The sequence below is a fragment of the Mustelus asterias genome, chromosome 12 (assembly GCF_964213995.1).
Source record: "Mustelus asterias chromosome 12, sMusAst1.hap1.1, whole genome shotgun sequence".
NCBI lineage: Eukaryota > Metazoa > Chordata > Chondrichthyes > Carcharhiniformes > Triakidae > Mustelus > Mustelus asterias.
In genome coordinates, this window is record NC_135812.1 from 69336445 (window position 1) to 70489877 (window position 1153433).

At 44.6% G+C, this 1153433-nt stretch overlaps 1 protein-coding gene across 1 annotated transcript; it reads right to left on the minus strand.

The window, feature by feature from the left end:
- Positions 1 to 18754: 18754 nt before the first annotated feature.
- Positions 18755 to 568258, minus strand: shisa6a (shisa family member 6a). Its single transcript, XM_078226046.1, has 6 exons — positions 567699 to 568258; positions 503527 to 503684; positions 429593 to 429703; positions 47318 to 47380; positions 22445 to 22597; positions 18755 to 19341 (listed from the first exon to the last, which is right to left on the minus strand). Exons 1-6 carry the CDS (start codon positions 568256 to 568258, stop codon positions 18755 to 18757), a joined length of 1632 nt encoding a protein of 543 aa, XP_078082172.1.
- Between the last annotated feature and the right edge of the window lie 585175 nt (positions 568259 to 1153433).

Below are 1153433 nucleotides of genomic sequence, written 5' to 3' on the forward strand. Positions count from 1 at the left end.
AAGCTCAGCAAATGCCACTGTCCGAAACAAATCACACGGCTTTTCAGCCACCCTGCAGTACTGAGTGGCCGCGATTCTCCGGAAAAAAAGCAAAGTGCTGCTGCCAGAGAACACAGCAGCTCAGAAGAGGAAGTACTTCATAGTAAATGGACCATGAAAGAGCTTGTGTGAATAAACAACTCCATTGCCCGCCTTGAACTAGCCTGGACCTGTCAATCAAAGGAGTTGTAAAAGTTAATGGGGTGTGAAGTGATCGTATAAACAATCACAAGCTAATGGCTGCTTTGAAATGGACTGGAGCCATCAGACTAATGGTTTTTATATGTTCGCGGGCCATAAATGTTTACGTGAATTAAGGACTTCAAAGCAATTCAAACCTACAGAGGGATGAGTCACCCCGTCAACCCAAAAGCTGCTTGAAGTTCACATGCCACGCAAAGCCCATCCTGAGGGAGACCCAAAAAGTCAGCCACTATCCCTCCAGCTCAAGCCACCCAAATTCCCCCCCTGTCTATTGAAGGACCCCCTTCTGCAGTCTGGCAGCTGTTGAAAAGTCCATGGGCACAGTTGCAGGTGGTACTTACCTCCTTTTTCCACCTCGGAGTCCATGATGCCTGCTCCTCGCTTTTCAGGACCGAGATTGGTGCCCTCAGCTGGGGGAGGTAGGAGATTCCCCAGGAGGCCAGAGCATTCTGCCTCAACCCGCTAATTATATTAAAATTCATCCACATTAGGTTGGATCAGGTTCTCGCCCTCAACAAGAATTGTATCTCACTGGGGGAGTAGACAATGGGTTTGACGTGGTGAAAATCCTGACCTTGCCCTCATGCCCGATTCAATGAGCCATTGGGAATCCCAGCTGGGGCTAGCAGTCCCAGAGAATCACACCTAAAGTCTCAAAACTAGCTGCTATTCTGCCAGAGCCAGCTCTACTGGAATCACCCAACTCAATGGTCACAACATACCACCATGTATGCTCACAGACCACCATGTATGCTCACAGACAAGCCAAAGACTGATTTGTATATTTTTTACATTCATCTAGACTTCCCAGCTGATCAGAGTGTGAATTTATGGTTTGTATTCTTTATTACTTTTCTCTGATTTAAACAAAAATAGCTACCGTAATAAACAGGGGTGGAATTTTCCCTTCCAGCCCACCATGAGAATCGTAGTGGGATGGGACATGGACCATGCAAAGGTCTATTGACCTCGGGCAGGTCAAGAAGGGGAAGACAGCAAATCCCTTCTTCACCTTGGGGCCATAACCAAATTGGTGCCCCATTCGGGAACTTAACAAATTCAGGGACATCGCCCAGGGACTGTTTGTCACAAGTTTGTTTGTGTAGTGTGCTGCACAGAGTTCTCTTAATTCTCAGGGAGGAAGCCGTGTGGGTACTAGCTCCCTGACCAGAACAACGTTCTTCAATGTTTTCAATGATATTGCTAGAACTGAATGGATTATGCTGGTGCAGACAAATCGGCACCATGTAAAACAGCTGAATTTTAAACATACCCTTACAAGAAAAATGATAAAAATACATTTCTTAAAGGCACAGTATAACAAGTCATGAAAGATGCTATAGCAAGCCCCACCAAAGTCTTTTTCTAGTATACATTTAGCAGACTACATCTGTTTCTCCTGGTTGGTTAGAAACATGCTGTGCAGGAAAAGGCCAGTCAGCTCATCAATCCTGGCCCTTATGAAAGACCGATTCGATGATTCCCACACCCCTGCTCTTACCCCTTAGACCTGAGAATGTTTTCCTTGCCGAGCATAAATCCAATTGCCTTTTGTAATTAACTGTTGAATCCATTTCCACTATCCTTTCAGGCAACGCATTCCAAATCAGAACAGCTTGCTGCTTTTAAAGATTGTCCTCGTGTCCCGCTGGGTTCTTTTTCTAAATAACGTGCTCTTTTCAAATTCTGTTTGATTAGTGGTAGTTTGGTGTCTCAGCTGGTTGCAAATTGAGAAGGTGGAACAGAGAAAATGGCTTGTACAATGGAATTGCTGCCTTCCCTGTGCGTTGCTGACCTTGTCAATTCATAGGTGACCCACACCACCCACTCAAAGCAGACTGGAGCCTTGTTAATCTAGGTTAATGGAATGAAATGACACAGCTCTGACCCCTGACACTATTCTCTTCTCTGCCTGTGTTGCTGCTGCAAGCTGCCGCTCCCGCCCACAAACCATGGGTAGTATAAGTCAGGCAGGGCAGCGATGATTTCCCCGATAATTTTAAGGGAACCCGCAGCAGGAGAGGGCAAATTGAAAGCTTTGGAAGGTTTTTTTCCTCGCATTAGGGAACTAGTCGCTTGGTCACTTGGAGAATTTCAAAGCATTTTGTAGCATCTGTTGGATCTTGTGAACATTTCAAGTGGCTGGTGGCAGATTACTTACTTTCTTCATATGTGGGGTGGGGGGTCTCGATAGGTTGGGGGGGGGGTGATTATGGTGTGGTGATGGAGATGACGGGGTGAGGAGGAGGTTGCACTTATTCTGCAAATCCTACTCAGCCAAGAGGAAGATAAGAAGCAGCATCAGGAGGAAGATGCAGAAGGTAGAAAGCCATCAGCAACTGTGTGGAGTGGGGAGACCAAGAGGTGGACTTGCACGAATCTTTCACCAACCCCTCTCAGTCTGTCCCCACCATTAGCACGCACACAGTTATCTCAATCCCAAAGCAATTGGTGCAATATAAAACTAGACATTAACGTTTTTCTTGATAATGGGTTCATTCCTTGAATGCAGCATTACCTAATGTCCCAGCAGTCTCTCTTTATAAGTGCTCTAAGTACTTAATTCAACAATGCTTCACCCAGAATCATAGAATCCTACAGTGCAGAAGGAGGCCATTCGGCCCGTTGAGTCTGCACCAACCACAATCCCACCCTTGTCCTATCCCCATAACCCCATGCATTTACCCTAGCTAGTGTCCCTGACACTAAGGGGCAATTTAGCATGGCCAATCCACCTAACCCGCACATCTTTGGACTGTGGGAGTAAACTCACACACGCACGGGGAGAATGTGCAAATTCCACACAGACAGTGACCCAAGCTGGGAATTGAACCCAGGTCCCTGGCACCGTGAGGCAGCAGTGCTAACCACTCTGCCACCATGAAGCCCCAATCCCACTGTATTCCTTAACAATATCATTAACATACAATTAACTCCAATCCCGCCACCACCCCACACCAGCACCATCACATCACTGTGACTTTTAGGGAAAAAATACATCAGGAAGCTTTGTTTCCCCAGTGAGACTTGAGTTGCCATTTGGAAACAAAGCCACTATCATATGCTATGGTGCTGCATTATAAATCCAGACAGCTGCAGAACAGACTAAGGTAGCCCAGTGTCAGCTTTTCCCTTTCATTTCACCCTTGTCCCTGACTGCTCACCCAGCTTGAGAATTTAAGAGTGGAAGGAATTTTTGGATTCACATCTGCATCCCTGTCTCTCATGGCACATGTCCCAAAAATAAACCTCCCATAATGTGGGGCATCAGTTGTTCCAGATTTTACTTCACAGCTCCCTCTATTCATTACACTCCATCAGTGATGGGAAAATTGTAAAAGTGTGAGATCACACAGTTTGTCAAAGAGATCCTCAGAAAAAAGAAATGAATTCGAATCATAGAATCTACAGGACAGAAGGAGGCTGTTTGACCCATCGAGCCTGCACCGACAACAATCCCACCCAGTAACCTAGCCCCATAACCTCTCATATTTGCCCCGCTAATCCCCTTGACACTAATGGGCAATTTAGCATGGCCAGTCAACCTGGCCTACACATTTTTGGAGTGTGTGAGGAAACCAGAGCACCCGAAGGAAATCCATGCAGACACGGGGAGAACGTGCAGACTCTACACAGATAGTTACCTGAGGTTGGAATTGAACCTGGGTCCCTGGTGCTGTGAGGCAAGAGAACTAACCACTGTGCCACCATGCCACCCTTTAGTCCAATGATAAACTGGGGAACACAATGGCTGGATAACTGGCAGGGGTTAACATACAGAGACACAGTGACTGCAGTGTGGAATTTTATCAGCTTTTATCAGTGAGGACTATTGATTGGACAGTGGAGAGAATGGGAAAAGTTAGAGATACTGCAGGCCCCAATCCTGGCTGCATTTCAAGTGACAAATAACCCTGCACATTTCTTTTAAGAAAGAAGTCTGGGTGAAATATAGAAAGGTCGAATTCTACAATTTATATGCAGTAAATCGTCATGCTGTTACAGCGTTGCACATGGGGGCCTGGAGGTTTGTGTGAACATGGGACAATGTGGCCTGCATACTTTCTCGCCCGGGATTCTTGTCTTCTTACATAGGGGTTGGGTCCATAGTGAATTTTGCGAACTGCAATGGAGTGAGTGAGCTGGGTGGGTATAAATGCAGGCTGGTTAGAAGACTCACCTCAATTCTCCAACCCAGCAGCCCAGCTCTCAACATGATTTAAAGGCCCCCTAAACACCATTCCTCACTCATACTCCACATTACCTCATGCTCCTGCAGATCACACATGACACCCCATGCCCCCTCAACCCCTCCAACCACCATGCCAAACTATGTCCCCTTAGATTACCTTAGATTACTTTTTAAACTTTAAATTAAACCTCTAATAATCTAATAAACATCATCATTGATGCTGGAAAGGAATAAAATATAATCAACTTCATTCTTAGAAGAAAAGTAATTAGATTTGTGAATAAACAAGAAACTGCTTCAAAGGCATATTCTGTTAATACAGTTGCTGAAAAGTGTCAATCATTCTTGGACCAATGGAGCATTTGCTGTGTATTGAAGCCATTGTTGGCTTTTGAAACCCAGCCAAATACTCCTAATAGCTATTGCTGTCATAATAAAAACTTCCCATTGCATTGTCTGAATGACTTCCTATTTCTAGTGCCTGTCAAACAATGGAGGGAGCAGGAAAATAAATTTCAAAAATTGTTTTTCTTTAAACAGCCAGAGCTGTCAGTCAATTTCAATCATAACACAAAATAAGGCAACAGACTTGGACAAGGCTTTTTTTTTCATTTTAATTAATTATGATACCTTTTCCATTGGATAAAGTACTGTAATGCATGACGACACCAATAAAATAGTAATAAATATAAGGGTGAACTTACCCTTGCTGGACAGATCCCTATGAAGACTCATTGCCTTATAACACATCTGCACTGCAATATAGCATCAAATAGTGACAAAGATCTCAAAACATTTTACCCTGGCCTATAAGAATGTTCCAGACTCCTCACCAAACTTCGCTCAGTGATTATCACCTCTCTTAGGAATTCAAAACCAGACAGAAATGGTGTGTGGAAGGAAATGTTTATCAGGTTCAAGGAGGATAATGGCTTCTAAATATCTATTAAAGTTTTTTTAAAGTTTTGTGAGTTCTTCAAAGACTTCCCAATTCTCTTTTTTGTAATTCATTTGTGAGATGTGTGTATTTTTGGCCAGGTCAGTATTTATTATCCATCCCTAATTGCCCTTGAGAAGGTAGGGCTTGTAAGCTCTCAGTGACTGTGTAAGCGGAGGAGGGGGTGAAGAGTTTGAGGGGGCTGAGGCAAGGTGAAGGGGGCAAAGGAGTGAGGGAGGGTGGGGGGGCTGAAGGGGTGTCATGCAGGTGATGGGATGAAGGGTTTGAGGTGGTGAAGGTGGTGGGGGGTTGAGAGTGGGTGAAGGAGTGAGCAGGGCTAAGATGTAGGGGTGAAGAGGGTGAACCTTTCAGCAGCAAACATAGGAAAGACTACGGCCGCTATTTTACCATTTTTATACTAAGTGATGGGCGGACTTGAAACTGGGAGTGTTTCAGATCTATTTTCTAGGCGTGTTTTCAGGACCCCCCCCCCCATACGCACTCTGCCTGCAAAAGTATCAGCAAGCCTGTTGCTCGCTGCAGAAGCCTGTGGGCTGGGCTTAACGCACCCAAAACCCTGCAGAAAGAGGTATTGCGCATGTTCAGGCCTCTGATGCTGCACATGCGCCTTAGCAGTAGCAGGGGTCTGACAGAAAAGAGAGAGCTGTCAGGCCCCTGATAGTGCAGGCTGCCTGAAGCAGCTCCCCATCCCCTCCATGGCCCGTGATGCAGGCCCCACCGAGCCCCCCCACCGCCCAGACCAATCACGCACCAATCCTTCCCCCATCGATTGTGGACCCGCCACCCTCCCCCCACTGATTGCGGACTTACTGCCCTCCCCCCACCGATCACTGCAGAATGGCAGCGAGCCTCCTCTCCCTCCCTCCCCCCAACAATCCCTGCAGAGTGGCAATGGGCTCCCTCCTCCCATTAGCCCCTTGCCCCATTAGTCCCGCCCCCCATTAGCCCTGCTCCCACTGGCCCCACCCCAATGGCCTCACCCCACTGGCCCTGCCCCCTGGCACTACTCAGTGGGCATTGCCCAGGTACAAGAGTGGCACTGCCAGTCTGGCACTACCCAAGCACCACTCCCCCTTGCCCTCAGTCTCCCAGGGGGCTAATATGGCCTCCGGTTCCACCGGCAAGGCCAAGTTGACTGCTCCCTGTTCATGGAGAGCGTGTATATTCCTCGCCGGCGAGAACCTTTCCCAGCGAGGTCATAAAGGGGGGCTGAGCCCGGACGATTCAGCACTGGGCTCGCTCAGCAGATGTAAAGCAACATGATAATAAATTTCCATATATTAACCTGCCTCCTTCCCATTTCTGGCGCGAGGCTGACTGCGCCGGAAATGCGGCGCTCGTAAAATGGCGCCGATTGCGAAAACTGGCACCATTCGTGCTAAGCGCTTTACCACTGCACCATGCCCAAAACGGGGCACAATGCACTGGTAAAATCACCCTCTATGGGTGGGATTTTCCACGCAACCTGCCCTGTGTTTCACAGAGATGGCCTGCCATTGTCGGTGGCGGGATCTTCTGGTCCCACCATTGTCACCAGGATTTCCCATGGAATGTACCCCTCACTGCCAGTAAACCCATGGTGAAGGTGCACCATCAGTGGGACCGGAAGATCTCGCCGACGTGAACGACAAGAAAATTGTGGCCTATCATTGGGGACGCAGCCCTTTGCAGAATTTATCTCTTCTGTTTACCTATTTTTTGAAGACATATGGCATGATTTTACCTGCCGTTCATGCCATGCACCCACTGCAGCAAGGTCAAAGAATTTGGCGGCCAGCCAAATCTCCATTTACTGGATGGGAAAATCCTGCTGGTGTGAATGGTGTTAAGATTCCAGCCTGTGTCTGTGAGCTGGACGGAAATACTTGGTGGGCCAGACTCTGGCCTATGTGCTGTATGTTGGAAAACCCTGATTTGGAAGTTTCCAAAACCTTTTAATATGTTAAAGGTGTAACTTTCCTGCACACGATCTGACAGAAACAAATTTTTAAAAAATATAGTGACATTGTCTTTAGTTTTATTCAGTAAGAAAGCACAATATCTCAGTTTTATATGCAATGTTTTTATTCAGTATTGGATTTAGTTTGATCCAGTTGCTTAGCACATTCCCTTTTTGCCTTAGCGACCCAGGGCCATGTCCTGGAGAGGCTGACGGATGAAAACATTTGCGGTTCCAATCCTGGGAGAAATTAATTTGTTCGCTTTCAATCCAGTGGACACAGCTCCCTCAGACATAACTCAACACAAAATTGACAATCTGCTTTCCTGGTGCGGGAAAGGTGTAATTGCATGGAGCGGAAATACTGAGCCTGGATAAAGATTACTGCTGATTCTGAGACAGCTTCACCTGGATTTTACTGTATCCAACCGGCTGATAACAATGGGTCAAAGAAGTGGTAAACGTGTTTCATCAACACGTTGACATTCACACACACATTGACGCACAAGGTTTCCACCATTCCCTTCCACTGTTCTGTGCCAGCGATTCTAATACTTGAGATAGTTATCAACCTGTCACCCTGATATTTCCCTGGTTTTATCAGTGCAATGTTATCAACACATGTCCTGACTTCACTTTCAGGTTGCAGGTTTCTTGACATTTAGAGCTCATGGCTTGGTGAAGATTATAAAACTACTTTCGAGACATCCACCTATCTTGTTTATATGGTTTCCTGTTACATTGTGTGATCCACATTCATGGCTTAAAAATATCTCAGGCAGAATGAGAAGCTTCATTTCAATGATGTATCAATGTATACAGCATAGTGACTGATATAACTGTAGATAACATTACGATTTTACAGTCATTCAGTTTCACAGGCTATATAAAATGATTCATATCTGTTACTTTCATAGAATGCAGAAGGAGGTCATTCGGCCCATCAAGTTTGTACTAACCACAATCCCACCCAGGCCCTATTCCCGTAACCCCACACCTTTACCCTGCTAATCCCATTGACACAAAGGTCAACTTAGCATGGCCAATCCACCTAACCCACACACCTTCAGACTGTGGAAGGAAACCGCAGAAGCTGGAGGAAATCCACGCAGACACGGGGAGAACACGCAAACTCCACACAGAGGGTGACCGAGGCTGGAATTGAACCTGGATTCCTGGTGCTATGAGGCAGCAGTTCTAACCACTGTGCCACCATGGTGCCCCACAGCATGCAACAACCCATCACCCAACAAGCTTGTGTTTAAAATATCTAGAATACTTTGGTGTCATTTAATTTTGGATGATGAATAAGGCATTAAAAATGAAAGCTGGACAAGGTGTATAACAGGTGGTTGATCCAGCTATCACTCATTAGCTGCCTCAACTACAGGTAGACATTCCCCCTCTTAGTTATTACATTGGAATGAAGGAAATGCCATTCATATAATGTGAAAGGGTTAATAATCGTACAAGTTTAAAAACCACATAAGCTGCTATGAGAAAAAAAAGTCTTTATAAAAGTCTTCACAGATAAGCATCAAGGCCTTTAGTCTGAGAGAATTAATTAAATCGGACATCCGAACTGGAAAAAGGGAATGATATCCAGAGGCACAAGCTGGGACAATGATAACTTGTAACAATGATGGATTAGGTCAGCTAACATGATTACGTCTTCACGTTGATTGGATATTATAATTAAGCAAGCATGAGGTGATTGTGATTAGTTTTAATATCTGTACCTTATGAAAGATGCAACCTCAATCAATAACTGTGAGTGGATAGAGAGAACTCCTACACCTTGATTGGAATATGCTAATTACTTGCAATCAAATTTGAAACTGCATTTGCTTGTGTATTCCTGGATTCTTGGCTCTGGCTAGTTACTGGCACTGATCTGTGACTTCTCAGGGACAAAGATATAGCTTGCATTAAAACAACTATTTAAGAGAACTCCATGACTTGGTCTGGTTACTTGAAGGCTAAAGTTGTGATCAATTTAAAGGCTGACATCAGAGCCCACAACATAGTGCCTTTTATATCTGCAGGACAACACAAAGTGCTTGATAGCCAATCAGTAACTTGTTACAAAGGCATGGACAATGACTACTAGTTGCTGAACAGCAAAGTCACATCAACTGCAATAGTGAATGGTCAGTTATGAAACATTTTGTTGGTATTGACTGGGGGATGAGATTTGGTCAGGGGACCAGTAGAAACATTCGGCTATTCTTCGAAAAAGGCACCAGGGGATCTTTTTCGAGACCTCGGTTTTAACATATCATCTGAAAGACGACAATTCCAATGATACAGCACTCTGTAGTCAGGTTCCAGGCCAAATTCTGTGTGTCTATAGTGGAACTGACTCAAGAGGAGAAATTGCTAGTACTGATACGGACATCACAAAATACATGAATGGGACTAAGTTTCATTGGAAAATACAACCAAATTTCATTATGAATAAAATGTTCATCCTTAATTGCAAAGTTGTCTCATCTAGAACACTTCCAGACAATACAGTGATTTTATTACACACGCACACACACACACACACACACACACACACACACACCACACACACACACACACACACACACAGGAACAGAAGGAGCTGGAAGAATTCAGCAGGTTTGCCAACATCTATCGGGAGAGAAACACAGTTAACGTTCCGAGTCATGGGCCCTTCGTCAGAACTCAACAGATTAAGAGTCCATGACTTGAAATGTTAACTGTGTTTCTCTCTGGATAGACCCTGCCAGACCAGCTGAGCTTTTCCAACTTCCTCTGTTCTTGTTTCAGGTTCCAGCATCCACAGGATTTTGCTTCTTTCTGCGATTTTATTTGTTGTGCATATTAATTGGAGTGAATTCCAGCTGATTTTACAGCTCGGTATGGAATAAACAAGATGAAAGGTTTGGAACCATCTGAAAATGGTAGCTATAGAATTTATCTTCAGGCTGTACCCCAACTCGACCCCTTTGTTTTCATTTTATTTCATTTTTTACTGTTCTCTACCTTTTATTTCTTTATTGTCTTTCTTCATTTTTCTTCCACCCCACTCTTTCCCCTCACTTTATCCCCCCCTTTCCTTACCTTTCTCCCCCTTTGCTTCCAGTTTCCCCCTTTTTCTAAATTTTACCTCTCTCCCACCCATTCCACCACCCCCCCCCCCCCCCCACCCCCGCCCTCCCACCCCACATCTTCACCTGTCACAGTTTACCCTCTGATTTCAGCTTCTCTGCCATTTGGCCATTCACACCTCTTATTCTCTCTGTGGACAGCTATTAGCAGCCTTTTCCCCTGGTTTCTGTGGCTATGACTCATCTTTCATTCCCTCACCCTGCAGTGTAAATATCTCCCACTTTCTATGCCTTTTAGCTTTGACAAAGGGTCATCTGGACTCGAAACGTCAGCTTTTTCTCTCCTTACAGATGCTGCCAGACCTGCTGGGATTTTCCAGCATTTTCTCTTTTGGTAGCTATAGAATTGATTCTGCTCTGGCAGAACCCAATTGTTCTCCTGTCTCATAATTGAACTCTCAATTTGCTGGATTCCTAAGCTGCTCATTAAGTATAACATTTCCTCAAAGCGTTTAAAAATAATTCTGTGAAAGTTCAGAATATGTCCAGGACTCCTCAGCTTTTTATAAAGCTTGGCTTGACAATGCCTTTCGGAACTGCAAAATGGGATGTCAAACCAGGACCTCTTCCAAGGTCTTCTTGCACTGCTCCCCTGCAAAGTCAGGAAAAGCTCAGCCTTTCATATTTATGTCCCTGCTGTGTCGTTCAGATTCAGAAGTAACAGCACCAGCATGCTTGTCACTCACCCCATGTCCCGTTCCCTGCAGTGTACTTGTTGTTCTATATTGGCTCTTCGTCAAGCAATGTCACAATTTTAAATTGTTTATCTTTGCTTTCAAATCCTTTCATGGCTTTGCCTTCCCCATCTCTATAATCTCCTCCAACCCACAAACCTCTAAAATCTCTGCGCTCCTCTAATTCTAGCCTCTTGACCATCTCCGATTTTAATGGCTTCCTGATTGATGGCATCACTTTCAGTTGCCCTGGAATTCCCTTCCTAACCTTCTCCCCCTCTCTATTTTGCTTTTCTCCTTGAAGATGCTCCTTGAAAACTGTAGGCGCGATCTAACACGCCACACACCTGCTCCAAAGAAGTTGGAGAATTTGGCGCCATGCCGAATCTCCGGTCACTGCAGCAGGAGGGAAAATCCCATTGGCGTGAACGGTGGTAAACCTTCGGCCTATTTCTTTGATCAAGCATCTGGGCATCAGACTTAATGGCTGGAATTCTCCTACCTCGCCCGCGGCTGGGGTTATCCAGTCCTGCTGCTGCGAACGGAGATTTGGCCGAGCGCCAAATTCTCCATTCAGACGAGCAGCAGTAGCGGGGCATGTGACACTGGAAAATTCCGGCCAATGTCTCCTAATGTGGCTCCTAAGGTGTCTTTGTTTTATAATGCTCCTGTGATGTGCCTTGGGATGTTTTATTATATTATATCCTTAGGATGTAAAGGTCAGACTTTGCATTGTTTTAAACTCTAGGGCCACACTCTCTCCTCATCTATCACACATTTATTACTGGTCATCGCTGCAGGTTGAAGGACGGACAACAAGAGTGGGATTTCCCTGCCCGCCATGGGAATCGTAGCGGGCGGGAACAGACCATGCAAAGGTCCATTGACATTGGGCATGAATTTCTGGCCTTGGGGCGAGCGCGGCCGGAAAATCCCTCCCTAAAACTTATGTGAGACAGGAATGGATGTGTGGCTGAATGCCCTTTGCCATTGTTGGTAAGAGTTCCCTGTCCTCACGATGCTGAAAGTAAGAACATCTCAACAATTTAAACACAAGAGGCAGATTTTGTTTAAATTGGTTTAATTTTTTTTTAGTGAATCCATAAATAATTGTAACTGACAAAGTGAAAAAATGTCCTTAAGACTATATAAGTTTTACTAAACTCATTACAGTTTTGTATACAGTACATACAGAATGTGCTTTTACAGGTAATTAGAACAACAATTAAGTTACAGAGAAACAGTCAAGTACTGCTCATCCTGAAGCTTATTCAATTTTCAACCAATAGTTTGTGCAAAGAAACAGCTACAAAGGTACATTGTCATGTATACTACCATAAACAATCCATAAAATGACCAATAACACAAAATCACCACCTGTCTCTCTCTTAGCAAATACATTTTCTCCATACTAAAGTAAAAATGTTATATTAACAATAGTTTGTCTTATAGCCAGTTAAATACTTGCTACAAAAACGTCTAATCTGTAATTTTTTTTAATTAATCAAGATAATTAGCTATTACACTGCAACTGGTTCTGAAGCTAGTTCAAAACTGTGAATATAAAACTTCACCCAAGTTTATATATGGTGAGAAGGCTGAACGGCTGCTACAAATCCTACACTGAAGAGGTACGCGGAAAAAAAAGGATACTATTGTAGCAGACCTTGCGGGTCATTTGGACTGGATTAATAATAAGTCGAGTGAAAGTAATGTGATACAGATTTCCCAAGGTGGAGGTGCGTCCACTTTGCAGTAAATATCACAGTTTCCATCAAACAAAGCCACTAATCCATTTACAGGACTTGGAAAAAACAATGTGTTGCCTTGGTATAAACTGTATCTGATCAGAGCAATAACTCTCTAATTACTCCTTGGCCCATCCAATGTTGTGGTGTAATCACTGTAGCTTTTCAGTGTTCTTTAGTACAATTTAAAACCTTTAATACTCACCCTTCACCACAATGTTTCACAACACATAGGTTGCTTTTTTTGATAAATCTTTATCAAACAAGCTTGCTAATCTAAAAGATTACTTGGTAGTCTTATATAACACTAAATAAAAGAGATGAGCAGAGGACAATCAGATTACAATGTTGCACATTCCACTATTTAACAACTCCTGATATTTTGATGGATCAGTATTATTTTACTCACCTACTTTTCTTTTCATTCCCTTTGTTGTCCCTGTCGATCTTCTGCTACTTTGCTCCCATGATTACGGTGCACTGCTAGATTTCTGAAGGTACACCAGTAGAAGGGTTGACACAGATATTGAATCCTGTCACCTGACGCGGGGCACATATCACACCCAAAGAACATTATGCACTGCAAAATGTGCCATTCCAGGTTACTTTCATTGCAACTCCTGGCCAGTGAATTATCTTTGCGGGGTGGACTGAATGAGCTAAAATGTCACAGTGTTAGTTCCTTTTATCTCCTGTGCCCCTACTTTTCATTCTAGTGTTGTGGTAACATTTAGATAGCAAAGAGTTAGCTGTCTGGGCTCATGGATTGAGGTTACAATGAAATACTTATCTTGCTAATATTTAACTCCGCTTAAATCTTGCCATTTACTGTGGTCCACCCTATTGTGTCGTGTCACGTCTCATGGTTTACGAATGGAAGGTGGTTGGAGCGCTATTGTTTTATATGTAATAAACGTAGACATTTATTTTCTCTTCTGTTTTAGTACAGAGTCAATCTGCTCGGGGAATTTCCTAGGACCTGATCTGTCCTGCATTTCATCAAATGATGATATGCCTTTAAGAATGTCTGGGTCACTCATTCAAAATGTGAGCAGCCAGTACTTAGTTTATTTATTAGTGTCACAATCAGGCTTACATTAACATTGCAATAAAGTTACTGTGAAAATCCCCTAGTCGCCACACTCCGGCACCTGTTCGGGTACACTGAGGGAGAATTTAGCATGGCCAATGCAACTAACCAGCACATTAGGAGCACCCGGAGGAAACCCACACAGACCCAGAGAGAACATGCAGACTTTGCACAGTGTCCTAAGCCAGGAATTGAACCCAGGTCCCTGGTCCTGTAAGGTAGCAGTGCTAACCATTGTGCCATCGAGCCTGCTTTCTCAGTCCTGTGACATCCCAAAATGGTTGTCAAGAGTGGCAGTGAGCCAAAACAGGGAGTAAAATCTTTGCGTTGAGAGTGACATAGCTTGAAGCTTGGGAATACTTACTTGCCCACTGAATCCTGAGATGAGGGATGGGGTGCACTTAATGATATGGGAACAAATAATATGCAAGTAGGGGTAGGAGAAAGGCAGGATAATGTTTCACAGTGATAAATACCAGGAGTGCAATGAAAAATGTTGTATTAAAGAAACCATTAAAGCAATAATGGAGGGATTTAACGTTGAGTTTTAAATTGGAGGTATTCCAAATCTAACTTTTCCAACTCGTGGAAATGCAGATTAAACTGATGGTAAATGGCGCAATTATCCCTGTAAATTGAGATGGATAATAATCATTTTAAAAAGTAGCTGTCATCAAAGGCAACAATAACATGGAAATGTGGGCGTTTTTCACACCGGGGACAGTTTAGAGCTCACATTAATTGTCTAAGGTAGCTGCTTGTAGACTGAGGCAACTAACTGATGCCAGGTTTTTCACTCACGGTGAGGCAGTCTCACTGTTGCGATGACAACAGGGATATACTTTTACTTTCTGATTCCAGAACTATCGCTGGCACGACTTACCTCAGAACATGATTTACGATGGGAAGAGTAGTGAGCTAATTACCAAAAACAATTACTCAATTTTTCAATCAAATTGTGTGTTGACTACTCCATTATTTGAGAATTATTCAAACAATTACTCTGTCTCCATTATACATGCCTGATTTGTCCCAGTTTATACTGAAGAATGCAATTTCTTAAGAGCACCTGCCTACAATCCTCCCCTGGTAGTTTCCTCAGTTTCATATCCCCTGTCAACAATCTAAATATATTTTTTTAACATTCCATTTAAGACTTGCAACATCACTTTAATATTGTCAAATAGACTACAACACCATCTTCTAAATAGTAAGTTGTAACTACTATTGTGCTTTAATCAATAAAATGTTCATTAGCTTGAAAGCATCACTTTTATTTAGTTGGTGTCAATGTATTATTTACAGATAATATACAAAGTATAACAGAGGCGTACTATATTTTTCCACAACTTCCTCCCACCTTTGTATCCTTTTCCTGTTTTGACCACTGCCTGGGACATTGCAATTCTTACCAATACCACCACTCTCCAGGGAAAGTCAGTCACTAATTTGAGGCTTGTCCTTGCTTTTCTAAGCTTTGTGACTGATAATTTGTGGTAAGCAAGACAGGCACCAGGTTTGGCTTGAAAACGAGTCACGTAGATGCTCCAACTATTGGCTTTTTTCCTGTCGGGCTTATTCTATGTCTGATTTTCTATTTCACTGCAGTGATGGCAACACAAAAGTGGACAGGTATCTTGATGTTGCAAGCAATCAGCTACTTACACCGTCAGCCATAAGACTAACCCACAAAATTAAGGTGTCTTTTAAGCAAAGGCAACTGAAGAGGAAATTATGCCTGGTGAATTAGCCATTTTACACAAAAATAACTTCCTGCTTCAGAACACTATCTTGATTATATCCTTGTATTAATTTATTCCTCCTTGAGTCAGAAAACCTGGATCAATGATGTCTGTTCCCCCGCCCGTCAAAATAGCTCCATTGAATGATAGGAAGATTAGTATTCTTTAATGATTTTTTTCTTTGGTTGCCAACTTTCCAATTGATATGACTACAAATAGTGCAGTCCTGTGACCCATTTGGTCCACTGAGTCTGCATCAACTCTCCCAAAGAGCATCTAACCCAGGCTCCATCCCTTCCCCCCCCCCCCCCCACCACCTCTCATCCCCACCCCCCATCGGCCCCCCACCGCTCTATCCCCATCAACCCATGCATTTACCATAACCAATCCAACCTAACCTGCACGTTTTTGGACACGAAGGAGCAACTTAGCATGGCCAATCCACCTAACCTGTACACCTTTGGACTGTGGGAAGAAACCGGAGCACCCGGAGGAAACCCACGCCAACACTGGGAGAATGTGCAGACTCCACACAGACAGTCACCCAAGGCTGGAATTGAACTTGCATCCCCGGTGCTGTGAGGCAGCAGTGCTGATTACGGTGTCACTGTGCCGCCCTGGATAATGATCCACTGTTGTGAACAATTTTCTCTACCAACTTAGCTGAATACATGGAAATTGACAGTGTATGTGGATGGAAACCGAGATTTGAACCATGACCTCCAAGCTTGAGAGTTCAAAGCACCACTATAAGATCTACTTATACGTTCATGCTTTGTTGACTTGAGTGTAAACTAGCCTTCCTTTAGATCCTAAAGCCAATGCACATATCAGTTCTCAACCATCAACTGGTTGTAAGGCTGTGAAATGCCACCTCATACACATTGCTGGGTAACGCGCAATGTTGCTGACAATTTTATGGCTTGATATATGTCTCCATGGAAACATGACTGGAGAAGTCCTTGGGTCTATTATGTTTTGAAAGTATCTAATTAAAGTGGCATTTGGATTTAAAGAAAATCCCAATTGTATTTTTGTACCTGTAGTTCGTTCACTGTTCAGGAATTTGCTAATGAAGATAAAATCCGTATTTAATGCAGTTCGTTATCGCTTAATGGCCTATTTTGCACAGAAATCCCCAAGTACATTTCAAGGCTGTCGATATAATACTGAAGATCAAATCATTGCTGCATCATAGGAACACTTCTATTTGTCACCACGAATCATTATTTAGGAGGTCAAATGACGCATAAATCATTCACCACTGTACGATAAATTCCTTAACAGGGCCAACACGCTTCCAATATTTATATATAACTTCAAACTTGCATACTACAATTTTCACAAACTTTGTTGTACAAATCCAGACGCTCCACCATCTTTGTGAGCTTTAGGTGTCTAAATATTTAACATGCTAATGTGTGGGAATATGGATTCTCAGACCCTCCCACAATACATCCCGTGCACCCTATTTTTAAACGATGCCGAATTTCATTATCAGCTTGTGGCAGCGCCTAAATCTCCGCAGCAAGCTTCGCCACACATACAGCGGAGTGCCCAGCTGGTCCGAAGTGTCAGAAGCTTCATCGGCGTTAAAGGAGGACAAACATGAACAGAATGCAACAGAGCAAAGGGCAGCTCGTTTGAAGATGGAAGGGAGGCTAGAATCGGAAAAGCATGAACGTTTAAAGAATAGTACCAGAAATGCCTTCAGGAAGGATGGACGTTCTGGAAGGAAGGAAGGAGAGTGTCACAGCGCCATTAAAATAAGGAGAAGCAAGGGTGGCAGAGAGAAATGAAAGGCAAAAGGAGAGGAAAGGGTCAGGAAACAAAAGGACACTCGTGGCATCAAAAATGAGCAATAGCCTGCTTCTACCACCTTCTACGGGATTGCCAAAACCTGTAGCGATTTGCCTGAATGTCTGACAGTTTTGGCTACAAGCTCTGGGCGGCACGCTAATGATAAATTTTCATTTGATTCCCATCAAGCCGTCACTGAATTTAGCCAACTGTCCTGATTTGGTGATTTCAATGCCCATATGATTGACATTCCATACTTCGGCAGCAAACTCGATAATGATGAATTAAAAATAAAATTACGGTCAGTAATGTCCTCCGAGGTTCAAAGATCCATTTGCAGAGTCACATGCCCGTGGAATACACTCAATATTTTGTCAATACTGCAAAGTCCTCCAGCATTCTTGCACTCAGCAAAATAAAAAAAAAGTCTTTCATTCTCTTGAGAAGAAGACCACGCAGCTCATTACCACTGATAGAAAAAGGGAGAGGCCTGCTCGGTAATGAGCAGTTACTTTCTTGCTAAGGTGAAACTATCCAAGGCATTTGATCTCCCTAGGCCTAGAATTCAAAGTGACCACCTCATCATTTGAAGGGGCAAAAGAAACACGTGGAGAGAAATCCAACTGTGCCCCATACTTTGTATGGAGATGGTCACCCATGAACTGGTCTACTTATAATTTTACTGTACATGCTTAGAAGATGGTAATTGTTTTCACATTCTATATGTTTAATTTGGATGATATGGTACAAGCTTTATTTGTTTTTTATTGATCAAACACACCAATTCTGACTAATTACCAAACAAATCCAGTATCCCCTAACCAAATAACTTCAATCTCCCAAAGTAGCATCACCATTTGGTTAGAAATTTAACCATTGACTTTGTTACTCTATAAGCCCTTTTAATTGACGACCCTACCACATGGCTTCCTTTGATAGAAACTGTCATGTGACTTGGATGGTACGCCACCATCTGTTGTGCTAATGTACCAACTAAAATGAAAACCTTGAATAAAACAAGGAACTGATGTCAAGTGTCTCTGAAAAGACTAAAGCCTCGTATAGTATGCCACTTTGTTTAGGTAAAACAAATGCATTTGCTCAAATAACATGGCAGGAACTAGGGCATGGGTAATTGGTGTGGTCTGATAATGCCATTGTCCTCTGGCTCACTGGCAAATATTCCACACTCTTGTTATCATGGAATCGGTAATGCGTTTTGTTTTTAAGATCAAACAGTTACTTCTGTTTTGCTGGCTGTATGGTAGTTACGGTGGTGTCCTGGGATATAGTGGAGCTGTTCCACTGTGTTGTGCCGACGTGAAGCAAAGGCATGTCGCTTAGCAGCAGTGTGGTTTGTTTGATTTGTACTTAAGGTATTGTACGAAGAGTTTGAGGCACTGGGATGCGAGTGCATTTTTGTCATCTTGTAACGATCTAAGACGGGCGTGGATACAAAGACATCCGTGTGGGACTGGGACAAGGCCCTGGACATGGCCTTTTCACGGAACCCAGAGCGTTTGAGGGACATAACTTTATCAGGAGAGAGCAGAGGATCCTGGGATTGAAGACGTTCAGCTGACAACAGTTGTTCATCAGATAGGATGCGCTCATAGGACATGACACATTCTTGAGGTGGCTCTCTCTCTGGAGACAGGACTCTGTCCTGTGACATTGCTCGCACTGGTCGTCTAGGCCTCTCCCTGTTGTTACTGTGTTCCTGATTCATATTCATGATATGGAGAGGCAGGGTTCCTCTCGCTGCCAGGTCCGGCAGGTGCCTTCTTTTCATGTAATATTCATCAATCTCCTTTTCACCTGCAGGAATGATGCAAAACACCTTTTAGAATGGCCTTGTGACATCAGCCACTCAATAGGCAAGATTTTTCAGCCCCGCCTACCACTGGGATCATCCAGTCCTGCCAAAAGTCTTTTGGCTGGGCCGTCGAATTTCCCACAGTGGGACCCGAAGACGACGGGGCTGGAAAATCCGGGCCAATATTTCACATTTCTGAAAGATGGTAGTTGTCACAGTTAGGACTGCCATGTATCCAGCTTTGTCCAAGTTTTAAATCTAATGCCTGTAAGTTTCTACAGGGTAAACAAGATACCAATAGCTTGTGGAGGAAGTTTGTATTTTACAGCTCTTAACGTGCCTTTTGATATTGAGGCATTGCTTAGTTGTATCTTCAACCACAGCAAATAAAAACAATATAGTCTTCTGCTATTTTCCCACTTTGACTGTTCCACCACCACTGACCTCCTTTGCCAATTTGAGATTTGCTAAGAATTCAGCAGCCCTAATTGCGGCTTTATTCAGGACAATGGAACCATAATAGATTTGAGGCTGTGCTCCATAACGCACACATAGCTTTTGTGTCTTCAATGTACACAGCAGTCATTTATGTTTTCATTTATAAACAGAATTAAACATTAGATATTCATGCAGAGAAATGTGTAATGTATTTGATTGTGGGATGCACGAGCTGCCATTCTTACAGATAAATACTGGCAGAAAGATCTCCCATGAGGACAGGTATCAATGAAAATGCATAGCAGAAGCAGACAGGCATCAGTAGAGTAACTGCAACTCTCATGGTACCCTTTGCTCAGTTCTCCGATATGGAACTTGATCCGCCTATTTTTTTTCCCCAGTCAAACACAGTTACAATTCCCAGGGTGATTGGTGCCCAGGTTCCATGGTTAAACCACACTTGTACTGCAGCTGCTGCTCTGACTTGAATCTCAAGTGACTTTTCATTCCTTCTGAGCAGGTGGACCTGCATGAGTCACGGTTCACGTACAGCAGCAATAACATTTTTTTCTTTTGGCTCAATCTTACTTTGTGATTGTAAGCCCACAATTCTTTAAGAGCTCAGGATTTTGGTTGGAAGCGATGGACAATATCAAGTTATCCATCAGTGCCTCACTAATAATTCCGAGTAGACCACTGGTAAGGAAGCTAGAACTAGAGGGCACAGCCTCAAAATAAAGGGGGGTCGGTTTAGGACAGAGTTGAGGAGGAACTTCTTCTCTTAGAGGGTGGTGAATCTCTGGAATTCTCTGCCCACTGAAGTGGTGGAGGCTACTTCGTTGAATCTGTTTAAATCACGGATAGATGGATTCCTGATCGGTAAGGGAATTAGGGGTTATAGGGATCAGGCGGGTAAGTGGAACTGACCCACTTCAGATCAGCCATGATCTTATTGAATGGCGGGGCAGGCTCGAGGGGCTAGATGGCCTACTCCTGCTCCTATTTCTTATGTTCTTATGTTAGATTCTCGACTGACTAATACCTGCTCATTTCTTACATCCAGTACAAAATGCTGCCACATTTCTTTCCTATTTATACTTTTAATTCTGCATATTTGTCTTTTTTAAAAAATTCTTGCTTTTTAGATGGTTTAAGACCTTAAAAAAAAAGCTTTATTTACTTTCTTTTCGTTTCAGGTTTTTAAAACTTTCCTGATATCTTGCACTTTGTTTGATTTCTCCATGGGTGGGATTTTATAGTCATAGAATCATAGAATCTTACAGTGCAGAAGGAGGCCATTTGGCCCATCAAGTCTGTACCGACCACAATCCCATCCAGGCCCTATTCCTGTAACCCCACGTATTTACCCTGACAGTAAGGGGCAATTTAGCATTGCCAATCTATCTAACCCGCACATCTTTGGACTGTGGGAGGAAACTGGATTACCTGGAGGAAACCCACGCAGACACAGGAAGAATGTGCAGTGACCCAAGCTGGGGCAGCACACGGGTCCCTGGCGCTGTGAGGCACCAGTGCTAACCACTGTGCCACCATGCCGCCCCTGTACCACCATGCCCCCCTGGTCACTGGACTTTTGAATGACTCGCTGCATTTTGTGCCACTTATCTCTCCAGTATGGAGCCATTAAATTCTGTCCCATGTTTCCAAACTTTTCTCAATTTTATTTTTCTTTTTCTGCCCCAAATTGTAATTGTTTGGGTCCTTCACTCATCCTTAGTCCTTTATTTTATACTTATTAATTTTTCCTTTGCTTTTTCAGTAATTTCTGAGTCCTCTTTGTTTAGCTCCATTTCTCTCTTTATACTTTCCTTTGGTTATTTTCTCTTTACACTGTGAGGTCCCTTTTGACTCCTTGTAGCACTGATAGTTTCTGTTTTTTAGACAGGTTGCTCTTCTTCTTAATGTGGGTGAATTCCTTTGGGAGGTTTAGTCTGCAGAACCTGACTCCGAACTGTAATTGCAATATCAGCCTCAATCGGGCCTGCAACGAAGGTGCTTCACCAGGTAGAACTGCTTCAAGACAAGGCGGCATTGTGATGCCCTGGCACTCTGAGATGGGCTCCATTCACATTTCAGGGAGGGCTGCATTCGCAATGGAGTACTATCCTGACCATTGGGCCTTCCCCACGGGTCAAAACAGGCCAGAAATGCAGATACCCCGTCACTGTGGATCCTTTAGACAGACTGAAGGATTAGCGTACTTGTAGCCGCAAAAATGCTGCTCACTTCTCCAGGTGATAATGTTCATAGTTTTCATTGGAAGCCCTGTTGCTAGCCACCTAAAGAGGGGTATTTATTTGTTGCCCCTGCAGGGAGTAGTTGGACTTCACTTGTCTTGCAATATGGCCAACAAAGTTGGGGTCAAGCAACGACATTGCAAAGGAATGGAGATGAAAAGTGGGGTAAAAAGCACATTTAACTCTATTCCTCGCTTGTATTGAGCTGAACTATCCATAGCTTGGCCATCAATGAATGGCGGCTTACCATGAAGTTAAGCAGTTTGTCACTCTTGTTTACGCAGCAAGGGGACACTGCAGGGCGGAAGCAGTTGAGAGGTAGCAGCAGTTAAGAATAAAATAAGTTACCAGATTCGAGTTCCTAGGTATGATGCAAAGTAATGTTAATGGAAAATTATGGGGCACCTACTTAAGCGTTTTAGTGAAGAATACTTGCTTAAGTCAGACTTGACTGCAGACTCGTAAGACGGCGGAAGGTGTGACAGGCTCTGGTAGGATCTTGAGAAAGACAGATCGTATGGTTCTGTTGCAGAAGTAAGAATGTTGTTCATCCGAGGTTTCTCTGTGGGGATGAAGGCAGGGGGAAAGATAAAAAAGAAAATTTTTTTAAAAAAACAATGTAAGGTGAAAGCCTAGATTTTCAATCATATACATAAAATTCAGATACTGGAATCGGAAACAAAACCAGAAAATGCTGGAAGAACTCAGCAGATCTGACAGCATCTGAGGAGAGAGAAAATAGAGTTAATGTTTAGAGCCCGTCCAACTCTTCTTCAGAGCTAAATAGAGGGAGAAATGTGTTGGATTATATTCTCTATAAGAGGGGGCGGAGCAGCTGGAACAGAGTAGAAGGTCAGTGATTGGTGGGAGCGAGGAGAGATTGTGTAATGGAGATGTGCAGGTGAGGAGACAGAGGAAGTGTTAATGTCAGGAGAAGGTGCTAGTAGTTGCATAAAGGTAAGATATCAGAATGTGTTAATAAGAGAATAAAGGTCAGTGCTCAGTGAAAGAAAACTGAAGAACAAGTGACAGATGGCCCAGTGGGGGAGGGGGAGTGAGGGCTTTTGCATTGGGACCAAAAATGTTTCGCATATATATAAAAATGGGTCAAGGTGGAAGAGAAAGTTCACAGTCTAAAGTTGTTGAATTCAATGTTGAGTCCTGAGGGCTGTAATTGATTTTCAACCAATTTTCTCTCTCTTCTACTACACATTTGTAGCGGCCGACACAAGTTGAAAATTACCTCCATGGTAGCCCTTCACAGCTCATCCAAGTAACCTTTTTAAAGCAGCCACCAGACCCAATCTAACCTCCATCTCCACATCCCAGTGACAGACTATAACAACCAGAAGTGGGAATCCTGGTTATTTATCCCCCACAATACTGGTGGGTGGGGGGAGAGGGAAGGTGGGTGTAGAGAGTAAGAGGCCATTGATATTACTCCCACTGAGACCTTCACTGTAACGAGATAATTGATCATAGACTGGGCACCGAACATGGAGCATTGAAATCTGCCCAGCTTAGTAACACATCATGCTGATGAATTTAACCATCAAGCCAAATGAGATTTCAAACCCCCTAATTTAATAAATCCTTTTATTGGGTGTAAACCAGATCCAATTAAAGCTTAAAACATACGCTGCAGCAGATGACTAATTCAAAGTCCTCTTACAGATTGTGTAGGTGAGGTTGCAAAAGATGTAAGCCCAAATTCTCCAATGTCATTACAGATTTTCAATCATATCAATAAAAGTCAGATACTGGAATCTGAAACAGAACAGCCACTGATTCCAGCGAGAGTGGAGAATTTGATGCTCAGCCTAATTTCCATTCACAGCAGCGGAACCGGAGAATCCCAGCCGCAGACAAGGTTGGAGAATCTCATCCATAACATCTGAGTACTTCCCTCAAATAGTGGGAGTTGTCATGCTGTTAGCATGAGGGGTAAATTAGACATGAGATATCTTAGTAGTCAGCCTTGCGTTACGTGGAGCATGCAAGCTTAATTTCACGGGTGTGAAATGGGGTCTGATACTAATGTATTCAGTGGGCAAAAGGGACAGCAGTATTCAGTACAGATTTGTACAGCTGACCCAACGGGCGAAATGGTGGAAGTGCATGTTGTATCATAGCTGCATTTGTCAATGGAGAAATCATGCACAAGTTTGATGTTCCCAATTCTCTCCACTCAATACCGACCGGGGTCGATTTAGATGGACCAGTCAGTCAATCAGTAGATCGGACCGCCTGCCTCCCCTTGCCAAGCGTTTTGGAGCCATTTCCACATCAGGTTTCAATTAAACTGGACTGGCGATATATGGTTGCCAAACGATGCTGCTGACTGGATTAGGCCTGACCTACCATTAGGTGGGTGGCTCATATCAACTTGGGTATGGAGGAATGGGAAGGGAAAAGTTAGTTAGGACAGCAACTTTGATTATTTCTGGAGGGGTTTGGAGGGCAATTGCTGTTCCACCAGAAATCCTATTTTTAAACTTTTTTTCCCTATCTGAAAATTTTCATTTCATTTGACATAATTTGCTTTCAACAGCTTCCATTTGATGTCAACTCATTTGATATCATTTTGCCATCATTTGATGTCAATTATTCTCAAATGCCTCTCCTGGCCCCGTCCCCTGGCACTCCCAGTGCCCAGTGGGCAGTGCCAAGGTGCCCCTTGGCCAATGTCACTTTGCCCCTCGGGCAGTGCCACGGGGCCAGGCTGGCACTGCCAGACTGGCAATGCTTAGGGGGCAACGCCCTTAGCCCCGACCTCCGGGGGAGGGCCTCCATGGCCTCTGTTCCCTCCAGCGGGGTTGACCGCCAGCTTCCTCTTAGTGGGGAGCTGTTGTAAACCGTGCTGGAGTGTATCACTCCTGGTGGTGGGGGGAGACGCTTGCATGCCCGGAGACTCCAGCCAACTGTCAGCCACCATTAACTGGTGATGAATGACATCCCATCCATATTATAAACAATACTTTGCATGAAGCCTTAAGTGAATAATGCTTATTGTTGCTTTCTTGATAATAAACTGTAGCTACCCTCCACTAATTCCTTCTGTCACTAATCAGGGCAAAATGATGTGGTGTGGCCATGTGACACCATTTATGCCTCCAAATGTATCTGTTATGAATCCACCGCCGTATGGACAATTATATAACCGGATTAGAAGCTGGTTCTGGGCTATTCACAATCGTTTCACTCCAATATAGCTACACTTCCCACATGTTATGAACTTTCTGCAGTGGTAATGCATTACACTTCAAGCGGGGAGTCCAGGTTGCGCAAAATACATGTTGTAATCGGGAGCTATGGTCAGTGATGGCAGAGGCACCAACATTCTTTCCATCCCATGGTTAGGCAGCAACCTCCCCTGCTGTTACCGCCTGCCATTGGCACGAGTTAGAAGGATTTTCAGGTTGTGAACGCATCTCACTTGGCCAAGGGTTTCTGTGATAGGACTTGAACCCAGAGCTTCTGGCTCAGAGGCGGGGGGTCACCACTCACTACGCCATAACTTGTCCATTCAGGCAAAGTGCATTGGCCATGCTAAATTCTCCCTCAGTGTACCCGAACAGGCGCTGGGAGTGTGGCGACGAGGGGATTTTCACAGTAACTTCATTGCACTGTTAATGTGAGCCTACTTGTGACACTAGTAAATAAACTTTAAAAATTTGAACTTTAAATAAACTTTAAAACATTCCTGCGGTGCAAAACTCCGAATAAATGCCAACTGGTAAACTGAGCTGTGAGTAACTATCCATCGTTTCCATGCCTTCTGCCTGAAAGCGTGCACAGACTGTGTGCATTTCCATGGCAGGCGAATGTCGCAGTAGGTCCTAATTAGATATTTTTGCTACAGCAGCATGCAAACTCAAATGTAATTCCATCACTTAATCACCACACCTGTACAGTGTAATTGTAATTGTATTTGCAGAAAGGCAACACATTGTTATCTCTCTAGGAACCCATTTCCAAATACGGAGATTGCAAGAGATAATTCACAATGAAGAATGTGGTGCAGCAGGCGTCTAATTGTGAAGCAATCCTGAGGACCACTTCAGTTAGCAGGACCGGTTACCAGATTAGAAGTGAGCAAACATAAAGGAAAGGATGTGTTGTAGCTTTAGCAGACATTTTGCCTGTTGAACATTCTTAACATCTTAAGCTGCACTGGGAAGGAATTTTCCATCAACCAGAATGTTCAAAGCAATCGTTGTGTTTATTTATCTATTTTTGGGAGTCAGGCCTTCAGGATCTCTAGGCCCAAGCTCTGGAATTCTCTTCTCAAACCTCTCCTTTTTTAAAACCTAGTTAAACCGTGCTTCTTTAACCCCTATAGTTATGTCTCCTTATTTGGTTTGGCATCAGTAGTTACTGCCTGATTGTGTAGCTGTCAAACACCTTGGGAAGTTTCACTAATTTAAAGATGTCATTGTTAAGAATACTAGATTTTATAATCATAGAATCCCTACGGTAGCAGAAGGAGGCCATTCAGCCCATCGGGTGTGCAATGACTGTCCAAAAGAACATCTTACCCAGGCCCACTCGCCTGGGCATTTACTACAGTTAATCTACCTAACGTACACATCTTTGGACACTAAGGGGCACTTTAACATGACAATAATCCCACCCAGGCCCTTTCCCCGTAACCCCACGTATTTACCCTACTAACTCCCCTGACACTAAGGGACAACTAAGCACGGCCAATCAACCTAACCCGCACATCTTTGGACTGTGGGAGGAAACCGGAGCACCCAGAGGAAACCCATGCCGACATGGGGAGAACGTGCATATTCCGCACAGACAGTCCCCCAAGGCCAGAATTGAACCCAGGTCCCTGGTGTTGTGAAACAGCAGTGCTAGCCACTGTGCCATTGTGCCACCTCAAGGTGTAAATTTAAGGTATAGGTGGTAGGTTTAAGATAGTTATGTTTTAAACCGTCTTTTCATATCGGATAAAAAGGGAGCATTTAACTTTCTGCTCATTCAACTTGGCAATAAGCCAATGTGACCTGGTTACCATGGGGACAGGGGCCCAGGTAAAGGGCTATTGAAAATTGTGTGCCAGGTTTAGCAACAACGCTGAGGAGAGAGAGATTTCACACATGGCTATTTTCAGGTGGCAGAGGCCAGGAGAAATGGTGGTGTAGTAATGACATTGCTAGTTAATGTCATTGAACTAGCAATCCTGATGCCCAAGTTAATACTCTAGTGACCTGGGTTAAAATCCCACCCCAGCAGCTGGTGGAACTTAAATTCAATTAATAAATCTGGAATATAAGTAATAATGACTATGAAGCTACCCGATTGTCGTAAAAACCCATCTGGTTCATTCATGTTCTTGAGGGAAGGAAATCTGCCGTCCTTACCTGGTTTGGCCTACATGTGACTCCAGAGCCACAGCAATGTGGCTGACTCTTACTGCCCTCTGAAATGGCTTAGCCAGCCGCTTAGTTTAAAGACAAATAGGGATAGGCAACAAATGCTGGCTTCGCCAGTCTTGCCCACCGAACATGGAAGAATAAGGAAAAAGGCTTTTCTTGATTTGTCATTCAATCTGCAGATTTTAAGGTTGCATTTTTACTTGACTGACCCGCCAGTTTTTGCTTTTGAGGGGGAGGGGGAGGGGGACGGGGGGGGGGGGGGTGTCCAAAAAGGTGTGGGAGACCTGGAAATCGGGAATCCCCTGTGGGTGACATCACCGATTGCTTCCTCGCCATGATTCGCAGATTGGCTTCCAGTCAAATCGATTATGAAGGGCTGCAGGGCCAGGTAAGTCCGTGCCAGTGGGGATGCGGGGTGTTTGGGTTAGGAGAGAAGGGTAGTCGTTTGATGATGATGAGTGTTCGTTTGGGAAGTTCCATTGAGGCCTTAAGGTGGGAAGGCTGGGGAGGGAGGGGGGGGGGTACAAGTGAGCAAACAAGGAAGCTCCTCCTGTTAACACTTTTTGCAGCATTTTTGCACCTTTCTTTCTCATATTTTAATCCTCTAATCTCCTTAGACATTTCCCTCACATTCTTATTTACTTTCTCACATGTTCATCCATTTTTGACCTTTTTTAAACCAACCCAATGTCAGAGGCCACACTCTAGATGGGAATGAGGGACCTTCATACTATGCAGCAAAAGCAGAACATGCTAGAAAATCTCAGCAGGTCTGACAGCATCTGTGGAGCGAGAATAAAGTCAACGTTTTGAGTCTGGGAGACCCTTTGTCAGAGCTAAGGATGAAGAGAATAGGATGAGATTATACTGCAAGGGTGGAGGGGGAAGGAAGGGTTGTGTAATTGACCAAGATGTCATGGGCAAATGGACAAAGGGAATGTAAATGGTTTTTATAAAGGCTGGGAATAGTGCTAGTAGCGTCCATTAAGAGATTGAGGTGATAAAGGCTGGGAATGATGCTAATAGCGTCCATTAAGAGATCGGAATGTGTAAATGGCAGAACAAAGGCACAGAGTGTCAAAGGCCAGTCTGAGGCATGTGGCAGATGGCCCTAGTAAGGTGGGTGGGGGGGAACAAGATGGAAAGCTTGTGATGCTATGATTGGGTGTGAAGGCTAGCAGCCACAGGTATCAGTGGACAAAGGCTTCTCATGCATATTGAAGAATGCCTTGTCCAGTCCTTTAGCAGATTTATCAGCTAATGTTACTAGTGCCCGTTTGGTTCAGTGGAGCACAATTGTTCCTGTGGCGGGTGGAAGGGTTTTGAATCAAACTCTAGGCATTACCCTTCAGTGCAGTACCACAGGAAAGCTGCATTTTCAGGGGTGCTGTCTTTTAGATGAAAACTGAGGCCCCATCTGCCTACGCTGGTAGATATAAAACATTGCATGGCACTATATGGAAAGCAGCAGACGGGTTTGCACAGTGCCCTGGTCAACATTTAACCTCCAACCAAAGCATCACTGAAATAGATTAACTGGTCTTTATATATCATTATTGTTTTTGGGACCTTGCTGTTATTGCTTTGTTTAACTAAAGCAGTGATGACAAAAGTAATTAATTGGATCTGAAGTACTTTGGAATGCCCTTGACACTGTGAAAAGCACAGAAATTGAAATGTCTTTTCATTAAAATAGCGAACAAAGTGGTCACTGCTTTCTCACTAACATCAGCAAAAGTAATTAAAGCCTCGACTTGAAAATACAGATAACAGAATTTGATGCAAAAGAAGTGTCCATTACATCGCAGGGTAATATCCAGCCTTGTAACAAAAGAGTTGTTCATTCAGTTGTTAGAAATGTACATCGCTCATTCAGATTGGGTGTCATTACCGCAGTGAAAAGCCTCAGAAAGTAACTGCTGAGGTAAATATTCACCTTCCCGCATACCAGCTCATTGCAACAATGAATGAATGAGAGTTAAATATCATTCGAATTGATGTATAATGCCGACTAATTATTGTTTAAGAGATCATCTATTTCCTACTAACATCAATTTATATTGCCAAATATTTGCTACATTTAATACCAGCACGCCATTTTTAACCATGAAACTACTTTGACAACATGCTCAAGGAGTTTACATTGAACTGGAAGCAACTATCCCATGAAACTTCATAATCTGAAAGACCTCCATCAGTTCGCCAATCCGCCTTCTCTTTTTTAAGAAAAGGGCCTCAGTCTGTTCAAAGTTTGTTATTAGGTACAAACTCCCAGTTCTGATATAATTATTACAAAACTATTTTGAAGATTTCTCAATGCCTCTGTGTCCTTTTTATAATATGGCTGTCAGGACTGTGCTTAGTACTGCAAGTGTGGCCTCATCAAGGTTCTAAAGAGGCTTAACATAACTTTGTTATTTTTCAATTCTATCCTTAAAGAAATAACTCCAGTGCTTTGCTTCTTGACTTGGCCTTATTAACATGGCCTTAATATGTAAACACGTTTGATGCTTTGTGTATCTGTACCTTGAGGTCTCATTGCTCTTCTATCTGTTTAGATTCCTAATAGTTTTTCTGAGCAATATGAGCTCCTTATTCTTCCTGCAAAAATTCTATGAGAAATTTACACCAAAGGTCCTATAATATATTAAACTGATCTTTCTCTTCACCCTATCTGTAACAGCAACACTATATTCTGCATGGCGAAAGTTTAAGGGAGATGTGCAGGGGGAGGTTTTTCACGCAGGGAGTGGTGGGTGCCTGAAACATGCTGCCAGAGGAGGTGATGGAAACAGGCACATTAGCAACATTTAAGAGGTATTTCAATGGGTACATGACTGGGAAGGAAATAGAGGGATGCGGATCAAATAAGTGCAGAAGGTTTTTTTTAGTTTAATTAGGGCATCTTGATTGGCACGGGCTTGGAGGGCCAAAGGGCCTTTTCCTGTGATGTACTTTTCTTTGTTCTTTCTTCCTCCTTGGCAGGAGGGTTGATGATCAGAGGACACAGATTCAAGTAAATTGGCAAAGGGAACATGGGGGAGATGATTTTTTTTTGATGCAACAAGTTATGATCTCCAGTTCACTGCTCGTAAGAGTGAAGGATGCAGACTGAATTGTAAATTGCAACAACATTCAAATATGTACTCGAAAAGGAAAGAGTCATATTCATGGAGAAAGCCCAGAGAATGCAACAAATTAGATTGCTCTTTCAAAGAGCAAGCACGGCGTAATGGACTGAAAGGCCTCCCTCTATGCTGATTGATACTATGAGACCTCATCTCAGCTAATTCTCGGCTGTTCTCTCTGGAGCGGAGGAGGTTGAGGGGAGACTTAATAGAGGTTTATAAAATGATGAAGGGGATAGATAGAGTGAACATTCAAAGACTATTTCCTCGGGTGGATGGAGCTATTACAAGAGGGCATAACTATAGGGTTCATGGTGGGAGATATAGGAAGGATGTCCGAGGTAGGTTCTTTACTCAGAGAGTGGTTGGGGTGTGGAATGGATTGCCTGCAGTGATAGTGGAGTCAGACACTTTAGGAACATTTAAGCGATTATTGGATAGGCACATGGAGCACACCAGGATGATAGGGAGTGGGATAGCTTGATCTTGGTTTCAGATAAAGCTCGGCACAACATCGTGGGCCGAAGGGCCTGTTCTGTGCTGTACTGTTCTATGTTCTATGTTCTAATGACCACTTCCTTGTTATTCCAGTTTCCTCTCCGACTGTACCCAACCTTAGTGGCGCCTTACCTTGCTGTCCTTGACCCTTCACTGAACTTTCCTGTTGAAGCCAAAAGCAACAATGCTGCAAGTGAGGGGATTGAATCATTTGAGAGGCCTCACGCAATTTCAGAATGATATATGGCTTTTTTCCGGGTCGTTAGAAGCACAAAAGGTTAATTAGTTCAAAGGACAACCTGTGACCAAAGAATTAAAGCACTTTAAAATTCCTATCTAAAGCTGACATGATATTGAAAACGTAATGGATCTTGTTAGTCAGAAAAGGATTCGATTGTAAACTTCAAATATTAATGGTCCATCTGGTTGAATAGAAATTATATATTGCCTCTTTTTTACTTGAGTGATTTGGCGTTAATCAAACTGTCTGATGGACATTTAATTAGTTGTCTTTACAACATGATGCCACATTAGGCAATTTACAGTCTGCCTGCATAATAACTGATATAAAAAAATGAATGTGTAGGTTTCTGATGATAGTACTTCAGAGTATATGAAAACTCCCATTTGTATTAATGGGACTTGCTTATTCATCTCGAACAATAATTCAGCTGTAAAACAAACTAATTCCACAACGCTTCTTTACAGTTTTGTAGTGGTGTGAAGTTGCTCAATTCTTTGCCCTAATAATTCCTGACTTCCAATACCGGTGAGAGGGAAGGTTGACACCGTCTCGGGTAGATGTGGAGGATTGATGGCACTGTTCAAAGGAAGAACAAAAGTGTCATCCAAGACGTCCTGACCAAGAATTGTTCCTCGATCAGCATCACCAGGACAGATAATCTGGTCATTATCGCAATGCTGTTTGTGGAATCTTGTTCCATGCAAATTGGTTGCCGCGCTTCCTACATTGCAACAATGATTGGTTCAAAAATACTTTATTAGACATACAGTGCTTTGGGGTGTTCTGAGGTTGTGACAGGTGCTATAGAAATGCATGCTTTTATTTTCTTTTATAAATACAGGCTGTTATTTTAATGCATAATATGCATGAGGAATTGAGCTTTGCTTTATGAGTTGCTTTAGTTCCTGACAATTCTCAGGTGCATGTTTTAAAACTTGTTCATTTTGACATTGAACATGATTGGAGTTCAGATCTGTGACAATACTGTGCCTTTAAGAAATGTATTTGAATCATGTTTCTGTGCAGGATGGTTTTTAGCAATCCCTTCTATTTTATCACTGCTGTTGGGTCTGTATCTGACAGCCCTGTATTGTTACTGCAGCAGCATAATTGCTCATAATTGCTTGAATGTGGCTGTTCTATTATTTTAGTGTTTCCCTGGGGTTTTGCAGAGTAGGGCTTGATTAGGTTGATTAACAGAAAATCATGCGACTAGGTGGAGGTAGGTTTACACGGAGAAATAAAACTTAGATGCTGCTTGGAGTTGTTAGAGAGCATTGCCTCTCTTTCTCTCTCTGGAGTGGGAGACTGGAATCTGCCAGAAAATTAGTCTCTGTCTCTGAGATTTTGCAGTTTGGGGTTGCTCTTTCCCTGGAGGTGGTTGTATGAGGGTCAGAAGACAGGTATGTTGGGATCTCTGTCCAGAGGTATTAAAAGGCTGGAAAACCAGCATCCACAGAAGCATATCTGTTTTTGGTGCTACCTGATTCTGAAGAAGGGATTTATGTCTATGGTGTACTGCTTAAATTGTTTTTTTTTGTTCATGCATGGGACATGGACATTGCTGGCTGGCCAGCATTTATTGCCCATCCCTAGTTGCCCAAAGGCAGTTGAGAGTCAACTATATTGCAATGGCTCCAGACCAGATAAGGACGGGAGATTCCCTTCCCTCAAAAATGAACCAGATGGGTTTTTCTAATAACTGACTATGTTTTCATTCCAGTTTTTTTCCTCATTGAATTTAAATTCCATGATCGGTCATGGTGGGATTTGAACCCGGGTCCCCAGAACATTAGCTGAGTTTCTGGATTAATAGTCTAGTGATAATACCACTAGGCCATCACCCATTGGACCCATAGCTGTTAAGAATTATACTTTGTCATGCTTAAGTATTTTAATTGGTAAAAGTTATGCTAATTCTTTTTTGTTATATTTAAATGTGTTCTTAAAAATAAAGTTTGTTTTAATAAAAGCTTCCTAGTGGGTCAATCGAATCATACCTAGAGTGGCATACCTTATACTTATCCTAATGCCAACATCCAAAAAAGTTAGGGTCTAGGCTAACTTCATTGGAGTTTCTGATCTGGTTCCTAAAAGTCCCAAGTATTTTGGTTATTCATTAATGGCAGCCAAGAATCAACAATGAACAAGTTCCAGAATCCACCCTGTTATATTTGTGAATCAGCAGTGTAAAAACACCATAGGATTCTCATCTTCATAAAAATGTCTTGCAACATGACATCTGTAATGGAAGGTACATCAAAACCATAAATAATGTACATTAACACATTTTATATCACAGCCAACCTATGCACAGTGCATAAATGCATTTTATTCACTTTACTAAGCTGGAACTCATGCTGAGATACTAACAAGCATTTCCATTACAGAAGTTCTTGCATATATTTCAATGGCTTTAAACGATTCTCCAAAATGTAAAGCATGCCATGATCCTGCATTCACCATGTGTGGTTCAGCTTCTATCCATTTAAGAGCATTCACATCACCGTTATTCATTTAATGAGGACATCGCAATTAAATCAGTAGAATCTATAATTAAGGATATAATCACTGGGCACTTGGACAAACATGATTAGAGATAAGCAGCGTGGATTTATAAAGAAAATCTCATGTCTAACTGAGTCAGTTGGCCTTTTTGCGCAGGGTAAATGATGTGGCAGATATGGTGTATCTACAGATGTTATGGACTTCCAAAAGGCAATCAGTAAGGTTCCACATACTAGACAATTAGAATTGGAAACAACTTATTGACATGGGTAGATAGATAATTAGTCATAGCCCACAAAGGATCAAAGGCATCGCTCTCCATTAGAGGGAGATAATTGGTTATAAAGCTTGAGGGGCACCACTTCACCTCAACCATGGGGCAAGGTAAGGATAGAGTCCTCCATGAACGATCACTACCCGTAAGGGGATTGAACCTGGCTGCTGGCATTACTCTGAACTGCACTTTGCCATCAAGCTAACTGAGCTAACCAATCCCCTATTGATGTGGGTAGGGAATTGTTTATGAGGTAGGAGATAGAAAGGAGAGATAATGGATATGTATCCTAATTTGCAGGCTATGATTGATAGTGTCCCGAAGGGATCTGTACGGGGCTTCAGCTTTACATTGTATTTATAAATTACTTGCATGGAGGAACAGAAATCCACATAGCTGGAATTTTGTTGATGGCACAAAGTTAGGTTGGTGTTGTAATTAATATGGATGGGAGCAAAGTGATTAAGTGAGTGGGCAACACTGGGCAGGTGGAATTCCATGTGAAGAAGTGTGAGTTCATCCACTTAGACCCAAGAAAGGCAGACAAGAATATTTTCTAAATGAGAAACTATAAACTGTGAAAAACAGATTCAGGAATATAAAAAGATTAATCATTAAAACCTTCTGGAGTGGTACCAAAAAATATTTAGAAAAGCTAATGGAACATTGATCTTTATCTCAAATAGGCTTCATTAAAAAGGAATGGAATTTATATGAAGCTCTTGTTACACATCATTTAGAGAACAGCATTAGGTTCTGCACATCACATTTTGGGGAAGTTGGAGGCATGTAATGCTGAATTACTGGAATGATACTGGGGTAGAAGGGTGGAATTAGGAACATAGGCTGCATAGACTAGGCTTACATTCCTTTGCCTTCCTGAACATACAAATAGGAGCAGAATAAGGCCATTCAGCCCCTTGAGCCTGCCCCGCCATTCAATAAGAACATGGTTGATTTGTTTGCATTGCATTCCACATTCCCATCTACCCTCAATACCATTCAGGATCTTATATCTCAATCAAAGCCTCCCCTCATTGTTAGTGGAAACAAGCCCAGCCTCTCCAACCTACTCTCATAAGGCAATCAGTTCATTCCAAGTATCAAACTTGTAAACATCCTCTGAATCACCTCTAACATATTAACATCCTTCATTAATTAAGGAGACCTAAACATGTGCACTTTATTCGCGAGGCGGTTTCACCAATGCCCTGTATAACTGAAGCATAACATCCATACTTTTATGTTCAATTCCTGTCATAATAAGGGATATGATCTGATTAGCCCTCTTGATCACTTGCTGTACCTGCATACTAACATTTTCAGCTCATGCACAAGAACACTTAGATCCCTCTGTACCTCAACATTCTGCAATTATTCTCCATTTAAGTAATATTCTGTTTTTTTAATTCTTCCTACTAAAGGGAACAACTTCACATCTTCTCACATTATACTCCATCTGCCAGACTTTGGCCCACTCACTCAACCTATTTATATCCCTCTGCAAACTCCATATGTGTTCTTCATGACATACTTTCCTACCTATTTTTGTGTCATCTGCAAACTTAGCTACCATGCCTTCACTCCCCTCATCCAAGTCATTGATGTAAATTTGAAGATTGAAGAGCGATCTAAGTTTTGGTCAAGCCCCAAAAGTTGCTGAGGTTTAGATTTCGAAACAGGTGAATAGATTTTTATTGGGCAAGAGTAGTAAGGGTTATGGGAGCAAACTAGGAATGTGGAGTTGAGGTACAGATCAGCCATGATCTAATTGAGTGGTGTATCAGACTTGAGGGGCTGAAAAGCCAGCTCCTTTCCTTGTGTTCCTTTTAAATAGCCTTGTTAGACTCAATTGCAACTGGCAAACTGTTTATTCAGAGGTGAACTGGGCTCTTTGGGTTTCAGAGAAAAAAAATGATTGTAAGTGTTAGACCTGAGTATATGATTTGGAAAAACAGCACAATACTTAGTGAGACTATTCTGTAACATTGTCTGAAAATGAGCTTCAGTGTCTCTTTCATTAGTGTTGGCATAGCAAATGGTTGGCCTGGGTTGTGATGATGGTGAAATTGTCAGCATTATAGAGTCATAGAGGCCCTTCAGCCCAACTTGTCCATGCCGCCCAGTTTTTACCACTAAGCTAGTCTCAATTGCCCGCATTTGGCCCATATCCCTGTATACCCATCTTACCCATGTAACTGTCTAAATGCTTTTTAAAAGGCAAAATTGTGCCCGCCTCTACTACTGCCTCTGGCAGCTCGTTTCAGACACTCACCATTCTCTGAGTGAAAATATTGCCCCTCTGGACCCTTTTGTATCTCTCCCCTCCCATTTTGAACCTATGCCCTGTAGTTTTAGACTTCCCTATCTTTGGGAAAAGATGTTGACTATCTATCTATGCCCCTCATTATTTTATAGACCTCTATAGGATCACCCCTAAGCCTCCTATGCTCCAGGGAAAAAAGGTCCCAGTCTATCCAGCCTCTCCTTATAACTCAAACCATCAAGTCCCGATAGCATCTTAGTAAATCTTTTCTGCACTCTTTCTAGTTTAATAATATCCTTTCTATAATAGGGTGACCAGAACTGTATACAGCATCCAAGTGTGACCTTACCAATGTCTTGTACAACTTCAACAAAACGTCCCAACTCCTGTATTCAATGTATGAAAACAATGAAGCCAAGCATGCCGAATGGCTTCTTCACCACCCTGTCTACCTGTGACTCCACTTTCAAGGCGCTATGAACCTGTACTCCTAGATCTCTTTGTTCTATAACTCTCCCCAATGCCCTACCATTATCTGAGAAGGTCCTGCCTCGATTCGATCTACCAGAATGGATCACCTCACATTTATCTATCTGCCATTCATCGGCCTACTGGTCCAATTGATTAAGATCCAACTGCAATCCTAGATAACCTTCTTCACTGTCCACTATGCCTCCAATATTGTTGTTAATTATTCTCTGAAATGGACAGTAGATTCTGGCCTCTACACATGCACATTCATAGGTGGAGATATAAAAGTTGTTGTCAGTGATTCCCTGCTCCTTACAGGTTGAGCTATTGAAAACCTTGCAGTTGGAACTCAATTAGAAATCACTGAACTGATGTGAACTTCCTCTTTTTATGCAATTATTCTCACCGTAATAATCCTCGAAAATGTTATGCCTCATTTAATGAGGTGTATTTTTAATTAAGTCAAAATTACTGCTGAGAAATTTCTTGGGCCTTACAGAAAATGTTTCCATTTCATGATGAAAATTTGATAGGGTTTTAAAATATATATATTTTTAAGTTTGTTTATGATATTTCAGCTTCTACCTCAACCCCATGTGTATGTCTCAATCCTTATTTTACTTTCTGTAAAATGATTAAAAAGTAAAGGATAATCATTGCTTTTTTTTATTTCCTGCTTTATTGCCTGTGAGAATTCTTCAATGTGATTGGCTACATTTTTAGCCTGCTTGGTAACATCACACTTGTTGGCTGCCAGATATTTCCTGATATTGATGCCAGGATGAAATTGACATTGGGAAAGGTGAAATCAGACCACAGTGATCCATCATGTTGTGTTATCACTGGGCTAAATGAGACAGATTCATAACAATTCATGAGGTACTGTGAGCCACCAACAGCAGCAGAATTGTATTCAATCACATTCTATAACCTCATGGCTTGGTATATCCCTCACTCTGCCATTAACATCAAGATAGGTAATATATGCTGGGCAGCCAGCAACGCCCATGTTCCACGAATGAATTTTTAAAAAGTGCAGGAGGGCATGCCAGGTACAGCACTAGGCATATCTAAAAATGAAGTGCGAACCTGGTGAAGTTAAAACATAAGGTTACATGTATGCCAAACAGTGGAAATATTGAGCACTCAACAGAACTACATGATCTCACAACCAACATACATAAGCTCTGCACCCCTGCCACATTCCGCTATGAATGAATCATAGAACCTTAGAATCCCCACAATGAAATAGGAGACCATTCGGTCTATGAATCTGTATCGACTCTCCGAAAGAGCATCTTACCCAGGCCCATCTCCCCTCCTTGTCCTACCCCGAAACCCCGCGCATTTACCATGGCTAATCCACCTAACCTGCATATCTTTGGACTCTAAGGGCAATTTAGCATGGTCAACCACGTAACTTGCACATCTTGGGACACCAAGAGGCAATTTAGAATGGCCAATCCACCCAACCTGCACATCTTTGGACTGTGGGAGGAAACCACGGCACCTGGAGGAAACCCGTGCAAACACAGGGAGAATGTGCAAACTCCGCACAGTCACTCAAGGCTGGAATCGAACCAGGGCCCCCTGGCACTGTGAGGCAGCAGTGTTAACTACTGTGCCATCGTGCCGCCATGGTGGTGGACAATTAAACAACTAACTGGAGGGGAAGGTGCTATAAATATCCTCATCCTCAATGATGGGAGAGTGCAGCACAGCAGTGGAAAAGACAAAGCTGAAGCATTTTGCAACCATATTAAGCCAGAAGTGTGGGGGTGGATGATCCAGTTCGCCCACCTCCTGAGGAGCCCAGCATTACAAATGCCAGCCAGTCTTCAGCTAATTTAATTCACTCCACATGGTATCAAGAAAGAGCTGAAGGCATTGGATACAATGAAGGATAAGCAGTAGTAATGAGGACAAGACAAAGTGAAAAATTGCCCAGCCATATCCTGTCCGCAGAAAGCAGGACAAATATGTAAATAAAGTTACAAATCAGATGGAGAATCTAATATTTCAAGGTGTTAACTCCAGGATTAGTAACAGGTAGCAACATAAGATGGCAAAATTGACATAAAAGCTACCAATCTAAAATGGCTGATGATTTTAATTATTGCCAATGTAAATATTAAAGAAAAGAAGCTTTCAGACAGCAAGAATTTGGAATGCAGCCAGAATAGACATCTGTGCTTAGAGTTGATATCCTTATTAAATAAATCTTCCCTGAATGCTAAATCACTTCAGATAACCAATAATTACAAATGTAGTCCAGTATGAGACAGCTCATACAATGTCTTGAAGTGAATCTTCTGGGAGGAAACCAATTTACTTTTGGAAGGTAGTCAACCAGCCAGCCATTTCAAAACACACAATTACATAGGTTAGAAAGAAAACATACCATCTTCACTAATTTTTGTATTGATAAGACTTAATAATAAACTAGACAATAGAAAGTCTGTGTTGTTACAGCAGAAACTCTCTTTAAAACACACACACACACATCATTAGCTGAGAGATTTCACCCAGCTACTTTTGGAACACAAGAGGTTGAGTTCCCTTTGGAGAATTCCCCCTAGGTTGAGACAGAGATACTTCGAAATCTAATATAATTTGCGAGCATATATATATATTTCATCACTGGTTGTTTGATTATCCAACAAGGTTTACTCATAAGGTGGATTTAGAAAAGTCATGTATTTAGGCTACATTATTGACATTATTTATAGAATCCCTACAGCGTAGGAGGAGGTCATTTGGCTCATCGAGTCTGCACCGACCACAATACCACCCAGGCCCTATCCCCATAACCCCACATATCTACCCTGCTAATCCCCCTGACACTAGGGTAAATTTAGCATGGCCAATCAACCTAATCTGCACATCTTTGGACTGTGGGAGGAAACTGGAACACCTGGAGGAAACTCATGCAGACATGGGGAGAACGTGTAAACTCCACACAGACCAGTGACTCAAGCCGAGACTCGAACCTGGGTTCTTGGCACTGTGAGGGAGCAGTGCTAACCACTGTGCCACCGTGCCGCCCATAATGCCGCTCATTATGATTAGCTTTAGTTATTTACAATTTCATGTATCAGCTATAACCTATAAATGGACTTTGATCAAATTTATATATTTTTTGAAGTATATAGGATGTGTAGTTTGCAATGTATTTAATCTCAAGCGTCCACATAAATATTACTCCAGAAGTCTTAGTAAGATTTCTAAGAGCTGATATTGGTAAACCTTCAAAGACGTTGGTCTACTTAGACATGCCTCAATGTATACCGCATCCTAAAATGGGGGTGTGGTGAACCATAGATGGTTACCACTATGGGTTCTTGTACATATGTTACTCTTGTTACTGTTGGGGTTAGGGTTGGGGTGTTCCACCTGTTAGCATTGTTCTGTGGTACATTCCGTTTGGCTCCGCCTTCTTACAGGAGTATAAAGGTCACTGCTACTTCCTAGTGGCCCTTAGTCTGGGATAGTATTGTTAAGCAGTATGCTCTATTCTTGTTGTGAATAAAAGCCTTTATTCCCGGGTACGTCCTAGCCTCCTGAGTGAATTAATCGCGCATCAGGGGGCTTTGAAACTCCTGGAAGAGAGGTCTTGTATTTGAGGGTGCCATCAAGATGCCTGAGCAAAATTGAATTATTTGCAAAGATAGAACCACTTGATCCCGAGATCAAGAGTTGGGGGGCAGTAAGTTGAGAGACTGCAGTATTTTCTTGTGGCTAATGAAAAAGCGGTCAAGGAGAAACAGGTGATCCTGCTCACAGTCTGCAGCCCACAGACTTACAGTCTGATTAGGAGTTTGACATCACCTGAAGTTCCAGACACAAAAGCCATTGGCCAATTAGTCAATTTAATTAAGGATCATTATAACCCCCGACCTTCCATAATCATACAAAGATACAAATTTCATTCTGTGTTTAGAGAGCCAAGGGCGAGACAGTCTCCGGCTTTGTGGCCAGACTTCGATGGCTGGCTGAGCATTGTGAGTTAGCCTGTTCGTTGGGAGACACGTTGAAGGACCGGTTAGTATGTGGGATCAACAACTCCAACACCCAAAAGAAACTGCTTTCTGAAACCAAGATTTCACTGGAGAAAGCATTGGAGATGGCCCAAGCGACTGAGTGTACTGGGCAAAGTGTGTGTGAGCTGTATGGTGAGTATGAGCTGCAAGGCATGCAGAGTGAGATGAACCAGTTATATACAGCAGGAACTGGCTGTTGCTATGAACAGCTCGAGAGAGGGCGCAGTGGAGCCTGATAAGTTATCATTCAGGGTCTAAGGCATGTTTTGGGTGTGAGGGAAACCACCCCCAAGAGACGTACCTGTGCAAGAATTTTATCTGTTTCAGATGTAAAAAGAAGAGTCACCTGCAAGCTAGGTGGAGAGCAACGTGGTTGAAATGGGAGAAATGTGTTTCCCAAGCTGAAGAGGTTGTGTACCTTGAGTTCAGAGTGGATGCAAAGGGGTTCCATCCCCTCAAAGAGAAGATGAAAGATATGAAAGGAGTGCCAGAGCTGAAGAATGTGACAGAACTGAAATCTTTCTGAGGAATGGTCAATTATTATGGAAGATTTCTGCCAAACATATCAACAATTCTTAAGCCTGATGGTAGTTTTTTTCTCACATGAGGATCCGGATGATTAAAGTGCATGAGCTAGTTTTAGTTTAAGTTTATTTATTAGTGTCACAAGTAGGCTTACATTAACACTGCAATGAAGTTACTGTGAAAATCCCCTAGTCACCACACTCCGGCGCCTGTTTGGGTACAGAGGGAGAATTTACCATAGCCAATGCTCCTAACCAGCACGTCTTTCAGACTGTGGGAGGAAACCAGAGCATATGGAGGAAACCCACGCAGTCATGGGGAGAACGTGCAGTCTCTGCACAGACAGTGACCCAAGCCGAGAATCAAACCCGGGTCCCTGGCATTGTGAAGCAGCAGTGCTAACCATTGTGGCACCGTGTCGCCCCTGTGCCACTGTACTAGGTTAAATGGTCAAGTGCAGTGGTATGGTCATCTTGTAGCTTGCCTCTACTCTAACAGTACTGATATCCAATGTATCATAGAGTCATAGAGCTTAACAGCAGAGAAAGGAGCCATTCAGCCCATAATGTCTGTGCCAGCCATCAAGCACCTATCTATTCAAATCCCATTTTCAAACACTTGGTCCATAATCTTGTAGGCTATGGCGATTCAAGTGCTCATCTAAATGCTTCAAATGTTGTGAGGGTTCCTGTCTCTACCACCCTTTCAGGCAGTGAGTTCCAGATTCCCACCAGTCTCTGAATGAAATGGTTTTTCCTCAAATCCCTTCACAGGGAGGGAATATCCATTCTCATCCATACCCGCCCCACTGCCAATGAGAATGAAGAATTTGGCGCTCAGCCAAAACTCCATTCCCTGCAGCGGCACCGGAGAATCCCAGCCGCAGAGGAGGTCGGAAGTTTTCAGCGTAAATCCCCTGACCCGGACCTTGAATCTATGCCCCTTGGTTATTGCCCCCTCTACTATGGGGAAAGATTTCTTCCTATCTACCCTATCTATGCCCCTCATGACTTTGTACACCTAGATCAGGTCACCCCTCAGCCTTCTCTGCTCGAAGGAAAACAACCCCAGCCTAACCGGCCTCTCTTCAGTCCAGGCAATATCCTGGTGAATCTCCTCTGCACCTTTTCTAGTGCAATCACATCCTTTCTATGGTGTGATGACCAGATCTGCGCACAGCACTCTCGCTGTGGCCTAATGATATAACCATCATTAGCTCCATCATAAGCTCCCTGCTGTTATGTTTTATACCTCAACTGATAAATACAAGTATTTCACATGCCTTCCTAACCATGTTACTTACCTGTCCTGCTGCCTTCAGGGATCTTTGGACATGCACCCCAAAATTCCTCTGGTCCCCTGTAATTCCTAGTGTCCTGCTGTTCACTGTAGGATGTTAATCCTCCCAAAATGCATCATTTCACGCTGTTCAGGGTTAAACTCCATTTGCCACTGTTCTGCCCATTTGACCAGCCCATCTATGCTGTAATCTAAGGCAATCCTCCTCGTTGTTTACCACACCACTAATTTCCGTGTCATCTGCACATCCATATCTGACTCATTAATGTGCTGAAAATTTACCCAGCTTTGGTATTGAGAGGGTACTTGGTTAGCACTGCAATAGTCCAATTACCCTGAGCTGGAATGTTCCATTTCAGAAAGATCAGGTTGGATACTGAAAACCAATTGCCAGGAAGCACCTTAAACTAACAGTTTCAGTATTAGTTTCTATTAAATTCTGTGCATTGCGCAGGTCTTATTGCAACCACGCTGAAGTTCCTCAACCAAATGTAAAAAGTTTATGTATGTACAAACATTCATCACATTCTCGTAAGTACACCTATTTAAATGCCGAGAGCAATAAACACTGCAGCACATTGATGTTGTCAGGATTGATGTGTCAGAGTTTGGTATCAGGTTTCAAAATATGTTAGCACTGTTCCCTCACAGCGCCAGAGATCCAGGTTCAATTCCCTCCCTGCGCAGAGTCTGCACTTTCTCCCTATGACTGCGTGGGTTTCCTCCGGGTGCTCCGGTTTCCTCCCACAGTGCAAAGACATGCTGCTTAGGTGCATTGGCCGTGCTAAATTCTCCCTCAGTGTACTCGAACAGGTGCCGGAGTGTGGTGACTAGGGGATTTTTCACAGTAACTTCATTGCAGTGTTAATGTAAGCCTACTTGCGACACTAATGAATAAACTTTAAAACTTAAACTTCTTGTTGATGTGGTTTCCGCACAGTTACCTAAAATATCGAATCAATGGGTACACTTGTAGAGAGACATGTTTTCTGATAATAGAGAACAGTGTAATAATGATTACGTTAGTCACTGTGCAGGCTTCTTCATCAGTAATTTCCTTTTTTCAGTAATTCTGCTAAACATATAAAGGCAATTTTAAGAACACCAATGTAATATATTAAACTCTTCGGTACACGTCCTATCAACAAAACCTCACTTGCTGCTCTCATGTGTTTCTCACATTTTTGTGTCAACCCCTCGCCGTTATTAATTGCCACATCCACAGTTCCAGAATGAAAACTCACCATATAGGCTGGGAGTTTCCAATAGCCACCAACGACCCCCCCACCCCCCCCACCCCCACCGCACCCCCCCCCCCCCCCACGCCCCCGTCCCCCCCCAAAGCCCCATGGTGTGAGGCCGATGGGTGAGCCCATTGACTTCAATGGGACCAGAAGGTCCTGGCGGCAGCCAATGGCGAGCTGCCTCCAATGCCGGTAAACCGCAAGGATGAGGGGGGGGGTGTGCTGAGAATTCCAATCATAGCCTTAACACACTAGTTACTGCCCCACTATTGGTAACACAGCAATGTCTCAGTTTTAAGTCTGTGCTCTTCAGCGTGTGCTGCAGAGAAATTCTTACGCTGCAACAGTATCTGGTTCTCTTGTTTTCCACGTTGCTGTAAGTTTAGCTGTTTGACTGCAGATAATATTCAATCAAATTATTACATTAAATAAGGATCAAATGTATGACTTTAAAAGGGAAAGTGAATTGTATTTCCCACCTCGTTCAATCATCCTCTAACCCCTGTGTACCTGAAGGCTGTGCAAGGTATTGCTGAAAAAACAGATATAAATAGGGTAAATTTTCCAGTCCCGCCCACCGTGGAATTGTTGTGGGCGGGATGGAAAATTTGACAGACCATTTAAAGGTCCATTGATCTCGGGCGAGAATTTCCAGTCTCCGGCAGGGCGCAACTGGAAAATCCCACCCGTACTATCAAAGCATTTTGCCTGACTCTCATTAGGACAGATGCAAGAATGCCAAATTTCAAAGGGATTTACCATTTATACTGCATGAGAAAGGTGTGGTGATTAGTTAGTAAGTCGACTCTGATCGGTCAAGGCATTGTCATGGAGAATGTCCCATGCAATATAAATTGTTGCTTCCTTTGAAATTTAGTATTCTTGCATCTGTCCTGATGAGTACAAGATGAAAAGCTTCAACAGCATGTTTCTTTACACAGCAAACCCAAGTTAAGTGCTACCTACTTAGCTAGACCAAATAATATCAAACTTTTTGGCATAAGTACCTGACAAAGAAAAATGAATAGTTTTATGATGTTGCTACTTATACAAATCTGTGTCATCATGTGGAGAGAATTTGATGCAAGAGAATAGTAAAAGAATCTTAGTGTTTGGGTAATCTTTTAACAATTTCGAGTTGATGGGAGAACCTTCCCTGACCAGGTGGCTCTGTATCACCAAGTCACTTTTCTCTGAATATTCTGAGGTAACATAGTGGATTATTCATCTCTAGGTATTGCAATTATTATTATTTTCCAATTAATTTGGAGTTTATATAAAGCACCAGAACCGAACAGCATTGAAAGGACACAGATCTATTAACACAGTGCAGGAAGCCTTTGACATTCTTCAGCAGAAACATTTCAAAGAGATAGGTAACCCGTTACATTTTCCTGCCACTAGTTAGAAAAATATGCTTCTACATGAATGAGGCTATTAATTATCTTCTCATTCATTGCATTTATAGATCTCACTGGGGACAAATGGCTGCAAGGTTTTCCTACATTACAATTTCACTTCAAGTGTGACTCCTTGGCTGTAAAGTGCATTGGGATTTCGCGAAGATAAGCTGCTAGATCAATGCAGTTAGCTCTTTATTTGTTTAGTGCTGATGTCTTTCGTCCAAAATCTAGCAGAAATAAACGGGGGATTCAAGAAGCAATGGAGAATTTAATGTCGAGTTGGAAGAGGAGAGTGCTTATCAAACTTTGAACAATCTAGATTTCTAACTCCTGTTTTAGAAATAAAACAGTAAGAAATAAGCTCTAATCTGAGGTTTGGATCATTGTCCGTTACTGGTGTTGTTTTCGAGCTGGATGAGGTTTATTTGATGTCATCTGAATTTAGTTTTTCTTTAAACCGTATAGTTACAATTATCTATGTCCAAGATGTCATGATAAGTACATTATTCTCTGGACACAAAGGGCCCTATTTTACCATTTTGATTCTAAGTGCTGGGCGGACTTCAAACTGGGAATGTTTCAGATCCGACTTTTAGAGCCGTTCTCAGGTGCCCCCATATGCACTGTGCCTGAAAAAATATCAGTGCTTCCGAATTGCGCTGCATAAGCCTGTGGGCAGGGCTTAATGCACCCAAAATCCTGCAGTTCCGATCAGTGCCTCCAACTGCGCATGTGCAAAAGAATGCGGCTCCCCTGCCGGATAATGCCTCCCCCTGGCCCACACAGGCATTGCCCCACCCCAACAACATTACTGAGCCCCTTATCCCCCCACCCCCTCCGCCACCCAGACCTATCGTGGGTCCCACTCCTCTTCCACCCCTACTGATCACAGGCAGAGTGGCAGCGGGCCCCCCCTTCCCCCCCACTGATCACAGGCAGAGTGGCAGAAGACTCCTCCTTCCCCATCACTGATCTCAGGCAGAGTGGCAATGGTCTCCCCCTTACCCACTCCCCCCATCCCACACCCCCGATCTCAAGCAAAGAGCCATTGGACTCACCTTCCCCCTCCCCTCACCGATCTCAAGCAGACAGCTGATAGACACTCGGCACTTACCTCCTCACTAATTGGAGCGCCCGCATTGGGCTTATATGGAGCATGTCTGTTTCGCACCGATTCTGGATGGGTGAACGCGGTAAAGGGGGAAGCGGCGGTAAAGTTGGGCGTGCAGCCCATTAAGGCAATTTAAATGTATATAAATGCATTTAAATGGCTGTCGCACCCGTTTCAGGCGTGGTGCTGATCGCACCCATTTTTGGGCCTTGGTAAAGGGGGAAACAGCATGGAGGCAGTCATGGATCGCGCAATTCGCCTCAAATATGGGCGCAGCTTGATGGTAAAATCGGTCCCAGAAGGTGGGATTTTCCAGCCCCCATCCACCTTCCGCCCCGTGACGTGTTGTCCGGTATGCAGGTGCCTTGCCATTGGCTGTCAGTGGGATTTTATGGTCCCGCCAATGTCCACAGCATTTTGTGTGGCCTGCCCCTCTCACACCGGGGAACCACTGTGGCAGGTTTATCAGCGTGACCGGAAGAACACACTGGAAGGAAGTGCCAGGAAGTCCTATCCGGACTTGGGTGGAATTTTCCTGTTCCGCCCGCATAGTGGGTGGGTCACGGTCCATAAAAAGGTCCGTTGACCTCGGGCGGGATTTTCTGGTTTTGGGGCGAGCGTGGCTGGAAAATCCCACCCCTTGGGTCTGGTTCCCTTGGAGCCTCCTGGTAATCTGCCCTGAATGTCATGCTTACACCTTTATTAACATTATTGTCAAAATAACATAACCATTAATCTTTTACTCTACAATCCAGAGAGCTCGTCAGTTCCCAAATATTTATAGTTAAACATTACTCCCAGCCACCTTAAAGAGCAAGTTGTGAATGAAAAATCTCATTGAATTCGACCCTGTGCCTTCAGCAATACAGACATTTCATACTCACCATTTGTGGGAGTTTGTGTTGGACTAATCAGCCCCAAGTGATTATAATTGTGTTGATGATCACCTGCAACATAAGGAAGCAAAGACTAAAACTAAATATGAGCAAATTATACCTTTACAAACATCAATTCAATTGTATGTGAGTGGGTACACATTTATGCATAGCCAGTACACACAATGTCACTGCTTTACTGATTTCTGCATTATTTTGTCAACAATTCATTTGTAACAGTAGAAGCATAAAGAATCAAAGAATTCCTATAGTGCAGAAGGAGGCCATTTGGCCCATTGAGTTTGCACCGACCCAATCCCACCCAGGCCCTATCCCTTAACCCCACATATTTACCCCACTAGTCCCCTTGACACCAAGGGACAATTTATTATGGCCAATCAACCTAACCTGCACGTCTTTGGAGTGTGGGAGGAAACCGGAGCACCCGGAGGAAGTCCACACAGACACGGAGAGAACATGCAAACTCCACACAGACAGGGACCCAAGGACAGAATTGAACCTGGGTCCCTGACGCTGTGAGACAACAGCGCTAACCACCGTGCCACCATGCCGCCCCCTCCAACCACTGAAGAAAATAAATAAAAATTGGATTGCGTTTTCCCTCTGGCGAGCAGGAAACAGGCACTGGGATTGCTCCCAGGCTTCTGAACAAACTCCAGGGTGGGAAGGAAACAGTCACTCATTGGGATTCTCACTGGGGCACTGCCGCAATTGCAATGGAGACAGCTTTGCTCTTAAATTAAAGAAGGTGGTCAGGTTTGCAAAATGGAGGCCCAATTGTAGGCCTTCCCACTTGAGAGGAGCAGCAGACTGCTATAAAGGGTAACTAAGCGGGAAAATGTTTTAACATGGGGGGGGCCTTCTCTTCAACTTGCGTTGTGTCAGAGTATCCCTCTACAGAGTGGTCTGTGGCTGTTCTCCAACCTAGGCAGGCAGGCAAGGCCTCTAGTCTGCCTGAAGTGTTGGACCACCTCCCCCCACCACCCCTCCCCACTCTGTCCCCTCGTCCTACAATATAGGCTTCCTTTAATCAAACTTAACGAGGCTCTTCACAAACGACCTGCTACTTGTGGGAGGGTAATTAATGCTGCCAGCCCGGACACCACCTTTGAAATAATGTCCTGGGGATAGTTAGGAGCCTGGGTGTTGGCATGGCAGCCAGAGGAGCTAATATTTAATTCTGCCCAGATTGGGGGAGGGGCTGAAAATCCAGCCAATTGTCTTTCACTGGCCACTCCGGTGTTGCTGCCATTTTAATTTGGACAGTACAGGACTTCACTGTCAGTGCACTAGAGGTTTCAGTATTTAGGCGACAAATTGGGTTTGATTATTCTGGGAACGGCTCTGGAGACTGTTTTCACTTTGATCTGAAAGCCGGATTTCACAGTGTAAAGTTGTGTGGTCTGCTCATGGACCCTACCCCCTCAGAATCTGAATGATAATGGCTGTGGTATAAAAGCAGCTTTTCCCCCCCTTCTATCCCAGTGAATCACATACATTAAAGCATGGGCTTGTTCATTTGTTCACAAACTTGGTGAAATTTAGCAAATTCTATATCTACAAATCCACTGGCAAATGTCTAAGCCTCAATCGAACAAGGAGCTGTAGCCCCATCTATCAGCAATTCAGCCCAACTGGAAGCTCATGAATGTAGAGTTGCAAAGGAGTCGTCATTGTTTAACTGAGTTGTATTCTTCAAATTGATTGTCATCATAGGCAGACGGCAAAATTGAGCAGATTTCTCATTGGAAGTCATGTCAATAAGGAATAACATCATTGGATTGCAACACTCTGACTGGAATCTTCCTGTCCCGCCCGCCACAGGAATCGTAGTGGGCTGAGGGGGCGGCGGGGTGGGGTGGGGGGGGGGGGGGGGGAGTGGGGGGAGGGGGGGGCGGAGGGTGGACCATGCAAAGGTCCGTTGATCTCGAGCGGGATTTTCCAGTTTTGGGGAAAGCACGGCTGGAAAATTCCACCCTCTGATATCACAATGTGAAAAGTTAAAATTTACCCAACACATGCAACTTCAGTGATGTTAAAGTACATGAGATACTAACTGGCAGGCATCGTCTTTAATCCAATCCAGAAGGGACAGTTTTAGAAAATGTACTCTTGGACAGTTTCACTGGTCTGTTTTTCTTGTTGTCAGTGTCTTGTTATGTGAGCTCTACCTCTGTTGCTTTCTTGGTATTGGTCATTATGTTTCCATGCCAGTAAACCACCAGTAAAATGAAATCCTTCCCTCTACACTGTTGCAAACTCTCATTTCTTCTGACTATTGGCATGTTGTCTTTCTTTGTTGCAAAGCTTTCAACTAAAGGTTCACAAAAAGATGCAGAAGAGATTTTCCACAACAAGATCAAGGCAAAAAAGAAATCAAGCTCACCCAACTGCATGACCAACACGCCAACCTCCTGACTCTGAACTGATTTACATCCATGGTGCTCCCTTGATGCTTTGGTTAATAAGTCAATTTTAGTTGGGGTTTACTGAATCTCGGAACTATCAGGATACATACAATTCATTCCGTTGAAAGCGATGAAGGTCGATCTTCATAACAAGCTGATTCCCTAGCTTGGAGATAGCACTTAAGAAGGTAGTTGGGTTCACAGCGGAGATCTGAACACTTTGGCTGGAATTCTCCAATGCCGTATGCCCCACCACTGCTGCCAGTCAGAACAGAGAATTTGGCGCCCAGCCAAATCGTGATTCACAGCAGCGGGACCGGAAAATCCCGGCCATGGGGAATTCCAGCCCTTGCCAAGGCTGACACAGAGGGTGTAGCATTGTTAGACGTTTTGTTCTTCAAATGAAAATAGCAGCTGTGCCTTTCCCCATGGGATTGTGTTTGAAGAAGAGTAGGGGAGTTGACTGGAGGCATCCTGGCCAACATTAGTTCCACAACTGATGAAACTAGAACTGCCTATTAATTTCATTGCTATTTGTGGGACTTTGTTGTGCATCGTTTGAGTGCAGTGTTTTCTTATGATACCAATAGTGACTACACTTCAAAAGAATCCCCTTGACTGTGAAGTGCTTTCAGACTATTTGAGATTGTAAAAGGCACTGTACACATACAATAATGTTCATTCTTTCTTAACTCTACAAGCTTCTTATCATTCTTCTTTATGTGATAGAGGGTAAGACAAATTATTGCTACATCTGTGTATTTTGAAGCTGGCTCATTTACTGAAGCTTTCAAGTCAGCTCGGCTGCTGGCCTAATTTCACATGATAGTTGAACCTATCTGTTAAGGACAGCATTGAAAAGTGTTTTCTTGAAGGTAAAAAGCACACATGCAGTGTAGACATGAATGGTGACATGGCAATATGTACATGTAATTGTACATACCCCATTCATAAATACCATGAAGTATATATGGTAACCTCCTTCCAAATAAACTTTGCCATATGACAATTGTGCCTTTTTGATATACATATATGCCTAGTCACTTGAGAACATGCCTTAAGAATCTTATAGATGATTCATGCTCTTCTCCACAGCAATCACCCTCCCATTGATTGTAGCATTGATAACAACCAGAAAGAAATCTAGAGTCAAACATGCACTTCAAAACCATTCCAAAATTCCATTATGCTTTTCATCCACTTGAGGCTACCATACACACATGTACCAGTAGAGGGAGTCTGCTAGGGAGAGAATAATGAATAAAAACGAATCAATGTTTAACAGCTTGGGCAGTTCTACTTGAAAATATCTTTGCCTGAATATATAGCCCTCTCTGTACCAAAACCTTCACAGTGAATATCAGGCTAAATTCAGTTAATATTCTTTCAGTATTGGAGGATACAAGATTGAATTCCACACAGACGGATGTCCTTCTCTCTTTGATCTCCCCATTATTTTATCCCTTGCTCCCTTCTTCCGGTAGCTTTTGATTTTTGCCGACATTTGGATTCATGGGTCTCCTGCCTCTCCAACTCCACCACCCACATATTTACTTCCTATATGTCCGAATCTAGATGGGGAGATTTTGGCATGATTTTCATTAAAAGTAGTCTCATTTTTACATACAAAAAGGGGGTAATAGAAATTGAGAATTCTTCCATCCTTCCCTTCCCAAAAGGCGGTGGACAACTGAAGCTTTCAAGGCTGAGATCACCATATGTTTGGTTAGGGTAAAGGATATATGAGTAAGGGATCTGGGGTCAAGGTGGGTAAATGGAATTGAGGTACATATCAGCCATGATCAAAGCAAATGGTGAAGGAGGTTCAAGGGACTGAATGACCTCCTCCTGTTTCTGCATCCATATCTAACTCTGTTCACCAATATTAACATCAACATTTCCAGAAAGAATTGCGAGGTAGTAAAGAGGAATCCTGCGTAGTATCTTCCTTCCTTTCTTGTCTAGGCACAGTGAATTCTATTGCCTCCATTGCAGTCCTGTTTAAGATTGATGTGGAGATGCCGGCGTTGGACTGAGGTGGGCACGGTAAGAAGTTGCACTCACCTGATAAAGAAGCAGCGCTCCGAAAGCTCGTGATAACAAATAAACCTGTTGGACTTTAACCTGGTGTAGTGAGGCTCCTCACTGTTTAAGATTGCAATAGCTCAGCATAGAACAAGGATCAAATCCAGTCTGTATGACTCAGTATCACAGTTCAGCTGGATAACTATCCATTAATCCTATGAAAAAGATATGGGCCAGAATTCTCCAGCCGTTTACGCCGGCAGGATTCTCCGGTCCTGCTGGCAGCACACTCCCTCTCGTGGGTTTCCCATCGGCATGAGGTGACGGCAACGGGAATTCCCATAAACAGCGGCAGAACCAGAGAATCCCACTGCTTGCAAACAACGCGCCACCTCCCGCCAGCTAGGAAGCCAGAGAATCTCGCCCATGGATTGAATTGTCTATGATCTACAGCATCTCCACACGAGAGTCTACAGAACATCACCAGCAGGATTTTACAGCCCCACTCATCCCAAAACTGTAAAATCCTGCCCAAGGTCAACGGACCTTCCCGTGTTCCACCCCTCACCCGCTCCAATTCCCATGGCAGACGGAGCAGTAAAATTCCAATGCATGTAAGAAGATATTTAAGACAGAATCCAACAATTTCCTTGAGACGAGAAGATATTATTTATGACCTTGTGGTATCATCACTAGACTATTAATCTAAAACTCAGCTAATGTTCTGTGGCTCTAGAGTCACATGTAGGCCAGATCAGGTAAGGACGGCAGATTTCCTTCCCTAAAGGACATTAGTGAACCACATGGGTTTTTCCGATAATTGACAATGGTTTCATGTTAATCAGTAGATTCTTAATTCCAGATTTTTAAAATTGAATTCAAATTCCACCATCTGCGGTGGAAGGATTCGAACCCAGGTCCCCAGAACATTAGCTGAGTTTCTGGATTAATAGTCAAGCCAGATCTTTGCCACAGGGCTCAGCTGCACCTTGGCTGGAGCAAGGTCAGAAGACTGCTGGAATACTTTGCTGGAAACCTTCAACCTCCATTTCTTGAGTGAACCAAAAGGAAATTATGAGGCCTAAAGAGTTTCAAGCTTCCAATCTGAAAGACTGAAGTGCAACAGCGACATTTCAGACTTTTAAAAAACCTTAGCGTAATGATTTCAGCGAGGCCCATGATGTTGGCCTCTTTGAGTATGAGCTCCCTGATTGAGGGATTGCCTGCCAACCAGCGAGTCTCACCTTTATATAAATATGGGAGTGTCAGGCCGACTGACACTCCGGATTCTGACTGTGTACCTGAAGCACTCTTAGGTGTGGAGACAAGATCACAGATAAAGGGATTCTGGTGAAGGGACACTGACCTCTGAAGAGTTATTTCATTCATGTATTTTACCTTTTTGTAATCACCTTTTCTCAGGTGTGAATGTGTCTTTTGTATGTGTGTGTGTGAGTGTGTATGTGTGTGTATATGCATATGTGTATGCACGTGTGTATGTGTGTGTGTGTGTGTTCATCAATGACCTTGTCTCCATCATAAGGTCAGAAGTGAGATGTTCGCTGATGATTGCACAATGTGCAACACTATTTGCCACTCCTCAGATACTGAAGCCATCCATGTCCAAATGCAGCAAGGCCTGGGCTGGTAAGTGACAAGTAACATTTGTGCCACACAGGTGCCAAACCATGACCATTCCCAACAAGCGAGAATCAATTCAATGGCATTCAATGGCATTACCATCACTGAATCCGCCGCTATCAACATCCTGGGGGCTATGTTAACCAGAAACGGAACTGGACTAGCCATATAAATACTGTGGCCATAAGAGCAGGTCAGAGCTAGGAATCCTGTGGCGAGTAAGTCACTTCCTGACTCCCCTATGCCTGTCCACTGTCTACAAGACATAAGTCAGGAATGTAGTGGAAAATTCTCTACTTGCTTAGATAAGCAATATGTAATGTGGTGCAGCCCCTCCCACTCTCATCCAACCTCCCAACCCGTTCCCCTCACCTTATGGCTGTGGGTTGGCCATCAAGCGAGGGTGCAAATGTCCTCTGGAATCTTCATCAATAGGCCCTTTCATTTGTCGAATGATTAGCCATTGCTTGCAGACAGGTGGCTGCCACACCTGACATCAATCCCAGTCCAAACCTACCTCTCGCTACCCGGAACCTATCTCAACAAAAATGGCCAGGGGGTGGGGACCATGGTGGTCAACTGGCATGCCAGCTGGTAGCAGCGAATTGGGGGCCCTCATGCCTCTGGTCCCCTCTCCTAAGGCAAATGAAAATTCTGCCTTAAAAGTCTTCAGTACACAACCTTGTACACAAATGATTGATTTATATTCTGAAAGGGATGAGACCAGTTGTGGAGCTGCCATTCCCTGAAGCTTGATATCCAACCAGAGGGTGTGGGTTTGAGTATCATTGCTAACCTCAGCTTGTATGTGTTCTATCAGTTCTCTGCTGACTTGTGCAACACCGAGATATCCCATTGGAGAGTGACCGTGTTACATCATATGGATGCCTGCTGGAATCATAGAATTGTAGAATCCCTACAGTACAGAAGGAGGCCATTTGCCCAGCGAGTCTGTACCGACCACAATACCACCCAGGCCCTATTCCTGAAACCCTCATTTACCCTGCTAATCCCCTGACACTCGGGGCAATTTATCATGGCCAATCAACCTAACCCGCACATCTTTGGACTGTGGGAGGAAACCGGAACACCTGAAGGAAACCCACGCAGACATGGGGAGAATGTTCAGACTCCACACAGTGACTTGGGACTGGAATTGAACCCGGGTCCCTGGCACTGTGAGGCAGCAGTGCCAACCATTGTGCCACCGTGTGAATCCTATTCCATTTTGCACAACCTGTGTTAGCATCAAGAACCCTCTGGGCCATGTACAGTATTACAGAATACCCAGGCATGCAGTTGAGTTTCTTCTACCAGCAACACGTCTCAAAACCATTGAACTCACCGCAACACCCATCCCCCCCACCAACCCCCACACACACCCCCACCAAACCTCCACACCTCCCCCTGCCACACTCCCCCATCCCCACCAACCCTTCAGGAGCATTTCCAGCTGTTACAGTGTGGCATTTTTATTTCTCAGCAAACAGTCTGAGCCGGTTGGAAGTCATTTTGCTTCAAATTCTTACAATGAGCAGCAGGGAAGGCAATGGCTTAGTGGTATTATTGCTTGTTGATTAATCCAGAAACTCAACTACTCTTCTGAAGACCTGGGTTCGTATCCCACAAAGGCAGACGGTGGAATTTGAATTTAACAGAAGAAATCTGGAATTCAGAATCTACTGATGATCATGAAACCATTGTCAATTGTTGGAAAAAAACCATCTGGTTCACTAATGTCCTTTAGGGAAGGAAATCTGCTGCCCTTATCTGGTCTGGCTTACATGTGACTCCAGAGACACAGCAATGTGGTTGACTCTCAACTGCCCCCCAAGGGCAACTAGGGATGGACAATAAATAGAGTCCCTACAACAGCGCTAACCACTGTGCCACCGTGCCGCCTGGGGTTAGCACTGCTGCTTCACAGCTCCAAGGACCTGGGTTCGATTCCCGGCTGGGTTACTGTCTGTGTGGAGTCTGCACATTAGAACATAGAACATTACAGCGCAGTACAGGCCCTTTGGCTCTCGATGTTGCGCCGACCAGTGAAACCAATCTAAAGCCCCTCTAATCTACACTATTCCAATATCATCAATATGTTTATCCAATAACCATTTGAATGCCCTTAATGTTGACGAGTCCACTACTGCTGCAGGCAGGGCATTCCATGCCCTTACTATTCTCTGAGTAAAGAACCTACCTCTAACATCTGTCCTATATCTCTCACCCCTCCATTTAATGCTATGTCCCCTCATGTTAGCCATCACCATCCGAGGAAAAAGGCTCTCACTATCCACCCTATCTAATCCTCTGATCATCTTGTATGCCTCTATTAAGTCACCTCTTAACCTTCTTCTCTCTAACGAAAACAACCTCCAGTCCCTCAGCCTTTCCTCATACGATCTTCCCACCATACCAGGCAACATCCTGGTAAATCTCCTCTGCACCCTTTCCAACACTTCCATATCTTTCCTATAATGCGTCGACCAGAACTGTATGCAATACTCCAAATGCGGCCACACCAGAGTTTTGTACAGTTGCAGCATGACCTCCTGGCTCCGAAACTCAATCCCTCCACCAATAAAAGCTAACACACCGTATGCCTTCTTAACAACCCTATCAACCTGGGTGCCAACTTTCAGGGATCTATGCACATGGACACCCAGATCCCTTTGTTCATCCACACTACCAAGTATCTTACCATTAGCCCAGTACTCTGTATTCCTGTTACTCCTTCCAAAGTGAATCACCTCACACGTTTCCGCATTAAACTCCATTTGCCACCTCTCAGCCCAGCTCTGCAGCTTATCTATGTCCCTCTGTAACCTGCCACTTCCCTCCGCACTGTCTACAACTCCACCGACTTTAGTGTCATCCGCAAATTTACTAATCCATCCTTCTACGCCCTCATCCAGGTCATTTATAAAAATGACAAACAGCAGTGGCCCCAAAACAGATCCTTGCGGTACACACTAGTAACTGAACTCCAGGATGAATATTTCCCATCAACCACCACCCTCTGTTTTCTTACAGCTAGCCAATTCCTGATCCAAACCACTAAATCACCCTCAATCCCATGTGTCCATATTTTCTGCAAAAGCTTACCATGGGGAACCTTATCAAATGCTTTGCTGAAATCCATATACACCACATCAACCGCTTTACCCTCATCCACCTCTTTGGTCACCTTCTCAAAGAACTCAATAAGGTTTGTGAGGCACGACCTACCCTTCACAAAACCGTGCTGACTATCCCGAATCAAATTATTCCTTTCTAGGTGATTATAAATCCTATCTCTTATAATCCTTTCCAAAACTTTGCCCACAACAGAAGTAAGGCTCACCGGTCTATAATTACCAGGGTTGTCCCTACTTCCCTTCTTGAACAAGGGGACAACATGTGCTATCCTCCAGTCTTCTGGCACTGTTCCTGTAGGCAATGACAACACAAAGATCAAAGCCAAAGGCTCTGCAATCTCTTCTCTAGCCTCCCAAAGAATCCTAGGGTAAATCCCATCTGGCCCAGGGGACTTATCTATTTTTACTCTTTCCAGAATTGCTAACACCTCCTCCTTATGAACCTCAATCCCGTCCAGTCCAACAGCCTGCATCTCAGTACTCCCCTCAACAACACTGTCCCTCTCCAGTGTGAATACCGACGAAAAATATTCATTTAGTGCCTCTCCTATCTCTTCAGACTCCACGCACAACTTTCCACTCCTGTCCTTGACTGGCCCTAATCTTACCCTAGTCATTCTTTTACTCCTGACATACTTATAGATAGCTTTAGGGTTTTCCTTGATCCTACCTGCCAAAGACTTCTCATGTCCCCTCCTGGCTCTTCTTAACTCTTTCTTTAGGTCCTTCCTGGCTAACTTGTAACTCTCAAGTGCCCTAACTGAGCCTTCACGTCTCATCTTAACTTAAGTCTCCTTCTTCCTCTTCACAAGAGATTCAACCTCCTTAGTAAACCACGGTTCCCTCACACGACTGCTTCCTCCCTGCCTGACAGGTACATATTTATCAAGGACGTGTAGTAGCTGTTCCTTGAACAAGTTCCACATTACAATTGTGCCCATCCCCTGCAGTTTCCTTCCCCAACCTATGCCACCTAAATCTCACCTAATCGCATCATAATTTCCTTTCCCCCAGCTATAACTCTTGCCCTTCGGTATACATCTATCCCTTTCCATTGCTAAGGTAAACGTAATCGAATTGTGGTCACTGTCACCAAAATGCTCACCTACCTCCAAATCTAACACCTGGTCTTGTTCATTACCCAGTACCAAATCCAATGTGGCCTCGCCTCTTGTTGGTCTATCTACGTACTGCATCTACATTCTCCCCGTGTCTGCGTGGGTTTCCTCCGGGTGCTCCGGCTTCCTCCCACAGTCCAAAGATGTGCGGGTTAGGTTGATTGGCCATGCTAAATTGCCCCTTAGTGTCCTGGGATGTGTAGGTTAGAGGGATTAGTGGGGTAAATGTGTGGTGCAGTGGGGGTAACGCCTAGGCGGGATTGTTGTTGGTGCAGACGCGATGGGCTGAATGGCCTTCTTCTGCGCTGTAGGGTTTCTAATAAATGCTAGCAAGCCAGCGATATCCATGTCCCGTGAATGAATTTTTAAAAATTCATCGGAGCACTTATGTGAAACCAGAGGTTGAGTAGCCAGTATTGGGAATCATGGGACCATGATGCAATTTTGCCACTGACAGGCTTTCTGCATTACCTCAATCTTGCAATGATGATGCCTTAGTGTTGAAGAATTGAGACAGGAATGCATGATCAGTAGTTAAACAAATAAGACACAAGAGAATATTGCAGAAATGGGCCAAGGAAGTAAAAAAGAGCATTTTTTTTTCTCTCACAATAATGCTACAGAGCAAATGATCCTTGTTAACAAGTAAGGTCATAAATTGCAACAAAAATATAATTGCAGGTACATTCCTGAATCTGACCCTGTGTCGAAAATAAAACCGACTGAACATAACCGGAGGTAATGATTGTATGAATCACATCAGTTCTGCTTGAACATACATGGAGCCCCCATGTACTTACTTTTATATGAAACAGGAATTAAGTCATCATCTGCACTGTTTCCTTGGTCTGTTAAAATGTGCAGCAAGATGCAATTTTCCATAAGGGTGTATTAAATTGTGATTGAATGAAGCCAGTTTTGTGCTTGTTTTTAATTACTTTGAGATGGTGCCTGTGCTGTTGGTACAGCTGGCATTAGCTGGTGCTTGTAGCTCTGTGCTGACCTTTTTTATTGATTGATTTTTATAATGTTTGATAATCGGATTTGGACAGGTTTGAGACAGTGCTGAATCTCTTTGACAGAAGGAAAATGCCCAATCATGTCGAGGGTTGGAAACTTGTTAAAAACGATCTGGACAAGGAAGGATGTTTACAACAGTACAGGGGAGTCAGATTGCCAAGGCCACTGCTTGGTGTTGATGAGCTGGAGGTCCTGCTGCAGGAGATGAACCACGTGGCCCAGTTGGAACAGAAGGTCAGCCACCAGTAAGACGTATAAAGGTGCAAGTTGCATAGATTAAGGTTATTAAAGAAAAAGAACAAAGAAAATTACAGCACAGGAACAGGCCCTTCGGCCCTCCAAGCCTGCACCAAACATGCTGCCCGTCTGAACTAAAACCCCCTACCCTTCCGGGGACCATATCCCTCTATTCCCATCCTATTCTTGTATTTGTCAAGACGCCCCTTACAAGTCACTATCATATCTGCTTCCACAAACTCCCCCGGCAGTGAGTTCCAGGCACCCACCGCCCTCTGTGTAAAAAAACTTGCCTTGTACATCTCCTTTAAACCTTGTCCCTCCCCTCGCACCTTAAACGTATGCCCCCTAGTAATTGACTCTTCCACGTTGGGAAAAAGCTTCTGACTATCCACTCTGTCCATGCCCCTTGCAATCTTGTAGACTTCTATCAGGTCGCCCCTTCAACCTCCATCGTTCCAGTGAGAACAAACCAAGTTTCTCCAACTTCTCCCCATAGCTAATGCCTTGCATACCAGGCAACATCCTGGTGAATCTTTTCTGTACCCTTGCCAAAGCCTCCACATCCTTCAGATAGTATGGTGACCAGAATTGAACACTATATTCCAAGTGCGGCCTAACTAAGGTTCTATAAAGCTGCAACATGACTTGCTAATTTTTAAACTCAACGTCCCAATATTGACAGATTCAATGCAGTCAAACAGGAATCATGTATCTGGATCCAAACGAGAAAAAGGTTTGCTAATTTTGGTATGTAAGTTGGAGATAATTGTACACATCACATTTGTTCACATTTCCTTTATGACTTGTCAACTATGGTACAAGCACCATCTGGAACCCCCATCCCCGCTTGGAAGTATCATGTGGAATACTATGGACCACCATTGCCCTTTCGCTCACACTGTTTCATTCTGTTGGCAAGTTGGAGTTTTGAAGTTAAGGTTGGTGACAGCAGGAGAGCAAATAGCTTTTGAGGATTTCAGGCTGAGGTGCTTCTTTATTGCTAAAGACTTTCCTGTGCAGTCAGCTGATTGCATTCAGGAGATTTCTGTTAAAAGGCATCCACTCAATGGGCCCGATTTTACCAACGGGCGCGAAATCACAGTAAAGTTGGGCGTCGGGCCTATACCGCGATCTGCACCCGATTCCGAGCAGATCGTGGCTTTACTGACACCCGATTCGGGCGCGGGTCCGGCCCGCGCCCGAATCGGGCGGCCCGACGATTTAAATGCATTTGCCTGCATTTAAATCGACTTAATGAACCGCGTGCCCAACTCTACCACCAAATCCCACTTTACCACCGCGCGGCCCAATCCGGATCCACGTTTTTAGCAACCTGCAGAATAAAAGTCCGAAGCGGATTTCTATTCTGCAGGGGAACCTCCGAAGCCCATCCTCCCCGAACATCCTTTGCGGACCCCACCCCCGCTAACCACTCCGGCAGACCACCTCCCCCCCCCCGCCCACCCCCCCCGGGGATCAGACCCCCCCGGGGAGGCAGGCCCCCCTTGGCAGAGCACACCCCCAACCTACCTCGATCGCTGGTCTCCCTCCACCATCCTTCCGACCTGCAGTCCTTCAAGAGTCTGCAGCACCTTCCTGGCCTTCCGCTGGCATCCACCGGAGGAGGGGGGCGGGCTCAGATGGATCTCTGGTGGTGGGGGGAGGACGGGGGGAGGATGGACTTGGGAGAATCTTGCAAACTGCAAATAATGTAGCATCTTCTTTGTGCTGCCTAATTATCTATGGGAAAGGTAATTAAACTACAGTGTCCTAGTGAGCAATTAGTGACCTGTATAATACATTTGTGATCTGTAACTGGATTGTTGATGCTCAAATGTTCTGAGTCCTGTGGTGAACTTGGAAGAATTGTCCCCGTGGTGGAACTTGGTTGGAAATAAGATTCAAGGAGATTACTAAATCTTGTTTACATCTGAACATTGCACAGAATTAGAGGAATTCCCTTTGGAAGATAATGTCAAAATTATCATCGCAGGAACTAAAAAGCTGACAGTCAAAAATTTGGGAAAATATTAAAAAATATATATTCCCCCCATCCATATTTTGAAAAATCCATCTTCTGAGTAACCAGCAATTGGCATGTCAAATTTCTGAGGTCAACTGCCATCTATTCAGTCATTGGATGCATTATGGATTCAAGTAAGTTATGGTGTAGGTGTGAGGAACTTTTGGGTCCACATAGGTGCGACCCTCAATACTTTGCAAACCCTCTTTCCATGGGAAAAGCGATCAAGGTGTTTCCCCTCACAGGGAAAACCAAGGATTTCCTCACAATATGATGGCCAGCTTCCAGTCTCCTGTTTATTGGACTCAGTTAGCTATGAGAGTTTGGAAACATTGTGAAAGAGTAATAGTTTCCACTAGCACAGATTGGTGGCCACTTTAAAGATCTATTTTGAAACGATGACATGCTTTCACTCTCCCGCAAAGAGGTGACAGTGATTTACATTCACTGTACGGGAAAGAGGTGATAGTGATATACATTCACTGTATGGGAAAGAGGTGATAGTGATATACATTCACTGTATGGGAAAGAGGTGACAGTGATATACATTCATTGTACAGGAAAGAGGTAAACACAGTAAGAAGTTTAACAACACCAGGTTAAAGTCCAACAGGTTTATTTGGTAGCAAAAGCCACACAAGCTTTCGGAGCTCTAAGCCCCTTCTTCAGGTGAGTGGGAATTCTGTTCACAAACAGAGCTTATAAAGACACAGACTCAATTTACATGAATAATGGTTGGAATGCGAATACTTACAACTAATCCAGTCTTTAAGAAACAAAACAATGTGAGTGGAGAGAGCATCAAGACAGGCTAAAAAGATGTGTATTGTCTCCAGACAAGACAGCCAGTGAAACTCTGCAGGTCCACGCAACTGTGGGAGTTACAAATAGTGTGACATGAACCCAAGATCCCGGTTGAGGCCGTCCTCGTGTGTGCGGAACTTGGCTATCAGTTTCTGCTCAGCGACTCTGCGCTCTCGTGTGTCGCGAAGGCCGCCTTGGAGAACGCTTACCCGAATATCAGAGGCCGAATGCCCGTGACCGCTGAAGTGCTCCCCAACAGGAAAGCAGCCTGGAAACCAAGATAGAGTCCATATTCTCAACTTGCGCTCAGGATGCAGACCAGCTGCGAAACTCTGCCAAGCAGACGAGACAAAGGAACTACACCATCTACATGCACACCAAGAACAGGAAACTTGAGAAACTCGGCATCACTACCAGCAGCAACCAAGCCTCCCCCGGTACCACAGTAGAAAACAGTACCACTACAGGGAAGTCCATTATCAACTTGTCCGACTACACACTTCAACCAGATGAAATCGAAGTTCTCAGCCGAGGGCTTAATTTTTGCCCCACCACCAAAATAGACCCCATCAGTCTCGCAGCGGACACAGAGGAATTCATCAGGCGAATGAGGCTGAGGGAGTTCTTCCACAAACCCCAAGAGGCCAACAGCGAACACAATGAGACAGCCAATGAACCGGAACAGCCGACAGAGAGATCCGCAGTGCATCCGAAGAGGAAAGAGTCGAATTGGACTCCTCCGGAAGGCCGCTGCCCTCGACTTGACATGTATGCCCAAGCCGTCAGGAGGTGCGTCAACACCAAATTCATCAGCCGCACTCACAAGACAGCCCCGAACATCACCCAAGCACAACGTAACGCCATCCACGCTCTCAAGACCAACCGCAACATTGTCATCAAACCAGCAGACAAAGGAGGGGCCATCGTCATACTGAACAGAACGGATTACTGCAAAGAAGTGTCCCGACAACTCAACAACGAGGAACACTACAGACAGTTACCTGCAGATCCGACCAAAGAACACACCCGTCAACTCAACACTCTGATCAAGACCTTTGATCCGGACCTTCAGAACACCCTCCGTGCTCTCATCCCACGTACTCCCCGCGTTGGAGATCTCTACTGCCTCCCGAAGATACACAAGGCAAACACACCCGGCCGTCCCATCGTATCGGGCAATGGGACCCTGTGCGAGAACCTCTCCGGCTATGTCGAGGGCATCCTGAAACCCATTGTACAAAGAACCCCCAGCTTTTGTCGCGACACGACGGACTTCCTACAGAAACTCGGCACACATGGAGCAGTTGAACCAGGAGCGCTCCTCGTCACAATGGATGTCTCGGCACTCTACACCAGCATCCCCCATGACGATGGCATTGCTGCAACGGCCTCAGTGCTCAACGCCAACAACTGCCAGTTTCCAGATGCAATTTTACATCTCATCCGCTTCATCCTGGACCACAATATCTTCACCTTCAACAACCAGTTCTTCATCCAGACACACGGAACAGCCATGGGGACCAAATTTGCACCTCAATATGCCAACATCTTCATGCACAGGTTCGAACAAGACTTCTTCACCGCACGGGACCTTCAACCGATGCTATACACTAGATACATCGATGACATTTTCTTCCTTTGGACTCATGGTGAACAATCACTGAAACAACTCTATGATGACATCAACAAGTTCCATCCCACCATCAGGCTCACCATAGACTACTCTCCGGAATCGGTTGCATTCTTGGACACACGCATCTCCATTAAGGACTGTCACCTCAGCACCTCACTGTACCGCAAGCCCACGGATAACCTCACGATGCTCCACTTCTCCAGCTTCCACCCTAAACACGTGAAAGAAGCCATCCCCTACGGACAAGCCCTCCGTATACACAGGATCTGCTCGGATAAGGAGGATCGCAACAGACACCTCCAGACGCTGAAAGATGCCCTCATAAGAACAGGATATGGCGCTCGGCTCATTGATCAACAGTTCCAACGCGCCACAGTGAAAAACCGCACCGACCTCCTCAGAAGACAAACACGGGACACAGTGGACAGAGTACCCTTCGTTGTCCAGTACTTCCCCGGAGCGGAGAAGCTACGGCATCTCCTCCGGAGCCTTCAACATGTCATTGATGAAGACGAACATCTCGCCAAGGCCATCCCCACACCCCCACTTCTTGCCTTCAAACAACCGCACAACCTCAAACAGACCATTGTCCGCAGCAAACGACCCAGCCTTCAGGAGAACAGTGACCATGACACCACACAACCCTGCCACAGCAACCTCTGCAAGACGTGCCGGATCATCGACACAGATGCCATCATCTCACGTGAGAACACCATCCACCAGGTACACGGTACATACTCTTGCAATTCGGCCAACGTTGTCTACCTGATACGCTGCAAGAAAGGATGTCCCGAGGCATGGTACATTGGGGAAACTATGCAGACGCTGCGACAACGGATGAATGAACACCGCTCGACAATCACCAGGCAAGACTGTTCTCTTCCTGTTGGGGAGCACTTCAGCGGTCACGGGCATTCGGCCTCTGATATTCGGGTAAGCGTTCTCCAAGGCGGCCTTCACGACACACGAGAGCGCAGAGTCGCTGAGCAGAAACTGATAGCCAAGTTCCGCACACACGAGGACGGCCTCAACCGGGATATTGGGTTCATGTCACACTATTTGTAACTCCCACAGTTGCGTGGACCTGCAGAGTTTCACTGGCTGTCTTGTCTGGAGACAATACACATCTTTTTAGCCTGTCTTGATGCTCTCTCCACTCACATTGTTTTGTTTCTTAAAGACTTGATTAGTTGTAAGTATTCGCATTCCAACCATTATTCATGTAAATTGAGTCTGTGTCTTTATAAGCTCTGTTTGTGAACAGAATTCCCACTCACCTGAAGAAGGGGCTTAGAGCTCCGAAAGCTTGTGTGGCTTTTGCTACCAAATAAACCTGTTGGACTTTAACCTGGTGTTGTTAAACTTCTTACTGTGTTTACCCCAGTCCAACGCCGGCATCTCCACATCAGGAAAGAGGTGACAGTGATATACATTCACTGTATGGGAAAGAGGTGATAGTGATATACATTCACTGTATGGGAAAGAGGTGATAGTGATATACATTCACTGTATGGGAAAGAGGTGATAGTGATATACATTCACTGTATGGGAAAGAGGTGATAGTGATATACATTCACTGTATGGGAAAGAGGTGATAGTGATATACATTCAATGTATGGGAAAGAGGTGATAGTGATATACATTCAATGTACAGGAAAGAGGTGAATGGCTCTCGAGTTGTTCTGCCATCAGAGCTGGTACGTGCATCTGTACAGTGACAATACATATCCCAGTTTACCCCCCAAATCCAATTAGCTATAACTATGCACACATTTCTTGTTACCAATGAAAGACTATGGGGGATATAGATTATCCCAATCTCAATTGCCGAGAGAAGCTTACGCATTCCATCAGTGACTCACTCAGAGCTAATTCAGAAAATATGTCAGGCAGGGCAAATCAGACAGCATGAGGACAGCATTATCGTTGCATGCTTCAGACAGATAGTTGCATCATGGTTAAAAGCATTTAATTTTATTGAACTTTTCCAGTCATTACATCCTTTCTTGTCCTTTTTAGGAAGGCAGAGAGTAAATATGGTAGGGTTGCCTCCATGGATTTAAAAGTGAGGAATCTATATGCAAGTAATTCTTTTCTCATGTAGGAAGCTTATTCAAGAGTAGCTGAAGAGCAAGGTTGAGAGGCAGGTCATAAGTTGACCTCAGCCAGAACATTGATCAAGCCCCATGCTGTTGGTGCTACTCTGGACCACACACTAGTCAACGGAAGTAATTGTTCCAAGTGAGGCATTGAGAATTTCAAATTAAGTTTCTGCAATTGTATTGTGTGGGATCTGCATTATTCCATATAATGTCATCTGCATTGTACCTGTGAGAAATCTTTGTATGGTTTATGCAATTTGTTTTGCTGACTGATGTCCTTATTCCTCAGGTGAAGCTTTGGCAATTAGTGCCTGATGCCATAGAATGCTTATTTTCCCTTGGCTATTCCTTGGCTTGTACCTCTCATACATCCTCTTGACCTCTCTGATGTGATATTGCTCCTCTTCACTAGGGGGGATTTGCCTCTATGACTGTGTTGTGTAGCGTGCAACATATTACCACAATTAATGAGGCTTGGTTTGATTCCACACTGCAGCATTTCCCCTAAGCAACTGTGACATCCGAAAGATTAACATTGCAAACTTTTGCTTAGCTGTTGTTCACGCATATGCCTTTTTATAGTTGTTAGCTGGAGTCTGGGGAACTACATAGGTGCCTTTACCCACAGCTGCAACAGCTAACAAGGCTCCCACGGGTCAAATATCCAGCCTTCTTCCGCCTTCAAAAAATCTGTGTAGCTTTTCAGAGTGGGAAGTGGGATCCCACAAGGATCAGTGCTGGGACGACTGTTGCTCATAATTTATACTGACGATTCAAACCTCGGTATGAAAAACACAACATTTCAATTTGTGGACAAGATCAAATAGTGGGGGAGGATAGTCGATTCCGAGAACTGCAGTAAATTAAAAGAAGGCACTAATAATTGTCGAATGGGCATATATTTGGCAAAGGCACCTCATCCAAGATGGGTGCACTGCGTTACATTTTGGTAAGAAAAATAAGGAGGTTATAGACTACTGAGGAAATAAGAATCTAAATGGAGTAGACGAGCAAAGGGATCTGGGAGGGCAACACATTACTAAAAGTAACAGTGCAGGGTAAGAAGGCCATCCAACATCAAAAAAAAAAGCAAATCAAGCATTAGTGTATATTTCTAAATGGATAGAGGTAACATGCAAAGAAATTATGCAAAACTTGTACTGAGGCTTGATTAGACCACACTAAGGGGGCGATCTTACCAAAAAAATTCTAAGTGCCGAATGAGTGTGAAAACAGGAGAGTTTCAGACCCGTTATTTTCGGCGAGAGAAAAATTTGGGAGCCCAGTTTTTCGCCTCTCTTGTGATCTTACCAGCTCACCACGCCGATCGACCAGTATGAGGAGCCAGTAAAATTGCCCCCTTAGAGTATTGTCTCCAGTTCCAGTTGCCATATTCTTACAGAGCTATAGAGACGCTGCAAAATAGATTTATATGAATGACACCAGAACTGGTGTGACTATCAGCAAAGGAATGTACAAGTTAGGACTCTTCCCTCTTGAAAAAAGATGGCTGTGGAGTTACCTTATAGAGATGTTTAAAGTTAGGAGAGGTTTTGATTAGACAGACACCAGAGAGGGTGTTTTCTCTTGTGGGGGAAGAGCAAAACTAACTCACTCAATGAGGGAACGTGATCAAGGGGATAAATGGCTTACTGATGTTCCTTTGTATCTTGGGAGCATCAGGATAAGATAGTTATCGAGAAATCGTACAGATTATTTAGAAAAATGGTTGCACAGCTAGAGAGTGACTAGAATGCAGATGCACTGTCATGAGGAGCAGCTGAGGTTAATTGTTGAGATTTAAGAGGAAGCTTGAAGAATTAATGAGGGAGCAGGAAATAGGGTTATCTGATCGAGCTAAATAAGGGAAGATGAAAAGAGGCTAGAGTGGTGTATAAATACTGGCATGGACTCAGTGAGCTGAATGACCTGTTCCGAGATTATATATTCTATGTAAGTAACTCAGTAGTGATGTTTTATATGTAGCCCCCATGCTGTGATAAAGACATAACAATTCATTGCGCTCCAAATCTCCATTGCATTTGTGCAATTTTATAAGCCAATGTGATACAATGGCCCTATTTTACTATTTTGATTCTAAGTGCTGGGCGGACTTGAAACTGGGAGTGTTTCTTTTAGACCCGTTTTCTGGTGCCCCCATACGCACTCTGCCTGAAAGAATATCAGCAATTCCGAATCGCGCTGCAGAAGCCTGTGGACGAGGCTTAACGCACCTGAAACCCTGCAGCTCCGATCGGCGCCTCCAACATGCGCAGAAAAATGATAGAATGCTGCTCCCCTGCCACATCACTCCTGGGCTGGATAATGTCTCCCCCCGGCCCCCACAGACATTGCCCCACCCCCGCAACATTACTGACCCCATTATCCCTCACCCCCTCCGCCACCCAGACCGATCGTGGGCCCTCCCCCCCTTCCCCCCTCACTGATCTCAGGCAGAGTGGCAGCGGACCCCCACCCTTCCCCCTCACTGATCCCAGGCAGAGTGGCAATGGACCCCACCTTCCCCACTCCCCTCCCCCCCCCCCCCACCGATCTCAAGCAGAGAACCGTCGGACGCTTGGTACTTACCTCCTCACTAACTGGAGCGCCCAAATCGGACCTTTCTGGAGCATGTCTGTTTCTCACCGATTCTGGACAGGCGAACGCGGTGGTAAAGGGGGAGGGGCCGGTAAAGTTGGGCGTTCAGCCCATTAAGTCAATTTAAATGCATGCAAATACATTTAAATGGCCATCGTGCCTGTTTTGGGCACGGTCCCGATCGCGGCCATTTTTGGGCCTTGGTAAAGGGGGAACCGGCGGGGAGGTGGGAGCGGATCGCGCAACTAATCTCATATCCGACTTTACCAAGTTTTCGCGCCCGAAAACGGCGCAACTTGATGGCAAAATCAGGCCCAGAGTGTCCTGTAGTATTGTGTAGCTAATGAGTTGCTAGTTAATTGGAGTTAGTCACAGAACTTCTGTTAATATTGCAGATGAGAGAGCAAATTTGGATGTCGTCATTGTCGGATATTATTTATTAAAACTCATCATCTACATCAATACTCAGAATTTAAATTAAAATCAGCCCAGGGAGGAATGTATCAGGTGAAACTGTGACAAATCTCACCTTTGATTCACCCTCAAGCGCAGACGCAGAAGGAATCCAATATTTCCACAAATTCAAATAATGTAAGACCTTTGGCAACATTCATGATCCAGCATAATTACATTCATTTTGTGCACCTTATTTTTCACGGCTAAATATTTGAACTTCATGACTAGTCAGGAAGAAGCCTAACTATCTCAATTCTAGATCGGCAATGTTTGACAACAGTAAATAACTTAAGAAAATGGGATGATGTGAATAATTGTACTGAAAAGGTGCAAACAAAATGGGGAAAGAAGAGAAATGTTAGGACTTACTGAGTTATCCTTCCAATTCCCCTTCAACATGTGACTCATTGATGATTATCTCAATGACCAGGCATCAGTATCGCATTGTGACACACATTTGAGCTTCAACAGTGTCCCACTGTGCTACAGACTGATTCACTGACACACTGTCCCACTGTGCTACAGACTTTTTCACTGACACACTGTCCCACTGTGCTACAGACTGATTCTCTAACACACTGTCCCACTGTGCTACAGACTGGTTCTCTAACACACTGTCCCACTGTGCTACAGACTGATTCTCTAACACACTGTCCAACAGTGTTACAGACAGATTCACTGACACACTGTCCCACTGTGCTACAGACTGATTCTCTAACACACTGTCCTACTGTGCTACAGACTGATTCTCTAACACACTGTCCAACAGTGTTACAGACTGATTCTCTAACACACTGTCCAATAGTGTTACAGACTGATTCTCTAACACACTGTCCAATAGTGTTACAGACTGATTCTCTAACACACTGTCCAATAGTGTTACAGACTGATTCTCTAACACACTGTCCCACTGTGCTACAGACTGATTCTCGAACACACTGTCCAACAGTGTTACAGACAGATTCACTGACACACTGTCCCACTGTGCTACAGACTGATTCTCTAACACACTGTCCCACTGTGCTACAGACTGATTCTCTTACACACTGTCCCACTGTGCTACAGACTGATTCTCGAACACACTGTCCAACAGTGTTACAGACAGATTCACTGACACACTGTCCCACTGTGCTACAGACTGATTCTCTAACACACTGTCCCACTGTGCTACAGACTGATTCTCTTACACACTGTCCCACTGTGCTACAGACTGATTCTCTAACACACTGTCCAATAGTGTTACAGACTGATTCTCTAACACACTGTCCAATAGTGTTACAGACTGATTCTCTAACACACTGTCCAATAGTGTTACAGACTGATTCTCTAACACACAGTCCAATAGTGTTACAGACTGATTCTCTAACACACTGTCCAACAGTGTTACAGACTGATTCACTGACACATTGTCCCACTGTGCTACAGACTGATTCTCCAACACACTGTCCCACTGTGCTACAGACTGATTCTCCAACACACTGTCCCACTGTGCTACAGACTGATTCTCTAACACACTGTCCCACTGTGCTACAGACTGATTCTCTAACACACTGTCCCACTGTGCTACAGACTGATTCTCTAACACACTGTCCCACTGTGCTACAGACTGATTCTCTAACACACTGTCCCACTGTGCTACAGACTGATTCTCGAACACACTGTCCAACAGTGTTACAGACAGATTCACTGACACACTGTCCCACTGTGCTACAGACTGATTCTCTAACACACTGTCCCACTGTGCTACAGACTGATTCTCTTACACACTGTCCCACTGTGAACCAGATCTTAGAACCAGATCTTAGAATCCCTACAGCACAGAAAGAGGCCATTCGGCCCATCGGGTCTGCACCGACCACAATCCCACCCAGGCCCTACCCCCATATCCCTACATATTTACCCACTAATCCCTCTAACCTACGCATCCCAGGACACTAAGGGCAATTTAAGCATGGCCAATCAACCTAACCCGCACATCTTTGGACTGTGGGAGGAAACCGGAGCACCCGGAGGAAATCCACGCAGACACGACGAGAATGTGCAAACTCCACCCAGATACTGACCTAAGCCGGGAATCGAACCCAGGTCCCTGGAGCTGTGAAGCAGCAGTGCTAACCACTGTGCTACCGTGCCACCCCCTCGAAGGCACAGTGGGACAGTGCCTTAGAGAATCAATCTGTAGCACAGTGGGACAGTGCATTAGAGAATCTGTCTACCCCAGTCCAACGCCAGCATCTCTACATCGTAGCACAATGGGACAGGGCCTTAGAGAATCAGTCTGTAGCACAGTGCGACAGTGTGTTTGAGAATCTGTCTGTAAAACTGTTGAACAATGCGTTAGAGAATCAGTCTGTAACACAGTGGGACAGTGTGTTAGAGAATCAGTCTGTAACACAGTGGGACAGTGTGTTAGAGAATCAGTCTGTAGCACAGTGGGACAGTGTTAGAGAATTAGTTTGTAGCACAGTGGGACAGTGCCTTAGAGAATCAGTCTGTAGCACAGTGGGACAGTGTGTTAGAGAATCAGTCTGTAGCACAGTGGGACAGTGTGTTAGAGAATCAGTCTGTAGCACAGTGGGACAGTGTGTTAGAGAATCAGTCTGTAGCACAGTAGGACAGTGTGTTAGAGAATCAGTCTGTAGCACAGTGGGACAGTGTGTTAGAGAATCAGTCTGTAGCACAGTGGGATAGTGTGTTAGAGAATCAGTCTGTAACACAGTGGGACAGTGTGTTAGAGAATCAGTCTGTAGCACAGTGGGATAGTGTGTTAGAGAATCAGTCTGTAGCACAGTGGGACAGTGTGTCAGAGAATCAGTCTGTAGCACAGTGTGACAGTGTGTTAGAGAATCAGTCTGTAACACAGTGGGACAGTGTGTTGGAGCAGCAGTCTGTAGCACAGTGGGACAGTGTGTTAGAGAATTAGTCTGTAGCACATTGGGACAGTGTGTTAGAGAATCAGTCTGTAGCACAGTGGGACAGTGTGTTAGAGAATCAGTCTGTAGCACAGTGGGACAGTGTGTTAGAGAATCAGTCTGACTAATTGTGGGCAGTGTTGCTATAGACTTGCACCCATTCGAAGCAGAGAAAAGGGTTCCACCAAACCCAATCAACTAATAGACCTGGACTGCGGTGAACTCCAGGTTTCCATGTCACAGAAATAAAAGGAAAGAGTGTATACCCACTGCACTCCAAATGATTTTCTTTGAAAGTTTCAGCTTTATGTTTCATTTCTTCTGGTACCAGACAAGAATCATTTTCAGAGAAAACTTTTTACAGCAATGTGACACAATGTGAAATCAGCAAATGTCAGTGAAATAGGAACAATGTTAAACTGAATACAGGTAATGATTATGAGGGGTATTTTCTGGAAGCCTATCATACACATTGCTAAGTTTGCCTGTTTTTTATCAATAAGTATGGGTCTATTGTTGTTGACTCGAGATTCCTATTGGTGACATTGTCCTGCAAACAGTTAATATAAAGAACAAAGAAGAGTACAGCTCAGGGACAGACCCTTTGGTCCTCCAAACCTGTGCTTATCATGATGCCATAACTAATCTAAAAAAAACCTTCTGCCTTTACTCAGACCATAACCCTCCATTCCCTCCATATTCATGTAGCCACCCATCAAAATGGCAAAGGAATTTGATGCAAGCACTTTACCAGCAGGAACTGGTAACCTTAGGTTCATAGATCAGACACATCTGCAAAGCTCTGCCCTCTGCATGTGCCAGAAAAGCGGTTGGAAAGTTCCCTTGAAGATTGCATGTGCAGCCAAACGGTTTTGCCTCTGTACAAATATTAAGCTGCTGTGGCAAAGTGTCATTTCTGTACATGTGTAAAGGTGTACCTGAGGCTTAGTTCCCTGTTCATAACATTGTTGTGGATTAGTCAAAAAAAGAACAGTTTTACCAAAAGAGAAATAAAAATACATTTACAACCACATTTCAAATACCAACTGACCTGTTCGATCACTGACTTCGATCTCAAGCTGTGGGACAATAGCATAATGACATTGAATACCTTTACCCAAACTTACTGTCGCTGATTTGAGCCGATGTGCCAAATGATTTGCTTCACATGGGTTAAAATATTAAATAGCGGAGGGAAAAATTTTGTTTGAACACATTAAATATTTTTCATGCTGTTCTTTAAGGATGCATTTACAAAGGTTTTGTTAATTTGAGCCTAACATTGCTACAATTAAAGGTACTTTTATGGCTTTTCTTAAGTGCGTTAGTGGTGGAGAATTTGAATGTGTACAATGCTGAAGAACTGGGAGGGGAAAATACCATCAGCATTCTGAGAATTGTTTTGAGGAGTGGGTGGTGGGGGGATGGGTGGGGGGTGGGGGGGTGGGGTGATGGGTAGGAAGGGAGGTCAGGGCATGGAAGTTGAGAAATTTGACATACCAAGGGATCCAAGTTCTCTGTATCTTTGGGGAAACCTCTGAACGTTTTTGGCCTCCCAGTCCAGATATGCAATTTGTTCCTTATGGCTTGTTGGTTTGGAATATTGGAAAGGATCTCTGAAACAGTCTAGAAAAAAGGAAAAGGATTGGGGTCAATTCTGCCCTTCATGAAAGATTGGCCCATATATCAACAGAAAATGGGTATTGAGTTAGAATCAAGCCTTCATTTTGAAAAGACATAATTTGGACACATTTAATTGCTTTAGCTTCTGTACACACCTTCCAAATACAGGCACAAGACCATGTCCTATTTCATTAATGAATGATGGTAAATGAGTAACTCCTTTTCCTTTATGAGATTACCGTAGAGTTGATTTATGCATTTCTTTGAGAACACTGACTGTTCTATCATTAATCTGCACAAGAGCCAGGTCACATTGTTGTTATCTATTTTGTGATTTTTTTTTGCACACTTATAATTTAAGGTAGCAGTGATTTATATGATCTGGGTGCACCATTTTATTCTGTGCGTGTTATCCAGTGGAAAAAAAGTGTTAATTACATGTAAATTAGTTCCATATGCAAACAATCATGGAACTCAGCAAGCCAAAGGAATGTGCCTACTAGCAATGATAAAATATTTTCCAGTGTAGTCAGTCCATCAAACAGGGACTATAATTTGAAAATAATTATGACCTTGAGTATTACTGAAAAAGGTCACATGTTGTCAAATCTTTTTGTCTTGCACTGCTCAGGACAATTTACAAGAAGACCAAATTGTAAAGGAAACAGTGTTGTTCACTTTACACTTTGGTATTCCTGTGAATTCTTTTTCTTGATGAGTGCAGGACAGAAAGCTTTGACAGCATGTGTATTTTTACAGAAATACTCAGGTTCCGTACCGCCGAACGACTAATCATGATCTTCATGCATCAATTTAATCTACTCCCTTCTCAGCATCAAATACACTCATTCAATCTTTTGTTGAACACTCCAGAGTTATGGGGATAGGACCTGTGTGGGATTGTTGACGCTGCAGGCTTGATGGGCCAAATGGCCTCCTTCTGCTCTATAGATTCTATGATTCAGTTGCACTTTCATTTCCAAGACTGGTTTGAGAACTCCGTTGCCTTGGTGATCACAATTTCTGCAACTGCAAATGGTCAAGAATGGGGCGAGGCAGGGGCGGCAGGAGGCGATGAATGCCATCACGAACAATGGCACAGATAGGGTACAAGGATAGATTTTCCAAATAATTCTATTGGTTGGTCAAGGGCAGGGTGAGTGGATATGGCTGAATCGGCGAAGTTCAGTTCTGATCATCCTGAATGGCAGAGGAGGCTCCAGGGTCTTACTTGGCCTGCTCCTGCTCCCATTTCTTATGCTCTTATGATCAAATTTTTTTTTCCACCCTGATGGCTTGGAATTTGTCAGGTGACTGCATTTTGCACATTGCTTTATTGAAGCTCCAGAGCACATGCTTCCAGAATGAGTAAAATGGCCACGTGGTGTAATTTCTTGATCTTTGCATTGGACTTACCCCCTTGTCTTCGGTAGCACTTTGAATGGGTACAAATGAAGCCTGTGTGTGATGGAACTCTTAAAGGGAAAGGAATTTTAGTCTTCTGTTATTTTCCAGATTTACTACATGTTTCTAGGACCATGGAAACTTTCTTGCCAACATTTTAATAATTCTGAATCTTTTATTCATATTATGTACTTTAGGAATATCTTTGTGGGGGGTAATGCCATCATGCCACAAGCTCCATTTTCAAGCTTGGGTAAACTCAGTACTGATGCCCAAGGACTAACCACCCCCTACACAGTCTGAGGATCAGAGTCAGAACTTTGCCATCTGCAGTCAACCTGTCACCAGTGGCTAAAGGTAACTGCTATCAAATGCTCTCCTACTTCTGCCAAAGCATCAATTCCTGTGCTGCCTCCACACATACCCAATGGTTGAATGATGCCTCCGTCAGCAGAGGGACGAATTTTCATCTCCCTTCCCATTGAAAGAGGAATAGAACTGCCTAATTTCACCATGCTGCTCCGTATGCAAAACAGCATTGGTTGGCTAATGGTGGCTATGTGCACAGCTGAATAATTTGATTTGATTCATTGTCTGGGCTCACTAATCCTTACCTGCTCGCTGGTCAAGGTCCATTGGCCATGCTAAATTCTCCCTCCGTGTACCCGAACAGGCCCCAGAGTGTGGCGACTAGGGGATTTTCACAGTGACAGGGCGGCACGGTAGCACAGTGGTTAGCACTGCTGCTTCACAGCTCCAGGGTCCCGGGTTCGATTCCCGGCTCGGGTCACTGTCTGTGTGGAGTTTGCACATTCTCCTCGTGTCTGCGTGGGTTTACTCCGGGTGCTCCGGTTTCCTCCCACAGTCCAAAGATGTGCGGGTTAGGTTGATTGGCCAGGTTAAAAATTGCCCCTTAGAGTCCTGGGATGCGTGGATTAGCGGGTAAAATATGTGGGGGTAGGGCCTGGGTGGGATTGTGGTCGGTGCAGACTCGATGGGCCGAATGGCCTCCTTCTGCACTGTAGGGTTTCTATGATTTCAACGCAGTGTTAATGTAAGTCTACTTGTGACACTAATAAATAAACTTTAAACGTACTACTCATATTATTGCAGCCCACTGTTACTGGTTACAATGAACCATCACTGAGAATAGCCAAGAAGATAGTTGGCATTAGCACAAAACACCAGCACCAGTGTAGACGAGAGTCACTGATAAAGGATAGGTGAGGTCATGCTCGGCAAGGGAGGGATTATAAGATTAATGAGTGAATGCAGTTCAGAAATTGGACAGTAATTATGTTTGCTTTGTGGGTTTGAAAGGAAGTACTTGAACAGGTTGACTGCATTAAGCTTTTGACAGTGCTGAAAGACATTTGAGTCAATGGAGAGATTTTAGGTTTTTATTTATTAGTGTCACAAGTCGGCTTACATTAACACTTCAATGAAGTTACTGTGAAATCCCCTAGTCGCCACACTCAGCCGCCTTTTCGGATACACTGAGGGTTAGGTGAATTGGCCTAGCTAAATTCTCCCTCAGTGTACCTGAACAGGTGCCAGAGTGTGACGACTAGGGACTTTTCACAGTAACTTCATTGCAGTGTTAATGTAAGCCTACTTGTGATTAATAAATAAATAAACTTATGAACTTATAAACTAAGGGAGAATTTAGCCTGGCCAATGGACCTAACCAGCGTGTCTTTTGGACTGTGGAAGGAAACAAAAGAACCTGGAGGAAACCCACGCAGACACGTGGAGAATGTTCAGACTCTGCACAGACAGTGACCCAAGCCGGGAATCAAACCTGAGTCCCTGGTGCTGTAACGCAGCAGTGCGAACCACTGTGCCACTCTGCCGCCCCTTTAGAAATCTGTACATGGGATAGTGAGAGTAGCCAACGGGAAGTGGAACCAAGTGTATAAGGGTGTTACGTATTGCCGGTCCTCTTCAAAGTCTTTACAGAAGCAATGATCAAAGAAGTATTTGAAGACACAGAATCTGGCATTAAGATTGAGGGACAAAGGATAACATCAGTTAGATTTGCAGCTGGCAATGCCCTTATAGGAAGCACAGCAGAAGGATTAAAGGAACGAGTAGATAAACTCTTGGCAGCAGGTATGAACTTTGGAGTGAAAGTGAACCTTGACAAAATAGTAAGGTAAAAGCAAAATACTGCAGATGCTGGAATGTGAAACAAAAACAGACAATGCTGGAAAATCTCAGCAGGTCTGACAGCATCTGTGGAGAGAGAATACAGCCAAGTCAGGATGACTCTTCGTCAAAGCTTGTTTTTGTTTTTGTATTGACAAAATGGTGATGCATATCTCAAAATTACCAACAATTATTCATAGATTCATAGAAGGAAAAGAACTGGAACAGGTACAAGAATTAGCAAGCACAGTATCCTCAGATGGAAGGTTCAACAAAGAAATAAGAACAAGGATCACAATGGGAAAGGGGTATTTGGTAAGAAGAGGCAGTTGTTAACTGGAAACTGGATAAACAACTCAAAAATTTATTAAAGAGCTTAATTTGGAGTGTTTTATATGGATGTGAGACTTAGACCTTACGGAAAGCGGTGACCAACTTGCTCAATACAAGTTGAAATTTGAAATGTGAGTTTGGAGGAAAATGGAAAGAATCATTGGGTGGAAAAAGTAACAAATGGTGAAATGCTGAGGAGAGTGAATTAACAAAGAAATTTGCTGAATGTAATTAGAGACAGAGAGACCGAGCAGAGCTCATCTTAAGAAAAAGTGAGCAAATAGGAGATATTTTGCAGAGAAAATGTCAAGGAAATAGAGGGAGAGGAAGGAAGAGAATATCAATATGGGATTGCTTGAAAACTAAAGGAAGCTATTGGCAAATGAAAAGACTGGAGCAGGATAGAGAAACAAGTAAGACAAGTGTAAGGTATGGGATTTAAAGGTACAAAACTCTCCTAATTAAAACAAACCCTAAAGTCTGATTTTTTAATTTCTAGCACTAGGGTCTTAGTTATGTTTGACCTGCAAGGTACAAATAACTAGCATTTATGAATCAAGTAGAATTTATTAAGCAAGATTTTACATATGCTTAGCAAGAAGTAGTGAAGACAACATAAAGGTTTCTTATCTCTCAGGACGGCAGGAACTCTTGGTGTTGTCAGCACAGATAATGGGGGGAATTTTTCCATCCTGCCCGCCACGGGAATCGGAGAGGATAGAGGGCGGACCATGCAAAGTTCTTTGACCTCGGGCGGGAATTTCCAGCCTTGGGGCGAGCACGGCTGGAAAATCCTGCCCAATGGTTGGAGTTTTACCGGCATGCCCATCCCGATTCTCGCAGAACAGCATTCTCCGTTGGCCTCGGGCGGGAACTTACGAGCCTCGGGTGGGCAAGACGTAAAATTCTGGTATGTGTCTCTCTTTGTCTTTGAGGTGATGTTGAACTGTGTCCAGGACAGTCATATCCCAAAAGCCATGGTATCACCGTGCCAATGAGGATTATGATTTCTCAACTTTTATCCCTCAGTCTCTCATTCTTCTTTCCTTTTTTGGAGATGGTTCGAATTCACTCTTCCTATTAGCTATCGGATGCAAATCATCTCGTGTCTCCAATCTTTGCAACAATCCTTGCTTTTTGGGTGACAAATTCCAGAAGATTATATTCTGTCACAAATAAATGCACGTTTCCTTCCAACTACAGAGAAGCCATAAATAAAGACACATTCTCTTGTCAACTTATCTTAACACAAGCCCCACACAACAGCTATTAAAATCAAATTATTAAGATCATTCCTACCATAATATTAGAGTAAAGGTTTCCTCCCTGGTACATATCAATTGAAGCAATGCATGGCTTGTTTAAACGTAAAGGGCGCAATCTTACCGGCCATTCATGCCAGCTCCTGCTGCAGCGAAGTCAGAGAATTTGGCACTCAGCCAATCTCCGTTCACTGCAGCGGGATGGGAAAATCCCAGCTGCAGGTGAGGTCGGCTAATCCGGTCTGAAGTGTCATCCTAAATTCGGTTGCTTTTACATATTCCTTCAAACAAATTGAAAAACAAACATCTGGTTGCATTTTTGCCACAGCTTCAGATCAAGACTCCAATGAGCTGTGTGATAAACCATAAAAAAGCTTGTTTTTTCACAAACAACTTTTGGCATGGTGGCACAGTAATTAGCACTGCTGCCTAACAGCACCAGGGGCCCGGGTTCGATTCCCGGCTTGGGTCACTGTCAGTGTGGAGTTTGCACATTCTCCCAGTGTCTGCATGGGTTTCCTCCGGGTGCTCCAGTTTCCTCCCACTGTCCAAAGGCGTGCAGGTTAGGTGGATTGGCCATGCTAAATTGCCCCTTGGTGTCAGGGGGACTAGCTAGGGTAAAAAGATGGGGTTGTGGGGATGGGGCCTGGATGGGACTGTGGTCAGTGCAGACTTGATGGGCTGAATGGCTTCCTTCTGCACTGTAGGATTCAATGATTCTACGAACTGTTCTCCTGTTCCCTAATTACCTTGACTGTTAATTGGCAACAGAAATTCCATCTGACCATTTTAAAAATGACTAACTTAAAAGTTCATAAACATTGGTCCACCCTGTATAAAACCCCGAGAAATATTATCAAAATCTTACACATCTTGCAGCCAGAGCAAATATGATGATGATCAAACTTTGCTCCAGTTTGGGTCTCTTCTCTTTAAGTTCCCATTTGTGCAAGCCAAGAAATAGTCTTGAGATGTTATAAGTTGAAGAAGCACGCATTGTGCTGATAGATCTATCATACAAAAGAAGGTAGCAATCTAGAATTCTCTCCCCCAGAAGCTTGACAGATGAATGGAGTTAAAGTACACATCAGCCATGAGCTATTTGAACGGTGGAGTAAACTCATGGGATTGAATGGCCCATTCCTGTTCCCATGGTCTGAATCTGGTGCTTGTTTCTAGTATTTTGATGTGCGAACCCCATGGAGATGCAAGTGTGTAAGGCTTTCAATTATAAGTAACATTCATGCCACACAAACTCCAACAAGAGAGAATCTAACCGTGTCCGCTTGACATTCAATGCCACTGAATCCCCCACAATCCTGGGGTTACCATGGATCAGAAACTGAACTGGACCAGATTATATAAATACTGTGATGACAAGAGAAGGTCAGAAGCTGAGAATTCCGTGGAGAGTAACTCACCTCCTGTCCTTCATCTACAAGACACTAGTCAAGGCTGTGATGGAATGCTCTCCACTTGCCTGGACGAGTGGAGCTCTAATAACACTCAAGTAGCTCGACACCAACCAGGAGAAAGCAGGCGCTTGATTGGCCTTCAACATCCACTCATTCCACCACCAATGCACAGTCATGTGTACCATCCACAAGATGCACTGCAGCAACTCACCAAGGCTCCTTCGACAACACCTTTCAAACTCATGGTGTCTACCATCTAGTAGGGCAAGGGCAGCCCTCCAAGCCGCTCACCATCCTTACCCGGAACTATATATGAGTCCTTCACTGTTGCTTGGTCACCCCCACCACATCCCTGCCCCATTCTCTTCCCCGCTCCCCCCCCCCCCCCCCCGCACCCCCAAACAGCCCCTACCACCCCACCCTGGAAGGCCGCTGGCAAACGTGACAGGTTTTGACGGGCGGCCTTCTGAGGGTGCATGAGACTCATATGGCCTCTATTTAATCCTGGAGTCACCATTAGATTGCATTGAACTCAGGAATAATGGGTGTCAATTGGCTCATTAATGAACTCCACTGGTGGCCAGGAATCTCACGTCATTCCCTTCCGCCCTCTGACCTAATTGGGGGAGGGTTTTCCTGCCACAGGGAGACTGACATGGGTCATTTCCCAGAACTCAGTGGGCCTGGCTGCCACCTTTCCCAGTGCAATGGGCTGTATAAACCCCACCCAGCTCATTGCATTTTCTCCAAACTTGTACACAACAGCATTCAGGCTGGGTGTAACATTCGGTCTGGCATGGTTTGTTGTGTCAAAAAGACAATCCTCCTTGCCTGCACTTTGTGTTACAGTCCACTTTAACAGCTATCAACTACAGGGTCAGATGTTGTGCAACACCGAGATTCTTATTTCTGTTTCCATAATATGCCTGCCACACTTCATTTTTGCCAGTCACTTCTGCACAAAAGATAGGCAAGTAACTAGATAAGTAATTGCCATGGCTCCCAAGTGACTGGCAGCATTTCTCTCTGTTAGAGAGAGAGCTAAGTGGTTATATAGCTTGAGTGGCACCACTCCACATCAAACAGAAGGCAGGCAAGGTGGAAGGTTACATGTCTATTACAGCAAGAACAGGAATTGAACCCAGGCTTTTGGTGTTATTCAGAATCATATGTGATCTAGCCAACTGAGCTAACCAGCCCTGTGTAAAGGGTACAAACTGTTTATTAAAAAAAAACACATTGAAATGTAACTTCTATTTGCCGCCTCTTACTAGTAAGTGGCACCATTACTTTCGAGTGTTTTTAGCTGGAGCTCTTTAAGAATTGCATGTTTTTGAGTATTACTGCCTCTAGGTCCAATTAGGCAGGCTCGCTGCGTAAGGTATGATGCTCGCAGGGAGCTTTGAAGAAACATTGAATGTGCTGTTCCTGGAACCGAGCTGGAGGTGCGCACTTCACTCAGTGCATGGGAGGGAGATTGTACCCTACTGTTACTCGCTATTTTGAAATTCTGTTTTATCCCCTGCCTCATAATCCAGGGAAGGAGAGCTTGAATCTTGGATACTACTCAAGGAACAGTGGCAGTGTTTTAAAGTATGGTTTCCCAGACTCCGTGTTGCTGTTTGCATAAGCTTCAGGCTTTAGTCCTTGAAGCCACAGATCCCTCTCTTTTCTTGTTTGCACTGACAGATGCGAACTCTGCAACATAAAAATATACTCACTGCAAGACAGACTGTGAACTTTGATACTTGCAATCCCATGCACTGAGCCCACAGCCTGTAAAAAGAGATAACATGGATTTCTTTTATTTTTGAATGATTTATTGACGAGTCTCTGGTTGTGTCAACACTTCATTCTCCTTTTCTTTAAGATATTCTTTAAACAGGGACTGGCTGTAATATGCTTCTGGATGGACTTGTGCTGGACTCAATGGTTTTAAATACAGATGAGATGCATATTTTTGCCTAAACATCACCGTGGATTTATTCACATCTTCAGTCCACTCAACTTAAAGCTTTGTGTCACTAAAAGCACTCAAAAGGTTAAAATATGAACAGCAACTTTAATTGGGATCATTACCAAGGTGATTGATGTTGAGTTTGCTATTGATTTTCAAATAATTTGCGGATGGGAGGTGAAAATTAGACCTTTTGTCTGTATCGGTCTCTCGGAATGGTTTAGTTTCTCTGAAATGATAGTGGAGTGATAGTGGAGTCAGACACTCTCGGAATGGTTTAGTTTCTCTGAAATGATAGTGCAATGATAGTGGAGTCAGACACTTTAGGAACATTTAAGCGGTTATTGGATAGGCACATGGAGCACACCAGGATGATAGGGAGTGGGATAGCTTGATCTTGGTTTCAGATAAAGCTCGGCACAACATCGTGGGCCGAAGGGCCTGTTCTGTGCTGTACTATTCTATGTTCTATGTTCTATGAAATACCATTCACCGCTCCTTCCAACATTGCCAACCTGCCAGAACTGGTGTAATTTCATTATTCACTCTCCTTCCATCTGAAATGGTGCAGAACAACTGTTCGAGTTCCAGTTTAAATCAGTACGGCTCTCCGCATGTTTTGCACAGGAAACCACTACATTTGAATGGGCAAAAATATGTTAGCACAGCGATGCAATTTAGTATGCTAAACGTCTGTGGAATTCCTGTGGGAACTTGGTTGGAAGCTTTAGTGAATTCGTAGGGTTAGGGTGATGGGAAACATTGGGCTGAACCTATGGGCAATCCACGGGTTGAGGTTAGTTTTAGTTTATTTACTAGTGTCACAAGTAGGCTTACATTAACACAGCAATGAAGTTACTGTGAAAATCCCCTAGGCGTCACACTCCGGCGCCTGTTCGGGTACACTGAGGGAGAATTTAGCATGGCCAATGCACCTAACCAGCACGTCTTTCGGACTGTGGGAGGAAACCAGAGCACCCAGAGGAAACCCACGCAGACATGGGGAGAACGTGCAGACTCCACACAGTGGCTGAAGCTGGGAATTGAACCCGGGTTCCTGGCCCTATGAGGCAAGAGTGCTAACCACTGTGCCACCGTGCGACCTACCAATCTAGGTAGGTAGATCCATAAAGTAGGATGTTGTTCCATCTGCGGAATACCTGCCGCTGGCCAGCCTACTTCCACCGCTACCATGAGTTTTACGAGTGGTATTGGAGACATTAGGTGTATCTCCTGACTGTGACCTAATTGAGGCCTTTAGGTGGGCAACTGATGTTCAATTAAAGGTCTTCTCCCACAGTCAGTCTGATTAACAAGCAGCAGGAGCGGCTGATGTTCAAGCTGTCATGCTAGCAGGCTAAAGATGGGGGGGTGGGGGGGTGGGGGGGGGGGGGGGGGGGGGGGGGGCGGGTTGCCTTTTGCCAGGCCCCTTTGTCAACTGGAGCCCGTTCCCCACAGTTTTGTCTCCCCATGTCCAACCCCCACCACCTGTCCTGTCCTACATGCTCTCACTCTCCCTTTCCGGAGCATGTCAGCCTGGCAACATCCCTCAACATCCAGGTCCATTGTTGATCAGTACCTTCTTGGCTATACAGGATGTGTTCGTCACTCATGTTCTATGAGGCGGAATGTCCACTTGGAGATTGGCAGCAATCCTGGCGCATAATACTGAAAGGGCTGTGGAAATTAAAGTGGGGCAAGGCAGCCAAGTGAGGCAGGCGCCCCTCCTCATATTTACGCTGGGGTGCAGGGAGGCCCCCCCCACCCACCCACCCCTCATTATATAATCCAGTCCATAACCTGGTCCAGCAATGTCTTGATTTTTAAATTCTCATCCTTGTGTTCAAATCCCTCAATGGTTTGCTCCCTTCCTGTCTCTGTAATAATCTCCTGACCCCATAAACCTTTGAGATCTCTGCCTTTGTCCAATGCTGGCCTCTTGTGATCCCTGATTTCCTGGCCCAATGCTCCGGAATTCCTTCTCTGAATTTCTCACTTCCTCCACTGCTTGAAGTCACCCTGTAAATTCCAGCTCTGATTGAGCTTCTGCTCACCTCTTTCTTCAGTTGACTTGTGTCAAATTTTGGCAAACAATGTTCCTGTGAGGCTCCTCGGGATGTTTTAGTGTCCTACAAGCTCCATGTAAATGCAGTGACTTCAAAGGGCTCTGCTCACACCTGCAGCTTCTGACAGGGAGAATGGAAAGTCTCTGTTGCCCACAATGACAGACGGTTTAAGTGGTTGGAACATATTGCGGCACCAGTTACCCTTTCACCCAAATTCCCTGGAATGTTTACTGTAATAATTCAGGAAGCCCGACTGGAAAGGAATGGTATTTATTTAAATACAAAGTAAAGCCACTGCTCCGTGGCACACATACACAAATCCTAATCAGGACAATAGTTCTGCAGACCCTTCCTGGTGTTTGCTTTTAAAGAGCTCGGGTGATGAGTTCCACCTGGGTAGGCCATTGCCCGTTACCAAGGGAACTCATATTCAACGAGCCCCACAGGGAGATCAATTAGGGATTTCCCATGGAGCTGATGGGGGTTAATCACACCCCTTGCCCTCTGAGTTGAGGGTTCCCCCTTGCTCCTATAGCAATGGGGCTGCTTTTGTCAATTGGTCCATTGCCTCATTTCTGCTGTTTTCACAGTCTGATGGGGGAGGCATATACCGAGTGGGTGAACATCTCTTCTTTGAGGAACGTCAAAGAGCCACTGCAGGGAGCTCGTCTTCAGTTGCAATCTCTGACTGTGATCCGCCACCTCCTTTGCCGTTTCTGAGGCTGAGTCCTTGTAAACCTCTCTTCGGCTGTTTGTGGATGGAGTTTCCTTACTGCCGGCCAGTGTATAAGATGCCTATGGTGGCGTGTTTGGTGACGCAGTCATCCCTGTGGAGGGTTCTCGATGGCAGAGGTGATCGACATTTTTTTAATAATCTTCTCCCCAATCTTTACCATGTATGACACTGGTCCCGTTTTTGAGAGGGCAACTCCTGCGGTCCACAGGGAGCTGTCTCCAAAATTCCATACATTGACGGTGTCTCCTGGTTTGAAGGTCCTGTTCGGCTTATGTCCATCTTGGCCCCTTTTTTGGGCTTCTTGTTTTTCTTCGATTTTGCTGCCCAGATTTGAGAAAGTGAGGCTAAGCCTGGTCTAAAAGTATCGTAAGAAGTCTCACAACACCAGGTTAAAGTCCAACAGGTTTATTTGGTAGCAAATACCATAAGCTTTCGGAGCACAGCTCCTTCGTCAGATGGAGTGGATATCTGTTCTCAAACAGTGCAAACAGACACAGAAATCAAATTACAGAATACTGATTAGAATGCAAATCTCTACAGCCAGCCAGGTCTTAAATGTACAGACAATGTGGGTGGAGGGAGCATTCAACACAGGTTAAAGAGATGTGTATTGTCTCCAGACAGAACAGCTGGTGAGATTATGCAAGTCCAGGAGACAAGCTGTGGGGGTTACTGATAATGTGACATAAATCCAACATCCCGGTTTAGGCCGTCCTCATGTGTGCGGAACTTGGCTATCAGTTTCTGCTCAGCGACTCTGCGCTGTCGTGTGTCGTGAAGGCCGCCTTGGAGAACGCTTACCTGAAGATCCAAGGCTGAATGCCCGTGACTGCTGAAGTGCTCCCCCACAGGAAGAGAACAGTCTTGCCTGGTAATTGTCGAGCGGTGTTCATTCATCCGTTGTCGTAGCGTCTGCATGGTTTCCCCAATGTACCATGCCTCGGGACATCCTTTCCTGCAGCGTATCAGGTAGACAACGTTGGCCGAGTTGCAAGAGTAGGTACCGTGTACCTGGTAGATGGTGTTCTCACGTGAGATGATGGCATCTGTGTCGATGATCCGGCACGTCTTGCAGAGGTTGCTGTGGCAGGGTTGTGTGGTGTCGTGGTCACTGTTCTCCTGAAGGCTGGGTAGTTTGCTGCGGACAATGGTCTGTTTGAGGTTGCGTGGTTGTTTGAAGGCAAGAAGTGGGGGTGTGGGGATGGCCTTGGCGAGATGTTCGTCTTCATCAATGGCATGTTGAAGGCTCCGGAGGAGATGCCGTATCGATAAAAGTATCGACAAAAGTATCGGCCAATCAATAGCCGCGACGGGGCAACTCCCATCGTCATGTGCAGTGTTGTCCAATAATTGAAGAGGAAATGTGCAAACTTCATTTCCAAAGACCCCATCTTTTGTTTTTCATGTTGTTTTTGAATACATGGACTGCTCGTTCAGCCAGGTCATTTGTAGATGGATGATAGGATGGTATGGATGTGCCTCACTCCATTTGTCTTCACAAAGGTTTGAAACTCCCCGCTGATAAATGGGGTCCCATTGTCCTTTACGAGGACCTCAAGTATACCATGTATGAGGAATGATTGCCAGAATGTTTCTATGGTGTTGTAAAAGGTAGAGGCCATCTGGTGCACGTCGGTCCAGTTTGAATGGACATCTATCAGAATTAAGAACATAGAGCCCATAAATTGCCCTGCGACATCTGTACTCACACCCAGGGACTCCCCAGCCATTCCCAAAGGTGTAATGAGGCTGTTGGTGGGACCTTCTGGTTTTCCTGGCAGGTTTTGCACTGCTTGAGCAGGTTTTCGATGTCCTTGTCCATACCAGGCCATCATGTAGCTTCATACCAGAGATGAGGGGTGTTGATTATGAGGAGAGACTGAGCAGATTGGGTTTGTATAAGATAATGAAGGGGCTGGATAGGGTAGAGGTGGAGAGATTCTTTCCACTTAGAAAGGAAGCTAGAACTAGAGGGCACAGCCTCAAAATAAAGGGGGGTCAGTTTAGGACAGAGTTGAGGAGGAACTACTTCTCTCAGAGGGTGGTGAATCTCTGGAATTCTCTGCCCACTGAAGTGGTGGAGGCTACCTCGTTGAATATGTTTAAATCACGGATAGATGGATTCCTGATCGGTAAGGGAATTAGGGGTTATGGGGATCAGGCGGGTAAGTGGAACTGATCCACTTCAGATCAGCCATGGTCTTACTGAATGGCGGGGCAGGCTCGAGGGGCTAGATGGCCTACTCCTGCTCCTATTTCTTATGTTCCTATGTAAGCATTTTCATTTCCAAAATCCCTGGGTGTTTGTTGTGCAATTTGTGGAGCATTGGTCACTTGCCTAAATGTGGAACAATCACCCAAGCTCTCTACAAGATGATACCATCCTCAATTCTCAGCCCTAGATATTTGGAAGTATAAGGTTTTAAATCTTCTGTAGGACGCCCTTGTGGTCCACTACTTAGGAAGATATGACCTCGCTTTGCCAATGTGGGGTCCTTTTGGGTCCAAGCCTGAATGTGCTTGGCAGATACTGGCAGAGTGTCCATGAAGTTCACACAGTCATGATGACCTAATCCATCTTCAGAGGTGAAGCTGGTGGGTAGCGGTAGGTGGATCAAAGCTTCCACATTGATCATCTGTGTCCCTGGATGATGTTCTATGGTGTATTCATAAATGCCTAACAGCAGTGCCTGGCGTTGGATCTGAGCTGATGCTATGGGGGGATACACCTTGCTTTGTGCGAAGAGGCCTAATGGAGGTTTGTGGTCCGTCACTATGGTGGAATGCTGACCACAGACATATTGGTGGAACTTTTTCACCACTAATACCATGGTCAAACATTCTTTCTTAATTTGGATGTACCCTCTTTCTGCATCCACCAGGGCGCGTGAAGCATATGCGATTGGACGTTCTGTCTCATCAAACCAATGGTGCGACAATAACGTCTCCTATCCCATTGGGGGAGGCATCACAGGTTACGAGGAGTGATCTCAGTGGATTGTAATGGGCCAGTATGTTTGTCAATGGCAATTGCTGTTTGACACTTATAAAGGCTTTCTCCTGTGACATTTGCCACAACCATTTCTGATTTTTCTTTTAAGCAGAACATGGAGGGTTGCCAGCAGGGTCACCAGGTTCAGTGCAAATTTCCCATAGTAGTTTATGAGATCCAATAAAGACTTCAACTCCATTGTGTTCCTTGGATTCGAGCCACTTTTATGGTCTTCACCTTTTCCTCGACAGGGTGTAGTCCAGTCTTGTCGACTCTGAACCCAAGGTACGTTACGTTGTTTACCTGGAACACACTTTTTAATCGGACATTAGCCTGAGAGAAACACCGCAAAACTCTTTTGAACTCTCCAATATTCCATTACAGTAGTTCCGGAGATTCAAACATCATTCTGTTTTTTTAAAATTCATTCGTGGGACATGGGCATCGTGGGACTGGCCAGCATTTATTGCCCATCCCTAGTTGCCCTTAGAGGGCAGTTGAGAGTCAACCACATTGCTGTGGCTCTGGAGTCACATATAGACCAGACCAGGTAAGGACGGCAGATTTCTTTCCTTAAAGGACATTAATGAACCAGATGGGTTATTCCGACAATCGACAATGGTTTCATGGTCATCAGTAGATTCTTAATTCCAGATTTCTTTTTTATTGAATTCAAATTCCACCGTGGCGGGATTCAAGCCCGATACCCAGAACATTAGTTGGGTTTCTGGATTAATAGTCTAGCAATCATACCACTAGGCTATCGCCTCCCCTATTGCAACTCTGGGTAACCCTTGAAGGATGCTCTCCATCATCCTTTGAAAAATAGCAGAAGACACCCCTAAAGACAGGTGAGTATACTCAATACAGTCTTCTGTGAATATTTATTGTGATGTATTTCCTGGATGACTCCTCAATGTCCAATTGCAGGTACGCATGGCTCATGTCCAATTTGGAAAATATGTGACCGTTCGGGCGATATGCGTTGAAGTATTTAGGTTGAGCCTCTAGGTCCATGTAGACCCTGGCCCTGGCCCTGGCATCTTTAATCTTCCGGAGGCATTCTTGGAACACTTCAGGGTACTTCCCAATGACTTTGTATAGGTTGTCAATACCCATTTTCTGTAGCCAGTCCTTCCCCAAGAGGCTGGGCCCTGGTCATAGTACTACTATGAGAGGGAGTCGGACTGTCTGTTGCCCATGCGTAACTGGGATTACCGTAGTCCCAATATGCATAAGGGCTCCACAGTGCATATGGCCAACCTAGCCTTGGTGTCCCAAAGGCTTTAAGGAAAGATGTCCAATTGGAGTCACCTGAAGGTGTGCTCCCCATGATAGAAACTGCAGCACCTGTGTCTACCCTCATGTCTAGGGGGTGGCCATTTATCTGGAGTTGAATCGGGATTGGGGCCACTTTGGGTGCCGTGATGCCATTTAGCTGCATCAATTCCTCATTCTCGGGCTGGTTTATTTGCAAAGCCCTATCTTGTGGTGGTTTTGCCCTTTGGCCTGTGTGATATGCGTTTTGCTTGTTTCGGTAGCCTTGTCTGGGGAGAATCCTATCACTGCAAGTACAGCATGGATATGCTTGCTCCTCACTATATTGTGGAGAAACTTCCCATCCAGTTCTGGAATCTCATGGCCTCCTCATCCAATCGTCCTTTCTTGGCAACAAATGGAAGATTTAGGGCGGCACAGTAGCACAGTGGTTAGCACTGCTGCTTTACAGCTCCAGGGACCTGGGTTTAATTCCCGGCTTGGGTCATTGTCTGTGTGGAGTTTGAACATTCTCCTCTTGTCTGCGTGGGTTTCCTCCGGGTGCTGCGGTTTCCTCCCACTGTCCAAAGATGTGCGGGTTAGGTTGATTGGCCATGCCAAAAATTGCCCCTTAGAGTCCTAAGATGCGTAGGTTAGAGGGATTAGTGGGTAAATATGTAGGGATATGGGGGGGTAGGGCCTGGGTGGGATTGTGGTCGGTGCAGACTCGATGGGCCGAATGGCCTCCTTCTATGATTCTATGATTCTATGCGAGGGTCATCTATTGGGGATGCGAATCTGCAGAATGGGGGCCACCCAAGGCTGAGAATGGTACCATCTATGGATCCCTGAGGTTTCTGGGCCCCGTTGTCTATATTTTCACAAGAAAGAACCAGTTCTATGGCTTTCTTCACGTCCAGGTTCAGCTCAGTCAGCAGTCTCGTTTGGGATTGCTATATTATTTATTGCTATATTATTTATTGCTGTATGATTTATTCCACGTACCAAGCGGTCCCTTAACATTTCCAGAAGTGCTGGTCTGTACGCAAAGTGTTCCGCCAATTTCTGCAGTCTCATCAAGAATTCAATAACTCATTCACCAGAAAGTCTATTTGCTGTGTTAAACATGTAGCACGACATAAATTGAGTTTGTGTCTGTCTATGCCCTGTTTGCGAACACATTTCCTCACTCACCTGAAGAAGGAGCCTGAGACTCTGAAAGCTTGTGCTATCAAATAAACCTGCTGGACATTAACCTGGTGTTGTGAGACTTCTTATTGCACTGCAATATACCAGACGGTTTGGGATTGTAGAAGTTCACGACCAAATCGATCAGTTCTTTGAAGGATTTTGAATCTGGGGATGCCGGGTAGGTTAAACTCCTTATGATGCTGAAAGTTGGGGCCCCACAAGTGGTTTGGAGGATAACCTTTTGCCAGTCCCCTTCTATCCCATTTGCCCGGAATAAGTATTTCAGTTGTTTGATGTACTGGGACCAATCCTTCACATCCCTATCATATGGTTCCAATTTCCTGAACAGTGTCTTTTTCAAATCTCCCTGCTTGTGTCTTACCGGGTTCGTTGAAAGCCAAGCTGATCCAAAACCTTCCTTGTTCCTCATTGCCAATGTAACAACTCAGGAAGCCCGACTAGGAAGGAATGGTATTTATTGTTAAACACAAAATTAAGTCACTACTCCGTGATGTACATACTCAAGTTCCAACCGGGACAACAGTTCTGTAGACCCTTCCTGGTATCTGCCTTCAGAAGGGCTCAGGTGACAGATTCCACCTGGGCAGGCCATTACCTGTTACCAAGGGAACTCGAATTCAATAAGCCCCATGGGAAATCAGTGAGAAATTCCCCATGGAACCCATAGTGGGTTATCACTTTTACCATCATGCAGTCATTGTTGATTCAATATCATACTCTCGTCACAATAGTTTGGTTCTAGTTGGTGACACCACAAGTCCCATTAAGATTGGAGATGGTTGGTTTATTTCCCTAAGGATCGAGAAACCTCACAGCTGTGAAAAACTAGAATTGATTTTTTACACAATCCCACTTGCCACTGGGCGGGTGGGGCGGGGGGGGGGGGGGGGGGGGGTGCAGACCACGCAAAGGTCCATTGACTTTGGGTGGGATTCTCCGGCCGCGCTCATCCCGAAAGCAGAGAATCCCACCCATAATTTGTACCATGTAACTATTTTTCACCTCTATTTTATTGGAGAAATATTTCTGCTGTATTCAAGACACTGGCTGTTTAGTTTTTTGTTTTGTGTTTGGAAACTCTATAAATTAAAGTGAAAAGTCCCTGCATCACTGATAATATTCATTTTGTTTTTTTGTTGAAGGCCAAAACTTCATCCCTGCTCCTTAGGACATTAGCCTGGCTCATTTGTTAACTCATTTCAGCTCTGTGTCTGACATTAGAGGAACAAACCCCACACTGGGATTTAAGCACAGATGTTTACTGATATCGCAGTGCAATTCTGAGGGAGTGCAGACCTGTCAATGATGCCACCCTTCAAGTGAGACATTACACCAAGGCTCAGCTTGCCCGCTCTGATGCTCAGACAGGCTAGGAAATAATCTATGGAACTATTCAAACCACAGGAGATATTCCTGCCAATACACAGGTCAACGTTCTCCTCTCAACTAAAAACTGGTCACTTATCTCATGCTGTCTGCAGGGTCTTGTGCGCAGAGTGCAAGCTGTCCTTGACTACATAGCCACAGTTACTGCAATTTAACAGTGTTCATTGTGTGTGAAGTCCTTTGAGGATTTCTGAGAGATACAAGATACTCAGAAACTGCAAGTTGTTCTTAATTTATACAGCCCCAATTCTTCATCCTTCCAAATGGATTGTTGGATCCATTCATTCCTTTGAATAGACGAGGAGACAGCACTGATACGAGTTTTTAAAAATGGTTTTCTTCGATTGAACAGAACTTAAAACATTAGCATGACTGAAGCGAAAAGAAGAAAAAAAGCAAACCTTAGAGACTGGCTTTTACTGCCAGCCCCTGTAGTGATCTTGAACACAAACTCAATTGAATTGAAACTGAACACACAGTTCCAAAATATATTTCAACCCTTTTCTCGTTATTGGGAATGTTTTCTGCAGGCTGTCTCTGACTTAGAAAAATAATCCTTGCAGCTGCTGTTATGAAAAACTTGTTTGCCTGCATTGTGTACCTTTCAGGAATGCAGTCAATGTTTAGCTAACCTTTAGCCTTCTGATTCTACATGTAGCCAAGTTAGCAGAGTTAGTTGCATAGGCAGAAATATCTTAAAATGAAGTCTTCGCATAGACTGAAGCAAACAGGGCTAAACATACATAGGATCGCAAATGGATCTACTCCAGATAACATTTTACCGGAGAAGGCTTTTGCTCAGATCTTTGGAGACACATTTGTGATTCTACTGACAGCAATGCTAATTGGGACATATTGGCCAGAATCTTACCACTGTCCACACCAGCGGGATTTTCTCATCCCGCCACTGTGAACAGAGATTTGGCTGGCCGCCAAATTCTCTGACCTCACTGCAGTGGGAACGTGGTATGAACAACTGGTAAGATCGCGCTCATTGCTTCTTTAGAGGTGTATTAGCACTTGAAGACGTGTCTAGGATTTATCAGCAGCATTATGATGGAAAAAGCTTCAAGGAACAGTATTAATACAGGAAAGCTGAAGTTAATCTGAAGAGGAGGAGAGTAGAGCAGTGGAAAAAATCAGTTCAGGAACTGATAATACCATTACTGGCTAACTTGGGAGCAATAAGAATTGATAATGAAAGTCTGGTTAGAAGAGTTGAGCAGACACTTTATATTTACTCTGTTAATTATGACAAGATTGCTGGTTTTCCGTGGCCTGTGTTTGAACAAAAGTCCAACTCAATTTCTTTTAGATAATAAGGGGATTGGGTGGCACAGTGGCGCAGTGGTTAGCACTGCTGCTTCACAGCGGCAGGAACCCAGGTTTGATTCCAGCCTTGGGTGACTGTGTGGAGTTTGCACTTTGTCCCGTGTCTGTGTGCGTTTCCTCCGGGTGCTCCGGTTTCCTCCCACACTCCAAAGCTGTGGAGCCTAGGTGGATTGGCTATGCTAAATTGCCCCTTGGGGTGGAATTTTACCAGCATGTCCGCCCAAGGTTTGTACAATCCCGCCCAAGACCAAAAGAGAACGCTGTTCTCCGAGCCTCAGCAGGGCCAGCGTGCCGATTAAATTCCGGTCTCAGTGTCCAAAGATGTGCTGGTTAGGTGGATTAACCATGGTAAATGAGTGGGGTAATGGGGATAGGGTGGGGACATGAGCTTGCATAATATGTTCTTTCAGAGAGTTGGTGCGGATTTGATGGGCCAAATCTGTAAGGATTTTATGGATTCTATGGAAATATATTAAAGGGGTCAATGTCAGAAAAGCAGCAGGGCTTGAATTAATTCATTACTGGCTGCTGAAAGAAATGGCAGGTGTTTACTGTGCCCTGGATAAATGTTCATAACTTGCGAAGAATTATTATAGTGCTAACAGCTTGGAAGAAATTAATGTGCTCCACCGTTCAAAAGGGAAAAAAGTCAAATAAAAACAGAAAATGCTGGAAAATCTCAGCAGGTCTGACATCATCTGTGGAGGGAGAATGGAGCCAACGGTTCGAGTCAGGATGACCCTTCGTTAGAGCTTTTAAAAAGTAAAATGATGGGAATGGGAAATAGACACCACGATCCACACCTCAGTTAATGGAAACCATTATAAAATAAGCTGTATGTGAGCACTTAGAACATAGAGGAATTATTGAGGGTGCCCACAATGGCTTCAGAAAGCAAAAGTCAGAATCGACACACAAGATCCAGTTTATTGAAGTAGTAATTAGAAATGTTCATTTCCAGACCTGGGTGATATCATCTACTCAAATTTCCAAAAGGCTTTCAATAAAATGCCCCATGGGGATTTGTATGATAGAGTCAGGTTTCACATGAAGGGGCGGGGGGGGGGGGGGGGGTGTGGGGAGGTTAAAGGATTGTTAGCATGTTTCCTCAGAAGGAACTCTTCAAATGCAGACAATAAAAAATATAACAAAACTTACTCCAACTTATAAATCAAAGAAAGGGTTTAATAAAGAAACTTCATCATTCCAAACTTTGGGGCCTCACCCTGGGCCAATCCAAACTCCTCACAATTTCTAACAGGTTCTTATTTATAGTGAGTCAGCTGACCATCACATCATTCTGTAATTGGTTCCATGGTTTACTGGGTCAGCTGACCCTTCCAGCTTGTTATCATTGGTCACATCACATTCAATGCAAAGTTGTTACCGGTTACATTCTAACACAACAATAGTTTTAAATGGAATAACCACCCAATAGGTTCTGGTTACCATTGATGTGCACTATCATTCAGCGCTGGGGCCCTTATGTTAAGTATATTATGTTCAGTATATTCATTGATGATCAAAAGGAGGGAATAGAAAGCACAAATGTTCATTTTTTTCAGAAAACAAAAAGTCAGTAATTCAGATGAAAAAAATTGATTATAATTTATGGGGAAGTGAGCCAGTAAATAGGAAGTACCCTTTATGTAGATATGTATTCAGTTAGACATATAGTGCACAAGTGCTGGACTTTGTAACATGGTTATGTTTAAACCTGTCTCCTTTGTTTCAAGATAAAATAGTATATTTTGGAGAGGGGAGTATGACCTCTTAAAATGTCTGGCCAGAGACTAACCGATGTGATCTGGGATCTATGGAAACAGAAACTCAAATCAAAACTTATTGAAAGTAAGTTGCAGACTGTAAATACCTCGACACAAAGGAGGAGGTATTTAGCCTTGCTACAGTTAGACAGAAAGATTAAGGGAAGAAGACTCATAACAGGTGTTGCCGTGCTAGGCAAAAGAGAGGGACCATTTTTAGGCTACCCATCAGAGTGCTGGTGAGAATGGATTTTCTGTTTGATTAAATGAGCCCTATGAAGAGTTAAAGACCAAGGACTTACTAGAGGGTACCATGTTACTGGAAGTTCATTCAAGTATGCTCAGGAAACTGGGGGCAGGGGACTTTATTTAAAAGGATGCTGGAAGATTTACCCTGGTGGGGTAAGTAGAAGAGAATTCAAGATTTCATTTTCTGTTTTTGGCTAGCAGCAGTTTTTAGCTTAGAAGGGAGTGGACATCAGACTGAAAACAGTCTCTCTCTCCCCCTGGTTTTGGGAAGTTCTGCTGGTTCATTGAAAGCCTTCCTGGAGCAGAAAATCTGCTGTTGGTGGCTTGACCAGAGTCTCTCCCTGGTATTCTGGGAAGCTGTTCTGACTTCAAACTGTTCTGAGCGTATCAAGAGAACTGTAGCATTCATCCAAAGGACTCAGTTCCAGTATCACGTGAGTATTAGTTTTTGCTGTGTTAAACTTGTGGAAGAGTTTTTTGTTCATGGGATTAGTTTGATTGGAATATCTTAGAGATCTTTGTTAATGGATATATATTATTGTGGTTGTTTTGTTTTTTGTTTGTAATTGATAAAAGTTATTGCTAATTTTCTTTCCATACATGTTAATTATATTCTTAAATAAATTTTGTTTGATTAAAGCTCCCTGGTGGGTCATTTGAATCATACCTGAGATGAAACATCTCATGCTCATCCTAGCCAAATTCAAGGTGCAAATCCTATGATCCTGGTGGGCTTCATAAAACACTTTGGAGTTTCTGACCTGAACCATAACAATGGTAACAATAGGTAAAGAACATTAGAATGTAGAATATAATGCAAGTGAGTGTTAGCTAAAGGCTACTGAGATGGAGAAAAACTCAGTGATCATTGACCACACATGTCCAGTTTAAGCTCTGTATAACTCAATCTGTCAGGCATCTTTCATGCACAGGGCACTGATTGGTGTTGGACATGTTTTACATTCAGAAAATTATTTCCAATCTTTAGGTTGTGAAAGTTTAGTTTGTATATCAAGGGGAAGCAAGGCTTGACAATGTTACATACCCCTTGTTACAGTGTGGTACACATAGATATTGTTCAGTGTGAACCAACTCGAGAACGCAAGGGATATGGGTTAATTTATTGAAGCAACTATTGCTACTGAACTCAGCATATCTGGACATCAGATTTATAATGCTAAATACAAGGAAGTACTATGGTAGGAGGAAGTACCAAGATGGAGATTTCAATACTGAACAAAATCTGAGCAACCTTTTGTTTCAGATAGTGGCTATGAGGTAAAATAAAATTCTCCAGTTCTAGAGATAAATCTGAAGTATGTCTTTCAAATATCAATCTTGAGGAAGCCCTTGGTTGCACACAGAACATGCCCCTGTCTACATCAATGGGGATGAAATAGAAATAGTCGAGAGCTTCACGTTTTTAGGTGCCCAGATCACCAACAACCTGTCCTGATCCCCCCATGCCAACACTATAGTTAAGAAAGCCCACCAACACCTCTACTTTCTCAGAAGACTAAGGAAATTTGGTATGTCCACTGCGACTCTCATCAACTTTTACAGATGCACCATAGGAAAGCATTCTTTCTGGTTGTATCACAGCTTGGAATGGCTCCTGCTCTACCCAAGACCGCAAGAAACTACAAAGGGTTGTGAACGAAGCCCAGTCCATCATGTAAACCTGCCTTCCACCCATTGACACTTCTCGTTGCCTCGGAAAACAGCCAGCATAAGTAAGGACCGCAAGCACCCTGGACATACTTTCTTCCATTGGAAAAAATATACAAAGGTCTGAGGTCACGCACCAACTGACTTAAGAACAGCTTCTTCCCTGCTGCCATCAGACTTTTGAATGGACCTACCTCTCATTCAGTTGATCTTTCTCTACACCCTAGCTATGACTGTAACCCTACATTATGTACTCTCTCCTTTCCTTCTCTATGAACGGCATGCTTTGTCTGTATAGTGCGCAAGAAACAATACTTTTCTATATCAATACATGTGACAGTAATAAATCAAATCAAATCAAAAGAAACCTCTCAGGAAATTATGGCAAGACAGATAAATCCTTTCAAGGTGAAGGAAGAATAGTGAATATTCCCAAATCTGTTCGGATAATTTATTAGATGGGTCTAAATCAGGAAATAACTCCTTTTGTGGAAGTTCCACTTGATTTTGTGCTGCATATTCTATTCTCTGAAAAACATGCTATCACTGTGCATTAGGTACACTACTGGTAAGAGGATAGCATTGCAGGTTTGCTGTGGAACAGAATACACCATTTTCCGAGCAGATCAGGGAGGTGCAAATGACATTGCTGATTTTTGTTTTATTATTTTAAAAAGAGATCAGGAAGTAAGAATTAACGATTGCTTTTGAATCCATTAAGTGGAACCAAGTGTTGGGACTTCAATACCTTAAAGTGCTGCAATCTTCTTAGAGGCATGGGAGCTGCCTAACCTTTTAATTAAGGTGGGGTGAAATGTGCAATTTAGTAAAAACAATGAAGTTTTTGTTTAAAACCAAAGGCAATTTGTCTCTCTCTGAATTATTTGCAATTGGTTATTGTCATGCCCAGTAAAGGCATGCCATTTTCATAGCTTTAAACATGGAACTTTATTCAGGATAGAATTTTCGTGAACTGCCGTTTACTGTCCATTTTCAAAGAAAAGATGGCTGCTGAGGGTCAGGTGATGTGTGAATTTCTGCAGAGCTGCAGAAGAATCTTCTGTCTCTGGATAAGCCTTCGTGGAGTAGCACCCTTGAATGGACATACCAAGATGAAACCATTTGGGGAATTCCCACCTCCTATTGTTTATGGACTTACTTGAAACTCAAAACCTATGAACTCCCAGACTGACTGCCTTCGAACTCAAAACGTAACAAAGACAGCTATAAAAAAACAGTTTACCATAAATATGTGTGAATATGTACATTATTCTCCCTGATGTAGCCTTGGCTTCTGATTTCAAATCATTCTGGATGGACAGTAAAAGTATTAATCATGTGGTCACCAGAGTGAAACTCTCTTCACATAACCAATCTTACTTTCTTCAAGCACCAGGGAGAAACCAATCAATGCAAATAACACGACAAGAAATAGCAGCAACAGTAACAGCAAAGGCAGCAAGATCTATGCCTTAAGACTGGAGACTGCATGATTGTAAGCTCTTCAAGCCTGTTCCCTTTCAAATCCACCAGTACAGAAAGCCAACCTCCTAGTAATAAAACTGCAAGCAACTAACACTATGGCCAGCTGAAAATTCTACCCTTCAAGGAGTGGCATGGTGGCACAGTGGTTAGCACTGCTGCTTCACAGCACCAGGGACCTGGATTCGATTCACGACTTGGGTCACTGTCTGTGTAGAGTTTGCTCATTCTCCCCGTGTTTGCACGGGTTTCCTCCAGGTGCTCTGGTTTCCTCCCACAGTCCACAGAAGTGCAGGTTCGGTTGATTGGCCATGCTAAATTAACCCTAGTGTCAGGAGATTAGCAGGGTAAATATTTGGAGTAACAGGAATAGGGTCAGGGTGGGCTTGTGGTTGGTTCAGACTCGATGGGTCGAATGGCCTCCTTCTGCACTGTGGGGATTCTATGAAGAGCATCCTGCAATGATGTTCACATACAACTTTTCATTACTGACTTCATCCAGCTACATTTCAAGAATGGAAATGAAATTCTTCTTCACCAGGCCTGTGCCAAGATGAGCTCGTCACGCGACTTATATCTAATCTTCAGATAGTAACCTGTAAAAGTGCACTATCCTCTTTAACTGATTTGTAAAAATTGTGTGTGCATTTTTGTGTGTGTGGTGAGTGGGTGACATAGCTTTAAATTTTCAAACAAATGACCCTCTTTATTTAAACCCATGGAAGTTTGCTTATTGGGAAAATCTTGCTGGTTATTTAAATCAAAGGTACACACAGCACTTAGAAACATGCACATCTTTTGAAAAAGTCGTGCACCTCTGTATCTCCCTGTGAATTATTTGTAATTGGTTATTGCCATGCCCAGTAAAGGCATGCCATATTCAGAACTTTAAACATCAACTGTATCCAGGATAGAATTTGAACTGCCTTTTACTGTCCATATTTAAAGGAAAGATGGCCGCTGAGGATCAGGTGATGTTTGCAATTTCTGCAGAGCATTGGCCATGCTAAATTCTCCCTCAGTGTTACCCGAACAAGCGCTGGAGTGTGGCGACTAGGGGATTTTCACAGTAACTTCATTGCAGTGTTAATGTAAGCCTATTTATGACACTAATAAATAAATTTAAACTTAAAATAATCTGGCAAACAGAAAATGTGCATATACTTCTGACTGGAGGTACGCTTCCCACTGCTATGGATAAAGTGGATGTGCTGGCAGCAGCAGTGTACCTCAGAAAGAATTTAAGTGCGGGACAGTTTATTAATAATGAACAGTTTATAAATAGAGGGTCATAGAGGTTTACAGCATGGAAACAGATCCTTCGGCCCAACTTGTCCATGCCACCCTTTTTTTTTTTTTAAAACCCCTAAACTAATCCCAATTGCCCGCATTTGGCCCATATCCCTCGATACCCATCGTACCCATGTAACTATCTAAATGCTTTTTAAAAGATAAAATTGTACCCGCCTCTCCTACTACCTCTGGCAGCTTGTTCCAGACACTCACCACCCTCTGTGGTCTTGGGGCAAATGCGGATGGAAAATCCCGCTCTGTATGTATATTTTAAATTTTACTTATTCATTTGCTGCTTAACTTTTCCCCGCCCTTTCCTAAGCTTATCATCCCTGGGGTAATGTTTTTTGGGTTCTATTCTTGCCATGCTATAAACCTCTATGATTCTATAGACAGTTACATGGGTAAGATGGGTATAGAGGGATATGGGCCCGATGCGGGCAATTGGGACTAGCTTAGTGGTTAAAAAAAGGGGGCGGCATGGACAAGTTGGGCCGAAGGGCCTGTTTCCATGCTGTAAACCTCTATGACTCTTTGACTCTATGACTCATTAGAACAGTTAGAACAGACCAAATGATCCATTCTTCACGTATGATCTTAAGCTGTGAATGTCAGCTACCTATTTGGCCATAGGGAGCAATTTCCCAAAAGTGCACTTGGAAAAGAGAGCTGCCTGTTCAAAAAGCAGAGCAGACGGCTAGCAATCCACTTCTGGAGCCATATATAGAAGAGATTTGTGCTGTTAGCTTGCAGCTCAAACAAATTGGTTTCACTCTTGACGAGTCTTTTCAATGACGCATTGGATTAAGGACTATTTTTGTGCATTTAGATCCAAGCTGTGTTATTTTTTTTACCTCGCTGTGTTACTTGTCATTACAAAAGCAGAGAATTATGATTTTGATGCTGCTTTTTCCATCTGTGCAGGCTTCTTGTAACATCAGACCAACAGTTAAAATAGGCTTAGAAATTCCACCATACCACACCCTTTTCTCAGGTGCTAAACAGCCTTCTGTGCTCTCGGTGGCACTGTGGTTAGCACTGCTGCCTCATAGCGCCAGGGACCCGGGTTCAAATCCCAGCTTGGGTCGTTGTCTGTGCAGAGTCTGCACGTTCTCCCCATGGCTGCGTAGGTTTCCTCCGGGTGCTCTGGTTCCCTCCCAGAGTCTGAAAGACGTGCTGGTTAAGTGCATTGACCACGCTAAATTCTCCCTCAATGTACCCAAACAGGTGCCGAGGTGTGGCAACTAGGGGATTTTCATAATAGCTTCTTTGCAGTTTTAATGTCAGCCTACTTGTGACACTAATAAATAAACTTAAACCTAAAATAATCTGGCAAGAAGGAAATGTGCATATACTTCTGACTGGAGGTACGCTTCCCACTGCTGTGGATAAAATAGATAGTGCACATCAGAAAGAATTTAAATTTATTAAAATTATTAAGTTATTCATTGAATTATTTTGCCAAACATGGATAAGAATGGTGTGGAATGTGCGATATGGCTAGAACTCTGATATGTTGTAGTTGATGATGTAGATGCCATACGAGTAAAGTTTAAATTGGAGGAGAATGGATTCTTTGGAGAAATTTGTCATAATTTCACAGCCACAGCTGATCACCTACCTTGTCCCACTTGCGTGTTCAGGTGTTTTCTGCAACCTCACAATTGACCACCAAGAGGTTCTCTTTAAAATTAGCATCTACCTTAGTGTGAGTCAGTAGAATGTGGGTGTGTCAGTGCCAGCTCACGATTCATAGAATCCCTACAGTGCAGAAGGAGACTATTTGGCCCATTAAACCTGCACTGACAACAATCTCACCCAGGCCTTTTCCCTGTAACCTCACATATTTACCCTGCTAACCACTCTGACACTGAGGGGCAATTTAGCACAGCCAATCCACCTAACCTGCACATCTTTGGAGTATGGGAGGAAACCGGAGCACCCGGAGGAAATCCTCGCACCCCCCCCGGCCACAGTCTGTCCATGACGGTGTCAGTGAAGTGTCTGAGAATGGACATAGGAAAATGAAGATATGATGGAATTCTGAATGGAGCCCAAGCTACAAGGTTGATTCCTGAACTCTCCTGAAAAGTTGCCCTCTGAGGAAGGCAACCAAATGCAGCACTGGAAAAGAACAGAATCATTGCAGGCTGATTGAATATATTACATGATTTTCATAAGTGCGAGGGAATTCAAATCCAAGGAGGTTCATTAGACAAGCACAGGATCCAAGTACTGGGAAATATGGTTAAAAGCTAAAAATATTAAAGAACAGGAAATTTCGTCCATTTCTTTTAGGGAAAAAAATGATGGAATGTTGAACAGAATACCATTTGGTGTAGAGGAATGGAAATCATTGGCAGAGTTTATAAACGGACTATATTAACAACTTCTAAACTCACTAACAATGCTCTTTCGCTACACCCTAACCATTACTGTAACACTACATTCTGCACTCTCTCCTTTCCTTCCCTATGAACGGTATGCTTTGTCTGCACAGCGCGTAAGAAACAATACTTTCCACTGTATACCCATACATGTGACAATAATAAATCAAATCAAATCAAATTGTTACTAAAGGGGCTGCAAGATGACTGAATCAGAATCACTGTAAGAAAACTGGTGTTTTTTTGAAAGATCGTTTGTACAGGTTTTGTTTTATTCATTCATGGGACATGGGCGTCACTGGCTGGCCAGCATTTATTTCCCATCCCTTGTTGCCTGAGGGCAGTTAAGAGTCAACCACATTGCTGTGGCTCTGGATTCATATGTAGGCCAGACCAGGCAAGGACGGCAGATTTCCTTCCCTAAAGGACATTAGTAAACCAGATGGGTTTTTCTGACAATCGACAATGGCTTCATGGTCATCAGTAGATTCTTAATTCCAATTTTTTTTTCAATTCAAATTCCACCGTCTGCCGTGGTGAGATTTAAACCCAGGTTCCCAGAACATTAGCTGATTTGCCGGATTAATAGTCTAGTAATAATACTACTAGGCCACCGCCTCCCCTAAACATGTGCTGGAATTTTACCCGCCTGCCCGCATGGGAATCAGAGTGGGCAAGGGGTGGACCATGGAAAGGTCCATTAACCTTGGGCAGGATTTTACGATTTTGGGCGAGTGAGGCCATAAAATCCCGCCCATGAAATTTGCTGGAGCTGGGCACTTCACAGCATGCCATGTTAGTTGGATCTTTCCCTGCACCCAACAACTCAATAATAAATGTCCTTTTGTGGGGGTGCAAGTTGAGAACAATACAGAGTGGGCAACAGGGCATTGAGGACCTTGGTGAGCGAGGGGACCAGCAGTGCATATCGCCTTGAACAATTAGATTTAAGTTTGACAAAGCAACAGAGGAAGGACTGAGAATGAAAAGGAAATGGAGTGGGTGAATTTAATGTCAGAAAGAGAAATAGAGAGGGGAAGAAAGATTGGGTTAAGAGAAAGAAAAGGAAAAAGAAAAATGATATAAAATTCAACGCTTTAAAACTCTACAATAATAAGTCACAACATAAAGAATGGGACCCCACACATTTAATTGTTCCCTTCGTGAGTCAAAGTGATGGATTGGCAGTCAATAACAATTCTCATGTCAGTAGGGTACTTATACTGTTAATTACTAAATTTAGCTTTTATAGTGAGTTTAGTTGGGAACGAATGCACAAATGCAGCATCTTCCTGGAAAATGTTAAGAGGGTGAAGCAAGATGTGAAATATGGTGTAAATCATCCAACAATTTGTGATAATTGACAGTTCATGGCATATTTCTTCCATGCGAGTTGCACATTTGTGACACTGTGAATTGTTCAGACAGTGCTATTCTTTCAATAAATTCTTGTGCTATGTGTTATGCATACACATGTATGAATGTCTATTAAATTTCATGTGTTTGAATGTGCTACACTTCAGATGTCACAGTTGACCGCCAATCCAAACCAATTATAAAAATCAAAGCCAGTCATTTGTTCTTGAAAAAGGGAGCAGCCTGGGACATACAATCAGCTACGAATCAACAGAGAAGCAATTCCCCTCTAAATAACCCCTGCAACATACATATTTAAAGCAATTACATCTTGTGGACTTAAATGCACAAGGTTCCATTTGCAGAAGAACAGTGTGTTGTGCATTACAAGACAAAATGCTCATCTTACATAAAATATGCCCAGCCATGGGTTCAGCAGCTGTTAAGTTTATTTATTAGTGTCACAAGTAGGCTTACATTAACACTGCAATGAAGTTACTGTGAAAATCCCCGAGTCGCCACACTCCGGCATCTGTTCAGGTACACTGAGGGAGAATTTAGCATGGCCAATGCACCTAACCAACACATCTTTCGGACTGTGAGAGGAAACTGGAGAACCTGGAGGAAACACACGCAGACACGGGGAGAACGTGCAGACTCTACACAGACAGTGACCCGAGCTGGGAATTGAATCTGAGTCAGAGAATAGAATCCTACAGTGCAGAAGGAGGCCCCATCGAGTCTGCACCGACCACAATACCACCCAGGCCCTCTTCGCATAACCCATGCATTTACCCCAGCTACCCCCCCTGACACTAAGGGGTAATTTAGCATGGCCAATTCACCTGACCCGCACATCTTTGGACAGTGGGAGGAAACTGGAACACCCAGAGGAAAACCACGCAGACACGGGGAGATTGTACAAACTGCACACAGTGTCCCAAGCTGGGAATCGAACCCAGGTCCTTGGCGCTGTGAGGCAGCAGTGTCTTAGAGTCATAGAGTCATAGAGGTTTACAGCATGGAAACAGGCCCTTCGGCCCAACTTGTCCATGCCGCCCTTTTTTAAAAAAACTCCTCAGCTAATCCCAATTGCCCGCATTTGGCTCATATCCCTCTATACCCATCGTACCCATGTAACTATCTAAATGCTTTTTAAAAGATAAAATTGTACCCGCCTCTACTATTACCTCTGGCAGCTTGTTCCAGACACTCACCACCCTCTGTGTGAAAAAATTGCCCCTCTGGACACTTTTGTATCTCTCCCCTCTCATCTTAAACCTATGCCCTCTAGTTTTAGACTCCCCTACCTTTGGGAAAAGATATTGACTACCTACCTTGTCTATGCCCCTCATTATTTTACAGGCCTCTATAAGGTCACCCCTCAGCCTCCTACGCTCCAGAGAAAAAAGTCCCAGTCTGTTCAGCCTCTCCTTGTAACTCAATCCATCAAGTCCTGGTAGCATCCTAGTAAATCTTTTCTGCACTCTTTCTAGTTTAATAATATCCTTTCTATAAAAGGGTGACCAGAATTGCACACAGTACTCCAGGTGTGGCCTTACCAATGTCTTGTACAACTTCAACAAGACGTCCCAATTCCTGTATTCAATGTTCTGACCAATGAAACCAAGCATGCCGAATGCCTTCTTCACCACTCTGTCCATCTATGACTCCACTTTCAAGGAGCTATGAACATGTAGCCCTAGATCTCTTTGTTCTGTAACGCTCCCCAACGCCCTACCATTAACTGAGTAAGTCCTGCCCTGGTTCAATCTACCAAAATGCATTACCTCGCATTTGTCTAAATTAAACTCCATCTGCCATTCGTCAGCCCAGTGGGCCAATTGATCAAGATCCCGCTGCAATTGGAGATAACCTTCCTCACTGTCCACCATGCCACCAATCTTGGTGTCATCTGCAAACTTACTAACCATGCCCCCTATATTCTCATCCAAATCATTAATATAAATGACAAATAACAGTGGGCCCAGCACTGATCCCTGAGGCACACCGCTGGTCACAGGCCTCCAGTTTGAAAAACAACCCTCTACAACCACCCTCTCGCTTCTGTCAAGAAGCCAATTTTGTATCCATTTAGATATCTCACCCTGGACCCTGTGAGATTTAACTTTATGCAACAACCTGCCATGCGGTACCTTGTCAAAGGCCTTGCTAAAGTCCATGTTGACAACATCAACTGCACTGCCCTCATCTACCTTCTTGGTTACCCCTTCAAAAAACTCAATTAAATTTGTGAGACATGATTTTCCACTCACAAAGCCATGCTGACTGTCCCTAATCAGTCCTTGCATCTCTAAATGCCTGTAGATCCTGTCTCTCAAAATACCTTCCAACAATTTACCCACCACAGATGTGAGGCTCACTGGCCTGTAGTTCCCAGGCTTTTCCCTGCAGCCCTTTTTAAACAAAGGCACAACATTTGCCACTCTCCAATCTTCAGGCACCTCAGTGCTAACCACTGTGCCACCCTGCAGCCCTTGCAATACATAACAGTCATGTTACATAAAATATGTCCTGCCATGGGTTAAGCAGCTGTTAGCCATGTGCCTCGGGGAGGTGTGAGATGCGGTAGGACAGAAGTTGCTGGGTTGACTAGCATTAGCTGTGTGTCTAGCTACATGGCCCCTGTAGTCCTTAATTTCATCTGAAATGACATTCCCTGTCCGTCATTTCAAATGTTGGCATGACAGAATTATTTACAATGCAAATGCTGACACTACGATGTTGACTGACAAAATATCTGCATTAAAATACATCTTAATTGCAATTTCTCACAAACACCCTTTCTCTGTTTATTGTTTATCCCTGAGATTAAATAAATTACAGTGCTACTTTGAAGCTTGGAACAATATGACGGCATTTTCTAAATCCACTAAGCCTGTTACCCTCAGAGGACCTGTTCCGTTAAATACAGTTTGTTTATTCTTGGCAATAAAGCTTTCTGAGTATTGACAGTACTGCTGGAAACAGTCTATGTTTTATTAGTCTGCAAAGCCTTCATTTGCTTTACTTTCCTATGCTAATCAATGTGAAAGATGACTCAATATTCCATTTGACATAAGAAGCATTCTGGCATTTGTTTAGCCTTGTATATCAAAGATATTTCTGAGCCTAAAATTGAATTCTTGAAATACATTTGTCAGCATAAAATTGAATCCTTGCAATATATCATTAGCAGATATTGGACTCCTGAGGGCAATTGCAAGATGGACATCTGATCAAACATTTCACGTAGCGTCATAAACTATAGAAGCAACGCTTGAGTTGGTTTCAAACTGTCTTCCTAAGCCTAGAATTAGATTCCTACTTTAAAATAGGGAAGATTGGTTTGGGATTTGTGCCGACAGTTAATTATTTTATGGAGAGAACGCAAATATCAACCCAAGTAACTCCCATGTGAAAACGACTCCAATGTACGAGGAAGGATTGTAATCTGTTGTTGTTTACAGGTACAAGTTAAGTCTCTGACTTTGAAACCATCAAAGACAGGAAAAAGTGCTGCATGTGAACAAAACTCAGTTGAGGCACAGTGGTTAGCACTGCTGCCTCACAGCGCCAGGGACCCGGGTTCAATTCCGGCCTCTATGTGGAGTTTGCACGTTCTCCCCAAATCTGTGTGGGTTTCCTCTGGATGCTCTGGTTTCCTCCCACAGTCCAAAGATGTGCAGATTATGTGGATTGGCCATGCTAAATTGCCCCTTACTGTCAGGGGGATTTAGCAGGGTAAACATGTGGGGTTACTGGGATAGGGTCTGGGTGGGATTGTTGTCAGTGCAGGTTCGATGGGCCGATTGGCCTCCTTCTTCACTGTAGGGATTCTATGATTCTATAATTCTATGGTGGTACTTGTAATTCCACGTCGGAGGGGTGTGTGGTCAAGTGTCACTCCAAATACTTGAAGACAACATCTGGGCTTGTGCAACCCGGTGCATCACTGAGGGAGTATTGCATTGTTGCAGGTGTTGTTTTGCTGATCTTTTAGGAATACAGCAACAGTAGTTTGCCCTTCAGCAACTCAAACCTGTTCCAGCACTCAATTAGATCTAGTCTTATGTCCATCTTATAGAATCCTACAGTGCTGAAGGAGGCCATTCAGCCCATCGAGTCTGCACTGGCCACAATCCCACCCAGGCCACATCCCCATTTACCCTAGCTAGTCCCCCTGACACTAAGGGACAATTTAGCATAGCCAATCCACCTAACACACACATCTTTGGAGTGTGTGAGGAAACCAGAGCACCCAGAGGAAACCCATGCAGAGGGAGAATGTGCAAACTCCACACAGACAGTGACCCAAGCCGGAAATTGAACCCGGGTCCCTGGCGCTGTGAGGCAGCAGTGCTAACCACTGTGCCACCGTGCCGCCAAATGGTTAATTCCATTTACCCAATATTGTGCCATATCCTTGCAAGGCACAAATTGGAATTTGTGTTTCTTACATCACAGCAGTGATTACACTTCAAATCTACCTTCATTGGCTGCGAAGCATTTTGGGGTGTTCTGTGGTTGTTATATTCTTTCTTTACTCTTTCATGGGATGTGGGCATCACTGGCAAGGCCAGCATTTATTGCCCATCCCTAATCGTCCTTGAACTGAATGGTTTGCTCGGCTATTTCAAAGTAAACCACATTGATGTGGAATTGGAATCACATGTAGGTCTAAGGAGGTAAGTTAAACAGAGTTTCTTCCCTGAAGGACATTAGTAAGTGAGAGAAATTTTTATGACGAATGATGATAGTTGTCATGGTCACCCTTACTAAGACTAGCTTTGTATTCCAGATTTTTTGATTGAATTTAAATTCCACCAGTTGGTATGGTGGGATATGAACCCAGGGTAAACAGCCTGGATCTCTAGTTCAATGCCATGTGCCACCATCTCACCCTAGGATCAACAGAATGCTTTAATTAAAGAATATAGTTGTTGCTACACTGAGTAACACAATCGGTGGGATTTTGTGGCCTCGCTCGTCCCGAAACCATAAAATCCCGCCCGAGGTCAACGGACCTTTCCATGGTCCGCCTCTCGCCCACTCCGATTCCCGTGGTGGGCAGAACGGGAAAATTCTGGCCTATGGTTAGCATATTGACCTGCTGATTCTGAGATTTGAATTTAAATCCAACCCAAACTGAGTGTCTTCTGATTGGTTGTGAAGGGTCCTATTTTTCAATGATGGGCCACTTCCTGCGGTTGCTGCATAAAATGGGTGTCAAAATTCTTGGAGTGAGGCTGCAGATTGCCGGCACGGTGATTGGAAAATATCATGCCGCTTTTACTGGAGAGGGAAGTGCTGGGCAGTGGGTGGAGTGGCAGGAGGAGGTTGGAATTGGCTGGGGGCCTGTTTTGGGGGGGGAGTTTGCACCAGTCTATCGAGCAATTCATGCTTTATCTGTCTGATCTGGGAGAGACAAGATACTGACAATGGAAATGGAGAACAGTCCGTTCCCCAGAATTAGCATGAGTCGCCTAGCTGGGGACAATAATTCACAAAAATGCAACAGCTTTCCTCCCGTGCAGTGCCCCTGAAACCCAAGTGCCACAAGATGAATTTCCTGCTTTGTAGCAGCGTGTCTGCTGTTGCTCTTGGCAACATGACATCAATCTTCCAATTTTTGACATCCATGTTGACAGTGATACAGCAAATGTTGGGGTTTTTTTTCATTGAAACGAATGAGCCTCAGTTACTTTGAGACCATTAAAAGGTATTTATAACCAGTACTAGCATTTTTGGAAATGTAGATTCTCCCTTTGACTGAGGTGCCCAGAGGTAGAAATTGATGTTGGGCTAAAACACAAGACAGGAGGTATTAAATCGACTAACTGTGAAATCCACTGTCTGATATTCAATTGATGATTAAAGAACTAGCAGTCAGGGCAAATTTCTCAATGTAACACTGCCTGTTTTGCATAAGCATTCAACACAGATTCCTATCCCATAATTCCCAATACTTAAGATGTCTCCATTCTCAAAATGCCTCAAATGGTTCCACCTCACAGCCCCTTATCATTCACCTTCAAGCTGATGCCAAACTGCCAGATAAAGTGACTCTGGTCCCAGTGGATTTAGGTCAGAATTTACAGGAGTATTTCACACAAGTTGAAGGTTGTGAGTGCCTGTTCACATCATCCAGATACCAAAATGCTTCTGAATGGATTTTGCCCGCAGAACATTTTATACACAAAGAAAAATCAATAGATTTCTGCTACGATCGTTACTCCGTGGTTATCACTGCTGCCTCACAGACTGCTGCCTCACAGCACCAGGGACCCGGGTTCGATTCCCGGCTTGGGTCACTGTCTATGTGGAGTCTGCGCGTTCTCCCCGTGTCTGCGTGGGTTTCCTCCAAGTGCTCCGGTTTCCTCCCACAATCCGAAAGACATGCTGGTTAGATGCATTAACCGTGCTAAATTCTCCCTCAGTGTACCCGAACAGGCGCCGGAGTGTGGCGACTAGGGGATTTTCACAGTAATTTCAATATAAGCCTACTTGTGACAATAATAATTAACTTTAACTTTAAAACTTTCGTTCAAATGATATGGATAAAGGCTTCACACAACAAACTGATCAGATTGGGGAATGGTACTGAGTGCCTCATACGTTTTACTCCGCTTTGTCACCTGTTGTGGATATTTTTTATCCTTTTCTACATTACTGTGACCAGAAGATGTGGCGATGTATCGAATACATTGAGCCAAAAGAGTTCACTGTTCTTGCCCCCTCGCAAATTGCAGAGGTCTGCACCCAGGGTTGAAATGGAGATAAAACTATGCATATCACCACCACGATATCTGGAGTTGGCCCTGAGTATGACCCCAGGTTGGGTTCTTGTGTAACAAAGAAAAAGAAAGTGTTGCTTCATTATATAGGACTCGAATATTGCTATAGAGACATGTCACCGAAGTTTTTTCTCTTGCACTCATCAGGCCATTGGCTGAGATATTGGCGGGGGAGACCTTACCAGAATGTGGCAAAGTGTCAACTCTGTTGAGAAAACTGAGCTGAAATTGTCCAGCTCCATTGGTCTGTTTCCACTCTAAACCTTGTCACTTTAACGTCCAAACAAAAGAGTGGGCGTGGTTTACGTCATCATTCCAGTGAGGCTGAGATGGGAACTGACACCCCAGTCACAAATAAGAATACATCCTCCCCACCCTCCACCATGGAGATATCTGGGAGCTTACCCCCACCCCGCCCCCCCCCCCATGCCCATATGCTTCTCCCCACACTATAAACAGGTGAGTCCCCTCCCCATGACCCCTAACCTAGGGCTTGCCCTGGTATTGCCCCCTTGGCACTGCCAACCTGTCAATGACAACCTGGCAGTGTCAACCTGTGCCAGGGTACTGCCTGACCATGTCCCTCTCCTCAGGGGGCCATATTTACCTTTGCACCCCAAAGGAATCTCCTTGATAAGTTTAAATTTTCAAGATATGAAAATTTAATGAGGTGGGGATAATTTTGATGAGGGTGGGTGTATGATTCTATTTAAATTTATGGAAATTTATTAAAATCTGGTTCACACCCATTATTGGCTTCAACCTGATTACGTTGCTGGCGAACGGCAGGGAACATCAGAGGTCGCAATCTCGCCGGTGAGATTTGCGGTTTCCGGTTTTAACCAGATTTTGAGCCCTCTCCAGCCATCTCACACATGAAGATTGCAGGCTCAAGATCATATAATCTACAGTGCAGAAGGAGGCCATTCAGCCCATCAAGTCTGCACTTACAACAATCCTACCCAGGCCCTATCCCTGCAACCCCACACATTTACCTTGCAAATCCCCGTAACCTACCCATTTCGGGACGCAATGGGGTAATTTAGCATGGCCAATGCATCTAACCCGCACATCTTTGGACTGTGAAAGGAAAACAGAGCATCCGGAGACACGGGGAGAATGTGCAAACTCCACACAGACAGTGACCCAAGCTGGGAATTGAACCCAGGTCCTTGGAGCTGTGAGGCAGCAGTGCTAACCACTGTGCCACCTTGCCACCCATTATTCATAGATCTCGTACATTATTCATCTGGGATCTTAGAGAGCCTACTGTTCCCCATTACTGTCTCCATGACAACACTTAGATCAGAGTAAACTTGCCAACCAATCAGCAATTGCCTTTTTCACCTATAGTATAAATTGTGATCTTTTAAAATTTGGTATTCTTGTGTTTGTCCTGATGAGTTCAAGATGAAAAGCTTCAGCAACATGTCTCTCTTTTTAACAATTTACAAAAAATACTTATAAATTATACCTGCATAAATATTTCCATGATTACTCCAGCCCAAAATCTGCAAGTTCATTCTGAGAGTGAATTAAAACTTGTTCTCTTTGTGTGGGCAATTTTGCTCCATTCATTTGCTGTAAGCTTTATCGAACCCACGCCACTGTCCCTGAACTAGCAGTGGGGATAGTGATGAGGTTACATAGTTGTCTGATCTGAAAGGGATATAGCATTGCCTCCATCTTCATATTTCATACACTGAAAGGTCTGAGATTAGGAATGGAGGTTAGACTGCTGGTAAGGTTGGTGAGGTCTGTGCAAACACAGAAAGAGAGAGATCTGTGCGAAGTACAGACTCAATTGGAAAAATCACATGAATGCTCTGATTGGGAAAGCCATGCCAGCTCACACTTTAATTGCCATTTTACATTATACTGCTCCAGCACCTCTTTTGGAAAACAGAAACTTATCCATAATAACAAAATCCTTCCAAAGCATGCTCCTTTGAAACATTCAGTTTATATTGGCTGAATCCCTCAGATGGAACTGTTTTGAATTTCTGACAGCTGTTACTGTGGGGACGGGGTTAGGGGGGGCACAACAAGCAAATCGTTCCCTTCATCCAAATAATGAGAAGCAGTTTGCACTTCATTTTTGCGGTCACAGAGTAACATCCAAACCCAGGGGGGGAAATATTGCAAGTACGACTACCAGCTTAATGTTTATTTAGATTGCCAGACTCCTGCTAATTAGCTACCACAAACCCGTCATCAAAAATTCTAAAGGAGCAAATATGTTTTATTTATCTTTTTGGCTTTGGTCTTTAGGTATTATTTATGATTGGCTAAATTACACTCATTAATACTGCGTAAAGCCCGATTGTGCCACAAAATAGGCAGGTCTTTGCAGAAAATTTGTTTCCATGATTGCAAGCAACTGGGTCACTATTAGGATAATTATTGAGGTCATAGTATCTTCCCAATTCTCTTCAAATAAAGCCAAGATGAGAAAATACTGATTCAATTTCTTCCGATGGCAAAGATTGGCATACATGGCGTATGCTCTGTATACTTTGAACAGAGTCCTTGGCCAGGCCAGCAATCATGAGAGTCTTCGGCAATAAGACCCTAAGATTTCGGAGCAGAATTAAACCATTCAGCCCATCTTCAAACCTAACACTTGGTCGTCTGAGGAGTTTAGGGAGGAATGTTATAGACTATGTTTTTCCTTATTGGTCCTGGCTTTAGTTTTGCCTTTCTTGGGAAATAAGATGACTGCAGGAGAGGGCAGGGGAGCAGTTGAATCTGATGGTCCGACCATCACAATGTGGGATGGGCTTGATGGTCTTTCTCTAGCCATCAGTTTTATATGTTCACACATCTGCCTTAGGTTGTTTTTATTTTATTCATTCATGGGATATGGTCGTCGCCGGCTGGCCAACATTTATTGCCTATCCCTAGTTGCCCTTGAGAAGGTGGTGGTGAGCTGCCTTCTTAAATAGCTGCAGTCCACAGTCAGGAGGGAACATTTGGCTGCTCTTGGCCCACACACACTGCTATAAAAGCATTTACCTCATGGATTCAACCCTCGTGCCTCCGTACACTAGTTGGGATTTTGAGGCTTGGGAAATCCAAACGATTATCATTAAAAACAAATTAAAAGAATGCATTAAAATATTTAAACGACAAATGTTTGTTCTGTGAGCGGATTGGTTGCCCACACCTTGTTCTGGTTGTTAAACCAGAAATGGTTGTGTTAGACTGTAACCGCTGATAAGTTTGGTGATGTTGTAATGTGACCAATGGTAACAAGCTGTAAGGGTCGGCTGGCCCAGTAAACCATATAACCAATGACAGAATGATGTGATGACCAGCTGACTCAGTGTAAAATAGAACATGTTGGGAATTGTGGGGATCTTGGAATGGCCCAGGGTGAGGCCTCAGGTTTGGAGTAATGAAGTTTCTTCATTAAACCTTTTCTTTGATTTATAAGTTGGAGTAAGTTTTGTTATATTTTTATTGTCTACACTGGAAGAGTTCCTCCTGGATCAACAGGTTGGATTTGAAGCAAGTCAGTATCCTAGTTCAGATTCTTAGCTTGTTATTCTCCCACTGGATTCAAGCCCATCCCGTTTTCCAGGGGTGAAAATAATTTCCCACCATCACCCCCCTCCCCCTGTGAATTTCTGTAATCTTTTGATGGTATTGCAGATGAGGCAGCACAGATGAACCCAAGCAGTTTCCCATCCATGTTCATGCCTTCAGCTGGGATCCCTAGATAATGACAATAAGCAGGAGTTCCAGTTGACCTCCTCCTCGTCAAACCCAGCAAGCTAACACTCCAATACTGTGGCAAGTCAATGTTACCGTATCCAGTAAGGTGCATAATACTGACGGAGAAACAGAAAAATAAATTGCCATCAAGTCCATGAAACTCTCTTCCCCTCATTTGAATTGTTTCAATAGAGGGGATTCTCTGTCCTTGCCCGCGGCTGGGATTCTCCTGTCCCTTTGCTGTGAATGAAGTTACGGCTGAGCGCCAAATTCTCTGTTCTTGCTAGCAGTGGTGGCGGGGTGTGCGAGCCTGGAGAATTCTAGCCAGTACCTTTAATCAGATTGTTGCATGTGTGAAAACAGAGAAAATGAGATTTATGATGCTTATGGAAGTGTGATGTGATTTTTTTTTTCTTATTCATTTGTGGGACATGGGCGTTGCTGGCTGGCCAGCATTTATTCCCCATCCCTAGTTGACCTTGTTCAGAGGGCATTTGAGAGTCAACCACATTGCAGTGGCTCTGGGGTCACAGTTGGCCAGACTGGGTAAGGATGGCAGATTTCCTTCCCTAAAGGACATTAGTGAACCAGATGGGCTTTTCTGACAATTGACAATGGTTTAATGGTCATCAGTAGATTCTTAATTCCAGATATTTTTTATCGAATTCAAATTCACCATCTGCCATGTTGGGATTTGGACCCGGGTCCCCAGAACATGAGCTGAGTTTCTGGATTAATAGTCTAGCGATAATACCACCAGGCCATCACCTCCCCCTATTATTTTGGCTATTTATAAACCAAAACAGAGGTCCATATGAAATACAGAATGTCGTGAAATGTCACCAAGCTTAATCTGCACATAATGGGATTGAGGCAATCAACTGTGACTCACATCAGCTCCTTTAATACTGAAAAGCATCCAGGGTTTCACACTGAGCCCCGGTAGCTCATCTGAAGCACTGACCTGCTTCACCTGAGCTGATATTATGGCTCTCATTATCGCAACAGTCACATAACTCATCAATGATTAATATAAATATGTCAGAATAAATTATTTCTCCATTCAGCATCGATCACAACCTGACAATACTTTGGATCCTGCATCACCGCTATTGACCTTTAAAGCCTTATATCACCATGCTGACATTCAATTAAATCGAATCATAGGCCAATGCAGCACAGAAAAAGTTGATGGTCGGGGGAGGAGAGGCTGGGAGGTGGGGCGGTTGGGGGGGGGGGCGGGGTGGGGGGCAGGGGGGATGGCTGAGGGTGAGGTCCCCTATAATTGGGAGTGTTCTTGGGCGAGGAGGGGAACAGATGGAACGCCAACAAAGTTTATTGGGTCTCAGTTCTGCTCCTCTTGACCCACAAGCAGTTCTATAAAGGCACTTACATCATGGGTTCAGCCCGAAGTGTCTCCTTTCACTTTGTGGGATTTTGAGGCCTGGGAATCCCTGCCGATTATGATTAGAAATGCGATCACTGCTAAAGTGAAGGCATGCGGCCTCAATTAAATATTTAAATGGAAAACCTGCCTCATGTGAGTGGATGGGTTGCCACACCCCATTCTGTCCATCGGGTGTGTACTAGCCCTTTGAATGAGCGATCCATTTAGTTTTACTCCCCTGCTCTTTCCCTGTGGCCCTGCGATTCATTCCCCTTCAAGTTTTTAATCCAATTCTCTTTTAATAAATACTCTTGAATCAGCTTCCACCACACATTGCACTCCAGATCATAACAACTTGCTGCATAATCTTTTCTTTCCCTCATGTTACATCAGGTTTGTTGAAATTTTGTCACGGCTTTCAGAATGTCCATGATTCCCGTCAAGCGATGGTGCTTTTCTATAGATGTCAAATTAGGCTAGAGCTCACTGGGTATAAATTTTACATAATGATGAGGGGCAGAAAGCTGATTGATGTACTCAGCTAGCACCACCATTGTAATCAGCTCAGTGTCTTCTATCCACGGGTAGCAGCACAGTCTTTCTTTGTGCACTTCCGAATGAACTATTTTGATGTAGGTTGTGCTAGGTAAAGGTTGATGCTTGAGGGTTTGATTCATTCATAGCCTGCTCAATGTGGAGCTGAGCCACAGAGAGTAAGGGAAATCTAATGTTTTGGTTCTCCATCTTTTCCAGATTGATTGACGATAAGAAGGATTGTATTTGTAGCTCTGCAGTTGACTGTAGGACCTGTAAGTTAGGAAGGCTAAAAGCCAATTGTTGGTCCTTGATCCTCTTTGCAATGGAAAGTGGAATCGTCAGTGAGAAAACAGGAGTCCATCAGATACAGCAGGTGGTTAAAAAACGCAAATGGTACTTTGGGCATCATAGCGAGAGGATTTGAGTATAGGAATGTTTGACTGCAATTGTGCAGGGCGTTGGTGAAGCCACACCTGGAGTATGATGTGCAGTTTTGGTGTCTTTATCTGAGGAAGGATGTCCTTGCTATAGAGGGAGTACAGCAAAGATTTATGAGACTGATTCCTGAGATGGCAGGTTTGTCATGTGAGGAGACATTGGCTGGAATTTTACCACCTCGCCTGCCCAGAATCAGGGCGGGCTTAGCTCGCAGAACAGAATTCTCCGTTGGCCTTGAGTGGGATTTTACGAGCCTCGTCTGAGTGAGATTGTAAAATCCTGGCCATTAAATTGGTTAGGATTATATTCTTTGCAGTTTAGAAGAGTGAGAGGGGATCTCATAAACTTATAAAATTCTAACAGGATTAGACAAGGTAGATTCAGAAAGAATCTCCCCAATGGTGGGGGAGTTTAGAACTAGGGGTCATAGTTTGAGGATAAGGGGTAAACCTTTTAGGACTGAGGTGAGGAGAAATTTCTTCACCCAGAGAGTGGTGAATGTGTGGCCTCAACTACCACAAAGTAGCTGAGGCCAAGATATTGTGTGATTTCAAGAAGAAATTAGATATAGTTCTTGGGGCTAAAGGGATGGATTCAAGGATATGGAGAGAAGGTGGGATCAGAATATTGAATTTGAAGATCAGCCATGATCAAAATGGATGGCGGAGCAGGCTTGAGGGGCCTAATGGCCTCCTCCTGCTTCTAGTTTCTATGTTTCAATGTATTCAACCCCTTAGCCATTAACTTGGATTATGACTGACCTGTAGCGTGATCAATTTCCATGCCCCTTACCCACCAAAAATCTATTAATAGAAAAGCAAAATTCTGGAAATCTTAAAAATAGAATTAAGATGCAGAGGTCGATGATGAGGAAGCAAGTGTGGAGCCTTGTACTAAAGTCGTGCCAACTTTTGACATGCTGAAAAGGAGTTGGAAGCAGTTGAAAACATTAATCTGGGAAAATGCTTGTTTCCTATCCTCCCTACCCCACGGAGCAAAGGATGCTCTCCGGCAAGTTCCTTCATTAAGTGAATTCCTCCAGAGCGGTGCTCGCCACACGCATGGGCTTTATTAGCAAAGTTGGCTTTGGAAAATGATCAGGCTGACCTGGTAACTCCATTGTGATTCATCAGTCCATGATTACCTCTGGCCAGCCTCCACTGTCTGCGGCAGGTGGAAGTGAATTAGCAGGCAGAAGACTGGCCAAGGAATTCAGATGAAATATCTGCGCAGTAATGTTAACAACAGTAGTTAAACCCTCTGTGATTCTGTGCTGACTGATCCAGCCGGTTTGGACTGGGGGATAGAAAACTAATTTAATAAAGAGCTGGCCTGGAGTGCTTTAATTAGCTAGAGGCCCCCCTATCGCAGCACAGAGCCTGCAGCCATCAAAATATGTTCTGGATGAGCTGCTCTTACATTCAGCTTGATGTTTCTGCATGAAACATGACAGCTCTGTCATTCAGACCAAATAGCTGTCCAATTTGCAACAGCATCACCCACAGCTCAGAAAATCTGTGTTCTATTTATTTTCTCCATCAATTTTCCACCCCTTCTCTCCCGACAGTTACTAACTCAGCCATTGATAATGGTCCGTCAAAGAGAGGACTCGCATTTCAATGCTGCCTCGGGCCATGCTGGAATCATAGAATCCCCACAGTGCCGAAGAGGCCATTCGGCCTATTATTATTGACAGATTTTTATGAGGTAAGGGACGTGGAAATTGATCACGCTACAGATCGGCCATAATCTAAGTGGATGCTGAGGGGTTGAATACATAGAAACATAGAAACTAGAAGCAGGAGAAGGCCATTTGGCTCTTCCTGCCTGCTCCCCCCAATTCATTTTGGCTGATTTTCAAATTCAACATCCTGATCCCACCTTCTCCCCCTATTCCTTAATCCCTTTAGCACCAAGAACTATATCTAATTTCTTCCTGCCTCATAGCGGGCGGGACCATGCAAAGACCTGTTGACTTTAGGCAGGATTTTCTGGGTTTAGGGCGAGCCCAGCCAGAAAATCCAGCCCACCGCGTCTGCACTGGCTCTCTGTCAGAGTAACTTCACAGGCCTGCTCCCCGCCCTATCCCTGTAACCCCTAACATTTACCCTGGCTAATCCACCTAACCTACACACCTTGGGATACTTAAGGGGTAATTTAGCATGGCCATTCCACCTAATCTGCATATTTTTGCACAGTGGGAGCAAACCAGAGCACCCGGAGGAAACCCATGCAGACACGGGGAGAATGTGCAAACTCCACACAGACAGTGACCCGAGGCCGGAATTGAACCCAGATCCTTGGCGCTGTGAGGCAGCAGTGCTAACCACTGTGCCACCACAGTGCCGCCCTAATGAAGTATCTTTGAAGTTTAGTCACTGTTTTAATGTTGGAAATACAGCAGCCAGTTTTCACACAATTTCCCACAAACCTCATTGCAATAATTAGATAATATATTCTATTGATGTTAATTGAAGGACAGGTATGGGCTAAGATAGCAAGAGAACTCCCCTATTACTTTCCTAAATAATGCCATCGGATCTTTTTCATCCACCTGAGGGGGCACACAGAACCTCTGTTTAATGTCACATGCAAAAGACAGTGGGGTGAATTTTACCATCCCGCCTGCCACGAGAATCGGAGCAAAGACCTCAGGCAGGATTTTCCGATTTCAGAGTGGGCGCAGCCGGAAAATCCCGCCCAGCACCATCGACAGTGCTTCACTCCCTCCGTACCACAATAGACTTCTGGATTGGCATTTGAACCCCACAGCCTTCAGACTCAGAGGTGAATGTGGCAAGATTAAAGCAAGGCTGGCCTGTCATCACCAGAGAGCCACGTGGAATGTGAGAGCCTAAATGTGGAATGTGAGGCAGTTCCATTTCCATGAACAACATCACAACAAATCCTGTGAACTGTAAATTATGTCACAGTTATATCAAGCTCTGATTAGAGACCATCTGGAGCATTGCATATTGCATTAAATTCTGGGAACGGCACCCACCAGAAGTATATATTGACCTGGAAGTCAGGTGGGGGAGAATGCTCGAACTAAAATAGTTAATTCATGATGAGAGGTTGCATAGACTAGGACTGTATTCGCTTGGTTATCAAGTACTAAGGAGTGATCTAATTCAGGTTTTAACAGAAATAAATATTAGAAATACTCAGCAGGCCTGGCAGCATCTGTGGAGAGAGAAAAACAGAGTCAATATTTCGAGTCGAAGATGACTCTTCAGAACGTCTTCAGGCGGGACTTTCCTCATTTCTGCTTCCCATCTCATTCATAAAAATCCGATCATAGAGAATCCCTACAGTGCAGAAGGAGGCCATTTGGCCCATTGAGTTTGCAATCCCACCCCAGGCCCTATCCCCTGAACCCCATGTATTTACCCTAGCTAGTCCCCCTGACACTAAGGGGCAATTTAGCATGGCCAATCCATCTAACCCACACATCTCGGGACTGTGGGAGGAAGTTGAAGCACCCGGAGGAAACCCACGCAGACACGGGGAGAATGTGCAAACACCACACGGGCAGTCACCCCAGGCTGGAATTGAACCCGGGTCCCTGGCGTTGTGAGGCAGCAGTGCTAATCACTGTGCCAATGTGCTGTTCGTACTCTTTCAAGTTAATCTCGGTACATAAAAGTAACCCTTCATTGAAAGTTAAATCATTCTGGATTAGGAGAGTTTTGGTTCAAAAGCGGAGCTCAGGGCCACTTGGGAATTTGTGCTGTGATGACCTGGGTAGTCTGAACTGTTGTACTGTGCTTGAATGTTTCTCCTCGCACCGAAACCAGCAGATTTTATTAGGGGACAATAATCAGTGTCTACCCATCACCATTAAAATGTGGATTTCTATTCATAAACCTCAGCAAAATGGCAGATTAGTCATTTCAGTAAATGGCTGATGTTCCTTATAAAGACAGGAATAAAAAGCCTGAACACACTGGCCACTAATAAAGGGTTCTAGGTTTGTCAGCACTCCCAGAGCCTACAGGACTTAAAGATTGACAAAGGGTCATCTGGACTCGAAGCGTCAGCTTTTTTCTCTCCTTACAGATGCTGCCAGACCTACTGAGACTTTCCAGCATTTAATCTTTTGGTTTCAGATTCCAACATCCGCAGTCATTTGCCTTTATTTTAAAGCTTGACCTCCTGGACTCTGCAATAACCAAAACCCAGGGGGAAAACCAATGAAATAAATTCTGCTTTTCAAAATATTTTCATTAACACATCCATTCATTCGTTATAAATGTACTGGAGATGGTGATGAGAGAGTGTTTGAGTGAGTAGGGCATGGATTTGGGGGTGGGAGGGTTGTTGGGGAGGGAGGGGTGGGGTGAGTGGGGGATGGTTTGTGAGCAGAAACTTGTCCAGCCAGAGTTGGCAAACCCGACCAATTCACGGATTGCTTACTAGAACCATAACAGATGGATCCACACTGGGCTGGGATTGGACTGCAGCTCTATCCAGTACACACCTCAGCACTGCTTTCCCTCCAACCCCCTACTTTCTTCCTCCCACCATCACCACTTTCTATTGCCAAGTTTCAAATGACACCCAAATTCAGTGTGGAGCATCAGACAGGTGTGATTCAAACACAGTGGGACAGGTGGTGCGGCACGGTAGCATAGTGGTTAGCATTGCTGCCTCACAGTGCCAGGGACCTGGGTTTGATTCCTGGCTTGGGTCACTGTCTGTGTGGAGTTTGCACGTTCTCCCTGTGTCTGGGTGGGTTTCCTCCGGGTGCTCTGCTTTCCTCCCACAGTCCAAAGATATGCTGATTAGGTGAATTGGTCATGCTAAATTCTCCCTCAGTGTACCCGAACAGGTGCTGGAGTGTGGTGACTAGGGGATTTTCATAGTAACTTCATTGCAGTGTTAATGTAAGTCTACTTGTGACTAATAAATATAACTTTACTTTAACTTTATTCCCAGCACCTCCCTTCATCCATCCCAAGCTGTGTGTATCACGGTGGTGGAGGTAGTCCACTATTGGTCAGCAGCAGGATCTTTCGGTTCCCCCACTGGGGTTTTCCATCAGTTGCACCCTCTGCTGTCGAGGAATCCGCAGCGGGGGAGGGGGCAGGGGTCTCTGTCGGCGGGGCGGGTCTGGCAGAACCTGCCGGTGAGAATGGCTGCTTATTGTTGCCCCCCACCCCCCAATTCAAATTGGAAAAGTTATTATGGAAAAATAGTCCCTCTGCATTTTCCAAAGATTTGAATGGGGAGGGAGAGAGGGGGGTGATTGGCCTCTAAATACACAATAGGAAATGTAATTTTTGCCATATTACATAAAACAGATTCTCACCAAAGCTCTCCTGTGCGCTATTCCCTATATATCACACAAAAAAATCATGAAAGGCTACAACTTATGTTTAAAGCACTGGGGATTTAACATCATAGAGATATACAGCATGGAAGCAGGCCCTTCAGCCCAATTCATCCATGCCGGCCAGGTTTCCTAAACTGGACTCTGGGACTGAATGAGAAAGCTAGTAACTTCATTGCAGTGTTAATGTAAGCCTATTTGTGACATTAATAAAAACAAAATAGAAAACAGGAAGTGTTTTTCAAAAGAATTATCTTGGGGTGGGGGAGGAAGCATGTCTTGTGATTGGTGATGGTGGAATTATGACTCATTCCCATCCCCAAAGACCATTTTGATTCAGAAGTTACAGTTCAAATTAGTTAACTTCACAGAAATTGCTAAATTAGGCCGTCTGCAATGAATCTGAGGAAGCTGCTCAGGAACTAGGAAATAGGTCATTATAGTTCCTATCATTTTGAAGTGTACTTGAAGTCATTAAACAATTTATTCTTGAATACGATTCATTGTTGATTCCCAATTTTTGCACCGCCAGAAGCTCACTGAATGTTTTTTTCAGAGTCCTCTTAGGATTTGCTTTTCATTCGAGAGATGTGGGCACCACTGTCGAGGCCGGCATTTGTTGCCCATCCATAACTGCCCTTGAGAAGATGGGAGTGAGCTGCCTTCTTGAACTGTTGCTTATGTGGTTCAATAAGATCACTACTCATTCATCTAAACTCCAATGAGTATAAGCCTACCCTACTCAACATTTCTTGATACGATAACACCTTCATCCCAAGGAGTCTAATCAAACCTCTCTGAACTGCTTCTAGAGCTAATGGACAGAATGTTTCCATCCCACCCGCCATGGGAATTGTAGCAGATGGGGGAGGACCATGCAAAGGTCTGTCGACCTCAGGTGGGATTTTCCAGCCTTGGGCTGAGCACGGCAGGAAAATCCCGCCTAATATATAATTTTAAATTAAGGAGGTCAAAAATGCACACAGTGCGTCAGATGTGGTCTCAGGCCCTGTGCAGCTCCAATGAAACCTCCCTGTTTCTATATTCCATTCCCCTTGCAATAAATGCAATATCCTTTCTAATCGCTTGCTGTGCCTGCAAACTAAAAGTTTGTGACTCATGTACCAGGACATCTCGATCCCTCTGTACCACTGAGTTCTGCAATCTCTCTCCATTTACATAGTATACTGTTTTTTCTATTCTTCCTACCAATATGAAAAAGGTCACATTTACCCACGTTGTATTCCATCAGCCATCTTTTATGCCCAATCACTTAATTCCGAGCCTTTGGCCTGTGTCTTGTAGCCACAGTATTTATATGGCCGGTCCAATTCAGTTTCTTGGTAATGTTAACCCCCACGATGTTGATAGTGGGGGATTCAGCAACGGCAATGTTATTGAGTGTCAAGGGGAGATAGTTTATAGATAGAATTCTACAGTGCAGAAGGAGGCCATTCGGCCCATCGAGCCTGAACTGACCACAATCCCACCCAGGCCTTTTCTCCATAGCCCCAAGCATTTTATCCTAGCTAGTCCCCCAGACACTAAGGGGCAATTTTAACATGGCCAATCCAACTAACCCATACATCTTTGGACTGTGAGAGGAAACCGGGGCACCAGGAGGAAACCCACGCAGACACGGGGAGTACGTGCAAACTCCACACAGGCAATGCTGCAAGTCGGGAATCAAACCCAGGTCCCTGGCGCTGTGAGGCAGCAGTGCTAACCACTGTGCCACCGTGCCGCCCATAGTTGGAGGTCATTGCCTGGCACTTCAGTGACAAATAACATTTGTGCCACATATCAGCTCAAGCCTGAATGTTGTCCAGGTCTTGCTGTCTATGGGCACAGATTGCTTCAGTATATGAGGAGTAACGAATGGTGCTGAACATTGTGCAATCATGAATGGTCGTCCCCACCTCTGACCTTAGTATGGAGGGCAGTTGATTGTTGAAGCGGTGGAAGATGGTTAGGCCGAGCATGTTTGAGCCAGGCAAAATATCTAAATGGCAATTCATGAAAATTAACACCAACAAATAAATGCCTGCCCATAGGAAAATAAATGTAACAACATAAATAATTCATACATATAATAAAAGCAAAATACTGCAGAGCCTTTAAAAGCTAAGTTGCCAGTGGAGTGCTCTCAATCAGAGCCCCCCACGTCAGCGTGATGTCATGGGACTCCCTTCATTTTTGTCCCAGCTTTGAGCTGAACAATATGGCGGAGAAAACGGCCATTGGGGGAGCTGGTTTTTAACACTTTTGTTCCCCACGTGCTGCACCACTCTGCCAAAACGTAGGATTTATTTTTACCCGTTTATGGAACGTGAGCATCGCTGGCTGGGCCAGCATTTATTGCCCATCCCTGAGTGCATTTTAAGAGTCAACCACATTGCTGTGGCTCTGGAGTTACATGCAGGCCAAACCAGGTAAGAACGGTGAATTTCCTTCCCTGAAGGACATTATTAAACCAGATGGGTTTTTACAACAACTGACAATGGTTTCATGGTCATCATTACACTTTTAGTCCCAGATCTTTATTGAATTCAAATTTCGCCATGTGCCATGGTGGGATTCGAACCAGGGGCCCCAGAACATTATCCTGGGTTTCTGGATTACTAGCCCAATGACAATACCACTATGCCACCACCTCCCCATTCTACCCATTTCGATTCTGTATGACTCTTCTTTGGAGTTAAAGAGAGGCAGCAATTGAATATGTACTATATAGGGGTGGCACAGTGGTTGGCACTACTGCCTCACAGCGCCAGGGACCCAGGTTCGATTCTGGCCTTGGTCCCTGTCTGTGCGGAGTCTGCACATTCTCCCCGTGTCTGCGTGGGTTTCCTCCGGGTGCTCCAGTTTCCTCCCACAGTCCAAAGATGTGTGGCTTAGGTTGATTGGCCATGCTAAAATTGACCCCAGTGTCAGGGGGATTAGCAGGGTAAATACATGGGGTTACAGGAATAGGGCCTGGGTGGGATTGTGGTTGGTACAGACTCGATGGGCTGAATGGCCTCCTTCTGTACTATAGAGATTCTATTCTATGAATGGGCGGATAATTCATGACTAGGTTCGTGAGAAGTGGGAATTTGTCTCTCTACAGATATTGATTGTTCTGATTCCTGTATTTTCTTTTAATTTTCAATGTCTGACATTTGCAACTTCCTTTTTCTTTAGATATACTTCTGTTTCATGTAGTGAAAACAAATAACTTTAGAATGATTCAATTTGTGCTTGATGGGCTAAATGATTCCTCTCATAATAATAAATGCACTTTTGATCAGATGAAACATATATAAGAAACAATTTTATTTTCTGACCTTTACTGAAAATCAGTGTGTTTAAATATTACATTTCCTTCAGGCAAGGACACCTGCCACATTTACATGGTCCAACCTATACATAACTCTAGTCCCATGGAAATGTGTTTGACTCTTCACTATCCTTGAAGGGCCTGGCTTGCTAGTAAGCCATTCGGTTGCACAAGGGCAACTCAGGATGCTGGTGTTGTCAACGACAGCCAGCATCCCAGGAATGAATCAAGGAAATAAATTAAAATGTGAGGCGTGGACACTGGGGAACTTGGGATCTGTCATCCTGGAGCAGGAGGGCCTAGGGATGTTGAGTCAAGGCATTCAAAACTAAAAAGTTTTAGAATTATAGAATCCCTACAATGCAGAAGAGGCCATTCAGCCCATCGAGTCTGCACAGATTCTCTGACAGATTGGGTGAGATTCGCTCGACCCGAAACCGTACAATCCTGCCCGAGGTCAATGGACTTGTCCACTGTCCGCCCCTTGCCCGCTCCAATTCCTGTGATGGGCAAGATGGTAAAATTCCGGCCAGTATCTAACCCAGGCCCTCTCTCCTGGCCTATCCCCATAACCTCACACATATCCCATGGTCAATCCAACTAACCTGCACATCTTTTATAGAGTAAACACCAGGAAAGGGTTTCCACTGGCAGAAGGGTCTGTTAAAGGACAAAGATTTAAGGTAATTGGCAAATGAGCTAGGAGTGAGATGAGGAGAATATCCTTTATGAGTTACTTTATTATCTATTGTTACAGAGTAAATGGATAAACTGGTGGAAGGATCGAGAACGAGAGGGCGTAGATTTAAAGTAATTGATAAAGGAAACAATAGTCATGTGAGGAAAACCTTTACATGCAGCACATGGTTGGGATCTGGAATGTGCTGCCTGAAAGTGTGTTGAAGGTAACATCAAAAAAAGGATTCAAAAGGGAATTGGATCAATATTTTTTTTTAAATGTGCAGAAAGAGGTGAGGGAAAGGGACTAGGTGAACTGCTCTTCAGAGGGATATCACAGACACGATGGGCCAAATAGCCTCCTTTAACCATTCTGATTCTACAAATGTACTGTCTGAAAGGGTGGTCTGCTTAAGGCCCAATGGTAGCACTCTGACATCTGAGTCTACCAGTTCTGGCTTCAAGTCTCACTCCTGAGATTTGAGCACAGAATCTTGTGTAGTACGAAGGGAGTGCTGCAGTGTCAGAGGTGCGTCCTTTGGTTGAGTGGTAAATATCTTGTGATACTATTTTGAAGAGCAGGGACATTTTCCCTGGCGAAAGCTGCAGGAGCAGATTGGAGGATGCTCTGGAGGCTTGTGGGGGGGTGGGGAGGGGGGTTACTTTGGGGAGGAGAGGTGGAATCGAGTGGGCTGCCAATTCCATAATCCTAGGGGTGTGGATTGGAGGCTTGAGGAGGAACAGAGGCCTCTGGGGAAAAGTTGGGCACGTGGAGGGATGGGAATCTCATGGTACGGGAGCAGTGAAAGAATGGGGCTTTGACGGCACGGGAGTGATGAAGGATCTTGTGGTGAAATTGAGGCCTTGGGTGGTAGGGGTGATGTTCATTGGGTGTGTAGGGGGGTAAAGGAGGGGAAGCAATTGAGGAAGCTCATCAGCTGTTTCCACAGCAGCCACCTAAAATCCAGGAGGTAGGTGCTCGGGCAATCACCTCTGAATTTACCATGTCCTCGCCTCCATAAAACCTGGCTAACCATACTTATAGTGGAGAAGTAGAATCATAATGTGGCTTACCTCTTTTGATTAGATTAGTTGCCCACCCACCCAACCACATAGAAACCAGGAGCAGGAGTAGGCCCTTCGAGCCTGCTCCGCCATTCATTTTTGATCATGGCTGATCAGCGAATCTTAATCCCCCCCACCCCCTCCCTTCCTCCCATATCCCTTGATCCCTTTAGCACCAAGAGCTATATTTAATTTCTTCTTGAAATTGGACAATGTTTTGGCCATAGCAACCACACCTGAAAAATGGCGGATTGGAGATGGATTGGGGTGGGGAAACAGAGTTTCCTTATTTGAACCTTGCCCCCCCAAACCTGCCCTCTCTTATTTGGTCAGAATTCAGCACCAGAATTGTTGTTTGTGGCACTTTGTTGTGTATAAAATGGCTGCCGCGTCTTCCAACAATGATTTCATTAGCTGTCAAGTCTTTTGGAGCATCTTGAGATTGTGAAAGATGCTATATAAACGCAATTATTTTTCTTTTATAAAGCGACCCTATTATAGGTTTTAAGAAGCAAGCCAACACAGGAATCTCTCTCCACTGGCACTCATGTCCTCAAAGCACTATTTCTTCATTGAGAGAGCAGCAGGGTGACTGCTCTCCTGTTGCTATGAGAGACACGTGGATGTCCTCGATTCACAAGTCTGATAATTCCTCCTTCCCAGGCATATTAACAACCTTTAAAAGCAGGAGTTCGATTTCTTTTGTTGCTGTCATGGCTCACAGTGAAAAAAAATGTTCGTATGTAAGAAAATTAACCTTTGTTTTGCTACTCAAAGGTTAAATTTGGACGAATTCCTGAATTGTTTGATTTGTATTCATGGCCAAGGCACCCCCCCAGCCCCCACTCAGCTTTGTACATCTCTTAACAGGACGAGTGTGTCACGGAACCAACAATTAATTATCCTGTTGGCTTTATGAAACTGCTTTACACCACAGCATTCACACCACAGACAACTGTCCTTTTTGGACTGAAAATAATACTGTGTCAACCTGCAGACCAATGAGAGAAATCTTTCTGCATCCATCAGATTTCTCTGAAGGAGACTCACCTCCTCTTTTGATATTTACATCAGCTTTCTGTAAATTTACCACCATGTCTCTGCAATTGTAGCCACCTGTAATGGTGTACAGTCCTAAATGGTCGACCCCGAATCCTCAGACTGTTAACCCTTGTTCTCCTGGACTCCCCTCACCATTGGGAATATCCTCCCTGCATCTACCCTGTCTAGTCCCGTCAGAATTTTATAAGTCTCTATGAGATCCCCCCTTCATTCATCTGAACTCCAGCGAAAACAATCCTAACCTAGTCAATCTCTCCTCATACATCAGTCCTGCCATCCCCGGAATCAGCCTGGTAAACCTTTGCTGCACTCCCTCAAGAGCAAGAACATCCTTCCTCAGAAAAGGAGACCAAAACTGCACACAATACTCTAGGTGTGGCCTCACCAAATCCCTTAAAATTGCAAATTTTTAAAGAATTTAATGTTGGGTTCTTAACCCAACCGATGAAAAACTTAGATCTTTGCCAAGAGCAGGGAGCAAAGTGGATAGGCTTCCTGCCTCTGAACTAGAAGCTCCAAGTTCAAGTCCCACCTCAGGACTCGATGGCCAAGGAAGATGGATTCATAACGCGGTCAAACAGGTTGTGTGTCAACCTGCAAATTCTTCCAATACACGCCAATGGCTGGTGATAAGAATGGGAAAGATTCTAGGTCAGCCATGTGATGGAACAAATGTTGGAGCCTCTACCATCACCTTTTTGTAGCTGAATGACTGCATTCATGTAAAAGTACATGTTGCCACCACAACTCGGACTCCTTGTGGGGGTTCGTTTGGCTCAGTTGGCTGGATGGCCAGTGTGGATTCGATTGTTGCCAACACGGTGGCACTACGGTGAGCACTCCTGCCTCACATAGCCAGGGACTTGGGTTCAATTCCAGCCTTGGGTGGCTGTCTGTTTGGAGTTTGCACGTTCTGTGTCCGCGTGAGTTTCCTCTGAGAATTTCGTCCCACAGTCGAAAGACATGCTGGTTAGGTGGATTGACCATGCTAAATGTGTGGGGTTACAGGATAGGGCGGGGGAGAGGGCCTGGGTAAGGTACTCTATCAGAGAGTCGCTGCAGACTCAATGGGCTGAATGGTGTCCTTCTGCACTGTAGGGATTTGGTTCTTCTATGAATGCACTATGATTCTATGAACAGCACGGAGATCATTCTCCTGTTCTGGCTGGGATGAATTTGAAGGCTTCCAATTTTCCCTACCCACGTAGGAGGTTGTGACATTATGGGTCGGACCTGCTTTCGGCAGAGAACTCAGTAAAATTGAGGCGTTTAAGGTACAGTGAGTTGAATTTTGCAGGGAAGGGGGACTTTGATGGCCAATATTTTCCTTCATTTATCCCTCTGAACCTGATCACAACTTCAGATTGGACATGCACAGATGAACAAGGATATGCTGAAGTTGTTGCCTGTTACTTTAGGCTGACACAGACTGTGCTGTGAACAAGCCCCCATCATCCTGCTCCTCCCCCCGCCCCGCCTACTGAGGAATGGCTGAAATCAGTGAGACTCATCTTTCCTATTTCCACATTGCTGTTACAAACCCCATAAAAAAGATATAACTTGTTCAACTAGGTGTAACTGGAATTTTAATGACAAGGTGGCTAATAACATTTGATGAGCAACAGAACAGTCCTAAAAAAGTAAGTTTATAATTATGAAGTGCTCTTTAATGATGAGTAGTAGATTTTTAAAACTAAATTGTTTAATTAAAAAAAATGTTTTTCAGGCTATTATGACTTCAATCCATATATACGGCCCAATCTTTAATTTGCTCTCTGAACACATTTTTAACAGTGATTTGAATCATCGACAGCCACAGGTGAGGTGCCTGAAGATTGGAGGGTGGCAAATGTTGTGCCTTTGTTTAAGAAGAGCTGCAGGGAAAAGCAACTGGGAACTACAGGCCGGTGAGCCTCACATCTGTAGTGGGTAAGTTGTTAGGTATTCTGAGAGACAGGATCTCCAGGCATTTAGAGAGGCAAGGACTGATTAGGGATGGTCAACATGGCTTTGAGGGCGGCACGGTAGCACAGTGGTTAGCACTGCTGCTTCACAGCTCCAGGGACCTGGGTTCGATTCCCGGCTTGGGTCACTGTCTGTGTGGAGTTTGAACATTCTCCTCGTGTCTGCGTGGGTTTCCTCCGGGTACTCCGGTTTCCTCCCACAGTCCAAAGATGTGCGGGTTAGGTTGATTGGCCGTGCGAAAATTGTCCCTTAGTGTCCTGAGCTGCGTAGGTTAGAGGGATTAGTGGGTAAAATATGTAGGGATGTGGGGGTAGGGCCTGGGTGAGATGGTGGTCGGTGCAGACTCGATGGGCCGAATGGCCTCTTTCTGTACTGCAGGGTTTCTGTGATTCTATGAGTGGAAAATCATGTCTCACAAATTTGACTGAGGTTTTGAAGGGGTGACCAAGAAGGTAGATGAGGGCAGTGCAGCGACGTTGTCTACGTGGATTTTAGCAAGGCGTTTGACAAGGTACCGCATGGTAGGTTGTTGCATAAGGTTAAATCTCATGGGATCCAGGGTGAGGTAGCCAATTGGATACAAAATTGGCTTGATGACAGAAGACAGAGGGTGGTTGTAAAGGATTGTTTTTCAAACTGGAAGCCTGTGACCTGCGGTGTGCATCAGGGATCGGTGCTGAGTCCACTGTTATTTGTCACTTATCTTAATGATTTGGATGAGAATTCAGGAGGCATGATTAGTAAGTTTGCAGATGACACCAAGATTGGTGGCCTAGTGGGCAGTGAAGAAGGTTATCTTGGATTGCAACGGGATCTTGATCAATTGGGCCAGTGGGCTGGTGAATGGCAGATGGAGTTTAATTTAGATAAATGCGAGAAGATGCATTTTGGTAGATCGAACCAGGGCAGGGCTTACTCAATTATTGATAGGGCATTGGGGAGAGTTATAGAACAAAGAGATCTAGGAATACAGATTCACAGCTCCTTGAAAGTGGAGTCATAGATGGACAGGGTGGTGAAGAATGCATTTGGCATGCTTGGTTTCATTGGTCAGAACATTAAATACAGGAGTTACAAAGTCTTGTTGAAGTTGCACAAGACATTGGTAAGGCCACACTTGGAATACTCTGTGTAGTTCTGGTCACCCTATTATAGAAAGGATATTATTAAACTAGAAAGGCTGTAGAAAAGATTTACTAGGATGCTACAGGGACATGATGGTTTGAGTAATAAGGAGAGACTGTATAGACTGGGACTTTTTTCCCTGGAGCGTAGGAGGCTTGGGGTGATCTCATAGAGGTCTAAAATAATGAGGGGCATTGATAAGGTAGATAAGTCAACATCTTTTCCCAAAGGTAGGCGAGTCTAAAAGTATAGGGCATAGGTTTTAGGGGAGAGATACAAAAGAGGCCAGAGGGGCAATTATTTCTCAGAGGGTGGTGGGTCTGGAACAAGTTGCCAAAGGTAGTAGTAGAGGCGGGTACAATTTTGTCTTTTTAAAAGCATTTAGACAGTTACATGGATAAAATGGGTATAGAGGGATATGGGCCGAACGCATGCAATTGTAATGGTAAAAACTGAGCCACATGGACAAGTTGGGCCGAAGGGCCTGTTTCCATGCTGTAAACCTCTATGACTCTATAATTTTACCTGACTGCTTTCACACAGTGGTGAGCACTAGTGCCTCACAGCGCCATGGACCCGGCTTGGGTTACTGTCTGTGTGGAGTTTGCACATTCTCCCTGTCTCTGCTTGGGTTTCCTCCGGGTGCTCCAGTTTCCTCCCACAGTCCGAATGATGTGCTGGTTAGGTGCATTGGCCATGCTAAATTCCCCCTCAGTGTACCCGAACAGGCACCGGAGTGTGGCGACTAGTTCACAGTAACTTCATTGCAGCATTAATGTAAGCCTACTTGTGACACAAATAAATAAATGAGTTGGAAATAATGGCGAGAATTCTCCGACCTTGCCCATGGCTGGGATTCTCTGGTCCCGCTGCTGTGAATGGAGATTTGGCTGTGCACCAAGTTCTCCGCTCTGTCTGGCAACAGTGGCGGGGTGTACGAGACCAGAGAATTCCAGTCAGGTTGGGATGAAAGAGACAGAAGACAGAAACAAGTGTATGGTTTTCTCCAATTTAATGCAGCCTCTCAAGGTGAAAAAAAAAAGAAACACTGGCGACATTTTCTCAATCAGTGTCAAATATTGAGTTCCAGTCTTATTAATATCGCCAGAAACAAAACTATAAATCTAATCTGTCACTCAGCAAGCATTGCTGTGCCATGGGTTTACAGTTTGAGATTATCAATTGTATTGGCAGATGGTGAACCATTTTTGCCTGCCATGTATAAGAACTGTTTGCAGGCGCTTATTTAGATTAATGTAGAGCAAGAAGTCAATTCTATCCATACTATAGACATTATTCAACAGAGAGTCAGCTTGGTCGTTCTAATTAACATTACACTCAGCCATGGTCCAGATGCTTCTCTGTGTTGCATTTTCAAACCCATGCTATGTGGTTTCTTAAGCAGCAGTTATTCACAGGGGCAGTCAGAGTAATTAGTACTCAAACTCATTGGCTTTGGTCACTTGGGCATCGTGGAAAGTCAGCCATGTAAGCACAGCTGCCTGGGCATCCTCCTTTCCGGCTGCCTTTTGGTTTTCAGAAGGGTCCCTCGTTGCGCAGTGAAGTTTTCTCCGGTTTCGTAACCACGCGACGCGATGACGTAATTCGCGTCGTGATGATGTAACTTGTGTCGAAAAACGTCATCGCGTCGCAAAAACGTCATCACGCCGCTTACGCGTGATGTCGTAGAGGTCGATGTAGCCTGTGGATCTCCCAGATTTCCTGCTCCATAGCGATGAGATTTCACTTCAAAGCTTGGTCCTCTTCCTTAACGACCAAATTGCCCTTTAATTGGCTATGAAACTTCACTTACCATCAATTGTGCTTGTTAGTTGGGACTTGCCACCAATGTTTTCTGTAACACGTGTGTTGCTTAAGGGTTCTCAGACTGGTAATAGAAAAATAATCATCTTTCTGTAGTGGCTGGCAAATCTTTTATTTGCTGTTTCATGCATTTCTGGGCCATTTCTCAACGTCCACAATACATTTTGCAGAATGTAGTGAAAAAAGCTGAACATATGGACAGGCATTGGATAGTCCTACACATCCTCGACACAAACATGCGTGAACCTGAACATTTTTCATTCACACCTGACTTTGTGTGACTGCGCATTCAGCAACATCTTCCTTTTGCTTACTGGCCATGTATACCATCTGCTTTGCCATCACATATTAATGGCGTGTAGACAGATGAGAAGCAAATTGCAGTCAAGGAATATGTGATGCACTTTCCTGTCACAATCAGAATCAGAGAATCCTAGAATCCCTACCATGCAGAAGGAGGCCATTCAGCCCATCAAATCTGCGCTGACAACAATCCCACCCAGGCCCTATCCCCTTAACCTTATGGATCTATCCTGCTAATCCCCCTGACATTAAGGGGAAATTTACAATGGCCAATTCACTTAACTCGCACATCTTTCAAGTGGAAACCAGAGCACCCAGAGGAAGCCTACATGGGGAGAATATTGCAAACTCCACACACAGTCACCCAAGGCCGGAATTGAACCCGGGTCCCTGGTGCTGTGAGGCAGCAGTGCTAACCACTGGGCCACCATGCTGCCCAAGTCGAGATTGCCAGATTATCTATGTAACATACTGCATGGCGGTAGTTTTAATTTAATGTGCCCATCGAGAGATTAACAAGAACCTGAAGCAAAAATAGAAAATGCTGGAGAAACTCAGCAGATCTGACAGCATTTGGGCAGAGGGAATAGAACCAACTTTTCGAATCTGGATCACCTTCCATCAGTTATGACGAAGGGACATCCAGATTCAGAACGTTAGCTCTATTTTCTCTGCACGGATACTGTCAGACCTGCAGAGTTTCTCCAGCATTTTCTGTTTTTCCTTCACATTCCAGCATCCACAGTATTTTGCCTTTATCTTACTGACAGGAACTTCATAGAAATCATAGAAATCATCATAGAAACTTGTTGTGTTTACAACCTACTTTGACTCTCCATTGAAGCCACCACCCCACCCTCCATTTGTCTTTATCAAATTTATGTGGCACTTTACAGCTGTTGGGTTGATAAGAATTTCAGATAAAAACTATAGGCCTGTGTATGTATACACATGTCATCATCATGGTGGCACAGTGGTTAGCACTGCTGCCTCACAGTGCCAGGGACCCAGGTTCAATTCCGACCTTGGGTCACTCTCTGTGTGAAGTTTGCACATTCCCCCCGTGTCTGCCTGGGTTTCCTCCGGGTGCTCCCGTTTCCTCCCACACTCCAAAGGTGTGCGGGTTAGGTTGATTGGCCATACTAAATTAACCCTAGAGTCAGGGGATTAGCAGGGTAAATATGAGGAGATACAGGGATAGGGCCTGGGTCGGTGGTCGGTGTAGACTTGATGGGTGAATGGCCTCTTTCTGCACTGTAGGGATGCTATGATTCTATGATTAACAATTATCCAGGCTAACGCTTGTGAAACTGAATTGGCCATTCTGCTAGTTCAGGTGTCCTCAATCTTCTCAATGATCTTGGCCGTGATTCTCCCAAATTGGGACTAAGTGCTCATGCCAGCAGGAACAATGTAGGGCTTCCAACTGGCATTAGCAGCGTCTATCAGCTGGGGTGCCCTATAGCCCCACTGTTCCAGTACCAAGCTGCCATTTTTAAATGGCAATTCCACTGGAGACGGGCTCCTCTCTTGCAAAAAAAAAATGGTGGCCCCACACTGACCAGGGGAGCACCACCAACGCCTCACAAAAAGGGGCATCCTCCCTCACACCCTGCCCCCACACACACACACACCACATAAGCAATGAGGGTGACCCAGGTCCCCCTCCCCTCATCTCCGGGCCCTGTTAACCTCAGACCCACCACTCAGCTCTGCTCTCCCCTCAGCCCCCCTTAGTATTCCTTCAGGCCATAGACCTTCAGAATCTGCACAGCCGACTGGTAGGAATGTTGATCAGAGGGCTGCCTGAGGTCACCATGGCATGGGTGATCTTCAGATCTGCCAGGGCTAGAGGGAAGAGTCCAGCCATGAGACACCCAGCAAGGGGGAGAGAGGCAAGATCTACACTTTGTCCTGTGCCCAGCCCCTCCCCAGGACTTGAGGGACCATTCTTCTGCAGCGTGGTGGTGGCAAAGGAACAAACAGCCACTAGACGTACCTCACCAAGCAGGGTGTCCGTGTCAGGGGGCAATGCGCTTTTGGCACTGCCAAGGTGCGTGGCCTGAAGGTGGGCCTGATTGGGGAGAGGGACTGAGTCGAGAGGTCTGAGGTGGGCAGGGGGAGCTGAGTGCAGGGTCTGAGGGATGTGTGAGTCTTGAGGGGGACCTGATTGGGAGGGGGGGGATCATAGAAATCATAGAAACCCTACAGTACAGAAAGAGGCCATTCGGCCCATCTAGTCTGCACCAACCACAATCCCACCCAGACCCTTATCCCATATCCCTACATATTTTACCCACTAATTCCTCTAACCTACGCATCTCAGGACACTACGGGGCAATTCTTTTAACATGACCAATCAACCTAACCCGCACATCTTTGGATGGTCAGGCTGGGTCACCCTCATGCCTATGTCATGTAGTGGACTGAGGGATAACCCATTTTTTGAGTGGTGTGCGGGAAGTGGCCCTCTTTGGTGAGGGTTAGTTAGTGCTCCCCTGGTCAGTGGGGGTGGGAGGGGTGCCATTTCATTTGTCAGGGGAGGGCGCCTGTTACTTGAGCTCAGAGATGGGGCATCCTTCAAAAACGGCGGGTTGGTCTCTGAACAGGGGGATGGCTGGCTGGTTTCATGAGATTCGTCCAGGCGAGTGAATTCCTTCAGACAGAAGCTGCCATCGCCAATGGGAAATACTCCCATTTTCCCACTGGAGTGGGCACTTAGCCTGAAAACGGGAGAATGCCACCTGATGTTTCCAAATAAGTCCTACATTTGTGAATGAAAGTAGATTCAACTGCTGGATAGACTCTTGAACCCTTTTGTAGACTCACTGAACAAATTATAACATACACACCAGAAATACTCATGGTAATTTTATATCCCATTTGATCAACATGTCATTATTCTGTGTTAAAGCCATGGCATCTTCCAAAATATTGCAACTCTTCAAATTTACTCCAATGGAGTGATTTTATGGCCTCGTTCGTCCTGAAACCGTACCCGAGGTCAACAGACTTTCCCACTGTCTGCCCCTCGCCCACTCTGATTCCTGTGGCAGGCGGGACGGTAAAATTGCAGCCCAATCCTTGTCCCATTTAATGTGAAAGCATTGGAGAGGATGCAGGAAAGATTCACGAGGGTGATTCCAGGGATAAGGAACTTCCGTTATGAAGATAGGCTGGAGAAGTTGGGGCTCTTTACCTTGGGGAAGAGAAGGCTGAGAGGAGGTTTGATAGAGCTGTGCAAAATCACGAGGAGCTGGACAAAGACAGGACAGAGGGAGCAACTGTTACAACTCATGAAAGGACCAAGAACGAAAGGCACAGATTTAAAGAAATTGGCAAGAAAAATGCAAAAGTGATGTGAGAAAACATTCTTTCAAGCAGTGAGTGGTTAAGGTCTGAAATGCTCTGCCGAAGAGTGTGTTGGAGGCAGGTTCAATTGAGGCGTTCAAACGGAAATTCGCAGCATTATTTTCCCATCCCGCCCACCACGGGAATCGTAGTGGGCAGGATAAAAATTCAACGGGACCATTTAATGGTCTATTGACCTCAGGCAGGAATTTCCAGTCTTGGGCTGCGCGAGGCTGGAAAACCCCACTCTAGATTGTTCTTTGAAAAGAGAATTTTTTTAAGCTTTTGAGTGTCACGAGTAGGCTTACATTAACACTGCAATGAAGTTACTATGAAAATCCCCTAGCTGCCACACTCCGGCCGTCTGTTCGGGAACACTGAGGGAGAATTTAGCATGGCCAATGCACCTAACCAGAACGTCTTTCGGACTGTGGGAGGAAACCGGAGCACCTGGAGGAAACCCACGCAGACACGGGGAGAACGTACAGACTCTGCACAGAGTGACCCGAGCTGGGAATCCAACTTGGGTCCCTGGCGCTGTGAGGCAGCAGTGCTAACCATTGTGCCACCGTGTCATTCCCCACTGTACTTTAAAAAAAATCATTTCTAGTTATTTAAAATCTGGTTACTCACAGGTGGCGAAATATGGTGGCTGGAATTTACCGACCATTCATGCCAATGGGAATTTCCAATCCCGCTGCAGTGAATGGAGATTTGGCTTGTCACCAAATTCTCCGTTTTCGCTGCAGTGGGAGCGGGTGGTAAGATCGTACCCAATGTGACTAAAATACTGCTTTTTTAAATGATAAATCCATTCTCAGCTGTATTAATCAAACCGCCCCAGGTTATTGCTCTTAGATATATTGAGGAATATTTTTGAATGCAAGTGTCTTTTTAAGTTGCGTTCTAAGATTCTGTTGCTAGGTTCAGCAATACTCAAGTGAGTTTTAATGGAGTGCAGTTTGCACTCAGATTACTGATCTCTTGGCCTATGTCCCAACCTCTTCTCATCTATCAATCCTTCTGCTTGTTATAATATTACATATCGATCTTAAAACAGTTGCTCCTAATAAATAGTTTGAGTTTACCAGTCCTACACATTTTCAAATATCATCGTGGTTCAGCACCCTTTGTAGAATTATTATATAATTTTCTACTCATTGACAGGAGCTATCGGCAGGTGGTCACACCGGGACCACGGGAGGAGGGTAACTGGGTAACAGTGAGGAAGGAGAAAGCTCGGTTGATGGTGAGCACCCCGGTGGATGTGCCCCTTAATAATAAGTACTCCTGTCTGAGTACTACTGGGGAGGACAGCCCACCTGGGGGAAGCAGCGGTGGCAGTGTTGAGCTCTGGAGCTGAGCCTGGCCCAGTAGTGCAAAAGGGTAAGGAAAGGAGGGTAGTGCTAATTGGGGACTCTACGGTGAGGGGGTCAGATAGGCGTTTTTGCGGACACAGACGGGACTCTCGGATGGTGGTTTGCCTCCCTGGTGCAGGGGTCCGGGATGTCTCTGGTCGAGTCCCAGAAATCCTGAAGGGGGAGGGAGAGGAGCCGAAGGTCGTGATGCATATAGGTACTGCTGACATAGGTAGGAAGAGGGAAGGGGTCATGAAAAGAGAATATAGGGAGTTAGGTAGACAGCTGAGAAAGAGGAATGCAAAGGTAGTAATCTCGGGATTGCTGCCAGTGCCGCGGGAGAGTGAGAACAGGAATCGGTGGAGAATGAATGCGTGGCTGAGGGACTGGAGCAAGGGACAAGGATTTGGGTACTTGGATCATTGGGACCTCTTTAGGGGCAGGTGTGACCTGTTTAAAAAAGACGGGTGGCACTTGAATCCCAGGGGGACCAATATCCTGGCGGGAAGGTTGGCTAAGGCTACTGGAGAGACTTTAAACTAGAAAGATTGGGGGGAGGGAATCGAAATGAGGGGACTGAGAGCGAGGAGGTTAGCTCGCAAATAGATAAGGAATGTAGACAGGCTAAGAGGGAGGTTAGACGAGTGATGGAGAAGGGAAGTGCTCAGGCTGAAGGTCTGAGATGTGTCTATTTTAATGCCAGGAGTGTAGTGAATAAAGTGGATGAGCTTAGAGCGTGGATTGCTGCTTCGAATTGTGATGTGGTGGCCATTACGGAGACTTGGATGTCTCAGGGACAGGACTGGGTGCTTCAGGTGCCGGGTTTTAGATGTTTCAGGAAGGACAGGGAGGGAGGCAAGAGAGGGGGGGGAGTGGCACTGTTGATCAGGGATAGTGTCACGGCTGTAGAGAAGGTGGACGCCGTGGAGGGATTGACTACGGAGTCTCTGTGGGTGGAGGTTAGGAACAGGAAGGGGTCGGTAACGTTGCTGGGTGTTTTCTATAGGCCGCCCAATAGTAACAGAGATGTTGAGGAGCAGATGGGGAAACAGATCCTGGAGAGATGTAGGAATAACAGAGTTGTCGTGATGGGAGATTTTAATTTCCCAAACATAGATTGGAATATCCCTAGGGCTAGGGGTTTGGATGGAGAGGAGTTTGTTAGGTGTGTCCAGGAGAGTTTCCTGACACAGTATGTGGATAAGCCTACTAGAGGAGAGGCTGTACTTGATCTGGTGCTGGCTAATGAACCTGGACAGGTGGAGGATCTCTCGGTGGGTGAGCATCTTGGGGATAGCGATCATAATTCTATCTCCTTCACGATAGCATTGGAAAGAGATAGGATCAGGCAGGCTAGGAAAGTGTTTCTCTGGAGTAAAGGGAAATACAGTGTCATCAGGGAGGAAATTAGACGGGTAAATTGGAAGGAGGCATTCTTGGGGAAAAGTACCGAAGGAAAGTGGAGGATTTTCAAGGAATGTTTGTCTGGAGCTCTGCATGACAACGTTCCGATGAGACAGGGGGGTGTTGGTAGGGTACGGGAACCGTGGTGCACGAAGGTTGTGATGAACCTGGTGAATAAGAAAAGAGAGGCGTACAGAAGGTTCAGAGAGCTAGGAGGTGTTAAGGATTTAGAGGAGTATACGGGATGTAGGAAGGAGCTTAAGAAGGAAATTAGGAGAGCGAGAAGGGGTCATGAGAAGACCTTGGCGGGTAAGATTAAGGAGAATCCCAAGGCTTTCTACAAATATGTCAAGAGTAAATGGATGAGATGTGAAGGCATAGGACCCTTAAAAGGTGAAGGGGGAAAAGTTTGTGCGGAACCGTTAGAAATGGCGGAGGTGCTTAATGAATACTTTACCTCGGTATTCACGGTGGAAAGGGATCTGGGTGGTTGTACTGCTGGTTTGGGGTGGACAGAAAGGATCGAGCATGTGGACATAAAGAAAGAGGATGTGTTGGAACTATTGAATGGCATCAAGGTTGGTAAGTCGCCGGGACCGGATGGGATGTACCCCAGGTTACTGTGGGAGGCGAGGGAGGAGATTGCGGAGCCTTTGGCGATGATCTTTGCATCGTCGATGGAGACGGGAGAGGTTCCGGAGGATTGGAGGATTGCAGATGTGGTCCCTATATTCAAGAAAGGGAACAGGGACAGCCCGGGAAATTACTGACCGATGAGTCTAACCTCAGTGGTTGGTAAGTTGATGGAGAGGATCCTGAGAGACAGGATTTATGATCATCTAGAGAAGTTTAGTATGATCAAAAGTAGTCAGCACGGCTTTGTCAAGGGCAGGTCGTGCCTTACGAGCCTGGTTGAGTTCTTTGAAAATGTGACCAAACACATTGACGAAGGAAGAGCGGTGGATGTGGTCTATATGGACTTCAGCAAGGCGTTCGATAAGGTCCCCCATGCAAGACTTCTTGAGAAAGTGAGAGGGCATGGGATCCAAGGGGCTGTTGCCTTGTGGATCCAGAACTGGCTTGCCTGCAGAAGGCAGAGAGTGGCTGTGGAGGGGTCTTTCTCTGCATGGAGGTCAGTGACCAGTGGAGTGCCCCAGGGATCTGTTCTGGGACCCTTGCTGTTTGTCATTTTCATAAATGACCTGGATGAGGAAGTGGAGGGATGGGTTGGTAAGTTTGCTGACGACACCAAGGTAGGTGGTGTTGTGGATAGTTTGGAGGGATGTCAGAAGTTGCAGCGAGACATAGATAGAATGCAAGACTGGGCGGAGAAGTGGCAGATGGACTTCAACCCGGATAAGTGTGTAGTGATCCATTTTGGCAGATCCAATGGGATGAAGCAGCAGTATAATATGAAGGGTACCATTCTTAGCAGTGTAGAGGATCAGAAGGACCTTGGGGTCCGGGTCCATAGGACTCTTAAATCGGCCTCGCAGGTGGAGGATGCGGTCAAGAAGGCGTACGGCGTACTGGCCTTCATTAATCGAGGGATTGAGTTTAGGAGTCGGGAGATAATGCTGCAGCTTTATAGGACCCTGGTTAGACCCCACTTGGAGTACTGCGCGCAGTTCTGGTCACCTCATTACAGGAAAGATGTTGAAGCCATTGAAAGGGTGCAGAGGAGATTTACAAGGATGTTGCCTGGATTGGGGGGCATGCCTTATGAGGATAGGTTGAGGGAGCTTGGTCTCTTCTCCCTGGAGAGACGAAGGATGAGAGGTGACCTGATAGAGGTTTACAAGATGTTGAGAGGTCTGGATAGGGTAGACTCTCAGAGGCTATTTCCAAGGGCTGAAATGGTTGCTACGAGAGGACACAGGTTTAAGGTACTGGGGGGTAGGTACAGAGGAGATGTCAGGGATAAGTTTTTCACTCAGAGGGTGGTGGGTGAGTGGAATCGGCTGACGTCGGTGGTGGTGGAGGCAAACTCGTTGGGGTCTTTTAAGAGACTTCTGGATGAGTACATGGGATTTAATGGGATTGAGGGCTATAGATAGGCCTAGAGGTAGGGATATGATCGGCGCAACTTGTGGGCCGAAGGGCCTGTTTGTGCTGTGGCTTTCTATGTTCTATTAATAAGATGTGCAAGTTAGGTGGATTGGCCATGCTAAATTGCCCCTTAGTATCCCAAGATACGTGGCTTAGATGGGTCAAATGGCCTCCTTCTGTGCTTTACTATCCTACCATACAATGTCCCTCCTGCCACGTTTATGCTTAGTTACGTTTAGTAAGTGGTCCCTCGCTCTCATTTGGGATATTTGCTCCCACTTTGTGTAATACTGGAGCAGTCAGTGCTTGTCTTTGTGAGGTTCCAGTCTCAAATGCCAAATCTGGATCTCTGGATCAGCTAGGAAGTTCATCCAGAACAGTCTTACTCCCACCAAATATGTAGCACCAGCTAAAGGAAAACAAATGGAAGTTTTGAATTTCCTTAGCTCCTGTCAAAACTACCTCAAGACATCGCAAATTGCTTGACAGACAAAGAACTTATGTTTTTACAAAGCACTGTTGTAAAGTAGGAAACTCAGCAGCCAATGTATGTGACCTGCAACACCTAGAAGGGCAAGGGCAGTGGAAACACCGCCACTTACTACCACACATCATCCAGAATTGGAACTATATTGCCGTTCCTTCACTATGGTTGGGTGAAAATCCTGGAATTCCCTGCCTAACTTTGGGTGTACCTATACCACGTGGACTGCAGTGGCTCAAGAAGGCAGTTCACCACCACCTTCCCAAGGGCAATTAGAGATGGGCAACAAATGCTATAGAGGAGGTGATGGTCTTGTGGTATTATCACTAGGCTATTCATTCAGAAACTCAGTTAAAGTTCTGGGGACCCAGGTTCAAATCCTGCCATGGCAGATGGTGGAATTTGAATTCAATAGAAAATATCTGCAATTAAGAATCTACTGATGACCATGAAAGGATTGTCGGAAAAACCCATATGGTTCACACATGCCCTTTAGGGAAATAAACCCTTACCTGTTCTGGCCAACATGTGACTCCGGAGCCACAGCAATGTGGTTGACTCAAGTGCCCTCCAAGGGCAACTAGGGATGGATAATAAATGCTGGCCAGCCAGCGACACCCATGTCCCACAAATGAATAAAAAAGAAGATACCCACACCGCATGAAAAATAATAAAAAGATAATAAAAAAAGGTCCGACAAGCAGCACGGTGATAATGACCTGCGTATGATAATATTTTTCAATTATTTAGCTTGAGGGATAAGTACTGCCCACAACACCGGGGAAAGGTTCACTACTCTTCTTCAACATGGTATTGTGGGATCTTTTACATTTGCCTGACAGGGCAGATGGGGGCCCTGGTCCATCTGAAAGACAGATGTACAGGCACAGTGGCAATTTCCACAGTATTATATGGAGCAGCTTGAAAACTCCAAGGCTGCCAAATAACATCTCTTCGGAGACAGTTAGAGTGGAGAGACTGGAAACTGTAGTCTTTTGTGAGATGGAGAATGAATAATTGAAACAAAACAAAACCCACCAAGCAAGTCCAATACTTAATAAAAATGGATTGGATAGACAAGACTTTCTGTTTTAACCCCCTCACATACACTCCCACCCTCTTGGCTATCCTACTTTACTAAAGGTCTCACCCACAAAGATGCAACGCTGCAACAAACACATTGGGCGGGAACTTACCGGCTCGCCACACTGAGCAACTGGAGTGGCGAGCCACTAAGATCATGAGAGATCACGATGATACCAGTACTTGATTGCCGACGTAATCAGCCTCATGCTTGGGAAGGGCTGATTATAATATTCATTATCAGCTTTAAATGATATTACTGAGTCCGGGATGGAATCATCCCAGGCTTACCTGCCTTAACGGCCTCACCAGTGGAGGTTCACACACCAGCGAGGATCATGTCTGGTCCCCCAGCAACAGGGACCAGACAAGATGGCCTTGCCAGTGGGACCACAGGCCATTGAAGGTGGGGCCCTGGCACTACCAGCTTGGCACCCTGGAAGTGCGCACCAGGCAGGCCAAGAGGTGGGGCCTAAGGGGAGGCAGTTCGTGGGGAGCTGCACATTCTGCAATCGGGATTACCGGGGCAGCGATCGATCAGGGGGGTGAACAGGGGTGGTGATGGGCTGGGGAGGTGTGAATATGGGGGTGAACATCTGGGGGGAATTGGGTGGATGCGATCAGGAGGAGCTGCAATTTGGGGTCCGCAATCAGAAGGGCAATCGGGGGGTGTGAGGGAGGCAATGTCGGGGGGGGGGGGGGGGGGGAACTTGTGGACTGATAATCTCCCAATGCACTGTGCTATTGTACATAGTGCATTGGGAGATCAGGCGCATGCAGATAAGAAAACTCTTCTGTTTTCATGCTTGTTTGGCATTTAGGATATTTTTGGTAAAATTGCCCCATTAACTGAAACTTCTGTGCTGATATCTAAAGGAAAACGAGGTGGAAAAAACTAACTCTTTCCAAGAGCATGTATACAAATACTGCAATCTGTTAATGCCAGTGCAAAGTAATTGGATCTAGCCCCATCTCTCTCTTGGATTAGGTGGAAGATCGATGCTGTATAGAACTTACCACAGAAAATGGCACACAGCTCTTCAACCCGGTTCCACAACATGCTGAGAAGATCAATACCATCCTCTGCTGTCTGTGCTGCTGCCTCGAAGCCATTGGGTGGGATTTTACGGCTTAGCTCGAGCGAGACCATAAATTCCTGCCCGAGGTCAACAGACATTTCCATTGTCCGCCCCTCACCCCCTCCAATTCCGTGAATTGTGGCGATTATCATTTGAATTGTTCAATAGAAATATTAAATGATTGAGTCTGGAATAAAATCACCGAGCTTTCCAAAAATTAATTTTGCTCTCTTGTCTGAGTGGGTCATCACACACTGAGACAGTAAGACATCACCTATCATATTGCACAGGGTCCACAGTGTGAGTGAAGCTATTCAAGATAATCTTCACTTTCATTCCTCACTCTTCAGGAAGACTACATCACCAGGTATTACTTTCCGGTGACATTTGTCAAATGCAATACAAGTGACAGAAGAGGTTTGCGACTAAAACACTGGGAGTCTGTCTATCTTTATGATATGATACCCTCATGATGTTGCGTTCATGAATAATTAATGTACACCTAATTACCTCAAGGCTCCAGGATCACACAGCAGTGGAAGGCAGGGAGATAAGAGCAATTGCTGGCCTGAAGAACAAAGCTGATAAAAAATGACTGCAACACTCTTGGGACCTAAAGGGATAAAATCTCTGACTAAACCCATCTAAATTGAGAATTATATTCACTATCTGTGAAGTGTTACGAGTCATTGTATCTTCAAGCTATAATTCCTGTAGCTTCGATTTTCTTTTTTTTTGCCGATACATATACATGGTGATTCTTGTCATTTACATGCCAAACAGCATCTCCGGCTATCAATGGACATTTTGTTGAGCAATGGCTGATTTAACACTAACTCTGTGTGTTTCGCTGAATGGCCCCTTTATATCTTTATGTTAAGAATTGGTTCGCACACAGAACTGAGATGTGTAAATACAGTTTTAGTTGCAGTGGCTAATGCAGGAGGCATATTGACCATGAGTGGATGCAGTACAATAGCCGTAATCTTCCATTTGCCACTTTAAGTGTAGTGGCAGTCACAGAGGTGGGAGCGATTTCAGCTGTGGGGCAAAGGAGGTGTGCAACCTTGCATTATTCAGCTCATTGAATGTGTATCTGCAAGGAGCTTTGATTTGATTTATTCTCACATGTATTAGTAAAAGTATTGTTTCTTGCCTGCTATATAGACAAAGCATACCATTCATAGAGAAGGAAAGGAGAGAGTGTAGAATGTAGTGTTACAGGTCATAGCTAGGGTATAGAGAAAGAGCATTCTTAGAGAATTTAGAATGAGTTAGAATGAAGTTTTACGAGCATAGAACGACAGTAAAAGATAGAATTAGAAGGTATACTGGGCATAACTTGCAAGAAGTCGCCTTGCTCCGGCGCCATCTTGAGGTGCAGGGAGTCAGTGCCGATTCTTGTGGCAGTGGGTCAGGCAGGAAGTCACCATCTCTGCAGTCACCACATGGGGTCGAAGGTCCGGCCGCCATACTTAAACGGCATCCCGACAGCCTGAACTGTCCTTTCCATCTTTGCCCAGTCACTGCTCCACCTTTCCCCATTAACCTTTCCTCCCTTCCTTGGTCATCATCCACACAACCTGCACTGCCACCACCCATCTCGAGCATTGGCTGGCATCTACACTCGCTCCCCAAAGAGGACAATGCAGCAGCAACTCACCATTACTCACAGAAGAAATCGATCTCGCCAGGTGCAGGCTATTTATGTGCAGTCATAAAAGTGAACATTCTAGTTTCCTGCGAGGGAAGGAACTTAATTTGGAGGAGGAATTTAATTCTGGTGAGGTGATCTTTTACTGATGCTAATGCACACAAAAAGGTTTCCCCTTTTGTTCATCGGGAAGCTCAACCCACCTTTAAAGTCCCAAGAACGTAATTGCTGAATTCCATCTCACTGCTGAGGAACTAATTCCTGGCCTCACATCAAATTAACTTCATAAGGTATAGGAGTAGAATTAGGCCATTCAGCCCATCGAGTCCACTCTGCCATATGATCATGGCTGATATGCTCCTCATCCCCATTTTCCTGCCTTCTCCCCATAACCCTTCAACCCATTACCAATTAAAAATCTGTCTAACTCCTCCTTAAATTTACTCACTGTCCCAGCATCCACTGCACTTTGGGGTAGCAAGTTCCACACATTCACGATCCTTTGGGAGAAGTAGTTTCTCCTCAACTCTGTTTTAAATTTGCGACCCCTTATCCTAAGACTATGACCTCTTGTCCTAGAATGCCCCACAAGAGGAAGCATCCGCTCCACGTCTACTTAATCCATACCTTTTATCATCTTGTATACCTCAATTTGATCTCCCCCTCATTCTTCTAAATTCCAGAGAGTATAGGCTTAAACTGTTCAATCTCTCTTCATACGACAAACCCCTCATCTCTGGAATCAATCTAGTGAACCTCCTCTGAATGGCCTCTAATGCCACCATATCTTTCCTGAAATAAGGGGACCAAAACTGTGCACAATACTCCAGGTGCAGTCTCATCAATGCCTTGTATAGTTACAACAGTACTTCCTTACCGATATATTCTATTTCTTTAGTTATAAATATCAACATTCAAAAGTTCCCCCTCCCTCCAAACTTTTACTGCTATCAGGACTGGAAGATTCTGCCCACTGTGTCTAGTGCAGTCTATGTAAGCTAGTGCACCCAGACTTAGCACTAAAATAGTGCAGAATGAACTTCAGCATGACCTTCACTTAACCATTAATTCAGACAAGGGCCTTTCTAAAATGGTAAGGGATACAGTGCAGTGAACAAATACATAGTAGCATCATGAGGCAGATACTGTAGTGTTCATTTGTTCTGTGTTTGATCATTTGTGTCTATTTATCTTGATTCTCACTGTGTTTGATTCGTTAAGCCTGGGCGTGGACTCAGAGAAAAGTTAACAAAGCTAGAGAAAGCTGTAAGCGTGGAGCAGACATGTTAAAGCACCATGAATAACCTGTAACACGCACACAAACAAGTGTCATCTCTCCATATCTCCGAAGCATATAAAATATGCAACTGATATCAAGGACAGAATGAGAGGGGTATGTGGAAGGCACAATAAAGAAGATTTAAAATGTATTTTGTTTCGAAGAATGAAAGTACCAATGCTAAATGATGTTGGGAGAAAATTCCAAAGGGTAAAGGCAAAGTGACTGGGCGATTTGCCTTCCATGGTGGAGCGGAGAGAAAAGAATAAGCATGACATCTTATCAGCTCTTTGTGCATGATGAGGTGGCCGAGAGGCTAATGTAAGGAATGCTAATCCATTGTGTTCTTCATGCATGGGTTTGAATCCCATCCGCGTCGATGATGCATTTGTTCTGTCTCCATACTGGCCCACTTATTGAGGGTGAACTGATGATTCATTTACTGTTTTAGGGCCACTCGGTGGCACAGTGGTTAGCGCTGCTGCCTCACAGCACCTGGGTTCAATTCCGGCCTCGGGTGACTGTATGTGTGGAGTTTGCACGTTCTCCCCGTGTCTGCGTGGGTTTCCTCCGGGTGTTCCGGTTTCCTCCCACAATCCAAAGATGTGCAGGTTAAGCTGATCGGCCTTGCCAAATTGCCCCTTAGTGTCAGGGGGAATAGCAGGGTAAATGTGAGGGGTGGGATTGTTGTCGGTGCAGGCTCAATAGGTCAAATGGCTTCCTCCTGCACTGTAGAGATTCTATGATTCTATGTAAGTCTGTGCACCCAGACTTAGCATTAAAATAGTGCAGAATGAACTTCAGCATGACCTTCACTTGACACTCAGGAATGTAGAAATAAATAAATTGTCAGGGGCTGAGAGTTTGCAATTTTTAATATAATTGGCTTCTATGGATCTTCCCTAGATGTTGGGCCTGGTGTGTGGGAAGCACCATAAATATGACTTTATAGCAGCCACTCATAGTTATTCATTACTCATACAGTAGCTTTAAAGGTGTAATTGCAGTGGTTTTCAAATGGATCCAATAGTAATACACAAGGCAAACATGATACAAAAGGAAGCAGGTTTTTATTTTGTCTATTCATTCTCAGAGTATGACGGTTACTGGTCCTGGATTCAACTGAGTCACTTGCTATTCTAAAGGATCTGTTGGTGTCTCAAAAAGAGGAATCAGGGCTTGTATGATTAAACATATTTGTTGGTTTAATGTTGTAATTGTAGTCCTCTGTGTTTCCCACTGTCTCTATTTGATTCAGTCTTGGAGCATTTCTTTTTATTGACAACATGTCCTTCTTTTTTAGATACCATGGATTTGTCTCATTACTTTAGGAGGGAACATACATCCCATTTATTCCTCAGGTGGGTGTGGATTTCCTTCTGCCACGGGGTCCGCCATGTTCTTCCTGGGAACAATGGCATTTTAAAAATGGAATCTTAATTTTCAATCGTTGCACAATTTCAACCGAATATTTGTTTGCTGTTTTATTTCCCAATCCTTTTTGCAAGTTTATGAATCTTTTCATTCAGTTCAGCAGCTATTCTGGTGAGCTCAGTTGTCTTTGTTATTGGCAACATCCTTCCTTATAGAATCATAGAATCTTACAGTACAGAAAGAGGCCATTTGGCCCATCGAGTCTGCACCAACCACAATCCCACCCATGCTCTATCCCCGTAACCCCATGCATTTACCCTAGCTAATCCCCCTGACACTAAAGGGCAATTTGGCATGGTCAATCCACCTAACCCACACATCTTTGGACTGTGGGAGGAAACCAGAGCACCCAGAGGAAACCCACGCAGACATGGGGAGAATGTGCAAACTCCACACAGACAGTGACCCAAGCTGGGAATCGGACCCGGGTCCCTGGCGCTGTGAGGCAGTAGTGCTAACCACTGTGCCCCATGCTGCCCATCCTGTGAGTGATACTCCAGTGTTCACATCAGATCTTGTTTTTCATTAGCAAATTCCACTTTCATGTGTGAAATTTGGTTCTTTCCACTGATCTTTTTTTCATAGCAGTGCCTAATTTCTCTATGCTATCTTTCAAGCTCACATTTTGTATTTTTCCATATGCTCCTTGTTTCTGAGACCCCTTGAGCTGTTTTGTGAGAACATGTACTGTCTCTTGCCATTCATAGTATCCTGATTTTCATTTCTTCATATATATCTTTAGAAAGGTGATATTTCCCAAGCATTCCTCCAAATGTCCAACCATTTTTTTCAGCTATGTAGTCTCTTCCTTAAACTTTAGGTCTTCCTCCTGGACTGTAGAACATTGCTGAGTCTTCTCTTCCAACATTAAGTTGATCTTTCGCTACACCCTAGCTATGACTGTAACACTACATTCTGTCTCCTCTCCTTTCCTTCTCTATGTATGGTATTCTTTGTCTGTATAGCGCACAAGAAACAATACTTTTCACTGTATACTAATACATATGACAATAATAAATCAAATCAACTGGTTATTCAGTTCATTCAGAATGGTATTAAATTAATTTTACCTCTCTTCATAATCTTCCAGAGGATTTGATCTAAGAAATCCTTGGAATGTGTGAAGGCCCTTCATCAGGTGTTCCCTTTCTTTGCAAAGCTCAGTTGCATCATCTTGAGATTTTTGTAATTCAACAGAGCTTGCTTGAGTTTCTTCTGTTGTTCTTCCATGCTGCTGCTCAAGACAGTCTCCATTTCCTCATGCTGCTGAAGGGTTTCATATTCAGTTTCATTTGGTCTTGAAGAAATCACTTTCTTGTTGACCTCTTGGCAACTCATGCTTTGCTTCAGTGCATTGCTTTGTCGCTACTGATAGCTCCAACTCTGCTTTTATTGAAATAGTATGCAACATCCTTTTAGCTCCTCATGTTTTTCCGTGGTTATGTATTGACTCTTCAAAGAGCCTTTCAAGGCCGCAACCTCTTTGCAGCCATTTTAGCATGCTATTGTGCTTTGTTGTACAGCTGGTTAAGTTTTCCTATGCCCACTTTGATTGAAGGTTACTATTTCCACCACGTACCTTGGTGATGTCTCTGAAATGTATTTGTTCAGATCTCAAACAGCTACCTTCATTGAAGACTGCAGTCTACCATGCATTTTCAAAGATGTATACCCAGATTGTATCTTGCACTTCATATCTTCCAGTTCAGCTTTGAAACAAACATTTTCTCATTCTGCTTCTTCTTGCTCCACCTGCTGTCGTGTTTTCTTTTCCTTTTTATTCACTACCAACTGCTGGGATAGTTCTGGAAACATGTATTTTGAAAAGAAAATCATTTGGGACTTCTGTCCCATACTTGCAAGCAGATAGATTCCTGGGACTTCCGAAATGTTTGGTGCCTCTCTGGCCCTTTCATGTGGTTTGGTCTGAGGCTGTCTTTTGCCATTTGCTTTTCTGTGGGCTTTTTATGCCTCTTTTCAAGCTCTGCACAGTCCTCAGCTTGAGGACTAAACATTCATGAAAGGCATTTAGTATTTCATCAAAGCTGGTTGAGGACTTATCAATGCATTGTATTAAGATTACTTCATCAGCACGTTTGCCAAGCGAGTATAAAAAGGTATTAATCAGGACTTCTTCTGATTTTGTGCTTAGACCTGTGCTTAGACCTGATCCATTCCAATAATTTTTTAAAAAAATTCTCCAAAACTGCCAATCCTGAGACTGATTTAGCCCTTGCCTCAGCCAAAGTGGGTACGGTAGGTTTAATTTTCTGTCCATGGCCATTGTTAGTAATAGGTGCGTATTCGTTAAATAGTATTTTTCTTCAAGGTGGCTCTGCAGCTGCTGCTTTCTTCCCTGTGGGATCATCCCATGGCTGACCGTTTCGGCAGGACTCCCATTGGTCTGACAAGACCATTTTTTAAAAACTCTTGCCAAATGGACGTCAGGATAGCTTTTGCCAGAAATTCACTCCTCTAAGCTTTAAAGATTGATTGCAAGGTGATCCTTTTATTGTTACCAGCTTGGCCATCATGTGTCATGGTACTGGCGAGGGACACGCCCCTGCAGCTTTCTTGTAGTTACATTCTGAATGTGCTAATCTTGATGACTGCCCATTTTAAAACGCAAGTTCAGCTGTTTAATATATTTTACTCACCCTTCTTGTGATTTGGCCAGATGTCTTGATTCTGTCTTCACTTGGGTTCTTTTTTATTTGCACAGTAGATTCTTCGTTTTTCAGCCTTTTTGCTTCACTTTTTTTTGCATTTTGCTCATCCTTTTTGTGATTTAGCCAGCTTCCTTGACTCTGCCTTCTTTGATCAGCTCTGGCAATGGTCCAGTTTGTGTCCTGATGGTGTCCTTCAGTCTCCAGGCCTACAATGGAATTTATATTTAGACTTTCTCCAACTACGTCTTCAATTTGGGCACACTTCCCTCAGGTCAGGCTTTAGGTTCTTTCGGGTTTTATGCTTTGAGATCTTGGTTCCTTCTCCATATCCTCTGGTATTTTGGTGTCCATCCCAACACTGCAAACATGTTGTAGTCTCATTTGGTGTCTCACAGAGAGGTCTGGAAGCTTGTATGGTTAAACATAAGTCATTTATTGCTCACCCATAACTAGGTATATATCCAAGGTTTTGCCACACATGTCTCTATGCTGTCTCCTTCCAGACTCTGCCCACACCCTCTACCATCATGTGACTCTATATCATACCGTGAGCAGTGCTATTTTCCAGTCCCACATTAATCCTCATTCTATTGAACACCCTTATACTACAATGGCATTCTGTTATCCCTTAAAGGCACCTAGAACACATGCTAGGTTTCTTTAGAAGGCAATTGAGTTAGCCACATTTTCTGTGGGCCTGGAGTCACATGGAATCATAGAATCAGCAGAAAGAGGCCACTCAGCCCATCGATTCTGCACCGACCACAATCCCTCCCTGGCCCTATCCCCACAACCCCAATGCATTTACCCTAGCTTGTCCCCCGACACTAAGGGGCAATTTAACATGGCCAATCCACCTAACCTGCACATCTTTGGACTGTTGAAGGAAACCGGAGCACCCAGAGGAAATCCACACAAGACACAAGGAGAATGTAAAACTCTACACAGACAGTGACCTAAGCCAGGAATCGAACCTGGGTCCCTGATGCTGTGAGGTAGCAGTGCTAACCACCGTGCCACCGTGCTGCCCCTAATACTGATCTAATATATACTAATACATACTGATCAGACTGGGTTAAGTCAGCAGTTTTCCATCTCAGAAGTACATTAGTGAACTTGTTAGGTTTTTGCGACTGTCTAACTGCTTCATGTCACTTTTAATGTTTTAGGCCTATCACTCCCACATCTTTTCAAACTGAATTCAAGTTCTCAATATCCTCAAAAGATATTGCAGAATGATTTGCTGCAGATGGAATTCTGAGATGTAACTGAGGATCATACTATCAGACTGAGACAATCTATAATCCCACCCTGATCCAGGACATTATGGGGGAGTTTTCTTGTCCTGCCCGCCATGGGAATCGTAGTGGGCAGGGAGGTGGACCATGCAAAGGCCCATTGACCTCAGGCAGGATTTTCCAGTTTTGGGGCGAGCATGGCCAGAAAATCCTGCCCTATTTCTTAAAGAGAGAGCATTAGTAAAAGCATCATATATCCTTCTTACTGTGATGCAGAGATGCTGGTGTTGGACTGTGCCTTCTTACTGTGACTTCAGCTAGTGGTACAGATATTGTGGTAGATGTCCTTTGACATAGAACCATAGAATTACTGCAGTGCAGAAAGAGGTCATTCGGCCCATCGAGCCTGCATTAACAACTCTCCCATCCAAGCCCTATCCCCGTAACCCCACGTATTTACCCTGCTAATCCCCCTCACACTAAGGAGCAATTTAGCATGACCAATCAACCTAACCTGCACATCCTTGGAGTGTGGGAGGAAACCAGAACATCTGGAGGAAACCCACGCAGACACGGGGAGAATGTGCAGACTCCACACAGACAATTACCTGAGGCCAGAATTGAACTTCAGTCCCTGGCGCTGTGAGGCATCCGTGCTAACCACTGTGCCATCGTGCCGCAGACATAGACTGCACATGTGCCAGTTGAAAACTTGTACCTTTGATGCAACTACATGCAAACCCAAATGAATGAAAATGAGAGCAAATTCAAGTGATAAGAGAACTAATAGGATCACTGCGAGTTTAACCCATCTTAGACTCTCTTCTGGCTAACCAGTGTACGAAAAATAAATACAAATAGTCGTTTGGTATAATGGAACTTGAGTATTGCTAAAAAAAGACATGTTGTCAAAGCTTTTCATCTTGCACTCATCAGGACAATTCACTAGAATATCACATGTAAAGGTCACAATTTATACTTCATCAGAAGATATTGTTGATTGTTTGGCAAGTGGAACCAGATTGGTAGGTGTGTTGCCATGGAGAACTGCACCACTTAATTAACAAAACGTTGAGGAACAGGTGAAGTGAGCTGCTGCATGCTGCGATTACACAGTGGCAACATGAGTGATATTCATCGATAGCAGGATGCTGCTTTCAAGCCAAAAAGACATTCATTCTGTCTATCACACAAATGATTAATGTAGCATATGAATTTCAGTAATGGTGTGATGATAGGTGTGTAGGCATTGGACCCTAAAGACTGGCAGATAATATCAAACATTATGTCGCTTTGGTTGTTCATAACAGGTAATGTACTGACCTCACCCAACTAGACTGTGCTTGCAAAATTCAATAAGACGTCTCACAACACCAGGTTAAAGTTCAACAGGTTTATTTGGAATCACGAGCTTTCGGAGCGCGTGAGTGACCACTCAACCGATGAAGGAGCAGCGTTCCAAAAGCTCGTGACTCCAAATAAACCTGTTGGACTTTAACCTGGTGTTGTGACTTCTTACTGTGGCCACCCCAGTCCAACACTGGCATCTTCACATCATGCAAAATTCAAAACACAGTGTCCAACACTAGATGTGATTCTGCAATTAAACAACATTTGCCGAACAATCCTGAGTGTACAAAGAATTACAGTGACAAACCAATTCAAGATTATCAGTTGGACTTGCTGGGTGGGATTTTATGGCCTCGCTCTGGTGAGACTGAAACTTCCCGCCTGAGGTCAACAGAGATTTCCGTTGTGTGACCCTCGCCCACTCCAATTCCGTGGCGGGTGAGGTGGTAGAGTTCCAGCACCATATAGTTCGCTTATGCATAATTGAAGTTACATAAATTAGTACACAGGGCCCTGTTCTTTGTAGAAAGAAAGAACACAAACACACTGTACTTGTTTCAACTCAACAGAATAGGTGACATCCATTCTCTGCTTTTTTCCCCAGGCGAATATCTTGATCAGTCAGAGTCAACCTGCCTAGATTGAATTTAAACAAAGCTTGGCAGTTTACTGTCAGTTGTCAGTTAAATGGTACATTCTCCCTGACAACACTTACGCTAATTGGAGTCCACTTGCCAACCAATCAGCACCCTCTTCTCACGCAGTATAAATTGTTGTCCCCTTTACATGTCGGTTAGCAATACGAAAATAAATACAATTCTATTTGATAGCCAGTGAAATTCCAGAGAGCAAATAGTGGACCTTTCAGTTCATGTCATTTAAATCAAGTCTGTCAAGTGGTAAATTTCTCTGATGTTAAAAAGTATTTCGGTAATGTTGCTTCATCCCCCATTTAAAACATGAAAATATCATTACGTTATATTAGAAAACAGCTCGAGGTCACTTGCTGAAAAAGCCCTGTCTCCATTTCGAGTTGCCAGAACATTTATTTGTCAAGCTGTCACGCTGATTTCCCTCACAGCTAGCGAGCGGCAGCAACAGACCCTGATCCCTGGCAAGAAACAGCCAGGACATTTAGTCCTGTATACAGGCTGTGTTGTCGAGGACGTCTGTGGGAGCAAATTAAAGGCGGCAATGCCAGATTATCTTGGATTGAGGTAACATTCATAATCTCTCTTTGAACTTTATTCTTCGGAACCATATTTCCATCGAGCTGCTGCATATTTCGCCTTTGTGCATATTTGTGCTCACCAAGGGCTGGGAGTGGAATATATGCTTACTGACAACTTGAAGTGCTCCATCGCCAGACACAGAACAAGTCAGCTATAATGGTGGATTAAATGTGACAATATGACTTACCCCCACCCCCCCACCCCAGTGCTGCCAGTTCTATTTTGTAAATCGGGATGCTTCAAGTGTCTTGATGAGATTGGAATGCCATTAGGAAGCTGATTGGAACTGCCTTCAGATGTATGAACCTTACAGAGGAACACTGCTATTGTGGGGAGGTATTTAGACTGAATATACCCTCACTGCTCCTCACTTTCCAAAATCAAACCATGGCACCGCGATCTCAGGCCAACCTCAGTTGGCTTGCTGCATTTCTGAGACACAGGCTCAGAATAAAAGGACAACCCTTTAGGATGGAGATGAGGAGGAATTTATTCAGCCAGAGGGTGGTGAATCTATGGAATTCATTGCCACGGAAGCCTGTGGAGGCCAGATCATGGAGTATATTTAAGACAGAGATAGATGGGTTCTTGATTGATAAGGTGGCCAAAGGTTACAGGGAAAAGGTGGGAGAATGGAGTTGAGAAATGTATCAGCCATGATTGAATGATGGAGCAGACTTGATGGACCGAATGGCCTAATTCTGCTCCTATATCTTATGGTCTTACAATGTTTGATGTCTTTTATTCATCTGCTATCTTCCAAACCAACATATCCCCTTATTTTGGTTCTCTTCATTCAGCTGCCAACTCCTCCAGCAATGTCACATCAGCAACTGCTTCAAGGAGAGACCCTACTGCCTGGTGTTTTTAGTTTGCATTTGGTTCTGGGGAGCAATAATGGCCATTATTGTTGTGTGTGTGGTGTCTGTTTCTTTAAGACAATACAGCAGAAGTGAATCACCTGACTTGAGGGACCATTGGAAACTGAGTGTAAGCGATTACCCCAAAGGGTGGAGTCCTCTCTCAGGCAGAATCATTGAGCAGCCATGTGGTAAACATATATGGACTGGAGCTCTGCTCCAAGGCAGCCCAGAGCTGTGATGCTATGTTTCTCATCAATAGATATCTTCCTTGTCCTTAACAAAGTCTGAAGCCTCCCTTGACAATTCCACACAAAATATATAATAATTACAAATAGATAGTGAATACTGTCCAGTCTCATGTAGAGAATGACTGCTTGAACATGGGACTCAGTGTCCATTAAACTGCACTTCAGTGAAGGTGGTAAGTTCAAAGCCCACTCCAGCAATTTGTTTTAATTCTTCATGGGATGTGGGTATTACTGGCAAGGCCTGCATTTGCTGTCCAACCCTCATTTACCTTGAGAAAATGATGATGAACTGCCTTCTCATATATGACCTAGAATCACTACAGTGCAGAAGGAGGCCATTCGGCCCATCGAGTCCGCACAGGACATAATTCCACCCAGGCCTTATACCCGTAACCCCACGTATTTACCCTGCTAGTCCCCCTGACACTAAGGGGCAATTTACCATGGTCAATCAACCTAACCAGCACATCTTCGGATTGTGGGAGGAAACCGGAGCACCTGGAGGAAACCCACACAGACATGAGGAGAATGCATAAACTCCACACAAACAGTGACCCAAGCCGGGCATCGAACCTGGGTCCCTGGCGCTGTGAGGCAGCAGTGCTAACCACTGTGCCACCCGAACTGAGCGGCCTTACTGGCACATTTCAGGGAGCAGTTAAGAGTTAACCATATGAGCTGTAGGCCAGACTGGGTAAGGATGGCAGATTTATTTCCATAAAAGCATAATACTGCGAATGCTGGAATCGGAAACCAAAACATAAAATGCTGGAAAATCTCAGCAGGTCTGACAGCATCTGTGAAGAGAGAATAGAGCCAACTTTTCGAATCAGGATGACTGTTCATCAGAGCACAATTATTTCCATATAGGCCATTAGTGAATTAGATGGGTTTATACCCCAATCTATGATAGTTTCATGGCCACCATTGCTGATTAATTTTCTATTCCAATTTAACTAATTGAATTAAATTCCAGCAGCTGCCATTCAAACCCATGCCCCTCGCGCATTATCCTGGGCCTCTCGGTTGCTAGTCCAGTAAATGACCACTGCCACCATTATCCTTGAAGCCGATTGGAGTGAAAAAATCTGGGCTGATACTGCAGTGAAGTCCAGAGGCAGTGCTGCACTCTCAGAGGTGCCTGTTATCGGGTGAAATGTTCAACCAAGCCACTGTCTGCCCTCTCAGACAAGGTGTGACTGATACTGTGGTGCTACTGCAGAAAAGAGCAGGTGAGATATTTCTGATAAAAGCAATTTACTGCGGATGCTGGAATCTGAAACCAAAAGAAAAAATGCTGGAAAATCTCAGCAGGTCTGGCAGCATCTGTAAGGAGGAAAAGAGCTGACTTTTCGAGTCCAGATAGCCCTTTGTCAAAGCTTTGACAATGTTCTGGTCAACATTCAACCCTCAATCAATGTCACTAAAGCAGATTATGTGGTCAATGTGGTATTGCTGTTTGTGGGAGCTTGCTGTGCACAAATAGGCTTTCATGTTCCTGACATTACAACAGTGATTGGTACTTCATTGGCTGTAAAACATTTTGGGATGTTCTGAGGTCATGAATGGTACGATATCTCCCACTGAAACATCTCAATGCCAAAAGGGAAGAGAAATAATTACCTATGACACTGTGGTGAACCATCGTTGGTTCCCACTAGATAGTACTGAGCCAGGGTCTGGCCAGTTCTACAAGTATGTATATATGTTGCTGTTGGGGTTAGGGATGGGTTGTTCTACTTGTTGCTGTTGGGGTTAGGGTTGGGCTGTTACACCTTGTATTATAGTTATGATGGTACATCCCAGTCGGGCTCCGCCTCCTGGGAGAGGTATAAAGGTCGCTGCTCTGTCTGGGACCCCTCAGTCTGGGATCGTGTATATACTTAGTAGCTTTGTTGTAACAGCAAATAAAAGCCTTTATTTCCTGAGCATCTCAAGCCTCGTGTGTGATAACGCGCATCAATTTTATTTGCTGTTACAACGAAGCTACTAAGTATATACACGATCCCAGACTGAGGGGTCCCAGACAGAGCAGTGACCTTTATACCTCTCCCAGGAGGCGGAGCCCGACTGGGATGTACCATAATAACTATAATACAAGGTGTAACAGCCCAACCCTAACCCCAACAGCAACAAGGAGAACAACCCATCCCTAACCCCAACAGCAACATATATACATACTTGTAGAACTGGCCAGACCCCGGCTCAGTACTATCTAGTGGGAACCAACGATGGTTCACCACATTAAGATTAGTCAAGGCCACTCGTCCCTTCGAAAGACTGAGTGTCGACTTTAAGGGCCCCCTTCCCTCAACAGATTGGAATGTGTACTTCCTCAACATCATTGATGAGTACTTGAGATTCCCTTTTGTTATTCCCTGCTCTGATACATCCGCTACCACGGTTATCAAGGCATTCTGTGATCTTTTCACCCTATTCGGGTACCCCAGCTACATTCACAGCGACAGGGGCTCGTTGTTCATGAGCGATGACTTGAGGCAATACCTGCTCTCATACGGGATTGCCTCTAGTAGAACCACGAGCTACAACCCTAGGGGTAACGGACAGGTGGAACATGAGAATGCTACAGTCTGGAAGGCTGTCTTACTGGCGTTGAAGTCAAAAAGCCTTCCAGTCTCCCGTTGGCAAGAGGTGCTCCCTGATGCGCTCCATTCCATACCTGTGTATGGCAACCAACGCTACTCCCCATGAGAGGCTGTTTTCATTCCCTCGGAAGTCTCCCTCTGGGACCTCATTACCATCTTGGTTGACGTACTCAGGACCTGTCCTCCTGCGGCGACATGTAAGGGCCCGCAAGTCCGACCCGTTGGTTGAACAGGTCCATCTCCTCCACGCCAACCCTCAGTATGCCTATGTGGCATACCCTGACGGGCGAGAGGACACGGTCTCGATCCGAGACCTGGCGCCAGCAGGGGACGTAGAAACCCCTGTCGCTCCCATACCCCCTGTTAGAAACCCCCCAACTATTGTTTCCCCTCCGGACACAGCGCGGGCAGCATCGGGACCATTACTTAACCCTTTTACTCCCGTGTACAGCTTGCCTGAGTCCAGAGGATGGTCACCACTTCAGGGAGTGTCGGAACTCAACGGATTATCATCACCTCGGGGTCAACCGGCCCGTGAGACTGTGGAGGAACTGTTGGACATCGCCTTGGGGAGAACGCCACCGCGAGTGCCTACTCCGATGTCATCGCTGGTGTTGAGGAGGTCACAACGACGGTGCGGTCCCCCTGGCCGTCTGAACTTATAGACTGATGACAAATTATTCTGTTTTTTTTGTACCCCGCCGGCCTTTATCTTCAAAGGAGGGGTGAATGTGGTGAACCATCGTTGGTTCCCACTAGATAGTACTGAGCCAGGGTCTGGCCAGTTCTACAAGTATGTATATATGTTGCTGTTGGGGTTAGGGATGGGTTGTTCTACTTGTTGCTGTTGGGGTTAGGGTTGGGCTGTTACACCGTGTATTATAGTTATTATGGTACATCCCAGTCGGGCTCCGCCTCCTGGGAGAGGTATAAAGGTCACTGCTCTGTCTGGGACCCCTCAGTCTGGGATCGTGTATATACTTAGTAGCTTTGTTGTAACAGCAAATAAAAGCCTTTATTTCCTGAGCATCTCAAGCCTCGTGTTTGATAACGCGCATCAGACACAAAAGGCAAATTCACATTAATTTAATCAGGTGCAGACCATGGCAAGATAACGTGTGGAAAATTAAATTCTATTTGACAAATTATTGTACAGTTTTGGAAATATTATACTGATTTTTGTTGGAATACGGTAGTTTCTATACAGCTTTTAGTTTGAAGAAAATATCCTTCTCACTGCCTTTAAATGAGAAAGGTCTTGGTGTCATTTGTGGGGAATCATAGAATTCTTAAAATGCAGAAGGTCATTCGGCCCATCGAGCCTATGCTGACAACAATCCCACCCAGGCCCTATTCCCATAACCCCACGTATTTACCCCCTGACACTAAGGGACAATTTATCATGACCAATCCACCTAACCTGCACACCTCTGGAGTATGGGAGGAAACCGGAGCCCCTGGAAGAAACCCAGATCACACTGATGATTGTTTTGACAATGTTGGCTATTTTAAATGGCAGTAACATAAAATTAGCACAGGAGGGAAAGCAAGCAACCAGAATAGCTGACAAAATCTAGTAATCTTCTAATGAAGTTTGAAGGGGTGTTAATTGTATGTGCCACACCAGGGGAAGTGTAGGGACAGGCGGCTGGATTAAGGCTCATGCTGACAGGAGCTCTGATCAAACACAGTTGATTTGTTTCATTTCAGTCTTCCCTTCATCCATGGAAATTTTAATTAGAGTGTTACGCAGTACTGGCTCTGTACATATTAGGCAAAGGGAAAGTGGATTCTCTGATGCACAAATTCATTACTTTAAAGAATGAAACCATCAACAGTCCAGGAGATGGTATGAGGCAAAAAAAACAACTGTGTCATCACTGAAGAGATTTCTCAGACATTCAGGGTGGGATTTTACAGCCTCGCTTGTCCCGAAACCGTAAAATCCCGCCCGAGGTCAATGGACCTTCCCATGCTCCGCCCCTCGCCCGCTCCAATTCCCATGGCGGGCGGGATGGTAAAATTCCAGCCCAAGACTCGGGAAAGGTGAGAGGGCAGTCGCAGCACGGTGGCACAGTGGTTAGCAGTGCTGCCTCACAGCGCCAGGGTCCTGGGTTTGATTCCTGGCTTGGGTCACTGTCTGTGCGGAGTGCACACTGCACGTTCTCCCAGTGTCTGCATAGGTTTCCTCCGGGTGCCTCAGTTTCCTCCCACAGTCCAAGAAATGTGCTGGTTAGGTGCATTGTCCATGCTAAATTCTCCTTCAGTGTACCCAAACAGTCGCCCGAGTGTGGCGATTAGGGGATTTTCTCAGTAACTTCATTGCTGTGTTGATGTAACCCTACTTGTGACACTAATAAATAAACTTTAAACTTTTCATTAATCTAGAATTACTGCAGAAAATCCATTAAAAGTCATGTCAGCTCGGATTCTATAGATGTGTAAGCAGAAGTTTAAAAAAAAGTTTTTTTCTAACTATTGCCAAGTTCAAACGTTTTATTAGGGCGTCATTCAGTATTCATTGAATCATAGAATCCTACAGTGCAGAAGGAGGCCATTCAGCCCATCAAGTATACACTGACCACAATCCCCCCCAGGCCCTATCCCCACAACCCCATGCATCTACCCGAGCCAGTCCCCTGACACTAAGGGTCAATTTAGCATGGCCAATCCACCTAACCCGCACATCTTCAGACTGGGGGAGGAAACCAGAGCACCCGGAGGGGGCCCACGCAGACACAGGGAGAATGTGCAAACTCCACACAGACAGTGACCCAATCCAGGAATTGAGGTCCCTGGCGCTGTGAGGCAGCAGTGCTAACCACTGTGCCACGACTGCCCGCTCACCTTTCCTGAGTCTAATGAAGAAGAATGTTATTTATCTGTTTGATAAGAGTTTGACATGAATATAATCCAGAACATGAAAATCACTAATTGAAAAAAAAGCGCTGCTTGAAGTTTACAAGATTAGGCTGGTCACTTGCTAAAAAACTGATTGAAGAATGAAAGCTAGAAGGAGGTAAGAAGTTGGAGAGAGTTGTGGGAGATCTTTTAAGTTCCCCAGAGGTTTATTCCCCATTGTTGCTGTTTGATGTAACATGGAACAAACTGTGAAAGGAAGTTTTTTTTATTCATTCATGGGATGTGGGTGTTGCTGTTTGGGCCAGCATCTGTTGCCCATCCTTGAGGGCAGTTGCTATGGGTCTGAAGTCACATGCAGGCCTGATCAAGTAAGGATGGCAGATTTCCTTCCCTAAAGGACATTAGTGAACCAGAATAGTTTTTACAACAATGGCTTCACGGTCATCATAAGATTTTTAATTCTGGATTTTTATTGAATTCAAATTCCAGCATCTGCTGTGGTGGGATTCAAACTCAAGTCCCCAGAGCATTACCCTGGGTCTCTGGATTATGAGTCCAGCGACAATACCACTACGCCACTGCCTCCCATTGTAGGTACAATGCAAAGCAGAGATAGGCATTGACATTGTGCCTTTTCATATCTAGCAGCAATGTTTCAATGCTACATATACAATGATTTAATTCATTTAGTGAGCATGGCAGTCATCATTTGACTAACAATGGGGGGCTCAAACCAGAGACTTGACAGGAAGGAACTTTGGAATTGTGAAATGCCAACCTGTCTGGTGCTAAGGGTAAACTTGGAACTGTACGGAGTTGCAGGCCCAACATTTAACAGAGATATATAAAAGCCAAAGGGAGACTGACCTTAAAATGACCCCTTACTGGGTACAGCTGACCAAAGGATGCAACATTTGATATGTAGAACACCAGTTCAGATTCTGCATTAGCTTTAGGTGGGGCATAAACATACAACCTATTAATCAGATTCAAACCAGTTAGTGATGCCGAAACCAATATACAGAGCTTTCCTTTATAGAGAGAGTTTATTGACTTGTTCAGTCTTATAGCCCTCCCCCCACATGACCCAGTGTCCCAGTTACCCCTATTTATATTGGGTGGGATTCTCTGGCTTCCCAGTGTTTCTTGGCGGCATGAGGTGGCACGGCACTTGCCGGTGGCGTGATCTTCTGTTCACACTACCGCCAATGGTTGATTCCACCCCACACTGCTAGGAAACCCATGAGGTGGGGGGTGTGCCATCAGCGGGACTGGAAGATTCCACTGGCATAGATGGTTGGAGAATTCCTGCCATTCTCTTTTAAAGAAACCAAAAAGAAAACAATTAATTAAACTCATGGTGAGGGGGAGGAGGTTACCAGCCCCTGTTTGGACACTATAGTAAAGCTCAAAACTCGGAAAGGAAACTTAAAAAATCACATCCAGAACTGATGATGCCTATCCCCTAGATATGCTCTTTTAATAAAACCACTAATCAATAAATTAAACAGAAACGACAGAGGTGACTGCCCCGAGTGGAGCACTGTAACTAAAATAAAACATCAAAATCCCCAATTTCATTGTGCTCAAAGCCAATTAATATCCATTACCTTCACTGTAACAGCGACATTCACAAACCTTTACAACACTCTGGTTCAGGGGTGAATGCCAACAACTGAGGAACACTCAGAACATTGATGTGATTCATTGATTCAATCAAGGAAGATTATTCATTTTCAATTGTTTACAACAAAATTAACTGGTGAAAAATGCAAACACAAGCCAAGGTTTTGGCAATGGGAAGCGTCCATCAGTCCAGTTGTTTACTGTAGAGTCATGGTGTGGAGATGTCGGCGTTGGACTGGGGTGGGCACAGTATGAAGTCTCACAACAGATGACTCGTCTGATGAAGGAGCAGCGCTCCGAAAATTCGTGATTCCAAATAAACCTGTTGAATTTTAACCTGCTGTTGTGAGACTTCTTACTGTTACTGTCGAGTATTCACCTTCTACTGCTTTTCAATGATTAGTTCATTAATTTGAAAGCTCAAATGGCAATTGAGCTGCTGTCCACAGTTTCAAACTATTTATTGCGCTTTTTAATTTGAACTATGTGGAGGTAGAGGGTTTTGATCACCAGGCTTGCTGATGTTGAATATTGCAGAATTCTCACCTTTGATTTGACCTCTGAGGAATCATTCGAAATAATGAATGATCTCAAAGCATTGATCAAAGACAGGGAGTTCGCAAAGGGCCATGGTTAATATGTTGCTGTCAACCAAGAGTTAACTACTCATTCATTTCATGGTTGCACATAAAATGGTTACCGAGTTATCTTAAGTAATAGTTATGGCTGGGATTCTCCCAAACTGGGACTAAAAAGTTAAGTGAAAGTTAATCTATTAGTCACAAGTAAGGCTTACATTAACACTGCAATGAAGTTACTGTGAAATTCCCCTAGTTGCCACATTCCGGCACCTGTTCAGGTCAATGCGCCTAACCAGCTGTGGGAGGAAACTGGAGCACCTGGAGGAAACCCACACAGACACGAGGAGAATGTGCAAACTCCGCACAGACAATGACCCAAGCTGGGAATCGAAGCCATGTCACTGATGTTGTGAGGCAGCAATACTAACCACTGCGCCGCCGTGCCACCCAGGTGGCCATGCCAGTGGGAAACCACGACTGTTTCCTGCTGTTGTTAGCAATATCTGTCAGATGGGCTTCTCCCACCTGAAAGTTGCAGATGAGCTCATTTTGAGCAACCCGCCAGCCAGCACCGCTGTTCCAAGACTGTGTCGCCATTGTTAAAGGGTGACCTGATCTCCACGCTCAGAGACAAGAGCTCCTCCCTGCAAAACAAAAAATAGTGGCCCCCACACTGACCAGGGGACCACTAACCCTTCACCAAAATGGGGCACCCTCCCTCTCCATCCACAATAATTAGTAACCACCCACCCCCTACACTACCCAGGTATGAGAGTGACTCGACCCGAAGCCTCCCCTCTCCCTTCACCCCCCTCTCCTCCACTTCTCAGACTCTCCATTCAGCTCCCCTTCTCCCTCAGCCCTCCACTCAGCCTCCTTCAGACCACAATCTTTGACAGCGCCAACACTACTGAGTCAATACTGAGCCTATCAGCAGCGAATGTGGGAGAGGAACAATCTGATTGGAGAAGCATGAACCTGAGTGGAGGGGAGTGTGGCTGAAGTAACAGTGTGCCAGGGAGTGTGGCCGGAGTAACAGTGTGCCAGGAAGTGTGGTCGGAGTAACAGTGTGCCAGGAAGTGTGGTCGGAGTAACAGTGTGCCTGAGACCTTGTGTGAGACACTGTGGAGCTCGGTTCAGTCGGGGGTGGGAGATGGGAGTGGGGGAAGGATGCTGGGGGAAGTGGGTGTTGGATATGCTTGCTGCTGTGTGTGGGAGATCAAGGCTGAGTGAGAGTGAGTGTGAGTGTTTGTTGGGGGGAGTAAGAAAGACACTGTGAGTGACTGTGTGGGAGTGAAAATGAGGAGTGCAAGTGTGATTGAGAGGGGGAGTGTGAGAGGGAGTGAGTGTGTGGGCATGAGTGCAAGAGACTGAGTGACTGAGTTGGGGTGAGTGCGAGAAATTGAGTGACTGAGTGGGGGTGAGTGTGAATCTGCCTTACGCCCAGTCTCAGGTGTCTCCTTCACCCTCACCCCCAGACACCAAGGCAGATACACGTACCCATTCACACTTCCCCACTGGCCCTCTCACACACTGGTCATTTTTATTACTTACTCTTGTTTTAACTGAACAATTTATTGCTCTTGCATTGCCTAACTTTTGCTCTGAAATCATTCCTGTTTTTAAAACCACTTTTTGTTTGAAATTCCAATTATTGTTGTGCCAAACCTTAACTTTCTGAAATTTTCTCTTTGGCCCCTTGAGTGAGGATAACATGCCAATGTGGCCCCCCCATAGGAAATGTTAGAGAAGCCTACTCTATACCTTGATGTGCAGGGCACAAGTGAACGATCTGTAGCTGATAACAAACCTGGAAATATTGCGAACATCAAAGAGGATATTATAGAACATCAAAAGAACTGTTGAATCCATGGAACCATAGATTCCCGACAGTGCAGAAGGAGGCCATTTGCCCCATTGAGACTAGACTGACTCTCTGAAATCGCATCTTGCCCAGACCCACCCTCTTGCCCTATTCCCATAACCCCACACATTTACCATGGCCAACCCACATGACCTGCACATCTTTCTGACTGTGGGAGGAAACTGGAGCACCTGGAGGAAACCTGCATTGACACGGGGAGAATGTTCAAATTCCACACAGACAGTCACCTGAGGCCGGAATCAAACCTGAGTCCTTGGCATTGTAAATCAGCAGTACTAACCACTCTGCCACCAGGCATAGATAAGCTGGTGGAATGGGTGACGAAGTGACAGGTGTAATTTAATGCAGAGAACTGTGAAGTGAATCAATGGAAAGAACATACAGAGATAACACAGAATGAAGGGTACAATTCTAAAGGGTGCGTAGGAGCAGAGGGACCTGAGTGTCTACGTGCATAAATTATTGGAGGTGACCGAATGGGATGAAAGAGAAGTTAATAAAGCATGAAAAATGCTCGGCTTTAACGATAGTACAAAAACCAGGAAAATCTCCTGAACCTGTATAAAACACTGGTTTGACTTCTGGGCACCACGCTTTTGGAAAGATGTGAAGGAATTCTTCAGTGCAAAAAAAGGTTCATGTGAATTGTACCAGGGATGTGGAGCTTCAGTTACGTAGATAGATTGGAGAAGTTAGGACAGTTCTCCTTGGAGAAGAGATGGTTGGGAGCAATTTGACAGAGGTGTTCAAAATCATGAGGAGTCTGGGCAGATTTGATTTGATTTGATTTATTATTGTCAATTATTGATATGCAGTGAAAAGTATTGTTTCTTGCAAAACATACATAGGGGACAAAGAATACATAGAGTACATAGGGGAGAAAGAAAAGAGAAGGCACCTGGATAAATATATGAATAGGATGGGAATAGAGGGATACGGTCCATGGAAAGGTAAGGGGTTTTTGTTCTGCCGGGCAGCATGATCGGTGCAGCTTGGAGGGCCGAAGGGCCTGTTCCTGTGCTGTAATTTTCTTTGTTCTTTGTATAGAATGTAGTGTTAAGGTCATAGCTAGGATGTAGAGAAAGATTAACTTAATATAAGGTAGGTCTGTTCAAAGATCTGATGGCAGTAGGGAAGGAACTGTTCTTGAGTCGGTTAGAACATGACCTCAGACTTTTGTATCTTTTTCCCGATGGAAGAAGGTGGAAGAGTAAGTTAGGGAGAAAAATGTTTCCATTGGCAAAAGGCTGACGACCTAGATGGCACAGATCTAAGTTAATTAGCAAAATAAGCAATGGAGACATGGAGGAAAAACATTTTTATGCAGTGAGTGGTTTGTGGCAATCCACTGTTATCTGCTATCTGTTACCTGTATATGTGGCACATCCCTGTCGGTTCTGCCCAAGTCTCCTTCCCCTGGTCTGGGTATAAAGGCGGTGGCTCCTCCCCCCTTGCTCTCAGTTCAGACCAGATTCCCGACAGGGATGGCTCCAAGTTCTTGCCAATAAAAGCCTATTTGTCTTGCTCACAACTAGTCTCGGCTCGATTGATAGTGCATCATGGTTAGATCAGGAATGTATTGCCTGAGATTATGGTGGCATTCCAGGCATTCAAGCATTGGATTATTATCTGAAAAGGAAGAATGTGCAGGGCTATGGAGAGAAGGTGAGGAAGCAGCTCTGGGTGAATTGCTCCTAAAGATGAATAGCTCCTTTTGACATGATTGGCTGAATGGTCTTCCTCTATGATTTCCATTGCTTTCTGAAGAGCTTGCTGTTGATACGTCAGTCAGAGTACACTTTTTCTATTAGCGCAAAGCAGATTTGACCTTGTGTCAAAGTAAAATATGTATCGTAATTGTTAAAAAAAAAATTAAACTGTCAGGACAAAACCACCTCACAGAGATGAGCACATGCAAATTCAGTTTATATTGGCTTCATTCAAATAATAATCTCTTCAGGCAAAACACTTGCTGGAGTATAGAGATGTAGTCGTTTCCGAATTACCTTGGATTTTTTTTTTGTTTTCGCTGTTAACGGTTGATAATTATTTTATAATTTTACTCTAATTCCTGTTGAGATGCATCTGGTTAATTTGTATCTCATTCGCACACTGTCCCGCAGGTGCAAACTAAATAAACAAAGCTAGCAGTGCAGAGAGAAATGTAGGTTAATTCCATCTGGAGCAGCGTTTGTTGCGACCTCAATACAAGGGTTTTGAAAGACTGACTGAGCACATGCGCATGGCAATGGTGCACTGAAGCATGCTGCATGTGCTGCTGCCAATTGTTTGCTACCTGCTTCACCGACTCAATGAAATCACATTCTGAGAATGTACAGGGTTTGGGCAGAGTGAAGCTATGTCCACGCATCCCACACGTCAGCATCATGTCTGTAACTGTCCAGAGTGACTGATGAGCTTGTTAGGATTCTACTCTCAGCCCGAGATTGATTTATTGTCAAGCTATTTAAAGGCGATGGAAGAAAATGCGTAGCTTGCTTCACGGCGGAGAAAGAACAGAGCTGGCCGTTGCGCTCAAGTTGATATGCGAGAACGATACTTTGGACCCCTTAACCTTAAAGTGGTTCTGTTCGCTTAGGCAACTCGGCCAGAGCTGCCCTCTGTCCAAGGCCGGACTTGACGTTGGCCATCCAATAAATGCTTCCTTCCAGTAAAGGGGCTGCAATAGGGAGGGAATGGAGAACAGGGTTCTTTCCCAGCTCTGACAAAGGGCCATCCAGGCTCGAAACGTTGGCTCTATTCTCTCCCCACAGATGCTGTCAGACCAGCTGAGATTTTCCAGCATTTTCTGTTTTTGTTTCAGATTCCGACATCTGCAGTATTTTGCTTTTATCTTTTCCATTGTTGATATTAGGGTGAGTTGCACCTGAATGTGAGATGACTTAATGGAAAGATAGAAAGGTTATGGCACAGAAAGAGGCCACGCGGCCCATCGTGTCTGTGCCAGATGGAGAACAAGCCATCCGCCTAATCCCATTTTCCAGTATTTGGTCCATAGCCCTTCAGGTTAGGGCACTTGGGATGCATATCCAGACACCTTTTAAATGAGTTGAAGGTTTGTGTCTCTTCTAACCTTTCAGGCAGTGAGTTCCAGACCCCAACAATCCTCTGGGTGAAAATGTTTTTCCTCATGTCCTCTCCAATTTTTCTACCAATCTATGCCCGCTAGTCACTTATCTCTCTTGTTTAAGTAAATAGGCCCTTCCCATCCATTCTATCCCGGCCCCTCACTGTTTACTCCACCTCAATCAAATCTCCCCTCAGACTTTCCTGTTCCAAGTGGCACAATCCCACCTTCTCCAAGGGGAAATTCACAGTAACTTCATTACAGTGTTAATGCAAGCCTAATTGTGACTAATAAATAAACTTTACTTTACAAACTTTCCTCATAGCTGCATTTTTCCAGCCCTGGCAACAGCCTCGTAAATCTCCTCTCTACCCTCTCTAATGCAATTACATCCTTTCTGTAATGAGTTGACCAGAGCTACACACAAACAGAAAAACATATAAAACTGACAGGCTAGTCCATCAAGCCTTTTCCATACTCATGATAGCCGGAGCATCATGACTAAACTCTCTTCCACCTTCTTCCGTCGGGAAAAAGATAGAAAATTCTGAGGACACGTACCAACCGACTCAAGAACAGTTTCTTCCCTGCTGCCATCAGACTTTTGAACAGACCTATCTTATATTAAGTTAACCTTTCTCTACACCCTAGCTATGACTGTAACATTACATTCTGCATTTGCTCCTTTCCTTCTCTAAGTACAGCATGCTTTGTGCATATAGCGTGCAAGAAACAATGCTTTTCACTGTATACTTATACATATGACAATAATAAATTAAATCAAATCAAGAAACAATTCCCAAACCCTCCTTCTTGCAGGCATTTACTCCCCAGTGAGAAGCATAAAATCAGGGGAAAGCCCAGGGCTAATAACAGGAAAAAAGACTGGAAAATATTTCCCTTTGCCTTTTTGCAAGTGGACCTATATATGCAATTTGTAGACATTTAACTGAGGGAAATGTATATTTTCCACAGTTTGCGAATGCATTATGATTAATAGGATCTGAATGTCCTACATATCTTGAGTCCTCTGGAGAATCCCTAAAAACTCTTTGGTTCTATGTATTGTAATGTAAATAGTAATTCTGTTTACTCTCTCACGTTAAAAAGAAGTCTCTCTTTATTTAAGTTATCTTTTCAGAAGGTGCTCCGTGATTGACATCTGAAAAGAGAAAAGACAGGCTGACATTTTCAGTAGAAATCTTTCAGTTAAGTTAATACACTGTTATCCAGAGACTTGGCATAATGACTTCAATGAGGCCCATGACATTGGCTTCTTGGAGTATGAGCTCCCTGATTGCCTGCCCAATCAAGGAGCCTCACCTGCATATAAATACGGGAATGTAAGGTCTACTGACACTCTGGATTCTGGCTGTGTATCTGAAGCATTCTTTGAGTGGAATAGAGTTTGTAAATAAAGGGAATCTGGTGAAGGGACACCGGCTTCTGTGGAGTTAATTCATCAGTCCCGTTGGACATTTTAGACATCGCACAGCACTTGCCCGTGTTTTCCATTTGTCCAATGGTGCTGCGCTGACCACTGACCATTTTGCTAACTGACCTATCTACACCTGACGGGCGCCATTTTTCTCACTGCTGGCGAAATACAAAGTAGAATGTCGGCTGAGTGAACTCTTTGCATCCAGATCTGCAGAATGGCTGCTTGAGTTACTCTGCGCTACCGTGCGGAGGATGGGGAGTGGTGGGGGAGCGACATAGAATCTAACAGTGCAGAAGGAGGCCATTTGGCCCATCGAGTCTGCACCGATCACAATCCCACCCAGGCCCTATCCCTGGAACCCCATGCATTTACCCTAGCTAGTCCTCCTGACACTAAGGGGCAATTTTAGCATGGCCAATCCACCTAACCCACACATCTTTGGACTGTGGGAGGAAACTGGAGCACCTGGAGGAAACCCACGCAGACATGGGGAGAATGTGCAAACTCCACACAGACAGTGACCCAATCCGGGAATTGAACCCGGGTCCCTGGCGCTGTGAGGCAGCAGAGCTAACCACTGTGCCACTGTGCCAACATGGTAGAACTGAAAAGTGAAAACTCCTGTCTGTCAGATTGGATAGTGCTTTGGAATAAAGAGCAGGGCCGGGGTTAGGTCCAGCTCTGTTTAGCTGGGCTGCACTTTCAAATCAGGTTTTCTTTTTAAACACTTACATTATGATTGGCGAATAATGCCACCTCCCAGCTCCAGCCTGCCGCAATCAAAAATAGTGATTCACTTTCTTTCCGAGCTCCTTTTATCATCAAGAGAGCCTTGACATGCCTGTGTATAATGTGGCCATTCATCTGTACTGCCACTCTAACAGTCCCCACTCTCAGAAGGATATATGTTGACAATTTTCACTTTCAAGGCCTTCACATTTCAGCTTGGATCGAGGCAGGAGAGCGGGCAAATCAAGTGAAGTCATTTTTCAGTCGGAGTTTTCACTTTTCAGTTCTACCATGTTGGCACAGTGGCACAGAGGTTAGCTCTGCTGCCTCACAGCGCCAGGGACCCGGGTTCAATTCCCGGATTGGGTCACTGTCTATGTGGAGTTTGCACATTCTCCCCATGTCTGCGTGGGTTTCCTTCGGGTGCTCCAGTTTCCTCCCACAGTCCAAGGATGTGTGGGTTGGGTGGATTGGCCATGCTAAAATTGCCCCTTAGTGTCAGGGGGACTAGCTAGGGTAAATGCATGGGGTTCCAGGGATAGGGCCTGGGTGGGATTGTGATCGGTGCAGACTCAATGTGCCAAATGGCCTCCTTCTGCACTGTTAGATTCTATGTCGCTCCCCCACCACTCCCCATCCTCCGTCCCCCGACCCCACCAGGTCAGGGGAGCATATTAGGGTGGTGGGCTGGGCAATTTCCGGCCTGCTCCAGACATTTTCTCCTTTGTGCCCTGAAACGATCTTAACAAAGCTTACACCCTGTGCAAGCCATTACAAGTCCCATTCAGGCCTTTTGAAAGATGCTCCAAAGTTTACCTCGAGATCAAGATAATCAACCCCAACTTTCATTGACTTGCAGCTTTATTTTCCTGTTTGGCACAGAGGGGCCTCAGAGTCCATCAAGTGGAACAACTGTGGGTCACTGGGCCTGAAAGGATTAAATCCTCATCAGAACAGGACTCCCAGAATTTCTGACCCCGTGTGGTGCCTGCGGTAGAGTAATGTGTGACATTCAACGTGTCTGAGCCAAAATATTCCGTGGGGATGAGAGGATTGATAGAATCAGTTTGAGCTTCTGAATGCAGAGCCCTCAGCTGATTTTCACCAACATCCATAAAATAAAATGAAAAATTGAAGAGCTTGCATCCTATGGAATTATGAATAAATATAAAAAAAAGACTTCTGCCTTCCTTGACCATAGTAGAGTCATAGAGGTTTACAGTATGGAAACAGGCCCGTCGGCCCAACTTGTCATGCCACCACTTTTTTAAATGACTAAGCTATTCCCAATTGCCCGCATTTGGCCCATTATCCCTCTGTAGCCATTTTATCTGTGTAACTGTCTAAATGTTTTTTTAAAGACAAAATTGTACCCACCTCTCCTATTACCTCTGGAAGCTTGTTCCGGATACTCACTCATTTTGTGAAAGAATTGCCTCTCTGGACCCCTTTGTATGTCTCCTCTCTCACCTTAAAGCTATGCCCTCTCGTTTTAGACTCCCCTACCTTTGGGAAAAGATAGTGAATATCTAGCTGAAGGTGAAGTCCCTTCTCTTTTTCAGTTGTTTGGCTGAATTTTACGTAAGTCAGAATATTACAGGCAGACATCAAGTCAAGTAAACCTCCCCATTATTTGGTATCAATAGTAATGTCTTAAGGACATAGAAGAACATGACCATGATATTCCCAGTGTGGACTTTGCAGTTTCTTGAAAGCATTCCCATTTATGCCCAACTATTGTTGTAATCGTGTTCTGGGTTGAGACTCGTTCCACATGGGACACTCACACAAAGAGAGAATTTTATTCCATTACTGCAGGCCGTATTTGAGCAGATGCTGTAATATTACAGGAATTGTGTGCCAATCTATCATCCAGTCTATTCCATCACAAATGGTACTTGCACATTGTTAACTGAACATTCATTACAACAATCTTCTTGCATTATTTTGAAATGTTTCAACAGAACATTCTGGAGAGTCTGGAAATAAAGGGAACTAGGTTTCCCTTATGAAGTTGTTCATTTTATTCAGATGTAACAGTGGCATCAAGGATAAAGGCATTGTGCATTGTTGAAAGATTGATTACTGGACGCTGGTTTCTTGGGTTAATGTCTATCCTGTCATCAAATACTTATTTTTTAAAAAAGCAAATTACTGCGGATGCTGGAATCTGAAACAAAAACAGACAATGCTGGAAAATCTCAGCAAGTCTGACAGCATCTGTGGAGAGAGAAGAGAGCCAACGTTTCCATTTAGGATGACCCTTCGTCAGATGCTGGCATGAGACAGTACCCTTTCCATATAGTATAGAGTATTTTACTTGACAGTACAAAGAATTGGAATTGGATTGCTTGGCATAATGTTTTAAAAATCAACTTCAATGAATAGGCAAGCCTGATTGTACCTGTAATATAATCTCATCAGGATGGATCAGCTGTCATTCCTGAAAGTGGAATTACTGTGATCAGCGTCAAAAGTCATGACTAGTGTCTGGTTGGTTGCTTCAAGGAAGGTCTCTAGAAAGTGCTCAATCAAGATTGCAAGATGCAATAAGATTGTGAATTTCTCCTTGGCTTTCAGTTCATATCCACTTGTATCCAAAAACTCAGATAGTTCACCAGCAATATAGAGGTCTATAAACTAATGAGGGGCATAGATGAGGTAGATAGTCAACATCTTTTCCCAAAGATAGCGGAGTGTAAAACAAGGAAGCATAGGTTTAAGTGAGAGGAGAGAGATACAAAAGAGTCCAGAGGGGCAATTTTTTCACCCAGAGGGTGGTGAGTGTTTGGAACGAGCTGCCAGAGGCGGGTACAATTTTGTCTTTAGAAAGCATTTAGACAGTTATATGGGTAAGATAAATATAGAGGGATATGGGCCAAATGTGGGCACTTAGGACTAGCTTAATGGTAAAAACTGGTCGGTGTTCTCAAGTTGGACCAAAGGACCTGTTTCCATGCTATAGACCTCTATGACTCTAATCAGTGACATTGTTCATGATGAGATTAGTCAGATCAAACTAACAAAGAACCTGTGAATGCCTCACAAATGTTACAAGGAGGGGCTGGGAATTCAACACCTCAACCAATCGTTCATGGGATGTGGGCATCGTTGGCTGGGCCAGCATTTATTGCCTATCTGGAGTCACATATAAGCCAGACCAAGTAAGGATGACAGATTTCCTTCCAAGAACAAGATACATATTTACAATAATTGACATTGGTTCTATGGTCACCATAGAACTTTTAATTCTAGATTTTTATTCAATTCAAGTTTAACCATCTGCTGTGGTGTGATTGAACCTGGGTCCGCAGAATATTACCCTGGATCTCTGGTCCAGCGACAATACCACTACACCACTGCCTCCCCTTTAAATGTCATAGGATCATGCAAAACCAAAAAGGACCACCACAGACCATCGAGATGATCCCAGTGTCTACGCATCATCTTATCTCATGATAGTGAAATTGTTCTTCCAATTACTTAATCAACTCGCTCTTGAATTTGCCCGTGCGATCAGCCCATGTTCCTCCCATGGAATTCCAATCCATATATTTCTGTTATTATTATTGTTGTGGGTCTTAGCTAAGTTTGTCTTTGGTTAGGATCGATAGAGACTGCTGGAGGCAAAGCCGTTGGTCATCTTTGTTTGTTTTCTTCTAACTCGAATATTGCTGAAAAAAGAGACATATGGCTATATAAGACTTAGCACGAGGCTTCAGGCAGAACCATTTCTCAGTGAGCTCTGTAGTCATGTAATTTCATATCAATGATGTGGGCTGTCAACTTATATATTTAACATTAATGTGTTACACTACACCTCCCCTCCCCCACACCTCGGGCGGAATTTTCCTGTCCCGCCCGCCACGTGAATCGTAGCAGGCAATGCAAATGGGTGGGATTTTCCGGCCTTTGGGGTGAGTGTGGCCAGAAAATCCTGCCCCAAGTCTCTGGGTGGGATTTTACAGCCCCGCTTGAAAGGGACTGGAAATTCCCGCCCAAGGTCAATGGAGATTTCTGTTGTCGGACCCTCGCCTGCTCCGATTCCACGGAGGGCAAGGTGGTAGAGTTCTGGCGTCTGACTCTATTCAATACATTATTTATCTTACCCACATCTCCCCTTAGCCACTCTTTGCATACATCCAACTAGTCTTTTCACTTTCTCTCTTTCTCTATAAATGCTCCTGTAAAACCTAACCTTAAACACATTGACATTATCTTTGTTTAGGCCCTTTAGATGTTTCAGTATAATTGTCCTGATGCATGTTTGCTCCAGTGTAAAGGGTTCCAACTTCTCCTCCCAGCTCAGATGCCTTAAACTTAGCAGGCAATATGGTTGCCTAACGTGCAACGCAATCCTTCATTGTGCCTTTTGCCAGGTCTTTCTCCTCGGATGTCTTTTGCAGGTTGTTGAATAGGATTGGGTATGGTATTCCAGGTGGCGCTAAACCAGCGGGCTTCACAAACTCTCAATCACTTCCTGTGATTTCAATACCAACTACAATGCAACCTCAACATGATTGGTGAATAACTTCTGAAAGCACTGCCCTGTGCATTAAACTTTCTCTTCAACCTCTCGCTCTCTTTTGGTTAATGCTTCCAGTCTGAATGTTTTATCACCCCAATTACAACTGTTACTTCACGGTTGTTATTTTTCTTCATTGCTGTGCGCGTGAATTTATTCCAATTATAAGAGTTGGTAAATTGCCATTTTGTTTCTTCAATGATTGCTTAACCTGAACCAGTTGAGAGTGGTTAATATATAAAAACAAACCCATGACCTGAGCAGCAGGGGGGCAGATATGACATTGTCACAAACTATGTGCCCCCACCCGCCCCCCACCCTTTCCTGTACATTGAGGTTACCACCTCTGCTCTTAGAGGTTTACAGTATAGAAACAGGCCCTTCGACCCAACTTGTCCATGCTACCCAGTTTTTACCACTAAGCTAGTCCCAATTGTCCGAATTTGGCCCATATCCCTCCATACCCACCTTACCCATGGAACTGTCTAAATGCTTTTTGAAAGACAAAGTTGTACCCGTGTCTACTACTGCCTCTAGCAGCTTGTTCCAGACACCCTCTGAGTGAAAGAATTGCCCGTCTGGACCCTTTTGTATCTCTCCCCTCTCACCTTAAATCTATGCCCTCTAGTTTTAGACTCCCCTACCTTTGGGAAAAGATGTTGACTATCTATGTTATCTATGCCCCTCATTATTTTATAGACCTGTTATGGTCTTGGAAGTGATTTGCTGGAAATCTGAGACAAGCTGACGACTGTGACTTGAACTGCAAAGTTGGTGGAAGCAGATTCAACAGTAACTCTCAGAAGGCATGGTGGCACAGCGGTTAGCACTGCTGCCTCACAGCGCCAGGGCTCAATTCAGGCTTGGGTCACTGTCGGTGTGGAGGCTGCACGTTCTCCCCGTGATGGTGCAGGTTTCCTCCGGGTGCTCCGATTTCCTCCCACAGTCCAAAAATGTGCGGGTTAGGTTGACTGGCCATGCTAAATTGCTGCTTAGTGTCAGGGGGATTAGCAGGGTAAATATGTGGGGTTATGGGGATAGGGCTTGGGTGGGATTGTTGTCAGTGCAGGCTCGATGGGCCGAACGGCCTCTTTCTGCACTGTAGGGATTCTAAGATGAGGGAAATGGATATATTATCGAGAAAGGAAAACAAACAATTGCAGGGATTTGAAGAAGTGGAAGGGGAATAGACCTACATTGGAATTTTACCACCCCACCCACGACGGGAATCGGAGCAGGCGAGGGGCAGACAATGGAAGGTCCATTGACCTCGGGCGGGATTTTACGATTTCGCAACAAGCGAGGCCATATAAAATCCCATCCCTAATCTTTTTCAAAGGGCCAGCACAGATGTGATGGACTGACTGGCCTCCTCCAGCGCTATATGATCAAACGAATAAAATTCCACTGGCTCAGGAGAACTTACTAAATTACGCAGAGCAGAATCCCAGGAGCCGGCCTCCTCTTGTATGTAATTTAGTCTCCCACTGCTCCTGACATGTCCTCTATTTTGGTGATTGATCATGTGGATAACTAGTCAAACCTGGCACTGAAACAGTAACACATTCAGCTCTAATTATTGCACTAAACTGGGGCAGGCTTCCTAAAGCAAAGTGCCTCAGAGACCAACAGCAAATTTGTTTGCAATCATCTGGGGACCAAAGCAAATTGAGAAGTCAAAACTACTGGTTCCTTGCTCCTGTTAGCCCACCAAAAATGGCAAATAATGTAAGAAAGAAGATTCTAACTGGCAAGTGAGAACTAATGAATGTTAATGACCCTTGTAATCAATATTGTGAAATAATGCTGAATAATGAAACAATTAGCTTCAAACTATCCAAGTTTCTATCAACACATTACTCTCCGTTAACAGCTTAGGGATTTTCGACGGTGGTAAAATGTTGTGGGAAGGAGTCTCGCAGTTGTTGCGATGTCACTGTTTCTATACTCAGGTTTTAGTGCATCATGGTACGATGATGTGTACCAGAACAACCTAAGATTAATCGAAACAGAAAATGCTGGAAAATCTCAGCAGGCCTGACAGCATCTGTGGAGAGAGAATAGAACCAACATTTCGAGTCACGGTGACCCTTTGTCAGGGCTAAAATTAAATCTGTTAAAATAGTCCCAGTAAAGGTCACTGAGGTAGTGAAGGACAGCGCGATCTCTGCTTATATTATTTCTCCCTCCTCTCCACAAGGGGACTGTGTCATCCTGGCTGAGATCAGTGGACTCAACAGGGTCTGGGAATTGAGCCTTGAACCTCCTTGCCATGTTTGGCACCAGACAGAATTCACGGTGCCTTTATCCATGAAATGAAACACTTTGCTGAGATTTAGTGTTCAGTCAGCTTTGAGCTGACATGCGCTGGCACAAGGCTTCAGAATCCATTATAAATCGCACCATGTCCCATTCACTCATCCTCTGGACTCCCATTGACTCCCCGGACTGGCAATACTACATATTTATATTTCTCACCCTCATTTTGAATCTTTATGCCCTTGGCCCTCCCCATCACTGCAATCTCCTCCATTTTTACTAACCCCTGAGAAATCCCTACCCCTTCCAATTCTTTTTTATTCACTCGTGGGACATGGGCATCACTGGCTGTCCAGCATTTATTGCCCATCCCTAGTTACCTGAAAGCAATTGAGAGTCGACCACATTGCTGTGGCTCTGGAGTCACATGTAGGCCAGACTGGGTAAGGGTGGTAGATTTCAAAGAACAAAGAAAATTACAGCACAGGAACAGGCCCTTCGGCCCTCCAAGCCTGCACCAACCATGCTGCCCGACTTAACTAAAACCCCCTACCCTTCCGGGGACCATATCCCTCTATTCCCATCCTATTCATGTATTTGTCAAGATGCCCCTTAAAAGCTACTACCGTATCTGCTTCCACTACCTCTCCCGGCAGCGAGTTCCAGGTACCCACCACCCTTTGTGTAAAACATCTGCCTTGTACACCTCCTTTAAACCTGGCCCCTTGCACCTTAAACCTGTGCCCCCTAGTAATTGACTCTTCCACCCTGGAAAAAAGCTTCTGACTATCCACTCTGTCCATGCCTCTCATAATCTTATAGACTTCTATCAGGTTGCCCCTCAACCTCCGTCGTTCCAGTGAGAACAAACCAAGTTTTTCCAACTTCTCTTCATAGCTAATGCCCTCCATACCAGGCAACATCCTGGTAAATCTTTTCTGTACCCTCTCCAAAGCCTCTACATCTTTCTGGTAGTGTGGCAACCAGAATTGAACACTATATTCCAAGTGCGGCCTAACTGAGGTTCTATAATGCTGCAACATGACTTGCCAATTTTTAAACTCAATGCCCCGGCCGATGAAGGCAAGCATGCCATATGCCTTTTTGACTACCTTCTCCACCTACATAAGAACATAAGAACTAGGAGCAGGAGTAGGCCATCTGGCCCCTCGAGCCTGCTCCGCCATTCAATAAGATCATGGCTGATCTTTTTGTGGACTCAGCTCCACTTACCCGCCCGCTCACCATAACCCTTAATTCCTTTACTGTTCAAAAATTTATCTATCCTTGCCTTAAAAACATTCAATGAGGTAGCCTCAACTGCTTCACTGGGCAGGGAATTCCACAGATTCACAACCCATTGTGTGAAGAAGTTCCTCCTCAACTCAGTCCTAAATCTGCTTCCCCTTATTTTGAGGCTATGCCCCCTAGTTCTAGTTTCACCCGCCAGTGGAAACAACTTCCCTGCATAATCTTATATGTTTCTATAAGATCTCCCCTCATTCTTCTGAATTTCAATGAGCATAGTCCCAGTCTACTCAGTCTCTCCTCATAAGCCAATCCTCTTAACTCCGGAATCAACCTAGTGAATCTCCTCTGCACCCCATCCAGTGCCAGTATATCCTTTCTCAAGTAAGGAGACCAAAGCTGTACACAGTACTCCAGGTGTGGCCTCACCAGCACCCTATACAGCTGCAACATAATCTCGCTGTTTTTAAATTCCATTCCTCTAGCAATGAGGGACAAAATTCCATTTGCCTTCTTAATTACCTGCTGCACCTGCAAACCAACTCCTTGAGATTCCTGCACAAGGACACCCAGGTCCCTCTGCACAGCAACATGCTGCAATTTTTTACCATTTAAATAATAGTCCATTTTGCTGTTATTCCTACCAACATGGATGACCTCACATTTACCAACATTGTGCTCCATCTGCCAGACCCTCGCCCACTCACTTAGACTATCTATATCCCTTTGCAGACTTTCAGCGTCCTCTGCACACTTTGCTCTGCCACTTATCTTAGTCATGATGTGGAGATGCCGGCGTTGGACTGGGGTAAACACAGTAAGAAGTTTAACAACACCAGGTTAAAGTCCAACAGGTTTATTTGGTAGCAAAAGCCACACAAGCTTTCGAAGCTCTAAGCCCCTTCTTCAGGTGAGTGGCACTCACCTGAAGAAGGGGCTTAGAGCTTCGAAAGCTTGTGTGGCTTTTGCTACCAAATAAACCTGTTGGACTTTAACCTGGTGTTGTTAAACTTCTTACTTATCTTAGTGTCATCCGTTTGTTCTCACCTCCTTCCCTAAAGGACAATAGTGAACCAGATGGGTTTTTCAGACAATTGAAAATGGTTTCATGGTCATCAGTAGGTTCTTAATTCCAGATATTTTTTATTGAATTCAAATTCCACCATCTGCTGTGGTGGAATTCGACCCGGGTCCCCAGAGCATTAGCTGAGTTTCTGGATTAATAGTCTAGTGATAATACCACTACGCCATCACCTCCCCATAAAAATAAAAATTCTTGTCCCTTAAGTATCCACAATTTTAATTGCATTACCATTGGCATCTGTGGCTTCAGCTGCCTCATTCCTCAGCTCCTAAAACCTCTCTTTCTCAATCTCCTCCTTTAAGATGCTCCACACATCTTTGACCAAACTTTTGGTTCATCTGTCCTTCTGTGACTCGGGGTGGAATTTTCCCATCTTGCCCACCACAGGAATAGTAGCAGGCGGGACAGCAACATACAAAGGTCCATTAACCTCGAGTGGGATTTTCCGGTCTTCGGATGAGCATGGCCAGAAAATCCCGGCCAAAATTTGACACCAACGGTGGGATTTTCCAGCTGCGCTCGCCCGAAGACCGGAAAATCCCGCCCTTGGTGTCAAATTTTGCTTGCTAATCGCAGTTCCTGTGAATAACTGTGAAACATTTAACTATGTAAATATTAGTTATTGTTATAATTTGCCTTCATTATATTGAATTAGCAATATAAGATAGCCTTGATTGACTGTCGCATGTCTCGCTTTTCACATCGATGATGGCCGCATGCTCATCAGTCAGGCCCTTTCCAGCTGGATCAGATGCTTGCAAACTATCCCATCGTACGGCATGAAGAGGAGGGATGTTGGTTGTATGCCTTGGCCAATATGCATCCCTCAGCAAGCCAACCAAAACAGATTAGCTGACGATGTATCCCTTTGGTTTTCATGACTCCTTGCTGTGTGCAAATAGGCAGTTGTGTTTCCCTACTAAAACAACAGTGACCAAAGTTTTAAAACTAAAATTACTGTCTGAAGGACTTGGAATCTGCTGCATAATTCCAACACCTACTTCTGTCGAGATAACATTGATCGGTTACATCAACACCAGATGCTAATTGAAATTATCCAGTTTACCTTGAACAGGTTTAAAGTTTATTTATTAGTATCACAAGCAGGTTTACATTAACACTGCAATGAAGTTACTGTGAAAATTCCCGAGTCGCCACTATCCGGCACCTGTTCGGGTACACTGAGGGAGAATTTAGCACAGCCAATGCACCTAACCAGCACATCTCTCAGACTGTGGGAGGAAACTGGGGCAACCGGAGGAAACCCACGCAGACACGGGGAGAACATGCAGACCCTGCCCAGACAGTGATCCAAGCCGGGAATCAAACCCAGGTCCCTGGTGCTGTGAGGCAGCAGTGCTAATCAATGTGCCACCATGCCGCCCTGTCCTGAAGCTTTGTATGGATATTGAATACATTGAACTTTATACACCAAATTGCTAGCGTGTGAAACATAACTGATCTGCAATGCTGATGTAGTGTGAAAGTGTCAAAAGCAAAAATGAATGGGGGAGAATTTCACACTTGAATTATTATTTGAATGTTCTGTGTGAATGTGGTGTTGTATCAAGAATGACTCAATGGATTGTAAGTGATCTTATATAGCACTGGTATTTACTTGATAATATGTAGATCTGCAAAATAGCTGGACTTTGAGAGATTGAAAGGCAGTCTTAAAAATATTGAAGCCAAATGGTGGATTCCAGTTGGTATCATTACCACCACTGCTAATGTATATATCACAAGTAATCTGGTATACTCTGAGGCAAAAATTGATACGATGATTATTAGTGGTTAACATATAGAAATGAATAGGGCAAATATCATTCATATTTGATGATGTTAGACCACTGCTACTTTCCTGTGGGTGCTCCTGTTTCCCCCACAGTCCAAAAGACATGCTGGTTAGGTGCATTGGCCATGCTAAATTCTCCCTCAGTGTACCCAAACAGGCACCGGAGTGTAGGGATTTTCACAGTAACTTCATTGCAGTGTTAATGTAAGCTTACTTGTGACACTAATAAATAAACTTAAAGAACTTAAAATATCTGAATAGGGCTGGGCATTTGTCATTCTGTGTAAGTATTGCAAAAAGAATAAAACCCTGAATGCTTGAGAAGCAAAGCACTTACTTGATTCATCAGCTCTTGACAAGAGAATCACCTTATGAAGATTAAAGATGAAGAAACAACACGGAAATTGGGAAGGGGGAAAAGAGTTGGCCTTGCTGGAGTCTCCTGCATTTGAAGCTGGGGAAGAGGGAAAGGAAGACTCTGTTTGTGATGTTTCGGAGATCATATTGTGTTTACAGACTGGTTCATCTTTATATTCACATTACCTGACCAAAAGGTTTGTGAGAGATGTTGGCATGGTGGTAATGCCACTGGACCAGTGATACATAGGTTCAAGCTCACGTTGTGGTGACATGGGTTCAAATCCCACCCCAGCAGCTGGTGGAGTTTAAATTCAATTCATAAAATCTGGATTATAAAGTTATTCTCTAGAATGGTGACCATAGCAACTATCATGGATTGTAATCATCTATCTCGCTCACCAATGTCCTTTAGGGAAGGAAATCCACTGAAATAACTACTTAGAGGCCAGTGTCTCTTCACCAGATTCCCTTTGTTTACAAACTTATTTCCACCCCTAAGAATGCTTCAGGTACAAAGTCAGAATCCAGAGTGCCAGTAGACCTGACACTCCTCATAATGTACACAGGTGAGACTCCCTGACTGGACAGGCAATCATTACCTCAAACAGGGAGCTCATACTCCAAGAGGCCCACCTCATGGGCCTCGTTGAGGTCATTACATTTTCCATCCTTACCCCCAGGCTGGCCGACATGCCACTGCAAACCCACAGCAATAACTGCCCTTTGAAATGACCTGGCAAGTCAGTCAGTTCAAAGGGCAATTAGGGATGGGCAACAAATAGTGGCCTTGCCAGCAATGCCCAAATCCAGTGAAATAATCTTTTAGAAAGTCAAACAAAAATGCACACATGTCTCACGACTAGGCAGATCACTAAGAGTTAGAAAGTTGACAGCTATGTACAATGGCTACATTGCATGTCAATTGGGAGACATGTTCAGCTGCAGTTGGACTGAAACTCTGCAGTGAGATCATGCTGTAAATACGTCGAGCCAAAGCACGCGTTTGGCTCTTAATCCTTCTTCGCTGGCTGGTGGTCTCCGTCGCAAGCTGTTTAACAGATTGACACACTCGCATTCATTTTACCTGAACTGTTTGAACTAGCAAAGACCTGCACCTAGGGAGAGACCTTACTTGCCATGCACAAGAGGAGCTCTGTGGGAATTCAATGAGCTGTATACAAGGACATGAGTGGTGCCTCTGTTTGGCTGCAGTCAAAGACCATTTATCATTCGCCAGCTCAGCCACAGTTGACTTCAGAAAGGAAAAGTTGAGCTCTTTATTTCTATCAGTCAGTTGGAAAGGTGCAGTCATAGAGTCATGGAGTCATGGAGCAATACAGCACAGAAACAGGCCCCTCGGCCCAACTAGTCCATGCCGACCATGGTGCCCTCCCAGCTGGTTCCAATTGCTCGCGTTTGGCCCATATCCCTCGAATTCTTTCCCATCCATGTACTTATCCAAATGCTTTTTAAATGTTGCTATTGTATCTGCCTCAACCACTTTCTCTGGCAGTTCATTCCATACATGCACCACCTTCTGCGTCAAGAAGTTGCCCCTCAGGTCCCTTTTAAATCTTTCCCCTCTCACCTTAAACCTATGCCCTCTAGTTTTCAATTCCCCTTCCCTGGGAAAAAGACTATGTGCGTTCATCCTATCTATGTCCCTCATGATTTTATACACCTCAGTAAGGTCACCCCTCATTCTCCAAGGAATAAAGTCCTAGCCTGGCCAAACTCTCTCTATAACTCAGGCCCACTAGTCCTGGCAACATCCTCGTAAATCTTCTTTGCACTCCTTCCAGTTTATCAATGTCTTTCCTATAACAGGGTGACCAAAACTGTACACAAAACTCCAAATGTGGCCTCACAAATGACTCATACAACTGTAACATAATGTCCCAACTCCTATACTCAATGTCCTAACTGATGAAGGCCAGTGTGCTAAGTGCCCACTTCACCACTCTGTCTTTTTGTGAAATAATCAATGCTGTAGTATATTCATTGTTGGAGAGGTTCATTTTCACCAAGGCCTAGGCTTGTGTGCAATCTGAAAGATTTTATGATACCATATTTACTATTCTGGTCTAGTACAAAGTGCCAGTCACATTCCTCATTAGTGAACACATGTAACATGCCAAACTGCATGCTAATGATGCATTGACTCATTTGAATGCTCATTAAATGAAATCGTTACACAAAATCCTCGAAAGGTGACGAGGCAGAGCAGAATCCTGGCAGACGGCGCAAAGTCACATTAAGGAAGGCAGAGGTTAAGCAGTACATTCGCAGTGGGAACGTGAGAATGCTTCCCTCACAACCTTCCACAAGAGTGTACAGTAGGAGATTACCTCAAAAGTGATCCGTTGGGTCAACTCAGTAAGGTTTGCAGTTGAAAGTCTGAGGGACATAAAGCCACGCAAAGTAGCATTTATTAAAATTGATGGTTAGACGAAAAAAAGCCCAGTAGTGCTTATTGATTGTGCCTTCACTGTTTGATAAGTCAAGCCCAATATTATTTCTCTGCCCTGTCTTTTGGGGTGATAGAATGTGTGAGCAGCGGCAAGGTGCATAGGGGCCACCCTCTAATCATTATTATTATTATTCCTGTTTCACCAAAATAAGAGTCCATTAGATTATTGAAAATAAAAGAATTCGATCTAATCAGGGGATATTCACAGGTATGTAAAAAGCTGTTCCGTACATAAAATGCAGACATTAATGTTGTTTTTCCTAATACAATTAATGGCCTCAAACAAGACAGATAATCTTGCAGAGTGACGGGTGAATTAAACTAATGACGACAGACGAAAGTTCATTGTTATATTACAAGGTGCATGTTGGGTTTTACATGAGAAACTGAAGTATTTTCTTTAACATTAACATTGGAATAAGAAGTATGCAGTAAACCTGTAATGTTATGAGGATTCTGCTGGTTTGCCCGTTCATAGGTAAAGTAACATTTTTTATTGGTCTCAGAAATAGGCGTACATTAACACTGCAATGAAGTTACTGTGAAAATCCCCTAGTCGCCACACTCCGGCGCCCGTCCGGGTACACTGAGGGAGAATTTAGCATGGCCAATGCATCTAACCAGCACGTCTTTCGTACAGTGGGAGGAAACCAGAGCACCCGAAGGAAACCCAAGCAGACTCAGGGAGAACGTGCAAACTCCGCACAGACAGTGGCCTAAGCCAGGGCCCTGGCGCTGTGAGGCAGCAGTGCTAACCACTGTGCCACCATGCCCCCCATGTATCAATGACTTTGAATAGAGAGCCCTTTGTTTAAAATTGCAGAGTGCAAATACCAAAAGGTTGTAAAGTCACAATGCAAATGCAAATTCTTTTTAGCATTTTAAAATATTTTGCCTGCATGAAAAGTAAAATGCATTTATTACAAAACATAAGAACATAAGAAATAGGAGCAGGAGTAGGCCATCTAGCCCCTCGAGCCTGCCCCGCCATTCAATAAGATCATGGCTGATCTGAAGTGGATCAGTTCCACTTACCCGCCTGATCCCCATAACCCCTAATTCCCTTACCGATCAGGAATCCATCTATCCGTGATTTAAACATATTCAACGAGGTAGCCTCCACCACTTCAGTGGGCAGAGAATTCCAGAGATTCACCACCCTCTGAGAGAAGAAGTTCCTCCTCAACTCTGTCCTAAATTGACCCCCCTTTATTTTGAGGCTGTGCCCTCTAGTTCTAGCTTCCTTTCTAAGTGGAAAGAATCTCTCCATCTCTACCCCATCCAGCCCCTTCATTATCTTATAGGTCTCTATAAGATCCCCCCTCAGCCTTCTAAATTCCAACGAATACAAACCGAATGTGCTCAGTCTCTCCCCATAATCAACACCCCTCATCTCTGGTATCAACCTGATGAACCTTCTCTGCACTCCCTCCAAGGCCAATATATCCTTCCGCAAATAAGGGGACCAATACTGCACACAGTATTCCAGCTGCGGCCTCACCACTGCCCTGTACAGATGCAGCAAGACATCTCTGCTTTTATATTCTATCCCCCTTGCGATATAGGCCAACATCCCATTTGCCTTCTTGATCACAAAAATATTGTGGTGGGTGGGTAAGTACTTATTTTTATTCGTTCATGGGATATGGGCATCGCTGGCTGGCCAGCATTTATTGCCCATCCCTAGTTGCCCGAGGGTAGTTGAGAGTCAACCACATTGCTGTGGGTCTGCAGTCACATGTAGGCCAGACCAGGAAGGACAGCAGATTTCCTTCCCTAAAGGCAAAGTTACCCTGCTGTGTCTTCCCATGAAAATCTGTGTCTTATACAATCTCAGTTGTGAGGTGACAATACATTTGTTTTGATCTTAAATAAATGCTTCTCACATTTGTGGAACTCTGTGGTTCAGATTCTTGGCCCCCGGTCAGCTGCACAGAGATATGAATTCCCATCTCTGTGAAACCAACCTTTTAAAAATGGCTGTCCAGATGTCAGATTTTAGATCGAGGAGGGAGATGGGGTGGGCGAGAGTAGTGGTCAGGGTGGGTGACCCTGGAAGGAGGCGGTTACCGGGTGTGGAGGTGGGCTGGTTGGAAGGCCTGCCTTAAAGTTTCGGCGCGGTGTCCAAAAATAAAGATTAAAATATAAAACATCCCTCCAGCCCTGACCTCCCTCTCAACCCCTCTCAACCACCCCTCTCAACCACAACATACTGTCATACATCATTCGTGCCACCCAATGCTACCCCACGGCCCCTCATGCTCCCCCCCCCCCCCCCCCCCCCCAAAAGCCAGTGTATGCACCTACATTCACCCTCATGGCTCTTTCTAGCATCTATGTCAACTTAGTGTCAACTCATGCCCTCCAGGCTTCCACCAACCACCCTTACTATTACATCTATCATGACAACTCACCTGGTATGTATCATGGGCAGACCTCAAGACTCATAGAGAGATTAGATAAAATAAATTTGTATAAAATGAAGTTCTAAGTCTCTACTGCAGACTTCATTATATTTGGAAAAAAACAAATGGTCTCATTCATACAAACTCATTCAGTACATTTACATTCCTTCAACAACATACAGCCTTTTCAACAACAACCACTTCATTCAAGCGCACAATCCCTTACAACAACAAACATTGGAATTCTTAGTCCCACATCCAAGAGTCTGTAAAAGTTTGTAGCTGTGGAAACTGTGGGATTGCAGGCACCTTATTGTGATAATGGATGTTGTCAAATCAGTTACGCAGCACTAATCCAGTAATGGAAACCTTCAGGCTTATGTCAATAGAGAGTAAAATAGTAAATGATCTTTTTTTTACCACTTGTGACATTTTCTTCAAACATTTAAAAGACTGGATGTTTAAATTCCTTGACAACTTTTTATAGACCCTTTTGACAGGTGGTGCTCTGACAGTTTTTGACAAGTGGTTTTGACAGGTTTGTTGACAGTTCAATGAGTTTGTGTACGTTTTACGCTTATTCATGCCTGCTTTTAACACTTCCAAAGAGCAGCTGACCTATACCAAAGGGCAGTCTACTTCCCCCAAAAGTTGTATTGGAACCTGATCCAAAGGGATACCTGACCTCTTCAAAAGGGTATCCTCGCTATTCAAATAAACCTACCATTGGGGTGAAAATCTGGGCCTCCATTTTCTGTCAGCCCTATAATAATAATCCAACTTACAGTACCAGGTGTCAGTTCAGGAAACAAGTTTCCTCTCAAACTTATTGAAATGCTTAAAAATTAATGGGCGAAATTCTCCGGCCGCGCTGGTCTAAAAGTCGGAAATTCCCGCCCAACTGACGGTGGTGTTTCACATTCTCCGCAATGCACCCACTAAAATTTCGGTGGTGGGCGGGATGGGAGAATTCCGGCCAATATATTTTCTATCATAGAAGAATCTGTACAGCAGAGAAGGAGGTCATTTGGCCCATCAAATCTGCACTGATTCTCCAATCGAACATCCCACCCAGTAACCCCACATAATACCCTACTAATGGTCAATTTAGCAAGGTCATTTCACCTAACCTGCGCATCTTTGAACTGTGGGAGGAAACCGGAGCATCTGGAGGAAACCCAGGCAGAATGTGCAAACTCCACACAGACAATAACCGAGGCTGGAATCAAACCTGTGTCCTTGGCGCCGTGAGGCAGCAATGCCAACGTGCACGTCCCATTGTGCCAACGTGCCCCACCATCCTTGAAGAATTCCAGTTTTCTTTTAGTTAATACCTTGTTTTATAACCTCTCCAATTGAAAATTGCCTTCACTTCTTATTGCTTCTAATTTCTTCCCTTCGTAATGGATGTGCATTTTCCCTCTGTGAATAATTTTACGAATTGGATTAGAAACGCATAATTTATCTTAAATCCTCTGGCACAGCTTCATTCTCTGGGCATTTCAGGGGGAACAGCATGTGGAAATTAGGTTGCTTTAGAAAACCAACTCTTTTAATGTGTGTGAAGTTCAACTTCAAAGAATGGAGATACCCAGAGCTTGTGTCACTCCCTGTTCTCTGTTCTCCACCTTATCTCTCCAGAAGGCCACTTCCATTAACCGGATGCTGATAATTTCCTGCCAAAATTATAGAATTATTTCCTTAAGTGTTCCTTAACTTAAATATCCAGCTTCAGAAACTTCATTGCCACGGCAGGTGAGGGTGATATCCTCCCCATCACTCCCCACCCCCTCCCCCCCCACCCTCCCCCTCTCCACCCCATTTTTTGTAAGTTTCAAAGCTTGTTAATTTCCTGGAACGATTGAGAATAATCCTAAATGGGAACGCGACCCTAATTATTACTCCAAGATACCTGTGGTAATCTGTCAAAATTGACGCTCCAATTTGCGCAAATTCCTTCCTCTTGAGTGATATTTCAAAGGAATATTTAAATTAATCCATATGCAGATGAAACACTTGGTTTTGGTATGAATTTTAATCAAAGTTTGCAAGTGAGCAGATTAATATAGAAAGCAAACAGGCGATTACATGCATATTAAGGAGAAATAAATGGGGAAAAGAAGAATCTTGAGGAACTGGGAGACAGATTTCAACAACAGAGGTACTGTTAAAGTGAATTAAATTAAATTAAACCTGTTCACCGTGCAGCGCATGCAATCGCTTTGACTCCGAATATAAAAGCAAAGTACTGTGGACGCGGCAAATCTGAAATAAAAACATGCTGGAAATGCTCAGCGAGTCAGGCAGTAGCTATGGGGAGAAACGGGGTTTGCAGGTGGGATTTTCCACACCTGCCCGTGGTATGTTTTGCAAACGTGACACACCATTGGTTGGCGATGAGATCTTCTGGTCCCGCTACTGTCAACGGGATTTCCCGTTACTTGCACCCTCTGTCACCAGGGAACCCATGATGGTGTGTGTGGGGGGAGGGGGATAGGTCGGGGAAGGGAAAGGTGGGGGGCGGGGGGGGGGGGGGGGCGGGGGGGAGGCGATGGGGTGGGTTGTGGGGGGGTGGGGTCATCGTTGTCAGGACCGGAATGGCTGGAAAATCCCACCAAGTCATTTCAGTTGCGATGGTTTTTCGTCAGTATCTGTTTCACCAGTCACCATCTTTGGATCTTCCCTATGATTACAGACCCCGGCGGGCGCAAGCCCCACCTGCCGAGAGCTACCAGCCAATCTGAAGCCAACAGCTATCTATTGTTGGCAGTGGCAGCAGGATAGGTGGCAGCTGGCAGTGTTGTGACCCCCCCTGCCATCCATCCACCCAACACCCCAGACCGAAGGTGAATGAAGGAAGGAGTGGGATTGTAGGGTGTGGGTCTTGTGGGAGGATAGGAGGGTCTCAGAGGCAAGGGCAGCAGGTGGCTTTCAGTGACCCTTGCCCTTTCCCAATGCTGGATGCTTGAAGTACTTGAAAGGGAACCGGCTCCCCCCCCCCCCCCCCCCCCGCCCCCGCCCCCCCGCCACTCCTTGGGAGGCCACTGGCAAACCCAACAGGCCGACTTTCCGAGGGCACATGAAGCCCCTGTAGCCCCCATTTATTGCCTGGGCCTCCGTTAAATTGCAGTGGGCTCAGTGATATTGAGTGTCAAATGGCTCATTACACTTGGCATCCTGCCTCTAATGGCCGGGTATCCTGCATCAGTCTCCTCTGCCCTCCGACTTAATAGGGGGAGGTTTTGCCACTGCTGGGAGATTGACATGGTGCCTCTCCCACAATTTAGTGAGCCTAGCTGCCATGGTTCCCATTGCAATGGACTGCATTAAATCCAGCCCTATGTCTCAGCTGAACTCTATTCTATTGAGCATAGGATGTTTCCAAGACCCTCTGGGTTAAGGGTGAAGAGTACAAGCCAAATAAATGTCTCCATCTTGTTCTTCCTTCTAATACAGGAACTGGCCTCATTGCTTTTCTCTTGGGTCACATAATATTCTTACATATGTTGACCAGGTGTATACAGAGTACTCCAATACCGTCCCATCCAAGCACAGTACTGAAGAGCCCTGTAGATTAACCACACGTTTGCGAAGCACTGTTCCACAGCAAAGACTTTCTCTGAGGCCCCTGTCAGTTCTGATCTCCAAGTGCCTACTGGAGGATGTGTGAGGTTAGCCAAGGATCACTTGCCCTCTCACCTCTTACGTCATTTTATTTAAAGCAGCTAACTTAAAAACAACCTGAATATAGACCTATGTAGCAACAATCAGAGTGAAAAGTGAGCTGCAACATTTCTTTATTTTGCATATTGGAAGATTATGGAAAAGATTGTGATGAACACCCTAATTTCACATGGTCGATTCTGGATTTATGTTGGTACTCTCTGTTCGGTTCTATCCCAACTGTTTGTGTAATTGCCTCATGATTTTTTTTTTAATCAGCGAGGCATCTGTCATGTAAAAGCAGGACTTGTTTTTGTCTGCATTAAGGGGAAAGTGGTTGGTGACTCCACAATGCTCAACGTAAAATAGGTGCAGTCTATGCCATCGCATCCTCTGAGGAGAGCCCTGTGTCAAACCTCTTCCCCTCCTCACCACACCCAACTCTCTACCTTGAAGAAAAGGTATGAAGGATCAGGAGATTTATAATCATTGAAGCTTGAAGTTCTTTTCAGATAAAACAATAAGAATGTGAAATTATATTCAGGGGAGGGTAAGTACTCGTGATAAGTTTCCCCTTGGCACTTGGCGATCCAAAACAGCAAAATTACACTCCAGTTTGCTTGCATAGGCTATTTCATTTTTCATCTTCCTTTTAGAACCACAGAATCCCTACAGTGCAGAACGAGGCCATCCAGCCCATCAGGTCTGCACTAACTCTCTGAAAGAGCATCCCACCCAGGCCTCCCCTTCACCCTATCCCCGTAAACCTACACATTTACCATAGCTAATCCACATAACCTATACATTTTTGGACACCAAAGGGCAATTTAGCATGGCCAATCAACCTAACCTGTACATCTTTGGACTGTTGGAGGAAGCCCATGCAGACATGGAGAGAATGTGCAAACTCTACACAGACAATCACCCAAGGCCAGAATCGAACCCTGGCGCTGTGAGGCAGCTATTGTTCTGTATACAGATTACACAGTAATGTGGTCTGATCTGAGAGAATGAAGGCCAAATCCAACAGTCTGTCCACAGACAAGAACCGGAAACCGCCCCGTCCACCACGGGAATCGGAGCGGGCGAGGGGCGGAGCATGGAAAGGTCCATTGACCTCAGGCGGGATTTTACAGTTTTGGGACAAACAAGGCTGTAAAGTCCTGCCCAAGGTGTGTGAAAAAACAATTCAGGGGAGATGGTGGCATGATGGTGATGTCACTGGGTTAGTAAATCAAATAGGCCCCTTGGGGTATGGGTTCAAATCTCACCAGAGTAGGTAGAGGAATTTAAATTCAATTCATTAATAAAACAAGATCTAGAATTGAATGCTAAGCTCAGTTATGGTGTCGTGAAACTATCATTAATTTTGTAAAAATTCATCTGGTTCACTTGTGCTTAGGGAAGGAAATCTGTTCTGGCCAACATGTCACTCCAGATCCACAGCAATGTGGTTAACTACCCTCTGAAATGGCCCAGCCGGGGAAATTAGAGATGAACAACACATGTTCACATCTTATGGAAGAATGTTTAAGAATTGCTCAGTATTTTACATCTGCTGAAAGGTCGGAATGCTTGAAAGTTGATAAGCTGCTAGGGCCAGATGGATTGTCTCCCAGGCTGCTGAAGGAGGTTAGGGAAAAGATGGCAGATGCTCAGAGGATAATTTTCTAATCCTCTCAAGATACAGGCAAGTACTGAAGGAGGGAGAAATGCAAACACGATTCCATTGTTTAAAAAAGGATTGAAGGAAATGCCAAACAATTATAGACTAGTTAGTCTTAGTAGAATCAATCCTGAGAGATAGGATTAACTACCACGTGAAAAGGCAAGGACTAGTCAGAGATGGTCAGCATGGGTTTGTTAAAGGAAGGTCTTGCCTCACAAATTTGATTAAATTATTTGAGTAAGTGACTAGAAGAGTTGATAATGCGGGTGCAGTGGATGTCACGTGCATGGATTTTAGCAAGGCGTTTGACAAAGTCCTACATGGCTGATTGGTCAAAAAAGTAAAAGTCCATGTTATTACAGGGTAATGGGGCAAATTTGTCTTAGTAACAGGAAACAAAGGGTAATAGTCGATGGATGCCCTTACGAATAGAATATTGTTTCAAGTGGTGTTCCACACGTGATGTTGGGGCCTTACTGTTTGTTATATATTAATGCGTTGGATGTGAATGTGAGGGGCACAATTGGAAAATTTTCAGATGACACAAAGATTAGCCGAGTAGTGGATAGTGTAGAGGATAGCTACAACCTACAAAACAATTTAGATTGGTTGATGGAATGGGTGGTAAAGTGGCAAATCGATTTTAACACGGAAGTGTGAGGCCATGCATTTAGAGAGGTCAATCAGTTATAGTGAATATACAATAAATGCAAATATACTAAGAGGGTAGCTGAAGTGAGAGATCTTGGTGTACGAGTACACAGGTCCCTAAAGACAGTAGTTCAAGTAGACAAGGTTGTAAAGAAGGCATATGGAATTCCCTCCTTTATTGGCAGAAGTATAGAATTTAAAAGTAAGGATAAAATGTTGGAATAGTATTAAACATAGGGGAGGCCACAATTGGAATATTTTGTGCAGTTCTAGTCATTACATTACAGGAAGGACATAATTGCTCTAGGAAGAATGCAGAACTGGTTTATAAGAATGTTGTCAGGGCCAGAAAAGTGTAACTGTGAGGAGATATTGGATAGGTTGGGATTATTTTCCTTGGAAGAAAGAAGGGTGACTTAATTGAGCTGTACAAAATTACGACGGGAAGAGATAGAGTTGACAGGATAAAATTGTTTGCCTTGACAGAGAATGCAAGAACCAGGGGACATAGATTCAAGATAAGAGGCAAAAGGTGTAGAGGGGACATGAGGAAGAATGTTTTTATGCAGAGAGTAGTGTTGCGTGTCTGGAATTCACTGTCTGAATTGCTACTGGAGACAGAGACCCTAAACTCTTTTAAAAAGTACCTGGATCTGCACCTAAAGTGCTGTAGGCTACAGGCTATGGGCCGGGTGCAGGAAGGTAGGATTAGAAAGTGAACCTGGGTGTCCTCGGGCTGGCATGGACAAGATGGCCCGAATGGCCTCCTTCTGTGCTGTAACATTTCTATGGTTCTATGTGGTAGGCTACTTTCCCACAGCATTTCCACGTGAGGAAGATTTAATGATTTCATGCTCCAGGCAGATGAGGCTCCCTGTCGGGAGTGCTGTTTTGTAAAATTGGCTCAGAGTTCTTCATCATTTCAAGTGCCAAAAATCTATTTGAAGTCGCTTGTGCTTGCGTCAGTCAAAAAAAAACTTTCTGCTGCTTTTCTGTTCCGAAACCATTCCAAATCTCCGAAAATAAAACTTGCCGTGGCTTTCAAGTGATTTATTATATTGAATCACAAACGGCGGATTTATCTCATTTATGTACAAGCCGTATCTGTTACCAAATAAACCTTGCCGAGGAGGCACTGAGTTATTTGTTTGCTGCGCTTAGATTCTCTGGCGTGGCTGCTCTGGCTGTATTTGTGTCTGAATTTGCTGGAGGTGTCAGTCTCCTGAGGCTGTGCGTGTAATTCTTTGCTTTATTTATACCACCAGTTACAGCATATTTAGACAAAAGGAGTGACTCGGGACATGAAGGTCGCTGATTGAGTGTTGCCATTGCTTTCTGCCACATGAGCCTTTTCACTTAGTCAAATTAGTATTAAAATTATGACTGAAGTAGATTGCCATTTCAATAATTGTCTGAAAAGGGATTTAGGTTAAACAATTTAGCCATCATCTTACAGCCAGCAAAGACACAAACTAATGAATGAATTGAAGGAAATCTACTGATTAAAAATTATTCCAGCTTAGTTCTCAAGGTTTTTGGTTTCTTAAGTTTAATTAACGCCTCGTACCTCATTACTGGAAATCTGCTATCTTATATGTAATGTCTGAGGCTCAAACAGCTAAATCCGTGATTCTGAGATTACCCACATCAAAACTAAACGTCTTTGGGAAAGGCCAATGATACATGGGTTGCCTCACATACAGCACAGGAACAGGCCCTTCGGCCCTCCAACATGTTGCCTCATCGCACCTGAGGCTATGGTGCTGAGACATGACGCTTCCGTAGTGAGCACACAAGCTCCTGACATGCCAGATTATTCATTGAGATGACCCAGAGAGAATACTCAACAATGTCCAGCTTTCAAAATTGTTTTCATGTACTTTCTTTACTGGGAATCCTTGAGAACCATTCCACCACCAATAAAGACAAGTTCAATTTTTAGATCTGTGCATATTGCGGAATGTTAGATTTAACTGGGAGTGCACCATAGCTTTAATTATCTGGATGTAGCAAGTACGTTATAGATTAATTGGAAAAGTTGGGGGTTGATTAGCCCACACACCGGTTGGCTAGAGCGTGATGCAGAATAACACTAATGGTTCAGGTTCAATCCCTGTACCAGCTGTAATTGCCCGTGGAGATCCGCCTCCTCATCTTGCACCATGCTTGCAGTGGTGTCTCTCCAGCTATACAGAGCCTATTGTCTCTCTCCAATGGAGAAAGATAACTATGGTCCTTTGTGGACTATGGCTAATAATCTTACCTGATTTGAAAAGTTGTTCTTCAGTAGATTTTATTTCTGAAGGTTTTCCAGACTCACCACGGCAGGTCATAGAATCATAGAATCCCTACAGTGCAGAAGGTGGCCATTCAGCTCATCGAGTCTGCACCGACCATAATCCCACCCAGGCCCTATCCGCGTAACCCCATGTATTTACCCTGCTAATCCCCTGACACGAAGGGACAATTTAACAAGGCCAATCCACCTAACCTGCACATCTTTGGACTGTGGGAGGAAACCGGAGCACCCGGAGGAAACCCATGCAGACATGGGGAGAATGTGCAGACTCCATGCAGACAGTGACCCGAGGTCAGAATTGAACCCGGGTCCCTGGCACTGTGAGACAGCAGTGCTAACCAGTGTGCCACCGTGCCACCCCAATGGTGTGATGAGCCATTGGCTTCCAGCGGGATCTTCCAGTCCCGTCGAAGTCTATGGGCTTTAGCGTGACTCACCCACCCCACTGCTTGGGTACCCACCACGAGGAGCCAACTTTGGCGGGACTGGAAGATCCTGCCATGGGCGGGGCTGGAAAATCCTACCCATGGCCTTATTCTGGATAATTGCTTCAACTGATAACTTCTACGGCCTATAAAAATATTTTGTACATAGGAATTTGAATCTGGGCTCCATTATTCAGATCTGCAGGGATACTGATGCGTTTCAGCTGCATTGGTGAAACAATTTCCAAAAGTATAGAAATTCCAGTTGTTGATATAATTTAATGAGATCAAAAGTCTCAGTGATAAGCAAAATGCTGACGCTCCACAAGACTCTTAATTTACAAACTGCTTCAATGTTTTGTTACAAGAATCGATTTGTCTGGGAAAGCCTGCAGCTCAAATGCTGAGAATATAAGATAATAACTGATTTTAGCTTGGAATGTATTACTCTGTAGAGTTAATAGATCTTTTGTTTACTTATGTTCTCCTGGGATTTTGAACTAGGTATGGAGAGTCATGTGAGTTTTGATTGGGGTGGTTGACAGGCACAGAGTCACAATGGGAAGTAATGGGAGGAGCTAAGCCTGCAGGAAAGAACAGTTTCATTTTCATTTTAAAGTGAGGGGCAGTTGCTGCCTGGAACTGGTGGAAGAATGAAGTATCTCTCTGTCTCTCTCTCCCTCTCCCAAGAGGCCTTCTGAAAGCTCCAAGACTGTTAACCTAATTCAAAGCAAGTATGCCTGTGTTTTGCTAACTAATTTTAAAGAGGGGTCTCAGTCTATATGAGAAATATTGCTTAATTGGAAATAATAGTGATAGGTTAGCAGTTAAGACTTGTATTTTGTCAAGTTTAAGTATAGTTGAATTCTTAAAAGTTAAGCTAATCCATTTGTTGTTAAACTGTTTTGTTGAATAAAGTTTGTTTTGATAAAAGTTTCCTAGTGTGTCAGTAGAATCAAGCGAAGCATCCTATCCTCACATTAATGCCAAAATAGAAACATTGTTGGGGTTTAATCTGGCTTCATAATGGACCTTGGGGTTTCTGATCTGGTATCCTAACTGCCGCTTATTTGATAAAACAATCCATTTGGTCCTACTCTTTCCCCATAACCCTGGATAACTTTTCAAACACCTCCAATTCTCCTTCACGCTTTATTATTGAACCTGCTTGAAACACTTTGATCAGGCAGAACATTACAAATCATAACAACTCATTTGGTTTAAACAATTCTTCTCATGACTCCACTAGTCTTGAACCTTAGATCAGTCTTCACACCCAACCCCACTCGGCAAGCCCTATTATATCTGAGCTGGAAGAAGTTAGTAATGAACTGGAGGTAAAAGTAACTTTGAACTGATTAAAGCCGGGTTGTAATCATAGAATCCCTACAGTGCAGAAAGAGGCCATTCAGCCCATCGAGTCTGCACTGACTACAATCCCATTTAGGCCCTAAGCCTGTAACTTCACACATTTACCCCGCTAATCCCTCTAACCTATGCATCCCGGAACACTAAGGGGTAATTTAGCATAGCCAATGCACCTAACCCGCGCATCTTTGGACTGTGGGAGGAAACTGTAAAAAATTCCCCTAGTCACCACACTCCAGTGCCTGTTCAAGTGCACTGAGGGAGAATTTAGCATGGCCAATACACTGAGAAAACACATCTTTCCGACTGTGGGAGGAAACCGGAGCATCCGGAGGAAACCCACGCAGACACAGGGAGAACGTGCAGACTCCGCACAGACAGTGACCCAAGCTGGGAATCGATCCCAGGTCCCTGGAGTTGTGAGGCAGCAGTGCTAATCACTGTGCCAGTATGGAAAACGGAAAACTTGTTTATGCTGCGAGTAGTTAGGGTCTGGACTGTACAGCTTGATAAAAGCAAATTCAATCATCGTTTTTCAATTGGTTTTGGGTAATTCTCTAAATAAAGCAGATTTGTTGGGTTATGTGGAAAAGATGGAGGAGTGGGCCAAGCTGAGTTGCGCTTGCAGAGAACCAGCACAGACACAACAGGCCGGACGGCCACCTCCTGTCCTATAACCATCCCATGATTTTGTAAAGAGGCAGCCAATGACGGAACAGCATTTCTCACGCAGTCCGTTGTTCAGTTTCTCGCATTTTTGAAGACAAATTATGTGTCAGTACTTCACCCGGAACTCTAACCTTGTAATTAAATTCCTCCTCGTCTGAACAGGTGCTCTGAATATTTTGTAGAATTAGAATAAAACATCAAAATAATATTGCAAGGCTAGAGGAACAGAGTTCAGCAGAAGGTGAGAGGAAGGGTACTTTCCATGCATTACGATTTTCTGTAGGTTGACCAACTTGATCACATGGGGGCACAAAGCTCTACTTAAATGGTGTAAGTGTGTACATTTGACTGAACAGATAGGCTCCTAATTGCATTCTGATTGCAACTCAGCAACTGAATAACACTTGAAACTCTTGTCCCTTGTCATTTTATTCAATAAAACTTAACCACATTCGCTCCACTCTCTAAAATGTATGAACATAATTGGACACAATTAAACTGTTAGTCTTGGAGCAGCATAAGTTCTTATCAGAAGTACATTTCAGTCAGGTCAGTCCATATCTACTCATTTATCCTTCCAGGCATGTGGGCTTGCTGGCGAGGCCAGCGTTTATTGTCCTATTTTACGGCATGGTGAGGACAGCAATGGGTTTACACAAGTGTCTTTTTTATTCAATGTCACGTGTGTAGTTATCAGTTGAGATGATGAGTTTGCCTTTCACCTTGGCCCGACCTGATTTGTCACTTTCTAGATTGGAGTTGAGACATTCTACAAGAGTCCGGATTGATTAAACTTATAACAAGTTGTCATATGGGTTTCCCTTGATGTTTTTTCCTTGTAATTTGCTGTTTGTGTTAACAATGTTTTTTTTGTTCTCTCCTAAAGTGATGTCAGGATTTGTGGGGGGAGGGGGGGAGGAGAAAGGAGTCTGGTGGCGTGGCCCCTTTAAGGGGCCGTTACCTCAGGGCCATGTGATCAGGTCAGACCCTATGGAGTGTCCAGGCAGGAAGCTGAGCCAATCGAGTGTGAGGGTCAGAAAGGATCGGCATTTGGAACCAGGGCTGAGTAGTGTGCAGTGGCATGGTTATTCTGTTAGAATATATTGTTGTTTGTTGTTCTAGCAATAAAGCTTCATTGAGTCATCCTCGATTTATTATAACTGTGAAACTCTGCAAAGATCACCCACTGGAGATATAAAAGTTAAGGGTTAATGAGACCTTGAGGGCAAAGGTCCTTGTGGCACTGGAGCTCAGTCATTTTGGGGTAGGTGGATCACTCCTGTGCACTCTGGCACTCTGGGGCATCTTCTGCCTGGCCTTGTTCTCCCTGCTGGTCCTGAACACCTTGTGCTTGTACCTCTCCTCTGAGGTGATGCCTGTGACCACCCGCTCTCCTTTCTCTTTGGCCCATCTTTCTCCTGAGAGGAGGTGCTTTGCTCAGTAAACTATACCCATCTGCTGACCTGTGTACTGTAGGTGCCAAAAGATTGGAAAGCTCAGGGAGCTGTAACAAGATCTAAAATGTCCTGAAAATTCCCAAATGATATGCACAAACTGCAAAAGAAAATGATAAAAACATTCACAAAACTCTAGTGTAAGCCTCCCCCAAACTCTCACTAACTCTAACCAACTCACCTTCCTTTTGCCGCTGCCGCCTTTTACCATGCCCTAGAATGACAAATTGGCATAAACAGATTTGCCGCCTGCCCATGTTGCCTGTGTGTCAACTTAAAAATCGCACGGGCAATGTAAAATCCAGGTTAATTAATGTTTAAATCATTTAAAAATGCCTTAATTGTTGGCTAGCACAGATCCAGCTCAGGCCCATTGTGTCACCCTGTGCGCGATAGCATCAGGGTGCATACCTGATGTGTTCTTGTGCAGTTTTGTACATTTCCAGGTCAGGCATACACCTGAACGTTTGGGTGTAAAATTCTGCCCTTGGAGTTCAGAAGAAAGAGAGGTGATCTCATTGAAATGTTTAAAGTTTATTTATTAGTGTCACAAGTAAGGCTTACATCAACACTGCAATGAAGTTATTGTGAAAATCCTCTAGTCACTACACTCCGGCGGCGCCTGTTCGGGTACACTGAGGGAGAATTTAGCATGGCCAATGCACCTAACCAGCACGTCTTTTGGATTATGGGAGGAAACCGGAGCACATGAAGGAAAACCACGCAGACATGGGTAGAACATGCAAACTCCACACAGTCACCCAAGGTTGGAATCAAACCTGGGTCCCTGACACTGTGAGGCAGCAGTGCTAATCACTGTGCCACCCTAATGTGTAACATTCTTAGAGTTCTTGGCAGGGGTGACCTTAAGTAGCTGTATCCACCCCCTCACCCGCCCCCCCCCCCCCCTCCGCCACTACCCTCCCCCCCCCCTTCTCCACCCCCCCACCCCCGGGTGAGAAGTCTAGACCATAGGCTCATCGTATCAAGATAAGAGGTCAGCTATTTAAGAGTGAGAGAAGGAGAAATTTCTTCACTCAGTGAGTTGCAAATCTTTGGAATTCTCTAACCTAAAGAGCTGAAGCAATCAATGTATATATTCAAGGCAGAAATCAATAAATATATGGGCAATAAGGGGATCAAGGAATATGTGGATAGAGCAGGAAAGTGGAGTTGATGCAGAAGATTCGTAATGATCTTATTAAATGGTGGAGCAGGCTCAAAGGGCGATAGGACTCGCTCCTTATTCTTACGTTTCTTATGAATTGTCCACATGACTTTGAATGTACCAGATTTAATCTGAATTCCATTTGTAGACCCAGTTGGGAAATTTTACCTCTACCATCCTTCTGTTGGTTTTCCCCCCAAACTTTGTGAATGTATATAATTATTCAAATGCAAAGATGATTATTTGGAATTATTTTTGAGTCATTGGATGGAAATACAAGATTATTGCCAAAGGCATCCATGGAATTATTGGCAAGATGGTCAGAGGAGTTTCTATGGAAACAGTGGCCACTTGGCCAGAGGGATTTCCATGGAAACAGTTACCAGGTATGTGGAGCTCATTTATTGGAAATGGTAGTCAGGTGTTCAGAGCTTTTTTCATGGAAATTTAAACAATGCTACAAACTGATTTACTAAGTATCTTTTTGTTGCTTTTACAGCCCATCATATCATTATCAGTGACGTGTGTTCATCTGGAGGACAGTCTTATGCAAGTAACTCAGGAGATCAAAACACTATCACATTTTCCATTGCCTGCTATCTCTGGATCATATATATTCTTCGCTTCATACTTTATTCCCCCCTTCACTTTACTCAGAAAGCACAAAACATAAAATTAAGTAAAATGTGCAACTGTATATTGGGCAGGATTTTCTGGTAGACATAACAGGGAATAATGGTAAAATAACAGCCCCCATTGTAAATGGTAAATCAAGTAGGATGGCACAGTGGTTAGCACTGCTGCCTCACAGTGCCAGGGACCCGGATTCAAGTCCAGCCTCGGGTGACTGTCTGTGTGGGGTTTGCACATTCTCCCCGTGTCTGCGTGGGTTTTCTCCGGTTGCTACAGTATCCTGTAGGGTTGGGTAAATACGTGGGGATACGGGGATAGAGGCTGGGTGGGGTTGTTGTCTGTGCAGGCTTGTTGGGCAAATGTCCTCTTTCTGCACTGTAGCGATTCTATGAAGTCGCAACGTCTGGTGAACAATCATGTGCAGTTGAATGCGAATTTCAAGAAGTGGCTATCTGAGTTTCCCCTACTCCTCCAGAGACTTTGTTATAACGTTGTCTCACTGAGATATCCAGCATTCAAATACATGGAGAAGTAAGAAGTCACAACATTCACATGGGTACCCAGTAAAAATGATGGGAAAAGTTGGGGATTGGTCCATTTCAGTGTAAGTAATATTTTAACAGCGTGCTGGGTCTTAATTACTGCCAAACAACAGCAGCATTGATCATTCACTTTTACAAGTGTGAAGTCTCATTCTAACATATTGTTACATTGTTCAAGATTTTGAAACATTATACAATTTTTTCATTTTCCCTTTTGGTTTTTGTGATCTCCCTCTCAACCTTATATTCTTCCCCCGTGTTTTAGTTTCTGCTCATGATTTTAAAGTGAATTAATATTCATAAGTTCATGAGATATCGGAGAAGACTTAGGCCATTTGGCCCATCGAGTCTGCTCCACCATTCAATCATGGCTGATATGCTCCCCATCCCCATTTTCCTGCCTTCTCCCCATAACCCTTCAACACATTATCAATTAAAAATCTGTCTAACTCCTCCTTAAATTTACTCACTGTACTAGCATCCACCACACTTTGGGGTCGCGAATTCCACAGATTCCTGATCCTCACGACGTAGTTCTCCTCAACTCTGTTTTAAATTTGCTACCACTTATTCTAAGACAATGACCTCTTGTCCCAGAATGCTCCACATCTTCTTTATCCATACATTTTATCATCTCGCATACCTCAATTTGATCTCCCCTCATTCTTCTAAATTCCAGAGAGTATAGGTCTAAACTGTTCAATCTCTCTTCATACGACAAACTCCTCATGTCTGGAATCAATCTAGTGAACCTCCTTTGAACTGCCTCCAATGCCACTACATCTTTCCCCAAATAAGGGGACCAAATTTGGGCACAATGCTCCAGGTGCTGCCTCACCAATGCCTTGTACATTCCATCTCTCACAGTCTGATTCAGACGTTATACAGCTCAGTCAAGATTCTTCAATCTAATTGGCTAAGGAGCCACACAAGACGGAATTTAATCCAGGGGACGGGGTCTCTCGGTGGGTTGAGACCCTTTCAATTAGCGTCTGAATGCAAAGTCCATCTGTGAGTCCAACTAAATGCCCCCCCACCCCCCACACTCTCTCCCTGGCCCCAAACCCGCTGTCGGGGCATGGGAATTCAATTATGCCCATTGTTGCTTGTCCTGTTTTCACATGCCCATGATCCCTTTAGAGGGTGCTATGCTGTTTTCCATTTCTAATCACTGCAAGTTTCAGTGCAAAGGCCCATAGCAAGTCTGTGGGTAAATCTAAGTGCAATGAATGGCTACTGTTCATTACTTAACTGGGAGGCAGTGGCTTGGTGGTATTGTCACTGAACTAGTAATCCAGAGCCCAGGGTAATGCTCTGGGGACCCGGTTTCAAATCCCACCAAGGCAGTAGTGAGATTTGAATTCAATAAAAATCTGGAATTAAAAGTCTTATGATAACGATTGTCAATAGTGGTAAAAACCCATCTGATTCACTAATGTCCTTTAGAGAAGGAAATCTGTTGTCCTTACCTGGTCTGGCCTATATGTGACTCCAGATCCACTGCAATGTGGTTGACTCTTAAATGCCCTCGGGTAACTAGGGATGGGCAATAAATGCTGGTCCAACCATTGATGCCCACATCCCATGAACAAATATAAAACAAAGTATGTGTTCGCTGTCCACAAAACTTGACCTTGTAGTTAATGTATCCAAATTATATTAGAATCGTAAAACAATTTGTCAACTCATATCTTAATCATGTGAACATTGGCATGACTAAATTATTTGACAATTTATTTTCCAGATCTCTAAGAGCGCTATTTTGCATCAGATTGCCAAGTCTGTCTCTTGGCTTTTTTTATTATTTTCACTACTGACTATGGTCTTTGTGGCAGGTCTGTAACCCTGGTGTAATTCAATATTTGCCCTAGCATGCACTGTCAGGCTTTGACTGATGTCAAGAAAGCAATTTCAAAGGCCATCGTCAGGAGAGCGCCATACACAGTAGCTGAAATCTCGCCAATGTGAGTGACACAGGGAGGTGGCAAGAAATGCACCGGTATTAAATTTTTAAAATCACATAGCATTTGCTCAGTGACTCCTCCACTCCAGGGAATGGCTGTTAATATTCAAAACCATGCCTTGCCAAAGATGGACCCAATATGTACGATTTCTGTTTCGCTGCACGACGGGGAAATGGCTTGCAGTGTGATAGCTATGTTAATGCCTTCGACTCGAAGCACACATCGTCCCCTCAGGCATTCCACCCTCTTCAATGTGTTAAAGGGAAGAAGTAAAATCTCTTTTATTTTCATAGAGAGCTTGTCATTTTGTTTTGGGAAGATCGTGATGTGAGCTGTGCAGTTCATGACAGGTGAACATGGATACATCTCTGGTGTCAAGCTCTATATGTCTTGTGTAAAAGCAAGCAGCAGTTCAACCTCTTTAAGTACACACTGTGAAAAGGGTTAGTTGTGTATTTGCCATTACTTGGATAGCTGAGATGACTATCATGACTGCTTTTAAGGGGAAACTTAATAAGTACATGAGGGAGAAAGGAATGAAAGAATTATCCCCGGAGATGTGAGGACAGCACGGTGGCACAGTGGTTAGCATTGCTGCCTCACATCTCCAAGGACCCGGGTTCGATTCCGGCCTCGGGCGACTGTCTGTGTGGAGTTTGGAAATTCTTCCTGGGTCTGCGTGGGTTTCCTCCGGGTGCTCCGGTTTCCTCCCACACTTCAAAGATGTGGAGGTAATGTGGATTGGCCGTGCTAAATTGCACCTTAGTGTCCCAGTATGTGGAGGGGGGAGATTAGTGGGGTAAACACATGGGGTTACAGGGATAGGGCCTGGGCAAGATGAGTCAGTGCAGACTTGATGGGCCGAATGGCCTCCTTCTGCACTGTAGGGTTCTATGATTCTAATATGCTGACAGGGTAGATGAAGTGGGGTGGGAAGAGGCTCGTGCAGAGCATTAACATCAGCATGGACCAGCTGGGCCAAATAGCCTCATTCTGTAATTTCATTGTAAAGCTATAACTGCGATATCAGTGATGCAAATGTTTCAAGATGGGGTATTATGGTCATTTGAGATCTAAGAGGGTGGTCGCCCCAGGCCCAGGTAAGGGTCACAGTTATGATTCATGACTAACAGCCTAACCAGTTAATTTTTGGTGGTGATGGTGGAAGAGTTGGAATCTCAGAAGAGATTGGCTGCATCCAGGTGGAAGAGGATCCTTGAAGAAGAGGACTTGTGTTTCCTCTATAGTCAACACCTCATGTATTATTTTCCCATTAACATGTTGCTCATTGAAATTAAAAATGGGCGGTAGTAATGGAGAAGAAAGTGCAAGGCTGTGAGATGTGGAGAAATGAGCAGAGGGCTCCTTTGGCCAACCATTACTACAATGTTTGAAGAGTAGGGTGAGCCATTCTGGTGGTTGAAAAGCTAATGTTCGTGTGTGTAACATTTCAGGCAATTTTAGCAGTGGCTGGGTTGCAGTGCAGTCCCTATCTAAATGATTCATCACTCCTGTTGAAATGGCTCACCCACGTACCACTGCGTACCAGTGAGAGGTTTTATATAGTGTACACCGTGCCTCTTATCCTGCAGTAATCCCACATTCAGAAACACAAAACCCTCTGCTACATCGAATTGAATTTTATGAATAATGGTTTGGTAGTTGCAATATATAGAGTTCCAGGGACGGGGGAATATTGGTGTCGGGGAAAATCTGTCTGGAAGGTGAAACGCCAACAGAAAATGTATTTAACATTCCCACTGTGTGCTTCCTTTAACATTGACTCACACTTGAGCAGTACACTGACAGCGAGTGTGTGCCATGCATATCTAGTGTTGGTGCAGAATCAGTAAAACAGTACTGCTCTCTGCTCATACAGGTTTTAAAGGTAGGTGTTTGGACTGTGAAGATATCAACGTAGAGATATCCTACCATGCCTCTGGTGGTTCGACTGATAAACAAGCTGTCCAGTATACAACTGCTTCACACTGATCAGGTAGGCCAGATTGGATCTTTGGTATTATGGGTCTTGCCAAAAGTAGCAGTCAAGATGTTCTCAAAGGAACAGCAACTTATCTTTGTATAGTGACTCTATACATACTGACAATTCACAGGAGTATTTAGGGGAGGTGATGGCCTTGTGGTATTACTAGACTATTAATCCAGAACTCAGCAATTGTTCTGGGGACCCAGGTTTGAATCCCGCCACAGCAGATGGTAGAATTTGAATTCAATTAAAATAAAATCTGGAATTAAGAATCTACTGATGACCCTGAAATCATCGTTGATTGTTGGAAAAACTCATCTAGTTCACTAATGTCCTTTAGGGAAGGAAATCTGCCATCCTTACCTGCTCTGGCCTACTTGTGACTGCAGAGCCACAGCAATGTGTTTGACTCTCAACTGCCCTCCGGCAATTAGGGATGGGCAATAAATACTGGCCAGCCAGCAATGCCCATGTCCCTTGGATGAATAAAAAAAAATTATCAAACAAGATTTACAGAATCCACACAGGGATAGGTGACCCGGAGCAGTGTCAAAGAGGTAGGCTAAAATTGTATGGCTGTTCCTGCCAGTGGGATCTTCCAGCCCTCTCAACGGTAATCCCCCTCACCCCCTACCCACCCGACACGGGTTCCCAGTGACAAAGGGTGTGAACAATGGGAAAACCATCAATAGCAACATGACCAGACGATCTGGTCACCTGCCAAAGGTGGTGGGGTGCCTCTGCCGCCATAAAACACACGGCACGGGAAGTGGAAAATCCTGCCCATGGGTTTGTGTGAGAATCTTAAAGGAAGAGAAAGAGGTGCAAAGGTTTAGAGAGGGAATTCCAGAGCTTCGAGCCCAAGCAGCTGAAGGCATGGCTGCCAATGGTGGAATGATGAAAGTTGTGAAAGAGGCCTGGATTGAAGGATAACCGAGGTTTCGAAGTTTGGAGGAGCAGCAAGGCCATGGAGTATTTTGGAAACAGGAAAGAGAATTAGAAAATTCAGATGTTGTCGGACCAAGCACAGGAGTATAGGTGATGGGTGAATGGGTGTGGTGTGATTGAGGATAGGCTTAAGCTAACGGAGGGTGGAACATGGGAGGCCAGCCAGAACATTAGGATAGTCAAGCCCTGTGGTAACAAGGTGGCATGGTGATGCAGTGGTCAGTACTGCGGCCTCACAGCGCTAGGGACCCTGGTTCAACTCCGGCTTGAGTCACTGTCTGTGTAGAGTTTGCATGTTCTCCCCGTGTCTGCCTGGGTTTCCTCTGGGTGCTCTGGTTTCCTCCCACAGTCCAAAGATGTGTGGATTGGGTGAATTGGCCATGCAAAATTAACCCTGGTGTCAGGGGGACTAGCTAGGGTAAATGCATGGGATTATAGGGCTAGGGCCTGGTTGGGATTGTGGTTGGTGCAGACTTGATGGGCCCTATGGCCTCCTTCTGCACTGTAGGATTCTATAATTTCTATGGTTCTCACAGCACCAGGGGCCCAGGTTCAGTTCCGCCTTGGGTCACTGTCCGTGTGGAGTCTGCACTTTTTTACCTGTGTCTGCGTGGGTTTCCTCCGGGTGCTGCAGGGTCCTCCCACAGTGCGAAAGGCGTGCTATTTAGGTGCCTTGTCCATGCTAAATTCTCCCGCAGTGTACCCGAACAGGAGCCATAGTGTGGCGACGAGGGGATTTTCACAGTAACTTCATTGCAGTGTGACACGAATAAATAAACTTTAAACTTTAAACAAAGGTATGATAGACCTCAGCAGTCGATAAGGTGAGGCAGGGAATGATGGGCAATGTCACAGAGGTGGTCCTGAGAGGATGTAGGGTGGATAATTCTGTTCAGGGTCAAATAAGGTGTCAAGGTTGCAAGCATCCTGGATCAGCCTTAGACAATAAACATGGGCAGGATTGAAGACATAGTGACTGAAAACAATGGCTTCAGTGTTCTGAATACTTCAAGGGGGAAATTTTCTGTTCATTCAATACTGGATGTCAAACAAACAGAATGAAAATTCTGAGGCAGTGGGAGAGCTCAAGAGAGACACTGGTGAGGTGGAGCTGGGTATTATCAGTGTATATGAGTAACAAGATGCTGTATTATTGAATGATGTTGCTGAGGGACATACTTAGATGAGAAATATGAAGACACCAAGGATAGATCATTGGTGGTTCCATCTTCATTATGTGGGAGTGGGGAGGGAACATGGCCGCCCCACAGCCATTTAACACTCCATGGAATGTTGATTACCGGCGTTAGGACTTCTGTCATACACGCAGGAGGAAGACCCACCTCAGCCAACTTCCAGCTAATCTGATTCATCAGCAGCACTGTAATCTTAGTAGATTTAGTGGCTAGGACTGGGACAACTTCAGTCTCTGACTCAAAGTGCCGGGATCCTGGACAGGGTAAGTGTAGGTGGTCATGTGGCAGGTTGAGAGGTGAAGCCCAGGGAGGTCATCAACAAGGGAGGGCATGGAGAGAGCATGTGGGAAGGGGAAAGCATGCAAGGGGTGGAAAAATTGGGTGGAGGGAGCCCCCGATGTGCAAAGGGGCCAGTTTGGCAGAAGCCTCCAACTTCCCGCTTTTGTAAGGTGATACTCGTGGCTCCCGTCCCAACCCCCGCTTTACCCATTCCTGAACTCCTCTCACCATCCTCAAAATTGAAGCCAGACAGGAAATGGTTCTTAAATGGTTGTCAATTGGCCACATAAGGGCCTCAATTGGGGCAAGGGCTGGTGGAGGTGCCCCAGGCCTGACCTGTTCCCTGTAAAGTTGCGGCCAGGTGAGGTGTGGGTGGGGGGTGGGAGGGTGGTGGGAAGGGCATTGAGGGAATTTTACAGACTCTGCCATTTGCAGTCCCACCAACAGGGAACCATAAAATTATACCCCCGTAGTTCCTCTGTCCCCTTGATCAGCTCCTTCACTTTAGGTTGTGTGGCAGAGGAATCTTTTTTGAACAGTAATGTTACCCCATAGGACTTTGATGACCTTCAGACACCCTGAAAACTAATGGCGCGTATTCATTTTAATATGCTGCAGTTATCATCAGTTGTTGATCAGTGAGTTGAATATCTCCAATTCATAGATTTATAGCAGCTATAACTGCACAAAGTAGCGACAAAATTAAACCTGGTATTAGGAGATATTTGAAGGTCACCAGCTTTTGAATCAAACCTAATTTATACAAGTGTGTCATCTCTTTAAAGTTTAATTTGGTTAATCCAGTCTACATTTGATATCTGTCGGATCTGCATGGAAGTTAAAATTGTCTCTGCTTTTTCTCTGGTATGAGATTATTTGAGAATGTTTTGGATTGATCAAAAGGAAGCCCCCTGCTGCTGTTCGTAACACTTTGCTTTGATCATTTGGTGGGATGGTACAGCCCTGGATCAGACTTCATTACAGTTAGATACAGTGAGGTGGGTGGGTGGGTTGGAGGGGGAGGGGGGGTAATTTTAATTCCAAGGATGGCTGGATTCAGGAAAGGTGGGTAGTAAATATTTTTAAAACAACAAACTTGACCACAATCCAACTTGTTTACAAAAATAATTTACAGGATGTGAGCATCGCTGGCTAGGCCCAGCATTTGTTGCCCATTCTTAACTGCCCTCCATTCCAGAGGGCATTTGAGAGTCAACCACATTGCTGTGGATCTGCAGTCACATGTAGGCCAGGCCAGGTAAGGACGGCAGATTTCTTCCCTTAAAGGGCATTAGTGAACCAGATGGGTTTTTACTATAATCGACAATGGCTTCATGGTCAACAGTAGACTCTGAATTCTAGATTTTTATTGAATTCAAATTTCACCATCAGTCTCAGTGGGATTTGAACCCCAGATCTTGCCCTGGGTCTTTGGATTACTAGTTCAGTGACAATGCCACCACGCCATCACCTCCCCTAACTCTGGTACACTCACTTTTCCATTTTTAACAGAGATAGCTTGGATGGCAGGCAGTCAATCCACTCTCAGAAGGTGGGTCAATCAGTAAAGGGTGTGTGCCTCCATTTTAATAGATCTTTCATTTTTAACCCATGGAAGCAAGATAACATGGAGATAACAGGAAATAGGAAGGTCTGGAGCTGTGGGGTAATTTATATCGGTGTTGTGAGTCACTAAAAGCTACAATGTTTTCATTGGCTCAACAAACAAATCTGTAAACCTCGGAAAGGTCCAGTCTTCCACTCACCCCATCAGACCTCTCAGTCCCCTCACCCAATCTTCCACTCCCCCCAGCCGAATCACTCACACCCCCAGTCTACCGCACACTCCCCCTTCCTATCTCCTACCTCCACACTCAACCATCCACCTCCCGCCCAATCTCTCACTCTCTCCCCACCCGATCTCCAACACTCCCCTCACCCAATCTACCACTCCCCCATCCTGCATCCCGTTCCTTTCATCCCCTGTAGCTCCAACTCCCCCATACCCACCTCTGCCAATCTCCAACATCCTCACATTTATAGGTTTAATGTACAGAATTCCTCCTTAACACATCATCGCCATCCCATTCCCTCCCCCACTTCCACCCCCAACTCTATTTCAATTTCGAGGCCAATGCAAAACTCACACATCCAACCTGTACCTTAACCCTGGTTTTCAAAGCACATCACTTGTTGTCTTGTGCACAACAGCGATTTTAGTGTCCTTTCTTACATCTCTATTATAGCACATATTTGGGGTTGGTGTCAGGTATAGTGTACAGTTTAAATTCGGCATGTCCGCTACGACTCTTACCAATTTTGACACATGTATCATAGAAAGCATCCTTTCCAGATGTATCACAGTTTGGTATGGCTCCTGCTCTGACCAAGACTGCAGGAAACTACAAAGGGTTGTGAATGTAGCCCAGTCCATCGCGCGCAACAGCCTCCCATCTATTGACTCCATCTACCATTTCCGCTGGCTTGGAAAAGCAGCTAGCATAATTAAGGACCCCACGCACCCCGGACATACTCTCTTCCACCTTCTTCCATCGGGAAAAAGATACAAAAGTCTGAGATCACGTACCACCAACTGAAGAACAGCTTCTTCCCTGCTACCATCTGACTTTTGAATGGACCTACCTTATAGTACATTGATCTTTCTCTATACCCTGGCTATGACTGTGACACTATATTTTGCACACTCTCCTTTCCTTCTCCCCTATGTACTCTATGAATAGTATGCTTTGTCTGCAAGAAACAATACTTTGCACTGTATCCTAATACATGTGACAATAACATACCAAATCAAAGCTTATAGAAGTCAGCGGTCTTGCAAAGAAGAACACCTTTAATGAAGCTTCAATGACTCATCCGCAACTTACTTATTTTTCTGAACTATCTTTGTTTATTTTCTTTTTTCTCTTCAGTAACAATAACAACGCAAAGAAGCAAGCTCTGGATGCTTACACTGTAGATTCTATTCAATATTTTTCCCTAAAGGCGTAGAATTAATCTCACACACTGTGCTAATAACTTTGAGCAGCAGATACTAATCTATAATTCAAATTATTCTGTTCCAAATGTGGTGAACAGGCTCCACTCCAGCTGCTGATGTCTCAGTTTCTGTTTTACTTGCACTGTTCATGTGGTACAACATTTCTGAGGTGGCCAGAATTCTAAAATGAGGGACAATTTAAATGGATCTGTCAAAAACTACAGGAACCCATGCCAAGGACGCTGCCTTGTCTCTAACTATCTTGCCCACCACCCTGCCTCCCCGCCCACCCCCCTGCTACCCGCATGCCACCCACTACTTCTTGCTAGAGATTCAACCACTCTCCCATTGCTCCTAACAAGTATCTTTCTTTCAGTATGAATCCAGTCAATCTGAGTGTAGCAAGGCTATCTGTTTAAGTTTATTGAGTTCAAGTTTTTAAGTTTATTTATTAGTGTCACAATTAGGCTCACATTAATAGTGCAACAAATCCTGTTCGGGTACACTGATGGAGAATTTAGCATGGCCAATGAACCTAACGAGCACGTCTTTTGGACTGTGAGAGGAAACCGGAACATCCAGAGAAAGCCCACACTGACACGGGAAGAACATGCAGACTCTGCACAGACAGTGACCCAAGCCAGGAATCAAAGCCGGGTCCCTGGCGCTGTGAGGCAGCAGCGCTAATCACTGTGCCCTGTCTGAGCGTCACAAGCTTGATCCTCACTGGATACATATAGCTGTGAGGACAGGAAGTGTTGGCTGATTCCTTGTTTTTTTTACCACTTCACTTCCAAGCTGAGTGGCTGAAGTAAATTGCAATACCTCCCAATAATGTTTCCTGTTCGGGATTGGACAATCCAGGATAGTCTCGGGTTTGAGCTTGGGACACCCCCCTCCCCACCTTCTGACCTGTTTGCCTTTGCCTTAACCATCTTAGGTTTTGTAGGGTTCTTCACCGTGATAGGGCATGGCAAATGGGCAACAGCTGCATGTGGCTGGAGGGCTAACAGATGGTGCAGGAGAGACCATCTGATTCCTCATGGCGATGGCTGAGCACAACTCTGACACTTATCCAGCAGGAATAACTTGTGGGTGGCCTCGAGCTCATGAGATTTCCATTAGACCACGGTAAGGGAATGTAGGAAGTCGATAATCTAATGATACATTCATTAAATCCATGTGTCAAGTTGATTGTGGCTTGAATGACTTTTAGGTTGTATGGTTTGAATATTTTGCTATTCTTTCAGAATTACATCTGTAAATAATCAAACTTAGCACTTCCCAAAGCCAAATTCAAAACCCAAACCAACTGTAACTCTGGTCTCTAGTTCTAACTTGCATTATAACCACAGTTAATCTCTTTTTACGGTTACAAAAGTCATAGAACATTTTAAAGTACAAACGTTACCACGGAAGTTTAAAACATTTTTTATTTTAAAAAACCAGTTCCGCACAAAAGATTATTTATTCAATTACGTAATTTCAGTATGTACACCGCAATTAAGAAATTCTTGACATCCGAAAGTGAAGTGGGTCAGGGAGCCGTTAATGCATTTTGATCTCATGGCAGCTTGACCAGCATGGTCAAATACTTTAACTTAAGGACAAGGCGACACAGCATGGTTAACAGACTAATTTTAGTCTCTGCAAGCTGGGCACACACCTTGATGAGCAAAAAGAAATTAACGTTGTCTTCTGTCGCTGACATCTGTCAAGTGAACTGAAGTCCCAAATGAATATGATACACAGCTATCAAGATGAAATTCACTTAATTTGTATTTTAGCTTCTGAATTGATAAGAGGTCATCGTGAACAAGTGCTTATTGGAGGAGTAACGAGAGTCCAGGGTAATTTTCATTATGACTTCCCCAGGAAGTAGAATGACCCAAACTTACTGGAATATAAAGCACAGAAACAGGTCATGAATTGTGAGCGAGGCGATGGCCTAGTGGTATTATTGCTGGACTATTAATCCAGAAACTCATCTATTGTTCTGGGGACCCAGGTTCGAATCCCACCACGGCAGATGGTGGAATTTGAAATCAGTGAACAATGTCTGGAATTAAGAATCTACTGATGACCATGAAACCATTATCGTAAAAACCCATTTGATTCAGTAATGTCCTTCAGAGAAGGAAATTTGCCACCCTTACCTGGTCTGGCCTACATGTGAACCCAGATCCACAGCAATGTTGTTGATTCTCAACTGCCCTCTGAAATGGTCAAGGAAGCAACTCAGTTCATGGGCAACTAGAAATGGATAATAAATGCTGGCCAGCCAGTGATGCCCATGTCCCATCAATGAATAAAACAAAAGAGGCAGGAGTAAATCATTCGGCCCCTTGAGCTGGTCCACCATTCGATATGTCATAGCTGATCTGACTGTGACCACTTTCCTGTCTGTATCCCCTCACCCCCCATCAAATTACTCATGACTCCACCCACCATTACCCATAACGCCCTTGTTGATCAAAAATCTAACTGGGGCTTGAATATATTAAATGACCCTGCCTCAACCATTCTGTGGGGAAGAGAATTCCATACCCTCTGAGAGAAAGAATCTCCTAATCTCAGTCTTAAAAGAGACATCCCTATTTTTAAACGTTACCCCCTAGTCTCTTCTTCCCTCCATCAGGGGAAACACCATCTCAGCATCCATTCTGTCAAGCCCTCTCATGATCGTATATGCTTCAATTACAGCACCTCCCACTTTTCCTGACTCCAATGGCCATAGGCTCATCTTTTCCTCTCTTCAATAGTTATAGGCCCAATCTGTGCTGCCTTTCCTCAAAAGGCGGTGGCTTCATCCTGGGAATTAAGATGAATGAATTGCTCCATGACAGTGTTTATGTTCCACTCAAGCTTCCTCCCACCCTTCAGTATCCGATATACATCGATATAGTTTGTACGTTGCTGTCTTTATAGGGAACAGTTTGCCAAACATGTCATTGTGCTGACAATTCCCCTTTAATAGAATGTGATGTTACACAATAAGCATTTTATTCAGTTTTGGCGGAGATAAAAATATTCTGGAAGAAGATACACTTTCAAATGGCTCCCAAGGCACACAAACTCAGCGCTTTTTAAAAACAGTTTAAAAGTTTAGTAAACTTACATTAACACTGCAATGAAGTTACTGTGAAAATCCTCTAGTTGCCACACTCCGGCACCTGTTTGGATACACTGAGGAAGAATTTAGCATGGCCAATGCACCTAATCATCACGTCTGGTTAGATGTATTGGCCATGTGACTCCAGTGCATGACAATAGATACATTAATAGGCAGGAAATAGAGGAATACGGACCACATAGAGGGAAAATGTGGGAAAATGTTTGGAGAAGATTCTTAGAGACAGGATGTACTCACATCTGGAAGAGAATAGGCTTATTAGCGATAGGCAGCATGGTTTTGTGAAGGGGAGGTCACGTCTCACAAACTTGATTGAGTTCTTTGAGGAAGTGACAAGAAAAATTGACCAGGGCAGGGCAATGGATGTTGTATACATGGACTTTAGTAAAGCCTTCGATAAGGTTCCACATGGCAGGCTGATACAGAAGGGATCCGAGGTGAGCTGGTAAGATGGATACAAAACTGGCTTGGGCATAAAAAGCAGAGAGTAGCAGTGGAAGGGTACGCTTCTAACTGGAGGTCTGTGAGAAACAGTGTTCCACAAGGATCAGTGCTGGGACCTCTGTTTGTAATATATATAAATGATTTGGAGGAAAATGTAGCTGGTCTGATTAGTAAATTTGCAGATGATAAAAAAATTGGGGGAGTAGCAGATAGTGAGGAGGACTGTCAGAGGATACAGCAGGATGTAAATCGGCTGGAGACCTGGGCCGAAAGATGACAGATGGAATTTAACCCGGACAAATGTGAGGCAATTTGGAAGGTCTATTGCAGAAGGAAAGTATACAGTAAACGGTAGAGCCATAGAATCCCTACAATGCAGAAAGAGGCCATTGGCCCATCGAGTCTGCACTGACCACAATCCCACCCAGGCCTTACCCCGCATCTCCACCCATCTACCTAGCTAGCTGCGCAACACTAAGGGGCAATTTACCATAGCCAATGAACCTAACCCGCACATCTTTGGACTGTGGGAGGAAACTGGAGCACATAGAGGAAATGCATGCAGACATGGGGAGAATGTGCAAACTCCACACAGACAGTGACCCGAGGTCGGAATTGAATTTGGGTCTCTGGCATTATGTGACAGCAGTGTTAATCATTGTGTCACCAAGACACCCTTAGAAATATTAGCATACAGAGGGATCTAAGGATCAGATCCACAGTTCCCTGAAGATGGACAAGGTGGTCAATAAGGCATTTGGCATGCTGGCCTTCATCGGTTGGGGCGTTGAGCATAGGAATTGGAAAATCATGTTGCAGCTATATAAGACTTTGGTTAGGTCACATTTGGAGTATTGTGCACAATTCTGGCGCCACACTACTGGAAGGATGTTGATGCATTGGAAAAGGTGCAGAAGAGATTTACCAGGATGTTGCCTGGTTTGGAGGATATGGACTATGAAGAAAGGTTGAACAAACTTGGATTGTTTTCACTGGAGCATTGGAGGATGAGGGGGGACCTGATAGAGGTTTACAAAATTATGATAGGCTTGGATAGAGTGGATAGTCAGAGTCTTTTTCCCAGGGTCGAAGGGTCAATTACTCGGGGGCATAGGTTGAAAGTGAGAGGGGGAAAGTTTAAAAGAGATGTAAGGGGCAAGTTTTTCACATAGAGCATGGTGAATGCCTGGAACGTTCTGCCAGAGGAGGTGGTGAAGACAGATTCTATAACAATGTTCAAGAAGCATCTGGTTAGAAACACGAATAGGCAGAAAATAGAGGGATATGGGCCAGATAGAGGCAAGAACATATTAGATTAGAGAGGCATCTGTGTCAGCACAGACTTGGTGGGCTGAAGGGCCTGCTCCTGTGTTGTACTGTTTTTTGTTCTAAGGTCTTCAGTTTAGGAAGGTGTCATTTGTCAGCATGGGTTTGGTGGGCCGAAGGGTCTGTTCTTGTGCTGTACTGTTCTTTGTTCAATACCACATTTAAAATGAAGCTTAAATAAAAAACTGCATTAACTTATAGAGTAATACATAAAGCAAAAGCCTTTTGAAACCATGGACATTTCTTACTCTTTATCTCATTATACAGAAGTATAATCCTCATCCCATCCTGTGTTCAGTTAGTTCATTTAAGTTACAGTACAGTTAGCCTTAGTATTGCCAGGCTGAAGAGTGGAAGAGTTCCTGCTTCATATCTTCCTTTGGGAAAGTGTTCTGGTGCAGACACATGGTAGGAATAAGGTTAGGCTCAGTTGTGCACTCGGTGTTAAAAATGAAAATAGCCTGTTGTCAGATATCTTGTTTTATGCATGATAAATGGATATTTAGGTGTGGAACTACTTATGTGGAAGCCTTTAAGATCCTGAGGGGTGTTGACAGGGTGGATGTGGAGAGGGTATTTCCTCTTGTCGGAGAATCTAGAACAAGGGGCCACTTTTTAAAAGATAAGAGATGAGGAGAAACCTTGATTGGCCGAGCAGGTTTGAGGGGCCAAATGGCCTACTCCTACTCCTAATTCATGTATTCATACGTAACCAATGCAATGGAATTAATCCAACATCAACTATTGCAGTCAGAAGAGGAGGGCAATAGTTACATGGTCATGAAGGAATAATAGGAGACCATTCAGCCCTTTGAGCCTGTTTGCCTTTCATTTGTGACTGATCTTAACTTCATGGGGGAGTTTTATGGTGATGATTGGACCTTGCCCCCAGGCTGGAGAGCCAATGAGAGACCTGTGTTGCCTCCTTCGGGGAAGGCCCAAACTAAACTACGAATCAATTCGGCAAATAACAGGCCATCGGCAGGCCTTCTGTGTGTTCAGGATCCCGCGGTTGGAAAGTCCCATCTGCCAAGAGCTGCAGGCCAATCAGAGGCTGGCAGCTCTTTTGTTCAGCAATGCCACTTGGCAGGCAATGGCTGCTGCAGGAAGTGCACCCACCAGGTGTGCAGGATTGCAAAGGTGAACCAGGCCTAGAAGACAGTGATGGTGGTTGAGGTTTTGTGGGTGGGGGTGATTAAAGGACAGCAAGGACCTTGGCTTTGATTAGCACCACCACCCTCCCCCCCCACCCCACCCCACCTCCACCCTACCCCACCCCACCTCCACCCTCCACCCTCATCCTTTACTCCTTCCCTGAATTCAGGTACTTCATTGAGGCACTAAAGGAGGCCCTCTCCCCAGCTTGGCAGACCACAAACAATCCCACACAAGTTTGCATGTTGTGGTGCCTGTGTGGCATCAGGCCAAGGCACTACTGGGTTAAAACCAGCTGTGGTGGAATGAGGGCCTCAATTAGCAGCGGGGCGGAGAAGCCGTCTATGGGCCATACCATCATTGATTTAATGGGGATGAGGTAGCAAGGAGACCTGGTCCCCACCTGCCAACATCTCACCCGATTAAATGCCCTGCCCACCTCCAAATCTACTACAGGGCATAAAATCCCAGCCCATCTGACTGCCTTGCCTAACGTAATTTTATCAACCTCAGTTTTGATCTAGCCTCAGTACCTTTTGCAGGGAGAAAGTTCTGGATTTCTACTACCCCACGGGAAGATATCAGCCCTGAACGGCCTTGCTCTAGAGTTCCTCATCGAAGAAAATAGTCTCTTCCTATGAATTCCTTAAATCATCTTGAACATTTCAGTAAAATCAGAGTTCAATCTGTTATTCTCAAGGCAATTTAATCCTAGTCTGTGGAATATTCTTCCTCATTCCCCCGCCATTTTGTTTAGTAGAATATGGTCCCCAAACCCCCACTCCATTCAAATGACCAGGTTTGAAAAGAATGCCGTGGTTGAAATTAAATATTCTAATTGATGCCGATACCTATATTCTGCCTTGGAACAATTCTCATGAAGCCATAGTGAAATAACTCCTCAGAGGTCGGTGTCCCTTAACCAGATTTCCTTCATTTACAAACTCAAATCTACTACGAAGGGAAACTGGGTTTGTTCTCCTTGGAAAGACGGAGGATGAGGGGAGACTTAATAGAGGTGTATAAAATTATGAAAGGCATAGATAGGGTGAACGGTGGGAAGCTTTTCCCCGGGTCGGTGGTGACATTCACGAGGGGTCATAGGTTCAAGGTGAAGGGGGGGAGGTTTAACACAGATATCAGAAGGACATATTTTACACAGAGGGTCGTGGGGGCCTGGAATGTGTTGCCGGGCAAGGTGGTGGAGGCGGACACACTGGGAACGTTTAAGACTTATCTAGACAGCTATATGAACGGAGTGGGAATGGAGGGATACAAAAGAGTGGTCTAGTTTGGACCAGGGAGCGGCGCGGGCTAATTGTTCCTTGTTTCTCGTTTTAAGGCTTAATTCTATGATGTTCGTGGAAGTGGAAATTACTAGGGTTGGGAAGCATTTTCCGATCAGGACCATTGTGATCTCCTGGACTCGTTTCGATCGCCTCAGGGGGTCGGAGAGGAATTTCCCAGATTTTTTTTCCCCATATTGGCCCTGGGGTTTTTCACTCTGGGTTTTCGCCTCTCCCTGGAGATCACATGGTCTGGAATGGGGGGGTGGGGGTGAGTTAATAGGTTGTAATGAACAAAGCATCGTAGCTGTGAGGGACAGCTCGGTGGATAGGATATTGGTATGTAGATAGGCTGGAAAATTGGGCGGGGATCCTGGATTCAGGATTCATTCCTGGACCGGGGAGCGGCGCGGGCTTGGAGGGCCGAAGGGCCTGTTCCTGTGCTGTATTGTTCTTTGTTCTTTGTTCTTTGAAGAGTGCTTCAGGTACAATCAGAATCCAGAATGTCAGTAACCCTGACACTCCTCAAGATATATACACAGGGGTGACTTCCTAATTGGGCAGGCAATCATTAGCTCAATTAGGGAGCTCAAACTCCAAGAGGCCAAACTCATGGGCCTCATTGAGGTCATTACACGTTGTGGAGAGAAGATTTTAACCTTCGCAAAAGTGGTGAACACAATCTTTGGCTTTTCAGTCTGTGAACCAAGTCAAACAATTCCATAACAAGTAACTAATCAGAGTGGAAAATTAGACAGACTTCGGTTAAGCATAGAAATAAGTCAATAGACTAATGATTCAAATCTGTCAGCAAATAACACTTTTCCCGTTTGCTAACTCTGAAAGCTAAAGGCAAAAAGAATACTCTGAAGCAATTTTGAAGCAGACATGGATTCTTATGTACAATGGCTGTTGGAGTTGCCCAAAACTCCAGATATAGCACTTGGGGTGAACGGGATCCAAGGTTATGGTTGAAAAAGCAGGATTAGGCTATTGAGTTGGATGATCAATCATGATCGTAATGAATGGTGGGCAGGCTCGAAGGGCCAAATGGCCTCCTCCTGTTCCTATCTTCTATGTTTCTATGTTTCTATGATCCCTTCTTTGGGATTTGTTAGCAAATATTATAATGATATTAAAACTAGTCACAATTAACCAATGGCATATCAATAGATTAATGACACCTCTAGTTAGCAATTGAATCCATTCGATTCATGTAAATACATCATGGGGAGGCGATGGCCTAGTGGTATTATCGCTAGACTATTCATCTGGAAACTCAGCTAATGCTGCCACGGCAGATGCTGGAATTTGAATTTTAAAAAAAACCAAATCTGGAATTAAGAATCTACTGATGACCATGAAACCAATATGGATTTTCGGAAAACCCCATCTCGTTCACTGATGTCCTTGAGGGAAGGAAATCTCTCATCCTTGCCTGATCTGGCCTACACGTGACTCCAGAGTCACATCAAAATGGTTGATTCTCAACTGCTCTCCAAGGGCAACTAGAGATGGGCAATAAATGCTGGCCCACCAGCGACACCATATCCCACCAACAAATAACAAAAATGTGTGCCTCATTAATTTCTTACAGTAAGTGCACTCCTTTTAAATGTATGATACACTTCCTGCAAATTCATATAGATGTATACAGATTAAAAGGGGTTGATAGAAAGTCAACTATTGTACAGTAGGTAATTTGCATGCAAGAATTAGATTTACATCAGTATGACAGTTCATGGACGCTTAAAGAGCTTACAGTATGTTTACACTGCTAGTCTCTGGGTTCTAGAGAAAATTAGCATGTATAATAGCTAGAATTGAATCTGGACTGAAGTGTTTTTGCATAAATTCTCCTTAGTTGCACTTAATAGAAAAGACTCCCCTGTGAATAGATGGACAACATCGTGATTATTAGCTATACATTAGGCAGCAGTATTGACTTGACTAGAATTGATCCTATTTGTTGACTATTTGTTTGTATCTACTATGGATGCTAATCAGTCACAGAATGTAACCCAGATGACAAACTATCCACGTCAATAAAGAAGGCTGCACTGCAGATCTGCAAACCCAATTGGTGATTTTACCAAGTGTTCTCCTTGATAGCAGAACCATTTCCACATGAGCATCCACTGGTGACAATGGACTAACCCCCCCTGTTGTGGGTAGAAGAGGGTTGTTATGCTGGCCACGGGGTTCGTCAATAGATCTCCCCATGGGCCTGGTAGAATATGAGCTCCTCTATTAAGTGAGTGGAGGCTCGCCCAATCGGGAAGGAGCAGCTAGGGAGTTTAAAACCAGCTGGCTCCACTCAGGGCGGTTGTCAAATGACTTTGGGGAATAACCACTAGCTGCTGAGTGGTGCTTTGAGCACATTGTAAGTACAGGGTGATGGTGACGGAGGACTGGCCTCAGTAAGATTATTACATTGGCGACAAGTAGTAAAGTGAGTTTTTTCTTCCCTCATCTTTACTGTCGAGACAAGTTATCCTCCGGTAAGAAAAATGCCTCCTTTTGGTAAACTTGAAGCCGATGATGCAAGCATAGAAGACTGGGCCCAATACACAGGGCACTATTTTTAGGCCAACAATATTGAGGGGGACGAGAAGCAGAAAGTGATCCTGTTGACAACATGTGGAGTCTTGACCTTCAGTGCAATAAAAAACCTGACCTATCCAGATGCCCCTGACTCCAAAACCTTTAATGAATTGGTGGACTTGGTTAAAAGCGATTATGACCCGGAAGCCTCGATAATACTCCAGCGATACCGCTTTAACACGGCAGGGTTCACCCCACGGGAATCTGTCGCCAAATGTTTGACCAGGTTACGAAAATTGGCAGAGCGCTGTGAATTCGGGCCATCCGTGAACAACACGTTGCGAGACAGACTGGTCTGTGGAACTAACAATGTGACAGTCCAAAACAAATTATTGGTAGAACTCAATTTGGATCAAAAGATGGCCAATGGGATAGTTCCATGATTGGAGAATGCAGAGAAAGGAGCTCAGAAACTACAGGGGACATCAAACAGCAGTGTCCTCCGGTTGGGGGAGGGGCTCATGCAACATTCATCCCTCAATTGAGAGTGATGGGATCAGTAAAATATCACAGAATCTCTTACAGCGGTGGAGCCCGTGTCACATCACCAGGCAGTCCAGAAAGTGCTTGGGTAAATAAGGGGAGCCAAACTTAAGATCCCAATGCTACACCTAATCATTTTAGAGTGAGGCCAGTTCCATAGTCCCTATTGGAAAAAGTAGAGTCAGAACTACCTGGAAAAACTGCCTGGAAAAGCTGGACATAATAACAAGACCTGTACAATTCGCAGAGAGGGGAGCACCTGTTTTTCCTGTCCTTAATCCAGATAGAAGTCTCACAACACCAGGTTAAAGTCCAACAGGTTTATTTGGAATCACAAACTTTCGGAGTATCGCTCCTTCATCAGGTGACTCATGCTTTCCAATGGAATCAAACACATTAGGAGAGCACCCAGTCACCCATCATCAATGGGTTGGCTGAATGGGTGCTGCAGACTTTTACGTTTGGCATGAAAAAAACAACCTGCAGTGTCCATCGAGATCAAACTGGACTACCCCTCACACAATGACAGGAATCGCCCCAATGGAATTGTTAATGGGATAGAGGCTTTGGACAAGATCAAGCTTACTGTTCTCAAACCTGGTGGGGAGGGTGGAGTCCCAACCAGAGAATCAGAAGAAGATCTATGATTCTGCAAGGACAGAAAGAATGCTCAAAACCGGGGACCCAGTCCACATGAGGAAGTTCAGGGACAGCCTCAGTTGGATCCCCGGGATCCTAAAGAAAAAAGCAGCCATGTGTCTTATAAGGTCCAAGTGCAGGGCAAAACTGTCAGAAAGCATCTGCATCATCCCAAAGGAGTAGGGAGTCTGTGCCAGTGCAGGCCTCATTATCAGTCATGGGGATGACCACTTCTAGCAATGAGCCATGACTGGAAGTGAACTCCACGCCTGTCCCTCTGGTGATGCGAACATGGATTCCGAGATGAAAGTCGAAGAAACCAGTGCCCCAACTGATGCAAGACCTCAGGAATCAGTGTCAGTGGCTTTATGCGCTCCCTTTGGAAGGGAAGGTCTCCAACCTGTTTCACTTGATCTGACCCTGCCTCCAATCGACTCCAGGCTGATTCTTTAGTGGTGGAAAAGGGCCTTCCATGGTGGGGTGTTGGGAAAGAAAGGGACTTGGGGGAAGGGGGGGGAGGATGTTATGATGGCCATGAGGGATCGTCAATAGACTCTCCCCGTGAGCGTCGTAGAATACGAGCTCTCCAAATTTGCGAATAGAGGCTCGTCCAATAGGAAATGAACAGCAGGAGGTTTGAAACCAGCTGGGTCTACTCTGGCCGGCAGTCAAAAGACTTTGGGTCTGACCTCTACTCTGTCGGTGCTGAGTGGCACCTTGAGCACCGTGTAAATGAAGTGTGATGATGATGGAAGACTGGCCTTGGGCAATTAGGAAGAAGGTTCCAGAAGTACTGATCCTTGGCTGGTTTTCCTTTTATTTTTCAGTGATGTTTACAGTGTTAGCCTGTGTGTCTCATATTGCAAAGAATCTTTCTTTGCCAAGGGGGCTTATATCTGTACAAGTCAGGAGTGTTATCCTCAGTGTGAATGAGACTCAATGGCATTTGACTGTGCCTTGGCAAAATTTAATTATTCCGTTCTATTTGGTAGAAGTCCCAGGCTTTCCATTAATGGTGTTCTTGCATCTGTTGACAGAGAGACAAAAAGAACTACTGCTGACAAGAGGCGTAAATATTCAGGATCAGAAATTTTATTGAGAATTTAGATGAAAAATCAAGGCCCAAGGTGCAAACAAACATTAAGGTCCAAAATGACACGAGGGATGAGGTAAGTAATGGCAAAATTCAACTGTAATGGCTAGTGGAATTTGGAAGAAAGGAAAGACTAACAGAAAGTGTTGCATCATTTTAAGATTCTCAGAAAGAATTAAAATAGAAAACATTTAATAATGTGTCTTGGACCTCAACATATTGAGGATGCAAAGAGGAAGACAAACTCTTGACTCACAGTGGAAAAGCTTAGTTGATGTAAGGACAATGATAAATCCTTGGCAGCCTTTTACCAGATAACATGGACCAATAACCTGAGTTGTCTTCTGCATATAGAGCAGGTGGCACTGCTGCCTCACAGCGCCAAGGGCTCTAGTTCAATTCCAGCCTCGGGTCACTGTTTCTGTGGAGTTTGCACGTTCTCCCCGTGTCTGCGTGGGTTTTCTCCGGGTGCTCTGGTTTCCTCCCACAGTCCAAAGATGTGCAGGTTAGATGGATTGGTCATGATAAATTGCCCCTTAGTGTCCAAAGTTGTGCAGGTTAGGTGGATTAGCCATGGTAAATGTGTGGGGTAGGGTGGGGAAAAGGCCTGCCAGAGGTACCCTGTCAAAGAGAGTTGGTGCAGACGTGTTGGGCCAAGTGGCCTCCTTCTGCACTGTCAGGATTCTATGATTTACATAGAAGGGTTAATATCTGCCAGATGCTTTGAGTGCATATTTGCTAACAAATTGTGCAATCAATTATTTAGCCCCCAAAGCTAGGATATTTCAATTCTGCCAGAATAGGTGAGGGAATTGCTGACAGCACTTCTTTTCTCTCTCTCTTTACTAGACAAATGCCAAGAAAATGGGCTCCAGGGAATGCATGGATATGGCATAGTACTGTAGCTTGGCTTTAGAATACAGCATCACTCATGCTTAAACGTTGATTAGTTCTATTCAACAGTGTTAATGCTGAAATTCGCTAACTCTGACAATGAGCCGTTTTGTCGTTGTAACAGAAGTGCTGCCCTCCCATTACGCAAGCTCATTCCCTCTCTTAGAACGACGAGGTGTTACCACTGAGTTAAGTGCCTCTTCACACCTTTGTAACATTTCTTACAAAATCACGAAAGTGAAATGAACTATAACCTTGAGGAAAGTTCTTTCTTTGTTGTTGAAGTACAAATCCATTACTAACCGATAGCTTGCAAATATTGCTAATGAACAGATCTGCTGTCTATGGAAATAAACTCCCAGCGCAGATTTTATTTTTGTACGGGCTACTTTACTAATGGTACCATCAAAAGCAATTTATCTATTTATTATTTTAATATCTCTGAAGCCAGTGACAATTTTTCTGCAGGCAATAGAATTAGAATTAATTCCAACCGATGTCCACTCATCATCCTTGTTTGCAAACTCAGTTCAATATCAGTATAATATTCACGTTTACAGACATTGAGTAAGAACTAAACATATGCGCTAGCTGATTTATAAACGCAGCTCAATAGCTTCTGTTCTCTCTTGCCTGGTACGAGTGTTTAATAATAATTCCATGCAATTGGTATACAGCTTCAATTGTTCTTCTTCTTACTAATTATGGGCTACCTTACTACCACGGAGAAGTCTTGTGGCACAGTGGGTAGCGCCCCGGCCTCTGAGCCAGAAGCTCCGGGTTTGATTCCACCCCGGGACTCGATGGTTAAGGAATGAGGTCAAACAGGTTGAGTGTCAACCTGCAAATCTTTCCAACACCCCAATGGTTGGTGGTAAGAGCTGGAGAGACTCCTGATCAGCCACACTTGCTGTGGAGTGGCGCCCCTCAAGCTATAAGGCTCTGGTGACAGACCAGTGACCTGTTCGGGGAATTACGAGCTAGGGAAACAGATGAAAGTCCGTCTTAGTGCATCACTAGGTGCAGGAAGGGAATTGAAATTACTACGATGGAGAGAAACAACCTGGTTTTGGACAAGAGCAAGGGGGAATAAACTTTTACCAGGATTTAGACACAGGAGCTATAAAAAAATCCATCAGGAAGGTTGGAAAGTTTATATTAGAGAAGATAAACTTCAGGGCAGGTTTTTCTTTCATCAATCGCCGCTTGTGAGCATCGATGCAAAGGCCAACATTTATTGCCCATCTTAATTACCCTTTAATGTGTTGGTGAGTCATCTTGGTAGAGTACTGTGGTCCATGTGGTATAGATACACCCTCAGTGCTGATCGGGAAGGAATGCCAGGATCTTGACCTAAGGACAGTGAAGGAAAGATGACACAGTTCCAAGTTAGGATGATGTGTAATTTGGAGGTAAATTTGGAGGGTGTGGTGTTCCCCTACATCTGCACCCCTTGTTCTTCTGGATGATAGAGGTTGGATATTTAAGAGGTCCTTTTGAGAAAGTATTGACAGGTTGCTGCATTGTACTTTGTAGATGGAACACACTACAGCCACAGTTACTGCTGGTCAATGCTGGGGAGTTTCAGGCGGTGAATCAGACAGGCTGCTTCGTCTTGGTTGGTCTTGAGCTTTTTAAGTGTTGTTGGAACTGCATTCACCCAAGCAAGTGGAGAGCATTCCATCACACTCCTGATTTGTGCCTTGTAAATGGCAGAAAGGCTTTGACCTGCTCTTGTGGCCATTGTGTTAATGTAGCTGGTCCAGTTCAGTTTCTGGTCAATGGTGACCCCCAATCTTCCAATGGTGGGGTATTCAGCGACAGTCATGGGGAGATTGTTAGATTCTCTCTTGTTGGAGCTGGTCATTGTTTGGCACTGGTGCAATCGTTACTGGTCACTTAACAGCTGAAACTTGAATATTGAGCAGGTCATGCTGCATCTACACATGGACTGCTTCACTATTGTGAATGGAACTGAGCACTGTGCAATCATCAGCAAACAGCTCCACTTCTGACCGAAGTTTGGCGAGAAGATCATTGATGAATTAGTTGAAGGTAGCTAAGCCTAGGATACTACCTTGAGGAACTCCTGCAGTGATGTATTGTAGCTGAGGTGATTGAGCTTCAAAGAACACAAATATTTTTGTTTGTGCCAGATATGTATTTAGTGGAGTGTTTTCTCCTGAATGTTAAAGTTTATATACGTGGGAGGGCCTTGACAGGGTGATTACCCAGTCACATATACAGAGCCACTTATTGACACTGGTATGGGAGTGAAATTAGGAGCTGTGCACTAATAATACAAATACATTTGAAACTGACTAAAGGTTGGCTTCTGGTCTCTGACTGCACCAATAGGCTGTCAATGGTGTTTTTTCGTTCCTTCATGTAATGTGGGAGTCACTGGCAAGGCCAGCATTTGTTGCCCATCCCCAGTTGCCCTTGAACTGATGAGTTTGCGAGACCATTTCAGAGGGTGGTTAAGAGTCAACCACACTGTTGTGGGTCTGGAGTCACATGTAGGCCAGACTGGATAAGGATGACAGATTGCCTTCCCAAAGGGCATTAGTGACCAGATCAATTTTTACAGCAATTGATGAAAGCTTCATGGTCCCCATTACTAAGACTAGCTTCCAATTCCCGATTTTATTTATTCTTTTTTTTATTCATTCGGGGGACATGGGTGTCGCTGGATGGCTAACATTTATTGCCCATCCCAAATTGTCCTTGTTCAGAGGGCAGTTGAGAATCAACCAAATTGCTGTGGTTCTGGAGTCACATGTAGGTCAGACCAGGTAAGAATGGCAGATTTCCTTCCCTAAAGGGCATTAGTGATCCAGATGGGTTTTTCCAACAATCGACAATGGTTTCATGGTCAACAGTAGATTCTTAATACCAGATATTTTTTATTGAGTTCAAATTCCATCATCTGCCGTGGTGAGATTAGAACCCGGGTCCCCAGAACATTAGGTGAGTTTCCGAATTAATAGTCTAATGATAATACCACTAAGCTATCACCTCTCCTATTATTGAATTTAAATTGCACCAGCTGCTGCTTGAATCCATGTTCCCAGAGCAATGTCACTAATCCAGTGACATTACCGTCACACCACCATCTCCCCATTTAACATGGTAGCAGAGGACGGTACCCTAAAGGTGAAGACTGGAAACTAAGACAAGAAAAAGCATATGGAAGAATACAATTCAAGTAGCTGTTGTGAAGAATGACTCGATGCAAGTGCAAATTGTGAGGGTACCATTGCCCCCGACGCGCTCAGAATCTTCACCTTGTGGAAGAATGAAGGGGATATGTCATAGAATCATAGAATCCCTGCAATGCAGATGGAGGCCATTCGGCCCATTGAGTCTCCACCAACTCTCCGACAGAGCATCTTGCCCAGGCCCACCCCCATAACCCAACACGTCTACCCTGCTAATGCTCCTAATCTACACATCTTTGGACACTAAGGGGCAATTTAGCATGATCAATCCACTTAACCTGCACATCTTTGGACTTTGTGGATATGGATTACACCTCTCCCAAAGAGGAAACAAGGTATGTGGTGAGATTTTCAGCATGAAATGTCGGCTGGATAGCTGTAGCAGGATTCACGACCTGCATCCGGCCAGTCGCAGCTTTCCCAGGGCCTTTTTTATGGCGTAATCAGCCTCGCGCCAGAAAACAGCATGAGGCTGATTACAATATTTAACTCACTATTTCCATGTCATTAGTGAGCCCAGGGCGGTATTCTCCGGGCTTGGTAATGTTTCCCTCACCCCTGGGAGAGAGTCCCACCAATGGGAATTACAGCTGGTCCTCACCAACGGGGACCAGGTGTGATGACCTCGCTGGTGGGGACAGAGAACATTGAGGCCCCCCAGGTGCAGGGAAGTGCCCCTTGGGCAGTGCCAGCCTGGCACCCTGGCACTGCCCACTGGGCACCCTGGCACTGCCCACCAGGCACCAGGCAGTGCCAAGGGTGCGGGGCCTGTTTGGCTACTCTATTAGGTTTCATGGATGAAATCTATCAAAACAATGATCCATCGGATGCCTACAAGACATGATCAGACTTTGATTGCTTTTGGAAGATGGACGGTTAGTCCACGGAGGAACATATCATGGACTTTAACAGATTGTACAAAAGAAAGAAGAAATTCAACTTGGAGATTCTCAGTGCTCACATTTATATTACCGGATTATGCTCAGGTCTTACATGTGGATATCCCCTGATCTTAACCATGGTTCGGTTCTTGTAGCCATTGTGTTAATCCATTTTGGATCAGATGTCTGCTGCCTTGAAAAATATCCTGGGGAGGCAAATGTTTGCAGCAACTTTTTGAGATCATTCAGGTACTGGACACAAGCGCCAGTACAATGGAAGCATTACAGATAGAAGAAATTAGGGTGTAAGCACTTGAGCGGATCTTGATACCACAGCAAATAACAGGAATAGATGGCGAATCAACTCCAGGAATGTCCAGGGCACAGTTAACTGATGCTTCGGGTATGACTCAAAATCTAATTTTGTGATTAATCGCCCAAAATAGAACAGCAAGATTCTCGAAATGATGCATGGCACAGAATTTGGAGGCTGAAGAGGATGATAATGATTAACTTGAAAGGACTGTACTAGTCACAAGAAGCTTTAGTCCGATGATGAGTTTATAAGTCATGGATTCATTTAAATATGTGGTTCTAGATAGTGGTTGCACATTGATAGTGTGTGGACCAGATTAGCTGAAATATTATTTAGAACCACTCAGTAGTGCAGATCAGTGTGAGGCCATGGAGCATGAAAGTTCCATTTCTTTTAGGATTGGGGATGACAACACATTGAGATCACTAAAAAGTGTGGTGATTCTATGCAAAATTGCTCGAGTAAGCCACCTTCCTACCATTGTTGCAATATCTAATGAGATACCTTTGATGTTAAGTAAGCCTTCCATGAAAAAAGCACAAATTAAACTGGGCATGGAGCATGAAAATGTAATTGTCTTTGGAAAGTCAGTGGATCAGCAATCAGGACATTATTATATTCCCTTAACAAAATCTACTTTCCTAATCAAAATGTTGGGGGAGTATTAATGATATCTGGTGTAAGAAACAGAGAGAAAACAAAAGCAAATTGTCTAAAGGCTATACAGACAATTTGTTCACCCTTCTTGTCAAAGATTGAAATTCCTATTGAAGGTCACAGTTCTGGATGGTGAGGAATATACAAGGTTCATCAAGTTAATGCAAAATGTGAAATACATAAAAAGTTTCAGGGACACGTCCCGCCGTCGCTGCCAGCGAGGCCAGAGGATTTGGCACTCAACCAAATCTCCCTTCAATGCAGCGGGACGGAAAAATCCCGGTTGCAAGTTTAAGTTAATTTATTAGTGTCACAAGTAGGCTTACGTTAACGCTGCAATGAACTTACTGTGAAAATCCCCTTAGTCGCCACACTCTGGCGCCTGTTCAGGCACACTGAGGGAGAATTTAGCATGGCCAATGCATCTAACCAGCATATCTTTCGGACAGTGAGAGGAAACCGGAGCACCCAGAGGGAACCCACGCAGACATGGGGAGAACGTGCAGACGCTGCACAGACAGTGACCTAAACTGGAAATCAAATCTGGGTCTCTGGCGCTGTGAGGCAACAGTGCTAACCACTGTGCCACCATGCCACCCCGAGGTAACTGGATGATTATTGAGTACATATAAAGGGGTACAATTCCGAATGTATATAGATTGTGCAAGATTACAGCCCCTTTTTGATTAATTGAGGGGGCTGCTCCTCAAGATCTGGCTATACTTCAGCCCCACGCTCCTGACATTTGGACATCAGGTTCAGGAGAGGGCTAGGGAGAAGACCTCCTTGCAAACCTGCTCCTGGACCTCATCAAACTCACACCCAGGTATCCCTGTGGAGGAACCACGTGGTACTCACTGGCACTCTTGCAGTCTTCCATGACTTGTGGTCTGGAGTGCATCATCAACCCCCCAAAAAAATCTTAATTTAGTTTGATAAGATTCCTTTGAAAGTTTTGCCATTTTGTTACAATGCCCCTTTAAGAGTCTTTCAGTTAGTTAATTAGCCCATATTTGTTTATTTATTTTACAAACAAATATAAACCTGGACTGACTCAAAAGAGTATAAAGACACACAAGGGACTGGAGTGCATTATCAATCCTGGGAACAGTACTTTAATAAATTCCCTTCAAAGTTTTGTTTTTAATTTGATTTATTATTGTCACATGTATTGGGCTACAGTGAAAAGTATTGTTTCTTGCGCACTATACAGACAAAACACACCATTCATAGAGTACTTAGGGGAGAAGGAATGGAGAGGGTGCAGACTATAGTGTTACAGTCATAGCTAGGGTGCAGATAAAGATCAACTTAATATATTATGAGACCATGCAAAAATCTAATGACAACAGGGAAGAATCTATTCTTGAGTCGATTGGTACGTGTTTTCAGGCTTTTGCACCTTTTTCCCAATAGAAGAAGGTGAGAGAGAGTGTTTCCAGGCTGAGAGGTCCTTGAACATACTGGCTGCTTTTCTGAGATTGCGGCAAGTGTAGATGGAGTCAATGGATGGGAAGCTGGTTAGCATGATGGACTGGGCTTCATTCACGACTCTTTGTAGTTTCTTGTGGTCTTGGGTCAGTGCAGGAGACATACCAAACTGTGATACATCCGCATAGGATGCTTCTTTTTGGTTACAGTGTATCTTTAAGCTGCTGTTAATTTGAGTATTAGTTAACTTCCTCAATTGATATACTCAAAGAGTATTTAGGCAACATTATGGGGAGATAGTGGTGTAATGGTAATGTCACTGGGCTCAGACTAATTATCAGGGGGAGATGGGTTCAACTCCCAGAGTGACAGCTGCAGAAATTTAAATTCAATAACATAAGCAGGTGAGGCAGTGGAAGGATCATTCAACCTGATTCCCTGCCTCTCTTCTGTGCCTTGGTGTCCCTGGAGGTGGAGCATGTTGTGTCCACGAGTACACTTGAGGCTGGAGTGCATCATCACTCCGCAATATGTTGATTCAATTTAATTTGTTAAGTTTCTATTATAGTTTTTGATTTAAGTTTCAGAAAAATTATAGTACCCCTTTTAAAGAGGTTAAACATTTATTTATTAGTTTAATGTGTTCAGAAGAGACACTTATTGACATTGGTGTGGGAGTGGAGTTAGGAGCAATGTACTTGTAATGTTTCACTCTGTGAATGAACCTAAAACATGAGTAAAGATTAATTCTGGTTTCCTACATCATTAGCTGGAGTCTAATACTGATTTCCTTTGATTGCAATTTTACTCAGGCTCCTTAATGCCACACTTGGTCAGCTGGTGCCCTGAGTAACAGTAATTACTCTCACCCCACCTCTGAAATTCAGCTCTTTTGTTAATGTTCGGACCATGACTGAAATGACATTTGGAACCAAGATGTCCTGGCAGAACCCACACCGCGATTCAGTGGGCCGGTTATTTGTAAGTAGCTGCTACTTGATAGCAATGTTGTCGATCCCCTTTCTTTACTTCACCGATGATCTGTATTAGGCTTATTGGGCAGTATTTTAGGGGACAGAACATACCTGGCCTATTTTTCACTTTGTTGGACAGGGGCCAATGTTGTAGCTGTAGTGGAATAGCTTGGCTAGGGGTGCAGCTAGTTCTGGAGCACCTGTCATCAGGACTGCTGCCAGATAAGTTTTTCTGTGTCCTGTTCAGTCAACCATTTCCTGATATAACGGGGAATACATTGAAATGGTTCAAGACTATCTCTGGAGCCCTCAGAAAAAGCCAAACTGATCATCCACCTGGCACTTTTGGATATGAATGTTCTTGAAGCCTCCTCCTCTCCCTGTTAGTTTAATTGTCCATAACTGGATACAGCTGGACTGCAGAGCTTTGTTCTGATATTGGTCAGCTCTATCTACAGCACGCTGCTTCCACTGTCCAGTGTGAGTGTAGTCCTGCCTTGTCCTTTCACCAGGTTGGTGCCTCATCTCTGGGTGCGCCAGGTGCTGCTGGCATGCTCTTATTCACTCCCCACTGTACCAAGGTTGGTGCCCCAGCTTGATGGCAATTGTAAAGTGAGGGCTATGCTGTACCATGGCGTTACATGTTTTGGTGAAATATAGTTCTGCTGCTGATAACCCACAGCGTTTCACTGTTGCCAGGTTCTGAACTGCTAGATCTTTCTTGAATTTATACAATGTAGGGATGGCACGGTGACACAGTGGTTAGCACTGCTGCCTCACAGAGCCAGGGACTCGGGTTCAATTCCCGGCTTGGGTCACTGTCCGTGTGGAGTTTGCACGTTCTTCCCGTGTCTGCGTGGGTTTTCTTCGACAGTCAGAAAGATGTGCTGGTTAGGTGCATTGGCCATGCTAAATTCTCCCTCAGTGTACCCAAACAGGCGCTGGACTGTGGCAACCAGTGGATTTTTACATTAACTTAATTGTAGTCTTAATGTAAGCCTACTTGTGACATTAATAAATAAACTTAAATGTAACATGATAATAGTGCACAGAGTACGATGGGACTATCCTCAGTGTGAAGATGGGACCTTGCCCTCACAAGGACTGTGGGCTTACCACTCCTGCCAACACTGCCATTGTCAGATGGAACAAGTACATTAGTGAGGATGAGGTCAAGTAGGTCTTTCTCCTGTTGGTTCACTCACCATCTCCTGTAAGCCCAGACTGGGAGATAAGTCCTTCAGGACCTGACCAGCTCAGCTAATAATGATGTTGCCAAGCTACTCTTGATGTATAGACAATATAGACCCCTGCCCAGAGTTGCTTTTACCAAAACTTTCAAGATTCTGAAACCTAACAATCCAAAATCGTGGCCATTGAAAAACAGACTGCGTGGACAAACAGAAATAAATGTTATCAGCAAACCTATTTGAATATGCAAATATTTCTGGTGAAATAATCCAATTGACAGATACAAGAGATGGGGACCGAGTGAATCTCAACTGCCTGCTACTTGTTACTCATCTCATCTAGAATCCCTACAGTACAGAAGGAGGCCATTTGGCCCATCGAGTCCACACCGACCACAATCCCACCCAGGCCCTATTCCCGTAAGCCTCATTTACCCTGCTAATCCCCGACATTAGGGTCAATTTAGCACGGCCAATCGACCTAACTCACACTTCTTTGGACTGAAACCGGAGCACCCAGAGGAAATCCACACAGACAAGGGGAGAAAGTGCAAACTCCACACAGACAGTGACCCAAGGCCGGAATTGAACCCGGATCCCTAGCGCTGTGAGGCAGCAGTGCTGCCCCCCAATGCATAACTCCATGCATTTACCCTAGCTAGTCCCCTTGACACTAAAGGGCAATTTAGCACGGCCAATCCAGTTAACCCACACATCCTTGGACTGTGGGAGGAAACCCACTCAGACACAGGGAGAATGTGCAAACCCCACACAGACAGCGTCCCAAGCCGGGAATCGAATCTGGGTCCCTGGCGCTGTGAGGCAGCAGTGCTAACCACTGTGCCACCATGCTGCCACATGGACAAACTGATGACCAGCAATTGAAAAAAGGAGGGAAAAGAAGCTTTAAGATTTGACTTCGGGCATTCTGACGAAGGGTCATCCTGACTCGAAACGTTGGCTCTATTCTCTCTCCACAGGTGCTGTCAGACCTGTTGAGTATCTCCAGCATTTTTTGTTTTTGTTTCAGATTCCAGCATCCGCAGTATTTTGCCTTGAGTTAAATAATGGAACTCCATCAGTTCCGGAGAAAGAACTTGCTCCGATATGCTGCAGTCAAGATGTCAAAAATTGCTTTAATCAATGAACAATTTTTGAAGCATAGTCATTGTTGTAATAGGCTGCAGGACCACGATTGCAATTCTCAAATGGATAAGGACAGATTTCAGCAATACAACCTTTGGCCATTTATACCATTAAGTATTAAAATCAGTGGTCCTTGGAGGTCGCTCACAAAATTGACAAAAATGTAATTTTACTTTTGACAGGACCAACAGAAGCAAGAGCTCCTGCCCTCGATATTCAGGCTAGCTGGTGGGTCGGTCTCCGCTAGCCGGGAAGTTGGCAGGGAACATGGCCCTGCCAAACACAGTAGGTCCGATGCCATTTCACACTCGAATCAGCATTGACTGGCAGAAGGTGGGACTTCTGCCCATCACTGGGAGGAAGTCTCAGCCATGGAGAATTGCAAACAATCAGATTGGCTGACAGCTATCGAATCATTCCAGCAACAGCGCTGCAATGGCCGGAGGTGGCACTGCAGCTGGCGACCTGGAACCAAGTGCCGGGAACTTGGAGGAAAAGTAAGTGGCAAGGGGCAAGAGAGGGTAGGTAGTGAAGGCCTGGAGGTGTCACGGAGAGGTTGGGTGCGATTGGGGTGTTGGGGGATAGATCGGTGGGGAGAGGGAAGTCCGGAGGTCTCCTGGCCCTAAGTAGAGGGTGCCCTCAGTCAGAAAGTGGCTTCTGATGGAGATGTACCCCCTTCCCATGGCCCTCCCCCACCTCCGCACCTTGAACTTTGTACAATTTAGCTTTTCCTCTTCAATCTATCATCTGCCTGCCAGTCTAATAATTGCGACTGGGTGGAAATAGGCCCTTCCTCACAATTAAGGCCAATCAAGGGTCCTAACTGGGGTGAGGACAGGTTTTCCATCCGAGGCTCTACCTGCCCCAGCCTAAAATTGCAACCAGGGATCCCAGAGGGTATCCTGTCCATGCAATTTGACCCTCAGCACTCAAAACCAGCCTGAGGATGGAGAAGCATAGAATTCTGGCCAGCATTGCGTCCGTACCTGAAAGGAACAGTGAAAGGCAAGGGCCAGGAAAGCTTTGGTCACCATTGACAAGATGGCATCATGAATCATGGCAATGCAGCAATTTATTTTGACCCAGGTTGCTTCCTCTGGTTACGAGGACACTGAAACATATGGAAGTGGGCATCGTCTTTTAAATATTCTGCGAACATTCCTATTGAATAATGTCTCCTTCGTTTGCAGTCAGCTTACTAACGATGCTCAGAGATGAAATTAAATGTAATGATTTCCCTTAACCGCGACAGTGCAGTATTGATGCAGCCAGCAATATCGGCTAATGATCTGTGGAAAGCACTTTATGTATGTGAAATGACCACCAGTGGTAAGAAGTTGGGCTGTAATTTGCTCAGCAAATTCAGGTGATATAAATAGATGATTTATGCCGATTACTGAATTTCACTGGTTTCAATTATTTTATAAGTGTGAATCTGAAATTATGCGGGTGACGTTTATCTATGTTTCTGTTCATCTGAACGATAGGCCTTCACAACCATTTGGCACTTTGTGAATGAATTACAATCTATTTATTGCAAATTTCACAAAAGAGAAAGCTGAAATAATCATCGGTGCTTATCAGAAAATAATGTAATTTTGTTAGAAGGAAAGTATCTCTCTCTCTCTCTCTCTAGCAGTCTCTCAAATCGAGCCGAGCACTTTCCATTGGAACCCATTTAACATGGGGAGGCTGTGGCCCTGCAACTAACACATAGGCCAGAATCTTACCACTGTTCATGCCGGCAGGATTTTCCCATCCCACCGCAGTGAACGGAGATTTAGCTGGCCACCACATTTTCCAACCTCGCCGCCGCCAGCGGGGGCGAACCGTGAACAGCGATTAAGATCACGCCCGTGGTTCTGGCTGAGCAGGAAACTCTCCCGCCCTGACCGCCTGCCTTGGCGTACCCATAGGATTGCCAGGTTGAAAATCAACCTGCTGGGTTGTGCCCCAAAACCATCTTCTGCGTCCATGAGGTCCTGGGGTGGTACTTAGTCATGATGTGGAGATGCCGGCGTTGGACTGGGGTAAGCACAGTAAGAAGTCTCACAACACCAGGTTAAAGTCCAACAGGTTTATTTGGTAGCAAATACCATAAGCTTTCAGAGCGCTGCCCCTTCGTCAGATGGAGTGAAAATCTGTTCTCCAACAGTGCACAGAGACACAGAAATCAAGTTACAGAATACTAATTAGAATGCAAATCTCTACAGCCAGCCAGGTCTTAAAGGTACACGTGAGGACGGCCTAAACAGACACTGTCCGCACACATGAGGACGGCCTAAACCGGGATGTCGGATTTATGTCACATTATCAGTAACCCCCACAGCTTTCCCCCTGATCTTGCAGAATCTTACTAGCTGTTCTGTCTGGAGACAATACACATCTCTTTAACCTGTGTTTAATATTCCCTCCACCCACATTATCTGTACCTTTAAGACCTGGCTGGCTGTAGAGATTTGCATTCTAATTAGTATTCTGTAACTTGATTTCTGTGTCTCTGTGCACTGTTGGAGAACAAATTTTCACTCCATCTGACGAAGGGGCAGCGCTCCGAAAGCTTATGGTATTTGCTACCAAATAAACCTGTTGGACTTTAACCTGGTGTTGTGAGACTTCTTACTGTGGTACTTAGTCCCAGAGCTTCTGGCTGAGAATCAGTGAGGCTACCCACTGTGCTGCAAGACCTACATGAAGACATCGCTGAACAATTGTGGTAATCGCATTCGGAATTTTGAGTTACGACTTGTTTGTACCAAAAGTAATGACTGAGTATGAGATATTGTGAATAATACTTGAGCCTAATTGGTCAGCCCGCTACTTATTCTTCCCTATTCAATACTGCCAGCAACATTTAAAGCCTTCCAAACTATTTGCCACAACCAGGGTATAAGCTACATTTGGCCATTCTTCTAATTTGTTCAGCTTTGATTTTAATTTGTGAAAATTTATGCCGTTCTATCATGTGTTGTGATATCAGTGAGTCAGAGCATTTGGGACAAATGTACAACTTTGAATTTGACCTGAGAGATTTGGATTTACTTTTACAATGAAGCCTTGAATCCTTCACTGTCTAGCACGATATTTAATCAGCATTTGAATTTAGCCAAGGGCAGGTATCTATAATTGGAAATATCCTCAGATGTTCGAACATAAACCCACTCCCCAACCTGTGGCTGTAGAGAACTCAGCTTCACTTCCTCTGAAGAACAGTCGTACACACTCGAAACATTGGCTCTATTTTCTCTCTCCAGATGTTGGAGAGACTAGCTGAGGTTTTCCAACATTTTCTGTTTTGGATTCCAGCATCCGCAGCTGTTGCCGTAAAAAAGGGGTGTCCCTGCGCTCCAGTTACAGCCCGGGGCACACTTTGCTGCTCCTGTCTCACCCAGCCTGAGTGAGGAAGGTTTGGTAAGAGAGGGACTTTGCAATAACAGTGAGGATAAATACATCCAGAGTAGCAACCTGCTGGAGATCGCCATTCTGAGGAAGGTAAGGGCCAACGCCTCAGATGTGCACAGCGAAAAGTAACAGACCCTGAATATACTATACCCGAGAACTAATAATATATCTGAATGGAGTATGTTGGTCCCTTTGGACTGACCTATATAGAACAAAGAACAACAACAAAGAACAAAGAACAATACAGCACAGGAACAGGCCCTTCGGCCCTCCAAGCCCGCGCCGCTCCCCGGTCCAGGATTGAATCCTGAATCCAGGATCCCCGCCCAATTTTCCAGCCTATCTACATCCTAATATCCTATCCACCGAGCTGTCCCTCACAGCTACGATGCTTTGTTCATCACAACCTATTAACTCACCCCCACCCCCCCATTCCAGACCATGTGATCTCCAGGGAGAGGCGAAAACCCAGAGTGAAAACCCCAGGGCCAATATGGGGAAAAAAAAAAATCTGGGAAATTCCTCTCCGACCCCCTGAGGCGATCGAAACGAGTCCAGGAGATCACACTGGCCCTGATCAGAAAATATATACTCCATTTCCTCACTGCACGGTGGCATAGTGGTTAGCACTGCTGCCTCACAGCGCCAGGAACCCAGGTTCGATTCCCGGCTTGGATCACTGTCTGTGTGGAGTTTGCATGTTCTCCCTGTGTTTGCGTGGGTTTCCTCCCATAGTCTGAAAGACATATTGGTTAGGTGGATTGGCCATGCTAAATTCTCCCTCAGTGTACCCGAACAGGCGCTGGCATGTGGCAACTCGGGGACTTTCACAGTAACTTTATTGCAGTGTTAATGTAAGTCCACTTGTGAAACTAATAAATAAACTTAACTATTGTCACTTAAGTAATTACTGGACACCAAAACCCTGATGTTGTGCTCCATTATTGTTTGTGATTGTAAATCCCAGGCTATTGGGAAAAAAAGAAACTTGCATTTATATAGTGCCTTTCACATCTTAGGCCAACACAATATACTTTAGAGTCATAGAATCCCTCCAGAGCAGTAGGAAGCCATTTGGCCCATCAAGCCTGCACCAACAACAATCCCACCCAGGCCCTAGCCCCATAACCCCAGGTATTTACCCTGTTAATCCCCTTTGACAATAAGGGGGAGTTTAGCACAACCAATCCACCTAACCCACACATCTTTAGTCAATGAAGAACAGTTGAAGTATAATCACTATTGTAATTTATAAACTGTGGCAATGAATTTAAATAGATAAATCTCCCACAGACAGGAATATGGTCAGATAATCTGTTCTAATGATGTTAGCTGAAGGATGAATATTGACCAGGAGACCAGTAGAGAACTCCTCTACTCATCTTTGACACAGTGCCTTAGGATCTTTTACACCCAGCAGAGATGTAACTTAACATTTCATCTGAAAGTCAGCACCTCTGACAGTACAGTATTCCTTCAGCAGTGCACTGGAGCGCCACCACATTTAATGTGCTCAAACATCAGGTATGGGACATGAACTCACAATCTTCTGATTCTAAAGCGAGAGCATTTGCAAAAGAACCATGTGTGATCTGGTTTAGGCTAATTCTACAGGGTCAGGAGATAGGCAAGTGAAGACTTTGCCCAAAGCATTGACAGAGCAGGAAGCCGGAGTCCCAGTAAGAGAGAATTTGCGAACAAAGTTTGTCAATGAATGATTTCTGGGGGAGATTTAAAAATTTGGATGAAGATTTAAATTGGTGGCATAGAGAACAAAGAACAAAGAAAATTACAGCACAGGAACAGGCCCTTTGGCCCTCCAAGCCTGCACCGACCATGCTGCCTGACTGAACTAAAATCCCCTAGCCTTCTGGGGACCATATCCCTCTATTCCCATCCTATTCATGTATTTGTCAAGACGCCCCTTAAAAGTTACTATCGTATCTCCACGACCTCCCCCGGCAGCGAGTTCCAGGCACCCGTCACCCTCTGTGTAAAAAAACTTGTTCCATAATGGAAATGGAAACATGCAATCAAGTTGTGGGAAAGTTGGAGTTTATAAAGAATCTTGGAGGGGAGATCAGCAAGGGGAATCAAATCTGGAGAGGATGACTTAGATATAAGAATATTAGTCCCTGGGTTAGAGGTAGAACTGGCTGCCAAGAGTTGGAATGTTTGGTCTCTGTGTTGTCACGCAGCAACCTAAGAGAGGAAACAGTTTGATTAGATTATCACTCTGCCATAATTCCAGGCAATCCATTATTCTGCCCGTGTTTCAATTCCAGACTTCCCGATTTTGATAGACAAATATCACTGAATCCACTCAAAGCCACTTTCCCCACCCTCTTCCCCCACCCCCAACAATGCCTCTTGATTCTTTTTTGTACCTCCTGTTATTTTTACATGAGAATTTCAATGCATCATCTCCTCCAGGAATACACTCATCGCTGGCAAAGAAATTTCGGTTCCAGAGTGGCACCCTGGTGCAGCACCATCTTATTTAGTGTCCTTCTCTTCATTAATAATAATAAGAAATATATAGAGAGGTACTGATAGGTATTTTCACTTTCTCGCACTCCCCAATCTTTCACTTACGTTTAGAAGAAGTAAAAGGGTGTTGGGGTGGGGGGTGGGGGGATGGTGCACAGGTGGAGCAGATACAAAAGCAAAAATCTTGCAGTTGTGTCTGAGTGTCTGAGGCATGTTGTAGCTTTATAATAATTAATTTTACAATTTCCGACCCCTTTATCACACTCGTACCAAGTCAATGATTCTGTATCTTGATTCACCTTGTCTGTTCTTATCAACGTTTGGTAGCGGACTCCACTCGTAAACCTGGCCTTTCACTATGATTCCCAATTCAAATCATGTTGGTCATGTTCTTCTCAAGATTCATGCAACACTGCAGCACCGAGGGTGTACGACATTGCCAGACATGCCACCTTTCAGAAGAGATGGTAAATCAGCTCCCCTTCCACCCGCCCCACCCCCCCGGCACCTGGGTGGACAGAAAAAATTTCATTGCACCCTTGGGAGAGCAGGTGTTCACTTTGTTGTCCCAGCCAATATTTATACCTCATTAAAACAAATTATCTGGTTGTGATCCTATTGCTGCATGGGACCTTGCTGTCTGCAAATAAGCTGCTGTCTTTCACACATTATAATATGGGAGGCAGTGCCGTAGTGGTATTGTCACTGAACTAGTAATCCAGAGACCCAGAGTAATACTCTCGGGACCCAGATTCAAATCCCACATGGCAGCTGGTGAAATTTGAATTCAATAAAAATAATCTGGAATTAAAGTCTAATGATGACCACAAAATGATTATCGTAAAAACCCATCTGGTTTGCTAATGTCCTTTAGGAAAGGAAATCTGTCTGGCCAACATGTGACTCCAGACCCACAGCAATGTGGTTAACTTTGAAATGCCTGAGAAAGTCATTCAGTTCAAGGGCAATTAGGGATGGGCAAAAAATTTGGCCTCGCCAGCAGTGCCCACATCCCCTGAATGAATAAAAAAAGACTTCAAAAGTGTTGGGTCTGAAGCACCTTGGAATGTCCTGAGTTTGGGAAAGGTGCTATATAAATTTAAGCTCACTTTTTTAAATTAAAGGTTAAGAGATTCAGTTTTGGTCACCATACTTAAGGAGGGACATACGTGCAATGGAAACAGTAGACAGAAGGTTCACTCTCTAGTCTAATTCCTGGCCTGAAAGGCTGCTAAATGGACCATTGGAGTTTTGAAGAATGCAAGGTGATCTTATTGAAATATATAAGATTCCGAGGCAGCTCAACGGGGGAGACATTGAGGGGATGTTCCCCCTCGTGGGGGAATCAAGGGGGCACAGTTTGAATGTAAGGGGTCTCCAATTTAAGACAGAGATGAGGAGGAATTTCTTCCCTCAGAGAATCATTAGTGTTTGGAATCCTCTTCCACAGGGAGCAGTGGAGGCTGAGTCATTGCATATATTCGTGGCTGAGTTAGGTATATTTTTGATTGAGCAAAGAACCCAAGCTTATGGGGAGTAGGCAGACAGGAACATGAAGTTACGGCCATAATCACGTCAGCCATGATCTTATTGAATGGCGGAGCAGGCTTGAGGGGTTGAATGGCCTACTGCTGTTCCTATCTATTATGTTCTTATTTGAGTTATTGATCAAGATTACCACTTCACAGAGCCAGGGTCCCAGGTTCAATTCCGGCCTCGGGTCACAGTCTGTGTGGAGTTTGCACGTTCTCCCCGTGCCTGCGTGGGTTTCCTCCAGGTGCACTGGTTTCCTCCCACACTCCAAAGATGTGTGGGTTAGGTGGATTGGCCATGCTAAATTGCCCCTTCGTGTCAGGAGGATTAGCAGGTTAAATGCATGGGGTTATACAAGTAGGGCCTGGGTGGGATTGTGGTCGGTACAGACTCGATGGGCTGAATGGTTTCCTTCTGTACTATAGCGATTCTATGATTCTATGATTATAATCTTATAGTTGTCCCAGACTTTCATCATTCTATTGTTGATTGGCTTTACAAACATTACTTTAAAAAAGTATATTTGACCAAGGTAACACTGCCACTAACCTGCATTAAGTATCAACAGAGACGAGATTAAGTAGTTCAGGAAATACAAAAATATATTTCTTTTGCAAAACCAAAAGCCTCAGACAAATCCATTTATAAGTCAGTCGCACAATCTCCTTTGATTCAGGCAGAAATAACACGTTTCCCACACATAAATTATCACACGGTTTTGATGGATCTCGCCTTTTGTTTGATTATAAAGACTAAGAATTCAACCGAAGGTGAGTTCTGCCCTGAACAGGCAGCTCATACTTTACATTTCCAAATGACTCATGCTTACATCCCCTTGAGCAGTTAAAACCATGGGATCCCTACATGCCAGCCTCCTTTTCCTTAATTACTAGGACTCTGTGTTGTTGTTAAACATCCTAGAAATGGTACCACTGAGAGAAAAGCTGTTGTCTCATTTCAGCCAGCAGCTTATGTTCCACCAGTCAATTGCAAATGCCAACAATTTACAACAAAGTGTGTTAATCTCCAGTTTATGATACTCATGAAATTGGGTTAGGAGCATACTATGGCAGATGGATTCTAATAAAGCGACACACACACACACAATGTGAAATCAGTGCAAATGACCTTTATAGCAGGGGGAAATTTTACAGCAGTTATTCTGAGGTGGTAAACTGACTGATTGCTGAACTTTTCTCTTTGGTTTGAAGGGGTCCTGCGAACGCAGCACATTTCCGACAGACTGAACCAAGGGACTGAGCTGACTTTCAATAAGACAACAACCTTGTAGGCCCTCTTTTCTTTACAATTCAATTTGCAGGTCACGGGGACTGCCCAATGACAACATAAGTTGTAATATCATAGAATCACAGAAGAAATATAGAATCCCAACAGTGCAGATGGAGGCCATTCGCTCCATCGAGTCTGCACCGAAAACAATCCCACCCAAGCCCTATCCCCATAACCCCACATATTTATCCTGCTAATCCCCCTGACACTGAGGGGCAATTTAGCATAGCCAATTAACCTTCACCTGTTTGGACTGTGGGAGGAAACCGAAGCACCCGGAGGAAACCCATGCAGACACGGGGAGAACATGCAAACTCCACACAGACAATGACCCGAGGCTGGAATCAAACCCGAGTCCCTGGCGCTGTGAGGCAGCATTGCTAACCACTGTGCCACCGTGCCACCCTAAATCCCACTGAGACTTTATGAATGACTGTTGAACTTTGGGCCTCTTAGTTACAGTTAATTTCCCATTTATAATTTGGCAGCATTTTCAGTGGCAAGTTAGGCAAAGTATGGGCTTTTACAGCCTAAAGTTGGCAGACTATGATGCCTCTTTTGGCATAACTGTCAACCTGGGGCAGGGTTGAAGGAGCTGCTTGTCTGTTCCTAACCCTTAATTTCAAATGTTCCTGTGTAAAACACCACTCTGTGAGGCGAGACTGGAGTAGATCAGATTCCCAAAGATCGTTCAGTAATGCTGAGCTTGTGGGCTGTAACTTTACAGAAGAGTGAGGTGCAAAATTGGCCTAGAGTGTTAAATTATCTATCTGTATTCCCATAATTGCAACATTTTGTAACCTAGGTTTTGCCTATTAGAAATGAACAGGATGTTCTAAATAAAAAAAACAGGAAGTGTGATGAGTGACAGTTACCTAACTGCATCATCCATTACCTCCATGCATTACTTATTATAGAAATGATGTGAAAATGTCTTAAGGAACCATTACCACAGCATCCCTCCTGTATCAGACTCATGGCTGCATCTACCTTAACAATACAAGACATGCTTGGTTGCTTCCAGAGAATCTGCTGATAAAGCATCTGAGTACCTGCCACACCATAATTTATTACCTTCCAGTCCCAAGCCTTAACATCTGCTGTTAAAGCCCAAAACATGTATCGCCTTCATATAGGGCCTGACATCACCGACAAATTTACCACTGCAACAGAGACAAATGAATACACCAAATATATAACCTGAGTACGAAGAAAACTATAATGGAAGTTAGTTAAAGTTTGGAGTTCAGAGGACAGAACACCATTGCTTGGTTATGGGGCACAGTGGTTAGCACTGCTGCCTCACAGTGCTAGGGAGCCGAGGTCGATTCCCGGCTTGGGTTACTGTCTGTGTGGAGTCTGCACATTCTCCCTGTGTCTGCGTGGGTTTCTTCCGGGTGCTCCGGTTTCCTTCCACAGTCCGAAAGACATCCTGGTTAGGTGCATTGGCCACGCTAAATTCTCCCTCAGTGTACCCGAACAGGCGCCGGAGTGTGGCGACTAGGGGATTTTCGCAGTAACTTCATTGCAGTGTTAAAGTAATCCTACTTGTGACACTAATAAATAAACTTTAAACTTCTTGTGAATTTTTAATATTATCCACAAAATGCTCTGTAGCCCCCATTCTTGGGATCGGTTGACGTTATTTGCTTCGCGTTGCTGCCAAGCCAGTGGATCCTTTGCATGGATTTTTTTTGATATGTTTCCTCTGTCTTGCATTTAGATTTAGCACTCAGTGCTGACAGTCCCCAGAATGATTTGGATTTCTGGTGAATCCCTCACTCCACCGATCTTGAGCAGTCCAAAAGTATGTTTAGTACATCGGCTAATGACACCAGCCTCATTGACAGCATGGGTTCTCATTGCTTGTTTTGTTAAGGGAATGTTGTGTTTGACAAAGTTAATCAAATTTTTTGAGGAGATAACTAGGAGTGTTGATCAGGGTAATGCATTGGATGTGGTCGACATGGACTTCAGCGAGGTCCCTCATGGCAGATTGGTCAAGAAAGTAAGGGCACATCGGATCCAAGGCAAAGTGGCACATTGGATCAAAAATTGTCTGAGAGGCAGAAAGCAGAGGGTGATGGTCGAGGGATGTTTCTGTGACTGGATGTCCGTTTCCAGTGAGATTCCACAGGGCTTGGTGCTGGGCCCTTTGCTATTTGTGGTGTATATTAATGATTATATAAAATATATTAAATATAGGGGGTATGTTCAAGAAGTTCATGGATAACATGAATATTGGTAGGGTGGTAAATAGTGAGGTGGATAGCCATAGGTTGCAGAAGGATACTGATGGATTGGTCAGGTGGGTAAAGTAGATGCAAATGGAATTCAACCTGAAAAAGTGTGAAGCAATGCATTTGGGGAGGGCTAACAAGGCAAAAGATAAATGGTAGGCTCCTGAAGAAGATCAGAGGGACAATGGAGTGCATAGCCACAGATTCCTGAAGGTGGCAAGACAGGTAGATAAGGTGGTTCAGACAGCTTGTGAGATAGTGGCCTTTATTAGCCGAGGCATAGAATACAAGAGCTGGGAGGTCGTGCCTGAACTGAATAAAACTCTGGTTAGGCCACAGCTGAGTACTGCGTGCAGTTCTGGTCGCCCACCACACTATAGGAAGGATGTGATTGCACTGGAGTGGGTGTAGAGAAGGTTTACCAGGATACTGCTAGGCTGGGGAATGTGAGCGATGAGGAGAGATTGGATAGGCTGGGGTTGTTTCCTTGGAGCAGCGAAGGTTGAGAGGGGACCTGATGGAGCTCTATAAGATCATGAGGGGCATAGATATAGTGCATAGGAAGTCACTTTTTTCATTATTGGAGGGGGCAATAACCAGGGAGCATAGATTTAAGGTAAGAGGTAGAAGGCTAAGAGGGGAGTTGAGGAGAAACTTTTTCACCAGGAGGGTGGTAGGAGTCTGGAATTCACAGCCTGAAAGGGTGGTCGAGTCAGAAACTCTCCTAACATTTAAGAAATATTTAGATATTCACTTGCCATAACCTCCAGAGCTGTAGGCCAAGTGCTGGAAAGTGGGGTTAGTGCAGTAAGATCTTTATTGACCAGCATGGACATGATGGGTTGAATGTCATCCTTATAGGCTGTAAATGTCTATGGAATCTAGTCTATGAATCACTTGGTGGCACAATAGTTAACACTGCTGCCTCACAGCACCAGGGACCCGGGTTCGATTCCTGGCTTGGGTCACTGCCTATGCAGAGTCTGCATGTTCTCCCCGTGTCTGCGTGGGTTTCCTCCGGGTGCTCTGGTTTCCGCCCACAGTCCATAGATGTGCGAGTTAGGTGCATTGGCCATGCTAAATTGCTCCTTCGTGTACCAGATCAAACACCACAGTGTGGTGACCAGGGGATACTTGTGACACTCATAAACTAACCTTAAAACTTTACTAGAGTATCTGGTACAAAATCAACTGTATCCTCAATGAAGCATTGGTATCAGTGGAGAAATAAATTATTCCCCCAAAAAATAAACTGTGTTTTAACGTTTCATGCTAATAGGCAAATCTTTTACAATTACTTATTTATTAACCTAAATTATTTTAAATGATGCCAGCTGAAAATTATACTCAGTGCTGCAGCCATTTTGGTAACTGCAGTAATCTCAAATCCCAGCACAAGTACTGAAGACTTGTGCTCCAGAATGAGCTGCACCCGTAATCAAGTTGTTCCAGTACCACTATAGTCTGGCAATTAGGAAAATTGGCCAAATATGTCCTGTCCACTAAGCGCAGGAGAAAAGCAACCCAGCCAATTATTACCCCCTCAGTCTCCTCTCAATCATCAGCAAAGTGATGGAAGTGTAATTGACAGTGCTATCAAGCCGTAATAACTTGCTCATTGGTGTTCAGTTTGGGTTCTGCCAGGGCTACTCAACTCCTAATCTCATTACAGCCTTGGCCCAAATATGGAAAAATAAGCTGAACTCAAGAGGGGAGGTGAGAGTGACTGCCCTTGACATCAAGGCAGTATTTGACTGAGTGAGGCATCAAGGAACCCTATCAAAATTTAAGTCAATGCGAATCAGGGGGAAAACTCTTCAGTGGTTGGAGTCATACCTAACGCAAAGAAAGGGGGTTGTGGTTATTGGAGGTGAATCAACTCAGTCCCAGAACATTGCTGTGGGAATTCCTCAAGGTCATCAATGATCTTGCCTCCATCATAAGGGCAGAAGCGGTGGTGTTCACTGATGATTGCTTAATGTTCAGCATCATTTGCGACTCCTCAGGTAATGAAACAGTCCGTGCCCATATGCAGTAAAACCTGGACAACATTCAAGCTTGTGTCGATAAGTGACAAGTGGTCTTCATACCAGTTGACAAGCAATGACCATCTCCAACAAGAAAGAATCTAACCATTTCCCCTTGACATTCAATGGCATTACCGTCGCTGAAGCCCCTACAAAACATCTTGAGGGTTACTGTTGACCAGAAACTGAACTGGACCAGCCATATAAATATTGTGGCCACAAGAGCAGGTCAGAGACAAGTAAATCACTTCCTGACTCCCTGTTTACCATCTACAAGGCACAAGTCAGGAGTGTGATAGAATTTTCTCCACTTGCCTGAATGAGTGTGACTCCAACATCACTCAAGAAGGTCAACACCATCCAGGATAAAACAGCTCACTTGACTCCATCCATCAAACTAAACATTCATACACTCTACCACCAACACACAGTGGCAGCAAGCGTGCGTACCATATACAAGATGCACTGCAATGACTCACTGTTCGACAGCACATTCCAAACTCGTAACCTTTACCAACTAGAAGGATACGGGCAGCATTGCAACACCACCACCTCAAGTTTTTGCAAGTTCCCCTCCAAGCTACACATTATCCTGGCTTGGAGCCATATTGCCTTTTCTCCACTGTCACGAGATCAAAATCCTGGAATTCCCTTCCCAACAGCACGATGGGTGTACCTACACCACATAGACTGCAACGGTTTAAGAAAGTGGCTCACCATGACCTTCTCAAGGGCAAAGAGAGATGGGCAACAAATGGTGGCCTTGCTGGCAACGTCCACATCCCATGAAAAAAAATCTTTATATTGTGCTCAAAGGGCAATAAAAGAATGAATCCATGGGTGTTAACCAAATAATGGCATCATCATATATCCATTGGTACACTAAAAGGATCATGATTAAAATAATTGCTGTACTTTAGGGAAATCCATACTCCTTTTGATATGAGTAGCACCATTACACACTAAAGCACTGGATGTTCTGGTTAATCAGTGTTAACTATTCCTCTCCATGATGCTTGCCAGCCATTTTCCTGTTGTTGAAAAATGTAATTAAATTCCTTGCTGCACATTTATTGTCCCTCCCCCCGGCCCACCCATCTCCGTTCCCCACCAATCAAAAATTAACTAACGGTGAGGAAAAATGGGCATAGCAGCGACAATCTACAGCACCAATGTGATTTTGCATTGAGCTCTTTCATCTTTTTTACTTGATGCCTGTTTTAAGGGGGTATTTTAATATTTGTGCACTATCTCTTATCAATAAATTCTTCGTACCAATTTGTTTTCATGTTTGGTGTTGTGCCAAACCATAGCTTTCAAATACTTAAAACAGTTTCTCCTTTTATTCCACTCAAACCTTCACAAATGTTTGAAATAATTATTCTTGCCACTCCTTTGGAAAAAAGAAAGGCAGGTGATCAAAGCTTGACTTCATTGATTCATGAAGATATGTAATGTGCTCAAAAATATATCATATGTGTATCTTTTTACCTCCTCTGAATTGTAACTTGAAGTCTGGGTTTTATTTTATCATATATAATTCTTCTATACACTAATCCATCAGTTTCTGTTTTGAGCAGGTAGAATTTAGAGATGTTCCTGTATCACAAACAGAACAGGATGAAGAATAGAGTCCACAAGGAACAGGCAACATTCAACTTTCTCATTGATACATGCTTTGTCAGGTGATGTTCAGAAAATACTTGGTCAAATTCTGTACCTGGAGAAACAGATGTTTAACCATCTGTTTCTGGTGGCATCATTCCTTGATGGCCTCATTGTTAATGCTGGACTGATCTCTAAGACTCACCAATGGATTAGCTCAGCTGGGGTCTATACCCACAGGTGAAAGTGGAACGTTTGCTTTGATTGATGGGCATCTTTATGAGGTTTTAATAAGCTATTCATTTTTTCAAGTCTGTATGTTTATTTGGACAAGTTTAAGAGGCATGAAGTAAGATAAATCTGTTAGTCATAATGTTTTTGTCTGATTGACACTTTTATAGGGTTGTAAGAGCAGTTTCTTTTTCAAAGGAGCTTTTTCATTTGTTTTTTTGTATTTTAGTGCATTTCAAGACTTGTCATTATTGCATGAATAATTGGTTCTAAAATGCATAGTTTGTGAGTGGGCACGGAGGATATGGGGGTGCCAGGTAGGGGCATGGGGACAGGAAAAGGGCATAGAGGGGATATGGAAGGGGCACAGGAAAGCCCTTTAACCTTTCAAAAGGTTCCTGAATCTGGACATTGGACTGGATTCTCCGACTTCACCCGCAGCTGGGATTCTTTGCTACCACTGTAGTGAATGGAGATTTGGCTGGGCGCCAAATTCACTGGCTGCAGCAGTGAGGCGTGAACGGCCAGAGAATTCCAGCCAATGTTTCATGATAACTCTGAGACACCTTGTACCATGTGGAATCACGAAGTTGGCCCAACTCCCAAACTGCTTGAGGTGAGGGGAGAGGGGAGTATGGAATGTTTACCCCACATTGGAGCCCAGTAGATGTGGGGGAGGGGAAGGTACAGGGTGCTGGCTCACTACCTGCTCCCTCATCCTGTCCCAGCAAAAGTTGGTAAGAAGTTTAACAACACCAGGTTAAAGTCCAACAGGTTTATTTGGTAGCAAAAGCCACACAAGCTTTCGGAGCTGCAAGCCCCTTCTTCAGGTGAGTGGGAATTCTGTTCACAAACAGAGCATATAAAGACACAAACTCAATTTACATGAATAATGGTTGGAATGTGAATACTTACAACTAATCAAGTCTTTAAGAAACAAAACAACGTGAGTGGAGAGAGCATCAAGACAGGCTAAAAAGATGTGTATTGTCTCCAGACAAGACAGCCAGTGAAACTCTGTGGGGTTATGTAACCCCCACAGAGTTTCACTGGCTGTCTTGTCTGGAGACAATACACATCTTTTTAGCCTGTCTTGATGCTCTCTCCACTCACGTTGTTTTGTTTCTTAAAGACTTGATTAGTTGTAAGTATTCACATTCCAACCATTATTCATGTAAATTGAGTTTGTGTCTTTATATGCTCTGTTTGTGAACAGAATTCCCACTCACCTGAAGAAGGGGCTTGCAGCTCCAAAAGCTTGTGTGGCTTTTGCTACCAAATAAACCTGTTGGACTTTAACCTGGTGTTGTTAAACTTCTTACTGTGTTTACCCCAGTCCAACGCCGGCATCTCCACATCATGACCAGCAAAAGTTGCCAGTGATGGGAACGGGACAAGGAATCCCAGAACCTGGTGCCACCTGCCATTCTCAAAGACCTGTGGAGTTGGTCCGACTGCACGAAGATGTAGTCCTAAATGTTTGATCCAAATTCTCTTGTTTACAGAAGAGGCCATTCCACATTTTTCATTGACTTTTAAGGGTTGGCTTGGATTAAAAGCATGAGTAAGATCAGTGCTGGAGCAGTTGGGTCAAAATGAGAAGTCCAACTGTCAAGAGAAAAGCTGTCACATTGAAACAGTGCAGCAGATTTCTTTAGCAGAATGCTAATTGTCGACAGAGGGAAAGAAAATAGAGGAAGTAAAGGCTTGAATGGACCCTTAAAGACCCCAGCTCAATTCACGCTATGTGTAAGTGGGCATGTAAGATCATCAGCTTGGAACTGCATTAAAGTTGTGTAACAGCAGTTGACTGGCACTTGGGGTCCATTTTATGTAGACTTGGAATGTAACCAAGGTACTGGAAGAGACTGCATGCTTTCACTAACAGATGCTTGAAAATGGCTCATTGGGCACGACATGCGACAAACTAGTAAATTAGAAAACCCAAATAACATCTGGTCCATTCTTTGATCAACCAGAGGAAGACTCATATGGTTTGTCCATCCGATAAGAAGCAGCAGAGCCTGACTCCTTAAGAAAGCCACATGGATGGAACGCAAAAGCTTAGGAAAAGGAAAACATACAGATGGAGATATTTTAACTTAATCTTGTCAGGAGGAAAGAGACAAAGGATAGTGGCCAGGATTCTCTGGCTGTTTACACCGGCGGGATTCTCCGGTCCCGCTGCAGTGAAGGGAAGTTTGGCAAGTTCTCCGTCTTCGCTTGCAGAGGCGGCGGGTCATGCACAGCTGGAAAATTCCGGCCAATGATTTTGATCTGATTTGATCTGATTAAAATAGACTCTTGACAGGATAGACGCGGAGAGAATTTTTCCCATCTTGGGGGGAAATTTAGAACTGGGGGCACATTTTCAAAATAAGACAGAGATGAAGAGGAATTTTCTCTTGAAGAGGATTGTTAGTGTTTGGAACTCTCTTTCCCAGGGAGAAGAGAGAGTGGAGGCTGGATGGTTTAATATAGTGAGGGTCAAGTTGGACAGATGTTTGACTGACAGGGGAGTTAGGGGGCTCTGGGAGACAGGCAGCAAAGTGGAACGAAGGCCACAATCAGATCAGCCACCTTATTGAATGATGGAGTAGGTTCCAGAGGCTGAATGGCCTACCCCTGCTCCTTCGTATCTTCTTATTTGTTGACTTGATAAGAGTTTGGGGTTGTGTAGTGATACTCCAACTCCAAGAAAGTGTCTTTCACACATTTGTGAAAATATTGAAAATAAAGACCACATAGAATCTTAGAATCCCTACAGTGCAGAAGGAGACCATTCGGCCCATCAAACCTACACCAACCACAATCCCACCCAGGCCCTATGCCCATAACCCCATGCATTTACCCTAGCTAGACCCCCTGACACCAAGGAGCTATTTAGCATGGCCAATCAACCTAACGCGCAGATCTATAAGAAGAGGCATGACATCACAAAGCTGTGTCAATGGATTCTCTTGAAGTTTAAATATTGAAAAAATACATCGGGGGGGTATTTTCCCATCCTGCCCGCCATGGGAATCATAGCGGGTGGGCGGGGGCTGGGGGGCGCGGACCATGCAAAGGCCTGTTGATCTTGGATGGGATTTTCCGGTTTCGGGGCGAGCATGGCCGGAAAATCCCACCCATGTTGTTGATTTTGGTTCCAACACAAGTGTTAGAGTTGTGTTGTGATCATCCCCATGGCAACAACACACTCAAAAGACCATCACACTTGTGACTCATTCTGGTCAGCTTCAGCTGAGGGATGGATGTAGCCACGTTTAAATGATTTAAATCAGCAGTTCTGTGGGGGTTTTTTTGCGATGTGTATTGATGAATCTAGAAGGATAGTGAGCAGAGGATATCGGGGAGCTGCACCAGGCAGGAATATGAAGTCAGCGGAGCAGCTTGATGGCCCTTGTATTCCTTACAGGTGTAGGCGGATCATTGGAGCAGTTTGTTGGCTCCAGGTTTCTCAGTGGGAGTGGTTGTCTGTGTGAGGGGACTCAGCGGGGCGGCTTAGCAGCTCAGCATTTCTTATTGGGAACAGGTGTGATGCCTTTGGCTGCATCTCAGAGAGATCAGTAAATCTGTGCGGCAGATTGAAGGCAGACTACTTCTCGTCATGAGTGAGTGTGCTGCTGATGCCCGCCAGTGAGGCAGATCAGCCGATCTGTCTGCCGGCTTTGAAGCCTAAACGTTTCTGGTAGATTGACAACGACGATGCAAGAACTGAGCGGTTGTGCCTGTCACGAAAGATCGAAACGGCTTTTCATGAGGAAAGAAAAGGCTTGGGATACTTTAATAGTGATCTTTAAGATTATGATAAATTTGAGAGAGGAAACACAGTGAAAGTTTTCATAGCAGGGTGGGGGAAGATGTTGTTGGAAGAGCCAAGACAAGAGTTCGTAAATCGGAGAATCCCTACAGTGCAGAAGGAGGCCATTCGGCCCATCAAGCCTGCACCGACGACTATCCCACCCAGGCCCCGTCCCCGTAACCCCACATGTTTAACCTGCTAATCCTCCTGACACTAAGGGGCAATTTACTATGGCCAATCCACCTAACCCGCATATCTTTGGATTGTGGGAGGAAACCGGAGCTCCCGGAGCAACTATTCAGACTGTCTGTGTGGAGAATGCACATTCTCCCCGTGTCTGCGTGGGTTTCCTCCGGGTGCTCCGGTTTCCTCCCACACTCCAAAGACGTGTAGGTTAGGTGGAATAGCCATGCTAAATTGCCCCTTAGTGCCCCCGCAAGATGTGTAGATTAGGGGAATAGCGGGTAAATACATGAGGCTATGGGGATCGGGCCTGGGGATGCTCTGTTGGTGCAGACCCTGCACTGTAGGGATTCTATGATTAATAAATCTGATTGCAAATTCACTAAAGAAATGATTTATGCAGAGTGGTTACAATGTGGAATTTGCTGCTACTGGGAATAGTTCAGGTGAATTGCACTGATGCACAGATAAATACGTAAGAAAGGAATAGAATATATTTAGAACATATTTAATATGTTCGATTAAAGAAGGTGTGGGGAAGTTCATGAGGAGCATTAGAACTAGTCGGATTGAATGGCCCAGTCGTGTACATTTCATGTTTTTTCATTCATTCATGGGGACATCAGGCATCGCTGGCTGGCCAGCATTTATTACCCCCTTGTTCAGAGGGTAGTTGAGAGTCAACCACATTGCTGTGGCTCTGGAGTCACATCTAGGCCAGACCAGGTAAGGACGGCAGATTTCCTTCCCTAAAGGACATTAATGAACCAGATGGGTTTTTCGACAATCGACAATGGTTTCATGGTCATCAGTAGATTCTTAACTCCAGATTTGTTTTACTGAATTCAAATTCCACCATCTGCCCTGGCAGGATTCGATCCCGGGTCCCCAGAACATTAGCTGAGTTTCTGGATTAATAGCCTAGTGATAATACCACTAGGCCATCACCTCCCTCTAAATTCCATGGTGGTGGGTTGAAATAGAGTTGGGATTTCTACAACAATAAAAAATGCTGGGGGCAAAGTTGGACAGCCACTAAATTCTTGTGCAGGGATCGCTGTGTGATTAGCCCACGCCCGCTCAAAGTGATGGAGGTAAGGTCCAGGCATGGTGAGTCACCAGGTATGAGTGGGCTACAACCAGGACAGTGGGGAAAGGTTAGTATGGCCAATCCCAGGTTGTGGAGGATACAGCAGACCCCTAAAAGGTCTACATAGAGGTACTATTACTTCAGGCTGTTGATGATCTGCTCAACAATGTTCCTCGTTTCAACATGGCTCTTATTATATGAGTGCTGGCCATGTATCAGGTGGTGGTTGCAAAAGGGAAAATGTGTAGGGAATACAGTGGTTTGTCTCTGGTTGCTAGATGATTACCAGAGCAAGTGGACTGGGGCAGGCTGAAAGCATCATGGCTGATGCTAAGATAGCGGGCACTCATCACCATGGTGTTAGGAATATAGGAACATAGGAGCAAGAGTAGGCCATTTGGCCCCTTGAACCTGCTCTGACACTCTACTAAATTATGGCTGATGTTCTTCATCAACGCCATCTTCTTGCACTATCCCCATGTCCCTGGATGCCATCAGCATCCAGAAATGTATTGAGTTTCGCTTTGAACATACTCAATGATTGAGCCTCCACTGCCCCCTGGGGTAAAGAATTCCAAAGATTTACCACACTTTGAGTGGAGAAATTCCCCTTCTTCTCAGTCCTAAATGGCCTACCCCTTATTCTGAGACTGTTTCGCTTGGCTTTAGACCAATTCCCTCCACCAACCAGGGGAAACATCCTTCCTGCATCTACCATATCAAGCCCTGTCAGAATTGTGTACACTTCATCTCTGATGCTTCTAATCTCTAGCCTTCTGCGCGTGATCGCATACCAACTTCACCTTGCGTGCGAGGTACTCCTTGCAGTTTTCATTGATATGTGGCACCTGCAAGGCCACACGTGTGAAGTTGATGGCTCCCTGCAGCAGGGAGATGTCCTGGGAAAGACAAGCACCAAGCCATCTTCCCTCATTTGAGAGAAGGCTGTGAAATCCCCTTTCATTGCCCAGAGTCTTTGTGACCTCCCAGATGCAATGTTGGATGGCGAATGGTAAGCTGCTGGCAATGCTATCTGTTCCAACCAGGAAGGATTTGTTAGGACGAATGTGCAGTGTTGTGATCACCTTGACAGTTCTAATCTGAGGCTGATAGGTCTGGATCCAAGAGGTATTTTTGTGAGTGCCTTCTTAGTGAAGCTTAACCATTGAATACACTTGTCCATTCAGGTAGCAGAAATGTTCCCTGAAGACCCTAGGTGGGTATGCCTCCTGCTGAGGCCTCCATGCACCTCCCTCTGCGAGGCAGCTTATCTTCTCTGCTGCTGCTGCTTCATCACCTTTGACACTGCGGGATCCAAGCAGAACGGCAACTGTTGCCTCCTCGGCTGGGTGCAAGTTATTCTTCCAGAGGCCCTTCTGAAGGACACAGCATCTTCCCAATATCCAGCACCAATCCCAGCTGAACTAATCCACTTTTCTCAACTCTTTCATCAAACAGCATTCCCACTAACCCTGCGACAGAAAGTAGATAGTCAAAGGTGCTGACCTGTCTGTTGATAATGCTTTAAATTTGTGGGCGGCATGGTGGCACAGTGGTTAGCACTGCTGCCTCACAATGCCAGGGACCCGGGTTCAATTCCAGCTTCAGGTCACTATCTGTGTGGAGTTTGCATGTTCTCCCCGTGTCTGCGTAGGTTTCCTCCGTGTGCTCCGGTGCCCTCCCACAGTACAAAAATGTGCAGGTTAGGTGGATTGGCCATGCTAAATTGACGCTAGTGTCAGAGGGATTAGTAGGGTAAATGTTTGGGTTTATGGGAATAGGGCTTGGGTGGGATTGTGATCGGTGCAGACTCTATGGGCCGAATGGCCTCCTTCTGCATTGTAGGGATTCTATGATAGCGCTGAACCGTATGTTCATTTTGTGTATATTTAAGTGACGGTCTTGACGTGGTGGGGTCAAAATGGCAGGTTGACCATCAAATCAGCATTTGACACTGCATACCTCTGGCTCACCCACAGCAACGTGGCAATCGGCAAAGATTGTGTCAGGAATGGCCTCCTTACCAATCTTTCACCTCAACTGGCTCCCGTACCTCCGAAACTTCGGGCCATTGGATTGACAGAGATACAGAAGAGGAGTGAAAAGATGGTTCATGTTACTGAAACCCTTCAAAGCCCAAACAAGCTTTAAATCTCGCAAGGTCCAAATGTGGTTCCTATTAATAGAGGAAAGCCAAAAACTGAGTTTTGGACAGAACATAGAGCCTCGCTACCTTGAAAAGCATAGGGCGGGATTTTCCAGTCGCGCTCGCCCCAACACCAGTAAATCCCGTCCGAGATCAACAGACCTTTGCATGGCCTTGTCCTGCCCGCTGCGATTCCCATGGCAGGCGGGACGTGAAAATTCCGCTCAATGGTTTTGTAACATGTATTTCTGAACAATTATTGTCTCTGGACTAATAATCCAAAGGCCCAGGCAAATGTTCTGGGTACAATGGGTTCAAACCCCACCATGGCAGCTGGTGAATTTTTAATGCAATGAAGAAATTAGCAACGGAAAGTTGTTTTACAATAATTTACAATAGGAAACTATTGTAAAAACCCATCTGGTTCATTAATGTCCTTGGGGGAAAGAAATCTGCCATCCTTACCTTGTCTGGCCTACACATTACTCCAGACCAAGAGCAATGTGGCTGATACTTAACTGCCCTTTAAAATGGCTTAGCAAGTCATGCAGTTCAAGGACAATTAGGGATAGGCAATAAATGCTGGCCTTGCCAATGATGCCCACATTCCATGAAATAATTTTTAAAAATGGATATCATACAGTGGTTAACGAGGCAGCAGTTGAAATTAAAATGGGCAAATTGTCAGAGAAGATCAGTAAAGTCCAAATGACTTACTTCCACCATCTCAACCCTGACATGACATTTTAATTTTATAACCATCATCTCATTTCTGTTTGTTCAGCTGGAAAGTAATAATTTTATTTCGGTTTTTAAAGTGCACTCTCAAGAAAATTGATTTGTCGACCATTATCACTCTTAATGATGACTGAAAAGGTGCGTGATAAACTGACAGAAATGGAGGTCAAAGAGAAAATCCTCCAGGGTCTGCTGCTGGCAAACCCAAGGTGTGGCATCGCCATCGGCAGGTCTGGAAGATCCCGTCAATGAGTAGGGCTGGAAAATTCAGCCCCTTTTTTCTTTCCGAACCTATCTGCCCTGATGCCTGCAATTTGTGCTGATAACAAAATTGTATTTTTGTTTCTCATAGTTTTTTAAATATTGCCAAGGTAGCCTTCAGAAAGAAAACGTCAGTCCATAATATTTCAGAGTTGAATAGATGTTCAATCTGATGCATTTTAGATTATTTTTGTGAAATAGTCAAAATGACCATCTGGTGTATAGGAGGTTTTCAAAGTAGATTAATGCATTTAATGATAATTGAACAGACTTGAAACCAAAATGAATGGCACTTGATGTACTGAGATACAATTGAAGAGAGATAGAAATTGGAAGTGAAAAGTTAAATGAAAGGGAAAAGTGAAGGATTCAGGAAATAAAGAGTGCATCCAGAGACACTAATCTAGAGAAAATGAAGAAATAAGTATTCCTCTAGTGAATCTAGTGTGGGAAAACTGTGAAGTGAGAGTGATTGCCCTTGACATCAAGGCAGCATTTGATGAGTATGGCATCAAGGAGCCCTAGCAAAACTGGAGTCAATGGGAATCTGGGGGAAAACTCTCCACTCATTGCAGTCATACCTAGCATAAAGGAAGATGGTTGTGGTTGTTGGAGGCCAATTACCTTAGCCCAGAATATTGCTGCAGGAATCCCTCAGCGCAGTGTCTTAAGTCCAACCATCTTCAGCTGCTTCATCAATTACCTTCCCTCCATCATAAGGTCATAAATTTGGATGTTTGCTAACAAGTGCACAATGATCAGCACCATTTGGGACTCCTCAGATACTGAATCAGTCCTTGTCCATATACAACAACACCTAAACAATATCCAGGCTTGGGCTGACAAGTGGTCAGTAACATTCGTGCCAGGCAATGACCATCTCCAAAAAGAGAACATCCAACCATTGTCTCTTCACATTCAATGGCATTACCATCACTGAATCCCCTATCATCAACATCCTGGGAGTTACTATTCACAAGAAACTGAACTAGACCATCCAAAGATGTGCGGGTTAGGTGGATTGACCATGTTAAATTGCCCCTTAGTGTCAGGGGGACAAGCTAGGGTAAATGCATGGGGTTATGGGGATAGGGCCTGGGTGAGATTGTGGCCGGTGCAGACTCGATGGGCCGAATGGCCTCCTTCTGAATTGTAGGATTCTAGGATATAGACACTGATGACAAGTGCAGGTCAGAAGCTAAGAATTCAGCGGAGAGCAATTCACCTCCTGACTCCACAAATCCTGTTCACTACCAGGCACAAGTTAGGAGTAAAATGGAATACTTTCCAGTTACCTGGATGAGTGCAGCTCCAACAACACTCAAAAAGCTCAACACAATCCAGGACAAAGCAGCCCACTTGATTGGCAAGCCATTGATCAGCTTAAATATTCAGTTGCTCCATCATCAACACAGACTAGGCGCAGTGTTGATCTTTTGACAGCACCTTCCAAACCTGCGACCTCTACCACAAAGAAGGACAAGGGCTACAGTCAACTAAGATCACCACCAACTACAAGTTCCCGTCCAAGCCACAACTTGGATTCCAATCGGGATACTGGAACCCCCTTCCCAACAGCACCTTGGGTGCACCTACACCAGGTGGACTGCAGAGGTTCAAGAAGGTACCACTTCTTGTGGGCAATGAAGGATGAGTAACAAATGCTGACTTTGCTAGTAATGTATATATCCCATGAATGGGATTATAATAAAGAGCAGTCATTGTTTCGCTGTTTTCATCTTGGATCAGAAAGTCGAATTTTGACCCCCTGTAGTAAATCTACTGCCATGTTTCTGCCTGAGGGTCACTGTCATGTTTGAAATGTTCTGAAACAAAGACAGCTGATTAGAATGTACACTTGTCCCTGGTCCATGTTTACATGCCGTGACTGACAGGCTAAACTCTGAATTGAAATTAGATGCAAAATTCATTTCCCAGGACTCTGCAGCTGAAAATAAATTCAATGCCTAAAAGAAATGCATATTGTTTCACATCACAACCTAGCCTAATTAGCCTTTTACCTAGCTTTACTGTGTCCACTATGGGAAAGTAAGACAAGCTGAATAAGTCATTCATTCTATATGTACCAATGTTGATTTCCTTCCCATACGCATTATGCAGACAAAACATCTGCTATCAACATGAATTCAATGTTCAATTCTATCTCCTTGCTGCACTTTGCGTTTTTAAGTTTATTTATTGTCACAAGTGGGCTTATGTTAACGCTGTAATGAAGTTACTGGGAAAATGCCCTAGTTGCCACACTCCAGCGCCAGTTCGGGTACACTGAGGGAGAATTTAGCATGGCCAATATGCCTAACCAGCACATCTTTTAGACTGGGGCCATCGGATAACTGTTGGGTAAGGGAAGGCTGAGGGGCTTTCTTTCCCCCTCTGTAAATTAGCTGATTTGTGATCAACTGCAGAAAGCCAGCGTCTTCCCTAGACAAGGTCAGCTAAGTCAGCCCTAACCATGGATTGGACTTGGGACCTTCTGGAGTAGCTTAGCATGTCACATAAAGAGCCACAGTCAGAATCAAACTGGTTTTTGAAATCAACACTTCAGATTATTCACAGAGTCAACAGATATTCCATGGAAATATTCTACACATGGCACAAAGATACATAGGCCAGAATTCTCCGACCGTTCACTTCCCACTGCTACTGCCAGCGGGAACAGAGAATTTGGCACTTAACCAAATCTCCATTAACTGCAGTGGGACCGGAGATTCCCAGCTGCAGGTGAAGTTGGAGAATCCATCCCATATAGTCTCATATTAGGTCGGATACTTGGGGCAGCTGTTTCATTGAAAAGTCACTGTAACAGTCACTGTTTTTACCCCTCAGATTATTAACCTGTAAATCCTTCGGGTGACATGGTGGCACAGTGGTTAGCACTGCTGCCTCACAACGCCAGGGACCCAAGATCGATTCCAGCCCCAGGTGACTGTGTGAAGTTTGCACATTCTCCCCGTGTCTGCGTAGGTTTCCTCCGCGTGCTCCAGTTTCCTCCTGCACTCCAAAGATGTGCGGGTTAGGTGGATTGGCCATGATAAATTGACACTTAGGACGGGATTTTACGGCCTCGCTCGAGCGAAACTGGAAAATGCTGCATGAGGACAACAGACATTTCCATTGTGGGCCCCTCACCCGCTCCGATTCTGTGGCGGGTGGGGCGGTAGAATTCCGACGCTAGTGTCAGGGGGATTAAGGGGGTAAACATGTGGGGTTACAGGCCTGGATGGGATTGTTGTGGGTGCAGACTCAGTGAGCCGAATGGTCTCTTTCTGCACTGTAGGGATCCTATGATTCTGTGATTCTTCTATGAGTATGCCTAGGACAGGCCATAAGAGTGAGAGAATCTCCTGGTCAGCTGGGCTTGATATGGAGTGCTACCCCTCAAGATGTAGCCTCTGGTGACAGGCTGGTAACCCCTTCAGGAGAAAACTAGCCATGGAAACAGAAACGTGTATGTTTTTGTCCCATCTATCCCTGTGACCTAGGAAAGTTCCTAGGTCCTAATAGTCATTCAATTTTGGTGTTTTTCATTTCTGTGTTGGGCTTTCTATGAGAATTCTTTAATGTGATTGGTTGGTTGGACAACTTGATGACATGATCGACGCCTCTTCTGAGAATGTCCATTAAAGAATGCTTAAAATAAAGTTGTCAGTGTCACAAGTAGGCTTACATTAACACTGCAATGAAGTTACTGTGAAAATCCCCTACTCGCCACACTCCGGCACCTGTTCAGGTACACTGAGGGAGAATTTAGCATGGCCAATGCACTTAACCTGCACATCTTTGGACTGTGGAAGGAAACCGGAGCACCCGGAGGAAACCCACGCTGACATGGGGAGAATGTGCAGACTCCACATAGACAGTGACCCAAGCCGGGAATTGAACCCGGGTCCCTGGCGCTGTGAGGCAGCAGTGCTAACCACTGTGCCACCCCTCCAGTCACCAGAGGTAAAGTTCTCGCCTCAGAGACCACAAGATCTCCCACTGTAGCTTTCTTTGAGGACAGTGGAGTGTTCCGTTGCTTTGCTACTGAATTAGGCCAGAGGGGTGCAAACATCTCAAGGATTGTGAGGCTGGAGGAGGTCACAAAGATAGGGAGGGGTAGGGCCATGGAAGCTTTTGAAAACTTGAATGAGAATTTTAAGATTGAGGCATTGCCAGATGTTAGGAATGGGTGAACTGCAACCTTCCATTTTAGACCTAATTTGTATGTTAATTGTTTAATAGTACTCACTGGGTGTGTATGTTGTAAAAGAGAATAAAGTGAGTTTGTGAAGAAGCTGGACTAGCATCATCTTTTATTACTGGACTGCAACTGGGAAGCTTAACACTAGACTGGAAGGCTGTGGCTCAGGATTGATGAGCACATGGAATTTGGTGCGAGTTAGGAAATGTGCGGCAGAGATTTGGATGATCTCCAGTTTATGAAGAGTAGAGAATGGGAAACCAGCTAGGAGAGATGATGGTTTCACAACTAGGCTTTCAGAAGCAGAGGAGCTAAGATAGTAGAAATGGGCAATGTAATGGAGATGGAAGTAGCCTCTCTTGGTGAATGAGCAGATCTGTGGTCAGAAGCTCATTTCAGGATAGGATACAAAGATTGAAAATGGTGTAATTCAGCCTCAGACAATGGTGGGATTTGGACCTGTGTCCCCAGGCTATTAGTCTGGGTCTCGGGATTATGAATCTAGTGACATTACCATTACTCTACTGTTTCCTTGTGGACAAAAATAGAAGCACTGACTGATTTCCATGCTTGGGAAGGGGTGCTTCAAGTGGAGTGTTGAGGGCAATGTGAATGACAGCGTGGTAGGTGGGGTGGTGGTTATAAACAGGGGAGGTGAGAGTTGGGCCAGAGGAACAAGAAGGGTGATACTAAATAACTAGTAGGAAGGGGAAGACGTTGAGGAAGTGATGGGAGCAAGTCAAACGATTGAAGGAAAGAATAAGAAGATTGCCACAGAGAGCCACATTTATATCCTCCAGCCCCAGTGCAAGCTGCACTTTTTGGTGGCCCCTTTACAATGCCACATGTGACATTCCAGCTTGAAGGAAAGCATTGTGCGTGAAGTGCAGGAGGGAAAGCGAAGGAAGCAAAAGGAGAGAGAAAAGAATGAGGGGAACAGGAACGCCACAACATCGGAGACAAATCAGAGGCTGACCATACACTGCATTGGGAGTTTGACAAGAAAATCAAATAGACCTATTTTCTTAAGTCGGAGTATGCCAATGCTATGAATCAGAAACTATGATGCTTCTGTCAAAGAAATATTCTTAATTATGAAAATAATGTTTAATAATTAGGCCATTAGCATTTTCTCAGAAGATTGATGTGCTGTGACATGTGGGTGAGTTAATGGTGACATGATTTTTGGGGGAGTTATTAGAACAGTGTTAAAGAGTTATTTCTTGAATATGTAACTGGCTACCTGCAATCACCATCACTCTTTCTTTCACTGGCAAAGGGATGTGATGCATGGTGGCACAGTGGTTAGCACTGCTGCCTCACAGCGCCAGGCTCGATTCCCGGCTTGGGTCACTGTCTGTGTGGAATCTGCACGTTCTCCCCGTGTCTGCATAGGTTTCCTCCAGGTGCTCTGGTTTCCTCCCACAGTCCAAAAGACGTGCTGGTTAGGTGCATTGACCATGCTAAACTCTCCCCCAGTGTTGCTGAATAGGTGCCGGAGTGTGGCGATTGGGGGATTTTCACGTAACTTCATTGTGGTGTTAATGTAAGCCTATTTGTGACACCAATAAATAAACTTTAAAGTTTTAAACTATGCCTGGTCAAAACCTCTCATTTATACTCCCTCTCAGTTCAGAAGGGTCCGATCCTGTTCACCATACAATGGCTCAGTGATCACTGCTGAAGCAATCTACTTGACACTGGAGGAAGCTCCCCACAGTTATCTAGTGATTTCCTCTTTACTGGATTGGTTTTAATCTGGTTAAGGTGACCTCCAGCAACAATGATGACCTCAAGCAGGGTAAACAGCCAGAAGCATTGAGATATTCTCACAGAAAGCAAACGCGGAAGTAGAATGCACTGATTATCCCTCACTTTTCATTCAAATTTTACAGATAGTGAAAGAAATGTTCGGGATGCACACAGAGAACGAAGGTGAAATTTCATAAAGTTCAAAAAAACCCTACATATTTTATTGTTTTTAACCATAATCGAGAAATTGGACACCTGAAAAATATAAAATTAGTTTCCGAGGGAGAGTGAAGACATTTAGCAGTAATCATTATAATATGTCTTCGGAGGCAGAATTCCTTTCACCAAACCCCCTTTATTTACAAACTCTAACAGTGGTACACAGAGAGTTAGCAGTCTTCCTCTGGGGGTGTCAGAGGAACTGACATTCCGGTTAAGTACAAGGCAAAGACGCCCTGATTGGCCCATCAATTGGATCCTTAATCAGGGAGTTCATACTCCAGTAGGCCAACCTCAATAGCTTGATTGAAGTCATTACAATCATTAACTTGCACCTCATTCAAAAAGGTCTAACTTTTTCAAGGGTTTTTACGGTGAGACGATTGGTGTAAAAAGGCAAGTTCTCAACAGTTCAGTAATTTTTAATTGACTGCAAATTGCAGGGAGTCAACAGTGCACCCTACAGAGAAATGTAGCATCACTGACATATCCTGACTTCCTGATTTGCGCATTTAACTACACATGAGCCAACTCCTGAAGCTGCTGTCTGTTTCTGATGCATAATGACAGCAAATGCTGACAAATTCACCATCCGCACTGCTGCAAACTCCGGGCCACTCTCTCTGCATAATCTCTCAGCTAAGATCAGTGCAGCTAGCTGCTTCATAGCAAATCATATGGGCAGCATGGTGGCACAGCGCTTAGCACTGCTGCCTCACAGCCAGGGACTCGGGTTCAAATCCTGGCTTGGGTCACTGTCTGTGTGGAGTTTGCACGTTCTCCCCATGTCTGTGTGGGTTTCCTCCGGGTGCTCCGGTTTCTTCCCACAGTCCAAAGATGTACAGGTTAGGTGGATTGGCCATGCTAAATTGTGTCTTAGTTCCAAAAGTGTGTAGATTAAGCGGATTAGCCATAGTCTAGTATAGTACTATCATGGGAGTACGGGGATAGGGCAGAGGGGAGGACCTGGATGGGATGCTCTTTCGGACAGTTGTTGCAGAGTCGATGGACCGGATGGCCTTTTTCTGCTCAGGAGGGATTCTATGATTCTATGATTCTAATACCAGAAAAATTTGAGCTGAGGTGCTTTAGCCTTGCAATAGAAGACACTTCAGCTGCCTATCAGTGTAGCACGAAGTCGCAATATACCAGAGCTCCGTGAGCTCTGTTTAACTTAGTGGAAATGTAAGATTCCTGACTCTAGGCCTGATGAATGCTTGTGCTTTTAAGAGAAGGGGCCCTGATCCTTTAAGATGTCGGAGCCACTTCCAGCAGCATGATTACTGACATGGGAAACAATTTATGGGATAAATCTAAAGATCATATATTGATGAAGTAATCAGTATATTACACCTTAATGATCGGTACAATTCTCCCAGCAACATGCGTAAATCACAGAATTGTTACATCGCAGAAGGAGGCCATTCGGTCCATCATGTCTGCACCGGCTCTCCAAACGGGAATCATGATTTAGTGCCGTCCCTCTACAGAATCACAGAATTGAAAAGTCTGATGCTGTACCGACTGAATTTCCCGGGATCCCTTCTGGCAAATAGCACCCTTAAGTAGTTTTAGAAATCAACTCAAAAATTGCCAATGATTAAAGGAATTTTTAAAAAATGGGTTTCAGAGATCCGATGTGATAAATTAGCAAGGGCAGAGCTCAATCTTACTGCACTCAAAATTCTATACCGAATTAGTTGTCACTTGACAGGTGTCAGCCTTGAAACTCAGACATAAGACTATATAGCAGAACCAGTTGGTAGCTTATTTCTGCCGACTAGATTCCCACTGCACCACTCCTCCTTCAGAAAAAAACAAAATTCAAGCAAAATGGCACCCACCGTTAAATAACATGATCACTGAATACTACAAGTTACTTTTAATGACAACTTAAAATTTTCAGATTAATTTAATTTTTCACAATTGCTTTGGCTGGTTCTTCTTATTTGCCATCAGTTAGAGTTTCCCCTCTGGGCTGCTTCATCAAACTGAACTTCGAAAGTATGCGACCATTATTCCTGGATTGAACTTTCTAATCAATAGACTTTAAAAATGGTACAATCCTTTATTATCAAATAACACAACTACCGAGTCAGGTCAGATACATTAATCATTCAGGAAAACCTGAACTTCACCACCAAGAAAATCTATACCCTTCCCTATGGCTTTCTGGAAGCGAGAAGGACAAAGCCTCCATATTAAAACAAATCTGCCATCATTCTTATCTTTAAAGCAGGTGATAATTATTCAATAGGTTTTAGCTTATCCTGATTATATGGCACAGTGGCATGGTGGTTAGCGCCGCTGCCTCACAGCACCAGGGACCCGGGTTCAATTCCGGCCTTGGGTCACTGTCTGTGAGGAGTCTGCACATTCTCCCCGTGTCTGCGTGGGTTGCATCTGGGTGCTCCGGTTTCCTCCGGCAGTCCAAAGATGTGCAAGTTAGGTGGACTGGCCATGCTAAATTGCCACTTAGCGTCCAAAGATGTGGGGAATAGGTTTATTGGCCATGCTAAATTGCCACTTAGGGCCCTATTTTACCATTTTGATTCTAAGTGCTGGGTGGACTTGAAACTGGGAGTGTTTCAGATCCGACGTTTAGACACATTCTGAGGTGTCCCCATACGCACTCTGCCTGAAAAATATCAGTGATTCCAAACCGTGCTGCACAAGCCTGTGGGTGGGGCTTAACGCACCCGAAAGCCTGCAGCTCCGATCGGAGCCTTCAACTGCGCATGCACAGTAAAAAAAAAGAATACTCCCCTGCCACATCCCTCCGGGGCTGGATAATGCCTCCCCTTGGCTCCCACAGACATTGCCCCACCCCCACAACATAACTGTCCCCCTTATCCCCCCACAGCCCCCGCTACCCAGACCAATCATGGCCCCCTGCCTCCTCCCCCCTATCGATCACAAGCAGAGTGGCAGCGGACCCCCTTCCTCCCACCGATCGCACACAGAGTGGCAGCAGACCCCCCCTTCCCCCCACTGATCACACGCAGAGTGGCAGCGGACCCCCCACCCCTGACACCCCCCCTGACCCCTCATCAGAGAGCCATCTGACTCGCCTCCCTCCCCCCCCATCAGAGAGCTATCCAACCTGCCCCCTACGAGGGAGCCATCTGACCCACCCCCCTCCCCCCTACCAGGGAGCCGTCTGACTTGCCTTCCTCCCCCCCCATCAGAGAGCCACCTAACCCACCCCCTACCCTCCAGAGGGAGCCAATGGACCCACCTCTCTCCCCCCCCACCAGGAAGCCATCTGACTCGCCTCCCGCCTCCCTCCCTCTCCACCAGAGAGCCATCTGACCCACCTCCCCCCCCCCCCCCCCCACCCCACAGATCTGAGTCAGAGAGCCACCGGATGCTCTGAACTTACCCCCTCAGAATCGGGCCTTTGCAGACCATGTCTGTTTCGCGTCGAATCTGGACGGGCGAACGCTGTGGTAAGTTTGGGTGTGCAGCTCATTAAGTCAATTTAAGTGCATGTTTCAGGCGCGATCCCGATGGCGTCCATTTTTGGTCATTGGTAAAGGGGGAACGGATGCAGAGGTGGGCACGGATCACGCTACTCACCTCATGCCCGACTTTACCAAGTTTTTGCGTCTGAAAACAGCCGCAACTTGATGGTAAAATCGGGCCCTTAGTGTCCAAGGATGTGTAGGTTAGGTGGATTGGCCATGGTAAATGCACAGAGCTACGGGGATAGGGTGAGGGTAGGGATACTCTGTCAGAGCATCAGTGCAGATGGGCCAAATGGCCTCTTTCTGTACTGCATCATGTAAGCTATATGGTCAGAAGACGAAATGCTGAAATTCTGACTGTGCAACAACTTGGCTTGCAGATAAGCAGTCTTGTTCATAAGCAGTCCCTTCAGTGTTACCATTGCATAAACCAGGTGAATTAAAAAATCTGAAAGATATTACGGCAGTTTCAATTCCATTGCATAAACTTAATCTGAGACACAGTGCAACCTGGGTTCCTGCTACATCTCCCTGCTCCCTTTCAGAGAGAAGCACTTAAAGATGAAGAAGATGAGAGAAGGTGTGATCACTATCTGTTGACACTGATAGACTCAGGATAACATCGAGTTCATCACGAGCATTATCTCGCTGAGCATACCCTTCCTGACTGGCTGGGTGTCTAACTACTCCAGAAAAGCTCCCTGGGACGTTATACCCAGCAGGGAGCGCATGAGAATTTCGCAATGTTCCTGTGCCATGGGTACTAATCAGAGAGCAGCTACGCCGTCAGAAAAGTAATCAGTTCAGAACCTGCAACCATTAGCAGCCCATTGAACATCTTGTGGTTTAACTCTCTGCGGAGGACGTGCTTTGCTGGTGATTTGTGAATTGTTGGCTATAGCAGCGGCATTTTAATTTCTCAGGATTTGGAATAAATGTAGAATTCAGTTTATTGATTACAACCTCTGCAACAACAATGTGCAAATACAAAAACCAAATCAAATGGTTTGTGTTACTGACTTGTAAAAGCTTAGTGAATTAGGGAGCAGTTTGGCTTTTTGTGATTCATTTCTGTGCACCATAACATCATCCTGATTGCAAATTACATAGAATTATATAGAATCTGCAGCACAATAATGGACCATTCAATCTAACTGGTCTATACTGGCATTCATCCTTCCACTCTAATTACCTGTCCCCCTCCTGCATCCCCTTTCCCTTACGCATGTAGCTAGCCTCTCCTTAAATGCATCAATGCTGCCGCTTTCAACCACATTCTCCCCAGTCCATGTAAAGAAATTCCTCCTAAGTTCTTTATGTGATCGGTTAGTAGATTTTGTCCCCTTAATTTGAACTCATTGACATGGGAACAGTTTCTCCATATTCACAATATCAAGCCTCTTCCTTTTTTTTACTGATCTATAACTGGTCTCCTTTGGGGTCCTCTCTTTTCTGGACCGGATCGTTCCAGCCTGCTAAATCTTCCCTGCTAATTGCATTCGCTCAGTTCTGGCAATCTATTTTCTATACTAGTCCAGTTCATAAATATCCTATGTTACCTTTTCAAAAATTTAATTCCCAAGCTCACCAGATTTCATTTTTGTTTTTTTTGTTTTATTAATATGTGGAGGACATAGAATCATAGAATCCCTACAATGCAGAAAGAGACAATTTGGTACATCGAGCCTGCACCAACAACAAGCCCACCCGGGTCCCGTAACCCCACGTATTTACCCTGCCAATCTCCTTGGGGGCAATTTAGCATGGCCAAGCCACCTAACCTGCACATCTTTGGACTGTGGGAGGAAACCGGAGCACCCGGAGGAAACCCACACAAACACGGAGAGAATGTGCAAACTCCACACAATCACCTGAGATTGGAATTGAACCCACGTCCCTGGCACTGTGAGGCAGCAGTGCTAACCACTGTGCCACCGTGCCACCCATGTTTAGACTGATGGACCCATGGCAGATGTAATTCAATACCGAGTATTGCAAGATGACATATTTCAATGGGAATGATGAGGGGGAATAAGACAAGTGAAATGGTCCAATTCAAATGGGGTGCAAGAGGAAAGAAACCCAGAAGTGTTTGCGTCATATCTTTGAAGGTGGCAGAAGAGGTCATTTCATCAATTAATAAATCACATGAGATCCTGAGATAAAAATATGCCCACCCCTGAGGTTAATTTGGTGGTGAGGGGCATTTAATTGGGCAGGCTGATGGCGGGAGGGGACCACACCATTTTCCCATCTCTTCCCTAATTAGGAAAGCCCATGGCCGGCCTTCACACTCGCTGCCATTCGAGGCTCTTATATGAGCAGTTCATACCCAATTAAAGGCCTCATCCCAGTGAAATGTAGGCCTGTTGCCATGCAGCGATCATGACAGGGAAGCCTGTGTGGGGTTGCTGGTGGTCTCCTGGTGGAGGGGAGAGGAACACTCAGTGATTGAGGGATCCAGCGCCAGAACCAGGAAACCTGCAGAAAGCCACACTCCCTTCTCTTGTTTTCGAGCTTGCCTTCAACACTCCCCACCTCTCAGATCCAGAACTGGGCGGTCGTAGTTTGAGGATAGGGGGTAATCCTTTCAGGACTGAGGTGAGGAGAAATTTCTTCACCCGGAGAGTGGTGAATGTGTGGAATTCATTACCACAAAAAGTAGTTGAGGCCAAAACATTGTGTGATAGCAAGAAGAAATTAGATATAGCTCTTGGGATCAAGGGATATGGGGGGAAGGCGGGATCAGAATATTGAATTTGATGATCAGCCATGATCATAATGAATGGTGGAGCAGGCTTTGAAGGGCTGAATAGCCTCCTCCTGCTCCTATGTTCTATGTTTCTAAAACCTCTCTCGCCATTGCTTACCTTTGGTAACACTTGGCGATCTGCTTGGATATATTGGAGCAGCCACCGGCTCCCCATCTCTGATTTGCTGGCAGCTCTCGTTGAGTAGGTCTTCCCACTCCTGGGATCCTGACCTTGGGGTAGACCCACCAGTGACCTGTTAATTGCCTGATTGGCACAAAATTTGGCAAACCTTCCCCAAAGGAGGCCACACGGATCTCTTGCTGGCTTTCCAGTCATCTGGAGAGAGCCTTGTCACTTCCACAAAATTCACCTCATTTAGTTCAAAAGCCAGAAATTTACACTAAATTTATATAAAACACAAGATCATCTCCAGCTGGAGCATTGTTAAAGTTTATTTATTAGTCACAAGTAAGGCTTACATTAAGAATGTAATGAAGTTACTGTGAAATTCCCCGAGTTGCCACATCCCAGTGCCTGTTCAGGTCAATGCGCCTAACCAGCACGTATTTCAGACTGTGGGAGGAAATCAGAGCACCCGTAGGAAACCCATGCAGATACATGGAGAATGTGCAAACTCCACACAAACAGTGACCCAAGCCGGGAATCAAACCCAGGTCCCTGGCGCTGTGAGGCAGCAGTGCTAACCACTGTGCCACCATGATATCCAATTATTTAGGAAGGGCATGAAGGCTTCATAAATGAATTTGTTAGAGTATTCCCAGGGATGAGGGTGTCAATGTGTCAACAAGAAGTCTCACAACACCAGGTTAAAGTCCAACAGGTTTATTTGGAATCACAAGCTTTTGGAGCGCTGCTCCTTCATCAGGTGAGTGGAGAGGTAGGTTTCACAAACACAGCAAATGTAGACAAAGGCACGATTGCAAGATAATGGTTGAAACGCGGGTCTTTTCAGGTAATAAAGACTTAAAGCTCATGTGCCCACCCCTGTCCAACACCGGCATCTCCACATCAAAGTATAAACAATGCATCTTTTGGCAATTACATTGTTAAACAAATTGCATTGTTAAGGACAGGTGATGATTATTGGCTCAACCTCCTAAAGAGTATAAAGATAGACACAGCTGGGACATTTGGGGGAACCATAAAGAGTCTATATCTCTTGCTGGGCTGTATGTAGAATAAACTTGTTGAAGATAAAAGTAAAGCTGCCATAGTATTCCTCCACCATATATTACCAAGGATTTTAACAGAGGGATGTGATAAATGTGAGGTATTATGTTTTGGAGCTGTCTCTAATTCAAAGTGAAATCGAGAAATGATGATGGTCACGTGATCTGTTTGGAATTCTGCCTGACAACAAGCCGGGGGTTAACATGTGGATAGGGAGGCTCAGACTGGGACTGACCAGGAGCAGGACAGGAAATGCTCACACCTGGAAACAGCTGGGCTAACTGTGGACAGACATTCATTCCTTGAAAACTCCACCATCGTGTCTGTTTTGATCTTTTTCTCAGTTATGTCTTTTCCTGCTTCTGCCATGTATTATTGGACTATCCCACCACTCCTTCCTCCTCTCCTGTCATTTGTAAATACAGTATTGCCCTATTCTCTCACCAGCTGTTTCCATTATCCATATTATACCCATCTCTTCACTTTTAATTACTGCTTCCAATTTCACCATTTTACTGCTGATGCTGGAAAGGAATTTTAATGTTATTTTTCATTATTCCTTTATGTCTTAACCATCATTTTATTACCTCCTATAATTGTTCTGTTTCCTGAGCTTTTGTTACTAACCTCTCTGTGTACTCTGATCTTTGCTCTTATCGCTTTTTCTTAGCTTTATATTATATCCACCAATCCCCTCCTGGGACAGTCAGTGCAACTTGTGCTTGGATGTACAGCATGGTTAATGTACTGTGACATGCAGTGGATTTGGATGTGCTTATTGTTCTAGAAAATCAGTAAGTGGCTGTAGAAATAAAAATCATAGAATCCCCACAGCCATTCAGCCCACCGAGTCTGCACTGATCCCCCGACAGATCATTCTACCCAGGTCCACCCAACACCCTATCCCCGTAACTCCGCATATTTATCCTGATAATCCCCCTAACCAACAAATCTTGGGACACTAAAGGACAATTTAGCATGATCAATCCACCTAACCTGCACTGTGGGAGGAAATTGGAGCCCTCAGAGGAAACCCACGCAAACAAGTGCAAACTCTGCACAGAGAGTCATCCAAGGCTGGAATTGAACCCGTGTCCCTGGCACTGTGAGGACTACGCTGTGAGGCAGCAGTGCTAGCCACTGTGCCACCATACCTCCCTTAATAAGAAATAATACCAAATGGCTCGTCAGAAGGCCCAATTCCATTTGTTGAGGCTGCAATGGTTAGTTGTGCAATGACAAGAGAACCGCCTCAGAAAAGTTAATGAAGTTAATCAAAGCATTAGTTAACATAAGGCTCACTCTTTTGCTCCAGGGTATCTTTATGAAAGATTTGTTACGTTGTTGCTCTAAGATTACAATCCCAAAATTCCAGCTCATAACCAAGAGGTATGAGATAATTTACATCGGAAATAGAGGAGAATCAGAATCATTAACTGGATTTTTTAAACCTTATTGAAGGGTAATTATAAATTTGATTAATAGGTGCAGCTTTAACAGAATTAAGTTCTGTTGTTATTTGCATGAGATGAGGTGAAGTAGTTCTGATTTTTGGAAACTTACTTTGTAAAATAAACTGTGCTATTTCCCACTGAAATATTTAGAGATGGAAATTTGACATTGAAGAATTGCTAATTTCCTGTTGCATATTATGTGCACACTCAGTAATTATGGTTTAACAGTTGATTTAACCAATGGAGAATGATAACTAATTAGTATAGTATAATGGGTTAATTTATGTTAATCAGTTGGTCATGTGGTGTATCCTGACGTAAAAGTAACATCAACAGTCATGTGCTAGAGAGTAGATGGGACAATATTGTCCAATCATAGAATAGTATCTAGTATCATAGTATCTCTAAAGTGTAGAAGGAGGCCATTCGGCCCATTGAGCATGCACCAACAACAATCCCCATAGCCTAACCCCATGTAGTTACCCTGTTAATCCCCCTGACACCAAGGATCAACTTAGCACGGCCAATCACTGCATATCTTTGGACTGTCGGAGGAAACCAGAGCACACGGGGAGAATGTGCAAACTCCACACAGACAGTGACCTGAGGTCGGCATTGAACCTGGGTCCCTGGTGCTGTGAGGCAGCAGTGCTGACCATAAGACAAAGGAGCAGAATTAGGCCACTCAGACCATCGAGTCTGCTCCGCCACTCAATCATGGCTGATATTTTTCTCATCCCCATTCTCCTGCCTTTTCCCCATAACCCCTGATCCCCTTATTAATCAAGAACCTACCTATCTCTGTCTTAAAGACACTCAATGACCTGGCCTCCACAGCCTTCTGCAGCAAAGAGTTCCACAGATTCACCACTCTCTGGCTGAAGAAATTCCTTCTCCTCTCTGTTTTGAAAGATTGTCCCTTTAGCCTGAGGTTGTGCCCTCTGGTACTAGTTTTTCCTACTAGTGGAAACATCCTCTCCACATCTACTCTATCCAGGCCTTGCAGTATCCTGTAAGTTTCAATAAGATCCCCCCTCAACCTTCTAAACTCCAAAGAGTACAGACCCAGAATCCACAACTATTCCTCATAAGACAAGCTCTTCATTCCAGGGATCATTCTTGTGAACCTCCTCTGGACCTTTTCCAAGGCCAACGCATCCTTCCTTAGATATGGGGCCCAAAACTGCTCACAATGCTCCAAATGGGGTCTGACCAGAGCCTTATACAACCTTAGAAATACATCCCTGCTCTTGTATTCTAGCCCTCTCGACATGAATGCTAACATTGCATTTGCCTTCCTAACTGCTGACTGAACCTGCACGTAAACCTTAAGAGAATCTTGAACAGGGACTCCCAAGTCCCTTTGTGCTTCTGATTTTCTAAGCATTTCCCCATTTAGAAAACCACTTGGCCACTGTGTAAAGAAGTAGTTTGAATTAATTGCCTGAATCTAACCAGAGTTACTTAATATAAGATAGGTCATGCGACCAAGGTATGAAACAGATATCTTGTGTTGTTTTCATCCTTGGCCAGACCCCTAGGTTGTTGGTGAGATCTGGTTAGAAACTAAGAACTTTTTGTTTAAATTCAATAAAGTTTGAGATTCAAGACACTTATTAAATGAAGTAAGCCATAAGATGCCATGGGTTTTGAACAAACAAAAATGAACTTTACAAGGTTAGAAAGATGAAACAATTTACAACGGGGCAAATATTCCCGTTTCGCCCTCCACGGGAATCATAGCGGCTGAGGGAAGGACCATAGGAAAGGTCTGTTGACTTCAGGGGGGATTTTCCGGTTTCGGGGTGAGCGCGGCTGGGAAATCCTGCTCTATATCTATCTTAAGCGCTAACATTCAAGATAAGTGTGAGATACATTAACAAGCCAGTTGTAGTCAAATACACCATATTGCACAATAAATGCCAAATGTGACCAAAGCAGATCCCATGGATTTTGCAATAATACATCCAGACATCTGTAACACTTGAGCCAACCAATTTCACTGACAATTAATTTCTCTTCAATCTTCAAATATCTTGCTTTGGAATCCTCTCCAAGGCCTATTCAAAGCTGGTCCACCTCGCAGGATTTCATTCCCAACTTCCAAACTTCCATTCCCTGCATTTCCCAGGACACTAAAGAATCAACTTACAAACACGATTGCAGCTCTTTGGCCATGTAAAGCAGAACCCCAGTGCTCCAAAGGGACACCTTTGCCCAGTGGCCTGCAACACGGAATTACCAACCTTCAGTTGCCTTCTTCGGTCTTCAGAGTTTCTCCTGAGTTCGCTTCACTTAAAATCAGCTCCCTTGCAGCCCTTTTTCTAATTGGAGCCTATTTCTCTCCTTCTCTCTTTTCCTTAACTTAACTGGGACCTGTTTCTGTTTCTTGTCTTTGTCCCTCACTTGGGATGTCCTTTTGGGGCTTCTCCCTGTTCCTCTCCCTTGTTCCTATCTCTGGGACACGTTTTGGGAAATGTCCTTGTCCTCTCTCTCTCTCGTCTTTCACTTCACTCTCCTCTGGGCACAGCTGCACAGAGCCTATCCTGGGCCCACAAAATGTGAAGATGCCAAACTGCACGTGTGCAGCCAACTCCCAATGTCCACCTGTGCAGGAAGGCCAAAGACTGTGGTTCCCGACTCTGTAAGTATGAGCTTCATAAAAGGGTGGCAATCTTTATGCAACACTGAGCGAAACTATGCTTAAAGTCTGAAGATTCTCCATGTTGCATCTTGGGAGAGAGAGAGCAATAGCATGTCATCCAAGAGAGAATTATTTTAAACAATTTGGAAGGCATTAATTATTTATATTTTCAATTCACTGTCACGAGGAAAGCAAACTTCACAATCAAGTCGCCTTCCTCATATCATTTTCCTTTTACAGTTTGTATTTGACAACTGGCTGACTTCTATGTATAGATGAATACATGCACTCACTTCTGGGCCCTCGATAATGACACAAAATGTGGATCTCTGAAACCAGTCCTGCAAAGAAATATACGGTATCCACCGACCTCTCCAATTGTTCAATGAAGCTAGTAGATGACCTTCCCTGTCTTTGCTCTTAACAGAACTGTTTTCCTTGCTGGTGGATCTATTGCCTTTTTGATCTCTTCATACATATCCCTGTCATTGCCTGTGTCCATTGGACATCTGGATATTCTGGTGAAGTTATAACCAGTAATCATTGGCACACCACCTAGCAATCTGTTGGACTTTACTTCAAGCAGTTTTTAGTGCATTCAGAATCTTCTCATTCTGATCTCTGTTGTAATTAATGAGAGCGGACTGCTTGGCTTCACTGACCGGTTCCATCAGTGATGTTAACCTCAAAGTAATCAGTGTTTTTCTGTTCTTGTTTCCCGTATATTGAGACTGTGGTATTGTAGATGGCATCTCAAAGTATGATCTCTTTCGCTCCTGCACTCTGTGTGGGAATACTGCAGAGCGCCTGTTCAATCGAGTCAAGGAACTGTTGGTATTTAATCTGACTAGGCAGTATGGCTGATGCTGATACAAGAACAGCATGTCTGCTTTGAACGATAAAGCTTCAGCGAATGCATTATAACCCTGGTAAGCATCAGGGAGTGAACTGTATCACAGGCAGCGCTGTGGTAGCTGCGTGTGTCAAATGCTGTTCAAAGTCACATCCGTACCAATGCCCTGATCCTGGATGTCTCCAGGACACCTTGTTGCATGGCTTGTTTGGAAAGTAAATGTTAGTTGCACAATGCTCATGGTAGCAGTAAAGCCCAAGTAATCTCTATCCATTTTTCACATACCTTTCCCATGCCATGATGTACAAGGCAGGAATGCATGGCCACATTGTCCACTCCTGCACTGAAATCCTCCAGTAGAAAAATGTTCTGTTTTAGGGATTCTGTTGATAGCAGTGTCAAGTTCCTTGTAGGAGTGGCCTTTTTTTTCTGCAGAGAACAATGTTGGAACGCAGATACTCATGAATTTTACAGGGCCTGTTTGAGTAGAAGCAAATGGAAAGACTAATTGTGGGGAATTCTACCATCAAGAGTATCAAGTTCCTTATAGTTAAGTCTACACTGCTCCTCTGAATTCTTCCCCTGGCACGGTGGAACAGTGGTTGGCACTGCTGCCTCGCAGTGTCAGGGACCCAGGCTCAATTCTGGCCTTAGATCACCGTCTGTGTGTAGTTTGCACATTCTCCCTGTGTCTGTGTGGGTTTCCTCTGGGTGCTCCGGTTTCCTCCCACACTCCAAAGATATGTGAGTTAGGTTGATTGGCCATGCTAAATTGGGGGATTGAATTACGTTGATTGGCCATACTAAATTGGGGGATTAGTTGGGTAAATACGTGGGGTCATGGAGATCTGGCCTGGGTGGAATTGTTGTTGGCACAAGCTTGATGGGCCGAATGGCCTTCTTCTGCACTGTAGGGATTCTATGATTCTATGATTAACATGTATGGCAGAGTTTTCCCGTCTAGCCTGCCACAGGAATTGCAGCAGATGGGGACGGGTCATGCAAAGGTCTGTTGAACTCGGGCGGGATTTTCTGGTCTTGGGGTGAGCGCGGCCGGAAAATCCCATCCGTAATCTATTTCTTTCAGTGATCCCTTTCCGGTGAGCCTTATTTCTTGTAGGGAAGTTATGTCAATGCTCGACCTACCGGGTCTCATGTTGATTATTGCTGTCTTTGTGTAAGTTACTGACCAGCTGCAAGTCATCCATTAATCCCATATACACTGTTCAGGTTGCTAATTGAAGAGTTAACATTTTCTTCCCTTTAGTTGCTTGGTATGATGAACTTGGTCCAACTGTGGAGCAGAGACTCAGAACTCAAAGTGCCCACTGAAGCAGGAGAAGGTGGCATCTCGACACCTGATTAGTCAGGGGTTGCCTGACCTGAGGTGGGCAGCGATTGACCAGTAGAACGTGATGTTCTCTCCCACCGTCGCAATCTGCAACACGTGCTCTCTCTGCTAACCAAGTTGGGTTTATCATTCACGATTGCTCTCTCCTGTGTTAATACGTTGCAGCATTGGAGTCTCATTTCTAGGGCACGAGCCTGGGCAAAATTCACAAGGGCCCTTGAGCTGCCCGAATGTCAGGATCCCCTTCTTGCCATCCCCAGTTGGGTCACAAGAAATGCAAAGCACTACATTTGGCATTGGCTTGATAGCAGATTTGTTGGAAAGATTACACATTTAAATATCAGTCCATCTTTGGGCTCCACTCCAGATAGTTTACTCCCTTAACCTTCAGCCCTCTGGAGGTACCTACATGGCAGTGGAGTTATTCACCCATAACTGAGTTTGTTTCATGAGTGCCAGGGCATGTCCATATACCCAAGTTTGGGAGCCAAACCTCTTCCAGGTTCCTCTAAAGCATTATCCTGGGATTGTGAGGGACCTGGTTTTTGTGTGTCACCATGGACTGGCACAGCTGAGGACTGCTATTGGAGAGGCTGTAAACTGACCAGGAGTGAATTCTGCATTTGGTTTACTTTTTCTAGCTAGCAGTGTCAGCTAAAAATGATAAGCAAACTTCACACCAAGAGCAGGAAGCATGCTAACTCTCTTCACACATGCAAAACATCAGATAGACTTGCTGGACACACAATGTAATAATTATGATAATAACAGTAGCATGATATTCCAGTATTAATGACATTAGTGAGTGGACTTCACCTACATGTTGACTGTAAAAGGGCTACAGGCAGATTGCAAACCATACAACTACTGTACAGAGCAATCATTGTACAGAGCAATCATTGTACAGAACAACCACTGTACAGAGCAACTACTGTACAGAGCAACCACTGAGCAGAGTAATCATTGTACAGAGCAACCACCGTACAGAACAATCATTGTACAGAGAAATCATCGTACAGAGCAACCACTGTACAGAGAAATCATTGTACAGAGCAACCACTGTACAGAGCAGTCATTGTACAGAGCAACCACTGTACAGAGCAATCATTGTACAGAGCAACCACCGTACAGAGAAATCATCGTACAGAGCAACCACTGTACAGAGCAATCATTGTACAGAGGAACCACTGTACAGAGCAATCACTGTACAGAGCAACCACTGTACAGAGCAATTATTGTGCAGAGCAACCATTGTACAGAGCAATCATTTTACAGAGCAACCACTGTACAGAGTAACCATTGTACAGAATAACCATTGTATCGAGTAACCACTGTACAGAGTAAACATTGTACAGAGCAACTACTGCACAGAGCAACTACTGTACAGAGCAACCACTCCATAGAGTAAATATTGTACAGAGCAACGACTGTACAGAGCAACCATTGTACAGAACAACCACTGTACAGTACAATCTGTCACTTCTGTCTCCCTTCTGATGGTCTCCTGTAATTTTCTTCTGCTGCTTTATGATATTCAGCGTGACAATCATCATCCAGTGCCTCTCCCAGTGGCCACTATAATTCACACCTGAATTGTGGCTGTGTCCACAGGCTATTTGGCTATGGTGCCACAGCATCTATGGTCGGTCCTATCCTTAACAAATATCAAAATTATCAGCAGTAGTAGACAATTAGAATTTTCCACTTTTGCATTGGAAGGCAGAAAGGCCAATTGTTGCACCTCTAGTCTGACCCTGCCTGCTAACTTAATACATCCTAGGGATTGTACCAAGGAACCTTGCTGAACACACTCTCACTGAGCTACTTGCCGAGTACTTCTCCGTTAGTTCTTCAAGTTAATTAAAAAGGGAGACACTGTACTGGGAGGTTCAGAGGACCATTAATTCTCAGCAAGCCAGTAATATAGTGTTCTGAATGAACTGATACACATTGCAGACACAGTGGTGGAAGAAGTGAATGTTTAAGGTGGTGGGTAGGGTGCCAATCAATCAGGCTGCTTTGTCCTAATTGTTATCAATTTCTTGAGTGTTGTTGGAGCTGCACTAATCCACTGTAAGTGGAGAGTATTCCATCACATTACTGATTTGTGCCTTGTAGATGGCGAACAGGCTTTGGGGGGTTGGGAGGTGAGTTTCTTGCCACAGGATTCCCAGATTCTGACCTGCTGTTGTAGCCACAGCATTTACGTGGCTGGTTCAGTTGAGTTTTTGGAGAGTAGTGATCCCCAGGAGGTGACAAATTTGAGAATAATTATGCTATACAATGTCAAGGCAAAATGGTTAGACTTTTTTTTGTTGGAGTTTGTCAGTGCCTCACACTTCTGTGGCATGTTTGTTTTTATTCATTTGTGGACACGGGCATAACTGGCTGGCCAGCATTTATTGCCCATTCCTAGTTGCCCTTGGAGGGCAGTTGAGAGTCAACCACATTGCTGTGGGTTTGGAGTCACATGTAGGCCAGACCAGGTAAGGATGGCCGATTTCCTTCGCTAAAGGGCATTAGTGAACCAGATGGGTTTTTCCGACAATCAACAATCGTTTCATGGTCATCAGTAGATTCTTAATTCCAGATATTTTTATTGAATTCAAATTCCACCCATCTGCCATGGTGGGATTCGAACCTGGATCCCCAGAACATTAGCTGAGTTTCTGGATGAATAGACTAGCGATAATACCATTAGGCCATCGCCTCCCCTCAAATGATGCTGACATGAACGTTGCTTGCATTTATCAGCCTAAACCTGAATGTTGAACAAAAGACAGCATGATGGCACAGTGGTTAGCTCTGCTGCCTCATAGTGCTGGAGACCCGGGTTCGATTCCCAGCTTGAGTCACTGTCTGTGTGGAGTCTGCACGTTCTCCCCATGTCTGCATGGGTTTCCTCCAGGCGCTCCTGTTTCCTCCCACAGTCCGAAAAATATGCTGATTAGGTGCATTGGCCATGCTAAATTCTCCCTCAGTGTACCCGAACAGGCACCGGAGTGTGGCGACTAGGGGATTTTCACAGTAACTTCACTGCAGTTTTAATGTAAGCCTACTTGTGACACTAATAAATAAACTTAAGCTTTTAAGTCTTGATGCATGAAGCCAGAGACTGCTTCATTATCCAGGAGGCAGCAAATAGTGCTGAACACTGTGCGATCATCAGCAGTCATCCCACTTCTGACCTTATAATGAAAGAAGGTCATTGACGAAGCAGCTGAAGATGGCTGGGCTGAGGCTCCCACTCTGATATGATAGACTCCTGCAGTGATACCTCGAGGCTGAGATGGTTGAAGGTGATAGAGATGCACTCAGTGTCAATTCCCCAAAGTGTGTTAGTTTCAGCTGGAAGATTGGATTCGCATTTGTTTTTGTGAAATAAACAAACTAGCTCACACCAACATCGTTTGAAATTGGTGACTTGAAACACATTATCTTATAGATTTGATTTTTTGCTACAATAATGCAAGCATGTTGAATGACTCCTGTTCCAGTCGGATATTTAAAATTAATATTAATGAGGGGGACATCATTTATTCAAATTCCGTGCTGCCTGTAGATTTGCATAATTGACCAGTTGGGAATATTACATGGACCAGAGAAAATTTGATGGTTGCACATTGAAAATTAACCACAAAAATTACCAATACATACTGAGAAAAGGTTCTTAGTCATTGACAAATGTCTGAGCCAAACACTCAGAATCTTTGGAAGATCCTTGTGTACAAATATCCAATAGGTATGGGACCAGGTTTGCCCCCTACTCATCTCCTGTGGTTGAATTGCCTTCCAATGCTCACTAATCAGGCTTATACATGAAGAATGGTCAGTTGGTTAAGGTCGCAAAAGACCACGGAACTATACCCAGTATGATTCTGAGAGAGGAGAAAGCTTGAATATAAAGGAGAATACATGCCCCATGAGTCCTGGGTGATAACCATCTCCAAGAAGAGGAATCCAACTATTGCCCCTTCGCAGTCAATGACACTACCATCGCTGAATTGCAACTATTAGCATTCTGGAGGTTACCATTAACCAGTGTTAGGGTACCAGAGCACAAATTTGCTCTGTTTAGGGTACCAGAGCTATGAAGTCTGACTAGACCCCAACAGTTTTTCTATTTTAGCATTAGTGTGAGGATAAGGTGTTTCACTCCAGATGTGATTCTATTGACACACTAGGAACTAGAATTTATTTAACAGTAGTTTAACTATGATGAATGAATTAGTTTAACTTTTACCAATTGAAATACTTAAATATGACAAAATACAATTCTTAACTGCTAACCTATCTCTATTAGTTCCAATTCAAGCAATATTCCTCTTATAGACTTAAACTCTTCAAAATCAGTTAGCAGCACACAGACTTCTGTGTTTGTAATTGTTAACAGTCCTAGAGACTTCTGAACATCTCTGGAGAGAGAGAGAGAGAGACCTGTCTTCTGACAACCCAAAACAACAACCTCCAGATAGAGAGACAGACAAAGAGAGAGAGAGAGCCCTCTTGCTTCTTTCAGGATCAACAGAAACTTATTGTTTTAAAATAAAAGAGAACTATATGTTTTCCCTGCAAACTTAGCTCCTCCCAGTCACATGACTCTGCTTCTATCAATCAACCTAATCAGAACCCTACTTTGAAACCCCAGGGGTAAAACCAAAGTAAACAAAAATGCATTAACTCAGATTAAAACAAACACATCCCTAGCTAAAATCAATCATTAGCCTGCATCCTCAATATGTGAGCTGCCTGGTACAGACAGATCAGCACCATGTAAAATAGAGCTGAATTTCAAACATTCCCCTTACAAGAAACATGATAAAAATACGTATCTTAAAGGCACAGTATCAAAACTGAACTGCACCAGCCATATAATGGCTGCAAGAGCAAGTCAGAGCTTAAAAATTCTGTGGCGATTTTCTTACCTTCTGACTCCCCAAAATACAAGGCACAAATCAGGAATGTGATGGAATATTCTCCACTTGCCTGGATGAGTGCATCTCCGACAGCATTCAAGAAGCTTGACACCATGCAGGAAAAGCAGTCTGCTTGATTAGCACTCCCTCCACCACCGACACACAGTTGCTGCAGCGTGCACCATAAATAAGAAGCATTGCAGCAACTCAACAAGGTTCCTTCACCAGCACTTTCGCCAACCGTGATATCTCCCACCTAGAAGGAGAAGGACAGCAAATGCATGGGAACACCACCACCTGGATGTTCCCCTCAAAGCCAGATACCTTCCTGATTTGAAACTATATTACTGTTTTTTTACTGTCAATCACTCAAAAATCCTGGAACTCTCTTCTTAACAACACTGTGGATGTACCTACACCACATGCTCTGATGCAGCTTCACATGTCCACTATGACTCTCACAAATGTTTACAGATGCACCATAGAAAGCATCCTATCCAGTTGTATCACAACTTGGTATGGATCCTGCTCTGACCACGACCGCATGAAGCTACAAAGGGTTGTGAACGAAGCCCAGTCCATCACGCACACCAGCCTCCCATCCATTGACTCCGTCTATATTTCCTGCTGTCTCAGGAAAGCAGCCAGCATAATCGAGGACAACACACACCCTGGACATACTCTCTTCCACCTTCTTCTGTCGGGAAAAAGATACAAAAATCTGAAAACACGTGCCAACCGACTCAAGAACAGCTTCTTCCCTGCTGCCACCAGACTTTTGAATGGTCCTATCATATATTAAGCTGATCCTTCCCTTCACTATGCCTGTAGCAGCCATGCTACATTTTATACCCGATCCTTTCCTTATCCTCTAGGTACTCTATGAATGATATGTTTTGTCTGTATAGCGCACAAGAAACAATACTTTTCACTGTACCCCAATACATATGACAATAAATCAAATCAACTAATCAATAAGTTCAACAAGGCAGGTCGCCACTACCTTCTCAAGGGCAATTGAGCATGGGTGATCAATGTTGGCCTTGTCAGTGACACCACCGTCCCATAAAAAAAACAACTCAAAGCCTTTAAACGGTGTCAAGGTTGATACAGCATTCACAGACATCAGTGGTTTTCAAGTAAATATTTTACTTTTTGCACTTTTTTTAAACATTGTGTGAGTGTAGAATATTTGTCAAATACAAGAGTATTGAAATTGCCGAAAGAAAAACCCTCAGTCTCACTTACAATTCACACAATTACATTTCTTCAACCTTTCAGGTGAAGGTCATAGAATCATCGAATCCCTACAGTGCAGAAGGAGGCCATTTGGCCCATCGAGGCTGCACCAACCACAATCCCACCCAAGCCCTATTCCCGTAACCCCTCATATTTACCCTGCTAATCCCCCTGCCACCAGGGTTAATTTAGCATGGCCAATCAACCTAACCCACACATCTTTGGACTGTGGGAAGAAACTGGAGCACCCGGAGGAAACCCATGCAGACACGGGGAGAATGTGCAAACTCCACACAGACAGTGACCGGAGGCCGGAATTGAACTCGGGTCCCTGGCGCTGTGAGACAGCACTGCTAACCACTGTAAAGAGAGAGATTACTTTCTGGCTGTAACAAACTAGAAAGAAATACAGAAAGGATGTGCATTTAGATAATACCTTGCATCATCTCTGTACATGCCATGTTGCTTTACAGCCAATGGTCTCGAGTTCAATTCCTGGCTTGGGTCACTGTCTGTGTGGAGTTTGCACATTCTCTCTGTGTCTGCGTGGGTTTCCTTCGGGTGCTCCGGTTTCCTCCCACCGTCCAAAGATGTGCGGGTTAGGTTGTTTGGCCATGTGTGTCAGGAGGGGATTAGCAGGGTAAATATGTGGGGTTCCAGGGATAGGATTGTTTTTGGTGCAGACTCAATGGGCCGAATGGCCTCCTTTTGCACTGTCGGGATTCTATGATTTAATAAAACACTTCTGAACTCGCTGTCGTAACGTAGAGGAACAGGTTCCGCAAACAGCAAGGACCAAACGACTCATCCTGCCCATGAGAGCCACTTCCTGTTCCTTCTATTCTATTTCTACTGATCACCCAACTTCACTAGTGGCCTCATGTAAACTGATGTTGCAAATGGATTTCTCTCTTTCTTCAGTTCTTGTCCCTCTCTCCAATAAATCTGTTGTCATCATCTCTCTCCCCAAAAAATGAATCCTTCAAGTCCTAAAAAATTACCATCCATTCCCCAGCTTCCCTTTCTTTTCCAAAGTCCCTGAACATGTTGTCACCTCCCGAATCTGATCCCATCCATCACAGGGAGCCATCATTGAATCCCTTCAATCAGGTTTCTGTGCCTTCCACAGTACTGAAAGAGCTCTGATCAAAGTTACAAATTGCCCCGATGTGATTGAATTAGGGAAACTTTCCCTCCTTGTTCTTCTCCACCTATCTGCAGCTTTTAATATGACTGACAATGCCATCCTCTCCAACACTTCTCCCCTGTCGTTCAACTGGATGGGATTGCTGGTTCCATTCTTATTATTCCATTCTTCTCTATTTAATTGTGGCCAGAGAATCATGTGTAGTGGCTTCTCTTCCCGCTCCCACACCATTACCTCTGGTGACCCCGAAGAATTATCCTTGGCCCCCTCCTCTTAAAGATTTAAAGGCCTACTGATGACCATGAAACCATTGTTGATTTTCATAAAACCCAATCTGTTTCACCAATGTCCTTCAGGGAAGGAAATCTGCTGTCCTCACCTGGTCTGGCCTACATGTGACTCCAGAGCCACAGTAATGTGGTTGACTCTCACATGCCCTCTGAAATGTCCTAGCAAACCACTCAGTTCATAGAATTCCTACAGTGCAGATGGAGGCCATTCGGCCCATCGAGTCTGCACCAACAACAGTCCCACCCAGGCCTTATCCCCATAATCCTGCTATTTACCCTGCTAGTCCCCCTAACATTTAGCATGTGCAATCTACCTAACCGGCATATCTTTGGACTATGGGAGGAAAGCGGAGCACTCGGAGGAAACCCACACAGACACAGGGAGAATGTGCAGACTCCATGCAGTCAGTGACCTGAGGCCAGAATTGAACCTGGCTCCCTGGCACTGTGAGGCAGCAGTGCTAACTACTGTGCCACCATGCTGTCCCTAAGGGCAATTAGGAATGGACAATAAAAATAAATAAATAACGTTCAAGGGCAATTAGTGTTGGGCAATAAATGTTGGCCGAGCCAGTGATGCTCACATCCCCTAAATGTAAAAAAAGATAACTTCACACCTTCAATTCTAACCTCTTGCATTCCCAATGTTGGCTGCTCCACCATGACGGCAGTACCTTCAGTTGCCCCGGCCCAAAACTCTAGACTTACTTCCCTACACCTCTCCGCCTCTATATCTCCCATTAAGGCACTCCTTAAAACCTACCACTTTGACCAAGCTTTTGGTCATCTGATCAAATATTTCCTTAAGTGGTTCAGAGTTCTCCTTTGTGTTATGATCTCCTGTGAAGCACCTCGGGACGTTTGATGAGATTAATGTCGCAAGAGTAATGAGGTGAGCAATCATTGAAATTGATCTTGGTGAAGGCAGAAGGTTGGCCACTGGAAGACCCTCTAGTGCCACGGGATTATTGATGCCCAACCGAACATCTGCACCAGGAAGATCGGGCAGCATTCTAATGCCTTGAGAGTTTTGCCATCACACTTCTAACTGAGTGGGAGTTCCACTAACTGATACCAATGTTGAAAATTCCCCAACAAATTAGCTGAATGATGAGGCATAACTGTAGAGTAAGTATCAAAACACCAGGGGCATTTTGTCAAGAGGGTTTCAGATTGTTTTTCTGTTGTTGGACCCAACGGTAAGTAAAATGATCTAAAGGCCTTCAGCACTAAACTAGAAATTACAATACATGCTGTCAAAAAAATGTTGCTGACTGATGCTCATGTGAATGATGGAGATTAAAAATGTTCCTCTCCTCGATAGGATGAAAGACAAGGGCCGGATTTCTCGGTCTTGCACGCCCGCCTCCACTGCTATCGAGGTCAGAGAATTTGACGCTCAGCCAAATCTCCATTCACACCAGCAGGACTCCCAATTTGATACCACAACTTGACTGGCCAAGGAAACTATTGACCAAGAGAGAACTCTAACATGGGAGCCCAACGCCGTTCAGAGGGATCGCCTGCTCACATCATGGGCCCGATTCTCCCATCACGACCCTCAGCTTTGCTGGCGGGTCCGGTCAGGAGATTTGCATTGTCGGTCTTTTTCCGGGATTTGTGCATGTGCCGGGAATGCATGCGCATCTCCCAGAGCCGGAGAACAGTCGCTGGTCAGACCAAGCTGGAAACCGACGGGAAGGCAGGTAAGTTATTTGAATCTGTTTTAAATGTATTTTAAACATGTTTTCAATCTCATTATCGGGAACTTTCTGTCCTAATTGAATCTCCCACCCCGCCAGGACTACTTCATTCCGGTGAGGTTTAGACTAGCTCCCCACATTCGGGCAATCAGGAACCCCCAGTTGGTCGGGCGGCAGGGGGGGTGGTGCCCCTGGGCAGGGGCACCCTGACAGTGCCAGCCTGTGACCCCTGGCACTGCCCAAGGGGCAAAGTGACCATGCCCAGGGGGCACCTTGGCACCACTCACCAGGCATTGGGCAGTGCCAAGGGGGTGGAGCCTATTGTGGGCAGGGCCTAGGGGTGATCAGTGGGCTGGGGGCTCCAGCTACCACTATGCATGGGGAGCAGTCTGGGATGGAGGGAGGGCAGCGATTGGGGCAGGCTGGGGTGGAGTGTCTGCTGGGGGGGACTGCCTCCGTGGGTGGGTCTGACCCCGAGGGGGATCAGTGGGGGTGGGGGGTCTGTTGGGGTGAGCGGGGTGGGAGGATCACCACTGCTGGGGGGGGGGGGGGGGGGGGGGGGTGGGGTGGTGTTGGGGGTGGGTGGGCTGTATATCGGGGTGGTCCAGGATGAGGGTTCAGGGCTGGCCCGGGAAGTGTTGTGGGGGCTGCGATCGGGCAGTGGGTGGGGGCTGGAGGGGCAGCACTGCGGGGATCCCAGGCTGGCCAGCGATCGAGCTGGCCAGCAAACGGGGAGACTGACAGATCGGGGCCCCTGCGCATGCGCAGAGTTCCAGAACTGTCAAACTCCAGTGTGAATAGGCCCCACCGCCCTGGGTTTTTGATGAGATTCACGATTGGGACCTCTGCAATGCACAGAGTGCGGAGATTCGAGTGAGAAGCTGAACTGAGAAAACAGTCAGGATTTAAAACAATTTTCTCACCAATTCAGCACTTTTGGGAGAATCGCGGCCCATTTTCAAGTGAAATCATGTTCAGTAAGAAGGCATTCAGAACACATACATACAAAACACATCCGCTGTTGCTTTCCACCATCCTATATATGAGTGTAATATATATACATCGTCTTTCTCTTTGTTCTTTGATTTGATGCACTCCAGTTTCACTATTTTTCTGCCAAACTCAATTTGGTATGTTAATCGCAACATGAGGCATCTAATTCTCACTCTCATTCCAATGCACCACCTTTACATCCCCAAAGCTCAGTCGCATAGTGATAGTCTGTCAGATCCAGAATAATAACTGCAGCCCACATCATACAGAATTCAGTGCATGTCATTTCATAAGCAAGTCTGGTTCTGGGCTTAATGGTCAGTATATCTAGTGTGTGCACAATTAAAATATATCTTTTGACAGCTTGAGATTCTTCCAAGCTTAAAGCAAAATGATCTAAAGGCCTCCAGCACTAAACTTGAAATTACAATACATGCTGTCAAAAAAATGTTGCTCGTGGGATGTTTACTGCATTTCAAAATCTTTTACAAAGGTGGCTTGCATTGCAGATTACACTTGGGATTTTTAAAATTCATTTTCAGGATGCGGGTGTCGCTGACTAGGCCAGCATTTATTGCCCATCCCTAATTGCCCTTGAGAAGATGGTGGTGAGCTGTGTTCTTGAACCACTGCAATCCCCGTGGTGTGGGTACACCCACAGTGCTATTAGGGAGTGATTTCCAGGATTTTGACCCAGTGACAGTGAAAGTACAGCAATATATTTCGGAGTCTCGATGGTAAGTGATTTGGTGGGGAACCTCCAGGTGGTGGTGTACCCATGTATCTGCTGCCCTTGTCCTTCTAGATGGTAGTGGTCATGAGTTTGAAAGGTGTTGCCTTAGGAGCCTGGGTGAATCCCTGAAGTATATTTTGTAGATGTTTTACACTGCTGCCGTTGTGTGTCGATGGTGGAGAGAGTGAATGTTTGTGGAAGGGTGCCATGTTTGGATTCTCTCTTGTTGGGGATGGTCATTGCCTGGCACTGGTGTGGCAGGAATGTTATTTGTCAGTCCAAGTCTGGACATTGTCCCAGACGTTGCTTCATTTGTACGTGGATGCCTTACGCCTGTAGTGATTATATAATCTGGCCAGACAGCATGAGGGGATTTCAGCTAAGCTGTTTCCATAGACACGCAACAGTATAATGTAAACTACATTGAAACCATTTATTAAGCTTCATGATCGACATTGCTTTTGCTGTCCTGACTCCCACACCTCTGATGCCAATTTGAGTCACTTTGCCCACCCACCCTTTTAACCCATATCACCTCAATTTAAAACAGTCGCTTCTACATGTCTTCATGATCAAAGCCATGGGTTCACGTTATTTATGGACAAATGGGCAAAATTGTGAAATATGTGCTCCAAGTAATAAAATCTGACATTTAAGTGATTCAGTCACAATCGAACATGCTGATCCTGTTTAGTTACATTGAGACCTTTATGCAATCATCTGTTATAGTATCGATATGACATATTTTTTGCACAGAAAATGAAACAGAAAATGATTCCTCCCTATTTCAATTTTTGCTATGTATTAAGTGAAAGCTACTGTGCAGTACTTATTGACAGATAACAGAATTAACATTGGGTTTTCATCCTGGGTACAGGTGATTGTGCATTTATTTTTCACCCATTCGGGATTGAAGTGAGTGCATTTTTCTTTTATTCCAATCATTCATATCTGTACCAGTGGGCAGTATTTTTTTGAAGGTATGTTATTGTGACTTGCTGTCTACTGCTAGGAACCTTTGGATCATTTTGTTTATCTCTGCATCCAGCAAGAATAATTTCCTGAAAATGCCCCCAGGAAATGTGCACTGACATTTTGAAACTTAATTTACAGTTGTGCGTTATTAACCAGCTAATTCTCTGTTGTTAAGAAAATCTTCTAAGAACATTTTCCTCAGTTTTCTGGCCACTTCCCCTGAATGTATTGATGCACCCCTGTGTGATATCTCCTGAATACTTTTCATGATGCCAGGCAGTGATTGCTGGTAGGCATTTCAATTACAGTAGACATTAGAATCAAACCCTATCCTGTATTCAATGGGCTTGTTTGCTCTGCAGGATGGAGGAAACATAGTTCCCCCTCTTTTCCCTCACCCCGCTAAATTGAGAAATATTTTGGGCCAGGAATCTCTGGCCCCGATGGCTTTGGGGGAGTATTGCGATGGCCTGGAGAATCGGGCATTGAGTAAATAACAGGTTTGACATTGGGCACCAAAGAGATATGTTCAGTGGCCATTTGCTTCTCTGCTATTGCCAGACTGCAGAGGAAGGGTTCCTCAAGGATCCTGGGGTTGAGTGGGCTCAGTGCTTGGCAAGGGGTTGACCTCTCCGCTGGGATGGGGGTGTCATGACTGGGCTGCCCCATTCAGCCCTGGAAGACCTGACGATCACCCCTGGCATGATAATTTCACAGTAAGAAGTTTAACAACACCAGGTTAAAGTCCAACAGGTTTATTTGGTAGCAAAAGCCACACAAGCTTTCGGAGCTCTTAGCCCCTTCTTCAGGTGAGTGGGAATTCTGTTCACAAACAGAGCTTATAAAGACACAGACTCAATTTACATGAATAATGGTTGGAATGCGAATACCTACAACTAATCAAGTCTTTAAGAAACGAAACAATGTGAGTGGAGAGAGCATCATTGATGCTCTCTCCACTCACATTGTTTCGTTTCTTAAAGACTTGATTAGTTGTAGGTATTCGCATTCCAACCATTATTCATGTAAATTGAGTCTGTGTCTTTATAAGCTCTGTTTGTGAACAGAATTCCCACTCACCTGAAGAAGGGGCTAAGAGCTCCGAAAGCTTGTGTGGCTTTTGCTACCAAATAAACCTGCTGGACTTTAACCTGGTGTTGTTAAACTTCTTACTGTGTTTACCCCAGTCCAACGCCGGCATCTCCACATCATGATAATTTCAGGCAGCATTGTGATTAATATCCACATTCCTGCCTGTCAGCTGTGAAAATTCTGAAGTGGCCAGCTCACTTTAACCTGTACGCCCCCTGGTCACCTGGCAGGATTTTAAATCATTGCAGCACTCCATTCTGCAGCAGAGATTCCCCTTCCCCGTGTCAGAAGCTGCAGGTGTGAGCAGACCCCTTTGATGTCCTCTGACAGAGAGGAGATGTCAATTTCAGCTGGGGGTGAGAGGGAAGGACTCCCAACTGTTTCCTTAAAATTCTATCCCTAATTTTTGCTGCACTGGTTCTGTTTTTGCCTCTTTATGTTTCACTCCCAAGTTAAGAACGAGTGATCTGGCTGTCCCTGGCCCCAGTGTTCCTTTTGTCCTTTACATGCGGAGCTTCTCTAACTTTCTCTCCCTGCTTTTGAGACATCCGGGAGAGAGATTCATAACACAGTTGTCTTCAAATCTGTGGAAATTGCATTTGGCTTTCAAAAGGAAATTGGACAAACACCTGGAAGAAAGCAAGAATCCAGGACTATGGGGAAAGGGCATGGAAGTGAGACTAGCCACATTGCACTTATAGGATGGAATCCTATGCTTTTAAGGCATGAGTGTGAGTCTGCACCATTTTTAGGATCCCAACCCTGCCTTAGCTCCCATCTGCTTGGGAGGTCTTCCCAGAGGTAGCCAGTTAAGTGGCTGTCTCCAGGACCAATGTCCAATCAAGGATGGTGGGCAGCTTCTTGAAGCTGAAGTACCAATCAGTGGACCTCCAGCCTTGGGAGGAGAGCACCCAAGTTAGTGAGGCACACTCTGAAGAGCAATTTGATTTGCTAAAATAAATGGTGGTCACAGTTGCCGTGCAATCTCCGTGGAGGAGGAAACCCTGGCACAGAATGGTCAGCGGCTGCAGCTGTGGCTGTAGCTCTGAAGGGAGTGGGTGTAGCCTTGTGGGATCACAGACCAACTGCCAGAAGACTTAGTGGGGAGGATCCATCTATCGCTGGAGAGATATCCTCAATCGACCCACAAATAGATGGTCAACTGTGCAGATTGGCTGGCTACCTCTGCTGCTGATGACCTGCCTCAGGAGAAAAAAGAAGCAGGTATGTGTTAGCCCACCGACCCCATGTATTTCTCTCTGAAATTCTTCCCAGTGCCACCTTCAAGCTGGTGCCTGCAGGGCAGGGAAGATTTCGCCCATGGAAAGCCGGTGTTGGCTTGCCAGGACAAATCGCCTCCTCCTCTGCTGCAACCGCTTTATGGTTCTTCAGGTGACTGACATTATGTGGGAAGTCATTCTAATTGGCAGCTGAGGTTCTTTGACTTTTGCCTATCTGCTGATTGGCATCGTGCCCAACTTGAGGCATGAAGTAACTGCTAATGGGTTGGCAATTTGCAGCATGGCACACTAACTCTTCTGAATGACCGCAGTTAGTCCCTGCTGCACAAAATATGGCCAACTTGCACATCTTAGCGCGTGGACTTATTAACAATTAAAACAGAATACATTTTCAAATGCAGACAATTAACTTAAGATTCCATGAGGAATATATGCATATTAGATTATTTCATTTTTTAAAATCTGAACAGCTGTAAGGTTTACTTAAGTACTCCATACTGTTGACTAAGTTTTCTTCTCTCCGACAATTCTACCAGTGTCTAGCTAGCTGGGAAGTGTTTCCAACTTAATGATGTCTTGAAGGAATTCAGAAATTGCCATGGGTAAGAGGAACAAAGCTCTCATGTTTCACATCACCTGAATTCCCATTGTGACTGCATTGCCATTAAATTCTTTAATCTAAGCATGTTTTCTAAAAGGTACAATCTCCCTTTGGCTTCTTGTCTAATTCCTCCCTTTAATATTCACCTCTTTTGAAGAAAAGGTGACTCCTTGATAGGATCTGACTCTGTGGTAGCTCACATGTGTCTAATGCATCCCCTGAGTATCCATCTGGCATGTGAACTTGGGCTGTGAATATTGCCAGACTCATTTACCATGTGATAAACTTCAAACTGAGCCCAGTTCTACCCATTCCCAAAGACAGCATGCAACCAAATGGAAAGCCATCAGAAGGAAGAAACCTGGATGGTGGCCCCTCACAAATTTGAACGCCAGCAGGAAGGGGATCAAACGTGTTTGCTTTCTGGTCTGTATGACTGAGTTTCAGTCAGGATAAGATGGTGCTGGAGCGTGGCAACTTCCTGCGAGCTGTCCCCAGCATGCCCTCTAATTCTTTTACTCTCATTCTATGCTTTTAAACTGTACTCTAACTCTTTTCAACACTATATTTTGTACCTTCCCTTTGCTGAGTGGTATGTTTTGTCTGTAACAGTTTAAAGTTTATTTATTAGTCCCACAAGTTGGCTTACATTAACACTGCAATGAAGTTACTGTGAAAATCCCCTAGTTGCCACAATCCAGCACTTGTTCGGGTACACTGAGGGAGAATTTAGCATGGCCAATGCACCTAACCAGCACGTCTTTCAGACTGTGGGAGGAAAGTGGAGCACCCGGAGGAAACCCACGCAGACACGGGGAGAACGTGCAGACTCAGCACAGACAGTGACCCAAGCCAGAATCGAACCCGGGTCCCTGGTGCTGTGAGGAATGAGTGCTAACAACCACTGTGCCACCATGCCACTCGCAAGAAACAATATTTTTTACTGTATTCCAATACATGTGATAATAATAAATCAATCAATGAATCACTCTATGGAGTACATTTACCCAATGCAGACATCAGTATAGGACCTGCATTCTTCACATTCCTCACAGGATTAATATTACAAAGCAACTAGTGAAGAAATATAGAGTGACGGTGATTCCTAGTGTATTCTTTGAACCTATGAAATAATACCAATCTCATTTTAAAACCCTGGAGGAGATTGAATTGATAGTTGGAATGAAATGAATCAAATTGTTGTTGACAAATGTGTTACTATTCTACCAATTAGAAACAGCGAGCATCTTAGGTGACTGTGAGTTCAATATTTTTTTTTCATACTTGCTCCTTTTCTGTACAGAGTCTTCGCAAGAGGCTGACTGACTGCATTGGGATGTTTGAAATGAGCCCTGATAGTTACTAATCCTTGTATTAATTTGTCACTAAGCCATTCATGGTTGTTCGTTGCTGGGAAGGGGGTGGGGTGGTGGTGGTTAAAGACTAAGTGGAGGAGTTATTCAGCATGAAGAGCACTGTGTATGCACACTAGACCTACAGCTGGAATGGATTGAGTAATTGTTTCGATGGAAGTATAGGTGCCCTTGAAGAGGAGCGTGGGGAGAGGTGAAGTGGGGCCAATGTCCCTTACTCCTGTTAGTGTTCTGTTTTTTTTCAGCTGATGTAATGAGGGGGTTGTGGCCTCACCTGGAAGCAACAATGTCGGAAAGCTATTGCTGACATCTGATCTGCTCGTCGATCTCTTGTGTTTAAGTACAGATTGGACTGAACCCTGGCTGCAAAAATATCCTCGAAGTGAAGCAAGAACTGAATTTGACCTCAGAAGTATTTTGCCTTTAGTGCTTTATTTAAATGATTGTGAAATAAATTCAAGTAATCTTACTAATAGAACCCTGGGTCACAATGACTCACAAGTGCAGCAAGCAGGCTTCTGTAAAATATTTCTGAACACGATACTTATTGAAAAAACAAATTAAAACTGATGCCGACAAAATTGTAAATGGGATTTTTTTGTTACACAAATTTAAACAAGAAAACCTTCTGATCCTACCAAGCTAACTAGAAGCCATTAAAACTGCACTGGCTTATCATTCTTGATATTTCGAATTCTGTACCAGTTTAAACGGGTTGATGCTGTTTGTGCATCTCCAAATATTTACAATTCGGGTAAGTGGTGCAATTTTTATTCTTTTTAATATGTGAATGAAAGCTCTTAACTGTTTGCAGCTCTGATTCCAAATTGGCTATCCTACAAATTCAGCAATCACAGTTTGCATTGAAGAATATGGCAAGGGTTTTTTTAAAGGGGGAGGCAATGGCTTAGTGGTATTGTTGCCAGACTATCACTCCAGAAACTCAGCTAGTGTTCTGAGGACCCGGGTTCGAATCCCACCACGGCAGATGGTGGAATTTGAATTCAATTTAAAAAGAAATCTGGAATTAGGAATCTACCGCTGACCATGAAACCATTGTTGATTGTCAGAAAAACCCATCTGGTTCAATAATGTCCTTTAGGGAGGGAAATCTGCCATCCTTACCTGGTCTGGCCTGACTCCAGATCCACAGCAATGCCCTTGGGCCACTCAGGATAGACAATAAATGCTGGCCAGCCAGTGACTCCCATTTCCCATGAATGAATAAACAAAAGAAGGGAATTGGCATCAAACTGTCAAAGTTAAAAATTCCTTTCATCTCGAAGAGAATGTAAATGAAAACCTATTGATAATTGTATCGTCATTTATTTTACTATTCTTCAATATCTATTCATGGCATTTGTGTGTCGCCGGTTAGGCCAGCATTTAGTGCCCATCCCTAAATTGCCTTTGAGAAGGTGCTGGTGAGTTGTCTTCATGAGCCATTGCCATCCAAGTGTTGTAGGTACATCCATAGTTAGGAAGGGAGTTCCAGGATTTTGAATCAGCACGGCAATGTAATTCCAATTCAGGATGATGTGTGACTTGGTGGTCTTCCCATGTACCTTTGCCCTTCCAGTTGGTAGAGCTCACCGGTTTGGAACGTTTGCCAGAATTATCATGTGACAAAGATTTTTGTGAGGTCTTGCCTCAGGACATGCAGTGGTGTTGTGATATTGCCACTGGACAAGAGGCCATGGTAATGCCCTGGGGACTCAGGTTCGAATCCCACCATGGCAGATGGTGAAATTTGACTTCAATAAAAATCTGACCATGAAAGCATTGCCGGGAAAAACCCATCTGGTTCACTAATGCCAGCCTTACCTGGTCTGGCCTACATGTGAGTAAGAAGTTTAACAACACCAGGTTAAAGTCCAACAGGTTTATTTGGTAGCAAAAGCCACACAAGCTTTCGAGGCTCTAAGCCCCTTCTTCAGGTGAGTGGGAATTCTGTTCACAAACAGAACTTATAAAGACACAGACTCAATTTACATGAATAATGGTTGGAATGCGAATACTTACAACTAATCCAGTCTTTAAGCTACGGCATCTCCTCCGGAGCCTTCAACATGTCATTGATGAAGACGAACATCTCGCCAAGGCCATCCCCACACCCCCACTTCTTGCCTTCAAACAACCGCACAACCTCAAACAGACCATTGTCCGCAGCAAACTACCCAGCCTTCAGGAGAACAGTGACCAAGACACCACACAACCCTGCCACAGCAACCTCTGCAAGACGTGCCGGATCATCGACACAGATGCCATCATCTCACGTGAGAACACCATCCACCAGGTACACGGTACATACTCTTGCAACTCGGCCAACGTTGTCTACCTGATACGCTGCAAGAAAGGATGTCCCGAGGCATGGTACATTGGGGAAACTATGCAGACGCTGCGACAACGGATGAATGAACACCGCTCGACAATCACCAGGCAAGACTGTTCTCTTCCTGTTGGGGAGCACTTCAGCGGTCACGGGCATTCGGCCTCTGATATTCGGGTAAGCGTTCTCCAAGGCGGCCTTCGCGACACATGACAGCGCAGAGTCGCTGAGCAGAAACTGATAGCCAAGTTCCGCACACACAAGGACGGCCTCAACCGGGATATTGGGTTTATGTCACACTATTTGTAACTCCTACAGTTGCGTGGACCTGCAGAGTTTCACTGGCTGTCTTGTCTGGAGACAATACACATCTTTTTAGCCTGTCTTGATGCTCTCTCCACTCCCATTGTTTTGTTTCTTAAAGACTGGATTAGTTGTAAGTATTCGCATTCCAACCATTATTCATGTAAATTGAGTCTGTGTCTTTATAAGTTCTGTTTGTGAACAGAATTCCCACTCACCTGAAGAAGGGGCTCAGAGCCTCGAAAGCTTGTGTGGCTTTTGCTACCAAATAAACCTGTTGGACTTTAACCTGGTGTTGTTAAACTTCTTACTGTGTTTACCCCAGTCCAACGCCGGCATCTCCACATCATGACTACATGTGAGTCCAGATCCACAGCAATGTGGTTGGATCTTAAGTACCCTCTGAAATGGTCTTGCAAGCCGCTCTGTTCAAGGGCAATTAGGGACGAGCAATAAATGCTGGCCCAGTCAGTGACATCCATTCAAAGAATCAAAAACTAAATCTGTAAATATCAATTCCTTGTTACCTAACACATATCTCGGCCCAACAGAGATTATGTTCAAAAGCAAAATACAAGGTTCTGAAACCGAAAACAGGAAAAGTTGAAAATATTCAATAGGTCAAGCAGCACGTGTAGACAGAAATAAAGTCAATGATTTTTCATCAGTTCTGATGAAAACTGACTCATTGAGTGGAATTTTACTGACACGTCCGCCCGAGGCCAACGGAGAATGCTGTTCTCCAAGCCTCGCCTGCACCTGGAGTGCCGGTAAAATTCTGGTCTTTCTCACTCCACAGAAGCTGCTGAGTATTTCCAGCATTTTCTGTTTTTATCAAAGAGTATATTCAATCTATATTATGTTTGCATTGCATTTACCACTTTATGCCGAGTTATTGGTGTACTATGCATATGCAAGGTTTGGGAACATTCTGTTTTTTACCCATTTGCATCATTCATAATGCATGCCCTCCACTGTGGCAGTCATTGGAGTTCCATCGTAGCCATATTAACAGAAACATCTGTCTGATTGGATACTTTTTAATCTGGGATACGCAGTTACGGTGATTATCACTTTAAGGGCCCGATTTTACCATTTTCATTCTAAGTGCCGAATCTGGGCGTAATGCAGATCCGACTTAGAAATCTGCTTTCAGGCGCCCCCATACACACTCTCAGCCACCTCCAGTCCCATTCGCGCTGTGGGCGGGGCTTAGCGCGGCCAGAACGATCGGAGCTCTGAACTGCGCATGCGCAGTTGGAAAAAAATTTGAAAAAGCGCGCCCGTGTCAGATCGCTCCCGGGCCGCAGAAAGCGGAGAAAGCGGCCCAGGAGTGAAAAGCGGGAGCGATGATGCACACAGACATCACTGTCCCCCTTACCCACCCCTCGCCACTACCCACACACATCACTGTCCCCCCCACCCCCAAACACCCACACACATCACTGTCCCACTTACCCACCTCCCCCACAACCCACACACATCACTGTCCCCATAATCCACCCCCCCACTACCCACACACATCACTGTCCCCCTTACCCACCACCCCCACTATCCACACACACATCACTGTCCCCCTTATCCACCCCCCCACTACCCACCCACATCACTGTCCCCCTTATCCACCCCCCCACTACCCACACACATCACTGTCCACCTTATCCACCCCCCCACTACCCCACACATCACTGTGCACCTTATCCACCTCCCCCCACATTCCACACACATCACTGTCCCCCATATCCACCCCCCCACTATCCACACACATCACTGTCCCCCTTATCCACCCCCCACTACCCACACACATCACTGTCCCCCTTATCCACCACCCCACTACCCACACACATCACTGTCCCCCTTACCCACCCCCCCACTACCCACACACATCACTGTCCCCCTTATCCACCCCTTCCCACTACCCACACACATCACTGTCCCCCTTATCCACCCCCAACACCCACACACATCACTGTCCCCCTTATCCACCCCCCCCACTACCCACACACATCACTGTCCCCCTTATCCACCCCTTCCCACTACCCACACACATCACTGTCCCCCTTATTCACCTCCCAACACACACACACATCACTGTCCCCCTTATCCACCCCCAACACCCACACACATCACTGTCCCCCTTATCCACCCCTTCCCACTACCCACACACATCACTGTCCCCCTTATCCACCCCCCAACACCCACACACATCACTGCCCCCCTTATGCACCCCCAACACCCACACACATCACTGTCCCCCTTATCCACCCCCCCCCCACTACCCACACACATCACTGTCCCCCTTATCCACCCCCCAACACCCACACACATCACTGCCCCCCTTATCTACCCCCCCACTACCCACACACATCACTGTCCCCCTTATCTACCCCCCCACTACCCACACACATCACTGTCCCCCTTATCCACCCCCCACTACCCACACACACCACTGTCCCCCTTATCCACCCCCCAACACCCACACACCACTGTCCCCCTTATCCACCCCCCCCACTACCCACACACATCACTGTCCCCCTTATCCACCCCTCCCCACTACCCACACACATCACTGTCCCCCTTAATCACCCCCCACCACACACACATCACTGTCCCCCTTATCCACCCCCCCCCACCACCCACACACATCACTGCCCCCCTTATCCACCCCCCCCCACTACCCACACACATCACTGTCCCCCTTATCCAACCCCCAGTACCCTCACACATCACTGTCCCCCTTATCACCCCCCCCCCACCCAGACCGATCACCACTCCTGCCCCCCTCCACCCCACCGATCGTCCGTAGAGTGGCAGGGGAAGCCCCTGCGCCTTCACCAGGTATCCATCTGCCCCCCTCCCCGCCCCTTCCACCACCAGAGGTCCATCTGCCTCCTCCCCTCACCAGTGAGCGATCGGGCCTTTCCCCCCCCCACCAGACAACGATCTGGCCTCACTCACCATCCCTCCCCCCTCAGAGAATGGTCTGGCCCCCCGCACCTCCCCCGCCCCCCCCCCCCCCCCCCCCGCCCCCACACCTCAAGACAATGATCTGGCCTCACTCATCTCCCCCCCACCCAGAGAATGGTCTGGCCTCACTCACCCCCTGCCGGAGGAACATCTGACCCGCCTCCTCTTCCCTCCCCACCAGACAACGCTTAGCCCTCCCCCTCCACCACCAGACAGCTATCGGCCCTCCGCACGCCCCCTTCCTATCAGAGATATGTCTGGCCCGCCTCCTCCTCCTCCCCAACCAGACAACGATCTGGCCTATCTCCCTTCCCCCCATCCCAACCAGAGAATCATCTGACCCGCCTCCCTCCTCCCCCCCACCACTGATCTGAGTCAGAGGGCCGTTGGAAGCTCTGAACACGCTCTTCAGAAACTGGAACGCCCGATGCAGACTTTTATTTAGCAGGTCCATTACGGCGCGATTCTGGATTGGCCAACGCGATGGTAAAGGGGGAAATGCTGATAAAGTTGAGCGGGCAGTTCATTAATTCAATTTAAATGCATGCAAAATGCATTTAAATCGCCGTTGCGCCCGTTTCTGGCATGAATCGGATCGCTGCCATTCCCGGGTTTCGGTAAAGTGGCCATCTGCGCGGGCGCGGATCGCGTTAATGGCCTCACACCCGACTTTACCACGTTTTCACGCAAATCGGGCCCTAAGAGTGGTCTTACTGAGTAAGGATCATGTGGTCTGAACAACTAATCAACACCTACATGGGGAAGGAGTTTTCCTGGCTAGATTGAATGTACTATGGACTAGCTCGATGCAGTTGATGAAGCAATTTACAAAGAGCGTTGGTTTGTTCAACTTAAGAAGCCTCTGGGAGTACATCTTCATAGCTACTGAGGATAAGCAACCCTGGCACTTCCTCTAACCCTACACCTGCGAGTATCGGGTTTTAAATGAAGACTATAGGAAAAAATGTACAGTCACTAGAATGCCTCTCTTTGGGTGAATAGACCCGCAGAGGGCTGGAGTTAATGCATCGAGGATTTTATTTCCAAGTAAATGAATTTGGGGAGGTGGTAAAGCACAAAGCAATTCCCCTGGGCTTCTGTGGAAGTCGGGCCGATGATCATATTCGCAGTATTATAGCCCCAGGCATGCCCATCTCCAAATCATTCAGTGAGCTTGTGAATTTCATAAAGGATCATTTACAACCCAAACCATCAGTGATAATTCAAAGATACAAATTTAATTCAAGAGTGAGAGCCCCAGGTGAATTGATTTCATTTACATTGCTAAACTGAAGCAATTGTGAGCATTGTGATTTTGGAGCAGCCTTAAATGACATGTTGTAGGATCGGTTAGTTTGTGACATGAGTAACAATGCCAAACAGCGCTAATTGCGAGCAGATTTGACATAAATTTCAAACAGACAATGGAGATAGCACTGGAAGGCACTGAAAAAGATTGACAAGAACTGCAGCCAACAGTGAGACTAAAGTTGCCAAAGCAGCCACAAAGTGGGAAACATTTCCAGTCAGCCATATAACAAAAAGATAGAGCCGAGGCAATCAGAGGATGTTCCTTAAGATAAAAGAAGTGGTAACCACTCTCCTGAATCATGTATGTTTAAGTAGACCTAGTGTTATTATTGCCACAAAAGAGGACCTTTGGTAAAACAGTGCAGAGCTAAGGATGGGTAACCAATCAGTCAAGATATTATGAGAGCCTGATGCCATTGATTCTGATATTTGCTCTCTTCTTAATCAAAGCTAGTCCAGCACTGTCAACAGTGCCAACGACAACAAATGCTACCAACTGCTGACCCACCACACCCTTGGGAGTAGCTTGGCTGGCCGTGGGTACGCTCCATCTCGACTATGTTGGTCCATTCCTGAGCACAATATTTTCACTCATGATCGACACACTAAATCAACGGAGATTTTTGGAGCTAAGTTTTGAGGTTAACGTCGCATGCTACCATTCAAAAATCATGCCAATGCTTTTCAACTCACGGATTATCTGAAGGCATTGCATCAGATAATGGAACCATATTCACAAATGACGATTACAAAACTTCACAAACTCAGTGGTATTAAAGACATCAGGTCTGCACATTACACCCCCCCGCCCTCCCCAGCATCAAATGGACTATCTGAGAGAGCCATCCAATGTTTCAATTCAGGCATAAAGATATTGTCAGGGATAACCTTGGAAACCAATGTCTCACGCTTCCTCCTTAGCAACCACATCACTCCACGTACAACAATCAGAGTTCAAACAGCAGAAAAGCGAATAGAACATCATCTCAGAACAAGGTTCAGCCTCATGTTTCCAAATTTACCAGTGAGGGTGGAAACCAGCAAAGTTAGCTGAAGAATAAGCCATGATTTGCGTAGTAAAGTATGGACATTTTTGGTGGATGAAGCCATATATGTGAAACAAACTTTGGTAGCAAGCCAAATTGGATCCCAGGAAATATTATCTCTGAGAATGGACCCCTTTCATACCAAGTAGGCATGGAAGGACGGATCATTAGTAAACATGTCGCCCACTTGAGGAATGGAGGAACCATCAATCAGTGTTCCCATCAAGAAATGTTGAACCAGTAAACACCAAAGTACATGATTGACCTGTCATAGACAAAACGGATGGCTCCTTGGAAGCAAATAATAGTGAACTGCCTCGGCCCAAAGTGGTACACATTGTAAGTTTTTCGGGCAACTCAGGCCTTTTTTATGAGCTGGGAAAAGGACTTGAACCCTAAAGAACTGTAAAAGTGGCCACATTTGGCTGCAGGACTTGACCAAAGATTTCCCAGGGAGCTCAGCCAGCCTGTGTGTGTGTGTGTGTGAAGGGGCCCAGTCCAAAAATTGCAAGCAGCCAGAAACCAGATGGACTGCTGATTAGGTTATCAGCAGCACATCACCGGACTAGGCCGGCAGCAAGACAATACACCTGGTCTGGACTCAATACAGGTGATAATGGCCTTGTCCCAGAGCGAGGAGAAGCCCATTTCCATAATGGGAAAACAATTAAACGATCTCCGATGGAACAATAAAGGACAGCAAGAGACCTATTACCTGGGATGGGATCATCTAGTCTCTATGGACTGTAAGATCGCAGCTACAGATAACACTAGCAAGCCTTTGTCTGTGGAACTGCCGGTTGGAAGGGGGCGGAATTGGCATGAAAAAAATTCAAGTTTTACAATATAAAAGGATGGTCAGGCCGGCCATCTCTCTCTTTTTCTCTTCGGACCAGCATGGCAGCACCCTCCACTCTCTTCTCCTGTTCCTGCCTCTCGTTCGTCTCCAGCACGCAGCCCGAAGCCCACTGAGCAATTTAAACTAGGATTGTGAGTACCCTCCGGTAATTCGCGAAGTTCCCGAGATCATCATAGTGGATGAGGCTTTGGGGAAAGGGGGGGCCTTTTGCATGCACCTTTCAGAGTTTAAGACACTGGTAAACTTGTGTAAAGTAAGCATTCTCGTTGTGTCCGTTTTAGTATTCCTTCCATAGCTATAGTCTTATAGAGCATAAGGCATTGTGTGTTGTTTTCCTGGTGTTTGGTGATATTGACCTTGATGTTTTAACAAATATATATATATATATATATCTTTGACTTCCATTGGAGTCCGTTTTGATCTTTTCAATTTCTCACCAATGATCTCTGACCAAGTCACAATATTAAATATCCCTTACCATAATTCCGGAGTCTAGAACTGAGGGTACCCTGGGCGCTTCGAAACCGCCCACTCAGGAAAGGCTGCCAGGTAGTGGATAGGCAGCAGTTTCCTTTTCTCTCTCTTGGGAGCGCTACTCTAGTGAAGTAGACGCAAGGTGGCCGTTGTTCCATCGGCGAGAGAGAGAATCACTCGGGCATTGGTGGGGTTTGGGTAACGGAGAACCAAACCTAAAATAAGCCCAGTGGAGTTAAAAAGAGGGATCCCGCTACAACATTATTACAGTTCCTGCAGAAACAGAAAACCTCCTCAAAGACTTGATGTATAATTATTGAACCTATGTATATAGTATGTAATTCGAATTCAGGACAAATGCCGGATTTTGAAAGTATTTTCTATTCACTTGTATAAAATAATTTGGTAAATAACAATTGTAAAAAGTAATTAAAGGGGGAGTAATGTGGTGATTGTCACTTTAAGACCAGCTTACTGAATAAGGGTCACGTGGTCTGAACAACCAATTAACAGCTAACATGGGGACTCCCTCGACGGGAAGGATTTTCTGAGTTAGAGAGTACTGTGGACTGACTGACATCTTGTAAACAAAGTTTGTTCAACTTAAGGGCCGGAATTTTACTGTCCCGCCCACCATGGGAATCGGAGTGGGCGAGGGGCGGACCATGAAAAGGTCTGTTGACCTCAGGTGGGATTTTACGGTTTCGGGACGAGGCCATAAAATCCTACCTAAGAAGTCTCCGGAGTACACCTTCACAGCACTTCTGCCAGGTTATGGGCTATAAGTTGAAGCATTACATCACTTGAGTTTGCTACTCCAGTATAAACGAATGAATAGAATCATAGAATCCCTACAGTACAGAAGGAGGCCATTCGGCCCATCAAGTCTGCACCGACCACAATCCCACCCAGGTCTTATTCCCATAACCCCACATATTTACCCTGTTAATCCCCTGACACTGGGGTCAATTTAGCATGGCCAATAAATCTTACCCGCGCATCTTTGGACTGTGGGGGGAAACTAGAGCACCTGGAGGAAACCTACGCAGACACGGGGAGAACGTGCAAACTCCACACAGACAGTGACCCAAGGCTGGAATTGAACCCGGGTCCCTGGCGCTGTGAGGCAGCAGTGTAAACCACTGTGCCATCGTATGGTATCAGCTTTTCTTGGGTGTGAAAATAAAGAGAAATGAAATACTTTTAGCGAATTATGAAACAGTATGCTACGGACACAAGCCATTTGGCCCATCAACCTGTGCCAGGTATTTCCCATCTGGACACAGGCAGATGGATTGGGAAAAGTGCAACAATAATATCAAATGAAGAACGATGATTTTTGGGATCCACTTTAACACAGCGAAATTTTGCATGATGTTTCAGAATAGTTTCCTTTTCTGGCTTCGATCTTGTTTATGTGTTCATACCTGAGCACTTCACGAAATGTGTGAGGTTTAAATGGCCGTGTGGTCAAGGGGTGTACTTGTTGGTTAAACAGTGTAGCGCATTACTTTGTTAGAAGCCTGATGCACATTTTCAATGTTTCTGCTGGTTTAAAAGCCATTCTGCTGGCCCTGCTTCTACTTTCAATTGAGTACGGGATATGTCATGCTCTGTCACTTTATTATTGCAGTGAAATTGGTTATTTGATCTTTTTCATATCATGTACATTAAAGCTACAATTTGCACATCATCCTCTGGAGACCTGCTTCTTTGCTGACTTCTATTCTGCAATCCTACTTTTTTACTTCATTGTTAATAGTCGACATTTACTTGTGAGTAGTGAGCAATAAGAATGAACAAACATATTGTATTCAAGAGATGAAATCCTGGGGAGGTCACATTGAATTAAATACAGCTAAAGGAATAATTATATTTCTTAACTAACACAATGGTATTTACAACTCATTTTCTATTCAGATCCAAACCACAGTGGTTAGCACTGCTGCCTCACGGTCCCAGGGACCTGGGTTCAATTCCAGCCTCGGGTGACTGTGCAGAGTTTGCATATTCTCCCTGTGTCTGCGTGGGTCTCCTTCCACATTCCAAAGCTTTGAGGGTTAGGTTGATAGCCTTGCTGAATTGCCCGTTAGTTCAGGGGGATTAGTGGGGTAAATGTGCGGGATTATGGGGATAGGGCCTGATGTGATTGTTGTAGCTGTAGGCCGCATGGCCTCCTTCTGCACTTCCATCTAAGGAGATTGTGCTGCGTAACTCAGCAACCCTATAGCGAGGGGTTTAAGTGCCAAATGCATCATTGCTTACTGCCCCATAATTTGTATTTAATGTGGGCAAGATGAAATACATATGCTACAGAAAAAAAGTTGCTTAAAAGTGTGTGCAATATGTTGGTTGAATTGGTCTGTGCAAAGTTTCAAACTGCGCCCTCCTTCCTTTCATCTCACCACCCATTTTTTAAAAATTCATTCGTGGGACATGGGCATCGCTGACTGGCCAGCATTTATTGCCCATCCTTAGTTGCCCGAGGGCAGTTGAGAGTCAACCACGTTGCTGTGGCTCTGGAGTCACATGTAGGCCAGACCGGGTAAGGACGGCAGATTTCCTCCCCTAAAGGACATGAGGGAACCAAATGCTTTTTTCCAACAATCGACAACGGTTTCATGGTCATCAGTGTTATAATGATGGCATGTTGTGAGGTAGACAATGTAACCAATGACAATATGATGTGGTGGTCAGCTGACTTGGTATAAATAGAAAGCAGATGGGGATTGTGGGGAGCATTTGTGGCCCAGGTTGTGGCCCCAGTGGTGGTGTAATGAAGTTTGTTTATTAAACCTTTTCTTTGATCTACTTTGTGAAGTTTGTTCTTTATTGCTTGCTACTGGAGTATCCTTACTGCCGGATGAAGAATCAGTAGATGCTTAATTCCAGACATTTTTTATTGGATTCAAATTTCACCATCTACCGTGGTGGGTTTCGAGCCCTGGTCCCTGGAACATTAGCTGAATTTCTGGATTAATAGTCCAGCGATAATACCACTAAGCTTTCACCCCTGTGTAAAATATACACAGAAAATTCACACACAAGAAAAAAAACTCAGGAGTGCTGTTTTCCGTTTCAAAAGATCAGCAGTACATTGGTTGACAGAATGATTGCACATTTCAGCTTTAATACACAGTGATTAGAATAGCAAAACATTAGGGGTTAAAACCAAAATGCCTGGTTCCCATTTACCTCTCGAAGGTATAAAATGCTACCACCCACATATCTGCAATTTGTACATCAGAATTGATAGCGTTAGAGGTCCCGCAGTATTAAAGGAATGTGAAATTACGTCACCTACACTTTATGACACATCCAGAACATTGGTGGTAATCTCGGAACTGCGCACGGAATCATTCAAAAACCTCGAGGGCAACTTCACACACAGGTTGCTTTTGGGATTTTGTGAACATCAAATTGCTGGTTTATATGGATAGGCTGTGCGCTGAGCTACCTGTAGAGAGAGGGCTACCATGTAAACCGGGTAGCAATGCAGTACTGAGACACAAGCTATAATGTTATTCCTTCAAGCAAGGCTCTGCGCATTTTCGCATGTTGCTCGCATGCAATAAGTTAGAGTATGTGCTGTTTAACAGTATCGTTGTATGATGTAATACAAACTGTTTTATTTTACTGAAGTGAAGCCGTGTGTGACAGAACTTATTTCAGTAACACAACAAGGTACAATTGCGTGCCACCTTCAGGTCAGTTAGAGGTTAATTGCTCTTAGGCAGATCCTTGGATTAATTAAATGTCAGACTTGCATTTTAACTGTGACTCCTTAAGATAATTAGCTGTTTCTCTATGGATTAGAATTGCCTCTCTTGCTCTCTTTTCTCTAATACTTTTTCTTAGTTTGACACAGAAATTTGTATGTGAAGTGCAGTAGAGGCTTCCTTTTAGAGATTTTATTCAGATGGCCCACTATTACTGTTACTGGTCATAACCTTGTGATTCTAGAGGCTCCAATGTGGAATTTCGGAACTAAGTGCACATGAAAATGGCAAGAATTGCATGTTGTTGTTTTAAACATTGATCTACACATACCATAGACATAACAGGAGGGAAATCTGTGCACACACAATCGTGTAGGCTTGAGACTTCATTTAGGCTTGAAAAATGGGATTAGTGGCTGTCCTTAAATCAACATTTGTTCAATGATAAATTAGGTCAGGTCAGCAGATAGATTTTTATATAACAGTTCCCAGTTCAGCTGTGAATTAGATATCTTGGCACAGTGGTTAGCACTGCTGCCTCACAGCGCCGAGGTTCGATTCCCTGCTTGGGTCACTGTCTGTGTGGAGCCTGCACATTCTCCTTGTGTCTGCATATGTTTCCTCCCATGGTCTAAAAGACGTGTTGGTTTGGTGCATTGGCCATGCTAAATCCTCCCTCAGTGTACCCAAACAGGCGCCAGAGTGTGGCGACTAAGGGATTTTCACAGTAACTTCATTGCAGTGTGAATGTAAGTCTACTTGTGACGCTAATAAGTAAACTTAAAAACTTAAATTTTAGTATACTTCAGATGTAGTGATCATTTCTGGATAAGTAACAATTAATTTGCATGTGACCATTTGATTGTTGGACATAGTTGGTGGTTTATTTGTAATAAATCATTCTTACCCCTGTAATGCTACTCATGCTGGGGCTTTGGTTTGAACAATATTTTAAATAGTTGCTATGTGTTGCAATTTTGGAACATCCTGTACCTCTGGAATATCGTCAATGGCCTCATCATTGACTAAGGTCCGCCCTATACAAACCCCAAAGGTAGGCAAAATGACATTGTCCACATCCGACCCCTATCATCCTGGTCTCTACTGAGTCCATTTTCCAGCAAGGTCCCCTACCCCAGCTCTTGAGTATACCAGAATAGAAACATGGAAAATAGAAGCAGGAGGAGGCCATTTAGCCCGTCGGGCCTGCTCCACAATTCATTTTGATCATGGCTGATCATCAAATTGAATATCCTGATTCCCCCCATATCCCTTGATCCCTTTAGCCCAAATAAGCCATTGAGTCCTGAGGCTGGCCAGTGGGGAAAAAACATTCTCAGCGTTTGTGATTGGCGCAGGAGCAGCACCCAGCATTATCTGAGCCATGCTGACCACTCTGCTATTTCAGAAACCAAACACCATCTCCTTTCCCATTTCGTGACTGGTGGCCAGGCCCAAATAATATCATCCATAAGTCCTGAGGGAGGAACTAGGGAACAGAGGGAATGGGATGCACAAGCTTGGAGAGAGAAGGAGAGAAAGAAACACACTGGGGGAGAGATGGAGAGAAAGAGAAACAGAAACTAGGAGAGAAAGAGAAACAGAAACTAGGGGAGAAAGAGAGGAAAGAAGGGAGGGAGAGAGGAATACAAATTGTGACAGAGGAGAGGAAGAGACACACTGGGGGAGAGATGAGGAGAAAGAGAAACAGAAACTAGGGGAGAGAGAGAGAGGGAGGGAGAGACAGAAATTGGGAGAGAGCTGCAAAGAAAGACACACACTGGGGGTGAGATGGAGAGAAAGAGAAACAGAAACTAGGGGAGAGGGAGAAACACAAACTGGAAGAGAGAAGGAGAGAATGAAACACAATGGGGGACAGATGGGGAGGAGAAACAGAAACTAGGGGCGAGAGGGAGGGAGAGAAACACAAACTGGGAGAGAGAAGGAGAGAAGGAAACATACTACGGGAGAGATGGAGTGAAAGATAAGTAGAAACTAGGGGAAAGAAGGAGAGCGAGAGAGAAACGCAAACTGTGGCGGAGGGGGGGTTTGTGTTGGACTGCTGTGTATGCTGTTGTACAATGTATTTTATTGTGGGAATCCAGCAGCTTTGAGACTTGTCCCAGAGGAGAGAGTCTCACCTCTCTGAGGCTCTGTGTGGAGTTAATGAATTGCATTAAGCCTGATTTAATTTATGTTTATAACTTGCTGTGTATTTTAAAAAGTCATAAAATTGCATGAAAACTTCAGTTGCAAGTTATTTATATTGATTTTGATTTTGAGTTTGTGGTATTTACTTGGTGTTTCTTGATGCAGTCGATACTGTGGAATCATCGAAGCAGTTTTATTATTACTTAGTCGTAAATCTTTCTACTTTGCAGTCTACCTTTTGTTATTTATCTTATAAAATAAAAGCTCGACAATTGGTAGAACCGCAGAAGGAGGCCATTTGACCTAATGGGTGGGATTTTATGGCCTTTCTCGGGTCAGATGGTAGAGTTCCAGCCACTGTGTCAGTTCTGGCCCTGAGCAATCTACTTTGTGCCACTCTCGGGCCTTTTCCATGTCGCACTGCAATTCTTTCCCTTTCAGATACTAATCCAATTCCCTTCTCAATGCCTCGATTGAAACTACCTCCACCACCCAGCCAGGCAGTGCATTCCAGGTCCTAGCCATTTGCTGGGCTTTCCTCACATCACCACTCCGTCTTTTGCCAAAAGCCTTTATGTCTGTTCTTGTTCTTGTTCTTGTTCTTGATCCTTCCACCAATGAGAAAAGCACTTCCCCATCTATCCAGAGCACTCCTGATTTTGGAAACCTCAAATCAAATCTCCTCTCCTCCAAGGAAAACAGTCCCAACTTCTCCAATCTTTTGAAGCAACTGATTCAGGATTTTGCTTTGTTTTGTATCTTCCCCATACACTTTCTTCCCCTTTGGTGAGTAAGTGTTGCAAGATTGTCAGACTAATTATCAACCTGTTTGAACAACATCATGAACCGGGATTCGAACTTGGCACTTCTGACTCAGAGCTACTTTCTGAGCCACAAGACCTCCAGTGAACTTGGTGATATGGAGACCATCAATTCCGGTAAATGCAATGATATTTTCAAACCATAGGAAAATGTCATGTGATGAAATATCAATGCGATTGAGTATTGTGAGCAGTGTCATGTGATTGCCAATTCAACAAATGTCACATGATCAGATCTCCAGGAATAATTCACATCACTGGTGGCAGCCCTCCCTCCAGCACTAGGATTTCAAAATCCTTGTGCTTTTTATATAAATCCCTCCATGGTTTTGGCCCACTGTACCACAGAAACAATCTCCAATCCCATCCCATTTGACAATTTCACTCTTTAGGTCCTGGCTCTCTGTGTTTCTTTGCTTCCTTTGTTCCAGCATTACTGGAAAGTTTGCAGTCATATGATGGCCTAGTGGTATTATCGCTAAACTATTAATCCAGAAACTCAGCTAATCTTCTGGCGATCCGGGTTCGTATCCCACCACGGCAGATGGTGGAATTTGAATTCAATAAAATATATCTGGAATTAAGAATCTACTGATGACCATGAAACCATAGTCGATTGTCAGAGAAATCCATCTGGTTTGTTAATGGCCTTTAGGGAAGGAAATCTGCCATTCTTATCTGGTCTGGCCTACATGTGACTCCAGAGCCACGGCAAAGTGGTTGACTCTCAACTGCCCTCCAAGAGCAACTCAAATCCCTACAGTGCAGAAAGAGGCCATTTGGCCCATTGGATGGGCAATAAATGTTGGCCAGCCAGTGACACCCATGTCACATGAATGAATTAAAAAAAACCCTGCACTTTGGTAATAATGTGTCAGATATATAATTTCATAAATATTTAACTCCTTTCATTTTGCAGAATCCTACAAAATCTGATATTTGCATTTGCAACTTCAGTACCCCTTAGAACCTAGGATTACTTTCCAATTCTATATCCTCTGAGTCTGTAAGACTGCCTTCATCTGGACAACCATTTTACCACAATCCATCTGCTGCTGGAACTTTTATCCATGAGCTTGTTTCTCCAGAATCAATGAATCGAATGCCTTCCTGGTTGGCCTTCGCTCACCATTAATTTCAGCTCATCCAAAACTCTGCCGCTAATATTTGGGACATGATCTCTGACATGGGGCTAGTCAGATTAAGTTTTTAGGTTTATTTATTAGTGTCACAAGTAGGCTGACATTAACACTGCAATGAAGTTACTGTGAAACCCCCTAGTCGCCACACTCCAGCACCTGTTCGGGTACACTGAGGGAGAATTTAGCATGGCCAATGTACCTAACCAGCACAGTCTTTTGGACTGTGGGAGGAAACTGGAGCACCCGGACGAAAGCCATGTAGAAAGGGGAAGAATGTGCAGACTCCGCACAGACAGTGACCCACGCCGGGAATTGAACCCGGGTCCCTGGCACTGTGAGGCAGCAGTGCTAACCACTGTGCCATCATGCTGCCCATGAAGATGGTTTCATTGTAAGATCGTTATGCCAGTAAAGAAGGGTCCCAATTAATTTTCACACCATTGACTTTGTATCAATTGTATTGGATAGGCTACCAATGCCTAAGTCCTTCCTTCAAAGATATGGGTTGGAAGTTAATCTGCCAAGAGTTTGTTTTCTTTCATTCTTACTCTGGATATGAGCACCACGGCAAAGTCAGCATTTAATGTCCATCCCTAGTTTTGCCCTTGAGAGGTGGTGTTGAGTCATCACCTTGACTATAACTGGTTAGCTTGCTAGAGGATGATTAAGAGGCAACCACATTGCTATGGCTCTGGAGTCACACATGGTGAGATGAGGTAAGGATGGCAGATTTCTTTCCCTAAAGGATATTAGTGAACCAGATGGGTGTTTTTTGTAAGGCAATCCAGTAGTTTTATGTTTACAATTACTGATATGGGGGGATTCACTTACATAGCACTGCTTTGTGGACTTGCATTCCTTCCCTGAGGGCAGGAACACTGCAGGCTGCTACTTAACACATGTTTCCTCGTTGTTGCCATTGAAGAACACCACATGGGCTGGTAAAGCAATACTATCAACCCTTGGGGAATCAATCTCGTCTGAAAAGTGTCATTTCAAGCAAGTAAATGTTACCCTTGAGATTTTAAATTCCAAATTTAGTTAATTAATGGAATTTAAAATCCCCAACTCCTGTGGAGGGATTTGAACTCATGCATCTGGATTGCTAGTTCATTAACATAATGAATATGCTACCATACTGTTCTGCCGAGGCTAATGAGAAATCTAGAAAATACATTCTGCTCCAAGACAGGACGATTCCCGTGCTGATATTTGGGAATGATGTTGGAGAGAGGTTGGAGCAATGATATCGATTTGCAATTGTATAGAAACATCCAAAAGTTCAGATTTATTGAGCTATGGTTCAGCTCAATGCTGGGCAATGATCAATGGTGGGCATCACACTGGAGCCCAATTTATGGGCGGAATTCTCTGTCTAAAAGCCTGAAATTCCCGCCTGACTGTCAATGGGCCTTCACATCATCAGCAACCCGTCCGCTACTATTGCAGAGGCAGGCGGGGTGGGAGAATTTGATATCTCTTTTAAAGTGTCCCCCAGCATGAATAGTCTCTGTAACCATTTGTTGGCAACTGTTCACTATTCCCTAACTTTCCTTCACTGTGCATGCTTACTACTTTCACCTGGCTGGTCAGGTTCCGAATAATGAAAGGCCATTTTGACAGAACTTCAATTAACCCAGTGTAAATTTTCAAAGATTGTCTTATTCTTATATTTTGGACTATTGTGCAATTGAGTATATTAGTGATTTGCAATTGTCTTGTGGTCAGATGGTTTTGTGCGTACATCATGATCTGTTAGCCTCCAGATCTGATGCTAGTCTTATTCCTTGTTGCATTTATTTATTTTTTGTTTATAATTTCTGCCTCGTAACGTTTCTTCCTTTTCTTCATTTCTATTTCTGTGCATTTTCATACCTTATCATTTATAAATGCGTTGGGCTCTACTCTGGTAGTGAGACATCAGTTTAATTTACTTGGTATCTAAATGTATATCCTATACATGTATAAGTGGTAAAGAAAATGTGTGCGACACCCCCTCTGGCTAATTTCTTCCATTTCATAACTGCTGGATGGAGAAGATGGCCCAATGTAGCAGTGTGCATTTAGAGTTCACAAAGTACGTGCCGATCTTAAGGGTGTAAGCAAAAGCCAGATTCAGTCAGCTTGGTTCAGGTTTATATAGGGTAATAAAGCAAATGTTATTAAAAAAGTCAAATTAATTTGGTGTAACTGAAAACCTGCAGAGAAATAAGTGAGGCAATAGTTAATGGTTTTGGATGCTCTATAAAGTACAGGACTATACCTGAGGAATAGTAATTTTGATCCTGATAGTCTGAAAAACTGAATCAAATCAGGAGTTATAGCCTAGTTAGCCGACATTATCAGTGCTGGGCATTTATCAAGATGCAATCAATGGTTAGCTAAAGAGTGCATTTAGAACTGTCTCTCTGGACAGTTGATTCATGCTTCACAGATATAGGTGATCAAACACTCTTGTGCTACCAAGACAATGGGAGATGTCATCTGTAGAATGTGACTGGCCAGAGTCGAGTAGTGTGGGTTGTAAATTGAGGTTGATATTCTAGGACCTTGATTAGTTTTGATTGTTGAACGTGCTGTCATCGCCCAAATCAGGTCCCATTTTTCCCAGAAATCGTTCCACCCTTGAATCCCTCCAATCAGGTTTCTGCTCCTGCCACAATACCAGAATGGCTCTGATCGAAGTCACAAACAACATCCTGTATGATTGTGGCAAAGGTAAACTATTTCTCCTTTACACTGTCTGCTATCACCTATCTGATTGGGACTGCACTCGCCTGGTTCCATTTGTGTGTGTTAAGTTTAAGTTTAAGTTTAGTTTAAGTTTATTTATTAGTGTCACAAGTAGGCTTACATTAACACTGCAATGAAGTTGCTGTGAAAATCCCCTAATCACCACACTCTGGCGCCTGTTCGGGTACACTGAGGAAGAATTTGGATGGCCAGTGCAACCAACCTGCATGTCCTTCAGACCATGGGAGGAAACTGGAGCACTCGGAGGAAACCCGCATGCAGACTCGGCACAGAAAGTGACCCAAGCCGGGAATCGAACCTGGATCCCTGGTGCTGTGAGGCAGCAGTTCTAGCCACTATGCCACCAAGCTGCCCCTAAGGGCCAAATGGCCTCTATCTGCACTGTAGGGATTCTATGAAATGTTGGAATTCAGAGGGATCTGGGGTTCCATGTACACAAACCATAAAGTTAACATGCAGATGCAATTAGGAAAGCGAATGGTATATGGATCTTCATTACAAAAATGATTGAGGCATAAAAATGAAGGGGTCTTACTGCCAGAGAATCACCTGCAATGGTTTCACTTCCCCCTCTCGCACTGTTAGCTCTGGTATCCCCCAAGGATCCACCCTTGGGCCCCTTACCCCCTCCTCTCACCTACATGCTGTCCCTCAGTGACACCATTCACAAACACAGCAGCAACTTCCACAGACATCTACCTTAACTTGCTCATTGTCTCTAAATTGTCAGACCCGCTTGTCCAACAGCCAGTACTGGATGAGCAGAAATTTCTTTTGACTAAGTGTTGGGAAATCTGAAGACATTGGGCGGAACTCTCCCATCTAGGGTTAAGTTCTGTAGCAGGGGTGGGAACATGGAGTGCTTCCCTCTGTGGAGGCCAGTGGGTAACCACACCATATCTTCCAGCCCTGACCTCATTAATTATTCAACAGGGTGTTTGGCGCTGTATTCCCTGGCACGGCAAGCCTGCTGGGTGACACGGTGGCACAGTGGTTAGCACTGCTGCCTCACTATGCCAGGGACCTGGGCTTGATTCTGGCCTTGAGTGACTGTGCAGAGTTTGCACATTCTCCCTGCATCTGCGTGGGTTTCCTCTGGGTGCTCCAGTTACCTGCCATAGTCCCAATATGTGGAGGTTGGATGGGTTAGCCATGGTAAATGTGCCGGCTTATGCACATAGGGCCGGAGTGGGGGGGGCGGGTGGGGGGGTGGGTGGGGGAGTGGGTCTGGGTAAGATGCTCTTTCAGAGACAAAGTACAGACTCGATGAGCTGAATGGTCTCCTTCTGTAATGTAGGGATTCCACAATGGGGCGTGGTATGCCATCATACCTGGGTGCAATATTGAAAAGGTCCCAACATCACTGATCCACTATTGAAGAAAGAATATGGACCTCCTGAGAATGAAGATGGATCTTCAGGAACATTCTGAGGCTGCAGGATGGACCTTGATGACACTGAATCTGGAAGATCCATCTGTCGATGCGCTCCCCCCACTCACTGCTCTGGTGGCCCAGGGTCCAATGTTTCTCCATTCCAAACTCCAGAGTCAGCCCCCAGAATTGTTCAGGTGAGTCTCGAGATTTGCTTCCCAATCTGCCATGACCGGCATTAAAATACCACGGGAAACTGATTTGGCATTTCCGCCATTGAACCCACCAGTGGGGCCGTGGAAGAATTCTGCCCATTGTCTTTTGTTCCTGCCAAAAATTCCATTCCCAGTCACTGACTCCATCACTCTAACTGTCAATGCCTTCACTATCTAGGGGAGATGATGGCTTAGTGCTATTGTCCCTAGAATATCCAGAAACTCAATAATATTCTGGGGACCCGGGTTCGAATCCTGCCACGGCAGATGGTGGAATTTGAATTCAATAAAAAATATCTGGTATTAAGAATCTACTGATGACCATGAAACCATTGTTGATTGTCGGAAAAACCCATCTGGTTCACTAATGCCCTTTAGGGAAGGAAATCTGCAGTCCTTACCTGGTCTGGCCTACATGTGACTCCAGAGTCACAGCAATATAGTTGCCTCTCAACTGTCCACAGGCAATGTGGGATGGGCATTAAATGCTGGCCAGACAGCGACTATGATGTTAGTGTACCTTTAAGAAAGGTTTTTTTAAATCATAATTTCTGCAGCTCTCACAGCTTCAGTGATGTCATTGTTTCTGGGCTGACTACTTTTATTGTTTCTTGAGTGGCTTAAATGGGGTTGTTTGTGTTTACTCTGGGATTAGTTTACGATCCTGCATTGTTAGGAGAAAAGGTTATGTGTTTTTGGACAGTTGCTTTTTCTTTCCAGTGAGTTTAAGGTTTCAGTTTTGAGAGTTCTGACGGTGCAGTTTAGTTTTTAGCAGGGACATCAAGCAAGAAAGAAGCTGAAGTCTCTCCCTCTGTCTCCCTGTTCTATTTGGAAACTCTGCTGGTTTTCTTAAGGCAACGTTTTGCCTTCTGGAAGGAAAGTGCAACCTTCGAAAGGACTCAATTCCAGTCAAGCGAGATTTTAATCTATGCTGTATTAAGCCTGAAAAAAAGGGTTTTGTCTATGAAAGGTTTTGATTTGTTGGAACAGCTTTAATACTCAATTAAGGGTTAATACATTATTGTGGTTGTTTTCTTTCTGTTTTTTGTTTGCAATTGATAAAAGGTATTGCTAATTTTCTTTCTATACATGTTAACTATCTTCTTAAATAAACTTTGTTTGATAAAAGCTCCCTACTGGGTTGTTGAATCATACTGAAGTGAAACATATCATTCTTATCCTAGCCAAATTCAAGATGCAAAACTTATGGTTCAGGCGGTCTTCATAAAACACTTTGGAGTTTCTAACCTGAACTATGACAGCAATGCCCATGTCTCACGAATGAAGAATAAAAAAAAAAGTGTGACCAGACTGGTCACAACATTGGTGTCATATCTGACCAAAGATGAACTTCTGACTACTCGCCATGCCATTGGCAAATACATTACATTCTTTTTCTTGTTCATTTCGAAGTGCAATGTCTTTAAACTTCTATACATGGCCTGTGCTGTGCCTTCTCGATTGGGGAAGGGCCACACACACACATCCAGCTTCGAGGAAATACTGATTAAGACAACCTGTTTCCACCTTCCCCTGATACAGAGTTTGGTGAGAAGGGAGTGAAATCTTTTATAAAACCTAGCACTGCTTGCTTGCCAGATAGAGGAGTCATCTGATTCTTCACTATATAAATCAGAGAGGTTAGGTGCACTGTCACAGAGTGCACTGGCACAGAGTGGAATAACTGGAAGTATGGTGACAAGGGGAGGGAAATACTTTTTTCATCATTTCTTCATTACATTTCAAAGTTGAAACTGACCATAAGCCTCTCGTCACCCTTCTGAATATGAAATAATTTGCAAAGTTGCCACCCAGAATCCAGTGGTTCAGATTAAGATTGATGAGTTATGACTCCATCCTAGAGTATGTGCAAGGGAAGTATCAGACAATGGCATACACACTGGGTGGAAATTTACCAGCTCACCCCACCCATCGATGGACAGAGTGAGCCGGTAAAATTGCACAAAAGCTGAGAAATCAGGATCAAGCCTGATTTCACGGCTCTCACAATTTTATGAGATCCAGATTTCCGGCGAGGTCAGTCTCTCGCTGGTTTGCTGGTTTGGTGCATTGGCCATGCTGAATTCTCTCTCAGTGGACCCGAACAGGCGCCGGAATGTGGTGACTAGCGGATTTATACAGTAACTTCATTGCAGTGTTAATGTAAGCCTACTTGTGACTACTAATAAATAAACTTTAAAAATGAACCACTTCATATTTATCAAAAAATGAAATTTGCCAATTAACCATCAATTCTACAAGATTATTAATGTCTTCTTATAATTTGGCATATTGTTCATTTGTATCAACTACATCAACTACCCTTCCTCACCCACCCACCCCTGCCACCCCCCCCACGTCCTCTCCCTCCCCCCCACCACCACCCCCCCCCCCCCACACACACACACACACACACACACTAAATTGGTGCTTATGTGAATCTAGAACTGGTTCTTCTGATTCCCGATACCAAATTGATGATGTAAGTTGTGAACCACAATGAACCCAGCATCAATCCCCATGGATTGTTATTTCTCACCTTTGCCCGTCTGAGTAGCTGCCCTTAAATGGTTTGCTCTTGAGAAATCTGCAAATAGGTTGTCTACTACTGTCTACTGCAAGCCTATCTTTACTGGCTAATATCCAGATTGGGATTCCGGCAGCTCTACAAAATTGGCCATATTGGCAATCTTGTTGCTGGGGATTGAGCCATTTTCACACTCTGCCAGCATTGAAGCAGGGTGCTTTAGAGCTATCCTGCAGGATAATGGATATCCCGATCAGATCATTGCTCGCTGTGCATTATGCATACCCATGACCTGAAAAGTGCCGGGTCTACCTATGGAGTGGCACGGTGGCACAGTAGTTAGCACTGCTGCCCCACAGCGCCAGAGACCCAGGTTCAATTCCACCTGGGGTGACTGTCTGTGTGGAGTTTGTACGTTCTCCCTGTATCTGCAGGGGTTTCCTTTGGGTGCTCCGGTTTCCTTCCGCAGTCCAAAGATGTGCGGGTTAGGTAGATTGGCCATGTTAAATTGCCCCTTAGTCTCAAGGGGACTAGCAGGGTAAATATGTGGGGTTATGGGAATAGGGCATGGGTGGGATTGTTGTCAGTGCAGGCTCGATGGGCCAAATGGCCTTCTTCTGCACTGTAGGGATTCTATGCTTCTATGCTACCTCAAATTACCCTGGAAGGGTAAAATGTCTCAAATTTTGAAGTAACAATCTGCTGCATGCTGCCTCTTGCATGGCAAAAGGAGTAGTGTTTTCCACTAACAGGATGATGTCATCAAGCCAAAGAGGCATTCTGCCTACCACCCAATGACTAATGTGGTATATGAATTCTGGTGCCAGTCAATGCCAGGTACATAGGTCATATATCTCAATGACTGGCAGATCATATCAAACAGCACTGGTCACAGTGCTGATTACACTCAAACCAACACATGTCTGCAAAAACCAGAACATAAAGGTTAACATTAGATGTGATATTGTAATTGGGCAACATTTACTGAACAGTCCTGAGTGTGTTCAGAATTATACTAACAGCTAATTTAAGATTATCAGTCATGCTCACAATGCACTTACACTTACACTTGCGAAAAGCTGCATATATTCAGGCTGAGGGACCTGACCTCTGCAGGCAAAAGAAATAGGTCCTAATGTTGCACTTCTTTCAAAATAAACAAAAGCATGGGGGAACAATAGCTCCCTTATGCATTGACCAATCAGTGTTAACTTGCCAACCTACCAGCACCCCTCTTCTCATGTGATATAAATTGTTGTTTCCTCAGAAATTGGTATTTTTGTATCTGTCCTGATGAGTGCAAGACAAAAAGCTTCAACAGCATGTCTCTTTTTTTGTTCTCTCTGCAATGTTCAAGTTCTGTATTACCGACCCTACATGGATTAATTCTAAAATTATTGGGTCAGGATGGGATGGGGGAGAGGGTGCAATTTGATCAGGAAGGGTAGTTGGAGCTGGGAGTTCATGAGTTAAAATCTCCAGGAATACGTCCGCCCAGGGTTGACAATCTGAGAGACATGTCCAATTTTCAAATGTCAGGGACATAACAGATTTTGTTTCAACTGTAATCTAATGCAGGATCAATAACTCTTTCAGGCTTTCAAATGCCATCATAATAAAGTGGCAAGTCTGATTGGGGACATGTCTCTGTTCCTGTCGGCTAGTCTTTTGTTATGTTTTTACATGTATCTATTCATTCATGGGGAGAAATTGTCACTGGTTCAGCCAGCATTCATTGCTCATCCCTAATTGCCCTTGAGGAGGTGTTTAATTAGTGACAGATGCAAAACTCTGGCCCCCTCATTGGCAAGAATCATTGCATGTCCAAGTTTAGAGAGCTAGGTTATAGCAACTAGCGCACAACTGCTATGCAGCAGTGGTTTTTTTAACTGTGGGTACTGCTCGAGAATGCTGAACTCCTCACGATATAGAGTGCAGATATCTGCCCTCCTAGCATCAACTGGCATATTTAGTCAGTTTCTGATTCATAGTCCTGCTGACCCTTTTACCTTACTGGGTAAGAATTTCAAAGAGGTTCTTCCACTGTAACTGTGGTGAAAGATGAGCAAAATAATCATAGAATCCCTACAGTGCAGAAGGAGGCCATTCAGCCCATAAAGTCTATACAAACTTTCCTACAGAGCCGACCCACCGGCCCTATCCCCATAACCCCTAGCATTTACCCTGCTCATCCCCCCATCCTACACATCCTGGGACACTAAGGGGCAATTTAACATGACCAATCCACCTAACCCACACACCTTTGGAGTGTGGAAGGAAACCGGAGCACCCGGAGGAAACTCATGCAGACACGGGGAGAACGTGCAAACTTCACACAGAAAGACACCCAAAACCGCAATCGAATCCATGACCCTGGCGCTGTGAGGCAGCAGTGCTAACCACTGTGCCACCGTGCCCATCTGTTCCATTATGGCCAATTGGGACCCACCGTGTCTGTGCTGACCTGTGCATCAAACACTGGTTTAAGGCTACCAACCTCCTTATTCGTGAACAATGTCTCATTTCAATGGGTTGAGGGAAAATAAGTGCCATCCTTAATGGTATAAACAGTGGCCGAGAAATTGCACATTTGTAATCCAAAGGCATCAAACTGAGCACTGGTCAGGAGAATTCTGATATTTATGGAACAAGTTCAGTGAAATTCTTAGACTGTTGTTCATTTAAGAATAATGAACACAGCCTGTCAAAACTGTTAAAATCTAATCTTTGTCAGGCTCCTATCATTTCAATTCAACAGATTTATTGATTATTCCAAGAGTACATGCAGTGCAATGCAAGTAAAGTCAATTTAGGATCTCCCCTCCCACACTACACATTCAATTTCCTGTCTGAGTTCAGAGGAAAGTTATTCTAGTAACTGTTAGCAAATAGCACTCCACACCACACAGAACTGGCTCTGTGATATCTCCCCCTATCTTTGAACTCTTTTCATTCTCAAGCAGAAGTGGTTTTAGCCAATGAATTGGAGGCTGTCAATGCACTTTGTTAGTGATTAGTTTTCCCAACCCATGGACAACTGTTTCTTCTCAAGCATTTTTAGTTTTAGGGTGGCGCGGTGGCACTGCTGCCTCACAGCGCCAGGGACCCGGGTTTGACTCCTGGCTTGGGTCACCGTCTGTGTGGAACAAAGAACAAAGAAAAGTACAGCACAGGAGCAGGTCCTTTGGCCCTCCAAGCCTGCGCCGATCATGATGCCTGCCTAAACTACAGCTTGCACATTCAAATTCTGAGGGGTTTGTACATTCTCCCTGTGTCTGCGTTGGTTTCCCCCACGATGGGCTGAATGGCGTCCTTCTGTACTGAAGGGATTCTATCATTCTATTATTAGCTGGGTTTCTGGATTAATAATTTAGCGATAATACCAGTAGGCCTCGCCTCCCCGGAAATAGAAAACTAGTCTGACCATGACAGCTATCATCAATTGTTCTAAAAAAATCCCTATCTGGTTCACTAATGCCCTTTAGGGAAGGAAACCTGCCTTCCTTACCTGGTCTGACCTACATGTGACTCCAGACCCATAGCAATATAGTTAACTCTCAATTACCCTCTGAAATGGCCTAACAAGCCACTCAGTTCAAGGGCAATTAGGGATGGGCAAGAAATGCTGGCCTTGCCATGAGAGAATAAAAAGAAAAAAACAGATTGCCACCAAAGACGTGTGGGTGTTGTCTACCCATTTACATACTTTGTGTTGACAGCATCACGGGAACCTTAGTTATCAAGGGGCTGGCTATGGATCCTTCCCTCTTTTTTAACTTCTGGCTGTCTGTTTCTCAGGCAAAAAGTGGGTGGATGGCATTTGTAAATTGCCACCCCTAAACTGAGGGATTTTAAAAGGAATCTAGAAATAAAAGTTTGTAATCAGAATAAATAACTTGAAGCAAATTGACTTATTTCTACCTTAGTCCTAACAGTTTTGAATTTGTAAGCATCAGGAGTCATCATTCCGCTCTCAATCTTACTTAGAATCATAGAATCCCTACGGTGCAGAAGGAGAGGCCATTCGGCCCATCGAGTCTGCACCAACAATGATTCCCCCCCAGGCCCTATCCCTGTAACCCCATATATTTACCTGCTAATCCTCCTGACACTAGGGTCAATTTAGCATAGCCAATCCACCTAACCAGCACGTCTTTCGGGCAGTGGGAGGAAACTAGAGCACCCGAGGGAAAACCACGCAGACACGCAGAGAAAGTACTCTAAACTTGCAAATGGCTCCTACCTCCTGACAGCTGCTCTGAGTGGGTGACCCTGCTGCTCTGCCCATTTCTGTATGTTTAGTCCAGATATTGAAATGTTCCCTTTCCAGTTCTGCTTCCCACCACCTCCCACCTCCCCAGATTTACTTTGAAATGCTTCTTTCTCCTAAGTGTTGCACACCACCAATACATCTGTGTGCCTTTCCCATCAGCGCATCAGTCCCTACAATTAAACTGAAGGCTGCGAGCGGCTTGGCAATAGTGGCTGAAAAGATTCCCTCTTTGATGATGGCTAATGACCAGCAAGACAGATCTATGCTCCTCACAATTGCAGCTAGCTGTCAGGGCAATAATTAATCCATCAGAGCACAGAACCTCCTTGATGCGCGACAATTAAGCACGTGGAACCAAGGCTTCGATATTGAAGGCTTTAATAGAGTAACAATGGAACTACTAACACGAATACACCAGTTCAGACTGAAGGGGTCCTGCCGGAGCAGGAGGTCTTATACCTCGCCACCGGAGGCGGGACCCCACTGGAATGTGCCATGATAACTCTTATAACAGGTAAACACCCTAACCCAACAACATTGTACAACCCCCACAGTAACAACACCCTAGCCCAACAGTAACATAATAACAACCCCCAGTGGTGAACCAACGATGGTTCACCACATTCACCCCTCCTTTAAGAACAAAAGGTGGCGGGGTGCAAGAAAAACAGGTCATATAAACAGACAATTCACAGAATTCACAAGTCCAGACGGTCTGGAGGACCGCACCGACGCTGTGATCTCCTCAACACCGGTTGCGAAACCGGAGCAGGTGCTTGTGGTGGCGTTCTTTCCAAAGCAACGTCTGGCTGTCCCCTCAAGGACTCCCGGGCCAGCCGGCCCTGGTGAGGCGATGGTGCAGGGGATCCTGGAACGTTTGGTGGTGGTGGTGGTGGTGATGATGGTGGCGCCGATCTCCGAGTCTCAGGCAAGCTGTACATGGGAGTAAAAGTGTTATGCACTGGTCCCGGTGCTGACCGCGCCACGTCTGGGGAAGCAATGAGGAGTAGTGGATTCGTGACTGGGGGAATAGGAGCGACAGGAGTTGCTACGTCCCCTGCGGGCGCCAGGACTCTAATGGAGACAGTGTCCTCTCGCCCGTCAGGATATGCCACATAGGCATACTGAGGGTTGGCGTGGAGGAGTTGGACCGGTTCGACCAAGGGGTCGGACTTGCGAGCCCTCACATGTCGCCGCAGAAGGACGGGTCCTGGGTACGTCAACCAGGCTGGCAATGAGGTTCCCGAGGACGACTTCCGAGGGAATGAGAACATCCTCTCGTGGGGAGTAGCATTGGTTGCCGTACACAGGAGGGAGCGGATAGAATGGAGCGCATTTGGAAGGACCTCCTGCCAACGGGAGACTGGAAGGCCCCTGGATTTCAGTGCCAGTAAGACAGCCTTTCAGACTGTAGCATTCTCCCTTTCCACCTGTCCGTTACCCCACGGTTGTAGCTCGTGGTTCTACTAGAGGCAATCCCGAATGAGAGCAGGAATTGCCTCAAGTCGTTGCTCATGAACGACGAGCCCCTGTCGCTATGAATGTAGCAGGGGTACCCGAACAGGGTAAAAAGCTCATTGAATGCCTTGATGACGGTGGCAGTCGACGTGTCCGCACAGGGGACAACAAACGGAAACCGGGAATACTCGTCTATTATGTTGAGGAAATAGACATTCCGGTCCGTTGAGGGAAAGGGGCCCTTAAAATCCACACTCAGCCTCTCAAAAGGGCGAGTGGCCTTGACCAATTGTGCCCGGTCTGGTCGATAAAAGTGTGGTTTGCATTCTGCGCAAATCCGACAGCTTCTCGTCACTGACCTGACATCCTCCACCGAGTAGGGCAGGTTGCGGGCTTTGACGAAGTGGTAGAGTCTGGTGACTCCAGGATGACACAGATCATTGTGGAGAGCCTTCAAGCGGTCCTCCTGCATAATGGCGCATGTTCCACGCGAGAGGGCATCCGAGGGCTCATTGAGCTTCCCCGGACGATACATAATATCGTAATTATAGGTGGAGAGCTCAATTCTCCACCGCAAGATCTTATCGTTCTTGATCTTGCCCCTCTGCGTGTTGCTGAACATAAACGCCACGGATCGTTGATCCGTGATCAGGGTGAACCGCTTCCCTGCCAGGTAATGGCGCCAGTGTCTGACTGCCTCCACAATGGCCTGAGCCTCCTTCTCCACCGCTGAGTGCCAAATTTCGGGGCCTTGAAGGGTGCGGGAAAAGAACGCGACGGGCCTGCCTGCCTGGTTTAGTGTGGCGGCTAGGGCGAAATCAGATGCATCACTCTCCACCTGGAAAGGAATGGATTCATCCACCGCATGCATCGTGGCTTTCGAGATGTCGCTTTTCAAAGCCTTGAAGGCCAATTGGGCCTCCGGCGTAAGTGGGAAGGTCGTGGACTTAATGAGCGGACGAGCTTTGTCCGCGTAGTTGGGGACCCACTGTGCATAATACGAAAAGAACCCGAGGCATCTCCTCAGTGCTTTCGTGCTAGCGGGCAAGGGAAGTTCAGTGAGTGGGCGCATATGGTCTGGATCAGGGCCAATGACCCCGTTTTCCACCACGTATCCGAGGATGGCTAACCTACGCGTACGGAATACGCACTTCTCCCTGTTATAGGTCAGATTCAGGCGAGATGCAGTGCGCAGAAAGTGTTGGAGATTCGTGTCGTGGTCCTGCTGGTCATGGCCGCAGATGGTGACGTTATCCAGGTATGGGAAGGTAGCCCGCAACCCGTTCTGGTCCACCATTCGGTCCATAGCACGCTGGAAGACCGAGACCCCATTGGTGACACCAAATGGAACCCTGAGGAATTGGTATAGACGACCATCCGCCTCAAAAGCCGTATATTGTCGGTCCTCTGGGCGGATGGGGAGTTGATGGTAGGCGGACTTAAGGTCTATGGTAGAAAACACTCGGTACTGCGCAATCTGATTGACCATATCAGAAATGCGCGGGAGAGGATACGCATCCAGCTGCGTATAACGATTAATGGTCTGACTATAGTCGATGACCATCCGAGGTTTGTTCCCGCTTTTGACTACCACGACCTGCGCTCTCCACGGACTAGCACTGGCCTGTATGATCCCTTCCTTGAAGAGCCGCTGAACCTCAGATCTAATAAAGATCCGGTCCTCAGCGCTGTAACGCCTACTTTTAGTAGCGATGGGCTTGCAGCCAGGTACCAGATTTTTAAAAAGGGATGGTGTCGTGATTTTCAGGGTGGATAGATTGCATGCGGGGCGCTTTGGGCAATTTGGAGGCTGCGGCTGATTCCCTACTGCCAGTGAAGGGAGTGGCCCACCGTACTGTAGGATCACACTCTTCATGTGGACCATAAAGTTTAGTCCGAGGAGAATTGGCGCGCAAAGGTGAGGTAACACAAGGAGCCTGTATTGCTCGTAAATTGTGCCCTGTACCTCAAGAGTTACCATACATCGTCCTTGGATCGGTACAGACCGGGACCGTGATGCCATGGAAATTGTCTGCTTGGCAGGGAGGACCCGGAGCCCACACCTTTTAGCAGTTTCAGGGTGTATGAAACTTTCGGTGCTCCCACTGTCAAACAGACAATTCACAGTTCGACCACTAACCTTTATATCCATCATGGAATTTTCAAGTCTGTAGTGCCTGGTCTGATCCAGGGAGATCGACGCCACCGTTGGCCCCTGGGCGTCACTGCATGCTGCCGATGTGGATGCTGAGGACCCCTGCTGGTCGCTCCTCGTCGTCGTGGACCATGATGGCCGCCCCCATGAATCGCACGTGGGCGAGGGCGCCAAGCGCAGCGACTCCTGGTGGTCTTCCTCCTCCTCTGTCAGCCACGATGGCGCCGTCCTGGGATCGCACGTGGTCGGACCTCGTGGGTACTGCGACGCCGAAGGAGATTGTCTCCGTTCTGGAGGGTTACAGGCTGCACTGCCGTTTTTAGGTTTGGACCTGCAGACTTTGCCGTAGTGGCCTTTTTTACCGCACTGGCTGCAGATTGCCGTTCTTGCCACACACTGTTGCCATGGATGCTTGGCCCCACCACAAAAATAGCATCGCTGGCCACCTGGAGCTGCCGCCGTCGTCGGATCGATCTGGGAGCGCGGGTTAGCGGGGCGAGGAGGGAGCTGAGCTTGCTCCAGCCACGTTGACTGCACGTGGTCCTCGGGATACAGCGCCAAGCTCTTCGACGCCGCTTCCAGCATCACGGCCATCTCCATTGCTTGGGTCAAGTCGAGTTTCCCCTTTTCCAGCAATTTAAGCCTGATGTACGAGGACCCTACCCCTGCTACGAACGCGTCTCGGGCGAGGTCGTACATATATTGTTCGGCTGATACGTCCTTACAATCGCAACCCCTGGCAAGCTGCAGGAGCTCATTGGCATAGTCCTCCATGGTTTCGCCCGACTGCCGACGTCGTGTAGCGAGGAGGTAACGAGCATGTATCTCGTTGGGTGGCTTCGTGTATCTTTTTTTTAGGAGCTCGATGGCACCCGGGTAAGTGGGAGCTGCACGAATGGCTCGATAAATCGTGTCGCTTACCCTTGCGTGGAGGACCTGGAGTTTATCACTGTCTGTAGTGATAGCTACCGAGGCTGCCAGGTAGTCCTCGAAACACTTCCACCAATGGTCGAATGTGTTAGCGGCACCGACCGCACGTGGGTCCAGTGTCAGACGATCCGGTTTTAGGATCTGTTCCATACTCTCTGTTTTTTTTTCTTGTACAGCTGTGAGTTTTCTGTTACTCTATTAAATTGATGCGCGACAATTAAGCACGTGGAACCAAGGCTTCGATATTGAAGGCTTTAATAGAGTAACAATGGAACTACTAACACGAATACACCAGTTCAGACTGAAGGGGTCCTGCCGGAGCAGGGGGTCTTATACCTCGCCACCGGAGGCGGGACCCCACTGGAATGTGCCATGATAACTCTTATAACAGGTAAACACCCTAACCCAACAACATTGTACAACCCCCACAGTAACAACACCCTAGCCCAACAGTAACATAATAACAACCCCCAGTGGTGAACCAACGATGGTTCACCACACTCCTACACTCTCCTAGTGACAGGGAGTACAGTAAAGCAGGCCTTCCACTAGGCTGTCTCTAATGATCCAATCTGGTAATTGCATTCTTCAGAACACAAATTGAAGTTGTTGTTGCTCAAATCCAATGTCAATCATAAATGCTTTTCTACTTCAGACTCATAGCCATGAGCACAAGAACGCAGTCCCTGCGAACTGAGGAAAAGATCTCTCATTTCTGTGCTGCTGAGTGCAATCATATACTTGAGTTGTAAAATACAATGGATAACTCCATGGTCTGCTGAGAAACTGAACTCCAAAGGGAATGTGGGATGGAGGTTAAGGCGGAACAGATTATCTCCAAATTTTTCAAATCATGGTCCCTGTGCAGAAGGCAGGGGTGGAATTGTCCCATCCTCTTCATGGCAAGAGGCAGGCGGGAGTGGAGAATCTGACGGGAGCCAAAACGTCAAAAACCCACTGGCATAAAATCACGTTGCAATTAGAATAGAATAGAATCCCTACAGTGCAGAAAGAGGCCATTCAGCCCATCGAGTCTGCACTGACAACAATCCCACCCATAACCCCACATATTTACCCTGCTAATCCCTCTAACCTACGCATCCCGGGGCTATTTAGCATGGTCAATGCATCTAACCCGCACATCTTTGGACTGTGAGAGGAAACCGGAGCACCTACAGGAAACCCACGCAGACACGGGGAGAATGTGCAAACTCTACACAGACAGTGACCCAAGCCAGGAATCGAACCCAGGTTCCTGGCGCAGTGAAGCAGCAGTGCTAACCACAGTGCCACCGTGCCGCCCAAGGGTGGATTGTTCTTCCCACTGGCCGGTAGCGCAAACGCTATTTACATTAATTTGCATCCCATGAATACTCATTAAAACAGTTGCCTGCAGAAGTCCTGTCAGGCCTTCCAATCTTGTGCCATGCTAGTGGAAAATCACGGCGATGTCAAACCTGATTGCTAAAGACTGGCATGCACAAGACCACCCCTTAGTTGGTAAGAGAAGTTGATGTGAGGGCAACAAAGCCTTTCTGCCACTGTGCTGTGTTGCTCCTGATGGGATGTGTACCATTCTGCCAGGGCAGACCGGTTCCTGCCCTCCATCTCCATGCCGAGTTGGTCCCCATGGATAGAACCGTGCTCCTGGACCCATGGGCCCTCTTGTGTCCCGGTTCAGTAGTGCATCTGGCATTCTTGAGTACAGGGTATCAATGGGATAGCACATTGTTTACTGCAAGGAGATGCACAAGGATTCTACATGCGGTGGGTAGAGTTCCAAGTTTGGCATGTTTGCCTTGTAGGTGATGGGCTCAAATCAAGGAAAACACTTCATCTTGAGGCTACTAGACTTTTCCCTCTGGGTTGCTGACATCCTGCACGGATCTGGTGACGACTGGTGGGCTGGAGAGAGTGATAGGAGTGTGCTGGATTGGTGTTTAAATATGGCGCCGGGGCTTCAAACCCGTCAGCTGACAGTGGGCAGACAAATCAGCTACTGATCGGAGGGGAAGCCGCCTGAGTATAATTAATGAGGTTCCAAGTGCAGGATGTAGCGTGGATTCCCGCCATTCTGGTCACTGGGAGAAACACCATTGGAGCTGCCCCACTGCACTTAGTCTCGAAATGGAAGAATTCACTCCAAGTTAGTGAATATTGATTAGATAAAATCTACAGATAAAACCCAAGTGACTTTTTAAAATATCCTTTATGGGATGTGGGAATTATGGATGGGAGCATTTGTTACCCATCCCTAATTGCCCTCAAAAACTAAAAAGAATTAACTACATGGAGTCATGTGTAGGCTGCACTAGGGTAGGATGATTTCCTTACCCTTGGATGATAGTTTCATGGTCACCATTACTAAGACTGGATTTAAATTTAAATTCCAGCCTTTTTTGTAATATATCAATTGAACTTAAATGCGAGCAGTTGCCATGGTGGGATTTGAACCCATGACCCCAGAGCAGGAGCCAGGGTGTCAGAATTGCTCGCCTGGTGACATTATCGCCACACCGCCATTTTCCCTTGGTAAGATTTGTTTCCAGTATGTGTGTGTTCAGGGCACTAACTGCAACATCTTAAACATGAAAAACAAACATCGGTGGTTTACACAGCTCCGCTACAACTAAGGTTTCAATGCTTCAAAGACAAGACCTTTCACAAACAGAATACCGGCTGAGGAAATAGAAAATAAATTGAGAGCAAAATAAAAAATTGCCCAATACGTGAGAAGTGCACACCACCCGGCTCTGAGCAAAAAGGTAGCATTGCCCTGATAAAACGAGAATGTTCATTCACATTAGTCTCAATGGCTGTCCAAGTATCTGCTGAGCTGCTTAACTCTTTTGTACAGTGCTGATCTAAATGATAAACATTCCCAGTTGCATCTTGCATCAACAGAAGTCAGCTAGCTGTCCCTCTCTTGGGTTGTATTCAATCCAGGCGACTGGGGTCTCACCCATGGGCTGAAGAGGCACCTGCGTCGCCTCATTTGGGGAATGTCTGCATTTAAGTGGCAGCAACAGGACTTCATCACAGTTTGGGGACTTTTACCCCAAAGCCCCACCCCTCGAGTGCTGCCAGTCAGAGATTGGCAGCTGGCCATTAAGGGCAATGCCAGTGAGAGCAGTGGTAGCTGCAGGCAACACATCGCCAGAGGCTCAGGATCAGCAAGAGATCCAAGCCCATAGATGAGTGAGGACGGGATAGGACTTGCAGTGTGGGGGTTGTGGGAGAGGGGGGAGGGGATTTAGCAGCAAGGTAGGGGCCGGAATGTGGCTCTCAGCCGGATCCCCCTCCCCTTCCCTATGCAAGGTCCCTCAGTCAGGTACTGAGTGCCTGACAGCAAGGGAGCGCCAGCCCGACCCACTATCCCGGGAGCCCAGAAGAAATCCTAACATGGTGATGCCCGCCTGATGCTAGTTAAATACCAGCATCGGTAGAGTAAGGTCCTTCAATGGACTTTGCTGTCCACGTCAATTGGTGTCGGGACAGGAAGGCCATTCACGAGTCTTCTCATCCTGCACTTAATCACACCTGAGGCAGGAAGTTAGTAAAAACCCCAACTCGGCAAACTCCTGCCCGATCAAATGACCCCATGCTTCCAAGCTCACCTGGGGGCGAGGGCATTAAATCTGGTCCCTTGTGTCAGTTTTTCTGCACTTTTCAAACTGGAATCATAGAATCCCTACAGTGCAGAAGGAAGCCATTTGGCTCATCGAGCCTGCACTGGCAACAATTCCACCCAGCCCCATCCCTGTAATCCCACATATTTATCCAGCTAGTCCCTCTGACACCAAGCGGCAATTTAGTATGGCCAATCAACCTAACCTGCACATCCTTGGAGTGTGGGAAGAAGCCGGAGCACCCAGAGGGGACCCACGCAGACACGGGGAGAATGTGCAAACTCCACACAGACAGTCACCCAAAGCTGGAATTGAACCCGGGTCCCTGGCTCTATGAGGCAGCAGTGCTAACCACTGCACCATCGTGCCACACTAAATCAGTGCATTTCACTGGCACTGGAGGTGGTCAGTGTAAAGTAATCAGATCATTGGAACCTGGAGTCCGGGAGTATCAGGTAAAGTTAGAGGGCAGGACTGGAATCAGTCACAGATTACACTCACCCTTTATTTGTCATTCACAAACCTGAGGGGGGAAAAAGTAGAGCTGTTGATTTCTGAAAGTTCCAGTTCAGTTTAGTTGCAATTCATAAATAGATTCTGAAAAGCTGCTGCTTTTTCTCAGGATTAATTTACTTGTGAATGTCAGACTGTTGCCATGTGTGAAGGTTTCTTTATTTAATTATCAGGTTTTTGTGTTTAGGGAGACACAATGTTCCCTGGTGTGAACTTATTAACTAGGTTTACTTGGCAAAGACTGCCATGGTGTTTGCGGAAGGTTTAGAAATGTAAAAGGAATTGGGATTGGAGTGATGTGTTTTGCTTCATTGAACCATTTTGCCAAGATTCACACTCAGAATTACATTTGGCTACGGAAGGCCAATGCATGTGCCAAATGATATGTCAAGATCAAAGTTATCTTAAGGGAGAGGGAAGCCCAGCCCTCGCCGTGCTGTCCACACCTCCCTCTCTCACTCCAACCCTCACCTCCCTCTCTCACTCCAACCCTCACCTCCCTCTCTCACTCCAACCCTCACCTCCCTCTCTCACTCCAAACCTCACCTCCCTCTCTCACTCCAACCCTCACCTCCCTCTCTCACTCCAAACCTCACCCCTCTCTCACTCCACCCTTCACTCCCTCTCTCACTCCAAACCTCAGCTCCCTCTCTCACTCCAGCCCTCACCTCCCTCTCACTCCACATTCACCTCTCTCAATCCAGCCCTCACCCCTCACCCCAGCCCTCATCTCCCTCTCACCTCACCCCTCTCTCACTCCAGCCTCACCCCTCTCTCACTCCAGCCCTCACCCCTCTCTCACTCCAGCCCTCACCCCTCTCTCACTCCAGCCCTCACCCCACCCCTCACCTCTCTCTCACTCCAGCCCTCACCCCTCTCTCACTCCACCCCTCACCCCACTCTCACTCCACCCCTCACCTCTCTCTCACTCCAGTCCTCACTCCACTCTCACTCCACCCCTCACCTCTCTCTCACTCCACCCCTCACCCCTCTCTCACCCCAGCCCTCACTCCTCTCTCATTCCAGCCCTTGCCCTTTCTCACCCCAGGAAAATACTCATCCCTTCATGTGTCGTAAACTACCTTGCCACCGCTGCGAAATCTAAATGATTGAAGATTGAGTTTATCTGCAGCAGAGGTTCTGCCAAGCCCATATCCCACTTCACTTTCAGTCCAATTCCTGCCTTCCTTTGTTGTAGATATCTATTGAGTGGCAGGGGGTTTTGGGGCTAAATCAGCTTTCTTTTTAATTGGCTCCTTGTTTTCGAGTTTAGCATGCCTGCTGCTTGATTTTAATGGCACCAAAATGGAGTATTAATATCTCATTAAACCAAGGACACTGCGGATTAAACAGGGACTTTAGAGATCGAGATTGCGTCTAAAACTATTGATTAATTTGAGACACTTCTCAAACCGAGACAGAAATGGATGTTGTTGGCATGAGAACAAGTTTGATGCATTTTTAAAAGCTTGATAATGCCAGGAGTATTTTGCAGCTGCAACGTAGAAATGTGCTTTTAAACATTAGCCTGGTCTTGAGAAGTTTCCTGACCATCTTTTTGTCCCGTGCTTCATTGAAATTTGCCACTTTGGGTAGATAGTTATCAATCAAGTGGGCTCTTCAAGCTGACTGGTAATTTAACCACTCGTCAGACCAATGCCTTAAGATGTTGGCCTGCTTTTACTTGCTTTCAAGTGGATTAGTTGTGAATCTCTTTCAATAGTGTAATATTTTATTGCCCGCGCTAGCTTTTATCCATCAATGACATCTTCTATTACACGCTTATTGTATCACAACTCCTAGGTCTAGCAATGCAAGGCAGCTTAAATGTGTGAATCCAGAATGTATGTAATATCTGACATAGCACAATCTTAATGGAATTATCAGACGGTCAAAGCAATTGTGCAGGTCAAAAGGAACATTGGGATGTGAAAAATATTGAATGCACGCTAGCCCACTGTAACTATGTTTCACATTGATGTGTTGTGGTAAAACCAATGTGAAATACGTTGCTCATTCACATAAATCAGACACCTTCAGATATAATCTACATTGTAGATTGATAAACGAAAACTAATCAATGGTTCAAAGTATTAGAACAAGAATTGAAGGGCGGGATTTTACAGCTTCGTTCGAGCGAGACCGGAAATTCCTGCCCGAGGTCAACGGACATTTCCGTTGTCCGTCCTTTGCCCTCTCCGACTTTGTGGCGGGCGGGGTGGTAGAATTCCAGTGTTGGAATTTTTTTTGAATGAACAGAATTAAGGAATGTATTTTGGATTTGTGTTTTTCTTTCAGTGTCTCCATATGTTGAATCCCAAGGACTATTTTTACTTTGTAATTAATTGTTTCCCTTGCCCTTTCATTGCATTACATGGTCGGAATTCTCTGACCTCGGCCGTGGCTGGGATTCTCCGGCCCCGCTGCTGGGATCAGGGATTTGGCTGAGCGCCGAATCCTCCGTTCTTGCTGGCAGTGGTAGCGGGGGATACGAGATTGGATATATCACACTGTCTCTTACTGGACGGAATAAATCCTCATTTCCACTCTCTCCCTCCAAGCTGTGTCTAATGAACTGCATGCAGGGCTAAAGTTTATTTATTAGTCACAAGTAGACTTACATTAACACTGCAATGAAGTCACTGTGAATATCCCCTAGTTGCCACAGTCCAGCGCCTGTTCACATACACTGAGGGAGAATTTAGCATGGCCAATGTGCCTAACCAGCACACCTTTCAGACTGTGGGAGGAAACCGGAGCATCCGGAGGAAAGCCACACAGACAAAAGGAGAATATGCAGAATCCGCACAGACAGTGGCCCAAGCCGGGAATCGAACCCTGGTCCCTGGCACCTTGTGGCAGCAGTGCTAACCACTATGCCACCATGCTGTCCTCGAGGACGTGCACATGTATGCTCATTTTAACAAACGCTGATACTTACCTTTTCCAGTAATAGGCCACAGTTGTCCAAATATTATCAAGGCCTGAATATTTCGAATGGTGGGCATTTCCCTTCCCGCCATCTGAAGAATCAGCCAAGAACACATCCCTGCCCACTCTGACTGGCCCTCAGCCAATTCAGACTCGAATGAGCATCAGTCGTCTGCAAGCAGGACTCTGTACACCACCTCCCCCTCCCCCCCACTGTACCCCATCAGGAGGAAGCACCGCCTTGGAACGTCAATGTGATTGGCTGGCAGCTCTGTGGTCCCCACAGCAACAGGAGCTGCAGTGGACAGAAGAGGAAGAGTTTCAGAATGCCAGAGCCCAGGTCCTGGGACTGGACACAAAAGTAAGTTTTGGGGGGCCCAGCGCTCAGTGTAGGGAAGGTTGGGGGAATGGGGTGGCAAGTGGGTGATTGGGGTGTCAGGGGAAAAGCTGGGAGAGGGAGTATCCAACAACCACCTGATGTTAAAGAGAGGGGAAGGGGAGGGGGGAGGGTGCAGTGGACACCCAAAGACAGAAGGGGCTTTCTGATGGAAGTGGCCCCCCTCCCCCAATCACCACCGCCTTCCTGCTCAGTGTCTAAGCCTGTTTATTTCTGTGCTTTGCCTGCACCAGGGAAAAAGGTAGGCTTTCAAATTGCACCCTCACCTTCCAGATGTTGGATTGGATCCCTCGAGTTAGACAATGAGCAGTGTGCACCTGACAATGAGGGACCCCACCCCCACCCCTGACCCCACCATGCCTCTGGCAAACCAGGGGTTTGCATGGGTTGCTGGGGTTGTTGGGTGACTTTCAGGACTCTCTTGATCAATCCCTGAGCTAACACTAATTTCCGGTGCACTCAGGGATAGTTGGTGTCAACTTGCTCATTAATGCAGCTCACTGAAACCTGGCCGCGGTTGGAAAGTTTCCAGTGTGGGCCCATTCTCACCTCCAATTGAATTGTGGGAGGTTTTCCCACTGCTGCATGATCACCATGGTTTCCCATCCTGAATTAAATGGCGCATTCTGGATTAGATTCAACGCCATACCTAGCACATGCTACATTCCTGTACAATGAATTGTACTTCTTTATTTTCATCGCTGTAAGCTTTTTGTGGGAAGGTTATGTCAAGCTGCTATGAGACAGAATTCAAGCAGACAACCATTAACTCTGACAAACCAGCCTCATACCTTACAGGAAAAGACTTTCCGTGAATATGATTCCCTGGGATATTGATGCCATCAGCATTTCCTACAAACCATTTGGACTATTTGGATGTTCTTCAAATTTATTTTCTTTCCATTAATAGAAGCTATGGAATATTTACTGAGGCATGAGTGGCGAGTTCCATGCAGTATGTTTCAATGTTGCGTCTTTTGAAAAGTCATGTCAGCCTTTCCTGTTGCTGTAATCTGTTAATTGATCTTCATCTCATGATATAGAATCCCTATAGTACAGAAGGAGGCCATTCGGCCCATCAAGTCTGCAGCGACCACAATGTCACCCAGGCCCATACCCATAACCCCACATATTTACCCTGCTAATCCCCTTGACACTAGGGTCAATTTAGCATGGCCAATCAACCTAACCTTGACATGCATGTCGAAACAGGGCATCTTTTACATCACGGTAGCAGCAATGACCAAATGATCCTTGGTGCAGTTCTCTCATTCTTTACAAAGTGCCTGTGAAGAGATGTGAAGAAAGCGTACAAATCTTCAAGCAACCCGTCTACCAAACCCTTCAAAAACCACCTGCCCCACAAGTAGTAGAGTCTGTAGATCTCACATCAGGTTCATCAGCCATCTCAGATCCCATCGAGCCGAAGAGGAATAAGACCTCTCGGGGAGGAATAAGATGTCGGAGCAGAAGCAGGCCATTCGGCCCATCGAGTCTACTCTGCCATTCAATAATATCACGAATGATCTGATGTGATAACCCTCAATTCCACTTTCCTACCTTATTGCCTTGATTCCCTTACTGATTAAAAATCTGTTAGTCTCAGTCTTGAACATACTTAACAACCCAGTCTCTACAGCCCTCTGTGGTAAAGAATTCCACAGAATCACTACACTCTGAGAGAAGAAATTCTTTTTCAACTCTGGTTTAAATGGGTGACCCTGTATTCTGAGATTATGTCCTCTGGTTGTAGACTCTTCCACAAGAGGAAACAACCTCTCAACATCTACCCTGTCAAACCCACTGAGGATCCTAAGTGTCTCAATAAGGTTGTCTCTCACTCTTCTAAATTGCAATGAATACAGGTCCAACCTACTCAACCTCCCTTTGTAAAACAAAATCCCTCCATACCCATAAAGTCATCCACAGTCCCAAGGGACTGCCTTAAAAGAAGGATGGCAAACAAGCTCAATGATTGTTATCATGGTTACCACTGGTTATATGTTGCTGCTAGTTTCAAGAGCTAATCATCAGTAACTTCCTAAGTAGCAGAAAGCCTCATCACACAGTGTACCTTGGACAGATCAATAACATTGATAATACATTCTATGGCTTTGCATCTTTCTCCGACTCATTGTCCTTTGGCCCCAATACTTTTAAAAAATTCATTCTCTGGATGGGAGCATTTACTGCCCTTGAGAAGGTGGTATTGAGCTATCTTCTTGAGCTGCTGCAGTACATGTGGTGGGGGTATTCCCACAATGCTTTTTTTGTCGCAGTTTCAGATGCAACTGAGTGGCTTGCTTGGTCAAATCGATGGGCAGTTAAGAGTCAACATTATTGTTGTGGTTCTGGAATCACAGGTAGTCTAGACAGGGTAAGGATGACATATTTCCTTGCCTGCAGGATATTAGTGAGCCAGATGGGTTCTCGCAACAATCTGATAGTTCTGTGATGATTATTAATGAGACTAACATTCTATCCCAGCTGCCATGGGAGAAATTGAACTCCTGTCTCCAGTGCATGAGTCCAATGTTAGTTCTGGATTACTAGTCCAGCAACGTTACCATGACAATACCATCCCATACATGCGGTGAAACTGTTGCGGCACCCTTGTTATTACTTGGACTAAAATATTTGTGTCATTACTTCCATTGTCTCTCCACTGTCTAAATTATTTCAAAGCAATGTGAAGGAAGTTTGCAACTTTTAGCCTATTACATGAAAGGACAGAAAGACTTTCAAGATCTTCAACAAGATAAATGACCAGTTTGATAGTGATTTTTGCTAAGGGAAGAATGTTAGGAGATTGGTGTTCAAACCCTGAGTTTAAAAAGCCTTTAGTGCCATAGGATCATTGCACATTAATCTACATTGAACTAGGGGGCTCTGAGGTGAGTTCTAAGAAGGAGGTCACTGCCAGTGTGAGAGATGGATGAGGCACCTAGTCTCTCTACTGGGTTCCCATCCATCAGTGGTGAGCAGGCAAGTGCAAACACATCTCACGCTGGCAGACAAGTTGCCTGTTGTCGCTGTGGGCTCCTCTCAGGGTGCTCCAGTTGAGACTACCAGCTCCTCTGACGATGCCGCGATAACAGAGGGGTGCCCAGTAATGGGGCAGGATGCACCCTCCCAGGCAGAGCCATCTCAGGCTCTGCCAGCCAGAGGATGACCATCAAGGTCATCATGGCCACCAGGAGAGCAAAGTCAGCAGGCTGCCACCAATGTCGCTGCCAGTGAGGAGGGGCGCCCGCAGGCGACAGTTGAGGGCACTTAGAGCACAAATAGGGTGACATTATTTGCATTCATTTCAGGATGGCAACTTTGTATATTCCTTTTCTATTCATGTACAATATTTGCTTTAATGGACTGAGTTGGCTTGATGATTGCAATAGATGTCAGAACAACACTGACTTGTAACTTCATGGCACCGTGTGGTGCTGGCATTTTGGGTTGTGTTATTATATAATGATTGCTTACAAAGGAGACACTGCCATTGGCATAAGGAAACATCGATGCCTTAGATGCATAGCTGAAGATTCACAGGATCAAGGCATCCCTGGTGTCGCAGCCTCCCTGAAGGTTCCTGTTATCTCCCTTGACATCCTCCTCCTGTGCCTGCCAGGCCTCTTCCTATGAGAGAGATATGCTCACCCTGATCGGTTCAAGCATATGAAGTGCATCTTGAGAAGCCTGATGGTCTACTTGTGGAGGGAGGTAAGACACATGTTGTATTCCTCCTCGGCCTCTGTTCTTGGTGCTGGAGTGGAGTCATGAGTCGCCTTTTCATAGGATAGTCCTTGTCACTCAAGAAACATCCATCCAATTGTGTAGGAGCCATGAACAACCTCGGTACCTGTGAGTGCCGCAGGACGTAAGCATCGTGTAAGCTGCCAGGGTAACGGACACAAACTTGGAGAATCTGTGTCCTGTGGTCACAGATGATCTGAACATTCATTGAACAAAAGCCCTATTGGTTCACGAAAAGCTCCCGGCTCACCTGTTGGCACCTTGTTGAGTGCAATCTATTACACCATGGGTGCAGGAGAAGCCAGGCATTACCACAAAGCCTCAAGCCTTCTCTGCCTAGTTGGCCTCATTTGTCCAGTAGTGGATAAATGTGCACATGTGTGTGAAGATAGCATCAGTCACCAGCTTGACACAACTGTGTGCAGCTGGTTGCTGCCAAATCATCCGCTGAGCCCCGATAAGAACTGGAGGTGTAGATGTTCAGGGCCACTGTGACTGGGAAAGCCACCGGCATGGAGTGTCCGCCCAGGCAATTTCTGGACCAATCATGTGACATGTTGCGGTCACTGTGTCCGGAGAGGGGTGGAGCCTTCTGTGGCACTGGACCTCAGATATCTGGAGGTAGTTGGAGCACTGCCTGTACACTCTAGCCATTGTATAATGGCATCTTCAGTGGACCCTTCCACCTTGACGTCCCTGCTGGCTCTGCATCAACTGAGCCCATGCCGCTCATCTTAAAGGCCTCTCCCTGGGTTGCTGCGCACCCACCCTCCTTTCCCTCCTACCTCACCAGCTGAGTAGGCTATCTCCATTAGCAGAGATACAAAAGGATCAGTGCCTTGCAAATGAGGGAGCACTGTGCTGCAAACCTTAAGGAAACCTTCCTGAAATGCAAAAGGGCAGGCTGGAAAGACTACCAAAATCCTAAGAAACTCTGGACAACTCTGTAGTTACACAGCAATTAACTGGCAATGGAAGTGAAAGTGCTTGTGCTCCAGGGTTTTCTTTATCCTGCCCTTGAATGAGGAAATCTTAAAATTGTGTTGTTAAAACCCTCCACAGTGCCAAGACCCAGGTTCGATTCCCGGCTTGGGTCACTGTCTGTGTGGAGTTTGCACATTCTCCCTGTGTCTGCGTGAGTTTCCTCTGGGTGCTTCAGTTTCCTTTCACACTCCAAAGATGTGCAGGTTAGGTTGATTGGCCATGCTAAATTGCCCCTTGGTGTCAGGGGCACTGGCAGGGTAAATACGGGTAGAGGGGGGCTGGAGTGCAGGGTTAGGGCCTCGGTGGGATTGTTGTTAGTGCTGGCTCAATGGGCTGAATGGCCTCCTCCTGCACTGTAGGAATTCTATGAATTTATGTTCAGTCAGGTTGAGCACATGCCTGACCTAAGAACATAAAGTTCTGGTCCATAGCTCCATATCACATATTTAGCTCCCAGAGACAGGGACATCATGACCCACTTACTGGCAAGCACTTGTTATTAGTACAGGAAGAAAATTTTTTCTCTCTTTTGAATTGGAATTCAGAAGAATGAGGGGAGAACTTATCGAAACATGTAAGATTATGAAGGGAATAGATAAGATAGAAGCAGGGAAGTTGTTTCCACTGGCGGGTGAACCTAGAACTAGGGGGCATAGCCTCAAAATAAGGAGAAGCAAATTCAGGACTGAGTTGAGGAGGAGCTTCTTCACCCAAAGGGTTGTGAATCTGTGGAATTCCCTGCCCAGTGAAGCAGTTGAGGCTACCTCATTGAATGTTTTTAAGACAAGGATAGATAAATCTTTGAACAATAAAGGAAGTAAGGGTTAAGGTGAACGGGCGGGTAAGTGGAGCTGAGTCCACAAAAAGATCAGCCATGATCTTATTGAATGGCGGAGCAGGCTTGAGGGGCCAGATGGCCTACTCCTGCTCCTAGATCTTATGTTCTTATGATATCAAATATCGCCAAGACTCCTTCGACAGAGCTTTCCAAACCTGTGGTATCTACCACCTAGAAGAACGTGGTTGGATGCACTCAGAATCCCATTTGCAATTATATCCCCATTCTTTCACATTCCTGAAACTCCCTCCCTAACAGCACAGTGGTTCAGGAAGCTCATCCCCACCCTCTCAAGCGCAATTAGGGATGGCCTTGACAACAATGCCCACATTCTGTGAATGAATAAGCAGGAAATGTTTGAGGCAGGGAAGTGATTGGTCCTTATCCAGATCAAGGTTCTTCAGGAGCCCTGTCCTAAGCAATGGCTATTAACAAAAGGTAAGTATTCCTGGCCCACTATTGGTCATTCTGTCACTGTTCCCTGTGCTTCTGCCCCTCAAAGACCACTGATTAGTGACCCAAGTCTGATTCACAAATCAAGTGGGTTGCCTGTGGGGAGGCAACAGATGCCCATATCTTGCCGAGATTATTCAGTTAAGGCCTTAGGCCCAATTTTGGGCAGGACTTGAAGATGGGAGTGAGTACACCCCCAGTTTGGGTGCACATTCGAGCCATATTGCTGCCTCTTTGCCAACATTGGACATCAATGAATTTCTATCTTGGAACAACATTACCCCCTTTCAAAATTCATCCACTTAATATATTTTCATTTCCAGCAGCATTTTGCATTAATCCTCAGGGTTCAAAGTTGGGAACAACAATGTCTAGGCCCTTATTTCCAACCCCCTTTAACAACTTCATGAGGAAGAATCTATGATTAATCATTCATGCTGGATTGAATCCATTACAAGGGACTGTCACAAAAGATTACGGCTGTGACTGATGGTTGAGCTGTCATCCATTAAAACTCCCTGACAGTCCAGTGCCCTTTCAATGGGGCTTCAGAAAAGATTGGTCCAATTACAACTGCCACAGTAAATGTATTTTTGTTACCACTTTCCCCAGAGTGGATATCATGGATGTGATGTGTCTTGTATTTCAATCCTTTCCACCTTCACCCTAATGCATAGCGATGCTATTGACACTCCAAGTCCATTTAACAAAATAATGGAATTGGGTGAATAACCTCTTTTATTACACCAGAAATGGAGGCGCAGCAAAAAAAAATTAAAAGTGTTGAAAGTGCTTGAAAGCTTCTGATCTAAATATTTTCACAACATTACACTTTCTCAACCAAAATGAGCAAATTGTTAATAGAGGGATTTTCCACTTTTCAAATGTCCAGTCCATTAAAGCACACTGTACTCAAAAGAAACCTTTGTGTTCTTTGCCAAGATTGGAACTGCCTTAAGATGCGGATGTTAGGATTGTTTTCACTGGAGTTCAGACGAATGAGGGGGGGATCGCAGAGTCTTATGAAATTCTAACAGAATTAGACAGAGTAGATGCAGGGGTGATGTCCCCAATGGCGGGGGGTGTCCAGAACCAGGGGTCACACTCTGGGGATATAGGGTAGGCCATTTAGGACAGAGATGAGGAGACATTTCTTCACCCAAAGAGTGGTGAGCCTGTGGAGTTCATTACCACAGAAAGTAGTTGATGCCAAAACATTAAATGTATTCAAGAGGCGGCTCGATATAGCATTTGGGGTGAACAGGATCAAAGGTTATGGGGAGAAAGCAGGATTAGGCTATTGAGTTGGACAATCAGCCATGATGTGCCAAGTGCCCTCCTCCTGCTCCTATCTTCTATGTTGCTATGCTTCTATATTTCCACTGTCATCTCCCGAACCAAATTAATTAGTCTGTATCTAGACCACATGAAATGAAATGACTCCAACTCATACATATTGAATTCTGATAGCAATAATGATGTAAAATGTTGAACTTCACACATCTTTACCCCTGTTCATTCTCTCTAGAATTTAAATACCAGTCCAAATTGATGCCCTGAGATGATGGCGGAAATATTTCATCATTTTCTCAATCATACTCTGGAACTTGCATGTAAAACAAGTCTTCAAAAACTTGATTGGTGCTTAAGGACGAGTTCTGGGTTGGAAAGTAAAATCACTGCTATCTTTTGCTTCAAAGTTTGGTTTTCAGCTCCCTTTTCCAGACAATACTTCATGAGGTATCATTATTAGTTGATAGAAACTCAGACTCATGGCAGCACCTTCAGAGTGTTGCTGGAATCTTATTGCAACAACATGCAAAGGTCACGTACCAGCCAACTCCAGAACATCTTCTTCCCTGCTGCCATCAGACTTTTGAGTGGACCTACCTTATATTAAGCCAATCTTTCTTTACACCCTCGCTATGACTTTAACACTACATTCTGCACCCTCTCCTTTCCTTCTTCCCTATGCATAAGTTCATAAGATATAGGAGCAGAATTAGGCCATTTGGCCCATCGAGTCCGCTCCACCATTCAATCATGGCTGATATACTCCTCACCCCCATTTTCCTGCCTTGTTCTCATACCCCTTCAACCCATTACCAATTAAAAATCTGTCTAACTCCTCCTTAAATTTACTCACTGTCCTAGCATCCACCGCACTTTGGGATAGCAAATTCCACAAATTCACAATCCTTTGGGAGAAGTAGTTTCTCCTCAACTCTGTTTTTAAATTGCTACCCCTTATCCCATGTACTTTATGAATGGTATGTTTTGTCTCAATAGCACACAATAAACAAAACTTTTCACTATATCCCAACACTTCTGACAATAATAAATTAAATCAAATCAAATCATTGCAATGGTGGGGCTGGGATGGGGGAAGTCGGTGGGGGGGGTGGGGGGGAGGGGAGAGATGCCAGTTATCCTCTGGAAAGTTTGAGAAGATGAATTCCTAGTTAAGAAAAGCACTGCTGGTCAGGTCACTGAATGAGCAGTGGCTATGAGGATCACGAAGAGTCAACAAGAAGATTGACTCATGAAAGCTGGGAAGGGTGGAAATAGCGGATTGTTAAGTGGTTGGGGAAATCAGTGAGAGAAATGCCTGGGCAGTTTAAGCTAATGAGAGACAGTGGGTCAGGAAAATCTGAACCCAATGTTACATGGATTATGAATCGAAGAGGTGGTTTGCATTTAACAGGCTTTTAATAGAAATAATAATGGTCAGATGACTCAATATTTCAGAATTAATTCAGAGGGAAAGTATAACATCTTATGAAAATAAATTATGGAGAGCTTAAATTACATTTAAAAATAATGCATCAATTGTCAATGTTTTGTTTCAACCATGCCGGTTTTTAAATTTTATAACTTTATAAAACTTAGAAGGAATCAACCTAAAAAGTACTCTGCTGATATACAAATAAAGAAAGTGACAGTCAGCACAGGTGGAATTATAGTCAGGTTTGTAAATAATTTATACAATGTCGCTGGCCTAATGGTTCCTGTAGTAGCAGCAAGAACCTTGGCTAAGTGCCAAGCAACTGTGCAAATCATATGTATGTATTTCGTATGTATTGTTCTGCTGCTTAAAGGGAACTGGGCACCCACAGTAAACATTGAAAATGTTCATTGGAGTCACCTTATGTAGAGTGTACAATCTGACACTTCGCAATGCTTCTACTGTATAAATAATGTAACCTCTGGCTACTCCCCCCCCCCTCCCCCTCCCCCTCCCCCTCTCCCCCACGGTGTGACAATTAGACAATTTATAATTCCAACTAATTAGCAATGGACAATCATTTTGCAGCACCGGGGCATGTAAACAGCGTCTAATGTTAGTTAGACTTCCATTACACTTGTAGATTCTTAACTTTTTGCACAGCGAGTTACGGGAAATGTGAGCTGGCAGCATCCTATTGAAGCATCTGGCACCTGAGTCAACAGGGCCAGCAACTGTGTATCTCCACACCCAATCAGATTGAAGGATTGTGAAATTAACAGTGCAAGGACTCAAAAGGAAATGTTCATTAATGTGGGTGAATTAAGTGTCAGATCAGACAGAGAAAGGAAAACAAAGAGAATGAAAGGAAGATTGAATTAAGAAGAAAAGAAAGGAAGAGCACGTTTAAAATAAAAGTGATCATACATTTTTTTAAAATCTCCAACAACAATTCAAACCTGAAGAAATGGGACCTCAGGTGGGATTTTCCAGCCGTGCTTGCCCCAAAACCAGAAAATCCCACCCAAGGTCAACAGATCTTTGCATGTTCCGCACTGCTCCTCCCCGCAATCTGATTCCCATGGTGGGCGGGATGGAAAATTTCCCCCCCTAGTGTCAAGGAGGTTGAGTGGCAGTAATTAACACTATTAGATGGGTATTTTGACTGAAATGTCAAGACCTAACTTTCGGTAGTGAGCTCAGTTTGCATCCATATAAATGCAGCAAATTTACACTGTTCAATGCATTTAACCGGGAGGTGGCCAGCGAGGTGCCATTCTCTTAAAGTAATGGCAGAGCAGTCCATTTCAAACATCAACTTTTGGACAGTTGAGTTTAGCTGTACATTCAACTCTCTCTTGAAGTTGCTGTGATCTCCCAACCATCCTCACAAACCAATTATCTGGACACAGTTGCCTTGCTTTCTGTGTACAAATTGGATGCCACTTTTAAACAGTCGCTGCACTTCAGAAGTATTAACTGCAAAATGCTCTAAGACATCCTGAGATTGGGAAAGGCACCCTATAAATGCAATAACATACTTTCCTTTCTTGCTGCTTTATTTGAACTTGGACGATTCATTTTGAATTTCCTTTCTTCCTGGTTGAACGTAATGGTTTATCTTAGGGTATGTGTTCCAAGACAAGAGTCTCAGTGAAGTAATTGGGAGCATGGGGAGAAGGACTGGAGTGAGTTCTCAAATCATACCAATTTAAGTTATTTTTAATAACATTATGAGCAACAGGTCACAGTTTTTTCCTCTGTGCTCAGGGAGAAATAAATAGTTTTGTAGCCATTGAGAATTGTTGCATTATCCTTTCAGCTATAGATTTGATAGTATTAATAAACCTGTGTTTTGTGGTTTGTCGTTTGATGTGCATTGTGATCCAATTATTATTCTACTACTTTGCAAAGACAGAGAGATCACAAGAGAGCTCATAGCATATCCATTAAACTGAATACAGTGACAGCAATTGCTGTTTGACCCTTGCTATGTGACTTGATATTGTGCATATAAACAATTCAATTGTTCAAATAAAGTCTTGTCTTTCATGACCTCATCCAAAACTGCTTTACAAACAATTCGGGTATAGTCATTGGGATAGTGTAGGAAACAGAGCAGCCAATTTACACACAGTAAGATCCCGCAGATAGTAATTATGTAAAGGACTGGATAATTTGTTCTTCTGATCATAGAATCCCTACAGTGCAGAGGGAGTATTTTCTATTCGCCTCTGTAAAGTAATTTGGTAAATAAGAATTGTAAAAATTAATTAAAGGGAGAGGAATGTGGCGATTGTCACTTTAAGACCAACTTACTGAATAAGGTTCACGTGGTCTGAACAACCAACATGGGGAATCTCTCGACGGGAAGGATTTTCCGAGTTAGAGAGTACTGTGGACTGACTCAAAGCAAGTAGCAAATGAAGCAATCTTGTAAATAAAGTTTGTTCAACTTAAGGACTGGAGCTTTACTATCCCGCCCGCCACGGGAATCGGAGCAGGTGAGGGGCGGACCATGGAAAGGTCCATTGACCTCAGGCGGGACTTTAAGGGTTCGGGATAAGCGAGGCTGTAAAATCCCACCCAAGAAGTCTCCGGAGTAGACCTTCTGCCAGGTTATGGGCTATAAGTTGAAGCATTACATCACTTGAGTTTGCTACTCCAGTATAAATAAATAGAATCATAGAATCCCTACACTATTGAAGGAGGCCATTTGGCCCATTGAGTCTGGACTGAGCACAATCCCACTCAGGTCCTATTCCCGTAACCCTACATATTTACCCTGCTAATCTCCTGACACTAGGGTCAATTTAGCATGCCCAAACAACCTAACCTGCTCATTTTTGGACTGTTTGTGCAAAAGACTTTGCACATCTTACCTTTGGAGGAAACCAGAGCACACGGAGGAAACCCATGAGTACACAGGGAGAATGTGCAAACTCCACATAGACAGTCACCCAAGACTGGAATTGAACCTGGGTCCCTGGTGCTGTGAGGCAGCTGTGCTAACCACTGTGCCACCGTGTCACCCCTATGTTGGTTAATGGGTGTTTTTTGGCTAGAATAACTCTTCTTCAACATGTCGTCAAGGGTTCTTTTACATTCACCCAAGTGGGAAGAGGAGGCCACAGTTTTATGCAGGGCTTTCCAAACTGTGAGTCCTGATCCCCAGTGCGGTCTCGGGATGAGATTTAGGGGTTGCAAGCTCAGAGGCACCAATGTCTGCCATGGAGCTTAGACTGAATGCTAACAGCTACGAGGCCCCTTGCATTTTTTTTCTGATACTGGGCCTTGTCTAACAGACAGATCTTTGAGGCCTGATTGCTGCTGCAAAACCAGCCTATGAAAAGGCAGCTGCAGTAAAATTCCCACTGCGCTAAACTCCCCCTGCTCAAAAGCTAAAGTGACTCCAGGAGCTGAAACTAACCCCCACTCCTGCTCAGCAGCTGAAACTAAACAACACTCCATTCCTGCCCCTCAGTGGCCATTGCGCCTCAGCATAAAACCAAGACACACAGCTATGCCCCACTCCTGTGGAGTATTAGCCATGGCAGCCATTAAGCTCTGATGGAGATGCAATGTGATCACGGCAAACAGAAGTTTAACACTTGATATCTTGGTTAAAATCTAATCTGAAACAGAGGCTCGATAACATTGCAATAGAATCAGTTATCAGCTTTCACTTGTGCTCAGGCTAGAGAAGAAAATCAATATAAATGAGTCATCCGCTGTAACGTCAGAAGTGGTCGAATAGAACAGAGACATCTTGTCAATACAATGAGCTACTTTACTATTCAAGGCTGCTGGTTGCTTCAAGTACATTTTATTATTTCAAAAACATGTGCATGGTCTTTTGTTACATATATTAGTTGCTGTGTCTCTGCATGGCGCAGTGTTCTGAAGTACATAACCAACTACACACAATTCATCTGCACTGAAGTGAATAGAAGCGAAATAGAAGTGTCACTTCCTAATGGCAGGATACTGATTGACGGTGATAGCCTTGGTTGATGACAAGGAAATGGTGCCTAAAAATTGGTAGGAATAGGAGAGGGCCTTTTAATATCAATGTATGCATCCAATTTTCAGCAATCGATTATAATTTTCTTTTAATTCTTTCATGGGTTTTGAGTGTCCAGTTAAGTTAAAGTTTATTTACATTAACAGTGCAATGAAGTTACTGTGAAAATCCCCCAGTCGCCACACTCCGGTGCCTGTTCGGCTACACTGAGGGAGAATTTAGCATGGCCAATGCACCTAACCAGCACATCTTTCAGACCGTGGGAGGAAACTGGAGCACCGGAGGAAACCCACGCAGACACAGGGAGAATGTGCAGACTCCGCACGGACAGTGACCCAAGCCAGGAATCGAACCCGGGTCCCTGGCGCAGTGAGGCAACAGTGCTAACCACTGTGCCACTGTGCCTCCCTATTTATTACCCATCCCTAATTGCCCATGATTTGAGCAGCTTGCTGGGCCATTTCAGAGGGCGGTTATGAGTGATATATTGGCCAAATCAGGTAAGAATGGCAGATTTCTACCCCTAAAGGGGCATTAGTAAACTAGATGGGTTTTTACAACAGTCACTGGTAATAGTCATGGTCACCATTACTGAAGCTAACTTTCAATTCCAGATTTATTAATCACATTTAAGTTGCATCAGCTGCTCTGGTGGGATTTAGACCATGTATCCAGAGCTTTAATCTGGGCTTCTGGATTACCAGTCCATTATGCCATTGCCTTCTCACTTTGCCTGTCTTTACAGTATATTCTTCAATCCCTTTTCCTTCCAGTATTGGAATTTACAGCCTTCTCTTCAACGGCTGCAAAGTTTTTGAGATGTCCTGAGTCTATAAAGCACATTACATAAAGGCAAATTCATCCTTCCTCTAATTTCAGAGAACTTAAAAGCTTCTGCCTAATCTTCATAATTAAAAAAAACTTACCCCCTGCTATTCGAACCCCATGCTATAATCTCTGAATCAGCTTTGCCAATATCTTCCCAACCTTGGAACCTCCCATTCGGTTGTTGCAAAGTCTTCTGCTTTTCAAACCAGACCAAATTCCTTTACTCTTCATCATGACTTAAATAGCATTCAGGCGGAATCACCCTTGTTCTGTTTTACAGCTTCAAGAGCAATAAACATCCTTCTGAGATCAGGGGACGTGAGCTGTTGGTTTTGCATTCATTCAGGTAATGGGAGAGTTTAGAATGCATGGTTGCTAATGTCAATTCCCAACCCTGCCCTCCCATCAGGTTGAGATTCTGGGGGGAGAGTTTGATACGAATGTTTTAAATGTGTGTCTAATGTTCTGCGACTCTGCTCTTTTCACTCGAAGCTATGCTTACAGTAAGAGAACACCAGGGAATCAGGATTACAATGTCATATCTCAACCTACAAGCTGCACAGACTATGAGCTGCAAGTTCAAAATCGCTCCAATAATATTAGCAACAGAATTAGACTAATTTAAGGACATTTGCACCAATTTGAATTGGGAACATTGGGCGGAATTAATATGATTGAGACAGTGTCGAGAGCAGGGGAAAAGAAATGAGTCGTATGTTCATATGGCTCTCAAGAAAAAGAAGTGAAACCTTCCTGAATCTCCAATTTCTCAGAGAAAGGAAGAGGAGAGTGCCAATTATTTTGTTGTGTGGGGGGTTTTGGGGATAGCATATTCTCCCAAAATATGCTGCTCCAGACTGTTATTTCTCAAAACCATTATGCTTTATTTGTTGGGAGTATTTACACATTTGGACCTCGACATGAGGTTGGAACTTCTCCTTCCAGATCTTTCTTTTTTCTCAGTCCTGATCTGACATCATTATTCCATCAGAATCAGGTATGCTGATGTTCTGGTGCTAACCTTCAATCTGAGGGATTTTAAATGCCTATTTGCTTATTTTAACAATTTTGAGAACATTTCAAACACTTGCCAGTGTTGTTACAAGGCTTCCTGGTTCTCTACCTAGTGGATGCTGGGAGAATGGGTATGCAGGGTGCATGGAGGGCTTGGAAGAGGCATGAGGCAAGGACAGCAGGTGCATGGAAACATCATTACCTGCAAATTCCCCTCCAAGCTGACACGGTCGCACAGTGGTTAGCACTCTGCCTCACAGCACCAGGGACCTGGGTTCGATTCCCGGCTTGGGTCACTATCTGTGGAGAATTTGCACGTTCTCCCTATGTCTGCGTGGGTTTCCTCTGGATGCTCCGGTTTCCTCCCACAATCCAAAAGACGTGCTGGTTAGGTGCATTGGCCATGCTAAATTCTCCCTCAGTGTACCTGAACAGGCACCGGAGTGTGGCAACTCGGGGATTTTCACAGTAACTTCATTGCAGTGTTAATGTAAACCTACGTGTAACTATTAAATAAACTTTGAACTTTAAGCCACTCACTATCCTGACTTGAAAATATATCACCATTCCTTCGCTGTCACTGGGTCAAAATGGAGCTTAATAGGATGGAGGGTTATAGGTAGGTCTAGAAGGTAGGGATGTGTTCGGCACAAGTTGTGGGCCGAAGGGCCTGTTTGTGCTGTAGTTTTTCTATGTTTCTATGTTTCTTCTAAAATCCTGGAATTCCCTCCCTAACGGCATTGTGAGTCAACCCACAGCATGTGGACTGCAGCGATTCAAGAAGACAGCTCACCACCACCTTCTCAAGAGCAACTATGAATGGGCAATGAATTCTGGCCAGCCAGCGATGCCCAAGTCCCATGAATGAATAAAAAAAGGTGTTATGGAGGATGCTTGGGGACATGGAGGCAGCATGGATGCGGGTGAGGGATGAGGGGGATGAAGCATGAGGATTAGGGGCCTAAAAACAAAGCAGACAACTGGGCTGATTTTCCCAGCTGACAGAGGCAGTCCTAACCAGCCTGCCCACCTCGGCATTCACCTGCGTCCATTGCCATCTCGGGCCTGTTTTGGGATGCTGTCTCCTTGGAATAAAAAACAGCAGGCGGGCACTGCCAGGACTGAGGCAGGACCACGGAGTGGGGGAAATACTGGTTCTGTGAGCTCCATGAGATGAGGTGGCCGATGCTGACTCTCTTTAGCAACCACCCTCCTCGCCCCCGCTCCCCCCCACCCCCCCCCCCCACCCCCTCCCCCCCGCACCCACCACCCCACTAGTTAGCTAATCTCTCTTTCTCCCCTGGCCCCTCTCTGCTCAATGCTTTCCCAACAGGCGTAGGCCTGAGATTGCTAGCTGGAGTGAAAGTGTCTAGAGCTGAAATGTGCTGCTCCACTGTGCCACTCAATGTAACTTCATTTTACAAAACCTTTCCTATTTGCTGGTACACTTATCTTTTACACGATCTAGCTCAGAATACTTCAATGCAGAACAAGAGTAGCAGCACAGCCCTCAGTAATTACAGCAGCATCTAAATGGCTTTGCTCCACAGAGTATTTTCCCATGGCTGGAGCTATTTTGCAATTTGCTTCAATTGGGATGCATTACTAAATGTTGAGCTTTAACTGTCTGACACAACCGAGACTCTGTCAGCAAAATCTGCTGACTCACAGTCTGAGCGGAAGGGGGCTGAGTGGGGAAGGAGATTGAGCTGGTGGGGGGTGGGCTGAGTTGGGGTATGATTGGGGAGGGGGGGCTGAGTGGGGTTCTGAGTGGGGAGGGAGGCTGAGTGGGGGTCTGAGAGGGGAGGGAGGCTGAGTGGGGGTCTGAGAGGGGAGGGAGGCTGAGTGAGGGTCTAAGAGGGGAAGGAGATTGAGGTGAGGGGGGCTGAGTGGGGGCATGATTGGTGACGGGGGCTGAGTGGGAGTCTGAGAGGGGAAGGCGATTGAGGTGGAGGGGGGGCTGAGTGAGAGTCTGAGAGGGATGGGGGGCTGAGTGGGGAGTATGCAGGGGGACATGTTGCGGGGGGAGGATTGTGTCACCCTCATGCCTGCATGGTATTGATGAGGCAGGGGGGGTGCAGAATGACCCATTATTTGGGTGGTGGGAAGGAGGATGCGCACCTCTTTTGTGAGGGGTTTGTGTTGATTCCCTGGTCAACAGATGGGGGTGTGTGTGTGGGGCGGGGGAGGCACCTGATCTCTCAACAGCGGGCTGGCTGGCGAGTTCCCCAAGATAGGCTCTTACACAGGAGGGGTCTGAAATCCCAACTGACAGACGCTGCCTGGGCCAGCAGGAAACACTCCCGTTTTCCCACTGCTGTGGACACTTCGCGAGAAAACGGGAGAATTCCACCCGCTGCGCCTTGTGTCCTTGAAACAACAAGAGAAAGAAAACGATTGATCATAGAATGCCAGTCACATCACATCATTTGCATCCAGGCAACCCAATATTAGTTATACATCAATATGATCACAAAGTCAGCCAGATTGAATTCTGCCCTGTGGCATTCGTTCCGAAAAGAGGTAATCTCTCACCTTCTCACTGTCAGGAAGGCTGCAGCGAACCCACTGCAAGTGCTACAAAACTAGGATTTGAAAGTTCCCAGGTGGTCAGTTGGACCACCAGGGACACTTTTTAAAAAATAATTAATTTTAAGGTTTAAGGTTGTCTTGTTGAAAGGAATACACAATGGGATGGATCTTAAGGCCCTACTCCAGAGTGTTTGAAGTTGGGGGGAGGTCATAAAAGACACTGCAGGGCCTCCCATCAGCTTGCCACCTACTCCTGATCTGTATCCCTTTATCGCTGGGTGGAGGTATCAGGCAGCCTGCCGGCGTTGTGTCTACTGATGTTCTTAGGTCGCCGCATGTACCTCATTCCACCCCCACTGCTATTTTACCCAAGGCACGAAAGACCAATGCTGGGTGGGTAACTTTTAAACAGTGGGCTGATGTTGGGCAAGTCAGGGAAGGGGCCTCCTTTGGGTTGAGGGTCCCTGTGCCCATCTGAAGCAGCCTTCCCCAATGTGATAACCCTGCTTTAATACTTTCCCCCCACTCCTTTCTCTGTCAAATCTGGTGTCCCACCTCCTCACCCCCATGCCTGGCAGGTCCAGTCGATACCCCAGACCTACCTTGAGGTCCGACCTCCGTAACCTCCTCTTGTTCGGGGACTGTCCCGTAGTCCCAGCAATGGCCACTGCCCAAACCTGGCACTACAGAGCTGTTCGCCAATCAGATTGGCCAGTGTGTTGTTATGAACATGTATGTGCTCAGTCTCACTTTAAATGGGAAAGGGGTGATGTAGAGCTGGAAATACAAGTCAAACCCAGCAAGCCTTGTATCACTACAAGGAGGTTATTAATTTATAAACCTCAGCAGTATTGTGTAACATACTGCAGGTAGTGAGCTTTCCTGCAATCCACTAATTAGCTAAAATCTATCTGCCTTTGATATCATAAAACCATACTACATAGAAAGATTTATAGCACAGGAAGTGGCCATTTGGCCAATCACATCTGTGCTGGCTCTTTGAAAGTGTTGTCCAGTTAGTCCCCTCTCTTTTTCCTATAGCCCTGCAAATGTTTCCACTTAGAACCAGAGAATCCGACAGTGCAGAAAGAGGCCATTTGGTCCATCGAGTCTGCGTCGACCACAATCCCACCCAGACCCTATCCCCATAACCCCATGTATTTAGCCTAGCTAGTCTCCCTGACATTAAGGGGCAATTTAGCATTGCCAATCAACCTAACCCGCACATCTTTGGACTGTGGGAGAAAACCGGAGCACCCGGAGGAAACCCACGCAGACATGGGGAGAACGTGCAAACTCCACACAGATAGTCACCCGTGGCCGGAATTGAACTCGGGTCACTGGTGCTGTGAGGCAGCAGTGCTAACCACTGTGCCACCGTGCCGCCCATAAATACCATGTGTTTCTTTGACTTACTGTTGGCGCTCGATATATGGATCTCACACAACCGATGACAACATCAAAATAAATTTTTTGGTACTAATACGGCAGCAATATAATACCATCGATTGAGAGAATGATTCATGTGTATTTATCCAATTCCCTTTCGAAAGCCACCCTTTCAGAAAGTTCACTAGACTACTACAGTACATTACATTAAAAATAATTCTCATATCACATCTGGTGTTTTGCCAATTGCTTAAATTTCTCTCCTTCCTGAACCTTCTGCTACCCAAAAGATTTTCTCTCGATTAAATCTTCAAAAATTTGTGATTTTTTTACACATCTCTCTTTCTCTGACCTTTCCTGGTTGGAGACCACCAACTCTCCTGCCTCTGGATTCTCCACTTACCTGAAGTCTTTCATTTCTGATATCATTCCAGCAAATCTTCCCTGAGGCATTGACGTTCGTCCTAAACTGTGGTGCCCAGAATCAGTCACTAAACCTCAGCTGGGGCCTAATCATTGCATTGTGAGGTACAGCTTGAAGTAGCCTCTTGTACATCGCAATCATTTCCCAATGGTAGAGCAGCATTTTCGGAAAAGCTTCCTCCCCATGCACTGCAAAGTAACACCAGCCTTTTTGTTCTTGAAAATAAATGTAAAAAGAATAACCATTCTATTGGGGTCGATTGCTGATATGCATTATCCACATACACACACACATATACACACTCTCTCACACACACACACACACATACACACACTCACACACACACACATACACACACATATACATACACTCTCTCACACACACACATACACACACACATATACATACACTCTCACACACACACACATATACACACTCTCTCACACACATCCACACATATACACACTCACACACACACTCACTCACATAAACACATACACACACACAAATATACACACACACTCTCACACATACACACACTCTCACACACATACACATACGCACACACACTCACACACATACACACACACACTCACATAAATGCATACACATACACACACACTCTCACACACATACACATACGCACACACACTCACACATACACACACACACACACTCACATAAATGCATACACATACACACACATACACACACACTCTCACACACATACACATACGCACACATGCACACATACACTCACATGCACACATGCACTCACACACATACACACACACTCTCACTCACATACACACACACGCATGCGCACATACACTCACATATGTTCTCACACACATACACATATATACACACACGCACGTATACACCCTCATATATAGACAGACACACACACACACACACACATACTCATGCACATACACATACATATACGCATACATACATATATTCACACACACATGCGCACATACACACACATACATACGCATATGCACATACGCACACACATACACACATACAAATGCACACACAGATACACATAGTCACACACACATACACTTACATACACACATACATGCACACATTTTTTCTGCAGTATGCATTATTTATGACTCTCTCAAGAAGTCACATGAACCATTCTCTCAATCGATGGTATTATATTGCTGGCGTATTAGTACCAAAAAATTTATTTAGATGTTGTCATCGGTTTGTGAGATCCATATAGCGGGCGCCAACAGTAAGCCAAAGAAATGCAGCTTATAACATCTCAGGAACATCAGTTAACTTTAAAGGGCAATGAAGGAATTAAAAGGGGAAACCTTATGTTGAAATTAAAAGGAAGCTAAGTTAAAAGATGCCTCAGAACAGAAAAATGAAAGGAAGCTTTGGGGAGATGTATTTTAAGGACAGTGTTTGCCTTGTGATGTTTACATATTAGAAAGTCTGATAATACAGCTGAAAGAAGAGAGACATTTTTTAAATCAAAAACCTTAAGGGTTATGACTCAAATGAGGTTGCGGATAGACAAAGCAAAGAGGCTTTCAAAGGTTGTTAGATAATGGTAGACTTGATAAATGAATCACCATGGATCCGTAAAATGGATGGATTAGCAGTTGCACGAGTCTTCAGACGGCCAGAGCAACCAGGTAAAATGTTGCCTGGAGGAAGGGAGAATCATTTGGGGGCAATCGACAAAAGAGCGGATGGATTAAGGTGGAGAGAAAATGGCCGAAAAGCTATGAGAGCCAGCAAAATGACTCCAGTGATTATACCAGCCCCATTCAGTTGTGCAGGAGAAAACCAGGTCACAGTATAGGAAGTAACTGGAAATCCAGAGAAAATAGCTGAGGCAAGGATTAAAACTAAGATGTGGCTCTGGAGAGTTAATTACTGGGTCATGAAAGGCAGTTGCTTACTGGGAGCTAGGGCAATGTGCAATGAAGAATGGATGGAAGTCTACTGGGTAATACAAGAACACAGCCATTTATAGATAAGCCGTACAGAAGAAAGAATCAAAGATTCCCTACAGTACAGAAAGAGGCCATTTGGCCCATCAAGTCTGCACCGATCACAATCCCTCCCAGTCTCTATCCCCATAACCCCACTTATTTACCCTGCTAACCCTCTGACACTAAGGGGCAATTTAGCATGGCCAATCAACCTAACCTCACATCTTTGGACTGTGGGAGGAAACCGGAGTACTCGGAGGAATCCCATGCAGACGCAGGGAAAACGTGCAAACTCAACACAGACAGTGACCCAAGATGGGAATTGAACCCGGGCCTCTGGTGTTGTGAGACAGCAATGCTAACCACTGCGCCACCGTGCTGCCCCCAATGAAGGAGCTTTTATACAAACATGCATGAGGGTCACCTTAAAACTCAGTACATGCAAAATAATTCTCATCTATCTTATAAAGGGCCTTTCCACCTTATCTAGAAAAAAAAACCCTCCTCTCAACCTCGATAGGCTCACATTCAGAGAAGCTAATGGGTAGGAATTAGAAAACAGGTCACTACCGTGCTGTTGGGGAAGCTTCTGCCATCGTCAGCACTTCTCCTTCCCCACCACCATCACAACCACCATCCCTACAACCCTTCAGAAGTTGAGGCAGAAGGAGATGGACTTTCACTCTGCCTTAGTGTGCACTCACATTACTGGTTAAACAATAAATGCATGATTTTTAAAAATTCATTCATGGACATGGGCGTTGCTGGTTGGCCAGCATTTATTGCCCATTCCTAGTTGCCCTTGAGAAGTTGGTGGTGAGCTGCCTTCTTGAATCGCTGCAGTCCATGTTCTGTGGGTTGACCCACAATGCCCTTCAGGAGGGAATTCCAGGATTTTGACATATTTTGATCCAAATATGTTCCTTCCCTAACAGTTCAGGTTTGACATATTATTGCTTCAATAATTTGTGCATATTTGCAGCTTCTCAATAATAAATGTAGATTTTGCGGGCGATTGCATCTTGTCCTTCAAGCACCCGATCAGCCACCACATAAAATGAAGCCTGTGTTCCCATCTCAGGCACATCCACTTTAGCATCGACAGAGGCACCAGTAAATTTCCCTCAACCCCACCCCAACAAAATCCCTTAGACCTAAGAATTCCCTCCACCTTATTATTGTCCATTGTTTTCCAATTCCCACACTAGCGATCTGTGACCACCCTGAGTGAGATTCCAAACTGGATGGCTGTCATGAAATTTGGAAATCATGTCACAATAGTAAAGTAAAGTAAAGTTTATTTATTAGTCACAAGTAGACTTACATTAACACTGCAATGAAGTCACTGTGAAAATCCCCTAGTTGCCACACTCCGGCACCTGTTTGGATACACTGAGGGAGAATTTAGCATGGCTAATGCACTTAACCAGCACGTCTTTCGGACTGTGAGAGGAAACCAGAGCACCCAGAGGAAACCCACACAGATAGTGCATCAATAAATAAAATAAAGACCCTTCGGCCCAACTGATCCCATCATGACACCAATGACATAATCAAACATGTCACCCATTCTGCCTCAGAAGAAACATGGTACATGCAAAATATTTTTTCTTTTCTTAGGCTTGTTTTTAGCACAAATCTTCTTTCTTTATTGTAATCTTTGTTTAGCAAAAGGAAAAGCAGTTCCCTCGTGTTGAATAATCATTGAATATGTTGGCCCTTGCTGGCACCTGTTCAACTCGTGCAAGACGTACATTGACTCAAACGCACTCTCCTGCCCGGGGTTACTGTTTAATTATGCCCAAGATTGACCTGTGTGGCAAGATATTAGCAGCTTCGCTATATGTACATGTAGATTTTTTTAATTACACAGATTAATTGGTGAATGCAAATACCAATAAGCATTTTTCATGGACCACTTTACAGCACAAGTTAATCTCAATGATTTTGTTTTAACATTAAACTGGATGCAAGTGAATAATACATTTTATAGGTCAAGGTGCCTCTGGCTAGTGAAAGACATCTGGTGGGGATGCAGGTTCCATCTCCCTCAGCATGTGCCTGAAAGGAAGAAAAAATGTTTTAAGAAGTAATTGGGAGTGAGTCTGATGAAGACACCTCTCTGAACTGTGGTTACAGTCTGTGCTTTGTTAGTTTTCTCTCTCTTGCTCGAGAACTCAGGTGAAGAACCCAGTGTAAGGCACCAACAAGGTCAAAAGGTCTAAAAAGCAAGAAGCGGGGACACCAAATTTGCAGATTTCAATACATGTAGATTGTACAGAATCCCTACAGTGGGGAATGAGGCTATTCGGCCCATTGAACCTGCACTGACCACAATCTCACCCATTCCCTATCACTGTAACCCAACGCATTTACCCTGCTAATCTCCCTGACATTAAGGAGCAATTTAGCATGACCAATCCACCTAACCTGCACATCTTTGAGCTGTGGCAGGAAACCGGAGCACCCAGAGGAAACCCACGCAGACATGGGAAGAAAGTGCAAACTCCACACAGACAGTCACCCGATGCTGGAATAGAACCCAAGTCCCTGGAGGGAGGAAGGAGAGGAGGATTATAGGGAGAAGGGAAAGGAGGATTGTGTGGAGGAGGGAGAGGAGGATTATAGGGAGAAGGGAAAGGAGGATTGTGTGGAGGAAGGAGAGGAGGATTATAGGGAGGAGGGAGAGGAGGATTATAGGGAGAAGGGAAAGGAGGATTGTGTGGAGGAGGGAGAGGAGGATTATAGGGAGAAGGGAGAGGAGAATTGTGTGGAGGAGGGAGAGGAGGACTATAGGGAGGAGGGAGAGGAGGATTATAGGGAGAAGGGAAAGGAGGATTGTGTGGAGGAAGGAGAGGAGGATTATAGGGAGGAGGGAGAGGAGGATTATAGGGAGGAGGGAGAGGAAGATTGTGTGGAGGAGGGAGAGGAGGATTATAGGGAGGAGGGAGAGGAGGATTGTATGATGATCAAATGGATCAACATCTTGAGTATATTTACAATTATATAAGTACAGCTGGCCAAAATGAAGAGAAAGGAATGTTGATGGACTGGGTGAAGCAGAATGGGAGGAGGCTCATGTGGAACATAAACACAACATCGATCTGTTGGGCAGAATGGCCTGGTTGTGTGATGTAAATTCTATATACTTCACCTTTTTACATTATTAATGGTTTTCTCCCCATGAACTCCATCTAGAATTAAGGGTCACTGTTTAAAAATAAGGGGTCGCCCATTTAAGACAGAGATGAGGAATTTATTTTTCTCTCTGAGGGTCGTGAGTCTTTGGCACTCTCTTCCTCAAAAGGTGGTGGAGGCAAAATCTTTGAATGTTTTTAAGGCAGAACTGGATAGGTTCTTGATAAGCAAGGTGGTGAAAGGTAATCGTGGGTCGGCAGGAACATGGGGTTGAGGTTAAAGTTAGACCAGCCATGATTTTATTGAATGGTGAAGCAGGGTTGAGGGGCCGAGTGGCCTACCCCTCATTTGTATATTCGTATGAGTTAGTGAAGTAACATTCCTGGTACATCATGAGTTCAAAACTGAAGGGCGGGATTTTCTGGCTGCGCTCGGCCCAAGACCGGAAAATCCCGCCCAAAATCAACGAACCTTTGCACAGTCCGTGTCCCTCCTGCTACAATTCCCACGGTGGGTGGGATGGGAAAATTCTACCTGAAAAGCTCTAATTCCTACCTTTACTGGGATTGGCTATTTTGACATGAACTAGAAGTTGAGCATCATCTCAATCCACAGAGACACAGAAAATAGAAGCATGAGTTGGCCATTCGGCCCTTCGGGTCTGCTCCGCCATTCATTCTGATCATGGCTGATCATCGAATTCAATATCCTGATCCCCCCCCTTCCCCAAATAGCCCTTGATTCCTTTAGCGCCAAGAGCTATAATAGAAACATGGAACCAGATACCATTCATTAAGTCATGGGGAGGGGAATCTGGGAGTTTATTTTCCATGGCCAGCTATGTAGTGATAATAATTTACTATTCGCCATCGCCAGAGTTTCCTGCACTAAGCTCTGGTACATCTAAGTTGAAAACAGGAATGAAACAATTGATACTCTCCTGAAGTCGGTGAACGTGTCAATAGCAAAATCTTTGATTTTTAAAAAATTCATTTGTGGGACATTTGCATCGCTGTCTGGCCAGCATTTATTGCCCATCCCTAGTTTCCCGAGGGCAGTTGAAAGTCAACTACATTGCTGTGCCTCTGGAGTTAAACGTAGGCCAGACCAGGTAAGGACGGCAGATTTCCTTCCCTAAAGGACATTAGTGAAGCAGATGGGTTTTTCCAACAATGGTTTCAAGGTCATCAGAAGATTCTTAATTCCAGATTTTTTTTATTGAATTCAAATTCCACCATCTGCTGTGGTGGGATTCGAACCCAGGTTCTCAAGATATTAGCTGTGTTTCTGGATTAATAGTCTAGCGATAATACCACGAGGCCATTGCCATCCCCATATTTAGCATCTTTAACATCCAAAGGTGTACTCAGACAAAAATCAAGTGTGAGGAAAGACATTAGGAACATGGTCACAATACTTTAAGGAAAGTCTTAATAAGGGAGAAATAGACGGACAGGGGTAGAAAATTGATCTGAGTTTCAATCAAACTGAGACTGAGTTCAAGCCCTAACAGGGAAAGCTTTAATACCAAGAACCCTCAGGCACTTGTAGCAACAAACTGGTGCCATAGTTGGACCGCACTGTGCTTGGAAAGCTCACTGGTACACTCTGAATAATAAATTCATGATTTGATCAGCCAACCTAGCATGTAGACCAACTGCAAATAGAGAAATGAATTGCAAAGCAATGCCAAATAATGAAAATAACTCCAACAAAATTACAACAGCAATATATATTTACATAGTTCTTTTAACGTCATCAAATATCCCAAGGCACTTCTCAAGAGCATTTTCAAATATAATTTGGCATTGAGTCACATAAGGGAATATTAGGACAGATGATTAAAAGGTTGGTCAAAGAGGTCAGTTTTAAGGATAGTTTTAAAGGCAGAAAGAGAGGTCGAGAGGTGAGTACATAGATGTGCGGGTTAGGTTGATTGACCATGCTAAATTGTCCCTTGGTGGGACTAGCAGGGGGATTAGCAGTGTAAACACATGGTGTTACAGGAATAGGGCCTGGATGGGATTGTTGTCGGTGCAGATTCGATGGGCTGAATGGCCTTCTTCTGCATTGTAGGGATTCTGTGATTCTATGAGAAGCTTAAGGAGAGACATTTGGGCTGTGATTCTCTCAGAAAAATTCTAAGTGCTGCCGCCAGCGGGAAAATTGATGCATTTTCCCTGGGCGCTGGCAGTGCTACTGAAGTGGATTCAATGACTTTCAAACTAAAAAAAAATGCCCCCAAGTGAATCGTGCTGGATCAAATGCACCAGGTGTGAGTCTTGATTCGGCAATCGGCTAAGACACTTTCTGCTTTTCCTTCCTTCAGAATAACCGATCGAAGAATAACCTAGTCTCACATTAATGCAGAAAGCATTTAATCTTTGATCTTTTATGAGACCGATCTGAGTTATAACTGAGGATTTACCTCTCGCAGTCTGTACTGCAGCAAGAACACACAAAATCTTTTAAGCTTGTATCTGAACTGTTCCCCAAAAATTGAGTTCATTCCAAGATTAATTAGATGTTCACGCAATGTCCATTTAAAACATGCGATATAACGAAATCAAACCTGTAATTTTCCCCTTCTCAACTACATCTCAGTGGTTCTACCTTTCACACATACCCATGATAATTCTGAAATTATACCTAGTGCAAGAGCATCTGGGTGGCACAGTACACTAGGGTTTTGAGCTTGTATGCAATAAAGCAGAGAGATATAGATTAGTGCATATAACACCTCACGAATTTCCAATCGCATCTAATCATTGAAAGACAAACACACCCCACACAGGGAGGGAGAGTTACCCAATACCAACCCTTGCATACCTCCTAGTGACCAGCTGCCCACAATCTCTGGATGCTGGAAATGTTGAGAAAAACATCATAAAAAGGCTTACATTCTTGCATAGCACCTTATCATGTCCACATGTTGGCTCAGAGTAACAATGAGTTACATTGAAATATTATGAACTGTTCTTAAGAAGGCAAACATTGATGAGGAGAAAGCAAAAATCATGTAGAAAGAGTTTGGTGCTTTAATTAACAGTCTTCACATGTTGGATCTGGCAAGTTATTGTCATAACAGTGAGCTCAATTTCAAGTCCAAGCGAGCCACAACAAAAGTCCGATGTGTGAAACTTCTAAGAACCAATGTTCAAATGGACAAGATTCTGCATCCTCACCCATATATCAATGGCAAAATTATTTTGATGTCATATTTATCTAATATGAATAGTCCTGCTGAGGGTTTCATTTGATGGAGTGAGGAGATTTGTTATAGACTTATAGGAAGCAACAGTAGAGAAAGCGGCCATTCAGCCCATAAGATGACTGCTGGCTGAAAGATATCCATTTTCAGCCCTTGGCAGTAGAATCATAAAATCCCTACAGTGCAGAAAGAGGCCATTCGGCCCATTGAGCCTGCAGTGACCACAATCCCACCCTGGCCCTACACCCGTAACCCCACATATTTACTGCTAGTCTCCCTGACACTAAGGGGCAATTTAACATGGCCAATCAACCTAACGCACACATCATTGGAGTGTGGGAGGAAACCAGAGCACCCACAGAAACGGGAGAATGCGCAGACTACACACAGACAGTGATCTGATCCAGGAATTGAACCCGGGTCCCTGGTGCTGTGAGGCAGCAGTGCTAACCACTGTGCCACCATGCCACCATAGCCCTGTAGATCATGGTACGTTAAATACCTCTACTCACCTCACCCCACTCGCTAGTTAAAATAATTTTCCCATAACTCCCCTTCAATCCTTGAGCCTATCAGTTTTAATCAGGACTCCCTGGTGACTCCTCCCCTTTTAGAAATACTTCATTCCTTATCATCTCTGTCAAGGCTCCCTCATTATTTTATGTATTTCAATTAAATCTTCCCTCAGCCTCCTCTATCTCAATGATTAAAAACCTCAGCCTATCCAATCTTCAATCTTGGCAGAGTTACAAACAACAGTAAAACATTAAAACGGTAATATGAAGCTTCTGGTTCCATGAGAAGCTTTGCAGGCAAGAAAAAAAAAGCCAATGGTTTTAAAAAAACGGTTTTAGAAAGCATATCTGTGTTCTAGGAAGAGTCAGAGACTTGGAAGAAAAAGTGCAGTATTAAGAAAATGGGGCCAGACAAAACAGGTGTGGTAAAGAGGAAACATTTCAGGCTTAATAGATGTGAACAGACTGCATCAACAATGGACTTATTGATCTACCCTGGAGCTGTCAGTCAAAACAACTTTTAGCAGCTAATGGGCCATCTGTTTTTTGTGTAAACAAACCTCGGCTAACCCCCTCTTTGATCTGCTCTGGAACTGTCAGTCAAAGCAGTTCAAAGAGGTTTAAGAGCTGCTGGGCCTTATGAGAGAAATCAAGGGGATTTTCCTAGTGAAACTGACAGCTCCTGTCAATCAAAGAACTTCAAAGAGGTCTCAGCCACCTTTCATCTTCTCTACATCACTGTAGCACTGCTTTCTGTGACCTTTGAGCTACTCGCCATTACCTTTGAACAACTACCTGTGAACTTACAACTGCCCTCCACAACCTTCAACTTGCCAACTTTCACTTTCAGTCTTCTTTCTATCACCCTTGATGCACCCTAATTTACTCTCGACCTTCCCAGTCTCACCATTGACCTGTCCTCAGTCACCCATTATTTCCCCTCCATAAAGCTTTTGCTGCCTTGGGAAGGAGACTGACTTGTCTTCTGTCATCCAGCTCCCTCCCTCTATCCCTCCAAGACCATTCTGAGGGTCACCACGACCTGACCTCGCTCCGACAGCCATGCCCCCAACCTCCCTGAGCAGCCGCCACTCGAGTTCAATGCAACAGTTCAGCCTCCTCTCCCCTGGACTAACAAGACCCCTATACAAGAAAAGCAGAGCTTATTCACTTCAAAGCCACCAGGAAGACAACCTTACCTGTCGCACACTACCTTTAACCAGGCACAAATCTGAATTCTCATTTGTTGCTGAATTAATCGATATGGTAAAATTTAATCTGGAAACTGTAGGTTTTAATGAATATGCCTGGCACGATAAAGTCAGGAAGGGTGGAAGGTGGGATTTACCAAGCCTAATGGGTAGCAAAGGCATGAATGAGGCTCTCAGCAGCAGAATTGAAGTGTAGCAGAGTTGGCCCATGTTAAAGAGGCGGAAAAAGGCAGCTTTTGTAATAGCAGATATGTAGGCCGGAATTCTCCGGCTATTCATGCCGACGTGATTCTCCGGTCTCACCAGCAGCGCACCCCCGCCCGCAGGTTTCCCTAAGGTATGTGGTGACATCAATGGGAATTCCCATTGACAGCGGCGGGACCAGAGAATCCCGCCGCTAACAAACAACGCGCCACCTCCCGCCAGTTGGAAACAAGGAGGCTGGGAGGCTGGAGAATCTTGCCCGTGGACTTAAGCTCATCCGGGGCTCAAATATGAACCAAGGTTGCAAAATGATGTGTCTGGTCTCATACAGTGACCAGGGAGGAGCATGGAGTTGGTAATTAGGGAACAGGCTGTGTGGCTTTGATCCACAGCTTTGGTCTTCCCAGTAGTTATCGGGAGGAAATTTCCGTTCATTTTGTATTCGATCCTGGACAAACAATCAGGGAATTTCCAGGTGGTAATGCAGTTGAGGTGATGGTGAGGTGAAGCTGGATATCATACTTGTGGAAATTCCCATTCTGATTTCAGATGTTGTCGCTGTTGCTGGCAGGTGTGAGATCGAGGGGTGGAGGTCCTAAACAGATCCTTGGAGGACACTGCAAGTAACTTAGAACTTACCCTGAAAGGCTCCTAAGCTGTTTGCCTCAACTTATTTTTTACTGATTCATGGAATGCCAGCATTGATAATAGGAGCAGCATTGATTGCCCATTTCTAGTAGCCCTTGAGAAGGTAATGGTGAGCTGCCTTCTTGAACTGCTGCAGGTACACCCACAGTGCTATAAAGGAGAGAGTTCCAGGTTTGTGATTCAGCAACTGTGAGGGACAACAATGTATTTCCAAGACATGTCAGTGTGTGGCTCGGAGGGGAATTTATGGGTGGTGCTGATCTGGTGCACATGCTGCTCTTGCCCTTCTAGGTGGCAGAGGCTGTGTGCTTGGATGGTGCTGTTCGAGGAGGTTTGGTGAGTTGCTGCAGTGCATCTTTCAGATGGTACACAGTGCAGCCACTGTATGCCAATGGTAGATGAGATGCCAATTATACAGGCTTCTTTGTCTAAATAATACCAAGTTCTATATTCTAACCACTCTCTGGGAAAGAATTTACATGATGTGGAGATGCCGGCGTTGGACTGGGGTAAGCACAGTAAGAAGTCTCACAACACCAGGTTAAAGTCCAACAGGTTTATTTGGTATTTGCTACCAAATAAACCTGTTGGACTTTAACCTGGTGTTGTGAGACTTCTTACAAAGAATTTACAGGCAGAAACCTTCTTTCCACAGACATCGAGGGCTCAATTTGATAATTTTTGCAAACAGGTTTGTGGGTCATGCTATGTGATAAGTCTTTGTGTGACAGTACTATGCCTTTAAGAAATGTATTTTATGTCATGTTTCTGGTGAAGGCTGTGTTTATGCTTCAATTCTGATTACAGAGTCAAATTATCTACAACTCACGTGTTGAAGCTGCAGAAGGTTAATTACTCTTAATTATTGGAGTGTTTGTTTTATCTGGACTAATGCAGTTTTGCTATGTTTTTGTTGTCCCCTGGGGTTTTCCTGGTAGGGTTTGATTAGGTTGATTGACAAGAAGAAAATCATGAGTCGTTGGAGCTAGGCTTATAGAGAGAAAAAATACAGGCAGTTGCAGTTTGAATTTGAAAAGGAGCAGCAGCTCTTCTCTCTCTCTCTTTCGAGAAATTGAAGTCTGGGGACCTGCTAGACAATAGGTATCTCTCTCCAGAGGTCTGCAAAAGGCAGCATGTGTTTTCTCCCTCTCTCTCTCTCACTGGAGTTCTGCTATGTGAAGACAAGTTTTCCTCTGGAAGCTGCTGTCTGAGAATCAGAAACATGTGTCTCTCTGTATCTCTGTGCAGAGGGGTTAAAGGCTGAAGGACAAGCAACCCACGTAAGCCTGTGTATCTTGCTAACTGATTCTGAAGAGGGGTTTACATCTATGGGGATATTGCTTAAATTGGAACTAATAGAAATAGCTAGTAGTTAAGAATTATACCTTGTCATGTTTAAGTATTTCAATTAATAAATGTTATGCAAATTATTTTTGTGATACTTTATCTGTGTTGTTAAATAAAGTTTGTTTTAATAAAAGCTTCCTAGTGGGTCAATAGAATCACACCTGGGGCAAAACACCTAATCTTCGCACAAATGCCAATATCAAAAATAATTGGAGTCTAGGCTAACTTCACAATGTACCTTGGAGTTTCTGAACTGGCCCCAAAGACTTCCCTATTAATTGCAATGTGGGCAGCGCATTCGATTTCCAGGGAATAGAATTCTAGTTTTTATAGTCGGACCTCTTAATTTAACTTTTGGAGCCCAAGTATCATTTGGGTAAATCTACGCCATACTCACTCCAAGGCCAATATATCTTTCCTGGGATGTGGTGCTGGATTTTCAATTGCCATTGGGGCCAAGGTTGGGTGGGGTGAACTGTGTAAATAGTCCACTCGAATGGCGTGTCAATCTTATCATGCCTTCTGGGTGCGTGGAATTTTTAAAGGGGGGGTGGTGGTGGGAAGCAGACAACCCACATGCCTCCAATTAAGATGCTGTTAAGCTTGTTGACGAGCCTGTTAATGGGCTAAAGAAAGACAATTCTTTCCACAAGTCGAGGGCATGTGAGTGAGCAGCTGTTGGGAATGGAGCCATTAATCACTGGATTTCCTGATTTTAGAAATGGATGGTCAAACTGAGGTGCTCATGCAGTGGAGCAAAGTGGTCAGCGCTTGAACAGAGTGGCTGAAGCACCTGAAAAGTGAACACTTGGGGACATGTGTTGACTGTGAAGTTACTGGCCAACTGCCCTCCCTTCTACCAGACAATGACCAGCCCAGTAATGACTGCTGTTTGCCTTTTAGAATTGCTCTTCCTCAGGACATTCGGTTTGGAATTTTACCGTCCCGCCCGCCATGGGATTGGAGTGTGCAGGACACGGATCATGCAATGGTCCGTTGACCTCGGGCGGGATTTTCCGACCTTGGGGTGAGCGCGGCTGGAAAATCCCACCCTCTGTCTCCAAGCATCTTCAGATCCTGCCAGACCAGGTGAGTTTTTCCAGCACTTTCTATTGTTATTTCAGATCTCCAGCATCTACAGTATTTTGCTTTTACTTACATATTTTCTGTACCTGTTCATGGTGTTTTAATGGACAATGTACCTGGACCTCCAAGTTTCTTTGGATCCCCACTGTTTATATTGTGTGTGTGTGTGAGCATGTATGCGTGTCTGAGTTTGTGTGTGCGAGTTTGTGTGTGTTTGTGTGTGTGTGTTGCGCACTAGGGTCATCATTTATGTAGTGAGTGGATAGATCTTGTCATTCAGCTGATGCCTTTTGGTTTGGCATAGTGGCTCAAGTGCAGCTGTCACAAGGCAGGATGAAGTCACCTTCAGCTGGATGTTGAAGGAGGAAATCCCTTTCAGCTCCAGTAGAGGGCAGAGTTAGACGCGGATGCCCGTTAAGCTATTTACATGGAGCCAGTGTGGGAAAGTCTGTAAACCTAGCAAGGCCCTGTGCTTGCTCTGCATGCTGCTCTCTGGCAAGAGAGAATGAAATGTAGTTTGCTTCCTTTGAATAGAGAGCCTTCGTGACCTCCCTTACTCAACAAAGCACTGGGAGACATTGCAAATATCTCCAGCTCCAGTCTGAAAAGGTCCCAATACATGAATGTAGATGGCCACCATTACCTTCACAATCACTGGCAATGCATTCATTGCTTGACTATGAGGTTGCAGTTGTGGTGGGTTTCAGTAAAGATGTCCTTGCTGTGTCACAGATATCTCACACATTACTCTCCACTGAGTTTCAGGTAGGTACAATGCTTCCTGAACACCCTAAGCAAATACTATCTCCTGCTGAGAGTCCAGCTCCTCTCCTTCCAGCAGTCTGCCTTGCTTTACATGACCTCTGTTCATTCACCAAGTTACGCAATGTTACAGGAGAAAGTCCACCAATGCATCCATGACTGGGAGGAGATGATTTGTGCTGGATCCTTGAAGTCAGCAGAAATCCTCCAGCACCTGCCACAACAATCCACATGGATTTTTATGACTTAAAACAATAACACAAAGCACCAAGCAGTTGCATTATTGTAGCAGAAGAAATCAACCAACAACTAACCTGAAAGCATTTCATGATTCCATTAAAATGTGTGGGTTGTTACTCCGACCTGCTGCTGGACATGTGTCATAGAATCATTACAGTGCAGAAAGAGGCCATTCGGCCCATCGAGTCTGCACCAACAACAATCCCACCCAGGCCCTATCCCCATAACCCTATGTATTTACCCTGCTAATCCCCCCTGACACTAAGCGGCAATTTAGCATGGCCAATCAACTTAACCTGCACATCTTTGGAATGGGGAAGGAAACCAGAGCTTCCGGAGGAACCATACAGACACGGGGAGAACATGCAAATCACTCACAGACAGTTACTCACAGCTGGAATTGAACCTGGGTACTTGATGCTGTGAGGTAGCAGTGCTAACTAACCACTGTGCCACCCTCGTGTCCAGTTGTGCGAGGTTAAGAGAGGCCGTTAGCTGGAACATGGAGCTTCAACATGACAAAGTTTGGCTTCACATCACTGTTGCCAATAAATTGTACTCCTGCCCACATACGACAGCTGTGCGCTGTGTGTGCAGTAACGTTTCCATCAATACAGCAACTCGCCGCTGAAATAAATGCTTGCAGCACGGATGCCATCTTAGAGCTCTAAGGGCACTCACCGTCCTCCAAAACAGGTGCTAATGAGCCCAATTTCTCAACGATCAATTCCTTGTGCTAGTTTGGCATCTGTCACTATGCTGAAAGTTACCGTATCCGTCTAAGTAAATTACCAGACAGTAATCCGATCAAAGGGATAAGATGAGACCTCAAGCCACAAGAGCTAATCTTTAATCGGATTAGTGCCTTAAATTCATTTAGCGTACAATTTTCTTCTTGATTTCTTTAAAAGGACTGGTATGATGTGATCTGTCAGGCTGTTTGTTGATACGAAAGATTTCCAATGGCACTTAAAAGATAAATGTAATGATCATTATGAGGAACAATCTGTTTATCCACTGAATGACGTAGAATCTAAGATATATTGGATGACCTGCCCAGGCATTACACTATTTCAAAGTTACCTCTAGCTACAGATTAAAGTAAGGATTACTAATATACCAAACACAGAGAACAATAAATATTTGGGAGCAATTATCAAGTAATAATTTCATCAAGAGATTTGATTGCTTATAGTATTAAATCAAATCTGAAACATTTTAAAAATTGCATCTCAATGTTGACAGAAAAGGAACAGGCCTTGTACAGCCCTTCACAAAATGAAGACCTTCTGAAGTGTTGCCACTGTGGTAATATAGCAAACACCGTGCCCATAGAAAGCTCCTATGCCAAGCGAAGAATTGAGCTTATTCTTCTTGGAGCTGAGAAAGATAGAAATATGGAAAATAGAAGCTGGAGGAGGCCATTCGGCCCTTCAAGCCTGCTCCACCATTCATTTTGATCATGGCTTATCATCAAGTTCAATATCCTGATCCCGCCTTCCCCCCATATCCTTTTATCCCTTTCGCCCTCAGAGGTATATCTACTTGCTTCTTGAAATCACACAATGTTTTGGCCCCAACTACTGTTTGTGGTAGTGAATTCCACACATTCACCACTCTCTGGGTGAAGAAATTTCTCCTCAACTCAGTCCTAAGACGTTTACCCCTTATCCTCAAACTATGGCCCCTAGTTCTGGACTCCCCCACCATCAGGAACATTCTTTCTGAATCTACCCTGCCTAGGAGTGAGAAGATTAAGAGGTGGCCTTATTGAGGTGTTTGAAATTATGAACAATTTTGACATGATAAAGAAAGATATTTTGTTTTCACTAATTGGTATGTCAGTTACTAGCCGTCACAATTTTAAGATGGTCAGCAAGAGAGCTAGGAGTGAGATGAGGAGAAACTTCTTTACTCGGAGAGTTATTGGGATTTGGAATGCGCTGCCTGGGAGAGTGTTGGAGGCGGATTCCATTGGAGGTTTCAAAAGAGAGCTGGATACATATTTGAAAATGATGAATTTAGATGGCTATGGAGATAGGGCTTGAGAATGGGACTAGATTGTTAGTTCTTTTGGGAGCCGGTGCAGACACGATGGACTGAATGGCCTCCTTCTGTGCAATAACATTCTATGATTCTATGAATTAAATGTCCAATTTAATTGTCTTATTTTCTTTATTCATTTTTATTTTATTTATTTTTTAATTTATTTATTAGTCACAAGTAGGCTTACATTAACACTGCAATGAAGTTACTGTGAAAATCCCCTAATCGCCACACTCCTGTGCCTGTTCGGGTACACTGACGGAGAATTTTAGCATGGCCAATGTATATAATCAACATGTCTTACGGACGGTCTCAGTGGTGTTTACTGAGGGATAAATGTTGGCCAGGGCACTAGGAGAATGCGCCTGCTCTTTTCATATCATGCTATGGGATCTAATGCACCCACCTAAGAGGGAACTTGAGAACTTGGTTTGACATCTCATTTAAAAAGACAGCATTCCAGACAGTTCAGCACTCCTTCAGTAGTGGAGACGAATGTCAATTGGGGTTATATGTTCAAGTCATGGAGTGGGGTTTGAACCCGTCAACCTTCCGATTCTGATGGGAAAGTGCTTGCACAGAGTGAAGGTTGATGCTTGGCACATTATAAATAATGTTAAGGTGTTTAACGCCATTGTGGTTCAGGGTTTTCAGGGTTCTCCTGCCCAGTGTTGCAATGTGTGATTATCATTATATCCAGTGTCTTACTGATTCCCAAAATGATGTTTAATCCACCAAGATGGTGAAAAAGCAGACAGCAGTGCAAACACTATACAGACTATACATTCCAAATTCAATTATCTTCTGTAAAATTATTCTTGTTACTTGGGGATGTGAGCCTCTCCAGAAACAGATGGTATTTCGATGATAATAGATAATTTCTAATCAATTCTTTTGAAAGGTCTGGATATTTTGGGCCCAGCCAGCTAATGAGTAATAGCATAATAACAATCCAATGTACTTTACTTTGAATTTTGTTTTCCACAATTTTTTATGAGTAAGATGAAGTTTGCAACACTAATTATATTGCACTGGTGATACATTGGAGGAATGGGATAGGTGTGATTTGAGTTCTTTGCATTCAAGGAACAAACAAGGCAGGCAGCATAATTTAGAGTTAACACCCGGTTTCCTTAGCCTTTTGAGAGGATCGACATTGATTTAAGACACTGTGAAAAACAAAACATTACCTTATAAGGGTTAGGGGGAGAAGGCAGGAGAATGCCATAAAGAAATTCCTCCTTCAGGGAATTGTTCCAGATAGGTTGAGTCAAAAGGCCTCCTTTTGTACTGTAAGAATTCTGTGATAAGATATTAAGCCACATTTTTGTTAAGCCCCCTTTCTAAATAAAGGTTTTATTCAGGATATTTGCATCAATTTGTTCTTTCCATTTTTGCAAATATTTTTATGGGTTTACAAGATACACACTCGCATGCATGCATTCACACACACATGCACACACACAGACGCACACTTGCACACACACACAGGCACACACATATACACACATGTGCACGCACACATACACACATGTGCACGCACACATACACACATGCACACACACACATGCACACACACATGTACACACTCATGCACACAGTGCACTTCATCTGATATGGAAACTATCATGAAGGCAGTTATTCTCACATCTCTTGGAAGCCAGTTCCAAGTGACAATGTGGAGTCCTGCTTAGCTGCAGGGCAGTTGAAGGATAGAAAACGTCAGTGAACAATTTCTCCAGGTGTATATCATTTTCCTCCTGTTCTCATTCTGATCTCCCCATGCCACACAGCATGCCCAACTGGCCAGGGAGCACACTCCCGACTCCCAGGACCTTTCCTATCCTCCTTATTGAACAACTTTATGCAATAAAGTAAAGTAAAGTTACATTTATTTATTAGTCATAAGTAGGCTTATATTTACACTGCAATGAAGTTACTGTGAAAATCCTCTAGTCGCCACACTCCAGCACCTGTTTGGTACACTGAGGGAGAATTCCCAGCACTCCCACGAACTGGGAGGAAACCGGAGCACCCGGAGAAAACCCACACAGACACGGGAAGAACGTACAGACTCTGCACAGACAGTGACCCAAGCCGGGAATCGAACCCGGGTCCTGGCACTGTGAGGCAGCAGTGCTAACCACTGTGCCACTGTGCTGCCCCACAATCAACATCTGTGTGCCAATGTCCCCCTTTCCTTATGGGACTTTCCCTCACTAATCCCAATAATGGCTCGACTGAAGTACAGTAGGCATCGACTGAAGTAGGCATTGACATGGGAAATCGGAACATATTTTCTAAGAGGTCTAAGATTGTCCTTTGCAGAATTTCCTCTCAAATTTTACTTTGAATCTGATGAACTACCTTAAGGTAGGTCAAGTATGCCAAAATATATCAACTTTTGAAATTAGCATTTGAATCACGAGGTTGCATAATTACATATTAGTTTGTCATCAACTTTGTTTCTGTCAACGTAACTCCATTTGTTGGCTGTGCAGCTGAAATCAATGTCTGCTTTTGCAGAAACTCGTCTACGGTTTAATTTAGGGGTAAATTATGCAGGTCGGTGGAATATCAAAGCAATTTGCCTCATTTCTCGGGACTGTAGCAGTGACTCATCAAAATTGACTTATATTTAATCACTCACCAGTCAAAATCCTCATGAAAGATTGAGTATTTCCCTGTCATACTTTGGTATTCAAGTTGCTCTATCAAATTTCTGCAACATCTCACCAGCTATATTAGTTTTACAATAGGCGTATTTTCTTTGAATGAAGTTCACCATCATTGTTGAGTAGGAATTGATGACGGGCTCTTGATAAGCAGGTCAAACGCAATATCAATGGAGAAACCCAGCTGCTGTCTACCTATTGCATCCATCATGTTTACATAAATGATTTGGCAATTTTAATGTCCTGAATCCAAAATATTAATTCATTTATGTATTCTTATTAATCTGTGTTCGCCTTCTTGCTCACTAATTTTTAGTGATATTTATGAGCAGTAATTTATTGGTGAATGTAAAATTGTCCATTTTTAATCAGGTGAGACTGTAATTTTTTTTCAAGGTTTTAGTGAGGAGTTGTTACAAGAATGTAACATTTAGGTTTAGTTCAGTAAATGTTGGATATTGCTAAAGCTTTTTAACCAAATAGCTGGGCTATGAAAAGGGCTTGAAAATAAATAGCACAGTATGTAGGGAGCCCGTGGGGGAAGTTGACATGAGCAGTGGGATTCTCCCATGCTCCCACCAGCAGGTTCAATGACGGTTGGGGAGGGTGGAATGCACCAGGTAGCCCCAAAACCAGCTTTACGCCAGAGTGAATTTTCCCACGGGATCTTCCGCCATGGAAGATCGAGAAACCCACAGGAGGCTGGCACAAACCTCATTTGTCTCCCACAGATGACAGCCCGACCACCCACACCCAATTCTCCCAGTGCCAAGGGGAAACGCACTGGTGCAAAACATGTTTGGAACAATGTGGCGTGCAGGTATCAGCACTCACCTGAACAATGCCCGGGGGGGCTGTTTCCGGAGTTCATGATGGAGGTCGTAGGCAATCCTAGATCCCAGAACACCACAGCAGTGGAAAGGGGAGGTGGGAGAATCTACAGGTGGGCCTTCCAGATTCCGTATCCTGAAGGGGCTCCATCTTCCAACCTAAGAATATTCCTGGAGATCCATCTTTTTTTCTCAGGAGGTCCACCTTCTTTCTCAGTAGTGGGTCAGTGATGTTGCGATTTCAATATGGCGTCCAGATAGGATGGACGCCTTAAGTCCTGCCCCGCCACGGAATGCAGCGTGAATACTCCATCGAATGCATGATCGCTGAGGTCAGGGCGGAAGATTTGGCGTGTTTTCCCACCGGCCTCCGCAGCAGGAAACACACCATGGTCCCACCCTCCCCTCGCCATGGGACATAGTCCCAGACTGGGAGAATTCCGCCTGAGATTGAGAATGATAAAATGGCCAATATTACCCTCTATTCTTTTCTACCCATTGAGAGTGGGCTGACCATTTTGCTGACCCATACAAGGATGTGGCTGAGTCAGACCTTCCCCGGGACACAGAGCGGAAGGCTACACCCAGAAATGAAAGTCAAGATTATTGCGGCCATGTGTGTAAACCTGGCCTCGTGCAGTTGTATTCTAAATTGCTGCTGGGACAATGGAATCTACTCTGCAATGCAAATGGGACTGAAACCATGGCAACTGTGACAAACAGAATTAGAGTGTGTATTATTCAATTGAGAGTGTTTGCGCACAACAGAATTTGAGTATAATTCTCCCTTACTCCCCCTGGAAAGGTCCTTGTTTCTGATCTGAGTCATCCTCTAATGGCACAACAGAGTTGGGTAACTCATCCCTGCTCTAAACTCCACACTATCTCATTGTCCTTTGGCAGAATTACCACATTTGAAAATTTTAGTCAATTCAGAGCTTTTTTTTGCTGTGAATAAATACGTTTTACTGAAATTGCATTTTTTTCTTGTACTTTCCTTTTGTAAACAGCGCAATGACATGCTCTCAACTCATCAGTTAATACCATCAGTCAGGTTTTGTCACGATCACTCGGTCTGATCACACAGTCATTAACAGTCATTGCCACCTTTAATCATTTTCCATTACTAATTACCAAATAATTGGCAATAAATCACCCAGTTATGACTTCAGTGCACAGAATGGGGGGACCGGAGGAATCATGTATTTAGTTGTACGGTTAATGAAGAAGCCGATTATTGTTCTGTATTTCTAATCTTTCTGCTGGTTAACATTACGTGAGATCTCCTCCTCCCTTTTCAGGCCCTCGCGGTATTACATCCCCAGTTGAAATATCTGAAGGGACTTACCTTGTCAGTCAACCTTGCAACAGAATCTGTGCTCTTTTAACAACTGTTGAAAGAACAAGTAATGGATCTGCTGATAAAATCTTTTAAGGGTTTTACTAATTGGCTTTGATCGCTATCTCAAGATTCTAATTGAGTCTTTCTTTAGCCCTGTCTCACAGATTGCCGTAAGAAGTCTCACAACACCAGGTTAAAGTCCAACAGGTTTATTTGGTAGCAAACGCCACAAGCTTTCGGAGCGCTGCCCCTTCGTCAGGTGAGTGGGAGATCTGTTTACAAACAGCAAACAGGGCATATAAAGACACAAACTCAATTTACAGAATAATGATTGGAATGCGAGTCTTTACAGCTAATCAAGTCTTAAAGGTACAGACAATGTGAGTGGAGAGAGCATTAAGCACAGGTTAAAGAGATGTGTATTGTCTCCAGACAGGACAGTTAGTGAGATTTTGCAAGTCCAGGCAAGTTGTGGGGGTTACAGATAGTGTGACATGAACCTCGCGGTCACGGGCATTCGGCCTCTGATCTTCGGGTGAGCGTTCTCCAAGGCGGCCTTCACGATACACGACAGCACAGAGTCGTTGAGCAGAGACTGATAGCCAAGTTCCGCACACATAAAGACGGCCTCAACCGGGATCTTGGGTTCATGTCACACTATCTGTAACCCCCATGACTTGCCTGGACTTGCAAAATCTCACTAACTGTCCTGTCTGGAGATAACACACATCTCTTTAACCTGTGCTTAATGCTCTCTCCACTCACATTGTCTGTACCTTTAAGACTTGATTAGCTGTAAAGACTCGCATTCCAATCATTATTCTGTAAATTGAGTTTGTGTCTTTATATGCCCTGTTTGCTGTTTGTGAACAGAACTCCCACTCACCTGACGAAGGAGCAGCGCTCCGAAAGCTAGTGGCGTTTGCTACCAAATAAACCTGTTGGACTTTAACCTGGTGTTGTGAGACTTCTTACTGTGTTTACCCCAGTCCAACGCCGGCATCCCCACATCATCACAGATTGCCTGCAGAAAAGCAATGGCATCTTCATCCTGCCTGGCTATGATATTATGAGGATAGATTAGAGAGGTTGTGACTGATAGAGATGTTCAGAATCATTCAGAGTGGAGAGGGAGAAACTGCTCCCACTTGGGAAAGGATCAAGGACGAGGGGGCGCAGATTTAAATTGATCTGCAGAACAAGCAATTGTGACGTGAGAAAATGTTTCGGAGTGGTTAGGGTCTGGAATGTGCTGCCTGGATGTGTGGTGCAGGCAGGTTCATTCGAGACATTCAAGAGGTCATTAGATGATTATTTGAATAGAAATGACATGCAGGAGTACAGGGAAAAGGCAGTGGAATGGCACTAGGCCACGATGCTAGTTTGGAGAGCCGGTGCAGACATGATGGGCCAAATGGTCTCCTTCGGTGCTGTAACAATTCTGTGAAGTCTAAATTTCCCTCAGTGAAAAGTAATGTGACATTTACACAATAGTCAAGAGCTGCTTCCTAATCCATCCAGTTCACTCTCAGCAAGTTTAAAGTTTATTTATTATTGTCACAAGTAGGCTTACATTAACACTGCAATGAAGTTACTGTGAAAATCCCCTAGTCGCCACACTCCGGTGCCTGTTCAGTTACACAGAGGGAGAATTTAACAAGGCCAATGCACCTAACCAGCACATCTTTCGGACAATGGAAGGAAACCGGAGCACATCCATGCAGACATGGAGAGAATGTGTAAACTTGAGAGTGACCCAAGCTGGGAATTGAACCCTGGTCCTTGGTGCTGTGAGGCAGCAGTGCTAACCACTGTGCTACCATGCCGCCCAGTCGGTCTGGATATATTTGAATATATTTCCCCGTCTGGTCTTAATTGATGATCATTCCGCCTTGACTCGGAGGTTGCAGTCTTGTCTGCCAAGTCAGAAGGTTGTGGGTTCAAGTCTCAATTGGGGGTTTTGAAGACAAATTCAAGGCTGTCCCTCTGGTGTGATGCAGGGCGAGTGCTGCCTTTTCAGAGGTGCTGTCTTTCAGGTGGCACTACAGTATGGGAGTTCTCCCAGTATACTGACTAATATTTCTGCCTGGGTCAACATTTAAAACACCCACAGATGATCCGGTCATTAATTTCATTGCTGTTTGTGGGGCATTGCTGAGTGAACATGGGCTGCCACTACATAACAGTGATTACACTTCAAATGTACTTAACTGCCTTTGAAGTGCTTTTGGACATTCTGCGGTCATAAGAAGCGTATTATTTTGTGTGGGTGCATCACTGTTACTCAATGTTCTTTTACACTAGACATCATTATGGTTTAGATTAAATCTTTATTTGCAGGTGGATATATGTCCCTCACAGGTAAAGATGTTAGATGCTTTAGCCAATAAGGCACTTCTGCACTATTCTATGACTCCATGAACTCTTTAGGTTTGTCTAGAAGTCTCCAGGAGTTGATTAATCTGGGAGAGAGTAATAGAATCGTAGTATCCCTATAGTGCAGAAGGAGGCCATTCAGCCCATCGAGCCTACACCAACAACAATCCCACTCAGGCCCTATCACCGTAACCCCATGTTTATTCTACCAGGGGCAATTTAGCATGCCAACCAACCTAACCTGCACATCTTTGGAGTGTGGGAGGAAACTGGAGCACCCAGAGAAAACCCACGCAGATATGGAGAGAATGTGCAAACTCCACACAGCCACGCAAGGCCAGAATTGAACTTGGGGGATCCTGGAACTGTGAGGCAGCAGTGCTAACCACTGTGCCACCACACTAAAAAATAAATGAGTATTATACAGATTGAATGGCACAGAAACAAGCCATTCATCCTATTTGGTCAATGCCGGTGTTTATTCTTCACATATCCTTCTAATCCTTGCATCCTCATGTGCTTAGCTCACTTCCCTTTAAGTTCATCAAAGGCACTGTGAACACCTTTGTTTAATAGTTACTGAAACAGCGAGGATATAAACAAAGGTTCTTTCACTGTCTGGAGCAGCTGAAGGCAGGAGATCATGTGATGAAATTCACAGGAATGTGTCCAACCAGAGTTGGCAGTCTTGTCAAGAGGAAGTCTGATGCACTCAGCATAGATGATGGACCACACTAGGACATTTTTGGACTGCTTGCCAAGCCAGGCAGTGCATTTTCCCACTAAATCAAATTGTTTATTTTGTTAAACAAACAAAATAATGGACAATTTCTCTATACTTGTGTTCAGGGGATCTTAATACAAAGAGTTACATACAATGCGTTATATACAGTAATTAAATGATCAATGCATTTTTTAAGGGCCCTGACAGCACTTTGACAAATAGGTTAAACAAGTTGTTAATAACTTCTGCTACTTTTTTTCAAACAGATAATGTACCCACAGAAATACTGCTGTAATGTTCATCTGGGCATTATTGCCTAAGGCTGAATAGAGCTGGTCTCCAATTGAAAACACAGTGAATTTCATAACACTAATCCAATTTAAGGAACTCCTGAACACTGAGCAGCTCACCTTGGGTCATCAGAGAACTATGAGTGAATTTTTATTTTAAGTTCACTGGCAGGCAATGTGTACATAGAAGCTTTTCTCTTGATGTTCATCGTATTATTGACGTAGGACATTGAATGTCATGGCAAGGTGAGAAGGTTTAGGGTCATGCAAAGGCCAGTAGGTCCAACCAGTCTAGACCTTAGTGATGTTCCTATTAAAAGAGTGGACACAGAACCACGGCAAAACATGCATCCACAAAAATTGACCATGATAATATGATGGCTTAACTCCATATTCGCCCAGCAATAAAATCCAATCCAGAAGCTTCGTGTTTCAACCAGATTCATAGAATCATAGAATCCCTACAGTGCAGAAGGAGGCCATTCGGCCCACCGAGATTGCACCGACCACAATCCCACCCAGGCCCTATTCTTGTAACTCCACATATTTACCCTGCTAATCCTCTTGACGCCATTTAGCATGGCCAATCAACCTAACCTGCACATCTTTGGATTATGGCAGGAAACCAGAGCATCCGGAGGAAACCCATGCAGACACAGGGAAAATGTGCAAACTCCACACAGACAGCGACCTGAGGCCGAAATTGAACCCGAGTCCCTGGCGCTGTGAGGTAGCAGTGCTAACCACTGTGCCACCATGCCGCCCTACAAAGAGGTGCGGGTCAGGTGAATTGGCCATGCTAAATTGCCCCTTAGTGTTAGAGGGGACTAGCTAGGGTAAATGCTTGGGGTTACGGGGGTAGGGCCTGGGTGAGATTGTTGCCGGTGCAGGCTCGATGGGCCGAATGGCCTCATTCTGCACTGTACAGATTCTATGGTTCTATGAGATTCCTGAGATTTCTGAAATTGAGCTGTGACTTAAGTCATACTGTGATTGATTTCTTTTTTGCTTGATCACTTAGACTAAAAGCCCTACCTGAGGCACATGCTGAGGTAATGTAAGCAGTGCTTTTATCTTTAATGTCTTTATTTATTAATTTTTGTGTGTCTGTCATACGTCCAATGACTTTTCAAAATGTGAAACGTATTTATTTTTTTAAAATGAAAGAGAGCCATTCACAGCTTAATGCTCCTTGCTCTAGAGTCCAGCTAAACATCTCCGTTTAACTAAGATAAACATAAAATACTGCAGATGCTGGAATCTGAAACCAAAACAGAAAAATGCTGGAAAGTTTCAGCAGGTCTGACAGCATCTGTGGAGAGAGAATAGAGCCAACGTTTCGAGACTAGATGACCCTTTGTCAGAGCTCTGATGAAGGGTCATTTAGACTCGAAACATTGGCTCTACTCTCTCTCCACAGGTGCTGTCAGACCTGCTGAGATTTTCCAGCATTTTTCTGTTTTGTCTCCCATTAACTATCCCTATTCATATTCAAAGCCCATTATACACAATCTACTCCACTCTGCTTTATAAGTCTACTTAAGTAAGCATTTTCAGTCATCCAGGATCTCCCTTCCTAACTGGGTGCACTAACAGCACATGGAAAGCAGCTCACCACCACCTTCCCAAGGGGTGCCCAATTAAGGATGAGTAAAAAAAATGCCAGCAATGCCCAAATCCCATGAAAGAATGAATAAAAAAAGACTTTTGAGGAGATATTTAATAACTCTCGGTAAAGATTTATTCCAGTGAGAAAGAAAGACCCCTTGAGAAGGATGTGTCATCCATGACTGAATAAGGAAATTAAGGTTAATGTCAAAGCAAAAACAAAACATTGCATAAATCTGCAAAGATCAGTGGTATCATACAGAATCACAGAATTCTACAATGCAGAAGAGGCCCTTCGGCCCATCAAGTCTGCACCGACACATGAAAGGCCCTGATCTGCCCATCTAATCCCACTTGCCAGCACTTGGCCCATAGCCAAGGTAGGTCAGAAGATTGATCAAATTTTAAGAATCAGCAAAGAATTACTAAAATAATAATGAGGAGGGAGAAAGAAGTGTATGGGAGAAAGCTAGCCGGTAATATAAAAGCAGATAGTAAATGTTTATACAAGTATGAAAGATGCTCTATGATTGCTGCTGGGGAGAGCAGGAAGAGGCTGGGCACTGAGGAAAGGGTGTTACTTCCAATGTGCTCCCTCAGGGAGACAGTCATTGCGGAGCTGTCTGAGAGATTAGCTGACCATGAAAACATTAACTAAAGCTAATGTTGGTCTTCAAGAGAGTGAGTCTGGAGAATTGATAAAGGAAAACATACAAACAGCAGAGGTGTCAAACAGGTGTTTTGTGTCTATCTTCACTGTAGAAGACTTAGGCCTGAGGTTTACATTTTGGACATGTCCAAACATGGTGCGGGCCGGAACGGATGTGAAAACTGGTTCCACCCAAGATCACATTGTTAACGCAATATTACATTAGCTGGCCAGTTAACAGCCATCCAGCACGAAACACGCCCTGTGAAAGGCTGGTGTTTCCAATGTGTTCCCTCAGGCATTTTTAACCTGGTGTTGTTAAACTTCTTACTGTGTTTACCCCAGTCCAACGCCGGCATCTCCACATCATTCCCTCAGGCAAGCAGACAGCCATTATGGAGCAGACTGAGAGAGCTGCTGATCTTTCTCTACACCCTAGCTATGACTGTAGCATTATATTCTGCACCCTCTCTTTTCCTTCCCCTCTATGTACACTATGAACAGTATGTTTTTGTCTGTTTAGTGTGCAAGAAGCAATACTTTTCATTGTATCACATGACTCTGTGGAAGGAGAATCATGATGAATAATGTATTTGAGTTTTTTGAAGAAGTAACTAACGAGGTGGACAAAGGGGAACCTGTAGATGTGGTGTATTTGGATTTCCAGAAGAGGTTTGATAAGGTGCCATATTCAAAAAATACTGCACAAGATAAGATTACATGGCATAGGAGGTAACATATTAGCATGGATTAAGGATTGGTTAGCAAACAGGAAGCAAAAAGTCGGAATGCAAGGGGCTTTTCCAGGTTGACAAGCTGTAACAAGTGGAGTGCCACTGGGATCAGTGCTGGGACATCAAATATTTTCCTTTTAAAAAGCATTTAGACAGTTACATGGGAAAGATGGGTACAGAGGGATATGGGTCATATGCTGGCAACTGGGACTAGCTTAGTGGTGAAAACTGGGCGGCGTGGACAAGTTGGGCCAAAAGGCCTGTTTCCATGCTGTAAACCTCCATGACTCTATCTTTGATACAGGCAGCTGTCTGGCGCGTGGCTGATTTTGACATCACATTGTGCATCAACTGCATGTGCAAGAAGTGCACCTTTTGCACATACAGCTTCATCAAATTCAGCCATCAATAAAACTTGCTCCTTCTACTTCTGTGGATTTAATTAGAATGAACTTCTAAATGTGATTTGAGGCCATCTTGGCTAATGAACCTTGGATGAGACCATCAGTTCTCAGTGTAATGGTTGGGAATGCACAGACTGGCTTGTTACACTTCAATATAACTTTCCAATACCTGCAGCCTGTGACTTTTCTTTTAAATCTGTGCAAATAAGTTGTGTTCTAAAGTATAATCCTTCTGCTTAATTCAATTCCGCAATCATTTCCATGAAGATACAAGACAAGATAGTTATGATCACGGGGGAGACCATTAACCTTTAAAAAGCAATTCAAACTTTGATCTGAAAAGTATATAAATACTTTAAGACCTTTCTTAGATCTGAGACCTACATGAACAATTTAAACCCCTTATGGAGACGCCTGTGGATATCTTGGTCTAACAAAGGCTCAGAAAGGGGTCACCTACTGTTTACTGTTTTCACACTTCTAATTCCGACCTTGTCAACACATGGTAAGACCTTTGATGTGTAAATACCTCAGGTGATCTAACCTCTGAATTAGAGTTCCATCAACTTGCATTTATATATTTCTCTCTCAACCTTTTTGCACCCTGACGTTGCATAGACTTTCATCTGTTTCTGTAGCTAATTATTCCTGGAACAGGTTTCTAGTCTATCGCCAGGGCTTATAGCTTGAGGAGCACTGCACCACATCAAGCATTATAGAATCCCTCCAGTACAGAAGGAGGCCATTTAGTCCATCAAGCCTCCATCAACAGCAATTCCATACAGGCCCTATCCCCGTAACCCCATGTGCTTAGCCTGCTGATCTCCCTGACACTGAGGGGCATTTTAGCATGGCCAATCAACCTGACCCACACTGCACCTCTTTGGAGTGTGGGAGGAAACTGGAGCACCAGAAGGAAACCCATGCAGACCACGGGGAGAATCTGTAAACTCCACACAGTCATCCAAGGCCAGAATTGAACAGAGGCCCTGGCGCTGTGAGGCAGCAGTGCTAACCACTATGCCACTGTGTTGCCCAGTCCTCTGGCACCTCTCCTGACTCGAGGGAAAGCTGAAAGATTATGGCCAGCAGTACTAACCACTGTGCCGCCCAGAATCACCCAGCATTCACACACACACAGACAAACTAAGGGGCAATCCACCGAGCCAATCCACCTAACCTGCACGTCTTTCGACTGAGGGAGGAAACCGGAGCAACCGGCAGAAACCCACGCAGACATGGGGAGAATGTGCACTCCACAGTCACCCAAAGCCAGAATTAAACCAGATCCCTGGTGCTGTGAGGCAGCAGTACTAACCATTGTGCCATCGTGCTGCCCTTATCATATATTTAATTTCCTCAAAATTAAAAGTTATATTCTGACAACATATGAATCACGAAATTTAACATTTTCACAAGGTCTAACCTGGTATGAAGTGACTAATGTTTTAATAGCCTAATCACTGTGGTGGTTTTCTGTATCCAACTAATACTAGTAATTAAATTAAACAATCACTTCAAAATCAGTCATCAAATTCCTCTGGACTGCTTCATATCTGATTGACAGAAGGTGAAGAGGGAGGAGACAGAAGGCAGGAAAGAGATTCCCTGGGCCCCTCCATCTCTCCCAGCACAGATGAAGTATCCCACAGGGACACATATAAATTCATCCCACACACAAAATATCCCTGTTCCTTCCATTTATAAAAGTGTCCCAGTCTTATTGGACAGTGGATCCTATTGCGTTCACAACTACATTTTTCAGCTATGTTTACTGTAATCTGTCACTCCAGTAGCCCCCACCCCACCCACTCATTTCTTCTTCAGAAACATCACTTCCCTCCACGGTTTCCCACTAATAGCAAACGCTGGCAGCTGCCTCCTTATCCAACTCGAAAACTCATCATTCAAGTTAAGGCACAGAAGGTTAAGCAGCGACATTCACAAGGATGTGCATCTGTATTTTCCTTAATTACATGGTGTAATTAGTTCATTACCTGGGATAATGCACAAAACGCATATTATTTAATTAGCAAATGTTGTATGAGTGGAACCAGTGCACCAATTACTTTATAGTATTGGTAATTTGAATTTTTTTTTCATCCCTGTAGTGCTTTCTTAAAATCTAACTCCACTTCTGATCATCCTTTTAATGGCAGTTGGATTATAACATACAATTTATCATTCATTTAACTCTGGTTTCTAATCGACAGCTGAGACCAGAAAGTGCTTTTGAAATTCAAAACCAATCTGGGGTGAAAGCGTTTGGACGATTCTGTCTTCATCTTTATTTGGGGAAAGAGTCTATAATTTCAAACTCTTTCAGAAAGATTGTGGGAATGAATTTGAAAATGGGCACAGAGGTGGTAATGCGAAGTTAACCTGTGCCCATTGCTTCCAATGAAGGCATGGCGCCAACCTCACGCTGCATTCTAATTGAAATGACTGTAACATGTCGTCAGTACAAACTGTACAGTTGAGTGGCCGCCTGCCTGAGTGGGGGGCACAAAATAGTGAGAGGCAAGCAACAAGTGAAGAAACAAGAAAGGTTCAAGTGAATCCCAATGAAAACTGGAGGAACAACACCTCATAGAATCCCTACAGAGCAGAAAGAGGCCATTTAGTCCATCGAGTCTGCACTCATCACAAGCCCTCCCAGGCCCTATCCCCGTAACCCCACTTATTTACCCTGCCAACGCCCCCCCCCCCCGATACTAACGGTCAATTTAGCATGGCCAATCAACCTAACCCGCACATCTTTGGAGTGTGGGAGGAAATCGGAGCACCCGGAGGAAACCCATGCAGACACGGGGAGAATGTGCAAACTCCACCAAAACAGTCACAGCAATCGAACTGGGGCCCCTGACGCTGTGAGGCAGCAGTGTTAACCACTGTGCCACCGTGCCGTCCCTCCAAAGATGTGCGGGTTAGTTTGAATGGCCATGCTAAATTGACCCTTGTGTCAGGGGGATTAGCAGGGCAAATTTATGAGGTTATGGGAATAGGGCCTGGGTGGGATTGTGGTTGGTACAGACTAATGGGCTGAATGACCTCATTCTGTACTGTAGGGATTCTCTGATTCTATGATCTCATCTTCTGATGGGGCACTTTACAGCCTTTCAGACTGAACAATGAGTTCAACAACTTCAGAGCATGAACTCTCCCCTCCATCTTCACCCCATTTCCATTTATTTTATTTCATTTCTTTTCATCCTATTCATGCATTTTTATCACTTCATGTTCTTATTTTTATTTTATTATTCTGAAATCTTGCTCTTCCAACCCCCACCTCCAGGCCAACTTCCACATTCCTCAGATAGTCCCCTAACAATTTCTATCTTTGTTTTGCCTTTCACATATTCCGATCACTTCACAGACGCTTTTAGCACCTTTCTCAGTCTTTATCATCACCATTTACATTTCCTTTGTCCAATTACAGACCTCTCATAATATAAATCTTGTCCTATTTTCTTTGTCTTTACCTCTGAGAAAGTGTCATCCTAACTCAAAATGTTGGCTCCATTCTCTCTCCACAGCTGCTGTCAGACCTGCTGAGATTTTCCAGCATTTTCTGTTTTTGAAGCAACAATTAATGCTACTCTGCACCTCTCAAAGCCAGCTTACCCTGCTGTGTTTTTGCCAGTTAGCTGTATGTTTTACATATATGATTTACCTCAGAGAAATGCTGAGATGACATTAGTTTAATGGTTTATTGATGGTGCTTTAAAATATCTCAGCAATCACAGGATTTCTACATATATGTGGATAGCTCTGCTGGCTCAGCTCTTTTTGGAAGATTCTGTTTATTTCAGCTCTCAGATGCTCCACCCAGGTTTAATTAATGAAGCATGGTGAACACAGATCAGTCAACAGACTAACATAACCAAACACAGATCCATTAAACCATTGAACATTATATGCACCTCTTAAAGTAGAAGTGTAATATGGCCAGTGCAGTCCTGGTAGTCATTCTATAGCTAATTTTTACCTGGGAGAGAGAGAGAAGAATCGCATCACATGGCAGAGAATGGGTTCCAAAATTATCCGATGCTGCACTGAAAGTCTGGGTTGAGGTGGTGCAAAGGAGGAAATATGGGCATTATCTAGAGACTCTCCAGGCAAACTCTAAGATGGTGGTGGGAGCAGGTATTTGTACCAATCAATGCCAAGAGTCAAATAGAGAGGGACCGGAAGCAGTGCTGTAAAAAGCTCAATGATCTCACGTGAGTGGTCAAGGTCAGTGAATGGATTTTTAAATATCATATCTCAGCAATGGCAGCAGCTTGCCTCAGACGCTACCCCACTCACTGCTCTCCATCACTCACCTACCAGCAACCTCTATCCTCAGAACTCACATCCAATATTCATAGCTTCACCTCATCCTGACACAGCTATTGCTGCAAGCCTCACACCCACATGGCTAAGCTTGCACATGCTCCAACTCATTGACCATGTAACCCAAATAGATTACGTCACACTCACTGACACAGTATTGGATAAGTTGTCAGACAAGCAGAGGCAGCAGGCACTAATGGGCAGGGGATGGACATGTTCCTGCACCAATGGAGGATATAGTATTGGCCACTATAGGAATGGTCATTGCTGAGGCTGTGACCAGTAGCACAACTGAAATGATAGATGCTGTTGGTATCCTCAGACCTAGAGTCCCTTCTCATATCCCACTCCCCCTCATATCATTATTTATGATTTTAAAGTGTATTTATTAGTCACAAGTAGTCTTACATTAACACTGCAATGAAGTTACTGTGAAAATCCCTGAGTTGCCACACATCCGTCGCCTGTTCCGGTACACTGAGGGAGAATTTAACACGGCCAATGCACCTAACCAGCACATCTTTCAGACTGTGGGAGGAAACTGGAGGACCCAGAGGAAACCCACGCAGAAACGAGCCGGGAATCGAACCCGGATCCCTTGCGCTGTGAGGCAGCAGTGCTAACCACTGTGCCACCGCGTCACCCTATTTAGAAGCTACAGATGGGTATTAGTCAACAGCTCCTGTTTCACTCCCACTTTCCTGACCACAACCACTAACCTTATTCCTTTCTGTTTTCAGATAATCAAATCTCTGCTACATTGATGGGCAGCAGTGGAAGTGCAAGAAGGGCAAGAACCGGAAAACAGTGGGCTGAAATTTAGGCCCCACACCGAACTTTTGAAGGCAGGAGGCTCATAAAATTAAGTGGGTGGCCAGTCTGCTAGTTTCCTGCCCACATATTACAGGTGCACGGTGTCAAGCAGCCTGCCAGCCCTTAGGCTTGCTGAGGCCCTTAAGTGGCAAATTAACCACCACTTTGGTGCCACAATCCACCTCTACTGAAATACTTGCTCTTCGGTGTAAGGTGAGTAGCCTGCAGCTTTAAGAGCCAAGGCTACTGTAGAGCAGGAAGGGGAATTCACTCCCTCCTTGGTCGGGGAGAGGGGAGTGGAAAGTATTCCCTTGGCACATCGGGGGAACCCCCTCCACCCCCTGCCAAGATCATATTCCCCCATTAAACATCGCCCCCTCCTTGGCTTTGTAACCCCCCTCCCTGTCAAACCCTCAATGGGGTCTCCAACCACGACTCAGCCAAAATCCCTGGACTTAACTCAAGTCCGGGAGACATCTTCTCCACTTTGGGACTGCTTGTGGGCCCAGCAGTGGCCACAACACCCTCCTGCCAGCCAATCAGATCTCCCTGATGGGGGTGGAAGTCTCACTCTGTTCCTGTCGGGGCTGCCTGAGGATGGTGCAGCAGATAGCAAACTATCGCTCATACTGAGATCCCCACAGCTGGGTGTGACTTGGCTCCTTCAGAGTGTTCCAGGCCATTGCTTGAGCATGCCAACAACGTACTCTATCCCTTGACCAGTGACAGCAGGGCTTTCATTGTGTGCACACTGCCAACAGGTGTGTGTTAGTCCAACATTATCCACGTTGTCAGCAGATGGACTTTGTCATCCAATAGCCACCCTTTGGTTTGTCACGATGGCTGAAATGCAGACAGCAGGAAACTACTGCAGGATGAAGCATCAGGACTGCTGCCAGGACATCAGGTATTAACCTACATGATTCCCCGCTTTTGGTTACCAGTTGGATGGTGAGGCAACAGAAACCTTTCTGGCTGCCTACTTCTCACAGTTTATACGTAGTGTCTGCAAAGTGATATGTCAATGACATCCTGCACTGTAAAGAGGCTTGCGTTCCTTGAAAAGCCAACTGCACCTCTGTCCAGGGGCAACTGGTTTGTGCAGAAGCTTTGAGGTTGAAACCGATTTCATCAGTGCCTTCCTTACCACTCCCTTAGCAACCTTATAGAACTCTGGAAAACATCACACATTTGTACAGTCACAGCAACAGCCAAAATAAATTAATCAATGGCTAACCTGAAACTAATCGCTGATCCCTTTAAATACCATTGGTGTGTGGGTCCTTTCTGTTGCTGAATACATATTTAGTTATGTGAGGTTAAGAGAGGACATTAGCTGGAGTGTTGAGCTCCAAAATGGCAGATGTGGCATTAAATCAACATTGAATGCTTGTAGCTACAGTGACCTGTCTGTTTTGGACACATATAGAACCATAGAATTCCTACAGTGCAGAAGAGGTCGTGAAGTCTGCACCGATTCTCTGACAGAGAACCTTACCCAGTCTCTCTTTCCCCGCCCTATCCCTGCCCTATCCCTGAAACTCCGTGTATTGACACATTTACATGCAACCAACACATCTTGGGACACTGAGGGGCAATTTATCATGGCCAATCCACCTAACCTGCACATCTTTAGACTGTGGGAGGAAACTGGAACATCCAAAGGAAACACGCAGACACGGGGAGAATGTGCAGACTGCACACAGTCTCACCCAAGGCCGGAATTAAACCCGGGTCCCTGAGGCAGCAGTGCTAACCACTGTGCCATCATGGTGGATGATTAATGTGTTCTCTCCAACATGGGGCCCAGCATGACTCAAACCAGAAGATTTTGGACCTTTAAAGGCACTCACCAATAATGGGATTTATGTATCTGTATCTTTCAAATCGGTAGTCAGAGTTTGGAACTTAGAGCCTTCTGCATATGCACCAGTCAAGGTTTTTTTTCACCATTATTCAGCCAAGAACCAGCCCTGCGTGCCAGTGCAGAAGAAGAAGAGAGAAAGTGATATGGCACGCCAGTGCAGGTCAAGTGATCTGAACTGGAGTGTCATTCCAAAGGAAGGTATCCCAGGGAGCAGGACACAGGGAGGGAACACAGGAAAAGGTCCCCAGCCAAAGAATGGAACAAAAAGATGTTCTTGGAAAAAGGCCCAGGTAAGGGAAAAGGGCAGAGACCAGAAACAGACCCTGTTAAGTAAAGTTAAGAGAGAAGAGCAGGAAAATAGAGTCTGAGTTAATGAGAGAGCAGTGGGGAGCAGACTTGAAGTAAAGTGGAGCTGAGAGAAATTCTGAAGGTCGGAGGAGGCAGCTAAAGATTGGTGACTCCATATTGAGGGCCGTTGGGACCCTTTTGAAGCAGTGGTATATTGCCTGGTCCAGCCAAAGATCTGAAAGTGTGCTTGGAAGATGATACTTGAGTGTACCTGAAGATCCGGGAGAAAGGGATCTTGGAAGATGAAAATTGAAACCCTGGAGGTGGATCCTGGTTGAAGCCTTCCGAGTAGGAGGGACACTTGGAGAGAATTCCAAAGTGAGTTTCTCGAATGTGAAGATTTGAAGCCCTTGTGAGAAAGGTAGAGTTTCAATGAGATCTGTTGGCTCACAGTGTGACAAGTGTCTGGGTGAATGGTTGAAAAATCCATTGAATCTGTTTTGGTCACATCTGTTATTTATTCTGAAGTGGGATGTGTTTGACCACAGTTTGCTAGTTGGTTCACATGTGCTGCAAATTCACACTGAATATTAAAGTATAAGATAAATATGATAAATTGTTTTTTCCTTTTTTCTGAATTTCTATGTGTCTGTAAAAGTCTAGCTGAAATGAAGGAATAGAGGAAATTTGAATAATTTTCTTGTGATTGTGTCGAGATATTTCTAATCTTTTTGTCTGTGTAACCTTTTTCTTGTTGAATAAATGTTTTATTCTTTGTGCTAAAAGTTAATCAGCAGACTCCTGTGAATTTACTCAGTAACTTTCCTTCATGGTTTTGAAAAACAGTTAGGATCAGTCAGCCAGGTTTCACTCTGGAATCTAACTTGACCAATATTAATATCAACTGGGATGGTAACACAGCTAAGGGTTGTGCCGTCCTATTTCTCTATTACCATTGTGCCAACCTTTCTTAGTCATTAAATAGAAGTTATATTGTACCACGGATCAGTCACCTTGGCTTCTTACCCACGTTTACCTGATTGATACCATCATCAGATCAGGCTAGACTTTATTCCTTGGAACATAGGAGAGTGAGAGGTGACCTTACTGAGGTGTATAAAATCATGAGGGGCATAGATAGGATGAATGCACATAGTCTTTTTCCCAGGGAAGGGGAATTAAAAACTAGAGGGCATAGGTTTAAAGTAAGAGGGGAAAGATTTAAAAAGGACCTGAGGGGCAACTTCTTCATGCAGTGGGTGGTGTGTATATGGACTGAGCTGCCAGAGAATGTGATTGAGGCAGGTACAACAGCAACATTTAAAAAGCATTTGGACAAGTACATAGATGGGAAAGGATTAGATGGATACGGGCCAAACGTGAGCAATTGGGACTAGCTGGGAGGGCACCATTGTCGGCATAGAGTGGTTAGGCTGAAGGGCCTGTTTCTGTGCTGTATTGGTCTATAACTCAATCGCCGGAATTCTACCACCTCACCTGCCACGGAATTGGAGTGGGCAAGGGACAGACAATGGAAATGCACGTTCACCTAGGACGGAAATTTCCGCTCTCGCTCAAGCAAGGCCATTATCCCCCCCACCCCCTTCCCTCAACCCCCCCCCACCCCCAATTATTCTATTTGTGCCTATTTATTATACCCACATTTTAATATAGAAGTGGCACATTTACCACATGTCTATCCATTCCAGTTAGGGCACCACACAAGAAAATTTGTCCCTCATAAATAAAAGTATTAAAAATAAAGTCAGTCATCTGGAATGCACTTGGCACAAGAATGAATCTCTCTGTGATCGGTGGCATTACTGTGCCACTAATGAATACAGAATGAAAGCCTGTAATTTCATCTTGAATTTGACCTACAGCATGAAGGTCCCAGTCTTTGATCCCAGTCAGTGTTTACTTTGCTACAATTAAAACTTAAAGGCAAACCATTTTACTGTCTCAGCATAATATCTACACTAGGGATGGGCAATAAATACTTGTCAGCCGGGGACGCCCATGTCCCACGAATGAATGAAAAAAAAATTCCCTTTCTAAATCTCTGTTCCTCGCTTTCCTGCTTTAAGATACTTCTTAAAGTCTACGCATTTATCTCATTGTGTGGCTTTCTTCGGATTTAATTTTATAATGCTTCTGTTCAGCAACTTCGGGCATTTTACAATGATAAATGCATCTATAAGTTCCAGTTGTTGGTCCATGATTGATGTCTTCGTGCCACGGAATTTTTTATACTCAACTGCAAAGGCTGAAGGGGCTTTAGTCTTTCACCTGAAATGTGCAACTGTTTTTTTAAATTAATTCAAGGAATTGGGTGTCACTGACTAGACCAGCATTTATTGTCCATCCCTAACTGCCCTTGAGAAGGTGGTGGTGAGCTGCCTTCCTGAACAACTGCAGTCCATGAGATATCGGTACAGCCATGGTGCTGTTAGGGAGAGACTTCCAGGATTTTGACCCAACAACAGTAAAGGAACAATATATTTCCAAGTCTGGATGGTGAGTGGTTTGGAAGGGAGCTTCCAAGTGGTGGCGTTCCCATATATCTACTGCCCATGCCCTTTCAGATGGTAGAGGTCGTGGGTTGGAAGGTGCTGTCTAAGGAGCTTTTATGAGTTTCTGCAGTGTATCTTGTAGATGGTACACACGGCTGCCACTTTGTGTCAGTGGTGGAGAGAGTGAATATTTGTGGATGGGGTGCCAATCAAGTGGACTGCTTTGTCCTGGATGGTGTTGCTTTGTTTCCTGATCTTAATCTTAGCTACCTGATCTTAGCTACCTGATCTTAGCTCCTTGATCTTGGTCACAATGCAAGCTGCAAATGGCTGCAGTGCCCCATAACTGGAAAAGGAAAATCAACCAAGATTTCCTGGCCTTAAACATATTATTTACATAGCCTGCACAGAGAACCTGAATGAAAGTCAGTAGCTTCAGGAAAGGACAAGGAAGATGGCAGAAAAAAGATTAAACCCCAGGACCAAAAAAGAACAAGAACAAAGAACAGTACAGCACAGGAAACAGGCCCTTCAGCCCTCCAAGCCTGTGCCGCTCATTGGTCCAACGAGACCATTCGTTTGTATCCGTCCATTCCCAGACTGCTCATGTGACTATCCAGGTAAGTCTTAAACAATGCCAGCGTGTCTGCCTCCACCACCCTACTTGGCAGCGCATTCCAGGCCCCCACCACTCTCTGTGTAAAAAACGTCCCTCTGATATCTGAGTTATACCTCGCCCCTCTCACCTTGAGCCCGTGACCCCTCGTGATTGTCACCTCCGACCTGGGAAAAAGCTTCCCACTGTTCACCCTATCTAAACCCTTCATAATTTTGTACACCTCTATTAGGTCTCCCCTCATTCTCCGTCTTTCCAGGGAGAACAAGCCCAGTTTACCCAATCTCTCCTCATAGCTAAGACCCGCCATACCAGGCAACATCCTGGTAAACCTTCTCTGCACTCTCTCTAAAGCCTCCACGTCCTTCTGGTAGTGCAGTGACCAGAACTGGACGCAGTACTCCAAATGTGGCTTAACCAGCGTTCTATACAGCTGCAACATCAGACTCCAGCTTTTATACTCTATACCCCGTCCTATAAATGCAAGCATACCACATGCCTTCTTCACCACCTTCTCCACCTGTGCTGCCACCTTCAAGGATTTGTGGACTTGCACACCTAAGTCCCACTGTGTTTCTATACTCTTGATGGCTCTGCCATTTATTGTATAACTCCCCCCTACATTAGTTCTTCCAAAATGCATCACTTCGTATTTATCTGGATGAAATTCCATCTGCCATTTCTCCGCCCAATTTTCCAGCCTATCTATATCCTGCTGTATTGTCCAACAATGTTCATCGCTATCCGCAAGTCCAGCCATCTTTGTGGCATCCGCAAACTTGCTGATAACACCAGTTACACCTTCTTCCAAATCATTTATATATAGCACAAATAGCAGAGGTCCCAGCACAGAGCCCTGCGGAACACCACTGGTCACAGACCTCCAGCTGGAAAAAGACCCTTCGACTGCTACCCTCTGTCTCCTGTGGCCAAGCCAGTTCTCTACCCATCTAGCCACCTCTCCTTGTATCCCATGAGCCTTAACCTTCTTAACCAACCTGCCATGAGGGACTTTGTCAAATGCCTTACTGAAATCCATATAGACGACATCCACGGCCCTTCCTTCGTCAACCGTTTTTGTCACTTCCTCAAAAAACTCCACCAAATTTGTAAGGCACGACCTCCCTCTTACAAAACCATGTTGTCTGTCACTAATAAGATTGTTCCGTTCTAAATGCGCATACATCCTGTCTCTAAGAATCCTCTCCAACAATTTCCCTACCACGGACGTCAAGCTCACTGACCTATAATTACCCGGGTTATCCCTGCTACCCTTCTTAAATAACGGTACCACATTCGCTATCCTCCAATCCTCAGGGACCTCACCCGTGTCCAATGAAGAGACAAAGATTTCCGTCAGAGGCCCAGCAATTACATCTCTTGTCTCCCTGAGCAGTCTAGGAAAGATGCCATCAGGCCCTGGGGATTTGTCAGTTTTAATGTTACCTAAAAAACCTTAACAGTTCCTCCCTTGTAATGGAGATTCTCTCTAACGGGTCAACACCTCTATCTGAGACACTCCCAGTCAACAAGTCCCTCTCCTTTGTGAATACCGATGCAAAGTATTCATTTAGGCTCTCCCCTATTCCCTTGGGTTCTAAGCATAATTCCCCTCCTTTGTCCCTGAGAGGTCCGACTTTTTCCCTGACAACTCTTTTGTTCCTAACATATGAATGAAATGCCTTTGGATTCTCCTTAATCCTGTCTGCCAAGAACATTTCGTGACCTCTTTTTGCCCTTCTAACTCCCTGTTTGAGTTCTTTCCTACTCTCTCTGTATTCCTCCACAGCTGCATCTGTTTACAGTTGCCTGGACCTCACGTACACCTCTCTTTTCTTTTTGATCCTCAATTTCACTGGTTATCCACAGCTCTCGAATCCTACCTTTCCTATCCTTCCTTTTTACAGGCACATGTCTGTACTGCAGCCTTATCAACTGTTCCTTAAAAGACTCCCACATGCCAGATGTGGACTTACCCCCGAACAGCCTCTCCCAATCAACGGCCACCAATTCCTGCCTAATCCGGCTATAGTTAGCCTTCCCCCAATTTAGCACCCTACCCTTAGGACAACACTCGTCCTTGTCCATTACTATCCTAACAGTTGTGGTCACTATTTGCCACATGTTCCCCTACCGAAACTTTGACGACCTGACCGGGCTCATTTCCCAGAACTAGATCCAGTATAGCCCCCTCTCTAGTTGGGCTATCTACATACTGTTCCAAAGAACCTTCCAGTACACATTTTACAAATTCCTCCCCGTCCAGACCCCCAGCCCTAAGCACTTTCCAGTCTATACCAGGGAAATTGAAGTCTCCCACTACAAAAACCCTATTTTTTCTGCACATATCCAGAATCTCCTGATATATCCATTCCTCCACTTCCCGTGGCTGTTGGGTGGCCTGTAGTATACCCAAATTTTGAAGACCAAATTCCATCGAAGTCAAACAAAGCCCTGTACACCACATTGTGTGTAACCATCACCTCCCACAGAGGCCTTCCCTCATTCAAGACCGGGACCAATAAATGCGTGCCATGCTAAGCCCTCGAACATGGCCTGTACAGTCCTCAGATGGCCCCGATCTTCTTTGGACAGTCTTACAACTCTGCCACAGGTCAGTCTTCCACTCTTCCACTCTGTTTCTTGCCCACTCCCAAGTCCCGCCTCTGTCCCACCCCTCCCCTGTCATGGTCCCCCCCCCCTCCTCCCCACCTACCGATCCTGCCTCTGTCTCACACCTCCTTGCTGGTCTTACCTCCCATGCCCAGCCTTATCACTGTTTGTGCTGCAATATCTCACAGCACCACTTTCAAAGGTTGGTGAAATCAACGTCTACCTCCAAGTTAGGGATGAAGTGTGGCTCGCCAGGTGTGTACCACTTATAGACAGTCTTGAAGCAGTCTATTCTAATTATCCACTGGTGGGGCACTTAATTGGAGGGGGATCGTATATCCGGCAAGTTTGCCTTTTACTGAGCATTCATGAGACGCAAATGAATTCCAGTGCAGTTCCTGACATCGGACAACTCAGCCAATTTCTAACCCTCCATCAAAGACAGGAAAACAAAATTCCAAACTAATTTCTCGCCAACGGGAAACTGACTTTTTCCATCATGCCATATTTAGTGTCCATGATTCCCGCAGATGGCGGGATTGGAAAATTCTGCCCATAGTTTTTTTTTCAAGTCTGCACATGGTTGTGCCGGTTATAGTACGCACTGAAGTAACTATTGGACAGAAATATCAAGGAAACTAGAGCCATAGAGACCCTACAGTTCAGAAAGAGACCAGTTGGCCCATTGAATCTGCACCGACTCTCTGAAAGAGCCTCTTACCCAGGCCCAACCCCCACCCTACCCCATAACCATGCGCATTTACCATGACTAATCCTCTTACACTACGCATCTTTGGACACTAAGAGGCAATTTAGCATGGCCAATCCACCTAACCTGCAAATCTTTGGACTTTGGAGGAAACCAGAAGAGTGAATCACTCAGGTCACTTCACAAATGTTTAAATTTTGCCTGGTTTGGATTTGTGTTGGCCATTATTAAATGTCTTTCTGCGCAGTTGAATGAGACCAAATCCAAACTTTTCCTGGGGATTTGCACCATTAAAAGTGTCGTTGGCATCCTTGAATGATGGAAAAGACAAAGAAAACGATCGCGGTTTTGATTATACTATCACTTACGATGTTCCATATTTTCCTTGGACTTCTGCAGTATTTTGCAGACAACCCTTGCCAAAAAGAGTTTTCGTAGCTCCACACTCCATTCCATAGCCACCGACTCCATCCTTCTCCCTGATAATAGTCTGAAATTAAACCAGTCTGCTCTTCACGTTGGGGTTACTTTTGATTCCAAGGTGAGCTTCCAGCCACATATTTATGCCAACACTAAAGCCACTCATTTCTACCTCTGTGACAGTGACCCATAAGACCATAAGATATAGGAACAGAATTAGACCATTCGGCCCATCGAGTCCGCTCCACCATTCAATCTTGGCTGACCCGCTTTAGTCTCGTCTAATCTCATATGCTCCTGAAAACCTCATTCATGCTGTCGATACCTCCAGACTCGCCTGTGCCAATTCACTCCTGGCTGGTATCCCATGTTCTATCCTTTGCCCTCTGTGAATGTCAAGTCATTCAAAACTCTGTCCGTGTCTTAACTCGCATTTGAGCCCTGTTTCCCCTATTGGCCCTGTGTTGGCTGTGACCTACATTGGCTCCCAATCAAGCAACGCCTTGGCTTTAAAATTCTTACCCTCATTATAAAGCTCATCCAAAGGCTCATCCCACCCAATGTCTGTGATCCCTTTCAGCTCAAAATTCTCTGAGAAGTCTGCACGCCTGTAGTTTCGCCTCTTGTGCATCCCCAATTTTAATCACTCTGTTATCAGAGGCTGTGCCTTCAGTTGCCTCGGCCTCAAGCTAAAGATTACCCTCCCTGCACCTTTCCGTCATCCTCTCTCACTTTCCTCCATTAAACCATTTGGACTAAGCTTTCGGTATCCGAGCCTAATATCTCCTGAAGTGGCTCACTGATGTTCTATTTTGTGCTGCTGTGAGGTGCTTTGGGATGTTTCATCACATTAGAGATGCTATATAAATGTAGTTTGTTGGTGTCATCAACACCCCTGTGGAAGTTGGAACCAGCCGTTAGCAGGTGAAAGGGTCTGAATCTGTTTTGCAGCATGAGTGGATTCTTGAGAAAAAACAGAATGTTCCAAGTGCCGACTGTGTTGGAGGAAATCAGGATGTTTATTGAACATTGTCCGTTAAAAATCCGTCAAGGATTCTGTGCAGCTGTGTACATGAGTGATAAGGATGCAAATGGAGGATTGAAATGATGCTAATTTCTAATGGCTGAAAGTTCACACCAAACTGTAAGGCTATTGGTGCTTTAACTGGCATGTTCTCTCTCATTGGCTAAAATGTGCTGTAACTGATGCTGTTTTGCAGAACTCAGTTAGAACATCACTGTGAACATCGTTAAAGCTTGGAAAGATAGAGTACTCACCGTGCACTGTCTGGTTAATCCTCAACACCCCCACCATAAAAACAATGGCCGGAATTTTCCCGCCGCCATGATCTTCCGGTCACACCGATGGCGAGCCCCTGCCACGGGGATCCAGGCGTTTGCGGTTGGGGGGGGAGTGGGGGGGCGGGGGGGGGGGGGTGGAGACATACAATGGGAAACCCTGTTGACAGCGGTGGAGGCAGAAGATCCCACTGCCAGCCAATGGCGCGCCACTTCCGCTTCCGCGAAATATGTCACATGGTGCGTGGAAAATCACGTCCAATGTTGTGTTGTGATTTTGTGGGATTGTCGCCAGTTTTCATATCACTGCCACTTTAGGATTAAGAACAATGGACCTATTGTTTTTCATTGGGCACGCAGTTAACGATGAGCCAGTCCAAGGCTCCAGGTCCTGTCGATTCTCTGTACACTTTAACAGCGTGGTCACTATCGATGCACTGAGCACAGATTGGCTTCACTGTAAGCAGCTTTGCATATAGGTCACTTTCAGAAGTTTGCATCACAGATCCATTTACATATTCATGACAACAATGGCAAAAAACACCTGTGCTGCTTCCAATGCGCTGCCAATCTCAAAATAGCAACACGGGGAAATATCGGGCTGAATTTCAGGGTCAATCCACCCTCAGCCTCCACCCCTGCCATTGCAAGAGTCGGCCGACCTGAAAAGATAGCCCGTCCTCGAGCGAGAACACTGTTGGCGAGGTAGACCAGGTAAGAGCAGGATTTACTCCCCTCAGTGGGAGGAACTCCCGGCCTCAAGAGCTGCCAGGCAACCTGCCAGCCGCTGCTCAGTTCTAACCCTGCCGGCACTGCGAGCAATCCCGGGAAGAACCTCAATGGATCCCGGAGCCAGGTACGTCCTGGGCTTTCAGGCAGCTAAAGAGGGGATTTGATTTGATTTTGATTTGATTTATTATTGTCACATGCATTAGTATACAGTGAAAAGTATTGCTTCTTGCGCGCGATACAGACAAAGCATACCATTCATAGAGAAGGAAAGGAGAGAGTGCAGAATGTAGTGTTAAAGTCATAGCTCGGGTGTAGAAAAAGATCAACTTAATGTGAGGTAAGTCCATTCAAATGTCTGATGGCAGCAAGGAAGAAGCTGTTCTTGAGTCAGTTGGTACGTGCCTTTAGACTTTTATATCTTTTTCCTGATGGAAGAAGGTGGAAGAGAGAATGTCTGGGGTGCGTGTGGCCCTTAATTATGCTGGCTGCTTTTCTGAGGCAGCGGGAAGTGTAGACAGTGTCAATGGGTGGGAGGCTGGTTTGAGTGATGGACTGGGCTTCGTTCACGACCTTTTGTAGTTTCTTGTGGTCTTGGAGGAGACATACCAAGCTGTGATACAACTAGAAATAATGCCTTCTATGGCCCATCTGTGGAAGTTGGTGAGAGTCGTAGTGGACATGCCAAATTTCCTTAGTCTTCTGAAAAATTAGAGACATTGGTGGGCTTTCTTAACTATAGTGTCGGCATGGGGGGACCAGGACAAGTTGTTGGTGATTTGGACACCTAAAACCATGAAGCTCTCGACTATTTCTACTTTGTCCCCATTGATGTAGACAGGGGCATGTCCTCCACTACGCTTCCTGTCGTCGATGGCTATCTCATTCATCTTGTTGACATTGAGGGAGAGATTATTGTTGTCGCACCAGTTCACCAAATTCTCCATCTCTTTCCCGTACTCCGTCTCATCGTTGTTTGAGATCCGACCCACTACGGTGGTGTCATCAACAAACTTGAAAATTGAGTTGAGGGGGAATTTGGCCGCACAGTCATAGGTGTATAAGGAGTATAGTAGGGGGCTGAGGACACAGACTTGTGGGGCACTGGTGTTGATGTTGATCGTGGAGGAGCTGTTGTTGCCTATCCTTACTGATTGTGGTCTGTGGGTTAGGAAGTTCCCTCGGCAGAGGGAAGTGCCGAGGCCCAGGCCATGGAGTTTGGAGATGAGTTTCATAAGAATTATGGTGTTGAAGGCTGATGATAAATAGGAGTCTGACATAGGTGTCCTTGTTATCTAGATGTTCCAGGGTTGGGTGCAGGGCCAGGGAGATGGCGTCTGCTGTGCACCTGTTGCGGCAGTAGGCAAACTGTAGTGGATCCAGGGTGAGGGGTTTGGGTTTGGCAGACTAAGTGTGGAGGAAAAATGGTGGGGGAGGGGAGCGCGGTTAACACTTTGGAAGGGGTGGGTGCACCCCCATCTGCAAAGTGCACTCCCTGAATGCTGTGCCCCCCCCACCTCCCCCTTCGCCTTTCTAAACAAAAGTTTCAAAAGCGGACTGCCCCTTCCTCTCTACCCTTCCCTTCCTGCCTGCCTGCCCAAGCCAACCATTTTATGACATGGGCAGTGTGAATAAGGAGTCAATTGGCTTGGTAACAAGCTCATTATGGGTTAATTATTTAAAAATGGCAGGAGGGATGCACCCCTCGCCCAGCCACCATGTTATGGTAACCCTTTCAGGGGTGGATAAAGAGCGACTGGCTTACCAGCTTTCATGTTTTGCATGCCTCCCCTTCATAAACAGGAGCATCAAAACCAAGCCAAGGAGAACTCCATTAAGAGTGAGAAAAGTGCACTGTGAAGCTAAATGAGCAAGTGAGCATCGCACTTCAGATAAATCTGGGCCAAGGATTGTAGCTGTTTAAATAGGCAGCCCATCATAACCACCTTGACAGCTAAGGATGCACAATAAATGCAGTCCTGTCAGCATCAACCACATCAAAAGAACGCATTTTTATAAAAGAGACACAATGCTCTCTGTATGGTTATGCTGCCATTATGTGCCTACTGAGTAACTGTAGCTCAGCACATTGCATTCAATTCAGACATTCTGTCGACAGCATCTGTGGTGAACTTTGATAAGCCTGTGGACCTATTCTCCAGATGGAGCCATCACATGGAACCCCCACTCCCTTTCTGAAGAGATTCAGATGATGTGAATTTAATATCAATTGCTCAGCCACAGCATGCCCTGGTGCGCAAGAAGACATTCTAACATCATTCTTTAGTGAGCTGAAGTCGTGCTCGTTACTCATTTCACACAGCAGCACCTCAAACCCTGAGCCTTTGATGTACTCAACAGCCGCCAAGGTGAACTTCAACAGCCGACTACCCTAGTTACAGATGCCGACAGTGCAGCCTGCTGTTATACAACCACTTGTACAACCAGAAAACTAACTTAAGAGGACATGCAAAAATAGTCAGTTAAAAAGTTTATTTGTTGCTTTTTTTTTTGTTTAAGATTCTTTGCACCCTTCTATTTCTCACGCACACAAATGAAAATTTGGGCCAACAACAGAGGTTAGGATGGCACGGTGTCACATGGGGCAGCACAATGGTTAGCACTGCTGCCTCACAGCTTCAGGGACCCGGATTCAATTCCGGCCTTGGGTGATTGTCTGCGTGGAGTTTACACGTTCTCCCCGTGTCTGCGTGGGTTTCCCTTGGGTGCTCAGGTTTCCTCCCACACTCCAAAGATGTGCAGGTTAGGTGGACTGGCCGTGCTAAATTGCCGTTTTGTGTTCCAAGATGTTCCGGTTTAGGGGGATTAGCGGGGTAAATACCTGGGATTACCGGGATAGGGCCTGGGTGGGATGCTGTGTTGGAGAATCGGTGCAGACTCGATGGGCCGAATGGCCTCCTTCTGCACTGTAGGGATTCTATGATTAACCGAGGTCGGTGTTTGGTCAGTGGGTGAGAGGTGTGGAAGCAAAATAAATTCAACTTATTTAAAAATGGTCTCTAGCTGGCACAGTGGTTAGCACTGCTGCCACACAGCTCCAGCGACCCGGGTTTGATTCCTGGCTTGGATCACTGTCTGTGCGGCGTCTGCACGTTCTCCCCATGTCTGCGTGGGTTACCTCCGAGTGCTCCGGTTTCCAGCCACAGTCTGAAAGATGTGCTGGTTAGGTGCATTGGCCGTGCTAAATTCTCCCTCAGTGTACCCGAACAGGCGCCAGAATGTGGCAACTCGAAGATTTTCACAGTAACTTCATTGCAATGTTAATGTAGGCCTACTTGTGACACTAATAAATAAACTTTAAACGTTATGTATTTTTTTTGTGAAGGGTAGTATTTGGACATAGGCAATTAATGGAAGCGTTGTGAGAATAATAAAATAATCCAACAATAATTAATTGATCCAAAATAATAAAATTGATGTCACAGCAATCCAGACGAAGTTGGAATTGTTGGTGAATGTGAAGCATTCATAACAGGACAAAGACATCTGAAAACAGCTCTCATCTCCAGATGGTTAATTCTATCAAAGGTAGTTTACCTGTTGCTCTCCTCTTTAGCATTTAGGGCAGTGCCCAATGTAATAGGAGATGCATTGTTGAGACAAGGTTGGAACAGCATTTTTGGTAGTCCAGTTACTAATATTAGGATCATGTTTTCAAGTCATTGCTCGTTCTATTGGTTAATAAAGAGCTCCGCGAGGCGCTGCTATAAAAGACCAGAGAATGAAACTTTTGTCTTTGGCACTTGGCAATAAATTGGTCCTGACTCTACAGCGAAATGCGGGAAGCAGATTAACAGCCCAGTGAGGTGTTTATGCTGAGTGCTGACCTGTTGAATATAAGGAATACATTTACTACAAATAACATCCCAAACTCTCCAGTGATTTGAAAAATTGCTAAGCTGACTGGTTACCTGGCTCTGTTGGTTGACTGCCTGTCTAATGTGTTGACTTTTGTTTTAGCTGCCTGGCACTTTGTCTTTTGACTGTTTGTGGTGATTGTCCCTTTAAGGACAACACAGCAGAGTAAGGGCCACATGGCTTGTGTGACCAATGGGGACTCAGTTTAGTGAATCACCTCAGGGCGTGGAGTCCTCTTTGGCAGACATTTTGGGAGTCAGTTACAGCCATGCGACTGCTGTGCATTTCTTATTAATAAGTAGAGTTTTTGTTGACTATTGAAGTCTGGGAAAGTGCATCTTTATGGTGTATAAGCCAGTCAGTTGGTTGAGCTTCCATCTACGGCAATCATCATTATCTCAGAAAGCTTTCGAAGGCTGCTGGCTGGGTCGGCAGCCACAAGGCTAGAGGACAGGGGTTGAAAAATGTGAGGACAGAGGAGTGGTTTGGGACATATGGTTGGAGAAGATCATTGAGGTAAGGTGGAGTGAGGTCAAGGAGTAATTGCTGTAGATTAACATAACTGTAGAAGAGGATACTATAATACCACAATAATTAGCAGCTGTTCAGCAAAGGCCTGTTTTATTAACACAATGGTTAATTATAGTGGTAATGTTTCAATGGAGTTTTAATTTAGATTTGTTGTTAATGAACAACTGTCCTGGAATATTGGGTGACGTGTATTGCTGTAATAAACATCATCCTGGGAACTACTGTAAAATGGTTGTCCTTAAGGACAGATACAAAAATGTAAAGAAACAGTCAATATCAAAGATCAGAAATCAAAAAGAAATATTCTGGCCTTGAAATTCTGTTTTATGTTATATTTTCATAGCTCTGTGAAGCAAAGCACTTTCTCTGCTTTGTCTGTGAGCAGACATTGTTCTGCAAGATCCCACAAAGAACAATGAGTTCAAAGAACTTGCAGTCTATTTTTGATTTGAGGAAGAAATGTTGACCATGACACAAGGAGAAGAGCATCTGCAATAATACAGTACCCCCTTTAGTATTGCACTGGACAGTCAACCTAGAGGCACATGCTCAAAGGTTGCGTTAACACTTGAACCCACAAACGTCAAAGGCAAGAATGCTCTCAACTGAACTAAAAAAGGAGCAATAATATTTCAAGCTCTTCAGAACTCAAGGAGAACATAGGATGAACTGACCGCTTCACATTTCATATTCCTGCAATGCATGGTAATGGAATTTCAATTCTCGTAAAGTTGCCACCTGAAATGTTAACCCGTATCCTGTTCAGACGTTGACTGATTGCCAATACTTTTTTCCATTCTGTTTCTCTTTGAAGGTAATAATTTACTTTTCTAATGAGGTGCATTTAGTTGTGCGTTTGCTGTGAATCAGTATTTAAACTCCACTGAAACGTTCTCTGCAATTCATTGAAGAATAACAATGGTTGAATGATGCACCTGCAAGGTTCATTAGCCCTGAGCATTTATCTACTTCAAAGTAACACATGAGAATTATATTTTGCGTGGTATTTAAAAAGGAAATCTATAGTGTGGATTGCGATACTGATCTCACACATTCGTAAAGAATGAGATACTGCCTTATATTTCCTTCACTGTGTTTCAAACCCAATTATGTTGCCATGTGACAGCAAGTGGAAATTGCATTTTTGACCGCTCCATCACCCAAGGAATGATGCAAGCAACAGATCCCATAGATCAAATTAGGTTCTGCAGTTGAGAGTCAAGTACAGTTTCTTTTATTTCATAAGAAACCTGTTTCCTCTTTTAATAAAATGCCTGAAATCCATGGCTTACCATTACTTGTGCAAGTTGAACAGAATTGAGGCCCTTAGTTTCAACAGATACAATTTTAGAAAATGACCTTTTATTATGATTCTCGTCCAAATCCCCAAGTTATTGGTTAGATTTTGCTTGAAGTAGAGCAAGTTTGATGTTTTGAGAGAACATGTGAGGAATTCCAGTCTTCACCTTTGAAGATCTCTCCAAAAGTCCCTCCAACTTGGACAGCTTCAGTAACAGATCATCTCACAGTGTTTCAGCCTCATCTCCTGAGATTTTGTTCTCTTGGATTCCCGAGTACACACTCGGGCACCAATTTCAGAAGCATGAATTCAGATCTTCGGCTGTGCCAAGTCGAATATTACCCCTCCAATGGGGTATATTTGCCCCAACCACCCATACAATGGAGTCACTAACCTTTGGCTGTCTTGTTAGATCCCCAGGGATTCTCCTGAGCACTCTTCAATGATCAGGCCTTCCCTTGAGCCCTCTCCACTTAAAGCTCTCTGTGTCCCTTTCCTTATTTGGAGCCATTTTTCTCTGCTCTCTTTTTACCTGAACTGGGACCTATTCCTGTCCCCTCTTCACTTTTTGGGACCTCTCCTGGTCCCCTGTCTGGGATTCTTTTTGATGGTGCTCTGCTGCTCGTCACCCTGACGTGCATTTTTGTGCCATTTTTCTTTTCTACGTCTGGATGACCCTTCATCAGAGCTGAAGAGAAGGAAAATTGAACAAGAGTTAAACTGATGAAGGTTCATGCAGACTTGAAACGTTGGCACTATTCTCTCTCCACAGATGCTGTCAGATTTGCTGTGTTTCTCTTAGCACTTTCTGTTTTTATTTAAGATTCCAGCATCTTTAGTATTTTACCTTTGTCATCTTAGTAAATGTTTTTTTTTCCTCAATTGAGGATGTTTATTCCCAGCCTACAATTGCCCTTTTCTAGAACTATGCTAAAAGAAACTAAATTATGATCGCTGCTACCAAAATGCTCTTCTCCCTTCCATCTGCTCACCCTCATTTTCCAAATCTAAGTTGAGAACCACCCTTCCTCTTACGAAGACTGGCTAAAAAAATGTTCTCCTGAATGCATTTAAAAATTCTGTGTCTTCTCTACCTTTTTACACTGATTACTTTCCAGTTAATAGAAAGGCATTACTTGAAAGTATGATATATTAGCTATTACTGAAACGTGGCGCTAATGGCAGCTCAACATTCTTATTTATAAGATTTTGAGATGGGGTAGCGAAGGAAAGGAAAAAAGGTGGATGGGGGTTTGCTGCCGATGGTCAGAGTAAACAATCAAAGAAATAATTACAGCTGTGAGGAGGGATGGCATGTGAGAAGGATCATCAATTGAGGCCATTTGGGGGAGGTGGTGCAATGATATAATCACTGGACTGGTAATACAGAAACCCAGGGTAATGCTTTGGGGACCCAGGTTCAAATCCCACTGTGGCAGATGTTGAAATTTGAATTTGTTAAAGATCTGCAATTAGTCTAATGATGACCATGAAATCATTGATTTGTTGTAAAAATCCATCTGGTTCACTAATGTCCTTTTTTTAGGGAAGGAAATCTGTTGTCGTTACGTGGTCTGGCCTACATGTGACGTGGAGATGCCGGCGTTGGACTGGGGTAAGCACAGTAAGAAGTCTCACAACACCAGGTTAAAGTCCAACAGGTTTATTTGGTAGCAAATACCATAAGCTTTTGGAGCACTGCTCCTTCGTCAGATGGAGTGGATATCTGCTCTCAAACAGTGCACAGACACAGAAATCAACTTGATTTCTGGGTCTGTGCACTGTTTGAGAGCAGATATCCACTCCATCTGACGAAGGAGCAGTGCTCCGAAAGCTTATGGTATTTGCTACCAAATAAACCTGTTGGACTTTAACCTGGTGTTGTGAGACTTCTTACTACATGTGACTCCAGATCCACAACAATGTGGTTGACTCTTAAATGGCCTAGCCAGCCTCTCAGTTCAAGGACAATAAATGCTGGCCAGTGATGCCCACATCCGATGAACAAAATTATGCAGCCGGGACTATTAATGTCCCATTCTATCTGCACTGCTTGGAAATTCACCTACATGTTAACTCCTCGATCTCCCGCTGATTGGTCTAGAGTATACTCCCAGCAGTGTGATGGCCCCTTTTCAGTTCAATCCTTATGGCCTCATTTGATGAAAGAAAGACTTTTATATCGCACTCTTCATGACCACTAGACATCTCAAAGTGCTTTACAGCCAATGAACTATTATATGAATTGTCATCACAGTTTGTAATGTAGGAAACGTGACAGTCAATTTGTACTCCACAAGTTCCCACAGGAGATAACATGATTGTAAAAGTACTGGGTTGGAATGACTGGCAACCAAGGACTTCGAACAGTAACGGTTCATTATTAACTCTGAGCACCTCTTGCATGCTGTATGTGCCAAAGCTCCAGACAGAACTCTCGTGACCCCAAATGTGACTGCTTATGTACCTGCGTCATCCCAGCATTCGTGACCACCCGTTCTAAAGTGATAGTGAACAGGTAAATTTGTGATGTTGATTGAAGGATAAGTATTCACCAAATCATCGGGGAACGCTCCCCTGCTCCTCTTCACTATAGAATCTAAGGATAATTTACATTTACCTGGGCAGGCAGATGGGATCTAGGTTTTTTTAAAGTTTATTTTAGTGGTCACAAGTAGGTTTGCATTAATACTGCAATGAAGTTACTGTGAAAATCCCCTGGTCGCCACACTCCGGTGCCTGTTCGGGTACACTGAGGGAGAATTTAGCATAGTCAATGCACCTAACCAGCACATCTTTCAGACTGTGGGAGGAAACTGGAACACCCGAAGGAAACCCACACAGACACGGGGCGAACGTACAGACAGTGACCCAAGCCCGGAATCGAACCTGGGTGTCTGGCGCTATGAGGCAGCAATGCTAACCACTGTGCTGCCCTAGATTAAGTTTGACATCTTATCCAGAGACAGCACATTTGACAGTGCTGCATTCCTTCAGTACGACCCGAGAATGTCAGCCTGGAATTTGTTACCAGGCCCTGGGATGGGACTTGAGTCGAGAACCTGCTTCAGAGGCCAGAGTGAAGTTAACTGAACCATGGTTGACACATGGATGATGGGAAAGAGTGTGCAGCAGGTCAGCATTATTGTGAAGCAGACCGGGAGAAGTGTGAAATAGGTTGGGATCACTGGGAAGCAGACCGGGAGGAGATTGAATCAGGTCAGCATCGTTATGAAGCAGACCGGGAGGAGATTGAATCAGGTCAGCACCATTATGAAGCAGACCGGGAGGAGTGTGATACAAGTCAGGATCACTGAAGTGAGTGAGAAAAGAAATCAAACTGTCCTGCCTGCCTTGCCGATGGCACATTTTTGTGGGGGCAAAATTCTGCCCAATCATGAACATGTACAAAACATTGTTTCAGCTTCAACTGGAGTATTGCATCCAGTTCTGGGTACACTCTTTAGGAATGAAGTGAATGTATTAGCGAAGGGACAGAAAAGATTCACGAGAATGTTCCCACATATGAGGAATGGCAGTTACTTAGATTGATACTGAAGCAGTCCATGTCCAAATGCAGCAAGACCTGGACAATATCCAGACCTGGGCTGACAAATGGCAAGTAACGTTCGTACCATGAGTGCCAGGCCATGAGCATCTCCAACAAGAGAGAATCTAACCATTTCCCCTTGACATTCAATGGCATTACCATCACTGTATCCCACATTATCAACATCCTGAACATTGCCGTTGACCAGATACTGAACTGGACTCGCCGCATAAATGCTGATGCTGCAAGTGCAGGCCAGAGGCTAGGAATTCTGTGGTGAGTAACTTGGCTCCTAAATCCCAAATGCCTATCCACTATCTACAAGACATTTGAGTGTAATGGAATACTCTTTCTTCTTGCCTGGATGAGTGCAGCTCCTATAACACTCAATAAGCTTGACACCATCCAGCACAAAGCAGCCTGCTTGATTAATAACTCTTCCACAAATATTCACTCCCTCCACAACCAACACACAATGGCATCAGTGCATATCATCTACAAGAACTCATTAAGGCTCCTTAGGCAGCACCTCCCAAAACCATAACCACCTGGAAGAACAAGGGCAGCAGATGCATGGGGACACCATCACCTGGAACTGCCCCTCCAGGGCCCTCACTATCCTGACTTGGAAATATATTGCTGTTCTTTCACTGTCGCTGGGCCAAAACCCTGGAACTCCCTCCCTAACAGCAATGTAGGTGGACCTACACGACAGGACTGCAATGGCTCAAGAAGGAGGCTCACCACCACCTTCTCAAGGGCAATTAAGAATGGGAAATAAATTCTGGCTTTGCCAATAAGAACATAAGAGCGAGGAGCAGGAGTAGGCCATCTGGCCCCTTGAGCCTGCTCCGCCATTCAATAAGATCATGGCTGATCTTTTCGTGGACTCGGCTCCATTTACTCGTCCACTCATCATAGCCCTTAATTCCTTTACTATTCAAAAATGTATCTATCCTTGCCTTAAAAACATTCAATGAGGTAGCCTCAACTGCTTCACTGGGCAGTGAATTCTAAAAATTCACAACCCTTTGTGTGAAGAAGTTCCTCCTCAACTCAGTCCTAAATCTGCTCCCCCCCTTATGTTGAGGCAATAATGCCCACCCACATCCTGTAAATAAATTTAAAAAGATATATTTTTCTGTTTTCTCCCTTTCTAACCCCTTCTCTATTTCCAGTATATATTCAGCTTTGAACATAACGAGATGACAGGATGTCTTTCTCCTTTATTTGGATGTGTTCCCAGACTGTGCTCTGGATAAGTATTCCGGAGCCAGTGTAGACATGGATGATAAAATACTTCAACAATTCCGTACTCCTTTAGGTCTACAATTAAGTGTTTGTCTAGACTATGAGCTTAATCCAAGAATGAGGTCAGAATCCACAAGTTTCTGTCTCAGAAAGTGCTGTCTTGAAGTTTGCTTGATTGGAAAGGTGTGCTATAGTTTTACTTCAGTAATTCGGGAGTCCGGCATGTGGCATGTTCCCTCCGAATAAGTAAACATGCTGGAATTAGTGGCAGAATGCATACAATTTGCAGGAAGAAGAGGCTTTGACAAGTGAGTGGTTTTGATTCATTGCATACCTTCTTGGGCCCTTAAATAATATGATAGCGTGGAGCTTCAAGGATTTTAGTCATGATACTGTACATTCCACTTGAAGGTACAGTAAGCTTTCATTATGAAAACCATGAATCAAACGCAGGGTCTGACAGCTCTGCGTTCTTATTCATTGTGTCACTGAAGTGGACCTTCATGTCAGACCAGCTGAGCTTCACTTAAAATATCTGTTCCAATTTGCTCAATGTGCACTGAGCCAGAAAGATCAGCAAAGAATGAGGTTGGGTGCGCGATCAGTGCTCAGTCGTTTGATCTCAGCCCTGGCAGTGGAAAACTACGAAAGGATTTAAATGCCTCGTTCTTGGAAGGGGAGAAAGAAAGTCGCAGTGTCTGACTTTTGGATTGATGTTCTAAGGCCCCGAATGGAAGAACGGGCATGTGTGGGGCTTGAGCAAGGACTTAATGGGAGCTTGTGCTGATGCTTCCTCACTATTGATGCTCATTCTCTGGGCTTTGTCCACTTGGGCATCATATTGGAGTCTCACAACACCACGTTAAAGTCCAACAGGATTTTTCAGAGCGCTGCTCCTTCATCAGGTGAGTGGACCACCTCCACTCACCTGATGAAGGAGCAGCGCTCCAAAAGTTTGTGATTCCAAATAAACCTGTTGGACTCTAACTTGGTGTTGTGAGACTTCTTACTGTGCCCACCCCAGTCCAATGCTGGCATCCCCACATCATCACATTGGAGGGCAGAGGACTCCTATGGGCCTTACTCCTGTCTCTGCTTTGAGGAGAGGCACCAGTGGGGAGCAAGCAAGCTGGCAATGATCCACTTGAAGGCCGCTTCTTATTCACATTTTTAATGAAAGCAAAATACACAGTAAAAAGGGACAATACAAGTCGTTGTTAGTTTTATAGACAGCTTTCTGTGTGATAGAAACAGAGAATAGGAGCAGCAGGAGGCCATTGTGCCATTCGAGCCTGCTCCAACATTCATTCTGATACTGGTTGATTATCAACTCAATAGCCTGATTTTCCTCCCCCCCCCCCCTCCCCTCCTCCGCCTTATCCTTTGATCTCCTTCGCCTCGAGCACTATATATAACTGCTTCTTGAAAACATTCAATGTTTTGGCCTCAACTACTTTGTGGTAGCGAATTCCATAGGCTGACCACTCTCAAGATGAAGAAATTTCTCCTCAACTCTATCCTAAATGGACTACCATGTATCATCAGACTGTGACCCCTGGTTCTGGACACCCCCACCATCTGGACCATTCTTCTCTGCATCTCCCCTGTCTAGTCTTGTTAGAATTTTATAGGGTTCAATGAGATGCCTCTCATTCTGCTGAGCTCCAGTGAATATAATCCTAACTGACTCAATCTTTCCTCGTGTCAGTCCTGCCACCCCACGAATCAGTCTGGTAAACCTTCTCTGCATTCCCTCTAGAGCAAGAACCACTTCTCAAGGGGACCAAAACTGCACCCACTATTCCAGGCATGGCCTCACCAAGGCACTATATAATTTTATCAAGGCTTCCTTGCTGCTGTACTCAAATCCTCTCGCCATGAAGGCCAACACACAATTTGCCTTTTTTTTTACTGCCTGCTGCACCTGCATGCTTGCATTCAGTGACTGGTGTACGAGGACACCCAAGTCTCGTTGCACATTACCCTCACCTCATTTATGGCCATTCAGATAGTAATCTGCCTTCCTGTATTTGCTACCAATTGTGAAATATTTTGTCCACTTTTAAAAAAATTCAGTTGTCAAAAGCCTTCTAATTCACAAAAGTTGATGGATGACTTTCTCCACCAGGATTTAATTGCATTTTTTTTTTTGCATGCTAATCTTCACCCCTGTCTAAGCGATAACATTTTATACTGTGTGATGCACGATTAATTTACTCGGGAGGCTGGATCGTACCCCGGGAAATAAAGGCTTTTATTAGCAACAAGAATAGAGCATACTGCTTAACAATACAATCCCAGACTAAAGGGTCACTAGGAAGTGCAGTGACCTTTATACTCCTATAGGAAGGCGGAGCCAAACGGAGTGTACCACAGAACAATGCTAACAGGTGGAACACCCCAACCCTAACTCCAACAGTAACAAGAGTAACATATATACAAGTACCCATAGTGATAACCATCTATGGTTCAGTACCCATAGTGGTAACCATCTATGGTTCACCACACTGTGTAACATTGATTTGGAATGAATAAGCTTTTTGGCAAAGCGGAAGGGGGAAAAAACAGAACATTTGAGATCACATTGCTACCTGACAAGCGTTTGCATCATTGGAGCAGGTTGTGAAACATTTAAGTGCTGATGACATTTTTGCACGTAATGGTCAGAATTCTCCAATGTCGTACCACAGCAACTGCTGCCAGCGAGAACGAAGAACTTGGCGCTCAGCCAAATCTCCGTTCATTGCAGCGGGACCGGAGAATTCTAGCTGAGGGCGATGTCGCAGAATTCTGGTCAATGATTTTTGAGCAGTCTCCATCCAGGGTTCAAATGACAACACACACAGTGTTAGTTTGAAACAATTAGTACTGAATTGAGGGTCAAGGTGACTAGTGCTGGGGAAATTCAGAAGGGTCACATGGTACAGTGATTGTTGCTGTAATGTGCTACTGGGCCATACATACAAGAATCAGGACGAGACCACTCGGCCCATTGATTCTGCTCCTCCATTTGATAGGACCATGGCTGATCTGATGGTGACCTCAACTCCACTTTCATGTCTGCTACCATAACTCTTGACTCCTTTACTCTTCTAAAATCTATCTAACTCAGCCTTGAACGTATTCAATGATCCAGCCCCCCACTGCTTTCTGAGGAAGGGAAGTCCACTGAATAATGACCTCCCGAGAGAAAAAAATTCTCCTTTATCTCATTTTCTAAATAGGTATCCTCCCGTTCTAGACTCTTCCGCCATCCCATAGAAAACATTCTCTCGGCATCTACCCTGTCAAGTGCCTTAACAATCTTGGATGTTTCAATCCAGTCACACCTCATTCTCCCAAACTCCAATGGGCATAGTCCTAACTTGCTCAACCTTTCCTTGTAAGATGGCTCGCTTCATCCCGGGAGTCAGACGAGTGAACCTTCTCTGAGCTGTTAATGCAATTGTATCCTTTTCTTGAGTAAGGGGACCAAATTGTACATAGTGCTCCAGATGTGGTCTCTCCAATAGCCTGCACGGCTGTTGCAAAACTTCCCTCCTCTTGCAATAAATACCAATATTCCATTTGCCTTCCTAATCAGCTTCTGCATCTGCACGCTACCTTTTTGTGATGCATATTCAAGGGCACTCTGGTCCCTCTGTACCGTAGAGTACTACAGACTCTCTCCATTCAAATAATGTACTGCTTTTCAATTCTTCCTGCTAAAATGGACAAGTTCATCTCGTCCCATATTAGAATATCACCAATGCATCTACTATCTCGACAGCTATTTTTTTTAGGATGCAGGCCATTGTCTATCTTTAGTTCCACTAGTTTTCTCAGCAACTTTTCACTTGTTTTTAAATTCCACCTTTTTAACTTTTGACTTTCCAGTACTCTTGGGATGATATTTGCATCTTCCAAGATGAAGTTAAACTTCAAAAAACCTGAATTAATACTTCTGCCATTTTCTTGTTTCTCAGTATTTATTCTCCAGTCTCACCTTCGAGGGACCAACACTCACTTTATTTACCCTTGAACTTTTTAAATACTTACAGAAACTCTTACCATCTAGCTAGCTTACGCTCATACTCTCTGCTTATTTCTTTTGTCATTCTTTGCTGATTTCGAAAAGTTGTTCAATTTTCTGAGCTACCCACTAATTTTGCAGCAGCATTGCATATTTCTTTCAATTTAAACAGCTTTTCTTTTATAGTTAGTATCAATGTGTGCATGGCATCAAATCGTACCATTATACACTGAATAAACTGTATGAATAATGTAGCCCATTCACATAATCCACTCAACTGCTAGATTAATAGCAGTAATTCTCACCTGCAGAAATGCTAATGTTTATTTAAGTGGATTGGTTTAACACTTCATTATTCATCAATCCTGCCTGTGGAACTGCAGCCAACGTCAAGCCTTTAAACTTGAAAAGAAAACATAGACGCTCAGCTGTAGATTTCTGCCATTTCCATTTTGACTTTGGGCATTTTACTTGGATCTGGAGGGCGAGAGTTGAATATATATGTGTTTAAGAGGAACATAGTGATAATGTTCACTGGATGTTCATCCAGAAGTCCTGATTAATGCTTTTGGAACACTAGACAAATCTCAACAAAGTAAGAAGTCTCTCAACATCAGGTTGAAGTCCAACTGGTTTAGTATAGAGCCAACGTTTCGAGTCTAGATGATCCTTTGTCAAGCTCTAATGAAGGGTCATGCAAACTCTAAACATTGGCTCTATTCTCTCTCCACAGATGCTGTCAGACCTGCTGAGATTTTCCAGCATTTTCTGTTTGTGTATTATATTCCGCACCCTCTCCATTTCTTCTCCCCTATGTACTCTATGAACGGTATGTTTTGTCTGCATAGCTCGCAGGAAACAATATTTTTCACTGTATCCCAATACATGTGACAAGAAGAAATCCATTTAATCAATTCAATTTAACACCAATAAGATTTTTTAAAAACATTTTTTTTCAAGGAGCGCTCTGTTCAGCCCTCATGGAAGAGCAATGTGAGTCAGCCGTGTAACCTTGGCTACAAGCTGGCCTGATCTTTGAAATCTCTTTGAAGCGTTGACTCCAATTATTACATAGGATTTATAGCATGGATATAGACCACTCTGCATGAAAGGTCTGTGTCTGCAGTTATGCTCCATGCAAGTCTCCTCCCAGCTCACAATAACATGTATTCATATGGAAACATGTCCCAAGGTGGTTTGCAGCAGCTCAAGGTTACAAAATAAGCTGAACCAAAGAAAGAGCAATTACGAGTAGTGAAAACTTTGTCATCGGAGTTTTGAGGAATCTTAAAGGTGTGGCAGGTGATGAGGCAGACGGCCTTCAGAAGGAAATTCCAGAGTGGGTTGTCGATGTTTCTATAAATATAGCTCTTCGGGCTAAAGGGATCAAGAGATTTGGGGATAAGGGGGGGATCAGGATATTGAATTTGATGATCAGCCATGATAGCACGGTAGCACAGTGGTTAGCAATGCTGCTTCACAGCTCCAGGGACCTGGGCTCGATTCACGGCTTGGGTCACTGTCTGTGTGGAGTTTGCACATTCTCCTCGTGTCTGCGTGGGTTTTCTCCGGGTGCTCTGGTTTCCTCCCACAGTCCAAAGATGCGCGGGTTAGGTTGATTGGCCATGCTAAATTGTCCCTTAGTGTCCTGGGATGCGTAGATTAGAGGGATTAGCGGGTAAAATATGTAGGGATATGGGGGTAGGGTCTGAGTGGGATTGTGGTCAGTGCAGACTTGATGGGCCGAATGGCCTCCTTCTGCACTGTAGGATTTCTATGATCTTCTATGATAATGAATGGCAGAGCAGACTCGAAGGGCCGAATGGCATGAAGACATGGTTGTCAATGGTAGGACGAAGAACTGGGGATTGAATGCATGAAGGACCGAGGCGAGGTTATTGGAGGATAACAAAATAGATATGGTTGAGGTCAGATTTAGATGCAAGGATAAAAAGTTTATATTCCAGGTTATGGATGGTTTTTGCAACAGTACTGTTTGCAGTAATCGTGTCAAATCTCCACTGATTGTGTACAGATTGACATATTTTTGCCTAATGGAATAATCGAGATGTAAGTGTGTCCCAGGCACTCTGTAAGGTTTCATGGTTTGGTGGGATGGAGATTGTTGGTTTTGTGAAATCCTGCTTTCCATGTTCCAATCTGGATACCAAGGCCTGACGTAGTAGGAAAATTTACCCCTGCCCTGAAAAGTCTGATGGCTAAAAATAACTGCTGTGGGTGTACACTTTCCACAACTTCTGGTGTCTGCAGATCGTGAAACTAATTGCGGATTGTCCTTTATCTTAACTATGCATTGTTTTCTTGTAGCTGAGCAGTGTTCAATTTTTTAATTTAAAAACTTGATTTTTCTCTTCGTCTGAAAGAAAACTCATGCTTTTGAATCAGTATCAGAAACTGACATCAACAGGGTGGCACAGTGGTTAGCGCTGCTGCCTCACAGCGCCAGGGAACCGAGTTCAATTCCAGCCTTGGGTGATTGTGTGGATTTCTTCCCACAGTCCAAAGATGTGCAGGTTAAGTGAATTGGCCAAGCTAAACTGGCCCCTAGTGTCGGGGGACTAGCAGGGTAAATACATGAGTTTACCCTGTTTAAGGCTGGGAGGGGTTGTTGTCAGTGGAGGCTTGATGGGCTGAATGGACTCCTTCTGCACTGTATATTTCCCATTCCATAACTAAGACTATCATTTTCCGAGTGCGGGGTCCTACAATCCAGTTCTAACGATATGAGCACCATAGTGCAAAGTGTGCCCTGCAATAGTTTCCATAGCAATATGAGCTGAAAGTCATTAGAATAAATTTATTACAATGTAAGATGTACTTTGAGATTCCTTCAAAGGCCATTCCACCTCGAAGAGGCGTCACCTTCATGGTGTTTAGCAAACCGAAATGTTCAAGCATTCATTGCAGACACTTTAATTGCACTAAAACATCATTAAATGTGACAGTTCAATGAAAATAACAAAGACATTTTCCCCCGCCAACACATCACTCTTTTAAAAATATTCCATCAGTTCATCCAATCTAATTAATTCTGAAAGATGATATTTAGCCAAAGAATCAGAATTTTGCACATTTAGAATGTTAGAATCCCTGCAGTGCAGATAGAGGCCATTCACCCCATCGAGCCTGCACCGACAACAATCCCACCCAGCCCAATCCCCGCAACCTCACGTATTTACCCTACTATATAGCACGGCCAATCCACCTAACCTGCACATCTTTGTAGTGTGGGAGGAAACCGGAGCACCCATAGGAAACCCACGCAGAATGTGCAAACTCCGCACACACTCACCCGAGGCCAGAATTGAACTCGGGTCCCTGGCGCTGTGAGGCAGCAGTGTTAACTAACCACTGTGCCACCCTTATATTTATAAGATCTTTTTAAAAAAGCAAATAGGAGTTCATACTCAGAATTAATTCAGCAGAATACAATTCCATGCTAGGCATGCCGTTTTAGACTTCAGGGAGAGGGGGAGGGGGGTGGAGGTTAGAACTGTTACAATGGGACTGTTTAATAAATGATGCATTCAATAAATTACTGTGTCCTGACAGCGCTTCCAGCAAATCTGGATAGCCAGAGATAGTGGTAGTGTTTGGCTGCAGCAGGATTTCAACATTAAGACAGCGCAAGAAATGAATGAGGGTCCATCTCCCATTCATTTCAATAAAACAGATGGCTTTGAATAATAGTGCAATACTTGTGGGCATTTTCAGCGATTGGACTCAGTGAAACGGAAGTGCTCCACTTAAAATTCAATTGATCCACTTCCCATTACAATCCATTCAGCGGTATGACTTTTATGACTTTTACCAGAATCCGATGCCTTTGATTGTGAAACAAAAAAGGGAAAAGAAATGCCGCATTCTAGTCATGAAGCTGAAGCCTTTGCATCTGGCACTCCCACCTGCCTTCTCTTTCTACTCGATGACCCTCCTGCAAAACGCCAATATACTGCTTCAGTTCTGTCTCCCTGAGTCTGTGATCCATCATATATCACGATGCCTGCACTGCTCACTGACTGCTCGACTGATTTGAGATTTTGCATTTATATTCCGCCCCATTAACTTTTATTGCCTCCTGCGAGTCTCCTCTTGGGTCAGGCTCGAGTCAGAGCTGCCGCTCTCTCAGGACATATGTATTCCAGGTTCAGTGAGTTTTACACGTTTTGACTTAACGCTGCTCTGTAATCAAAATTCAGGAGACTGCAGCTGACATAACGAATGAAATACTGCCTGATCCAGTCTGTTCCTGCGTGTAAGAGATGGAAGTTAAAGATTTCAATTTTTTAATAAAAGAATATTTGTTCTCTGTATGTCGATGATGCTGACAAGGCAGCATTTTGTTCCCATCTCCAGTTGCCCAGTAATGATGGTCGTGGTGGTGGGTAACCTTGTTGCAGTCTTTGTGATGATGAGGTGCCCCTTGTGATGTTGAGTCAGGATTCCAAGATTTCCAATCAGCAACGACGAAGGTGCAGTAATTACATATGGATGGCACAGTGGTTAGCACTGCTACCTCACAACCATGGACCCCAGTTCGATTCCCAGCTTAGGTCACTGTGTGGAATTTGCATGTTCTTGCCGTGTCTGCATGGGCTTTCTCCGGATGTTCCGGTTTTCTCCCACTGTCCGAAAGACATGCTGATTAGGTGCATTGGCCGTGCTAAATTCTCCCTCAGTGTATCCAAACAGATGCCAGAGTGTGGTGGCTGGGGGATTCTCACAGTAACTTCATTGCAGTGTTAATGTAAGCCTATATGTGACACTAATAACTTTTTAAAAATCTCCAAATCCAATTTTAAATCACATGGAAGGTAATATGGAAGTGCTGTGTGTCCCTATGATCTCACTGTTCTTGTCCTCCTTTTATAGCTGAAGTAATCGGAGCCGGGATGATGCTGTTATAATGGACTTGATGAATCCTGCAGATCACTGGGAATGGAGGGAGCGGACATTCAATCCATTGGCAGGAATGACAGTCAGTTAGGCTTCCCTGCCCTGGATGTTTTTGTGCTGCGACGGCACTCATTCAGACAAATGCTGAGCGGAACGTGGAATGTGGAACGTGGAATGTGGAACGTGGAACGTGGAATGTGGAACGTGGAATGTGGAACGTGGAATGTGGAACGTGGAATGTGGAACGTGGAATGTGGAACGTGGAACGTGGAATGTGGAACGTGGAATGTGGAACGTGGAATGTGGAATGTGGAACGTGGAATGTGGAACGTGGAATGTGGAACGTGGAATGTGGAACGTGGAATGTGGAACGTGGAATGTGGAATGTGGAACGTGGAACGTGGAACATGGAACAGTACAGCACAGGAACAGGCCCTTCAGCCCATGATGTCATGCCAAACATGATGCCAAATTAAACCAACCTCTTTTGCTTGCCCTTGGTCCATATTCCTCTCTTCCTTGTATATTCATGTACTTATCTAAATACCCCTATCATATCTGCCTCCACCACCACCCCTAGGCGTGTTCCAGACACTAACCACTCTCTGTTTAAAAAAAAACTTGCCCCTCACATCCCCTTTGAACTTTCCCTCTTTCAACGAAAGTGCATGCCCCCTAGTATTGGACATTTCAACTCTGGGGAAAAAGATTCTGACTAACTCTTACTCCTACTCCTTATTCAAGATGCAAAAAGGCTTTGAGGTACAAGGAATTGAGCCATTTGTCTCAGGACACACCGCCACTGCCCTGCTCCTGTAGCTACAGTGTTGACATGGTAACTCCCCAGGATGTTAATGCCTGGGGATTCATCAGTGGTGGTGTGGTTGTAGAGTAAGGTAAATGGTTGGACCTTCTACTGTTCAAAGTGTCATTACCAGGTCCTTCTAAGGTATGAAAGCTGCCTGTCATTTGCTTATCAAAGGCAGAGTATGATTCCAACCCTGCTGTGGTTGGCATAGGTGTCTTGTTATCGGAAGAGTTTTGAATGATGCTGAAAACTGATATTGTAAATGAACAGTTCCACTCTTGACTTTATGATGATGGGTTGCTGCTTCATGAAGCAGCTAGAAATGGTTGGGCCAAGGGCCCATGTTCCCTGTTACTGTAAGTACATGCAACAATTCAGAAGGTACTGCACAGGTCAGTCACAAGCTGGTGGTCACTTTAAGAAACTGCGGAAGTTACCTTGCACTAAAAGATACAGGCCATGCACTATGAAAAAAAATTAGAGTGGCACATTGGCAAGGAAGCTTCCCTGAGGAACTCCTCCAACAATCTCCTGGGCCTGCACCAAATACCTTGATGATAAGATGTGACCATCTTCCCAATATTGGTTGCCCATTGAGGTGGGTAGGTAGCTGGCTCTGGTTCCCAATCTGTTTTGCTGTTGAGTTGGTTGCTAAGACACACAACAATGTGCGAGGTTTAATCTTTCCACTGATTCTCACTATTTTCTCTGCTTTTGTGCACCTCGCCTTTCTTAGCTTAAGAATTAATTGACTTGAGTCTCTGGGGGTGGGGGGAGTTGTGTGTGCGGGGGGGAGGTGGGGGGGTGTGATGACCAGCATCCAACCACTGTTAACATCTGTGTAGAGACTGTTAACTTTGGCAAATACATCTGAACTTCTCATTGATAACTAAAAGGATGACATGACAAAATTTCATTTTTTTAGGATTTTTACTGTAACAGATTAAAAGCATTTTTGACCAAATACTGCTTTTATAAACAACTTATATTTTAAATTACCGAACAGAACATTCCCCTTTTATTTTTAACATAAGTGAATTGTCCACTTTGCAGGTATACTTTGCATTGTCCCTTAAGTAATCATTCAAATCTCCTGGACTGCATCTAAATTAATTCATAGCTCCTGAGGGTTAACTTCTGTCCCTTTCCTTTCCTTTCCCAGCTTGATAACTTTTAACTCTGAACTGTCTCTCATGGTAAGAACATTTTTTTCTTGGCAATTCTCATTCTAAGCTAGCTGAATCTTCCAGCCTTGATTCAAATCCTCACTAGTTTGGCCTTTTCAATTCAAGGGCGGTCTCCCACTTGCATTCCTGTATGGTCAACCGCAGGCACTTTTAACCTCTAACATGTCCAGTGTCTCTCTGATGCTGACAGACGAATTTCTGTGTGTTTTAGGAATATTTTAGAAACCCTTCCTCTCCTTGAGGTTTATCTCCATGGCAATGTGGATCACATTGGCCTCGTATCCAGGTAGAAATGCTGATTATCCATCCTTGAAACTCCAACCCTCTTATCTTGGAAGTAAATGGACAATTTAAACCATACTCCAACATTCTTAACACTTTTGTGGGACTTAAGAGATGAGTAGCCTAACCACTGTAAACATAGCTGCTGCTGCCATTGTCTTGAAATGTGAACATCTGGTGTCTTCTCTCCAGAAAAAATAACCCAGACTCCCCTTATTCTTTAATAGCTGCATCACCCAGGCCCGTTGTTCGACATAGGTCAGAACACGTATGTCCCTCTTCATTTTATCCTCAATTAGAGACACAACCCAAAACCTTATATTTGTAACACCACACCAGACAGTAACCCATAAATGCACCATTGTAAAATAAGACGCCAAAAGAAAATCAATCCATTGTGCCTGTGGTGATTGGTTAGGTCATTAAAACACCATTAAAAGAAAAGGCATATTTTATTTTTTGAGAACATGAATTCTCTTAAAATGTAATCTGTAAACATTTCACAGCCTAAATCTGACTAGTCACACTTTGCTGTCAATGAATCTGGATGAGTGAAAAATATGATTCATGCCTGAAAATCTTTGTGTGGGTTTGACTCCACAGAAGCCACAGATCCAACATTTCCCACATTAAACAATAACAGGATCACTTCTCTTGCCTCTTAATTAGTTCAAAGATTTTCAGTAATGTTGACAAGTTAGCCTGGGGAAGTGATGGCCTAGTGGTATTATCGCTAGATTATTCATCCAAAAGCTCAGCTAATGTTCTGGGGACCCGGGATCCCGCCACGGCAAATGGTGGAATTTGAATTCAATAAAAATTGTCTGGAATTAAGAATCTACTGATGACCATGAAACCATTGTCAATTGTTGGAAAAACCCATCTGGTTCGTTAATGTGTGGTGAAATGAGAGAGGGGCAAAAGGCAATCATTGCAGTAGTTTATAATTCTATTATGTGTGTTTGGAGTTCTATCCAGGGTTTATGTTGGTCTGTGTATAAGTCAGTACAAAGGGAAGCTTCCTTAACATCAGTTATTTTCAAAAGAGAAACCTACTTTTAAATAATGATTATATTTAAGGTGGCATTTAATTTTTTGTTGATATTTCTGTCCTTTGTGTGTTTTTGTGTTCCAAGAAAGTGACCTACTTCCAGCCTTTGCCACTTCTATCTCAAACCAGTCAACAGAATATATATTACTAACCTCCGATTATTCCTCTATCTCTTGATGGCAACATAATGGCAATTGGAAAGTTAACACAACAAAGTCCTCATCCTGCCACTACACACAGGCATTGTATATCTCTTTTGTGGTGCTTTCTAAACCTCTTCCAGCAAATGGGCAACGAGCATTAGTTTGTTCTCTCGCTGGAAGTCATTTATTTGCAATTCACACAGGAACAAAGCCCAGACTGAGCAGGGCCATTGGAACTCAATGCTGAGTTCAAATAAGCCCCATTCGGGCCATTGCAAAGACCTTAACCCGCAGTCTAGGAATCATGAATTGATGGCGTAGATGTAGATGGTCTTGAAGGGCGAATAAGGCCTATTGAACTGTTACGCATGCATTTTTAGTGGCGGGACAGTGCCCCTTGCGCACTCTGCAATCAGGGATCAGCCGGGGCAGTGATCAACTGGGCCAGGGGAGGTGGGGAGTCGATCGGCTGGGGGTGGACAGGATATCGGGGCAGTATCGCGGGGACGGGGGGGACGGGGAGGGGGGGGGGGGGGGGAGTTGCCTGACAGATCTCTGGAGTCCCGCAGTGGAAGTTGCCACTAAGCATTGAAATTGCAGGAGGAAGTGGAAGAAAATTTGATCAAAAATAATTTGCAGCTAGAAAATTTCCACAAAATACCAAAAAAAAGTAAAACTGAAATTTAGGAATGGGCAAGTGTGCTAAAACAGACAGCAGAATCCCTGCTGATGAGTAGTTTGCGAGATTATTCAGGCCACTGATTTTCTGCATCAAGCTATGAAACAGATGGTAATGCTGAGCTTCTCCATGTACGATGTGAGCTTCCTTTAGCAGCGATATTGATCAGGTGTGTCGGCCATGAATTGAAAACTGTCGAATAATAATGGTGGATAGGGCCCCAAGTCTTTAACACCTCCACGCAAGGATTAGCGAACTGCTAGGCAACAGATTTGTTTGTTTTGCTAATGTTAACTAATTAAAAGCGTTAATGATGTTACAAGGGAGTTTAATGACACCATTTATGAATGATTTAACACATTATTGTAATTATGGGAAGAGGGACAGAGAATTCAATAATTTTGTCCCGGGAGCTGTGTTTTTGGATTCGCGGTCTTGAGAGTTTGGAGGCATCGTTTTCCTAGGGCTGGTTTCACCCGTGTGAAGGTTTCCGGTGGCACTGGCGAAAGGCATGGTTGTCAGCCTCCCCGACGCTGATTCAGCATGTTTATATTAAATTGGACTCATCTTATCAGTGCATGTTGATTTCCCTGAGAACATGGAGGCATAGTTTTGAAAGAAAGTATCCAGATTTTCAATTCTGTGCACAATGATGAGGGGAGGAGATTTGATTCTTTTTAAAAAAAATTCTTGATTTGATTTGTTATTGTCACATGTATTAGTATACAGTGAAAAGTTTTGTTTCTTACGTGGTATATAGACAAAGCATACCGTACATAGAGAAGGAAAGGAGAGAGTGCAGAATGTAGTGTTACAGTCATAGCCAGGGTGTAGAGAAAGATCAACTTAATACAAGGTACTCCATTCAAAAGTCTGATGGCAGCAGAGAAGAAGCTGTTCTTGAGTCGGTTGGTATGTGACCTCAGATTTTTGTATCTTTTTCCCGATGGAAGAAGGTGGAAGAGATTATGTCTGGGGTGCGTGGGGTCCTTAATTATGCTGGCTGCTTTTCTAAGGCAGCAGGAAGTGTTGACAGGGTCAATGGATGGGAGGCTAGTTTGCATGATGGATTGGGCTACATTCACGACCTTTTGTATTCTCTTGTGGTTTTGGGCAGAGCAGGAGCCTTATCAAGCTGTGATACAACCAGAAAGAATGCTTTCTATGTTGCATCTGTAAAAGTTGGTGAGAGTTGTAGCTGACATGCCAAATTTTCTTAGTCTTCTGAGAAAGTAGAGGCGTTGGTGGGCTTTCTTAACTATAGTGTCGGCATGAGGGGGACCAGGACAGGTTGTTAGTGATCTGGACACCTAAAAACTTGAAGCTCTCGACCCTTTCTACTTCGTCCCTGTTGATGTAGACAGGGGTGTGTTCTCCTCTATGCTTCCTGAAATTGATGACCATCTCCTTCATTTTGTTGACATTGAGGGAGAGATTATTGTTGCCGCACCAGTTCACCAGATTCTCTATCTCATTCCTGTACTCTGTCTCGTCATTGTTTGAGATCCGACCCACTACGGTGGTGTCATCAGCAAGCATTGCGAGTCCCATTAGAACCACACAATGAATAGTGGCAGCAAGCCATTTTTCTTCACTATTATAGGTTAAACTGTGGAATTTGTGTGTTTCCATTGATGAGGCATTAAAAGCCATGTAAAATAATGCCAAGGGCCTTGGTAAGGCTACATCTAGAATATTGTGTGCAATTTTGGTCTCCTCATCTGAGGAAGGATGCTCTTGCTAAAGAGAGAGTGCAGCGAAGGTTTACCAGGCTGATTCCTGGGATGGTGGGACTGACGTACAGGGAGAGATTGAATCGGTTAGAATTATGTTCGCTGGAGTTTAGAAGACTGAAGACTCATGGAAACCTATAAAATTCCAGCAGGAATAGACAATAGAATAGCAGGAAGGATGTTTCCGATGGTGGGGGAGTCCAGGACCAGAGGTCACAGTCTAAGGATACGGGGTAAACCATTTAGGACTGAGATGAGGACAAACTTTTTCACCCAGAGAGTGGTATGCCTGCAGCATTCTCTACCACCGGAAGCAGTTGAGGCCAAAACACTCGCTGGAAACCTCTGACCTCCTCTGCGGCTGGGATACTGTGGTGCAGCTACAATGAATGCAGTTTTGGCTGAGTGCCAAATTCTCCATTCTCGCTGGCAGCAGGGTGTAAACAGGTGAGATTGGAGAATCCTGGCCATCATATTTTCAAGAAGGAATTAGATATAGCTCTTGCAGCTAAAAGATATGGGGGGAAATCAGGAACAGGTTACTGAGTTAGATAATCAGTCATGATCATAATTAATGATGGGCCAGGCTCAAAGGGCCAGAATGGCCTACCCTACTCCTATTTTCTATGGCCAAAATGTTACCAAAAAATGGCAGAATGTTCTTTCTGGCAAGAAAACCGGCATGTTTCTCACTAGTAAACGGGTTGGTTTTCTCTCTAGATTCTCCCACACTCTGCCAAAAAAAAGTCAAGGGGGCGTGATTCACCACGACATAGAGGTGGGCGGAGCTTAAACACCAGCAAAACCTGGCTGCTCAGAGGCCAGGGCACCTCATAACTGCACCTCTCCCTACCCCACCTCAGAGGCTCCTCTCCCTATCCCCAATTGGAGCAAACTGTAACCCCAACAGCCCCCCCCCCCGCCCCCCAGCCCCCAAACACCTTTCGGCAACCATCAACCCCTTCTCTCTCTCCCCTCCACCGCCCCCCCCCCCCCCCTCATTTCCTCCATGATCATCAGTCCCTTCTCTCTCCTCCCTTGCGATCCATCGGCCCTTTCTCTCATGGAAAAGCCGGAGCCACCATTCCATGGCCCACCACCCCCCGCAATGGCCCTCACCGGCATCCAGCATCCCATGCTCATTGGACTCTCCCGGCCCACAAGCACAGCAGCATTAAGTGCCACCATGATGCTCCCACTGAGGCTCGTCCCTTGGCACAGTGTTAACCTTGCCATTCCAACCTGTGCCAGGGGCATTGTCAGGACACTGCCAGGCCACGTTTGCTTCACTATGCGCCCCCGGGGAGACACCCACAATGCCTGTGTAAACCATGCCAACATGATGGCAATATCTGCTTTCCCACACTTCTGTCCCCCCTGCCCCCACGCTATGGGCGTGAACTTGGTGACATCACTGATGAGGGGCAGGAAAGATCTGAGCCACGTTCTTGCCAGTGAGAACTGCAACTTCCACATCTTGAGCTGCCACACGCAACCTTGCAGATGGCGAACACAGGCTCAAGATATCTCCCTATGTTTCTGTGAGTGGGTGGGCTATATTTCTTCCACATGAGTATTTCAGTTACTGATGAGACTCCAATCATTCAGATTTAGCTTCAATTCAGCCCCTTGCTAGCATTACAGTCCAAATTTACTTTTTCCCCAACCCCCCCGCCCACCCCCAAATTTTATTTCAGTTCTAAAAAATTTTTCTAACTCCACCAAACAATATATATCATCTTTGGTGCTTTTACCAAAGTTACCTGCACAGCCAAATAACAGAAGAAATGCCCCATTTTGCCTTAAATGTGCCTTTAAAATTGAGTCAGTAGTCTGAGTGGTGGGACAAGAAATAGGTAATACTAATTCACCGTGAGAAGCTATGCAAACAAGTGAAGAGGGCATTTAGAGGAGCACATTATCTTCACTGCACTCTTTCTTGCCTAGTTTATGTTCTGTAACTACAGAGGTGGAAAAATAAATCTTTTTATCCAGAGCATCCATCTTATTGCGCTGCCAATCCACATCCAACAACCTGCTCTGAAAACTCTGCTCATGTTTCGATAGCAGTAACAAATTCCACCACAGCAGCTCAGACAATCTACAGTGTTCTAAAACAATCAAATAACATTCCAAAAAAAATCATTTCTCCCTATCTCCCAAATGTTCCCGGATCCTTTAGAAAAAAATACAGGATCAGGAATCGGATCCATTTTTTCACAAACTACTGAGTTTTTCCTTGGGACATACCCTATCTGTGTACTAAGTTTAATAGAAATCCATCCATTCATTTTTGAGATTTACTTTTTGCATACAGATCAACAAACAGTGACAAATACCTTTGCCCACCCACCTGCAGTGACAGAGGTGATAAAACTTTCCTCAACATGGATTAGAACAAACAACTGGTCCCAAAAATAGCTCGTCAAGGGAGATATGAAGATAGAATCACCACAGTGCAGAAGGAGGCCATTCGGTCCATTGAGCCTTCACCAACAACAATCCCATCCAGGCCCTATCCTGTAACACTGTGCTACCGCGGCACGGTAGCACAGTGGTTAGCACTGCTGCTTCACAGCTCCAGGGTCCCGGGTTCGATTCCCGGCTCGGGTCACTGTCTGTGTGGAGTTTGCACATTCTCCTCGTGTCTGTGTGGGTTTCCTCCAGGTGCTCCGGTTTCCTCCCACAGTCCAAAGATGTGCGGGTTAGGTTGATTGGCCAGGTTAAAAAATTGCCCCTTAGAGTCCTGGGATGTGTAGGTTAGAGGGATTAGCGGGTAAAATATGTGGGGGTAGGGCCTGGGTGGGATTGTGGTCGGTGCAGACTCGATGGGCCGAATGGCCTCCTTCTGCACTGTAGGGTTTCTATGATTTCTATGATTTCTACCCTGCTAATCCCCCTGATGCTAAGGGGCAATTTAGCATGGTCAAACAACCTAACCTGCACATCTTTAGACTGTAGGAGGAAACCATAGCAACCAGATGAAGACCACACAGACACAGGGAGAATGTGCAAACTCCACACAGTCACCCGAGGCTGGAATTGAACCCGGGTCCCTGGTGCTGAGAAGCAGCAGTGCTAACCACTGTGCCACCCCTCGGCAGATATCCTGTCCTATTGGACTGATGTGAAACTCTAATGAACAAAGAACTGAGAATCTTGGGAGTGAACAGGCAACTTCCCATATCTACTGATTTGGAGATTCAGCGGTACCAAAATGGCTGTCTGAGGTGATTGACAGAAGAATACACTCAGTCTCATCAATAATATTGAGGGGATTTATTTGATAAGGATGTATACGATACTTTATTGATTTTAACTTTTGAGTCTTCAGGTTTTCGTTTTTTTATTTATTTTCGTATATCTTTGTCATAGAAAGTGTAGGAATATATTGTCTAGTATTGCTTAAGGGTGATGTTAGGGATGACTGCTGCGCAGACCCCACTGACTGCTTTTGTGAACCTTTGCTGATGTATAGTTGCACGGGTACAAATTTCTCGACACTGTCCTTGAAAGGAAAAAATCTGTTTTATCTCTCTTGCTGGCACCAAGAATGGCCTTAATGATGGTCGAACCATATTAAAATACAAGCTGAGAAACAGGAATACAAATGAACATTATCTGTCAGACAAGAGCAGCTTGGTAACCAAGGACAAATGCTGGGTTGCTATGCGATCAGCAGGATGGAGTGGTCGAATCTGGAGATAAGACACCACCATGGCAGCAAGAAGTGAAATGCGTGAAGAAGTAACTTCAAAACGCTTTGAACCAACTATGAACATCGAGGGGTATTGGCAGATTTGAAGGAACAGATCAATGAGATGTGCATGTGGGACTCGCAAAGGAAATGTGGGCAACATTATATAAGAATTAAATATTATCCAATTTTTTTTACTGCAGTTTGCTAGAGAAAACATCTAAAAATTCAACAGATTTTGAGTAAATTTTGTTTGTTTTTTTTTGCAAACTGCACACGAGGATTCCAAACAGGCCTGGTTGTGTTACATATTTAATCCGTGCACCGGTGGTTAAATAGAACATGATCCCTCCGAGCGATTGTGGGCCAGACTTTTGTGGAATCGGGAAGACTCCTTGCATGGGATTTTCTGGCCGCGTTCACCCCAAAACCGAAAAATCCTGCCCGAGGTCAACGGATCTTTCCACGGTCCGCCCCCTCCCCCGCCCGCTATGATCCAAGTGGAGGACAGGAAACACCCCCCCCCCCCCATGTGCTTTTAAAAATAGTGGCGGGACATGGTTACAGACATGCTGCCCCCATTTCCAACCAATTCAATTTTTGTTGGTGGGAGTGTGGTGTAATTCCCACAGGAAGGAAACCCAAACACAGAATACAAAAACAAAAAAATGCTGGAAAATCTCAGCAGGTCTGACAGCATCTGTGGAGAAAGAAGAGAAACAAACTTTTAAGTCTGGATGACCCTTCACCAGAGCGCTGACTGGGTCATCCAGACTCAACGTTGGCTCTATTCTCTCTCCACATACGCTATCAGATTTGCTGAGATTTTTCAACATTTTCTGTTTTTGTTTCAGATTCCAGCTTCCATAGTCTTTTGCTTTTACCAAACTCAGAATAGCCATTTGAACTCTGCTGAGTTCAAACAGAACCCAGTGGGGCTGTTGCAAGGTACTTAACCCATAGTGTGGAAGTTACAACTTGATGGAACAGGCGTAAAGACTCTCAAAGGGCGGATGAGGTCTGTATGATGTTCATGATGAGTTCATTAAGTACCCTATACTATAAACTTTAAATAAGGCTTTAGCTGTCAGAGTTTTAAAAAATAACCTCTGCTAGGCTGTTTTGATTGACAGGCCATCTGCTAAAAGTTAGAGGGGGGAAGGAGGGGAGAAAAGTGTAACATCTGGTCAAGGAATTTCAGTGGAGGGTTGTGCTGCTATTTCCCTAAGGGGTATTGTGATATCATTATGAATGTACGGTTGAGTTTCAAAAACTAGAATTATTTCAGCAGGGGGTTCTGAGTTCACAGTTTGATTGACAGTTTAAAGAGGCTAATAAATGATTAGATGTATGTTACATGGGGTCTGAATACGATTTTGTTTTATAAGAGATTAACCACTTGAGGTTAAGAAGTATTGCATTAGCTTTATTAATGGGAGTTTCTTTATTGCAAGGGGTTTACTTTTTTTATACTTCACATGGCTTCTGAGGGTTGTCCATGGTGGATACTGGGTAAGTGGCATGGAGGCTATGAGCGGGTGGATGGGGGGATCGTGAGTTAACATTGGGTTGACATGATACATATGAAGGGCCATGAGATTAAGCAAAGAGCTTGAGTTAACATTGAGCTGTCAAACAAGGTACCAGGGGTCCTGGGAGGTAGGTGAGACAATGAGGGCCAAAGGGCCTAACAGCTTCTGAAACAACTAGAACAATGTCCCAGAGAACTGAGATGCGCCTTATAACCAACCAACTTTGATAATCACCCGCCTCCATGACTACCTATGTTCTGCGGCACACGCGCATACACACACACACACACACACACACACACACACACACACACACATATACTACCTGCCGCAACAGCTACAATTCGTACTGTGTGTCTTCCATTCTTTCATTGGATCTGGATGTCACTGGCTAGACCAGCATTTGTTCCCCATCCCAACTGCCCTCAAGAATGTGATGATGAGCTGCCTTCTTGAACTGTTGCAGTCCATCTGATGCTGTTACATCCATAGCTTGTTGGGATGTGTTTCAGTAAAGATGAATTTAAATTCACAAACCCAGCTCTAACGCCATGTGTGAGAGGTATGACAGTCATAGTTCCTATATCCTATCCATGTGGCCATTATTTATCCATGAGCTTTGACAAGTAGTTCCAACAGACTAATTGACTGCAGAATATGATGACAAAGTCCAACCCTGACCTTGTGTAATATGCACGCTTATAACAGACGCCCATATAGAAATCAGTAATGGAAATCTTGATGAATTTGGGAAGTCTAAAGCCTACGCAGTGCCAATTAGCACAGGCCAAAAATCAGACTTGGACTTGGCATAGCTCAGGTACACTGATTAAACTTGCTGGAATAGCAGCGCTCTGTAAATATTGCTGTGTACACCAATCTCTAGCTGACAAATGTATTAGTTATTGGTCTGATGCAGGTTCCCTTGTTGAGACTTCATCATATTTTTGATGTGTAGTATTCCCAGAATAGAACAATTCTGTATTATGAATCGCGTTACTACTGGGATCTAATCCTGCATCAAATCACTTTTTTTTTGCATCCTTAACCTCTCTTCCCTGTTCCCTATCTCAGCTTTCCTCTTTATTTTTAAGATAACATTTTTGCTATATATAAACCTGATTCCATTTTTTAAACTTGTCTTGTTCCCCCAAGTCTCCAGTGTCCTGTTTTAGTGGTGGGATTATAAAATGTTAACGATTGGGAACCAGAACATGTCACCGACACATTCCAGCAATCTTCTTCAGGGTCCAAAGGAGTGACGAATTTATTCATTAGTAGCACCTACAGCCCAGCAGGAAATTTGCCCATTGTGTTGGGGAAAAAAAAAATAGCGCTCTTTAGTAAGGTTCTCTGATATTTTGGTTTCTGACAGGTGGCTGCTTTTGATAATGGAAGAACATTCTAAAACAGCCCGTTTGCAAACTCCTCTGCCACTGTGAAAACAAGTTTTAAATAAGAGACACTGCATTTTGTGACAATGGAGACACCTGTAACGGGCAATTAGTGGAAACTACTCTGACCCACTTGCCATGGTATCAATGCAATATAGATGTAAACAAGGCCACTTCCATCAGTGTTTTCATTTTCCCAGCAAAGGCCTGATCATTTGTTGCTCGCACCATCTTTATTTTACCAGATATCTGAAATCCCTGTGTAAATTGATCCTTGCCGTCTTCCCCTTATTTAGGCTGCCAACTGTGGGATGCTAATTTCTAGTCAGACTGGCGGAGCAAGCTTTTTGATCCACTGCATTGATAATGAAACGCTTTCTGCTTCTTCATTCTGACGTTCACTGCATTCCAAATGCGTCTTTATTGGAACTGGTGGAGTTATGCTTGTGCGGGTTTTTTTGTCCACTGTGCTTTTGTAAAGCTGCCTAATAAGAACGAATAAACATTGGCTTGCAAGCAAATCGATGTGACAATGCAGCAAAGTAAAGCTTCGTGAGATGGTTTTCAAATTGCTCTACTTTTCCGTTTTCTACATATGGGCTGTGGAAAATCTCAATTTCCTCAACAAAATCTCTAGGCTGTAGTGTCCAGTGTATTGCAGAGAAGACTAAAGTAGTGTTAGAACAGATAAGGTAAAGGATTAATGGTACAAGTGGCAAAATTAACATGGAAACCTTGGTTTCTCCCTTTAATTGATTGTCCATTCATTGTCTCCACAATTAATCAAGCAAATCACAGCACTCTAATAGGCAGTTAAACAGCTCATAACAACACTGTTGGAAATGTGCTTTCATGTTGTCTGTGATATGGTAAGCCACAGAACAAGACAAAGTTTCACTGACAGTAACTAGATGCAGAATGTTTGTCATGGTATCTACCTACAAAAGTTCAATAAACACAGAAACGGCAATGCACTGAACACTTATTCTACCTCAATACACACACACCACTTGTAAATGGCAAATGGATAAATTGCATACGGAACCATTTGGATATAGACATATATCTGTGTATTTTCCTTTAAATACTTTATTCACGTATAAATATATGAATTTGTGAACTTACAGATAAGATAATGTGTGGTAGAAAATGGAAATTAAACAAACTTATTTGGAACCAAATCTAAATGCGAATTAAGCTCTTGCTTACCATTTTACATTTTTGCTTTAGTGCAAGTATTGGCTTTTATGGTGCTCCATCAATCCTGCGAAGCCATGTCCAGGGTTACGAGCATCAGGTTATAGGAATCACAAGGGAGTGGGAATCTCAAACTCACAAGGTTAGACATGCAGCACTGGGAATCTCCAGGATGGGTAGGGCATGCAATATTGCCCTTGGAGCACTAGTGTGGGAAGGGGCAGAGGATGACATTCTGCCCTGAGAACCACAGGGGTGGTCAGAAACAGAGGATTCACAGCAATTATACTTTGGAAACATGCTAAAGCAGAATTGGAGTTACCAACACCCAAACGCGCTTGTTGCAATGCATAAAGGAGCGTGCATGAATTTCCCCTCTTTTAGAAAATATTTCCACCCCCCTTTTTTTCTCACATCAGTTGCCAATGTCTAGGAGACGCACAACAATGGCTAACATCACACTAGGAAATGCCTAGCCTGTACCTGGCACATCTTTCTTGTCAGCACCTCTGCAACCTGGATGCCTTTCTCTTGGTAAATTATGAACACATATATTTATTGTCTCACAGTGCAACATAGCATTACATTTGCATCAACATGTCATCTTTAATACAAACAAACAACGGAATTGCCACAACATGGCTGCACTCTTGCAGAACATTGTCTTCCATTTGGATGGGCTTATTGATGCAAAGCCCAGCATCAGATTGAATGAATCCCATGCTTTGTAATCACAACACAAGAAGCTGAAATAGATTTATTATTGCATGTGTTCAAATAATCACTTCAATTGTCCCGTGCCTTTGCCAACCTACACTAAAATTCCCTTTCCTTCTAATGGGCACACAAACATTGCATCATGCGGGAATGTGGACGGCAGGTTATAAGCATGAAGCACTTTTTGCAAAGAAGTGGTTTCTACTGTACCCTTGAGATGTCCTCGTCCCAGTGTCACAAATCCTGAAGAGATGAAGTTATGCAAGTCTGGTCCTCCACTACGATAGCCATGACTGCTGCTTGAATCTTTTCCATGTAGTCCTGTTGGCAAGATGAAGAGTTGTTCACCTTTTTCACTGCATTAAATGTGGCAAAGCTTTGGATCGAATAGGGTCTGGTTGCATTTGTGCACAGCAATTACTGGTTATCATTTATCTATCAAGTACCAGAATTAAGGGGCGGCACAGTGGTTAGCACTGCTGTCTCACAGTGCATGACACCTGGGTTCAATTCCGACCTTGGGTGACTGTCTGTGTGGAGTTTGCACATTCTCCCCATGTCTGCGAGGGTTTCCTCCAGGTGCTCCGGTTTTCTCCCACAGTCCAAAGATGTGCAGGTTAGGTGGATGGGACATGGTAAATGTGTGGGGTTACAGGGATAGGGTGGGGTAAGATACTCTGTCAGAGAGTCATTGTAGACCTGATGGGCTGAATGGCCTCCTGCTGCACTGTAGGAATTCTATGACCTTGTTAGAAAATTAAGATGGCTTCAGTTTTCATTGAATGTGCTGAAAGAAAATGGCAAGACATAAATAATTATGCAGTGATTAGGTACCATTAAACTAAGTTAAAATTTATTTATTAATGTCACAAGTGTGTTTACATTAACACTGCAATGAAGCTACTGTGAAAATCCCCTAGTCGCCACACTCCGGTGCCTGTTCAGGTACACAGAGGGAGAATTTAGCATGGCCAATGCTCCTAACCTTTCAGATTGTGGGAGGAAACCAGAGCACCTGGAGAAAACCCATGAAGACATGGGGAGAATGTGCAGACTCCACACAGACAGTGGCCCAAGCTAGTAATCAAACCAGGTCCCTGATGCTGTGAGGCAGCAGTGCTAACCACTGTGCCACAAAACTAGTGAACAACTACTCCAGTAGCTAGCTTGAAAGGAGTTTCAGGGTGGTGTAGGATCACAGAATTGTCACACAGGAGGCCATATGGCCTGTCATGTCTGCACCAGCTCTTCAAACGAGCATTGCGCTCAGTGCAACATCGCAACTGGTGTAGCAGCAAACTGCACCAAGGGCCAAGCTGTCCATGTTAAGGGTCACGTTGATCTGTAACCCTGCACATTATTCCTTTTCAGACAATAATCCAGTTTGATCTCGAGTGCCTTCATAGAAACTACCTCCACCACATCCTCAGGCAGCACATATCAAATCTTAACCACTTGTATGAAGAGGTTTCTCCTCTTGTTACCATTGCTTCTTTTGCCAATTACCTTGAATCTGTGCCCCTCATTCTCAATTCTTCCATCTGTGAGAACAGTTTTACCCTATCTACTCTGACCGGGCCCCTCATGATTTTGATTATCTCTAACTGAACCCTTCTCAGTCTTCTCGTCACTTTGCAAAACAATCCCAGTTTTAGTCTTTCTATGCAATTGAAATGGCACAGTGGTTAACATTGCTGCCTCACAGCACCAGGGACCTGGGTTCAATTCCTGGTTTGGGTCACTGTCTGTGCGGAGTCTGCACGTTCTCCCCATGTCTGCGTGGGTTTCCTCCGGGTGCTCTGGTTTCCTCCCACAGTCCAAAAGACGTACTGGTTAGGTGCATTGGCCATGCTAAATTCTCCCTCAGTGTACCCGAACAGGCACCAGAGTGTGGTGACTAGGGGATTTTCACAGTAACTTCTTTGCAGTGTTAATGTAAGCCTACTTGTGACATGAAAAAATAAGCTAAGTTCCTCATCCCTGGGCTATATTTGTGAATCTTATCTGCACTTTAATGCCTGGACATCTTTCCAGTTGAGGTCAAACAAGTGTTTTATGAGTTTAACATGTTATCAATGTTGACACTGTGACAACAGCAAGAAATACTGGAGGTAAAAGGAGGGTAGCATGACATCGTACTGAAGGCTGAACAGGGTAGATTGCAACCTTTTCCCAGCTGTTGCCTACAATGGCCTCTATTATGCTGATATTGCAAGCCACCAGAAAACTAAATGCCACTTTTTTTGTTGGAGGATAAAATTATTTTTTTTTAATGTCCCTTATGCTGCTTACTGACTGCTCATATAGTGCTGTTGATAGTTCAAGTGGGAAAAAAAAGGATTTGCCAGTTCTTCAGCTTTGCAGAAATTAGCAGTTAAAAAAAATCATTTGCGATTTGATTTGTTGGGGCTCATGCATATCAGAGAATCCCTAAAATGCAGAAGGAGGCCATTCAGCCCATTGAGCCTGCACAAACAACAATCCCACCCAGCCCCTAACCCCATATATTTACTCTGCTAATTCCCTTGACACTAAGGGGCAGTTTAGCATGGCCAATCAACCTAACCTGTACATCTTTGGACTGTGGGAGGAAACTCACGCAAACACAGGGGAGAATGTGCAAACTCCGCACAGACAGTGACCAAGGCCAGAATCGAACTTGGGTCCCTGGCGTTGTTCTGGGAGAGAACATGCAGACTCCACAGCACAAGTTAGTGCATGGAATATGGGGTTATCAATTTAAAATCCAGACATTCAGACAAACATGTTGCAGTTATGTTCATAATTTCCCTTTAGGAAATGTAACAGTTGTCTTCAGTGCATTAGAAACATAATTGACAGAGTCTTCGTCCATAAGCTGCTTCACTCACAGTAAAGGAGAAACATTTGGGCTCTTACCATTTTCCACAGTGGTATCTGCCCACAATAAATTCTAAATCTGCAAATGATCATGCCCTTTGCTTCTGGTATATAATACCCTCAAACGGCAACACGCTTCAATAGCTTGGATATATGAAGCAGTCCCTTATTTGTTTTAAATGTACAAGAGGAATAATGACTGAGAAGTGAGTGATGTGATTATGTCAGACAGAAAGTCATTGCAAGTTCCATGAAAGATAGAAGCAGCTTCATAGATCTACAAGTCATCACGGAGCACACTGCAGAAATTGAATTCTCATGCCTGTAATAAAGTCCTCTATTTAAAAGAAAATGGAGTAATTGATTGGAGTGACTTGAAGAGACATAAAAACTGGAATTCAATACTTCCTTCTCAAAATGCCAACCCGGTGATGTGTGGTTGCAGTTTAAGGCTGCTCGCCTTGGCACGTGCCACCGGGAACACTGGTCACGGGTTGGGATTTTCCGGCCGCACTCGCTCCGAAACCGGAAAATCCCGCCTGAGGTTTCTGTATTTACAGCACAGAAACAGCTGTTCAACAGCTTTGCGAAGGAGTTTAATGCTCAAACGAGGTTCATCCTATCTTAAACAAAAACAGAAAATGATGGAAAATCTCAGCAGGTCTGACAGCATCTTTGGAGAGAGAGCAGTTAACGTTTCGAGCCTGGATGATCCTTCATGAGGGTCATCCAGACTTGAAACGTTAACTCTTGTTCTCTCTCCAGATGCGGTCAAGTCTGCTGAGATTTTCCAGCATAATCAAGCTCCCACGCACTCTTAACATTCTCTCTCCCACCTTCTTCCATCAGGAAAAAGCTGCAAGAGTCTGAGATCACATACCAACCGACTCGAGAATAGTTTCTTCCCTGCTGTCATCAGACTTTTGAATGGACGGACCTTATATTAAGTTGATCTTTCTCTACATCTATCTGTACCTACAACACTATATTCTGCACCATCTTCTTCCCTTCTCCCCTATGTATGATTAAACGGTGTGCTTTGTCTGTATAGCGAGCAAGAAACAATACTTTTCACTGAATAGCAGTACATGTGAGAATAATAAATCAAATAAGGGGTAAACCTTTTAGGACTGAGATGAAATTTCTTCACCCAGAGGGTGGTGAGTGTGTGGAATTCACTACCACAGAATGTAGTTGAGGCCAAAACGTCTGATTTCAAGAAGAAATTAGATATAGCTCTGGGGGTTAAAGGGATCAAAGGATATGAGGGAAGGGGGGGGTGGGTCAGGATATTGAATTCGATGATTAGCCATGATCAAAATGAATGGTGGAGCAGGCTCGAAGGGTCAAATGGCCTACTCCTGCTAGTTTCTATGTTTCTAAATCACATCAGCATTTTTTTTTTAGTTTCAGATTCCAGCATCCGCAGTAATTTGTTTTCATCCGATCTTCCTTCATCTCACCTTATCCTGCATATCTTCTCTGACTTTCTCCTTATGTAGCCATCTGGATTTCCTTTAAAGGCATCAAAGGTATTTGCCTTCATGGGGTAGCAGATTCCGCACTCTAACTACTCTCTGAATGAAGAGTTTTCTTCTGAATTCTGCATAGGATTTATCTCTGACTCTCATATTTATGACCTCTGTTTCTAGACTCCCCCACAGATGAAAAGTGCATGACATTTTACCAGTGATAAGCTTCCTCTGTCAGAAGCTTGACAGCAATTTTCAATATTTATTACGACCTCTGACTGCACAGCCTTCAAAACAGACACTTCAGGCCTGAAATTTCCACAGGATTTCTTCAGGTTTTCTGCTATAACTTCGGCGAAAGGTCAGTTGAAACTCCAAAGGAATAGCTTTAAAAAAATACAACAATGATATCAGAACTAAGAATTTGTAACCATCAGGAAAGGCTGGAACAAGCTGGAACTCTGTTCTATGGAGAAGGAGAATCCGAGAGGTGGCCCGATAGAGGTTTATAACCTTTATGAAGGGGTTTGATAGGTTAGCGTTTACAGACATGCAGATCGGGTGCAATCAGGTTAAGGTTGGAAGAATCTCATTTGGAGCACAAACACTGATCTAGACTGCTGGACTAAGTGGGCTGTTACGAGCTGTAAATCCTATCTCATCAAACAACTTAATAATTGTAATATAAAGATAAAATACTGCAGATGCTGGCATCTGAAACTGAAACAGAAAAGCTGGAAAATCTCAGCAGGTCTGACAGCACCTGTGGAGAGAGAATACAGCCAACATTTCGACTCTGGATGACCCTTCATCTGAGCTGAAAACAAGGAAAATCACATATGATTTACACTGAGGGGTGGGGGGTGGGGTGTAATTGATAGGTGTGATACAAACAAAAAGACAGAGAAAAGCCGTCCTTTTAACGGACGCTATTAGCACCATTCTCAACTTTTATCATCACCGTTTACATTCCCTTTGTCATTTTTGTCTGTGCCATTCCTATCAATTACAGGCCCACCCCCCCCCCCCCCACCCCCCACAACCCCCTCCTAGTATACATCTTCTCCAATCTTCCTTGTCTTCAGCTCTAACAAAAGATCATCCTGACTCAAAACGTTGGCTCTATTCTCTCTCCACAGATACTGTCAGTCCTGCTGAGTTTTACCAGCATTTTCTGTTTTTGACCTTTTAATAATTGTATTTGCTTGTGGAATGTGAGCATCATGGCAAGGTCAGCACCCCCATCTCTGATTGCCACTGTCTCCCATCATCAAGTTGACAGTTGTTGAATTGAAAGTAAATGCTTGGCATAAAGACCCAACTAAGTTCTTACAGGCAGGTCACACAGTGAAGGAGCTGTGTAAGTTCCATTTTAAAAACTTGAAGGAGACAGTCGGGCTAAAACTATTGGCAGATGAAGGAGTGTAGCTTTCAATAGTAAGAAGCAGCTGCTAGTTAGATTCTCAAGAAAAATGAAAGAACAATTTAATTAAATACTTGAAATAAATAATTGTGCTATTGAGCGATGTGTAGGATGCCAAATATAAGCAATTTGATGAGGCTCTTTGGCCATGGAATGCAGTTTTAGCTAAATATCTAGAGTGGGATTTTATAGCCTCGCTCAAGCGAGACCGGAAATTCCCGCCTGAAGTCAACAGACATTTCTATTGTCCGCCCCTCACCCGCATCGATTCCATGGTGGGCGGGGCAGTAGAATTCCGGACATAAACCTGAATTTTTAAGATGGTGGGGGCTCAGCCCTGCACCTGGAGATTTGGGGGGAACACATTCCCACCGATTCTGACTGGCCCACTGCCATATCATGCTCTAACGAGCATTAATTGGCAGAAGTGGGGGAGGTGGGGGGGGGGGGAGAGAGAGAGTCCTACCTTGGACAGCTGCCGGCCATTCAAATTGATACTTCAATTCCCGATTGTTTGATGGGGAAATGCACTGCATGTGATGATGTGAAGCCATACAGATAGAGCAGCCTTGTATTCGAGCCTTGCTCCGTTCTGTTAATCAAATTGGCCGACAGCTCTCCAGTCCTTCTGGGCACTGCACTGCAGTGGCCAAAACAGGCATTACAGCAACATGCCTCGAGCTCAATGTGGGGAGATGGAGTGGAGGTGAGGGAAAGGTAGAGGACTCCGGGGGAGTGGCGAGAAAGGGATTTAGGGTCCTGGGGGGATAGGTTTAAGTTTCAAGTTTTTAAAAGTTTATTTATTCGTGTAACAAGTAGGCTTACATTATCACTGCAATGAAGTTACTGTGAAAATCCCCTAGTCGCCACACTGGCGCCTGTTCGGGTATACTGAGGGAGAATTTAGCATGGCCAATGCACCTAACCACGTCTTTCGAACTGTGGGAGGAAACCGGAGCATCCAGAAGAAACCCAGGCAGAGACGGGGAGAATATGCAGACTCCACATAGACAATGACCCAAGCCAGGAATTGAACCCGAGTCCCTGATGGCAGAAATCAACATTGTGCCACCAGCCATTGGGGTGGGGTAGGATGGTCCAGATGTATCTTGACCTTGAGCAGAGGACACCCCCATTCAGAAGGGGCCTTCTGATGGATGCATCCCTTCCTCATCCCTCCTTCCCACCTCCAGATTTAACTTTGGTCATTTTTCTATTCCCCCCACTCCCCCCACCCCACCCCAACTCTGATCTGTCATTGCCCCTCCATCCTCCCCCTCCATCCCCCCAAGCCTAAAAGTTGAGGCTGAGCAGAAAACAGCTCTTAAAGAGGCCATTAAATGGCCAATTAAGGGTCTTCACTGGGACAAGAGTGGGCTTCCGCCCCTAACACCACCACCCCAAGGTCCTGCCCACCCCACCATAAAATTGCTTCCAGTCTTGGACAGGTAAGATCCTGAAGAGAATCCTGACCAAACGACACCCCCCACGTCGACTCTCCTGCTGTCCAACCCCACCCAACCTCAGCATCTGTTGGTGTGGAGTGAAAAATTCTGGCCATAGGATCACAGAATGGTTACATCCTTATTCTGCATCACTCACTACACAGCATTCAAGTGCAGGAAATTCAGTTATGCCTTTATGGTCTCTTTCTAGTCTGAGACTGCTGAAGTCAATTTAACGCTCCGATTACTGTCTGGCTTCAATCAGATTATTCGGCGCAGACTGGAAATAAAATGGAGAACTTCCTAGTCTGTGTGCCTCCTGGTATACATTTGCCCTAGCCACTGAAACATCAAAGAGCTTTATGGGGCGGCTTGTTTTATTCAATCTTATGTCTGAATAATTGATTCACGTGACTTTCAGCACGGAGGATTAGTGACGATAGTGCAGTCATTATTGTTTGCAAGACAAAATGAACCATTGCATTACAAGAAAATAATATTTGTTGGATTAATTATTGGATTGTTCATGGTTAGATTGCAGTGTTGACAATTGTATAGTCAGAGATGTTCAGCCTATTATTTGAAATCAGTGAAACACCATAGAAACATAGAAAATAGGTGCAGGAGTGGGCCATTTGGCCCTTTGAGCTTGCACCAGCATTCAATGTGATCATGACTGATCATGCACTTTCAGTATCCCACTCCTGTTTTCTCTCCATACCCCTTGATCCTTTTAGCCATAAGGGCCATGTCCAGCTCTCTCTCGAACATATTTAACGAAGGGGCCCCTATAGCTTTCTGTGGTCGAGAATTCCACAGGTTCATAACTCTCCAAGTGAAGAAGTTCTTCCTCATTGCAGTCCTGAATGGCTTACCCCTTATTATTAGACTGTGACCCCTAGTTCTGGATCTAGTCTCCCTTGATATGTCAGTCCTGCCATTCCAGGAATCAGTCTGGTGAACCTTTGCTGGACTCTCTCAATAGCAAGAATCTCCTTCCTCAGACTAGGACTGCACACAATACTCAAGGTGTGGCCTCACCAAGGCCCTGTATAAAATACATCCTTACTCCTATACTCAAATCCTCTTGCTATTAAGGCTAGCATGCCATTAGCTTTCCTCACTGCTTATTGTACATGCATGCCAACCTTCAGCAACTGTCCCACCAAGACACCCAGGTCACATTGCACTTCCCCTTTTCCTAAACTGCCAGCGTTCAGATAATCTTCCTTCCTGTTTTTGTCACCAAAGTCGATAACCTCACATTTATCCACATTGTATTGCATTTGCCCATTCAGCCAGCCTGTCCAAGTCACCCTGCAGCCTCTTAGCATCCTCCTCACAGCACACACCTGCCACCCAGCTTAGTGTCGTCTGCAAATGTGGAGATATTGCACTCAATTCCTATGTCCAAATCATTAGTCTATATTGTAAATCGTTGTAGTCCCCGCACTGAACCCTGCAGTACCCCAATAGTCACTGAAAAGAACCCATTTATTCCCACATTTATTCTGCTTCCTGTCTGCCAACCAGTTCTCTATCCATGTCAATACATTACCCCCAATACCATGAGCTTTAATTTTGCTTACTAATCTCTTGTGTGGGACCCTATCAAACGCCTTTTGAAAGTCCAGATACACAACATCCACTGGTTCACCCTTGTCCACTCTACTGGTCACATCCTCAAAAAAACTCCAGAAGATTTGTCAAGCACGATTTCCCTTTAGTGAATCCATGCTGACTTGGAGCAATCCTGTCACTGATTTCCAAATGCTCAGTTATTGCATTCTTAATAATTGACTCCAACATTTTCCCCACCACTGATGTCAGGCTAAGCGGTCTATAATTCCCGGTTTTCTCTCTCCTTTTTTAAAAAGTGGGGTCACATTAGCTACCCTCCAATCCACTGGAACTCTTCCAGAGTCTATAGAATGCTGAAAAATGATCATCAATGCATCCATTATTTCTAGGGCCACTTCCTTGAGTATTTTGGGATGCAAAGCATCAGGTCCTGGGAACATTTTTGGGATTTAATCCCAGCAATTTCCTTAATACAGTTTCCTGACTAATAAGGATTTATTTTAGTTCCTCCTTCATGTTAGACCCTCTGTCCCCCTTTCTGGAAGGTAAGTTGTGTCCTCCTTAGTGAAGACAGTTCCAAATATTTGTTCAGCTGGTCTGCCATTTCTTTGCCCATTATGAGTTCACCTGATTCTAACTGTAAGGGACCTATAGTTGTCTTCACCAGTCTTTTTCTCTTCATACAAATCATCACACAAAACATCCACTCAAAATATGTTAGATTACATGAATGATTCTAGTTTGTGCAAGTAAGTGATGAAGTGAGCAGGTATGTCAGAGCTTTAACCCATTCCCTGATCTCACCTAACCTCTCTGGGCTGGGGGTTCACACAGTAAGAAGTTTAACAACACCAGGTTAAAGTCCAACAGATTTATTTGGTAGCAAAAGCCCCACAAGCTTTCGGAGCCCCAAGCCCCTTCTTCAGGTGAGTGGGAATTCTGTTCACAAACAGGGCATATAAAGACACAAACTCAATTTACATGAATAATGGTTGGAATGCGAATACTTGCAGCTAATCAAGTTTTTAAGATACAAACAATGTGAGTGGAGAGAGCACCAAGACAGGCTAAAAAGATGTGTATTGTCTCCAGACAGGACAGCCAGTGAAACTCTGCAGGTCCAGGCAGGCTGTGGGGGTTACAAATAGTGTGACATGAACCCAATATCCCGGTTGAGGCCCTCCTCATGTGTGCGGAACTTGGCTATCAGTTTCTGCTCAGCGACTCTGCGCCGTCGTGTGTCGTGAAGGCCGCCTTGGAGAATGTCACCACAGGAGGCTGAGGGGGATTAATCTCTGTCAGCTTCCTATGGGTGGCATGGTGTCACAGTGGTTAGCACTGCTGCCTCACAGGGACCTGGGTTCAATTCCTGGCTTGGGTCACTGTCTGTCTGGAGTCTGCACATTCTCCTCATGTCTGCGTGTGTTTCCTTCAAGTGCTCTGGTTTCTTCCCACAGTCCGAAAGACGTGCAGGTTAGGTGCATTGGCCATGCTAAATTCTCCCTCAGTGTACCTGAACAGGCGCCGGAGTGTGGCGACTAACGGATTTTCACAGTAACTTCATTGCAGGATTAATGTAATCCTACTTGTGACACAAATAAGTAATAGTTAATTTGGAGTTGCATCAGGGACCAATGTGGCAAAGAGTAACAAGCAGCCAAACTTAAATGCCATCCCTGGATACAGTCTGTGTTTCTCGGTCTATTCTGTCAGTGTTTTCTTAGTCTAGTCCAGTTGCAGCATTTTGTTTTCATCAGTAGATCTCTCAGGGCTGTGTGATTCAGTGAAGGTAAAGCATTACAGTGAATTGGGTAATACAGTGTCATCATATCAATCAGATGCCAACTTCTACGTTGAGAGCAGACTCATTTAAATCGAATAAGGAGAAATGCCACAAAGACAGTAGATTAAGGGAGGCGATGGCCTAGTGGTATTATCGCTAGACTATTAATCCAGAAACTCAGCTAATGTTCTGGGGACCTGGGTTCGAATCCCACCATGGCAGATGTTGAAATTTGAATTCAGTAAAAAAAATCTGGAATTAAGAATCCACTGATGACCACAAAACTATTGTCAGAAAAACCCATCTGGTTCACTAATGTCCTTTAGGGAAGGAAATTTGCCATCCTTACCTGGTCTGGCCTAGCTGTGACTCCAGAGCCACAGCCATGTGGTTGACTCTCAACTGCCCTCTGAACGAGGGCAACTAGGGGTGGGCAGCCAACAACGCCCATGTCCCATGAATGAATAAAAAAAAAAAATCAGTATATTGTCGTTCAGCCTTTCTTAGACTTAGGGGAAAATTCAATTAATTATAACAAGATTAAATACATTGATAGCTGATTGCTTCATGGGTGTGTGATGGCGCTAAGCCATACAGAAAGAGGAGTCTTGGTTCTGAGTCTTCAACCATGTTGTTAACCGATTTCTGCTTGGCGCCACTAAAATGGGCTAGGATGGTGAAGAGAAAGTTCACTCTGCTTCCTAATGAGTTGGAAAGCATAGAATCAGGGCGGCATAGTGGCATAGTGGTTAGCACTAATGCCTCAAAGCGCCAGGGATCCAGGTTCAATTCCAGCCTCAGGTCACTGTCTGTGTGGAGTTTGCACGTTCTCCCCATGTCTGCGTGGGTTTCCTCCGGGTGCCCTGGTTTCCTCCCACAGTCCAAAGATGTGCGAGTTAAGTTGATTGGCCATGCTAAATTGACCCTAGTGTCAGGGGGATTAGCAGGGTAAATATGTGGGGTCACGAGAATAGGGCCTGGGTGGGATTGTGGTCGGTGCAGACTTGATGGGCCAAATGGCTTCCTTCTGCACTGTAGAGATTCTATGATTCATAAACAGTGGGACTAATTCTATTCGATCTTAATGCTGAACAAATTTAGATTTGGAAAAATAAAATGTTGGAAGCCTTTTGGATCATTGTTCATATACATACCTCACAGCAGCCATTAAGTACCTGCTTGAATTTGTCCTTGCCCCAATGTCCACCTCAGTTCTGCACTCATTGAGGTGAGTGGAATACGAACACAAACTATCATTTTATGGCATTTAGAAAACCACCCCCTGCAATGGACACAATGGTAGGTATTGGGCATCTGACCTTTCAACGCAACTTGTTGGGTTTATTTTTTAAAAAGTGATATTTTTATTGAAATTTTCCAATGTTATTGTTTCTCCTACCGTACCTAGTGGTGCACAGGCCACACTTGCATCTGTTTTCATAGTGGGTTTCACCTGCAACAAGTCATGTGGCTGTCACCAGGGGCTTATAGCTTGAGGGATACCACTCCACACCAAGCATGGCTGTCCAGGAGTCTCTCCCACTCTTACCGCCTGGCATTGGCATATTGAAGATTGGTACTCAACCTGTTTGGCTGCGTTATGAACGCACCTTCCTTGGCCATCAAGTCCTGGAGGTGGGACTCAAGCCCAGAACCTGTGACTCAGAGGTAGGAACATACTCACTACACCACAACACCAATCCAACAATTTTCCATTGGTAACATCGATATAGACATCAATTTTACATACCCAGAGAAGGAGCCAAATCCCAGAGGGAAGGATGCAAATAGGGATGGGAAGATTAGCAAAGAAAAGCATAAAGTTGGGTTTTAATGGCATGTGGACTCTAAGGGTTAAGGATCTCCAGTTTGCAAAGAGGATGATGTACATGGCTTAATTTAAATACAGCAAGAATGCAGGAAGGAGAAACAGTGTGTGCATAAGATGCAGCATTTGCAGCTCTGGGAAACAAAAAAGGACAACTCAGACCATTAATAGTCTGATACACGAGAAGTTGGAACTACAAGAGGCAACTGGTGGCAGCAATTAATCATCAAATGACATTCTTCTTTGATGCTGCTTCATATGCAGTGAGTGCCCTACTGACTGCTTATCCATGCACCTTAACTTGGCATTACTTCCGCTCTCTCTTGTTATGTCCTGAAACACGTGCTCCATATATTTTCCTCCTACATCTGAATCACTGTATAAGCCTGTACAATTTTAACTATCACATTCTGGATTCTTGTCAAATCTACTGCAAACTTCATAAATTTCACCACACCATCTCAAGCCCTGCTCTCGCTGACCAAAGATCTACAGCACTATTGTGAAGCACCTTGTCGGACCACAGTAGAAGGAGCTTTATTTTGCATCTGGTCAGTGCTATGTCTGATTTGGGAGTTGGCAAAAATGGAACAAATTCCTACACCGATTACAGCTCTCACCTTGATGCGTGCCATCTGTTTTTTTGCTTGTGAGTCGCAGTTGGCTAATCCGAGGTTGGCTGCACAAGCTCGTTTGAGGCTGCTACCTTAGTTGAAAATTTCCCGGGATTTGAGTGAGCACTGGTCCATGAAACTACAGCCAAGTGTGATATTGAAATGACTGATCTAAATTGATTCATAAAATGCAATGCATGTAACATGTATCCACGTACAGCTGTGGATAAAGTACCTTTCAATGGACTGACAAGGCAAATACAGTTTTAGGAACATAGACCACCCCCTCCCCCCAGCCAATATCTCTTGATCCCTTTAGCCCCAAGAGATAGATCTAATTTCTCCTTGAAATCAGACAATGTTTTGGCCTCAACTACTTTCTGTGGTAGTGAATTCCACAGATTCGCCACCCTCTGGGTGAAGAAATTTCTCCTCACCTCAGTCCCTAAAGATTTACCCCTTATCCTCAAACTATGACCCCTAGTTCTGGACTCCCCCACCATCGGGAACATTCTTTCTGAATTGACGCTGTCTAATCCTGTTAGAATTTTATAAGTTTCTATGAGATCCCCTTTCACTTTTCTAAACTGCAATGAATATAATCCTAACCGGCTTAGCCTCTCCTCATTTGACAGACCTGTCATCCCAGGAATCAGCCTGGTAAACCTTCGCTGCACTTCCTCTATAGCAAAGACACCCTTTCTCAGATAAGGACATCAAAGCTGCACACAGTACTCCAGGTGTGGCCTCACCAACGCCCTGTACAATTGCAGTAAAAAGTTTTGTTGCACATAATTTTGGAATACTATAGTCAGCTGACAATCCTGTGAATGTCCAACATTAATGTGCGTATTGATCCATAGTTGGGGATCATGAGCATTTTTTAAAGAACAGGATTAAGGCAGAGATGTCGTAGTTAAGCATATAAATGGTTCCCCTTAAGAATGAGTTTAATTTATTGAAGATGTGAATCACATTGTTGGATTGAATTTCTACTACTTTACTGATTAGAGACATTATCCAAAGTACTATGGAAAAGTAGTAATGTCATAAATACAATAGCTTATAGTACCTACAGCAGGCGTATTTGACATTCAGTACAGTCAAAATGTATAAACATCCAATGGAAGATGGCTGCTAGTGAGTTAAAGACATTGCTTTTGTTGAACGCTTCTAATAAAATCATAAACCGCTAGAGCAAAGCCAAGGTAATATAAGTCAGCAAAAACTTGATGAATGTCCGTATTCATTTTTCTCTTTTTTAACACCAGCTGTCCTTGTAACATCTCTGAGCGATATTCCAATTTAGTCCTAATTAGTTCCAAATTATACACAGTCTTGTGCTGTAGACACCCACCAGCTCGACCATGGATTGAGATGGTGCTAAACTAATTTAGCACCTTTGATTGAATTTTGGAGAGGAAAGGGCATTTTTCTCATTCACCCTGGTGGATCACATTGTATTTGTTTACTCTGGAAAGAAATTAAACCCATAACTAAAAATGGGAGGCCTGAAATTATGCTGTGGGATATTATTAACTCATTTAATTTAAGTAAGTTGCCACCTCAGCCAATTGAGCGTTCACAGACTAATTTCAAAGCTCAAATGCTCCTGTCAATTGTACACCTGACACACAGCTCTCCCTTAATTCTCTCTTCAAGTCAGTCTCGGTTCTTTGTTCAGATTAATTAGCAAATGAGGAAGTGAATTAAAAAAATCTCTCGTCTTGCATGTATATCGAGTGCAATGTTTGGCTGCCCTGTCACGTAACTCTCAGTAAACCAGACGATACACCGTGATAGTGGCAGAACTGTTATACCAGGTAAGGCACAGTGAATTATTCTACTGCTCCGGTTCAGCTGCATTCAACGTGGCATGTCACTTTAAGGGCGTTGATTTCTACAATCGGTTTGTGTACATGTTCAATTATAAGTTCCTCAGAAGACTAAGGAAATTTGGCAGCTACGACTCTCACCTACTTTTACAGATGCACCATAGAAAACATTCTTTCTGGTTGTATCACAGCTTGGTATGGCTCCTGCTCTGTCCAGGACCGCAAGAAATACAAAAGGTCGTGAATGTAGCCCAACCATCACACACACCAGCCTCCCATCCATTGACTCTGTCTACATTTCCCACACCTTGCAAAGCAGCCAGCATAATCAAGGACCCCACGCATCCCGGACATTCTCTCTTCCACCTTCTTCCCATCGGGAAAAAGATACAAAAGTCAGAGGTCACATACCAACCGACTCAAGAACAGCTTCTTCCCTCCTGCCATCAGACTTTTGAATGGGCTTACCTCACACTGAGCTGATTTTTCTCTACACCCTAGCTATGACTGTAACACTACATTCTGCACTCTCTCGTTTCCTTCTCCATGAATGGTATGCTTTGTCTGTATAGCGTGCAAGAAACAATACTTTTCACTGTACGCTAATACATGTGACAATAATAAATCAAATCAAATTGTTGGTGCTGAAGAAGTTTGCAGATTGCTACTGGCCTGGTGACTTATCAATTTCTGGTTCCAGGTCAGAAGAAATCAGTGAGAAATGATAGCATTTATTTTTCATTTAAAAAAAAATACCTTGTGAGACTTTGAAGTGAAATATCTGGAGTTGATAGATTCAAGCCAGACTGAAACATGAAGTTGTGTTTTGTTCTTCATGCTTAATGTGATCATAATCCCTGATTATTAGCTGAGACATTTGCAGAGAAAGGATCTATGAATCTGATTAAAAAAACAACTTCCTCCATCTGCACGCGATCACAAACAAAACAAAATGAAACTAAGAGCTCCCTTTCATGTTTACAGACCACAAAATTTGGTTCCTTCGTGTTGTGTATGTCTCTTTAAGACAGCATAGCAGAAGTGAGTCACCTGACTTGAGGATCCAATGGGAAATGAGAGTAGTGATTGAACCAGAGGGTGGAGTCCTCTCTGGGGCAGAATCATCTAGAAGCCATGTGGTAAGCATACATGGATCTGCTCTGCTTCAGAGCAGCACAGAGCTGCAACTCTCCTGTACCAAGTTTCTCTTATCAGTAAATACCTTTTTGTTCCTAATGAAATCTCTTAACGATGCCAGGGTGCCACACCATAACACTCAGCACCCCATTTTATGGTGCCGCCCAGTGCCATTTAGTGTTGAAAATGGCACCTTCACTTGCACACATCTGCTTCTGCTTTGGTTGTGTTGGCAAGACAGACTAACATCTGTATTGCGGCAAAATCTATATGGTGAGCAGTAATTAAACCAGACATGGCCTGCCAATATGGTAGTCTTGATAATGAAAGACTTAATAATGGAATTAATCTAAAGATGGGTCTTGAAGATTTCCAGTAGTGGCTGTTTATTCCATTGTAGCATTGTCCTTGGGGAGAAAGAATGTTGATTCAGTGTCTTGGAGCAAATGGTCTTTAAGTTTGTGTGGATGGTTACCTCATGGTAACGAGATATATAACCATCATACCTTGTAATTGCTGGAGGGCACTAGGTACTTGTTTCTGTCAATTCCCACCAGACCATTCCCCATTTTAAAGGAGATGGTCAGTCTACTTTTCTCTCTCCTTTTCTCTTAGGGATGCGAGCCACACTGGGGTTAGTTCAGTGAGGGTGTGAGCAGGGAGAATCTGAAGTGTGCAGAGTCGGCAGAGTGTGACATCAATCCTCATGTTAGGCTGGTTTGATGCTGGTGTTGGCATGTTTGAGATTAATGCTCGACCTAATGCCCGCTTTGCACAGTTGATCATGTATTCAGGAGCAGGAAGGAGCCCCTGACCAGCGCCATTTGAAGGTATCAGCTACTTTCAAATGATTTTAGCTGATTGACTTCACTCTTCTCTAAGGCTGAAATAGGTGACAGGTTTGGATGAAGATTCCTTCAGTGAAGCAGACATCTTTGGCTGCAGTTTCTTCCAAACATTGGGTGAGGAGGTTTGCTCCTTGAAGATGTTAAACAGATTATTGTTTACTGTTCGGATCTCTTCTCCAATGCTCCCTCCTATTGGCAAAAAGAGCAACGACGTTGTTGGAAAAAATCTTCATAAGCGGCAAGTTGTTAGGATTTGGGGTACACTGCCTGATCTGGTACTCTATGCCCCTATTAATAAAGCCTAGGATATTTACTATATGCTTTATTAATTGCTCTCACCACCTTCACTGATCTATGCACATATACAGCCACGTCCCTCTGCTCCTACACCCCCTTTAAAATTGTGCCTCTTATATTATCCATCCATGTTCTTCCTACAAAAATGCATCACCTTACACATCTCCACATTAAAATTCACCTGCCCACTGTGTGCTTTTGAAGCTCTACACCGTCCTCCTCACAGCTGACAATACTTCCAAGTTTAGTATCATTCGGAAACTTTGAAATTATCCACTGCACATCGAGACCTAGATCATTAACATATATTGAGAAAAACAAGGGTCCCAATACTGATCCCTGGGGAACACTGGTACAAACTTCCTTCAACCTGGAAAATATCCATTGACCATTACTCTCTGCTTCCTATTATTCAACTAATTATATATCCACATTGCTACTGCCCCTTTCATTCCATGAGTTATAACTTTTCTCACAGGTCTGCTGTGTGGCACTGTATTGAATGCCTTCTGAAAGTCCATGTACTTCACATCAATAATACTACCTTCATTGACCCTTTCTGTTACCTCTTCAAAAAACTCCAAGTCAGTTAAACATGATTTTCCCCTTTGGCAATCCTCGCTGGTTCTTCTTAATCACATTTTTCCATGTGATGACTAACACTGTTCTGAATAATTATTTCTAGACGTTTGTCCACCACTGAAGTTAAACTGACTGGTTTGTAATTGCTGGGCTTATCCTTACAACCTCTTCTGAGAAATGGTGTACTGTTTACAATTCTCCAATCCATAGAACTATAGAATCCCTACAGTGCAGAAAGAGGCCATTTGGCCCATCAGATCTACACCAACTCTCTAAAAGGGCACTCCATAACCCTGTGCGTTGAGCATGGCTAATCCGTCTAACCTAAACATCTTTGGACAATGAGGGGCAATTTAGCATGCCAATCCACCTAACCTGCACATCTTTGGACTGTGGGAGGAAACTGGAGCACCTGCAGGAAACCCTTGCAGAGATGGGGAGAACATGCAAACTCCACACAGAGCTGGAATTGAACTCTGGTCCCTGGCGCTGTGAGGCAGCAGTGCTAACCACTGTGTTCCCCTTTCCTCTGGCACCTCCCCTGAGTCTCGGGAAGGCTGAAAGATTATGGCCAGTACTGCTGCAATTTTCACCCTCACTTCCTTCAATATCCATGGATACATCTCATTGCAAAATTTGTCAACTTTAGTACCGACAGTTCATTCAATACCATCTCCTTATCAATTTTGAACCATTCTGCTGACAGAGTTTCCTCCTCTGTCACTATAACCTGTATAGCATCTACCTCCTTGGTAAAGACAGATGCCAAGTATTCATTTAGTGCCTCAGCCATGCACCTTATCTCCATGTATAAAGTCCCTTTTAAATCCCTAATCAGCCCTACTCCTCCTTTTACACCCTTTCACTTTTTATATGCCTGAAGAAGACTTTGGGATTCCCCTTTTTGTTGACTGCCAGTCTTTTCTCCTAATCCCTCTTCACTTCTCCAATATACTTTTTTACCTCCTCTCTGATCCTTCTGCATTCCTCTTGGTTCTCAATTGTACTTTCCATCTGACACCTGTCATAAGCACACTTTTACTTATTTTAATTTCTATCTCTTTTCGTCCAGGGAGCTCTGGATTTGTTTGCCCTATCTTTCCCTTGACTGTACCTGGACTGTTATTTTTAAGTTGGCCATTGTTCAGCTACAATGTGTCCCGCCAATCTTTCATTCCAGTCCAACCAGCCCAGTTCTGTTCTTGCTCCAATGAAGTCAGCTCTCTTCCTGTTAATTATTCTTATCCTGGATTGTCCATTGTCCTTTTCTATCATCATCCTTAATGCCACCTAAATGCTCCCCAGTGACACTTGATCTATTTGGCTCACCTCATTTCCAAGAGCCAGGTCCAGCAGTGCATCCTCCCTTGTTGTACTGGACACACAAAGCTGTAGAAAATTGTTCTGAACACAATCTAGGAATCTTTTTGCCCCACTTTCCTCATTGTCCCAGACTACATTTGGGTAAGTAAAGTTCCCCCTTTATAACTGCTCTATAATGTTTGCATCTCTGTAATTTCCCTGCAGATTTGTTCTTCTACATCCCTCTCCCTAGTTGGTGGTCTATAGATTACACTGAGAAATATACTTGCACCCTTTTTGTTCCTTGGCTCCAACCAAATTGAGTGTCTTTGAATACTCTGGGACATCCTCTTTCTCCAGCACTGCAATACTTTCCTTAACCAATGCCACCCCTCTTTCTTTCCTTCCTTTCCTGAACCCTTGTATCTAGGAAACACCCAGTCCTGCCCTTCCTTGAGCCAAATCGCTGTTAATGCCACAACATTATGTATTTTGTGAATCCTGGTATTCTCTAATGTTGGTTCCAATATCCCTGCTGAGCAAGTTTAAAGCCTTCCCAACAACACCAGTAAAACGCTCCACAAGGAACTCAGTTCCAGCTCTGTCTGGCATGTGCAGGTGTCATCTTCCCCGGAGCCAGTTCCAGTGTCCCAGGAATCTAAAGCCCTCCCTCCTGCACCATCGTTCCAGCCACACATTCATCTGCCTTATCTTCCTATTTCTGTACTCACTTGCACATGGCACTGGGATAATTCTGAGATTACTACATTTATTTGCTAATTTTCCACCTAGTTTCCTAAATTCTGATTGCAGGACCCCACTACCCTTCCTACCTAAGTCATTGGTATCAATGTGGTCCACGACCACTGGCAGTCCAACCTCCTCCAGAAGAATGTTCTGCAGCTGCTCTGTGACATCTTCAACTCTAGCACCAAGGAGACAACGTACCATCCTGGAGTCAAGTCTACAGCCACACGAATGCCTGATTGTTCCCCTAACTTATGAAATGTTTTCAATCACATTGCTGTTGTTTCACACTCTCTTACTCAGCGTGAGTCTAACAGCCACAGCTTTTGCCTTGTGTATATTGATTTCAGCATCAAGTGACAGATTGCTGGTAATTGTGGAGTCTAGATATGTGAAACTATCAACTGCCTCCAGCATCACATTGTCAATGCTGATAGATGGTGATACGGCAATATCCTGGACCATGATGTTTGTCTTCCTGATTGTCAAACTAAACTCTTTACAGGCATGAGCGAGTCTATCCGTTTGCCGCTGAAATCTGGTCCTGCTTGTGCTGCACTCTGGGCCAGTCACCGCCATGTTCTGATGCCTGAGCCTCAGCCACAGATACCAGAGGCCCAGGCTGTGGGGAGAGAGTGAGGCCCGAGATCCAAGAGCAGGAGCACCAGGCAGGAACAGGAAACTAGCTGCTGGTTGGGTCTTGAAGAGTGAATAAGCTGTGGTGGGGGGAGAAAGAGAGCAGAACACCTGGCTCCATCAGCGGATCACCACCCTCCACCGCCCTCCACCCAAAGCTCCACTGCTGTCCCCGGACAAGGGACTCAGCCCCTGCAAACTGAGGAAGAGGCCCCAGACTCCAGGTGCAGCCTCGCACTGGGAGCTGGCCAGGACCTTAGGTTGTTGAGTTACTGCCCTGGGCTTGTTTGGGGGTGGGGGTGGGGGTGGGGGGGAACAGATTAGGAAAGGAGAGGAATAAAGAGAGAGGGTGGGAAAGGAGAGAGAGAGACGGGCAGAGTGGGAAAGGAGAGAGAGAGAGAGATGGGCAAAGTGGGAAAGGAGAGAGAGAGACGGGCAGAGTGGGAAAGGAGAGAGAGAGAGATGGGCAGAGTGGGAAAGGAGAGAGAGACGGGCAGAGTGGGAAAGGAGAGAGAGAATTGGAAATGAAAGCAAGCAAACCGTTGAGCTGAATCTGAGGAGTGCTCTATGGAGGCACAAACTGTGATACTCATTAATGAAAAGCAAACTCAGCTATCGCATTCAAGCAGTGAGTGAATTGGACATTTTTGTATTCTCCCTTATTTTTTACATATGTGCAGCTGATTTTATCAACATGTGAGTAGGCTTTGTTAAGAGAAAGATTCCCCATCCATGTCACACAGGATCACAATCTTTCCATTGCACACATCTTGGAACACTGTTCCCTGCCTCTGCTTTCCCCTGCTTGGTGAGTTCAGATGATATAGCATCTGCACCTGGTGCTCTGCCCATGGCCAGTCAATACCTTTGAACCCACAGTGGAGGAGATTAGCAATGTCCAGCTCTGCCATGACGGGCAGGATTTCCCTGGTGATTAGAGCTTGCTCGGTAATTGTGCTCTCTTGAGTACAGCCCAATGCAATGTTCCACCCATTTCCCCAACTGGTTATTGTGGTCAATGATGACCTCCCCTGTCTTTGTTTGCAATGGAGCTGTTCTCTTTGTTCATGGAGCTGTTCTCTTATTGAGCCCTTCATAAATGACTCTGGAATTCCCCGTGTCAAAGGACATCTAGATATTCTGGCAAAGTTGTAATGGTAATTATTGGTGCACCACCCGTCTACCAATCTGTGGGGTTTTACTCTGAGGGGCTCTTCCGCAAACTCATTTAATTGATGTGGGTGAACTGCTTGGTTTCAATAACCAGTTCCATATAATGAGATTGTGGTGTTGTGGATGGAGTCTCAAGCTGGAATCTTACCACCATTCACACTGGCAGGATGTTCCCATCCTACCGCCGTGAATGGAGATTTGGCTGGTCGCCAAATTATCCGACCTCGCTGCAGCGGGGGCGTGGCATGAATGGCGGGTAAGCTCGCGCTCTCATTTCTGTGTTTGGTTTGCGAACGCTTGTCAAGCCAGTGATGCCCACATCTCACGACCGAATAAGTAAATGTTTTAAAATGCACCTCCCCTTGAAGAGGTTTAGATTGGTTTTAAGTGTTGTAGACTAGTTGAACTCACGCTCACCTCTTAGGATTTTTGTGTCCCTTGCTTTGGCAAGCAGCCAATCACCCGCACACTTAGTTTTGGCTCCACACTGCAATCATTTAAATTAGCATCGGTGCCAACAGGCACAGCCTAATCCCTCATTGTGGTCCCGACTCCCGTATTTGGGTCCTTTTGTGGCCATTATATGCTCTTGGTTGAAGTATGAACTAACTGACAGGGAGACACGATGCTCTCGTTCTATATGCTACACAAACAGAAAGATAACCACTGCTTGCGGCACCTACAGTTGTCAAGTAGACTGTTTTAAAATGAATTCTGCTTGGTGCCAGCTGGTCTGACTGCCGTAATTGAGAAGCATTGGCCTGACACACACGGATGAGTGGCAAATCCAATAGTAACCTGTCTGGCACCAAATCTTCCTGCGTTCTGGTCTTTTTCAAAAAGTGATGGAGAAAGCAAAGATTCCCTTTTAATTGATTAATGGTGCCTAAAATGAGGCAACATCACACGTTCTAAGCAAGCGTTATAGCTGTCAGGAAATCCTAAATCCAGGCAATATAAAGTAATTGAACGATGACAGAAGCTCTCCCTCTATATAGAGTGTTGCAGTTGTTAGCCATCTGCTTGAGTGAAAGCGATGGCTCTTTGATTTACGTCATGCTTTTTGAAGGTCTCGAGAACTGTGAAGAACAACTGCTGAGTAATTGGCCTGTTCCTTGCGGGTGTTGCAGAATTCTAAAATGAACCAACGACTTGTGAAGTTGGCATACCATAAAATCGGGTGTAGCTGTCACACTTTGAAACGTTGGGGTTCTGACCCACGGACAGCCAAAGGAGGCTTAGCCTTTCCGCTGTCTAGTTGGGCATCATACCCTGACCGATGATGATTAAACTTGAGTGACTGAGGCGCGCAATTTTACAGCCCCTCCCGCCAGTGGGATCTTCCGTTCCCGCCAGGAGCTTTGAAAGGCTCGTCACGTATTACGGCCCCTTCCATGCAGTGGCGGGGCTGTAAATTCCGCCCTTAGTGACAGAAGTTGTGGAAACATCTGGCACCGTCAGCTGTGGCCAAAGAGCTCAATATCTGTTTAATTGGGTACACTGTAGCTGACAATAGAATGGCACATGTGTGTCAGTTTGGCCCAGAGGTGATCCACTTGCCTCTGATTCAGAAAGCTGTGAGTGCATTGTGTCCAGAATGTTTAACAGTTGCCCAGGAGGAGGTTAATGCCCTCCCCCTTAACAAGTTTGATGGCGGGGATCATTTAATCAGAGGAGAGGGTGGCATGTGTGGAGACCTGCCACCTTCAGCCCATTGCCCCAAGCATCTATGGCCAGAAGGCTCACGGAAAGCCTTCCCACCCTGCCACCAACTGAGGCCCTCAAGTGTGCAATTAATGTCCATTTTATAGTCTCGTCCTGTCACCCCCTGTTGTTCGCACAGTGACGGGTGAAGGTTTCACCATGCGGGAAGCCTGAAGAATAACCCCTGTCTGTGTTGCTTATGGGCCTCAGTTGTTGGGTGGGGGAGAAAATTCCTTATTCTAAAGTACTCCGTGCCTAAGTGAGTGAGGGACCCAGCACTGGGGTTGCCTACTGAGAGCCACATTTCTGCCCTAGATGTTGAAGCCCCCCACCTGCAATCTCCACCCTGTGACCTTCTTGCCATTACCTGTGCCTGGGTCAGCCTCGGGGATGGGGGTGGGTCGTATTGGCAGTGGTTGCCATCTTCCCGGTGGCACTACCAATCAATAAAGTGCTGCCGGCCTCTGATTTTGGTGGGCGGGATTTCTACCTCTTGAGGGTCCTTACTTCAAGCAAAGGTAAACTACTGGCCTGTTAAATGATTCACCAGCAGTTAATGCTGTGGATTCCCTCAAAGGAGATGCCAAGGGCCTCTTACCATCTCTACAGGCCACCAGTGAAATCCCCATTGCGTTCCTGAAATATCACCCATCATTTTACATTGGGTGATATTTACATTGCCTAGTTTTGCATGTCGCTAGCCAGTTGAATGCCTGAAACCTGGCTTTCCACAACTATTTGACAATAAAATTAGTAGCACACTAATGCTATTACACTTACTTGGGCAGCACGGTGAAACAGTGGTTAGCACTGCTGCCTCACAGTGCCAAGGACCCGGGTTCGAATCCTGGCTTGCATCACTGTGCGAAGTCTGCATGTTCTCCCTATGTCTGCGTGGGTTTCCTCCGGGTGCTCCGGTTTTCCCCCACAGTCTGAAAGATGTGCTGGTTAGGTGCATTGGCCATGCTAAATTCTCCCCCCAGTGTACCCGAACAGGTGCCGGAGTGTGGCGACTAGGGGATTTTCACAGTAACTTCATTGCGGTGTGAATGTAAGCCTACTTGTGACACTAATAAATAAACTTTATCCCTAGAGTTCTCATGATTAGGCTGATTCTTCAGTCTGGTACTGGGGGTGTGCTGCATTATCAGAGACACCACCCTATCTCTCAGGTGAGACATTAGACTGAGGTCCTGCTGGCACTCAGCTGAGTACAGAAAGTCCCGTGACACTTTTCCAGAGAGGAAGGGGATTTATTTTGCAGCCCTGGTTATCAGACATCCCTTGACAAATACCCAGTCCAGATTCAACATTCATCTATTTGTGGGACCTTCCTATCCTCCGATTGGTTGCTGCATGTGCTTAGAGAACAACAGCAGCTACTGTCTGAGAAGAATTCATTGTTGTGAAGTGCTTTTGGTTCATCCTAAAGATCTGAAATGCGCTACACAAATGGAAGTCTCTCAATATTTTTTGATAACCAAGTGCAAATAACCCAGTGGGTGATTTATTGAAGTGAATCAGGTGTCTACCATGTGAGATCCCATTTTGTGTATCCCAACTAAGCTACTGAAAAAAGTCACAATGAAAGAGTTTATTTTTCTCCAGAGATGTGCACTCTTCCTCGAAGGATACACCTCGCTTACCCAAGTCCAAAGGCTTTATACACTGATGGGCAATGTACGAGACTTACAAAGAACAAAGAAAAGTACAGTACAGGAAAAGGTCCTTCGGCCCTCCAAACCTGCGCTGATCACAATGCCTGCCTAAACTAAAACCGTATGCACTTACAGAGTCCGTATCCTTCCATTCCCATCCTCTTCATGTATTCAGCTAGTTGCCCCTTAAATGCCACTATCGTACCTGCTCCCACCACCTCCCTGGGCAGTGCGTTCCAGACATTCACCACCCTCTGTGTAAAAAAATAATAATAAATTTGCCTCGCATTTCTCCTCTAAATGTTCCCCTGTGCACCTTAAACCAATGTCCCCTAGTACTTGACTTTTCTACCCTAGGAAAGGGCATCTGACTATCCACTCTGTCCATGCCACTCATCTTCTAAACCTCTATCAGGCCACCCCTCAACCTCTGTCGGTCCAGTGAGAACTTATTGACCTCAATGTATCCCTAGGTACTGCTGGGGTTTAACCACTCAACTTTCAGATGAATAGTGTCAGTGAGTTTTATACTGCCTGCCCAGCTGTGAACCAGTGAGATAGCAGTTTTCAGGTTGATCTGGGCTTGAAGGTTAAGAATCTCATCCACCAGTCACTGCCCCATCCCTTCAAGTGGCACTAATGAGCCAATCTATCCGGTTAAACATCTGGAAGCACATTCTGGATGTGCCCTGATAGGATGCTGAATTACAGGGCTAAATGTTCCCTGGGAAAATGCTGGAGGCAGAAGATTGGGGGGCAGTCAAGGCGATATATCACGGCACCACCGCCTCCATCCCCAAAAGAAGGGACTGCAGGCAAGATAAGCTTTCCCCGCAGCCCTAACAATCCAACCCAGGGGTTTATTTTCTCTGATCCATCGGGGCGATAGCCTTCACCCCCCCTAAAACATGTAACAATTTTTATATCTCTGAGGATGCCTCCATTTTGAGGTCCCCATGAGTTCTCCTACCTGCCTCAGCAGTGCCCAGCGGAGGTGCCCAGCCTCGAGAGCTGCTGGTCCTGTGACCACTGCAGCTTCTGGGATCTGAAGGTCTCCGACTGGGGGACAGCTGCTGGGAAAATAGCTCCCCCTTCTGGCCCCTGGCAAGTACAATCTCGGGATTACCATTTGGTCCTGACATCGGAATCCCAAAGCCCAGGAGAAATCCTTGAATCTGGCACCATGGGTGAACTTGTTCTCTAATTTTCCATCTGGATAGCTGACAGAGTCGAGATTTTTTCCCGACGTAACTCCTGGTAAGAACAGCAAGTGAAGCTTAACCAAAATGAAAGCTCATGGAAGTGAAGACAAATGATTGTCCTGGTTAGGGAAGTGTCTGAGCAGCAGGCAACAGGGCGACAGGATGATGGGCAGGTATCTAAATGGCAGAATGTGACTCGTGGTGTACTGCAAGGATCTGTGCTGGCACCTCAACTATTAGAATCGTAGACTCCCTACAGTGCAGAAAGAGGCCATTCGGCCCATTGTGTCTGTACCGATCACAATCCCTGCCAGGCCCCATCTCCATAACCCCACATATTTACCCTGCTAACACTAAGGGGCAATTTAGTGTAGCCAATCAACCTAACCCACACATCTTTGGACTGTGGGAGGAAACCGGAGCACCCGGAGGAAACCCACACAGACATTGGGAGAATGTCTTTCTGGAGTTTGCACAGTCACCCAAGCTGGGAATCGAACCTGGGCCCCTAGCGCTGTGAGGCAGCAGTGCTAACCACTCTGCCACCGTGCCACCCTACTTATTTCGCCACACTTATTAATAATATTGATTACAAGATATCAGAACCCTGTGTCCGAGTTTGCGGATGACACAAAGATTGTAAGCAGCATGGAAAAAAATATTAAATTATAAAGAGAATTAATGGATTAAATTGAAGAGGCGGAACTGTGGCAAATAGATTTCAATGTCGTTAAATATGAGGTCATCCACTTGGGAACTAAAAAGGAGAGAACAACGTAATTTCTAAATGGTGAGAAGCTTGAAACAGTGAAGGCCCAAAGAGACTGGGTGGTCCATGTACATGTATACCTGTTTTGACCTGGTGTCACTGTGAGCAGTTTTGGGTGCTACACATTAGGAAGGATTGTTTGACCTGTAAGAGAGTGGAGTGTAGATCTACCAGAATGATACCTGAACCCCAAGGGTTAAATAAGGAGAGATCAGGAAGGGCAGCACGGTGGCACAATGGTTAGCACTGCTGCCTCGCAGTGCCAGGACCCAGGTTCAATTCCAGTCTCGAGTAACTGTGTGGAGTTTGCACATTTACTCCGTGTCTGCTTGGGTTTCCTCTGGGTGCTCAGGTTTCCTCCCAGAGTCCAAAGATATGCAGGTTAAGTTGATTGGCCATGCTAAATTGCTCCTTAGTGTCAGGGTGATTGGCAGGGTAAATACGTGGGGTTACAGAGATAGGCCTGGGTGGGATTGTTGTTGGCGCAGGGCTCGATGGGCTGAATGACTTCCTTCTGCACTTTAGGGATCCTATGTTTAAACAAACTAGGGCTGTATTTCTCACAAGTAAGAAGATTAAGGGCTAATTTGATTGAAGATTTCAAGATAAGTAGGGGAAAACTAGGGTACAGAGCGAAACTATTTCCAGTGTTTGGGAATTCTAAGACTAAGGGGCATAATGAGAAAATTAGAGCCATACTTTTCAGAAATGAAATTAGGAAACACCTCTACACAGGAGGAGTGGTAGAAGTTTGAAACTATCTTCCATAAATGGCAACTGATGTTAGGTCAATATTCAATTTTAAATCTGAGGTTGATAGAATCTTGTTACCCAAAAAGTTATTGAGGGATGAGGGAAATAGGTGGGTAGATAGAGTTAGGTTGCAGCTAAACCATGATCTCACTGAAAAGTAGAACAAGGTCGAAGGGATAAATGGCCTACACCTGTACTTATGTTTATAATCAGAGTGCATGATGGTGCTTGCTGCCAGTCGAGGCTGTTTATGTGAGCAAGTTTGGCTGAAGCTGTTTAGTTCCAAAGGCCAAAACGTGTGAAAACTGCTGACAGAATAATGCACAGGGAGTTGAAAGGAAGGTTGCTGAATTGAAAACACGCACAACTAAGATACACTGCTCAGTAACAGACCTGGACAAGTTTAAGGTATAAAAGTTCCAAGCTTGCAAGGACTTTCCAGAGATATGTGCACAGCATTTGGGGAAGATAATTTATGGGAGGAACCCCCTCATCTCCCAAGACAAGGATTTAATCACTGCTTTGTTCCTGAATTGCTTTCAACGGCATAAATGTTGTCTGAGAACTTGCCTCCTTCTTGCTGTTGTGTCTGAATGTCAAATCAAATCCTTTAGAGCAATGAAATAACTAGTGTCTCACTTGATACTTGACCTTTCATAACCTAGAAGAGCGAATGCTGTAATGGTAAGCTTCCACATGTATTGACTTCTATCAATAGCCTCATCAATCCTGCATTCATGATATGCAATATCACATGTCACTTCACAACAGCACAGAAGACCTTAATGAGTGTTGTCTCTCTAATGCGCAATTATAATGCATAGATTGTTTTCCAAAGTAATTATATCAGTCCAATGAAAGTATTCTTTCATTGACTTCATGATATTCACTTCTTTGTTTGCAGTCACATTGCAACATGTCTCCAGCATTTATTTTGTGAGGTTTAGAAAAGTTGAGGTCTTTTTTAACCTCTGAAATGTGTAGATAAAGAGTCAAGGCTCTGGCATTTATTAAGCTCAAACGAATAGGTTCAAAGACTAAATTGTTCTCTTCCTTCAGTTAAGCAATCTGTTGGTGAGTTTTTGAAAAAAAACATACAATAGAGCAAAATAGTCAAATGGTTTAAACACGTATCTCATAAATTACACAAAGCCGTGATCAGCTACAGTTTTTCATTGTCTACTTTAAGTGCAAATTCTTGCTGCTGCTGCATTCTTTTTCCTGCATTAATTTGAAGAAATAGTAGATTGAGTGAGCCTGCAGCTACTTTAATTTGGGTGGCACAGTGTAAGCACAGCGTCAGGAACCTGCGTTCAATCCCCGACTTGGGTCACTGCTTATGTGGAGTTTGCATGTTCTCCCCATGTCTGCGTGGGTTTCCTCCGGGTGCTCTGGTTTCCTCCCACAGTCCAAAGATGTGCGGGTTAGGTGGATTGGCCATGCTAACTTGCCTCTTAGTGTCAGGGAGACTAGCTAGGGTAAATGCATGGGGTTATGGGGGTAGGGCCTGGGTGGGACTGTGGTCGGTGCAGACATGATGGGCCAAATGGCCTCCTTCTGCACTGCAGGATTCTATGATTCTGTGCTCTCTTTGTATTCCTCTGGTATCTTATGGATGGTTGCAGAATAGCCAGAATCTTGATAAACACCATTTGAGCCTGAGAGACTTAACTAAAACATGGGACGTTTTCCTGATACATCACCGGGTTTTTAGTTAAAAACATGTTGCTGCTTTTACCATTGTTATAACCTGTGATTGGTTTAACTGTGACTGGTTCCATTCTTTCCAATAACTTGTGCATTCAGAGAGTCACATCATGGTTCACACATCAATGGCTCCAAATGCATGCCATTTTCCTTCCGCTTGCCAATTCTCTCTCCTTCACTCAACTACGTAGGAATATGTGAATTAGGAGCAGAAATAGGCAAATTCTACCCTTCGAGCCTGCCCCACCATTCAATCAGATCATGACTGATCTCTCCATGTTCTCAAATCCACCTCCCCACTTGTTCACCATATCCCTTTGGCCCATTTTTAATTAGAAATACACATCATAGAATCCCTACAGTGCAGAAGGAGGCCATCCAGCCCATCGAGTCTGCACCGACCACAATCCCACCCAGGCCCTATTCCCGTAACCTCACATATTTACCCGGCTAATCCCCCTCATGCTAAGGTCAATTTAGCATGGCCAATCCACCTAACCCGTACATCTTTGGACTGTGGGAGGAAATCGGAGCACCTGGAGGAAACCCACGCAGGCACGGGGAGAATGTGTAAACTCCACACAGGCAATCACTCAAGGCCAGAATTGAACTCGGGGTGAGGCAGCAGTACTAGCCACTGTGCCACCGTGCTGTACCTATCTCCTCCTTGAAACCATTTAATGATTTGGACTCCACTGCGCTATGGGACAGCGAGTTCCACAAATTCACCACCACCTGCGAGAATTAATTCCTCCTCATCTCAGTTTTAAGAATATTTGCTCTTTGCAGGAGTATGGTACCCTGGGGGCCATTTGTCCCTTAGTTTGGAGGCCCTAAAGATAGGCACTGAATGGCTATGCAACCTGGAAGGCTTGGCCATCCACTGCTGCCCAATTGTTGACAAAGGGTCATCTGAACTCAAAATGTCAGCTCTTTCCTTTCCTCACAGATACTACTGCCAACCTGTTGAGGTTTTCCAGCATTTTCTCTTTTGGCTGCCCAATTGTATCCCGATATGACTTCCGGCAAGTATCATCGGAGAGTTGTTAGAATTGCCTAATTTTGCTTGTCCTATCCCACCGGGGTCTTCATTCCTCTGTTGTTAATTTAGCTGTTGGCAGTTAAACTAGCCCACAGAGAGTCAAACATGGGATATGCCTCATCTGTATGGATAAGCTTTCCAAACTATTGGTCGTGAATATCACTGCTTTTTGTACACACAGGATTATAAAAGCTTTAATTATGAATATAAATAGCAGGGAGTGACTGAAATTTGTTGCTCTATTTAAGCGATCAAATTACATCCTAACCATGAGGATACACCTCAGCGGCTTATACTTGTCAACTGAATCTGAAGGTTAAATTACAACTTTGCAACCACTATCTGCTAGCAATTATTTATTATAGAAGCACTTGGAATGTTTCATTTTCTGTCTTCATACATATAACTGTCTCCCACTGTCTTCTTGAAAGAGATGTGAGGTCACTGATTGAGATGACAGAGGCCTGGGATCATGGAGGAGGTGAATGGAAGTGTGTCAATTGATGGAATGAGGTTATGAAAATTTAAGGCGGTCAGGGAGAGAAGGGTTGAAGATCATAGAAATCATAGAAACCCTACAGTACAGAAAGAGGCCATTCGGCCCATCGAGTCTGCACCGACCACAATCCCACCCAGGCTCTACCCCCATATCCCTACATATTTTACCCAATAATCCCTCTAATCTATGCATCCCAGGACACTAAGGGGCAATTTTAACATGGCCAATCAACCTAACCCGCACATCTTTGGACTGTGGGAGGAAACCGGAGCACCCGGAGGAAACCCAAGCAGACACGAGGAGAATGTGCAAACTCCACACAGACAGTGACCCGAGCCGAGAATCGAACCCAGGTCCCTGGAGCTGTGAAGCAGCAGTGCTAACCACTGTGCTACCGTGCCGCAAGATCCATAGAATGAAGCAACTGTCATTATTAAAATGTAGGGAAATGTTCAGATCAAGATGCCACAAACAGGAGGCACGGTGGCACAATGATTAGCACTGCTGCCTAAGCACCAGGGACCCGGGTTCAGTTTCAGCCTTGGGTGACTGTGTAGAGTTTGCACATTCTCCCTGTATCTGCGTGGGTTTTCTCTGGGTGCTCTGGTTTTGACTCGAAAGATGTGCGGGTCGGGTGGATTGGCCGTGCTAAATTGCCCTTTAGTGTAAGGGGGGTTAGCAGGATAAATACATGGGGTTATGGGGATAGGGCCTGGGTGGAAATGTTGGTGCAGGTTCAATGGGCTGAATGACCACCTTCTGCTCTGTAGGGATTCTATGATTGTATGATTCTATGAAACAGCATTGAGATAACTGACTAAGTTTTTTTTAGTGATGTTGATAGAGTCAAAAATGTTAAAAAGTTTATTTGTTAGTCACAAGCTGGCTTACATTAACACTGTAATGAAGTTACTGTGAAAGTCCCCCAGTCACTATACTCCGGCGCCTGTTCGGGTACACTGAGGGAGAATTTAGCATGGCCAATGCACCTAACCAGCACGTCTTTCAGACTGTGGGGGGAAACTGCAGCACCCGGAGGAAACTCGTGCGGACACAGGGAGAACGTGCAGACTCCGCACAGTCAAACCCGGGTCCCTGGTGCTGTGAGGCAGCAGTGCTAACCACTGTGCCACCGTGCCGCCCGAGCAGTGCAGAAAATCCCCATCGCTTCCTTGAAAATGAATATGGATCTATTTGAGAGGCATCACAGTTTAATACCCCATCTGAAAGGTGGCACTTCCAGAAATACTGCATTATAGTGTCAGCTGAGATTGTGTTTAAATCCTGGATTGAATCCGTGACAGTTTGACTCACTTGCCTGAGTGTTTCGACTGAGAGAAATCATGGAAAAAGATGTGAGGTAGTGTTGTGAAATAATGGAAGGTGTGAGCAGCCATGCAATGAGGCGATGAAGATGGTTAAGGAGTGGATGTGTACATGTTTCAGCTCAACAACTTTTGTTCTTCTTAGCACATTGTACATTTCTTATTGATGTATAAAAACAGTGGGAGTTGAGGAAAACAACACTTGGCTCACAGCTTATTAAAGTACCATCACCAGTTATGAAATATACTTTTTAAATTTCTATCATCTTTAACCTACATTTTCCACCTTTTATTTTCTTTGTCGCATGTGCAGTTGACTGTGCAATGTTCACTGAAGAATATCAAAAGGAATTTATGATAGTAAGGAATCAAGCTTGGTTCAGTGAAGGGTGCTTGAGGGAATGCCAGACGTAGCACCAAGCATACTTAAAAATGAGGTGCAAACTGGTGAAGTTAGAACACAGGACAACTTGCATGCCAAACAGCAAGTGATAGACAGAGCGAAACAATTCCACAACCAATGGATCAGATCTAAGTTCTACAGTCCTGCCACACCACATCCAGTCGTGAATGGTGGTGGACAATTAAACAACTCACTGGAGGAGGAGCTCACAAATGATGGGGGAGCCCATCATCTGTGCAAAAGATAAGGCTGAAGCATGCTACAATCTTCAGCCAGAAGTGCTGAGTGGATGATCCATCTCGGCCTTCTCCTGACGTCCCCAAGCATCACAGATGTCAGTCTTCAACCAATTTGCTTCACTCCACATGAAGACAAGAAACGGTTGGATACTGCAGGGGTGTGAGCCCTGGCAATATTCCAACAATAGCACTGAAGGCTTGTGCTCCAGGACTTGATGTGCCCCTAGCCAAGCTGTTCCAACACTGGCACCTACCCAGCAGCGTGGAAAATTGCCCAGGTATATCCTGTATACAGAAAGCTGGGGAAATCCAACCTGGCCAATTACCACCTGACCAGTCTATTCTCGATCATTAGAAAAGTGATGGAAGGGGTCACCAACAGTGCAATCAAGTGGCACTTGCTTAGCAATAACCTGCAAACTGACACTCAGTTTGGGTTCTGCCAGAGCCAGTTAGCTCCAGACCTCCAGTGGTTTGTACTGCCGCTTTACAGCGCCAGGGACCTGGGTTCAGTTCTGGCCTCAGGTGTGTGTCCATGTAGAGTTTTCACATTCTCCCCGTGTCTGTGTGAGTTTCCTCCAGGTGCTCTGATTTCTTCCCACAGTCCAAAGATGTGCATGTTAGGTGAATTAGCCATGCTGAATTGCTCCTTAGTGTACTAGGACGTGTAGGTTAGGGAGGTTGACAGGGTAAATGGGTGGGGTTACAGGGATAGGGCCTGGGTAAGATCTCTGTAGGAGGTTTGGTGCATATTCAATGGACCAAATGGCCTCCTTCTGTGCTGTAGGGATTCTATGACCTCATTACAGCCTTGGTTCAAACATGGACTAAAGAGCTGAATGCCAGTCGTGAAGTGAGAGTGACTGTCCTCAACATCAAGGCAGCATTTGACCAAATGCGGCATCAAGGAGCCCGAGCAAAACTGGAGTCAATGGGAATCAAGGGGGAAACTTACTGCTGGTTGGATTCATACCTGGCACAAAGGAAGATGGTTGTGGTGATTGGAGGTCAATCACCTCAGTCCCAGGACAGCACTTCAGGAGTTCCTCGGGTAGTGTCCTAGGCCCAGCCATCTTCAGCTGCTTCATCCTTCCATCATAAGGTCATAAGTGATGATATTTGCTGATGATTGCACAATGTTCAGCAACATTCATGTCTCCTCAGACACTTAAGCAGTATATTCAAATGCAGAAAGATCTGGACAATATCAAGACTTGGGGTGACAAGTAGAAATTAACATTTGTGTCACACAAGTGTCAGATATTGTCCATTTGCAACAAGGAAGAATCTAGCTATTGGCTCTTGACATTCAATAACATTACTGTCACTGAATCCCTCACTATCATCTTGGGGGGTTACCATTGACCAGAAACTGAACTGGACCAGCCACATAATTATTGTGGCTACAAGATCAGGTCAGAGAGGCTAGGAATCCTGTAGCAACAAATTCACTTCCAGCCTCCCCAAAGCCTGTCCACCATCTACAAGGCACAAATCAGGAATGTGATGGAATATTCTCCACTTGCCTGAATGAGTGCAGCTCCAACAACACTCGAAGCTTGACACCATGCATCGATTGGCACATCATTCCATAAACACCCACTCCATCCACCACCAATGCACAGTGGTAGCAGTGTGTACCATCTACAAGATGCCGTACAGGAATTCACGAAGGCTCCTTGGACAGCAAATTTCAAACCCATGACCACTACCATCTAGTAGGACAAGGGCAGCAGATACATGGGAACACCACTACCCCAAGACACTCACCATCCTGATTTGGAAATATATCACCGTTCCTTCACTGTTGGTGGGTCAAAATCCTGGATAAAAGCTGAGATTTTTGAGCATTTTCTCTTTGGGTTCAAAATCCTGGAATTCCCTCCCTATGGATGTACCTACACCACAAGGACTGCAGCAGTTCAAGAAGAGATTTTCACAGTAACTTCATTGCAGTGTTAATGTAAGCCTACTTGTGATATTAATAAATAGGAAAAAAAAGCAGCTCACCACCACCTTCTCAAGGGGCAATTAGGGATGGGCAATAAATGCTAGCCCAGCCAGCGAAGTCCAAATGCCATGAATTAATTTTAAAAATCACTGGTGGTTTGTGGAGAAAGAACAAAGTAAGTGTACATTATGTGCATATTGGAAGCATATGGTATATTATTTGATTAAGAATGCTGGTTCTATAAATAATGGGGGTGATTCTCCCATCCCGCTGTGCTAATTTATTTCAATGGGGCCGGGTTAGTGCGATCCGTGCTGGGCGTCTGTCCCCAACGTTTCTCCCAGTGCCAGATTTCTGATGCCATCAGCTCCGCACCTAAAATAGGCTCGGAGCTGCATTAGGTATGCAGGGGAGAGTTTTAATATAATTTAAGTATGATTAGCGGGCCTGGGACTGAAGCCTACAGGCCCACTAGCCTCTTACCCGACCCCCCCACCCCCACCCCAGGAGTGGTTCACTTCAGCAGGGTTTAGAGTAGCTCCTCGCTTTCGGGAGAGCTGGTGGCCCGACCCTGCTGGAGTGAAGGAGGGAAGGCAATCGGGGGCCCCCCACAGCATCGGGCGGTGAGGGGGGTGCCCCCTGGGCATACCTTGGTAGTGCCCTCGAGCATCGTCCAAGGGGCAAATTGCCAATGCCCAGGGGGCACCTTGGCACTGCCCATCAGGGGCAGTGCCCAGGGGGTGGGGCCATATGAGGGGTGGGTCCTGATGGGGCAGGACCTGGTGGGATGATCAGTTAGGGTAGGGGGTCCCGCTGCCACTCTGCAAACACCGTTTAGTGGGGAAAGGAGGGAAGCCAATGATCGGGTGGGGGAGGGGGGGGGCAGTGTGTGGTTGGCAATGCGGAGAGGGGTCATGACTGTGGGGGTGAGTGGGTCGGCACTGTCTAGAGTGGATAAAACCAGGGTGGGGGGTGGTCACAAGTAGGCTTATATTAACACTGCAATGAAGTTACTGTGAAAATCCCCTAGTTGCCACACTCCAGTGCCTGTTCAGGTACACTGAGGGAGAATTTAGCATGGCCAATGCACCTAACCAGCATATCTTTAGACTGTGGGAGTGATGCGCGTTATCATACACGAGGCTTGATGCTCAGGAAATAAAGGCTTTTATTTGCTGTAACAAGGCAGCTACCAATTATATACATGATCCCAGACTGAGGGGTCCCAGCCAGAGCAGGGACCATTATACCTCTCCCAAGAGGCGGAGCCCGACTGGGATGTTCCACAATACTACAATACAAAGGTGTAACAACCCCACCCTAACCCCAACAGCAACAAGTAGAACAACCCATCCCTAACCCAACAGCAACATATATACATACTTGTAGTACTGGCCAGACCCTGGCTCAGTACTATCTAGTGGGAACCAACAATGGTTCACCACAGGGAGGAAACCAGAGAACCCGGAGGAAACCCATGCAGATGCAGGGAGAACGTGCAAACTCCACACAGACCAGTGATCCAAGCGGGAATCAAACCTGGGTCCCTGGAGCTGTGAGGTAGCAGTGCTAACCACTGTGCCACCGTGCCACCCCATGAATGAATACAAAAGAAAGTATCTGATGGCCAATGTTGCACCTTCCATCGCAGCACAAGCAGCAGCCAGCCAAGGTTGGTGTGCTGCAGTGGAAGCCCAGTTTATAGTTATTTGCCGGAATTTTCTATAACAAGCATCAACAGGGATTGAATCTGCCAGCCCCTTCCTCACTGCAGAGAATGGGCTTCAGGCTCTGCTCAAAGCCCAGTGCTAAGCTTGCTCTGGACTCCTCCATGATGTGGAGATGCCGGTGTTGGACTGGGGTAAACACAGTAAGAGTTTTTAACCTGGTGTTGTTAAAACTCTTACTGTGTCTCCTCCATGATCCCAGACATTGAATGCAGGCTTTGTGCACAACATCTTTTGTTGTACATCCTGCTCAGCCTTGTTCGCTCGGCCATACATCCCATGAAAGTATTCATCCTCTGCAACAGGACTCACATGAAGCCTCACGCTCTGGTGAGCCGGCTGGTGTCTGTACTGTGTTTGCCCTCTGTCCTGGCTGAAGGTAAACTTGTGCCTGGTGTCACACTACATGTAAATAACACCTCTACGTGACTTTCTAAATTTCATCAAGTGTTTGAGCTGTGGCTGTGAGTGTAATATTGAGCAACGACATCTCCTCATCATTGTTCTCCCCTTGCTGTTAGACCACTGCCTCGCTAGGTTGCACTTCCTGACTATCTTGGAAGGAGAATGGCACAAGGATGAAAGTGTGGTGCGCAAGCAGGGAAGAGTTATGTAGCTGCAGTGTTTAAGTCAGATGGAGGTGCAGGATGAAGGGGAGGTGGGACATGAACAGGATTAGGTGTATAGGTACCGTCAACTTTCATTGTTTCAGCTCTGCCACGCACTGGTCTCAGTGTGGCTGTGGATCAGAGCAAAGAGGCTTATGGAGTATCTGAGGCAGGGCTCCTAGAGCGCTTGCTCGGATTGTTGAGACACCGCCCTAGGGGAATGGCTGTGGCTCCAGGGTGAGAGCATTTCTCCTTCTAGCCCTGCCGTACTCCAGCACTGCCTTTGCTGGTAAGCCAGCCAGCTGCCACGCACGCCAAGATGGTGCGGCATGCAACCGAGACTTGTAGCCCTACAGCTGCCTCCATGGTTAGTTGAGGCATTAGGGGTTGCTTCCACTCTTCCTCCTGCTCCTCACCTATATAGCTGATGGCAATTGCGTTGTCCTCTCATGGTGGTGAGGTGGTGCAGCATGCAGCAAGCCAGAATGAATCTGGACCCCTGAATTACCAAGAACAAAAAGGAATGATCCAGGCAGCGGAAGCACTGTTCCAGTAGACCAATGGCCTGCTCAAGCACCATGGCGCAGCATCATGGCTTTCACTGTACACATTGTTCATTGCTAAGATTCAGCTAGGGGAATTGCTCTCTGAATAGCGAGGCTACTTGAGACCACCTCCTCCTTCTCGCCTTCACTCTTGCAGCAACATGTAGCTTGCCCTGCTCTGCCAAGCCTCCAAACCATGTTGTATTCTCAGAGCCCACTCTTTGCACTGAGGAAGGGGCTGGCAGATTTAGCAGCTGCTTGTATGAAAAATTCCAGCAAAGATCTATAAATTGGGCTTCCACTGCAGCACTCCAACATTGGCTGGCTGCTGCTTGTGCTGCGATGGAAGCCGCAACATTGGCCATCAGATACTTTTTAAAATTCATTCGTGGGACACGGGCGTCGCTGGCTGGCCAGCATTTATTGCCCATTCCTAGTTGCCCTTGAGAAGATAGTGGTGAGCTGCCTTCTTGAAACGCTGCAGTCCATGATAATGAATGACGGAGCAGATATGATAGGCCGACTGGCCTGCTCCTGCTTCTAGTTTCTAGGATGTACACGATTGCAAACGTGTCATGGAATAACTAGCTTGTGCAAAAGTCTTCAGTCCCCGTCCCACCACTCCCTGCAAACCTTTGCAATTTTAAACAACTTGAAAGCACCAAATATTCATAGAATCGTAGCCTGAGCTGGCAGAATTCCACCACTGTCAGATCTGTATTTAATGATTGCTTTAAAATCATGCTGCGAGGGGGCTTCCTCCTGCTGAAATGTCCAAGGTGAAGAGAGAGCGTTAACAGGAATGTCAAGCTCCAAAGTGGCACCGCTAGTGTCACATCAGTATTGCATGCTGATTGAGCCCCTGATCTGCCTGCTGTACATGTTTATGAACATCCACTGCTTATGCACTAACCCCTCTATCAATATAAAAAGATTCACCTCACGAGTGGGTGCCTGCCATAGACATCATTTTGGAGCTTGAAGCACACTTAATCTGCCAAAGAACATCAAGCCCAGTCAATCCCTAATTCTCACCCTCGATATTTCCATGAATACATTGAATGATTTCCAATGCAAATTGAACACCTCGCTCAACAGCTTCATTGGGTGCGATTCTCCCAAACAAACTCGAAGTGTCAAATTCGCACTGGTTTTTTTTCAAGCAGGATTTTCAAAATGAATCTCCCACACTCTGTGCACTGCTGAGTGCACTAGCATAAATCAGGGCTTATTCCCCCTGGAGAGGCCGGCAGCATAGTGCTGAGTGAGCCACCGCGCATGCGCCGATTTGTCAGCGCCGAGATCACATGCACAGTCACTCCTGTCTGTCGGCCTCCTGATCACTGGCTAGCCCCACGACCCCCGCATCGCCGGCTGTGTGACCCCGCCCCCACCACCACCATCACCCGATTTGCTGGCCCCCCCCCCCAACCATGTTTCCAAACAACCCACCACCCCGGCCCTTCAAGCGCCACAGGTAGCAGAACATGCAGACCACACACTGGACTGATCAATCTCTGAGTCCATCGCACTGGAGTGGAAGCAAGACATTCTTGACCCTGAGGGACTGCCTGATGAGGAAGGAGAGAGTACTTGGCACTCCGACTGTGGTTCCTACATTTATAAAAGCACTATGACCATTATTTGCCCTTGTGTCTAACACTAACTGAACCTCTTTACCTCCTCAAACTGATATTAAATTATATCTCTTAATTCCTCCTCTTTCTCACAAAAGATGCTTTATAAAACCCAGGTTGAAATGAAAATACAAGCAGTGCTTGAAGATTAGATACAATTTAAATCACACTGATTTAGAATGGATCAAATCTCTGTGCTGGTTGTACTCATACATCTCAGGTTAGAGATACACAACGGATGTGTAGCCATAGAATTCTGAGTAGCAATGTTATGGTATCTGTGAAAACACTGACCAAACTGATTATAGAATGAAAAGCATACAGGGAAACAAAAGGGGATTATAAAAGGATTAGCTGAAGGGTTGAAGAAAATCTGCAGCCAATTAACCAGTGAATGATGAAGTGGGAAAGGAGGAGAAGGTTTTTTTTCAAGGTTTACAAATTTAAGAACGTGCTCTATAATCATTCTCAACTTCATTGAGGTGGAGGTGATTTTTACTGCCATTCTTGCTGGCTTGAATTACTGTTTCCTTGTTCATTTTTTTATTTGTTCGTGGGACATGGGTGTCGCTGGCTGGCCTGCAGTTGACTCTCAACTGCGTTGGAAGGCAGTTGAGAGTCAACCACATTACTGTGGCTCTGAAGTCACACGTAGGCCGGACCGGGTAAGGATGGCAGATTTCCGTCCCTAAAGTTAGTGAACCAGATGGGGTTTTCCGACAAATCACAATGGCTTCATGGTCATCATTTGACTTTTAATTCCAGATATTTTTAATTGCATTCAAATTCCACCATCTGCCATGGCAGGATTCAAACCCGGGTCCCCAGAGCATTAGCTGAGTTTCTGGATTAATAGTCCAGCGATAATACCACTAGGCCATCGCCTCCCCAGTGTGATGGGCCTGTATGGTCTTCCTGAAGTGAAAGACTGGATCTTCTACGAAAGCTAAGTAGTCCCATGTTTGAGAGAGGAAGCAGGATCTTAGACGTGGGAGGGCGGTGGGACACTGGACAGCCTATTGTCACTGGTGACTAATTCAGAGGTTGTTGTCCGGACTGCCATGGAATTAATTAAGGACAGTTGCCCACCTCCCAGAGCTGATGAGCTGGCCAGAGCAACACTGCTGAGGTTTACCTTAAAAACATGTTTTCTTACAAACTGGGACCATGCAGACAGGCACTGTTGGTCCATGGGGGTAGGGGTGCATTACACTCTGCCCAATAGTCATGGGAGAAGCGTTGCTGCCAGAGGGCCCCACTAGGAACCTGTTGGAGGGCAACGATGGTGTCCCCTGAGGCCGCTCAGGTTTTGGTCACTGGTAACATCTGGTGATGGCATGAAGATGCCAGGCTCCTTTCCTAAGACTTTTCACCACCATTTTACCAGGCTCGCAGCTCCTCACCAGAGGGCCGGTAAAATATAGCTCAAGGTTTCTATTTGTCGGGTCTACAGGTATTCTTCAGAGCAGCTTATGTGTACAGTGTTCTGTCGCTTTTATGCTGTGTCACACTGGGAGAAGTTAATTGTCCAGTTCACAGCACATACATCAGAACAACTGGGCCTGCTCCAGACCTTGTTGAGGTTCCTTACTCAACTCGCTCGCTCACACTGAGAATTTGCTTCAGCTCCACATCTGGGGGAAGCGTTGAAAACGTTCTGATTACCTTCACTTTTCTCAATTTTCACCATCTCTCTTCCCCCATCCAACTTTGCTCAATTGCCCTTTCTGCATGTGTGAGACAGACTATGAATAACAGACAGAGATGCTTACAATACGTAGGCTGATAAACATGCCCTTATTCTGACTCGGGTCGCATTCAGCTCAGGGCAAACAGCCTAAACTGACACTTGCCACGTGAACTCAAAACAGCAAGCATTTGGACGAGGCGAATGGCCACCAATGCACGTGAATTCAGAACCCCAGTGTGAGGCAGCAACTTCAGATGAGAAAAATAATTGCTCTGGAATCCTGTGACTTCACCCTCAGTAAAGCCAAGCATCTCCTCCTAACTGCTCTCAGTCCTGGGTAGTTATCAGTGACTGGTCTTTTCCACTAACACTGTGCTGGAGTGTTGGTTACTGAAGTTATTATGCTGATCCCTGCTTTTCCCAATGACAGTCATCAAACAAATCAGATTTTTAAAGGATGACAACCTTACATGGGAGAAATTCTGAACTCTGAAGTGTCTTGTGATTTTGGGATCAGAGAGGCCATTAAGCTCTTCAAGTCTGTACCGCCATAACATCATGGCTGACTGGTATTCAACTCTATCCACCCATTTTGACTCCGTATCCCTTAATATCTTGGCCACTAAAATTCTATCAATCCAAGGCTTAACATTGATTAGAATTATAGAATCCCTACTGCGCAGAAGGAAGCCATTTAGCCCATTAAGCCTGCCTCAACAACAATCCCACCCAGGTCCTATCCCCATCACCCCATATATTTACCCTCCTAGTCCCCCTGACACTAAGGGGCAATTTAGCATGGCCAATCAACCTAACCCGCACATCTTTGGAGTGTTGGAGGAAACCGGAGCACCCGGAGGAAACCCACGCAGACACGAGGAGAATGTGCAAACTCCACACAGACAGTCACCCTAGCCGGGAATCAAACCCGGGTCCTTGGCCCTGTGAGACAGCAGTGCTAACCACTGTGCTACCGTGCCGCCCAAGCGAGCATCAACTGCTTTTAGTGGGAGAGAGATCAGTACTTAATTTCCACGATGTTTTGTATGAAGATTTATTTTCCTGAATTATCTTCTGAAAGTCCTGACTCCTCTTCCTATTTTGGATAGCAGACATTTGAAAGGATGTCAAACTCTTAGCGAGGATGCAGAGCAGATTTACAGGCCCAAAACTAGGGGTGAGGTTACAGGGAGAGACTGGATAAACTGGAAATATTCTTGTTCAGAGGAGGTTAAGGGAGATTTAATAGAGGTGTTCAGAATTGTGAAGGGTTTTGACAGAGTAAATAAAGAAAAACGATTTCTATTGGCAGGAGTGTCGATAAGCAAAGGACACAGATTGAAGAGAATTGGCAAAAGAATCAGATGGAGAGTTGAGAGGTTTTATTTTTGCACAGTGTGTTGTCCTGATATTGTATGTTTTTAAGTTTGTTTGTTTATTAGTGTCACAAGTAGGCTTACATTAACATTGCAATGAGCTGTGAAAATCCCCTAGTTGCCACACTCCAGCACCTGTTCGGGTACACCGAGAGAGAATTTAGCATGGCCAATGCACCTAACCAGCACGACTTTCGGACTGTGGGAGGAAACCCACGCAGACACGGGGAGAACACGCAGCCAGTCACCCGAGGCCGGAATTGAACCCGGGTCCCTGGTACAGAGAGGCAGCAGTGCTAATCAGTGTGCCACCGTGCTGCCCACAAGTTGTCACTGCATCGACGTCCAGCTCAAGAAATGTTCAATGTACTGCACCAGCATGTCAGTTTGATTTCTTAAACCAGCTTCCTCTTTATCTGCTTGGAGAGAAATAACCTTATTTTGACAAATGAGTGCGGAATAAGGAGCAATTTGTGCCCACTTGGAGTAGGATTGACACTGTCCAGCTGCATCTGATTCAGACTATAACAGTTAATAGTTATAGGAGATTTTTATCTTGTGCATCCAAAGACCCAATAGAGCTGAAATAGTTTTCCAGCATGCTGAACCGCCCAGCCTTCACTTCGACCCTACATCACACAATAGAGTTTATTATAGTGACATTCTACCCTGGGGAAATACAGTTGTCTCTGATGAGTGTACTTCTTGTCATTTGAGCAATGCAATGGATAAACTGTGAAAAAGCCCACGGCCCATTCACTGTCTACACCCAGGAAAGCTGACAGAGGCAAGCAGCTGCGAGGCAAGAAAACAATTAGAGTTCCTTAAAGCACACAAAATGGAAAATCTGAAGCTGCTGGACAAAAGGTTTTATCAATGTGGCTGAATGCATTGGAAAGGACATCATGTAAGATCCCTGACACAGTTATAATTGCATTACTATCATCAAATCCCTGGCCATCAACATCCCGGGGTCGCTGCTGACCAGAGTATGAACTGGAACAGAGACTGTGGCTGACAAAGCAGATCAGCAGGCCGGGAATTCTGCAGTGAGTGATTCACCTCCCGACTCACGGAATCATAGAATCCCAATAGTGCAGAAAAGGGCCATTCGGCCCATCGAACCTGCACCAACAACAATCCCACCCAGGCCCTATCCCCGTAACCCTGTGTATTTACCCTGCTAATCTCCCTGACATTATGGCACAATTTAGCATAGGCAATCAACTTAACCTGCACATCTTTGGACTGTGGGAGGAAACCGCAGCACCCAGAGGAAACCCACACAGACACAGGGAGAATGTGCAAAATCCACACTCGCAGTCACCCAAGGCCAGAATTGAACTGGGTCCCTGGAGCTGTGAGGCAGCAGTGCTAACCACTCCTCTGCCACCATTCCACTCCTCAAACTCTGTCACCCATCTACAATTGTCTGGATGGGTACAGTTCAAACAGTATTCAGGAGGCTCGACACCTATTGCCTGGGATAAAACAGCCCACATATTCGATGCTCCATTAAACATTCATCCTCTCCACCACTGGCATAACATGTATTGCAGAATGTATCATCTGGAAGATGCATTGCAGCAAATCACCCAGGCTTCTGGAACTCCCAAATCCCCGACCTCTTCCATCTAAAAGGACAAGGGCGCATGGGAACACCACCAGCTGGAAATTCCCCTTTGACTCACACACCATCATAACTTGGATATATATTCCCATTCCTTTATTGTTGCTGTGTCAAAACCCTGGGACTCCCCACCTAACATAGGGGAGGTGATGGCCTAGTAATATTATCACTAGATTATTAATCCAGAAACTCAGTTAATGTTCTGAGGACCCGGTTTGAATCCCGCCATGGCAAATGCTGGAATTTGAATTCAATTTAAAAAATCTGGAATTAAGAATCTACTGATGACCATGAAACCATTGTCAGAAAAACCCATCTGGTTCACTAATGTCCTTTCAGGAAAGGAAATCTACCGCCCTTACCTGGTCTGGCCTGCATGTGACTCCAGAGCCATAGCAATGTGGTTGACTCTCAATTGCCCTCTGAACAAGGGCAACTATGGATGGGTAATAAATGCTGGCCAGCCAGCAATGCCCATGTCCCACGAATGAATAAAAAAAACAGCAGTGTGAAAGTACCATCACCATGCAGACTGCAGGAAGTTCCAGAAGGCAGCTCACCACCACCTTCTGAAGGTCAATTAAGGATAGGCAATGAATTCTGACCTTGCCAACAACACCCCACATCCTGTGAATTCAAAATTATAGAAACAGTTTCCGTTAGTTCCTTTGGGACTATATTCAGTTCTTGTTGTTTTTGCACCTCCCTCGCCCATCTTCTCTTGACACCGTGAGTCACTCATTTCCATAATGGGCCACCTTCCACGCCCTCAGCCAAGCAGTCACCTTCCTGTGTGAGCCAAGGTGAGTGTTGGTGGGGTGTTAGACATCAGAGACAACACAGATGAGCCTAATCATGTTCTCTTCCAAGATCTACACACCAGAAATGGACAGAAATTCTGGCCAATTTTCCTCTTAGTAACTCTGAGATATTGGGGTAGATTTTGATTTTGATTTTGTGTAATAGTATGAAAGGGACAATGGTGGTTTAGCAGCTGTTATATTTCTCCCAGTTGTTATTGCCATTAATTTCAATTGGAAATAAAACAAACTGGGAGAGGTGTAAAACGGGCTGCCAATTCGCAATCGCCTGTTTTATCATTGCAAGCACTGTTCCATTGAGCCTCATTGTAGCCTCTCAATGTGGTTGCTCCTGGATAATTAGACAGTTAGTTCTGGATTCAGAGTTCCTCAATGTAATAGGTTCAGGCAGTCTCAACCCAGTTTCTAATGGACATAAGTCCACACCAAAAATCGGAGATATCAGTGGCTCAATACAACAGACACCAGGGACTGAAAACAAAGATCTCTGTAAGATTCAAGTCCATTGTCACCCAACTGGGTTGAGACTGCCTGAACCCATTACACTGCGGATCTTTGAAGCCTGCAGAGAGAAGAGAATTCTGTCTAATTATCTGGTAGTAAACACATTGAGGGCTACAGTGAGGCTCAGTGGAACAGTGCTGGATTCTGTGTAGTGATAAAACAGGCTATTGCGAATTGGCATAATATGCTGAAGTGTCTTTCGCTTCTCCCCTGGTTTCTAACAGTCTGATTATTAGGTATTTCCAAAGATTTCATGTTATTATTTGCCAACCAGCAAGCAGAACTTCTTTCACCTTCCAAAGCGTCCACCCACAGATTGCCATAAATAATTACATTTAATCAGACTTCAACTACATTTACTAGTCAATGCTTCCAAACAAACTGAAGTTTTCCTCCTCACAAAAGCAAATTGAAATAGATTACCCTGCAGCATTCAAACTTTGATCTGGGGTTATTACACAGAAATTTCCTGCCTCGCTTTCTAATTCAGGGCCTTATCTAATCTGCTGGTGCTGCAAAAACATTTTTCTGCCATTTAGTAGGAAGCTTTGTCTGCAATCCAGCATCTTCAGACACTGATATCGGAGGTGATTGGTATCAGTCAGCCATGAAGTAGTGATTCAAATTCCATTCCAATTCTCTTCCCATACCTAGTGTTGCACTAAGGCAGACGTTCATAGAAACTAGAAGCAGGAACAGGACATTTGGTCCTTCGAGCTTTCTCCGCCATTCATCATGATCATCGCTGATCATCAAATTCAATATCCTGATCTCCCCATATCCCTTGATCCCTTTAGCCCCAAGAGCTATATTTAATTTCTTCTTGAAATCACACAATATTTTGGCCTCAACTGTTTTCTGTTCATCTGTTTCCATAGCGAGTTAACAGGTTACTCATCTGCCACCAGGGCCTTATAGATTGAAGGGCACCACTCCACTTCAAGCTTGATGGACTGGGAATCTCTCCCACTCTTACCGCCGGCCATTGACGTGTTTGGAAGGATTTGTAGGTCGATACACAACCAGTTTGGCTGCCTAATGAACTCACTTTCCTTGGCCGTCAAGTCCTGGGGTGGGACTCGAACCCAGAGCTTCTGGCTCAGAGACAGGGATATTTCTCACTGTGCCACAAGACCGTCTGGTGATATAAATGGGGAGAAATAAAATATTTGGAAAGGGGTCGCCAGAGGCCAAGTGGGACAAAAATGTAAATGAGAAACTGTCATTTGGTGCTCAGTTGACAAGTAAATTCTATTACCTAAAAGTTGAAACAACAATACTGCAGTGTTTAGTTTCTTACAGTTCATTCTGTTTGTCAAAGAGCGTCTTCGTAACACATCTGTGATTAGGTCTAAACTCCCTTGGAGATTTTCCACCCAAATTGTTCCCTGCAGGTACTGACTGTTCTCACAGCAAGCACCAGTACAAATTGTCACTGCTGGCTTTCTGATGATTATCTTAAGCTCCGTCTCTCTTGTAACCACCTGTTATTATAATGTTATGTGTAAGTGAGAATATGCCATCCAGAAACATCAGATGCTGATGATGTTTCCCTGGGATTATTCCTCTCTGTAGTTGAATCATTGATTTGCTGAGAGCAACTGTGAAAAGCATGAGTTCACAGCTGCTGACACCAGCGCTAAGATCATAAGATGTCTTTGTAATAATATTCAGGGATTTGCGAGCAACCATAGTCAGAAAACAAGTGAAAATTGACCAACAGTCAAAACCAGCCTTGGATATCGACGTTTTGTCTTGTGAAGACAAAGTGCTGAGTGACACCGGTGGTCATAAATTAAACATACTATATGCTATAAGTAGTTAGCACTGCTGCCTCACGGCGCCAGCGACCCGAGTTCAATTTCAACCCCGGGCGACTGTCTGTCTGTATGGAGTTTGCACGTTCTCCCCATGTCTGCTTGGGTTTCCTCCGGGTGCTCCAGTTTCCTCGCACACTCCAAAGATGTGAGGGCTAGGTTAATTGGCCATGCTAAATTGCCCCTTAGTGTCTGGGGGATTAGCAGCATTAAAACGTGGTGTTATGGAGATAGGGCATGGGTGGGATTGTCGTCGGTGCAGGCTCGATGGGCCAGATGGCCTCCTTCTGCGTTATAAGGATTCTTTGACTCTATGCTGCTGCTTGTAGCTACTCCTACAACGAGATTTATAATGGTATGTCACATTCGTCTGTCTTGTGCCATCTTTGATTAGATTTATTACTGTCACATGTATACAGACAAAGCATACTGTTCATAGAGAAGGAAAGAGTGCAGAATGTAGTGTTACAGTCATAGCTAGGGTGTAGAGAAAGATCAACTTAATGCGAGGTAGGTCCATTCAAAAGTCTGATGGCAGCAGGGAAGAAGCTGTACTCGAGTCGGTTGGTACATGTCCTTAGACTTTTGTATCTTTTTCCCGATGGAAGAAGGTGGAAGAGAGAATGTCTGGGGTGGGTGAGGTCCTTAATTATGCTGGCTGCTTTCCGAGGCTGCGGGAAGTGTAGACAATGTCAATGGAGGCTGGTTTTAGTGATGGACTGAGCTTTGTTTACGACCCTTCATAGTTTCTTTCTTCACACATCCACTGTAGCTTGTCTGCAATCACTCTGTGACATCTGTCATCTAAGTACGCCTAGGTCCAACCCTCTTACTTCTCCCTCCACTTTGCCCTCTAAGAGAGATCTTCGTAGCCTGTCAGCTCTTATCAAACGGCCGAGATACTGACATTCCCTTTTCTGGATTTCACTTTGTGGAGTTCGTTTTGTTCTTGTAATTTTAAGCACCTCTCCATTTATCTTCTGGTCAGTATATGGAATGTTTAGCGTACACCTGCATATGCACATTTTGAAGGCCTCTATTTTCTTCCACAGATCTTTATTTATTGTCCAGGTTTCTGAGGCATACAGCAAAGTGGATAGAATGTAGTAACGCTTGAGATTTTTTCTTTGTTACAGACTTGAGTTTTCTCTTTTTTTTTGAAGATGTGCAAGCACTTACTTCTGGATATTTCTATCCTTCTTTTGATCTCAACATTGCATCTACCATCTTGCGTTATCATTTGTCTTCAAGAGACAAACTTATTAACTGTTAAAGATACAGGTAAACGTCTGTGACCTGAATCCAAAGGTTGCAATTGAAGTAAGTGCAGCAATTCATATAGAAAGGAAAATGATTGGATTGGAAATTTTTCTTTCCAACAGAAGAACGAGCTCTGGTTTTCTGCATCCTCCCTGCCTGCTTGTAGCATTTTCATTATAAACGTTGACTAACTGCTACAAGAGGTGTTTCTACATAAAAGATGCTATATAAATGCAAATGATCATTCTAGTTAAGTTCTCTTTACATAGATCGAGAGGATTATTTGGTAAATTCAGTGATTTCTGCTGACAGTCTTCTCAATGTAATAAGTGTCTTGTAAAAAAAAACAAATTAAATAGGCTGGATTAATTAACCCCAGTGGAAAAGTAACATTTCTACAAGAAACAAATGATGATTAGAAGCTCAAATCTGACGTGATCAAGAGACAATAGCTTTAGAACAAACGCTGGCTCCAGCTTTTGCAGTTATGTGTGTATTTGTTGCAACATGTTAGGCATTACCTTGAATTATCAGTCCACATAAATTGCTTTAAGGGCGTTAGCACCGCTGCCTCACAGTGCCAGGGATCCAGGTTCAATTCCAGCCTCGAGTCACTGTCTGTGTGGAGTTTGCGCGTTCTCCCCGTGTTTGAATGGGTTTCCTCCAGGTGCTCCAGTTTCCTCCCACAGTCCAAACATGTGCAGGATAGGTGGATTGGCCATGCTAAATTTGCCCCTTAGTGCCCCAGGATGTGTAGGTTAGGGGGATGCGTGGGGTTATAGGAATTGGGGGGTGGACCTGGGAAAGATGCTCTGTCACAGAGTTGGTGCAGACTCGATGGGTCGAATGAATTCCTTCTGTACTTTAGGGATTCTGTGTGATTCTTCTAAGTGGCAGAATGATGTTAGGAACAATGTATAGCAGTAAGTTTTAACTTTATATCTGTATTTTGTGGATTAAGGAAGGTAAAAGCAGGTTATAGTTTCATTTTTAGATTTTTGTGAGCATGGTGCAGGGAAGTCTGGGGCCTTATTTGGTGACATACATTTTAATGAAGTAGCCAATGGGTTAGCAGTTTAGTGAAGTTATAAAATACGTAAAGTAAAAAGAAATTGTGCTGATGCCTAGCAACAGGAGTCCAGATACGCACAGAGAGACAGGGAAACACAGAAAGGTTGTCAATTAGTGTGTGTGTACACCAGAGAGGGAAGGAAGAAGGTTTAATCTCTCTAAAGACATCCTGAAGGCTAATGGGGGCCTGAGTTTAGGGAACTAATGTATTTTCTCTGAAGTTGAAGTAATAGTGACTTTGATTATGGGTGACTCAGGGAGCAATACTAGCTGAAGAAGAGCATCCAGTGAATGCTCAGATGTCCACTAGAAGAAAAATCTCTGAAACTGAACCAACCTGAGCAAGAAATCTTGGCTTTGAGCATGTGGTAAATCTTCACTGGGGCTTGTGTCCGTAAGGGTTTTTGGGATAAAAAGAATAGTGTGAGTTTGAACCATTTTCTGGCATCTGTATTGAAATCTTTCCAACCTTTTTGTCTCATGTAATATAATTCATTTTTCTTGCTTAATAAACACTTTGTGCTTTGTGTTATAAGTATACTGGCAAATTTCTTGTGCATGGGTTCAGTAACCGACCGCCATGGTATCTAAAAATGTTAGCATCTCCCAAGCCAGGTTTCACTCCGGGAACTTACTTGCCCATTATTAACCTCAACTGGGCTTGTCACAATTACTCATGTATGTTCGGTGCAGGTGAGACAAGGGATGCTTTAACACATGATGTCCTGTAATTTCCTTGTTGAGAAGATTTTAAATGTTGTCATAATTGGGAGATTCACTGACGCAGATGGGCCTCTGCTGCAACTGTGCATTTCAATACAGGTCTCCAATAGCAATGCGCTCAGGGTTTATTTTACATCATTTCTAAGCACTTCAAGCAGCAGTTCTGTGTATGTGTTCATGCCTGAAGCTGTGGCATTTATACAGATGGTGAGAATATGCTTCATAAACCTCTGCAACATGCATTCCATAAAACTGCCTTTGGGAGACACTTGGAAAAAATGGGTTTAGGTGATCGGATGCCAAGGATGCACGGAACAACTCATTATTTGAAATGTACTATTTGGCAGCAATATATCAAAAGTTTGAGATGTTTTATTCATTTTACGATATATGGGCATCACCGGCTGGACCAGCATTTAAAGCCTAATCTTTGTTGTCCTTCAGAAGGTGGTGGTGAGCTGCCTCCTTGAACCATTGCAGTCACTGAGATGCAGGGTGCACCCACAGTGGTGTTAGTGAGGGAGTTCCAGGAGTTTGACCCAGCGACAATGAAGGAAAGGCAATATATTTACAAGTCAGGGTGGTGGATGACTTGGAAGAGAACCTCCAGGTGGTGGTGTTTCCAGGCATCTGCTGCTCTTGCCCTTCTAGATGGATTTGGAAGGTGCTGGCTAAGAAGCCTTGGTGAATTCCCTGCAGTGCATCTTGTAGATGGTACACACTACTGCCATTGTGTATCATTGGCAGAGGGAGTGAATGTCTGTGGAAGGGGTGGCAATCAAACGGGCTGCTTTATTCTGGTTGGGGTCGGGTTTCTTGAGTGTTGTTGGAGCTGCGCTCATCCAGGCAAATGGAGAGTATTCCATCACACTCACAAAGGGTGAGAATAAAGTTTAAAATTTAGTTCTCTTGTCTTGGAACACACAATGGACTGTTATCCTTTGTATCATTCATAGCAGATATTCTTTCCCATTACTCAGCCGGTGACCTGAAGGACATGTTCTGATCTTTATTGCAGTCCTTCAATCTGAACACAACAGTGGTTTATTAGTATATATACTGATTACAGCTTATGCTGGTGTGATTTTGTTATGGGATAACAAAGGGGATCCATTTCTCCAAAGGACATCATCTTTTATTAAGTGAAAATGTTAAGGAATTTAAGGCTGTTATATATGTGTTGCTATGAGGGACCAGAAATTTATGCGCATGACACTGTCCAGTAAAATCAAATTACTATCACAGTGGTGATTAAAACTGAATTTGAATCTTTAAAATTTAAAAAATTCATTTATGGGATGTGGTTGTCGCTGGCTAGGCCAGCATTTATTGTCCTTACCGAATTGCCCTTGAGAAAGTGGTAGTGAGCTGACTACTTATAAAATGGAATCATAGAATCCCTACAATGCAGAAGGAGGCCATTCGGCCCATCGAGCTTGCACTGACAACCATCCTACCCAGGCCCTATCCCCATAACCCCATGCATTTATCCTGCTGGTCCCCCTGACACAAAGGGGCAATTTAGCATGGCCAATCTACCTAACCTGCACATCTTTGGAATGTGGGAGCAAACTGGAGCACCTGGAGGAAACCCAAGCAGACACGGGGAGAATGTGCAAACACCACACACAATCACCCAAGGCTGGAATTGAATCAGGGTCCCTGGTGCTGTGAGGCAGCAGTGCTAACCACTGGGCCACCGTGCTGCCCTGCAGGCCATGTGGTGTAGGAACACCCATTGTGCTGTTAGCAAGGGAGTTGCAAATATATTTATATGGCTATGATCAGTGGTAATCCCCAGGATGTTGACAGTGAGGGATTCAGCGATGGTAATGCCATTGAGTATCAAGGGGTGATGGTAAGATTCTCTCTGGAGGTGCAAACATGAACGTTGCTTTAAAATAATGGTTGATGAAACAAAATATCCATTTTATATAACTGTTAGATTTATTGCACTGTTATTTCCTAAGCAAACTGAAATAGAGGTGGTTAAACAAGTGAATGAAGGTGATGGACCACCCATGATATTAAGCTGCCCTGGTTGCCCATAGCAACACTGCTACCTGCAAAGAAGTTCACATTCAAAAATGTAGTGCAGTCAAGTAAGGACTTAATATTAGAAAAATGCAGCATAATGACACATCCATAATAATCACAGTGGGGGACTTTAAGAGCAATGAGTTCAACAGGGGTTTCCTAATGTAAGTGTGAGTTATTAATTGAGGTGACCGGGACATTTCAAAGGTCAAACTGAGCCCAGAATGAGTCACAATGATAGTTGGGGTCCTTGAGAGGAAATAAAAACTTAAGCTGAGACCATTTGAATGAAGTTTGCGGCTCTTGTATGCTATTCTGTATGGACAGTGAGTTGGAATTTGTCATGTATTCCTTCGTGCAAACTGTTGAACAGATCTCTGTTGTATCCTTTCGATGTAAAGTGTGGCAGAATAATAGCAACAGACGATTACCTCACCTGCACATCTAGTGACCTACATTTTGTTTCGAGCATTCAAAGTATGCCAAGGCATTGTACCTCAGGGTAGTGTCCACAACCCATCCACCTTCAGCTGCTTCATCAATGACCTTCCATCCATCATAAGGTCAGAAATGGGGATGTTTACTGATGATTGCACAATGTTCAGCACCATTTGCAATTCCTTAGAAACTGAGGCAGTCCATGTCCAAATGCAGCAAGACCTGGCTTGGATTGTCAAGTGGTAATTAACATTCACTCCACACAAGTGCCTGACAATGATGACAATGACCATCTCCAACGAGAAATAACATCACCAACTCCCCTTGACATTCAATGGCATAACCATTACTGAATTCCCCCAATCCCAATATTTTTTGCGGGAGTGGGGGGGGGGGGGGGGGGGGTGGAGCGGGGGGTGATGATCACCATTGACCAGAAACTGAGCTGGACTAGCCATATAAATAGTGTGGCTAAAGGAGCAGGTCAAAGGCTAAGAAACCTATGGCAGGAAGTTTACCTCCTGACTCCCTAAAGTCTGTCAACCATCTAGGCAGCATGGTGGTTAGCGCTGCTGCATCACAGAGCCAGGGACCCGGGTTCAATTCCAGCCTTGGGTGACTGTATGGAGTTTGCACATTCTCCCCGTGTCTGTGTGAGTTTCCTCCAGGTGCTCCGGTTTCCTCCCACAGTCCAAAGATGTGCAGGTTAGCTCAACTGGCCATGCTAACTTGCCCTTAGTTTCCCAAAATGTGTAGGTTAGATGGATTAGCCATGGGATAGGGCAGGGTAGTGGGCTTGGGTAGGATGCTCTGTCAGGGAGTCAGTGCAGACTCTATAGGCTGAATGGCCTCCTTCTGCACAGTAGGGATTCTATGATTCATATCTAACAAGCACAAATATTCTCCACTTGCCTGGTTGAGTGCAGCTCCAACAACACAAGAAGCTTGATACCAGCCAAGATAAAGCAGCCCGCTTGATTGGAATCCTATCCACAAACATTCACTGCCTTCACCACTGATGCACAGTAGCAGCAGTGCATGCTATCTACAAGACATAGTGCAGGAACTCATCAAGTCATCTTAGACAGCATCTTCCAAACCCATGACCACTTCCACCTAGAAAGACAAAGGTAGGAAATACATGGGAACACCACTACTTGGAAGTTCCCCTCCAAGCCAACTACCTTCCTGATTTGGAAATATTTCACTGTTCCTTCACTATCGCTGGGTCAAAATCCTGGAACTCCATTCCTAACAGCACTGGGTATACCGACTCCACATGAACTATAACAGTTCAAGAAAGTGACTTACCACCATCTTCTCAAGGGCAATTTGGGAGGGCAATAAAAATGCTGGTCTAGCCAGCAACACCCACACCCCATGAATGAATAAGACAATGTTCTGTGATGAGTTTAGGTACTTAATTGTCACTATCCTGTAAACTGCGCTTGTTAACAAAGACCTAGCAGCTCATAACATTTGCCGAGCCAGTAAATTAGCATGATTTGTTAACATTGGCTGATATTAATTACTGCCAGTAAGTTGCTGTTTGCTAAGGATATAAACGTGCCTAAATATGGAAACTTACACAGGGTAATTCTTCCAAAGTTCTTACGATTGGCCTTATTTTTAAATCATTAGGATAATACCAACCTCACAACTTGACTTACGTCTGGATCCTTTGTTGCGAACTATATTTTGCCGTGTTATATAATTTCATTTAAAATATAAACTTTTGCCACTGAGAGATGCTTTTGCAGCATCACCATGCTGTAATTCTCTGAGATGATATAGAGACCGTCTAGTCTTCTAAAACTGCTTCTTTCTTAATTAAAATAGTGGTTTAATAAATGCTAATTTTTTTTTTATACTGATACATTTTTTTGAAAATACTATAGTTGGCTGGAATTATTTATTATCTAGAATGTACAACGCCAACGATAGGTTTTGGGCTCCAGCCGAAGAAATAAAAACTAGAAGGTCAATCGTGGATTTTGCCTCGCAAAGTTCAAAGCCACTTGTAAAATGGTGTTGTTTATGAGTAAACTAATTTGATTTTCTGATAGGAGGGCATTCCTATTACATGTATTTCACAATTGGAATCTGACTCCTTGAATTCAGACTTGTTTGGGTTTGGCCTATAAATAAGCAAAGCACCTTTATCTTCTTCTTCAACTTGAAACAAACCTTGACTGCGGAACAGAAGGTCAGTGATGGCAGGCCTCTGCTGTGAGGTGGATTATGTGGACTGCATTCAAAAGTCCAAAACCATTCTCCCTACTGACGAAACCTTGATAGCTTTATTACCCTGGTAACAACAGCAATAAAACCATCAGAAATAACACTGTAGAATTATGATATAACTTCCCCCGCCCCACTCCAAAAAAAGATTCAGAAAGCAGGGTCTCCATACACGAACTGGTTTAAACTTTTACAGGATTGGATGGGCACAGTGGCACAGTGGTTAGCACTGCTGCCTCACAGCGCCAGGGACCCAGGTTCGATTCCCAGCTCAGGTCGCTGTCTGTATGGAGTCTGCATATTCTCCCCGTGCCGATATGGGTTTCCTCCGGGTGCTCCAGTTTCCACCGTGTTGGTTAGATGCATTGGCCGTGCTAAATTCTCCCTCAGTGCACCTGAATAGATGGCAGAGTGTGGCAACTAGGGGATTTTCACAGTAACTTCATTGCAGTATTAATGTAATCCTACTTGTGACACGAATAAAAATAAAAAAAACTTCGAGAGGGAGAGAATAGCTCAAGTGAAAGTTTATTTATTAGTGTTACAAGTAGGCTTGCATGAGCACTGCAATGACGTCTCTGTGAAGATCCCCTAGTCGCCACATTCTGGTGCCTGTGCGGATACACTGAGGGAGAATTTAGTACGGCCAATGACTCTAACCGGTACATCTTTCGGACTGTAGGAGGAAACCGGAGAACCCGAAGAAAACCCACGCAGACACGGGGAGAACATGCAAACTCCACACAGACAGTGACCCAAGCTGGGAATTGAACCCGGGTCCTTAGTGTTGAAAGGCAGCTGTGCTAACCACTGTGCCACCTCTAAAATTAGTAAGAGTTTGATGACTAATCATAAAATGAAGCATTTGAATTTTTGCACCACTTTAAACCTCTCCATCTCACTATGTCTCTGGCCTCTTTTAAGATGCAGATTAAACCTAGCTCATAGACTAAATCTTGTTGTTTGTCCGAATACCTGCTTATCTGGTTCAGTGTCAAATTTTATTTGCTAATGCTCAAGTAAAGTGCTTTGGGTCACATGATAGTAAAGGCATGTTTATTATCATCTGGAAGGCCAAGGGCAGAAGATACCTGGGAACTCCACCACCTGGAAGTTCTACTCTAACTCACTCGCCATCCTAGCTTGGGAATGTATCACCGTTCCTTCTGTTGTTAGGTCAAATTCCTAGAATTCCCTCCCTAACAGCATTGTAGATGTACCTACACCACATGGACTGCAGTGGTTCAAGAAGACAGCTCACCACCACCTTCTCAAGGGCAATTAGAGATGGGCGATGAATGCTGGCCTAGCCAGTGATGTCCACATCCTTTGAACGAATAAGTAAATATAATACAAGATATTGTTGGTGACTGAAGAATTTACAAGATTGCATGTTATTAGAATTCAATGTCATGCTTTTGAGTAAAAATACAATAGCTGAGATTCTCCCTAAAAAATTCTAAGTTCCCAATTTGCGGGAAAATGGGAGTAACGCCCGCTATTTTTTTTCAGAGTGATTTCCAGAGTGAATCTCTGACACTATGTGTATCACAAAATGCCCTAGCAGGATTCCCTCTGGAAATCTGTGGGTGGGGCCTATCCCCACGTCCAGAGGCTGGCAGCATAGTGCTAAGCGGGCCACTGCACATGCACCCCTCTGTCATCGCAGAGATTGACACATACGCAGTGGCTTCGCATACCACAATCGCCGTCCTCCCTCCCTCTGCCTGCAATCCCTGTGCAGAGTGGCAGCAGGACCACCCATGCCCCCCATTGTCCCCACCCCCTTGGCACTGTCCACCCTTTGGGCAGAGCCAGTTTGCCCCTTGGGCAATGCCAGGGTGCCAGGCTGGTACTGTCTAGGGGGCACCCCCTTGCCCCTGACCTCCTGGGTGGGGGCTCATTGGCCTCTGTTCCCTCCAGTGGGGTCAGGTGCCTTCCCCGTTGGAGTGAACCACTCCTAGCTGGTGGGAGGAGACTTCAGTCCCGCTAATGAAATTTAAATCCCGATTTCCATATGGTGATCAGCTACGCGCTGGGCTGATTACCCTGGAAATGTTCACTGCAGAGACTTGCAGAGGCCGTGGCGTCTGACAGGAAGCCCGCAAAATGGCATCTGCTGCTCAAGCAGTGCAGTGGGCTGGGAGAATTGCCCCCAATGAGACAAAGCATCTTTTTTTACAGACCACTTTGCCACGGGCAGGATTTTATGGCCATGCTCGAGCGGGACTGGAAAATCCCACCGGAGTCAACACATTGTCCGTCCCTCACCCGCTCCAATTCTGTGGTGGGCGGGGCGGTAGAATTCCAGCGAATATCTTTCTTTAAAGTAAAGTTAAGGTTTAATTATTAGTCACAAGGAAGGCTTCCATTAACACAGCAATGAAGTTACTGTGAAATTAGACCATAAAACGTAGGAGCAGAATTAAGCCACTCGGCCCATTGAGTCTGCTCTGCCATTCAATTATGGCTGATATTTTTCTCATCCATTCTCCTGCCTTTTCCCCATAGCCCTTGACCCCCTTATTAATCAACAACCTGTCTATCACTGTCTTAAAGACACTCTATTACCTGACCTGCACAGCCTTCTGCGGCAAACAGATCCACCGAGTCGCCCTGGGTGCCACAGTCCGGTGCCTGTTCAGGTCAATGTACCTAACCAGCTCGTCTTTCAGAATGTGGGAGGAAACCGGGGCACCCAGAGGAAACCCACGCAGACACAGGGAGAACATGCAAATTTCAGTGACCCAAGCCTGGAATCGAACCCAGGTCGCTGGCTCTGTGAAGCAGCAGTGCTAACCACTGTGCTACTGTGCCACTTCAGAAAGGTCCTAAAGCATTCGCATACAGTGAACTATTCTGAATGCAGTCACTATTGCTATGCAGGAAAACACAGCAAGTGGACCTGAAGATGGTTTTAGTGGTAAATGTGGAAAGAATGTTAGCAATAAACTCGGGTAATTTCTGCTCTTACTAACTAGTGCCATACTGTAGAGTAAAGAGTTAAAAGTTATGTTAATGAGGCTACACACCCACTATCTTAAGTCCCTCATCGAATAAGTGAAACTCGTCAAAACACACAGCTCTTGAATAGCCACCTAAAACATTGGAGTACAACTACTGAGCTTCAGTTTAATGTGTCCTCCAAAGGACTTCAGTTGTGAGAATACAGCACTAGCATTACGTTGGAGTGTCAGTCTACACAAATCTTGGAGTGGGGCCTGAACCCAAGATTGTTGTCAATCTCACCAAGCTGACACTCTTCTGAATTTTTCTGACAAGATCTTGTTTTAATTAATTCTTGGGATATGAGTGTCGCTGGCTAGACCAGCATTTATTGTCCATCCCCAATTGCCCTAGAAAAGGTGGTGGTGTATATTTCAAGTCAGGATAGTGGTGGGTGGCTTGGAAAGGAACTTGCGGGTGGTGGTATCCCCATGTGTCTGCTGCCCTCGTCCTCCTAGATGGAAGTGGTCGTGGGTTTGGAAGGCGCTGCCTAAGGAGCCTTGATGAGCTCCTGCAGTGCACCCTGTCGGTGGTACACACTGTTGCCACTGTGTCAGTGGTGGAGGAAGTAGATGGTGAAGGTGGTGGATGGGCAATCAAGTGAGCTGTTTTGTCATGGATGGTGTCCAACTTCATGAGTGTTGTTGCAACTGCATTCATCCAGGCAAGTGGAGAGTATTCCATCACTCTCCTGACTTGTGCCTTGTAGATGGTGGACAGGATTTGGGAAGGCAAGAGGTGAGTTACTCACTGCACAATTCCCAGCCTCTGACATAATCTTATAAAAGTCATGGTATTTTATGGTTGGTCCAGTTCAGTTTCTGGTCAATGGTAAACCTCAGGAGGTTGATAATGGGGGATTCAGACAATGGTAATGCCATTGAATGTCAATGGAGGGCATTTCTCTTTTTGGAATTGGCCATTGCCAGACACTTGTGTGGGGCAAATAGAGCCTGAATGATGTCCAGGTCTAGGTGCATATGAGCACAGACATGTAGTATCTGATGTGACTTGACGGTACTAAACATTGGGCAATCATCAGCGAACATCACCATTTCTAACCTTTTGATGGAGGCAAGGTCATTGATGAAGCAGCTGAAGATGGTTGAACCTGGGACATTACACAGAGGAACTCCTGCAGTGATGTACTGGGACTGTGATGGCTGACCTCCAACTACCACGATCGTCTTCCTTTGTGCCAGGTATGACTCCAACCAGCAGAGAGTTCCCCCCGCCCCCCCTGATTCCCATTGATTCCAGTTTGCTAGGGTTCATTGATGCCACACTCGGTCAAATACTGCCTTGATATCAAGGGCAGTCACTCTCACCTCACCTCTGCAATTCAGCTATTTTGTCCGTGTTTGAAGCAAGGCTGCACTGAGGTTAAGAGCTGGGTGACTCTAGCGGAACTCAAAATGAGTATCTGTGGGCAGGTTATTTTTGAGTAAGTGCTGCGTTACAGCAAAATGGCGACTCCTTCCAGCGCTTTCCTTCTGATCGAGAGTAGACTGATGGAGCAGTACTTGGCTGGGTTGGATTTGTCCTGCTTTTTGCAGACTGGACATTCCTGAGCCATTTTCAAATTGCTGGGTAGATATCGGTATTTTAGCCGTACTGGAACAGCTTGGCTAAGGGCAAGACCTGGAGCACAAGTCTTCTGTACTATTGCTGGAATGTTATCAAGTCCCATGGCTTTTGCAGTATCCAGCGCCTTCAGCTGTTTCTTGATATCAAGTGGAGTGAATTGAATTAGCTGAAGACTGGCATCTGTGATTCTGGAGGCCGAGATGGATCATCCACTTAGTACCTCTGACTGCACTCTATATGCAGCTGGATAACCTCCTAAAAGAGTTACATAGAACATAGAACATAGAACATAGAAAGCCACAGCACAAACAGGCCCTTCGGCCCACAAGTTGCGCCGATCACATCCCCACCTCTAGGCCTATCTATAGCCCTCAATCCCATTAAATCCCATGTACTCATCCAGAAGTCTCTTAAAAGACCCCAACGAGTTTGCCTCCACCACCACCGACGTCAGCCGATTCCACTCACCCACCACCCTCTGAGTGAAAAACTTACCCCTGACATCCCCCCTGTACCTACCCCCCAGCACCTTAAACCTGTGTCCTCTCGTAGCAACCATTTCAGCCCTTGGAAATAGCCTCTGAGAGTCCACCCTATCCAGACCCCTCAACATCTTGTAAACCTCTATCAGGTCACCTCTCATCCTTCGTCTCTCCAGGGAGAAGAGACCAAGCTCCCTCAACCTATCCTCATAAGGCATGCCCCCCAATCCAGGCAACATCCTTGTAAATCTCCTCTGCACCCTTTCAATGGCTTCAACATCTTTCCTGTAATGAGGTGACCAGAACTGCGCGCAGTACTCCAAGTGGGGTCTAACCAGGGTCCTATAAAGCTGCAGCATTATCTCCCGACTCCTAAACTCAATCCCTCGATTAATGAAGGCCAGTACGCCATACGCCTTCTTGACCGCATCCTCCACCTGCGAGGCCGATTTAAGAGTCCTATGGACCCGGACCCCAAGGTCCTTCTGATCCTCTACACTGCTAAGAATGGTACCCTTCATTTTATACTGCTGCTTCATCCCATTGGATCTGCCAAAATGGATCACTACACACTTATCCGGGTTGAAGTCCATCTGCCACTTCTCCGCCCAGTCTTGCATTCTATCTATGTCTCGCTGCAACTTCTGACATCCCTCCAAACTATCCACAACACCACCTACCTTGGTGTCGTCAGCAAACTTACCAACCCATCCCTCCACTTCCTCATCCAGGTCATTTATGAAAATGACAAACAGCAAGGGTCCCAGAACAGATCCCTGGGGCACTCCACTGGTCACTGACCTCCATGCAGAGAAAGACCCCTCCACAGCCACTCTCTGCCTTCTGCAGGCAAGCCAGTTCTGGATCCACAAGGCAACAGCCCCTTGGATCCCATGCCCTCTCACTTTCTCAAGAAGTCTTGCATGGGGGACCTTATCGAACGCTTTGCTGAAGTCCATATAGACCACATCCACCGCTCTTCCTTCGTCAATGTGCTTGGTCACATTTTCAAAGAACTCAACCAGGCTCGTAAGGCACGACCTGCCCCTGACAAAGCCGTGCTGACTACTTTTGATCATACTAAACTTCTCTAGATGATCATAAATCCTGTCTCTCAGGATCCTCTCCATCAACTTACCAACCACTGAGGTTAGACTCACCGGTCGGTAATTTCCCGGGCTGTCCCTGTTCCCTTTCTTGAATATAGGGACCACATCCGCAATCCTCCAATCCTCCGGAACCTCTCCCGTCTCCATCGACGATGCAAAGATCATCGCCAAAGGCTCCGCAATCTCCTCCCTCGCCTCCCACAGTAACCTGGGGTACATCCCATCCGGTCCCGGCGACTTACCAACCTTGATGCCATTCAATAGTTCCAACACATCCTCTTTCTTTATGTCCACATGCTCGATCCTTTCTGTCCTCCGCAATCCAGCAGTACAACCACCCAGATCCCTTTCCACCGTGAATACCGAGGTAAAGTATTCATTAAGCAGCTCCGCCATTTCTAACGGTTCCGCACAAACTTTTCCCCCTTCACCTTTTAAGGGTCCTATGCCTTCACATCTCATCCTTTTACTCTTGACATATTTGTAGAAAGCCTTGGGATTCTCCTTAATCTTACCCGCCAAGGTCTTCTCATGACCCCTTCTCGCTCTCCTAATTTCCTTCTTAAGCTCCTTCCTACATCGCGTATACTCCTCTAAATCCTTAACACCTCCTAGCTCTCTGAACCTTCTGTACGCCTCTCTTTTCTTATTCACCAGGTTCATCACAACCTTCGTGCACCACGGTTCCCGTACCCTACCAACACCCCCCTGTCTCATCGGAACGTTGTCATGCAGAGCTCCAGACAAACATTCCTTGAAAATCCTCCACTTTCCTTCGGTACTTTTCCCCAAGAATGCCTCCTTCCAATTTACCCGTCTAATTTCCTCCCTGATGACACTGTATTTCCCTTTACTCCAGAGAAACACTTTCCTAGCCTGCCTGACCCTATCTCTTTCCAATGCTATCGTGAAGGAGATAGAATTATGATCGCTATCCCCAAGATGCTCACCCACCGAGAGATCCTCCACCTGTCCAGGTTCATTAGCCAGCACCAGATCAAGAACAGCCTCTCCTCTAGTAGGCTTATCCACATACTGTGTCAGGAAACTCTCCTGGACACACCTAACAAACTCCTCTCCATCCAAACCCCTAGCCCTAGGGATATTCCAATCTATGTTTGGGAAATTAAAATCTCCCATCACGACAACTCTGTTATTCCTACATCTCTCCAGGATCTGTTTCCCCATCTGCTCCTCAACATCTCTGTTACTATTGGGCGGCCTATAGAAAAACCTTTAGCAAAGCTTCATGATATTGAAACCAGAATGATAATTTATCTGACCATTATGTCCAGGGGTAAAGTGCAGAACAAAGTACAGAGACTGGGCCCAACTGATCTCTGTCCCCCTTGCATTGTTCCAAGGCTGGGTGAAAAGATGTCATCTTGGCTTGCCCCAGGCTCCGATCAATCCAAGAATCCACAGAGCAGACAGAAGATGTGAGAATAAGCGTCTTGGCCGCAATTCTCTGGTCGTCCACGCCAGCGGGATTCTCTGGTCCCGCTGGCAGTGAGCCCCTGACTGCAGGTTTCCCGCCGGCTTGGGGTGACATCAATGGGAATTCCCATTAATAGCGGCGGGACCAGAGAATCCCATCGCCAGCAAATAAAGCATTATCTCCCGCTGGCGGGAAACACTCGGCTGGGAGGCCGGAGAATCTCGCCCAGAGTCTTTGAGCCTGAAGGACACACTTGCGTCTCTCCCAGCCAGTCTAGCTCTACTTTCCACAGGCATTAAGGAAGTCCTAATCACCAAGAGTCAGCATGCAAATGCAAGCCTGAGTGGTATAGTGCTCCTGTTAAGTGCTGGACAGGTGAATCTGCCCTTAGATGCATCATTTTACCAGGTACGCTATGGTATAGATGTATTATCTGCATTTCAAGGACTGGTTGTGGGTGTGGGGGGGCTGCTGCTGTAGGGGGCGGTCTGGGTGGGTAAACATTATAAGACCACATGACTTCAAGAAATAGAAACAGGGGTAGGCGTTTCGGCCCTTTGAGCCTGCTCTCCATTCAATAGGATCATGGGGCAATGATGGGGAGGAGATGGGGATGCTGGCTATGATGGGGGGGGGGGGCGGGGGGGAGGTGATGGGGATGGAGATACCGAGAATGATTGAGGGGGGTGGAGAAGGTCGCTGATTCCTCTGTGGTGGAGGGGGGAAGAGGGAGATAAATTTTTGTTTCTGTGGGATCGGGGCGTCCCCATCTCAATGGAGCCAGTTCCTGGTTCTAGGAGTCCCCGCCTCACCAGTGTGATGGCCCAAGCCCATGCCCACTCTTTCTTTTGGCAGCTAGTGACAAGAACCGGAGAGTTCCACACCAGTTTTTTCACCAGAGTTGGCATTGTGCCAAATTCTTGTCAGATTGCGCCCATCAAGTTTCCTTAAATAAGGGAACTGATACATCAGACAGGGGATTAATTGTATTTAAGTTTTGGCTATTAATTGTGGTCTCACCTGTGTTTAAGGACATAGCAGCACACTGAAAGTATGGTTGTTGGTTGGAAATGTGGAACCTGCAAAGCGTGCCTCTAAATAAAAGTTTAAGTTTATTTATTACTGTCACAAGTCACATTAACCCTGCAATGAAGTTATTGTGAAAATCACCTGTAAAAATAAAAGCTAAGATGTGTATAAATACTAGGCTCCAGTGTTCTATCCTGGGCAAACTGTCCAGGAACATAGGAACATTAGAATATAAGAATATAGGAATTAGGAGCAGAATTCGGCAAATTCAGCACTTTGAGCTTTCTCCGCCATTCAAACAGATCATGGCTGATCTCTCCCTGGTCTCAAATCCACCTCCCCACCTGTTCCCCATATCCCCTTATCTCCTTTTTTTATTAGAAATATATCTATCTCCTTCTTGAAACCGTTCAACAATTCAGACTCCACCTCGCAATGGGGCAGCGAGTTCCACAAATTCACCACTCTCTGCGGGAAGTAGTTCCTCCTCGTCTCAGTTTTAAATCTATCCCCTCTCATCCTTCGAAACTCCAGCGAGTATAAACTGTTTAATCTCTCCTCATGAGTCAACCCTTTCATCCCTGGAATCAATCTGGTGAACCTCCTCTGAACTGCCTCCAATGCTGCCACGTCCTTCCTCAAATAAGAAGACCAAAATTGGACAGAATATTCCAGATGTGGTCTTACCAATACGCTGTACAATTGCATCAGCCCTTCTCTACTATTATACTCCGGTCCCTTTGCAATAAATGCCAACATCCATTTGCCTTTTTTATGACATGCTGCACCTGCATATTGATTTTCTGTGAATCATGAACAAAGACATCCAGATCCCTCTGCCCCGACACATTTTGAATCTGCTTTCCATTTAGGTATTAATTTGCCTTTCTATTTTTTTCATCCAAAATGGACAACCTCACACTTATCCACATTAAACTCCATCAGCCAGATTTTGTTCCATTCTCCTAACCTTTCTATAACCGTCTGTAAATTTTTATATCCTCTTCACTGCCTACTTTCCCACCTATTTTAGTATTATTCGCAAATTTTGCTATGTTACACTCTGTCCTTGCTTGCAGATCATTTATAGATGGTAAACAATGAGGTCCGAGGACTGACCCCTGCGGCACCCCACATTTTGCCAGCCAGAAAAGGACTCATTTATCCCACCACTCTGCTTTCTGTCAGTCAGCCAATCCTCATTCTAATCTAGTACTCTACCCCAATCCTCTGCGATCTCAGCTTCTGGATCAGTCTTTTATGCAGCACCTTGTCAAACGCCTTCTGGAAGTCCAGATACATCACCTCCACAGGTTCCCCACTATCCACCTTGCTGATTATGTCCTCAAAGAACTCGAGCAATTTTGTCAAACATGACTTATCCTGCACAAAACCATGCTGACAATGGTGGATTGAGCTTTGCCTTTCCAAATGCTCATTCATTTCCTCCTTAATGATTGATTCCAGCAATTTCCCCACTACAGTTGACCGGCCTATTGTTTCCAACCTTTTGCCTCTCTCCCTTTTTGAATAAGGGCATCACATTAGCGTGTTTCCAATCCATTGGGACCTTATCAGAATCCAAGAAATTTTGAAATATCACAACCAATGCATCCATTTTCTCTGCTATCACCTCCTTTAATACCCTAGAGTGCAGGCCATCAAGTCCTGGAGACTTATCTGCCTTTAATCCCATTAGTTTATTCAATACCTTCTCCCTGGTGATGGTTATTGCACCAAGTTCCTCTGCATTAATGACAGTTTTTGGAAAATCTTCATTATTCTCTACCATTAAGAGAAAGACAAAAAAATATTGGTTTAGTTCCTCCATCATGTATGTGTTCCCCATTAATACCTCACCAGTATTGTCCTCTAAAGGGCCAGCATTTACTTTAGCTATTCTTTTCCTCTTTATATATTTATGGAAGCTATTGGTATCTGTGTTTTTGTTTTCTGCTAGTTTTCATTTATAGTTCATCTTATTTCTTTTGGTTTTATTTTTAGTAGCCTTCCGCTTACCACTAGCTCATGCAGTTTGGTACGTCCTAGTTTTTGCCTTTATGTCCTCTTTGACTTCCTTGTCTAGCCATGGAATATTTCTCTTCCTTTTACAATTCCTCTTCCTCTCAGGAATATACTTTAATTATGAGGTATTCAATATCTCCCTGAACATCCACCTTGTTCCTCAACTGTCCTGCCCTCAATTATTTGTGCCCAGTTTACTTGGGCCAACTCTTTCCTCAGGCCTATATAATTACCTCTGCCCCATGCTAAAACTCTAGTATTGCACTCTGTCTTCTCTTGCTCAATCTGAATCTGAAATTCTAGCATGCTATGATCACTCTTTCCAAGAAGATCTTTAACAACAAGACTATTTATCAACCCTTCTTCATAATACTAAATCTAAGATATCCTGCTCCCTCGTTGTTTCCGTAACACATTCTCTAAGAAACAATTCCTCATACACGATGAAATCTACCTCGAGGCTCCTTTGCTAATTTGATTGATCCAGTCAATGTGCATGCTAAAATTACCCATGATTACTGTTGTGCCCTTCTCACAAGCCCTCATTATTTCTCGGTTTATACTATCCCCACTTCGGAAGTATTGCTCAGGAGCCTGTAAATTACTCCGACCAAGATGTTTTTTCCTTTATTTTTAATTTCTACCCAAACTGAGTTCTAATAGGAAAAATGAAGAGGGTGGTCACAGAATCATAGAATCCCTACAGTGCATAAAGAGGCCATTTGACCCATCGAGCCTGCACCGGCAACAATCCCACCTGGCCCCTATCCCCGTAACCCTACGTATTTACCTTCCTAATCTCCCTGACACTAAGGAGCAATTTAGCATGACCAATCCACCTAACCCACACACCTTTGGACTCTGGTAGGAAACCGGACCACCCGGAGGAAACCCACGCAGACATTGGGAGAACGTGCAAACTCCACACACGCAGTCACCCAAGGCTGGAATTGAGTCCAAAGATTAGGGTTAGGTGAATTGGCCATGCTAAATTGCCCCTCAGTGTCAGAGGGACTAGCTAGGGTAAATGCATGGGATTGTGGGAATAGGGCCTGGGTGGGATTGTGGCCGGTGCAGACTCAATGGGTTGAATGGCCACCTCCTGCACTGCAGGATTCTATGAACTCGGGTCCCTGGCGCTGTGAGGCAGCAGTGCTAACTATTGTGCCACCATGCCTCCAGTTTCTCTCCAAATCCAGAAGAAATTATTTTTGTTGGTAAATTCTTAGTCACTCCATTATGGTTAGGACGGTGTTAAGCAAACAGGACCTAATTGCCTTGTGTTATGTGTCATTTCATCTTCTGTGCCTAACATGTGATGATTGGAGATTCCTGTCCTCTCCACAGTTTTAAAACAAGGCAACACTTACAAACCCACACCTACAGTCGCTTTAACACCTTGCCACTCTTGGCCGCAGGTTATTGAGTTCAATGACCTCAGAAACGGGAAACCCTGACTGAGTATAAGTTAAGCCTGCAAGAATTATGCTTCCCAGGTTGGGCTGTGTATCTCTCTGACCTATTTTATTTCTCACTCAAAGGCAAGAAAGGATGTGCACATCCCATTGGTTTAAGGAAATGTCTTGTGTTCACGACACCACATTCCTGAAATTGACAACCCGTGGGGAGCAAGTGTCCCATTTTTGGTTCAGAAAGATTATTTTTTGTTCAGTCACTAATCTATTTTGAAAAAGTCAATTTTCACATGATTTATACTTATAATTGAATTCTTGATATATGTTACAGTTTATCTTTATCTGACACCAAATATGAAGCATGTTTTAAGTTCTATTATAAACATCTAAAAATATGACGCTGTACTAAAAACAATGCCTTTTATAAACCCCTTAGACCATGTTTGATGATTTGTAGATCTCCAGAACTTATTAAGTGGAATTCTATGACCCATTTCTACAATATAAGAAGAGTGTAACTAATAAATGGGTCATAGAATTCTACTTAATAAGTTCTGGAAATCTAAATTGTGAGGAAGTTACTGGAACCTAATATCAGGGCAGGAGAACTAAGCACTCGGGACAAGTAAAACTTGATCAACGGCAGCATAGAATGGTGAAAGCTAGGTCATGTCTAACCAATTGACTTGATTTCTTTTGAGAAAGTTACTCACATGATAAACAGCTGAGTGTTAATAGATGTTGTCCATGTGGACTTCCAAAAGGCATTCCCTAAGGTTCTGCACAAGAAGCAACTGGCGAAAAACAATTGAATTGAAGGTAATTGGCAGGAAAGTAGGAAACAGACAGGAGAAATGAAGGGAACAGTCTCTGATTCTAGCAAATGGTGTTCCCCAGGCACCAATGCTTTTTCCTATAGATACTAATGATTTGGATAAAGGAATAGAAAATAATTCACCCTTGCCAGCAACACACATTCATACAGGGATCCGTTCTCTGCAAACAAAAGGAATATGTTCAAGCATTGCACTATGTTTGAATTATCCTGGAATTAGGGAAGCCTGTCATTCCTCATTGCATTCCCCATGGCAATGCCTTGGCCAATCCAAGATGACATGCCTACCAATCAGCACCCTTTCCTCCTGCGGTATAAATTGCAGTGATCATTTGAAATTTGACATTCTTGTACTTGTCCCAGTGAGTGCAAGTCGAATAGAAAGTTGTATGTGCAAGCTGGCCCAGCGGTTAGCACTGCTGCCTCACAGTGCCAGAGACCCGGGTTCAATTCCGGCCTTGGGTCACTGTCTGTGTGGAGTCTGCACATTCTCCCTGTGTCTGCGTGGGTTTCCTCCGAGTGCCCTGGTTCCCTCCCACAGTCCAAAAGACGTGCTGGTTAGGTGCATTGGCCATACTAAATTTTCCCTCAGTGTACCCGAACAGGTGCCGGAGTGTGGCAACTGGGGGATTTTCACTGTAACTTCATTGCAGTGTTAATGTAAGCCTACTTGTGACACTAATAAATAAACTTTAAACTTTCTGAGGATGCTCAAGCTAGCAGGCATGGTAAATTGGGTAGGTGGGAGCAGGAATTTACTTAGGGATACAGACAGGCTCAGTAGCTATGCAAAAACTATGGCCTGGGTTTTCCAGTCCTTTTCTCCCCCCGGTGAGATTTTCCAGTCTTGCCATCAGCGACCCTCCCCCGCGGTGGGTTCTCAACAATGCAGGACCAGAAGATCCCACTGGCAGCAATGGCGAACCACGTCTGCTGCCAAAAAAACCACCGTGGTGGGAGGTGTGAGTGGGTGGGGATGGAAGGAATGTTTTCTTAATGGGTAGGAATAGTGTGTGGAGATTCAAAGGGATATGAGTGCCCAGTGTTCTAGCATCTGGAATAGAAAGAGGAGAGAGTTATGCTTTAGCACTGCATTCAATTTTGGACACTGGACATCAAAGAAGGATATACTGGCATTGGAGAAGGTCCAGAATGACACCGGGGCTTAAAGGGTTAAATTATGAGAAGTTGTATTTCAATAAATTAAGGAGGTTTGGAGATGGTTTGATTGAGGTTTTAAAAGGATGAAATGAGTTCAGATAAGTTTCTATGATCAGGAAGTTCAGAACAAGGGGTGATAAAAAGTCATTCACAAAGGAAGCAGAAAGCACTTTTTCACACAAAGAGTAATAGAAATATTTTCCAAAGGCTGTGAATAGAGAGTCAATAGAATTTTTCAATAATTCTTTTGTTAGGTGAGAATTCTAAAGGATATGAAGTAGACATGAGTAAAAGGAGTTGAGGCACAAATCTAGGGTCACATGGCTGGATTTGACAGTGTGTCCTGGTCCCCAATAGTGCCCCTCCCCCACACCCCATGCCTCTCACTGCAGCTAAAATGTTGGGGGTAGCCCATCCATCATGGCTGCCCCGCAGTAATTTAACCTCAACAGCAGCATTAACTGCTTTCAGACCCAACGTCCATTCTTTTCTCGGTGAGGATGCCGGGCCTTAGAGAGTGGCCAGCCAATCAGATTGGCCGGCAGTTCCATAGTGCCACCACAGCCAGTGGGGAGAGGTGGTCACAGCTGGGATTACAGGCAGTCCCACCATGCCAAGAAAGCCATGGATAAGACCATGACCATTGGGGCGAATGGGATCAAAGTTATGGGGTGAAAGCAGGATTAGGCTATTGCATTGGATGATCAGCCATGATCATGATGAATGGTAGAGCAGGCTCGAAGGGATGGATGGCCTCCTCCTGTTTCTATCTTCTATATTTCTTTGTTTCCATGGGCGGCACGGTAGCACAGTGGTTAGCACTGCTGCTTCACAGCTCCAGGGTCCCGGGTTCGATTCCCGGCTCGGGCCACTGTCTGTGTGGAGTTTGCACATTCTCCTCGTGTCTGCGTGGGTTTCCTCCGGGTGCTCCGGTTTCCTCCCACAGTCCAAAGATGTGCGGGTTAGGTTGATTGGCCAGGTTAAACAATTGCCCCTTAGAGTCCTGGGATGTGTAGGTTAGAGGGATTAGCGGGGAAAATATGTGGGGGTAGGGCCTGGGTGGGATTGTGGTCGGTGCAGACTCGATGGGCTGAATGGCCTCCTTCTGCACTGTAGGGTTTCTATTATTTCTATAAGTCCAGGGTCGGGGTTCTCAGCAAGGAGGTGAGAGCTTGGCCCTTGCAGGAAGGGGTTGGGTTAAAGATGCCAGGGAGAGAGTTGAGAGGGTTAAGAGGCATTAACCTTGAGGGAGAGGATGGCTCCAGTGAGCCCAAGGGAATTGCAAAAGAGGACACTCCACTCACCCAACATCAGCCCAGCTACCTAAAGCTACTGGGGTTCCAACATAGAGTGAGCCTCCTTTTGCCACGGGTAAGTAGCAGTGAGGTGAGGCCCTTAACAGCTATTAATTAGCCACATAAGTTTTTTTTAATACTTTTCCAATTCAATCAAATCAAATCCAATTCAGAGTCTCAACAAGTTGAGACGTTTCAGATCCAGGCTGACAAGACAGGGCGAGCGACCAAACCACCCTGTCCTGGGCCTGATCTACATGAGCCAAGCTGATTGGAGAAGGGGGAGGTTCGTCCTCCAAGACTTGAGCTCATTTGCATCTTAGCCAAAAGGCCGAGATGCCGCTTTTAAAAATTGCTTCATATGAAACATATGAAGCCTCAGCGTAACCCAATGACCTCGACCAAGTGCGGCCGACAATGGGGTGCCGACAATACACTTGATCTTAGCCAAAAGGTCGAGAAGCGATATAAGTGCTTCAAAAGGACTAAGGGCAGGTGGCTTACCCGACAATCTAATGATGGAATAGGCTTGAGGGACCAAATGGCTTACTCCTGTTCTTATGTGACTGATTAAACCTTACGAAGGTAAAATAATTTCATGCATATTATAACACTGACAACATGCTGAGCGCTTCTAATCAACTTTTATATTTGCTTATGTAATTGCAAGGTGAATGGTACCAAGAGGAAGCAAAACTTCCCAAGAGCTTTGGCATCATCCTAATTGTATGTAAATATATAGGGGCTGTTGGGTGTGGTGGAATTGCATGTCATCTCAGCAGTGGCCACCACTCCCAGCTGGCTCTGGTGGGACTAAAAGCTCCAGGGCAATCTGTTGGCTGACAGCTCTCTAAGAAATGGTGTCTTCACTGAGAAAGGAGAGGAAGTCTCATCAAGGTTAATTGCTGTGGGGCAGCTATTGGGAACATGGGTGGGCTCCCCAGACATTTTAGCTGGAGAGGGGGCAGGGTTGGGGGGAAGAGTTGTGTAGGAACCACATCAACCTATTAAATATCCAACCACATGACTCTAGGGCTGGAATTCTCTGATTTCGTACACCCCACCACTACTGCCAGTGAGAATGGAGAATTCGGCACTCAGCCAAAACTCCATTCACTGCAGCGAGACTGGAGGATCCCAGCAGTGAACAAGGTCAGAGATTCATGGCCTAGATGAGTACCTCAACTCCTTTTACTGATGTTTACTTCATATCTTTGGAACTCTTACGTAACAAAAAGCTATCGATCTCAGTATTTTTTTATATAAAAAAGGACAGTTCTTAGTATCTGGCTTTCTAGAATCAAAACATTATTCTGTTTGAACTGCTCTTTAACCAAGGTTATGAACTTAAACAGATGAGGATGGGTATGGCACAGGCCAAATACAGAACAAATGATCCAATATTACCTCAAACAATGCATCTTGCATCCACCCTCCGAGTAGTTCTGACACTGTACTGTTCTCGCTCTGCATTCTCCACCCCTGCTTCCCTTGCTTGCTTTTAGATCAAAAGTGCCAATTTTGATCGTTTAGTGCAGAATGATGGATAGCTTTGTGCCATTAAGACATCTCCACTACAAAAACTGGGTTAACGCTGAAACATTTCCGAGGCAACAGAATGTGAAAAAAGCATTCGTCCCAAGAGTCCAGACTGGATCTGAACTTGGATCGCCAAAGTACAAGGACAGTGCTATAACCCAATTATTATTATTTTTTTTGTTTTCCTTTTACTTCAGGTACTGCCTGTTTAACTTTCCCCTGGAGGTTAGAATTTAGGATTACTGGTCTGGAACATTGAGAACTGAAGACAATTGTTAGACTGACACAGTTTTATTTTTGGCTTGGGGAAAGAGAGAAAGACCTGATCACTAAGCAGAAGTTGACAAGAAGATGTATCATTGACTCATATTTGGAAGGTTATTGTACAGTAGATGCAATTTGGGAATATAAATGAATTGTTAATAACATGCCTTGTATGTTGCTAATATGAGGCTACGGCCTACTGTAAATTGTAATTACTTTGCAATTATTAATTGATCCTAATTAAAGATTACAAATGAGAAGCATCCTGATTAAGAACTGTTATAAACCCCTGATACACAGTTTCGATCAGCCTCAAAGTATTCTGTTGAGCTACACGAGGGCACATTAAATTTGCCATTAAACCGTCACTCTCGCGTTAACACAGGATAGGGTTGGATGTGCGTCAGTGAGAATGTGACAATGTCTTGTGGAAGTCGGTTTCCGAACTGGATCCAAGAAGCACCGAAAACTCGGAACAATTTCCAGCAGGTAGCCTGAGACTCATTTGAATTTGCACAGCATTGGGAAAGTATGTTTTTATAGAATCATAGAAACCTGATAGTGCAGAAGGAGGCCATTTGGCCCATCAAGTCTGCACCGACCACAATCCCACCCCAGGTACTATACCCACAACCCCACACATTTACACCGCTAATCCTCCAACCGACACATCCCGGGTCGCTAAGGGGTAATTTAGCATGGCCAATCAATCTAACCTGCACATCTTTGGACTGTGGGAGGAAACCCACGCAGACACGGGGAAAACGTGCAAACTCCACACAGACAGTGACCCAAGCCTGGAATCGAACCTGGTTCTCTGGAGCTGTGAGGCAGCAGTGCTAACCACTGTGTCACCGTGCCGCCGTTTTGAAAGTAGTGGCTAGACCTCCTAAACACTTAAGAATTGCATGTTTCAGTCATTTTATTTTTGTTGTCATTGAGGACATTACCTTCACCAAACATGAATGGACAGCGTTGGAGAACAGAGCTCTGCAAGCAAGTTCAAACTGTGCACTGAGCTCCTTTGTCATGGGTGGCATGGCGGCACAGTGCCAGGGACCCGGGTTCAATTCCAGCCTTGGGTCACTGTCTGCGTGGGGTTTGCACATTTTCTCCGTATCTGCGTGGATTTCCTCCGAGTGCTCTGGTTCCCTCCCACAGTCCAAAAATCTGCGAGTTAGGTTGATTGGCCATGCTAAATTGACCCTAGTGTCAGGGGATTAGCAAGGTAGATATGTGGGATTACAGGAACAGGGCCTGGGTGGGATTGTGATCGGTGCAGACTCAATGGGCCAAATGGCCGCCTCCTGCACTGTAGGGATTCTATGGTCACTGACCTCAGTGCAATTAGGGGAGGCACAGGCGTAGTGGTATTGTCAATCGACCAGTAATCGAGATACCCAGGGTAATTCTCTGGAGTCTCGGGTTCAAATCCCACCATGGCGAAATTTGAAATCAATAAAAATCTGGAATTGACAGTCTAATGATGACTATGAAGCCATTGTCGTAAAAACACATCTGGTTCACCAATGTCCTTTCGCGAAGGAAATCTGCCGTCCTTACCTGGTCTGGTCGACATGTGACTCCAGATCCACAGCAATGTGATGGATTATTAGATGCCCTCAGGGATGGGCAATAAATGCTGGCCCAGCCAGTAACGCCACATCGCACGAATGAATAAGAAATCCAGCAAAACACATCCTACAGTATAACTTGGATCAGCCTCAGTTATTTCTAGTGATAATATGTCGGCCTTATTAAAAATAAACCCAAAGATTTCATGAATAAGCAATAATAATGACAATAAATTCACAATCAAATCCAGGTTTTACTGCACTGAGGTCTGATGAAAGCCTGTCTTGCTCCAAAGCAATGGCGAGTGCGTTGGAAGGTATGTGTATTACAGCTGTTTCTCTGCTGCTGACTTGCTGAGTCACTGCAGAGATTTATTATTTCAATGAACAGTAGAAATCACAAAACATGAAAAAAGACCACAGCTTCAGGATGGAGTTCTGCTCACCGTGATTGCCTTTGGATGTCCGCACAGGTGTAAAATGGTTTTTGGACGTTCGAACAGGTGAATTATCCTTGGGCGATCCGTCTATTGCAGTCATGTTCTCTCTCTCGTAGTGCGGTACTGGAATCGGTCCCTGGTTTCGTAGAATGTCTGCCAAGGCCCTGTGAAATTTCACAGAAAATAAGGTTTGAAACAAAGCACGGTGGATTCACATCATTTGCTACAAGTGTCCCAGTGTTTACATGTCTTGCAAAAAACTTGATGGGATCGCCATTTGCTATTAATGCTGTGATTGGTTGAAACATCATTGTATGGCGACTGGTATAGCCACTTGAACACATCACATTACTTACATCCCTTAATGCAGGGATAATTCTTGAAAAATGTTATGCCCATTTTAACTGACAAATATTGGTGTGGTATTTAGAAACTCTGTCAAGCTGTGGCAGTAATAGATAGTGATTAACTTGAAGATGTGACTTCTTAAAATTTTTATTTTGCAAGTATATAGTATTGGAGTCTTTTTTATTCATTCGTGGGACATGAGTATCACTGGCTGAGCCAGCATTTATTGCCCATCCCTACTTGCCTGAGGGCAGTTGAGAGTCAACCACATTGCTGTGGCTCTGGAGTCACAGGTAGGCCAGATCCAGGTAAGGACGGCAGATTTCCTCCCCTAAAGGACGTTAGTGAACTAGATGGGTTTTTCCAACAATGGTTTCACAGTCATCGGTAGATTCTTAATTCCAGATTTTTTTTCATTGAATTCAAATTCCACCATCTGCCATGGTGGGATTCGAACCCGGGTCCCCAGAACATTAGCTGAGTTTCTAGATTAATAGTCTAGCGATGATACTAGTAGGCCATCGCCTCCCCCATAAGTTGTGACAATACACTATATATAATATATGAAATGCAATGCGTGGTTTGACTGTTGGTGCATAGTTTTGGGTGGTGTATCGAGGACGTAGAGCAGAAAACGTCCAAAATAAATGTATTCCTTAAATCGGGTCCGTGAAGTCCCTGTAAGCTCTTTCACTAATCCAAATGTGAAAGCATGGAAAAGGATTGATCCTACTTACAAGGGTTTTGTTCGCCTAAAAAGAGGACAAGGGTTTTGTTCGAAAATTGCCTGCTTTTTTTGTACTAATCAGGAACCATTCCTTACCATTCTTCCAACTTTTAAGAATTGAAACTTCCAAGTCTTTAAGTTCTGGGAAGGAGGGGATGGAAAGGTGAACGATGGCCGTGGGGGTATGGAGGGCAAAATGAGATATAAGGGAGTAGGTGAAATGGGAAAGGAGAGGGAATGGAACAAGCTTGCTTATTGCAAATAGGGCTCTCATGTCTGCATAGCCAAATGCAACCCAACACTGCTTTCAAGATGTATGCTCAGTCCACACCTTCGGAAGGTTGGTCACCTTGCTTTGGCATTTATTCTGTTTACCCAAGAGAGGTCAGAGGAGGAAAATACTCCCAAAGATGTACAGTTGTGTGGTACCCTCTCTTTGTTTGACCCCTCATGTGTTTCAAATGCACAAGAGTAAGGAGGTCCTCAGGAGCTGGTGGAGGCAGGTTCCGTCGAGGTATTCAATGGGAAATTGAATTGCGGGTTGAAAAAAGGAATGAGCAAAGGAACAGGGATAAGGCAGGGGAGTGGGGCTGGGTACAATGCTCTCTAGTCAGTACAGACTCGATGGACTGAATGGCCTCCTACTGCACTGTGAAGATTCTGTGATTTGGTTGGGTGGGTTACTGTACATTTCTTTATCGTCTACTTTCTTTTAATTGCACTTCATGCTGAAGACTACCTGTGTCAAAATAATGTCAGATGCGACAGTTTGTACAAATTATCGCCTTCATTATCACCTCATGTGTCAATTTTCTACTTTGAAATACTTTTCACGTTTTGAGTCACAATCCTTTTCTTGTGTTCTGTCAATTTCTCACCATGATTCCTTTGTCTTTGATATTCTATGAGTAAAACCAATTCGAGCAATAAATCAATTCTCTATATCACCAGTACTATTTTCTTTAATCTTTAGGCACCTATGTACATACATTTCAAGTTAAAATGTGTTCTCATGCCTTTTTTGTTGAACTCAATCAACACAAGTAATGTGTGAAGTGTTTTCCTAATGAACTAGTGCAAAAAGTCTGTTTCTATATAACAAGGGAAAAACAATTAAGAGGGTTCTGAGTAGTTGTTTGACAATTGTGATTCAAAACAGCAGCTACACACACAACTTGGTTTTGTTGAGAAAGTTGCATAAAACATTATGTTCCCCACTTTGTCACTGCCCTTCTATGCTTCAGATTGTAACAATACTGTGCCTTTAAGAAATGTATTTGTCATGTTTCTTGTGCAGGATTGTTGTTAGTAGTCAGTTCTATTATCGGTGTTGCTTTGTCTGCAACTGGCAGCCTACATGTTGATGCAGAAGCATAATTGATCCTAATTGCTGGAATGTTTGTTTTTAATCTGGCCAATTCAGATCTGCTATTTTAGTGTCTTCCACTGGGGTTTTTCAGAGTAGGGTTTGATTAAGTTAATTGGCAAAAAAAGCCGTATGACTAGTTGGGACGAGGCTACGGACAGAGAAATCAAGTCAGTTGCTGCTTGGTATCTTTATAGAGAGGCAGCTCTGTCTGTGTCTCTTTATCTCTCTGAATTTGGAGACCGGGATCTGCCAGGAAATAAGTCCCTTTCTCTGGAGTCTGCTGCATGTGAGTCAGAAGACTGGTGTCTTTCTGTATCTGTCCAGGGGTGTTAAAAAGGTGGGAAGCTAACACCAGTGTGAGCGTATTTCTTTGTTGTGCTAACTTAGAGTGAAGAGGGATTTATGTCTGTGGGGTTATTGCTGACATTGGAACTATGGAGATAGCTAGCTGTTAAAAATTATACCTGGTCATTTTTAAGTATTTCAGTCGGTAAAAGTTATGCTAATTCTTTGTTATCTTTTAGCTATATTGTTAAATAACATTTGTTTAAAAGCTCCCTAATCGATCAATAGAATCACAACTGCAGCAAAACACCTTATGCTCGTCCTAATGCCAAACTCAAAAAGAGTCTCAAAAGGGTCCAGGTTAACTTCATAATATACCTTAGAGCTTCTGATGTGGTCCCTAACAAGATGGTCATTAACATCATCACCCAGTGGAATTTGCATTAGCTGGTGCTGGAGGATAAATGGAATCTGTCCATTCTTTTCTTTTATTATATGTGGATTAAATTTCTTGCCCAATTTAAGCCCTCATTTACTGATTCAATCTGCCTCCAGGCTATTTCACTTTAACCAACTTGGTGCATTATTGGCGTAACACACTAGTTGTGTCTTTGCTCTCTGGGCAAATTATTTTTATCCTTCTAGTAAATGAGCAGATCGCTACTTGTATATTGATTGCCCTTTTGCATGACACCTATTCCCCTGCAGGGCATTGTGCTGTCAGTTATCATAATTGTATCTTGCTGGGTACATGGTCTGTGTCTTCTTTTTTCTAAGAGAGGATGAACACGGGCTCATTCTCATCTTGATTATGTGTGAATAGATGGTATTCTGGGGTGCTATTCCACTGTTTCTTCCATATTTTTCTCTCAACTGGCATTGGGCACATTTCTCAATTCGTAAGAAAACACTTATTTTCTTCCAGAAGCAATCACTGCTTTTCACAGAAAAGGATGGTGAGGCTTCAAACAGCAGAAGCTCTGTTATCATTCCCATAAGGACATGTGTCTTACAAAAAGAAACAAGTAAAAGAAGAAAGACATTCCAATAACACCTTTTCATGGGAGAAAATTTGTCAATGTGAGATCAAACCAAACAATAGGCAGTAGAAGTATTCTAGAGTCAAGGGCAAAATCTGACTTGACCATCAGATCAAGACGTGGTCTTCTGGTTATTCTTGTTTCCAGACCTCCAGTTCTCCATTCTCAGCTATGAACGTCCAGTCTTCCAGCCACTTGATTTACATCGTGGTACTATGTTAACAAGGATCTTCACTCAAATTAGTATTATTCTTAACCATGGGGAGCTTCCTGTTGGGGAATTCCCCCCCCCCCTTCCCTCCCCCCCCCCCCACCCACTCGTGGACCATGGGGAGCTTCCTGTTGGGGAATTCCCCCCCCCTTCCCTCCCCCCCCCCCCCCCCCCCCCCCCCCACCCACTCGTGGCATGTTTTCCGGTGGTGGAGGCTACTCGCCATTGGCCGCCAACAGAATTTTCCAGTTCCGCTGCTGTCTATGGCATTTTGCATAGCTCGCCTGCCCCACTGCTGGAGGACCCGTCACAGTGGGTCACCTACGACGGGACGACAAAGTCCCACTGATGTGAAGGGCTGTAAAATCTCACCCTGTATCTTTCCTCGTCTTTTAATTCATTAACAAGGTGAACAGAGCAAGACCTGATCAACTTATCTTCAAGAGGTTCACCCTCCTGGAGGCTGCTCCTATTGATTAGATTAGTCTTGGCTCGTAATTCTGCTTTGATGGAAAATTATCTACTCTGGTTTGTGAGTTTCATCTCTATTAAATCATTGCCTTCACTCAGACTAACTTGGCTCACATAGACAAACGTGGATCAATTAAGGGAAGTCAGCACAGACTCGAGGGAAAATCATGTTTCATTAACTTGCTGGAGTTCTTTGAAGAGGTGGCAGAGATGGTTGATTAGGGAAATGCTGTTGATGTGGTGTATATAGACTTTCAAGAGACATTTGATACAGTGCCCCACAACAGATGTGTGAGTAAAGTTATAACTTGTGAGATAAAAGGGACAGGAGCAACAGGGATACAAAACTGGCAGAGTGACAGGAAGCAGAGAGCAGGGATCAATGGATGTCTGTCCAGCTGGAGTAGGGTTTGTCGTTGAGTTTCCCAGGGATCAGTGTTGGGGCCCTTGCTTTTCCTGATGACGTATTTGCATGATGGAGACCTTGGTGTGCAGAGCACAATTTCAAAATTTGTGGGTGATACGAAACTTGGAAGCATCATGAACTGTGAGGAAGAACTGGACAAGTCGGTGAAATGGGCAGAAAAATGGCAGCTGAAGTTCAATGCGGAGAAATGCCAAGTGACTCATTTTAGTAGGAAGAACATGGAAGAATATACAAAATAAAGGATACAATACTGAAGGAGGTGCTGGAGCAGTGGGTCCTGGGTGCGTGTGTGTCATTGAAGGCAGCAGGCATGGTGAATAGAGTGTAGGGTGTCCTAGACTTTGTTAATAGGACATAGGGTACATAAGGAGGGAGAATTTGTTGAATTTGTACCAGAAACTCGTTCAGCCTTAGTTCAAGTATTGCACCCAGTTTTGGGCACCGCAGTTAAAGAAAGATATGAAGGCATTGAAGAGAGTGCAGAAAAGATTCACAAGAATGGTTGTGGCATGAGGAACTTCAGTTATTCAGATAAGTCAAAGAAATTGGGCAGCTTCCTTTGTCTGCAAGGAGATTTGTAAGTCAAGATGGATTTGGGTAGAGCAGATGGGGGGAAACTGTTGACACTCATGAAAGGATTGAAAGGGCACAGATTTAAATTTATTGGCAAAAGAAGCAAAAGTGACATGAGAATAAATTTCTAATTTCTCATTTCTGCCAGACGCTCTCATTTCTCCTTTTCAAGTTATCAGCATCATGTCTTGATCTGATGGTCAAGTCAGTCTTTGTTCTCGACTCTAAATATATCTAAAGAACAAAAAAAAACAAAGTTACAGCAAAGGAACAGGCCCTTCAGCCCTCCAAGCTTGCACTGACCATGCTGCCCAACTGAACTAAAGCCCCCTACCCTTCGTGGAACTATATCCCTCCATTCCCATCCTATTCATGTATTTGTCAAGACCCCCCTTAAAAGTCACTATTGTATCTGCTTCCACGACCTCTCCCGGCAGCGAGTTCCAGGCACCCACCACCCTCTGTGTAAAAACAAAACCTGCCTCGTACATCTCCTTTAAACCTTGCTCCTCGCACCTTAAACCTATGCCCCCTAATAATTGACTCTTCCACCCTGGGAAAAAGCTTCTGACTATCCACTCTCTCTCATCCCTGTCAAACCCTCCTCCCACTCTTCCATTTCCATATTTGATGTTATTCTGACCGGGAGAGGGAGGACTCTCTTATTCCTCCTTTTCAGGTTCTCAGCATCATGTCTTTGTCTGATGTTTGTTCTTGACTCTCGAATACTTCTGCCTATTGTTTGGTTTGATCTCACATTGTCATACTCCCTCTCGTGAAAGGTGTTATATAAATGTCTTTCTTCCTTTACTTTCTTGTTTCTTTTAGTAAACCACGCAATCTTATGGGAATGATAACAGGGTTTTTGCTGTTTGCAGCCTCACCTTCCCTTCCTGGGAAAAGCAGCGATTGCTTCTGGAAGAAAATAAGTGTTTTCTTATGATCTCCAATAGAATTGGTCATTAGTTCCTCTGGCAACCAAGAGAAATGGAGAAGTTGGCTCATGTTATGACTTTTGAGTTTGCAAAAAGGTTTTTTATCTGTTTAACACAATGGTGGATTTTGCCTTAGAGTCACTTTATTTTGTAATGTCTCTTTCTTTCTTGAACAATTTGTGTTGAAAGTGGGCACTTACCCTAGTTTTTACCTTTTATTCTGGATATGTTGTTGAGTGGCATCTGTTCCATCTCCTTGGCACTTAGTAAATTTGATAACCTAACTTTCAGCTCTATTCATTTAACAGTTACTGTGAAACATATAGCTGATATAAACAGAATCTTGCAGTTCCTTTTGCTGTAGGTATTCCATCTCTCTCATTTCCCCCTCTCTATGTCAAGCTATCAATCATTAAAACTGCCTGAGTCACCCCTTTCTACACCCTATATTGGTTCCTCTTGCCTGTGAAGTCAAATACAATGGCCCAGATCTTCCAGTTTCCAAATGGTCAGATCTCACAGGTAACCTGGAAAATGTTCTGGGAGATTCTTTGACAGTCCCAATGCAAGGACACTGGAAAGTTTTGGATGGGTAATTCTCCTATTTCTCTGAACCATCCGCACCCCCAAGAAAGTTGTCAACTCTGAATTAGAGTCAGATGGTGTGAATTTACCGGCCATTCACGCCACGCTCCCGCTGCTGCGAGGTTGGAGAATTTGAACTATGGAGTTACCTCAAAATGGTGTCTGAGTTCAATGAATCAGTATGTACTCATGCAAAGCAGAGCTATCAAGCTTAAATATACTCCTGCCTATTTGAACAGGGCTACCAAACAACTCCATGAAGAAAATTTTGATTGGATGCTTTATCTTGACCTCTTTCAGAGGCCCCAGGCATCATATATATCAGTCATTATCTATTTGATATCAAGGGGCAGAGTTCTCTGGCCATTCACACCAGCGGGATTCTCCCACCCCACTTCAGTGAACAAAGATTTAGCTAAGCACCTAATTCCCTGTTCTCTCCGGGAGTGGTGGAAGGATGTGAACGGCCGGAGAATTCTGGCCAAGAACCAGCTGAAAGTACTGGATGCAGCAAAATCTATGAACTAGGGTAGTTCTGGTACTGAAGACCTGAGTTCCAGAACTGGCCACATCCCTACCCAACTTGTTCCAGCAAAGCTACAAAACTGACATCTAACCAACAATGTGGAAAAGTTGCCCATCTATGTCCTGTCCGCAATAAACAGAACAAATCCAAGTCAGCCAATTACCACCCCATCAGTCTACTCTTGATCATCAGTAAAGAGATGAAAGGTGTCATTGACAGTGCTATCAACTACCACTTACTCAGTGACAACCTGCTCACTGATGCTCACTTTGGGTTCCACCAAGATTGCTCAGTTCCTGATCTTATGACGGCCTTAATACAAGAGAGTTGTAAGAGATGAAGGCAGCATTCAACCCAGTGTGGTATCAAGGAGCAAGATTAAATCAAGGGGGGAAAGCTTCACTGGTTGGAGTCATAACTAGCACAAAGCAAAATGTTGTTATTGGAGGCCAATCTTCCTGGCCCTCGGACATTGCTGTACGAGTTCCTCCAGAGTAACAAATCATCTTCAGATACTGCATCAATGACCTTTATCTCCATCATGAGGTCAGAAATGGGGATGGTTGTTGATGACTGCATCATTTTCAATACCATGTGTGACTCGTCACACACTGAACAGTCTATATCCAGTGTTGGTTCTGGTAAGCAGCAAATAACATTTGAACCACCCAAGTCCCAAGCAATGAGTGTCACCAACAAAAGAGAATCCAACCATCTCCCCTTGGCACTCAGCAGCATTACTCTCACTGAATTGCCCATCAACATCCTGGGGGATATCACTGGCCGCAAACCTAATTGCCAGCTGAATTAATACTGTGGTTACAAGAACAGGTCAGAGATTGGGAATTCTGTTGTACATAACTGACTAGCAGACTCCCCAACTCTAACTACAATCTAAAAGGCACAAGTCAGGACTGTGTTGGAATACTCTCCAGTTGCCTGAATGAGTGCAGCCCCAACAACACTCGAAGTTCCACACCATCCAAAACAAAGTAGCTACTTCATTGGTACACACCTACTACCATACACTTTCACTCCTTCCACGATGGGTGCACAGTGCCAACAGTGTCTGCCTCTACACAATGTAATGCTAACTCACCAAACATCCGTCAACGTCACCTTCCAAAGCTATAACCTCTACCAAATAGAAGAACAATAGCACATGGGAACACCACTACCTGTAAGTTCCCCTTCAAGTCACAAACCATCCCAACTTGGAACGATATCACCCTTCCTGTTGCCGAGAAATCCCGGAGCTGCTTCCCTAACAGCACTGTGGGTATACCGACACGACATGGACTGCAACATTTCAAGAACACAGTTCAACACCAAATTCTCGAGGGATATTAGGGATGGGCAATAAATGTTGACCTTGCCAGTGCAAAAAATCCATAATGAATAAAAAAGACTTTTAGAATTGAGAAGGAAAAAGGCACAACATTAAGACAAATTCCAAAAGGGTGGTTAAGATATAGAAAGGGCATCAAGATGAGACAGGGAGGGATTTTCACAGTAACTTCATTGCAGTGTTAATGTAAGCATACTTGTGACACTAATAAATAAACTTTAATACTCCCATTCATTCATAGTACATGGGCATTGCTGGGCCAGCATTTGTTGCGCACTTCTAATTGCCCCAAACTTGAACTGTAGGACATTTAAGAGTCAACAACATTGCTATGTAGGTCAGACCAGGAAAGAATGGTAGATTTCCTTCCCTAAAGGACATTAACAATGGGTTTTTCAACAAACAACACTCCTTTAAAAGTCATTACACCTTTAATTCTAGTAAATTTGAGTCAAATTTCGTCATCTGTCCTGGTGGGGTTCGAACCTAAATTCCCAGAGCATGGTTCTAGCCCAGTGACAATACTATTATGACACCTCCTCTTCTAATTTGCAATGTTAAAAGAAATGAAGGTGGAATGGTGGACTAAATGATGGTCAGGGCAAGGTCACAGCAACTGATGCAACACAGGTCTCAAAAATGTTAAGGAAATATTTTGCCTCAGTCTTTACTGATGAGGGAACAGTAAGCAAATCCGGTCTGCAAAGGAAACAAGAGGGTGTTGCACATAGTGTAATGTGCTTGCTCTACTATATATTGTGTTGTTAATGGGTTAAATCGAACTGCTTAATATGTTAAAATGGATGGCACAGTGACTCAGCGGTTAGCATTGCTGCCTCATAGCGCTAGGGACCCGGGTTCAATTCTGGCCTTGGGTGACTGTCTGTGGGAGTTTGCATGTTTTCCCCATGTTTGCGTGGGTTTCCTCCGGGTGCTTCGGTTTCCCCCCCACACTCCAAAGATGTGCAGGTTAGATGGATTGGCCAAGCTAAATTGCCCCTTAGTATCAGAGGGACTAACAGGATAAATACGTGGGGTTAAAGGGATAGGGCCTGGGTGGGATTGTTATCGGTGTAGACTCGATGGATCGAATGGCCTCCTTCTGCACTATCGGGAGTCTATGATTCTAATCATATACTGTGTACATCATCACAGGAGGCAATAGAGGGAGATGTTGGCATCATAATAATGTCACTGGACTAGTAATGCTCAGGACATGGACCCAGGACAAATACCACCACAGCAGCTGCTGGAATTTAAATTCATATAACGAATCTGGAATATAAAGTTAGTCTCAATAATAGTGGCATAAAATTACCCTCAAATTTTGTTTTAAAAAAAATCCACCTGGTTTAGGGAAGGAAATCTGCCATCCTTACCTGGTTTGGCCTACATGTGACTCCAGACCCATAACTGCCCTCTGAAATGGCCTAATGAGCCGCTCAGTTCAGCGGCAATTAGGGACAGGTTAACAACTTTGCCAGGGACGCCCATATTCTAACAAGATTAGACAGGGTAGATTCAGAAAGAATTCCCAATGGTGGGGGAGTCCAGAACTAGGGGTCATAGTTTGAGGATAAGGGATAAACCTTTTAGGACTGAGGTGAGGAGACATTTCTTCACCCAGAGAGTGGTAAATGTGTGGAATTCACTACCACAGAAAGTTGTTGAGGTCAAAATATTGTGTGATTTCTAGAAGAAATTAGATATAGTTCTTGGGGCTAAAGGGATCAAGGAATATGTGGGGGGAAGGGAGGGATCAGGATATTGATTTTGATGATCAGCCATGATCAAAATTAATGATGGAATCATACAATCCCTACAGTGCAGGAGTAGCCATTCAGCCCACTGAGTCTGCACTGACCACAATCCCACCAAGGCCCTATCCCTGTAACCCCACATATTTACCCTGCTGATCCCCCAGAACTTAGGGTCAATTTAGCGTGGCCAATCCACCTAACCTGCACAACTTTGGACTATGGGAGGAAACCGGAGCACCTGTAGAAAACCCACGCAGACACGGGGAGAAGGTGCAAACTCCACATAGACAGTGACCCAAAGGCTGGAATTAAACCTGGATCTCTGGCACTGTGAGGCAGCAGTGCTAACCACTGTGCCACCGTGCCACCCTGGAGCAGGTTCGAAGGGCCGAATGGCCTACTCCTTCTATTTTCTATGTTTCAAAGAACGAATAAAGGGGAAAAAAAAGCGACATCACGTAAGTTGTTCCCTCGTACAGCCTGGTGGTAGATGTGAGCCAGAGCAGTAAGATGTGTTCTGACAAAGTTTCTATTTCATTTATCTCTGCAGAGTCATTAAGCTTTTTGTATTAATCTAACAATGAGAAGAATGTTACATTGCTGAGGTAAGCTACACATTCCTCCTAGCATGGTTGCCAGACAGCTGTTACAACCCTCAGGTAAATGAATCCCAAGGGCTGGATAAGATGCATCTGAGGATCCTTAAGGAAGCAGTGGAGGAAATTGGAAGAACTCTGGCAGAAATCTTCCAGAAATCACTGAATATTCGAGGAGTGCCTCGGGGCTGGAGAAAGACAGATGCTGCTCATTATTTTTTGTTGAAAAAAAATGTACTAAAAGTGATGCTGGAAGCCACAACCCAGTGAGTTTGACATCATTGTGGGTTGATGCGAAGCCCTTTGCACAATCCCTGAACTTGCAAGCTAATAAAAGTGGTAAGCATAAAAGTTGAGTGAAATGGACTACAGGTCTCCAGATCTCTTTAATTTTCCACACACATTTTCATTCCATTTAAGCAGTTGTCCTTTACTGGAGCCTTTGTTCCAATGTGAAACACTTTGCTTTCCTCCACAATGGGAATTGGAGGGACAGTTGGCAGATGAATTTCATTGTAGAGCAAAGCAAAGTGCTTCACATTGGAACAAAAGCTCCAGGAAAGGACGGCCACTGCAATGGACTGAAAATGTGTGTGGAAAATTAAAGAGATCTGCAGACCTTGATTGACAAATTGAAGCTATCGGAACAATGCTCGCTAGCAACCAGCCAAGTAATTCAGATATTGGAATGTATTAAAAGGTCAGAATTTAGCTGAAACAGTAAAGATGCTTCTATGTTCAAAATCATTGGTACAACCTCACTCAAATTACAAAGCACAATTCCGGTTGCAATAGTACAAAATAAATATTGAAACTCTTCTATTTTCTTCCCATACCTACTGGTACACTAAAGCAGATTTTTGTCTGCTTCCATAACTAGCAATTCCTGGAACAGGTCACTCATCTGTCTCCAGGGTCTTATAGCTTGAAGGGGCCCACTCCACATCAAGCTTGGCTGAACAAGTGCCTCTCCTGCTCTTAGCGCACGCCATTGGCATGTTTGAACATTAATAGTCAACCTGTTTGACCGTGTTATAAACACAATTTCCTTGGCCATCAAGTCCTGGAGTGGGAATCGAACCCAGAGCTTCTGGCTCAGAGGCAAGGACACTACTCACTACGTCACCACACCTCCCTTGAAACTCTTCAAAGCACACAAAAAAAGAAACAAACATTAGTGGGGGTAGTTGGAGGGATTGAATTAGAAAGGGAAATTATGAAATCAGGCAATTTTTCACTGGAAAACAAGATTGAGAGGACAGAAAATGCTGGTAATTTCAGCAGGTCTGGCAACATTTGTGGAGAGAAACAGAGTTAACAGCCGGAATTCTCCAGCCATTCATGCCGGTGGGAGTTCCGCCGGCAGTGCACCCCCACCCGTGGGTTTCCCACCAGTGTGGGGTGGCATCAGTGGGAACTCCCATTAACAGCAGCAAAACCAGAGAATCCCGCCACCAGCAAACAACGTGCCACCTCCCGCCGGCGGGAAACACGCAACGGGGAGGCCGGAGAATCTCGCCCAACATTTCAAAGTCCTAGTGACCCTTCTACAGCTGTCAATGGGATCTCCTATTAATTCCACCTAACGCCACTGGGAAACACGTGGTGAGGGTTCACCATCAGTGAGACCAGAAGATTCCACCAATTGGAAGAGCCAGAAGATTGTGCCAGTTTTCTTTGTCTCTCTCCTCAGATGCTACCAGATCTGCTGAGTTTATCCAGCATTTTCTGTTTTCATTTCAGATTTCCAGCATCTGCAGTATTTTCCTTTTATTTGAAAGGTGATACGATTGCTTTTTTTAGAAATTTAAAGGGACTTTATAAAGCTGGGTGTGGGGGGGGGGGGTGAATTGAAAACTTATTTTCAGAAACATTTCAGTGAGTGATAAATCTGAGGACAGAATCCCGAAGCCAATGGTGGAAGCAGATAGTAATGATTCAATTAAATTGAAATATGATTTTAGAAAATAATGCAAGAATATTGTATCTGAGTGATTTGAGACAGGGCGTTTGGTAAATGTAGCACGTGTGAGAAGATAGGTGACTTTGGATCAATGTCAAGTTCTATGTCAGTGGGGGTTTCTTTGTCCAGGTCTGTTGTCGACTAATCGATTGAGATTGCTTGTCATCATTAGTTAATAACTCCATTAGTACAATGCAACATGATTATTAGGATAATAAAAGATGAACAAAATGGATTGTGGTCTTTCTTCCATGAAATGCACAGCACGGTGGCACAGTAATTGGCACTGCTGCCTCACAGCGCCAGGGACCCGGGTTCAATTCCTGGCTTTGGTCACTGTCTGTGTGGAGTTTGCACATTCTCCCAATGTCTGCGTGGGTTTCCTCCAGGTTTCCTCCCGTAGTCCGAAAGATGTGCTGATTAGGTGTATTGGCCATGCTAAATTCTCCCTCAGTGTATCTGAACAGGTGCCGGAGTGTAGTGACTAGGGACTTTCACAGTAAGTTATTGCAGTGTTAATGTCAGCCTACTTGTGACACTAATAAATAAACTTTAAACACAAGAAGTAGGAGAGACCTCTTGGCTCTTCGTGCCTGTGCTACCATTCAATAAAATGAAGGCAGATCAACTATCCCAGCTACACATCCCCCACATTATCCCCATGTTCATCAATTACTTTGATATCCAAATATCTTGCTGCTTGACTTGAATAGCGCGTACAACTGAGTATCCATGTCTCTCCTCAGTAGAGAATTCAAACCATTCCCGATCATGGGGATGAGTGGCGTAGTGATAATGTCATTAATAATCCAGAGGCTCATGCTCTGTGGCCATGGGTTCAAATCCCACTGTGGCAGCTGGTGGAATTTAAATTCGATTAATAAAGTTTGGAATTGAAAACTAGCCATTAGTAATGGTGACTATTACTAAAAATCTATCTGGTTCATTAATGCCCTTTAGAGTTAGGAAATCCAGCCTGGCCTGCACATGACTCTGGATCAACAGCATTGTGGCTAACTCCTCACTGCCCTCGGAAATGGTCTAACAAGTCATTCAATTCAAGGGATGGGCAACAAATACTGATCTTGCCAGCGAGGCCCACGTTCCAGGCAAGAATAAACAATAACTTGAATAAAGAAATCTTTCCTCATCTCAGTTCTAAGTGGTTTTTTTTCTGCGATTGTGACTGTCACAACTAACCCCTAGACAATTACAGTCAGAGTTTTTACCCTTATACTTCAATCCCTTTATAATAAAGGCGAACATATCATTTGCTTTCCTAATTGTTTGCTGTACCTGCATGTTAACTTTCAGTGATTCTTCAGGGATTTCACCTTAATCCCCCTGAATACAAATATTTCCCTATATCTCCCCATTTAGAAAAATATTCAATTTTTCCTACTAACAATGTGAATAACTTCACCTTTTTCCACATTACATTTGATCTGAACAAGTTATTGCCCCCCCCCCCTCCACCCCCACTTTAACCAGTCTGAATTCTTTTCCATGCTAATATATTGCACCAAACCCTGAGCCCTATTTTTGTGTAATAACTGCTTGTTCGGCATCTTAGTGAATGCTTTGCGAAAATCCAAATACATCCATTCATTCCCCCTTATCTACCCTGCAAAATACAACCTACAAAATCTGTACCAGACTTGTTAAATATAATTTCCCTTTCATAAATCCATGTTGACTCTGTCCAATCATATTACGATTTTCTAAGTTCTCTTTGACCATGTCCCGAATAATAAATTCTAATATTTTCCCTATTACTGATGTCAGGACCATTAGTAATCTGATGTTTTGTGCGGAAGGCCAGCACCATTACACAGTCAAAAGGAAGTCAGAATTATTGGTGAGCCATTTACATGACTGCAATGATGATCCAAAGGTCAGCAAAACTGGTGCATAAATGCAAACTGAAAATTCATTACCATTTACGATCAGATTATGTTATTCTGTGAGCCTGATACATGTTGGCCAGTGGGGATGTGCAAACTTCTAAAAATTGTATATCAGAGAAACAAGAACCTTTACTGAAATGAAGAATCAGCACATCCATTAGAAATTAGAATCACCATTTTACCAAACATGGTGGCACAGTGGTTAGCACTGCTGCCTCACAGCACCAGAGACCTGGGTTCAATTCCCGGCTTGGGTCGCTGTCTGTGCGGAGTTTGCACGTTCTCCCCGTGTCTGCGTGGGTTTCCTCCAGTTTCCTCCCACAGTCTGAAAGACCTGCTGGTTAGGTGCATTGGCCATGCTAAATTCTCCCTCAGTGTACCCGAACAGGCACTGGATGGTGGCGACTGGGGGATTTTCACAGTAAAGTAATTGCAATGTTAATATCAGCCTACTTGTGACACTAATAAATGAACTTAAACTTAAAACTTAAATAGTCAAGATGGCACAGTGGTACAATAGTTAGCACTGCTGCCTCACAATGACAGTGTTCCGGGTTCAATTCCGGCCTTGGGTGACTGTCTTTGTGGAGTTTGCATGTCTCCCTGTGTTGGTGTGAGTTTCCTCTGGGTATTTCAGTTTCTGCCCACAGACCAATGATCTGTAAGTTAGGTGGATGGCCATGCTAAATTGCCCATTAGTGTTTGAAGATGTGTAGATTAGCTGGATCAGCCATGGTAAATGCATGGGGTTATGGGGAGGGGGCGTGCTGACTGAATGGGCTGAATGGCCTCCTTCTGCACTTAAGGATTCTATGAGTATTATTAACGAACTTGAATATTGCTGAAAAAATGAGATTTTCATCTTCCATTCATCAGGACAAAGACAGAAATGCCAAATTTCAAAAGATCACGACAATTTATACTACAGGAAAAATGGCACTTGATGTAATATGCATTCAATCACAGGGAGCTGTTTCATCAATCAAAAGGAATATGTTAAAGCCTTGCACCTGTTTTGATTTACCAGGACTTGGGAAACCAATAGTTTCCCACTGTTTTCTCCAAGCCAGTGGATGGGTCAATCAGAGTCAACTTGCTAGCCAGTCAGCACCCATTTTCTCTTGTTATATACATTGTTGTTCTCATTTGAAATTTGGCATTCTTGTGTATTTCCAGATGAGCGCAAGATGAAAAACTTCAGTAACGTATCTCTCTAACTTATTAATGACTATGGGTATGAGCAGGATATCCATTCGTAACATGGAGCACTCTGTGAATGAAAATCGTTTTTTTTTTACTTGTTCAGAAATGTAATTTCAATTTTCAAACTTCCTCAAAGGTGTAGCACTGTCTGTGGAAAAATACTAAATCTTGCCAATCTTCTGAGTTTGCCAAATGCCTGGCGCAGTGGGGTCACTTGTGAGCAAGCAATGCCACTGTACTAATCCACCCCTCGGATGTGAGCAATGATTTCAACTTTTGTGTGGCTGACATGAGCAATTAGCCCATTTGAACAGCAAATAAGTTGGAGCTATTTTGAAGACCTCAGCCTCATTTAATGAGGGCCAGTGATCTGCAGGCATTGAACAAGTGGCCCATTACAGCTCGCTGAATTGACATTAGCAGACAGCAAGTTAAGTCCAAATAAGCAAGAGCGGCAATGACTGAAGAAAAGACTGAGAGATGAGGAAAGCCATTGGGGACAGTAGCCCAGATTATTCTATCTGCCTCTGGTCCCACAACATTAACATCAAACTTATCCTTGTGGTGGTCCACATGCTTTAAGGGGGAAAAATATAAACTAATTTTTATGTGGGGTGATGGCCCCTTTAAGAAATAAGATTCTCTGATAGAGGATTTATGGTAAAGCGCCTGGTTTCTGATAATTGATCATGAGAGCAGATTGCCAATCTTTTTGGCAAACCAAGTAAACTAGCTCAAATTAACGAGGGGATAAATTAAAAGGAGCAACTCCCAAAAAGGAGGGGAACCGCCCAAAACAAAAGGCAAAGTGGAACGGGCAACCAGATTGCCAAGGAGATAAGCAACAGAGAAAAAAATAATTAGAAGTAAATTATAGGAGGTGTTCAAGCAATTTAGTTTTGAAGCTTTGGACCTAACTCTGATTGGTCAAGGCATTTGCTCAAGCTACCTGATTTAAGATTTCCAACAATGCTTGGCAGTTAACTGTCAGTCACCATTGATTGATACATTCTCCAGTGCAACAATTCTTTAATTAGAGTCCACTTGCCAACCAATCAGCACCCTCTTCTCATACAGTATAAAGGTGTTATTTCCCCAGACATTGGTATTCTTGTGAGTGTCATAATGAGTACAGGACAAAAAGCTTTGACAAGATGGGATTTGGGAACAATACTCATATTCTATGCTATCAAATGATTATACGAACTAGAATTCATTCAGTAAACTTCAAAATCTTGGGATCCACCAAAGTTTCTGCTTGAAGTTTTGTATCTTCAACATTTGCATTCCCCCTTCCATCATTCAAATATATATTTTTTCAAGTTCCAAGACAAGTGAAGTTGTTTATATTTTTGCTAAAGTCACAAAACCCCTGTATCTATTTGTTTTTGCATGTTAGCCAATCTAGAATTGTCCATCTTTTGGGAGCCGTGTTCACTTTTTAAGATGATATAGGTCAACACTTTATTAATTTCTCAAATCAGCCTGATAGTCTATGACTGTAAGTACAGCATTATGACCGAAGGAAAGACTTTTACAACTGCAGGACGTTGCAAAGGGGTTTCTAGCCAATGCTTTTGAGGTGCAGTCACTGTTGGAATGTAGAGAAACAGGGCAGCCAGACTATGCACTCAAGTCTCTGGATTGGGACCTTTTGCCTCTGAAACATGAGTGCTACCACTGGGCCACAGCTGACACCCAGATAAGACCATAAAAAATCCAATACTTAACTGCCATGAGTTTCCACTGTAAACACCTATCAATTGCACCACTTCTGTAAGCAGCCCTATGCTTATACGCTTACACTCAGTGCAACTCACGAGGAATGTGAAACTTGCAATGAGGTGGAGATTGGCCACATGTGGTATCGGAGTAGCTGCCCGTTATAAAACAAAGACATCTTCATTCAATTTCATTGCAGTCAATGGAATTATTACATACTGCATATGTAACAGGCACCCACTCAGACACTGCCTGCTTTGCACCACTGGCTTCGACGAATGTCGACCCCTAAATGCCACATCATTGTTTAAAAAAATAACCATGATGTGGAGATGCCGGCATTGGATTGGGATGGGCACAGTAAGAAGTCTCACAACACCAGGTTAAAATCCAACAAGTTTATTTGGAATCACGAGTTTTCAGAGCGCTGCTCCTTCATCAGGTGAGATTGTTCTAGCCAGTAACACACTCCCAATGTGATCAAGTCACTCTCATTGCTTCTGATATTGCCATCATTGTATTGCTGCTTTGTAATATCCTCTTTGTTCATTCATCAATTTCTTTCCCTTTAGACAGTCATGTTTCCATTTCACTTCTCAATCGCACCATCAGCTGCATATATCATGGCCGCAGTGTTACCACTGTTCATGCCGGTGGGACTTTCCCATCCCGCTGCAGTGAATGGAGATTTGACTGGGTGCCAAAATCTCCGTCTGTCTTTTTCACAATCACTTACCTGATTTCAAACTTCAAGTTTAATGTTTATTTTATTAGTGTCACAAGTAGGCTTACATTAACACTGCAACAAAGTTACTGTGAAAATCCCCTAGTCACCGCACCGGTGCCTGTTCGGGTACACTGAGGGAGAATTTAGCACGGCCAATGTACCTAACCAGCACGTCTTTCAGATTGTGGGAGGAAACCGGAGCACCCGGAGGAAACCCTCGAAGAGACAGTTAGAATATGCAGACTCAGCACTGACAGTGACCCAAGCTGGGAATCGAACCCGGATCCCTGGCGCTGTGAGGCAGCAGTGCTAACCAGTGTGCCACCGTGCCGCCCACATGCCACCGTGCCGCCCTTTACTTTATTATTGAAGGGAAATTTGTTTTCCTCTTATGATTGTTCTTTTCTCTAGAAATTACCCGAGTTCATTATGTTAAAATTGCACTGTTTAATCGACAACTCCCACAAGGACAGACAGGTTTCATTAAAACTATGCATTAAGGAAAATCCTCCTGGGGTCTGTATTAATTTCTGAAGTTTGATAAGTGGGCGAGCAATTATTTTTAATTAATTTTGCCTAAGAAAACCTTTATATGTGATCGCAAATATAATTCCAAAAATGAAAGTATCGGACCTGGCTCTTTTTGGACACATACATAGCTCAGTAATGACTTGAAAGACTACTTTATGGTATTTCTTATGATGGCTGATTGTGTTTTAGAAATATCTTGAGTTAAAATGGAAGCTATCTTTGCCTCAAGGAGCCCAAAGCCCAGCTTCAAGATATGGGAAATGTTTTTGATCTGCAGATTAACTAGAATATAGAAGCTTAATTCGACATGTTAATCAAATTATATGTTTCTTAATGAGTAACAAAAGCTTTATTTGCATCTCAATTTATGCAAATTGTGTTGTTGAGATGAGTGGTATACACTGTTTGCCTTGCCTCAATGAATCTCTGCAGGAGATGACATGGAAAGCATTGAAACATACATTCAGAGCAATAGGTGGTCAGTGCAGCTGTAGAACCCTTGAATGATCACAAGAACCACATTATCAAATGATCGGGTATCTTTTTCCTTTCAGTACTCTCAAAGGAAACTATATCTTATCTTTCCTGCCACAAGGAGTGCAAATGTCAGGGAGAGATGAGCAAATATTAAGAATGGTAGAAATTGGAAATAAAGGATAGGCTGAGGCCAAAGAACAGGACCGAGTGATCAGCACAGATGATGAACAGTATTAAAGGATGCCTAGAAACAAGAATGTTGTCCAAGAGTTGAAAAAGAGCAAATGGATAAAATTTATAAAGATAACCCTGTGAACTATCAGCTGGAGGACCTGATAATGGATAGAATAATCAACTGTCTTGAGGTAGAAGCCACTTCTGACAAATTCATTGGGATTATTTGAGCAGCCAATAGACCGGATAGATGAGTGGAACTCACAACATGTTATGGGCGGGATTCTCCAGTCTTGTCCGTGCCTATCCCGCTGTAAGTGAGAACAGTGAATTTGGTGTTCCAGCCAAAACTCCATTCGCTTTCAGCAGCGCCGATGAATCCCAGCCACAAGGACACAGATTTTTGGCGGCCATGTATTTAGATTGAAGCAACACATTTCACAACATTGGCCGCATTAGGTGGTATGGAATAGAAGGGAATCTTCTGAAATGGATCAGAAATTGACATGGACAGAATAAGCAAAGTGGACCTGTATCAGAATGAAATCAGTTGATCATCGAGATGTCCCAAAAATTAGTACCAGTGCCATGGTTTGGAAGCAAAGAGAGAAATTAATCTATCAGCGTTTGCAGACAGTATAAATTGAAGGGAACTAATGGAACAAATAACCAAATACAAGGGGATATGAATAGATTTGGATATTCCTTTCATGAGGCAGGGGCATTTCAATATCCTAAAGGCAGGATGATGAGGTTACAGGAGAGGAATAAGTGATAGGAACACAAGATTTCAACACAGTACAGAACACAGCACAAGAGAAAGGACTGAGTTAAAGTTTATTTATTAGTGTCACAAGTAGACTTACATTAACACTGCAATGACGTTACTGTGAAAATCCCCGAGTCACCACACACCAGCGCCTGTTCGGGTACACTGAGGGAGAATTTAGTATGGCCAATGCACTCAATCAGCACATCTTTTGGACTGTGGGTGGAAGCCCACGCGGACATGGGGAGAACATGCAGACTTTGCACAGACAGTGACCCCAGCTGGGAATCGAACTCGGGTCCCTGGCGCTATGAGGCAGCAGTAAGCTCATTGAAACAATGCAGTGTGTGATAGCAGTAAAGGAAACAGCAAGGGTGTAACCTCAGGACATAAAACCAGCTGGAATAAAAGTAGTCGGAAATTATCATAGTCAGGTTTTTCAGTAAGCGGGGACACTTGCTGCTAATCTTAAAGAAAGTTGTCCACAAAGACTTAGTGATCTCTGTGATATAGAATCCACTTTCCCTGATGTTAATTTGAATCCAGTGTCAGGCAATCTCCAGTAACAGCAATCTCACCAAGCAGGGTAATCAACCAATCACATTGAAGAACTCTCATAACCAGCAGTACAGGAAGTAAAATGGACTGAATTTTTTATTCATTTGTGGGACATGGGCATTGCTAGCTGGCCAGCATTTATTGCCCATCCCTAGTTGCTCTTGTCCAGAGGGCGGTTGAGAGTCAACCACTGTACTGTGGATCTGAAGTCATATGTAAATTAGACCAGGTAAGGATAGCAGATTTCCACATGAGTGAACCAGATGGGTTTTTCCAACAATTGACAATGATTTTATGTTCATCAGTAGATTCTTAATACCGGAATTTTTTTATTGCATTCCAATTCTACCGTCGGCCATGGTGGGATTTGAACCCTGATCCCCAGAACATTAGCTGAGTTTCTGGATTAATAGCCCAGCGATAATACCACTAGGCCATCACCTCCCCGCTTCCTGACACGTTTTATAAATATGACAAAAAGCAAAATAAAGATTGGAACGTACACATTCGACCCTGAAATATCATGAACAATTTTTAAAATATATAGTTTTTACTATTAAGACTGGTTTTTTTTATCATAATGTGAAATTTTGACATTAGATAAATATAAAATTATTGTTTCAGGGATGGAGACGTTCTTCAACAGTAGTTATGACTTAATATAGCATTAAAGACCTGGGGCAGAATTTGCCCATCCCACCGGCCATGGGAATCATAGCGGGCGGGCACAGCCCATGCAAAGATACATTGACCTCGGGCTAGATTTTCCAGCTTTGGGGCGAGCGTGGCCGGAAAATCCCACTCCTGGTTATACCTCATTGACAAGATTTAATTTCTTTGGATTTTTGACAGAATAAAAGGGAAAGTTCTCAACAGGTCAGTGATTTTTAGAAGATTGCCATCCGTAGAGACTTCAACAGTGCATCCTTTAGAGGAGCAGAGAAACACTCCTGGGTTTCCATGTTTAGCTGCACACTGGTCACTGTACTACTGAGGACGTTCTGGCTTGAGATAGGGTACCAAAAGCTGCAACTAAGCCAATATGGAGGTATTAAACACCAGGCACTATAAATTGGTTAGCCTCCCTCCCCCGTCTCAAAAGAAATGGGGACAAGGTTTACAATATGCAACTAAGCTGTGTCCATTAAACAGACAGCATGCAGCATGGCAACTTCATTCTATCTACCAATTATCACCATTTCAGCATGTAGCTCGCACTTCCTGTGTTGTTCACTGGTTGCACACATCAGCATTAGTAATTTGTAATGCTGATTACTAATTAGTAATTTGCATTTCTTAAAGCCAGCCTGCATTGCTTAAAGGGGAAGGTGCATTGCAATCTCAGCAGGTACTGGCAGTCATTCTGCAACTCAATCTAACCTGGGAAAGAAAGACCAATGGCACAAAATAGGAGAGAAGAGGCGTCCAGGTTTTTGGATGTGCTGAGGATGTCTTAGTGAAGAGGTGTAATAGTCGAAAAGAGATGACTTATATACTCAAGGGACATATGGCCCTCCAGACCCATGATGAACACATATTTGCAGAGGTCAATGGATGAAGCATGGCCCCCAAGGACCTAGATTCAGGGCCAGAAAAAGTTCAATGGCCTCACATGGGTGCTTTAAAAAAACAAATCAATTAACTCAAGGAACAGAAACTCAGTGGGGTGATTTGAACTGGGGGCTTGGGCAATTTTGTTGGAGGGGTCAGCTTCAAATGCAATATTTTTTTCAAACCAGTGCAAAAGTTCACGTAAACTTGTTTGGCGCTGGACATAATTTGCATTTGAAGTACCTGGATATTTCACAGTATTGAGGTTTTTCTAGTGAATAGCACTGAAAATTTTCAGTGTCACTGAACCGAAACTCCAAGCCGTGAGTCTTATTTTCATTTAAAATCCTTATTGATTATTGTTCAGATAGTATTCTCTCTACTCCGCCTTCAGAGGAGGAATCTACTGCCATTGCTTGCCTGTGACCTTTCCACCTCTTTGAAAATCTCCCTCCTTCTCTTAGAATTAATGCAAGCATTGAAGATAATTCAATTTCTGTCTCCTGCCCTGAGTGTTCCTGCCCTCTCTGCAAAGTACTTTGAAATATTCCTCTGTGTATGGTCTACAATAAGAATGTAAAGTGGCATTGATTCTGGAAAAGCTGGACTCATTAAAAAAATATATAATTTGAGGTAATTTCACATGGTCAGTATTTTTTGATTTGATTTATTGTTGTCACATTTATTGGTATACAGTGAAAAGTATTGGTTTTTGCATGCTACACAGATGAAGCATACTGTTCAAAGAGTACACTGGGGAGAAGGACAAGCGATGGCGTAGAATACAGTGTTACAGTCATAGCTAGGGTGTAGAGAAAGATCAACTTAATATAAGGCAGGTCCATTCAAAGGTCTAATGGCAGCAGGGAAGAAGCTGTTCTTAAGTCAATTGGTATCTGATCTCAGACTTTTGTATCTTTTTCCTGATGGAAGAAGGCGGAAGAGAGAATGTCTGGGGTGCGTGGGGTCCTTGATTATGCTGGCTGCTTTTCCCAGGCAGCTGGAAGTGTAGACAGAGTCAGTGGATGGGAGGCTAGCTTGTGTGATGGATTGGGCTACATTCACAATCCTTTGTAGTTTCTTGTGGTCTTGGTTGGAGCAGGAGCCATACCAAGCTGTGATACATTTGGACAGATCTATTGACCAGACCTTGAGATGACTGGAGTCCAGATCTATATCCTGGGCTTTACCAGCACTGTCTGTTATTTGCAGGAAGGAGAGAAAACTTCTCATATACATGCTCATCACAACCACTAGGCTGATTCCTGGACGAGAAGGTGTTGCCTTATGAGGAAAGCTTGAACAGGTTGGACCTATACTCATTGGAGTTTAGAAACATGAGAGGTAATCTTATTGAAACATAAGTTTCTGAGGGGACTTGACAGGGTAGATACTGAAAGGGTGCTTCCTTTCGTAGGGATATCTACAACTGGGAGGCACAGCTTAAAAATAAGGGCACTCCCACTTAAGACACAGGTGAGAGGAATTTAATTTTCCAGAAGGTCACAGGTCTTTGGAACCTTCTTCCACAGTGAGCAGTGGAGGCTGGGTCATTGAATATATTCATGGCTGAGTTGGACAGATTTTTGATCGACAAGGGAGTTGAAGATTACTGGGGACAGGTAGTTAACGCCACAATTAGACCAGTTATGATCTTATTGAATGATGGAGAAGCTCGATTGGCACGGATGGCCTACTGTTGCTACTGTTTCTTATGATCTGAAGATCATTTGACTTTGGCTGTTTACTCAATGCATTTAGGTAGATGTGGCTCATTTCTCAATATGCTACTTAGCTGCTGTATTTCTAAGAACTTAGCAAAAATGTTACAGAGCTATGTCAGATAACAGAAACATTAGAAATTGACAAAACCATTGGAAGGGATGAATAAAGTTGCCAGAGAGACTGCTGGCATGGTGATAACTTGTTCACAGAAGATGCTTTATGCGCAATCTCCTGGCAGAGAAATGTGTATGAGAAATTCTATCTCCCTCTCTTCCTGCAAATAACAGACAGTGCTGGTAAAGACCAGGAAGTAGATCTGCACTCCACTCATCTTAAGGTCTGGTCAATACTGAGCATTGACTAAAGAATGAATGACTTGTTCATCACTGTATTTTCTATAGCAAAAGACAGGTTTTTTTTGCTGCTATGTTTTCTAACCACAAATCAAAACGCAAGAGAAGGCAATGAAAGATAAATAAATTTAAGCATTTAATGAGCCCACTTAAGTTTAAGTTTATTTATTATTGTCACAAGTAGGCTTAGATTAACACTGCAATGAAGTTACTGTGAAAATCTCCTAGCCGTCACACTCCGGGGCTTGTTCGGTTACATTGAGGGAGAATTTAGCATGGCCGATGTGCCTAACCAGCATGTCCTTCGGACTGTGGGAGGAAACCGGAGCACTCGGAGGCAACCCATGCAGACACGGGGAGAACGTGCAGACTCTGCAGTGGTCCAAACCGGGAATCGAGTGCCAGGGATCCAGGTTCGTTTCCAGGCTGAACTTCCATTCAAAATCCATGGACATGATTCCCAATACTGGCTCTATTCCAGGACTACTACAAGGACAAGCAGTTTTCCATGGCTTCTCATGAGTCCATTTTGTTTTTAGGGAATTTTTTTTTGCGAAACCAAAAAGTAGTTTGTTTTAACAAGCCAGTGTTAAAAGTGCTGGGATTGCAGTTAGGCTGCTAATGAGTCTAACTTGACAGGGTATCTCCCTTATCCACTCGTGCAAAAGGAGCAGCAAGTGCAGCACTGGTCTTTTTGATCTTGAGATGAGACATTTGAGATCTAATTGCAGCATGCAATAAACTAGAATTTGGATTGGGCAGACAATGGGGGCACTGATTATCTATATCAAATGCCTGGGAGCTGTCATTCTGTCCTGTTCCCCCGCACGAGTTTGAGAATGGATCAGCCTTGTGCTACAGTAATTGTTACATGATGCATAGCCTTTCATCCTTGGAAGCAGTGTTGTCTGCATCAATGATAAATGAGTTCCAAATTTGAAAAGTCTGATGATGTGCTTTTCTGTAGCTCTCCTGCGAGATTTTCATAAAGAGTCTCATTGACTTATTCCCTTGTCATTCTTGCCCCAGCAAGGAACTTTTGGACTGAGTTAATTGCTGTAACGGGGAAAGATGGTGTCGTAATGGATACTGCGACTGGACTGGTAATCCAGAGGGCCAGGCTAATGCTCTGGGACGTGGGTTCATATCTGACCATGACACCCAGTAGAATTTGAATCTAACTGATAAAATCTGGAATTGAAAATCAATATCAGTATTGGTGACAATGAAACTATTGCCGTAAAAACCCATCTGGTCCAATAATGTCCTTTAGGGAAGGCAATCTGCTGTCCTTAGCTGGTCTGACCTACATGTGACTTCTGACCCACAGCAATGTGCTCTTTGAAATGGCCTAGCAAGCCACTCAGCTCAACAGCAATTAGGGATGGTCAACAAATGCTGGCCTTGGCTGTGAATATCCATGTCATAGAATCCTACAGTGCAGAAGGAGGCCATTCAACCCATTGATTCTGCACCGACCACAATCCCACGCAGGCCCTATCCCCATAGCCCCATGTATTTACCCTAAGGGGCAATTTAGCATGGCCAATCCACCTAACCCGCACATCTTTGGACTGTGGGAGGAAACTGGAGCACCCAAAGAAAACCCACGCAGACATGGGGAAAATGTGCAAACTCCACACACACTGACCCAAGCCAGGAATTGAACCCGGGTCCCTGGCGCTGTGAGGCAGCAGTGCTAACCACTGTGCCACCGTGACATCCCAAAATCAAAACGGAGAATGTGAAAGAATTTTATTTTTCATTAAGGGAGAGGAGGGGGAGGGCTGAACTGTCATTGTGTAAAGCCATCCCAACCAGAGAAAAGTTGATAGAATAAAACTTCCTCTGCATTTCTATGGAGCATTAAAAAAATCTGTTTTGTTACAAATTTTGTATTGCATGGTTTTTAACACTTCTTAGGCCTGACGCAAGGGGTGGGATTTTCTGACTGCACTCGCCCCGAAACCGGAAAATCCCACCCAAAGTCAACGGACCTTTCCATGGTCCGCCCCTTGCCCACTTCAATTCCTGTGGTGGGCGTAATGGGAGAACTTGCCCCATGGTCTGACCAGTTTGGAAATATTTAGAATCTTAACCATCCCCCCCAAGGGTTTAGTTAGCCAAACATGACATCCAAAGTCATCAGTAATGGGCAAGTGTTCACACAGCACTTCAATATCTGTTGATATTAATAAATGAATTTATCTGTGATCGTTGTAAGTGGAAATCAACTAAATGTTAATCCCAAATATGGATCTCATCTTGACGCAGCTTTCCTGTGAGGGACTACTACCTCACACTATATATTTTCATAAAATGCCGTTAGATGTGCATAGTGCGATTTCTAAAATTTTTAAAACTGAGAAGTGGCCTTTAAAATTGTTGAAACTTTGTGTGTGTGTGACCCCAGAACAAAAGAAACCACTTGACAGCTTTAGGGAAACTCGTTATCCCTGGGGTTCTGCTAACAACCCCCTGTGGACAGTATAGCCCAAATTCGAAGAGAGCTATACAAAGGCCATCTGCATTTACTAACCCTTTGAATAGGGTTAGGCCTGAAGGAGATGAATTGTTGCGAAGACAAAGGCCCCGCAACCATTCTTCCTGTTCCTAATGGTTCAGACATTTAACAGTTGTTAGAATACAGATGATGGATACACATCTTCTCTCAAAGATGGTGGAGAGGTGAGAATCATGTGACATGAGCCTCTGGCTTGCAGAACGAGTAATATTTTCTTGCTGAACTGAAAAGCTCAGTCTGCTGTTTAACACCTGACTAGCAGGCCACGCCGAAGGAGCTCTGGCCCTGGTTAGGCACTTGTCCCCATCTACCCTACATCAACTAGAAGTCAGTACCATCGTCCACAATGATTCATTTCTGCATGCCTATTTTAATCATGCGAAGTCAACACCACTGGAAAAGTGAATTGCCCAGCATCGATTTTTAGCCCACTGACCTCTGTTAAGGAATGCCTCATTGGAATTTGATTATGGATTCTGCAACCCACGTGAAACAATATTTAATTTCTCTGTGGTCTCTGCACTGTCAATCTTTCTTTACTCTCTCCCTCTCTTTACTATCTGAAGGTGAAGGGGAGGTTGCAAACCCTCTTTGTGTTTTGAGTGTGTGCAAATGAACAAATCCTTGTAGTTCATCTTATCTCGCATTTGCTATGGGGTTATTAGTAGAAAATCAGATTGCACCAAAACTGAGGGGTTGGCAAATATGCCGCCGCTTATAAAGAGGCAAACAAATCAAGACACCTTTCTGTTTATGGATGGGTGTAGAGAGGAGATATCAGTGCTGATTAAATTAGCCCCCCCTCCTGTGTGTAACATTCCTGTGGTCCACAATTAATTAGGAAGCTCAAATGACTGCCTGTCAGCTTCCATTTGTCAACATGTCAGGGTCACTTCAGTGTGTTAAGTGCCATTGATTAAAAACATCAGTGGTTTCGTAAGTAAATCTGCCTTGTCTACAAAATCCTAACAAAGGGTCAAAGGTTGTAATCGCTCCAATTGACCATCTTGAAGCGTGCACAATGCCAGAAAGCAGCTCTTTAAGGACTCTCTCCATTTAACATATTTCTCAGACGCACCCACTTAATGATTCGTCGGACAGTAAAAGCAACACCCCAGCCAAACTGTTGAAATTAAGTTGCACAGAAGCTGCCAGCGATGATAAAGTTCCTCAGAAACCCTGGTATGTTTATCTTTTCCTCACCAATAAAGAACGCTGCTGAAGGCTTTTAATGAAATAGGTGAGAACATTCCTAACTTCAATCTTCCAAATATGTTCTCTCGATTTGGAAACCAACTTTTTGGTTGGAAAATTACTCCTGCCACTCTGCTAGTTTAGAAAAGCGAGAGAGGGAAACCAGGGATTTATTGATCAGTTAGCTTAACATCAGTTGTCAGGAAAATAGTGGAGACTGTGGGCGGAATTTTCCGGCCACGTTCACCCCAGGACCGGAAAGTCCCGCCTGAGGTCAACGGACCTTTGCATGGTCCTGTCCCGCCCGCTACGACTCGCGTGGCTGCCGAGGTGGAAAAATTCCACTCCATAACTAAGGATAGGGTGACTGAACACCTTGAAAATTTTCAGCTGATCAGAGAAGGCCATGACGGATAAGCAAATTGTGGGTCTTATCTGAGGAAACTGATTCCGTGGACAGGAATGTCAATGGACATTATTTATCTGGACTTCCAGAAGGCGTGAGATGAAGTTGTTCATGACAAACTGTTGGCTAAAGTTGGAGTTCGTGGAATTGAAGATAAATTATTGAACCGTGTAGGAACTTGGCTGGACTGCAGGAGACAGAGAGTCGGGATAATGGGCAGGTGCTCATATTGGCGGAATGTGACTAGTGACGTCCTGCGAGGATCTATGTCGGGACCTCATCTATTCACAGTACTTATTAATGAGTTAGATAATGGGATAGAAAGCCACATATCCATATTTCTCAGTAACACAAAAGGCGATATTGTAAATAATCGAGAGCGAAACATAAAATTGCAAACAGATATTGATAGATTAAGTGAATGTAGAATGTGACAAATAGGTTTCACGGTGGACAAATGTGAGCTCATCCACGTTGAACGAAAAAAAACAATAGAACAGGTTACTTACTAAATTGTCAAAAACTAGAAACAGCGGCGGTCCAAAGAAATCCGAGGGTCCAGGTATATAAATCATTAAATTGGTACAAACAGGTACAGAAAATGGGCGGCACGGTGGCACAGTGGTTAGCACTGCTGCCTCACAGCAACAGGGACATAGGTTTAATTCCAGCTTCGGGTCACTGTCTGTGTGGAGTTTGCGTATTCTCCCCATATCTGCGTGGGTTTCCTCCAGGCGCTCTGGTTTCCTCTCTCAGTCCATTAGGTGGATTGGCCATGTTAAATTGCCCCTTAGTGTCAGGGGGATTAGCTAGGGTAAATACATGGGGTTATGGGGACAGGGTCTGGGTGGGATTGTGGTTGGTGCAGACTCAATTGGCCAAATGGCCTCCTTCTGCACTGTAGGATTCTATGGTTCTAAAATAACCAGGAAGACTAATAGAATGCTGGCCTTTATATTTAGAATACAAGTTGGTGGAAATCAAGCTTCAGCTTTATAAAAGCCTGGTTAGACCACATCTTGGGCACGGTGAACATCTGTGGGCAAACCTCCTTAGGAAGGATACATTGACTTGTGTAGATATTCTAGAATGATACCTGGCCTACAAGGGTTAAAGTGTGAGGAGAGATTACACAAACTATGACTGTATTCCCTGGATTTTATAAGATCAAAGAATAAATTGATCGATGTTTTCAAGGTAGTAAGGGGAGCAGGTAGAGTAGATAGAGAGAAACGATTTCTGCTTGTTGAGGAGTTTAGAACTCCAAGGCATCATCTAAGCATTGGAGCCAGACCTTTCAGGCGTGAAATTAGGAAACATTTCTGCAAACAAAGCATGGAGGAAGTTGGGGAACAGAAATAAATAGATTTTTGTAATCCAAAAAGATATTCAGGAATTAAATCACAAGAACAGCTGGGATTTCATTCGCTGGCGGAATAGGCTGAAGGGGCTAAATGGCCAGCTCCTGTTCCTGTCTTTCACGGATTAGGATTGCTGTCCATTGATGACGTGAAATTCACACTCAAAATAGCTAGTAGTGACAAAATGACTCGACATGCTCATGACATCTTCTGATCCAGTTCGTGCTCAAGTCAGAATGGATGCCGAAATCTCATTCAACATGTTAGTTTATCAGTGTTGGAACTTACAGATGATAGGTGGATGGGGGTGGAAGCTGAGGGATTGTAAAACAACATGTAATAACATAGGCCAGGCCACCAAAGTCAAGCCACTTAAATGTCATTTAACATGAGCTGACGGTGAGCCAGATGGGGAGTCTGTTCACCATCTGAGATAAAACAATTGTGGCCGTTCAAAAAGCAGTCGTCATGTATTTTGCAGCATTTTTCTGGCCATTTGGGAGGTTGGAGTCTCGGCAGCTTTAACAGTGCAACAATGGTGCAGCAGCTGCAGAGCCTTGCTGAACTTGAGTTACTCCCACTGAGGCTTTTCACTGACTGAGTGACAGCTGTGGTATATTCAGAGGGGAGGCGATGGCCTGGTGGTATTATTGCTAAACTAGTAATCCAGAAACTCAGCTAATGTTCTGGGGATCCGGGTTTGAATCTCGCCACGGCAGATAGTGCAATTTGAATTCAGTAAAAAATATCTGGAATTAAGAATCTACTGATGACAACGAAACCATTGTCGCTTATTGGAAAAAACCCATCTGGCTCACTAATGTCCTTTAGGGAAGGAAATCTGCCATACTTACCCAGTCTGGCTTACATGTGACTCCAGAGAAACAGCAATATGGTTGACTCTCAACTGTCCTCCAAGGGCAACAAGGGACAGGCAATAAATGCTGGCCAGCCAGCGACGCCCATGTCCCATGAATGATTTTTTAAAAAAAGACCCACTTGAACAAGTGGTTCTCCTTGCAAGGTGACCTTAAAGAGGTTTCTAAGAGAGGGTGGGATCACGTGTCCTCTCGGTATGCACTGGAAGGGTGTCATTTCCTCCCCCACCACCAACCCTCCCATTATATATTCAGTACACAGATGGCATGGGCATTATCTGATCTGGTGGAGGCTCCACCAGTAAGGAGATGGATCAGAGAAGGAGGGAGGAATGGACAAACGGCCACAGCTAACACCAATCCACTGGCTACCTGCGGGTGGTAACCTCAGGATGGGGAAGCGACAGAAGGCGTCAGAGGGAACTGGGCACAGTGATCTCCGAGGAGATGAGCTTTTATACTTAGGGTGTTAGTCTTGAGCTACAGCACCTCAACCATCTAAGGGACATTCCAGATTCACTGTAGCCATTCACTTCTGCTGGAAGCTGGGACCCACCCATCCATCAGTGTCTTTGGCTTCTGCAGTTGTCCATTTGGTTAATGCACATGCCTTGGTCAAGCCCATCCAGCCGCTGGGTCACCACATCCTACCCAAGCATCTCACCATAGATATCATCACTGAACTGAAACAGTCATAAGCAAATATTGGCATTTAATAAAGTGACACTGGAATCTTTTCCATGGCACACTATTTGATCTCATCCCCTCAAAGCCCACATGCAGTTCTGTTGTTATCCTAATTCTCGTACTAGTGCCCCAACAAGATACTCTTCTTTCACTGCCAGCCAAGGTGGAGATAGGCTGCAGCCCTGTGGCCTGGGATGACCTTAGCAGCTGTCCTCTGGTAGCCTGAGGCCAGGAGAACCCCAGCACACTGAGGGAACCTGCACAGGTTCAGGAGCCTCTTCTGTCTTTCTGACTTTCTGAGGTGTTTGTGTCACTGGCAAAGGGGCCAAGGAGACGATTGCCAATCTCGGAGCACCCCAAGAGGAGCCGCCAGTTGCTGAAGGTTATTGCTCTTCCGCCATCTTAAAGCACACTTGTCCCTCCCTCCTGACCTGAGTGAGCTGAGGACCTGGTGGTGAGCCGTCCCCATCTCGCTTTGTTACTATTCCCTTGCACTCAGTGACTAGGCAATGGTATGCAGGTCTGCATGAGTCGCTGGCAGCCACTGACTGGTCTCCCTGATACTCACCAACCTCTCAGTGGAGGAGGCCATGAACACAGATAGGGGAACCTGACACTGATGAGCCTGGATGCATTTCTCCACCCTATCCAAGCCAGAGTGTGCACACACTTGGAATCTTTGCTAGATCTTTCTGCTGGACTTTTAGCTTCTGCTGCCTCACAGGTGACTCCAGAGGCTCGTCATCAGCCTGGGGTTTCAACATGAGCCTGGCCTTTCACACTCCTCCAATCATCAGAATGTTTTTATTGGTTGGCCTATAGAGATCACAACATGTAATCACCATGCACACTTGCGACAGTGACACCATGCATGTGTCACTCTGGTACTTGGCAGCTCTCGTGTGCAAGACAATTGTGCCAGGCATGCATTCCCATCGTCTGGTGGGGCCCCACTCCCTAACATCCAAATTGGTACACTCACCCATTTGCTGCCAACCCAAAGGGGAATGAAGGTTATTAGCCACCCTACCGAGCGGAAAAGACCATTGGTCTACTTGCAGCCCTGGAAACAGGTTTGCCAGATGGCCGCATAGCTGGTGACCTCCTCTGCTCCATCATAACTTGTTTGGTTATGTTGGGAGCTCTTCTCTTTTAGTCGTTGGGGAGGAAGACCTCCAGCCTTGTTGGAGAGGTCTGGAGGAGGATGTGCAAGGATAGGTCACTGAGTCATGGAGTCGTCCAGCTTCTAGCCTCAGCCATGCCCACAGGTAGCACAGTCTTCTTGATGAGTTGGTGTCAGTCTGGAGAGTGCCCTTGTGGTGACTGGCAGCTGAAGTGTGGTCCAACAAGGCTGAAGAAGGGGCACACTAATGTAGATGATGATGTGACCATCAGGCAATCTTCTGTGCATGGGCCAGCTATGGTAATGCAACATGGTGAATCCTCTTGCAACCCAAAGCTTCACAGAACTATTGGGTTGTAAGATTTTGATAATTCTACTAATATTTAGAATTTGTAACATATTTGAAATTTAATCCTGAATCACTTTTAAAAAAGGATAATTTTGAATTTATGTGAGACAATTCACACTCAAACTAGTTAGGGAACAGGAGAGCTGGTCAGAGCTGCAGGCAACTTCATAAGCAGCCCAGTGGTTTCAGTTCCTATTTTCTGTAAATATTGCAGTTAGGAACAATAGAGGGTACTTGAGATGCGTTCAACTGTGAAAGGCAAGATCAATAAACAAAAGCTGACTGCATGCTGACTAAAAGCGATTAAGCTGTCAATCAAAGGAGAGTTAAAAGGACTGGACTGAAATTGAATGGGTCTCGGTTTTTCAAAGGGTTTGAAAGGATTTCAAAAGCTTTGAGCTTTCGATGAAGGTTCAGAGACGTGAAATAAAGGCGATGTTAAGAGAATGGGGCTGAGTGAACAGCTGTGGAGAAGGAAATACTCCCTCATGAAAGTGACTGACTTCTGTCAATCAGAGGACCCTGAAAGGGGTCTTCTCACACCTGTTGCTGGGATATGGAAGTCTGTCAGGAGTCTAATGGGAATGGAGATTTAATTGACCAGGCCACTTCAACGTTTTCACAGTCCACAGACCAGAATGAAGACTTTAATCAGAGACAAAAACATAAAATGCTGGAAAATCTCAGCAAGTCTGCCAGCATCTGTGGAGAGGGAATAGAGCCAACATTTCGAGTCTGGATGATCTTTCGTCAGAGATTTTCCAGCATTTTCTGTTTTTGTCTCAGATTCCAACATCTGCAGTATTTTGCTTTTACTTTAATCAGAGAGTTGCCTGAAATCACAATGCCAAGAATGATCTTCAGGTTTCCCAGGGCTGGAAGGGTTAGACCAGCAACGAGACCCCCATCCTAGGGGAGAGTGCTGAGATGAACGCCTTGGCCCCAGCCCTATCCCACCCAACCCCCAGGACCCTTGGGGGACCTTCCCTCTGCAACCTGGCAATGGCAGAGGGGCACATGGGCACCACACTTGCAGCCCCCTGCCACGTGTGGCATGCCAGGTCCATGCTGGTCATGACCAGCACCAAGCCTGCCCAGTGCAGTTCCCACGGGGGAGGTGGCTACATGGTGGGATGGCTTTCAATCAGGCTTCAAGCCCGCTGAGTACAGTTAAAATAGGTGTTTTGAATAACTATCAGGTTCCTGCCTGCTCTGGGTGGGAACTGGATTTGGACCAGCAGGGCAGGCTGGGAGTACCATCAAGGGTTTGCTGCCCAGCGGGAATCCCATTTTTGTCCCAATACCCTATTCAGGGATCCATTGAGATTCCCACTAGTGGCGAAGGTGGCCGGTGAATCCCCTCACCATGTTTAAGCAAGCCATAGAATAATAGAATCCCTACAGTGCAGAAGGTGGCCGTTCAGACCATTCAAGCATGGATCGACAACAATCCCATGCAGGCCCAATCCCCGTAACACCATATATTTACCCTGCTAAATCCCTTGACACTGAGGGGCAATTTAGCATGGCCAATCCACCTAACCCGCACATCTTTGGACTGTGGGAGGAAACCGGGGCACCCGGAGGAAACCCACACAGACACAGGGAGAACGTGCAAACTCCACACAGACAGTCACCCAAGGCTGGAATTGAACCCGGGTCCCTGCTGTTGTGAAGCAACAGTGCTAACCACTGTGCCATCGTGCCACCCTTATGCCACCATGCATTGCTTTAATTGATCTGTACCAGAGAGGAAACCTATATTCGCTGATATTATGATATCTTAACTGTTGATTTTAATAGCTTTAGTGTTGGGTTTCGGTTGAAGTATGTTGACAAGAGAATATAAATTTATTTATGCCTTCTTGGTATTGGGAAGGAAATGTGCATTTGTTTGTGATGGAATGTAAGCTTCTTGAGTCTGATGAAGTAAGTGATAGAACTATCTCTGTTTATAACCCATAAAAGAGGGCTTGCAAAGGTGGGATGACACAAGATTATTTGTATCTTATAACCAATGGGATGGGTGAATTTGGACCATCTCTGGAAGAGGAAGGGCTGAATATTGGAGAGACTGAGGGATGAAAATTGAGAAATTGTAATCCCCGTTCGCATAGAAAAATCATAGCTTCTGGGGTATGACTGTTCTGGACACAATTCAACATCACTTCAAAGACAAAGAAAGGAGAAAGACATGGGGTGGAATTTTCCTATCCCGCCCGCCATGGGAATCGTAGCAGGCGGATCACGCAAAGGTCCATTGACCTCGGGCAGGATTTTCCGGTGTTGGGGCGAGTGCGGCCGGAAAATCCCGCTCATTGTCCGTGCTGACAACATCAAGATTTCCTGAGATCTTGAGAGATGAGACATTTCTATGTTTCATTCACTGTTTCTAGTTAAGTATACGTAAAATCGTGTTTAATAAATTCTACTTGATTCATAAACACTAATTATTCATACCTTGCAGGTCAAGCACAACTGAGGACCCTAAAGTGCTAGATATTAAAAATTCTGACCTGAGAGGTTTTTTTTAATTAGAAGGGAAACCCTTAAGCTTACAGGGTACTGACGGGTTTTGAACTTGCTGCAGCTCCTTCCTTCCAGGTTGTGACCTGCCCCCACCACCACACGCTGATTCATCAGTGAGGCTGACGGCTGGCTGCTGATTGGCTGGCTGCCACGTAATCATGATCTGAGCAGGAGGGCATTTGCGAGTCAAGTTAATCTCCTGCCTGTATCTTGGGCAAATCAGCCATACTAACGTGCTAGTAACATTTCAGAAAGAATCTAAATGGGGATATAGGTGGCTCAACACAATCGGCTACCTCTTATCTATGCCGCCAAGATTATTATTCCTTCAAATGGTCCCCCAACTTTGAAAATACTGATGTATTTCAGAAAGCATTTCCTGTCAGTTCATACTGATGAATGTATCTGATGGAATTAGAATGAATGCCAAAAACCAGATGCAAGATATATTGAAATTTTGTTCCACTTTTGAGTCTGCAGCAGATACTGCAAACCTCAAAGCACTAACACAAGCTGATTAATTCATTCAAGCATAGCGAGGACACTACATTAACCCTTCACCAAATATGTGTCACCCTATAATTCAGGCCATTTGCTTGACAAATACTTACCTAGAAACTATATTTTCTTTAAATCAGTTCCAGTATCTCATTTGTAAATGATTCAATTATTTAAATATTGGAATGCAGTTCCTTTCTAAGACCAATGGTTTTGTTTTGAGTTTAAGTAGGGTAATGAAAGATGCACAAGGGCGGCATGGTGGCACAGTGGTTAGCACTGCTGCCTCAAAGTGCCAGGGACCCGGGTTCGATTCTTATCTTGGGTCACTGTCTGTGCGGAGTCTGCACGTTCTCCCCGTGTTAGCGTGGGTTTCCTCTGGGTGCTCAGGTTTCCTCCCACGGTTCGAAAGACGTGCTGGTTAGGTGCATTGGCCATGATAAATTCTCCCTCAGTGTACCCGAACAGGCACCGGAGTGTGGCGACTAGGGGATTTTTACAGTACCTTAATTGCAGTGTTTATGTCAGCTACTTGTGACATTAATAAATAAACTTTATAAATTTAATGCTTAGCTGACAATTCAATTTCTTAATAAAGGTAGTGCTTTTCAGTGTGACAAATATGGAAAAAAAAATGGAGTTTCCAACTTCATTCAGCAATATCCCTCCTAACGTTTACAACACTAAAGCTCTGCATAATGAAACTGCTGTCTTGCTGACACAAGCTGGGAGTATGTGCCCAACCGTGAGTTATTAAAATTAATCTATGTTTATCTTTTGGCTGAAGCTGTTGCTATCTTTAATGGAAAAGATACCTGCACACCAGCACTCGCATGAGGGATTACAGGAACAAACTTAAAACAAGTTGAAATTATACGCAAGTTGTTACGCAAGCAGCAGAACTGACAAAATCAATGAAGCCTGAGGCCTCCATTAATTTATGTCAGATTCCAAAATGGGCACCGTGTGTGCTCCAGAGTCTAAAATGGTGGCAAGCTTTGCTTGTGCCTCTCATATTAACGTCATGCCTTGCTCATGTTCCTCCCAACTCTTCAACGATTATTTTGAGGTAAATGTCAGCAGAAGTGATTTCATCATTCCCATACCTCACTTTTTGCTATTACGTAACTGCCAAAAACAATCAAGGAAAACAGTCAAGGATTGAGGTGAAAACAGAGGAAGAACATTCAGTGTGCACAAAGTAAAAAGCTCAATTTGGGGGGGATTATAGAGATTTGAATAAATTGTGTGTTAAAAATCAGGATGAAAAAGTTATTCACTGATTGCTAAAAGAATATTAAATAAGGTATTAATTTTTTTATCACATGGTTATAGCTTCAGTGAAGAATGAAATAATGTAGTGGTACATTAAGTAAAGATAAACAAATTTATCGCAGTGATAATTGCTTTATCAGATTCCACATTGTGAGCTAGATTATTCCCAACCATATTGCAAATACTGAGAGAACTATATTGCATTTGTTTTGTTTCTGTTGACTGACTGCTACCTCGAGCATGGGACTGAGTTGTCTTACCTGGCTCAGCAAAATGAGGTAGAAACACAGTGAAGTTTGTTGATTTATTTATTTATTGGTGTCACAGTAGGCTTACATTAATTCACACTGCAATGAAATTACTGTGAAAATCCCCTAGTCGCCACACTCCGGCGCCTGTTCAGGTACACTGAGGGAGAATTTAGCATGGCCAATGCACCTAACCAGCACGTCTTTCGGACTGTGGGAGGAAACCCACGCAGACACGAGGAGAACATGCAAACTTCACACAGACAGTGACCCAAGCCGGGAATCGAACCTGGGTCCCTGATGCTGTGAGGCAGCAGTGTTAACCACTGTGCCAGCGTGCTGCCCGTACATGAATCTCGCCCTCGGATTCTTGGTGGAATCGGGTCTGCAACTGCATTTCTCGTAAGGCCCGTTGCACCCCTGCAAGGAGGTGTTCCCATCCTCTCCGCTCATCCTGCAGCCCTGCCAAGGATGAGACAGAGTTAAACTTCTGCTTTTAAAATTCCTCCCCAGGGACGCAGAAATGTAAACAGGAATTGCAGCCATTGATCAATATCAACAACCAATAGCGGCACGGTAGCACAGGGGTGGCACGGTCGCACAGTGGTTAGCACTGCTGCTTCACAGCTCCAGGGACCCGGGTTCGATTCCCGGCTTGGGTCACTGTCTGTGTGGAGTTTGCACATTCTCCTCATGTCTGCGTGGGTTTCCTCCGGGTGCTCCGGTTTCCTCCCACAGTCCAAAGAAGTGCAGGTTTGGTCGATTGGCCATGCTAAAATTGCCCCTTAGTGTCCTGAGATGCGTAGGTTAGAGGGATTAGTGGGTAAAATATGTAGGGCCTGGGTGGGATTGTGGTCGGTGCAGACGCGATGGGCCGAATGGCCTCTTTCTGTACTGTAGGGATTCTATCATTCTATCAATAGGCCCCAATCTCAAAGGCTAACACAATTAGTCATTCCTTGCACCCCAGCCTTCAGAACGAGCAATGCTGCATTATTCCCCAATGGGGAACATTCTAGCCCGTCACATTGTCCTGCCCTGTTTGTCACACACACACACTTGCCCCCACAGCTCACTCAGTGGAAATCAGGATCTCACTGATGTTCCTGTTCCTAGTTGGGCAATGCTGGGGTCAATTGGATCAAGCTCATTATTCTGGATGAACTCACCAAGTTCAAATTGGAATAAAAGTCAAAACCTACCAGGTTTGTGATGAACTTACAATAACTAGGTCCACAGGGAGAGATCTTTGAAGATCCCCTTTTGAAAGAACGAAGAACAATAAAAAAAGTACAGCACAGGAACAGACCCTTTGGCCCTCCAAGTCTGTGCAAATCATGAGGCCCTAACTAAACTAAAAAAATTCTGCCCTTACTCGGTCCGTATCCCTCTATTCCCTCCCTATTCATGTACCCATCCAGATGTCTCTCAAATGTTGCTAATGTGCCTTTTCCACCACCTCCTCTGGCAGCGTGTTCCAGGCACCCATCACTCTGTGTGAAAAACTTCCCCCATACATCTGCGTTAAACTTTCTCCCTCTCACCTTGAACCTGTGCCTTCTTTTTAATTGACACTTCCACCCTGGGAAAAAGCCTCTGACTATCCACCCTGTTCATGCCTCTCATAATTTTGTAGACATCTATCAGGTCTCCCCCTCAGCCTCCGTCTTTCCAGTGAAAACAATCCTAATTTATTCAACCTCTCCTCATAGTCAACACCCTTGTGACCAGGCAACATCCTGGTGAAACTTCTTTGCACTCTCTCCAAAGCTTCCACGTCCTTCTGGAAGTGTGGTGACCAGAACTGCACTCAATACTCAAAATGCGCCCTAACCAAGATTTTATATAGCTGCAATATGATTTCAAAATTTTTGTGCCCCAGCTGATGAAGGCAAGCATGCCATTGGCCTTCTTAATCACCTTGGCCACCTGTGTTGCCACTTTTAGGGAACTGTGGACCTCCACGCCCAGTTCCCTCTGTATGTTAATGTCCCTAAGAGTTCTGCCATTTACAGTATAATCCACACCTAAATTTGATCCTCCAAAATGCATCATCTTGCATTTGTCTGGATTAAATTCCATCTGCTATTTTTGTGCACAAGTCTCCAATCTATCTCTATTCCGTTGTATCCTCTGACAATCCCTGGCACTATCAGCAACTTCACCAATCTTTGTGTCATCCACAAATTTACTCATTGGACCACCCACATTTTCCTTTACAATAAAACAAGAATCATTAAAGAAACAGAAGCTGGCGAATGGACAGGTTAACTTAAAATTATGATTGGCCAATGAGTTATTTCAGCATACTTTGTAACACACTATCATTTTCAACAAAAGAAATTCTGCCGCTTTATAGCAAAATACAAATAAAGACAGACAGAGAATGATACCCTGGTCATATAGTGAAATTCTACTCTAGGGTTATTGTCCTCTTCAGGTCTTCAGTGAAGAATTTGCTAACATTTCACTATGTTGGATACCCAAATAAATTTGTGACAAATGCTTCATTAATTGGGAAGAAACAAAATCATGTCATTAAAATATACAAGTTTAAAGTTAATTTATTAGTGTCACAAGTAGGCTTACATTAACACTACAATGAAGTTACTGTGAAAATCCTCTAGCCGCCACACTCTGGTGCCTGTTCGGGTACACTGAGGGAGAATTTGGCATAGCCAAGATACCTAACCAGCACGTCTTTCGGACTGTGGGAGAAAATCGGAGCACCCGGAGGAAACCCACACAGAAATGGGGAGAATGTGCAAACTGCACACAGTCACCCAAGCCAGGAATTGAATCCAGGTCTCTGGCGCTGTGAGGCAGCAGTGCTAACCACTGTGCTACCGGTCACTCAGATTAGTCTGCCCCGTCTATTGAAATCATGGAAATCATAGAAAGCCTACAGTGCAGAAGGAGGCCATTTGGCCCATCGAGTCTGCACCGACCACAATCCCACCCTGGCCCTACCCCCACACATTTACCTGCTAATCCCTCTAACCTACGCATCTCACGACTCTAAGGGGCAATTTTTAACCTGGCCAATCAACCTAACCCGCACATCTTTGGACTGTGGGAGGAAACGGGAGCACCTGGAGGAAACCCACGCAGACATGAGGAGAATGTGCAAACTCCACACAGACAGTGACCCAAGCCGGGAATCGAACCCAGGTCCCTGGAGCTGTGAAGCAGCAGTGCTAACCACTGCGCTACCGTGCCGCCCTACGGAAACCTACACCACAGCAATCAACTCGCTCTTAAAAGACTCCATTGCTGTTCCCTCCCCTATTCCAGTCACAGGATCACTTATTTTGTGGAAACAACTTCACACGGTCCTAAATTTGTCTTGCATCAGTTTAAACCTTTGCATGTCCCCCATTTTGGTGGCCAGAGAAACTTGCCCATGGTTTGTTCCCCACAGCTCTTTTCCTGTTTGGAGACTATTTCTCTGCTTTTTTTTTAACTGATCTGTGACCTTTTGCTGTCTGTCTCCTCTCTGGGACTCTTATTTTGGGACCTATCACTGTCCCCTCTGATTTAAGACCTTTCTTTCCCTGTCCCCTGTCGATTCCCTGCCAGGACTCTTTTCATCTACGATTCTCCGTTCCCGGTGATCTGACTTGAATCTTTGCACCCTTGCACAAGCGTACTGGATCCAAAAAATATAAGAATGCAAATCTGCACATGTGCAGCTTGCTCCTGCAAAACCACCCCTCAGGAGCTGGAGTTCCAGATCTCCACTCTCAATATTAGGGTAAATGTAGCTTTCATAACAGCACTCATCAAAATGACAAAATGAAGTCCTCACCTGGACTTCAGAAGATATTTATTTTACCCCATCTATTGTATATTTTATATATCCTCAGAGCAATGCAGAGATGATAATAGTTTCTAAGTATATTTACAAGAGTTTTAGAGGTTTACAGCATGGAAACAGACCCTTCGGCCCAACTTGTCCATGCTGCCCAGTTTTTACCACTAAGCTAGTCCCAATTGCCCGCATTTGGCCCATATCCCTCTATGCCCATCTTACCCGTGTAACTGTCGAAATGCTTTTTAAAAGACAAAATTGTACCCATCTCTACTACTACCTCTGGCAACTTGTTCCAGACACTCTCCACCCTCTGTGTGAAAAAATTGTCCCTCTGGACCCTTTTGTATCTCTCCCCTTTCACCTTAAACCTATGCCCTCTAGTTTTAGAGTCTCCTAGCTTTGGGAAAAGATGTTGACCTTCTACCTCATCTGTGCCCCACATTATTTTATAGACGTCAATAAGATCACTCCTCAGCCTCCTGTGCTCCAGGGAAAAAAAGTCCCAGTCTATCCAGCCTCTCCTTTCTAACTTAAACCATCAAGTCCCGGTAGCATCCTAATCAGTCTTTTCTGCACTTTTTCTAGTTTAATAATATCTTTGCATTAACAAAATGTCTGCCTACATGCTTCCTGCTCAACCTCTAGGTTCTTCTGTGCTATCTGTTTATTTTGGTCTGAGACCACACCCAGGTTTAACCAATTAAGCACAGTGAGCATAGATCAGTTACCAGACTCACATAATCATACACAGATCAATCAAGCCATTGAACATGACACCATCCTCTTATGGCATATCACATGGATAATTTACAACCCTTGCCCAGCAGCAGAATAGTCAGTCAGTTCACAACATGTGAGCAATGGACAGTTGTGAAGATTTCTAGAAAGTACCTGTGGAATCAAGCCACAGCATTGAGTTAGCACTTTGAGGAAAGGAGGGGAGAAAGTTAGAAAGGAAATAAATTCTAACACTCCCTTCTAGTTTTTCCTCCACTTCTTTCCAGGTGCCCTTATTTCCACTGCTTGGGGAATTTTGGATTAAGGGACATGGTTAAAAATTTGAGCCAGACTGTACAGAAATTAAGTTAAAAACATAGAAACTAGAAGCAAGAGTAGGCCATTCGGCCCTTCGAGCCTGCTCCGCCATTCATTTTGATCATGGCTGATCATTAAATTTAATATCCAGCTCCCCTTTCCCTCCACCCCTCCATCCATTGATCCCTTTAGCCCCAAGAGCTTTATCTAATTTCTTCTTGAAATTAGACAATATCTTGGCCTCAACTACTTTCTGTTGTAGTGAATTCCACAAATTCACCACTCTCTGTGTGAAGAAATTTCCCCTCACCTCATTTCTAAAAGATTTACCCCTAGTTCTGGACTCCCCCACCATGGGGAACATTCTTTCTGAATTTACGCTGTCTAATCCTGTTAGAGTTTTATAAGTTTCTATGAAATCCCTTCTCACTTTTGCAAACTCCAGTGAATATAATCCTAACCGACTTAATCTCTTCTCATATGACAGACCTGCCATCCCAGGAATCAGTCTGGTAAACCTTTGCTGTATTCCCTCTATAGCAAGGACATCCTTCCTCAGATAAGAACACCAATATATTCACATAATACTCCAGGTGTGACCTTACCAATGCCCTATACAATTGCAGTAGCACATCCCTATTCCTATACTCAAATCCTCTTGCTACGTAGGCCAACATACCATTTGCCTGCCGTACCTGTGTGCTTACTTTCAGTGACTGATGAATGAGGACACCAAGGTCTTGCTGAGTATCCACCTCTCTCAATTTGCACCCATTCAAGTAATAATCTGTCTTCCTATTATTGCTATCAAAGTGGATAACCTCACATTTATCCACATTATATTGCATCGGCCATTCAGATGCCCACACACTCAGCCTGTTAGGAAATGCTTTCAAATACAAAGGATGGTAGAAATTTGGAAAGCTTTTCCACAATCAATTAGCTCTGACATTGACAGATTTCTGTTAGCCCAAGGTTCAGTCACAGATGAGCCACAATGGCAGAACATTCAATGTGAAAAATGGTCAAATCTGTTCCACTGTCTCTAGTTCCTTGCACCTTGTTTTATTCAGACTTGATTGTGGTTTGAATAAAGTTCATGATAACACCCTTATTCCATTCATCCATTCCAGTTCACTCCAGCACTCTTTTTTTTTGTAAAATCATGCTGATTCTCACTCTTTTTTCTCTCTTTTTTCCCCTTCTCTTTTTTCTTTCTCCCTTTTGCTCTCTCTCTCAGGCACTCACCCTCTCCCTGTCTCTCCCCCTAACCTACTTTATGCCTAAATGCCGAGAATTAACAAGTTAATTGAGCTTTCTTTTCGCCATTAAGGCACCTGTTTCTCTGAGGAATTCGGGGGTGCACTGAAGGCCAGCGCTGAATCTTTGGTGGGGCACCGGGCTGGAGGAGGTTATAGCGATAGGGAGGGGTGAGGCTGCAGAGAGATTTAAACGCAAGAATTAGATTTTCGAATTTGAGATGTGGCTGGGCTGGGAGCCAGATTCAGGTCACAGCGCACAGGCTTGCTGTGAGTCACGATATGGGCAGTACAGCTTTAAATGAGCTGAGATTTACTTACACAATACAGGATGAGAGGCTGGCCAAAAGAGCATAACTGTTGGCAAGAAATGCCAGTGGTTGACATGTATTGATTTACTGAGTGCCAAGCCAGCTGACAGTTCTTGACTTTCTCATCGCCGCCCTTAGCCATTTCATGGTTAGATCCAGCACCTCAAATTAAAGCATTTTATTCATTAAGGGAGTTTCAAATAGTTATTTTTCATCAAGACATGAAATTAAAAGTTATATTTTCCCAACATGTTAGTAATGAATGACATCCATGTGTCAATGCAGTGAAAGAACAAGGAATATGTTTCTGTTGTATTTATAGGAGTGATCAAACCATAAAATAGAACCATCGGATCCCTACAGTGAAGAAGGAGGCCATTCAGCCCATCAAGTTTGCACCGACTCTCCCAGGCCCTCCTCTCTGTCCTAACCCTGTATTCCCATGCATTTACCATGTCCAACCCACACATTTACCCAACCCACACATCTTTGGACGCCAATGGCAATTTAGCATCTAACCTGTGCATCCGGTCGTGAGGAGGAATTTCTCCATCCAGGGAGTGGTGAATCTGTGGAATTCACTACCACAGAAAGTGCGATTTCAAGATGAAATTAGGTATAGCTCTCGGGACGAAAGGGATATGAGAGGATCAGGCTATTGAATTTGGCAGAGCAAGCTCAAAGGGCCTACTCCTACTTCTAGTTTCTATCTTTGGACTGTGCGAGGAAACCGGAGCACCCGGAGGAAACCCATACGGACACAGGGAGAATGTGCAAACTCCACACAGACAGTGACCCGAGACCAGAATCGAACCCGGGTCCCTGGCGCTGTGAGGCAGCAGTGCTAACCACTGTGCCACCATGCCGCCTTCCAAACTCAGATTGGAAAGCATTGCTGCAAGTTAAGTTCCTTGTTCCATGTGTTCACATTGCCCCCATCTTTCCAAAGCAAACAAGGGCCCGATTTTACAATTGCGTCGCACCCATTTTCGGGCATGAAAACTTGGTAAAGTCGGGCATGAGTGCGATCTGCGCCCGCATCCGCGCAGATGCCCACTTTACCAAGGCCCGAAATGGACGCGATGTCAAAATGTATTTGCATGCATTTAAATTGACTTAACGAGATGGACGACCAATCTTACCAGCATTGCCCCCTTTATCATCACGTTCACCTGTCCAGATTCGGCACGAAACAGACATGCTCGGCAAAGGTCTGTTTCGGGCTCCAGGTTCTGAAGAGGTAAGTTCAGAGCTTCCAACGGCTCTCTGACTCAGATCAGTGGTGGGAGGGTGGGGAAGTGGGCCAGATCATTCTCTGGTGGGGGTGAAGGAGGAGGAGGCGGGTCAGATGTATCTCTGGTTGGGGGGCGAAGAGGAGGGCCAAATGTATCTCTGGTGGAGGTGGGGGGGGGAGGGAGGCCCCATCATTGTCTGGTGGAGGGGGGGGAGGGGTGAGGGAGGCCAGATGGTTCTCTGGGGGAGGGGGGACAGGGGCGGGGGCAGGGGGGGTCCGCTGCCATTCAGCGGGCGATCGGTGGGGGGAAAGAGGGCAGGGGCCCGTGATCAGTCTGGGTAGCGGGGGGAGGGGGGGGTGGGCGGATAAGGGGGACAGTTATGTTGTGGGGGTGGGGCAATGTCTGTGGGGGCCATCGCTCCCGCTTTTTGCTCCCGGGCCGCTTTATCCACTTTTTGCGACCCGGGAGCGATGTGACAGGGGAGCGTTTTTCTATTTTTCTTACTGTGCATGTGCAGTTGAAGGCTCCGATCGGAGCAGCAGCAATTTGGGCGTGATAAGCCCCACCCACAGTGCGATTCAGACCCGCGATTTTTTTTTTCAAGCTAAGTGCGTATGGGGGCGCCTGAGAACAGGTTTCCAAGTCAGACCTGAATTGCACCCAGATTTAGCACTTAGACTCAAAATGGTAAAATCGCCCCCAGTGTGTCAAATTCTTTATCTGGCATTAGTGCTGTGCGCCGCAGAGACACAGATGTACTGCGATCCAACACAGCTGTAGCTTTGAACTTTCTTCTTCATCAATATGGAGATGTTAAAAATTGACATTTTAGAACACAACAATAGGTAAATTCAGATCAATTATATGGACGTAGAGCTGTTGCACGGAAAATGCTTAACTCGGGTGGCTGCGATCTCCCAGCATATTTTTCACATCAATCAATAATTAAAGTTTAACATTATTTGACAGTGCAAAATTCAATCACTTAGAGATTTTAAGAATATTTTCCTCAATTAGAGGAAATTAGAGAACCGGGCAAATTGTTTTTTTTTCTGTTTTCTTTTCAAAATGCTGTTTTTTTTGGTTAATTTCCTCTCGGAGTGATTTGTTTTCAATGACATAAGTAATTTTATTTTCATAACGAGTTTTCAATTCATGGTCAGGAAGCCTCAATAATATATTCCAGTCACAAGTGGAGCCATGAGACTATCCATGAGCCCCGAGCAGTGTCAGAGCACCTCTTATTTTAAATTCTGCCCTTGCTGTTAAATACCAATCCAAGTCCAAAAGTAGTCCCCCTGGGTCCTGATATTTCAGCTCTCTGCGCAGTGCACTTTGAACAAAAGCAATCAAAATGTATAATATCTAATATCAAACACAATTAAAGTCAGCAAAAATATATCCTGACTTTATCATGGGAAATATTTCCCTCATAATGTAGTCCACGGATCCTGGACCTTCTGTCCCTGACCTTTAAAAATAAAAGTGATTACAGGAATGAATTGCAGGAAGTGAAAGTAATGCAACCAAATGATTGGGGTTTGTGTCAGCTTGCTTTAAGTGAAAGTGCAGAATTCTATCCTATTAAAAAGAGCAGGGTGATGGCACAATGCATGGCTGGTTCTAATGTTTCGGGGTAAGATGTGATGTCACTATCATGGTTTTCATGTGGTGCAGTGGTTAGCACTGCTGCCTCACAGTGCCAAGGACCTGGGTTTGATTCCCGGCTGGGTAGTGGGGATTCCTGGGTTTCCTCCAGGTGCTCTGGTTTCCTTCCACAATCTGTAGGATGTGCTGGTTAGGTGCAATGGCCATGCTAGATTCTCCCCCGAGCAAGTGTCGGAGTGTGGCGATTAGGGGATTTTCACAGTAACTTCATTACAGTGTTAATGTAAGCCTACTTGTGTCACTAATAAATAAACTTAAAACTTCCTCCCTCCTCTTCTTCCCCCTCTCCAGCATGGCAGCTTCCTAACTTTGATGGTTTCATGAGTGGAGGTAGTGATTAAAGCCAGGCTTTCTCAAGCACTAACCCTACTGTTGCTTCACCTTTCAGGAGAGATTGAGAAACAATAGAAAAATCGCTGGAGGTACTTATCCGCATTTTTACTGATGGCTTCTGAGGAAGAAAGAAAGAACTTATATTTATATCGTGCCTTTCATAACTTCAGGAATACCTCTACAGAGAATTAATTATTTTTTGAAGTGTAGTCACCGTATTGAAAGGTAAGAAACACAACAGCCATTTGCGCACAGCAAGGTCTCAAATAAATAAATGCCAAGATAATCTGTTTCAGTGATTCAAAAGCGAATACAGAAGAAGCTGGAAATCTCAAATGAAAGCAAAGTGCTGGAAATACTCAGCAGAGCTGGCAGCATCTGTGGAGAGTTGTAGTAGTGTTGGCTGAGGGATCCATATTGGTCAGGACACAATAGTGTCATGGAAGCTTCCAATTTGTGGGGTCAACTCAGCCATGATGTAATGTCTTACCTGAAATAAGCAGTGGCAGAGGTCTAAAACAGATCTTTTTCTGATGCTTCCTGTCAGTGTGGCACAAAGAGAGCTGAATAACGAAAGGAATAATACTATACAGACCCATTTTGATTCGCTTGTGTAGGTTTGAGCACTGTTCTATCAGTCTTTTTTTTCAAAAAAGGCAAGGAACTATAACTAATGCCTCCATCGCATTGTACTTGTTACAACTTTGATGACATCTCACTGCCAGGAAATTAAGCTGTTGATATGCTGAAGCACTAATATGATCTTTCCTCTCGTATCATGTTCCATCTTACCACTGATAAGATAAGCATTTGCGGACACATAGGATTGTATTTATGAAGCATAGGTAGCAAGATCGAAGGGACTGGAACTCAGGAGCTCAATGGCTGTGATGCCAATCTCTTCATACTTTCCAAATGCATTTTTCATGATGATTGGGACACGATAAAGAATAATCTGTGTCCTGTTCAGAAAATAAAGCTGAGGACTGAAAATTCCCACGAGTAAATTGCCAACTTTTCGCACATTTAATCAGAAACAAGGAACAAATAGCCAGAGCCCTCTGCATCTTTAAATTTTTAGTTTCTAACTGTGTATCATCAGCACAAGCTGTCCCCATATTTGGTTCTGCAGCTGTCACTCAGTTGGTGGCACACTGGCCTCTGAATCATAAGGTTCTGGGTTCAAATCCTACTCCAGCTCTTGAACACAAAAATCAAGGCAGGCTACCCTTGGCACGGTAGTTAGCACTGCTGCCTCACTGCGCCAGGGACCCAGGTTTGATTCCTGCCTTCGGTCACTGTCTGTGCAGAGTCTGCGCGTTCTCTCCGTGTCTGCGTGGGTGTCCTCCAGGTGCTCCGGTTTCCTCCCACAGTCCGAATGACGTGCTGGTTAGGTGCATTGGCCATGCTAAATTCTCCCTCAGTGTACCCGAATAGGCGCCAGAGTGTGGCGACTGGGGAATTTTCACAGTGACTTCATTGCAGTGTTAATGTAAGTGCACTTGTGACACTAATAAATAAACTAAAAGCTTAAACTTATTGAAGGGACATTGTACTGTCAGAGGTGCTACCTTTCAGAGGAGATGTCAAAAACCAAAGCCTCACTTTGTCAAACAGATGCATAATATTTCATGGTACTATTCAAAAAAGAGCACGGCACTTATTCCTGGTGTCCCTGCCAATATTTAAGGGGTGGCATGGTGGCACAGTGGTTGGCACTGCTGCCTCACAGTGCCAGAGACCCATGTTTCATTCTGGCCTTAGGTGACTGTGTGGAGTCTGCACATTCTCCCCATGTCTACATCAGTTTCCTCTGGGTGCCCCAGTTTCCACCCACAGTCTAAAGATGTATAGGTTAGGTGGATTGGCCATGATAAATTGCCCCTTAACGTCCAAAGATGTGTAAGTTAGGTGGATTAGCCATGGTAAATGTTACGCAGATAGGACAGAGGGGAGTGCCTGGGTGGGATGCACTTTCAGAGAGTCAGTGCAGGTTCGATGGGCTGAATGGCCTCTTTCTGCACTGTAGGGATATTATGGATTTTATGGTCGCACATTTTAATGTCCTACTCAGTATTGCCCTTCTGGTTTTCTTCCTGACAAGAGTTCTAACAACACCAGGTTAAAGTCCAACAGGTTTATTTGGTAGCAAACGCCATTAGCTTTCGGAGCACTGCTCGTTCGTCAGATGGAGTGGATATCTGCTCTCAAACAGGGTGTACAGAGACACAAAATCAAGTTACAGAATACTGATTAGAATGTGAATCTCTACAGCCAACCAGGTCTTAAAGATACAGACAATGTGAGTGGAGGGAGCATCCTGTGGGGGATTCCTGTGGGGGAGCACTTCAGCGGTCATGGGCATTCAGCCTCTGATCTCTGTGTCTCTGTATGCCCTGTTTGAGAGCAGATATCTACTCCATCTGACGAAGGAGCAGCGCTCCGAAAGCTAATAGCATTTGCTACCAAATAAACCGGTTGGACTTTAACCTGGTGTTGTTAAAATTCTTACTGTGTTTACCCTAGTCCAACGCCGGCATCTCCACATCATTTCTTCCTGATGCCATCTGCTGGGGGTTCCAGGGTGCTTATAAGGAGTGATTAAGCGGTAAAGCTAACTGGCATAATATGGTCAATAACTGGCCATATATGGAGAATGATTCTAACAGTATTTAGTCTGAGAATGTTTGATGCCCACGGCTTAACTCTGAATTGAAGTCCTGTCGGAAGGTGGTTGTTAAGGAAACCATGAACTTTCACACACCTGTGGTAATAGTCGTCATACCTACCAAGCCTTACTCATATGAAATGAGTCTCAGTCATTGGATTTAAAAAAACATAACCTCTTTTGCTGTTTCTTCAATGCTTAAAAATAACCGAGCTCCATATGCTTAAATGAACTGGTGATCAGTCTCACTTGGTGATCGTAAATCTCATTCGTAATAGCTCCCCCATGTTGACAGCTATGACTAAACATGGCATCTGCTGGAGAACGGACTGACATATTTCAGGTACACAAAATGAATGCGTCTGTACTTGTGTTGATATAATACACAAATTTAAAGACCTGTTGTCACTTAAGTGCGGCATTCTCAAGCAAGTTTCACTTCTCACATCAGCCATCAACAATATCTCTGAAAACATAATGGCAGGGTTGCCAATGTTCACTCACTATCACTACCTTGAAGGAAAGACAAAATTTTAAATTCTCAGAATGCCCAAAAATGTTTCAGAACCATTTAATTGTTTAAGCACTTTTTGTGTGTGAGCATGTGATTTCAGTATATATGAATAATACATATTGGGGGATATAACATATTCTCTTCATTCTCGCATGAAAGTTAACTTGTGTTTGTGCTGCCAATGTGCATTTTTGCCATGTGTGATTTCAAATAAACTAAAATCAAATTGTAAAGTTTACAATTATTTTAGTCTGACTTCTTTTTGAGAACTGTTTTCTTAATACAATGCATGCAGGAGTAAACTGCCACCATGTGTCATTTCCAGAAATAATCTTCCTCTCCAATTTTCACTGGGAAACCTCAATTTTAGTCCAAAACTGATGGCATATTTCAAGGATGGAAATAAATCAGAAGGAGTGATGGAGCGACACCAAGCTCGAGCTTTAAAATCCTGCAAATTCAATTGAAATAAAACCAGAAACCTATGAAAAGGAGATCAGCAGGGCGGCACAGTGGTTAGCACTGCTGCTTCAGGGACCCTGGGTTCGTTTCCTGGCTTGGGTCACTGTCTGTGTGGAGCCTGCACGTTTTCCCTGTGTCTGTGTGGGTTTCCTCCGGGTGCTCCGGTTTCCTCCCATAGTACGAAAGATGTGCAGGTTAGATGGATTGGCCAAGCTAAATTGCCCCTTAGTGTCCAAAGATATGTACCTTGGGCTTGATCTGACCCTTGATCTTAGCCAAAAGGGCATTATTGTGACACTGGCTGAATATGTGCTGTATTGGAATATTGGAATAAATTATCAATGAACCAGATAGGGCAACAGAATGGCACAGTGGTTAGCACTGCTATTCCCGGCTTGGGTCACTGTCTGTGCAAAGTCTGCATGTTCTCCCTGCGTCTGTGTGGGTTTCCTCCCACAGTCCGAAAGACATGCTGGTTAGCTGGATTGGCCATGCTAAATTCTCCCTCAGTGTACTCGAACAAGTGCCGGATTGTGGTGACGAGGGGATTTTCATGTAACTTCATTACGGTGTTAATATAGTCCTACTTGTGACAGTAATAAATAAAGCTTAAAAGTCCAGCACATGTGAACGTCTTTATGACTAACTACCCCATCCTATCACTGACCTGTACATCCTGTAATGTTTAACTCTGTCAGGAATTTGCTCAGTTGCTTTCTGAAGGATTATAAGACACCCATAATCTTCACTAATATGTTTTATATTGTATTTTTCTTCTGCTATTGTTACTTAATAGATAAACATCAAGGCACCAACCACACGTTGGGAATTAACTACTTTAAGGTTTAACCGAGTGTAGTAAATTTGATTTACCTGATGGATCATGCATAGGATTATGAGAACAATGTAGAATAGAATCATAGATTCACTCCAGTGCAGGAGGCCATTCGGCCCATTGAGACTGCACCTAAAATAATCCCACCCAGGCCCTATCCCTGTTACTCTATGTATTTTCCTTCTAATCTCCCAGACATTAAGAGACAATTTATCATGCTGAAAAAAAGAGACATGCTGTTGAAGCTTTTCATCTTGCACTCGGCAGGGCTGACACAAGAATGCCAAATCTCAAAGGGAGTAATTTATATGAAATGAGAAGAGGATGCTGATTGCTTGTAATGATGGATAGAAGTCTTGCTATGGGCAACACACCAGGAAACAGGAAGGCCATAAGCTGTCACTTTTGGCCCTGAAACGTGCCCAGCCTACCTCAGCTTACTGGGAAGGGTAAGATATCTCAGGAATTTGAGCAACAGGTGAAGCTAGCTGTTTCGCACTGCTATTATGCAAATGGGTGGTATTCTCCAACAACAGGATGCTGCCATCAAGTCAGAAAGACATTCTATCCATCATACAAACTGTAGAATCATAGAATACCTACAGTGCAGAAGGAGACCTTTCAGCCCTTCGGGGTGTACTGACAACAATCCCTATCCCCATAACCCCACACATTTACCCTGCTAGTCTCCCTGTCACTAAAGGACAATTTAACATGGCCAATCCACCTCACCTGTACATCTTTGGACTGTGGGAGGAAACTGGAGCACCCAGAAGAAACCCACGCAGACACGGGGAGAACATGCAAAATTCACGCAGTCACCCAAGGCTGGAATTGAAGCCTGGCTCCCTGATGCTGTGAGGCAGCAGTGCTGACCATTGTGCCACCGTGTCGCCCAATGAGTGATGTGATCAATGAATTTCCATGCCAGTGTGATGTCAGGTATATAGGCCGTACATCCCAGTAACTGGGTGGTCATGTCAAACAGTACCCCCCATTGGCTGTAAACAACAGGCAAAATATTGATCATACTTAACCAGCTTGTATTTGCAAAACTCAGAACACAGTGTTCAACATTTGATGTGATTCCATGATTGGACAGCACTTACTAAACAATCCTGAGTGAGCTAAGAATTATACTAACAACTAATTTAACACTATCAATTGGGCTCAGTGTGGCTTGCGTATGCGTGCTAGAAGCTACATATATTCACACATATGGCTCCATTGTCTGTAAACAAAGAGAACATATCTGTGCATTATGCCCTTTTCAACTAAATGAATAGTTGGGGAACAGCCATTTGCTGGTTCATTCCTCATGGCAATGCCTTGAAAATCAGAGTCAGCTTGCCTGGTTTGAATTTAAACAAAAGCTTGGCAGTTAACTTTTCCCTTGTGTATTCTCCATGGCAACACCTCTACCAATCAGAGTTCACTTCCCAACCTTCTTCTCTTGCAGTATCAATTGCAACTCCCTTTGAAATTTGACATTCTCGTGTCCTGATGAGTGCAAAAGAGAAGCTTCATCAGCATGTCGCTTTTTTTCAGCAATACTCAAGTTCTAAACTATCAAGTGACTATAGGAGAAATGCCTGTGAAATTGCTCTCAAACCCTCGAAGCAAATCAAGCTCTCCGAGATCACATTGGTACAATTCCCAACATCCCAGCTCTCTTCTTCATGTGGTTATGTTTGTTGCTCACAGGAACTCACACAGCTCCATTCTGAAATCTGGCAAGGAATCTGCACTCAGCAGCAATTAACTCCAGAGCTCATTGACTTTCTGCAAAAAATAAATACCTCTTCCTTTCTGACCTACCTTTATACTGGGGATACAGGAGGAGTAGCTCATTCAGTCCCTGAAGACGGTTCTGCCATTCAATGGGAACATGGCTGATCTGTACCCTAACTCCTTTGACCTGCTTCAGTGAACAAACACCTATCAATTTCACATTTAGAATATTCGTTGAGTTAACACCTATTACATATTTTGCTTCCACACTTCTGCCACATTTTACATGAAAGAATGTTTCCTAACTTAAGTATCATAAACGGTTAGTGCACAAGATAACAGCCCAGGTGACGGGAGGGAATAAAATATTAGCCTGGATTATGGATAACTAACAGAAAACTGAAACTTCGGATAAATGGGTCATTTTCAGGTTGGCAAACTGGAACTAATGGGGTGCCACAGGGATTGCTGCTGGGCCTTCATCTATTTACAACTTTTATTATTGATTTGGATGAAGTGATCAAACATATTGCAGCCAAATTTGCTAACAGAATAAAGGTAGGTGCGAAAGCAATTGTGAAGAGGACATAAAGGGTGGAATTTTACCAGCACACCCGTCCGATGTTCGTATGATCCCATTCTCTGAGCCTCACTCGCCCCCGGAATCAGAGCACGCGTGCCGGTAAAATTCTGGTCAGAGAGTCCACAAAGGAATATAGCTAGATTAAGTGAGTGCACAAAATTTTAGCAAATGAGTATAATGTGAGGAAAATGTGAGTGATCTATTTTGGCAGGAGGAATAGAAAAATGAAATATTATTTAACTGGGCAAAAGACTATAGAATACTACGGTATAGAAAGATCTGGGTGTTCTCGTACATGAAACACAAAAACACACAGGGACGCAAGTAATTAGGGAGGAAAATAGAATAGTGGTCTTTATTGCAAATAAAGCAGCTGGAGGATAAAAATATGGAAGTCTTGCTGCATTTGTACAGGGCATTGGTTAGACCATACCTAGAGTATTGTATACAGTTTTGATCTCCTTATCTAAGGAGCGATAGACTTCCATTGGAGGCAGTTCAGAGAAGGTTCATTAGGCTCAGAATCCTGAGATGAAGATTCTGGATGGGATTTTCCAGCCGCACTCCGCACTTGCCCCGAGGCCGGAAATTCCCATCTGAGGTGAACAGACCTTTGCATGGTCTTCCTCCGCCTGCTATGATTCCCATGGCAAGCGGGACAGAAAAATTCCGTCCTTTGTCTTATGAAGAAAGACTTAGCAGGTTATGCCTATACTCACTGGAGTTTAGAAGAAGATGAGGTGATCTAATTGAAACATGTCAAATTCTGAAGGGGGGTTAACAGGATAGAGGTGAGGGTATTTCCCCATGTGGAAGAATCTAGAATGAGGGGGCTTGGCTTCAGAATAAAAAGTCATCCATTTGGGGGAAATGTTTTCTCTCGGAAAGTGAGGAATCTTTGGAATTCACTACCCAGAGAGCTGTGGAGGATGAGTGTATATATTGATGGCTATGATAGTTAACGTTTTGACCTAAAGGGGAGTCAAGGGTTATGAGGAACAGGCAGAGACATGGAATTGAGGCCAAGTTCAGACCAGCCATGATTGTATTTGAATGCATGGCAGAGCAAGCACATGGGGTCATATGGTCTACTCCCGCTCTGATTTCTCATGTTCCCTGGACGTCAACTGTTAAAAAATGCAAAATGTTTTAGTGCCATCATCTTCGATTCACAATTTTGGTTATATTCAGAAGGCTTAGTTGAATAGTAAATGCCAATGGAGATGGGAAACGTGCGCATGTTATAAAATGAGACAAAGCTTGTGCTTAAATGTACAACGTGTGTATAACATGTTGCGTTTGCTTGTGCTATCATAAAATTTACATCACAGAAGGTGGCCTTTTGGCCTCTCAGTCTGACCCAGTTCGAGCTGCTTAGCTGGAGCTGTACATTATAATCACATTTCCTCGCTATTATCGAATTTTTTCAACCCTGGAAGAGTTTCCCAGCTTCAAAAAACACTCGCAATCATCTTTCTCTCCTTTGCACAGTGTATGCAAAAGGGTGCATTGTGGAAATCTTTGTGGAAATATACGGTATTGTCATTCAATAAAACTGCTCTTTCGTGACAGTTGTGAGGCTGGATTTCATAAAAAAAGCATTTCTGACAATGTGATGTGAAACTTAAGGAGCAAAATTCAAAATGCTTGAGCAGCAAAACCAAGTACAGGAAATTGCAGCTATCAAACAGGAATGATTATATGCATTCCATATAAAAGACAGTAAGAATTGTAAGCATATTTAAGATTCATCTTTAATTGTCGCTGTGTTATCCTCAAATGCTTTCTGGTGCAGCCTTCCTTCCTATAGTGCAGTTGTGAATATATTGTTGCAATCTTACAGCTGCCAATCTCGGAAGGAAAGAACCCGGAGCCACTGTGGTTAGCACTGCTGCCTCACAGCGCCAGGGACCCGGGTTCGATTCCCAGCTTGGGTCACTGTCTGTGCGGAGTCTGCACGTTCTCCCCGTGTCTGCGTGGGTTTCCTCCGGGTGCTCCGGTTTCCTCCCACATTCTGAAAGACGTGCTGGTTCGGTGCATTGACCCGAACAGACGCCAGAGTGTGGCGACTGGGGGAATTTCACAGTAACTTCATTGCAATCTTAATGTAAGCCTTACTTGTGACTAATAAAATAAACTTTAAAAATGTAACAATGAACTGAGCACACAAATACTAATATTCTCTGCGCTTAGCAGTATGAATAACAGCTTCAGATCAGGTGAGGCCACCAGTCACCCAGTCAGTGGCGTGAGTTATGAATACAGCTGCTGAGAGACTACACTGATACCGTGGTTTCACTGAACGTCTTCAATCCACTTCATTTTCTTGCTATTAAATGAAATGCACATAATGCGGCGTATGTGTATAAAACCCTGTTGTCTCAACCTTTGTAGAATACCTGAGGGAAGTAAAGATGTTTGGATGGGGACTAAGTGGACAAGAACCGCAAAGGTGGCATAGAGGAGACGAGAATGCAGTTAAAATGCAAAACTGAAACTACGGCAGAAAAAGATGGAGATATCTCAGAATTAAATTGTGACCCTTCTATTTAATTGCCTTCATGATCCTGCTTATTTCTATCTCTTTAACCTGCTCCAGCCCTAAAGCACACAAGACTTCTCTCCCCACACCACCCCCAACCACGAAACTTAATTCCTTTAACTTTGGACTTTTGTGTGCTTTTTCCTTTACCATTGCTTTGCACTACTATTGGCAACCACGTCATCAGCTGGCTGGGCCCCATATTCTGGCCTTTCTCTCTCTAAACCACTTCACCCCTCCATCGCCAACATAAAGATGGGTAAAATGTATTTCTTTGACCAAGCTTGACCCCCACCTGCTGTCACCTGAGTGTCTACTTTGTCTGGTTACACCTCTGTGATCACTTCGTGACAGATTTTTGTGTTCAGGTTGCCATTTAAATACAAGTTGTTGTTAATGCCGAGACGGTGATGGTGAGAGCAAAAGAAAAAGAAAGACAAATGGAGCTGAGGGGAATAATTACTAGGACAAGTTGTAAAGGTACAATCAGAGAAAGTAATTGTTAAAGCCAAGAAGAGAACGATTTTCTGGGGTAGATTTTGTTGGAAAATAGGAAGATGCCAATATAGATTCAAATTAAAGAAGACTTCACTGATCTTGTTTTGTGAAATAGACCAGCAGAGATCAGTTAGAATGGAACGCAGGCTGTATGTAAAATTTCCTCATGCAGTAGTCTACATGGTTTGCTTCCCAGGAACTTAAAATGATGTAAATTCATTGTGATGCATCTATCATTTCTACAAGCAAATAATGTTCTCATGAACACAGCAACCTTTCAAAGGGGTACAGCAGCCTCTGTGATATCATTTGCTGCTGTGTGGACAGATTCACTGGCTCCCCAGAGTTTCTGAACTCCAAACAACGTTGCCAAAAGATGTCAATGTGCGGTCAAAAATAACCAGGTCCGAGTGATTTAAATGCTGTACCCTAATCCTGAGATTTTGGTGGCTTAATTTGTCCTTGTGGGGTTATTTTGCAAGCTGGAGGATTTCCCCCGGTTACGCCCACACCCCCCCCCCCCCCCCCCCCGCCTCCCCCAGTACCTTGTTCAGGTAAGAAATCGGCATGGGCAGAATTTTCTCAGCTGGTTGGAAGTGGCACCAAGGGCAAGGTGGGTAGGAAATTGATTAAATTGGCGATGGGTTAGGAGCATGACATGATTTCACCCTCACACAATAAAAACAGAAAAATGCTGGAAAATCTCAGCAGGTCTGACAGCATCTGTGGAGAGAGAATAGAGTCAACGTGTCGAGTCTTGATGACCCTTCGTCAGAACTCATCAGAGCGGCTCTGACGAAGGGTCATCTAGACTTGAAACATTGGCTCTATTCTCTCTCCATAGATGCTGTCGGATCTGCTGAGATTTTCCAACATTTTTCTGTTTTTGTTTCAGATTCCAGTACCCGCAGTATTTTGCTTTTATATTATTATGACCTCACCCTCTCCTGGCTTTCCCCAGCACTTAGACAGAGAAGGGATTGGATCTGTCAGGTGTGTAAATAAATAATTGTTCAGGTTATTACAATGTCAATTATGAACTGCTTCAACCCTGAATCCTGGACTTTCCAGTCATAGAACCCGTTTCCTGACCTGTTGGCAGTTTGCCGGGGTCACTGAGGCGATTACACAATGGGAAAAGCTTCTTTACTGAACTTAACAAACTGGAATGGCTTTGATCAGTTACACTGAAGAGCTTCAGCCATGGGCAAGCTGTTCAAAGCATTTCTTCCCTCTGAGACTGATATCAGTCCTCAATAGATGATTGCCAATATGTTGGAAGGCACTTCACCTGTCCAGCACTTTGCATGGTAACAGTTTCCGCCATTCTGTCTTCCACTTCCACTGAGGGACAAGAACAGAAACCATAGCACTGTAAACTGCTCCAGCAGCAGCAGCAATACCAGTAGCAGCAACAGCTACCTCAGCTGCGTGCCCCTCCATAAGGTAAATGGGATGATCACAGGAGATCCAGCGAGAAGGAGGTGACACCCCTTCTAGGGGTCTACACACAGTGAACAGTCTGCATCAGAAGGCTACTCAAGTGTCAGGCATTAAGGTCACCCTTATTCTGATCTCATCCAATGTTGGCAGATGCACATTTTCCAGCAGTGCTCACTGAATAGTGGTCTGAAACAGGCTGACTCTTTATTTCCCATTTCTTGGTGCAGGAAGATTAATGCCAATCACCATATTCCTACCGTCTCCCTCATAACTCAGCACAGATCAGAGTTGCAATTGTAACCTTCCTGGTCTGTGTAGCTTAGCACTGTACCAGATATTGTATATACCAAATAAACTAAAATCTGAGCTACCTCCTGAATAACATCAATTACTCTGTAAGCCACAACACTGATCTTATAACCCATTACTGAACTCCATCTGTTTGATGCCTTGTTCTCCATTTCTACAGGGTGATGCATTGTATAGGATTTACGAGCTTGGCTGTGTTGGAGTCTAGTAGCTAAAGGTTACAGATTTAGCATTGTGTCAGTGGTACCTAATAGAGGGTGTATTTTCTCATGGCTTTGAGTTTCTGAAGGACTTAATAGTTTTTACTTCATATCGCAGTGGTTCCATTGTGCTGCCTGCTTTGCAGATCAGAGAATCATCTGCTGTGTGGGAGTTAAAGGAAGTTTGGGGCTGAGCAGTTGAGTAGCCAGAGATCATTGATCAGACTTGAACGCTGGTCTTTCCAATGGACATGTGTTATGTAATCTGTTCTAATTTAGATGGTGTCTGCTTCTCTTAACTGGTTTCTAGATTAAACCTAAGCCGTTCAGTCCATAGAGTTTTTTTTTCCTTTTGGTAGAGTTTGCTAGTGGAATGATTAGATTGCGCCTCTTTCAGCCTGAGTATCAGCGTTCACAGCATCTTTACAACCTGTTCCATCACCGTCATCCTGTAACATGGATATTCACAGCTGGCTCTCTCAAAATTAATAACCATAAGATTGCTCAAACTACTGAAATATTTTTAGCTCAATAAGCGTATAAAAGTAATTAAGTTAAACAAGCTGTGTATAGTAATTTGACATTTTGTTCCTACCATTGTTCGCACTGAGATTGGAACAGATATAAAAACTCTCTTGTGCTTTAATGAATTAAATGAAGGTGCACTTCTGCTATCCTCCCAGATTTGAGCGTACTGTCCCTGTGCATTATTGTTGCTCCCCCCCCTCCCCCCATTATAGTTGCCGGGTACCTTACCCAGTCATTCTATACAGTATTACACTAACAGTATACCAGGTTTCCTGATAATTCAGTCATTGTATATTCACTATAATTATACCAGACCTCCTGATCCTTCAATCAGTGTAAATTTCACCGACAGTATACCAAGCTTCCTGATACTTCAATCAGTGTAAATTTCACCGACAGTATACCAAGCTTCCTGATACTTCAATCAGTGTATTTTCACTTACAGTATACCAGATTTCCAAATACTTCAATCATTGTATATTTCACTGGTGGTATACCAGATTTCCAAATACTTCAATCATTGTATATTTCACTGGTGGTATACCAGATTTCCTAATACTTCAATCATTGTATATTTCACTGACAGTATACCAGGCATCCTGATACTTCAATCACTCAGCTGATGCAAAAGCTTCATTTCAGGAATCAATTCCATAAGCATCAGAATAGTTTTAATTTCTTAATTCTAAGATTTTAGTACTTTCTCCACTTTTTTTTACTTCTTCAATGTTATTTGGAGAAAAAAATACTCTGTTTACCTCGTAAACAAAATCCATCCAGAAATTATACAGAAATGAGCAACTTTAAACATGTCTGCATAAACACATTAAAAGGAAATTTGCTGAATTCAATTGAAACAAGCCAATCATGGAGAAGACTTTTGCTTTCAAACTGTGTTGGAAACCTCTATAAGTTAAACCATAGAATCCCTACAGTGCAGAAGGAGGCCCATCAAGCTTGCACCAAAAGCAATCCCACTTCAGCTTTATCCCCGTAACCCCACATATTTACCCCGCTAATCCCTCTAGCCTACGCATACCAGGACACTAAGGGGCAATTTAGCATGGCCAATGCTCCTAACCCGCACATCTTTAGACTGTGGGAGGAAACCAGAGCACCCGGAGGAATCCCACGCAGACACAGGAAGAATGTGCAGACTCTACACAGAGAGTGACCCAAGCCGGGAATTGAACCCGGGTCCCTGGCACTGTGAGGCAACAGTGCTAACCACTGTGCCTCCCTAGTTCTAGCATTAATATTTATGGTTTGAATTCATAATGAGGTACTGTTGAAAAAAAACACCTTGACTGAAACAAAAGAATATTTGTAAGCTGTTAGCAGTTTAAGTAAATAAAACCCCAAATCATATTCCTATACGCTTTGCTGGAATTAGATGGGATGTCTGCAGTTCCGTGCTTTGACTGGTTGTTGAAATAGCAGTGCAAACATTTTTTTACTGATGGGACACAAACTACTTGTGTCTCTAACATCCCTGAGTGCACCAGCTTCATAGTCATTCAGGAAAATAAATGTAGGCCATGGGTAGCTGATAATAAGGTGCAAGACAACAGTTAAACAGCGGGATTCTGGTCTTGGAACTGCAAGAGCAAAGCTCAATGAGTTTTAATCGTTAAAACAATATGATTCAATTAGATATAAAAATACTCAGCGGATTAGGCAGCCTGTGCGGAGAAACAAAATCAGGTACCAAGTTGACTCTGCTTCTCTCTGCACAGATGTTGTCTGACCTGCTGAGTACTTCCAGCATTTGCTGTTTTTATTCCAAATTTCAAGCATCAGCAATACTGTGCTTTTGTACCTTTGCTACTATTGCTTCATACCTCTGCCAACCATATTTCATTCAGTAGAAAATACATAAGGTCACACATATTACTAAAGCTGGCTCTTGCTGCATCTCCTCCTGTTGCCACGTGAAATTGGCAAGCGATATACATGCTGGGAAAATGAAAGGAAGAATGGTAAATGGATCAGGGGCAAAGATAATGTGGTCACGATTACACCTGTACAAAAGTTACTAGTTTTAGGCCAGTACCTGTGAAATGTGGTGTTACAGATGACAATTCCCAGGTTACACTGCTGCTGGACCCCTCGCTGTGCTTAGTGACAAAGGAACTATTTAATTTTTGCTTGTACAGACACAAATACAGCCATTATTTTGACGTTTGGAGAATGCAGGTCTAACTTCAGCCTTCCCCAGACATTAAAAGCATTGAAATGTAAGTTTGCATAGGAGGCGTATGATGCTGCCTGCAGTTTTGTCTTGAAGCCAGAGTTTTTCAGCATGTTACCCTATGCAGTGTAAGACAATCCAACTAAGGTGGCCCCACATCTCTGTCTAGTGTGCTGAGAGACTGACCTGCTTCCAAGGTGTACTGTCACTTTAACATCAGTGTGCAAGTCTGATTATATCAGGATGAAGGTGGCAGTATATCTGCAGTCCAATTATACAATAATGTCAAGCATTTGTTCTGTATATGTTATGCTAAGGGATGAGCAGACTCTGGAAAAGCATGCACCATAGTTTTCAAAATCCCTTTTTGCAATGGTCATGCTCACTCTGATATGCTAAGTTAGAAGAGAATATTGTTGAGGCCAGCAAAATAAAATAAATTGTGATTTCAGATGGAAAATAACATCACACTTTTAAAATAGCAACAAGCATATTAATTCATTGCAAATAATTCATGGCACTGCCTGACTATATTACGGGAACTGGTGCTTCATCAGTGAGCAGATATTAAGAAAACAGAAAAAAAAATGAACCCCAGGTCTGAAACTTCTATTGATCAATGTTTGTTGTAGAGCACATTCCAATAGCTCCAAAATCTTCAGCCGCAAATTCTCTTTTGTGCTGTAGTTATCACCTGAGAGTGTTAACAGTGAACGTGGTGTCCGGGTTACCTGGAGAATATTCACCTTCCTTGAACACCTAAAATATTAGAGCAATTGCACAGCAGTGGTTAGCATTGCTGCCTCACAGCGCCAGAGACCCGGGTTCAATTCAGGCTTCAAGTGAGTTTGTACGTTCTCCCCGTGTCTGCGTGGGTTCCTTCCGGGTGCTCCGGTTTCCTCCCACAGTCCAAAGATGTGTGGGTTAGGTTGATTGGCCATGTTAAATTGTTCCTTAGCGTCAGGGGGATTAGTAGGGTAAATACATGGGGTTACAGGGATAGGTCCTGGGTGGGCTTGCTGTCAGTGCAGGCTCAATGGACTGAATGGCCTCCTTCTGCACTGTACGGTTCTATGATTCTATGAATAGTCGGGATAGGAATAAAGAGGAATGATGTGCCTGTCCTATTTATGGGCTGCTCAGTTTGTGCTTAAGTATTAGACTAAAGCAACATGTCCATGGTTTTTCTGGGGCAATATTCTGACCAATAGATTTATACAGATGGTGTACATCACTGGGCAATTCTACTGAAACTTTATTTGTATAGACTGACAAAAAATAAAAGCAGCAGAGCATGGTCATGGGTGGGCACCATTGTCTGCGGTATATTACCAAGTTCAAAGCAGGGCAATCAAACTGCAAAAACAAATGATCACACTTCCTCCTGTATGTTGAAGCATGCTTTTAAAATATTCTCAACTCTTTGCAATATTTTTAGCTTGCTTTTTTTATTTGGATGGGTTATTAAATATCTGAGGGTTTTGTGTGTGTGATCCCTGCCTTTTGTGTCATAGGTCGGTACAATTTGGGGCAATTCTCCCTCCTGGTCACCCCCCAATGCCCCAAGGACGGTGTTCCTTTCAAGAGGACTATACAAACCTCCAACTTTCCCCCTTGCCTGACTGTCTCTTCGCAGGCGCTGACGCTAGTATGTACTGATCCACATAGATTAAAGGGGGGGCAAATTCACCTTTGAATAGGGGAGGGCTGGAGATATTTGAAAAAAAGTGGGTTTCCAGCCAGGGAATGTTGATATCCTAAACAATCCCGGAGGATTCTTGTTCAACCTTCATGGTGTCAGGGTTACCTGGTGAATATTCCCCCTCCTTGAACACCTAAAACCGGTGTAAACCCTGCAGGGATTTTTTTTATTGAATGAATTGTCCTTATTAAAGCATTTCTATGGCTTTGGTGTTTCTGGCAATTCCAGAAATTAGGGGGTGGCTAGAATTGGGGAAAGTTTGAGTGCAACATTGCACACAAGTTGGAAAGCTCTGGCAACGGGAGATTTCAGATCAAAGCAGCATAGAATAGAAATAGGATCACTAGAGTACAGAAGGAGGCCATTCGGCCCATCTGCTCTTACCTGGACACGTTCATTTCTCGAGGAGGTCGGGTGGCTTTGTCGTAGGCAACTTTCCCAAAAACTCCGGCTATAATCACAAAGGCGATCACCCCGCAGGTGATGTACACGGTGCTGTTGGTCTTGTCCTTGCTGGGGTCGTACACGTTATCCAACTGGCCCAGGTTCGGGTCGGTGGTGACTTGGACCTCCACTCTGGGAGTCACGTAGTTCTTGCAGCCGTTCTGGTCCAGCCGGTAGTTCTTGTCCTGGCAGCAGTAGCGCATGTAGCAAGTGCCACAGCAGTAATTGTAGGAGGTCCTGTTGCATTCGAAGTCGGGGTCCCACTGGCCGGCCACGTCGTAGTGACCCCGGCATTTCTCGGAGTGCTGCAAGACTAAGGGCTTCATCCTGCTGATCTGCACGATGGGTACCACCACCGTGGTGTTGACCTGTGCCGCCCTGGAGGTATTAGCCCCCTGCCGCCGGGGGGATGCCAGCGTCCTGTTGTTCCTGCTCCTCCCTGCACACACCAGCAGGCTCAGGGGGTCCATGTAGACTAGCAGCAGCAGAAGATGCTGCATCGTCTTTGCGGAATCTTTTTTTTTGGGGGGAGGGCTGCCTCCTTTGCTGAAGGTGCTGATCTCTCTTTCCCCCTCCCCTCCCCGGGGCAGCACTAAGGCTGGCCTCTCCTGCCGATGGGCCGGCTAGCAAGCAGCATGTCCCCTGGCCATCAGATCACCCACTCACCCTTCCTTCCTTCCTTCCTTCCACCGGCCGGCGCCTCCCGGTATCTGTTTCAATGAACATGCACTGGTGCTGTTGGAGAGGAGGGGGGTAGATAAATCAAACGGAGTCGCTCTCCACTGCGGCAAATTGGCCCAATCTGTCCCCCCTCCACCCCCCCTCCAGCCCCCGCCACAAGAGGCGATCAGGGTCCAAATCAGGCTGGACTTGCACTAAATCCTGGACGGCAGGCGGAAATTCTGTCGGAATGTGGAAGTTTGTGACAGCATCTTGCTCCCCGCGATCTTGAAGAGGAGGAGGAGGAGGCTTTTAATCTGACTTCTCAGTTTCCTTCTCTCTGATGGGTACAAAAGAACAAGGCGGGGTGGGGGGGGGGGGGTGGGAGACAAGAACAGAGGGGGGAAAAAGGCTGGTTAGAGCAGTGCAAGGTGGAAAATTAGCGTTTTCTATATATCTGGCTTCAGAAACAACGTCCAATTCAGAGCTAGACAGAGCAGGAAGGGAATAAATCTCCACACTCTCTCTCACACACACAGGCAAGGAACAGGATAGAGACCGGGTTTAAAGAGACTGAAATGAGGGAGGGGAGGATCTTAAGTTAGAGGCAGGGGAGGAAATCCTTTTGAGAGAGAGAGTGTTGCCCGCTTGTTGTGGGATCCCGGGGTGGCCAGGTCTCTGATGTGGGTGAAAGGCAGCACTTACCCGCGTTCACAAAGGGGGCTGACTCCGCTTGCTGCTGATGGCACTCAGATTGGCACACGGATGAGAGAGAGACACACAGAGAGAGAGAGAGAGAATGAGTGAAGCGCTCAGCCTGGCCGATCCACCTCCCAGTAAATGTAACCCACGCAAACTGCTCACCCAGCCAGCCAACGTCACCGCCTCAGCTTCTACTTAAAGATCCTTCCTCTCCCCCCCCTCCCTCCCCCCCCAGCCAACCCCCAGCTTCCCAAAAAAAAATAGACTTAGTGAGAGAGAGAGAAAATAACCAGCATCACTCAGGTACCATTCCCTGTCTACCTCCCATATGCTGGGGATTGGGGCAACCTTTCGAGAACTGGAAGCGAGGATTTCAAGCAATGACTTGAAACTGAGTCGATGCTTTATCGATCAAACTCCAGACACTGTGCCTGATTTTTTAATATATATACAAGAAGCTGATCAGAATTGCTGGAACTGTATTATATCAATCCCCAGCCCCGGTCCCTGCTCTAACCGTGGCCATTGTTGGTCAGCGCAAAACTTTTATCACGGTGGAAACAGTCACGTAGCAGAGTTAGCGCAAAGGGTGTCGAGTGTTGCACAGACTGTGACAGGAGGGTGTGAACCCGTCTCAACCTACCCAAAAGGTTTGGAACGGCGTGTTGGGTACCGGCATGGCACTTTGACAGACATTTGGAATTAAGGGATCGGGCTGTTCAGGGTAGAAATAGAGAGAGATAAACAGAAAGGTTCAATTCAAATCCAGGAATCTCCACAACATGGACCTGAAGTCCATTCTCCATAGGACTGGCTTCCAGCAATCTCTGCCAGTTTGTGCCACTGAGCTTGCTGGGTAAGTCTGGAGTACAACTGAGTTTGTTTTACTCCATTCTTCAAGTTACAAAGCCAATGCATAGAATGGACAGGGCAAACCCCTAATCCATCTCCTTGTTTGCCCGCAAAAACCAATTCAAATTCAATTTCAATCCAATTCATTGTCCCCACAAGAGAGACATATAAGATCCAAGCTAACAAGATGAGGCATTGCACCCCATCTTGGGTTTGATCTGACCCTTGATCTTAGTCAAAAGGACATTATTGTGACCCTGGTTGAATATATGTTGTATTGGAATAAAATATCAATGGACCAGATAGGGCAACAGAATGGCACAGTGGTTAGCATTGCTGCCTCACAGTGCTAGGGCCCCGAGCTCAATTCCAGCCTCGGGTCACTGTCTGTGTGGAGTTTGCACATTCTTCCCATGTCTACGTGGGTTTCCTCCGGGTGCTCCGGTTTCCTCCCAAAAGGCATGCAGAGTAGGCGGATTGACCAGGCTGAATTGCCCCTTACTGTCCAAAGATGTGTAGGTTAGGGGGATTAGCCATGGGAAATGTGTGGGATTATGGGGATAGGACAGAATGGAAGAGGACCTGGGTAAGATGCTCTGTCGGAGAGTCGAACACACTCGATGGTCCGAATGGCCACTGTAGGATAATTGTGGTAGGTAGGCTCATCTTGAAATATGGCCCCACTTCAGGTCAATGTTGTACCTTTTTTAAAGCATGTACTGGTGCTTGTAAAAAAGGAGATCATATCTGTTTTTCAAAGCAAGTACAAAGCATCGGCCACTGGACCTGTTAAGCCTCTTCAATGTTCCCGTATGACGTCAGGTGGATGGGAGTTATACAGGCAGGCACCATCAGCGATCTTGGGCGGGAGGTTGAGATGGGAATGGGGAAGGGAGGTCATCCGGTTCCTAGTAGATATTACACAACAATCCAATCGCTAGCAACTTGCTGGGAGAGAGAGTGTTAGAAGCCCGCGGTAGCCGAGTACAGTGTTTGGTGAACTGGGACATTGGGTAGAAGAGGAGGGAATGGTTCCGGCCTCTATTTCCAGCAACATGGTAACTGAAAGCAAACTGCTGCAGATGCTGGAAGTCTGAAATAAAAACCGAAAATGATGGTCTGGCAGCAGAGAGAGAGTTTGGACTCCAATATGACTCTTCTTCAGAACTGGTGAGCGTGGTAGTAGCGAAATTATCCCCAATTTCCCACTCTGTGCAGAATCTGCTCTGGCACTAGATTGCTGCATCTAATGAACTTCCCATTATTAGATTTTCAACAGCGATGATTAGCAACCCATCAATTGCTTGCAGAGAGGCGATTTGGGTACATTGCAACCGGGAGAGTTCTTCCCCGTAAATTCTGTGGGATGTTTGGTCTCATGATGTCGCATGGTATCAGCTTCTATCCGTATTATATACATACATATTAACTTTGATAAAAACCAGGGGGTGGTGTATTTTGACGATAAGACTCAAGAGCTCATGTCTAATCAGATCAGTACACACACAGTTCCCTATACAGGAATAACTATGACACTAAGTGGCAGTGTTACTGCTCCCATCTCTGTTTTTTTAAATCTCATACCATTGCTGCCTGCCCACCTACTGATCACCTCAGGCTCCTCTCATACCTTCCCACAAGTTTTGATGCACGAGTTCCTTTTCCTGAAATGGTCAGTTCAGATAGCCACTTTGTTACAACGTATTTGGATGTTGGGCGATTTCTCAGTCTACTTTTTACAATGCAATTATTTTTTATTGCAATAAGATACTTGAATTGAGCAATAATTTGAACGAAGCATCAAAATCACAATCTTGTAGAAGTCGGCGGTAAAAAAAACAGACTGAAATATCAAATAATTTGAAGTAAGTGATTGAGTTAAATATCGACTGTGGTACTCACCCAATGTATATCCTTCCGGGAGAGGTGTATGCGTGCAAGTGTGTATGTATGTGTGTGTGTGTGTATGAATGTATGTGTGTGTGAATGCATGTGTGTTTGTGTATTTGTGAGTGTGTCTGTAAATGTATATGTGAATGCATGTCTTTGTATGTATGAATGCATGTGTGCGTGTATATGAGAATGTGTTTGAATGCTTGGTTGTATGTGTATATGTGTGTGTTTTAATTGTATATCAACCCCCTACTTTAAGCAACTGAATCGGTCCAGGTTATGACTAAGCCATGAAACTAGATGTTCCAGCCCACTCACTGTTTGCACGATTTTCCATCAATGCTGCACTGTTGAAGATTTGTTTGCCTGACAAAGCAGCATCTTCCCAATCGTGAAATTGTTTCAACTTATCTCTGGAGGAGAGTCCAGTTCTTCACTCCTGGTTTAACGCGGAGTGAGTGTCACCATCCTATTATACTATCACATGAACTGCAAAAAAACAACTTTTTTGCCAATTTCCACGTTATGCTTCCAGAGATATCCCCGACCGGGTGGGTGGTTCTGTGTGTGTGTGGGGGTGTTTTTTTTTGGGGGGGGGGGGGTGGTCTGTGTGTGTGTGGTTCTGTATCTGTGGTTCTGAGTGTAGTGTGTGCCTGTGTGTGGTTCTGTGACTGTGTTTCTATGTGTGTGCCTGTGTGTGCGCGTGTGGTGCTGTGTGTGTGGTTTTGTGTGTCTGTGTGTGGTTCCGTGAGTGTGTGTGTGTGTGTGTGGGTGGGTGGTTTGGGGGGGGGGGGTTGTGTATGTGTGTGTGTGTGGTTCTCTATCTGTGGTTCTGAGTGTAGTGTGTGCCTGTGTGTGGTTCTGTGACTGTGTGTTTCTATGTGTGTGCCTGTGTGCGCGCGTGTGATGCTGTGTGTGTGGTTCTGTGTGTCTGTGTGTGGTTCCTTGAGTGTGTGTGTGTCTGTGTGTGACTGTGTGGGTCTCTGTGTGGGTGTCTGTCTGTGTGTGATTGTGTGGGTCTCTGTGTGGGTGTCTGTGTGTGTCTGTGTGTGATTGTGTAGATCTCTGTGTGCGTGTCTGTGTGTGTGGTTCTCTGTGTGTGTCTGTGTATGTTTCTGTATGTCTGTGTGTTATTTTGTGGGTCTCTGTATGGGTGTCTGGTTCTGTGTGTGTGTGTGTGTGTGTGTGTTTCTGTGTGTTATTGTGTGGGTCTCTGTGTGGGATCCATTTGTGTGGTTCTGTGTGTATGTGCGTGTGTGTGTTTGTGTGTGGTTGTGTCTGTGTGAGTGTTTGGTTCTGTGTGTGTGTGTTTCCAACATCAGGGACTCTCTCCAAGTGACACGCTGATAACTGGGCTCCCATCCGACGGGAACCTATAAAAATCTACCCGAGTACTTTGTAACTGGCCCGTGAATGGCGATGCATCTCAGTGATGCATAAAACACCGAGATTCAATAGAATTGGGGGTTACAGAAAAAAAATGATAACATTCTTTATTCCTGACTCGGCAATCTCACTGCTGGCTGAATAATCTCGACATGTTTAAAAAAGAAAAGTGGGAAGATTTGGATCCAAAAGGATACAGGCGCTGCTGGTTGCCAAGCAACGGGAGAGTATCAAAGTTAGCAGCGGCTTCTCAGATTCCCTTTGTTTTTTTACATTTAATTTTCATTCGATTTCCTCCTGCCTGGAGAGAGAGTGGCGCCGATTGAGTTTTGAAATGTTCACAGTTGAACCCTCGGTGTGTATGGTGGGCTGCTTTGCCACCTAGTCCCCGCCTGATGTAGCAAACATGAAGGTGAAACCTACACGGTGGTGAAGACACATACTCTCGCCTTCCCCGTGCAGCTCAGCACAGCCCCGGTCAGAAGAGGTGTTAAGGACACTAGCTAGCCCACACATCCGAAAAATAGGACCTTACCCGTGCCGAATGAAATGATGACCATGTTGGAAAACATCCGCATTATTGTTAAATGTGGTGGCAGTTTCGCCCCTGCTTCTCAGTCATTCTTTTAAGGTCCCTTTCTTCTTTTTGGAATAATTCCCCGCTGCAGCTAAGCGCCTTGGCAATCCCCCCGACTCTGAGCCATTTTATTACCCTTCTTTTTCCCTCAATCATCAACTTTCTGGCAACTGTTTGAGATTTCTTTCTTTAGCGCCGCCTGGACTAAAAATGAATGAAGTGCCATTTTATATATTCCGCTTCAAAATAGAATAGTAATGTTCACCTGCAGAGTGGGAAACAAGTAACATTTTCGTGTATAACTGGCGCAGTTAACAGACAGCTTTTACATTTATATATTCAATGTACCTGTTACTGGACAGCTTGATTAAAGTTTATTTATTAGTGTCACAAGTAGGCTTACATTTACACTGCAGTGAAGTTATTGTGAAAATCCCCTAGTCGCCACATTCAGGCACCTGTTCCAGTACACTGAGGGAGAATTTAGCATGGCCAATGCATCTAACCAGCACGTCTTTTGGACTGTGGGAGGAAACCGAAGCACCTGGAGGAAACCCATGCAGACACGGGGTGAACCTACAGATTCTGCACAGACCCTAGCCAGGAATTGAACCTGAGTCCCTGGCATTATAGGGCAGCAATGCTAACCACTGTGCCACCGTGCCACCCATTTATACATAAGAGTGAATAACTTCAGTAACAATAGTGGTTATTGCCATTTTCCATGGGAAGGCATAGTGCACAATGGAAATATTGTCAGCATTTATCAGTTAGAATCCTTTCTTTCCAATGCTCCAGGAGATATTAATCATTGGAAATCCCTGCTGTAATCCGTCTACTTATAGTCTTATCATAGCATGCTGTGAGCACTCATATATACGAAATCAAACTATTGATACTCTGCTTATTTCACTTCTTCCAACTTATGGTTTTCTATCTGACTCGAATGTTTCCTGCTTCATACAACTCTCACCATTGGTGAGGAGCTCACAAGAAGTGCAGGGAGAAAAAAGCTTGAAAGCATTCTGCCAGTCGCTTGAACACACACGAATTGCAATGGTTTTATTTGACTCTTACTGCATATTGCAAAGTGAGGAAGTGCATTTCCTGGTTGCACTGTTTCATTGCACACCTTCACATCCAGTTTTGAGATTACTCTTACCTGTTGCCAGGCTATGTAGTGATATGACCCTCTCTTTTCTTTCTACCTGTACACAAAGGTTTTGTAATTCAATCCATTCCTGGACCCACGCAGTGTAGAGTGGCAGAAGACCACATTCAGAAACGGCCGTTTTCCATGATGTGAAACTATAAGGAATGAATAACAAAAACAGAAAAGGTTGGAAAATCTCAGAAGGTCTGGCAGCATCTGTGGAGAGAGAATAGAGTTAATGTTTAGAATCTGTATGACTCTTCCTCAGGATTTTTATAAAAAAGTACAGTTGTACATGGATTTACTATAACAAAATGTTCCCTTACCAGATCAAACTTGGATCTCTTATTCTATTTCCCCAATCTTCTGCATTTCTTTTTATTCTTTCATGGGATGTGGGTATTTCTGGCAAGGCCAGTATTCAATCATAGAATCCCTAGAGTGCAGAAGGAGGCCATTTGACCCATCGAGCCTGCACCCACAACAATTCCACTCAGGCCCTATCCCTGTAATCCCTCGTATTTACCTTGCTAATTCACCTGACACAAAGGGCCAATTTAACCTGGCCAATACACCTAACCCGCACATCTTTGGAGTGTGGGAGGAAACCGGAGCACCCGGAGGAAACCCAAGCCGACACGGGGAGAATGTACAAACACCATACAGACTGTGACCCGAGGCTGGAAATGAACCTGGGTCCCTTACACTCCGAGGCAGCAGTGCTAACTACTGTGCCACCATGGCGCCCTGTTATCCATCCCTAATTGGCTTTGAACTGAGTGGCTTGCTAGGCCATTTCAGAGGGGCAGTTAAGAATCAACCAAATTGGCTGTGGCTCTGGAGTCACATGTAGGCCAAGCCAGGTAAGGCAGGAGATTTCCCTCTCTCAAAGACCAGATGTGTTTTTACAACAATCGATGATAGTTTCCCAGTCACCATGATGGAGACTGGCCTTCAATTCCTGATTTTAAAAAATCAAATGCAAGCCCCAGCAGCTGCCATGGTGGGACTTGAACCGGTCTTCCCAGAACATTAGCCTGGGCCTCTGGATTATGAACCCAGTGACATTGCCACCACATCAGCTCCTCTATCTATTTTTCTCATTCCTGTGTATGGGGATGTATGAGGACGTATTGAACTATAACTATGTGTTACAGTTTTCATTTTTCATTCATGAACACACTGATTTTTGATTCAATTTTCCTCACCGCACCCCATATGATACCTTAGGACTTATTAATAGGTGCAGAGAGTATAAAAGCAAGGAATTTTTAAATATCTTGGAATAATGTGTCCTATTCGGAGCACCACAATTTAAGATATGGAGACATTAGGCGGAGTGTGGAAAAGGTTCACAAGGATGGTCCAAGGGGTGAGGAACATCCATCACATAGATACATTGGAGAAGTTGGGACTGTTTTCCTCGGGGTAGAGGAGGTTGAGAGTAGATTTGATAGAAGTATTCAAAATTATAAGGGGACTGGACATAGTAGATAGGGAACATTTGTTCCCATTAGCGGAAAAATTGAGTACCTGAGGACACAGATTTCAGGTAATTGGCAAAAGAAGCAATGGCGGCATGAGGAAACTTTTTTAATGCAGCAAGTGGTTAAGGTCTGGAAGGCCCTGCCTGAGAGTGTGGTGGAGGCAGGGTCAGTCAAGGCTTCCAAGAGGGACCTGGATTATTATCTGAAAAGGAAGATGCGCAGGGTCATGGGGAGAAGGCTATGGGGTGGCAGTGGATAAATTACTCTTTCAGAGGGCTAGCACAGACAAGATGGGTCAAATGATCTTCTGTGCTATAACAATACTATGATCCTATGAACTAAGTTAGTCCAGACAGCAATACCTTGCCAATCATTTCAAGATCATTTTCCTTCTCAGTGTATTAAGGTTCCATGCACTGTCTACCCCCCTCTCTTTTACCTCTCCCACATTTCCAAGATATTCTTTGCCCTCAGTCTTTGGTTTACTGAACAAACCCTCAATTTCCTTCTCCTCTACACATCTCCCAAAATCGTTTAACTCTCTTTTTCTCTGTTTTTTCGCATCTGCTGACGTTTTATTTCATACGTCTCCCCCCCGCAGCAAACTAATATGTGACAGGATGATGAGATGAGACATCAGGATATTGGGCAGACAGCCAGTTAGCTTCATGACAAAATGTCGAATGATCCTGAGCTTTTCAAAGGAATCTTTGGCTACTGTAAAGATAAAGCTATTTGAGGAGAACTGTTGTTAATGATGGAGGTTAATGAATTTAAATAATGGTCACAGAATGTTCAGCACTGGCCATTTTGAACTTTTTAGCTTGTAGCAAGTGGCAAAGCAGAACTGCCACAGATGCACTGGGAGATTAACAACCCCAGTTTATTTCAACAACCAATACTATAATTTACTGCTAACATATATATGTGTTTCTGGGATTTTATTTATCGCGTTCTTGTAACTTGCCGTGGTTTTATAGTTGTTGTTACAAAGCTGCACGTGAAGCCTGTACAGCTAGTGAGAAAGAGATGGTCGATAAAGTCTGCGTGCAGGAAATGCTTTCTTCATAATTTATTTTTACATTAACATTAATTTAGACATGTGTGTATTAAAATCAGAGTATTATTCATCCCTTTCTGATATTTTCTCATCCTCATTGATGTCTTTGAGACCAGAAGGATAATTGTGTTTCCCAGAGAACCTGACTGGAAATAATTTAATCCACCGACAGACACAAAATGGATGTTGTCTTTCCACATTGGCTAAGCAGTGAGCATCTGAGCCGGTTATGAGAAATGTCGCAGGTTATATCCCTGTTCTAAAATGAGTTAGCTGTTGTCACCCAAGGGTGGCAAGAAATGTACAGCTGACTTCATTGTTCCAGAATTATGGAAAGGAAAGACATCTTAAGATTGCTGCCCTTGATCTCTATCTGTCAGTCCAAACTAAATTCTGAAAATGCATGTGTTGTGGTATCAGGTTGGGAGGGAATCAAAAATTGATTCTGATATTACAACCCCCCACCCCATCCCCACATTGTTAAATAGGGGAGGCAGTGCCATTGTCACTGGACTAGTAAACCTGAAACCCAAAGCAATACCCAGGGTAAATTGAAATTGCTAATTGGTTTGCATCCAATGATTCTTTGCAGACCTAACATTTATAAATGCAGAAAACTCTGCATTGATATAGCACATCATTACATCCTCAGTTCACCCCAATGCACTTTACAACCAATGGATGACTTTTCCATGTGAAGCCACTGTTACATAAGCAAATCTGCATCTCAAAAATGAAAACAATTTGCATTTGGCCTTGTAGCCAATAAGACATCACAAGGCAATTTACAGTAGCATTATTAAACAAGATAGGACGATGAGTCACATTCGGAGACAATAGGGCAGATAACCAAAAGCTTGATTGAGGAAGAGTGGCTTAAAGGTGGAAAGGGGTAGAGAGATTTATGGAGGGAATTCCTGAGATTACAAGGCAAATTTTCCTGTTCCACCACCCCCCTCCCCCCCTCCACGGGAATCATAGCGGGCGGGGGCGGACCAAGGGAAGGTACGTTGAGCTCAGGTGGGATTTTCCTGTGTAGAAGCGAGCGTGGCCGGAAACTTCCACCCTGGGGCTCAGGCAGCTGAAGGCACAGCCATGAATGGTGGAGTGATGCCTTCAGGGATGGGCAATATAAGCTGGCCCAGCCAGCGATGCCCACACTCAGTGAACGGATAAAAAAAAATTCAGTACACTGTGCGTGAGTGTGTGCATGAGTGTGTGTGTGCGCATGTGTGTGCATGGTTGTGTGTACATGTGTGTGCATGCACGTGTATGTGTGTGCATGTGTGTGTATGTGCAGGTGTGTGTGTGTGCGTGTGTGTACGTGTGTGCATGCATGTGTGCGTGTGTGCACGTGTGTACGTGTGTGTATGTGCGTGTGTGTGTGCATGTGTTGTGCGTGTGTGCATGTGTGTGCGTGAGTGTGTGCATGTGTGTGTGTGTGCACGTGTGTATGTGTGTGTGTATGTGCGTGTGTGTGTGTGCATGTGTTGTGCGTGTGTGTGCATGTGTGTGCGCGAGTGTGTGCATGCATGTGTGCGTGTGTGCACGTGTGTACGTGTGTGTGTATGTGTGTGTGTGTGTGTGCATGTGTTGTGCGTGTGTGTGCATGTGTGTGTGCGTGTGTGCACGAGTGTACGTGTGTGTGTATGTGCGTGTGCATGTGTGTGCATGTGTGTGCGTGAGTGTGTGCACGTGTGTGTGTGCATGGATGCATGTACCCGTGTGTGTGTGTGTGTTTAATCAATGCTTTTGTATCAACGCTCACTTGATTCTGACAGTGTATTGAACCAGAGTCTCTTTAGTGCTAGAATGGATAATGATCAGGCATTGCTTATAGATATGATCAGAACTGAAAGTCTGTTCCCACTTCTCCATTAGTTCAGCAATGGTAAAATTGGAATACAGATCATGTTGAAGCTGTTTAAATAGACAGCACATGTAATATGGGACTGATGCCCCAGTTCCATGGTTCAGAAAATAGATTATAACCTGCTTAAATTCTTTTTGACGGGGTCCAAACCATTTTCTAGCTGCCTGCAATCCTTTGTGGAATTGCTCACAGGATAAATTGAAATTGCTAATTGGTTTGCATCCAACGATTCTTTGCAGACCTAACATTTATAAATGAAGAAAACTCTGCATTGATATAGCACACCATTACATCCTCAGTTCACCCCAATGCACTTTACAACCAATGGATGACTTTTCCATGTGAAGCCACTGTTACATAAGCAAACCTGCATCTCAAAAACGAAAACGACTTGCATTTATGTAGGGCCTTGATGCGCGTTATCACACACGAGGCTTGATGCTCAGGAAATAAAGGCTTTTATTTGCTGTAACAAGGCAGCTACTAATTATATACACGATCCCAGACTGAGGGGTCCCAGACAGAGCAGGGACCTTTATACCTCTCCCAGGAGGCGGAGCCCGACTGGGATGTACCACAATACTACAATACAAAGGTGTAACAACCCCACCCTAACCCCAACAGCAACAAGTAGAACAACCCATCCCTAACCCCAACAGCAAGGTATATACATACTTGTAGTACTGGCCAGACCCTGGCTCAGTACTATCTAGTGGGAACCAACGATGGTTCACCACATTCACCCCTCCTTTGAAAACAAAGGCCGGCGGGGTACAAAAACAGAATAATTTGTCATCAGTCTATAAGTTCAGACGGTCAGGGGGACCGCACCGTCGTTGTGACCTCCTCAATACCGGTGATGACACCGGAGTAGGCACTTGCGGTGGTGTTCTCCCCAAGGCGATGTCCAACTGTTCCTCCACAGACTCACGGGCCGGTTGACCCTGAGGTGACGGTAATCCATGGAGTTCTGACATGCCCTGAAGTGGCGACCATCCTCTGGACTCAGGCAAGCTGTACACGGGAGTAAAAGGGTTAAGTAATGGTCCCGATGCTGCCCGCGCCGTGTCCGGAGGGGAAACAAGAGTTATGGGGTTTGTAACAGGGGGTATGGGAGCGACAGGGGTTTCTACGTCCCCTGCTGGCGCCAGGCCTCGGATCGAGACCGTGTCCTCTCGCCCGTCAGGGTATGCCACATAGGCATACTGAGGGTTGGCATGGAGGAGATGGACCTGTTCGACCAACGGGTCGGACTTGCGGGCCCTTACATGTCGCCGCAGGAGGACAGGTACTGAGTACGTCAACCAAGACGGTAATGAGGTCCCAGAGGAAGACTTCCGAGGGAATGAAAACATCCTCTCATGGGGAGTAGCATTGGTTGCCGTACACAGGAGTGAGCGTGTGGAATGGAGCGCATCAGGGAGCACATCTTGCCAACGGGAGACTGGAAGGCTTTTTGACTTCAACGTCAGTAGGACAGCCTTCCAGACTGTAGCATTCTCACGTTCCACCTGTCCGTTACCCCTAGGGTTGTAGCTCGTGGTTCTACTAGAGGCAATCCCGTATGAGAGCAGGTATTGCCTCAAGTCATCGCTCATGAACGACGAGCCCCTGTCGCTGTGAATGTAGCCGGGGTACCCGAACAGGGTAAAAAGATCACGGAATGCCTTGATAACCGTGGCAGCGGATGTATCAGAGCAGGGAACAACAAAAGGGAATCTAGAGTACTCGTCAATGATGTTGAGGAAGTACACATTCCGATCTGTTGAGGGAAGGGGGCCCTTAAAATCGACACTCAGTCTCTCGAAGGGACGAGTGGCCTTGACTAAATGTGCCCGGTCAGGTCGGTAAAAGTGCGGTTTGCATTCCGCGCATACCCGACAGCTTCTTGTTATGGACCTGACGTCCTCCACCGAGTAGGGCAGATTGCGGGCTTTTATAAAGTGGTAGAGCCGAGTGACCCCAGGATGGCATAGGTCATTATGGAGAGCCTGCAAACGGTCCTCCTGTATACTGGCGCATGTTCCACGCGAGAGGGCATCCGAGGGCTCATTGAGTTTCCCTGGACGATACATGATGTCATGGTTATAGGTGGAGAGTTCGATTCTCCACCGCAAGATCTTGTCGTTCTTGATCTTGCCCCTCTGCGTGTTGTTAAACATGAACGCCACGGACCGCTGGTCCGTGATCAGGGTGAACCGTTTTCCCGCTAAGTAATGGCGCCAATGCCTGACGGCCTCCACAATGGCCTGGGCCTCCTTTTCCACCGCTGAATGCCGAATTTCGGGGCCTTGGAGGGTGCGGGAAAAAAAGCAATGGGCCTGCCCGCCTGGTTAAGTGTGGCGGCCAGGGCGAAATCAGATGCATCGCTCTCCACCTGAAAGGGGATGGATGCATCAACAGCATGCATCGTAGCTTTCGCGATGTCGGCTTTTAATTTATCAAAGGCCAATCGGGCCTCTGGTGTTAGGAGAAAAGTAGTGGACTTAATGAGCGGACGGGCTTTGTCCGCGTAATTGGGAACCCACTGTGCATAATAAGAGAAGAAGCCTAAGCATCGTCTCAGTGCTTTTGCACTAGTGGGCAGGGGAAGTTCAGAAAGGGGGCGCATACGGTCTGGAACAGGGCCAATGACCCCGTTTTCCACCACGTATCCTAGGATGGCTAAACGGTGCGTGCGAAACACACACTTCTCCCTGTTGTAGGTCAGGTTCAGACGAGATGCAGTGCATAGGAAATTCAGGAGATTTGTGTCATGGTCCTGCTGGTCATGGCCACAGATGGTGACGTTATCCAGGTACGGGAAGGTAGCCCGCAGCCCGTTCTGGTCCACCATTTGGTCCATAGCACGCTGGAAGACCGAGACCCCATTGGTGACACCAAATGGAACCCTGAGAAAGTGATACAAGCGACCATCCGCCTCAAAAGCCGTGTATTGTCGGTCCTCTGGGCGAATGGGGAGTTGGTGGTAGGCAGACTTGAGGTCTATGGTGGAGAACACCCGGTACTGCGCAATCTGATTGACCATGTCAGATATGCGCGGGAGGGGATACGCATCCAGCTGCGTGTATCTATTAATGGTCTGACTATAGTCAATGACCATCCGGGGTTTGTTCCCGCTCTTGACCACCACGACCTGCGCTCTCCACAGACTAGCGCTGGGTTGTATAATCCTTTCTTTGAGGAGCCGCTGAACTTCAGATCGAATGAAGATCCGATCCTCAGCGCTGTAACGCCTACTCTTAGTCGCAATGGGCTTGCAGCCTGGCACAAGATTCTGGAACAGGGAGGGTGTGGTGATCTTCAGCGTTGAGAGGCTACAGGCGGGGCGCGTTGGGCAATTTGGAGGCTGCTGTTCTCCCACTGAAAGCGAAGGGAGTGGCCCACCGTACTGTAGGGTTACACTCCTCAAGTGGACCATGAAGTTTAGTCCGAGAAGTATTGGCGCGCAAAGGTGTGGCAACACTAGGAGCTTGAAACGTTCGTAAACTGTGCCTTGCACCGTTAAAGTTACCACGCAACTCCCTAGCACGGTGACAGACCGGGACCTTGATGCCATAGAAATTGTCTGTTTGACAGGTTGAATCCGGAGTCCACACCGCTTCACAGCGTCTGGGTGGATAAAGCTCTCAGTGCTCCCGCTGTCAAACAGACAATAAATCAAGTGGTCATTTATCTGAATGTCCATCATAGACTTGTCAAGTCTATGAGGCTTGGCCTGGTCCAGGATGATCGATGCCACCGTTGGTTCATGAGCGCCACTGCAGGCAGCTGAAATTGACGAGGATGACCCCTGCTGGTCGTTCGCGGTCGGTGCCGACCAACATGGCCGCTCCCATAGGTCGCACGTGGGTGATGGCGCCAAACTCAGTGACCCCTGGTGGTCACACATCTCCGACTCCGTTGACCGTAATGGCGTCGTCCTGGCCTCGCACGTGGACGAAACCCTCGACGATTTCGATGACGAAGAACCGGGCTCTGAGGAATCGCAGGCCGCACTGCTGTTCCTAGAAGCAGATTTAGATCGGCACACTTTCGAATAGTGCCCCTTCTTACCGCAGGCGGAGCACAACACAGCTTTAGCGGGACACCTTTGCCGAGTATGCTTCGCTCCCCCACAGAAGTAACACCGCGGGCCGCCCGGAGCTGCTGCCGTCGTCTGGCCCGAGTGTGAGCACGCCATTATGCAGCATCTCAAACCCGAGGGACGAGGAGGGATTGACGACTGCTCCTGCCACGTTGTCTCCACGTGGTCTTCAGGATACAATACTAGGCTTTTGGAGGCCGTCTCCAGCATCTCCGCTAGTTCTATTGCCTGGGTAAGGTCAAGGTTACCTTTCTCCAGTAGTTTGAGTCGAATGTACGACGATCCGACTCCCGCCACAAACGCATCTCGGGCGAGGTCGTTCATACTCTGCGCAGCTGACACAGCTTTGCAGTTACAGCCCCTGGCTAGCTGTAGGAGCTCGTTCGCGTATTCCTCCATCGTTTCGCCGGACTGCCGTCGTCGAGTGGCTAAGAGGTAACGAGCGTGTATTTCGTTGGGCGGTTTAATATAACGCTTCTTCAGAAGCTCGAGGGCCTTTGTGTAATCGGTGGCCGCACGGATCGCGAGGTAGACAGTGTCGCTTACCCTCGCATGGAGGACCCGGAGTCTGTCATCATCTGTGGTGACCGCTGCGGAGGCTGCCAGGTAGTCCTCGAAACACTTCAGCCAGTGGTCGAAGGTGTTAGAGGCGCCCACCGCACGTGGATCTAGTGTAAGGCGTTCCGGTCTTCAGTATCTGCTCCATACTCTTTTTTTTTCCTTCGACGAGAGTTTATTTACAGCAAATAAAATTGATGCGCGTTATCACACACGAGGCTTGATGCTCAGGAAATAAAGGCTTTTATTTGCTGTAACAAGGCAGCTACTAATTATATACACGATCCCAGACTGAGGGGTCCCAGACAGAGCAGGGACCTTTATACCTCTCCCAGGAGGCGGAGCCCGACTGGGATGTACCACAATACTACAATACAAAGGTGTAACAACCCCACCCTAACCCCAACAGCAACAAGTAGAACAACCCATCCCTAACCCCAACCCATCCCTAACCCCAACAGACCCTGGCTCAGTACTATCTAGTGGGAACCAACGATGGTTCACCACAGGCCTTGTACCCAGTAAGACATCACAAGGCAATTTACAGTAGCATTATTAAACAAGATAGGACGATAGTCGCATTCGGAGACAATAGGGCAGATAACCAAAAGCTTGATTGAGGAAGAGTGGCTTAAAGGTGGAAAGAGGTAGAGAGATTTAAGGAGGGAATTCCTGAGATTAAGAGGTGAATTTTCCTGTTCTACCCCCCCACGGGAATCATAGCAGGCGGGGGCGGACCAAGGGAAGGTACGTTGAGCTCAGGTGGGATTTTCCTGTGTAGAAGCGAGCGTGGCCGGAAACTTCCACCCTGGGGCTCAGGCAGCTGAAGGCACAGCCATGAATGGTGGAGTGATTGAAATCAGTGATAAGAGGCCGGAATTAGAGGATAAAAGATATCTCAGAAGATTGAGAGATGGGGGAAGGGGGGGCTGGAGCGCTAAAGCCACGGAAGGATTTGAAACCAATGGTGAAAATTTAAAAATCAAATCAAATTAAAAACAAATAATATGAAAGTGACAATGATTCGTGGTGATTTATCACCAGGGGCTGGAATTCTCCGGCCGTTCTTGCCCCGCTGCCCCTGAGAATTTAACGCTCAGCCAAATTTCCGTTCACTGCAGCGGGACCAGAGAATCCCACTGACACGGACAGCTGGAGAATTGCAGCCATGATTTCCCTTCTCTGGAAATAAAAGACAATTGCAGCACTTGCCAGAGATTATGGAATAATAAGTGAGAGTCAGAGCGATTGCCTCTGCGTGACATTGGCAATTGTAAACATAAAACTACCAAATTCAGCGAGTAGTTAAAGTAATGAAAGGAAACACACTCGTTAAACCTCTGACTGTTTTACACTGTGAGTTTCCACATCAGAAATCAAGGTTTGGGTCTTTTCTATAACAGATTTTGAACTCACATAGTGGAAACAATTTTTTTTCTGCGCTCTTTTAATACATAATGGAATCAAAGTCAAGTATCATTGCTCATAGAGGGTTGAAGGCTTTCCAAATATAGATGTGTTACTAAGTGAAATCAATGATGACATTGATTTATCAGCCCCTGTGGTTAGGGTTCTGGGAGCATTGGACACATTTTTTGATCAGGATCACTAGGCAAAGGGTCCTAGGATCTCACAACTTTAGGGAGTAAGTGCTACTGATGGGAGCAATAGGGGACTAAGATCTGAGGTGCAGGCTGGGTGGAATCCCACAATCAGGCATTATTAGGGGCATTCTGAGGATCTGAGCACTGGGGGATATTCAGCAGGCTTGAGAGTAATGAAGGGCTTCCAGGAATCTTGAGGATGCAGGAAGGCAGCAGTAAAGACAAAGAGGACCAAGAAGATCTTTCCAACAAAATGAGTTACAGTCTTAACTGGCAAAATAAGGCAATAAGCATCTAGTAAATTCTGGGAGATGCAGGATCCAGTAGTGTTGAGAGGCTAGAAATAAAGGCCGCGATTCTCCCAAAAGTGCTGAATCGGCAGGAAAACTGTTGTAAATCCCAACTGTTGTGTCAGTTCAGCTTCTCACCTGAATCTCTGCACTCTGTGAAGAGGTCCCAGTCATGAATCTCATTAAAAACCCAGGGGTCTGTTCGTGCCGGAGTTTGACATTTCTGGAGCTCTGCACAGGCGCAGTGGCCCCAAACTGTCAACCTTTCGTTTGCTGGCCAGCCCGATCGCTGGCCAGCCCGGGACCCCTGCAGTGCTGCCCCTCCAGCCACCCCCATGGCCTGATCGCGGCCCCCACGGCAATTCCAAGGCCAGCCCTGACACCCCGTCCCCGTCCCGAAGCACCCCAATGTACAGTCCAACCCCCCCCCCAGCAGTGGCGATTCCCCCACCCCCTCACCTTGGCAGACCCCCCTTCCCTGCTGATCCCCCCGGGGTCAGACCTCCTTCCCAGAGGCAGCCCCCCCTACCAGCAGACCACCCCCCAGCCCGCTCCAATCATTGGCCTCCTTCCATCCCAGACCGATCCCCATGCAGAGTGGTAGCAGGACCCCCTACCCCACCAATCATCCCTAGGCCCCACCACAATAGTCCCCACCCCCTTGGCACTTTTTGAGGCCCCTGAGGATTGGAGGATAGCGAATGTGGTACTGTTATTTAAGAAGGGTAGCAGGGATAACCCGGGTAATTATAGGCCAGTGAGCTTGACGTCCGTGATAGGGAAGTTGTTGGAGAGGATTCTTAGAGACAGGATGTATGCACATTTAGAACGGAACAATCTCATTAGTGACAGACAGCATGGTTTTGTAAGAGGGAGGTTGTGCCTTACAAATTTGGTGGAGTTTTTTGAGGAAGTGACAAAAACGGTTGACGAAGGAAGGGCCGTGGATGTCGTCTATATGGATTTCAGTAAGGCATTTGACAAAGTCCCTCATGGCAGGTTGGTTAAGAAGGTTAAGGCTCATGGGATACAAGAAGAAGTGGCTAGATGGGTGGAGAACTGGCTTGGCCATAGGAGACAGAGGGTAGTGGTCGAAGGGTCTTTTTCCGGCTGGAGGTCTGTGACCAGTGGTGTTCCGCAGGGCTCTGTACTGGGACCTCTGCTATTTGTGATATATATATATAAATGATTTGGAAGAAGGTGTAACTGGTGTAATCAGCAAGTTTGCGGATGACACGAAGTTGGCTGGACTTGCGGATAGCGATGAACATTGTCGGACAATACAGCAGGATATAGATAGGCTGGAAAATTGGGCGGAGAAATGGCAGATGGAATTTAAAGCAAATAAATGCGAAGTGATGCATTTTGGAAGAACTAATGGAGGGGGGAGTTATACAATAAATGGCAGAGCCATCAAGAGTATAGAAACACAGAGGGACCGAGGTGTGCAAGTCCACAAATCCTTGAAGGTGACAGCACAGGTGAAGAAGGTGGTGAAGAAGGCATATGGTATGCTTGGACGGGCTATAGAGTATAAAAGCTGGAGTCTGATGTTGCAGCTGTATAGAATGCTGGTTAGGCCACATTTGGAGTACTACGTCCAGTTCTGGTCACCGCTCTACCAGAAGGACGTGGAGGTTTTAGAGAGAGTGCAGAGAAGTATGGGTATGGAGGGTCTTAGCTATGAGGAGAGATTGGGTAAACTGGGCTTGTTCTCCCTGGAAAGACGGAGAATAAGGGGAGACCTAATAGAGGTGTACAAAATTAAGAAGGGTATAGATAGGGTGAACAGTGGGAAGCTTTTTCCCAGGTCGGAAGTGATGATCATGAGGGGTCACGGGCTCAAGGTGAGAGGGGCGAGGTATAACTCAGATATCAGAGGGACGATTTTTACACAGAGAGTGGTGGGGGCCTGGAATGCGCTGCCAAGTAGGGTGGTGGAGGCAGACACACTGGCATCGTTTAAGACTTACCTGGATAGTCACATGAGCATTCTGGGAATGGAGGGATACAAACGAATGGTCTAGTTGGACCAATGAGCGGCGTGGCACAGGCTTGGAGGGCCGAAGGGCCTGTTTCCTGTGCTGTACTGTTCTTTGTTCTTTGTTCTTTTGTTCTCACTGCCTGATGCCCAATGCGCAGTGCCAAGGTGCCCCCTGGGCATGGGCACTTTGCCCCTTGGGCAGTGCTGGGGGCACAGGCTGGCACTGCTTGGGTGCCCATGTCCAGGGGACACCACCTCCCTGCTGCCTGATCCCCTGGGGGGCCCCAATTGCCCCCCCTTCTTTCTAGCGGGGTCTCCCGCTAGTTCCCCGAACATGAGGAGGTATTCTAAACCTTGCCAGGATGAAGTACTCCTGATGGGGTGGGAGATTCAATCAGGACCTGAAAGCTCCCGATAATTAACTAATACACATATTTCAAATACATGCAAAAACAATTTCAATGACTTGCCTACCTTCCCACCGGTTTCCAGCGTGGTCTGACCGGCGACTGTTCGCCGCCTCTGCAAATCCTTGTTCAAGGCCAGAGACGCGCATCTCCCACCGCGACCCGACAGAAAAGTTGTGGGTTGCAATGGGAGAATCACAGCCAAGGTCTCAACTATGCTTAATCTATTGCTATCTTTCGGCTTCTGTCTCAATCTGCTTTTGGCCCTTCTTGGGCCAACAGGCATCTCCTCCTTAGGATTTCCTCATTGAAGGCCCCACCTTGTGCTTAACCATTTTCTGAATAATTGGTTTATTTACTGACTTCCATAACCTTTAAAAAATATAATTTTTTGGAACTAAGATTACCACATCAGCTACTCAAGTTACTTGCCTATGCAGCTGATATGTTTATGCAAAAACCTTTTAAGTCTCCAAAATTGTTTGCTCTATTTCGCAGAACTGAACTGAGTTTGGAGCCAAATTCCTCGTTCCTGGGATGGCAGGATTGTCCTATGGGGAGAGATCAACGAGGCTAGGCCTGCATTGTCTCGAGTTTAGATGAATGAGAGATGATCTCATTGAACCTTACAAAATTCTTAAGGGACAAGGTAGTTGCAGGAAGGATACTTCCCTCGTCTGGGAGAAATCTAGAACTAGTGGGCACAGTCTCAGAATACTGAGTAGGCCATTTAGGACTGAGATGAAGAGGAATTTCTTCACTCAGAGGGTGCAGAATCTTTGGAATTCTTTATCCCAGAGAGCTGTGGAAGCTCAGTGATTGAATGTATTAAAGACAGAAATTGACAGATTTCTAGATGTAAATTATATTTGATTTTAAGCGGTTATTGGATAGGCACATGGAGCGCACCAGGATGATAGGGAGTGGGATAGCTTGATCTTGGTTTCAGATAAAGCTCGGCACAACATCGTGGGCCGAAGGGCCTGTTCTGTGCTGTACTGTTCTATGTTCTATGTTCTATATCAAGGGATATGGAGATAGTGTGGGCAAGTTGGCGTTAAGATGATAAGCAATGATCTAGTTGATTAGAGGACCAGGCTCAAGGAGCTGAATACCTATTCTTATTTTCTTGTGTTCCTCTGAATAGGCTTGCCATGATTGTTTAGTATGTACCTCAAGGAAAGAAAAACACAAAAATATATTTGCTTTATTAAGCGATAAGGGTCACTTACAAGAAGCAATGTTTAACTATTAAGAGAGCAACATTGCTAAAAACCAATGTATTGCAACAATATAGCCCAAGATTACAATATATAGAAATAATTTTAAATTATGATTTTTAAAGTAATGGAGAACTAACATGGGTTACATCTTTGAGCATGGTAATATCCTCTATAACTTTTGCAGATGAGTTAAATGTTTCACTGTGTTATATTCAAGGTTTATGAGCTGTATAATTGTAATGAATTGTGGAAAGTATTCATATGGACAGTACAAGGGTAAAAGTCCCAGAGAACCAGCCATTGCTACTGACAGTATCTTTTGCCATTTGAGGGGGGAGCAGTAAGAGATGGTGGCAGAAGGAGTTAGGTTTTCAACTTGCCACTTGGGTACAAAACTGATATAGAGCAGCTACATAGGCAAGTAACTAGAGTAGCTGATGTGGTAATCATCTGAAGGCCAACTCATGGCCTTTACTTACCCACCATGCTTTACCCTTGCCCTCCCCATGCCAACTCACCTTGTGCCCTTTTATTGTTCCTTGACAGCCCTGACAGCTCCAAGACAGTTTGACATTATTTTGACTGTGTGATAGTTCTTTGACAGTTTGATAGGGCTTTAACAAGCTGGCAGTTATTTTGACAGTTCCTTGGCAGTTTGACAGCTCTTTGATATTTCTTTGACAGCCTGACAATTCCAATTAGTTGATGCACTTCTTAGGCATTATAATGTCTACCTTTAATGATCCGAAAAGGTTCCTTACCCCTCCCACAAAGGGAAACTTATCTCTCCCAAAGGTATACCAGGACAAGGTCCAAAGGAGTACTTTACCTTTCATAAGGGTGTCTTGACCATCCAAATAAATCTACCAAGTTCAGACCTTCTGTTACCTGGTCTAACCTGCAAACATTGGGTTTCACATTACTGACCTACCAGAATCCCAGCTGGTGACTTAAATGGCCAGTTGCCTCTCTAAACTGTGCATGTATGGATCCTACCCAACTCCACATCCAGTCCAGCAAAGATGGGACGTAGAATTTCCATCCATCTCTGGAGTTTTCACCATGATGGAGAGGTTCTCCATCAGGCATCAAATCGGGTCAGTCATTAATTGTCGTATAAACCCAATAGGTTCACTAATGTCCTTTAGGGAAGAATATCCGCCATCCTTACTTGATCTGGCCAACATGTGACTGCAGATCCACAGCAACGTGATTGACTCTTAAATGAAATGGCCTTAAACTTCCAGGCCAATTAGCAACGGAGCACAAATGCTGGTCTTGCCAGCGACGCTCACATCCCATGAATTATTTTTTTTACAAAGCCTGTTGCAACCATTTAAGCTTCTGCTAATTAATTTTAAAATGCAATTTGTCATACGTCATAGCCCTCTGCGTCTCGAAAAATATTGTAATTATTTTTGGAGGGCATTAGGCTTCTAAGTATATTGTACTCATACAAAACATGTGCCTACTTAAAATAAATGGCCTGCCCCTTTGGGAATTGTTGTGATGAATCATATTTGCTGTGCATTTTGGAAAATGCTATTTGGAATACTGCAATAAATCAATTAACGTGATTAGTTTGTGCAATTCCCAAACTGCACGGAATGATTGTTATGCTTTGCTAGAAGTATTCACTTCATAGTTCCAATTGTATTTTAAAAAGCAATTTTTCAATTTTCTGTATTCCCTATAATTTTAACAAACTAATACATTACTATCTCAGTAATACATAATCTTTCAAGTTACTACACGCAAAAGGGCAGGTTGCTAAGATGCAGAACACGCACAATTCTCCCAGGATCAATTCTTAGGCAATCCCACACAAACTATTTGAAACAATTCACAGGGAAGCGAGGATTTATCTCTGGGCCTCCTACAATGTAACACTGGGGTTTGTCATTAAGAAGGCATTTGAATCTGCAGGCAGAGAAATGAGAACTCGATAAAGTTATTAACATTCCATTATGCAAATTAGAATTAATCCAAAATGATGCAGAAATTCAGTAAGTGAATATTGTCATTACATTTATCGTGTTGAGTCTTTATAATACAAAAGTAACGTCAATAATTGAAGAATGGTGACACTGGATGGCACAAACTCAGTAATAATTATTATAGAGAGGAAACTGAGATTAACTTGTTCAGATTTGACTTTCAAATAAAGGAAGTTTGGCGGTGAGGTGTCAGCTGCATAATCTTAACAAGTGCTTTAATTAGAAAACATACATTATATTGCACTAAGCAACTGCTTGGTGTCCTTTCTGAGCCAATCACTGTTCACACAAAGTAATTGGTTTTCAGGCAGTAAATACATTGTGCTTTTTCTCAATTATTTTACTCGTCATTTTGTAAATTTAACTGTAAATGGCCAATGCTTTACAATTGTGCTTTGTTTTTTTTGTTTAAATGGGCTTCAGTTTGCCAAACAAACATTTGAGAGATAAGCTTTTATTGGTTTAACTGCCGCAGTCATGCTGCTCTGTAAGCCTCACAGACTCAGTGGCAATTTTCAAGTAAACTTGATTGATCCGCTAAGGCTGATAACGAGACAGATCGATTCATTGAGATCTAGCAGGCAACCACGGAGAGATGATATCCACCCACTGAGAGCTAGTACCCCATCCATTGGGAGCCAACAGCAGTATTTGTCCAGACAATATAGAGCCAGCTTTAAAACCAATGTGGTGAAAGTGAACCATTTACTTTATTCAGTCCTATTACATTTACTCATCCTATGTAAACTCTTTGCTGCAGAAGACCAGGTCATTGAGTATCTTTAAGACAGAGATAGATAGATTCTTGATTAATAAGGGGATCAGGGGTTTTGGAGAAAAGGCAGGAGAATGGGGATGAGAAAAATATCAGCCATGATTGAATGGCAGAGCAGACTTGATGGGCCGAGTGGCCTAATTCTGCTCCTATGTCTTATGGTTTTAAGAATAAAGGGTGGAAATCTTCCTGCAGCAGGAAATCCTTTAATATCTCCTCCATTGTGAATTGATCATAGAAATAGAATCATAGAATCCCTACAGTGCAGAAGGAGGCCATTCAGCCCATCGAGCCTGCACCGACAATAATCCCACCTAGGCCCCACATATTTACTCCGCTAATCCCTCTAACATATGCATCCCGGGACACTAAGGGGCAATTTAGCATGGCCAATGCACCTAACCTGCACATCTTTGGACTGTGGGAGGAAACCGGAACACCCAGAGGAAGCCCATGCAGACATGAGGAGAATGTGCAAACTCCACATAGACAGTGACCCAAGCCGGCTGTGAGGCAGCAGTGCTAACCACTGTGCCACCGTGCCGCCCAAATGGGTGGGATTTTTCAGTCCTTCCCACCTGTGGTACCTTCCAGTCCCGCCGCTTCCCCAGTGGCGGCACAGGTGAGCCACACAAAACGCTTCAGACCTCGGTGGGGCCAGAATATCCCGCCAGCAGCCAATGGCGAGCTGCCTCTGCTGCCAGAAAACATGGCGCGGTGGGACGGTTTGGGAAATCCCACCCAATGCCACTTGCAACCAAGAAACAACAACAACATTTATGTAGCACCTTTTCTGCAGCAGAACATCTCAAGGTGCTTCATTGAAGTGTTACCAGACTAAAGGTGACACCAATGGACATGTAAGGACATCGCAGAACAGATGTCCTGAAACTTCATCAAAGAGACTTGTTTCTGGGTTACTGCCTGCGCTCAAATCCCCACTCTGCAATTAAAGAGAAGTGAAAACCCCAGTCCAAGGTATGTCAAATAGCAGTAATCGTACTGTCAGAGGGGAACTGAAATAGCTCTGCTGAGCTCACTTGAAAGACTCTCCTCTGATGATGTTTTAATGTTTTTCTGAGTGAGTATATCTTTTGAAATAATTATGAATCTTTTCCAAAACATAGTTAATATGGTCCTTATAAAATCATAACCTCATCGGAAATACTTTCCATAAATTAAATCATTTCATTTTGCATCTTAAGGTACAGTTAGATCTGTTATGAATATATTCTCTTTTTAATTGGATGTTCCCATTAAGAGCGTGCACATAGTTAAGCCGTGCCACATGCATCTCCTATCATTAACTCATATTAACTCATATGTCTCCAAAATGATAGTCCAGCTTGTGTACAGCCTCACTGGCTATTTTAAGTTTGTCAGTGTATTCTCATGCATGGGGCAGCACAGTGTCACAGTGGTTAGTACTTCTGTCTCACAGCGTCAGGGACCCTGGTTCGATTCTGACCTTGTGTGATTGTCTGTGTTGCATTTGTACGTTCTCCCCGTGTCTGCGTGGGTTTGCTCAGGGTGCTCCAGTTTCCGCTCACAGTCCAAAGATGTGCAGGTTAGATGGATAGGCCATGCTAAATTCTCCCTTAATATCCCAAGATGTGTAGATTAGATGAATTAGCCATGGTAAATGTGTGGGGTTATGGGGATAGGAGGTAGGGAGAGGCTGTGTAAGATGCTCGGTGCAGATTCAATGGGTCAAATGGCCTTCTTTTGCGCTGTAGGGATTATATGATTTATCATACGCTGACAAATTTAAAATAGCTTTTGAGGGGCGCAAGCTGGACAATGATTTCTGATACCTATGAGTTAATGGTAGAGGATGCAGTGCCAGGGGCAGTGCCTGGGCATGACCCTCCCCCCACTCCGTGTGCTCACCTCAACTCCTCTGGTACTTCTGCTCATCAGGTGCACCCATTGGGAGATCTGTCATAATTCACGGTTTCCTGAGGGTAGGCCAATGTGAACGGATTGTGCTACAGGGAGGGCTTATTGGGTACAGAGTCATGATAATCAGATGTAAATTTTTTAAATTCATTTGTGGGACATGGATGTTGCTGACTGGCCAGCATTTATTGCCCATTCCTAGTTGCCCTTGAGAAGGTGGTGGTGAGCTGCCTTCTTGAACCGCTGCAGTCCATGTTCTTGTGTGTTGATCCACATTGCCGTTACAGAGGGAATTTCAGGATTTTGACCCAGCAACTGTGAAGGAACGGCAATATATTTCCAAGTCAGGATGGTCAGTGGCTAGGAGGGGAAATTGCAGGTGGTGGTGTTCCTATGTATCTGCTGCCCTTGTCCTTCTAGATGGAAGTGGTCGTGGGTTTGGAAGGTGCTGTCTAAGGATCTTTGGTGAATTGCTGCAGTGCATCTTGTAGATAATACAGCGTCAGTAGTGGATGGAGTGGATGTTTGTGGATGTGGTGCCAGTCACATGGGTTGCTTTGTCTGGGATGGTGTCAAGCTTCTTGAGTGTTGTTGGAGCTACACCAATTCAGGCAAGTGGGGAGTATTCCATCACACTCCTGACTTGTGCCTTGTCAATGGTGGACAGGCTTTGGGGAGTCAGGAGGTGAGTTAGTCACCACAGTATTCCTAGCCTCTGACCTGCTCTTGTGTTTATTTGGTGAGTCCAGTTGAAGTTCTAATGGGGACTCCGACAATGAATGTTGGGATGTCTGTTATGTCATCGGCATGGAGGGCCGGGGGGGGGGGGGTGGTGACAATTGGACAATGGCAATGGGAAATCCCACCAGAGTAAATCAGCGCTATGACTTTGCACGTGCATTAGCCTGAGCACAAACAGCAACATGAGCGCAAAATATTTCAAGAGTCAGATTCTGGCCTACAAGATTTCCTTTTCTGATTTTCCCTGATTCTTGCCAGTGGTGTAACAAGGTTTCCATCTATTGAAGCTACCCTCCATCATTTTCTTTGGCACTACAACTGTGCTAAATCAAAGCTATCAAAGCTTTGACAAAGAGTCATCCGGACGCAAAACGTTAGCTCTTTTCTCTCCTTACAGGTGCTGCCAGACCTGCTGAGAATTTCCAGCATTTTCTCTTTTGGGTGCAAAAGATAATGTGGATGCATTTGCAACAATCTTCAGACAGAAAATCTCAGTGAAATGATGCATCTTGGCAACTTGTGGAGGTCTCTGGAATCACAGATGCCAGTCTTCAGCCAATTTTCACTCCACATGATATCATGAAACAACAGAAGGCACTGGGTACTCCAATGAGCCCTGAAAATATTCCAGCAATAGCACTGAAGACTTGTGGTCCAGAACTTGCTGCACCCCTTGCCAAGCTGTTCCAGTACAGTTACACCACTGGCATCTACCTGGCAATATGGAAAATTGCCCAGGTATGTCCTGTACACAAAAAACAGGACAAATTCAACCCGGCCGATTACTGCCCCATCCATCTACTCTCGATCATCAGTAAAATGATGGAACAGGTCATTAAAACAGTGCTATCAAGCAGCACTTACTTTGCAATAACCTGCTCACAGACAGTCGGTTTGTGTTCCATAGAAATGTAGAAAATAGAAGCAGGGGTAGGACATTTGAGCCCACACAGCCATTCAATATGACCATGGCTGATCCTCTAACTCAACACCATACTCTTGTGCTCTCCCCATGCCCCTTGATGACTTTAGAGTCTAGAAATCTATCTATTTCCTTCTTAAATGCATTCAGTGACTTGGCCAGGACCACCAGCGCCACACAGCTCCTGACCCCATTACAGCCTTTGTTCAAACATGGACAAAAGAGCTGAATCCAGAGGTAAGGTCACAGCAAATACCCTTGATATCAAGATAGCATTGGACGATCTGTGGCATCAAGGAACCTTGGCAAAACTGGAGTCATTGTTCACTGTTGCTGGGTCAAAACCCTGGAACTCTTTTCCTAACAGTACCATAGGTGTACCTATACCACATGAACTGCGGCGGTTCAAGGAGGCAGCTTAGCACTGCCTTCTCAAGGGCAGTTAGGAATCGGCAATAAATGCTGGCCTATCCAGCGACGCCCACATCCCATTAATGAATGAATCAAATTTTAAATTTAAGAATCAAGGAAGTTTGTTCTGTTACCTGTATATAGGCCTGGATGACGCTTTGTCAGAGGAATTCGACAGCAGTGGTGTTTTAGAGTAAGCGCTGAAATAATTATTTCTCATTTGAAAGGTTAAAATATAAAGGCCCAGAAATTAATTTTGAATGGTCTATTTCTATATTGAATCTAACACTTACTTTTAATTGGCCTGCATAATAGTCAAAATGACATGTTCTAGAAGCAGCAATTAGGACACTGACTACCAAGTCTTGGAGGCTGAATGCTCCCTCAGCACCAGTTCAAAGCCATGGGGTTTTCTACCTTTATAAACAGGGACTAGGATATCCTGTGTATATATTATTGTACTGCTGTCTAAGTATTGCTTTTTAAAAGCTGGAAGTCCAAAATGTAGAACATGAGCATGTTTGAAAATAATGGAAGCATAGAATCCCTACAGTACAAAAGAGGCCATTCGGCCCATCAAGTTCTGTACTGACCACATCCTACCCAGGCTCTATTCCCGTAACCCCACGCATTTACCCTGCTAATCCCCCTGACACTAGGGTCAATTTAGCATGGCCAATCAACCTAATCTGCACATCTTTGGACTGTGGGAAGAAACCGGAGCGCCCGGAGGAAACCCACGCAGACACGGGGAGAAAGTGCAAACTCCACACAGTGACCTGAGGCCATAATTGAACCTGTCCCTGGTGCTGTGAGGCAGCAGCGCTAACCACTGTGCCACCTCAAAAGCAGGGTCATTCAGAAATCAGTGATTAGGTGATGTCAAGTTTGGATTTTATAAATCTGAAGATTATGCAAGGATGGAAAGGCTGAGAGAGGTGAAGATTTCACAGCTGAGAGAGAGAGTGAGACAGAGTCAGGGGCACTGATCAAATTTGATTTTAACGCTGTGAGAATGTAATGAGCTTAAAGCGATTGTAAAATAAAATTCTTGCAGCTTAGGATGAACAGTTGGTACTTTGGTCAAAGAAATTCCTTTAACTTCAACAGGTATAAAGTTTCTGGGTCCTATTGACCAATGAATTCCTAATTCTGCTGGAAGGTAGGATGCAATTGGCCAAGGTAAATAATGTGTACTCATGCGATTGGAGCATCCAGTTAGGATGACAGGGTAGGTGGGAGAAATCAACAGTCGAAAATGTCTAACCGTTTTGCCATTGCATTGTAAACTTCAGAAAGAAGCTTGTGTGTCTGCCTGCCTTTCTCCCAGCACATGATAGTCAATAAAAAACCTCTTTAACCAGCATACTGTCTTTCACGAGTCTTTGTATTTAGCTGGGTTCAGCTCAATACTTAGCATCAGAGAGAAAGCCCCCACTTCACTGGCTATGTCACAAAGCAGCGGGGGACCCTCATGACCAGGACAAAATGTCTGAAACTTTGGGAAGACCATAAGACCATAAGACATAGGAGCAGAATCGAGTCTGCTCCGCCATTCAATCATGACTGATATTTTTCTCATCCCCATTCTCCTGCCTTTTTCCCATAACCCCTGACCCCCTTATTAACCAAGAACCTATCTAACTCTGTCTTAAAGACAGGAAGTGTCCCTTTATTGACCACTTATGTTGCTCAACTGGCTGCCAATGTTTCTGACACTGGCAACATGACATGGCAGTAGAAAAGTGCCAGCCTCCCCTCTCGATGACACCCCCCACTATATTGCCGGCCGTCCCACCTCTCCAATGGGCCAAGGAAATTCAACCCCATAGGTTGTAAGAAATACAGTGGGGAAAAGGGTTTGAATTGTTATTGGTACACAGTCAATTTACAATTGAATAGGCTGGGCAATTATTCCATCCCACTTTCTACAGTTGCAGCTGACAAAGTAATAATTAAAACTTTGAAGGCTTTTAAAATGAGCTATTTCTAGTTCTTATTACTTTGGCCAATTAACTGCCTGCATTGTTCATAATAAATCTGGAATATATCCGTTAACAAAAAACTAAAATACAAAAACATTCTGCTTTTCCTGTTCCAGTGATAATTACAGTCATTTGAAAGAAGCCTGTACAAACAGGTGAAGCTGGATTTTATGTCATATAATGTTGTATACATGAAAAGGAACATGCTTAAAAAAACAGTGGAAACATTTATGTGGTGTGAAACACATTCTATTGCTGGAATTTTCCAGCCATTTATGCCCCGTCGCAGCTTACTTACAACCAAATCTCCGTTCACTACAGCGGGACCAAAGAATCCCGCTGGCGCGAACTGCTGGAAAATTCCGGCCTATATTTTCTTAATATTGAGGGTGATTCTTCCAGTCCGCTGCTCGGGAGATACCAGTGGTGGCTGTTTCGCGGGATTCACGCTGGGCACCATGGTCTCTGTGCATCTCCCAGGATAAGTTTTTTGGCGTCATCAGCTCCATGCCAGAAACAGCGCTGATTATCATATTAAAATATCATTGAAATTGACATTTCTATATGATTAGGGGGCTCCGAGAATACTGTCTCCTCCACCCCCCCATCCCGGCCAGGAGTGGTTCCCTCCAGCGGCATTTATGACTGCTCCCCACCAACGGGAACAGGCGCCTCACTGCACTGAAGGGAACAAAGGTTATTAAGCCCCCCCCCTGCAGGGAGATTGGGGGTAGAGGGGGGTGCCGTCCCTTGGGCAGTGCCAGTCTGGCACCCTGGCACTGCTCACCTGGCACCCTGGCACTTCCCACTGGGCACTTCGTCACAGCCCGCCAGGCACCGGCCAGTGCCAAGGGGGTGGGACCAAAGTGGCAGGGCCTACTGGGCCAGCGGACCTGTTGGGGGGGCAATCGATGGGGGAGATCCTGCAAGAGGATCGATGGGCTGGGAGGGAGTGAGGGCTTTCAGGGGTGGTCATTGGGGGGTGGTTGGGACTGTTGGGGAAATCGGAACTGGCCAGGGTGGGCTGGCCATCGGGGTCGGCGAGGTGGTAGGGACATAGGGGCTGGCCCAAGGAAGGTCTGGGAGACCAGCGTTTTGGGGATGGGGGGTCGAGAAGGCCAACGATGGGGGGTTGCTGGGCTGGCCCACGATCGGGAAGGCCAGCGAGCGTGAGGCCAGCAAGGAGGGATCACTGCACATGCGCCGATCTCCGCACTGACAGATTGGTGTGTGCGCAGTGGCCCTCTCAGCACTATGTTGCCGGCCTGTTGGGCGGGAACAGGCCCCGCACCCTGCTTTCCAGAGTGAATCCCGCTGAAGTACTCTGCAGTGCTCAAGTGTCAGAAATTCTATCTGGTAAATACGCTAAGAAAAGCGGCGGGAATTACTCCCGTGTTCCCATCAGGAACTCAGAATTTTTGGGGGAGAATCCCAGACATTGTCTTTTGTAGAGTTAAAATCGGATAGACCATTAAGAGGCACAGGTCCTATCTGATGTCAGGAATTTCTACAAATGCCTCCAAGTCCTATATTCCCTTTCCCTTTAGTGAGTTAACATCTCTCAAATTGAGATTTCGAATCTCATTTTAATTTTCTCTTCATTTAAAAACATTGGGGGTGATTCTCCCAGTCCATTGCGTTGCCTTCGTAGTGCAACGGGCCGGGAGATTCGAGTGGAGGTTGTTTTGCGGCTCCCAGCTGGGCGCCACCGCCTCCACAAGTCTCCGGCAGCCGAAATCAGCACAGAGCTGCATAAATTATTATAATGCTCATTTCTATCCCATTTCAATTTCATTAACAGGCCCAGGCCCGCTAGAGTCTCTCCCCCTGCTCCCCCCCCACCCCCCCCACCGCCCCACACCAGGAGTGTTTCACTCTAGCAAGGTTTACAATAGCTCCCCACTTGCGGGGAGCTGGCGGCCCGACCCCATTGAAGTGAAGGGGGGCCCTCGAGGCCCCCAGGAAGTTGGGGGGTAAGGGGAGGTGGTGCCCCCTAGGCATTGCCAGCTTGGCAGTGGCAGCTGGGCCCCTGGCACAGCCCAAGGGGCAAAGTGCTAATGCCCGCGGGGGCACCTTGGCACTGCACAATGCCTGGTGGGGACTTAGTCTACTGGGGGATGGGGTGTCTGGGGTTCATTGGTGGGTGAGGGTCGGGGGTCCCATTGCCACTCTACACTCAGGCTCAGTGACTGAGGGAGGGAGGCCAGTGATCGGGGCTGGCCATCGGCTTCGGGAGGGGGGGGGGGTTGGGTCAGCCTGACCGGGGGGGGGGGGGGGGTGGGGCGGTGGTTGGGTTGGGCCTGCAAGGGTGGGGGTTGGGGCTGCGTCAGGGGGTGAGGGGTTGGGTTGGGGCTGCAGGGGTGGGGGCCGGATCTGCCAGTGCGTGGGGGGTGGGGGTCGGGTGAGATCGAGGCGGGCCCAGATATGTTTGGGGGGCCAGCGTTCGGGCTGTGGGGGTGGGGGGCGGGGGGGGGGGGGGGTGGGGATCGCACGGCCAGCAATGGCAGGTTGCGGGACTGGCCTACGATGGTGAGGCTGGCTACTGCACGTGCACTGATCTCAGCGCTGATAGATCGGCGTATGCGCAGTTACCCGCTCAGCGCTATGCTGCCAGCCTCTCCAGTGGGAATAGGTCCTGCCCACTGTGTTTTAGCGTGATTCACTCTAGTGCACTCTGCAGTGCACAGAATGTGGGAGATTGATTGTGAAAATCCTGCTGAAAAAAACGTCATTTACCCCAGTTTTTATGTGAATTTGGCTCTTAGAATTTTTTTTGGGAGAATCACTGTTGTCTTTGACGCCCCCTCCCCGTCCCCCTTCCAATTCCAAACCAGAGTTAAGTCTGTGTCTGAGTGGGAAACTAATCCCGAAAGAGAATGAATCCAAGTTGATTTGTTCTGCTGCAGGATTAAACTGATTGATGATTCAGATCGATACAGATTCAATTTAGTCAACCAATATGAATTGAGTGATAAATGCATTTCAGCAAATCCATTTCTCTCTCTGAAAACCATTGGGAAAAAAAATCAGAAGCAGAGTGAATGAATCACCGAAATGTACATGACGAATGGCAAAGAAAAAATTTAACTGGACTGGTTTAGGGAGTTAGTGGTACTCGGTGCCGCAGAATACCGATACTCCCACGAATACATCAGGCGCTTCTACTCTTGGACTCTATTTTGAACAGAACAAAGAACAAAGAAAATTACAGCACAGGAACGGGCCCTTCGGCCTCCAAGCCTGCACCCACCATGCTGTCCGACTTAACTAAAACCGTCTACCCTTCCAGGGGCCATATCCCTCTATTCCCATCCTATTCATGTATTTGTCAAGAGGCCCCTTAAAAGTTAAAGTTTTGTTTTACAAAACTTTGTTATTTCTTTTCAGTTTATGTACAGATAAGCTTTAATTCCTTGATTGACACAATAGCTGTGAGGCAGATGGGTCACAGCTGAATTTAAACCAATAGGCCATATGACGGAGGAGCAGAAGTAGGCCGTTTGGCCCATCAAGTCTGCTCCATCATTCAATTAGATCATGATTGATCTGATCTGATAGGCCTTTGACCATGCAAAGGTCGGTTGACCCTGGGCAGGATTTTCCGGTTTTGGGGCGAGCGGGCTGCAAAATCCCGCCCTCTGTCTCTCTCAGCTTTGAATTTACTTAACGGCCCAGCCTCTACAGCCCTCTGCAGTAAAGAGTACCACAGATTCACTACCCTCTGAGTGAAGAAATTCCTCCTCAATTCTGTCTTCGATGGGTGACCCCTTATTCTGAGATTATTTCCTCTGCTCCTAGACTGTCTCCCAAGGAGAACCAACCTCTCAGCATCTATCCTGCCAAGCCCCTTGAGAATCCTATATGTCTCAATAAGGTCACCTCTTACTCTTCTAAACTCCAATGAGCACTGGACCAATCTACTCAACTTCTCCTCATAAGGAAATCCCTCCATACCTGGGATCAACTTCATGAAACTTCCCTGAACTGCCTCCAATGTCGGTATATATTTCCTTAGATAAAGGGATCAAAACTGTTCACAGTATTCAAGGTGTGGTCTAACTAGTGCCTTGCAGAGTTTTAGCAAGACTTCCTTATTTTTATACTCCATTCTCTTGGAAATAGAGGTCAACATTCCATTTACCTTACCTATTACCTGCTGAACTTGTATGCTAGTCTTTTGTGATTTATGCACAAGGATCCCCAGAATCCCTCTGTGTTGCAGCTTTCTGCAGTCTTTCTCCATTTAAATACTATTCAGCTCCTTTATTCTTCCTAGCAAAGTGCATAACTTCACATTTTCCTACATTATATTCCATCTGCCAAGTTTTTGCCCACTCACGTAACCTATCTCTATCCCTCTGGAGACTCGTTGGGGTGGCACGGTGGCACAGTGGTTAGCACTGCTGCCTCACAGCGCCAGGGACCTGGGTTCGATTCCTGGCTTGGGTTACTATTTGTATGGAGTTTGCACATTCTCCCCATGTCTGCATGGGTTTCCTCCGGGTGCTCCGGTTTCCTCCCACAGTCCAAAGATGTGCAGGTTAGGTGAATTGGCCATGCTAAATTTTCCCTCAGTGTACCCGAACAGACGCCGGAGTGTGACGACTCGGGGATTTTCACAGTAACTTCATTGCAGTGTTAATGTAAGCCTACTTGTGACTAATAAATAAATAAATTTTGTATCATCCTCATTTGGCACAAAACATAGGGCTGCATGCAAGAGCATATGGGTCACTTTTCTCCGATGTGTCCTGAGTTTTCTTTGATTTACCACCCCGGGTGAGACTGTTGCTCTTTGCTTTGGAGGCATCGACCTCACACTTGGCCAGGTAAAAATCCGTTTCAGTGCAGCAACAGATGCCCTTGATCCCAGGAGAGCAGCACATTCTCCTTGGTTTAGAAGGCTCTTTTTAATAGCCAATTTATTGTTCCACAATCTGCCAGGCTCACTGATCTAATTCTGTGCTGCTTTATTGAGTCTTGAAATTAAGTGTGCCGGCAAGTTATTAGCAGTGTGGTTTTCCAGTCTGCAGTCCATCATTAACCAGACACTGAGTTTTGCACTGGAGCAACAGAATAACATAAGTCTATAATAGAAATTATGTTTCCAGGGGTTCACAGAATAATGCTTTTGATTTTATAATGAGGGGGGGGGGGAGCAGTTTATGCCGGAATTCGTCATGGGTGGAAGTGGCCACACTGGCGGAAAATCTGGCGAGATTGCGGGAATGAGAATCTCGTTCTTTGATTTTTCCTGCTCTCGCTGGTGACATAATGATGATGTGGAGATGCTGGTGTTGGACTGGGGTAAACACAGTAAGAAGTTTAACAACACCAGGTTAAAGTCCAACAGGTTTATTTGGTAGCAAAAGCCACACAAGCTTTCGGAGCTCCAAGCCCTTTCTTCAGGTGAGTGGGAATTCTGTTCACAAACAGGGCATATAAAGACACAAACTCAATTTACATGAATAATGGTATTCACATTCCAACCATTATTCATGTAAATTGAGTCTGTGTCTTCATATGCCCTGTTTGTGAACAGAATTCCCACTCACCTGAAGAAGGGGCTTGGAGTTCCAAAAGCTTGTGTGGCTTTTGCTACCAAATAAACCTGTTGGACTTTAACCTGGTGTTGTTAAACTTCTTACGACATAATGATGGACAGGAATCTCATTTCAAATTATTTTAATAAACTTACACATGTTTAAGGGGCTTCCTTGCCACATGTTCGCCCAAATTTCAAAAGTCCCCCCTTGCTGAGACAACATCGCATTGACAGGGGTTACAACAGGTATTTTAAACGGTGAAGTAGTCGAGGGTAACCTACCAAAGTTACATATAGCCCCTACCCCGGGGAGGGGGGTTTGCGGAGGGGGGAGCAACCTGGCAGTGTCACACTGGCATTGCAAAGGTGGCACAGCCAGAGTGGGGCTGGGCCTCTGGAAACCTCCATTGGGGGTGGGGGGTAGGTCTACCCTTAGCTGTGGTGGTGTTTGCCCTGGTGCTTGGTTTGGGAGGGGGGGGGGTCAGTTCCCCTCCATCCATGGGGAGGAGTCAGGGTGGGCTGCCCCAAGGCTTGCAGCGGGGGAGGGTTCCCCGTATCTTTGGGCAGAGGCAAGTATTTTTCCATCGCAGATCGGGCGTCCCGATTTCTGTGGAGATGGCATTGCAGACTCTGTCGAGCGTGACGGCAAAACCCATGCCCCCAGACCTCCTGTGCCAGAGGATACGGAGAGAAAACTCGGCTGTGCAGCTGTAGAGCTACACGTTGGCCTCAACCAACACTCGAGTGCAAAACTCCCCCTGACATGAGTCACAAAATAAAGGGAATATGAAGCTCGCCACCATAGCCAATGCACAGGATCAAATAAATGGAATTTGACTTAGTTGCAGAATCATTTAACGTAATAATTTTTGGAGTAAAATCATCAGGCTGGCAACAGAAATAAAATGGTGAGTATAGAAATAGTTCAGTATTTCCGTCACTCCATGAACATTCCTCTGTCTGATATTTAATACAGAAAAATAGACAATTATATTTTAGTTGTCAGGGGAAATTAGGGATGGGCAGCAAATTTTGGCCTTGTCAGTGACGCCCATATCCCATGAATGTATGAAAGGAATCGGAATATTAATGTACAAAAAGACGAATTTGTAATATTAGCTGGGAGTTTTCAGAGGTTGCAATGTGGGAGCGGGAATGAGCATGGGTGGTGGGATACATTGGCAACCAATCGAGTGGCTGCCATCGGTGCTGCTGTCCTATTGAGGATGGCAGTCCACCCCAAGAGTTGCCAGCCCAATGAGATAGTTGGCAGCTCACTGGTGCCACTGGGGGGAGATGTAGCCACTTCTAGGTCTGCACCTGGAGGGTGAGGCCATGTCATAGAATCAGAGAAGAAGCATAGAACTCTATAGTGCAGAAGGAGGCCAATCGACCCATCAAATCTGCACCGACAACAATCCCACCTAGGCCCTATCCCCGTAACCCCACATATTTACCCCGCTAATCCCTCTAACCTATGCATCCCAGGACACAAAGGGGCAATTTAGCATGGCCAATGCACTTAACCCGCACATCTTTGGACTGTGGAAGGAAGCCGGAGCACCCGGAGGAAACGCACGCAGACGCGGAGAGAATGTGCAGACTCCGCACAGACAGTGACCCAAGCCGGGAATTGAACCCAGGTCCCTGGCGCTGTGAGGCAGCAGTGCCAACCACTGTGCCACCGTGCCGCCCCACGTTGATGGACGTGGACCTCACAATCAGGTAGGTATGATCTGGGGTACTAGGGGAACAGCTGCTGCTCCTTCTTCACCTTTCCTGTCACTAGCAAAATCGCTTGACAGTGGCAATGCATTGGGAATGCCATCTGATGCCTTCCTCATGCAGTTTTCCAACCTTCCTGCCTTTGGTTCTGACCCCTATGTCCCAGTAAAATCCTGACCATTGTTGTAGATAAACTAAGCGTTTTCCAAAGAAAACTTTTCCAACTCTTTATGGGAAATTTTCATTTCCACCATTCATACAATAGTTATAGGATCTCTACAGTGCAGAAGGAGACCATTCAGCCCATCGAGTCTACAACGACATCTTAACCAGGCCCACCCCGCACCCTATCCCTGTAACCCCATGCCCTTTAACCCGCTGATCCCCTAATCTAAAAGGCAATTTAGCATGGCCAGTAGACATAACCTGCATATCTTTGGGCTGTGGGAGGAAGCTGGAGCCCCCAGAGGAAACCTATGCAGACACATGCAAACTCCACACAGACAGTCACCCAAGACTGGAATTGAACCCTGTGAGGCAGCAGTGCTAACCACTGTGCCACCCTGCTGCCCCAATATTCCAGTGAAGATCACCTCCAGCAGCCCCACGTTTGGGTGAACTGATCCTCTCTGCCAGATTGCTGACAATGCAGTAAGCATGCAAATTTAATCCCTATAGGTCAGATCTTACCATGGAAAAAGTTTATTTAAGTATTGTGCAATGATAATTTGAAGACTTCTCCATTTCCCCATCCTGGACAATGTGTGTTTTGATTTGGCTTTGATCTGGCCCAATCTGAATCTGATGAAAAGTTGCAGATCTGAAATATTAACCCTGCACGAATGCCACCTGACCTGCTGAGCATTTTTAGCCTTTTCTGTTTTCATTTCAGATTTCCAGAATCTGCAGAATTTTGCTTTTGCCAATCTACACCTCCCAGTTCCACAAACCAAGTGAAGAGTTTTTTTTATTAATTCGTGGGACATATGCATCGCTGGCTGCCCATCCCTAGTTGCCCTTGAACTGAATAGCTTGCTAGGCCATTTCAGGGGCAGTTGAGAGTCAACCACATTGCTGTGGCTCTGGAGTCACATGTAGGCCAGACCAGGTAAGGACAGTCAATTTCCTTCCCTAAAGGACATTAGTGAACCAGATGGGTTTTCCAACAATCAACAATGATTTAATGCTCATCAGTAGATTCTTAATTCCAGATATTTTTTATTGAATTCAAATTCCACCACCTGCTGTAGTGGGATTCGAACCCAGGTCCCCAAAACATTAGCTGAGTTTCTGGATTAATAGTCTAGCAACAATGCTACAAGCCATTGCCCCCGTATAGGGGTGTATGAATGGTCTTGTTGAGGAGACTAATGGTGGTGAAAATGGGGCTTTGAAAATAAACATTTCCCTTCACACTTAGTCCCCAGGAGGACCCACAGCAGTACGCCGTCAAATGATCTTTCAGCTGATCACTCCCAAAGAGTAAATTCAAGATGAAAGAATTCCTTAAAATATAGATGCGGAAAGTAATTTTCCAGAAACGTTCTGTGTCAGCCTGGAAGATGCTTTCCCCCATGTGGGAATATCTGAAACTAGTCCAGTTTGTGGAATTGCCCCAGTTAAATGACTGTGAATATTTATTTCCGGTTACCTAATTTGGGAATTGCTTTCTTCGAAGGGGTTGCCCTAGATTGCATTTTCCATTGAACATAAATAACTGTCCTGCCTGTCTTAATGATTTAGTGCAACCCAGATTAAAGTATAAAGTTGTATACACATTTGCTGCTGATCTATAGAACAAGGAGAAAGGAGCTGTGATGCTGATAGTGTAACAGCTTAAGTAAGAAGAACTGTGGTACCTCTGGATTGATGAATTGAGACTGATTTACTTCATAATAGAAATAGTGCAACTACAAGTTCATTAGAGCTGGAACTGATTATTCTCACCTCCATTGAGCATATTCTATTATTCTGGGTAACCTTCCTTGGCATTTTTTTTTTCAGTATTAGTGACAGGCACTTGAACATCCTTTGTTACCCAGTGAGTGGCTTTATTGCCGACAGGTACAGAATGAGAGTTATTTTATTTCAATTCATGCTTTCGAGGTCTATTGTGTTATGGTAAAAAATTTCTGTGATACTAGTCATATTATAATGGTTAGCACTGCTGCCTCACAGCACCAAGGACCCAGGTTAGATTCCAGCCTCGGGTGACTGACTGTCCATGCGGAGTCTGGACATTCTCCTCGTGCCTGCGTGGGTTTCCTCCAGGTGCTCCGGTTTCCTCCCACAGACCTAAGATGTGCGGGTTAGGTTGATTGGCCATGTTAAATTGCCCCTTCGTGTCATGGAGATTAGCATGGTAAATACGTGGGGTTATGGGGATAGGGCCTGGGTGGGATTGTTGTCTGTGCAGGCTCAATGGGCCGAATGGCCCCTTTCTGCACTGTAGATACTATGATAACTAAGAAACAGCCAAGGTGTCAATCAGAACCAACCTGGAATAATTCTGTTGAGCCGCTTGTTAAAAACAGTTCACCATGTCCTTAATTCTGCTAACATTGGCTAATCCTCACAGGTAAAGAGGAGGATTCATAAAGGGTGGAATTTTCCTGTCCCACCTGCCAGGGGAATTGTAGCGGGTGACACAGACCATGCAAAGGTCAGTTGACCTTGGACAGGATTTTCCAGCCTTGGCGTGAGCACGGCTGGAAATTCCCGCCCAAAGAATTTGCACCTCAAACAAAACAAAAAGATTGCCACTTTGAATGAGTTCACATGTAGTGAACAGACCTCTAATGCCTTATGTTCTGCTTGGTTTAGGCCAAGGGGTGGCAAAAGCACTGCAGCCAGAGGGCTCTGTATTAGCTTATGCTTGCAATGACAACCATTGTGGTTTCTTTCAATTCTTTGGTGGGATGTGGGCTTGATCTGAATGGGTCGCTTGGTCATTTCAGAGGGCAGTTAAGAATCAGTCACATTGCTGTGGATTGGTAGTCACATGGAAACCAGACTGGCAGATTTCGCTACCCGAACCAGTGAACCAAATGGGACAGGAATTATACTTTATATTTTTGAAAATGAACGCTAAGATTGCATAAGTACACATTGACAAAGTGGGGCTACATTGCATTCATTCAAAAGTAAGAATGTAAAAACAAATTTACCAATAAGAAATCTCTGTTGTGCTTGAAGGAATGAGGTGGTAATGACCTGGTTATAAAGATGACAGATGGAATTCAGAGGAAACAGTTCAGAGAAAGAGAACGTAACACAAAATAATTAGAACTCTATTAGCTGGTGGCAATGGGAAAACAAGGAACCTTTCCATTTTTACCTTTTTTACATTTTCTTTTTTTAAGCTTTTACTTTTATTCTGCATCATGAATTGTACCTTCATGAATTATAGATAAGGTATTATAAAAATAAGAAATTTAAATGACAGTATAACAAACTGAGGTAATGGAAAACATTATGCTACTGCGCTAGTCAGTGCCAAAGTCCCAAATAAATTCTGCATGAATATCAAGAATAATGTTCAAAGACACATTTTCAAAGCTATCAGTGGGAAGATCACTGCATATTTTTGATTTCATATAATCAACACCGTACAGAAAGCACAAAATGCAAATAATATGCCATGCAAGGGGATCGAACTGACCTTCATATATTCTGAATAGCTCCGCCAATTTAAAATATATTTGTAGACAATAAACTCTCATCTTTTGAGTTTGTGAAGTATGTGTTTGAAAATCGTGAATGCATGGCTTTACTATGAACTCATTCAAAGTGGCAGCCTTTGTGATACTTTAGAGGTGCAAGCTCTTTGTGAATCCTCCTTTCTACCTGTGAGGAATGGTTACTTACTGGTGGTTAATTCCTGTTAACATAAGAGTATTAATTAGATCATGATGCCAGCAAACCAATTAAGGTAAGCCTATCATCCAGTAATGCCACTAAACAACTGATTCACACGTCTACAACTTTATATCAGGTCTACTAATCACAGCTGGGATGTTAGTGAAGTGACTATATTAGGCCTTGATCCCAAGGGTCTTAAGAGGAAAATCAGCCACAGTCTTGATCTTAATGGGCTGGCATGTGCTGGAAAGTGTCTATGTCTTTTTTTAATTTGTTCATAGGATGTGGGCATCGCTGGCTGGGTCAACATTTATTGCCCATCCCTGAGGGCATTTAAGAGTCAACCACATTGCTGTGGCTCTAGAGTCACATGTAGGCCAAACCAGGTAAGGACATCAGATTTCCTTCACTAAAGGACATTAGTGAACCAGATGGGTTTTTACGACAATGGTTTCATGGTCATCAGTAGATTCTTAATTCCAGATATTTTGTAATGAATTCAAATTTCACCATCTGCCGTGGTGGGATTCAAATGCAGATCCCCAGAGCATTAACCTGGGTCTCTCAAATACAAATCCAGCAACGATATCACTATGCCACTGCCTCCCCTATATGTTATAACAAGAGTTCTATCACTCTCCAAATCTAGCATTGTAAAATTTGGATCATTAACTGGTATATGGGTAGTACAGGTGCTGTTTGGGCGTCCAAAATGGCGTGACCGTCACACTCACATTGTTTTCTTGGTTAGTCACTCTGGATGTTACATTGATCAGAGTGTTGGACCCTGTGTAATGAACATTCATTGGAAACATACAGAACAGACAGACAGTGATACCAATCAATGTATTTGTCAGATTTGATGGTGCAGTTTGGACTCCATGCTGTCTTAATGTCACACAGCTGAGCATGTGTTCAGCAGCAGAGAGAGACCCACAGCACCTCCCCCCCCAAACCCTTCCACCCCTCCCACTCCATCTCCCCATCCATGTCTATTTAATTTTAGGATAGAATGGTGTTGCTGGCCTTCTGTAGCAGAACACTCACAGGGGCAGGATTGTCTGGCCCCCGATGGGAATGATGGGACAATCCCGCCCAGATCAATAAAACTTTTAATGCTCTGTTAAATTATCTGTCCTGCCCATAATGATTGCCACAGCCGGCACGATCAGAAAATGTACCCCATGGTCTGACCCCAGCTTCCATGCTGTTTCATTTTAAGATAGAATAGTGTTGCTGGTCTTCTGTGGGCCGGACACATGTAAGCCGGAATTTTACTGCCTCACCCACCACGGGAATCGGAGCGGGTTGAGGGGCGGACAATGGGAAGATCCGTTGACCTCATACAGGTTTTTATGGTTTCGGGACGAGCGAGACTGTAAAATCCCACCCATGGTCTTATCCCCCAGGCCCGCCGAGCTGGCACCTGCACTTTGTTTCATTCTTTCTTGGGACGCGGGCGTCACTGGCTAGGCCAGCATTTTAATTGCCTATCCCCAATTGCCCATGGGAAGGTGGTGGTGAGCTGCCTTCTTGAACGCTGCAGTCCACATCGTGCAAGTACACGCACAGTGATCTTAAGGAGGGAGTTCCAGGATTTTGACCGAGTGACTGCGAAGGAATGGCGATATATTTCCAAGTCAGGATGGTGAGTGGCTTAGAGGGGTACTTGCAGGTGGTGATGTTCCCATGCATCTGCTGCCCTTGTCCTTCATGTAATGTGTTTGGAAGGTGTTGTCGAAGGAGTCTTGATGAATTACTTTTCTTCTCCTCTGGCCAGGTCGCAGGTCACCTGTGCCTGACATCACACCATGTGCATCTCCTGCCTGTATGCTATCCTTTAAACTACACAGAGTCAAAACCCAGCTGGTGACTGCAACTGTGAACTCAAGTGATGGTGCTGTGTTTTTACCATCTCTGTCTTCCCGCTGGCCTCCACTGTATGGTTTCGTTGCACGAAAGGCTGAAGGCACAAGGGGAAAGTGCAGTGCAGGGTCAAAGGTGCAGGCTTGTACCATCCGCAGCTTAGAATCATAGAACCCCTACAGTGCAGAAGGAGGCCATTCGGCCCTTCGAGCCTGCATGGACAATTCCACCCAATCCCTATCCCCATAACCCCACGTATTTGCCCTGCTAATTCCCCTGACACTAAGGGTCAATTTATCATGGCCAATCAACCTAACCCGCACATCTTCGGAGTGTGGAAGGAAACCGGAGCAACCAGAGGAAACCCACGCAGACACGGGGAGCACGTGCAAACTCCACACAGGCAGTGACCCAAGCCAGAATTGAACCTGGGTCCCTGGCGCTGGGAGGCAGCAGTGCTAAACACTTTGCCACCGTGCCACTTGTAAATCCAAAGAGACGAGGGGGAAGATGAGGTGCAAGGAGGAGGAGGATTATTCATGAGGGCACCTTCATCTTTGGTGGTTTCAGTTCCGCTAGCTGCAACTTCATCAAATGTACAGTTTCGGGGGCCGTTGAATTTGGCCCCCACATACTTTGATAAGGTTGGTCAATTTAGCATTGGTCACTGCTAACATGTTACATGGTCACTTGTTAATGATGCACATAGCTGTCTGACATCGTTTAAAAACGTTATTCCTGCAAAGCAAGTAGACAACACTTAACAGATTGCTTATTTCTGTCCTGAAATTAATCAAATTAAAATGCACCAAAATAGACTGGGATCACATGTCCGGATAGTGTACAGAAAAAAGGAGTCTCTAAGTGGGAAATCATTGGAGTGTAATGAGGATGTGGAATATAAAGTTTAGCTTAAGTTAGATTTCATCCAGTTGATCTAAGGTTAGATGTGAGCTGAGCAAAAGTTAGTTGGGAGCTATCGACGGGGACAGGCTATGTCTGGATGTAAAATCTGAGGGTCTACAAGGTATCTCAGGGACATGTCTCCATCAAGTACCTTTTTCGAGTGTGCTTGAGGGTCAATTCTAGACTCTGCAACATATTGGAGACAAAGGGATTTCTTATTCACATGTTCCAGAGGGATATCACTTGATCAAGTCGGGTAAGTTATCAGGTGAGGAAGGAAAGCCTCGAGAGAAGAGTCTTTCTGAGGGAGGAAGAATAGAGAGAGAGTGAGAGAGAGATGGGAAGTGCAAAAAACCCCATCCCCCTGCAACTATTCAATAGTTTGAGTTGGAAGGAAATCAACAACAATGTTGGAGATGATGGTGATGGGTAGTCCTGATCAATGCTACCTAAAAATGGTGAATGTGTCTGAAAAGGGAAGGCATGAGAATTGCAACAGAGAAGACGAAGATAGTTGTTCATGATTAGAGGTGTAGACAGTATGCTGAGTGACCATGATGGGAAGTTCCATGTGGTTTACTGCTTAAAGTTAGGGTGAGGGATGTCCCATTTATTAAAATAACATTCTGCAAGAGAACCAGCTACTAACTTAGTTCATGTTGGGACTGACAGTGTAAGCATGAATCAATATTCAGAGTTTGAGATGCTAGACTTAAATAAACGGTCTTTAGGATGAAAATCTCTGATAGTTGTAGATTTATGAAACTTTGGGGTGAGTTCTGCCACTGGGAGAGGATGTACAGTCTTCACTGGATTGTACTGATACCAATTGGGCACGACCTTACTGGCTTGCCACGCTGATCAAATGGCGTGGTGAGCTGGTAAGATCGGGCGAGAGGCAAAACATGGGGCTCACACCTGATTTCTCGCCTCTCGCGATCTTGCCGGCCCTGTTTTTCCCAGTGAAATAAACCTCGGACCTGGGAAGGGTGCAAGGCTGATTTAAATATTGATGACATGTTTTACATGTTATTAACAAGCCCTGGACACAATCGTCCCGGCTCATTTCCTTTGTCCCCTCACCGGTCGAGGTTCTCACTGGCGAGGATCACAGATGGTTCCCCACCAACGGGGACCAAATGTGATTGCCTTGTTGATGGGACCGAAGGCCATTGAAGCCCCACAGGTGGTCAGGGGTGGATCTGTCCATGTGGCAATTGGGGGGGAGGGGAGGGGGGGGCAATTGACCGAGTGGCATTTTGGGGGAGGTGGGGTGGCAATAGGTTGGGGCAGTGATAGTGGGGGCTGGTGATCAGTGAGGGCAATCGGCCAGCATGGCATTCAGGGTCGGGGGGGGCGGTGGGGGCGGGGGGGATGAATTCCATGGGGGGGGGTGGGGGGAGTGACAGATCGCCCAATATACTTTGTACACAGCTTATACAGTGTACTAGGAGATCAGGGCGCCTGCACAATGGTGTCCCTAGAGCTCAGCAGCCGGCTTCTGAGGTGAGCTGAGACTCCAGCCCACTACTGGCAGGAATCACATTATGGCTTCTGTATTGCACAGAGCGCCATAAATTCCCATTCCTCACCTCGTTGAAAAAACTAACAAGGAAACCGACCGTTTTCTTGCCCGTTTGACATTTAGAATTCTTTTGAGAAATTTTCCACCAGTTATATTTTATATCCATTTATGGAATGTGGGCATCACTGGCTCGGCCAGAATTTATTACTCACTCCTAATTGCTCTTGAGAAGGTGGTGGTGCGCTGTATTCTTGAACTTTTGCTGTCCATGTCTTGGAGGTACATGCACTGTGCAGGTAAGAAGGGAATTGCAGGAATTTGACCCTGCGACAGTGAAGGAATGGCAGTATAGTTCCAACTCAGAATGCTGAGTGACTTGACGGGTAACTTATAAGTAGTGGTGTTCCTGGGTATGCTGTCCTTATCCTTCTAGTCGATAGAGGTCGCGGGTTGGGGCTGTCAAAGATGCCTTGGCGAGATGTTGTGGTGCATCTTGGAGCTAGTACACACTTCTGTTAATGTGCGTCAATGGTAGAGGGAGTGAATGTTGGAGGTGGCGGATGGGGTGCCAATCAAGTGAGCTGCCTTGTCCTGGATGGTGTCAAGCTTCCTGAGTGTTGTTGGAGCTGCACTCATCCAGGCAAGTGGATAATGGTAGGGAGGAAATAGAAGAGTGGTTAATGGATTTAAATTAGTATGGTGGTGATAGGATGTGGGTGGGGAATGGGGGTGGATGGTGGCTGGTGCATTGCAAAATCAGAGATCAGTCAATGTGGAATTGAATAACAGAGTGGGAATATGTTGAAACAAAAATTTACAGCAGATTAACGACACAAACAAGTTCTGAATTCTGCTTCTGCTTTGGTTGTGTTGGCATCACAATCTAACACCCACATTCCACCATCATTTCTGAATGTGGTTAGCACCAGCTGAACCCGAATGTAACTTGCTGAAATGGTGGTGATGATAATGAACTATTCATAAATGGGAATGATCAAAAATGGGTCTTGAAGATTTCCAGTGAAGGGGCTCTGACTTTTTCCTTTGACAGCTCGTTCCATTGTGGGATTGTTTTCAGGAAGAGAGATTGTTGATTCGCTGCCTTGGAAACAAATTATTGTCTTTGTAATTTAGTGTGGATGGCTATAGAACATAGAACAGTACAGCACAGAACAGGCCCTTCGGCCCACGATGTTGTGCCGAGCTTTATCTGAAACCAAGATCAAGCTATCCCACTCCCTATCATCCTGGTGTGCTCCATGTGCCTATCCAATAACCGTTTAAATGTTCCTAAAGTGTCTGACTCCACTATCACTGCAGGCAGTCCATTCCACACCCCAACCACTCTCTGCGTAAAGAATCCACCTCTGATATCCTTCCTATATCTCCCACCATGAACCCTATAGTTATGCCCCCTTGTAATAGCTCCATCCACCCGAGGAAATAGTCTTTGAACGTTCACTCTATCTATCCCCTTCATCATTTTATAAACCTCTATTAAGTCTCCCCTCAGCCTCCTCTGCTCCAGAGAGAACAGCCCTAGCTCCCTCAACCTTTCCTCATAAGACCTACCCTCCAAACCAGGCAGCATCCTGGTAAATCTCCTCTGCACTCTTTCCAGCGCTTCCACATCCTTCTTATAGTGAGGTGACCAGAACTGCACACAATATTCCAAATGTGGTCTCACCAAGGTCCTGTACAGTTGCAGCATAACCCCATGGCTCTTAAACTCCAACCCCCTGTTAATAAAAGCTAACACACTGTAGGCCTTCTTCACAGCTCTATCCACTTGAGTGGCAACCTTTAGAGATCTGTGGATATGGACCCCAAGATCTCTCTGTTCCTCCACAGTCTTCAGAACCCTACCTTTGACCCTGTAATCCACATTTAAATTTGCTATCTCTGTGATATATGTATGTTGACGGTTTGGGGTGTGTACTGCCCCTTTAAGAATGTGGGTCATGTGACCACTGAGGTGGGGGTTAGCTCCTCCCAGTGTGGAACCTGGTTAAGCCATCTAGGATCGAATGGTGGGACAATGCACACCTGGAATGAAGAGGTCTCAAGTGTTTAGATTGCAGGGCCTAATTTGTGGTTCTTACATCAGACTTCGATAAGTATATTTATAACAATCTCGTCCGTTGTCAATGCTGGAGGACACCAGTTACTTTTTCTTCAATTCTCACCAGTCCATTCCATATTTTGTAGCAAATGGTCAGTCTATTTCTCCCCTTTCCTTTGCTGTAGTGATTCCCATTCCAAATCTTTGATCCAGCAAGTGACCCTGACATATTTTCAATACTGATTCATGCAGAATTGTACACCATGGGTGGGATTTTCTGGCCGCATTTGTCCCAAAGCCAGAAGATTCTGCCCGAAGACAATGGACATTTGCATGATCCAACCCCACCCACTACGATTCCTGAGATGGGTGGGATGGGAAAAGTCCACCCCATGTCTTTGGATCACTTCAACCTTACTTGTTCCTCTTCGTAGAATCCCTACAGTGCAGAAGGAGGCCATTTGGCCCTTCAAGTCTGCACCGACCACAATCCCACCCAAGCCCATAACCCCATAAATTTACCCTAGCTAGCCTCCCTGACATTAAGGGGCAATTCAGCATGGCCAATCCACCTAACCAGCACATCTTTGGACTGTGGGAGGAAACCGGAGCACCCAAAGGAAACCCACGCACTCACGGGGAGAACGTGCAAACTCCAAACTGGGGTTATGGGGAGAGGGCCTGGGTGGGATTGTTGTCGATGCAGGCTCAATGGACCAAGTGGCCTCCTTCCGCACTGTAGAGATTCTATTCTATTCTATTCTCCGCACAGACAGTGACCCAAGCCGGGAGTCAAACCAGGGTCCCTGGCGTTGGGAGGCAGCAGTGCTAACCACTGTGCCACCGTGCTGCCCTAATGTCATATAAGGCTCCCACACACAACTTATATACTTCCAGATTGGGTGATAAGCTTGATAAGCTGAAACTCTAATTTTAATTTTTCAATACCAACTCCTCCTTAGAAATCCAAGAATCCCAATGACTGATGTCATGCTTACCATTCTCAATAATTGCTTCAGATTATTAATACCACCAAAGTTCAGCAAGCACCCTCAACCCTGTCACAAATGCTGAGAGATTCAGTAAGAATAATCTATTGGAAGGCAAAAGGGGCAGTCGCTTATACTATAAGCCAATCCTGCAATCAACACACACACACATACATGTGTTCAAACACCATCACCAGTACATGTGGCCTCACTTGTTGCCGCTTTAATTTTGCACAATTATACCCACTCTACAATTCCAACTGGAATTACAGCTATTAACTCAATGAGCAAACTGTAAGCTTGATAGAGTCTCCTCACACATGTAATTAAGAGGATGTTTGAACTGCTCATCAGGATAAAGGGTAATAATTGTTAACAAAAAAGATAAATTGAACCTCCTGGCTGGAAAGGTTAAGTTATGAGGTCAAGTTGTATAGGGAAGGCTTGTAGTCACTTGGTGCAGAAGATTAAGGGATAATATAATTGAGGTGTTGAACAAGTTGTTATGGAGGATAGAGAGGTGTGGGGAGTCCAAACACAGGGACATGATCTTAAAATTAAAGCTAGGCCATTAAGAGTGATATCGGCCTTCACTGATAACAATTTCATTACACAGGCAGTAGAAATCTGGAACACTCTCTCCATCAGATCTATTGGACTTGGGTTAGTTGATTATTTCAAAAATTTCTATTTTTCTTAGGCATGGGTTAAAGATCCAAGGTGGATCACAAGAGTTAACACACAGATCAACCATGATCCCATTGAATGGAGAAAAGGCTCGAGGGGCTGAATGGCCTACTTTGGTGTCCCCCAATGCAGAGACCTTGCTCTGCATCCGTGTTAATTTATGTAAAGTCTGTTTAGAATGCATGTTTTACAATCATTATAGTTTTATAATTAATGGGAGAAGACTCAAGAACTCAATAAGGACAGGACATAATCCTAGATTGCAAACTGGCAGTGGCAGGAAAAGGGTCCAAGCATTTCATATACGAGAAGCTGTGATGTTCAAATAACCAGTATTCAGGTGTTATGCCATGGAGCGATGGAGAGCTGTGGGTGGAGGTGAAAATGGTCCGTGAAGCCAGGCTCCAACCCTGTCAGCATTTACATCGACTGAAGAAGGAGCAGTCAATATGTGCACCTGAGAGAGGAAGGAAATGCATTATCAGCTGTGGTTCAGTCGAAACATTCTGGCCTCTGAGGCTGAAAGTTATGAGTTCAAGTCTCACTCCAGGTACTTCAGCACAAAATCTAGGCTGGCACTCCAGGGTAGTACTGAGGAATGAGATGCTAAACCAAGACCTGGCCTGCCCTCTCAGGTGGACATAGATCACATGGCATTATTTTGCAAAACAGCAGGTTCTCCCTGGTATTCTGGACAGTAGTTATATTCAACCAACTGCTTTTCTGATCATTCAAACCACAGAGTCCCTGCAGTGCGGAAAGAGGCCATCGAGCCTTCACTGACTTTCTGAAAGACTATCCCACTCGGACCCTCCCTTCTACCCTATTCCTGTTAACCCACGCATTTACCATGGCTACTCCATCTAACCTACACATCTTAGGACACTAAAGGGCAATTTAGCATGGCCAATCCTCTTAACCTGCACATCTTTGGAGGGTGGGAGCGAACTGGAGCACTCGGAGGAAACCCACGCAGACACGGGGAGAATGTGCAAACTCCATACAGGCAGTCAGCCAAGGCTGGAATTGAACCTGGATCCCTGACTCTGTGATGCAGCAGTGCTAACCATTGTGCCACCATGCTGCCATTCTCTCATTGTTGCTTGTGAGAAATTGCTGTTTGTAAATTGGCTTCTGCGTTTCCTATGTTACAGGCAGAATTTTCACAAAAGTATTCTAAGTGTTGCACAGGCGAGAAAACCTACTGTTTCCTTGCCGTTTTTTTTCCAGCGAGATAAGTAATGGGAATTTACAGAGGGTTCCGGGGAGAAGGGGAGCTGCCGATGAGAAGTTGAAACTTCCTGGGCAATCCCGACCTATGTTCATGGATAAGGACTTCCACAGAGCCTCGACACATATCCAGTCACCCAGAATCCAGAGACCAGAAGATTTGGCCCTAATTTAGTTCCTAATTATTATTTTTAAAATTTTCAACACATGCACCGAGAATAGTTCTAAACAAAACATAAAAGGATTGAGTTAAATTAAAAAGCAATGATTATCTGTCAAAAACACGTGATGCTTTATTCACCAAAAAAAAAGAATGTTTCACCATGACAGCACCACACAGTCTAATTTATGAGCCTAAATAAAGGCTTGTTAATGGGGTCAGGTCTCAGTGCTGGCTGCTGCACAAAACTGCTGTAAATACGTTCCATACTGCAGAACTAAAAGCAGCAGAGCATCTTGAAATGTACTTTACCCATCTGTCTGAGCTGAAGACCATGCAGCTTTAAGAGAGAAAAAAGCCCTGAAGTTTGAGTTATTTTCTCAAAGGTTCAAGCTCTGATGGACAAGAAGGAAATGCAGGATTTCAAAAGCATTGGGAGTGATTTTTGATTTCACTGCCTGGACAGTAATGCAGAACAGCAGACTGCTCCCCTGTTACAGAGTACGACCTATTTTAATTCATCCACTCCCACCATTTCACCATTCAAGCAGTGAGCTTTAGAATTCCCCCCATTTTCTTCTATTCACGAGGCGGAGGGGATTTCTGTTGCAGTGGACAGGTTGGCCATTCTTGGCTGTGGAATTTCAAACACTAAGAGGGGGGAGTTTTCTCACTCCACCCACCACTGGAATCATAGTGGGGACTTGGGGGGGGGGGGGGGCATGGGGTGTGGTGGGGTGGGGTGGGGGGGGGGGGCATGGGGCGGACCATTCAAAGGTCCGTTGATGTCAGATGGGATTTTCCAGTTTTGTGACGAGATCGGCTGGAAAATCCCGCCCACCAAATTGTATCACTGACCAATAGCAAAATAGTGTGGGGATAAGATTCTCCAGCTGTGCTCGCCTGAAAATCGGGATTCCTGCCTGACTTCAATGGATCTTTATGAGGTGGTCCCCCGCCCCTGTCCGCTAGGATTCCAGCAGTGGGTGGGATGGGAGAATTCCGGCTTGGAAAAGCAGAAAACGCTGGAAATACTCAGAAATACCTAGAATCATAGAATTATACAGTGCAGAGGAGGCCCTTTGGCCCATTGAATCTGTACCGAAACGTAGAAACACTTGACCTCTCAGCTGTGGAGAGAGAAACCAAGTTAATGTTTCAGATGGGGTGGCATAACTAGTCAACATGAATCATTAACTCTGTTACGCTCTCCTCTGATGCTGCCTGACCTCCTGATTATTTCCAGCAGTTTCTGTTTTTAAATATAATTTGACTGGCATATGTTTGATTTTTTACAATTAGAAACCCAGATGAACAGTCAGGGCCCATGGGACATTAGGACAGAGGAAAAGTGCACAAGAGGTGACAAAACAAATCGTTACATTGTGGTTAGGTAATACCAAGCTTCAGTTTTAAAAGCCTGTAAAGAAAAATGAATTTACATTTATTTTATTCCCCCCTCAGAGCTTTTCACGTTGCTTTTGAAGTACAGATATTGTTGCCATGGAGATGAACATGGCAGCCACATTGGATTGTAAACGGAAGAGAAGCTTGTGCAAGGTGAACATTTCCAAAATTTGCAGAAAAGACAAATATTAGGCCTGCAGGAGGAGTTTGCAAAGCACAAGAGGAGAAACCCAGATCAGCAACACTGTCATCATTTAAAAATAAAGAGAAAGACAAATGTTGCTTATTAAAGTGGTCAGCTCACTTGTACAGCAAAGATAAAATGAAAAAGTTGCCACACGCTGGGTTATTTAACCAGTTAGTGTTGGTTGCCTACAGTCCAGGATGAAAGAGAGGGAAAATCTCCCAAGTGCCTCTGATGATGTCACCACATAATCATGTGACACAGTACAGAGAGATGCATTGGTTTACAATACCTAACATCCCTCCCCCTTTACTCCAGTAATACAATAACTAACATCAACATTAAATCTTACTATGAATAATTATTTTTCCAAGTATCATTATATACAGTTTTATAAATATACAATCAGTATGAGAGTCTTTTAGGTGGACGTTGGTTCCGCTGAGGCAGAATCCGTCATTCAGGAGTCTTTACTTTCATGCTCCCAATAGTCTGTTCACCACTTGGCACAGGCACATCATCTGATAAAGTTGGTTCTTCTTCAGTTTTCACAGAGGTTGTTGATTCAACTGGTGTAGAATCTGAATTCAATTCAATCATGATCATAAGGTCCAGGGATTTCCAAACCTTGAATGTCAGATGTTGGCCTTTCAGATACCCGCTCTGCAAATTCTCTTTTTGAAGCAAGGATTAGATCTGTGTGCCTCCTCCAAACTCTCTCACCATCAGTTTGCACTGCATAAGAATTAGGTTCTGTCTTTGTGAGTATTGTGGCAGGTACCCACTTTTCACTTGAAGAATAGTTTCTCTCACTTGTCTTTCTCCTTGATCAAAATTTCTTGGTTTCCATGTCTTGGTTTTGTTGTTGTTACTCTACTAAGGTAGTAGAAGTGTTAGGTGGTCAGAGCAAATCAAATTTGGTTCTCAAATTCCTTTTTAAGAACAATACCGCCGGTGAATTCTGGGTTGTCACATGGGCTGTGTTTCTGTAGGATATGAGAAAGCTGTTTACTCTTTTGGCTAATGGTCCTTCATCCTTTAATGCCTTAATGAAAATGACTGTACCAATCTCATCACCAATCCATTGGTGGAAGGATGATTTGGCGCTGTTTAGATATGCTGTATGGCATGGTTTCTGAGGTAGTCCACAAATTCCCTTGAGGTGAACTGAGTCCGGTTATCACTAACTAATTTCTCCATTTGCCAAATTGTGTAAATTTTTTGTCTAGTCATTTGATTGTCTTTTCAGTAATCATCGACAGCATCGTCATGATTTCAGGCCATTTGGAATGTGCTTCCACTCAGACAAGAAACATACGCCTTCAGTTTGGTTTGATTTGATTTGATTTATTATTGTCACATGTATTAGCATACAGTGAAAAGTATTGTTTCTTGCACACTATACAGACAAAGCATACCATTCATAGAGAAGGAAATGAGAAAGTGCAGAATGTAGTGTTACAGTCACAGCTAGGGTTGATCCGGTGAAGTCAACATGAAATCTTTGCCAAGGTTGTCTCGGCCAGTTCCATGGGTGAAGTGGTTGCAGAAGTGGGGTAATTTGTATCCTAGCACAGGACTGACCGACTCTTTCTTCAGCACTGTTTTACTGGCAAAATCCACTTCGCATCCAGAAAGGGCGCAAAGCCAATTTAAATATTCATGACATGCTTGGCATATCATTAATAAGTCCTGGATGCTATCACCCAGGCTCACTGACCTGTGCCAGCTCACCACCTGAGGTTCTCCCCAACAAGAATCACGTACGGTCCCCCACCAACGGGGACCAGACATGATGGCCTTGCCAGGTGATCAGAGGCCATTAAAGCCATCCTGTGCTCAGGGCAGAGCTGGGCAGTGCCAGTTGGCCTCTGCTAGACTGCCAGGCAGGCACTGCCCCTGATAGAGTTATGGTGACTGGTGTGCACTGCCAAGGTTCCAGGTGGGCACTGCTAGGCTAGCACCGATTCATGGGTATTGCCCAGCCCTGCCCACTGGGCACAATAACTGTGCTGGGGCAGTGCCAAGGGGGCGGATCCAGAGTGGGGTGGAGCCAGAATGGGGTGGAGAGGGAGAGGGAGGGGGGCAGACCCATGACAGGGCTGGAGACAAGCAAGGAGCTCTGCAGGGGTGGGAAGGATGGAGGAAATTCTGCTGGGAGGGTGTTCAGCAGTGGGGGGGGGGGGAAGGGGGGAAATTCTGCTGGGGTGGGGCAATTGGCCAGGGGGGAGCCAGAACTCTACCCAGAGATGGGGGGGGGGGGCAATTGGTGTTTGAGGAGGGAGTGAGGGAAATTTGTGGAGGGGGTGGAAATCAATAGTCCAGGAGGGAGGGAATTCTGCAGGGGGGTGATATCTGTGGGGGAGGGTTCTGATGTCCAAGGGGGGACGGCAGCAGCTTTCCCAGTACTGGGAGATCGGGGCACCAGTGCAATAGCGCCCTTAGAGCTCAGCAGCCGGCTTCACCAGTGAGCTGAGGATCCACTCCATTCCCTGCTGGTGAGAATCACATCCTGGCATTTTTTTTGCATTAGGTACCATAAGATTGTATTTTTAAACTCACCCAAAAAATGAATCTGAAACTCTCCCATTTTCTCATTTTTTTCAGCACTTACAATTCTTTTTCTTAGAATTCTACCCATTGACTTTTCATCTACATTTGGCATTATATGCACCCATACCATAGAATGATGCCTCACATGTGAGTTACATTTTTAGCTTAGTCAAATGAACTAAGGCTTTGATTTCATGAGCATATTTTTGACTTCATGGTATGTCTTTTCAGTCTTTTGTCCAAGTCTATTGTTGGCTTTCACATATTAAGATATGGAATGGTTTTTATATGGTAGCAAAATTTGGAATAAAGTTTCCATAGTAATTGATGAGCCCTAAAAAAGAACTCAGTTGTGATATATTCTGCAATCTAGGCACTTCTAAAATCGCAGTCATTTCTTCGGTTCTTTGTGGAGCCCATCCTTATCAATAGGGCGGCATGGTGTCACAGTGGTTAGCACTGCAGTCTCACAGCGCCAGGGACCCAGGCTTGATTACCGGCTTGGGTCACTATCTGTGTGGAATTTGAACATTCCCCCCGTGTGTTTCCTCCGGGTGCCCACAGTCAAGATGTACGGGTTAGGTGGATTGGCCATGGTAAATTGTTCTTAGTGTCAGGGGGACTAGCTGGGTAAATACAGGGATAGAGGCTGGGTGAGACTGTGGTTGGTGCAGACTCGATGGGTTGAATGGCCTCCTTCTGCACTGCAGGGATTCTATGATCCTATGAATTATGTGGCCTAGATAGCTTATTGATGACTTGAAAAATTCTTTCTTCACACGAAGATTGTGCTTCTCCAGACACTCATGTGTTTCTTCTAGGTTCTGTAAATTTTTGCCCATGATTAGAATGTCATCCAGGTAACACTGGACAGCACTGATGTCACTTAGGATTTGATCCAGAGCATTTTAGAATAAGGCCAGCCTTGATGGTATTCTGAACAGTAGGCATTTATCCCGGAACAACCCTTTGTGAGTACCGATTGTTAGCAGTATTATTTGTTACTTGCATTTTTAAATTCGGGTCAAAATGATCAATGACTTCTGACTTTGTTAGCATATCTTTGATTTCATTGTATGTCTTTTCAAAGTCTTCTGTCCAAGTCCACTGTTGATTTTCACATAATAAAGTATGGAGTGGCTTTAATATGGTAGCAAGATTTTGAATAAATAAACTTGGTTGCCATCTTCACTTAGAGCTTTGCTTAGGACAAGTCTAAATTACTGAACTGCTGACCTCCAGACAATCAGGCAAATAAGCCCTGAATTAGTGGTAAGGAGTACTGGTTGACAACACAGCACTGGATTTATCGCCGTTTTGAAGTCACTGCAATTTCTTATAGAACAATCTGGTTTAATGACAGGGATGATTGGAGTTGCCCAATCGCTTGTGGTTACCGAATCGATCACTCCATCTTTGAATAAATTTTCAAGTTCCATTTCAACTTTTGACTTGATGGCGTACAGCACAGTTCTTGCCTTTAAGCATTTACGGTTGCTATCAGGTTTTATCTTAAGTCATGCTTTGATGCCAATTTATTTATTTATTAGTGTCACAAGTTGTCTTACATTAATATTGCAATGAAGTTACAGTGAAAATCTCTAGTCACCACACCCCGGCGCCTGTTCGGGTACACCGAGGGAGAATTTAGCGTGGCCCATGCACCTAACCAGCGCATCTTTCGGACCCTGGGAGGAAACTGGAGCACCCGGAGGAAACCCACACAGACACATGGAGAACGTGCAGACTCCGCACAGACAGTGATCCAAGCCGGGAATCGAATCCAGTTCCCTAGCGTTATGAAGCAGCAGTGCTAACTACTGTGCCACCGTGCTGCCCCACAATATTCCTGTGGTGAACCATCGTTGGTTCCCACCAGGTAGTACGGAGCCAGGGTCTGGCCAGTACTATGAGTCTGTATTATAGTTATTATGGTACATCCCAGTCGGGCTCCGCCTCCTGGGAGAGGTATAAAGGTCACTGCTCTGTCTGGGACCCTTCAGTCTGGGATCGTGTATTATATATGGTAGCTCTATTGTAGTAGTCAATAAAAGCCTTTATTTCCTCGAGCATCTCCAGCCTCGTGAGTTATATCGCGCATCAATTCCCCTGATGTATTTTCAAATACCTTCTTGTATTTTTCAAAGAGTTTCTGTAATGTGCTCTTTCCATCGACCAATTGTTTAATTGCTTGCCCATTTAGTTTGATTTTATGCAACCACTCTTCTGAAAAGAGAAGGAAAATTTCCTTTCAAAATGCATAATGACAATTTTTCAGATTGACAATTTGTTTCAGCTTGCACCATAATGTAACCCTTCACTGGAATGACCTCTTCCATGTAAATTCTCAGGATTATATCAGACGGTTTTAATGGTACATTCTGAGCTTTTGTTGATATACATTTTCAGATATAAGAGATAAAGCAGCTCCCACATTTTTCTTTCCATTCAGTTTTGGAGAGACCCAAAATCTTTGTGTGTCGATAATACACCGAGTTTAAGTTCTTCAATCTTTCTAGACATCCTGTCTTACTGGGAATTTTCATTGCCATCAGTCATTCTACAGACTTGTTTTGTGGATTTGAGTGCTTTCTTACCTTTACCCACCTTTGAGGTTTGAGGATTCTGTCTGATCCAGCACGTCTTTGTTATATGACCTTCCTTGCCACAATTGGTTTACTTGGCACCAACATTCCTGTGGAGAATGCCCCACCATGTTGAGCGATTTTCTTTTCTTAGTATTCATCTTGTGTATTTTGACACCAGCTCTGATTTGGGGAGCTTCTTTCGTGGCCAATCCCATGGAAACTGCGATCTCAATCGCAAGTTTTAGTGTTAAAGAACTTTTGGTGAGCAAAGGTCTTTGAATTGTTTCCACAAACAAGTCTGTCTCGCAGAGTATCTTTGAGGGCCGAGCCAAACTCTCAACTCCTTGCTAGTTTCTGCAGTATGGCGACAAATTGTGGAATATTTTCACCCTCTACTTGGCTTTGTTGATGACATTTTAATCTCACCGCTATGATTAAAGGTTTGGACGAGAGGGGTTCTTCAAGGTTCTTAGTCAATTCCTTATAAGTTTTTATACCAGGTTTGCCAGCATGGACAAGATTTTAGAATAGATTGAATGTTTTCCATCCTACTATATTCATAGAATTCATACAGTGCAGAAGGAGGCCATTCGGCCCATCAAGTCTGCACCGACTCTCCGAGAAAGCATCTTTCTCCTATTCCCATAATACTGCACATTTAGCATGGCCAATCTGCCTAGCTTACACATCTTGGGACACTAGGCAGCGATTTAGCATGGCCAATCTGCCCAACCCGCACATCTTTGGATGTGTGGGAGGAAACCAGAGCACCCAGAAGAAACCCACACAGACACGGGGAGAATACGCAAACTTTGCACAGGCACTCATCCAGGTACTGGGTCCCTGACGCTGTGAGGCAGCAGCGCTAACCATAGTGCCACCGTGCTGTCCACTCAGAAAAGTTGCTACTTTAATTTAATCCAGTATCCTGTTTGCAGCAAAGTAATATTGAAATCTCTCTTCAGAAGTACTCCATGATTCCGCACTCTCATCAGATGGTTCCATAGCGCCATCTTTCCTGTTCTTAAGTTGTAGTACTTCCTTTAACTTTTCCTCCCCTCAAATTTATTTTCTCCTCCAGTTTAATTTGTATTATTTCTAATGATTTTTAAAAAAAAAAAAATTTGTTTGGGCTGTAGCATTTAAAACAAATATATTTTTTCCTTCTTTATGCAAACACCAACCTGTTTTCAAACCAGGAGATTTCAGCTTTAATTCTGCTTACTCTTGGTTACTATTGTGATATTTATTTTGAACATCCTCATCACTGTTTTTTTACTGTTGTATATTAAAGTGGTCAGCTCACTGTTATAGCAAAGATAAAAGAATGAAAAGGTTCCACCACGCTGAGTTGCTTAACTAGTTAGCGGATCTTTATTAGGTCGGTGAGTTAGCCAGCTTTGACCAAGGGTCGTCCGGACTCGAAACGTCAGCTCTTTTCTCTGCCAGACCTGCTGAGGTTTTCCAGCATTTTCTCTTTTGGTTTATTAGTGTTGCTTGCTTACAGTCCAGGATGGAAGAGAGGGATAATCTCCCAAATGCCTGATGATATCACCACATAATCCAGTGACACACTACACACAGATGTGTTGGTTTACCACACATGACAACAAGGAAGATTGCAATGGAGAGAAGTTGGATGCCAGAAGTGAGAAGTATAGGCAAGTGCATTTCTCTGAAATGCTTCATCTCCACGTACTGGAATTTAAACAAACTTCATTCACTTTGGGAAAGGTATGATCTGATGTGATTTGATTTAGTATTGTCACATGTATGGGTATACAGTGAAAAGTATTGTTTCTTGCGCGCTATACAGACAAAGCATACCATTCATAGAGAAGGAAAGGAGAGAGTGCAGAATGTAGTGCTGCAGTCATAGCTATGGTGTAAAGAAATATCAACTTAATATGAGGTAGGTCCATTCAAAAGTCTAATGGCAGCAGGGAAGGTGTTGTTCTTGAGTTGGTTGGTACGTGACCTCAGACTTGTGTATCTTTTTCCCGAAGGAAGAAGGTGGAAGAGGGAATGTCCGGGGCACATGGTGTCCTTGATAATGCTGGCTGCTTTTCCAAGGCAGCGGGAGGTGTAGAAAGAGTCAGTGGATGGGAGGCTGGTTTGTGTGATGGACAGGGCTTTGTTCACAACCCCCTGTAGTTTCTTGCAGTCTTGGACAGAGCAGGAGTCATACCAAGCTGTGATACAACCAGAAAGGATGCTTTCTATGGTGCATATGTAAGCATTGGTGAGAGTCGTAATGGACATGCCAAATTTCCTTAGCCTCCTGAGAAAGTAGAGACATTGGTGGGCTTTCTTAACTATATGAAGGCTCAGGAAGAGGAGATTTACCAGAATGGCTCCCGGTATGGGGTTTCTAGTTACAAAGTGAGGTTGGAGAAGCTGGGGTTGTTCTCCTTGGAGCAAAGGAGATTTAGAGGGAATTTGACAGAGGTATGCAAGATTTTGACAGGCTCAGAAAAGATAGGGGAAGGGAAAGTTCTTCCCTTTGGCTGATTTCACAAGGATGATGAGGGATAGGGATATGCAGGGGGCATTGGGGAAGATCTTTTTTGTGGTGAGTGATAATGACCTGAAACTCGCTGCCCATGAGAATGGTGGAGATGGAGACAATCAATAATTTCAAAGGAAAATTGGATGGACTCTTGAAAGAAATAAACCTGCAAGGCTATGGAGACCAAGTGAAGGACTGGGGCTGACTGATTTGCTCTGCAGAGAGTCAGCATTAACTTGACAGGCCAAATGGCTTCCTGCTGTGCCATAACTGACACAAAAGCCAGGATTTTCCAGTCCAGGACATGTTGCAAGGGATGTGGTGGCCCACCCAGAAATCCATTGACTTTTGACAAGTGTGGGAAGCAATGGCCTCGTGGTATTAGCGCTAGACTATTAATCCAGAAACTCAGCTAATGTTGTGGAGACTTGACTTTGAATCCTGCCGCGGCAGATGGTGGAATTTGAATTCAATAAAGAAATATCTGGAATTAAGAATCTACTGATGACCGTGAATTGATTGTTGGGAAAACCCTTCTGGTTCACTAATGTTCTTTAGGGAAGGAAATCTGCCATCCTTACCTGGTCTGGCCTATATGTGACTCCAGCGTCACAGGAATGGGGATGGGCAATAAATGCTGGCCAGCCAGTGATGCCCATGTCCCATGAATGAATAAAAATATTTTTAAAAAGGACTGGACAATCAAAGTCTACGACTGAAGGAAGTGAGTTGTTATGATATGTACACTTGGTGCTCTTTGCCATATTTTGTTTGGGAATAAACCTGCCTTGGTTGCTTGACCTTCAGAGGAAATATACATGATAGTATTATTTTTATGCTGTGAAAAACTGCAGGGAAATTAGTGAAAGTCCTACAGAACCGATGCATCTAAAGTAAAATTGAAGGCAATAGAATATATATGTTATATCACATAATATCACATTGAAACATCTAGAATCACACCATGAAATACACTTTGATGTGCAGTGATCATTAGGCAGCAATTCTCTATTAGTAGGTGGCACGGTGACACACGGTTAGCACTGCTGCCTCACAGTGCCAAGGACCCAGGTTCAATTCTGGCCTTGGGTGACAGTCTGTGTGGAGTTTGCATGTATGGGCGACAAGATGGCACAGTGGTTAGCACTGCTGCCTCACAGCACCAGGAACCCGGGTTCAATTCCAGCCTTAGGTAACTGTGTGGAGTTTTCACGTCCTCCCTGTGTCTGCGTGGGTTTCCTTCGGGTGCTCCAGTTTCCTCTCACACTCCAAAGATGTATGGGTTAGGTTAATTTGCCATGCTCAATTGCCCCTTAGTGTTAGGAAGATTAGCAGGGTAAATAGGTGGTGTAATGGGGTTAGGGCCTGGGTGGGATTGTTGTCAGCGCAGACTTAATGTACCAAATTGTCTCCTTCTGCACTGCAGGGATTCTATGATTCTATGATAGTAGTTAAACTGTATATGTTGAGGAAGGTTTACTAAACTAATGCCAGGACTGGACGGGTTATCTTATGAGGAATGGTTGGACAGGCTAGACTTGTATCAGCTGGAGTTTGTAAGAATAGAGGCAACTTGATTGAAACAAAAGATCCTGAGGGGTCTTGACAGGGTGGATGTGGAGAGCATGTTTTCTCCTGTGGGAGAATCTAGTACTTGGGGTCACTGTTTAAAAATAAAGGGGTCGCCCATTTAAAGTTTGAAGTTTATTTATTGGTGTCACAAGTAGGCTTACATTAACACTGCAATGAAGTTACTGTGAAAATCCCCCAGTCGCCACACTCCGGTGCCTGGGTGATCGGCGGGATTTTATGGCCTCGCTTGTCCCAAAACTGTAAAATCCCACCCGAGGAAAACGCCCGCTCCATTGTCCTCCCCTCGCCTGCTCCAATTCCCATGGAGGGTGGGGTGATAAAATTCCGGCCAAGGAAATTTATTTTCTCTTAGAATTTCATGAGACTTTGTAACTTCCTTAAGTTTTTTTGAAAAGTTTATTTATTCGTGTCACAGGTAAGCTTGCATTAACACTGCAATGAAGTTACTGTGAAAGTACCTCATCGCCACACTCCAGCACTTGTACACTGAGGGAGAACTTAGCACAGCCAATGCACCTAACCAGCGCGTCTTTCAGACTGTGGGAGGAAACCAGAGCACTGGAGGAAAGCCACGCAGACACGGGGAGAATGTCTGTGCGCAGTCTGCACGGTGACCCAAGGCCGCGATTGAACCTGGGACCCTGGTGCTGTGTGGCAGCAGTGCAAATCACTGTGCCACTGTGCAAAAGACAACAGAAGCAGAATCTCTGAATGTTTTCAAGGCAGAGGTAGACAGATTCTTGATAAGCAAGCAGGTGAAAGGTTATAGGGAGTAGATGGGAGGTCACAGTCAGATCAGCCATGATCTTATTGAATGGTGGAGCAGGCTCAGAGATCCGAATAGCCTCCTCCTGCTGCTAGTTTATATGTTTGTATGTAGGAGTACTGAGCAACATGCCAGAACTCCCTGACATGGATGGATTAGGGGTTGCGGAGGGTGTGATTGATGGGGTGGCCGGGCAAACTGGTGGTCCCAATATCCATCTCAATGAGCATTGGGAGCTACAGTTTAAAATCTGATTTGAAAAGTGGCACTTCTGGTAAGGTTGCATCCCTCATAACTATATGGGGGTGTTGGCCTAGGTAATGAGCTGAAGCTCCTGTCTATGTGTTAAACCTGCAATCCTTTGGCCTTCTACCAACTAAGCAAGCTGACACACTGAATTGAATTGATCCAGGCATTGAATCCTTCCAACACATGCCAATGGCAGGTGGTAAGAGTGGGAGCGATTTGCGGAGGTGGAGAGAACGTTGGAACCTCTGCCATCACTATTCATAGCTCCAGACTACAACATACGTATACAGGTACATGTTGCCACAGCAACTCAGCTTCCTGGGAGGGCTGGTTTGCTGGAGGGATGATGTGGATTGGGTTGGTACCAACAGCATGAGGGTTCAATCGCCACTCTGGCTGGGGTGGATTCGGTACCTGTCTCCTTTGCTCACTCACGGTGAGGATCATGGCATTGTGGCTCAGACTTGCCACTGGGCAGAGAACACAAGAATTGGAAACAGGAGGAGTGATCAGCATGATATCAAAGCAGTGACCATCATATTGGGACTCCTAATTTTTGTGTCACTGAGTTAGATACAGCACCAACAATTCTATTTTGAACATAAAAGTATCACTTGGTTCTAGGACAAGTGAAGCTTTCACCACTGTTACAAACTTTTGATCATTTTATTTTATTCATTCATGGGTGTCACTGGCTGGCCGGCACTTACTGCCATCCATAGTCTCCCTTGAACTGAGTGGCTTGCTGGGCCATTTCAGAGGGCAGTTGAGAGTCAACCACATTGTCGTGGCTCTGGAGTCACATGCAGGCCAGACCGGGTAAGGATGGCAGATTTCCTTCCCTGAAGGACATTAGTGAATCAGATGTGTTTTTCCCGACTGTCGACGATAGTTTCATGGTTGTCAGTAGATTCTTAATTCCAGATTTCTTTTATTGAATTCAAATTCCACCATTGGCTTGGAGGGCCGAAGGGTCTGTTCCTACGCTGTAATTTTCTTTGTTCTTGCTTGTTCATCTGCCGTGGTGGGATTCGAACCCCAGAACATCAGCTGAGTTTCTGGATTATTGGTCTAGCAATAATACCACTAGACCATGGCTTCCCTCCTTGAGGCTATCCAGAGATAGGGAGAAGTGATTGGGAAATGGAATGAAGTGCAGATCAGCTATGATCGAACTGAATGGTGCAACAGGCCTGAGAGGCTTAATGACCAACTCCTTCTGTTCCTATCTTGAATAATTGATCATTAAATTACAGTGGAGCTTGAGACTAGGTGAGCGCTGATTTCCATTGCAAGAAATTGATGTTCTTTAATACTTGGAATACCTTCCCTGCATTCTGAAAAATTCCTTAAAAAAATCCAAAGCACTGCAATAATTTGTCGATTTTGCAAAGTCAGCTGGAAACGCACTGTAACTGAGAAAGCTGACAGTGTAATTTGGTTACTAGTTAATTATACTTCCCTAAACTGATCTTATTCCGTACACACATTCACGAAATAAGTTATTACAGCCAAGGTCTGCTGGGTGATATAAATCTTGAAGAACCTCTAGTCAAATAACTGAAGCGAACGTCACATCCACAAATCTTAGCAAATCTGAATGCAGAATAGCAAAACTTACACACGCACAGTAATTTTGTTTTTTATAGCCATGAGGTAAAGCACTCAGGAGAGAAAGAATTCAAATGCAGTGGAGAAACAGATCTCATGCTAAACTTTCTCCCAATCCTTCTCAGAAGGCATTGGTTTCCCAAGGTGCAAATGGTCGATGATTTGGTCAAATGGACTTGTTAATTTTATAACTGAATATTGTCATGCTCTAATTTTAGTTACAATTTGCCGGAATTTTCCACTGCCACCGGCATCAGTCGGCTTCAGCAATGGGAACGGAAAATATCGTGAGAAGGCCAAAGTCGTGTTTTACTTCAGTGTCAAAGCTTGCCGTGATCTCGTTTAATGACGCCAACATCGTTATAATATATTTGCACCTCATTTTCAGTCCCACATACGGGAATCATGTCCGGGAAGGCAATGGCCTAGTGGCATTATCACTAGACTATTAATCCCGAAACTCAGCTAATGTTCTGGGGAACCAGGTTCGGATCCCACCATGGCAGATGGTGAAATTTGAATTCAATAAAAAATATATGGAATTAATGATGACCATGAGACCATCGTTGATTGTCTGGTGTACTAATGTCCTTTTAGGGAAGGAAATTTGCCATCCTTACCTGGTGATTCCATGTGACTCCAGAGCCACAGCTATGTAGTTGACTCTCAGCTGCCCTCGGGTAACTCAGGATGGGCAATAAATGCTGGCCAGCCGGTGACACCCACGTCCCACGAATGAAAAAAAAAACCCTGTCAAAATCTCCATCATGATGTGGAGATGCCGGCGTTGGACTGGGGTAAACACAGTAAGAAGTTTAACAACACCAGGTTAAAGTCCAACAGGTTTATTTGGTAGCAAAAGCCACACAAGCTTTCGAGGCTCTGAGCCCCTTCTTCAGGTGAGTGGGAATTCTGTTCACAAACAGAACCTATAAGACACAGACTCAATTTACATGAATAATGGTTGGAATGCGAATACCCACAACTAATCCAGTCTTTAAGAAACAAAACAATGGGAGTGGAGAGAGCATCAAGACAGGCTAAAAAGATGTGTATTGTCTCCAGACAAGACAGCCAGTGAAACTCTGCAGGTCCACGCAACTGTGGGAGTTACAAATAGTGTGACATAAATTCTGATTCTAGGATCGCATGATAAAGACTCAGGAGGAAAAAAGCAGAAATATTTATGTGAAATAGTGTGACATAAACCCAATATCCCGGTTGAGGCCGTCCTTGTGTGTGCGGAACCTGGCTATCAGTTTCTGCTCCGCGACTCTGCGCTGTCGTGTGTCGCGAAGGCCGCCTTGGAGAACGCTTACCCGAATATCAGAGGCCGAATGCCCGTGACCGCTGAAGTGCTCCCCAACAGGAAGAGAACAGTCTTGCCTGGTGATTGTCGAGCGGTGTTCATTCATCCGTTGTCGCAGCGTCTGCATAGTTTCCCCAATGTACCATGCCTCGGGACATCCTTTCTTGCAGCGTATCAGGTAGACAACGTTGGCCGAGTTGCAAGAGTATGTACCGTGTACCTGGTGGATGGTGTTCTCACGTGAGATGATGGCATCTGTGTCGATGATCCGGCACGTCTTGCAGAGGTTGCTGTGGCAGGGTTGTGTGGTGTCTTGGTCACTGTTCTCCTGAAGGCTGGGTAGTTTGCTGCGGACAATGGTCTGTTTGAGGTTGTGCGGTTGTTTGAAGGCAAGAAGTGGGGGTGTGGGGATGGCCTTGGCGAGATGTTCGTCTTCATCAATGACATGTTGAAGGCTCCGGAGGAGATGCCGTAGCTTCTCCGCTCCGGGGAAGTACTGGACAACGAAGGGTACTCTGTCCACTGTGTCCCGTGTTTGTCTTCTGAGGAGGTCGGTGCGGTTTTTCGCTGTGGCGCGTTGGAACTGTTGATCAATGAGTCTAGCGCCATATCCTGTTCTTATGAGGGCATCTTTCAGCGTCTGGAGGTGTCTGTTGCGATCCTCCTCATCCGAGCAGATCCTGTGTATACGGAGGGCTTGTCCGTAGGGGATGGCTTCTTTAACGTGTTTAGGGTGGAAGCTGGAGAAGTGGAGCATCGTGAGGTTATCCGTGGGCTTGCGGTACAGTGAGGTGCTGAGGTGACCGTCCTTAATGGAGATGCGCGTGTCCAAGAATGCAACCGATTCCGGAGAGTAGTCTATGGTGAGCCTGATGGTGGGATGGAACTTGTTGATGTCATCATAGAGTTGTTTCAGTGATTGTTCACCATGAGTCCAAAGGAAGAAAATGTCATCGATGTATCTAGTGTATAGCACCGGTTGAAGGTCCCGTGCGGTGAAGAAGTCTTGTTCGAACCTGTGCATGAAGATGTTGGCATATTGAGGTGCAAATTTGGTCCCCATGGCTGTTCCGTGTGTCTGGATGAAGAACTGGTTGTTGAAGGTGAAGATATTGTGGTCCAGGATGAAGCGGATGAGATGTAAAATTGCATCTGGAAACTGGCAGTTGTTGGCGCTGAGCACTGAGGCCGTTGCAGCAATGCCATCGTCATGGGGGATGCTGGTGTAGAGTGCTGAACAGGAAACAGGAAACAGAACAGGAAACTTGAGAAACTCGGCATCACCACCAGCAGCAACCAAGCCTCCCCCTGTACCACAGTAGGAAACAGTCCCACTGCAGGGAAGTCCATTGTCAACTTGTCCGACTACACACTTCAACCAGATGAAATCGAAGTTCTCAGCCGAGGGCTTAATTTTTGCCCCACCACCAAAATAGACCCCATCAGTCTCGCAGCAGACACAGAGGAATTCATCAGGCGAATGAGGCTGAGGGAGTTCTTCCACAAACCCCAAGAGGCCAACAACGAACACAATGAGACAGCCAATGAACTGGAACAGCCGACAGAGAGATCCGCAGTGCATCCGAAGAGGAAAGAGTCGAATTGGACTCCTCCGGAAGGCCGCTGCCCTCGACTTGACATGTATGCCCAAGCCGTCAGGAGGTGCGTCAACACCAAATTCATCAGCCGCACTCACAAGACAGCCCCGAACATCACCCAAGCACAACGTAACGCCATCCACGCTCTCAAGACCAACCGCAACATTGTCATCAAACCAGCAGACAAAGGAGGGGCCATTGTCATACTGAACAGAACGGATTACTGCAAAGAAGTGTACCGACAACTCAACAACGAGGAACACTACAGACAGTTACCTGCAGATCCGACCAAAGAACACACCCGTCAACTCAACACTCTGATCAAGACCTTTGATCCGGACCTTCAGAACACCCTCCGTGCTCTCATCCCACGTACTCCCCGCGTTGGAGATCTCTACTGCCTCCCGAAGATACACAAGGCAAACACACCCGGCCGTCCCATCGTATCGGGCAATGGGACCCTGTGCGAGAACCTCTCCGGCTATGTCGAGGGCATCCTGAAACCCATTGTACAAAGAACCCCCAGCTTTTGTCGCGACACGACGGACTTCCTACAGAAACTCGGCACACATGGAGCAGTTGAACCAGGAGCGCTCCTCGTCACAATGGATGTCTCAGCACTCTACACCAGCATCCCCCATGACGATGGCATTGCTGCAACGGCCTCAGTGCTCAGCGCCAACAACTGCCAGTTTCCAGATGCAATTTTACATCTCATCCGCTTCATCCTGGACCACAATATCTTCACCTTCAACAACCAGTTCTTCATCCAGACACACGGAACAGCCATGGGGACCAAATTTGCACCTCAATATGCCAACATCTTCATGCACAGGTTCGAACAAGACTTCTTCACCGCACGGGACCTTCAACCGGTGCTATACACTAGATACATCGATGACATTTTCTTCCTTTGGACTCATGGTGAACAATCACTGAAACAACTCTATGATGACATCAACAAGTTCCATCCCACCATCAGGCTCACCATAGACTACTCTCCGGAATCGGTTGCATTCTTGGACACGCGCATCTCCATTAAGGACGGTCACCTCAGCACCTCACTGTACCGCAAGCCCACGGATAACCTCACGATGCTCCACTTCTCCAGCTTCCACCCTAAACACGTTAAAGAAGCCATCCCCTACGGACAAGCCCTCCGTATACACAGGATCTGCTCGGATGAGGAGGATCGCAACAGACACCTCCAGACGCTGAAAGATGCCCTCATAAGAACAGGATATGGCGCTAGACTCATTGATCAACAGTTCCAACGCGCCACAGCGAAAAACCGCACCGACCTCCTCAGAAGACAAACACGGGACACAGTGGACAGAGTACCCTTCGTTGTCCAGTACTTCCCCGGAGCGGAGAAGCTACGGCATCTCCTCCGGAGCCTTCAACATGTCATTGATGAAGACGAACATCTCGCCAAGGCCATCCCCACACCCCCACTTCTTGCCTTCAAACAACCGCACAACCTCAAACAGACCATTGTCCGCAGCAAACTACCCAGCCTTCAGGAGAACAGTGACCAAGACACCACACAACCCTGCCACAGCAACCTCTGCAAGACGTGCCGGATCATCGACACAGATGCCATCATCTCACGTGAGAACACCATCCACCAGGTACACGGTACATACTCTTGCAACTCGGCCAACGTTGTCTACCTGATACGCTGCAAGAAAGGATGTCCCGAGGCATGGTACATTGGGGAAACTATGCAGACGCTGCGACAACGGATGAATGAACACCGCTCGACAATCACCAGGCAAGACTGTTCTCTTCCTGTTGGGGAGCACTTCAGCGGTCACGGGCATTCGGCCTCTGATATTCGGGTAAGCGTTCTCCAAGGCGGCCTTCGCGACACACGACAGCGCAGAGTCGCGGAGCAGAAACTGATAGCCAGGTTCCGCACACACAAGGACGGCCTCAACCGGGATATTGGGTTTATGTCACACTATTTCACATAAATATTTCTGCTTTTTTCCTCCTGAGTCTTTATCATGCGATCCTAGAATCAGAATTTATGTCACACTATTTGTAACTCCCACAGTTGCGTGGACCTGCAGAGTTTCACTGGCTGTCTTGTCTGGAGACAATACACATCTTTTTAGCCTGTCTTGATGCTCTCTCCACTCCCATTGTTTTGTTTCTTAAAGACTGGATTAGTTGTGGGTATTCGCATTCCAACCATTATTCATGTAAATTGAGTCTGTGTCTTATAGGTTCTGTTTGTGAACAGAATTCCCACTCACCTGAGGAAGGGGCTCAGAGCCTCGAAAGCTTGTGTGGCTTTTGCTACCAAATAAACCTGTTGGACTTTAACCTGGTGTTGTTAAACTTCTTACTGTAAAATCTCCATCCACATTGAGTATGATGTCAGAATGGCGCAATTCACGAATGGCTTCAAAAGACGTGCATCTGGTGAGCACCCCCCCCCCCCCCCCCCCCCCCACACAAAGGGGTATTGGAGGTGAGCACAGCGATCGTGGAGTCGCTCCGTTTATCAAGGGGCTCACCCCTGGGTACTGGCTCAACTTGGGGTACGCAGCTTTTGACTTGGGAGTGACCATGCTCTGACTAGGGGTGAGCAGCCTTGGCCTAAGATTCAAGGATACCGTCTTGACCAGCCTTAGACTTGAGGGAGACTGGGGTAACATTGGAGCGAGACCACTGGAAGGATACTTAGGGTCTTGTCGGAGAGATCGGTGGGTTGACTGCAGGTTACTGGGGGAAAAGTTCGCGGGTACTGGGGGTCTAGTTATAGAATCACTAGAGTACAGAAGGAGGCCATTTAGCCCGTCGAGTTTGGACCGACAACAATCCTACTCAGGCTCTATCTGCATAACCCCACATATTTAGCCCGCTAATCCCTCTAACCAATGCATCGCGGGACACTAAGGGAGAATTTAGCATTGCCAATCAACCTAACCCACACATCTTTGGACTGTGGGAGGAAACCAGAGAACCCAGAGGAAACCCACGCAGATACAGGGAGAATGTGCAAACTCCATACAGACAGTGACCCAAGCCGGGAATCGAACCCAGGTCCCTGGAGCTGTGAGGCAGCAGTGCTAACCACTGTGTCACCGTGCCACCTCGGGCGGTTGGGGGAGACTGGGCAGGGGAAAGATTCAGGGGAGACCAGGATGAAGGTTATCAAGTGTGCAAAGCACTGTTATTGAGGTTGTCTTCTGTTGCTGGGCAATGAACTCCTTGGAAGGGCCTGACAGAGGGAAGGGAAGCCTGGGGCAGTGTAGTGGGTGGTGGGCAATCATCAAGAATGAACGTTCGATTCAAATCTGGGGGTTGGGGCTTCTGGAGGTGGGATGTTGATAATGTAAAGATACATCACTGATCATTACTCGGTTGAAGCTGAGATCACTCAGCTGTAACTCAATCGACATACCTGGAGTCTTACTACTCCTGCAATTATGCCCACTCAAGCAGCACTTATGTGTGTGAGTGCCATTGATTGCTGCTCAGCAGTTAACCCACGCAACATTGACTTCCAAAATCACTAAGTGACGTGGTGTGCCTGTACCAGTGGCTGACTGGGAAAGCAAATACATTGCCTCAGACAGTTGGCAATGGAACACTGCCCAAGCAGTGTGCTCTGAACCCTTGGTTTTGTGCTGAGGTGTCTATTGACAAGTGCCCCAAAGATCTGGTTAAGTGCAAGGCCTTGGAGTGAAGGTTTGCACAGGTGGCCAAGGCATGAGACAGTGAGCTTTGAGAGACAGCTTCAGATGGTGAATGGGCAAAGAGTGGTCCTTAGGAGATGAATGCTGCCAAGTCTCTCCATCTGATACTGCAGTGAGGAGAATGTACAAAACATGGAGCCTGGTGATCTCACTGTCATTCTTCTCAATTATAAGCAGGTGAAAGAAGAAGAAGACATGAACAGAAGTGCCTCGTTCATCAAATGCAGGAGCAGAACCATGAGGAGGAAGGGGTGGAGCAGGCAGAGGATGAAACCTGGAGCGTCATTGCTTGGAAGCACCTGGCTAGACGCAGGGTCTACAGATGGTGCCTAACATATCTGCAGATGTCTGAGAAACAGTGTAGCCAAAGACTATGCACGTCCACGTAACTGACTGCCCACTTCTACCATCTTCTGCAGGAATTGGCACCATGAAGGCTCAGAAGGCTTCCACTGCCAGTACCACTGAATGTTGCAATGGTGCCCAAATTTTTGGCCAATGACCCCTTCCACAAGTGACTTCTGTGGGATTACGCAAGCCTCTTACACACAAGTGCATCCAGGAAGTGACAATCGCAATCTTCGTGAGGGCACAAAACGTAGTCCATTTTGACTGGGATCAGACAAGCTAGGATGCACGAGTGATTGGCTTTGCATAAATTTCTGATTTTCCACAGGTGAAGGATGCCATTGATTGCACTCATGAGGCACTCAGATCTCCAGGGCATCAAGCTCTGAAATTTGGGAACGCAAGGGCTTCCACTCGCTGAATTTTCAATTAGTCTGTGACCACACCAAATACATCCTCCTGGTGTGTGCTCGATTCCCAAGAAGTGACTCTCACATTCTGAGCTGCTCTCAGATCCCTGACATGTTTCAGAGGCCTAACAACACCAGGTTAAAGTCCAACAGGTTTATTTGGTAGCAAAAGCCACTCAAACACTCAGCTACCAAATAAACCTGTTGGACTTTAACCTGGTGTTGTTAGACTTCTTATTATGTTTACCCCAGTCCAACGCCGGCATCTCGACATCATGTTTCAGAGGCTGCAGGGTTGGCTCCTCAGGGACAAGGACTACCCACCGAGGAGGTGGCTGATGACGCCTGTCTGGAGGCCAGAGAGTATAGCTAAGTCCAGTTACAATGAGGCTCATGCTGCGACTCGCACTTTGACTGAGCAGAACGTTGGGATGCTGAAGATGAGGTTCTGGAGCCTGGAACAGTGTGGCGGAGTTCTGCAATGCCATAATCATTGATGCTTGCTGTGCCCTGCACAACATGGCGCTGTAATGGGGAGGAACTGCCTGAGGAGGAGTTGGAGGATCAGCACATTTCCTCCAATGAGGAGGACGTTGAAGGGCATGAAGCTGAGGAGGCGCTTGAGGGAGAGGATATTGGCCATGAGACAATGGCGATGTCCAGATGAGGCAGACAAGCTTGGGAAGCGTTCATTGCCGCTAGATTCACAGGGTGATGAGGACAGCCAGTGAGGACATCCCATTATCCTCACTTGCTTCTGTGAGCAATGTACTCCTCTATGACTGATGGCAGCGCACACTCTCTGTGATTAGGCTCCTGGCATGGGGACTCAGCAGTTTTCCATAGTCCCTACATTCCTGGAAGACAATAATGATTTGCAGTGGGGTCCATGCGTAGATCCTCACAGAGCTCCTGTGAATGTCTAACTCCTCTCTGGCTGATGGCAGCTCACTTGCTCTCAATGACCAGGGTCATATCATGGTGATGCAATGGGAAACATTTGACTGTGACAGCATTAAAGAACCATTACAATGTTAATCATTTACTGTGTCTACTTGTGTACTGATTGATCTTGAAAGGTACCAGCACCAAAACAAAATAGAAGGGGCTTGATATTGATGACTGTATTAGGTTCTGATATGCCGACACACATTGAAGGTTTAGTTACGATTCCCTACAAGAGAAGTCCAAAGATGTGCAGGTTAGGTAGATTAGTAAATTATGCTATGCTAAATTGACCCTAGTGTCAGGGGGATTAGCAGGGTAAATATGTGAAGTTACAGGAATAGGGCCTGGGTGGGATTGTGGTCAGTGCAGACTCAATGGGCCGAATGGCCTCCTTCTGCACTGTAGGGATTCTAATATTCTATGAATTGGACTGTGTTAATTTATAACTTGAACTTAACTTTCTCCCATTCAAGAATCATCAATAGTCTCATGGTTATTCACATTTCCTTCAAAGAAGCTGGAAGCAGCCTATCCTTTTATGAATGAAGTGTTACTCATGTTGTGTCATCTATTTTAACAGATCCATATTGAAATGAAGGGTGTGTGACCTTGCAGAGCTTGCTGCTCATGCAATACAAATCAACAGGGTTGACAGCAAATTGGCTAACCACTGTATCTAAATAACCATTCAGTGTAGTGACTGACAAACATTCCTGTTATCTGGCTGTGAAATTGCCAAACAGTGAATGGAACGTTCACATGAAGATATAGAAAATAACAAGTTACCCACAAAGCTCCGACTGCAAGCAAAACAAATCCCAAATCCAAAAGGGATTGTGTCCTCCCATTTAGTGACATAGAATCATAGACTCCTATAGTGCAGAAGGAGGCCATTCAGTCCATCGAGTCTGCACCGATCCAAAATTCCACCCAGACCCTATCCCCATAACCCCATGCATTTACCCTAGCTAGTCCCCCTGACACTAAGGGGCAATTTAGCATGGCCGATCCACCTAACCCGCACATCTTTGGACTGTGGGAGGAAACTGGAGCACCCAGAGTAAACCCACGCAGACACGGGGGGAACAGACAGTGACCCAAAATGGAATTGAACCCAGGTCCCTGGCGCTGTGAGGCAGCAGTGTTAACCACTATGCCACTGTGCCGCATAATTGATCAGGTAGCTGTACAAATTCGACCATTCCTACCTGAGTTCATACCTGTGAGATACTAATGCCATTCATGTCACTCATCCACAGGATTAACACGACTCACCGCTGATACTCTGAGGATAGGAAATTGCACGGTATCCTTGGAAGCTGTTTCTTCACTTACTTCAGTGAGAGATTCTAGGTCCTTTGTTTTACCTTCTGTATTGAGGTCTCTTTAGTGTCAGCCTTGGTTCAGTGATTTATTTTTATTGAGTCAGAAGGTCATGGGTTCAAGGTCATGGCGTGGCACAGTGGTTAGCACTGCTGCCTCACAGTGCCATGGACTGGTCTCAATTCCCACTTTGGGTGACTGTCTGTGTGGAGTTTGCACATTCTCCCCATGTCTGCGTGGGTTTCTTTCGGGTGCTCCGGTTTCCTTCCACAGGTCCAAAGATGTGCAGGTTATGTGGATTGCCAATGCTAAATTGTCCTTTCGTGTCCCAAGATGTCTTGGTTAGATGGATTAACCGTGGTATATGTGTGGGATTGTGGGGATAGGTCAGGGGAGAGGGCCTGTGTAAGGTAGTCTGTCAGAGAGTCAGTGCAGACTCAGTGGGCTGTGTGGCCTCCTTCTGCACTGCAGAGATTCTATGAAAAGCGATTCCAGAGATTTGAGGATATCATAGAATCACTGCGGTGCAGAAGGAGGCCATTTGACCCATCAAGTCTGCACCAACTCTGACCGAGCAGCCCAGCCAGGCACTAACCCCATAAGCCCACGTATTTACCCCACTAATCACCTTATCCTTTTAATTGATGCATTAAACTAAGGGTCCATCTGTCCCCTCAGATGGGTAACAGGAAATCCCATGGCACTCTTCAAACATCAGCACCTTGCCATATTGAACATGTTAAGTAGTGCAGTTGTGGATGTGCTTCCCGGTACTTAACATGTGCAGTTATTAGCTGGAGAATTATACTTCAAACATGGCAACACTGGCATTAAATCAGCTTTGCAATGTTATCTGCCAGATCTGAATACTTCAGATAGCCGGTCACTCCATGTATACCAACATTGCCACCCCAATGTATTATCTGGTGTGATTCACCACATAGGTGTATGTGCAAGGTATAGGTATAAGTTTGAGGTTATCCATTTTTGCAGAAGAAATAGAAAGAGAAATGCAAATTATTACCTAAATGGAAAGCAAATTCAAATGCATCCGGGCAGAGGGATCTGAGTGTCTATGTTCATGAATCGCAGAAAGTCGGTATGCAGGTGCAGCATGTCATAAAAAAGGCAAATGGGATAATGGTACTTATTGCAAAGGGACTGGAGTAGAAAAGTAGAGAAGTGTTGTTGCAATTATATAGGGTGTTGGTGAGACCACATCTGGGGTATTGTGTCAAGTTTTGATCTCCTTATTTGAAAAAGTGTGAGGTGGCATTGGAGGCAGTTCAGAGGAGGTTCACCAGATTGATTCCAGGGATGAAAGGATTGATGTATGAGGAGAGAGGAAACAGTTTGGGTTTATATTCACTGCAATTTAGAAGGATGAGAGGGGATCTGACCGAGGTATATAAATAAAACACTAAAAGAGATTGATAAAGTAAACGTAGACCAAATGTTTCCTCTTATGGGGGAATCTACAACAAGAGGTCACAGTTACAGGTTGAGAGGTGATAGATTTAACACTGAAATGAGGAGGAACTACTTCTCACGGAGGGTGGTGTATTTGTGGATCTTGCTGCCCCATAATGTGGTGGAGTCTGAATCGTTGAACGGTTTCAAGAGGAGATAGATATATTTCTAATAAAGAAAGGGATAAGGGATATGGGGAACAGGTGGGGAGGTGGATTTGAGACCAGGGAGAGATCAGCCATGATCTGATTGAATGGTGGAGCAGGCTCGAAGGGTCTACGTCTTCTCCTAATTCCAACGTTTTCTATGTTCCTATGTGCAAGTTGCAAATGTCATTTCTGAGATCTAACGGCCCAGAGAATGAGTCAAGTTTCTTACTCATGGTGTTTCTTGTTGTACAGCTCCAGTAAAACTTGCCTTTATATTCTAGCTCTCGAGTTATAAAGACTAACGTTGGCTCTATTCTCTCCATAGATGCTGTCAGACTTGCTGCGATTTTCCGACATTTCCTGTTTTTGTTTCAGATCCAGCATCCACAGTTTTTTGCTTTTATCTAACATTTTAATAGTCTTTGTACCTGATGTTAATGATCTGTGTACATGCACCCTCAAGTTTTTATTGACCTCTGCTGTTCCTAGAATTTCACCATTTACGTTATATTCAGATCTGTCCTTTATTAATCCAAAAATCATACACCGCCTGCATTGAAATTCACCTGTTTTAATTTTATCCATGTAATGAATCTGTCAGTCTCTGCGTATATCCATGCTATCTACACTATTTATGTCGCATCAGCCAGCCAACTTGAAATAGATTCCAAAGCTGCATTTCTCCTTTAATGAGACATCTTCCTATCCGTGTTCTAGAGTTCTTCACAAATATACAAATATGCCAGATTTTTGTTGCAGAATTTCATAAATTTTCCTTTTAAAATACGGTGTACTCTGATTCTGCAAACACTGCTCCACCGGGAATGGACAAAAAAAAACTATGAAGACATAAAAACAGAAAATGCTGGATGCACTCAGCAGGTCTGGAAGCATCTGTAGAGAGAGAAATAGAGTTAACGTTTTGAGTCCATATGACTCTTCCTCAGAGCTGAAGAGGGGTAGAAATGTGATGGATTTTATAGTTGGAGAGAGGGGTGAAACAGGTAGAGCAGAATAAAAGATGAGGAGTAGGCCGGACCTGAGGAGAGATTGACAAAGATGTCGTGGATACAAACAAAGGGAGTGTTAATGGTAGCATTAAGGACTGAAGAAGGTATTGATAGTGGCATGAAGGTAAGATGGCAGAATAGGCACTTTAAAGCTTTCTGGGCTCAACATTAGACTGTGAACTTTCTCCTCCATCTTGACCCCATTTTTGCTTTTTGTTTTTTGTTTGTCCTAACAGAAACCTGCCACCCTACCCCATCCTCCAAGCTCCACATGGCCATCTGTCACTTGTTCTTTAGGTTTACTTTCACTGAGTACTGACCTTTGTTCTCCTATTAACACATTCTGCTGTCTTACCTTTGTGCCACTATCAGAACCTTCTTCAGTCCTGAATGCTACCATTAACACTTCCTTTGTCTTGTGTCCATAACATCTTTGTCAATATCTCCTCAGCTCTGGCCTATCCCTGACCTTGTATTCTGCTCCACCTTCTCCACCCTCCCTCTCCAACTACAATCCATCACATCTCTACACCTCTCAAGAAGTCACGCAGACTCAAAGCGTTGACTCTGTTCCTCTCTCCACAGATGCTGCTGGACCTTCCTGAGTTTATCCAGCATTTTCTGTTTTATTCCAGATTTGCAGCATCTGCAGTATTTTGTTTTGGCATGGACATAAAGCAGTTCATTAAAATGCAAAGCTGAACCCACCCCTCCCTCAGTTAGACGGTGGATAAAGATTTTGACAAGGGAACCCCCTGGCCCGGCAGTGATCAACACCACCAAGGAATAAGAGGAGGAAAGTGGAAAGAAATGTACAAGATGATTATGTAACCAAAACTGTTTGTTCTTTCAACAACACAAACCTATATTTAGATGTGACATGTACTCCTCATCCTTTTCTGCTTGCTTTAAACAATGAAATGTTACACCTGTGAGATGGTCTGTGAATGGAATAATCAAAAGCAGCATGCAACTTAAAAAGAACTACCAGCAATTAAAAAGAAATTAAAGCATCGTTCTGTTAGGATAATCAGCACATGGCATTTCATTATCAACCCTTTGTACGTGTGAAAATATTATCAAGATAAACAATGCCCCATGAGCAATCCATCCTGAATGCAGGACTGTGTGAGCACTCTAATGACCTGTTGGAATATCTTAATGCCCTTTACAACAGCACATGATTCACAAATTCATGATCAGCTTAAAGTGCCTAATATGCAAATTCAGCATAACTTAAAGACTCGGTGAAACATTTGTTTTACAATGCATTAATACCTCCACTATAATTTGGCTTATTATTACCCTTCATGCTCATTAGCTTGCAGACGAACAGTGTGCATGAGTGATATTTAACTTTCAGGTTTGGAATTTATTCATTATGTACCATTGGAAAGTGACATTAAGATACACAATGGAACATGAGAAGGCTCACCAAAATCATGCATTCATTATTGTACGGTTAAAGTAATTCACTGGGCATTATCTGACTCAATAAACCTTAGTTTATGTCCGACAGGCTGGTGACAAAATGACATGTATTGATTATTCTAACATTATTTTTCAATGCTGCTTTAATTTATTTTTATTCGCTGTGGTTCTTTTAAATCCCAATTCTTTTCCCATGGTGCACTAAACTTTCATCTATTTCCACAGCTAGTAATACTTGGAAAAGGTCGCTAGTCTATCACCAGGTACTTATAGCTTGAGGAACGCCACTCCGAATTAAGTGTAGCTGACCAGAAGTCCCTCCCGCTCTTACCACCAGCCATTGGTGTGTTTGGAAGGATTTGCAGGTTGACACTCAACCTGTTTGATTGTGTTGTGAACGCACGTTCCTTGGCCATCAAGTCCTGGGGTGGGACTTGAACACAGAGCTTCTGGCTCAGAGGCAGGGGTGTTACCCATTGTGCCACAAGACTTCCTGTCTCATTGTATAGTGCCACCAAACCAGTTAACCTCCCATCAAAACCTTTAAAAATTAGCAGCATTGCAAAATAAAGAAGGAGATTGGGGTTGCTGTTTCATATCCCTTACATTATTTTGGCTTTGACCTTGAAAGTTGAATTCTGCGAAGAATTATCATAAATTAATGAAGAATGGAACCACAATGATATGGCTGCTTTTCCTAAGTTTAAAGTTCATTTATAGTTTGGTAACTTTTCAAAAAAAGAGTCTATATTGATTGAGTATCTCATCACAACCTTGTGAGCACCTCATCCCCACCCCAATGGATCACCCCTCCCAGCATTATCTCTTGCTGCTCCCGGCACTTCTTGGGGCAGTGCCAAGGTATGACCCCCTCCCCCTGCCTATGCGCCTCGATCTATTCAGTAGGTGCATGTTGTGGGGAACTTGTCATGATTCATGTCTGCGTGCCCTTGCGCCAACATGAATGAACAATTGAACGTAGTGCGGCCATTGGGAGTAAAGCCCTGAAAATGAGATATAAGCTGATGTAATTCCAGTCTCGCCAAAGACAAAACCCACCCCCCACTGTGAGAGTTCACCAGCAGCGAGGCTGATTGGCCATGAAGATTGCCAATGACTTCATCAGGACTGGAAGACCCCGCTAGCAGCCAATAGCCCACTAGCTTCGCTTGCCATAGGAGGGAGCTGGAAAATTCCTGCCGTTCATAGAACTTAGAATTTCATAGAATCCCTACAGTGCAGATGGAGGCCATTTGGCCTATTGAGGCTGCACCGACCACAATACCACCCAGGCCCTATTCCCGTAAACTCACATATGTACCCTGCTAATCCCCCTGACACTAGGGTCAATTTAGCATGGCCAATCCACCTAACCCTCACATCTTTGGACTGTGGGAGGAAACCGAAGCACCCGGAGGAAACCCTCGCAGACATGGGGAGAATGTGCAAACTCCACATAGACAATGACCCGAGGCTGGAATTGAACCCGGGCCCCTGGCACTGTGAGGCAGCACTGTGCCACCATGCTACCCAATTACCCTTCTAAACTCCAGCGGATACAAGCCCAACCTTACATCATAACACAACCCCGTCCATTCCTGGTTTTAGTCTAGTAAACCATCTCTGAACTGCTTCTAACACAATTACATCTTTCCTTAAATAAGGAGACCAACACTGTACGCAGTACACCAGATGTGGTCGCGCCCTACAACTGAAGCATAACCTCCCTACTTTTGTAATCAATTCCCTTCACAATAAATGATAACATTCTATTAGTTTTCCTAATTACTTCTCAACCGAAGGTCAGAGACCTGTCAATTAAGTCGAGCTAACACTTAACGTTAGTTACATTTAGTATTGTGGCATTGATGAAATTTTCCAGTTGGTCAGTTTCATTGCTGGAAATGGATCAGGGCCAGACATCTGCCAATCATTCTGACCCTCCTGTGACCTCAGCCGATTTGCTTAGAGGATTAACCAGTTAACCGCTTGAACCTTTCTCCAACATGCAGTGAGATCTTTGACCCAACTTATCCACCATTGCTCCATATTCGTTAATAACATTGGTTAACAAATATCTATCAATCTCAGGTCCAAAATTTACAATTGAACTAGCATCAACTGCTGTTGGCAAAAAAATAGATTTCATCTTTTACCACCCTGTGCATGTAGAAATGTTACCCAGCTCCATTCTGAAAGGTTTGGCAGAAGGCTATGTCCCTTCAACCTGGACTCACCAATCAAGACAAATAGTTTCAGGCTATCCTATCAACTCCCCTCAACATCTTGAAAGGTCATCTCTTAATTTTTAAAATCCCAGGCAATACTAGTTTGTGTAATCTCCCTTTACAAGTTAACCCTTAACTCTTTAAATGGGGAGAGATTGGGAAATATTGATGTCCATGGAGCCATGGGTGTTCTTGTTCATAAGTCACTAAAAGCTAGCATGCAGGTGCAACAGGCAAGGCAAATGGCATGTTAGCCTTAATTGCAAGAGGATTTGAGTTCAGGAATAAAGATTTGATTTGATTTGATTTGATTTCTTATTGTCACATGTATTAACATACAGTGAAAAGTATTGTTTCTTGCGCGCTATACAGACAAAACATACCGTTCATAGAGAAGGAAAGGAGCGAGTGCAGAATTTAGTGTTACAGCTATAGCTAGGGTGTAGAGAAAGATCAACTTAATGCAAAGTAAGTCTATTCAAAAGTCTGACAGCAGCAGGGAAGAGGCTGTTCTTGAGTCGGTTGGTATGTGACCTCAAACTTTTGTATCTTTTTCCCGAAGGAAGAAGGTGAAAGAGAGAATGTCCGGGGTGTATGGGGTCCTTAATTGTGCTGGCTGCTTTGCCGAGGCAGCGGGAAGTCTAGACAGAGTCAATGGATGGGAGGCTGGTTTGCGTGATGGATTGGGCTACCTTCATGACCTTTTGTAGTTCCTTGCGGTCTTGGGCAGAGCAGGAGCCATACCAAGCTGTGATACAACCAGAAAGAATGCTTTCTATGATGCATCTGTAAAAGTTGGTGAGAGTCGTAGCTGACACGACTCTTAGTCTTTTGAGAAAGTAGAGGCATTGTGGGCTTTCTTAACTATAGTATCAGCATGGGGGGATCAGGATAGGTTGTTGGTGATCTGGACACCTAAGAACTTGAAGCTCTTGACCCTTTCTACTTCGTCCCCATTGACGTAGACAGCAGCATGTCCTCCTTTACGTTTCCTGAAGTCGATGACAATCTCCTTCGTTTTGTTGACATTGAGGGAGAGATTATTGTTGCCGCACCAGTTCATCAGATTCTCTATCTTGCTGCAGCTGTATAGAGCTTTGGTGAGACCACACCTGGAGTATTGAGTGCAGTTTTGTTCTCCTTACCTAAGGAAAGGGACACTGGCCATACCAGGAGTTTTATGGAGGTTCACCCAGACTAATCATAAAGATCACGGGGTTTCCCATGAGGAAACATTGAGGAGACTGGGCTTGTCTTCTTTAGAGTGTAGAGGAATGAGAGGTGATCTCATTGAAGTATACTAAATCCTTACAGGTCTTGACAGGATGGTTGCAGAAGGATGTTTCCCCTGGTTTGGGGGGTTGGGGATTCTAGAATCAGGGGACACAGTATCAGAAGAAGAGGTAGGACATTTAGGATGAGATGAAGAGGAATTTATTCTGTCAGAGGGTGAAAAAGCTTTGGAATTCTCTACTCCAGAGGGCTATGGAGGCTCAGTTATTGAGTATGTTCAAAGCAGAGGTGATAGATTGCTAGGCACCAATGATGGTGTTATATGAGTTATGTGGGAAGATGGTGCTGAGACAGAAGCTCAGCCATGATCTAGTTATACGGCAGAGCAGGCTCAAAGGGCCGAATGGCCTACTTCTGCTCCCATATTCCTTGGAGTCCACGTATCATTTTGATAAATCACCACAATCAATATATCCTCCCTAAGGCATGGCACCCAGAACTGAACACGGTACTCCAGGTGTAGTATAACCAAGGCCTTGAATAGTGCTAGGAATATTGAACTTTGCAAGGTGATCAAGTTTTAAAACATCTCTTGAGTACAAAGTAAAACAGATAGTTCTAAAAAGGGTGAATTCCTGGTAAAGACCTCAGTTTAGAAAAAAATCCCATGTGACTTCAGGTTTCCATAGGAATGGGTGTTGATAAGGGAGAGAAACTCAAATAGAAACCCATTGAGGTGTCAAGTTGCAGTTTATAGCATCTCTCACAGTCACTCACAGAACAAAATTAAAAGTTGCTGTTGCGAAGCAGGGAGAAGAGAACTGGAACTCTCCCAGGAACAGCTCTGTAGGAAATAATGAGGAGCAGAAGTAAAACTCTCGATGGGAATAACCAGAGCTGACTAAACTATTTAAAGAGGTCAGATATAGAAATCGCTGGAATTTTGGATTAGCCTCACTGCCAGGACCCGAGGGAGAGCGGGAAATCATCAAGGTGATAATCAGATCCGGAAAACACAGATGGAGTGGAGTAATTGTTGAATTTTTTAAAAATTCATTCATGGGACATGGGTGTTGCTGACTGGCCAGCATTTATTGCCCTTGGAGGGCAGTTGAGAGACAATCCCATTGCTGTGGCTCTGGAGTCACATGTAGGCCAGACCAGGTAAGGACAGCAGATTTCCTTCCCTAAAGTACATTAGTGAACCAGATGGGTTTTTCCGACAATCGACAATGATTTCATGGTTATCAGTAGATTCTTAATTACAGATTTTTTTTATTGAATTCAAATTCCACCATCTGCCGTGGCAGGATTCGAACCCAGGTCCCCAGAACATTAGGTGAGTTTATGGATTAACAGTCTATCTATAATACTACTCGGCCAATGTCTCCCCTTGAATGAGACTAGACATTTCAACCTGAAGTGGTGGGGTGTGTTGAACCTCTTTTGCAGAGCAAGGATTGACTTTATGACTGCCCATTTACGGATACATATTTACCAGAAGCGTATTAGAAGAATATAAACATTTTAAAGGCCTATTTTGGTTGCATAGTTAGTTAATGCAAAAGTTAATTTTTCTTTTGTTTATCATATCGGTGGCATGGTGGCACAATGGTTAGCACTGCTGCCTCACTGCACTAGGGACCCGGATTCAATACTAACCTCAGGTGTGGAGTTTGTACGCTCTCCGCGTGGCTCTGGTTTCTATCTACAGTCCAAAGATGTCTGGGTTAGGTTGATTGTCCATGCTAAAATTGCCCCTTAGTGTCAGGAGGATTAGCAGGGTAAATATGTGGGGTTACAGAGCTAGGATCTGGGTGGAATTGTTGTCGGTGCAGGCTCGATGGGCTGAATTGTCTCCTTCTGTACTGTAGGAATTCTATGATTCTATGATATCAGTTTGCCAATTAATTAATGTTTGATCAATGGTTTGATTAAACATTAATGATAAAGACTTTGATCAAACAATGATAAAGACTTGATTACCTGTTAAGACTCGCATTCCATCCATTATCTTGTAATTGAGTTTGTGTCTATATGTGTCCTGTTTGTGAACCCAACTCCCACTCACCTGATGAAGGAGTAGCGCTCCGAAAGCTCGTGCTACCAAATAAACCTGTTGGACTTTAACCTGGAGTTGTGAGACTTCTTACTGTGCCCACCCCAGTCCAACGCCGGCATCTTCACATCACCCTTGGAAAGATAGCCGTGCTTATTGTGGACAGTCATAAAATCATAGAATCCCTACAGTGCAGAAGGACGCCATTCGGCCCATCGAGTCTGCACGACCACATTCCCCCCCCCGGTTCTATCCCCATAACCTCACGTATTTACCTTGCTAATCCCCCTGGCACTAGGGTCAATTTAACACAGCCAATCAACCTAACCCGCACATCTTTGGATTGTGGGAGGAAACCGGAGCACCCAGAGGAAACCCACGCAGACACGGGGAGAATGTGCAAACTTTCTTATTGCAGTTGGCATGATCTGAATCTCAAATCTTAAGAGTTGTTTGGTATTTCTTGCTTTCAAACATAATTATCAACTCAATCATATTATGATGGCTGTTACATGAATGTTCACACACAGTTAGGCTGCAAACTAAATCTGACTCATTGCTCATTATTAAGTTCAGTATGGCCTGTCCCCTTGTTAGTTAATTCTGGGATATATTATTGCTGAAATCTGTCATGAACATCATCAAGAAATTCACTACGCTTATCCCAATCTATATGAAATCTATGTAAAATTTAAAATCCCCTGTTAAAGCCATTCAGTCTTTGCAACATGCTTGTTGAACTCTGCAATTACACATTCTGCTACTTTACAGCTACTACCAGGAGTCTATGCACAACTTCTACCACATTCTTAAATTCTTTTCTGCCTCTTAATTCTGCCCGCAGGGCCTGCTTATGTCTCATTATATCTTATCGTAACCGTTAATCACAAATCCTACTCCCCACTGCGATTAAGAGGGAGGCAATGGCCTAGTGGTATTATCGCTAGACTATTAATCTAGAAACTCAGCTAATGTTCTGGGAACCTGGTTTCAAATCTTGCCACAACAGATGGTGGAATTTGAATTTAATAAAAAAAAATCTGGAATCAAGAATCTACTGATGACCATGAAACCATTGTCGGAAAAAGCCATCTGGTTCATTAATGTCCTTTCGGAAAGGAAATCTGTATTGTTGATCCGGTCTGGCCCACTTGTGGTTGGCTCTCAACTGCCCTCTGATCAAGGACAACTAGGTATGGACAACAAATGCCAACGATGCCCATGTCCCACGAATGAACTAAAAAAACATTCCTTTTCCTTCCTGTGCACCTGCTAATTCCAGTCTTGACTGCCTCACAGTCTTGTCTCGGTAATGGTGACCATATCACACAGTGTTCTGCTCTAATATCTTTCTCACACTATTATTTATGCTTCTTCACCTGAATCCTCCCTTGATTCCTAGCATTTGTATTCACTGCAAATGCAACCTCAAACCATTCTCAGCTTGACAGCCACTGGCATACATCTATAATCCACGATTGCATATTCACTGAAGGCCAACTATGTTTCATTCTTCCTTGCCAGAAATTAGCAGAGCTCTCGGGAGTGGAAATGAGGCAGGTGGGGGGGCAGTTAATTGTGCAGGAGGCAAAATGTCAGATTCCTGAAGGCAGGGCAAAAATTGGGAAATACATTGACTGCGGATTAAATGCAGATGGCTAGTGGTGGGAACCCATTTTTAATGCATTAATGCAGTCCCTGTCGGAGCATGTAATGCAAACCCATTAAACACAAGACCATCAATGTAAATTGAACTTTAAATCAACTGCAAATGAGAAACATATGCCTTCAGATCCATGATTTGTTAAATGTGATGAGCGGCAGGTGAGGTTGTCTTCTTGGTGGGTTTGCATTGAGTAGACTCTGCTCTTCTCTTATGGGATGATTGAGGGAGGAGGTTGAGCAATTGTACTGAGCTCAGGTGGTGAATGCCTTGCAAGGTCAGGACATGGCTGACCTGGGAAAAGAGGGGGTGACAGCAGCCGCAAATGTGGCAGGTGAATGGCAGGGTGTTGGGGGGGGGGGGGGGGGGGGGCGGGGCGGTAGCAGTTCCAGTTACAAATTCTCCTCTCAGACAGGCCAAATAATGTTGCTAGCTTGGAGGGCATTGATCCCTGTGGGGGTGTTGTTTAAATATGGTGCCCAGACCTTTGATCCTGTGAGGTAATGGCAGAGTCAGTGACTTCCTGCTCGCCCCTGTCGCATGATTTGCTGGAGCCCTGGAGAGTGCGTAGTTCACTGGCCGGCTATGTGTGGATTGCGCTATCAATAAGGCGAAAGACTACCGATATGCCAATATAAGTGTAGGCTTTTATTCACAACAGAATCAGGAGCAGATCCCAACAAATAACCGACCTGGACTGAACAAGGGGGAGGAGACAGCCACCTTTATACTAGGTGCTGAGGGGAGGACCCAAACTGGAAGGGGATGTGTCCAGGTATGACAAGCACACACAACGGTGGTCCATATAGGACAAAGGCACAACTGAGGTCCACCACAGTGTTGTTGCGCAATGTCACACCTACACCATTCGGAACATGCACTTCTCTATGATGTGAGGCTAAGATCCAGAGCAAACTCTCTTCATCCTCCCTTACCTGTCAGCATGCCTTCAACCCTCCAGTGTAAAGCCTCTGAGCTGGAGGGATTCATTGACTGCACACTGCAGTCGAAACGCTTACGATGCTCTGCCACATCTCATTCTATATTTACGCATTGACAATTGCTTTTAAGCCTGCATCAGGCTCCATTCTGTATACAGGGCTAAACCTCAAACATCTTCATTGTATAGTCAAGGCAGCCAAATCCAACATTGCTACAACTGAGAAAGGTGTAGCAGCATCAGAAATAACAGGTGCTACAGCAGAGAAACAAGATATTTAGCCCAACCAGTCCATGTCGGAGTTTATACTTCATTCCAGCCTATTCTCATGCTTTTCATTCATTTTACTCTTGCATTATTACCTTCTATTCACTTCTCCCTCAAATGCTTATCTAATTTTTCTTTAAAAGTACCTATTTGATTCTCTTCATCTACACTGTGTGTTAGTGAGTGCCACATTCTCCTCACTCGGTGTGAGTGAGTTCCACATTCTCCTCACTCTGTCAGTCAAGAGGTTTCACTGTCCAAATTCTCGATTTGATTGTTTGGTGACTATCATATTATTCATCTCGAATTTTGTTCTTCGCCATGAGTGAAAGCATTCATTCTATCTCTACACTATCACCGAGGTCCCTGAATTTTTTGGATGAGCATGGTGACACAGTGGTTAGCACCGGTGCCACACCGCGCCAAAGAGCCGGGTTCGATTCTGGCCTCGGGTAACTGTCTGTGTAGAGTTTGCACGTTCTCCCCGTGTCTGCGTGCGTTTCCTCCAGATGCTCCAGTTTCCTCCCACAATCCAAAGATGTGCAGGTTAGGTGGATTGGCCATGCTAAATTGCCCCTTAGGTCCCAAAAATGTGTAGGTTAGGTCGATTAGCGGGGATGGGATGGGCCTGGGTAGGGTGCTCTGTCGAAGAGTCGGTGCAGACTGGATGGGCCAAGTGGCCTCTTTCTGGACTGTAGCCATTCTGTGAGTCTAAGTGCAGTCTAACCAATGTTCAATCCAGGTTTAGCATTGTTCTCTAGTGCTAGTGCTAAAGGGAGAAGAACATTGCTGACAGTTTTAAAAAGAATGGGTTTGAATGAATCCACAGCAGTGCTGTAAGGATTAAGTGGTTCTGAAGGGCACTATTTTGTCCACACATGGTTTTAGTTAACTCAGCACGGTAACCATGTTGAGCCTAATCACGATTGTCGAATAAATCTTTCAGAAGAAGCACAGAGCTACCAGTTTTGATGTGATTTTTATTCAGCATGTTTGTGTGATCCTGACTGAGCAAGGGATGCTATGCATTAATGATCAGAGGATGACTCAGCTGGTGCCAGGCTCATTAACCTCTTTGGTTAATATAAATAGAGCTTTGAATAAAGCAAATATTAGGAATATCGTTAGTACAAGTGTTCAACACATGTCGTGGCACAGTGTCAGTGAGATGCAAGTGAGATGTAAGGTGTGAGGAATACCCCTGCAAAACTCTGAGTGATCCATCACAGTGAAGGGGAGGTAGCGGCGTAGAGATGCTGCCACAGGACGAGTAAGCCAGAGACCCAGGGTAATGCCGGGTTCGAATCCCACCATGGCAGATGGTGAAATTTAAATTCATTAAAAATCTGGTATTAAAAGTCGAATGATGAGCATGTGTCAATTCTCGTAAAAACCCATCTGGTTCACTCATGTCCTTTAGGGAAGGAAATCTGCCATCCTTACTTGATCTGGCCTACAAGCGTATTCTTAAATGCCCTCTGAAATGGCCAAACAAGCCACTCAAATCAAGGGCAATTAGGGATGGGTAACAAATGCTGGCCCAGCCAGCGATGCCCACATCCCATGAATGAGTAAAAAAAAAAATGGAGAGTAATAAATCATTCCAGAATGGTCACTTGTGCCTCATTGAGCTCAGGAGCATCAGCCAAAACCTACACATAGACCACTTGGCACAGAGTGTGGTACAGCGGATATAAGAAAGTCAGAAAAAAATTGTCTGCGTTTCTTTCTTTATCAGCATTTTTATGCACATTATCCAACAAAAACAGCACTACCATTGTCCAAGTTTGAAGAGATTAATGCTCAACAAAATGCTGGCAATCCCAAAAAGATGCCTATCTACATGTATCAGTGAGGATAGCTCCAGACTGGTTTAAGCAGTAATGGGTGACCTTGGGGCTGATTTTAACACAAGACACAAGTCGGCTACAACTTCACCAACTTTTACAGAGGCACCATAGAAAGCATTCTTCGTAGATGTATCACAGCTTGATATGGCTCCTGCTCTGTCCAAGACTGCAAGAAACTACAAAGGGTCATGAATGAAGCCCAGTCCATTACGCAATCCACCCTCCCATCCATTGACTCTGTGTACACTTCCCGCTGCCTTGGAAAAGCAGCCAGCATAATCAAGGACCTCATACTCCCTGGACATACTCTCTTCCACTTTCTTCCATCAGGAAAAAGATACAGAAGTCTGAAGGTACATACCAAATGACTCAAGAACAGCTTCTTACCTGCTGCCATCAGACTTTTGAATGGACCTACCTCATGCTAAGTTGATCTTTCTCTCCATTCTAGCTATGACTGTAACACTACAATATGCACCCACTTTTTTCCATTAAATATGAATGATATTTTTTGTCTGTATAGCACACAAGAGACAATATTTTTCACTGTATACAAGTACATGTGACAATAATAAATCAAATCCAATCATGTCTGTGCCCTAACACATTATGAACAAGTGCTGTGATTGGATTATGACTCACCCTTCACTGTACGTCACTCAAGAATCACCAGTCACATGATTTGAATCATGTTGCTGTTACCCCTTCATTGACACAGATGGGCAGATGCTGGGGACGGAGCTATCGCTCACGAAAGTGGGCAAGTGAAACACGACTTGCTTTACGACGATCAACAGAGTTCAGCCATTGAATTGCAATTTCTAAAAGCAATCCAATTTGCCAAAACAAATTGAATTACAAAGTGAAATTACTGGAGCAACTAAATGAAAGTAAATCACTGAGCTATTACAGTCATATCTTGCGATATGAGTAATTTGGTAGATTTCAAATTTATCAGCTGCTCAGCCACCATAGTGATGGATAGGATATCCACTTATTGCCTCAATGTCATCAATAAGGTGTAAAAACACATGGTGGCATCTTTAATGGAAAATAATATTTTCACGTGGTTGTCTACAGTATTTCATTGGATTAGTTTCTGCAATAAATTACTGAGTTTAGTCTGTCATCTTTCTCATTATATAATAACTTGTGATTGTCTAAAATGCATGAAACACTAATTAACTCATTTTCGAGACTACAGGCAGAGAGATATTTACCCTGTGCAAGAAAAATTGTTATTGCCCAGTTCACTCAGGACACTTTAGACTTTCAGAACTAATTCAACTTCAGATACAGCAAGTCTGTCAGAAAGAGAGAAGAAACAGCCTCATTGCTGTATATTTGTTTTCACCTCAGAGCAATGCAGAAATGACACAAGTTTCTAAGTGTCCAGGAACTTTATTTACAGAGTTTTATATAAAGGTTTAAAACATCTACACCATCCTCCAGCTCTTAGCTTCTAGTTGGCTTCCCTCTGTTTATTTATCTCTGAGTCCACACCCAGGCTCAACCAATCAAGCACAGTGAGCATAGATCAGTTACCAGACTTATATAATCAAACACTGAACATAGAACATAGAACATAGAAAGCCACAGCACAAACAGGCCCTTCGGCCCACAGGTTGCGCCGATCACATCCCCACCTCTAGGCCTATCTATAGCCCTCAATCCCATTAAATCCCATGTACTCATCCAGAAGTCTCTTAAAAGACCCCAACGAGTTTGCCTCCACCACCACCGACGTCAGCCGATTCCACTCACCCACCACCCTCTGAGTGAAAAACTTACCCCTGACATCTCTGTACCTACCCCCCAGCACCTTAAACCTGTGTCCTCTCGTAGCAACCATTTCAGCCCTTGGAAATAGCCTCTGAGAGTCTACCCTATCCAGACCTCTCAACATCTTGTAAACCTCTATCAGGTCACCTCTCATCCTTCGTCTCTCCAGGGAGAAGAGACCAAGCTCCCTCAACCTATCCTCATAAGGCATGCCCCCCAATCCAGGCAACATCCTTGTAAATCTCCTCTGCACCCTTTCAATGGCTTCAACATCTTTCCTGTAATGAGGTGACCAGAACTGCGCGCAACAATTGAAACATGGAACACTGCACTTGCAGTCCAGACATAGGGGTTATATTTCTGTCTTAATCATCTGGATGGAAATTTGATGGATGCAGGTGCAGTTGTCACAGTTCTCTTTTGGGAACTGCTTTCCATATACTCATGAGTATTTTGTTCGTTTTGCTCTTTGTAGCATTATAACCTTGATTCCTCAGCCTCCTCCTGTAAGGCACTTATTTTTGGCCGTGTTTTTCTTTTGCTTGAGTCCGCTGTATAAAGCAAGACCCTGAGAGGGCCCATTAACCTTTTAGTCCAGATTGGGACCTGTTGTGTTGACCACAGGCTTGTGGTTATTGTTTATTTTCATTTTGTGCATGGTTCCTTCACAGCCGGCTCCTGGAGTTATTGTGCAGCACTTTTTTCTCTGTAAGAATGAACATACTGAAAGAGTGGACTTGCATTTATGTTGCATTTCATCCTGTCCTCACATTGTACTAAAGCCTTTCGTTTCCAAAGAATTAGCTCATAATGGATTTACTTTTTGTTTTCCTGCCTTTAGATGCCATGGTTACTATTTCCCTTTTTCACTCTATTATTTATAATCACTTCATCAAGAGTCAATGCATTACTTTACATATTAAAAACTTAAATATTTTGATTTTCTTCAAATGTGCAAAATAAAGAGAGAAAACCTTCTTTACAGTCCCTCAATAATGCAACATGATTAGTAATATGAATAATAACTTCATATTCTGAACAATAATGCTTCAATTGCCTAAAAGAGATTTCCATGTAAACCAATGTGAATCTTTCTAGGGTCAATTGAAGGACAGAGGATCCAGCTTAAATTCTGATGTTTACTTAGCTGCTGTCGAAAACTAATTGAAGTCTTCAATAAATAATGCCTCTCAGAAATAAAAATAGATTTTCTCTTGAAATCAGCTCTTTTGGTTGTTAATTGTATGTTAATTAGATTTTTAAGATACAGAGGTGAAGGACATTGTTTAAGTACTTAGAGCACTTATAAAGAGAGACTGCTGGGACACTGGATTGGTAGGTAGAGAATAGCTATAGGGAATGATGCATTCTGTAAAGAAGCCTACTATCTAGGGAAGTATTTGCTTCTAGTTCCATACTTTGCCATCTGATTGGGGATCAATTTATTCATAGAATCATAAAATGCCTAGAGTGCAGAAAGAGATTATTTGGCCCATTGAGCCTGCACTGGCAACAATCCCACCCAGGCCCTGTCCCTGTAACCCTATGTATTTACCCTGCTAATCCCCCTGACACGAAGGGGCAATCATCATGGCCAAATAACCTAACCCACACATCTTTGGAGTGTGGGAGAAAACCAGAGCACCCGGAGGAAACCCACGCAGATACAGGGAGAACATGCAAAACTCCACACAGTCACCCGAAGCCAGAATTGAACTTGGGTCCCTGGCACTGTGAGGCAGCAGTGCTAACCACTGTGCCACCGTGCCACACCTATTATTGGTAAATAGCCTCTAATTTGAAAACCCCATTTACACATTGAATCTTCCAATCCATAATCTGAGTGTTGACTATGCAGGAGCACATTATAAACTGTTACTGAAGGACAGGAGGCTCATAGTAGATATAAAGGGTAAGGGGCTTAAGTTGTGTAGAGAGACTGAAAATGCAAAGTATATGAAGAGGATATTTGATAGAGGGATTTAATATAATGAACAATTTCGATAAAATAAATAAACTTTTTCCATTCCCAAAGGGCTCAGATTTCAGATGATTAGTAAAAGAGCAAATGGCAATGTGAGGAGATGGGGGGGCGGGGTGGGGGGGGGGGGGGGGGGGGGAATAAATGCAGTGAGTCATTTTGATCTGAAGATGGCTCCCCTAAAGGATGGAGGCAAATAAAAGTTGCATCTCTCATTACACAATAAAGATCCTTAAACAAAAACTATTATTATAGAAGTAATGTTATTCAGAATGAGGAGGTTTTGTGGCACAGTGGGTAGCGTCCCTGCCTGTGAGCCAAAAACTCTGGGTTCGAGTTCCACCTCAGGGCTTCATGGCCAAGAAAGGTGCATTCATAACACAGCCAAAGAGGTTGATTATCAACCTGAGAAATCTTTCCAACACTTCAATGGCAGATGGTAAGAGCAGGAGAGAGATTTCTGGCCAGCCGTGCTTGGTATGGAGTGGCGTCCCTCAAACAATAAGCCCCTAGCGACAGGCTAGCGACCTGTTCCAGGAAAAGCTTGCTATGGAATCAGATGAGTCTGCCTTGTGTATCTCTAATGTGAAGAGAAACATCAAACCAAAAGCTATTCAGATGTAAGAGAAGCTCAGTTACTGCAATCTGAACCCTCTAAAGGAAAATAAATATTGATGCAAATCCTTCTGTTTAATTTTTTGTTGCCACTGCTCCCCTATTTCTTTGAATTTGACTTTATATTTTCTATCTATCCTAATTAACCTCCATGCCTTAACTTTTAAACACATTTCTTCCTTTGTTCTCCCTTCCCTTCGAAAAGCAAAATGAAAAGGAGCCGGATTAGAATTTGTTTCAAACTGAATCAGAAGACTTTTTCAAGAAGCCAGGATACAAAGGGCGGGATTTTCCGGCCAGGCTCGCCCCAAAACCGGAAAATCCCGCCTGAGGTCAACGGACCTTTGCATGGTCCTGTCCCACCCAAAGTCTATAAATTGATGAGACTTCATGATGTATGTGACCAGAACAGTCCCTGGCACAATAGGTTGCAAAAACAGGAAAGGTTGCTGTCAGACCAGTCAATCCATTCACAATAAAGAATGAATTTATATTGATATTGTTCCTTCCACAACCTCATACGTCTCAAAGCACTTCATGGTGAATGAGGTACTTTTGAAGTTTAGTCACTGTGGTGATATAGAAAAGGGGGCTGCCAGTCTGCACATGGCAAACCTCCACAAACTGCAACGCAAGAATGAACAAATCATCTGTTTTTTTATGATGTCGGTTTTAGGATAAATAATTTTCCGGGGGAATCCCCTTGCTCTTCTTCAAAGAGTGCCATGAGATCTTTCACATCCATTCTGATAGGGCAGATAGGGCTTGGCTAACACCCCATCTGAAAAATGGCACCTCTGGTAATGTGTGAAATGTTAATGCAGCAGTGGGATCACACTCATTGGTATATCTAGCCATGTGGCCAATGAGTGATGGTTGGCATTTCAGCTGAATGCCATGGGCACAATCAAAGATATTCAAATTGGACAGACTGTCAGTTAAATATCGAAGCAAGATCAATGATCTGCCACTAGGTGTCACTAACACATTTAATAACAACTATATTCCATTATATAAGATCTCCATATGGAAAACCTTCATAACTCCGCCAGCTTTTTTGTTCCAACTCCCTCCCTACCAGCACTGTGGGTGTACCTACACCATGAACACTCAGCAGTTCATGAAGACAGCTCACCTGTCCTTATATCCCTTTATGTAACTCAGTGTTTGATAATGGCTTGCCACAGTTTATTGGTTAGCACTGCTGCCTCACAGTGCCAGGGACCTGGGTTCGGTTCCAGCTTGGGGTGATTGTCTGTGTGGAGTTTGCATGTTCTCCCTGTGTCTGCGTGGGTTTCCTCTGGGCGTTCCAGTTTCGTCCCGCACTCAAAAGATGTGCAGGTCAGATGGATTGGCCATGGTAAATTGCCAATTAGTGTCCCAAGATGTGTAGGTTAGATGGATGGGAGATGGTAAATGCACAGGGTTAGGATAGGAAGAGGGCCTGGGTAAGATGCTCTTTCGGAGAGTTGGTGCAGACTCAATGGGCCTTATGGCCTTCTTCTGCATTGTAAGGATTCTATAGATTATGTGACAGTCACTAAAGATGTGTTACTTGCTGTTATTGCTGGCTTTATCCATACTCTAGGATGTGAGCAATATTAACGACTGACCTTGCAGTGCAGAACCAAGCGGGATGGTACTTTTCAGATGAGATATTTAACCACGTTTCTTGCATGTAAGCAGTGAAGATCCCATGTTATGAATCAAAGGAAAGCTAAGACTTTTTCTGGTATCTCACTACATTCTTCCCATAAACAACCCCACTTAGGGGAGGCGGTGGCATAATTGTATTGTCACCTGACTAGTAATCCAGAGACCCTGCTCTGGAACCTGGGTTCAAATCCCACCACCGCAGCAAATGGTGAAATTTGAAACAATAAAAATCTGGAATTAAAAGTCTAATGAACCATGAAACCATTGTCGATTGTTGTAAAAATCCATCTGGTTCACTAATGTCCTTTAGGGAAGGAAATCTGCCGTCCTTACCCGGTCTAGCTGACATCGGACTCCATATGACAGCAATGTGGTTGACTCTTAACTACCTTCTGGAATGGCCTAGCAAGACACTTAGTTCAAGGGCAATCAAGGATGGGCAATAAATGCTGACCCAGCCATCAGCACTCACACCCCTCAACAAATTAAAAAAAGCAAACCATCATAAGCAAAGAATTCATAGAATCATAGAATCCCTACAGTGCAGAAGGTTATCTGACCCATCGGGTCTGCACTAACTCTCCGATAGAACACCTTACCCAGGCCCTATCCTCGTAACCCCACTTATTTACCTCACTAATTCCCCTAACCTACACATCTTGGGACAATTTAGCATGACCAAACAACCTAACCTGCACATCTTTGGGCTGTGGGAGGAAACCGGAGCACCTGCATGGGGAAACCCATGCAGACACGGAGAGAACATGCAAACTCCACACAGACAGTCACCCGAGGCCAAAATTGAACATGTGTCCCTGTTGCTGCGAGGCAACAGTGCTAACCACTGTGCCAACATGCCACCCTAAGCTTAAGTGGATATTCCCCTGATTTCTGTTGGTGGGATCTCGAATTTGCCCACACAACACTCACTGTGCTACAGAGTACTTAATTGCATATAAAACGCTTGGTGCAATTTCGGCACTGAAATGAAAATGAAAAAATCATTCATTTTTCTCTTTGTTGAAGTAGTGTTCCATGACTGCTGGCAGCTCTTAGGTATCTGGTGAACTTTACCAATCTATGTGAGCCCACTTGGTGAGTGTTTGATTGTGAAGGTTATCCAAGCATACTCACTGTCCACCCACATCTTGCCTTTCCAAACCCAGACCAGTGCTGCTATGGCCAGTTCCAGCACCGCACTGTTGGCCTCGCTCAGATGTGCTGCCTCAGATACCCTGCTGAAAAGTTCATTTATTCACCAAATTTTCCTTTGATCGCCTGATTATCAAGGGAAAGATTTTGTTGAGCTAAGTTTTTATTGTAAAGGTGGTGGTGAAAGGTTTAGACTATGAACATTTAAAAAAGACTTTTTAACTAATGGGTGAAATCTTATTTTAGAAAAGCTACTCTGTTTCTTTCACTTCATAAGGAGCCCTTTAGTTAAAATTTCATTTAATTGTTGAACAGGAACATTTTAATTTCCCCCTGCCTTCCAAGATTCTTTCATCAGGAATTACTGAATCAGAAATTTTAGATGATTAGCTATTAGCTGTCAATGGAAGTATCACTCTTGTTTTAGCAATCCCCATGTCAGGTCATTAGAAATCGGCTATTGCGCAGAGCTCTGCATCATCTAATAATGCAAATAGCCACTCCAAGAATCATAAACATACAATTTTATGAGCCATTCATTTTCCTGCTGTATGTTTCTCTCATCACACATGCAATCTGCATTGCTACGTCCACATCTGGGGCAGGATTTTCTGGTCGCATTCGCCCAAAAACCAGAAAATCCCACTCAAGGTCATAGAATTCCTAAAGTGCAGAAGGAGGCTATTCGGCCCATCGAGTCTGTACTGACAACAATCCCACCCAGACTCTATCCCTATGACCCCACATATTTACCCTGCTAATCCCCCTGACACTAAGGGGCAATTTAGCATGGTCAATTCACCTAACCTGCCCATCATAGGATAGAATCATAGAATCCCTACAGTGCAGAAGGAGGCCATTCAGCGCATTGAGCCTGCACTGACAACAATCCCACCCAGACTCTATCCCCATGACCCCACATATTTACCCTGCTAATTCCCCTGACACTAAGGGGCAATTTAGCATTGTCAATCAACCTAACCTATACATCTTCGTCTATGGGAGAAAACTGGAGCACCCGAGGAAACTCATGCAGACACAGGGAGAAGGTGCAAATTCCACACAGTGATTTGAGGTCGGAATTGAACCCGGGTCCCTGTCACTGTGAGGTGGCAGTGCATTGTCCGCCCCTCACCCAATACAATTCACGTGACGGACGGATGGAAAAACTTCCCCCCCATGATCTCCACTCTGGCACTAGACTGTTGAAGAAAAATAAATTAGTGTACTTTGGTTGGGAGTTGGAAGGAGAATGGTGGGGGTTGGGGGGGGGGGTGCGGTGCACAGAGTGGGGAGAACAATTGTTAGTCTAAACTTTTGGAATGCATTTATAACCTTCAAATGTTGTGAGCGATAGGAATCGTATTGTTGCTTCAGCCAACATGCAGAGCAGATGCAAATTTATGTGGCGAGTCATAAACACTTTAATCACAGCAAATGGCTCATCTTCAAGGACTAAGAACATTCTGGAAGAATTCGTGTTTTTTTTTCTAAATACTGTCTGTTACGGGGTTATAGCAAGGACTCTGGTTGCAGTTGTGCCTGGCAAAGGGAGCATTTTACAAGAAAAGGTAATTAAGCAGTTTTAAAGAAGCTGGATGAAGGTCTTGTGGCACAGTGGTTGCTTCTGGACTCAAAGCTATGGGTTCAAGTCCAACTCCAGGACTTGTTGGCCAGGGAAGGAGCATTCATAATGCAGTTCAACAGGCTGTTAAACAGCTGGAGAATCCTTCCACCACTTCCCCGCTATTCCCCAAAGGGAAAAAACGTGTGTGTGTGCATGCTTGTGTGTGAATGTGAGTGTATGTGTGTGAGTGTATGAGAGTGTGATGCATGTATCTGTGTGAGTGTGTGTGTGAGAGTGGATGTATGAGTGTGAGTGTGTATGTGTGTGTGTACGTGTGTGAAGATATGCAAAAAAAAGAAGCTGGAAACCTCTTGATCCTGGTGGACTGTTTGAAAAGGGTCACAAAGTGAGTTATGGCTTTGGAAAAGGAACCATGCCTGGAAAACTGTGTTTAAAAATCTGGTTTTGGTTTTGAAAAGAATAGATCAACACAATTGATCAAAAAACACAACAGCTCTGAAAGCCCCAGACCAAGTTCCAAAGCAGAAAGGATGGAAGTTGCTCTGAAATCGCTCGACATCGAAATCAACTGACTGCAAGCTTTCCTCGATATCTGGTTGAAAAGTAGTGCAAGGGTCCTCGATTTCTTCCCTGACCAGCTCTGCACAACCAGCTGTATAACCTGCACATTCGACTTGTATTGGCAGAATTCAACTTCTCTGGTGTGTGTGTGTGTGTGTTTGAGATAGATCGCGTTTGGAGGCAGGATTCCCTGGCCTTCTCTCAGCATTTTCTTCAGTGGTGAGTGGCAGTGCACTGTTCATTAGCGGTGGAATCTTCTGGTCCCACCGCCGTCAACAAGAATTCCCATTGAAGTCACCCCGTGTTGCCGGGAAACCCATGGCAGGGGGTGTGCCGCCGGCGGGACCAGAGAACCCCGCCAGCATGAATGGCCAAAGAATTCCGGTCTAGGTATTTAGAAAGAGTAATTATTATACTTCCTGCTGGGTATTGGATGGTCATTCTGAGATTTGTGACTGAAACACATATTTGGTCCTGTTTCTAGCTGGGAAAATTATTTAATGATATGTTGTAACCAGTGGAATGGTGGAACCAGATCTAGAAGCCGAAAACTTCCCACCTACCAGCCGCGGGAATTGTAGAGGGTGAGAGCGAAAATGTGGCATACCATTGGCCGGGGCATTGAGTACAAGAGTTGGGAAATCTTGTTGCAGCTATATAAAACCTTGGTTAGGCCGCACTTGGAGTATTGTGTGCAGTTCCGGTCACACACTATCAAAAGGACATGGAAGCTTTGGAGAGAGTGCAAAGGAGGTTCACCAGGATGTTGCCTGGTCTGGAGGGTGTTGACTATGAGGAGAGGTTGAATAAGCTATGATTATTTTCACTGGAAAGACAGAGGCTGAGGGGAGGTCTACAAAATTACGAGAGGCATAGACAGAGTGGATAGTCAGACGCTTTTTCCCCAGGGTGGAAGTGTCAATTACAAGGGGGCACAGGTTCAAGGTGAGAGGGGGGAAGTTTAAGGGAGATGTGCGGGGGATGTTTTTCACGCAGAGAGTGGTGGGTGCCTGGAGCTTCCAGTGGCGCTGCCAGAGGTGGTGGTAGAAGCAGACACATGAGCAACATTTAAGAGGCATCGGGTTGGGTACATGAATAGGGAGGGAATAGAGGGATACGGACTGAATAAGATTTTTTCTTGTAGTTAAGTCAGGGCATCATGATCGGGATGGGCTTGGAGGGCCAAAAGACCTGTTCCTGTGCTGTACTTTTCTTTGTATTTAAAGGTCCGTTGAGCTCGGATACAAGTTTCTGGTCTTGGGGTGCACCCGGCCGGAAAATCCTGCCCAGATGCTGCATGCTTCCCATCTCAGTCGCAGCATCAATGCACCAAAGGAAATAATGCACTTAAACTACATCAGTGCTGTGTAATAGGCTTCATTTTTCATTTCAAGTTCAACAGTAAACACCATCACTTCATCCAAGTATACTCTGGTTCAAAATGCTCTCTCACGGTACGGCACGAGATCAGTAGTTCAAGGTCAATGATTGCACACTGAGCTGAAAATGTTACATCTGAAGTACACATTACGGAAATTCTAGTGATAACACAGCGCGGATACAAAACTACATCCTGTAGATTGTTTGGGTCCAGCCATACTTTGACAGAAAATCCCAGCCAACAGTTTCAAATAGAAATAAGTGCCTCAAATTGAGTTCACATGCACAGCAGTACTGCTTACTAAAACCATTTATTTCCTTACAATTAGGAAAGCAGATGACAGAAGAAACTTGTATAATTACAAGGAAGGATGTTGTATCTCAACAATTAAATGGAAGACTTTAAAGCATCTCGTTTATTCATTACAATGAATACTTTAATAGCTTACTTACCACTTGTAAACCTGCCACTTATTCAGTAATTGTGCTTTCTCAGCTGGCTAACTATAAAGAGAAGATACTTTGTGTGACACAAGTTACTTTATTACTCATCTAACTAGATATTATGTGTTTGCATTATAATAGGTTATAATTTTACATGGACTTCCAGATGCATGATTCCACTCAGTGTTGAATCATTCAGTGCCATAAATTGTTTCCCGGGTTAGTAACTTGTTCCTGGTGCATGAGGTAAGTTGTATCTAATCCACATTGTGTTTTGCAGCTATTTCGTCTCTCAACAGTTTCCCCATATTCTCCAATCTTTCAAAATGCACAACAGCACTGATCAACTTCCTAGCAATCTGTTTGTGGTGGATACTAAATTTCCTCAGAACTCTCTTCATTTCTAGCTATGTTCAGGTCATGGGGTCAGCCATTGCTTAGGTTCAAGATGGGGTGACATGGTGGCACAGTGGTTAGTGTTGCTGCCTCACAGCGCCAGAGACTGGGTTCGATTCCAGCCTTGGGTCACTGTCAGCACATTCTCGCTGAGTCTGCGTGGTTTTCCTCCGGGTGTTCCGGTTTCCTCCCAGAGTCTGAAAGACATGCTAGTTAGGTGCATTGGCCATGCTAAATTCTACCTCAGTGTACCCGAACAGGCACCGGAGTGTGGCGACTAGGGAATTTTCACGGTAACTTCATTGCAGTACAAGGACCTGGGGGTCCTTGTGCATGAGACGCAAAAACCCAGTCTGCGGGCGCAACAGGTGATCAAGAAGGCAAATGGGATGTTGGCCTATATCGCAAGGAGGATAGAATATAAAAGCAGAGATGTCTTGCTGCATCTGTACAGGGCATTGATGAGGCCGCAGCTGGAACACTGTGTGCAGTATTGGTCCCCTTATTTGCGGAAGGATATATTGGCCTTGGAGGGAGTGCAGAGAAGGTTCACCAGGTTGATACCAGAGATGAGGGGTGTTGATTATGAGGAGAGACTGAGCAGATTGGGTTTGTACTCGTTGGAATTTAGAAGGCTGAGGGGGAATCTTATAGAGACCTATAAGATAATGAAGGGGCTGGATAGGGTAGAGGTGGAGATATTCTTTCCACTTAGAAAGGAAGCTAGAACTAGAGGGCACAGCCTCAAAATAAAGGGGGGTCAGTTTAGGACAGAGTTGAGGAGGAACTTCTCCTCTCAGAGGGTGGTGAATCTCTGGAATTCTCTGCCCACTGAAGTGGTGGAGGCTACCTCGTTGAATATGTTTAAATCACGGATAGATGGATTCCTGATCGGTAAGGGAATTAGGGGTTATAGGGATCAGGCGGGTAAGTGGAACTGATCCACTTCAGATCAGCCATGATCTTATTGAATGGCGGGGCAGGCTCGAGGGGCTAGATGGCCTACTCCCACTCCTATTTCTTATGTTCTTAATGTAAGCCTACTTGTGACAATAATAAATAAACTTTAAAAAACTCTTTAACTTATTGTCAGATGTAATCTGGTTTTGACCAATACTCACTTGCTACTTGCTACAATCTGGCAGACATTGCTTATACAATTCTTTATAATACTGATGACCGAGAGAAAGAAAACAAGACTATGCCAAAATAAATTAATTTCTAGGCGCCATCCGACTCCCAATATGATGATTTCACGCTTATCCGATGATCCTGGGTTCAGCGAAGTCTATCCGAGTTCATAATAATAACAGGAAGTCCTCGGACCTCTCAGTTCAGGTAGGAAGGAACCAAGTAGTTAAACAAGGTGAAGCCCAGTTTGCACAACTTCTTTTTGTTGAGAAGAGAAAAGGTTCTTGAAGAACTTGGCTGTTGTCTGTGGTCCAAGGAGAGACATTGGATGAAGGGAACTTAACACGATGGTTGAGTTCGACCAGGTCCAGGAGGTAACTGGCATCACACAGCTCAGTACTGGTTTATATATGCTGAGTACCTCAATTTATCTGCTCTTCTATCCTTCTGCCACATGAGCACCTTGACCCAGTTCTTTTGTGTTTATCAAATCCTGAGTTATTACTCATTTCAACCCAATTGACACCCATTCTTGGGATTATTGGATCTCCCCTATAGTTAATGGCCATTGTCTGTCTGATCACCTTGTGTCGCGATAATTGCACTAACCTGATCCTGTGGTAGCACCTGTTGTAATGTGCCTTTCAGGGATTGCAGCATAAAATCACTAGAAGGGAAATGTGTCATGTGATCCAGTCTCAGTTTCACTTTGACCTGGAAGCAGACCACAGCACACACAGCCCTGCTGTTGATAGCTTCAAGCTTTCTATCCATGTATATATGTTTTCACATGCCTAGATTAGATAAGAACAAAGAAATAAAAGAACCCACGGCATGTTTACCGATTGATGCCTTTATAATCATGTAAAAATACAATAGCATCATACTGAACAGAAAATTAGACGTTCTCTCTTCCCTGTGGAATGGTCTCATTCACCATCTCCTGCTTTCCCAGCCTCTTAGGTTCACTGCTTTCTCATTTCTCAAACTTATGTAACTTCTTGTCTTGTACTTACTCCTCCCACCTGCTTATTTACTTCAGATGTAAAATATATCACTGGATGGCAGGAGAGGGAAAAATCTAATTGGATTGTCTTGGTAAGCGGAGTTGAAGCAATTGTTGTTTTATATTAGTCCTCTGTGGTGAAAATTAAAAAAAACATTTATTGCTCCAGTTATGCGTGTGGTGCAGTATCATTTTGTTCCTGGTTGTGAATTATTATTATGTCTCCCATGTTCACTACTCGCTCCTTTCAATGCTTACTGTTAAATGCACAAACCCACCAGTCCTCAAGCTCATTGCACTTGTGGTGATGTACATGTACCTTTATGAGTATGTCTTCGACTGTTGTCTGTAGCTACCTACTATGAAACAGGGTGTGATGCAAAATCCCAGGACGCTGTAGACAGAACTCAACAGCAGTCCTATAGGCCAGGCATGTCTACTGAGCCTCCTAGTTATCATTGTCTCATTTTCCAGTAAAGAACATATTAGGACCATAAGGTATAGGAGCAGAATTAGGCCATTCGGCCCATCAAGTCTGCTCTAGCATTCGATCATGGCTGCTCCGCCATTTGTTCATCCCCATTCTCCTGCTTTTTCCTCGTAACTTTTGATCCCGTTACCAACTTAGAGCCCATTCATTTCTGTCTTAAATACACTCAATGACTTGGCCTCCAAAGCTTTCTGTGGCAATTGTCTTACCGATCCTTGCTGTGTTATTGATATGTTTGCAATCAACAGGAGAACTCAACAGTATTTACTGTTCATTCCGAGCCTTCCCCTTCATACTTACTTCTCTTCCTTTTCCTGCACTTCCTCTGCCCTCCACCATACTCACTGCACTATTCACTCTCCTACCCTGTCAGTCCTCCATTGCCTCATTCATCCCTCATGTTGTTCTATCCTCCTGTATTCTGCTCATTGCCGTTCTCTCTCTTATTTTCCCTCCACTTTTCTTTTTTACATGGCACTGCATGGATGAAGACAAATATCTCCGTGATTCCCAGAAAATAATTAATACCTTCTATGATACTTCAGGTCATTCTAAAAGAGCAAAATCAAACAATAATATTCTACCAATAAATTCCATCTTCCCATGAGCAGCAGAAAATGAGAGGCAAAAATGTTGACGCAAGTTGTATGCTATGGAATTGTAGAATGTTAGCTATATTGTGAAAGGGAAAATGTGGCATCGGTATTGATATTGAAAGGTAAACAGTCAGCTGCATATAGAGAAGAAAGAGAGAGATTCTAATTGTGATGTCACTCAGAGAATCATAGAATTCATAAGTGTAGAAGGAGGTTATTCAGTCCATTAAGTCTGCACCGACAACAATCCCACCCAAGTCCTATCCCCATAACCCCATGCATTTACCCTAGCTAGTCCCCCGGCACTAAGGGGCAATTTACCATGGCTGATACGCCAACCTGCGCATCTTTGGACTGTGGCAGGAAACTGAAGCACCCGGAGGAAACCCATGCAGACATGAGGAGAATGTGCAAACTCCACACAGACGTTGACCCAAGCCGGGAATCGAACCGTGATGCTGTGAGGCAGCAGTGCTAACCATTGTGCCACCGTGCCACCACTCATTGTTGGTCCTGTTACTTTGTGAATAAAGATCAGCTATTGGCTAAGCTGACTTTGTAATAATGGGAAACATTGTGGACTTGCCTTCGGTAAGTAAATGTATTTTTGTTGCACTTGATTCTTAGTCAGCTTCATATTTGGTTCCCTACCTGAAGGCAGGTTCCAACCCAAAGCACCACGATTTCTGTCATGTGCAGGGCAAGGAGGCAGGTCCTGAATCCACCCGAGCCAGAACAGGGATTGAACCCCAAGCCAATCTGATTGACACAAGCTAGACAGCCAGGCTGCTGTGCCCTGGGATCTTCAGGTAAGCGTTCTCCAAGGCGGCCTTCACGACACACGACAGCGCAGAGTCGCTGAGCAGAAACTGATAGCCAAGTTCCGCACACATGAGGACGGCCTAAACCGGGATGTTGGATTTATGTCACATTATCAGTAACCCCCACAGCTTGCCTCCTGGGCTTGTAGAATCTCACTAGCTGTTCTGTCTGGAGACAATACACATCTCTTTAACCTGTGTTGAATGCTCCCTCCACCCACATTGTCTGTACCTTTAAGACCTGGCTGGCTTTAGAGATTCGCATTCTAATTAGTATTCTGTAACTTGATTTCTGTGTCTGTCCACTGTTTGAGAGCAGATATCCACTCCATCTGACGAAGAGGCAGCGCTCCGAAAGCTTATGGTATTTGCTACCAAATAAACCTGTTGGACTTTAACCTGGTGTTGTGAGACTTCTTACCCAATTGGCTCCACCAGGAGTCAAATTTGCCGCAGCATTTCTGTGGCAGTTCACTTTTACATGTTGTGGTTTGCAGCAACGATTAGTGATAGTAGATCCAATTTTAGTGAGTCCAATTTTATTCCTATCAGGTGGCTGACAAAAACCTCTCCCACTCTTCCTGCCATTGGCATATGTGTTGCTAGGATTTGCAGGTTGATGCCCAACCTCTTTGTCCACGTTATGAATGCCGTTTCTTTGGCCATCAAGGTCAGGAGTGGGACTTGAACTCAGAGCTTCTAGCTCAGAGGCAGAGACGCACAAGACCGCCTTCCTAGATGATTATTAACTCTCAACTTCCAAGGTTAAAATTTTAAACCATTACAAGTATTGTGCTGAGGCTAGAGTAACTGTTGCACCCAGTGACACTACAGATACTAGGCTGAACGGTGATGATTCGGTAATTCCCCATCAATCATGATTGAGGACCACATGGCAATAAGTAATTGGGACTGATTTTATGCGCACAATTTGAGTTATGTAATTATGCTCCATTCACTATATTATTTTCTGGAGAAATAATCAATTTGTATGAGGCAACAATCCTTCATTTAGCTCATTTGTTCTGGAAAAATAATTTGTATTATGAAACTATCCTCCACTTACTGTAATTTTTATGGAGAGATAATCTAGAATCAAAGAATCATTGAGTTCTAAAGTTTCGGTAGGGGAACATGTGGCAAATAGTGACCACAATTCTGTTAGCTTTAGGATAGTGATGGAAAAGGATGAGTGGTGTCCCAAGGGTAAGGTGTTGGATTGGGGGAAGGCTAACTTTAGTGGGATTAGGCAGAAATTGGCAGCTGTTGATTGGGAGAGGCTGTTTGAGGGTAGATCCACATCTGGCATGTGGGAGTCTTTTAAGGAACAGTGGCTGCAGGATAGGCATATGCCTGTAAAAAAGAAGGATAGGAAGGGTAGGATTCGAGAACCGTGGATAACCAGGGAAATTGAGGGATTGGTCAAAAAGAAAAGAGAGGCGTATGTTCGGTCCAGGCAGCTAAAAATGGAGGGAGCTCTGGAGGAATACAAAGAAAGTAGGAAAGAACTCAAACGAGGAATTAGAAGGGAAAAAAGGGGTCACGAAATGTCCTTGGCAGACAGGATTAAGGAGAATCCCAAGGCATTTTATTCATACGTTAGGAACAAAAGGGTTGTCAGGGAAAAAATCGGACCTCTCAGGGACAAAAGTGGGGAATTATGCTTAGAGCCCAAAGAAGTAGGGGAGATCCTAAATGAATACTTTGCGTCGGTATTCACAAAGGAGAGGGATGTGTTGACTGGAAGTGTCTCGGAGGGGAGTGTTGACCCGTTAGAGAAAATCTCCATTACAAGGGAGGAAGTGTTAGGTTTTTTAAGGAATATAAAGGCTGACAAATCCCCAGGGCCTGATGGAATCTGTCCAAGGCTGCTCAGAGAGACGAGAGATGAAATCGCTGGGCCTCTGACGCAAATCTTTGTCTCGTCACTGGACACAGGTGAGGTCCCAGAGGATTGGAGGATAGCTAATGTGGTCCCATTATTTAAGAAGGGTAGGAAGGATAACCCAGGAAATTATAGGCCGGTGAGCTTGACGTCCGTGGTAGGGAAGTTGTTGGAGAGGATTCTTAGAGATAGGATGTATGCGCATTTAGAAAGGAATAAACTCATTAACGATAGTCAGCATGGTTTTTGTGAGAGGGAAGTCATGCCTCACTAACCTGGTGGAGTTTTTTGACGAAGTGACTAGAATGGTTGATGAGGGAAGGGCCGTGGATGTCGTCTATATGGACTTTAGTAAAACGTTTGACAAAGTCCCTCATGGTAGGTTGGTGCAAAAGGTTGGATCTCATGGGATAAAGGGGGAGGTGGCTAGATGGGTGGAGAACTGGCTTGGTCACAGAAGACAGAGGGTGGTAGTGGAAGGGTCTTTTTCCGGCTGGAGGCCTGTGACTAGTGGTGTTCCGCAGGGCTCGGTATTGGGACCTCTGCTGTTTGTGATTTATATAAGCGATCTGGAAGAAGGTGTACTGGGGTGATCAGTAAGTTTGCGGACGACACAAAAATGGCTGGACTTGCAGATAGTGAGGAACATTGTCAGAGGCTACAGAAGGATATAGATAGGCTGGAAATTTGGGCAAAGAAAGGCAGATGGAGCTCAATCCAGATGAATGCGAAGTGATGCATTTTGGTAGAACTTACGTAGGGGGGAGCTATACGATAAATGGCAGAACCATAAAGGGTGTAGATACGCAGAGGGACCTGGGTGTGCAAGTCCACAGATCCTTGAAGGTGACGTCACAGGTGGAGAAGGTAGTGAATAAGGCATATGGCATGCTTGCCTTTATAAGACGGGGCATAGAGTATAAAAGTTGGGGTCTGATGTTGCAGTTGTATAGAACGTTAGTTCGGCCGCATTTGGAATACTGCGCCCAGTTCTGGTCGCCACACTACCAGAAGGACGTGGAGGCTTTAGAGAGAGTGAAGAGGAGGTTTACCAGGATGTTGCCTGGTATGGAAGGGCTTAGTTATGAGGAGAGATTGGGTAAACTGGGGTTGTTCTCACTGGAAAGACAGAGGATGAGGGGTGACCTAATAGAGGTGTATAAAATTATGAAAGGCATAGATAGGGTGAACGGTGGGAAGCTTTTTCCCAGGTCGGTGGTGACGCTCACGAGGGGTCATAGGTTCAAGGTGAGGGGGGGGAGGTTTAACACGGATATCAGAAGGACGTATTTTACACAGAGGGTGGTGGGGGCCTGGAATGCGCTGCCGGGCAAGGTGGTGGAGGCGGACACACTGGGAACGTTTAAGACTTATCTAGATAGCCGCATGAACGGAGTGGGAATGGAGGGATACAAAAGAATGGTCTAGTTTGGACCAGGGAACGGCGCGGGCTTGGAGGGCCGAAGGGCCTGTTCCTGTGCTGTATTGTTGTTTGTTCTTTGTTGTTCTTTGTTCAGTGCAGAAGGAGGCCATTCAACCCATCGAGTCTGCACCTACCACAATACCACCCAGGCCCTATCCCCATAACTCTATGCATTTAACTCTCGCTAGTTCCCCTGACATTAAGGGGTAATTTAGCATAGCCAATCCACCTAACCTGCACATTTTTGGACTGGACAATCTAGTTGTACTACGAAACTAACTTCCACTCCCTTGATTTTGCAGGAGAATCTCCCAAAGGATTTGATAGGGGAATGATCAAACAAATGCTGGCACCAAACCAGAAGGGCAAAATGTATGGACAAAGATTATAAAATCCCTACAGTGCAGGAGGAGGCCCATCGAGCCTGCAGCAACAACAATCCACCCAGGCCCTATCCCCATAACCCCGCGTATTTGCCTTGCTGGGCCCCCGGACACTAAGGGACAATTTAGCATGGCCAACCAACCTAACCCGCACATCTTTGGACTCTGGGAGGAAATCGGAACACCCGGAGGAAACCCACGCAGACATGGGGAGAACGTGCAAACTCCACGAGACAGGCACCAAAGGCCGGAATCGAACCCAGGTCCCTGGCATTGTGAGGCAGCAGTGCCACCATGCTGCCCAAAGATATAGGTTTGAACAAGCATTTTAAAAGCGGGAGTGGTGGGGATGTGAAGCGGTTTAGGAAGCAAATTCCAAAGCTTCGGGTTTAGGCAGCCACAAGCACCGATACCCTGTTAATATTGTACGTTAATTGCATATGAAAAATGACCTATGGTCAAGCTACTGGCAGGTGTCTGGTACCTTGCCTGAATATTAATTTGTTCCTTCAGGAGAACATTGGGAAAATTAAAACAAAATAAGTGCAGAAACATTTAATTTTTGGAATTAAGACAATAAACAGACAAAGAAAAATGATGTGCTGTCTGCCATAGTCATATGCCAATGAATATTCCCCCAACAATTTAACATACTTACCGAGTTTGTTCAAATTCATTGGTAAGAAACAGTGAAGTATAATTGGAAATGTTTCTGGTCATTCATCATTCACTTTAAAGGGTATTGTCACTGTCAATGTTTGGGCTTGCAAAAGCACTTTCCAAATATCCATTTTGACAATGCTGTCACTTTTAAGCAGAAATAATATTTCGTTATTGACTGAAACTGATGTAATTCCAATATTTCCACTAATTTGCAAAAAGAGAATGAGAAGCTGTACTTTCTCCTCAAACAAAGTGAAAACAAAACCATTACTTTGCAGTTTTCCTTTGACGTTGAAGTATTTCTGTAAATGTTCACTTCAGTTGTCATTCACTGTACTGTATTCAGTGCTGCACGTGTTACACCGCTGTCTAGGTACCTCAGTGCCTTACTCAGTTTTTGCAAGCTAATCAGACACAGAGGCAGACCCATTCTAACCATGACAAAGGTACCAAACCTGCCAATCTAACAATGGGATCCTGAGATTAGATAGCATTATCTGACCCCATTGGCACCTTTAGTTTCCATCTAATTGGAAGAATGTTAATTTGACATTAGAGACCCGAGTGTGGGAGGTCTACCATTTTCAAGGGAGTGGGATTAATTTTTGTTCTTCCTTCAAAGAGCTGGCTCAAGCATGAATGGCCTTCTTGGCAGCACGGTGACAAGGTGGTTAGCATTGCTGCCTCACAGGGACCCGGGCTCGATTCCAACCTCAGGTGACTGTCTGCTTGAAGCTTGCACATTCTCCATGTGCCTGCGTGGGTCTTCGGTTTCCTCCCATAGTTCAAAGATTGCGTGTTGGGTTGATTGACCATGCTAAATTGCCCCTTAGTGTCAGGGAGATAAGAGGATAAATACGTAGGGTTACAAGGATAGGGCCTGGGTGGGATTGTTGTTGGTGCAGACTCGATGGGCTGAATGGCCTCCTTCTGCACTGTAGTGAATCTATGATTCTATTTTATATTGTTCTCATAATTCTATGCATGATCCATCTGGTAAATCAAATTCAGTACACTCGGTTAAACCTTAAACGAACTAATTCCCAATGCGTGGTTTGTGCCTTGATATTTATCCACGAAGTAACAATAAAGAGAAGAAAAATACAACATGAAAAATATTACTGAAGATTATGGGTGCCTTATAATCCTTCAGAAAGTAACTGAGCAAATTCCTGACAGAGTTAAATATTACAGGATGTACAAGTCAATGATGGAATGGGATAGTTAGTCATAAAGAGGTTCACATATGCTGGACTTAGTTTTAAGTTTTATTTATTAGTGTCACAAGTAGGATTACATTAACACTGTAATGAAGCTCCTGTGAAAATCCCCTAGTCGCCGCACTCCGGCGCCTGTTCGGGTACACTGAGGGAGAATTTAGCATGGCCAGTGCACCTAATCAGCACCTAACCACCTAGCTAGCACATCGTTCAGACTGTGGGAAGAAACCGGAGGAAACCCATGCAGACACGGGGAGAACGTGCAGACTCCACACAGACAGTGATCAAAGCTGGAATCGAACCCGGGTCCCTGGCGCTGTGAGACAGCAGTGCTAACCACTGTGCCACCGTGCCACAGAATTTCCCAATTATTCTTAAATTGGCTACAAGAGTTATTTCTTGCTTCTTCCATTGTTTCCTAGGAGACTGTATGATTAATTGATGGTGTATGTGGCTACACCATGTTTAGATGGAGTATGCTGATGGGAGCTTTTCATATGTTGACATGTTTATTCATCCGTTGCCAATTCAGCAAATGGTTCTGTATGTCTAGTTGAATTCACTGCAACATAATCCAATGATTTTACATTGCAGGGTGGATTCCACAAGCAGATCCATATGTAACAGAACGATAGTGAGAGATCGGCCCTGGTTCAGTGGTAAGAGCCTTAGCCTTTGAGTCAGAAGACTGAAGGATCACACCACAACCCTTAACCTGGCTGACACCTTCCGGTCCCGCCAATGATGCACACTCGCTGCAGGTTTCCTGGCAGCGGTGGGTGGGGGGGGTGGTGTGGACTCAATGGGTACCCTCATTGCCAATGGCAGGACCAAAAGATCCGACCACCAGCCAATGGCAGGCCACTTCTTGCTGCCGGGAAGTACGTGGCATCAGGCCAGAAAATCCCATCTGTTGTCTTTCAGATGATATGTCAAAACTGAGGCCTTACCTCTGAATCCATCCCCGCTGTCAGAAAGCCTCCAGCGAGTGAGAAGGGCAGGAAAATTGCACCCAGCAGCTCAAACAATGCAGCATTCCCTCAGTACTACACTAAGCGTCAACCCGGTTAAGGACTATGGTGTGATCCTTCAGTCTTTTGACTCAAAAGCTAAGACTCTTACCACTGAATCAGGGCCGATCTCTCACTGTCATGTGGAAGTGAAAGATCTCATAGTGCTACTATAGAAGAAAAAGGGAGTTCTCCAGTCTTCTGACTAACTCACTAAAATGTAACATCTGTCTGATTGTCTCATTATTGATAGTGAGAACTTATTGTACGCAGTCTGATTCTCTTCTTTACATCATAACAGTAATTACTTCAAAATGTACTTAACTGTTGAGGACATGAACAGCATGAGGCCAATGCAAATTATTTCTTACTGATCCTGCCGACTACGTGCTTTCGGTGGCACGGTGGCAGAGTGGTTAGCACTGCTGCCTCACAGTTCCAGAACCTTCCAAATCTGCAATCACTACCGCCTCGAAGGACAAGGTTGGCAAATACATGGGAACACCATCACCTGCAATCTTCCCTCCAAATCAAACACTGTCCTCATTTGGAACTGTCACTGGGTCAAAGCCTTCAAACTCCCTTCATAACTGAATTGTGGCTGTATCAACACTACATGGGTTGCTCAAGACGTCAGGTTACTGCCGTGTTTTAAAAGGCAATTAGCGATGGGCAATAAACTCGCCATGCTCTATTCTCAACAATGAGTTAAAGAAAAACCTGGGTGGTCCCCACTGCTTCCAGGGATGCTGAAGGCAATGCTTCTGGAGGTGGGTCCTTACACCTCAGGAGTAAGAAATGCCACCTCAATTACATTACAATGTACTGCCAAAGTTAGAGCTGATATTATCAAAGCTCCAATGTCAATTGGTTTAGGGGTAATCAAAAGTTTCAAAGTATTGGCCTCCCCTTAGTTAGATGTTTCTTCAAGAGTCTTTTAGGTTACCAGAAATGTCTGATTAGCCTGTTGGTACCAAGAACTACCCAGAACTTCTCGGTCTTCTATTACGCCAACAATCATTGGCATGATATTCCTAAGGCCTCAGTTATTGTTGTCATTGCCTGGTTGTCTTTTTCTTTGATGTTATTTTTATAGAATGGGAAGATTTGAGTTGATATCAAAGGATAAATGTCTATTTCCATTCCTCTTCATGTTTTTAATTTAAAATAGCAACATAGCCCTCAATGAACATTCAGGCAGCATAGTGGCATGGTGGTTAGCACTGCTGCCTCACAGCGTCAGGCACCTGGGTTCGATTCCCAGCTTGCATCACTGTCTGTGTGGAGTTTGCATGTTTTCCCTGTGTCTCCCATAGTCGGATGATATGCAGGTTAAATGTGTAGGCCATGGTAAATTGCCCCTTGGTGTCCAAAGATGTGTAGATTAGGTAGATTAGCTATGGAAAATACACGGGGTTACGGAGATGGGGAGGGTGGGCAGTGTGGTTGGGGGGTGGGTAAGATGCTCTGTTGAAGAGTCAGTGCAGACTCGATGGGCTGAATGGCCTTCTTCTGCATTGCAGAGATTCTATGGTTCCATGGAAGTATTCGTCAATATCTTCACTCAGCTTTAGACACGAGGGAATCATTTTTTTCCTGAATTTTGTTTGTGATCAATGATTAATATTGATCATTAATATTAATAAATATAACCAATCATGGAAATTAAGACTGTCCAGCAAGAATGAATTTCACGATTATCATTGAATCATATCACATTCTATAACTACCGCTGAGGAAAATAATTATTGCAAATGACAATTACTGATTTAAGATGGTGCCGGAGTGTGGCGACTTCTTGAAAGCTGTGCCCAGCATAACATCTAATACTATCATTTACTCTCATTCTATGCTTTTAAAATTCTATTTTAACTCTTTTAAACTCTGTAACAATGCTTTACCTTAATTTCTTACAGATTTGGCGATCCTTAGGACCAGAAGACTTTGGACCTGGAGTTGACCTGGATCAGCCGACCCCGCGTGAACTGTGGCCGGCTTTGCAGTCCGAGAGCGGGAGCCTCCACTCCCCCGGTCCCGACCGTCCAGGAAACCGCCTTTGAAGCCGGGGCCTTCATTCTCCCAGTTCCCATCGCCCAGGAAAATGCCTCCAGAGCCAGGGCCCACACTCCCCCGACTCCCACCGACCCTAACTCGACGTCCAGAGCTGGGGCTTTCACTATCCCAGCTTCCATCGCCCAGGAAGCTACCTTTGAAGCCAGGGCCCACTGTATACTAATACATGTGACAATAATAAATCAAATCAAATCAAATTTCTTAGAATTCTTCCTGCATTGCAAGGTGAATATTGGGTGCTGGTGGTCCAGTTAGATATTGATTGATTGAGTTATGGATCACAAATTGAGACAAAATATGTTTTTCTTTATTTCTTCGGAAAAGAGGAGGCTCTGAGTTAAACCAATTTAGCTTTTCAAGATGTGGTGAACCATCGTTGGTTCCCACTAGATAGTACTGAGCCAGGGTCTGGCCAGTACTACAAGTATGTATATATGTTGCTGTTGGGGTTAGGGATGGGTTGTTCTACTTGTTGCTGTTGGGGTTAGGGTTGGGCTGTTACACCTTGTATTATAGTTATTGTGGTACATCCCAGTCGGGCTCCGCCTCCTGGGAGAGGTATAAAGGTCTCTGCTCTGTCTGGGACCCCTCAGTCTGGGATCGTGTATATAATTAGTAGCTTCGTTGTAACAGCAAATAAAAGCCTTTATTTCCTGAGCATCTCAAGCCTCGTGTGTGATAACGCGCATCACAAGACTATGATGAAAATTGATGGAGATATTCCAGGTAAACTTTCCGTTCTGATCAGTGTTGAACGATTGTGGATAGAAGTTAGAAATTAGCGTTAAGAAAGGAAATGAGGATTTTTTTTTACATGCAAGGGTATAAGAAACCAATATTTTGGAAAGCCACATTCAGCTTATTCCCTCCAGTCACTCAAGGTGGCGCTGGAGCGTGGCGACTCCTTGCGAGCTGTCCCCAGCATACCCTCTAATTCTATCTTTTACTCTTGTTCTATGCTTTTAAAACTCTAACTCTAATAAACCCTCTAACAATGCTCTAATTCAGTCTCTTACAGATTTGGTGAAGTTGATCTTTCTCTACCCTAGCCATGACTGTAACACTACATTCTGCACCCTCTCCTTTCCTTCTCTACAAACAGTATGCTTTGTCTGTGTAGTGCACATGAAACAAAACTTTTCACTGTATCCCAATACATGTGACAACAATGAATCAAATCAAATCCAGTGTCACAAGTAAAGCCATGTTATCTCAACCCTAAGAAAATCCAATCCAAAGATTCTGAGGAAGATGAATTGTACTCGCTAAAACTTTCAAAGAATGAAAATTGCAAGCTTCCCTGTGGATGTTTACCATGTATTAAATCATCCACCATGGAGTTTAATAGTTGCACCTAAATTCATCCTTCTATTCTGAAGTTCCATTGCTCTGCCAGGTAAACATCTTTTTTTAGAGCAACACGGTGAACCATGTCCTCTGGTTGTACAAAATTCAGTTTCTTCAGTTTATCTTTAGAATTTAGAGTTTCCTGTTTTTAAATCGTCCTATTTTTTTCTCTGCTGAATCATTTCCAAAGGATTGATGTCTTTGTGAAGATCCCAAATCATGGACTTTGGTGAGGCCACATTTGAGTACAATGAATTGTAGACAGATAAAATAAGTTCCTTTGATCTGTTGTCAAACTCTCTAAAGATACATTCTCAATTCTGATTTCCCTCGTTAACAACAGCTTCACATTGACCAGATGCTTTCAATGCTTGAACAACAATCACAGGACAATTCTCTCCTTGTTAATGGAAACCTATCCGCTGTATGTATGTCATCCTTGTTCCCTACATCAATACTCATCACCTCACAATCCTTTCTAATAAGCTCAATTTGCGATTCCTTAGCCCATTTTCATGACTGCTTCAGGCCTAATTGAATGTTTTCTTTCTCCTCCACACATGACACCTGATCTTGCAGCTTCGTGTCATTAGCAAATTTCAGAACATGAATGTTGGTACTTGCTTCCATCGTGATTTGTGAAAAGTGTAAACAAAAGCTCACTCATTATGGACTCCAATGAATTTCCAATTGTCACTAACCTCCAGACAGTCTCTACTCCATTTATCAGCAAGTTCTATTACTTAGTCAATTTACAAGTAAAAGTACGTGCTTCTGTGTTCTTTAAAAGCTTCAAGCATGGAAGTTGATCAATTGCTTTAAGAAAGTCCATTGCAATTGTTGAGTACCTATCACTAAATATCTCACATTCACAAATTTGGTCTCCTCAGAGAATTCCTGTAGATGTTTGAGGCACAGCTTACCACACTGACAATGGCTTATGTCCTCAAAAGTCTTTAGGGTGAACCTCAATCACATCTTATAAGAAAAAAAACTTTTCTCTATTATGAAAGGCAGGCTGATAATTACACATTTTTTTGTCTCTGTCCTTTTTTTGAATACTGGAACCATTTCGGCAACCTTCCAGTCCTTGAGTGCAGCTCAAGAATATACAGAACTCCTAAAAATTTAACTAGCTTCTCATGTATTTCATCATTCGGTTCCTTAATGACTCCAGGATGTATTCCATCTGGTGGAGGTGGCATATAAACATTTATTGCTTTGTGTTTGTTTACATCAGAAGCATAATTAACCACATCCTTTATACATTCCACACCAACTTCACTGTTCACCATCATAATTTATGAAGACTGTGGTGCAGAGTCTGTTCAGAATGTTAATCATTTTTTGACCTTCCACGTGTCCATTCAAAGAATAACAGGCTATTCATGCCCGATCAAATGATCACTGAATTTTAGATTAAAGTTTGAGGGAAAAGCCACTGAAACAGACATTATAGAATCATACAGAATAGAAGGAGGCTTTATGTCAACCTCCTATATCCTCAGCTCCAGAATTTGATTCCAGCCTTGGGTCACTGTCTGTGTGGAGCTTGCACGTTCTCCTGGGTTTCCTCCGAGTGCTCCGGTTTCCTCCCACACTGCAAACTTGTGCAGGAAATAAAATGATGTTTGCTGAGGGAGATGGCAGCATAGTGGTATTGTCACTGGGCTAATAATCCAGAGGCCCAAGATAATGTCCTGAGGATATAGATTCAAATCCCATCATGGTAGGTGGAAAATAAATCTAATCTCAGTAATGGTGACCATGAAACCATTGTCAATTGTTGTAAAAACCCATCCAGTTCCCTAATGTCCTACAGGGAAGGAAATCTGCCATCCTTACCCGGTCTGGTCTACATGTGACTCCAGACCCACAGCAATGTGGTTGTCTCTTAAGTGATCTGTGTAATGGTCTAGAAAGCCACTGAGTTCAAGGACAATTAGGAATGGGCTTTAAATGTTGGCCCAGCCAGCACGACCCACATCCCATGAATTAATAACTATAACTCTCTATCCACATCGCTCTTACACATTGGGTGGTACTTTCTGGCCACCTTGAAACTGGAAAAACCTGCTCGAGATCAATGGACCTTTCCACGGTCTGCCCCTTGCCCGCTTCGATTCCCGAGGTGGGCGGGGGATGGGTACATTTCCCCCAGTGTAACCTTACTTACGTCTGTGTCTGCCTCTGGGGATGGGATAATCTATCCCTTAGGTTCAGTTAGGATTGCACTTTCAATCTCCCAACTCTCTCACTTCTGACTCTTTGTTCAGCACAACATTTCTACAGTTAACGATTTCCTCAGCTGAATCTTCACCGTGTTTGATGCTCTAATCCTAAGCCAGGGGTGTCACGGTGGCACAGTGGTTAGCACTGCTGTCTCACAGTGCCAGGGACCTGGGTTTAATTCCCAGCTTGGGTCACGGTCTGAGCGGAGTCTGCACATTCTCCCCGTGTTTGCGTGGGTTTCCTCCGGGTGCTCCAGTTAGCTCCCACAGTCTGAAAAACGTGCTGGTTAGGTGCATTGACCATGCTAAATTCTCCCTCAGTGTACCCGAACAGGCACCGGAGTGTGGCAACTAGGGGATTTTCACAGTAACTTCATTGCAGTGTTAATGTGAGAGTAATAAATAAACTTGAAAACTTGAAACTTTAATTACTCTTGCTCTCACCTTGGTTGTTCACATTTGTACAACCGTCATCTTGATATACAAGATCTTAAACAGTTATGCTGGGCAACTGGTTTAGCCATTAACCACCGCCTCTGGCTGGACAGCCTATAGCACTACCTGCTCTTGTCTGCTCAAACTGCTTCCTATTCCTGGATCATCCTGGAATGTACAGCTTTGTTTCTCGACTGCAAATTGTCTTCATCCAGCCTTCCCCCCCATCTCCTCCAGCCTTATCTAAAATGAATATTTGATGTTCCTAATATCTAAGCAAGCATTCTGAGGCTCATAGAATTCTTTTTCACTAAAATTGCAATGATCTGGTCATTGGCCCTGTTACTTCCCTCTCTTTTTTTAACATACCAGCCACTTCATTGCATCTCCACTCACGTCCTGAATTTGCATCTTTCTCTAGTTGCCCTCCTCTCTTCACTCAGACCCTCTTCAAGCTTGTTGTGTCCACGAGATGCACCTCCTACTCCTTCAACCCCACTCCCACTGAATTGCTGACCACCCAATCTCCATTCCTGGCCCTCACCTTCACTGTTATTATTTATGGGTCCCTCTTTTTAGATAATCTCTCTCTCTTTAGTACTGCCACCATCACCCTGCTCCTAACATAAACAACCCTTAACCCAACTTTCCTTGCAAACGGCCATTCAGTCTTCAAACTGCCTTTTCATTTCCAAAGTCCTTGGATATGTTTGGCACGTCCCGAAACTGTTCCCATCTTTCCCAGAATTTCAAGGTCGAATCCCTCGCGCCTCTTCAATTACAAAATGGCTCATTAGGAAAGCAAGCAGGACCTACAACTAAAAGGTGATCCAGAGTTCTTCAACTAATTGCCCTAGGCATCTGCTGCACCTTATTTTCATTGCGGCCCCATAACTGAGTGTGGTATTGCTGCAGAAGAAGTTAGAACCATAGAATCCCTATAGTACAGAAAGAGGCCATTTGGCCCATCGAACCTGCACCAGCAATGATTCCACCCAGGCTCTATCTCTGTAACCTCACATTTTTATCCTGCTAATCCCCCTGACACTAAGGATCAATTTACCATGGCCAATCCACCTAACCTGCACATCTTTTGAGCAAGGGATGAAACCCACACAGACATGGGGAGAACACGCAAACTCCAGACAGATAGTCACCTGAGGTGGGAATTGAACCCGGGTCCCTGGCGCTGGGAGGCAGCAGTGCTAACCACTGTGCCACCATTGCTTTAATGCTCCAGTCTCTTCTCCAATATCAACAACAATATTGACGATTTTGTCATGCTTTTCGATTTGTAACGAACAGAGAAGATTGGAATGTGAGGGGAAGGAAGGTTGAGTTTTGAGGAAAGAAGAATGACTATGGTTGATTAAAGTCAAAAATAAAGTACATGACAAGTTCATCAGCATCTGAAAGGAGGTGACGTGAATTCAGTTTTGGGTAGAGACGCTTTGTCGGAAGTACAATTACTATGCGTTTGTTAGTTTTCAATCAAATTAATTCACACGCTGCCCAAAAGGCTCATTGGCTGCTGATTTTCCATCCTGAGCCCTCTTTTAATCTTTCATTGGATCTGGCCATTGCTGTCAAGGCCAGGATTTTGTTGGCTCCCCTTACTACCCTGGAACTGAGTGGCCATTTCAGAGGGCATTTTAAGAGTCAATCACATGGCCGTGTGTCTGGAGTCGCACACAGGCCCAGACCAGGTAAGGACAGCAGATTTCCTTCTCTGAAGGGAATTAGTGAACCAGCTGGGTTTTTATGACAATTGATGATAGTTTCATGGCCACCATTACTGAGACTAGCTTTCGATTCCAGATTTTTTTCATCAATCAGTTGAATTTATTAATTGAATTCCAATTCTACCAGCTGGTATGGTGGGATTTAAACATTTGACCCCAGGGCATTAGCCTGAGCCTCTGGATTACTAATACATTGACATTACCACCACGTCACCAACTTGTCCCAGATTTCTGTCAGTGGTGGTTTGCCGTTGCCCTCTGCTCTCTGGCAAGAGAGGAGGTAAGTCCCAGGCCCACCACAGCAGAATAGGAATCAAACCCAAACTGTTGACATTACAGGGGGGCACGGTGGCACAGTGGTTAGCACTGCTGCCTCACAATGCCAGGGACCCGGGTTCGATTCCTGGCTTGGGTCACTCTCTGTGTGGAGTCTGCACATTCTCCCTGTGTCTGCGTGAGTTTACTCTGTGTGCTCCGGTTTCCTCCCACAGTCCAAAAGACATGCTGGTTAGATGCATCGGCCACGTGAAATTCTCCCTCAATGTACCTGAACAGGCGCCAGAGTGTGGCGACTTGGGGATTTTCACAGTAACTTCATTGCAGTGTTAATGTAAGCCTACTTGTGACAATAAGAAATCATCTTTAACCACATGGTCGCCATCTAGCCAATGAGATAAATATTTCTCAACAATCCTGAAACATCTTTCTATTTAGTCACTGAAGTATATGGAGCGGGGAGCGGGTGGCTGGCAGGCATGTGACATGATGGTTTGCGGTTGAGCTATTCAGCTAACGAGACCCCTTGTTAAAACCCATTCGATTAATTATGGAGATGAGGAGTCACAAATGGCTCTGCACTGCATTTGTCCAAAGCTGGCTGAGACAGACATCTCATCTGCTGATCCATAATGTTGGCTTTGCTGAAATATTTATACAATGCAAGGCATTGATGTGTTATCCTTTGCCTTTGTTTAAACCACTCAGAAACCTCCAGACCTATCAGCATGTGGTCAGCAACAGCCTGTGATCAGTCCAATAATTTGTCCATTTAAAAAAATAATTTTGTGGTGTAGCCAGGCTGACATCGATTTACATATGTCCCTCCCTGTCTTCTGGACGGGACAATATCCCATATCAATGATCCTCGTTCTGCTGTGCTGATCCTCGTTGGAACAGCAGTTTAGGAGCTAAAAATGGCTAGGATGAGGAGTTATGAGGTAGGAACTCCTTTTCTGCTGAAGGAAGTAGATTACAGTTAATGTCTTCTGAGTTAACTAAGGGCAATCTTACTTTTGACACAGCTGTTAGTTTGTTTTTCTTCTAATGGTGACATACTCAGTTATTTAATACCTTGTTTATAACAAATGACTTAGAACTTAAGAACATGGAGCAAGAGTTGTCCAGACATCACTGCAGGAGTTCCTCAAGGTAGAGTCCTAGGCTCTCTGATGCTCCCTGGAAAATTTGTGGGTATAAGCATCAGGGAAAGATGGGATTGTGCTGAGCTTCATTGGCAAAATGGCCTCAAAATCTTTGAAGCAGAATCAATTCTGCAAGATATTGGAGTGTCTCAGAACTCATGAAATTGTGCCACAGTAAAAAAAAAATTGCCCTCAGGCTAGGAAAGGAAAACACTGAGGGGGACAAAACAAGATGACATTAAAGGCTTTGATATTGCAACACTAACCCTGCTTACAGAAACTGTTTATTCACAAGTTCCTTACTTCCGCCTGTGGCCAATTTCTATATAAATATGTAAAATGTTATTTGTTTAGACCAGATTCAAGAATAAAATACCAAAATTGTCAAAAGGAGCAAATTAAAATCTTGTTCCTTTGGGTGCTGAATGTCATAAAAAATATCCATTACATAAATCTTGTTTATGAAAATGAACAATTCCTTTTGCAACTATGTCCCATAAAAGGGAAAAGTGCTCAAAATTTGATCCAAGGCATATCTTCCAGTGGAGTGACTGAACAGCTGTTTTTTGACTGCTAACTGATCTTGTTCATACTTAGTATTCAATTAGTTCCTTACATAACACCTGTTCATTGTTTACGTAAGGTACCAACCTACAAGGAGACATTAACTGTAATTTACTTCCTTCAGTTTTGAGTCTTGCAGAGAGTTGCCATTTTATGCGAGTCTATTAGCCCTCTTTGAAGGTTTTTCTACAAAGTCTAATATAATCAGACAGTGTCAGTGTGGTTTTATTAAAGGATTCACATTTGCCAAGTTTTTTGATGGTGCGACAAGCGTGTAATGAGCGGGGACAAGTGGATGTAATATATTTGGATTTCCAAGAGGCATTCAAAAAGGAGTCACAAAAGAAGTTGCATTATTAGGACTCATAAGGTTGGATGGAGAATGTTAGCGTGGATTGAGGGTTAATTAATGGATGGGAAATAAAGTAAGAATAAGGGCTGTTTTGAGGATGGCAGCCTAGTGGGATTCTCCAAGGATCAATGCTGGGGCCTTAGCTATTTACAATCCATATTAATGACCAAGGTGAAGGGACAGAGTATAATGCATCCAAGTTTGCCAAGACAAAACTAGGTAGGAAAAGAAAGCTGTGCAAGGCATATGAAAAGATTGCAACAGCAGGATATGGTGTGCATAAGTGAATGGGCAAGAAGATGGCGGATTGAGTATATTGAGGAAATGAGGAAATACCCACCTGGCAGGAGGAATGCAAAAGCAGATACTTTTTAAAACTGGTAAATGTTTGTGGCAAGAGTGCCAGTCAATTGGGCTGCTTTGTTTTGGATGGTGTTGAGCTTATCATAGAATCTCTATAGTGCAGAAGGAGGCCATTCAGCCCATCGAGCCTGCACTGACAACAATCCCACCCAGGCCCTATCCCCACGTATTTAGCCTGCTAGTTCCCCTGGCATAAGGGGCAATTTAGCATGGCCAATCAACCTAACGCGCAAATCTTTGAATTGTGGGAGGAAACCGGAATACTTGGAGGAAACCCATGCAGACACTGGGAGAATGTGCAAACCTCATACAGACGGTGACCCGAGGCCAGAATTGAATCCAGGTCCCTGGGGTTGTGAGGCAGCAATGTTAACCACTGTGCCACAGTATCGCCCAAGCTCCTTGAGTGTTGATGGAGTACCATCCAGGCAAGTGGAGATTATTCCATCAGACTCCTGATGGTGCCTTGTAGATGGTGAACAGGCTTTGGGAGTAAGCAGGTGAGTTACTCACTGCAGGATTCCTAGCTTCTTACCCGCTCTTGTTGCCACTGTACTTATATGGCAAGTCCAGTTCAGTTTCTGGTCAATGGTAACCCCCAAAGTTGTTGATAGTGAGCAATTTCTCAATTGTAATGCCATTGAATAACTGGGGGCAATGGTTTGATTCTCTCTTTTTGGAGATAGTTGTTGTGTGGCACAAATGTTACCTGCCACTTCTCAGCCAAAGCCTGGATATTGTCTGGGTCTTGCTGCATTTGGACATGGACTGCTTAATTATCTAAGGAGTAACAAATGATACTGAACATTGTTGCAGTCATCAACGGACGTCCCCACTTCTGTCCTTATGATGGAAAGAAGGTCATTGATGGTGCAGCTGCAGATGATCGGGCCTAGGACTCTACTTTGAGGAACTCCTACAGTGATGTTTGAACAACTCTTGCTCCGTGTTCTTATGTTCCAAGTCATTTGTTACAATCACGGCATTAAATAACTGAGTATGTCGCCATGAGAAGAAAAATGAACTAACAGCTATGTCAAAACTAAGATTGCCCTTAGTTGACTCAATATGACAACAATCTGCACTCAATGGATGAGATTTTGAGCCAATGTTTGTCATCCATGCGAATGCTGGCAGGGATCAAGATCCGAAAGTTGCAGATCTCGCCGGTGAGATTGAGATCTCGGATCTTCCCCGCTCCTGATGCGATGATGTCATCACATTCACACCCATAATAGGTTTGAACCTGCTTTACATGAAATGTAATAGATTTCAGTTAACCCAACTCTTTGCCGTATATTGACCCCCTGCCATACATTGACACTGCGCCAATGTGATGTCACGTTGGCACGGTTTACATCCGCTTCACCCAGATGTGAACCCATCGTGTAGGTCTCCCTGGTGTTGAGGCCTTGACCAGAAACTTCAAGGTATTTTGTGAAGTTAGCCGAGACCCAAACTTTTTCATTTGATTCTGGCATTAGGATGAACATAAGGTGTTTCACTCCAGGTATGATTCAAGTGACCCACTAGGAAGCTTTTATCAAAACAAACTTGATTTAATAACACAGTTAGTATATAACAAAAATAATTAGCATCATTAAAGTACTTTAACATGACAAAATATAATTCTTAACAGCTAGCTATCTCTGTTGTTCCAATTTAACTCTATCCCCGACAGACATGAATCCCTTCTTTAAAACCAGTTAGCACAGAAATCAAAGATGCTTTTATAGGTACTAGATTTCCAGCCTTTTGACACATTCTGGAGAGTGATCCAGACAGATACCTGTCTTCTAATACTCATGCATCAACTTCTAGAGTAAGATCTATCCCCAAACAGTAGAATCTCAGAGAAAAAGACTTATTTCTTGGCAGATTCCAGTATCCAGACCTCAGAGAGGGGAAAAGAGAGGCACTTCTTCTCCCAAAAAACAGACTGATATTGAGTTCTCGGAGTAAGCTTAACTGTACCCAGTCATATGACCTTATTTGTCAATCAACCTAATCAAGGCACATTCTGAAATATCCCAGGGGAAAATACAAAACAACAGAACACTGCATTAATTCAAATCAAAACAAACAGTGCATCAATTAATATCAATTATGCTGCTGCAGTAACAATACAGTGCTACTGGATCCAGACACAGTGGCTCTGACAAAATGGAAGGGACTCGTAAGCACATTCAGCACAGAAAGATGACTAAGATACATTTCATAAAGGCACAGAATTGTCACACCAGGGTGTAAAGGTGCGTATAGCCCCTGGGGTAGAGGGACAAGGCTCGGCAATGCCTTGGCACTGCCCTCTGGCATAGGTTGGCACTGCCATGTTAGCACCATACCCATGCGAGAAGGGGACTGATGTTCAGGGTGGTGGGGGTGTGGGGAGAAGGGACCGATGATTAGGGAGGACAAGAAAGAAGGTGCTAATGATCAGTGGGGGGGTGGGCGGTGGGGGAAGAAGGAGCCGGTGATTGAGGAGGGATGGGCGGGGAAGAGCTAATGATTGGGTGAGAGGGCTGAAGGAGTCGAAGATCGGGGCGGGGGGGAGGGGAGAAGGAGTTGATGATTGGTGGTGTGGAAGAAGAGGCCGATGATCAGGCAGGCTGGGGAGAGAAGTGTCAACTTCAATCGGGGGTGGGGAAGGGAGCCCCTAACACCTCTGTGGATAACAGGAGGGCGGTTTATAGCTATTATGATTGGGATGCCCTTTAAAGATGGTGCCCTGATCCCTGTGCAGCTGGACTTTGCTGGAGTGCTGAGGCCCCCCATCCCCGTGAAATACACCCCTTTGATTTGTTTTTGGCAGAGCGTCGTAATATCTGGAGAGAAAACTGACTGAGAGAAACACACCAGTTTTCTCACCAGAACCTACATGGTAAGACTCCCCCCATCATTGTCAACCTTTCCACAGCAGAGACTTAAGAGAAGATCTGCATACATGTAGGAATGTAGGAAATTTTCAATAAACAACAGCACAAAATTTGCATACCGTACACAAAGCAGTTTAGGGATTAATGCAAAGTCAAGGAGTAGTCACCATAATATTGAAAAACCTGATCAAAGTATAATCCGAATGCGCCTCTTTGGAAGGACTGGGTCAAATCAGGTGAATTGCTTTCAAATCAACTAAGATTCTGCACAGAGACACATGCTTAAAGGAAAACCACTGGTCTTCAATAGTGAAAGCCTGGAACAGTAAATTAGGAGCTTTGGGCTTTGGATAAAGAAGCAGAATCATTTATCAGGAATTTATAAAGAGCTGCAGGGCATCCAGAGTTCCCTTTTCGGAAACTGAAGCTTGAATGTTTACTTAAAGACAATCTATAGAAGCTTGGAGGAGGAAGGTTATCGATCACTAAAAGTTTGGCTGGTTCTCATTTAGGTGTTAATTTTAGATTATTGAAAATGTTTGCCTAACAGAGGGATATTAGGCTTGGGCGTTCTTGTAAACATCATTCATCATTTGTTATTTGATCATGATGACCATCAAACAAATCATTTGTAATCTTCCCAAGAATTGATTACGGGCAGTGTGGTGGCACAATGGTTAACACTGCTGCCTCATAGCGCCAGGGACAAGGGTTCGATTCCCAGCCTGGGTCACTGTCTGTGTGGAGTTTGCACGTTCTCCCCGTGTTTGCATGTGTTTCCTCCGGGTGCTCCCACAGTCCAAAGATATGCGGGTTAAGTGGTTTGACCATGCTACATTGCCTCTTAGTGTCAGGGGGACTAGCTAGGGTAAATGCATGGGTTTATGGAGATGGGGCTTGGGTCGGATTGTGGTCAGTGCAGACTTGATGGGCCAAATGGCCTCCTTCTGCACTGTAGGATTCTATGACTATCCTATTAAGTTGCATTTTATAGTCTAATTCAATTGGAAAGCATAACAGTTAATCAGGTCACATAACAACATCTTAATCTGACTGTATCTATGCAATTGGTATAATTACCATCTATTCTTAAGTATGAACTCAATGCTGGGTCTTCATTTAGGAATCAATAAACACTGTGTTTGATGCCTGCTTGCCTGCCTATTGACTATGAATGGACAACTACAGGGTCTTGCAGATTCGCATTCGATGCCCTTGAAAGGAAATCAGTTTTAAAAATAATGGCCCAGACTTTCTGGCTAGTGATACACACCCTTCATCATACTGACAGCTGCCACAGAGTGAAAACTTAAGGCCTGAACATTCACTTCTCAGGCTTAGAGCGCAGAGTCAGGATGATTCCAGCCTCAACAAATCCAACCTGGGAGAAGGTGCCCTGGATTTTGTGATTTTGTTTGTGGGGTGGTACGATTCCCTGGGAGTCATGGTGGGCAATTCGGGAAGAAGCGTAGAGTCTGTAGGCTGTGGAGGTGGGCTGGGTGGAGGGCCTGCCTTGGTGCATCGGCACCTACTTAAAGATACTGTTTAAAAAGCATTAAAGCAAGAAACACTAAAATACAAGGGCACGATTTCCCCATTTTTGTTCGAAGTGCTCATGCCAGCAGGAAAAGCAAGCGTTTCCCAATGTGCTGGCAGCACCTGTCAGGTGGAATTCAGCCACCTTTACAATGTAAATGTATGTAAAACGTAAAGCATGCCAATCAGCCCGGCTTCACGGAGATCTGGGAGCTCTTTTTAAAGAGACAGGCCTCTTCACCCAGCTCCCCCCACCCCGGAGTGCCTTGGGCTCAGAAGGGGATCAAGGAGATAGGTGCTGTGCGCATGTTCCCCCCTCTGCTGCTGCCAGGCTGCAGAGGGAGGATCCCCGAGAGACATGGGGTTGAGTGGGCTTGGGTTGACCTTGGGACTCTTCCCGGGATGGGGGTCTCATGGTTGGACTCCTTGCCTGGGAAAAGTGGAGCTCATTCTTAGCATGGTAATCACGGACAGCTTTCATAATCTTCATTCTTATCTGTGTACTGTGTTTAGCATGGCCAATACACCTAACCAGCACGTCCTTTGGACTGTGGGAAGGAACTGGAGCACCTGGAGAATGCCCACACAGACACGGGGAGAATGTGCAGACTCCACACAGACAGTGACCTAAGCTGGGAATCGAACCCAGGCCCCTGGCACTGTGAGGCAGCAGTGCTAACCATGGTGCCACTGTGCCGCCCCAGGCATGTCTTATGATTTTTTTTTGAAATGCAGAGCTAGCAGACAGAATAGTTGAGTTGGTGATTGCACCATTACTATGGAAGCATTCCAGAAAGATCTGCGAGACATGCCCAAAATATATTGCATTGAAGAGTGATCCTTGCAGGGTATTGAAGTTTACAGGCTCTAAGTATAACCCTGACTGTTGATGCACTTAGTGAAACACTCAAAATTAGCAGACATGTGGGAAATGTGGCCTTCTGCATTCACCAAGGAAACATCCAGCTTTTAGTTAATTCTGCAAGACATGTGGCAGGAGAGGCCATTGGCAAAGCAGTGCCATAGAGCAATGGTAAGCTCCGTGTAGTGATCCAAAAAGACCATACACAATGGGTACCTTCAAGCAATAAGAATGATCATCCAGTATCCTGTAAGTGGATGCATGTTTCACACTGTCACACTTATGGGAAACAGACACCATCGCACCATCCAAGGTATTTGCCAACATTCAAATTACTTTTTTTTATTCATTCGTGGGACATGGGCGTCGCTGGCTGACCAGCATCCATTGTCCACCCCTAGTTGCCCTTGTACAACTGAGTGGCTTGCTAGGCCACTTCAGAGGGCAGTTGAGCGTCAACTACATTGCTGTGGCTCTGGAGTCACATGTAGGCCAGACCAGATAAGGACAGCAGCTTTCCTTCCATAAAGGGCATTAGTGAACCATTATTTGTCCTCAGAAAGTTGGTTGCTACTCATTGTTGCTCAAGATTGAGACAGGGGCAAGTGCCAACATACAACCCCTAAGAACTCTCACATGTATCCACAGATATAGAAGACCATGGTGAAACCTAATCCTGTGAAAATTCCAGCGTACAATAGTTCACTAATTCCTGGTGCAGGATCCAAAGTGTTGGAGTGCAAGTATAATCAATCCACATGGGTGCCACAGATGTTCTACGCCTTAGAGACTAAAGGCCTAACGATCGCAGGTCTACTGAAATGCTGTGACTTTGCACTGGCAACAATGCATGGATTTAGTCACACCTCATTGTGGCAGGTTAACCTCGGAAACGATGCTTACCACCTCCATTCATGACATAACATCAAAATATCCAGAACCTTTCGACAAGGTTGGCAGTTTCAAGGGACCTGTAACTTTACACTTGGGGGAGAATGCAAGTCTGTCAATTGATCACGTATATTTCATGTAATGTAAGTGTCATCAGCTAGAAAAAGAAATGATGAAAGATCCCACACTACAGAAATAGTGGAAAACCATCATTGACAGATGACCTGCTTTAATTCAGCATATTCACAGACACATGAAACCATTTTGGTCTTCTTGGGATAAGCTAGGCATGGCCCTGGGAGTCATTTTTAAAGGCAGGCATGTCATCATACTGGAATCTTCAGGATCTGATATTCTTCAACAACTTCTTCACTCACATACAGACATAGATGGAGCAAGAAGACTCACAAAGAGAGACAAACCATTGGCCCTGGAATGAATAATGACATTGAAGTTGTCATCAAGAAGTGTGAGGCATGTCAACAGCTTATGCAAAATCAACACAAAGAATGATTTATTCCACATAAGTTCCTACTCATCCTTTGTCCAAAATCAAATCCAACCTCTTTCATGTCCATGGCACTGACTTAATCTTCATAATTGACTAATATATGAAGTACCCCATTACTCAAAAATTGCCCAATATGTCAAACACAATGTTGCACACACTCTGCATTATTTTTAGTTTATTTGGTGTGTCTAGAGAGATAATTACAGATTATGCACCACAATTTCTTGGTAAGCCATTTCAGGATGTGTGAGAAGTGGAATATCAATAAGAAGTCTCACAACATCAGATTAAAGTCCAACAGGTTCATTTGTTAGCACAAGGTTTTGGAGCACTGCTGCTTCATCAGGTGAATTACACTCACCTTATGAAGGAGCAGCGCTCCAAAAGCTCCATAACACTGAGCGATGGTGCCCCCACCCTCACTCAGACATGAGCCCAGGTGTTTGTGAACAGTCAGAAGACGGGCAGGAATCAGACTTCGGCAGCACCACACCACATCTTAAGAGTGTCATGCTACAGTACAACGGGCCCCTTTCCCCGATCTCTGTCTGCAACCCTCAGTTCCTGGACGACCCACCGCGCACCACCTGCGGCCTTTCGACCCTCCAAGTCACCCCCCCTACCGTTATTCGAACACCTCACCCCCGAGTATAAGCCCATTGCCATTACAGTCAACTTTGCCCAGCCCAGTCCAACGCTGGCATCTCCACATCAGGAATGTCAATCAGCCTGCTTCTTGCCCTAGATCCAGCAGTCTAACTGAATGGATGACTCACATAGTGAAATCCCTAATTTTCAAATGTAGACAAGACCATGCAAGATCTATACATTGCAATGTTACTTTTGAAAGTGACACATATAAGTGCAACTATTCTATCTCCAGAGGAGCGCATGTTTGATGGACCATTTGCCTGCTATTATCCATTCTACTTTCTCAAACCTAGACAGCAACTTGTAAAACTGCAAGAGAAAATGACAAATGTGCACAATAGAATGCAGGTACAGAATTGCCAAGTTTACAGTTGGGACAGCAAGTTCACACCTGGGATCCCGCAGAACTGTGATGATACTGTGCCTTTAAGAAATGTATTTTTATCATGTTTCTTGAAAGAGGTATATTTACAATTCAGATCTGTTTACATGGTGCTGATTTGTCTGCACCAGCCAGCTCACAAGCTGAGAATTCAGGTGAATGATTGATTTTAGCTAGAGATGCATTTGTTTTAATCTGAGTTAATGTAGTTTTGTTAAATTTGGTTTTTCCCTTGGGGTTTCAGCGTAGGATTTTGATCAGGTTGATTGACAGAGACAGTCATGTGTTCATGGACAGAGCTAAGCTTGCAGGGAAAAAGCAGTCAGTTCCTGTCAGGTCCTGAAAGAAGCAAGAGGTGTCTGTGCCTCTCTCTGTCTAGGAGCTGCTGTTGGGGCTGTTAGATCACAGGTTCTCTCTCGCTCTCTCCCTCTCTCTCTCTCTCTCCAAAGATGTTCAAAGGCTCTAGGACTGTTAACAAGTACAATCACATATGCCTGGGGGTTTGCTAACTGATTTTGAAGAGGGGTTTTAAGTCTATAAGAGGAATATTGCTTGGATTGGAACTAATAGAGATAGGTAGGAAGTTCAGAACTGTATCTTGTCATGTTTAAGGATTTCAATAGGTAAAGTTTAAGCTGTTTGACTTGTTACAGTCAACTTTGTTACAGTCAAGCCGCACTGTTAAATGAAGTATGTTTTGGTAAAAGCTTTCTAGTGTGTTAATAGAATCACACATGGAGTGAAACACCAAATCTCAGACTAATGTCAAAATAGAAAAACATTGTTGGGGTCCAGTTGGTTTCACAACATACTTTGGGGTTTCTGCTCTGGTAACAGAACATAATAAAAGAACATAAGAACTAGGAGCAGGAGTAGGTCATCTGGCCCCTCGAGCCTGCTCCGCCATTCAATAAGATCATGGCTGATCTTTTTGTGGACTCAGCTCCACTTACCCGCCCGCTCACCATAACCCTTAATTCCTTTACTGTTCAAAAATTTATCTATCCTTGCCTTAAAAACATTTAATGAGGTAGCCTCAACTGCTTCACTGGGCAGGGAATTCCACAGATTAACAATCCTTTGTGTGAAGAAGTTCCTCCTCAACTCAGTCCTAAATCTGCTCCCCCTTATTTTGAAGCTATGCCCCCTAGTTCTAGTTTCACCCGCCAGTGGAAACAACTTCCCTGCTTCTATCTTATCTATTCTCTTCATAACCTTATATATTTCTATAAGATCGCCCCTCATTCTTCTGAATTCCAATGAGTATAGCCCCAGTCTACTCAGTCTCTCCTCATAAGCCAACCCTCTCATCTCCAGAATCAACCAAGTGAATATCCTCTGCACCCTCTCCAGTGCCAGTATATCCTTTCTCAAATAAGGAGAACAAAACTGTACACAGTGCTCCAGGTGTGGCCTCACCAGCACCTTATACAGCTGCAACATAACCTCACTGTTTTTAAACTCCATCCCTCTAGCAATGAAGGACAAAATTCCATTTGCCTTCTTAATTACCTGCTGCACCTGCAAACCAACTCCTTGAGATTCCTGCACAAGGACACCCAGGTCCCTCTGCACAGCAGCATGTTACAATTTTTTACCATTTAAATAACAGTCCATTTTGCTGTTATTCCTACCAAAATGGATGACCTCACATTTATCAACATTGTGCTCCATCTGCCAGACCCTCGCCCATTCACTTAGACTATCTATATCCCTTTGCAGACTTTCAGTGTCCTCTGCACACTTTGGTCTTCCACCCAACTTAGTGTCATCTGCGAATTTTGACACACTACACTTGGTCCCCAACTCCAAATCATCTATGTAAATCGTAAACAATTGCGGTCGCAACACTGATCCCTGAGGCACACCACTAGTCACTGAAGATACAAGGCAACTATCTGAAGTGACTAGGACTTGTTCGTAACTAAGGTCCTATGAAGGCATGGCACACAAAGGTGCACCGGTGAGGTGTGAGCAAGGACAAATCAGATCCATTCCAGTTCCTGAACTACAAGTGCCAATCGCCTGTTCAGACCCTACTGATCAGTGAATACACGAAAGGTATCCAAGATGTTAGATTGATCAATTCCACCCCCCTTCCCCCACCCCTCTCCCCTTCCCCATACGCCTCCCATCTCCTGTTTGTCACACTGGCCTGGGGCTACTTTTTAGTTCACCTCATGTTGAGGGTCCTTTGCTATGTAAGGTGGTATGCAGAGTGCCAGAAGACTTCCTGCTATTGGTCCAGGTATGTCTAGAGACCTTCATGTAGGAACGCCTTTGTGACCTTTATGTTTACATTTCTTTGTCCCTGACTCCTTGAACTTATTTTTTTTTGATAAATAGAGAGAGAAATATATAAATAAAAGCAAAATACTGCAGATGCTGGAATCTGAAACAAGAACAGAAAACGCTGGAAAGTCTCAGCAGGTCTGACAGCCTCTGGGTAGTGAAAATGAAGGCAATGTTTCGAGTCTGGGTGAACCGTCGTCAGAGAAATAAATACTAGTTCCATGAAAGTTCTATGCAATTCTAAAATGCAACAATATTTAAAGGTGCCTATTTCTCCCTATCTTATACAAGTGTTCACTTAAAGACTGATTTCATTTTCAATCTGTTGGAGGCCAAGCTGTTGTAATATATTCCAAGCTGACACCAACCCTCGAACAACAATCCTTTCTTTCAAGCACGAGTGAGTATTAATAAATTTCACTATTTAAACAGCAATTCACGGAGCAGTCGAATCATATTACTTTTTCCCTTCTCAGAACAGATAACATAGCCTAGCTGATAGCTTGTGTGGCATCTCAACCTCTCCCAACAGAAGCTGCTTTACCTGTGTTCTTCTACCCGGGCTCCTTTCAATCACACAAACCCCAAACCATGAAAACTGTTCTGGTTTGCAGCTTCCAATTCTGTCCTCCCTTATCAGGCAATGTGTATACTGTCTGCTTTGATTTAACAACTTACCATACCAAGGATGGCACAGTGGCACAGTGGTTAGCACTGCTGCCTCACAACGCCAAGGACCCGGATTCGATTCCAGCCTCGGGTCACTGTCTGTGCGGAGTCTGCACGTTCTCTTCGTTTCCTCCGGGTGCTCTGGTTTCCTCCCATAGTCCAAAGATGTGTGGGTTAGGTTGATTGGCCATGCTAAATTGTCCCTTAGTGTCAGGGAGACTAGCAGGATAAATACATGGGGTTACGGAGATGGAGCCTGGGTGGGATTGTTGTCGGCGCAGGCTCTTTGGGCTGAATGGCCTCTTTCTGCACTATAGGGGCTCTATGATTCTACCTTGATTAATTTAAACTGTCTTTCCTTTTCGCGCTTGTAGTGTAGATGTGATCTGGGGCTATCTGCTTAACAGTTCTGCTTTTCTCATTATTTCAGGTATTTTTTAAATTCATTCAAGGGTTGGGTGTCGCTGTCTAGGCCAGCATTTATTGCCCATCCCTAATTGCCGTTGAGAAGATGGTGATAAGTTGTCTTCTTGAACCGCTGCATTCAATGAGGTGTAGGTACACCCACAGTGCTGTTAAGGAGGGAGTTCCAGGATTTTGACCCAGCGACAGTGAAGGAACAGTGATATATTTCCAAGTCAGGATGGTATGTGATTTGGAGGGGAACTTCCTGGTAATGGTGTCCCCATGTGTCTATTGCCCTTGTCCTTTCAGATGGATGTGGTCATGGATTTGGAAGGTGCTGTCTCAGGAGCTTTGATGAATTCCTATGGTACATTTTGTAGATAGTATACGCTGCTGCTACTGTGTGAAGGTGGTAGAGGGAGTGAATGGGGTGCCAATCACATGGGCTGTATTGTCTTGAAAGATGTCAAACTTATTGAGTGTTGTTGGAGCTGCACTCAACCAGGCAAGGGGAGAGTATTCCATCACACTCCTGGCTTGTGCCTTGTATATGGTGGATAAGCTTTGGTGAGTCAGGAGGTAAGTTGGTCATCACAGGCAATCATAGATGCACTAGGACCTAGTGTTCTGATGGTGACTTCCTAGTGCGGTTCTGCAAGTTCCAAGTTCTCTTCCCTCTTAATGCATTAGCAGTTGTTTGTAAGTATACATTTGATGATTGAAACATTATAGTAAACTAGGTCACAAATACATCAATCTCTAAATAATTACAGACTCCCCACCTTAAGGGTCACAGACATTTGTGGATCCTTCATCACTTAATCAAGATAGATTATTGGTGTATTTTTCCCAGCAAGATATCTCACACACTTAAACCAACATACCAAGGTAATGAATATAATCTCTTAGCCATTATAAAGAGTGGGCAGTACAGTGGCACAGTGGTTAGTACTGCTGCCTCACAGCTACAGGGACCCAGATTCAATTTCAAACTTGGGTGACAGTCTGTGTGAAGTTTGCACGTTCTCCCCATGTCTGCGTGGGTTTTCTCCGGTGCTCCGGTTTCCTCCCACATTCCAAAGGTGTACAGGTTAGGTGGATTGGCCATGGTAAATTGCCCCTTAGTGTTCCAAGATGTGTAGTTTAAATGGATTAGCTATGGTAAATGTGTGGGGTTACGGGGACAAGGCGGGGCAGATGACCTGGTTAAGATATCCTGTTAGAAAGTCAGTGCAGACTAGATGTGCCAAATGGCCTCTTCTGTACGGTAGGGATTCCATGGTTCTCTGATTCTATTCAATATTATGGGTGCATTCCCACATTATAGAACAATTCCCAGCACACATGATTGCCTAAGGTTTTGTGTTTGTCATTCAACTGCCTCACTGGCCTGAAGCAGATATCTGTGTTTTCAGATATATCTTTGACTGGTCCTTGCATGCAGTTACTGAACAGATGGTCATCGGGTTAGACGTTTAGAAAAACATTCTTCCTACAGGCATAAATTCTCATAGAAAGTTGTTGTCATCGGTTTTAGTGGTCAACTTCAAGTCAATTCAATTTCCTTCTATAATGAGAGGAAGACACAGCCTAGGCAGCTATTAGCAGAGATGAATTGCTGTTGTTGATGGGGAATTATAATTGATGGAGCCACTACTAAACAGTCAACATCTTTTAAAAGGCTAATTTTTTTAAAACACTGTTGCTTTCACGAATAATTATCCTGAGCAACTGTAAGGTACTGGTAAAAGTTCTATCCATTGCTGCTGACTTAAAGTTTATTTATTAGTGTCACAAGTAAGGCTTACATTAACACTGCAATGAAGTTCCTGTGAAATTCCCCTAGTCGCCACACTTTGGCACCTGTTCAGGTACACTGCAGGAGAATTTAGCATGGCCAATGCACCTAGCCAGCACATCTTTCGGACTGTGGGAGGAAACGCGAGCACCCGGAGGAAACCCATGCAGACACGGGGAGTATGTACAAACTCCACACAGACAGTAATCCAAGCCGGGAATCGAACCCAGTCCCTGGTGCTGTGAGGCAGCAGCGTTGACCACTGTACCACCGTGCCACCCAGTAAAAGGTGAAAGATTTATACGATCTGAAGAGAAACCAGAGCATTCAGAGCCTCTGTTCCTACTGTGGAGCAATTACAATTAATTACAATTAAATTGTTCATTCTCTTAAAATGGAAAAATAATTTTCAAATTTGCCTCTAAAACCATGAATCAACGTATTGTATTCTCCTGTCCTCTTTTCTTCCCTGTTTTCTTTAAGGATTAGATATCACACCAGGAAGTATGCGAATGCAGTTCCATTGCTGTTCATATTCCCCATTCTTCGTGAAGCTCTGAGTGTGAGCAGATGATAAAGAACATCACAGCTGATCGCATTCCTGCTGCCACCCAATGACCACATACATAGTCGCCAGGGAGAGTCATTGGGAAAGAGGAAAAAGGAAATGAGGGCGGCACGGTAGCACAGTGGTTAGCACTGCTGCTTCACAGCTCCAGGGACCTGAGTTCGAATCCCGGCTCGGGTCGCTATCTGTGTGGAGTTAGCACATTCTCCTCGTGTCTGCGTGGGTTTCCTCTGGGTGCTCCGGTTTCCTCCCGCAGTCCAAAGATGTGCGGGTTAGGTTGATTGGCCATACTAAATTGCCCCTTAGTGTCCCGGGATACATAGGTCAGAGGGGTTTGTGGGTAAATATGTAGGGATATGTGGATGGGGCCTGGGTGGGATTGTGGTTGCTGCAGACTCGATGGGCCGAATGGCCTCTTTCTGCACTGTAGGATTCTATGATTCTATGAATAACCATCTCCTTATTGCACTGATGTTGAGGCAAATGTAGCACATCTGCATCCTCTTCAATAAGATCATTCTTTGTTTTTATTCATTCATCGGACATGGGCATCGCTGGCTGGCCAGTATTTATTGCCCATCCCTAGTTGCCCTTGTTCAGAGGGCAGATAAGAGTCAACCACATTGCTGTGTCTCTGGAGTCACATGTAAGCCAGACCAGGTAAGGACAGCAGATGTCCTTCCCTAAAGGACATTAGTGAACCAGATGGACTTTTCTGACAATCGACAATGGTTTCATTGGTCATCAGTGGATTCTTAATTCCAGATTTTTAAAAATTGAATTCAAATTCAGGATTTGAACATGGGATTCGAACTTTAGCTGAGTTTCTGGATTAATATTCTAGCGATAATACCACTCGGCCATCGTCTCCCCTCTTCAACTCCTCACAACTGGACATCAATCCCGGTGACCTTCATGGTCTATAGACTCAGTTCTACACTGAACAGTGCATTTACCAGAATCAACTTGCCCCTTTTAGGGGAGGCAATGGCCTTGTGGTATTATCGCTAGAATATTAATCCAGAAACTCAGCTAATGTTCCAGGGTCCTGGGTTCGAATGCCGCCATGGCAGATGGTGGAATTTAAATTCAATAGAAAGAAAAATCTAGAATTAAGAATCTACTGATGACCACGAAACCATTGCCAATTGTTGGAATAACCCAACTGCTTCACTAATGGCCCTTAGGGAAGGAAATCTGCCGTTCTTACCCGGTCTGGCCTACATGTGATTCCAGAACCACAGCAATGTGGTTGACTCTCAACAGCCAACCAAGGGGCTGAAAAAGGGGCTTAGGAGAGCTAGGAGGGGACACGAGAAGTCCTTGGCGGGTCGGATCAAGGAAAACCCCAATGCTTTTTACTCTTATGTGAGGAATAAAAGAATGACCAGGGTGAGGTTAGGGCCGGTCAAGGACAGTAGTGGGAACTTGTGTATGGAGTCAGTAGAGATAGGCGAGGTGATGAATGAATACTTTTCTTCAGTGTTCACCAAGGAGAGGGGCCATGTTTTTGAGGAAGAGGTGTTACAGGCTAATAGGCTGGAGGAAATAGATGTTCGGAGGGAGGATGTCCTGGCAGTTTTGAGTAAACTGAAGGTCGATAAGTCCCCTGGGCCTGATGAAATGTATCCTAGGATTCTTTGGGAGGCAAGGGATGAGATTGCAGAGCCTTTGGATTTGATCTTTGGGTCCTCGCTGTCCACGGGGATGGTGCCAGAGGACTGGAGAATGGCGAATGTTGTTCCTCTATTTAAGAAAGAACATAAGAACATAAGAAATAGGAGCAGGAGTAGGCCATCTAGCCCCTCGAGCCTGCCCCGCCATTCAATAAGATCATGGCTGATCTGACGTGGATCAGTACCACTTACCCGCCTGATCCCCATAACCCTTAATTCCCTTACCGATCAGGAATCCATCCATCCGCGCTTTAAACATATTCAGCGAGGTAGCCTCCACCACCTCAGTGGGCAGAGAATTCCAGAGATTCACCACCCTCTGGGAGAAGAAGTTCCTCCTCAACTCTGTCTAAAACCGACCCCCCTTTATTTTGAGGCTGTGTCCTCTAGTTTTAACTTCCTTACTAAGTGGAAAGAATCTCTCCGCCTCCACCCTATCCAGCCCCCGCATTATCTTATAAGTCTCCATAAGATCCCCCCTCATCCTTCTAAACTCCAACGAGTACAAACCCAATCTCCTCAGCCTCTCCTCATAATCCAAACCCCTCATCTCCGGTATCAACCTGGTGAACCTTCTCTGCACTCCCTCCAATGCCAATATATCCTTCCTCATATAAGGGGACCAATACTGCACACAGTATTCCAGCTGCGGCCTCACCAATGCCCTGTACAGGTGCATCAAGCCATCCCTGCTTTTATATTCTATCCCCCTCGCGATATAGGCCAGCATCCCATTTGCCTTCTTGATCACCTGTTGAACCTGCAGACTGGGCTTTTGCGTCTCATGCACAAGGACCCCCAGGTCCCTTTGCATAGTAGCATGTTTTAATTTGTTTCCATTGAGATAGTAATCCCATTTGTTATTATTTCCTCCAGTGTATAACCTCGCATTTCTCAATGTTATACTCCATTTGCCATATCCTCGCCCACTCACTCAGCCTGTCCAAATCTCTCTGCAGATCTTCTCCGTCCTCCACATGATTCACTTTTCCACTTAACTTTGTGTCGTCTGCAAACTTCGTTACCCTACACTCCGTCCCCTCCTCCAGATCATCTATATAAATGGTAAATAGTTGCAGCCCGAGTACCGATCCCTGCGGCACGCCACTAGTTACCTTCCTCCAACCGGAAAAACACCCATTTATTCCGACTCTTTGCTTCCTGTCGGATAGCCAGTCCCCAATCCACTTTAACACACTACCCCCAACTCCGTGTGCCCTAATCTTCTTCAGCAGCCTTTTATGGGGCACCTTATCAAACGCCTTTTGGAAATCCAAAAACACCGCATCCACCGGTTCTCCTCCATCAACCGCCCTAGTCACATCTTCATAAAAATCCAACATGTTCGTCAAGCACGACTTTCCCCTCATGAATCCATGCTGTGTCTGATTGATCGAACCATTTCTATCCAGATGCCCTGCTATCTCCTCTTTAATAAAGGGAATAGAAATGACCCTGGTAATTATAGACCGGTTAGTCTTACTTCAGTGGTTGGTAAATTGATGGAAAAGGTCCTTAGAGATGGGATTTACGACCATTTAGAAAGATGCGGATTAATCCGGGATAGTCAGCACGGATTCGTGAAGGGCAAGTCGTGCCTCACAAATTTGATAGAATTTTTTGAGGAGGTAACTAAGTGTGTTGATGAAGGTAGGGCAGTTGATGTCATATACATGGATTTTAGTAAGGCATTTGATAAGGTCCCCTATGGTCGGCTTATGATGAAAGTGAGAAGGTGTGGGATAGAGGGAAAGTTGGCCGATTGGATAGGTAACTGGCTGTCTGATCGAAGACAGAGGGTGGTGGTGGATGGAAAATTTTTGGATTGGAGGCAGGTTGCTAGCGGAGTGCCGCAGGGATCAGTGCTTGGTCCTCTGCTCTTTGTGATTTTTATTAATGACTTAGAGGAGGGGGCTGAAGGGTGGATCAGTAAATTTGCTGATGACACCAAGATTGGTGGAGTAGTGGATGAGGTGGAGGGGTGTTGTAGGCTGCAAAGAGACATAGATAGGATGCAAAGCTGGGCTGAAAAATGGCAAATGGAGTTTCACCCTGATAAATGTGAGGTGATTCATTTTGGTAGGACTAATTTAAATGTGGATTACAGGGTCAAAGGTAGGGTTCTGAAGACTGTGGAGGAACAGAGAGATCTTGGGGTCCATATCCACAGATCTCTAAAGGTTGCCACTCAAGTGGATAGAGCTGTGAAGAAGGCCTATACTGTGTTAGCTTTTATTAACAGGGGGTTGGAGTTTAAGAGCCGTGGGGTTATGCTGCAACTGTACAGGACCTTGGTGAGACCGCATTTGGAATATTGTGTGCAGTTCTGGTCACCTCACTATAAGAAGGATGTGGAAGCGCTGGAAAGAGTGCAGAGGAGATTTACCAGGATGCTGCCTGGTTTGGAGGGTAGGTCTTATGAGGAAAGGTTGAGGGAGCTAGGGCTGTTCTCTCTGGAGCAGAGGAGGCTGAGGGGAGACTTAATAGAGGTTTATAAAATGATGAAGGGGATAGATAGAGTGAACGTTCAAAGACTATTTCCTCGGGTGGATGGAGCTATTACAAGGAGGCATAACTATAGGGTTCGTGGTGGGAGATACAGGAAGGATATCAGAGGTAGGTTCTTTACGCAGAGAGTGGTTGGGGTGTGGAATGGACTGCCTGCAGTGATAGTGGAGTCAGACACTTTAGGAACATTTAAGCGGTTATTGGATAGGCACATGGAGCACACCAGGATGATAGGGAGTGGGATAGCTTGATCTTGGTTTCAGATAAAGCTCGGCACAACATCGTGGGCCGAAGGGCCTGTTCTGTGCTGTACTGTTCTATGTTCTATCCTAAGGGCATCTAGGGCTGGGCATCAAATGCTGGCCCAGCCAGCGACGCCCATGTCCCACAAATGAATAAACAAAAATTCAATCATCCGTTGATACACGTTGAAATCCTGAAAAAATAGAAATTCAACGAAAAATTGTTGGTTTTAATTTAGAATGTACATTTGTGATTTTTAAAAACGTTTAATTTAAGCTAATGTTATCATTTTACACCTCAGCATTGGAATTAATTCAACTCCCCGCTGGAAGCTGACATGCAGAAAACCAGCTTTTGGCTGTTTGGGTGAAATTTCTCTCAGATTCTCTCCGACTGCAACAGGAGAAAACATCAGCAGAGTGCTTGAATAACTAAAATCAACCCACTCAAAGATTCTATATTCAGAACTCAAGTTACGTAAGATACCAAATTATCCCCTTCACCGGCTATTTATGTTGCTCTTGATTGGAAAAAGATGCAAAAAAAAAAGTAGGTAATGATTATTTTATAAATATATGAATTGATATTTTAGTTGCAAGAAACTTCTGATGAATGTTCCGATTGGACTTTGGCCAGACTATTTAAAATATATACTCAGTTCCCCTCTTCCCTTCTGCAATTTCTATTCCAATCATCAATGGGTGTGATTTGTATCTAAATGCTTAGCACCTCATTTTATTTAAGAATACTTCACGTCCTTTACAACTGTCAGTGCACTAACATTCATCACCAGCCCATCTTTTCAGTTATGTGTTTACAGGATATGTGTAAAAGAAGCCCATGACAGAGCTCCGATATTGAAGTTTTTTTTCTATTTATTCGTGGGATGTGGGCATCGCTGGCTGGATCAGCATTTGTTGCCCATTTCTAATTCCCCTTGAAATGAGTGGCTTGTTAAGCCATTTCAGGGGGCATTTGAGAGTCAACCACATTGCTGTGGATCTGGAATCACAAGTTGGCCAGACCAGGTAAGGATAGAAACAGAGAAAATAGGAACAGGAGGAGGCCATTTGGCCCTTTGAGCCTGCTCCACCATTCATAATGATCGTGGCTGATCATTCAACTCAATAACCTGATCCCGCCTTCCCCCATATCCTTTGATCGCCTTCGCCTCAAGCGCTACATCTAACTGCTTCTTGAAAACATACAATCTTTTGACCTCAACTACTTTCTACAGTAGCGAATTCTATAGGCTGGTCACTGTCTGGATGAATAAATTTCTCCTCATCTCTGTCCTAAATGCCCTATATCTTCAGACCTTGACCCCTGGTTCTGCACACCCGCACCATCGGGAACGTCCTTCGTTCATTTACCCTATCTAGGATGGCAGGTTTCCTTCCCTAAACGGCATTAGTGAACCAGATGAGTTTTCACGACAATTGACAATGGTTTTAGAACCATAGAACCATAGAAAATTACAGCTCAGAAACAGGCCTTTTGGCCCTTCTTGTCTGTGTTGAACCATTTTTTGCCTAGTCCCACTGACCTGCACTTGGACCATATTTTGTGGTCATCATTGGAGATTTTGTTCCATGATTTTTAAAAATTGCATTCAAATTTCACCATCTGTCTTGGGGGGGTTGGATTCAAACTTGTTTCCCAGATCATTACCCTGGGTCTCCGAATTACTAGTCCAGTGACAATGGGGCAGCATGGTGACACAGTGGTTAGCACTGCTGCCTCACAATGCCAGGGACCCGGGTTCAATTCCGGCCTTGGGTCACTGTCTATGTGGAGTTTGCATGTTCTCCTTGTGTCTGCGTGGGTTTCCTCCAGGTACTCCGGTTTCCTCCCACAGTCCAAAGATGTGCGGGTTAGGTGGATTGGCCATGTAAAATTGCCCCTTAGTGTCAGGGGGACTAGCTAGATAAATGCATGGGGTTATGGGCATAGGGCCTGAGTGGGATTGTGGTTGATACACATTCGATGGGCCAAATGGCCTCCTTCTGCACTGTAGGATTCTATGATTCTATAATACCACTACACCACTACCTCCCCCAAGGTCAAAATATCAAAGATTGCTATGGGACTCATATAAATTCAACTAATTAATGCTCAGTAATAAATGCAAATGTGATATCCCCTTGTAGCTACTGCCTGATGGTAGCCATTAACTACCGGGAGTGCAAAATAAAAATAATAGCTTCCATTAATATAGTGTCTTTTACATAGCAAAAAGTGTTTCCCAGGAGCCTATAATCAGGCAGACTGGGCCAAAGAAGGGCAGGTTTGGAAGATGGCCAGAAACCTGGTGAAAAAGAGAATTACAAAGGCCAATGATTCTCTGAGAGAAACAAAATCCTCTTCAACTCCATCTTAAATGGAATATTTTTAAACAATATCTCCTAGGTTCCACCGTTCAGCATCTACCCTGACAATCCCTTTCAGAATCTTATATGTTTCAGTTAGATCAGCTTTCATTCTTCTAAACCTCAATGAGTGGAGGCCCAAACTACTCAATCTTTCCTCAGAAGAAAACCATTGGCAAAGGAATGGAGTTGGCAGCTGACCCAAAGACAGTGGCTTTAGCCAAGAAATTGTCAACACCACTGAATAAAATACACGGGAAGTTCAAATACCTGTAAGTGGAAAACATTAACAATGAAATCATGCAGTGTCGGAGAAATACTTTTAAAAGAACGATGTCGGGGAACAATATTGAAATTTGCAGTAACACAAGAAGAGGGAGCATGAGTTACTGCGAAGTGGATATGGAGAATGGTCAGGGAATTGGAACTAAAAGCACAACTCTTTCAAAGGGACAGCACAATCATAATTGGCAGAATGGTCTGCCTTAGTCCTATAAAATTCTAATGAATGTTGCGCATGTCCAAAGACTTTTCTCACCACTATTCTTTCGTTGCTATGTATAATGTCACCATGAATTAATCATCATTAATTGACAGAATTTGCCAACAAATCAGGGCATTTGATTATCTTATTTAATATCCACAGCTGAGGGGTGAGTGACAGGCCCAAGAAAGACAACCTCTCAGGCCACGTCCCTCAGTGTGGTCACTGAGGAAAAGAGCAAAGAGCTACAGTGAAGATACTGAAGAAACAATTCACATATGCCATTCATGGTTGACCAGTTGTCTTCATCTCCCTCAGTTAGCCATACACAGCCATTCTTTACAATTATTCATCATTCATATGTCCGTGTAATATCCGTGGCTCTCAGTTAGAAAGTTGAGAGTTCAAGCCCTGCTCGAGAGACTTGAGCACAGAATATATTCTCAGACTTCAGTGCAATACTGAAGGAGTGTTGCATTGTCGGCTGTTTTTCCAATCTGAGATATCTTCCTTCCACCTCAAATGGATGTACATTCTCCCCTGGAATTATTTAAAAATATAAAGTTGACCTGACCAACATCTATCCCTCAATCAATAGTGCCAAAATGGAAGATGTGGTGATTTGTTTCCTTGCTGATTATGGGGCCTTCCTGTGTGTAATTTGGCTGCCTGATTTGACTAAACTTCAAAAATGCTTCCTTGGCCGCGAAGAATTTTGGAATGTCTTGAGTGGGCAACAGATGCTGGCTGAATGTAGATTCTGTCCTTAGCTTTGGCTGAGGAAATGTTTAGATTTGCAGCACATTCATATCCAGCACAGATAAATTCCTGACTTACAGTAAAATACAAGCATTAACACCTCTAGTAACGTATTTGAATGAAACATCCCAATGGATTTGGTAATGCATTGCAGATGGTTGAGCCCTGCAATTTTTGGTAGCACACTTAACTCCTCATGCATTCCTTCTGTACCATGCCTGGGTCTGCTGTGATTTGCCTGCTACCTGGACTGGTACCTGCTATGTAAGTCATGTGCCTTTATATCATCAATGCTCCCAGAATTTCCCTTCTGCTCCAGTTCCACTGCAATAAGATGCTACATTCACATCCCAGGAGAGAAAACCCCTCTATCTACTTCTGTTCTAAACATGCTTTGAAATCTTTTCTTTTCTCATCCTGTCTAGATGCCAAATCTAAACTGAAGTAAAAGTTATCACCAAAATCTTGCTGCCGTTTCTGCCAGCGGGATCTTATGGTCTCAGCGACGGTGCACCTCAGCCATGGGTTTCCCAGCAGTGAGGGGTGCAGTCAATGGGAAACCCTGTTGACAAGGGTGGGACATAAGATCCCACCGCCAGCGAGCAACACGCCGCCTCCCGCCGCCATGAAACACAACGTGGAGAGGAAGGAAAATCCCGCCCATTATTTTATCCAAAGCATTGAAAAGTGGATGGTGACAAAATACATGCGGAATAAGGTGCAATGGAGAATAAATTTTAAAATTTAAATTTAAGCCAGTCTGGACGAATGAAACGAAAACAGAAAATGCTGGAGAAACTCAGCAGGACTGACAGCTATTTGGAGAGAGAATAGGGCTCTATTTTCCCTCCACAGATGCTGTCAGACCTGCTGAGTTTCTCCAGCACTTCCTGCTTTTGTTTCGGATTCCAGCATTCCATGCCTTTCTCTGGATGAATGGAAGCCTTGTCAGGAAGGATATGGAGTTCTGCATTTGTCTCGTTTGGGAAATATTGAATTGTATGAGTCTCAGGAAATATTTTTAATGCAATTCTTGCCTTTAAAGTACCATAGATCGTGGCATGTAAGTTGACCTAGCATATAAGACAACCCCATTTTATCTGTCCCAAAACTCATGCACTCGGTGTATAAGTCGAGTGCTCTTTTTTAACCAGGACAGGCAATTCCTACATTAGTAGTTGGTCTCAACTTTTCACCCCACTCGTGGTATTTTACATACTAGTCCCTTTAAAACTGGGTGCAAGCAACCATGATGTGGAGATGCCGGCGTTGGACTGGGGTAAACACAGTAAGAAGTTTAACAACACCAGGTTAAAGTCCAACAGGTTTATTTGGTAGCAAAAGATAAACTTGTTGGACTTTAACCTGGTGTTGTTAAACTTCTTACTGCAAGCAACCAACCAGGTGATATGGCTGTGTCCTGAAAATGAACAGGAATATAAGAAGGCCCACACACTCCGGACCCCACGTGATAGATGACAAAGATGGTGACCAAACATGCCCACACCAGTGGTTCACCTTTATACTCAATGTATAAGTCAGCCCCTGTTTTTGGGAGGATTCGTCGAGGCTTCATACGCTGATATATATGGTTTATCCTTTTTGCATATCTGACTGAAAGCGACGGCAATGGAAAACATCGAAATTTCCCTGAAGTTTCCAAAGTAGGCCCGTTCTGGGTAAAATTGAACTCATCCATAATGAATGTCCCTATCTCACTTTGGATCACTGATCTTAAATTGAACAATTCACAAAGAACATTGAAACATTTGCAACAAGATTAATCTTGCCTTGTAAAATTCAAGGTTTTAACTGTTACAAATGAAGATCTTGAAGAGCACATACTTCACCTTGAACTTTCATGCTGCACATATGCAGGCGGCTGAATTAAAAGGTATGCTGGAGTGGAGATAAATTAGAAATGATGACTCATCTAATTAGGAATAGCCTAAGGGCCTCTCTTACAGACCACAGAAAGAAATTTCAAAGGACTGAAAATACACAGCCCATTTTCAACTTCCATGTTGTGCGCTTCTGAATGCATAATTGAGTTTACTTTCTAATGATTCATGGGGTGGAACTTAAAAGCCAAGTTTTTGCTGCCGTTAGCATTGATTTTCTTTATTATTGAGGAACCTAAGCGATGGGCTAAATTTTAAAATGCAGCGCACCGCTAAAATGTAGCAAATCAGATCAATCAAGAAGCTGTCATTAGAGGAAGCCCAGTTTGTGTTTAACATTCTGTAAGTTAAGAATGATAGGCAAAAATGAGAGAGATTCCTTTCAGTATTGAGATCCTGACAAAGGCAAGTGAACGGAGGCCACCTTGAAACAGCGTGGGACTCTCTGTGTTAGAGCTAGCACATGCATTAGGTACACGCTGATGTGCAGCAATTTAAAATAATAGTGGGCCATAACTTTAGTCCCCAATCTCGATTTACGGAGGTTATGCGCCTCACATGCGCATTGGGACAATACAGAAGTCCCAAAGCATGGACATGCACACAGAAAGCACACCAAGCTGAAACATCTGTTAGGGCTGTAGGGATTGAAGCGGTGCTCTGAAGTCCCTCAAAGAAAAGTGACAGGACAGCGCTAACTTCACTTACATGCCCCCATGATAGGTGAGCATTTACTGTTAGTTATTTGCACTTTTTTCTGGTGAGTTAAAGTTTATTTATTATTGTCACAAGTAGGCTTACATTAACACTACAATGAAGTCACTGTGAAAATCCCTTCGTCGTCATACTCCGGCACCTGTTCAGATACACTGAGGGAGAATTTAGCATGGCCAAGGCACCTAACCAGCATGTCTTTCAGTTGCAGTGATGAGAAGCAGCAAACATTCTTTGGGTGGGTGATTTAAATGTGTTTAAAAGATATTTAAAACATATGTAATACACAGAAAGTGCATTTTCAACATTTTTTTACAACTTTGTCATGACATACTGTTAATTCCATTAAAAAGTACATTCATATAACAAAGTGGGTTTGAACAGTCTGTAACAAGTTTCACCTAAAGTTCATTTGAATTTTGCTATGCATTATAAGCAGTGTTGTTTATCCCAATTTTAAGAGTCTCCTTATTGCAATGTTGATCCTTAGAGACCTCTTAAGATACAGGGTGAAATGAGTTCTACATTTACAGTGGGAAGTATGCAACTTGACTATTTCAAATGCTTTAGGAAAGTGTATTTCTTAAGATGACATATGCAAGCCCCCTGTAAGCTGATGTGAACTATCTCTCTGACGGCTATCACAGAATCCAGTGCAGATTGGAAATCTGGAGTCATGTCCCACCACTGCTGATGCATCACACTTCTAGCTTGTCTTCTTAAAATCACTGAAGTTCTTTTGAGGGTTCGACGTAGGCGCAGAGATCATGAGAGAAGAGTCAGGTTACATGTAAAATATACAATTAATATGGCCAAACCCTCACCTCGCCTCTCCTCCCCTTCCCACCATCCCCTCTCCTCCCCTCCCCTCTCCTCACCTCCCCTCCCTTCCCCTCCTCTTCCCTCCCCTCCTCTCGCTTCTCCTCCCCTCCCTATTCCTCCTCACATCCCTCCTTTACTTTCTTGTTTACAGAGACAACAGAACCATTGTGTTAAAATAAAAATATTTTATTGATTGTTGTATTAAAGAGAAAAAAATGTTTCATTGCAAGGAATTTGGAAAAGCTGACACAATTAAACAAAATGTCATACCGCAGCTGCTACAATTAAATGTTTAGTTAACTGTTAACACGGTATCAAAGTTTTGTATTTATGACAATATTTTTATGAATAAATGTTTTCCATTAAACTTTACAAAAAAACTACAAATGTTTTATTGAAACATCAAAACACAATATTTAAATATGAGATCATTATGAATGAAGTAAACAAGGCAGAAGAAAACGAATGATAAATACATGGTGGTTTAGATTTTCCACCACTCAAAATGTGAACTCTCGTTTGTTCAACCTCAAAGGGTGGCATAGTGGCACAAAGGGCAGCACAATGCCACAGTGGTTAGCACTGTTGCCTCACAGCGCCAGGGACCCGGGTTCGATTCTGGCCTTGGCTGACTGTCTTTGTGGAGTCTGCACGTTCTCCCTGTACCTGTGTGGCTTTCCTTCGGGTGCTCCAAGTTCCTCCCACAGTCCAAAGATGTGCAGGTTAGGTGAATTGACCATGCTAAATTGTCCCATAGTGTCCAAAGATATGTAGGTTAGGGGGATTAGCAGGATAAATGTGTGGGGTTACCAGAATAGGGCACGGGGGTGGGCTTTGGTAAAGATGCTCTGTCGGAGAGTCAGTGCAGACTCAATGGGCCAAATGGCCTCCTTCTGCACTGTTGGGATTCACTAAGGTATCCAAATCATGGTCCGAGAAGTTCTGATCTCTCTTCTTCTCAATTACATTTCCAGTTTCCCATATTCTAAACAAAATCATATGAACACGCATACGTATGCCACACGTAAAGTGATATAATATTCTAATGCAGATTTAAATAGTATTTTCACATTTAAAACAAGTAACAAACTTATGTTCATTATTGCAAATTAAATAATACTCAACTTCAAATATAAAAATAAAATTAAAAAATTCACTTTAAATGAGTCAATAACAATAGGATTAACTGTTTTAAAGAAATAGCACGCAAAGGAAATCAACATATCTTTATAAAAGCAGGGAATCCTTTTGTTCTCTCTGCCTTCATGGTAAACTGCTGTTTCAAAGCTTGACCTCAATAAGCATTCCCAAGTCATACTCCATCATAAAGGTTTGTGGTTAGAGTTATCCTGTGCCACGCTGAGGCCTGTGGAGATTGTCCCACTGAAGGCCGAAGGCTGCTGCTCCCATCGGGAGTTAGATCACAATCTCTGAATGCAGGTAAGTGAGCATAAAATTCTTTAAGTTTAAGTTTACTTATTAGTGTCACAAGTAGGCTTACATTAACACTGCAATGAAGTTACTGTGAAAATCCCCTAGTTACGATTACAGAATTTGTCATATTTGTTTTATTTTTCCAGTTTATTTTGCTCTAGTTAGTTTCTGGGTCCATCATCCTAGTGTGTCCTTTGGTTTAGAATCACATAACATGGTCGATGCCATTGTTTATATTGGAAATAAGTCTACTTCCATTCAAATTACATGAATCAAGTGTTAGTTCGGGGAACATTAAGGTGACAGTGATCATAATACCATAATATTTAGGTCAACTGTGGAAAAGGACAGAGAGTTATCTGGATCAGATGCATCGGAGGATACTGACGGAAATAAGATGGAAATTACAGAGACACTGACCATCATCTTCCAGTTCTCCTCAAATGCAGGGGTGATGCCAGGGGACTGAAAGATTATGTTATAACTTTGTTCAAAAAAAGGTGTAAAGATAAGCTTATACGGCCAACTGGTTTAACCTCGGTGGTGGGAAAGTTTTTTGAAATAATATTCCGTGGGAAAACAAAAAGTCACTTGGCCTAATCTGGATTAGTTAAGAAAACTCAGCACAAATGTGTAAGATGCAAATCATGTTTAACCAATGGCATTGAGTTTTTTTGAAAAAGTAACAGATGAGTTGATGTAGTGTACACATATATGAGGATTTTCCAGATACACTTGCCCCGAAACCAGAAATTCCTGCCTGAGGTCACCGGACCTTTGCATGATCCGTGTTCCGCCCTCTACGATTCCCGTGGCGGGCAGGATGGGAAAATTCAGCCCATAGAGTTCTAAAAGGTGCTTGATAAAGTGCCACATAACTGGCTTGTCAGCATAGTTAAAACCCATGTGAGTAAAGAGACAATGGTAGCATTTGAATGAGCGACAGGAAACAGACTATGGCGAATGGTTGGTTTTTGGACTGGGTGAAGTTATATAGTGGGGTTTCCCCAGGGGCTGATATTACGACTCCTGCTTTTTTTATATACTAAATATCTAAGCTCCTATGTTGCTGGAAGTTTCCCTTCATAAGATTTTCTTAATAAGTTTTCCAGTTATCTTGCCATGAAAATAAAGGGAATCTTTCCATATATGTTCTTGTCTACTGCTATTAAAAAATGCTCAGTTGGAACTCATTTACACAAAGTGTAACATTCTTGTTGGTTTGTGCAATTGTAATTGAGAGGGCAAAAATTTTGGATAATCATAAAATTCGCTCGAATGAGACAGGAAAATCCCACCCAAGTATAATGGACGTTTCCATTCACCAGCCATTGCCCACTCCAATTTTGTGGTGGGCGGGTGGTAGAGTTCCACCGGTAATCTTTTTGTGCTATAGAAAGGCTATGCTGATTTTTGTTTGTGGGAACTTTGATGGTCATTCCTGCTGTCAGACAAATATACCTTTCATTAGAATCACCGATTTCAAATTATAAAGATAACATCAGATGACAAGTAGTAAACATTACAGGGGCTGTATATGCTCGAATTAAATAATTGGAGTGGATGGTTCGTGCTCTAAGGGGCTAATTGTAAAAAAAAGATGCTGGAAATTTTAGCAAGATTCACTAAAGGCTTTTTCAAGACAGACTCTATTCTGGCAATAGCTGTGGGATTGTAAATTGTCCAAATGAGTTTCTCCTTAGCAGATATGATTTGTTCACAAGTATGATTTACCTGACAGGTTGACCAGTATGTTTATTGTTAAGAATGTCTGCTAATCAAGTAGAATTGATCACATTAGAGTGAGTCACTCTTCTTTAGTAAATATGTCTTCTGCGTTAGCTGTCCTTTTTTCTGTTTTGCCTTTTTCATTTCCCTGTACCACACATCATCACTGCCCACGAGATGCAGGAGAGTGCCTCAAGGTAATGCAAGTTTATATGTTGCATATTCTACCCCCTCCCCCTCCCCACCCTTCTCCATATAGCCCTGTCAGGAAGTGTTTGCCCACCATTCAGTTCTGGCATCATCGTGATAAGTCCTTTTATTGTACCTTTTCAGTGATTCCGTGTTATTTTTTACAATATGGATACCAGATCAGTGCTCAGGAAGATCCTGATGAACTCTTATTATGATGTAGACTGTCAACGTTGAAGCATCTCTCTCTCTCTCTCTCACTCTCTATCTTACTACCCGCTTTTAGTTAAATATTTAGTTAACCTGGAGCTGACATCAGTGCACTCAACCATACAACAAATCTACACAGTCCAATAATTTTGGAAATAATTAATTTGCCATGGGAAGCTCCACAATAATTTTTTATGCTTGAGATGTAAAGGCATTAATAGTACCAGCCTCTCGCATTCAGATTTTTCAAAAACTCAGACAACTTTTAACAGTGATATCATTGGCCCATAGACCAAGAAATGCTTTTAATGAATTATTGTTCAATGGGTTTTCTTTTACGATCTTGTCTGTCTGTCAGCCATTGAGTGTTTCAATGATGACAAATGTCAATGTCTATTCATTGTACTTTAGACCCCTGGTTGTACCAAAATCTTGTCTGAAAGCAAACGCTCAGCAACTGCAGGGAAGAACTTGATGTTCTGCTTCTTTCTGAGACTGATTGTTGAAAAATTGCAGATGTCAAAATTGCAGATATCAAAAGTGGTTAGCACTGCTGCCTCACAGTGCCAGGGGCCCGGGTTCAATTCCCGGCTTGGGTAACTGTCTCTGCGGAGTCTGCATGTTCTCCCCGTGTCTGCGTGGGTTTCCTCCGGGTGTTCCGGTTTCCTCCCAAAAGATGATGTGGAGATGCTGGCGTTGGACTGGGGTGGGCACAATAGAAGTCTCACAACATCAGGTTAAAGTCAAACAGGTTTATTTGGTATCACAAGCTTTCGGAGCACTGTTCCTGCCTTCAACATTCAATGAAGGAGCAACGCTCCGAAAGCTCATGATACCAAATAAACCTGTTGGATTTTAACCTGGTGTCGTGAGATTTCTTACCCAGTCCGAAAGATGTGCTGGTTAGGTGCATTGGCCATGCTAAATTCTCCTTCAGTGTACCCGGACAGGCACCGGAGTGTGGCGACTAGGGGATATTCACAGCAACTTCATTGCAGTGTTAATGTAAGCCTACTTGTGACACTAATAAATAAACTTTAAACTTTAAAATCATTTGCTGAAGACAAGGATTTTATGACCTTGAGCTCCTTGAGAAAAGGCACTCTCCAGAATCCAGTTGAAGAATAACTTGCACTTGTCCTCTAATGTGTGGTGTTAACAGAATGCACCAAGGGATGGTTGTACAGGGATAGGTACTCGGGTCTCCTTTTGATTTATCTCAATTCTGGACATCTCAGTTCGTATACCTGCAAGAGTGAAGTGATAAAGCGAATGTTATTCCCCAAGTCAATCTTCACTCATTCAAAAGGCTATCATTTCAATGGAGAATAATTGATACCTCAGAGGCATTACAAAACATTAATTGCTTATTGTTGAAAAAAGAGATGCTACCAAAGCTTTTCATCTTGCATTCATCAGGACAAATTCGCAATACAAATCTAAAAGGAACAACAAGTTATATTGTATACAAAGAGAGTTCTGATTGGTTGGCCAATGGACTTTGATTGATAGAGGTATTGCCATAGTGAATGCACCAGGGGAAAGTTAACCGCCAAACCTTTAGTTAAATTCAAACCAGTTAGGTCAATTCTGGTCAAGATATTGTCATGGGGAATTAACCAGGGAATGGCAATCACTGAAGCTTTTGTTTAGTTTTTAAGAAAAGGTGCAATGCATGGACATGTACTGTGTTTGCAAAAAACAGGGCCCTTGTGTGTGAATCTATGTAGCTTCTAGTATGTGTAAGTGAACCACACTGCGAGCCCAACTGATTATCTTAAATTGGCTGTCGGCAGTAATTTCGCTCGGGGTTTTGGGTAATACTATATGCTATGACAGAAAAACTCAATTAGTCGTTAAATGCCATTTGAACCCTGTGACAAGCCTGTGTCCTCAAAATAGCACCATTGTACTTGATATCTTGTATTCTGAACTTGTGGGTGCTTTTGGTATGTTTTAGTCTGATGTTTATATGAACAGTTGGTATCAGTGCAGATGTTAACAGTCATTTCACTCCCTGGTGTTGATACACATTGTTGAATTAAGGATTGTGATCTGAAAATTTCAAGTCTATATTTGCGGGAACAATGGGGATGATTCTCCCAAAAGTGCTGAATTGGTGGGAAAGCTGTTCTAGATCACAACTGTTTTTTCAGTGCAGCTTCTCCCTCGAATCTCCCCACTCTGTGCACTGCAGAGATCCCAATCGGGAATATCACTAAAAACCCGGGGGGGGGGGGCCTATTCACGCCGGAGTTTGACAGTTCTGGAACTCTGCGCATGCGCAGTGGCCCCAAACTTTCAAACTCCCGTTTGCTGGCCAGCCCGATCGCTGGCCAGCCCGGGACCCCCATAGTGCTGCTCCTCCAAACCCCTGCAGGGCCCAGTCGCGGCCTCCCACAACAATTCCCAGGCCAGCCCTGACCCCCGCCCCGGAGCACCCTGATATCCAACCAACCCCACCCAGCAGTGTCTATCCCCCTACACCCTTCACCCCGGCAGACCCCCTCCCCCCTTGCTGACCCTCCCTGAGGTCAGACCCCTCCAGAGGCAGGCCCCCCCCCGGCAGACCACCCCCCAGCCCACCCCGAACACGGGCCTCCCTCCAGCCCAGACCGATCCCCATGCAGAGTGGCAGCAGGACCCCCCACCCCCACCAATCATCCCTAGGCCCTGCCCACAATAGGCCCCACTCCTTTGGCACTGCCCAATGTCCACTGGGGCAATGCCAGGGGGCACAGGCATGCCACCCCCCACCGCCCGACCCCCGGGGCCCTGATTGCCCCTCCTTCACTCCAGCAGGGTCTCCCGCTAGTTGCCCGAATGTGGGGAGCTTCTCTAAACCCCACTGGAATGAAATACTCCTGGCAGGGTGGGAGGTGCTATTGGGGCCGGCGAGGGAACAGATAATCACATTGAAAGAGCATTTAAATTACATTTAAAACATATTCAAATTACTTACCTCACTTCCCGCCGGACCTCTGCGCATTCCCGACAGTGCCATTTTCTTCCGGTTGGGAGATATGCGCAGATCCCCCGAAATGGCTGACACGCGCGTCTCCTAACCCGACCTGCCAGAAAAGTTGCGGGTCGCAATGGGAGAATCGGGCCCAATGTTTCAACTGGCTAAGCCATCAGCTGAGGCATAAAGAACCCAGATAATCTTGACTTTATCTTAGCAGAAAGTGGTGTTGGGATCCTGCGATTGGTTTTGATACCTCTGGCTTAAGGTACGAGTGTTGCTAATTGCAGTATTCTGACTCCCTGCTGGGCATCCATGTACGGACATCTGGTGAGGTCGTGATGGGGCTCGGCTGCGATGCCTTGGTCAGCAAAACAGCCTGCTGACCGTCACTATCAAGGCTCACACTGAAGGGTAGCTGTGCCGAGAAGCACCAGAGGGCAAAGTGTGTCTGTGGAACCATGGAATCGACACTACTTTCAGCACAGGAGGAGTGGGCAGAGAAAGGGAGTTAATTCCTGCAGCCAGGAGGAAAAACAATTATACTTATTTTCAAAGTAATTATCCTGACATCAGATGCTTAATTTCCAGATTAATACAAGTTGTTTGAGACAAACCTTGAAGTGTACATGATCACAACTGATCTTTATGCCGAAATACTGCACCATCCTGTATCAATGTTAATGTGACACTTGCATACATTCTTATGGCATCCAATTTTATATTTTTCTGTCTTTTCGTAAAGCATAAACCTAAAGTTTTAGAACAGTGTTTCCCCCACAGCATTTCACTTGAAGCAAAATCATAAGCCAGTATTTATTTCTCCCAGTTTGCTGCTTTTGTGTCTCTGTTACCGATATCTAAGAGGCGTTTGGAAGTTAAATGGGATGACTGTAACTCTTCCTGTTTCGCTGTGAAGTCCATTCATAGCTTCAGCTAACCCTCACACACTTAACGCTGTTACAGTCCTCACACCCGCATCTCACAGCTTGCAAACATTGCCAGCTTTCAACTGTGACACACGCACGTCACCCAAACACACTTGCACCACATTCGCTGACATTTTCCTCCTTCTTGCAGGTAGGGTTGAGCAGAGCCCTTGACAACACCAGCTAACCGATGCAGGGGGTGTGGGCACGGATGGTGCCATAGACCACTTAAATACCATTTAAGTATAGCCAGCACCATCTCCACATGTATCTGTGCCCGCACCCCCTGCATCGTTTAGCTGGTGTGGTCTAGGGCTCTGCTCATCTCGACCTGCAAGAGAGAGGGAAACGTCAGCGAATGTGGTACAAGTGTATTTGGGTGATGTACATGTGTCACAGTTGAAAGCTGGCAATGTTTGCAAGCTGCGAGAAGTGGGTGTGAGGTTTACAGCAGTGTTAAGTGTGTGAGGGTTAGCTGAAGCTATGAATGGGCTTCACAGTGAAACAGGAAGAGTTACAGTCACCCTGTATAACTTTCAAATGCCTCTTAGATAACGGTAACAGAGAAAAAATACTTGCTTATGATTTTTGCTCATGTTAAATTGCCTCTTAGTGTCAGGGGGATTCGCAGGGTAGATACGTGGGGTTATGGGGATAGGGCTTGTGTGGGATTGTTGTCGGTGTAGGCTCGATGGGTCGAATGGCCTCCTTCTGCACTGTAGCGATTCAATTATTTTGCTTAAAGTGAAATGCCCCGGGGAGAAAAGGGGCTAAACCTTTGTAGGAAGCAGCATGTTCTTACTTAAGCGACCTTTTCATGTCCCCCTTCCACCTAGTCCCACATTCTCTTTTGCTTTACAGGCCACTTTCCATGTAGGTGTGAACCTCTTTCTTCCCCGCCTCTCACTGTGACCCCAGCCCTGTGCTATCATTCTCTCAGAGATCCAACAACTTCCACCTGACCAGGTGGCATTGTGAGGGCAAAAAGGGCAAAAAAGAGGCTTAGATGGTCAAACATTGTAACTCGATCCCACACTCACAATCAGCAGCGCAGGGTAACATACAGGTGGGATCCACAAACGGTGACTCACCTAAGCACAAGGTCAGGTAGAAAGGGCAGTGCAGGTGTCAGAACTGGGATGTTTTCACTGGCACCACAGCTGTTGTGGCAATCACAGCCTGACCAGAAAAGAGCTGTATTGGTTACCTCGTCCCTTCCTCCTCCTCCTCAGCTGTTCACTCTATACCTGCTGGCAGGCGCTGTGAACTCATGATGACAAGGATGTACATCATACAGCAGAGCAGCAGAAACTGTGACTCGCACGCTGGTAAGTACTACAAGGGTCCTCCAGAGCGCTCCAGGCAGTCAAAGCACAGTTTGAACACCCCAGATGTTTGTTCTGGCACTGCCCCCGGCACAGGACGGCACTGCCAACCTGGCCACGCTGACTTGTGCCAAGGGGCAATGCCAGTGGTGAGTCCTCTGTGCAGCCCCATGGGAGGGATAACCTGATATGTGTTGGGGAGCGCTGATGCCTGTCAGTGGGGAGACTGTGGTGGTGAGTTGGGGGTGGCAGAAGGGTCGGGGAAGAGTGTCCCCGATATTGCGGAGGTTGGGGGTGTGGCCGCCCCGATGCCTGCAAAGTGGTGGGGGAGGGGAGCGATGTCGGCATTGTTGTGGGGAGAGGACAGAGCCCTGTTTCTTCTGCAGTGGGGTGGTGGGGGTGCTGGTACTTGTGAGTGCGGGGCCTCCATGTCAGTGGGGATTGGTGTGCGGCTGGGAGGACATTTGCTTTCTGTGCTGATTCAGGCGGTCTGATCTCTGTGGAGCCAGCTTTGCCTGTTCTATCAGACCCTGCCCCCACAGACTGAAGGCCAAAACCATGCCCACTCATTTTCTTTCAGAGTGCCAGAAAATCTGTTCTAAAACACAGCTGCACAGCTGGGAAGCAACATGTCAGGTTTCTGTGAGATCCAGACACTGAAGAAATATGGGAAAATTCTGAACTGGGCTAGCCATATAAACGCTATGGTTACAAGAGCAGGTCAAAGGCTAGGAATCTTCCAGCCTCCTGGTTTCCCAAAGCTTGTCCACTATTTTCAAAGCACAAGTCAGGAGTGTGATGCGATTCCCTCCACTTGCCGAGATGAGTGCAGTTTCAACATCACTCAAGAAACTTGACTCCATCCAGGACAAAGCAGCCCATGTATAGAATCATAAAATTCTACAGTGCAGAAGGAGGCCATTCAGCCCATCGAGTCTGCACCGACCACAATCCCACCCAGGCCCTCCCCTCATAACCCATTTATTTACCCTATCTAGTTCCCCTGACACTAAGGGGCAATTTAGCATGGTCAATCCACCCAACCCGCACATCTTTGGACTGTGCGATGAAACCAGAACACCTGGAGGAAACCCGCACAGGCACAGGGAGAATGTGCAAACTCCACACGGACAGTGACCCAAGCTGGGAATCAAACCCGGGTCCCTGACTCTGTGAGGCAGCAGTGCTAACCATTGCGCCACTGTGCTACCATTGCCCTTTGATTGGCAACCCTTCCGCAAGCATTCAATACATTTTCCACCAACAAACAGTGGCAGCAAAGTGTACCATCTACAAGATGCACTGCAAGAACTCACCAAGATTCCTTAGTTAGCACCTTCCATGACCACTGCCACCTACAAGGACAAGGGCAGCAGACACATGGGAACCTGATTAAAGCAGGCAGAGCATTCAAATCTCATGCTGCGCTCATTCTCAATTCTGAATGGGTCTGAAATGGGTCTTGGGCCTTTGATTTTCATATGCAACAAGCTCCTGTTTGAGGCAGGGCCCATGGATCGGGCAGCCCAATCCAATGTGGCGGACAGTGCACTTCTGGAGTGGAGCCTGTGTAGTAAATGGCGCTCACCATGTTGGAGCCTTAGTTACGATCGAACTATTTGTCCGGTCGCCACTAATAAAACCAATCAATCAGGCTGGATCAGGTCTCTAGTGGAACAAGTGCTTTCTCGGTGGCAGTTTTAATAGTAAATGCTTGAAATATTAAGTCATCATTCTCAGTATAGCAGCACCGCACCTCTCAGAGATTTGTTACTTTAATTTGGTGAACAAAAAGATCATCTCGACTTTTCAGAGGAATTCTCTTCTTTGCCTGCATAGGTGAAGCAGCACTTACTCCAAAATCAATCTGCAGAGTTAAAAAGTCAGTGTCTGTATGAAATATGTCTGTGGGCCATGGCTGGAGGGAAAAGAGAAGTCACTTGGGAGCTAATTTACTTCCTGCAGATATACCATAATAAAGCACTTCATGCTGCAACACAGACAAATTCTGTTTCTGTCAGCCTCTGAGCAAATCCTGTTTTCTTTTCAGCATTGTTTTATGTCAAGGCAAGACAGTATTATATGCAAATGTTCAGTGGAACACAGATCCTTAGTGCATGGCAGAAAGCAATTTGTAGCAGGAATTACAGCCTTTTGAGCAGTTGAAATCTCTGAGAATCTCACACTTAGGATGCAGACAGCTCAGTGAAAAGTGCAAGGTATGCTGCAATAGTGGATAAAGCATGGCAGATAATTGTTGTGTATTTTCCTCAGTGTAATTCCTAAAATTTTGGGCTTGACTTGACCAAAGACTGCACTTAGTTCTTTTGCCGTTTCCAATGAAAGCTGACTGTTCATCAGATACTCTATAGTTTTTGTACAAATTATGTTTTCTCTTATGTTCTGATTTGCATGCAAAATTTGTGTCCATTGCAGCAAAAATGTACTACAAATGATGCACAAAGATACAGAGATAGGTATTCGCTAGCCATACTGAGTGCACACAGGTTGGTCCCTCTGTTCAGCTTGTAGCTACTCCAACCCGGAGATCTGCTGTCATAGTGTGGCACACTCTTGCACCATCATCACACATTCACTATAGCTCATCTGCAATTTCTCAGTGATGTCCACCATCCAACTAGGCCTAGGTTGACCCCTCTTCCTGCTGTCTTCCGCTTCACCCTCTAGGAGAGATCTCTATAGCTTTTCAGCTCCGATCAAAAAGCTGAAATACTGACATTTAATATTTTGAATGTCACTTTTTAGAGTAAATATTCCACCTGCTTTTCCCTCATGAAATCCAAGAGATTAATCCTGAGATGAAGTCCCCACCAGCATTCCATGTGGAGTGAGGAGATTAATATTTCCTCACCATAACCACCTCCTGACCAATACTCATTGTCTTTGACTATTTTCTTTCAGTCAGCGGCAGACTACTAGAGCCCAAATTGCAACTAAACTGTCTTTGGAGCAAGCACCCAGATAAGTTAAACAAAAGAACCTCCCATTTCTGGCAACATTATCTCCATGCCAACTTGGCATGTTTTGGGATGTCCCCAAACAAACCTTTAGGTTAATTTACCCTACAATAAAAAAATTCTGTGATCTGAATTACAGCCTTTCCAGTTTACAATCTGCTTATAAACTTCCCTTTAACCCTGGGTTCTATGTAAATAATTTATAAATTTGGTTGCCCTTTCTCCCGACTCTCTGACTCACAAATACATCCTTATGTTTGGCAGGCTTTTATCAGCTTTCTTAATCATCTGAAAATTCTATATCAAATGCAAGTAAATGGAGACCCTTCAGTTACATATGAGGCTAAAGAATGAGTCACCCATATTTTTTACAAGTTTGCACCACTCCTTGACCTTGTAAGGTAAATACGAATTAGCATTTACATGTAATTGGCTTGTTTGATTGTTTGCATTGCATCTACTTCAGGGTTGCATATCAGTTTCTTAACTAGATGCTTTCTTAACCAGATGCACCATTTACTTTTACTTTCAACCTAAAAGTTTTATTTCTAAAACTAAAAGTTATTTTCTAAAGTATATAAATTATGAACTAGATATCCTTGACCGCATGGATTCATCCACTGATTGCCCTTCTCTCTGCAATGCCTCAGGGATCTCAGGAACCTATTCACGTCTGATGTTCCAGTAAGATTCTTCTTGTGCATGATACCCAAGGCCATGTGTCTCTATCCAGAACAGTATAGCAAGTGCTTGTTCTCCTCCCTTTGAGCAGGACTGCCCACAGCTGACTCTGTCTCATTCTTCTCCTCCTACTCATTGGTGATGTCCTTCTCACCCATTGCTCCCACTCTAATCTTGATTAAAACCCAGCCAAGCTGAGTGTGCCTGTACAGGTGGTTGGTGCAGAGGTATGACGTTACATTGCAGACTCTGTGAAATCCCCCTTCCTGAGCAGGTCTCTGAGATGTGTGCCAGACCGCTTTGTTTCCCCCAAGATGGGCCTTACAGGAAACACAACAAGAAACACAACATCTTACTCTTCACCCTATCGGTAACTGCAATACTATATTCTCCTTTCCTTCTCCCCTATGTACTCGATGAACGGTATGTTTTGTCTATACAGCATGCAAGAATCAATACCTTTCACTTCATCCCAATACAGGTTACAATAATAAATCAATGATAAGAATTTGCACCAATATAACAAGCCCAAAAGTGACAGTTATCATGTAGTCATAGTGTACACTGGCCAGGAATTGCATCCATTTCCTTCACCTGAAGCTATTAAATGGTGCTGCTCTACACCGCTACTTGTCTCTGTATTGCCAAATGCCTGACACAATGGTACCCACATAATGCCCAGTGCCATGGATATTGGGTTGTGCAGAGCTGGTACTCTGCTGCCTGTTTAAAGAATCACTTTGGTGTTATGTGCATGCTGCATTTTTTCTTTCACAGGATCTGGCCATTGCTGGCAAGGGCAACATTTGTTTTCCATCCCTGATTAGAATCATAGAATCCCTCCAGTGTAGAAGGAAACCATTTGACCCGTCCAGTCTGTGCTAATTCTCTGACAGTATCTTACCCATGCTCACACCCACCCTATCCCTGTAACCCCTCGCTAATCCCCCTAACCTATACATCTTGAGACATGAGGGAGAATTTATCATGGCCAATCCATGCAACTTGTACATCTTTGGATTGTGGGATAAAACCGGAACATGCAGAGGAAACCCACGCAGACACGAGGAGAATGTGCAGACTCCGCACAAACAGTAACCCAAGCTTGGAATTGAACCGAGGTCCCTGGTTCCATGAGGCAGCAGTGCTAACCGTATGCCATCATACCTATCAGGCACTGGTTGTGAGCTGTCACTTGAACCACTGCAGTTCATCTGGCACAGATACATCCGCAGTGCTGTTAGGAAGGGAGTTCCAGGATTTTAATCCAGTGACAGTGAAGGATATGGGTCCAAATCACGATGGTGTGTGACTTGCAGGGGATCTTAAAGGGTGATGTTCCTTTGCAGGATCAGTGGATAATGATGCATGAAAAAGCTGCAACGTTATCCTTTGAAGTTTACATAAGGCAAAGAAAAGAAGTGGCTGTTGTAGTTTATAAAAAAACATGTACAATTGGAAGATTGTGAATAAAGAACGCAAAGTACTATACGTTAACTTTTAAAATATAATAACAATAATGTTTTTAAAAAGGGGTTGATCAATTCTGGGTGAAGGAGCTTCTAAAGGACTGTATAAAGCAATAGAATGTAAGATCAGATGGGAAAAACAGATTTAAGAAAGCATTCAAGACTGTTATTGTGTGTGGAGGCTGATGAGATTTTGAACAAAGTACATGTGCATGATGCCAGACCTGTGAACATTAGTTTGCTGTCACCCTCAGAGGACAACAAAGAACAAAGAACAAAGAACAATACAGCACAGGAACAGGCCCTTCGGCCCTCCAAGCCCGCGCCGCTCCCCGGTCCAGGATTGAATCCTGAATCCAGGATCCCCGCCCAATTTTCCAGCCTATCTACATCCTAATATCCTATCCACCGAGCTGTCCCTCACAGCTACGATGCTTTGTTCATCACAACCTATTAACTCACCCCCACCCCCCCATTCCAGACCATGTGATCTCCAGGGAGAGGCGAAAACCCAGAGTGAAAACCCCAGGGCCAATATGGGGAAAAAAAAATCTGGGAAATTCCTCTCCGACCCCCTGTGGCAATCGAAACGAGTCCAGGAGATCACACTGGCCCTGATCAGAAAATGCTTCCCAACCCTATTCATTTCCAGGACACTCTAGAGCAGCATGGCATTGTGTGGTAAAGCTACTGGATTAGAAAATCTATAAGGAACTGTTGCCATCAAAAAGAAGTTTTTAACTCTGAGTATATTTAATCCAATATCTTTTTGGAAATGTTAGAAAAGTACTGTTTTCTGTGGAAGGGTGTTATTTTCTTTTTTTTATTTTAATAAATGTAAAAATGTAAACTCAATATAAAATCATCACAATTGTTCTGAGAGTTACTTATTTTGAATTTGGGAAACCTCCTCATAATGTACAAATTGCAATATTATTCTGGCAGCTGTCTCAAGTTTCCTTTGGGATTAGGGCAGCCTGGCACTTACCAACTGTCATGCCATAGCAAGTCACATGTAGATCAGACCATGTAAGGATGGTAAATTTCCTTCTCTAAATCGTATCAGTGAACCAGATGGGCTTTTATGACAATCACTGATAGTTTCATGGTCACCATTACTTTCAGATCTTTCAATTGCAGATTTATTAATTGAACTGACATTCCACCAAGTCACCAGAGCGTTAACCTGGGCCTCTGGATCACTAGTCCAGTGAGATTTTTCACAATGCCTCTGCCTCCCCATGTCTTTCCTCAGTCTGCTCAGGTCAGGTCCATGCTGCTGTGTTAGAGAGTTAAAGGTCTGTTACTCAGGTGATACTCTCACCTTCCTAAATCCTATCAGGTTAATACATTTCTTGGCCACTGGACCCGTGTCCTCCTTATGATGCTGCAACAATGAACATAGAAACATAGAAAATAGGAGCAGGAGCCATTCGGCCCTTTGAGCCTGCTCCACCATTCAATATGATCATGGCTGATCCTGCATCTCAACACCATGCTCCCCTGCTCTTCCAATACCACTTGACAACTTACCCCTTTGCAGCAATCTTCAATCACACCCTTTAGGACTCTTTGGGGGAAGGAGAGAGGGTGGGGCCCACCTGCCAGATGCCAGGAAGTTTCTCACCTCTGAGCGATGGCCTCAGTCAAAACCTCTGCAAATCTTGGGGCCACCCCTTCCCACCTGTCTTTTGACAGTGCTGGCCCGATCTTCACCATCTTGAGTCATGTCCTCAACGAGTGAGAAGCCCAATCATGGCTGTTGTTAAAGCTCCCTGTTCCGTGGCCCACCTCCATGCCACTGCCGGTGGCATTGATCGGGCACTGAATTTAAAATGACCATTTGAAAATTGTGTTGCGTCACTCACACCGATAAAGCTGGGTTCCAGATCCTGGGTGGAAAATCCGTATCTTTCTTTTTGGCTCCCGCAGCAAGGATAGTCATGAAGGGTGCAGGACCATAGCATAATTCAGGAGCCTGATTCGATGTTTCTCGATTGATGGAAATTGTCAAACAGATGAAATGGCTGCGCTGACACCAAGAATAGATATCCACCCTTGCAGCTCATGAGAATATTGTATTTTGATGACCACTACAAATTCACAGCTGCTTCTTCACTAGCCCAGTAAATTAGCAGTTTGAATATAAATGGCTTCTCAGTTCAGCTTGACATTTATAATTAAGAAATTCCTGAACATTTGATCTCCATTAAAGATCAGGTTGGCAGTTCCATTTGACTAAGTTTTTAAAAAATCTGTCAAACTCTGACTGTTCACGGACGTTCTCTCGGCCGAGCATGAGTTCTTTTTTTTTAGTTCATAATTACAGCATTTTACAAGTGTAGCAAATCAATGCCAATTCCCCATTGGTACGGATCTCACCAAGAGCGCTTAAATGTACATTTTTTCTTTGTTTCTATATGTAGTTGTTTTTCTTGACATGCAATGCATTTAAAAACTTTCAAAATTTTATGAAATTCTTTAATGTTCCAGTGTATAATCACGATAACAAGTCTCCAAAGAAAATAAAACTTGACAAAATAAACAGTCCAGATTGAGGCAGGAAGGCCTCAGGCTTGCTCTTCGGCCTGTGCCGGTGGAGCAGGCTCAAAGGGCCGAATGGCCTGCTCCTGCTCCTATTTTCTATGTTTCTATGTTCATATTTGCAGCATCTTAAGGAGGACACGGGCCCAGTGGCCAAGAGATTTATTAACCTGATAGGATTTAGGAAGGTGAGGGTATCACCTGAGTTATTGACCTCTAACTTTGCACACACTTGCTAAGGTAGCCACAATCACTGGTTGTCCTATATCCAGCCTAGAGAGTGGGGAAATCAGCTGGAGCTGTTCCCCTCGACTTATGTTCACTGACTCTGGCTGAAAACTGTGTGTGCAAGTTTGTTCTTTGGGGAACAACATTTAAAAGGCATTTGGACAGATGCATGGATAGGAAAGATTTAGAGGGCTATGGGCCAAACGCAGGCAAGTGGGGTTAGCTTAGATAGGCATTTTGGTCGGCATGGACCAGTTTGGGCTGAAGGGCCTGTCTCTGTGCCAGAGATTCTATGATTCTATGAATCTGCCTCTGTCGCGATATCATCTTGAGACCAAACAGCCTGGCAACACTCACTCATCTTTGGGACATGGGTGTCTCTGGCTGGCCAGCATTTATTGCCCATCCCTAGTTGCCCAAAGGCCGTTGAGAGTCAGCCACAACATTAGCTGAGTTTCTTGATTAATAGGCTAGCGAGAATACTACTAGGCTATCGTCTCCAACCTTGGGCATTTGGGCAAGATAGAAAAATCATAGAAATCATAGAAACCCTACAGTGTAGAAGGAGGCCATTCGGCCCATCGAGTCTGCACCGACCACAATCCCACCCAGGCCCTACCCCCACATATTTTACCCGCCAATCCCTCTAACCTACACATCCCAGGACTCTAAGGGGCAATTTTTTAACCTGGCCAATCAACCTAACCCGCACATCTTTGGACTGTGGGAGGAAACCGGAGCACCCGGAGGAAACCCACGCAGACACGAGGAGAATGTGCAAACTCCACACAGACAGTGACCCGAGCCGGGAATCGAACCCAGGACCCTGGAGCTGTGAAGCAGCAGTGCTAACCACTGTGCTACCGTGCCGCCCGCCTTCGTCCCAATTGGGGCGGGGGGGGGGGGCGGCGGTGGAGGGGGAGAGGTGGGGAATCGCTCTGGTAATGTGGCCTGCTGTACACAGAGTAGCTCAGGAGCTGATTGCAGCCACAAGCCTCTGTATAGTTTTAACCGGTAAATAAATGGGTTGTGTACTTCCTAACCTGGTGAACGAGCAGTTTTACACAGTTGGAGAAACAAGATTTTTTACAAGTTAATTTTAAACAATGTTCTTTCCCAGTATAAGGTAATGTTTGCATTGTGTCACTGTATAAATAATTCTTTATGATTACACATCACTTTGTATTGTTGCACTGTTTGGTAGCCATCGGGGGAGGGATATCTCTGTGTCAATGATTAGTTTGATTATAATTTGTGCAACATAATAGCTATGAACATTGTTGTTCCAAATTTAGATAATTGTCTATGTTACTCTGTGCCAATGGATTGCTCTCTAACCTGAGTTTAAGTTGAGACAATTGAAAGTGTGCCACTTTCTGCAGGATTTTTGCTTTCTTTTTGGCTGCCCTTTTCACGTTTCACTAGCTCATTTGGAAGCCTGCTCACCTCGAAGTCAAGGAAATTGTGGGTACAAGCCTGACTTCAGGACTGGAGCACATAATCTAAAATCAGTGCTTCCCCAACATTTCTTTCCATTGTAAGCCTATTTTATTGGCCTTGGCTACACGTGATTTCCCAGAATGAAAATTTGGGCGTCCAAGAATTGTTGAGTGATGAGGGATGTGCTGGGCTGAGCTTCAGCTGCTGAGTGGGGAACGGAATGAGGTTAAACATTTTGGGGAGTGCCCGAACTGCAGGATTTAAAAAAAAATTACCTTTATTACTGCCTGTTCTGCAGCAGGAATCAGGCCTCAGAGATCTGCCCATTAGGCCTCAGCCAGCATTAGAAAAAGACATTCCACCATGCAAATTCACCAGATTCATTTGCGTGTTGCACCTTTGTCGAACTTTAGTTGGGTCGCACTTGGAATATAGTGCTCAATTCTGGTCGCCACACTACCAGAAGGATGTGGAGGCTTTGGAGCGGGTACAGAAAAGATTTACCAGGATGTTTCCTGGTATGGAGGGCATTAGCTATGAGGAGTGGTTGGAGAAGCCTGGTTTGTTCTCACTGGAATGATGGACGTTGAGGGGCGACCTGATAGAAGCCTACAAGATTATGAGGGGCATTGACAGAGTGGATAGTGAGAAGCTTTTTCCCAGTGTGGAAGAGTCGAATACTAGGGGACATAGGTTTAAGGTGTGAGGGGCAGGATTTAAAGCAGATGTACGAGGCACGTTTTTTACACAGAGGGTGGTGGGTGCCTGGAACTCACTGCCGGGGGAGGTAGTGGAAGCGGATACGATAGTGAATTTTAAAGGATGTCTTGATAAATACATGAATAGGATGGGAATAGAGGGATATGGTCCCTGTAAGGGTATAGGGTTTCAGTTCAGATGGACAGCATCATTGGTGCAGGCTTGGAGGGCCAAAAGGCCTGTTCCTGTGCTGTAATTTTCTTCTTTGCTCTTTGTGAATTGTATGAGAATATAAGTGAGATTTTAACCTGGGCTATTTAGAAATGTTAGTAATGTATCTAGCTAGCATAGGCTACAGTTTGGATGCAGCTGTCCCTTTTAGACAAGAAGTGATGCTGTGCTTGGAGAGAATGACAGAACATCTTTTTGTCTATTTATCATCAGATTCTGCGCAATAGGGAGAGACACAGGAATTGGAGTTTTCCAGCCATTTACACTGGAGGGATTCTCTGGTCCTGCTGCAGTGAATGGAGATTTGGCTGAATGCCAAATTTTCCTCTTCGCTTGCAGCGACAGTGGGGTGTGGAGGACCGGAAAATTCCGGCTGAGGATTTAACAGGGCCTCGCAGCTGTAAGCGCTCAGTCCAAGCTCCAAGCCCACCATTTCTATCGCCAAGCTTGTGATCCCAAATTTTGTCTTGGGAAGCCTTGATCTCGGCTGATGCAGGATTTTCTGACTCCAACACCAATGGGCATTGTTGAGGGTGGGACAGGAAAATTTGGACAGCCGTTGACTTGTAAAGACTCTCCAAATTCCAACCCCCCCCCCCCCCCCAGGCCCATGACGGTGTTCACCATTGGGGGGCCAGTGTGAGGTATACAGAGTGCTCGAACATCAGTGGTATTATTCTTTGAATGAGATGTTAAATTAAGTTGTTGAGATGAATGTATTGACCAATATTCACGGTCACTCAAGGCCAGGCTACAAATTAATTGGCATTTCATCCTTATGCAGCATTGTCAGTTCTGCCAATATAACAATTCTCTCTCTCTAAAGTAATTTGGTGTTTGTGATAATCTGTGAAATATGACTAGGCATAAAATTCCATGTTTTGTAAAATAATGAATGCTTGCCAAAGAAAAAGCCAAGGAAAGACCAGATGTGGAGATGCCGGCGTTGGACTGGGGTGGGCACAGTAAGAAGTCTCACAATATCAGATTAAAGTCCAACAGGTTTATTTGGAATCACGACCTTTCGGAGCGCTGCTCCTTAATCAGGTGAGTGGAGAGGTTTTCACAAACACGGCATATATAGGCAAAGACACAATTGCAAGATAATGGTTGGGATGCGAGTCTTTTCAGGTAACAAGTCTTTACAGGTACAGACAGTGTGAGTGGAGAGAGGGATAATCACAGGTTAAAGAGGTGTGAATTGTCTCAAGCCAGGACAGTTAGTAGGATTTTGCAAACCCAGGCCAAATGGTGGAAGCTACATGTAGTGTGACATGAACCCAAGATCCCGGTTGAGGCCATCCTCATGCGTGCGGAACTTGGCAAGACAAGATCTTGATATTAAAATCATTGTTTTCTTGACAATCTGAATGGTTTAAACCATCATGAAAGTTTGTAACTTTTGTTTCATTCTTCTCTAATCAAAATTTAAAATGGTTGACTCACAATTCAAAATACTTGGCTTAATCTAAGCTGACATTCCAGTGCAGCTCTGAGGGAGTGCTGCACTGTTATAGGTGTCATTCTTCAGATGAGACTTTAAACTGATGCACTGTCTGCCTTGTTTAATGGACGTAAAAGATCCTTGGCGGAATTCTCCCATTTTGAGACCAGATGCCGTGGTGGAGTGTTTCCTGCTGGGAAGACTGGCGGAAAAACACACCAAATCTTCAGACCCCGACCCCATTAGTTATGCATCTTAGTACATAACTGAGTGCATTCATTGCTAGAGGGATGGAGTTTAAAAACAGCGAGGTTAGTTTGCAGCTGTATAAGGTGCTGATGAGGCCACACCTGGAGTACTGTGTACAGTTTTGGTCTCCTTATTTGAGAAAGGATTTACTGGCACTGGAGAGGGTGCAGAGGAGTTTCACTAGGTTGATTCTGGAGATGAGAGGGTTGGCTTATGAGGAGAGACTGAGTAGACTGGGGCTATACTCATTGGAATTCAGAAGAATGAGGGGAGATCTGACAAGAACATATAAGATTATGAAGGGAATAGGCATGATAGAAGCAAGGAGGTTGTTTCCACTGACAGGTCAAACTAGGAAGCATGGCCTCAAAATAAGGGGGAGCAGATTTAGGACTGAGTTGAGGAGGGACTTCTTCACACAAAGGGTTGTGAATCAGTGGAATTCCCTGCCCAATGAAACAGTTGAGGCTACCTCATTGAATGTTTTTAAGGCAAGGATAGATAAATTTTTGAACAGTAAAGGAATTAAGGGTTATGGTGAGTAGGCGGGTAAGTGGAACTGAGTCCACAAAAAGATCAGCCATGGTCTTATTGAATGGCGGAGCAGGCTCGAGGGGCCAGATAGCCTACTCCTGCTCCTAGTTCTTACGTTCTTATGAATGTTGCATGTCATAGGCAGTGGTGGCGCAGGCCTGGATTGCACATAGTCCATCGAGTCTGGGCACCATATCGATAAGGCCCCCAACACCACTGCTCCACTATTGAAGAAAAATGTTGGATCTCCTGAAAATGAAGATCGATCTCAGAGAGCACTCTGAGGCTGGAAGATGGATCCCTCCAAGACACATGGTCTGGAAGGTCCACCTGCAGATGCTCCCCTGACTCACTGCTGTGATGTTTCAGGGTTGCAGATGGCCTTCATCCCGATCTCTGGAGACAGCCCGAGGCATTGTTCAGTCCCTACATCTGTGCGCGACATTGTATGCACATGTTTCACGCTGGTATTGCGGAGAGTCTGAGTTTGGGCCTTCGCCTTCATTAATGGGATTCACGCTGGCCTCTGGAGGGTTTTCTGACCTGCCATGATGGGCACCAGTAGAAAATCCCACAGTAAATTCACACCGGTGTCAAACCCATTTCTGGCCCTTCCACCATCGTCTCCCCCATGGCTGCCATCGAACCCGCCAGCGGAGTCTTGGGACAATTCTGCCCTCATGACACTATTTTGAAGGAGTAAAGGGGACTTCTCCCTGATTGTGGTAATTGTTTATATCTCGATCAGTATTGTGGTCAGATCGCTGTTTCTGGGCTTTTGCTTGGTGCCGTTTTACTGCTATCTTCCTGCACCACCAGGGACTACATTTCATGGGAGACTATTGGCTGCAAAGAGCTTTGGAATATCTGGAGGGCGTGAAAGGCATTAAAGAAATGCGAGCTCTTTCTTTCCTCTGTAAATACTTGATTGTCAATTTATTCATGTGTGGTTCTCCTTGCCACAGGCCTGTGTACAAGTTCCCCAGTTCCAACCTATCTCCAGTCTATTTTCAAAGAGGCAAGGTGGCAGGCCTACCTGCCCACAAACAGCAAGTGGGTCGCCAATTGTCTCAATAAAAAACTTATGAAGACTTTTGTTGAAGGCTGTCTCGGGTTTTCCTGTTCGGCCTCCGGGTTCCCACAGACAGCGGGGGGCAGTGTAGCTGCCTGCAGGTGGCCCTGCTGGCAGCAGTTGAGGGGTTGGATGCGGGACTCCAGGCTATCTAAGAAACACTCCCTCCCTGCCTGTGTCAGCAGCAGGCACAGGCCACCTTGTGGGGGGGGGGGGTTCCTACACCTCTCTCTCCCCACCACCCCCAGTGATGGTTGGCTGCAAAGGCCACTTTTTAATTTAGGTTTTGAAAACATTTGGAGTAAGGGCGTCTCCACGTTGAAGCACCCTCTCTCTCCCTAAACCCCCACATCATCCTGCTGCTGCTGCTTTCGGGGTGGGTGGCATGGTGGCACAGTGGTTGGCACTGCTGCCTCACAGTGCCAGGGACCTGGGTTCGATTCCTGGCTTGGGTCACTGTCTGTGTGGAGTTTGCACATTCTCCCCGTGTCTGCGTGGGTTTCCTCCCACGGTCCAAAGACGTGCTGGTTGGGTGCATTGGCCATGCTAAATTCTCTCTCTGTGTACCCGAGTAGGTGCCAGAGTGTGACGAATTAGGGGATTTTCACAATAACTTCACTGCAGTAAGCCTACTTGCAACACTAATAAATAAACTTTAAAGTTTAAAAGGAAGCCTCTGCTTGGCATTGCAGCTTAACGATCTTGCCCTCTGCTTATTAATTAGCTGCTCCAGAGAGACTCGCGTTGAGTAACTGTTTCCCAAATACTGCAGCTTCAGATCTCCATTTGTACCTTCTGCTGGGATTCAGAAACCCACAGGGAAAATCCTGCCCTTAAACTCAAACGTAGGCAATTAAACAGTATGTTTACAAGATGCACTGCTCTGTATCATAAATGGAGCAAATTGCATTTTTACAGCACCAGGCCTCTGCATCACAAAATAGTGTGGCACACTGAAGGTATTTAATCGGAACTATTGTGTACTTTAATTGAACTGTACATACAAAGCAGATTTACTTAATGCTGTCTAAATACACTGGAAGAATTTAACAGAGTCGCAACCTGTAAAGACGGATTAACTTCCGCATTGTGAGGATTTATGTCAATAATTAAACCTTCCATTTGTTTAAATCTGCATTGAGTTTTAATAGAATGTCTCCACTTTGCCGACATCCTGCAAACTGATTCAATCTTTGTCTTGGTCTCTGCAGTCAGTTGTTTTGACAATGACGCGGTGGTCTAGGAAAAGTACACATTCAAAAGATGAAATATGTACAAAAAGTGTTTCCCAAGTATGCCTTCACATTCAGGATCATTATTGGATAAAGAGAGTGCCTTATAGCTCTGATAATGACTCAAAACATTGGCTCTATTCTCCCTCCACAGATGCTGTCAGACTAGCTGAGATTTTCCAGCATTTTCTGTTTCAGATTGCAGCGTCCGCAGTAATTTGCTTTTATCTTTTTCTCCTGTGTTTTTCTGGCCTCCAGTCAAGATGCCAGGTGTTTCATTATAACTTCAGCTGTTTTTTCCCACACACATTTGAAAAGGGAACAAGCAGAAAACTGGTCAGTCATGAGGCATACACTTACAACATGGCACGCAACTGAGCTCAATGCCCAATATTTTATTCATTCAACTGGTCTGTATGCAAATCCATATTCAAAATGGTCGAAAGATTACTATTGCACTTTTTGTTTTGCAAGAACACAATCTGAGGTTATAATAACTCCAGGAGTCGGCTGTAAAGGAACAGTGCTTTATTGCACAAAATAATGTAAAGCAAAACCACAAGTCTGTGGTGAACACAAACTGGTCCCAACCAGGACAATGGAATAATGGACCCACTCAAGGGCCTGCTTTATACAGGGCTCGGTATATGAGCTCCACCTGGTTAGTTAATTATCAATCCCCCAGGGAACTCGTATTCCACGAGTCCTACAGGGAAGTCAATCAGTGATTTCCCCATGCAAGTCCTGGGTGTTATCACAGAGGTTCTGTAACGTGCCCTGTTAAAATTGCAGAGTGCCCTGACCTGATTTACTGACCCTGCTCCATTCCTGCTGCTGATCTCCCTTGACCTTTGCAGCTGGGAGCTCTGAACCATCCTGACCCAGCCTACTCAAGCTGACAGCTCTAACCTGACCTGATAGAGGCCCCAGCCCAATGCCTCAAACGCTCAAAGCGCTGAATTTATGGATATTGGCCGGAATTCTCCGGCCGTTCATGCCTGCTGAATTCTCCAGTCCCGCTCGCAGCGCGCTCCTGCCCGTGGGTTTCCCGCTGGTGTGAGGTGACGTCAATGGGAATTCCCACGGACAGTGAGAGGACCCGGGAATCCCATCACTAGCAAACAACGCAACACCTCCCACTGGCAGGAAACACACAGCTGGGAGGCTGGAGAATTTCACCCAATATTAGTCGCCCTGAATGATGATTAAGAATATATAAAAATGATGACGTTACGAGCATTAGCTTTTAAAGTATGTAGATTCATTCAGATATTTAACGATGGAACTTGTGACTGGTTAGTTACTGGTCACTCTTTTCCCCTTTTTCTGAAAGTTGCATTATTTAATTGCGATTGCCCTTTAACAAGATCTTAGAATCATAGTACCCCCTCAGTGCAGAAGGAGGCCATTCGGCCCATTGAGTCTGCCCCGACTCTCCAACAGAGCATCCAATCCAGGCTCTATTGCTGTAACCCCGCAAATCCCCCTAACCTACACATCTTGGGACACCTGAGGGAGAATTCAGCATGACCAATCCACTTAACCTGCACATCTTTGGAGTGTGGGTGGAAACCAGAGCACCCAGAGGAAACCCATGCAGACATGAGGAGAAAGTGCAAACCCCACACAGACATTCACCCAAGGCCAAAATTGACTCGGGTCTCTGGTGCTGTGAGGCGGCAGTGCTAACCACTGTGCCACCATTCACAGTTACTAAATCCTAAAAAAGCCTTATTTTCTGAATTGTCTTTTAACCTTAGACGCGTAGACAACGGATGCAGCATATAGAGTAGCGGTGGCAATTAATTTTATGGCCTATTTGGCTTTGTTCGTACTTATCTGTTACTCACAGCTAACCTCTTGTTCCACTTGGCAGCCTTTGATTTTGATTTGATTTATTATTGTCACATGTGTTAACATACAGTGAAAAGTATTGTTTCTTGCGCGCTATACAAACATACCGTTCATGGAGAAGGAAACGAGAATGTAGTGTTACAGTCATAGCTAGGGTGTAGAGAAAGAACAACTTAATGCAAGGTAAGTCCATTCAAAAGTCTGACAGCAGCAGGGAAGAAGCTGTTCTTGAATCGGTTGGTACGTGACCTCAGACTTTTGTATCTTTTTCCTGAAGGAAGAAGATGGAAGAGAGAATGTCCGGGGTGTGTGGGGTCCTTAATTATACTGGCTGCTTTGCCGAGGCAGCGTGAAGTGTAGACAGAGTCAATAGATGGGAGGCTGGTTTACGTGATGGATTGGGCTACATTCACGACCTTTTGCAGTTCCTTGCGGTCTTGGGCAGAGCAGGAGCCATACCAAGCTGTTATACAAGCAGAAATAATGCTTTCCATGGTGCATCTGTAAAAGTTGGTGAGAGTTGTAGCTGACATGCCAAATTTCCTTAGTCTTCTGAGAAAGTAGAGGCGTTGGTGAGCTTTCTTAACTATAGTGTCGGCATGGGGGGACTAGGACAGGTTGTTGGTGATCTGGACACTTAAAAACGTGAAGCTCTCGACCCTTTCTACTTCGTCCCCATTGATGTAGACAGGGTCATGTTCTCCTTTACATTTCCTGGAGTCGATCACAATCTCCTTCATTTTGTTGACATTGAGGGAGAGATTATTGTTGCCGCACCAGTTCACCAGTTTCTCTATCTCATTCCTGTACTCTGTCTCATCATTGTTTGAGATCCGACCCACTAGGTGATGTCGTCAGCAAACTTGAAAATCGAATTGGAGGGGAATTTGGCCGCACAGTCATAGATGTGTAAGGAGTATAGTAGGTGCCTGAGAATGCAGCCTTGTAGGGCACCGGTGTTGAGGATGATCGTGGAGGAGGTGTTGTTGCCTATCCTTACTGATTGTGGTCTGTGAGTTAGGAAGTTCAGGATCCAGTCGCAGAGGGAGGTGCTGAGGCCCAGGTCATGGAGTTTGGAGATGAGTTTCGTGGAAATAATAGTGTTGAAGGACGAGCTGTAGTCGATAAATAGGAGTCTGACATAGGTGTCCTTGTTATCTAGGTGGTCCAGGGTTGAGTGCAGGGCCAGGGAAATGGCATCTGCTGTGGACCTGTTGTGGTGCTAGGCAAACTGTAGTGGATCCAGGTCATTCGGGAGGCTGGAATTGATTCGTGCCATGACTAACCTTTCGAAGCACTTCATAATGATCCTGTAGACACTGTAGAAACTATGACTCATCATATTGGAGGAGATATTCACAAATATTAAGAGGTCTCAAAATTTGAGAGAGCTGCATTATACTTATTGCTACAGAGAACCGTAGGATGCCTTTCATAGCTGCACTTCTTATGAACAAATCCTTAAAATAATGGACTAAATGATCAAACTATTGCCCCACAAGTAGTGCTATAATGAACTACGCTGGATGGGTCAAAGAAAACTTTCAGTTCTGTATAGTTTTTATGTTGCTGGAAATGATCCAACACAAATGGCTGGGCAGGAAGGACAATAATCCCGGGTTCGATTCCCAGCTTGGGCCACAGTCTGTGCGGAGTCTGCACATTCTCCCTGTGTCTGCGTGTGTTTCCTCTGAGTGATCCGGTTTCCTCCCACAGTCCAGCTGGTTAGGTGCATTGGCCATGTTAAATTCTCCCTCAGTGTACCCAAACAGGCGCCGGAGTGTGGCGACTAGGGGATTTTCACAGTAACTTCATTGCATTGTTAATGTAGGCCCACTTGTGACACTAAAAACTAATCAGTGGAAATAAATGACAATTATCATGATACGAAAAATGCATTGGAAGATTTTTTGAGTACTTTACTAAAAGTAGATATTTAAAAGAAAAAGCCCAGATGGTGAGCAAGCGAGGAGAAATAAAAGTTACAACAGACATATTGGAAGGCGAGAGGAACTCTGTGGGCAGACTTGATTCAGAACACTGGTGAAGAAGTGGGAGGAAGATGACCAGGGAGGAGAAAGGCTGAAAAAAAGAAGCTTTGATGGAATAAAATCATGGGCCTAGAATTTCATCCCCAGATTGGGTCTGCTGAGTCCAGCAATTTCCCAAATCGGTTAACTTAACCTTTGAATATGTCAGCCCACAGGTTGAATTTTCGATCAGGATTGGGGGGGAGGGGGCGGGGGGGGGGGGGGGGGGGGGGAGAGGGGGGGTGGGATGAGCTGAAAGATTTCGGGGCAGGTAACTCTGTAATGGCACAGGCCATCGGGTGCTGAGCTGGGCTGGGTGTAAGGCCTGCCTCTGTGCTCCAGCTCTGTATTTAAATAAATAATAATAAAACAGAAGACATTCCTCTAACCCTCCCTGTACACACTCTCTGCCCCATCCATGCCTCCCCCCTCCCCCCATGGCTCCCATATTCCCTATGCCAAATATGCCCACTCATGCCAACATATGGCCCGCACTCTCAAAGTTTTGCCTTTACCCCCCTCAATGCCAACTACTAACCTTGGACAGTTTCTTGACAGCTTTGATACTCCCTGACTCGTCTTGACAGATTTGACAATTCCTGGATAGCTTTGACACCTTGAATACTGCATCGCTTGTTAACATTTCCTTGACACCTGGACAGTACGTTGACTGCTGGTTAGCTCTTTAACAGTTCCTTGATGGCTGGGTAGACCTTTAACATTTCCTTTACAGCTGGATAGCTCTTCAACAGTTCTTTGATAGCTGGACAGCTCTTTGAAAACTTGACAGTAAAAATTGTACATAAAAATTGCATAATCGTGTTCACTTTTAACAATCCCAAAAGTGTCTTGGGAACGTATCCAAAGGGGTACTTTAGCTCTCCGGAGGAATATGCTAGCTATCCAAAATACCCTACCAAGTTCATACCTCCTCTTCCTTGTCCTTATCTGCACACTCCTGATTCCACATTCCTGTTCTTCCAAAATCCCAATTCAGTGGAAGCGACTGGTGATTTAGGTGACCAGGTGCCTCCACGAATCGCAAATGTGCAAAACCCGGCTTTACTCCGGTTCTGCCCTGGCAAAGATGGCAAATGCTGGGTTCGGGAATGGGATTCTTTTCAGGAGTTTCTAAATCATGAAAATCAGGGCCACAAAAGTTCAGTCAGATGAAAATAAGTGGAAACAAAATGAAAAGTTTTGTTCTGAAAGTGGAGAAACAGAAAGAAAAAGATCAAAAAGAAGCATTGCTCTTGGCTACTTAACTTTAGAAAGAATTTCAAAATCATGGGGAGGATATAGAAGAGAGACAGTGTGATCCTATACTTTGGTGGATTGAGTTTGAGCTTTGAGCATAATAAGAACAGGCCACTGGGTATAACTTGTATTTGAAATTCTGCTGGTTAGGTTATAGTTCAGCCTTCCGTTAAAGTCATTTGCATGATCACAAGTGTGAAAGCCAGGAAAAGGATGGTCCCAGCTTTGGTATCCAATGCATTTTTTTTTCAACCAGCAGAATTTACTACCAATCTCCTTAACTAGAATCATAGAAAACCTACAGCACAGAAAGAGGCCATTTGGCCCATCGAGTCTGCACCGACCACAATCCCACCCAGGCCCTACCCCCATATCCCTATATATTTACCCACTAATCCCTCTAACCTACGCATCTCAGGACACTAAGGGTAATTTTGGCATGGCCAATCAACCTAACCCATGCATCTTTGGACTGTGGGAGGAAACCGGAGCACCCGGAAGAAACCCACGCAGACACGAGGAGAATGTGCAAACTCCACACAGACATTGACCCAAGCCGGGAATCTAACCCAGGTCCCTGGAGCTGTGAAGCAGCAGTGCTAACCACTGTGCTACCGTGCCGCCCTAGCACAAAGTAGCACAAACATCTGTTGTAGAACAATAATATATTCAGGCCCCATGGGATGGGTTTAAAGGTATCCTTCTGTCATCACTAAACTTCATCAACAAAACACTTCACACAAAAAATAACTCATTCTCTATAATTCTGAACTGAAATATCCATTAGGTTTATTTGTTCTGATTCTGGTTAAAGAGAATAATTAATAATTAGAAGAATTAATAGTAAGCCTGCTTGTGACAATAAATAAATAACATTGTCAGGCTGCTGGGTGTCTCACTTTGTTTTACTTATTTATGTCACAAATAGGCTTGCAATAGCACTGCAAGGAAGTTACTTTGAAAATCCCCTAGTCGCCACACTCTGGCGCCTGTTCAGGTTCAATGAGGGAGAATTTAACATGGCCAAATTACTGACCGGTGAGTCTAACCTCAGTGGTTGGTAAGTTGATGGAGAAAATCCTGAGGGACAGGATTTATGAACATTTAGAGAGGTTTAGTATGTTCAAGAATACTCAGCATGGCTTTGTCAAAGGCAAATCGTGCCTTACGAGCCTGGTGGAGTTCTTTGAAAATGTGACTAAACACATTGACGAAGGGAAAGCGGTAGATGTGGTTTACATGGACTTCAGCAAGGCGTTCGATAAGGTCCCCCATGCAAGGCTTCTCGAGAAAGTGAGAGGGCATGGGATCCAAGGGGCTGTTGCCTTGTGGATCCAGAACTGGCTTTCCTGCAGAAGGCAGAGAGTGGTTGTAGATGGGTCTTTTTCTGAATGGAGGTCAGTCACCAGTGGAGTGCCCCAGGGATCTGTTCTGGGACTCTTGCTGTTTGTCATTTTCAGAAATGACCTGGATGAGGAAGTGGAGGGATGGGTTGGTAAGTTTGCCGACGACACAAAGGTTGGTGGTGTTGTGGATAGTTTGGAGGGATGTCAGAAGCTGCAGCGTGACATAGATAGGATGCAAGACTGGGCGGAGAAGTGGCAGATGGACTTCAACCCGGATAAAAGTGTAGTGGTCCATTTTGGCAGATCAAATGGGATGAAGGAGTATAATATCAAGGGTAAGACTCTTAGCAGTGTAGAGGATCAGAAGGACCTTGGGGTGCGGGTCCAATGGACTCTTAAATCGGCCTCGCAGGTAGAGGAGGTGGTTAAGAAGGCATATGGTGTGCTGGCCTTCATTAATCGAGGGATTGAGTTTAGGAGTCAGGAGATAATGATGCAGCTTTATATGACCCTTGTCAGACCCCACTTGGAGTACTGTGCTCAGTTCTGGTCGCCTCATTACAGGAGGGATGTAGAAATGATTGAAAGGGTGCAGAGAAGATTTACAAGGATGTTGCCTGGATTGGTTAGCATGCCTTATGAGGATAGGTTGAGGGAGCTCGGTCTTTTCTCCTTGGAGAGACGAAGGATGAGAGGTGACCTAATAGAGGTGTACAAGATGTTGAGAGGTAAAGATCGGGTAGATTCTCGGAGGCTTTTTCCCAGGGCTGAAATGGCTGCTACGGGAGGACACAGGTTTAAGGTGCTGGGGAGTAGGTACAGAGGAGATGTCAGGGGTAAGTTTTTCACTCAGAGGGTGGTGGGTGAGTGGAATCGGCTGCGGTCAGTGGTGGTGGAGGCAAACTCGATAGGGTCTTTTAAGAGACTTCTGGATGTGTACATGGGACTTAATAGGATTGAGGGTTACAGGTAAGCCTATACATAAGACTAGGTAGGTAGGGACATGACCGGCGCAACTTGTGGGCCGAAGGGCCTGTTTGTGCTGTATTTTTTCTATGTTCTAACCAGCACGTCTTTTGGACTGTGGGAGGAAACCAGAGCAAACGCACAGAGACACATGGAGAACACGCAACTCCACACAGACAGTGACCCAAGCCCAGAATCGAACCTGGGTCACTGGCACTGTGAAGCAGCAGTGCTCACCACTGTGTCACCGTGCCGCTTGTGCGAACCCATGTGCTTGTTGCAAGACTTTTGCTGCATGTTAACTTCCTTAACATTCATGGTAAGTCAAAACACACTGAGGCAATCTTATCTTATTAACTTAATGGTGCTGGTTTTCTCTCTCCCCCTCTCACCCCACTCACACCACACCCCGGACATCTGCTTCTCTCTCCAAACTGAATAATTCTTCCCATGCCAACTTCCAGATCATATCATCAACATTCCCTGTTTGAACTAGAAATAGTTCAAAAGTTCTGTCAAGTGTGGGATTCATTTTCAATGCCTGTCCACACTTACGCAACATTCGTTCTGTTCAGATGAGTATTTTCCCCATTCATTTTTAGAGAGGAGTTAAGATACTTTGGAAAATGCAGTGTAGTTTGCAAATGTCCACAACTCATCTGGTAGCTTTTACAGAATCGCTACAGTGCAGAGGAGGCCATTCAGCTCATCAAGCCTGACAATCCCACCCAGAATCTATCCCCATAACCCCACATATTTACCCTGCTAATCTCCCTGACACTAAGGGACAATTTAGCATGGCCAAGCAACCTAACCCGCACATCTTTGGACTGTTTGAGAACCTTGGAGCACCCAGGGGAAACCTATGCAGACATGGGGAGAACATGCAAACACCACACAGACAGTCACCCTGGCGCAGTGAGGCAGCATGCTAACCATTGTGCCACCATGCTGCCCAGTGCGGTGCCTGAGTAAATAGTTCTCATCTTTAATCTCCACCGAGATTTAGCTCATTCCTGGAGGGAATTCTCACTGCTTGTAATGATGAATAGTCCAGATCCGATTTTTCTCAGACTTCCCATTTTCCTTCCCCTTGGAATTTTATGCAATTCCAATAACAGCGATAATTGTTTTGATGTTCAACACTGTGGTCTTTTTCATACATTGTTAACATTTATTTTATTGACAACAAAAATTGGTTCCAAATTTAATTTAATTTTTATCATTTACATTGAACGGCATTGATGGCAATTTCTGAACGAATCCTCCCATCCAGAAACTGACAGAATTGGTCATAACATTAGTTTTATACCCTGGCAGATTTTACTCTCCATTGAGATCATTGAAGTGTAATATTGGACAGGGTGTCAAGGTTGAGAAACCTCCCCATTCTGATGGTTTCCAATTGATAAATTAAGTTCAATTCACTGTTTCCAGACAGGTGGAACTCAATATTTTGGGAATCTGGGACCAAAACATGTGCGGCCTGGGAGATCTTTGAAAGTTATGGGGCACAAAAGTCGAATTTACTCTTGTTATAGTTAAGTTTGTGGTTAAATTTTGTGCTACAGTATTGTACTTGTTGATGAAACATGTTAAGGATGGTGTATCTGTAAAGAAACCTTCTGACTTGGCACTTTAATAACAGGTGAGATAGATGGAACTGCACCCACTGTGTGTGTGGGGAGGGGGATGCTGGCTGGTGGGAGGTGGACATGGGTTAAGAATGCAGAAGTAGTGGATCTGGCTTTGTTGCCATCATTTAACTCAGGCCGCATTCTTCCCGGCTCATCACACCGGTTGATCAGTGTGGTGAGCCGGTAAGATAGGGTGAGAGGTGAAAAATCAGGATCGCGTCTGATTTTTCACCTCTTGTGATCTTACCGGCACTGATTTGCCAGAAAGGGTGCGAAGCCGATTTCAAAATTCATACATTATTTCAATGTCATCAGTGAGTTCTAGACACTATCATCTGGGCTCACTTGGACTTACCCCTCCCGCCCCCCCCCCCTCACCGATTAAGGTCCTCATCAGTGAGGATCACATCTGGTCCCCACCAACAGAAACCAGGTGTGATGGCCTCACCCGTGGGACCAACGGCCATTGAAGCCACCCCAAGTAGTAGGGCGCAGGCCCCGGCGGTGCCTCTTGGGCAGTGTCAGCCTGGCAGTGCCCACCTAGCATCCTGGTACTGCCCATCTGGCACCCTGGCAATGCCAGGGCAGTACCAAGAGGGCAGGGCCTGAGGGTGTGGGGCCTGAGAGGATGGGGCCAGGTGTAGAGCCATGACATAGGTTGGAGGAAGTAGCTCTGTAAAAGGGTGCAGGAAGGGAGAACTCTGCAGGGGGATTGATCAGCGGGGGTGGGGTAGGTTGGGGGGGGGAACGATGTCCATGGGGAGAAAAGCACAGGGGGCGATCAGCAGCGGGTCCCGATGTCCATGGGGGGGATGGTGGGGCTGGCAGGAGATTTCCCAGTACACTAGCACCCGAGAGTTTAGCAGCCGGCTTCGCCAGTGAGATTAGGCTCCACCCCTCCATCTACTGGCGAGAATCACATCAGGGGTCTTGTTTTACTTGTATACTTAAGTGGTATACAATTGTGACTGGTAGCTCACCCACAAAATCAGCGCGATTCTCTCCCGTTTTCATGCTCATTTTGCACTTAGAATTTTCTTCATAAAATTCAACCCTCAGGATTAGCATCCCACTTCTGAATTTCCCAAACCTTCTGAGGGGAAGGCCGTGATCAAGATTTGCCTCTGGCAATTCAAGCTTCACTATTCAAACGGTCCAGAAAGAATGCATACTAAGACAGTCAGGCAACTTCAATAATTAATAAATGGAAGCTAGATATGTATTAATACACAGGTGGCTGAAGAGAAGTTGGCATAGTTAGAGAGGAGATCTAATCACGTTCTTTAAAATGTTTCAGGTTTGCAATAAAATAGTTGCAGAGAAATCATTTGCTCTGATGGGTGAATTCGGGACATAGTTTAAAATGGCAACTAAGCCAATAAGGAGTGATGTCAGGAGAGGAGATAGCCTAGTGGCATTATCGCTCGACTATTGTTCCAGAGACTCAGCTAATGTTCTGGGGACCCAGGTTCACATCCCGCCATGGCAGTTGGTGGAATTTGAATTCAATTTTTAAAAATCTGGAATTAAGAATCTACTGATGACCATGAAACCATTGTCGATTGTCTGAAAAACTCATCTGGTTCACTGATGCCCTTTAGGGAAAGAAATCTGCCGTCCTTACCTGGTCTGGCCTACATGTGACCCCAGAGCCACAACAATGTGGTTGATTTTCAAACTCCCTCCAAGGGCAGCTTGGGATGGGCAATAAATGCTGGCCAGCCAGCGATGCCCATGTCCCACAAATGAATAAAGAAAAACACAGAAAGGGATGTGGATTCTGAGCCTCTTCCCTAAAATCCTCTCGGTAGTGAATCTATTGAAGACTGAGCTCAACAGAATTTAGTTGGATATGTATATCAAAGGATGAGGAATGAAGGTGGGTGAATTGAGCTGAGGTACAAATCAGCTATGAGTTAACAGAATGATGGAGCAAGTTTGGAAAAGCCGAATGGTCTACTTCTGTCCCTCTGTTTCAATCCATGTTCAAACGAGTGCAAATGAGCCATTCAAATCCATCGCCATCATGACCTTGCCACCCCCCCCCCCCCCCCCCCCCCCGCCCCCCGTGATATTCATCTTCCTGCCCAAGCCTCAAATCAACTCTCTCAATGTGCCTTCAGTTGATAAGATTGAGTACAACAGGTTTATTTGATATCACGAGCTTTCGGAATGCTGATGAAGGAGCAGTGCTCCGAAAGCTCATGATTCCAAATAAACCTGGTGTTGTGAGACTTCTTACTGTGCCCACCCCAGTCCAACGGCGGCATCTCCACATCATTGACAGGATTGAATTAGACTTGTTTCACACCCTTGCGCCAGAATTTTACCGTCCCATGGGTATCGAAGCAGGCGAGGGGTGGACCATGGGAAGGTCCATTGACGTCGGGCAGGGTTTTACAGTTGCGGGACAAGCGGGGCCATAAAATCCCACCCACGATCATCGATTCCCCAGTTTTTAACACCACTATTATTCGATGAAGCATCTACATGCATATAGAACAATCGTGCCACAGTGCATGTTGATAAACATCACATTATGATGGTGGCAGTAATTCTTTAATGTGTCTTCTGCTAAATCCTGGAGTGATTGAATTAGATCTTGACCTCTACGAAACTGGGCAGTGCTGTCAACCTAGTAGACACACTTTCACTTCTAATGCACAGAGGTGATTATTAGGATGCTTGGTGCGTTCTTCTACCTTATAACCTAAGCATAAAGTTACATATAAATTTACATTTCCATAATGGAATTGCTTCTGGAATATATTATTTATGAGCTAGCTAATCGGGGCAGACAAGCTCCATAATCGGAAGTAACGCAACTGGAATAAAGCAGCAAAATATTCCACTAGAAAATGGAAAGCCATGTGTGACCATATCTGTCGAATATTTCGAGCATGGTTCTAACACAGTACAGCTGATAAACTGTCCTTCTCCCTGTCACTTAGCACCACTTTATCTTCCTATTACTTGTTTTATTTGTAGTATCATCACAATTTGGCTCCTGCTGCCATGACGATTTCTCAATAAACCAATTTTCTCTCTGATCATAAGACAAAACGCAGTGCCGCAAGGAGGTTGTTTTCTCATCATGCTTGTCTTGTGAGTGCTACCCGTGTACACGTTACACTTTAACTCTCCATAATATCCTGGTTCACAAGAGGCGTGCAGTCTGATATCTTAGTACTGTGTTATCCCCTGAATGATAGCAGTTATGAGAAAATGCACGATTGGTAAGCCAGGACCGTGTTTGCTGCGCCTCAGCTGCACATCTATATGTCATTTATTATCTCAGAATGAAAGACTGTCCTTGAGATTTGGCACTCTGCGGCGCAGTTTGAGAGACTGAGACGCTTTTCACTTTATTTGTCAGTCTCCCGCAGGTAGGATCAGCACCACATTGAGAGCATCATAATGCACCCCACCACCTGACAGCTCATAATTAGTACTAATGCATTCTTAATGAACGCCCAACTCTAAGTCAGAAGCTAAGCCATTCCCATTGATTTTTCATTTAATAGCCATAATTAGAAAACTTAGTAAAAACCTGCCTAGTTTAGGGAATTGATAAGAAAACATTGTCTGCTTATCCGAAAGAACCAGCTCAAGGATGGATTACATATGGGGGAGGTGGTGTAATGGTATAATCACTGGACTGGTAATACAGAAATCCAGGGTAATGCTTTGGGGACCCAGGTTCAAATCCCACTATGGCAGATGTTGAAATTTGAGGGCGGCACGGTAGCACAGTGGTTAGCACTGCTGCTTCACAGCTCCAGGGACCTGGGTTCGATTCCCGGCTTGGGTTACTGTCTGTGTGGAGTTTGCACATTCTCCCTGTGTCTGAGTGGGTTTCCTCCGGGTGTTCCAGTTTCCTCCCACAGTTCAAAAATGTGCAGGTTAGGTTGATTGGCCATGCTAAAATTGCCCCTTAGTGTCCTGAGATGTGTAGGTTAGAGGGATTAGTGGGTGGATATGGGGGCAGGGCCTGGGTGGGATTGTGGTCGGTGCAGACTCGATGGGCCAAATGGTCTCTTTTTGCACTGTAGGGTTTCTTTCTATGAAAAAATAATCTCCCTGAGATGGACTCAAAGGATCCTAAATGAAATAAGTCCTTCTGTTTTAGCCTAACTAGACATCAGAGCAATATTTCTTATACAATTTGATAGTTTCTGTTTTTAGCATGTACATCCTGGGCTCATATCAATTTATATGTATCTATTATTAGGATCAATAGTTTTGGGTGGCACAGTGGTTAGCACTGCTGCCTCGCAGTGCCAGGGATGTGGGTTCGATTCCTGGCTTTGGTCACTGTCAGTGCGGAGTTTGAACGTGTCTGCGTGGGTTTCCTCCGGGTGCTCCGGTTTCCTCCCACAGTCTGAAAGACATGTTGGTTAGTTTCATTCACCCGAACAGGCGCCGGAGTGTGATGACTAGGGGAATTTCACAGTAACTTCATTGCAGTGTTAAAGTAAGCCTTACTTGTGACACTAATAAATAAACTTTCATTTTTTTCATTCTCATCACAAAACATGTTTTGAGAGCTGCTGCAGGTGATGTAGAATGAACTGAACTTTTAGTAATTTCCAAAAGTCCCATTGAGGTATTGGGCTTAAATTCTATTGAAGATGATGATGTTGTAAGACCTGTAGCAATGGCTGATACGAACCCAATGATGCCAGAGATCGAGCCCGTGCTTGTACTTTGCATTGCTTACTTTTTCTTATTCATTTAGGGGACGTGAGCATCGCTGGCTGGGCCAGTATTTATTGCCCGTCCCTAACTGCCCTCCATTGCAGAAAGCATTTGAGAGTCAACCACGCTGTTGTGGATCTGGAGTCACGTGTAGGCCAGACTAGGTAAGGATGGCAGATTTTCTTCCTCAAAAGACATTAGTGAACCGGAGAGGTTTTTACCACAATCGACAACGGCTTCATGGTCATCATTAGGTTTTTAATTCCAGATTTTTATTGAATTCAAATTTCATCATTAGCCGTGGTGGGATTCGAACCCAGGTCCCCAGATCTTGCCCAGTGTCTCTGGATTACTAATCCAGTGACGATACCATTACACCAGCGGGCAGAAATTTACAGCCACTCCATGCAAGTCAGAAAGAAAATCGTAAATTCCAGTCATTGAAACTAGCTGGCTGTGCCACTTTGTGGAATTCATAACAATGAAAATCAAAAGCTTCACCCTAGCTCAATTTGGAATCTTTCATTCATATTTAGAATAGTAGAAGATGTTCTCCTTAAATGTCACATGTGGCTATATTGTACACTCTCGCCTCTGATGGTTATATGTTCAAGTACCACTTCTGAGACTTGAACATCAAATCTAGGCTGACAATCCTGTGCAAGTCTTTCAGATGAGATATTAAACCGAGCCCCTGTCTGCTCTCTCAAGTGGCACTATTTCAGAGATGAACAACAGCATTCTCCCTAGTCAATGTTTATCCTGTGGAGGCTTGGCTGTTAAGTACGTTCAAGGCTAAGATAGATAGGTTTTTACTCAGTAAGTAAAGAGATACGGGATAAGGTGGAAAAGTGGAGTTGGGGATTATCATATCAGATCAGTCATGATCTCATTGAATGGCAGAACTTTATTGCAGTGTTAATGAAAGCCTTACTTGTGACTGATAAATAAACTTTAACTTTTACTTTAAACAGACTTGATGGGCCAAATGGCCTATTTCTGCTCCTGGTCTAATGATCTTATGGCTTATGGTCTTATCCCTCAACCAATGACAAGAAAACAGATGATTTGGTCATTATCACATTGCTGTTTGGGGGAGCCTGACTAGTGTCATTTGGCTGCCATTTTTCAAACATTACAGCAATTATTACACTTCGAACGTATTGGAAGTAAAGCTCTTTGGGACATCCTGGAATCATGAAAAGTGCCATATAATTACAAGTCTCCTCTTTTTTTCAAAATTCACATCCCAAGGAGGAACAGTTGAACTGATTTTAATTGTTATATGCCTACTGACAAATTATCACCCCTCAGTGTCACTGCCCACATTAGGGACACAAGGGCAGACTGTTTTTGAATGAATGCAAGACCTAACACTTGGTCCGAGGCTGACCTGGAAACTGAAAGGTCAGGTCTTGTATTTAGATTTTCTGTTTGAGAGGAAGCTATGCCAAAAACATGAAAATGTGACAGGATGTACGGGCTGTTCTTTTGTCCTATTTCTCATGGAGATAATTGAGATTCAGTTCAACAAATGGAATTTGCTTTCACTGAGAGATTTCAGATGTGCATGTAAATGATGTACAAAATGTGTAGCCTCCAGTTTGAAATCACAAGCTTCTGTGAACCCTGGGTTAAACTACTTTATAATTAAATACAGGGCAGGACAGGATGGACATAAACAACTCACAGAAATTGTCAGCACTTCTGCACCTGAGTCAATGCACATGATGAAACTCCTAAAATCCAAAACTCTGTATGGCTATTTATAACAACTTTTGAAGATCTAGCTATTCAATGTGAAGAGATATGATCAGTTCAATGAGCCTGAATCAGGTGACGTGTGAATGGCAGATTGGTAAAGCTATGTATGTTGGGGTGTAGTGCCTTTAAGAGAACGGGTCAGGTGACCCTGGCTGTGGGGTGATCTGCCCGGGGACTGCCCTGAGAGAGCAGTTGTCGTTTGGAATGTGGAGAGAGTAAGACTGCAATAAAAATGTGTGTTCCCTGACACCTATCTGTGGAGTGAGTTCTTAAGGATACTCCTCAGTAGTATAGAATTTAATACTGAAAGGCATTAATCATATCATGGGGCAGCACCGTAAAACAGTGGTTAGCACTGCTGCTTCACAGCGCCAGAGACCCGAGTTCGATTCCCGGCTTGGGTCACTATCTGTGGAGTCTGCACGTTCTCTCGTGTCTGCGTGGGTTTCCTCCGGGTGCTCCGGTTTCCTCCCACATTCTGAAAGACGTACTGGTTAGGTGTATTGATCCGAAAAGGAGCCGGACTGTGGCGACTCGGGGAATTTCACAGTAACTTCATTGCAGTGTTAATGTAAGCCTTACTTGTGACTAATAAATAAATAAACTATTAAGTCATCAGGTAGGCCAATGTCCATTGGGTTAAGACATAAAACATGGAACATGTTAACGTTGACATGCACCCTTTGCCAAAGATGAAAAACTAAAGCCATTTGGATATAATTATTGAGCTTTCATTGAAGGTACCTGTAAGTAACTTGGCTCCACCAGCTGAGAACAAACTATGAACATTAATTAAAGAACATTTACAGGTTGATGCTGATTCAATGCTTCCAGACATATCTAGGATCCAACTGCTGGGCTAAGTCCAGATATGTTGAAGTGAAGCCCCAACTCAGTTCCTGATTTGTCAGTATGGGTCATGTGACCCTTTCAGAAGACCGCCCCTTAAAAGGGCCAGACACCACAATACCCTGTCTCTAACAATTTACTCCTCTGATTTGAGAGTCAATTATGAGGATCATAAATTTAAAATTGTTATGAAGACAGTGAGCAGAGAATTATGGAATATTTTGAGATAGGGAGTAGTAAATAAAAGGATCATTGCATCTTTTAAGTAAAAATTGGTTAAATATTTGAGGAAGATATAGACCTACGCGGCAACCACAGAATTAATTCTAGATTGCTCCAGAAAAAGCCAGCGCAGATACTATCAAATAATTGGCTTCCTTTGAGCTATGGGATGGTATCTAACGAACATAGCCTCTCCAGACAGCGGGGTCTGATTTTTTGGAACAGATTTGACTAACTAGTGGGCTTTGCCAAGGCTCTTTAGCCAGAGTATTATCTTCTCCAGAACACCTGAGCAATTAGGGATGTATCCATTCTGATTAGAGGACGTGGTATGGGTTACGAGGACGTGGTATGGGTTACAAGGGCTCACCAGCACTTGGAGTTTTGAGTGTGCAGGATGGAGAGGAGGCCTAGGAAGGCCATTCCTCTGGAGTTTCTGCTTTGGGGTGTGAGAGGCGACAGTGAGAAGATCTTCTCAAGGACAGGGGGAAGAAAACAACCTCTCCAATCAAACAGATGGAAGTATTTGTGGAAGTCAGGAGCAGGAATGTGCTCCCTCAAATCTGGAGAGAGTGCAGCAAGCGAATCTAGGACCTCAGGAGGGTATGATTAATGAATGGAGTAATACTTCAGGTGCTGAACCTCACCCTCTGACTTTCACAGCTGTACAATACTCCTCAGGTCAACACAAGTTGCAGCTCTGCATCTTTATCTCCTTCCCCCCGGCTCCCACTTCCTCTATGGTTCCTAGTGCTAAGATCCCTTTGATGGAATTTGATTGTGAGATTGTTAAATCATAACAGGGAAACTCAGTGTGAAGACTTAATTGTTACAGTATCAGGTCCCCCCACATTTCATAAGGTTCAAAAAGGAATAATTGGCTAAGACCTTGATTCAACTGTTATATTATGAGGAATTGTTCCCTGAACTAAGTTGATTGCATTGATAAAAAGATTGAGCAGAAATGTGGCGGCTGAATGGCCTCCTTCTGCACTTTAGGGATTCAATGATTCTATGATGATTCATGTATTAAAAATGCTAAAGCAGAAAGTTAACTCAAATATAAGTTGTTTCGTTGACATTAACAATTATTGCAAAACTAAAAGAACTACAAAATCGACAGTCTAGAATTAGAGATTGGAAAAAATGTTCTTTTTCTATTGATAGTTTCATATGAAAGGTACATAAAAATGCTGTGTCAATTAAGATAAAGGAGTTGAATGAATAGCTAGTTACAAAAGGAATTGAAGAACAATTGTATATTACCAAATATTCTGTCGAAAACTATGGTTCCAGTCTTGCTAACATGGCAACTGTTTTGGTGGATAGACCACTATGTATCAGATCCTGAACCTAGGCGATAGTCAAACCTAAACCTAAATACTTAAAAATGTGAGAATGTATACAATAAGGAACGGTGAATCCCTTTCAGCAGATCCGTGCGAGTATAATCCTTGAAATGCAACCAATCAAAGCTGAATAACAGCGATTGCAATTTCAGATAGCCCTCGAGGATTTTTCATTCAATTATCTTCGGGGATGAGGAAGAAGCTGCACAAAGTCTTATCTACTTGGAAATTTTACCTCTGGGTCTTCACCTGCCTCAGGATATTAAATAAAAGTGTGGCTGCAAACAGTATGTGGTCTGTTATCATGATTGGTTTGAATGGACTCTTCCCATCTCATGAATTATGATCCTATAAGTCTGGGATTGCCTTGCCACTAAACCCCAGATATGACAAATCATTATCCATCAACCAAAAGACCTGTCATGTCAATACCTTTGGATCATTGGCCAGACTGGGTTCCTGACGCTCTGCTCCAGCTATTAGATTCTCATTTAAATCTCCACAAGAAAACATTTCAGTCTGGCAAATGTGGCCATATCTCAAGCTATAATGCAATTAGAAATGCATAGGCTCAGAGTCATGGAATCATAAAATCCCTACAGTGCAGAAGGAGGCCCATCGAGTCTACACCGACTCTCCAACAGAGCATCTCACCCAGCCCCGCCCTACCCCACCTATTTACCTCACTAATCCCCCTAACCTACTCACCTTGGGATACAAAGCAGCAATTGGCCATGATAAATTGCCCTTAGTGTCGGGGACTAGGAGGGTAAATATGTGGGGTTACAGGGATAGGACCTGGGTGGGATTGTTGACGGTGCAGGCTCGATGGGCCAGATGGCCTGCTTCTGCACTGTAGATTCTATGATTCTATAATTTAGCATGGCCAATCCACCTAACCTGCACAGCTTTGGACTGTGGGAGGAAACCAGAGCACCCAGAGGAAACCCACACAGACACCGAGAGAATGTGCAAACTCCACACAGACAGTGACCCAAGGTTGGAATCGAACCTGGGGTCTCTGACACTGTGAGGCAGCAGTGCTAACCACTGTGCCACCGTGCCGCAAGATGTGCCACTATGCTGCAACTGGCAAGATGTTAACTTTTGAGTCCAGTAACGTTACTTTAGAAGAATAACTACTATAATCCCATACCCGTACTCATTCTGTGCCCAACACAATCTGATGAACTGTTTTGATAGATGCTGGTTAAGATAATCTAATTGGTTGTTACATAAATTGCATACTTTCATAATGCTGCTGTCCCTTTAGATACGAGACCAAATTAACTTCATCCGCTGAGTTTTCCCATGCAACAGGAATCATGGAAAGTGTTTCATTTTATTCATAGCAAATAAAGGATTGTCTTGCTTAGTGCCCGTCATGTCCAAAGATGTGTAGGTTAGGTGGATTAGCCATAGTAAATGCACGGGGTTATGGGGATAGGGTGGGGGAGTGGGACTGGTTAGGGTGCTCTTCGGAGAGTTTGTGCAGACTCGATGAATCAAATGACCTCCTTCTGCACTGTAGGGATTCTGTGATTGCTTGACTGATGTGACTGTGGTGTGTCATAATAAATAAATCTGAAATGTTTAGTTCTGTGCCCTATATTCAGTCCCATTTGGCTGTTCCTATAATTTGAATGAAGGCATTTGCCAGTTTACCTTTTATATTGTTTAACATTCTTAAATGTATGCACACAATCAAAACGTTTCAAGTGATTAAATCATTTCAAATGTTACTGGAAGGGATCATGAAGAATGCAATGTGAGTGTATCATTTTTGAAGTAATTGACATTTTAATTATTTCAACCATCCCCAAAAGGGATGATGCAAGCGTTGATGAGCAAACAAGATTAAAATCCACTTTATAAAATATTAACAATAAATTAATAATTAAGATTATTACTGAGTGTGAGTAAATCCTTAATTCCATACAATCGGAAAGGATGGAATGTTGACATTGTTGAGGTAAGTAGGTTATTTGCAAAATAAATAATAGTTTGAATATCTCCCAGTTGACTGCTTGGGAAAATTCTGACACTGCTGCGGTGAATAGAGGATGGTAGTGAATCACAGTCTGCCTTACATCTCTCTTGATTTTATTTCTATTGCAAGCACGAGAAGTAAGAGTTGGACAGGATATAAAATGGGCAGTAGATTAACTGTCACCCATTTTACACTATTGCATCAAGTCTAAGTTGTTTAGGTTTTGAAACGTAACCTTTCCGACTGACATCTCAGGCTTTCTGCAGTCATGTGACCATGTCCCTGTCTGTAGAGGCAGACATCTTGAGATCAGCTCAATAAAAGCCTCTCACAGAAACACACCAGTGAAGACTCTTATCCTTATACTTGCAACATGGTGCCAGAAAATGGCTTATTAATTAAAGGAAATCAGACAGGTCATGTGACTAGTTTCAGGTTGTTAAATGGTTGAAAGTCAGTGTGTGTTGGAACAGGTCACGCTTAGACCATTAGCACCAAATTGGAGAATAGGAGCAGGATTTTATGCCCGTGCCTGCACCAAGACCAGAAAATCCCGCTCGAGGTCAACAGACCTTTGAATGGTCCGCCCCTGCCCACTACAATTCCGGGCGGGCTGGGAAAATTCCACCCTAGGAGTTGCAAACAGCTGCTTTTGTTCATAGTTGGCTGGGACGGACATCTGTTACTACTGAGGCCTGATCAGATCTGAGCAAAATGCAGAGGTGAATGAGCAAAATGAGTACATGAGAGTGCAAAGTCAAGAATCCCTGTCTTCTGTATACGTTTGCTGTTGATGTGAAAGTTTGTATTGGACCGAAGGACGCAACCCTTGTATCTGCTGTCACTGTTTCAAAGGTAAAAGTTGAAGAAACAGATGATAAAACGAGAGATATTTGCTGATCAAGAACTCAAATGAGTGGCTGGCAACAGCAACAGAACTGTCCTGGTGTTCTCTTTACATTATATTATAAAACTTGCCTCAGTTCACTGCAAAGAATAATTGAACAAGAGAAATGACTGCCAGAAGGCGAGGTAAGATAATTGACTATTTTGATTAGCGTCTTCCTTACAGTAGCACATTGTAACTGTTGAAACCTATTTAATCTGTCGCTTTATTCTGTTGCTATTTTATTATAGTTATTCACCATTTAAATCACTTTAGATGAACCAGATATGATTTACTGTAAAACCATGAAAATAAAGATGCTTATTTTGTTGGAGAATACAGAGCTGTAAACAAGTATATGTTGTACTAGTTTATTACGAGAGTACAATGTGGAGAAGATGTCCCATCAAAGCCATGATATTTTGAATGTTTTGATTCACTAAGGTTGGTGACATTCTAAAGATTTGATGCAGTGATCATTTTCTTTGTCCTTTCAACTTCAATATATTGAGATTCCATTGTGTATCATAATATTCAATTCTTTCTCCTTCCAGCCCAGTTTCTTGCAAATGGAGTTAGACAGTTAAAACGATGTAAGGTATTGGGGAATATGTGGTGATAGCAAAAATAAGAGGGTTTGTCTGTTATTCACTTCTAATAGTGAGGGATTGGTATCAGCAGTGAAGGACGAAGTAAATATCAAATTATTGTTCGAAGTGTAGTGGGCATCATTGGAATTATAGTGGATTTCAGTAGCTCTGCAGTGGAATTTCAGAGGGATTCTCAGGCAAGGGAATGGACAGTTGGTGGAATTGGTTCAGTGCCACTTAGGGACAAGGAAATGGCAATGCTGAGATTGGGGCAATTTCAGAATTTTGGTAACAACTGAGTACAGGGAATCAGAATATCACTAAATTTGATGCTGGGACGTAAGTTGGAATAAGTCGGTGCAGACACAATGGGCCGAAAGGCCTCTTCTGCACTGTAGGATTAGAACAAAGAACAGTACAGCACAGGAAACAGGCCCTTCGGCCCTCCAAGCCTGTGCCGCTCCTTGGTCCAACCAGACCAATCGTTTGTATCCTCCATTCCCAGGCTGCTCATGTGACTATCCAGGTAAGTCTTAACCAATGCCAGCATGTCTGCCTCCACCACCCTACTTGGCAGCGCATTCCAGGCCCCCACCACCCTCTGTGTAAAAAAACATCCCTCTAATATCTGAGTTATACTTCCCCTCTCTCACCTTGAGCCTGTGACCCCTCGTGATCGTCACTTCTGATCTGGGAAAAAGCTTCCCACCGTTCACCCTATCTATCCCCTTCATAATCTTGTACACCTCTATTAGATCTCCCCTCATTCTCTGTCTTTCCAGGGAGAACAACCCCAGTTTACCCAATCTCTCCTCATAGCTAAGACCCTCCATACCAGGCAACATCCTGGTAAACCTTCTCTGCACTCTCTCTAACGCCTCCACGTCCTTCTGGTAGTGCGGCGACCAGAACTGGATGCAGTACTCCAAATGTGGCCCAACCAGCGTTCTATACAGCTGCATCATCAGACTCCAGCTTTTATACTCTATACCCTGTCCTACAAAGGCAAGCATACCATATGCCTTCTTCACCACCTTCTCCACCTGTGTTGCCACCTTCAAGGATTTGTGTACTTACACACCTAGGTCCCTCTGTGTTTCTATACTCTTGATGGCTCTGCCATTTATTGTATAACTCCTCCCTACATTATTTCTTCCAAAATGCATCACTTTGCATTTATCCGGATTAAATTCCATCTGCCACCTCTCTGCCCAATTTTCCAGCCTATCTATATCCTGCTGTATTGCCCGACAATGCTCATCGCTATCCGCAAGTCCAGCCATCTTCGTGTCATCCGCAAACTTGCTGATAACACCAGTTACACCTTCTTCCACATCATTTATATATATCACAAATAGCAGAGGTCCCAGTACAGAGCCCTGCGGAACACCACTGGTCACAGACCTCCAGCCGGAAAAAGACCCTTCGACCGCTACCCTCTGTCTCCTATGGCCAAGCCACTTCTCCACCCATCTAGCCACTTCTCCTTGTATCCCATGAGCCTTAACCTTCTTAACCAACCTGCCATGTGGGACTTTGTCAAATGCCTTACTGAAATCCATACGACGATTCTGTGATTCTGTGAAATGTTCAAATGTCAGACTGGCTGATTTTTAAAAGACGCGTCATTGAAATAGAGGAGAATTCATTCGGAAAAGCATCCAAAGAAGAAAATCCCAAACAAAAATGAGAAATCTTTGGTGATATTGGGTTGGACACACTATTAAAATCAAATATCTGCAAGGTGTTGAAAAACAACAAACCCTTGGTCATCTGATGGTTGATGTTTTATGTTTTAAAAGGAGACTTGGAAGGAAACTTGTGGAAAACAGAAAAGTGTCTTGAGTACTGGAGAGGCTTTGCAGGAATGTTAAAAAATGGTTCCTCTGCACCCACCCCCACCCCCACCACCACTCACATTCTGCCTGCCCTGCTTGTCTTTCCATTTTCGGGTCAACTGCTCATTTCAAGTGCACCCCATCAGAGGGACAACCCTTACCAGGAAGCAATTGATACTCCAATTAGAAAGTCTCTACTCCTTGGGTATCACTGCTGACCCAATGTTGGCCTTCCTCATCCTCTGACCCAAAGATCCTGGGCAATAGGGGCATTGCTGGTGAGTACACTAGCCATTGGATCTGTCAACTGAAGGCCCCAAAGTGGGAGGTACAACTCTCTCACTCCCAACTGATTAGAATACAACTGCAATGCTTGTATCAATTTTAAACTAAGCATGGCAACCTACTTCACAGAAAACCCTTGGAATGTATAGAAAAGGGAATGATAGTGGGGTCTAACTCATTTTCCCCTGTCGTTTACCTGACAAACGAGAATTCCTGGCTGTCAAGTAGAGGGCAGGCTCTCTTATCTGTAGTTAACAAGAGGACAAATCTACTGTCTTATCGATATCCAAAAAGATTGTCTGAAATAACTTGACAAAACAGCATTGTAAACATGAATTTATTGAATAATGTGTTGTAAAAGGGACACGAGAGGTAACAAGGATATTTCAGAAACAAAATAGGAATGGTCATCAAATTAAAATGGGTCACAATAGGGAAACATGCAGCTCTATGTGAGAAAGTTTAATGACTAACTATTGCTAAGCACAGATAGAATTAAGAGTGGGGATTTTATGAAAATTCCAGACTCTGAGTTGCCTCAGTAAAGCCAGGTCCAGAGTAATAAAGGCACCGCTAAGGTGGACTGATCACTTAGTCCAAAAGCCTGATCATATTTTATGCTACAGTGAGAAGTCTCACAACAGCAATTTAAAGTCCAACAGATTTCTTTGGAATCACAAGCTTTCGGAGCGCTGCTCCTACATCAGGTGGGTGAAGGAGCAGATCTCCAAAAGCTTGTGAGTCCAAATAAACCTATTGGACTTCAACCTGGTGTTGTGAGACATCTTACTGTGCCCACCCTAGTCCAATGCCGGCATCTCCACATCATATTTTATGTTGTGTGCTGATGCATGGTGAATGCTCTGAGTGGTCGGTTCAAAAGAGATAAGGATTGCTCAAATACTAATAAAGCAAAAGTGATGTTCCAACTGACACATAAGGGAGCAGGAAGCCTGTGACAGGAAAAAATTATTAACGGTATTCATAATGGCATGTCAAAGCTTGAAGTAAGTGATATCCAGTTAACTCAAGGGAAGAGAAATGAAGGAAAGAGCAGCACCCAGGTAAATCTGCCATCCACAGTCGTGTATGTGGAAAAATATTCCTTGTAAAAATTGGACTGCTCAGACATATGAGCACCCACAATGTTGAAGATACGTCATCGGCTGTCATCATCAACAATGATTGACAACACACCATCAACATTATGGCTTTGTCCTGGTCCCCCCCATGCTGACACTATAGTTAAGAAAGCCCACCAACGTCTCTACTTTCTCAGAAGACTGAGGAAATTTGGCATGTCAGCTACGATTCTCACCAACGTTTACAGATGCACCATAGAAAGCATTCTTTCTGGTTGTATCACAGCTTGGTATGACTCCTGCTCTGCCCAAGACCGCAAGGAACAACGAAAGGTTATAAATGTAGCCCAATCCATCACGCAAACCAGCTTCCCATCCATTGACTTTGGGCCTGATTTTACCATTTTTATTCTAAGTGCTGTATCTGGGTGCAATTCAGATCCGACTTGGAAATCTGCTTTCAGGTGCCCCATTAGCACTTAGCCTGAAAAAAAAATTGCGAGTCTGAATCACGCTGTGGGTGGGGCTTAGCAGGCCTGAAACGATCGGAGCTCTGAACTGCGCATGCGCAGATAGAAAAAAAATTTGAAAAAGCGCGCCCGTGTCAGATTGCTCCTGGGCTCCAGCAAGCGGAGAAAGTGGCCCGGGAGCGAAAAGTGGGAGCGATGGCCCCCACAGACATCACTGTCCCCCTTATCCACCCATCCACCCTGCTACCCAGACCAACCGTGACCCCCTGCCCCTTCCCCCCCCTCCCCCCACCGATCGCCTGCAGAGTGGCAGCGGACCCCCCCCCCCCCCAACACCAGAGATCCATCTGCCGCCCCCCTCCCCTCAACCAGTGAGCGATTGGGCCACATCTCCCCCCCCCCCACCCCAAGATGCATCTTACCCGCCACCCTCCTCCCCCACTCCCCCCTGCTCCCCCCCCCCCCCCCACAGAACGATCTGGCCTTACTTCCCCCCACCCCCCCACCCCAGAGAATGATCTGGCCTCACTCCGCTCCCCCAATGCCCCCTGCCCCCCCCACCCCCCAAGGAACATCTGACTCGCCTCCTCCTCCCTCCCCACTCCCTCATCAGAGAATGATCTGGCCCGCCTCCCACTCCCAACCAGACGATTGGCCTCCTTCCCCTCCCACCCCCCACCAGACAACGATCGGCCCTCTCTCCCCCCCCCGCCCCGCCCCACCAGACAACGGTCAGCCCTCCCCGCCCCCCCCCCCCACCAGACAACGGCTGATCCCCCATCCACCACCAGACAATGATCGGCCCTCCTCCTGCCTTCCCCCCCCCCAACCCCAGAGAATGATCTGGCCTCACTCCTCCCCACCGCCCCCCACCCACCACCCCAACCAGAGAATGATCTGGCCTCACTGCACCCCCCCCCTTCCCAGAGAATAATCTGACCCACCTCCCTCCTCCACCCCCCTCCCTCCTCCACCACCCCCCGCCCCCCAACCACCAATCTACCGATCTGAGTCAGAGAGCCGTTGGAAGCACTGAACTCGCTTCTTCGGCAGCTGGAGCACCCAAATCAGACTTTTATTCAGCATGTCCATTTCGGCGCGATTCCGGATTGGCAAACACGATGGTAAAAGGGGAAATCTGATAAAGTTGGGCGGGCAGTTCTTTAATTCAATTTAAATGCGTGCAAATGCATTTGGGCATGAATTGGATCGCAGTTATTCCTGGGTCTCAGTAAAGTGGTCATCTGCGCGGACGTGGGGTGGGCGCAGATCGCGTTAATGGCCTCGCACCCGACTTTACCACGTTTTCGCGCCCGACGCAATGGTAAAATAGGGCTCTTTGTCTACAATTCCCGCTGCCTGGGAAAAGCAGTCAGCAAAATTAAGGACCCCACGCACCCCTGTCATAGTCTCTTCCACCTTCTTCCGTCGGGCAAAGGATACAAAAGTCTGAGGACACGTACCAACCGACTCAAAAACAGCTTCTTCCCTGCTGCCATCAGACTTTTGAATGGACCTAGCTCACATTAAGTTGATCTTTCTCGCACCCTACTTATGACTGTAACACTACATTCTGTACTCTCTCCTTTCCTTCTCTATGAACGGTATGCTTTGTCTGTATAGCATGCAAGAAACAATACTTTCTGCTGTATACTAATACATGTGATAAAATAAATCAATTCAATTCAAAACTTGCAAATTCTGAGTGCATAGCCCTCCCTCCCAGTACCCACAAATATTTCCCCTTGCTTAACTCTTGAAAATGTTGCACTCATGTTTTTCAAGTCCTGCAGATCGAAGTTTAAGTTTCTAAATGGTCCTTGCCCTTCAGTGTTTCAGAAACTCAGTTTGCGTCTGCTCCCAATGCTACGTTTTTCCAATAATATGCTCCAGATCCATCTGTCTAACTTTAGTGTTTTGAGCCCGATGGTTTTGAATCCAGGCAACATCACTCATGCAGACATAAATATCCTTATCCTTGCAATCATTCAGCTTCACCCTTTAAGCAATCAGGGGATTACATAATTTACAACTGAAGGTGCATTAATCTTGGAACAAAATACATCAGTTTTGTTTGGGCTGGTTTCTCCTAAGTTACTTCTGGGAGCATAAACACTCCCTAGATGGATGATCACTATTTTGGATTTGACTCTGTTACTGCTCCTTGATTAGATTTCATTGCTTCTGAGTTCAGTGTATGGTTAATCCCTACCCAAACTAGTCACATGGATTGAGACTTAATCTGGTTTGCACAGGACAGTGACACCGAGCATCTATATTGCAGTTTTAAAACTTTGGAATATTGAAGAAAGGATCAACACTTTGTGCTTTTATATAATGGAGGCAGTGGCGCAGTGGAATTGTCACTGGATTATTAATCCGGGTAATGCTCTGGGGACCCAGGTTCAAATCCCGCAATGGCTGGTGGTGGAATTTGAATTCAATAAAAATCTGGATTTAAGAAGTCCCACGATGACCATGAAACCATTGTCGATTGTCATAAAAACCCAAGTGTTCTTTAGGGAAGGAATTCTGCCGTCCTTACCTGGTCTGGCCTACACGTGGCTCCAGACCAAGAGCAATGTGGTTCACTCTTAACTGCCCTCTGCAATGGCCTAGCAAGCCACATAATTGTATCAAACCATTAAAAGGTCTCAATGAAACTGGATGGCACCATCCGGCAACAACCCAGGAACCAGAAACGACAATGGCAAACTCACCCCTATCAACCCTGCAAAGTCCTCCTTACTAACATCTGGGGGCTAGTGACAAAATTGGGAGAGCTGTCTCACAGACTAGTCAAGCAACAGCCTGAAGTATTTGTACTCATGGAATTATGCATTTGGAGAATGTGATGATGCGCTGGGGAATCCTGACAGGAAGTTCCCTCGGAAGGGTTTACTTGGCAATTGCCCAGAAGTGTGAACTTCCTCTGGACAATTGTGCTGGGCTGGGAACCATCTGACAGAAGTGAGTTAAATCGTTAACTTTGGATGGTTCTTCCAGTTTTACCCTGATAGTTTCTCTGAAAGGGTTAGAAGAAACAAAAATCCTTCCTAACTCCAGAGTAACTTTCAAAACTCTGACTGAGCCTCACAGAGAACCCACCGCTCAACCCCCTCTGGTGCCGATCCCCCTCCAGTCTGACCCCGCCTTCGGCTCCTGCCCTGACCCCCCTCCTGGTCGCACCCCTCCTTTACCAGTCTGACTCACCCCCTCCAACTCCCCCCTCCTCCTCCCCAATTCTTTCTGGCTCCAGCTCATGTTTGATCCCCCGCTCACCACACTTTCTGGTTCCAGTCTGAGACCCTCTCTCTCATGCTCCATTCTGACCCCTCCTTCCTCCTCCTTGGCTACAATCTGACCCCCCCCCCTCCCTCCCTCCCACCCCCCAATGCTTGAGGAGCACCTCTCCACTCCGGGACATCCCCCCCCCCCCCACCGCTCACTCTCACCTTTTCCTATCTGGGACTCCCCCCCCCCCCCCCCCCCCCCCCCACCCCTCCACCCCCCACAACCCTCTCGATTTCATTAAGTCCACCTGGTCCCTCCACACCACCATCTTTTGGCCTCCTCACCTGCCCCTCTTGGTCTAGCAGCCCTGTCTTGTCCATGCTGCCCTCAGCTTGTGTTCCAGCAGCATTACATCGCGCCCCACAGCAACATGGCCATTAACTATTGCAAGACTCAGGAATGGAGAATCTGCCTGGTGAGGTCTCATTTTCAGATTCTGTCCACCTCTTGCAGATGATGTAACAATGTTCCTACCCAGGAAGATTGGGAAGTGCATTTAAATACATTTCAATATTATTACCGGGCTTCCCTGCTGAATCCTTCCCTGGAATTTGGAACATCGCCCATCGGTGAGGCTCACAACTGCTTTTTACAACTGCGGCGGGCACACAGGTAAATAAAGCCCCCAGTGGGGAGAGGGACATGGACAGGCAGTACCTTGGCAGGGCCAGTGCCAAGGGGCCGTGTCAGGGGATCCCTCTGGGGTCTTCCATTTTGGGGGGTGGGGGTTCCTAATCGGTTGGGGGGATTTCCCTTTGCCAGTGGAAGGTGGGGAGATCCTCTGTCTCCATGTGGGGGGGGGGGTCCCATATCTGTGGCAGGTGGGTGGGAAGAGGATATCTCTTTGTGCTTGTGTGGGAGGAGAGGGATTCTTGCACTATCAGAGATCAGTGCAGCCTTTAAAAACTGCACCCCTATCTCAGGATTCCTGGCTGCTGGCTCTCTCCAGCCCCATCTGCCAGCGTGATGGCGTGGATCATGCCACCAGATTTTTTCTCTGCAAACTGCTGGATTATCTGGTGAGAAAAGTCTTCTGTGCAGCCGCCGAGCTACATGCTGGCTTTCCCACCTCAGTCAGCACTCTGTGCAGAGAATGGAAAATTCCTCCCCCTGAATACTTTCATTCCGTCGTATTCTCTGCCCTTGCCTGCCACCTAACCTCCCCATTGTCAGAGGAGCAAAATTCTGGCCTGAGAGACAAATAGGACATCATTGCAAATGGTTCCCTCTTCACTATTGTTCCTGTCAAAGCAGACACATCCTTTACTGCACCAATTGATGATCACTTTCACTACTTGGTGCATTCTGCAGCTCACAACCCCAATCTGCTGTTTTAAACATTAGCGTGCTGGAGACACATGTAAAGTCGTTCTAAGCGTGTCGTAAAAATAATCTGATTTAGGGGATACTAATCCTCTAAAACAAGGCAAGCATATCATCGGGAATAAATAGATCACACATATAAAACACTTGAAGAAATGGAAGATTAACAACTAATGCTTTGGTTTTGTAAATCATAGAATCCCTACGGTGCAGAAGAGGCCATTCGGTTCATCGTGTCTGTACCAACTCTCTGACAGAGTAACTTACTCAAGGCCCCCCTGTAACCCTACACATTTCCCATGGCTAATCCATTTCACCTACACATCTTGGGACACTAAGGGGCAGTTTAGCATAGCCAATCCACCTGAACTGCACAATATTAAGATATATTCAACAACAGCTACTTGCATTTATATAGCACCTTTAAGATAGTACACAGTCTGAAGGTCCTTCACAGATGCATTATCTAAACAAATTTGACACTGAATCACTTACAAAGGTGTTGGAACAGATGACCGAAAGCTTGGTCAAGGACAGAGATTTTAAGGAGTATATCAAATGTGGAAAGAGGGGTGAAGCAGGGAGCTTTAGGGAAGGAATTCCAAAGGTTCATGGCCTTGGCAGCTGAAGGCATAACCGCCAATGGTGGGGTAATTAAAATCAAGATGGAAGGTGTGACTTAAGAGAGGAAGACATGGGGATCCAGAAGACAGCAATTCTCCAGCAGGTTTGGAACTCTTGCAGCTTGTGTGGGGACTGCAAGGAGGATGAGCGAAATTACCATGGCACTGTGGTACAGGAAGCCATTCAAGTGGGGGAAATGTAGCTTTAGTAGGGCACAGTATATTTTGGGGGAAGGATACCATTCATAGAATACCTACAGTGCAGAAGGAGGCCAAGTCCACTCCCCCACTCAATCCCCATATCCTATGCACTTTACTGTAGCTAATCCACCTAACCTACACATCTTTGAACACTAAGGGGCAATGTAGCATGGCCAATTCACCTAACCTGCACACCTTTGGACTGTGGGAGGAAACCAGAGCACCCGGAGGAAACCCATGCAGACACGGGGAAAACGTGCTGACTCCACACAGTCACCCAAGTTCGGAATTGAATCCAGGTCCCTGGTGCTGTGGTGTAGCAGTGCTAACCACTATGCCATTCTCTGCAGCTGACAGCATGATTCTGGAAGGTTGTCTTGTTGCCTGTCCACTGCCAGAGTTGAGGACATCTCAGGGCTGGAGAGAAGGAACTTGAAATAGAATGGGAAGGATCCATTTGTCCTGGTGCCTGAACATGCCAACAACGAAGATAGGACTAAGGAAGAGCCTCTTCTGAGACAGTATTAACTGCTCGGGCCTAAATTAAAAAGCAGAGCCACAAAGGTAATAATCTGTGGATTACTACCTGAGCCATGAGTAGATTGGCATAGGGTAGATATCATTAGAGAGTTGAATACATGGCTCGAAGCTTGATGAGGGAGAAATGGGTTTCAATTCATGGGGTACTGGAACCAATACTGGGGAAAGGAGGAGCTATACTGTTGGGATGGCCTTCACCTGAACTGAGCTGGGACCAGAGTACTCCCGAATTATATAACTAGGGGTGTAGAGAGGGTTCTAAATATTGGGGTGGGAGAGTTCACATAAGGGGAAGTTTGGAAAGAGCGAAAGGATGAGGGATTGGTGCAGGGTAGCAAAGCAGATATTGATTATCAGGGCATGATAGAAAGGGACACAGTGGACAAACATAAGAGTGCACCTGTAAATAAGGTCAGGTGAGGAAAAAATGTTAAAAAGCCTGAATTAAAGGCTCTTTATTTGAATGCACACAGCATCCGTAACAAGATAGATGAATTAATAATACAGATAGAAATTAATGAGTATGAGATGATAGCCATTACAGAGACGTGATTGTTGGGTGGGATCTGAATATTTATGGGTATTTGACATTTTGTAAGGACAGGAAGAATGGAAAAGGAGGTGGGGTGGCTCTGTTAATCAGAGATGAGAGAGGATCAGTAGACTCAATGAAAAATGATCTTGATTCAGAGGCAAGATGTTGAATCAGTTTAGGTGGCAATATGAGAAAGCAAAGGAAAGGTGGGAGTGGTTTATTGACATCATGTAAATCAAGAAATAAATGAGGTGTGTAAGAAAACTACTGCAATAATCATGGGAGATTTTAATCCATGTATCGGACTCCATTGTAGCTAAATATGCTGATGATACAAAGATATGTAGTTGTGAGGTGGATACCGAATCTACAAAGTGACATAGGTAGATTAAATGGGTAGGTAAAGGAATTGGTAGATAGAGTATAATGTGTTAAAATGTATTAAAATGTGTTGTCCACTTTGGCAGGAAGAATAAGGCAGCAGAATATTATTTAAATTGCGAGATTCTGCAGAATTCTACAATACAGAGGGATCTGGGTATCTGATTACTTGAATCACAAAAGGTTAACATGAAAGTACAGTAAGTAATATGGGGAGGCAGTGGTGTAGTGGTATTATCTCTGGACTAGTAATCCGGAGACCCAGGGTAATGCTGTGATGATGGGTCATATGGACCCGTAACGTAAACTCTGTTTTCTCTCCATACAGATGCTGCCGGACCTGCTGAGCTTTTCCAGTATTCTCTGTTCTTGTAATGCTCTGAGGACCTGGGTTCAAATCCCACTGTGGCAGATGGTGAAATTTGAATTCAACCCAAAATCTGGCATTAAATGTCTAATGATGACCATGAAACCATTGTTTGTTGTAAAACCCCATTTGGTTCAATAATGCCCTTTAAAGAAGGAAATCTGCCATCCTTACCTGGTCTGGGCTAAATGTGATGCCAGATCCACACCAATGTGATTGGCTCTTAAATGCCCTCTGAAATTGACTAGTGTGGTGATCCACTGTAATACTGTCTGTATATGGGATATGCCTGGACACGCCCCTGCTGCCTCAATCCGGAGCTCCGCCCTCCTCGGGGTATAAAGGTGGCTGCTCTCTGCCCCTTTTGCCTCAGTTCGGGTTAGCTATCGGTTTGGGAGTGCTTCTGTTCTTGTTAATAAAAGCCTGTTGTTTTGCAACATCTAGTCTTTGCGTAATCAATGGTGCATCAACTAGCAAACCACTAATTCAAGGGAAATTAGGTATGGGCAGTAAATACTGGCCCAGCCACATCCCATGAATGATTTTTATTAAAAAATTAGGAAGACAAAAGGAATGTTGGCCTTTATTGCAATGAAATATAAAAGTAGGGAAGTCTTGCTAAAATTGTACAGGGGATTGGTGAGAGTGCACCTGGGATGCTGCGTACGGTTTTAGTTTCTTAACTATCTTCAGGATATACTTGTATTGGAGGTAGTGCAGAGAAGGTTTGCTCTTTTGATTCCTGGAATGAAGCAGGAAAGTTTGAGCTGGTTGGACCTATACTCATTGGAGTTTAGAAAAATGTTCTTGAAACATATAAGATTCTGAGGGGGCTTTACAGGATGGATGCCGAGAGGATATTATCGAGAATTAACCAGACAATGCACGGTGAGTACTCAAAAACTACGCCTTTATTTCTTGTGCACAAGGAGAACAAACACAGTGGGTCTCGCTGTGATGTTCTGACCAGATTCTGTAAAACAGTTCCAATTATAGCATTCTGCAGCCAATACATGCCAGTTAAAACACCAATAGCATTACAATTTGGTGTGCACTTTCACCAATACAATCCAGCATCTTTTCCATCCTTAGTTTGCATTTTTATCGCTATACACAGAGATGTACAGAGTCCTTGACGTTTTCAGCACGCAATGTTCGGTAAACATCTTGCTAACGCCTGACTCCAACTCCCACGTTATCCCCTCTCACGGGGGAATCTAGAAGTAGGGAATACAGGTCTTCCATTTAAGATGGAGATGAGGAGGAATTGAATCTTTCAGAATTCTCTTCCACAGAGAGCAGTGGAGGTCGGGTCATTGAATATATTGAAGGCTGAGTTGGACAGATTTTTCATTAAGAAGGGAGATGAGCTTGTATCGGGCAAGCATGAAAATGGAATTAAGGCTACAATCAGATCAGCCATGATCTTATGGAATGGCGGAGCAGTCTCGAGGGGCTGACTGGCCTTCTCCTGCCCCTATTGCTTACAATCTGATGATCGTAATGTTGGGAAAGTTCTTGCTCCTCTCCCTGCATGCAGAATGTAAATCCATTTCACTTCCCAACACTCCTGTGCCTCATCTTGATGAGCACATATCGGGAAAAAAAGATTTCTATCATTGTTTTGAATTTAAAAGTGGTTACACATGGCTGCACTGCAATTCATTTCATCAATTCTTTGAAAATGACTCATAAAACTTTCAGAGGTGTAAGCCTTTGCAGTACACCATAACCACAGATTGCTGTATTTACATTTTGTAATGGGCTTTCATTGAGGGCAGTGATTCCTGTGTGTGCAAAATAAAGCTCCAGGTTCTCTTAGGTGTGAAATTAACTTTTTGTTGTGAGTCGTTGCAGGTGTGGCTTCTAATATTAGAAAAACAGTCGGTAATCAGCAAAGGTGTCCCAGATTTTTTGATTTGATTTATTATTGTCACATGTATTAGCATACAATGAAAAGTATTGTTTCTTGCGCGCTATACAGACAGAGCACACCGTTCATAGAGAAGGAAACAAGAGAGTGCAGAATGAGGTGTTAGTCATAGCTAGGGTGTAGAGAAAGATCAACTTAATGCAAGGTAAGTCCATTCAAAAGTCTGACAGCAGCAGGGAAGAAGCTGTTCTTGAGTCGGTTGGTACGTGTCCTCAGACCATTGTTTTATCTGCACAATTACTCCCAGCTCCTTTTACTTTTCGTTCAACGTTTTGCTGAGTTTTAAAACTTGGCTCGAATGAAAGGAGATTTTCCAACAAAAAACATGGAAGAATTGCATTGCTATCATTTTAATAATGGAATCAAATCAAGGCTTTGATAGTGCCTGATTTCTCCAAAAGATCAGCAAAACTACAAGCTCAAGCCCAGACGAACAATGGCAAATGTACCCCCCAAACCCACACTCTCTCTTTCTGGTAGCCCCTTGAAACAGGAGGATGATTGTCATGGAATACATCTAATGGTAAGGACATGAGCTTGGAGTTTTTTAATGTGGGAAGCCCTTAAACTCCGATCCCTCAATTACTCCAAACTTGCACACCAACCCAATATTAAGTATCCAATAATTCAATTATGTCGCTTCTTTTAACTTCATTTATGGGATGTGGGCATCGCTGGCTAGGCCAGCATTTATTGTCCGTCCGTTGATGCCCTTCAGGAGGTAGTAGTGAACTGCCCTCTTGAACCACTGCAGTCCACGTGGTGTAGGTACATCTCGAACAGTGCTGTTAGGGTGGGAATTACAGGATTTTGACCCAGTGACAGTGAAGGAACAGCGATACAAGTCAGGTTGGTGAGTGACTTGAAGGGGAACCTCTAGGTGGTGGTGTTCCCAGGATTCTGCCACCCTTGTTCTTTAGATGGTAGCGGTTGTGGGTTTGGAAAGTGCTGTATGAGGAGCCTTGGTGAGTTGCTGCAGTGCATCTCGTAGCTGTTGCACAGTGCTGCTACTATGTCAGTGGAGGAGGGAGTGAATGTTTGTGAAAAAGGTAGCAACCAAGCAGGCTGCTTTGTCCTGGATGGTGTCAAGCTTCTTGAGTGTTGTTGGAGCTGCACTATCCAGGCAAGTGGAGAGGATTCCATCACACTCCTGACATGTAACTTATTGATGGCGGACAGGCTTTGGGGAGTCAGAAGGTGAGTTATTTGCCAAAGGATTCTTAGCCTCTGACTAGCTCCTGTGGCCATAATATTTGTATATCTAGTCCAATTCAGTTTCAGGTCAATGGTAACTCCCAGGATGTTGAAAATGGGGGATTCAGCAATGATAACATCATTGAATGTCATGGGGCAATGGTTAGGTCCTCTCCTGTGGGAGTCATTGCTTGACACTTGTGTGATGTGAATGTTACTTGCCACTAAAGTTTATTTATTAGTGTCACAAGTAGGCTTACATTAACACTGCAAAGAAGTTACTGTGAAAATCCCCTAGTTGCCACACTCCAGCACCTGTTTGGGTACACTGAGGGAGAATTTAGCATGGCCAATGCATCTAACCAGCACGTCTTTTGGACTTGTGGGAGGAAACCAGAGCACCTGGAGGAAACCCATGCAGACATGGGAAGAACGCGCAGATACCGCACAGACTGTGACCCAAGCCAGTGTTGCAGAGTTAATGTAAACCTACCTGTGACACTAATAAATAAACTTAAACTTGATATTGAATTTGATGATCAGCCATGATCAAAATGAACGGCGGTGCAGGCTCAAAGGGCTGAATGCATTAAAAAAAGTACCATCTTTGTTGGTCTCGGGGACAAAAGACAATATGCAAACCTGTGTGGAGATTAGCTTCAGGAACATAGTCAATTTTAGTGGGTGCTGCTGATGTAATCTGGTTAGGTCAAATTTGCTTAATTTTTACCATAGCTTTCTGAAATAATAATGCATGAAATCTTGCAATCGTGGGGAAAGATGAAGAAAATTCCAGGAGACTTTGTTTCAGACCATGTGACTTGGCAGTCTGCAAAATGGCTGTTGTTCAAACTTTACCTGCCTGATGTATACAATTTCTTCATAGCATGTGGCATACCTAGTGGGAAAAAGGTTGCTTTGATCTGCAATGTTTGTTAAAGAAGGCTGCCTCCACTTCAAAGGATTTTTAACCTTTATATTTTGGGACAGCTGTTCTTGGAAGTTTAGTTCCCAGTTTGCCTTTTTCATGATGCAGCTTTGAGTCTGCTATGGCTCATTCGGTAACACTCGTGCCTCTAGGTTGTGGGATCAAATTTGTACTCCAGAGGTTTTAGCACAAAACTTCAGTCCAGCTCGATTAATTTGAAACTCAGTTTAGCTGTAAGTACTGAGGGAGTGCTGCCCTGGTCTGAGGAGCTGCCTTTTGGGTACAATATTTAATTGAGTTCCTCCTGTCCTCCCAGGTGGATGCACTCGGTAGGGTGACCAGATTTACAAAAGTCAAAACCAGGGCACACAGAAGAGCCATAGGGAATGCAGGCTCGGTGCTGATTGACATGTTGGACAACCAATGGTATGGATCTGGGGGAGGGGCAGTTGAAGGAGGGAGGTCATGTGATGACATTTCCCGCAATATGTCCAGTCAGAATTGGCAACCCGTTTAGGAGGCATCATTGGCATTGGAATCATTGGTGCCACCAAGGCCATGAGAAGGCTTGGAGACATTAAAGGCATGGTGATGGGGGTTGGGTGCGACTGGGGCTGGAGGCAGTGGTGGTTGCAGTGTGCTGTGTGTTTACGGGAAGGATGAAATTTCACCCTGATTTTCTCCCTCCGAGCCCATGTTTTACATTTGACAGAAAGGGAAAAGGTGAAAACTTTTGAATAATTTTTCAGAAATTGTTGGGACAAGGGGACAATTAATGAAAAACCTGGAATGCCCTGGCAAAATCATATGGTCACCCAATCCCAGGGCACTGTCCTTCCTTAACTGTTTACTATCTGACAGGATGACCGTTTTCTGAAACAAAGGGCGGGATTTTCTGGCCGCGCTCGTCTCAAGGCCGGAAAATATTGCCCGAGGTCAACGAACGGTCCGTGTCCCACCCACTACAATTCCCGTGACAGGTGGGATGGGAAAATTCCACCCAAATGTTTGATGTGTCCGATTCTTTCTTTAAGACCTTTAAGGGCCCCTTCTCTGCTTGCGAAATGTGAGTATAAGGAGTTCGGGCAGTGTCAAGTAGACATGGGGCCACAATGCAAACTGACATTCAGATGACAATCTGATTCAGAGAGACCAGAGGACAGCTGGTGCGTGAGAACTAGAATGGTTCACAGTGCCTGAAGAGGTTTGCACTCCGTGATTGGGATTAAGCCATGTTGTCAAAGCAGAACAGAAGGAAATTCACACTAACCATATTTACAGCTGAGCTGGAATTACTTGGTCATAATCCCAATCGCTCAGACCATTCCAGGAACCCTGCACAAACATCCTTCATCTCGATGAGCACAAAATTCACCTGAATGAAGACAGAGAAAGAAAATGTCAGAACCTGCGCTTTGAACTGACTCAATTTCAACAGGAAAATAACTAATGTCTCATCCGAAATGACCTCTCTCATTTCAAGGTTCAGCCCCAATGCTTCTAAAATCCTAAATATTTAATGTGTTCTCTTTTATATTCCAGAAGCTATTCCAGCTGTAACCTTTAATAAAGCCTTTGGCAGATGGCAGGCTGTGATGTGAAAACTTATTATTTAGGGGCATGGTTCTTGGTCTGTATTGTTAGTGTAGACTAATAGCAGGGAAAGGTACTAAGGACATTCACCAGAAAATGGGAAAGTCACTTTGATTTAAAATAAAGAGTTCTGGTTTCATTAAGGAAATGTAAGGCTGCATTTTGATACATAAGCTTCAGTGTATAATTACTACATGTTAAACTATTACAGCAGTAAAACTGTCAGCGTTTTAATATCTAACCTAATTCAGTAGCACGAACATAAAACTGTAATTTATTGCTGATATGCAACCATCTTATTAAACCAAACAGTCTCACTGAGTTTCTTGTTGTCAGAAATGATTATTTTAAAGTTTTTTTTTGTGGCCTGGGCTGATAGGTATGAATTAAAGCTTCTCATTGTAAAACATCCACCTGTGAAAATTATCACCTTTCTATAATCCTGTGATTTTAAAGTCAACTACCATAATTAAAAGCTTCATTGGACAGTTTTTAGCTGCCTCCACATCAGATAGTAAAGTATCTGCTGGGTGAAAGCTCTGCTGAGTGCAAGGGACTCCGACGGGGTTGGGGTGGGTTGGTGTTGTCTGGGACTATCTATGATGATTCATTTAAACTATCACTGGGGTTATTTATCCTCAACAGCCAGGGGAAATTAAGGTTTGAATGGGTACACTGTATCTGAAACATAACTCCACCTTGCCTCCTTCATCCTCCTCTTCATCCTCTCCCCGAGGCAGCCTCCAGATTCCTGGTGGCACCCCACCTGAAAGTTGTTATTATTATTGTTTATTTATTAGTCACAAGTAGGCTTACATTAACACTGCGATGAAATTACTGTGAAAATCCCCTAGTCGCCACACTCCGGCGCCTGTTCAGGAACACTGAGGGTGAATTTAGCATGGTCAATTCACCTAACCAGCACATCTTTTGAACTGTGGGAGGAAACCGGAGCACCCAGAGGAAATCCACACAGACACGGGGAGAACATGCAGACTCCACACAGACAGTGACCCAAGCCGGGAATTGAACTCGGGTCCCTGGCGCTGTGAGGTAACAGTACTAACCACTGTGCCACCATGCCTCCCATTGTCACCGTGCTGCCCATTGGATGAGTGTTGGCTGTGGGCGGCACGGTGGCACAGTGGTTAGCACTGCTGCCTCACAACTCTAGGGACCGGGTTCAATTCCCGGCTTGGATCATTGTGCAGAATATGCACATCCTCCCCATGAGTGCCTGGGTTTCCTCCAGGTGCTCCGGTTTCCTCCCACAATCTGAAAGATGTGCTGGTTAGGTGCATTGGCCATGCTAAATACTCCCTCAGTGTTCCCGAACAGACGCCGGAGTGTGGCGATTAGGGAATTTTCACAGTAACTTCATTGCAGTGTTAATGTAAACCTACTTGTGACACTAATAAATAAACTTAAACTGTTCCTTTAAATAGTGCAAGTGGAGTGGCAGGTGGGATCCTCATTTAGCTGAGCACAATGATGGCATTCAGGAATGTGGGGGGTTTCCTCCCACAATCCAAAGGTGTGTGGGTTGGGTGGATTGGTCATGCTAAATTGTCCCTTTGTTTCAGGGGGACTTGCTAGGGTAAATGCATGGGGTTATGGGGATAGGGTCTGGGTGGCATTGTGGTCGGTGCAGACTCGATGGACTGAATGGCCTCCTTCTGCACTGTAGGATTCTATGAAATTCTATTTCAACATTTATGTTGCCAATAATTCATCAGAAACAATTATTTACACCGTAATCCATTAAAATTTAAAGAAGTTTAAAGATTTAAAAAAACAAGGCTGTTTAGATGGAACTTATTGTTACAGCCATTTAATTTGAAGATTATACTCATGGCAGGTAGAGAAAACATGCTTGATCATGACTATGAAATATAGAAGGATGGAACATTTAATGTTGGAAAAGAAAGACTGAACTGGACTATACTACTGTTAAATTTGCATGTTTAGATGTAATAAGATAGATACCTTATATAGTACTAATAATATGAGAGAATTCGAGGCTTTTGTGATGATACTGTGCCTTTAAGAAATATATTTTAATCATGTTTCTCTGCAAGATGCTTCTGTGGAAATTAAGTTATGACAAACAACTCTGTTAGGTAACATAAAATGATTATTAGCCTACTAGGCTTTCAATGAGGCCAGTGCTTACATACTCAGGATAACAGACTAAGCTAACCTTGTGTCAGTTTCATAAACACTGCATTCCAGGCTGGGACACAGGGTGAAAACGAAGAACAAGTTACCATGACAATTATCAAATAACAAGACATGTTGATATAATTATGCTCATGAAGGAGACAGTTATCTATTGAATAAAGGGCAAAAAGCTATGCTATGATTGGTGGGCTATGTATGCAAATGAAGGATTAGGAAATTGCTCGTTTCTCATTTGCTGTAATTAACTATAACTGCTAAGTATCTATATGAATCAACAGAACATCAGAGTGAAATTCACTCTTCACTGTGTCTGGTCTCCTTGTTAATAAAAAAACTTGAAAGATTTGAGTACTCACTGTGCATTATTTGGGTTAATCCTCAACATTTCGAACAGTCCCTTGCATTTTGCCTGCTGCCTGTGTCCTCTATTGTTACTGAAGCAGTATAATAGACACCATGGTGTAGTGTTCTGTTGTTTTAGTGTTCCCCTGTGGTGGCAGAGTAAAGCATGATTGGGATAATTGACAGGCCAGGTCACGTGACTGGGTTTTGACAGAGAATTCCAGCTTGGTTTTTCAGATCCTGTTTATACTTGAGACAGACAGCAGTGTCTCTTCTTTCCCCTCTCTGGAGTTGGAGATTCTGTTGTCTGAGTGTTGCTGTTTTGGAAGCTGCAGAGTGAGGTATCCTTTCCTGTCTCTGAAGTATGAAGACTGACAACTGCTAGAGACTTCTCTGTTTTGCTGTCTTGAGGATACATCCTCTCTGAAAATGGCTGTTTGGTTTTCTGTGCGTAGGTGTTAAAAGTTGGAAATCTAGTATCGCATGAGCATACTGGTTTTAGCACTAACTAATAAGAAGGGTATATGTCTATGGAGTATTGTTTTTACATTGGAACAACAGAGATGGCTAGCTGTTAAGAGTTATACTCATAATTGGTAAGAAGTTACGCTAATTCTTTTTGTTCTATACAAACTGTTTGTAAATCAATTGTTTTTGATAAAAACTTCCTAGTGGGTCATTTGAATCATACCTGGAATGAAACGCCTTATGCTCACCAATGCCAAAATCAAATGTAAAATTTATGGTCAGGGCTAACTTCAAAAACAACTTGGAGATTCTGGCCTGGGTCACAACACTTCAGAAAAAGGAAGCCATATTTTCATATTGTTGAATCATTTTTTTAAGGGAGGTGTTATGATAGTAATGCAATTTTTTTATGTTTAAGAGAAATGTTTAAAATTTCAGACTTATTCTGTGGGCAGTTGGTGTGTTTGGAAAAACATTTAGCTCAACGATTGTATAAGTAAGCAATTGCTCAGAATTTATTGTTTTGATAGAGCTAATGGGTTGTTGTTTACCCAAAAGATACCTTGGGAAGTTGATTGACAGGGCCATGTGATAATGTGAGTCTGTGCAGAGAGAAAGAAGGATTTGTAGTTCTGGCGAGGAACTATTTGAAGTCAGAAGATTTCTACAGGTTGCTCTGAGACTCATTTTCTCTGTGAAAGTTTCAAAACTGTCTACACTTATTATAGCAAATATATTTAGGGTTGCTAAATGTATTTAAAGTGGCATTTAAATCTCCAAGAGGAATGTTGCTTATTTGGAAATGAAACAGTGATAAGTTCAAAATTAAAGTTGTTTCCTTTAATTTTTAAATATTGTCAATTATTAATAGTTAAGCTGCTTCAGTTGCTAAAGTTAAATTTAAACTGTGTTATCAAATAATGTTTGTTTTACTCTAAATGATCCTTTATTTTTCAGTAGAATTACTCCTGGAATGAAGCATTTAGAAGAGTGAGAGGGGATCTCATAGAAACTTATACAATTCTAACAGGGTTAGACAGGGTAGATTCAGAAAGACTGTTCCCGATGGTGGGGGAGCCCAGAACTAGGGGTCATAGTTTGAGAATAAGAGGTTAAACCTACTGGACTGAGGTGAGGAGAAATTTCTTCACCCAGATAGTGGTGAATCTACGGAATTCACTACCACAGAAAGTAGTTGAGGCCAATGCATTGTGTGATTTCAAGAAGAAATTAGATACAGCTCTTGGGGCTAAAGAGATCAAGGCATATGGGGGGAAGGGGAGAATCTGGATATTTGAATTTGATCAGCCATGATCAAAATGAATGGCAGAACAGGCTCGAAGGGCCAAATGGCCTACTCCTGCTTCTAGTTTCTATGTTTCTATGGATCCTGTCCTCACATTTATGCCAAAATTAAAAAAAAGTGTTGGGGCCTATTTTGGCTGCATAATATACTTTGGGGTTCTGGCATGGGAATCCTAACAATTAGTCAGGAAACATGACTATTATCACTGCTGGAGTTCCTCAGGGTAGTGTTCTCGGCCTAGCCATTTTCAGCTACCTCCATCATAAGATCAGAAGTTCATTGATGATTGCATAATGTTCAATACCATTTGTGACCTGTTAGATACTGAAGCAGTCTATTTTCATATGCAACAAAATCGGGACAGAATTCAGACTTGGGCTGGTAAGTGGTAGGTAATAGTCACACCACATAAGTGCCAGGTAATGACCACCTCCAGCAAGAAAATATTTACATATCCTTGACATTCAATGGCACTATCATCACCGTTTACCAGGTCATGGGTATACCATTGACCAAAAACTGAACTGGAATGGCAAATATAAATACTGTGATTATAAGAACAGATGTGAAGATGCCGGCGTTGGGCTGGGGTTGGACCGGGATCTTGGGTTCATGTCACGCTATCTGTAACCCCCACAACTTGCCTGGACTTGCAAAATCTCACTCGCTGTCCTGTCTGGAGACAATACACATCTCTTTAACCTGTGCTTAATGCTCTCTCCACTCACATTGTCTGTACCTTTAAGACTTGATTAGCTGTATTAGCATTGATTAGCTTGATTAGCATTCCAATCATTATTCTATAAATTGAGTTTGTGTCTCTGTATGCCCTGTTTGTGAGCACATCTCCCACTCCACCTGACAAAGGAGCAGCACGCTCCGAAAGCTAGTGGCATTTGCTACCAAATAAACCTGTTGGACTTTAACCTGGTGTTATTATAAGAACAGGCCAGAGGCTGGGAATTATGTGGCAAGTAACTCACTTCCTGACTCCCCAAAGCCTGTCCACCAACTACAAGGCACAAGTCAGGAGTATAATAGAATACTCTCCACTTGCCTGGATGGGTGCAGCTCCAACAACACACAAGAAGCTCAACACCATCCAGAACAAAGAAGACCACTTGATTGACACCCCAATCCACAACAATTCATTCCCTCCTTTACCTATGCACAATGGCAGCAGCATATACCATATATTACAGGAAGTCACCAAGGCCCGTAATGTAGCTCCTTCCTAACACATGACCGCTAACATCTCGAAGGCCAAGGGCAGCAAACACTTGGGAACACCATCACCTGGAAATTCCCCTCCAAGCACCATGTTATCCTGACTTGGAAGTATATTGCCTTCACTATCACTGGATCGAAATTTTGGAACTCCCGTCCTAACAGCACTGTGGGTGTACCTACAGCTCATGGATTGCAGCGGTTCAAGAAGGCAGCTCACTATCACCTTCTCAAGGGCAATTAGGGATGGGCAACAAATACTAGCTGGACTAAGCAGCGATGCCCACATCAAATACAGAGCCAATCAAATGACAGACTTCATTGTTCAGTATGACATTGTTTACTGAGGGTGCAACCCTCAAATTGACAATGAAGTTGAGCAGTCAATTCTTTTGAGATAAATTACTAAGTACACTAAAGCACTCAGTGTGCAATAAAGGAGCAGGCAACAATGGTACTGCTGGAGCCTGAGGCAGGGAATTCCACATCAAAGCATTGAGTTGATGGGAGCTCATATCTCATTTTGGCTCAGTTTTAGTTGAATTGGACGAGGAAAGAAATGATGAACAGTTTCCATGTGCAGCATTGGCGATTTTGCCAATCAGGCCAGTGGGTCAGTAGTCAACAAAATAAATGCTTGAGCTGCCTTTGGAGGCAAAGTAGTCACCAGCAACTTCAACTGTGTTTTCAATGATACTGCAGTCCCAGTTTGGATGGACTCAGGCCTCCTGATTGAGCTGCGTTGGTTACAAAGCTGTAGTTCTGGACCCAGGCACATTTCAACCCTAATTTATTTCAACCCATTACTAGTAAGGTTCCCAAGCAGAGAAAAGTGTGTCACCTTCTCACAGTTCCCAAGTGTAATGGATCCCTTCAAGTACCACTGTGTAAAAGGCTGTTCAAATCCTATGACCTTTCAGAACAAGTCTTCATGAACAGATATGAGGCTGAAGTGTACTAAAGAAAAACAATCAAATTTGATATCTGCACCAAGCAAGCAAGGTGAAATTTATTTAGACTGACTGATACAATATTTCTCAAAAGAATTTAGCATGCTATGATAGTACATGCCTGCTATTGTGTCTAAATTGAGCTTTGAGCAGACTTTCTATCCTAAATCTGACACTGATGGGATAAATGATGGATTTCACCACGCTGGAGTGAGAGGGTTAGGGCCTAAGGGAAGTCTGCATCATTTACGAGTTGAATTCCAGATCCTGAGAGCATTTTGAAGTAACTACTTTTTTTTTTCAGAAGCACAGTTTTTATAGGAAGCAGATTCTTTACCAATTTCTCCTTGGGTGGAATAAGGTTTGGAAAATGCCATTAAATGACTTCGTTATCATATAGAATTTGGACCAAGGACACTGCCTATGCTTATGGCACTTGTAAAATCATTCAGTTGTTTAGTACTTTTATCCCAATGTGGTATGATTTTTAAACCTAGCCTTCAGCTAACACCATTGCTGATCTGGCTATGAGGAGGATCAGGAAATCATGTATGCGATTCCATAGGAACCCCCTCCCCAACCCCCCCTCCTCTGCAGCAAGTGTGTGGGCCCCTCTTGACAGTCACATCACAATATCCGTTCAATCTCACAGTGGGAGTCACATGCCACTTGCCACCCGGTTGGGAATTATACCGTTACTGTCACACTTGACATTGCTTTGCTTTGACATAAAATTGCATGCTGCTGCTCAAAACACTTTTATCACTCTCAGTCTGCTCTTGGTCTCCTGACAACTCATTACAAACCTCAGAATCGGACTATTATCCTTTTGTTTATTTCCCCTGTTGTGAGATGCCGGTATCTTCAGACACTCTCTTAGGATGTATTTACAGACCAACTTTAGTGAACGTGGGTTGGCACAAATGATCTGGGTCTAGATCACATTGGAAATAAAGAAACAGAATATCTCCAGCACCTGATGGCTGCAGTTTGGATTCAGCACAGGAGTAGTGAAATCACTGATTCGGGGAAAATCATCAGCAAGACCATTAAACTTTGTTGGAAAAACTAATGAATGTGTTTTTCCATTGTATATTAAACCGTGCCAACCGTATCATTTTTTTTCTTCTTCATTCATGGACATCGCCGGCTGGTCAGCATTTATTGCCCATCCCCAGTCACCCTTGAACCGAGTGGCTCGCTGGGCCATTTCAGAGGGCAGTTGAGAGTCAACCACATTGCTGTGCTCTGGAGTCACAGGAGGCCAGACCAGGTAGCGATGGCAGATTTCCTCCCCTATAGCGCATTAGCGAACCAGATGGGTTTTTTCAAAAATCAGAAATGGTTTCATGGTCACCAGTAGATTCTTAATTCCAGATTTTTTTTTATTGAATTCAAATTCCACCATCTGCTGTGGTGGGATTTGATCCTGAGTCCCCAGAGCATTAGCTGAGTTTTTGGATTAATAGTTTAGCGATAATATCACAAGGCCATCGCCTCCCCTTCTATGCACATGCTTCCATCGTCACCAGGGAGTTTATCATGACCACGAAGAGGCAGATCTGAACCAAAGTTGCTAGGGCATCATGATCGGCACAGGCTTGGAGGGCTGAAGGGCCTGTTCTGGTGCTGTACCGTTCTTTGTTCTTTGTTCAGTTAATTCATTGAGTTCAGGGAAAGCCAACCTGTGAATGGATTCCACAAAACATCAATCGAATTTGGGAGTTATGCGCTCTTGGCAGACTTTTTAGAATTCTGGTTGGAGTAGATTTTCAAGTGCCTCAGAGTTGTGTGCTGTTGAACTAATTAACTTTAAAATTTCTGAATATCTGATTGAAATTATTTTGTTTCCAAAATGCCTTACCAACAACTGATGTGCTAACAGCTAAGAACGGACCTAAGAACACGTGGAATGGAAAAATAATTAATATCTGTCAGAAGTAACTATGTCAGTAAAATATGTCTGGACATATAATGTCATGCCACCTGGTTCTTAATATCATCAATTGCAAAAAAGAAAGAACATTACAAGTTTCTAAATTATTTAGCACAAAGACGTCAGGTATGTACATCGAATCATAGAAACTTACCGCATGAAAGGAGGCCATTTAGTCTATTGTATTCACACTGGTCAAAACACAACCAGGCAGCCTAACTCCACATTCCAACCCTTGATCCGTGGCTTTGAAGGTTCATGTACATACCTAAGTAAATATTATGAGTGTTCTGGCTCCATCAGCTTTCTCCAGGGCCTGAATATTACACTCCCCTCTAACCGCCCACAGATGGGCAAGACCTCAGGCAAGAAGGCCGCCCTTGCTCCGATTAAGGCCTTTAAGTGGCCATAATAGTCACATGAAGACCTTTACCAAGTCAGTCTCAATGTTTAGGCAGATTTCCAGAATCCGTAGTATTTTACTTTTTACTGCATCAACTTTTAGGCTGGTAGGCACCAACTAGATTGGGGGTGGGGGGAGGAAATAGTAACATTTTAAATCATCAATCTCGGGCATGAAGTTGGGGGTGTGTGACTCTATCTGAAGTTTGCTTCCGACTGGGAGGCCCTCCACTCGAGACTCAGACATCCCCAGGGCTCCCAGAGTTCCTTCCCACTCCGGCCTAGCCGTTGCTACCTGAGTCACCCCCTTCACGACCACCCCCCCACCCCCCCCCCCCCCCCCCCCGGTAAGTCCCCTGGTCACCTCTCACTGGGACCCCTGCCATTCACATTGTCTCCATGTTCCAACACTAGGGCCTAGATTTTCTGATCCCACCTGCAACAGGAATGGTCACAGGCATGACGGATAACTTGGTGGACCAGCGAAATATCAATTGACCTCAAGCGGGAATTTCCAGTCCTGGGGCGGGGTGGGACTGGGAAATCTTGATCTTAGTCCCAGGTGTGTTGCTGCAGTACCTCTTCCAGCCTCTGTAGTGCTGCGCCTGGAGAGGTTGGAGAACCGTTGGCCAATGTGACTGGCCAATAGCACTACAGTCCCTCCAGTGCTCACTAGAGCATAAAAAGACAGCGGGTCTATCGGTGCCAGTGGGCATGTGCTCCTTGCTGACTTTTCAGAAGGCAGGGAGCAAGCCCAGCATCCTAAAAAGTAAACATCGGCTTATTAAAAGATAGCAAACAAGAAAGTGGTCAAATAGATCATTAACCTCCGCCTTGTCTGAAAATATTGGTATAAACATTACACTCATGTTGCAAGATAATTTTCTTCTTCATTAAAATATCTACGAGGAGCTGGCCCCTGTAGCTTTTACAACTATTGTTTTTCATTACGCGGAATCCATTGACCTTCTGAAAATAAATAAGTAAATTGTACAATATAACGATGGTGGGTATAAATCACAAATGTGTTGAGCATTGCCAATTATCTGAGGCGAAAAAAAACCTGTGGGTCAAATAGTTTTGAGTGGTTTACTGGGTCAGTTAAGTCCAATAGTTATCTGTAATTCACTCCACCCACACTAGTTCAACACCTCCTCCTATTGACATTTGATAGTGTTATCTACCAAAATCTATTTTTTTTTGTCTTCTAATTCACTTACAAGGTTTGGGTGTCTCTGACAAGCATGACATTTATTTCCCATCCTTACTTGCCTTGAGAAAGTGACAGTGGATCTTTGTTCTTACCTCATTGGTAGTTTGATGTTTTGAGTGGTTTTCTGGGTCAGTTAAGAATTAACCACGTTGATAAGGAACTGGATTCACAAAGGTCAAGTTGGATAATGCTGGCAAATTTCCTTCCCTTGAGTAAAACAGGGTTTTTATGATGATCCAATCGTTTCATGGACACTTTTACTGATACCAGATTTTTATTTAAAATGAATCAAAATTCTGAAACTTTGGTGAAAGTTGAACTTGTCTTTAGGAAGGTTAGCTCAGATAGTTGGATAGCATGCTTCATGCTATCCGAGTGACACATAATCATGGGAATAGCAACCTTGCCAGCTTTGCCAACATGCTTGATCAGAAACTGAAAATACTGAACATAGAAAATAGGAGTAGGCCATTCGGCCCCCCAAGCCTGCTCCACTACTCAATATGATCATGGCTGATCTTTTATCTCAACGCCATGCTTCCGTTCACTCCCCATACCCTTCGATGCTTTTAGTGTCTAGAAATCTATCTATTTCCTTCTTAAGTATATTCAGTCATTTGGCTTTCACAACCTTCTGTGGTAGAGAATTCCACAGGATTGCCCCTCCGCCCTGCCCCTCCGCCCCACCCCTCCGCCCCTCCGCACTCCCCTCTGAGTGAAGAGGTTTCAGCTCATTTCAGACTGAATTGGTTTACCCCTTATCCTGAGATGGTGACACCTTGTTCTAGATCCTCCAGCCAGTGGGAACATCATTCCTGCGACCAGTCTGTCCAACCCTGTCAGAATTTTATACATTTCAATGAGATCCTCTCTCATTTTTCTAAACTCCATTGAATACAGGCCTAGTATTCAGAAATTAAGTTGTGATAACCCCCGTGATCTGCATGGGGAATCACTGATTGACCTCCCAGTTGGCCTCATTGAATATGAGCTCCCTGGAGATTGGTAATTAGCCAACCAGGAGGAGCTCATATACTGAGCCTTGTATAAAGCAAGACCCTGAGAGGCTCCATTAATCTTTTAGTCCAGGTTGGGACCTATTGTGTTCACCATAGGCCTGTGTTATTGTTTATTTTCATTTTGTACAATAAAGCACAGTTCCTTCACAGTCATCTCGTGTAGTTATATAAGTGAACATTTATTTTATGGTTATATGTAAGGCAGCACGGTGCACAGTGGTTAGCAGTGCAGCCTCACAGTGCCAGGGACTCGGGTTTGATTCTGGCCTTGGGTGACTATGTGGAGTTTGCACGTTCTCCCAGTGTCTGCATTAGTTTCCTCCAGATGCCTTGGTTTACTCCCACAGTCCAAAGATGTGCAGGTTAGGTGGATTGGCCATGCTAAATTGCCCCTTAGTGTACCAAGATGTGTAGGTTAAGGGGATTAGTAGAATAAATACATGGGGTTACGGGGATAAGGCCTGGGTGGGATTGTTGTTGGAGAGTGCAGGCTTGATGGGCCGAATGGCCTCTTTTTGCACTGTAGGGATTGTATGATCCTATATATTTGATATATTTAACATAGGGAGACAAACATCTTTTTATTGTAAAACAAATATTTGAATTATATCTTTTTAATATTATATTAAAATGATCTCTTTTGTTGCTAAATAAACAAAGATTAAACAGTTAAAACATCAAATACTGTGAAACTATGATTTGTGCTCATAAATCAGTCATTTAGGGGAGATATTTAGGATGGAATTCTCTAACCTCGCTTGCAGCTGGAATTCTCTGGTCCCACTGCTGCGAATGGAGATTTGGCTGAGTGCCACATTCACCATTCTCACTGGCAGCAGTGGTGGGACATGTGAGATTGGAGAAATCCAGCTCTTCATCTTTAACAATGACAGGTAGAGCCTGGAATCCAAAGTTCTTTCCCCATTTCTGCCAGATTCCATTTTCACCAGTAGGGGAAAGGGTGTGGGGCATGATTCACACATGGGAGTAACCTGAACTCAGTTGGGCCATTTGAACTCCATGCTAATGTCTGATTGACCTCATTTACACTGTATAAGGACCATTTCCTGCAGTGTCGGAGTAACACATTTCCTGCAGTGTCGGAGGAAGTGCCAAAGTTCATGAAAGGTAGATAAGGTCTACAGAACTGTCAAGTTGTAAAGCTTTTTAAATCCTCGACCTTGTAAAAGTTATTTTAAAAAAACAGCCTGCTTGTGTCTGTGAGAGTAAACAGAACATTCAAGCTGTGAAGTTGTTTAAATCCCCAGCCCATTAAAAATAAAACAAACTGTGTCAGTGGGCGGCACGGTAGCACAGTGGTTAGTACTGCTGCTTCACAGCTCCAGGGTCCCAGGTTCGATTCCCGGCTCGGGTCACTGTCTGTGTGGAGTTTGCACATTCTCCTCGTGTCTGCGTGGGTTTCCTCCGGGTGCTCCGGTTTCCTCCCACAGTCCAAAGATGTGCGGGTTAGGTTGATTGGCCAGGTTAAAAATTGCCCCTTAGAATTCTGAGATGCGTAGGTTAGAGGGATTAGTGGGTAAATATGTGGGGGTAGGGCCTGGGTGGGATTGTGGTCGGTGCAGACTCGATGGGCCGAATGGCCTCCTTCTGCACTGTAGGGTTTCTATATCATAAAGCAAATTCCAGCAGATACAATAGCTGTCTGTTAACATTACCCCAAGGGCTATCATTGTATCATTATGAATGCTTGCCTGCTTTCCTCAACTTACCAGCGGAGATGGGGTGGGATGGGGTTTTGATTGAAAGCACAAAGAGATTATTAAAGGATTTGTTATCTTCGATGTGGGGTTATGAATGTAAGTCTATTTGTTTTTATAATGGATTAAGCACTTGAGGTGTTTTACAGGTTTGAATAGGATTTCATGATTGTTTTCTTTACCATAGTAAAGGCTGTAATAGATATTTGGACACTTATTTTATTTAACCTCAACACTGTGGCAGAGTGGTTAGCACTGCAGCCTCACATTGCCAGGGACCCAGGTTCAATTCCTGTCTCGGGTCACCGTATGTATGGAGTTTGCATATTCTCCCCGTGTGTGTGTGTGTGTGTGTGTGTGTGGGTTTCCTCCAGATGCTACGGTTTCCTCCTACAGTCCATAGATGTGTGGGTTATGTTGATTGGCCATGCTAAATTGCCCCTTTGTGTCAAGGGGTTAGCAGGGTAAATAAGTGGGGTTATGGGGATAGACCCTGGGTGGGATTGTGGTTGGTGCAGACTTGATGGGCCAAATAGTCTCCTTCTGCACTGTAGAGTTTCTATGGCTCCTGAGTTCTGCCCATGATCGATACTGGGTGAGTTTGAATGGAGGGTGAGAGGGCAAAGCGTAATATCTGGGGAATGTGGTTGGAGTTACCATTAATTTGGCATGGGGGCTTTAAGAAGCCTTGGGGTAGACAGGGTACATGAGAAGGCATTATGTAGGGATGGAGGTTTGGGGATTAGTTTGGTGGGGTTATAGGATGAGGGCTGGAGGACCTCATATTTAACAAACCAACTGGGATGAAGTCCCAGAGAACATAAACCTCATAGGTTAAAACAGCTCGTCTTGACAGCGAGCAGCCCCTGAGACCACCTCCGTTCTGTATCTGGTGGCAGTGAGCCCTATTAAATCCTGCACTCATCCTCTGGGAGTAGAAATCCAGCCTGTTAGGACACATTTCCCCGGTACAGGTATGGCTTGTGCTAACCTTCTCGTGAATGGAAATCTGGTCCTTTATTAGCTAAGAGTCTTCTAAAGCATTCCCATGATTGGCAGTGCCAGTGTCTAAACTGCCAAAGCAGAAAAACACCAGCAATCAATCTGATCAGGTTCCTTGTGTCTTAAATACATTAACAGCAGTGGGCCACCTCACCATGAGGGAAGCTATAGTCACTAAGATCACCTCAATTCAGCACAACATCTCTCTGTTCAATAATTAAATCTGCTTTGCCCAAAGATAACCTACAATCAGATGTAGCAAACTGGAAAAAAGCTTCGAGGAAAGCCACAAACAAACTAAACTGCACCAGTTGATTCTAAGCTTCTGACATTATCAACCAAATTTATTCTTAAATTGAATTTATCTTTAATTTTAAGAAGCAGACTGGACTGGCACCAAAGCCTAAATGTCTCAGAGGATCTTCATCATTTTTCTCTTGTTTTCCCTCTTTGCTATAAAAGCATCTCCTAATACATTTTCTATATTTAAGAACATAAGAACATAAGAAATAGGAGCAGGAGTAGGCCATCTAGCCCCTCGAGCCTGCCCCGCCATTCAATAAGATCATGGCTGATCTGACGTGGATCAGTACCACTTACCCGCCTGATCCCCATAACCCTTAATTCCCTTACCGAGCAGGAATCCATCCATCCGCGCTTTAAACATATTCAGCGAGGTAGCCTCCACCACCTCAGTGGGCAGAGAATTCCAGAGATTCACCACCCTCTGGGAGAAGAAGTTCCTCCTCAACTCTGTCTTAAACCGACCCCCCTTTATTTTGAGGCTGTGTCCTCTAGTTTTAACTTCCTTACTAAGTGGAAAGAATCTCTCCGCCTCCACCCTATCCAGCCCCCGCATTATCTTATAAGTCTCCATAAGATCCCCCCTCATCCTTCTAAACTCCAACGAGTACAAACCCAATCTCCTCAGCCTCTCCTCATAATCCAAACCCCTCATCTCCGGTATCAACCTGGTGAACCTTCTCTGCACTCCCTCCAATGCCAATATATCCTTCCTCATATAAGGGGACCAATACTGCACACAGTATTCCAGCTGCGGCCTCACCAATGCCCTGTACAGGTGCATCATGACATCCCTGCTTTTATATTCTATCCCCTTCGCAATATAGGCCAACATCCCATTTGCCTTCTTGATCACCTGTTGTACCTGCAGACTGGGCTTTTGCGTCTCATGCACAAGGACCCCCAGGTCCCTTTGCACGGTAGCATGTTTTAATTTGTTTCCATTGAGATAGTAATCCCATTTGTTATTATTTCCTCCAAAGTGTATAACCTCGCATTTCTCAACGTTATACTCCATTTGCCATATCCTCGCCCACTCACTCAGCCTGTCCAAATCTCTCTGCAGATCTTCTCCGTCCTCCACACGATTCACTTTTCCACTTATCTTTGTGTCGTCTGCAAACTTCGTTACCCTACACTCCGTCCCCTCCTCCAGATCATCTATATAAATGGTAAATAGTTGCGGCCCGAGTACCGATCCCTGCGGCATGCCACTAGTTACCTTCCTCCAACCGGAAAAACACCCATTTATTCCGACTCTTTGCTTCCTGTCGGATAGCCAGTCCCCAATCCACTTTAACACACTACCCCCAACTCCGTGTGCCCTAATCTTCTTCAGTAGCCTTTTATGGGGCACCTTATCAAACGCCTTTTGGAAATCCAAAAACACCGCATCCACCGGTTCTCCTCCATCAACCGCCCTAGTCACATCTTCATAAAAATCCAACATGTTCGTCAAGCACGACTTTCCCCTCATGAATCCATGCTGCGTCTGATTGATCGAACCATTTCTATCCAGATGCCCTGCTATCTCCTCTTTAATAATGGATTCCAGCATTTTCCCTACTACAGACGTTAAGCTGACCGGCCTATAGTTACCCGCCTTTTGTCTCCTTCCTTTTTTAAACAGCGGCGTAACATTAGCCGTTTTCCAATCAACCGGCACTACCCCAGAATGCAACGAGTTTTGATAAATAATCACTAACGCATCCACTATTACCTCTGACATTTCTTTCAATACCCTGGGATGCATTCCATCCGGACCCGGGGACTTATCCACCTTCAGTCCCATTAGTCTACCCAGCACTGCCTCTCTGGTAACATTAATTGTATTAAGTATTTCTCCTGCTGCCAACCCTCTATCGTTAATATTTGGCAAACTATTTGTGTCCTCCACCGTGAAGACCGACACATAAAACTTATTTAAAGACTCAGCCATATCCTCATTTCCCACTATTAACTCCCCCCTCTCGTCCTCCAAGGGTCCAACATTCACTCTAGCCACTCTATTCCTTTTTATATATTTATAAAAACTTTTACTATCATTTTTTATATTAATTGCTAGCCTAGCTTCATAGTCTATCCTTCCTTTCTTTATCGCTTTCTTAGTCTCTCTTTGTTGTTTCTTAAATTTTTCCCAATCACTTGTTTCTCCACTATTTTTGGCCACTCTGTACGCAGCTGTTTTTATTTTAATACTCTCCTTTATTTCCTTCGTTATCCACGGCTGGTTCTCCCTTTTCTTACAATCCTTGTTTTTTGCTGGAATATATTTTTGCTGAGAACTGAAAAGGATCTCCTTAAAAATCCTCCACTGTTCCTCAGCTATCCTACCTGCCAGCCTGCTCTCCCAGTCTACCTTAGCCAATTCATCCCTCATCCTATCATATTTCCCTCTGTTCAAACAGAGGACACTGGTTTGGGACCAAACTTTCTCCTCTTCCATCTGAATCAGAAATTCGACCATATTGTGGTCACTAGACCCAAGAGGGTCCTTCACAATAAGATCCTTAATTCTACCTACCTCGTTACACAATACCAGATCCAAAATAGCTCGTTCCCTCGTCGGTTCCGTAACATGCTGTTCAAGGAAACTATCCCGACAGCATTCTAAGAACTCTTCCTCCATTCCACCCTTACCGACTTGAGTCTGCCAGTCAATGTGCATGTTGAAGTCCCCCATGATTATTGCCGTTCTGTTTTTACACGCATCCCTTATCTGCTTGTTTATAGCCCTCCCTACCTCAACATTATTATTTGGGGGCCTATATACCACACCTACTAGTGTCTTTCTCCCTCTACTATTCCTCATCTCTACCCATAATGATTCCACGTTTTGTTCCTCAGAGCCTATGTCATCCCTCAGTACTACCCTGATATTATCTCTTATTAATAGCGCGACCCCACCACCTTTTCCTTCCTGTCTATTCTTCCTAAACGCCTGATACCCCTGGATATTCATCTCCCAGTCCTGGTCACCTTTCAGCCACGTTTCTGTAATGGCCACTAGATCGTACCCACTCGTGCTGATTTGCACCATCAACTCATTTACCTTGTTCCGAATGCTTCGTGCATTCAGGCAAAGTGTCCTTATTCCAGCTTTTATCTGGACCCGCTTTGATGAGTCGCGAACACCCTCTCCCTCTACTCCCTTATCTAAATTACCGCCTTCATTCACTTGCACCCTCTCCTCTACCATTAATTTTGTAATTCCCCTTACCCCTGCATCCTCCACCCCATCAATTAGTTCCTTGATCCTAGTCAACTCTTCTAGCTCCCCTCCCCCCAACCTATCTAGTTTAAATTCTCCCCAGTAACCTTAGCCAACCTACCGGCCAGGATATTGGTCCCCGTGTGATTCAAGTTCCACCCGTTTTTTGTATACAGATCACCCCTGCCCCTAAAGAGGTCCCAATGGTCCAGGAACCTGAATCCCTGCCCCCTGCACCAGTCCCTCAGCCACACATTCATCTTCCACCTCACTCCATTCCTGCCCTCACCTTCCCGTGGCACAGGCAGTAATCCTGAGATTACTACCTTTGCTTTCCTCTTTCTCAGCTGTCTCCCTAATTCCCTGTACTCCCTTTTCATGACCCCTTCTCCCTTCCTACCCACATCAGCGGTACCAATATGTACCGCTACCTCAGGCTCCTCTCCCTCCCACCTCAGGATTTCCGGGACGCGACTAGCGACATCCTGGATCCCGGCCCCAGGGAGGCAGACCACCATGCGAGAATCCCGCCTACCTCCGCAGAAACGCCTGTCTGTCCCCTTCACCATCGAGTCCCCGATTAATACCGCCTTCCTCCTCTTTTCCTTAGCCCTCTGAGTTACAGGGCTGGACTCCACTGCGGAGACACGGCCACTGCTGCTTCCCCCAGGCGGGCTGTCCCCCCCAGCAGTACTCAAGCAGGAGTACTTGTTGTGCAGGGGCAAATCCACTGGGGTGCTCTCAACCACCCTAGCCTTACCCTTCCTGGCCATCACCCACTTGGCCTCCTCCCGTTGCCCTGGTGTGACCACCTGATGATAGCTCTTGTCTATCACCTCCTCATTCTCCCTCATCAGCCTAAGATCCTCGAGCTGCAGTTCCAGCTCCCTAACACGGTCCCTCAGGAACCGCAGCTCGACACACCCCTCACAGATGTGGATGTCCGGGAGGCCAGATGCCTCCAGGACCTCCCACATCCTACACTGGGAACAACACACTGGTTTCACACTCATACTGGACACTTTATGTCAAGTAAGACAGTGAAAAGTTAATAAGAGTGTAAGGAAACAAAAACTCACCCCTGCTCGTCCAAGCCCTGTGAGCCAAAGCCCTGACAGCTCACTCAACTTCCCACTCACTCTGCTGCCCGCTACGATGCTGCCCGCTGTATACTTTGGTGCGCTTTTAAACCCTCCAAAAACTTCCCCAGGCCTCTCCTGGACCGACTTCCGGTTTTGAAAAAAACCTCCGATTTTAAACCCAAAATTAACTGAAAAAATAAATAATTAATTAAAGTCAGAAAACCCACTCTCTTACCCTCAGCCTGCTCCTGGGAACAAATCCCTGATATTAACAACTGATATTAAACCCAAACAACTGAGATTAAACCCAAACAACTGAGATTAAACCCAAACAACTGAGATTAAACCCAGAACAACTGAGATTAAACCCAGAACAACTGATATTAAACCCAGAACAACTGATATTAAACCCAAACAACTGAGATTAAACCCAAAACAACTGAGATTAAACCTAAACAATTGATATTAAACCCAAACAACTGATATTAAACCCAGAACAACTGATATTAAACCCAAACAACTGATATTAAACCCAAACAACTGAGATTTGTCACTATTTGTCACTATTTGTCACTATTCCTCTCATGATTATGATCTCCTTTCCTCTCTGCCAGCAGTTGCTGATTAAGTTCCACCCTGCCATTGATCTGTAGAGTGTAGAAATTGAAGGGCGGTGCACCTTAATGTCTGTGCTCCCAGTCTCCCAAACTCCGCACTCAGTTTTGTCTAAGGCTGTGAGTTCAATCTGCAACTAACGGACCTTAGCACATAATTCAGGTTGATGCTTTAGTACAAGAGCCACTCAAAGTGCTGTCTCTCAGATGAGACATTTAAGCTGAGACCCTGGCCAGGATTTTCCAACCCTCCCTGCGGTGGGATGAAAAACTTGACAGACCAGCCAAAGGTCATGGAATCCCTACAGTGCAGAAAGAGGCCATTTGGCACATTGAGTCTGCACTGACCACAATCCCACCCAGGCCCTATCCTCATATCCCCACATATTTACTCCGCTAATTCCCTGACACTAGGGTCAATTCACCATGACCAATCAACCTAACCTGCACATCTCTGAACTGTGGGAGGAAACCGGAGCGCCCAGAGGAAACCCACACAGACACGGGGAGAATGTGCAGACTCCACACAAACAGTGACCCGAGGCCAGAATTGAACCCGGGTCCCTGGCGCTGTGAGGCAACAGTGCTAACCACTGTGCCACTGTGCCGCCCCAAGTCTGTTGACTTTGGGTGGGAAAATCCTGGCTCCACCCCTGTCTGCAGGTCCAGGTGGATACGAGGAAATCTCGACGCAATATTTGAAGAACAGTAGTGAGTTCCCTTGATACCAGAACCAACAATCCTTTCTCCAAAGCAACACCAATAAAATCAACTGAAGTGGTCATTCATCTCATTTGCTGTTTGTGGACCCTGGCTGAATGTAAATTGGCTCCTGGCTCTGCCTACATGACAACAATGGCCACATTTCAAAAATAATGAATTGACTGTGAAACATTATGGGACCTCTTGAGAATATGTGATCGAATGTTACATAAATGTATGCTTTTTTTTCTCCCTTTAATTAACACAGATACTGAGGTGAAGTGACTGCATTTTGTAACAGCAAAAGATATTGTCTGCCCAAACCATTATTGCATTGTTGGTTTACATCATTCCCAATCCTTAACAGTTACAATTGACTGGGAGCCATCAGTACAAAGATTAAAGTGTTCCTGCAGTAAGTTTTCAAACAAAGAATCATAGAATGCCTACAGTGCCATTCGGCCCATTGAGTCTGCACCGACAACAATCCCACCCAGATCCTATCCCCATAACTTCATGTATTTACCCTGCTAACCCCCTGACACTAAGGGGCAGTTTAGCATGGTTATTCCACCTAACCCGCACATCTTTGGAGTGTGGGAGGAAACCAGAGTGCCCGGAGGAAACCCATGCAGACACAGGAAGAACATGTAAACTTCACACAGACAGACAGTTCCTGAGGCCGGAATTGATCCCAGGTCCCTGGCACTGTGAGGCAGCTGTGCTAACCACTGTGCCACCATGCTGCCCCATTTAATTCCTGACGTGGAGATGCCGGCGTTGGACTGGGGTAAACACAGTAAGAAGTTTAACAACACCAGGTTAAAGTCCAACAGGTTTATTTGGTAGCAAAAGCCACACCATTTAATTCCTGTCATTGATGGCATTTGTTGGTGCGAGCTGGTGATATATAAAGTCACGGGTAAGTGTAGTAATCCATTTTATCAGACTTTGCTAAATATGAAAAGAAAGAAAAAAATCATTATTTATAAATTGCTTGAAGCAAATCATGCAAGCACCTCGAAAGGGTTTTTTGTCCTTCAGCTACAGCATGGATTGAACTTTTTACCATCTGGAAAACCTTTACAATAACTCTGCCAACTTTTTGTTTTCTTAATTAATCATGCTTCCCAGCTAACTGAGGCTTAGTACGCCAATTACTTCGGAAATCCTTTATATTTATGAGATACAGTTGCCTACTAGAGATGTAAATTTTCATCAGAAAGTCCTGGGTAAGTGCTGGCAGTGTAATTCATTTTGCCAGGAAGAGTAAAAGTTCATTTGATCAATGCTCACAAGATCGTGCTGTATTATAATGATTACAATGATGGGCATCTGAAAAATGTCAAGCACTTTAAATCTTTTAAAGCCAAGTCACTTCAGGCTATGCTTAAAGAACAGTGATTGCTACGTGCCTATTTCAAATTTTAACACTGCAACTTCCTGCAAACACTGCTGAAATACACAGAATTTCATACATCTGCAGTTAAGTAAAGTGTATTTATTAGTCACAAGCAGGCTTACATTAACACTGCAATGAAGTTATTATGAATATCCTCGAGTCACCACACTTCAGCCCCTGTTCAGGTACACTGAGGGAGAATTTTTTTGCCTAATCAGCATGTCTTTCGGACTGTGGGAGGAAATCGGAGCACAGAAACCCATGCAGACACGAGGAGAACATGCAGACTTCACATAGGCAGCGACCCAAGCTGGGAATTGAACCCGGATCCCTGGTGCTGCAAGGCAGCAGTGCTAACCACTGTGCCACCATGCCATTGTTTATGAAGGGGCGCATTCCTTCATTTAGTCTGTTATACCGCTTACACCTATGGAAGTTGCTGAAATAAAAATGACATTGCTTTTCAATTTGCAAATACGTTCTAGTCAATTGAATGAGTGTGAAAACACCAGATGGGGAGGCAATGGAGACAGTTGTTGATTTTGTTCCTTAATTAACTTAAAATTCCGGTAAGTTCATTATGTTACCTCTTAATTGTCCAAACCTGGCGACTCTACTGTCCTTAGAATGCTGGCATCAGCTGACAGAATTATTTTATGGCTCCTCAGGAACGAGGTACAAAATAGTGAAGAAAGCCACTTGGAAATCATTTCGCCATCTGTTTCTCATCATCCCTTGCTATTGGAATCGGTTGAGTGCATCAACAGTGACGGTGCCATTCTTAACCAAAGAGACATCAGGCTCAGTCTCTCAAGGTTCTGCCAGTTGGAGTAAAGTTGAGTGAGTAGGCCCCTGTGCCTGGGGTGCAATATGCTGCATTTTGTGACAAAGAAGCAGAGGACATTGCCAGAGGCAGTACTGCAGGCCAACAGAAGCATCACGAGGGACAGAATAACTAGGCAGATGGTTCCCTCGCCCGATTACTCATGGTTTGTGACCAGCTGCACTTCTCTTGCTGAGTTCGCCCATCTAAAATGAAGGTGTGACTAACTCTTTGTTCTGGCCTGCTCAATTTGGATTCTTAAAGTGAAGGAAGCCAACTGCGATTAAATGTATTCCTGGAGGTTTCAACGCATGACTTGTGCCATATCGCCCCCATGTACCAGCCATTAGTCAGCCAACACATTTATCCTTGTATAATACTTCCTTCCTCCACCAACTGGAAAGCATAAAGACTCATTACCCAATTGGATGATGCTTGACTATCAGCCAAGCAGCCTTTTCCCCCCCATTTTTAATAGTTTTATACCTGGTGAGGAGAAATGCTCAAACAACATTTTTAAAAATTATTTTTTTTAAATGTCCTGATGACTTTTCTTCAGTGTCCTGGAAATTGATCTTAATTCCAGGCTAATTTTGGAGGATTTAGAAGGGTAGATACGTGGGGTTAAGGGGGTCGGGCCTGGGTGGGATTGTTGGTGAGCATCAAGCATCAGTACAGTTCCCGACTAGTTTTGCATAAATTTGCACAGGTCACTTCTGCCTGTAATATAAAACTGCAAACCTGGCAGAAAGTTGCCGGAGTATCACTGAGGCAAAAGTAACTAAGCATAGTGAGACACATGTACATTGGTCACCTACAAATCTGAGTTGGCATATTTGATTTAAGTTTCCGAAGCAACTTATCCTGACCAACTTCTGTACATTTGAATACAAGAGGGTGTTATGTTCAGTAACCTTTTAAAATGACTCCCCTTCTCCCAAACAAAAAGACTTTGGGAATTTCCAATGTTTTCTAACTCATCTCTCACCTGATCTGAACATTTATTACAGGGTGGACACACAAAGCCACACGTTCCCACAGCGACTCATGTTGGTGCGCCATATGGTGTTTATGCCATATCTGCACTGCAGATGGATTAATACAAAGCAGGTGCTGGGTGCAGGCCTGGGTGGGATTGTTGTCAGTACAGGCTCGATGGGCTGAATGGCCTCCTTCTGCACTGTAAGGCTTCTATGATTCTTATGTGATTGGCAACACTATGGAAAACTCAATAGGAAATTACCACAGGTTAGCATGTGGTTGTATTTGCTCTCTGCATTAGTGGCTGTCACTGGACCCCACAGATGAACTGGTTGACTATCCCATCTGCCATTTGTCAGACTTTCTTGTTTGCAAATCAGCTGCCGTTTTTGTTGATGCGATAATGGAGACTGCACTCCAAAGCAATTTGTAGCTCCTGAACTATCCGGAAACATCTTGGTGCAGAAGCCTGGCTCCCACTAGTCTGACTTGGAACACTGTGAATAGCAAATTCAACTGTCTCCTGAATATCGCCTTGCTATTGGAAAGATGTTATTAAACTGGAGAGAGTGCAGAAGAGATTTACAAGGATGTTGCCAGGACTCTAGACTGAGTTATAGCAAGAGATTGGACAGGCTAGGACTTTTTTCTTTGGAGCGTAGGAGACTGAGGGGTGATTTTATACAGGTGTATAAGATTATAAGAGGCATGGATAGGGTGAATGCACTCAGTCTTTTTCCCGGGGTTGGGGAATCAAGAGCTAGAGGGCATAGGTTTAAGTTGAGAGGGGAAAGAATTAATGGGAACCTGAGGGGCAATGTTTTTACACAGAGGGTGGTACAAATGAGCTGCTGGAGAAAGTCATTGAGGCAGGGACATTGACTACATTTAAAAGGAATTTAGACAGATACATGATTAGGAAAGGTTTAGAGGGACATGGGCCAAATGCAGGCAAATGGGGTTAGCTTGGGTGGGCTTTTTGGACGACATGGACCAGCTTGGGCCGAAGGGCTTGTCTCCGTGCCATTGATTCTATGATTCTATAACAACTAATGAGCCTCCTAGATCTAGAACTAGTGCTGAAATCTTGCTGCCGTTTATGCCGGCGGGATCTTATGGTCCTGTAGACGGCGCAACACCACCATGCGTTTCCCAGCGGCAAGGGGTGCGTTCAACGGGAAACCCAGTTGACAACCACGGGACTGTAAGATCGGGCAAATGGCGTGCTACCTCCTGCCACCGCAAAATACGCCGCAGAGGAGGAGGAAAATCCTACCTTCGAGGAGTCATACAAACACTGCAGCGCAGAAGGAAGCCATTCGGACCTTCGAGTCTGCACCGAGCACAATCCCACTCCCGCAACCCCACATATTTACCCTGCTAATTCCCCCTGACACTAAGGGGCAATTTGGCTTGGTCAACCTAACCAGCACATCTTTGGACTGTGGGAGGAAACTGGAGCACCCGGAGGAAACCCATGCAGATACGGGGAGAATGTGCAGACTCCACACCGACAGTGACCTGAGGCCGGATTTGAACCCGGGTCCCTGGTGCTGTGAGACAGCAGTGCTAACACTGTGCCACCGTGCCGCCAATGTGAACAATAGTTCCAAAATGGTAGCTTAGCTGTTTTTTGCAAAATTAAACCCAAATGCCATAAATGTGATAATGGCACAGGCATGGTGGGCTGAATAATGCACTCTTTCTTGCTGTATCGATCTATGATTTTATAATCGTAATGGATTAATCAAGATAATCAAGGCACACTGGAAGGTTTTTGTTTTGAACGTATGTGTACTGTCCTGATCAGTGCCCAGGCTGCAGGCTGTTCCCTATGCCGACAATTACAACATGCACTTTCTTTAAGATATTGGAAATCAATTGGAAAGGATTTTATCTCTTGCTGTGTGAGCATTTGATACATTGAACAACAAAGGGGAGGTCCAGGACTTTAAGCAGGACTGAATACTGAAGACCATGTGTGGAGAGGCCAATCTTGCCTACTGCTTCAAAATTCAAATTCAAACCAGGATTAGTGAAGAGGAATGTACTGAACAAGCTTTAGATCAGTTACGACACCTTAATGAATTGAGAGCTGTGCTATTTTTTTTGTGAAACTGCGGTTTCACAGTGAATGGCAATTAGGGCAATGTAGCACATCACCAATACCAGGAGCTACTTACAGTGTGCTGGTCACTGACACTAGCTGTGATCAGGTAATAAATCACAGACTGGGGAAGGGAGGTGTGGAAATACCTGGGACCATTTTCACATCCATCTTCAAATTGCAAAGGGATGAAATTGGGCTCGATTGGAAAATCATCCCTTTACTGACAGTTACTGTCCACAATCACACCAGTGAGGTCGGAGAGAGAACCTGAGGACACTTTATGTGGAATCATCAGGATACTTGCTGCGTTTAAAACCATTGAGATACTTGCTGCATACACAAACATGCCACTGATCATTTGTGCTTCTTGGAAAGAAAAGGGAAAAGAAAGGAGAATAAAATGAAAGAGAAATCTTGTTGTAATGAGGACTGACTTTAGTGATTTACTTAGGGGCAATGCAGTCCTTTGGCTATAACACACCTACTTTACCATCTTGTTTATGACTGGCTCAATCTCAAGTCCCATGCTTATCAAACCTACAAAAAGAGTGATAGAATGTTTGAGAAGTTATGGTCACAAATTATGAGGTGGAAAAGGTCATGGGCTACATGAAAAAGCTTGGAAAAACGACCAAGAAAACTGCGTTAAATCACACTGCCCATTCTAGAAAACAGCAGCCAACATCCATGTAACTGGTGTCAACCACGAGTCCGATGGAAACAATCATGCAACGCAAGCAGCACTTAGAACCAGCACCTCGTCACTAACCTAGAAGCAGAGTTCCCTGTCCAGAAGAACGAAAAACAGTTTGGACCATAACCTTTCTCTTGAGCCTATCTGTAACAGCAACACTATTCTGCACACTATCCTTTCCTTCTCCTTTATGTACTCTATGAATGGTATGTTTTGTCTGTATAGTGCGCAAGAAACAATACTTTTTACTGTATCCCAACGCATGTGACAATGCTAAATCAAATCAAATCAAAAATATCTTATTTCTCCGTTTTACTGAGTGTTCCATTTTGAAGCACACAAGACAGTTGGGATCAGCAATTTTATTTGCCCATTTTACTGCTTTTTTTTCCTTCTGGATGGCTACAACCTCCTTAGACAGTGGATTGTGCTTAGTGAACACCGCACAGAACATGGACGATGCGGCCACCAGCTCCATAACTGGAAGCTGAATGACCACCCAAAGCAGAACTGTGGCCATGAGTCCCAGACCATAGTACACAACCCGTCAACCTTCCCACTTTGATCTGTTGTGAGAATCGACTCTTTTCTCCACTCAGCATCTCATGCGGTTGTCAAAAGAAAGGCCAGATTAGGCATCCCATTATTAGTTTCTCCTGTTGTGCAAAGGTGCGAGTATCACAGAAGGACAGGATTGAACTGTGATTGGCGAGTTGGAGAGATAACCTTCAGCCAGTCACTGCCAATGCTCACAAATGGAGAATAGCCATTTAAATTTGGGCTTCACGATGGCACAATGGTTAGCACTGCTGCCTCACAGTGCCAGGGTTTCAGGTTCAATTCCCGGCTCGGGTCACTGTCTGAGCGGAGTCTGCATGTTCTCCCCATGTCTGTGTGGGTTTCCTCCGGGTGCTCCAGTTTCTTTCCACAGTGTGGTTTAGGTGGATTGGCCATGCTAAATTGCCCCTCAGTGTCTGGGGGACAAGCTAGGATAAATACATGGGGTTATGGGGATGAGGCCTGGTTGCAATTGTGGTTGGTGCAGACTCGTTGGGCCAAATGGCCTCCTTCTGCACTGTAGGATTCTATGATTCTATGAATAAGCTCTTGTGAAACTCTAACCCAGGAAAGAGAGACTTGCATTCGCATTTCATGAGGCAAGACGTCACAAAGTGCCTTACAACCAAAGAAGTGCAGAAAGAACCTTTTCAGAACAAATTTCTACTAAAAAACCAGGTTAGTTTTGCTTTTTAATTAATTTATGGGATGTGGCTGTCACCAGCTAAACCAGCATTTATTGCCATCCCTAATTGCCCTTGAGAATATGATGGGTGATGTGCTGCCATCTTGAAGCACTGCTGTCTGTGTGTTGTCGGTATACCCACAGTGCCAGAATTCTGACCCAGCAACAGTGAAGGAGTGGCTATGAAGTTCCAGGATGGTATGTGACTTGGGGGGGAAGGGGGAAACACTTAGAGGTTGTGGTGTTCTAATGCATCTCCTGTCCTTGTTCTTCTATGTGGTAGAGGTCACAGGTAGGTTCTCTTGAAGGGCATTAGAAAGAGTAGAATGGATCTTCTTGAAAGGATGAAGAAGAGAAACAGTGAAATAAGGGGAGGCGATGGGAGTGGTATTATTGCTAGACTATTAATCCAGAAAGCCAGCTAATGTTCTGGGGATCTGGGTTCAAATCCTAACACGGCAGCTGGTGGAATTTGAATTCAATTAAAAATATCTGGAAGTAAGAATCTATTGATGACCATTAAACCATTGTCAATTGTCGGAAAAATCCATCTGATTCACTAATATCCTTTAGGGAATGAAATCTGCCGTCCTTACCTGGTCTGGCCTACATGTGACTCCAGAGCCACAGCAATGTGATTGACTCGCAACTGCCCTCAGGCAACTAGGGATGGGCAATAAATGTTATGATGTGGAGATGCCGGCGTTGGACTGGGGTAAACACAGTTAGAAGTTTAACAACACCAGGTTAAAGTCCAACAGGTTTATTTGGTAGCAAAAGCCACACAAGCTTTCGGAGCTCTTAGCCCCTTCTTCAGGTGAGTGGAAGAAGGGGCTAAGAGCTCCGAAAGCTTGTGTGGCTTTTGCTACCAAATAAACCTGTTGGACTTTAACCTGGTGTTGTTAAACTTCTTACAATAAATGTTGGCCAGCCAGCGACGCCCACATCCAATAAATGAATTTTTAAAAATGCAAACGTTGAAGTGTGTTGTATGTGTCCTTTCACTGATGAAATGCTAAGTTTGATGCATGTTTCCCTTCACAAATTTAGAATTTACTTCATCATTTCCACTGATCATTTTCCCAAATAGTTGTAATGCATTTCATCCCAAACTTGCCCTTTCAAAAAAGTATTGGTATCATCAGTATTAATGTGAAACTTTTCTTTGACTCTGAGGAAGTTGACCGATCTGTTCCTGTCTGTACAGTTGTTGATAATTTGCATAATGTTTCAGATCTGCTGAAAAGGTGATGATTTGTTTCCAATGAAGAGCACTGTAATCAGTACAGATCTAATTGAATACCTTAAAGACTCAAACAGACTGCAATGTATCATGGAAATTAAATTATGCACCAGGCCAAGGTTTATCTCTAGCAAAACAGAAAGGTGCCACCACGCCAAAAAGTTTAATGAGATGCGTTGGTGGCTAACTAGACCCAGTTATTTCCCAATGATATGCCATCTGCTGAGACAATAAAAGATTGCTTTTAAAAAAATAAAATGATCGTGCTGCCAGATATCCAGAATTGTGGGCAGCTTGCTGCAATGCGAGATAGTGGCGTGGAGATTAGTGCTGGACCATGGGCAGCATCGGATCAACCACCCATTAGACACAGTGGCTGAAATTTAATTCCATTGGCTGCAATGGAACTCAGTTTGAGAGTTGTGTTTCTGGGGCAGCTGCTCTGATACTGCTCATTCTGTGCCAATGCCTGCAATGAGTTTCTGCCCCAATATGTTCTTACCCTCTCAAGAAATTTATGAGGTTGTATTCCTGTATCAATTAACTATTTAATTATTTGCCAATTAAGAACTGAACTTTAACCAATATTTGGCATAAATTCCTTTTTTCCAAACCAATGTTTCAGGTTGAATTAAAAATTCCCATCACCTACTCACCTGAACTGAGGACTACTGCTGTTCTGTCTTGTTTAGCTATTGGGTTGAATTCATTTAATTATTAGTAAAGTGCATGCAGTCTGTAAAATGTTGGTTTATTGCAAATTGACTGTGCCGAGCAGTTGCTTTTAATATGGGTAACAATCTCAGAAATCAGTGCTACAAATCATATGGTTCCTTCTTCGCATGTTGCTAGGCTGCTGGTTATATGAAAGAACATGGGGCGGCACAGTGGTTAGGACTGTTGCCTCACAGCGCCAGGGACCCGGGTTCAATTCCAGCCTCGGGTGACTGCCTGTGTGGAGTTTGCACATTCTCCCCATGTCTGCGTGGGTTTCTTCCGGTTTCCTCCCATAGTCCAAAGATGTGCGGGTTAGGTTGATTGGCCTTGCTGAATTACCCCTTAGTGACAGAGGGATTAGGAGGGTACATATATATGGGTTAACAGGGATAGGACCTGGGTGGGATTGTTGTCGGTGCAGGCTCGACGGGCCAAATGGCCACTTCCTGCACTGTAGATTCTATAACATGAAGCACAATGGGTGGAAATTTCCCATCCCATCCATTAGGGTGAGATTTTCCAAAGAGTTTTTAAAGTGTCAGTCCCAGCGAGAAATCCGGAGAGAATTCTGCTGGTCCCATCAGTGGGAAAAGTCGCCGTATATTCAGCCTCTTTAACAAACATTTTTTTCCACCCTTGTGGAAGCTTATCTCTGATTCGCTCGCCCCAGTGCTACTTAATTTCTGTCATCAGCCATCTTTAATGCGGTCACCGGAAGTATGGGAATCGCCATCTTTGATGCGGTCACCGGAAGCACGGGAATCGCCATCTTTGAGACTGGCATCAAGACGCGCTGAGCAGGAAGCTTTATCCGTGACGTCATCAGACGGCGACGAAGACGGATTCTTCTTGGATTCAACGGTGGCATCGATTTGCCTGGACCAGTCGCAGCCTCATCAACTCTCCAAGTCAATAATGGAGATCAAGGTAAATGGTCATGCAGAAAACTGCCTGTTCGACTGTGGGAGCACAGAAAGTTTTATACACCCTCGCACAGTGCGTCAATATGCCCTTCCCGTGCGACCCTGGAGCCAGACCATCCCCATGGCCTTGAATTCCCACTCAGTGGAGGTCCTCGGGTGCTGTTTGGTGACGCTGACGGTACAGGGCACAGTCTATGAGCGTTTTCGGCTCCTCGTGCTGCCGCGACTCTGTGCAGCTGTACAGCTGGGGTTAGATTTCCTCAGCCATCATAGGAGCGTCACCCTGCAGTATGATGGCCTTTATCCCCCGCTCTCCGTCTGCAAGGCGCCATCACTGCAGCGCCCCTCGCACACCACCTGCAGTCTCTCGACCCTCAAGATCACCCCCCCTCCCTTATTTGATAACCTCACCCCGGATTGTAGGCCTATAGCCACCAAGAGTAGGCGCTGTAGTGCGGATGACCGGGCCTTCATTCGGTCCGAGGTACAACGTTTGCTCCGGGAAGGGATTATCCAGGTCAGCACCAGCCCCTGGAGAGCGCAAGTGGTCGTAGTTAAATCGAGGGAGAAACACCGCATGGTGACTGACTACAGCCAGACCATAAACAGGTATACCCAACTAGATGCGTATCCTCTTCCCCATATCGCGGACATAGTCAACCGCATCGCGCACTATAGGGTTTTCTCGATGATCGATTTGAAATCGGCCTACCACCAGCTCCCTATCCGCTCGGAGGATCGCCCATATACTGCCTTTGAGGCGGATGGCCGCCTCTACCAGTTCCTCCGAGTCCCCTTTGGTGTCACCAATGGGGTCTCAGTCTTCCAGCGGGCCATGGATCAAATGGTGGACCAGCACGGGCTACGGGCCACTTTCCCGTATCTGGATAACGTCACCATCTGCGGCCATGACCTGCAGGATCATGATGCCAACCTACAAAAATTCCTTCGTACGGCCACTCTCCTGAACCTCACATATAATGAGGCAAAGTGTGTTTTCCGGACCCGCCGCCTCGCCATCCTTGGGTACATGATAAAAAATGGTGTCCTTGGCCCTGACCCAGCCCGTATGCGTCCCCTTATGCAGCTTCCCCTCCCTACTACCCTCAAAGCACTGAGGAGATGCCTGGGCTGCTTCTCCTACTATGCCCAGTGGGTTCCCCGTTACGCGGATAAAGCCCGTCCGCTCCTAAAATCGACCTCTTTTCCCCTGGCGGAGGAGGCCCATCGGGCCTTCGACGACATCAAAGCGGACATCGCGAAGGCCGCGATGCATGCTGTGGACGAATCCATCCCATTCCAAGTGAAAGTGATGCGTCTGACTTTTCCCTAGCCGCCACCCTTAACCAGAGGGGCCGTCCGGTGACCTTTTCCCAGACCTTACAAGGCCCTGAGATTCGACACTCCTCGGTCGAGAAGGAGGCCCAGGCCATCGTGGAAGCCGTCCGGCACTGGCGCCATTATCTTGCGGGCCAACGATTCACCTTGATTACGGACCAGCGGTCAGTTGCCTTCCTGTTTAACACCAGGCAAAAGGCCAAGATTAAGAATGACAAGATCTTGCGGTGGAGGATTGAGCTCTCCACCTACAGATATGACATCATGTACCGGCCCGGGAAGCTCAATGATGCCCTGTCCCGTGGATCATGCGCTAGTGCCCAACTAGACCAGCTACAGTCCCTCCATAACGACCTCTGTCATCCGGGTGTCACCAGAGTTTTCCACTTTGTCAAGTCCCGTAACCTGCCCTACTCCCTCGAGGAAGTTCGGACATTTACCAGGCAATGCAGGATCTGCGCTGAGTGCAAACTGCAGTTCTACCGGCCAGGTAGAACATAGAACATAGAACATTACAGCGCAGAACAGGCCCTTCGGCCCACGATGTTGCACCGACCAGTTAAAAAAAAAACTGTGACCCTCCAACCTAAACCAATTTCTTTTCGTCCATGAACCTATCTACGGATCTCTTAAACGCCCCCAAACTAGGCGCATTTACAACTGATGCTGGCAGGGCATTCCAATCCCTCACCACCCTCTGGGTAAAGAACCTACCCCTGACATCGGTTCTATAACTACCCCCCCTCAATTTAAAGCCATGCCCCCTCGTGCTGGATTTCTCCATCAGAGGAAAAAGGCTATCACTATCCACCCTATCTAAACCTCTAATCATCTTATATGTTTCAATAAGATCCCCTCTTAGCCGCCGCCTTTCCAGCGAAAACAATCCCAAATCCCTCAGCCTCTCCTCATAGGATCTCCCCTCCATACCAGGCAACATCCTGGTAAACCTCCTCTGCACCCTCTCCAAAGCCTCCACATCCTTCCTGTAATGTGGGGACCAGAACTGCACACAGTACTCCAAGTGCGGCCGCACCAGAGTTGTGTACAGTTGCAACATAACGCTACGACTCCTAAATTCCATCCCCCTACCAATAAACGCCAAGACACCATATGCCTTCTTAACAACCTTATCTACTTGATTCCCAACTTTCAGGGATCTATGCACACATACACCTAGATCCCTCTGCTCCTCCACACTATTCAAAGTCCTCCCGTTAGCCCTATACTCAACACATCTGTTATTCCTACCAAAGTGAATTACCTCACACTTCTCCGCATTAAACTCCATCCGCCACCTCTCGGCCCAACTTTGCAACCTGTCTAAGTCTTCCTGCAAACTACGACACCCTTCCTCACTGTCTACCACACCACCGACTTTGGTGTCATCAGCAAATTTGCTAATCCACCCAACTATACCCTCATCCAGATCATTAATAAATATTACAAACAGCAGTGGCCCCAAAACAGATCCCTGAGGTACACCACTTGTAACCGCACTCCATGATGAATATTTACTATCAACCACCACCCTCTGTTTCCTATCCGCTAGCCAATTCCTGATCCAATTTCCTAGATCACCCCCAATCCCATACATCTGCATTTTATGCAGAAGCCTACCATGGTGAACCTTATCAAACGCCTTACTAAAATCCATATATACCACGTCCACTGCCTTGCCCCCATCCACCTCCTTGGTCACTTTCTCAAAAAACTCAATAAGGTTAGTAAGGCACGACCTACCTGCCACAAAACCATGCTGACTATCACCTATCAATTCATTACTCTCCAAATAACTATAAATCCTATCCCTTATAATTTTTTCCAACATCTTGCCGACAACAGAAGTGAGACTCACCGGTCTATAATTCCCGGGGAAGTCTCTGTTCCCCTTCTTAAACAATGGGACAACATTCGCTAACCTCCAATCTTCTGGTACTATACCAGAGGCCAACGACGACCTGAAGATCAGAGCCAGAGGCTCTGCAATCACTTCTCTTGCCTCCCAGAGAATCCTTGGATAAATCCCATCCGGACCAGGGGATTTATCTATTTTCAGACCCTCCAGAATATCCTGCACATCCTCCTTATCAACTGTAATACTGTCTATTCTACTCCCCTGCAACCCAGTGTCCTCCTCAGCTATATTCATGTCCCCTTGCGTGAACACCGAAGAGAAATATTGGTTCAATGCTTCACCAATCTCCTCCGGTTCCACACATAACTTCCCTCTGCCATCTATAACTGGCCCTAAACTTGCCCTAACCAACCTTCTGTTCTTGACATACCTATAGAACGCCTTAGGATTCTCTTTAACCCTATCCGCCAAAGTCTTCTCATGTCCCCTTTTAGCCCTTCTAAGCTCGCTCTTCAACTCCCTCTTAGCCAATCTAAAGCTTTCTAGTGCACTACCCGAGTGCTCACGTCTCATCCGAACATAAGCCTCCTTTTTCTTTTTAACCAACAAAGAAACTTTTTTGGTGCACCACGGTTCCCTAGCCCTACCAATTCCTCCTTGCCTGACAGGGACATACCTATCACAGACTCGCAGTAGCTGCTCCTTGAAAAAACTCCACATGTCGGACGTTCCCAGTCCCTGTAATCTCCTAGTCCAACCTATGTTTCCTAATTCTCTCCTAATAGCCTCATAATTACCCTTCCCCCAGCTAAAACCACTGGCCCGAGGTTCATGCCTATCCCTTTCCATCACTAAGGTGAACGTAACCGAATTGTGGTCACTATCACCAAAATGCACACCAACTTCCAAGTCTAGCACCTGGTCTGGCTCATTTCCCAGCACCAGATCCAATATAGCCTCACCTCTAGTTGGCCTGTCTACATACTGAGTCAAAAAACCTTCCTGCACGCTTTGAACAAAAACTGACCCCTCTAACGAGCTAGAGCTATAACAATTCCAGTCAATATTAGTCAAGTTAAAATCCCCCATAACAATTGCCCTATTACTTTCACTCCTAAGCAGGATTGACTCCGCAATCCTTTCCTCAACCTCTCTAGAACTTTTAGGAGGTCTATAAAAGACTCCCAACAGGGTGACCTCTCCTCTCCTATTTCTAATCTCCGCCCATACTACCTCAACAGATAAGTCCTCATCAAACCTCCTCTCTGACACTGTGATACAATCTCTGACCAATAATGCTACCCCTCCCCCTCTTCTACCTCCTTCCCTACTTCGACTAAAACATTTGAACCCCGGGACCTGCAGCACCTTGTAAAGGCCACTCGCGCGTTTGAGCGCCTTAGCATTGACTTTAAAGGCCCCCTCCCCTCCTCGAGCCGCAATGTTTATTTCCTGAATATCATTGATGAATACTCACGTTTCCCTTTTGCCTTCCCCTGCTCGGACATGACCATGGCTACAGTGATTCGGACCCTGACCTCGCTCTTCACCCTGTTCGGCTTCCCAGCCTATGTCTATAGCGATCGTGGGACCTCTTTCATGAGTGACGAGCTGAGGCAGTACCTACTCGCCAAAGGCGTTGCCTCCAGCCGCACCACGAACTATAACCCCAGGGGAAATGGTCAAGTAGAGCGGGAGAACGCAACCGTCTGGAAGGCAGTTCTATTAGCGCTACGGTCTAGGGGCCTTCCAGTCAGCCGTTGGCAAGACGTCCTTCCGGACGCATTACATTCCATTAGGTCACTCTTGTGCACAGCGACCAATACGACCCCTCACGAGCGGATGTTTTCGTTTCCCAGAAAGTCCTCCTCGGGTACTTCGCTCCCGGATTGGCTGATGTCCCCGGGGCCCGTCCTGCTTTGGAAGTATGTCCGGACCCATAAGGCAGATCCCTTGGTCGAGGAGGTCCAATTGCTCCACGCTAATCCTCAATACGCTTTTGTAGCGTACCCTGATGGGCAGGAGGACACGGTTTCTGTCCGTGACTTGGCACCCGCGTGTGCCCCTGAGGTCACCACGTCCTTCCGCCCCACGGTCCCTGGTGTTGTCCACTCGGAGATTGCTGCGCCTCTTCCTCCCTCAGTCCCTGTCCCCAATGTAGTGTGCCCAGAGCCTGTTGCGGCCCCCCACCCCCTAGCTCCGGTTCCCACTGTTCCCCATACGCCACCAGGGCCACTGCTCGCTCCTCTCGCCCCTGTGTACAGCTCGCTTGAGTCGCCGGAGCCGTCGCCACGCAGTACCCGACGACTGGACGGGACGACGGATTGGTCCGCTTCACACCATCTGGCGCCTTCTCTCGACGCTCACTGTACGGAGCCTGGGCCGACATCGCTCCCTGCTCGGACGACTCTGCGACCTGCACTACGACGATCGCGACGACGGATCAAGCCACCGGTTCGTCTGGACTTGTAATATTGTTTCCGCTTCACCCCCGTGTTGTTTTTTTAAAAGGAAGGGGTGAATGTGGCGGACCTCAGTTGTGCCTTTGTCCTATATGGACCACTGTTGTGTGTTTGTCATACCTGGACACATCCCCTCCCGGTTTGGTTCCTCCCCTCAGCACCTAGTATAAAGGTGGCTGTCTCCTCCCCCTTGTTCAGTCCAAGTCGGTTATTTGTTGGGATCTGCTCCTGATTCTGTTGTGAATAAAAGCCTACACTTGTATTGGCATATCAGTAGTCTTTCGCCTTATTGATAGCGCATCAGGCCACGACAGTGAGTGCCAGCTCGTTCCACATGAGGATGGGGCTACAGTGCTGAAAGAAGATTAATGACCTTCCACGCACAGCTAGGGTAAGTCTGCCTCCTTATGTCTCCCATTGCACCCCTTAAATCCCTTAACACAACCCTTACACCTCCATGGTGATCTCACTCCCAGCCACCTCATGCAGTCCCAATACTTGTAATGGTGGCCTCTTCCTGCCCCTCCACTCCTCATGCACCCCCCCCCCCCCCCCCCCCGCCCCCCAGTAGATAACCTACTCCTCACATCCCTACTCACACTCACCTCCCATGTATGCCAGACTTCATCACAATCTGACCTGGCAGGACTCCCGCCTCCAATCTCCCCAATCTGTCTCATCACAGGACAAACCTGAGTACAAGCCGTGTGAGCGGGCACAGCCTGCCAGAGTCATTCCTGAGCTGGAGATCCTTACACCATTTGAGGAACGAGCCCTTGAGCTGGCCGGCTGTACACCTGTACAGAGGGTGAGGTGAGGGCAAGAGACAAAAGTGATAACCCTCAACACATGCAGCCATGGTGCAAACCTCAGCTGAGTTAACTTTCTTCCATCAGTCTGCGCCAATGGCATAAGCCTTCCCTTGCAGGTCAATCAGTTGACCAGCCCAGACCATTCTCACTCCCCATGAAGACACAGACTTGAGCAGCTCTGAGGGAGACATTTCCGAGATGAACATCAAGGAGGCATCACAGCTGTCACCCACACCAGCGCAGATCATAGAATCCCTACAGTGCAAAAGGAAGCCATTTGGCCCATCACATCTGCACTGACCACAATCCCACCCAGGCCCTATCCCCATAACCCCACATATTTACCTTGCTAATCCCCTGACACTAATGGTCAAATTTAGCATGACCAGTCAACCTAACCCGCACATCTTTGGACTGGGGGAGGAAACCGGAGAACCCGGAGGAAACCCACACAGACACAGGAAAAACGTGCAGACTCCACACAGACAGCGATCCGAGGCCGGAATTGAACCCAGATCCCTGGTGCTGTGAAGCAGCAGTGCCAACCACTGTGCTGCCCCAGTGCTAACCATTTTGCCACTGGGCTTCTGGGTCACTCACTGATGAGCACCTCACAGCTGAAGGTCCACAGCAAGAGGAGGAAGGAACATCCCAGGGAACCAGCACTCAGAGGAATGCCAGAGCCCAGGACTCTGCTGAGCTCCAAGCTGTGGACGGACTCCTAAGTCCAGATGTTCCAGAGCTGCTGAAGCTGCAAAGGCAGACTTCCAAGCATCGGGAAGGTATGACAGCATCCCGCCTCAGACAAGGCCCACTGAAGGAGTCCCATCGCCTATTGGGGAGGTAGCGCCATCACTTTGATGCAATGAAACCAACACTGCGAGGGTGGGGTCCACAGTGGAGGCCTTGGGGCAGGACGTGTCCTCCATGGTGAGGGATGTTTGCTCCATGGTCCAGGTCATGACCTCCATGGCTGAGGGCATGAGCTCCATGGGACCGGGCTTCAACTGCACGGTGCAGGCACTGGTGGGAATCCATGAGTGTCAGCACCAGAGGACAGTGGGTTTTGGATCTCGCTCCAGCATCCCCTCTATCCCAGAGAGGAGCCCTGAGACCTCCGGCCCCCGAAGGGAAGAGGATCAGCAGGAGCACAGACCAGAGCCTTCCATTCAGGATACCCGAGGAGTGTCCAGCCCATCTGACTCCAACCCCCACTCCCCCTCCCTATGAGTGGCACACCTCCAACCCACACACTGAGGAGGGCAGCACTGCAACACCCGTGCAGCCCGGAAGCAGGTTCGGAACCCCAGGGGACACCCACCAAGGTCATTTGAAGCAACAGGATGTGGAAGTCAGCAGGCCGCCTCAACCTCAGCTGTGGATCCTGGGGATACATCTAAAAATAGTGGGAGGGTGAGAAAGTATAAGAAACGAATTGGCATGGGTAAACTAGGCACTGGTAGAGAGAGATCAGTCCTCATTGCTATAACTCACTTGTATTAAGCATCACTTTGTTCACCCATATAGATCCTCCACACTACATGTCATGGCGCCCGGAAGATCAGCGGGTGCAGCCTTCCCCTCCCCCTCGACACTGGTCCTAGCCACATGTAGTGGCATGTTAATGTCACTATCCAAAGAACTGCCAGCTCGTCTGGCTCCATGATTCTCTCAAACCAAAAACTGAAAGAAAGAGAAGATCAAAGTGAGCAATGAGGGGTCCTGACGTCTCAGGCTTCCCAAGAGTGCAGGGTGCAACAGACTGCGCCCATGTAGCTATATGGGGTGGCACGGTGGCACAGTGGTTAGCACTGCTGCCTCACAGCGCCAGGGGCCCGGGTTCAATTCCCAAGTTGGGTCACTGATTGTGTGGAGTTTGCACGTTCTCCCCATGTTATATAGTTATTTGGAGAGTAATGAATTGATAGGTGATAGTCAGCATGGTTTTGTGGCAGGTAGGTCGTGCCTTACTAACCTTATTGAGTTTTTTGAGAAAGTGACCAAGGAGGTGGATGGGGGCAAGGCAGTGGACGTGGTATATATGGATTTTAGTAAGGCGTTTGATAAGGTTCACCATGGTAGGCTTCTGCAGAAAATGCAGATGTATGGGATTGGGGGTGATCTAGGAAATTGGATCAGGAATTGGCTAGCGGATAGGAAACAGAGGGTGGTGGTTGATAGTAAATATTCATCATGGAGTGCGGTTACAAGTGGTGTACCTCAGGGATCTGTTTTGGGGCCACTGCTGTTTGTAATATTTATTAATGATCTGGATGAGGGTATAGTTGGGTGGATTAGCAAATTTGCTGATGACACCAAAGTCGGTGGTGTGGTAGACAGTGAGGAAGGGTGTCGTAGTTTGCAGGAAGACTTAGACAGGTTGCAAAGTTGGGCCGAGAGGTGGCGGATGGAGTTTAATGCGGAGAAGTGTGAGGTAATTCACTTTGGTAGGAATAACAGATGTGTTGAGTATAGGGCTAACGGGAGGACTTTGAATAGTGTGGAGGAGCAGAGGGATCTAGGTGTATGTGTGCATAGATCCCTGAAAGTTGGGAATCAAGTAGATAAGGTTGTTAAGAAGGCATATGGTGTCTTGGCGTTTATTGGTAGGGGGATTGAATTTAGGAGTCGTAGCGTTATGTTGCAACTGTACACAACTCTGGTGCGGCCGCACTTGGAGTACTGTGTGCAGTTCTGGTCCCCACATTACAGGAAGGATGTGGAGGCTTTGGAGAGGGTGCAGAGGAGGTTTACCAGGATGTTGCCTGGTATGGAGGGGAGATCCTATGAGGAGAGGCTGAGGGATTTGGGATTGTTTTCGCTGGAAAGGCGGCGGCTAAGAGGGGATCTTATTGAAACATATAAGATGATTAGAGGTTTAGATAGGGTGGATAGTGATAGCCTTTTTCCTCTGATGGAGAAATCCAGCACGAGGGGGCATGGCTTTAAATTGAGGGGGGGTAGTTATAGAACCGATGTCAGGGGTAGGTTCTTTACCCAGAGGGTGGTGAGGGATTGGAATGCCCTGCCAGCATCAGTAGTAAATGCGCCTAGTTTGGGGGCGTTTAAGAGATCCGTAGATAGGTTCATGGACGAAAAGAAATTGGTTTAGGTTGGAGGGTCACAGTTTTTTTTTTTAACTGGTCGGTGCAACATCGTGGGCCGAAGGGCCTGTTCTGCGCTGTAATGTTCTATGTTCTATGTTCTATGTTCTATGTCTGCGTGGGTTTCCTCCAGGTTCTCCGGTTTCCACCCACGGTCTGAAAGACGTGCTGGTTAGGTGCATTGGCCATGCTAAATTCTCCTTCAGTGTACCCAAACAGGCGCTGGAGTGTGGCCACTAGGGGACTTTTCCAGTAACTTCATTGCAATGTTAATGTAAGCCTACTGTGACACTAATAAATAAACTTTAAACTGTGGCGCATGTGTGCGTTGTGTGGTGTGTGTGTGTATGTGTGCATGTGTGTGTGTGCGTGTGCGGTGTGCGTGCGTGTGCGGTGAGGGTGTGTGTGTGTGCAATGTGTGTGTGTGTGTGTGTGCAGCTAATGTTTATAAACTGCAAAAGCTATAATTTCATCAACGTGTAACTGGTGTGTGACCATCAGAAGCACATCCTACACATCTGGAGGCAGTACCCTCAGAGTTGACATGACTCCTACGTCCTGAGTCATTCCCAGGTGCCTGGGATTTTTGAGAGATCAGAATGTCTATAGGGATGACTGCTTGGGGAAAAGGGGTACTTTCTTAAACACTGGCTGATGGCTCCAGTGCGTCCTCCTCAAAGCCGTTCTGAGGAAAGGAAAACAGCTGCTCACAGCTCTACTTGCTCCCTTCTGGACCACTGGGCTTCTGATGGTATGCAGATGTTTAGACTGCTCAGGCGGCTAACAGCAATACAGTCCCAATAGTGCTTCCCCCATCATCACAGTGTGTCTGGCAATGCAACAGGGTGATTCCTTGCCAGAAGGTGAACTGAGAAAGGATGAGAGTCCATCGAAGATGAATATTGGGAGGCCCAGGAAGCTGAGGAGGCTGCTGAGGGTCAGTATGAGGACGGTGATGCCATGTAGGAAGGAAGTGGTGGGAGACGTGCCCGTGATACATTAACTGCTAACAGGTTCCGGGAAGAGTAAAGTTAAGTGGGGGCACATGGCCACATCTCCTCTAGCCCTCAATGCCATTCCCTTTCAACTCTGTCCAACCAGTCTCTGCGAGAATGAATCCAGCATGTTCTGGCCTCATGAATGGCCAGGCCATGACCTCAGCTTTGGTTTGCGGTGCCCTGTGAATGCGTTCACTCTGGGAACTGAGAGTCGACTGAGCAGCAACAGCGATGTGAGAGAGGACTTAATGCTTTCACCACCATCTAATGGTGGGTGGCATGGTGTCACAGTGGTTAGCACTGCTGCCTCACAGCGCCAGGGACCTGGATTCAATTTTGGCCTCGGGTGTCTGTCTGTGTGGAGTTTGCATGTTCTCCCTGTTTCTGCATGGGTTTCCTCCGGGTGCTCCGGTTTCCTCCCACAGTCCAATGGTGTGCAGGTTAGGTTGATTGGCCATGCTAAGTTGCCCCATAGTATCAGGGGGATCAGCAGCGTGAATACATGGGGTCAAGGGGATAGGGCCTGGGTGGGATTGTAGCCTGGTGCAGGCTTGATGAGCCACATAGAATCCTACAGTACAGAAGGAGGTCATGATCTAATGATGCAGACACTGCTGTGACTGAGATGAGGACATGCTGAGGGATCTCCTCCTCCAGAACAAGTCTTGCGTTCTGGCACTACCACTGAGCTGACACAAATGTGGCCAGAATATCAATGCTAATGAGCTTCTCTCGCTCAATGGTGTCCCTTGCGCATTAGAAATGCTTATATCACACATATCAAATAAGGATTTAAGCACATCTCCCTGACTTCACACAGGGGTGTGGAGACTAATTAAACTGAGGTTGACAACACATGAATATTAATCTCACAGTGGGACACTACCACTGAGAGGGAGGATGGCTGAACCTTGACATAAGAGGATTCTAAATGCCTTCAGTTGACCAAAACATTCAGATACCCATCAAATGTATTCACAAAAGTGCATTTTTTTTTACAGTGAGAGCACACCTGAGACATCAAAGTGTCTTAACTTTCCTAACCCTACCACTACACCTTGGTGCAGCACCGACATCCACAGCAGAGGTGGAGGCAGTCTGACTGCATACTTGTGATAACCTTGGTGTGTGTCCTCGGGTGGCCTGAGACCTGGAGGACCCTGACCTGATAAGGGTCTCCTGCTCAGGGGCAGAGGGAACCTTGGAGGCTTCTTCTGCTGGCATGGATGTCAGCCAAAGCAGAGGGGACTCTGAATGGCTGCACACACTACGAATGTCCTGAGTGGAGGCCCCCTCCCCTCCCCCCCGGGTTTTTGTCTGAAACTCATCCTTCCCATGACTTCCTGAGGGCCCCACCCTGACTCCTCGAGGCACTCGCATGTCAGAACCATGGCATCAGACAGAATGACGGACTCCTCCATTGTTTGTTGTAGTCTGCTGAGTGACTGTTGAATCTCTGCTGTTCCACTACCTGCCATTGCATCTCCAGCATTGAGCTGGCAGCCGCTTCCAGAGGCTCATCACCTGACTCACACTGAGCGGGTGCCTGTTCTCCAGCAGCCCTCTGAGTGGTGGAGAGCTGGGCTGTCCCTGCCTCTGACTGCTGTGGGGATGAGTCAGTGAGATGTCCTCCAGAAAGTGAGCCTGAGTCCAGTCTAGAACTGTGGCTCATCGAGGTGTGTGTCTCTGTGCTGGTGGGGGGTGCGGGTGAGCACTGTGATGGTTCTTCCTGGGCCTCCTCTTTGGATGTGATCTGGGGCTCAGACTGGTGATCAGCTGCCTTGTGGACCTCAAGGGGTTGATGCTTAGGAAATAAAAAAGAGAGTTTCGGTTGATGAGCATGAGCTATATAAGATTGCACGCGACTCACCGAGATGACCAGGGTCTAATGAAGCGATGGAGTTGTGTTCCGTATCAGGTTGCTGGGAGAGTCTGCTCTCCCCATCCCCACAGGAGCGACCCCTCTCCTCCCCAGCCAGCTCAGCTGTAGCCTCCTCGAACTCAGTGAGGGCAATGATGCAGCCATCACTCCCCCTGTCTGCAATCTTTCCCTTCTGTTCTGCACCAGCTTGGTCTGTATGAATTTTGATTTGATTTGATTTATTATTGTCACATGTATTAACATACAGTGAAAAGTATTGTTTCTTGCGCGCTATACAGACAAAACATACTGTTCATAGAGAAGGAAAGGAGAGAGTGCAGAATGTAGTGTTACAGTCATAGCTAGGGTGTAGAGAAAGATCAACTTAATGCGAGGTAGGTCCATTCAAAAATCTGACAGCAGTAGGGAAGAAGCTGTTCTTGAGTCGGTTGGTACGTGACCTCAGACTTTTGTATGTTTTTCCCGATGGAAGAAGGTGGAAGAGAGAATGTCAGGGGTGCGTGGGGTCCTTAATTATGCTGGCTGCTTTGTCGAGGCAGTGGGAAGTGTAGACAGAGTTAATGCATGGGAGGCTGGTTTGCGTGATGGATTGGGCTACACTCATAACCTTTTGTAGTTCCTTGCGGTCTTGGACAGAGCAGGAGCCATACCAAGCTGTGATACAACCAGAAAGAGTGCTTTCTATGGTGCATCTGTAAAAGTTGGTGAGAGTCATAGCTGACATGCTAAATTTCCTTAGTCTTCTGAGAAAGCAGAGGCTTTGATGGGCTTTCTTAGCTAAAGTGTCGGCATGGGGGGACCAGGACAGGTTGTTGGTGATCTGGACACCTAAATACTTGAAGCTCTCGACCCTTTCTACTTCATCCCCATTGATGTAGACAGAGGCATGTTCTCCTTTACGCTTCCTGAAGTTGACGACAATCTCCTTCATTTTGTTGACATTGAGGGAGAGATTATTGTTGCCGCACCCGTTCACCAGATTCTCTATCTCATTCCTGTACTCTGTCTCATCATTGTTTGAGATCCGACCCACTACAGTGGTGTCGTCAGCAAACTTGAAAATAGAATTGGAGGGGAATTTGGCCACACAGTCATAGGTGTATAAGGAGTATAGTAAGGGGCTGAGAATACAGCCTTCGGGGGCACCAGTGCCGAGGGTGATCGTGGAGGAGGTGTTGTTGCCTATCCTTGCTGATTGTGGTCTGTGAGTTAAGAAGTTCAGGATCGAAGGAAGATGAAAGAAAGGCATGTGATCAGCAGGATGGAGCAGAGGTTGGGCGAAATGCATGTCCCTTGTATGTGTGGTGCACCCTAGGGACAGGGAACAGAGTGTGAGCCACATGATAGATGGGATGTGAGAGTCTCTTGTGAGAGAATGAGTGTTGATATGTTGCTAATGGATGTGTGAGATCCATGGAGAGTAGCCGTTTGAGGGCATGATGCCACGATGAGAGTTTGATACTGGAGGGAGCTGAGAGATGACTATCCCTGGCAAAGTGGATGAGATCATTTGCCCTCTTCCTGCACTGAATGACGCCTGAGTGACACTTTGGGAACAGTTGACAGCAGCACTGACCTCTCGGCATTTGGGATCCTGAATTCTCTCAGGCCAGAGATGGGAGGGGAATTCTCTTGTCCTGCACGCCACAGGAATCGTGGTGGGGGGTGGCGGACCACGCAAAGGTCCATTGACCTTGGGTGGGATTCTCTGGTTTTGGGGCGAGCATGGTCAGAGAATCCCACCCATGAGGTTTTTATGCTTTTGCGAGTCATCCCTGGGATACGGGACATGCCTGTACATCCACAGTGCTCAGATCAAGGTCTCGAAGGCCTGGTGGGTGAAGCGGGGTCCTTCCTTCCTCTTGAGGCTTGAGGCCTTGTTCTTCTGCTGGCCAGCCATCTGTGATGGGCTCCATTTTATCCAAAAAGTGTTGTGAATGAGGAGCTCCTGACCACATGGAAGGGTTGAAGCAAATAGAACAGATACATTGACGAGGAAGCTCGACAAGCGCTATGAGGGAAAAGGGATTTGACAGTTATGATGGTAGATTTAGATGAGCAAAGATAGGAGGAAACTTAAGTATAGCATAAATGGGGATAGTGTGGGAAAATGGTGTTGAGATAGAAGATCAGCCATGACCTAAATGAATGGCAGAACTAGTTTGAGGGGCTGAATGGTCTACCCCTGCTCCTATTTCCCTTGTTCCTAAACACCGACATGGGCTGGTTGAGCCAAATGGTCTACCTCTACACTGTGTATCCTATGTAATTCTAACTAAACTCAATTACTGCCCCATCTGCTGGAGTTACAATCCTCCATTTCGAATCTCTGCAATCCAAGATGATTTCAAAAGATAGGTTGAAATCTTCAGGTCAAATGAAACTTCAGGCATAAAGTGAAAATGAACCTGAGAGCTTCTTGAAAACTGACTGCACACCAATCACAGTTTTCTCCTGAACCCTTGATGTTATTTTAACTCCAATTGGGGAAAAGTGCACTTCAGTGTAGTTTACTTTACTCAAGTGCGTGCTCAGCACTAAGCTCTGGTAAGCACCTCAGGCAGGTGCCCACTCAGTGCCACCATGACAAACGGCTCTGAAGAACAATGTTATTTTTCTCATTTGATTTAGGATTATTTTTTTTTGCAAAATAAGATGTGTGAAGCATATGTTTAATCTGCTGTTTAAAAATGAGGGAGTGCCATCCTTCTGGGGAAAGTGAGCAAACTTGATACCAATTTAAAACAGCAATAAACTGTCACAAATCACGATGATCCCATTAATCCTTGACCGAATCCAATGCCTTGACATTGCTGGGGTTAAGGGCAGGGTTTTCCCATCCCACTGAAATTCCTGCCTGAAGTCGCCAGATCTTTTGTTGGTCCATCAAATGTTCCATCCCGCCATGTGACAATCTAGGGCAGCAAGTGGCACCAGAAAATCCCGCCCTAAGCTATTTCTGAATCTATCTGTGCATTGCGACAGGCAGGTGAAAAGGTTAAAATGAGGGTTAGTACAGATCGTTATCTACAACGTTGAAAAGTAAAGTCTGAATTTATGACAACTTAAGTTCTTAATTTGCGATGGAATGATTATTAACTATACCGGCATTGAAGTAAATACATTAGGGTGTAAGTTAGTCATGTCTGGTTACACAAAATGGGCATGTGAATCAACATGGGGAGGCACGGTGGTACAGTGGTTGGCACAGTGGCACAGTGGTTAGCACTGCTGTCTCACAGCGCCAGGGACCTGGGTTCAATTACGGCCTCAGGTGACTGTCTGTGCGGAGTTTGCATGTTCTTCCCTGTGTCTGCGTGGGTCTCCCCCGGGTGTTCCAGTTTCCTCTCACAGTCCAAAGATGTGAGGGCCAGGTGGATTGGCCACGCTAAATTGTCCTTTAGTGTCAGGGGGACTACCAAGGGTAAATAGGTGGATTACCAGGGTAAATATATGGGGTTATGGGATTAGGGCCTGGGTAGGATTGTTGTGGTGCAGTCTCGATGGGCCAAATCATAGAATCATAGAAACCCTACAGTGCAGAAAGAGGCCATTTGGCCCATCGAGTCTGCAGCGACCACAATCCCACCCAGACCCTAACCCCATATCCCTACATATTTACCCGCTAATCCCTCTAACCAATGCATCTCAGGACACTAAGGGGCAATTTTAGCACAGCCAATCAACCTAACCTGCACATCTTTGGACTGTGGGAGGAAACCGGAGCACCCGGAGGAAACCCACGCAGACACAAGGAGAATGTGCAAACTCTGCACAGACAGTGACCCAAGCCGGGAATCGAACCCAGGTCCCTGGAGCTGTGAAGCAGCAGTGCTGCTTCCTGCACTGTAGGGATTCTATGAACACTATTTTACACAGTACACAATTTTCTTTCCCATTGAGTTTAAGAGCAGTTTATGAAGCAAGCTCTCAGTATTTCCCATCCCTCTCTTTCTTGTCATTCACTCCATTGCCTCAATTTGATACACCTTTTTTAGGTTTTATAGTTTAAAGTTTATTTATTGATGTCACAAGGCTTACATTAACATTGCAATGAAATTACTGTGAAAATCCCTAGTCACCACACTCCGGCACCTGTTCAGGCACACTGAGGGAGAATTTAGCATGGCCAATGCACCTAACCAGCACATCCTTCGGACTGTGGGAGGAAACTGGAGCACCCGGAGGAAACCCATGCAACCATGGGGACAACGCGCAGACTCCGCACAGACAGTGACCCAAGCCAGAAATCGAACCCGGGTCTCTGGTGCTGTGAGGCAGCAGTGCTAACCATTGTGCCACTGTGCTGCCATGCCGCCATAAGTTCAAGCACCATGGAAGCATAAGCTGTTTTTTGAGGTGAATTTGTTTCAGAAACATGTTCATAGAATCATAGAATCATAGAATCATAGAATCATAGAAACCCTACAGTGCAGAAGGAGGCCATTCGGCCCATCGAGTCTGCACCGACCACAATCCCACCCAGGCCCTACCCCCACATATTTTACCCGCTAATCCCTCTAACCTACATATCCCAGGACTCTAAGGGGCAATTTTTTAACCTGGCCAATCAACCTAACCCGCACATCTTTGGACTGTGGGAGGAAACCGGAGCACCCGGAGGAAACCCACGCAGACACGAGGAGAATGTGCAAACTCCACACAGACAGTGACCCGAGCCGGGAATCGAACCCGGGACCCTGGAGCTGTGAAGCAGCAGTGCTAACCACTGTGCTACCGTGCCGCCCTAAATTGCTAAATTCTCCCTCAGTGTGCCTGAACAGGTGCCGGAGTGTGGTGACTAGGGATTTTCACAGTAATTTCATTTCTTGTAGTAATCGGATATAAGGTAAAAAAAAGCAGAAAGTTCTGGAAGTATTCAGCAAGTCTGGTAGATGCTGTGAAGAAAGGAGCAGAGTTAACATTTTGAGCCAAGTCTGACTCTTCTTCAGAGCCTCTCCAAAGAGTCACATTCTACTTGAAAAGTTAACTCTGTTTCTCTCTCCACAGGTGCTGCCAGACCTGCTGAGTAATTCTAGCACTTCTGTTTTTATTTCAGATGTCCAGCATCTGCAGTATTTTACTTTTATTCTTGCAGTCATCACCCGTGGCAGCCTTCTGTTCTGGGAGACAATGACTTATGCCTTGTATGACTCAGGTGCCCCGCTCTGGCCAGGCAGTCTCTGCCACACTTAGCGCAGAAAAAAGCAGCGGGCGGAAAAGGTGCAGGATTCGTTGGCCTCTGTTTCGTCTGGGACCTCTTTTCAACTCGCTGAGCTTTCTATTCAACCTCATCTCTCCTGTTGCCCCTCCAGTCAGCCTCCAGAGGTCCTGGCCATTGGATGTTGTCTCCCAGAATTCTATGTTGATGTCCACATGCTTCTTGTTCAGTCAACTCTGCCGATGGTTCATCAACTGGAAAATGCTTCAAAGGGTTCTTATGGGCACCACTTGCACACACAGTAAGATGGGAGGTGGGAGTGTGGGGGTGGTCACTTCAGATATGGCTTTACTCATAAAATCATAAAATCTCTTGAGAAGTAAATGCTCATTAGTTGAATAGTGATAAGAACAACTTGTTAAGATATATCAGCCTACCCTCTCCATTATATTTGTGATGTTGCTTACATATAGCAACCTGTTGTACCCAAAAACTGTAAACACATTTAATTTAAACAATCCTAAGTTTGTAGTTGAAGGATCTGGACATAAAGGGTTAACATCAGACTGATTACAATGCTGCCTAAATAGCGGGCAGAAGGCACTGGGCCTAGAACTTGGCAGTCTAGAGATGTAATATGTAAGGACCTAGTACAGAGTCTTCTCCATATCTACTGTACACCAACAACCTGTCCTAGCCCCCCCATGCCAATACTATAGTTAAGAAAGCCCACCAACGCTCTATTTTCTCAGAACACTAAAGGAATTTGGTATGTCCACTACGACTCTCGCCAACTTTTATAGATGCACCATAGAAAGCATTCTTTATGGTTGTATCAGAGGTTGGTATGGTTCCTGCTCTACCAAGGCCACAAGAAACTACAAAGGGTCGTGAATAAAGCCCAGTCCATCGCTCAAACCAGCCTCCCACCCATTGATACTGTCTACACTTCCCACTGCCTTGGAAAAGCAGCCAGTGTAATTAAGGACTTCACGCACCCCAGACATACTCTCTTCACCTTCTTCCATTGGGAAAAAGATACAAAAGTCTGAAGGCACGTACCAACCGACTCAAGAACAGCTTCTTCCCTGCTGCCATCAGACTTTTGAATGGACCTGCCTCACATTAAGTTGATCTTTCTCTACACGCTAGCTATGACTGTAACACTACATTCTGCACTCTCTCCTTTCCTTCTTTATAAACGGTATGCTTCGTCTGTATAGTGCACAGCAGACAATACTTTTCACTGTATACCAATATTTGTGACAATAATAAATCGAATCAAATCAATGATATGTATATAGTTAAGTATTGTTAATAAAGACTTCCTTGTAACTTATACAACACAGCTTCATGGTATCCAAACAGTATCCTTCATAGCTACTGACAACAGAATATATCATGGTAACAGTGGTAGAATCCAACAAGTTTGAAATGTTCCTCACTGTAATATTTCCACTCATTTACATTTGCAATACACATTAGCAGACTGATGATAGTTCATAGTGTTGTATTTACAACTTTACCAAATGAATCTCGTTTTGCATTGAGATCGTACTGTTACTGGTTGAATGCACACTATAATTTTCATTTGTTTGTTTTGTTCTACATTGCTGTGATGCCTTGCTCTTAATTAACACGCAATAGGTTTCAATGTTAATGTTGCGTGTATGTAACACACTCAAAAATGCAATTAGAATTATAAATGCCTATACTAGTTGCATATATTGTGCAGCACTGGAAAAGGCCACTTAGCCCAATGGGTCTATGCCAGCGGCTAGGTTTCGCACAGGCCTCCTCTCCACCTCCCACCCCTCCATCGAGCCCTATCAATAATTGTTTAGCAAGTTACATAGAAACTAGCATCAGGAGTAGGCCTTTCAGCCCTTCGAGCATGCTCCACCATTTGTTTTGATCATGACTGACCATCGAATTCAATATCCTGATCCCCCCCTTCCCCCCATATCCCTTGATCCCTTTAGCCTCATTTCTTCTTGAAATCTGTTTGAAATCAGACAATGTTTTGGCCCCCAACTACATTCTGTGGTAGAGAATTCCACACATTCACCACCCTCTGGGTGAAGAAATTTCTCCTCACTTCGGTTCTAAAAGGGTTACCCCTTATCCCCAAACTATGATGCCCAGTTCTGGACTCCTGCAATGTTGGGAAAAATCCTTCTGAATAGAATTTTATAAGTTTCTGTGAGATCCCTTCTCACTCCTCTAAGCTCCAGTGAATATAATCCTAACCAATTTAGTCTATCCACAAATGACAGGTCTGCCATCTCAGGAATCATCCTGGTAAACCTTTGTTGTACTCCCTCTATAGCAAGGACACCCTTCCTCAGATAAGGACACCAAAACTGCACACAATACTTCAGGTGTGGCCTCACCAACGCCCTATACAATTGCAACAAAACATCCCTATCCCTATACTCAAATCCTCTCACTATGAAGGCCAACATACCATTTGCCTTCTTTACTGCCTGCTGTACCTGCATGTTTACATTGTGACTGATGCATGAGGCCTCCAAGGCCTCATTGAGTATCCACCTCTCTCAATTTACACCCATTCAAATAATAATCTGTCTTCCTATTATTGCTACCAAAGTGGATAACCTCACATTTATCCACATTGTACTGCATTCGCCATGCATGTGCCCATATACTCAGCCTGTCCAAATCACGCAGAAGCATCTCTGCATCCTTCTCACAGCTCATCCTCCCACCAACTTTGTATCATCTGCAAATTTGGAGATAATACATTCATTTCCCTCTCCCAAATCATTAATATATAATGTGAACAGTTGGGGCCCTAGCACAGATCCCTGCAGAACCCCACTCCCAATCAGAAATGACTCATTATGCTCTTTGCTTTCTTTCTGCTAACCAGCTTTCTATCCATCTCAAGACATTACCTGCAATCCTGTGTGCTTTAACTTTACATAGTAGTCTGTTATGTGAGACCTTGTCGAAAGCCTTCTGAAAGTCTAAATAAACCACATCCACTGGTTCTCCTCAGTCAACTCTACTAGTTACATCCTCAAAGAATCCCAATAGATTCATCAAGTAAATCCATGCTGATTTGTCTGATTATACCACTGCCTTCCAAATGCTGAGTTATGAAATCCTTGATAATAGACTCTAGCAACTTCCCCAGTACTGACGTTAGGCTCACTGGTCTATAGTTCCCTGTTTTCTCTCTACCTCCCTTTTTGAATAGCGGGCTTACATTAGCTACCCTCCAATCTGTAGGAAATATTCCACAGTCCAAAGAATTTTGGAAAATAACCACCAATGGATCTATTATTTCCAGGGCCTCTTCCTTAAAGTAAAGTTCAACTTTATTTATTAGTCACAAGTAAGGCTTACATTAACACTGCAATGAAGTTATTGTGAAATTCCCCTAGTCGCCACAGTCCACCACCTGTTTGGGCCAATACACTTAACCAGCACATCTTTCAGAATGTGGAAGAAAACCGGAGCATCCGGAGGAAACCCACACAGGCACGGGGAGAAAGTACAAACTCCACACAGATAGTGGCCCAAGCCGGGAATCGAACCTGGGTCCCTGGCGCTGTGAAGCAGCAGTGCTAACCACTGTGCCACTGTGCCATCCCGTACTCTGGGATAGAGATTATCAGGACCTGGAGATTTACCCACTTTCAATCCCATCAATTTCCCCAAAACCATTTCTCACTAATGCTGATTTCCAGGTTAAAAGAACAAGTTAAAAGTAACCTGCAATAATTTGCTCTTTCATTCACACTGTTGGCTGGAATTCTCCAGCCATTCACACCAGCAGGATTCTCCAGTCCTGTCGGCAGCGCACCACCGCCCCCCCCCCCCCCCCCCCATCCGCAGGTTTCCAGTCAGCGTGGTTTGCCATCAATGGGAATTCTCATTGACAGCGGCAGGACCAGAAATCCACCGCGAGCAAACAATGCATCACCTCCCACCGACAGGAAACATGCGGCTGGGAGGCTGGAGAATCTCGCACGTTGTATTTCTATGTTTGCTTAAGATAAAGTTATCAATTTCACACAGGACTGGTAAAATAAACATAGGCTCAGTTTATTTGAAGATGTAGTACAGCTTTGCTCAGTGGACAGATTAACTAAAAAGATTCAACAGCTATTGTCAGTAGGAAAGTATAGTTACAACTCCTTCACACCACATGCTGCTAGATAAACCGAATGATCCTCTGCTGATATATCTGCATATAATAAACAATATCTCCTGATGTTTAAAACAGACAGACAATGAGCAGCAACAAGAACAGAGGATGCTGGAAAAACTCAGCTGGTCTGGCAGCATCGGCAAGGAGAGAAAGCAGAGTTAAAGCTTCGAGTCCTTTGGCTCTTCATCAGAACTGAAGGGAGGGAAAACAAGTTAGAGCTGTGTTAGAGAAAATCAGCAAAATATACATTCTGCTTGTTACCTGGAGGCTTGAAGCTAAATTGAGCACTTAAATGTCACCAGTGAGCTTCAGACACCAAGTGGGTGACTTAGTGCAGTTCAGTGATTGTGGGTGAATGGTTGGGAAATCTGTTAGCTTCCATGCTAGACCGGTCAACCAGCCAGATTGGTGGATATGGAGGAGACCGTGGGGAGGGTAGCTCAAAGGGGCCAGGATGTATGGCATAAAATTTGACACTCAATGAATGTTGTCCACACCTCATTAATAGACAATGGGCGGAATTATACCGGCACATCCGTCCATGGTTCATATGATCCCACCTGAGGCCAATGGAGAATGCCGTTCTCCGAGCCTCGCACGCCCCCAGAATCAGGGCGGGTGTTGGTAAAATTCTGGTGAATCGCTAACCATCGACTCACCCACTTAAATTAGCACATACAAAAGGAAGAAGTAATTATGGTAAAAAGCTGATAAAATCTCCATTATGCTTTTCTCTTTCATTTTCTGAGCACATCCATCAACAGCACAGGAAAACATGACGTGTAAAAGCTTTGCTAGACATTCATTAAACACTGAAAGAGGGACATTTAAAATGGCGAGTTACTGATTTTCTTTGCACTGTAATTACAGCATGAATAGTAACGATGGCTCCAAGATCCTCTATCCCCGACAGAGAAGTAAGGCCGTATAGATTTGGAGGCTTGATTCTTTGATCACCTTCTCCACAGGTTCAGAATAGGAGAGTACAAAAGAATTAAATTTAGAGGATACAGATACTAAAGTGGTCATGCGTCTATAAAGGGGCACTTCATAATTTTCTCTAAACAGTAAATGTTTGACCTCTTTCCATCTTTTCAGTGTCTTAACATAGAAACATAGAAAATAAAAGCAGGAGTAGGCCATTCGGCCCTTTGAGCCTGCTCTGTCATTCATTTTGATCATGGCTGATCATCAAATTCAATATCCTGATCTCCCCTTCTCCCCATATCCCTTGATACCTTTAGCCCCAAGAGCTGTATCTAATTTCTTCTTGAAATCACATGTTTTGGCCTCAACTACTTTCTGTGGTAGTAAATTCCCCAGATTCACCACACTCAATTCTTCAATTTTCTTGGAGTCTTGGCCAATGACCATCTATAACTTGCTACATGTAGGTCCTTGCGTGTGGTATGACTCTCCTTCCAGCTTTCTCACCAACCTCAAGTGAGTGAGGAGGCTAAAGCACCTCTCTTATATTGATCTCACAGAGTCGTAGAGTCATAGAGGTTTACAGCATGGAAACAGACCTTTCGGCCCAACTTATCCATGCCGCCCTTTTTTGTAAACCCCTAAGCTAGACCCAAATGCCCGCATTTGGCCCATATCCCTCTATACCCATCTTACCCATGTAACTGTCTAACTGGTTTTTAAAAGACAAAATTGTACCTGCCTCTACTACTATCTCTAGCAGCTTGTTCCAGACACTCACCACCCTCTGTGTGGAAACATTGCCCTTCTAGACCCTTTTGTATCTCTCCCCTCTCAACTTAAACCTATGCCCTCTAGTTTTAGACTCCCCTACCTTTGGGAAAAGATAAGACCATAAGACATAGGAGCGGAAGTAAGGCCATTCGGCCCATCGAGTCCACTCCACCATTCAATCATGGTTGATTTCAACTCCATTTACCCGCTCTCTCCCCATAGCCCTTAATTCCTCGAGAAATCAAGAATTTATCAATTTCTGTCTTGAAGACGCTCAACGTCTCGGCCTCCACAGCCCTCTGTGGCAATGAATTCCACAGACCCACCACTCTCTGGCTGAAGAAATTTCTCCTCATCTCTGTTCTAAAGTGACTCCCTTTTATTCTAAGGCTGTGCCCCCGCGTCCTAGTCTCCCCTGTTAATGGAAACAACTTCCCTACGTCCATCCTATCTAAGCCGTTCATTATCTTGTAAGTTTCTATCAGATCTCCCCTCAACCTCCTAAACTCCAATGAATATAATCCCACGATCCTCAGACGTTCATCGTATGTCAGGCCTACCATTCCTGGGATCATCCGTGTGAATCTCCGCTGGACCCGCTCCAGTGCCAGTATGTCCTTCCTGAGGTGTGGGGCCCAAAATTGCTCACAGTACTCCAAATGGGGCCTAACCAGTGCTTTATAAAGCCTCAGAAGTACATCCCTGCTTTTGTATTCCAAGCCTCTTGAGATAAATGACAACATTACATTTGCTTTCTTAATTACGGACTCAACCTGCAAGTTTACCTTTAGAGAATCCTGGACTAGGACTCCCAAGTCCCTTTGCACTTTAGCATTATGAATTTTGTCACCGTTTAGAAAATAGTCCATGCCTCTATTCTTTTTTCCAAAGTGTACGACCTCGCACTTGCCCACGTTGAATTTCATCAGCCACTTCTTGGACCACTCTCCTAAACTGTCTAAATCTTTCTGCAGCCTCCCCACCTCCTCAATACTACCTGCCCCTCCACCTATCTTTGTATCATCGGCAAACTTGGCCAGAATGCTCCCAGTCCCGTCATCTAGATCGTTAATATATAAAGAGAACAGCTGTGGCCCCAACACTGAACCCTGCGGGACACCACTTGTCACCGGTTGCCATTCTGAGAAAGAACCTTTTATCCCAACTCTCTGCCTTCTGTCTGACAGCCAATCGTCAATCCATGTTAGTACCTTGCCTCGAATACCATGGGCCCTTATTTTACTCAGCAGTCTCCCGTGAGGCACCTTGTCAAAGGCCTTTTGGAAGTCAAGATAGATAACATCCATTGGCTCTCCTTGGTCTAACCTATTTGTTATCTCTTCAAAGAACTCTAACAGGTTTGTCAGGCACGACCTCCCCTTACTAAATCCATGCTGACTTGTCTTAATCTATCTAGCTGATCTATGCCTCTCATTATTTCATAGACCTCTATAAGATCACCCCTCAGCCTTCTACGCTCCAGAGAAAAAAGTCCCAGTCTATCCAGCCTCTCCTTATAACTCAAACCATCAAGCCCCAGTAGCATCCTAGTAAATCTTTACTGCACTCTTTTGAGTTTAATAATATCCTTTCTATAATAGGGTGACCAGAACTGTACACAGTATTCCAAGTGTGGCCTTAGTTTGTCTTGTGCAACTTCAACGAGACGTCCCAACTCCTGTATTCAATGTTCTGGCCAATGAACCCCCACCCCCAAGCATGCTGAATGCCTTCTTCACCACTCTGTCCACCTGTGACTCCACTTTCAAGGAGCTATGAACATGTACTCCTAGATCTCCTAGTTCTGCAACTCTCCACAACGCCCTACCATTAACCGAGTAAGTCCTGCCCTGGTTCAATCTACCAAAGTGCATCACCTCGCATTTATCTAAATTAAACTCCATCTGCCATTTGTCAGCCCACTTTTCCAATTGATCAAGATTCCGTTGCAATCCGAGATAATCTTCTTCGCTGTCCACTATGCCACCAATCTTGGTGTCATCTACAAACTTACTAACCATGCCTCCTATATTCTCATCCAAATCATTAATATAAAATGATAAATAACAGTGGACCCAGGACCGATCCCTGAGGCACACCGCTGGTCACAGGTCTCCAGTTTGAAAAACAATCCTCGACAACCACTCTCTGGCTTGTCATCAAGAATAAATAACTCATAAATAAACCTGTTGGACTTTAACCTGGTGTTGTGAGACTTCTTATTCTGTCATCAAGCCAATTTTGTATCCATTTAGCTACCTCACCCTGGATCCCATGAAATTTAACCTTATGCAACAACCTACTATGCAGTACCTTGTGAAAGGCCTTGCTAAAGTCCATGGAGACAACATCAACTACACTGCCCTCATCTACCTTCTTTGTTACCCCTTCAAAAAACTCAATCAAATTTGTGAGATATGATTTTCCACTCACAAAGCCATGCTAACTGTCCCTAATCAGTCCTTGCGTCTCTAAATGCCTGTAGATCCTGTCTCTCAAAATATCTTCCTACAACTTACCCATCACAGATGTGAGGCTCATCGGATCTCATCTGGATGAGATTAATCAACAATATCCCCTTCCTTTGTGATACAACAATGAGAACTCCAAACAACTGTACACTGCATCATGGGGCTTCTATGCTTTCACAGCAGATTAATTACACAACACTTTCGCATTGCAACATCAACTTTTGTTATCTCATTACAAATCCACCGTGGTACTGAGTTACCTATTAGTAATCAGCATTTCGATGTAACAGCTTTACTCGAGAACTCAGCTGTCAGCCAAGTGCAATCAAACAGAAGAGCAGGCTGGAATAATTATTCTGTGCAAGTCAGTACGTAACAGCAAGTCATTACTGATCACAGAACAGAAGGTAAGACTGACATCTGCACAATGAAATATTGTTCCGATTGTACCTCACTCGACTGAGAAGCTGATTCCAGAACTGGTTGGATGTAGATTTGACTTTCATTCGTCTGTTTTGAAATAACTTTACGGATTTCAGTTAAGTAAATTCATGACTTGAGTGGTTTTCAGTAAAAACTTTGAATTAGCGTTATGTAAATCCGCCCTTTATATTGTCAATGCCAAGTGCACCAAGATAAACATTGGTTTCTAAAATTCATGATTAGGCGCTGTAACACTTCAAGAATAGACACTCGAATGTAATCAGTTGGTTTGTAGACTGCATCAGACCATCTGGTCGTTCTCATGAAAAGCGTTAACAGGTGCCTCTCTGATTTTCTGCTCCTGCGCTTCCTATCGCCCAGAGAGATTGCATTGCCAGTTTGTGCCTGAATGTTTTGAATAGCACTTAGCTTTCCATGTATGATGTCTCAAGTGCTGTGGTACACCTTTAAGAGATGTAGTTATGTTTCTAATGTAGGACCATGTAAGGAATGTGATGTAACGCATCATGTGACTTCTGTGGGCCGGATTCTCCGATCTCATCTGCGGCTGGGATTCTCCGGTCCCGCTGCAGTGAAGGGTGATTTGGTTGAGCACCAAATTCTCCACTCTCGCTGGCAGCAACGGCGGGGCATAAACGGCTGTAGAATTCCGGCCTGTGCTTTAGAGGTCTGAAGAAGATATTTATGCAAGTGTGGAGAACCATCCCTGAATAAAGGACCTCAGTTGTATTACTGATCCTGTCCTGAATGGTCAGTGTCTTATGCACAGTGGTAGCTATCACAGAGGTTAGAAAACACAACAACAGGAAAGATTTTTTGTAGTGTAAAGTGTTAAGGTTAAATGTGTAAATAGACACGCTACATCATCAGTGATTTAAAAACATTTTTATTTATTAGTCACAAATAAGGCTTACATTAACACTGTAATGAAGTTACTGTGAAATTCACCTAGTCGCCACAGTCTGGCACCTGTTCAGGTCAATGCACCTAACCAGCACATCTTTCAGAATGTGGGAGGAAACCAGAGCTCCCAGAGGAAACCCACGTAGACATGGGGAGAACGTGCAAACTCCACACAGACAGTGACCCAAACCCGGAATCGAACCCAGGTCCCTGGCACTGTGAAGCAGCAGTGCTAACCACTATGCTACCGTGCTGCCCCGCTTCATGTGACAGCAGAACCTACTGAGAGGTAGTTCTATGTGAAGCCTCATGCTCAGCCTTATCCTGTATATATTTGGAAGAAGGTTTAATAAAAGGCCGGGATTTTCCATGCAACCCACCATTTGTTTCACCAGTGGCTGGTGGTGGGATCTTCTGGTCCCGTTGTTATCAATGGGATTTCCCGTTGATTTCACTCCTTGCCACCAGGAAACCCATGACAGGGTGTGCCATCACTGGGACCGGAAAATCCCGCCGGCATGATGTGCCAGTAAGTTCTGGCAAAGTTTATCAACACCTTGTCCCCAACAGTCTTTATCAAACCTAACCAACGACACTGAGCTAAGATCCACAATGAGGATCATTTTTTCTGCAGGCTGAATCACCAATCTGAGCACAGAATGGAATGACTCCACAGGCCCCTTGGTGAATAGGAATCAGGGGTGATCTCTTCACTAGATGACTGGAGTCATTCATAGCACAAAGGAAAATGTGTAATTGTGGCAGTTGGATATTGCTACATGAGGATAAAATACTTCAACGCAACCATCATCATCTGCTTCACCTTGGGCACTACTCAAGGGACACCATCCTGCCCCCAACCTCCCAGAGGGGCCTCAATGGCCTCTGTCTCCACCAGCGGGGTGAGCCTGATCCCCATTAATGGGGAGCAGTTTTAAACACCGCTGTTGGAAACCTCTCCCGGCAGAGAGACACTGGCGAACCTGGAGACTACCATCCCAGGCTCGCTAATCACATGGAAATGACAATCAGCCTCACGCTGATTTCTGACGTGGGGATGATTACATGGAAAATCATAGCCTGGGAGACTTGCAATCGCTACAAGCCCATCGCTGATGTCTCCCCACCCGCTGCGGGTCGAGAGAATCCAGGCACTTGTGTTTCTCTCTGCTCATAGGCTTGAAGCATTGAAGAAAAGTTTTGTAAAACATGACCTTATCTGAGGTGCTTTCTATGATTGGCTGTCTCCCTCAAAAACAGGGTTAAAGCCCCCGAATGAGCAAATTGCACATGGTCTGTGCGGATTATTGATTTCAGGGACAACCTACCTGTTGCTAGCTTGGGGGAAATGGTGGCATATTGTTAATGTCACTAGACTAGCAGTCTGGAGGCTGAGGCTAATGGTCTGGGGACATGAGTTCAAATCCCACCATATCAGCTGATGCAATTGTTGTAAAAACCCATCTGATTCACTAAGTCCTTTAAGGAAGGAAATCTGCTGTCCTTACATGTGACTCCAGAGCCACAGCAATGCGGTTGACTCTAACTGTTCTCTGAAATGGCGCAGGAAGACAAAAAGGGATGAGCAACAAATGCTGGCCTTGCCAGAAATGCCTTCATCCCATGAAAGAACTAAGAAAATTACTAATACCAAATGCTCTTATTATTTGTTATACAGGTGAAAAGATACCATTATACCAACCTCTCTTACACCAGAAACATTGGTGTCTATTCTACTTAATGTGAACAAAAAGGCTGGTATAATTTGGAATAGAAACTTTCCCACTATTCTCATAGAAATCATAGAAATCATAGAATCCCTACAGTGCAGAAGGAGGCCATTCGGCCCATTGAGTCTGCACCGACCACAATCCCACCCAGGCCCTACCCCCACATATTTTACCCACTAATCCCTCTAACCTACGCATTTTAAGATTCTAAGGGGCAATTTTTTTTTAACCTGGCCAATCAACCTAACCCGCACATCTTTGGACTGTGGGAGGAAACCGGAGCACCCGGAGGAAACCCACGCAGACACGAGGAGAATGTGCAAACTCCACACAGACAGTGACCCGAGCCGGGAATCGAACCCGGGACCCTGGAGCTGTAAAGCAAATTCTAATTATGCACTAAATATAAAGCACAGAGATGTGGATTGCCACACTAAATAAGTACAGCCCAGGAATAAGGAAGTACTGTATCATTTTTCTTCTATGGAGATCTTGGCCAGAATTTTACCGCCCCATCCGCCACGGGCAAGGGGTGGACCATGGTTAAGTGCGTTGACCTCAGGCAGGATTTTACAGTTTCGGGATGAGCGAGGCCATAAAATCCTGCTCCTCATCTTATTTTAGTATGGAACTTCAGTTATATAAAGAAGCTGGGATTCTTTTTCTTATGGCAAAAAAGGTTAAGGGGAGATTTAATTGAGGAGTTCAACATTATAATGTGTTTTCATAGAATCATCCCTGCAGTGCAGAAGGAGGCCATTTGGCCCATCGAACCTACCAACAACAACCCCACCCAGGCCATATCCCCTTAACACCATGTATTTATTCTGCTAGTCCCCCTGACACAATGGCCAATGCACCTAACCCGCACATCTTTGGATTGTGTGAGTAAACTCCCGGAGCACCCCGAGGAAACCCACACAAACACAGAGAGAACGTGCAGAATCCATACAGACGGTGACCCAAGGCCGGAACTGAACCCGGGTCCCTGGCACAGTGAGGCAGCAATGCTAACTACTGTGCCAGCCTCAGGCAAATCAAGCTTGATCAAGCAAATTGGGAGAAACTGTTTCTACTGGCAGGAGGGCTGATGACCAGAAGTCGGAGATTGAAGTTAATTAATATTTTTTTTCAAACGAAGGGGAGAGGAAGACGAGGAGATTTATTTTCCGTGCAGCAAGTTGTCATGATTAGGAATGCACTGGGTGGAAGCTGATCCAAAGTAACGTTCAAAGGGGAATTGGGAAATAGCGTTAAGGGGAAAGAGCAGAGAAGTGGAACTAATTGCATCGATTGCTGTCGAATTGAATAGCGATAGTCAACACTAGTACTTCTGTCAACCCTCATATGAAACATTTAAAGGGCACTTTGCCACTACTCCTCAACTATTAGGTGACAATGCATTGCCAATTTGTTTTTATCTTCTTATTGTCTTGTGGAAAATTGTAGCACTGATGCTAGTATTTGCATTAAAATTTAAATTTCCCTTTGTTGAACAAAATACAACTCTGGAGAAAGCTTGTGAGCAGCAAAGTGAGAATAGTCACAAGACAGAGGGATGGGTTTTGTGCACGCCTGTGTGTGTGTGTGTGTATGTGTACGTGTCCATGTAGCCATGTAGGCATGTGTGTTTGCCTGCCCCCACACCTGGGAGCCAATGTGAATGGTAATTGGAAATTTCAACGGTTGCTTATTTTCCTTTCCAACGATCTGTGCTATGTTTAATTTATATATTCCAATAATTTAACTACTACTATTCCCTATTCCCTGGATTAAGCAAGTGTAGAATAAGACATTTTCTTTGTGTTGCTTAATAGAGTTTGCTATTTGTCTAGTTTCTACATCTAGAGAATTGGATGATGTACCCAGGTTTGTAATTGGCTCTTGAGGATCTGATATGTTTGAGCTAAGCTGTAATTCTGATTACCCAGGCACTCTGATCACCCTGCTCTTTCCTAATCATGTTTGAAGCTTAGCAGCCCAGTAGTTGCATTGGAGAGGAAGTAGAAAGTGAAAAAGTCACAACATTGTGCTTACAGTTCATATTCTGTGGGACCAAGATGAAATTGGCATTTTTCCAAATACTCCTCAAGGAAAAAATAAATTAACATTATAAATAACATGCAAAGAACAACAAAGAACAGTACAGCACAGGAACAGGCCCATCAAGCCTGCATTGACACATGACGTCTTTCTCAACTGAGGACAAAGAACAAAGAACATTACAGCACAGGAACAGGCCCTTCAGCCCTCCAAGCCTGCACCGACCATGCTGCCCGACTTAACTAAAACCCCCTACCCTTCCGGGGACCATATCCCTCTATTCCCATCTCATTCATGTACTTGTCAAGACGCCCCTTAAAAGTCACTACCGTATCCGCTTCCACTACCTCCCCCGGCAATGAGTTCCAGGCACCCATCACTCTCTGTGTAAAAAATCTGCCTCGTACATCTCTTTTAAAACTTGCCCCTCGCACCTTAAACCTATGCCCCCTAGTAATTGACTCTTCCACCCTAGGAAAAAGCTTCTGACTATCCACTCTGTCCATGCCTCTCATAATCTTGTAGACTTCTATCAGATCCCCCCCTCAACCTCCGTCGCTCCAGTGAGAACAAACCAAGTTTCTCCAACCTCCCCTCATAGCTAATGCCCTTCATGCCAGGCAACATCCTGGTAAATCTTTTCTGTACCTTTTGCCTCTACGCGTTCCACATCCCTCTGTTCCCTACCTATTCATTAATCTACATGGCGAAGATTTCTTTCTGAAAAGTGTAAGTATTACAAAATAGATGTTATCAAATTGGTAAACTTCAATCTTTTATGATCAGAATGCATTAATATCACTGAATTTCGCTGGAAACTTGACACTTATCAAATGGATACATGTGCATTATCACAGTAATCTTAGTGCTTTCCATCTGTATGTGTGCTTGCAATGCTAAAGTGTTTATCTCAGAAAGAAGCAGTATTTTCCTATTGTTAAATTCAAAATGGAACTCCTTGTGTGACAACCGTTTATTTAACGTAACCCAAAACCTGTACTTCTATTTGAGTTTGCCTATGTGGCATACTATCAATTGAGATTTGTTGTAATATCGGTGTACATTTTCTCTTTAACTTTGCAAGCTCTCAGTGAACTGAACCAAATAGTTACAATTAGTGGCCCTTGCCCATTAGTTCCAATCAATTCTTTTCCTTGTAATTAACTAAATGGCCTTCAATGCATCCATCCTTCATTGTCTGCCGGCTTTTCTAGGTCCACTCACTGCCTTAATAGGGAATATGTTACAGCACCATTTATTTGAGAAAGTAATACAGCAAATCTGAAGGCTTGTAATTGATTTAACCCCTTAGAATTCCTGGCATTCTGTTGCTTTCATTCTTGTTGGCGCCCAAGCCAGTCTGATAACCCTGTCAGTGAAATATTGGATCGGTCTCGCAGACTGGACTACGCTTGAAAGCTGATGGTGATTTTCATTTCATTTTCCGAGACGGAGCAACATATGGCAGAGTGGCTCTACCGTGTGGCACAGTGGTTAGTGCTGCTGCCTCACAGCGCCAGGGAACCAGGTTCAATTCCGACCTTATGGAGTTTGCACGTTCTCCCCATGTCTGTGTGGGTTTCCTCCGGTTGATCTGGTTTCCTCCCATTGTACAAAGGTGTGTAGGTTAGGTTAATTGGCCAAGCTAAATTGCCCCTTAGTGCTCCAGGATGTGTAGGCTCAGGGGATTAACAGAGTAAATACATGTGGTTACAGGATTTGGGTCTGGGTGGGATGATGTGTCGAACAGTCGGTACAGACTTGATGGACCGAATGGTCTGCTTAGGTTCATAGAATCATGGAATCCGTACAGTGCAGCTAGAGGCCATTCAGCCCATTGAGCCTGCACCAACAATAATCCTACTCAAGACCTATCCCCGTAACCCCAGGCATTTACCCTGCTAATCCCCCTGACACTGTAGGGATTCTATGATCTTAACGTCCAAGGGACTAGGGGAAAGGGGATTATAATTGCAGCATGGAATCTCATTGGGGTGTTGTGCACTTATCTCAAAAGAAATAGTCACTCCCAGTTTAGCAAGGTCAGGTGTGAGCCCTGGGATATTAGAACAACAAAGTACAAAAAACAATACAGCACAGGAACAGGCCCTTCGGCCCTCCAAGCCCGCGCCGCTCCCCGGTCCAGGATTGAATCCTGAATCCAGGATCCCCGCCCAATTTTCCAGCCTATCTACATCCTAATATCCTATCCACCGAGCTGTCCCTCACAGCTACGATGCTTTGTTCATCACAACCTATTAACTCACCCCCACCCCCCCATTCCAGACCATGTGATCTCCAGGGAGAGGCGAAAACCCAGAGTGAAAACCCCAGGGCCAATATGGGGAAAAAAAAATCTGGGAAATTCCTCTCCGACCCCCTGTGGCGATCGAAACGAGTCCAGGAAATCACACTGGCCCTGATCAGAAAATGCTTCCCAACCCTATTCATTTCCACTTCTGCTTTACGAACACCATCTGAATTCCCTGCCCCCGAGACAGGTTCCCAACTATCCACAGTCTCGCTCTGTACTGGCACCAGCAAGATGATCATAGAATGAAGCCTTGAAACGAGAAACAAAGAACAATTAGCCCGCGCCGCTCCCTGGTCCAAACTAGACCACTCTTTTGTATCCCTCCATTCCCACTCCGTTCATATAGCTGTCTAGATAAGTCTTAAACGTTCCCAGTGTGTCCGCCTCCACCACCTTGCCCGGCAACACATTCCAGGCCCTCACGACCCTCTGTGTAAAATATGTCCTTCTGATATCTGTGTTAAACCTCCCCCCCTTCACCTTGAACTTATGACCCCTCGTGAACGTCACCACCGACCCGGGGAAAAGCTTCCCACCGTTCACCCTATCTATGCCTTTCATAATTTTATACACCTCTATTAAGTCTCCCCTCATCCTCCATCTTTCCAAGGAGAACAACCCCAGTTTCCCCAATCTCTCCTCATAACCAAGCCCCTCCATAGGATCCAGCATAGGATCCAAATGCTGAGGATGTGGAAGAATCAGTTTAGTGCAGTACAATATGTCATGGGACATCACGGAGAGATGGTAGCTTAATGGCAATGTCACTGGATTAGTAATCCAGAGGTCCAGGTTCATGCTTTGGGGAAGGTGGTGGAACTTGTATTCCAGATTTATTAATTGAATTGAAAGCTCGTCCCAGTCATGGTGACCATGAAACTAACATTAATTATATCTGATTCATTCATGCTCTTCAGGGAAGGAAAACTGCTATCCTTACTTGGTCAGGCCTGCATGTGACTTCAGACCCACAGCAATGTGGTTGATGTTTAACCAGCCTTTGAAAGGGCCTAGCAAGCCACTCAGTTCAAGGGCAATTAGGGATGCGCAACAAATGCTGGCCTCGCCAGTGACTCCCACATCCCATGAAGGAACTTTTAAAAATCAGCTTGCCTTAGGAGTTTGAGGAAGAATTTTTCATGGTTGTTCTTGAAATTAACAAGAAGATGCTTTTCACCCGGATTTGTTTGCTTTTCCCAGTGGTTAGTATAGTTTGGGATGAGGGTTGATGGGTCTGGTGATCTTTTCTCTCCTGTTCATAGATACGCTCTAAAAGCTACAAAGGTGCAAGATCTCTTTTTAATCACAAATCATGTACTGAAAACCTGAAATAAAACCAGGAAATGCTGGAAATGCTGATGAGAGCGGGAGAAACAGAATTAATGGATTGGATTCTGTTGGAGCAGCGGCTATCTTCACAACAGGCTGGAAAACTAGGGACAGGCCCACCTTGGGCCATTTGAGGGAGCCACAATCAGATTCTATTGCAATCTAGCAGCGAATGAATTGCCTTCGAGTTTCCAGTCCCACTCGGGAAAAGACCCCACCAAAATGCAAAGCAATCCTCCAAAGTGTTTGTAGAACTCAAACCTATAACATTATTCAGAGTCTCACAGGCCCAAGTGCACTTGACACAAAATCATTTAACGAGCTCATGGATTTAGTGGAGGCCCAGTTGCAACTTCAACCATACTCCAGAGTTTCAAATTTAATTTGATGGTGAGAGCCCCAGCTGAGTTGAACACGACTTACACTGCTAAACTGGAGCAATTGTTGGGACCCTAAATGACATGTTATGGGATAAGTTAGTCTGCGGTGTGAACAATGACACTAATCAATATGGATTGTTGACTGAGGCCAATGTAGCTTTTAAATCAACAATGGCACTGGCCATGGAGAGCTCTGAAAAGGGAAAATCACCACAGTGACATAAGGTGAGAGCAATCATAGAATCTGTAAATGCAGAATGAGGCCACTCGGCCCATCAAGTCTGCGCCAACCCTCCAACAGAGTACTTTATCCAGGCTCCATCCCTGTAACCCCATATTTACCTCGCTAATCCCCCTAACCTACACATCCCAGGTCACCAAGGGGCAATTTAGCATGTCCAATCAACCTAATCTGCACACCTTTGGAGTGTGGGAGGAAACTGGAGCACCCGGAGGAAACCCACACAGACACGGAGAACGTGCAAACTCCACACCACCAGTCACCCAAGGCTGGAATCGAACCCTGGTCCCTGGGGACTGTGAGGCAGCAGTGCTAACCACTGTGCCACCATGTCATGCAATGAAAATGGAAAATGTGGTAACCACTCTACAGATCAGACAGTGGGCCAGATTTTCCGACCTCACCTGCAGCTGGGATTCTCTGGTCCCACTGCAATGAACGGGGATGTGGCTGAGCACCAAATTCCCCGTTCCCGCTGGGAGCGACGGCAGAGCATGAATGGCCGGAAAATTCTGGCCAGTTTCTGATGAAGGCAAAAGAGGTAAGGAGAGAAAAGGCAAGCCAATATCATGGGTGCAGACCCAACTGTTCAGCCCCTTTGAAGGGATTACAAAACAAAGCACTTGCCATAATAAAAACAGAAAATGCTGGGAAAACTCAGCAAGAGAGAAACAGAGTTAATGTTTAAAGTCCATATGACTCTCCTTCAGAGCTTACCACTCAGCCACAGTCTAATGCTGACTAACCCCTCTTCCTCATATGGGTCCCAGCAATTGAGCAATTTTCCAAAATTGCTAATGGCAGTGTTTAGGCCAGAAAATTGCAAGATAGTCATGAAAAAAATGAGTCTGTTATTGATGCTGGTTTTATGCTTGGATAGAACAGCGTAGGAATAATTCTCTGTTCCTGTAGCATGGTTCGTGTCCTAAAGAACTGCACAACCAATGAATCACTTTGGAAATACAATCATTGTTATTATGTTGACATTTTTTTGTTGTTGATGGCATTGTTTAAGGGAGGAAAGCTGGTCCTATGAATATTCATGATGTGGAGATGCCGGCGTTGGACTGGGGTAAGCACAGTAAGAAGTCTCACAACACCAGGTTAAAGTCCAACAGGTTTATTTGGTAGCAAATACCATAAGCTTTCGGAGCACTGCTCCTTCGTCAGAAGGAGCAGTGCTCCGAAAGCCTATGAATATTGCCAAGGCACAAGGATATCAGAGCATAAGATCATAAGATCAGGTGGCACAGTGATAGTGGTCAGCATTGTTGCCTCACAGCACCAGGGATCTAGGTTCAATTCTGGCCTCAGGCAAGTGTCTGTGTGGAGTCTCCACATTCTCCCAGCGTCTGCATGTGTTTCCTCCGGATGCTCCGGTTTCTTCCCACACTCTGTGCAGATTAGGTTGTTAGGCCATGCTGAATTGCCCTTTCGTATCAGGGGGATTAGGAGGGCAAATACATGGGGTTACGGAGATAGGCCCTGGGTGGGATTATTGTCGGTGCAGGATCAATGGGCTGAATGGCCTCCTTCTGCATTATAGGGATTCTAATTCTATGAAACAGGAGCAGGAATGGGCCATTCGGTTCCTCGGGACTACTTTGACAGTTTAGAAAAACATGGCTGATCTGATTGTACTCCACTTTATTGGCAGTCCACACTAACCCTTAACTCTCTTGTCAATCAAAAATCTAACCCAGCCTTGAATATATTCAGTTACCCAGTCTCCACTGCCTGCTGGAAGAATGAAATCCTAACACACTGAGGGAAGAAATTCCTCATCGTCTCTGTCTTAAATGAGAGATTCCTTATTTTAAAACTGTTCTAAATTCTAGATTCCCCCCATGAGGAGAAACAGCTCAGCGTATACCCTGTCAAGACATATTTTCTGTCTATATGAGCAGACAGGCACATCCTTGATTAAATGCTTCATCCAATAGACAATTCTTCGAAAAATGTAGTACTTTCTCTGTGCCATGCCAAAGTGTCAGTCTCAATGAGGCGCCTGAGTCTTGGAGTTGGATTTTGGAAGCCCGGTTATGGTGTTCAGACTGGAATTTCCTGGTGCCAGCCGCCATGCCAGCTGGCTAGCATCTTCTCACCTCCAGGAGATTTTATTGAGATAGATTGAGATAGGGGGGACCTGGAGCTTGTTAATGTCATTCAAAAACCTAGCCAGGCCAATGATTAAAGGCCTACTTGTGACACAAATAAATAAACTTTTAAACTTCAATGGAGAGAGATTGCAGAACACAGCAGTACAGAAGGATCTGATAGTCCTGGTACAGGAATCACATAGGAAATCAGGTGGAAGCTGGGATTTATTGTGAGGGGAATGAAATATAGAAGTCGGAACGTTTTACTGCGGCTGTATGGAGCATTGGTGAGACCACGTCTAGAATACTGTAGACAGTTTTAGTCTCCTTATTTGAAAAGTATATCACTGAGTTAAAAGCTGTTCAGAGAATGCTCACTCAACTCATTCCTGGGATGAGGGGTGCTTCCCTTATGAAAAAAGTGGACTCTGATTGGTAGAGGTGTTGCTAACCAATCTCTTCTCATACGGTATGAACGTGTTGATATCCCTTACATTATATTCTTGTGAATATCCTGATGAGTGCAAGACCCAAAGCTTTAACAAAAAAAAGTCCTTTTCAGCAATGCTCCAGTTCTGTACTAGAGATTCACAGTCTTTCTTTCTCTGTTGAATATGAAGACAAAGGGAATGGGATATCCTGTCATCATTGAGAACAGCAGCACAGAGAATGGGTTGTATATGAACAATGGGTTTTGTTCAGAGAATTATTGTTCAAAGCCATTATTGACTGAGTCAGAGAAGAAAAGAGATACATTTTGGAAGCTCACTCTATTATAGAAAGGATATTAAACTAGGAAGAGTGCAGAAAAGATTTACTAGGATGCTACTGGAACTTGATGGTTTGAGTTATAAGGAGAGGCTGGATAGACTGGGACATATTTCCCTGGAGCATAGGAGGCTTAGGGGTGATCTTATAGAGGTCTATAAAATAATGAGGGGCACAGTTAAGGTAAATAGTCAACATCTTTTCCCAAAGGTAGGGGAGTCTAAAACTAAAGGACGTAGGTTTAAGGTGAGAGGGGAGAGATACAAAAGGGTCCAGAGGGGCAATTTTGTCACGCAGAGGGTGGTGAGTGTCTGAAACGAGCTTCCAGAAGCAGTAGTAGAGGCATGTATGATTTTGTCTTTTAAAAAGCATTTAGACAGTTACATGGGTAAGATGGGCATAGAAGGATATGGGCCAAATGCGGGCAATTGGGACTAGCATAGTGGTACAAACTGGGCGGCATGGACAAGTTGGGCCGAAGGGTCTATTTCCATGCTGCATACCTCTATGACTCTAAATTCTGGTGCGTAAAGCAGCATTAAGAGGATGGAAGCTTTGGGAATGCATTGGGAAAATGATAGAATATTTGCATAAGTCAGTCTGCGAAGAACCATCATTTAGTTAATCGAGTGAAGTTGTCGTAGAGTCATTGTACCATAGAAGGAGACACCTAGCACATCAAACACATGTTGAAACAATTGGGATTGTTCTCCTTAGATAAGAGAAGGTTGAGAGGAAATTTCATAGGGGTGTTCAAAATCATAGAGTCATAGAGGTTTACAGCATGGAAACAGGCCCTTCAGCCCAACTTGTCCATGCCACCCTTTCCTTTTTAAACTGCTAAGCTAGCCCCAATTGCCCGCATTTTGCCAATATCCCTCTGTACCCATCTTACCCATGTAATTGTCTAAATGCTTTTTAAAAGACAAAATTGTACCCGCCTCTACTACGACCTCTGGCAGCTTGTTCCAGACACTCACCATCCTCTGTGTGAAAAAATTGCCCCTCTGGACACTTTTGTATGTCTCACTCTCACCTTAAACCTATGCCCTCTAGTTTTAGACTCCCCTAGCTTTGGGAAAAGATATTGACTATCTACCTTGTCTATGCCCCTCATTATTTTATAGACCTCTGTAAGATCACCCCTAAGCCTCCTACGCTCCAGGTAAAAATGTCCCAGCCTATCCAGCCTCTCCTTATAACTCAAACCATCAAGTCCCAGTAGCATCCTAGTAAATCTTTTCTGCACTCTTTCTAGTTTAATAATATCCTTTCTATAATAGGGTGCTCAGAACCGTACACAGTATTCCAAGTGTGGCCTTACCAATGTCTTGTACAACTTCAACAAGACATCCCAACTCCTGTATTCAATGTTCTGACCAGTGAAACCAAGCATGCCGAAAGCCTTCTTCACCACTCTGTCCACCTGTGATTCCACTTTCAAGGAGCTATGAACATGTACCCTTAGATCTCTTTATTCTGTAACTCTCCCCAATGCCCTATCATTAACTGAGTAAGTCCTGCCCTGGTTCAATCTACCAAAATGCATCACCTCGCATTTATCTAAATTAAACTCCATCTGCCATTCGTCAGCCCACTGGCCCAATTGATCAAGATCCCATTGCAATCTGAGATAACCTTCTTCACTGTCCACTATGCCACTAATTTTGGTGTCATCTGCAAACTTACTAACCATGCCTCCTATATTCTCATCCAAATCATTAACAGAAATAACAAACAACAGTGGACCTAGCACTGATCCCTGAGGCACACCACTGGTCACAGGCCTCCAGTTTGAAAAACAACCCTCTACAACCACCCTCTGGCTTCTGTCATCAAGCCAATTTTGTATCCATTTAGTTACCTCACCCTGGATCCTTGAGATTTAACCTTATGCAACAACCTACCGTGCGGTACCTTGTACCTTGAGAAGCCTTGGCAGAGTAAATAGCTGCTCCCATTGGTGGAAGGATTCAGAAAGAGATGGCATAGTTTTAAGGTAATTGGCCAAAGAAGCAATCGTGACATGAGGAATAGGCAACACGGTGGCACAGTGTTTAGCATTGCTGCCTCACAGCACTGGGGACCTGGGTTCAATTCCCGGCTGGGGTCACTGTTTGTGCGGAGTCTACACGTTTTCCCCGTGTCTGCATGGGTTTCCTCCGGGTGCTCCAGTTTCCTCCCACAGCCTGAAAGACGTGCTGGTTAAGTGCATTGGCCATGCTAAATTCTCCCTCAGTGTACCCGAACAGGTGCAAGAGTGTGGCAACTAGAGGATTTTCACAGTAACTTCATTGCAGTGTTAATGTAAGCCTATTTGTGACACTAATAAATAAAGTTTAAAATGGAAAAACCTTTTCATGCAGAAAGCAGTTAGGATCTTAAATGCGCTGCCTGACAGTGTGGAGGAGGCAGGATCGATAGAGGCTTTCAAAATAGGAATTTGCAGGAGCTTTCTGTGGAAGTGTTTGGCAAAGATGGAGAAGGAGAAATGTAGGAAGGAAATCGCCTACAATCTTTGATACTTCAGAGAAATCTATGTGGAACTGAGGAATTTTCTGAGTGATTCATTTATCCTTTTTGATCAGACATTAAGACAGAAGGATGCAGACTTTGTTGGAAGCCTGATGAAGAATGAATGATCTCTGGTATAAAGCTAGATCATTTCAATTTCAGGTGAATGAGGGGGGATCTCATAGAGACTTATAAAATTCTAGCAGGACTATACAGGGTAGATTCAAGGAGGATGTTCTCAATGGTGGGGGTGTCCAGAACCAGGGGTCACAGTCTGAGGATTCAGAGTAGACCATTTATTACCACAGGAAGTAATTGATGCCAAAACATTGAATGTATTCAAGAGGCGGCTGGATATAGCATTTGGGGTGAATGGGATCAAAGGTTATGAGGAAAAAGCAGGATTAGGCTATTGAGTTGGATGATGAGCCATGATCGTAATGAATGGGGAGCAGGCTCGAAGGGCCAAATGGCCTCCTCCTGCTCCTATCCTCTGTGTTTCTAAGTTTCTATAATAGAAACATATTCAGCAGATTGAAACCCGATGCATTGGACTGGGAAGAAAAGAGTGACTCGAAGCACAGTATAAATCTCAGCCGCAGCCATGAGTGTTGCAAACATACTTTTGTGCAAAACAATTTTCTTGTTTGTTTAGAAGAGTAAAGAGAGAATATTCGGGTCAGGCAGTTCCAAAGAAGAGGGCTGCAGACCAGCAGTAAAAGACTCCCTCTTGTTAAAATAGACTTTGTTATTTTAAGTGCTGCTTCCTGCATTGTGATGTATTTCAGTGTCAGTTCTGGCAAGATTGCCACCTTCTCCAGCTGAAACACATATTCTAGTTGTCTGAAGAGAAGTTTCTACTGCTGATCATAGAATCCAGTAAGAGTTTTAACAACACCAGGTTAAAGTCCAACAGGTTTATTTGGTAGCAAATACCATTAGCTTTCGGAGCGCTGCTCCTTCGTCAGGTGGAGTGGACATTTCCACATAGAATCAACAGCACGGAGACAAACCCCTTCGGCCCAAACTGGCCCTTGCTCACCAAAATGCCCATCTAAGCTAACCCCATTTGCCTGCATTTGGCCCATATCCCTCTAAACCTTTCCTATCTATGTATCTGTCCAAATGCCTTCTAAATGTTTTAAATGTCCCTGCCTCAACCACTTCCTCCGGCAACTCATTCCACATACGTACCACCCTCTGTGTAAAACATTTGCTCCTCAGGTTCCCATTAATTCTTTCCCCTCTTAAACCTATGCCCTCTAGTTCTCGATTCACAACCCTGGGGAAAAGACTAAGTGCATTCATGCTATCCATGCCTCTTATGATCTTATACACCAGGATAAGATCACCCCTCAGTCTCATACACTCCAAAGAAAAAAGTCCAATCTCTCCCTATAACTCAGTCCCTTGAGTCCTGGCAACAGCCTTGTAACTCTCTTCTGCACTCTCTCCAGTTTAATAACATCTTTCCTATAACAAGGCGACCAAAACTGAACACAATACTCCAGGTGTGGCTTCATTAGTATCCTCTACAACTGCAACATAACTTCCCAGCTTCTATACTCAATGCCCTGACTGATGAAGGCCAGCACGTCAAAAGCCTTCTTCACTCCCTATCTACATGTGATTCCATCTTTGGAGAACCGTGCACCTGAACTCGAAAGTCCCTGTGTTCCATGATACTGCCTAAGGTCCTATCATTCACTGTGGAAGTCCTACCTTGATTTGACTTTCCAAAATGCAGTTATCTGAAAAGAACTCCATTTGTCATTTCTCAGTCAGTTCCCCAGCTGATCAAGATCCTGCAGCAATTTTTGATAACCTTCCTCACTGTCTACAATACTACCTATTTTAGTGTCATCTGCAAACTTACTGATCATGCCTTGTACATTCTCATCCAAATCGTTGATATAGATAACAAACAACAATGGGCCTAGCACTGACCCCTGAGGCACACCACTAGTCACAGGACTCCAGTCCGACAAGCATCCTTCCATCATTACCTCCTACCTCCTACCATCAAGCCAATTGTATATCCAATTTGACAGCTCTCCCTGGATTCCTTATGATCTAACCTTCCAGATCGGCCTACCATGTGGAACTTTATCAAAGGCTTTACTGAAGTCCATATAGACAATGTCTACTGCCCTGCCCTCATCAACCTTCCTGGTCACTTCATCAAAGAACTCTAACAAATTTGTAAAACATGATCTCCCATGCACAAAGCCGTGCTGACTACTCCTAATCAAACCTTGTCTTTCCAAATGCCTGTATATCTTATCCCTCAGAATCCTCCCTCGTAACTTACCCACCACAGATGTTTGGTTTACTGGTCTATAATTCCCAGGTTTTTCTTTGCAGCCCTTCTTAAGTAAGGGCACAGCATTTGCTACCCCCCAGTCTTCTGGTACCTCACCTGTGGCTAATGATGATGCAAATATTTCAGCCAGGGCTCCCGCAATTTTTTCTCTAGCCTCACGTAGTGTTTTTGGATATACCTGTTAAGGGCCAGGAGATTTATCCACCTTCATACATTTTAAAACGTCCAACACCTCCTCTACTGTAATGCGAACTGTCCCCAGTATATCGCCACTAACTTTCCCAGATTCCCAAGTCTTCATGTCTTTCTCCACGATAAACACAGAGGAGAAATATTCATTGAGAACCTCAACCATCCCCTACGGTTCCACACATATGTGTCCACTTTGGCCCTTGAGTGGTCCTATTCTTTCTCTAGTTATTATTTTTACTTTAATGTACTTAAAGAATTCCTTTGGATTCACCTTAATCCTCTCAGCCAAAACTACCTCATACCTCCATTTTGCCTTCTTAATTTCCTTCTTGAGTATACTCCTGTATCCCCTGTACACCTCCAAGGAATTCCTTAATTCCAGCTGTTTGCATCTGAGCCATGCCTCCTTTTTCCTGGTCAAAACCTCAATATGTTTTTTCATCCAGGATTCCCTACTCCTGCCAGCCTTGCTCTTCACCCTAACAGGAACATATAGACTCTGAACTCTAGCTATTTCACTTTCAAAGGCCTCCCACTTGCCGAAAGTCCCTTTGCTCTCAAACAAGCTACTCCAATCAACTCTCATCTTGTTCTGATCTCTTTCTGAGGTTGAGGACCCTCTCTTTGTTTGATGTGAGTACCCTTCTCCTGGGTAGCTGTAGAGATGGGTCTTGTTTCTTGTTCCTTGTCTCCAACCGGATCTGAATAGTAAACCCAAATTTCTATTTGCCTTTTTTCTAAGAATATTAAGGCACTGCGGTTCCTCCTTATAGTTCCTTGGTCTGTCTTAATCCAAAAGGATCTCTGTTTTGGAGCTCTTTCTATTATTATGCCTTCTTTCTTTCTGTTGGTCTTTTTCCCATACTTTTTCCCCAGGCTGCAGCACTGCCAGATCTCATAGTCTGTGTGTCTGAATTTTAAGTTACAAGTCTATTTGCATCCATGTTTCCCCTCTCGGTCTTTAATCATCTGCTGGTGACTCGAGGTGACATTAGATTCTAGTTTCTGTTGCAGAGCTTGATCTTGGGTTCTCAGTCACCTTCTTGTTAATGACTCTGATGGCGGGAATCCATGTGTAGCGGTGAGGTTTGATAACTGAATTGAGATCTTCATTCTTCTTCATCTGACAGTATTCACGGGGGAGGTGCCGGATGATTGGAGGGTGGCTCATGTTGTTCCGTTGTTTTAAATATGTCTGCCATCGATATGTCTGTCATCGATGAAGAAGAATGAAGAAGGCAAGTTATTGGAAGGTGTGATAAGGGATAGGATCTACAAATATTTGGATAGACAGGGACTTATCAGGAAGAGTCAACATGGCTTTGTGCGTGGTAGGTCATGTTTGACCAATCTATTAGAGTTTTTCGAGGAGGTTACCAGGAAAGTGGATGAAGGGAAGGCGGTGGATGTTGTCTACCTGGATTTCAGCAAGGCCTTTGACAAGGTCCCTCATGGGAGGTTAGTTAGGAAAGTTCAGTCGCTAGGTATACATGGAGAGGTAGTAAATTGGATTAGACACTGGCTCAATGGAAGAAGCCAGAGAGTGGTTGTGGAGGATTGCTTCTCTGAGTGGAGGCCTGTGACTAGTGGTGTGCCGCAGGGATCGGTGTTGGGTCCATTGTTGTTTGTCATCTATATCAATGATCTGGATGATAATGTGGTAAATTGGATCAGCAAGTTTGCTGATGATACAAAGATTGGAGGTGTAGTGGACAGTGAGGAAGGTTTTCAAAGCTTGCAGAGGGATTTGGACCAACTAGAAAAATGGGCTAAAAAATGGCAAATGGAATTTAACGCAGACAAGTGTGAGATATTGCACTTTGGAAGGACAAACCAAAGTAGAACGTACAGGGTAAATGGTAGGACTCTGAAGAGTGCAGTTGAACAGAGGGATCTGGGAATACAGGTACAGAATTCCCTAAAAGTGGCGTCACAGGTGGATAGGGTCGTAAAGAGTGCCTTTGGTACATTGGCCTTTATAAATCGGAGTATCGAGTATAAAAGTTGGAGTGTTATGGTAAGGTTATATAAGGCATTGGTGAGGCCGAATTTGGAGTATTGTGTACAGTTTTGGTCACCTAGTTACAGGAAGGATGTAAATAAGGTTGAAAGAGTGCAGAGAAGGTTCACAAGGATGTTGCTGGGACTTGAGAAGCTGAGTTACAGAGAGAGATTGAATAGGTTGGGACTTTATTCACTGGAGCGTAGAAGATTGAGGGGAGATTTGATAGAGGTGTATAAGATTTTGATGGGTATAGATAGAGTGAATGCAAGCAGGCTTTTTCCGCTGAGGCTAGGGGAGAAAAAAACCAGAGGGCATGGGTTAAGGGTGAAAGGAGAAAAGTTTAAAGGGAATATTAGGGGGGGCTTCTTCACGCAGAGAGTGGTGGGAGTGTGGAATGAGCTGCCGGATAAAGTGGTAAATGAGTGGTCAAAGTGGTAACATTTAAGAAAAACTTGGACGGGTTCATGGATGAGAGGGGTGTGGAGGGATATGGTCCAAGTGCAGGTCAGTGGGACTAGGCAAAAAATGGTTCGGCACAGACAAGAAGGGCCAAAAGGCCTGTTTCTGAGCTGTAATTTTCTATGGTTCTATGATTCGAACACCTCTCAGCTTCTCCCTTTGCTTGAGGTTACTGAGGTGAGCTAGTCACATGGATGAATCTGTATCCCTTTGCAAAATTGTGGAATAATTCATTGTCAAATTGTGGACCATTGACTGACACCACAATATCTGGAATGCTATGTGTTGCATTGATTCTCTTCAATGATTGAATGACTGCTTCTACTTGATGCTGTGCAATCTTTTCACTTCAATCCACCTGGAGCAGAAATCGATGACAATAAGAAATATCTTGCCTTGAAGCTCAAATAAATCCATCCTCAGTCAGGACCTTGCATCGTCAATACATCAGCATCAGGTGCTTCTGACATTAAGCCTTTACTCTGCGCCAACTTCTTCATCCCGGGAGCTGATCTTCTTCCAATTCACCGGTTCATTCGTTTCCTCTCCATCCTGTAGTCTACTCTACAGGTGAGAGAGTTCAATAGTTTCAGTAAGAACTAGGAATATGGCAAGGTTGGCTGATATCCAGATCGACTTTAAGCTGTAATTGCTTGGCGTGAATCAATGGATGTTTCTCTGGAGACAGTAAAGCAGTCCTATTGAGTCTCCAATGATCAAGCATTGATACTTTATTGTAAAGGATCAACTAATATCCTACATCAACCCTAAAATTGTAATTTAATATAGAACATGGTGTCGTTTTCAGAAACTGGTCCTCTGCATCAATGACACCAGTTGGAAAGTGGTAAATTCAATGCTACATAATAACAGCAACCTGCATTTATACAACACCTTCATGCAGTAAATATCCCGAGGCTCCACAGGAGTATTCTTCTTCTTCTGTTCTTGCCCAAAGGTAGATCTGACCACAGCGCCAGAACCTCCACCATGGCTAGGCAAAGAAGCAGGTCCCAAATCCACTCCAACCAGAACAGGGATCGAACCCTATGCTGTTGGCGCCAAACTGATCCACATCAGCCATCCAACCCCAACAAGGAGTCCAAGTTGCCATGGCAACATGCACTTTTACATGCATGTTGTAGCCTGGACCTATGGATAGTGATGGTAAAGGCTCCAATTTCTTTGCATCACATGGCTGACCAGGAATCTGTCCCAATCTTACCGCCTGCCATTGGAAGGATTTACAAGTCAATGCTTGTTTGGCCACGTTATGAACACATCATCCTTGGCCATCAAGTCCTTGGATAGGACTTCAACGCAGATCTTCTGGCTCAGAGGCAGGGACAATATCCATTGTGACACAAGAACTCCAACAGGAGTTTGATCAGAGATTATTTGAAAAAATACATCAGAAAATATGAGGGAAAGTGATCAAAGGCTTGGTCAAAAGAGATAGCTTTAAAGGAGCTTCTTAAAGGAGGCAAGAGAGGTGGAGAGACAGAGGGGTTTCGGGAGGGAATTGCAGAATATAAGGGAGTATGCCTGAGTCCCATTGATCTATCACTGAATACTCTGGGAATGGATCTGAACCCAAATATCTTGATGAGCATGATGCTGAATTAAACAGTTGCTGGTAAGTAAGCTTGCTCTGCACAATTGGATTTGGATTAATGAATACATTAATTCTATTAATACACAGCATTGTTATGTATGCTAAATACATTGCAGTCTGTCTGACATAGATCTTTCTACAAGTCTGAAACCAATTGGCCATCATATAGCCAATTGTTGGGAAGTTAGTGATTGTAAAATTATAAAAGAAAACTTGTAAAATGCTAAGAGTTGTAACATTTCATGGTTCTGTTAAAGAAAAGTGTTGTAAAAGAGATGCAGGTGCAAAAATGCAGTACACAGAGAGCATAGAGTGAAACATTGTATTGTGAGCCTAAGCAGTGGTGCTGCCACAACAAGTTGTTTTTGAAGTTTGCCCAATCAGTTTAAGCTAGGCATTTGAGTAGCAGCCGCCTATCAGATTTGAATTTGATGTTTGGATAACCTGTAAGCCAATCCTATTGTGGGGATTTTTGGTATGTCATCAGGGGTATAAGAACAGCTTCCAGCTCCAGAGAGCTCAGACAGCCACTGCCTCTGCCAGCAACTGCCACAGATCACAGCTTGAGAGAGAGAGTCACACAGTCAGCAACTGTCTGCCAGTGTAACAGCCACATTAATGTCTTAAAAGAATGCCTTATCTCAATCGCGAAGGTATCAACCGAAGATAGTGAAGACAGAAGGAAATCAGGAAAGAAGACAGAAGGTCCCAGAAGATGACAACTCTGGTTGAAATTTTGAGAGTGACTAGAAATTCTATTATTTTTGTTAAGAAGAGAAAATTGTAATTATCTAAACAGCATTCCATTAGAATGGTGTTTTATTCAGTTTGGTAATAGTTCAGTTAACCTGTTTACTGTTAGTTAGATAAATAAAGTGTCATTTGTTTTTCTTTCAGTGGGAGTCTCAGGGAGTTATTTTGATTTGACCACTAAAAGTTGCTGCAGTGCAGATATTATCCCTTTCACACACACTTTAACTGATTATGAAGGGAGGTACTTCTCTTTGAGTGGTTGAGTGTTAGTTCTCAGAGAGGAGATCAACCTCCCCTTCGTAACACCAATAAGGGGACAGAATACTGTGAGGCTTGGTATCATCTGTCATTGTGGGGAAGGGGCGGTAGAAGTCCTCACACTCAATTCCAGATCAGGTTGCAACCCAATCCTGCCCCACTCGATACTCGTGTTACTTGGTCGAACTCCTGGAGTATCACTGATCACACCTGGGGGTTCCTAAGCCGTCTCCACTAGACTGCACTGAAGCTTTCTTGGATGAGTGGGCGCTGTCTCTATAGGAGATCAGTGTACACTGCATGTGATAGAGAACTCCTGGAGAATGGGTTCTGAAGAGAAGTCCCACACGATTCAAACATTAACTCTGTTTCTCTCTCCAAAGAGGCTACCAGACCCGCGGAGCTTTTCCAGCACTTTCTGTTTTTATTTTAGATTTCCAGCACCTGCGGTATTTTGCATTTACCCTGGAGAAGGGGCTAAGTCAGCATATTTGAATGAAGGCACCTGATGACTATGCTGACTTTCTGAGTGGGATTTTAGAGCCTCACACAACCCAAGACCAGAAAATCCCACCCGAGGTCAAAGGACATTTCAATTGGCACTCCTCGCCTGCTCCGATTCTGTAGCGGGCAGGGTGATAGAATTCTAGCGTCTATGTCTGTCCGGCCCCCAGCTAACCAACAATAAAACTTCATTGTTAAGACAACAATTCCATTTGTAAGAATTGTTGCCTTTGGAAAATTAATTCAATTGTGACAGCATTTTAGTTAAATACAGTTTGTTTAATGAGATTGTTTCTGCTGGTCATCGAATTTAAAACATGGGACACTGTCTCAGGATAAGGAACCAATCATTTAGGACTGAGATGACTACATAAATTATATAGATGGTGGTTAATAGTGAAGAAGATAGTTGTAGGTTACGGGAAGATATAGATGGGTTGATCGGATGGGCAGAACAGTGGCAGATGGTATTTAACCCCGATAAGTGCAAGGTGATGCATTTTGGAAGAAGTAACAAGACAAGGGAATATTTAATGAATGGCAGGACACTGGGAAGCTCAGAAAGCAGATGGATCTTGGCATATTTATTCACAGATCCCTGAAGGCGGCAGAGCACGTGAATAGGATAGTTAAGGAGGCATATGGGACACTTTCTTTTATCAGTTGTGATATGGAGTATACAAATAAGGAGGTAATGTTGGAACTGTACAGAATGTTGGTTAGGTCTCAGCTGGAGTACTGTATGCAGTTCTGGTCACCTCACTGTAGGAAGGATGTGATTGCACTAGAGAGGATACAGAGGAGATTCACCAGGATGTTGCCAATAATGAGACATTTGAGCTATAAGGGGAGACTGGATAGGCTCGGATTGCTTTCTTTAGAGCAAAGAAGACTGAGGGAGGACATGGTTGAGGTATATAAGATTATGAGGGGTATGGAAAGGATGAGTAGGGATTAGCTGCTCCCCTTGGTTGAGGGGTCAATAACAAGGGGACATAGTTTTAGGGTAGGGGGCACAAGATTCAGAACGGATTTGAGAAAAAACCTTTCCACTCAGAGGGTGGTGGGAAGCTGGAATGCCCTGCCTGGGAAGATAGTGGAGGCCAAAAAACTTACAACTTCTAAAAAGTATTGGGATGAGCACTTGAAACATCATAACATTCAAGGGTATGGGACAGGTGCTGGAAAAAGGGATTAGCATGATTTTAGTGGATCTTTCTCAACGCCCTCGCTATGACTGTAATACTACATTCTGCATCCTCTCCTTTCCTTCTCTATGAATGGTATGCTTTGTCTGTATAGCGTACAAGAAACAATACTTTTCACTGTATACCAATACATGTGACAATAATAAATCAAATCAAAGGTAGTTATTGTTGGTGCAGACTTGATGGGCCGAAGGGCCTTTTCTGTGCTGTATGACTCTGACTCTACGAGGAAAAATTACTTCACTCAAAGGGTTGTGAACCTTTGGAACTCTTGACCCAGAGGGTTATGGATGCTCCATCGTTGAATGTATTTAAGACTGGGAAAGACAAATTTTTGGTCTCTCGGGGAATCAGGAATATGGGGAATGGGCACAAAAGTGAATTTGAAACCCAAAATTAGCCATGATCATATTGAATGCCGGACGAGGCTCGATGAACTGCATGGTCCAATCCTGCTCCTATTTCTTGAGTTCTTGTTCTTGTGTTCAGACGGACAGCATCTTTGTTATTGAAAATGGTCTACAAAACACTCCCTGTATACTTGATGGAATTCAATTTGCCATGTCTTGTTCAGCAGCACCATATGATGTCAATGAATGAAGGTCACATGACGATTTCCATCTAGACATTGACAGTTTCCCAACAGAAGACAGATGTGATAATACACAGCAATTCTCGGTAGGTTATCTGATGCCAGTGAATGTTTGTCATCAATCAAAGAATGGATGGAGCCGGACAGCTCTTTTGGAGATATTACAGGGTTACTCACTTATTAGATCCGAAATGTAACCCGACTTCAAGAAACTTGAAGCAAAAATGGAGCTTTATTGACTTTTTAAAACAACACTTTGCTCTGAAATGATTGCAGTATATCAAAAACCAGCCTCTCAAATCCAGGTGGCAGATAGTGTTTTAGATCAAACCAATAAAGACAACTCAGGTTGAGCTACATTGAGTTGGTGCATTCAGCTTAATTTAACTTTCCTTGTTTGAGTTCATCTCATCTGTCTGTCTTTATCAGTTTTGTCCCATGTATGTTGTCACAGGTCCTTCCTGATAGCTGAACTTATACAAGCTAACCTTTGAGAAATAGCCATGTTGCAGTTGGGGATTAACATTAACTGAGTTTTTGGATTAATATTCTAGTGATGGCCTAGCGGTATTATCGCTAGAATATTAATCCAGAAACTCAGCTAATGTTCTGGGGACCTGGGTTCCACAGCATACGGTGGAATTTGAATTCAATAATAAAATATCTGGAATTAAGAATCTACTGATGACCATGAAACCATTGTCGATTTTTAAGGGGCGCCTGGACAAATATATGAATAGGATGGGAATAGAGGGATATGGTCCCCGGAAGAGTAGGGGGTTTTAGTTCAGTCAGGCAGCATGGTCGGTGCAGGCTTGGAGGGCCGAAGGGCCTGTTCCTGTGCTGTAATTTTCTTTGTTCTTTGCTGATTGGAATGCAGGAGGGATCTAGAACACCCAGAGGAAACTCTCTCAGACACAGGAAGAGCGTGCAAACTCCACACAGAAGTCACCCAAGGCCGGAATCGAACCCATGTCCCTGGTGCTGTGAGGCAGCAGTGCGAGCCACTGTACCACCATGCCACCCACAGTCACATTTTCTTTTATTCATTGAGGGAATGGGGGTGCCCATCCCTAATTGCCCTTGAACAGAGTGGCTTGCTAGGCCATTTCAGAGGGCATTTAGGGGGTAAACAACATTGCTGTGGGTCTGGAGTCACTTGTAGGCCAGACCAAGATTGTCGGGAAAATCCATCTGGTTCACTAATGTTCTTTAGAAAAGAAATTTGCCGTCCTTACTTGGTCTGGCCTACATGTGACTCCAGACCCACAGCAATGATTTTGACTCCTAAATGCCCTCTGAAATGGCCTAGCAAGCCACTCTATTCAAGGGCAATTAGGGATGGGTGCCCACATCCCCTCAGTAAATAAAAGAAAATGTGACTGTGGGTGGCACGGTGGCACAATGGTTAGCACTGCTGCCTCACAGCACCAGAGACCCGGGTTCGATTCCAGCCTTGGGTGACTGAGTGGAGTTTGCACCTTCTTCCCGTATCTGCGAGAGTTTCCCCTGGGTGTTCCAAATCCCTCCTGCACTCCAAAGATATGCAGGTTAGGTGGATTATCCATGGTAAATGCATGGGGTCATGAGGATAGAGGAGAGGGCCTGGATGGGATGCTCTTTTGGAGAGTCAGTGCAGACTCAATGGGTTGAATGGCCTCCTTCTGTACTGTAGGTCTTCTATGGTTCTGAAATCCTCAGCATTGTAGTTGATTCTAAACTGGAAAAGCCTCGCAAGCCATTCAGTTGTATTCAGGAAGGTGACTCACCACCACAGGGGAGAGAGAAGATGTGCAATAAATGCAGTTCTTGATGGCCACATCCCATGAATGAATTAACATGACCATGTTTTATGGCATTGAAGGTATAAGTGCCTTCAGTGTGCATGTATGAAGCGTGTAGCAAGCCTAAAAAGTTCATTGCGTTTTGCCAGTACAAATGACCCCTCCTATCCTTAACTGGAAGCTGACATAGTGCACTGTTCTGTAACGTAACAGGGACATTCAATATTCCTTTTATCTTGTAAATGTCAGTACTGGACTGTTGTCAAGCAAACCTTTAACTAGATTACATTTAAGTGTAACTGTCAGGGAGAGCATGGAGAGGGATAGAAAAGTGCCATTAACTTACATTTGTCAGTAGTGAAGCCTTCATCGGAGTTCTGTTGAAAATGAAATATTTTAGAATTTCCCATCTTTCTTTCCAGTCAATACATTTCCGAATTCCAGCAATATGAGGAGACATGGAACAAAGGCTTTCAACATGCTTCAGAGCACTGACTTTACAGCAGTGAGTCTGCTTTGACATGAATCCTTTCCGGCATTGAGAGGAAAGAACTACGATAAATGGTCAAAATCACTTTGTTAACTTGAATACTTAATGGATAAAAAAAAAAGACAAAGATTTGTGCTGTCTATGGGAGCAGTTTCATCTATAACGCGTATTCCCATCTGACTCCTCAGCAGAGAGGAGGTATGAGTGCATGTAGTGAATATTACATTAATTCCCTGCAGTGAACTTCCGGATGAAGATGTGCCTTCATTCTTGATGTGTCTGATGTTCTTTACGGGCATTCAGAAGAATCCTCATTCTGTGAGTTGGCATCTACTCCTGTAGTTTGCATTAATCACTCAATTCTCCATCTCTCACTCAGAATCCACCTCCCGGTTTAGTGTGGTATGATTGTTACATGCAAGGAGCCCGGACATGCTTGCACATTGAGGCTCCGAGACATTTTAACTCCCATGCCCCATTTCCACATGCAGGTCCTGATGACTGTCAAAGTCTGATATGAATCATAGCCTGACCTCTCCTGCTTCTAGCTACTCCTACCAGGAGATCTCTGTCATGGAGTGTTGATGACTTTCCATGACTAACCATAAGGTTTACACTGAGTAAAGTCTCACAATTTTCAGAGGTGATCACGCTCCCCACTGCTCCCCCCCCCTCCCCTCTATGTTCCTAAGCATCATGACATTGCACCAGATGTATCACACCCCTCGCTGGCGTCTGCCCTCTGAGCCATTGTCCTACTAACTCATCAGAACCTTCCACCTCATCAGCCATCCCACAGTCTTTGTGTACTTAGAAGGGGTGATGTTCCCACACCTTAACATGGGCCTTCATTTAGGTGTCGACAACGATGCTGATTCAGGATTGCGGGACATGGCCACTTGTACACACACAACCAGTGACTTGGAGTCATAAGTGAGAGTTGGAGAGTTGTGGGACATCAGTTTCCCCCGACCCACACCCCACTTGACATGGCTTGGCAGGGATCAAAATCTGAGTTCACAGAAGCATTTCCTTATTACCCCAGTATTGCCTGGCAGACGAAAGCAAACATTCTCGCTACAGGCAGCCATTCCTGGGAACCTAGATGCAGGAACATTCAGGTAAATGGTGCAGGAAGTACATTGAGACAAGAGAGAGAGAAGAAGAAGCATGAAGGAAGGGAGACCAATGGGCAGGAATTCATCATCACACTGTACGACCCAACCTAGGAACCGAATGCAGGGCTCGAGCCTGCGTGGGTGGATAGTGAGAGCACAGCAACAATTTTACTGCTAACAGCCAATTAAGAGGCTGTCACTGGGGATCACTGTTCCATTAAGGAACAGCCTCTCAGAGCTGCTGGCCCAATCGGAGCCGCTAGTAATGGTTGCTGCTGATGAGACTGCAGGGAGCTATTGCAGTGCCCTCAAAGGGCCAGTAAGAAAGGTAAGGATGTGCCAGGGCCAGGCAGGCTGTCCTGGTGATCAGAGGGCTGAACACTTTTGCGGTGCTGGTGGGGCCCCTATCGTGAACTCTTGAGTTTCTAGAAAGGAATCGCAGACCCCAACCCCACCCTGGGAATCCATTGAGAGGTCACCTCATTGGCGTTGGTGCACTCATCATACAGCGTCAGGCTGTTCCGACACTTGTAAAAATATCAACATTTTGGCTAAGTGGCTGTTAAGTGGACCAATTAATCGCCATAACTGATTGCCCACCTCAGGGACAGTGTGTAGCCCAGCCACTGGTGTTCCTGCCACTGAGGATATTCCTGGGACAACAGGAACAGTTGGGCTTCCTTCCCTCCTCCCAGCCCATTCCAGGGGACGAGTAAAAATCTGGTCCTGGAGGTGTCAAACATCTCCTTGCCTAGATCACGTTTGGCCTAGGACCCAGCTCCTGGCAGGTTTGACCTAGCGGGGAAGGCACTTCACTGCAGGTTCCAGCTAAAATAGCAGTTCAAGCACCAATTATGTAATCAGATGATGTCATCGGAATACATCATCAGATGACATCATTGGATTACACTATCAGGTTGCATCATCAGATGATGTCATTGGATTACATTATCATTTTACCTCATCCGATGATGTCATTGGATTACATCATCAGATTGCATTATTTGATGATGTCATTGGATTGCATCATCAGATTACTTTATCAGATTATATCATTGGATTACATCCAGATTACATTATTCGATGATGTCATTGGATTGCATCATCAGATTACATCATATGATGTCGTTGGATACATTATCAAGTCATGTCATCAGATAATGTCTTCAAATTATGTCATCCGTGCAATCTACATATTTAAGGAGGATGTTGGCTGGTTTGGGACTGATGTCCTTGCCACCTGCAAATTAAAATTGCTGTTGATCAGGAAAGGAGTGGAGAGTTAAAATCAGGGCTGATTATTCTGCAGATTACTGTTTGCGTTCCTTTTCAATATTGTATTTGTTCTTTTTTTTAGATTATGAAGAGTCGGTTCATACCCTGCATCACTCCACATTACCAGCTGCCAAGTATGCAGTTCAGTTTTGGAAATTTAAATCTTAAAAATATCATTGAAGCTGGCTGTGGCTAAACCAGCTCTTAATTTGTTTAGTAAATGTTGAAGGCTCATTACAGTAATTTGCACAGACAATGGCCACTGCACAAATTATAATTAATTCTTACAATAATCAGAAGATTGGTGAAATATCATAATTGGAAATAGAAGCAAAAGAATAGGCAAAAGTTAATCGCTTGCATTATCTGTCATCATTTGTGCAGGCAATTACAGTAATCTCCACATGATTGCTACATTCTTTTAATCTGTCAAGCACTGGTAGTGATTAAGTCTAAAACACAGATAGAATGAGCAGCTGTACAATGTTTATTTTGTACAAACAATTATCCATCGTGAAAATAATTGTTTTCCTTCAAATTTGATACATTGATTCTGTTAGCTACAAACACAAAAATAGGATTTTCCCTCAATATGAGTGCAGTGGATGAATTCTTGACAGGCTGCCTGTAAGGTTGCTGAGTCTCTCATCAGTTCTTTCCCTTCATGTCTACATGCAGTTGACAGGGAGCGATGGAAAATTATTGGGGGTTCCTGTCCTCTGCACAGCAACATGATACATTTTCCTTCAGACTGCTCTCAAAATATTACATATGTTATGAAAATTGGCCCGAAAGGAAGTTATAAACAATGCTTGAACTTGCATATTAAAAAAACTGACATTGCTAAGTACTGAAGTGTTTATAGGTGGTACAGTGATTAGCACTGCTGCCCCACAGCGCCAGGGACCGGGGTTCAATTCCACCCTCGGGTGACTGTGTATTGTTTGCATGTTCTCCCCTTGTCTGCGTGGGCTTCTTCCAGGTGCTGTGGTTTCCTTCCACGGTCCGACGATGTGCAGGTTAGGTGGATTAGCCATAGTAAATTTCCCTTTAGTACCCAAAGACGTGTAGGTTAGATAGATTAGTCATGGTAAATGTGTGGGGTTATGGGTTTAGGGTGGGGGAGACGGCTTGGGTAAGGTGCTCTGTCAGAGAGACTTGGTACAGATTTGATGGGGCAAATGGCCTCCTGCTGTACTGTAAGGATTCTCAGTTGAAGTATGTTACAGTATAAAATGTGAATAATACACGTGGACTTATGTAAGAATCTCTGAGCAAGAAAAATATTTAATTTAAATAAAACTTCTATGGCAACGGGAAATTGATGGGTATATCTATAGTTTGCACGGGGTAGCGAGAAGCTAGAATCCAGGATAATGCAAAGACAACCTCATAAATACTACAGCAACCTGTACACAAGTAATTATTAAATGGTCTGACCCTCTCAAAAAGAAGCAAACCTGGGCAAATGGAGTGGAGATAATCTAACTGTTTCTTAATGCCAATATCAAAACAATAAGTCAAATGGTTATGTTCTGGGTACTTGTGCAATGTTTTGTCTCAGGGCTTTGGGTTCCTTTCATAATTAATCCCGTGAGATTCTGTCCTTTTGAACAAAAAGAGATAGCCAAGGTCCAAAACTTAATGTTTCTAAACAAGGACATGAATAAAAGAAAGAGAAATAAGCAAAATGTAATAATGAGCACAGCTTGTAAAATAGTTGGTTATTATACAGTCCCTGAATTTATGATCAAGGTTTGCCCCACAAGGTTAAAACTTAATGGGCTTCTGGTACAATATATTTATTACAAAGCCTGTGGGAGGACAGCTCTTATGAGTTTGGTATTATTTCATATGTAATGTTACTCCTTAAGGCTGCCACAGCCTGACTGCATTGTACTGCAGCTAGATCACAGTAATCTGATCCAGTTGCAAGATAAGGGTTGAACAGCTATCGTCCCCTGTGTGAGCTGCATAATATTTTATTTTACATTTTAGGAAGCTGCCTTTGTAGTCTAAAATTGCATGAAAACAACAAAATGTGCAATTTATTTTTCATTTAGCAGGCACTGTGATTTTTAATGTAAACTTTAAAACACATAATTATTTCCAAGTGTACCAAAGATCACAGGTTTTAGTTATGAAGATACACTGAAGATCTCTTTATTAGCACAGAGAAGTTAAAGGGTACAGATGATGGAAATATTCGAAATTAGGAAGGGCTTTGATAAGGTAGCTGTAGGGAAAATGATTTCGACTGGCCAAGTGGATTGGTAAATAGGGTGTACGAAGCGTAACTTTAACATTATCAAATGAACAACGAGAGAAGTTAGAGTTTCCTTTATTATGGCACAACAGATGGTAAGTGCCAGGCTGTCCAAATCCCAAAGGGAAACTTGAAAGGAGCTGCCAGAATGGTTTGCAATTTGTATATTGTGAGGAGGTATCTGAAGTCAAGATAAATGACCCTCAGAACACATGTGATGATTTAAAAATTTAAATACAAGCATTTAGTAAAAGAAAAAATAAAGTAACAGTTAAAGACACAAAAACACCTTGATGCTGTTAACTTCCACCAACATTTCCTACAGGTCATTGGCTTAAATAAACTCAGGGCTGTAACCCCTTTTCTGAGCAACAGTCCTTATCGCTTTTTTAATCTATAAAGTAAAAAGTTAAAGTTTATTTATTAGTCACAAGTAGGCTCACAAGAAGTTACTATGAAAATCCTCTAGTTGCCACACTCGGTGCCTGTTTGGGTACACTGAGGGAGAATGTAGCATGGCCAATGCACGAAACCAGCACATCTTTCGAACTGTGGGAGGAAACCGGAGCACCCGGAGGAAACTCATGCAGACATGGGAAGAATATGCAAACTCCACACAGACAAGGCCGGAATTGAACCTGGGTCCCTGGCGCTGTGAGGCAGCAGTGCTAACTGCTGTGCCACTGTGCTGCCCCAAAACTGCCAGGAACATTTCCACTCGATGCCCTGCTCCTCCAGAGAAAATCTCACACCGGCCCTTCTCTCAGAGGGTGGCGGCAAACTGGTGTGCACAGGTTAGGCTTCAGTACATACTGTATTGGTCAAGATCTCACGGCCACATCACAACACTCTTCACTCTTGCTTTAAAAGTGTTTTCCCCTTTGATCTTGCACTTTATTATTTCTACCATTCTTTAGAAGTTCCTTTTCCCAGAATTCATCAACCTTTAAAAAAATTATTTTATAGCTCATATATTTATAAAGGAAACTTATTATTTTGCTTCACGCATTTGTGATCTCCCAATTGTACATGTTTCTTTTGAAATCCAACAGTCAACTTTAATATCACTTCTCTTATCTGTCTAATGTAAATTCCCAGCTTTCCTGGCTCCCTTTTCATTCTCATTTCAACCATTTGCCTTCACATCCCCATTACAGTCTAATCATCTTCAGTTTAATGAAATCAGTCACACACATACCCTCACACAAGCTTATTTCCCAGTAACAACAATGATTTTTGCAAAAATATTAACTGTAATTTTCCTCACACCTCCCTCCTTGTGGGAAAATGAACCTTCATAATTCAACATTAATTACAGTCAAATTATCTCTCCAGATTTTCTGGCACTCTGTGTGTGCTTTCCGCCATCATGCTGGTGGGGGCAGGGTCTGATAGAGCCGGCCAGTGATTGAAATGTTAACACAACACTCCTCCATGGATACGGGGAGCACCCCTTCAAGCACTGGGGCAACCCCCACCTCCAGTAAGCACTGGGGCAGTTCCCGCCACACACAAGGGAATTCCCTCCAATGGAGCTTCACAAAGGTCCCATCCCTGGCAGTGCCCCAGTGGGTTCCCCTCGACTGCTTCTTGTTTTTAAATAGCTGTTGTAAACTTCACCACTTTGACATCATGTCGGCAAGGGAGAATTGATAATGTGTGCTGAACGTAGGGCGGGGAAGCCCTTTAAGCATATCCAAATTTATTAAAATGGGATTAAGTGAGGTTCCAACCCAAAACCTCATTACATCACTGGCAAAGGGTGGAGACCATCAGAGAACGAGATCTCACCACTGAGATTCTCACTCCCAGGGTCTGGCAGGAATGTCCACTGGCGTCGCCATCTTCAACCGTGGAAAATGCTCCCCCCCCCCCACCCCCCCAACTACTTGACCTCACACATTTACGATGTGGAAATGCCAGCGTTGGACTGGGTTGTGCACAGTAAGTCTCACAACACCATGTTAAAGTCCAACAGATTTATTTGGAATCATGAGCTTTTGGAGCACTGCTCCTTCATCGGGTGAGTCACCTGATGAAGGAGCAGGGCTCTGAAAGCTCGTGATTCCAAATAAATTTGTTGGACTTTAACCTGGTATTGTGAGATGTCACACATTTACGATCTCCCAATTGTATATGTTTCTTTTGAAATCCAACAGTCAACTTTAAAACCACTTCTCGTATCTGCCTAATGTAAATTTCTGGCCAAACTTATTCCCTGTTCCCCTGTTCATTACCATTTCATACACTTGCCTTCACACCTCCTCTATTGATGTGTTGACCTTTGGAGTCTAATTGTCTCCAGTTTAATTAAACCAGTCACACCAGTACTCTCACGCACAAGCTTGTTTCCCAGCATATGACAATATGCTTAATGATGTTGCACAAATATTCAGAACTTTCATTTTCCTCACATTTCAAAGCAAGCAATAGAATGCTGTACCAAAAACAGTTGGAGAAAGCAGAATCTCTAATGACCACAAAAAGGAAAGTAGACAACATTTTGAAAACAAACAAAAGAGATGAAATTATGGCGAAAGTGCTTTGGAATGCAAATAAGTGGTTAGTATATTCAAACAGCTGGAGTTGATATGCTGAATGGCCCCTTCTTGAGCTGTAATGGAGCCCAAGTTCCTTAGAATCTTGAACTGGTTGCCATTCACACTGGATGTTGGGTATACCATCTATGCAGTGTACATCATCTACAAGATGCAATGCAGGAACTCACCAAGGCTCCTTAGGCAGCACCTTCCAAACCCACAGCCACTTTCATCTACAAAGGCAAGGGCAGCAGACATATGGGAACGTTTCCCTCAAAACCTGATTTGGGAACTATATTGTCCTTCCTTCACTGTCACTGGGTCAAAATCCTGGAACTTCCTCCCGAACAGCACTGTGGGTGGTACCTACATCACACGGACTGCAGTGGTTCAAGAAGGGAGCTCATCACCTTCCCAAGGGCAATTAGGGATGGACAATAAATGATGGCCTAGCCAGCGATGCCCACATCTCATGAATTAATTTTTTAAAAAGTGGTGCACGATGACAATGCACTGGATAGAGTGGCCCAAAGATCGAAGTAGTTCATCCTCTAACTCATCAGAGCTAATCAGGCTCCACAACACAGCTCACTGTCAGGTGTTAAAAACTTAGGTTCCCACCAAGCCTGAAGGCAGAAGAGGAAAGTGGCAGATGGTGGCATATGTTTGGGAGGAAGAACAGATGGTGGCCCATTGTTAGTTTATGGAGAACTCTTCATCCTTTTTTATCTGCAGAGGTCTCTTTAAGTGTTTCCATAATGAGGCAGTCAAGCAAGGGCCCTCAGTTTATATTCTGCACAGAACCAGGAAAAAGTCAAACTTTTGTATTGCAAGTTCTGATTAAGGCAAACACTGAAGATTCAGAGACTGAAGGAGCACAGGAGCCTCATTTTGAAATGTAGCCTGCCATGTCGCCAGAGCTGACCCAAACCAACTTGGCCAGTTTCTCATGCAGATTGAGAGTAGGCCTCTCCACTGCAAAGTTGGTTAACGTCGGACCCATTGTAGGCCCAAAAATGGGTGCCGTGATGTTAATTTTAAACGCCTATGTTAAATTCACTGTTCATACATTGAACAAAAGATGAATCTGGATTCAGTCTTTTCCTTCATCCATGTTTAGTCACAAGACCATAGAGCACAGGCACAAACTCCCCTTGATCCTGCTGTAAACTGTTCCTCATATACTAACAATAATTCGCTAATCCTTCTCCAACTGGTGGCAGTTGCTCTCAGTTACGAACTGATCCATGCACTCCATTGTAACCTGATTCCAACATGAACACATGACACTGTTTTATTCAGAAGCAAATAATCCAGAACTTTATCGTGCTTCTGCCCCATCTCAAAGCAGAAGCAAAGTCCTCAGCAAAAGCTTCAAAACACCCGTTACACAAATGCCTTGGGACTGCACCTCCAAAGTGTTCTTGTAAACTAAAGAAAAGATGAAAAAACTCGTGAAAATTCCATTTCTGTAAGACATTCTTTTAGATGCTCTGAACATCTAAAGCAATCAAAGAAATAATATACATTACGTTGAAGCCAGCTGTAGAATAAAGAGAAATGCTAGGACCATAGACTCCCTACAGTGCAGAAGGGAGTCTTATGCCTGGACTCAATGGTCTTGTCCAGATTCATATTTTCCTCAGTGTATGAACAGTGAATTTAACATAGGAGTTATAAACTTAACCTCACTGCACCCATTTTTTGGGCCTACAATGGGTTCAGTCCATCGAGTCTTCACTGACTCTCCAAAAGGAGTATTTTACCTAGCCCCCCCCAGCCCTATCCCTGTAACCCCTCACATTTACCATGGCTAATCCACCTAACCAGCACTTCTTTGGACATTAAGGGGCAATTTAGCATGGCCGGACCACCTAACTTGCACATTTTTGGACAGAGAGGGAACCGGAGTACCCAAAGGAATCCCACGCAAACACAGGGATAACAGGCAAACCCTACACAGACACTCACCCGAGGCCTGAATTGAACCCGGGTCCCTGTCGCTGGGAGGCAGCAGTGCTAACCACAGTGTCAACGGGCCGCAGAAGAGAGGGGATTGCAATGATATGCCTGTAACTTGGGTGATGTCATGATAACGGTATACAAACCCATCACGTCTGTACTACTCCACTCAAAAAACTTGGCATTTTCTGAAGGTCAATTGTGCCATCTTCCAGTGAAAAAGAAAAGTATTTCATCAATGGCCAAGTCATTAAATAATTAATAGCTTGTTTGCCATGTGCTACAATCTTCACAAGCATGCTGAATTACAAATCATTGCTATCCATTCACAAAATGCACATTGACCTTTTCAATCTGACACTGGCTGTGCTCTGTTGACCTGGAGAAATGATTGGATGATGATGACAAGCGTGAGAATTAAATGTTTTTAGTTATGCAGAAAAACAGAGCTCCTGACTCATTAAGATTCAGGTTGAATGTTTATCTGACAATTTTTCAATTTATTGTCATCAAAAGGACAAAGATACCTGCACTGCAAATAATTAAACAGCCTTCAAATGCGTTGCACACACAGTAGCTGAGAAGTTGAAAATAAGTTTGAATAGAGCTTTTGGCCAAATTTTTCCAGCCCTTCTTGCCAATGGGATCTTCCAGTCCCGCCAATGACTACCCACCCCGCTCAGGGCAAATTCCCTGGCAGCAGTGTGCAAGGCACGGAGAAAGCCGGTTTTTTTACTCATTTGTGGGACTTGGGGCATTGCTGGCTGGCCAGCATTTATTGCCCACCCCTAGTTGCCCAAGGGAAGTTGAGAGTCAATCACATTGCTGTTGCTCTGGAGTCATAAGTAGGCCAGATCAGGTAAGGAAGGCAGATTTCCTTCCCCAAAGGGCATTAGCGAACCAGACGGATTTTTACAACAATCGACAATGTTTCATGGTCATCATTCCAGATATTTTGTATCAAATTCAAATTCCACTATCTGCCGTGGCGGGATTCGACCCCGGGTCATTGCCATTGATAGCAGCAGGACTGGAAGCTCCCGCAACCAGCCAATTGCTTGCCGCCACTGTCCCCAACCAATGATGGACCAGCCAATGATGGACCGCCACTGCCCCCAGCCAATGGCGGGCCACGTTCGACACAAAGAGCTCTGCGGGACGGGGGGGGGGGGGGGGGTGGGGGGGGTGGACGGCGGGGAGGGGTGGAAAAACCGACCCTCAGATTCTAAGTTTGAATGGTCTTAAAAACGTTGGGTAGTGGGGAGGAGAGAAGAACCTTCACAGATTATTCCTTCATCATGAGCAGCATCAAGCAGCCTGCCTGCCACATGGTTTAAAGATGGAGCTAACCAGTGCTTTGTAATCTCAGCACTAACACGTTTTTAAATTGCCTGGAGTCACCGATGCCTAGAAATTGTTTCTCTCAGTGTCCAATAAACAATCAACTGCAGCTTTAAATATTCATTGATGGCTGGATTTCCATAAATTTCATACCCCTCGCTGAAGGAATCTTTGAAAGCCCTGGAAATTCTGATTCAAGCAGACATGGAATTAAAATTTAATGTTCTCTGTCTGAGGATTGTAGAAAGAGCTGATTGTGGTGTTGTAAATAAGGCAATTCTTTCATTCTTTCCACAGATTCCTGATCCTAATTAATAGACACTTGTGTTCAGTGGCTGAATTAGGAGAAATGCTGTTTTTTTCTTTTGGGGAATTTGAGAATTTCCTTCCCCTGGTAATTTTGGAATCTCAAAGCCAGGCCCACAATACTTCGGGCATTGCCAATGATCCACCGTCCAGTCTGTGTCTTCATTTGAACCTGAAGAGGTAAACCAGTCACTGGGAATGTTCCTGCTGATATTCTACCCACCTGGCTCCTGCTATTGACAAATGCCTAATGAATATGGTGGTCCTAATTGGCCAAACAGAGCTAACGATTTACCAGTGACATTCGGCTCCACTCCAGAGACTTTGGCTGACACTTTGTGAGGCAGTGAGGGAGTGCTGCACAGTTAGAGGTGCCAATTTCATAATGAGACTTTGAACTAAAGGCCCACCTGCCCTCTCAAGCAGATGTAAAAGATGGTAAGGCATTTTTCAAAGCCAAGCAGGAGTAGTTGACCCAGTGTTCTGGCCAGCAATTATTTTTCTGTCACATGCACACATGCACGCACATTCTCACATACACCTTCACATGCACACATGTGCACACACATCCTCACATGTGCAAACACACATGTGCATGCACTCATATACACAGATGCGTGTGCACACCCTCTGTACACACACACGGATATACACCTCACATACACACATGCACGTGCAAGCACACTCTCACAGTCACACACACGCATGCATGCACACCCTCACATACACACATGCATTCATGCACACCCTCACATACACAAACAAGTGCATGCACACCCTCACATAAACACACATGTGCATAAAAAAATCTGGAATTAAGAATCTACCAATGACCATGAAACCATTGTCGATGGTTGGAAAAACCCATCTGGTTCACGAATGTCCTTTAAGAAAGAAAATCTGCTGTCCTTACCTGGTCTGACCTACATGTGACTCCAGAGCCACAGCAATGTGGTTGACTCTCAACTGCCCTCTTAGGGCAACTGGGGATAGGCAATAAATGTTGGTCAGCCAGCGATGTACATGTCCCACGAATGAATAAAAGAAATACACACCCTCACATACACACATGTATATGCACATCCTCACACACACATGTGCATGCACATCCTCCCATACACACCCTCATACACACACACATGCATGCACACCCTAACATACACACACGTGTGCATGCACACAAAGAACAAAGAAAAGTACGGCAGAGGAACAGGCCCTTCGGCCCTCCAAGCCTGCGCCGATCATAATGCCCAACTGAACTAAAACCCCCTATCTTTCCGGGGACCATATCCCTCTATTCCCATCCTATTCATGTATTTGTCCAGACGTCCCTTAAAACTCACTATCGTATCTGCTTCCACTACCTCCTCCGGCAGCGAGTTCCAAGCACCCACCATCCACAGTGTAAAAAAGCTTGCCTCGTACATCTCTTTAAACCTTGCCCCTCGCACCTTAAACCTATGCCCCCTAGTAACTGACTCTTCCACCCTGGGAAAAAGCTTCTGACTATCCACTCTGTCCATGCCTCTCATAATCTTGTAGACTTCTATCAGCTCGCCTCTCAATCTCTGTCGTTCCAGTGAGAACAAACCAAGTTTCTCCAACCTCTCCTCATAGCTAATGCTCTCCATACTCGTGGAAAGAAGATCGCGGCGGCAGACTCTGAAAATGCGGAGGAGCTGTCCCGTCTAAAAGAGGCTGCCTGGGATATTGGCAATTTCTGTACTCTCTCCAAAGCCTCCACATCCTTCTGGTAGCGTGGCAACCAGGTTGAATTGAACACTATATTCCAAGTGCGGCCTAACTAAGGTTCTATAAAGCTGCAACATGACTTGCCAATTTTTAAACTCAATACCCCAGCCGATGAAGGCGAGCATGCTATATGCCTTCTTGACTACCTTCTCCACCTGCGTTGCCACTTTCAGTGACCTGTGTACCTGTACACCCAGATCCCTCTGCCTATCAATACTCTTAAAGGTTCTGCCATTTACTGTATATTTCCTATCTGTATTAGACCTTCCAAAATACCACACATTTGTCCGGATTAAACTCCATCTGCCATCTCTCCGCCCAAGCCTCCAACCGATCTATACCTTGCTGTATCTTCTGATGGTCCTCATCACTATCCGCAAATCCACCAACCTTTGTGTCTTCCGCAAACTTACTAATCAAACCAGTTACATTTTCCTCCAAATCATTTATATGTATATTACAAACAGCAAAGGTCCCAGCACTGATCCCTGAGGAACGCCACTTGTCACAGCCCTCCATTCAAAAAGGTACCCTTCCGCTACCCTCTGTCTTCTATGACCGAGCCAGTTCTGTATCCACCTTGCCAGCTCACCTCTGATCCCATACGACTTCACCTTCTGCACCAGTCTGCCATGAGGGACCTTGTCAAAGGCCTTACTGAAGTCCATGTAGACAACATCCACTGCCCTACCCTCATCAATTATCTTCATCACTTCCTCGAAAAACTCGATCAAGTTAGTGAGACATGACCTCCCCTTCACAAAACCATGTTGCCTCTCGCTAATACGTCCACTTATTTCCAAGTGGGAGTAAATTATGTCTTGAAGAATCCTCTCCAATAATTTCCTCACCACTGACATAAGGCTCACCGGCCTGTAATTACCTGGATTATTCTTGCTTCCCATCTTAAACAGAGAAACAACATTGGCTATTCTCCAATGCTCTGGGAACTCCCCTGTAGTCATGATGTGGAGATGCCGGCGTTGGACTGGGGTAAACACAGTAAGAAGTTTAACAACACCAGGTTAAAGTCCAACAGGTTTATTTGGTAGCAAAAGCCACACAAGCTTTCGAGGCTCTGAGCCCCTTCTTCAGGTGAGTGGGAATTCTGTTCACAAACAGAACTTATAAGACAAACTTATTGAGTCTGTGTCTTATAAGTTCTGTTTGTGAACAGAATTCCCACTCACCTGAAGAAGGGGCTCAGAGCCTCGAAAGCTTGTGTGGCTTTTGCTACCAAATAAACCTGTTGGACTTTAACCTGGTGTTGTTAAACTTCTTACTGTGTGAACTCCCCTGTAGTCAGTGAGGATACAAAGATTTCTCTCAAGGCCCCAGCAATTTCCTCCCTTGCCTCTCTCAGTATTTTGGGGTATAATCCCATCAGGCCCTGGGGATTTGTCTACCTTAATGCTTCTCAAGAACCCCAATACCTCCTCCTCCTGGATCTCAACATGACTCAAACTATCTCCACACCTTTTCCCAGATTCATCATCCACCAAGTCCTTCTCTTTGGTGAATACTGACACAAAGTTCTCATTTAATACCTTGCCCATTTCCTCTGGCTCCATGCATAGATTCGCTCCCTTGTCCTTGAATGGGCCAACCGTCTCCCTGGCTGCCCTCTTGGTCTTTATTGTGTCACAAACATTGCACCAGGAATTGATCCCAGCCACAAAATTTGCCAAGTCCGCAGCTCAGATTAGTTTTCATGGTGGGTTTCTGCTAATGACTGACATTTGCCAATCTTTAGGGAGTCTCTTAAAGTGAAACTTTTTTGTGTCGTTGGGGGTGGGGGGCATGTTAAGGACACATTTTAAAAGCTTTTCAGTTTTTTTATTTGTTGGATAATTCAACGCGCCTGTTTGAAAGTTTGTTTGTACCACTCAAATTTGATCCCAATTCCTGATGACCATAACTTGAATTTACCGGCAGGGAGGAGTTAAACAGACAACTGAAGGTACAGCACTTCATCTCGGATTAGGCACAATGTTTTGCCCTGCTGTATATGTGGACTCCTCACACCCACTTCCACTGAGGGTGTGGTTGGTGCATTTGACGCATCAGCAATTGGCTCAGGGCATGAGTGAGAGGACGTACACGCTCTCAGGTGTACCACTGGAACTCCTGGTAGAGGAAATCCAGGAGAGGAGGGATACCTTATACTTCCAAGAGGGAAGGAAACCATTTCCAACTCTCTCCCTCGCTCTCTGTCCTAGAGAAGTTGATGCTTCTCCACCTGCCCAGATCGCCCCTTCTCATTCCTTCAGCAGTTTTCCTTCTCCCAGTGTCTTCTATAAGGTATCCTTATAGTATATAGTATAAGGATAGCTATAGTAACACAGCATTTACTCTTTTCTTAGGTGAAGGCCTCAGAGATTATGCTGAATTTGAGTGTTGGTGAAGCCTTGACAAATTGCACTGGAAATCCTCTCAATGTGTTTCAGGAATCTGTTTCCTATCTTCAGCAGCAAGTGAATGGCAAAAGATGATATACTGTTAATAGCTTTCAAAATCCGGTGCAACAATTTCTTTAATTCTAGTCAAGCTGGTCCCTGTTGGCGAAGGGCATTAGGACAAGTACTCAGCATCAAAGACCCATGCAACCTCTCAATTCTAGCAGGCAACAGTGGCACAGTGGTTAGCACTGCTGCCTCACAGCACTAGAGACTCAGGTTCAATTCTAGCCTGGGTCACTGTCTGTGTGGAGTTTGCACATTCTCCCCGTCTCTGCGTGGGTTTTCCTCCGGGTGCTCCGGTTTCCTCCCACACTCCAAAGATGTGTGGGTTAGACGGATTGGCCATGCTAAGTTGACCCAGGTGTCAGGGGGGTTATCAGGGTAAATGTGTGGGGTTACGGGAATAGGGCCTGGGTGGGATTGTCTTCGGTACAGGCTTGGTGGGCTGAATGGCCTCCTTCTGCACTGTAAGGATTCTATGATTCGATGAACAAATGACCATCCAGCTGGTCATTTCTGGACTAAACTTCAACTTCTTTACCACAATGCAATCTTTCATTAAACGTGGGCTAAATCAATGTTTTAGCTTAAGATTCCAACATAACTGCCATGGAGAATCTGTAGTATTTTTTCTCAATCATCAGCAGAGTGATGGATGGTATCTTTGACAGTACTATCAAACAGCACTTATTCAGCAACAACCTGATTCACCGAAGCTCGGTCTGGGTTGCAGGCTCCTGAGTTCATTATAGAAATATAGAAAATAGGAGCAGGAGAAGGCCATTCAGCCCTTTGAGCCTGCCCTGCCATTCACTATGATCATGGCTGATCATCCAACTCAATAGCCTGATCCCCCTTCCCCCCAAATCCTTTGATCCCCTTCACCCCAAGAGCTATATCTAACTGCTTCTTGAAAACATCCAGGGGGCGATCTTACCAAAAAAATTCTAAGTGCCGAATGAGCGTGAAAATGAATGAGAATTGCACCCAGTTTTTCAGCAAGATAAAAATTGAAATCTTATTCCACTGGAGAAAAAAGGAGGCAAAGTGTGATTCGTGCAGGGGGAGTGGACAGAGTCTATACCTGCCGGGAAGCCGACTGCTGACAGCTAGTGAGTGCTATTGCGCAAGCACATGATCTCCCAGTGCACTGAGTTAAGTGTATATAGTTAGTGCACTGGGAACCTGGCACTCACCCAACCCCTGATCACACCCCACTCTCCCGATTACAGCCACCCCCCCAATCGCAGCCCCCATTATGGGCATGAACCCAATAGCAATGCCAGTGAGGGCCGGGGAAGATCTGAAATTGCAATCTCGCCAGTGAAATCTGCAACTTCTGGATCTTGTGCCCGCGTCATCATTCCCGTGGATAGCGGAAGTGGGCTCAAGATTGCCCTGAAGGCCTGTGTCTATGTATTAAGCTAGAAACTAAATGGGAAGAGAAGAAAAGAGAGTTCAAAATGCAGATTATACATTGTTAGAGGTTGCAATACAAATTGATAACTTCAATAGAATACAAACAAGGTACCAGAGTTTCATTTTGAAAAGAATAGAATAAAAAGTGGGGAACGATTTTAAAATGACATCAAACTTGGTATAGAACTTCTATAGAACTATAACGGCTATAAGAGCAAGTCACAAGCTAGGAATCCTGTGGTGACTTCCCAAAGCCTGTCCACCATGTACACATCACAAGTCAGGAGTGTGACGGAACATTCTTTTTTCTTGCCTAGATGAGTGCAGCTCTGACAACACTCAAGCAGCTCAACACCATCCAGAACAAAGCAGCCCACTTGACTGGCACCCCTTCCACAACCATTGACTCCCCCCCCCACCACCAACGAACACGAGCAGCAATGTGTACCATCTACAAGATGTACTGCTGGAACTCACCAAGGGTCCTTTGACAGCACCTTCCAAACCCATGACCACTACTAGAAGGACAAGGTCAGCAGATACATGGGAACACCACCTCCTGCTAGTTCCCCTCCAAGACACTCACCATCCTGACCTGGAAATATATTGCCGTTCCTTTACTGTTGCTGGGTTAAAATCCTGGAACTCCCTCCCTTCTAGCCATGTGCTCATAACATGATGGAAGTCTTCATTTGGATGAAAGGGAGGAAGACTGATCTGAAACTAGAGTCCTAAATCTAAATAAAGAGGATTATGAAAGAGGAGTCATATAAATTTGCTAGAAAAAGTAGCAAGCTGAGGATTGGGAACAGTTCAGAATTCAGCAAAGGAGGACCAAGGCATTGATTAAGAGGGGAAACAAATAAGGTATGAAAGTAAACTTGCAAGTAACACAAAAGTGAGTGTAAGTTGGCTAAGAGAGATTGGGGAACCTCATTAAATGGCATGATTGTGGATAGGTAATGAGTAATATTTAAGGAACAAATGTATGCACTGCAGCATTATACGTTGCTTTCTGGCAAAATAACACAATAAAAATGGCCAACCATGGTTAACAAAAGAAATTAAGGACAGTATTAGATCCAAAGAAGACTTATATAAATTTGTTCGAAAAAGTAGCAACATGAGGATTGGGAACAGTTCAGAATTCAATGAAGGAGGACCGAGACACTGATTAAGTGAAGAAAAATAAGAGTATGAAAGTACACTTGCAAGTAACATAAAAGCGGACAATAAAAGCTTCTATAAGTATATAAAAAGAAAAAGATTAGTGATGACAAATTACAGTCCAAAACAGGCAAATTTATAATAGAGAACAAGGAAATGGCAGAGCAATTAAACAACTATCTCAGTTCTGTCTTCGCAGAGAAAGACACAAATAACTTTCCAGAAATGTTAAAGAACCATGGTCTGGTTAGAAGGAGGAATTGAAGAAAATTATTAGCACCAAAAAAAGTGCTGGAGAAATTTATGGGACTGAAAGCTGATAAAGGAAGTGGTCATGGAGATAATCACTGTCATCTTCCAAAATTCTGTAGATTCAGGAACAGTCCCAGCAAATTGGAGGGTGGCAAATGTAACCCCACTATTTAAAACAGGTGGGAGGGAGAAAAGAGGGAATTATAGACTGGTTAGTCTGACATCAGTAGTCGGGAAAATTAGTCTATGATAAAGGATGCGATAGCAGGACAGTTAGAAAACATCAGTAGATTAGACAAAGGCTGGAAACCTCTGACCTTGTCCACAGCTTGAATTTTCCAATGTCACTGTAGTGAATGGAGTTTTGACTGCGCGCTAAATTTTCTATTCTCACTGGCAGTGGGGTGGGAAAAATGAGACCGGAGAATCCCGCCCAAAATCAACATGGATTTAGGAAAGGGAAATCATGTTTAATATAGTTTTTTGAGCGTGTAACTAGTAAAACAGATAAGGGTGAACCTGTGGATGTGGTGGATTTGGATTTTCAGAAAGTTTTTGATAAAGTCACATGTTAGAGGTTAGTGTGCAAAATTAAAGTATGTGCAATGAGGAGTAATATATTGGCATAGATTGAGAATTGGTTGGCAGACAGGAATTAATGGCTCTTTTTTGAACAGGCCGGTGGTGACTAGTGGGGTCCCGCACAGATCAGTGCTTGGGCTCCAGCTTTTCACAATATATATCAATGATTTGGATAAGGGAACCAAAAGTAATATTTCCAAGTTTGCTGATGACACAAACTTGTTGGAAATGTGATTGGTCAGGAGGATTTTAAGATGCTGAAACATGATTTAGGAAAATTGAGCGAGTGGGCAAGTAAATGGCAGATGCAGTTCAACCACTTTGGATGGAGAAACAGGATGGCAGAGTATTTTTAAATTGTTAACAGATTGGGAAACATTGGCGTACAAAAGGACTTGGGTGTCCTAGTACACCTGTCACTGAAAGCAAGCATGCAGATACAGCAAGAAGTTAGGAAGGCAGATGGTATGTTGGCTTTCATTGCAGGAGGACTTGAGTACAGGAGCAAGGATGTCTTACTCGGGGGAGGGGGAGAGGGCCTAGGTAAGATACTCTGTCAAAACGTTGTGCATACTCGATGGGCCGAAAGGCTTCTTCTGCACTGTAGGGATTCAATGACTCTCATTCCACCAAGGCCTGAATTCTAAAACTGACATCCTTATTTTCATATCCCTCTGTGATCTCAAACCTCCCTGTCTCAGTTGCTTCCACCATCCCTACAACCCTCTAAAAAATCTGCATTCCTCCAACTTTGGCTTCTTATGCATCCTTAACATCCTTTGCCACACCTGGTGGCCCTGCTCTCAGCCACCTAGGCCCAAAGCTCTGGAACTTTCTCCACAACCTCGCCATCCCATTTACCTCTTTCTCCTTTCAAGCTTCTGCTTGAAACCCACACTTTTGACCATGAATTTAGTCACCACCCTAACGACTCCATCTTTGGCTAGGTGTTAAATTATCATCCACTATGCTCCTTTGAAGGGCCCTGATATATTTTATATGGTTAAAGGCATTGTAGAAATGTAAGTTGTTGTTAATTAGATTGGACCCAACTATCTTATGAAATCCCCTCTGCATTACATCAATGCAGCCAGATGTTAAAGAGGTGTATTCAGCTTCAGGAGAGGGTCGTCAGTTGTTAACCGAGGGATAAGAGAACCAGCCATGGAGGGAAAAGCAATCAGTGCAAGCTGGTCAGCTGTAGAGCTGCATTGATTACTCGAAGCTGCAGATTACTGGAACTGCTGTGTCACTGAGGCTGTTTTTCAGCATCAACCTGGCTTCACAATTGTGTAATGGGAGAGTTTTTGATCTAAGCAGCCAGTGTCGCGGTTATCTTTTCTTACTGAAAGTTTCTACTCTGAGGCAAAGAGATGAAGTTGTCAAATGTGCCAACCTAATTATTACCTAAAGAATGCTTTCCATGTGATTCCCCAGAGACCAGTGACACAAGGTGTTGGTTTAGTTTTTCATGGCATTTAAGATTGACTGTTCCCTGGCAGATTCAATTGTGGGTTCCTGACCAGATGAAAGCATCCCATTTTTCCACCATGCTGATCAATCAGCAGCCAACGGTCTCTGCTTCCACAAAAGACACACTGACGATTGCCCTCTAAATATGTGAGCTGATATTTCCTTCCCTCCTCCTGCCAATTTATTGGCAAAACATTGGTGGACAGGAGAGGGAAATGGCTGGGGTCTGATTCTGCCATGTCCCTTCTGCTATACACTCCCCTCAGTCCCCACAGGTAATGTGCATATTACACAGTAATGTAATAAATCCAACATGTTTCCTGTTAGATGTGACACAGTACAAGGGTATTATGTCCATTCTCTAATACCCTACATTGCTATGCAATGGATAATGAGAATTTCACTTTTCATCACAGAACAATCAATTTCATAGGACATAACATTAAATTCACGATTCCAAGATTTTTTCATTCATTCATGGGATTTATTGCCCATCCCTATTTGCTGAGACTCTGGAGTCACATGTAGACCAGATCAGGTAAGGACGGCAAATTTCCTTCCCTAAAGGACATTAGTGAACCAGATGGGTTTTTCCGACAATTGACAATGGTTTCATGGTCATCAGTAGATTTGTAATTGCAGATATTTTCTATTGAATTCAAATTCTACCATCTGCTGTGGTGGGATTTGAACCCGGGTCCCCAGAACATTAGCTGAGTTTCTGGATTAATAGTCTAGCAACAGATTTTGATTTGATTTGATTTATTATTGTCACATGTATTAGCATGTGAAAAGTGAGAAATATTCTTTCTAGCAACCTATATAGACAAAGCATACCGTTCATATAGAAGGAAACAAGAGAGTGCAGAATGTAGTGTTACAGTTATAGCTAGGGTGTAGAGAAAAATCAACTTAATGCAAGATAGGTCCATTCAAAAGTCTGATGGCAGCAGGGAAGAAGCTGTTCCTGAGTTGGTTGGTACGTGACCTCAGACTTTTATATCTTTTTCCCAATGGAAGAAGGTGGAAGAAAGAATGTCCAGGGTGCATGGGATCCTAAATTATGCTGGTTGCTTTTCCGAGGCAAAGTGGGAAGTGTGGACAGAGTCAATGGAATACCATAAGGTCTTGGTTGATCTTGGGCGGGATTTTCCGGTTTTGGGTCGAACAAGGAGAGAGTCTGCTGTCATTTGAATCTGCAGCATTTGGTGAACTAATTTCCCTTGCCACAGTGATTACACTTTCTTCCAAAGGTGAAGCATTGAGCCCTGTTTGGAGGGTGCTGGCTTTCACCAGTTGGTGCAGGGTGCTCTCTGAACTGAAGATATTTAAGTGTCCCGCTGAAATGGTGCCATTTGCGAATCTTGATGCAATGTTTCAGATTGTTTATCAATTGTGTCCACAGGCTGCTGGCTGCGTTCAGAGTACCCCCTGTACTGAACATACTTCTATTTCCCACATAAACTGTGCTGTTTCCCGCCTGAATTCTCTGTTCGATCTCTCGGACTGCTCTTTTTTTTTAGTTTATTTATTAGTCACAAATAGGCTTACATTAACACTGCAATGAAGTTACTGTGAAAATCCTCCAGTCGCCACACTCCGGTGCCTGTTCGGGTACACTGAGAGAGAATTTAGCAGAGCCAATGCACCAAACCAGCACGTCTTTCGGACTGTGGGAGGAAACCGGAGCACCCGGAGGAAACCCACGCAGACACAGGGAGAACGTGCAAACTCCACACAGACAGTGATCCAAGCCGGGAATCGAACCCGGGTCCCTGACGCTGTGAGGCAGCAGTGCTAACCACTGTGCTACCGAGCATGCCGTCATCTTTTAAAGCAGACTGGGCTTTACTTTTATGGGCGGCACTATAGCACAGTGGTTAGCACTGCTGCTTCACAGCTCCAGGGACCTGGGTTCGAATCCCGGCTCGGGTCGCTGTCTGTGTGGAGTTTGCACATTCTCCCTGTGTCTGCGTGGGTTTCCTCCAGGTGCTCCAGTTTCCTCCCACAGTCCAAAGATGTGCGGGCTAGGTTGATTGGCCATTCTAAATTGCCCCTTAGTCTCCCGGGATGCATAGGTTAGAGGGGTTAGTGGATAAATATGTAGGGATATGTGGATAGGGCCTGGGTGGGATTGTGGTTGGTGCAGGCTCGATGGGCCAAATGGCCTCTTTCTGCACTGTAGGATTCTATGATTGTATGATTCAGACTGCAAATTCAGGTCTTTCAGTAACTGTTTTGGAGTACATCGTTTTCTGTGCCCTCTACCAACTGATCTCTAATAAATTCATCAGTAAAGGGTCCAAAAGCACATTTTTCTTCTAAGACCTTTAATGTGTCCATGTAAGACTGGGTTGATTTGAATGGTTTCTGATTAGTAGAATGGAACATCTGACGGCCTAAAATTATGTTTTTAGCAGGGAGCATATTTCTTTGATTTTCTGTCGGATAAAATGTGACGTCCTCTTTATGTTCTTCTGAATTGAATTTAAACAATCTAAACTTCATGACTGCTTTGGGACCTGCTAAATTCAGCAGAACACAGGCTTGTACCTTTTTGGTTTCTTCTCAGACAGCATGGCACCACAGGAGATGATCCATTCCTACTTGAATCTGTCCCAATTGTCTGCCAAATTCTCATTGAAGACAAATGGGTCAATGTTTCAAAGTCATCATAGAATGCCAATGGTGCAGAAAGAGGCCATTCAGCCCATCGAGCCTGCATCAACAACAATCCCACCTAGGCCCTATTCCAATAACCCACAAATTTACCCTGCTAACCCTCCCTGACACTAAGGGACAATTTAGCATGACCAACTAACCAACCTAACACAAATATTTGGAGTGTGGGAGGAAACCGGAGCACCCAGAGAAAACCACACAGACATGAGGAGAATGTGCTAACTCCACACAGTCAGTCACCTGAGGCCGGAATTGAACCCAGGTCCCTGGCACTGTGAGGCAACAGTGCTAACTGTGCCACCATGCCATCCCTGTGCCGTACTGCAACTGCAGATATCAGAGCTGATACCATATAGCTCTGCGTGGTCCAGTGAATCAGCAACATAAGGGACTTTTAACAAATGGGAGCTGTATTAACTAAACATACAAACTCTCCTTAATACGCCTACTCTGCCCGAGGTGTGGGTAATCCAACCCCATGACCCTGCATGTGACCATTCATGACATAGTCATGTGACAACCTGGTCTACACAATGTCTAACTTTAGATGATGCAGAATCTTGTCAAATGTCTTCTGGAAATCCAAGTACAACACATCTACAGGTTCCCCTTGATCCATGTTGTTCCTTACTTCCTCAACAAACTCCAAGAAATGAGTGAAACATGATTTCTCTTTCACAAAACTGTGTTGACTCTGCCTGATGGCATTGAGATTTTCTAACATTTTAAAAACATTGTGCCTCTGATTAGTAGCATTCCTCCATTGCAAAAGTTTTGATGGAAAATTGAAGGTTAGATCACTTGCATTTCATTAACTGAGCTGAGTGAGGCAATTTGACGGGGGAAGACATATTTTCCAGCTGGCCCCTTTTTGTACCTGACCTGAGAGGGTTGGATTCTGTCATGGGGTGTGAAAAGTTGTTAAATCTTCCATTCTACAGCACTGAAAGAACGAGGCGTAGGGTACATCCTACAAGTGAGCAAGTCTCTTAATGAGCACAGCCCATGTTCCTGAGAAGCATGAATTTTCCAACTCCTGTTTCTCCTGCACTTCAATTTTGTTGGCGAATGTGCACGCAAGAATATTATTTATAAATAGAAAATTGTTTGGCAGCTTATATCCCACAGTAAGCACCTTCTTCACGGCAATGAGCAGATTACCTGCCTCAATAAGATTTTATCCATCATCCAAAATGATCAATATATTTAAAGTTATGGGGATGTGTGGTTCCCATGGTTGTACATGACCAAATTTCTATCTTTAGCTTCCTACTATAAGTATTTCCATGCCAAACATCCTCATAATCTCTCGACTCTGAGCAGTTTTGAGTTGTGCAGCCATACCCATAAAAAACTGTATTGGAACGGTGAGTTCTCTACCCAAGGGATTTTTATGGCCTACACAGAAAAGAGACAGTTATCTCTCTATTCTGGAGTAGATTCTGAGGTGGCATTAAAGTGTAAATGAAACATCCCAAAAGTGAAAGGAACAGCTTCACAATAATGTTCCATGAAAGACATTTCTCCTGCTCCCCAGAACTCCCGTGTTTAATTTTGTATCTATGACCCCTGTTCTGCACTCCTTTTGCCTCTGCCCACTGACAGGTTTTTAGGTAGGGGGTGACCGTCACATGCTTTGGATGCTCTTCCCACTGAGCTCTTGCTCACCTAGGCCTCACCGCAACTCTACAGTGGGATGGGCGAGGCCTAGGCCAGGCCCCAAGGTTTTGCATCAATTGAGGCCCTTAAGTGGCTGATTAATGACCACTTAGAAATCACAAAATCATAGAATCATAGAAATTCTCCAGCGCAGAAAGAGGCCATTTGGTCCATCGAGTTTGCACTGACAACAATCCCATCTGGGCCCTATACCCGTAACCCCACATATTTACCCCGCTAATTCCTCTAACCTATGCACCCCGGGACACTAAGGGACAATTTAGTATGGCCAATGTACCTAATCCGCACATCTTTGGACAGTGGGAGGAAACAAGAGCACCCGGAGGAAACCCACACAAACACTGGGAGAATGTGCAGGCTCCACACAGACAGTGACTCAAGCCGGGAATTGAACCCAGGTCCCTGAAGCCGTGAGGCAGCAGTGCTAATCACTGTGCCACTGTGCCGCCCACTTAATGGCCACTTTCTCAATTTTCAGGCTGTCGGGAGGAGTTCAGGAGCAGGGGGGATGTACTTGGGTGTGCCCCTGTGCCCCCCCCCCACTCACAAAGGGTGCACACTCGTCCACTGGCCTCTCCACCAACTCCCCAAACCCTCTCTGTCCAACCCCAAGCCTCATCACCCCTCCCCGATCTGAAACCCAGACACTTACCTGATCCTAGATGCCTGGAACTTCGACTTAGGACCACTTGCAGCCCCAGTCCTGGCCACTGCAGCTTCTGGCGCTGTTAGGACAGATTGGTTGTCAGCTCTCTGAGTCGGGGCTTCCTCCCGAGTGAGGGGTGGAAGTCCCATTCCCAGTCAATAGCTGTGGGGTATCCAGTACTGGTGGGGATGTGCTTGCCACTGACTCTTTTGATGGCAGGAAGGGAAACCTCACCATTCGAAAAATCCTGTCCTCTGTTCCTAACTACCTGTCAAATCTTTTCATGATTTAAATACCTATTGTATCACCACGCGCCTGTATTCCAACCAAAAGTCCACCATCCTTTTTCAAAAGCAAAACACTGGAGATGCAGGAAATCTGAATAAAACTGCTGGAAATGCTCAGCTGGTCTGGCAGCATCTGTAGAGAAAGGAACAGAGTTATCGTTTAAGATCGATGACCTTTAATCGGAACTGGATGAAAGTTCATCAACTTGAAATGGTATCCAAACATTTCAAGATTTTCTTCAAATCAGCTGATCTAAAGACTCGATACCCCTTCTTAATATTCAGAATTGGTCCCTGGGGTGTCCTACGATGAGAGGCTAAGTAAATTGGCCTTATATTCTCTGGGGTTCAGAATAATGATAGGCCATCTCATCCAGACCGATCAAATTCAGAGAGATGGTATCCTTTGGTCGGGGAATCTAAACCATGGGAGCACATTCACAGGATAAAGGGCCAATCATTTAGGACTGAGACAAAGAGAAATTCACTGAGAAGGTTGTGAGTTGTTGGAATTCTCTCGCTCAGAGGGTGTGGATGTTCCATTTAAGGCTGAGTTTGATGGATTCTCGGTTTCTCAGGGAATTAAGGGATATGGAGAGGGGGCAGGAAAGTGGATTTGAAACCCAAGATCAGTCCTAATCATGTTGAATGGAGGGCAGAATCAACAGCTATATGGTCCAGTCCTGTTCCTATTTCTTGCCTTCATGAGCAACACAGCATTCAGAACTCTTAAGATTTTATTCGGGTTTATTTTGGCTCATCACTACCTTTTTAATATTCCATATCTCTTGTGATAAAATCATGAATTCCAGTAGCTTTTTTTATGTCCATATTATTTTAAGTTTAACATTTGGTGAAGTTTCACCCTTGAGTCTCTTTGTTCCTTCGCATCACTGAATTCTCTTCCATTCAGAGTATAATTGCTGCTGTTATTTTTACCAATCTGTGTGATCTTCCTGACTTATTTTTCTCTGCCACTTGTTCGACCATTCCTTCATCTTGTCACTCGCTCTTATCAGTGTTCTTTAGTTTACTAACAATTTGGCTTAACCTCCTATTTTAATATTATCTGTAACTGTCAACATGGTTCCTTTTGAAGTCAATATTCAAATGACTGAGATACGCAATAACCAGAAGTGAAACCCGTGGACACTACAGCCTCCTCCCTACCACTCAGCAAAACTGTTCTTATCTCCTATTCTCTGTTGTCTCCCTATTAACCAATTGGTAATCCAATTTATTATCCTCCACCTCATTTCATGCTGTTTAATATCCTCTAGTAATCCCCCTTATGTCAAAGACTTTCCTAAAGTCCATGTACACCACATCCGCTGCATTCCCTCCATCTTCCATGCCTGTTACCTCCTCAAAGTAATTCAATGAAGACTGTCAATATGAACGTCCCTTCTGAAATACATGCTGGCAATTTATAATTACTTTCTCTTTGTCTGGATATAGATCTTTTTTACCTTTAATTCAAGATTCTAATCTCTGCAAGTAAGTAAAATGTTCAACTAAATGACTGTAATTACCCAAATTAGCTCTGTCCCCTATTTAAAAATGAAAGCTACATTGACCTATTCTACAGTCTTCCAACACCCATCCAGGCTTGATGGAGCTTTAAAATATCATTTAGAATCTATCCTGTTAGCACTGCTGCTGTCTGCCTTTAGTCTACCTTATCGGGAATGTTCCTTTTGTCCATCCATGTCACTCATTTCACTGTCAGCCATTTCAGGATTTGCCTCATTCTTCTTTTATTAAAGGCTGACACAAAGTACTTATCAAATACCTGTGCCGTTTTCTGCTCGTCAACGACAAATTGACAATCTTCTCTCTTTCTGGAACCTGGGTCTGACCTTAGCCTAGAAAAATAGGAAGAAATTTCCTACTCTGTTAACTGTAAGTGTCGCATGAAAAATCCATTTAGTCAGTTTTATCTTGGCTCCCACTGTATGTGCCGTAACTACAAGTCGAGTATCCTTCATCCTATACCCTCGGGATTGATTGCATTTTGGTTTCTGATCATTTCTGTTTTTGGATATCACATATAAACTTACATTACTAAGCTGGCTATAGTCTAAAGTAAATGAAATGGCTAGAAAAGTGATCTGTAACACTGAATAATAATTACAGGCTACCTGTAATAACTTTATTTTTGACACATTTACCACAAAAATCACAAGGTAAACAGTGTAGACAAACTGCTAGACTCCCCATGCTAAATCATAGAATCATAAAATCCCTACAGTGCAGAAAGAGGCCATTCGGCCCATTGAGTCTGCACCGATTCTTTGACAAAGTACCATACACTCAGGCCCACCCCTTGTCCTATCTGCGTAACCCCATTTATCCTGCTTATCTCCCTAACCTACATATCCTGGGACACTAAGAGATAATTTAGCATGGCCAAATGTTAGATTGACCCATCCTCAGAATCTCATAATGTGATATATGTAGGTTGGGTTGTGTGCTGCCCCTTTAAGAGTGTGGGTCATCTGACCCCTGGGGTTGGCTCCACCCAGGAAGGAACTCAGAGAGCCAGTCTAGGATTGACTGTGGAACAGTACACACCTCCAATAAAAACATTCCCATTGTTAAGTCTTCAAGGCCTACCTTGTGGCCTTCCCTACACTCTGACACCCGCACATAATACTTAATACTTCAGAACCCTGATACCTGCTGCAAATTTGGTGTCAGTGTGAAGTGGAAACTGGTTTGCGTTGACACGAAATGTGCTGTATAACTGCACCGTCACAAGTTAGGCTGATGCACCCATATCAAACCAAGCAGCACTGACATCGAAGAGGTGCATTAACACAGATGCTGGGACTTTTGAGCGGCAGAAGTGTTTCAGTTATTACTATCAAGAACAAGCCAATGAATCTTTGAAAAATCATTAGACAGACAACTGCAAACTCTCCTGAGGATCATGCAAAGGATATTACAAGAAATGCAGCTGGGAGCTTCTGCAAGAAATACATCTCTGAGAGTCACAGTGAATGTATGCTAGCAAATTGCTGCAGTCCTCATGGAATCAAACAAATGGGTTTGGGAAATGAAAAGAAATGACAGATCATTGCTACTGGGAGTGTATGGGACAAAAAAGAAGTAAGTATGCGGATCCTTTAATGACACTGATGTCAAAGTAATTTGTATTCCTTATAGTTTTAGCTGACACTTGCCCTGCTTCTATTAGTTGATTTGTAGGATTGTAGGCTAACATCCTATTAAAACCAATAGACATTGAGAAAAGCAGGGAGATGAATTACACATGAGGTGCCGTCTGTTGTTCTGTGGAATAATCGGGTATGTTTTTGCACCAATGATTCACAAAATTTGGTTGTGAATTCAGGAATGGACTGAGTGGGAATCTGGCAGTTCCTCGCTGGGGATGTAGAAGGGGACTGGAGATTGTAAAATCCCTTCCTCATCTTGCATACCTTCCAGTGCCTATTCGAAGAATGACACCCTCGGGTGAGGGTGCTTCATTGGGTGGGGATCAATTACATGCAAATTAGACAGGAACTGGGGAATGTGGACTTGGAGCGACTATTTGAGGGCAAATCCACGTCTGACATGTGGGAGGATTTTAAAGGCCAGTTGATTGAAGTGCAGGACAGGCATGTACCCGCAGAAATGAAGGATAGAAATGGCAGGATTCGGGAACCATGGATGACAAGGGAAATTGTAAGCTTAGCCAAAAGGAAAAAGGAAGCATACATATGTCTAGCCGTCTAAAAACTAACGGAGCCCTTGAGGAGTATAGTGAAAGCAGGAAGGAACTTAAATACGGAATTAGGATGGCGATAAGGGGCCATGAAATGTCTTTAGCAGACAGGGTCAAGGAGAATCACAAGGCATTTTATGCATATATTAGGAGTAAGGGGGTAGCAAGAGAAAGAGTAGGCCCACTCAAGGACAATGGAAGGAAGTTATGTGTGGAGCCACAGGAAGTGGTGAGGTCCTTAATGAGCATTTTGTATCAGTATTCACCAAGGAGAAGGACATGGTGGATGTTGAGGTCAGGGATAGGTGTGTGAACGCTTTAGAGAATGTCAGTACATCAAAGGAGGAAGTGTGGAGTATGCTAAATTGCATTAAGCTGGACAAGTCCCTGGGGCCGGATGGGATCTATCCCAGGTTACTGCGGGAGGCGGGGGAATAGCTGGGACCTTAACAGATATATTCACATCCTCTTTGACCACATGAGAGGTTCCAGAAGACTGGAGAATAGCCAATGTTGTTCACTTGTTTAAGAAAGGAAGCAGGATAATCCAGGAAATTATAGGCCAGTGAGCCTGACGTCAGTGGTGGCGAAGCTTTTAGAGAAGATACTGAGGGACAGGATATACACACATCGGGAAGGAAATGGTCTAGTTAGTGACAGGCAGCATGGTTTTGTACGGGGAAGATCGTGTCTCACCAACTTGATTGAATTCTTTGAAGAGATGACAAAGATAATTGATGAGGGAAAGGCTGTGGATGTAGCTTATATGGACTTCAGTAAGGCATTTGACAAGGTCCCACGTAGCAGACTGTACAAAATTTAAAATCACATGAGATTCGGGGTGGGCTGGCTAGATAGATACAGAACTGGCTTGGTTATAGAAGTCTCACAACACCAGGTTAAAGTCCAACAGGTTTATTTGGTAGCAAATACCATAAGCTTTCGGAGCACTATTTGCTACCAAATAAACCTGTTGGACTTTAACCTGGTATTGTGAGACTTCTTACCGTGTTCACCCCAGTCCAACGCCGGCATCTCCACATCTTGGTTATAGAAGACAGAGAGTAGCAGTGCAAGGGTGTTTTTCAGAATGGAGATCCATAGTTAGTGGTGTTCTACAGGGATCAGTGCTGGGACCTTTGTTAGTCGTAGTATATATAAATGATCTGGAGGAAAATGTGGGGGGTCTGATTAGTAAGTTTGCGAATGACACGAAGATTGGTGGAGTTGCTGTTAGTGCCAGGAATTGTCAGAGGATACAACAGAATATAGACAGATTGGAGACTTGGGCGCAGAAATAGTAAATGGAGTTTAATCCGGACAAATGCAAGATGATGTATTTTGGACGATCAAATTTAGGTGTGAATTATACTGTAAATGGCAGAAGCCTTAGGAACATTAACATACAGTGGGATCAGGACGTGCAGGTCCATAATTCGCTAAAAGTGGCAACACAGATAGCCAAGGTGATTAAGAAGGCATACAGCATGCCTGCCTTTATCAGCTGGGGCATTGAGTACAAGACTTGGGAAATCATGTTGCAGCTATATAAGACTTGGTTAGGCTGCATTTGGAGTATTGCATGCAGTTCTGGTCACCACACTACCAGAAGGACATGGAAGTTTTGGGGAAACTTCAAGGAAGGTTCACCAGGATGTTGCCTGGTCTTGAGGGTGTTGGCTATGAGGAGAGGTTGAATAAACTAGGATTGTTTTCACTGGAAAGACAGAGGCTGAGGGGAGACCTGATAGAGGTCTACAAAATTATGAGAGGCATAGGCAGGGTGGATAGTCAGAGGCCTTTTCCAATGGTGGAAGTCTCAATTACAAAAGGGGCATAGGTTCAAGGTGAGAGAGGAAAAGTTTAAGGGAGATGTGCGGGGAAAGTTTTTCACGCAGAGTGGTAGGTGCCTGGAACACGCTGCCAGAGGAGGTGGTGGAAGGAGGCACATTAGCAACATTTAGGAGGCATCTGGATGGGTACATGAATAGGGAGCAAATAGAGGGATACGGACTGAGTAAGGGCAGGAGATCTTTTTAAAATTTAGTTAGGGCATCATGAGCGGCATAGGCTTAGAGGGCCGAAGGGCCTGTTCCTGTTACTGTGCTGTACTTTTCTTTGTTCTTTATTCTTTGTCACGTATATCCACACTATAGACAGTTTCATGGCACTTCTTTCATTAGATGGTTGGACTGAGATGCTGAGTAGAAAAGACAGAAGGATAAGAAGCACCAATCACATTCAAGATTAAATGAGGAATACAATTTGTCTTCCTGAGCTAGAGCCCAGACGCCCACAGGTACAGCATGGAAAGAGGAAAGAAACATATGACTAACTACCAAAAAAATGGATATCCCAGCACATAGAACATTACAACACAGTACAGGCCCTTCAGCCCTCGATGTTGCGCCGACCAGTGAAACCAATCTAAAGCCTATCTAACCTACACTATTCCAATATCATCCATGGGTTGTAACTATCACTTGATCACAATATCACATGAGAGTGTTGATGCCATATCACTGCCATTTATGATTTAAACTCTTTTGGGCCTCTTGGTTTCTGTACAAACTTGTGATCTTATCTTACTATTTTAGTAACATAATGCAGGAATAAGAGTGAGCAACCATATTCAGCCCATTGAGCCCATTATTTTCAATAGATAGTGTGGAGTTGCAGACCTTTCCTGATTTATTTGCTTCTCTCAGGGAAATGGATAAGTATAATGTTCAAAAGAAGTGCTCTCTACCCCAATCCTTAATTCATTGAGCATGTGGACACATTTCAGGCAATCAAAGAGCGTCAGCATGGATTTCTAAAGAGATGTCACATTTGACTAGTATAGCTAATAGAGGAATGTATGAGTTCTAGCAGACATCTGTCAAGATTCAGCACAAGTGCTTAGAACTGCAAGTAACCCTGTGATGTGCATTGGTAATTGGTTGAGAGGTAGGAGACTAAGAGTATTGATTACGGGAGCATGCTATAATTAGGAGGATGTGACACTATTTTTAAAGTTTTAAATTTTACTTCTTCGTGTCGCAAGTAGGCTTACATTAACACTGCAATGAAGTTACTGTGAAAAATTCCCTAGTCACCACACTCCAGCGCCTGTTCGGGTACACTGAGGGAGAATTTAGCATGGTCATTGCACCTAACCAGCACGTCTTTCAGACTGTGGGAGGAAACCAGAGCACCTGGAGGAAACCCATATAGACATGGGGAGAACGTACAGACTTTGCACAGACAGTCACCCAAGCTGGGAATTGAACCCAGGTCCCTGGCGCTGTGAGGCAGCAGTGCTAACCGCTGGGCCGCCGTGCCACCATGTCGTGATCTCATGATCATGATCTCATTGACTGGCAGAGCAGACTCGATCTTCCGAATGGCCTACTTCTGTTCCTACGTCTCGTGGTCTAATTTAGCAGGAATCCACACCAGAGCCTCAGCTTAAGCACAATGTGAGGAAGTGTGAGATCACAGAACACAAATCTGAGAAAGACAAATTGGAATAGTTTCTTAATAGTGAGATACTTTAGAAGCTTCAGATGAGCAAAGGCACTAAAGTGTCCACATACAGAAATGATGACAATCTAGCGGACATACATAGAATATTGGTTTTGAGTGCAAGGGGATGGACGTTCAAAACTAAGGATGATGCTTCACTTGTCTAGAGCCTTAGACAGACCCTATATAGAGAACTGATTTCAATTCTGGGTACAGACATGAGGAAAGGTATAGATTTACCAAAATGATACCAGAGAAGTTTGCACAATGCAACCCACTTGATTGGCATCACATCTACAAACATTCAATCCCTCCACCACCAACTCTCAGTAGCAGCAGTGTATACTATCTACAAGATGCACTGCAGCAATTCACCAAAGACCCTTAGACAGCACCTTCCAAACCCATGACCACATCCATCTAGAAGGAGAAGGGCAGCAGATAAATGGGAACACCACCACCTGCAAGTTCCCCTCCAAGTCACTCACCATCCTGACTTGGAAATATATCGCCGTTCCTTCGTAGTCGCTGGGTCAAAATCCTGGAATTCCCTCCCTAACAGCACTCTGGGTCAACCCACAGAACATGGAATGCAGCGATTCAAAAAGGCAGCTCACCGCCACCTTCTCAAGGGCAACTAGGGATGGGCAATAAATGCTGGCTAGCCAGCGACACCCATGTCCCACAAATGAATTTTTTTTTAAAATCCTCGACAGAGCATCTAGAACAAAAGACCATGAGCTCACACTGAAATTGTGAAAGCTGGAAGCTTAGTGTAGCATTGTGAAAATCTGTGACTTGCTCTGCTAAAATGCTTGTGGATTCAGGGACAATTGAAGAGATTGGTAAGTGTTTGTTTGAAGACTGAGATTCTGAGATTGGTAAGTATTTGTTAGGTGAAGGTATTCAGGAATATGGAGCAAAAACAGATATGTGGATTTGAAATACAAATTCCCTGTGATCTGATTGAATGGTGGAATGGGTTCAAGGATTTGAATGGCCTCTTCACAATGATCATGTCCTGTCACTGACTAAACTGGTCTGTGTTCTGAAGTGTTGATTAAAAGGTGTGTTTCGTGTTAGGTTCCTTAAGGACCTTTAATTGCCCTCTTTATTCACCTGCATTGGGGTAATTAGATTGAATTAATGGAATTATAGAATCATACAGTGCAGAAGAGGCCTTTTGGCCTATCAAGTCTGCACCCACACGCAAGAAACACCTGACCTCCCACCTAATCCCATTTACCAGCACTTGGCCCTTGGCCTTGAATGCTTTGACATGCCAAGTGCTTATCCAGGTACTTTTCAAATGATATGAGGCAACTCGCCTCTACCACCCTCCCGGGCAGTGCATTCCAGACCGTCACCACCCTTTGGGTAAAAAAAGTTTTTCCTCACATCCCCTCTAAACCTCCTGCCCCTCACCTTGAACTTATGTCCCCTAGTGACTGACCCTTCAACTAAGGAGAACAGCTGCTCCTTACCCACTCTGTCCATGTCCTTCATAAGCTTGTACACTTCAATCAGGTCACCCCCCCAATCCAACAAAAACAATCCAAGCCTATCCAACCTCTCTTCATGACTTAAATTGAGTTTGACTCTGTTCCATTTTCCTCAAAGTACGAAAATCTGAAAAAAAAAGTGGAACAAAGTTGTATGGATCATAAGAATCATAGAATCATACAGTGCAGAAGGAGGCCATTTGGCCCATCGAGCCTGCACCGACCACAATCCCACCCAGGCCCTATCCCCATAACCCATGCATTTACCCTAGCAAGTCCCCCTGATACTAAGGGGCAATTTATCATGGCCAATCCACCTAACCTGCTGATCAAGCATCTAAAAAAATTGTTGTTTCCCTGTGGTGTTGCTCTTATCATTTACATTTAATCAAGTATTATAATGTGCCATGTAACTGATGCTACATAAAAACACAAAGTTTATTGTTGCAGTGATGGAAATGTTTTGGTTTATGACTTTATAAAATGCAATTGAGTTTTGAGATAACCATTTTCGGTAATTCATATCTCCCAATATGCGTTCAACAAGTTACTCAATATAAAAAGAAGGAGTAGTAACCATTTCCCATCAATCACGGTTGCCAATTGCCAGCAGTAAAATAGGTCAATGGGGGACAGATGCAGAAAGCTTCTGCAGCGAATATCACTGCCGCATGAGACTGGGATGTGATGAATGAGCAGCTGCAAGAGACTGGTTAGATTGTCTGAAAATTCTCCAAACAATAGGATCAGATTGCTTTAAAGCAGATTCCTTTCACCTTGTTAACATGGTTTGTACATTGTATCAGGAGTAATGGCTTTGGTAATACGGATTATATTAAAACCAATTCTTTCTGCATGCTGGAATGTAACAGCGGCATCATGTTAATCTAGATTCAATGTGAAGTCTCCCATCAGCACTGCCAAGAGTTAGTTATTGGGTAATCTAAGTAATTGTGGCTGATAAAATTACATATCTAAGAGGGATGCTTGGGGAGGAAAATGATAATTACAGATTAATGGTACCCATCGAATGAATATGCATGACATCTCATGATCACTTCTCTTCCTTGGGTTAAAAGCAGTGTTGGATACTATCTTATGGAGATTTAATGGGATGAAATTCTGTTATAGAACTATGCAGCACAGGTGGTGGCTATTCAGCCCATCATGGCTGTGCGTGCTCTTTGTAAGAACGCTTGCAATTAGTTCCAGTCCTCTGTTAACCCCCGACGCTGTACATTTCCTTTATCGTTTTGATGGGAATATTTTTCCATTGTTAAAATGAAGGTAAAGTTAAAAAGCAAAGGACAAATTTCTTACAAACTCATTAAAAACCAGCATTAAAATTGGAAATATTAGCGTAGGTTGTGCAATTAATTGTTTTGCATCTGATTGAATAAATTACAGAGAGGGACTCGGGGACTGGAAATAAATGTTAAAAATCTGAACCCCGACTCTACTGACCCACTTCTGGCTTTAATGGAGAGTCTGACAACCAGCCCACTCCCAGGAGACAGTTTACCAATTTAAATCTTACAATGGGCTGATTGCCTTATATTTAGCCACCATTTTAAATATAATACAAAGTACTGTGGATGCTGGAGATCTGAAATAAAAACAGAGAGGGTGGGACTTTCTGCCCCACCTCCCTCCCCTCCCCCACCTCCCTCCCCTCCCCCACTCCCACTCCCCGGCATGGTGGCAGAGGCGATTCGCCATTGGCCATTGGCTAGATCCTGCCAGTGTCTCCAGCGTTTTGCGTGGCTTGCCCATCTCGCTGCCGGGGAACCTGCCAAGGGCGTGTGGGGGTGGGGGCTAGGGGAGTGGGGGGGGGGGCGCTCGCTTTCGGTGGGACCAGAAAATCCCCTTGGCGGGAAGGGCCAGAAAATCCCACCAAAACTGTTGGAAAAACTCAGCAGGTCTAGTAGCATCTGAGCGTGAGAGACAGAGTTGAGTCTTTCTCTCAACTGGCTTGTTCGGAAGAGGAGTCATTTCAGACCCGAATCATTAACTCTGTTTCTCTCTCTACTGATGGTGCCAGAACTGCAGAATTTTTCCAGCACTTTCTGTTTTTTTTAAGCATAATACTGACAGGCTGACTTATCTGGGGGCTCAGGAGAACTGGCTGCTAAAAGGTGGTGAGGACAATTGGATTCATAGAACATAGAACATAGAACAGTACAGCACAGAACAGGCCCTTCGGCCCACGATGTTGTGCCGACCTTCATCTGAAACCAAGATCAAGCTATCCCACTCCCTACCATCCTGGTGTGCTCCATGTGCCTATCCAATAACCGCTTAAATGTTCCTAAAGTGTCTGACTCCACTATCACTGCAGGCAGTCCATTCCACACCCCAACCACTCTCTGCGTGAAGAACCTACCTCTGATATCCTTCCTATATCTCCCACCATGAACCCTATAGTTATGCCCCCTCGTAATAGCTCCATCCACCCGAGGAAATAGTCTTTGAACGTTCACTCGATCTATCCCCTTCATCATTTTATAAACCTCTATTAAGTCTCCCCTCAATCTCCTCCGCTCCAGAGAGAACAGCCCCAGCTCCCTCAACCTTTCCTCATAAGACCGACACTCCAAACCAGGCAGCATCCTGGTAAATCTCCTCTGCACTCTTTCCAGCGCTTCCACATCCTTCTTATAGTGAGGTGACCAGAACTGCACGCAATATTCCAAATGCGGTCTCACCAAGGTCCTGTACAGTTGCAGCATAACCCCACGGCTCTTAAACTCCAACCCCCTGTTAATAAAAGCTAACACACTATATGCCTTCTTCACAGCTCTATCCACTTGAGTGGCCAACCTTTAGAGATCTGTGGATATGGACCCCAAGATCTCTCTGTTCCTCCACAGTCTTCAGAACCCTACCTTTGACCCTGTAATCCACATTTAAATTAGTCCTACCAAAATGAATCACCTCACATTTATCAGGGTTAAACTCCATTTGCCATTTTTCAGCCCAGCTTTGCATCCTATCTATGTCTCTTTGCAGCCTACAACACCCCTCCACCTCATCCACTACTCCACCAATCTTGGTGTCATCAGCAAATTTACTGATCCACCCTTCAGCCCCCTCCTCTAAGTCATTAATAAAAATCACAAAGAGCAGAGGACCAAGCACTGATCCCTGCGGCACTCCGCTAGCAACCTGCCTCCAGTCCGAAAATTTTCCATCCACCACCACCCTCTGTCTTCGATCAGACAGCCAGTTACCTATCCAATCGGCCAACTTTCCCTCTATCCCACACCTCCTTACTTTCATCATAAGCCGACCATGGGGGACCTTATCAAACGCCTTACTAAAATCCATGTATATGACATCAACCGCCCTACCTTCATCAACACACCTAGTTACCTCCTCAAAAAATTCTATCAAATTTGTGAGGCACGATTTGCCCTTCACAAATCCGTGCTGACTATCCCGGATTAATCCGCATCTTTCTAAATGGTCGTAAATCCCATCCCTAAGGACCTTTTCCATCAATTTACCAACCACCGAAGTCAGACTAACCGGTCTATAATTACCAGGGTCATTTCTATTCCCTTTCTTAAACAGAGGAACAACATTTGCCACTCTCCAGTCCTCTGGCACCATCCCCGTGGACAGCGAGGACCCAAAGATCAAAGCCAAAGGCTCTGCAATCTCATCCCTCGCCTCCCAAAGAATCCTAGGATACATTTCATCAGGCCCAGGGGACTTATCGACCTTCAGTTTATTCAAAACTGCCAATACATCCTCCCTCCGAACATCTATTTCCTCCAGCCTATTAGCCTGTAACACCTTCTCTTCCTGAAAAACATGGCCCCTCTCCTTGGTGAACACTGAAGAAAAGTATTCATTCATCACCTCGCCTATCTCTACTGATTCCATACACACGTTCCCACCACTGTCCTTGACCGGCCCTAACCTCACCCTGGTCATTCTTTTATTCCTCACATAAGAGTAAAAAGCCTTGGGGTTTTCCTTGATCCGACCCGCCAAGGACTTCTCATGTCCCCTCCTAGCTCTCCTCAGCCCCTTTTTCAGCTCGTTCCTTGCTAACTTGTAACCCTCAGTCGAGCCATCTGAACCTTGTTTCCTCATCCCTACATAAGCTTCCCTCTTCCTTTTCACAAGACATTCCACCTCTTTTGTGAACCACGGTTCCCTCACTCGGCCATTTCCTCCCTGCCTGACAGGGACATACCTATCAAGGACACCCAGTATTTGTTCCTTGAAAAAGTTCCACTTTTCATCAGTGCCTTTCCCTGACAGTTTCTGTTCCCATCTTATGCCCCCTAATTCTTGCCTAATCGCATCATAATTACCTCTCCCCCAATTGTAAGCCTTGCCCTGCCGTCCGGCCCTATCCCTCTCCATTGCAATAACAAAAGACACCGAATTGTGGTCACTATCTCCAAAGTTCTCTCCCACAACCAAATCTAACACTTGGCCCGGTTCATTTCCCAGTACCAAATCCAATGTGGCCTCACCCCTTGTCGGCCTATCCACATATTGTGTCAGGAAACCCTCCTGCACACACTGCACAAAAAGTGCCCCATCCAAACTATTTGACCTACAAAGGTTCCAATCAATATTTGGAAAGTTAAAGTCCCCCATGACAACTACCCTGTGACCCCCACACGTATCCATAATCTGCTTAGCAATTTCTTCCTCCACATCTCTATTACTATTTGGGGGCCTATAGTAAACTCCTAGCAACGTGACCGCTCCTTTCCTGTTTCTAACTGCAGCCCATATTACCTCAGTGTGCATATCCCCCTCAAAGTGCTTTTCCGCAGCCGTTAAACTATCCTTGATTAACAATGCTACTCCTCCACCTCTTTTACCAGCTTCCCTACACTTACTGAAACATCTATACCCCGGAACGTCCAACAACCATTCCTGTCCTTGTTCTACCCACGTCTCCGTAATGGCCACAACATCGTAGTCCCAAGTAGCAATCCACGCCCCAAGTTCATCCACCTTGTTCCGGATGCTCCTTGCATTGAAGTAGACACACTTCAACCCATCTTCCTGTCTACCGGTACCCACCCTTGACCTTGATACCTTCCCCAATACCTCACCACCCTCAACACTGACTTCTGGACTACAACTCCTTTTCCCACTCCCCTGACAAATTAGTTTAAATCCCCCTGAAGAGCCGTAGCAAATTTCCCTCCCAGGATATTGGTGCCCCTCTGGTTCAGGTGCACCCCGTCCTGTTTGTAGAGGTCCCACCTTCCCCAGAACGTGTTCCAATTATCCACGTATCTGAAACCTTCCCTCCTGCACCATCCCTGCAACCACATGTTTAAGTGCACTCTCTCCCTGTTCCTCAATTCGCTATCACGTGGCACCGGTAGCGTACCAGAGATGACCACATGTTTTGTCTTTGCTCTCAGCTTCCAGCCGAGCTCCCGAAATTCCTGTTTTAAATCCCCGTCCCTTCTCTTACCTATGTCGTTGGTACCAATGTGTACCACGACTTGTGACTGTTTCCCCTCCCCCTTAAGAATCCGGAAAACACGGTCCGAGACGTCACGGACCCTGGCATCCGGTAGGCAACAAACCATCCTCGAGTCTCTTTTGCTGCCACAGAACCTCCTATCTATCCCTCTAACTAATGAGTCCCCAATAACTATTGCCCTCCCGCTCTCCTCCTTACCCTCCTGAGCCACAGGGACGGACTCAGTGCCGGAGATCCTCTCACTGCGGCTCACCACTGGTATGTCGTCCCCCTCAACCGTATCCAAAGCGGAATACTTATTGCTAAGGGGAACGACCACAGGGGATCCCTGCACCGACTGCTTCTTCCCAGCCCCTCTCACCGTCACCCATCTATTTTCATTCCGCGGAGTAACTGTATCCCTGAAGCTTCTGTCTATGGCCATCTCTGCATCCCTAATGATCCTAAGTTCCTCCAACTCCAGCTCCAGTTCCCTTACACGGTTTTGGAGGAGCTGCAGATGGATGCACTTCTCACAGGTATAATCAGCAGGGACACTGACGTCGTCCCTCACCTCGAACACAGTGCAAGAGGAACATTGCACTGCCTTCACACCCATCCCCTCTAGATACCTTGCCAGTACCAGGTAGAAACAGCAAAAAATGAATTAACTCACCCCTGCTCGCCCAAGCCCTGTGAGCCAAAGCCCTACAGCTTTCACTCTGCCTCCTGCTCACTCCCCTGCCTGCTAACGACGCTGCCCGCTCAAAAGTGCGGCCTACTTTTAAACCCTCCAAAAACCTTCCCAGACTCCTGCTGGGCCCACTTCCTGTTTTAAAAAAAACCTCCGATTTTTTACACAAATTTAACTTAAAATAAATAAATAAATGTAGTGAACAAACCAACTGCCTTCTCCTCAGCCTGGTCCTGTGGAACAATGAGGGAAGTACATGCCTTTCAATTTATGTGAGATTCACTTTACTGGCTTTATCAAACCCTTTCCCCCCTATGGTCAGACATCCTCCTGACTCTTCCAGTATATCCCACGAAGCCTCATTATGCACGCCCTTCCTGCAACAACTGCCACCCTTCCAATCTTCCCTGACTCTGATTTTCGATCTGAAGGTGAATTGCTCCTGTACAGAGCCAGCACTGACACAACGGACCGAATGGCCTCCTTGTGTGCTAGAACCATTCTCTGATTCTATGAAAACTAACACTGTACATTTTGATGATCTCACCAAGGGCAGCATGCAGATAAGAAATAGGAGGAGGCCAAGGATAGGTTCTTGGGGGATATCAGATGTAACTGGAGCAAGGCGAAAAGTCATTGCAAGTGATTCTCTGGCCGCAATTAGTGGATTAGAATGGAATCAATTGAGAGCATTCCCCTGCACCCAGTTGGACAACAGCGGAGAGGTGTTGGAGGAAGATGGTGCAATCCATAACAAAAGGAATAGGAACAAGGGTAGGCCATTCAGCCCTTCGAGCCTGTTCCGCCATTCAATAAGATGGCTGATCTAACATGGTCAACCGTGTCAAAGGGAGAGTTTATTTTTGTCACAGTCATATGGGATGCCATTGGTGACATTGATAAGAGCAGTTTCGGTACAGTGACAAGGCAGATCTGGCTGGAGGGCTTCAAACATAGAAGTCTAGGAATGATGGGAACAGATTAAGGAGTTTACAGCAACTTTTGAGAGGAAAGGGAGATTGGTGATGGGATAATCATTTGCAAAGGTACTGAGGCCAAGGATTTTTTTAAAGGAGGGAATGATAACAGCAGATTTAAAGGAGAGAGGAACAACACCTAAAGAGAGAGAGTGAACCACTGACAATATTTGCCAACTTGGTGATCGTGAAGGGAAATATAGTGGCCCGCAGTTTAATGGGAGTAGGAGTGAGAGAGCATGAGATGAATCTCACGGACAAGGTGAGTGAGCTCAAAGAGGCAAGAGGAGGGATAATAGCGGAACTGGAGAAAGATGCAAGTTCAGGGCTAGGGAAGGGGAAGGTGGAGCATTCGAGGAAGTTTGGCTCAGTGGGCTACAGGCAGGGAGGGATGTGGTAGATCATAGAAACATAGAAAATAGGAGAAAAAATAGGTCTCAATGGTGTTTCAAGTGATACAGTGGGGTGGACACCAGCTGTCTTCCATATCCTTTCAGTGCCATGACCCTGAAAATAGTTACTAACCTGCTTCAATAGCTCTGTTGGTGGTTGGCAGAAAGGGAAGGACGTGGTGTTGCCTGCTGTTGAATGTTTATTCCGTTGTGCAAGGTTAAGAAAGGGCAATAGATGGAACTCCAGTGACAGGAGTGGCAGCACTGGTATGAAATCAGTACCACAAGGTGAATGGCACTGCAATCTGCCAACTCTCCATACTTCCAACAGTTGCTCCCTGCACCCACGTTATCACTGTTAGCAAAATAGTGTCCAGCACAGCCAGTGATGGAGGATGGCACACACCCCATGCATGTCAAATTGGAATCGAACCAGCACCTGCAGCCAAAAATACAAGCATTTTGCAACCAGAGTTTTAAAGTGACAGCAGAACTTTAGAAAAGCTTTCTGTGACGGATTTTGGAAACAACATCCTGAATGGGGACCTTGTTGCTGAAATTAAGATGCTCCTTTGGTTTGGTTTGATTTGATTTGATTTATTATTGTCATATGTATTAGTATGCAGTGAAAAGTATTGTTTCTTGCACTCTATACAGACAAAGCATACCATTCATAGAGTACATAAGGGAGAAGGAAAGGAGAGGTTGCAGAATGTAGCTTGGGTGTAGAGAAATCATAGCTAGGGTGTAGAGAAAGATCAATTTAATATATGGTAGGTGCATTCAAATGTCTGGTGGCAGCAGGGAAGAAGCTGGTTCTTGAGTCAGTTCGTACGTGATCTCAGACTTTTGTATCTTCTTCCCAACGAAAGAATGTGTCCGGGATGCGTGGGGTCCTTGATTATGCTGGCTGCTTTTCCGTGACAGCGGGAAGTGTAGACAGTGTCAATGGATGGGAGGCTGGTTTGTGTGATGGACTGGACTATGTTCACAATCCTTTGTAGTTTCTTGTGGTCTTGGTCAGGGCAGGGGCCATACCAAGCTGTGATAGACCCAGAAAGAATGTTTTCTATGGTGCATCTGTAGAAGTTGGTGAGAGTCGTAGTGGACATGCCAAATTTCCATAGCCTTCTGTACCCTGGTGAATCAGTTTTAATCAGTTGTCTATTAAATTATCACTGGAGCATGAACAGGAATGAACCTGGGCCAGAGTAGAACAGGTAGAACATTTTCATCACGCTCTAACATATCTCTCAGCAATGTGTCCAAGTACTTCGCATAGAAACATGCCTAGAAACTATAAGCAAAAGTTGACCATTTGGTCCTTCAAGCCTGCTCTGCCATTCATTTTGATCATGGCTGATCATCAAATTCAATATCCTGACCCACCTTCCCCCCATATCCCTTGATCCCTGTAGCTCCAAGAGCAATATCTGATTTCTTCTTGAAAGCACACAACCTTTTGGCCTCAACTACTTTCTGTGGTAGTAAATTCCACAGATCCACCACCCTCTGGGTGAAGACATTTCTCCTCATCTCAGTTATCCCTTATCCTCAAACTATGACCCCTGGCTCTGGACTGCCCCACCCTTGGGAGCATTCTTTCTATCCTGTCTAATCCTGTTAGAATTTTATAAGTTTCTATGAGACTCCCTCTCACTCTTTTAAACTCCAGTGAGTACAATCCTAACCAGCTTAATCTCTCCTTGTATGACAGTCCTGTCATCCCAGGAGTCAGCCTGGTAAACCTTCCCTGCATTCCCTCTTTTGCACATCCTGCCTCAGATAAGGACACCAAAACTGCACACAATACTCCAGGTGTGCCCTCACCAATGTCCCATACAATTGCAGTAAAACATCCCTATTCTTATACTCAAATCCTCTTGCTATGAAGGTTAACATACCATTTGTCTTCTTTCCTACTTGCTGTACCTGCGCGCTTACTTTCAGCAACTGATTCACGAGGACACCAAGGTCTCGCTGAGTATCCACCTCTCAATTTATACCCATTCAAATTATAATCTGCTTTCCTATTTTTACCATCAAAGTGGACAACTTCACATTTACTGCATCTGCCATGCATATGCCCACTCACTCAGCCTGTCCAAGTCTCACTGAAAAATCTCTGCATCCTCCTCACAGCTCACCCTCCCATTCAACTTTGTATCATCTGCAAATCTAGAGATAATACATTTTGTTCCCTCATCCAAGTCATTAATATATAATCTGAACAGTTGGGATCCTAACACAGATCCCTGCAGTACCCCACTAGGCACTGCCTGCCATTTGGAAAAAGACCCCATTATTCCAACTTTTTGCTTCCTATCAGTTAAACAGCTTTCTATACGTCTCAAGGCATTATCCATCCCATGTGCTTTAACTGTACACAATAATCTGCTATGTGAGACCTTGTCGAAAGCCTTCTGAAAGTTCAAATAAACCACCATCCACCATCCTTACTTAATATATCGCGACCATTCCTTCACTGTCCCCGGGTCAAAATCCTGGGTCTCCTTCCCTAACAGGACTATGGGCATACCTACAGCACAAGGACTTCAGCAGTTCAAGACTAGCTCACCACCATCTTCTCAAGGGGACACTAGGGATTGTCAATAAACGCTGGCCTTGTCAGCGAGGTTCACATCCCATGAGCAAATTAATAGGAACATGCAATCAGTGTATGACACACATTAACTTGTTACATAGGTGAAATGTACTGCCACTTTTACATATGTGAGCAATAAAATGAAGGACCATTAAGCTGACCATGAAGCATCATCAGTAACTTACTTTCTCAACGGGAAATTTGTGTTATTCTTCCTAATTCACTACAGGAGCTATTTGCTTTAAAGATTTTGGAATATTGCCACACGTTTTCCTGGTAGAGAATACAGAGAAAGCTAAGTGCCGAACAATCATGAAAATGGGAGAGAATCGCGCCCATTTTTGGGCGAGTTAAAAATCCAATCTTACCATACTCTGAGCAAAAAATGGAGCAAGATCTGTTTCTTGCCAGCAGGGGGAGGGGTGGGGCCTAAATTTGCCGAAGGCCGGCAGCACATACCAGAGGGCTCAATTGTGCATGCACAAATCTTTCACTGAGACCTGTCACTGCCACCTTCCAGCTGGCACTACCCAAAGGGCACCGACAGGTCCCCGTTGATGGGAACCAGATGTGATCCTCGCCGGTGAGGACTTTCACTGGCAAGGCCGCTAAGGTAAGTGAGTCCAGGCGATAGCGCCTTGGGCTCGCTTATAATATTTAAAGTCTATTTAACATTGAATTTAAATATTGAGATCAGCCTCGCAGGATCAGATCTCGCCGGATATCTGGTGCCAGTAAGAGCACAAGAGGCTGGAAATCAGGCATGAACCCGATTTTTCACCTCTCATGATCTTACCGCCTCACCCAGCCCCAGCAGAATGAGAAGGTAAGATTGCCCCCACAATCTGTTGTAACTTTGTAAAACCTGATTTCAAGTTGATACCTAGACAGCAAGGAATCCCACCTGCAACCGGGGTATCATGGGCAATAATGTTCTTTGTTGCTAGCAGTTCCATGCTCATTGCTGTCAGCACTTAATCAGAAAATTATTATTTAATCTACTTGTTTAACAGACATGAATTGCTGGTCAGATGGGAGTTTTGACACCAAGGACAATACAGAAAATGTGTCTGCACTCGTGGCACAATTTGGCACCTTTTATCCACTTCAAAGCCCGGTTTCAGGAATCGAATCTAGAATGGCACTTCAGTCCAGTCCTCAGGAAGTGGCGCTGTCATTGAATAAAGCATTAAACTGATGTCTGTTCCACTGATTCAAGTTGATGATAAAACATGGCATGGTCGTATTCAGCAAAAGCAGGGAGTTTTCCCAGTAGCCCGTGCTCTTCTTCATCCAAGCACGTGATAAAGAGATTAAATGATCAGTCATTTAACAAGAGCTTGTGGGATCTTGCTGTGTGTTAAAATGGCTGTCATATTTGCCAAGACAACAACAGTTCATGTACCTGGAAGCAATTCATTGCAGCTTATGTGCCCTGAAATGTGATAAATATATGTCTTTAAGCAGAGTATCAATATTCTCAGAATTCATTTAACAGCTAAATGGGATTAAATGCAATGTCTGTGTGTGGGTTTGGGAGTCTCACAGAAATAAATTATGTACAGCACTCAAGCCAAGATTAGCTGGATTACCTTTGACACTTTGCCAATTGACAGAAGAAGATCTGCTTGGGCTTTTGTCTTCTGGGATAGAAAGAACCATGCCCTTGAACTACCTACTTATTGGCAGCCACATTTTGAAGATTAAACCATTGGATGTGTCTACCGCTCACTTACAATGATCTGTAGCTTTGTGTTGCCTTTTGCCTTTGCGCATCGAGTGTGAGGGATGCGTTATTTTTAAATCAACTCTCGCTTGCAAATCTCAAGAGGGGCCACAATGAAGTGCACTGCTTTTCAAATTTTCCAATGTTCTTGGAAGTGGTAAATGCAGAACAAAACTGCACAGATCTCTCATTTTTCAGACCCGTGACATATTGAGGATCACCCTACAACATCACTGATGTATTATTCACACCAGTCCTGCTGTTTAGAAAGAGAGCGTTTAGTCCACCCAGTGTCCATTAGTCCGATATCGGCTGGTCTCTAGTGGCAGATAGATTGGCAGCATGCAGTAATTCCTATTCCCACTTGGCAACTGTAGGTGTAAGAAGGACGTTCCCAATGGTGGGGGTGTCCAGAACCAGGGGTCACGGTCTGAGGATATAGGATGGACTGTTTAGGATAGAGATTAGGAGGTAGTGGTCAGCCTGTGGAATTCGCTGCCACAGGAAGTAGTTGAGGCCAAAACATTGTGGGAGTGATCTTACCAATAAGTGCCAAACGAGCATGAAAAAGGAAGAGAAACACACCCATTTTTTGGGCAAACTCCCACACGCAATCATACGGCATTTAGAAAAAAAGAGGCATAACGTGATTCTTGCCAGTTGGGAGAGTGGGCAAAGCTGGCTGCTGAACTCTAGGGGTGCCCATGCAGATCTGTCACTACCCCCAGCCCCCAATATTGCTTGCCCCCAATCGCCCCCCCCCAGATATTGCGCCCCCCAATGCCCCCCAGCCGATCACTGACCCCAGCTGATCCCCAACCCCTGATGCAGAATACCCCCTCAATGGGGCTCTCCCACCTCCCTGTCATGGCCTTGCTCCCTGTCATGGGCCTGCCCCCTTCAGGTCCCACACCTTTCAGGCACCATCCCCTCCACTTAGGCCCCTGCCAGGATGCCAGACTGGCACTTCCCAAGGGGCACTGCCTGGCCATGCTCCCGACCGCCCAGGAGTCTCAATGGCCTCTGGTCCCATTGGTGAGGCCGTCACATCAGGTTGCCGTTGGTGGAGACCATACGTGATCCTCGACGGTGAGGAGGTAAAGAGACGTGAGTCTGGGCGATTGCGTCCATGAGTCGCTAATTGCAATGAGATTAACAGATGAATATTTAAATCAGCCTTACGCCAATCCCAATGTTGATTTACTGCTCCCAACATGGTCAGTGGTCAGGACACATGTTTTATCACGATGTTGACCTCCTGATCCAAAACGGAATGTCTTGCCCATGGTGTGCAAGGTCTGAAGATGGATTGAGTTTGGAAGAGTTCTGGTTGCCGAATAGGTCTGCTGGTGGTTGCTTGTGAAACTCGAATGTGAAATTCAGGTGGTGATGCATTACACAACAATCGCCATTCCTGGAATAAGTTATTTTCATTAAGTCACCATCTTCATAGAATCCACAATGCCGAAGGAGGCCATTTGGCCCATCGAGCCTGCACTGACAACAATCCCACCCAGATCCTATCCACACAACCCCACATATTTACCCTCCTAATCCCTCTGACACTAAGGGGCAATTTATCACGGCCAATCAACCTAACCCGCACATCTTTGAACTGTGGGAGGAAACCGGAGCACCCGGAGGAAACGCATGCAGACACGGGGAGAGTGTGCAGACTCCACACAGACAGTGACTCGAGGCCAGAATTGAATCCGGGTCCCTGGCGCCATGAGGCAGCAGTGCTGACCACAGTGCCACCGTGCCACCCCAATTCAGGAAATACGTGTTGATTTTCATTGCATTTTGGTAGAAATATTTTCATCCGTTTTAATCCAATTAGCATTTCTTTCCACGCAGAAAGGAACAAAGTTTCACAACCTGGTAAATACAGGATTAAAGCAATCCTTTAAGCAGAGAACATAACAGATTGCTGCTAAAAGATGTTGCCGTATCTGAGTCGCTTGCTGGTTTCGACTGTTTTACTTTATTTGTTGATGAAATGTGGTGTGGCCTTTATTCCCCATCACCAGTTGGGCTCAAGAAGATAACATTATCATGGCAGGAGAAATCACAATCTCCTGGATCTTGTTTGATTTGCCTCAGTGATGAAAATCCCAGGGATTGTTTTTTCTGAGTGGACTATGATTCATTTTACTGACATTTGCCTTCTCAGCAAGATGGCGCCATCAATGGTTGGTAGGAGTATACGCCAAAGGTTACTTTAGCGACTGGATGAACTGAGCTTAATGGGAGCAATGGCCTTTCTGCCTGTTTACATTGCTCTGCAAACCATTTTTTCTTCAGTAAATTCATCAAAACAGCATCTTGAATATTATTTTTTGAGGTCCACTTGACAATAGTTTCATTAAGAGAATAACCTAGATTGTTCACTCCAAAGATTGTTCTTTGATCATATCTCCTCATGTAAAAATCCGAGTTCTCGCATTGCTCCCTATCTAACTAAATGATTTTTTTTTCTGGGAGAATTTCTAAATGCTATTATGCTATTCGATTAATATGTTACTGCAAGACTTGTTTTTAATACACTAACAAATCTTTGTTTGCAGATGCTGTGAAATAATGGGACCTCATTACAGCACTAACACTACTCAAACAGTGTCTGTATGTACAGGGCATTAAATGGTAATATTGCATCCACAGGTAGTGCTAATTGAGAGACTACAATGCACAATATAAGATGTAGCGGGTGATTCTCCTCGCAGACCTGGCACCTCAGGGGAGGGGAGGGCATCCGCTACCAGTGGAAGTGAAGATGACAGCAGCCCTGAACTTCTATGCCACTGGATCGTTCCAGGCACCCAGTGGGGACATCTGTGGCATATCACAGGCATCTGTGCACAGGTGTGTGCGCCAGGTTACGGATGCCTTGTATGCCCGGGCAGGTCAGTACATCAACTTTGATGTTGGCCAGGCGCAGCGGGAGGTCCAGGCTGCAGGCTTCACTGCCAGAGCTGGAATGCCCCTTGTGCAGGGGGCTGTGGATGGGACACATATTGCCCTGCGATTCCCACGAGGTGAGAACAAAGAGAACAAAGAAAATTACAGCACAGGAACAGGACCTTCGGCCCTGCAAGCCTGCACCGACCATGCTGCCCGACTGAACTAAAACCCCCTACCCTTCTGGGGACCATATTCCTCCATTCCCATCCTATTCATGTATTTGTCAAGATGCCCCTTAAAAGCCACTACTGTATCTGCTTCCACTACCTCCCCCGGCAGTGAGTTCCAAGCACCCACCACCTTCTGTGTAAAAAAACTGCCTCGTACATCTCCTTTAAACTTTGCCCCTCGCACCTTAAACCTGTGCTCCCGAGTAATTGACTCTTCCATGCTGGAAAAAAGCTTCTGACTATCCACTCTGTCCATGCCCCTCATAATCTTGTAGACTTCTATCAGGTCGCCCCTCAACCTCCGTCATTCCTGTGAGAACAAACCAAGTTTCTCCAACCCCTCCTCATAGCTAATGCCCTCCATACCAGGCAACATCCTGGTAAATCTTTTCTGTACCCTCTCCAAAACCTCCACATCTTTCTGGTAGTGTGGCGACCAGAATTGAACACTATATTCCAAGTGCGGCCTAACTAAAGTTCTATAAAGCTGCAATATGACTTGCCAATTTTTAAACTCAATGCCCTGGCCGATGAAGGCAAGCATGCCGTATGCCTTCTTGACTAGCTTCTCCACCTGCGTTGCCACTTTCAGTAACCTGTGTATGTGTTAAGGGTTCTGCCATTTACTATATATTTCCTATCCTTATTAGACCTTCCAAAATGCATTACCTTACATTTGTCCGGATTAAACTCCATCTGCCATCTCTCCGCCCAGATCTCCAACCAATCTATATCCTGCTTTATCCTCTGGTGGTCCTCATCGCTATCCGCAAATCCACCAACCTTTGTGTCATCCGCAAAGTTACTAATCAAACCAGTTACATTTTCCTCTAAATCATTTATATATATTACAAATAGCAAAGGTCCCAGCGCTGATCCCTGTGGAACGCCACACCTTGCCAGCTCACCTCTGATCCCATCCAACTTCACCTTCTGCCATGAGGGACCTTGTCAAAGGCCTTACTGAAGTCCATGTAGACAACATCCACTGCCTTACCCTCGTCAATCATTTTCGTCACTTCCTCGAAAAACTCGATTAAGTTAGTGAGACACGACCTCTCCACAAAACCATGTTGCCTCTCACTAATACGTCTACTTATTTCCAAGTGGAAATAAATCCTGTCTCGAAGAATCCTCTCCAATAATTTCCCTACCACTGATGTAAGGTTCATCGGCCTGTAATTACCTGGATTATTCTTGCTACACTTCGTAGACAAAGGGACAATCAATTATCAACAGGAAGGGCTTCCACTCGCCAAACGTACAGATAGTCTGTGACCACAGACTGATCATTATGCTGGTGTGTGCACAGCACCCAGGGAGTGTCCATGACAGCTACTTGCTGAGGTGTTCGGACATCCCTGGGCTATTTGAAGACCAGCCCAGGCTGCCGGGATGGCTCGTGGGGGACAAGGGCTACCTGCTGAAGTCATGGCTGATGACACCAGCGCGGAGGCCCGAGACCGATGCAGAGACACGTTATATTGAGGCCCACCCTGTCACTCGGTCTGTTGTGGAGTAGTGCATAGGTCTGCTTAAAGTGCGGTTCTGGTGCCTGGACCGCTCTGGGGTGCCCTCCAATATGGCCCTGTGAGGGCTTCCTGCATCATCATTGTGCGCTGCTTCCTGCGCAATATAGCACAGCAGCAGGGACACCACCTGGAGGAGGAGAATGAGGTGGATTGCCAACTGCAGGATGTGGAGGAGGTGTCCTAAGAGGAGCCGGAGAATGGAGGACAGGCAGCGATGGCGAGGGTCCAGCAGGGCAGGGCGGCAAGGGGATGCATTAATTGCAGGAGTTGCTGCCATGCAATGTGGCGGCTGCTACCACCACCCTCCCACCACAGGGAGACGCTGCAGTCACAGCCCCACAATACCAAGCTGCCCTTCAACACCTCAATGACCCTTCACCTACCCCACCCTCATTGACCTCCTCTCGACACCACCACCTCCCCCTCACACCGCCGCCCCCCCCCCCCCCCAATTCCAAGTCACATCACGACAGGTTAGCAGGCCTGGGCTGGTTGTGCTAGCCAGTCTATGGTCAAGGCTGGAGGGTAATGACGACCCACTGTAAGGCATGCTGGGATCCTGGCCTGGTGCCGCACAAGTTTGACTCCTACCTATCTACCTATTCTCCGACTACACACTGGCACCTGGGCTCACATAGGAGTAAGAGTTTTGACCGCAAGCGTGTGGGCCAATGGGCCAGGAGTTAGGTCGGGGGTGGAGGGGCAGATGCCAGGGGTGGTATTTGACAAAGGGCCCGGTGGATGCTGGGGAAAGCAGGTAGTCTTTACGTTTTGGCCGATGGGCCGGTATCACGCAGCACAGCAGTCCGCGCCTTGATGCGTGGGATCAGGGTACACTCAGCTCTGGGAGGGAGACTCAGAGAGAGATTAGTCACAGCTGTGAGGTGCAAAAAACATTTAATTGTGATCTTAATATTGACAAAAACCTTCACCCTGACTACTGCTGATCTTCACCCGTGCCCTCTTAGTGACTCTACAACTTTCTAATCTTACGTGGCCTGCTGCTTCATGTAGGTGCTCCCCAGGATGCACATCGGAGGTGGAGGTGTTCAGCTGTGATCCGCACCCTGTGATGGCCTTGGTAGCCATTCCCTGGGGGGGACTGAGATCTGGAGGGCCCCAGCAGATTGTGGATGACGCTGATGTTTCTCTGACACTCTGTTCATCCAACTGGCCCTGAGATGCCCCGGTGTGAGGATGGGGGGATTCAGAAGGTCAGGGGACATCCGGAGTCTCCTGGATGGAAGGCCCCAGCATGGTCTCCAGCCCCTCCTCTTCCCTCGGGGTGCCTAGAGGCCCCGAAGACACTCCATGGAATGCCAGGGTAGCTGGACTGAGCTCCACAAGCCTTAGCGTCACCTGGCTCTGCTAGTCCTGGGGGCCCAGATGCGTCTGCCCCATGGTCTGTGATCCCTCAATGCTGGGCCTCTGAGACTGGGCCAAGCTCTGGAGCCCCTCAGCATTAGCCCTGTGAGGCTGGGTTAAGTTGTGAGGCCCAAAGCCAGGGCCTACTGTGTCTCCAGAATCCCTGCGAGAGCCTCATCCCAGGCCAGCTGTGCTCCCAACACCTGTGACCATGGCCCAATGTGCCTCCAGGATCCAGCTACACCGTCGGCCGTGACCCGCTATGTCTCTGCCAGGCCCGCTGTGTCTCCAGGATGGCCTGCAGCCTGTCACCCATGAGGCCAAATCCCTGCACCAGACTTTTCACTGTGGACGCCAACCTTGCAGTGTTGGCTTGGTTCACATGATGTGCCAGCACCAACTCCTGTGACAGCACTCTGTTTGACTCCTCTAAACAGCTTTGCAGTTGCAGCACGGTTGCTGACAGCCCATCCACAATTACCCGGGTTTGCTGAACAATCTCCACCAGCTTCTGGATAACCGATCCCTGAGGCCTGGCACCTGGCCTGGGGCCAGCTGAAACCTCGCCTCCAGCAGACTTCCATCTGCCCGAGCCCTCAGATGTTCCCGCCTCCACCTGATGTTCATCAGCGGCTGTGATGCACTCACCAGTAAGTGACCCAGAAGCCTCACCACTAACATGCTCCACCATCGTGATAGCCTCTTTGTTGGTGCGTTGTGTTGTTGGTGCCTATGCCGATTCACTGGTGCTGTCCTTGGACCGTTCCTCAGGGCCTCTCTCCGAGGTCTTGTCTGAGATATCCTGGAGAGTCTCAGCAGGAGGAGTAGTGGGGGCGTCGACACTAAAAGGGCCTGGAGCTTCAGGATGGGAGGTGGTTGGTGGCTGCCCTTGGGGTGTCTGGGGATGCTTTCACATTGTAAGCGCAGCACATGTACTGGTTTCAGAATGGGACACACACTCACCCTTACTGCCCGAAGAAGGTGGTTCATCTTTTTACTGGTCTCCAGACCAATGCGCCAGTGCATGGGCACTTAGAGCTGCAGCCACAGCCTCACAGATGACATTTTCTGCGTGACCCCTTGGGCAATGTCCTTCAGTGGAGTGGAACAACTCGCCCACAGTATCCAGCAGCCGGGCCTGCTCACCCTCTGAAAATCTGGGTGCACATCTCCTCTGTGCCAACTAGATGGCGTGACTGCCTGTGTGTCCACACTTACAGCTCTGCCTTGTCAAGAGAGTCTAGGTGCAGTCAGTTTGGGCCACCCATGGGCCCGTAAGTTAAATTCCATGATGAATAATGTACAGGCAACCTGATTTCAACAGAGGGTGAGCCATCTCCAAAGGTGCTGATTGGAGATGGCCCGCTTATCCGCTGATTTCAGCCTCCTCAGCAGGTATAGGCCCCTACCACCACTTTTCAGAGTGATTCATGCTCGGGCACTCTGCAGCGCTCAGAGTGTGGGAGATTCATTTTGAAAATCCCGCTAAAATAATCAGTGGGAATTACTCCAGGTTTTATACAAATTCGAAATTTTTTGGGGAGAATTCCAGCTGGACAATTTCAGTCAAACCCTGTCCTGCCCAGTACAAAACATCATTTCTTGCTGGAGTTTGTAAGATGAGAATGGATTTGGCGTGAAAGACCCATATCTGAGGACATCACTAGCACATTAACGCCAACAAAGACATTTTGAAGTTTAGTCACTGCTCTAATGTAGGAAAGTGCAGCAACCAATTGTGCATGGCAAGCTCCCACTGACAATGACCAGATAAATGGGCCTGCAATCATTTTTTGTAAAGGTTTTACTGGTTCTGTCAAGGTCTGATTCCCCACCAGGCAATTACTCGTCACGCATTATATTTTTGTGATAATGCTTTGAATTGCAATTATATGTGTGTCATTTCAGTCACAGCTGTGGACATGGAATGGCTGCATTAGCCTTAAGAATGGGAATGTGACTGTGACAAGGAATCAGTGCGAATAACCATTGTTCAATAACATGAGGCCTCGATGGTTGGAGCGTGCATTCCTCTTTCATGGAAAAATTAAAAGCAAAGGAAACACAATGGACTGGCTGGATTTAAAATACTTGAACCTGGAGCATTCTATCTCACTACAAGATGCAAGTCAGCAAAGCTTGAATCTCTTCCCACCCAGCATCCAAAACTGCACACTTCCAGCACAGGTCACAGCTCAATGACCATGCCTCATCCATCACCTGGTCAGCCCTACCTGTGCCCAAAGCTGAAGGTGGACCTTCTGATTTCTACGGCTCAGCAATCACCCTCCACATTTACCCACAAGGTCATCTGGGGGTCAGGTACAATGTAATGTCGTAACTATGTTAGGGGTTGTGGGTTTTAAACAAAGAGTAAAAGATATGGGGCGTGATTTTCCTGGCCCCCTGCCCTCGAGTGGTGCAACAGGCTTGGAAATGTCGGTGGGAGGCCAAAAACTGGAATCGCGACCAGTCTGACGCCAGTCACGATCTCCCTGGGCCATTATGTTCAATGTAATCAGCCTCAGGCCAGGGAACAGCGCGAGGCTGATTACACTATGCAAATACAGATTTATATCTATTTAGCGAGCCCAGAACACCAGACCGGGTGGTGAGGGGGAGGTAGGAGGGGAGGAAATGGGGGGGGAACTCTGCCTTGGGGGAGGTGGGAGCTGGTGGTGGGGCCAGCGCTTGGGTCCGGCCTTCAGGAGGTCGGCCATCTACGGGATGAGGGGGAGGGGTTCAGGGCTAGAAATTGCCGGGGTGGGGGGGGGGAATCGAGCACAGTGGTCAGGGGTGGGTTTGGGGCCGACAATGCCTGGGGGGGGAGGTGGGCGCCAGGGCCGGTGATCAGGAGGCCGGCGATGTCTGGGGGATGGGGGGGTGGGGGGGGGAGCATATCAACCAGTATACTGGAAAATCAGTGCATATGCAGTGGCCCCCTCAGCTGTCCAATGCCGGTCTCTCGGGCAGGATTAGCCCCCACCCCCACCTCCCCCTGCCAGTGGTGTCAGTCTCCTGATGGACATTGTGCCACACAGAGTGCCATAAATTCATTTTGCTAAGCTCACCCAAAAACCGGACGAGAGAAACTCTCATTTTCCTGCCTGTTGGGCATTTAGTTTTTATTTTTGGAAAACCATGCCCGTGGTTTCATAATAACAACAACATTTTATTCCAGGAATGGTTGCCTGTCCAGTGTAGAAAATGAAACTAAAGCAGGAGCCTGTGAAACACCCAATGACAGCACCAGCAAATCATGTGACTGGCTATTAAAGCAATCATGCAACCACTTAAAGATATAACACACGTATGGCGCAATAGATTCTGGCACCAGAGAATGTAGCAAACATCAGTTTATTTAGCTCATTCAACAAACACATACGTGAGCCTACATTTCTTTTATCTTATCCAAGTGTTAAACATAAAAAATGAACATTGCAAGATTGTTAAACCCGAAGGAGCATTAGAGCTGAATCAAATCCCATCTGTACCCAACACCGACAGACATACACTTTCTAACTGAAGTCGCTGTTTAGCCTTTAAATGAGACGTCTCAGAGGTGTCTTCCCTCCCACTGACCTAATGTCTAAAGTGCCACTTCTCATATTCTGCTTTGGCTGGGATAAACTGACTCAGAACAGACCATCATTTAACATTAGGAATCTAGAGGGTAAAAGATTTGAAAGGAGATATTTTGACATGTAGACATAGGCTAATATCTAGTGGAGAACAGTCACAGTGTTTGCTGCTATTTCATTAAACTAAAGGGGTCATTTTAGTTTTAAAATTTCTTGTGGGCAGTAGTTAGACATTTTTGATAATTCAACATTTGAATAAAGTCAGACTCCCAATTTGATTGATTCTGTCATGTACAGCAATGTATAAAAACAACATTGATACAATGTTGCCTGGAATCTATTCCTCCGAGAATTGATCAGAATTATTTTGTTCGCGAAAAGAAGGGAGAAGCCACAAGATGTATTTTCATACAGTTCTTAAAACAATGAGTACTCTACCATGAATAGTTGTTAAGACAGAAACTATTCCATCATTTCAAAGAGAACTTGATAAGGAAGAATATAAAAGATATAATATAAGTACATGGAGATGGGATTAGAGTCCAGAGTTCCTGTTGAAAAGCCATGTTGCTGTAGTCTTTATGTTTCTTCTTACTTAAAGTCCTTTATTGAATTCACTAACTTCCTGCACTGTGAAATTCATGAGGCGACATTAAAATGCTCCTCACATTTAGTGATAAAAGTGACAAATGCTGAAATATTGAATTAAAATCCAGTGTTTCATTAACATTTATGTAAAATATACTATTAGGCGGTACTGCAGGTCAATTTAAAAAGCAAAGAATAAATGTTCATCTATTCCCAGAATATGCCAGCTAATCAGTGTTAACTTGACTCAATTTGTAGCACATGTATCTCCGAGTTCGAAAGTCATGGGGTCAAGAACTTTTATGGAATGGCACACAGCATTCAGCAAAGTGTTTCCGTTGGATATCGAGGCAATGTTGCTTTGTTGCATACATCTTCTTTCAGATGAGGAACTAATTCCTGCATTTGCAAGCAAAGTGATGGAGATAGAAAACCTTAAATCACTTATAAAAATGATTAGGTGCAATAATGGAGAGAGACGTGGTGTAGGGCTGTACTGGATGGAAGCGATAGGGACCAAAAATGGCCTTCCTCTGTTGTACGTACCTTGTGTTCCTTTGATAATGTAATCAGGTGCTGATTTCTCCATCTGTTAAAGTGATGCTCAGAAAACAGTGAACAACACACAGCAAATTTCCAACATATTCTGCTGGGCAGCGAAAGCTCCCTCTCTTCCCACATGTGGGAAATCAGAAAATCGTCCTGGTATTGTCGTACACTTTTTCAGTGTCATCTCCAACTGTTGAAGGGGCAGCGCTCCGAAAGCTCGTGCTACCAAATAGATCTGTTGGACTTTAACCTGGTGTTGTGAGACTTCTTATTGTGTCTACCCCAGTCCAATGCCGGCATCTCCACACCATGATCTCCAACTGAAACCACAGTGGCTTCCAGTGTTAACAAGAACGTTTGGTGGTGGGTTTTGTTGCATGCTGTATGTCTCAAAAAAAGGTTCTGAATAGTGACTGATTGAACATTAAATTGAATTGAGTAACATTTGTTGATTGGGAGTTTGAGTTATAGTCTGTATATAATATGTATTTCTGCTACTTGGCTCTCTTCTTCTGATACACTTTATCCACTTCTTGGATCTGAAATTCTTTTTGTCAACTTACCATCTGTTCTGCTCGGGGGCCACCAGCTTGTCCCAGTAATTCTGGAGAGTGTGTTCACTCCATTCATTCTTGGTACCCAGTTTTGATTTTTCTGTGTGATCTGCTGTGATCTTTATGGGAATTGAAGGTGCCTCTCCCTGCTGTTTGGATGTTCCTCATCAATAGGCTCACCTTGTGTTCTTCTGTGTGTCTCTGTGTTTCACTGAGATATGCTCTGGTGAGCTGATGGTCACGAGTTCCTTGCTCCAGCATCAACTTGCAGCTTTGCACATTGGCTGGAGATTGCAGTGCATGTGTCGTGATGTTGACATGTAGTGTGACAGCAACTGCTGGAGCCGAGGGCTGGGGGTCATTCTTCTGCTGCTGAACTTCAGAGGTGGTTCACCAGATTGATTCCAGGGATGATAAAGTTGACGTATGAGGAGAGATTTAACAGTTTGGGCTTAAACTCGCCGGATTTTAGAAGGATGAGAGATCTGATCGAGGTATATAAAATACTACACGGGAATGACAAGGTAAACATAGTCCAAATGTTTCCCCTTGTGGGGCAATTTACAATGGGGCGGCACGGTGGCATAGTGGTTAACACTGCTGCCTCACAGCACCAGGGTCCCAGGTTCAATTTCAGCCTCGGGTCACTGTCTGTGTGGAGTTTGCACATTCTCCCCGTGTCTGCGTGGGTCTCCTCCGGGTGCTCCGGTTTCCTCCCACAGTCCAAAGATGTGCGGGTTAGGTTGATTGGCCATGCTAAATTGACCCTAGTGTCAGGGAGATTAGCAGGGTAAATGAGGGTTACGGGAATAGTGCCTGAATGGGATTGAGGTCGGTACAGACTCGATGGGTTGACTGGCCTCCTTCTTTACTGTAGGGATTCTATGACAAGAGGTCACAGGTATAGATTGAGAGGCGGTAGATTTAAAACTGAGATGAGGAGGAATTACTTCTCGCAGAGGGTGGTGAATTTGTGGAACTCGCTAGCGTGATGGATTTTGAATCATTGAATGGTTTCAAGAAGGAGATAGATTTATTTCTGATTTTTTAAAAATTGGTAAAGGGATATGGGGAACAGGTAGGGAGGTGGATTTGAGACCAGGAAGAGATCAGCCATGATCTGATTGAATGGTGGAGGAGGCTCAAAGGGCTGAATTTGCCTAATTCTCCTAATTCCGGTGTTCCTATATAAAAGCAAATTACTGCGGATGCTGGAATCTGAAACCAAAAGAGAAAATGCTAGAAAATCTCAGCAGTGGCTTTGATAAAGGGTCGTCTGGACTCGAAACGTCAGCTCTTTTCTCTCCTTACAGATGTTGCCAGACCTGCTGAGATTTTCCAGCATTTTTTCTTTTGGCTCCTATGTTCTTATGTTGTCAGTTTCCTGCGTGCTCTCCACTCAAGATACAGAGTTCATTATCTGAAAGTTTGGCTGGTCTGACCAAAGCGGAGATTCTGTTGCCTGCAATGAAGTTGGAGAAACCGACTCTGCGAAGAGTGAAGGCAAAACGTTGAGGTCCCAGCACTGATCCTTAGGCCACATCACTCGTCACATCCTTCCAACCAGAAAAAGACCCATTTATGCCAACTCTCCAGGGGCCTTCACATAGCGGTTATTAAGACTGGAAGTTTATCTTCCTCTTGAAATCCCCAGTCTCTTGAATTTTGGAGCTTTGAGCCGAGGGGACCAGTAACACTCCATTATTGTTTGCAGCAAAGAATGGTGTATATTTAACATCTTGCGATCAGGAAAAGCAGAGCAAGACTGGCCTTCAAAGCTGTGAAGTCTGCTTTGTCATTTTTATAGATTAGCACTGCATGTAGTCCTCTGTTCTTTATGTTTTCAGTCATTTATAAATGGGCAGGTTTCCTATTGTCCTGTAAACTGTTGCGGCATTCCGGTATATTTCCTCCTCGTTCCTTGAGATTTTGTCAAAGTCCAAATATTTTCTGACTGCTGGATAATGTATCTATTTTAACCTAGTAGGAAACCCAAAAATTCTAAATTAATAATATCCTTATATTGGTCATTAAGTCATTAATTATCTATGTTTGCAATATTTAACATCTTCTGATGCTTCTGCTCATGTTGAGGGGGTTAGACTATTTATTAGTCAGAAGTAGGCTTACATTAACACTGCAATGAAGTTACTGTGAAAATCCCCTAGTCACCACACTCCGGCGCTTTTTCGGATACACTGAGGGAGAATTGATGTACAGCTCAATAGCTCTATATAGATAGTGGTATGAATGGAACTCTTGTGGATCAAACTGCACTACGCTATGTGAGCTATTTTCAAATATTATTGTTTAAATTCATGCTTAATTCTGAAATCCAGGACACATCCATAAATTTGAAAACTGAAACAGGGTATTATACTTTGGAGCTTCACAGTGTGGGCTGTTGTCTCAGAGGAGAAACTGATAGGAGACTGTTTTATGCTTTTATGGGGCCAGCTTTGAATTCAATTACTGTTCATAATATATTGGTGTGTCTGTTAGTTGAAAAACTATGACACTTAGAGAGTGAATCTGGGTGATTACAACAGCTGTTGTTTCAATCTTTTATTCCTGACAGTGGCCAGTGAACAGGATAGTAACCATATGGTTTTTGGAAACGTGATGAAATATATTGGGGTATAATAATAATATAGGGTGGCACGGTGGCACAGTGGTTAGCACCGCTGCTTCACAGCGCCAGGGACCCGGGTTCAATTCTGGCCTTGGGTCTCTGTCTGTGTGGAGTTTGCACATTCTCCCCGTGTATGCTTGGGTTTCCTCCGGGTGCACCAGTTTCCTCCCACAGTCCAAAGGTGTGCAGGTTAGGTGGATTGGCCATGCTAAATTGTCCCTTAGTGTTAGGGAGATTAGCAGGGTAAATATGTGGGGTGACAGGGATAGGGCCTGGGTGGGGTTGATGTTGGTGCAGGCTCAATGGGCCAAATGGCCTCCTTCTGCACTGTAAGGATTCTATGGGTAACATCTGCCATTAGTTAGACGAGTCCTTTCGCTTTACATTTACTAAGTGACAAGTTGCTGAAAATGTGACTGGATAGCATCACAGTGAGGGAGACAGGGCATCTGAAACCTGAATGAACAGATAAGCAACTGTGTATCTCCTCAATCAATCAGGTTGAAGAATTGTGACATTAAGAGCATAGAGACAGAAGTGGAAATGGGAGTGGATGCATCTAATGTTAAATCAGGTATGGAACTAGAATCAGAGAGTCAAAGAAAGATTGTATTAAGTGAGAGAAAGAATAAAGTAACAGAAAGATGTACATTATTTACTACTTCAAGTTTGGCCTCTTATAATCTCCAATAACAATTAAAACCTGATTGAATGAGACACCGCAATTTTAAGTTAAGTTTCAGTGCCTGAGTGGCTATAATGAGCAATCAATACACCATCAAAATGGCACTAAGACGTCCATAAGAAAGACAACTTGCTGTGAAAGTGGCCTATATCAGCCATGCAGACATGTAACACACCATTCTAAACATTTCAAAAATCAGGCAAAAAATGATATGCCATTTTTGCAAAGCCAATGGTCATCAACGATCGGATACTTGAAAGCAAATTACTGCGGATGCTGGAATCTGAAACAAAAACAGAAAATGCTGTAAAATCTCAGCAGCTCTGACAGCATCTGTGGAGAGAGAATAGAGTAAGAGGTCTCACAACACCAGGTCAAAGTCCAACAGGTTTATTTGGTAGCACAAGCTTTCGGAGTGTCGCTCCTTCATCAGGTGAGTGAAGAAGGAGCGACACTCCGAAAGCTTGTGCTACCAAATAAACCTGTTGGACTTTAACCTGGTGTTGTGAGACTCCTTGCTGTGCTTACCCTAGTCCAATGCCAGCATCTCCACATCAGAGAGAGAATAGAGCCAATGTTTCAAGTCTGGGTGACCCTTCTTCAGAGTTTAATCATGTATTTCCTTGGATGATGAAGCAGCATGCAGTAAGACCTGTACAATAATTCAGCCTTTGCCTGACGGTGTGTCAAAGTAACTCCATCTAAATAAAAATCAGCACTTATAGGGAGTTTCATTATTGAAATAGGCCCCAATCAAACTTTATTTCTGGAGTTTGACCACAATTTTCTTGATGATGTTTCAAAAAAAATAAAATTTGCATTGGAGTTTTGAGGAAGGATGTGAAGGCATTAGAGAGAATTCAGAGGCGATTGGCAAGAATGATTCCAGGGATAAAGAACTGGGGCAATGAGGATAGATTGGAGATGTTGGGATTGTTTCCCTTGGAGAAAAGAAGGCTGAGAAGCGACTTGATAGAGGTATTCAAGACCTTGAGGGGAATGGACAGGGTAAATAATGAGAAACCTTTCCTTCAGGAGAGCATCAAGATTTAAAGAGTGCAGATTCAAAATAATTGGCAAATGGAGAAAAGTGATTTGAGGGAAAATAATTTTCATCCAGAGGGTGGTTGGAGTCTGGATCAAACCTCCTGAGAGGGTGGTGGAGATAGGTTAAATCAAGGTATTCGGAAGGGAATTGGATTGCTATCTGATAAGAAAAAATGCGGAAGGTTACGGTCATAAAGTTTATAGTTTATTTGAATAGTTTGAAGTTTATTTATTAGTGTCACAAATAGGCTTACATTAACACTGCAATGAAGTTACTGTGAAAATTCCCTAGTCACCACTCTCCGGCGCCTGTTTGGGTACATTGAGGAAGAATTTAGCATGGCCAAAGCACCTAACCAGCACATCTTTCGGACTGTGGGAGGAAACTGGAGCACCCGGAGGAAACCCATGCAGACACGAGGAGAACGTGCAAATTCCACACAGACAGTGACCCAAGCCGGGAATTGAACCTGGGTCCCTGGCGCTGTGAGGCAGCAGTGCTAGCCACTGTGCCACCATGCCGCCCTTAAGGCAAGAGAGTGTGACTACATAGATTGTTCTTCCAGAGAACCAGTGCAGACCAGATGGGCTGAATGGCCTCCTTCTGCACTGTAAAGATTTGATGATTGATATTCAGCGTCGGTCCTGTATTTTTTAGATATTTTAATTTTTTTTATGCTGTCAGAATCAGTGATAGGGAAAAGATGAACAACCTCCCCAAGTGCGTCTGGTTAAAAATGCTGTGCTGAATGTGTATAAACAGCGGTTTAATTGTTTCAAATCAATTTGCACAGTGCCAATTAAATTTTAAAAATGAACTTGAAAGAGGAACATGGCATATGCTTTGCATGTTTGTTGGGCCCTCAATCATTACACAAACCAGACCCACTGCAAATATCAACACAAGTTGTCAAAGACACAACTGGTTTAAATTATGAGCTCGATTTTGGCATAATGTCAATCTCAATCAGATCCAGGTAGTAGCAGGTCTGCCTGTCTAGCTCTGTCACCAGAGAAACTATGGTCTCAGGATTATTGTTCATTCGTAAACTTCAGTGAATCACTAAGTCTGGCGCTGGAGAATGCGAAGACACTGTGAATAATTTTGATTCGCACGGGAATCAAAAGAATAAAAAAAGGAATCTGAAATAACTTTAAAAAATTACAAATTAATTCAGACATTCTATTGGGAAGGACAACATGCATAAAAAATAAGAATTACCAAGAAGACGTCACAAGAGAATCGACAGTGAGTCAGTTCAAGATAAAACACATCAAAATAAGGCACAGGAGAAGTACGTATGAGCAATTAAATCAGATGAATAATACCATAGACCAATTTACATTCATATTTATAATGGACCATAATTTGCTGTCAAAATAACACTGAGGAAAATGGCATTCACTGCAAATTATGTGTAAATGGTAAAGCAACTTTAGCCACCACTACATTCCCTACCTCTGTACTTTATCTCTAAATTATTCTGTTGAAAAGTCAATGGCCTAAAACATAGGGCTGAAATTTCCAATGGGGCCCTGACTTAGGCCCACATAGGGGTCCAGAGTCTATCCATCTTGTCAGCAAGTCTGCTGGAGGGATCTTCAGGGAAGTGGCCTCCCAAGTGGCTGCCCCTGTGCTCACCATCCCATTAAGAATGTTGGGTGGGATCCTGATTCTATCAGCCCGACCAGAGGCCTGTCAACCCCACTAAGAGAGAGGTGGACAATGCCAAAGCAGGCAAGCAGGGGCCTCAGCCACCTGCACTGAAATCATCAAATAAAAACGCCCAAGGCAGGTTGGGCCATCGAGGTGGAAGGGAAACCGTGCCCCGGGGGCTATTCATCACTGGGGCTGCATCAGTTCATTCTCATCACTGGGACATTGAGTGTCTCACTCTGATGGTCACCTGGTCTGCCACTGGTAGGCCCCTCAATTGAGTAAGCAGCCTCCTCACACAATGGAGGGCAGTCCGATGGTAAATACCAGCACCATTGCAAAATGGCATCTCTGTCGGGTCTTAATTGTACTAATTGGCTGCCCATCTCCATGGGGCAGGCAGGTAACCCAGTTCCCAGTCCAGCCCTGGGAAAACGCTCCCAGAGGCAGCAATGCGTTGGGGGGTTGACCCCACACATTACCCCCTCCCCCCCCAATTTTCCCGCGCCATCCCACTCCTCGCCTCTGAATCTGTCTCCAAATTGCTGAGGAATCATAGAATCCCGACAGTGCAGAAGGAGGCCATTCGGCCCATTGAGTCTGCAGCGACCGCAAGCCCAACCATCCCTATTCCCGTAGACCCATGTATTTACCCTACTAGTCCCCCTGACACTTAGGGGCAATTTACCAATTTACCATGGCCAATCAACCTAACCCGCACATTTTTGGACTTCTGAACTTCTAGGAAGTTCAACCCAGTTTCTTTCTTGACAGATACTGCTAGACTTAATAAGTAAGATTAATGTTTTCTGTTTGTATTTCAGGTTTCTAGCATCTGGAACATTTTTCTTTTGTACTATGGTGAATATACTGTAAATCCAAATAAGCAAGCTTGAATGTTTCAATCTGTGTAATCTCAGGCTGCAATTTTTTTCAGTCCAGCATTTTGGTTTATTTTATCATCTTCTCTGAGTGAATGGCAGCCTTTTATGCACTTTGGATACGATCTGTGTTTATTTACTAGTGATCAATTCTAACATCTATAAAAGCAAAATACTGTGGATGCTTGAAATATGAAATAAAAGCAGAAAATGCTGCATAAACTCAGCAGGTCTGGCAGCATCTGTGGAGAGAAACAAAATTAATGCATGGGAGTTTACGGCCTTGCTCGTCCCAAAACCATAAAATCCCGTCCAAGGTCAACGGACCTTCCCAATGTCCGCCCCTCGCCAGCTCCGATTCCCGTGACGGGCGGGACGGTAAAATTCTGGCCAATATTTTGGACCTAAATGATGCCTCTAGAGTAGAAATATCATTTAGATCCGAAACTTTAACTCTGTTTCTCTCCACAACTGCTGCCAGACCTGCTGAGTTTATCCAACATTTTCCGTTTTTACTGCAGTTAAATGGGGTGGGATTCTTCGGCTGGGCGTCTCCCAAGCCCGGAAATTCCCACCCGAGTTCAACGGAGCTTTGAATGGTCCACCAAATTTTCTGTCTCACCCGCTACGATTCCCGCGGCGGGCAAGGTGGGAGAATCTCGACCATAATCCTGACTTGTCACTATTGTGCAGAACAGTTGGCTAATTTCCTCCAATCTGCTTGGATACATATACTGCCATTATATTTCCTGTAGCATGCTTTTAAATGCTTTTAAATGGGCAGCACGGTGGCACAGTGGTTAGCTTTGCTGCCTCACTGTGCCAGGGGCCTGGGTTCGATTCCAGCCTTGGGTGATGATCTGCGTGGAATTTGCACATTCTCCCCGTGTCTGCGTGGGTTTCCTCCGGGTGCTTTGGTTTCCTCCTACAGTCTGAAAGACGTACAGGTTAGGTTGATTAGCCATGCTAAATTACCCCTTAGGGTCAGGGGGATTTGCAGGATAAATATGTGGGATAGGGTCTGAGTGGGATTGTTGTTGGTGCAGGCTCGATGGGTCGAATAGCCTCTTTCTGCACTGTAGGGATTCTATGATTGCTCTATCAAATTCCTTCCAAAAAAGTACATACTTTACTCATATTTTCTTAATTGAAGGTGTGTGAAACTCCTTTGATAATATTTGGTCTGAAAAAGTCTTCGTAGATATGAGGTATTCTCAGTCCCATCAACAGTTGTCCTGGTCACTGAATGGCATCTCCAAGCATTGTGCATTCACAAACCCAACAATTGGATGCATCCTTTGACCTTCTGTTTTCAAATATTTTGCAATTTGGACAGCCCCATCTTCCTTCCCATTGGATTGTTTGTGTTCTGCTGCCCGGGTTGCGTACTTCAATCGATAAACCTCGCTGAATTTTCTGCACACTGTGGTCCATTGTCTGAAACAATCTCATCGGAGCTGCCAGGTTTAGCAGACTGCTGATGTTTGATGACATTTGAACCCTCAGGTATTGGTTGACTTATTGTGTTCAATAGAAATTTTTTAAAAAGTAGTCCTTGATGATTAAATATTGATTTGAATTAAAATCAAATCTATCAGTCCAGCTTTCTGCCATTGTTTGCCCAGAATGTCACTGGCTTTTACTGGCTTGTTCTGCTGGTGCTTCATGTTGCACACTGGTTTATCATTCTGCAAGGCCAGCACAAAGGTATCGCGCACTGACCTTTTGGATATTTTTCAGTTCCTTGGTGGCTTTGACAAATCTCTACTGATACATCTTTTCTCAGACTCACAGGCATTAAGAACTTTCTGATGTTTGAAGATAAGTCCTTCTTCAACAGGCAGTTCATCCACTTTGAATTTTATGTCTGCAAATCCTTCGGAGATAAGGAATTTCTGCTTTCACAAGGACTGAGCTTTCTCTCTCGATTGCTGCTAATATCTCAACGAGTCTTGCTCGTGATGTCGAGAGGTAAGATTTCACACACACAGTTATTTTCTGCCAACTGCGTCGTGAGTTTCAAGTGAATAGCCTTGACCACATGCAGGTCTATAGGGTAAACTTTCCCATCCCATCCACCAAAGGAATCATCGCAGGCAGGATGGAAAATTTGACAGACCATTGAGGGGTCCATTGGCCTTGGTTGACCTGGGGGCAGAAAGGCCTGAAAATCCCACTTGCTATTTTTTTTGTATTCTAGGTGTCAGCCCCAGGAGGGGTTGCTAACCTCCCAGGATTGGCCTGTAGTCTCCAGGAATTAAAGATCCAGGTGTTAAACCTGGAGAAAAATCATTGCGACATTAAAAATGTTTTTTTTTACATTTCTTTGAACATTTCTCTTTACCAGATATAAAATATTGAAAGTCAGAGATGAAAGACCGTTTGGCTGACACTCAAGCATCATCTAATTGGGTAATGAGCCTTTTTTGCTTTCCAATTAGTGTAGGAAGGTCGTAGGTCACAGGATGGATGTGTTCGTCGGCAAGTGGTTGGGGAGGCGATGGCCTCGTGGTATTATTGCTAGACTATTAATCCAGAAACTCAGCTCATGTTCTGGGGACCCGGGTTCAAATTCCGCCACGGCTGATGGCAGAATTTGAATTCAATATAAAATAATCTGGAATTAAGAATCTACTGATGACCATGAAACCATTGTCGATTGTCGGAAAAACCCATCTGGTTCATTAATGTCCTTTAGGGAAGGAAATCTGCCGTCCTTACCTGGTCTGACCTACATGTGACTCCAGATCCACTGCAATGTGGTTGACTCTCAACTGCCCTCCAAGGGCAACAAGAGATGGGCAATAAATGCTGTGATGCCCATGTCCCACATATGAATAAAAGTGTGGGGATAAGCCATGTGATGCAACCTCCAGGAATACATTTAATCGTAGTTGGCAACCCCTAGCCATGGTTCAGTGGTAACCTTTTTGTCAGAATGTTGTAGGTTCAAGTCCCATTATAGAGATTTGGTCTAGGCTAAAGCACTGGAGGTCGATTAAGTGAAGGTTATATTAGAGGTGCTGACTTTCAGGTGAGGCCGTTCCATCTCAGGTTCACTCAAAAAAAAAATCCCACCAAATATTTTTGAAGAAGAGCTGGTAAATTCTCTTCAATGCCCCGATCAGTATTAACATTTCAACAAACATCACTTAAACAGATTATCTGGTCATTACCACAGCGCTGTTTGTGGGGCCTTGCCAACTGCAAACTGGCCCCCTCATCTCCTGCATTACAAAAGTGACTACACTTCAAAAAATACTTAGGATGAGATTTTCTGGCCCTTCCTGCTGGCAGGATCTTCAGTTCCCCCCAAAGCCGACCACTCGTGGCCGGTTCCCCAGTGGTGGGGTGGGTGAGCCATGCAGGAGCCCATAGACTTTGGCAGGACTGAAGAGTCATGATCATAGAAATCATAGAAACCCTACAGTGCAGAAGGAGGCCATTCGGCCCATCGAGTCTGCACCGACCACAATCCCACCCAGGCCCTACCCCCACATATTTTACCTGCTAATCCCTCTCACCTACGCATCTCAGGACTCTAAGGGGCAATTTTTAACCTGGTCAATCAACCTAACCCGCACATCTTTGGACTGTGGGAGGAAACCGGAGCACCCAGAGGAAACCCACGCAGACACAAGGAGAATGTGCAAACTCCACACAGACAGTGACCCGAGCCGGGAATTGAACCTGGGACCCTGGAGCTGTGAAGCAGCAGTGCTAACCACTGTGCTACCGTGCCGCCCATGATGTGGAGATGCCGGCGTTGGACTGGGGTAAACACAGTAAGAAGTCTCACAACAGCAGGTTAAAGTCCAACAGGTTTATTTGGTCGCAAATACCATAAGCTTTCGGAGCAGTGCTCCTTCGTCAGATGGAGCCCAGTGGTGGCCAATGGCTCACTGCGCCACCGCAGAAAACCTGTCACTGTGTGGGGGTGAGAAAGGGTGGAAAATCCCAGCCTTAATTGATTGTAAAGCATTTCAGAATGTCCTGCCTTGTCAAAGGTGCTGTATGAGTGCAAGCCCATCTTTATCTTTCTTTGTCAAACTACTTTCTGAAAAATAAGTAATTTGCTGCGGACTTGGATTTGGTAATTCTCTCCCGATTTATGGTCGCAACATTTTTTGAATACCTATATGGGTGAAACCCTTCGCACCCAATTGTTACTGCCAGTGTACAACTGCACTGTAACAGAGTTCCAATGTGTGCCGGCCACTCTATCTGGGATCCTTTTGTTTAATGAGTAGCTGAGATACATTTGGAGATTGGAAAACCTGCAAATGAACTGAAGACTGAACTGAGGGTGTACGGAATCTTGGAGCACATTGAAGAGGCAGAATCATCCTGGTTCCCATCCAGTAGACTCCTTCTTCAAGTACCATGGCCGGAATTCTCCGGTCGTTCATGCCTCACCACCGCTGCCAACGAGGATGGTGAAATTGGCGCTCAGCCAAATCTCCGTTCACTGTAGCGGGACCAGAGAATCCGGTTGGCATGAACGGGCAGTGAATCCTGCCCCATAAAATCATGAGGGGCATTGATAGGATAAATGCAAATAGTTTTTTTCCCAGGGTAGGGGAATTGAAAACTAGAGAGCATAGGTTTAAGGTGAGAGATTGAAAAGGGACCTGAGGGTTAACTTCTTCACACAGAGAGTGGAATAAGCTGCCAGAGAAAGTGGTTGGGGCAGGTACAATAGCATCATTTAAAAAGCATTTGAATAAGTACACAGATGGGATAGGATTAGAAGGATATGGGCCAAATGCGGGCAATGGGGATTAGCTGGGAGGGCACCATGGTTGGCATGGACTGGTTGGGCTGAAGGCCCTGTTTCTGTGCTGTATTTCTCTATGTCTCAATGACTCTATGCCTTAAGAGAGCATTGACGGCAATGAGTTTCCATTGGATTGGTCCATGGTTATATGTGGTGAAGTACTTCAGTGGTTTGCCTTCTGCAGTATGGCTGACCAGGAAACTCTCCCAATCTTACCGCCTGCCATCAGGCATACTGGAAAGATTTACAGGCTGATAATCAACATGTATGGCCAGGTTATGAACTCACCATCTATGGCCATCAAGTCCTGAAGTGGGACTTGAACCCAGAGCTTCTGGCCCAGTGGTAGCGATGCCACAATACCCCTCGTGTATAACTACTACCAATATAAAAGTAATTTTGAAAAATTTGCCCAGCAGTCCAAATTTTAACACTAGCAAGTCTGTACACAGAGGGCTTCAGTTGGCCTTTACAGAACAGAAATACACTGGAAAATGTCACTCAAAACTGCGAATGAGCTGTTGGTCTAAATTATTTCCTGGTGCCAATTAGCTAATGTTTCTGATATGAACCTGTTAGAGTTTCCCAGCTACCAGGATTGTCCTCGAGTGTCCAGCAATTCCAAATAATTGGCCAATACAGACTTTATTTGCAATAAAAATGTTGAGTTGACTGGATTCGGAGGTTGCGAGGCAGGAGGTCATGAAACCTCTTGGAATATGTCCAAACAGAGCTGGCAAAGCACAAACTTGTACAGGCGATTTGAACACTAAAGTTACAGCTAATTGCATTGACTCCTTGATGGTTATATGCAGAAAAAGGCAGACCTTTCCAACCTATTTCAAATTGGCCAAGTAACATATTGTAGTGGATGTGGGAATGTGTTAACCAGTGCACAATAGAGAAAATAAAGCAACACTATTCTGTGAATACACGTCAATCAAATATAGAATTTTTTTTTAAAATTATAATTTTGATCTTCTTACAACAACCTTGCCCGCAACAAGTTTATATATTTGGCTGAAAGCAAACAAAATAGGAATAAAGTAAATGTTTTCCCCACTCTGAAAGGGTCAGATGCTTTTAATGTGGTGTCTAACCAGAGTTGTCCAAGAGACCACAACATTATAGAATATGCTGAAATTAATGAGATTCTGGACTCCTATTATTGGCATCGTTAAGAATGAAATTACACTTGTCCAGTCAATGGAAGCAGTTGCTGAGTGAGACTGCGGTTGATTACATTTTTTTATTAGTTCATGGGATGCAGGCGTCAGTGGCTGGGCCAGCATTTATTGCCCATTCTTGAGGACATTTAAGAGTCAACTACATTGCTATGGGTCTAGAGTCACATGTAGTCCAGATCAGATAAGGGCAACAGATTTCCTTCTCTGAAGGTCATTAGTGAACCAGATGGGCTTTTACAATTAACAATGGCTTCATGGGCATCATTAGACTTTTAATTCTAGATTTTTATTGAATTCAAATTTCACCATCTGCCATGGTGGGATTCGAACCTGGTTCTCCAGAGTATTACCCTGGATTACTAGTCCAGCAACAATACCACTACACCACAGACTCCCTTTGGGAAGAAGAAACTCCCTCATCACCGTGGGTATGGCACAAATTTAGAAGTTGGCTTGAGAGACACTTTCATGGAAGGCTGAAAGAACATTAAAATCCATGTCAAGCTTCTGAATAAAGGCAATAAGCTGGTGTTGAAGCAGGGCACTGATGAGGCCACACCCATGGATGGGCTGAATGGTCTCCTTCTGTGCTATAATGGTTCTATGGTAGTGTGGTGAACCATAGATGGTTACCACTATGGGTACTGAACCATAGATGGTTATCACTATGGGTACTTGTACATATGTTACTCTTGTTACTGTTGGGGTTAGGGTTGGGGTGTTCCACCTGTTGGTATTGTTCTGTGGTACACTCCGGTTGGCTCTGCCTACCTATAGGAGTATAAAGGTCACTGCACTGCCTAGTGACCCTTTAGTCTGGGATTGTATTGTTAAGCAGTATGCTCCATTCTTGTTACTAATAAAAGCCTTTATTTCCCAGGTATGATCCAGCCTCCCAAGAGAATTAATCACGCATCAATTTTATTAGCAACAATTTTGGTTGGAAAAAAAACCATGGAGCAAATGTTAAAACCCGATCGGCTTACCTTAGATCCGCATGCAGCTGGAGCGTCGAACACTTTCGACCATTGGTTGAAGTGTTTCCAGGATTATATCGACGCCTCTACAGCCATTCAAAACGACGCCGATAGATTGCGGGTCCTCCACGCAAGGGTAAGCGACACTGTGTATGCAACAATCCGTGATGCCCAAGACTACAAAGGGGCCATCGAACTACTTAAGAAACTGTACAACAAACCGCCAAACGAGATTCATGCTCGGCACCTACTAGCCACTCGACGGCGGCAGCCCAGCGAAACGACGGCACAGTACCTGCGCGAACTTCAGCAGCTAGCCAGAGCCTGCAATTGCAAGCCAGTGTCGGCTACACAATATACAAACGATTTGATCCGAGATGCGTTCGTGGCGGGAATCGGCTCATCCTATATTCGCCTGCGGCTGCTAGAGCAAGGTAACTTAGACCTAGCTAAGACGGTGGAATTGGCTGATGCGATGGAAACGGCCTCTAGAAGTCTTGAAACCTACCCCACCGACCACGTGGGAACATCGTGGTAAGTACAGCCACCGACTCAACTCTACCCAGCGGCTCCTAGGAACTGCGCGATCGTGCTTTCAACCTTGGACCTAGCGGCGGCAGCAGCTCCAGGTGGCCCCCGGTGCTATTTCTGTGGATTGGCAAAGCACCCTCGTCAGCGATGTCCGGCTAGAACGGTATTTTGCTCCGCGTGTGGGAAGAAAGGGCACTATGCTAAAGTGTGCCGAGCTAAACCACCTTCGAAGCCAAGCAGTGCGGCATGTGACTCTCCAGGATCTGTCTCCTCATCTCCGGCTTCGTCGAGGTCTTCAACCACGTGCGATTCACGAGCGCCGCCATTCCTGAGGACGACGACGCAAGACACGTGCGACCTGCGAGTGCCGCCACTTTCAACACCATCAACCACGTGCGATCCATGGGCGCAGCCATTTTGGTCGACACCGACCGCAGACGACCAGCAGGGGTCATCATCATCAACCATCTCAGCTGCCTGCAGTTGCATTCAAGATTCAACGGTGGCGTCGATCATCCTGGACAAGGCCAAGCCTCACAGACTCGACAAGTCCATGATGGACATAGAGGTAAACAGACGCCTGATACATTGTCTGTTTGACAGCGGGAGCACGGAGAGTTTCATTCATCCTGACACTGTGAAACGGTGCGGTCTCCGAGTACAGTCTGTCAGACAGACAATTTCTATGGCGTCGAGGTCCCGATCTGTTACCATTCTTGGGAGCTGCGTGGTCAACCTAACGGTGCGGGGCACAGTTTATGAGAACTTCAGGCTCCTCGTGTTACTGCATCTTTGCGCTCAGATACTACTGGGACTAGACTTTATGGCCCACCTGAGGAGTGTGACCCTGCAGTACGATGGGCCACTCCCTCCACTTTCAGTGGGAGAACAGCAGCCTCCAAATTGCCCAGCGCGCTCCACGTGCAGTCTCTCGACACTCAGAATCACCCCGCCATCTTTATTCGAGAATCTCGTGCCAGGCTGCAAGCCCATCGCAACTAAGAGCAGGCGTTACAGTGCTGAGGATCAGATCTTTATTCGATCTGAGGTTCAGCGGCTCCTCAGGGAAGGGATCATTCAACCTAGCACTAGCCCATGGAGAGCACAAGTCGTGGTGGTTAAGACTGGAGACAAGCCCCGCATGGTCATAGACTATAGTCAGACCATTAATAGGTACACGCAGCTGGACGCATACCCTCTCCCGCGCATATCTGACATGGTCAACTAGATTGCGCAGTACCGGGTGTTCTCCACCATTGACTTGAAGTCAGCCTATCACCAGCTCCCCATTCGCCCAGAGGACCGAACATATACGGCCTTTGAGGCGGATGGTCGTCTCTACCACTTCTTAAGGGTCCCCTTTGGCGTCACTAATGGGGTCTCGGTCTTCCAGCGTGCAATGGACCGAATGGTGGACCAAAACGGGCTACGGGCTACCTTCCCGTACCTGGACAACGTCACTATCTGCGGCCATGACCAGCAGGACCATGATGCCAACCTCCTAAAGTTTTTACGCACTGCGTCTCGCCTGAATCTGACCTATAACAGGGAGAAGTGTGTATTCAGCAAGCGCCGCCTAGCAATTCTCGGATACGTGGTGGAAAACGGGGTCCTTGGCCCTGATCCAGACCGTATGCGTCCCCTCCTTGAACTTCCCCTACCCACTAGCGTCAAAGCACTGAGAAGATGCTTAGGCTTCTTTTCGTATTACGCACAGTGGGTTCCCAATTATGCGGACAAAGCCCGTCCGCTCATCAAGTCTACCTCCTTTCCCCTAGCAACAGAAGCTCGCTTAGCCTTTGATGGGATAAAAGTTGACGTCGCGAAAGCCACGATGCACGCTGTCGATGAGTCCGTCCCCTTTCAGGTGGAGAGTGATGCATCTGATTTCGCCCTGGCCGCCACACTTAACCCGGCGGGCAGGCCCGTCGCCTTTTTCTCTCGCACCCTCCAAGGCCCTGAAATTCGGCACTCCGCTGTGGAAAAAGAGGCTCAGGCCATTGTGGAGGCCGTCCGGCATTGGTGCCATTACTTGGCTGGAAAACGAATCACCCTGCTCACGGACCAGCGGTCCGTGGCATTCATGTTCAACAACACGTTAAGGGGTAAGATCAAAAATGATAAAATCTTGAGGTGGAGAATCGAAATCTCCACCTACAACTATGATATCATGTACCGTCCGGGGAAGCTCAATGAGCCCTCAGATGCCCTGTCGCGTGGAACATGTGCCAGTGTGCAGGAGGACCAGCTGCAGGCCCTCCACAATGATCTCTGCCATCCGGGGATCACTCGGCTCTTCCATTTTGTAAAGGCCCGGAATCTACCCTACTCCGTAGAGGATGTCAGGTCGATAACTCGAAGCTGCCAGGTATGTGCTGAATGCAAGCCGCACTTCTACCGACCTGACAGGGCACACCTCATTAAGGCCACTCGCCCTTTTGAAAGACTGAGTGTTGATTTCAAGGGCCCCCTTCCTTCGACAGATCGGAATGTGTACTTCCTCAACGTGGTTAACGAGTACTCCCGATTCCCTTTTGCCATTCCCTGTTCAGACATGACCGCGGCCATGGTTATCAAAGCATTGCGGGATCTTTTCACCCTGTTTGGTTACCCCAGTTATATCCACAGTGATAGGGGTTTGTCGTTTATGAGTGACGACTTGAGGCAATACCTGCTCTCTAAAGGGATTGCCTCAAGTAGGACTACGAGTTACAACCCCAGGGGTAACGGGCAGGTCGAAAGAGAAAACGCTACAGTCTGGAAGGCTGTCTTACTGGCGTTGAGGTCTAAGGGTCTTCCAGTCTCCCGTTGGCAAGAGGTACTTTCTGATGCGCTCCATTCAATCCGGTCCCTCTTGTGTACGGCAACCAACGCTACCCCACATGAGCGGATGTTTACCTTCCCTAGGAAGTCTTCCTCTGGGACCTCACTGCCGTCTTGGTTGACGTACTCAGGACCTGTCCTCCTGCGGCGGCATGTTAGGACCCGCAAGTCCGACCCTTTGGTTGAACAGGTCCATCTCCTCCACGCCAACCCTCAATATGCCTATGTAGCATATCCTGACGGCTGAGAGGACACGGTCTCTATTCGAGATCTGGCGCCTGCAGGGGACCTGGAAACCCCCGTCGCTCCCGCACCCCTAGTTAGGGAACCCTTGCCCTTTATCTCCCCTCCTGACACGGCGCGGGCAGTATCGGGACCACCACTTAATCCTCTTACTCCCGTGTACAGCTTGCCTGAGTCCAGGAGATTGTCGCCACCTCGGGGCGTTCCTGAGTCCAGGAGATTGTCGCCACCTCGTGGTCCACCCGTCCGTGAGGAACTGGAGGAGTCACTGGACACCGCCTTGGAGAGAGGGTCATCACGGTCACCAGAACCGGCGCTACCGCCAGTGTTGAAGAGGTCGCAGAGACGGTGCGGTCCTCCGATACGACTGAACTTGTGAATATATGGACAGTTCGTACTGTTTTTTGCCCCACCGGCCTTTGTTTTTAAAGGAGGGGTGAATGTGGTGAACCATAGATGGTTACGACTATGGGTACTGAACCATAGATGGTTATCACTATGGGTACTTGTACATATGTTACTCTTGTTACTGTTGGGGTTCGGGTTGGGGTGTTCCACCTGTTGGTATTGTTCTGTGGTACACTCCGGTTGGCTCCGCCTACCTATAGGAGTATAAAGGTTACTGCACTGCCTAGTGACCCTTTAGTCTGGGATTGTATCGTTATGCAGTATGCTCCATTCTTGTTATTAATAAAAGCCTTTATTTCCCGGGTACGATCCAGCCTCCCGAGTGAATTAATCGCGCATCAGGTAGAAAGAGATAGCTGCAGATTGCAAGAGAGTCCTTTTTCTGAGCTGGCTGAGGACATCCATCAGATTTCAATGGGATGCAGCAGGCCCTGGCAACCATGTTTGCTGTCTGAGAGTCAGAAATTGAGATGTTACTGTTGCCATGCTAGCCATCAACTATCTAATGTCAATGCCCCAATTTCCAGTCAAAGTGCTGTGCCTGTGAGAAAGCTGGTCAAATTCACAAGGTATGTAGGAGTAGAGGAAACAGTAATGTTCCAGGTCATGGTAAAGCTCCAACATGTGATGGCACACCAGGTCCTGGCTGTGGCAGCTCTTAAACTAGGTCAGGCGCCTCAGTCCACATATGATAGCTATGGGTTGGAATTTTCCATCCATTAGCGCTGGCGGGATCTTCCGGTCCTGCTAACAGCGAACTCCCTCCCCAGGTTTCTCAGCGGTCAGGGTGCATACAATGGCAAACACTGTTGAGAGCGGTGGGACCAGAAGATCTTGCCTGCTGCCGGCCAATAGCAGGCTGCACCACAGGGCTTATGGTAACTCCTATCCATGGAAACAAAAGTTGATGTCCTTGAGCAGCAAAGTCACGATTTGGGACTCAGTCAGAGAGCGAGAGAAATGATACATGAATGAGAGATATAGGGCTGATGATAGGGTTCTAGCACCCACAGTAGAAATGAAAATTGGAAATTCACAACTTACTTTGATGTGTGATGCATAGAGCAGTGACTGCCATCTCACAATCAGAGTACAAGCAATCCTTAAATCACATTCCCAAATTCAAAATTGGTATCACGCTGTTTTTTCCCAAAATATCAGTATTCTTTGGCCAAGTTAGTGTTCGAGTGGAATATGGCGATACAACCTGTTACTTGCCGTTGGTATTTCTAGAAGGGAACAAAGCCTCGCTAATGGGAAGGAATTGGCTGGGAGATACAGTTAAACTGGGCTGAATTATTTACAGCCACAATCATTGAGAGCACATTCCAAACTGAGAAAATGCCAAGACAGCACAAAGTGGTCTATGAGCAAGGTGGACCAATTAATATTAGGAATCAGCTCGATATTAAATCTCATGAATCAGCAGATGTTGCAAATATGGATGTTCTTACAAGATTTTCCGTGAAGACTGATCCATTGTTAGCAGCTGAGTTACTTGTGAATTAATTTTTTACATAGAGAAATAACATAGCAGAGAAATTAGTGAAAAAAGCTCACATGAGGATGTGCTGCTCAGTAAAGTGGTCACCTCTGTTGTGACTGACTGGCTTAAAGAATGCAATGGCTCAAAATTGCAGGAGTATTTAATACATAATACAGGGTGGCACAATGGAGCAGTGATCAGCACTGCTGCCTCACAGCGTCAGGAACCCGGGTTTGATTTCCGGCTTGGGTCACTGTCTGTACGGAGTCTGCAAGTCCTCCCTGTGTCTACGTGGGTTTCCTCCGGGTGCTCCAGTTTCCTCCCATAGTCCGAAAGACGTTCTGGTTAGGTGAATTGGCCATGCTAAATTCTCCCTCATTGTACCCGAACAGGCGCCGGAGTGTGGCAACTAGGGGATTTTCACAGTACCTTCATTGCAGTGTTAATGTAAGGACTACTTGTGACATTAACAAATAAACTTTATAGCAATGACATGAATGAAGATCAAAGCTGCCTCATTTGGTGTTTAAAAGTCATTGTTTCGCCAAGATTTAGAGAGATTGTGAGAGGAACTTCATCAAGAACACACAGGGATAGTCCAGACGAAAGCAGTAGCAAGAAGTTATTTTTGATATCCAAAGGTAGAAAGGGATGTGAAAGGATTGGTGAAATGTGTCTCAGAATGAGGAATGATCCAACCAATGTTCCTTTTATTCTGTGGTCAAACAGCAGAAAACCATGGAAAAGGATACATGTCAATTTCTTTGCAATGGAAGGGAATGAGTGCTTTGTTTGCTAGCTATTGCAAGTGGATACATGTTGAGTAGATGCCCAATACCACAAGTGCCAAAATTATTGAGATTTCGAGAAGTATGTTTGTAGTTTATGGGTTGCCAGAGGTATTAGTGTAAGACAATGCTCTACAATTTACATCAGAAGAGTTTGAAATACTTGAGTCAGAATGGTGTCAAACACACTCCAATACCACCATATTATCCAGTTTAAATGACGCTGCAGAAATAATTCTACTAATCATGAAAAGCACTTTGGAGGAGTATTTGTTGGTGTCAAGCTAGGAACTAATTTCTTTTTTCTCTTCAACACAGGCTAAAGGATTTCTGTTATCTTATAGAATAACCCCACAGTTTACAACATGATGTTCACTTAAGAATTAGTGTTTACACAGACTCTTCGGACAATGTTTAGTTTGCTTAAACCTGACATCAATAGCAAAGTAAGAAAAGCAAGACAAAGTGAGAATGAGTCCTGATACACCAGGATGAAGCTTAGAGTGTTCTGTGCTGGGCTGTAGGGATTCTATGAGAAGGTCATAGTGAAAAACCAGAAGGATGGAGTTGCTGTAAAGAGACTAGGTGCATTCAGATATCTAGTAGAAATTGGAGAAAGACTCCATGAAGGTCCTGTAGATCATTTGCTAGAAAGAGAAAGTCTGACAAGAGGAGAGCATGATGACCCATCCCCTTCATCTATATTCCACCTACAGTGTAAAGCGCAAGTCAGAAAGAAAGTGATTGTCACAAAGAAATTGGAATTCTCCCATTATCACAAAATCTACCAGTAGAGCAAAGCCCACCCGAGTCTTTGATTAAGACTACTCAGTCAATGTCACAGAGCCAACCATTAAGTGGAGCTGGTGGTCAAAGTCAGAATTTAGTCAGAGATGTTGGGAAGCAGAGTCATGCTAATGGAAGTGGAATTGGGACGATATGTCCAGACAAAGAGAAAAAAGACAGATAGACTCATTTATAGTATTTAGGTAGAAAAAGGAAATTGTTTCATTCATTATTTCTTGTCAAATGATTTATATTTGTCAAAGACATGCTGGTGTTAAGGAAAAACATTATTCTTACAGGTAAAGTATTCTGGTAATATATGCTTTATTTGCAATTGCAATAACAAAAAGTGCTGTGGCCCAACCTGTTAAATTGTTAATCTTGCTTTAGTCATATTATACTCCAGAAAATTGTGTACATTTACCATTTTACATTTTAATGTGTAAGTTTTTTTTAGGATTGGAGAGGGAGTGCAGGAGTTGAACATTCAGCCCCCTCTGCTGCCCTCTCTGTTGGGGAGGTGTAAATAATGTTAGTTTCTTTTTTTATTAATTTACAGGATGTGAGCATCGCTGGCTAGGCCAGCATTGATTGCCCATCCCTAATTGCCCTTGAGGAGGTGCTGGTGAGACACCTTGAACCGCTGCAGTCCCTGTGATGTAAGTACACCCGTAATGCTCAAGGGAGGAAGTTCCAGGATTTTGACCCATGACAGTGAAGAAACTGCGATATATTTCCAAGTCAGGATGGTGAATTACACGGAAAGGAACCACCATGCCACGTGATGGTGTTCCTAGGTATCAACTGTCCTTGTCCTTCTAGATGATAGCAGTCATTTGTTTGGAAGGTGCTGCCTAAGGAACCTTGTTGAGTTCCTGCAGTGCATTTTGTAGATGGCATAAACAGCTTGTTGGTGGTGGATGGAGCGAATGTTTGTGGAAGGAGTAGCAATCAAGCTGGCTGCATTGCCTGGATGGTGCTGAGTTTCTTGAGTGTTGCTGGAGCTGTTCTCATCCAGGCAAGTGAAGAGTATCCCATCATATTCCTGACTTGTGCCTTGTAAATGGTGGACTGGTCTTAGCTAGTCAGGAGGTGAGTTACTCACCGCAGGATTCCTAGTCTCTGATTTGCTCCTGTAGCTATAGTATTTATATGGCTAGTCCAGTTCAATTACTGGCCAATGTTGATAGTGGGGGATTCAGCGATGGTAAGACATTGAATATCAAGGGCAGAGGTTAGATTCTTTCTTGTTAGAGATGGGCATTACTTGGCATTTGTGTGATAGGAATGCTACTTGTCATTTGTCAGCCCAAGCCCGAATGTTGTCTAAATCCTGCTGCATTTGGCATGGACTGTTTCAGTATCTGAGAAGTGGCGAATAATGTTGAACATTGTGGATGAGATCAGCTCCAATTCTGACCTTATGATGGAAGAAAGGTCATTGATGAAACAGCTGAAGATGATTGCCCCTACCGTGGGGAACTCCTACAATGATGTCCTGGAGTTGAGATGAGTGACCTCCAACCATCCTCCTTGGTGTCAGCTATGACGTCAACCAGCTGATTCCCATTGACTCCAGTGTTACAAAGGCTCCTTGATGCCACAGTCAGTCAAATGCTTCCTTGATGTCAAGGGAAGTCACTCTCACCTCACCTCTGGAATTCAGCTGTTTTGTCCATGTTTGAACTTAGGCTGTAATGAGGTCAGGAACTGAGGGACCCTGGTGGAACCCAAACTCAGTGTCAATGAGTAGGTTAAGCCGTTTGATGGCCACTTCCATCACTTTACTGATGATTGAGTGTAGACTGAAGGGATGTGATTGGCTGGGTTGGATTTGTTCTGCTTTTTGTGTAAAGGACATCCCTTTGTTTTGATTTGATTTGATTTATTATTATCATATGCATTAGTATACAGTGAAAAGTATTGTTTCTTATGCGCTATATAGACAAAGCATACCGTACATAGGAAAGGAGAGGGTGCAGAATGCAATGTTTACAGTCATAGCTAGGGTGTAGAGAAAGATCAACTTAATATAAAGTAGGTCCATTCAAAAGTCTGATGGCAGCAGGGAAGAAGCTGTTCTTGAAACGGTTGGTATGTGACCTCAGACTTCTGTAGTTTTTTGCCGACGGAAGATAGTGGAAGAGAGAATGTACAGGCTGCATGAGGTTCTTGGCTATGTTGGCTACTTTTCCTAGGCAGCGGGAAGTATAGACAGTATCAATGGATGGGAGGCTGGTTTGCGTGATGGACTGAGCTTCGTTCACGACCCTTTGTAGTTTCTTGCGGGCTTGGACAGAGCAGGAGCCACACCAAGCTGTGATACAATCAGAAAAAATGTTTTCTATGGTGCATCTGTAAATTACCTGGACAATTTTCCACATTGCTGGGTGTTGTTCAGAAGCTACTTCAGCAATAGCGGCTTACAGTTGAGGATGTGTTAGTCTTTTCAACACAAAACACTTGTCTTACACGCTTATTAAGAGATAGGTGGGATTTAAAATAACATTGCGACTAATATAGCGAAGTATGGAAATGGCTGTGTTTCTAATAGATCATTGATCATGATCAGTATGTAGAGTGACATTCCCAATAACTGATCAATATCTGTACTAGTTAAGTTAATGCAGTAAAATATTAATGGACAAGGCATGACAAAAACTGTGCACTTAGACACCGTAAAAAGAGGATTCCAACCAAATTATGTATGTATATAGAAACACGTCCACACATATCCAATTCAAGAAGAATTGATGCATGTTGTTTGCTTCCCATTCATCATAATTAATCACCAAACTTCATTAATAAAGCTCAGTGATTATTCAAGCATTGATAAGCTGTGCAATCAGCTCTTCCATTTAACAATTTTAACTATTGGCACTTTGCAACCTAATAAAGCATTTACTTTTCCATAACCTCTGTGCTCAATAAGGCAAATGACCCTCATAGCATTATAATTTGACAGTGTTGTAGCAGTCAGTAAATTGAAGCAGAATAAATAATGGATACTTACTGTAATAAAATATTTGTAATCATAATTTGAGTGAAACTGGTCCCAAGAGGAACCGAAAGTAAACTTAATGCTGTTGAGATATAGTGGGCCTTGCTGCATATGAGTGACAGTTAAAAACTGGATCCAATTTTATAATGTATTTTTATTACATTTCAAAATCATAGCATCAAGCTCTTACACCAGACAGAACCGCATATTCTGGGGGCTTAGTATTTGTTTGTGGCTTTGCAAAAATCAATGCAATATTTTCAAGGACTGCTTCCAGCAATAGGAATTGATGCTTGAAAAAGATTATTGCTTCTGGCTCAAACTGAGATGTATGGTTTTCTTGAACTTTCCAAAAAAAATTCAACGATATCAATGTAAAGTGCAAGGAGAACTCAAGAGATAGAAATAAGGTTGCTTGGGAAACATTGCCTTTGAGTGTGTGCATGTCAGTGAAATTTAATGCCCCTCCCCTTGCTGGGGGGAGGGACATTTAAGCAGGGGTTGTTGGGGTGTGGGGTGGGGGAGAATGGCATGGTCTCTGACTGAGCACCGGCTCTCAATGGACAGGACTTGTGCCACCACAGAAGGCCCACTACTGTTCAGTGAAGTGTCTGAGTGGTATTTAATTTAGCAGGCCTCCCTTAAAGGCTCACTAGCCAGCGGGCAAGGCCAGTGTCACCTCCATTAAATTCAGCCGAGGACAGCGGCACAGTCAGCACTGCTGCCTCACAGCGCCAGGGACCCGGGTTCGATTCCCGGCTTGGGTCACTGTCTGTGTGGAGTCTGCACGTTGTCCCCGTGTCTGCGTGGGTTTCCTCCAGGAGCTCCGGTTTCATCCCACAGTTCAAAAGACGTGCTGGTTAGGTGCATTGGCCATGCTAAATTCTCCCTCAGTGTACCCGAACAGGTGCCGGAGTGTGGCGACTAGGGGATTTTCACAGTAAGTTCATTGCAGTGTTAATGTAAGCCTACTTGTGATGATAAATAAACTTAAACTATATAGAGTCATAGAATCTCTACAGTGCCATTTGCCTATTGATTCTGTACCGACAACATTCCCACCCAGGCCCTATCCCCATAACCCCACATATTTACCCTGCTAGTCCCCCTGACACTGAGGGTCAATTTAGCATGGCCAATCAACCTAACCCGCACATCTTTGGACTGTGGGAGGAAACCGGAGCACCCGGAAGAAACCCACGCAAACAAGGGGAGAATGTGCAAACTCCACACAGACAGTGACCCCAAGCCAAGAATTGAACCCGGGTCCCTGGGCACTGTGAGGCAGCAGTGCTGACCACTGTGCCACCGTGCTGCCCTAGCACTGATAGTTATCAGACTGATTAATACAAATGTCCTTATTGATGCAACCTGTCCATACACCCTTGCAATGGGCAGTTTACAGAAAAACTGTAGTGGAATAAAGATTAATCTGAAATACACTCTTCTCATAGCTCAGAAATGATTAATGCCATTTTTCATTTGCAAATGAGCCAAGCAATGTATTTGATATGGACGTCAGGATATTTTTGATCGTTTATTAGTCACGCTTCATTTATCATTGATGTTCAGTTATCACCGCTTTTGAGTTCCTGTTAGGTTTGAAAAATTCATAACTGAGATTAATCTAAGACAGCAACAACGAAGTCATTAAGTAATCTTCTATGCTTGCTCCAATCTAACATCACTGTTTCTTTCACCTGTGAAAACTTGGTTATCACAAGTTTATGATCTAACATTAAAAACAGAGAGGGTTGGAATGAGACTGCTTGTTCCTCAGCACCAGAAAAGGAAACAAACATCATTGGGTCAATTAAACTTTTTTTGTTATTAATTTAATTTTACTCTTCAGATATTGACATTATTTATGCATTTCAGAATTTTCTGTTCTTTCAGGAGATATAACAATAGCTATGATCATATTGAATGGCAGAGCAGAGTTGAAAGGCTGAATATCTTATAATTGCTCCTATTTCTTACGTACGAATGACTTTCAGCGTGGGTAGGTGTTTTCTCATTGTTCCTGCTGTTAAATGTAGAGGTGTGTATTATTTTGTTAAAGTAACTTAAGATAATCCTGACCATCACAGTGTTGTTCCCGCAATTAGTTTTGCTCAATCACTCATGTATTCACACACATGCATGCACACACAGGTATGCGCATGTGCACACACACGCACATACATACACACATGCATTCACACACACATGCGCACACATACACACACACACACATATATGCACATAAGTACACACACACATGCATGCATGCATACACAGACAAACACGTACATACACAAGAGCACACATGCGCACATGCAAGAACACACACAGGCACACACACATGCTCACACATGTGCACACACAGCACATGCAGCACACACACATGCACACACACACACACACATAAATGTTGCAGCTTAAATGTAACTGGTTAATTTCTCTGCTGCCATTAACCAGGTGAGTCAGCACATTTCTGCACTATTTCCACAAGCCTAGAGACCTTCAACATTTCTCATGTTCTGCACACACCTTAATGTGGTCCAGTATAAATAAGCAGAGTTAATTAGTGAAAATCGATGGCATTACTCAATGAATGTGAGGCTGTTATTTACTGAGCTGGAAGGAATTGGTGACGATTTGACAAGTAGAGGGATCCATAATGCACAAGGTGCTGATTTTCATTCAGCACGTTTTCAATGCACAGTTTCATCTCAAAAAGTTTATTTTCATTGTGAGGCCTTCTATCATTTATCTTATTTGTCTCCTGGCTCAACTGTATCCGTGTGATCCTCCTGGGAAGAGTGTGATGCTTCCATGCATTGCTAAGATTGCTGTCAGTTCTGTTCCTCTCCAAAATCACAAAAAGACACACAAGACAGAATATGATGCGACCCTTCCCCCAACTCTGTAATGTTTCCCATCCTTAGTCGAGTAAATACAAGCAGTGCAATTCATCGATTGCTTCTATGGATTTTCTGCTTTCTTGTAATTAACTCTGTTTAGCACTGGCCCAACTAAAGGTATGGGAAATCACTTGAAGAGTGTGTTATTCTCCACTAGGGTCACAAGAACTTGATAAACCTAAAATGTAAATATCTGGCTGCAAAGTATTATCAATGGTATATGTGATACAAGTGTCAGATTCACGTTGTGCTATGCTCTGTGTGTTTATACACATGCTTGGTTGCTGAATTCGATGCCTGTCCACCCCCCTCCAATATTATGGATGATGTGGTAGCGTGGCCCCTTTAAGACACAATCCTTCGTGGGCCATGTAACTGGACCTGAACCAATGGAGTGCGAGTACCTGAACCTTGGCCAATGGGGAGCCAGGGGGTTCATTGCTGAGGGCTAGAAGATGGCAGAGCAAGTTGGGGAGTTGTTGGGAGCAGAGCTGTGTTGTTGTGTTGCAACTCCTTTAGTTGTAAATAGTTCCTTCTTCTCATTGAATAAATCTTCTTGCTTTCTATGGTGCATCTGTAAAACTTGGTGAGAGTCGTAGCAGACATGCAAATTTCCTTAGCATCCTGAGGAAGTAGATGCATTAGTGAGCTTCGTTAACTGTAGCATCAGCATGGAGGGACCAGGAAATGGTGTTGGTGATCTGGACACCTAGAAACTTGAAGCTCTTGACCATTTCCACTTCGACCCTGTTGATGTAGACAGGGGCATGCCCTCCACTACACTTCCTGAAGTCGATGACTATCTCCTTCATTTTGTTGACATTGAGGGAGAGATTATTGTCATCGCACCAGTTCACCAGATTCTCCATCTTTTTCTTGTATTCCGTCTCGTCATTGTTTGAGATCCGATCCACGATGGTGATGTCATCAGCAAACGTGAAAATTGAATTGGAGGGGGATTTGGCCACACAGTCATAGGTGTATAAGATGTATAGTAGGGGGGCTGAGAACACAGTCTTGTGGGGCACCGGTGTTGAGGATGATCATGGAGGAGGTATTGTTGCCTATCCTTACTGTTTACGGTCTGTGGGTTAGGAAGTTCAGGATCCAGTTGCAGAGGCCTCTTCTCCAACAGTCTTCCCAGTGTTGGTGATCGTGGCTGTCCCTGCCCTCATCCTGCTCTGGATACGTGTCCATGCGGTGACCAGCAGAGTGTGAGATCCTGTCTGAACTTGTTCTTGTACCCACTGAGGTGTGTGTGTCCCTGGGCTGGGGGAAGGTGCAGGTGGATGCTGTGATGACCGAATGGGCGCAGTGTCACCATAGTCATCATTCTCCGCGTTCCTCTGCGGACTGGAACTGGAGCTAGACATGGCTTCAGGATCTAGCCTCCCTCTGCTTGCTGGCACCAGTAAAGGAAAGAGGAGAAAATGAGTGACTATATGGCCATCCTCCAACATTGCACTGACCATGACTGCTATACTTCTATGTGAAGACATTAAGCATAGTTCCTCACGGGATGGCTGGGGAAGACCAGCCTCATCATCTTCACATTCACTGTCTCGATCCTCTCCTGCCAGCTTGGAAACCTGTTCTTTGAATGGTGTGAAGGGGTAGACATTGGGCTTGCCCCTTGCTGTCCTCTCTCTCACAAGTCTGTTGTGCACTAACTTCTCCTGCGCAAGGAAAAAAGATGCTTTGAGAGAAATTAAGGTGGCATTCGCACACTGCCAATCTTCATCAGCAATGTATTGACAACTGTAAGCCATGTGGAGGATGCATTGCAGCTAATTCACAAGGTTCCTTTGGCAGCACCCTCTGGGGTAGTGAGATCCATGATGTGGAGATGCCGGCGTTGGACTGGGGTAAGCACAGTAAGAAGTCTCACAACACCAGGTTAAAGTCCAACAGGTTTATTTGGTAGCAAATACCATAAGCTTTCGGAGCGATGCCCCTTCGTCAGATGGAGTAGTTATCTGTTCTCCAACAGTACACAGACACAGAAATCAAGTTACAGAATACATTGTACATTGGGGAAACCATGCAGACGCTACGACAACGGATGAATGAACACCGCTCGACAATCACCAGGCAAGACTGTTCTCTTCCTGTGGGGGAGCACTTCAGCAGTCACGGGCATTCAGCCTTGGATCTTCAGGTAAGCGTTCTCCAAGGTGGCCTTCACAACACACGACAGCGCAGAGTCACTGAGCAGAAACTGATAGCCAAGTTCCGCACACATGAGGATGGCCTAAACCGGGATGTTGGATTTATGTCACATTATCAGTAACCCCCACAGCTTGCCACAGCTTTCCCCCTGATCTTGCATAATATCACTAGCTGTTCTGTCTGGAGACAATACACATCTCTTTAACCTGTGCTTAATGTTCCCTCCACCCACATTATCTGTACCTTTTAAGACCTGGCTGGCTGTAGAGATTTGCATTCTAATTAGTATTCTGTAACTTGATTTCTGTGTCTGTGTACTGTTGGAGAACAGATAACCACTCCATCTGACGAAGGGGCAGCGCTCCGAAAGCTTATGGTATTTGCTACCAAATAAACCTGTTGGACTTTAACCTGGTGTTGTGAGACTTCTTGTAGTGAGATCCTGCAGGTACAGAGACATGGTTAACAAAGGAATGGCATCAGCAGTAAATGCCATTGCTCTCGATTCCAACCCCACACCCACCATCACCAAAACGTGAGCTCTCAGTGTGGCAGCGTGAGAGACCTGCTATTGCTTCCCTACCTAAAGACTACATGGACTTTGCAACTGGGCAGTCAGGCATCACTGCAACACACTGAATCTCCTTTTTATGCATGGGCAGCGCAGGTGGTGAGCCTTGCTCAATTCCCATTCAGTGAGGTGAGTATGGGCAGTAGAGGGTTAATTACCCTGGCAGCGTGAATAAGCTTCTTTTCCTGCGCTGTCGAGCAGTCCTCCTTGTGAATGGAATTGGGTGTTCACCACCCTCTCGACTGCCTCCCATTGAGGGGTAGGTGACCTCCTCCTCCCATCCTTCAGGTAAAGTGTGACGCTATTGTGCCTTTAAGAAATGTATTTTAATCATGTTTCTCTGCAAGATGTTTTGAGCAGTCCCTGGTATTTTGTCAGGGCCGTCCTGTCCACCTGCATCCTTATTGTTACAACAGCATAATTGTTTCTAATGGCTAGAATGTTGGGTTTAACCTGCACAAATGCTGTTCTGCTGTTTTCCCCAGGGATTTTGCAGAGTGGGGCTTCATTGGGATGATTGGCAGGTATGGTCATGGGACTGGGAGCTGGACTTTTCACAGAATATTCAAGCTCAGAAGCTGCTTGAAGCTGAGAGAAACAACAGTAATTTTTCCCTCTCTGATGTCTGAAGACTGGAAGCCGCCAAAGACTAAGTTGACCTCTCTGAAGTTTGGCTGTTTTGAGGACATATCCTTCTCTGGAAACTGCTGCTTGGATTTCTGTCCAGAGGTGTTACAAAGCTGAAAATCCAGCATCTTGTGAGCATACTTTTTTTTGTGCTAACCAATTCTGAAGAAGGGGATATGTGTGTGGGATGTTGCTGTAACTTGGAACAACAGAGATAGCTAGCTGTAAGGAGTTATACTGTGTCATGTTTAAGTCATGTAATTGGTCAAAGTTATGTTAATTCTTTTTATTATTTTTATTATATTTGAACTGTTCTTAAATAAACTTTGTTTGATAAAGCTTCCTAGTGGGTTGTTTGAATCATACCTTATGCTCACCAATGCCAAAATCAAATGTAAAACATAGGGTCTAGGCTAACTTTACACAATACCTTGGCGTTTCTGGCCTGGGTCTTAACAAAGGATGTACCTCCTGTTCTCCACTTCTAGTGAAGCATTGCTATATTTGGGGATCTGTGTTCCTTGTCCTTGGCGTGCCATGTCCTGGCCTCAAGTGAAGAGCAAATTTAACAGTAGATGTCAGGACACCTTTTAAACATATCACCCGAATGTGACACCCGAAGGTACACAACATTCTGCCCGCCCAGCCGTGAGAAACATCGGGCAACACCTGGCTGCATAATGAATGAGCTCATCACCGCATATTCACGTTATTTCCTGCTGGGCTCTGTGGCAGAAAACACTCCCACTTTCAGCCCCTGTCACAGAAACCAGGCCTGGAGCGGGTGACTTCACTTAATGTATACACTATATACAATGCGTAAAAAATCTTCCAAGAGACGTATAGACTGTCAAATAAAAATCGCAAAAACTGAAGAAAACATAAAACCAGAGAGACCCAATTGGTAATTGAACCATTCCATAAGAGTCAGTGCATGATTATTCTATTAGAGGGATGCTTGGGGCAGAGGGTCTGATCAGGACCACACCTGCTGGAAAATGTGCCCCTATCCCAGCCACATTGGGCAGCACAGTGGTTAGCACTACTACCTCACAGCGCCAGCGACCCAGGTTCGATTCCAGTCTCGGGTGACTGTGTGGAATTTGCACGCTCTCCGTGTTTGTGTGGGTTTCGTCCGAGTGCTCCGATTTCCTCCCACACTCCAAAGATGTGCAGGTTTAAATGGATTGGCCATGCTAAATTGCCCCCAAGATTAGATGGATTAGCCATGTTGAATTTGCAGGATTATGGGGATAGGGCAGGGGAGAGGGCCTGGGTAAGGTAGTCTATCAGAGAGTCAGTGCAGACTCAGTGGGCTGTGTGGCCTCCTCCTGCACTGCAGAGATTCTGTGATTCTATATTTGATGCGCATCAATTGGACACGAGGCTCAAAGCTTCGGTAAAAGAAGGCTTTTATTAACTAACAATGGAATTATCAGAACTTTAACACACTATCCCAGACTGAAGGGGTCCCGTCCGAGCAGGGGGTCTTATACCCCTCCCAAGAGGCGGAGCCCGACTGGGATGTGCCACAACAGTAGCAACCACAGGTGTATCAATCCCACCCTAGCCCAACAACAACATTAGTACAATCCCACAGTAACCTATATACATTCCTATAGTGCTGGCCAGCCCTGGCCCAGTACTATCCAGTGGGAACCAACGATGGTTCACCACAATATTGCTCCCATTTTCAGCATGAATTCTCATCACTTGCCTTTGCCAGTCACCTCCAAAGGCTTGAAAACCTGACTGTCGTTAAGATGCGACCCTACCTACCCATAATAAAGACAACGTATTTCAGCTTTTAATTCAATGGTCTCCTTCATTCGTGCTTCAGTTGCACAGCTCCTGAAGACCTTACCCATGCTGCTGTCACCCCTAAATTTGATTTCTCCAAACATTTCCTTGCTGGTATCCCATCTCCACCTTCCATAAAGTCCATCTTGGACAGAGCGAAAAATGATTTTTGGACAATTCTGGTTCTCGGATTTGACATTCATAGAATCCCTACAGTGCAGAAGGAGGCCATTCGGCCCATTGAGCCTGCGCCAGCAACATTCCCACCCAGGCCCTATCCCCGTACCCCATGTATTTACACTGCTAATCCCCCTGCTACAAAGGGCAATTTAGCGTGGCCAATCCACCTAAACCTGCACAATCTTTGGACTGTGGGAGGAAACTGGAGCACCCAGGGGAAGCCCACACAGACATGAGGAGAACGTGCAAACTCCACACAGACAGTGACCCGAGGCCAGAATTAAACCCGGGTCCCTGGCACTGTGAGGCGGCAGTGAATTTTAGAATTTTATAAGTTTCTCAGTTCTGTGCCTATAATTGCATTTCCTATAAATATAAATGTTGCTGGGTAAAATCTCCCGGGCCTGTGTTCCACAAGCACACAGGCACTAACTGCAGAAGATTTATCACACCACTTAATCTTCCTGGCAATAGCACGCCATTGTTGGAATAAAATATCCAAACTGCATGGCGAATCTGTGCTATTTTCAATCTTTCTCCAGGATATTTGACTGCAGTAGTGAATTGATAAACACTTTAGAGGAACAGAACACATGTATATACTTTTAAAAATTTGTTTAGCTACAGCTTGCCAGTTGTTCAGACACATACGCAGAGAAAACCACTTCCATTTAGACAATGCTTTTAATTTTTAAAAACATTCGCATTCCCCTTTGCTTTGATGTGAGGAGGTTTTGCAGAGGAGGGTGGGGGAGGTGTTTGGAGGAGGGCACAGGAAGAGAACAGCGATGAAATGAATAAAGGAACAGGACATTTGGGTTTGAGGGTTTGAAAGGTAGGAAAGGGGGTTTGAGAGTGAACAGCACCTTTAGGTTCTGGGTAAGGTGATACTGGGTACAGTGCATTGGATAGGAAATGGTGGGGTGAGGAATCATAGAATTCCTACAGTACAGAAGGAGGCCATTTGGCCCATCAGTCTTGCATCAACAACAATCTCACCCCGTAACCCCACATATTTACCCTACTAATGCCCCCCTGAAACAAGGGCCAATTTACCATGGCCAATCAACCTAACCCACGCATCTTTGGACTGTGAGAGGAAACCGGTGCACCCGGAGGAAACCCACGCAGACATGGAGAGAGCGTGCAAACTCCACACAGCCAATGACCCGAGGCTGGGAATCAAACCTAGGTCCCTGGCGCTAACCACTGTGCCATCCTTTAGATGGGGAAGGTTTTAAGGGTGCATAAAAAGTCAGTCAGAAAGCTTTAGTAGAACATAGGAAGTGGTCAGAGGCAGATGAGGGAGAAAAGATTTGGAGAACCTTGGAGACAAAGACTTCAGATGTAATTCACCGGGTGAAAGGAAACCAGTTGTGAGGGTGGAAGCAATTGGTGAGGAGTGTTAGTCCAGAGCAAAAGGATGGCTGGTTTCTTTGAACCAATTGGACTTTATGAAGGCTGGAGATGGGATACCAACAAAGAGGACACTGGAGAAATCAAATCTGAGGGGCGGGTGACAAAAACATGGGTAAGGTTTTCAGGGCAGTGGAGATGAGACAGTAATGAAGGAGAATGCTACATTGTAGGTTGAAATAATCGCTTTTAATTCTGGGTAGCTTGTGGGATTTGGATCTCAGCTTTGAGGCAGGCAGGATTCCAAGGTTTTTGAGCTGTGTTATTCAGCCTAAGTAGGTGACTGGCAGGGAGAGGGATGAGGGAAAAGATTGCATGCCGGAGGCTGAAAATGATGGCTTCTCCATATTCATTAGGAAGAGGTCTTGACTCATCTTTGACTTGATGTCAGGCAGACACTCTGTACTCACAGAGATTGTTGTGGGATTGAAGGAAATGGTAAAGGGATGTCTTTATTCTATTTCATTTTATTTAAGGTAAGGTAAGGCCAGGTAAGTCAATTGAGAACCAATCCTCATTTAGAATAACGACCTGACCAAGAGGCTAACGTCACAGCATCAGAAAATATGCAGCAATACAATTCATTTAAACACTAAAAACAGTAAGATACAAATTAGCAGTGAAAGACAATTGACAGCGTAGTGAGAACAAGTTATCAGTCAACGGACCCTTAACCCTTAGGCGAAAGGTATCCATGGTAATAAAATTAGTTAGCTTCAGCTTTACCTCATTCCAGTTAATGATAGCCGCAAACTGAAATGAGTTACGTCCAAAGACCGCTCACTCTTGGAGTAACCAATTTGATCAAATCACAAGACATCTGATTATAAGAAGAGACAGTGATACGTAACAAACTTTTCAAATAGGCAGGTGTTTTCCTTAGCAAGGTTAGATAAATTAACAGTGGGAGTGGCACCTTGTGTGCTATTAGAAACTCCAAATTTTATGAAGTTAGCCTATACCCTAACTATTCCATTTGATTTTGGCATTAGGGTGAGTATAAGGTGTTTCACTCCAGGTATGATTCAAGTGACCCACTAGGAAGCTCTTTTATCAAATAAACTTTATTTAAGAACACAGTTAACATATAATAGAAACATAATAGAATATAACAAAAAGAATTAGCATAACTTTTACCAATTAAAATACTTAAATATGACAAAGTAGAATGCTTAACAGCTAGTTATCTCAATTGTTCCAATTTAGTGGTGTACCCCACCAACATGAATCCCTTCTTTAGAACCAGTCAGCACAGAAACGAAAGATACTTATGTCGGTAATAGATTTCCAGCCTTCTGATACTTCTGGAGAGTGATCCATGCAGACACTTGTCTTCCAAGTCTCATGCAGGAATTTGCTGAGAATGCTCCAACCCCAGACAGTAGAATCTAAGAGAAAAAAGCTTATTTCTTGGCAAATTCTTGCCAGACCTTAGAGAGGGAAAAAAGAGAGCCACTTCTTCTTCTCCCAAAAAGAAGACTGAGCTTGAGTTCTCTGTGTAAGCCTAGATGTGCCTGTCGGAAAAACCCATCTGGTTCACTAATGTCCTGTAGGGAAGGAAATCTGCCATCCTTACTTGGTCTAGCCTACATGTGACTCCAGAGCCACAGCAATGTGGTTGACTCTCAACTGCCCTCCAAGGGCAACATAGTGATGTGCAATAAATGCTGGCCAGCCAGCGACGGCCATGTCCCACTAATGAATAGAAAAATCACATAAAACCTTTGGCATATGTAAAGCCATTCAAGCTGAATTTTCACACCAGTTATGCATTGTTTACCCTATTGTGGCCTCACCTACTTAATTTCTGAACATGAAGTTCTATGTGCAATCCTTTGGACTGAAATCCCGCTGGCAGGGATGTACAATGGGTTATAAGAGATCAGGTCTGGTGACTATACCAATGAAATACTTAGCTGCTTTATTCGAAAGGGCTGGAAAATTGAGCATTGCCCGTGTCAGCAGCCTATGTGCTATGACCTGTTTTGCAGTCCTGGCTGAGCTTTTAGCAACCCCACCCCCACTTTTAAACCAAATATTAACCAACCTTTTCTATTGGCTCTTTACAGAACAGTGCTTTCAGAGGTTTAATTGTCTGATCTTGATAAGGATATAATGTTACGATCACAGCAGATGTTCACTGCTGAGTAAAGCAAACCCTAGAGGGAAACCTGGCTTGTGGGCCTTAACCTTTTTTTTGTATTCTGAAAATGAGAAGGAAAGTACTAATTGCAGCAGAGAGAAGTAAAGGATTTATTAACAAGAAGGAAAGAAAATTTAAGCATGCAAGATTACAGTTACACAGTTAAAATTAGGCTTATAAAACATTCTCCCCAAAAGGCTCCCTGCTTGGTCAGACGCACAAGTAAACACCTTCCAGGTGACACTCCCTTACAGGTGTTTAACTATAGAAATCCAGTAATGTTACCTAAGGCAAACTGCTGTAGCTTTAATAAAGGCATATACATGACCTCTCAAATGCTCTTCCACTCTGATGCGGATATATAAGACTTCAGAACAAGATTGCGTTTGTAGCCAAGACTTTTCAGGCTTAATTTGATGGATGATTTAAACTGTACCTCCTCCGAGCCCAGAGCTGTTTTCAGGAAATCTTGCTCGCACAGCCAACACCTAAGCTGTCCACAGTAACTCAACATCTCTCCTTAAATATCCTTTTTCCCTTTCATTTATGATTCCATTATCCTCAGCATTTCATTGAACTCAACTTTACCACATTAAACCTTCATGTTTTCCTATAGCCCCCAAGTTTGGGTCAAATAAAATGTGATAAACTTCCAGTTTTTACTTATGAAACATTTACAAGTTGTAAAAGTTCCTTACTCCCCTTTGAAATTTAAAAGCTGAAAAATAGTAGGTCCCTCTGTATTGTTGCAAAATTGGGTAGAATAATGTAGCTTGGGAGGTAGGATATTAGAATTTGGTGTTGGTAAAATTATAAAATGCTAGGGGGTTAAGCATTGTGGTGGTCCTATTAAAAGGTGGTGCTTTTCTGTGCTTAGAGATTTAAAATGTAAGCCCATAAAAAGCCCAATCTGAAACATTAGCATCGAAAGGCGGAGCAGCAGTTTTTACCAAGGCAACAGGCTTTTGAATTTAGCCAATCAATTTGAATCAGGCACTTTGTTACCAAAAACCTATTAAATTTAAACCCGATTGTATTGACAACCTAGGACCCATCCTATTGTGATATGTCATCACGGGAATAAAAGAAGGGGACAATGGAACAAAAAGAGGACAGCAACTGCCACTTGCCAGAGCTAACAGCTCTCAGCTCTCTCTCTCTCTCGAGGGAGAGAGAGAGAGAGAGAGGGAGGGAGAGAAACACTCATAGCTTCATCTATGTCTTAAGAGAAAGCACCATCTAAATAGCAAAGGTACCAAGGAAAAAAGAAGTTCCAGACAGAAGAATCAACAGAGAAGGCCCAGAATATTCTGGAAGATACAAAACCTGGTTGTAATTTAGAGAGTGACTAAATTCTATTTTGTTAGTGAGTGGGAATTGTATTTATTTGAACAGCGAACCATTAGAATCTTGTTTTATTCAGGAATAGTTAATAGTTAGAAGGGGTTTATTCGCTTTGTTAATAGTTTTGTTAATTTGTTCTCTGGTAGTTAGCTAAATAAATTGTTACGTGTTGATTTTAGAGTGAGGGATTTATTTTGTATTTAACCACTAGAAATTGCTGAAGAGTAGGTCACACCACTTCACACACACTTTTTACAGACTATAAGGCGAGATACTCCTCTTTGGGTGTTTTGGTATTAGTTCTCAGAGAGGGTGGGGGGGGATCAACCTCTGCTTTATAACAGTATTTCCTAGTGCAAATTTCTAAACTTAGCCTATTTACTTACAAAACACTCCACCAGGCAAGTCACATTACAAATTCATTCAGCTAGCAGCTTTACTCTTTCATGCCTCAAACCTTCCAGACAACCTGTCTCTAGTAATCTTTCCCAGCTTAATTATGTCATTTATGCACAAACACACAGCCTTCTTTGAAGATTAACACAATATTTCCCCCAAAAAATAACTTCAATTCTCACAATGGTAGATCATAGCAAACTGGAAGAAAAGCAAAATGGAATAAAATATAAAATAGCTTAAAGTCAAAGTTTTTTTTATTCGTGTCACAAGTGGGCTTACATTAACACTGCAATGAAGTTACTGTGAAAATCCCCTAGTCACCACACTCAGGTGCCTGTTCAGGTACACTGAGGGAGAATTTAACATGGCCAATTCACTAACCAGCACTTCTTTGGACTGTGCGAGGAAACCGGAGCACCCGGAGGAAACCCACGCAGACACAGAGAGAATGTGCAAACTCCACACAGACGATGACCCAAGCTGGGAATGGAACACAGGTCCCTGGCGCTGTGAGGTTTGCAAAAGTAAACGAAATCCGGCTCTACAGTTCTCTAGATGCATTGGTAAAATAACATTCAGTGTACAAGCAGAGCTATTCAAATATTTGCATTCAAATGTTGTCCAATTCATTTGTCTTTGCAAGGAACTATTTTAATCAATCGATATCCCACAAGTAAACAATGCATCAAATGATGTATAAATTATAAACATGAGCCCAAATCTCTCCAGAATCAAATAATAACACATGCTTTTAAATAATTCTTTCACATGAAAACATCTCAATGTGCAATAATTTTTAAGTCAGCAAAAACAGCAACCAATTTGGGCCAGGGATGTGTCACTCATTGCAGTAGAATGATTGACTAGTTCATTTCTTCTTATTTTAGTGCTGTTTGTTTTCAAAATGTTAGTTTGTTCTTTGTTATTGTAGTAGCAGAGACACCGACTGAATACCTAAGTAGCAAGAGTTGGTTTTGAGCTGAAAGCCACACAAACATACACAGGAGCAGGATTAGGCCATTCAGCCACTCGTGCATGCCCCATCATACTAATCTGATTATGGCTTCAGCTCCATTTCCCTGTCAACCCCCTATACCCTTTGACCCCCTTGTCAATCAAGAATCTATCTAACTCAGCCTTAAAAATATTCAATGATCCAACCTCCAACCTCTCTGGGGAAGAGAATTTCACAGAATGTTGACTTTCTGAGAGAAAAGGTTCTCCTCATCACAATTTTAAATGGGAGACTCCTTTTTGAAATGTTTGATTTGATTTGATTTGATTTATTATTGACATATGTATTGGTATACAGTGAAAATTGTTTATTGCGTGCTATTGTTCCACTGGAGCAAGCAGAGAGGGAGTGATTGGAGGCAGGAGTGCTGGTGAGAGATTGATTGAATGATTAATTTATTTAATTAGTCAGTTAGTGTGTGTTTTTTTTGGCCTTTACTTTTGTAGTAGTATTTTTCTTAAGTTTAACGTGAAAACCGGAAGTGGGCTGCTAAGGAGTCTGGGGAAGGTTTTTTAAGCGCGCAAAGTATAAAAGGTAGGCTGCAGTATACAGCGGGCAGCGTCGGGAGCGGGCAGAGGAGTGAGTGGGAAGCTGAGTGAAAGCTGTCAGGGCTTTGGCTCACAGGGCTTAGGCAGAAAGGGCGAGGCAGGGTAAGTTATTTTTATCCAAACCTATATAGGATAAGGGTAACTATGAATGATAGGCCAGTTCGATGCTTCCGGTGTGGGATGTGGGAGTTCCTGGAAACACCTAGCCTCCCGGAGGACCACATTTGCGCCAGGTGCGTGGAACTGCAGCTCCTGAGGGACCGCGTCACAGAACTGGAGCTGCAGATTGCTGACCTTGGTCTAGTCAGGGAGAATGAGAGAATAATTGACATGAGTTATAGGAAACTAGTTACACCGGGGCATCGGGAGGAAGACACGTGGGTCACAGTTAGGAGGAGTAAAGGTCAGAAGGGTAATGTACCAGAGAGTACTCCAGTGGCTGTCTCTCATAATAGGAAGGGCTCAGCGACAGGTGTGAGAGGGGAGGGGAGTGAGCAATTAGTGGAGGGGTCATCTGTGGTTGTCCCACTCCAAAACAAGTATATTGTTTTGGATAGTGTGGAGGAGGATGACTCTCCAGGGGTAAGCCACAGTGACCAGGCCACTGGCACAGAGTCAGGCTCTGTGGCCCGGAAAGGAAAGAGAGGGATTAGGAGAGCAATAGTGGTGGGGAATGCGTTGGTTAGAGGCACGGACAGGCGATTCTGTGGGTGCGAACGGGACTCCAGGATGGTAGTCTGCCTACCTGGTGCTGGGGTAATGGATGTCACCGAGCGGATAGGAGGCATCTTAAAAGGGGAAGATAAAGAAATGGATGTCATTGTACACATTGGTGCAAATGACGTAGATAGGAAGAGCAGGGGGATCCTACGAGAGCAATGCAGGGAGTTGGGAAATAGACTAAAAAGTAGGGCCTCCAGGGTGGCCATCTCTGGGCTGCTCCCAAAGCCTCGTGCCAGTGAGGCTAAGAATAGGGAGTTAGTACAATTGAATGCTTGGCGAAAGGACAAGGAGGGAGGGCTTCATTTTCCTAGATCAATGGGAAGTTTTCATGAGAGGATGGCACCTGTACAAGAAGAACGGGTCACAACTAAGTTGGAAGGGCACGAATATCCTGGCTGGGAGTTTTGCTAGTGCAGTTCGGGGGGGTTTAAACTAGTATGGCAGTGGGGTGGGAATCAAAATATTAGGTCACAAATGTAGAGGCTGGGGACGAGCTCGGGGCTGGGACAAGACTGGCAAAGAAAAGAGCACTCTGGGGGAGGATGACCTCACTGGGCCTGGAGGTCTGGAGTGCTTATACTTCAATGCAAGGAGTGTAGCAGGTAAGACAGACGAACTTAGGGCCTTAATGCTTACGAGGAATTTGGATGTGGTTGCGGTGACAGAGACTTGGTTGAAAGAGGGACAGGACTGGCAGCTGAATATTCCGGGATACAAGTGTTTTAGGCGAGACAGAGGAGGGGCCAAAAGAGGTGGGGGATTAGCAGTATTAGTTGGAGAGCATATTACAGCGGTGCAGAGGGAAGACAATTCAGAGGGGCCGTGTAACGAGTCACTCTGGGTGGAGCTTAGAAATAGGAAGGGCGCAGTCACTATGTTGGGGGTATACTACAGGCCCCCCAACAGCCCGAGGGAAGTGGAAGAACGGATATGTCAGGAGATACTGGATAGGTGCAGGAAAAATAGGGTTGTTGTAGTGGGAGACTTCAATTTCCCTGGTATAGACTGGAAATCGCTGAGGGCAGGGTCTCTGGATGGGGAGGAATTTGTAAAATGTGTACAGGAGGGTTCGTTGGAACAATATGTAGACAGCCCGACTAGAGAGGGGGCTATACTGGACCTGGTACTGGGGAATGAGCCCGGTCAGGTCTTCAAAGTTTTGGTAGGGGAACATGTGGCAAATAGTGACCACAATTCTGTTAGCTTTAGGATAGTGATGGAAAAGGATGAGTGGTGTCCCAAGGGTAAGGTGTTGGATTGGGTGAAGGCTAACTTTAGTGGGATTAGGCAGAAATTGGCAGCTCTTGATTGGGAGAGGCTGTTTGAGGGTAAATCCACATCTGGCATGTGGCAATCTTTTAAGGAACAGTTGTTAGGGCTACAGGACAGGCATGTGCCTGTAAAAAAGAAGGATAGGAAGGGTAGGATTCGAGAACCGTGGATAACCAGAGAAATTGAGGGACTGGTCAAAAAGAAAAGAGAGGCGTACGTTAGGTCCAGGCAGCTAAAAACAGAGGGAGCTCTGGAGGAGTACAAAAAAAGTAGGAAAGAACTCAAACGGGGAATTAGAAGGGCAAAAAGGGTCACGAAATGTCATGGGCAGACAGGATTAAGGAGAATCCCAAGGCATTTTATTCATACGTTAGGAACAAAAGAGTTGTCAGGGAAAAAATCGGACCTCTCAGGGACAAAAGTGGGGAATTATGCTTAGAGCCCAAAGAAGTAGGGGAGATCCTAAATGAATACTGTGCATCGGTATTCACAAAAGAGAGGGATGTGTTGACTGGGAGTGTCTCGGAGGGGAGTGTTGAACCGTTAGAGAAAATCTCCATTACAAGGGAGGAAGTGTTAGGTTTTTTATAGAATATAAAGACTGACAAATCCCCAGGGCCTGATGGAATCTATCCCAGGCTGCTCAGGGAGACGAGAGATGAAATCGTTGGGCCTCTGACGCAAATCTTTGTCTCGTCACTAGACGCAGGTGAGGTCCCAGAGGATTGGAGGATAGCTAATGTGGTCCCGTCATTTAAGAAGGGTAGGAAGAATAACCCGGGTAATTATAGGCCGGTGAGCTTGACGTCCGTGGTGGGGAAGTTGTTGGAGAAGATTCTTAGAGATAGGATGTATGCGCATTTAGAAAGGAATAAACTCATTAACGATAGTCAGCATGGTTTTGTGAGAGGGAGGTCATGCCTCACTAACCTGGTGGAGATTTTTGAAGAAGTGACCAGAATGGTTGACGAGGGAAGGGCCGTGGATGTCGTCTATATGGACTTTAGTAAAGCGTTTGACAAAGTCCCTCATGGTAGGCTGGTAAAAAAGGTTGGATCTCATGGGATAAAGGGGGAGGTGGCTAGATGGGTGGAGAACTGGCTTGGTCACAGAAGACAGTGGGTAGTAGTGGAAGGGTCTTTTTCCGGCTGGAGGCCTGTGACTAGTGGTGTTCCGCAGGTCTCTGTATTGTGACCTCTGCTGTTTGTGATTTATATAAACGATCTGGAAGAAGGTGTAACTGGGGTGATCAGTAAGTTTGCGGACGACACAAAATTGGCAGGACTTGCAGATGGTGAGGAGCATTGTCAGAGGCTACAGAAGGATATAGATAGGCTGGAGATTTGGGCAAAGAAATGGCAGATGTGAGTTCAAAGAACAAGAACAAAGAACAAAGAACAATACAGCACAGGAACAGGCCCTTCGGCTCTCCAAGCCCGTGCCGCTCCCCGGTCCAGGATTGAATCCTGAATCCAGGATCCCCGCCCAATTTTCCAGCCTATCTACATCCTAATATCCTATCCACCGAGCTGTCCCTCACAGCTACGATGCTTTGTTCATCACAACCTATTAACTCACCCCCACCCCCCCATTCCAGACCATGTGATCTCCAGGGAGAGGCGAAAACCCAGAATGAAAACCCCAGGGCCAATATGGGGAAAGAAAATCTGGTAAATTCCTCTCCGACCCCCTGAGGCGATCGAAACGAGTTCAGGAGATCACACTGGCCCAGATCAGAAAATGCTTCCCAACCCTATTCATTTCCCCTTCTGCTTTACGAACACCATCTGAATTCCCTGCCCCCGAGACAGGTTCCCAACTATCCGCAGTCTCGCTCTGTACTGGCACCAGCAAGATGATCATAGAATGAAGCCTTGAAACGAGAAACAAAGAACAATTAGCCCGCGCCGCTCCCTGGTCCAAACTAGACCACTCTTTTGTATCCCTCTATTCCCACTCCGTTCATATAGCTGTCTAGATAAGTCTTAAACGTTCCCAGTGTGTCCGCCTCCACCACCTTGCCCGGCAACACATTCCAGGTCCCCACGACCCTCTGTGTAAAATATGTCCTTCTGATATCTGTGTTAAACCTCCCCCCCTTCACCTTGAACCTATGACCCCTCGTGAACGTCACCACCGACCCGGGGAAAAGCTTCCCACCGTTCACCCTATCTATGCCTTTCATAATTTTATACACCTCTATTAAGTCTCCCCTCATCCTCCGTCTTTCCAAGGAGAACAACCCCAGTTTCCCCAATCTCTCCTCATAACCAAGCCCCTCCATACCAGGCAGCATCCTGGTAAACCTCCTCTGTACTCTCTCCAAAGCCTCCACGTCCTTCTGGTAGTGTGGCGACCAGAACTGGACGCAGTATTCCAAATGCGGCCGAACCAACGTTCTATACATCTGCAACATCAGACCCCAACTTTTATACTCTATGCCCCGTCCTATAAAGGCAAGCATGCCATATGCCTTCTTCTCCACCTTCTCCACCTGTGACGTCACCTTCAAAGATCTGTGGACTTGCACACCCAGGTCCCTCTGCGTCTCTACACCCTTTATGGTTCTTCCATTTATCGTATAGCTCCTCCCTACATTATTCCCACCAAAATGCATCACTTCGCATTTATCAGGATTGAACTCCATCTGCCATTTCCTTGCCCAAATTTCCAGCCTATCTATATCCTTCTGTAGCCTCTGACAATGTTCCTCACTATCTGCAAGTCCTGCCAGTTTTGTGTCATCCGCAAACTTACTGATCACCCCAGTTACTCCTTCTTCCAGATCATTTATATAAATCACAAACAGCAGAGGTCCCAATACAGAGCCCTGCGGTACACCACTAGTCACAGGCCTCCAGCCGGAAAAAGACCCTTCCACTACCACCCTCTGTCTTCTATGACCAAGCCAGTTCTCCACCCATCTAGCCACCTCCCCCTTTATCCCATGAGATCCAACCTTTTTCACTAGCCTACCATGAGGGACTTTGTCAAACACTTTACTAAAGTCCATATAGACAACATCCACGGCCCTTCCTTCGTCAACCATTTTGGTCACTTCTTCAAAAAACACCACCAGGTTAGTGAGGCATGACCTCCCTCTCACAAAACCATGCTGACTATCGTTAATGAGTTTATTCCTTTCTAAATGCGCATACATCCTATCTTTAAGAATCTTCTCCAACAACTTCCCCACCACGGACGTCAAGCTCACCAGCCTATAATTACCCGGGTTATCCTTCCTACCCTTCTTAAATAACGGGACCACATTGGCTATCCTCCAATCCTCTGGGACCTCACCTGCGTCCAGTGACGAGACAAAGATTTGCGTCAGAGGCCCAACGATTTCACCTCTCGTCTCCCTGAGCAGCCTTGGATAGATTCCATCAGGCCCTGGGGATTTGTCAGTCTTTATATTCTCTAACAAACCTAACACTTCCTCCTTTGTAATGGAGATTTTCTCCAACGGTTCAACACTCCCCTCCGAGACACTCCCAGTCAACACATCCCTCTCTTTTGTGAATACCGACGCAAAGTATTCATTTAGGATCTCCCCTACTTCTTTGGGCTCCAAGCATAAGTCCCCACTTTTGTCCCTGAGAGGTCCGATTTTTTCCCTAACAACCCTTTTGTTCCTAACGTATGAATAAAATGCCTTGGGATTCTCCTTAATCCTGTCTGCCAAGAACATTTCGTGACCCCTTTTTGCTCTTCTAATTCCCCGTTTGAGTACTTTCCTACTTTCTTTGTACTCCTCCAGAGCTCCCTCCGTTTTTAGCTGCTTGGACCTAACATACGCCTCTCTTTTCTTTTTGACCAGTCCCTCAATTTCCCTGGTTATCCACGGTTCTCTAATCCTACCCTTCCTATCCTTCTTTTTTACAGGCACATGCTTGTCCTGTAGCCCTAACAACCGTTCCTTAAAAGATTGCCACATACCAGATGTGGATTTACCCTCAAACAGCCTCTCCCAATCAAGAGCTGCCAATTTCTGCCTGATCCCAGTAAAGTTAGCCTTCCCCCAATCCAACACCTTACCCTTGGGACACCACTCATCCTTTTCCATCACTATCCTAAAGCTAACAGAATTGTGGTCACTATTTGCCACATGTTCCCCTACCAAAACTTTGAAGACCTGACCGGGCTCATTCCCCAGTACCAGGTCCAGTATAGCCCCCTCTCTAGTCGGGCTGTCTACATATTGTTCCAACGAACCCTCCTGTACACATTTTACAAATTCCTCCCCATCCAGAGACCCTGCCCTTAGCGATTTCCAGTCTATACCAGGGAAATTGAAGTCTCCCACTACAACAACCCTATTTTTCCTGCACCTATCCAGTATCTCCTGACATATCCATTCTTCCACTTCCCTTGGGCTGTTGGGGGGCCTGTAATACACCCCCAACATAGTGACTGCGCCTTTCCTGTTTCTAAGCTCCACCCAGAGTGACTCATTACACGACCCCTCTGAATTGTCCTCCCTCTGCACCGCTGTAATATGCTCTCCAACTAATACCGCTACTCCCCCACCTCTTTTGGCCCCTCCTCTGTCTCGCCTAAAACACTTGTACCCTGGAATATTCAGCTGCCAGTCCTGTCCCTCTTTCAACCAAGTCTCTGTCACCGCAACCACATCCAAATTCCTCGTGCGCATTAGGGCCCCAAGTTCGTCTGTCTTACCTGCTACGCTCCTTGCATTGAAGTATAAGCACTCCAGACCTCCAGGCTCAGTGAGGTCGTCCTCCCCCAGAGTGCTCTTCTTCTTTGTCAGCCTTGTCCCAGCCCCAAGCTCGTCCCCAGCCTCCACACTTGTAGACCTGATAAATGCGAAGTGATGCATTTTGGTAGAAATAATGTAGGGAGGAGCTGTACGATAAATGGCAGAACCACAAAGGGTGTAGATACGCAGAGGGACCTGGGGGTGCAAGTCCACAGATCCTTGAAGGTGACGTCACAGGTGGAGAAGGTGGTGAAGAAGGCATATGGCATGCTTGCCTTTATAGGACGGGGCATAGAGTATAAAAGTTGGGGTCTGATGTTGCAGATGTATAGAACGTTGGTTCGGCAGCATTTGGAATACTGCGTCCAGTTCTGGTCGCCACACTACCAGAAAGATGTGGAGGCTTTGGAGAGAGTACAGAGGAGGTTTACCAGGATGTTGCCTGGTATGGAGGGACTTAGTTATGAGGAGAGATTGGGTAAACTGGGGTTGTTCTCACTGGAAAGACGGAGGATGAGGGGTGACCTAATAGAGGTGTATAAAATTATGAAAGGCATAGATAGGGTGAACGGTGGGAAGCTTTTCCCCAGGTCGGTGGTGACGTTCACGAGGGGTCATAGGTTCAAGGTGAGGTGGGGGGAGGTTTAACACGGATATCAGAAGGACGTATTTTACACAGAGGGTCGTGGGGACCTGGAATGTGTTGCCGGGCAAGGTGGTGGAGGCGGACACACTGGGAACTTTTAAGACTTATCTCGATAGCCACATGAACAGAGTGGGAATGGAGGGATACAAAAGAATGGTCTAGTTTGGACCAGGGAGTAGCACGGGCTTGGAAGGCCGAAGGGTCTGTTCCTGTGCTGTATTATTCTTTGTTCTTTGTTTGTTCTATACAGACAAAGCATACCGTTCATAGAGTACATAGGTGAGAAGGAAAGGAGAAGGTGCAGAATATAGTGTTACAGTCATAACTAGGGTGCAGAGGTATGTCCCCGAGTTCTCGGCTTTGCCACGATGGGAAATATCCTTTCAGTATCCAGTCTGTTAGGTCCCCTCAGGATCTTAATGTTACAATAAGATCACCTCCCATTCTTCGAAATTTCACTGGATACAGGCCCAGTTTGTCCAATTTTTCTTCATTAGATAACCTCTTAATCCCAGGAATCATCAAGTGAACCACCTCCGAAATGCTTCTGATGCAAGTATATCCTTTCCCAAGCAAGGAGGCCAAAACTGTCCGTTGTATTGTCATAGTATGATTAGGTTATGAGGAAAGATTGGATAGGCTGGCATTATTTTCCTTGGAACTGAGGAGTAACCTGATTGAGGTGTACAAGATTATGAAGTGCCCATATAGAGTAGTCAGAGATCCGCTTGTTTCTCCTAGCAGAGGGGTAAATTACCAGGGGCACAGATTTAAGGTGATTGGTAGAAGGATTAGAGGGGCAGAAGGAAAGTTTTCTTCACCAAGAGGGTGGTGGGTGTTTGGAATTTGGTGGTGGAGGCAAAACCCCCTCAATTCATTTAAATGATGCACAGATCTGCATCTAAAATGCTGTAACCTGCAAAGCAAATGGACCAGGAGCCAAGTTTTATGTTTATTGGTGTCACAAGTTGGCTTACTTTAACACTGCAATGAAGTTACTATGAAAATCTCCCAGTCACCACACTCCAGCGCCTGTTCGGGTACACCAAGGGAGAATATAGCATCATCAATGCGTATAACCAGCACATCTTGCGGACTGTGGGAGGAAACCGGAACACCTGGAGGAAGCCCATGCAAACATGGGGAGAACGTGCAGTCTCGGCACAGACAGTGACCCAAGCTGGGAATCGAACCAGGGTCTCTGGTGCTGTGAGGCAGCAGCACAAACACTGTACCACCATCCTGCCCTAGAAGGCAGGATTAAATTGGGCAGCTAGCTTTTATTTTTTTTATTTTTCAGTCGGTGCAAGTGCGATGGGCTGAATGGCCTCTTTCTATGCTGTGACTTTTCTATGGTTCTAAGTTTGCATTCACTGCACTGTGCTATCACTGTAGAGAGGCAACATAACTTGACTCCTCTTAAAGTGTGAATGTGCGGGTGTGTTGTATGTTTTACTGGTCTGCCCTCTTAGATATGCATATTCAGTCTTTATTCCAGTACTCTATAAATATATTCAGTTGGAAGTTGAACCATTTCTGTTTTTAAAAAGAATCCCAACTTTCCACTGCATTGCATAGGAATCCTTAATAAAAACATATTCCTATTCTCTTCGTGTGGCTGTCAGCTGTTGCATAATAAATCCTTACAAGAGCTAGATGTATTTAGACATGATTTATTCATCCAGGACAGCAGCAAAGTGCCTACATATGATTTATGAGCCCACTGGGTCATGTGTAATTAGCTATTTACTAACTACTAGGATGTTGCATGAGTGAACACAGGTATAGAGAAAGTCACAGCAGTGAAGTTACTAATAGGTCCAGGAAAAGGCTAATCAGAGCTCATGCACTGAAAATTATGAATTTCCCAAAAAGGAAATGTAATAATATATGCACACTAAACTCAACATCACAATATTTTCATTGCAATTATCATGTCAACTGTCTAATAAAATATGGAAATAAATTAGTGTGAAACTGAGGTGACAGACTTATTCTAAATAAATTAATAAGCCCTGATTTTGTGCTCGTAAAGATCACAAAACTGTTAGCATTTGCCGTCACTAAACCGTGAATCTGATAGGAACCTCTGGCATCTGTATGTATACAGGTAAATGCGGAAATCCAGAAGTTTCTGACATGTGATTCCCTGCTCCTCCGTGGGATGTGCTATTGAAGTCTTTGGAAAAATGTAAATCAAGTAGAAATCAATGACATGAATGACCAACTTTTATGCTCTGGTTTCACTTTAAGAACCCTTGAAAATGTAAGCCTTTGTTGAGTTTTTAACGGTGTGCTAAGCAATAAATACTCCTGAACAACCTCTCAGGCCCTGAAAATTAATTTTATATTTGTGAAATATTAAGGGCGGAATTCTCCATCAGCGCTGGTCTAAAAGCCGGAAATTCCCACCCGACTGTCAATGGGCCTTCACATTGTCCGCAACCCGCCTGCTACAATTGCAGTGGCGGGAGGGTGGGAGAATTCCAGCCTAAATTTCTCCATTTCATGATCAAATTCTGTAGGCGATGCCGGAATGAAATTAACAGTGAAGAAAGGGGATACCACACCATAGAACTTTGTGGGTAGCTTTCTTTGAGTTCAGAGGCAAACACCAGCACTTTTCCACTGAGCACAAAGTACAATGTTTTTGTTTTACAAAATTATAGCTCTGATTTTAATTGAATCATAGAAACCCTACAGTGCAGAAGGAGGCCGTTCGGCCCATCGAGTCTGCACCGACCACAATCCCACCCAGGCCCTACCCCCACATATTTACTCACTAATCCCTCTAACCTACGCATCTCAGGACTCTCTAAGGGGCAATTTTTAACCTGGCCAATCAACCTAACCCACACATCTTTGGAGTGTGGGAGGAAACCCACGCAGACACGAGGAGAATGTGCAAACTCCACACAGACAGTGACCCAAGCCGGGAATCGAACCCAGGTCTCTGAAGCTGTGAAGCAGCAATGCTAACCACTGTGCTACCGTGCCGCCCCATTCGAGTGAACTATTCGAGTGAAGCAGAAAGGATGGTTTGCAGGCTGAAGGCTGGAAAATGTCACTTTAATAGACTTTTTGTATGCAGCAGCTATACAGCATAGAAAGTCGACGGCCTTTAATACAGTTGTTGATCAATTACAGACTTAGTAGATCCAGTTATCCAAGCTGAATTGAGCCCTTAAGATGCTGAAAATAAGTCAATTTTTACAGTGCAGATGTAACTGAAATTCTGATACTGGAGATCGTTGGGGTAAACTCAGTATGGATTTGCAAGTCTAGGACATAAATCCCGTGAAATAGAACAGCTACTGTGTAAAGCTCATAAAAACTATCACACAAAGTGAGAGCAAGGTCTTTGAAAAGTGTTTGCCAGTGCAATACCAGAATAACTATTCCTCAAAATCAATTTATTTCAATAGTAATAGATGTGGATGGTGCGAAAAGATTAATAATGCTAATATTGACTGTATGACAACATTGTAAAACTTACTGGTAAACATGAACTGAGCTACGAATAAATATAACCTTCTCTTCAATGTTTGCTGCTCATTTCCTTCATAATCGATACAACAGTCTCTAATAAAATATAACTAGCATAAACGTGAGTTAAAAATAGCACTCAGATTAGATTGATTGAGAACTTTGAAGCTGATCTGATATAGTAGTGCTGTAACATTAAGAGCGAAAAGCATTTAGATAGTGTCTTTTCAATATTCAGTGACGCACAATGTACTGCACAACAGCAAATGACTTTTGAAGTGTTATCACGAGTGTTGAGAAGGCAATGAAAAGCAGCAGGTTTGTCCAATTCCCACAACCATTAACTGAGACAAATGAGCAAAGATAAAGGCAAAATACTGCGGATGCTGGAATCTGAAACAAAAACAGAAAATGCAGGAAAATCTCAGCAGATCTGACAGCATCGAGTGGAGAGAGGATAGAGTCAATGTTTCGAGTCTGGATGACCCTGATTCGAGTCATTGGCTCTATTCTCTGTCCACAGATGCTGTCAAACCGGCTGAGATTTTCCAACATTTCCTGTTCCTGAGACAAACGAGCAGTCCATCTGTTGATGGTAGTTCAGGTCAATTCATTGATTTCTACTCGATTTCCATTTTTTGCAAGGACTTCAATAGCACATCCCATGGAGGAGCAGGGAATCACATGGCAGAAACGTCTGGATTTCCGCGTTTAACTGAACACATGCAGATGCCAGCAGTTTTAGTGGTGCTGCTTGAGGAAGGACTGTTGAAGGACCCACTGGGGAACACCCCTCATCTTCAAATAGCGACGTGGGATGTTATACGTTCACCTAAATGGGAAGATTGGGATTCACTTTCGTGCCTGATCCAAAGGAAGATGTCACTGGCAACATCAGTGCTGCACAGTTGTTGACTCTTGATTATGTACCCCTTGTCTTCCAGTGAGCTTGAATTTCTGACTTAGAGAGTGATGCCTTAGGTTACGGTGTTGTCTGGAGCAATCACAAAGCCCCAATTTCATCGAGAGATTGGGGTGAGCTTGTTAACATAGTTGGACGATTACAATAAATTATTCTACAGTAAATTATTAGGGGAACATCATTGCTTTTTGCAGAATTTGCCATTCTGAAACCGAACTGTAAAGGAGAACTTTAAGGTTGGCCTGATTAATTTTAACTTCCCTGCTGTGGTTGTAAAGGCCCAGAACTTAATTTATACCAGTGATCCAAACCCAAAAGATGCATGGTACTCCACCCCTAAGCTTGGAGGTCTTTTGGTGCAGTGGGTAGTGTTCCTACCTCCGAACCAGAAACTCCGGGTTCAAATTCCAGTCCAGGACCTGATAGCCAAGGAAGATTGGCAAGGTGGCAAAGTGGTTAGCATTGCTACCTCACAGTGACAGAGACCTGGGTTCGATTCCAGTCTTGGGTAACTATCTGTGTGGAGTTTACACGTTCTCCCCGTGTCTGCGTGAGTTTCCTCTGGGTGTTCTAGTTTCCTCCCACAGTTCAAAGATGTCTAGGTTAGGTGGATTGGCCATGTTAAATTGCCTCTTAGTGTCCAAAGATATGTCGGTTAGGGGATTAGCAGGGTAAATACATGGGATTACGAGGATAGGGTGGGTGTGGACCTGGCTAAGTGCAGACATGATGGGCCAAAGGTGTGTATCGACCTGAAAATCTTTCCAACACATGTCAATGGTAGGCAGTAAGAACCGCAGAGATTCCTAGTCAGCTATGTGGTGGAAAGAACATTGGAGCCTTTATCATAACTCCAGACTACAACATGCATTGACAAAAAAAAATGCACATTGCCATCACAACTTGGGCTACCTGAGTGAACTGTAACCCACCACCATTCCACTAAGGAAGTGGGACATCCATCCAAAAAAATAATATGTAAATCAATGTTCCCTTTAAAATGTTGTGGTTGTGCTCAACCAGTTTTCTCAATGCACGATACCTATGGCCACGCACATGCAATATTTAACACAGGACAATACAAGTGTGATATTGGCCAGGCCATTGTGTAGTCATACACATGCATAGTTTAGCGGAAAGCTTGGTTTGTATGTTATCCACATTTTTGATGGGATTCAAAAACCTGGCTTCTAAGGATATGACACTGACTGGGATTGATTTTCCATTATATTTCCATATATTCGAAACCTTAATTTGAAAAGGAAATGTTTAGGAGTGCATTTCTATACAAAGAAGCCAGACTCAATAGCAGAAACATTCCTCAAAACATATTTCAGTTGCAGTAAAGGGAGAGATAACTCCCTTTCTAGGGGTATTGACACTGGACTTGTAATCCAGACATGCAGGATAATGTTCTGGCACCCAGTTTGAATCCCACCATGGCAGATGTTGAAATTTGAATTGAATAAAAATCTGGAATTAAAAGTCTATTGACGACAATGAAACCATTGTCAATTGTCATAAAAACCCACCTGGCTCACTAATGTCCTTTAGGGAAGGAAATCTGCTGTCCTTACCTGGTCTAGCCGACTCCAGACAAACAGCAATGTGGTTGACTCTCAAAGTGATCTCTGAAATAGCCTAGCAAGCTATTCGGGGTGGCACAGTGGTGAGCACTGCTGCCTCACAGCGCCAGGGACCTGGGTTCGATTCCCGGCTTGAGTCACTGTCTGCGTGGAGTTTGCACGTTCTCCCCATGTCTGCGTGGGTTTCCTCCAGGTGCTCCAGTTTCCTCCCACAGTCCAAAAGACGTGCTGGTTAGATATACTGGCCATGCTAAATTCTCCCTCAGTGTACCCAAACAGGTGCCGGAGTGTGATGACTAGGGAATTTTCACAGTAACTTCATTGCAGTGTTAATGTAAGCCTACTTGTGACACTAAAAAAGAAACTTTAATTAAGAATGCAAAACAATACTTCCCCTGCCAGTAATTGTAGGTTCATGGTGAGAAGGCAAAGGAATGACACTAAATTGCTGCCCCAGCACATCCCATGATCAAAAGAGGGGTGACAGTGGCATAGTGCTATTGTCACTGGACTAGTAATCCAGACACTCAGGTCAATGCTCTGGGGATCTGGGTTCAAATCCCACCATGTCAGATGGTTAAATTTGAATTCAGTAAAAATCTGGAATTAAAAGTCAAATGATGGCCATGAAACTATTGTTGTAAGAACCCATCTGGTTCACTAATGGCCTTTAGAAGGAAATCTGTCACCCTTACCTGGTGGCCTAAATGTGACTCCAGACCACAACAATGTATTTAACTCTGAAATGCCTTCAGGGATGGGCAATAAATGATGGCCCACCCAGTGATCCCATCCCATGAATAAAGAAATAAAAAAACTCTAAACCAGGATGGATTCTTTTTTAATACTTTTCCATTTGTTCCCTTTGGTTGTTTATTGGTATTAGAAGCGTGATTGTTACTTTAACTTTGATGAATATATTTTACGTCGGAAGAACACATTTGCAGAGCTTTGCTGAATCAAAACTGAGTGCAATAACAACCTAATCATTTCACATCCTGTGGTGAGCATAACAACATTCAAAGTAGGTACCTGTCTCAAATTATTTCAATAGCACCACATTATCTAAATGGTAATTTGAATGTTGCTTATATTTAGATTGCATTACCTGAGTGTGTGGTGGAGAGAGGCTTAACTGAGACATTCAGGAAGGTATTGGATTATTATCAGAAAGGGAAGAATTTGTAGGTTCGTGGTGAGAAGGCAAGGGAATGACACTAAATTGTTCAGATAGTGAGCCAACACAGGAATGAGGGACAGAATGGTCTCCTGTGCCCTAACAATTGTAATGATGGTTTTTTTTCTATTTTTGGGAATATGGTGGCATTCTGTAAAGAAGGGTGCATGTGTATGTGTGTGCATGCAAGTGTGTGCGCAGTCCACGCTTAACTAAATGGGAGGATGGTTTATAGAGACAACTTATGTGTGAGAGCTGAGATATAAAAGGGGTAAAGGGACTAGGTTCATGCAAGTGTAATCATAGAATAGAAATCATAGAAACCCTACAGTGCAGAAGGAGGCCATTCGGCCCATCGAGTCTGCACCGACCACAATCCCACCCAGGCCCTACCCCCACATATTTTACCTGCTAATCCCTCTAACCTACACATCTCAGGACTCTAAGGGGCAATTTTTTTTTTAACCTGGCCAATCAACCTAACCCGCACATCTTTGGACTGTGGGAGGAAACCGGAGCACCCGGAGAAAACCCATGCAGACACGAGGAGAATGTGCAAACTCCACACAGACAGTGACCCGAGCCGGGAATCGAACCCAGGACCCTGGAGCTGTGAAGCAGCAGTGCTAACCACTGTGCTACCGTGCCGTAATGAAAGGCTATGGTGAGGGGCTGGGTTTCAAATTTGCATTATGAGATAAGTAGAGGTTTTAATTTTCAGCAGGAAGTTCCAAAGCGACAAAGAATTAAATATTATTGACTCAAAATTGCAGCCAATAGAAAAATCTGAAATTTCTTGTATTTGGAAAGGTAAGTTCAAATAGGTAAATGAGGACAATGCAATAAAAGGATATTTAAGGAAAAATGCTTATCTGAGTTGTGGTGGCTGTGTGGAGGAAAATATCTTGAGACCAGATCTGTGCTGGAAGAAGGTATAAAGGTTGTGAATTTTAAGCAGTCACCCAGTCAAGTCGGAGAATGTTCTTCTGAATCTTTCTTTTGGATTTCCACATCAGATTTGTGGTCGGAGCAGACTCGATGGGCCGAATGGCCTCTTTCTGCACTGTAGGGATTCTATGATTCTATGATTAGGAGTATTTGAGGATTGGTGTGGAATACCTTTATTAAAGTGACAGCAATTCTTAGCCTTGGCTAATATTTCGGGATTTTTGCAGATGGAATTCTATAGAGGATTTTGTTGCTGAGAAAGTGGTTTCCGTGTGTATGCTGACCAAGTGTTTTATTTGTGGGGAGGGTGAGTGGAGGAGGTGTTCTGTAAGACTGTAATGTTAATCTAATATGCTTAAGTTTTTTTTCTTGTTCATAAATCTTTTTTTTAGTTCTAAAGGCATTACTGGAGTTTCGAACAGTAGCCAAAACCATCTTGAACCTACCACTTCCTGTTTTGAAAAGAGGCAAGACAGGGGTTTGATGACTATTTTTTCTCAGAATGCAGATAAATTCTTGAAAGTTTTAAGAGGCAGTATACCTTCACTTTTACATGGTTTCCATCCTTACGCAGGTTGGCCATGTTCTCTTGGCCTCAGGAAACCAAACAGGTAAGGTAAGTTCCTTTACAGCACTGCTTGTGGGCCATGAGGAGCAAATATGTGTCTTCCTGGTTCAACAAACTGTAAACTCTCCTGTCTCTGCAACCTCCAACTTTTCAATCACTCCTCTAAACACTGACACTTTCTCTGTGACCATCATCTCATCACCAACAGAGATCTCCACCCCTGTACTCTTACCCCACCATGAATCTCTCCCTCACCCCCCATCTCCCACAGCCCCAGCATATTTCTTCCTCAGCTGTATTTTTGTGTTGCAGGCTTTGCCAATCAGACTGTCTGTCAGAAAGGAAATCTAGAGAAGAAAACAAAAATGTAAATGTGCTTGGTGAACTCATGCATCTAGGTCTTCCATCCACAGCTCTTCCCCTCACTGCTCTGAATGGGTGGCTTTGCAAATACTGGGCCAGTGAATCTGGGACCGAGTTATCGTCAACTCAAAACAGATCTTAAGTCATGGATTATGATGGCTTGTTTCCTTTGTCACCTGTCCAGCTATGCTCAATTGAATCTCACCAATTTTTACACATGCGCCATAGAAGGCATCCTTTCTGGATGTATCACAGCTTGCTATGGCTCTTGCTCTGACCAAGACCGCAAGAAACTACAAAGGGTTGTAAACGTGGCCTAGTCAATCATGCAAACCCATCCATTAACTCTGTCTACACTTCCCGCTGCCTTGGAAAAGCAGCCAGCATAATCAAGGACCCCATGCACCCCAATATCCTGTCTTTCACCTTCTTTCATTGGGAAAAATAAGACCATAAGACATAAGAGCAGAATTAGGCCATCGGCCCATTGAGTCTGTTCCACCATTCAGTCATGGCTGATTTTCTTCTCATCCCCACCAGGCTTTTCCCCATAACCCTTGGTCCCCTTATCAATCAAGAACCTATCTATCTCCATCTTAAAGACACTCAATGACCTGGCCTCCACAGACATTTGTGGCAAAGAGTTCCACAGATTCACCACTCTTTGGCTGAAGAAATTCTTTCTCATCTCTGTTTTAAAGGATCGTCCCTTTAGCCTGAGGTTGTGCCCTCAGATACAAAAGTCTGAGAACATGCACCAACCGACTCAAGAATAGCTTCTTCACTGCTGCCATCAGACTTTTGAAAGGACCTACCTTATATTAAACAGATCTTTTCCTACACCCAAGCTATGACTGTAACACAATATTCTGCACCCTCTCCTTTCTTTCTCCCCTATGTACTCTATGAATGGTATGTTTTGTCTGTATGGTGCACAAGAAACAATACTTTTTACTGTATCCCAATACACGTGACAATGATAAATCAAATCAAATCAAATTAAATCAAAGCACAACATTGGGAATTTCTGACACTACCCCAATATGTAAGCCGGCTAACCTTGAGCTCAGAGCATTGTATTCTTTGCTGCATCTCACTCTCAGTGATTAGACTGGGCAGAGTGAGTCAACCCCTGATCTTGAAGTAACTCAGAACTAGTGAGAAGTGCATGGACTCAAGCAAATAAGAAATCACTGAATGGGCAAAAATTACTTGGCTCATCTGACCACCACCTTCCAACAAAGCATGAATAAATTGTACTGTCACAGTGCCTGGTAACACATACTTCATATCCTGAGGGAGATGAATAATTTTCCAAAAGACAAACTATGAATGCTTTTCTTGAGCTGCAAAGTGAAAACTCCAGGAGATTAATGTAGTATTACAAATTGGCATTATCCAACCTTGATAGTTGAGGCTGCTATGGTCTAAATTCAGTTGAGGTAATGGTCCATTCATATATGATTGTCAGCCCCACAATGAATCATAGAATCCCTACAGTGCAGAAGAAGGCCATTCAGCCCATCGAGTCTGCACCGACAACAATTCTACCTAGGCCCTATCCCCATAACTCCACATATTTACCCCGCTAATCCCTCTAACCTACACATCCTGGGACACTAGGGGGCAATTAGACTTGGCCAATGCACATAATCTGCACAACTTTGGACTGTGGGAGGAAACCGGAACACCCGGTTAAAACCCACGCAGACATGGGGAGACTGTGCAAACTCCACACAGTGACCCAAGCCGGGAATCAAACCCAGATCCCTGGAGCAGTGGTAAGGCCACACTTGGAATACTGTGTACAGTTCTGGTCACCCTATTATAAAAAAGATATGATTAAACTAGAAAAAGTGCAGAAAAGATTTACTAGGATGCTACCGGGACTTGACGGTTTGAGTTATAAGGAGAGGCTGGATAGACTGGGACTTTTTTCCCTGGAGCGTAGGAGGCTGAGGGGTGATCTTATAGAGGTTTATTAAATAATGAGAGGCATAGATCAGCAAGATAGTCAACATCTTTTCGCAAAGATAAAGGAGACTAAAACTAGAGGGCATAGGTTAAAGGTGAGTGGGGAGAGATACAAAAGGGTCCAGAGGGGCAATTCATTCACGCAGAGGGTGGTGAGTGTCTGGAACAATCTGCCAGAGGTAGTAGTAGCGGTGGGTACAATTTTGTCTTTTAAAAAGCATTTAGACAGCTACATAGGTAAAATGGGTATAGAGGGGTATAGGTCAAAGGCGGGCAATTGGGACTAGTGGTTAAGAAAAAGGGGCGGCATGGATAGAAGGGCCTGTTTCCATGCTGTAAACCTCTCTGCCTCTATGCCTCTATGACTCAGTGTGGCAGCAGTGCTCACCACATTGTCAATCTTGTTCGCATCTGGATACATATTCAATTCTCCAATGTCATAATGATCGGTCCAAGAAGGTGACAATGGATTTCTAAACCAAGAAGAATAGGCGGTACCAATAATAGGATACTGTGGCTTAAGAGTTCCACTGTCTGGAGTCAGAAACTACTTCATCATTTGACATGTCAGAGAGACTTCAGAGAAAGCCTTGATTCAGTGATTGATAACAGGTTGGATGGATGGAGAGGTGGAACTAGAGTAATGGGTACAGTCTGCCCATTATCCTTGAAATGACAGGCAGCAAATAAACTACACAAGCCAATTATTCATGTGGCAACACCCGCAAAGGTTCGGCTTAATTCAGCTTAAAACAAGAACCAAATTGTCAGCTTGATGTTACCTTTGGGTATTTTCTTTACAGGATAGAAGAATTAAAGCTCTGTGAATCTCCTAGGTTGCTCCCCTCATCGGGATTTATGCTTTGGTGTAAAATAAGAAGGCTTACTTTACAGACAGTTGAACGATACTAGTAATGATATGGTAGATTCAGTGCTTTCTACTACTATGTTGCTCACCACTACTTTGAACAGTTTAGCACTTGTTTAGCACTTGCCCCATTCCATCTCATTCAGGTACACCTCCAATTCAGGTATAGTTTATTACATTTATTTATTAGTGTCACAAGTAGGCTTACATTAAGACTGCAATGAAGTTACTGTGAAAATCCCCTTGTTGCCACATTCCAGCACCTGTTCGGGTACACTGAGAGAGAATTTAGCATGGCCAATGCACCTAACCAACACGTCTTTCAGACTGAGGGAGGAAACCGGAGCACCCGGAGCAAACCCACGCAGACACGGAGAAAGCGTGCAAACTCTGCACAGTCAGTGACCCAAGCCGAGAATCGAACCCAGGTCCCTGGTGCTGTGAGGCAGTAGTGCTAACCACTGTGCCACCGTGCCGCCCTAATTGTGCTAGTTTGCAGCTATTGCAGTACAAGGTTCGAGTAGGGAGTAAATTAAATTGCATGCCATTATCTCCCAATTTATATACAGTTTAAATGGTAAATGTTCCTATAGTCAATTTCTCGAGTGCCTAGCCTGTGGCATGAAGCAAGTGACAAACTTGGACACATAAATCTATGCCCATGAGGCCCACCTGTCTCAGGTTTCAGTACTTAGGAATAAGCACCCTGATGCAACTACTCAGATATTGAAATGTGCCTGGAAACTAAAGGTCCCCAGTGTCTTTCTCATCACCAATTTAGACTTGCACTTACAATTCCTTCGATACTGTTCCTCTGGAGTGTTCTAGCCTGTGTTATCCTAAGAAAGCTTTATCATTCTATGAACATGAGCTTTGCAAAGCACAAACATTGATGAAGTATGTTTTAATCGTTCCCACGATTGATAACTTAAGAGTTTTTGATTTATCAAGAAGTGCACTGTTTAAATAATGATTGTTGTTGACTGTATTTTCAATAAATATATGTTCTACAATTTACTTCCCTATCCATTCTTGCTCACTTACAGTTCCATGGGGACCTACAGTCAACTAAAAATAGTTTGGGACTTTTCAATGTGTCAGCATTAAAGTAGATATTCATAGGTTAACACCTCAGAAATTCAAGTTCTGAATCCAAAACTATGGATTACATTTCCTATAATTACTAAGTGCAATTGCTAAAATAAAAAAGAAAATGAGGAAGATAGGTAGATGGTTGTATCTAGCATTGTAACTAGTAACTAATCCATTATTACTGTAATGTTATTATTTCTAATGGCTTAGTGGTATTATCGCTAGACAATTAATCCAGAAACATTTGTTCCAATGATGCCACTTTCCAAAGTGGTGCTTCTAATATCTTCTAATTCTTACTCAACCGTAGTTTCCCACCTACAATTGTTGACAGGGCCCTTAACAGCATGCAGTCCATCTCCCACGCCATGACCCTCACCCCCTCCCCTCCCTCCCAGAACAAGGATAGAGTTCCCCTTGCCTCACATTTCACCGCACCAGCCTCCGCATGCAAAGCATAATCCTCTGCCATTTTCACCAACTCCAGCGTGATGCCACCATTAAACATATCTTCCCTTCACTCCCTCTGTCAGCCTTCCACAGAGACCATTCCCTCTGGGATAACCTAGTCCACTCCTCCATTATACCCAGCACCTCTCCCATCACCCATGGTACCTTCCCATGTAATCACAGAATGTGCAACACCTGTCCCTTTACCTCTTCCATGCTTACCCACCAATGTCCAAAACATTCATTCCAGATTAAGCAGTGTTTCACTTGCACCTCTTTCAATTTGGTCTATTGCATTCGCTGCTCCCAATGTGGCCTCCTCTATATCGGAGACACCAAACATAGACTGGGTGATCGCTTTGCTGAGCGCCTTCGGTCTGTGTGCAATCAGGACCCTGAGAGTGAGAGAAGCCCCATGGCATACCTCAACATTGTGGTGCCTTGAAGCAATTTTACTGGACATTTTTTACTAGATTAAATATCTTGAAGGAATTGTTGTCTAACCAAGTAGGAAATCTGTCTGGGGGAATATTCTGTAAGACTAATTTTAATCGTGTAAATGTAATCTTGTGTGTTTAAGTTTATTTTCTTTTGTTAACAAATGTTTTAATTTAATATTTTAATTTAATATTTGAAATCTCCAAATATAGTACTGACATCTACTGTCTCCTGGTTTGAGTACATGTGTCTCTTTGTGACAAAATACAAAAAGGAGAGTTGTGATAGCTTGCCAAGTTTCCCTTCGAGATTCGGTTTGCCTGGTATTACCACCTGTCAGGTCATAACACTATCATTGATTTGAGTTTAGCTCCCCTATAATATTATCCAGGAAGCAAATGAAAAAATAATTATATATTTTTTTCAGTGAAAGGTATTGGGCAGGATTTTCTGGCTGTTGCCACCGGCGGGATCTTCCAGTCCCACCAATGGTGACCTTCCGCCATGAGTTCCCCGGTGACAGAGGTAATGAACTTTGGGAAATCTCAATGACAATGACAGAACCAGGAGGTCCTCTCACCGACCAATAGCAGCTGTCTCTATTGCAAAACACACCATGGGGGCTGGGGAAGGAATGGGTGGGGGGAAATCCCACCCAATATGTTTGAAATCAACAAGCACTGAATACTTTCTGGTTGTTTGCATGAGCCAGTATAGCAGCATAGGAAAAAAATATTTTGTGCCACGTGAAGAATTTATTCATAAGAAAAAGAGGCAGTGATGAATGCAGCATGGAATAAAATAAGAGGCACTATGTCTAACATAACACATCCTCTCTCATCTTAGTACAAATGTACACAGATAGCATGAACACTATTGTGTAGGATGTACACTATGGTCAGGATTTTCAGGATGGTGGCGTTCCCCACCCCACCACTTGAATAGTTAGTGGAGACTGCCGCTGAAACTGGCTGCCCCATAACCAGTTAATGCTCCAATGACGTTGGGGCTTTGGCCCCTCACTTGGGAGGTCGTCCCATCTCAAAGAGCTGCCAACCAATAAAATTGACTCTTCGTGTCAGGGGTACTAGCTAGGGTAAACCTGAATGGCTAGCACTGTCTCGTCCCAGCAGTAGCAGTGGACAAGATTGCGGCAAGCAGCTTCCCAGCCATTCCTCCTGCCAGCTGGAAAATTGAAGCCGGGTGGGAAATGGCCTTTCGCTGGTCACTAATTGGCCATTTAAGGTCCTCAGTTTCAGCAAGGGCGAACAGCCAGGCCTAAAGTTTGCCCATCCCACTGCAAAATTGTGGAGAGGCTGGGGCTGGCAGGAGCCTGGTGGGAAGGCTATCTGAGGAATTTTATGGGAGCATCCAGCCTGCGAATCCACCAGCGTGGAACAGTAAAATTCTGCCCAGGTATTTGTTGGTCAGGGACAGATCATTAAATCAGAAGGGTGATTGATAGTTTCTGGTAGAGGGACTTGTGATGGATATGAATTTTCTTGAAGATTTCGAGCCATACCCGTTAAGCAGATCTTCTCCAATTTGTCAAGTGAGTCTAATCTGCTTCTTAGCTGTGAGCCAAGCAACTCTTTGCAGTTGCATGAGTTACGTGGCAGCCTGGCTGCTTGTGAAGTGTGAATAGAGCATTATTCCTGGTGTTTTGTGACTGACTCTTCTCTCTTTACCTTTTGGTGTACTTCTGCTTCATTGTAACCCAAAAACAATCAGGTTTAAACATCATTTTTTGATTGGGGTGCCGCTAAAAGATGTAAACTAATCGAGATTTCATAGAATCCCTACAGTGCAGAAGGAGGCCATTTGACCAATCGGGTCTGCACCAACCACAATCCCACCCAGACCCTATCCCTATAACCCCATGCATTTACCCTAACTAGTCGCCCTGACACTAAGGAGCAATTTAGCATGGCCAATCCACCTAACCCGCACATCTTTGGACTGTGGGAGTAAACCGGAGCATCCGGACGAAACCTACGTAGACACGGGGAGAACATGCAGACTCCACACAGACAGTGACCCAAGCCGGGAATTGAACCCGGGTCCATGGCGCTGTGAGGCAGCAGTGCTAACCACTGTGCCACAGTGTTGCCCGTATTTCAACCGCATCTTCGAGAGAGAGGAACATATCATCTCATAAAATCTATATCTGTACATATTCTCCTGCATTCAAGTGATGCAAGAGGGAGGGTGAACAACTCAAAATGGAAAGACTTGAGATATCTAACAGCATCATTAATTAAGTCAGGGAGTAATTTACTGAAGAACAACAGAGTCCAACTGTAGGACAAGACTTTGAATAATGAAGATCACAGCGTGTAAAGTGATTTATTGTAAAGAGCTGGTGTTGAAACAAAAAAATCCAAGATAATCCAAGATCGCTACCATAAAATCATTAACTAAAATCAAGCAGAGCAACTGAGCCTCCTTCTGCTGAGATGCTAAGTTTTTGTTGTATTTATTAATGTAAAACATCCATTAGTGTTAACATACTTGAGGTATTAGAAGTTTAAAGTTTAAGTTTATTTATTAGTGTCACAAGTAGGCTTACATTAACACTGCAGTGAATAATGGGGAGGTGATGGCCTAGTGATATTATCGCTCGACTATTAATCCAGAAACCCAGATAATGTTCTGGGGACCCGGGTTCGAAGTCTCAACAAAGAAATGAAACTAGACGGACCACCTGGCATCGACCTCGGCACCGGAAAAGATAGCAGCAAAACAAACAGCCCTATTGACCCTGCAAAGTCCTCCTTACTAACATCCGGGGTCTAGTGCCAAAATTGGGAGAGCTGTCTCACAGACTAATCAAGCAACAGCCTGACATAGTCATTCTCACGGAATCATACCTTACAGATAACACCCCAGACACTATCATTACCATCCCTGGACAGACTCAGCAGAAGTGGCGGCACAGTGGTATACAGTCAGGAGGGAGTTGCTTAACATTGGGAGTCCTTAAAATTGATTCCGGGCCCCATGAAGTCTCATGGCTTTAGGTTAAACATGGGAAAGTAAACCTCTTACTGGTTACCACGTACTGTCCTCCTTCGGCTAATGAATCAGTATTCCTCCACGTTGAACAACACTTGGAGGAAGCACCGAGGGTGGCAAGGGTCCAAAATGTACTCTGGGTGGGGATTTCAATGTCCACTACCATGAGTGGCTCAGCAGCAGCACTCCTGATTGAGCTGGTCGGGTCCTACAAGGATATAACTGCTAGACTGGGTCTGCAGCAGGTGGTGAAGGAACCAACAAGAGGAAATAACTTGCTTGACCTGATCCTTACCAATCTGCAGGCTGCAGATGCATCTGTCCATGACAGTATCGGTAAGAGTGACCACCGCACAGTCTTGGTGGAGACGAAGTCTCGCCTTCATATTGAGAATAACCTCCATTGTGTTATGTGGCACTATCACCGTGCTAAATGGGACAGACTTTGAACCAATCTAGCAACTCAAGACTCGGCATCCATGAGGCACTGTGGGCCATCAACAGCAGTGGAACCATACTCCAGCACAATCTGCAAACTCATGGTCCGCATATCCCCAACTCAACCATTACCATCAAGCCAGGGGATCAACCCTGGTTCGATGGAGAGTGCAGGAGGGCATGTCAGGAACAGCATCAGGCATACCTAAAAATGAGGTGTTAACCTGGTGAAGCTACCAAACAGGAGAAGTTGCATGCCAAATGGCAAAAACAGAAAGTGGTAGACAGAGCTAAGTGATCCCACAACCAAAGAATCAAATCTAAGCTCTGCAGTCCTTCAACTTCCAGTTGAGAATGGTGGTGGACAATTAAATAACTCACTGGAGGAGGAGGCTCCACAAATATCCCCATCCCCAATGATGGAGGAGCTCAGCACATCAGTGCAAAAGATAAGGCTGAAGTATTTGCAACAATCTTCAGCCAGAAGTGCCGCGTGGATGATCCATCTCGGCCTCCTCCAGTGGTCTCCAGCATCTCAGATGCCAGTCTCCAGCCAATTCGATTCACTCCACGCGATATCAAGAAACGGCTGGAGGCACTGGATGCTGCAAAGGCAATGGGCCCTGATAACATTCCAGCAATAGTACCAAAGACTTGTGCTTCAGAACTTGCCACTCCCCTAGCCAAGCTCTTCCAGTACAGTTACAACACTGGCATCTACCCAACAATGTGGAAAATTGCCCAGGTATGTCCTGTATACAAAAAGCAGGACAAATCCAACCCGGCCAATTACCGCCAAGTCAGTCTACTCTCGATCATCAGTAAAGTGATGGAAGGAGTTATCAACAGTGCTATCAAGCAGCACCTGCTCAGCAATAACCTGCTCAGTGACGCCCAATTTGGGTTTTGCCAGGGTCACTCAGCTCCTGACCTCATTACAGCCTTGGTTCAAACATGGACAAAAGAGCTGAATTCCAGAGGTGAGATGAGAGTGACAGCCCTTGACATCAAGGCCGCTTTCGACCGATTGTGGCATCAAGGAGCCCTAGCAAAACTGGAACCATTGGGTGTCTGTGGGCAAACTCTCCACTGGTTGAAGTCATACCTGGTACGTAGGAAGATGGTTGTGGTTATGGAGGGTCAGTCACCTCAGCTCCACGACATCTCTGCAGGAGTCCCTCAGGGGAGTGTCCTCGGCCCAACAATCTTCAGCTGCTTCATCAATGACCTTCCCTCCATCATAAGGTCAGAAGTGGAGATGTTCGCCGATGATTGCACAATGTTCAGCACCATTCACGACTTCTCAGATACTGAAGCAGTCCATGTTCAAATGCAACAAGATCTGGACAATATCCAGGCTTGGGTGACAAGTGGTAAATAATATTCGCACCACACAAATGCCAGGCAATGACCATCACCAATAAGAGACACTCTAACCACCACCCCTTAACATTCAATAGTGTAACCATCACTGAATCCCCCACTGTCAACATCCTTGGGGTTATCATTGACCAGAAACTCAATTGGACTTACCACATAAACACAGTGGCAACAAGAGCAGGTCAGAGGCTAGGAATACTGCGGTGAGTAACTCACCTCCTGACTCCCCAAAGCCTATCCATCATCTACAAGGCACAAGTCAGGAGTGTGGTGGAATACTCTCCACTTGCCTGGATGGGCGCAGCTCCAACAACACTCAAGAAGCTCGACACCATCCAGAACAAAGCAGCCCGCTTGTTTGGCATCACATCGACAAACATTCAATCCCTCCATCACCAACACTCAGTAGCAGCAATATGTACTATCTGAAAGATGCACTGCAGCAATTCACCAAAGATCCTTAGACAGCACCTTCCAAACCCACGATCACATCCATCTAGAAGGACAAGGGCAGCAAATAAATGGGGATACCACCACCTGCAAGTTCTCCTCCAAGCAACTCACCATCCTGACTTGGAAATATATCGCCATTCCTTCGCAGTCGCTGGGTCAAAATCCTGGAATTCCCTCCCTAATGGCATTGTGGGTCAACCCACAGAACATTGGCTGCAGCGATTCAAGAAGGCAACTCACCACCACCTTCACAAGGGCAACTAGAGATGGGCAATAAATGCTGGCCAGCCAGCGACGCCAATGTCCCACGAATGAATAAAAAAAAATTATTGTGAAAATACCCTAATCGCCACACTCCGGCACCTGTTCGGATACACTCAGGGAGAATTTAGCATGGCCAATGCACCTAACCAGCACGTCTTTCGGACTGTGGGAGGAAACCGGAGCACCCGGAAGAAACCCACGCAGACACGGGGAGAACGTGCAGACTGTGCACTTGCAGTGACCCACCTGGGAATTGAACCTGGGTCCTTGGCGCTGTGAGGCAGCAGGGCTAACCACTGTGCCACTATGTCGCCCTACAAGCTATTTATATCTCATCTATAATTAAAAATATACTATTAATATGTTTCACAAAAATAGATTTGATGGAGAATGAGAGTGGAAGACAGTCAGTATATCATGAGGTCAATAATCTAATAACCCATGAAAGCAAAGCTCATCTAAATGCAGGACAATGTTGTTTTAAATCACTCCCATTTCTCTGTATATTTTCCCTTTACAATATAAGATATGAGACGGAAAGGGCAAATTTTAATTCTGTTGGCATTGCAATTCATTAATAATGAGAATGCGGATGGATTTTCCAACTAATACCTGTCTCATTTGCTGGTAATACATTTGTCCATTCCTATATTACCACTAAATGTCACGATTAAAATGCTCTTCTGGGCTTCATATCTTCCACTCTACTTAAACTTGAGCTCATCCAAACACGCTCATATCCTACCTGTGCCAAGTTTAATATTCCCAAGTTTAATATTGACTGCTCTGCTCAGTGACCTACATTGGCCCTGGTTCAGTGACGACTCCACTTTACAATTCTCATCCTTCATTTAAAATCCCTCCATGGTTTCACCAGTCTCTGTGACCTCCTCCAACCCCAGAACCCTCCAAAGGCTTACTGCTCATCCAGTTCTTACCTCTTGCACATCCACAATTTTCAATTGATCCACCATTGGTGGCCGTATCTTCAGCTGTCATGTCCTAAGCTCTGGAATTCCCTTTCTAAACCTCTCCAACTCACTACCATACCTCTTTATCCCCATTTAAGATACATCATAAAACTTAACTCTTTGACCAAGATTTGATATGATTTATTATTGTCACATGTATTATTGTACAGTGAAAAGTATTGTTTCTTTCATGCCACACAGACAAAGCATATCATTCATAGAGAAGGAAAAGAGAGGGTGCAGAATGTAGTCTTACAGTCATAGCTAGGGTGTAGAGAAAGATCAAGTTAATATGAGGTACATCCATTCAAAAGTCTATGGCAGCAGTGAAGAAGCTGTTCTTGGGTCAGTTGGTATGTGACCCCAGACTTTTGTACCTTTTTCCCGATGGAAGAATGTGGAAGAGAGAATGTCCAGGGTGCATGGGGTCCTTGATTATGCTGGCTGCTTTTCCGAGGCAGCAGCAAGTGTAGACAGGGCCAATGGATGGGGGGCTGGTTTGCATGATGGACTGGGCTTCATTCACGACCTTTTGCAGTTCCTTGACATCTTGGACAGAGCAGGAGCCATGCCACGCTGTGATACAACCAGAAAGAATGCTTTCCATGGTGCATCTGTAAAAGTTGGTGAGATTCAAGTTTTTGGTCGTTGCTCGAATACCTCTGTGACGATACTGTGCTTTTAAGAAATGTATTTGAGTCATGGATCTTGTGCAGGATTGTATTTTTTAACAATCTGTTCTAACCGGTGCTGCTGACAACCCTGAATTGGTACTGCACCAGCATAATTGCTCCTAATGTTTGTTTTCACTAATGCTGAACCAATGCTGTTCTGCTCATTTTAATGATTTCCCCTGGGGTTTTGCAGAGTACGACTTGATTGGTTTGATTGACAGTAATATCAGGTGACTGGGTGGAGCTAGACTTACACAAATAACTCAAGCATAGTTGCTGTTTGGAATCCGCAGCGAGAGGTAGCTCTTTTATCCTCTGAAGTCTGGTAAACTGAGATCTGGTAAGAAGTCTAACAATACCAGGTTAAAGTCCAACTGGTTGGACTTTAACCTGGTGTTGTTAGACTTCTTACTGTGTTTACCCCAGTCCAACACCGGCATCTTCACATCAAAACTGAGATCTGCCAGAGACTAGGTTTATTTCTCTGACATTTTGCTCTTTGAAGATATAACTTTCTCTGAGAGTCCGCTGTATGAGAGTCAGAAGACAGGTGTCTTTCTGGACCTCAGTCCAGAGGTGTTAAAAGGCTGGAAACCTAGCATCCACCTCAGCATATCTGCTTTTGGTGCTAACTGATTCTGAAGAAAGGGTATATGTCTACGGGGATATTGCTAAGTTGGATAGCTATTAAGAATTATACTTTGTCATGTTTCAGTATTTTAATTGGTAAAACTTATGCTAATTCTTTTATATATATTATATAATAACTGTGTTCTTAAAAAAGTGTTGTTTTGATAAAAGCTTCTTAGTGGGTCAATTAAATCAGACCTTATGCTCACCCTAATGTCAAAATCAAATGTAAAAGTTGAGGTCTAGGCTAACTTACTAATGTACCGTGGAGTTTCTGATCTGGTCCCGAACACCCCTCATGCAATTCCTTGTCAGATTTTGTTTGAAAATGCTACTAAAGCACCTCGAAAGATATTACTTTGTTCAGTGTTACAATATTGTTATGATTGAGGCAATTAACCCAGTAGGTACTGCTGACATGGTTACTTCTCTGAACACTGGCCAGTATACCGGTCCATCCTGTGAGAACATGACTGTACGTGTGGAAATGCTGCAAGGAAAATAATTTGTTGAAGAGCGACAGGCATTTTTCTAAATCTATTGGCTTTTTAAAGTTCAAAGCACAAGTTTTCAATTTATTACCAGTGGATTCAATGGCAATTGGCTGGAATAAATGCTTTTAGTGATACAGTGTGAGTTACATTGTGAACAAGGCAATGACACATCATGGTAATAAAATGAAATCATTGAGAAGATAACTGCATATGTAAATGAAAAACTGATTTAGTTTCTAGGAAAGATTTGGGCTACTTTTAACCTAATCTTCACACCCAATTTTACTTTCCATTGAAGTCAATGCATGACCTATTTTCGCATTCAGAGTCATACAATCAGTATAGGATTGCAATTTGGAGATTTAAGGAACCTTTCAGTACAATAGCAATGCTGAACTTTTATTAGCCATTGCATAGACATTGGTTAGAATATTATGCAGTTATGAATACTAGACTTTAGGAATTATGTCACTTCAGAATGTATGCAGAGGAGATTTACTAGAATGGTACCAATTATCTGACAAGATTGGAGAAAATAAGATGATGAAGCTTTTTGAAAGAGCAAATAGGAAGAAATTATTTCCACTGGTGTAATGGTAACCAGAGGAACCAGATTTAAGATATTTAGCAAAGAAGCAGAGAGGAGATCAGAAATAAGTTGTACACGGTAAGTTGTCCTGATCTGCAATATACTGCCTGAAAGGGTGTTGGATGCAGCTTCAAGAATAATTTTCAACAGTGAATCGGATAAATATTTCAATAGCAAAATATCCGCAGGGCTGTGAAGAAAGAGTGAAGGAATAGGACTAATTAGAAAGCTCTTTAGAAGAGCTGGCACCAGCACGATGAGCTGAATGATCTCCTTCGCCACTCTGTCATCCACTAATCGCCATCTTCAGGCCTGTACCTGTGATGACAAAGAGCCCCACAGTCCATTATTGCATCTGAAGCAATTCCAATATAACGGATCGTGATGCAAAATCTGACCTGTTTAATGCCGATTTTATGTCACAAAATTATTCAAGTCGTGACTTAGGGGTGAATTTTATGCTTTTACGCATGGGGCAGGAGTCTGACCCAGAAGTGTGCAATTCATCAACTCCTGCCCCTTTTTTTGCCAAATGAAGCATTTATCAGCCAATTAGCAGCTATGCAGCAGAGGTCGGCCAACAACTTACAAGAAGAGTGGGCAACGCACCCAATCCGTGCTCCATTGCAGGACCATGAAGCAGGGTCAGGCCGTGAACTGAAATCCACCAGGGTCACCCATTTGAAAGGTACCCTTGCAAAAGTTGTTAACCACTGCACAACAATTAGTCTATTTTAATTTATTCGTTCATGGGATGTGAGCATTGCTGGCTGGACCAACATTTATTGCCCATCCCTAACTGTCTTTGAGAATGTGATGGTGAGCTGCCTTCTTGAACGGCTGTAGTCCAAACAGTGTAGATAAACCCACTGTATTGTTAGGGAAGGATTTCCAGGATTTTGGCCCAGCGACAGTGAAGGAACGGCGCAATATAGTTACAATTCAGAATGGTTTGTGGCTTCGAGGGTTACTTGAATGTGGTGGTGTTCCCTTGCATCTGCTGTCCTTGCCCCTTGAGGTGGTAGAGTTTGCGGGTTTGGAAGGTGCTATCAGAAGTCCCTTGGTGAGTTGCAGGAATGCATCTTGTAGATGGTACACATTGATGCCATTATGGTTGAGGGAGTAAATATTGAAGATGATGAATTGGGGTTCTAATCAAGTGGACAGCTTTGTCCTAGGTGTGTCGAGCTTCTTGAGTGTTGTTGGAGCTGTGCTCATCCAGGCAAGTGGAGACTATTCCATCACACTCCTGAATTGTGCCTTGTAGATGGTGGACAAGCTTTGGGGAGTTGGGGGGTAAATTATTGCAGAATTCCCCAGCCTCTGACCTGCTCTTGTAGCCGGGGAAATTATATAGCTGGTCCAGTTCAGTTTTGGTCAATGTTTACCTCCAAGCAATTGATAGGGGAATTCATCAATACTGATGCCAAAGAATGTCAAGGGGAGATGGTTAGATTCTCTCTTGTTGGAGATGGTCATTGCCTGGCACTTGTTGGTGCAAATGTTACTTCTTATTTCCCCCTGAAAATTCTCCTTCCCACCGCCATTCTCAGAGTGAAATTTCCTTTTACTATCTCTTGACTGTTCATGTCTCAGTCATTTGTTGTGGCAACTTTTCAATACTTCCAGGCTAATTCAGCTGATGACTTTCCTTTTCACAAGACTCTGTGGGGACCACTCTAGATGCTCCCAGTAGCTTTAAACTAAGCAATCTTCCAGATTTTTCATCCCCTCACAGAATTCAAACTGAAATGAAGACTCACCCCCATTCTGCATGGTTAGTGATGAAGTTTTTATTCTGCTTACTGTGCAGGTCTATCTAACTGTCATTTACCTTTGCTATCATCTCTCAGTGAGCTGAAAACCACAAGAGGTCCAAACTGCAACTAACCCTCTCAGCAAACACCCAGATCAATCGAAACCAGAGAACTTTCCTAAGCTCAACCCAAGTCCATAACAATGTAGCCTCCTCTGGGTTGTCCTCAAACCAACATTTCTATTCATTATCCCCCATATGCGATTTCCTCTCCGATCTGATTAAATAAATGAGTTTTATAACATTTTAGGTTTCATTGAATGCATTTGAAACTAATTTAGCTCTAAATACCTAAACAAACATATCTCTCTGAAATGCTCTTCTATGCATGAGTTGCAGACATCATGACCACAATTCACCCAAATTGGAACTAAGTGTCCACAATAATGGGAAAGCGGGAGTGTCCATCCTAAATCGGTGCGAAACAGACATGCTCTATAAAAGTCCAACTCTGGTGCTCCATCAGTGGGGGTTAGTGAGGAGGTAAGTGCCTAGCATCCAGTGGCTCTCTGCTGCTTATAGGGGTCATTTCACTGCAGCCATTTTGTTATTTAGGTCGTGGGGGGCTCTGCGACTGTGTGTGGGGGTGGGGGGGCTGTTGCTCAGCAGGGCGTCCAATATCCGATTTGCAGACCTGGGTCTCAGCACTGACCTTGGGTCTTGTGGATGCTGCTGGGTCCTGGTGCACTCAGCACTCTGCCAGCTGAAGGATGTGCAAATTGCACTGCTGCAGCCTCTGAACTTCTTAAGGCACATGTGGGTGAGGGAATGGGGGATCTGCTGCCACTCTGCCTGTGATAGTGGGGAGGAAGGGGGGTCCACTGCCATTCTGCCTGAGATCAGTGGAGGGGAAAGGGGGTCCACTGCCACTCTGCTTGAGATAGGTGGGTGGAAGGAAGGGAGCGGGGCCGTGATCGATCTGGGTAGCGGGGATGTGGAGGGGATAGGGGATCAGTAATGTTGTGGAGGTGGGGCAATGTCTGTGAGGGTCAGGGGGAGGCATTATCCGGCCCAGGAAGGATGTGGCAGGGGAGCAGCATTCTATCATTTTTTTGCACATACGCACTTGTAGGCGCTGATCGGAACTGCAGGGATTCGGGTGCCTTAAGCCCCACCCACAGGCTGCTGCAGTGCAATTTGGATTTTTTCAGGCAGAGTGCGTATGGGGGCACCTCAGAACGGGCCTAAAAATCAGATCTGAAACACTCCAAGTTTCAAGTCCGCCCAGCATTTAGAATCAAAATGGTAAAATAGGGCTCAATAAATCATCCCCATTGTACAATGAAATTCACAAGTCCATCTCAATGACAATACTCTTCTGAATTCAATGCCCATGTATCACTCTCCATTTAAAATGAAAAATATTACTTTTTGTGAGGTTTCTCAAAAGTTTATTTTTCCAATAATTATAGTTCTTAGTTGCCTCTGCAAAAGGAAATTGTTCATTGCTATTCACAGGGGAAGTTGCAGGCTCAGAATGTTCAAATGTCAGCTTTTAAATATTATTCTCTTCCATGGCTTTAGTTTCCTCACTGTTTACCTCTCCAAAGAAAATTCCAGTCGATCCTACATAGTCATCTCCTGCCTCAGTTATAGCTATATCTTTTGTTTATAACTTCAATTTTCATTCTCTTTTATTTTCCATTTTGAGACATAATGAGTTACAAATGGTTTCTTTTTGTACTGTTAATTTAGTCTTTTGAACACAATCTATTTTTTGCTGCTCCAAAATGTCACTGAGATGCTTTTTTTCTGTTCAAGTGAAAGCGTTTGATGTTCTTGCATTTTCTGATCTTTGAACATCTTAAAAATCTTTCAAGCTTCTCCTGATCCCATTCAAATCGAATTTCATTTCATTCTTTCCTCGCAATATCAACAGCCTCATCAATTTGGACCTTCAATCTTTCTTCTAATACTTGGAGTCTTCCACGAATTCACAAATTACTTTATTCCAATCATTTTGGGGTTGTAACTGGTCTTTCGAAATCCTGTCCGTTTGCTTGGATTTTTATGGCTGTATTCGATCTCTCAATGCCGAGAGGCATTGTTTCTTTATGTGCTGTCTCACCACGGACCTGACCATTTAATTAAATGTTGACTGTCATTAACCCTTTGGGGTCACTCTGAGGGTTCAGTCCTTTCTATGACAACTTTTAATTTGGAAATTCTGCAAACAGAGGATGGCCTAGCGGTATTATCACTAACCTATTAATCCAGAAACTCAGCTAATGTTCTGGGGACTTGGGTTCAAATCCCGCCATGGCAGATGGTGGAATTTGAATTCAATAAAAAATATCTAGAATTAAGAATCGACTGATGATCATGAAACCATTGTCGGAAAAACCCATCTGGTACACTAACGTCCTTTAGGGAAGGAAATCTGCCATCCTTACCCAGTCTGGCCTACATGTGACTCCAGAGCCGCAGCAATGTGGTTGACTTTCAACTAGGGATGGGAAATAAATGCTGCCCAGCCAGCAATGCCCATGTCTCATGAATGAATAAAAATAACAATTTTGCTGCCTCCATAATGTCCATTATCAGAATGATTCCCCATTGTTTTTGCATCAACGTGTTTCTTAATTGTATTACAGATAAGCACGGAGGTTTTATTCACAAGGATCATTCCTAAACTGTGGCTTACTGTCCCAAATTGTTGAGAAATAGCATGGCCTGCGATATCATTCCCCAATATAAAATCTACACTTTTAGTAGGTAATTTAGAACAATGGCAACTACTATAGACCCCTTTTCCAGAGCACAATTTAACTTCACATTACATAACTGGATAAGTACACACACATCCCATCAATATCCCTTAATAATACATCTTTATTCAGTTTGAAAAGTGTAAATCCTTTGCTAACAAACTTTGAGGTAAATCAGTATACCACAGACCAACAATCTTTATAGACTCTTCCTTGGACAAAAATTGACTGACTTCTCTTTCAAATATAAATTCCTTATAATCTTTTGCATCTTAAAGTTTAAAGTTGATTTATTAGTGTCACAAGTAGGCTTACATTAACACTACAATGAAGTTACTGTGAAGACCCCCTAGTTGCCATACTCCGGCACCTGCTCGAGTACACTGAGGGAGAATTTAGCATGGCCAACGCACCTAACCTGCACATCTTTCGGACTGTGGGAGGAAACCAGAACACCCAGAGGAAACCCACGCAGACATGGGGAGAACGTGCAGACTCCACACAGACAATGACCCAAGCCGGGAATTGAACCCGGGTCCCTGGCACTGTAAGGCAGCACAGCTAACCACTGTGCCGTCCCCCTACTCCCCCGTTAAAACATTACAAGCAATGGGTTTCTCACAAGTTTCACTTTCTGATGTCACTTTCTCTGTGGAAATTCCTGCTATTTGCACCAGTGCCACTAATTTAGTCCTTAACCTTCAACAATTTGCCTTCATGTATCCAATTTTATGACAGTGAAAAGATATTGGTCCTTTTTGACTCACTCTGAGCTTCTCAACTATCTTCTTGGCCATCTTAAAGAGTATCAGCCCTTCCTTCTTGCTATTCCCTTCTCCACTATTTGTATTCTGTTCATTTGCATTTGGACCACTTTTCCACCTCCTTTGTGCACTTATAAATAGAGATCAACTGCCACCCAACTGTCTGTGTGAGACATCATATCCATGGGCCAAAATTGCAGTGTCGCTTATTTTAGACACCTTCAGGTAAGTTTGAATAAGCAATGGAATATTATTTCCAAATTCTTCCAAAATTCTGGTCAAGTTTCAGTTCCCAAAACCACTGGTCTCACAACATTTCTTTCTCCCTCACATATTCCAGAAATTTTACATTCTTCCTTTTCTTTTAAGTCTGAAATTTTAATTGATATATTCCAGGGACAAGTTCATTTGTATTACGTATTGCAATTTTAACTGCCTCACCATTTGAAGATTGCTCTGCTGAAAGACTTATCTAAATGTGCATCGCCTTGCCAATTAATAAACTTTGCAAGTTTTAACATTTCTTTTCATTTTTCAAGTTTGAGATTTTTCACTTCTTTTTCCATTTCCAGCAGTTTCATTTGCAGCTGCATTCTAGCCAATCAATTGAATTGCTATCTGAATTAACTGATCTTTCTTCAAATTCCAAATGCTGTGCTAAAACATTCACTACTTCTGCTTTTTTAGCTCCTGTTTTTAACTCTGGCCGGAATTCTCTGGCCCTGTTCACCTTGCCACCGCTGCCAGTCAAGAACAGGGAATTCAGCACTCAGCCAAAACTCCATTCACTGCAGCAAGGCCAGAAAATCCCAGCTGTAGGCGAGTTTGGAGCATTCCAGCCTCTCATTTCAACATTTTGGCTAATTCTACCCACCTAATCTTTGTTATTTGTTGCAAAACACTCAGAGATAAATTTTCCTTTTCCAAAAACGTTTTACCAAATGATAATGCCCTAATTGCTTCACAGTAAATACAATAAAAGTTCAAGGTAAATATTGTGTTAGCTTCAAACTTAGGCAATATCCCAGTGTACCTCATATCAATGTGTCATTTCAAAACCCCACATTTTGTTACAATCCAGTTCGAGGCCATTCATATTTAATGAGAAGTGGAACACCTCATTTTAACCATTAGAACCATGCCTTCCTTTTTAACCAAAATACAAACTTTATTGTATATAAAAGGAAAAAAATAAAAAAGGACCATTAACTTAATAATATAATTATAATACTTGTGTTATACACTCAGGTTTACTTCCTACTCCCCCACAAATTATCTTGGAAGACACATCATTGTTAAAGTTATTCACTTCTGTAAGGATCACCGATAAGTATGCCATAGTCCTCTGGGAATTCTCCTCAACTCCAGCTATTCTCAGAGGGTCAAACTTCCTTTTCGCAGTTCTTGATTGCAGGTGCCTCACTCCCTTATTCTGATTACTTTTCAAATTCAGCTGATTACTTTCTTTTTCACAATTCTCTGTGAGATCCCCTGTAGATACATCTGTTGTTTCAAACTAAGCAATCTTCCAGCTTTCCTTCTCTCACAAAATTCAGTCTCAAATTAAGCCTCACTCACATTCTACATGGTCAATGATAAAATTAGGGTTTTTACTCTGCTTACAGTGCAGGTCTATCTAACTGTCATTTACTTTGACTACCTTCTCACAGCAAGCTGCAAACCACTTGTGGTCCAAACTGGAAGTCTATCAGCAAGCACTCAGATAAATTGAAAGCAGAGTACTTTCCTAAGCGCCAGCCATCCTGATAAAAATGTAGCCTGCTCTGGGCTGTCAATAAACTGACCTTTAGATAAATTATCTCTTGTTTACAATTCCTTTTCTGATCTGACAAAATAAATGGGTTTTTACAACATTTCAGGTTTTACTGAATGATTTTAAATTAAATTAGCTCTGACTTTCAGGACAGAAAAATCCTCAGGAATGCCCTTCTTTGTCTAGATCAGAGACATCACGCTTCCAGTTCTTTGGCTAAGTAAACCCCCCCTTCCCCCACCCCCCCCCCCCCACCCACCCACCCACCCCCCCCACCCCCCCCCCCCCCCACCCACCCACCCACCACCCCCCCCCACCCCCCGCTGTATTTTACCTCTAACTCTTCTATTCTCACATTATTAAACAGACATGGATCACTTTTTCAATGGTTATCTCTTTAGGGGCTCTGGCAGTCTCTAGAGCCCAGCATTTTAATTACTTTAACTTTAGAATTTAGCTCATCCCAAAAGTAAAAAGCACCTCTACAACATTAACATACTGACAACAAACTGCAGTGTGAATGTAAGATATCTGAGCCAAGTACAATTGCCTACAAGAAGGTAGCATCACAAAGAGATGGCTGTTTTTTTTCCCAAAAATAAATCGAAATTGGAGACATTTAATTAGTGCAGCTGGTGCTCAACAAGATGGTCTCTTCAGTTTGATTATCATTTGGATCTGACTCTTTGTCAAATGTTAATATTGATCAGGAAAAGTGAAGAACAGCCTTCGCCACCTGGTTAACAAGTACAGTGTTGGGCTTATGTGGAAATTCAGGCCATTAAATTCAATAAGACCCAAAAGCGGCCGATCGTGATGCACTATTTACCTGTGCCCATTGCTTCCATTGTTGGCAGCACCCAGGTTTCATGCTGCCCCCTCATTGAAGTGATTGTAGCACACAGCTAGTACTCAACCTGGTGTTGAGTGGCAGTGTGCCTGTGCAGTGGATTCAAACTCATGAGAAGTGAGCACAATCTCAAGCTAGCCGGAACCACTTAAACCGAGCCTGCATCTCAGAAGTGGGAGCTGTATTTTGGCTGAACTAAGTGCTAAAACGGAGTTTGCAGAAAGGAGTTTGACCTGGGAAAGACACAATATGGTAGAGAGAGCAGGTTCCAAGATATTTCCAAGTTGCGCTGGACTTCTTGGTTGAGGTGGTGAACAGGAGGAAAGATGTCAATTATACGAAGGATGGTAAGGATACTCTCCAGCTAAACTCTCAGAAAGCAATGGGACCAGAAAGCCATGGCAGTCATGGTTTTTTAGTTTATTTATTAGTGTCACAAGTGGGCTTACATTAACACTGCAATGAAATTGCTGTGAAAGTCCCCTAGTTTCCACACTCCAGCGCCTATTCAAGTAGACAGAGGGAGAATTTAGCACGGCCAATGCACCTAACCAGCATGTCTTTTGGACTGTGGGAGGAAACCAGAGCACCCAGAGGAAACCCATGCAGACTCCATACAGACAGCGACTCAAGCCAGGAATGGAACCCGGATCCCTGGCGCTGTGAGGCAGCCTGCTAACCACTGTGCCACCATGCCACCTGTAAGGGGATAGCATTGTTTCAAGAAGTTCAACGATCTCACGTTACGCAATGCTTTTCCTTTTCTCTCCCATGTCTGTTTAGCTTTGCTGCAGCTAAGGGTTGGAATTTTACCATCACGCCCACTATGGGAATTGGAGTGAGCAGAGGACACGGAAAAGTTCATTGACCTCGAGCGGGCTTTTACAGTTTCGGGGCGAGCACGGCCAGAAAATCCCACGCGAAATCTTTGAAACAAGTTAAAAAGAAATTTCCTAAAAGACTGTGGAGTCAACTTTCATCTTCACCCCACCAACGATAACTTGGACAAAAAATTGGGAAAGAGAAACTTGGACATCTTTTAAAAGAATAAAATATTTTTTTTTACATTATGGAAACAGTTTGGATCGCAAGCTTTGAAAGAAGCTATTCTTGTCTCAATGGTAGCATACTCACATCTGCATCGCAAGATTCCAGGTTCAAGTCCCTCTCCAGCGCTGAGCGGCAAGTTATCCCTAATGTCAAGGCTGAGCAGGGAGCTATCATAGAATCATAGAATCCCTACTGTGCAGAAGAGGCCATTCAGCCCATCAAGTCTGTACCAACTCTCTGATGGAGCATCTTACCCAGGCCTTCTCCCCTGCCCTATCTCCATGACACCTCACCTTTACCATGGCTAATCCATCCAACCTACACATCTTGGGTCTTCAAGGGGCAAGTTTACCCCAGAAAATCCACCTAACCTGCAGTTCTTTAGACTTTGGAGTTATCCTTGGTGGTCTGAGTCAATATTTATCCCTCAATCAACCAAGAAAAAGAATTATCTGGTCATTATCGCGTTGCTGCGTGTGAGAGTTTGCTGAGCATATTGAATGGAAATCTCACAAAATTATAACTTCATCAACTTCTTAACTGCAAACTCTGTCAAAAGATTTTGGAAAATCATTTGGAACACTTGTTGAGGTTGTTCCCAGCTTTATCAATGTTTTCATATTCAGCAAGTTTCTGAAATGAATGTTCAGTCATATGAGCCAGAAACGTCCCAAGGGCATAATGTGATCGGACATGAGATGTTCTGTGATCGTGAAAAGTGTTATGTGGTTACAAGTTTTCCTTCTTTATTTTTCTAATGATAAATATTTTACCAAATTAATTCAGAAATGACAGGCAACATTTAGTGCAGAGATAGTATTTAACTGAGGCAGATTAGCTAGTTTTTGTTTGTTGCTGGCCCATGTGGGTGACAGTTATTGACCAAAATGGTACCCTTATGGCATGGATGCTAAGAAGCTGAAGGTGTGAATGATCAATAGCATCCTCAGTAAACCATATCAAGTGAAATCTCTAATCCTGCAGAATTTCACTGCCATCAAAGGCAAGAACATTGAGTTCCCTAGACTACAGAGTTTATGCCTGTGGCATCTTTACTATTAGAGGCAATCATCTTGTAAAAAAGAGACTATTGTGGTTTCCACAATAAGTTTCAGACTGCATTGAAGCAGGACACTGGTCAAGAGGCCAGCGTCTCATGGTCATTTTATTTTAATTTTTAGCAGTAAAGAGAAGATTGTCATTTTCAGATGGAATGTGGGAGGATTGGACAATTCCAGGTTCTTGGACTGTAGTGTTCCAAGTACCCAGCTTTCCGATGTTTTATTTCGAAGAATGGCAGGCTCTGGTAGCCTTAATTTTAACCACTTGTGTTAAAGCGTATAACATGAAAGCTGCGTAACAGAACACCTGCACTAATGTTGGGCTGGCTAGATCTCAGCAAATTAGCATGACAGAAAATGTCAGTCTGTTTAATGATAATTGGCATGTTGTGTGGCAGGATGCATCTGGTTGGGTTGGATGCTTATTACCTGTTAATTGCAATGACCTAATTAATGGATTACTAAAGATTTGAAGATGATAAATTATGACAGAGTGTGTAAATCTGTTCCAACCATTGCTGCTTCATGTCACAGAATCGCAAATTTGTTCCAGAGCAGAAAGAGGCCATTTGGCCCATCATGTTTTCAACGGCTCTCCAAATGAGCATTATATCTTAGTGCCATTCCCCTGCAATTTCCCCGTACCCCTGCACTTGTGTCCATTCAAGTAATCATCTAATGTCCTCTTGAATGTCTCGATTGAACCTGCCTTCACCACACTTTCCGGCAGAGCATTCCACACCAAAACCACTCGCTCTGTGAAAAAGCTTTTTCTCACTTCACATTTGATTCTTTTGCAAATCACTTTAAATCTGTGCCCTCTCATTCTCAATGCTTTGACAAGCAAGAACAGTTTCTCCCTATCTACTCTGTCCAGTTCCCTCATGATTTTGAACATCTTTAACAAATATCCTTTTCACTTCTCCTCTCCTAGGTGAACAGTCCCAACTTCTCCAATCTATCTTCATAACTGAAGTTTCTTATCCCTGGAACCATTTTTGTAAATCTCGTCTGTACTCTCTCCAATGTGTTCATCTCCTTCCTAAAGTGTGGCACCCAGAACTATACACAGTATTCCAGCTGAGTCTAACTAGTGTCCTATATAATTTCAGCGTAATCTCCTTGCCCTTGTACTCAATGCCCCTGTTAATAAAGCTTCAGATACTGTTTGATTTATTAATTTCTCAGTTCACCTGTCCTGCCATCTTCAATAGCGTATGCACATGTACACCAAGATCCCTCTACTCCATTGAATCCCTACAGTGCAAAAGGGACTCTTTAGAGTTTTACCGCTTATTTTGTATTGCCTCTCCATGTTCTTCCTATCAAAATGAATGGCCGCACACTTCTCTGAACTGAACTTCATCAGTTCCCTATCTGCCCACTCCACTAAGATAAAAGCAAAAACTGTGGATGCAGGAATTTGAAACAAAATACTCTTTTTGCTCTTAGCTCTGACAAAGGGTCATCTCGACTTGAAACGTTGGCTCTATTCTCTCCTCACAGATGCCGTCAGACCTGCTGAGATTTTCCAGCACTTTCCCTTTTTGTGTCCACTCCACTAACTTGTCTATGCCCTTTTGAAGTTCTGTGTTGTCCTCTTCACAGGTTACAATGCTTCCAAGTTTCGTATCATTTGCAAATGTCCCCTGCTCTCCAAGATCTAGATCACAATAATCCAAAATGTTTTCCTTTTCTTTCTTCCCTATCTTTTCTGAACAACTTGTACCCAGGAATATTTAACACCCAGTCCTGCCTTTCCTTGAGCCAAGTCTCTGTTATCACCACAACATCATATTTCCACTTGGTAATCTGCACCTGTAACTCCCCAATCTTATTCACTGTACTCCATGCATCCGCTTCCAGCAGTATACCCCAGATTTAAACATCATTACTTTCTCCTTTACTGCAGCTCACCTATTAATGTCTGATTTGCTGCCCTAGTGATCGCTGTCTCTCCCAGTATTTTGTCACTTTGGTATTTACTCTCTAATATTTTCTTCCGGTTTCCACACCCCTGCTAGGTTAATTTGAAGCCCTCCATCACTGTTGCACTCCAGGTGTGATTCTATTGACACACTGAGGAGCTTTTATTAACATAAACTTTATTTAACAATACAATTGAACTATAACAAATGAATTAGCATAACTTTTACCAATTGAAATATTTAAACATTCTTAACCGCTAACCTCTCTCTATTAGTTCCAATTCAAGCAATATTTCTCTCATAGAGTCCTAGTCAAGATCAGTTAGCGACACAGAGGCTTACGTGTTTGTACTTGTTAACAGTCCTAGAGCCTTTTGAACTCTCTGGAGAGAGTGAAAGAGAGAAACTTGTCTCCTGATAGTCTCAAACAGCAGCCTCCAGAGAGAGAGAGAGAGACCTCTTGCTTCCTTCAGGACCAGGCAGAAACTGAGGGGACAATCTTACCAGCTTGTCACACATGTCGATCGATGTAGTGAGCCAGTAAGATCATGAGAGAGGCAAAAAACCGGGTTCGCGCCCAGTTCCTCACCTCTCACATTATTACCAGCCCTGCTAAATTGGCGAAATCAGCCTCGTGCCCTTCCCTGATTTTAATATTCATGACCTTATTTTAATATGATTAGTGAACCGAGAACGCAATCATCCGGCCGCACTTGTCTTAATAGCCTCACCAGTGGAGGTCCTCATGGGTGAAGATCATGTATGGACCTCCACCAACAGGGACCAGAAATGATGGCCTCGTTGGTGGGAATAGAGGCCATTAAGGCCCCCCAGGTGGTTGGGGGGGGCATGATCAGAGGCAGTGATTGAGGGGGAGATGATCAGAGAGGTGGGGAAGTGATGTCCAGGGAGTGGGGAGAGGGGGACAATCTCCTAGCGCACTGACTGTGTACACTTGTACAGATGCTTGATCAGATGCATGTGCAATGGCGCAATCTAGCAGTCACCAGCCGACCTCCCTGTGAGAATAGACTCCGTCCACTCCCCCTACTGGACAGAATCACACTTTACCTCATTTTTTCAACTAAGTGTGATAAGATCTGAAATTTACTTGCCAAAAAAAACAAATCTGAGACTCTCCCATTTTCAAGTTCATCCGGCACTTAGAATTTATTTTGGTAAAATCGCACCCTGACTGTTTTAAAATCAAAGAGAACTGTGTTTGGCCCTGCAAGCTTCGCTCTGCCCATTCACATGACTCTGCCTCTGTCAATGAACCTAATCATAACTCTACTCTGAGACCCCAGCAGATGAAACAAAATAAAGAAAAATGCATTAACTTATCTAAAAGCAAATACACCCTTAGCTAAAATCAATATTAGCCCACATTCTCAGCATGTGTAAAGCCTGGTGTAGACAGATTGGCACCATGTAGAACTGAATTTTAAACATACCCCTAACAAGAAACATGATAAAAAAATACATTTCTTAAAGGCACAGTATCATCACACTAGCAAAACACCCCATATGGAATTCAGTCCCGGCTCTGTTCAGAAGCCACCTGCCCGACTTGTATAGGTGCCATCTTCCCCCCAGAGCCTGTCTCAGAAATCTAAAGCCCTCTGGCCTTGCACCATCTTTTCCAAATATATTAGGACCGAGCTGCCCTGCCATGTCTTAACTTTACTTTCCCCAATATTAGCTTTATTTTACTTTGGTTTGATTATATTACTTTATTTTATTGGTCCTGTCTTCAGTAATCTTAATGTTTCTTACTCAAATACACCAGCTGCTTCTTTAGAAATAATACACTTTTCAAATTTACAGCTATTCAAAATTTGTCTCTTACCAACCATCACAATGGTGTGATATTACTTTTTGAAACTCAGCTCTGAAAATCGAGTCAGAGCCCAGAGTTGACTAGAGGCAGATGGCCTAGTGGTATTATCGCTAGGCTATTAATCCAGAAACTCAGCCAATGTTCTGGGGACCGGGGTTCGAAACCCACCACGGCAGATGGTGGAATTTGAATTCAATAAAAATAATAACTGGAATTAAGAATCTACTGATGATCACTAAACCATTGTCGAATGTCAGAAAAACCCCTCAGGTTCACTAATGTCCTTTAGTGAAGGAAATCTGCTGGCCTTACCTGATCTGGTCTACATGTGACTCCAGAGCCACAGCAATGTGGTTGACTCTCAACTGCCCTCCAAGTGCAACTAAGATGGGCAATAAATGCTGCCCAGCCAGCAATGCCAATGTCCCACAAATGAATAAAAACATTTTCACCCAAGGCCACTTCTGCTCAGCTACTCCTGTTCCTGGCTTAGAATAATTCCCACGCATACGCCACCTCTTTCCCCCCCCAAATCCCCACATGAACTTTCTGTCTCTGTCTCCGTCTCCATCTCCGTCTCACTCTGCCTTAGTCACCTGTTGCCTCACGCATACCTCAACGACCGTATGGTTTGAAAAGTCTTCCTCTTTAATAGACCCTCTGATGAGTCATTAGCCAGCTTAGCTTCCTACTACACTAATTAATATCACTTAAACCAACTGTTTTCAGGTGATTATTTTTATTCATTTACGGGATGTGGGCACAGCTGGCTAGGCCCCCATTTATTTCCCTTCTCTAAGGTGGTGTTGAGCTGCTTTCTTGAACTACTGCAGTCCATCTGGAGTTCTAACACCGACAGTGTTATTCGGGAGTGACTTCCAGGATTTTGACCCAACATAGAATCCTTACAGTGCAGAAGGAGGCCATTTGGCCCATCGAGCCTGCATCACCAACAGTCTCACCCAGGCTCTCTTTGGGTTCACCCAAAGAGAGTTACCCCTGTAACCCTATGTATTTACCCAGCTAGTGTCCCTGACACTAAGGGGTAATTTAGCACGTCCAATCAATCTAGCCCACATATCTTTGAACTGTGGGAGGAAACTGAGCAGATATGCAAACATGCAAACTCCACACAGACATTCACCCAAGGCTGGGATTGAATCCGGGTCTCTGGTGCCGCGAGGCAGCAGTGCTAACCACTGCACCACCGTGCCGCCAGAAATCAATGAAGGAATGCCGGTGTATTTTGAAGTAAGTGACTTGGAGGGTGTCTTCCAGGTGGGTGGTGTTCCCATGTACCTGCAACCTTGGGTTTGGCAGGTGCTGCCTAAGGAGCCTTGGTGAGTTCCTGCAATGCATGCTGTAGATGATACAGTTTCAGGATTACTCCTGTGGTAAGGCATTCTTTGTTGCATGCGCAAGCAGTTGAAGTAAGAAGAGCAAGGTGGAATATGTGGGTGTGACTTGACATTAATAATTATTCATTGGATACAAATCTATAAAAGTGTTGCCACCTTGTATTGAGAATACTGATTTCTTAGAGCACAGTCTGGTATAACAGCTCCCTTTGAACAAATATACAGCAACACATCATTTAATGGAAACTGCCAGTTACCCTAACTTGAAAGATCTTACAGATCCAGCTGAACATTCAATTTCAGTTTTAATGTGATCCTATCTCCCGTTCTAATATATACTCTTTCAAGAAATAGGCAATTCATCTAGTCAGAATAAAACACCATCATAGCAGCAAGGAAATGTGTGTTATCACCCAAATGTAACAGTACCAATCTGCAATTTGTCTGAATTGCAGCATAGGTTTCATCCCAAGCTTTATAAAATGGCTGTTTGGGAAGTTTAGATGTTTTGATAGCTTTTTTTGTCTGTATTCCAAAGTCATCTGAATGGCTATTAAGTCAAGAATAATGTTTGTTCATTAAGCGTGTACTAGTCAATAAATATCTCCTGGGTTGCTGGCTGTGGACTTACTCAAAGTGCAAGAGTCATTTAGTAATGAGGATGATCCAAGCAAAATGGAATTTCTTGATATATTGAGAGTTGGGGATCAATTTGGTAACACCTAAAGTTTGGGACAACTGCTGCCATCAAGGCTACCCTATATTGCCAGATGCATCGCTGATATTTTCTTCAGTTCTTTTCCTGTCATTGCTGAACCATAAGCTTCACTGGAACATTTTTCTTTCATTAAATCAGGTTGTTGTGGAATTACTGCCTTTTCCCCAAAGGGAGGATGAACTGGAGGGCAATATATTCCAATGTGTAGGATATGCAGTCTCTGTATTTATGACCGGCATTAACTCCCAGTCCAGCAATGCCTCAATTTAAACATTCTCCTCCTTGCTTTCAAATCCCTTCCTAGCCTCTCCCCTCCCTATCCTCCTCCAGCCCTACAATTCCTCCAAAATCGCTGCATTCATCGAATTCTGGCCTCTTACACATTCCCGCCAATTTTGTTTCTCCACCCTCGGTGGTCATGCCTTCAGCTGTCTAGGCCCTGAACCCTGAACTCCACTTGCTAAACCTTTCTACCCCTCTGCCTCTCTTTCCTGCTTTGAAATTCTCCTGAAAACTTATCTCTTTAACCGAGCATTTTGTCACCAGTACCAACACCTCCTTCTGTGACTTCTGTGTCAAATTTTGTTTAATTTCATTCCAATAAAGCATCATTGGATATTTTACTGTTTTAAAGGTGCTACATAAATGCAAGTTGCTGTTCTACCTTCTGGTCCTGGAATTAATTTATAATTTATTAATTTATAGCTATTGCAGTGAACTGAGAAAAATTAAGATTTAAAAAACAAAGTCAGAGCAGAGTTGACTAGAAGCAGATGCCTGGAGAAATGATGAGATGTGAATTAGCCTGTCAGTGGGAAATAAGTATTTGATATATGTGACGAGAGAGAAAAATGGGGCTATAGAAGAACTACAAAGTGAAAAGACAGGGAAGTTGACACGCATCTACCAAAAGCCCACTCAAAAGGGGAATACAATCAAAGGGAAAGAAATGGTATAACTGCAGAACTGTAGGAAGAAACGGCAGAGAGACAGCCAACATCAGAACTTCAGAAAGCTGCAGCTATAGTCTCCTGAGAGAAACAGCCATTTCCCGCCTTCGCTGAACCAGAAGACTATTTCCCAGACCTGGCTACCTCAACCTGGGTGTGGTAATTATTTGCTGGGTTTTGCTCATAGAGTTAATTAACATCAGATGTTGTTTGAGAAAAGGAGTGTCCCAGAGTTCTGGTAAAATGTAGGCATGGTTTCATGTAACATTAACTATGTTTAGCCATCAGTATCCTTAGGTGTCATAGAGTATTCTAGTCCTTCTTGTTTGTATGTATTTTGTTTTCTGTTTAGAACATAGAACATAGAACATTACAGCACAGTACAGGCCCTTCGGCCTTCGATGTTGTGCCGACCAGTGAAACCAATCTAAAGCCCCTCTAATCTACACTATTCCAATATCATCCATATGTTTATCCAATAACCATTTGAATGCTCTTAATGTTGACGAGTCCACTACTGCTGCAGGCAGGGCATTTCCACGCCCTTACTACTCTCTGAGTAAAGAACCTACCTCCAACATCTGTCCTATATCTCTCACCCCTCAATTTAAAGCTATGTCCCCTCGTGTTAGCCATCACCATCCGAGGAAAAAGGCTCTCACTATCCACCCTATCTAATCCTCTGATCATCTTGTATGCCTCTATTAAGTCACCTCTTAACCTTCTCTCTAACGAAAACAACCTCAAGTCCCTCAGCCTTTCCTCATACGATCTTCCCACCATACCAGGCAACATCCTGGTAAATCTCCTCTGCATCCTTTCCAATGCTTCCACATGGCCTCCTTCTGCACTGTAGGGTTTCTATGATGATTTCTATGATTTCTATGATCTTTCCTATAATGCGGCGACCAGAACTGTACGCAATACTCCAAGTGCAGCCGCACCAGAGTTTTGTACAGTTGCAGCATGACCTCCTGGCTCCGAAACTCAATCCCTCTGCCAATAAAAGCTAACATACCGTACGCCTTCTTAACAACCCTATCAACCTGGGTGCCAACTTTCAGGGATCTATGCACATGGACACCCAGATCCCTCTGTTCATTCACACTACCAAGTATCTTACCATTAGCCCAGTACTCTGTATTCCTGTTACTCCTTCCAAAGTGAATCACCTCACACTTTTCCGCATTAAACTCCATTTGCCATCTCTCAGCCCACCTCTGCAGTTTATCTATGTCCCTCTGTAACCTGCCACTTCCCTCCGCACTGCCTACAATTCCACCGACTTTAGTGTCATCCGCAAATTTACTAATCCAACCTTCTACGCCCTCATCCAGGTCATTAATAAAAATAACAAACAGCAGTGGCCCCAAAACAGATCCTTGCGGTACACCATTAGTAACTGAACTCCAGGATGAATATTTCCCATCAACCACCACCCTCTGTTTTCTTACAGCTAGCCAATTCCTGATCCAAATCACCCTCAATCCCAAAGTTTAAGTTAAGAAATATTCTTTACCAATTGTTCATAATTGACTGGACTTTTTTCTCACTGGGATGTAAATACCATTCCTCACACAATACCAAAATGTCACATGTACCACTATGAATCGGTGTTCCAAGTTACCCTTCTGGGTTTTGGGATGTCCTCACATTTAAGATCAGCATGGTTCATAACACTGGGCATTGAAGAAAATGCTGAATGACTACTCTTTTCCACTGCTCCATTTCTACTAAGAAGAGTGAAGCATATTTAATAAGATAAATAATATATATTTCATTTTATTTTTGACACAATGGGCTCTATTTTACCATTTTCATTCTAAGTGCTGGGCAGACTTGAAACTGGGAGTGTTTCAGATCTGACTTTAAGACTCGTTCTCAGGCACCCCCATACACACTCTGCCCGAAAAAATAGAAATTCTGCAATAGCAGCGGTGAAAACCTGTGAGTGGGGCTTAACGCACCCAAAACCCTGCAGCTCTGATCGGTGCCTCCAACTGCGCATGTGCAGAAAAAAAATGATAGAATGTGGCCCCCCTGCCACATCCCTCCCAGGCCAGATAATGCCTCCCCCTGGCCCCAACAGACAATGCCCCACCCCCACAACACTACTGACCCCCTTATCCCCCCACCCCCTCCGCCACCCAGAGTGATTGTGGCCCCCTCCCCCCTACCAATCTCAGGCAGAGTGGAACGGAACCCCCTTCCCTCCAACCGATCTCAAGCAGAGAGCCATCAGATTCCACCCCGCCCCCTCACCGATCTCAAGCAGAGAGCCATCGGACGCTCGGCACTTACCTCCTCACTAACTGGAGCGCCCAAATTGGACTTTTGTGGAGCATGTCTGTTTTGCACCGATTCCGGATGGGCGAACATGATGGTAAAGGGGGAAGTGCCAGTAAGGTTGGGCGTGAAGCCCATTAAGTCAATTTAAATGCAGGCAGATGCATTTAAATGTCTGTCGCGCCTGTTGTGGGCGCGGTCCCGATCGCAGCCATTTTCGGGCTTTGGTAAAGGGGGAACTGGCACGAAGGCAGGCGCGGATCACACTACTCGCCTCACGCCCGACTTTACCAAGGTTTCGCGCCCAAAAACGGACGCAACTTGATGGTAAAATCGGACCCAATGTTTCTTATTTTTCACCATACTTTTATCATTGTGAACTCTCAGGACAGAAACATCTCTATATTCTGCCAGAGATATTTAGAATTAGAACCACATGAAATGTTAGATGTGGATTATTTGATATTTAGTATCTCTTCCTGCTGCTTCATGCTTGACTGGCAGCCTCAAGTCAACAAAATGCACAGTGCAATTTTTAATACATTACAGAAAATCTGCCCCATACTGAATGTAACATGAGTTCCTATGGAAATACTGTGCTAGTGGCATTCTCACCTCTAAATCTGAAGGCTATGGATCTTAAGCGTACCCTTTAAGCTGGTATTTAATTGTGGCACTAAGGCAGTGTAGCATTCCCGGAGGTGCTGACCGTTTATGTCGGGTTGTAATCTATCCTCTTGGGTGAATGTAAACGATCACTTGGCACTTTTTTAAGAAGAGCAAGATAATTTTCCCAATATTAGAGCCAATATCTATTCCTCAGCCAAGAACACCAAAATCCCATTTGCTGTTTGTGTATCTTTGCAACATACATATTGACTGCTAGACCTTCAGACAGCATAACCATAGCAACACTGGAGCATTTTTCACTGGCTGGGGAGAACTTTGGGGTGTTCTGAGGGTATGAAAAGTGTTCTGTGAAAACAATAAAGGGGCCAACGAGTAATTTTTCTTTGAAATGAAAAGTAAGCAAGCAGATGATTGTCATTTTAATATTAAAATTTAATTGAGTTCTACACAAGTAGACAATTCTCTGGCTAAAATACCTTGTGAAATAGACAGTATAATTAGAGACTGCTGGATACATGCCACGTTCAACATTCACTGCCTTCAAACCATGGACAGTTACATATTAGCAACAACATGGGACACAACATCTCAAACAATGAGAATTTTCACTCGGAAAATATGTGTTTGTTTCGGAATGGCATCTTTACACCATCCTTCTTTCAGAATGAAAAGCGATTGCGGATTCTTTTTTCCAAGTTACTGATTCTCAGCTTTGCTCAAAATGCATCTGTGAAGTAGTTTCTGCCACTCGATGTCTTTCTGACCCCTGTTGCCTAGGTGCAAGAATTGGTTGTGCATCAAACTCATCAACTTCAGATGATTCTGACATATCTGACTGAGCATTCAGTAAAAGGATATCACCCATAACAATATCGGCAGCACAAAACGCACCTGCATCCCTAACTTACAGAATCTTCAAACATTCAACCTGTGGCACTGTTCAGATTAACAAAATTGGCTTTACCGACCGGCTCAAAATATTCTCTCTACACTCCCACATTTTTTCAGCTTTTTGCTGGTATCCTTCAATAATCACTTATTAGTCCACAAAGGACTATAGGCTTCCTTAATGACACTTTTAAAGACTTCATTAGGATTTATTTACAAAGATCTGCAAGAATGGCAGCATATCTGCTGCTAGTTCTGGAATGCCTCCTGCCTAAGAGGACTCCTCCCCCTGGGGCGATTCGTTGGTAATGGCAATCACCCATAGTCTGAGCTCCAATTGGTCACTCAGGCCTGACTCTGCTGTGTTGCCCTGAAAGGGACAATCACCACAGCATCTCTCTCCAACAGAGAGAGACAATTGTTTAGGTAGCCTGAAGGATTCACATCAAGCATGGGGCGAGGTAATGAGACAGGTCTCCATGGACGACCACAACTGGTACAAGGATTGAATTCAGCACCACACTCCTGCCAACTGAGCCGTAATGTCCTGACTACGTTAGGGGTTGTGAATTTCTAAACAAAAAGGAAAGACTGTGATTTGTACATGGACTCAAACTAATAACAACAGATTTATTCTCGGACCTTTTGCTAGTGCAAGTTAGAAAATTAAACTTATCAGCAGCCTGTGCAACACCCTAATGACATCACCCATCAAATCATGTGATCAGCTCTTAAAGCAGTCTTGCAACCACTTAAATATGTAACATGAGCTAACTGATCTCTGCTTGTGCAGTGGCTCACATCCAAAGTTGTGAATTTGCATTGCTACAAGCCTACAGTTGCTCATGTCACTATGATTGATTCAACCAATTTCATGCCCACTTCAAGCACTTTCCCGCTGTCTCCCCCAACTGGGTAATCTTCAGGTCACTTGATATCGATGTGGTCTTCCTGTGCAGTGGTTCAAAATTGGCTGAATAAAATTGTCATTAAACACTTCTAACACCGTGACACACACTGCCTGTGAATGTGTTGCCAGTTGCTGAACACGTTGATTCCTCTTATCTTGTTAATATAGTATATTGCTGTAGCCCTAACCCATTGCATTGCCCACAGTCCGCCAAAGAACATGCTCGCTTCAGCTGCTAGCAGAGCCACAGATGAGCACAGGTCAGGGTTATTTAATGAAAACCACTCAACTCTGAAATAGCTAAAAACTGCCGCAGAATTAAACAAATGCCACTGCCTAAAAACAGATCGACAGAAATATTTAATCCAGAGGAGGAAAACAAGGCAAAATAAAGAATAAAAGAGCATTTCCAATAATTATCCCAGTGCAGTAATTCCGCTAATCAGTGCTCAAGCTTAGCCTCTCCTAGTGAGTCAACAAAATAAAAACACAAAATCTAATTGCACCAACACCCAATAAAACCGTAACAGAGTGGGGAATTCCTGTGCGTTTTTAATTGCTATCATCCTTCACTTGTACTTCAATTGTAAAGATCTTGGTAACTTGACTTTTACCATGCACTCATTATTTACATTCAGATATATGTTTCCACTTTAAACTGCAAATATTGAGCTAGATTTGAGTTATACTTTAATAACTCACATAATTAATTCACATTATAAAATTAATTGAATTTATTAGTTCCATTTATAAAAATGTGCCTGCTAAACAATTTGTCACAGCTTTAGCTGAATGACAACTCCATAGAATCCCATGAAATCCTCACAGTGTAGAATAAGGCCATTCAGCCCGTCGGGTCTAAACCAACTCTCTGACAGAGCATCTTACCCTGGCCTTATCCCCATAAACCTATGTATTTACCCCACTAATCCCCTCTAATCTACACATCTTGGGACACTAAGGGGCAATTTAGCATGGAAAATCCACCTAACTTGCACGTCTTTGGACTGTGGGAAGAAACCCACGCAGACATAGAGAGAACATGCAAAAGAGCGGCACAGTGCACTGTGGTTAGCACTGCAGCTTCACAATGCCAGGGGCCCGGGTTCGATTCCTGGCTTGGATCACTGTCTGTGTGCAGTTTGCATATTCTCCCCGTGTCTGTGGGGGTTTGCTCCGGTTTCTTCCCGCAGTCCAAAGATGTGCGGGTTAGGTTGATTGGCTATGCTAAATTTCCCCTTGAGTCAGGGGCTATCAGGGTAAATAAGTGGGGTTATGGGGATGGGGTCTGGGTGGGATTGTGATCAGTGCAGACTCGATGGGCCAAATGGCTGCTTTCTGCACTGTAGGGATTCCATTCTATGACAGTCACCTGAGACCGGAATTGAACCTGATCCCTGGCACTTTGGGGCAGCAGTCCTAACCATGTAGGTACGTTTTATTATTGTGTCATTGCTGCATGATAGATTATTGCCCAGTGAATATTGGTCTAGTGTGAGACCCTCAGTGAGCTCCTAACCCATTACATTATACATTGCTGTTCTGATCTGTTGTCTGTGAAGATCCAGCTATCTGCTAACCAAGCCTTTCTCTGCTCTCCCTTGCAAGTGCCTGCATTCTGCCGGGTATAACTAGCAGCAGGTCACAGCACAGCTCTTGCAAGTGGGCACAGCGCAGCCCAGCTCAGGTGCTGCGCCCCTCCCTCAGATCTCAGCTCTCCAGCCCCTCACAACTCCCTTCTTCAACCTCAGCAGAAGAGAGCAGGCATCGAGCAACCCACTGGCTACTCACAGCCATACACTATACCAAGATATGTGTACTCCTCAAGAAGCACTGGTGCTTGCAATGTTGCCGCACAATGCCTGCTACCCTGGCACTTGTACACTGCCAGTGAGGCCACCAAGCCTCTATGTAGCAAACCCATCACTGATATGTTAGACTGCAATTCTTTTGGATTCTGAAGGAGGTATCTGGGATTAAATGCAATCTTGCAGAGTTCCTTCTCCCCTGTAGAGAATGCGGGGACCCCTCTCTCCAGCGGCATATCTCAGAACTCACTATCATCTCATCGTCTAAGGTAATGATACACTCCATACACATGGTCAACACACATTCTGACCCATGTTATTCATGTACTCCAATGCCAGGATAGCTGAAAGTGAAAGCAGCCAAGATATCTGGGGCCTACCAGCTCCATTGTTCATCAACACAGAGCTCACCAGGCTAGTCCAGGTGGTCAATAAAAGGAGGGCCATTCTTTTCCCTCCAGGCCGTAATCCTTTCCCCTTCATCACCAAAAGGGCATGGCTGGAGTCCTTGAAGGTGGTCAACACCATGGGGGAACAGTGGTGTACATGTGTGCATCACCACAAGCAGTTCATGATCTGCTACCTTCTGGCCAGGTGAGTGAGACCCCCAGGTACTCGGTGCTCCATTGGATGGGAGTGGGCAATATGCTTGTGGACACAGGGTGCATGACATTCTTCAACCTTGCAGGGGTGCATGACCATGACAAGGACACAGTGCCCAGTGCTAATGGGTGAAACTACCAAAGAGGCAATGCTGTGTCAAACCAAGTGGAGAAGAATCCCTTACCCATGCAGCACCGAACTGCCTCCTCACCCTATCCCTATTGTTCTTGCAGGAAAAAGTAGGTGCCAACGCCTGTGAGAGGAAAAGGACTCAGGGTAGGGACCCAACTGTCCTGGGGGGCAACACAATGGCACAGTGGTTAGCACTACTGCCTCACATCACCAGGGACCCAGGTTCGATTCCCTGCTTGGGTCACTGTCTGTGTGAAGTTTGCACATTCTCCCCGTGTCTGTGTGGGTTTCCTCCGGGTGCTCCAGCTTCCTCCCACACTCCAAAGATGTGCAGGTTAGGTTGATTGGCCATGAAAAATTGCTGCTTAGTATCCCAATATTTCTAGATTAGGGGGATTAGTGGGGTAAATGCGTGAGTTTATGGAGATAGAGTCTGGGTGGAGTGCTGAGTTGGTGTAGACTTGATAGGCCGAATGGCCTCCTTTGCCCTGTATGAATTCTAAAACTGCTGAGGACCTTGAGTGCTGTGGTAGGAAGAGCCATGGATATTGCTAGAATGCCGTCCAGAGAATGTGTGGGTGATTCTCCCATTCCATGTGCTCAGCACCGTGGAGGTGGAATTCTCAGGTATGGCCTGGTGGTTGTTGCTATGGTGGTGCACCTTGTGGAACGCCGGTAATTTGTTGCTGTTTGGTGATTGGAGGATGGCACTTAGTCCACCAGAAGAGCCAGGTTTGACAGAACACTGAGCAGTGGGTGCAGTTTACAGAGACAATGCAGAGGGACGAGGGTCCCTGTGTCTTTCTCTCATTAACTTTCTCTTGTTCCTTCCACAGGTCCCAGCGATGTGGTCCCATCACCAGGAACCATGCAGTACCTCAAACACCAAGAGGGGGAAATCCTGTCTGAGGAAGCAGCATCACACCCAATTAGCTCACCGGATACCAGCACAGATAAGGGGGAGTGATCTAGAAACTGAACTAATATTCTGGGGACCTGGGTTCGAATCCCGCTACGGCAGGTGGTGGAATTTGAATTCAATAAAAAATATCTGGAATTAAGAATCTACTGATGACTATGAAACCATTATCGATTGTCGGAAAAACCCAACTGGTTCACTAATGTCCTTTAGGGAAGGAAATCTGCCGTCCTTACCTGGTCTGGCCTACATGTAACTCCAGAGCCATAGTAATGTGGTTGACTCTCATCTGCCCTCGGGTAACTAGGGATGGACAATAGATGCTGGCCAGCTAGTCACACCCATGTCTCAGAAATGAATTTAATAAAAAATATCAGCTGTATCCATGCTCAATCATACAGGTGGCAACACTGGATGAGGAGCACAGAACCAGTGAGTGGGGGGATGTGTATGAGGCAGAACCAACTGTGGACAATTCCCCCTTGGAGAAGGCAGGACAGTATCAGCCATGTTCCGTTGCGCCATGAGAAAGGGTGTTGGGAGTCACAGTTTAGGGCTCAGTACTCGGACTTGCAGCAACTGATGTCTCGATGTACATGCGTGGCTTAGCCTCCTCGGCTTCAGAATCCTCTGGCCCTTCTTCTCCATCCTCCTTTTCCTTGTCCTCTTTCTCCTTTTCCTCCTCTCCCTCTTTCAGGGATATGGGGCTCCTCTCTAACCCTCTGCCTCTATTCAGCACTAAACTGCCAAGCCATGTTGTGCAGCATGCAGCTCCTGAATACCATCCGGGAGACCATGGCAAGAGTGTATTGGAGCATGCAGATATTGAAATCTTTATTTCTTAGAAAGTGATGCACATCAATTTAGACACGAGGCTCGAAGCTCAGTAAATGAAGGCTTTTATTTACTATTAATGAAGCTATCAGAACTTATGTACACTATCCCAGACTGAAGGGGTCCCGGCCAGAGCAGGGACTCTTATACCTCTCCCAGGAGGCGGAGCCCGACTGGGATGTGCCACAACAGTAACATACACAGGTGTAACAACCCCACCCTAACCCAACAGCAACAATAGCACAATCCAACAGTAACATATGTACATCCTTAGGGCGGCACGGTAGCACAATGGTTAGCACTGCTGCTTCACAGCTCCAGGGTCCCGGGTTCGATTCCCGGCTCGGGTCACTGTCTGTGTGGAGTTTGCACATTCTCCTCGTGTCTGCGTGGGTTTCCTCCGGGTGCTCCGGTTTCCTCCCACAGTCCAAAGATGTGCGGGTTAGGTTGATTGGCCAGGTTAAAAATTGTCCCTGAGATGTGTAGTTAGAGGGATTAGCGGGTAAATATGTGGGGGTAGGGCCTGGGTGGGATTGTGGTCGGTGCAGACTCGATGGGCTGAATGGCCTCCTTCTGCACTGTAGGGTTTCTATGTTTCTATCCTTGTAGTCCTGGCCAGCCCCTGGCTCAGCACTATCCAGTGGGAACCAACGATGGTTCACCACATTCACCCCTCCTTTGAAAACAAAGGCCGGCGGGGTACAAAAACCAGAATAAAATATCAGCAGTCTATAAGTTCAGACGGTCAGGGGGACCGCACCGTCGTTGTGACCTCCTCAATACCGGCGGGGACACCGGAGTAGGCACTTGCGGTGGCGTTCTCCCCAAAACGGCGTCCAGCTGTTCTTCCACTGACTCACAGGCCGGTTGACCCTGAGGTGACGGTGGTGCAGGGGATCCTGACACGCCCTGCGGTGGCGACCATCTTCTGGGCTCAGGCAAGCTGTACATGGGAGTAAAATTGTTAAGCAATGGTCCCGATGCTGCCCGCGCCGTGTCTGGGGAAGAAATGAGAGATAATGGGTTTGTTACTGGGGGTATGGGAGCGACAGGGGTTGTTACGTCCCCTGCTGGCACCAGATCTCGGATCGAGACCGTGTCCTCTCGCCCGTCAGGGTATGCCACATAGGCATACTGAGGGTTGGCGTGGAGGAGATGGACCTGTTCGACCAAGGGGTCGGACTTGCGGGCCCTTACATGTTGCCGCAGGAGGACAGGTCCTGGGTACGTCAACCAAGACGGTAAAGATATCCCCGAGGAAGACTTCCGAGGGAATGAGAACATCCTCTCGTGGGGAGTAGCATGGTTGCCGTACACAGGAGGGAGCGAATAGAGTGAAGCGCATCAGGGAGGACCTCCTGCCAACGGGAGACTGGAAGACCTTTGGATTTCAACGCCAATAAGACAGCCTTCCAGACTGTAGCATTCTCTCGTTCCACCGGTCCATTACCCCTAGGGTTGTAACTCGTGGTCCTACTAGAGGCAATCCCGTATGAGAGCAGGAATTGCCTCAAGTCATCGCTCATGAACGACGAGCCCCGGTCGCTATGGATATAGCTGGGGTACCCGAACAGGGTAAAAAGATCACGGAATGCCTTGATCACCATGGCAGTGGATGTATCCGAGCAGGGGGCAACAAAAGGGAACCGGGAGTACTCATCGATGATGTTTAGAAAGTACACGTTCCGATCTGTTGAGGGAAGGGGGCCCTTAAAATCAACACTCAGTCTCTCGAAGGGACGAGTGGCCTTGACCAAATGTGCCCGGTCAGGTCGGTAAAAGTGCGGTTTGCATTCCGCGCAAATCCAACAGCTCCTTGTTACCGACCTGACGTCCTCCACCGAGTAAGGCAGGTTGCGGGCTTTTACAAAGCGGTAGAGCCGAGTGACCCCAGGATGGCACCGATCATTATGGAGGGCGTTCAAACGATCCTCCTGAATACTAGCGCATGTTCCACGCGAGAGGGCATCCGAGGGCTCATTGAGTTTCCCTGGACGATAGATGATATCGTAGTTATAGGTGGAGAGTTCAATTCTCCACCACAAGATCTTGTCATTCTTGATCTTGCCCCTCTGCGTGTTGTTAAACATGAACGCCACGGACCGCTGGTCCGTGATCAGGATGAACCGTTTTCCCGCCAAGTAATGGCGCCAGTGTCTGACGGCCTCCACAATGGCCTGGGCCTCCTTTTCCACCGCTGAATGCCGAATTTCGGGGCCTTGGAGGGTGCGGGAAAAAAATGCGACGGGCCTGCCCGCCTGGTTAAGTGTGGTGGCCAGGGCGAAATCAGATGCATCGCTTTCCACCTGAAAGGGGATGGACTCGTCTACCGCGTGCATCGTAGCTTTCGCTATGTCATCTTTCAATTTCTTGAAGGCCAATTGGGCCTCTGGCGTTAGGGGAAAAGTCATGGACTTAATAAGCGGATGGGCTTTGTCCGCGTAGTTGGGAACCCACTGCGCATAATATGAGAAGAAGCCTAGGCATCTTCTCAGTGCTTTTGCACTAGCAGGCAAGGGAAGTTCAGAAAGGGGGCGCATACGGTCTGGATCAGGGCCAATGACCCCGTTTTCCACCACGTATCCCAGGATGGCTAAACGGCGCATACGGAAAACACACTTCTCCCTGTTGTAGGTCAAGTTCAGACGAGATGCAGTGCGTAAGAAGTCCTGGAGGTTTGTGTCATGGTCCTGCTGATCATGGCCGCAGATGGTGACATTATCCAGGTACGGGAAGGTAGCCCGCAGCCTGTTCTGGTCCACCATTCGGTCCATAGCACGCTGGAAGACCGAGACCCCATTGGTGACACCAAAGGGAACCCTAAGAAAATGGTACAAGCGACCATCCGCCTCAAAAGCCGTGTATTGTCGGTCCTCTGGGCGAATGGGGAGTTGGTGGTAGGCGGACTTGAGGTCTATGGTGGAGAACACCCGGTACTGCGCAATCTGATTGACCATATCAGATATGCGCGGGAGAGGATACGCATCCAGCTGCGTATATCGGTTAATGGTCTGACTGTAGTCAATGACCATCCGGGGTTTGTTCCCGCTCTTGACCACCACAACCTGTGCTCTCCACGGACTAACACTGGGTTGTATGATCCCTTCTTTGAGGAGCTGCTGAACCTCAGATCTAATGAAGATCCGATCCTCAGTGCTGTAACGCCTACTTTTAGTAGCGATGGGCTTGCAGCCTGGTACCAGATTCTGAAATAAGGAGGGTGTGGTGATCTTTAACGTCGAGAGGTTGCAGGCGGGGCACGTTGGGCAATTTGGAGACTGCTGCTGTTCTCCCACTGCCAGCGAAGGGAGTGGCCCACCATACTGTAGGATTACACTCCTCAAGTGGACCATGAATTTTATCCGAGAAGTATTGGCGCGCAAAGATACGACAACACAAGGAGCTTGAAGCGCTCGTAAACTGTGCCTTGTACTTTCAAGGTTACCACGCAACTCCCTAGCACGGCAACAGACCGGGACCTTGATGCCATAGAGATTGTCTGTTTGGCAGGTTGAATCTGGAGTCCACACCTCTTTACAGTGTCTAGGTGGATAAAGCTCTCAGTGCTCCCGCTGTCAAACAGACAATAAAGCACATGATTGTTTACCTGGATATCCATCATTGAACGATCGAGTCTATGAGGCTTGGCCTGGTCCAGGATGATCGACGCCACCGTTGGTTCATGAACGCCACTGCAGGCAGCTGAAAACGATGCGGAGGACCCCTGCTGGTCGTTCGTGGTCAGTGTCGACCAACATGGCTGCCCCCATGAATCGCACGTGAGTGATGGCGCCAAACTCAGCGACCCCTGGTGGTCATACTCCTCCGACTCCGCCGACCGTAATGGCGTCGCCCTGGACTCGCACGTGGACGAACCCCGCGACGACTTCGACGATGATGATGATGATCCAAGCTCCGAAGAATCGCAGGCCGCACTGCCGTTCCTGGGTTTCGATCGGCACATCTTTGCATAATGCCCTTTTTTACCGCATGCGGTGCACATTACCACTTTAGCGGGACATTTTTGTCGGGTATGTTTTGCTCCTCCACAGTAATAGCACCGCGGGCCGCACGGGGCTGCAGCCGTCGTTTGGCCCGAATGGGAGCATGCCATTACACAGCATTTCGAACCCGAGGGGCGAGGAGGGATTTGCGACTGCTCCTGTCACGTTGTCTCCACGTGGTCCTCTGGATACAAGACTAAGCTCTTTGAAGCCGACTCGAGCATTTCTGCTAATTCGATGGCCTGGGTAAGATTAAGGTTACCCTTTTCCAGCAGTTTGAGACGGATCAATGATGATCCGACCCCGGCCACAAACGCATCTCGGGCGAGGTCGTACATGCTCTGCTCAGCCGACACAGCTTTGCAGTCACAGCCCTTGGCTAGCTGTAAGAGCTCATTGGCATAGTCCTCCATCGTTTCGCCAGACTGCCGTCGTCGTGTGGCTAGGAGGTAACGAGCGTGTATCTCGTTAGGTGGTTTTGTATAGCGCTTCTTTAGAAGCTCGAGGGCCTTAAGGTAATTAGTGGCCGCACGGATCACGAGGTAGACTGTGTCGCTTACCCTCGCATGGAGGACCCGGAGTCTGTCATCATCTGTAGTGACCGCTGCGGAGGCTGCTAGGTAATCTTTGAAACACTTCAGCCAGTGGTCGAAGGTGTTAGAAGCGCCCACCGCACGTGGATCTAGCGTCAGACGTTCTGGCTTGAGAATTTGCTCCATACTCTCTCTTCTTTTTTTCTCCGTCGAGAGTTTAATAATAGTAAATAAAATTGATGCACATCAATTTAGACACGAGGCTCGAAGCTCAGTAAATGAAGGCTTTTATTTACTATTAATGAAGCTATCAGAACTTATGTACACTATCCCAGACTGAAGGGGTCCCGGCCAGAGCAGGGACTCTTATACCTCTCCCAGGAGGCGGAGCCCGACTGGGATGTGCCACAACAGTAACATACACAGGTGTAACAACCCCACCCTAACCCAACAGCAACAATAGCACAATCCAACAGTAACATATGTACATCCTTGTAGTCCTGGCCAGCCCCTGGCTCAGCACTATCCAGTGGGAACCAACGATGGTTCACCACAGAAGGCCTTTGGCCTGCTTGGTGAGTACACTGGTGTGGAGGTGGTTTTCAGTGTATGTGGGGGCTGGTGCTGCGCCTGAGGATTCCTCAAGAGTGTGAGAAACCAGCTCCGCTGAGGGTAACACTTGTGACCCAAAATCCTACTTGTCGGGGGCGGGGGGGGGGGGGTGGAAAGATGAGGCAGCTGTGACTTAAGGAGTATAAACGACTTGTGGCAGTTCACTGGATAGCATGTACAGACATGCAGCAAGTTCTTCCTATCGTCACACATCAGCTGCATATTAATCCCTTCCTGTTAATTAAATGGGCTCGTCTCTCTGTCCCTCAGTACTTTGGTGGTCACATGGGTGCAGTCCACAATGCTCTGGACTTGGGGGAAGCCGGCTATAGATGTGAAACCTTCTGCGTTTTGGGGCTGTGTCCATTGAGAAGCTGATAAAGTCAGCCATCCTTGTGAAGAGGGCATCTGTAACGGTGAGGATATAGAGGTGAGCAGTCAGCTGGGATAGTCCAGAGGTCAGCACGAGAGCCCTGGAAGGAATCCACAACAAAGTTGGATGTTATGGTGGCTATCATTGCTATGAGCTGGGCTTGTCGATGGGCGGTTGTAGAGGCCAAGTCTTCATTCAGGAGGACGCAGTGGTCAGTGACAAATCTGAGGGGCTTCCCACTGGGACTGCACTGACCTGGTGTGGTTCACACAAACTTCCGAATGTCACACGACTCACTCAAAATAGCAAAATGACTGCTTCAACAGTCTTTAACATGGCTGTCCCAACATCGCTCTCCGTACAAGTCAGATCGTGACCTGTCCCCTTCCCTGTGCTGGTAAAAATAGCTGCCACTGGGAAATGGGGGCAGGAATTTCTCATACGGAGCTTGACACCTCTTTTTTTGCCCGACCTACACAATTTGGCCCTGTACTGGAACAGGCAACTCCAGCTAGTAATCTCCATTCAATATTTCTTCAAGTTGCTTCATTAACATTAGGATGGCTGTTTTATTTTTCTTCTTGAGACATTCGTACTGGTATTACATAGTTACAGAACTTGTACATATCTTTTTATTTGTTCACGGGATGTGGGCATCGCTGGCTGGACCAGAATTGATTGCCCATCCCTAATTGCCCTTGAGAAGGGGGTGGTGAGCTGACTTCTTGAACCGCTGCCGTCCATGTGGTGTAGGTACATCCAAGGTGCTCTAAGGGAGGGGGTTCCAGGATTTTTACCCAATGACAGTGAATGGAAAGTGACGTAGTTCCTGGGTGGCACAGTGGCACAGTGGTTAACACTGCTACCTCACAGTGCCAGGGGCCCGGGTTCAATTCTGGCCTTGGGTGACTGTCTGTGTGGAGCTTGCACATGTCCCATGTCTGCATGAGTTTCCTCCGAGTCCTCCAATTTTCTCCCACAGGCCAAAGATGTGCGGGTTAGGTTGATTGGCCATGCTAAATTGCCCCTTAGTGTCAGGGGGATTAGCAGGGTAAATAAATGCAGTTGCAGGGATAGGGCCTGGGTTGGATTGTTGTTGGTGCAGGCTCGATGGGCTGAATGGCCTCCTTCTTAACTGTAGGGATTCTATGATTGTATGAGGTCTGCATGGTGAGTGGTGTTGTGGCTAAGTTGGTAGCTTCCTCAGAGTAAACTGTGACTAAGTCTGAATCACATGATACATTGCATTATTCCCCCTCTGGTAGTGTATACAGAAAACATAACCACACTCACTTAAAGGTGTTCCGTCGCAGTTATTATTATTCTGAACTTTCCACTCCTCTTCCTTCCAAACCACAAATCTTCACAAATATTCCTTTTCCCTTCCTTCTCGTTGTGTTGAATTCTAGATTCCTCACAAACTTGCTGCTCAAATTCATAAGAACATAAGAAATAGAAGCTTGAGTAGGCCATTCAAAAATTCAAGTCCGCTCTGCCATTTAATGGGATCATGGCTGATCTTCAACCTCAACACCAATTTCCTGCACTATCCCCATATGATATTGTTTACATGTAGATCTCAGCACTGAAAATACTCAGTGACTGAGCCTCCACAGCTGTCTGGAGCAGAGAATTCCGAAGGTTCACTACCCTCAGAGTGAAGGCATTCCTCCTCATCTCAGTCCTAAATCACAGAATCCCTACAGTACAGAAGGAGGCCATTCGGCCCATCAGGTCTGCACCAACCACAACCCCACCCAGGCCCTATCCCCCCATAACCCCATGCATTTACTGTAGCTAGCCCCCCTGACACTATGGGGCACTTTAGCATGGCCAAGCCACCCAAACCGCACATCTTTGGACTGTGGGAGAAAACCGGAGCACCCGGAGGAAACTCACGCAGACACGGGGAGAATGTGCAAACTCCACACAGTCAGTGACCCAAGCCAGGAATCGAACCCAGGTCCCTGGCGCTGTGAGGCAGCAGTGCTAACCACTGTGCCACCGTGCAGCCCTCTCTTTAGTCTGAGACTGTCACCTCCCTACACCTCCCGACCAGGGGAATGATCCTTACTGCCTCTACGCTGTTGAGCCTTGTAAACATTTTGTATGCTTGAGGGAGATCACCTCTCAGTCTGCTAAACACCAGGGCTGGAATTTTCTGGCCCTTTGCGCCCTGCCGCCTCTGCAAGCGACGACGGAGAATTTGGCGCTCAGCCGAATCTTCGTTCACTGCAGTGCGACCAGAGAATCCCATCGGTATTAATGGCCAGAAAATTCCAGCCCAGAGAATAAAGGCTCAGTCTATTTAATCTTTCTCCATAGGACAAGGCCTCCATCCCAGGATTTAATTGAGTGAACCTTTGTTGCACTCCCTCTATGGCAAGTATGTCTTTTCTTAGGCACAGGTGCGGTCTCACTAAGGCTCTATATAATTGCAGTAAGGCATCTTCATACCTATACTCAACACCTCCAGTAATAAAGGCCAACATATCATTTGCCTCCTGCACCTACATGTTAACTCTCAGTGATTCATGAACAAAGACACCCAAGTTCCTTTAAAGTTCAACACTTCCCAGCCTCTCACCATTTAAGAAATGACTTCCTACCAAAGTGGATAACCTTGCATTTCTCCATAATGTATTCCATCTGCCAAATCTCTGCCCACTCACTAAGCCTATCCAAGTCTCCTTGAAGCCTCTGTACAGCCTCCTCAAGACATAAACTTCCCACTTGTTTTGTGTCATCTTCAAACTTGGAAATATTACATTATAAACCCACATCCAAATCATTGTCATAGACTGTGAATAGCTGTGGGCCCAAGCACTCATCATCACTGTACCCCATCAGTCATAGCCTGCCTACCTGAAAATGATGCATTTATTCCTACTCTCTGTTTTTTTGCCTGTTAACCTTTCTCAATCCATGTCATTACTTTATCCCCAATCGCATGTTCTCTAATTTTATTTAGTAACCTCTTGTTCAAAACCTTCGCAAAAGCTTTCTGAAAACCTAAATATATCACATTCACTGGTTCCCCCTTATCTATTCTGCTAGTTATGTCCTCAAAAATCTCCAACAGATTTGTTTAAATATGATTTCCCTTTTATTAATCCATGTTGACTCTGCCAAATCTACCATTATTTTCTAAGTGCGCTGTTATCACATTCTTTATTACGGATTCTGGCATTTTCCCAACTACTGGTGTCAGGCAAACAGCCTTGTAGAACTCTGTTTTCTCTCTTCCTCCTTTCCTAAATAGGGAGGTTACATTAACCACTGTCCAATCGCAGGAAACATTCCAGAGTCTATAGAATTCTGAAAGAAGACTACCAATTTGGCACGGTGGCACAATGGTTAGCACTGTTGCCTCAAAGCACCAGGGATCCAGGTTGAATTCCGGCCTTGGGTCACTGTCTGTGTGGGATCTGCATGTTGTCCCCATGGCTGCATGGGTTTCCTCCGGGTGCTCCGGTTTCCTCCCACAGTCCGAAAGATGTGCTGGTTAGGTGCATTGGCCATGGTAAATTCTCCCTCAGTGTACCCGAACAGGTGCCAGAGTGTGGTGATTTTCACAGTAACTTTGTTGCAGTGTTAACGTAAGCCTACTTCTAACACTAATAAATAAACTTTTTTAAAAACAATGCATCTACTATCTATACAGCCACTTCTTTCATCGCTCTGGAGTGTAGATCATCAGGTCCGGACAATTTATTCACTTTAAGTCCCATTAATTTCTCCGATCCTTTTTTTTCAACTAATGTTAATATTTTGCAGTTCTTCAGTTACACTAGTCTCTTGATTCTCCATTAGTTCTGGGAGGTTTTAGCATTTTTCCCCACAAAGACAAAGTATTTGTTTAGTTTTTCCACTATTTCCTTATTCCCCATTATAAATTCTCCTGAATCAGCTTGTAATGGACCCATATTTGTCTTCGCTAATATTTTCCTTTTTACATACCAATCGAAGCTTTTACTGTCTGTTACTCTTATATTCTATTTTCCTTTTCTTAATCTATTCATTCATTGTGTTCTTTAAAACGTGGAGACCCTTACTTTCCTTGCGTTTCCCTTCCTTCTACAATCTGGAGGCTTTTGAAACCCAGCCACTGCTTCTTGAGATTTACCTTAGCTTCTCCCTTTCCAACCCTGCTGGTCCATGATCCTTCACTCACATTTCTCAATGAATAAGTACAATTGGCATTAAACTGATGGAGTTCATCATATGGGCTGGAATTCCCCGGCCGTTCATGCCAGCGGTATTCTCCAGTCGTGTTGGCACGGCACCCTGCCTGTGTGTTTCCTGCTGGTGTGGAGTGACATCAATGGGAATTCCCATTGACAGCAGCGGGACCAGAGAATCCCGCCGGCTAGCAAACAACGCGCCACCTCCCGCCGGCGGGAAACACGCAGCTGGGAGGCCGGAGAATTTCACCCATGGCCTCTCAGGTCACATAAGATCATCACGAATTTTACAAACTTCAATCCCAGGTGGCCATCGTTTTGTATTTAAACATATCGCTTAGTTAACTTTTGGAATACTTCTATGAAGAAATCCTAATTGAAGTTGTGTACAAGTGCATCCCACATAATTTTTTTTTGCACGCAAAAAACTCATTAAAAAACATCCATCTCTTTCATCTCTTTTGATAAACTTGAGCTACCAGCGTTAATTGCTTACACATCAGGCAGAATTCAAATCAAAACTGAAACATTGGTGGAATGCCAATGAAGTATATAGATGAAAAGTTCTCTGACAGATCATTTTCATTTTGGAATTGTGTGAGAAACTTTCCAAAGTGTGGACATCTGTTCATTAAATTTGTCCATTGAAGTTGATTGCGAACACCAAAACATTGCCACTAAAAACCAGCACTCACGCACACCGGAGAACCATTGGTCTCTCACTTAATGTTCTTTATACTTTGGAAGCAAACTTCCGTTAAGTGGTAGCAGCTTCACAGCAGTGAATCCAAGTATAGATCATACATTGGGACTAAACTCTTCAAGTAAATTAGAGTTGTTTGAAATAGATTTTGGGATCTTAAGATACAAATTCATCACCTTTGGTAGCTTGTTACTTGAAATAAAGTAACAGTAAACCTTGCTACAAAAGCACAATATTATTTGTCCTGTCCATTATCCATTCCTGTGTTTCTTTATCAGGCCGTCTTAGTCCTTAAAAGTAAATTAGAGTAAAGTAAATTTATTAGTCACAAGTAAGGCTTACATTAACGCTGCAATGAAGTTACTGTGAAATTTCCCTAGTTGCCACAGTCCGACGCCTGTTCGGGTCAATGCACCTAACCAGCATGTCTTTCAGAATGTGGGAGGAAATGGGAGCATCTGGAGGAAACCCACGCAGACATGGGGAGAACGTACAAACTCCACACAGTCACTCAAGCCAGGAATTGAACCCGGGTCCCTGGCGCTGTGAGGCAGCAATGCTAACCACTGTGCCACCATGCTTATAATGATTTACTTCTGTTCCTTAAATATAAAATATTCATGTTGTATCAACTTTAATCAAGTACAGAGCTTTGCAGTTCTCTATAAATGGGTAACATTATCAAACTTTCCAAAACAACGGTGGTGGATTTTATCAAAAATAACTGTATTAATGGAAAACCCCAAGAAAAAGATAGTAGTGTTTTCTTATCATCAATGATGTATTTTAATAATAAAATAATCTCTCAAATCGTTTTCTCTTAAATGTATCCTGTTGTATCTAAATCGTAGAAGGCAACCCAGCAATGAATTGAAAATATTTTAAAGGCATGGAGTAATGGTTTAAAATCTCCACATTTCCCCCAGAGACATTATGTATCTGCATGAGTAGTGAGGAGACTAGGTCCGAACACCAAATATTTGGTGCTGATGTATTGCATCTCCATCTCCTGACCTCATCTTTGTGCTCAGGAACCTTTAAAGAGCTTAACAAATGTGGCTAAGTACTCCTCAACTTCCAAGCGACACTATTAATCTTCATGAATAGTGAGGAGGCAGATCCTGGAACCCAGTACTTTGTGCTAACGTATTGCAACTCCACGTCTTGTCCTCAGATGTGACTCCAGATCCTTTTAGAGTGGGTGACAAATGCCTTAAAAGCTTCACATAGCTAAGCATTTCTCAACGGCCAAGAGACACTATTAATCTCTGTGAGCAGTAAGTAGTAGGTCTTGAATCCTAATATTTGGTGCTATAAAGTCTCCACGTCCTGGTCTCAGGGTTCCTGGGTCCTGAAATTATGCTGCAGCGTAAAATTGCCAAATGTGTCTGTAGAATTCAGCCTTCTGCTACCTTGACAGAGATGTTAACCCATTTAAACTAAATAACTCCTCTCTGAAATAATATGGAGGACTTTCATTTAACTGTGGTGAATACTAGACCATCAGGGCTCAAATGAGAGTGCGGCCACCGGCAAGATTGTGTTTTCAAATCCAGTCTGAGGTTAGAAAACAATGAAATATTTTGAAAAAAAATACGACTTTGTAACTTCATAAGGAACAGCTCAGTAGGACCTCTGAGTACAATGTTTGTGAGTAATGGAGTGGCCCCAGATTCTGATTTTAAGTTAATAGATTCACGGCCTCAATTTCTTGTTGCAATATCAGTCTGTTCTTTGTTCAGAGCACCTGCCAGAGTGTTTATCCTAATATGTGATGGTACGGAACACTATTGATCTGTCTGACTAATGGCACATAAAGCGCATCACCAGCTCTGACTGAAATCTGTCTTCTTTTCACAACAGAACTGAAGAAAGAGAACATTATCGTAGCTCATTTGTTGAACAGTAAATGTTTCCAAATTCTTAGCCATTCTATGTGTCTCCAAAATCTCAGGAAACATCCTGCACGTATCAAAGAAGAGTGAAATATGAAGATCGGCTGAGCAATGAAAATACAATTTTTTAAAATGCATTTTTTTTCTGTATAGGGTGACATGGTGGCACAGTGGTTAGCACTGCTGCCTCATAGCACTAGGACCCAGGTTCAATTCCAGCCTCAGGTGACTGCCTGTCTGTGTGGAGCTTGCACGTTCTCCCATGCCTGCATGGGTTTCCTCCCACAGTTCAAAGATGTGCAGTTAGGTGGATTGGCCATGCTAAATTGCCCCTTAGCATCCCAAGGTGTGTAGGTAGATGGATTGGCCATGGTCAATATGTAGGGTTATGGGCCTGGGAAGGACTCTCTGTCTGAGAGTCAGTGCAGACTTAATGGGCCAAATTGTCTCTTTCTACACTGTAGGTATTCTAATTCTATCTCTTTTATTTTCTATGAACTGAGTGTTTTAGTGTTGTTTATTTATGTACTTCAGAGAAAGAAACAGAAGAAAGCAAGTGAAAAGATGAACCTGAAGAAAATCATTCCTGAAAGGACAATAATATTATTTAAGTAAGATGTAGGCCGGAATTCTCCCGTCCCGCCTGCCACGGGAATTGTAGCAGGCTGGGGGTGGACTGTGCAAAGGTCCATTGACCTTGGGCAGGATTCTCCGGTTTTGAGGGGAGCACGGCCAGAGAATCCCGCCCTTAGAGTTCCCAATCTTAAAAGGTCCTGAATGACACATAGCATATAAACAAAATCTCTTATGCATTATAAATATTATGCTTTATGAAATGCTGTCGTGGACATTGTTGGCATTGTAGGCTTCATAGCTCAGGTCTATATGGGGATGACACTAGTTTATACAGATGCAACAGGTTTTGTTCACAATGCTTTAAAATGTCTGCTCCATGGTTCAGCTCTGATTTTCACCACTTTCTATAGTTTATTTACTTTTCCTTCAGTCCACGCCTAGGATTAACTGATCGAGTACAGTGAGTATCAATAGTAAACAGACTCACATAATCAAACACAGCACAGCTGAACACTATACCTGGTGAAAGAGATAAGTTGGTTTGATGTTTTCTTAAGTTTTGCATTTTGTTTGTTCCATACAATATGAATCCACTTTCTGGCCTAAAGTAATGACAGAATGGAAGAGTATTTTGAATACTCTGCTTGGTTTATAATTGCAGTTTAGGCTTACAAAATCAATTCTGACTCTAAGAAGTATCAGAATTTTTAACAATTCACTTTGCTTTCACTTAACCTTTTACTACAATTCAGAGTCGCGGGGATTCAGAGTCTATTCCAACAAATACTGGGTGAAAGACAGGATATACCCAGGACAGGACGCCATCACAGGGCACACACTCACACACTGAGGGTCAGTCCATCTAACCTGCACATCCTTGGACTGTGGGAGGAAACCAGAGGACCCCAAATTAAACCCATGCAGATATGAGGAGAATGTGCAGGCTCTTCTCAGACAGTGACCCGAGGCCAGAATTGAACCCGTGTCCCGACGCTGTGAGGCAGCAGTGCTAACCACTGTGCCACCGTGCCGACCGCTTTAACAGCTCAGTTCATATCAATTTATTTCGTAACTCTGTCATACAGGAATCATGGCAGGAACAGTAAAGCTGAGTATTTAATATAAGGCAATTAATGAATGAGATAATGCTTATGTGTTGTTGTTTATTTGTCATAGGCAGAAGGTGTAAAAGTTGTTTCTTTATAACACTGCGGCATGACTTCTGTATCTAAATAAGACAGAGAGAGAGAGAGATAGAGGCATGGCACGTACTAACAAGAAGAGTAACAACTGCAAAAGCACAATCCAGAGTACCATGGGAGCAGGCCAGGTTTATTGTGGAGTTGCTGTCTCCTCCCTGTGGCACCAGCAGCTGTCATTGTTAGTCCCAGGTAGCGTTTCTAGTCTCAGAACTGTCAATCAAGACAACAACAAAAAAACAATGGCAGCAGATGGGCCCATTACAGTGGCACCTGGTGCTTTACAGTAACTATGTTTGGTTGTCTCTGTCGTGAGAGCCTGTTAAGCACACTACTTCCTGACCTGATTTGTTGCCAAATCAAACAAACTGATCTGCTCTCTCTCAAAACAGCTTGCCATCCATTCTCGGCTCGATGTCCTGAGAGGGTGGAAAAACTTCACTTTTAGCACTATCTAGTTCAAGAAGATCATCCGTTTATATATTCCTGCAGTTGATGAAGAAATGCATCATCACCACCCCGAGGGTGCATTTGTCTGTGTGTAATTTTCTTTCCTTTATTCTTTGATGGGATGTGGGCCTTGCTGGCAAGGCCAGCATTTGTTGACCCATCCCTAATTGCCCTGTGTGACTCGTTAGGCCATTTCGGAAGACAGTTAAAGACATTATCTGTACCTTTAAGACCTGGCTGGCTGTAGAGATTTGCATTCTAATTAGTATTCTGTAACTTGATTTCTGTGTCTGTGCACTGTTGGAGAACAGATATCCACTCCATCTGACGAAGGAGCTGTGCTCCGAAGGCTTATGGTATTTGCTACCAAATAAACCTGTTGGACTTTAACCTGGTGTTGTGAGACTTCTTACTGTCATAATTAGGCCAGACCAGGTAAGGACGGCAGATTTCCTTCCCTAAAGGACATCAGTCAACCTGATGGGTTTTTACAACAATTGATGATAATTGTGATGGTCACCATTACTGAGACTTGTATTGCAGATCTATGAACAGAATTTAAATTCCATGGTGGGATTTGAACCCATGTCCCTGAAGCATTATCTTAGTCTTCTGGAATACTTGCCCCCTGACATTACCACCAGCCACGATCTCCCCTAAGTTAGCTTCCTATACATGATGGTCAGATCCAGCTCATCATCACGAGACTTGAATATGGTTCCGAGCAAAACTTACTTTTCACAATTAAATGGTAGACTTACAAAAAAACGCTTTCCACAAAGCGCAAAGCCAAAATGAGAATCTCACCGGCAAAGTCTCATTTTCCAATTCTCCACCCTCCCCCTCTTCCCCCCTACCCCACCATCCCCTGCGCCCCTGCTCCCCCACCAGTGATGCAACAAGACTCCTGCCCAGAAGGATCAGGAATGTCAGCGAAATAAATTATAATCCATATAAAGGGCATCCCAGCATATGTTCTCCACACATTGGGATATAAACAAGAACCAGGAGGAGGGAAACAGCTGGGGGCGCACAGGTGGGTATAGCACCTAGGGGGAGTGGGACAAGGTGGGTCAGTACCCTGGCACTAGCCTCTGGCATTTCCCCCGGCACCCTGACACTGGCCCCGGTACTTCTCCAGAGGCAGTGCTGGGGGCACTGCCAGGGTGGCAGGGGGCAGTGCCAGGGTGTCATTGGCCAGTGCCAGGGTGCCGGAGGAAATGGCAGAAGCTAGTGCCAGGAGTTCTGAGGAGTTCCATTGGAGGAGAGGGGTTCTCCTTGTGCAAGTAGGGGGGGTATCCATGTTTAAAAAGCCACCCCCCTTACCCCCATCTCAGAATTCCTAGCTGCTGGCTTTTTCTGTCCCCACCCCACCAGCACGACAGTATGGGCCACACATGGATTATTTGTGCACAGAGTGCAGTACAACGTGACGCGCAAAGCCCACGGTGCAGCTGGGGAACTACACACCGGTTTTCTTGCCTCAGGTAGCACTCTGTGCAGAATGTGGATGACTCCGCCTGCTGTGCGAGCATCATGGAAGTCAGCAAGATGAGCAAGTTGAATGGGCACTTGAGTCCATTTCTGAAAATAAATTGACAAGAAACTTGCTGAAAGGTGCCTTTTATCATAGGTGCCTTTTGCAAATTAAAAAATATGATAGGCACGGTGTAAAATTAATTCTTGAAAAGACAACCACTATTCCTTAAGTAGCATTTACAATTCTCACGTCAGAAATGTTATTTAGAAGCAGGCCTTAACTGCTGTGTTTGTGCAGTTTAAATGTGACCGGCTGCTTGAACTGTCCAAAGTATTCAACATGTTTAATATGGTTCCAGCAGCAGCTTTGTGAACGATGCAGTGGCAAATGGGCAGCTCTTTAAAATTATTTCCTTTGCTGTAAAGTGCTTTGAAAGGTCCTGAGTGCATGAAAGCCATTATTTATTTCTTCCTTCTGGACAAATCCATGGTGTGCTCAGTGGTATATATCTTTCCCACAAATCGATGCTATTCCAAGTCTTTCCCTGGGGGCCTGGGAGGTTCTTCTATCGCGTAACCCTGTTTCCCCCAGGATATGTGTCATAAGCACCCTGTGCTATAAATATCACCTTGGATCATTTATTGCGGGCGGTTAAGTTCCCTCTCAATATTAACTCTTGCTGTCAATAAATGGGGAACCAATGGCTGGAGGTGCAAGTATGGCAGCACTTTGACCTCAGGAAGTGCAGTCTATAACTGCCTTGGGCAGTAGCGAGAATTGACAATCCACCTTCTGGGCCCTTGAACCACGAGAGCTTTTGTTCTTTAATGTTCCTTACGCTAGGCTTCGTTTGTTGAAGTGGTTCTCAAAGGGGGGGTTTGATATGACATCTGTAACTCACCCCCTGGCTATTTCGCTAAGCTATATTCCTGCCCTGCCAAATCTGCCCCCCTTCCCCACATCCCATCAACACCACCAACTCCCTCCCTTGTGCTTCTAGAGCAGTTTTGATTGTGTGAAACCCGTGCTGTAAGCACATTGGGCAAATCCTCCTGGACCTTTCCCGATTCTCTTTAATTTTCCTTAATGACCACTTGACAATCTAAAATTACATTAATATTGGGTCATTGCGTTAATGTGTGTTTCATTTATTTACTCAGAGAAGCAATTTGAGTGCCCAGGGAAATAGTGGCCATAAATATTAACTAACAAAATTACTGGACCTTAAAGCACAATTAACATGTAGCCCAACTCTCATGCTCGGAAGAAATGAAACCTCTGTGAAGGTAGGATCAGATTCTAACCATTGCGTGGAATTTTCCCGTCCCGCTCACCACAGGAAGTGTAGCGGGCAGGACACTGACCATGCAAAGGTATGTTGGCCTCGGGCAGGATTTTCTGGAATTGGGGCAAATGCGGACAGAAAATCCCGCCCATTGTTTTTTGTCCAAAGTGTCCGGAACAAGGTAGATGAGCTTGTGGCCCAGATTGTGACCGGCAGGTATGATGTGGTAGGCATCACAGAGACGTGGTTGCAGGGGGTTCAGGACTGGGGGTTCAGGACTGGCAGTTAAACATCCAGGGATTCACAACCTATCGAAAAGACAGATAGGTGGGTAGAGGGGGCGGGGTCGCCTTGTTAATTAGAAATGAAATTAAATCAATAGCACTAAACGACATAGGGTCAGACGATGTGGAGTCTGTGTGGGTAGAGTTGAGGAACCACAAAGGCAAAAAAACCATAATGGGAGTTATGTACAGGCCTCCTGACAGTGGTCAAGACCAGGGGCACAAAATGCACCACAAAATAGAAAGGGCATGTCAGAAAGGCAAGGTCACAGTGATCATGGGGGATTTCAATATGCAGGTGGACTGGGTAAATAATGTTGCCAGTGGACCCAAAGAAAGGGAATTCATTGAATGTTTACAGGATGGCTTTTTGGAACAGCTTGTGATGGAGCCCACGAGGGAACAGGCTATTCTGGACTTAGTGTTATGTAATGAGCCAGACGTGATAAAAGATCTTAAAGTAAGGGAACACTTAGGAAGCAGTGATCATAATATGGTAGAATTCAGTCTGCAATTTGAAAGAAGGAAGGCAGAATCAGATGTGAAGGTTCTACAGTTAAATAAAGGTAATTACAGGCGCATGAGGGAGGAACTGACAAAAATCGACTGGAAGCAGAGCCTAGTGGGAAAGACAGTAGAACAGCAATGGCAGGAGTTTCTGGGAGTAATTGAGGACACAGTGCAGAGGTTCATTCCAAACAAAAGAAAGGTTATCAGAGGGGGGATTAGGCAGCCATGGCTGACAAAGGAAGTCAGGGAATGCATCAAGGCAAAAGAGAGAGCCTATAATGTGGCAAAGAGTAGTGGGAAGTCAGAAGATTGGGAAGGCTATAAAAACAAACAGAGGATAACAAAGAAAGAAATAAGGAAGGAGAGGATCAAATATGAAGGTAGGCTAGCCAGTAACATTAGGAATGATAGTAAAAGTTTCTTTAAATACATTAAAAACAAGCGGGAGGCAAAAGTAGACATTGGGCCGCTCCAAAATGACGCTGGTAATCTAGTGATGGGAGACAAGGAAATAGCTGAGGAACTTAATAAGTACTTTGCGTCAGTCTTCACAGTAGAAGACACAAGTAATATCCCAACAATTCAGGAAAGTCAGGGGGCAGAGTTGAATATGGTTGCCATCACAAAGGAGAAAGTGCTAGAGAAACTAAAAGGTCTGAAAATTGATAAATCTCCGGGCCCAGATGGGCTACATCCTAGAGTTCTAAAGGAGATAGCTGAAGAAATAGTGGAGGTGTTAGTTATGATCTTTCAAAAGTCACTGGAGTCAGGGAAAGTCCCAGAGGATTGGAAAATCGCTGTTGTAACCCCACTGTTCAAGAAGGGAACAAGAAAAAAGATGGAAAATTATAGGCCAATTAGCCTAACCTCAGTTGTTGGCAAAATTCTAGAATCCATCGTTAAGGATGAGATTTCTAAATTCTTGGAAGTGCAGGGTCGGATTAGGACAAGTCAGCATGGATTTAGTAAGGGGAGGTCGTGCCTGACAAACCTGTTAGAGTTCTTTGAAGAGATAACAAATAGGTTAGACCAAGGAGAGCCAATGGATGTTATCTATCTTGACTTCCAAAAGGCCTTTGACAAGGTGCCTCACGGGAGACTGCTGAGTAAAATAAGGGCCCATGGTATTCGAGGCAAGGTACTAACATGGATTGATGATTGGCTGTCAGACAGAAGGCAGAGAGTTGGGATAAAGGGTTCTTTCTCAGAATGGCAACCGGTGACAAGTGGTGTCCCGCAGGGTTCAATGTTGGGGCCACAGCTGTTCTCTTTATATATTAACGATCTAGATGACGGGACTGGGGGCATTCTGGCCAAGTTTGCCGATGATACAAAGATAGGTGGAGGGGCAGGTAGTATTGAGGAGGTGGGGAGGCTGCAGAAAGATTTAGACAGTTTAGGAGAGTGGTCCAAGAAGTGGCTGATGAAATTCAACGTGGGCAAGTGCGAGGTCTTGCACTTTGGTAAAAAGAATAGAGGCATGGACTATTTTCTAAACGGTGACAAAATTCATAATGCTAAAGTGCAAAGGGACTTGGGAGTCCGAGTCCAGGATTCTCTAAAGGTAAACTTGCAGGTTGAGTCTGTAATTAAGAAAGCAAATGTAATGTTGTCATTTATCTCAAGAGGCTTGGAATACAAAAGCAGGGATGTACTTCTGAGGCTTTATAAAGCACTGGTTAGGCCCCATTTGGAGTACTGTGAGCAATTTTGGGCCCCACACCTCAGGAAGGACATACTGGCACTGGAGCGGGTCCAGCGGAGATTCACACGGATGATCCCGGGAGTGGTAGGCCTGACATACGATGAACGTCTGAGGATCGTGGGATTGTATTCATTGGAGTTTAGGAGGTTGAGGGGAGATCTAATAGAAACTTACAAGATAATGAACGGCTTAGATAGGATGGACGTAGGGAAGTTGTTTCCATTAGCAGGGGAGACTAGGACGCGGGGGCACAGCCTTAGAATAAAAGGGAGTCACTTTAGAACAGAGATGAGGAGAAATTTCTTCAGCCAGAGAGTGGTAGGTCTGTGGAATTCATTGCCACAGAGGGCTGTGGAGGCCGAGACGTTAAGCGTCTTCAAGACAGAAATTGATAAATTCTTGATTTCTCGAGGAATTAAGGGCTATGGGGAGAGAGCGGGTAAATGGAGTTGAAATCAACCATGATTGAATGGTGGAGTGGACTCGATGGGCCGAATGGCCTTACTTCCGCTCCTATGTCTTATGGTCTTATGGTCTTATGAGATGTTGGGCATAGTTCGATAGGTTTTATTAAGTTATTCATAGTTTAAGGTAGTTCAACAGTAAGTATTTATTAACTACTAGAAACTATATACACAGGTACAGTCAAGATCCAAGCTCGGAGCTGTCTCCATGCTTGCTTCTACACACGGCTCTGTCCAACACTACCCTGACCCCGAGGTGTGGATTATGTGTTCTCTTACATCGCTGTGTGGGTGGCATGTACTCAGTCCCACATTAACCCTTTATGTGCCAGATTACACCTCTCATCAATTCTTTATCTAGTGTATTTACAAGTAATCCCAGTTTACCCCATGTATTACATCATTACTACTACCCCGTCTCACTCCCTTCCCCACCCCTGTCAACTTTCTAAATTCGTAGTTTCAAGAGGGCTGGGGGCCTTATAAGCCTTCCATAACTTGTTCCCACTGCTGTTTGGAGATTCAGGCAAACTGTGTTGAATTCAAGGTGATTCTGGTATCTGGGTCTCTTTTCATCTTCTTTTTCTGTTCTTTTGGCATTGAATCACTCTTTATTGATTCCCCAATTGTAGATGACAGTTGATTAATCCTGCTCTTTATGTGGCAAAATAACTCTGGGCTCGTCTCTCTAGCTTTTTATTTCTCTCTTTTTTCTTCATGTGGCTTACCATGATGCATACTGGAATAGATGATGCCTTTTCCTGTTGTGAGGGTGTGACTTGGTAGAAGCTCACCTTTTCATTTGGCTGTGTGGTGTGCTATTGTCGATGGATGACTGCTATTCTACTCCAGCATCATCTGTGTTACTGTTATGCTGGCAAGGGTTTGCAGCATCTGTTCTGTGGCCTAGGTTTATCTCTCCAACTGGCATCTGAGCCAAATGTTGAGGTTCCTCTCATTGCTGATTCCTCTCTTGACTGTCATCTACTCGAGTGTCGTGGTAACCATCTGAGTGGTTGACTGGTCTGCCCAATGAGGGGCTTCTGACACCTGTAATAAAAGTGGACAAACCTACTCTGCAAAGAGAGAAGACAATTCAAAGTTGAAATCCCAATCAAGAGAATCTTTTTTGTTGGAGCTCTTAGGGAGTTGCAGTTCTGTTCAGTTTATGTGGAGATGCCAGTGTTGGACTGGGGTGGGCACAGTAAGAAGTCTCACAACACCAGGTGATCACCTGATGAAGAAGCAGCGCTCCGAAAAATCGTGATTCCAAATAAACCTGTTGGACTTTAACCTGGTGTTGTGAGACTTCTTGCTGGTTAATTTATGGCAGTGGTTGTCTTGACATCTTCTGCTGTTTTGATGTGATTTGGGGCCACAAAGTCATCTCTGCTCAAAAGAGAAAAAGGCTACTTCCGGATGACGTACATCAACACAAAGATTTGTTTGTCGCTATACTTTAGTGGTTCCAGAATCATGCCTATGACCAGAAGTTAGATTCCTCCAGGCTCATAAAGTGTGTCTGTTGTACGTAGCCAGAGGTCCCTCAGTCACGGTTCGTGTCTGATAGGACTGTAACACAGGCTTCCATGTCCATCTTAAAGTTTGTTAGATTAACCATGATGTCCACATTCTAGAACACAAAAGGATCTCTGACCCCACCCAAAAAGTGTGGTTGTGTGTCCTCTTGGGTTCTGCTGTCTTAACCTTGTGAATCCTCTTGGATCTTCTGAGCATTTTGGTGTTTTGGCTTTGCACAGCTTCCTGAAGTGTCCTATCCACTTACATTGAAAACATTGGGCTGAAATTGCCAGACATTGACCCCACTTGGGGGGCTGTTTGCTCTGCAGTGCTGGCATGGTCACTCTGCTGGTCAGTTAGGGTATTGTTTCCCTTGGCCTGGTGTGTCCCTGTTTTTGTGTGGTACCAGGGTTTGCTCTCTCCCTTTAATATGGATCCATGCTGCTAATGGATTTGAGATTGCCTGAAGACCTGGTTGGTTTTTTCAATTTTGTTACATCTGAGGTTAAAATAAAAGTTGAATGATTTTAAAATTTCATCAGAGTTTGCGAATGGTTTGTTGATTCATTGTTTAGCTATTATTTTTTCAACTATTGGGCCTACTGAATAAAGCAGTGTGTTAACTTGTTCAGCTTCTGTACTTTTGTCCAGACTTGAAGCAATCATGTATCTATGGAATCATTTTCTCCAGATCCCAATTTTATGATTGATCGGGACCTTGGATAAGTCCAAATTGACCCTCTACCCCATGGATGAACACAGGGGCCCCTGTGAACACAAAGGGAAGAGGATCAACAGGAATACAGCCCAGGGTCCTCCAGTCAGGGGACCTTGGGTGTCTCCAGCCCCTCTGACACTCCCCTCCCTGTGAACAACACACCTCCAGCTCCTGACAGTGAGGAGGGAAGCCGTCAAACATCCGTGCTGGCCAAAAGCAGGCCTGGACCCTCAAGGTCCCGGACACCCCAGGGAACACCTGCCAAGGTCATCTGAGGCAAAAGGGCAGCAGGCCACTTTCAACCTCAGCTATGGATCCTGGGGATACACCTAGATGTAGTGGGATGGTCAGGAAGATTAAGAAACCGTAGGCACTTAGTGGGCATGGTGAATATAGGCATGAGTGTAAATAGGTCACCATTTTGTTTTGAATGTTTGGCAATAAAATTCACTTTGTTCACCCTCAGAGCCTCCACCCTGTCTGTTCATGCCACCAAGCTTGGGGGATCCACCGCACTCACCAGACACCTCATCTGTCTGTGAGAATGGCAGTGCTATGGCCAGCTCCCACTAAGGAAGGGCACTCCCTCAGCTGTGATATGGACAGGAACCCAGGAAGGAAGACATGGGAAGCGTTGTCTGCATACCAGCCTTCACAGCCCCTTTAAAGCAAGGGGTGTCTCGAAAAGAAGAGAAGGTAAGGGCTGCAATTAACCCCTCCCGATCCCTCTCCATGAATGGCAACTCTGGGAAGCCACCCCCAGCCCTGAGTTGAACTTATCCGTGTCCCCCACACCCTCTCCGGTTCCTCCTGAGCCGTGCACACCGGGGTGGGCGCAGGCTGCCTAAGTGTCACCTCTGAAATTCCCCCCAGAGGTGAAGGTGCCAGGTTCACAATTCTGTAGACAGGTTGTAAATGGTGCTGGTGTGACATCACACTGGCGCCCACTGAATATCCGGTGAGGAGGGAGAAGTCCCAGAGAGAGTGCTCACTAACAACATGCTAATGTATTAAAATGAGTTTTCTCCAGTCCAGCGCGTCTCACTCCACTCCACTCCAGGTGTTGGTAAGATTGGAACTCAGAAACTCGCTGGCACGAATCGCGCTCTCTGGATTTTGAGTACATGCTGCCATTCCTGCAGTTAGAGAGTGTGGTCTCAAAATGACTCCCTATGTATAGGGAAATCCACTCCTTTGGAGGGTATTACATGAAAGATTAGTGTGCATTATGGAAGAGAACACTTTATCTAAAGTGTGTCACTATTGTATTAATATAACGCATTGCTTGTAGTGGTGCATACACCAAATCACTATGATAGATCAGTGTGTGGCTCTAATTATGGATAGTTAAAAAATCTACAGTTTTTAACTAGCACTGTTGCACTGTCACCACTGTTGTAGTTGTCCAGGTTCACCATTAATGCCATAAAGCAATACATTGTTCATGGTGGCACAGTGGTTAGCCTCAGCGCCAGGGACCCAGGTTCAATTGCGGCCTTGGGTCACTGTCTGTGTGGAGTTTTCACATTCTCCCCGTGTCTGCGTGAGTTTACTTCGGGTGCTCCGGTTTCCCCCCACAGTCCAAAAATGTGCGGGTTAGGTTGATTGGCCATGCTAAGTTGCCCCTAGTGTCAGGGGGATTGGCAGGGTAAATATGTGGGGTTACGGGAATAGGACCTGGGTGGGATTGTGGTCGGTGCAGACTCGATGGGCCAAATGGCTTCCTTCTGCACTGCAGGGATTTTATGAACAGTCTAGGATTATAACCTACCTTTGCATTTAATCAACACAGCCGACTGATAACCTGGGCCACAAAGAGTTACTAAGAGACTTCATATCCCTACAGCCATGGAGCTGCACAACCTACTACAATGTGTTCTATTGAAAAGAGCAAACCTAACACAAACTGAGGGGAGCACAAGTAAACTTTAAGAAATAACAATGAAAGAACAAAACCAGTAATTTAAATAGGACACACAAAATCCTATGGATTTAATTGTTCCTTTTGAAATCCAGCAAGTTTGATGTGTCTTTTCCCCCCTTTATTTTATCCTTTCAAACTAAATCGGTGGAATTAACTTTCAAACTAATTGAGTGGAATTAAAAGTAGAGGCTTGTCTTTGTTGCCCTGCTGAAGCTGCAATTCTTCACGGTGGAGGCGATGGAATTTTGAATTTCTTTTCATGTTATGTTGGACTTTCATGAAACACATGAAAATACCATCGAGGCAGCAGAATGAGTGCTCTTTGTAGTTTCTCCAAATCGATCACGAAGATTACAGCATGAAAACATGTCAAAGGATTCAGATTTCATCGCTCGCTCGCTCATTCTCCCTAATCCAAATATATAGAATTTGTATACCTATAAATAAAGATCCATAAAACTGACGCACGGATATTCTATAAAGTTACTCACACTGAGTCACGGGGTAATTAGTTTCTTAGTGACGGGGGGGGGGGGCGGTGTTATAGCATGTAATGCACCATGTGTTATCAGGATCATGATCAGTAAGTCAATGATATTTTTATTAGATGATATCAGCACTTAAGGTACTTATTTTGTGCATTTTCCCCTTTTTTTGAGTGAAGTTACAAATCGGTGATCTTGTTCCTCCAACGACCCACTTCATTTTTTTATCAGTATATCAAAGTCCAGGATACACAGACAGCTTGGCCAGGATGGAGACAGCTCCCAGTGCTGGAAATTTCCAATGGGCCTCTCTAATGGGGGTTGGGTAAAAAGCATGGGAAAGTGGAGTGAACGGACAAAATCGTTATTGACGTCACTGTTCCATATTTTCCGCCAAGGGTACAGCACAGTTCATGACTATGGCGATACTGTGGCACAGTGGTTGGCACTGCAGCCTCACAGCACCATGGACCCGGGTCCAATTCCCGGTTTGGGTCACTGCCTGTGTGAAGTTTGCACGTTCTCCCCGTGTCTGCGTGGGTTTCCTCCGGGTGCTCCCGTTTCCTCCCACAGTCCAAAAGACGTGTTGGTTAGGTGGATTGGCCTTGCTAAATTCTCCCTCAGTGTACCCAAACTGGCACCAGAGTGTGGCGACTCATGTATTTTCACAGTAATTTCATTGCAGTGTTAATATAAGCCTACCTGTCTACCTACCTTTAAATGGTCTCCCCAGTCCCCTTCCTGGTGTTAAATAAGAGACAGGAGAAATTCTGAGGTTTAAAATGACTAGGGAGGGTTCCTGGACTTTTGGAGCAATGGGAATGTTCCTGGATTTTGGCAGTACAGGAAGGGACCCTGTCATTTATCAGTGTAGATGATAATTGGCTTGGCAGCATAGAGCAAAGTTTTGATTTTAGCAAAAATAAGGTGAGAATTCTAGAGTTTGACAGTGCAGTGATGGTGTGCCTGGGATCGAGTAGTATGGGTTTAATTAACCTTGGGATTTGCAGAATGGAATAGAGGAGAGAGTTCTTGGAATTGACAGAATGGAGAGGATGGTCCTGCCCTTTTGCCAACATCACTTGTCCCTCAATTCGAGGATGCATTTATTCAGGGTCCCAGGTTTCTGCCACGGGTCTTCATAGAATCCCTACAGGTCAGAACAAGACCATTCGGCCCATTGAGTCCACACCAACTCTCTGAAGGAGCATCTTACCCAAGTCCTCTCCCAGCCCTATCCCTGTAACCCTGCTCATTTACCATAGATAATCTACCTAACCTACACATCCTGGGGCACAAAGGAGCAAATTAACATGGCCAATCCACCTAACCTGCACATCATTGAACTGTGGGAGGAAACTGGAGCACCCAGAGGAAACCCACGCAAACACGGAGAGAACATGCAAACTCCACACAGACAATGAGCCGAGGCCAGAATTGAACCCAGGTCCCTGGCGCTGTGAAGCAGCAGTGTTAACCACTGTGTCACCGTGCTGGTGGAAGGCAGCTTCAGCTATCTGTTAGTCCTGTTTAACCTTTGTAAATAGTTAGCAAGTAAATGCATGTTTTTTTGGAACAAATACTATTGCTTCTAGTGAGATCTCTTCTAGAATAAGAAGCTGATGAATCCTGCGACAAACCCATGGTTTTTGACAGTGGCTTTTGCTACCAAATAAACCTGTTGGACTTTAACCTGGTGTTGTGAGACTTCTTATTGTGTTTACCCCAGTCCAACGCCGGCACCTCCACATCAAACCCATGGTAACAGAGATTGGGTCAGTGGTACAGTGGTGCAGTTCTGGGCGTCACATTTGAGGGATTGAACCTGGGTCCCTGGCGCTGTGAGTCAGCAGTGCTAACCACTGTGCCACCGTGCCGCCCATGTGACAGAACAGGCCAATTCTCAACCCAGAGACCTTTGATCCAGAGTGCAGGATTTGCTTCCTTTTCTGTTGCCACTCTGCCTCATTGTTAAGGTATTGTGACTCAAAGCATGATGCAACTGGATGGACTATGAGTCGTGGCATTTAACAGCAGTGGGTTCGGAGTTTGGGGTTTTCTAATATGCTGCAGTTGTGACATAAAGACCATTGGTTGGAATACATTTTGATTTCTCAGTACAAGCAGAACAAATCATAGATGTTGCTAACTATCCATGTCAGCATGTGTAGGTATTTATTTAATGTTTGCCTATCTTCCATTTTCTCTCAGTCTCCTTCTGAAGTAAGACATAAGCACTCATGTAAAACATCAGCTCCAAAGGTTTCCTACATTCATCTTCTGCATGGTAAGCAAAGCAATAATCCAGAATGTTTTCCGTTTAAAATTCCAAAACGTAAACACAAGTATTCAAATACATTTGTCTTTTTTTCTGCACATTATTCTCACTCTGCGTTGCACTTAGTGGGTTAACTGCAGATTGAATAAAGCAGCTGAAATTGTATTCGGTAACTGCTTCTCAAACCATATGGGAAAACATAGCATTTCAGACTGGCACATCCATGGAATCGTATCGCAGAGTTGTACCTCTGGGAAAATATTCAATTACAAGTCCAGACCTATAAGAAAGACTGAGGTCTTTGGCTAAAAACTTTTGTGAATCAATTTAGAGAAACAATTTTATAGGCGACTTTAATGACATGATTATAAGATAAGTAAGTTATAAATACTTTAATGCGTTGCAAATCTTATTTTGAACCCTTAGCGTTATCCAGTTATAAAAGTAGTACCTTACACAAAAAATTACCTTGAATGATTTAATTGATGGGGATTCAGGTTTGGTTGATTTCAATGATTGCATGCTTTACCAGTGAGTCTAGATAGTTACAGAATTGTAATTTGTTATTTGTGTTCCAACCAATTAAGAATACTTGCACTGGAGAAAAGGGACCTTGGGTAACCAAGCACACACAATTCAGATCTATAGCAATGCTGCATAGAATAGAATAGAATAGAATCCCTACAGTTCAGAAGCAGGTCACTTGACCCATCGAGTCTGCACCGAATCTCCAACAGAGCATCCCACCCAGACCCTGTAACACCACTCATCACCCTAAACTACACATCCTGGGACACCAATCAACCTAACCCGCACATCTTTGGACTGTGGGAGGAAACCAGAGCATCCAGAGGAAATGCACGCAGACATGGGGAGAATGTGCAAACTCCACACAGTCATCCAAGGCTGGAATCGAACCCGGGTCCCTGGAGCTGTGAGGCATCAGTGCTAACCACTTTGTCACCGTGCTGCCCCGCAGATGGTGCCTCAGAGACAGGAGCCTCTCCAAGCTGTGCTTGCTCCAGCTTCTGCTGCAGCCCATGTGGTAGTCCAGGTTGGGAAGAGTGTCCCTCTGCTGGAAAGCAGAGGGAAGACTGATGGGAGGGAGCTGGAACCCTACAAGCCCATGAGCTGGTGCAGATATGACATACCCAAGCCTTACCAGCTGGTTTGACACTCTGGGAAGAATTCTCCAAATATGCCGCGATGGTTTTGGTGGCAGGCACAGAATCCGGCGAGAGACAGAAAATTGGACTGGCATAAAATGGTGTTACAATTCTCCCAATAGTGGGTTAATGACGGGTTGGGCTTCTCACTGGCAGGTGATGCAAAAGCAATTTACATTCATTTGCAAATTCATGTATGTTCATTAAAACAGCTGCCCGCCAGTGTCCTGTCAGGCCTTTCAATTTTGAGTCACGCCAGCGGGATATCACATCGGTTTCAAACCCAATTGACAAAGAGTGGCATGCACAAGACCAGAGTTTGCCAAAGACTTCGAGATGAGTGCAACAAAGCTTTTCTGCCGTAATAGTGCGCTGCTCCTAATGCGCTGTTCACCACTCTGCTAGAGTAGACTGGTTCCTGCCCTCGATCTCCTCCGGAGGGCAGGAACCAGTCTGCCCTGCCGAGCTGGTCTTCATGGACAGCACCGTGCTGCTGGAGCCATGCACCCTCCTGTGTCACCGTCTCGGGTTCAGTACTGCGCCAGGGGTTAGGGAGTGCAGGAGTCTCCTTTCCCCCACCACCAGTGCCACACACCAGTGTCTATCTGGACAGCACTGTGCTGCGGGACTCATGCACAACGATCCAATATTTGACCGGGGTGGAGTGCAAACTGAGGGGGAAGGATGGGATAGGGTGGGGAGGGCAGTAACTGTGGGGAGGGCTCATGATGGCAGGCAGAGGGGCAAGCAGGTGGATAATGAAGATAAACAATGGAAAGCAGAGGGAAGCTGGACCCTGACAAGGATGTATGAAGAACTTGAGCAGGGGGGTCAAAGGGATAGCACTTCATTTATTGGAAGGGAATGGATGCAGCGGGTAGAGGTGGGTCATTGGGCAGGTGATAGGCTCAGGGCAAAGGTGGTTGAATCGAGGAACAGAATTCTTGAGGCTGCTAACCTTTTCCCTCTGGGTTCGGACATCCTGCACAGTCTGGTGAAGACAGGTGAGCTGCAGAGAGTGATAGGAGTGCACTGGATTGGTGTTTAAATATGGTGCCAGGATCTTCAAACCCATCAGCTAATAATGGGCCCATGTGCAGATCCCAAAAGGCGATGCCTCTGGGGCTGCAGTATGACAGAGAGATGGAGCAGAGGCTGCAGAGAGGGCAAGCTCTGCCTGATGCCCTCTGCCAACTTGGTGCCAGGCTCCTCCATGCTCCTAGACAGTGACATGAGGCTGGCTGGCAGACCAGCCAATAGTCCCAGCATCTCAGTCTACATGCCCCATTCAATTTTTCCATGTGTATCTCCATTGAGGGCCTTATCTGGGCCCCCTGTGGCAGCATTTGTTTGTGACTTTGCCATCTGATGGGCTGCCACATGGTCTACATTCCGCTTGTGCCCAGGGACACTCCATCCGCTGATACCAACTCTCTACTTAGGGGCTGCAAGTGTCGGATCAAATGACGGGGCCTCCTCATCAATGCTGTGCTGCTGCTCTCTCCTTCTCCTGAGTGTGCTTGGCAAATGGAAGCTCTTGGATATCTGAATGCAGGAAAGCAGAAAGGAGGAAGATTAGGCTGAGGAGGCAGGAAGGAGAGGAAAGCAAGGGGTCCATGGTCATGCCAGCTGCAGCTTGTCCATCATGTCAGATGGCAGGGTCTGGGTGAGCTGGGAGTTAGGCAGGAATATGCAGTCATCCACAGTGTTCTCTGCGACACAGCTCGCCAGCGGGCAGCTGGCCCATGATGCAGAAGAGCATCTCCTCCATTGTGCTTAGGAAGTGTGGGCATTCTTGTCCCCACCAATTCTCCTCTGCTCCATTCTACTGGGTCCCATCTTGCCCTGTGAGAAATGGCCCTTTGGCCCCCTGTAGCACCAGGATGTCTCTTCCCCTGTACACTTCCATGACCAAGCATTCTGCACCAGATCCAGCATTTCCTGCAAAAGCAAATGGCAATGTGGGTGCAAAATCTCAAAAGACTCTGAAACCTCACTGACAAGATCCTGTTTTCCAATTTGACTCGCATCCTCCACCGCCCCCCCCCCCCCCCCACCCCACCCAACCACCCACACTGCCAGTGACATAGCAAGGTTTCCACCCAGGAAGGTCACCCCATATCACAGGACCCCCCAATCCCCCCACATTTGGAATTCTCTTCTCACTAGTGTGATGTCATGTTCTAAATATTTATACAAACGTGAACCTGGCAAAGGGAACCTCCTGGGGGCACATAGTGACTATAGACCCCGGGGGGAGAGGGACATGCAAGGGTAGTACCCTGGCACTCGCCTGGCATTGCCCCTAGCATTGCCCCAGCACTGGTCCCTGGCACTATCCCAGCAGTGCTGCTTGTCACTACCCCTCACATTACCCCCTGGCATTGCCCCTAGTGCAGCCCCTCGCATTGTCCCTAGCACTGCCCCCTGGCACTTCCCCCTGAGCTAATGTAGGTCATCCCGGGAGAAAAGTTAGCTTTGCAACCTGCGAACTACACGCCGGTTTTCTCACCTCAGCCAGCACTGCAGAGGGGGGGGGGGGGCGGTCTGGGCAGCTATCAAGTGATGACACGGATGCAGTTGAATACAGAAATCTAGTAGTTACTTAATGAAATGCCAAAAAACATTTTCCTTGTCTCTTTATCTCTCTCTCTTAATACAATTTTCTTTCCATCAGTTTATTTCATTTTATTTACCTGAATTACATACTCTGACACTTACTGGTGAGATGGTGTTGACAAGTTTAAGAAATAACTAGTTAGAGATTTAACGATAACAATTGTCAATGATGAACTGCAAAGGTTTTTTGTTCCCAGTCCTGTACATTCTCAAGCTCCTACTTAATCTTGAAAAAGCCATATCCAAATCTCCCAAAGATTGTAAGACTTCAAAAATATGAATAAAATTATTTTCTACAGCATTGTTGAAAAGTATGAAAAGAATAGCATGTATAGTAAATTCAATTAAAAGGTAGGATTTTTATATTCATTCATGGGACCTGGGCATCACTGACTGGCCAGCATTTATTGCCCATCCCTAGTTACATAGAAACATAGAAACTAGAAGCAGGAGTAGGCCATTCAGCCCTTCAAGCCTGCTCCGTCATTCATTTTGATCATGGCTAATCATCGAATTCAATATCCTGAACCCCCCCTTTCGCCCCCATATCCCTTGATCCCTTCAGCCCCGAGAGCTTTATCTAATTTCTTCTTGAAATCAGACAATGTTTTGGCCTCAACTACATTCTGTGGTAGTGAATTCCACACATTCACCACTCTCTGGGTGAAGAAATCTCTCCTCACCTCAGTTCTAAATGCTTCACCCCTTATCCTCAAACTTTAAACTTTAAGCTTTATGACTCTTACTTCTGGACTCCCCCACCATCGGGAACATTCTTTCTGAACCTACCCTGTCTAACCCTGTTAGAGGTTTTAATGAGATCCCCTCTCACTCTTCCAAACTCCAGTGAATATAATCCTAACCGACTTAGTCTCCCCTCATATGACAGACCCGCCATCCCAGGAATCAGCCTGGTAAACCTTTGCTGTACTCCCTCTATGGCAAGGACATCTTTTCTCAGATAAGGACACCAAAAATGCACACTGTACTCCAGGTGTGGCCTCGACAATGCCCTATATAATTGCAGCAAAATATCCCTATCCCTATATTCAAATCCTCTCACTATGAAGGCCAACATACTATTTGCCTTCTTTACTGCCTGCTGTACCTGCACACTTACTTTCAGTGACTGATACATGAGGACATCCAAGGTTTCGTTGAGTATCCACCTCTCCCAATTTACATTCATTCAAGTAATAATCTGTTTTCCTATTATTGTTACCAAAGTGGATAACCTCACATTTATCGACATTATACTGCACCTGCCATGCAAATGGCCACACACTCAGCCTGTCCAAATCTCTGCATCCTCCTCACAGCTCACCCTCCCACCCAACAATGTATCATCTGGAAATTTGGAGATTATACATTCAGTTCCCTCTTTCAAATCATTAATATGTAATGTGAACAGTCGGGTTCCTAGCACAGATCCCTGCGGAACCCCACTACTCACTGACTGCCAATCAGAAAAAGACCCATTTATGCCAACTCATTGCTTCCTATCTGTTAACCAGCTTTCTAACCATCTCAATATATTACCTGCAATCTCATATGCTTTAACTTTACATAGTAATCTGTTCTGTGAAACCTTGTCGAAAGCCTTTTGAAAGTCTAAATAAACCACATCCACTGGTTCTCCTCAGTCAACTCTATTAGTTACATCCTCAAAGAATTCCTATTGATTCATCAAGCATGATTTCCTTTTTATAAATCCATGTTGACTTTGTCTGATTATATCACTGCCTTCCAAATGCCGAGTTATGAAATTCTTGATAATAGATTCTAGCAACTTCCCCAGTATCGACGTTAGGCTCACTGGCCTGTAGTTTCCTGTTTTCTCTTTATCCCCCTTTTTGAATAGCGGGCTTACATTAACTATGCTCCAATCTGTAGGAACTATTCCAGAGTCCAGAGAATTTTGGAAAATGACCACCAATAGATCTACTATTTCCAGGGCCACCTCCTTAAGTACTCTCGGATGAAGATTATAAGATTAGTTGCCCTTGAGAAGGTGGTGGTGAGCGGTCTTCTTGAACAGCTACATCCACGTGCTGTGGGTTGGCCCACAATGTTGTTAGGGAGGGAGTCCAGGATTTTGACCCAGCGACTGCGAAGAAACAGTGATATATTTCCAAGTCAGGATGGTGAGTAGCTTGGAGGTGAGCTTGCAGGTGGTGGTGCTCCCATGTATCTGCCCTTGTCCTTCTAGATGGAAGTGGTCGTGGGTTTGGAAGATGCTGTCTAAGGGTCTTTGGTAAATTGCTGCAGTGCATCTTGTAGGCAGTGCACACTGCTGCCACTGAGCATCGGTGGTGGAGGGAGTGAACATTTGTGGATATTGGAAGTGGTTTGGGAAATGTAACATTTTCAATTAGAGTTTTTCTCTTCACACTTTCATTTGCTCTGTAGAAGAATTATAAATGTTGCTGACAGCTTTGGGTACCAGGCCAACATTTCAAGCCTTGCCATGCATTTTATTAGTAGTTATGCATAGAGATTAATTTGGAAATGATTAAAACACATATTAAGTAAATGGACATTGATTGAAGCATCATAATTCGAGACTGGGCTTAGACCCAGTCTAGAAGAAGAGATTGAATCCAATTTTATTTTTACCAGCTGTTAAGAAGGATACAGTACGTGAGTTATGGACAGCCGATTGAGGTCCTTCAGAAGAGAATGCAACAGCACTAAAGTTTTGTAAGCTACCACTAAATGTTAACACACTGAGCCAGATTAAGATAATGTAAAGGTAAAGGATAATACTTTATTTCTATCAAAAGTGAAATGATCAGTACGCTATTTGGCTTTATCAACATCATAGAATTCCTAAATACAGAAGGAAGCCACTCGGCCCATCGAGTCTGTACCGACCGCAATCCCATCCAGGCCCTATTCCCGCAACCCCAAGCATTTATCCTGCTAATCTCCCTGACATTAGGGTCAATCAACCTAACCTGCACATCTTTGGACTGTGGGAGGAAACCGGAGCACCCCGAGGAAACCCACGCAGACATGGAGAGAATGTCCAAACTCCATACGGTGACCCGAGGGCGGAATTGAACCTGGGACCCTGGCACTGTGAGGCAGCAGTGCCAAACACTGTGCTACTGTGCCACCCTGATGTCAAGCAAGAAAAAAGACATTTAACAGTATGGTTGCCATCTTGGTCCAAGCAACACTAACAGCTGGACAAGCCCTTTGTATTGGACCAGGTTTTGCTCAAGTGACCATTTTGCATTTTACTATGTTGCTTAAACTCGTTCAAGCACATTTACATTTTTAATTTAATTTCCCCAACAAAGTTACCGGACATGGAAGCTAAAAGGGATGAGTCAATTGCAACAGAGCAGCTGGGAACTTGGTGAGCGACAGGACAAATAGTGTATCTTCTTAACCCATGGGGTACAAATCAGGTACAGAAAGAGAAATAAACAGAGGGCACAGATTGGATTAAAGAGAGATACAAAAGTTAAAGTTAAAGTTTATTTATTAGTGTCACAAGTCGGCTTACATTAACACTGCAATGAAGTTACTGTGAAAATCCTCTAATCGCCACACTCCGACGCCTGTTCGGGTACACTGAGGGAGAATTTAGCATGGCCAATGCACCTAACCTGCACATCTTTCTGACTGTGGAAAGAAACCGGAGCACCCGGAGGAAACCCACACAGACACGGGGAGAATGTGCAAACTCCACACAGACGGTGACCCAAGCCGGGAGTCGAACCCGGGTCCCTGGTGATGTGAGGCAGCAGTGCTGACCACTGTAAGGGACAGAAAGGCAAAACAAGGTGAATGTTTAAAAGTTTGTCATTTTTAAATCTCCTAAAATAATGCAAACTGAAGCAATGATGCACCACACTTAGTTATTCGCTTTCTAAACATGAGAGACTCAGAGCAGCCATTAACAATGATCACATTGCTGAAAAGGTACATCTGCTGCTATTTCCTCAATTTGCAATTCTGTCAGAAGTTTAATGAAGAGTTAATGTGTAAATGTGACAGCTTCATGACAATTAGAGAGAGTTCAAATGCAAAATGCCATTTTTGTGAGCTAATGGCAGATTGGTGCAAATTATCCAGCAATTCGCAGTGATTCCTAACTCATAGAGTATCTTCTGCTCAGCGAAGTTTTGGCTGTTTTTTGCTACAAGTACACTTTGTCTCTGCTGAGCAGAGTGGTGCAGTGGGCAGGAAAAATGGCGAGGAAGCCATCAGCTCCAAAGGCAGCTTTCCCCACCGTATCATTCAGATCATAGCTCAAATGAAATAAAGGGGCATGTCCCACAACGTCAGACTGGTGGGGCGGGTGGATTTAAAAGGGCTTCCTATACAAGAAATTAAAAATGGAAACAACCCTACACTCAACCTTGGAACATTTGGATAACAGGGACACTTAAGTCAGACTCCTATTTATTGACTACAGCTCAGCCTTCAACGCCATTGTACCAACAAAACTCATCTCCAAACTCTGTGGCCTGGGGCTCGGCTCCTCCCTCTGCGATTGGATCCTAGACTTCCTAGCTCACAGACCACAATCAGTAAAGATGGTTAAAAATACCTCCTCCACGATCATCCACAACACCGGTGCCCTACTTGCCTGTGTTCTCAGCCCTCTACTCTACTCCTTATACACCTATGACTGTGTGGCCAAATTCCCCTCCAACCCGACTTTCAAATTTGCTGATGACACCACCGTAGTGGATCGGATCTCAAACAATGGCAAGACAGAATACAGGAATGAGATAGAGAATCTGGTGAGATGGTGTAACGACAGCAATCTCTCCCTCAAAGTCAGTAAAAAATGATTGAGATAGCCATCAACTTCAGGAAACATGGTGGAGGACATGCCCCTGTCTACATCAGCAGAGACAAAGTGGAAATGGTCACGAGGTTCAGGTTTTTAGGTGTTCAGATCACCAACAACCTGTCCTGGTCCCTCCACGCTGACACTATAGCTAAGAAAGCTCGCCAACACCTCTACTTTCTCAAGAGGCTAAGGAAATTCGGCATATCCCCTACGACTCACCAATGTTTACAGTTGCATCATGGAAAGCATCCTTTCCGGATGTGTCACAGCTTGGTATGGCTCCTGCTCTGACCAAGATTGCAAGAAACTACAAAGGTTGTGAACATTGTCCAGTCCTTCATGCAAACCAGCCTCCCTGGTTACACTTCCCGCTGCCTCGGAAAAGCAGCCAGCATAATTAAGGACCACACGCACCCCGGGCATACACCCTTCCACCTTCTTCCATCGGGAGAAAGATACAAAAGTTTGAGGACACATACCTTCTTCCGTCGGGAAATCGGTGCGGAGCTGCCTAATGTATTTCAAACCTACTTAAAATTTAATTTCAATCCAATTAGCCTGGGACTGAAGTCTCCGGGTCCACTAGCCTCTCGCTCCTGTCAGGAGTGTTTTACTCCAGCAGGGTTTAGTATAGCCTCCTACTTGTGGGGAGCTGGCAGCCCGACCCCCAGAGTGAAGCGGGGACAATCGAGAACCCAAAGAGGGTCGGGCGCCGGAGGGGTTGTGCCCCCTGATCATTGCCAGCGTGGGCCCCCTGGCACTGCCCAAGGGGCAAAGTGCCAATACCCAGAGGGCATCTTGGCACTGCCTATTGGGCATGTGGCAGTGCCAAGGGGCGGGGGATGATGGGGACAGGACCTCTGGGGGGTGATCTGTGGGGGTGGGGAATCCCACTGCCACTCTGCGCTTTGGCTGAGTTACAGAGGGACGGAGGCCAGCAATTGGGGCTGGTCATCAGCGATGGGGGTATTTGTCGGCTGGGGGGGGGTCGGGGCTGCAGAGGGGAGGAGGGGGAATGGTGTCAGGACTGCGGGTGGGGGGGGGGGGCGGGTTCTGGGCTGCCGGCGGTGGGGGGCAGTCGGGAGGGGATCGGGAGATCGGGGCTGCAGGGTGAGGGGGGTTGAGACTGACATGTATGGGGGGGCTAGCTGTCGGGCCGTGGGGAGGGGGTGAGAGGGCCAGTGATGCAGGGGATCGAGAGGCTGGCCAGCGATAAGCTGGCCAGCAATCGGGAGGTTGGCAGATGGGGCCACTGCGCATAGGCCAATCTTGCTGCTGACAGATCGGCATATGCGCAGTTGCCCACTTAGCGCCATACTGCTGATCTCTCCAGCAGAATAGGCCCTACCCACTGATGTTTGGCCTGATTCACGCTGGTGCACTCAGCAGTGCACAGAATATGGGACATTCATTTTGAAAATCCTGCTGATAAGACCAGCGTGATTTATTCCAGGTTTTATGCGAATTCAACACTTAGAATTTCCTTGGGGGATCCTGTGACTGTTACTATGTCAGGCAGTTGCTTGCCTAATCTATGGGACAGCTCACCTAATTATGGCCCAAGTCTCCTTGTGTGGTGAAGAAGACTTTGCAGGGTTAATTGGGCTGAATATGACTTTGTCCCATCTGGTGCCTTACGTTGACACCTGGTGATGCTGGTTTAATCCTTATTGTTTCTTGCAGTGATTCAATATAACTAATATTTAATAAAACTACATGTTAGGCCATTTCTGAAGGCAGTTAAGAGACAACTACCTTGCTGTGAGTGTTGAGACATTGGGTATGATGTTAGGGTCGAGGTACATTATATTGGTAAAGTGCAACACTGGACTTCCTAGTTCTAATTCTTAAAGTTTATTTATTAGTGTCACACGTAGGCTTACAGTAACATTGCAATGAAGTTACTGTGAAAATCTAGTTGCCACACTCCGGTACACTGAGGAAGAATTTAGCATGGCCAATGCACCTAACCAATCCTAAGCACAGTGAAAAAGACAGCATTGTTTCACATCACTCTTTTTCTCCATCAGTATAATCGTGTTACTTTTATGATTTTATAACCAAAACAAGGGTAAATGATGGAAACTTCTGAATTATGTAGCAACAAGATGCCACTAACACTTTCTGATTCCAGAGATCTACCATCCATATTTAAGCTCAAAATTAATAGCAACACTTCAAAAAGTTGAAATCTCCCATTTCTCAAGTGCAGAGAAGATGTCAACGTTGAAAGACTCAATCTTTTTAAAAATGCATCTCAGTAGAATTGCTGAAGAGATCGTCATCTGTCACCTCCCACAGAGTGATTTAATCTGTCATTCCATCTTGCTGCAAAGAAATGAGCTGATCCTTTTCTTCATATGCTCGCAAATCTGTACCTGGGAGTCAATATTCAGCATGATTCATTTGTCTCATTCAATCCTTGGCGCATCATACTCGCAAACTCGTTTCTATTACCACTGGAAGAATGGATAGCCTCAATTATCCGTGTAGCCGATCCCATTTCTTCTCATTTTCAGTTTGGCAGCAAGAAGACAAGATGCAAGAGGGGGCAGTGCCAGGTCTCAGTCCGGTCTGAATCCAGCAAAGGTTCACAGTTCAACACTTGACACTAAAATGAGTATGAATTAATGACACTGGTTAAATTATGGGCACTGGCTTAAATTGAGTGCTGGCTAAGAGCAAAGCTGTCAAGTTGCATGTTTACCTCAACCTTGGAACATGGGTAGAAATAATGAAGGAAAAGTTGGTCTTAGGCAATATTGCAAACCAGGCCGCGTTGAATTGGCCCAACTTAATATTCAGTGCCATCGACTTCAGTAGAACAGAATATCAGTGGGGCCTATAACAAATAGTCAGTACAATGCTGCACATTGCAAGCTACCATCTTAGATGAATTGTCTACCCCCTTGTGTGCATGATTAACTAGTTGCATGGAACTGTCACACTGGTGAGCTATAGCATAGGGTAACTGGCCGAGCGGTCTAAGGCACTGGATTAAAGCTCCAGTCTCTGAAGAGCCATGGGTTCAAATCCCAGAAGTGGTTTGTGTTTAGGGGTGGCACGGTGGCACAGTGGTTAGCACTGCTGCCTCACAGGACCAGTGACCCGGATTCAATTCCAACCTTGGGGGACTGTCTGTGTGGAGTCTGTACATTCTCCCCATGTCTGTGTGGCTTTCCTCCAGGTGCTCCGGTTTCCTCCCACACTCCAAAGATATGCAGGTTAGGTGGATTGGCCATGCTAAATTGCCCCCTTAGTGTCCAAAGATGTGTAGATTAGATGGATTACCCATGGGAAATGTGAGGAGTTACAGGAGTAGGGTCTGGGTAAGAAACTCTGTGAGAGAGTTGGTGCAGACTTGATGGACTGAATTGCCTCTTGTGCATCATAGGGATTCTATGAATCTATGATTATTGTTATTCTTTCAATTAGACACCTTACAACCTTCCACACTCAACACTGAGTTCAGACTATAAATACCCTTTCCCAGTGGTTCAGCCAGCAGGCTCTGTTAAGGATGTTGCTATTGCCATTTACACCTCCTCTTGGTCCACCTTCTCTTTTTTTATTTTTCCATTTCCCAACTCCTTTTTACTTCCACCATCATCCCTTTTATCATTTCCTTCTTCAAGCCTATCACAGGCACTTTGGGCAGGATTTGCACCCTTGAGACAAGTGGCGGGAGTCGGAAAAATTCCCGGGTGAGCCTCAGGAGAAAGTGCCCGCAAAGACACGCCGGGAGGGGTTGGGGGATAGGACATGGCGGGAGGATGGAGGTTGCTGTTACAGGCTGCAGCTGAGCCAGCCGCCCAGGGCAAGGGTGCCGACCCAGGAATAGGGGCTGCCGGGTGCCAGGGCAGACTGTTTAAAAGGCCCGACTTGGTGCTATGTGACTTCATCCCAGTTACAGTAAAAATAGCAAGTCCCTCCAGTCCTCACCCCTCATATAGCCTCACCCTGCACATTCCCCAAGTCTCCTCATGCCATGGTATGAGGGGCCTGAGGGGGCCACAGGGGTTATTTGAAGGGTCATACCCTGACATGGAGGGCATGAGGAGTCATAGGGCATGGATAGGGAGCACATCTAGGCATGGGGGAATTAGGGGAGCCTTTTGAACTTACCTTCCAAAAGGATCCCTTATGTAGACCTCAGAGGTGCCATAAACTATGACTCTTTGAAAAGGTGGCCCCACTCCATGAAAATGGCAGAGGACTACCTATCCCTATACCTATCCCCGCAACGGAGGCAGCCAGATTGGGAATGGAGGGTGTGGGTCTGCGACTCAAACCAGTCTGCACCTTTCAAATGGCTTGGTGAAAATTGGAAATCCCAGGAAAAGAGCCTGGAATATCAGGATCAGGACCCGGCCACTATCTTTAAAAATTTGCAGAGTCTCCTGGACTTGGCAAAAATCCTTTGGTATTTCGTCCCCTCCTGTTTTCCCTGTTTTTATACATGGTTTAAAAAACTTTACCTTGCCATATTGTCCAGTTCTGATGGAAGATAATCAATTTGAAATGTTAACACGAACCTCTCACTACAGATGCTGACTGATCTGCTGAGTATTTCTGGCATTTCATGGGGAGATGGTGGCGTAGTGGTATTGTCGCTGGACTAGTAATCCAGAGACCCAGGGTAATGTTCTGGGGATCCGTGTTCGAATCCCACCACAGCAGATGCTGGAATTTGAATTCAATAAAAAATATCTGGAATTAAGAATCTACTGATGACGATGAAACCATTGTCAATTGTTGTAAAAATCCATCTGGTTCACTAATATCCTTTAGGGAAGGAAATCTGCCGTCCTTACCCGGTCTGGCCTACTTGTGATTCCAGAGCCACATCAATGTGGTTGACTCTTAAATGCCCTCAGGTATGGGCAATGAATGCTGGCCCAGCCAGCGACGCCCACATCCCATGAGCGAATATATTCTAATTTGTTTGGAACAATTGGTTTTTCACAAACAGCCAACAAAACAGTTTGAGCTGTGGCCCCCGTGTTGGTAACACTCTCGCCTCAGAGACAGAAAATTGTGGGTTCAAAACTCACTCCAGAGACTTGAGTGGAACAATGTAGACTGACTATTCCACTGCGGTTCTGAGGGAATGCTGCACTGGTGATGCTCCTGTCTCTTGGATAAGAAGTTAAACCAAAGCCCTGGCTGCCCTTTCAGATGGAGATAAAAGCTGCCAGAATGCCATTATGAAGAAGAGCAAGGAAATTATCTCCCTGGTGTCCTGACCAATATTTATCCCTCAATAAACATCACAAAAATAGATTATCTGGCCATTATCATATTATTGTTTACAGGACCTTACACACAAACTTGCTCTGCATTTCCTGCATCACAGCAATGAGAGCACTTCAAAAGTAATGAATTGGCTGGAAAGGGCTTTGGTTCAACCTGATGTTGTGAAAGGTGTGGATAAGCAGCCAAGTCTTTCTGCCTATTACTTTTTAAGTATCAAAGTACATCAGTTTTACTTACGCTGGGCAAAGCTGAAGCTGTGAGAAGCTGCATCATAGAATCATAGAATCCCTATAGTGCAGAAGGAGACCATTCGGCCCATCGAGACTTCACCAACAACAATCCCATCTAGGCCCTATCCCCATAACCCCACATATTTACCCTGCAAATCCCCCTGACACTAAGGGGCAATTTAACATGGCCAATCAACCTAACCTGCACATCTTTGGGCTGTGGGAGGAAAACGGAGCACCCGGAGGAAACACACGCAGACACGGGGAGAATGTATAAACTCCATGCAGACGGACATCCGAGGCCGGAATAGAACCCAGGTCCCTGGCGCTGTGAGACAGCAGTGCTAACCACTGTTAGTACTGCATCCCTGAGATAGTCTTACAAAAATTGCCTATATCTGACTCAAGCAAGTTCCGACTGTATTCTACGATGTATTTTACTTATGAAGCCAAAACTATGCCAGCGAAGGTGAGGCGCTTCCTGTAGCATTTTGCCACAATGAGTTTCGATTCATTTGAAAGGAGCAACAGACAGCTGCAAGTAACTGGTTAACCGGGGAAGTAGATAAGCAGCAAAAGGCATGGCACATTGCATATGAAGAGACTCCACAGAAACTAACTCTGACTCCCTGACCCCATGTTGAAATGAGATGTTGCGTCTGGCACCTTCGAGAAGCAGCCTGGTGACTGCCATTGGCCTGTTGTGGGAGCACACGGCGATTGGTTATGTAACCTGTGATTGGGGTGAAGAGTGTCGTCAAAGCTGACAGCTTGAGAGATTGAAAGAATACAGGATGAAAAGAAAAGCAACACAGGGGTCAGGAAGATTATCTGAACCATCAGAGGAAATATATCTCTAATTAATCGCTAATGGTGAGGATACATTGACCCAGCTCACTCTAAAGGATGTGTTCAAATTTTCGCATTGCAAACAAAACAGGCTCAGTCTCCGGAGGGTGGGAAAACACATCAGAGCAGGATCTATACATATTATAAATTAAGAAGGCAGACGTCTTAATTTTTAATATGTTACGAGGAAATTGGGTAATTATTTATCAATATAAATTACATGATGAAATGAAAATCAGGAATGAAATTGAAAGCTGTGTAATAAGTGACTATAAGATTTGGTACCATGTTTACTTTATTTTATCCTGTTGATAAAACATTTATAATTCAATCAGTGACTATGATTTAGGCTGATTTACAAAAGCAGTTACGTATTACTGATATACATATATATACATATTTTATATATATATGTATACACACACTCAGAAAATTAACTTGCTGTGCTGCTAAACTAGCATTGTGTCTCTTTAAGGTCAGAACATTCTAATTACTATAACCCCATTCAGCCTGTGTCCCTTGGAACACAATTATTAGTCTTCAGGGACTTTTGCCAATCAGAATGTGTTCATCAGTTTTGTTCTGGAGCTCAGAAGATCATTTTTCATCAGTGAACAAATGTAAAGTTTGGAGTGTGAGGCCTAGGTCTGTTGGCCGACTGTCTATAATATAAGTCAATGGCTGGAATTTTACCGCCACACCTGCCCCAGAATTGGGGAGGACGCGGTTCACAGGGCGGAATTCTCTGTTGGCCTCGGGCGGGATTTTACGAGCCTCGCCCGAGCGAGGTCATAAAATACCAGCCAATATATCTATAGCATGCGCTGCAGGAACTCACCGAAGTCCCTTGGATAACACCTTCCAAACACATGACCGCTGCCGTCTAGAAGGGCAAGGACGGTAGACACATGGCAATACCACCCGCTGAAAGTTCCCCTCCAAGTCACTCACCATCCCGACTTGGATAAATATCTCCGTCCCTTCACTGTCTCTGGATCAAGTTCCTTTAACTCCCTCGATAAGAGCACTGTGAAAGTATCTACACCACAGGGATTGCAGCGGTTCAAGAAGACAGTTCACCACCACCTTCTCAATGGCAATTAGGGATCGACAATAAATGCTGGCTCAGCCAGCAACACCCACATCTCATGAATTAAAAAATCTACCTCCATCTTACATGATACTGCTAAGCAGTGTTGATTGTTTTCCCTCTTCTATTTCTCTCACTGTCTTCTTCCTTCCTCTCTTCTGTTTGCCTTTTTGTCTTTTCTTCCATTTCCTTCTTGTTCTATATTTAAGTGTTTGCATGATTGATTTAAGAGTTGGTCACATGATTTGATGGCATTGGAGTGTTTCACAGGTTCCTGCTTTCGTTCAATTTTCTGCTTTTTACAGGCAACAGCTCCTAAATAAACCTGTTGTTGTTAGCTTGAATCTACGTGTGCAAACCACATCTTTTTTCTTTTTGTTTAAAACCCACAACCACTAACATAGTTGGGACATTACAACGCTTCATTTATCTTCTTGATTTCTTAGCCTTTTCCGCTTCTCTCTTCTGATTGTTTGACTCTCTTTTATTTTGTGTCAGAGTTGATGAGCGATTGGGCATGATAAGGAAAGGAGTCATTGAGCAAAAGGAAAGGGTCAGTTGCATCTTCAGGCCATCGGTTTGCCATTATGTTCTGGGTCGCAGTAGCAACATGGATCTAGGGCACAGGAGGAATTTTCCAGTGTTGGAAACAGGGCACTGATTGTGGGGCAGGATTTGGCCAGGGCTGCAGACCTGCATGTGGGAGTGTGAGGGTCTTAGACGTATGGCATAGACCAGTAGCTGGGAGGGAGAAGGGACCTCTCCAGGGCTGCAGGTCACCATCCAGGAGTAAAAGTAGTCACAGTGTGGAAAAAAGGAAATATGAAAGGTTCAGTGCTAGAGTCACGTTAGCGATTCCAATCTGGATCTAGGAATAGTGGCAAATATATGGGAAATTTATAGCTCACCAGCTGAAACTAATACTAACCTTAGGCATTTCTTGAACAGAGAAAGTTATTTTATCTAAACCTTTGTACTCTCATGGATAGATATTGTGCACATAGCATTCTGGGATCAAGTTTCTTTAGGACAATGACGCCCCATTTGTCACATTACTAATTCCACTTCCATTCCCCTCTGCTGATTCACTTTAATGTTCCACTTGCCATCACTTGGAACTAGGGTTAAAATGATGGAATTGCATTAAATCCTGGAGAATTGACAGTAAACATCATGTACTAGCTTGTATTTAGTTACTAAGTGCAGATGAACGAAAGGGAGCACAGAACTATCTCAATATCAAACATCTGTCTTACCCACCTCAGAGCCAAGCTGCTCGGCTGAGTGCAGAGCGATAGGTACAATGTCAGGTTCACCAAGAAAAATGAATACTGAGACAAGAGCAGAATACTATGGATGCTGAGTATTGAGCTATGCCCCAGAGGCAGCCTGAAATGAAGGAGCAATCCACCTTGAACATGGTTCTTAAAGTGACCACAGCCTTGAGCTGTCATGCTGCGGTTTCCTTTCAAGCGATAAGAGGGGATTTGACAGCAGGTGCACTATTCCTTCTGATGTGCTGTACGAGCTGCTGCATCTTTCAATTAGGGGAGGTGTCAGCACTCAGGAGACTGCTCGGCAATAGTAATCAGGGCATGGGCATGATCAAACGTTTGATCCAGGCAATGTGTTATGGCCAGAGCAGGGTCTGTTTATTAACACCATATCTGTGAACAGAGTTTCAACACTGATACTGTTGAAGTGTCATAGGGACAAGAATGAGTGCCGTGCCCCCCCACCCCACCGCCCCCACTGCACCATTTGTTCTTTGCAATGCTACACTAAAGCACTGAAGCTTAATACAGCAAACAAATGGTCCCTCATTGGGTTTGTTGGCTGCCAGGTATCTGTCAACAATCAATGGTATTCCTGGGGCAGTGATAGTGCTGTCTCCCAGTTGTTGTAATAGGTTAGCTGTCCTGGTTATCTTTCTCACTTTCAAAATGATCATAAAACAACATATATAGGAGAGGTGATGGTCTAGTGGTAATATCGCTGGACTATTAATCCAGAAACTCAGTTAATGTTTTGGGGACCCAGGTTCGAATCCCGTCACAGCAGTTGCTGAAATTTGAATTTAATAAAAGAAATCTAAAACTAAGAATCTACTGATGATCATGAAACCATTGTCAATTGTTGGAAAAACCCATCTGGTTCACTAATGTCCTTTAGGGAAGAAAATCTGCCGTCCTTGCCTGGTCTGGCCTACATGTGACTCCAGAGCCACAGCATTGTGGTTGACTCTCAACTGCCCTGGGGCAACTAGGGATGGGCAATAAATGCTGGCCAGCCAGCGACACCCATGTCCCACGAGTGAATGAAACATATAGGCACAGGCTCTAGCTTGTTAAGGAAAGGGTAAGACACTGCTTATGTTCATGAGAATGCTCACTTACAGTCTCAGTGTAGAGTTGTCTGTTCTTTGGCCCATTTTGTGTCAAGTAAATTTGTTGACATTGCCATATATCCAACAAGCTAAGGGTGGCTAGATGGAAACAAAGAAACATAGAAAATAGAAGCAGGAGTAGGCCATTCAGCCCCTCAAGCCTCCTCCGCCATTCATTTTTATCAAGGCCTATCATCAAATTCAATATCGTGATCCCCCCATCCCACCCTCCATATCCCTTGATCCCCTAACTTCTTCTTGAAATCACACAATGTTTTGGCCTCAACTACATTCTGTGGTAGTGAATTCCACAGATTCACCACTCCAGGTGAAGAAATTTCTCCTCCCTCAGCCCTAAAAGGTTTACCCCTTATCCTCAAACTATGACTCTTAGTTCTGGACTCCCCCACCATTGGGAACATTCTTTCTGAATCTACCGTGTATAACCTTGTTAGAATTTTACAAGTTTCTATGCGATCCCCTCTCACTCTTCTAAACTCCAATGAATACAATCCTAACCAACTTTGTCTCTCCTCATATGACAGACCTGCCATCGCAGGAATCAGCTGGGTAAACCTTTGCTGTGTTCCTTCTATAGCAAGGACACCCTTCCTCAGATAAGCACACCAAAACTGCACACCATACTCCAGGTGTGATCTCACCAACACCCTATACAAAACATCCCTATCCCTATACTCATTTCCTCTCACTATGAAGGCCAGCATACCGTCTGCCTTTTTTACTGCCTGCTGTACTAGCGTGCTTACTTTCAGCAACTGATGCATGAAGACACCAAGGTCTCACTGAGTATCCATCTCTCTCAACTTCATAGAATCATAGAATCCTACAGTGCAGAAGTAGGCCATTTGGCCCATCGAGTCTTCACCGACTACAATCCCACCCAGGACCTATCCCCATAACCCCATGCATTTTACCCTAGCTGGTTCCCCTGACACTAAGGGGCAATATAGCATGGCCAATCCACCTAACCCGCACATCTTTAGACTGTGGGAGGAAACCGGAACACCTGGAGGAAACCCACGCAGACACAGGGAGAATGTGCAAACTCCACACAGACAGTGACCCAAATCAGGAATCGAACCCAGGTCCCTGGTGCTGTGAGGCAGCAGTGCTTACCACTGTGCCACCGTGCCACCCATAAATTTACACCCATTCAAATAATAGTCTGCGTTCCTATTTTTCCTACCTTGTTAGTACACAAGGATAACAGATATGCTGTGGCTTTAAGAAGTAAGGCTCCACTGAAGTGGATAACCTCATATTTATGCGCATCAGCTGCTCCTCTGCACAAATAGCCCTGCAGGCTATGCACGAGTCTGGACTAACTAGAGATGATTTTTCTTGCTGTAAGGATCTGGAGCAGTGAAAAGCACTCTGGCAGTCAGAATGTTATGGCTATGGAGGAGACTAAGCAGCTGGTGTCCATAGATTCGTAGGATGGTACAGCATAGAAGAAGCCTATTTAACCCTCCCTGCCTCGTAGGTAGGGCTCTTCAATTGGTCCCATTCCTCACTCTTTCCCCACTGCCCTGTAAATGTTTTCCTTCAAGTGTTTTTACTCAATGCCCTTTTGAAAGTTATCATTGAATCCGTTTCCATCATTATTTAAGGCAGTGCAAACCAGATCACAACTCCACTAATTCTTTTGCCAATCACCATAAATCTTTGGCTTTGACCTTGCTGCGATTGGAAATAATTTCCCCTTATTTACTTCATCAAAACCCTTCATGATTTTCAATCAAATCTCCTCCTAATCTTCCCTATCCCCAAAAGAACAAGCGCAGTTTCTCCAGTTTCCGCACATAACTGATGTCCCTTTATCCCCAGCAAAATTGTAATAAATCTCTTCTCACCCTCTATAAGGCCTTGGCACACGTCTTTAAGTGTGGTGCCCAGAATTGAGCACAAATAATCCAGCTGAGGCTTAACTAATGTTTTATGAAGGTTTAACATAAACCTCTATTAATGAAGCGAAAGATCACAGATATTTTTTTTAGCAGGCTACTTGCCACCTTCAAAGATTTGCACACACAGAACTCCATTCCTCTCTGTTCCCACACCCCTTTAAAATTCTGCCAAAGATGTGCAGGTTGGGTGGATTGGCCATGTAAATTGCATTTTAGTGTCCCCAGATGTGTAGGCTAGGGAGATTAACAGGGTAAATATGTGGGGTTGTGGGGATAGAGCCAGGGTGGACTTGGGTAAGATGCTCTATTGGAGAGTGGGTGCAGACTCGATGGGCTGAATGGCCTCCTACCGCACTGTAGGGATTCTATGATTCTATGATTTTGTTTTCATTGATCTTCTGGCATGCACCTGTCTATTTTTAACCATCCCAACTGTGTCCTTCTGAAATCTATCACTATCCTTTGCATTATTAACCACAGTTCCAAGTTTCATGTATCTGCAAACTTCATAATTATACCATGTGTTGCATAATCCAGGTCATTAATATATATCAAAAAGAGCAGTGGTCCTAAGAACTATTCTTTTACTGATTCTAAGTTCAGGGGTTTCCTTTTATGTTCGTTGCTAACTTACACTCTCTCTCTCTTTGTCCCTCTTATTTACTTCTTTAAACATCCTCTGCGTTTTCTACATTCAACTTGCTTCTCTACTGTAATCTTACATTTGCTATAGGCTGGAATTCTCTGATTTCATACGCTGCCACTGGTGCCAGTGACAATGGCCAATTTGGTGCTCAGCCAAATCTCCATTCACAGCAGTGGGACCAGAGAATTTCTGCCACTGATGAGGTTGGAGAATCCCAACTGTAGCCTCCTTCTTCTGTTTCATTTTAATCTTCATATCTTTTTTCACTCAGGGACCTTTAACCTTCAGATTCTCCACGTTGTTGGAATATGTCTACTTTGTAACTCAACTCTTTGAAGACCTCTCATCATTCAATTATTGTGTTGCCTACCAATGTTTGATTCCAATTCACCCCTTTACAACTCATTTGAATTAGTCCCCTCCCATTAAGTACTTTTACATTTAGTCTGTCTTTTTCAATATCTGTTCTAAATCTGATGATATTATGATCACTATTCCCTAATTGCTCCCCAACGTAAACATGTTCTAATTGTCCCATCTCAGTCTCAGGAACAATATGTGTGTGTGTTGCTCTGAAACTTATAAGAGTGAAGATCAATAACAAAAGGTATTCATTGATGAGAGAAGCTAGATACAGGAGTTGCAGCTCTATGCTGTTCTGGAGTTATGGAATTAATCAGATGGCTGCTAGAAGGTTTTGCCCAAGATCACTTACTTTTAGTTCTCCACTGGTTCCTCAAGTCAGGTGACTCACTTCTGCTATGCTGTCTTTAAGAGACAGAGGCCTCAGACACAACACTCAAGCTAAGCAAACACTTGCACATCTTCCCCTGATATTATTTATTTGCCCACTAACCACCCACAACCAGTCAAAATCAGCCACGCCAGTGACTTGTATTCAAAGACTCAATTCATTCAGAAATATAGGCCAATATGGCAGCAACCCTGTATCAAATCAGGAGAAGGAATTATTTTGTGAGAAGTGTGTTTTTTTTTCCAGATGTTACTGATGGTTGTTAGCCAATCTGGCTTGTTGATTGGACCTGGAGGAGGAGACCCCAACCCATATTTTACTATGTTGGCTTCAGTTAACACTGAAAGCCCCCATGCGATTACAAATAACACCTGACTGGACAACTAATGGCTCTGCCTTGGTGAACCTAGTAGTTTCACCTGCTTAATCTCCAGCACTATTCTTAAATGCATTCAGGGATTTTTAAATATTGGTGCTGTTATATATTTAAGCTGATGTATGATTGCTTTAAGATTGATTTGATGGTGATACCATTGTGGTGTTCACAGGCTGCTGTTTAGTTTCAGTTTCCATTCTGTGCAGAGAACAGCTCCTTCAATAAACCTGTTGTGTGTTATTCTGAATCTACATGTGCAAACCATTTTTTTTTCTTTGTTTAAAACCCACAACCTCTAATGTAGTTAGGACATTACAAAAGGTTCTTAATCCAAATTGCTTGTGCCACAGTTAGTGGAACATGTCAGCCGGGATTCTTCCAGTCCGCTCACAGTGGGCCAGGACCCTGGTCCCGAGTCTCCCAGACACATTTTTTAGCGTTATCAGCTCCGCTCCGGAAATTGGCACAGAGATAATTATCATATTGAAATGAGGATTTCAATATGATTAGTGGGCCCGGTACAGTATTCTCTGGGCCCGCTAGCATCTCTCCAGCCCGCTCCGCCGGGGATAGTTCCACTAAAGGGGAACAGGTGCCATGAGCCCATGCCACTGAGGCTCCTCTGGGCAGTCAGTGGTAAGGGGGGGAGGGGGGGGTGCCGTGGCACTGCCCGAGGGACAAGCGAGTACTGTCCACTGGGCACCTTGGCACTGCTCACTGGACAGTGCCAAGGGGGTGTGGCCAGAAGGGGGTGGGGTCCTACTGGGGGCAGGGCCTATTGGGGGGACAATCAGTGAGAAGGTGACCCACTCTGCAATCAGGGTCACTGGGAGGTGCAGGGATGAGAATGGTCAGGGCTGGCCATTGTGGGGGGAGGGTCGGGCTGCCAAGGGGAGGTCAGGGCTGATCATCAGGGTGGGGGAGGTTGGGACTGTCCGGTGGGGGGCATTCGGGGCTGGCCTCGAGGGGGAGGTGGGGGAGGTGCGGGGAGATTGGAGCTGGCCAGACGTGGGGGGGAACATAGGGGCTGGCTCGCAAAGGACCGAGAGGCCAGCGATTGGGGGGGGTGGGGGGGTGGTTGGAAGCCACCAATCACAGGGTTTGCGGGGCTGCCCGGTGATCAGAGGCCAGCAATGGGGTGGCCACTAGGCATGCGCCAATCTCCGCACTGACAGATTGTGCATGCACAGTGACCCGCTCAGCAGTAAGCTGCCAGTTCCTCAGGCGGGAATGGGCCTCACCCCCTGCTTACCAGAGTGAATCACGCTGAGATACCCTGCAATGCTCAGAGTGTCAGAGATTCGGACTGGTAATTACACCCAAAAAACAGGCGGGGAAATATTCCCATCTTCCCGCACATTGAGCACTTCCATTTTTTTTGGGAGAATTCCGACCGTCGTATGGAAGGAATGTGTCATGCGACCAGTAACTGGGTTAATGTGCGTTAATCGGGACCTCGGGAATATTGGGAAATATTAAGCATGGTAATGTACTTTTGCACATGTCAGTGAACAAATGCTTTGGAATTAATTTAGCAGACAGCATAAACGTACTTTTCAGTGCAGCACTAAAACAGAAATCTTTTTTTACCAAAGCAGAGGTGGATATAATTGATTGTAATTTGTAAGTTCATTGTTACTCTGAAAAGCTGTCTGAAATCATTCTCTGATATCTGTACACCGGGTTGTATCAACTGAGAATACAGTGGCATGTTTAAGATAATATTAGAATTGGAGAAAACTGAGAAAAAATAATTACATTCATTTGCAATTTTGAAACTCCTGTCCTTTTTAGCAATTATATTCAGTCTCTTTGAAATGTGTTTTAAATTCACTACCGATGTGACCCACAATTTTGTTTTGCAGAGCAATGATGTTTTCTTTCCATTCGCCATAAACTGTAATTTAATTCTTTTCCTGGTTTTTCTTTTTTTTAAGATTTCCCAGGATTATTGCTAACTAGCTTCATTCAATTTCATTCCTCAACAAAACTTGCTACTCCATCGTGCTTGCACCCTTGACCCTTTGAATACTAATCTCACGGCGCATTAAATGTATAAAATCAAAATACTGCAGATATTGGGCAGCATGGTGGCACAGTGGTTAGCACTGCTGCCTCACAGCGCCAGGGACAAGGGTTCAATTCCAGCCTTGGGTCGCTGCCTGTGTGGAGTTTGCACATTCTCCCCGTGTCTTTGTGGGTTTCCTCCGGGTGCTCCGGTTTCCTCCCACTGTCCAAAGACGTGCAGGTTAAATCAAGACAAAATACTGCGGCTGCTGGAATCTGAAACAGAAACACAAAATGCTGCAAAATCTCAGCACGTCTGACAGCATTGGTGGAGAGAAAATAGAGCCAAATTTTGAGTCTAGGTGACCCTTCGTCAGAGCTATGTGCAGGTTAGGTTGATTGGCCATTCTGAATTGTCCCTTAGTGTACCAAGGTGTAAAGATTAGGGAAATTAGTGGGGTAAATATGTGGGGTTAGGGAGATAGGGCCTGGGTGGGGTGATCTGTCAAAGAGTCAGTGCAGAATCAATGTCTGTAGACTGGCCTCCTTCTGCACTGTAGGAATCCTACGAAATAATCAGAGATCTGGTTAGGTTGATTGGCCACGCTAAATTGACCCTAATGCCCGGGGGATTAGCAGGGTATATATGTGGGGTTACGGGAATAGGGCCTGGGTGGGATTGTTGTCGATGCAGACTCGATGGGCTGAATGGCCTCTTTCTGCACTGTAGGGATTCTATGATTCTATGATCTGAAATGAAGACAACATTTTTTGGAAAAACTCAGCAGTTCTGGCAGCGTCTGTGGAAAGAGAAATAGAGTTGTCATTTTGAGTCCAATATAACTCCTCTTCATAACTGTATTTTAAATGTATTACCAGTTTGGGGCACAGTGGTGTCCTTGTGAAGAAACTGTTCCCACTGCTAAAAGGAACAAGAACAAGAGGGTACAGATTCAAGTGACTAGCAAAAGGAGTAAATGTGATGTGAGAAAATACCTTTTCACACAGCATGCGGTTTGGGTCTTGAATGTATTGCCTGGAAGCGTGGTGGAGTCAGGTTCAATCAAGGCATTCAAGAGGGCATTAGATGATTATTTGAATAACAACAATGCGCGGAGTTATGGGGAAAAGGCAGAAGAATGGCACTAAGTCCATAATGTTCTTTGGGAGAGCTGGTGCCAATGCCATGGGCCAAATGGCTCCTTCTGCACTCTAAGAATTCTGTGTTTCTGTAATCAATAATGATGGTTTGTGGTTTTTTTAATTCATCTGTGGGACATGGTTGTCACTGACTGGCCAGCGTTTATTGCCCATCCCTAGTTGCCCAAGAGCAATTAAGAGTCAACCACATTGCTGTGGCTCTGGAGTCACATGTATGCTAGACTAGGTAAGAATGGCAGATTTCCTTCCCTAAAGGACATTACTGAACCAGATATGTTTTTACAACAATCGACAATGGCTTCACGGTCATCCGTAGATTCTTAATTCCAGATACTATTTTTATTGAATTCAAATTCCACCATCTGCCGTGGTGGGATTCGAACCTGGGTCCCCAGAACCTTAGCTGAGTTTCTCGATTAATAGTCGACTGATGATGCCACTAGGCCATTGACTCCCCAAGAGAGTAGGCCAACATTATGTAGCCCCAGCCTCCTTCGGCTTCAGCGGAGACCAAATTAGAAGCGTCCAGATACTTTATTTCAGTCAAAACTTTGTTTTTAGGAAGTCAGCTGTTAACCATCCATAGAGCGAGGTGGGTTTTGCTGTTATATCAGCATACATGAGTCTGTGTAGATCTTGTTCTGCCAATACAGCACAGCACCAATTAGATGCTTCAAAGTTACGCTCTATTTTTCATAACTTAATGATAGCCTTCAAATAGTGCCACTGTGAATGGACAATATACATTCATGGTCTTAAGCCCACAATCTCCGGCCTCTTGGAGTACTGGGCGGCACAGTTAGCACTGCTGCCTCACAGTGTCTGGGACCCGGGTTCGATTCCCAGTTTGGGTCACTGTCTGTGTGGAGTTTGTACATTGTCCCTGTGTTTGCGTGGGTTTCCTCTGGGTGCTCCGGTTTCCTCCCACACTCCAAAGATGTGCGGGTTAGGTTGATTGGCCATGCTAAAATTGACACTTAATGTCAGAGGGTTAGTAGGGTAAATAAGTACAGTTATGGGGATAGGGCCTGGGTGGGACTGTGGTCGGTGCAGACTCGATGGGCCGAATGGCCTCCTTCTGCACTGTAGGGATTCTATGATACCAAGACTTATTCACAATAGATTTATTTTGACCTCCGTCCAGTGCCCATCAGTGAAGCCAAGAAAATCATAACTCCTATACAGCCTTTCAAACGCAACTTCTCCCTTTTCCGAAGCCTAACTTACAGGCCCGGATTTTCCACTCCCGCTCGTGTCCGGCAAGTTTGGCAACAGGAGCGGAAAATATCACAGGAATGGCCAAATCATATTTAAAGTTGAGTTAAACGTTGGATATGATAGCTCCTGCCGCCGTCAGTGACAGGGCACCTTTCCTGATGCTTAACATCAGGAACATCATTGTATTCATTAACGTATCATCATCAATCCCCTACATCTGAATCATCATCACCCTCCCCCACCTCCCACCCCACATCTGAAAATCCATTTACATCAGTGTGACTGCAGGATGGTGTAAAACCCGACTGGTCTTCTGCAGCTGGCCAACCGACTTCCCAGGGGAGCTCAGGTGAGTGCATCATTCAGGGGTGACAGGATAATGCCCAGACACTGTCCACTGACCATATTCATCTTAATGAATTTGTACTGATTCCTTGCCTATTGAGCATCCATTCACACCATCTGCATGGTGTTTTAAATGTCCACCAATTCTCAGTGCATACAACACTTCAACTCAAGTGTTGAATTCCCTGCACGTATGTGGCAGAGACAAGTCGTTCATGTCCTATCGAATTTAATCATGTCTCGGGTTCATTGGCAGGTACGAATGTACGTCAATATCAGACATTAGCTGGAAAATTGGACGGTCAGAAAATTACAGAATAGACCAGCCAATAATCACATTAACCCACTGGGCAGAATTTTCCCGTCCAGCCAGCCATGGAATCGTAGCAGGCGGGGATGGACTATGCAAAGGTCCATCGACCTTGGGTGGGATTTCCCGGTCTTGACGGGAGCGCAGGTGGAAAATCCCGCCTTCTGAGTCTGTCCAGGGCATCTCCTGTTCCGCTGTAATGTTAAGCAGGAAACATCAAGTTAAATTCAGCATCAATTAAACCAATAACATGGTCACCATTTCCTGGGAATTATATGATATGAATCACATTCTATAAAGTTGCATGTATCTTTGACAAATTGGTAAAGAGGGACATGCAAGATCAGGTAAGAGCCCTCTTGTAGTTAGAACTCACAGTTGGAACTTCAACTCTGCAGGAGTCATGATTGAAACCAGGTTGCATCAGTCCATTGTATATCGAAGATGGTTATTACACTATTTACGATTGAGTAATGAACTTGTATTTGAACATATGCTTGAGACTGAACTAGGAGGAATCACTTAATGGAGTTGAAAGAGATTTCCTCACAGATCACAAACTTTTGTATAGTATTTTTATAAGTTTGACAGCAGCAATCTTCGAGCGTTTGTGCATGTTACTTGTGGATATGGACGAATGGTTTGATATCCCATTGGGTTTGAGGCGGTAAAGTATGAATATTTCCATCATATCAAAGCAGACAGGCAACAACACCAGCATATCAGCCCCAAAATATAGAATCATTGCAAATGTACTCCGTGGATATTGTATGGATCAGGTTCCTCCCCCTGCTCAAGGCATTGTGGTATAGGGGAAAATGTAAAGAAGGAATCAACAGATAAACACAACCACTGACTGCATGGTGGCATGGTGGCACAGTGGTTAGAACTGCTGCCTCACAGCTCCAGGGATCCGGTTCAATTCCAATCTTGGATGACTGTCCTTGTGGAGTCTGCACGTTCTCCCCATGTATGCGTGGATTTCCATCGGGTGCTCCGGTTTCCTCCCACAGGCCAAAGATGTGCAGTTTAGGTGGATTGACCAGGCTAAATTGCCCCTTTGTGTCCCATTAGCCATGGGTAATGTGTGGGATTATGGGGATAGGGCGGGGGAGGTGGCCTGGGTAAGATACTCTGACAGAGAGTTGGTGCAGACTCGATTGGCCGATTTGCCCCTTCTGCACTGTCGGGATTAGAAAGTCATAGAAGTCATAGAAACCCTACAGTGCAGAAGGAGGCCATTCGGCCCATCGAGTCTGCACCGACCACAATCCCACCCAGGCCCTACCCCCATATATTTACCCACTAATCCCTCTAACCTACGCATTTTAGGATTCTAAGGGGCAATTTTTAACCTGGCCAATCAACCTAACCCGCACATCTTTGGACTGTGGGAGGAAACTGGAGCACCCGGAGGAAACCCACGCAGACACGAGGAGAATGTGCAAACTCGACACAGACAGTGACCCGAGCCGGGAATCGAACCAGGGACCCTGGAGCTGTGAAGCAGCAGTGCTAACCACTGCGCTACCGTGCCGCCCTTCTATGAGAACGAGGAATTAAATAGACGTGCAAATCATAAAACCTGTTTAAAGCTCATCAGGCTGCTAAATGTTCATAATATTGATCCGTCCTGGAAATCAATATTCCTAATGTTCATATATGAGGGCTCTGAAATTCTACACAAAATGCTGTGGGTGATAGTCGCTAAACTCCAATCAGTACATGGTGATAATCCAGGTACAATTCATCAGATTCCCCCCTGTACAATGAAACTGAGTCTTCAAGCAAGGAGATCATTAGCGATAAGGGCACAATCCCATTCTCCTCACTCCTGGCATTTATTTCTGTCGTATCGCAGGATATTGAATTTGGCAGTTTTATATGTACCATCTCTGGCTCAGAGGGTTGCAAAAATATCTAAGCTGACATTCCCGTTAAGTACTGAGGAAGAGCTGCCCAGTGTTGGAGGTGCCATCTGTCAGGTGAAACATTAAACAATGGCACTGTCGCTCTCTAAAATAGATATAAAAGATCCCAAGAAACTATTTGGAAGAAGAACAGATGAATTATCCTGAGTAACCTGTCCAATATTTGTACCTCGATCAACATCAAAAACAGGTTACACCGTCATTAGCACAGGGTAGTGTCCTGGATCCAATCATCTTCAACTATTTTATCAATGACCTTCCTTCCACCATTAGGTCAGCAGTGGGGATGTTCGCTGATGATTACACAATATTCAGCATCATTCACAACTCCTCAGATGCTGTAGTGGTCCACGTCCAAATGCAGCAAGTCCTGGACAATATCCAGGCTTGGGCTCACTGGTGGCAAGTAGCATATAGAACCATAGAAAATTACAGCTCAGAAACAGGCCTTTTGGCCCTTCTTGTCTGTGCCGAACCATTTTTTGCCGAGTCCCACTGACCTGCACTTGGACCATATCCCTCCACACCCCTCTCATCCATGAACCCGTCCAAGTTTTTCTTAAATGTTAAAAGTGACCCCGCATTTACCACTTTATCCGGCAGCTCATTCCACACTCCCACCACTCTCTGCGTGAAGAAGCCCCCCCTAATATTCTCTTTAAACTTTTCTCCTTTCACCCTTAACCCATGTCCTCTGTTTTTTTTCTCCCCTAGCCTCAGCGGAAAAAGCCTGCTTGCATTCACTCGATCTATACCCATCAAAATCTTATACACCTCTATCAAATCTCCCCTCAATCTTCTAATCTCTCCCTCAATCTCAATATCCGCTGTTCATTCACTGTTACTGGGTCAAAATCCTTGAAATCCCTTCCAAACAACACTGTGGGTATACCTACACCCCATGGACTGCAGCAGTTCAAAAAGGCAGCTCATCACCACCTTCTCAAGGGCAACTAGGGATGGATAATAAATGCTGCTGTAGCCAGCAGTGGCCACATCCAATAAACGATTTTTTAAAAATGACATTTGAGAGGCCTTGCTGTACATAAATTTGTTGCTTCATTTCCTACATGACTGCGCTTCAAAAAAACTTCACTGGGGTAATGTGCTTTGGGGTAATATGCTTTGAGGAAAGGCACTATGTAAATGGAAGTCTGCTTCTTTTAGTATACAATGATGACAAACATCGAGGTACAACCCAGAACCGTGATCTATCTTCCTTTCTTGGTGTCACAGTTCAGTTCCACTTCCTAACGTGATTTAATTTTGAAAGGATTCCTTTAGCCTGTGAACAGGCAATTAGCTCAGTGAAAGACGCATGCATTGGTGTTAATGGGTCATTTTACTTAGCGATCACTCTGTACAGATAAATAGTGTTGACCCTTTTCTTTGATCACTGATCATGCTTGCAGTGGATATAAAAATTATCTCTTTTAAACTATTGCACTAGGTTAGAATTAACCCCATGCTGTTCAAGAAAATAGCTATTTCCTGAATCAGGTATAGTTTACCAACTTAGTGAATGAGTACAGCACCGACAACACTCAAGAAGCTCGATATCATCCAGGACAAAGTAATCCATTTGATTCACAAGGAAATTTGACATGTCTGCTACGACCCTCACCAATTTATACAGATGCATCATAGAAAGCATTCTTCCCGGTTATATCAGAGCTTGGTATGGCTCCTGCTCTGTCCGACACCGCAAGAAACTACAAAGGGTCGTGAACGAAGCCCAGTCCATCACACAAACCAGCCTCCCACCCATTGACACTGTCTACACTTCCCACTGCCTCGGAAAAGCAACCAGCATAATTAAGGACCCCAGGCACCCCGGACATACTCTCTTCCACCTTCTTCCATCGGGAGAAAGATACAAAAGTCTGAGGACATATACCAACTGACTCAAGAACAGCTTCTTCCCTGCTGCCATCAGACTTTTGAATGGACCTACCTCACATTAAGTTGATCTTTCTCTACACCCGAGCTATGACTGTAACATTACATTCTGCACTCTTTCCTTTCCTTCTCTATGAATGTTATGCTTTGTATAACACACAAGAAACAATACTTTTCATTGTATACTAATCCATATGGCAATAATAAATCAAATCAAACACTCCATCCTCAACTTTAAACATTCACTTCTCCCACTACCAACACACAGTGTGTACCATCTACAAGATGCACTGCAGCAACTCACCAAGGGTCCTTTGATAGCACCTTCCCAAAGTGTTAATAACACTTCCCATTGTCTTATTAACACTCCCCATTGTCTTATTGCCATGACACATTTGCCCATATCTCCTTTGCCCAACCTATGTCTGGTCTTCTATCCATCTACCTCACCCCCTTTCCCACTATATAATTCTGTTCATTTCTACCTTCCTTCAGTTCTGTCAAAGGATCAATTTAGATCCGTAACATTAACTGTTTCTCTGCACAGATGCTGCCAGACCTGCTGAGTTCATCCAGTATTTTCTGCTTTTATAACTTTTCCTCAGTGTGTATGAATTGTTTCAAAAGTCACTGCCTCTTATACGATGGGAGAAGTGTGTCCACTTGTGTGACCCTCTCATTCTGCAGCAGGGGTGACTGATCTCAGAGCATCCTTGTTCCCAATTGACAAAGGGAACAAAGTGATGATCCTATCAGGAGAATGGGATGTGATGATGCAACGATGGAGAAGAAGAGAATGGCAAGGCTGGAAGTATCACCTATTAAATAACTAGTGCTTCCTTGTATTGTACAAAAAGTGGGAGAATCTAAAAAAACCTCCCCAAATCTGGGTGCAGTTTTCAAGTGTTACACGTAACTGGAACACAATATGGTACATGAAAACTGAGGAACCTTTCTTCTCAGCTTGCAAGGAGCTGTTGATGATGAACTCTCTAAAATCTGGTGATACATTCTTTTACAATTGTCAGGTTTTACAGAAATGACAGCAGCATCACTATATAAGTCAAGTATAGAAAACATTAAAAGCGGCAAGGCAATAGTAAAAAGAAATGACAGATTGTATAGTGATTGCTGAAATAAGAATGACTGCAGTGTTTCCAAACCAAGTCCCAGATTGTCAAAAATCATTTTGCAGTGTTCAGTGTAGTCTGCTCCATATCCACTTAAACATTCACACTGAAATCATACTAAACACGGGTAGCAGAATGTACACAAACACTCAAGCTGTTAGTACCAACAAATGTGCAGTAATATGCAGCGAGACCGCCATGCACTTTCTAAAAGATTGAAGTGTGACAAATTATCTAACAGTACACACAAAAGGTGGTAACTACTTAGTTCCAAAAAATGCACGCCAATATCATTTATTGTAGTAATATAGGTAATATCCAATAACTGGGGGAATACATCCAGCACATTACAATTAATTCTTGTACGTATCACTGTCAGGTAATGCTGTTAAACTGGGCTTCAGTTGTGATTTGTGATCTTTATTGATCCATGTAATTTAGAAATATATAATATTCTGGGTATTTTAGCATTGTTAATCGAGTCCAGCATTTATTTCCCACCCCTAATTGCCCTTGCGAAGATGGTAGTGAGCTGCTTTCTTGAACTGCTGCAGAGCCTGTGGTATACATACATCCACGCTGCTGTTCGAATGGGAGTTTCAGGACTTTGGTTCAGCAACGGTGGAGAAATGATATAGTTCCAAGGCAAGATGGTGTGTGACTTGGAGGAGGACTTGCAAGTGGTGATGTTACCCTGTATCTGCTGCCCTTGTCCTTCTAGGTAGTAGAGGTCATGGGTTTGGAAGATGCTGTTGAAGGAGTCTTGCTGAGCTCCTGCAGTGCATTTTATAGATAGTACACACTGCTGCCACTATCGATGGTGGAGAGAGCGAATTTTAAGATATGGTGCCAATCAAGCAGGCTGTTTGCAAGCTTCTTGAATATTATTCGAGCGACATTCATCCAGACAAGTTGAGAGCATTCCATCACACTCCTGATTTATGTTTTTCAGTAGATGGTGGACAGACTTTGGAGAGTCAGGAGGTGAGTTACTCTCTGCAGAATTCCCAGCCTCTCACCTGCTCTTGCGGTCACAGTATTTATATGGCTGGTCGAATTCAGATTTTTAATACCTTTATAACGTTCAGACGACAGAAACATAAAAAATATTCGGCCCTTTGAGCCTGCTCCGCCATCCATTTTGATCATGGCTGATCATCAAATTCAATATCCTGATCCCCCCTTCCCCCGGATATTCTTTGATCCTTATAGCCCCAAGAACTATATCTAATTTCTTCTTGAAATCATACAATCTTTTGGCCTCAGCCACTTTTTGTGGTCGTGAATTCCACACATTCACCACCCTCTGGGTGAAGAAATTTCTTGTCACTAAAAGATTTACCCCTTGTCCTCAAACTATGACCCTTAGTTCTGAACCATCGGGAACAATCTCCCCTGTCTAATCCTGTTAGAATTCTATAAGTTTCTTATAAGAGATCCCCTCTCACTCTTCTAAACTCCAGTGAATATAATCCTAACGGATTTAGTCTTTTTTCATATGACGGACCTGCCATCTCAGGAATCAGGCTGGTAAACCTTCATTGTACTCCCGCTATAGCAATGACACCCTTCCTCAGATAAAAACACCAAAACTGCACACAATAAACTTTGTTGAATCAAAATCTACCTATAAAAATTCACAACGTTTTGAATTATTTGGGTCTTTGGCTTAAGCAAATCCTCCCAGACATTATCAGGCATGTTTTTGTATTCCACATGTCAGCAATGCTGATGACCTGCGGTGCAAAGCTACCTAATACTGTGGTTTAATCACTTGACTGCTCAAGAAGGACTTGACATGTGAAGACAGTGTTTTTCAGGGAAGTGTGCTGTGGAGCAAAGTGCAGTACACAAGGGAGAACTATGGGGGAAGGAACAAAATGAATTTGAGTTAAGCGTGCGTGTTGAATGCAGACTTGCACACATTCACTCTTTATGCCTCTATTGCAGAACATTCAGCAGTTTTCAACGTTACACTCTGTACTGCTGACTCTTAGTGCATGGTATGCAAGATGCTGGAAGTCTCCTCAAACAGATGCTGCTCCTCCTTGTGTAAGTACTTTCAGACCTGGATTTTCCAGTCCTGAAAGCGCCAAGCATCATAACAGCTCTCCAGATTTTCCTGTCCCACATGTCGGGGGCACTAACTCCCACCCTCAAAATTAATTAGAAGCTCATGGAATTGAATACAAATTATTCAAATAGTTAGAACATTGGCTGAGTGGAAGGAGATATGGGAAGATACTTTAAATCATAGAATCTTACACCGGAATTCTACCACTTCGTCCGCCATGGAATTGGAGCAGGCGAGGGGTGGACAATGGAAATGTCCATTTACCTCAGGTGGGAACTTCTGGTCTTGCTTGAGCAAGGCCGTAAAATCCCACCCACAGAATCTCCACAGAGTAGGAGGCCATTTGGCCCATCGAGTCTGCACCAACTCTCCGACAGAGCATCCCACCCAGGCCCAACCCCGGCCCCATCCCAATAACCGCCAGGGACTATTTATTTTTATTTCTTAAAAAACCACAGCCACTCAGTAATGGAGGGGCAACCTCTTCACTTGACAGACAATGGCTTTAACTCTGGCCAGGTAATCATTATGAGTCCATGGGGGGAACCTCTTGCATGATCTCTTGAGCCTCCCCACACTGTCACACGGAGTTGGTTATGTTGCCTTAGTCGGTGCGGGAACGGAATCTTAATAGGTCCCATGATTACATTTAATTAGTCTCAATTGGCAGTCCATCATCCTGCCTGTCAGATATTACATGATACTTGCTCTGAGGCCGCCAGCACCAAATTTCATGCCCAGATACCCGCCTCCTATCAAGACTCCCAAACTCTTTTGAAAATCCTAACCATGAGTCCCCGTAGGATCTGTGTTGGGACTTCAGTGATTCATTGGTAGCACAGTGTTAGCACTGCTGCTTCACAGCGCTAGGACCTGTGTTCAATTCCTGACTTGGGTCACTGTGTGGAGTTTGCACGTTCTCCCGGTGTCTGCGAGGGTTTCCTCCAGGTGCCCCGGTTTCCTCCCACATTCTGAAAGACACGCTAGTTAGATGCATTGACCCAAACAGGCGCCAGACCGTGGTGACTAGGGGAGTTTCACATAACTTCATTGCAATGTTAATGTAAGCCTTACTTGTGACTAATAAATAAACTTTAACTTTATTAACAACTTAGATGATGGGATAGAAAGCCAAAGTATGCCAATGATACATAGATGAGCATCGTTCTGAGTACTGTAGATGAAAGTATAAAGTTACAAAGAGGTATTAATAGATTAAGTGAAGGAGCAAATCTATAACTTATGGATTTCAATGTCGGCAAACATGTGAACATCAACCTTGGACTTGAAAAGGAGAAAACAGGACACTTTTTAAATGGGAAACCATTGTGTGTCAATACTGTGCCTTTAAGAAATGTATTTTAATCATGTTTCTTTGTAGGTTTTTCAAGCAGGTCCTAGCATTTAATTGGTGCCATGATATCTGTAACTGGTGTCCTCTTGTCACTGAAGCAATATAATGGTCATCATGCTGCTTTTAATCTGGTCTAATGCAATGTTATGGGATTTTATGGTCCTTTGGGGATTGCTGAGTGGTGCTTCATTTGGGGATGATTGACAGGTCGGGTGATATGCCTGGGGATAGTTTTATTTTCCATAGAAAAGTCCAGGCTTTATTTTCCGTTCTCAGTTGCTGCTGGAAGCTGGTGGAAGAAGGCAGTGTCTCTGACTCTCTCTCTCAGAGGTCTGCTGAAAGTTCCAGGACTGGGACGCGGCAGAGATTTGATCCAACACTCAAAGGACCTATTCACAGCAGGTGTAAAATAGCTGAAAACTCAACATCACGTGAGCATACTTGCTTTTGTGCCAAGTCTAGGGAAGGGTGTATGCCTGTGGGATGGTGTTTGACTTGGAACACCAGAGATAGCTAGCTGTTAGGAGTTATACTGTGTCGTGTTTAGTTCTTGTAATTGCTAAACGTTATGCTAAATCGTTTTGTTATATTTTAACTGTGTTCTTAAATAAACTTTGACAAAAAACTTCCTAGGGGTCACTTGAATCGTGCCTGGAGTGAAACACCTTGTGCTCACCCTATTGCCAAATTCAAATGTAAAACTTAGGGTCTAGGCTAACTTCACAAAACACCTTGGAGTTTCTGGCCTGGGTCTTTACAATAGGAGATCCACATAGCCTTAGGCATCCAAGTGGATAGATAATTAAAATGTCATGAATAGGTAAGAGAATAATCAAAAAAGCTAATGAAATGGAGGCCTTTATCGATAAAGAACGAGAATATGAGGGGTTAGAAGTTATACGACAGCTAAGGCCCTGTTGGTGTAGTGTAAAGGGTTAACTCTGATAACAGTATATTGAGCATGCACAAAAGAACTACGTAATAGTGATGTCACTTACTGAGGGGAGGGTGACTGTGAACCTGTACTCACCGTCTGCAGGAATGGCAGTAGGGACTCAAAATCTGACGAAACCCGGACGTAGCAAATCGCATTGTCAAGATTGCAACTTCCGATTTTTGCTGTCTCTTGCTGGTGCCACAGTCAGCTTCATGCCTGTTGTGATTTAAATAGATTTGAATACATTTACATATTATTAAGTCCCCCTCGTCCCCACCCCCGCACTCACTGTAAATTGAGCCTGAGGCTTGTTTTCAAACCACAACATCACCACATGTTCACCCAGATCTGAACATGTCATGGGGATTCCCCCAGGGGCATAGACATGGGGAGAATGTGCACACTCTACACAGACAGTCACCCGAGGGCAGAATTGAACCCGGGTCCTTGGAGCTGTGAGGCAGCAGTGCTAACCACTGTGTCACTGTGCTGGTGTAAGGCAGCTCCAACTATATATGTGTTAGTTCTGTTTAACCTTTGTAAATAGTTCGCATGTAAATGCATGTTTTTTTGAACAAATACCATTGCTTCCCGAGCAATCTCTCCTAGAATAAGAAGCTGATGAATCTTGAGACTAACCCATGGTAACAGAGATTGGTGTGGAGATGCCGGCGTTGGACTGGGGTAAACACAGTAAGAAGTTTAACAACACCAGGTTAAAGTCCAACAGGTTTATTTGGTAGCTACCAAATAAACCTGTTGGACTTTAACCTGGTGTTGTTAAACTTCTTACAGAGATTGGGTCAGTGATACTGTGTGTAGATATCGGCATCACATTTGAGGAAAGGTACATTGACCTTGGAGGGGCATAGATTTATCAAAATGACACCTGGATTCCAGGTGTTTAATTATGAGGACAGATTAAACAAAATGTACTCCCTGGAATTCAGAAGGTTAAGGAGTTACTTGACTAAATTTTTCAAGATATTAAGGGAAGCAGTTGGATAAATAAAGGGAAGCTATTTCTGCTTGTTGTGTGGCCCAGTCAGGGAGGTATTAGTTAGAATTCTCCGGTCTAGCAAGCCCCGCCACCGCTAACAGCGAGAACGGAGAACTTGGCACTAATCCAAATCTCCATACACTGCAGCGGGACTGGAGAATCCCAGCCACAGGTGAGGTCAGAGAATTCCAGCCATTGTCTAAGGACATTTCAAGAGTGAAGCTGGGAAACATTTCTCCACGCAAAGTTTGGAACTCTCTCATGCAAATGTACAATTGATATGAGGTCAGTTGTTAATTTTAGATCTGAGATTCTGTGAAGCACAGATATTAAAAGGTATGGGGAAAGGAGGAGCAGGATGAATCATTTCAATGATCAGCCATCATTTCATTGAGTGAAGGATCAGGCTTGAAGGCCTACTCCTATCTCAGAACACAAATGGATCTAAAACCTCAGACAAATCTTGCATTTCTTGTATTTAAATGAAAGGCTTGCATTGAGATAGCATCTTTTATGGCCTCAAGATATTTAGAAGTATAGTGACTATGGTAAGTTAAGAAATGCGGCAGCCAATTTGCCAACAGCAAGGCTTCGCATTATGGAGGTGGTAATGATCAGATAACCAGTTTTTGGTCTGTGAGTTGAAGGATAATTTCTTTTTATTCATTTGTGGGATATGGGTATCGCTGGCTGGCCAACAGTTATTATCCATCCCTAGTTGTCCTTGAGAAGGTGGTGGTGAGCTGCCTTCTTGAATTGCTGTAGCCCATGTGCTGTGGGTTGACCCTCAATGCCGTTTGAGAGGGAATTCCAGGATTTTGACCCAGCGACTACAAAGGATATATTTCTACGACAGGCTGGTGAGTGGCTTGGAGGGGAACTTGCAGGTGATGATGTTCCTATGTATCTGCTGCAGATGGAAGTGGTCGTGGGTTTGGAAAGTGCTGTCTAAGGATCTTTGGTGAATTGCTGCAGGCATCTTGTAGATCGTACACAATGCTGCTGCAGGGAGTGGATCTGGTGCCAATCAAGTGGGCTGCTTTGTCTTGGAGGGTGTCAAACTTCTTGAGTTTTATTGGAGCAGAACCTATCCAGGCAAGTGGGGAGTATTCCATCACACTCCTGGCTTGTGACTTGTAGATGGTGGGCAGGCTTTGGGAAGTCAGGAGTGAATTACTCATTGCAGCATTCATAGCCTTTGACCTGCTCTTGTGGCCACTGTGTTTACGTGGTGAGTCCAGTTGAGTTTCTGGTCAATGGTAACCCCAAGGATGTTAACAGTGGGGGATTCAGTGATGGTAACACCATTGAATGTCAAGGGGCGGTGGTGAGAGTGTCTCTTATTGGTGATGGTCAATGCCTGGTGTTTGTGTGGCGCGAATGTAACTTGCCACTTGTCAGCCCAAGCCTGAATATTGTCCAGATCTTGTTGGATTTGAACATGGACTGCTTCAGTATCTGAGGAGTTGCAAATAGTGCTGAAGCTTGTGCAAACATCGACGAACATCCCCACTTCTGACCTTATGATGGAGGGTCAGAATGTTGGGGAGAATTCCCTTACTATTCTTCAAAATGTATTATTTCATCCTTGGAAAAACCTGCCTGAGTGTTGTTATACTCCTTACTCCCCAAGTAGAAAACAACACACTGGCAAACATTGGCTTTCCATCCCATCATCTAATTTGTTAGTAATTGCACTGAATAGCTGATGTCCCTACACAGACGCCATGGGAAACCACGGTTGGGATTTTTAAGAGGGTTTGGAGTCTCGATGGGTATCTGGGCATGGAAGTTGGTGTCAGCGGCCTCTGTGGGCATGTTGCCTGCCACACAACTGCTGGGCAACCAATTGAGACCAATAAATGTAATTACAGCAGGTGATGGCCTAGTGGTAATATCGCTACACTATTAATCCAGAAACTCAGCTCATGTTCTGGGGACCCAGATTCAAATTCCACCACGGCCCATGATAGAATTTGAGCTCAATAAAAAATGTCTGGAATTAAGAATCTAGCGATGACCATGAAACCATTGCCGATTGTCGGAAAAACCCATCTGTTTCACTAATGTCCTTTAGAAGGATCTGAGAATAGAAACATAGAAATTAGAAGCAGGAGTAGGCCATTTGGCCCTTTGAGCCTGCTACACCATTCATCTTGATGATGGCTAATCATTGAATTCAATATCCTGATTCCCCCTTCCTCCCATATCCTTTGATCCCTTTAGCCCCAAGAGCTACATCTAATTTCTTCTTGAAATCAGAAGGGAAGGAAATCTGCCATCCTTACCTAGTTTGGCCTACATGTGACTCCAGAGCCACGTCAATGTGGTTGACTCCCAACTGCCCTCTGAACAAGGGCAACTAGGGATGGGCAATAAATGCTGACCAGCCAGCGGCGCTTGGGTCCCACGAATGACTAAAATAAATCTATCGTGTTCCCGTCCCTGCACCAACAGGATTTTTCCCTCAGCAATGTGGGCAGCCCACCTGATACACAAATTGATCAGAAAGCCTGACACAGGAGTGAGGCCTCACTACAAAGCAGGACTAAACAGAAGGCGGTGATGCAGATATTAACAGGTAACAGCTGAGCAATCAATTCAATTATAAGACCTGGAGAGTGATATGAGATGAGATGTTATCGTGGAAAATAAAAGGCAATTGATTACTAACCGTTCCCAGGAATCAAGCGCATGTGCCTTAGCTAAGCGGCTAACCTTTTCATTAGTATTCACACTGCTTCTTCGCTTTTACTTTCCCCGGGTGATTGCTGTCTAACAGCTCAAGCACTCAGATCAAAGCATACGCTGAATAAGATAGATGCACTGCGGCTGCAAACAATAGTCACGGCCCTGTAGGCTCCTCTAGCAGACTTGAAAATGCACGTAACACTTTTTATTTCAAAGTATTTGGACACTAGCCTTTTTTGAGTATTTCTTCATTAAATATGCTTACTATTTCTGTCAGTTTCTGTCTGGTGCCATTTGTTAGTTTCTTTGCTTCTTGCCATTCCACGTATATTATTTGTCAACTTCAGTTTCTCGAATTTGCTAAGAGCCTGGTACGTAAGTGACTGGACCACAGATGCGAATAGTGTGAAGTCCTGTTTATCTAGATGCGTGGATGCAGATATTATCCTTGTATTTCAGGGACATGCCAGTTTTGCTTTATCAAATAAATAGATTAAAAGAACCATGTTTCATACTTGAGGAGTTTTCAGATCATTGTCAGGAACAACTTGCCATAAAGACGCTCTTCCACTTCATCAGCAGTTGGCTGTGGGAGACAAGATCACACTTTAGTAGATGCAGTTTACGAAGTGGTGCAAATACTGTGGAGAGTACGGTTTTTGACGATAGTTCCACTTTGGCACATTGGCAATTTCTATTTCTGTTCTCTATAGTGCATTGTGGGAACAGTTACTTTGCGAATTGCATCGAGAAGTTGAAATCTGTAATGGTCACACAAGTTTGACACAGTCACTTCCAAGTGAAGTGTTCTTTTCTCAAACACCTCCTACTCATTGGAGATGGTCCTGCATATCTTCCAAGCTGGCTGTTTGTGATGCAATTTTACCTCGTGTCTTTGCTGCAAATTAGAATAACGTTTCCAGGACGACAGACAATTTACCAATGACCGGATTATTCCATATTTTGCCAGCTCAGAAACACCTTTGCAGCCGTTACATTTTAATTGATTCTGATATGAGTTTCAGGAGTGTGTATACTCCTGTAGATGAAGTGAGCATCAATATACAGATGTTAAACTTTTACTTTGCACTAATAATTGCTGCTGCTACCAGCAACAGGTCAAAAAAATTCCCCTTTGGGATTTTGTAGGGACAAGGGTAAGGCATAAGACCATAAGACATAGGGGCAGAATTAGGCCACTCGGCCCATCGAGTCTGCGCCGCCATTCAATCAAGGCTGATATTTTTTTCATCACCATTCTCCTGCCTTTTCCCCATAACCCTTGATCCCCTTATTAATCAAGAACCTATCTATCTCTGTCTTAAAGACACTCAATGACCTGGCCTCCACAGTCTTTTGCGGCAAAGAGTTCCACAGATTCACCACTCTCTAGCTGAAGAAATTCCTCCTCATCTCTGTTTTAAAGGATCGTCCCTTTAGTCTGAGGTTGTGCCCTCTGGGTCTAGTTTTTCGTACTAGAGGAAACATCCTCTCCACATCCACTCTATCCAGGCCTCACAGTTTCCTGTAAGTCTCAATAAGATTTTTGTTTGTTTGGGGTCACCTTTATGGTGCACTCCAACTTTCAGGACTTCCCAGGGGAGGGAGGTGGCTGGGGAGATGGGGGTGTCACACTGAGTCTGGAAGAAGCTCGCACATTAAGATGCAAATGAGCTGGGATTCATGTCACCATCCCTCCAGCCTCATTTTGCTCAATCACCCCCATTAAATCCCAAATGGAAGAATGCCCACAATAAAAGGGTCTTAGAACTACCTCAGATGACAAGGTTTGAGAAGGAACAGACAGTGAAGAAATAGAAGTTGACATCATCTACAAATGGCTATCGGGACTGACTAATCAGCAATCAGCATTCCTAATCAGTAGATCCTCAGACCCAGCACCAGTTGTGTGGCTAGAATTCACGCTCGTTATATCATCCTCTTTCTTGATTGCTTTCAGGGTGCAACACGAGGCAACATATCTGCTTTAATGGTGCAGCAGGAAGAAAAGTCACCTAATCTCAGCAGGATCATCAAATCCATCGTGCAACCAAGTACCATTAGCACCTTTGACTCTCGAGAAGCACCTTGGTGCAGCACCAGAGTAGATATAAGAAGAGTAACATAGAAAATAGAAGGAGGAGGAGGCCATTGGCCTTTTGAACATGCTCCACCATTTATTTTGATCATGGCTGGTCATCAAAATCAATATCCTGGTCCCCCCTTCCCCCCACATATCCCTTGATCCCTTTAACCCCAAGAGCTATATCTAATTTCTTTTTGAAATTACACAATGTTTTGGCCTCAACTACTTTCTGTGGTGGTGAATTCCACAAAATCACCATACTCTGGGTGCACAAATTTCTCCTCACCTCAGTTCTAAAAGGCTTACCCCTTATTCTCAAACTATGACCCCTAGTTCTGGACTCCCCCACCATTGAGAACATTCTTTTTGAATCTATCCTAACCCTGTTAGAATTTTATAAGTTTCTGTGAGATCTCCTCTAAACTCCAGTGAATATAATCCTAACCCATTTAGTAAACAAAGGTAAATTGGTAAGAGGAAACATGGGGTGGGATTTTCCGGCCTTGCTCACCCCGGATTTGGAAAATCCCACCCAAGGTCAACGGACCTTTCTATGGTCCACCCCTCGCCCACTCCGATTCCCATGACGGGCGGGACAGTAAAATTCCAGCCTATGTATTGCTGCCTACTGACTAAAAGGTCTTATGAGGCAATGGATAGATCTCTGTCTCTGAGCCAGAAGCTCTGGGTTAAAATCCCACTCCAGCGCTTGACGGCCAAGGAAGGTGTAATCATAACACGGTCAAACTTGTAAATCATTCAAACACATGACAATGGCAGGCTGTAAGAGGATGTGCATGTAAGAGCCATGTGATGGAAAGAATGTGGGAGTCTCCACCACCACTATCCATAGCTCTGGGCTGCAGCATATATGTTAAAGTGCCTTTTGCCACAGCAACTGGACGCACCTGGAGAACTGTAACGCACCACTGCCATTGACTAAAGCTTCCAACTGCACGCATCCAGGATTCCTGTTTGCATGGGCAGTTCCAATATTAAATGTTGACATGACTAAAAATTGTGACAACAGCAAGGAAATGCTCTCCTACGCAAGACTAAATGAGGAAGGATCATCTGAAAATCGCTCACAGATTCAAACCCTTGATTTCTCCATCTTTCTTGGCTCAGCTGAGTTCTGCCTTGCTGTTAGTCTTATCAAAAGGATTTCTTTTTATTCCAGCCTGCCCAAGGTTGTTCCGATGAAGTGATATTTTGAAGCAGAGTGACTGGCGGCGGATGTTCTATTTTTGTTTCTGATTTCCAATTTTGTGGTTTCCATTTTGCCTCGAAAGAACGGTTTGCTTTCTTGGCCACAGACATGGGCAAAGACAAACTGCTCCGACCTCCATTATAAATCCATTCCTCTTCTAGGCCAGCTGTTCCATCCTGACATGACCTAACCTACCAGCACTGGAATCCCAGACCAATTTGTCTTCGCCAGACAAGGTGCCAACCTATCTGAACTCTGAAACCTAATCTCCTGGAAATGGCAACATAATAAAAAGCGAATGTACCGAATACAGTTTAGGAAAACATTCTAGGATACTCCTTTCTGCCTGCCAAAAGCATTCAAGCTTGCTCCAGCAACTAATAACAGATAACAGAAGCATTTCCTGGCCCCATATATCTTCTGTTACTTCTGTGCAAGGTGTCTTCCATTCGCAGGAACCCATGTCATTGATTCTTGAAGGCCAATAATGAGGCCATATTCACATATTCTGGCAATCTATACGAGAAACAATGACGGAATGTTCAAGTGTAACAAGATCTGGACAAAATCCGTGCTTGGGCTGACAAGTGGCAAGTAACATTTGCCCCACACAATGACCATCACCAATAGGAAACACTCTAGCCACCTTGACATTTAATGGTGTCACCATCACTGAATCCCCCACTGTCAACATTCTTGGGGTTACCATTGACCAGAAACTCAACACTTGTCCCCCACCATGTCTTTTCACAGCCTTCCTTTCACTTTGCCCCACTTGTCTTCGTCAGACCCCACCCTCACCTCGCACCATATCCCGGTCAAACATTGAGTCGGTCAAAAAGAAGGCTGCATGAGTTCCATAGTGTTTTCGGGCACCAGGAGTAGAAGACCACTGAACTCCATAACTCGGGCACTGTACTGTTCTGAGTGGAGGTTGCATGAGCTCCTCAGCACAGTGCTGTCCTTACAATGTTGGCAAAGAGCAAGAGAGCATTGACCCTACAGCCCCGCAGTGTGGCATCAAACACAACAAAAGCGGCAGAGCACTATGGCAGGCAGGCTATGTATGTTGCACTCACCTCAAAGTCACGAACCAACTAAGGTCGGATTTGGGCCCACCACTCAAATTCAAACAGGTTTGAGGTTGATGTAAGTAATTTCCTGCTGATGTGGTGCAAGATTGGAAGGCGTGAGGAGATTCCAGGAGGCAGCTGTTTTAATGAGCACTTATGAAATGCAAATGAGTGCAAATTGCCTTCCTGCCACCACACAGTGGGATAACCGAGTCACCATTAACCCACCACGGGGAGAATTGCAAACTGTTTCTACACTGGTGGGTTTCCGATTTTTCATTTGCCACTAGATTATCCCCTCCTGCTTCCCACAAAACCCATTGCGGGTGGGATGGAAAAATTCCGTCCAATAATTCTGCAAACAGAAGCACCATTTGGTATCTAACATACTTCATGTTTTCTTTTTCTCACCCTTCCTATCTAGCTCAAATAACCTACCCATCTGAAAATAATTTCTTTCCTTCATCAGTTTAAGAACCTCAATCATATCCACTCAATGTCTACTTATCACAGTGTGAACTCCAGCACCATGAATTGAATTACTTAGTAAGCTGAGTAGTTTTACAATGTGCAAAATTTAACAGATCTGATAGTTTAAGGGGCCATTATTATCTGGTAAACGATGAAGGTACCAGACCATGATATTTGTGAATTGACATAGACAGTGTGGTGTCAACATGTCATCAATTATACTTACACTAAAAATACATACGTTTTTGAAACTTAACAGTAGATGTACATAAGGAGTTTGCGCTGTCATAGTTTTCCATCTGGGATGCCTTGCAGCACCTTGTACTCCTGGGTTCCTTGTAAGAAAAAGCATGGCATCTGATAACTGATCATATGTTCCTTTCCAGCCTCTGACATTTCTCTGCTACAGCAAGTCCTTTCTCTATTTCATAAAAAGGCTGACACTGTTCCCTTAATCTATTGTACTTTCTAAGCTCCTGTTACAATCTCAGCTGATGTTACTAAGTTTAAGTTTATTTATTAGTGTCACAAGTAGGCTTATATTAACACTACAGTGAAGTTACTGTGAAAATCCTCGAGCCACCACACTCCAGCACCTGCTCGGGTACACTGAGGGAGAATTTAGCATGGCCAATGCACCTAACCAGCACGTCTTTTGGACTGTGGGAGGAAACCGGAGCACCTGGAGAAAACCCACGTGGATATGGGGAGAATGTGCCGACTCCTCACAGTGGCAGTGACCCAAGCTGGGAATCGAAGCCGGGTCCCCGGTGCTGTGAGGCAGCAGTGCAAAAAATTGTGCCACCGTGCCGCCCGTAAGTTATTAATTGAATTACCACCCACTGATTTTTGCGGATGTTGCACACTTCTACCATCCTTTGAGTGAAAAGGTCTTTTATAACTTCTCCCCTGAATGATCCAGCTCTGAATTTAAGGTTAGCTTCCCTTGTCCTGGACTCATCCATCAATTCCTTTCAAAAATCTCAAAAACCATAATCAAATCATGTCTTAAGCAATTATATTCTGGGGAATATAAGTCTGGTCTATGTAACCTCTCCTGATAATTTATCCACTGGAGCCCTGGTAACATCCTGGTGAATCTGTGCTGACCTCCTTTCAAGGCCAATAAATAGTTTCTAGGGTGTGGTGCCTAGAAATGTACACATTTGCTCCAGGTGTGGTTCCACCAGGTGGGCGGCATGGTGGCACAGTGGTTAGCACTGCTGCTCCACAGCGACAGGAACCCGGGTTCGATTCCCGGCCTAGGTCACTGTCTGTGTGGAGTTTGCACGTTCTCCCTGTGTCTGCGTGGGTTTCCTCTGGGTGCTCCGGTTTCCTCCCACATACTGAAAGACGTGTTGGTTAGGAGCATTGACCTGAACAGGCGCCGGACTGTGGCGACTAGGGGAATTTCACAGTAACTTCATTGCAGTGTTAATGTAAGCCTTACTTGTGACTAATAAATTAACTTTTACTTTAAAGGTGTTTGCATAGTCTGAAAATACTTCCTTCTCTTTGTGTTCTGGTACTTTAGATATATGAGCTAACATTCCGTTAGATGTTTTGATTTTTCTTTACCTTAGTTCTATATTTTAGCGATCTATGTACACGGATCTCTAAACATCACTGTCCACCATTCAAATATACCTGAATCTATTCTTTCTTGGTTCAAAATGACATCACACTGATCTGTGTTGAAATCCATCTGTAATAATATCAGCACTCATTTAAACTATCATTGTCTCTTTATGATTACATGGTCCTGTCTACACTACTTACTATGCCAGCATTATCTGCAAACTTGGTTATATATTTCTTTATTGTGTGTCTCTGCAACTAGTAATTATGGTGAATAGCCCAGCACAGGTCTTTGTGGGACACTATTAGGTGGGATTTTATGTCCTTGCTCGCCCCAAAACCAAAAATCCCATCCAAGTTCAAAGGACACTTCCATTGTCCACCCCTCGCCCGCTCCGATTCCCGCGGCAGGCGGTAAAATTCCGGGACATTATTCAGTTCCTTCCAATTCCAGCACATACGCATTATCCCTGTGTGGAACCTGAAGCAAATGCCTTCTGGAAAGTCCATATAAATTACATCCATGGACATTCCTTCGTCTCCTGCTGGAGTTCATTTCTCAAGAATTCATTTAGGTGCATTTGACGTACCCTACCCTTTACGAATCTATGAAAAAGGCAAAATACTGTGGATACTGGAATCTGAAACAAAAACAGAAATTGCAGGGAAATCTCAGCAGATCTGACAGCATCTGTGGAGAGAAAATAGAGCCAACGTTTCGAGTCAGGATGACCCACCCAGACACAAAATGCTGGCTCTATCCTCTCTCCACAGGTGCTGTCAGACTTGCTGAGATTTTCCAACATTTTCTGTTCTTCTTTACAAATCTATGTTGGCTCCCTTTAATCAGGTCAGATTTCTCCAATTACTCATTCACTATGTCCTTCATTATCAATCTCAATAACTTCTGCACAAACGTTAGTCTAATTTGTCCTTTGTACCTCAAATTCTCTCTCTCACCTTTCCGAAATAATGGGGCAATGACGGAATTGAGGAAGCTTTGGAAGATTATGATTATGCATTTGCAATCTCCTCAACCACTTCTCTTAAAACTTTGAGACAGAAACCACCAGACTGTAAGCATTTATCAGCCTTCAGTGCTTTTATTTTTCCCATTATTCTTTTATGACTTGCATTAATTTTAGTGAGTTCCAGTCCTAAATTTATCATTGGTTTCCCTGTAAAATCAGATTTTTTTAATCCTCATCTTCTACTGTGAAGAGTGACACAGGGTTATTATTCAGGAAGTCTGGCTTTTCCTTATTTTGATGTGTAATATTACTTATATTTGGTTTTTAAAAGGTACACACATTGCTCTTGACTACTCTTTTTCAACTAATATAATTTTTAACATATTTTTGCTAACCTTGATAACACATTATCTGTGTGTTGTTGTTTGAAAGTCATGTTTTTTGTCTTCTTTTTCTATTCTTAAATACCTTCCAACCTATGGTATTCATTGCAATTTTGCTATGTTGGTCGGGATTCTCCGGTTTCCCAGCCGTGTTTTTCTCGTCGGCAGGAGGTGGCACGTTGTTTGCAAGCAGCAGGATTCTCTGGTCCCGCCACTGTCAATGGGAATTCCCTTTGATGTCACCCCATGCCGGCAGGAAACCTGCGAGCAGTGGTGCGCTGCAGTGGGACCAGATAATCCCTCACCTCTTCGGCTGACCATGGCTGCTTCATTTGGTAAGTTTGTGTGAAAGCTTTTGTGCAAGGGAAATCATGTTTCCCCAATATATTGGAGTTCTTTGAAGAAGTAACAGGTGCTGTGGCTAAAGAGAAAATGTACTTAGGACTTCCAGAAGGCATTTGATAAGGTGCCACATCAAAACTTATTTCAGAGAACAAAAGTTCAAGGTTTTACAGGTAATATATTGGTATGGACAGAAGATTGGCTAACTAAAAGGAAACAAAGTGTAGGCATAAATGTATCATTTCCTCCCACAGTCCAAGATGTAATGAGTGGTGTGCTGGGGCCTCAACCTTCTACAATTTATGTAAATGACTCAGATGAAGGGGCCAAAGATGTGCACCGGGATTCTCTGGCTTCTCCACGGCATTTTCTTGGTGATAGGAGGTGGTGTGTGTCGACCAGTGGCAGGACCTTCTGGTCCCACCCCACACCTCCGGGAAACATGTGGTGGGGGTGCACCATTGACCGAACCAGATGATCCCACCAGGGTGAAGAGTCGGAAGATCATGCTGGTGGTTGACAAGTTTGTTGATAACACAAAGATAGGTAGGAAAGTAAGAGGACATACGGAGGCTACACAGGTATACAGATGGGTCAAATCAGTGGGCACAGGTGTGGAAAATGGAATATAATGTGGGAAAATGTGAACCTGTCAGTACATTTTGGCAGGAATAAAAAATAAGCATATTGTCCTAATGGTGAGAGATTGCAAAGCTCTGAGATGCCGAGGGATCCAGGTATCCGAGGGCATGAGTTGGAACAGGTTAGTATTCAGGTACAGGAGGTAATTATGAAAGCTAATAGAATGTTTTCGTTTAATGCGAGGGGAATTGAATACAAATGGAAAGAGGTTACACTTTAGTTATACAGGGCAGTGAGACAACATTTGGAATACCGTGTACTGTATCAGTCTCCTTACTTAAGGAAGGTAGTAAATTTATTGGAAGCAGTCCAGTGATGGTTTACTAGACCAATATCCAGAATGGCTAGGTTGGCCTGTGAAGTAAGGTTGGACAGGCTAGGCTTGTATCCACTGAAGTTTAGAAAAGCAAGAGGCAACTCAATTGAGAAATATAAAATCGTGAGTGGGTCTTGACAGGATGGATGAGGAAAGGATGTTTCCTCTTGTGAGAGAATCTACAACTAGGGATCACTATTTAGAAATAATGGGTCACCCGTTTAGGGCAGAGATGAGGAGAAATGTTTTCACTTAGAGGGTCATGAGTTTTAATGCTCTTCCTCAAAAGGCAATAGAAAGCAATGTCAACTGCCCTCCAAAGGCAATTAGGGATGGGCAATAAATGCTGGCCAGCCAGCAATGCCTATGTCCCACGAATGAATTTTAAAAATCATTGTTAAGTGTTGGTTCTAGAACAGTGGCTTCATGCGGCCCACCTGGGTTCTGAATGCAGCCCACAAGACATTTGCTGACTGTTGCCCATATGCAGGGTTGCGACCTTCTGCTGATTTCCATCCTTGTAGTTTATTTCTGACCGGTATGATACACATAAAGCAAGAGCAAGTGAAGTGAGGTGCATGCTGATTGCTCACAACATTGACTGTGAGAGCCGTGCACTGTGTCCAAAGTGTGAATATTTCTCTTGCATTCACCATTTGAAGTTGATTATAGTTCGATTAATATATAAATGATTAATCATTTTTGTAATTCATTATTTGGTGAGCGTTAAACGTATTTAATCTTATTCATGGGGTCACGGTTAGTGAACAAGCCTCATTTCAGCCTTGCAGCCCACTGAGATGAAGGAGGGCGGCCCACTCACAAACCTAGGTTGCCCATCACTGTTCTAGAACATATTGCTCCAAGAAACTATCTTGGATGAATTCCAGAAATTCACTACCTTTCTGGCTTGAGCTTTTCTCAATCTTCATGAAGATTGAAGTCTTCCATTAAAAGGATTTTGCTTGGGCAACAAGGCTCTCTAATCTCCTCTCTTTTTCTTCAGTTTGAACCATAGGCCGGAATTCTCCCATCCCGCCCACCACTGGAATATTAGCGGGCGGGTTGCGAAGAATGTGAAACACTGTTGACGGTCAGGCGGGAATTTCCGGCTGTTAGACTAGCGCAGCCAGAGAATCCCGCCCACAGTGTCTCCACTGATGACTTTCCCTCACCTGTATTCTCTCTTCCTAATGTTGCAACTGTGTATCAACAAGGCGAATCCTCATTCACTTGAACCTTCCCAATTCTCTCCAAAGACCTTATAATCGGGAACATTTAACTCAAAATCACGATCATGAATCTGTAATGGTCACCTTGCCAAAGCCATTAAGGTCTATTTGAGCCTTTAATTCACTCAATTTGTTTCTCATACCCTGTGCGTTAATATATAAAACCCTTTTTTTGGCAACAGACTCTTACATGTCCTTCTGCCCTGATGCTCTTTTCACACACCATTTTAACAACACATTTTTATTTTTCCCACTGTGGCTGGAGCTATTTTGGGTATTTTAGTATTCCCTTCATCTAGCATATCTGAATCACCGATTGTAATCAAAACTCTTCCCTTATTGTTGCATGGAGATTGGCATAGTTTGGTAGGTCTAATTAGGATATTCATAGCCTTGGGTAGTTCACCAGTAAGTATTTATTAACTACTGGAAACTATATACACAAATACAGCAAAGGTCCAAGCTAAGCACTGCCTCCATGCTTGTTTCTACACATGGTTCTGTCCAACACTACACTGACCCCAAGGTGCGTGTCTTGTGTTCTCTTACATCATGGTGTGGTTTGTGCTGTACTCAGTTCCACGCAAACCCTTTCTGAGCCAAACCCTTATCCCTGAAGTCTTTATTTAATGCACTTACAAGTTTATCCCATGTATTACACCACTGTTACCCCACCTCCCTTCTCAATCTCTGAGCATATAGATTCAGGTGGTCTGGAGGCCTAATCACTCTTCCATATCTTGTTCTCACTATTGTCGGAGGAATGCTGGGCTCTGCCACTGTGGGGAAATTTTGTTGAAGTGGAGATTTTGCTGGTATTTGGGTCTTTTCTTCATCCTCTTTTTCTATTCTTTAGCATTGAATTGTTCTTTGTCAATTCCCCAATTGTGATGATAATGACAGTTGGTGTTTGGTGTTTTTTTTCTTCCTTCATGTGGCTGGCCATAATGCCCACTGGAATGAAGATAGATCTTCCTATTGTGAGGGTGTGACTTGGTAATCAGTTCAACTTTGAGTTTGGCTGTACTTTTTATTCATTTGTGAGACATGGGCACCGCTGGCTGGCCAGCATTTATTGCCCATCCCTAGTTGCCCTTGAACTGAGTAGCTTGCTAGGCCATTTCAGAGGGCAGTTAAGAGTCAACCACATTGCTGTGGCTCTGGAGTCACATGTAGGCCAGACCAGGTGAAGACGGCAGATTTCCTTCCCTAAAGGACATTAGTGAACCAGATGGATTTTTCCGACAATCGACAATGGTTTCATGGTCATCAGTAGATTCTTAATTCCACCATCTGCCTTGACGGAATTCCAACCTGGGTCACCAGGACATTAGTTAAGTTTCTAGATTAATAGTCTAGCGATAATACCACTAGGCCTTCACCTCCCATCCCATACTTTGGCCGTGTGGTATTTGGTTGTGTAGTATTGGCTGTGTGGTGTTTGGCTGTGTGGTGTTTGGCTGTGTGGTATTTGATTGTGTGATGTGGTGTTTGACTGTGTGGTGTTTGGCTGTGTGGTGTTTGGCAATGAGGTGTTTGACTGTGTGGTGTTTGGCTGTGTGGTGTGGTGTTTGACTGTGTGGCGTTTGACAGTGTGGTGTTTGGCTGTGTGGTGTTTGACTGTGTGGCATTTGACTGTGTGGAGTGGTGGTTTGGCTGTGTGGTGTTTGACTGTGTGGCGTTTGACTGTGTGGTGTTTGGCTGTGTGGTGTTTGACTGTGTGGTGTTTGGCTGTGAGGTGTTTGGCTGTGCAGTGTTTGACTGTGTGGTGTTTGACTGTGCGGTGTTTGGTTGTGTGGCGTTTGACTGTGTGATGTTTGGCTGTGTGGTGTTTGACTGTGTGGTGTTTGACTGTGTGGTGTTTGGCTGTGTGGCGTTTGATTGTATGATGTTTGACTGTGAGGTGTTTGGCTGTGCAGTGTTTGACTGTGTGGTGTTTGACTGTGCGGTGTTTGGTTGTGTGGCGTTTGACTGTGTGATGTTTGACTGTGCGCTGTTTGGCTGTGTGGCATTTGGCTGTGTGGTGTTTGGTTGTGTGGTGTTTGACTGTGTGGTGTTTGGCTGTGTGGTGTTTGACTGTGTGGTGTTTGGCTGTGAGGTGTTTGGCTGTGCAGTGTTTGACTGTGTGGTGTTTGACTGTGCGGTGTTTGGTTGTGTGGCGTTTGACTGTGTGATGTTTGGCTGTGTGGTGTTTGACTGTGTGGTGTTTGACTGTGTGGTGTTTGGCTGTGTGGCGTTTGATTGTATGATGTTTGACTGTGAGGTGTTTGGCTGTGCAGTGTTTGACTGTGTGGTGTTTGACTGTGCGGTGTTTGGTTGTGTGGCGTTTGACTGTGTGATGTTTGACTGTGCGCTGTTTGGCTGTGTGGCATTTGGCTGTGTGGTGTTTGGTTGTGTGGTGTTTGACTGTGTGGTGTTGGCTGTGTGGTGTGGTGTTTGGCTGTGTGGTGTTTGACTGTGTGGTGTTTGGCTGTGTGGTGTTTGACTGTGTGGTGCTGGCTGTGTGGTGTGGTGTTTGGCTATGTGGTGTTTGACTGTGTGGCGTTTGACTGTGTGATGTTTGGCTGTATGGTGTTTGGCTGTGAGGTGTTTGGCTGTGTGGTGTTTGACTGTGCGATGTTTGGCTGTGTGGTGTTTGGCTGTATGGTGTGGTGTTTGACTGTGTGGTGTTTGACTGTGTGGTGTTTGACTGTGCGGTGTTTGGCTGTGTGGTGTTTGACTGTGTGGTGTTTGGCTGTGTGGTGTTTGACTGTGTGGTGCTGGCTGTGTGGTGTGGTGTTTGACTGTGTGGCGTTTGACTGTGTGATGTTTGGCTGTATGGTGTTTGGCTGTGAGGTGTTTGGCTGTGTGGTGTTTGACTGTGCGATGTTTGGCTGTGTGGTGTTTGGCTGTATGGTGTGGTGTTTGACTGTGTGGTGTTTGACTGTGTGGCATTTGATTGTGTGATGTTTGACTGTGAGGTGTTTGGCTGTGAGGTGTTTGGCTGTGTGGCGTTTGACTGTGTGATGTTTGGCTGTGCGGTGTTTGACTCTGAGGTGTTTGACTGTGCGGTGTTTGGCTGTGTGGTGTTTGACTGTGTGATGTTTGGCTGTGTGATGTTTGGCTGTGTGGTGTTTGGCTGTGTGGTGTTTGGCTGTGAGGTGTTTGGCTGTGTGGTGTTTGACTGTGTGGTGTTTGGCTGTGTGATGTTTGGCTGTGTGATGTTTGGCTGTGTGGTGTTTGGCTGTGAGGTGTTTGGCTGTGCGGTGTTTGGCTGTGTGGTGTTTGGCTGTGTGGTGTTTGGCTGTGTGGTGTTTGACTGTGCGGTGTTTGGCTGTGCGGTGTTTGGCTGTGTGGTGTTTGGCTGTGTGGTGTTGACTGTACGTTGTGGTGTTGTCAAACGTTGTCAGGCTGGCTGTCAACGTAGCTCAGCGAGCACAGGAGTGATTTAGTGAATGGAACTTGGTGCAAGTTAAGATATGAGCAGCAGAGATTTGGGGAATGTTTGAAACCAAATCCCCAAAAACCTGTTGTTTATTCTGCAATTTTTTACTGCCTTTAGTAATCATAACATACGTACATACTTGACTGGGCCTCACTTACCATGTGGAAGGTTTAAATCACTGTTTCCATTATTTACGTTTGCCTCAATTTTCTAACACTAACAGACTTTGATATTTTGAGTCAAATTTTATCCATCAGGCTAAACGTGCGATCAGCAGCTTTTTCCAAAGCTGAAGGACTAGAAATTTAAAAATAACAAACCAGGAAATTAAAAATATCTAAGTACAAATAAGACTACCTCGGTTGAAAGGTGGGTGTCTGGAATCAGGTGACTGGGTAGGCAATAATATGAATGAAAAGCTAATATCTGTAATGCATTCCATTAGTGTAGTAAAAAGGAACCCATTTGATGCCTTCGGATCACAGCTATCCTGAGATGAGTAAAAAGGGTTTCATGTCACGCACTATACAATTCAAATGTCATCATTTTTGCTTAAGATTTTTTTTGTGTTGGTAATTTAAGGTGATATCTCAATTACACCTTATTAGTGTTCGCTTTGATTAACCACTTCAAAATACTAGTATATATGGAAAAATAATTGAGTATGCGTGCATGTGTGTGTGTGTGTGTGTGTGTGCGTGTGCGTTAGACTGTTGTGTGTTAGTGTTAGAGAGTGTGTCTTAGTGTTAGAGCACGTGTAATAGTGGGTGTGTTAGTGGTACAGTGTGTGTATTAGAGAGAGTGTGTGTGTGTCTGTTAGTTTGTATGTGTTGGTGTCAGATAGTGTGCATTAGTGTTAGAGAGTGTGTGTGTGTTAGCATTTGTGCATTAGTGTGTGTGTGTTAGTGTTAGAGAGTGTGCGTTGTTTTAGAGAGTGTGTTAGTGTATGTGTTAATATTAGAGAGTGTGTGTTAGAGTGTGTGAGTTAGTGTCACAGTGTGTATGTTAGTGTTTGTGTGTTAGTGTGTGTGTGTTAGTGTTAGAGAGTGTGTGTCAGTGTCAGAGAGTGTGTGTTAGAGTGTGTGAATTAGTGTTACAGTGTGTGTGTTAGTGTGTTAGTGTTGGAATGTTAGTGTTAGATTGTGTGTGTTAGTGTTAGAGTGTGTACGTTAGTGTGTGTGTGTTAGTGTTAGATTGTGTGTTAGTATTAGAGTGTTAGCATAAGTGTGTGTGTTAGAGAGTGTGTGCGTTAGTGTTACAGTGTGTGCAGGCTAGTGTTGGAGTGTTAGTGTTGGAGTGTGTGTGTGTGTGTCAGAGAATGTGTGTTAGTGTTAGAGAGTGTGTGTTAGTGTTAGAGTTAGTGTTAGAGAGTGTGTGTTAGTGTTAGAGTTAGTGTTAGAGTGTGTGTGTTAGGGTTAGAGAGTGTGTGTTAGTGTTAGTGTGTATGTTAGTGTTAGAGTGTGTGTGTTAGAGAGTGTGTGTTGGTGTTAAAGTGTGTGTGTTAGTGTTAGAGTGTGTGTTAGAGAGTGTGTGTTGGTATTAAAGTGTGTGTGTTAGTGTTAGAGAGTGTGTGTTAGAGAGTGTGTGTTAGTGTTAAAGTGTGTGTGTTAGTGTTAGAGAGTGTGTGTTAGTGTTAGAGTTAATGTCAGAGAGTGTGTGTTAGGGTTAGAGAGTGTGTATTAGTGTTAGAGAGTGTGTGTTAGTGTGAGAGAGTGTGTGTTAGTGTTAGAGTTAATGTCAGAGAGTGTGTGTTAGGGTTAGAGAGTGTGTATTAGTGTTAGAGAGTGTGTGTTAGTGCTAGTGTGTGTGTTAGTGTTAGAGTGTGTGTGTTAGAGAGTGTGTTGGTGTTAGAGAATGTGTGTTAGTGTTAGTGTGTGTGCTAGTGTTAGAGTGTGTGTGTTAGAGAGTGTGTGTTAGTGTTAGAGTGTGTATGTTAGTGTGTGTGTGTTAGTGTTAGATTGTGTGTTAGTATTAGAGTGTAAGTGTTAGCATAAGAGTGTGTGTTAGAGAGTGTGTGCGTTAGTGTTACAGTGTGTGCAGGCTAGTGTTGGAGTGTTAGTGTTGGAGTGTGTGTGTGTGTGAGAGAATGTGTGTTAGTGTTAGAGAGTGTGTGTTAGTGTTAGAGTTAGTGTTAGAGAGTGTGTATTAGTATTAGAGTGTGTGTGTTAGTGTTAGAGAGTGTGTGTTAGTGTTAGAGAGTGTGTGTCAGTGTCAGAGAGTGTGTGTTAGAGTGTGTGGGTTAGTGTTACAGTGTGTGTGTTAGTGTGTGTGTGTTAGTGTTGGAATGTTAGTGTTAGATTGTGTGTTAGTATTAGAGTGTAAGTGTTAGCATAAGTGTGTGTGTTAGAGAGTGTGTGCGTTAGTGTTACAGTTTGTGCAGGCTAGTGTTGGAGTGTTAGTGTTGGAATGTGTGTGTGTGTGTGTGTGTGTCAGAGAATGTGTGTTAGTGTTAGAGAGTGTGTGTTAGTGTTAGAGTGTGTGTGTTAGTGTTAGAGAGTGTGTGTTAGTGTTAGAGTTAGTGTTAGAGAGTGTGTGTTAGGGTTAGAGAGTGTGTGTTAGGGTTAGAGAGTGTGTGTTAGGGTTAGAGAGTGTGTGTTAATGTTAGTGTGTATGTTAGTGTTAGAGTGTGTGTGTTAGAGAGTGTGTGTTAGTATTAGAGTTAGTGTTAGAGAGTGTGTATTAGTGTTAGAGTGTGTGAGTTAATGTTAGAGAGTGTGTGTTAGGGTTAGAGAGTGTGTGTTAGTGTTAGTGTGTGTGTTAGTTTTAGAGTGTGTGTGTTAGAGAGTGTGTGTTAGGGTCAGAGAGTGTGTATTCGTGTTAGAGAGTGTGTGTTAGCGTTAGTGTGTGTGTTAGTGTTAGAGAGTGTGTGTTAGAGAGTGTGTTAGTGTGAGAGAGTGTGTGTTAGAGAGTGTGTTAGTGTGAGAGAGTGTGTGTTAGTGTTAGTGTGTGTGTGTTAGAGGGTGTGTGTTAGTGTTAGTGTGTGTGTGTTAGTGTTAGAGTGTGTGTTAGTGTCAGAGTGTGTGTGTTAGAGGGTGTGTGTTAGTGTTAGAGAGTGTGTGTTAGAGAGTGTGTTAGTGTGAGAGAGTGTGTGTTAGTGTTAGTGTGTGTGTTAGTGTTAGAGTGTGTGTTAGAGAGTGTGTTAGTGTGAGAGAATGTGTGTTAGTGTTAGTGTGTGTGTTAGTGTTAGAGTGTGTGTTAGAGAGTGTGTTAGTGTGAGAGAATGTGTGTTAGTGTTAGTGTGTGTGTTAGTGTTAGAGTGTGTGTTAGAGAGTGTGTGTTAGTGTTAGAGTGTGTGTGTTAGAGAGTGTGTGTTAGTGTTAGAGTTAGTGTTAAAGAGTGTTTATTAGTGTGAGAGATTGTGTGTTAGTTTAGTGTGTGTGTTAGTGTTAGAGTTAGTGTGTTAGAGTGTGTGTGTTAGAGTGTGTGTGTTAGTGTTAGAGTGTGTGTGTTAGAGTGTGTGTTAGTGTTAGAGTTAGTGTGTTAGTGTGTGTGTGTTAGAGTGTGTGTGTTAGTGTTAGAGTGTGTGTGTTAGAGTGTGTGTTAGTGTTAGAGTTAGTGTGTTAGAGAGTGTGTGTTCGGGTTAGCGTTGGCAACCCTCCAGGATTGACCAGGGGTCTCCAGGAATTGAATATCAATCGCCAGGACACTGCTGTGTGCAACCCTGCAGACAAATCATAGGGACATTAAAAACAAATGTCTTTATTTAAATTCTCCCCAACATTTATCTGTACCCAGAGGAAAATGGGGGAGGTGGGATGAAAAGACGATTTGGCTAAGAGTCAAGCATCATCCAATTGGGTAATGAGCATTTCAGCTTTCCAATTGGCATCGAGAGGCAATGCATCAAAAGGATGGATTTGTTGGCTGACTAATGGCTAGAGTGTGGGGAAAGTCACATGATCAAACCTCCAGGATTACATTGAACCCCAGTTGGCAACCCTAAGGTGTGCATGTGTCTATGTATGTCTGCATCTGTGTGTGCGTGCATCTGTGTGTGCAAATGTCTGTGTGCATGCAGATCTGTGTGTGCACATCTGTGTGTGTGTACGTGTTTGTGTACGCATGGGTCTGTGTGTGAGCGTGTCTGTGTGTGCACACATATTTGTGCATATGTGTTTATCTCAAGTACAGGTAACTTTTTATATAATTTTTCTGATTACTGAAACTCAACTGGTTCCCTTCGAACTGGTTCCAATTTGTGAATCCATCCCTAATATCGGAATTAGGAAATAAAATAAACTGCTTTGATGCAGGACAAACAAAGATTTTTGCTGATAATGATATATTGTTTGAATTCCGACACCAAGCTGAGGCAGTCCAGGGTTGGAGTGGTACAGCATTAACTCCATTAGCAGAGTTTCCCTCAGATTTAGGGATGTGTAAGGGACTCTGTGTGATTGCGCCATTTTTGTTTTAACTTGCGTATGGAAGAATTTGCACTCGATATTAAGATCGGCAGTGCACCCATGTGCATAGATAACTTGTCCATTAGAATATACAAAGTGATGGATTTAGCCCATTTGTTCGGTTTTATCCTGTCAGATATTAGTGCTGCATCTCACTGGATAGCAGACATTTTGCAAGATGTGTACTTCTTGAAACCAAATGGGAGCAATCAATTGAGGTTGAGACAGATAGGGAAAAAAAAAGCAAGGTAATAAAAATTTACTGTAAATTGCAGCATATACTTTTTACCGCAGCCTATAAGGCGGCCCAACTTTTCCAGCTCCCAAAAATCATGTTTGTGCAGATACTTGGTGTATAAGCTGACTCCCTCTTTTCAGCCCCAATACGTTCGCATTAGCAGTCAACCCCACATTTGTTCCCCACAAGTCCATGTTTTACTTCCCAGCACCTTATACCTGGGCTAAGGGATCAAGCAGGTGATATGGGCTGTGTTACGAAGGCACACGGGAGTTTGAGACATGCCCACTCTTTACTTCAGAAGCCGATGACATTTTAAAAAGGCGACCATCCACAGAGCGGCACGGTGGCACAGTGGTTAGCACTGCTGCCTCACAGCGCCAGGGACCTGGGTTCAATTCCGTCCTCGGGTGACTGTGTGGAGTTTACACATTTTCCCCTGCGTCTGCGTGGGTTTCCTGCGGGAGCTACGGTTTCCTCCCACAGTTTAAGGATGTGCATGTTAGATTGATTGGCCATGCTAAATTGCCCCTTAGTGTCAGGAGGACTAGCAGAGTAAATACGTGGGATTACAGGGATAGGGCCTGGGTGGGATTGTTGTTGGTGCAGGCTCGATGGGCCAATGCTTCAGCATTGTAGCGATTCTATGACCCATGCCAGCGTTTCACATTTATTCTGTTTGATACAGACAAGAAAATTATACTACATAGAATAGAACAATTCTCTTTAGGACGGTTGATTTAATTTCTCTGCATTCCTGAAATGATTGCTGGTTTCGCTTACCATTCAGGGTCCAGGAATCAGACTTTCACAGCGCAGAGGGAGGTAATTTTGACTATCATACACAGGAGGATATATATAGGATATACAGCGCAGGCCATTTCGCTCAATCAATCCATGCTGCTGTTTATGCACCATGCAAGCCTGCCCAGATCTTCCCATAATCATTTCTAACACTGTAACTCTCTTTTCCCCACACCCTGTGGCAATAAGTTCCACATCCTCACTACTCTTCCAGCTTCATTTTACAGGGTTGGCAGGGAGACCCGGATGGCTTGCCCCTCCCAGAAGGAAAGTTGGCGGGAAACCAGCTCATAGAATCATAAATCCTACAGTGCAGAAGGAGGCCATTCGGCCCATCAAGCCTGCACCAACCACAATCCCACCCAGACCCTATCCCCATAACCCCATACATTTACCCTAGCTAGTCCCCCTGAGACTAAAGGGCAATTTAACATGGCCAATCCACCTAACCCGCACATCTTTGGACTGTGGGAGGAAGCCGGAACACCCTGAAGAAACCCACACAGACAAGGGGAGTATGTGTAGACTCCACGCAGACAGTGACCCAAGCCGGGAATCGAACCCAGGTCCCTGGCGCTGTGAGGCAGCAGTGCTAACCACTGTGCCACCGTGCTGCCCCATGCAGGCAGCTAACAGTTCCAGCAATCCTGGCAGCACCAAGAGCTCAGTAGTGGGCATTGCTGGGACTGCAAGCAGTCTCAACAAGAAGCTCCTATAAATCCCAGAGTGGGTTAAGTACAGGGTACTGGGCAGGGAGGTTTGGCCAGCTTTGTGAGGGGACGGGGGTGGGTTTTGGAGAGCAAGTGGGTCGGAAAAAAGGGATGGCTACAATCTTTGAACAGGTGATCCAGATGCACAAAAAATACCTGCTGAAGATATTACCAATCCCCTCACCTTCCTGCCCTTTTAAAAACTTTTTAAAAAAACAGGCCTCCCACTACCATCTGCTGCCTGTCCACACCAACTGTGTTATGGCGTGGGCAGTATATAATTCGGGCTTATTAACAAGCTCAATTGTCCCTTAATTATTTACTTACTTAGGGCAGGCTGGCTGTCAATCACGACATTCACCCACCTACCTCACTATGGGGGTGAGATTGGGTGAGTGGGAAGCACGTGGGGTATGTACCCATCCTATCTTACACGTTTTACACTATCAAAAACATGCCCGGAGGGGGCATGTTAAATCCTGCCCTTTGAGTTAACAGTTTCTTCTGTATCCCCTGTTGGATTTCTTGGTGACTACCTTCTATTGATGCCCTGCAGTAAGGCTCTTCCACACGAGTGGAAACATTCCCTCTCTGTGTTCCACTCATGCAAACATTTTCCTCATTTTAAGAGCCTCGATGAAGGTCACTTTGCTCAGTTGGTTGGTTAGTGAGGGAATGGAGCAAACTAACACCAACATCCTGGGTTTAATCCCCATACTAGCTTTGATAATTCCCAGAATTCTGTCTCACATTTGATGTGGAGTTGTGCCCCTACAGCTATATAACCAGTCGTCTCTCTCTAATGGATAGAGTTTCATTGGTCCTTTGTAGTCGCTGCATAATTACCATCTTACCATTAGGTCAGCTTCTTCCTTCAAGAGAAAAGAGACCCAGCGTCTTCGTCCTTTCCTAATTTCCAAGCGTTTCTGGTCTGATCCCTGTAAATCTCCTCTGTACCCTCTCCAGTATCTCCATATCATTCTTGTATTGTGGTGGCCAGAACTGCATGTAGTACTCTAAGTGTGGTCTAACCAAAGCTCGATACAGGCTCAGTATAACTTCCCTACTTTTCTGTTCTATCCCTTTGGAAATAAAGCCTAATCTTCGGTTTGTTATGACCTTGCCAACCTGTGGTGTAACTTTTAACCTAGACTTGAACTTTCCAAGTAACAAGTGACCATCTCATCCTTCCTACCAACACGCACTATCACACATTTAGCTTTGTTGAACTTCATTTGCCAATTGTTTGCCTATTCTGCAAGTTTAAGAATGTTCCCCTGTAATTTGCTGCAGTTCTCTTTAGTACTGACTACTGCCCTTCCCTCCCTACTATCCCCCACCATCCCGCCCACCACCCCACCCATTGGTGTAATCCACAAATTTAATCATTATGTTTTTGATTCCCTGGCCCCATTGTTACTCCTCATTCTCTCCTTTCTGATCGAAAGCCTGTTAGCAATCCATTTTTCCGATTGTACCCAACTCCACGTTCTCTATGACCTTGGGATCATAGAATCATAGAATCCTTACAATGCAGAAGGAGGCCATTCAGCCCATCGAGTCTGTACCAACTACAATCCCACCCAGGCCTATCCCCATAACCCCACACATTTACCCTAGCTACTGCCTCTGACACGAAGGGGCAATTTAGCATGGCCAATCCACCTAACCTGCATATCTTTGGACTTTGGACGATTATGGGTCCCCTTATCGATAACCTTTTGAAAATACAGATAAATGACATCTACTGCACTGCCATTGTCTACTCTCTTTGTTGCCTCCTCAATAAGGGTTGATCAAACAAGATTTTCTTTTCGGAAATCCATGCCGATGATTCATTTTTATATTTTGCATTTCTACATGTTCTTCTATTCTCTCTTTTAGGAGGGATTCTTATGATCGATATTGCGCTGACTGCTTTATAATTCTCTGGGCATGTTCTGTTCCTCTTAGACTTAGCTAACTGCCAGTCCTCTGGCATAGTCCTATTTCTAACATATGTGCAATAATGGCTCTGCTATCTCTTCCCTCTTTTAAATCTATCTGGACCAGTGATTGTATTCTCCTTGAGTTTGTTTCATCTATTCAATATATCCTTTTGTTTATTTTGCATACACTCATCTCAATATTCATGCCATCATTGAATATCCTTTTCTACCTCCCTGGTCTATCATTGTCTGTAGTATTATTCCATCTGTCCCTGGATAGTCCTGTCTCCATTCCAACCTTCCTTTTTATTGATATGCCTGTAAAAGATGTGCAGGTTAAGTGCATTGGCCATGCTCAATTCTCCTTTGGTGTGCCTGAACAGGCATCAGAGTGTGGCCACTAGGGGATTTTCACAGTAACTTCACTGCAGTGTTATTGTAATTGTGACAATAAATACACTTTAAATTTTAAAACAAAAACTGCTATTAAGAGTGGCACAGTGGCACAGTGGTTAGCACCGCTGCCTCACAGCAACAGGGACTTGTGCTCAATTCCGGCAATGGGTGACTGTGTGGAAATGGTACATTCTCCCCGTGTCTGCATGAATTTCCTCCGGGTGCTCCAGGTTCCTCCCACAGTCCAAAGATGTGTGGGTTAGGTTGATTGGCCATGCAAAATTGCGTTTTAGTGTCCAAAGATGTGTAAATTTGGGGGATTAGCGAGATGAGTGTGCGGGGTTACAGGGATAGGGCAGGGGGTGAGCTTGGGTAAGATGCTCTGTCGGAGAGTTGGTGCAGACTCGATGGGCCAAGTGGCCTCCTTCTGCACTGTCAGGATTCTATTTTCGGATGTTCTTATCATGTCTCTTAATTGCTTCATATTCTCTCTTATCACACACTGTGCTGCATAAGCCATATATTTGAAAGAGATATCCAATTAGTCCAACTCCCTTACATCTTTCCGATGGCCTTGAGTTTTTCTTTATTCTTTTATCAGGCATACATCCAATTCCCTTTTGAAAGTAGTTGAATTTTCCTCTGCCACCATCCAAGATAGTACATTCTAGGTCGTAAAATCTCATCATATTAAAAATATTCTGCTCACCTTCCCCGTGGTTCTTTTGCCAATTATCTGCAGGATATGAATGAAGATCTTGGCTTTGATTGACTGATAGGTGAATTAAGAAGCTGTAAACGTTATGCAATCAGTGTGTGATCTCAGAGAAAAGAAGCTGAAACACTTACAATAAGATGATTTTGTATCAATAAAAGAGAGCAGGAAGTAGAAGGCGTTAATTATCCCAGTTGTTTAAATGCTCCAACATTTGACAATTCGCTCCTGGTTTTTAGTTTTAATCCATTATGGAAAAATGGAAAAAAGGGGGAAAGTAATGTTGAAAATCAATCACGTGGAAGGAGGACTTAATTAGATACAGTGGAATAAATGTTCTTAGGTTGAAATAAATTTCCTTATGATTAAACGTGATCTTGAACCAAGTGCCTAACTAAAATAATATGTTGTTTTAATTGTAGTAGGGCAAACCTAGGGAATGTGGACTGCAGCAGGAGAGGAATGGAAAGGGTTAAACAGGCAGCGCTGTAGTATCCACACTCACTGCAGGCAGACAGGACAAAATACAAATAACTACATCTCAGATGGCATGAAAACAGTCACACCCCATATGGTATCGCTCCAAGGTTATAACAATCATATGAGAATTGGTGTCACTTATCAAGGCTTCAAAAGGTCTAGAGGAACGATTGTGCCTTTGAAAACTTAATCAAATATCCAGGAGATGGGACATGGGCGTCGCTGGCTGGCCAGCATTTATAGCCCATCCCTAGTTGAGAGTCAACCACATTAGAGTGTAGGCTAGACCAGGTAAGGACAGCAGATTTCCTTCTATAAAGGACATTAGTGAACCCAGATGAGTTTTTCCGACAATCAACAATGGTTTCATGGTCATCAGTAGATTCTTAATTCCAGATCATTTTTATTGAATTCAAATTCCACCATCTGCTATGGCAGGATTTGAACCCTGGTCCCCAGAACATTAGCTGAGTTTCTGGATTAATTGTCTAGTGATCATGCCACTAGGCCATCACCTCACAGGCGGGGATATGTAGGAGGTTGGTGATGGAAAAGCACACTGAGATGCTGGGTGCATTGGCTGGTTCTAACTTCCCTTCAATCAGAGTGCTTGTGCCTTTAAATCACACCACTGTGAGTGGGCGGGTAAGTGGAGCTGAGTCCACGAAAAGATCAGTCATGATCTTATTGGATGGCGGAGCAGGCTCAAGGGGCCAGGTGGCCTACTCCTGCTTCTACTTCCTGCTTAAGTTTTTATGTTCTTATTTACCACGGATGGCTCCATCTGGCAGCATGCACCCTGTTCTCCCTGGAATAAATAATGCAATCGTCACGTGGACCTTGGTTGTTGAAACCTTCGGGTCCTGGTGTCACATCAGCCGGTCGGGCTGTTAGCATATCACCAATCGCTGAATCAGTACCTTCCAGTGTGTATAGCGGGCACACCCACATGTACCCTTCTCCCAACCAGAATTCTGTGCCAGGCACACACCACAAGTGTCCAATATTGTGGAGCACTCGAGTAGACTGGCACCCAGTCTTCCATACGTGAGGCAATTCCACACCCATTGAGCTTTGGTTAAAATATAAGTTTAAATATATATGCAAAAATGCGAAGACATTTGTTTCAGGTGAACTGACATAGGAATGTCACCCAAAAGTAACAGCGTGTTCATGTGCCAACATCACACAACTTTAATGTCACCACTGTTCTAGCTACGAGTCTTTCAGCAAGTAGTGCTATCATGAGCTGATCCTTGACATTGTAACTAACTGCAATATAGAAGCAATACAGTTTAATAATGAGAGATCAGCATTCAGCTTGCAATTTGACATTTAATTTTGAGTGTAATATTGTCCAATTTGGGATTCAGTGATGTCCTTGTCAATTAATACAAGCCTTCACATTCTTGTCCAGATTTCTGTTTCTCAGATTTAATTTGCTCCACTGTAAGAATACATGGCCTTACAGAGAGACTTGCCTTGGAGGAACCACTGCAGTAATCTGAGGCAGGCATTGTCGATCTTCACACGTGCTATGTTTTGAAATAAGCTGTCGCTGCAGAGAAAGACTTGTAATTCAGTCATTTCTATACAATTCATGTCAAAAAGGTTCAGGTAAGCTTGAAAGAGCAATGGCTCAAAGCTGTTGGGCACAAGAACCAGCTCTCAGTCTCTGCTTTCCACATCCCTCCTGAAGAGTCGGGGAGAAAATCAATGTAAGATTCTAATAAAATGCAGATTCCTCGCTGCCCGGTAAACTTTCCATCAGCCTTATCATCTCTAAGAGAAACATGTTGGCCCTAATGCCATCTCAGAACTCTACATCTTTGATTTTCATAGAGTCATACAGTGCAGAGTAGGCCCTTCAGCCCATCGAGTCTGCATTGACAATAACTACCACTACCACTTCTGTCGGGAAAAAGATACAAAAGTCTGAGGACACGTACCAACCGACTCAAGAACAGCTTCTTCCCTGCTGCCATCGGACTTTTGGATGGACCTACCTCGCATTAAGTTGATCTTTCTCTACACCCTAGCTATGACTGTAACACTACATTCTGCCCTCCTTTCCTTCTCTATGAACTGTATGTTTTGTCTGTATAGCGCGTAAGAAACAATACTTTTCACTGTATGTTAATACATGTGAGAATAATAAATCAAATCAAATCAAATCACTAAACTATCACATGCTAATCCCTTGTGTTTCCAAATTCAGCCGATTGTCTAAATTCTCCCAAAACCAGGCACAGGGATCATGATGCATATTTCCACTGAGTGCAATGTAGGCAGCATGCCCTCTTCACACTGCCTGCTTATTTGAATGATGCCCGTGTCCAGCTCACCCCATCAGCAAAAATTCATTGGCTGCACGCAGCAGCAAATATTGTGAGAGGCTCGCACCGCTTGAAACAGGTCTGCCCTGCTCAAAGCTAGCCTGCACCACAACGTAGGTACACACTGTGTTCTGAGCAGTTGCTGAGATTGAAGAGAATCTGACTTGGAAAAGATTGAGGAATGGTACAACGCGGGAGAGGGACAGCTCTTGGCCTTAGGGAAACTGCACTGCAGATCCTGAGGGAGTTGCTGGCAAGAAGGAGAGATGTCCTGTATCCACAAAGAGCAGGAGCCCCTCTCAACATACAGTCAAAAGGCAGGTAGTCAAGGAGGTCATTGCCAGTAGTCAAACCCTGAGAACTTAGATGTAGGTGCCACAAAAAGTTCAATGACTTCACTCGAGCAATCAAGGTCAGTGAATAAAGAAAAAGAAGAAAGTTTATTTATTAGTGTCACAAGCAAGCTTACATTAACACTACAATGAAGTTACTGTGAAAATCCCCTAGTTGCCACACTCTAGCGCCTGTTTGGGTACACTGAGGCAGAATTTAGCATGGCAGATGCACTTAACCAGCACGTCTCTCAGATTATGGGAGGAAATTAGAGCACCCAGAGGAAACCCACGCAGACACAGGAAGATGCTTCTTCCTGTAAACCAATTGCACTGTTAAAGTCAGCCTTTGCTCAAATCACACCAGCCCAGCCTCCTCCTATCACTCATCTACAACAATCTCTGTATTCGTACAGAACATGTTCTTTGCCTCACCCTCAAACATCTAGCACAGCCACAAGCCTCCCACTCATATCCCACCTCTTGCCTGCCTGTCAGCTATTTAACCATGACAGCTACATGAGCCACACAGTTTGTGCAACACTCACTGACGCACTTCCCTCTCTCTAGAAGGTAATAGTGGGATACAACCATAGGAAACAGGAGCTAACCGGAGGGAAACAAGTTACCTGTATAGCCTGTGAAGAAGACAGTGATGGCCATTATTGGGATATCTGAAGCTGAGACCATGGTCAGTGGAGGGGGAGAAACCTTTGAAGATGATGTTATTTCATAAATGTTCCTTCTCGAGTTTACCTCATCTCACACACTCTTCTAATGTACAAGCTACAGCTGGTAGAAATATTCACCTCTTACCTTCACCCCCTCACCCTCTAGCCTTCCCACATCACAACCACACCACAACATGTACCTTCTTCCTTTCCAATATTCAGTAGATGCCACATGGCCAGGCAGGGGATAAACATGAAGAAGAGAGCAATGGTGGAGACATCTGTCACTTGCTCTCACCCTGGCAGCTGCAAGCTCAGATACTGACACTGGTGTATCTTAAAAGACTGACTCGAGGTGGAACATGCCCTTGGTGAATTGGGCATGAGTAGCCTGCAGTTTGTCTAGGGGGCATGGATGGAATAGGTGCCAGCTTGCTAGAGGGTGAGATCGCAAGGGGGTTCACCCACAGAGGATTCAGATGAAAGGAGCAGAAGGCGGCAAAATACGTAGAGCTAAATGTATGTTGCTTTCAGGAGCCTGCAAGACACAGCAGAGAAAGAGGCCATTCAGCCCATCATGCCTCGCTGGCCATCAAACACCTATCTATTCTAATCTCATTGTCCAGCACTTGGTCCATAGTCTTGGAGGCTATGGTAATTCAAGTGCTCATCTAAATGCTTCTTAAATGTTGTGAGGGTTCCTGCTTCTACCACTCAGGCAGCGAGTTCCAGATTCCCACCAGTCTCTGGATGAAAAGGTTTTTCCTCAAATCCCCTCTAAGAGCAGGATTCTCCAATCTCATCCACACCCGCCCCACTGCCAGCGAGAATGGGCGGCACAGTGGTATAGTGGTTAGCACTGTTGCCTCACAGCGTCAGGGACCCGGGTTCAATTCCTGCTTGGGTCACTGTCTGTGCAGAGTCTGCACGTTCTCCCCATGTCAGCATGGGTTTCCTCCAGGTGCTCCGGTTTCCTCCCACAGTCTGAAAGACGTGCTGGTTAAGTGCATTGGCCATGCTAAATTCTCCATCAGTGTACCTGAACAGGCGCCGGAGTGTAGCAACTAGGGGATTTTCACAGTAACTTAATTGCAGAAGCCTACTTGTGACTAATAAATAAACTTTAACTTTAGAATGGAGAATTTGGCACTCAGCCAAAACTCCATTCACTGCAGCGGCACCGGAGAATCCCAGCTGCGGACGAGGTCAGAGATTTTCAGCGTAAATCCACTGCCCTTCACCATGAATCTACACCCCCTGATTATTGCCCCCTCTACTAAGGGGGAAGATTTCTTTCGATCTAACCTATCTATGTCCCTCATAATTTTGTACACCTAGATCAGGTCCCCCCTCAGCCTTCTCTGCTCGAAGGAAAACAACTCAATCCTTGCCAACCTCTCTTCATAGCTGAAACACTCCAGCCCAGGCAATGTCCTGGTGAATCTTCTCCACATCCTCTCTTAATGCAATCACTTCCTTCCTATGATGTGGCAATCAGAACTGCATGCAGTACTCCAGCTGTGGCCTAACAAGCTCCATCATAACCTCCCTGCTCTTATATTCTATGCCTCGGCTAATAAAGGCAAGAATCCATCTTAACCACCTTACCTGTCCTGCTGCCTTCAGAGATCTTTGGACATGCACTCCAAGGTCCCTCTGGTCCTCTGTACTTCCTAGCGTTCTGCCATTCCTTGTATATTCCCTTGTTTTGCTAGTCCTCCCAAAATGCATCATCTCCCCCTTTTCAGGGTTAATCCTCATTTGCCAGTGTTTTGCCCATCTGACCAGCCCGTCTATATCATCCTGTAATCTAAGGCTATCCTCCTCATTATACACCACACCACCAATTTTCGTGTCATCTGCAAACTTGCTGATCATACCTCCCCGCCACATTCACATCATGTGTTTAACATCAAGCAGCACAGAGGAATCCAGCACAAACCTGACACAGAAATCAATACTCGATGTGAGTCAACTCCACACTCATATTTATGGATGAATTCTGGATGCAGCATCTGGTTAACCTTGCAGCTTCCATTGCAACACAAGCAGCATTCTCCAGAGGTCTGAGTGCTGCAGTGTAAACTCAGGTTTCTACCATTCCAATGTCAGCTCGCTGCCGGGAAGGTTCAGAAGGGTGGCATGGTGGCACAGTGATGAGCACTGCTACCTCACAGCGCCAGGGACCCAGGTTCAATTCCAGCCTCATGTGGCTGTCTACGTGGAGTTTTCACATTCTCCCCATGTCTGCGTGCGTTTCCTCTGGGTGCTCCAGTTTCCTCCCACAGTCCAAAGATGTGCAGGTTAGGTGGATTAGCTATGCTAAATTACCCCTTAGTGTTTCAGGATGGGTAGGTTCTGTTGATGAGCCATGCTAAATTACCCCTTAGTGTTTCAGGATGGGTAGGTTATGTTGATGAGCCATGCTAAATTGCCCATTAGTGTCGGGGGGAATTAGCAGGGTAAATACATGGAGTTACGGGGATAGGAGCTGAGTGGGATTATTGTCGGTGCAGGAAGGATGGGCCAAACAGCCTCCTTCTGTAGGTATTCTATGATTCTATGAGAATGCTGCCATCACAGCTGTGGATCAGTTTGCTTGCCAGGTATCGCAGCAGTCCAGCAATCTGCCCTCCTACAGATCACTTGGATTCTCAAAGAACAGTACAGCACAGGAAACAGGCCCTTCGCCCTCCAAGCCTGTGCCGCTCCTTGGTCCAACTAGACCAATCGTTTGTATCCCTCCATTCCCAGGCTGCTCATGTGACTATCCAGGTAAGTCTTAAACGATGTCAGCGTGTCTGCCTCCACCACCCTACTTGGCAGCGCATTCCAGGCCCCACCACCCTCTGTGTAAAAAACATCCCTCTAATATCTGAGTTATACTTCTCCCCTCTCACCTTGAGCCCGTGACCCCTCGTGAACGTCACTTCTGATCTGGGAAAAAGCTTCCCACCATTCATCCTATCTATCCCCTTCATAATCTTGTACGCCTCTATTAGATCTCCCCTCATTCTCCGTCTTTCCAGGGAGAACAACCCCAGTTTACCCAATCTCTCCTCATAGCTAAGATCCTCCATACCAGGCAACATCCTGGTAAACCTTCTCTGCACTCTCTCTAACGCCTCCACGTCCTTCTGGTAGTGCGGCGACCAGAACTGGATGCAGTACTCCAAATGTGGCCTAACCAGCGTTCTCTACAGCTGCATCATCAGACTCCAGCTTTTATACTCTATACCCCGTCCTAGAAAGGCAAGCATACCATATGCCTTCTTCACCACCTTCTCCACCTGTGTTGCCACCTTCAAGGATTTGTGGACTTGCACACCTAGGTCCCTCTGTGTTTCTATACTCCTGATGACTCTGCCATTTATTGTATAACTCCTCCCTACATTATTTCTTCCAAAATGCATCACTTCGCATTTATCCGGATTAAACTCCACCTGCCACCTCTCCACCCAATTTTCCAGCCTATCTATATCCTGCTGTATTGCCCGACAATGCTCTTCACTATCCGCAAGTCCAGCCATCTTCGTGTCATCCGCAAACTTGCTGATTACACTAGTTACACCTTCTTCCAAATCATTTATATATATCTCGAGGTGCCATCCCTGGGAAGTGGCCATGGCTCTGTGGAGCACAAACCCACTGTCCTTTCTCAGGCAAGACAACATTCATCCTCGCAGCCTCGCCACTCTGCCAGTTCCCTTGCTGCTGTCTGCCGGCCAAACAGCTCAGACTGCTGTTCCCCATGCCAGGCCTGTGCAGTCCAAAGTCGAGCCTGAGTCGAGTTGAGTGATTAGTGGACTTATGTGCAGTATGGTGTGATTTCATTTATGAATTCGATTTGGAATTCTTTTGTGTTTTCTTTGGATTGAGTGATGCTCAGTGACAAAGGTGTGGGTCCATTGCTGTATAACAATGATCCCAGCACTGATAATGTGGAATACCACTTTCCATCTTTGACCAGTCTGATTAATTGCTCTTTACCCCTATACTTGCAGCCAAATTTCATTAGTATTTCAATTCTGTCCTCCCTATGTCTTCCATTCTGTTCACAATGAGAGTAATTCCACAGTATCCTTGGAGCTGAAGGTGACAGCGGGCTATGGGCGGGGAAAGTGCAGCAAGTTGGATAGCGAGTCAGTGACTTAATAAACCTTCCTGTGCACTGCAAGATTCTACCGACCTGGCTGGAACCACAGATGGACTTCTGCTCCTCGATGACCCTGCCTATCCTCAAAGTAGCCAACGCTAGCTGGGGTGACTGTTGTGGCTTAAATATTATTAAAAATGCACTCACGAAAATTATTCAATTTCATTCAGTTATTTTGTTGTCATTCTGAAAGTGAGTGTAATTAACATACAAATTAATCTGTATTTTACGAGAAAGGCAGTTATTTCTAATTACTAAGCTTTATTGAAGTGTTTACTTTACAGATCAGCAAAAGTGTTCAGTTCAACAGAGAGCCGATGCATGCAAAACCATTCAGATGCACCTTGTATTCTGAACAATCACCTTCGATACAGCTTCCCGAGCAGTCACAGTTGGCAGTGTGCCTTTGTTTTTTTTTATTAAACGATTCATCTTTCCAATTGATGGCTTGAAATATTGCTCTGTTGATTTTGAAAGCAATTGACTTTGGCTCTTTTTTTCTGCGGTAATTCACTCTGTGCAGTGACTGTGGCAGCGGAAAAGTTTCAATTTAGTCACATAATTAACTGTAGTTGGCACAAAAGATTTGACACAAGGGGCTTTGTAAATATAGTCAAAGCATCTGTTCGGAAATATCAGCATTTTGTGAAAATAATAATCGCTCTAAAGAACAGTTCTCGCTAAGAAAAACCACATGTACATTTTTGTAAGTCAAATTCACAATTTGTTTTAATATCTCCTGCCAAGGTGATTGGAGCGATTTAATCCAATACCAAAACCAAATGATCACAGATGTTTCTGCTCCATTTTCTTAACTTGAAGTTGTGTCATGTCTTTGCATTGCATAACGTACTGAGGTCAAATCTTGTCTGTCAAACATTATCAATATCCTTTCGGGTAGACATTTATTCTACTTCTTCATAGGCAGTCCCTCGAGATTCAGGATGACTTGTTTCCACACTGGTCCTGAGATGACTGATAAGTCCAATGCATCGTCTGCAGACTCTCCCACATGCCAGGCAGATGTTGCTTTTTTTTTTATCAGTGTCACAAATGGGCGTACATTAACACTGCAATGAAGTAACTGTGAAAATCCCCTAGGCGCCACACTCTGACATCTATTCGGATACACTGAGGGAGAATTTAGCATGGCCAATGCACCTAACCAGCATGTCTTTCAGACTGTGGGAGGAAACCGAAGCACCCGGAGGAAACCCATGCAGACATGGGGAGAACATGCAGACTCCACACAGACCGTGGCCCAAACCGGGAATCGAACCCGGGTCCCTGACGCTGTGAGGCAGCAGTGCTAAGCACTGTACCCTTGGTTGTTTGGAGGTTTGTGTGTTCCCTCCCACACCTCCACTTCACCTTTGCATGTTCCAATTGATGTCCAATCAAATCTGATGGAGTCTCTCAATGCGTTCACTGCCTTTCCAAAAGTGAAATCTCGGACAGAATTCTCCCAAAAAAATCTCTAAGTCTCAGACGGTGAGAATAATGGAGTGATCCGCATCACACTCTCAGGCATGCTCCACACCACAATCCTCCCACACTCAGTCGCTTTTTGGAGAGTTGGGAGTTTTGTGCCGATACTTGGGGGGCGCAGGGCCTCACCATGTGGGTGAGCCCAGCTTCTGAGCAGTCAGGCACCATTTTGCAAAGGTTCCCCAATCTCATAGTGCACTGGAAGACTCTCTCTCTCCCTCCACAAACATTGGGATCCATTCCCTTCATCAGCGCCATGTTCCCCCACCCCTTACCCACATGAGTCACTGGCATCGGCGCATCGGGGCCTGCCTGTTAGATCTTCCCGACCCCGACCCCCGACATGCCCTCCCATCAGGACCCCTGACTTGACCCACATCAAGACCATCTTCATGAGCCACCCCCACTTGACACTCCCCATCAGACACCCCTCCCCCGCATAGCCCCCTGTCATGGCACCCAATCAGGACCCACCTTAATGGCACTACCCTGGCACACTTGTGGTACCCAACTTGCACACTGGCAGTTCCCGACAGGCACCACCAGGCTGTCCGGTGGTCCCTGGCAGGCACCATCAGTGTGCCAGTTGGGTATTACCAGGTAGGCACTACCCAATTGGCATTGCTCGGCCCTGCCCTGACCACCCAGGGGCTTCAGTGGTCTCCGAACCCCCCGGCATGACCATAGTGCCAGTTCTCCCTAGTGGAGACCAGTAGTGATTCTCACCGTTGCCACACTCGAAGGCCGGTGAATTCCGTGCATTGGGATTTGAATGACCATGCATATTTAAAGTAGCTACTTTAAATATGCTAATCGGACTCGCATCTTTTCTGGGTTCACCCTAATAGGAAGGGGCCTGGAGAGTTGCAAACTGTTTGCCGCCAGGTGCTAAATGGATTTTTAGGCCCGCAAGCTATTCTCCGGGACCGGCACGATCTAATAGTGGCACGGCAAGGTTTGAGAATTGCACCCCCCCTTCTATTTTCATCAATCACTAGTCTCTCATGAGTTTGGCTTCTTCAGAGATGCTTTGAGGACATCCCACAGCGGTTCTGCTGTTCTCTTGGGAATCTGCTGCTGCCACCAAGTTCTGAGTACGGACATTGCTTCAGGAGCCTAGTGTCAGGCAAATGAAAAACATGTCCTGCCCAGTTCAGCTGGTTTTTGAGTCGTTATGTTGGCCTGGGAGAGGACGTTTCAGTTGCCTTTCTTGTCACTGCATTTTGAGGCTCTTGCGAACGGACTGCTGGTGACACATCTCCAGTGCTTCGAGGTACCTGCTGTAGGTTGTTCAAGTCTCCAAAGCTTATTGGAATGTAAGGACATTCACTAGAACTTGCTCAGCGCGTGTGAGGATCATAAATATAAGTGCAACATTAAATGACACAAAAAGAGGGAGCTTTGCCACCAGTAGCAATCTTTAAACAATCCAGTAGCCACAAAGATGGCATTCTTTGCATTCTTGTCTATTTGTGTTTAAAGAGAGAGAGCTAATGCCATCATCAACGGATAGTGATCAACAGGAATTACTGATCCTGATAGTATAAGAGAGCTGAATTAACATATATATTGTTTGAATGATAAAAACCTACTGAAGCATTTAGGGTTACACTGATTCTATTCACCGACTCTGCCAGAGCTGCTTCACATATCAGGTTCAAGACTGACTCCCTCCCAGTTCCCCAAGCGACTGATCAACCCAAACATTGTTGAAATAAGTATTTGTATCGAACCACAGAATAAGACAGGAACCTAAAAGGACCTTTTTTAAAAAAGGTAAATCAGACCTTGTAAATGAATTCAATACATTTGTGGCACCTTCATTTCAAAGAATGCCAAAGTGCAAAATTTACCAAAGAAACAATAAAGGGCAAAACACTGGCTGTGAGCAAGCTACCATCCAGTATGAGGTCCTGTCAGGAATAAGTATTTTGTAGCAATACAGACAAAGGCTGCAGTTCTGTGCCTGTATTCTGTAATGACTTCAATCAGGCCTTTGAGGTTGGCCTATTGGAGTATGAACTCCCTAATTAAGGAATCAATTGATGGAGTTTTTTCCTTGTATTTAACCAGGAGTGTCAGTTCCTCTGGCACTCCCAAAGGTAGACAGCTGAATGATAGCACACTGTGTACTGCTGTTAGAATTGTAAATAAAGGGATTTTGGTGAAGGGACTTCTGCCTCCGAAGACTTGTTACATATTCCTAGGATGAATCCTTGGGCCCAGAGTCAAGCACGTGCCTTGTATTGAACTCACAAGCAATAATGAGTTAAAGGCTATTCTGCTGCAGAAAATACAGACATAATAGCTCAAGCCTCCAAATGTTTCCTTTCTTCATTCTCAAAGCTCACATTGCAATGCTCTTGCTTTCATCCAAAAGGCTAATAGATCAGCTTCACTGAGATCGTCACTCCTGATCTTTTGCTGGGCATCATTAAGACAACAAGCCACGACTCAAGAAGGTTTGACAGTACAATCTCAGCGCATAAGATGAACTACGATATCTATTCACTGATACAGAAAAGAATACAGTATCCGTGAGAAGATTAGAACAATTCGATTCCTTTTTAAATGCGGTATTACAGCCTTGCAGCCAGTTAAGCAACACTGGCAGGTTATTTAATTTATAAATCTAACAGAGAATGTAATGGGAACTTAATGTCAGTGATTATTTTGCTCGAAATGGATTTCTGAACTATTTCTACAAACTTAAAACTCCAACAGTCCCCACTTTTTTGGGATCTTGGAAGTGAATTACTCTAAAATGCCCACCCCATTTCTAATCAAAGTCCCAGTTGGTTAAATTGGTTAACGATTTTTAACTGCTGTTTCCTGACTTTCATTCTATCGTGCTTCTTTTTGTTCCTGATTGACATCCTTTAATGTGTTGTTCCCATGTCATTTATGTTTCTTGCGGGTGTACTCACAACCCACAAGCATGGATAAATACAATGGGGAGAAAGTAACACACCGAGGGGAGAGATGAAGAAATAGGATAGGAGGAGGTGTGTGTGAAGCATAAATAGCAACATAACATGGTTGGGCCAAATGCGTTGTAAATTCTATGTCATTCTGTGTAATTGCGTCATTGATGCTCATTCCAGAAACACTGTGAAGAATTCACTCCTCTGTGTTTAAAGTGATATCAACAGGAATTAGGTTGTGTCTCTGGTTGTGTCACTGTATCATCATCTCACCTCTGAAATGTGACATTTTTCAGAGGATCTGAATCTCATTTAGTCCCACAGCCCATCTTTTTCTCCATAATCCTGCATACTAGTTCTCTTTAAGTTTCTGTCCAATTGCCTTTGCAAAGTTGCTATGGAATCTGATTCCATCACCTTTGCAGGTAGTGCGTTCCAAGCATTAACATCCTTTTCCCTCCAGCTCTTCTGTCAATTATTTCAAATCTATGATGATTGGTCCACTTGCCAAAGGAAAACAGATTCTTCAGTTTGCCTTATACAATCCCCTCACAATTTTGAATAACTTTTTTGGGCCCACCTTGACCTCTCTACTAAGGAGAACAGTCCTCTGTTCTCCAATTTTCCACATAACTGAAGTCTGTCATTTCTGGTTTCAAGCAGGTAAACCTCCTCTACATCCTTCTGAAAGAATGATGTCCATAATTGTACACAGTACTCCACCTGAGGCCTCTAAAGATTTGTAAAGTTTTAGCAAGACCTCTTCACTTTAGAGGTCAGTTCCCTTATTTACAAGGCCAAGTATTCCGTAATGCTTTCTTAACAGCCTATCGAGTAGCCCTACCATCTCCAAACATTTGTGAGCATGTACAGCCCGGGATCCCTCTGCCCTTACGCTGCAGCCCCCTGCAAAATAGTGGCCGAAATTCTCCGGTCTCGCATGCCCTGCTACCACTGCCAGCGAGAACAGAGAATTTGGCGTTCAACCAAATCTCCGTTCGCTGCAGCGGGACTGGATAATCCCAGCTACGGGTGAGGTCAGAGAATTCCGGCCAATGTCCCATTATGCTGTTTCTCCCAAAGTGTATCACTTCACTCTTATCTACCTTATATAGACCCATGGGTCTGCCTACTTCATCACTATGTCCTGCTGAAGTCTCATCTCATCATGTTTACTATTTACTAACTTGCCAAGTTTTCTATCATCCACAAATTTCAAAATTGGATCCCACGCACAGTCAGAAAAAATACTCTGATGATGAGTCACTTGGACTCAAAACTTTATCTCTATTTTCTCTCTCCACAGATGCTGTCAGGCCTGCTGAGTTTTTTATTTTGTTGTAGAAAAAACATTTGTACACCACTACTCTCTCCTTTAGCCAATTACATACCCCAATTAGCAACAGCCCTTTAATACCACCTGCTTTTGCTTTCTGAACATTATGTGGTACCCAATCAAATGCGGTTTGAAAATCCACATATGAAACATCTACTGCATTACCATTATCAACCCTCTCTGTTTTTCATCAAATACCTCAATGAGATGACTCAGACACAATTTACCTTTAGCTAAAGCATGCTGGCAACCCCTTATTGACCCATGATTTTGCAAGTGAGAATGAGTTGGCAAAGATCCCCAGTTGTTTTCCCTGCACTGAAATAAGGCTGATTGGCTAGTAGTTACCAGGTTTATTCCTCTCCTCATCCTGCCAGCAGAAACAATTTCTCCTTATTTGCTCTATCAATACCCTTAATAATTTTGAAACAAAAATAAAAACTGCTGGAAAAACTCAGCCAGTCTGGCAGCATCTGTGGAGAGAAGCAAAATATTTCGACTCTGTTTAAGAAGGGTAGCAGGGATAACCCAGGAAATTATAGGCCGGTGAGCTTGACGTCCGTGGTAGGGAAGTTGTTGGAGAGGATTCTTAGAGACAGGATGTATGTGCATTTAGAAAGAAAAAATCTCATTAGTGACAGACAGCATGGTTTTGTAAGAGGGAGGTCGTGCCTTACAAATTTGGTGGAGTTTTTTGAGGAAGTGACAAAAACGGTTGATGAAGGAAGGGCCGTGGATGTCGTCTATATGGATTTCAGTAAGGCATTTGACAAAGTCCCACATGGCAGGTTGGTTAAGAAGGTTAAGGCTCATGGGATACAAGGAGAAGTGGCTAGATGGGTGGAGAACTGGCTTGGCCATAGGAGACAGAGGGTAGTGGTCGAAGGGTCTTTTTCCGGCTGGAGGTCTGTGACCAGTGGTGTTCCGCAGGGCTCTGTACTAGGACCTCTGCTATTTGTGATATATATAAATGATTTGGAAGAAGGTGTAACTGGTGTAATCAGCAAGTTTGCGGATGACACGAAGATGGCTGGAATTGCGGATAGCGAAGAGCATTGTCGGGCAATACAGCAGGATATAGATAGGCTGGAAAATTGGGCGGAGAGGTGGCAGATGGAATTTAATCCGGATAAATGCGAAGTGATGCATTTTGGAAGAAATAATGTAGGGAGAAGTTATACAATAAATGGCAGAGTCATCAGGAGTATAGAAACACAGAGGGACCTAGGTGTGCAAGTCCACAAATCCTTGAAGGTGGCAACACAGGTGGAGAAGGTGGTGAAGAAGGCATATGGTATGCTTGCCTTTATAGGATGGGGTATAGAGTATAAAAGCTGGAGTCTGATGATGCAGCTGTATAGAACGCTGGTTAGGCCACATTTGGAGTACTGCGTCCAGTTCTGGTCGCCGCACTACCAGAAGGACGTGGAGGCATTGGAGAGAGTGCAGAGAAGGTTTACCAGGATGTTGCCTGGTATAGAGGGTCTTAGCTATGAGGAGAGATTGGGTAGACTGGGGTTGTTCTCCTTGGAAAGACGGAGAATGAGGGGAGATCTAATAGAGGTATACAAGATTATGAAGGGTATAGATAGGGTGAACAGTGGGAAGCTTTTTCCCAGGTCGGAGGTGACAATCACGAGGGGTCACGGGCTCAAGCTGAGAGGGGCGAAGTATAACTCAGACATCAGAGGGATGTTTTTTACACAGAGGGTGGTGGGGGCCTGGAATGCGCTGCCAAGAAGGGTGGTGGAGGCAGGCACGCTGACATCGTTTAAGACTTACCTGGATAGTCACATGAGCAGCCTGGGAATGGAGGGATACAAACGATTGGTCTAGTTGGACCAAGGAGCGGCACAGGCTTGGAGGGCTGAAGGGCCTGTTTCCTGTGCTGTACTGTTCTTTGTTCTTTGTCCTTTGTTCTTCAGATCTTCTAGAACTCCAGGAATTGCAGCATTTTGCTTGTACCTAACTAATTTTGAATATTTCTATTAAATGTCTCCTTGATATTCCCTGTTCAACTGTGAACAATCCCGACTTCTCTAGTTTCCAGTTATCTGAAGTCCCCCAATCCTTGTACCATTCTAGTAAATCTCTCCTACATCCTTGCCAAATCCTTTTTTAATTATATTTTCTAAATAGTTCAACTTGAATTTAAAAACCACAGTCTCGGTTGACTGCCACTCACCTTTATTGCACCACTGCCCAAGATTAATGCTATAAAATAAAACTTTTTATCACTTAATGCATTATTTATTCGACATTAGGAGAATAATTTCATACTGAAGCCTATTGTTCATTCGTATAAATCCTCCCGAGGCTAATTTTATACCTTTAAATCAGGTTTTCTTTATACCTTCCAACGTTTCACACTGCCTGAATTAAACACAAGAGGTACAGCTCCCAAAATATCATCATGTGATCCCAACTGACACTCTCCAAAAGAAGATACCCATGGTTGGATTAATATGCCACTCATGCATTTTATTATATCGAAAAGTAATTGACCCGAAACGTTGCCTCTGTTTCTCTCTCCACGGATGCTGCCTGAACTGTCGAGAGTTTCCAGTGTTTTCTCTTGTTTACTTCAGATTTGCAGCATCCGTAATATTTGGCTTTTGTACGAATGTTCAATTCCCATTTGGCAACTTTGTTTAAGATCCATCGCAGACTCTGCGTGGAATGTAGCGCATGTTTTGCATATCGGAGCTCCCAGCTGCAGGACTTCATTAACAGTGAACATATTGGAAGTGAAGCACAGAGGTAATTGTAACAGATGTGCAGTGCGCACATATTTCTATAAAATTCTGAAACTATAGAACTGTGAAAGTTATTCCCCCGTGTCCGAGCACATATGCAGATTAGTTGTCATCGCATCCATTCCCCCTTTCACTGGTCTCCTCCCCCAGCTCCCTCTGTTCTAACCTCAGTGATACCCATCGCTGGCTCGCCCACAATGGCAACTCCAGTTAACTTCCTTTTCCACCAAACCCTTCCCCCACTGCGCTTTCAAATCCGACCAGAAACCTTCCATGCCCCACAGACTGAACAACTACCTGACTTCTTCCATTTGCCCCTGAAACAATCATCTTTTCACCACGAACATTTTACTATCCCTGACCTCATCAAGGATGAATCACGAGACATCCTGCTATATTGTGTTTCTAGTGTGGTTGATAAGTTCCTCCCTCTCACTGAAACTTCTCTGCCAATCTGCCTCATTGCACTGCTTGATACTCCCTCCCTCAATCTCCCATTCCCTCCCCAGTAAACACCCTCCACCTCCCCCCCTCCACCCATCCCCCCCCCCCCCCGTTCGAATATACAAACATATGAATTAGGAGCAGGAGGAGGTGGCTTGGCTCCTCAAGCCTTCTCCCACATTCGAATAAGATCATGGATGATCTGATTTTAATCTTAACTCCACATTCCTGCCTGCCACACCCTTGGCACTGCCAGCCTGGCACCTTGGTAATGCCCACTGGGCACCTTGGCACTGCCCACTGGGAAGTACCAGCGGGCGGGACCTTTGGGGGCATGGTCGATGGGGACAGGGTGATGGGGCAAGGTCAGGAAGGGGCAGGGCTTATGGGGGTGGGGCCTGAAGGGGGAGATCTGCATCGCAATCAGATCGAGGAGGAGGGGAGGGGGTGAGGGGGGCCACTGCACACTCTGCATCACAGTTGGATCGGGGGGCCTCACTGCCGCTCTGCATTGCGATTGGGTGGAGGGAAGGGGCGCGATCGGTCTGGGCAGTGGAGGGATGGTGAGAGCTAGATGTCCGTGCGGTGTGGGGCTCGTGATTGGCCACCTGTTGTGAGGCTGCTTGCAACAGCAGGGGCCTGACAGTGCTCTCTCTGTCTGTCGGACCCCTGCTGGTGGATTTGTGCATGTGCAAACCTCTGATTCTGCACATTTGCAATAGCCCCCTCTAGAGTTGCTATTGCACATCTGCAGAGACACAGGTCTGTGCATGTGCAATATCTCCCTCTGCAGGCTGACTGATGAATTAAGCCCAGCCCACTGCCTGCAAAAGTTAGAAACAGTTTAGCCCATTTTTTCAATGTCTATGCACACAGTTCTACCACTTCACCAGTTCCTTTCCTTTACCAGCCAAGCAACTGAGTCTGACTAATTTCCCACACTTCTGCCCTCACCCTTCCTGTCCCTCCCAGACCCATGATAGGGCTTCCCTTGTCCTCGCCTTTCATCCCACCACCCTCTATATTCAAAGGATCATCCTCCACCATTTATGCCACCTCCATCATGATGGCACCACCAAACACATCTTTCCCTCCCTCCCTAGCTGTCAGCATTCTGGCAGGACTGTTCCCTCCACATCTTCCTGGTACACTCCCCTATCACCCCCAACAGGTCATCCCTTGTGATCAAAGGAAGTATAACACCTGCCCCTTTATCTCTTCTCTCCTCACTATCCAAGGCCCCAAGTACTCTGTAGGTGAAGCGGTGACCTATGAGCACTTCTTTCAATTTAGACCACTGTATTTGCTGATCACCATATGGTCTCCTCAACAGTGGGCGGACCAAATGTAGATTAGGTGACCGCTTTGTGGAACACCTTCAGTCGGTCTACAAGCATGGCCCTGACCTTCTGGGAGTTTGCCATTTCAATTCACCATCTTGCTGTCATTCTCGTATTTCTGCCTTCAATCTTCAGGTGAAGTCCAACAGAAGCTGGAGGAACAACACCTCCACTCCTGATTAGGCACGTTACAGTCTTCTAGATTCAACATTGAGTTCAACAATATTGGGTCATAAAATCTGTCCTCCATTTTGAATTTCTTTTCCAAAAGTACTAGTTTTGCTTTCAGAGAGTGCTGACCTTTATTCTGCTATTAACACGTTCTGCTATTTTGCTCTCAGGCAGTGCTGACCTTCATTTTGCTATTAACACATACTCTGGACCAATACTTTATGTTTTTAATACTATTGTTCCCATTCCCTTTGCGTTGTGTTCTATGACATCTTTGTCATTTACTCTCTAATACTCTCTAACCTATCCCTGACCTTCTCTTTTGTTTTACTTGCCCCTTCCCCTTTTTTTCAACAGCATACAGCCCATCGCATCCCTACCTTTCTCCAGAAACTGGTCTCTGGTTTCAATTTGTTAGCACTGTTTCTCTCTACACAGATGCTACCAGACCGGCTGAGTTTTTCCAGCATTTTCTGTTTTTACATCGCTGTGACGTTAGTGTACCGTTAAGAGGTTTTTTTTAAAAATCATGATCTCTGCAGCTCTCACAGCTTCAATGTTTCTCAGCTCGCAGCCTTAACTGATGTCATTATGGCACCGGCTTGAGTGGAGATGTTCCTTTATTGCTGCTTAAACAGGGGTTTGTTTATTTTTCCTGGAATGTTCATGATTCTGCATTGTTCAGAGAAAAAACTGGTTGGCGGGTCAGGTGATAAGAATTTTTTTCATTGTCTGTTTGGCTGCAGTTAGAGTGATATTTTAGAAGGGACAACAAGCTAAATGGAAGTCTCTCTTTCCCTGGTTTTGGAAATTTTGCGGGTTAGCTGAAAGCCTTCCTGGAGTAGAAAATCTGCTGCCAGTGGCCTGACCAGAGTCTACCTGGGGTTCTGGGAAGCTGTCCTGACTTCAAACTGTTCTGGATGTGTCAAGAGGACTACTAGAACTTACAAGACTGAGACTTTTCAATTCTCCAACCAAAGGACACAACTCCAGTATCACGTGAGCATTAGACTTTGCTGTGTTGAACCTATTTAAAGGGTTTTGTCAATGGAAGGTTTTGGTTTGATTGGAACATCTTAGATATAGTTGTTAAGGGGTATATATTATCGTGATTGTTTTGTTTTTGTTTGTAATTGATAAAAGTTATTGCTAATTTTCTTTCCATACATGTTAACTATATTCTTAAATCAACTTTGTTTGATAAAAGCTCCCTGGTGGGTCATTTGATTCATACCTGAGGTGAAACATCTCATGCTCATCCTAGGCAAATTTGAGATGCAAAGGTTATGATTCAGGCAGGCACCATAAAACACTATGGAGTTTCTGACCTGAACTATAACATCATCAGTTCCTTTAACTGGCATCAGCTCTATTTTATCAGGCTACAAGCCTGAAAAGAAGCTTTGGATATGATAGAGTTTTCCACAAACCGAAGAGTAGGAGGATAATATTATTCAAAGGTGTTGCTGATAGTCCACAAATTTGCCAATAGTTCTATCCCTTCTTTGGCTACTCCCCTAATCTGTGCCAGCCTGTGTACAGCCTTGGCAATCTGTTCAACTCAGAGCTGAACTTCAATAGCAACATCCCATCTGCTACCACAGGAACTTACTTCCACTTCTGCACCATTGCTCACCTCCATTCCCACTGCGCCTGACTGCTTCAAAAACCATCATGCTTAACCATATCACTTCTCAACTCAACTTCGCCAACTCCCCTCTGTGCCAGCCACCCAACCTCTGTGCCAGCCACCCAACCTCTGTGCCAGCCACCCAACTTCTGTGCCAGCCACTCAACCTCTGTGCCAGCCACCCAACCTCTGTGCCAGCCACCCAACTTCTGTGCCAGCCACTCAACCTCTGTGCCAGCCATTCAATCTCTGTAGTCTCAGTTGTGAAAGTTAGGTTACAAACAAATGTGAAAACTAAAGTTTGTCTAAATTGTCAAAAGAAAACTGTCAAATAATGGAAAATGATTATTAGCCAAACAAGGCCTTCAGTCAGGCTTTCAGTAAGTCCAATGCTTACGTACTCTGGATAAGCAAGTATATCTAAAACCTTGTTCTATAAACTGCATTCCAAGCTATGACAATAGGATGAAAACAAAGAACAGGTACCATGACAATTACCAAATAGCAAGATATGGTGACATATTATGCGAATGAAGGGTTGGTTTTCTATTTGATAAGAAAGGGCAAAGGGCTATGCTATGATTGGTGGGTATGTATGCCAGTGAAGGATTTGAAAAATTGCTCGTTTCTCATTTGCTGTATTTAACTATAACTGTTAAATATTCTGTATGAATCAACAGAACACCCGGCAATACTTTGCCTGCCTCGTGTTCTCACTTGTGCACAAATTATTAAAGCTTGGAATTAGAGTACTCTGAGTTTACGTGTTGTTTGCACTCAAGTCGACTGCAGTTTAAGAGTTGCTTGTACCCAAAGTGTACGACACAGTGTCCTGATGAACATTTAATCAGTATCTCTAGAAACTGATTTGTCTCATTGCTGTTTGTGGGACGTTATTGTGCATCAATTTTTTCTCTACTCCAGGCATTAGGATGGTGCATAAATGCAAGTTATTTCTTTCCTTAGCCCCCCAACCTCCCCCCACCCACCCCCTCCCACACAGGCTTACTGCAGGGTGGCACAGTGGTGAATACTGCTCCTCACAGCGCCAGGGATCCGGGTTAAATTCCTGCCATGGGTCACTGTCTGTGTGGAGTTTGCATGTTCTTCCCACATCTGCATGGGTTTCCTCCCACAGTCCGAAAGATGTGCTGGTTAGGTGCACTGGCCCTGCTAAATTCTCCCTCAGTGTATCCGAACAGGCGCCAGAGTGTGGTGACTAGAGGATTTTCACAGTAATTTCATTGCAGTGTTAATGTAAGCCTACTTGTGACATACATAAATAAACTTTAAAATGCAAATCTCTCCTTATTGAAGTCCTTTGCAATGGTTTTCTAGGTTAAAGCAGCTAAATGAGCCAGTTAATATTAACATGGCACAGCAGCAGCAAAAGGAAGAAGGCTCCAGTCCCACTCAAGAGATTTGAGTATAAAATCTGGCTGGCACTTCAGTGTAGCGATAAGGGAGTGCTGCACTGTTGGAGGTGACATCTTTTGGACAAGACATGAAAGCACGGCCCCATCTGTCACTGTTAGCATTAATACAGTAAAATCCTGCAGATGCTAGCCCATTCACACCACACATAGCTTACCAAGATTGGGTTCAGAGGATAGATCCATCGATGGAATTGCCTTCCTGTTAATAAGTATGAGGAGCACTGAGAAACATTCTGAATTGGAGCATGGATGTCTACAGTGTTGAGAGCGGATTGGGATCTAATCTATTCTCTCAACTTTATTTTCAATTTACTTTTTTTAAAAAGCTAAATGGATGGTTTTTGGTAAATGCACAGAATATTATACAGATTTTATCCCACACAAACCATTAAGTAGATATAAGACAGAGTTGGGAATGAATGCAGTCATGTCATTTGTGTTACTGGCCCTAGCTAGCTTTTGTGTAAGGTCATGTTGTACTTGTGAAAAGTTCCAAAGTACTGTTAGTTCTGAGAGGAGCGTAGGTAGATACAAAATAGATTGTGAGGGCATTGATTTCCTTCCCAGTATGAAGGAATAACAACTTGCAAATGTCTCTTTGCATCAATTAGTAATTAAATGACCCAAAATGCTTTATCAGGAGAATTATCAATTGAAAGCTAACATTGAACGACATAAGGAAATATTAGGACAAATTGTTAAAAGCTTGCATGGTGGCACAATGGTTAGCACTGCTGCCTTGCAGCACCAGGGACCCAGGTTCGATTTCTGGCTTGGGTCACAGTCTGTGTGGAGTCTACACATTCTCCCCATGTCTGCGTGGGTTTCCTCCGGGTGCCCGGTTTCCTCCCACAGTCCAAAAGACGTGCTGGTTAGGTGCATTGGCCATGCTAAATTCTCCCTCAGTGTATCCGAACAGGCGCCAGAGTGTGGCGACTAGGGGATTTTCACAGTAACTTCATTGCAGTGTTAATGTAAGCCTACTTGTGCCACTAATAAATAAACTTTAAACTTTAAAACTAGACAGCTGAAGGGACCATGCCAAAGGTAGAGTGTAGAGTGATTAAAATTGACTGTAAGCAAGAGGCCAGAATTGAAGTAGTGCAAATATTTAAGTGGGTGGCAGGTCTGGAGGAGGTCAGAGAGGTTGGGAAGGACGAGGTCATGGAGGGATTTAAAAACAAGGATGAGAATTTGAAATTGAGGTGCTGCCTAACCAGAAGTCAGTCAGTAAGCACAGAGGTGATTGGGGAACAGGACTTGAAGTGGATTAACACATGAAGCAGAGGTTTGGATGACTTGAAAGTTATGGGGAATGGGAACAGACAGGAGAGCATTCAAATGGGCAAATCCAGAGCTAACAAAGAACTGGATGAGAGTTTCAGAAATAGAGAAACTGAGGCTGGGGGAGGGGGCACTCAGGCAATGTTACAGAGGTGATAGTAGGCAGCCTTGGTGACACATCAGATATGTGATCAGAAGCTCATCTCTTTGTCAAATATGACACGAATGTTGCGAGCGATCCAATTCAGTCGCAAGGTTGCCAGGGAGAGGGATTGAGTCAGTGGTTTAGAAACATAGAATCATAGAATCCTACAGTGCAGGAGGCCATTCGGCCCATCAAGTCTGCACCGACCACAATCCCACCCAGATCTTATCCCCATAACCCCATGCATTTACCCTAGCAAGGGAAATTTAACATGGCCAATCAACCTAGCCCGCACATCTATGGACTGTGGGAGGAAACCGGAGCACCTGGAGAAAACTCACGCAGACACAGGGAGAATGTGCAAACACCACACAGACATTGACCCAAGCCGGAAATCGATCCCGGGTCCCTGGCACTGTGAGGCAGCAGTACTAACCACTGTGCCACCATGCCACCCAGGGTGAGGATCAAAGACAATTCAGTCTTCCCAATCATCATTGAATTCCTGCAGTGCAGTAGGAGGCCATTCAGCCCATCAAATCTGCATCAATTCTCTGACAGAGAATATTACCTAGGACCACCCCTCTGCCCTTTTCCAATAACCCCATTTATTTACCCCACTAATCCCCGAAGCTACACATCTTTGGACAGAAAGGGACAATTTAGCATGGCCAATCCATCTAACCTGCACATCTTTGGACTGTGGGAGGAAACCAGAGCATCCAGAGGAAACCCACGCAGACATGTTTAGCTGAGGGAAATTCCTGCTCAACCAGTGCTGGATACTGGACAAGCAATGTGACAACTCAAAGACACTGAAACAATATTTTGTTTGATCTCTCTGCTGTGTTTCTTTCTGGTTTGGAATACTGTTTGCTGCTGTTTGGAATTTAAAAAAGATTGATTTCCTCTCTGAGTAGCATTTAAATTTTATTCAGGCTTCACTTTCAGTTCCCTTTTCATCTGATCAGATGTCATGTTGAAACACAACACAGAGAAATCAAGTGAATAATCAAGCATAACCCTTTCTGCTAACTTTATTGTATCAAATTCTGAGATAAGAGAAACACGGACCCTGTGGTGGATACAGCAAGCCATTCAAATCTCCATTGACATCAGCGGGACTGGAAGATCCTGTGGCAGGAGGGGCTGGGAAATCTTGCCTTGATCACAGGTCGATCTGTGGCTACATGTGTCATGGATGGTCAAACCAAGACTCTCCAAGAAGGAGATAAAATCCACGGAATTGCTAAAATCAATAATGTGCTGGGGGGTTTTTCAGGGAGAAGTGGGGAGGATGGCCACCCACACCTCTCATTCAGGGAGCATTTCATGGGGGTATAGAATTTGAGCTAGAACTATTTTAACAAGTTGACACAAATGAAGTGTAAATAGGGAGAATGGTTTTTTGTGACACAGTTTAGTAAACATCGTTGGATACAGTAAACACAGCTTGATCGCACAGAGTTGCAAATTTATTCCAGAGTATTACGTGGAATTACGTAGGGCCAGATTCTCCAACTCCGTCCGCAGCTGGGATTCTCCAGTCCCGCTGCAGTGAACGGAGATTTTGCTGAGCGCCAAATTCTCCACTCTCGCTGGCAACGGCAGCGAGACATGAATGGCCGGAGAATTCCGGCTGTGGAACTTACAGCCCACTGGACGAATGTTTATGTTCCACACTATTTAATTAATCTTACCCTGGTCAACACATTCCTGTAACGCTCATGTACTGATCCAACAGCCCCTTAAATGCATCAATACTTTCCACAACCACTCTATGTGATAGGGAGTCTCATAGGCTCACCACTTCTCAATTTTTTATTGGACTTATTAGTGACTATCTTATATTTATGACTCTTAGTTTTGACTCCCTCAGAACTGGAAGCAGATTCTCTAAGCTTACCCTCGGTAGTGTTAATAACCTTTGTCATGTCCCCTCAGTCTTGTCAGTCTTAATAATTACTACCTCTTAGTTCTGTATCATGCTTGTAAACCTTTTTTTGCACCTTCTCTAAAATGTGTTGATAAAACCACAAAAGGTCCAGCTCATTAAGAGTTTGTATATCTAATACCAGATATATTCTAGTCATGAATTTTACATTTAAAATATACTCCGATGGACTGACATTCTCTACACATCCGATGCATTTTAAATAAACACAGATCCCAATCCCCTCCATTTTCTCCAAGGAAAACAAATTCAAATCATCCAGTCTATCTTCATTAAGTCAAATTTTGAGCCCTGCAATTATTCACATCAAAAATGGCAAAAAGCCTTCAAATATCCTTGCACCAGTCACCCCCTTCATGCAGTGGTGAACTGCTAACTGACTAATGAGTCACTTCTGTATGCAAGCAAACCACGCCATTCAAGAATCACAAAAATTTCTTCATTTTCTTACAGCACAGAAAGAACAAATAATATTTAATAGTTTCATAGAATCCCTACAGTGCAGAAACAGGCCCACCGGCCGGAACTCTACCACCTCGTCCGCCACGGAATTGGCGCAGCCGAGGGTCCAACAATGGAAATCTCTGTTAACCTCAGGTGGGAATTTCCAGTCTCGCCCGAGCAAAATCCCACGCATTGAGTCTGCACGAACTCTCTGAAAGAGCATCCTACCCAAGCCCTAACCCCGTGACCCCACTAATCCTCCTAACCTACACATCTTGGGACACTAAGGGGCAATTTAGCATGGCCAATCCACCTAACCTGCACGTCTTTGGACTGTGGGAGGAAACTGGAGCACCCGGAGTAAACCCACGCAGACATAGGGAGAACGTGCAAACTCCACACAGGCACTGACCCAAGGCTGGAACTGGACCTGGGTCCCTGGCGCTGTGAGTCAGCTGTGCTAACCACTGTGTCACTTTCAAGGATGGGTTGAATGGGATTGACAGGTCTTATCAAGCAGCTATGTTCTATCTCTCAACAAAAGCATTATGTACTACCCTGGTATTGGTGGAATGAATAGAAATTAGGACACTCGTGATGTTGTAAAAATAAGGTACTCAGTGGCACTAATTTGATAAATTTTAGTAAAATGTATATTCATCGCCCTCAGTCATCCTTACTTACAGGATCTTTGTACCATTTATAATGGTTCCTCTTGTGATATCAAATTCATTGCTTTTAAATCAGACTTTATTGTGCTCATCTATCACTGATGCTCCCTCACATTATCATTACCCTGATAAAAATTTGTGCTCTGCACTCTGATCCTCAATAAGTGGCTACCTCAAGTGATATTCTTTATTCAATTATGTTCTGAGTTAAGCTTAGTGTTCTGCAACGGAAACAATTTAATCCACCTCAAAACATACCTTGGGAAATTACAGCTGGATAAAGGCATATGATCTGATTATAATCTTACTGTGGTGGTTTCATCCATTTGCCTTTGAAGAAGGTGAAGCAGATATGTGAGAAGCCAAACAATGCCAAAGAGCGTCGGTTAGAAAACTTACCTCAAGGACAAATAGAGCTTGGTTAATAACAAAAAAAGATGTATTTGAACAGTTTACTGATGACCAACCTCCTGCCAATGTGTAAGAACACTGAATCAGAAAGACTTCAGCAACAGAATATGTTCAGTACCCAAAACATCTTGAAAGGAATTTCGATATCAGAGTGTCAATTATTTAATTGCTTCTCCTTAATTCAAGGAGGTCTCAAGAAATTCATTATTTAATTTTGATTTGATTTGATTTATTATTGTCACATGTATTAACATACAGGGATAAGTATTGTTTCTTGCGCGCTATACAGACAAAACATACCGTTCATAGAGAAGGAAACGAGAGAGTGCAGAATGTAGTGTTACAGTCATAGCTAGGGTGTAGAGAAAGATCAACTTAATGCGAGGTAAGTCCATTCAAAAGTCTGACAGCAGCAGGGAAGAAGCTGAGTCGGTTGGTATGTGACCTCAGACTTTTGTATCTTTTTCCCGAAGGAAGAAGGTGGAAGAGAGACTGTCTGGAGTGTGTGGGGTCCTTAATTATGCTGGCTGCTTTGCTGAGGCAGCAGGAAGTGTGGACAGAGTCAGTGGATGGGAGGCTGGTTTACGTGATGGATTGGGCTACATTCACGACCTTTTGTAGTTCCTTGCGGTCGTGTTCAGAGCAGGAGCCATGCCAAGCTGTGATACAACCAGAAAGAATGCTTTCTATGGTGCATCTGTAAAAGTTGATGTTAGTCGTAGCTGACATGCCAAATTTCCTTAGTCTTCTGAGAAAGTAGAGGCGTTGGTGGGCTTTAGTCCCACACCGGGGCGGCACCGGGGCGGCACAGTAGCACAGTGGTTAGCACTGCTGCTTCACAGCTCCAGGGACCTGGGTTCGATTCCCAGCTTGGGTCACTGTCTGTGTGGAGTTTGCACATTCTCCTCGTGTCTGCGTGGGTTTCCTCCGGGTGCTCCGGTTTCCTCCCACAGTCCAAAGATGCGCGGGTTAGGTTACATAGAACATAGAACAGTACAGCACAGAACAGGCCCTTCGGCCCACGATGTTGTGCCGAGCTTTATCTGAAACCAAGATCAAGCTATCCCACTCCCTATCATCCTGGTGTGCTCCATGTGCCTATCCAATAACCGCTTAAATGTTTCTAAAGTGTCTGACTCCACTATCACTGCAGGCAGTCCATTCCACACCCCAACCACTCTCTGCGTAAAGAACCTACCTCTGATATCTGTCCTGTATCTCCCACCACGAACCCTATAGTTATGCCCCCTTGTAATAGCTCCATCCACCCGAGGAAATAGTCTTTGAACGTTCACTCTATCTATCCCCTTCATCATTTTATACACCTCTATTAAGTCTCCCCTCAGCCTCCTCCGCTCCAGAGAGAACAGCCCTAGCTCCCTCAACCTTTCCTCATATGACCTACCCTCCAAACCAGGCAGCATCCTGGTAAATCTCCTCTGCACTCTTTCCAGCGCTTCCACATCCTTCTTATAGTGAGGTGACCAGAACTGCACACAATATTCCAAATGTGGTCTCACCAAGGTCCTGTACAGTTGCAGCATAACCCCACGGCTCTTAAACTCCAACCCCCTGTTAATAAAAGCTAACACAGTATAGGCCTTCTTCACAGCTCTATCCACTTGAGTGGCAACCTTTAGAGATCTGTGGATATGGACCCCAAGATCTCTCTGTTCCTCCACAGTCTTCAGAACCCTACCTTTGACCCTGTAATCCACATTTAAATTAGTCCTACCAAAATGAATCACCTCACATTTATCAGGGTGAAACTCCATTTGCCATTTTTCAGCCCAGCTTTGCATCCTATCTATGTCTCTTTGCAGCCTACAACAGCCCTCCACCTCATCCACTACTCCACCAATCTTGGTGTCATCAGCAAATTTACTGATCCACCCTTCAGCCCCCTCCTCTAAGTCATTAATAAAAATCACAAAGAGCAGAGGACCAAGCACTGATCCCTGCGGCACACCGCTAGCAACCTGCCTCCAATCCGAAAATTTTCCATCGACCACCACCCTCTGTCTTCGGTCAGACAGCCAGTTACCTATCCAATCGACCAACTTTCCCTCTATCCCACACCTCCTCACTTTCATCATAAGCCGACCATGGGGGACCTTATCAAACGCCTTACTAAAATCCATGTATATGACATCAACTGCCCTACCTTCATCAACACACTTAGTTACCTCCTCAAAAAATTCTATCAAATTTGTGAGGCACGACTTGCCCTTCACGAATCCGTGCTGACTATCTCGGATTAATCCGCATCTTTCTAAATGGTCGTAAATCCCATCCCTAAGGACCCTTTCCATCAATTTACCAACCACCGAAGTAAGACTGACCGGTCTATAATTACCAGGGTCATTTCTATTCCCTTTCTTAAACAGAGGAACAACATTCGCCATTCTCCAGTCCTCTGGCACCATCCCCGTGGACAGTGAGGACCCAAAGATCAACGCCAAAGGCTCTGCAATCTCATCCCTTGCCTCCCACAGAATCCTAGGATACATTTCATCAGGCCCAGGGGACTTATCGACCTTCAGTTTATTCAAAACTGCCAAGACATCCTCCCTCCGAACATCTATTTCCTCCAGCCTATTAGCCTGTAACACCTTCTCTTCCTCAAAAACATGGCCCCTCTCCTTGGTGAACACTGAAGAAAAGTATTCATTCATCACCTCGCCTATCTCTACTGACTCCATACACAAGTTCCCACTACTGTCCTTGACCGGCCCTAACCTCACCCTGGTCATTCTTTTATTCCTCACATAAGAGTAAAAAGCCTTGGGGTTTTCCTTGATCCGACCCGCCAAGGACTTCTCATGTCCCCTCCTAGCTCTCCTAAGCCCCTTTTTCAGCTCATTCCTTGCTAACTTGTAACCCTCAATCGAGCCATCTGAACCTTGTTTCCTCATCCCTACATAAGCTTCCCTCTTCCTTTTCACAAGACATTCCACCTCTTTTGTGAACCATGGTTCCCTCACTCGGCCATTTCCTCCCTGCCTGACAGGAACATACCTATCAAGGACATCCAGTATTTGTTCCTTGAAAAAGTTCCACTTTTCATTCGTTCCTTTCTCTGACAGTTTCTGTTCCCAACTTATGCCCCCTAATTCTTGCCTAATCGCATCATAATTACCCCTCCCCCAATTGTAAACCTTGCCCTGCCGTACGGCCCTATCCCTCTCCATTGCAATAACAAAAAACACCGAATTGTGGTCACTATCTCCAAATTGCTCTCCCACAACCAAATCTAACACTTGGCCCGGTTCATTTCCCAGTACCAAATCCAATGTGGCCTCACCTCTAGTCGGCCCATCCACATATTGTGTCAGGAAACCCTCCCGCACACACTGCACAAAAACTGCCCCATCCAAACTATTTGACCTACAAAGGTTCCAATCAATATTTGGAAAGTTAAAGTCCCCCATGACAACTATCCTGTGACCCCCACACATATCCATAATCTGCTTAGCAATTTCTTCCTCCACATCTCTATTACTATTTGGGGGCCTATAGTAAACTCCTAGCAACGTGACCGCTCCTTTCCTATTTCTAACTTCAGCCCATATTACCTCAGTGTGCAGATCCCCCACGAAGTGCCTTTCCGCAGCCGTTAAACTATCCTTGATTAACAATGCCACTCCTCCACCTCTTTTACCAGCTTCCCTACACTTAGTGAAACATCTATACCCCGGAACGTCCAACAACCATTCCTGTCCTTGTTCTACCCACGTCTCCGCAATGGCCACAACATCGTAGTCCCAAGTACCAATCCACGCCCCAAGTTCATCTACCTTGTTCCGGATGCTCCTTGCATTGAAGTAGACACACTTCAACCCACCTTCCTGTCTACCAGTACCCACCCTTGACCCTGATACCTTCCCCAATACCTCACCACCCTCACTGACTTCTGGACTACAACTCCCTTTCCCACTCCCCTGACAAATTAGTTTAAACCCCCCTGAAGAGCCGTAACAAATTTCCCTCCGAGGATATTGGTGCCCCTCTGGTTCAGGTGCACCCCGTCCTGTTTGTACAGGTCCCACCTTCCCCAGAACGTGTTCCAATTATCCACGTATCTGAAACCCTCCCTCCTACACCATCCCTGCAACCACATATTTAACTGCACTCTCTCCCTGTTCCTCAACTCGCTATCACGTGGTACCGGCAACGTACCAGAGATGACCACATGTTTCGTCTTGGCTCTCAGCTTCCAGCCCAGCTCCAGAAATTCCTGCTTTAAATCCCCGTCCCTTCTCTTACCTATGTCATTGGTACCAATGTGCACCACGACTTGTGACTGTTTCCCCTCCCCCTTCAGAATCTGGAAAACACGGTCTGAGACATCACGGACCTTGGCATCCGGTAGGCAACATACCATCCGTGAGTCTCTTTTGCTGCCACAGAACCTCCTATCTATCCCTCTAACTAACGAGTCCCCAATAACTATCGCCCTCCCGCTCTCCCCCTTTCCCTCCCGAGCCACAGAGACGGACACAGTGCTGGAGATCCTCTCACTGCGGCTCCCCACTGGTATGTCGTCCCCCTCAACCGTATCCAAAGCGGAATACTTGTTGCTAAGGGGAACGACCACTGGGGATCCCTGCACGGACTGCTTCCTCCCAGCCCCTCTCACCGTCACCCATCTGTTTTCAATCCTCGGAGTAACTGTATTCCTAAAGCTTGTGTCTATGGCCATCTCTGCGTCCCTGATGATCCTAAGTTCATCCAACTCCAGCTCCAGTTCCCTAACACGGTTTTGGAGGAGCTGCAGATGGGTGCACTTCCCACAGGTGTAATCAGTAGGGACACTGTCGTCGTCCCTCACCTCAAACATAGTGCAAGAGGAACATTGCACTGCCTGCACACCCATCCCCTCTAGATACCTTGCCAGTACCAGGTAGAAAGTGCAAAAATAAATTCAACTCACCCCTACTCGCCCTTTCAGCCTAAGCCCTGTGAGCCAAAGTCTTATAGCTCACACTCTGCTTCCCACACACTCAAGCCCTGTGAGCCAAAGTCTTATAGCTCACACTCTGCTTCCCACACACTCAAGCCCTGTGAGCCAAAGTCTTATAGCTCACACTCTGCTTCCCACACACTCAAGCCCTGTGAGCCAAAGTCTTATAGCTCACACTCTGCTTCCCACACACTCAAGCCCTGTGAGCCAAAGTCTTATAGCTCACACTCTGCTTCCCACACACTCCACTGCCCGCTCCCGACGCTGCCCGCTGTATACTGCAGCCTACCTTTTATACTTCACGCACTTAAAAAACCCTTCCCAGACTCCTTTGCTGCCCACTTCTAGTTTTCACTTTAAACTTGAAAAACTGCTGTTAAAGTAAAGGCCAAAAAAATACACACACTAGCTGACTAATTAAATAAATAAACAATTCAATTAATCCAATTAATCTCTCACCAGCACTGCTGCTTTCAATCACCCCTCTCAGCTTGCTCCAGTGGATCAATGAGGGGGAACCTCCCAGGTAACTGACTTTTAAAGTTAAAATAAAAACCCTTCCCAGACTCCTTTGCTGCCCACTTCTAGTTTTCACTTTAAACTTGAAAAACTGCTGTTAAAGTAAAGGCCAAAAAAATACACACACTAGCTGACTAATTAAATAAATAAACAATTCAATTAATCCAATTAATCTCTCACCAGCACTGCTGCTTTCAATCACCCCTCTCAGCTTGCTCCAGTGGATCAATGTCCACTGGACATTGATGATTGGCCATGCTAAAAAAAAAATTGTCCTTAGTGTCCTGGGATGCGTAGGTTAGAGGGATTAGTGGGTAAATATGTAGGGATATGAGGGTAGGGTCTGGGTAGGATTGTGGTTGGTGCAGACTCGATGGGCCAAATGGCCTCTTTCTGTACTGTAAGGTTTCTAAGTTCTAAGTAACAAGAGGTGTTGGACACCTCAATCTGCCTCACTGATTGTCTTATTTGTTCAGGTCGTATTAACATATACACTACATATATGACAAAGGAAAATAATATTCCAGTGTGCAACTTCACCCTAAATGGAAGCAAGATACGACACATCAATCAGTTCAGCCAGCTAAAAAACACAGTATCATCCAATGTCAAAAGTAGCATGGATACCTGAAAAAGAATCAGACAAGCCAAAATTATTATTACCAAATTAAGCAACTGTGTAAGAAATGTCAGCTTGAGTCTTGAAATGAGAATTTGTGTACTAAAATGTTATGCCCGGTCGGTAATGAATCGTCGATGCGAATCTCGGAGCATTGGGAAAAGAGGAAGAAAAAAATCAACAGCTTCGAAATGTGGTGCTTAAGAAGGATCCTCAGTGTAAGTTGGTTAGAGAAATGAAGCAATGAAGAAGTACTGGATGAGGCCAGAAAAACAAAAGGACTCTTAAATAATATCAAAAGAAGATAAATACATTTTTTGGACATGTTACCCGTGCTGAGGACTGGGGAGTCTAATCACAGCTGGAAGGATTAACGAAGAAGACCAAGTTACCGACAGTGATGGGAGCAGCTAGGCACTGTTAAAAACTGGCTTAACCAAAACTCCAACAACAAGGTTGTTCACTCTTGTTACGATTATAAAATTTGAGAGATCCTGTCCACCTACACCACTCAGCATGGCACTTAGGCAATAACGACACTACATATTAGAAAATGCATTAGAATGGGCGGCACAGTGGCACAGTGGTTAGCATTGCTGCCTCACAGCTCCAAGGACCCGGATTCAATTACGGCCTCGGGTAACTATTCATGTGGAGTTTGCATGTTTTCCTCATGTCTGCGTGGATTTTCTCCGGATGCTCTGCTTTACTCCCACAGTCCAAAGATGTGCGGGTTAGGTTGATTAGCCAGGCTCAATTGCCCCTTAGTGTTAGAAACATAGAAACATAGAAACCCTACAGTGCAGAAGGAGGCCATTCGGCCCATCGAGTCTGCACCGACCACAATCCCACCCAGGCCCTACCCCCACATATTTTTACCCGCTAATCCCTCTAACCTACACATCCCAGGTCTCTAAGGGGCAATTTTTTTTTTTTAACCTGGCCAATCAACCTAACCCGCACATCTTTGGACTGTGGGAGGAAACCGGAGCACCCGGAGGAAACCCACGCAGACATGAGGAGAATGTGCAAACTTGGGTCACAGACAGTGACCCAAGCCAGGAATCGAACCCGGGACCCTGGAGCTGTGAAGCAGCAGTGCTAACCACTGTGCTACCGTGCCGTGTTAGGGGGACAAGTAAGGCAAGTACGTGGGGTTACGCGGATAGGGCCTGGGTGAGATTGTTGCTGATAGAGGCTCGATGACCTCTTTCTGCACAGTAGGGATTCTATGATGATTCTATGAATATACTTACCCTTTTTAGATCAATTATCCAAGAAGAAGTCAGACATTTGAAACATTTAAACATGATAATTATTTGGTAGGTATGGTTAAATGGTGGAATGAATAAAGGTTAAAGACCAGCCTTTCCACCGTGGATTTAATCTGGGTGGAGGCAGGAAGGTGGTGAGGTCTTGACCTGCCACTCTCCCTCCTGATTAAAGGTTCCTTTCCCAAAAGCCATTGGTGAATGGATTGGGTTTTTAACAATGACTCGGCAGCTTTCATGGTCACTTGCTCTGGTGCCAAATCATTAGATCTCTATTTCACAACCTGCCATGGTGGGATTTGAACACATTGTCCTGGATTTTCCTATTCCCCAACAACGAGAACAGAAATTCCCACCGAGCATCAATGGGCTTGTTGCCGGCCCATCGCATTTTCCTCTGGGACAGTAAAATCCAGGCCATACACTTTATTCTTGAATGGGACATGGGCGCTTCTGGCTAGGCCAGAATTTTTATTGCCCATCCTTAGTTGCCCTCCAGAAGGTGGTGGTGAGTTGTCTTCTTGAACTGCTGCAGTCCATGAGTTTGCAGTCCTCCGGGTGCTCCGGTTTCCTCCCACAGTCCAAAGGTGTGCGGGTGAGGTTGATCGGCTATGCTTAAAAATTGTCCCTTCGTGTCCTGAGATGCGTAGGTTGGAGGGATTAGTGTGTAAAATATGTAGGGATATGGGGATAGGGCCTGGGTGGGATTGTGGTTGGTGCAGACTCGATGGGCTGAATGGCCTCTTTCCGTACTGTAGGGTTTCTATATTTCTATGAGGTGTAGGTATGCCCATAGTGCTGTTCGGGAGGGAATTTCAGAATTTTGGACATGGAAAGCCCATGGGATTGGATGGAACACAGGTTTTGTACCTTGCTCATTATTAACCACCATTAAATCTAATGGAGCCGAAAATTGGGCACAATATAAAATCAGTGTTTCCTGTCCAATCCTGTCAGTTTCCTGTCAGGTGAGTGAGGTGAGAATTCATCCCTGGTTTGCTGGTTCAGTACGATGGACATTGTCATAGCTGTATGTCTGGAACACTTGAAAGAAAAACAATGAATCATTAATGTAACATTTGTTCAAACCATTCAGTCAATTTTTTTTAAGCTGATGGTGAACGCCAATGAAATCAAATGTAAATATGAGAGGGGGGATTAACTCGGAATTCCAACATCCTGCTGAATGGGGCATCAAGGCTATAACAGGATTCCAGATAGGTGGCAAACCTGTCAACATTCACCCTCCGGCCCTGAGCTTGTTACCTCTTTGTAATCTCATTAGTGGGCTGGAAGCCCGATTCAGGGTCCTCTCACGATGCACCCACCTCCCCAGTGGAAAATGCACCAGATGGGCTTTGGTGATGGTCCTGCTATTCGTGGACCTGGCACGCATGGCTCCAAGTGAGGTCGGAGAGGTAAGTGCTCTGCTCCAATGCCTCTCGGGTGCTGCCAGGCTTCAGAAGGAGGGTCCTTCAAGGGACTTAGGGTTTGGGGGGCTCAGAGCAAGGAGTTTATCTTGGAACTCTCCCCAGGATGGAGGTCTCGTGGTTGGATTGCTCCTTCTAGTTCTGAGAAACCTGAAGAGTGCTCTTGACATGGTGATGGGTGGCACAGTGGTTAGCACTGCTGCCTCACTGTGCCAGGGGTCCAGGTTCGATTCCTTGCTTGGGTCACTGTCTGTGTGGAGTTTGTACGTTCACCCCGTGTCTGCATGGGTTTCCTCCAGGTGCTCCAGTTTCCTCCCACAGTTTGAAAGATGTGCTAGTTAGGTGCATTGACCGTCCTAAATTCTCCCTCAGTGTACCCGAACAGGCAGAGTGTGGCGACTAGGGGATTTTCACAGTAACTTCATTGCAGTGTTAATGTAAGCCTACCTGTGACACTAATAAATAAACCTTAACTTTAAACTTTATTTCAGGCAGCCCTGTGATAAAAGTCTTTATTCTGCTCAGTGTACTGTGAAAACTTTGAAGTGGGCTGCTCAATTTAATCTCCATGCCCCCTGGACATTTGGCAGGCTTCCAAATCCCAGCAGCACTCCATTCTGCAGAAGGGATTCCCTTTCCTCTCTTTCAGAAGCTGCAGGTGTGAGAAGACCCCTTTAAAGTATTTTTAGTCACAAATGAAGTCACTTTAACTAGGGAGGATTCCTTTCCCCACAACTGGTCACTCAGATCCATTCTTGCAACACTGCATTTGTCTCAAGCCTCTGAGCCTTCCTCGAAAGATCCAATACATTGCCAACCTTTGATGTCTTTTGAAATCCATTGTCAGCCTTTGAAGACCTTTTTCTCATTGCATAATCCAATAAATTGAACTGGACTTTAATTGACAGTTTAACGGTTTGTTCACAGCATAGAATCATAGAATCCCTACAGTGCAGAAGGAGGCCATTCAGCCCATTGAGTCTGTGGCAAGTCTCTGACCGAGTGTCTTACCCAGCCCCTCTCTCCAGCCCTATCCCCATAACCCTGCACATTCACCATGGCTAATCCATCTAACCTACACATCTTGGGACACTAAGAGTCAATTTAGCATGGCCAATTTACCTAAGTTTCACATCTTTGGACTGTTGGAGGAAATATGGGAGGGAGGGAGCATGCACAAGGTTTGTTTATTGATCCTTTCTGGCACAGTTAAATGCATCTGAAGTACCCCCAATTGTTCCTAACCGCAATGCTTGTAAACGTCCTAGTTCTTCTTGACAACTGCAGGCAACCTCAAAGCAGCCAAGTGCACTTACTTCCTCCTTTCTAGCTGCAGAGGGAGGGGGGAGCGGCCTGTGGAGATCCTATATTGGAGTCTTTGTCTGGTGAGGGGAAGTGGTCTGCCCAGCCTCATGCCTACATGGGAGTGGGGGTGGAGGTGGGGGGTGACCCATTGTCTCAGTGGTTGGGGAGAGTGTTCCCCTCTGTGCTGAGGAGTTGAGAGATCTCCCTTGGTCCGCAGGGTTCGGAGTGGGGGAGGTTGCCTTTTCCATGGTGTGTGAGGGGGTGGGGGTGGCGGGGGGGAAAGGGGGCCTATGGCTGAACGCTGAGATCGGGGCACCCTTTTAAAAGATCTCAAACATACCTGACTGGCCAGGATGTTTCCCGTGATGCATAAATTTGCATCAATCAGATGGGTGAATCCCACCTGACAGGCGTTGCTAACACCAGTGGGAGACACTCCGGTTTTTCCGCTGGCGTGAACACATAGCGCCAATTCAGATGACCGTGTTAAACTCAAGAAAGCTGTACATTTGCAGGGTATTTCAACTCATAGAACCATAGAAACCCTACAGTGCAGAAAGAGGCCATTTGGCCCATCGAGTCTGCACCAACCACAATCCCACCCAGGCCCTACCCCCATATCCCTACATATTTACCCGCTAATCCCTCTAACCTATGCATCTCAGGACACTAAGGGGCAATTTTTGGCATGGCCAATCAACCTAACTCGCACATCTTTGGACTGTGAGAGGAAACCGGAGCACCCGGAGGAAACCCACGCAGACACGAGGAGAATGTGCAAACTCCACACAGACAGTGACCCAAGCCAGGAATCGAACCCAGATCCTTGGAGCTGTGAAGCAGCAGTGCTAACCACCGTGCCACCGTGCCGCCCAACTGAGTAGATGAAGATTCTAATTTGCCCCTATCATTGGGCAGTAAATGGCAAATTAAAACAAAGGTTGATAAGATTAATTTGTTACATTGCACGAAAAAAAAGAAATGAGGTGTTGTACGTATATAGTGAAAAGTGGCAGAGGGCGACTTGGAAGGAAACCTGGGAGTGATGATAAAAGCCTTTCAATGTTCAGGCAAAGCGGTTGATATACCCAGAGCAATCTAACTGAGTTTCTGTGCCTGAACGATGCACCGTTCAAACCAGATCCGCAGTGCTCCAATGTGTTCACCAAGTCATAAAACTCATGTCGGCTATTTCAAAGAGAAGGATTGATTCATGTCCTGTGTGAAAAGCTTTCATCGCAGCCACACTCACGCACATGAAAATGCAACCTTCTTTTTTTAATGTATTACCAGTATCCTCTTTGTTTTATCTCAGTGGTTTTGGCACAGAGAAGTAAGATTGTGCGAAATTAGATCACAGGCCATGGGGTGTGGGAAGGGTATTCCAGAATGGAAACCAGTAAATCAAGGAAAACATAGATATAGATGAGGTATGAGCAGCAAGCTGTAATGTTCAGCTTCAATACCCCTTGAAATCTGCAAAGCTTCACAAAGGCAAGGCATCCTTACAGCCCCAGTGTTTTTTTTTTATATAAGTTCTTCACTCTATCCCACAGTGGGTTATATAACATTTGTATTTTGCTTCTGGGACCTGGGCTAAAATCTAGCTAAGACAGCTGCAAAGAAAATCTCCATTTCTCAATGGCCATTAAGGGATTTAATATGAGTTTCATCAACACAATCCCCAACAGAGATGAGCTTGCTACACAAAGCTAATCTCTCTACCCGCAATTTACTACTAAGACAGAAATGAAATCATGCCTTCTCTATGAACAATGAAGCTGAACAATAAAGTGAGGAGATCAATCAACCATAATGTCTCCTGTTGAATTCGCAAATGTTTAAAGATCCACTGTATGATTTATCATGTGATGACAGAAATTATTTTAAGTTGGCAGTTGATACCATCTATGGGAGTATCTCCCTTTATTCCTCCTTTTTCTTGCTTCATTATCTATACATTTGCAGTCCCAACGCACTGCTGTGTTATTCTGCCCTGGTATAAGTCCTGAATTCCCTGGATAATCCCCAATCTATTGCTTCCACTTAAGTCTCTTCCAAGTAGAACTTTTGGGAATAACAGCTGTGAAAAACAGTAGCTTCCAACAGTGAGAAGGAACTCTTTTGCTTATTGACAAATGCGGACAGAGATGATTTCCAGATGTTGCTTTCTGTATCAAATGAAGGAAACAAATAAGATGGATCTTTAAAGTTAAACAAGAGGAAATATACTTTCTCTTTATTGATAGCTCTGACACAGCATGTGAAATTGATCTTGTGATTCATTGCTTTACATAATGGGTTTTATTCAATGTCACGTGATGACACTTATTCCTTAGAAACAAGGACCGAAACAATGACCAGATAAGAATAATGCAGCTGCGGATATGAACAGATATTGTGAAGCTTCATTCATAAACACATAGAAAATAGGAACAGGAGGAGGCCACTTGGCCCTTCGAGCCTGCTCCGCCATTCATTATGGTCATGGCTGATCATCCAACTCAATAGCCTGATCCCACCTTCCCCCCCATATCATATCCTTTGATCCCTTTAGTCCCAAGAGTTATATCTAACTCCTTCTTGAAAACATACAATGGTTTGGCCTCAAACTCTTTCTGTGGTAATGAATTCCACAGGCTTACCACTCTCTGGGTGATGAAATTAGACCTAATTTCAGTCCTAAAAGATTTACCCAGTGACCTTAGATTATGACCCCTGATTCTGGACACCCCCATCATCGGGAGCATCCTACCTGCATCTACCTTGTCTAATCCTGTTAGAATTTTTTAGGTTTCTATGAGATCCCCTCATTCTTCTGAACTTCAGTGAATATAATCCTAACCGACTCAATCTCTGTTCATACATCAGTCCCGCTTTCCCAGAAATCAATCTGGTAAACCCTCTCTGCACACTCTCTCTACAACAAGAACATCCTTCCTCAGATAAGGAGGCCAAAACTGCACACAATATTCCAGGTATGACCTCACCAATGCCGTGTTTAATTGCAGCAACACATCCCTGTTCCTGTGCTCGAATCCTCTCACTGTGAAACCAAACATACCATTTGCCTTCTTCACTGCCTGCTGCACTTGCATGTTTACCTTCAGTGACTGGTATACAAGGACACTCTGTTCTCATTGTCATTCCCGTCTTTTGATTTATAGCCATTCAGTTAATAATCTGTCCTCCTGTTTTTGCTACCAAAATGGATAGCCTCACAATTAGCCACATTAATCTGCATCTGCCATGCATTCGCCGACTCACTCCCCTTGTCCAAATCACACTGAAGCCTCTCTGCATCCTCCTCACAGCTCACCCTCCTGCCCAGGTTTGTATCATCTGCAAATTTGAAGATATTGGTTGGGATTCTCCCAGCTGTTCGAGTAGAGCAGTGGGCCAGGAGTCATCATCAGTGGGCCAATAGCAGGACTCTGGGCATCTGGCTGATTGTGAGTTTCCCAGGCACTTCTTTTCTGTGTAATCAGCCCCGCACCACAAATCACCTTGTGGCTGATTACCATATGGAAATCTCAATTTCCGTATGATTAGTAGGCCCGGGTTGGTAGTCTCCAGGCACGTCCGTGTCTCCCCCACTGCCAGAGATGTTCCCACCAGCAGGTTTACAACTGCTCCCCATCAATGGGGAACAGTCGTGCTCACCCCACTGGTCGGGACAGAGACAATTGAGGCCGCTGTGGGAGGACGGGGGGCAGGGGCAGTAGCTCTTGGGCAGTGCCAGCCTGGCACCCTGGCATTGCCCACTGGGCACTCTGACACTGCCAACTAGGCACTAGGCAGCACCAAGAGGGCACTGGACAGTGCCACGTGGGCAGGGGCAGAGGGGTGGTTTTGGTGGGGGGGGCACTGCCACTCTGCAATGGGATTGAATGGGGGAGGGAGTGAGGGGGCGATTGGAGCTGGCTATGTCGGGGAGGGGTCATGTAGGCCACCGGTCAATGGGGGGGGGAGGGGGGATCGGATAGGCTGGCAATCAGTGGGGGATCGGGTAGACCGGTGATCAGGGGTGGGGGGGGTGGTTTGGGGATGACATCGGGAGGCCAGCTTAGATTCTTTTTGGGAGAGCCCTGGCCCTTACATTTAGTTCCTCATCTGAGTTGTTAATATCTAGAAGGCAGGAAGACACTTCTCAGAAATCTCCTCTGCATGAAATTTGGTTGTGATTATTATTCTCACCTTAACAGGTTTGAGACCACACCATAGACAGCACAGGATCTAGATTAACACTCCAGTGCAGTACTGAAGGGGTGCAATACTATCAGAGGATGTCGTCTTTTGGATAAGACATTAAACCGAAACTCCACCTGCACTCCCAGGCGGATGTAAAAGATTATATGGCACTATTTCAAAGTTCTTGTTGTTGTCCTGGTTAATATTTCACTTCAAGTAACATCACTAAAAAAGGCACATTATCTGGTCATTATCACAATGCTGCTTGTGGGAGTTTGCTGTGTACAAATTGGCAGCCACATTTACAACAGTGACTACACTTCAAAAGGTATTTCAGTGGTTCTAAAGCAAATTGGGACATTCTCAGGACATGAAAGATGCTGAATAAGTACAAGTCGTTCCTTGTTCTGACGCTCTGAGCTCTGACAAATTGTCATCCAGACTTGAAACGTTGGCTCAATTCTCTCTCCACAGACCCCGTCTGACCTGCTGAAATTTTCCAGCATTTTGTGCTTTTGATTCAGATCTCAGCATCCGCAGTAATTTGCTTTTATCTTTTGCTTCTGTGTTTCATTCATTCTTTTACCTGAGTTGTGGAAGAAAGAGGCTTTTTTTTATTCATTCGTGGGACATGGGCGTCACTGGCTGGCCAGCATTTATTGCCCATCCCTAGCTGCCCTTGAGAAGGTGGTGGTGAGATGTCTTCTTGAATTGTTGCAGTCCCTGTGCTGTGGGTTGCCCCACAATGCCGTTAGGGAGAGAATCCCAGGATTTAGACCCAGCGACTGCGAAGGAACAGCGATATATTTCCAAGTCAGGATGGTGAATGGCTTGGAGGGGAATTTGTAGGTGGTGATGTTCCCATGTATCTGCTGCCCTTGTCCTTCTCAATAGGAGTGGTTATGTGTTTGGAAGGTGCTGTCTAAGGATCTTTCATGAATTGCTGCAGTGCATCTTGTAGATAGTGCACACTGCTGCTACTGAGCATCGATGGTGGAGGGAGTGGATGCTGTGGATGCAGTGCCAATCAAGCGGGTTGCTTTGTCCTGGATGGTGTCAAGCTTCTTGAGTGTTGTTGGAGGTGCGCCCATCCAGGCAAGTGGGGATTATTCCGTCACACTCCTGACTTGTGCCTTGTAGATGGTGGATAGGCTTTGGGGAGTCTGGAGGTGAATTACTCACCACAGTATTCCTAGCCTCTGACCTGCTCTTATAGCCATTGTGTTAATGTGGTGAGCCCAGTTGAGTTTCTGGTCAATGGTAACCCCAAGGCTTGATGGATGGGCTTTCTTTGGTCTATTTTATCTTCATATTTGAATTGGGTAGAATATTCCCATCACAGATCTTTACCCTGGTTTATTTCCTCTGACAGTTAAGTTGAGGTACAACATCCAAAGTAAAAGTATGAAATTATGTCTTTGATCTTCAAAGAAATTGAGCAAAACTTTAGGTATCAACTTGATGTAAGCAAAATGGGCCAGTTCTTGCCACAGCAGTGAGCAGCGCTACGTTATTGTACTTATATGATTCTAATTACACCTTCCTCCTTTAAGCAGCGAGGCTTACTGTGATCTATCCAAGCATGCATTTCGCTTACAGGCAAGATTTAAGTGTTTTCTACCTAGCTGGCCAGTTCATATTGACGCTGAAAGTGAAGAGTTGCATTTTTTTCCCGAGCTGTGTGAAACTGTTACTGTATAAGTAGTCGCAATTCTTCATGTATTAGGGCATTTGCAAGACATTATTGGAGCATCTATTTCTGTTAAATCCCTGGAGGCCCAAGGGTTGAGCACGAATGTGTATATGTGGATCAGTTCTGCTGAAAATTGTGATCTATGACCAGGGAGAGGGGAGAGCATTAATTATACAAGCAATGATACGAAATAAAGGACGAAACTTGCATGGAAACTGCAAAGTTTCGACATTCCATTGAGTGTTTCTTTTTAGATATATTCTTCCACCAACAGCTTCAACTTGTGTAACCAAACAATTATTATAACCATACTTGCCCATCTGTCGTTAGTATGCAGGACACAATACATGTTGAAGAGGGCTTCATATTGCGGTGCTATCTTGAAAAGTTGCGAGTGCAAAGCATCAGCAGATTATTTTCTTCCTCCACTTACATCAGACAATGCTTGTAGAATTTCAATTAAGAAAAAACATTTGACTCAGGCATCAAATCCTGCTCCATCTTGTGGAAGGGTATTGGAATGACTACTCCATCAAATCCAACATAGCTTGAGGTGTGTTGTCGTGTTCCTTCGGAGACAGAACTTTCAAATAGCAGCTGCACCATCACCGTGGTTTCAACGGAAGGAGTGACAATTGACAATCACCCTGCTCATGTTGTGGGGCTGGAAGTGATACCTATTGTCCCTCTGTGGCCTTGCTTTAATTTGTAGAAAAAAGTAGATCATTATAGTCCTCATTATGTGGAAACAATGGGCAGGAAATTTTTTAAAAATTGCATTTCCACGCAGATAATAACAGCAACTGGAAAATTGGAAGGGAGAAGTGTAAATGGTGTAAAAATATAGACCATGAGACATAGGAGCAGAATTGGACCATTCGGCCCATCAAATCTGCACTGCCATTCAATCATGGCTGATAAGCTTCTCAACCCCATTCTCCTGCCTTTTCCCCGTAATCTTTGATCCCCTTACCAATCAAGAACCTATCTATCTCTGTCTTAAATATACTCAATGACCTGGCCTCCAAAGTCTTCTGTGCCAATGAATTTGATCGGTTCACCACCCTCTGGCTGAAGAAATTCGTCCTCATCTCTGTTCTAAAGGGTCGTCCCTTTACTCTGAGGCTGTGCCCTCGGATCCAAGACTCTCCTACTAATGGAAACGTCTTTCAGTATTCCATAAGTTTCAATGAGGTTCCCCCTCATCCTTCTAAACTCCATTGAGTGTAGACCTAGAGTCCTCAAAACCTTATACATCAAGCTTTTCATTCCTGGGATCATTCTCATGAATTTCCTCTGGACACGTTTCCTGTTATATGACAAAAGCAAAATGCTGCGGATGCTGGAATCTGAAACAAAAACAGAAAATGCTGGAAAATCTCAGCAGGTCTGACAGCATCTGTGGAGAGAGGATAGAGCCAATGTTCCAAGTCTGGATGACCCTGTGACAGATGTTATCAGACCTGCTGAAATTTTCCAGCATTTTCTGTTCCTGTCATATGATGCTCACTAAGGTCTATATAACACAAAATAAATATGGAAATGTGTTACAGACAGGAAAATCTTATGATTCTCATCGCAGATCCTCTCAAGATCTACTCTTGTAGTGTAGTACAGCCTCAGAACTACAATTCTATTACCAACGTGCAATATATTTCCAGTAACTCACTATATTTGTTCTGATCTAATTGTGTACATTATATGTATCTGGAACATCTAATTTATTTAGGCATTAGTACTGTTGGGGCGGCACGGTAGCACAGTGGTTAGCACTGCTGTTTCACCCGGGTTCGATTCCCGGTTTGGATCACTGTCTGTGTGGAGTTTGCACGTTCTCCCCGTGTCTGCGTGGGTTTCCCCCGGGTGCTCTGGTTTCCTCCCACATTCTGAAAGACATGCTGGTTAGGTGCATTGACCCGAACAGGCGCCGGACTGTGGCGACTAGGGGAATTTCACAGTAACTTCATTGCAGTGTTAATGTAAGCCTTACTTGTGACTAATAAATAAACTTTACTTAACTTTTTACTTTACTTTATTACACAGAATATTGTCCATATGCAATCATAAACTCCTTCTATTGCAAACACATCCAACTATTCCAACCAGTAGTTGAAATAGAGAGTTATTATTATTACTCAGGGACATTGTAGGTATTTAAGTAAAACATTAATCTGGCCATAATCCACGATGTTTTATTGGCATTCTCATCCATCTTTGCCTCTGGGCATTTCCTTCTTCAAATTGCTATATTGAGCCATAAAATCTGGTCATGTGTATTGCGCTCTTGTCAAAAAAGTAATAATTCCGAAGCAGATAATTCATAAAACTTCTGTACCCATGGTAGTCTAACAACATTAGTTATACTCTGCACAGAGAAAGCAGTCTCAGAGCTTCCAAAATTTGGGGGTAATATAGATGCCTATGGGTTGCTCGAGGTATGTATGCAGCAGCCACAGAACAGGAGGTCTAACTATAGCTTATGAATCGGCAACCAAAGAAAATAACCACTTTCATTGGAAATAGAAGTCACCGATTCGTAAGTGAAGACAAAGCCTCCAAGATTAGTTCAAATCAAGCTCCCGCAGCCTGTCTTTTACATTGGAGTCAAAGTGGATGTTTCAATAAAACCAGAGTTTACTGAAGTCTAATTTTCCCCACTGCCTACTCATCTTATAGTTATTTTGAATTTTAAATGTTTCACACCAACGAGATCCACATAAATGGCACATACAATTAACACATCAGTTTGTTAGTGCATCTCGATTTATAACAAATCGTCTGAGCACCAGATACAGCCACAGATGGATTCCAGAAAATACAGCCACAGTGAATGAGTGGTAGGAATATGGCAGATGCGCTATGAAGTCAAACAGTTAAATAAAGTGGCAATGAATGCCTGATGATAGAGTGCCAATGACCTCACTAAGAGTCGCATTCATCCATGCTAAATTCTGAGATTTCCACAGTTCTTCTCTGAAGGGGCAGTGAGTGATTCAGGGAAACCCCTTGGAGCCCCTCGTTACAAAAATCTTAGGCTTAATTTCACAATCTCCATTTACTGGCATTCTCTCTTCACATGGTCCTCACGCAGTAGGGAAGGCTGTACACTGTTCCAATTATCCATTGCCATTGCTGAACTGAGATCTACAGAACCTAGTTAACAGATGGTGGGTTAATTTAACACTGTTTCAGTGAAAGCTAATTGTACCCTTAGAGTCTCACACATACTTTTAACCTAATGGACTTCACCAATGTATAATTGGTCCCCTCAACCCATTGAAAACATATGTTCATTCCATGCCCTCTGCCAGGACCTAATATGCCAGGACTAAATTTATTTTCTAAATTTACCCTTCAGCTTGTAAACATCTAAAACTGCTCTTTTTAAAAAAAATTCTTTCACAGGATATGGGCATCACTGCAAGGACATTGGTTGGTTAGAATCCCATGAGCCAAGGTCTACCTATTTCAAAGCTTAGCACGTTGCAATTGACATATATCAAAGGTTTCCAATGGAATAGAGAGGGTTTCAACTTACTAGGAAGGCTCAGAAACTTCAGATCAAATCTCTGTGCATACATTGGGCTGAATTCACAGCTATGCAGAATGGAAACTCCCCACCCACACCTCCTGGCCCTCAGATGAAAGTGACTCCTCTCTGACAGAGAACTTCAAAGGGATCTGCTCACATCTGCAGTATCTGACAGGGAGAAAGGGAAACCTCTGCCGCAGAATGGGGCGCTCCTGTGATATTAAAGGCTGGCCTACGATCGGGGGGGCCTGGAGATTAAAGTGACCTGGCCACTTCAGAATTTTCACAGCTGACAGACAGGGCTGCCTGAAATTATCGTGCCAGGGGTGATCTTCAGGTCTGCCAGGTTGAGAAGGAGCAGTTCAACCACGTGAACCCCATCCCAGTGGAGAGAGCAGCGAGATCAATCCCTTGCTCCCAGCCCGAGCCCGCCCAGCCCCCAGGATCACTGAGTGACACTTCTTCTGCCGTCTGGCATTGGTAGAGGGGGAAATGGCCACAGGACTGCTGCCCAGCACCAAAGTCCACCAGTGCCTGTCCCTGCTGGCGGGGCGAGGGGACGGTGGTAGGGGGGTTCGGTGGGGGTGGTGGATGGTGGTGGGTGCCGGTGAATGCACTGTAACACCTGTCAATTGTATTACAATTGGCGGGTTTGCATAATTAACAGGTTGCCACCTGCTCGAGGTGGGATCCCGATCGGGCCAATGGGGCGGGTCAGGTGAATCCCAATAACCCTCACGCCCACTAGGAATCCTGATTTTAGCACCGACACCTGAATCAGCGGGCAATTGGATTCCTGCCATCTGCGAGTGGGGGCGATGAATCCCACCAGAGTGTCAGGAACCATCGCTTCAGGAACCTGCCCAGACATATCTGTGTGTATGTGTCCATTGAAACTGCCTTTATTTTAACAAGTTGAACTGACCCTTAGGGATGTCATCAGTCAAAACCTCTTCTCCATAGCTCTGTCTTCTCACCGCCACAAGACAAACTCTGTCCATGGGACTCCACCACAACCTGCTTACATTCATTTCTGTGAAAGAAGTAAAAAAGTTATATAATTAAAAGCAATGAATTCAATGCAACGGGTAACACATTGGCCTAGAGTTGTCATTTGAGATTTATCCACCAACGAAGGAACAATATAAAAATTACCTTTTACAATCCTTTAAAATTCAAGTGGGAGAAAATAAAAAGTAAAAAATATTAGCACTAAGTAAAATATAAGGAATGAAATTTTCCAGCTGTTTAAGCAGACAGGATTCTCCAGTCCCGCTGCAATGAACGGAGATTGGGTTGCACAGCAAATTCTCCATCCTCACTTGCAGCGGCAGTGGGGCATGAACGGCCGGTAAGATCGCAGCCAAGAAATAATAACAAATTGAATCGAGTTAACTGAGGTCCAAGGGTCAGATTGCAAAGTCCTAGTGGTCATTCCTCTCCAATGAAAAGTAACAACAGTGGATCGAATATTATGCCCCCCCCCCCCCCGTGCCCACCCACCCCCTACCCTGCCCCCCGCCCCTCCCCCTCCCCACCCCCCGCCCGCTCCACCCCCCGCCCAACCTCCGTCCCGGCAGGATTTCCTGGTCTCACCAAAGTCAATGGATCGTTGAAAGGCTTGCCGCATTTTCCAGCCCCCACTGCGACGGGAGCATAACGTCCCGCTCAATCTTTGCCCACATGTCTTCCTGCACTAAATGTTCCATCAATACTAATGCGTCTCAAATCAAAAACTCCCTAAAGGTAAAAACAAATATTTTGGGGATTGAGGTTTTGAATGGAGGACACCAATTGTGAAGCCCAAAAGCAGACGTAGAGGAAGCAGGGTGAATTGTTAGAAGACAAAAACGCAAAATAGGAATTTACTAGGCTTTACCGAGTATAGATAAGTCATCAAGGTGTTTGAGTGCCACTTGGTGCATTGAGGGAGCACCAATGTGGACTTACAATAGGAAAAAGAATAAGCAGCAGACAGACAGTGGGCAATATTGTGTCTTGTTTTAAGGAAAAATAAGGCAAGGGGACACACAAAAAGAATGAAAAGGAAGACAATATGAAAGGATAGGCAATGGTAACATTTAATAACTGCACCAAACAGTTATGGAAGTGAAAGACATTAAAAAGCCTATCACATATACATAGGAATGTATAAGGATTTACAATAGGACAATCTAAGAAGTACCCAGCCTCCAGAAAGAGTAAAATGTATGTGATTTCCATTGGTCTCAGAAAATATCTAGTGGGTACTGAACTGGTAACAATGGGGGCTGGGGGTTTCTGCATCAACAATAGTGAGGGGTAATTGGAAGTAGAAGTAAGGGCATTTTTTTTTACTCGTTCGTGGGACATGGGTGTCGCCGGCTGGCCAACATTTATTGCCCATTCCTAGTTGACCTTGAATCTGAGTGACTTGCTAGGTAATTTCAGAGGGCAGTTGAGAGTCAACCACACTGTTGTGGCTCTGGAGTCACATGTAGGCCAGACCAGGTAAGGACAGTAGATTTCCTCCCCTAAAGGATATCAGTGAACCAGATGAGCTTTTCCGACAATTGACAATGGTTTCATGGTCATCAGTTGATTCTTAATTCCACATATTTTTTTATTGAATTCAAATTCCACTATCTGCCATGGCAGGATTCGAACACAGGTCCCCAGAACATTAGCTGAGTTTCTGGATTAATGATCTAGCGATAATATCACTAGCCATCACTTCCACATATTAACATGTAGCAGAGGGTAAGAGATGGAATGGACCAGGAGAAGGTGCAATCTCAAAGCAGCAGATGGAGGCACCGATGATGGTTGTGTTAAAGTGCATCGGCTGATTTGATGATGCACAGCGAACAAGAACTGAAGCCCTTACAGAGAGAAACTGCAGCACGGTGCCACAGATAAGAAAAATGTTTGATCAGGGACTTCGCTATAATTATTTCAAAATATTGAGGCTTATTCTGAAAGCTAACTGTTATTGCAATATATGTTAGAGCGCTGTGCTGAGGTTATATATACATCAAGGGGGTAATTATATAAACAAGCCATTATGTAAGCAATGAATGATGTTTCAGAGAAATGAGTGAAGGTGGAAAATACAATTTTTCTATTTTTTCCCCTTCCGCTCTTCAGTAAGCTCTCCACTCCTCTTCTGAGACTTATGAGTCATGCTGCTGTATTTGCATCAAAGGGTAGTGTAGAATCTGAACCCAATGCTCTTTTTCCTGTGTGAGTCTGGACACTGACTGCAAACAGGGTATTCCAATGCAGCTGAGTCCATGTTACTCATGCACAGACTCACACTCACACAGCGACTCACACTCAGACACTCACAAACACACTCACATACACACACACTCACACACATTTGCACGCATGCGCACACACACACACAGTCACAGAAGTACACACACATATACAAACACACAAACTCACACACACATATTCACAAATACACACACACTCAGTCATACATGTGCACTCACAAACACTCACACAGATACATTCATACACACGCAAATGCTCATACACCAACACATACACACTCTCTCTCACACACACACCCACACACACACACAGACATACACACACAGACATACAAGCTCTCATACAAACCCATATCCTCATACAGACACACACACATCCACACATCCACCCACACGCACATATACACAAACACTCATACAAATTCACACCCTCATACACACACACACATTCACACACTCATACTCACACATGCATTTTCTAAGAATTGCCACTCATTTCCAATCAGGAATTTGTGACCTTCTTAACCAACTGACCACTTCACCCAACTTACAACTGAAATGAATCTGTATTTTAAGATACTGAATATTCTGCATCGATTCAGCGACAAAACCATGGAGAATATCTTAGTAAATTCATTTATGATTTATTTTTTAAAATGTCTTTTAGCTTTGTGTTTGTCCGAACTTTAATGTTGGTTTGTAGGTATTGGCTCATCTTCGCATTTACAGACAGCTGGATTTTACATGGCGACGTAATCCTCACCCTCACCAATGGAAAAGTTGGCCAAGAGGCCATGACTCAGAAGCTGTCTGTCCCACAGCGATATAACGCTGGAGTCAGCATTAAATGATTCAGAGTGGGACATCTGTCCCCCTGTAGAAGGAGATGACACCCAAGAGAGCTGCTGGCCTATCTGACTAGCCAGGAGCTCTGTATGCCAAACAGCAGCAGGATCAGTGTGGCCACTGCTGGGACTATCGGCAATCGTAGCAAGGAAGAGGTTTCACGGAGCCTCGACTCAGAGGTAAGTCCAGTATTTTGGACAGGCCTGGCTGGGAAACCCCAGTGAGGGAGTTGGGGGTTTAGAGAGGGGGGAAGTGTTGGGGGCGGTGCCTTGGATGGGCACTGGGCAACCCCTATAAGGAGGGACAGTCACCCAGGCAGTGGAAGCTGCCAGGCTACCCACCTTGCCTCTGCCTTCCCCTCCTGCACAAATACAAGCAGCGAAGGTGGAATGAGGCCCCCATTTAAGAGCTTCAATTGGCCTCAGGCTGGGCAGGCTACCTGATGCCTTCCTGTCCACTGTAATATGGGAGATAGGTTGGGAATGGGCGGGAAGGCGATGAGAAGACCAACCACTTTATGAGATCACCCCACTTCCAAATACATCGGTGGGGTCCATAAAATCCAGCCCATTGATTCAATTCTGTTACAATTTCCATGGAGACCGATAACTTATAAAAATAAATATGAACATCCTGTTAATACCTTCACGAATGAAATATCAAGATTTCATCTTTAAAGTCATTTACTTTAACAAACAGACTAAAAGCACTATTGACTAAACACTATTTTTGAAGGCAACTCGTACATCAGAATACAGAATAGATTACCGCAGCACCCACCCACCGCACCCCATCACCTTCTTATCATTATCACACCCAAAAACCCCATTACAGGGGTCCTTTAATTGGCATCAGTCCAAAATTATTCTTGGCTCCTGAGTAATTACTTCTGTTAATTTTCTTTCTCAACCTCGTAACGTCTAACCCCAGTACTGTCCCTCATGGTGAGAGTAGTACTGGAGATTATCCCCCTAGATTAAGCTAAGAGAATCTTCCAGTCTCATCTCACTCCTGACGAATTTGGCCTTTTCAGTTTGAGCCCAAGTTTTGACCCGCATTCCACATGGTGAACCAAAGAGACTTGCAGCCTTCAGCTCCTCCCTCCCTCTCTCTCTCTCCCCTACATCCTGGCAGACTAATGGGGGCTATTCTCCCAGCCCGCTCTACTGCTCATGAAGGCTCACAGCACTGCCTAAGGGGCAAACTGGCAATGCCCAAGGAACACCTTAGCACTGCCCACTGGGCATTGGGCAGTGCCGAGGGGGCGAGGCTTGTGTGGTGATCTATGGGGATGGGGGGGGTCCCACTGTCACTTTGCAATTGGGATTGCAGGCAGAGGGGGGAAAGGCTGATCATCCGGGTGGGGGGTTTGGGGCTGCTGTGGGGTGTCAGGGCTGCCGTGGGGTGTCAGGGCTGCCGGGGATAACAACCCTCAACCTATACCTGTGACCTCTTGTTCTAGATTGCCCCATAACAGGAAGCATTTGGTCTACATTTACTTTATCAATCCCTTTTAAAATTTTATAGACCTATATCAGATTCCCTTTCATTCTTCTAAATTCCAGCAAGCATAAGCCCAAACTGTTTAATCTCTCTTCATACATCAATCCTTTCATCCCTGCAATCAATCTGGTGAACCTCCTCTGAACTGCCTCCAATGCCACCACATCCTTCCTCAAATAAGAAGACCAAAACTTGACACAATACTCCAGATGTGGTCTCACCAACACCCTGTACAATTGCAACAACACTTCTCTACTTTTCTACTCCAGTCCCTTTACAATAAGTACCATTATCCCATTTGCCTTTTTTATGACGTGCTGCACCTGCATACCGACTTTCTGCGATTCATGAACATAGACACTCAGATCCCTCTGCCCGGATGCATTTGAATCTGCTTTCCATTCAGGTAATAAATAACCTTTCTATTTTTTCTGTCAAAATGGATAACCTCACACTTATCCACATTAAACTCCATCTGCCAAATTTTGGTCCATTCTCCTAGCCTTTCTATATCTATCTGTAGAATCTTTACATCCTCTTCACTGACTGCTTTCCCACCTGTTTTAGTATCATTCTCAAACTTTGCTATGTTACACTCTGCTCCTGCTCACAAATGAGATGCTATCAGAGCCCAACTCTCTTCCACCTTGGACAGAGTAGATAGAGAGAAACTAGTCCTATTGGTGAAAGGTTCAAGAAACAGAGGGCACAGATTTAAGGTAAATGGCAAAAGAAGCAATGCCAGCATGAAAAAAATATTTTTAACGTAGCCAGTAGTTAGGATCTGGAATGCACTGACTGCGAATGAGACGGGATCAATCGAGGCATTCAAGAAGGAATTGGATTCTTATCTGAAAATGACTATGGGGACAAGGCATCACAGTAGCATCTTCAGACACATCAGGCTGAATGGCCTCACTTGGTGTTGTAACCATTCTGTGATTCTATGATTGAACCAGAAAAACATTAGCCGGATATCACACCAGGATTACCTCAAGTGCATGGACTAATCCATGCAAACCTTAAACTCGGAGAATTGCTTTCACTTGCAAATAGTTGAGTTGACTCTTTGGATGCTGTAAAACTGCAACTGATGGAGGAAATCCTAGAATTCATTCAACAGAGGAAAATCATTTCTATCTGAATAGCTATGTCAGTCAAAGTCTAAAAGCCAATAAAGCTAAATGAATATGGAGTTCACTTAGTATTTGTCAAATGTCATGCTCTTTTGCTGCATTTCTCCATCTGTCAATGTTGCCTGCTCCCTCACTGCGAGTAATTGCCTTGCATTCTTCTGTTCTGTAAATGAGTTGTTGTTTGGTGCCTTTT

What these genes read in the sequence shown, in the direction of transcription:
- shisa6a (XM_078226046.1), bottom strand. Translation starts at nt 568,258, where the DNA reads ATGCAGCATCTTCTGCTGCTGCTAGTCTACATGGACCCCCTGAGCCTG. An exon ending in GGGACGAGGACATCTCAAGG is followed by an intron (nt 47,381 to 429,592) that starts GTACAGTAGAAA and finishes CTTATGTTGCAG; the next exon opens with GTGATCATCAACACAATTAT. An exon ending in AACACAAACTCCCACAAATG is followed by an intron (nt 22,598 to 47,317) that starts GTGAGTATGAAA and finishes TCATCCCCACAG; the next exon opens with AGAAACCTCGGATGAACAAC.